Source organism: Scyliorhinus canicula, chromosome 1, assembly GCF_902713615.1.
Source record: "Scyliorhinus canicula chromosome 1, sScyCan1.1, whole genome shotgun sequence".
Classification (NCBI taxonomy): domain Eukaryota; kingdom Metazoa; phylum Chordata; class Chondrichthyes; order Carcharhiniformes; family Scyliorhinidae; genus Scyliorhinus; species Scyliorhinus canicula.
Window position 1 is genome coordinate 284955639 of NC_052146.1, and position 916916 is coordinate 285872554.

General features: G+C 46.1%; 6 protein-coding genes and 1 long non-coding RNA gene across 9 annotated transcripts; 3 read left to right on the forward strand and 4 right to left on the reverse strand.

Annotated features, from left to right (window-relative positions):
- Window positions 1-12738: 12738 nt before the first annotated feature.
- On the reverse strand, window positions 12739-56578 carry adpgk2 (ADP-dependent glucokinase 2). The gene is made up of 6 exons (XM_038814461.1): window positions 56404-56578; window positions 40712-40871; window positions 25520-25710; window positions 21813-21909; window positions 21143-21279; window positions 12739-14001 (listed from the first exon to the last, which is right to left on the reverse strand). The coding sequence occupies exons 1-6, from the start codon at window positions 56576-56578 to the stop codon at window positions 13334-13336; spliced, it is 1428 nt and encodes a 475-aa protein (XP_038670389.1). The 3' UTR covers window positions 12739-13333.
- A 191-nt stretch (window positions 56579-56769) lies between these two features.
- LOC119975027 lies at window positions 56770-104234 on the forward strand. Its single transcript, XR_005462638.1, has 3 exons — window positions 56770-57275; window positions 90066-90207; window positions 103889-104234. It is a non-coding gene; the product is annotated as an uncharacterized LOC119975027 (long non-coding RNA).
- Window positions 94882-140701, reverse strand: LOC119975019 (glutaminyl-peptide cyclotransferase-like). Its single transcript, XM_038814475.1, has 7 exons — window positions 140526-140701; window positions 130619-130765; window positions 128630-128911; window positions 120015-120188; window positions 109659-109758; window positions 105527-105643; window positions 94882-95423 (listed from the first exon to the last, which is right to left on the reverse strand). Exons 1-7 carry the CDS (start codon window positions 140646-140648, stop codon window positions 95278-95280), a joined length of 1089 nt encoding a protein of 362 aa, XP_038670403.1. The 5' UTR covers window positions 140649-140701; the 3' UTR covers window positions 94882-95277.
- Window positions 140702-178338: 37637 nt separating this feature from the next.
- LOC119975029 (glutaminyl-peptide cyclotransferase-like) lies at window positions 178339-206112 on the reverse strand. The gene is made up of 7 exons (XM_038814490.1): window positions 205882-206112; window positions 199347-199493; window positions 195131-195412; window positions 192665-192838; window positions 190109-190208; window positions 187659-187775; window positions 178339-178870 (listed from the first exon to the last, which is right to left on the reverse strand). The coding sequence occupies exons 1-7, from the start codon at window positions 205996-205998 to the stop codon at window positions 178725-178727; spliced, it is 1083 nt and encodes a 360-aa protein (XP_038670418.1). The 5' UTR covers window positions 205999-206112; the 3' UTR covers window positions 178339-178724.
- A 17788-nt stretch (window positions 206113-223900) lies between these two features.
- On the forward strand, window positions 223901-344578 carry mocs3 (molybdenum cofactor synthesis 3). The gene is made up of 13 exons (XM_038814503.1): window positions 223901-224169; window positions 242118-242253; window positions 253438-253530; window positions 254606-254726; window positions 273641-273715; window positions 273798-273915; window positions 276546-276654; window positions 302113-302175; window positions 307033-307196; window positions 316925-316972; window positions 317250-317346; window positions 320259-320369; window positions 344131-344578. The coding sequence occupies exons 1-13, from the start codon at window positions 224083-224085 to the stop codon at window positions 344286-344288; spliced, it is 1380 nt and encodes a 459-aa protein (XP_038670431.1). The 5' UTR covers window positions 223901-224082; the 3' UTR covers window positions 344289-344578.
- On the reverse strand, window positions 322564-323320 carry LOC119975043 (28S ribosomal protein S15, mitochondrial-like). Its single transcript, XM_038814509.1, has one exon. It carries the CDS (start codon window positions 323318-323320, stop codon window positions 322592-322594), a length of 729 nt encoding a protein of 242 aa, XP_038670437.1. The 3' UTR covers window positions 322564-322591.
- A 47331-nt stretch (window positions 344579-391909) lies between the features above and the next one.
- On the forward strand, window positions 391910-905596 carry prkd3 (protein kinase D3). 3 transcript variants are annotated; one of them, XM_038814542.1, is made up of 21 exons: window positions 391910-392162; window positions 392702-393308; window positions 641996-642134; window positions 706204-706335; window positions 723093-723235; window positions 746071-746121; window positions 748812-749001; window positions 749610-749687; window positions 765458-765641; window positions 767849-767972; window positions 776987-777064; window positions 833714-833737; window positions 845054-845330; window positions 864068-864120; window positions 874404-874476; window positions 877684-877790; window positions 880185-880346; window positions 883667-883765; window positions 889650-889917; window positions 892222-892426; window positions 899399-899561. In XM_038814542.1, exons 2-20 carry the CDS (start codon window positions 393009-393011, stop codon window positions 892419-892421), a joined length of 2682 nt encoding a protein of 893 aa, XP_038670470.1. In that variant the 5' UTR covers window positions 391910-392162; window positions 392702-393008; the 3' UTR covers window positions 892422-892426; window positions 899399-899561. The 3 variants fall into 3 exon arrangements, with proteins under 3 accessions (XP_038670470.1, XP_038670453.1, XP_038670460.1); XM_038814525.1 differs by having other exon boundaries at window positions 391928-392162; window positions 892222-892307; window positions 899399-905596; XM_038814532.1 differs by lacking the exon at window positions 833714-833737 and having other exon boundaries at window positions 391932-392162; window positions 892222-892307; window positions 899399-905596.
- Window positions 905597-916916: the final 11320 nt, after the last annotated feature.

Consider the following 916916-nt stretch of genomic DNA (forward strand, 5'->3'; position numbering starts at 1 on the left):
CCCGTACTGGTCCACCGTTCGGTCCATTGCTCGTTGGAACACCGAGACCCCATTCGTGACGCCAAAGGGAACCCGGAGGAAATGGAAGAGGCGGCCATCTGCATCGAATGCCGTGTAGTGGCGGTCCTCCGGGCGGATTGGGAGCTGGTGGTATGCAGACTTCAGATCCACCGTGGAGAAGATGCGGTACTGGCCGATCTGATTCACCATGTCTGCAATCCTGGGACGGGGGTACGCATCGAGGAGCGTGAACCGATTAATGGTTTGGCTATAGTCCACTACCATTCGGAATTTTTCCCCGGTCTTGACTACCACCACCTGAGCTCTCCAGGGGCTGTTACTGGCCTCTCTGACCCCCTCACGTAGGAGCCTATGGACCTCGGTTCTGATAAACACCCTGTCCTGCAGGCTGTACCGCCTGCTGAGTGACTACGGGTTTGCAGTCCGAAGTGAGGTTAGCAAAGAGTGGAGGGGGGTCGATTTTTAGCGTCACTAGACTGCAGGTAGTGAGTGGGGGTAGGGGCACGCTGAATCTGAGTGTAAGGCTTTTGAGGTTACACTGGAAGTCGAGCCCCAGTAAGAGTGGGGCACAGAGTTCGGGCAGTACGTATAGCTGGAAGTTTGAGTAGCTGGCGCCCTGAATCGTCAGGGTCGCGACGGTGCACCCTTGGAGGTGAACAGAGTGTGATCCTGAAGCCAGGGAGATAGTTTGCCATGCAGGGACAACAGGGAGCGAACAGTGTCTTACCAGGTCAGGATGTACAAAGCTCTTGGTGCACCCGGAGTCGAAGAGGCATGGTGTACAGTACCCGTTGATTTTAACGATCATCATGGAGTTGCGGAGGTGTTTTGGACGCGACTGGTCCATAGTGACCGCGCTCGGTTGCGGGTAGTCGGCGGCTCGATCAGTTGTGCTGGAGTGGCCCCGTGATGACTGTCCGCTGAGGTCGTAGTCTTCGAGATGAGTTTCAGAGGTTGAAGAGGATGGAGCCCAAGATGGCCACCCCCGTGGATCGCACGTGGCGGGCGGCGAGGAAGATTGCGGTCCCCATGAGTCGCACGTGTCGGGTGGGGGCGGAGTCGGCATACAGGCTGCAGCATTACGGGGCCTGCGGGCCTGTGAGTTTGGGAGGCGAGTGCTCTGGGCTGTGGGTGAGTTTGGGGTAGGAGTTTTCTTCGCCAGGCAGGCCCGGGCATAGTGTCCTTTGCGACCGCAGCTGCTGCAGGTCACGTTGGGGGCCGATCAGTGCTGCCGTGGGTGTTGGGGCTGCCCACACAAATGGCACACTGGCGCTGCATAGTGGGTGGGTGGCCGCGCAGCGCAGGCCTGGGGAAGTCGCTGGTCGGGGGCCCATGATGGGGTCGCTTGGTCCGCGGGAACGAGGTGATGCTGTGGAACGAGACCTCCATGGTTGTAGCTAACTCTACAGTGTCCTCCAAGTTCTGGGCCCCTTTCTCAAGCAACCGCTGGCGCACATAGTTGGTCCTGAGCCCTGCCATGTATACATCACGGACAGCGAGTTCCATATGCTGGGCGGCTGATACAGCTTGATATTTGCAGTCCCGAGCTAAAGCTTTTAAATCACGCAGGAATTCGTCCAGCGACTCCGCGGGGTGCTGGCGGCGGGTCGTAAAAATGTGACGTGCGTCGACCTCGTTGATGGGCCTCACGTATACGAGGTAGTACTGTTAAGTTGAGTAGAGATACGGTGGCTCATCCTTCCTTGCGTGCAGTAGGCTGAGTTTCTGCTCCTCCGTAGTTTCTGAAGTGCTTGATTCAGCCAGATAGGCCTTGAAACATCTGAGCCAGTGTAGAAAGATTTATTTTGCCTTTGCAGCCTGCAGGTCGAGTTCTAGTCTGTCAGGTTGAAGGGCTGATTCCATAGTAGTTTTCTTCAAGTTTCCTATTAAATTGATGAGACCATCAATTCACAAGACACGTGATTGGAAGTGAACAGTGATTTTAATAGTCTTACAACAGAGCCTGTCTGTGACAAGATGAACTGGCAGCAGGCTCACGACTGTGGGAGGAGCCATGGGCAGAGCCAAGGGTGGAGCCCAGTACAAACTCCTCATCTCCCCCTATGGGCAGAGCCGCGCAACGGCTCGTATATAGAGCTCACAAGGACACAATACATATGATACAACACAGTGTGAATTACTAGGTTTATAATTCACCACACTCCCTAAACTCGTTTATTACCTCCACACCCCTTTTCCTACCTACGTCGTTGGTACCAATGCGCACCACACCTCCCCCCTTCAGGATCCTGAAGAGACGATCCGAGACATCCCCGGCCCTGGCACCCGGGAGGCAACATACCTTCCGGGAGTCTCGCTCGCGACACAGAATCTCCTATATATTCCCCTAACCATTGAATTTCCTATTACTATTGCTTTTCTATTCTCCCCCCTTCCCTTCTGAGCCTCAGTGCCAGAGACCTGGCCGCTAGGGCCTTCCCCCAATAGGTATTCCCCCCCCCCCAACAGCATCCAAAACGGTATACTTGTTTTGAAGGGGAACGGCCATAAGGGATCCCTGCACTGTCTCCCTGTTTGTTTTCTTTCCTGTAAACCAACTACTCTTGTCCTGTACCTTGGATGTGGCTACCTCCCTGTAACTCTTCTCTATAACCCCTTCTGCCTCCCGGATGATCCGAAGTTCATCCAGCTCCAGATCCCTAACACAGTCTTGGAGGAGCTGGAGTTGGGTGCACTTCTTGCAGGTATAGTCAGCGGAGACACCGCTGGTATCCCTCACCACCCACATCCTACAGGAGGAGCATGCAACTGCCCTAGCCTACATCCCCTCTTACCTTACAGAATATAGCTGCCCTGTTGACCAAATGGACCTCTGCCCTCCGACTCTGCTCCCAGTCAGCTGCACTCTCTGTAAACTCCTGGCTCCCTTCTCGCTCTTTGTGAAAATGAAATGAAAAGGAGCACCTTGCTCCCTCCTCACCTAACTCCCTCAGTCACCACACTCTCACTATAGCACTCAAATGCACCAAATTCAGCACTCCCTCAGTCACCAAACTCTCACTATAGCACTCAAATGCACCAAATTCAGCACTCCCTCAGTCACCAAACTCTCACTATAGCATTCAAATTCACCAAATTCAGCACTCAGTGCAAAGTCTGCACTGTAGCTTGATCCCTTTTATACTGTGAATCTGTTCTCTGAAAACTGGCCTAATCCAATTAACTAATTAACATGCTCCAGCTGCAAGTACCTACAAGTAGAACCTTTGTTTAAAGCTGATTGAAAATTCACCCTCTTCTAAACCAAACAGCAACTTTTAAGTTAATTAACTAAATAAAAGAAAGACTAGACTTTAGATAAAAATTAACCCTTGTGCTCCCTCAGTCACCAAACTCTCACTATAGCACTCAAATGCACCAAATTCAGCACTCTGTTGTTTTTACTTGTTTCCAAAATCTGTCTACCTATCTGCTCCTCTATCTCCCGCTGGCTGTTGGGAGGCCTGTAGTAGACCCCCAACATTGTGACTGCACCCTTATTCCTGATCTCTACCCATATAGCCTCGCTGCCCTCTGAGGTGTCCTCTTGTAGTACAGCTGTGATATTCTCCCTAACCAGTAGCGCAACTCCGCCACCCCTTTTACATCCCCTCTATCCTGCCTGAAACATCTAAATCCTGGAACGTTTAGCTGCCAATCCTGTCCTTCCCTCAACCAGGTTTCTGTAATGGCAACAGCATCATAGAGCTTGGATTAGTACTTGGAACTAAGTTCATCTGCCTTACCTGTAATACTTCTTGCATTAAAACATGCATTTCAGGCCACCAGACCTGCTGTTTTCAGCAACATCTCCCTGTCTGCTCTTCCTCAGAGACATACTGGCCCTATTCCCTAGTTCTCCCTCGATGCTTTCAACTTCTGACCTGTTGCTCCGGTACCCATCTGTTGCTCGTTCTGGGTGAGTGTGCTTAACACTCAATTTGGCTCTGTTTCATTACTTACCTTTGGAGTCGCCAGGTATCGTTAAGATACAGCCACAAGTTTCAAGGTCAAGTTCAAAGCAATAAAACCATACACCAATTAGTAAGTTCAAACAAATGAGTTTATTATAATACAATTATAAACTACTCATGCACACGCTAAGATGACTAAACTATTCCTACCACTAAATAGACCAATACTTATCTGAATAAGGAACTGCCGGATCAGGGGACAAGGCCTCGTGCTCTGCACTGGGTCCGCAGACTTCAGGTTGGTAGAGGTTAAAAGGGGTCAGGAGTGTCTATCTCTGGTAGCGATCGTTGTGAGACACTTACTTGCTGGCGGCTGCCGTCCGAACCGAACCTCTCTCTCGGTCAAGGTCTTCTTCGGTAAAGGCTGGTCGAGAGAGCTGGTCAAGAGATGAGGGCTGGTCAAGAAGAATGAACTGAGTTTGGGACCTGTCTTTTATAGGTCCCAGGGCTTCGCACCCTTTTGGGTGGACCTCTATCTGCTGGGAATCGATTGGGTCTCTTCCCAATTGATTTGTTTGAATCCCCCCAATACTGAGGCTGTCCCTCGGCTACTGGGCGGGCCTTCAGGTGCTTTGTCTTCGAACCCCGCTGGTGCCGGGGTGTCTGGGTTCCCATACAATGTTGCAATCACTTCCCTATTTGTGTCCTTTGTCCCTGAGATCGTTCCATTACTATGCTAACTGTCCCGGAGATTGCCTCATTAGTATGCGGAATGTTCGTTTCGGTGCTGTCTGCTCTCTTAGCAGACAGAATACACAGTGGCTTGTTGCAGCCTGATTGTGCTGCAAACTTTGTCCATTTTACCCTGCAAGCTTTGCGTTCATCCATTTTGTATTGAGGGAATGGCCAACTTCGGTGGCTACACACCCCCCTGCCATACTAGTTTAAACCCTCTAAGGAGTTCAGGTAGATTAAAATTAACACACTAACCACTTCTTCTTAGGATGTGGAGATGCTGGCGTTGGACTAGGGTGGGCACAGCAAGAAGTCTTACATCACCAGGTTAAAGTCCCAACAAGTTTGAGTACGGCCTCAACCGGGACCTTGGATTCATGGTGCATTACATTCACCCCACCCCACTATTTGGCCTGGGCTTGCAAAATCCTATCAACTGTCCTGGCTTGAGACAATTCACACCTCATTAACCTGTGATCATCCCTCTCCCCAGTTGCACTGTCTGGACCTGTAAAGACCTAATTACCTGCAAAGTATCACCTTGCATCATTGAATTTGTCTATATATGTGCTTGTGGGACCCACCTCTTCATTCACCTGAGGAGCTGCGCTCCGAAAGCTAGTGATTCAAAAGAAATGGTGTTGTAAGACTTCTTACTTCTTTTAAGACCATAGAATGAGGTCCAGTAGGTCCTGGGGACAAACAGCCTGCAGCTCCAACACTTTTCTCAGTGCCACTTCTATGGTGATAAGAGTTCCTCTTTCCCTTTTTTCTGATTTATACATTTCTGATATCCTCCAAAGTGAAGACCAATGCAAAATACATGTTCAATTCATGATATCTTTATTTTCCATTATTAATTCCCGAGACTCACTTTCTATAGGACAAACACCCATCTTATTTTCTTTTGAATATCTGTAGAAACTCTAACTCACTTTAATTTTTCCCTCCTTATTAAGCTTTTGGTCGTTCTTTTCTTTTTAAAAATATTCTAATTTTCTGACCCGTCTCCCAACTTTGCCCAATTATATACTTTTTCTTTACGTTTGAGATTATCTTGGATTTTTTAGTTAACCATGGATGCTGGGTCCATCCCTTGGAATCTTTCATTTCTCATTGGAATGTGTGTATCCCGAAATGTCCTTTTAAATGTCTGCCACCGCATCTCTATTGACCTACTCCTTAACCTAATTAGTCAGTTCACTATCTCTGCTTTCATGCCCTTATAATTGCCCTTATTGATGCTTCAAATACTACTTTTGGACTCTCCTCTCCCTCAAACAATGTAAAATTCAGTCAAATTATGATTATTGCTACTTGGATTAATTAATGACCTCTCTCATGGCACAATACCAGATCAAATAGAGCCTACTCATTTCTTGTTCTAAGAATCTATCCCAAAAACATTCTATGAATTCCTCATCTAGGCTACCTTGGTTCCTCTGATTTTTCCCCAGTCTGTATGTAGAGTAAAATACCCATGATTATCGCTATGCCCTTTTAGATCCCGTTATCTCTTCCTTTATAAATTTGAAACATTGCCCCTGCTATTTACTTTGAAACCTTCTCTGCTTCCCTAGTTATGAAACTTGCTAGAACACTAATCCCAACAGTTCAGGTGTAGACCATCCAATGGTGCAGCCCATACTTTCCCCAGTACTGGTGCCAGTGCCCTAAAAACTGCAATCCATTTCTCCCACACCAGTCTTTGAACCACACATTAAATTTATCTGGTCTTATTTACCGTATGGCAATTTCACATAGCTCAGGTAATGAGATATCCTGAATCCTAGTATCAGGCAGGCAACCCAGGCACCTGTACTCACGCTCTTGACTGATACAACACTATTCCCCTGACTATGCTATCTCCTATCACTACCATATTCCTTTGCTTCCCCCGTGAATGGCACTCTTTATGCTGTTAGTCGGTCCACTGATTCACCTGTTTTTCTTTCCTCAACCACGGGTGTCAAGCACCTCATACCTATTGGAGAAAGTCAAGGGTCGAAATGTATCCATCACGACATGCTGATTCCCTTTATCTGCCCGACTCTCCATCACATCCTCCTATCTCTGAGCAATGCCCAACTCTATATTTCTGCCCAACCCAGAGCCAATGTTGCCTGAGCTGCAGACACTTTCTGCAGGTATGGTTGTCTGAGATTGCAGTGCATTCCACAGATCCTTAGTCACAGCACACCACCAGCTCTGCTATTTCAGTCTCATGTTTTTAGTCAATTAATGAAACTTTTATCTATGTAAAGCAAACAGGGAGTGTTGCACTGTTTATCTGGTCCTAAATATGGCGGTCAGTATGGTCGCCTTCCTTAGTTCTGATTATGTTTGCTCTAGAGTCGCCAGGTATCTTTCGATACCGCCACAAGATTCAAACTCGAATACTGATCAAAGAACCAATGCACCAGTTAGTTAGTTCAAAGTCAATACTATTTATTTACACACACAATAATATATACTCATGCACAAATACCACAAACTAAACTATCTCTAACGCTAACGCCTATACTTAACTTCGGGTGCCCACTCAGTCAGAGGAACAATGGCAGTTGTTCGGATCTGAGGCTGTTGGGTGCGAAGGTGTAACAGGAGAACAGCTAAGGTCGTCCGTCTGATGGCGAGCGTTGACCTTGGACATACTTGCTTCTGGTGCAGCTGGTGGACGGGTCTCTCCGCTTCAAGAGCCGAGTCCAAGAGAGCGATTCTCTCTCTCAGGGGCTTCTTATACACAAAGGGGCTTCGCGTGCTTTTGGGCGGGCCTTGAACTTGGCCCCAATTAATTTTTCTTTTTTAAAAATAATTTTTATTCAAGTTTTTCAATAACAAATTTTCTCCCCACAATTTAAAACAAACAAGGCGTGCTTCCACACCAACACAAGAAAAGAACTCACACCCCCCCCCAAATAAATAACAACCAACAGCAATACAAGAAGAAAATAACATAGCAAACCCACCGCCGCAAAAACAAACCCCCTAACCATCCCCAAACCCACGCCCCCAAGTTGCTGCTGAGACCGACCACTTTCTACCCCTTCGCCAGGAAGTCGAGAAAGGGCTGCCACCGCCGAAAGAACCCCTGCACCGACCTTATGGCAAACTTCATCCTCTCCAACTTGATGAACCCAGCCATGTCGTTGATCCAGGCCTCTGAACTCGGGGGCCGCGTATCCTTCCACTGTAACAGAATCCTGCGCCGGGCTACTAGAGGCGCAAAGGCCAGAATGCCGGCCTCTCTCGCCTCCTGCACTCACGGCTCCAAAGCTACCCCAAAGATCGCGAGCCCCCAGCCCGGCTTGGCCCTAGACCCGACAAAGTCCCCACTACCCCGTTGCAAAACCTCTCCAAGGCCAGACAAGCCCAGAACATATGGGTGTGGTTCGCCGTGCCTCCCGAACACCTCCCGCACCTGTCTTCCCCTCCGAAGAACCGGCTCATCCTTGCCCCGGTCATGTGAGCCCTATGCAGCACCTTCAGCTAAATTAGGCTGAGCCGTGTTGGCCCCAATTAATTGGACCGCATCTTGATCATCGGTATCGATCTCGACTAATAAAGGGGTGGGTGCCCTCATGGCTGGGCATGTCTTAGGTGGCCATTGGCCTTGCTTTATTTGTGTCTTTTCTGGCACCAGGGTGTCTGTCTTAGTATCAGTTCCTTGAATGTTATTCCTTTGTTCCCGGAGATGGGCCATCAATATTCCAATTGACCTACAGTTTCAGTCTCATCTGGGAGTTGCCTTCTCAATACGCATCCAGGCTGTGTGTGCGCCTGCTTTCTTAGCACTGTTCATTGTTTCCCTATAGTCTTTGCAAACATCCATTTTGTATTCTGGAAGTGGCGATCCCAGATGGCTACAGAAGTTGCATTCACTTAGCTTGGAGACAAGGAAACTCACCAACTACTGAAGGCTTAAAAATAGAAGGGGGTAAAAAAAAAAACACTTTTGCTACTCTGCCAAGAGTTTGCACCTGAACGAAATTCCCAATTCCTCATTCAATCTATGTCTCACTCAGGCCTACTCTCCTGTCAAGGAATACTTGCTGGCGGAGGTGAATAATTAGACAATTAAATATTCAGAATCATTTTATTGGAAACAATCAAATACAACAGAAAGCAAAATAAAGAAACAAAGGACATTTCATCTGATGAGCAATTTAATTCAATCTGGAGGTCATGCCACAAAGTCACATTTTCAAGCAAAAGAGTTATGTTTCCTCACATTCCCACCAATCGACCATGATCCCCACAATGTACTGTATTTCAGATTACTTTTTTGCTCATCTCTGCCTCTGTTCGGAATTGTGAGGCAGTTTTCCAAAACGTCACACATTGTATAAATCTGGAAACCATGTCAGAGCCAGCTATTGTGGTTTCACATCGTGGTTCAGTGTCCAAAGCTCATCTGTACTTATGGATGTATTCAAGTGTTGATTGCCTACCATAAAATAGGGACTAATAGCACTTTCAGGAGCCAGGCGTTACTCAATTAAGTGAAGGAATGTAGCATAGGCATTTATCAAGCTCATGTATGCTGCAGCAACAGGTTGTTGGATAAAGCCAAAATATTTATCGTATGTTATTGATGAGCTAATGCATTTCAATGGTAGGCAAAGACATTCTGAATAGTTCAAACCAATTTTAGTCTACTTAATTTCAAAGCTTTAATAGCCAATGTGGTATTTAAGGGTTTAAGATATTTATACTTCGGAATACATTCTTGAATGGAGAACCTCACAGCTGTCAGAAATTGCTAAGGAACAAAGTTACTGAAGAGAGCAAGAATAACCCTTTAATAAACTGACCTGGCAATAGATAGTTCAAAATTAAATTGCACATCTTAAAGAAGCTTCATCTTCACAAAAATGGCTAAAGTATATTTTATTGAAGGTAAAATATATACTTTAATATTTGCTGCTGCAAGTATTGTGCCCCCCGCCGTAAAAACAATGTATAGCTACATAATTTTCTTTTTTAAAAACAAGTTAGAAGAATCTATGAATAAATGCTGCCTAAAAGAGTGATCAACTAAAAACTAGTTTCACATATTAAATATCAGTATCGTCAAGTTTGTTTTTGCAATAACTGTTTCCACTAAATGTAGCTCTTTTGAGGGAGTTTCTGGACTTACTCGAAAACAATAGCCAACTGTTTACAGTCCCCTACTGGAGGGTATTTAGGTGGGGGAAACGGGGAGAGTAAAATTACAGGGATGTTTCTTTCTGGGTTCCCGTTTGTCTGACCACACTATTTTACCTTGGGGCAGGCAAGGCCTTGGATGAAGCTTACCCTTACCCAAATTGAGGCCCTCAAGTGGCCAGTCACCCTGCCCAGCTTCAATATTTAGGTTGGCAGGAGCAATGTGGCGATAGCCCGCGGAAAGGAACAAGAGGAAAGGTGGGACTTGCTCCCACGGAATGGGTGGGGTCCTGCCTGCAGCCACTCGACACTCATTTGGACGTGAAACAACTGCGGGGTATTGAGTCACAAGAATGTGATGGCAGGAAGCGAGACGCTGCCATGTGGAAAAAATCAGGCCAATGAGGGAAAACTGTTGAGGCATTTAAATAATAAAAATCTTAAGTTAATTCTATTTAATAAAATAAAGCAGTACGTTTCAGGGTTGGGAGAAGGGTGGAAAGGGGACGAGTATTTTTTTTTTAATGTACTGAACACAAAGCTTTGCCCAGCAGGTTAGAAAATGCTACTTTAGATAATATTTAGATAGCACCTTTTAAATGTAAAATATCTCAAGGCACTTTAGAGAGTTATCAAAAATCAAATAGTTCACTGCTATGGCAAAGTCAGAGTTAAGTTACAAATCTTCCCAACGACACTTAAATTACACTGTTTTCCAGTTGTTGCATATCTTCCAGTTTCTCAGTTGGGTTGCGATGCAGAGCAGGTTCAATTCCCCTACCCGCTGAGGTTATTTATAAAGACCCTACCTTCTCAACTTTGCCCCTCGCCTGAATATAGTGATCCTCAGGTTAAATCACCACCAGGTAGTTCTCCCCTTAAAAAGGGGACAACAGCCTGTGGTTATCTGGGACAATGGCATCTTTTTTACTATCTTTCAGTTATCCCTGAATTTCCTTTAGCAATTATTTCTTTGTTGCATTATTAAATTACATTCACAGCAACAGGTTATACTAGTCCTTCAATCTTCTACTGCTGTTCATGGTGATCAATTTGATCAGTACCTCAATACCATTTCCCCAATTAATAATTACGGACCTGTACCTCAATACCATTTACCTGATTGCTTCATATTCCTGTAATGCCTTCTCTCAAAAATCCATCATACTCTGCCCTGAACATTTTTAATGACACAGCATCCACAGCCTTGAGAGGAAGAGGAATTACAGATTTCCATTATATTGTGTACGGATAAAGTGCTTCCTGATTTGATTCCTAATTAATAGCTTTAGTTTTAAGACAACAGGCTTGAGTCAAAGTCCCACAGCGCTGAGAAACACATGGCTATGAAATGTGAGTTGAGTTGTACAAGGGGCCTCAGTGAGGTACCCGAGGCCCCACATTGCGATATTGGGATGCCATTTTTAATTGGCTTCCCGATCTCCAAGGCCCCCCAAAACGATCTCAGGCCCCCCCCCCCCCCCCCCCCCCGAAAACCCACACAGCCCACCCCGATCAGATGGCGCACGCTTGCAAAAAAAATGCCAGCTTGGTACCTTGACAATGCCAACCTGGCAGTGCCAGACTGGCACTGCAAAGGTACCAAGGCAATACCGTGCCCAAAGGTCATGCAGCTGGGGGTCTGCGATTCCCTGGGAGAACCCCACAAATGCAGTTCGGTCTGGTCCCCGTTTGTGTGTAAGGGAGGTGAGGAGGGGCATCTCCCTGAGTCAAAGGGGCAAAGCCTCAGGTACCTCAGGAAACTGCATATTAGAGAGAGACGGTCTCGCTCTAGTAAGCAGATTTTCCAAAATGTGAACCTGCCTATTTACATTGCCACATCTCATGAGATTGCGTTGGATTGTGGGAATCGTTGCGAGCCGAGTAAATTCCGGGATCAGGATCTCCCAGTTTATAAATCGGCCACATTGCGCCGCTGCGAGCTGCTTTTCCAGTACAGCATAGCCACTGGATCGTGCCCAGTGTCCTCTTGAATTGGATTTCCCCCTTTAAATTTCAACATTAATGAAACTCAACTAAATCACACTTTGTTGTCCATGTTCGTCTTTTGCTCTGCGACAAGGTGAACTTCTGTCAGTGCAAAATGCAGTTTGATTTTTTGTATTTTCTTGTATCGTGTCTTCACATTATCATGGTAATTTAACACTTTCCCTTGCTAATTTTAATGATGGGTAAACAGTAATTAGCAGAGGACAATTCACCTCTGGTTATTTAAATATACATAATAAAAGTAGTCAGCAAAACTTTGTTCTGTGGAAATCTTAGGAAATTCACATGGTATTGTGACATAATCCAGCAATTTGCAAGTTGAGTGCTAGATGCCCTATTGCAGAATACCCAATTTAGAGCAGACTTGACATTTTAACATAAATCTGTGTGGTTCGGAGATGGGCAAAGAGGCCAAATGCACCATATGGCAGGGTCCCAAACCATAGACTGGAAAATGCCTACCCGTAAATCACTGCTCATGCCAAATTAGCCAATTTGAGCAATGACAGAAACACCATGATAGGCTGCAGTGTCCTGAAGTGAAGGGGCAAATCATTAGTGTTTCCACACTCAATTTGTGATTCCATAGGAATCAGTCTGATAGGAGATGTTGGGATCAAGTCGGTTAGGATCAAACAAAACTTGACTGCCTTCTATATTTTCCATGCCCTTCAAACAGACTCTCAAACCCATTTTGAAGAGGCCAGCTGCCAGTTCTCCTGCAACTTGATCCAGCAGACCACTGGAAATAATAGTTTTTAGAAACTGAAAAAGGACCATGTGATTGGTTTGAACCCAACTACTCGAGCATTTGGAAGAGTTCGCCAGAACATGTCAGCCTTGTACACCCTGAAGGGTATACCAGATATACCACTAGGGACCTGAAAAAAAAACAAGGTGGCACAAGGTAGTTTCTCAAGAGGAAAGTTTAAAGAATAAAAAGCAGCACAGGATGATGCACCCAAGAACAGTCACAGACATAGTTCATAGTTTCAACTGGTCACTTTTGACAGCCATGAGGACTTAAAATACTGACTGAAAATAAAGGTGAAATTTGTATGTTGCACCAGGCTCTATATTCATAATGTGGTGCTGTGGCCGGCGCAGGTTCAGAACACAACTAAGAAAATAAGGAGTGAGACCTACACGGAATATTACTATTCAAAACTTAACTACTGTTTAAAAAGTGGAATAAACAATAAAGGGCATAAATCAAGGTTCTATCTTATAAATTTGGATATTGGAGTAATTTATACAAAAATTGTGATAAACAAACATTTAAGCACAAGTTCTTGAACACCACTTAAAAAACCTGAATGTTGAACACAAGCGACCAAAATAAAGTACACACAGAATATTACCAAATTTTAATTTTTGAGTGGGGGGTTGGGGAGCAGTGGAAGGAAGTAGCATAAAAATTCATTAAGATCCTTCATCAAGGGAATATGCAAGAATTAAAGTGTGTGCCGGCCCTACCCTCCTTCCCTTCAGAGCCAGAAAATTGATTAGATCTGAAGTACCAAGCTAGCTGCAGAGACATTGTCACCACCACCCACAGTCTGATAGACCTCTGTACATACCAGCACTGGAGCAACACAGATTTCATAGTCATACTCCTCCCAGCAAGAAACAGGACGATTTTCTTTGAGTGGGATTTTCTTACTTCCTTGTTCACGACTTACAGAAAAAGAATCATCCATTATCAATTTGGCTTTGCTAGTGTCAATATTTGGTGAGCCACAAACATGGCGATTTGCAGTCAATGAAGCTTTGGCAGTTGCCGACATGGTGTTTCTCCAAGAGGACCCTTTAGCAATGATGATTGCCTGGAAGGCAAGAGTATGAACATGCAGCCGAGTCAGTCTGCGATGCATGCTTGTTACTTCCTGAGAATTTAAGATATGATAAACGTCCCGCATTTGATCAAGTACATTTGCTACTCTTGGGTATGGGTCAGACAAGATAGTGATATTGGATCCCTTCAACACGCTGAGCAGATTGGGTAATTCCTGCTCATTCATTCCTAGAGAATCTACGTGAGAGATGACGTGAGTGAAAAGTTTGTTCAGAAGACTGTTGTCCACAAACGAGGCCATTTCAAAATGGATTCCAGTGGTGCTATCAACGGACAACATGAGATTCTGGAGCAGTCTTAGCCGCTCGTCAAGATGACCTATAGGAGAAAAAAAAGTCAATTGTTAATCATAATGAGCTATTCTTGGAACTATAAAAGTTGCAATTAAAAAGGTGGCACTGTATGTGCATCAAATGAAGTAAAACTATGCTAACTCAATCTGAACGCACCTAATATGAATTGCAAACATCTTTCCAAAGTGAATAAACACAAGAAGAAAAATCCTAATGTACTAACATGACCAAAATATTATACATTAAATCCCAAACTGTAATTTAGTTTGCTTTCACAAACAAAAATAAGCCACATCCTATTAATGCGGCACGGCCATTTTCATTCCTCAAGTATGTCAACATTATTAAGTCTCAATGGAAACTAATCAAGATTGGTAAATTAAATTCCTAGAAAACTACATTTTAATTAATATGCAATATGTCCAATGGTCACAGATTCTTGCCTGGCCTCGATTAGGAATTATTCGTTGGCATAACAAGTGTCAACTACCTAAGGTATCACACTCTGCCAACACCAAACTATGCAGTCATACATCTAAAGACAACAGTGAAATGAAATGAAAATCATTTATTGTCACGAGTAGGCTTCAACGAAGTTACTGTGAAAAGCCCCTAGTCGCCACATTCCGGCACCTGTCCGATGTGAAAGTAAAATGGCCTTTTGGAGGCTGGAAAGTGGAATTTGAACCTCAGTTCATAATTCAACAGCATACCAAGGCAGCATGAGTGCACTGCTTAGGACTGCAGTGGAGTTAGGGCCACAAATGCATTGTTGCTGGCAGATGTTGCACGTGCTGAGTTGAAGGAAATATTTACTTTTCTTTTAATCTGCAAGAATGACCAACATAAACATGGTGTATTTTGTGATCATTTTCATGTCTTTGGAGACTGCATATTTGGTCAGTTCCCTTGGCAGAAAGAGGCAGACTGCACTGCGGAACTCCAGAGGTGAGATGCTGTGGCACTTGTAGTGAATGAGATGCAAGGCCTTGGAGAGGATGCACTCAATAAATGTTGACAATGAAGGAGTTCAAGACAGTGCTGGCCATGGACAAGACCCAGGGTAGAAAAGTGGATCTGGGTCAGCATACTGTACACAAACGGAGTAACTGCTTGCAAGATTTCCTCCATTTCTTGGTGACTTTAGACATAACTGCTTCAACAAGTTTTTGTGGACCACGTCAACCTTTACTGCAGCAGCCACTTCAGGCATTCCGCTCAACTGATGGCCAAGTAATTAACCAAAGCAATGGCGGTAATCAAAAATAGAAGTTAAGCACATGCTTATCAGAGATACAGAGGAAAAGAGAATGAGAAAAAGCAAGAAAAAAAAAACCATTGCAAGAGTTGTGCCAGCTTTGTTGCAATAGACAGAAGTAGATTAAAGCTAGAACAGTGCCATGTGGGAAGGAGTAGTCTGTAGATATTGACTACAGACAATATCGCAAAAATATTCCATAACTTGTCAGAATAATGATATTTATTTATGTGGCAACTATTATTTATGGGGCAAATGTAGGGCGGCATGGTGGTGCATTGGTTAGCACTGAGGACCAGGATTCAATTCCCAGCCGTGACTCATTGTACATGTGGAGTTTGCACATTCTCCCAGTGTCTGCTTGGGTTTCACCCCCACAACCCAAAGATGTGCATGGAAGGTGGATTGGCCACACTAAATTGTCCCTTAATTAGAAAAAAATAATTGGGTACACTAAATTTAACAAAATTATGGGCAAATAAAACAGCAACACAACACAAAAGGTAGATTCAAAATAACAGAAGTTGCTTTTAAGAGATATGCCATGGAGGCATAAGCTTTGCTAAGCAGCATCTCTCATTGTGGTTCACCATTGAAATAGCTTGAATGATGTGAAATTAACGCACTTACAGGGTTGAAAAAAAAACTAAATTTACCATAGTCAGGGTTAACCATATCACTAAATAATCTTTTTAATGATGTGATGTGTTAATTAACAACTTTTAAAAGCCTGGAGTCTCACACCATCAGATTTTAAATTGTGTTTAAAAGATACTTTCAACCATTTTTCCACCGTTTTGATCTGCTGCTTACAGCAATTTGCCATGCAAAAGCTCATGGAAATTAAATGACAAAAGGCAACTATAACCAACAGTAGGTATCAACTGTTTTCTTCCAGCTCAGCGCTGAAGTCCTGGGTTCGATCCCCGCCCCCTGTCTATGTGGAGGTTGCACATTCAGTGTCTGCATGGGTTTCAGCCCACAACCCAAAGATGTGCAGGGTAGGTGGATTGGCCACACTAGATTTCCCCTTAATTGGAAAAAAATTATTGGGTACTCAAATTATTTTTAAAAATGTTTCCCAGCTATAGTACATTCAAGCTCTAAAGTCTCAAACTAGGGAATTACGCACTTTGGTCTTGGCGTGCAGTCTTGCCAGGTTGAACAGCTTGCCATCTGCTCTGGTATGCTGGTAGATACCTGCATTTGCACTGTCAAAATCATACAATAGCATGGGGAAAATACGTCAGAGTTGGCACCAGGATGCTTTACCCTTGAAATTCTTCCGATGATGGCCCATTGTAACTGACAAAACTGCAAATTCTTATAGAAGAAATGTTGACAGGGGGCAGCGATGATCACTGCTGCGCTGGCCGCCAAGGACCCGGGTTCGATCCCGGCCCACTGTCCATATGGAGTTTGCACATTCTCCCAGTGTCTGCGTGGGGTTTCACCGCCACAACCCAAAGATGTGCAGGGTAGGTTGCCCCTTAATTGGGATTTAACAAAAAAAAAAGAAAAGATGCCTGGGAGTCAAAGCAGGAAGCCTATTTTCCACAGCCGATCAAAGAGTTCGCCTTTGCTGACAAAGTCAAAAGCCTTGGCAAGGTTCCCCTGTTGTGCAAAGCAAACCATTAAGCTGGAGTATCCTTTCCAGGGTGCAGGGCTGAGCAAATAGTATGGAGAACCTGAGCTGCCCAAGCATCAGGAACCTGTCTTTGCTGATATTGTCCAAAGGAAAGGATGAAACCAGTACTCTTTGGTACTAGCTCTGCTGCAGGAGCTGCATGATAAATGACACACTTATGGGACTCCTCTGGATTTTCTGTCAGGGTTAACTCCCTTGGACTTTACTTTCATGAAGCTCTCTCAAGGCAGTAGGGTTATTCACCCATACGTAGCTAGGGGTCTGGTTCATGGGCACCAGAGCATAACCACACACAACAATCTCTCTCTCAATGCCAGCAAAACTAAAAAGCTGGTCATTCATTTCAGGAAGCAAAGTATCGTACACATCCCTGCCTGCATCAACGGGGCAGAGGTAGAGATGGTTGACAGGTTCAAATTCCTAGGTGTCCACATCACCAAATATCTGTCCTAGTCCACCAAGTCGACACTACGATCAAGAAAGCACAACAGTGCCTATACTTTCTCAGGAAATTCAGCATGTCCACATTGACTCTCAGCAACTTTTACAGGTACACCATAGAAAGCATCCTATCTGGCTGCATCACAGCCTGGTATGGGAACTGCTCGTCCCAAGACCGCAAGAAATAGCGGAGAGTTGTGAACATCGCCCAGTTCATCACATGAGCCCGCCTCCCATCCATTGACGCTATTTACACCTCCCGCTGCCTTGGGAAAGCGGGCAGCATAATCACAGACCCCCACCAACCGGCTTATTCCCTCTTCAAACTTTTTCCATCAGGCAGGAAATACAAAAGTCTGAGAACACGCATGAACAGATTCAAAAACAGCTTCTTCCCCGATGTTACCAGATTCCTAAACAGCCCTTTTATGGACTGATTTAATTAATACTACACTATTGTATGCTTCACCTGATGTCTGTGTCTATGTATTTACATGGTGTACCTTGTGTTGCCCTTTTACATATTTTCTTTTCATGTACCAAATGATCTGTTTGACCTGCACGCAGAAAAATACTTTTCACTGCACCTCGGTACACTTAACAATAAACAAATCCAATCCAACACTGGTCGGTCTCTATGCCAACCAAGCATTTGGGAGCCAGGCTTGCAGACTGCCTTACAGTTAAACCTGGGTCCACAGGGTACTCAGTTTATACATTCTGCCACAGGGAGACATTATAAAAGGCTTGCTGAAGAGGCTATGTGTCGGAGTGGCTTGCACACTTTTTCAGAACAGCCATATTGCTAGCCAGTAATGAGAGCTGAAAGCAAGAGGTGACAAGCAGACTAATCACTTGGCACCACTCACTACATTAACACACATGATGCATCGCATCATGCACCGGAGATGAGCCAATGCAGCATAAACATGCTGATTAATACATGTCCGCATGTTAAAAGCAAAACCCATACTTGCATTATTGAATTTCAGCAGTACAAATAGACCTTTTTATTCCAGCATATTATTTGCAAGTACAATTTGAGTTTGCATCTTTAAAAATATACACCATGCTGCAGATTTGAGGACCCTCACCATTATGCATTGCGACTGCATCTTCAGAAACAAACAATGAATCCTTTGACGATTTGATCTAAGGGTTATATGTATAAACATTCTGCTGTAATAAAATCTTCTGCTTAAGAAAATATGACTGAATCTAATAATTGCATACGACCTTATCAAACGCTTAAATTAAAGGGCATTCTTATCTGACAAAAATTAAACGTTTACATTAAAAACCAAATAACTTTATGGAAGTTTTGTTCCATCAGACAGGGAAATAACAAATATAACCCTCTCTAGTCCAGAATGGAGAGAGGGAGAAAACAGGAAACTATAAGCCAGTTGGCTTGCTGTCAGTCATGGGGAGGTTTTTGGAATTGATCATTAACAAGGTTATGGCTCGGCAATCAGAAAATCTCAAGGTAATCAGGAAGGGTTCTATAAAGGGATAACATCCACTATGGATAAAGGAGAGATTATAGACATACTGTACTTGGATTTCCAGAAGGCACTTTATAAGGTACAACATCAATGTTTTTGCAAAAAAAAAATAAAAGCACATGGTTTAGAGGATAACACATTAGCATGACCGGAAGATTGGCTGGCAGGCAGAAAACAGAGTATCCATATATCGTTTTTTGTCTGATTGGCAGGATGGAATGAATGAAGTCCCACAGGTACTGTACTGGGGACTCAACTTTTTACAATTTACATCAATGTCTTAGATGAGGGGAGTGAAGGAAGGCATGGCAGCTAAATTTGCAAACAACACAAAGAGAGGTAGGAAAGTATGCTGTGACGACGACACAAGGGGTGGGATTCTCCATCAGCGTGATTCTCCGTTTTGCCGGCGCCCGGGGGTTTCCCGACGGAGTGGGGCTGCCCCACAATGGGAAACCCTATTGACTGGTCAGCATAACGGAGAATCCCGCCAGTGGGTCGGAGAATCCAGCCCAAGGAGTTTGCAGACAGATATAGATACACTGAATAGGCAAAAATATGGCAGATGGAGTATAATGTGGGAAAGCATGAAATTGTTTACTTTGGCAGGAGTATTACTTAAACAGAGAATGACTGCAGAATTCCGAGGTGCAGGGGTATATAGATTTTTAGTGCAAGAGTCACAAAAGGTTAATGTAGAGGTACAGCACGTAATCAAGGCGGCAAATGGAATGCCACGAGACGAACTGAACATAAAAGTAAGGATGTTACGATTTAGTTGTACAGGGCATTGGCCTCCTTACTTATGGAAGAATGTAAATGAGTTGGAGGCAGTTCACTAGATTGATACCTGGAATGATGAGCTCATTGTTTTATGGAGGATAGGTTGGACAGGCTGGAACTTCGAAGGGCGAGGGGTGACTTGATTAAGTATATAAAAACCTGAATGATCTTGACAAGGTTGATGTGGAAAGGATGTTCCTTTCTGCGGGCGAGTCCAGAACTAGGAGGTACATTGAGATCAGGGACGCCCTTATGGGACAAGAGATGTGGAGAATTTATTTTCCGTGTATTGTGCAACTTTGGAACTCTGCCTCAGAAACGTTCGATCTGAAGCAGGATCATCAAGACCGAAGTAGATTCATTCCCTTGCCTAACAAGAATCTAAGGTTTTTGGAGGGCAGATAGTAATGTGGTACTCAAAATACAAACAGATCAGCCATGATCTTATTGAATAGCAGAGCAGGCTCGAGGGACCAAACTGATTATTTCTATGCCTATTTTGTATATTCATAACACTCCATTTTAGTTCCTTTGTATTAATAAATAATTTAAGATTCATTACAGCTTAGATATACCATAACTGTTACAATTGAGAAAAAGTTCTTTTCATTTGTTCTTCAACCCAAGTGTGTTTAAGTGCTGTGCACTAAAGTAACATATGCAGTTAAGAGTGGAAGAATGGCGGTTTGAATTTCATTGACCCCCAAGTTTCAGAGTTCCTGGTTAAACCTTCACGATGTGGCGTGGCCAAGCAGAAAACAACCACTTTCCCATTGTAAAAGGTCATGGGACAGCATCCTAAAAGTAGGCTTCTCCCATGCACCTTCCAATAACCCTTCACAAAAGCTTCACTGGCACTGTGGAAATAGCTCAAGGGCTAGGAACCAAGGAGCTTATCTGCACAAACAATTTTCTGAAAGAATCACTGTTATAATTTAATTTTCTGATAATGGGCCAGCAATGGAACACAAATTAAATTACACAGATTCCAGATCGAAAAGACAGAAACAAAATTTAGCTTTCGAGGATGCAAATCTTTTAATTTTCTCTCAGCTATATACTGACGGTGGTTAAGTTAACAGGCACAGCAAACATCCAACTTCCAGGTTTATGGTTCTGTTGCTCAGCACACAGGATATTAGTGCCCATTTAGTGCTTCCTTAAAGTAATATTGCCGAGAGGAGCGTCTGAATCTACATCCAGCAAACCATGACACGCTCTATTTCACTGTACAAAGATGGTGGTTTCATCATTCTGTATTGCTATCTGGATCAGAAGCTTGATCAATGTGGTAGCTGCAAGAGGCTCAGTAGGAGAAAACTGCATTTATATTATATTATACTCAATTATTTTTCACTCAAGGATTGACATTTCAACTTTATTTGCTTCAGTTTCCAAAAGCATCAATGCAATGCTAAAATCATAACCTCAGTAGACTTGTCGGCAAACCTGCAAAAGAGCTTCTGCAACAGTCCTCTCTTCCATAACAATTTAAAAGCTTGACATCACACACTTGCATTCTTTCTCTCACCTGGCCTAAAGGGAAAATTATCCATCATTTGAAGTCCACTAATTATCAGTAGAGATGGTTTAAACTGCTGGAGTTGAGACTGAAAGTCTTCGAGTGACTCCAAAATGGGATTGGATGAGTCATGATGGACTATGAACCTAAGAAATTGAACAATGGATTATTTTTAGCAAATTGGCATTACATGTTTAGAACCAAACACAGAAGAGGAGCAAATCTGGTGGGCCACATGTGAAATTACAATGTTACTTTACAGCTTTATACCTTCACCTGAGTGAAGACAGTCATTTTTTGGTTGATGTGCAAATTTAAAACATGCTGTATACTGGGACTTTCATTTTACACATTTACACCACCCTAATAGCATGAACATAAATGAATCATTCTACAAGTATCCTCAGGGATAGCTTCATCCCATCTCGGGAGCAAAATACCAAGTGCCTAGAACATATCATGAGGCATGAGATGAAGATTCTGACCTTCCCAACAAAAAATGAAAATCCAAGGAAGTTGTATGCAAACACTTTCAGAGACATTTTGTTTTACAAGAGTTTGTCTGTAAAATAAATTGAATTATCAGCATGTAACCTAGCTTACAATTTATTAAAACTGAATGATAGCTTGCTCAATCATCTAATAACAGTTTGTGCAGACGAATAATAAGCTTACAAACCTGTTTGCTCGTCTAGATACTAACTTCCCCCATTTGGCACCAGTTGAATATTCCAGAATTAGGTGAATGTCAGTCTCAACTACTGGTTTGCTTGTAACTAGAAGGGAAGTAAAATAATTGTTTTAAGAATCCAGTATGTATTATATAATTTTTATTATAAAGCCATCAATACTACAACACTTTTTTAAAATAATCAGTTCTATGCCAATCAGGTTAAAGATTTTAGCAGTTTCACTGTCATCATTAACTTTAAAATACTTTGACAGAACGAAGCAGACAAGAGCATCAGTAATAACAGGTCAAAGATATTACAAATTTCCTGAACTCCACTTCCCCCAATCTGTGAGGGCACATTGATTAATGATTAATCGCAGAACTCTTGAGACTTCAGAAGCACACTCAGGCTAACGTTTCTGCAACTACAGTATTGAATAATATATTAACCTCCTACGTGGCATTCAAATGTACTGCACTGATGCCTGGTAGGGCATTAAATCACAAACAGTATGCAAGTAGAGCAAGTAATTAGGGAGGAAACATAATCTTGGCTTTTATTGCAAGGGGGGAGATTGGGTATGGAAGCAAGGATGTCCTGCTGCAGCTGTATAGGACATTGGTTACATCACACCTGGAGCACACTGCACTGTAGTTTTGATCTCCTTACTATTTGCATCAGGCGCAGTGCAGAGAAGGTTCACCAGGCTGATTCCTGGAATGAAGGGGCTGTCTTACGAGGAAAGGTGGAGCAATTTATGCCCATACTCAGAAATTTAGAAAAATGAGGGGTGGTCTTATTGGACTTTAAGTTCGGAGGGGGCTTGGCAGGGTATATGCTGGGAGGAGGTTTCCTCTCATGGGGGAAAATCAAGAACGCGGGTGTACAGCTTAAAACTAAGTGGCCTCCTATTAGAGACAGCGATGAGGAATTTCTTCTGAGGGTTTTTAGTACTGGGAATTCTCTTCCAGAGAGCAAGAGAGGCTGGGTCATTGAATATATTCAAGGCCACGTTGGACAGATTTTTGATCAACAAGGGAGTGAAGAGTTTTAGGGATCCAGTAGAAGAAGAAGTGAAGTTAAAGCCACAATCTGATCAGGCATGATCTTACCGAATGGCAAAGCAGGTTCAAATGTTCCAAATGGCCTACTCCTGCTATTATTTCTCATGATCTTCCTGGACCTGGCAGAAATTATGGGATCCCCAAAGGATTGCATTTGGGCATGTAGAAAGAGTGGGAGAGAAGAAACTAGAGTGGGAGACAACTATACACTCCCACACAGCAATGCTCAAAGTTACATGGCCACACAGCAGTCTGAAAGATACTGTGCAGGCCTTGTTTTATAATAACTCAGATGCATGGCCACACAGAAACATGTAAAGGACTTGGGGCAGCAGGGTAGCATGGTGGTTAGCATAAATGCTTCACAGCTCCAGGGTCCCAGGTTCGATTCCTGGCTGGGTCACTGTCTGTGTGGAGTCTGCACGTCCTCCCCCTGTGTGCGTGGGTTTCCTCCGGGTGCTCCGGTTTCCTCCCACAGTCCAAAGATGTGCGGGTTAGGTGGATTGGCCATGCTAAATTGCCCGTAGTGTCCTAAAAAAAGTAAGGTTGGGGGGGGGGGTTGTTGGGTTACGGGTATAGGGTGGATACGTGGGTTTGAGTAGGGTGATCATGGCTCGGCACAACATTGAGGGCCGAAGGGCCTGTTCTGTGCTGTACTGTTCTATGACTGGGCACAGCCACTATTTTTTTAAAAGAACATTGGATGAGAGGGCATCATTATCACAACCCTGGAGTCAAGTCACATTTCAGACCCATCGCCTCAGTAGTTAAGTGTGGCTCTAAGAAGAGCTTAAAAGAATTTCAAAAGACAAGAGATGCTAGCACCTTTTTCTGCTAAATATTAAAAATCTCTTCCTTGGTTAGAAACGGGTTAGAATTACAAGGCTGAAACTAGGCAGGTTTAGATACATCAGGCTGTCACACCCCTAGCCAAGCTGTTTCAGTACAGCTACAACGCTGTCATCTACCCAGCAATGTGTGTAATTGTCCAGATATGCTCCATACACAAGAAATAAGGCAAATTCACCCCATCAGTATATTCTGGATCACCAGTAAAGAGATGGAAGGGATCATCAACAGTGCTCACAAGTGGCACTTACTCAGCGATAACCTACTCAGTTTGGGTTCTGCCAGGAGCCAGAGTCGCTCAGCTCCTGACCTCATTACAGTCCTGGTTAAAACATGGACAAGAGAATTGAAATCCAGAGGGGAGGCGAGAGTGACTGCCTTTGACATCAAGGTAGTATTTGATTGTGTGGCATTAAGGAGCCCTAGCACAACTGGAGTAATGGTAATCAGAGGTTGCGACTCCTCATATACTGAAGCAGTCCATGTCCAAATGCAGTAAGACCTGGTCAACACCAAGGCTTAGGCTGGCAAGTAAGTCATGCCACACAAGTTCCAGGCAATGACCATCTTAAACAAGAGAGGATCTAACCATAGGTCCTTGACATTCAATGATATTATCATCACTGGATCACCCTCAAACAACATCCTGAGGATTTCCATTGACCAGAAACTGAACTGGACTAGCCATATAAATACTGTAGCTATAAGAGCAGGTCAGCTGCCACCTTGATACAAAGAAAAAAATACACATGCTCATTCTACTTATTATTATACTTTATAAACAAGTCTCAAGAGTTCTCTTTTTTCCTGCTCCATTCCTGAACATGACATTGATCTCCAGGGCCTGTCAACTGCTACAAAATGATCACTAGAAGGTCCACAAGAACAGTTCAAGCTCATCTACAATTTTATTTTGCCCCATTCCAGTTAAAAATACCTTATTTCAGAATTGTAGCATGTTCTCAGTGTACATGAGGTCGTAAACTGAATGTTAGAAAGTTAATGAACTTATTTTTCATCTAGAAATTTGTGTTTCCACCATCTAATTAGTGTCTTGCATAAGTCAATCACATAACCTCTTCCCAAGCCATGAATCAGTCATATTCTCGAAATCTCTTCCCTGCACCATCATTCCCATTGTCCTTTCCTACCTGTCACCCTGCACCAAAACCTTCTATTCCAAATTTGCTGTATTATATTGAAGACTTTTATTAACAAGATAAAGCCTTCACCCCAAAATCCTAATAAGCTTTTGTTACTATCAAATTCAACTACTCCAAAGCTTTCCTTGTTGACCTTCCACCCACTGCTCACCATAAACTTTGCCTTGTGCAAAACTCTGCAACTTGGGCCCTGCCTTGCATCAAGATATGCTCACATCCTTCACTGGGTCTCTGTCCCAATCCATTAACTTTAAAGTTCTCATTTCTTTTTCTATAAACCCCTCAAAGGTCAAGCTGCACTATATCTCGAAGATCTCCTTCAGTCTGAAGATCCCTCTCAAAATGTTGACCTTCTGACTATATTACTCAGCTAGCCATTCGTGACAGAAAACATTAGTAGTTTCGCCTTTTGGGGAACACACACCCAAAGCCTTGTTGAGCATCTTAAAAACTTCAAAACCCATTGTGTCAAAATCATACAATCCACTTTCTTGGTCACAACACGATTTTCTTACATGCATCAGTGAGGCCCTTTGGGATGTTTGGTCAATTGAACGTGCTGTACTAAGCTGCTCATGGTGTTCCCAAGATTATATAAGTGAATTTAAAGTCAAATATTACTTTATAGGTACAGACCGGTCACATGCTCCTGAAGGACCTCAATAAGGTCAGGCGTAAGTCGACTTCCCATGAGCACTTCACACCCCTCCTTGGCAAGGCGATTTGCCATGACCGGTGCATTTCCGCCTAATGACCATCGTACTCGAAGGAGACCCTGGGTGGCTTTCACCAACTTACGAAACAATGTTTCATTGGAAATAAAACGTCTGAAAATAAAAAACAAACATAATTTTGCCTTTTTTTTGAGAATAGGATCATTAGAATTTTAATAAGATGGGAGGCTGCTACTTGGCCCTTGGTGCTTGTGCTGCCCCTCAAATAATTATCCATTCAGCCTTGTTCCCCATACCTTTATTCTTTTTAAAAATATTTACTCATCTGTTTTAAATAGTATTAGAATTCTGCCTTTTGTCTTTGTTTCTGGTAGGGTACATCCATGTCCTCACACTTGACATTAAATGTTTCCTGACTACACCCATTATTTGTTTGCCTGCCATAAATTTATATCTGGTTAGCAACTCAATCAAGTTGTGGAAATATTGCTGCCTCGGCGCAAAAAACATTCATATTTAATATCTCCATCAAATCTTGTTTTAAAGAAAAGAGCCCCAGTTTGTCTAGATCTTCCCATAACAAAAGCCACACGTCTCACATCAAAGCAAATATCTGAGCCTTAGTATCTCTTTTACAAAAAGCACACCACTCAAATCACCGTTTACATTTATAAAACATCCAAAGGCAATCCACAGGGGCTATAAAGTCATAGAGCTTTTACAGCATGGAACCATCATGTCCACACCGACCATCAAGCACCTATCTATTCTAATCCCATATTCCAGCAATTGGGCCTGTAAACTTGTATGCTAAAGTGCTCATCTAAATACTTAAATGTTGTGAGGGTTCACACCTCAACTACACTTTCGAGCTTTGAGTTCAAGATTCCAACCAACCCCCCGGTGAAAACTCTTTTCTACACAGCCCCCATGAACCTTCTGACCCTTACCTTAAATCTATGTTTAAGGAGGAATTTCAAAAGCTTCGGGCCTCAGCAGCTAAAGGCATGGCCGCCAAAGGTAAAGCAATTAAAATTGAGGATGCACAAGAGACATGGGGAGTGCAGATATCAGCAGGATTTTGGGCCACAAGAGATAGGAATTTTTTGGGGGGGGGGGTTGAAAACAAGGATGGGAATGTTAAAAACAATGCATTGCAAGGGCAGCACGGTGGCCTAGTGGTTAGCACAACCGCCTCACGGCGCTGAGGTCCCAGGTTCGATCCCGGCTCTGGGTCACTGTCCGTGTGGAGTTTGCACGTTCTCCCCGTGTCTGCGTGGGTTTCGCCCCCACAACCCAAAAATGTGCAGAGTAGGTGGATTGGCCACGCTAAATTGCCCCTTAATTGGAAAAAATAATTGGCTAATCTAAATTTATAAAAAAAAACAATGCATTGCTTAATCGGGAATCAGTATACACAATGGTCAAATGGTACAATAAGAAAGATGCCCGAAAATGTTATTCTAAACTGTAGCCTTTGCATGGCTATAGCATTTCATCTTTAGTTTTAAGCTCTACGTCCTTATTTATAAGGCTGAACAACCCATCAATTATTTTTAAAGTATGGAACATAGAAAAATACAGAAGTAAAAGAAATATGAAATGAAAATCGCTTATTGTCACGAGTAGGCTTCAATGAAGTTACTGTGAAAAGCCCCTAGTCGCCACATTCCGACACCTGTCCGGGGAGGCTGGTACGGGAATCGAACCGTGCTGCTGGCCTGCTTTCAAAGCCAGCGATTTAGCCCATAAGGTTGGGTTTACATGCAAGGGGGCCTCGCAGTAGCAGATACCAAAAATCAGTCTAGAGCCCTTCCACGACTGGGATTTTTATCACTTATTGTGCCCGTGTTTGACCAGTGGCCATTAATTTTTTTTTGTGGCTTCAGTCCATTCCCAACTTCAGCTGAGTAAAAATCTCCAGCATCTTTAGGGTAACCTCTAACTTTTCTATAATCTTTCTGCCCTGCAACTGATTCTGTAGCCCTCCTGTATCTCCATTCCCACAAAAAACACTTCTAACAGTGCTTCCTCTGATATTCTACTCTCTAATAATTCTGATGTCACTTCTTATGCCCGTCTCCAAATGATGACAACAGCTCATTGATGCTCCATAATGACTTTGCCAATGTTATCCCATCATAGGGACATAAGAAACAGAAGCAAGAGTGCACCACATGGTCTTGAGCCTGCTCTGCCATTCAATAGGTCATGGCTGATCTTAAGCCTCAATTCCATTTTCCCCATATCCCTTAATTCCTTGACAGACCAAAAACTTTTGTCTCAGCCTTAAATGTATTCAATGACGGAGCATTTACAACCTTCTGGGATAGAGAATCTCAGAGATTCACAACCGTTTGAGTGAAGAAATGTTGCCTCATTGCAGCCTTAATTGGTTGGTCCCCTTTCCAGAGATCGTTTCCATTGGTTGGGGAATCCAAAACGCAGGCACAATCAATCACTCAGGCGGACTGGAGTGAGAGCAAGAGCTCCTGACCAGCAGACTGCTTCAGCGAGAGTCCACTGCTTAAAAGGCACATTCCAATTATGGGTCCATGGGCCAAAAAAAAAAGGATAAAAGAAATGGGAACAAAGGGATATCAAAAGAAAGGACTCTACCACTAGCTCATCAGAATTGTCACCCAGCTTGCAATTTCCTTACTGTGCAACCCACTACTGACCCCATCAACTCTGCCAGTGGATCTCACCACCCTCTCTACATCTCCCTAAGATTATCTGTTCAGTTATTAAGGACCTTGCCATCTATGAACCAATTGCAGATCGTTGCACCTGCATTATAGCCTTAGAAACCTGGTTGAAGGGCAATGAAATCTTCCTCTTAAATAAAGCATTTCTGCCAGATTATATCCATCAGCCTAATTGTCACGAGGGCAATGTGGTTCTTAACATCAAATCACATATTGGCCCAATTCCCAATTCCAATGACACTTTTTCCTTCTTTCAGTAGTTAATTGTGCCACCCCTCCCAACTCTCATTAAAAATCTCATTCTCCAATGCCCAAAGTGCGAAAAAAAAGGTTATCATATCTTTATTGCTTTCATCCATCAGTCACTTCACCAAATGACTTCCATCTCAACTCCTCAAATGCTCTCTGGCTTTCTAATAATAATAATCTTTATTATTGTCACAAGTAGGCTTACATTAACACTGCAATGAAGCCACTGTGAAAATCCCCTAGTCACCACACTCCGCCGCCGGTTCGGGTACACCGGGGGGGGGGGGGGGGGGGGGGGGGGGGGGGGGGGAGAAGAGAATTCAGAATGTCCAATTCCCCTAACAGCACATCTTTCAGGACTTGTGGGAGGAAACCACTCCAGGACTTCTTTATCACTAAGGTGAAGGCCAATCAGCAGCCTTTGTCACTTCCCTCCATTCCACCAGCCCGCTGGACCAAACTTCCTCAAAAGTTTGTTGTTGCCCTAGGCCTGAATTCACATCTTTTTCTAGTTTCTCTCCCTTCATACTTCCTCATCTTGTTCGCTCAACTGACCTACGGCTGTTTGACCCCATTTATTATAATCTGCTGACCACCCAACTTCCCTCGCTGCTCCCATGCTAATTGAGAATGTTCTGCCCTCTGAATAGTCATCAGCCCTCCCCTCAAAAACGCTCATCTCGACTTCGCTGTCCTTACACTTTACTCCTCAGGTCCAGCCCATTTTCCTCTTTAGTTTTTGAACGTGCTGGCACCTCCCAAATTGGTGCCCACCTTTTCCAGAACCCCACCTTTAACTTCTACGAGGGTTGCCACTCTGGCACTGCACCAAAACTGCTCTGATTAAAGACACAAATTAAATCCTAGTTGACTTTGACAAATGTAAACTAACCCTCCTTGTCCTGCTCAACTTTTGTGCAACCATTGACAGATTTGGCCACATCATCCTCCTTGAACACCTTTCCAATGTCGCTCGCCTGGTTCCATTCTGAACCATACAGGTAGTTAGATTCACTTGCAATAGCCACCGCCACCACCACGCTGCAATGCAGAAGAAAAATCCACCTTTCAGGTGGATGCAAAATATCGCATGGCAATACTCCAGCAGGGTGGGAAACATTTCCCTTGGGATTTTGATCAATATTTGTCATTCAAATCAACATCAAAAAACAGGTGATTCATCATGAGGTTTGCTTTTAGAGGGCCAGTTTAGCTCAGTTGGCCTAACAGCTGGTTTGTGATGCCAAGCAAGGCCAAAAAGTTCAAATCCTGTACCAGCTGAGGTTATTCATGAAGGTCCCACCTTCTCAACCTTGCCCCTCACCTGAGGTGTGATGACCCTCAGGTTAAATCACCACCTGTCAGCTCTCCTCAAAACGGAAAGCAGCCTATGGTATGTTGCCTCCCTGGTGCAAGGGTCAAGGATGTCTCGGAGCAGCTGCAGGAGGGAGGGGAAAGGTGAATAGCCAACTGTCGTGGTGCATAAAGGCAAAAAATGTGATGAGGTCCTATAAGTTGAATTTAGGGAGTAAGGGGTTAAACTAAAAAGTAGTCAAAGGTAGTCATCTGCCAGAGCAACATGCTAGTCAGAGTCGGAATGTCAGGATAGACAAGATGAATACATGGCTTGAGAGATGGTGCAAGAGGGAGGGATTAAAATTCCTGCGACATTGAAACCAGTTCTGGGGGAGGTGGGACCAGTACAAACAGGACGGTCTGCACTTGGGTAGGACTGGAACCAATGTCCTAGGGGTAGTGCTTGCTTGTGCTGTTGGGGAGCGTTTAATCTAACGTGGCAGGTGGATGGAAACCGATTGAGGAAGTCAGAGGGAAGCAAAGTTACGACAGAAACAAAAAGGCACAAAGCAGAGAGGCAAAAGGCAGAGAAACCAAAGTCAAAAATCAAAAAGGGCCACAGTTCAGAGTACAGAGACTGTGGAGAACTCAGTGAATGGGTCCAGTAAATAGGCGGTGGAAACCTTTTCTCGACTTTCTGGCTCAACGATAGGGTACGGGGACAGTAGCAGCAGCAACCCGGGGAGGGGGGGGAAAAAGGTGGGGGGGGGGGGGGGAGGAAAGGGTGGGGGGGGGGGGAGAAAAGGTGGGGGGGGGGGGGAAAGGGTGGGGGGGGGGAAAGGTGTGGGGGGGGGGAGAGGTGGGGGGTGGGGAGAGGTGGGGGGGGGGAGAGGGTGGGGGGGGGAGAGGTGGGGGGGGGGGAGAGGTGGGGGGGGGGGGAGGGTGGGGGGGGAAAGGTGGGGGGGGGGGGAAGGGGGGGGGGGGGGGCGAAGGTGGGGGGGGAAAGGTGGGGGGGGAAAGGTGGCGGGGGGAAAGGTGGGGGGGGGAAAGGTGGGGGGGGAAAGGTGGGGGGGGAAGGTGGGGGGTGGAAGGTGGGGGGGAGAAAGATGGGGGGGGGAAAGATGGGGGGGGGAAAGATGGGGGGGGGAAAGGTGGGGGGGGGAAAGATGGGGGGGGGAAAAGGTGGGGGGGGGAAAGATGGGGGGGGGGAAAGGTGGGGGGGGGGAAAGGTGGGGGGGGGAAAGATGGGGGGGGGAAAGGTGGGGGGGGAAAGGTGGGGGGGGGAAAAGGTGGGGGGGGGGGGAAAGGTGGGGGGGGGGGAAAAGGTGGGGGGGGGGAAGGTGGGGGGGGGGGAAAGGGGGGGGGGGGGAAAGGGGGGGGGGGGAAAGGTGGGGGGGGAAAGGTGGGGGGGAAAGGTGGGGGGGGAAAAGGTGGGGGGGAAAGGTGGGGGGGGAAAGGTGAGGGGGGGGAAAGGTGGGGGGGGGATAGGTGGGGGGGGAAGGTGGGGGGGAAAGGTGGGGGGGGAAAGGTGGGGGGGGAAAGGTGGGGGGGAAAGGTGGGGGGGGAAAGGTGGGGGGAAAGCGGGGGGGGGGAAACTGGTGGGGGGGGAAAGGTGGGGGGGGAAAGGTGGGGGGGAAAGGTGGGGGGGGAAAGGTGGGGGGGGGAAAGGTGGGGGGGAAAGGACTGCGGGGGGGAAAGGTGGGGGGGAAAGGTGGGGGGGGAAAGGTGGGGGGGGGAAAGGTGGGGGGGGAAAGGTGGGGGGGGAAGGTGGGGGGGGAAAGGCTGGGGGGGGGACAGGTGGGGGGGGGAAAGGTGTGGGGGGGGAAAGGTGGGGGGTGGGAACGGGGGGGAAAGGTGGGGGGGGGAGCAAGGTGGAGGGGGAAGGGAAAGGTTTGTGCGGGGGGGAAAGTGGGGGGGAGGTGGGGGGAAAGGTGGGGGGACAGGTGGGGGGGGAAAGGTGGGGGGGGAAGGTGGGGGTGGAGAAAGGTGGGGGGGAAAGGTTTGTGGGGGGAAAGGTGGGGGGCGAAAGTGGGTGGGGGGGCAAAGGTGGGGGGGGGAAAGGGTGGGGGGGACAGGTTGGGGGGGGAAAAGGGGGGGGGGAAAGGTGGGGGGGGAAAGGTGGGGGGGTAACAGGTGGGGGGGAGAAAGGGGTGTGGGGGGGAACGGGTGGGGGGTGGAGAAGGTGGGGCGGGAAAGGTGGGGGGAGGCAAGGTGGGGGCGGGAAAGGTGGGGGGGAGGGACCAGGTGGGGGGGGAAAGGGGGGGGGGGGAAAGGTGGGGGGGGAAGGTGGGGGGGGGAAAGGTGGGGGGGGGAACGGTGGGGGGGGAGGGAAAGGTGGGGGGGGAAAGGTGGGGGGGGGAAAGGTGGGGGGGGAAGGTGGGGGGGGGGAAAGGTGGGGGGGGGAAAGGTGGGGGGGGGAAGGTGGGGGGGGGAAGGTGGGGGGGGAAGGTGGGGGGGGGAGCGGACGATGACTGTTTGTTTATTAATTTAAATTTATTTTTAAGTTCTTTTGTTGTTCATTGGGGTTGGGGGGGGTGGGAATGTGATACATGCGTCGATACGGTCTGGGGGTGTTACAGTTATTATGGATTTATTTTGTTGCATTTCATTGTTTGTCGTTATGTTTTATATTTTCTGTAAAAAATTCCAATAAAAATTATATTTAAAAAAAAGAATGGGTCCAGTAAGGCTAAGAGAAATAAAATACAGAAGTGTACAAAACATGACTGGACAGGTGGTCTGAGAAAGCAGGGCAGAGAGATTAAACTGCATTAATTTCAATTCAAGAGGCCTGACGGGCAAGGCAGATGAACCTAGGGCATGGATGGGTACATGGGTACATATTACTGAAACATGGCTAAGGGAGGGGCAGGACTGGCAGCTCAATGTTCCAGATAACAGATGCTATAGGAAAGATAGAACAGGCGGTGAGAGAGGAGGGGGATTAGGGACAATGTCACAGCAGTACTGAGAGGGGATATATCCGAGAGTTCACCCACCGAGTCTATTTGGGTAGAACTGAAAAATAAGAAGGGAGAGATCACTGATAGGATTGTACTACAGGCCCCCAAATAATCAGTCGGAAATTGAGGAGCAAATATGCAAGGAGATTGCAGATCGCTGCAAGAAAAATATAGAGTGGTAATAGTTGGGGACTTTTAACTTTCTCAACATTGACTGGGACAGCCATAGCATTAGAGGCTTGGATTGAGATAAATTTGTTGTGTATTCAGGAGAAATTTCTCATTCAGCATGTGGGGGGGGGGGGGGGGGGGGGGGGACGCAAATCTTGACCTCCTCTTGGGAAATAAGGGCAGGTGACAGAAGTGTTAGTGAGGGATCACTTTGGGACCAGTGACCATAATTCCATTTGTTTTAAGATAGCTATGGAGAGATCTGGCCCAAAAGTTAAAATTCTAAATTGGTGCAGGGCCAATTTGATGGTATTAGACAGAAAACTTACAAAAGTTGATTGGGAGAATCTGTTGGTAAGCAAAGGGTTGGTGTTAACCAGGGTTCAGAGTAAGCACATTCCTTTTAGAGTGAAGGGCAAGGCTGATGGAAGTACGGAACCCCTGGATGACTCGGGATATTGAGGCTCTGGTCAAATAGGAGGAGGCACATGACATGCAACAGCAACTGGGACTAAGTAGATCCCTTGAAGAGTATAGAGGTTGTCGGAGTAGAGTTAAGAGAGAAATCAGGAGGGCAAAAAGGGGATGTGAGATTGCTTTGGCTGAAAAGGCAAAGTAGAATCCAAAAAGCTTCCACAAATACATAATAGGCAAAAGAGTAACCAGGGAGAGAGTAGGGCCTCTTAAGGATCTACAAGGTCATCTATGTGCAGATCCACAAGAGATGGTCGAGATCTCAAATGAATATTTTTCATCGGTACTTACAAAGGCATGGATGTTAGGGAACTTGGGGAAATAAATAGTGATGTCTTGAGGAGTGTACATATTACAGAGAAGGCGGTGCTGCAAGTCTTAAAGCGCATCAAGGTAGATAAATCCCCAGGGCCTGATGAAACATATTCCAAGACGTTGTGGGAGGCTGGGGAGGAAATTGCAGACCCCCTAGCAGAAATATTTGAAATCATCGACAGCCACTGGTGAGGTGCCTGAAGATTGGAGGGTAGCAAACATTATGCCTTTGTTTAAGGACCTCAGGGAAAAGCCTGTGAATTACACACCGGTGAGCCTAACGTCTGTGATGGGCAAGTTGTTAGAAGGTATTCTGAGACACAGGATCTACAGGAATTTAGAAAGGCAAGGGCTGATTAGGGACAGTCAGCTTGACTTTGTATGTGGAAAATCATGTCTCACGAATTTGATTGAGGTTTTTGAAGGGGTAATCATGAAGGTAGATGAGGCCAGTGCAATCAACGTCGTCTACATGGACTTTACCAAGACCTTTGACAAGGTAACGCATGGTAGGTTGTTGCAGAAGGTTAAATCTCACAAGATCCAAGGTGAGGTAACCAATTGGATTCAAAACTGGCTTGACGGCAGAAGACAAAGGGTGGTTGCAGAGGGTTGTTTTTCAAACTGGAGGCCTGTGACCAATAGGGTGCCTCAGGGATCAGTGCTCGATCCACTGTTACTGGCTATTTATATTAAAGATTTGGATGAGAATTTAGGAGGCATGGTTAGTATGTTTGAAGATGACACCAAGATTGGTAGCAGAGGGGACAATGTGAAGGTCATCAAAGATTGTAATGGGAAAGGAGACAAGGACGTACCCACAACCGCCACGACAGACACTACTGGAAGACCTACTGGACGCAAGTATCCTAGAGAAAGGGAACTGTAGTGACATGTATGGCCGACTGGTAGATAGGGACGACACCGTACTGGACGCAACAAGAAGGAAATGGGAGGACGACCTGGGGGTGGAGATAGGGTGGGGACTCTGGAGCGAAGCACTGCATAGGGTCAACTCCACCTCCACGTGCGCAAGGCTCAGCCTGACGCAACTAAAAGTGGTACATAGAGCCCACTTAACGAGAAACCGTATGAGTAGGTTCTTCCCGGAGGTGGAGGACAGATGTGAGCGGTGCCAAAGAGGCCCGGCCAACCACGCCCACATGTTCTGGTCTTGCCCCAGACTTGTGGAGTACTGGACAGCCTTCTTCGAGGCTATGTCCAAAGTGGTGGGGGTGAGGGTGGAGCCATGCCCGATAGTGGCGGTCTTCGGGGTTTCAGACCAGCCAGATCTATTCCTGGGGAGGAGGGCGGACGCCCTTGCCTTTGCCTCCCTGATCGCCCGCCGTAGAATCCTGTTTGGCTGGCGGTCAGCAGCACCGCCCAGAGCTGCAGACTGGCTGTCCGACCTCTCGGATTCTCTCCAAATGGAGAAAATCAAATTCGCCATCCGAGGGTCGGACGACGGCTTCCACAGAACGTGGGAGCCATTCATGCAATTGTTCCGGGACCTGTTTGTGGCCAACGTACAAGAGGAAGAATAGTCGGGGCAAGGTAGCCGGCGGGGAGGGGGGGGGGGGGCTACGGGCTCGTTACGGGGGTTTGATGGCTAGCTAAGGCCCAAAACCAAACTAAATAAATGCCAATAAACATGTTGGGGAATGTAAAATATGTATGCCGCCGAAGAGGGGGAGGCCACAGTTATTACTACGAAGATGTTCACCTGTAAATATATATGTTAATTTTTGCGTGTTTTTTTTTTTCCTCTCTCTAACAATTTGTAATTTGTTCAATATAAAACATGAAAACTGAATAAAAAACATTTATAAAAAAAAATTTAAAAAAAGATTGTATTGGGATAGGGCAGCATGGTGGCGCAGTGGTTAGTGCTGCTGCCTCACGGCACCGAGGTCCCAGGTTCGATCCCGGCTCTGGGTCACTCTGGGTCCATGTGGAGTTTGCACATTCTCCCCGTGTCGGCATGGATTCCGCCCCCACAATCCAATCCAAAATTAAAAAGGATTGTGATAGGTTCTCGATCAATTGGGCCAGTGGGCCGATGAATGGCAGATGGAGTTTAATTTAGATAAATGTGAGGTGATGCATTTTGGTAGATCGAATCGGGGCAGGACCTACTCGGTTAATGGTAGGGTGTTGGGGAGAGTTATAGAACAAAGATGTCCAGGAGTACAGGTTCATAGCTCCTTGAAAGTGGAGTCACAGGTAGACAGGGTGGTGAAGAAGGCATTCAGCATGCTTGGTTTCATTGGTCAGAACATTGAATACAGGAGTTGGAACGTCTTGTTGAAGTTGTACAAGACATTAGTAAGGCCACACTTGGAATACTGTGTACAGTTCTGATCACCCTATTATACAAAAAGGATATCAAGCTAGAAAAAGTGCAGAAAAGATTTACTAGGATGCTACCAGGACTTGATGATTTGAGTTAAAAGGAGAGGCTGGATAGACTGGGACTTTTTCCCCCTGGAATGCAAGTGGCTTTGCGATGATCTTATAGAGGTCTATAAAATAATAAGGGGCATAGGCAAAGTAGATAGTCAACATCTTTTCCCAAAGGTAGAGGAGTCTAAAACTAGAGGGCATCATTTTAAGCTGAGAGGGGAGAGATACAAAAAGATCCAGAGGGGCAATTTTTTCACTGAGGGTGGTTGAGTATCTGGAAGAGCTCGGCGGCATGGATGAGTTGGTCTGAAGGGCCCGTTTCCATGCTAGAAACCTCTGTGACACTATCTGGGACTATGGCGACTTTAATTTAATTGTGAGAGTTTGCGGTCTTCTTTAGCTTCTTTATTTCCTGCATTGCAACTGTGAAATGCTTTTGAAGTGAAGTCAAAAAGTGTAAAGCACTTGGGACATCCAGCAGTGGTGAAACCCCTAAATAAACGCAAAAGACTAAGGCCAGCACATCCTTCCTTAGAAATGGGGCACAAAACTGCTCACAACATTCCAAATGTGGTCGGACCAGAGCCTTATACAGCCTCAGGGACTGCAGTGGTTCAAGCTCATCACCACCTTCTCCAGGGTAATTAGGGAAGGACGATAAATACTGGGCTGGCCAGCAACATCCACATTCCATGAATGATTTTAAAAAGTTTTCCTATCTTCATGCTGCCGCTTGGTGACATCAACCAAAAGTGTAAATTTGCTTTAAAAATGCTCCTGGGTAACACGGGGATATTTTATTATCTTGTGGTGCTAAAGTTTAATGTTAACAAAGGAAACTCTGATTGGGTATATTTAGATGTAGCACGTCATCAAATGCCTTGCTGTAATAACTAATTAGGCCACAGGTGTAGTTAGTTGCAAGAATGCAAATAGTTGGTTATGAATGGAACTGCTCCAACATTGAAAACGGTCGCTGTGATTCGTCAGAGGATCAGCAGGAATATTCACACTACTTTTGTAAACAAACTGGAGCTGGAAATCGAACAAAACTTTAGGTTTACAGATAGCAATAGGAATAACCAAACACAAAACAGTTTGGGCACAGTTGGGAAGGCACATTTAATGAGTGGGAAATGGCATTCCACATGGCTAAATTCGGAGTTTACTATGGCGTAGGCAGAGGGGCCAAGTACAAATTCCAAAACAGTCAGTAGTGAGTCTATGCAACGCATGCATGCGAGTGCAAATTTGAATAACAGGAACATTTTCACTGCCATACTAAGAAGGGTAATGGATGTAACGTAGAAATGGCAACCAAAAAGAAACCTTGAAAAAAACACATCTGAACTAAAAGAAAACAGTAAAGGCTCCAACGAGACATTATTAAAAATACATAAATTCAATTGATTCCCGATTGCAGCTTAGAAGATGAAACAATGTATATTCAATTTGGATGTAACAACTAACCAGACTGTCATGAACGTAGGGAAAATAATGCTCGGCATGGCAACTGGTGTGAACAATTCATGAGAGAATCAGAAATTTTATTGAATGATTGAGTAATTGGACAATATTTGAGTAATTGGACAATATTAGTTTTGGGGGAATCAATAATTTGACCTAGTATTTATTGAACACAAATAATCTAGGAGTGTTCTATAGTTTATTGTAAAATTGCATTCCATGGTACAGAACTGACATATACCAGGGTCCAGGCCAAATCACTGATCCACAGCGAGTTGGCAAATTTCAGACAGTGATGCTGAGCATTTTACATGAATATACGAAATAGGAGCAGAAGTAGGCCATTCGACACTTCGAGCCTGCTCCGCCATTCAATAAGATCATGGCTGATTTGTGTTTTATGTTCTGCATTCCCAACAACCCAGACCCATTCTTGCCTAACAAGAATCTACCTCTGCCTTAAAAATATGCAATGACCCTATCTCCATTGGCAGAGAGTTCCAAAGGGTGCACAACCCTCAGGGCGACCGCTAATTTTAAAACAGTGCCCCCTAGTTCTAGACTCATCTGGACAAGAGGAAATATCCTTTCCACATCTACCTTACCAATTCCATTCAGGATTTTATATACTTCAATCAAATAACCACTCACTCTTGGAAGCATTCCATTAGCCTTTGATTACATGCTGAACCTCCAGGCCAATGTTTGGTTACCCATGCACTAGAAGTGTTTTTCAAATTTTTTTTCGGTGACCTACTTTTACAAAATGGCCGACTCGCACGACCCACGCCACATTCACAATAGGATTCTGCATGGTTACTTTTCAAAATATCACATTCATTGTTGGCACTTCTGTATTATTAAATGTAAAAAATTGTAAATAAAAACATTTTCTATTTTTTGTTATATGGAGATCTAAATAACTTGTAATAAAAATCTCTGCACAGCTAACTGATCGCAGATTCCTCGGTGTTTGAAGGGGGAATGAGGGAATGCTCGGAAACACACCTGGATTTTGGGCTAATGGGGAAGGAAGGTGGGTCACCATTGATCGCAAAGTCAGTCCCACTGAGAGACCGACTGATCTCAAAAAGCGAACAGAGAACAGCTCCCTATTTTAAATATACATCGAGCCCCTTATGCACGCACAGCACAACTTTAAACATAGGTTAAGAGTGACAAAATTAAGAGTAACAAAAATTCAACCAACACTGACAATGTTAATAGTAACAGGTTCAAGGTTCATTGACAATGTTAACAATAGCCTCACATTAAACATGCATCCGATTCAGAACTTCAACCCTGAAATCGGTCTCTTTGCGTGATCATTGACTCTGTGCTTCCTATCTGTACTTGAACAGATGCATTTCTCCCTGACTGGGCTGGATGGAGTTCCCAAACCCATACCCGTTGCCCCAGAGCCAAGTTCATAATGGGACAAACAAGAATCAGCTTTGTAACAATGGACCAATTGAAAGGCAGAGATTCCCACAGAATACACAGGAATTATCTGCTAAATCTTGTAACTGGGAGTACTGCGGCTACGAGTTGCTGACTGGGGTGCTTGTGGAAACATATTCCAGTAAGCATGGTTTTGGGTGGGAGATGCAAGCATGGAAAAAAAACTAGGGTGAAGCACGACTGGAAATTAACTGAGCAGGAGTATTTTTTCAGGAAAGAAATTTAAAGATAATTGAAACGGGAGTCGCTGCAAGAGGCTATGTCAGTGGCTATAACAGTGACCCAGGAAGGCAAGAAACACCATGACACCCACCTCTACATCCTCATGTGGTCAATACACTGTGCTGCAGCAAGAATTGACCCAGGGAGAAAATGGGGAAAAAGGTCAGACGTTCTTTGGGGATCATTTTTGGAGACTTTTTGGCAATTCATTTTACATCATCCTGCGACCCACCCCCACTTTGAAAAGCATTGCACTAGAACAACTAGAGATTTCTGCACCTCAGAATGCTGCAGTCACTTTCGATTTAATACTCTGCCTTTTTATTCTTCCTGGCAAAGTAAACAACTTCATATTTTTCCACATTATATTCTATCCACCAGATTGTTAACCACCTAGTTAACCTTTCTATGACTGTGTCTGCAACCTCCTTCTAACCTCGTCTTAACATATTTTCCTATCTTTTTGTGTATAAATGAACTTAAACTGCAGAGATGGAATAACACAGCCAGGGCTGAAATGTCAATGCAGAATGCCAAAATTCAGCAAATGTGGCTTTTTAAAAATTAGTTTTCCACTATTCAGGCTATATCATAACTTTCTAGTTACAAACAATCGATAGGTCTCAATCCATTAATATTTAAGGCACGTGAAGAAAATTAAGAGGTATAGGGAAATGTTGTGTTCATCAAGGAGATACTAGCGCTGAGAATTGTTTTGCAAACTATATGCACCTTGTGACACTTTCCAGCATTCTCAACTTAGTCACAGCAAGGCCAGAGGCAGCACAAAGTCCATTCTTCCCTAATAGTGTGATACTAAACCAAACTTCGAAGAACATTAATGTGCCACCTCCAATATTTCTTTACCATGCACACAAGCCATCCTTGCAGTTTCTTTAAGGAAGGATGATGAATGTTAAAGGTGCATTTACAGTGTAGCATTGGTGCAAAGATGTTCTTTGGTTAGCTATAGCAAAATAAGCGCAAAAACGACAGAAAAAAGTACTCCGTTTCTCTGCCAATGCATCTCACTTTAAGGCACACAAAAATTTAAGGTACTGTGCAACAGAAACAACCCCCTGTGCTCTCTACCTCAACTCAGCAGTTCGCAAAAATATTTGAAATGACTATTCTATTTTGTTGAATATTATTACTATTGTAATTATCTGGTTGAATGATGATTTGGCTGAAAGATAATTAAAGCACAAATTTGCATGATGATATTTACACCAACAGAGTCAGGAAACTCAAACTAGCATTGCAATCACAACCGGTTTTAAATTAATTACGGCTAAATGGAAATCACTGACGTAATGCTCCCTGAAATTGTGCAATCACTAAATTCACCAGAGGCCATAAAGCACTACCAAAATATGAAGATATCTATGTCCAACATGCTAAGACTCAATCATGCCAATTCCTTACTCAGATGCAGCTCCAGCTGGAAAGAAGTATGCAAAGCTTTCAGCTAACTGCTCCGCCGATGTGATGTAATTATGGTGGACAGGATTCTTGCTTGGTTTGATGCCAGCTTTCTTTAACAGAGCAACTCCATCTGCAACAATGTCAAGACAGCCACCAAAGCCTACAAGGATAAAAGAAGATACGCCTAATTAATATAAAAGAAAATTAAGTATAGTTGCTATGGTAATGTAAGAAACGCAGATCATGTTTACACACAACAATGTAATAATAACTAGATAATTTGAATTTAAATGCTGATTGAGGAATAAATACTACCCAGGACACTAGAGAACTCCCAAATTATTTGTAAAATGCCATGGGATCTTTTGTATCCACCTAAGGGCAAGTAGAACATCAGTTTAGTATCTCATTTGAAAGATGAAATCTCCAATAATTCAGCAAAGAACAAAAAAAAGAAAAGTCTAGCACAGGGACAGGCCCTTTGGCCCTCCAAGCCTGTGCCGACCATGCTGCCCCATCCAAACTAAAACGTTCTGCACTTCCGGGATCCGTATCTCTCTATTCCCATCCTATTCCTGTATTTGTCAAGATGTCCCTTAAATGTCACTGCTTCCACCACCTCTTCCGATAGAGTGTTCCAGGCACCCACTACCCTCTGCGTAAAATAATTGCTTTGTACATCTCCTCTAAACCTTGCCCCTCGCACCTTAAACCTATGCCGCCTAATAACTGACCCCTCCTCCCTGGGAAAAAGCCTCCGACTATCCACTGTCTATGCCCCTCATAGTTTTGTAGACCTCTATCAGGTCGCCCCAGCACTTGCTCAGTATTGTATTGCAGTGACAACCTAAATTTTGTACTCAAGTGTGACTCGAAGGCAAGAATACAAGCAATTGTGCCACTTGATAATCCCCTAATTTTGATGATCCACCAGAATCCTTTACCCAGGCAGGGTCATAAGGTGGCAAGAACAAAGTGACACGATGACAGGAAAGTGTGTTTGCGAGAGCTACTGAGAAATTCAACTAACCACAGACATTTGAACGGTTTAAAGACGACCTGTTTTTTAAAAAAACAGAAAAGATCAAAAATGATCAGATGATCACACTGATCAAAAATGGCTGCCACGTTGGATATAGGGTTGTTGGCGGATACGGGTGAAAGGGTTGCCAAAGGGCGAGGGTGGCTATCTGAAATTACGTGGAGTAGAATAAGATGGGAGAGATTTCCGCTTCCATGTTGTGGGAGGCGCGGAAGGCGACGGTAAGGGGGGGGGGGAATTTATATTGATTTTGGCGCACAGGTGAGAGGTTGAGGTTGGTGGAGGACATTTTTGATGGTGGATTGAAGATATTTGGTGGCACCTGAGGAGGCGTAACGAAAGGAGAGGCAGAAGCTCCAGATGGAATTTGGGCTGGTGCCCACAGGAAAGGATGTGGGGCAATTGCGTAGGGCCCCGAGGCATATGAGCATGGTGTGAAAGCCAGTTGAGGAGCAGGCAAGGGAAATTGAGAGGGTGAGACATGATAGGAGCATGGTGGTATCGGTGCCGGAGGGAGTAAACGGGGTTTTTTGAGACTTTGTATGATTCAGAGCCTCCGTTTGGGGGGGGGGGGGGGGGGGATTTATTTATTTATTTTTTAAAAATATTTTTATTCTCCTCCTTATTCACATTTTCTCCCCAATTTACACCCACCAACAATAAACAATAATCAGCAAATATGTCAATCCCCATAACAATAACCAACCAACCCGCAAACATTAGCCGACGTTTACATAATCAAACGACAAAAAGGAGTCAGTGATTACCCATAGTCACCCTTAACACACTCCGCCCCCCAACCCTCCCATCCATCCCCCCAATAAATGTTCGATGTTATCCAGTTCTTGAAAGTGCATAATGAATAATGCCCATGACTTGGAGAACCCCTCCATCCTTCCCCTTAGTTCAAACTTAACCTTCTCAAGAGTCAAGAATCCCAACAGGTCCCCCCGCCACGCCAGGGCAGAGAGGCCGCTCTCCATCCCAACAGGATCCGCCTTCGGGCGATCAACGAGGCAAAGGCTACAACATCTGCCTCCGCACCCGTTTCCAACCCTGACTGGTCCGGCACCCCGAATATGGCCTCCTGGGGACCCGGTTCCAGTTTCACATGCACGACCTTGGAAATTACCCTAAAAACCTCCTTCCAGTAATCCTCTAGCTTTGAACAGGGCCAAAACATATGAACACGATTAGCCCCCCGCCCCCACAATGCTCACACACATCTCACACTACTTCAAAGAATCGGCTTATCCTCGCCCTCGTGAGGTGCACTCTGTATACCACCTTCAGCTGTATCAGCCCCAACCTTGCACACGAGATGGAGTCATTTACTCTCCAGAGCACCCCACACCAGACCCCCTCCTCCATATCCTCTCCAAACTCTTCCTCCCACGTTCCTTTGATCCCTTCCAGTGGTGTCTTATCCTCTTCCAAATTAGCTCCGTACACCTCTGACACTACTCCTTTCTCCAGTCCCCTTGTCATCAGCACCTCCTCCAGCAATGTGGAGGCCGGTTCCTCCAGGAAGTTCTGTATCTCCTTTCTGGCAAAATCACAAACCTGCATGTTTCTAAACATTTCTCCCTGCTCCAGCGCATACTTCGCTTCCAGCTCCTTCAATCCTGCAAACCGTCCCCTAAGAAACAAATCTTTGAGCGTCTTCATCCCCTTCTCTTTCCATTTCCGGAAATTTCCATCCCACCTCCCTGGCTCAAATCTGTGGTTCCCCCGATTTCGGCATTTCCCTTGACCCTGCCCCAACCTGAAGTGTTGGCGAAACTGTCTCCAGATTTTCAATGAAACTATTATTACCGGACTCCCTGAGTATTTCCCCGGAGCTATCGGGAGCAGCGCTGTTGCTAGTGCTTTCAGTCCAGACCTGCACAGACTCTCCTCCATTCTGACCCACTGGGAATCAACCCCTCTGACCCAGCTCCGCACCTTCTCCACATTCGCCGCCCAGTAGTAGTACATCAGGTTCGGAAGACCCAAACCCCTGCAGCAGCACCTTTCTCACTCTGGCCACCTTCCCTCCCCATATGAACGAGGTAATCCTTCCCTCAATCTCCCTGAAAAACACCTTTGGCAGGAAGATCGGTAGGCATTGAAAAATAAACAGAAATCACGACAACACATTCATTTTAACCGCCTGTACCCGACCTGCCAGTGACAGAGGGAGACCATCCAACCATGCCAGATCGGCTTTCACTCACCCCACCAAACTGGAGATGTTGTACCTGCGAAGCCTCCCCCACTCCCAGGCAACCTGCACCCCCAGATGCCTAAAGTGAGTCCCTGCCCTGGGGGATGAAGGGATGAGGCTGTTTTTGGGCAGGTTGGAGTTCCTGAGGGTTAACATAGAATTTACAGTGCAGGAAGAGACCATTCGGCCCGTCAAGTCTGCATCGGCCCTTGGAAAGAGCACTTAAGCCCCACACCTTCATCCTATCCCCGTAATCCAGTAACCCCACCTAACCTTTTTGGACACCAACAGCAATTTAACACAGCCAATCCACCACCTGTATATCTTTGGACTGTGGGAGGAAACCAGAGAACCCGGAGGAAACCCCCACAGACACGGCGAGAATGTGCAGACTCGGCACAAACAGTGACTCAAGCCAGGAATCAAACCTGGGACCCTGGCACTGAAGCAACTGGGCTAACCACTGTGCTATCGTGCCGCCTTCTCTTTATATTACTGTAAGGGGTATTACTATAAGGGGCCTAAACGGGGAACGTCCCTTTTTTTTTTACAATGGGGAGCTCTGCTCTCCGGATCTCCCTCTTGTACTGAGATCAGGACGCCTTTTTAAATGGCGTCCTGATCTCCGAAGTCCACAAAAAATCCCTGACATCCACCAGCCGGAACGCAACATGGGAGGATCCCCGTCCCAACACCCACGCCAGGCAAACCCGGCCTGATCGCGCTTGTGCAAAAAAAATGACAGCATGGCACCTTGGTGGTGTCAACCTGGCAGTGTGACCTGGGCACCTTGGCAGTGCCAGGTTGGCACCCAGGTGGCACTGCCAGGGTGCCAATACTCTTGGAGACCGTCATGAGTACCATCCCGGCTGGTCGCCATTTATGGGGACCAGTACCAAATGGCACTCGCCAGAGGTCCCAGAGGAGCCAAAGGTGCAGGGACTGAAGGAGATAATGGATTTTAGGTGGGAAGGCCCCAGGTCTAGATGGGTTCCCAGTCGAGTTTGATAAGAAGTTTGGGTTGGAGCTGGGCCCCTGCTACTGGAGATGTATAATGAGGTGATGATTTTGTGTGGGGGGGGGGGGGGGGGGGGATGCAGATAGAGGATTTTGTGCCGGGGGTGACAGGCAAGGGCCAGATGAGGTTTTTGAAGGGGCAGCAGCTGTCGGCGAACATATGGAGGTTGCTTAAAGTTATAAGATGCCCTTGCAGGGTGGCATGATAGCACAGTGGTTAGCACTGCTGCATCATGGCATCGAGGACCCAGGTTCGATCCCGGGTCACTATCCATGTGGAGTTTGCACATTGTCCCCATGGGATTTACCCCATAACCCAAAGATGTGCAGGGTAGGCGGATTAGCCATGCTAAATTGCCCCTTAATTTGGAAAAAAATAATTGGGTACTCTAAATTAAAAAGAAATGAGGCCCTCAAGAGGGTTGGGAAGTGGACGTTGAGAATACGTTAGACCTGGTCAAGTGGGCATATTTGTTCGAGGTGTTGGGGCGGCTGTTGTATAATATGCCCAAGGCAAGTGTTCGGATGAACAAGGTTAGTTCAGATTCTTCTGGGTTACACCAGGGGACAAGGCAGGTGCGTCCGCTCTCTCCGTTGCTCTTTGCCCTGGCGATTGAGCCGCAGGCATAGGCGCTTAGGGGCTCAAGGGAGTGGAGGGGTATTGAGTGGTGGGGGGCGGGTGGGGGAAATTGATAAGATCATGGGGATTTTGGGGTGTTTGGCTACTTTTCAGGTACAAGCTTAATATGGGGAAAAGCAAGATATTTCCAATTAATGCACAGAGACAGGAGAGGAGTGGGGGAATTGCCGCTTTGGCTGGTGGGGACAAGCTTTCGCTCCCTTGGGATACAGATGGCACGGAGATGGGCCCAGTTGCACAAGGTGAATTTGGCGCGGCTGGTGGAGGAAATGAGGCAGACTTTAAGAAGTGGTATGTGTTGCCATTATCATTGGCAGGTCAGGACAGTAATGCTAAAGTTTTTGTTTGTGCTTCAGAGCCTCTTGATTTTTGTGCCCAAAGTCCTTGTTTAGGAAGGTTAATGGTGTGATCTTGAGGTTTGTGTGGGCAGGACGGTTCCTCGGGTTGGAGAGGGATCGATTTGGGGGGGGCGACTTGTTCCTGTGGTGGAGGCAGGTGGGGTTAGAATAATTTAGAGGAGATGTTTGTGGGGGGAGGCTTGCAGGCGTAGAGGAGGGAAATGCTAGTTATCGAAGGGGAATGGGTTTAGTTATCTGCAGGTTAGAGACCAGGAGGAAGAAGATGGCGTTATTTCCGATGTCGCTGCCCCCAGTGTTGCAGGATAAGTTTCTGTCCAAGGATGAAATAAGGGAGGGAGGGTTGCAGACATGTATGGGGTGTTGAAGAAGGGGGAAGAGTGTATCCGTGAAGGTTCGCGTAAGTGGGAGGAGTTGGGTGGACATGTATGGGGTGTTGAAGAAGGGGGAAGAGTGTATCCGTGAAGGTTCGCCTAAGTGGGAGGAGTTGGGTGGGGTGTTGAGGGCTGGAGTATGGAGTGAAGATCTGCTCTCCTCATCATGTGCAAGGCTAGGCCTTATCCAATTTAAGATGATGCCTAGGGCCTACATGACACTATTCAGGATGAGTCGGTTCTTTCTAGCGGTGGGGCAGGTGCGGGTGATGTGCAGGGGGGGGGCCAGTGAATCATGTGCATATGTTTTGGGCATGTTCAAGGTTGACAGGGTTTTCGGACACAATGTCAAAGATTTTAAGGGGGTAGAGGTAGCCCAGAGTGCCAATATTTGGAGTGTCGGAGGATTCGGGAGTACAGGTGGGGAGAGAGGCTGACGTGTTAGCCTTTGCCTCCCTGATAGCCCGGAGACAGATTTTGTTGTGCTGGTAGGACTCGGAGTTGCAAAAGGCAGGGATACGTGTGAGCCATCTGGCAGAGTTTCAGCATTTGGAAAAGATTAAGTTTGCCATTTGATGTGTGGAGGAGGAGTTCAGCGAGGTGGAAGCTGCTGATTGACTTCTTTTAAGGCGTATTGAGTCGTCAGCAGTGGGGCGGGGGGGGGGGGGATTTTGTTTTATTTACTTTTTGGTTTAGGGATGGGGTGTTCGTTGGGGTTGAGTGTGGGCTTGTTTCCTCTTGCCGCAGTTGGTTTTGTACTTTGTGGTGGTTCTGTATATATTGAAAATGCCTTCAATAAAGATTTTAATGGCTGACACGAGTCACCTCATGGTCCACAGCAGACGCCAGAGGGGAAAAGATTTACCCTCTGGTGCATGGAGCTGAGGGCCAGAAGCAGTCGAAAAAAAGGGAATCAGTCGTTTGGAGCTGGTGCAGCACCCGCGACACAATTGGAGATGGCAGAGGGACAGGGAGCGATCCTGCCGGCTCAGTGGTTGACGGAGCAGCTGGTGAGCTTCTTGAATGAGAAGTTCACCCAGCAACATAGAACATAGAATAGTACAGCACAGAACAGGCCCTTCGGCCCTCAATGTTGTGCCGAGCCATGATCACCCTACTCAAAACCACGTATCCACCCTATACCCGTAACCCAACCCCCCTTAACCTTACTTTTATTAGGACACTACGGGCAATTTAGCATGGCCAATCCACCTAACCCGCACATCTTTGGACTGTGGGAGGAAACCGGAGCACCCGGAGGAAACCAACGCACACAGGGGGAGGACGTGCAGACTCCACACAGACAGTGACCCAGCCGGGAATCGAACTTGGGACCCTGGAGCTGTGAAGCATTTATGCTAACCACCATGCTACCCTGCTGCCCCAAACAGAAGAAGAGTCTGGAAAACCTGGCCCGGGTAGTGGATGACCGCATTGAGAAGAGGCTGGCGGCCCAGGGTCAGGCAATCCGGAAGATGGAGGTGGTGGTGGGGGAACACGAGGAGGAGTTTGCCTCGATGACAGCGGAGATGGGGCTGTTGCACGATCAGCAGAAGCTACTCTAGGAGATGGTTGAGGACCTAGAGAACTGGTCGTGCAGGTAGAACAGGATCGTTGGCCTGCTGGAAGGGAGTGAAGGAGCTGATGCGTACGTGGGGAGGATGCGGGAGAAGCTGCTCGGAGAGGGCGCATTGGAGGTGGATCAAGCGCATTGGGTGCTAATGAGGAAACCCCAGGGGAGAGAGCCACCGAATGCATGGGGGTGCAGTTCCTGGACAAGGCACAGATTATGAGGTGGGCCAGGAAGATGTGGTGCTGCACCTGGGAGGGCAGTGAAATTCGAGTGTACCAGGACATGGGTGCAGAATTGGCCAAGAGGAGGGCGAGTTTCAACAAGGTCAAGGCAGCCCTCTACAAGAAGGGGGTGAAGTTCGGACTATTGTACACGGCGCGTTGGCTACAAAGGCGGTAATTGTACTTTCGATCGGCTGAGCAGGGGGTAGAATTTGTCAGAGACAATAGGATGGCAGGAGAAGGTGGACCTTGAACTTTTTGTGGAGATGTTACTATGATGTTGCTAACTTACGTTTGGGGCCATTTCTTTCTTTTTCGGCTTCAGGTTTGTTTTTTGTTCTTTGTTAGGGGATAGAGGCTAGTTTCTTTGTTTGGGTTTGGGAAGGAGATGTTTTTGGTTTGTTTGCACTATTGATCGAAGGGGGGGGGGGGGGGTAGGATGCTAGGAGCCATGGGCGGAGGCCGCCATGCTAGCTGGGCGAGCTAGCTCACGGAAGCGCAATGGGAGGGGGGGGGGGGGGGTACTGCTGATAGAGTTAGGGCTTTTAAAATGTATGGGGAGGAGGATCAATGACGGTGGGCGCCCGAGGACAGGCCTGGGGAGTGAGAGCCGATGTGTTTGCACACTTAAACCAATTAAAAGCGGATACGGCCACGTAACAAGAGACACATTAGGCTGAGGAATGGATGGGTTGGGCAAGTGTTTCATTCAGGGCTGGATTCTAAAATGAGGGGTTGGCTATTTTGGTCAATAAAACGGGTGGCGTTCGAGGTGGGAAATATTGTGGCAGACTGAAGGGAGGTACGTATGCTAAGCGGGAAATGCGAAGGGATGCCGGTAGTCTTTGTCAACATCTATGTCCTGAACCAGGACGTCGTGGAATTTATGAGGCGGGTGCTGGGGAAGATTCCGGTCCAAGACTCTCATTGGCTGATTATGGGAGGGTGGGGGGTGGAATTTAATACGATCCTGGATCCGAGGCTGGTCGAGCTTAAGAAGGGTGTCAGCTACAGTTAAGGAACTCTGGGGGTTCATGGAGCACATTGGGGGGGGGGGGGGGGAGGTGGACCCCTGGATATTTGGGAGACCGAGGGCGAAATAATTTTTGTTTTACTCCTTCTGCACTGCATGTTCTATGTTGTTGGCAGGGGTGGTGGATGTTGCGTATTCTGCAATAGTGGTGTCAAGAACATAGTACATACAGTGCAGAAGGAGGCCATTCAGCCCATCAAGTCTGCACCAACCCACGTAAGCCCTCACTTCCACCCTATCCCGCTAATCCAATAACCCCTCCTAACCTTTTTCAACATGGCCAATCCACCTAATCTGCATGTCTTTGGACTGTGGGAGGAAACCTGAGCACACGGAGGAAACCCACGCAGACACAGGGAGAATGTGCAGACTCCGCACAGACAGTGACCCAGCAGGGAGTCAAACCTTGGACCCTAGCACTGTGAAGCTACAGTGCTAACCAATATGCTATCGTGCTGTCGGACCATACCCCGCACTGGGTGGATTTACGAGTGAGAAAAAGGGGGGCCTGCGTCCGCAATGGAGGTTGGATGTGGGACTGTTAGCGGAGAAAGAGGTGTGTGAGCAGGTGAGGAAGGCCATCCAGGGATATGTTGAGATTAATGATACGGGGGGAGGTCTCAGCAGGTACGGTCTGGGAGGCACTGAAAGCAGTGGCGGGGGGTGGGGTTATTTTGATTTGGGCGCATAGGGAAAAGGCAGAGCAGGTGGAGATAGAAAGGCTAGTGGAGAAAATCCTGCAGGTGGACCGGAGATATGCAGAGACCCCGGTGGAAGGACTGATAAAGGAATGGCAGAGGCTGCAAATGGAATTTGGATTGGTAACCACGGGTAAGGTGGTAGGGTAGTTGCGAAGGGTGAGAGGAGCAGTGTACAAGTATTGGGGGAAGGCAAGCAGGATATTAGAAGGTGAGCAGGATGTTTGTACACCAGTTGAGGAAGCAGGAGGCTGTGTCAGAAATTGAGAAAGTGAAGGACACGGGAGGGAAAACATTCTCGGACCCGGCGGGGTGAATGGGGTGTTTAGGGAGTTCTACAGTAAATTGTTGGGTACATTGTGTTTTTGTTGAAATTTGATGTTTAAAATTGTTAAAATTATAAATGCCTTAATAAAAATATTTTCTAAAGAACAACTATTATTAAGCCCCAAGCCCTTGGATTTTCTCCCTAAAGCTCTGCACTTGTCTTTGGTTTTAAGCCAATCCCCAAAGTCTACCTATTTGACAAAGCCTTTGGCCACCCGTCCTGTTGCCCGATTTCTTGTTTTGTAAATGTGAAATTTTGTCTAATAAAACAATTCTGTGAAGTGCTTTTGGATGTTTTACTACATTAAAAGTGCCAGGTAAATGCAAGTTGTCATTGTTAAGTGCTTTATGTAGCACAACCTCAATGATTTCCCCCAAGTACCTCACCCAAAACAGGCTAATAATCCAGTTCTGCAGGTAAGCATAGGTAGGGTGCTCTTTCAGAGGATTGGTGCAGTCCCAATGGGCTGAATGGCCCCGTTCTACATTGTAGGGATTCTATGGTTGGGAAGTAAAGGTAGACAATGCCCAGCTGCAGTCATACTAATACACAACAAATGGGAGTAGTAAAATTGTAATAACAGAAAATTCAATGAATAGCAGTTCTGGCACTTGTTTTTACTTCATATGTCCAGCACTGCATCCAAAAGTACTTTGCTCTTGCACTATTAAACCCAAACCTGCCTACACAATCAAATACGTAATTTTGTGGATTACATGTTTGTTTTATATTTATTGGCCTATAGACAGACCAAAGGGCTTCCCTCTTGCTCAATATTATGCAAGATAGCACTCAATGTTTCACCATTACTATTATTATGCAAGGGGGAGGTGTGGCATAGCAGTAATATCACTGGACTTGTAACCCAGAGGCCATGGGTTCAAATCCCATCAATTTAAATTCCATCAATAAACCTGGAATTATAAAGTTCATTTCAGTTATGGTGACCATGACAACTGTCACTTGTTGCAAAAATCCATCTGATTCAATAATGTCCTTTGGAGAAGGAAATCAGTCATTCTTGGCCTACATGCACTCCAGACCCACAATGTTGCTGACTCGGACTCTTAACTGCCCTCTGAACCAACCTAGCAAGCCACTCAGTTCAAGGGGTGGGCAACAAATGTTCGCCTTGGCAGTGCCACCCACTACTCGTAAAAATAGAGAGAGAAAATGTCTAACTTATACAATGTGAGCAGGACAATCTCAGTACCATGACAAAATGTCCTTACAGATCATGCGTTTCTGCATTATAAATCTATTAAAGGCATATTTAAGAACAAATGTTTCCAATATATGGGATTCTATCAAACAAAAAATCAAGAAAAACAGAGTGTTAATTTCTGAATGTGCAGGAACACAGTTAACAATATTATGCATGTTAAAAGCAGTGAAACCTGACCTGGGCTGAAACAGTTGTTTACCTCTGGTTGCAGGATACCCCTGGAATGATCAATAGAACTAAATGCCATTATAAATTAGCACAACCACAAATGAGCATTTTTTTTTTTAAATGCAGAGCAGATTAAATCATTACAACCCAATAGATGACAAATTAATTCCATTGCCTCACATGAAAACCTAATTATTCTTTTTATAAATATTCATAAAGGATGACTGAGAAAAGTAAAGAACTGATCCTGTATCTTTCACTTAGCCATGCTTTCAAACTCACAATTTACAACCATGCTGTTTCAATGTGGCCTATATAAAAGTCTTGCATAAAACATACAAATTTAAAGTGGTCATCTGAGATATTTGGTACTTCCATATAAAGAAACAATAAGCAATGTAATTAGATGGATTTACTGAATCATAGGCCAGGTACAAACCCAAAGAAAAGCAACTAATTCAAATTGTGAACAAATTACTATTGCAATAATAAAATTTTTCATACTGTCTCCAGCTGTAACTTTGATTTCTAATCTTAAGAATCTGTAAGATTGTATACATAATTTGTCCCAAAGCAAATCATTAAACTTATCTTCACACAATACTGTCATTCCCCCCCAAAAGAGGTCCACCCGCATCTCGGGAACCTAGCACTCCTTTCACTCTCGACTACAATTCTGTTGCTTTATCTGGTGATTTGTTGATTAATTTCCCTTACATTACAGATCCTGGGCCCTATTCATTGTGCAATGCACATTCTTTAATTGAGTCACTTTAATCCATTTGAGTTAATGGAATCCTATGAGTTAATGCAATCCTATAGTGTAAAAATCTTTTACATTTACGTGCCTGTTCGAAAACCACTTTCCACACAATAATAATTTTTATTAGTGTCACAAGTAGACATACATTAACACTGCAATGAACTTACAGTCAAAATCCCCTAGACGGGCAGCATGGTGGCACAGTGGTTAGCATTACTGCATCACGGCACCAAGGTCCCAGGTTCGATCCTGGCTCTGGGTCGCTGTCCGTGTGGCGTTTGCACATTCTCATCGTGTTTGTGTGGGTTTCGCCCCCAAAACCCAAAGATGTGCAGGGTTGGTGGATTGGCCACGCTATATTGCCCCTTAATTGGAAAAAAGTGAATTGGGTACTCTAAATTTAAATTTTAAAAAAGAAAATCCCCTAGTCGCCACATTACGGCGCCTTTTCGGGTACACTGAAGGAGAATTCAGAATGTCCAATTCACCTATAAAGCACATCTTTCAGGATTTGTGGGAGGAAACCGGACCACCCAGAGGAAACCCACGCAGACAGAGAATCTGCAGACTCTGCACAGAAAAAGTGACCCAAGCCAGAAACTGAAACTGGGTCCTCACGCTGTGAAGCAACCGTGCTAGCCACTGTTACCGCGCTGTCCATTTTTGTGCCCATCTGCTTTAACAAATATGCTGAAAGAATGAAAATAGCCAAATACTGTGAATGACAACATTTTAAAAAGAAATTTTCAACACAACTTATTTACAGAAATTTACAATTAGAGAACTGCATTAGCTTGGTAAGCTCATTCATGGGGATACGGTAGCATAGTGGTACATACAAATTAGAAGCAGCAGTAGGCCATTCAGCCCGTCGAGCCTGCTCTGCCATTCAATAAGGCCAGGCTTATCTGATTGTAACCTCAGCTCCATATTCATGCTTGCCCCTGGTAACCGATCACCCCTGGCTTATCAAGAATCTATCTACCTCTGCTTTAAAATATTTAGACTCAAATGGTAATGTCACTGGACTACCAATCCAGAAGTCCAGGCTAATGCTCACTCAGCTGGTAGAATTTAAATTATTTTAATAAAATCTGGAATCCAAAACTAATCTCAGTAATAGTGGCCATGAAATCAATCACAATTGTCGTAAAAGCCCATCTGGTTCACTATAAAGGAAGTTTGCTACCCTTATCTGGTGTGGCCTACATATGACTCCAGACCCAGGGCATTGTGGATGATCATTAATGTTCCTTGGAAACAGCCTTGAAAGCTACTCAGCTCAAGAGAAATTTGGGATTGGCAACAAATAGCTAGCCTTCCCAGCAACACTCATCATGAAATAATAAAAGGACTCAGCACACTTGTGCATAAAACTACTTTCTCCACTCCCGGCTCAAATCAGGAACATTTAGCAGGAAACTAAAAAACTGTAGCTTGTTATTTCACAATCAGTCATTTTAAGAAAATGTTTAATGTTAAATGGTATAAGGTAGGAACGTTAAGACAAACAATAACAGGGAGTGCATACAATGTGCCTGAAGACACAGCCGAATTTGGAGAAGGTCTGACAGACAGGAAAGCAATGACGGTTGGGCCCCAACAGTTTTAACTAGGTCAAAGCCCCAAGGTTAAAAGTGTACTCTCCAAAAATACCACCAGATCACAGCAACCTCTGCATGCTTTGGTCTTTGTCCCCTTTCAGCCATGACCTACTTAATGGCAGATCAGGCATGAGCGGTTGAGTGGCCTGCTCCTGATGGACAGACGTATGCATGCATGTATTCAAACTCGTACATCTGCCAGCCACCCCAACTGCTGGATCCTGAAAAACCCTTTGTGGTGCTTACAAACGAGTTGCACTCGGTGCTTCCCGATTTGGAGAAATGTTGTCAGGATGATGAAAAATCAGCACCTAGACCTGGCAAACTCAAGTTATATAGACGCTCAGGATCCATGCTTGCATGTCCAAAGAATACAAGCATGTTGCGTTCATCACTTTGTTTGGACCGCTATAGAATTAGAAAGCATCCAAAAATGACTGCTAGACAGTAGATCCAACTTTGAAGTTGTAATTTCTTTTTTTTTTAAATTTAGATTACCCAATTATTTTTTCCAATTAAGGGGCAATTTAGCGTGACCGATCCACCTACTCTGCACATTTTTGGGTTGTGGGGGTGAAACCCACGCAGACACGGGGAGAACGTGCAAACTCCACACGGACAGTGACCCAGAGCCGGGATCGAACCTGGGACCTCAGCTCCGTGAGGCGGTTGTGCTAACCACTAGGCCACCGTGCTGCCCTTGAAGTTGTAATTTTAACTACAAAATAAATATTTTAGTTTAATAGTAAAATAATAGTTTGATAGGAAAATAACTTTACTTTGATAGGTTACCCAGTACCATATTCTATTAATTGCACCCATGAAGCACTGTTCTCAAAGAATATTTGGCAGCATTAAGCACCCTGACCAAATCATTTACAAGTCATTTAGGGCAGCACGGTAGCAGTTGCTTCACAGCTCCAGGGTCCCAGATTAGACTTCTGGCTTGGATCACTGACTGTGCGGAGCATGCATGTTCTCCCCATGTCTGCGTGGGTTTCCTCCGGGTACTCTGGTTTCGTCCCACAGTCCAAAGATGTGCAGGTTAGGTGGATTGGCCATGATAAATTGCCCTTAAGTGTCCAAAAAGGTTGAGTGGGGTTACAGGGATAGGGTGGATGCATGGGCTTAAGTGGGGTGCTCTTTCCAAGGGCCGGTGCAGACTTGATGGGCTGAATGGCCTCATTCGGCACTGTAAATCCTATTATAAACTATGAAACTATGAAGTCCTATATTCTAGAGCTGCGTGCATTGTTCCTTGAAGATAAATCAGTATTCCAAAAGATTCTTTCTGCAGTTAGAACATAGAACAGTACAGCACAGAACAGGCCCTTCGGCCCTCGATGTTGTGCCGAACAATGATCACCCTACTCAAACCCACGTATCCACCCTATACCCGTAACCCAACAACCCCCCCTTAACCTTACTTTTTTTAGGAACACTACGGGCAATTTATCACGGCCAATCCACCTAACCCGCACATCTTTGGACTGTGGGAGGAAACCGGAGCACCCGGAGGAAACCCACGCACACATGGGGAGGACGTGCAGACTCCGCACAGACAGTGACCCAGCCGAGAATCGAACCTGGGACCCTGGAGCGGTGAAGCATTTATGCTATCCCAATCCCAATCACTTACTTAAGTGAGTGAAAATAGTTACTGGGATCTAAAAACTAATCCCAGCACTTCCAGACTATTTCCAGTGATCTACATCCCAAGAGCTGCGCTCAATGCTTAGAAGCCGGTGTCTTTTGTGCTTATACTCAGCGCAATAATACTCAAGCGTTCTTATGAAACCTCCAGCTAATCTAGAGCAAAAGAAATGTGCAAACATCTGTTTTAATAGTTGAAACCAGGAAGTGCCTGTGTATTCAAGATTCTTGAAAATATTTTGTCTATATTTTAAGTCTACTGCTTTTAAGCATTGCAGGCAATTTAGCCCATGTATTTACTATTGGTGATTCCACTACAAGTCGTCCCTTTTCACTCCTTCACTGTATAATTTTAAGTTCCAAAGAAGGCGGTCGCTTCTCCTTTCACCTTTGCGGACGAAAAGGACCCTGCTATCTGCTTGCAGCAATCTGTATTTTAGCCCTGGTCCACCCCCATTTAACTTTCTACCGGCGTTTTTCCAAATTCCTCACTACTACAAAACCATAAAGCTCCGAAATGTTAGGAAACGCCGAGACGACGCAGCTGAGGTGGAGAGGGCAGCATAGAGGAAGCCCAGAGCTTTGGGGAGGCAAAATAAAAAAACAAACGAGAGGTGAGCAGCTCCTTTAAAATGCCACATTTGAGCAAAGGGGGCAAGGTGCAGATGTTGGAAAGCACGAAACTGACAGTGAATTGTCGTGCTTTAAACCGGTTTTCAAAACACCCCATCGGCATTCCGAGTAACGGGTCATCACAAGACCGGGTGCGATGAAGATCTTCCATTCCTCACCTACTGCCACTCGGGGACGCCGTTTCAGGTCCGCTTTCCTCTCGGCTCTCAGCAGCGAGGACAGCACAGTCTCCAGCCGCGAGTCCAGCTCGTTGCCCACCTGCTGCCGGTACCAATACGCCACGAAAACGGCGAAGAATGAGACGGCGACGCCACATTTCAGCCTGTGACCCATCGCTGTAACGGGGTGGGGGGTTAAAACTACAGGAGGGGGAAGAGGAGAGGCGAGCGGCCACAACAGTGAAGAGGACTAACCTGCTCTGCTCAGGTAAATCCAGAGGGAGGGGGGCGGGACTGATGGGACTGACGGTCACCACAGCAACGGGAGCCGCGCGCACGGGACAAGACTTCACCGCCCAACCTCCACTGAGGAGGGGCGACGGTGCGTGACCAGGGCGACGGCCACGTGACACCGTTCAAACGCTAACCATCACGCGCCCGGGCATGCCAACCGTCGGACAAGGCGACCGACAGGTCAAGAGATGTAGTTCGCCTCAGCGTCGCCATGTTTATATGGATGGAGGGGAGACGAACCTTCTCTCCCACGCCCCGACACACACATCCGCCCGAAGGCGGGAATATATTCTTTGATTGACGTCGCCGTCGACCAATGAAAGCACCGTCGTTTCCAATGAGGGATTTCGGCATCATGCAGCTTGGTTGTCCTTGCATCAAGTTAGTTGGACCATGAAGGGGCGGGGCACCTGGGCAATAAGTGATGGCGGTGGTGAGTGATTGACAACTGGGCGGATCCCGGCTGAGAGCAAGTCTCAAAGTGCCCGAAAAAGTCTTGAAGCAGCAGCAAACAGCAGGAGGAGTTCGAAGTATTTCCACGTTGTGTGCCTTGACGTGTTCGTTAAACGTGGCAAAGGGTAGGCAACGGAAGAAAACCATTCGGCCCATCGAGCCTGTGCAAGCACTGTGGCGGAACTGCCCACTGTTAACGTGATCGGCAAAAATGTGGCACATGAGGAGATGTGAGAAGAGATGACAAAAGAGATGGAGTTTAATATGTATTTTAAAGGTGGTGGAGAGATTTATGGTGAATGAATGCCAGAGCTATAGGTGCCAGGCAGCTGAGGGCATAGCTACTCATGGTGGCGCAATTAAAATCAAGGATCACAGATGGTTACAGCACAGAAGGAGGCCATTCAGCCTGCCATGTCAATACTGGCTCTCTGAACGACCAATTCACCTAGTATCACTCCCCTGCCCTGAGACGGCACAGTAGCACTGTTGCTTCACAGCTCCAGGGTCCCAGGTTCGATTCCCGGCTTGGGTCACTGCGGAGTTTGCATGTTCTCCCCGTGTCTGCATGGGTTTCCTCCGGGTGCTCTAGATTCCTCCCGCAGTCCAAAGATGTGCAGGTTAGGTGGATTGATCGCACTAAAGTTGCGTCCAAACGTTAGGTTGGGTTACGGGGACAGGGTAGAGGTGTGGGCTTAGGTAGGGGTTGGTGTTGACTCGATGGGCCGAATGGCCTCCTTCACTGTAAATTGCATGATTCTGTGCTCTGCCTGCCCCTTCTTGGCTGGCACATTCAAGTGGCCAGAATTAGAGAAGTATTGTAGGGTCATATGCCTGGAGGAATTTGAAAACCAGGATGAGAATGTTAGCTTTGCAACTACCCTTAGCTTCTATTTTTTGACTCTAGATCACAAAATTGTTACATTGCAGAAAGAGGCCATTTGGCCTATTTGTCTGCACTAACTCGGTGAAAAGAGGAATTCACTTAGTGCTGTTCTCCTGCCTTCTCCCCTGACACTGCACATTCTTCCTCTTCAAATAACAGTCTATTTCCCTTTTTAATTCCTCCACCAGGCTCCCAGCTCATTCTAGACCTCAAAAGCTCACTGCGTGAAAAAGAAATATAGTATTGCTTTTGCTTCTTTTGTAAACCACTTCAAATTTAGGCACTTTTGTTTGCAATCCTTTCGTGAATGGGAACAGTTTCTCCCTATCTACTCTGTCCAGACCGGTGATGATTTTGAATGCCTCTATCAAATCTGCCCCGGCTGCCTTTTCCCCAATGGAAAACAGCCTGAATTTCTCTATTCTACCTTCGCACTGAAGTTCCTTATTCCTTGATCGTTCTTGTGACCATTCGGAATCCGGTGACAGGGCGGGGGGGGGGGGGGGGGGGGGGGGCAGTGGCAAACTAGAGGGCTCCCACTCGGGAATTTTGGAGTTTTAACGCCTGGTCCCGGGGGCAACAGAGGCTGAAAAGGCTGTAAGAATGCACGGGGGGAGAAATGTCCAAGTTTGGGAGAAAACCGGCCGTGAAAAAGGGGGTTAACGGAAGTCTGCCGGGGAGTGAAAAAGTCAGCGCACGAGCTGTAAGGAAAGTGGAGGTTGGAGCACCAGGGGAGGCCACATCGCTCACAGCAGTAGAAATGACCACGGTGATGGCTGTGGAACTTGAAAAATAGTTTACAAAACATGTGGAAGCGATTGAAGAAGGAGACGGGGGCGGTATAGAAAGTGCTGGTGGAGGAGGCGATTGCCCCGGTGAGGGCAGCAGTGTCAAGCACAGCGGCGGAGGTGCGGGAGCAAGGTGAGACACTGAGGGAAGTGGAAGAGGCATTATTGCAGCACAGTGATCAACTCATCTCGATGGGGAAGGAGTTGCGGAGAGTGATAGAGACCAACCAGCGTCTGCGAGCCAAAATGTAAGACCTGGAAAACAGATCCAGATGACAGAATCTGAGGATTGTGGATCTGCCCGAAGGGGTGGAAGGCCCGAGGCCGACGGAGTATTTTGCCACAATGTTGGCAAAGCTATTGGGGGAGGGGGACGATCCCTCTCGATATGAACTGGATTGAGCTCGTCGGTCGTGGAGGCCTATACCAAAGGCGAGTGCGCCACCAAGAGTAGTAACTGTGTTTCCGTAGGTTTAGCGTGAAGGAGAAAGTCCTGTGCTGGGCAAAGCAGAAGCGGGTGGTGCAGTGGGCTGGAGCTGGTATACACATATACCAGGACTTTATGGTGGAGCTGGCGAGGAGGTGGGCTGCCTTCAGCTGGGTGAAGAAGGCACTGTACATCAGCAAGGTGCATTGTGGCATATTATATCCAGCTAAGTTGAGGTGACCTACAAATCCAAGGACTTTTATTTTGGGACGGTAGAAGCAGCGGAGGAGTTTGCAAAGGCAGAAGGACTGTGGCAGAATTGAGAAATGGTCATGTACCGATGTAGCTTCGTGTAACTTTGGTCGTGTACCGATGTAGCTTTGTGTAACTTTCTTTTTTCACAATGTGTTGGTGTATGTACTAAATGAGTCGATGCTGTATATATTTTGGACAAGGCAAGAGATGGGACTTTCATTTGCAATGATGGTTCTTTGGGGCCAAGAAAGGAGATTTCTTGGTTTTCCTGGGACCGTGCAAGAGGGAAGGAGACCTGGGTGGGGGCCTCCACATTGGCCGATTTAAGCCGGCTAGTGAACGGGAGTGAGGTAAGGGGAGGGGCTGCGGCCATCGTAGCCTGGTAGAACAGGTTTCAGTGAGTCTCGCCAGGGTGAAAAGTTGGGGGAAGGAACAGAGGTTGGGAGGAGTTTACAAGTGGAGGGGAGGAGTCTGGGAGGGGCGGGGCAACAATTCATGGGTGTCATTCATGGTACTTTTTCGGGGATTGGATGGCATTGAATATTAGGGGAGGTTGGGGAGTGGACTGTATATGTCAATGGTGACCATAGGCGATTCCTGATTCCTTTTTCTTTTTTCCTTTTTTTTTCCACCTTGGGAGAGTTTGTTTTATTTGATGCATATATTGTCAGGTGGGTCGTTGTTTGGGGGGTGGTGGGAGGATTAGATCGTTCTTGTTGATATGGGGATTGACATTGTATTCGTTACCATTTACTGTTTGTTGGTGGCATGTCAATTCTGAAGAAAATGGAGAATAAAAATATTAATTTTTTAAAAATCTTATGACCATTCTTTTCAGCACTTTCTGCAGTGCCTTTGCGTTCTTGCTAAAGTCCAGCACTCAAAACTGGATACAGTACTCCAGCTGAGGCCGATCTGATGTCATATATAAGTTCAACATAGAATTCTTGTATTCTATGCACCTATTAATCAAGCCCAGGATACTGTATGTTTTATTAATCGCTTTCAATCTGTCCTGCCAGCTTCAGTGACTTGTACACAAATACATCAAGATCCCTCTGCTCCTGCATCCTGTTGAGTTTGGTGTTCGATGTCCAGCAAGGAATCTACCAAATGTCCAAATCAGGATCTTTATTGAATAGCACGTGGTAAGATAACGATCTGTTGCAGAGCAAGTTATCACGGAGTTTCTTTGTACTCCTTTAGGGGCAGCAGGGTAGCATGGTGGTTAGCATAAATGCTTCACAGCTCCAGGGTCCCAGGTTCGATTCCCAGCTGGGTCACTGTCTGTGTGGAGTCTGCACGTCCTCCCCCTGTGTGCGTGGGTTTCCTCCGGGTGCTCTGGTTTCCTCCCACAGTCCAAAGATGTGCGGGTTAGGTGGATTGGCCATGCTAAATTGCCCGTAGTGTCCTAATAAAAGTAAGGTTAAGGGGGGGGTTGTTGGGTTACGGGTATAGGGTGGATACGTGGGTTTGAGTAGGGTGATCATGGCTCGGCACAACATTGAGGGCCGAAGGGCCTGTTCTGTGCTGTACTGTTCTATGTTCTATGTCCTCTAAAACTACCGTAGCACGACTGTCCACTTGTTTGTCTTATAATCCTCTGCTTATGGCCAGTTATGCCCCCATTTATATTGAAATGCCTTGTCACATGACCACTGTCTAGAGACCGCATGGTGTGTCGGTACTGCCACCTGCTGGTTGGAGGTCACACAACCAGCCATCTATGATATTGCTTGCAGGCCCCACAACCCCCTTCCTCAGAAAACTAAGATTTATGTTTATGACAACATTAGCCTTTTAACTTTATACATTCATGATATGTCTAACACTGTGAATAAGTTTAGCTAGGGTGTTCATAAATATGATGTGCCTGTCTCTTTCGCACATGTCATTGTGCCTCACGTGATCACCTCTCTGATCATTGGGCTGTTGCCAGTCTCTTCAAAGACTGGTTTATGTGCCAGCCTCATACTTAATCTCCTCTTTGCTCTGTGCCTCAGGAAGGCATGCATCCGTGATTGCCACGCTTGCATTATCAGCTTACTTTTCCTCTTCTTGCCACAGTGCTGTTTGCTGCTTCTCTTTGTTTCTGTTTCTGGTTTGTTTGTGGGGTGAGCTAGCTCTCCCAGTCTTCTCTTTGTTCTGAGAATGGAATGACGCAGTTTCTTCTGTTTGTGTTTAGGATTGGCAGCCTCTGGTATGCTGCTGGCCTTCACCCTGTGCTGCAGGGTTTCAGGTGGACCCTGAGGGGCCGACGCGTCATCACTGGGTTGTGTGAACACGCCCACTTCTGCAGCCTCTATGGAATGTTTGAGCGCCTTGCTTTCTGGTGCCTGGGTGAAGGTCGGAACAGAGGCAACAGGTGCTGTCCCCTCTTGACTCGCTGGAGTATCGCTCAATTGCTCTTCTTCACTAGAGATTACGATGTTCTTTGGTCATGCTGATCCAAGCATTGGGTCATCTCGGTCAAATTCAAAAACATTTGAGTGATCCATTGAGCTGCACAGTGAGATTGCCATCAGCTCCTCCTCTGGGTTATTCTCAGAGTCATCAATCACTTCGACATCTGAGTTGCTGTCATTGTATTCATCATCGATATGTTCCCATTCAGCATTAGTGTCCTCCAGGATCTCCACTGTTTTAATCCTGGAGTCGTCAAAACTCCAACATCAGAGTTGCTGTCATTGTCTGCATCATCAATGTCTTCCCACTCATCTCAGTATTCTCGATGATCTGGAATCGACTACGTGAATTGTTACAAAGACCTGGAACGAGTCACCACGTACCTCTGGAACCAGTCTGTCTAATATTGGGATGATTTATTCTGTTACTTGCTTGGTCAATGGCTGGCCTTCCGTGGTATCAGCAGCTTCGATTGCAATTTCTATTTTTGCGTGCGCCATTTCCGAGCTCCCATTCTTCTCAGTGTCCAGCGCGCAGTCTGATGACCATCTCTTCCTTCTGTTCAAACCACCAGAGTAATGCTTGCTGAGCCTTTTTATTGAGCCCCTTTGCTACAAAAAATCTACAAGTAGTTCATGCTGACCTTTATCTGCCTCACCTTCCACGCCATCACTTTCTGCTTCGTTGTCAAAATCTTAAAACATATAGTCATCATCAGATTTGATTGTACTGATCACACACACACGACTGTGTGGCAAGATTTAACTGCAACTCTATAAGTTTGCAGATGATATGACTGTGGTGGTTCGTATCTCAAACAACGACGAATCAGATTACAGAAGAGAGATAGATCACTTGGTTGCATGGTGTACCGAAAACAACCTCTTTCTAAATGTCGGAAAGACCAAGGAACTGATCATCGACTTCAGGGAGCGCAGCATGTCGTCTCCCCCCCCCCCCCCCCCCCCCAACCCACATCTACATCAATGGCTCCGAAGTGGAGATGGTCGATAGCTTTAAGTTTCTGGGGATCACCATCACCAACAGTCTGTTGTGGTCCACTCATGTTGATGCAGCAGTCAAGAAAGCCCAACAATGTCTCTACCTCCTATGGTAGCTAAAGAAATTTGTCATGTCTGCATCAACTCTCAAACATCTACAGATGTGCCATAGAGAGCATCCTATTTGGCTGCATCACAGCTTGGAAAGGCAGCTGCTCGGCCCAAGATAGCAAGAAACTGCAGAATGTGGTGAACTCAGCTCAGCGAATCACACAAGCTTGCCACCCTCACATTGATTCTGTATGCTCTCCCGCTGCCTTAGGAAGGCAGACAGCATTAGCAGAGACCCCTCCCACCCAGGCTTTGCCTTCTTCCAGATCCTTCCATCAGGCAGTAGATACAGAAGTCTGAAGACACGCACATCCAGACATAGGAACAGGTTCTTCCCCACAGCTACTAGACTCCTCAACGATTCCCTCTTGGACTGATCTGTAAGAACACTATGCACGATGCCCTATCCTGCTCTTGCTCATGTATTTGCTTTGTTTGGCCCCTTGTTCCGCACTGTAACCAATCACTGTTTGCCGATGTAGCATTTGTCAATGTTCTTTGTTGATTTATTCTTTTTTGTCTACTATGTATGAAATTAAATTAATGAAAATCGCTTATTGTCACAAGTAGGCTTCAAATGAAGTTACTGTGAAAAGCCCCTAGTCACCACATTCCGGCGCCTGTTTGGGGAGGCTGGTACGGGAATTGAATCGTGCTGCTGACCTGACTTGGTCTGCTTTAAAAGCCAGCTATTTAGCCCAGTGTGCTAAACCAGCCCTTACACAGTATGTTCTGTGTACGTTCCCATGGCCACAGAAAATACTTTTCACTGTACTTCGGTACATGTATCAAATCAAATCAGATTCAGCATCGTCTGCAATGATTTATCCTGTAAAATACAACATTGCACATGGAATTATGTGTTCATGCAGTAGGCCACCAGGTTCAAAGTCAGCCTTGAGTTTGGCCGCCGAACCTTGGCTTCACATGCCACGCTGTCGAACCTCAGGAGGACCGAAGAAATTAAAGAACGATTCATTTGGTACAGTATTCATGATTGGTTTGCGAACGCTTCGATCTTTCTGTTTTGGTTCTGTTTTAGTTGCTTTTATCGTTACATTTTTGCCCTCCCTCCAGTCAATCTTGCAGCCTGTGCAGCTTATGATTTCTCTTTCCTTAAAGAATGATGATTTAAGCGGCCGCAAATCTAGCTGATATACTTTTGTGATCATCTCATTTGTTAAATACTCATTAGGCTTGAACTTAAACTCCCGAGCGAAGCTCCACGGCTTCTCATGCTTGGTCCTTTTAACATTTACATCTTGCAGATGCTTTAATACAGGCTTGTCATCTCCTGTATCATGCTACTGAGCACATGCACATTCTTGAAGACTGTTAACCAGAATTACGGAATGCCCTTTGGTTGTTCCATTTCTTCGTCTGATTCGTCGTCCTCCAGCTGGATTTCTTCTGAATCTTTATCAACTGTGCACAGTCTAATACTTTGTAGGAATCTGTAGTATTCAGCTGGCCAGTCATCTTCTGGGACACAATTGCTCAACTAAATCCAGGAATTCATATGAATCTGCTCCTATGATGGAATCAATGTCCATGTTTACAATATGAAACAGTAAAGTGTACCTCATGTACACCGGCAGCCCAGGCCGATCAGTGACTTTCAGCTGCATGTTCATCTATTGCAGAGCAGAACAACTGAGGAGGTTTGGTCTCATTATCGTGTCAAAGTCACATTGAAGTAATGTGTTATTCAGGAAAACTATCGACTTCCATCTCTTAATGATTTCTGGGGAGTTCTTACTAGCTTCAGCCTTACTTAAAATTTAGTTTTAGTTTTTTTGTTCGGACTCTTCCGGTTTTCATCTTCTTTTATTCTGACTCTTTTGGCCCTTGGCTGCGATGAAAAACTGTTCTTTGGCATTTATCTCATCAACTACATTTTCTGATCTTGTATGGCCCATTATAGGATGCGCAAAACATTATTTTGCAAAGTGCCCACTACAGCCGCACCTGGAACCGACTTTTCCAAAGGCTGGACATTGCCATGGGCCATGCCGAGTGCCGGCTTTTGACGCAAGATGGCGGTGGCAGCTCCTGTCAGCCGCTTAAAATGGCCGCCCACAAAGAGACCACCTTCATGATTTGCGTCACAGCACTAATGGCGTTGGCGTCTTCTGAGTTTACGCCAATATTTTTTGAGCAGAGTATGCTGATTTGCTGTGCAGCTACCTCATTCACCTGACAAATCTTTACTGCTTGTTCCAGCACCAAATCTTCCTCCCACAACAACCTCTCCCGGAGCTTATCGTTAGCAACATCAAAGACAATTTGGCCATATTTGAACGAAGATTTCAGGCTGCTGAATTTGCATGACTGGTCCTTCAGCCTCAAGTCAGTGACAAAACTGTCAAATGATTCACCAGGTTTTTGGGTACAGATACAGAATATGTATCGCTCAGATGTCTCCTTTTTGGGGGAGCAATGCTGATCAAAGTGCCTAACATCATATTTCTTGCGATCCTCATTGTCGAATGCAAATGAGTTAGAACATAGAACAGTACAGCACAGAACAGGCCCTTCGGCCCTCGATGTTGTGCCGAGCAATGATCACCCTACTTAAACCCACGTAACCTGTATACCCGTAACCCAACAATCCCCCCATTAACCTTACACTACGGGCAATTTTAGCATGGCCAATCCACCTAACCCGCACATCTTTGGACTGTGGGAGGAAACCGGAGCACCCGGAGGAAACCCACGCACACACGGGGAGGACGTGCAGACTCCACACAGACAGTGACCCAGCCGGGAATCGAACCTGGGACCCTGGAGCTGTGAAGCATTGATGCTAACCACCATGCTACCGTGAGGCCCCTTCGCACTTTACTGCCGGTTTCTTAATTACTTTTTTGGCTCCCTTCTTGGCAGCTGCTTTCGATGTTGGTTTCTTCTCGTCAGCCATCTTCAGTTTCACCCAGAAAATTGTTGGCTTGTGTATGTTGTATGGCTTGTGGACCTGCCACCGTTAGCAGCAATGCGATTCACCTTTAATCAGGTTGGGCTGCAGGCCTAGGGCTAAAGCATAGAGTTTAAACTGTTGCTTGAAGAGCCGCCACTTTTCATCTGCATTACCGGAAATCTAAAGCTGTAGGGGGCCTTCATTCCTTCCATCTAATGCTTCAGCTTCACTCGATTGGTCTGTCCGCAAAATTTTAACTTTGTCACTGCCATTGTTACCTTCAGATCTTCAGCACTCGTGGTACCATGTTGTGTTTTGTGTTCGATGTTCAACAAGGAATCTACCAAACAACTTGACTTGTCCAAACCAGGATCTTTATTGAATCGGACATAGTATGATAATGATATATTACAGAGCAAGTTATCATGGAGTTTCTTTGTACTCCTCTGGAACTATCCTAGCATGACTTTCCACTTGAATGTCTTATAATCTTCCACTTATAGCCGGATGTGCCCTCCCTTATATTGGAGTGCCTTGTCACATGACCACTGTCTAGAGACTGCATGGTGTGTCTGTTCTGCCACCTGCTGGTTGGCACCACCAGCCATCTCTGATATTGCTTACAGGCATATCACCACACACCTGCTTTAGAGTTGTACCCTCCATGTCTCTCCATATCCTTCCTGCCAAAATGATTCCGTTTGTATTTCTCAGTATTGAAGTTCCTGGCTATCATTGGGAGTGAGAGGAGGGATAAGAGATAACATTCCACTCTGTGGCTGAAGGTGGACTACAAATGCAAAGAATCCATACCTAGAAAATTAGACTGCATGCAGCAACATAGGCCAGAAAGAGGTTTATTTGCTTATTTGACCAGAAAGAGGTTAAGTTGCTTATTTGACCAACAGCCAGCTAAGGATGAATAAGAATTTCCTTCAGTTCAACACATGCAAGTTGTTAGGAAAACAAAGGTAGTTTTAAGGGATTTATATTTGTATTGGTAAATATTAGAAGGAAGGTATAATTTTAGGTGGGTTAAATTTAATGTTTCTGTGCCGGGAAGAGACCAATAGTAAGATTCCTTCTGGACAAAGGTGTTTATATGCATGGGGAGTTGGTTAAGTTTCAAGTGATAGAGGGTGCTATGGTGCGAAGAGTTAATATAGTTGCTTGGGAACTAGATGCCCTTCTAAGAGGAAAATATTTATTTTTCTCTTTAATTTTAGCTGGAAGCTACTGCAGTTTGTAGATGGACAATTGGAGAGGGTACAGCTCCCACAACACTGCCCTAAGCAGTACTTTAAGAAAGCTAAAGGGGGACATCTCTCTCAACTTTGCTGTAAGAAAAACCTTACGGGCGAGCGAGGAGGTCGCAGGGAGAGGGGCTCCCGCAAGCGCCAGGAAGGAACCCCCCCGACAGGCCGGACGGCGGAGGAGGAGCGGGCGGCAACGGCGGAGGAGGAGCGGGCGGCAACGGCGGAGGAGGAGCGGGCGGCAACGGCGGAGGAGCGGGCGACAACGGAGGAGCAGCGGGCGGCAGCGGCGGGCGGCAGCGGAGGAGAAGCGGAGGAGGAGCGGGCGGCAGCTGAGGAGGAGCGGGCGGCGGCGGAAGGCGGAGGCGAGGAGCGACGGCGACAGGGAGGCCCAGCAGCGGCAGGTCCAACCCCTCTCTCCCCCCCCCCCCCCCCCCCCCCCACGCGGGCCGGGAACGGTGCGGCAGCGGCGGGCCCTCTTCCCCCCCCCAAACCAGCAGCGGGACACCACCTTCCCCCCCCCAACCAGCAGCGGGGACACCAACTCTCCCCCCCCCCCAACCAGCAGCGAGGACACCAACCCCCCCCCCCCCCCCAACCAGCAGCGAGGACACCAACCCCCCCCCCCCCCCAACCAGCAGCGAGGACACCCACCCCCCCCCCCCCAACCAGCAGCGGGGACACAAACCCCCCCCCCCCCCAACCAGCAGCCCCACTCGCCCCTCCCCCTCCCCCCAACTGCAGTGACCACCACGTGGCAAGGACAAAGGGGGACTCTCTCTCTCTCCTGGGCGAGTGGAGAGAGAAAACAAAAGAAAAAAGAGACTTATATTTCTGTTCTTTTTTTTAAAATAAAAACCCAAAAGAAAACTGGTAAAGAGAAAAGGGGTGAAATAAAGGGGTAAAGGAAAGAAGGGGGGAAATAAATTTTTCATTTAAAAAAAAAAAAAAAAATATATACATATATTTATATATATATATATATATATAAATAAAATTAAAATAGGGTGCGGAAAAGGGGGAAAAGAAGAAAAAGGAGAGAAGAAACGATGAAGGGGAAGGGGGAGAAAAAAATGCCAGAAGGGACCCAAGAGAAAGGGGGCACCGGAGGTGGACGGGGCAAAGGGCAAACCAGCTTGGGCGAACGAGTCAACACGCGAAGCAGCGGGAAGAATGTATCGCCGCATCCAAAAGGGCTGGACGGGCGGGCAACCTCTCCCCTGGGGTTAGAGGGGGGCGTGAATTGGAAGGAAGCCATTGCAGAGGTGGTGAGGGAGCAGCTGCAGGCAATCAAGGCAGAGTTAAAAGCAGACACAGAGGCCGCAGCACAGGCAGCAATGACCAGGGCCATGTCAGGGGTGCAGCAGGCTCTGACCAGAATGGAGGAGAAAGTGGATGCCCAAGGGAAGATACTGGAAGCCCAAGGGAAGATACTGGAAGCCCACGGGGCAACCATTAAAGAGCTGGAGAAGGCAGCGACTGACGTGAGCGACCGGGTCATGTCCCTGGAGAGGGAAATGGCGAAACTGAGTGCAACACAGGGGAGCCTGAAGGGCAGGGTAGACGACCAGGAGATCAACTCGAGAAGGCAAAACATTAAGATAGTGGGCCTGCCAGAGGGGATAGAGGGTAGAAATCCCACAACATTCGTGGCTGCGATGCTGGGCTCCTTAGTGGGGCGGGAAACTTTTCCCACCCCACCGGAAATGGACAGAGCTCATCGGTCACTGCGCCCGAAGCCCAAGGAAGGGGAAAAACCGAGAGCAGTTATAGCCAGACTGCACCGGTACCGGGATAGGGAGACAATCCTGCGCTGGGCCAAGGAGAATAGAGCCTGCAATTGGGACGGGCACGCCATCAGAATCTACGAGGATTTTGGAGCGGACATAGCTAAGAGACGGGCGGAGTTCAACAGAGCGAAAGCAGCTCTCTATAAGAACAAAGTACGTTTTGGTATGCTGTACCCAGCAAAACTCTGGGTCACATACCAACACAAGGAATATTTCTTTACAGCCCCTGCCGAGGCGAATAGATTCGTTGAGGAGCACGGGCTGGAAAAACGCCATGGGAAGTAGGGACGAGGGGCCCATGGCAAGGAGATACGTCATGCCGACGGGGGGGTGGGGAGGGGCGAGGCAAAGCCAGCCCCCTCCCCCCTGGCAGGAGCACCCAGGAAAAACAACCCAATGCCCAAGGGCCCGCTCCAGGTGGGAGGCCAGGCCCCGGCACGAGGGAACGGGAGTACTGGAGAGGGGAGAGGGGAAGGGGGACAGCAACCTCCGAGCGGGGAGCCACCGTGCTAGCAGGAAAGCTAGCGAAGGGGGCGCGCAACAGAGCAGGGCCGCAGCGCACCCCCAACAGGGGGGAAGGCGCCAGGCAGGGGAGGGGGGGGATCACCCATCAAAGGTGGGAGAGCAAATGGGGACAGGAATGGGGGAGAGAGGGGCAATGGAGGGGTACACAGGGGTATCCCCGAAAGGGATAGAGCGGGGGGGGGGGCACTCGGGGGGCGAGAGACCAGAGAGGGGAAATGCAGGGACGAAGGGACAAAAGAGGCCAGAAAGGGAATAGGGCCACAAAGTGCCACAGACAAGGGCTCGAAACAGGGAACTGCTGCAAACACCCACCCAGTACGGTCTGTGGGTGAAGGGGCCCCCCGGAGTGCAGGGGGCTACCCGCGTGGCGGACACACAGTGGACGGCCATGGCGGGTGTCCCCGGGACAAGGGGGAACCCCGGAGCGCAGGGACCCGACCGCATGGGGAGAGCAGTGATAGTGGACATCCTGGACGGCCCCCTAACAAAGGGAAACCCCAGAGGGCAGGGGCGCGTCCACCGGACAAATATGGTTAACCCCACAGGAGCAAGGGGGCAGAAGCCCCCCACCAGAATAGTCACCTGGAACGTAAGGGGACTTAATGGCCCAGTGAAGAGATCTAGAGTCCTCACCCACCTTAGAAACATGAGGGCCGACATAGTCTTCCTCCAAGAGACGCACTTGAGGGAGCAGGACCAACTGCGGGTAAGAAAGGGCTGGGTGGGACAAACCTATCATTCCTGTTATGGGGCAAGGGCCAGGGGGGTGGCGATCCTGATTGGCAAGAGGACAATGTTTAGGGCGACAAAGACGGTTACGGACCCAGGGGGACGGTATGTCATGGTCAGCGGGGCCCTGGATGGGGCGCCGGTAGTCCTAGTTAACGTGTATGCGCCCAACTGGGACGACACGAGCTTCATCCAAAAGACCATGGCAGAAATCCCGGACATAGCGACGCACCGACTAATCATGGGGGGGGACTTCAACTGTGTACAGGACCCAACGACGGACAGATCAAACCCCAGAACGGGGAAAACCTCAAACATGGCAAGGGAACTCAGTCACTATATGGAGCAGATGGGAGCAGTAGACCCCTGGAGATTCGCCCACCCGGGGGAGAAAGAATTCTCTTTCTTCTCCCCAGTACACAACGTGTACACCAGAATTGACTTCTTTGTGGTGGGGAAAACGGTGCTTCCAGAGATAGACAAGGTGGAATACTCCGCAATTGTGATATCAGACCACGCCCCACACTACATGGATGTGCGGCTAGAGACGGGAAGGGCCCAGCGCCCCAAATGGAGGTTGGACGGTGCCTTACTAGCTGACAAGGCCTTCAGCGAAAGGATAGCGCGGGCCATAGCGGAGTACACTGAGATCAACCAAAACGGGGAGGTCTCACCCTCCACGTTCTGGGAAGCGCTTAAGGCCGTACTAAGAGGGGAAATCATAGCCTACAAAGCGCAAAGAGATAGGGAGGAAAGGGTGGCTAGGCAGAAGCTGGTCGACTCCATACTGGAGGTAGACCATAAATACTCCGAGGCCCCGACCGTAGAACTCCTGGCGGAGAGGAAAGAATTACAAAGGAACTTTGACCTGCTCTCCACCAGGAAAGCAGTACACCAACTCCGCCAGGCACGCGGGGCCCTATACGAACACGGAGACAAAGCCAGCCGCCTGTTGGCCCACCAGCTGAGAAAGCAGGCAGCCAGCAGAGAAATTGCGCAAATCAGAGATACCAGAGGCACGTTGGAAACAGAACCAGAGAGGATTAACAAAACCTTCAAGGCCTTCTACCAAGAGCTGTACACCTCAGAGCCCCCAACGGGGAAGGCTGGGATGAACCGGTTTCTTGACGGACTGGACATACCAGTTGTGGGAGAGGGCAGAAAACGGGATCTGGAAGCACCACTAGCACTGGGAGAGATCATGGACAGCATTAGCTCCATGCAGGCGGGGAAGGCGCCGGGACCGGACGGATTCCCGGCGGACTTCTACAAAAAATTTGCGACAGCGCTGGCCCCGCACCTGCGGGAGATGTTCACAGACTCGCTAGCTAGGGGCACATTGCCACCCACGTTAGCACAGGCCTCAATCTCGCTGATACCTAAGAAAGACAAAGACCCAACGGAATGTGGGTCATACAGACCCATATCTCTGCTGAATGCAGACGCCAAAATACTGGCCAAAATCCTAGCCAAGAGGCTAGAAGACTGTGTACCTGAGGTGGTCACAGAGGACCAGACGGGCTTTGTCAAAGGTAGACAGCTTACCGCGAACATCAGGCGCCTGCTGAACGTGATAATGACCCCCTCCGGGGAGAGAACACAAGAGGTGATCGTCTCCCTGGACGCAGAAAAGGCCTTCGACAGAGTCGAGTGGAAATACCTCATAGAGGTACTGGAGCGGTTCGGGCTTGGAACAGGGTTCACCGCTTGGGTAAAGCTCCTGTACAACGCACCCATGGCGAGTGTACAGACCAACAATACCAACTCCCAATACTTCCAGCTGCACAGGGGCACCAGACAAGGATGCCCACTGTCCCCGCTGCTGTTCGCACTAGCAATTGAACCGCTAGCAATCGCGCTCAGGGCAGCAAAAAATTGGAGGGGGATCCGAAGGGGAGGTAGAGAGCACAGAGTCTCACTCTATGCGGATGATCTGCTCCTCTATATCTCGGACCCACAAAGCAGCATGGACGGAATCATCGCGCTCCTGAAAGAGTTTGGAGCCTTCTCGGGCTACAAACTCAACATGAGCAAAAGTGAGATCTTCCCAGTACACCCGCAAGGGGGGGGGGGGGCAGCACTAAAGGGGCTGCCGTTCAATCAAGCCCGACATAAATTCCGCTACCTGGGGATCCAAATAGCCCATGACTGGAAAGGGATCCACAAATGGAACCTCACCAGCCTGACGGAGGAAGTTAAAAAGGACCTGCAAAGATGGAACACACTCCCGCTCTCCCTCGCGGGGAGAGTTCAGACGATCAAAATGAACGTACTGCCCAGGTTCCTCTTCCTGTTTAGATCCATTCCGATCTACATCCCCAAGGCCTTTTTCAAAGCGCTGGACAAACTCATCATGGCGTTCGTATGGGGGGGTAAAAATGCTAGGATCCCAAAGAAGGTCTTACAAAAAACAAAAACCAGGGGAGGGCTAGCCCTCCCGAATCTACAATTCTACCACTGGGCAGCAACAGCCGAGCGAGTAAGGGGATGGATCCAGGAGCCAGAGGCTGAGTGGGTGCGTGCGGAGGAGGCCTCCTGCATGGGAACCTCCCTCCGGGCCCTCGCCACGGCAGCACTCCCATCCCCACCCAAAAAACACTCCAGCAGCCCAGTGGTGACAGCCACCCTCCAATCCTGGAACCAACTGCGGCAGCAACTTGGCCTGACCAAAATGTCGAACAGGGCTCCCATCTGCAACAACCATAGGTTCACACCAGCACTGACTGACGCCACCTTCAAAAGGTGGAGGCAGGACGGGGGGACACTGACAGTCAGGGACCTATACACGGACGACAGGATCGCAACACTGGACGAACTGACAGAGAAGTTTCAGCTAGCTGGGGGGAACGAGCTACGGTACCTGCAGCTCAAAAACTTCCTACGAAAGGAGACAAGGACGTACCCACAACCGCCACGACAGACACTACTGGAAGACCTACTGGACGCAAGTATCCTAGAGAAAGGGAACTGTAGTGACATGTATGACCGACTGGTAGATAGGGACGACACCGTACTGGACGCAACAAGAAGGAAATGGGAGGACGACCTGGGGATGGAGATAGGGTGGGGACTCTGGAGCGAAGCACTGCATAGGGTCAACTCCACCTCCACGTGCGCAAGGCTCAGCCTGACGCAACTAAAAGTGGTACATAGAGCCCACTTAACAAGAACCCGTATGAGTAGGTTCTTCCCGGAGGTGGAAGACAGATGTGAACGGTGCCAAAGAGGCCCGGCCAACCACGCCCACATGTTCTGGTCTTGCCCCAGACTCGTGGAGTACTGGACAGCCTTCTTCGAGGTTATGTCCAAAGTGGTGGGAGTGAGGGTGGAGCCATGCCCGATAGTGGCGGTCTTCGGGGTTTCAGAACAGCCAGATCTATTCCTGGGGAGGAGGGCGGACGCCCTTGCCTTTGCCTCCCTGATCGCCCGCCGTAGAATCCTGTTTGGCTGGCGGTCAGCAGCACCGCCCAGAGCTGCGGACTGGCTGTCCGACCTCTCGGAATCTCTCCAAATGGAGAAAATCAAATTTGCCATCCGAGGGTCGGACGACGGCTTCCACAGAACGTGGGAGCCATTCATGCAACTGTTCCGGGACCTATTTGTGGCCAATGTACAAGAGGAAGAATAGTCGGGGGAAGGTAGCGGGAGGGGCTACAGGTTCGGTACGGGGGTTCGATGGCTAGCTAAGGCCCAAAACCAAACTAAATAAACATGTTGGGGGGGGGGGGGGGGCGGGCGCAGTTACTACTACGAAGATGCTTACCTGTAAATATGTATGTTAATTTTTGCGTGTTTGTTTGTTGTTTTTTTTTGTTTTTTTTTTTTGTTTTTTTTGTTCTTTTTCTCTCCTAACAATTTGTAATTTGTTCAATATAAAATATGAAAACTGAATAAAAACATTTATAAAAAAAAAAGAAAAACCTTACAATGGAGTAATGGTTATCTAAAGTGCGTCTAGTTTCGGAAACAATAGAAATTAAAAGAAGTTTCCAGGTGGTCCGAGACTAAAGGTACGAGAAAAGAACACTGTTCAGTAAAGACAGTCAGAGCTGAGGTGCTAGAAAGTAATCTGAAATGATTTTCAGCTTTGTGAGCCTGTGGAACATGAATTAAAATATCTGTGCGAAATGCTGCCTGGACCTCAAGAGTATAAAGGCAGTTGAGACCAACTCATCCTAAAAAGGGTTGGTGTAAAAGCTGGAGTAGATTCATTGGTGGAAGCGAAGCGGAAGCTCTGCTCAAAGAAGTCATTTGGAAACATGGAGTGAATATTGGATTGCAACCTGATAATGGAAAGCCTTGATGTGAGAGAAGGTTTTAAAGTGTGTTTTTGGAAGCTGGATTTGGAAACTCATATGACAATCATGGGATAAGAGGGGCATATTCAGGATGGCAACCCGTAACTAGTGGAGTGCCACAAGGATCTGTTCTGGGGATACAATTACTACAATATATATTAATGACTTGGATGAGGGACGTGAATGCGCTATTGCCAAGTTTGCAGATGACACAAAAATAGGTGAGAAGGCAAGTGGTGCAGATGACACAGAGTCTATAGAGGAATATAGACAGGTTAGGTCAGTGGGGGGAAAACTTAGCAGATAGACTATATTGTAGGAAAATGTGAAGTTACCCACTTTGGTAGAAAGAATAAAGGAGCTGAATATTAGTTAAATAGAGAAAGAATGCAGAAAATTGCAACACATAGGGTTTTGGGAATTCTTGTGCATAAATCACAAGGCTAGTATGCAAGTTCAGTAGGTAATCGGGAAGGCAAATGGAATGTCGGCCTTTATTTGAAAGGGAATGGAATATTAAAAAAAAGGGAAGTCATGCTAAAACTACACAAGGCAGTAGTTAGACCACACCTGGAATACTGCCAACAGTTTGGTTCCCTTTATCAAAGGAAAGATATACTGATATTGGGGGTAGTCCAGAGAAGGTTCACCAGGTTGATCCCAGGTATGGAGGGATTTTCTTACGAGGAGAGGTTAGGTAGGTTGGATCTGTAATTAGAGTTTAGCAGAATGAGAGGTGACCTTATTGAGACATATAGGATTCTCTGGAGGCTTGACAAGGTAGATGCTGAGAGAATGCTTCCTCTTGTGGGAGAGTCTAGGACCAGAGGGTATCATCGCAGAGTAAGAGATTGCCCATTTAAGACAGAGATGAGGAGGAATTTCTTCTTTGAGGGTAGTGAATCTAAGAAATTCTTTACTGCAGAGAGCTGTAGAGGTTGCAACGTTAAGTATGTTCAAAGCTGAGTTGTACATATTTTTAATCAGTAAGAGAATAAAGGTTATGGGATAAGGCGGGAAAGTGGAGTTGAGGCTATCAGATCAGCCATGATCTCATTGAATGGTGGAGAAGACTCGATGGGTCAAATGACCTACTACTGCTTCTGTGCCTTGTGTTCTAATCGCCTGGGGAGATTCTGAGGAGAAATCCACAGACACTAACTTGTGTTCAGAGTGGAGTGTACGTTTTACTCTCAGCCAATATGTGTTTTAAAAAGGGACTTTGTGTGCTAATGAGACTATTGTACCTTCAAACATACAGTGTAATTGTGTTAATCTTAAAACCTGTGTGTAATTTTTAACCTACGGGGGGGGGGGGGGGGGGGGGGGGAGTAAAGGAGTATTGTATTATAATCCACTTTTTCATAAATGTTTACTGTCTTGTTAAAACAAATCATCGGTTCTGTGACTCTGTGTCCCTCCACGTTTAATGTTTTAAAAAATAAGTTAGTCTTTTGAGCCGGGGTTGCATTCCAGGACCTTTCCGTTCAGTTATAACATCAACTGGGATTGTAACAAAGTCCTGCCACCAACTTTAGCCCCCAACTCCACTGCAGTCTTTCATAGCGCACGCATGAAAGGCATATGGTGTACTCCATGGCACCCTGTTGAATTATTAAGTGTGTTTCAAATCCCACTTCCTGACCTCCAAAAGATGACTTACTTTGACATCTAACATTACCTGCTTGTACCCCTTCCTCTGCCTCTTCTCACTGTCATTTCAAACCATTTTAACCTCCCAAACGTGATTACTTAAATTTCATCCAATGCAAGGATGAAGCAGCCTATGTTTGGTCATGCAACATGCAGTCAGTTGCAGGTAAGTTTTAATTCTCAATTTTGGAATTGGGGAGTAATGAGCGAGAGGTAAGTACAGAAGGGTGCATCTGCAGCCGGGCCGCAGGTAGAAATGATCTGATCCCATGAGTCAGGATCCCTGAAGACGTCCTCTACTTTAAATTATTCCAAAGGTGCAGTTTGCGGGAAGAGATGGACAGACTGGGCAGGACCAGACCACAGTAGGGTGAAATTGCAGAAGGCTTGGGAAGGGCGAGAGGTTGCAGGGGTGCCCAAGAAGGGTGAGGCGTGGCACAATTGTTAGCACTGCTGCCTCACAGCGCTAGAAACCCAGTTTCAATTCTGGCCTTGGTTGACTGTGGAGCTTGTACTTTCCCCCCCATGTCCGCATGGGTTTCCTCCTGATACTCCTGTTTCCTCTCAAAGTTCAAAGATATGCAGGTTAGGTGGATTGGCCATGCTAAATTGCCCCTCAGTATCTAAAGATGTGGGGCGCGATTCTCCGCACTCACTACGGGTCGGAGAATAGCGGGCGGCGCAAATTTTCACAGCGACGCTGGTCCGACGCCCTCCCGCTATTCTCTGAACCCCTCTCAAACTCCAAGTCGCCATTCCCGTCAAACGCCTCGAACGCGCCCCCGACACGACCAGAATCGCTAGTTTTTGGCCCCCCGCTATTCTCCGGCCCGAATGGGCCAAAGTTTACATGGCGTCCAACACACCTGCTTTTCAAGTTCGTCAACCAGTCGTGCTGGCTGATGACAGCTTCGAGGACGTGAGCGCACCGCTCAGCACACTGCTGGAGTCTGGCCACAACGGGGAAGGCATCCCTGAGAACGGGAGGGGCGTCCAGAGCGGGGGGAGTGGGGAAGACGGAGGGGGGGAGGGGGGGAGTGGGGGAGATGGAAGGGGCAGTGGAGGAGCCGGAGGGGGGGGAGTGGGGGAGACGGAGTGGGGGAGACTGGGGGGAGATGGAGGGGTGGGAGTGGGGGGTTGTTAGGGAGAGAGTGAGCGAGTGACCCGTCCAACCCCGTAACAAAATGTCTGCCACCATGCCATGGCGTGCCGGTCACAAGGACAAGGCCGCTGTTTGCCCTGTGGCTTATGACCACAGGCCACTGACGCACCGGTGAGGAGGACATAGTTAACTGCCCGTTGGATGCAGAAAGTGACCAGGGGTTAGGCTGCCCGCGTGTCAGCAGCACGTCCAGGACACACAGGTATCCCGTGGCAGGCGGCTGCCGAGGTGTCGACTAACCTCCGTCTAACATGTCCCGTTTCTCTGCCCCCACCACCCTTCTGTAGGTTAGCACAATGTCTGTGAACAGAACGGCTATGTTCTGCGCAGTGGTTGGGGCCGCATTTCTAGCAGCAGAGGGAAGAACTGTGAAAAGATCTCACCAAGGCCATTGAAGAAGCGGAGACGGACTTCCGGTAACGGTGATGCGGAGCTAAGCTGCACGTTCAGTGGCTCCCACTATTTTCGGACTTTGGGCTCTTTTAAGGGCTCGTAGTGGTGCTGTTTGGACTTTTCCCCGTGTGGGAACACTCCTTCTCAGATTCTCCACCGGTGGATGGCCTGGACTAGGAGTGGAGCGGTCAGAAAATCGGCTTTGCAGGTACGGCTAAGCCGCACCGCAGCTCCTGCTACTTAAGGACTTTTGGGCCGATTTGAGGGTCTCAAACGGCGCTGTCTCGACGAATCCCGGTGGGGGAAGGTGTCTAGAGGAGCATTCCCCATAATTTATGGTGCTCACCCGGAGTGGGGCAAAGGAAAAAGCTGCAGCAGCTCCCCAAGAAAAGCGGGGGAAGAAGGACAAAATGGCGGCCGGCGGAACACCCGAGGACTGGTGGAAGCGGGCGCAGGAGCAGCAGGCCTCTCTTCTGCGCTGTTTTGCGGAGCTGAAGGCTGAGTTGCTGGACTCCCTGAATGCGACTACCAACAAGCTGCTTGGGGCTCAGGAGGTGTCCATTCGGGAGTTGCAGCAGCAGGCCGCTGAGCGGGAGGAGGAGGCCGTGGTCCTCGTGGGGAAAGTGGAGTTGCACGAAGCACTTCACAAAAAGTGGCAAGACTGCTTGGAGGAGCTGGACGTTCGCACAAGGCGAAAGAATTTGAGGATCCTGGGCCTGGCGGAGGGGCTGGAAGAGTCGGATCTCCCGTTGTACGTGACCACGATGTTGAGCTCGTTGATGGGAGCGGGGTCCTTCCATTTGCCCCTGGAGCTTGAGGGAGCTCACAGAGTGCTGGCCAGGAGGCCTAAGGCAAATGAACCCCCGCGGGCGGTGCTGGTGCGGTTCCATCGATTTAGTGACCAGGAGTGTGCTGCGCTGGGCCAAGAAAGAGAGGAGCAGCAAGTGGGAAAATTCGGTAGTGCGAATCTACCAGGACTGGAGTGCGGAGGTGGCAAAGCGGCGGGCCGCGTTCAACCGGACGATGCGGTGCTGCATGCCAAGCAGGTCAGATTTGGAATGCTGCAGCCTGCGTGTCTGTGGGTGACATACAAGGACCGGTACCACTACTTCGAGTCCCCGGAGGAGGCGTGGGCTTTTGTACAGGCGGAGAAGCTGGACTTGAACTAGGGTCTGGGGACACACTATGGCCGTTGCTGTTTTTGCTGTTGCTGTTCTTCAATTTTGACACGTGTTTTTTTAATGCTGGTTTTCTTTTTGCTCTGTTTCCGGGTGGGTTTGTCTGTTGGGTATGGGTGTGGGGTATGTGGGGAACGTTGGGGCATGTGCTTTATATGTTTTCTTCTGTATGGGGCTGGGGGTTGGGGTGAAACTGGATTTTGAGGAGCTGCGTCAGAAGGGTGGGGTGTGGCAGTGTGAAAGCGCGGGCTTTCCTCTGGTTGTCCCCGCTGCGGGGCGGAGCTGGAGGTGGGGGCGTGGCCTCTACTGGTTTTCTTTCCCGCGGTGAGGCGCTGCCAAGGAGGTGTGGCAAGAGGGGGATGACCCCATGCCGGGAGGAGATGGGTTTTGGCAGGAGCTGCCGGGTCAGCAGAAGTCAGCTGACTCACGGAAGTACCATGGAGGGTGCGTCGCGGCTAGGAGGGGTCCTAGCCTGGGGGGGTGGGGGGGGGGGGATACCGGGTTGCTGCTGGAATGGCCAGGAAGGAGCTGGCGTGGGCCGGGGGTAGAGGAGAGGCGTTATCGGCATGGGGAACGGATCAGGCGGGGCGAGCTGGCCTGGGGCGAGCAGTCGATAAGCTATGGCTAGCCGGTGGGGGAGAGGGGCAGGTTGCCCTCTGATCCGGCTGATTACCTGGAACGTGAGGGTGCTGAATGGGCCGGTTAAGAGAACTAGGGTAATTTCTCATCTGAAGGGGCTGAAGGCAGACGTGGCTATGCTCCAGGAGACCCACTTGAAGGTGGCGGACCAGGTTCGTCTGAGGAAGGGGTGGGTGGGGCAGGTTTTTCACTCAGGATTGGACGCGAAGAACCGGGGGGTGGCGATTCTGGTGGGGAAGAGGGTGGCGTTCAAGGCGGCTGAGGTGGTGTCGGACAAGGAGGGCAGATATATTGTGGTGAAGGGTAGGCTGCAGGGAGAGAAGGTGGTGCTGGTTAATGTATATGCCCCGAATTGGGATGATGCCGGCTTCATGAGGCGCTTGTTGGGCCGCATTCCGGACCTGGAGGCAGGGGGCCTGATCATGGGGGGAGACTTTAACACAGTGCTGGATTCCCCCACTGGACCGGTCCAGTTCAAGGACGGGTAGGAGACCGGCGGCGGCCAAAGTACTGAGGGGGTTTATGGACCAGATGGGAGGGGTGGATCCCTGGAAGTTTGGGAGGCCGAGAGCGTGGGAGTATTCCTTTTTCTCCCATGTCCATAGGGTCTATTCCCGAATAGATTTTTTCATCCTGAGCAGGGGATTGAACCCGAAGGTGCAGGATGCAGAGTATTCGGCCATAGCAATTTCAGACCATGCTCCGCACTGGGTTGATCTGGAGATGGGGGAGGCGCGGGACCAGCGCCCGCTCTGACGCCTGGATGTGGGGCTGCTGGCTGATGAGGAGGTGTGTAGGAGGGTCCGGGGAAGTATTGAGGGGTATCTTGATACCAACGACACGGGGGAGGTCCGGGTGGGGATGGTCTGGGAGGCTCTGAAAGCAGTGATCCGGGGGGAGCTGATCTCCATCCAGGCCCATAAGGAAAGGAGGGAGAGGAAGGAGAGGGAGAGACTGGTGGGGGAGCTCCTGGATGTGGACAGGAGATACGCGGAGGCACCGGAGGAGGGGTTGCTGGGGGAACGGCGTAGTTTGCAGGCCAAATTTGACTTGTTGACCACCAGAAAGGCAGAGACACAGTGGAGAAGGTCGCAGGGCACGGTATATGAGTATGGGGAGAAGGCGAGCAGGATGTTGGCGCATCAGCTCCGCAGGCGAGATGCAGCTAGGGAAATTGGTGGAGTGACGGATAGGGGTGGGAATGTAGTGCAGAAGGGGACAGAAGTAAATGGGGTCTTTAGGGACTTCTACGAGGAACTGTACCGGTCAGAACCTCTGATGGGGAGAGGGGGGATGGAGAGCTTCATGAACAGGCTATGGTTCCCAAGGGTTCAAGAGGAGCTGGTAGAGGGGCTGGGGGCGCCGATAGAGTTGGAGGAGCTAGTCAGGGGGATTGGACAAATGCAGTCAGGTAAGGCGCCGGGGCCGGACGGTTCCCGGTGGAATTTTATAAAAAGTGCGGATCTGGTGGGCCCCCTGTTGGTGCGAGCCTTCAATGAGGCATGGGAGGGGGGGGCTTTGCCCCCGACGATGTCGCAGGCACTGATCTCTCTGATCCTAAAGCGGGATAAGGACCCCTTGCAGTGTGGATCATACAGGCCTATCTCGCTCCTCAATGTTGACGCTAAGTTGCTGGCGAAGATCCTGGCCGCCAGGATAGAGGACTGTGTGCCGGGGTGATACACGAGGATCAGACAGGATTTGTCAAAGGACGGCAGCTCAACACGAATGTGCGGAGACTGCTAAATGTTATTATGATGCCGGCAGTGGAGGGGGAGGCGGAGATAGTGGTGGCGCTGGATGCGGAGAAAGTGTTTGATAGAGTTGAATGGGGGTACCTGTGGGAGGTGCTGGAGCGGTTCGGATTCGGGGAGGGATTCATCAAATGGGTGAGGCTGCTCTACGCGGCTCCGATGGCAAGTGTAGTTACCAATGGAAGGAGATCGGAGTACTTTAGGCTTTACCGTGGGACCAGGCAGGGGTGCCCCCTGTCCCCCTTGTTCTTTGCACTGGCGATTGAACCTTTGGCTATGGCGTTGAGGGAGTCATGGAGATGGAGGGGTCTGGTGTGGGGTGGGGAGGAACATCGTGTATCGCTGTATGCGGACGACCTGCTGTTGTATGTGGCGGATCCAGAAGTGGGAATGCCGGGGGTGATGGAGCTGTTAGCGGAATTTGGGGGCTTCTCGGGCTATAAGTTAAATTTAGGCAAGAGTGAGGTATTTGTAGTACACCCTGGTGATCAGGAGGAGGGAATTGGGAGACTCCCATTTAAGAGGGCAGTGAAGAGTTTTGGATACCTGGGGGTGCAGGTGGCCAGGAGTTGGGGGACTCTCCATAAGCTTAATTTTACCAGGCTGGTGGAACAGATGGAGGAGGAATTTAAAAGGTGGGACATGGTGCCGCTATCGTTGGTGGGTAGAGTGCAGTCCGTCAAAATGACAGTTCTCCCGAGGTTCTTGTTCCTTTTTCAGTGTTTGCCCATCTTTATCCCTAGGGCCTTTTTTAGAAGGGTGACTAGCAGCATCATGAGCATTGTTTGGGCGCATGGGACCCTGAGGGTGAAGAGGGTCTCCTTGGAGCGGGGTAGAGATGGGGGGGGCTGGCGTTACCCAATCTCTCGGGGTATTATTGGGCGGCCAATGTGTCGATGGTGCGCAAGTGGGTAATGGAGGGGGAGGGGGCAGCATGGAAACGGATGGAGAGGGCGTCCTGTGGAGATACAAGCCTGGGGGCCCTGGTAACGGCGCCGTGGCCGCTTCCTCCTCCGAGGTATACCACGAGTCCGGTGGTGGCGGCTACCTTCAAGATTTGGGGGCAGTGGAGGCGACATAGGGGAGAAGTGGGGGGCTCCGTTAAGGGGGAACCATAGGTTCGTCCCGGGGAACATTGATGGGGGATTTCAGGGTTGGTACAGAGCGGGCATCAGACAGCTGAGGGACCTGTTTATTGATGGGAGGTTTGCGAGCCTGGGGGAGTTGGAGGAGAAATTTGGGCTCCCCCCGGGGAACATGTTCAGGTATCTGTAGGTAAAGGCATTTGCTAGGCGGCAGGTGGAGGGATTCCCTTCGCTTCCCGCGAGGGGGGTGAGCGACAGGGTGCTTTCGGGGGTCTGGGTCGGAGAGGGGAAGATATCTGATATCTATAAGGTTATGCAGGAGGCGGGGTAGGCGTCAGTAGAGGAGCTGAAAGCTAAGTGGGAGGGGGAACTGGGGGAACAGATCGAAGACGGGACATGGGCTGATGCCCTGGAGAGGGTTAATTCTTCCTCCTCGTGTGCACGGCTTAGCCTCATCCAATTCAAGGTGCTGCACCGGGCCCAGATGACTGGGACGAGGATGAGTAGGTTCTTTGGAGGTGAAGACAGGTGTGTCAGGTACTCGGGGAGTCCAGCGGACCATGTCCATATGTTCTGGGCATGCCCGGCACTGGAGGAGTTCTGGAAGGGGGTGGCGAGGACGGTGTCGAGGGTGGTGGGATCCAGGGTCAAGCCAGGATGGGGACTCGCGATTTTTGGGGTTGGGGTGGAGCCGGGAGTGCAGGAGGCGAAAGAGGCCGGTGTGCTGGCCTTTGCGTCCCTAGTAGCCCGGCGAAGGATCTTGCTACGATGGAAGGATGCGAGGCCCCAAGCGTGGAGACCTGGATCAATGACATGGCGGGTTTCATTAAGCTAGAGAAGATCAAATTCGCCCTGAGAGGGTCGGTACAAGGGTTCTTTAGGCGGTGGCAACCTTTTCTCGACTTTCTGGCTCAACGATAGGGTACGGGGACAGTAGCAGCAGCAACCCGGGGGGATGGGGGGGAAGGGGGAGGGAAAAGGTGGGGGAGGGAAAAGGTGGGGGGGGCGGACGATGACCATGTTTGTATATTTAATTTAAATTTATTTTTAAGTTCTGTTCATTGGGGTTGGGGGGGTGGGGGATGGGATACATGCGTCGATACGGTCTGGGGATGTTTCAGTTATTATGGGTTATTTTGTTGCATTTCATTGTTTGTCGTTACGTTTTATATTTTCTGTAAAAAATTCCAATAAAAATTATATTAATTTTAAAAAAAATCTTCTATGCGACCGGCTCCTTCCAGTCTCCGAGCGGGGACCTCTCCGGGATCTCCCAGTCATCGGTGCACGGGTGTATCCGGGATGGACTGACGCCCTCTATGCCATCGCGGACCTCTACATCACCTTTCCCGAGGACCAAGCAACTCAAGACTCACGAGCTCGTGGATTTGCCAGAGTTGCCGGGATACTGATGGTGCAGGGGGCAATCGATTGTGTTCACGTCCCCATGCGCCCGCCTGCAGGGGACAGGGACGTGTTCACAAACAGGAGGGGGACATACTCCATGAATATCCAGGTGGTATGCGACCCCCACATGAGGATCATGAATGTCTGTGCAAGGTTCCCAGGGAGTGTGCATGACTCCTACATACTGGCGCAGTCGTTCATCCCTGCGATGTTTGAGGGACGTCCCCCCCCGGCTGAGGGGCTGGTTGCTAGGCGACAGGGGTTATCCGCTGAGGTCTTGGCTGATGACGCCTATACGGAGGCCTCAGACCAATGCGGAAACCCGATACAACGAGGCCCATGCAGCAACCAGGGATGTGGTGGAGCGCTGCCTTGGCCTCCTGAAGATGAGATTCAGGTGCCTGGACCGCTCCGGAGGGGCCCTGCAGTACCAGGCCGAAAGGGTCGCTCGCATTGTAGTAGTCTGCTGTGCGCTGCACAACATCACGATCGATGCAGAGGGGAGATGACCTGCTGCAGGAGGCGGAGGGAGAAGCCAGTGGCAGTGGTGCCAGCACAGAGGAGGAGGAGAGGGAGGAGGAGGAGGAGGAGGAGAGGGAGCAGGTGGAGGAGGAGGCTGGTGGAGTGGCGGGCGCAGACACGACCCAGGTGCTGGTGATGTCCAGGAGGTGGCATGACGGACCCGGCGGGCACGCGACGCCTTGGTGGCAGCACGGTTCACGCGTCACATGTGACGTCCCCGCTGAACACCAAACCACCATCTGCATCGCTAGTCGTGCAGAGGGTCAACACACAACTGCCACCCCCCCAACCCCCCCCCCCCCCCCCCCCACCCCCTCTCAGTGTACACTGCTCCACTTCAACATCACCCTTACCACTGGGTCCAGACGGTATGGCACAACATTGATGGCTGTGTCAGCGGGTGTGATCAGTGCCATGTGGAATGATGACAGCCCGCTCTGCGAAGAGCTGTGTGCTCAGAATCGTTAGAGAGAGTCTGACCCAAGGCAATAGCTGAACCATCCACCTTGGTGGCCGCTGAGTTTGTCATGGACACTCCATCACGTGCCCGTGTGGGCTAGCTGTGGGAGGGGGTGGGGGGAGGGGCAGGGACTGCACTCCCGGCACCGAAGTTTCACCACTCGTCAACCCCAGCGACACTCGGTCACCATCACGATTCCTGTGGCTGTGGAACAATCACACGGTTTTACAAGTAAGGTGGATCAGTGCGTTTAATGGTAACAATAATTTACAGGTGCCCTAGCCCCTACAACTAAACTGTGCCCTTCACCCGTGCCAACTTACTCTGTGTCTCACTTTGTTGCCTTACGTGCCCTACCTCTACGTCTACGTGAGTCCCCAGATGATACAGCAGTAGTGGAGGAGGACTGCTGCGAATCGGTGGGCACCGATCGCGGGCAGCGGGTCCGAAACCCGCACACTCTTTGTTCCTTCGCCGCCCGCAGGATCAGTCCGCGGGGCGGCTGAGGGGCATGACGGCCCGCGCATGCGCGGGTTTGACGCATCTGCGTGATGACGTCATCTGCGCATGCGTCGGTTGGAGCCGTCCAATCCACGCATGCGCGGCTGACGTCATCGTGCGCGTCAGCCGCTGTGATCCTTGGCGACGGTCGCTAAGCCTGCGATGCCGTGCTTCGCGGGGCCGCGCTGCTAGCCCCGCCCGGGGGGGAGAATCGGGTCCCGGGAGGGGGCACGGAGGCTGCCGTGAAACACGGCCAGTTTCACGGCAGCCTTTACGACTCTCCGCATTTGCGGAGAATCGCGCCCCATGTCTTCATTGCCACGGGCACAAAATCCTGGCCATTGTGTTAACAACTACATAAATGATTATTATTAGCCATGTAAATCTCCCATTACTACCACCTTGTAAACCACAAAAAAAATTTATGAAGAAGAGTCATTGTTAACTCTGTTTTTCTCGCCGCAGATGCTGCCAGACCTGTGGTTTTCGAGCATTTTCTGTTTTTATTTAAGATTTGCCGAATCCACAGTATTTGCTGTCTTTAAACTTGCTCCTATCAATACGAATACGTGAAAGCCACAGTTCTGTAATGGACATCAAAGGGTAGTGACATTTAAGTCATTTGTATCTCGTATCTTTTTTAGAATCTAATTATTTGCCACATTTTCATCATTTCACCATACATACAAACAAACAAATAAACAAACAACCGCACCAATACGCAGCCTAAAACATTGACTCGCAAGTTCAAAACAAGCTTTAAAAAAGCAAACAACAAACCAAATTCCCCCTCCCTCCCTTACTGTTCAATGGTAACCAACTCCCAAAAGTGCATGATAAACCCCATGAATTGTAGAACCCCTCCTTTGCTCCCGCCCCCTTTACTCAAATGTCACCTTCTCCGGGGTCTGAAATTCCAGCAGGTCCCCCCCCCCCCCCCGTCACGCCAAGGCACAGGGCGGAGAAACTGACCTCCACCCCAACAGGACCCACCTACAAACAATCAGCGAGTTGAAGGCTAAAACAACTCGCCCCGTTCCCGCCTGCAACTCAGGCCGGTCCAACACCCCAAGAATGGCCTCTCAGGGACCCAGCACCAAATCCACATGCAGCACCTCCAAAATGATGTTCAATACCTCCCTCTTTTCCGTAAGAAGTCTTACAACACCAGGTTAAAGTCCAACAGGTTTGTTTCAAACACGAGCTTTCGGAGCACGGCTCCTTCTTCAGGTGAATGGAAAGGCTTGTTCCAGAAATGTTTATCTCGACACAGTCAGAGATGCCCCGGAATGCGAGCACCTGCAGGCAATCAAATCATCAAAGATGCAGAGAGAGAGGTAACTCCAGGTTAAAGAGGTGTGAATTGTCCCAAGCCAGTTCAGTCGGTAGGCCTCTGCAAGTCCAGGCTTGTTGGTGGGGGCCGAATGTAATGCGACATGAATCCCAGATCCCGGTTGAGTCCGCATTCATGCGTGCGGAACTTAGCTATAAGTTTTTGCTCAGCAATTTTGCGTTGTCGCGTCTCCTGAAGGCCTCCTTGTAGAATGCTGACCCGGAGATCAGAGGCTGAATGTCCTTGACTGCTGAAGTGTTCCCCAACTGGAAGGGAACAGTCCTGCCTGTTGATAGTCGCACGATGCCCGTTTATTCGTTGTCGCAGTGTCTGCATGGTCTCGCCAATGTACCACGCTTCGGGACATCCTTTCCTGCAGCGTATGAGGTAGACTACATTGGTCGAGTCGCACGAGTATGCGCCGCGTACCTGGTGGGTGGTGTTTCCACGTGTAATGGTGGTGTCCATGTCGATGATCTGGCATGTCTTGCAGAGATTACCCTGGCAGGGTTTTGTGGTGTTGTGGTTGCTGTTCTGAAGGCTGGGTAATTTGCTGCAAACAATGGTTTGTTTGAGGTTGCGCGGTTGTTTGAAGGCCAGTAGTGGGGGTGTGGGGATGACCTTGGCAAGATGTCCATCCTCGCTGATGATGTGTTGGAGGCTGCGAAGAAGATGTCGTAGTTTCTCCGCCCCAGGAAAGTACTGGACGACGAAGGGTACTCTGTCAGTGGTGTCCCGTGTTTGTCTTCTGAGGAGGTCGGTGCGGTTTTTTGCTGTGGCGCGGTGGAACTGTCGATCAATGAGTCGAGCGCCATATCCCGTTCGTACGAGGGCATCTTTCAGCATCTGTAGGTGTCTGTTGCGCTCCTCCTTGTCTGAGCAGATCCTGTGTATACGGAGGGCTTGTCCATAGGGGATGGCTTCTTTAATGTGTTTCGGGTGAAAGCTGGAGAAGTGGAGCATCGTGAGATTATCTGTGGGCTTGCGGTAAAGCGAGGTACTGAGGTGACCGTCCTTGATGGAGACAAGTGTGTCCAAGAATGGAACTGAATTTGGAGAATACGGGCAATGAAACGGGCATCATTTGGAGGCATTGCTGCAACAGCCTCAGTCCTCAACACCGACAACTGCCAATCTCCAGACGCAATTCTGCAACTCATCAGTTTCATTCTAGACCACAACGTCTTCACCTTCGACAACAAATTCTTCATCCAGACGCACGGAACAGCCATGGGGACCAAATTTGCACCTCAATATGCCAACATCTTCATGCACAAGTTTGAACAGGACTTCCTCACCACACAGGACTTTCAACCGATGCTATACACCAGATACATCGATGACATTTTTTTTCCTTTGGACCCACGGCGAGACATCACTGAAACGACTACACGATGACATCAATAAGTTCCATCCCACCATCAAACTCACCATGGACTATTCTCCAAATTCAGTTCCATTCTTGGACACACTCGTCTCCATCAAGGACGGTCACCTCAGCACCTCGCTTTACCGCAAGCCCACAGATAATCTCACGATGCTCCACTTCTCCAGCTTTCACCCGAAACACATTAAAGAAGCCATCCCCTATGGACAAGCCCTCCGTATACACAGGATCTGCTCAGACAAGGAGGAGCGCAACAGACACCTACAGATGCTGAAAGATGCCCTCGTACGAACGGGATATGGCGCTCGACTCATTGATCGACAGTTCCACCGCGCCACAGCAAAAAAACCGCACCGACCTCCTCAGAAGACAAACACGGGACACCACTGACAGAGTACCCTTCGTCGTCCAGTACTTTCCTGGGGCGGAGAAACTACGACATCTTCTTCGCAGCCTCCAACACATCATCAGCGAGGATGGACATCTTGCCAAGGTCATCCCCACACCCCCACTACTGGCCTTCAAACAACCGCGCAACCTCAAACAAACCATTGTTTGCAGCAAATTACCCAGCCTTCAGAACAGCAACCACAACACCACAAAACCCTGCCAGGGTAATCTCTGCAAGACATGCCAGATCATCGACATGGACACCACCATTACACGTGGAAACACCACCCACCAGGTACGCGGCGCATACTCGTGCGACTCGACCAATGTAGTCTACCTCATACGCTGCAGGAAAGGATGTCCCGAAGCGTGGTACATTGGCGAGACCATGCAGACACTGCGACAACGAATAAACGGGCATCGTGCGACTATCAACAGGCAGGACTGTTCCCTTCCAGTTGGGGAACACTTCAGCAGTCAAGGACATTCAGCCTCTGATCTCCGGGTCAGCATTCTACAAGGAGGCCTTCAGGAGACGCGACAACGCAAAATTGCTGAGCAAAAACTTATAGCTAAGTTCCGCACGCATGAATGCGGACTCAACCGGGATCTGGGATTCATGTCGCATTACATTCGGCCCCCACCAACAAGCCTGGACTTGCAGAGGCCTACCGACTGAACTGGCTTGGGACAATTCACACCTCTTTAACCTGGAGTTACCTCTCTCTCTGCATCTTTGATGATTTGATTGCCTGCAGGTGCTCGCATTCCGGGGCATCTCTGACTGTGTCGAGATAAACATTTCTGGAACAAGCCTTTCCATTCACCTGAAGAAGGAGCCGTGCTCCGAAAGCTCGTGTTTGAAACAAACCTGTTGGACTTTAACCTGGTGTTGTAAGACTTCTTACTGTGCTCACCCCAGTCCAACGCCGGCATCTCCATATCATCCCTCTTTTCCAGCTTCGGACAGGACCAAAACATATGTACATGGTTTGCGGACCCCCCCCCCCCCCCCCCCCCCCCCCCCCCCCCCCCCCCCCGGCCACTCGCAGACATACTCCACCCCCTCGCAGAGCCGGCTCATCCTTGCCTTTGTGAGTTGTGCCCTATATGCAACCTTCAATTCTATCAGACCCAACCTCGCACATGAGGTTGAGGCATTCACCCTTCGCAGCACCACACCACACACTATAAACCTTCTTCCATTACCTCCCCCAGCCCTTCCTCCCATGTAGCCCTTAATCCCCCCCATTGACACTCTAGCTTCCTCCAAAGTCGGTCCATAGACCGCTGACACCGCCCTCCTCTCCAACACCCCTGCTGACAGTACCTCCTCCAACAACGAGGGGGCCGGCGCTGTTTCAAATATTTTTAACAACATCTTCCAGAATATCCAACATTGAATTTAACAATGGGCAAGATTTATTAGTTGACAGGATTTCCTGACCTACCACCGAATGAGTCACCAGGGAATACATCACCACCATTAATGGCAGCTCTGCAACCATTTTAATTGGCTGAGAACGTGATTTCTGGGTGTGCCAGTGTCAAATATGACCAGGACTGAAACTATAAGCAGTCCCCAGATTCTACTTTTCCAGAGTCCAAGACGGTTGGCAGGTTTCACAGTAAGCACAGTGACCTATTGGATATCTCTCCCTACAGTTCTGCATAACCTCCTGCCATGCATTTTGGGAGGACTAACAAGGCAAGCGCATACACAATGAGCGGTAAGATGCTAGGACGTACAGAGGACCAGAGGGATCTGGAGGTGCATGTCCAATGATCCAAGAAGGCAGCAGGACAGGTACATAGGGTGGTTAAGAAGGCATATGGGATACTTGCCTTTATTAGCCGAGACATAGAATATAAGTCCAACAGGTTTGTTTCGAGTCACTAGCTTTCGGAGCGCAGCTCCTTCATCAGGTGAGTCTCGCCTGAGGAAGGGGCTGTGCTCCGAAAGCTAGTGATTGAAACAAACCTGTTGGACTTTAACCTGGTGCTGCAAGACTTATTACTGTGCCCACCCCAGTCCAGTGCCAGCATCTCCACATCACAGAATATAAGATCAGGGAAGTTATGATGGAGCTGTATAAAACACTTGTTGGGGCACAGCTAGATTTCTGTGTGCAGTTCTGGTTTCCACACTATGGAAAAGATATGATTGCATTGGAAAGAATGCAGAGAAGATTCACCAGGATGATGCCTGGCTGGAGCATTTCAGCTACAAAGAGGCTGGTTAGGCTGGGGTTGTTTTCCTTGGAACAGAGAAGTTTGAGGGAGGGAGGGGATCCTAATTCATAGAATTTACATAGAATTTACAGTGCAGAAGGAGGCCATTCGGCCCATCGAGTCTGCACCGGCTCTTGGAAAGAGCACCCTACCCAAGGTTAACACCTCCACCTTATCCCCATAACCCAGTAACCCCACCCAACACTAAGGGCAATTTAGCATGGCCAATCCACCTAACCTGCACATCTTTGGACTGTGGGAGGAAACCGGAGCACCCGGAGGAAACCCAAACGGGGAGGATGTGCAGACTCTACACAGACAGTGACCCAAGCCGGAATCGAACCTGGGACCCTGGAGCTGTGAAGCGATTGTGCTATCCACAATGCTACCGTGCTGAGGTATATAAAATTCTGAAGGGCAGTGATAGGGTAGATAGGAAGAAACTTTTCCTCTTGGTTGTGGGGTCAGTAACCAGGGAGCATAGATTTAAGGTAAGGGTCAAGAGATTTAGAAGGGATTTGAGGAAAAACATTTTCACCCAGATGGTGGTGGGAATTTGGAACTCACTGCCTGAAAGGATGGCAGAGGCAGAAATCATCACAACATTTCAGAAGCATTTAGATGAGCACAGGAAACTCCATGGTATACAGGACTATGGTCCCAAGTGGAAAATGGGATTAGAATAGATATGTGCATGAGGGTAGGTGCAGGCACGATGGGAAAAATGGTCTTTCTGTGCTTCAAAGCTCTATTGCTCCAACTCCTACCAGCCTCCAATATATATAGCAGCCTGTCTCTCGTAAAATTGCAGACAGGTTGGGGAGGTTGGAAGCATGGAAATATCCTGCCTGCAAACTTGCTAGTGGGGTCTGTAATATTTTGTCCTATGTCTTTGGAAAGATATATATATATATACATCCCCTGTTTGGTGAAACGTAATAAATTATTTGATATGTACGCAAAATTTGTTTCCAATTCCAAAGTCTGAAAATACCATGCATGTGTCCTCAAATTGCATGCCGTCAGTTCAAGTCAACTAACCAGCTAGAGTCCATATTATGTATGGACAGCATGGTAGCACAGTGGTTAGCATAGTTGCTTCACAGCTCCAGTATCCCAGGTTTGATTCCCGGCTTCGGTCACTGTGCGGAGTCTGCACGTTCTCCCCATATCTGCGTGGGTTTCCGTCCGGTGCTCCGGTTTCCTCCCACAGTCCAAAGATGTACAGGTTAGGTGGATTGGCCTTGCTGAATTGCCCTTAATCTCCAAAAAAAGGTTAGGTGGGGGTTACGGGGATAGGGTGGAAACGGGGGCTTAAGTAGGGTGCTCTTTCCAAGGGCCATTTCAGACTCGATGGGCTGAATGGCCTCCTTCTCCGCTGTAAATTCTATGATTCATGCAACTCCATGTTTTTAACAACATGATCATTCTTTTCTCGATCTTTCATCCAGTGAACAGAAATTCGATGCTGAGGTTTATTTAATAAGTCCCAGAAATGATCACTGTTGCTGTTCTCAGAACTCTTCCAATGTTCTTTCAGTTGTATGCATTCATAATTCAGAAATAGATCATGAGTGATCTATACAAAGTTGGAATGGCTAATTTTGAACTTTTGACCACTATTTGCTGACAGTAATCTTTAATATGTACTAGGTAGCTTCAGAAAGTATGCTTTTATACAGAAATTAACTGAGAGGTTACAGCAATAAAGCTTCACTTTTTAATGAAACTCTGGATTGCATTTGTAGTCATAGTAACCACTGCTCGTACTGCCACGTCTCTCCCCTATTTTTACCAAAACTGCTTTAATGAAGATTGGCCTTAACTCAAACCAGACCTAAAATGCAAAGCCCAGCCATGAGCAAATTCCAATTGAAATATTTAAAACATTTTTATTTGGCAAAGTAATAAAGAAATGTATATATTGGAAGTATTTTTTTAAATGTAATATCAGACTGAAGTGGCTTCAATTTACACTATCTCCTGCCAAAGCACTGGAACAGCACCAATGCAGTAAAAGCCTCCACTTCACATTATTTTCCATACTTTTTGGAAGTAATTTTTTCCCCTTCTCTTTTACTCTAGTAAATTACAATACTAAGAATGGAGACTTCCGGTGGTGTCCATGGTGTGATTGGTTGCACATAAGGTGACTCCTGCCTGGTGGTGTTAGTTTTGGGAGGGTGGGAAAGGAATACAGTGAAAGTAGTGAGTGAAAGAAATAGAAATTCCAGATAAGGTGCTGTCCAGACACAATCTTTAGCTATTACCGCTTTGTAAGTATCTGTGGTTAGAAAAGAGTTTATCATAGAATTTACAGTGCAGAAGGAGGCCATTCGGCCCATCGAGTCTGCACCGGCTCCTGAAAAGAGCACCCTACCCAAGGTCAACACCTCCACCCTATCCCCATAACCCAGAAACCCCACCCAACACTAAGGGCAATTTTGGACACTAAGGGCAATTTATCATGGCCAATCCACCTAACCTGCACATCTTTGGACTGTGGGAGGAAACCGAACACCCGGAGGAAACCCACGCACACACGGGGAGGATGTGCAGACTCCACACAGACAGTGACCCAAGCCAGAATCGAACCTGGAGCTGTGAAGCGATTGTGCTATCCACAATGCTACCATGCTGCCCTAACAAAAGTTAACAAAAGTAAAGTTGTATGGGATTCAGTGTGTGCTAGCTAGCTGGATAAAGAACTGGCTTGGCAACGGGAGACGGAGTAACAGGGGAAGGGAGGTTTTCAGAATGGTGATCTGTAACTAATGGTGTTCCACAGGGATCAGTACTGAGACTACTGTTGGTTGTAATATTTATAAATGATCTGGAGGAAAATGTAGATGGTCTGATTAGCAAGTTTGCAGATGACACTAAGATAGTTGGAGTTGCAGATATAAATAAATAATCTTTATTGTCACAAGTAGGCTTACATTAACACTGCAATGAAGTTACTGTGAAAAGCCCCTAGTCGCCACATTCTGGCGCCTGTTCGGGTACACGGAGGGAGCATTCAGAATTCTCACCTGGTACGGGAATTGAATCCGCCCAGCTGGCCTTATTCTACATCACAAACCAGCGGTCTAGCCCACTGAGATAAACCATAGTGAAGGGGCTTGTCAGAGAATACAGCAGAATATAGATAGATTGGAGAGTTGGCCATGGAAATAGCAGATGGAGTTCAATCCGGACAAATTCAACGTGATGCATTTTGGAAGACCAAATTCAGGTGTGAATTACAAAGTAAATGGCAGAACCATCAGGAGCACTGACATATAGTGGGATCTGGGTAATTAGGTCCATGGTTCCATAAAAGTGACAATGTAGGTGAATAAGGTGGTCAAGAAGGTATATGGCATGCTTGCATTTATTGGCCAGGGCATTGAGTACAAGAGTTGGCAGGCCACGTTACATCTGTATAAAACTTGCCACATTTGAAATATTCCGTGCAGTTCTGGTCACCACACAACCAGAAGGATGTAGATGCTTTGGAGAGAATGTAAAGAAGATTTACCATGATGTTGCCTGGTCTGGAGGGTGTTAGCTATAAGGAGAGGTTAAATAAACTTGGATTGTTTTCATTGGAAAGATGAAGGCTGAGGGGAGATCTAATTGAGGTATACAAAATTTAAGAGAGGTATAGACAAGGTGGATAGTCAGAGGCTTTTTCCCAGGTGGAAGACTCAATTACAAGGGGGCACAGGTTCAAGGTGGGAGGAGGCAAGTTTAGGGGAGATGTGCAGGGAAGGTTTTTCATGCAGAGTGTGGTGGGTGCCTGGAATGCATTGCCAGTGGAGATAGTGGAGGCAGGCACGATAGCAACGTTTAAAATGTATCTTGATAGACACATGAACGGGCGGGGAATAGAGGGATACAGATCGTTTGGGCAATAAGTAGTAGGTCCCATAAGGAATCTGGATCAGCGCAGACTTGGTGGGCCAAAGTGCCTGTTCCTGTGCTGCAATGTTCTTTGTTGCTGATTTCAACTCATCTCTATAATTAGAAATTCACAATTTTTTTCAGCTTTTCAGTTCTTAGGGTTGAAAAGCAGGATTTATCCCAAACATTTATTTCCTCAGTTCTTGCAAAAATTGACTTTACACCACTTGAAATTATGCTTCACCTGCAATGCATCAGCTGTGCGGGATCACCTGATCCAGGTAAAAAGTTCGCAAAGTGAATTGGTTCCCAGCATGAATTGATTCTCTCAAGTCAAAAATCCAATTTAGACCAACACAAAGTATGTAGTACGACTGTACTATTTAATGCATGCATTACAATAGCCAAACTTAAAAATTGCAGTTCAAATACATTTTAGATGCAGTTAAATGAAGACATGTCACCATAAAAGGTTTCAAATGGATACTAAAACAATATTACCAAGAAAACTTTAATAACAGCATATATTGTTTGCCAAGAATGTATGCCATGAAGCTTCTATTAGTTAGCTACAATCTATTGATTTTTCAATACATTAAATCCTTATGAACATTATCTAGGTGAACAAATTTGGTTATTTGTAAATTAAAGGTTTTCCATTTGCATTAAGGCAGCGGGGTCCGCTCGTGTACTTTCTGAAATCCATTTGATTTGAAGAACTTTACTCAAAACCATCCATTTGGGAGAGACGAAGGTTATATCATAATCTGAGATATTCCAAAACAAACAGCTGCAGTATTTTATTAAGGTTATCAATTGTTATTGGATCCAGATTATCCTCATTATCCTCCATTCTGTGCCATACTTGAGGGAAAGGCGAAGGTATGAGGTGTAGAATAGGAACATCTATAGAACATAAAAGAGTGAAGAATTACTTGACATATATTGGTTAATTCTTTTCGGTATCACATTCTACAGTGTTCTGCTCATAAGGTGTTTGAATGTTTGAATTTCAACATGTTAGTGAAAGGCATTTACTTCATTTGAGGATGTCCTCTTGAAGATGCTTTATTGAAGTATAATAAAGACCAATGTGAATGTGATCTACTTCAGGCATCACCTCTCATTCTGTTATTTTCTGCCCTTTTAATGCAGACAAATACACAACTTTCAGTACATAAGGACACAAGAACTAGGAGCAGGAGTAGGACATCTGGCCTTTCGAGCCTGCTCCGCAATTCAATGAGATCATGGCTGATCTTTTGTGGACTCAGCTCCACTTTCCAGCCTGAACACCATAACCCATTTTTCTCCAAAAGTTATCTATCTTTATCTTGAAAACATCTAATGAAGGGGCCTCAACTGCTTCACAGAGCAGGAAATGCCATAGATTCACAACCCTTTGGGTGAAGAAGTTTCTCCTAAACTCAGTCCTAAATCTACTTCCCTTTATTTTGAGGCTATGCCCCCTAGTTCTGCTTTCACCCACCAGTAGAAACAACCTCCCTGCATCTATCCTATCCCCTTCATAATTTTATATGTTTCTATAAGATCCCACCGCATCCTTCTAAATTCCAACGAGTACAGTCCCAGTCGACTCAACCTTTCCTCGTAATCCAACTCCCTCAGATCTGGGATTAACCTAACGAATCTCCTCTGCACACCCTCCAGCACCAATACATCCTTTCTCAGGTAAGGAGACCAAAACAGAACAGATGTGGCCTCACTAACACCTTATACAGTTGCAGCATAACCTCCCTAGTTTTAGACTCCATCCCTCTAGCAATGAAGGACAAAACTCCATTCGCCTTCTTAATCACCTTTTGCACCTGTAAACCAACTTTTTGGATAGTGCAGTTGGTCTATGAAAACATATTACTTTGCATCATTCATTAAAGTTAATATAGCACACAAGGTAGTCTTCTGGCACATTTTGTCCATGCTGGTTCTACATGGAGCAATCCAGCAATCCTTGCTCTATCACATAGACTGCAAGTCTATTTCCTTCACGTGGCCATCCAATTAGCCCATTTTGGGTGCGTTTAGTGGGGTGTTTTTCGGCGCCTGAAGCGCGCTCAACTTGCCAAAGCAGGAAGACGACTCATGGATCAGGGCGCCATTTAAAATCCACCCTGATCTTTCGACCCCTTTCATTTCCACCGAAACCCCCACCTCACTGCACCCAACGTGCCTCTTAGGGGTCTTTGAGCCCCCACACCCAACCTCTTAAGGGAAAGGCACCCATGGGCCAGATATCTGGTACGGGCAATCTGACACTTGGGCACATTGGCACTGCCAGCCTGCCACCCTAGCAGTGCCCCTGCCAGCCTGGCAGTTCCACCTGGGCACCCCAGCAGTACCAGGGTGACACTGTCAAGGTGCTCCCGGGTGGCAGTGCCAAGATGCCAGGTTGGCAGTTCCAAGGTTCCCAGGTGCCAGCAGGATGTGTCAGGGTAGTACCCTGCTCAGAACCCAACCCCCAGGGGCATCTAATGGTCTGGGAGATCTATGTTTGTGGGAACCAGTGTTAAATGGCACCTTGGCAAGGTCTCCCAGGCAAGACCGTTAGTTCTTGGGCATTGGGTGAATACAGCACAGACATATTTAAATGAGCCTAATATGTTAATCTGTATCTTGCCCAGCGATCTCGTTAAATTTTGAGATCTCATTAAATCTCGCAAGGTGTTTAAAGCGTCTCAAATCTCGCGAAAGGACTCACAAGATTCAATGGCCTCGTCGCATCACCAAGTCGGGCACGGCGAAGCCATTAAATTGTGCACATTGTCTCCATTTACACCACTCTCATAGGCACTGAGTTTCAGAGCATTGCCACCTGCTGCATAATAAAATTCTTCCTCACTTCTCCCCTGCATCTCTTGCTCAAAACCATTAATCTATCTCCCCTCATCTGTGTACCACTTCATTTAACCTGCCATTATCTTGTACACCCATATCAAATCTCCTCTCAATCTCCTTTGTTCCAACCTTCTCTAACCCTAGTTGCAGCTAAAATCCCTCAACTCTGGAACCATTGTGGAAATCTCCACCACACCCTATAAAAGGACCCTCACAACGTTCCTGAAGTAAGCGTGGTAGCCAGAACAGGAGACAATGGTCTAATTGTGGCCGAACCAGAGTTTAACCAAGGTTGAGCATAACTTCCCTGCATTTGTACTCAGTATCTCTACTTATGAAACTCAAGATCCAAAGGGCAGGATTCTCCGTCCTGCCGTATCTGTATTCGCACGTGGCACGTCCCCACTGCCTGCAAGATTATCCGCCCCGGTAGGATTCTCCCCCCCAGCAGCCAGTCAATGGGATTTCCCATTGTGGGCATCGCCACGTTTTTGGGAAATCCGCGGGCGTGAGTGTGCTGCCAGTGAAACGGAGGATCCCGCCGGCGAAGAATCCAGCTGCATATGTTTTCCGAACTACTCCGTCATTTCATCCTACCACCTAAAAGATCTATGTGCATGAACCCCAGATCCCGTTAAACGTTCTTTGGATGCCAAGTCATTTATATAAAAAAAACAGTGGGCTGGATTCTCCAATCCTGCTGCTATATCCGCAGGATCTGTCTGATCTTATGGCCAGAAAGTCGGTGCCGCTCTTGCACTGATCCTCCACTCGATGGGGGGCTAGCAGTCGCGCAGTGTAAAGCCCTGAATGGCTGGGTCCGTGGCTGCGCACGGCAGCGGCTGCACCGTGCAACATGGTGCCGGCCGTGCGCGGAACCGGCCTGCCAAAAACTGCCCTCCTGTAACCAGCCTCGCCATCCCTAGACCACACCTTATCAGTCCCCCAGCCCCCACCGAAGCCAACCCCCCCTGCTGATGGAACGTCTTCCCCCCCCCCCTCCCCGATTGTGGCGGCGCTGGACATTGTCTGCAGCCACCACGCGAGGTCCCAGAACAGTGTGAGCACATGCGAGCTACACCATCGGGGATTCGGCCCATCGGGGGTGGAGCATCGGGGAGGGCCTCCGGTGATGTCCTGAGGCCGTCCATACAGCGTGCAGCGTATTCCCAGAGTACACCGTTTCTGAAGGGGCGGAGCATCACAATAACAGCGCCGCCCCCGATTCTGGCATAAATGTGAATTCTCGGGCCGAACCCAATTTTGGCATCGACGATCGGAGAATCCAGCCCAGTGGTTCTAGCCCTGACCCTTGCAGAACACCACCATTCTCCTGAAAAACAGCCATTTACCATAATTCTCTGTTCTGTGCCTTTAAGCTATTTCTTTTACCAAAGCTGACTCTGCTATTCCATGATCCTCAACTTTTATTCCTTCTTCAGTCTCCATTTCCATCCATATTTAGATCATACCAATATCACCAAATATTAAAACACTCATGATGTCCTCAACAAAGGAGCATGTGTAGATTTTCAGGAAGATTGCTGATAATCAGTTGTACTCTAAAATAGAATCAAGAATTCTTGCAAGTGTAATATGGAAGGACCTGGGAAACACTAGCTGACACCAGCAGAAGATGACAACGTTACCTGTGGGCTGGTGAATGCCACCATCATGATCAGTGGCTACATGTGCTTGGCAATAAGTGCCTTTCGTGAGGGTCACAAAGAGTCAAACACAGGTTTGAGAGTCAAACAAAAAACTTAAAACGTTATTAACACTGCACCAATACTTTTTTACTGGTTCTCTCTCTAGCCGGTACCAAACGGGCCAGCTCTAGTTGTACAGCTAAATGTTAAAAATTGCCCCACCCCTTATTGAGTGAGCTAATATTCCCCAAGATTTGGGGTAACCAATTGTCCCTATCCAATAGGTTACAACAATGCAAACACTGAAAAAACAACAAGCCGCAATGACACCCAACAACCACTTCATATCCGGTACGTCTCACAGTGTGGTTTCTTCAGCCATCAACAAAGGTGCACCAGACGAACACCATCAGCTCTAAGTACTTCTAGCTGCAGAAGCGAGGCAGGGATGCCCTCTGTCCCTGCAGCTGTGCACCCTAGTGATCGAGCCACAAGTGATTGTGCTCAGAGCAAAGAATTGAAAGGGGATCCGGAGAGGAGACGAGAGCACAGAGTCTTGCTCTGTGCAGATGACCTACTTCTCTACATTGTGGATCCACAAAGCAGCATGGAGGGAATCATAGTACTCATGAAATAGTTTGGAGCCTTCTCGGGCTACAAACTCAACCTGAGCAAAACTGAGATCTTCCCGGTGAACCCGCAAGAGAGAAGGCAGAGCTGAGGTTATTGCCATTTAAACAGACCCAAAACAAATTCCACTACCTAGGGATCCAAATCGCAATGACTGGATACGGATCCACTGACTGGCCTGGTGGAGGAAGTTAAAAAGAACTTGCAGAGGTGGGACAAATTCTCACTCTCCCTGACGGGTAGGATGCAGAGGATCAAGATGAACGTACTGCCCAGGTTCTTCTTCCTGTTCAGATCCATACCGATCTACAACCCCAGGGCTTTTTTAAACTCAGTGGAAAAATTGATGATAGTCTTTATGTGTGTGTGTGTGTGTGTATGTGGGGGGGGGGGGGCGCGAACGGACCCAAGTATCCCCAAAAAGTCCTGCAAAGAACGAGAAGCATGGTGGGCCTAGCCCTCCAACACCTGCAATATTACCACTGGACAGCAACAGCAGAAAGAGTAAAGGGATGGATAAAGGAACCAGAGGCCGAATGGGTAAGAATAGAAGAGGGCCCTGGGCCCTGCAACGGGACATTGCTCCAGGCCCTGGCCATGGCAGTGCTCCCATCCCCACCAACTAAGCACTCAAAGAACCCAGTGGTGATAGCCACATGCGAGTCATGGAACTAACTAAGACAGCACTTCAATCTAACCAAAATGTCTATCAAAGCCCCCATCGGCAACAACCACAGGTTCGCTTGAGCCAAAATGGACGCCACCTTCAAAAGTTGAAGACAGGACAGGGGACATTGACAATTAGGGACTTCTTCACAGACAACAGACTAACAACACTAGAGGAACTGACAGAGAAGTTCCAACTTACCGGGGGAAACAAATTAAGATACATGCAAATTAAAAACTTCCTATATAGGGAAACAAAGACATACCCATAGGTGCCCCAACAATCGCAAAATGAGGATCTATTGGATGTGGACAACCTAGTGGGGGAAACTGCGGAAACCTGAATGGGTGACTACTGGGAAAGGCACGCTCTCCACTGAACGAGCCAAGAGAAAAATGGGAGGAAGACCCAAGGGTTTAAAATTGGGTGGGGCTTTAGTGCAAAGCACGGGGTCAACTCCAACTCCACTTGTACAAGGCTATGCCTAATGCAGCTGAAAGTGGTACCCAGAGCCCACTTAACCAGAACCTGAATGAGCAGGTTCTTCCCGGAGGTGGAGGACAAATGTGAATGGTGCCAATGAGGTCCAGTCAACCACACCCATATGTTCTGGTTATGCCCAGACTTGTCGGATTCTAGACAGCCTTCTTAGAGGCGATGTCCAAGGATATGGCAATGAGGGTGGAGCCATGCCTGAAAATGGCACTCTTCAGGGTATCAGAACAGCCAGAACTCTTTATGGGGAGGAGGGCAGGCACCGTAGCCATTGCTCCCCTAATTGCCCACTGAAGAATCCTGTTCAGCTGGCGATCGGTCGCACCACCCAAAGCTGGTTGACCGATCTATCGGAATTTCTCCAAGTGGAGAAAATCGAATTCACCATCTGGGGATTGGAAGAGGGCTTCCACAAGACATAGAGGCCATTCACCAACCTGTTCCAAGACCTGCTTGTAGCCAGCAGCCAATAAGCCATGGGAGGGATATCCACAGAAGAATCACAGGCACAAATGGAAAGAGGGGTAGAGGGAGGTAACAAAGAGGCACAGACCCCACATGAGCAACCTAACACGAAGATAGAAAGAAGGGTAGGAGGATCTGGAAGAAAGTGGGGATCAGGAGGCCAAGTCAAAGCTGGGCTCTTGTAAAAAAATGTGAATTGTAACCAATGTATATAGTTCTGTGCATGTTCACTTTCATCTTTGTTTTGTTTAGAAAATCCTTTTTTTTTTTAAAAACGCACCATATCAAACTACCCCATCCTATTGGATTGAAGTTGCTGCATGTACAACACCTCATGCAGTTGGAAGAATGTCAACAGCATCTGAATCAATCCAATCAAATGAACGATTTCCGTATAATAAAATATGTTACATATCTGTAAAAAAAACTTTCTGATTTTGCTGCACCTGGGAAATCTTTCCCCAAAAGACGTTTTGGACAAACAAACAGATTCCCAGACCAATACCACTCAAAATGGCCAACTAAGAAGGTAAAAAAAATCATCATTTGGTCCTTCTTTTACTTTTCCCATTTTGGACTTCTTTCTCTGAACAATACCGATGATGTTGAAAAATTTCTCTTGTGCTACACTCCATATTCCACCCACGTTGACGCTACAACCAAGAAAGTACAACAATGCCTATACTTTCTCAGGAAACTAAGGAAATTCAGCATGTTCACCAACTTTTACAGATGCACCGCATCCTATCTGGCTGCATCATAGCCTGGTATGGCAACTGCTCGGCCCAGGACTGTAAGAAACAAAAGAATCGTAAACACAGCCCAGTCCATCACACGAACCTGCTTCCCATCCATTGACTCTGTCTACACCTCCCGCTGCCTTGGGAAAGCAGACAGCATAATCAAAGACCCCTTTGACCCGGTTTATTCACTCTACCAACCTCTTCACCATCGGTCAGGAGATACAAAAGTCTAAGAGCACACAGTAACAGATTCAAAACTGCACCTTTCCCACTGTTACCAGACTCCTAAACGACCCTTTTATGGACTGATCTGATCTCTTCACATATCTTCTCTGCTGAGTAGTACTACACTCCTGTATGCTTCTCCTGATGCCTGTGTCTATGTATTTACATTGTGGATTTAAGTTGCCGTATGTATTTTTTCTCATGTATGAAATGATCTGTCTGAGCTGCACGCAGAACAGTACTTTTCAATTTTTAAAAAATCCAAATGTTTTCAGCTGCTTTGAGGTGGTTAGGTAGGATGAGACAGATAAAATACCATCAAAGTGCTGCTTCTCTGCTGATAGGTTCTGTCATGTGAGAGTACCTTTAAGAAATGGGTGTTTATCAGTGATGTCAGAGTGTGCGTGGAGCTGGGCTGTCTGTCAGCTTTTTTACTTTTGTTAGGCTGTTTGCTGCAGGGTATGTTTTAGTTTTGTTTTCAGTGTTGGAGCTGAAGCCAGACAGAGCAGGTGTACTGTTGATATCTGCCATGAAAAGACTACTTCTTGATCATTTGGTGAATTCAGAATTATGAATATATTCAGTAGTGAATGTAAACCTAATGGGCGCGATTCTCCGCTGCCCACGACGGGTCGGAGAATAGCGGGAGGGCCTTCCCGACATTCTCCCCCCCCCCCCCACGGCCGCCCCACGACACGAATCGCTGCTCGCCATTTTTTACGGCGAACAGCGATTCTCCCCAGGCCGATGGGCCGAGTTCCCAGCCCTTTACGGCCGTGCCAAGGGTGGCATGGGCCTGCGATCGGTGGGCACCAATCGCGGGCAGAGGGTCCGATACCCGTGCACTATTTGTTCCTCCGCTGCCCCGCAGGATCAGTCCACGGGGCGGCTGAGGGGCATGACGGCCCACGCATGCGCGGGTTTGACGCATCTGCGTGATGATGTCATCCGCGCATGCGCGGGTTGGAGCCGTCCAACCCGCGCATGCGTGGCTGACGTCATCATGTGTGTCAGCCACCGTGACGTTTGGCGTGCGGACTTAGCGACGGTCGCTAAGCCCGCAATGCTGTGCTTCACGGGGCCGCGCTGCTAGCCCTGCCCGGGGGGGGGAGAATCGGGTCCCGGGAGGGGGCGCGTATGCTGCCGTGAAACACGGCCAGTTTCACGGCAGCCTTTACGACTCGCCGCATTTGCGGTGAATCGCGCCCAATGTGCTTCTGTTAAAAAAGTGTTTCTTCTGTCTTCTGGATGTTATTTGGAAAGTTTTTAAGGATTACTTAGTGCTGTATTCTTTGGGGTTGTATTTGAATTGATGGTTTCTAAGATGTTCACTGTATGTTTTAAAAAGGTTAACTTGAGTTCATAGAATAAACATTGTTTTACTTTAAAAAAATACTTTTCCATTTCTGCTGTACCACACCTATAGAGTGGGCCGTGTGCTCCCCATACCACAATCTATTAAAAGTTGTGGGTCAGGTGAACTCCATGATACACTTTGGGGTTGTCTAAACCCTGGCCCATAACAATTCCAGCATCCATTATCTACCCTTTTCCTTAAAAAGGGACTTCTCTTAAATGTGTGAAATGCTGCTGGTTACCTTTTTCTATGGACTTAAAATTAATTCTTATATTCCTTTGCAGCAAAAGAAAACCATTGAATAGGAAGTGTCTTTTATGACCTTGGAGCATGCCTTCAGGTGCCTCAGAATAAATACATCACTCACAGCAAAATAGTGGGGCCAGCATCAGGATGAAATATGTACAAATCTGGAGTTGCTTTCTGAAGTCCTGCCTCAAGAGAGTTTCCACTCATGAAACTATTTTGCATTTCTGTCATGATTTTAAATGGGCTAACAATTTCATTAAAATATAAATTTTATCCCAATGCATTCACCAATTTGTTACAAAAAGCACACCATGATTTCTCTACCTCTGGGGGCATCTACATTAATTTTATATTTTCCTGTGGTGAATCATTTTAAGCAAAGTGAGGAAAGAAAAAAATAAGAAAGCCGCATTGTGAATAGGCTGTAATCAATTAATCTAGATATGTATTAGAAAGATAATTCTAGCTAGAGGACAAAGCGAATCAATATAAAAACAATAGGAAAGTATTATAGAATCTTACAGCACAGAAAAAGTATTCAGCCCATGGCTGTTTGATAGAGCTATATAGTTAGTCCCGCATCACTGCTTCGTAAGTATAGTAAGAAGTCTTACAACACCAGGTTAAAGTCCCAACAGGTTTGTTTCAAACACTAGCTTTCGGAGCACTGCTCCATCCTTGTACACCTATTGCTATTTCAGCTCGCCATTTCTATCTAGGCTTTCTGAAAAAGCAACTCATCTATTCCCATTCCCCTGACTTTTCCTGTAGCCTAAACATTTTTTCTCCTCATAATTATCCAATTCTCTTTTGTGGCCTTGATTGAATTTGACTCCACCACACTCAAAAAATGTATTCCAGATCCTAACCACTCACTGGGAAAAAATTGTTTCCTCATGTTGCTGTTGCTTTGTTTGCCAATCACTATAAATTGGTGTCTGCTGGTTCTGGATAAGTCTGTCAACGGGAACAATTTTTCCTTGTGTTCTCTGTCCCAACACCTCATGATTTGAACTTCTTTATCAAATCTCCTCCTAATCTCCTGTCCAAGGAGAACAGCCCCACCTTCAAGAATCTAGTCACATAAGTGAAGTTCCTCATCCTTGGAACCATTCTCATACATATTTCTGCATCCTCTCCAATACCTTCCCATCCTTCATAAAGTGCGAAGTTCAGAATTTGTAGAATCGCTGCAGTGCAGTTGGAGGCCACACCGCCCACCCGAAAGAACACCCCACCCAGGCCCACTCCCCCACACCACCCCAACAACCCCACAACCTCACCCAACCTTTGGACACTACGGGCAATTTATTATGACCAATCCACCTAACCTGCACATCTTTGGACTGTGGGAGGAAACCGGAGCACCCGGAGGAAACCCATGCAGGCACGGGGAGAACGTACAAACTCCACACAGTCACCCGAGGCCGGAATTGAACCCGGTTCCCTGGCGCTGTGCAGCCGCAGTACTAGCCACAATAATTGCTCACAATATTCCAGTTGACGCCAAACCAGTATTTTATGCAGGTTAATCACTTTGTTGCTATTGTATAGCAAATCTCTATTTATAAAGCCAGATCTATATAAATATAATCTATTGTAAACAAGTCTATGATTTGTTGCACATGAGAGGAGAAAAACTTCCTTCTTTACTATGATGTGCTACAAGATACCTCTTTGCAAAAATGGCATATGATCATCATCAACATGTCCTGCTCGCATTTTGGTCCAGAAATATTTCACCTCAGTGGGATGGTCATGCAGTACACCCAATCGATGCAGACGTCGTTCTGTTGGACAAGATTAAACAAATGGGTTTATATGCATTTCATACATGGTTCAGTGTGTTTTTCTCCAACTATCAATGCAGTGCCACTTTATCGTAGTGAAATCATATCCTAGAGATATACCTATGTTACGTTGGAACAGAAATGATCTGCAAAAATGATACAAATATTATATTTCAGCTAAGTGTATGAGAATGAACCATCTACTGATTTACGGAATTAGAAGGTTCATATTCTGGGTACAAGACATCCTATAAGCTAGTTTCAGCTTTGTTTTCATTATTTTCACATGAGATATAAGGCTTGTTTGATATTACCATCATTTGAGAGCTGGTAAATTACTTAAGAAAATCCTGAAGGAAGGAATAACTGGCCCAACCCATTCTTTGAATTTGCTCATTTTTTGTATCAACCCAATTTTCAGTTTCCTGAAATGTTACCCATTCATGCATCAACTTAGTATTCCTTGGTTCATACAATGAATTAGCAGAAGGATCTGTAATCTTTTTCTTTCTTCGCTTAATTTTTTGCTCCAGTTTCTCACGTGTTTTGTGTGGCATTACAATTAAACCAGCCTCCCCGGACAGGCGCCGGAATGTGGCGACTAGGGGCTTTTCACAGTAACTTCATTGAAGCCTACTCGTGACAATAAGCGATTTTCATTTTTTTCATTTCAAATTTTATAATTTAATGCATGGATTTTGAAATCTAGGGAATTGCTTATCCAAAGTAAGCAATTTCAAGTTTTGCACTTTTGCAATAACCAGTCATCTCCATAGGTGCCATTAAAATTTAGCTCAAGCTGATACCACATTTTCATATTCTAGATGTAGAAATCCCCTGTGGTTATAAGTCACTTTTGGAACATTTAGCCTCCCAAGTCTAATCATTCCACAGATCGCATAGGAACTGTACACTTATTTTTTTTAATAAATATTTTTATTAAAGTTTACAATTTTGCACTGTACAAGAGATGCAAAAATTGTTCATGTCCATCACTTTTCTTCTTTCTCTCCCTGCGTCTTCCTCATCGCTGCTTTGTCTGCCTTTTTTCTAGGCCATTCTCCCACATGAACTTGTGCGCCTCTGCCAGGGTGGTGAAATAATGTTCTTTGTTCTGGAATGTCACCCAGGGCATGGCTAGGAATAACATCGCAAATTTTATTCCTTTCTTTTACAGGGCTGATTTCACTTGGTTAAACTCGGCCCTCCGTTTTTCCAGGTCTGCCCGTAGTCTGTGTTCTTCCCAGCTGCTCGCTTTGGTCTGCCAAGCCCAACGCAGGATCCTCTCCCGATCCTGCTACCTGAGTAGTTTGCCGATTATCGCCCTTGGCTGCTCCCCAGCCTTGGGCTTCAGTCAGAGTGGCCTATATACCCTGATGATCTCTGGCGGCTCGGGGAAGCTGTCCCTACCGACCAAGTTGCCCAGAATCTGGACCACATAGTTTGTCGGGTCCCTGCCCTTGATCCCATCTGGCAGACCCACTATTCGAATATCTTGGTGCCAAGACCAGTTCTACTGATCTTCAACTTTCTCCTTCAGATTTCCCTGGGTCGCCACCAACCTTTTTCTCTTGGCTTCCAGAGCTACCACCCTGTTGCTCTGGTCAGTTGATGCCTTTTTGAGTTCCTGGGATTACTTCCCCTGAGCCCCCAGCTCTTCCCCATTCCGTCAAGCGCAATCTGGATGGCGACCATACCTTCGCCACCGCCACCTAAATCTCCACTTTGATTTCCTCCTTCATCGCGGTCAATTCTGTAGTCAGGAATGTCTTCCATCCCTCTCCGGGAGGAAATGGTGGGGAGCCCGTTGTTTGGGTCATCGGTCTCCCTCACTCAGGGTGGCCAGGAACCCCTCACCTTATGGTCTGACTAATTGCTCGCTCGCTTTTCCACCACTTTTGGCTTCCAAGCAGCCTCTTGAGCTTCCACTTGCTGACATATTGCTCTTTTTCCCTTTTCTGTTTATGGGTAGAATAAGTCCAAATTTTCAGGCTAGATTCTTCCAAATGTGCCTATTTTATTGTATTCTGGAGGAGAGCCACCTGGTGTGCGACTGCTCAGCACATCCCGTCACCGGAGGTCCCAGGATCTCTACAATTATTTACACTCCTGATTGTTTGATCCTCAGTGAGAAAGCTCTGTTTAATATAACATCCAAATAATATCTGTAGTTTCCATAGTTCCCATATTTAACTTTTCCCTTTGCAAGATGACAGCCCCACATCCAGCCACAACAGCTCAGCTTATTATTATCCTATCCAAAAAGCTTCAGTCTTACTTTTAGTTCAAATATTTGTCAGCTATTTTTTTTATTCATTCATGGGATATGGACGTCGCTTTCTGGGCTAGCATGTATAGTCCATCCCTAATTTGTGGGCAGCACGGTAGCACAAGTGAATAGCACTGTGGCTTCACAGCACCAGGATCCCAGGTTCCAATCCCCGCTGGGTCACTGTCTGTGCGGAGTCTGCACTTTCTCCCCATGTCTGCGTGGGTTTCCTCCGGGTGCTCCGGTTTCCTCCCACAGTCCAAAGACGTGCAGGTTAGGTGGATTGGCCATGATAAATTGTCCTTAAGTGACCAAAAAGGTTAGGAGGGGTTATTGAGTTACGGGTTTAGGGTGGAGGTGAGGGCTTAAGTGGGTCGGTGCAGACTCGTTGGGCCGAATAGCCTCCTTCTGCACTGTATGTTCTATGTTCTAACTGCCCTTGAACTGAGTGGCTTGCTAGGCCATTTCAGAGAGAATTTAAGAGCTAGCCACATTGCTGTGGGTCTGGAGTTACATGGAGGCTCGGCAGGTAAGGATGGCAGATTTTCCTTCCTCAAGGACGTTAATGAAGCAGATGCATTTTTACAACAAAGGACAATGATTTCATGGTTATTAGACTTTTAATTCCAGATTTTTATTGAGTTCAAATTTCACCATCTGTCAATGGTGGAGACTTGAACTCGGGTCCCCAGAACATTACCCTGGGTCTCTGGATTGATAGCCCAGTGAAAATACCATCACGGCATCACCGCCCATAAATTTTCCATAACAATAACAAAAATACTTATATTTATATCGTGCTTTTACTGTAATAAAACATTCCCAAGGCACTTTGCAGTATTATCTAACAAAATCTGACACCAAGCCACAAAAAGAGACATTATGGCAGATAATCAAAAGCTTCGTCAAAGAGGTAGATTTTAAGAAGTATCTTAAAGGAAGAAGAGAGGTTTAAAGAGAGAATTCCGGAACATAGGAACATAGGATCTTAGTCAGTTAACGAACTACTACTACCTTTGGTAGAGTAATTAAAACCTGGGATACGTAAGAGGCAGAATTAGAGGAGATAAGATATCCCTTGAAGATTATAGGCCTTGGTGAGGTTACAGTGGTAGGAAAGAGTGAGACTATGGACGAATTTGAAAACAAAGATGATCACTTTAAATTTCAGGTGTAGCTCAACCAGGAAGAAATGTAGCTCAGTGAGCATATGGTAGATGATACAAGACATGGCATGGTTAGCAGAGTTTTGGATACGCTCAAATTTTTGCAGCGTAGAAGAAGGGAGCCAGCCAGTACTGTATTGGCATAGTCAAGTTTAGAGTTAACAAGGGCATGGATGAGGATTTTATTGGCCGATGAATTGAGGCGGGGCAAAATTGGGCAACATAGAGATGTGCCAGTTAGATGGATTGGCCATGATAAAATTGTCCCGTAGTGTCCAAGAATGAGCAGGTTAGGTGGGGTTAGGAATTAGGGCGGGGGAGTGGGCCTCAGTACGGTGCTCTTTCAGCGAGGGTCGGTGCAGACTAGATGGGCCGAATGGCCTCTTCTGCACTGATTCTATAGAAATCAAGGATGGTGTGGATATGTGATTGGAAGTTCACTTTGGGGTCAAATATGATGCCCAAGTTGTGAACAGTCTGGTTGAGCCTCAGACAACTGTCAGGGAGAGGGATGAGGTTTGTGACAAGAGAACAGAATTTGTTGTACAAATCAAAGATGATTCCAGTTAATTTTAGTTACCTATTAGCTGTAGTCTTTTATGCCATCGAGCTGTGTTTGGAAAATAACTTGGAAATCTTGGATTTGATGCACCAATCAAATCCAATAATATAAATAGGTCCTAAGAGGAATGTAAGCAGTTTGACAAATTAGAATATTGGCAAATTATCAGGTAATCAATCACCTCAATTCCCAATGATTATCAAATAGAATTAATAAACTGGTTCGTCTGGTATAAAATTAATCACGAAAACAAAATCGGCTGGTAAACTAATGTGATCTCATGTTAATATCTTCCCAAAAATAAACGTTTGGAACTTGTTTACTTATATAACTTCTCTGCTTTTTAATTCTATCCCTCTAGAAGTGAAATTAAATGTATTGATAACGTTTTTTCATAGCCTAATTAAGCCACGTCTCTACTTTTAGTTATTTATTTATCTGAATCCCCAGAACTCTCTTCTTCTATCATAATTATGCAGTTAATTTCCATGCACGTGGCCTTGTCCCTTATCTACAAGTTCATTTGTTAATTACATGACCATTTTGCAAGTTTATTCATGACTTCCTGTAATTAGTTTCAATCCTCCTCTTTATTGACTGTAAACTCCACAACCTCCCCCTCATAAGATGTTGTCTGCAAATTTTGAAATTGCACTTGATATTCTCAAGACCAAATTCTTTATGTTAATTGTGAACAAGAGTGGTCCCAGCACCTACTCTTGTGGAATACCACTTCTCTAATTTTACTGAAGATAGGCAGCTTTAAGTTAAACTAAGAGAATTTTAAGTAAGTAAACAGATCAACGTACCCTTTCTCTAACGTTTGATGGCCTGAAGTTTTTGGGGAGCATATTGCTCACCACCCCTGCCCTAGAAGATGGATGATATGCTGCACATGGCCTAAACAAGCTGAGTCTTTCATTACACTTCTTTGTAGTATGTTTTGATATACTACTGAGTGTAATATGTATTACTCAAACCTGTCGCTGATGAGGTTTTCTGAATCTTGATCAAAGAGACTCGAACTTGTCCAGTAGTAACAAAAGGTTTATTGAGTAACTGTAACAATAATGGCGTGAATTCTTTACTTTAATATTAATACTAGTGATAAGGTCAACAAGATCAAACTACAGTAATTATGTTCAACTACACTAACCATCTGAGCTAATCTTATACACCAGTCCTGGTGACAGTGTTGTGTTATGTACTCTGGGATAACACAGGCTGCAACTCAATGCAGCTTTGACCAAAAGATACTCTAGACTTTGAAGTAAGTTTAATGTGATTTATTGAACCATTAGCACAGTTCTCTATGAGTTTGAGAAGTTCTCCATTGCAAATTACGACAGTGGTGAATTTGAGGTAATCACAAGATTCCGGATAAGGGACTTCCGGTGGCAGCTATGAGGGAGTAGGTCGCATACTTGGTGGCTCCTGCTCTGGCCGGGCTTTTGGACCTTTTTTCCCGACTTTTTCGTGGTTTTGAGTCTTGACTTGGAAAGTGCGGACATTTAAGTACTGGATCCACATAGTGGTGCATGAAACGAAGAGCCCCAAGGGAGTGTAAGGGAAGAAACAGAAAGATAAACAAGGGCTGGGTAGAAGTTCCTGCTGAAGTTAACATGGCCGAGGTTCAGACCCCTGCTGCGACAGCCATCGATGGAGGAGCTGATGCAGGTCATTCAAGAGGGCTTCGCCAGACAGAAATGAGATAGTCTCGACCCAATAAAGGAATCGATTGATCGGATGGAACGGAGGCTGGATGCCCAGGATCGGACGATCCAGAAGTTGGAGAAAGCGCTGGCGGACCAGGAGGAGCACCAAACGGTGCTCGAGCTGGAGGTGGGGATGCTGAAGGATCAGCAGAAGAGGATGTTAGAAAAAGTGGAAGAGCTGGAGAACAGCGCGCGCCGACAGGATTTGAGAATTGACGGTCTCCTTGAAGGGTCTGAGGGGGCTAATGCGGGTGCTTTTCTGGTAAATATGTTCCAGAAGCTTCTGGGGGAGGGGGCTTTTCCCCGGCCGCTGGAGGTGGACAGGGTGTACAGGCGATGGCGATGAAGCCACGGCCGGGGGACCCCCCAAGGGCAATGGTGGTGCGGTTCCACAGATTTCTGGACAAAGAATGTGTCCTCCAGTGGGCCAAACGTACCAGGAGCTGCAAGTGGGACAATAGTGTACTGCGTGTCTATCAGGACCTGAGTGGAAGTGGAGGTGGCCAAAAGGAGGGCAGGCTTCAGGCAGGTGAAGGAGATCCTGTTTAAGAGGACCAGCGCCACTACTTTGAATTGCCCGAAGAGGCGATGGACTTTGCCAAGAAGAAGGGTCTGGTGCAGAACTGAGGACTTTTTCAGACTTAAGTGGCAGTGTCTTTCTCTTTTTCCTTTTTTTAACGATGTATATATGGTTTGATTGTTGTCCTTTCTTTTTTTGTTTGTCTTTGAAGTTTGGGTGAAGACAGGGGAGTAAAAGATATTCGGTCGTTGTTGGGGTTTTTTTGGTGTTTTGATGGGGGTGGTTGGTGGGGCTTTCTATGTTTTATTTCGTATTATTTTAATTTGCACTATTGAGGGGTGTGCTATGGGGGTCTCTGTCTTTCTTGGGCTGTCTACTATGGCAATTAGGAGATTGTTCAGTCTTGGCTTGATGAGGGAAGTGGTTTCGATGGGCGGGGGGGGTAGGGGAGTAGGGAACAATAGGTGGGAGACTTTGTGGCACCGAAGGCGAGGGCCACCAGGCTAGCTAAGTGAGCTAATTCACGGAAGCATGGTCGGGGTGTATACTGATTCAATGCAGGGCAGGAGTTGGGCTATAGAGTGATGTTGCTGGGGTGGGGGGGGGAGCTATTCTGCTGACGAGGGAAGGATTTGGGTCTGGGGATGTAGAGGAGGTCGGGGTGGGGGCTGCCTGGAGGCGGGCAGTTGGCGGCGCGATGCATAGGTGGGGGGGCGGGCCCAGAAAGGGGGATGGCTGATTGGGGGGGGGGGGGGGGGGGGGGGGGTGTGCCCTCCATCCAGGGTGATCACCTGGAATGTTAAAGGGCTGAATGAGCCTGTCAAGAGGGCCCGTGTGTTCGCGCATCGGAGGGCTCTGAAGGCGGACGTGGTGACGCTGCAAGAGACGCACCTGAAAGTGGCTGATCAAGTTAGGCTGAGGAATGGTTGGGCCAGTCAGGTCTTCCATTCGCGGCTGGATACTAAGACGAGAGGAGTGGCGATTTTAATTAATAAGCAGATACAATTCCAGGCGGGCAGTATTGTTTCGGACGGGGTGGGGCCGTTATGTCATGGTGAGCGGTAAGCTGGAGGGGAGGTCAATCTCTATGTGCCTAACTGGGACGGTGTTGATTTCATTAGGAGGGCACTGGGGAAGATACCGGATTTGGACTCACACAAGCTGGTGATGGGAAGGGATTTTACTACGGTTATTGACCCTGGCCTGGACCGGTCGTGCTCGAGAACGGGGAAACTGCCAACGATGGCAAAGGAGTTGATTGGGTTCATGGAGCAGATGGGGAGGATCGACCCATGGAGGTTTACACAGCCGACGGCTAAGGAGTTTTCTTTCTACTCGCATGTGCACAAAGTGTATTCCCAGATCAACTTTTTCATTTTGAGTAGGGATCTGCTGGCGGGGGTGGTGGACACAGGGTACCCGGCCATCACTATCTCGGACCATACCCCATATTGGGTGGAACTGCAGGTCAGTGAGGAGAGCTTCCAGCGCCCGCAGTGGCGATTGGACGTGGGCCTGTTGGCGGATGAGGCGGCGTGTGAGAGAGTAAGAAAGTGTGTGCTGGACTACCTGCAGGTCAATGATACAGAGGAAGTCTGAGCAGCAGTGATCTGGGAGGCACTGAAGGCAGTGGTGAGAGGGGAGTTGATTTCAATCTCTATGAGTTCGACTCTCCTGCTAATCTTACTATAGTAACTCAGTCTAACTAACCAGTCTTCTCTAAGCCACGTGGCGGGTGTGATGCTTCTGATCTGCCCCTGTCCTGCTCTCCAAGTGTCACCTGTGGAAAGAGACAGAGCATGTGTGCCCTGTCCTTGTATATGGATTGTGTAATGCCCCTTGTGGTAGTGTCACCTCTGGGTGTCTTGACTGCCCATTGGTCGTGTCCTATTCTATGTGTTCATTAGCTGTATGTCTGCATGTCATGACGTCACTGGTGCTCCCTCTAGTGTTTACTTAGTCATAGTGCATTTACATTAACCCCTTGTGATGCATATCACCACACACAGTACACCCAAAAGAGAGAGAGAGGATCAGAATGCATTTGCTTTTGTACCCCTGTTGGTACAGCCCTCTAGTGATCATCTGGTGCTACTGATTACACATTAACCCCTTATGTACATGCACGTACAGAAATCACTACACTGAGGATTGGTTTTACCCGTTCAGTGGAAGGAAATCTCACCCTCAAGAGCTGTCAGACCCTCTGTTTGGCTGTCCCTTGCGGTCCCTGCAGTTTCAGAAGAGAGTAGTGGCCGCTGCTGGGACTGTGGGGAGGCCCACAAAAAAGTGTCTAGGCACCGGCTAAGGTTTTTTTGGACAGGGAGAGATTGGGCCACTACCCAGCATGTTCTGATGGTGGAGACAGATTGAGGCCCTTAACAGGTCACTTTACAGAGCCTCTTTAAACCTAAGGGTAGATGGGCTAGTGCCGTACCTCTTCCGCTTGATGTCACGAGTTGGTTGCACCGATTACGAGATGAACCCGGCAACTGATTCTGTCGGGAGGGAATCCGCATACCCACCATCACTCCATATTACCCACACCACATATTATGGAGGGGATGGGAAGGTGGTGGTGGTGGTTGGGGGGGGGGGGGGGGGGGGGGGGTGGGTGGGACACCCACCCATCACATATTAAATTTCCCCTGGCAAAAACATGCTCAGTGGAGAATTGGGAAATCCATCCCAACATGTTTTGCCCCATTAGATAGAGGAACAGAAGTAGGCCATTCAGCGCATCGAGTCTGCTCCACCATGCAATGAGACCTTGACTGACCAACCATTTCTCTAACAATATTCTTAAAGGAATTCCCAGATGACCATTGCTAACATATACTTTAATAGAACACATAAGCAGGAACAAAGGAACATTTCCTGACATTCATGACAATGGGATTCATGTGTCATCAGTCAACATACAAAACAACACAGAGAAAATACAAAATGACTGTTCCAATGTCACATCAATAATACCAACATATGAACTGTGATGGACAAGTAAAGATCCTCTGGTCCATCCAGCCTGTTCTACACACTTGTACTAAGTTGTGTTGCACGATGAATACGTGCCCCATGCCACCCTAAAACATCTGATATCTTGGGAGAGGTGGAAAACCAGATTCAAAACCCAGGCTAATTTGGGTGAAAGCTATCTTGGAGGTTTTTCTCCAACTCACCTAAGCAATCAAAAGTAGTCCTGGTGATCACCCGAATCTGAATTCCGTAACATATCTAACTTTAAGGGGTGATGGCTATCCAAGCCAAAGCAATCCATGGAATCATAGAATTTACAATGCAGAAGAAGGCCATTCAGCCCATGGATTCTGCACCGGCCCTTGGAAAGAACACCCTACTTAAACCCACACGTCCACCCTATCCCCCTAACCCAGCAACCCCACCTAATCTTTTGGACACCAAGGGGCAATTTAGCATGGCTAATCCACCTAACCTGCACATCTTTGGACTGGGAGAGGAAACCAGAGTACCCGAGGAAACCCATGCAGACACAGGGAGAAAGGGCAAACTCCACAGACAGTCATCTGAGGCAGGAACTAAACCCGGATCTCTGGAGCTGTGAGGCAGGAGTGCTAACCACTGTGCCATCATGCCGCCCAGCTATTGCTTGAGGAAATTCAGTGATCAACATCCACTGCATGAGCTGGCAGCCTATTCAGAGGTTAACTATTATCTAGGAAAAAAACAACCTCCTGGCATCTAACCCAGACCTAGTCTTACACGACTCAAATTGTTATCCTGGTCCTCCATAACTTATTTAGTTGGAGCAAACTGTCAACTGAAACACAATCTATTCCCCTTTATCAACTTTATAAACATCAGTCAGATCTGTTAACTCTATGTTTCTCTAAAATACAGTCACAATCCTTTTAGTCTGTTTTGAAAGTTAAGGAGCTTTATACGAGAATTTAATTCAGCGACCCTCCTCTGCACGCTCTACCAAAAGGGAACAAAGCCCCCGAGCGAGTTTAGCCATGTGTTTCCCGGCACCCGCAGTGCCGAGAAACACATGGCTATTCAACGTGACTCGCTTTGAATAAAGGGCCTAAACAGGGCCCCCGCGGCCGAAGGCTGCACATAGCCACATTTTTTTTTTACAATGGGGAGCTCTGCTCACTGGAACTCCCTTTTGTAGCACGAGCTGAACTCCAGAGGTGAGGTGAGCATGACTGCCTTTGACATCAAGGCAGCATTTGATCGAGTATGGAGCCCTAGTAAAACTGGAGTCAATGGGAATTGTGGAAAACTCCCCACTGGTTGGAGTCATAACTAGCACAAAGGAAAATGGTTTGTGGTTGTTGGAGGTCAGTCATCTCAGTTCCAGGACATCACTGATAGCACAATTGCTTCACAGCTCCAGGATCCCAGGTTCGATTTCGGCTTGAGTCGCTGTCTGTGTGGAGTCTGCATATCCTCCCCGTGTGTGCGTGGGTTTCCTCCGGGTGCTCCGGTTTCCACCCACAGTCCAAAGATGTGCAGGCTGGGTGGATTGGCCATGATAAATTGCCCTTAGTGTCCAAAATTCTATGATCTATGATTAACCTAGGACAAACGTTCGGCACAACATCGTGGGCCGAAGGGCCTGTTCTGTGCTGTATTTCTCTATATCTATATCTATTGGGTCGCCAGTTTTAAATGGCGTCCTGAACTCTAAGGCCCACAAAGCAATCCTCAACCCCCCCCCCCCCCCCCCCCCCCCCCCCCCCACCGTAGCCCAAATGCAACATTGGGGGGGTCCACCATTGTGGGCGGGATTCTCCTAACAACGTCTCGCGAGATTGCGTTGAATCTCACAAAGGTGTTGTGAGCCGAGTAGATCCCGGGAGCGGGGTTTCCCAGCTCTCCCTGGCCACTCTGCACCGTAGCGAGATGCTGTTCTGGCGCAGCGTGGTCGGAAGATTGCACCCTCAATGTCACCCACTCTGTGAGGTGATTCAAACTGGACACAATATTCCCAGTGAGGCTACGGCAATATAGTTCCAGGTCAGGATGGGGAGGGGCTTGCAGGTAGTGGTGTTCCCATGCACTTGGTGCCTTTGTTCTTCTAAGTAATCAAAATTGTGAGGATTTTGGTGAGTTGCTGCAGTGAATCGCGCAGATGGTGCAAACTGCTGCATCGGTGCTAGAAGGAGTGAATGTTTAAACTGGGAGATAGGGGCCACTCAATGGGCTGCTTTATCTTGGAGTGGTGAGTGTTGTTGGAGCTGCACTCATCCAAGCAAGTGGAAAGTATTCCATCACACTCCTGACTTGTATCTTATAAATGATATACATGCTTTGCGGAGTCAGGAGATGAACTACTTCCACAGAATTCACAGCCTCTGACCTGCTCTTGTAACCACATTATTTATATGGCTTGTCCAGTTCAATTCTGGTCAACAGGAACCACCAGGATGTTGACAATGGGGAATTCAGCAATGGTAATGCTGTTGAATGTCAAGGGAAGATGATTCGATTCTCTCTTATTGGAGATGATAATTGCCTCAGTGTTACTTGACGGTTATCAGTCCAAAGCTGAATGTTCAGATCTTGCTGCACACGGATACAGACTGCTTCAGTATCTGTGTCATTGCAAATGGTGAAGAACGTTTTGTAATCATCAGCGAATTTCGCGACTTCTGACCTGATGATGGAGTGAGTCATTGATGAAGCAGCTGAAAATGGTTGGGACAAGGAAACTATGAGGAATTCTTGCAGTGATGTCCTGGAACTGAGATGACTGACCTTCAACAACCACAAACCATCTTCCTTTGTGCTAGTTATGTACCAGTGGGGAGTTTTCCACGATTCCCATTGACTCCAGTTTTACTAGGGCTCCATACTCGATCAAATGCTGCCTTGACGTCAAAGGCAGTCACGCTCCCCTCACCTCTGGAGTTCAGCTCTTTGGTCCATGTTTGAACCAGGATTGTAATGAGGTCAGGAGCAGAGTGGCCTTGCCAAACCCAAATTGAGTGTCAGTGAGCATGTTATTGCTGAGGAAGTGCTGCTTGATAGCACTGTCAATGACCGCTTCCATGACTTTGCTGACGATGGGCAGCATGAAAGCAGTGGTTAGTATTGTTGCTTCACAGCGCCAGGAACCCGGGTTTGATTCCCATCTTGAGTAACTGTCTGTGCAGAGTCTGCATGTTCACCCCATGTCTGCATGGGTTTCCTTTGGGTGCTCCAGTTTCCTCCCACCAGTCCCGAATGATGTGCTTGTTAAGTGACACCGGGCGAAATTCTCCCCTACCCGGCGGGGCGGGGAGTCCCGGCATAGCAGAGTGGCACCAACCACTCCGGCGTCGGGCCTCCCCAAAGGTGCGGAATTCTCCGCACCTTTAGGGGCCAAGCCCTCACATTGAGGGGCTAGGCCTGCGCCGGAGCGGTTGGCACCACACCGACTGGCGGCAAAACTGGCAACAACGGCTTTTGACGCCCACCGCCCGGTGCCGGGGCTGGCCGAAAGGCCTTCGCCGGTTCGCGCATGCGCCGGTGCGTCAGCTGCCGCTGGCGTCACCACCGGTGCATGCGCGCTGGGGGATTTTCTTCCGCCTCCGCCATGGTGGAGGCCATGGCGGCGGCGGAAGAAAAAGAGTGCCCCCACGGCACTGGCCCGCCCGCCGATAGGTGGGCCCCAATCGCGGGCCTGGGCACTGTGGGGGCACTCCCCGGGGTCTGATCGCCCCTCCCAGGACCCCGGGGGCCCGCTCGCGCCGCCGGCACAGAGGTGGTTCAGACCACGGCGGCGGGAGAAGCCTCTCAGCGGTGGGACTTCTCATCCGGGCCGGAGAATAACGGCAGCACAGAAACTCGTAGCCTCCCACCGGCCCCCGCCATTCTCCGAGGCGGGCGGCGGGATTGGCGGCACGCTGACGTTTTGCGGGTGGGAGAATTCTGGACATGGCGGGGCCGGATTTTCAGCGGCCCCGGGCGATTCTCCAACCCTGCTGGGGGTCGGAGAATTTCACCCACTAATTTTTTTTTTAATTTAGAGTGCCCAATTCATTTTTTCCAGTTAAGGGGCAATTTAGCATGGCAAATCCACCAACCCAGCACATCTTTGGGTTGTGGGGGCGAAACCCATGCAAACACGGGAGAACGTACAAACTCCACACGGATAGTGACCCAGAGCCGGCATTGAACCTGGGACCTCGGCGCCGTGAGGCAGGTAAGTGACCTGGTGCTCCAGGTGCTCCTGGTGCTCCAGGTGCTCCGGGTGCTCCGGTTTCCTCCCCAAAGATGTGCTTGTTAGGTGAATTAGACAATCTGAATTCTCCCTCTGTGTACCCGAACAAGTGCCGGAATGTTGCGGCTAAGGGCTTTTCACAGTAACTTCATTGTAGTGTTAATGTAAGCCTATTTGTGACAATAAAGATTATTTTTTTAAAAATCAGTGGCCATGTTTTTCACCGTCACTCTGGCAGCGCAGGGCCTCAGAACTGGCAAGACCAGCCCTACAGAGATCTGGACGCCATCTTTAAAGAGTGCCCTGATCTGCTCTAATTATACACTTGCCCCCACAGCCATGAAGGACACCCCAAAGGCTTCAGGGTTACCCCCACCATGGAGATACATAGGGGCTCTCCCCCTCTGCTCTCATTTTCCAGTGTGCACCCCTCCCCCATCACACACAAGGGGAAAGCCACCCCCCCCCCCCCCTCAAATGGAAATGGGTGCCTGGGGACATTGCCCAGGCCCGGCTCTCAACGAGACTGGAAGGTACGGCGTAAAGCAGTGCAATGGCATTTAAATATATTTAAAATAATGGAAATCACATCACCGGCGAGGGGGCAGGGAGCATTTAATTCTGAGATCTTGCAGCGCAAATCCCATTATGGGCCTCTGGCGCATGAGATCTAGCAGCCATGATAGGATTTACGGACGCGTGTGGAGGCAGCCAACAGCTGTCCTGAGCATTAACCAGGTATCCTGACCTCATATCACCCTGAACTAAACCTCAACTATCAACCAACAGCGCCATTAACACAAGTATCCAAATAGCTCTAGTCTTTTATCTGTGACTGATAAAAGCTGCACAATTTTTCTTCAATATTTTAGGGAAGTATATCTTGCCTACTGACCTGATAATAACCACATTTTACATTTGTTTCTGTTTCCATGGCAGTCAGTACTTACAATTCCGTGCAGCTGGTTGGTGTCACTGGCACCAAATGGATGTCTCGTCATCTCCATCTTCTTTGCCAAATGTCGGGAGCCATATAGAGAGTCAATCTCAGACCAATATTCAATTGCTTCTTGACCATCAAAGAAAATGAGCTGCAGGGTAAGATCCGGCCTGTCACTAATATTCTGAATGAAAGAGAAATAATTTAGGTGTAAACCTTTACTCCACATAAAATGTGAATATCCAGATTGCGTACTTTAGATTTCCGCTGGGACATTTTCAAACATTAAAACTCAATTAAATGTTGGAATAAAAATATAGATCACACTTCGGAAACAAAGCACAGCCTGGGCTAGTCCATAAATCATTATAGCACTTTGGAATGTAATGTTAGAGATGCTATTATAAATTGGATTATTCCCTTATATCACTATTTTCATAATGTTACCAATTTAAACTCCAGACAAGTGGCTGATGCAATTTAGTACTATGAAATGCGAGTGATGTATTTTGACTGTGCGGAGTCTTCATGTTCTCGTGTCTGCGTGGGTTTCTTCTGGGAGCTCCGGTTTCCTCCCACAGTCCAAAGACGTGCAGGTTAGGTGGAGTGGCCATGCTAAATTCCCCTTAGTGTCCAAAAGGGTTGGATGGGGTTGCTGGGTTAATCTTAGGTTAGATTGGACAAGCTGGGATTGTTCCCCTTGGACCAAAGGAGATTGAGGGGAGATTTGATAGAGTGTACAAAATTATGACAGGTTTAGATCAGGTGAATGAAAAATAGCTGATCCCATTACTTGATGGTACAAGGACTAGGGCACACAGAATAACTATGGGTAAGAGATGCAAGAGGGATGTGAGAACCTTCATGCAAAAGAGAACCTTTTTATGCAACACGTGTTAATGACCTGGAACTCCTTTTTGGCACACTATCTCTGGCCTGTGGTGCTCCCCACGCCATGCCATCATGGTTCTTTCCCACCTTTGCCCTCCCAAACACAGCCTCCACATCCCTCTAGACCAGTGGAAGTGGAAGCTTTGACAAAGGGTCATCTGGACTCGTAACATTAGCTCTTTTCTTGCCCTACAGACGTTGTCAGACCTGCTGAGATTTCCCAGCATTTTTCTCTTTGGTTTCATAGCCAGTGGAAGGCTGCTTAGTCCTGGTGGACAGCACTCACTCGATGAAGGAGCTGCCCTCCAAAAGCTAATGATTTGAAACAAACCTGTTGAACTTTAACCTGGTGTTCACCACAGTCCAACACCGGCGTCTCCACATTATATTTTGTAACGTTTTCCACTGTTGCCGCCAAGGGGGGTTCAGGACAGGGTGCTCTCGGGGACGTGGGTCGGTGAGGGTAGGATCTCAGCAATCTACCAAGTGATGCAGGAGGGGAAGAGGCCTCGGTGGAAGAGCTGAAAGATAAGTAGTAGGAGGAGCTGGGAGAGGAGATCGATGAGGGGACGTGGGCGGATGCCTTGGGGAGGGTGAATTCCTCCTCCTCTTGCGCGAGGCTTAGTTTAATCCAACTAAAGGTGCTGCATAGGGCGCATATGACTAGGACAAGGCTGAGTCGGTTCTTTGGGGGGGGGGAGGGGAGGACAGATGTGTCAGGTGTTCGGGGAGCCCAGAAAACCACACCCACATGTTTTGGGCGTGCCCTGCATTGGAGGGCTTTTGGAGGGGCGTTGCGGAGACGCTGTCAAAGGTGGTTGGTTCCAGGGTGGAGCCGGGCTGGGGGCTCGCAATTTTCAGGGTAGCATCAGAGCCGGGAGTGCAGGAGGCGAAAGAGGCCGGTATTCTGGCCTTTTCGTCCCTGGTAGCCCGGCGCAGGATTCTTTTACAGTGGAAGGATGCGAAGCCCCCAAGCACGGAATCCAGGATCAACGATATGGCTAGGTTCATCAAACTGGAGAGGGTCAAGTTTGCCCTAAGGGGGGGGGGTTACTGTTTTTCTATTTTCTTTTGTTTTGTTGGTTAAACATTTGTTGAAAATTTGAATAAAAATTACTTTTTTTTTAAAAATTTTGTAACGTTTTATTTACAAGGGCATAAGTGGGTAATTTCAGTAGAGGATTAATATCTGGTCAGAACTGTGACATAATATTTTAATACAGATGTTAGATTGCTACAGATGTCCCAGTTTTTTTAACTGACTCGACATGCTAGTATACTTTTATGTGTCTTCATTCATCATCTGTTTAGTATATCGCTGTGGCTGGCTTTGATGGTAATTGGTTAAATTAATGCATGGGGTCCCTAGGCACATCTGGGGAACACTATAGGAATTGCAACCCAATTTGAAATCCCCTTCTCCCAAAATGCTGTTTGATCAGTGGCAGCCGCACGTTTTGCTATGGCTTCTGTCAAACTTCACCAATACCACTGAGAGTATATTAGTGATCATTCACTAATGATCCTTCACTGAGTATATTAGTGATCCTTCACTAATGATCCTTCACGACTTCCGGTGGCAGTTATGCAGCAATAAGCCACACATGTGGGAGCTCCTGTTTTAAAGAGATTTTTCGGCTCTTTTGAGAGCCCAAAACGGAAATTTTTCGACGTCTCCCGGTGGGGGAAGGTGTGCTGAACGACTTTCCCTGCAGTCCATGACTCGAACTCGGAGTGGAAAGGTGGAAAAAACAGCAGCAGCTCCTCAGAAAAAACGGGGGAAGGGATCCAAGATGGCCACCGACAAAGCTCCAGGGGAGTGGAGACTCTGGGCCCAGAAACAACAAACTGATCTCCTGCGCTGCTTTAAAGAATTCAAGGATGAAGTACTGAGCTCTCTGCAGGAAACAAACAGAAGGCTGTCAGAGATTCAGTCCACCCAGGGTGCTGCCATCAAGAAGTTGCAGACGCAGGCCATTGAACGAGAGGAGGAGGCCGTGGTCCTCGTGAGTAAGGTGGAGGGGCACGAAGCACTCCACAAGAAGTGGCAGGAACGCTTCGAGGAGCTGGATCACCGCATGAGGTGGAAAAACCTGCGGATCTTGGGCCTTGCGGAGGGGCTGGAGGGATCGGACCTGACAGCCTATGTGGCTGTAATGCTGGGTTTGCTAGTGGGGGCCGGGTCTCTCCATCTGCCCCTGGAGCTGGAGGGAGCACACAGAGTACTGGCCAGGAGGCCTAAGGAGAATGAACCCCCGCGTGCGGTGCTGGTGAGGTTCCACCGGTTCAGTGATCGGGACTGCGTGCTGCGCTGTGCCAAGAAGGTGAAGAGCAGCAATTGGGAGAATGGGGTAGTGCGGATCTACCAGGACTGGAGTGCGGAGGTGGCTAAGCGGCGGTCCGGATTTAATCGGATGAAAGAGGTGCTTCATAGAAAAAAGATAAAGTTCGGAATGTTGCCGCCCGCGCGCCTGTGGGTAACTTATTCGGACCGGGACCATTATTTCGATTCCCCGGAGGAGGCGTGGGCCTTCGTGCGGACGGAGAAACTGGACTTGAACTAGGGGTTGGGGGTTGCGAGGTCGGCTGTAAGATATTAGTGCTGGATTCGGCTGTTGCTGTGTTCTCTTTTTCTTCTGTTTTTTTCTTCTTGTTTCAGTACTTTTGCAATTTTGATATGGTTATTTACGGGGGAGTTGTTCTGCTATGTTTTTGTTTTTGTGCTTGGGGCATTGTTTGGGCTGTGTATCTTGCGGGGAGGGTCGGGGGGGTATGTTGTATTCTATGTCGGAGTGGGGGTATGGAGGGGGGCTGATATTTGGGAGCTGCGTCAGAAGGGTGTGTTGGGGCAGGGCGAAACCGCGGCCTTTCCTCTGGTTTCCCGCGCTGCGGGGCTGGGGGGGCGGAGATGGTGACGGGGGAGGTGGGGCCTTAACTGGTTCTTCCCCGCGCTGGAGCGGTGCCAGGAGGAGGGATAGATTGGGGGATGATCCCACTTCGGGAGGGGTCGGGCTATTGGCGGGAGTTTCCGGGGTCAGCAGAAGTTAGCTGACCCACGGAAGTACAATGGAGGACGGTTCGCGGCTGGGAGGGTTCCAAGCCTGGGGGGGAAGGGAGGGGGGGGAAAGGGGAATACCGGGTTGCTGCTGGTAGGGTCAAGAAGGAGCTGGTGGGGGCTGGGGGGACAGAGGTGAGGGGTTGTCGCTATGGGGACGGGGTCGAGCAGGGGACGCTGGCCTGGGGCGGGCAGTCGACGGGCTATGGCTAGCCGACGGGGGAGGGGGGGCGGGACGCCCTCTGATCCGGTTGGTCACCTGGAATGTGAGAGGGTCGAATGGGCCGGTGAAGCGGTCAAGGGTACTGGCTCACCTGAAGGGGCTAAAGGCGGATGTGGCAATGCTTCAGGAGACCCACCTGAGGGTGGCGGACCAGGTCCGCCTGAGGAAGGGATGGGTGGGGCAGGTTTTCCACTCGGGGTTGGATGTGAGGAACCGGGGAGTGGCGATTCTGGTGGGGAAATATGTGTTGTTTGAGGCATCGGAGGTGGTGGCGGATAAGGGGGGTAGGTATGTGATGGTTAGGGGCAGGCTACAAGGAGAGAAGGTGGTACTGGCTAGTGTGTATGCCCCAAATTGGGACGATGCGGGCTTTATGAGGCGTATGTTGGGACGGATCCCGGATCTGGAGGCGGGAGGTCTGATCATAGGGGGGGACTTTAATACGGTGTTGGATCCTTCACTGGATCGGTCCAGCTCTAGGACGGGTAGGAGGCCGGCGGCGGCCAAGGTACTGAGAGGGTTTATGGATCAGATGGGTGGAGTGGATCCATGGAGGTTTGTGAGGCCGAGGGCACATAGGGTCTACTCTCGGATAGATTTCTTCGTGGTGAGTAGGGGACTGATTCCGAGAGTGGAGGAGGCCGAGTATTCGGCCATTGCAATCTCTGACCACGCTCCGCATTGGATAGAGTTGGAAATGGGGGAGGTGCGAGACCAACGTCCGTTGTGGCGGTTGGATGTGGGGTTGTTGGCGGAGGAGGAGGTGTGTAGGAGGGTCCGGGCAAGTATTGAGGGGTACCTTGAGGTGAATGATACGGGGGAGGTTCAGGTGGGGATGGTCTGGGAAGCCCTGAAGGCAGTAATTCGTGGGGAGCTGATATCCATCCGGGCACACAGGGAGAGGAGCGAGAGGAGTGAGAGGGATAGACTGGTGGGAAAGATGCTGGAGGTGGACAGGAGGTATGCAGAGGCATCAGAGGAGGGACTGTTGGGGGAGAGGCGCAGCCTGCAGGCTAAATTTGATTTGCTGACCACTAGAAAGGCTGAGGCACAGTGGAGGAAGGCACAAGGGGCAGTGTACGAACATGGTGATAAGGCGAGTAGGATGCTGGCTCATCAGCTCCGTAAGCGGGATGCGGCTAAGGAGATTGCTGGAGTGAGAGACAAGAGTGGGAATGTGGTGCGGAAGGGGGTAGAGGTGAATGAGGTCTTCAAGGACTTTTACGGGGAACTGTACCAGTCGGAGCCAACGGGGGAGAGGAGGGGAATGGAGAGGTTCCTTGACAGGCTTTCTTTCCCGAAGGTGCAGGAGGAGAAGGTGGAGGGGCTGGGTGCGCCGATTGAGCTGGAGGAGCTAGTTAAGGGGATCGGGTAGATGCAGTCAGGGAAGGCACCGGGGCCGGATGGGTTCCCGGTGGAATTTTATAAAAAGTTCGTGGACCTAGTGGGCCCCTTGCTGGTGCGGACACTCAACGAAGCGTGGGAAGGGGGGACTTTGCCCCCGACGATGTCACGGGCGCTGATCTCGTTAATTTTAAAGAAGGACAAGGACCCCCAGCAGTGTGGTTCATACAGGCCCATATCTCTCCTCAACGTGGATGCTAAGGTGCTGGCAAAAATCCTGGCCACCAGGATAGAGGACTTTGTGCCAGGGGTTGTGCATGAGGACCAGACAGGTTTTGTGAAGGGAAGGCAGCTGAACACGAATGTGCGGAGATTGCTGAATGTCATTATGATGCCGGCGATTGAGGGGGAGGCAGAGATAGTGGTGGCGCTGGATGCGGAGAAGGCCTTCGATAGAGTGGAGTGGGGGTACCTATGGGAGGTGTTGGGGAGGTTTGGATTTGGTGAAGGGTTCATTAGATGGGTAAGGCTGCTATATGAGGCCCCGATGGCGTGCGTGGCCACGAATAGGAGGAGGTCGGAGTACTTCCGGCTTTACCGAGGGACCAGGCAGGGTTGCCCCTTGTCCCCCTTGTTGTTTGCACTGGCAATCGAGCCGCTGGCGATGGCATTGAGAGATTCAGAGAGGTGGAGAGGCTTGGTGCGAGGTGGAGAGGAACATAGGGTGTCGTTGTATGCCGACGACCTGTTACTGTATGTGGCGGACCCGGTGGGAGGGATGCCGGGAGTGATGGAGTTACTAGCCGAGTTTGGGACCTTCTCAGGTTATAATTTAAACTTAGGCAAGAGCGAGGTGTTTGTGGTGCACCCTGGAGACCAGGAGGAAGGAATTGGTAGGCTCCCGCTTAGGCGGGCAGGGGAGAGCTTTAGGTACCTGGGGGTGCAAGTGGCCAGGGACTGGGGGACTCTCCACAAGCATAACTTTACCAGGCTGGTAGATCAGATGGAGGAGGAGTTCAAGAGGTGGGACATGCTGCCATTGTCGTTGGCGGGGAGGGTGCAGTCCGTCAAAATGACAGTGCTTCCGAGGTTCTTGTTCCTTTTTCAGTGCCTGCCCATATTTATCCCCAGGGCCTTCTTTAGGAGAGTGACCAGCAGTATTCTGAGCTTTGTGTGGGCACATGGGACTCCGAGAGTGAGGAGGGTATTCCTGGAGCGAGGAAGGGATAGAGGCGGGCTGGCGCTGCCCAACCTTCTGGGGTACTATTGGGCAGCCAATGTGTCAATGGTGCGTAAATGGGTGATGGAGGGGGGAGGGGCGGCGTGGAAAACAATGGAGATGGCGTCATGTAGAGGTACAAGCCTAGGTGCCATGGTAACGGCACCGTTGCCGCTCTCCCCCAAGAGGGTTACCACGAGCCCGGTGGTGGCGGCGACCCTAAGAATCTGGGGACAGTGGAGACGGCATCGGGGGGAAACAGGGGGCTCGATGGAGGCTCCACTGGGTGGCAACCATCGGTTCATCCCGGGGAACACGGATGGGGGATTCAGGGGATGGCAAAGGGCGGGTATCAGCAAATTGAGGGACCTGTTTATTGGCGGGAGGTTTGCGGGCCTGGGGGAACTGGAAGATAAATTTGGCCTTCCCCAGGGGAACATGTTCAGATACCTGCAGGTAAAGGCGTTTGCTAGGCGACAGGTAGAGGGATTCCCTTTGCTGCCCTCGCAGGGGACGATGGACAGAGTGCTTTCGGGGGTGTGGGTAGGAGAGGGGAAGGTGTCTGACATCTATAAGGTAATGCAGGAGGTGGAGGAGTCGTCAGTGGAGGAGCTGAAGGCTAAATGGGAGGAGGAACTCGGGGAGCAGATAGAGGATTGGACTTGGGCGGAGGTCTTGGAGAGAGTCAACTCCTCCTCCTCATGTGCGAGGCTTAGTCTCATCCAATTTAAGGTGCTGCACCGGGCCCATATGTCCGGGACTAGGATGAGTAGGTTCTTCGGGGGTGAGGACAGGTGCACCAGATGTTCGGGGAGTCCTGCGAACCACGCCCATATGTTCTGGGCATGCCCAGCACTGGAAGAATTCTGGAAGGGGGTGGCGGGGACGGTGTCGAGGGTGGTTGGATCCAGGGTCAAACCAGGGTGGGGACTCGCGATTTGTGGGGTTGGGGTGGAGCCGGGAGTGCAGGAGGCGAAAGAGGCCGGTGTCCTGGCCTTTGCGTCCCTAGTAGCCCGTCGAAGGATTCTGTTACAATGGAAGGATGCAAGGCCCCCAAGCGTGGAGACCTGGATCAGTGACATGGCGGGATTTATAAAATTGGAAAAGGTCAAATTTGCCCTGAGAGGATCAATACAAGGGTTCTATAAACGATGGCAGCCTTTTCTGGACTTCCTGGCTCAGAGATAGGTAACTGGGTCAATAGCAGCAGCAACCCGGGGGGGGGGGGGGGGGGGGGGGGGGTGCATTATTGTAGTGTTTATTCTGTAACTTTATAGTGTGTTAATTTGCGTTGTTGTTAAAATGCTGGGTTGTTCATGGGGATGGGGCGAATGTATATGATTGTTAATATTATTGTTATTTTCGGTATTTTACTAAGGTGCGTTATTGTTGTATAAAATCAAAATTTCTCAATAAAAATTATTTTTAAAAAAACTAATGATCCTTCACTGTGAGTATATTAGTGATCCTTCACTAATGATCCTTCACTGTGAGTATATTAGTGATCCTTCACTAATGATCCTTCACTGTGAGTATATTAGTGATCCTTCACTAATGATCCTTCACTGTGAGTATATTAGTGATCCTTCACTAATGATCCTTCACTGTGAGTATATTAGTGATCCTTCACTAATGATCCTTCACTGTGAGTATATTAGTGATCCTTCACGTGAATACCTCCTAGAATGTGAAAATGCAGAAAAAGGTTATTTTTAAAAATGTAAATGGCTTTAAAAGGTGGATGTTCTTCTAACATACAACGTACAAAAATATTTAAGTTGACATCTTAACACTCTTCTTGATACGATTTGAGATATCAAATGCGCAAGAATTTGATGTAATAATTCATCAGGTTAATTATTCACAATGCATGTACCATACATTAAGCAGTACCTTCGTCTGAAGTAGCACATTGTCCAGTGCACGAGCCAGTTCCAACATCATAGCACATGGTACTGCAGAATCAGTGGCGCCCACGTACACTCTACTATACCACCACTTGTTGTAGTATTTCGAGTCATGGTGACAAGCCAGCACCAGCCTTCGTTTAGCTGAGGGATTCAGCGTACTGATGATATTTGAAAACGTGACCGTTCCATAGGGTATCGCATCCTGGAAAGTGTCCTCTTCAGTTTGCCAGCCAGCCTGGAGTTCATCTAACTGATTTATGATGAACTATGGAGGAAAGACTATTTTTAAGGCTTAATTTTCACAGCAGCTGAAAAAGTAGCCAGTTAAAAACATGCGATTTTGACATTTCAATTGAGTTGTTTTCTTCGTGGAGGCTCAGTAACATAATGGGAAAATAGGACAGGAGTAGGAAATTCAGTTTGTGAACCCATTCTTCTACTCATTGCAATAATAATGGTTCTTTATTCTACTTCCATTTGCCTCCCTTGCCTCCATGTCCCTTAATAACCTTGGCAAGCAAAAATCTATTGATCTTAGATTTACAGTTAATTAAATTGGCAGCCATAGTTTTTTGTAGGAGACTCCACCAGCCTTTGTGTGAAGGTTTGTTTGCTAACCTCTTTCCTAAATGGCCTGGCTCTGATCATAAGGGTAAGTGCCCTTGTCCCAAACTTGCCACCAACAGAAGAAGTTTCTTTCTGACAATTCTGTGAATTTCTTTCAAAATCTTAAAAACCTCAATCAATTCATTGTTTCAACCTTCTGGATTCAAGGGAATGCAAGCTTTGAATGTTCAATTTTTCTTCATGATTTTAAGCATGGAGCCTTGGTAGCATTCTGGTGACTGTTTCATTTCGCCAAACAGGAGCTCTTATTGTTCAGCTCTCTGAAGGTGCAACCTCAGGGCAGGGACCTGTGCAGTGAAAGCAACTTTTAAAGGGGGATTTGTCCAGAGGTCACTTTCATAATCTGTTAGCTGAGGTTTAAGAGAATGTCACCTTCCCTGACTTCAGTTCATTGAACAGGGAGACAGTGGAGGGATTTGCCTTTGGAACGTTGAATGGTTAGCTTTGAAATATCCTAACTAATTGTTATTTGTTTGATTAATATTATTTTAATAACATTTTTAATTGTAGTAGCATGCTCTCCCCACTCTGATACCTTCCACCAGATGAGCTAAATAGCAGAGAAAATCAATCATTCTGTGAATCACAGTATCAGTGATTTATTTTACTAATCTATTCTCGCATATCTATCTTGCACATTTTACTATTGGATAGAAATACTGCAAATTTCACATTCAAATTGATCCCTTCCTATTATAATGAATAAAAAGTAGATGAATAATATTTTACCCTGCTGATTCCTTGCTTTGGCATTTATCATCTGATGAACTGTAAGCTCACAATGGTGACTAATGTATTTGGATCCGTGATCTTACCACTACTCATTGAAGCACCAATGCATAGAGTTCTGCCTGTGGAGTAAGAGGTCTCCAATTCTGTTGGAGACCATTCTGCCCTTCGGGCCTGCATTGACATTAAAAGAGATCATGGTTTACCTACATCTCAATTCTGTTTGCTCACCTGAGTTCATATCCTAACCTAACAAAAATCTATCAGTCTTGATCTCTCCAATTATCCCAGCATCCAGAGCTCTTTTAGTGATAGAATTCCACCCCATGGCTAAAATGTGCTTCCTGATTTTCTTTGTAAAATGCCTGTCTCTAATTTTAAGCTTATGCCCTTCTTGTTCTTGATTTCCCCCACCAGAGGAAATAGCTCTGCATCTTCCTTTTTGTATCATTTTAACATTTTAAATACCTTAATTAAATCACCCCACAATCTTCTAGATTTAAGGGATTAAATACAAGCCAAGTTTATGCAAGATAAATTGCTGTATTCTAACACTAAACTTGGAGTAAATTAAACTTTAATAAGCTTAATAATTTTACAAGCTATCCTTACTCACCTGGCGTACAGCTTGATTTCCAATGGAGCCTGGATATCTTTCCCTAAGTATTGGTTTCAGAAAAGTAGTCCACATCTGAGTAATGTTAGTCAGTGATGATATATTTCGGATTTCAATCGGATTCAAGTACTTTGGCTTATGTAGTAGCTGGTGATTTAATATAATTGAGAAAGAAACAAATATATACAACAAACTATTATTACAAAATCATACCATTTCTATCTTTTGTTTATGAAGTCATTTATTTTTATATAAAAACAAAACTTCTGTAAATACTCCTCAAGTCAGGTAGCTTGTGCAGAGAAAGAAACAGAGTTAACAGGCACAATTTTCCAGCTGCTCCCGCCCTGAGGCCAGAGGTTTCTGTCCCAGGTCAACGGACCTTTAAATGGTCCGAAAAAATTTCTGTCCCGCCCACTACAAATCCCACGATGGAAGGCACCGGAAATGTTTCAGGTCAATGTACTTCTTTCTAACATCAACTTTGTTTTGCTCTCCACATATTCAGCCAAAACGGCTGACATTTTCTCTTTCTTTTCAGATTTCCAGCTGCAGCATTTTGCTTTTCAATTTATTTTAATGTTCATTTATGATCCCTCGAGGTTGTGGACCAACTATCAATAAAAGCCAATTGGAGAGAAATAATTGAACAATTCTCCCTGCATTGATGAAAGATTCCAGAAATAAAGTAAACACGCGCCAATATTTCTAATTCTGGTGGTCTGCTCAAATCAATGGGCCTTTGAACAGCTCACAGCATTTTCCAGTCCCATCCTTGCCAGAGAACTCCACCCTAGGAAATGTATAATTAGCTAAGGACAATTGTGAGGTAATGTCAGACATCAACTCAGTGCCTCTCCACAAAGGATGGTTTTAATCAATACCTCATTGTATGAAACATCCCAGACACAAAATGACTTCTGACAACGGTCTATAAAAAATGATATTGAAATGAAGCATACTTGCTCAGCAAGCATGGGGAATGGTGAAGAGGCAGGCCTTGGTTGAGTGAACATCAGAAGACGGGGATCCTGAAAACCTATGACCAAAATGGCCCCTGACAGGCTCAGCATGTTTAATAACCGCAGAAGAAGGACCATCTCCTTGAACCATTGTAATTTTTTTTGCTGCAGCTGCTTTTCCCATGGTTACACCTATAAAATTGACCCAATGGCCGAGAAGGAATCGCAAATCCAAACAGAGTTAGAGAGGAATTTACAGATGATGGTGTTTTCACAATATTGCTACCTTGCCTTCTCTGTGGTAGAGGTCTTAGGGAAGAAAGATGACCTTGTAGTAGGTTCCAGCAGTACATAGTGTATGTGACACTCTATAGATACTGTTCACAAATACCCATGTTCCATTTAAAATTTCAGTCAGGATCCTTGATATAAAAAATGCCGTATCTGCAGCCTCCACTTGGGCAAGGGTCTCCGTTGTCAATGTACTTTTTACCACTCATCTTTTTAGTTTCCTTTGCCAAAGGGCAACATTTACTTTTCTTCCTCAGGAGAAAAATTATAAATCCTCCTGCACTCGAAGAGCCATCACAGAAATTCATACAGGATGCATTTCTATAAGCAGTTTCAGTTATCTAATATCATCTAAAGATGGGAATTTCGAAACACGAACCTCCAATTTTAATTTAGCCAATGTTTTGTTTGCTCGAATAATTTCTTCAACCTTGGGATTGTTAATTTTACTGCTTAGTTCTAAAACATCAAAACTGGCATCCGGTCTTGTTTGTCTGGCCTGCTCTCGGTGGGTGCTCATAGGGTCCTGGGATTCACCTTGGGACGGAGGGGCAACTGGTTCAAGCCTCGGCTGCTCCTGCATCATCTGGCTCTGCCAGTCCTGGCGGTTTCGCATTGTCTGCACCATTGTGTCGATGACCTCTGCGAGGCGCCTCAGCGATTGGGATAAGCTCTGCAGTGCCTCGGCCATGCCCATCTGAGAATGTTCATGTCGCCTCCCACAGTGTTTAACCGCAGTGTCCAGACATCCGGGTGTGATTGGGATGCTAGTCAAAGACTCTCACATGCTACATGGCCCGCCCCCCTACGGGAATCCACTTTGCATCTGTGAAGTGCTCACTTAACCACGATTGCCAATTCCCTATTAGCAATAGCATTCAGCCGTGCAGCCAGAGGCTTCAGCAATTGATATGGGGGGGTGGGGAGGGGGGGGGGGTATGGGTGATCGGGGGGGCAGACTGGCAGGGGCACGGGTTGCCCCCGGAACGGATAAACATAATCCACAGTTGGCATGGGGGTGTCGTGAGCAGTTGCCCACTGGTTGCCTCCCCTGCACCTCACCCCCACCCTCAGCCGAGGGTTCCCCATCCCTCGCTGAGCACAGGGTGGCAAACCCAATCCCCTCTGGTCACTTTGCCCGTGAGCAAAGATGGTTACTCACCTCTTCGACTCCCCACAGAAGCCCTTCTGCCAGGTTTGCGTTTTTCAAAAGGAGTACTAACCAAAGCCAGCGTGACCACTTGTGAGGGAGGCCACTGAATGACGGGAGGCCGTTGGATATGGGGTGGCTCCTGTTGATTGTATGGAAATGGGACTTAAGTGGTGATAATTGGTTTCTCGCCACACTACAGCGAGATCCCAATTAGCCTGTGTGGTAGTCGGTATGAGGAGTATTACGGTACCCTGGACAATGCTGTAAGACCATTGGTGTGGGAGGTACCTGAGACTGCTATATCATTGGTGAAGCCTGCCTGCTGGTTCCGCCCAGTAAGGCGGAGTATAAGAGCCCGTGTCTCCCCAGCAGCTGCCTTCTGTACCTGCACTGCTGGGGGAAACATAGAGTACAATAAAGCCTTCAATTGTCATCCAATCTCGCTTCTGGAGTCATTGATCGAGCATCAATTTATTGGACTAGATTTTAAAGAATGGAGGTCCGAATCAAGCCGGAGAGTCTGCAACTCAGCCCCCACGCGGCAAACTCAGCAGCAACCTTCAAACACTGGCTGGCGACCTTCAACGGGTACCTCAGGACGGCCACAGCTACACCCATGGAGGACCAGAAGACGCAAGTTCTCCACTCGAGGGTGAGCCCAGAGATCTACACCCTCATTGAGCATGCGGACAACTTCGAGGCCGCAATGCCCCTGCTCAAAGGGCACTATATTCGCCCAGTAAACTAGGTCAATGCCCGACATCTGCTAGCGACGAGGCGAAAAATCCCTGGGGAATCGCTGGATGAAATCTACCGTGCGCTCATGGTGTTAGGTAGGAACTGTGACTGCCCACAGGTTTCAGCCAATGACCACACAGAACATTTGATCCGGGACGCATTCGTTGCAGGTATGCTGTCCTCCCAAATCCGCCAGCGGCTGCTAGAAAAAGAGACACTAGGCCTCAAGGACGCACGGGCCTTTGCTAGCTCCCTGGATGTGGCCTCCTGAAACGCCCGTGCGAACGTCCCCGACCGCGCGGCAGCCCCTTGGGCAGCGTGGAACCCCCCGCGCCCGACTCCGATTAATCCCCCATCCCCCCGCAAGCTTGTGCAGCACGACTACCAGGCAACCCCGGGGGGCCCCGCTGCGGGCAAGCCAAGCACCCCCGGCGGCTCTGCCCGGCCCGCTCCTCCACCTGCAAAGGGTGCGGCATAAAGGGCCATTTTGTGCCAGTATGCCATGCCCGGGAAATCACCGCCACCCCAACCTTCTCCACGAGCCACAAGCGGCCAGCGGGCGCTGCCATTTTCCTTTCCCAGAGCCACATGTGGGCCCTGGGCGCCGCCATCTTGCTCCCCAGGGACCACGTGCAACAGATGGGCGCCGCCATCTTGCACAACCCCAGCTATGTGCAACTAGTGGCCGCCGCCATCTTGGCTGGGGTCTCAGGACCCCGATTCGGATGACCACACATTGCCCGAAGAAAATTTCCAGCTTTTGCCACAACTTGCCTCGGTGACCCTGGATCAGTCTTGGCCCCGAATGCTCTCGACCGCGACAACGACCGTGCTCATCAATGGGCATAAATCATCCTGCCTGATCGACTCCGAGAGCTCAGAGATCCCAACACGGTAAGACGCTGTTCTCTTCCCATCCACCCAGTTAATCAAAAAATCTCCCTGGCCTCAGGGTATCACTCTGTAGAGATCAAAGGGTTCTGCGTAGCGAACCTCTACGTCCTCCCTCACCTCTGCGCGGCCACACTCCTAGGGTTAGACTTCCAATGTAACCTCCAAAGTTTAACTTTTAAATTCGGCGGCCCTATACCCCCCCCCCCCTCACTGTCTGCAGCGTCGCGACCCTTAAGATCGAGCCGCCTTCCCCTTTTTGAGAACCTTACCCCGGATTGCAAACCTGTTGCCACCAGGAGCAGATGGTACACAGTGCCCAGGACCGGACCTTCATTAGGTCAGACTAAGCGGTTACTGAAGGAAGGCATTATCGAGGTTCGCAACAGCCCCTGGAGAGCTCAAGTGGTGGTTGTAAAGACCGGGGAGAAGCATAGGATGGTCATCGATTATAGTCAGACCATCAACAGGTATACGCAGCTCGACATGTACCCCCTCCCCCGCATATCTGATTTGGTCAACCAAATAGCGCAATACTAGGTCTTTTCCACGGTGGATCTCAAGTCCGCCTGCCACCAGCTCTCCATCCGCCCTAGCGACCGCAAATACACTGCATTCGAAGCAGATGGGCGGCTCTACCACTTCCTAAGGGTTCCCTTCGGTGTCAGAAATGGAGTCTCGGTCTTCCAACGGGAGATGGACCGAATGGTTGACCGGTACGGTTTGCGGGCCACATTTCCGTACCTCACCATCTGCAGCCACGACCAGCAGGACCACGACACCAACCTCTGTAAATTCCTCCATATCGCAAAAATCCTTAATCTAACTTACAACAAGGAAAAATGCGTGTTGAGCACCGACCGTCTAGTAGCCATCCTCAGCTACATAGTACATGGTGGAGTTATAGGCCAAATCCCAAACGCTTGCGCCCCCTCGTGGTGTTCCCCCTCCCTCACTGCTCCAAGGCCCTGAAACGCTGCTTGGAATGTTTTTCATATTATGCCCAGTGGGTCCCAATTATGCGGATAAGGCCCGCCCACTAATCCAATCCACGGTCTTTCCCCTGTTGGCAGAGGCCCGCCAGGCCTTTAGCCACATCAGAACGGACATTGCAAAGGCCACGATGCACGCAATCGATGAATCCCTTCCCTTCCAAGTCGAGAGCGACGCGTCCGACATAGCTCTGGCGGTCACCCACAACCAAGCAGGCACACCCGTGGCCTTCTTCTCACGCACCCTGCACGCTTCATAAATCCGCTATTCCTCAGTTGAAAAGGAGGCCCAGGCCATAGTAGAAGCTGTGCGGCACTGGAGGCATTACCTGGCTGGCAGGAGATTCACTCTTCTCACTGACCAATGGTCGGTCGCTTTCATGTTCGATAATGCACAGCGGGGCATGATAAAGAACGATAAGATCTTACGGTGGAGGATCGAGCTCTCCACCTATAACTATGAGATCTTGTATCGTCCCGGGAAGCTAAATGAGCCTCCTGATGCCCAATCCCGCAGCACATGTGCCAACGCACAAGTGGACCGACTCCTGGCCCTCCACGAGGTCCTCTGCCACCCGGGGGTCACTCGATTCTTCCATTTCATCAAGACCCGCAACTTGCCCTACTCCATCGAGGGGGTCAGGACCACCACCAGGAACTGCCAAATCTGTGCGGAGTGCAAACCGCACTTCTACAGGCCAGAGAAAGCGTACCTGATAAAGGATTCCCATCCCTTTGAACGCCTCAGTGTGGACTTCAAAGGGCCCCTCCCATCCACCGACCGCAACACATACTTCCTGAATGTGATTGACGAGTACTCCCGGTTCCCATTCGCCATCCCCTGCCCCGACATGACCGCAGCCACCGTCATAAAAGCCCTCCACAGTATCTTTACACTGTTCAGTTTCCCCGCCTACATACACAGTGATGGGGGTCCTTCTTTTATGAGTGACGAACTGCTTCAATTCCTGCTCAGCAAGGCCATTGCCTCGAGCAGGATGACCAGTTACAACCCCCGGGGAAACGGACAGGTAGAGAGAAAAAACGGAACAGCCTGGAAGACCGTCCTACTGGCCCTACGGTCCAGGAATCTTCCTGTCTCCCACTGGCAGGAGGTCCTTCCTGATGTTCTCCACTCCATCCAATCACTGCTGTGTACCACGACCAACCAAACACCTCACGAACGTCTCCTTGTCTTCCCTAGGAAGTCCTCCTCCGAGACCTCACTCCCGATCTGGCTGGCTCTTGGACCCATCCTGCTCCGCAAACACGTGCGTGCGCACAAGTCGGACCCATTGGTCGAGAGGGTCCACCTCCTTCACGCTAACCCTCAATACGCCTACGTGGCGTACCCCGACGGCCGACAGGATACGGTCTCCCTATGGGACCTGGCGCCCGCTGGATCCCCACCCACACCCCCACCACCACCACCCCCCTCCCTCCCACCGGCGCACCCCACAGCAGTCCCCTTCCCGGGTGGATCGGTCCTCCCACCCGTCCCATCCAGGGGTGATGAAGCTGCCGAAGAAGCTGAAGCCGCGCTCCCGGAGCCACGGATGCCCGAGCCGGCGCCTGCATCACCGCCGAAGCTACGATGATCGCAGAGGATGACCAGGGCCCATGATCGACTAATTGTTTCATTCTGATTGTAAATAAATACTGTAAATAGTTGTGATATATAACGAGGCAAAACACTGTACTAATGTATACCGGGTACCACCATAACCTCAACCTCTACCACTGTATAATGCGAGACCACCAACCCGCCGGACTCTTTTTTAACAGGGGGTAAATGTGGTAGTCGGTATTAGGGGTATTACGGTACCCTGGACAATGCTGAAATACCATTGGTGTGGGAGGTACCTGAGACTGCCTGCTGGCTCCGCCCAGCAAGGCGGAGTATAAGAGCCCGTGTCTCCCCAGCAGCTGCATTCTGTACTTGCACTGCTGGGGGAAACATCTAGTCCAATAAAGCCATCAATTGTCGTCCAATCTCGCTTCTGGAGTCAATGATCGAGCATCAGCCTGGTAATGGGTTGCAGGGTTATGGAGAAGGGGCAGGCCATTGGAGTTGAGGCCAGGATGAGATCAGCCATGATCACATTGAGGGTGTGAGGCTCAGGAGGCTAAATTGCCGACTCCTGTTCCTAGGTCATGTGTTCTAGGGAGGAGATGCTCCGGCTGATTTTGCAATCCAACTCTCGGTCTGTAACATTGTAGGTAGCAGATGAGGAACCTATCAGCAATGATAGAATGGCGGAGCGGACCTATGGGCCAAGTGGCCGAATTCTGCTCCTATATCTTATGATCTTCTAAACTTCTATATTGACGCTTGTGGCCTATTTCTAGATCACCTCACCATCCCGTAATCATATCTTCCATTGTCTGTCTTATTGCCAATCGGCACATTTGTGTCATGAAGACGGCCAGCAAGGAATATTATTTGCCCAGGAACTTTTTTTAGGAATTCTGACATTTGTCCTGGCAGGATGTGTCTTTCCGCAAATTTAACCCCCGTCAAAACCAGAAGCCTGCGCTGAGGTCGTAGGTTCAAATCCCGGCCCTGGGTCACTGCCCGTGTGGAGTTTGCACATTCTCCCCGTGTCTGCGTGGGTTTCACCCCCACAACCCAAAGATGTGCAGGATAGGTGGATTGGCCATGATAAATTGCCCCTTAATTGGAAAAAAAATAATTGGATACTAGATGTAGAGAAATACAGCACAGAACAGGCCCTTCGGCCCACGATGTTGTGCTGAACTTTTGTCCTAGGTTAATCATAGATCATAGAATTTTGGACACTAAGGGCAATTTATCATGGCCAATCCACCCAACCTGCACATCTTTGGACTGTAGGAGGAAACCGGAGCACCCGGAGGAAACCCACGCACACACAGGGAGGATGTGCAGACTCCACACAGGCAGTGACCCAAGCCAGAATCGAACCTGGGACCCTGGAGCTGTGAAGCAATTGTGCTATCCACAATGCTACCGTGCTGCCCTTAATGATACCGTGCTGCCCTTAAATACTCTAAAAAAAAAATTTTTAAATTAAAAAATGCAGAAGCCTATCCATATTTGTAACTTTAGCACAATCTATTAGTTGAATGCCAGCACTGATTGAGGAATTTCTAGATGGAATTTTTGCTGCCTTACATACAATCTGTTAAATTCCATTATGTACTCTTCTATGGAGATAACTTCTGGCATTCTAAATTTGGCAAAATCTGACCAAGCCTCATAAGCACTTAATAAGTCAATCTTTTCATAAATCCTATCCATGAAAGTTACAAATATATATATATATATATACAAACCTTCATCTAACTCCAATTGCTTGAGCTCCAATTCCCAAAATATCTTGCATCTTATTTTGCATTTGCATGGTTATGAAAGTGCCACGGCCATTCCTTTGATTTTCTTGGCAAGGCAGTAACCCGTGTCCACATGGTAATTTCATTCTTCCATTGGACATAGGGTTGATTCTCAGAAATCAACGGTCAGTAGTCATATGTGGGTGACACGATAGCACAGTGGTTAGGGCTGTTACTTCGCAGCACCAGGGCCTGGGTTCGATTCCCAGCTTGCGTCGCTGTCTGTGCAGAGTCTCTACGTTCTTCCCACGCCTGCATGGGTTTCCTCTAGATGCTCTGGTTTCCTCCCACAAGTCCCGAAGGACATGCTTGTTCGGTGAATTGGACATTCCAAATTCTCCCTCAGGGTACCCAAACAGGTGCCATAGTGTGGCGACTAGGGGATTTTTATTATCACACCCTGACACTCTACCCTTGGATTCAGCCATTTATTTTCCAAGTTACTCGAAATCACACTTCAGGTTATAATTCAGAATAAATAGTCTTTTGTCCAAAGAAATCTCACCTTGCATTCCTTTTTTTCTGGCAGGAATTAACCATCCTCTGCTACCATTGTTCAACTCTGAAGGTAACTCTATATTAAGAACTGGAAGCAATTCTTGACTTCTTTGACTCCCAAGTTTATTGTGTTCCATAATCACTTCTCCACAAAACAAAACAGAGCCACCTGTGTCCCCTTTATATTTTGGTGCAATATATTAAACAATTTAGACACCAATTTCACCTTAAGTACGAGGGAACATTAACTCTCCATTTTTTTGTTTTTTTTAATTTATAAATTTAAAGTACCCAGTTCATTTTTTTTTCAATTAAGGGGCAAATTAGTGTGGCCAATCCACCTAGCCTGCACATCTTTGGTTTGTGAGGGTGAGACCCATGCAGACAGGGAGAGAATGTGTAAACTCCATATGGACAGTGACCCGGGGCCGGGATCAAATCCGGGTCCTTGGCGCCGTGAGTCAGCAGTGCTAACCACTGCGCCACCGTGCTGCCCCACATTAACTCCTTCCGAACAGACCTTTCTTGCATGTATTGAAAACGCCTGAATTCTGCACTCGATAGGCACTTCTTCAATGTTATTGACATTTTGACATCATTGCACAAAATTAAAAGTTTAAAATCAGGTTATCAAAATGACTGTGGGTTAGGCAATATTTTCAAAACCATTGCCTAATTTTTTCTGATTCATACGTCTGCCTCTGCACTTACCTTGACTTAAAATTGGGGTGTTTGTATTGGCTTCAATCTTACTTACTGTGCTGGATAGTTGATGGTAAAAGAAAGCAGCACAAAATGGGTTAGATTCTAAACTTTCACACTCCCCTACTTTTCCAAAAATATTTTGAGTCATTATTTTAGTGATGCTATCTGTGGCTTGTGACCATCTAATTGCTTAATCGGAAACGCCACTTCTTTTCTCCATTTTAAAATGTAATCTGCAACCTGCCCACACACTACCACCAACAGTACACTGACACCACAATGAAACCTGAGTCCCCAAGACATACCTTTTCCTCTGTCCATGGTGCTTTGTATAGACGTTGCACGTGGGTTTGGTTTTGACAGAAGGTTGTTGTCACATAAAATAAAACTATAAATGAACAGTAAAGTAATATCTTGCTATTAGCCATTTCTAGCTTAAGCACACACTTTTGTCTTACTTTCTCTTCCTCTCTCTCGTCACAGACGCAATCTTGTGTTCTAACCAGAATTCACACAGCCCTTATAGTCTTTTTATCTTTACGTCATTCCAGACTCCCTTCAATTGGCAAATAAGGAGTAAGAGACAAATGTGTGATTATTAGTTTATCTGCCTTGCATGTTTTAAAAATGCAACAATTGCAAGTGTGGATAAAGAAATCTTACCCATTATAAACTGGTCCTCCCTCTGCTGGGCAAATAATCAACTCAAGTAACTCCACCAAGAGTTTGCTAAAATTAAATGGCAGTACGACAAAGCTGGGTAACAATGACAACAAATTAATTTATATAGCACATTTGATGTAGTTAAATGTCCCAAAGACCTTCATCCCAAAGCATTCCATGGGAGCGTTATCGAGCAAAATTCAACACTGAACCACATAACCACATCAGGGCAGATGAGGAAGGTTATAAAGACCGTCTTAAAGGAGGAAAGAGGGGCAGAGAAGCTGAGAAAGGGAATTCCAGAACTTGGGATTTGGCACCTAAAGACATGGAAGATCTGAAGATCAAAAGTGAAGATGCTCAAGAGACCAGAATTGAAGGAGAATTTAAGCATTGCAGGTTGCAGAGGTAGGCAGGGGAGAGGCCATGGAGGGATTTGAAAACAAGTCTGAGTGTTTTAAGAATAAAGCATTGCTTAACTGGGAGCCAATATAGATCAGCAAGCATAGTGTTGAATGATGGACAGGACTTGGTGTGACTTAGGATACAGGCAGCAGCGGTTTGGATGAGCTCAATTTATGAAGGGTGAAAGATGGGAGGCCATGTGTGCAAAGCGATGGTCAAGACTTTTTTCACAGTAACTTCATTGCAGTGTTGATGTGAGCCTACTTGTGACAATAAATATTATTATTATTATTATTATTCTAGAAATCAAGGAGGGCAGTATGGTGGTGCAGTGGTTAGCATTGATGCCTCACGGCACCCAGGTCCCAGGTTCGATCCAGGCTCTGGGTTACTGTCCGTGCGGAGTTTGCACATTCTCCCTGTGTTTGCGTGGGTTTCACCCCAACAACCCAAAGATGAGCAGGGTAGGTGGATTGGCCACGTTAAATTGCCCCTTAATTGGAAAAAAATTAATTGGGTACTCTAAACTTTTAACAAAAATAGAAACAAAGGCATGAGATAAGAGTTTCAGCAGCAGATGAGACGAGGCAGGGACAGAGTCAGTCAGTGTTCCAGTAGTGAAAATGGGTGTTCATGGTGTTGGAGTGGATATGGGTTTAAAAGCTCATGTTGGGGTCAAATCTGGCTGGTCCTCTAAGTTTAGTTCAATATCAGGCAGAGGGATTAAGTCAGTGGCTAGGGACCTGAGTTTGTGACAGGGACCAGGGAAATGGCGTTGGTCTTCCCAATATTTACTGAGGGAAAATGTCTGAATTTCCAGTACCTGATGTCAGACGGGGCAGCGAGCCAACTTAGAGACCAGTTGAGGTGTCAAGAGCGGTGGTCGTGAGGTAGCGCTGAACGTCATGAAAGTACATGTGGAAACTGATGCTGTGTTTCAGATGATGTTGCAGACCGGCATCATGTAGATCAGAAATAGGAGAGGCATTGACATTTACAGTTCCTGTGTCACAAAGATCACTGGAAATACTAAGCCATGGCCTCCCCTTCAACAATTAAAAAACGGAGAAAGTTAAGGTGCAACAACAACACAACAAACACAAGAGAGAGAAAATTGGTGAAAGGAAGATGAGGCTGATGGTGGCAAAGGACTTCCCTTTAACCAAGCTGTCTCCATGAGGCACTGCAGCAATGGCTGGCCTTTGCCCAAGGAGGATTGTTGACTTGCTATTTTTGCCATGTAAACGTCAGTTTGGCAATAAACATTAAGCTGCTCAGACCACTGCTGTGCATTCCCCTCCTGCCACTATTGCATGGGTTCACAGTATTACACTCAAGTCGCCCCTGGGAAAAAATGGCCAGTCAAAAACACCTGAGTAAACTGGCCCAAGCCATTTTTTTTAGTTTATCCTGTACTGTCCTTTCTTACTTTGTTACTTCTTAAAATGAAATTTAATTAGCCATATTATCCAGGATGTATCTTTTAACTGTCCCACATCCCCCATCCAGCCCAAGTTCCCAACTATTATCTGCATCTGCAAGACATGAATGAAATGAAATGAAATCGCTTATTGTCACGAGTAGGCTTCAAATGAAGTTACTGTGAAAAGCCCCTAGTTGCCACATTCCGGCGCCTGTTCGGGGAGGCTGATACGGGAATTGAACCGTACTGCTGGCCTGCCTTGGTCGGCTCTCAAAACCAGCTCTTTAGCCCTGTGCTAAATCAGCCCCTAAGACATATCTTAGGTCATGCTTTTCCAGACCACAGAAAATCTATCAGTGATTTACAGCCAATGAAGTACTTTTGAAATGTCGTCACTATTGTAATGTAGGAATCACAGCAGTCAATTTGCCCACAGCAAGTACTCTCAAACACCAATCTGAGGCTGGCAGCTCTGTTGAACGGCAGCACCATCAGGAAGGCAGTAATGTTGGTACAGAACTTAACCAAGCCTAATTATCAATGGATCCCAGGTCCACAGGTGAGTGATGGGGGGAAGGGGGTAGCAGCAATGGAGGCGCAGCTCTAAGTGCCCCTCTTGTTCCCCTGAGGGTCCCAGAGAGTCAGCCACAAATTCCCCCGAGTTCCACCCCTCTGATGGGGCTGCATCTCAAGGTCAACATACATGCTGTGCGTGTGCTCCCGAACATGGGCCGGGGCCCATTGGCCTCAGCCCCCAGAGGATGCCCGCCAGGGGCATCGAAGGCCAGAGGATGGGATAGGCAGCTGGCCGCCTCCACCTCAGATGTGCATCCTGGGGAAACACCTAGATGTAGTTGTAGAGCTCGGAGGGCCAAGCACGTTGAGGATCACTGAGGGCACCATGGAGGTGGATGGGAGTGGTAGGTTGGGGGGTGGGAGGCACCATCGGGAGTGGGGTATTAAACACACTAAACACTTTTTGCACAACCATTATGATGCCTCTGTCACTTCTGAAATGCGGGATAACTCCGGATCCTTTGCCCAACTCTCCAGGAAGCCCCCCGCTCCCTGTGGTGCTCACCCATCCTCTGGCCTTCGATGCCCCTGGCGGATATCCTCTGGGAGCTCTGAGTGGCTGTACATTCCAGACAGCACGCAGCGCTGTGACAGAGGATCATTGTGACTACCAACGAGATATGATGGCGCAGTTATCCAATGAGATACAAGCGGAAGTTGAAGCAGAGGAAGATGGACTCATTAGCGATAGACAGCATGGTTTTGTGAAGGGGTGGTCGTGCCTCACTAACTTGATAGGGTTTTTTGAGAAGGTGACAAAGATAATTGATGAGGGGAGGGTGGTGGATTTTGTTTATATGGACTTCAGTAAGGCCTTTGACAAGGTCTCCTCAAGGCAGACTGGTACAAAAGGTGAAGTCACACAGGATCAGGTGAAGTGGTAAGATTATTAAGAACTGGCTCAGTCACAGAAGGCAAAGGGCAGCAGTAGAAGGATGTTTTTCTGAATGGAAGGTTGTGACTAGTGGTGTTCCATAGGGATCTGTGCTGGAGCCTCTGTTGTTTGTAGTATACATAAATGATTTGGAGGAAAATGTAGCTGGTCTGATTAATAAGTTTGCAGATGACACCAAGCTTGGTGGAGTGGCAGATAGTGTTGAAGGTTGTCAGAGGATACAACAGGACATAGATAGGTTGGAGTCTTGAGCAAAGAAATGGCAAATGGAGTTTAATCCGGACAAATGTGACGTAATGCATTTTGGTAGGTCTAACATACAGGGGAAATATACCGTAAATGGCAAAACTCTCAGAAATATAGAAAGTCAGAGATCTGGGCGTGCAGGTCCACAGATCCTGGAAAGTGGCAACACAAGTGGACAAGGTAGTCAAGAAAGCATACGGAATGTTTGCCTTCATTGGACGGGGCATCGAATATAAATACTGGCAAGTCATGCTACAGTTGTATAGAACCTTGGTAAGACCGCACTTGGAATATAGAACTTAGAATAGTACAGCTCAGAAAATATTGCGCACAATTCTTGTTTCTACACTAGCAGAAGGATGTGAAGGCTTTGGAGAGGGTGCAGAGGAGGTTTACCAGGATGTTGCCTGGTATGGACGGTGTTAGCTATGTAGAGAGACTAAATAAACTCAGACTGTTTTCATTAGAAAGACGGAGGTTGAGGGGTGACCTGATCGAGGTCTACAAGATTATGAGGGGCACGGATAGAATGGATGGGCAGGCACTCTTTCCCTGGATGGATGGGTCAGTCACCAGGGGGCATAGGACCGTGGGGCAAAGTTTAGAGGAGATGTGCGAGGCAGGTTTTTTACGCAGAGGATGGTGAGTGCCTGGAACGCGTTGCCAGGGGAGGTTATGGAAGCAGATATATTAACGGCGTTCAAAAGGCAACTTGACAAACACATGGATAGGATTGGTGTAGAGGGATACGGCACAAGGAAGTGTTGAGAGTTTTGGCAAAGGTTGGTATCGTGACTGGTACAGGCTTGGAGGGTCGAAGGGCCTGTTCCTGTGCTGCATTGTTCTTTGTTCTTTGTAAGATAAACCCGATGAAGGAGCCAAAGGAAATTCCAGAATTCTGGTTGACAGTCTTCAAAAATGAGAATTTGCTCAGTGGCATGGTCCAAGAGCATGATGAGCCAATCCTAAAGCAGCTACAAGATGTAAATGTAAAATTTTCAGATCCTGGACAGCCAATGAGCTTTACTCTGGAGTTCAAGTTTGAGCCAAATGAGTATTTCACAAAACATACCAGAAAGTGCCTCAGCCTGATGGGTCAGACTTTTTCATCTTTCAAATCAGGCGCTGCACAGGGTTCCAGATCGACTGGAAGAAAGAAAAAAAAAAGTCACATTGTAAACCATTAAAATGAAGCAGAAGCATACGGGTCGGGCCATTGGCAGAGCAGTTATGAAAACTGTACCAAATGACCCTTTCTTCAATTCAGTCCTCCTGCAGATGCAGAGCATGGAGAGCTGAATAAAGGCTCTGCAGCAAGGCTCGCTGCTGACTTGGAAATCGGTCACTTCTTTCACGAACACATAATTCCACGAGCAGTGTTTTACTTCACAGGAGAAGAGATGGCAGGCGATGATAATGATTACGATGATGATCATTACCATGACGATGATTGCAAGGATGATAATTACGATGACAACGATTATGATGAGCCAGAAGAGGAAGACTATGAAAGTCTATTCAGTTTATTTGGCGGGAGTGACGAGGTGATCACAAGGGGTGCAAGACAACGATAAGTGTGAAAGCTCTAAGATGGCGTGTGCAGAGGCTGACAGTCAGATTGCAGAAGCAGATACATCAGATGAGGGCACTTCAACTGCGAACAGACTGGCAACTGAAGAACTAATCCCCATTCTGGAGAAACTGGCTCCAGAGGCATACAGTGAATCATTTCATGCCCATGAAATGGTTCCTGCATCAGATTCCTCACCACCCGAGGCCACTCCACCAAAAGATGTGCGAGAAAAGCAGATGGCTGCATCTGTGTGCAGTTATACAATGAAAGATTGGATGAGGACGAGCCACTAATTGGCCCTCCAACCAAAGGCGAACCTTATATCCTCATATCAAGTGAGGATGAACCACCAAGTGGGACTCAAACACAAAATGAAGAAGCAACACCTAACGTTGGGGACATTGATCCAACCCAGACACCAGATTGTTCCTGGAGTTGCAGACTTGACTGCGACTGAGCAATCATCCAAACGTATGCTGACACTGGGCGTTTCACCGAGAGATGGGCATGCAACTCAGCATGTAGCCACAACCATGGATCAACCAAAACTCCTCGATGCAGCTAAGGTTCCAAAATCAGCTATGGTGACAGAAGAGCAAGAGTCAGCCTGCACAGCAGACGATCCAAAAACAATTACTATGACAAAAGCACCACAAGCAACTAGTCCCATGGCAGAATCCAGCAGTAAGAAGGATGCCACTAAAGTCAAAAAGAAAAGGAGATGCAGTCAGCGGATCCTTCTCATGACAGGGAAGGGGAAGAAAAGAAAAGGTGAGGATACAGTGGGTCGACCAGGTAGCACCCTTGCTAAACAAGTTGGTGATACAAAAAAGACCAGCCAGAAAACCGGTCTTCCGAAAGTTAAAGCGACATCGAGTAGCCGATCAAAGTTCAGAAGACCAATGGGACAATGTTGTTGTGAATGTCCAATATGCTGTGCACAGGGACACGTTTAAAATTATCAGGCATATCATGTTATGTAAAGCACAGTTACATTTGGATGTAAATGTTAACAGTTCCGGAGGAAGGGGATGTGGTGATTAGCCTGTGCACAGCTCTGTATATAGTTAGCAATGCGACCTCTAACCAGCTGGTGGCAATAGAGATCTATCATGTGACTTGAGACACCCGCCAGTTGGTAGTAAGATGTACAAGAGGATAGTTGAAATTAGAGTAGCTCCAGGAAAATTCACTGAATTCATTTAGTATTATAGTTTGTCAGTTATCTTTCCAATCCATTTATCTTGTTAATAAATCATCTTCCCAGTTAAACAACTGGATATTCCATGTATATCATTACAACGGTTATAATACAGAACCCAACAGAGGGTACAGGCTTTCTGAATGTCAGATTCCCCATGACTCCAGCCTTCATTAACATCCAGCAAACAGATACTGCAGGTTTGTTGTCGGGTGTGTTCCAACTCACCCAGCAGTGGGTGTAGAATATGACGAGATTCCTGCATAATTTAAACAGTTTTTAAAATGGATTCCCCGACAAAACTTGTTTGCAGCTTGCAGCACCCCCTCCCTCCCTCACCTGACTGCCACCCCACCTCACCATGGCCACCAACCCGAGCTGCACCACCTCAGCTGGGCAGTCCAGAGCTACTGAAATAGCAGGTAGACCAGATGCACCCTTGATGGCATGGGTGTCTAGCACATTGCGAACATTCTGCTCACCGGAGTTCAGTACATTGTAGGTTCAAGTCCCACTCCAGAGAGTTGAGTATGTGGGTTTCCAGTCCCAGCACTCTCCTGAGAGAGTGGTGCACTGTCGGTGGTGCCAATGTTAAGGTGAGGTATTAATCTGACAGCAGGTCTACCCTCTCACATGGATATAAAAGATTCAACATTGCTGTGCAAGGGAGCTTGCTGTGCGTAAATTAGCTGGCCGGCACATTTTCACATTATAGCAGCGATCACACTTCAAAAACTGGTGATGCACTCTAGGACATGCTGAAGAAATGAAAGGTACTGGAGAAATGCTCATTCATAATTTCCCCTTATCCACTGATGTAAGTAGATGATGGAAGCCCCTCCTCAATTCCCCCCCCCCCCCCCCCCCCCCCCCCCCCCACAGCTTTCTGACTGCTGCCACAAAGTTTAGTTGGATGAGTGGGGGATTTGGGCAGGACCTGTAGATTTTCAAGGCATATTTCAGGGCTACTATCGAAAATACATTGAGCCAGTGTTGCTTTTAGCCAGGATCAGGCAGTCACAGAGCGGAGTTCCAGTGCAGGAAAAAGGTCAATGACCTACACCAGACAGCACGAGTGAGTCGACGCCAACTCTCCCTCTCCCCACCCCCCTAAAAACCTTTCATCACCCACGGAGCATCCACCCCTCAACTCTCCATGTGACACCCAACCCTCCCTCTAACCCTTCCTTCACCCCCCTCCCACCACTGTGACCCATGTGTGTGGCTAACGATACCCCCTCTGTGTCTCCTCAAGAAAAGCTCTCCCACAATCGCCGGGAGGGCCCAGACTGGCAGTGGTGTGCTGGACATCAGAATCCTCATCATCTTCGAGGAGCGTGCCCCGGAGGTCACTGGTGTGGCCGAGGACAGGGCGGTCACCAATGCGGAGGCTGGCGGATGCCGCAGAGGTGACTAACGAGGCTCCACCTGGAGGACCTGTCAAACGTGAGTTGTTATTGCCTTACTGACTATCCAATCCCGCCTACTGACCACATGGCCATTCTCCCGCAGGTCCTCCAGCCGATGGTGTTGGCCCATTCCAGGTGGCCCCTCTCCAGTGTCCCAGGAGACCACCTCAGACGGGAGCTCCGAGGGTGCCACCGTAAAAGTCTCAGCACAGCTGTCATCCCCACTCTCCACCAGCTCAGATACACGCACCTCGGTGGGAAATATTAGTGGCCAGGTTTTTGGGGCACAATCTGGTGAGCACCACACTGCTAATGATGTACATCAGGTAGAGGCTGGAACCCCCAGGTGGGTCAGCATTCAGAGGTCTGCTGAATCCCAGGACCCAGCTGGGGCCCAGCCTAATGCTGAGACTGTGGAAGAGGTCATCCCCGAGCTGCTGGAGATGCAAGTGTGCGGACGAAACATTCAGAGGGAGATGTCTGTGTCACTCCAGCAGATTCATAGTCGATTGGAGGAGACCCAGAGGCTACGGGCACTGGAGCTGTTTACGGCAATGTGTGGCACCAAGGCTAACACTGCTAGGGTGGCGACCGGAGTGGAGAGCCTGGTGCACGATGTCAGCAATGTATGTGTCCAAGGCATCACGCGGTCGGTGACGGCCATGGCTGAGGGTCTGGGCAGAATGTCCGACTCGCTGGAGGATGTGATCCAGTACCAGGCTGATCTTGATGAGGTTCCGTCCCACTCTCAGAAGGGAATGGCCAAGATGCCTTGGAGCTTATCCCAGTCGCAGGTGGCCATTACCGAGGCACTGCAGAGCATCGCCGAGGGTGTAGCCACGAAGGTGTGGACCATGGGGAACCGTCAGGGCTGGCAGAGCCAGATGATGCAGGGGCAGCTGGGGCTTGAACCAGCTGCTCCTCCATCCCAAGGTGAACCTAGGGCCCTATGGGCACTGACTAGGAGGAGGGAGTGTTGGGTGCCAACCCAGACCCTTCCCATGGAGTGGAGACGGTGGCCACCAGCTACCCTGAGTTCCATCCCTCTGATGAGGCCACGTCTCACAGCCAGCACACGAGGCAATGCAGCACGGCTGTGCATGTGCCGCCGACAAGTGAGCCGGGGCCTTCTGGACTCAGAACCCTCAGAGGATGACTGCCATTGTCATCAAAGGCCACGGGACGTTGTAAGCAGCTGGCTACCTGCATTCAGATGCACATCCTGGGACAGACCTATATGTAGTGGTTAGAGCTAGGAGGGCACCAGGGGAGGGGGTGGGAGAGGAGGCAGCACCAAGGAGACGGCGGAGAATTGTAAAACATAATAAACATCTTTGTGCACAACCAGTATGATGCCTCTGTCACTTTCTTCCGCAATGTGCGCCCATCTCTTAAACCTTGGCCCATCTCTCCAGGCATCACCCCCATCCCCCCACCCTCCCTCCCCGTGGCACTCACTCACCCTCCGGCCAGGGACCTGTCCCTGGAGCTGTGTCACATCCCCATGGTGTTCGGATGTTGGCTGCTGCGTGTGTGGTGTTGCCTCCCGCAGGGTTCAGACACAGTGTCCAGGCATCACAGTTTGATTGGGATGCCTGGCAATGTCTCCGACATGCTACGTGGCTCGCCCACCCACGGAAATCCACTTGGGATGTGTGAAGTGCCCACTTAACCACGATTGCCAAATCCCTATTAGCTGCACGGCAAGAGGCTTCGGCAGTCTTTGGGGGTTATATATGGTCGGTGGGGCAGACAGGCGGGGACAGGATTTGCCCCTAGAATGGGTACACATGATCCAGTGGTTGGCATTGCGGTGTTGCGTGTGGTTGCCCCCCGGTTGCACCCCAGTGTCTCCCCCACCCTTCCATGACAACTCACCCCTGTGAAGGGTCCCCCACCCCCAGCCAAGGGTCCTCCATCCCCAGCTGAAGGTACCCTTCCCCCCGCCAAGCACTGGGGCGGCAAGTGCAGGGCCCGGGCTCTTTGCCTGTGAGCAAAGATGGCTGCTGACCTCCTCGGCTTCCCATAGATGCCTTTCCGCCAGCATTACGTTTTTCAAAATGAATACTAATTGGCACCAGCGTGACCACTTACTGGGGAGACACCTGAATCACAGGAGGCCGTAGGATATGGTGTTGCTCCTGTTAATTGTATGGAAATAGAGCGACGAGATCCCAATTTCGCCTATAGGAGCGGGCCGGTTGCATGGTAAACTGTTTGGCGGGGTTCTCATTTTCTGCCTCTCCCACTATTCACTGGCTTCATTTTGTTTGAATGAGAGCGTGACGAGGGCCGAGAATCACGCCTGTACTCTCACTTACTCTCCCAATAGGTGGGAGTGAGTCAGTGAGCACCCTGATACTGGGAATGAGCTGTGCCCACACACACACCCTTTCCCCCTCGAATGGTCAACTTTATTCATTTCTCTTTTTAATTATCAGTGTATTGCTTTGACATTGCTTTAGTTCTGCTCAGCAAGTTCTTTCTTTCGTTCATTGCTCAATCTTTTTTGAAATTCATGTTTAATGCTGTGCCAAACCTTGTCTTTCTAAAATGTGCTTATCAGCCCCTTAAGTGAGAAAAAAAATGGAAACATGGCCGCCCTCTCAAAAAGATTGGACAAGTCTCCACTGTTGCTAAAAAGAGCAGCGAACATATTTCCAGTGTCCTGGCCAATATCCATTCCTCAATTAATAATGGATCCAGACTAAGGGGCAACAGCAGTAACTCCTAGTTTAAGGTTTGCCTCCTCCAACCTCTCCTAATCCCTGTCATTTGCCATGATTGGGGGCAGAACTTTGATCCTGCATAAGACACTGGCAAATTTCTTGGAAGCAGGTGGTCTCTTGCCAGAGTTACAGCAGAATTTCAGGTCCCATGATAACATAACATTTCCAGTCAGTGCAATGAAACTAAAAGCTGTTCCATTTTTTAAAGATATTCCTGTCCAGATAATGCTCTAGAGTAGAGGACATTAGGCTGACATTTTACGATGCCTTTTGTATGCTTTTCCTACAATTCAACAATGACTACACTTCAAATTGCACTTTGAGAAGTCCAGTGACCATGAAAATTGTTACAAATACAAGACTATTTTTTCTCTTTTTACATATTAGCATCTTTCTTTAAACCATTTGGGTTTAAATACAAATGGTCCCATTGGAAATATTAAACATTAACAAGGGAGTCAAGAGTCAAACGATTTCAACAAAGAAACCAACATTTTCAAGCATCAGATTTGATACCATTGTTGATCATTTTGTTTATTTTTCAGCCATATTGCCCCATCTCAAGAAATTTTGCACATTCTCGAAATGGTGGAATTCTACTTTCACTTCAAACTCCTTCAGGGATGCTGCCACTTTCCAGCACAAATTTGACACTTTGTTGCCAAATGTCAAAATAGTGTGAATGAAAAGAAAAGTATCTTTGTGAAGGAGTGATTGGCAATCTACTTTGCACTTGTTTGCCAGCACACAAATGTCATTAAATGAAATGCGTCATTGATGTACTTGCAAGAAATGTCATTATGTCCAAAGTAACTTAAATGCTATTACAGCTCGTCCTTCCTAAAGCAAACTAAGTTACAAACTCATTCTTTCTTGAAGTTACTATCTCTTTAAGGATGTAATTCTGCTCCACTGATCTTTTTAATATTCAATAATATCTATTTGCAGAAAATTACTTTTTCAGCTGTGATGTGATGGAAGCCAAAATGTGAAAACTGGACAAACTATTTTGTACTCACTTTGCTTATGAAATGTTTACCAGCCAGTTTTCAAGTACTCAAAAGGCCCCCAGTTCTAGTTTATGTAGGGGTAGATTTGATGAATGTTCACTCCTGGTAAAAGCCTAGGCTTGCTGGAAAAGCACGTTGGTTGTTTGGACATGCAACTGAGTGGGCCTCACAGAATGTTAGTTGTAATTTATGGCTTTGATGAGGATGGACCCAGTGTTTCAAATAATTTGGGCTGGAGAGTGGTCAGAAGCAGAGGAAGGAACTAGGTGGAGGAATGTAGGGAGAGGGGCGAAAAAGATCCTTTCAGTCTCAGAGACAAACGCTTAGAAAATGTGTTTGAATGAGCCATGCACTAGACTGTGGCTGCCTAAGACATACTTGTTTGAGGCCGGTGAACTGCAAGACCAGCAAGAGCTATAAGAAGCTCCAAAGAAGAGTCAAACAGACTTGAAACGTTAACTCTGTTCTCCTCTCAGGCGGCACGTGGCATATTGGTTAGCACTGCTGCCTCACTGCATCGAGGACCCGGGTTCAATCCCGGCCCCGGGTCACTGTACGTGTGGAGTTTATGCATTCTCTCCATGTCTGCGTGGGTATCACCCCCACAACCCAAAGGATGTGCAGGTTAGGTTGATTGGGCACGCTAAATTGCCCCTTAATTGGGAAAAAAAAATTGGGTACTCTAAATTTATTTTACAAAAACTCCATTCTCCTTTACACAGATGCTGCCAGACCTGCTTTGTTTTTCCAGCATATTCTGTTTTTAATCCACTAAAATACTACTGGCTCAAATATCCTATTAATTCAAACAATTAATTCCCCCTGGACCATGACCAGACCACTGAACATCAATATCTCCAACACCGTTAGTGACCTCATTTCCTCCGGATGCCTGCCCCCTACGGCTTCCAACCTCATAGTCTCCCATCCCCGGACAGCCCGCTTTTACCTACTTCCCAAAATCCACAAAAACGACTGCCCCGGCAGGCCCACTGTGTCAGCATGCTCTTGCCCCACCGAACTTATTTCCTCTTGTCTTAACTCATCCTCACTCCTGGTCCATTCCCTCCCCACCTACATCTGGGATTCCTCTGATGCACTGCGTCATATTGACAGCTTCCAGTTCGCGGGCCCTAACCGCATTCTATTCACCATGGATGTGCAATCCCTCTACACCTCCATCCCACACCAAATGGCCTGAGAGCTCTTTGTTTCTTTCTCGAAAAGAGGCCGGACAATTCCCATCAACCACCACTCTCCTCCGCCTGGCTGAACTCGTTCTATCTCAACAACTTCTCCTTTAACTCATCTCACTATCCCCAAATCAAAGGTGTAGCAAAGGGTACCCGCATGGGTCCTAGCTACGCTTGCCTTTTTATGGGGTATGTAGAACATTCCTTGTTCCAGGCCTATCCGGGCCCCCTGCCACAACTCCTTTACTGATACATTGATGACTATTTTGGTGCCGCGTCATGCTCTCGCCTGGATCTGGAAAAATTCATCAACTTCACTTCCAGTTTCCACCCCTCCATCACTTTCACCTGGCCCATCTCAATCACTTCCCTTCCCTTCCCTGATCTTTCTGTCTCCATTTCCGGCAATAGACTATCCACTAATATCCACTACAAGCCCACTGACTCCCACAGCTTTCTGGACTACAGCTCTTCACATCCTACACCCTGTAAGGACTCCATTCCTTTCTCTCAACTCCTTCGCCTCCGTCGCATTTGTTCCGATGATGCCACTTTCCAAAATGGTGCTTCAAAAATGTGTTCCTTCTTCCTCGACCGTGATTTCCCACCTACAGTTGTGGACAGGGCCCTCAACAGTGTGCGGTCCATCTCCCGCGCCACTGCCCTCGCCCCCGCCACTCCCTCCCAGAACAAGGATAGAGTCCCCCTCGTTCTACATTTTATCCCACCAGCCTTAATCCTCCGCCATTTTCGCCAACTCGAGCATGACGTCACCACCAAATACATCTTCCCTCACTCCCTCTGTCAGCATTCCGCAGAGACCGTTCCCTCCGAGATAATCTAGTCCATTCCTCCACCATACCCAGTACCTCTCCCGTCACCAATGGCACCTTCCCATGCAATCGCAGAAGGTGTAACACCTGCTCCTTTAGCTCTTCCATGCTTAACATTCCAGGTTAAGCAGCGTTTCACTTGCATCTCTTCCAATTTGGTCTACTGCATTCGCTGCTCCCAATGTGGTCTCCTCTATATCGGAGAGACCAAACGCAGACTGGGTGATCGCCTTGCTGAGCATCTTCGGTCTGTGCGCATTCAGGACCCTGACCTTCCCGTTGCTTGCCATTTTAACCAAAGACCCTGCTCGCATGCCCACATGTCTGTTCTTGGCCTGCTGCAATGTTCCAGTGAAGCGCAACGCAAACTGGAAGAACAACATCTCATCTTCCGGTTAGGCACGTTACAGCCTTCCGGCCTGAACATCGAATTCAACAACTTCAGATGATCAGCCCCACCTCGACCCATTTGTTTTCATTTCAATTTAACTGTCTTTTACCATTTCTTTCTTTCTTAATATACATTTTATTTTTCCCCCAATTCCTGCACCTTTATCCACCTTTCCTGCACCTTTCTCCTCTTTGCTTCCCCCTTCCCCTCCCCCACACCTACAGTTCATCCTCTGATGTTAGTTTCCCTGCTGTTTGACCTTTCACATCTTTTGTTCTCTCTGGGGACTGCCATTAGCAGTCTTTCCCCTTGGTTTCTGTGGCCATTAGCACCCGGTTTCCCTGGGTTTCTGTGGCTATGACTCATCTTTCATTCTCACTCCACGGTATAAATATTTCCCACTTTCTCTGTCTGTTAGCTTTGACAAAGAGTCATTGGACTTGAAACATTAGCTCTTTTCTCTCCCTACAGTTGCTGCCAGACCTGCTGAGATTTTCCAGCATTTTCTCCCTCAATGTATTAGAGTGCTTTGAGCATGTAACTAATACACGCTTTAAGGGGAAACTAATTGATCTATAATATTTGGATTTTCAGAATGCATTTGATAAGGTGCACCACAAGAGTTTGCTACATAAGGTAACAACACATAGGATTGGGTGTAGTATGGGATGGCAAAGTGCTGGATGGATCAGGGCTTTACAATATATATCAATGACTTAGAAGTCTTCCCACCTCTAGAGAGTCATGAGGCAGAGCAAATCATTACATCTGTTTCTGTAGCTTGTTTTTCCTGGATCAGGTCAGTATTCTAATGTCAAAGGATAGACCCTGAGGGGTGTCACTCCACAGCAAGCATGGTTGACCAGGAGACTCCGCAGCTTTTGACCACTGCTACACAAAATCAAGGGCGCCTATCGTTTCATCCCTCAACTGCACTTTGGAAAATCAGACCATAAGACGGTGTTCCTTCTCCCGGCATGCAAGCAGAAACTTAAGCGGGAGAATCCGGCTAAGAAGATCGTGTAGTGGTGGTCCGAGGAAACAGAAGACCTCCTACGTGACTGCTTGGAGACATTGGACTGGTCCGCATTTAAGAACACAGCTACCAACCTAAATGAGTATGCCACCACCGTGACAGACTTCATCAGCAAATGTGTGGGCGACTGCGTGCCAAAGAAAGCAGTACATACGTTCCCCAACTGGAAACCATGGCTCAATCGGGAGATTGACTCCCGACTGAAGGATAGGTCTGATGTGTTCAAATCAGGTGACCCTAACCTATACAAGAAATTCAGGTACAACCTCCACCTCCATCCGGGATGCCAAGAGAGAATATCAAACCAAGCTAGAGTCACAGACTAGCGTTACAGACTCTCATCGGTTGTGGCAAGGACTAAACAATATAACGGGCTGCAAAGCGAAGCCGAGCAATATCTCCAGCAGCAGCACACCCTTCCCCGATGAACTCAATGCATTCCATGCTTGGTTCGAGCAGGAAACCATCAATCCACTGTCGACTGCCCCAGCAGCCCTGGACACACTCATACCCACCGTCACAACTTCAGAAATCACAAAGACCTTCCTGAAAGTGAACCCTCGGAAAGCGACGGGTCCGGACAGGGTCCCTGGTCGTGCACTCAGAGCCTGCGTGGACCAGCTGGCAGATGTGTTCGCGGACATTTTAAACCTGTCCCTACTCCGCTCCGAGGACCCCACCTGCTACAAGAAGACCACCATCATACCGGTGCCAAAGAAGAACCAGGCAACGTGCCCCAATGACTATCATCTGGTGGCCCTGACATCTATCGTAATGAAGTGTTTCGAGAGGTAGGTCATGAAGCACATCAACTCCATATTCCCAGGATGCCTAGATCCAATGCAATTCGCATACCGCCACAATCGGTCCACAGCAGACGCCATCTCCCTGGCTTTACGCTCATCCATGGAGCATCCCCACAATAAGGTCACCTACATCAGACTCCTATTTACTACAGCTTTGCCTTCAACACCATAATCCCAACCAAGCTCATATCAAAGCTCCAAAACCTAGGACTTGGCTCCACTCTGCAACTGGATCCTCGACTTTCTGACCCATAGGCCACAATCAGTAAGAATAAACAACAACACCTCTTCTACGATAATCCTCAATACCAGGGCCCCGCAAGGCTGCGTACTTAGTCCCCTACTATACTCCCTATACACACACGATTGCGTGACAAAATTTGGTCCCAACTCCATCTACAAGTTTGCTGACGACACGACCATAGTGGGTCAAAATACAGGAGGGGGATAGAAAACCTAATGGAGTGGTGCAGCGTCAACAATCTATCCCTCAATGCCAGCAAAACTAGGGAGCTCGCCATTGACTTCAGGAAGCAAAGTACTGTACACACCCCTATCTGCATCAACGGGGCCGAGATGGAGATGGTTGACAACTTCAAATTCCTAGATGTGCACATCAAAAATCTGTCCTGGTCCACCCACGTTGATGCTACCACAAAGAAAGCACAACAGCGCCTATACTTCCTCAGGAAACTAAGGAAATTTGGCATTTTCACACTGACTCTTACCAACTTTTACAGGTGTACCATAGAAAGCATCCTATCAGGCAGCATCACAGCCTGGTATGACAACTGATCGGCCCAAGACCGCAAGGAACTTCAGAGAGTCGTGAACATCGCCCAGTCCATCACACAAACCTGCCTCCCATCCATTGACACTATCTACGCCTCCTGCTGCCTGGGGAAAGCGGGCAGCATAATCAAAGACCCCTCCCACCCGGCCTACTCACTCTTCCAACTTCTCCCATCGGGCAGGAGATACAAAAGTCTGAGAACACACACAAACAGATTCAAAAACAGCTTCTTCCCTGCTGCTACCAGACTCCTAAACGACCCTCTTATGGACTGACCTGGTTAACACTACATTCTTCTATGCTCCACCCAATGCTGTTGTCTAGGTATTTACATTGGGCGCGATTCTCCGCTCCCCAGGCCGGGTGGGAGAATCGCTGGAGGGCCGCTCTGGCACCCCCCGTGATTCTCCCACCCCCCCCCCCCCCAAAGTGGCGTGTCTCTGCCGGCGTGAACAGCGCGCGGCAGGTACGTTTGGGGCCTGCGGAGAGGGGATCGAGCAACACGGGCGTGCTCGGGAGGGGACTGGCCTGTGATCGGTGCCCACCAATCGTCGAGCCGGTGTCTCTAAGAGACGCACTCTTTCCCCTCCACCGTCCCGCAAGATCAAGCCGCCACGCCTTGCGGGGCAGCGGAGGGGAAGACGGCAACCTGCGCATGCGCAGCTGACGTCACTAAGGCATCGCCGGCTGCGTCATTCTCGGCGCGCCGCCTTGACACAAGCGTCAAGGCTCGGCGGCCGAGTTCCCCGCAACGCCGCAACGCCGAGAATAGGGGCCTGGAGCGGCCTCCGACGCCGGCGTGAAACACTCCGGGTTTCACGCCGGCGTCGGCCGTTGCGGAGAATTTCGCCCATTGTGTATCTTGTGTTGCCCTATTATGTATTTTCTTTTCATTTACTAAATGCTCTGTTTGAACTTTACGCAGAAAAGTACTTTTCACTGTCCCTCAGTACACGTGACAATAAACAAATCCAATCCTTTTCCTGCCTGCTTGCCGTAGGCCTTTTGGCAGGATTTTCAGGCTGTTTTCTGCAGCCTTCAAGTCCAAGAGCAGAACTGGAAAATGGAGCTTCTGGCCCAGAGGCTGGGACACTACCCTGTGTGCCACGAGACCTCCACTTGGAGGCAAAGATGTAGGGCTGAATGTTCTGGCCATTCCCACCAGGGGGGACCTTCCGGTCTTGCCGATAGCAACCTTCCCACGGTGGCTTCCCTGGCACCGGGGCCAGGAAAGAACATAAAACACCGTAGAAACCAGATGATTACACCGCCAGCTATAGTGAACCGTCTCTGCCACCAAAGAACACTGCAGCAGGGGCAGGAAAACCTCTCTTACTGTAATACCTCCGTTTGTTAATGATGCCCATCCATATAGGAAAGTAAGCTGCCAGAGAGCAGAAAGAGGATGCAAAGGATTCTAGACCAGTGACATTAATCAAACAATTGGGCTGGAGAGTTTTAGCTATGAAAAGAGATTGGATAGACTGGGGTTGTTTTCCTTGAAGCAGAGGAGACTGAGGGGGGACATGATTGAAATGTATATAATTACAAAGGACATAGATAGAGTTGACAGGAAGAAAGATTTCCCCTTGGCAGGGGGGTCAATAACCAGTGGGCATAGATTTAAGGTAAGTGGCAGGAGGTTTAGAGGGAATGTGAGGGAAAACCTTTTCACCCAGAGGGTGGCGGGACTCTGGAACTCACTGCCTGAAAGGGTGATGGAGACAGAGACCCTCATAGCACTTAAGTATTTAGGTGTGCCATGCCATATACAATGCCAAGGCATGCAAGGCTTTCGGCCAATGGGATTAGAATACTTAGGTGGTTGTATTTGACCGGCGCAGAAACGATAGGCCGAAGAGCCTTTTCTGTGCTGTGACTGTAAGGTTGGTCGATGTAGTATAATGTGGAGAAGTGCGCAATTACGTACTTGAGTAGTAGATGAATGGAAATGCATGTTATTTTTAGCAGGTCAGTGACTAGTAAATGTTGGTATTCAGAAGGATTTGGGTGGCCTTGTATACAACTCACAGAAATGTTAATATGCAAGTTGTAATGTTAACATGTAGCCGGAGTGTGGCGACCAGGGGCTTTTCCCAGTAACTTCATTGCAGTGTTAATGTAAGCCTATTTGTGACAATAAAGATTATTTAAAAAAATAAATTTGTTAATCTTATTTGAGCCCCGACTTTCATCCTGCCTCGGATGAGGTTGTGGCTAAATTGCGAGCGCTGCCTGGCCAATCAGCTTGCCCACTAACTGTAAGGGTAGACAGGCATTGTAAAAACCCAGTAATCTGCTATTTCATTCATTTTATTTGGCTTCTTGATTGTCAGCAGGCATTATTCTGACTCACACCCACGCCCACTGACCATAATCTTGCGTGAGGGGGTGATAACCTCGGGACAGGTCCCCCAACATCTTCTCGCGCGATTGTACATGTTTCCGGGTCAGGGGGCAGCACAGTGGCACAGTGGTTAGCACTACTGCCTCACGGTGCCGAGGTCCCAGGTTCAATCCCAGCTCTGGGTCACTGTCCATGTGGATTTTGCACATTCTCCCCGTGTTTACATGGGTTTCGCTCCCACAACCCAAAGATGTTGCACAGGCAGCACGGTAGCACAAGTAGATAGCTCTGTGGCTTCATAGCGCCAGTGTCCCAGGTTCGATTCCCCGCTGGGTCACTGTCTGTGCGGAGTCTGCACATTCTCCCCGTGTCTGCGTGGGTTTCCTCCGGGTGCTCCGGTTTCCTCCCACAGTCCAAAGACGTGCAGTTTAGATGGATTGGCCATGATAAATTGCCCTTAGTGACCAAAAAGGTTAGGAGGGGTTATTGGGTTACGGGATAGGGTGGAAGTGAGGGCTTAAGTGGGTCGGTGCAGACTCGATGGGCCGAATGGCTTCCTTCTGCACTGTATGTTCTATGTGCAGGGTAGGTGGATTGACCATGCTAAGTTGCTCCTTAATTGGAAAAAAATGAATTGGGTACTCTAAATTTATTTTTAAAATGTTTCCGGGTCAGGTACTCACTCGCCCGAGTAACACAACATTCTGGCCCAAGAGACAAAGAATTCATGGAGGGTAGGTAGGGAGAGAAGGTGGCATGAAGGATTTAAACACTTTAACCTTTAAGTCTTAAAGCATTTAAATTTGGGGCTACAAAGGATCAGGAATCTATAGTGAGAGAGACTTGGCACAGGAGAGAGAGAATATGGTGGCACAGTCTTATCGAGCTGATGTTTTTGGGAGGTGGAGAACGGGAGGCTAGCCAGGAGAGCAGAAGATTAGAAACGAAAGTTGACAATGAGATTTTCAGTAGCAGATGGATTACTGTGGGGATGGAGGCAGACAATCTAATGAAGGTCAAAGTCTTTGGGGTGGAAGCTGAATACAGTACCAAATAGGGTGCCATGAACAGTTTGGTTTAGTCTAAGAGAAAATAACCAGGAAAGGGAAGGAATCTCAATTTTTAACTGGCTCATCCAAGCCACAGACGCCAGGCAAGCAGCATGAGGAAGACGAAGGGCCAAGAATCTAAGTAATTGTTGAACAAATTGATTCTAGTTGACAGAAAAATCTGTAAGCTTTGTCAATGATGTCACTATGCATTGTCATTATTTGATACTTTTTGGGTCACTGCTGAAAATTCTAAGAAAGAACAGATGCTCTGGTCACAATAGATCACAGTCAGTACCTGCTAAAACTGGGAGAATGAATGGTGGTCATGTATTGCACACTGTTTATATTACAAAGATAATTGCAGAAGTAGAAGAACAACCAGTTTTTAATCATGAATGTACATTTTAACAAGATGTGCTGTTGTGTTTCCCTTTGTGAAATATTTCAGAAAGAAAAGAAAAAAGACTTGCATTTACGTCGAGCTGCATTGTGCCTTCAAGGCATTCCCAAACCCTTCAGTGCCATTGGATTAATTCTGAAATTTGGTTTCAAATGTTAGAGAGATGTGAACATCACTCCAATTGAACAAGTCAAGGCTCCACAAATGATAAATAAGATCAAACTGTTCTTAGAACATAGAACAGTACAGCACAGTACAGGTCCTTCGGCCCACGATGTTGTGCCGACCATTTATCCTGATATAAGATCAACCTAACCTACACCCCTTCAATTTACTGTTGTCCATGTGCCTGTCCAAGAGATGCTTAAATGCCCCGAATGACTCTGAATCCACCACGTCTGTTGGCAGTCCATTCCACACACCCACCAATCTCTGTGAAAAGAACCTACCTCTGACATCTCCCCATACCTCCCTCCAATCACCTTAAAATTATGTCCCCTCGTGACAGCCATTTTCACCTGGGGAAAAGTCTCTGGTGATCCACTCTATCCTTGCCTCTTAACACCTTGTACACCTCTATCAAGTCACTTCTCTTCCTTCTTCGCTCCAGTGAGAAAAGCCCGAGCTCACTCAACCTTTCTTCATAAGACATGCCCTCCAGTCCAGGCAGCATCCTGGTAAATCTCCTCTGCATCATCGCCAAAGCATCCACATCCTTCCTATAATGAGGCAACCAGAACTGTACACAATATTTCAAGTGTGGTCTAACCAGAATTTTATAAAGCTGCAGCAAAACCTCGCAGCCCTTAAACTCAAACCCCGTGTTAATGAAAGCCAACACACCATACGCCTTCTTAACAACCCTATCAACCTGGGTGGCAACTTTGAGGGATCTATGTACGTGGACCCCAAGATCCTCTGTTACTCCACGCTTTTAAGAATCCTGCCTTTAACCCTATTTTCAACATTCAAATTCGACCTTCCAAAATGAATCACTTCACATTTATCTAGGTTGAACTCCATCTGTCAGAACAGATCCCTGCAAGACACCACTGGTCACCGACCTCCAGGGGGAATACTTTCCATTCATTACCACTTGCTGTCATCTTTTGGCCAGCCAATTGTGTATCCAGACAGCCAAATTTCCCTGTATCCCATGCTGCCTAACTTTCTGAATGAGCCTACCATGGGGAACCTTATCAAATGCCTTGCTGAAATCCATATACACCACAACCACTGCCTGACCTTCATCAATGTGTCTTGTCACATCCTCAAAGAACTCAATAAGGCTTGTGAGGCATGACCTGCCCCTCACAAAGCCATGCTGACTATCTTTAATCAAACTATGTTTTTCTAAATAATCATAAATCCTATCTCTCAGAATCCTTTCCAATATTTTGCTCACCACAGACACAAGATGATGGGTCTGTAATTTCCAGGGATTTCCCTATTCCCTTTCTTGAACAGGGGAACAACATTCGCCTCCCTCCAATCATCCTGTACTACTCCAGTGGAGAGTGAGGACGCAAAGATCATCGCCAATGGTGCAGCAATCTCCTCCCTTGCTTCCCGGAGTAACTTTGGGTATATCTCGTCAGGCCCAGGGGACTTACCTATCCTGATGTTTTTCAAACTTTCCAGCACATCCTCCTTCTTAATATCAACTTGTTTGAGTCTATTAACCTGGTTCACACTGTTCTCATGAGCAACAAGGTCCCGCTGTCTAGAACATTCTGATGCAAAATATTCAATTAGGGCCTCTCCTATCTCCTCAGACTCTAGGCACAAGTTCTCTCCACTATCCCTGATCGGCCCTACTCTTACTCTGATCATCCTCTTATTTCTCACATAAGTGTAGAACACCTTGGGGTTTTCACTAATCCTTCCCACCAGGGCTTTCTCATGCCCCCTTCGAACTCACCTAAGTCCATTTTTGAGTTCCTTCCTGGCTACCTTGTAACCCTCTAGAGCCGTGCCAGATCCTTGCTTCCTCAACCTTACGTAAGCTTCCTTCAGATCCTTGCTTCCTCAACCTTACGTAAGCTTCCTTCTTCCTCGTGACTAGAAGCTCCACTTCTCTTGTCATCCAAGGCTCCTTCACCTTATCATTCCTTCATCGTCTCAGTGGGACAAAACTATCCAACACTCGCAGCAAGTGCTCCTTAAACAACCCCCACATTACTGTTGTGCATTTCCCCAAGAACAACTGTTCCCACTTTATGCTCCTCAGCTCCTGTATAATAACAGTATTATTTCCCCTCCCCCAATTAAATACCTTCCCATACTGTCTGTTCTTATCCCTCTCCATGACTATGGTAAAGGTCAAGGAGTTGTGGTCACTGTCACCTAAATGCTTTCCCACCAAGACATCTGACACCTGGCTTGGTTTGTTAATAAGCACCAAATCCAATATGGCCTCCCCCCTAGTCAGTCTATCTACATATTGAGTCAGGAAATCTTCCTGTACACACCTGACAAAAACTGCACCATCCAAACCATTTGCAGCAAGGAGGTTCCAGTCAATATTAGGGAAGTTGAAGTCACCCATGACAACTCTGTAACTTCTGCACTTTTCCAAGATCTGCCGCCCAATCTGTTTCTCTATCTCCCTGCTGCTATTGGGGGGGTCTATAGAAAACTCCTAATAAAATGACTGCTCCTTTCTTGTTTCTGACTTCCCCAATACTGACTCAGTAGACAATCCCTCCTCAACTACCTCCTTTTCTGCAGCTGTGATACAATCCCTAATTAACAGTGCCACTCCCCCTCCTCTTTTACCTCCCTCCCTATTCTTCTTAAACAGCTAAACCCCAGAACATCTAACAATCATTCCTGCACCTGTGAAATCCATGTCCCTGTAATGGCCACAACACTGTAGTTCCAAGTACTCATCCATGTTCTGAGTTCATCTCCCTTATTCCTGACACTTCTTGCATTGAAACAGACACACTTTAACCCATTCCACTGAGTGTAACTTTGCCCTATCAACTGTCTATCCTTCCTCACAGACTTGCTGCATACTATTTCTGCCTGTTCAACAGCTACCCTATCCTCTGATCCATAGTTCTGGTTCCCATCCCCCTGCCAAACTAGTTTAAACCCTCCCGAAGAGCTCTCTCAAACCTCCCACCCAGGATATTGGTGCACTTCCTGTTTAGGTGCAACCCGTCCTTAATGTACAGGTTCCAGCTTCCCCAGAAGATATCTGAATGATCCACATATCTGAAGCCTTCCCTGCTGCACCAGCCCTGTAGCCACTCGCTCGCTGCACTCGCTCTCTGTTCCTTGCCTCACTTGCACGTGGCACTGGTAGCAATCCTGAGATTACTGCTCTGCTGGTCCTGCTCTTTAGCTTTCAACCTAACTCCCTAAAATCACTTTTTAGATCCTGTCGTTGGTGTCAGGAAACCCTCCTGCACACATTGGACAAAAACGGACCCATCTAAAGTACTCGAACTATAGCGTTTCCAGTCAATATTTGGAAAGTTAAAGTCCCCCATAACAACTACTCTGTTACTTTCACTCCTATCCAGAATCATCTTTGCAATCCTTTCCTCTATATCTCTGGAACTTTTCGGAGGCCTATAGAAAACCCCCAACAGCGTGACCTCTCCTTTCTTGTTTCTAACCTCAGCCCATACTACCTCAGTAGATGAGGCCTCATCAAACGTCCTTTCTGCCACCGTAATACTGTCCTTGACTAACAATGCCACCCCTCCCTCTTTTACTACCTTCCCTGAGCTTACTTATCTGATGGGCACCAGACACATAGGCTATGAATCGAACCAGATTACATCTTGGTGAGGGTATTAGTGTTCACCAGAAGTATGCAAAGGAGGCGGATCATGATGCTAACCATCATGCAACGCTGATGTGATCCAAGAGGTGCCATTTTGTAGCTTAGTGTTCCAGCTGACAGTCCACCTTTACCTCACACAGCTGAATGTGTGTTAAGGATGTCCCCAGCACTGCTATTTACAGATAAGCTGGTGATTCAATTCTTCTGGCAGTTGCTGAAATTCTACACATGTTTGGTGCTTCTCATAGTTACTTTAAGTCGCAAAAGTAAACAGTGAGTGGTGTGGCAGGTGTTCATGGACTTTTGCTAATTTCACCCTTCTGCAGGGTCCATAGTTGCACTAGTAAACATTCCACTTTGAATAGAGCATGACTGGAAGAATCAGTAGTTGATTTACAGAAGAGAGAGGAGGAAAAACTGGAGAAGGGCTCTCAGGAGTAGGCCATATCCACCCAGGGTCATCAGGGGGCAATTCTCTGACTTGAACGTCAATGAGGAACAAATGTCTGGGCTTCAATAAGGACATCCTCAATGAAACCTGCCACCTGCTGCAGCCACAATTGCTACCTCAGAGCAGAACGAAGACCACGTTGCTAGTGGTTGTGAAGGCAACTGTGACAATCAACTTTTTTTTTAAAAAATAATTTTTATTCAAATTTTCCAACAACAAATTTTATCCCAACAATGAAAAGAGAAAAACAATAACCCCTCCCCCCCCCCCAATAAAAAAACAATAAACACCTCCCCGACACGGTAAGACGCTGCGCGCTCCCCATCCACCCAGTCAAGCATAAGATCGAATTGGCCTCGGGTTCGCACTCCGTCCAAATCACTGGGTGCTGCATAGCGGACCTCACGGGCCAGGGGAGGGTTTTTAAAAACTACAAGCTTCTCATTCTCCCCCGTCTATGCGCTCCGGCACTCTTCGGCCTGGATTTCCAGTGCAACCTGCAGAGCTTGACCTTCCAATTCGGCGGCCCTATTCCCCACCTAACTGTCTGCAGCCTTGCGTCCCTCAAACTAGAACCCCCTTCCTTGTTTGCTAATCTCACCCCAGATTGTAAACCTGTCGCCACTAGGAGCAGACGATACAGTGCCCAGGACCGGACCTTCATCGGGTCCGAGGTCCAGAGGCTCATTAAGGAAGGAGTCATCGAGACCAGCAACAGTCTGGCGAGCCCAAGTGCTAGTAGTTCGGACTGAGGAGAAAAACCGGATGGTCATTGATTACAGTCAGACCATGAACAGGTTTACGCAGCTGGACGCGTATCCTGTCCCCCGTATTTCCGACCTGGTTAACAGGATCGCGAAGTACAAAGTCTTTTCCACGGTGGACCTTAAGTCTGCCTACTACCAGCTCCCCATCCGCACGAGTGACCGCAAGTACACCGCGTTTGAGGAAGATGGGCGCCTCTACCACTTTCTCAGGGTTACATTCGGTGTCACAAATGGGGTCTCGGTCTTCCAACGGGAGATGGACCGAATGGTTGACAAGCACGGTTTACAGGCTACCTTCCCATATCCCAATAACGTCACCATCTGCGGCCACGACCAGCAGGACCATGACATCAACCGTCAAAAATTCCTCCGAACCACGAAACTCCTTAATTTAACCTACAATAAGGATAAGTGCATGTTTAGCACCGACCGCCTAGCCTTCCTTGGCTACGTAGTGCGTAACGGAGTGATAGGCCCCAATCCCGAACGCATGCGCCCCCTGATGGAACTTCCTCTCCCCAACTCCCTTAAATCCCTCAAACGCTGCCTGGGCTTCGTCTCCTATTACGCCCAGTGGGTCCCCAACTACGCCGACAAAGCCCGTCCCCTCATCCAGCCCACCTCCTTTCCCCTGTCGATGGAGGCCCGCCAGGCCTTTAGCCGCATCAAAGCGGATATCGCAAAGGCCACGATGCATGCCATCGACGAGTCCCTCCCATTCCAGGTCGAGAGCGACGCGTCTGACGTAGCTCTGGCGGCCACCCTCAACCAAGCGGGCAGACCCGTGGCCTTCTTTTCACGAACCCTCCACGCTTCCGAAATCCGCCATTCCTCGGTGGAAAAGGAGGCACAGGCCATAGTTGAAGCTGTGCGACATTGGAGGCACTATCTGGCCGGCAGGAGGCTTACCCTCCTCACAGACCAACGGTCAGTAGCTTTCATGTTCGACAATGCACATGGGGCAAGATCAAGAACGACAAGATCTTGCGGTGGCAGATCGAGTTGTCCACGTACAACTACGATATCTTGTAGCATCCTGGGAAGCTCAACGAGCCTCCCAATGTCCTATCCTGCGGTACCTGTGCCAGCGCGCAGATTGACCTCCTCTGTTCCCTCCACACGGACATCTGCCATCCAGAGGTCACCCGTTTTTACTACTTTATCAAGACCCGCAACCTGCCCTACTCCGTTGAGGAAGTCAGGACCGTCACCAGGGACTGCCACGTCTGCGCCGAGTACAAACCGCACTTCTACCGCCCCGAATGAGCGCATCTGATCAACGCGTCCCGCCCCTTCGAACATCTCAGTATAGATTTCAAGGGTCCCCTCCCCTCCAACAACCGTAACACACATTTCTTGAGTGTTATTGATGAGTACTCCCGCTTCCCTTTCGCCATCCCCGTCCCGACATGACCACAACAACCGTCATAAAGGCCCTCCTATCCATCTTCTCCCTGTTCGGTTACCCCGCGTACATCCACAGCGACCGGGGTCCTCCTTTATGAGTGACGACCTGCGCCAATTCCTGCTCAGCAGGGGCATAGCCTCTAGGAGGACGACCAGTTATAACCCCCGGGGTAACGGTCAGGTCGAGCGGGAGAATGGCACCATTTGGAAGACCATCCTGCTGGCCCTACGGTCCAGAGATCTCCCTATTCTCCGTTGGCAAGAGGTCATCCCCGAAGCCCTCCATTCAATCCAGTCTCTCCTCTGTACCACCACTAATCAAACACCTCATGAACGTCTTCTTGTTTTCCCTAGGAAGTCGTCCTCAGGATCCCCTCTCCCGACCTGGCTGGCCACCCCCCGGGCCCATCTTGCTCCGGAAGCAGGTGCGGGTGCACAAGTCTGACCCGTTGGTTGAGCGAGTCCAGTTACTCCGCGCCAACCCGCAGTATGCGTACGTGGAGTATCCCGACGGTCGGCAGGATACGGTCTCGCTTCGGGACCTGGCACACGCCGGCGTGCGGCCTTCTCCCCTTACATCGACACCTCCCCCCCACCCCAATTCCCCCCAGCGCCCCCTGCGCCCCTACGACCCAGCGCACAGACCCCCTCTTCCCCGATTACAGCGTCTCCACCACCGGCCCGGGGTACGGAGACACATCTACGACCGACGCTCCCGGAGGCAAAAACGACCATCGGCCCGACGTCACCGGCTCCACTGCGACTGTCCTCCAGAACACCACGGGCACCCGACAGACTGATCGTGTCCATCTGATGCGACCATGGACTTTATTGGACTCTAATGTTTTTTTTTGCACCTTACTGTATTTAGTTTTGTTCATTTTGCCACGAGCCAGTGGGCAGCCCCCATCTTTCGATTGTCTCTACTCGCACCACCAGTCCTCGCCCCCCCCTCTCTCTCTTCCCCTTACAACACCCCCCCCCGCCTTCTTTCTCCACAAGGGGTGAATGTGGTGGTATGAACGGGAGCACTGCCATTAGTGCAGAGCATTGGTTTTCTATTGGCTCTGGCTGGTCATGTGCCTCTCATCTGATTGGCTGGGACTAGTCATATGACTGCTCACCAATTGGTCGAGAGGCAAGTAGACCCCGCCACCGAGGCGGGGTATAAGTACCCAGAGTTCCCGGCGGTCGGCCTTTCTCTGTAGTCGACCACCGGGCTAACAACTAGCTGCTTAAAGCCTAAGTTTGGACCTTCATCGTGCCTCGCGTCCAATTGACGGTCCATCAATACCATTATGACGTTAAGAAGCCGCTGCACATTGACATTCAGCTGCCTCCCCTTCACAAAACCCGTTTGGTTCTCGTGAATGACCTGCGGGACCACATCCTCCACCCTCCTGGTCAGTATCTTGGCCAGCAGCTTCGCGTCCACGTTGAGGAGCGAGATCGGCCTGTAAGACCCACACTGGAGGGGGTCCTTATCCTGCTGCAAGATCAAAGAAATTAATGCTCTGGACATCGTCGGGGGCAAGGCCCCCCCTCCCTTGCCTCATTCAGGGTCCGCACTAACAGCGGGCCCAACAGGTCTGAAAACTTATTGTAAAACTCCACCGGGAACCCGTCAGGCCCCGGTGCCTTCCCTGACTGCATACTCCCCAACGCCTTGATCAGCTCCTCCAACTCGATTGGGGCCCCAGACCCTCCGCCCGCTCCTCCCCCACTCTCGGGAACTCCAGCTTGTCCAAGAAGAGGTCCATCCCACCCTCCTCCTCAGGGGACACTGACCGGTACCACCCCTCATAAAAGGTCCTGAACACCCCGTTAATCCCCCTTGCACTTTGCACCAGACTTTCTCCTACATCTCTAACCCCCCCATCTCCCTCGCCGCCTCCCGCTTCCGAAGCTGGTGGGCCAGCATCCGACTTGCCTTCTCCCCGTACTCATGAAAATGAAATGAAATGAAAATCACTTATTGTCACGAGTAGGCTTCAATGAAGTTACTGTGAAAAGCCCCTAGTCGCCACATTCCGGCGCCTGTTCGGGGAGGCTGGTACGGGAATATACCACCCCCTGCGCCCTCCTCCACTTCACTTCCGCTTCCGGGTGGTCAATATGTCAAACTCCGCTTGGAGACTACGACTCTTCCTCAAAAGCCCTTCTTCCGGGACCTCCGCGTACATCCTCAGCACTGTGGCCGCCGCCGGCCTCTTACCGGTCCTGGACCTAGAACGATCCAGGGCTGGGTCCAGTACAGTATTAAAATCTCCTCCCAAGCCCCCCGTCTCAAGGTCTGGAATCCGGCTCAGCATGCGCCGCATCGGCCCGCATGAAGCCTGCATCATCCCAATTTGGGGCGTACACATTGACCAGCACCACCTGCTCACCTTGGAGTCTACCGCTCACCATTACGTATCTGCCACAGCTATCCGCCACTATGCTCGACGCCACAAACGACAAGCTCTTTCCCACCAAAATCGCCAGTTCCTCGCATCTAACCCCGAATGGAATACTTGTCCAACCCACCCTCTTCTCAGCCTAACCTGATCCGCCACCCTCAGGTGCGTTTTCTGGAGCATAGCCACGTCCGCCCCTAGCCCCTTCAAGTGCGCCATCACCCGGGCCCGCTTCACCGGCCCATTCAGCCCCCTTACATTCCATGTGACCAGCCGAATTGGGGGGCTCTACCCCCTCCCTCTGCGCCGGTCAGCCATGACTCTCCCTCGGCCCACCATGAGCCCGCAGTACCCCCACAGCCCGTTCCCCACGGTGGCAGATCCCCAACCCGACCCCCCTCCCCCCCATCACCATCTGTTCCCCTTCGGCCCTTCCAGCAGCAATCCGGTGACAATCAACTTTTATGCACCTCGTTCCTTCTCGGCTAGAGCTGGAGATATTTGCAACATCTCGCAGTTTGCCATCCACTCTTACATAAATAGGACATGGCTTGATTCAAAGAGAACATTTAATTGTTTTGAGTGAGTGAGATACCCTCAATCACGACACAGGAGAGAAGATAGATGATTCAAAGGCTTTAATCATCTGAGAACTGTACAGCAGCCGAGAAGTGTGCTCATCACATGTTGCCTGGTTGAGCCTTATCTTATATACCATTTCATGGGGGCGGAGCCAGAGGTGGAGTCCCCCAGGGTTCCAAGCCTGGTCTTAAAGGGCCAATGCATTAAAGGTAAGGTACCATTATATCAGCTACTGATAACATTCATCACAGTGAGCAAAGATGTAACTTTGCTAGGATTTCAGGGTTTTCAGTGGTGGAGGTTGTCACTGACTACACACACAGTTGTTGCATGTCAATCTTGTGATATACCCGATCAAAAGGGCTTTCCCTTCCTCAACATCCAACTGGTGTGTGACCAAAGCCTTTGTGAATCATGCAGGTCACTGCCTTGTATTTTCCTGTGAGTTTTTACTGCTTGTACTGGGAGCTCAGTGATCAGGGTTTGATTGCCTTTCTAACAGCATTAGTTCACAGGTTTTCAAGTGGAAGCTCCTATGCTACCTGGGAGCAGCTGAGCAACAGCCACACCAGTGGCCCAGAATCTGCACTGATGCCATCACTTCACAGCTCCTAATAAATACAAAGATAATGACCAGCAGGCAAGGTAGTTGAACAATGAAACCATCCCTGATGCAATCTCTCAGGGCGGCCTCAGAGCAGACTTCTCAAGCCCTTACACACAAGAGGAAGTGGATAGTGCCCAGATGACAAGCAAGTAAGGCAAAGCAGTAGGAGTGCCCCAGGTGCAGGGTATCATCGACTGCACCCACGTGCTTCTGTGTTCCCCATGGTGGCATGCGGCTCCATTTCTGAACCGCAGGGGACACCAATCCCTCTATGTCCATCTCGTCTGTGACCCCGCGATGCACATCATGAAGTTTTTCCCCATTTCCTGGGGAGCTTCCGTGATAGTTACATCTTGGGGCCCCGCAGATCCCAGCTGTTTTTGAGGGATAGCAACGGCAGGAGGTATGGCTCGTCTGAGCCAAAGGGTACCCCCTCAGGAGGTGAGATGGCAGATGATACAAATGTGGAGGCCACAAACACCCATTGAGACTTGAAACAACAAGGCTCATACGTCAATGTGTGCACTGGTCAAGCAGGTGGTTTGATTGCTCAAGATGCAGTCCTGATGCCTGGACCAGTCGGGGAGAGCCCTAAATACAGCCCCAGAGGGTGTCCTGCATCATAGTGGTCTGCTGCGCTCTGCAAAGCCTGGCACTGCGGTAGGGGGAGCAGCTGAACCAGGAGGAGTTGGAGGAACACCACATCTCCTTGGATGAGGCAGATGTCAAGGAGGGCAGCGACGGGCAACCCGCGGTGGAGGAGGAGGAAGGACCTCGGGTGATGGCTAGGGCTCACATGGGACGCAGGGTCAGGACGCCCTCATTGACTCTTGGTTTGGTGATGACCAGGACCAGGATATGAAGACCTCACCCAACTTGGAGTCTCACTTTTTCTCACTACTATGGGGCCTCTGGGAGGTCATTGACATATTCGCTCCATTCATGGACAGGGTGCTAAAGCGATTGACCAGGCGCTGCAGGAGAATGATGATGACTTGCAGTAAGTACAGAGCGATTCTTATCATAACCTCTGCGAAATTATGAGGGGCATAGACAGAGTGGATCGTCAGAGACATTTTCCCAGGGTAGAGGGGTAATTACTAGGGGGCATAGGTTTAAGGTGCGAGGGGCAAGGTTTAGAGGAGATGTACGAGGCACGATTTTTACACAGAGGGTAGTGGGTGCCTGGAACTCGCTGCCGGAGGAGATGGTGGAAGCAGGGACAATAGTGGCGTTTAAGGGGCATCTTGACAAATACATGAATAGGATGGGAATAGAGGGATATGGACCCGGAAGTGTAGAAGATTTTAGTTTAGACGGGCAGCATGGTCGGCGCAGGCTTAGAGGGGCAAAGGGCCTGTTCCTGTGCTGCACTTTTCTTTGTTCTTTGTTGTTCATGCCTGACAAAGAGCTGAACATAACCTGCCACTGAATGGGGTGTTCCAAGGGTCCATGGAGGCAGAATAACACATCTCAGCTGATACTGTGTCCTCCGAGGTCAGGTATCCTGCTGTGTTTCATCACCTCTTGATGTAGTGGACAGACTCTCACACGTATTCAGCCAATGACATCCTCATAACTAAAGAATGCTGGTACACCTGAGAGGCCTGAGCCTTGGTCACGGGGGGGTGGGGGTAACCTTCCATGGATGGGGCGGGGGGGGAACCTTCCATGGATGGGGGGGAGGAACCTTCCATGGATGGGGGGGGGACACCAATCAGCGATAACTATAGTTTTGGACCAACGGGGCCGGACACAAGTTTTCGGGGGTGGCAGCAGGCAGGGATTGAGCACTTTGGCGATCTCTGTTTACAGGGGGGCAAATGTGCAAAGTTGGAGCCACTGGAGAAAGATTATGAGTTGCCCAAGGGGTATGGCTTTAAGTACCTGCAGGTTCGGGACTTTGTAAGAAGAGGGGTGCCATCCTTTCCCGGGCTGCTGCCCCTGGGGTTGCAGGATAAGGTGCTGTTGTGGGACGAAATAGGGGAGGGGAAGGTGTCCGATGTCTATAAGGAGTTGATGGAATGGGAGGGAGTACTGGTGGGGACATTAAGTGCAAGTGGGAAGAGGTACTGGGAGAGGAGATGGGGGCCGAGACGTGGGCAGAGGCCTTGTGAGGGTGAACACATCCTCGTCATGCGCGAGGTTAATCCTCATCCCGTTCAAAGTGGTACATAGGGCACCTGTGAGAGTGGTGAGGATGAGTAGGTTCTTTGAGGGATGGAGGATAGGTGTGGGTGGTACATGGGGGAGGGGGGGTGTGCTGCGAATCACATCCACATGTTCTAGGCGTGTCCAAGATTGAGGGGTTCTGGCAAGGGTTCTTGGACATGATATCCGAGTGCTGGGCGTGGAGGTAGTCCTGAGTCCGGGGTGCCGATATTGGGGAGTCAGAAGACCTGGGATTCCAGGGGGTGAGAGAGGCTGACGATTTGGCTTTTGTCTCCATGATAGCCCGGAGACGGATCTTGCTCGGGTGGTGGGACTCGGAGTCGCTGAAAGTGGGGTGTGGGTGAGTTACCTGGCAGAATTCCTGAAGTTGAAGAAGGTCAAGTTCACCTTGAGGTGGATAGGTTCACCCGGAGGTGGAGGTGGTGACTAGGGGCTTTTCACAGTAACGTCATTGCAGTGTTAATGTAAGCCTACTTGTGACAATAAAGATTATAAAATAAAAGTTTGCATAGGTGTTTGCAGAGCTTGGTGCCATGATATGACAGCGTGAAGGATCTTTATGGGTGGTCAAAGTGATTTTTAATGCCCGCTAGTTATTACAATGATTTATTTTCTATAATAGTTCCTAGGTTCACCTGTGCCCACTAGGTGCCTATCATATCTTAGTCTTCCTCACTCTCCCACTCCAAGTGTATGCACAGGATATACAGCTGAGGTTAAGGCAGCCTGTTGACTTCCATACCTGTTTCCTGAGATGACCTTGGTGGGCGTCCCCTGGGGGCCGTGTAACTGAATGTGATCTGAGTTTTCCAGAAGCAGGCGTTGGATGGGTTAGTGATCTTCTTGGATGCAGAGAAAGCTTTTGACAGGGTGGAATGGAAGTATTTAATTTATACGTTGTGAAGATTTGGGCTGGTGAGGAATTTGTTAAGGCCTTTGATGGCAGTGCTCACGAATGAACATAGAACATTCAGTGCAGAAGGAGGCCATTCAGCCCATTGAGTCTGCACTGACCCACTTAATCCCTCACTTCCATCCTATCCCCGTAACCCAATAACCCCTCCTAACCTTTTTGGTCATTGAGGGCAATTTATCATGGCCAATTCACCTAACCTGCACGTCTTTGGACTGTGGGAGGAAACTGGAGCACCCGAGGAAACCCACAGACACGGGGCGAACGTGTAGACTCCGCACAGACAGTGAAGTAGCGGGGAATCGAACCTGGGACCTTGGTACTGTGAAGCCACAGTACTATCCACTTGTGCTGTGGGGGAAGCAGTATAAGATTACACTTCATGCTGCCGATGTGCTGCTGTCGAAGCCACATGTTTTCTTTCCCGTTATCATTGACATGGTCGAGAGATCTAGCATCTTCTTCAGTTATAAGATTAATTTTACAAAGCCGGAAGCTCCCACCCTCTTGCTAATTTTCCTTTTAGGTGGTCTCCATCGGGGCTCACTTATCTGGGTGTTGCAATTACCCTCTTTTTCATACAATTGTTATGCAATTCTCCCAGCATTGGAAGCAATTCAGAGCTACAGATCTGCACATTCCTTTTGCACGTTCCTTGGCAATAGGACCCGTGATCACAGAACCTTTCATTTCTCCTTTGTTATTTACTATCACCCCTGCATTGTCTTTGAAGTAGAGGAAGACTCCGTCCTTTCTCTGGTGTGCTTTCCACTGCCATATCATTACTGCAGGATGTACTCCCTGTTACTCTTTATCCAGCTTTTTTCCTGAGCTCTGGTTTACCTTTCTTCACAATTTCAATGACTGGGCAGCCTGGAGAAGCTGGGCCGAAGGGCCTGTTTCCATACTATAAACACGTATGACTATGTCGCCAACACCAGCAGCTGGTAGCCTGTTCAAATGTCCCTTGATCCCTTTGACAGAGATGATGTACAGGTTCTTGGCACCCGTGTTATATGGGTCAAATTTTCCTCAGTTAATTGTATCTATGAGTTGGGACTTGACTCGTTGGTCCTCCCTGCCGGTATCATGGCTGGGTAGGATTGGATTGATTAAGATTAATGTGTTGCCTAAATTGCTGTATCCCTTGAAGACGTTGCCATTCTTGTTGTCTGCTAGTTTTTAAGGAGATTAATGGAATGATTAGCAATTTGAATTGGTGTTTGGAGAAAGCAATGAGATTGATTAAGGGCTTGCCCTGTTCACTCTGCTCACTGGCTTTGTAACTTTAAAGGTGGGATAACTTTTTTTAAAAAGAAGCCTTGTCCAAAGTTCACCAAGCTGCAGCTCCCAGGTTCCAAGGGGAATCGGTGGGGTCCCAAATATTATATTAAACCAATTAGCCTCTCATTTTAGATTTATAAGGGACTGGGTTAGAAAGGATCCTACCTCAATTTGGCTCAGTATTGCAGCAGATCAGTCGACTTTCCCTTTGCAGGTCCAGTTGTTTTCTGGGATCTACAGGTCAGGTTCTGCTATGTGCGAAAATCCTAATATTTTTAATACTGTCAGAGCATGGAAGATGGTCCATCAACGAGAAGGGAGATCTAAACTGACTTCCGCTCTTTCTCCCATTCAGGGCAGCCTAGACTTCCCACCAGGTCTTTCGGACCATGGAATCGATATTTGGAGAGATAGAGACATTTGTCAACTGGGATATGTTCAGTGGTGCTTCCTTGCCATTCTTTGAGCAGTTATGTCAACAATGTAACATTCCGAGATTCTCCTTCTTAAAGGTCTACAACTTGGAGACTTTATCATTAACAAGACAACCATACGTCTCAACATTTCTATTTCCCCGGCAGAACAAATCCTGATTTCCTGTGGAGCCTAAGCAATTAATCGTAAGTTTTATGATACCGTGTGTTCAAGATCCTGTGTTAGGACATTGGGTACCTCACAGTCTTGGGAAAGACTAATATTGATGAGGAAACATGTGGTAGAATATGGGATTATATCAATAAAATGTTGGTATGCAACAGAATGAAGACTCAGTTCAAGACACTGCACCACTTGTATATCACATCGAGTTTGAGACACAGGTTTGATCCTGCTATATCCCTATGTGCCTAAAGTACCTGGTTGTTGAGTGTGATTATATACACTGCATATGGACCTTTGTCAAGATTCAATCCCATTAATCTGGTGTAATTAAGGACCGTGAGCAAATATTTGAAAAGGCTTTAGAATGTGATCCTTCGCTCTTAATTCTGGGTCTTCCAGACAGAAGAATTATTGACGTTAATGGAAAAAGACTGTATAACATTCTAAATTTTGCACCTCGTAAAAATATCCTTTGCTTCTGCATCAGTGACAAGCATCCTTCAATTCAAAACTGGCATAAAATAGTCACACTGTATATTCCTATGGAATTTCTGACCCGTTCTAAGTCTGACACATTCTGTAAACTGCGGGACCCCTATCTCAAGTTTAAAGGCTCTGCTTTGTCTGGCCTGTTTCTGCAAGGTTTTCCATGAGCCATATTGCAAGTTGCGATCTCGCTATACATAAAGGTGTGCAGTGTGGTATATTATCCTATCTTGTTCATATGACCTTATCCACTTTCTCCCCCTCATTTTCTGATTGATCCGGTGTTGAAATTGGAGACATTAGTGCTTAAGGACCATTGTACTGAATTTATCCTGTCTTGCTTGTTCTTACGTGTGCAGAAATATTTGTTCTGTCCTGTACCCTTGTCCTTTAAAAATGTTATTGTGACAGTGGTAAAAAATTATAAACTCTAATATAAAATATATTTTTTTAAATGTATATCATTTGTAAAGAACTAACTGGATAGTCTGCTCATCCCCTTCTATCTACATTATATATAATGTTAAATTATTAATTCTCGAGTTTGAAAGAGTTCCATCAAAACTTTAATTACAAAATTGACCTCATACCATTTGAACTGATGCTTCAGCTGAATGCATTACACAACCAGTAAGTTCACATGTTTTAGGTGTAAAATTACCAGCACAAAATACTGAACTGTTATTTGTTATATATATTAATGATTTGGATGAGAATGTAGGAGACATGGTTAGTAAGTTTGCAGATGACACCAAGATTGGTGGCATAGTGGATAGTGAAGGTGGTTCTATAAGATTGCAACAGGATCTTGACCAATTGGGCTGATGAATGGCAGATGGAGTTTAATTGGATAAATGTGAGGTGGTGCATTTTAGTAAATCAAATCAGGACAGGACCTATTCAGTTAATGGTAGGGTGTTGCGGAGAGTTACAGAACAAATAGATCTAAGGGTACAGGTTCATAGCTCCTTGGAGTCGCAGGTGGACAGGGTGGTGAAGAAGGCACTCAGCATGCTAGGTTTTGTTGATCAGAATATTGAATACTGGAGTTTGGACGTCTTGTTTAAGTTGTACAATACATTGGTAAGACTACAAATGGAATACTGTGTTCAGTTCTGGTCACCCTATTATAGGAAGGATATTGTTAAACTAGAAAGAGTGCAGAAGAGATTTACGAGGATGCTACCAGTCCTTGATGGTCTGAGTTATAAGGAGAGGCAGGAAAGGCTGGGACTTTTTTCCTTGAGCATAGAAGGCATAGGGGCGATCCTATAGAGGTCTATAAAATAATGAGGAGCATAGGTAAGGTAGATAGTCAACATCTTTTCCCAAAGGTAGAGGAGTCTAGAACCAGAGGGCATAGGTTTAAGGTGAGAGGGGAGAGATACAGAAGATACCAGAAGTTTCACACAGAGGGTGGTGAGCATCTGGAACGGGCTGCCACAGGCAGTGGTGGAGGTGGGTACAATTTTGTCCTTTAAAAAACAGCGAGACAGTTACATGGGCAGGGTGGGTATAGAGAGATATGGGCCAAATGCGGGCAAGTGGGACTAGCTAAGTGATAGAAACTGGGAGGCATGGACAAGCTGGGCCGAAGGGCCTGTTTCCATGCTGCAAACATCTATGATTCTTATGCTGTCATGTCAAAAATAAATTTACATCCACACAAAATGTGTAGTACAACTGTACCATTTAATGCTACCACTACAAGAGACAAATGTAAAAATTACAATTGAAAGATATATTTTGGATGCAGTTAAATTACACATCACCAAAAAGTTTCAAATGTGTACTGAAAAAAATTGCCAAGAAAACTAATACTGTTATGCATTGTTAATAAAGAATGAACACCATAAGCTTTAATGAGTTAGCAACTATCAATATTGATTCAGTCAGCACATTAAATACAAAGTCATTAACTTGGTCAATAGATTTGGCTGCTTTAAGCAATGGTTTCCCAATTGCATTAAGCAGCAGGGACTGCTGTTTATTGAAATCTGCTCAGCCTGAAGTACTTAACTCAATCATAATCATTAATTGTGTATACACCAGGGCTACACTATAATCTGAGATACTCCAAGACAAACAACTGCAATATTTTATTAAGGTTATCAATTGATATTGGATCCAGATTGTTCTCATTGTCCTCCATGCTGTGCCACACTTGAGGGAAAGGTGTAGGTATGAGGTGCAGAATGGGAACACCTACGGAACATAAAACAGTGAAAAATTACTTGACATGTAGTTGGTTCATTCATTTCAATGGCAAACACCGAGCCAGAATTTGCTGTCAAAATAACAGTGATGCTTTTACGTTTCCAATTACTTGATCAAGAATGTAAACTTCCTGAGAAGCTTCACTCACATCCTACCATGACCTCACCATCACTGGGAATCAGGCGGAAAACTCGGCTGATTGGAGTTATACCTGGCACAAAGAAAGATGTGTGGTTGGAGGTCATTCATCTCAGCTCCAGGACATCACTGCAGGAGTTCCTCAGGGTAGTGTCCTAGGCCCAACAATCTTCAGCTGCTTCATCAATGACCTCCCTTCATCATAAGGTCAGAAGTAGAGATGTGTGCGGTTGACTGCACAATGTTCAGCACCATTCGCAACTTCTCAGATAATGAAACAGTCCATGTCCAAATGCACCAAGACCTGGACAATATCCAGGCTTGGCCAGACAAGTGGCAAGTTATATTCGTGCCACATAAGTGCCAAATCCCGACAAGAGAGGATTTAACCATCACCCCTTGACATTCAATGGCGTTACCATTGCTGAACCCCCACAATCAACATCCTGGGGGTTACCATTGATCAGAAACTTAACTGAACTAGCCATATTAATACTGTGGCTACCAGGACTGGTCAAAGGCTAGAAATCCTACGGCGAATAACTCACCTCCTGACTGACCAAAGCCTGTCCACCATCTACAAGGCACAAGTGAGGAGTGTCATGGAATACTGTCCACTTGCCTGGATGAGCGCAGCTCCAATTGTGCGTTGGCCCCGGGCATCCATTGGATGGGGGCATTCAATCAGAGATAACCACCACTACGTCACGTTAAGTATTTGACTGTATGGGTGGTGGGCTGCAGGGTAGCATGGTGGTTAGCATAAATGCTTCACAGCTCCAGGGTCCCAGGTTCGATTCCCGGCTGGGTCACTGTGTGGAGTCTGCACGTCCTCCCCCTGTGTGCGTGGGTTTCCTCCCACAGTCCAAAGATGTGCGGGTTAGGTGGATTGGCCATGCTAAAATTGCCCGTAGTGTCCTAATAAAAAGTAAGGTTAAGGGGGGGGGGTTGTTGGGTTACGGGTACAGGGTGGATACGTGGGTTTGAGTAGGGTGATCATGGCTCGGCACAACATTGAGGGCCTGTTCTGTGCTGTACTGTTCTATGTTCTATGTATATATTGAATTTTGCAACGCACATTTTGAGTGTTTGCTTCAGATTGTGTGTTTCCTTGACTCCAACTATTATACCTGATCATGCATGAATTTGTAATTGATTCCCTTGCTGTTTCCCTTTGCTATAACTACAATGTGCAGTGGAAAGAGAACTCATTCGCTCAGCGAGTGCCTTGCACATAACGCCACAGATAGGTATTGTGCTCCTGTGCTGGATGGGTCTTCCAGTGGTTTATCAGATAGAACTAATTTACTACCCTGTACTTGCGCTCGTTGGAATTCCGGGTAATGTACTGTATCATGTCTTTAATCTGAAAATCAATGTTTGACTCTGAAATCCGCGTTCTATTTCCTGTCCACCGTGACGGGTGCATTCTTTGTTCTGTAGTTATCTCCTGGTTTACATTTTTGACTCGGTGATTTTACAATAATTTTGCTTCTCCTGAGACGTATTACTGGGTGGAGGATTCCCCAATTTTCCTTAGAGCAGAATTATCTACGAGTGTTTTGTTTTGTGCTTTGTACTGCCTACCAACAAAATAGAGACCTTCTTCATATTCCATCATTACGTGTTGATTCGCCTCTCGCAGTGTGTCATCTTGATCTTCAATTTCAGTTTTCGCCCCACATAAAGTAGGAAGCAAGTATTCATCCACATAGCTTGGCAAAGCTCATGGCTTGCGGTCATACCGTCAGCGTCCATTCTGCCGGCACTCCAGCAATTTTAAATGCAGCTTTTTACTGAACAATTGACATATATTCTTGCTGTGGTTGGGCAAGTGTAACAGGATTGTATTGACATTTACATATTTTTTTAAAGAAACAAGTAATATGAAGCTACATAACTCACATCTGCATGTTTTTTATGATTTGCCAGAGTATACCGGAGTTGTATTGCTTCTGTGGAAATGTTTCCCTGTCTGTGTCTAATGTCTAATTATTGAAATTCATCTCAACAGAAGCCCAGCAAACGTTTTCCCAGTTTTATCCTCACCCGGATTATTAATTGTCTACTCAGTAGTATCAAAATTTGATATGAAATATTGTTGTGGGTTCATTAGCTATATGTTGATTATTCATAGACTTTCTCTGCACATTTCATTATTCTCCGAGTTCTGCATTTTTGTTCTTTTTTGTATCTAAAGTTTGAAGCCTGTCATTTGAACATTATGGCTGACAATGTATGTTTAACAATGGAAATTTAGTTACTTATCTCTCATTGTCCATGTTTGACGGTCACAGTCTTTCAGATTCCATTCCCGGTTACTTTATTTTGATAATCTATTATCTTTAACAAATATTTTATAATTCACTCTCCATATATTTTTACATTTCCATATTTTTGAATCAATCAATCTGTTACAAGAACAGGAGTAGAACATTCAACTCATCGAGCCTGTCCTAACATTCAGTGAGATGATGACTGATCTGTGATGGAATTCCATATACCTCCCTTTTGGCATATATCCCTTTATCTCTTTGCTCAGTTGAAATCTGTTATCTCAGATTTAATATTAAAAACTGACCAAGCGTCAACTACGCAACGCAACGGCATAGTGGTTTTGTCAGAGATCATAGAACATACAGTGCAGAAGAGTCTGTACCGACCGACCCACATTATATATTCAAAATGTTTTCCTTTCTCATAATATTTCTCAGTATATTAGGCCTTATACTTGAGTCTTTGGGGCATACAATCAAGATTTGCCCCAGGCATCACCAGACCTCTGCACGCCACTGGCTTAAAGGATTACTTAGTGTTGTATTTTTTGGGGGTTGTATTTGAATTGATGGTTGCTAAGATGTTCACTGTATGTTTTAAAAAGATTAACTTGAGTTCATAGAATAAACATTGTTTTGTTTTAAAAAATACTTTTCCATTTCTGCTGTACCACACCTGTAGAGTGGGCCGTGTGCTCCCCATACACAATCTTTTAAAAGTTGTGGGTCAGGTGAACTCCATGATACACTTTGGGGTTCTCTAAACCCTGGCCCATAACAAGCCAAATAGGAAGAAAATATTTACTCGAAGCTGATAATCTAACAGTAATATTAATATTTGTAATGTCCATAACAAATTCACAATTTGTTCTGTGTTGGACCTGGGCCAGAATTATACTACACATGGTGGTGTGCAATTCTTCGTTGTTCTCAAATAGTGGATAACAGGAAACTACTACAAAGAGTTACACAGAGGGATGGAAGAATTACTAATGTTGTCATGTTACCATGTTTTTCGCCTTCTCCAGCAAGGTCAATGACTGGCAGCACTGTTGCAAAGGTCAACTACTGGCTAATAATTAAGATACTGTGCTGTGAAGCAATTGAAATGGGAAAGTTGAGTACATTGTGAGCAGGTAAGGAAGCACGGTAGCATTGTGATTAGCACGGTTGCTTCACAGCACCAGGTCCGATTCCCGGCTTGGGTCACTGTCTGCAGAGTCTGCACGTTCTCCCCGTGTTTACGTGGGTTTATCTGGGTGCTCCGGTTTCCTCTCACAGTCCAAACATGCTAAATTGCCCTTAGTGTCCAAAAGATTATGTGCGGTTTCTGGGTTACATGGATAGGGTGGAGGTGTGGGGTTGAAGTGGGGTGCTCATTCCAAGGGCCCGTGCAGACTTGATGGGCTGAATGGCATCCTTCTATACTGTAAATTCTATATTCTAAGCGCTTGGCTAAGTAGACAGGTCACTGAAAGTGTCAACGCAGGTGGAGAAGGTAGTCAAGAAGGCATGCTTGCGTTTAAAAATTGGCAAGTCATCTTGCAGCTTTATAGAACCTCAGTTAGGGTGCACTTGGAATATAGTGTTCAATTCTGGTCGCCACACTACCAAAAGGATGTGGAGGCTTTGGAGAGGGTACAGAAAAGGTTTACCAGGATGCTGCCTGGTATGGAGGGCATTAGCTATGAGGAGAGGTTGGTTTGTTGTCACTGGAGGTTGAGGGCGACCTGATAGAAATCTACAAGATTATGAGGGGCATGGACAGTGCGGATAGTCAGAAGTTTTTTCACCAAGGTGGGAAAGTCACTTACTAGGAGCATAGGTTTAAGCTGCAAGGAGCAAGGTTTAAAGGAGATGTACAAGGCAGGTTTTATTACACAAAGGGTGGTGGGAGCCTGGAACTCGCTGCTGGGGGAGGTAGTGGAAGCAGATACGATAGTGACTTTTTAGGGGCGTCTTGACAAACACACAAATAGGATGCGAATAGAGGGAATAGACACAGAAAGAACATGCAAACTCCACACAGACATCCACCCAAGGCACTGGTGATGTGAGGCAGCAGTGCTAACCACTGTACTACCTTGCCGATCCAATCTCAGATTGAAGCCTGCGATGGCATGAACATTATGATCAGCACAGAAGTGTGTTTTTCATATTAAGGGTGGCAGGTGGAAAGGGAAAATATGTTTTAACTGTCGACAGCAGGGAAAAAAGTGTTAATAAACATGAGTTAACAAGAATTTTGAACTAGACCAGCTATATATTTACTGTGGCTACAAGAGCAATCCTGCAGTGAGTGATTCACCTCTGATTCCCACTTGCCTGGTTGAATGCAGCTCTAACAACCATTCAGGAGAAAACAGCCCACTAGATTGCCATCTTAACATTCACCCCCTCCACTACAGATGCACAGTGACACCAGTGTGTACAATTTAAGAGATGCATATCAGCAACTCACCAGGTTTCCTTTGACAGTACCTTCCTATCCCATGACCTCTGCCACCCAGAAGGACGAGGGCAGCAGGCGCATGGGAACGCCACCACCTCCAAGTTCCCCTCTAAGTCACACATCATCCTGCCAAAACTATGAAATGAAAATCGCTTATTGTCACGAGTAGGCTTCAATGAAGTTACTGTGAAAAGCCCCTAGTCGCCACATTTTGGCGCCTGTTCGGGGAGGCTGTTACGGGAATCGAACCATGCTGCTGGTCTGCCTTGGTCTGCTTTCAAAGCCAGCGATTTAGCCCAGTGTGCTAAACAGCACCATATATCGCCGTTCCTTCACAATAGCTGGGTCAAAAACCTTTGAACTCTCTTCCTGATAGAACTCTGGTTGTACCAACAGCACGTGCAGTGCAGCAGCTCAAAGGCAATTAGGGAGAAGTAATAAATGCTGGCTTAGCCAATGACATCCATATTCCGTGAAATAAATTTTTAAAAGAGGTGGAAGTGAGAGGGTATATTTCTAATGTTTCCAATTAAGGGGCAATTTAGCGTGGGCAATCCACCTACCCTGCACATCTTTTGAGTTGTGGGGGTGAGACCCACACAGACATGTAGAGAATGTGCAAACTTCGCACAGGAAGTGCCCCGAGCTGGGATCGAACCCGGGTCCTTAGCGCTGTTAATGAGAGGGTATACCTTGAAAAGGATGTCTTTAAGAGAAGTGATAGCCTGGTAGTTATGCTGAATATAGATAAACCTAACGTGACTTACTTTTCCAAAAAGAAAGTTATAATCCATTAATTGAACATGAAACCTAATCAAAATGCATAATTCTTAATGGGCCATTTTTAATTTGGCCAGATTTTAGCTCCTGAAGAGGGAAAATCGAGTCAAGAAATCTCCCAAATCAGCGGACCTGTCTCGATGGCAATGGTCCCCACATGCAGAATTTTCACTCTGCGGAAGCCACTGGGACATGATCGAGTCAGGCCTGCCACCTCTAGAAGCAGTCCAGAGGTGATCATGGAGGTGGCTAAATGCTGAGGCGGTCTGGTAGAAGCTCAGCCTCAATTTTCTGAGACTTCAGCCCAGTTGGCTAAAAGCAGGAGCCGGGTTCGACCCCGGCCCAGGGTCACTGTCCAAGTGGAGTTTGCACATTCTCCCTGTGTCTGCGTGGGTCTCACCCTTTCAACCCAAAAATATGTGGAGGGTAGGTGAATTGGCCATGCTAAATTGCCCCGTAATTGGAAAAAAAGAATTGGGTACTCTAAATGTATTTGTTTTTAAAAAAAGGATGTACAGCCTACTATCCCTCACCCGCATGCAACCTCCATGCTCCCTCATACTCCAATGTTTCCTCCATAGCATCTCACCTTATATCCACCACAGACAGACCTTAGGAGCCACTTAAGAGATGAACAAAAATAAAACTTCTACCAATCTAAAAGAGCTCTAACTGATACTGATATTAACTTGAACTGAAAAAAACTCTCATTCATGAAATCTATTCAAAGATTTGAAATCCCCTCAGGTAGTTAATCTGATGTGGAAACAAACAAGCTTCTATTCACCAGGCACATCGAAGATGGATCATTTCATAACCTCTTAAAACAATCAAATAACATATGAATTCAACTCCTGCTGAGTTTTTTAGCTTCTGAAACTCAGCCAAGCATTCATAACGAGCTGGAAAAAGAAATAGACTTTGGAATGTGTGAACAATGAAGAATATTGAAACTGCAGAAACAGGTGATTCATGTGTAGTTTTTTAAGCTGCACAAGATGGTCTGTCAATCAATGCACTCCAACAGCAGGTGTCTACCTCTTTACTTTAAACGATAGCAGCAGCCTGTCTTTATTTTTCATTTTTTAAGGGCTTGAGATTTAAATAACTTCACTTCATGATACTTAAATGGTCTTATCAATCTTTCACAAGTGTTTACATCGTTTCCATAAATTTGTGATTCCCGCATTGCGAGTTAAGGCCTTTTGAACAACAAAAATGGAGTCTGAGCTCAGCATTAATTTCAAATAGTCCTGTTGAGTTCAGTTTTCCCATCTGTGTGATTCGTGCCCAGCTACATTACACTGCGACAGAATGTAAACCTTATGGAAATGAGGGCTGGACTTCCACATTCAGCTCCTGGCCCCCGTTTTTATAGGCCTCCAGAGTCAGCCCAATTCCATGAAAATCTGGCCCACATGCCCCATTGGGGGAGATGGTGGTGCGCAGCCACCAGACTAGTAAACCAGAGACTCAAGCTCGTGCCCTGAAATCTCGGGTTAAATCCCTCCATAGCCACTGGTTGATTAAAATCCAATTCATTAATAGAAAATAATATGGAATTAAAAGCTATTTTCAGTAAGGATGACCATAAACCTATCATCGATTGTCATAAAAACCCATCTGTTTCACAAACGTCCTTTAGGGAAGGAAATCTGCTGTCCTTACCCGGTCTGGCCTACATGTGACTGCAGACCCACAGCAATGTGTTTGTCTATTAGTTGTCCTCAGAAATGGCCTAGCAAGCTGCTCGTTCAAAGGCACTTAGGGATGGGGAACAAATGCTGGCCTTGCCAGTGATACCCACATTTCAAAGCAAGGAAGATTTTTTTAGAAACGTAGGTGAAATGTTCCACTGCTGTCTGTAGTAAATTAGTTAACAGGGGCTGGATTCTCCGACCCCCTGCCGGGTCGGAGAATCACCGGGGGCCGGCTTGAATCCCACCCCCGCCGGCCGCCGAATTCTCCGGCACCGGATATTCGGCGGGCGTGGGAATCGCGCTGCGTCTGCCGGTGCCCCCCCCCCCCCCAGCAATTTTCAGGCCCGCGATGGGGCGAAGACCTGCTGCTGTCATGCCGGTCCTTCCTACCTTACCGACGGGACCAGGCGGTGCGAGCGGGCTCCTGGGTCCTGGGGGTGGGGGGGGGGGGGGGTGCGGGCCGATCGGTGGGCGGGCCTGTGCCGTGGGGGCACTGTTTTCTTTCCGCGTTGGCCATAGCCTTCACGATGGCCGATGCGGAAGTGACCCCCTCCCCTGCGCATGCACGGGGATGACGTCAGCAGCTGCTGACGCTCCGGCACATGCGCGGACTTCCGCCAGCCGGCAAAGTCCCTTTGGCCCCGGCTGGCATGGCGCCAAAGGCCTTTGCCGCCGGCCGGCGGGGCGCCAACCACTCCGGCGCGGGCCTAGCCCCTCAAGGTTAGGGCTTGGCCCCTAAAGGTGCGGCACCTTTGGGGCAACCCGACGCCGGAGTTGTTCACGCCACTCCATCCCGACGGGACCCTCCGCCCCGCCGGGTAGGGGAGAATCCCGCCCCAGGTTCTGAATAAACTATTAAGTTCACCATTTTTTAATCATTTCAAATCAGTTAGCAATGTAACTAAAACAACACACATGTGGCACCCCTATGTATTAACCAATTTGTTACAAATAACACTGGTGGCTTTGGTTTTACATTTTTCCTGTTGTAGATCATTTTAACTAAGGGACAGGACAGGAAAGAAAAGGATTAAAAAAACATTGCACCGAGATATGTAGGCCGGGATTCTCATATCCCGGGTTCACCCTGCTACTGCTGCCAACGAGAACGGAGAATTTTGCGCCCAGCCAAAATTCCATTCCGAAGAATCCTGCCGGTGTAAATGGACAGGAATTCCAACCGCCATGTAGATTTTCAAAAAAGAATTCTACTTCTTTGCCAATGTATAAAGCAATGGAAAATATTATAACACCTTAAGCATAGATGGTCATTTGACCCACAATGCTTGTACTTGAGAGTACTTCAACTCAGCTACTGTATAAATAGAAGCGTGGAGTACAAAAACAAGGCAGCAATGGTTAGTATAAATGAATCAATTGTTACACATAACAGAGGTAAAGCTTTGTCACTGTAACATGATTAAACATACCTCTTTGCAAAAATGGCTTATGGTCATCTTCAATGTGCCCGGCTTGCATTTTGGTCCAGAAATATTTTACCTCGTTGGGATGGTTGCTCAGTAAACCCAGTCGATGCAGGCGACGTTCTGTTGGGCAACATGAAGAAAGTTCTGATGAAAGGTTATCGACCCGAAACGTTAACACGAGGGGCAATTTTGAGCCCGGATTCGCCATCTGCGGGATCGGTGGGTTGGCCACGCTAAATTGCCGCTTTGTGTCCAAAGGTGTGCAGGTTCGATGGGTTACAAGATAGGGCGGGGGAGTGGGCCTCAGTTATGGAGGGTCGGTGCAGAGGCGACGGGCCGAATGGCCTCCGTCTGCATTGTAAGGATTCTGTGAAATGTCCCGTGACAACCGCAAAACACAATTCCTGCTGGAGAGATCACGTTTTCCAATTTTCTCCATCCCTTGTCACCGATGATGAGATTCATGCCCACAAAGGATGGAAAGCTCATTTTAATAGTTCTGCGTTGATTCAAATATTATTATTGCCCCCCCCCCCACACACACACTAAATGATCCCCTCACTAAATATCTGTTGCAAGGTTTACAACAGGTTTGGGCAGACGTGAGGGAATCTCTCCGGAGCACAGAGGTAAGTATAGCTCCTGGGGCGGAGAGGGGCCCTGGCACTGCCCCATTAAAGTTGGCATTGAGGTTGGGCAATGCCAGCCTGTGCCTGGGGCAGTGCCAGGGTGGGCCCTAGAGGGAGTCCCATGAGGGGGTTACACTGGTGCAGGGGAGTGCTAGCTATACCTCCATGATGTTGGTGGGGGTGGTGTATGTGGGTGGTGGATGTGGGTGGAGGTTGGGAGCGGAATGCTGGTGAGGATTCTCAGGAGGATGAGGGAGGAGCCCCCGATACCTCCATAACGAGGGCTGGGGGCCATCAGGCACCAGGACTGAAGGGCGCTCTTTAAAGATGGTGCCCCGATCTCTTTGGAGCCAATTGCTGTGCCAGTGTCGGAGTAAGCCAACGCCTACTATTTATTTTTGTCTGAGATGTTCAAGATTTGGCGAGAAAACCGGTTTGTGCAACTGCAGACAGAGTTCCACACCAGTTTTCTGTCTAAGCCTGAAACTTTGCCAAATTCTGGTAAGATTCCACCCACTGTTTCTCTCCACAGATGTTGCCTGATCTGTTTTTTTATGAAGAAAGTTGGTTTGGTTGCTTGGTATGTTTCTTGTAGTAGATTGCAGCAGAATAAAGAGATAACTATAACATCGAGATATGTGTGCTGTCTTCTTGGTCCGTTTTGCTGATCCTTAATGAAGTGACATGCGAAGCCCTGTTTGAAATTTCAATGGCCAGCCATTTGTGGACTGGAAAATCCCAAGGAAAAAGATAATTCCTTTAAGTTAATTGAAAAAATACACACCGAGTTGTTCTGATCTGAAATGAACTGCCTGAGGGAGTCAGGGAAGCAGATCCAACAGCAGCAACTTGCAATTATGTAGTACCCTTATTAACCAGTACCCTTTTTAACCTTGTAAAACATTCCAAGGTACTTCACAATAACCTTATCAAACAAAATTTGACACCGGGCTACATAAGGAGATATTAGGCTGATGGTCAAAGTCTTTGTCAATGAAGTTGATTTCAAAGGAGTTTCTGAGAAGAAGAAAGAAGGGTAGAATGTGGATTATTTTAGGGAGGGAACGTCAGACCATAGCATCTTTGTGGCTGAAAGCATGGCTGCCAATGGCGACGGTGATTAAAACCTGTAATGGTTAAAAGGTCAGAATTGGAGGAGGGTGTTGCAGAGATAGGGAAGGGAGAAGCCAGAAGGTTTTGCAAAAAAAGGATGCAAATTTTAAAGTTGAGGCATTTCTTAAGTGGAAGCCAGGGGAGGTCAAAGAGCAGAGGGATGGATGTGTGAATGAGATTTAGTGCGGCCTAGGGAAACGGGCAGCAGAGTTTTGGATGGGCTCAGGTTTATGGATAGTAGGGCATGGGAGACTGTCAAGTTTAGAGTAACAAAAGGGCGGCACGAGGTGCAGTGGTTAGCACTGGGACTACGGCGCTGAGGACCTGGGTTCGAATCCCGGCCCTGGGTCACTGTCCATTTGGAGTTTGTATATTCTCCCCGTGCCTGCGTGGGTTTCACCCCCACAACCCAAAGATGTGCAGTTCGGTGGATTGGCCACGCTAAATTGCCCCTTAATTGGAAAAAAAAAATTGGGTAATCTAAATTTATTTTTAAAAAGTTTAGAGTAACAAAGGCCTGGATGATAGTTTCAGCAGCGGATGAGCTGAGGCAGTTGCAGACTTGGTAGGGGGATTGGCAATTAGAGAACACATACCATTCAGAAGGAACGAGAAAAACAAAATATAAGGTAGGGGACAAACTTGCAACATACAATAGCCACCGAATGTGTAACAATTTACATAATTAATATTTCTGTTCATTTTCGTTACCTATTAGCTGTAGTCTTTTATGCCATCGAGCTGTATTTGGAAAATAACTTGGAAATCTTGGATCTGGTGCACCAATCAAATCCAATAACACAAATAGGTCCTATGAGGAATATACGTAGTTTGTCAAATTAGCACATTAGCAAATCAATAGGCTAATTACCACAATTTCCAGTGACTATCAATAGATCTTGCAAAATTAAGAGAATGGTCCTTTCTGGTATAAATTCCATCACTAAAATGTTTTGTGTTTAATAAATTGTTTTAGCTTCAGATTAATAAATTCCCTAAAATCTAACATTTGAAACGGATTTGTTTCTATCTTGGGCAGGATTCTCCGCAAACCTGCGGGGCCTTCAGAGGATCCTCCACACCTTCAGAGGCTAGGTCGGTGCCGGAGTGGTTTGTGCCGCGCCGGCCGGCGCAGAAGGGGCTTGGCGCCATGCCAACCGGCGGCGAACGGCCTCCACCGGCTGGTGCAGGTTGGCACATGCGCGGGAGAGCCAGCAGGTGCTGGCGCCATCCCAGCGCATGCGCAGGGGGGTTCATCTCCGCGTCGGCCATCGCGGACCGTTACAGCGGCTGATACAGAGGAATAGAGTGCCCCCACGGCACAGGCCCTCACGTGGATTGGTGGGCTCCGATCGCAGGCCAGGCCACCGTGGGGGCACTTCCTGGGGCCAGATCCCCCTGCGCCCCCCTGAGGACCCCGGAGGCCGCCCGCGGAGCCAGGTCCCGCCGGTAAGTACCTGTTGTAATTTACGCCGGCGGGATTGGGCGTAAACGGGCAGCACTCGGCCCATCGTGGGCCGGAGAATCGCCGCGGAGGGGTGCTGCTAGCGGCCGCCGACCGGCGTGATTCCTGTCCCCACCAAATCCCCAGCGCTGGAGAATTCAGCAGACAGCAGGGGCGGGATTCACGCCGTGGGGTGCTTTTCATTTCTTTGGGTGGGATTCTACGAGTCCACGCTGGGTTGGCGAATCACCGGGGGCGTGGGAAATTCCCGTCACGCCCGAGGAATCGGCGCTAATCACGCCCACATGGGCGCAGCGCCAGTCTGGGCCGCTGAAATAGGCCCCCGCAGCAATTCTCTGCAGCCGAAGGGCCGAACTCCCGCCAGCGTGGTTCTAACCTGGTACCACCCGGCGGGAGCTCGGACCCATGGCCACTGTGGACGTCCTGGCGGGGGGGGGGTAGGGGGGATCTGACTTCGGGGGCGGCCTCCACAGGGTCCAGGCCCATGATCGGGGCCATCCGATCGGCAGGTGGCTGCGATCTGGAAGGGGCCTACCTCCTTCTGCACGGCCCGCTGTAAAATCCCCGACATGTTGCTCCGCACTGGCACGGAGACGGCAACCACGCGCGTACGGCGGCATGCAGACGGCCGCGTGCTGGCCGTGCAGAGCCGCCTTTTGGGGCTGGAGCAGCACGCAGCTCTCTGGCGCCATGCTCGCCCCCTGGCGCCATGCTCGCCCCCTGGTGCCATGCTCGCCCCCTGAACAGCGGTGAATTGCTGGGCTAGGAGGCCCGTTGACGCCGGCGTACACCACTCCGGTGTTTATGCTGCCGTCAACACTTGGCCGGGATTTTAGAGAATCCCGGCCTATATGTCTAGAATAAAACCCAGTGCCTTTTTTTTATAATGGCCTTATTAAGCTGCATCACAACTTGTAATCATTTATTTTTCTGTATGCTTGTTAGGTGAATTGGGCATTCTGAATTCTCCCTCTGTGTACCCGAACAGGCGCCGGAGTGTGGCGACTAGGGGATTTTCACAGTAACATCATTGCAATGTTAATGTAATAAAAATAATCTTTATAGTAGGCTTACATTAACACTGCAATGAAGTTACTGTTAAAAGCCCCGAGTCGCCATATCCCGGCACCTGTTCGGGTACACAGAGGGAGAATTCAGAATGTCCAATTCATCTAACTGCACGTCTTTCAGGACTTGTGGGAGCACCAGGAGGAAACCCATGCAAACGCAGGGAGAACGTACACATTTCGCACAGACAGTGACCCAAACCGGGATTTGAACCTGGGACCCTGGAGCTGTGAAGCAACAGTGCTAACCACGGTGCTACCGTAATGTAAGCCTACTTGTGACAATAATAAATATTATTATTAAATTACATTAATGCATGTTTCCTAAAATCAACACTATTATCAACACTATTAAAGTTTTAAGATGGACTGTTAAGCAAAATTTTGTTGTGGCTGAATGGTGAATATTTTCAATATAGGGCAGCTCTTACACCCAGGCACATTGCACTCCCCCATCCCCACTCCATCAGCCTGTCATCCCAGGCACTTAAAGTATCCCTGTCACGTCGGCAAACCTTAGGCTGACTGGAAAACCCCAGTAGGTCTATTTTAACTATAATAACCAAGGTTTCACATTGCCGTTAACCCATAGGAAAAACAACATTTATGAACACGACTTTAATGTGTAATTGAGCCCCATTGTTCATTTTTCATTGGTGTATAACCTTGACGACTGTAAAAATGACAATCATTTCTTGTATTTTTTTTCCTGTCTTGCAGGCTGTCTGTACTTACAATTCCATGAATCTGGTTGGTATCAAACGCACCAGGTGGATGTGCCTCCTTCTCCATCTTCTGTGCCAAATGTCGAGAGCCATAGAGTGAGTCAATATCAGACCAATATTGAAATGCTTCTTCTCCATCAAAAAATATTAGCTGCAGGGTAAGATCTGGTCTGTCACTGTTATCCTAATTGAAAGATAAATAATTCAAATGTAAGCCTGTCGAGATTCACCCACACTAAAAATTGAATCTCTTGAGGATATGAATAAGTGATAAAAGTCAATGAAATATTGGAACATAAAACTACATGCAGGTTAGAGTCAGGAAAAATGACAGCAAATCTGGGCTAGTCGCAAAATCATAATACTTTTGAACATACTGTTACAGCTGCTCGTATAATTTGAGCTTATGTACATAAATCACTATTTTCATGATGTTCCAATTTCAACTCTGGGAAGTGCAACCAATAAGTAAACCGTTGTTGGGTGAGTTTTCCGAGGAGAAGTCATTTCCCCCCCACCCCACGATTGTTTTAACATGGGTATGGTGATGGGGCAGCGCAGTGGCACAGGGGTTAGCACTGCTGCCCACAGCTCCAAGATCCGAGGTTCCATTACGGCCTCTGTGTGCCGTTTTCAGTTTCTCCAGGTGTCTGCATGGGTTCCCTCCGGGTGCTCCGGTTTCCTCTCACACGGGGCTGGTTAGGGGGATTGGACCCGCTAAATTACCCCTCAAGTGTCCATAGCTGTGCGGGTTAGGTGGGGTTATGGGGATGGGGCAGGGGAGTGGGTTTAGGTAAGGTGTTCTTTCAGAGGGTCAGTGCAGATTTGATGGGCTTCATGGCCTCCTTCTGCATTGTAGGGATTCTATGGTATTACAGTTGCACTGGCTTTGTCATTACATATGAACATACGAACTAGGTGCGGCCTGCCCTTTGTGGTCTTCCAATTTGTCTGCAGGTTGCTCCAGCAATGCATGGAGGTATGTATTGCTGGAAAGGCCAACCTTTATTGTCATTGATAGGGATGTGATTTTTCTGTCTTTTACCAGATTTCTATTGATTTGTTATTACAGAGTGTAATAAATTCAGACACAGTAATGGTAAGTAAATGCTGCTGAAATAATGCACCCGTGAGTCCCAGTTCAAAGCAAATATTCAAAAAGTCTTCATACTATGGGAGAGGTGATCTCCCTCCCAGACCCGCCCACTGGGCCACTTCACTCCCTTGCAGAGCTCACCCATCTTCAAGTGTTTTTTACATTTGTATGTCATTTATTTGTTATTGCATAGCTCCTGCAAAGGATTCCTAGTTGGCTAAAATTACAGCATGTACTTTTATGACTAATGATACATTTTACAGATATTAATATATTTCTATTAACTATGGGCTCTAATATACACATTTATAATCTTGTCTTGGCAGGCCATGATGTTAACAGGCTGTTATGTAAATTCTAAAAAGGCACATCTGGGGAGCACCACAGGAAGAGCAAATTCATATGAAATCTTCCCCTTTACAGTATCTGAATTAATCAGCAGCAAGGCCTTCTACAACTTCTGTCAACTTCATGGCAAAATCTTGCAGAGGCAATGGGGGGGGGGTCACAGTTGCTCAGCTGGAGAGCTGGCAAGACCCTCACATCGCCTCCTTTCAAGAAGGTCCACCACATATTGTGCCACACTCACCTGACAGGCTAGTGGTAGGCCTTCCCCTGGGATCAAGGACCTCAGTGGCAGAGGATTTCCTCCCAAGAGCTCTTTTGTGTTCAGCAGTGCCACTGAGGAGGTGGTGACTGTTGCCAGTACTACATCCACCAAGACCTTGGATAGATGAGGGACCTAGGCAAAGGTGAGTAATGATGTGGCTATGGAGTGGAGGTTTCAAGGGAGGGGTAATGAAGGGGCTTGGTAGTAAGGACAGAGGGATTGATTTTAATCGGTCCTCCTTTCCAATGCCTGGTCCCTCGATCAGGAAGTGAATGCCTTTGAATGAGGGATTCGCTCCCACCCCTGCCCTAGGGGCCCACAAACAAACATGCCTGCCACTGAGAGGCAATGGGATTACCCCTGAAGAGGGCATTGGCTGTGGACCAGGAAGCCATCCACAGGTCTTCCCACCATAGACTCCCTACCCACTCCCTACTCTCCCAATTAAATGTCCCCATCAAACTCACCACAGGGGAGGGTACAAGTTCCTACCAAGCAGTACCAGAGTGAAGCCTGCAGTGTAACTATATCATCCTTCATGAGAACACGTAGAAAAAAAGATCAATTATTTTGATTTAAATGGGTCAATATTTTTGTTAAAATGTTAAACTACATAATTTACTAATGTTTAAATTGAGATTTTAACAATCTGTTGATACAAGTGACTTGATACAAATGTAAGATGTTAAATAACCGAGAGTTTTCTGATATTTTTCCTGAGTCATTATTCACAATGCCTGTGTTGTAATGTACCATATATTAAGGAGTACCTTCAACTGAAGTAGCAGATTGTCCAGTGCACGAGCCAATTCCAGCAACATAGCACATGATACAGCAGAATCAGTGGCGCCCACGTACACTCTACTGTACCACCACTCATTGTAGTATTTTGAGTCATAGTGACAAGCCAGCACCAGCCTTCGTTTAGCTGCAGGATTCAGTGTACTGATGATATTTGAAAACGTGACCGTTCCATAGGGTATCGCATCCTGGAAAGTGTCCTCTTCGGTTACCCAGCCAGCCTTGAGTTCACCGAACCGACCTACGATGTGCTATGGAGGAAAAACAATTTTAACAAGGGTCAACTCTCACATAAGCTAAAAAAAAATAAGTAGCAGGTTAAAGGGCATCTTAATCTGGAATTTCCATTGGCTGTCTTTCTTAATAGAGGCACTAAGCAAGATAGTGAATGTTCAGGGCAAGCAATTATATTGGTTCATTCCATCAGACATGAATTCTTGTGTTCAGCATTATCAAGGTGTCAACCGAAATGCAGGGACTGGTAACAAAATTGAAGCGGGAATTTTTATTTGTCCCCTTTCCATGCCTCTGTCAGCTGCCCTTTGCAATTATGGATCAGGAAAATGTTACCTTCTCTATCTTCAATTCATGGACTGGGAGACATTTTTTACATTTGTTCTTGAGATGTGGTCGTTATTTGGCATGGCCAGCATTTATTTCTGGACCCTAATTGTACTTCAGGCTATCTTCTCAACTGATACAGTCTATTTGGTGCAGGTACACCTATGTTGCTATTAAGAAGAGGTTTTGATCCAGCAACAGTGAAGGAATAGCGATATATTTCCAACTCAGAATGGTGTGTGGCTTGGAGGAAACTTGCTGGTGGTGATGTTCCCGTGCATCTGCAGCCCTGTGCCTCTACTAGGTGATAGAGGTCACAGATTTGGAAGGTGCTGTCGAAGGATCCTTGGTGAGTTGCTGTAGTGCATCTTGTATATGGTGCACAGAGCTGCCACTGTGGTGGAATGAGTGAATATTTAAGGTGATGGATGGATTGTCAATCAAATGAGCTGCTTTGTCCTGAATGGTGCAGTGCTTTTTGGGTCATGCTGCAACCGCACTCATCCAGTCAAATGAAATATTCCATCCCACTCCTGACTTGTCCATTGTAGATGTGGACAGCCTTTGCGGAGACAGGAGGTGAATTACTCGCCACAGAATTCCCACCCACTGGCCTGCTCTTAGAATCCCCGCAGTGCAGAAGAAGGCCAAATTGGCCCATCGAGTCTGCATCGACCCTTCAAAAGACCACCCCACCTCGGTCCAATCTCCCGCCCTATTTCTACAACCACACCCTAAGGGGCAATTTAGCATGACCAATCCACCTAACCGGGACATCTTTGTGGGAGGAAACCGGAGCACCCAGAGCAAACCCACGCAGACACGGGGAGATATGTGCAAACTCACCCAGACAGTCATCCAAGGTTGGAATTGAACCCAGGTCCCTGGCGCTGTGAGGTAGCAGTGCTAAGTATTTATTTGGCAGGTTCAGGATTTTGATACTGTTGGGTTCAGTGATGGTAATGTTATTGAATGTCATTGGGAGATGCTTAGATTCTCTCTTGTTGTAAATAGCCATTGCCTGATACTTGTGGCATTTCTGTAATTTGCCGCTTATCAGCCAAAGCCTGAACATTGTCCAGGTCTTGCTGCATATGGATGTAGACTGCTTCAGTATCTGAGGAGTCACGAATGACCCTGAACATTGTCCAATCATCAACAAACATCCACAGTTCTGACCTTATGATGGAAGGAAGGACCGGGATTGGATGAATTGGCCTCCAACAACCATAACTATCTTGCTTGATGCTAGGTTTGACTCAATGAATCCACAAGAGAGAAATCTAAGTCATTGTAAAGATATGGGGCTGGATTCTCAATTTTGGAGACTAAGTCCCCATGCCATTATGAAAACTGTGGTCTTTTAGGCGAGGAAAACTGGCATCAAAGGGCCACAAATATCCCGTTTTGCTGGGGGCTAGCAGGGAGCCGTCGTAGAGCTCGCATCTCTAGCTGCTGATATGGCCCCCGGCATTTCTGGGCCAGAGGCCGCGCATGCGCACGGCGGCGGCCTGCAGCGCAGCACCATGCTCCATGGCGGATTCAGCCCGTAAACCTGGACCGGCAAAGTAGTGCCCCGCATCGGCCGCTTGCGCGCCTCAGACCACCCGCCCACATTGCCTCCAGCCCTGAATGAAGCCCCCCCCCTGCCCACCGATCGGCCATCCCCCAACTGTGTCGGCCCCGGAACTGAGTCCGCAGCCGCCTCACAAGGTTTCCCGTATGGCTGGGACCACGAGAGTCCCACGCCGTCAGGAATTCAGCCGGTCGAGGATGGAGTGGGCATCAGGCAATGGCCTGAGGTGGTGGATACTCGAGCATGGCGTATGACGATTTTCAGGGGGCGGAGAATTTTAAATCAGGAGCAGCACCAAAACGGATTCTCCGCCCCATCGCCGAACATGATTTCGGCATCAGGGGTGGAGAATCCAGCCCCTGGTATGCTTTAAAATATCACATGAAGGAGACTTATTAATTATTTAATATTATTTTCAAAACATTTTTGGTTAATGTAGTAACACACTTCTAACCTTTCCATCAGATCAGCCAGACTAACAGGCATTGTGCTGGGAGTATTGCTTCTGGTACTACTACATGCTAATTGGTAAACAGAGTCAGGCTGGACAAGGACCATTTTTTACTGCAGTCTACTCAAGGTGCCCAGTATCAAAATGTTGCTCGAGGTGACTAACAGGGAAAATCATTTATTATTTGAATCACATTATCAGTGATCTTGCCTAACTATTTGCTCTTTACTATATTGTCTTGAGAGGGATTATTGTTCTTTCGAGGGATATGGTCCCCGGAAGGGTAGGAGGTGTGGTGAACGTATTGTATTGACCATTCACCATGTATTACCATGTATGCTGTTGCCCATGTGGGCTCCACCTATGGACCATTGTACGATATTACGTAGGATGTATCATGTTGGTGCCCTTGTGGGTTCCGCCCCTTGAGGGGAGGTATAAAGAGCAGCAGCTCTGTAGGCGGCTCTCTCGAGCAGATCAGTCGCAGGCAGGCACTGTTCTAGTCAATTAAAGCCACAGTTTACATCCATTCTGTCTCGCGTGAAATTGATGGTCGCATCGGGGGTTTTGGTTCAGACGGACAACATGGTCGGTGTAGGCTTGGAGGGCTGAAGGGTCTGTTCCTGTGCTGTAATTTTCTTTGTATTCTAGTTAGAACATACATTACTCCATTGAACAATCAGATTTAAATCATGCTGTATTTGCATATCCAAATTGGCCCTTCCTAGTGTCCGAATGAAAAGTACAGACATAATTGCACCATGTTGAGACATTGATCAATTAATAGACTGTAAGTTTGTTCATACATCTGCAACTATGAACTTGCCCCTGTCCTGCCTATTGCAGCACCAGTGCTCAGTGTGCTTAAGGAAACATAGGAACAGGGGAAGGCCATTCATCTCTTTGAAGCTACTCCACCATTCAAATAGAAATGGCTGGCTTTGAAAGCAGACCAAGGCAGGCCAGCAGCACGGTTCAATTCCCGTACCAGCCTCTCCGATCAGGCGCCGTAATGTGGCGACTAGGGGCTTTTCACAGTAACTTCATTTGAAGCCTACTCGTGACAATAAAGCGATTTTCAGATAATGGGTAATCTGTAAATGAACAAAATGAACGGCCTTATCCAATAATAATATCAGTTTCAGTCCTGAAACCCCCAATTGCTGCAGCATCCAGAGCTTTCTGAGGGTGTGAGCTCTGGATTTCAATTACTCTTTCTGTGAAACGGTGCCTCTTGATTTCTCTTCGAATGGGCTGGCTCTAAATTTATGATTATTCCCTCATTCTTGATTGCCCCACCAGAGGAAATAGTTTTAAAAAGTAAATTTAGAGTACCCAATTATTTTTTCCAATTAAGAAGCAATTTAACATGGCCAATCCACCTACCCTGCACATCTTTGGGTTTTTCGGGTGAGACCCACGCAGACACGGGGGGAATGTGCAAACTCCTCATGGACAGTGACCCAGGGCCGGGATTCGAACCCGGGTCCTCAGCGCCGTAGGCAGCAATGCTAACCACTGTGCCACCGTGCTGCCCGAAGCAAACAAAAATAAGCTTCCAAGATAGATGAAACTTTAATGGACGATTTGTACTCACCTGGCGCACAGCTGCATTTCCAATCGAGCCTGGATATCTCTCCCTAAGCATTGGTCTCAAATCATTGTACCACATTATAGAAATGTTGGTCTGTGATGTAGCATTCCGGGTGTCCATCGCAGTCAGGTACTTAGGCTTATGGAGCAGCTGGTGATTTTAAAGTCATTGAGAAAATAAGAAAATTAAAAATGAATGCCGTCCTCAGCAGTTTACAGTCTTTAACAGAGTCTCAGGACTATTTTAACATTTCAAATACATTTTTTAAATTGCCAAAATCAGAATGTAAGCTAAACCGTCTCTTAAATGGATTGCTCGGCTGAAATTATCAGTCGAATCGAAAGATAGACTACTGCACAAGACACACTTTGCATATTACTACAGAAAAATCAACCCAATAATTGTCAGCAGGGCAGTTGTTTAGCCAAAGTGACTTGAGGAAATTAAAAGTACTGTTTCATACAATATAAAAAACAGCAGTATCAGAAAATCTGACATTTAATTTTGTTTTATTTTTTGGTTTGAGATAATATAAGTTCTATTTAACCTCCTCTATAAGAACTGGTTATTTTACGGCTTCTTTGTACTTATGGCGATTCTGCCACACCCAATTTTGAAAGTACTGTCGTAATGTAAAGGGGCTGGTTTAGCACACTGGGCTAAATCGCTGGCTTTTCAAGCAGGCCAGCAGCACGGTTCAATTCCCGTATCAGCCTCCCTGAACAGGCGCCGGAATGTGGCAACTAGGGGCTTTTCACAGTAACTTAATTGAAGCCTACTCGTGAAAATAAGCGATTTTCATTTCATTATTCATGTAAAAAAAGCTAAGTGAGCAGAAATTTATTTGAAGAAGAAGTTGTTTAGCTGTTCCTCCAGAAGCTGTAGTGCCACTGGTGGAGGCATTGGTGGTGATATTTCAGGAATCACTGGAGGCAGGGAGGGTCCCAGAGGACTGGAAAGTGGCTAATGTAACACCACTGTTTACGAAGGGAGGGAGGCAGAAGACGGGAGATTATAGGCCGGCTCGCCTGACTTTGGTCATTGGTATGATTTTAGAGTCCATCATTAAAGATGAGATCGCGGAGTACTTGGAAGTGCATGGTAAAATAAGACTGAGTGAGCACGGCTTCGTCAAGGGGCGATCATGTCTGACAAATCTTGTTAAAGTTCTTTGAGGAAGTAACAAGGAAGTTAGTCAATGGATAACCAGCAGATGTGATTTATTTAGATTTCCAGAAGGCCTTTGACAAGGTGCTGCATAGGAGACTGTTAAATAAGTTAAGAGCCATGGTGTTAAGGATAAGATCCTGGCATGGTTAAAGGATTGGCTGACTGGCAGAAGGCATAGAATGGGGATAAAGGGGTCTTTTTCAGGATGGCAACCGGTGACTAGTAGTGTACCTCAGGGGTCGGTGCTGGGATCACAACTTTTCACAATATACATTAATCATCTGGAGGAAGGAACTGAAGGCACGGTTGCTAAGTTTGCAGATAATACGAAGATCTGTAGAGGGGCAGGTAGTATTGAGGAGTCAGGCAGGCTTCAGAAGGACTTGGACAGGCTAGGAGAGTGGGCAAAGAAGTGGCAGATGGAATACAGTGTGGAAAAGTGTGAAGTTATGCACTTTGGAAGGAGAAATGGAGGCAGGTATTTTCTAAATGGGAAACTACTTTGGAAATCAGAAGCACAAAGGGAGCATTCTGAACAGTTTTGGGCCCAGTATCTAAGGAAGGCTGTGCTAGCCTTGGAAAGAGTCTGGAGGAGGTTCACAAGAATGATCCCTGGAATGAAGAGCTTGTCATATGAGGAACGGTTGAGGACTCTGGGTCGGTACTCATTGGAGTTTGGAAGGATGAGGGGGGATCTTATTGAAACTTACTGCGAGGCCTGGACAGAGTGGACATGAAGAGAATGTTTCCACTTGTAGGAAAAACTAGAAGCAGAGGACACAATTTCAGACGAAAGGGACAATCCTTTTAAACAGAGATGAGGAGGAATTTCTTCAGCCAGAGGGTGGTGAATCTGTGGATGTTCTTTGCCGCAGAAGGCTGTGGAGGCCAAATCACTGAGTGTCTTTAAAACAGAGGTAGGTAGGTTTTTGATCAGTAAGGGGATCAGGGGTTATGGGGAGAAGGCAGGAGAACGGGGATGAGAAAAATATCAGCCATGATTGAATGTCAGAGCAGACTCAATGGGCCGAGTGGCCTAATTCTGATTTAATGTCTTATGGTGACAAATGCCAATTGCAGGCAACAACATAGGCAGGGTAAGCGTACAACCTCCTCATCACATGACCACAAATGAATGAGGTGGATGAGAGCAAGTGCTTTTCAAATTAAGTCTAGAAAGGAGCTTCCTGAGACTCTGGGGAAGATTGGCGACACAATGGCACAGTGGTTAGCACTGCTGCCTTACAGCACCAAGGTTCCGAGTTCAATTCAGACCTCGGGTGACTGTGTGGAGTTTGCACAAACTTCCCATGTCTCCGTGGGTTTCTTCCGGGTGGTCCATGTTTCCTACCACAATCCAAAGATGTACAGGTTAGGTGGATTGGCTATGTTAAATTTCCCTAGGTGGGGTTGCGGGGATAGGGTGAGGGATCGGGCCTTGGGAAGGGTGCTCTTTCGGAGGGTTGGGGAGACTAGATGGGCAGCACAGTAGCCTTGTGGATAGCACAATTGCTTCACAGCTCCAGGGTCCCAGGTTCGATTCCGGCTTGGGTTACTGTCTGTGTCGAGTCTGCACATCCTCCCCGTGTGTGCGTGGGTTTCCTCCGGGACCGGGTGCTCCGGTTTCCTCCCACAGTCCAAAGATGTGCAGGTTAGGTGGATTGGCCATGATAAATTGCCCTTAGTGTTGGGTGGGGTTACTGGGTTATGGGGATAAGGTGGAGGTGTTGACCTTGGGTAGGGTGCTCTTTCCAAGAGCCGGTGCAGACTCGATGGGCCGAATGGCCTCCTAAATTCTATGATATCCATGATATCTATGAATGGCCTCCTTCTGCACTGTAGGGATTCTATGATTTTGCAGTCAGAAAGTGAAACCAACGGTCACATTTTAAATAAATTGTGTACAACCGGTGCATGGTAATTCACTGCATGATGTAAACAGGCCTGATTTCAGAGCCCCAATGTTTCCGTCTCTGTGCTTGCTGTCAATTTCACAATCCCTCAATCTGATTGGTTAAAGAGATAAACGGTTGTTTTCCTCATTCATTCAGATTCCAGATTCTCTGTTTGTTTTGTTGTGATTATATCGGCTCCCACTTGCCAAGCAAAAATTTAAAAATTGATACATGCAAGGGCAAGCCTAACTCAGGGCAGTCACTGTTTATGATGATGTGGAGATGCCGGCGTTGGACTGGGGTGAGCACAGTAAGAAGTCTTACAACACCAGGTTAAAGTCCAACAGGTTTGTTTCAAACACGAGCTTTCGGAGCACGGCTCCTTCTTCAGGTGAATGGAAAGGCTTGTTCCAGAAACATTTATATAGACAAAGTCAAAGATGCTGGACAATGCTTGGAATGCGAGCATTTGCAGGTAATCAAATCATTACAGATCCAGGGAGAGGGATAATCACAGGTTAAAGAGGTGTGAATTGTCTCAAGCCAGAACAGTTGGTAGGATTTTGCAAGTCCAGGCCAGTTGGTGGGGGGTGGATGTAATGCGACATGAATCCAAGATCCCTGTTGAGGCCGCACTCATGCATGCGGAACTTAGCTATAAGTTTTTGCTCGGCAATTCTGCGTTGTTGCGTGTCCTGAAGACCGCCTTGGAGAACGCTTACCCGGAGATCAGAGGCTGAATGCCCTTGACTGCTGAAGTGTTCCCCGACTGGAAGGGAACATTCCTGCCTGGTGATTATCGCACGATGCCCGTTCATTCGTTGTCGCAGTGTCTGCATGGTCTCGCCAATGTACCGCGCTTCGGGACATCCTTTCCTGCAGCGTAAGAGGTCGACTACATTGGTCGAGTCGCACGAGTATTTGCCACGTACCTGGTGGGTGGTGTTACCATGTGTAATGGTGGTATCCAAGTCGATGATCTGGCATGTCTTGCAGAGATCATGCCAAATCATCGACTTGGATACCACCATTTGATTACCTGCAAATGCTCACATTCCAAGCATTGGCCAGCATCTTTGACTTTGTCTATATAAATGTTTCTGGAACATACCTCTCCATTCACCTGAGGAAGGAGCTGCGCTCCGAAAGCTTGTGTTTGAAACAAACCTGTTGGACTTTAACCTGGTGTTGTAAGACTTCTTACTGTTTATGATGCCTTGCCAGAGCAAATTATGGACCAATATGCTCCACGTTCAAACCATGTCAATGTGACAATCGTGATGGCTCAGACATGCAATAGCTTCAAGCGAAGAGATTCTGCAATAAAGGGAACTGGCTTAATCATGGCCTTGCTCAGAGCGTTACCACTGCTTTGAGCAAGAACCAACAGAAAGAACCAACTAATGACTGCTGGAAATAGTGTCCTGACGATCCCAGCAGGATATAATTGCTGATGCTGACATCCATTCAATATAAATGATTCACATTGGGATGTAATAAGGCTGCTTTGTATCTGATAATGAGTGCCTGCTTACATAGGGTAGAATATTATAGAAGCCTTACACAGAAGCATCACAGAACAGAGGCAACTTCTTCAGGAAAGCATGAAGGAACTTGTTACTCAACTTCCCCTGCTTATCTGTTTATACTGGTACAGTTAAATGTCATTCTTCATTTTAATATATAGAACTTTTATTACAGTGCAGAAGGAGGCCATTCGGCTCATCAAGTTTGCACTGGCCCTTGGAAAGAGCACCCCACTTAAGCCCAGGCTTCCACCCTATTCCCGTAACCCAGTAACCCGACCTAACTAAGGGGCAATTTAACGTGGCCAATCCACCTAACCTACACATCTTTGAACTGTGGGAGGAAACCGGAGCAAACCCACGCAGACACGGGGAGAACGTGCAGACTCCACACGTCACCTGAGGCTGGAATTGAACCTGGGACCCTGGAGCTGTGAGGCAGCAGTGCTAACCACTGTGCTGCCTGAATTTGTTGAAGATTTAAAAAAAAACATTTATTTTACTTTTTTTCTGATCTATTTTCCCTTTCTTAATCCAATCTCTTTTTTCCTCTATTTTCCTTCTGTACCTGATTTTACAGTGAATTTGCCCATTGTCAGGTATGCTGTCAATTTCGCAATCCCTCAATCTGATTGGTTAAAGAGATAAACAGTTGTTTTCCTCATTCATTCAGATTCCAGATTCTCTGTTTGTTTTGCTGTGATTATATCGGCTCCCACTTGCCACTTGTCAAGCAAAAATTTAAAAATTGATACATGCAAGGGCAAGCCTAACTCAGGGCAGTCACTGTTTATGATGCCTTGCCAGAGCAAATTATGGACCAATATGCTCCACATTCAAACCATGTCAATGTGACAATCGTGATGGCTCAGACATGTAGAAACATTGTTTATCATAGCAGCAATTGGGTTTAATGATGCTACCCACAATCTTAAGGATAGAGAAAAATATGGACCCTACTGAGAAATGTGGCATTCTTGGAAGTTATCCAGAGCCCTAGACTGATGCAAAAAAAACGCAAAATTGCCCTTGGCATGAAGTCTTTCAATTGCATCACAAATTTTGTTATTTTGATTCCTATATTGGTTATAAATTTTACCAAAATAACTTAAACAGTGCTTTAGTTCTCAAATGTAAACAATTTATAAACATTCCAAAAAAGGATGTTCCTAATCTGTTTGTTTCCGCCTCCAGTTTCAGGAGCTTTGCGCAGCTTGCTGCGGGCAGATGAGAATATTATTAATATTTAAAAGTTGTGGTTCAATTACATCTGTCAAACTCTGATGCCATTTCCAATCAGTACCAGATAAGTAGGGCACACTCCCAGACCTGCCAGTGAAACCTAGCAGAATCATGGCCATAAGGGGCTGAGGTAAATTTGAATCTTGAAATATTTGATATTTTCTAGTAGGCCAGGAAAAGCCGCAATGCTCCTCTAGACCGCTCAAGGAAGAGCTTAGTCCTCCCTTGCTCAGGCCTTCCTTCCTATTCCCCTCACCACTTCCCCTGTGCTGCACACTTTGATCCCTGACTGCCGCTGCCTCTTATCGCCGCCGTCCTACTCCCCTCTGGTTCAAGTGGGTGTCCTTGCTGTAACAAGGGGCTTAAAATGTCCAGAGCTTCATGTCTGCCTTAGCCCTGCAGTCACAATTACACCCCAAGTTAATATTGGGGGTTTTCCACTAATTTCAATCAGACTGCTGACAGATAAACAAGACGGTAATTGGGTTTTATTCAAAATCTTCTCCCTTCCCTTTCCTTTCTAAAATATAGTGGGTGATTATTTTAGTGAAGTTATGCCTTGCGACCTTCCAATGAAAGGCCGCAGGGTGACAGAACCTCGCCATACAACTCCTCTGCTTTTCTCCATTTTAAAATTTCAAACTACAACCTCTGTCTGCACATTCGCACCACAATAAGACCTCAGTCTTTAGTCTAAAAACCTACCTTTTCTTCTGTCCATGGTACTTTAAATTGTTCTTGCCCCTGGGTTTGGCAGAAGATTGTTGTCAAACGAAATAAAACCACAAAAAGAGAGTAAATCAGGCTCTTGTTACTAGCCATCTCTAGCTGTTGCAACAAGCACACACTTTTGTCTTGCTCTCTCTCCCTCTCTCTCGTCACAGACTAATGTGCAATCTTGTGATTCTAATCAGAGTCCACAGAGCACTTAAAAGCCTTTCTTTTTTTATTTACGTCATTCCAGACTTCCTTTGATTGGCAAATAAGGAATAAGTAAGAGATTATCTTCACCAAGATGTACTGTGATCATTGGCTTATCTGTCTTGCATGTTTTTTTTTAAATGTAACCAATCCAAATTGAGTATAAAGATATCTTGGACATTTCAAGCTGTTTCTGCCTCTACTGGGAAAACAATTGACTCCAGCAAAACCAGACAGATTTTCGTAAAATTAAATGCCAACACACCAATGCCAAATAACAAACATTCACATTTACAGTTTTTGGTCTCACAAAGATCGCTAAAAGATTCTGAAGGGTGGTCTCTAAAACAACAATAATAAAAAGAATAATAATAAAAATAATACCTAGCGCTTTTAACATACTAAAGCATCCCAATGTTATTCACAGCAGCATTATAAAACAATGTATGACACCACGCCACAAAGGGAGATAGAGGTAGATTTTAAGTAGTGTTGTAAATCATAGTATCATAGAATTTACAGTGCAGAAGGAGGCCATTCAGCCCATCGAGTCTGCACTGGCTCTTGGAAAGAGCACCCTACCCAAGGTCAACACCTCCACCCTATCCCCATAACCCAGTAACCCCACCCAACACTAAGGGCAATTTTGGACACTAAGGGCAATTTATCATGGCCAACCCACCTAACCTGCACATGTTTGGACTGTGGGAGGAAACCGGAGCACCCGGAGGAAACACACGCACACACGGGGAGGATGTGCAGACTCCGCACAGACAGTGACCCAGAGCCAGGATCGAACCTGGGACCTCAGCGCCGTGAGGCAGCTGTGCTAACCACTAGGCCACCGTGCTGCCCTTAGCGCCGCGTAAATGACGTCACCCGCGCATGCGCAGTTGGCCGGCGCCAACCCACGCATGCACGGTTGCCGTCCACCCCGTGGCCGCTCCACAAGAAGATGTCGGATGGATCTTGCGGGGCGGCGGACGAAAGGAGTCCTCCTTCAGAGACGCCGGCCCGCCGATTGGTGGGCACCAATCGCGGGCCAGACCCCTTTTGAGGCCCCCCCGGTGCAAGAACCCCCCCCCTCCCCCTCCCACAGGCCGCCCCCCCCCCCCCCCAGCGTTCCCATGCTGTTCCCGCTGGCAGTGACCAGATGTGGACGGCGCCGGCGGGAACCTGTCGTGTTGGGCAGGCCGCTCGGCCCATCCGGGCCGGAGAATCGGCGCTCGCCCGTTACAAATGGCGAGCCGTGATTCTCCCAGCGGCCAGCCGTGAATCTCGCCACGCCGGTTTGGGGGGGGGGGTTGGGAGAATCGCATGCGAGTGCTTGCCCCGATGATTCTCCCTCCCGGCGTGGGGGGGGGGGGGGGGGGGGGGGGGGAAATTCCGCCCCAGAATTGATACTATTTTTAATAATGTTGGACTTTTTCACCTGTATTGTCCCATCTCAAGGTATTTCACATGAAAACGCAGCAAAATTCTACCTTTAAATTAAACACTTCCAGGGCTGCTGTCACGTTGCAAAATTAAGATGACACTTTGTTGTCAACTATCAAAATAATGTGAAGTGGAAAAAAACATGTTTGTGAAGGAGTATTGGCAATCTCTTGTATTTGTCCGCCTGCACACAATGTAATGATATGAAAAGCATCATCAACTCATTTACGTATGGTGTTTTTGTGACCAAGATTCTTTTTTCATATCCATGGAACGTAAGGCCAGATTCTCATCCCTAGTTGCCCAGAGAATGGGTTACGAACCTCCATCTTGAACCCTTGGGTAAGGAATTGAATGGCTCTCTAGTCCACTTCAGAGGATAGTTAAAAGTCAACCACATAGTGTAAAACTGGAATTTACAGAGTACGGACTATGTAAGGAGAACAAGCTTGCTTCCCTGAACGATATTAGTCAGTCCAACAGCCTCACCGTTACTTTACCACACCAGCTATTTATTTCCAAATTTTAAAAAGTTAAAAATTCTCAGACTGCCATGGTGGGGTTTGAACTCAATTTTAATTATAATGCATTGAGAATTATTAGTGCAAGCCTCTGGCTTACCAGTTGAATACTTTACCACTACACACTGATTTAGCACAGTGGGCTAAATAGATAGCTTGCCATGCAGAACATTGCCAGCAGCACGGGTTCAATTCCTGTACCGGCCTCCCCGAACAGGCGCCGGAATGTGGCGACTAGGGTCTTTTCACAGTAACTTCATTGAAGCCTACTCATGACAATAAACAACTATTATATTATTATTATATTATTATAAATAGTATAGAGGCTATTATTCCAACTTCTTAATCGCCTAAATAAAAACAAATGACCGTGACATTACTATAATGAAGTTGCAGTCCCTTTAAGGAATGCTGCTTTTGCTCCACCCCTCTCTTAGCCTTACAATGTTGAGAGTAAATTACTTTTTCAGATGATATGTGATAGAAACCATATGTGTATTGTGAAACCTGCAAAAGCAATTTTGCACTCCAAGGACTTTTGCTCATGGAATATTTGACCAGCCAATTTTGATGTAGTTAAAGGGCTCAGAGCTTTTATTCTTCTGAGGGTATATTTTATTAATTTGTGCTGACAAGGAGCCAGCTGGTTGGAAGGACATTTTACGAGTTTGGATAAGCAACTGAGCTGCCTTTACCAAATGTAAACAGACAGAGATGTAAACATGAGAGAATGGTTATAATCAGGGGCTATAATTACTCCAATCTAGACTTGGACAGTGGTAGTTTAAAGGGCGGAGAGGGGAACAAGTCACCAGATTGTGTTCTGTCCAACAAGAAAGGATATACTTTAGACGTGGTTCTTGAAAATGAGCTGGGCCAAGTAGATCGAGTGTCAGTGGGGGAACATTCTTGAGACAGTGATCATTGTATCATAAGGTTTAGGATGATAAAAGAAAAGGATATTAGGAAATCCAGAGTGAAAATAATTAACTGGGGGAGAGCAAACTTCAAGGACGGAGCTGGACTGGTTACACTGGAACAAAAGGTTGTAGGGAAAAACCCGTAGGGAATACTGGGCTTTTTCTCTTAAAAGCGAAAGGTAGGGCAGAAGGACAAGGGCAGAGCAAATACGTGGGAACACCAGCAACTGGAGGTTCCCCTCCAAGTCACTCAGCATCCTGACTTGGAAACATATCGCAGTTCCTCCACTGTCGCTGGGTCAAAATCCTGGAATTCTCTCCCTAACAGCACTGTGGGTGTACCTACACCTCCGGGACTTCAGCAATGCAGGAAAGCAGCTGAACCCCACCTTCTGAAGGGCAACGAGGGATAGGCAATAAATGCTGGCCTAGCCAGCGATGCTCACATCCCATGAATGAATTTTTAAAAAAACAAATCCAGAGCTCCCGAGATGAATAAGGAGATAGAAACTAACATTCGGAAGAAAGAGCCTGCTTATGACAGATGTCAGGTAGAAAATACAGTTGAGACCCAAGAAGAACACAAAACATTAGACGGGTGTTCAAAAAGCATATTAGAAAAGCAAAGAGGGATGTTGAGACGCGACTGGCAGCCAACATAAAGGGGAATGCCAAAGTATTCTATAGGCATATAAATAGTAAAAAGGTTGTGAAAGGAGGAGTAGGGATTAGTGACTAAAAATTAGAGACCATGAATGCTGGGGCATCACAGAGGTATTAAATTAATCCTTTGCATCCGTCTTTACCAAGGAAGTAGATGCTACCCAGGACAGACAAGGAAACTCTGTTAGTGCAAAGCTTCAGAATCGATAAGGACTGGAGAACTGTAAATGTTATGCCCTTGTTCAAAAAAGATTGTAAGGATAGTGGCAGCAATTACAGGCCAGTCATTGTAACATCAGTGGTAAGCAAGTTTCGAGGAACAATTATTTGGGATAGAATTAGTAGTCACATGGAAAATGTGGGTTCCTTAGGAAGAGTCAGCATGGATTTCTAAGGGGGAAATCATGTTAAACTAACCTGCTGGAGTTTTCTGAGGAGGTAACAGCTAGGCTCGAAGAGGGTAATGCTATTGATGTGGCATAAATAGACTTTCAGAAGGCATTCAATACAGTGCCACACAACATACTTGTGAGAAAGGTTAGCTCATAGGCTAAAAGGGACAGTAGTTATGTGGATACAAACAGGCTGAATAATAGGAAGCAGAGAGCAATGATGAATAGATATTTTCAGGCTGGAGGAAGGTTTGTAGTGGTGTATCCCGGGGGCCAATATTGGGACCCTGGCTTTTCCTGATATATATTAATTACTTGGATCTTTGTGTGCGGGGGACAATTTAAAATTTTGCAGATGACACTAAACTTGGAAGTATTGTAAACTGTGAAGAGGACAGTGTAGAACTTCAAAAGGACAAACAAGTTGGTGCAGTGGACAAATAGGTGGCGGATGAAGTTCAATGCCGAGAAGTGTGAGGTGATGTATTTTGGTAGGAAGAACATTGAAAAACAATGTAAAGTAAGGAGTAAATATCTCAAAGGGGTGCAGGAGTAAAGGGACTTGGATGGAAATGGGAATACTTAATTGAAGGTGGCAGGACAGGTGGAGAGAGAAGTTAATAAAGAATATAATATTCTGCACTTCATTTATAGGGCCATAGAGTACAAGGGCAAGGAGGATATGCTAAAATTATACAAGACCTCAGCTGGAATATTATGTGCATTACTGGGTGCCACACAGTAGGAAGAAGGTGAATGCATTTGAGATAGTGCAGGAATGGTTCCATGGGATGAGAAACTTCAGTTATGGGGATAGATTGGAGAGGTTCTCCTTGGAAAGAAAGCTAAAAGGAGTTTTGATGGAGATGTTCAAAATCATGAGGGGCTGGACGGAGTAGATATGGAGAAACAATTCCCGCATGTAAATGGATCAAGAATGAGAGGGCGCAGATTTAAAGTGTTTTGCAAAAGATCAAATGTGATTTGAGAAAAATATTTTTCACACAGCAATTGTTTGAGTCCTGCTGACTGTCTATGTGTAGTTTGCATGTTCTCCCCATGTCTACATGAGTTTCCACCAGTTTCTCCGGTTTCTCCCACAGTCCAAAGATGTGCAGGTTAGGTGGGGTTATGGGGATAGGGCAGAGGAGTGGGCCTGTGTAGGATTTTCCTTCAGAGTGTCAGTGCAGACTCAATGGGCTAAATGGCTTCCTCCAGCACTGTAGCTATTCTATGGTTCACGGTTCTATGGAATGCACTGGCTGGAAATGTGGTGGAGGCAGTTTCAATCAAGACATTCAAGAGGGCATTAATTGATTACTTGAATAGAGACAAGGTGCAGGGTACAGGGTAAAGGCAGGGGAATGGCACTAAGACATGATGCTCATTTGGAGAGTTGGTGCAAACACAATGGGCCAGCTGGCCTCCTTCTGCACCATAACAATTCTGTGGGCAGAATCTTACCAAAAAATGGCGGTGTCAGTCCTGCCGAAAAAAACAGATTGAAATTTCTCATGGAATCTTGAGCCTCTTTTTAAAAAAAGGAAGGGAGCATGGTGCCAACCTGGCTGTGCCAACCTGCCAATGCCAACCTGTGCCAGCACCGTCCCACTACCCCTCCATTCCCCCCTGGGGCTACATTTGCCTCTGTGCCCCGAGAGGGATCCCCTCGACTGCCTCATGCTGGCTGGTGTAAATGATACCAGCATGATATCACACCGACGGCGGGTCAAGATTCCACAAGAGGCGAAGTCCAAGCGAGTGCTCGCTAATGTCATGGTAATGTATTAAAATGAGGTCCCTTGGCTCCCAAGGCACAATTCTCCCTACTCCACAGGAGTGGCGAGGTTGGGGGGGGGGGGGGGGGGGGGGGGGAGAGAGAGAGAGAGAGAGAGAGAGAGAGAGAGAGAGAGAGAGAGAGAGAGAGAGAAATCCAATCCCGCCAGAGAGAATCATGGGTGGGATTCTCCGTTCCCGCCACCTGCCAATGGGATGGTTAAAAGGGAAAGATGCAACTTTTTCAAGTCATCCATAAATTACCTAGGCCATATCATCGACAAAGATGGTTTACACAAGGAGCTGAAGAAAATGTCAGCAATCCTTGAAGCACCGTGTGCTCAAAATATGAAACAATTAAGTCATTTTTAGGATTGATCAATTATTATGGTAAATTTGTATTGAATTTAGCAACACGATTGAAGCCTTTCCACGTTTTACTATGTAGCAAATACACATGACACTGGTCAGAAGAATGTGAACATGTGTATAATGAAGTGAAAAAAGCTTTACAGAAATCAGAGCTGTTGGTTCCTTATAATCCCAAACTGAAGTTGCAACTTGCTTGCAATGCCTCACCCTGTGGGATTGGTGCAGTCAATTTGCACATCATTTTCAGCATAAGAAGCTTACACCATTCTCTTTATTTCATTTCACTCTTTTGACGACTTATCAATCCTTGGCAACAATCTTTCGGCTGTATAGGGTAGCTTCTTTGGCAGCTAGTGGATTGCAAAGATGGCCATTGATATTGTCACACATACTTACGATATCAATAATGCAAGTCAGAGCAGGATGCAAAAGTTGATACTTTATCACGATTGCAATTACAAGTCAAACATGAACCAGAAGAACAGTTTGTCAACATCCTGTATTTCTCTCTCGTGGATAATGCACCTGTGACTTCATCTCAAGTTCACAGATATCCAAGAACCGATGTAGTGATGGGGAAGGTGATGTACTTGGTCCAAAAAGGAACGCTGTCAGGCGTTCATAGGAAAAATCAAGACATCGAGTCCTACATCACACAAAAACTTGAGTTGACAAGGTGACGCAAGGGCAGTTCGAGATTGCCTGACAGCTGCTGCGTTTGGACATTGAATCCTCCCTCCATCCCTCCCATCCCTCTCCCCCTCCCTCCATCCCTCCCCTCGTCTCCCCTCCCCCTCTCTTCCCCTCCCTCCTTGTCCTATTTACAAAACGGACAAAGAACCATTGTGCTAAAGTTTAAAAAAATTATTGATCATAATGTTAAAGTAAAAAAAAATTTATTGCAAGAAATCTGGAAAAGTCGAAGTAGTTATTAAGAGGCCATTCAGCCCATCATGTCTACACTGGCCTAAAAAGAGAAAGAAATAAACTAGCCGCTCATTTTAATCCCACTTTCCAGCACCTGGTCCATAGCCTTGGAGGTTGCTGCATGTTAGATGCAGATCCAGGTAACTTTTAAATGAGTTGAGTGTTTCAGCCTCAACCACCAACTTAGGCAGTGAATTCCAGATACCCGCCACCCTCTGGGTGAAAAATTGGACACTGATGCTACGTTTTCGGATGATGTCACTGATAGGCTGCATCGATATAAGATGTAGGAGGCACCAGAGGTGTCACTGTGGGAATGAGAAGGGAGCTCTGGCCCATGATTCTCTGGCTACGATTAGATAGATAAGCAAGGAAGTTGGTGGAAACTCTGAAGGACACAGCAAGTAACCCAAGGCTGGATGTCAAGCAAGCAGTCAGGGAACAAAGATCTATTGCAGGGATCAAGTGAGATGGTGGAGACATGGGCACGATCTTCTGGTCATGCTGCGCCGGAAAACCATCTAACTGCGGTGAGCATGGCCGGTGAAAGCTGGGAGACCCCGTTCCCGGGATCTACCCGGCTCGCAACGCCTCGCGAGATTCAACGCAACCTTGTGAGATATTGCAAGGGGAATCCCGCCCACAATGGCAAGTTTCAGTTTTTAACAAACCTGCATATTAGAGCAAGGCAGTGAGCATTACTTTAATGTGCAGATTCCCAAGATACCTAAGGTTTTGGGATTCAATCCCTTTGCCTCGGAGACCTCGGGTGAGCACCATTTGATATTGGTCCCCACAAACGGGAACCAGATCCCATGACACCCGTGGGGTCTCCAAGGGGATTGGAGGCCCCCAGCTGCATACCCTTTGGGCAAGGTGGTGCGCTGGCCTTGCTGGTGCCACCTGAGCACCCTGGCACTGCCAGCTGGGCACCCTAACAATGCCACCTGGGTGCCAGCTTGGCACTGCCAATGTGCCCAGCTGGCACTGGCAGGGGTACTGCCAAGATGCCAAGCTGGCATTTTGATATGTTGTGTTTGGGCTGGGGTGTCGTGGGGGGGGGGGGGGGGTCAGGGATTTTGTGGGCCTTGGCGATTGGGACGTCATTTAAAAATGGTGCCCTGATCTCTCGCTACAACGTGGAGTTCCGGCAAGCGGAGCTCCCCATTGTAAAAAAAGGGGCTATGTGTGGCCTTGGCTGCGCGTTCCCCGTTTTGGCCCCTTATTCAAAGCAAGTCATGTTGAATAGCCATGAGTTTCTCAGCACTGCGAGTGACAGAAAACACGCGGCTAAACATGCTCGCTCGGGAACTTTGTTCCTTTTGGGAAGATCGCGCCATAGAGTTGAATGTCATCAGTATACATGTGTAATCTGACCCCAGATCTTGTGAAGATGTCATCAAGGAGTAGCATGAGGAGGAGGGGAACAAGGGTACAAGCAATTCGTGAACAAACTGATCCTATTCTAGTTCATAGGAAAATTTGTAAACTTTGTTAACGATGTCTCAGTGTAATGCATTGTTATTATTGCTACTTCTGGGTCACTCTGTGCTGTCAAAAATATTAAGAAAGAACAGAAAATTCCAATTACATTGGATGGCATTCAGTATCTGTCAAAACTGAGAGAATTGTCGTCATGTACTGCACACTCATTGTTCACATTACAAAGATAGATGCAGAAGTAGAAGAAAAATTGTATAGTTTTGATTACTATCCTGTGTTTTTAATTCAGAGAGAGTGAATGTTTTAACATGATGCATTACTGTGTTTCCCTTTGTTAGAAAGAGAAAATAAAGAACTTGCATTTAAGTAGAGCCCTATTATGCCCTCGAAGATAGCGACAAATATGCACAGTTTTGGCTTCCTAACCGAAGAACGGATATAGTTGCCTTGGAAGTGATTCAGAAAAGGATCACCAGGGGGGCGCAGTGGATAGCACTGCTGCCTCAGAGTGCCGAGGTCCCAGGTTCGATCCTGCTCTGGGTCACTGTCTGTGTGGAGTTTGCACATTCTCCCGTTTTAACATGGATTTTGCCCCCATAATCCAAAGATGTTCAGGGTAGGTGGATTGGCCACGCTAAATTGCCCCTTAATTGGAAAAAATGAATTGGGCACTCTAAATTTATAGAAAAAAGAAAGAAAAGGATCACTAGATTGATCCCTGGGATGAGAGTGATGTCTCTGATGGGGGCTAATTGGAACAAGCATATGCTCTGAGGCGTTTAGAAGAATGAGAAATCATCTTATTGAAATGTATCATTTTCTGAGGAGGCTTGGCAGGCAGGTGTTGAGAGCTTATTTCCCCTGGCTGGAGAGTTTGGCACTGGGGGGGCATAGTCTCAAATTAAGGGGCCAGTTACTTAAAACTAAGGCAAGTAGGGATTCCTTCATTTCGAAGTAGGAGTGAAGAAATGAATCAGAAATTCAGTTATGTGAATCTTTGGAATTCTCTATCACAGAGGACGGTGGCTGCTTAGCTGTTCATCATATTCAAGGCTAAGATAGATAGATTTTTGGACACTTGGAAATCAATCGAAAGTAATAATAATAATCTTTATTTTCACAAGTAGGCTTACATTAACACTGCAATGAAGTCACTGTGAAAATCCCCTCGTCACTACATTCCAGTACCTGTTTGGGTACACTGAGGGAGAATTCAGAATGTCCAAATGACCTAATAGCACATCTTTCGAGACTTGTGGGAGGAGACCACGGTGAGCATCCGGAGGAAATTCACGCAGAGACGAGGAGAACGTGCAGACTCTGCACAGACAATGACCCAAGCCGGGAATCGAACATGGGACCCTGTGAAGCCATAGTGCTAACCACTGTGCTACCATGCTGCCCACAATGGAGTTGAGATCAAAGATCAACCGTGATCTTACTAAATAATGGGGCAGCTTGAGAGACAATGGGACACAGACTGCTCCCTCTTCTTATGTCCTTAAAATCAGATTTTACACCAGCCAATGCTTTTACATCCATCACTTCTTCCCATCCATGATCCACAGAATCCCTACAGTGCAGAAGGAGGCCATTTGACCCATTGAGTCTACACCAACCCTTCAAAAAAGCACTCTACCCAGGCCCATCCCCTATCCTTTCACCATCACCCCACCTAACCTCCACATCTTTGGACTGTGGGAGGAAACTGCAGCACATGGATGAAAATCATGCAGACATGGGGAGAATGTGCAAACTCCACACAGTCATCCAAAGGCAGAATTGAACCCAAGTTCCTGGCACTGTGAGGCAGGAGTGCTAACCACTGTGCCACCATGCCATCACCATGATAAGTGATTTACCAAATCATCAAATTCTCCAAATCATTAGAAACATCCAAAATATTGTTACCTGTGTTAAAACAGGCTGGCTTCATCTTTTTAAAAAGATATTCCAAACATACACAACATCAACAAAATACACAGTCCATCAAAGCACAGTTAACAGTTTGTACAGTGTGGTGAATGTGATTCATACCGGATTATAATCTGTATATACATGTGTCTATATTGTAAGTGCAGTTGCACTACCTAACCACCAGGTGGAGTAGCTCTGGGAATGCTCGAGAGTTGTACTGGGCTTCTCCCTTGGCTCCGCCCAGGACTCCTCCCCTGGGAGCTGCTGTATAAAGATCAGTGCCACATGGTCAGCCGGCCAGTTCACCGAAAGTTCAACGGCTAACAGGCTGGCTCTGTTGTAAGTATATTAAAACCGCCATTCTAATCCTACAAGCACGTGTCCCTAGAATTGTTGGTTCCAGCATACAGTTTTTCCCCTTTTAATTCCCCCCTCCGCAGCGATGAACAGCTCCTCAAACAAAGTCATGAATGCTTCCACTGCACTCATCTAACCCCCTCCACTCAAACTTAATCTTCTCCAGCTGGAGAAAATCATACAAGTCCCCCAGCCAGGCTGCCACCCCTGGCAGTGTCTCCGACCTCCAATTAAACAGGAACCTTCGCTGGGTAATCAGAGAGGTAAAGGCCACTACATCAGCCCCCTTCCGCTCCAGCTCCTCTGAAATGCAAAGATCGCCACCATAGGGTCCAGCCCGATCTCCGCCCTCACTACCCTGGATAACGTCCTCCCCAGAACATGTCAGCATGATTCATCAGCCCCCGCCCACACTTCTCACACCCATCGGTCACCCCCTGGAAGAACCCACTCAGCCTCACCCAAGTTATGTGCACCCTGTGCACCACCTTGAACTCAATCAAGCTAGTCCTCTTGCAGGAGGCAGTTAAGATCAACCGCTGCATCGCCTAACACCAGAGTCCCCAATCTATAACCCTAATGCCTCCTCCCACTTACACTTTATCTTCACCGCCTGTGCCTTGCCGTGCTCCCTCAACAACCCGTATGTATCCAATCCTACCCTTCTCCAAATCGTCAGGGAGCATCAATTGCTCCAACAATGTGTACTCTGGTAACTAGGGAAATGTCTGCCACTCCTTTTGCGCAAAGTGCTGCATCTGCATGTATCTAAACTCTCTGCCCCTCGGCAGCTCAAACTTCTCCCGCAGCTCATCCAGCCCCACAAACATCCCCTCCGAGAACATATCCCTAACCCGCTCCAGCCCCGCTTCCCTCCACTTCCCATGCATCCCATCCAATCTCCACCCCTTCCCCCGCCACTGGCACAAACCTGTGATTCCCACACAGTGGTATCAGCACGTCATTTTATCCAATTTAAAATGCCTCCTCACCTGGTTCCATATCCTGATAGTCGATTGCACCACTGGACTCCCAGTATAATTCCACCGGAGCTAACGGCAATGGGGCCGTTATCAGGGGGCCTCAACCTCGAACCCCTGCAGGACTCCTCTTCCAACCTGATCCACTCCGGCCGCTCCCCCCTCCCAACCAACGCTTCACCTATTCGACATTAGCAGCCCAGTAATAATACATCAGGTGTTGGTAGCGCCAAACCCCCTTTGTAGTGGAACCGTCTTCACTCTGGGTACCTTCCCTCCCCATTTAAACTCTGAAATCAGTGCCTTCACCCTCCGGACGAAGGCCTGAGAGAGAAAGATCGGGAGGGTTTGAAAGACAAACAGAAATCTTGGCAGCATATTCATCTCTACCACCTTCAGACCTCCCCCCCCCAGCCAACATCAAGTGAAAAGTGTCCCAACTTTCGAGATCCCCCTTAACCACCTCCACTAATGCTGTCAAGTTCCATCTGTACATTGTGGCCCACTGAATCCCTAAATACCTAAACCACTCTCTTGCCCTCTTAAACAGTGGTACCCCCAAATTAGATGCCCGCCCCGCTGCATTCACTGGGAACATCTCACTCGTCCCTACGTTTAGCTTTTACCAGAGAAGGCCCCAAACCTCTCCAGCAGGCCCATAATTCTGCCCACACTCTCCAGTGGGTACGACACAAAAAAACAACCACAGATCCACCATTCCCATTCCATCCATAAACCCTCCCAGCTCTCTCGCCATCCTTAACATCCCCATCGACTTGGGGCTCGACCTGTCCACCTTCAGCTCCATCGCACCGTTAAAATCCCCTCCCATGATCAACTGATGCGAATCCAAGTCATGAATCGCCCCTAGTATTGAGTACCCTCTTTACAAACTCCGCATCGTCCCAGTTAGGCGCATAAACTTTGACTGACACCACCGGCGTCCCCTCTAACACCCCACTCACTATCACAAACCTTCCCCCAGGATCTCGTACCTCCCTGGCCCCCCATAAACCCTGTTTGCTTGCTCAACAAAATGGCCACCCCCCTCAACTTTGAGTCAAACCATAAGTGAAATACTTATCAAACTCATCCCTTCCCCAGCCTAACCTGATCCTTCCCCCAGAGATGCGTCTCCTGCAAGAAAATCACCTCCACTCTCAAACCCCTCAGATGTGCAAAAACCGGGCACCTCTTTACCAGTCCGTTTAGTTCGTGGACATTCCATGTTACAATCTTTATGGGAGTCTTGCGTCTCCATCCGCTTCTATTGTCCGCCATCATCCCCTCGGGTTCTGCCTCGCCCAATCCCACTCTGAACCGGGCCCAGCCAAGATGGCCCCGCATTCCGCCCATGACCACACTCATCCTCCAAACCTGCCATATTGCATTCCCCCCTCACGGAACCCCCCCCCCCACAACCTGACCAACCCTCGCGGCCTTCTCCCACCACACTCTAGTTCACTAGCATTGCTTGCTAGCATGGCGACTCCTGCCTGAAGGACCCCTAACACACACCCCACCCCTCCCCTCACCAACCCCACCTTGGCCTGCGCAACATGCCCCCAATTACGCTAAATAATGACAAAACCATCAACACCAACCAAACGGTCCCATTAAACACACCCCTTACACAAAGACACACGAAAATTCACAAATAACCTCCTTCCAGGAAACAAAAGGTAGGAAAGGGCAGCAATTGCCCCCCTTACAAACTTACAGCATCTGAAAATCCCATCCCCCATCAGCAAGTCAGAACAACTGTAACTCTCAACTTTTGCAGATTTAACTCCTCCAGCACGGTAGCATTGTGGAGGCGCAGCACGGTAGCATTATGGAGGGGCAGCACGGTAGCATTGTGGATAGCGCAATTGCTTCACAGCTCCAGGGTCCCAGGTTCGATTTCGGCTTGGGTCACTGTCTGTGCGGGGTCTGCACATCCTCCCCGTGTTTGCATGGGTTTCCTCCGGGTGCTCCGGTTTCCTCCCACAGTCCAAAGATATGCAGGTTAGGTGGATTGGCCGTGATAAATTTCCCTTAGTGTCCAAAATTGCCCTTAGTGTTGGATGGGGTTACTGTGTTATGGGGATAGGGTGGAGGTGTTGACCTCGGGTAGGGTGCTCTTTCCAAAAGCCGGTGCAGACTTGATGGGCCGAATGGCCTCCTTCTGCACTGTAAATTCTATGAAATTCCATGATCTATGATCGTGTACCATCCTTCAGTTCTCCCCCAGTTTATGGTCCCTTATAAAGTCATTTGCCTCCCCCAGTATCTCAAAATAATACTCCCAGCCATCATGAGTCATGCAGAGTCTGGCCGGGTACAGCACACCGAACCAAATCTGACATGTACAACATCGCCTTGGCCTTGTTGAAGCCCACATGCCTCTTCATCAGCTCTGTGCCGATGTCCGAGTAAATCTGGATTCGATTACCCTTCCATTCACAGACTCATTTCGCCCTAGCCCACCTCGGGATCTTCTCCTTGTCCAAAAACATGTGCATCCACACAATCACTGCCCGCAGCAGCTCCTCTGTCTCAAGGACCTATGGGCCTGGTCCACCTCTGGAGCCTTGTCCAACACCTTCTCTCCACCAAACTGGCTAACATCCTTGACACATACTTTATGGCGCTCGTTCCCTCTACACCCTCTGGCAGACCCACAATCCGCAAATTCTGTCGCCTGGACTTGTTCTCCTGCTCCTCCACCTTCGACTTGTATAGATCCCCCAGGATCCCCACCTCCACCTCCAAGGACACATTATGGTCACTCTGGTCAGATACCAACTTTTCCATCTCCGGGATTGTCGCCTCTTGCGCTTCGAGGCACTTTTCCACCCATTCCAGAGACCCACGAAGTGGTGCCACTACTCCCTCAATCGCCTCCGACCTGTCACTGCGCATCTCCTTTCTCTGCTGTCAAAATTCCTCCTTGATGAAGCTCATTAATTGCTCCATCTGAGGCTTTCCCACAGAAGGCGACCTTTCTCCCTCTGCCATTTTCACAATTGGTGCTGCGCCACAGGTCTCCTCCAACTCCTTAGCTATATCTTTCATCGTCTTCAGCCGGTTCTGATAGCCAGTAAACATGCCCAATCCAGGAGAAATTCTCTTACACTTTCTGCTCCACTTTTCTGCTGAATCTACCCAATGCACGGGTAAAAAAAGCCAAAACCAATGCCTTTGAGCCGGAGCTACCCTGTGTGCAACCACTCACACCATAGCCCCCACCGAAAGTCGCTTCTTCCTGTTATGCTGGGGGTGGAGAGTGCAAAACTGCCCCAAAGGTTCCATTTGCTGCTCCTGGTATTCAGCTGCACTTGTATCAAGAGCTGTGCGTCTGCAGAGAGAAGAGGGCTCTTTCTGAATGTGTTGTTGCTGTATAAACAATCCATGCTAGCTTTTGCTACGTAGATCAGTTACTGCTTTATATACTCAGAAACACATTTCACTCGTCTTTAGTTTCAAAATATACTTTATTTTCAATTATACTCATTTAGGGTGCCAAACCTTTGTTGAATTTGAGGCAGTGTAGGAGTGAGGGAAAAGAGCATGCTTGGAACAAGGGGGGAACAAGTTAAGAATTAAATTGATGTCCACAAGAGACAGTGTTGAAATCAATTAACTAAAAAGAAAAGATGGTGTATTGATCAATCAGAAAATTATTTCTGTAACCTAACCTGCATTTCTAATGCGAGTAATAATCAAGACATATACCAAGTAGCTAAAATCAGACTTTCCTGTTCCAAAATGGCATAAGCAGTTATTCTTCCTTATTTTAATGCTTTGCTCATTGCAATCAGAAGAATAAATGGGCATTCAAATCTTGCAAGCCATGTTTTCCTCCAGCATCTTGTAAGTCTTTAAATTTACAGAAGATCAACTGCAAATACTGCCTCCATGCCCCCCACCCCCTGTCCAAAATCAAGAGGTAAAAGTGGAATGCTCTAGTGACTTACATAATTTTAAAAGAAAACAATTCACCCACAAACACAGCAGGCTTGCCAGGAACCACATTTCTAAAGGGAGGGTCAGAAAGCGAAATAACCTTATCTTGATGTTTTCTGACAAAGACGTCACACCTAAAACATCAATTCTCCACAGATTCTGCCTAACAGCATTTTCCATTTTTGCCTTTTTAACTTGGTGCGATCAATACAGTTCTATTTTCCGTAATCAATTTGGTTTGAGCAATGCAAACTGGAGGAACCATCTTCATCTTCCGTTTAGCAACTCTACAGCCTCTTGGACTCAGCATTGAGTTTAACAACTTCAGACTGTGAACTTTCTCCCAAGCCATGACCTTTTTTTAATGCAAAATATATTTCGTCCCAATGCAAACCCCACCCTCCACAAGGCCATCTGCCATTTGTTCTGAAGCTTTGCTTTCACAGGGAACTAACCTTTGTTCTGCTATTAACACATTCGACTATCTTATCTTTATGCCATTATCAGCATCTTTTTTAGTCCTTAACACTGCCATTAACCTGTGCCCAACACTGCCATTAACCTGTGCCCAACACTGCCACTAACCTGTTCCCTAAACATATTTCTCTAAACCCTCCGAACTCACACCTATCCCTAACCCTCTACTTTGTTCCACCCCTTTTAAAATGTGTAAAATCTATTACATTTCTCCCTCTCTTCATTTCTGAAGAAGGATCATATGGATTTGAAACACTTTATGAATGAGTGGTCGCTCATTTAAAATGGAGATTAGTTTTTTTTCTCTCAGAGGATCATATGTCTCTGGAACTCTCTTCTTCAAAAGGCAGTGTAAGCAGGGTCCTTGAATATGTTTAAGGCAGGGCTAAATTTGAGGGGGTGAATAGGTTATGGGAGTGGGGGGGGAGGTTGACAGGAATGTGGGGTTGAGGTTACAGTATGTTGAACCATGACCTCATTGTATGTTGGAGAAGCCGAGTGGTCTACTCCTGCTCCTAATTCACATGTTGTTATCTGTTCATATGTTCGAAAAGTTAACATTTTTACTCTCCACTGATGCTGCCAGAACAGCTGAGGTTTTCCAGCATTTTCTGAGAGGAATAGAGTTAATGTTTCAAGTTCAATATGCCTCTTGGAACGCTGGACTCTGATGTGGCCATCAATTCACACAAGACGGAGAGTTGAAGTGAACAGTGGTTTTAGAACATAGAACATAGAACAGTACAGCACAGAACAGGCCCTTCGGCCCTCGATGTTGTGCCGAGCAATGATCACCCTACTCAAACCCACGTATCCACCCTATACCCGTAACCCAACAACCCGCCCCTTAACCTTACTTTTTTAGGACACTACGGGCAATTTAGCGTGGCCAATCCACCTAACCCGCACATCTTTGGACTGTGGGAGGAAACCGGAGCACCCGGAGGAAACCCACGCACACACGGGGAGGACGTGCAGACTCCGCACAGACAGTGACCCAGTCGGGAATCGAACCTGGGACCCTGGAGCTGTGAAGCATTTATGCTAACCACCATGCTACCGTGCTGCCCACTGCTACCATGCTGCCCACGTTTTAATCAGCTAGAACTGTGCATGTACTGAGTGCCGCCTACAGGCTACAGGTCTATATACCTCCCCTGAGGGGGCGGAGCCCACAAGGGCACGAACATAATACAATATAATGTAATACAATGGTGGTCCATAGGTGGAGCTCACAAGGCATCAACATAATACAATGTAATGTAATACAATGGTGAATGGCGGCAGTAATACATTCACCACAGACTCATTTCCCAATTGGAAGATGCTTGACTGTCTGTCAGCCAGTCTCCCCCACCCCACCCCCATTTTCTCTGGTGAAGAGAAATGTTCACAGAAAATGAAAAAAAATGTACCCATGACATTTCTCCATGGCTGTACATAACAGTGTCCTGAAGATTTTTTCAATTACTGGAGCGTTGGCAACCCCATTCGTGTCAATCATTGTAGCGGGTGGGGGGCAGTGGCCATGTTTGTTCGGGACTCACAGTGGTCATATTGGTAAGGGTGTCAGAAGGGGGCGAGCGGCCATCTTGATAAGGGAGTCACAACGGGGCGAACGGCCATCTTGATAAGGGAGTCACGACGGGGCGAGCGGCCATCTTGATACGGGGAGCGGGGCTCATTTCGGCAGATTTGTCGGTGACTGGCGGCCATATTTGTAAATGAGTCCGCCCCTCAGAGGTCGGCCATATTCTGAACAGGCGGACTGTTTTCTTTCTCCTCCGGCTGAGTTCTGGGTTAAAGTTGGAGCGACTCGTGGAGCAGCGCGACGTAAGAGAACCTCCCCTCGGCCATGGAGGCGGAGAGACTGAGGGATGAGCTTTTTAAGAAGGAGCAGGAGGTGGAGAGGCTGAGGGCAGCAGTCGCACACTTGCAGCAGGTACACAGCGTCCGCTCCCTCAGACCCACTGACTTTGTTTCATCCTAAATATTTTTGAGGAAGATTAAAAGCAACAAAAGATTTCAATAAATATTGGCAATAAGTATCCCATCCCCACTGATCCCTTCATCTATTTCAAAAAGCTGTTGAAATTCGGTCCATTGAGAATTTCAGAACTGAGGTCGAACAGATATTTCGGGCAAAGCAGATGGATGGAGCTAAGATACAGATCAACTGCTCTAATCCAACGGTGGAATGAGCTGAAACTGAACGATTCCTGTGTCTGTGGTCCTTCCACTGCGTACCCAACGGTTTTAGTGATGATGGAGTGGATGGACAAGAACTTAATTTATTAGCAAAACCTAAGCCATCCTGTTCTCCCACCTGATATCCCCATCCTTTTCAGGTTTACTCCTTCGAATTAATTCAGTCTGATTTTCCCTCAGCTGCATTTAAAGTCAGACATTCCTGCCACTATCAAGACAGTCCACCTATAACCTCAGCCCTATTGGCCTTCCTCAAGTGTTCGTAGAATTATAAAATCCCTGCAGTGAAGAAGGAGGCTATTCGCCCATCGAGTCTGCACCAACCTGCCACATGATTCCCATAACCCCACGCAGGAGCAATTTATCATGACCATTCCACCTAACCTGCACATCTTTGGGGTGGCATAGTGGTACAGTGGTTAGCACTGCTGTCTCACATTCCAGCCTCGGGTGACTGTCTGGAGTTGCACTTTCTCTCTGTGTGAGTTTTCTCTGGGTGCTGTGGTTTCTTCCCACAGTGCAAAGATGTGCAGGTTAGGTGGATTGGCCACTCTTTTGAGGTCCACCAACAAAATAGAACAAAGGAAACAAACCGGGACAGAGCAAAAAGGGCCACTCCTGTTAGGGGCACTGCCCGATTGTAACAAAGATCAGTGTAAGCTTACAAACGTCAAATCAGTGCAGTTAAAGGGGTCACCCCAACTCCTGCGATGCCCACTAGGCACAAAAAGCCTCTGGTGCCTGTGGACACCACTTGCTCCCTTTCTAGGGACACCCGGCCGCGAATGTAGCCGTGAAAGAGGAGCAGACAGTCTGGTTGGACGAGCCACTCGGTTGCCCGCTGCCTGGACCGATAAAATATGCACTTCACCAGACCCAGGAGCAGGTTCACAAGGAGGTCCTCTGCCCTGCTTGCCCATCTCCGCACTGGGTGCCCATAGATCAGGAGCGTGGGGCTGAAGTGCAAACAAAACTTCAACAAAAGATTTGTCAGAAAACTAAAAAGGGAATGCAGCCTATAACACGTAACACAGACGTCATCCACGTACTCCAAAAGGCCACAAAAATGGCAGGCTTCTTGGGAGTCCATGAGCAATCGGCGGTTGTACGACACTGCAGCATGCAACACCCTCCACCCCAGGTCCCCATGATTGAGGGAGAGGACTCCTCAATAGAGGGACCTACGCCGCCAGATGGCAACAAGGCACGCCATGGCGTGTCTGGATAATAGGTAAGGGTAAGGAGGTGAAGGGTGTGCAGCAGCAGCCTGTACAGGAAACCCCTCAGTACAGTGTGAAAAGGCACCGGCCCCCTACATAGGTGTCGGGGCCTGGGGCCAATGTGTAATTCCGTCTGTGCAGAGGTTTGCCCAGACAGGATACCACCGCACACCTGCGCATCCTCCAGACCGTGAGTGCCATCGGGTCTGAGCACGACCGTTTTGAAGTCTCGGATATCATTGGCCATGAGCCGGGCATCTATCGTTGTGCTAACGTGGGGTTTTACACGAGCAGCCACAGCTCGCTCCTCTGCCAGCCACCCGAAATGGTATTGGTGGAGGTGCGGATCCCTGAGTAGTGGCTCCCTGACGACAGCCATTCTTCTGTCGGGGGGAGCTGCGGTGCGAGACGATCATGCTCCAGACATCGATACACAGAAGAAAAGAGCAGGCGGAGGCCTTTTGACCCTTTGAGCCTGCTCTGCCATTTATCAAGATCATGGCTGATCATCCAACACAATAGGCTAATTCATATCCGTTGATCCAATTCGCCCAAGTACTATATCTAGCCGCCTCTTGAATATATTCAATGTTTTAGCATCAACTATTTCCTGTGATAATGAATTCCACAGGCTCACTACCTGAAGAAATATCTCATCTCTGTCTGAAATTATTTAACCTTAATCCTCAGACTGACCCCTGGTTTTGAACACCGCCACCATCAGGAACATCTTCCCTCTATCTATCCTGTCTAGTCCTGTTAGAATTTTATAAGTATCTATGAGATCCCCTCTCATTCTTCTGAACTCCAGCGAGAACAATCCCAACCTAGTCAATCTCTCCTCGCATGACAGTCCCGCCATCCCTGGAATCAGTCTGGTAAACCTTCGCTGCACTTCCTCGAGAGCAAGAACATCCTTCCTCAGAAAAGGAGACCAAAACTACACATAATATTCTAGGTGTTGCCTCATCAAGGCCCTGCATAATTGTAACAATACATCCCTGCTCCTGTACTCAAAACCTCCTGCAATGAAGACCAACAAATCATTAGCCGCCTTTACTGCCTGCTGCACCTGCATGCTTACCTTCAGCGACTGGTACACAAGGACACCCAGGTCCCGCTGCACGCTCCCCTCTCCCAATTTACAACCTTTCAGGTAGCAATCTGCCTTCCTGCTTTTGCTTCCAAAATGAATAACCTCACACTTAGACAAATTAGACGGCACCTGCCATTGATTTGCGCACTCGCCCAACCTGCCCAGATCATGCTATAGGACCTCTACATCCTCGTCACAGTTCATCCTCCCACCCAACTTGATATCATCTGCAAATGTTGAGATGTTACACTTTGTTCCCTCATCCAAATCATTAATATATATTGTGAATAGCTGGGGACCCAGCACCGATCCCTGTGGCACCCCACTAGTTACTGTTGCCAATTTGAAAAGGACCCATTAATTCCTACTCTTTGTTTCTTCTCTGCCAATCAGCTTTCTATCCACCTCAATACATTTCCCCCATCCCACGCGTTTTAACCTTGCACAATAATCTCTAATGCTGGACTTTGTCAAACGCCTTCTGAAAGTCCAAATATACCACATCGACTGGCTCCCCCATGTCAACTGTACTAGTTACATCTTCAAAGAATTCCAACTGGACTTTGGTAAAAGACGGGCAGTGACTGCAGAAGGTATCGAAGACCCTGCAGATCTATGAAGAGGAGCTGCACGTCATAATTCATGCCGTTCACCTTGCAAAATAAATCCTTCGTCAGGGCATACCACCGTGGAGGGGCTCAATATCAAGGTATCGCTGCAGAATCTGAAGGCGGAAGGTCGCCATCTGGGTGCAAAGGCACACCAGCGCCTGGGAGCCTTCCCTAAGCAGGAGACTCAACCTCATCAGCAACACAGTGCGGTCTCATGTCTCAGAAGAACCTGACATGCATTTTCTTGAGCTTTGTGACAGGAGGAGTGGTCAAAGTGACCAGCCGGTACGACAACATGGAGGCTATCAGTTGATTTATGGCAAGAACTTGACCCCTGTAAGACAGCAGTCGGAGCAGTCCTGTCCAACTTCGACCCCTGTAAGACAGCACTCTGAGCAGTCCTGTCCAGCATCTCAAGCAAGCGGTGATCTTGGCCTCCAGCTCCTGCCAGTTAGCCGGCCAGGATTCCTCAGCCAGGGCAAAGATGGACTCCCAAGTAGAGGAAGCTGGTCCTGTTCCAGGTGAAAGGCCTGAGCTCCTTTGGGAGCGACTGCATCTGCCACGGACCGACCAGGAGTCCGGAACACTTGTCCCAGTTGATCCTGGCAGAGGACGCGGTGGAGTACACAGCCTGGCTCTCTTGCGTCCTCTGCAGGTCTGCAGGGTCGGTGAACATGAGCACGTCATCAGCGTAAACCGAGAGGACCACCCCAATGCCTGGCTCGTGCAGAAGCAATCCCGACAACCTCCTCAGGAGGAGGCGCAGGAAAGGCTCCACACAAATAGAATAGAGTTGGCCAGAAAGGGCCAGCCTTGACGCACTCCTCTCCCAAAGCGAAGGGGCGCCGTCAGGGACCTGTTAACCTTAACGAGACACTCGGTGGCAGCGTACAGAAATCGGATCCGAGTAATGAAATGCGTTCCAAACCCGAATGCTTGTAGAGTCCCGAATAAATATTCATGATCCACCCTGTCGAACGCCTTCTCCTGATCAAGGGACGGGAAGTCGCTCGACAGACCAGCAATCTGGGAATGATGGACCAGGTCCTGGACCAGATGGATGCAGCTGTGGATTGTGCGGCCCGGGACTGTGGAGGACTGGTCAGGGTGGATCACATGGTCCAGCACTGTGCCAAGGCGCAAACACATTGCCTTGTCGAAGATCTTGTAATCCGTGCTGAGGAGGGAAACCAGTCGCCAGTTTTTAAGGTGGCAGAGATTTCCCCCCCTTTGGCAGCAGGGTTTGGTGACGCTGTGCCAAGATAGGGGCATCTCCACATTCGCGATACTTTCCCCCCAGGACTCCCGTGTAGTCGCTCTACAGGACTTCCCAGAACGCCCTGAAGAACTTCACAGTCAGCCCGTCCAGCCCTGGAGATTTGCCCCTGGACAGGCTGTTGAGGGTGCGATCAGCTCCCCCAGGCCGATAGGGGTATTAAGCCTCCCAGCACCCTTGGGGTCGACCTGCGGATTCCTCAGTCGGGCAAAGGAGGATTCCCAAATAGAGGAGGCTTGTTCTCCCACAAAACATCCTCGCTGGACGGATCCGGGAGAAAAGGGCACTGTTGAAGTTTAGAATTTGGGCCCTGACCTCCGGATTCGAGATGAGGGACCCGTCGTCGACCAGCTGCGTAAGGTGCTGCTGATGGAGCACATATCTTTTTTCAGTGAGTAGAAGAAGGGGATCTGTGGTCCATGTCTGTGACAATCTGAATCTGCGACCTCATATACGCGCCACAGTACCCGACAAGTTGCAGGTCTTGCAGCGCGTCCTTCTTTCTGAACACCTGCTGCAGGGCTGAGTCCTCATCCGGCTGACCGAGACATGACTCCAGGTCGAGCACCTCCATCGCCAACTCCTTGGTCCTGGATTTCTGCCTCTTTGTCGACCCCCCCACATTCTCCTGACAGAAGGTACGCACATGAGTATTGTCCATGTCTCACCAAGCCTCAAGGAGGCAAGCCTCCCCCCTTCCGTCTCCAGCCAGCCTAGAACCGATGAAACAAGCCCAGGAGCTCGTCCTCCAGCAGCAGGGTGTTAAAGTACCAATACGCAGATCGTGACCGAGCGCGAGACAGGGTGAGCCCCGCCCACACCGGACGGTGGTCTGAGCACGGTCCCTGCTACAGAGAGGCCATCGCGACACGGTAAGTACGCCTTGGAAATGTAGAGTCAGTCCATTTCTGGACGCTCCGACCCCAAGCCTCACAAAGGTGAAGACGCTGGAGTCAGGATGGAGAGTCCGCCAGATGTTCACCAAGTCAAAGAACCCTACCAGGTTCCTTAACTTCACCACTGCACAAGTGCTGCACTGGGTACCGAGGCAGTCCTTTGTCCCGAGAGTGCAATTAAAATCCAACCCAGGATGATGCACTAGCCCGCAGCGATGGTGCCAAGATAAGTGGACACTTGCTCGAAGAAAGTTGTCTGCTGCTCGCCAGCCTGGGGAGCGTAGACATTCATAAGGTGAAGTACCTCGCCCCCTCAGGTGCAGCAATCGGCCTGGCACTGGCTCTTTGACCCCCAAGATCTCCGGCTGAAAAAGTGAGGCCAACAATAGCCACCCTGCCTAAACATGAGGTTAGGCAACTCATGTAGAACCCCCCATGCCACTCCAGGAGCCATGTGGCTTCATCTCCTGGAGCGTGTGTGTTTCTTTTTAAAAAAAAATTTAGAATGTCCAATTAATTTCTTTTCCAATTAACGGACAATTTAGCGTGGGCAATTCACCTACCCTGCACATCTTTGAGTTGTGGGGTTGAAACCCACGCAAACACAGGGAGGATGTGCAAACTCCACACGGACATTAACCCAGAGCCGGGATCGAACCTGGGACCTCGGTGCCGTGAGGCCGCAATGCTAACCACTCTGCCACCGTGCTGCCTGGTAGTGTGGGTTTCTTACAGGAAGCATGCAGCATTCTTCCCGTCTCAGAGGACTGAGAAGTTCTGGAACCTGCGGAGCACGTGGCTGCTTCCGTTGATATTTAGGCTGGCTATGGTCACCTCCATGTCAGCAATAAAGTGCCACCTTCACCATCATCTTTTTAGTGTTCGGAGGGAGCAGAGGAGCACGTTCCCTTCCGTTCCCTCTGGAAACCCGCGAGGAAAGATTTCAGCCAGCGCTGCTCAGTTGCATCCGCATCTCCCACCCCACCGGTGGAGGGCTAGCTGCACTCGGTTTCGGTGATCGTGGTTCTCGTATAGAAAATCTCAGAGTTCCCCTTGGGGGATGAGGGGTGATTCAATGACGAGCATGAAAGAGTCCATCGCCTCGCTACAGATGGACTGAAAATCAACCCCCGCGCCTCCCACCGCGCAGATGTTCTAAGGGCAGTTGCCTTCTGGGACTGAGTCTCCTGCCACATTGTGTGTGGTAGACGGGACGGACCTACCAACTAGCCCTGGGTCTGTCTTGATCGTCGACAGACAGGCTCCTCATGGGCTCTTCTCAGGGAAACTGTGCCAGAGGGAGGCGGTGGGTCAGCCCCCTGCTCCTCTTGAGGTGCTGAGTCACTGGACAGATCCGGGAACAACTTTGGGAAAACCTCCGGAATGGAGATGAAAGTGCCTGGCGTCGGAGGCTGGGGCGGAGAGGGCGGGTCCTTCACCAGCCAATGACCCCGAGGCCAGGGAGACATCGCAGCCCTCCAGCGTCATGAAAACGAATGCCTCTTGCCCCTGACGATGTCTCGGGCGCTGATCTCCTTGATCCTTAAGCGAGACAAGGATCCCCTGCAGTGTGGGTCATACAGGCCGATCTCACTCCTCAATGTGGACGCCAAGTTGTTGGCAAAGATCTTAGCCACGAGGATAGAAGATTGTGTGCCGCAGTTTATCCACGAGGATCAAACGGGGTTTGTGAAGGGGAGGCAGCTGAACACCAATATACAGAGGCTCTTGAACGTTATTATGATGCCGGTGGTGGAAGGTGAGGCGGAGATAGTGGTGGCGCTAGATGCGGAGAAGGCCTTTGATAGGGTCGGATGGGGGTACTTGTGGGAGGTGCTGGAAAGGTTCGGGTTTGGGGAGGGGTTTGTCAGTTGGGTGAGGCTGTTGTATGAGGCCCCGATGGCGAGTGTGGCCACGAATAAGAGGAGGTCGGAGTATTTTCGACTATACCGAGGGACGAGGCAGGGGTGTCCCCTGTCCCCCCTACTTTTTGCCCTGGCAATTGAACCCCTGGCTATGGCACTGAGGGAGTCGGGGGGATTGGAGGGGGCTGGTCCGGGGTGGGGAGTGTCGCTCTATGCGGATGACCTATTGTTGTATGTGGCGGACCCGGTGGGGGGAATGCCGGTGGTGATGGGGATTCTCCGGGAATTTGGGGATTTCTCAGGGTATAAGCTTAACTTTGGGAAAAGCGAGCTGTTTGTGGTACACCCGGGGGACCAGGAGTGGGGGATTGGGAGGCTCCCACTGAAAAGGGCGGAGTGGAGCTTCAGGTACTTGGGGGTTCAGGTGGCCAGGAGCTGGGGGGCCTTGCATAAGCTAAACCTCACAAGGCTGGTGTAGCAAATGGAGGAGGAGTTTAAGAGGTGGGACATGCTGCCGCTGTCTTTGGCGGGTAGGGTGCAGTCAGTCAAGATGATGGTGCTCCCGAGGTTTCTGTTCCTGTTCCAGTGCCTCCCATCCTTATCCCGAAGGCCTTTTTTTAGGAGGGTCAACAGGAGCATCACGGGATTTGTGTGGGCGCATGGAACTCCGAGGGTGAGAAGAGTGTTCCTGGGACGGGGCAGGGATAGGGGCGGGCTGGCGTTGCCCAACCTCTGTGGGTATTATTGGGCTGCCAACGCAGCGATGGTGCGTAAGTGGGTAATGGACGGGGAGGGGGCGGCATGGAAGAGGCTGGAGATGGCATCCTGTGTGGGTACGAGCCTGGAAGCGCTTGCAACGGCGCTGCTGCCGCTCCCTCCGACGAGGTATACCACAAGCCCGGTGGTGGCAGCTACCCTCAAGATTTGGGGGCAATGGAGGTGGCACAGGGGGGAGGTGGGGGCCTCGATGGGATCACCGATACGTGGGAACCACCGGTTTGTTCCGGTGAGAATTGATGGCGGGTTCCTGAGTTGGCACAGGGCAGGTGTCAGGAGGCTGGGGGACCTGTTCATAGACGGGAAGTTTGCGAGCCTGGGTGAGCTGGAAGGGAAGTTCAGGCTCCCCCTGGGGAACACCTTTAGGTACATGCAAGTAAGGGCGTTTGTCAGGTGGCAGGGTTCCCCCTGCTGCCGCCACGTGGGGTCCAGGACAGGGTGCTCTCGGAGGTATGGGTTGGAGAGGGGAGGATCTCGGAAATGTACCAGGTGATGCAGGAGGTAGACGAGGCCTCGGTGGAGGAGCTGAAAGATAAATGGGAGGAGGAGCTGGGTGAGGAGATTGAGGAGGGGACGTGGGCGGATGCCCTAGAAAGGGCGAACTCCTCTTCTTCGTGTGCAAGGCTTAGCCTCATCTAGTTTAAGGTACTGCATAGGGCTCATATGACCGGGACAAGGATGAGCCGGTTTTTTGGGACCGAGGACAGGTGTATTACGTGCTCAGGGAGACCAGCAAACCATGTCCACATGTTCTGGGCATGCCCAGCGCTGGGGGAATTTTGGAAGGGTGTAGCAAGGACGGTATCAAGGGTTGTAGGATCCAGGGTCAATCCAGGCTGTGGACTCGCAATATTTGGGGTTGCAGTGGAGCCAGGAGTGCAGGAGGCGAAAGAGGCCGGTGTTCTGGCCTTTGCGTCCCTAGTAGCCCGGCGGAGGATTCTTCTTCAGTGGAAGGATGCGAGGCCCCCAAGCGTGGAGGCCTGGGTCAACGATATGGCGGGGTTTATTAAAAGACGCAAACCGGCGAAAAAGTGTTCTGCGCATGCACGAGAAGCCGCACATGCGCAATTGCGAAACGAGTGCGCAGTAAATGAAACTCGGATTGCACATGCGCAATCGAGCCCTACGCATGATGTCACGAGCGGCATGATGTCAGAGGACCCGGACCACGCCCACTTAAAAGGGTAATGCGCATGTGCGGCCTGGCCAGACTGGACATGCGCAAGATGGCTGCTGCTCAGAACTTCCATCGTCTTCTGTTTCAACTCTGTCTCGTGGTGAGTTTTCATGCCATTTTTACCGATTTTGTTTTCTAGATAATGATTCTGTGTTTGTAAAGACTCAAATTATTGATTTTGTTTTTGTTCATAAGCAAGGCATTTTTGTGTAGCAGTTTCTAGAGTTAGATACTCATCTTGTGAAAGTTCTTCCTTCAAATTTTTGTCAGATAGTCCATAAATTAATTGATCTATATCATCGTGTCTCTGAAATCAGCATAATCACAGCCTTGTGGTATTAACTTGAGATTTGTAATAAAATCCGTGATGAGCCCTCCATTTCTCTAACATTTATGAAAAGAGTTAAATCTTTCCAGTATCTCACCAGACTGACTCTTACAGTGTTCATCAAATTTTTTGAGTATTACTTCTATTTTGGTCTTGTCTTCACTTTCTAAGTATAGATAGAACATTACAGCGCAGTACAGGCCCTTCGGCCCACGATGTTGCACCGTCCTGTGAAACCCTTCTAAAGTCCCTCTACACTATTCCCTTATCGTCCATATGCCTATCCAATGACCATTTGAATGCGTTTAGTGTTGGCGAGTCCACTACTGTTGCAGGCAGGGCATTCCACGCCCCACTCTCTGAGTAAAGAACCTACCTCTGACATCTGTCCTATATCTATCTCCCCTCAATTTAAAGATATGTCCCCTCGTGCTGGACATCACCATCCGAGGAAAAAGGCTCTCAATGTCCACCCTATCTAATCCTCTGATCACCTTGTATGCCTCAATTAAGTCCCCTCTTAACCTTCTTCTCGCTAACGAAAACAGCCTCAAGTCCTTCAGCCTTTCCTCATATGATCTTCCCTCCATGCCAGGCAACATTCTTGTAAATCTCCTCTGTACTCCAATGCTTCCACATCCTTCCTATAATGTGGCGACCAGACTGCACACAATACTCCAAATGTGGCCGCACCAGAGTTTTGTACAACTGCAACATGATCTTGTGGCTCCGAAACTCAATTCTTCTACCAATAAAAGCTAACACACCGTACGCCTTCTTAACAACCCACTCAACCTGGGTGGCAACTTTCAGGGATCTATGGACATGGACACCGAGATTTCATAGAATTTACAGTGCAGAAAGAGGCCATTCAGCCCATCGAGTCTGCACCGGCTCTTGGAAAGAGCACCCGACCCAAAGTTAACACCTCCACCCTATCCCCACAACGCAGTAACCCCACCCAACAGTAAGGGAAATTTTGATCACTAAGAGCAATTTATCATGGCCAATCCACCTAACCTGCACATCTTTGGACTGTGGGAGGAAACCGGAGCACCCGGAGGAAACCCACGCACACACGGGGAGGATGTGCAGACTAAGCACAGACGCTGACCCAAGCTGGAATCGAACCTGGGACCCTGGAGTTGTGAAGCGATTGTGCTATCCACAATGCTACCGTGCTGCCCGGATCTCTCTGCTCGTCCACACTACCAAGAATCTTACCATCAGCCCAGTACTCTGCCTTCCTGTTATTCCTTCCAAAATGAATCACCTCACACTTTTCTGCATTAAACTCCATTTGCTACCTGTCAGCCCAGCTCTGCAGCTTATCTATGTCCTTCTGGAACTTGTAACATCCTTCTGCACTGTCCACAACTCCACCGACTTTAGTGTCATCTGCAAATTTACTCACCCATCCTTCTACGCCCTCCTCCAAGTCATTTATAAAAATGACAAAAAGCAACGGCCCCAAAACAGATCCTTGTGGCACACCACTAGTAACTGGACACCAGTCAGAGCATTTCCCATCAACCACCACTCTTTGTCTTCTATCAGCTAGCCAATTTCTGATCCAAACTGCTAAATCACCCTGAATCCCATGCCTCTGTATTTTCTGCAATAGGCTACCGTGGGGAACCTTATCAAACGCTTTACTAAAATCCATATACACCACATCAACTGCTTTACCCTCATCCACCTGTTTGGTCACCTTCTCGAAGAACTCAATGAGGTTTGTGAGGCACGACCTACCCTTCACAAAACCATGTTGACTATCTCTAATCAAATTATTCCTTTCCAGATGATTATACATCCTATCTCTTATAAACCTTTCCAAGACTTTTCCCACAACAGAAGTAAGGCTCACTGGTCTATAGTTACCGGGGTTATCTTTACTCCCCTTCTTGTACAAGGGGACAACATTTGCTATCCTCCAGTCCTCTGGCACTATTCCTGTAGACAAAGATGACTTAAAGATCAAAGGCTCAGCAATCTCCTCCCTAGCTTCCCAGAGAATCCTATGATAAATCCCATCCGGCCCAGGGGTCTTATCTATTTTCACACTTTTCAGAATCGCTAACGCCTCCTCCTTATGAACCTCAAGCCCTTCTAGTCTAGTAGCCTGTAGCTCAGTATTCTCCTCGACAACTTTGTCTTTTTCCTGTGTGAATACTGACGAGAAATACTCATTTAGCACCTCTCCTATCTCCTCGGACTCTACGCACAACTTCCCACTACTGTCCTTGACTGGCCCTACTCTTACCTTAGTCATTCTTTTATTCCTGACATACCTATAGGAAGCTTTAGGGTTATCCTTGATCCTACCTGCCAAAGACTTCTCATGTCCTCGCTTGGCTCTTCTTAGCTCCCTCTTTAGAGCCTTCCTAGCTAACTTGTAACTCTCAGGTGACCCAACTGAACCATCACGTCTCATCTTCACATAAGCCTCCTTCTTCCTCTTGACAAGTGTTTCAACTGCTTTAGTAACCCATGGTTCCCTCACTCGACCACTTCCTCCCCGCCTAACAGGTACATACTTATCAAGGACACGCAGTACCTGTTCCTTGAACATGCTCCACATTTCCATTGTGTCCATCCCCTGCAGTTTTCCCCTCCAGGCGATGCATCCTAAGTCTTGCCTCATCGCATCATAATTGCCTTTCCCCCAGCAATAACTCTTGCCCTGCGGTTTATACCTATCCCTTTTCATCGCTAAAGTAAACGTAATCGAATTGTGGCCACTATCACCAAAATGCTCACCTACCTCCAAATCTAACACCTGTCCTGGTTCATTACCCAGTGCCAAATCCAACACGGCCTCGCCTCTTGTTGGCCTATCTACATACTGCATCAGGAAACCCTCCTGCACACATTGGACAAAAACGGATCCATCTAAAGTACTCGAACTATAGTGTTTCCAGTCAATATTTGGAAAGTTAAAGTCCCCCATAACAACTACCCTGTTATTTTTGCTCCTATCCAGAATCATCTTTGCAATCCTTTCCTCTACATCTCTGGAACTTTTCGGAGGCCTATAGAAAAGCCCTAACAGGGTGACCTCTCCTTTCCTGTTTCTTAATTCAGCCCATACTACCTCAGTATTTGAGTCCTCATTAAATGTCCTCTCAGCCACCGTAATACTGTCCTTGACTAAAAATGCCACCCCTCCCCCTCTTTTACCACCTCCCCTGAACTTACTGAAATATCTAAACCCCGGCACTTGCAACAACCATTCCTCGCCCTGCTCTATCCATGTCTCCTCCCTGCCTAACAGGTACATACTTATCAAGTAATTAAAGCAATTGTAGATTTCCCTAGCCTCATGCCCTCCTATTGAGAACAGTAATGCTATTTTCGTTGTGTCAGAGACCGTGTTTAAATCATTAGCTGCGATAAATATTTGGAATATCAGTTCAAATCTTTTCCAGTCATAACTTAAATTACCGGTTATTCCAGCTGTCCTAGAGGTCCAATGAGTCCCATAGTTAGTCCTCGAGGATCCATTTGCTGTGAAGTCTTCCACAGTCGAATATCCGGTCTGAATTTTCTTCTATTTTTGTCTAACCTAATCTAACTGGTTCTGTTAAAGCCAACATGTCTGGTGCCATGTTTTGTTACATGTGTGGTAGGTAACATGTGCTACTCAAACCTTGGTTAGTGATGAGGTCTTCTGAATCTTGATGAAGAAGACTCAAACTCGTCCAGTAGTAACAAAATGTTTATTGAGTAACTATAACAATAATTGCATGAGTTCTTTACATTAACTTTGATATTAGTGATAAGGTTAACAAGATCTAACTACAGTAACAATACGTAATTCCACCTGCCACCTGCAGGGGTTTTTCAGGAGATGGCAACCATTCCTAGATCCCCTGGCAGAACGGTAAAAACAAAAGGTCAGCAGCAGCAAAAGAAAACTAATGCCTCTGGGGTGCAAAATTGCATCGGGTGGAACAAGCCCTTGGGGATCTCGTTCGCACCCGGCCCGAGGAATCCTGCTCAGGGGGGCTGCAACAACTCGGGGGCAAACATATGTTTCACCTTTTCAGTTTTCATGCAGGGGATGTGATGTCAAGGGGCAGGGGTCATGACTGGGGAGGGTCATGAACTTTCTCCCCCCTGCCCCCCATCAAAGGAGTGGCGCCGCTTACAGGGGGTGGCCTGCACTCAGGAAACCTCCACCCTCGTATCGCCCCCCCCCCCACCTACTCTTGACATTCAGCCCCGGGACTTTGCTGACCTATGTGCCGGCTTGGGCCGAGTGCATCACTACTGCCCCCCCTTGTTGACCCACACTGTAGTGATGCTATGCCCAGTACCCGAAGCTGAGGCGTCAATGGGGCCCGGATGAAGTGGAGTGTCTGTGGGCCAAGATTTGTCAGTAGCTCCCAAGCTGGAGTTCCAGAAAGTGGGGTTTTCTAGGCCGCCAGGTTGGGGGTTTCTTGGGCCGATCCCTGCCTCGCCGCCTTATGGGCCTTGTAGATGCCCTCCCTCCTCCACACCGGCAGCCGATTGGTTGGCAGGCGCTGGCGTGATGTCCCTTTGTGGGGGTGGGATGGTATCGTCAGTGGAGTGGGAGGGGGCAGTGGTGCCTGCCAAGGTCACCTTGGTGTCCGTGGTGGCCTAGGAGGTGGGGCAGTTCTATTGCACATGCTCCACCTTTTTGCAGGCATGGCACTGCACGACGTCCGCAGACCAAAAGATACAGAAAGTCTCCCCTTGATAGGAAATTTTGAATCCCCCCTCTAATGCCACCTCTCGGGCCAGGTGGATGAAGGAGTAGATGTGTCCAATGGGGGTATCCTTTCGGCCAAGAGGGAGTGGCGCCACCTTGGAAGTACCTCCCCCAGTAATTGGAGGTGGGGGAGGAGGAGCTCCGTAGGGAGGTAGGGCACGACATTAGAATAGATAACCCTCTTGGCCTCAGTGATATACCGCCACGTAGGTCCCGCCCACCATGAGCCACTTTTCAAGGGCAAGGTGGATCGCCCTCTCGGCCCTTAGGAAAATCACAACCTTCCCGTACATACGAGCGGTGGCTAAAATGGCCGAGGGGCCGCGACCCCTGCCATTGCGCGAATCCATGCCTCCATGGTATGGTGGCGTGAGTAAAGCACTTAACCCCCCAGTTTGCGGGTTAGCAACCAGAAGGGTGGCGCGGCTGCGGGAGTAGTGGAGGCTGAAGAGGCCACCACCTCTGCATAGATGACTCTGGACTGCCCTGCCACTGGTGTAGATGGAGTGGCCATCAGGGCAAGTGCCTCGCCCACCCCAATGTGGGCTTTGTCCTGTTTGAATTGATTTGAGAAATAGACGACGGGAGGGGTTTGGGGGGGGAAGTGGTGTTCGGGGAAGAGCGAGGTAGAACAATGTATTGCGTATGGAAGTGTATGGAGTCTTCAGCCCGGGAGGGGCTCAGCAACCACACTGTCCACTCGCTCCCCCTGTTCTTGCACAAGCACACTGGATAGAATAAGGAAGGCTTCTACCTTGCTGAAGGAAGCAGTTGTCAGTTGGGAGAAACCGACCAGGCAGGGCAGGGCCCTCAACCCGGGAGGAGCCAGCAAATAAGCAGTCCAAAGAGCTCTACTCCCACGTTGATGTTGAAGTCGCTTTCTTGTTGTCCTTCTCTTCCCTCTCCTTCCAGAAAGCTCAGCAGCAACCAACCCTGGGAACAGGCAACAAACTGAGCAGCAACAACAGAGAGAAAGCAGTAGCAGCCACTCTCCACCACAGCAACAACCTCACAACTCCAAAGTCTGCACTGGGAGTGAAGGCTTCAGATTGGCCATGCTAAATTGCCCCTTAGTGTCCAAAAAGGCTAGGTAGGGTTACGGGTATAGGGTGGTGCTGTGGGCTTAAGTAGAGTGCTCTTTCCAAGGGCTGGTGCGGACTCGATGGACCGAATAGCCTCCTTCTGCACTGTAGGGATTCTGTGTGTTATTATATGCATTGTTGTCACCCGCAGAATACTCCTTGTTTGCCTCCTGCGTTTTGCCCAGTGTAACTGGGGCAGCACGGTAGCATGGTGGTTAGCATAAATGCTTCACAGCTCCAGGGTCCCAGGTTCGATTCCCGGCTGGGTCACTGTCTGTGTGGAGTCTGCATGTCCTCCCCCTGTGTGCGTGGGTTTCCTCCGGGTGCTCCGGTTTCCTCCCACAGTCCAAAGATGTGCGGGTTAGGTGGATTGGCCATGCTAAATTGCCCGTAGTGTCCTAAAAAGTAAGGTTAAGGGAGGGTTGTTGGGTTACGGGTATAGGGTGGATACGTGGGTTTGAGTAGGGTGATCATGGCTCGGCACAACATCGAGGGCCGAAGGGCCTGTTCTGTGCTGTACTGTTCTATGTTCTATGTTCTATGTAACTCATCCTCAACTTGACTGCTTGCATCTTCTCCCACAGTTGGGCCCCAGCCTCCTATTTAGTGTTATACAGTCACTAGCCAACCCTTTCCCATCTTCCCCTTCCCTCAGGGGGGACTCCCCCATCTACCCCTTCCCTCAGGGGATTCCCCCATTCCCTTAGATGACTTCCCCAATTCTCTCAGGGTACCCTCCCAATTCCCTCAGGGTACCCCCCCCCAATTCCCTCAGGGTACCCCCCAATTCCCTCGGGGTACCCCCAATTCCCTCAGGGTACCCCCAATTCCCTCAGGGTACCCCCCAATTCCTTCAGGGTACCCTCCCAATTCCCTCAGGGTAGCCCCCAATTCCCTGAGGGTAGCCCCCAATTCTCTCAGGGTACCCTCCCAATTCCCTCAGGGTACCCTCCCAATTCCCTCAGGGTACCCCCCAATTCCCTCACGGTACCGCTGCCGCATGGTCTCCATGCCCCCTCACCCCATCGTCTCTTATTTCTTCCACACTCCCCAGCCCACATATCCCCTCCCTCCTCTTATCCTCTCCCCCCACATCTCTCCCCTCCCCCACATCTCCCCTCCCCCACATCTCCCCTCCCCCACATCTCTCCCCTCCCCCCACATCTCTCCCCTTCCCCACATCTCTCCCTTCCCTCCACATCTCTCCCCTCCCCCCACATCTCTCCCCTCCCCCCACATCTCTCCCCTCCCCCCACATCTCTCCCCTCCCCCCACATCTCTCCCCTCCCCCACATCTCTCCCCTCCCCCACATCTCTCCCCTCCCCCCACATCTCTCCCCTCCCCCCCACATCTCTCCCCTCCCCCCCACATCTCTCCCCTCCCCCATATCTCTCCCCTCCCCCCACATCTCTCCACTCCCCCCTACATCTCTCCCCTCCCCCCCACATCTCCACTCCCCCCCCCCCCCACATCTCTCCCCTCCCCCACATCTCCCCCCTCCCCCCCACATCTCTTCCCCTCCCCCCCACATCTCTTCCCCTCCCCCCCACATCTCTTCCCCTCCCCCCACATCTCTTCCCCTCCCCCCCACATCTCTCCCCTCCCCCCCCCACATCTCTCCCCTCCCCCCCACATCTCTTCCCTCCTCCCATTTTCTCCCCCCCACCCCCCCAAATTCCCTCAGGAGACTCTCCCCTTTCGCACCACAGTCCCTCAGGAGACTCTCCCACCCTGCCCCTTTCCCTCAGGTCATTCCCTGCTCCCCATTCTCTCAGGGAACCCCTCCAGGCTCCCTGTGGGATTCTCCCTGGCCTCTCTGACACACCCCAGGCCTGACCTGAACCCAGTCTCTTTCTGAATGGAGAACTAGGGTGGGATTTGGTGGGTCTCGTCATGGAGTCAGTGTTCTCAGCAATCACTCTGAGGTCAAAATACTGTTTCATGTTGCTGAACCTAAAGTTGCACTAACATGTGCTCTGTATAAAAAGAATTCCAAACGGAACCTTTCTTTCGCTAAACCATGTAAGTAAATGTACATGTAAAGTGCGTGGAACTATATTTTGTGTAAAATATTTTCTATTAAAGTTAGTGCATGGGACTATAATGGTATCTGTGACTCATTAACAATTCCTTTGGACAATACTGTCCTATTTCTGTGTTTGCTAACCTACATAGGCTCCCTTTCTGTCTAAGATGAATTTCAAAACCCTTGTCCTTGACAAGTTCCCTGACGGTCTTGGCCACCTTTACTTCTGCAATTTCATTTTGCTGTGTGTTTCTGCACATGCTTTTTAATTCTTTGACCTGTTTTAGAAGCTTTTTGTGCTTTTTCCCTGTCCATCTTGTATTCCTGCAAATGCCAAACCAATTCGGTTTAGACACATTAATATGCTCACTTTGGTCATTTTAATTTTGTATAAAATATTCTACAATTTATATTAAAGGATTGGTGTGCTAGTCTGGGCCACACATCATTTGTAAATAAAATATGCTGGCAGTATTCAGCAGACCAGTCAGCGTCTGTGGAGCGATAAATAGTCGCATTTCAGGTCAATTATTTTCTTCAGAAACGACTTTACTTGTTTTCTCAGTACGGTAAATGTTTGTTTTCTTTTCAGAATTCTCATTCTGGAAATATGTTTACGTTAGCTGAGCAACCGACTGAGGTGCCTCCATTAGAAGAAAAATTTCTCTCAAAAGAAGAGATCATGAGGTATAGCAGACAGCTTATCATTCCAGAGTTTGGAGTCAAAGGTATGGATGGAATGAATGTAAATTACATTGTTTCGTATATAATGCATTAAGGCTATGAGGCCTAGTGGTTATAGTACTGCTCTAGCAACCCCAGAGATTATGAGTTAATCCCATCGTGGAAAATTGTGAAATTAAACTCAATTTATTTAGTAATTTGTGGGCTAGCAAGTGAAATTGGAATTCAGTTTGGGAAGCTTTTTGAATTTCAAAGCTGCTTGAAACAACTCTGGCACAACACATCGGTGATCCCCACTTAGCTACCTGAATCAATGTTGTATATTATGGGGGCCGTGTCACCTATGGTCCATATTTAACTGATGCTCTTGCTATTATAAGCAAATTTGTTTTCTCTGTTGACCGTCATGTAATTAGTAATTTCTCCATCTCTAAAAAACACATTTCAAATCAACTTTTTAATAATGGATGGTGGAGCAAGATAATGCTCAAAACCTTTTAGTGAGGACAAAGTTCTGTCAAATCTGTCAGGTTGAAGAACTTTGATCTGCTTTCACGCCTGCTTAAACAACTGATTTCAGAAAGGGGATAGAGTGTTTGATTTTCTGTGTGTGAGAGGCAGACGTCTTGTTGGTGCCTTAACCAGGGTCAGTGATCCATGAACGAAGTAGCATTGCTGATTTTACTCATTTTGTATTTTTTGGTTAAAAACAGAATTATAGGGCTGCAGCTGCAGAAACTCCCTGTGAGGATAACAAGCATGGAGTCTTTGATTAAGCAGTGACTATGACTGTCCTGTTCTTCTGGAGGATTGGTTGCTTGACCACATCTGTGATGTGAGAGAAGTGGACTAATGTCCATTTCAAGTATTAACTGCCAGTGTTCTCCAAGAAGAAATTCCTGGGTCTTTCTTATTGATGTCGTAATTCTGTACTTTTGAGTTTCATATTTTTAAAAAAAGATAATTTATTGAAGGTAGATCCAGAAAATACAAAAACAGGATCAGTCAATAATACAGAACAGTATTGAATGCTCCATAACATATTAACCGTGCATATAACACTATAGAAATATAACCCTTCTGAAGCACCCCATATGTACAAACACATCAGTCACACCCCCAAAATATTTTTTTAACAAAGTCGGTGTACAGCTTCCACCTCAGGAAGACCCCTCATCCATACCTCTAATGTTCTGCAACAAGATGGTGCCGGAGTGAGGCGACTCTCTGCAAGCTCTCCCCAACAGAGCCACTTTTTACTTAACTTACACTCGTTCTAATCTTTTAAAATTTAATTCTAAGACTCCCTATTATGTATTTTTGTTTATTCCCTTTTCTCCCATGTACTTAATGATCTGTTGAGCTGCTTGCAGAAAAATACTTTTCACTGTACCTTGGTACACGTGACAATAAACAAATCCAATGCTAATGGCGAACTTAATTCTCCCCAAATGAAGAAACTCAGCAAGGTCCCACACCCATGACCTGATACCTGGTGGATCCGAGGACTGCCAGTTTTGCAGAATTCTCCTTCGGGCTAGCAGAGAGGCAAAAGCCACAACATCGGCCTTCTTCCCTACCAAAACACCGGGATCCTCAGACACTCCAGCTACCCATGGAGATGGCGTGACCATCATTCCCATCATTTGAGACAATACATCCGTGACTCCCTCCCAGAACCCCAACAATTTTGGATTAGGACCAGAACATGCGGGCATGATTCACAGGAGACCTGGCACATCGTGCACACTGATCGACCACTTCTGGGAAGAATGGCTCAGCCTTTCCAGCACCATATGTGCTCTATGCACAATTATAAGTTGATTAAGACTAAGTCCAGCACGCGACAAGGATGCAGTATTTCTATGCAAAATCAATCTCGCACCGTGCCTCCCAATTCTTCCTCCCATTTTTGCCGCATTGCCACCATCGACATTCCCTCCTTCCTGGCCAACTCAATGTATACATTGGAGATCTTGTCCTCCCCAATATCATCCTCTGGCAGGAGCTTGTCCTGGAGATGCAAAGACGGCAACATTGGGAGCAAATCCACCTCTTTACTAAAAAGGCCCTTATCTGGAGGTACCTGAACTCATTACCGCTGGTAAGCCTCCGTCAGCTCAGTCAGGTCCGCAAATCTCCCACCCAAAAACAGGTCCTCAAAGCATTTGAGATCCAAACAGTCCTGCTCCTTAAATCTGACATCCAATCTCGCTGGGACAAATTTATGGTTACCACAGACTGAGCCTTTCTGTACATGCCCTCCAGGCCAAAATGCAGCCGCCACTGATTCCATACCCTCAGAGTGGAGAGTACCACTGGATTTGATGAGTACCTACTCGGTGAGAATGGTAGAGGAGCTGAAGCCAATACCCCTCTGAAGGAGGTCTTCTCACACGAGACCTCTTCCACCCTGCAACACACCGACCCTTGTCTAGCAGCCATTTCCAGACCATGACAATATTGGCAGCCCAGTCATACTGAAAACTCTGAGGCCACCACCCCATCTACTCCTCTCCAGACAAACTCGTAATACGGTGAATCCTCCCCACCACACAAAGCCCAGAATAAGCCTATTGACCTTTCTGAAAAAAGATTTGGACAGGAAGATTGAAAGATTCTGGAATACAAAAAGGAATCTTGGCAGTGTAGCCACCTAAGATGGACACTGGGCTACAAAATGGAGAACTGCTAAGGCTGCAGGGAAAAACCAGTCTTAGCAAGGACAAGCAGTTTGCAGAAGACTAATTAGCATTCTGCACGTACAGAAACCAGTTTGTGGCCAGGTGCAGAGTCCCAGCCAAAGGTGTAAATGGCAACAAGATCTACATAGTAATGAGGTGATCCAGATCCAGACCCCACACAATAGAAACATTTAAGTATGAATGGATACTTTTGAGTAGACGCCCAGACAGAACGGCACCATAGTATCCAACATAAGAACCATAGGTACCGCCCCACCCATCGAGAAACGACCCTCAGATTAGGGGGGGTTTGGAAGATATCGATTGGGAAAGGCCCAATCGATACATGGCAGGTAAAAGACCCGACCCGAAGGGGCACGGACTTCTAGGGACTATAAGAATAGACCCCGCACATGGTTCGGTCTGTTTTGCTCCGTGACTGCTGCTTTGCTCCGGCTCAAGTCTGTTGCTTCCAGACTCCGGCCCAGACTTGTTACATCGCATCCTGACTCCAGTTTCAGCACTGGCCGTTGAGCATCAGCCATCGAACTGTAAGTGCCACTACAACGATCGCTACGTGATCCAGACTTTGCTAGACCCTGACAACTTTAAGTACCTGAGAGCTGCAGACCAAGAACGGGACGAAGGCCTTGCTCCCTGACCTTGACCGTTCCTGTCTAGATAAGTATTTTAGTTGTTTAGTATTAGAAGTAAGTTAGTCTCTTTAGCGTATGCATGTGTATTTATTATATTTGTCATAATAAATATCAATCGTTTGGACTTACTAATCGGTGTACAGATTTATTACTTTGAACCTGACCTTGATATACTTGTGAGGTGTCTAAATACGGCACCTGGCGACTCCTGAGCATAATTTCATACACAGAGCCATAGCAGTGTTAAGCACACGGCCTTTAAACGGAGGTGTGTTAATACACTCCAGTAAAACGAGCAACAGCAGGATCACCATTTTTATTGTCTGGACTCTCCTGGACAGAGATAGCGACAGCTTGTCCCATCTTTTGAACTCTTTTATCCCCTCTACTAAACTTGTCAGATTTAACTTGTGAAGCTGAGCCAAGTCCCGTGCAACCTGAATCCCCAGACAGCCAAAAGCTCTTTCTTGTAAGGCGAAACGGGAGCCCACTCAAATGCCTCTCCTGTCCTCTGGAGCCTATCAGAAATATCTCGCTCTTCACCGTATTAAGCTTGTATCCGGAGAAGAGCCAAACTCACTCAGAATCCTTAGAATCTTATCAAATGACTCCATGGAATTAGAAATGTGCAACAGGAGGTAATCCACGTACAGAAAGAGCCGGTGCTCCACTCCCCCCACCTCCCCCGCTCAATAACCCTCCACTCCCAGATGCCCGAAGATTGCCAATGGCTCAATCGCAAGGGCGAAGAGCAGAGGAGAGAGTGGGCACCCCGCCTCGTCCCACGCTGCAAAGTGAAATACTTATTAGAGTTAACCTGTTAGTGGAGATGCTTGCTTTCAGGGCTTTATACAACAGTCTTACCCAGTCCACGAAACCCTGTCCAAACCCTAACCGTTCCAAAATGTCAAACAAGTACACCCTTTCCACTCGGTCAAATGCCTTCTTGGCCTCCATTGACACCACAACCTCCACCTCATTTCCTCCTGCGGGCATCATGATTATGTCAATAGCTTCTGGATATTGGTCGCTAGCAATCTGCCTTTTAAAAACCCGATTTGGTCCTCTCTAACCACATCCGGCACACATCCCTTGATATGGATCGGCAAGATCTGAGCCAGAAGCTTTGCATCTACATTTGGAGTGAAATTGGACGATAAACTAAATATGGGGGGAAGGATTCAGTTGTATGGAGAATGGTGAATCTGTGAAACTCTTTGCTGCAGAAAGCTGCGGTGGGCAAATCACTGAGCGTCTTGGAGACAGAGATTGATTAATAAGGGGAACCGGGGTTACGGAGAGAAGGCAGGAGAATGGGGATGAGAAAATTATCAGCTATGATTGAATGGCGGAGCAGACTCAACGGGCCTAGAGGCGTAATTCTGCTCCTATGTCTTATGGTCTTATAATAAGATCCTCTTTGCTCAGAATCTTTGCCCTTTTTTTGGCTGAGGGAAATGAAGCCTGCGATAATGGGAGGGGGAGCACACCTCTCTCCAATGCTTCATTAACGGACCCAGCAACATGCCAAAGCGTTTATAAAATTTGGTTAGGGATCCGACTGCACCTGGGGCCTTCCCTGATTGCATCAAACTCACACATCCCAACACCTGCAAACCTACTGGGCCCCCAACCCCTGCGCCCTTGCCTGATCCACCCTTGGAAATTCCAACCCATCCAAGAATCTGCGTCTCAGTTCATTCCCTGGCAGCGGTTTTGATAGACGGGCTCAAAAAGTTTATTAATCCCTGCCAGGTCCGTTGCCACCTCACCCCCCTTGTTCCTAATCCTACCTAGCAGCCATCTGCTTCCGTAGTTGGTGGGCGAGCATCCTGCCAACCTTCTCCCCATATTCCTACACAAACTCTATAGCTCTGCGCAGTTGTCTCACCGCCTTCTCTGAGGTGACCAGATTAAATTCCGTTTGGAGCTTATGGTGCTCCTTCAACAGTGATCATCAAATGATTCCAGATAACTGTGATTGACAGCTAAGATCACCTCCACCGATCTTGTTTACTCCTCTTGCTCCACCCTTAGTCTGTGCGCCTGGATCGAGATGAGCTCTCTGCTAATCACAACCTTCAGTGCCTCCCACAGCACCCCGGCAGAGGCTGTTGCACCTTCCTACCTCACACATACTCCCTTAACCGCAAGGAGACCAACGTCCAGTCTCCACTAGGGTCTACAAGGGGATGGCGTTTCCGCTCGCAGGTCCACATAGTGTGAAAAGCAAGAAAACTCCTTCGTCCTAGGCCTCCCAAAGCGCATTGCATCCACTCTACCCAGAAGCTGCATGATTCTCGACAGTTTCCCAACTCCGGGTCCAAGACTGTATTGAAATCCCCTCTAGGATTAATCTGTGCGTATCCAGATCTGGGATCAGGGACAGAACCCGCCTCACAAAATCCACATCATCCCAATTTGGAATGTATATATTGCACAGTACCACTGGGAAGCCCTCCAACCACCCACTGACTTCCCACTCGGATCAGCAATGAACCGCTTTATTGAGAAAGGCACCCTCTTACTTATTAACACAGCCACCCCTCTCATCTTCATATCAAGTCCTGAGTGGTAAACCTGACCAACCCACCCCATTCTCAGTCTTGTCTGGTCCGCCCCCTTTAAATGAGTTTCCTGGAGAAACATCAAGTCTGCCCTCAGGTTCTTCAGATGAATCGGTCCATTTAGGCCCATTAATTCCAAATAACCAATCAATTGAAGGGGCATCTACTCCTCCCCCAAGCTAATCAGACATAACTGCGAGGCAGCCACTGCTTCCCCAGATCCCCCACCCCTCCACCCCCATCCCTTCAATTTGCTGGTTCTTCTTTACTGTGGCCCCTGCACCAGGCCTGCGACAACCATGTATCTGCCATATCACCCAAACCACATCATAAAAAAACACAACAAATAACTCTATCCCACCCTCCACATCTCCCCAGCTCAGGAACGTCAAACCCACCTCAATAAAACAAAAAACAAGGAGAATGATAGAGAGAATATAGCAAAGATACAGGAATGCATAGCAATCAAACTAACAACAATATCATCAACAGAACAGATCAACAACATTTTAATGTATTTATAGATTCCTAATTTCCTGGTCCCGAAGAAACTTGCCTGCTTCCTCCGGATGTCAAAAAAGTACTCCTAGTTATGAAAGATGATCTACAAAAGAGCCGGATGCAACATTCCAAATCTCTCACCTTCCATTCCAAATCTCACAAGGCAGTGCCGCCTTGACTTTGTTGAATCTGGCGCGGTGTTTAGCTAGTTCCGAACCCCATTCGGGGTATATTCTGATTACGCTTCCCTTCCAGGAGCTCTTCTTCATCTGCCTGGCTCACCATCCGCCCTTGGTTGCTCACATGCCTTTGGATTTCTTCTCCGTGCTCTGTGCGCACAATCAATCTCGGGGGGCGGGGTCTGAAAATGTTCTCCCCTACCAGCCTCTGTGCGACATACTTTGAGGGTTGCGAGCACTCCAACCCCTCCAGCAGACCCACTGCTCAGATATTTTGCTGACTCTCTCGATTCCCCAACTCGGCCACTTTATCACATTTTGTAGAAGCTGCCAGCCATCAAGAAAAGCTCTGCTACCACCGAGGCCAGCCGGTTGGCGGCAGACTCCTCCATTTTTTGTAGTGACTCGCCCTGAGCCTCGAAACTCTGCTCAACCCTTTCCACTGCCACCTTAATTGGATCAATAGCCCGTACCAGATCTTCAGAGGTTTCGAACCTCTGTTTCTGAAATTGAGCAGTTAAAAAGTCGACCAACTGAGCAGTAAACCATTGGGCTGGAAGTGCCGACTCCGGGGCCGCCGCCTTTGCGTCTTCAACCGCGCTTTCCAATGCCTCCCGATCTGCTCCCCCCACCCTTGTTGTTCTTCGCCCTGTGCAAAAAATTGCCGACACCTTCACCAGCAAGAATCCCGGGCTATTGATCCAATTAAGATGGCAGTGGAAAGAGTTCCCATGCAGGCACAGAGAGAAGGTGCAAACTCCACACAGGTAGTCACCCAAGCTGGGAATCGAACCTGGGTTCCTGCAGCTGTAAGGCAGCAGTGCTAACCACTGTGCCACCGTGCCGTCTAACTGTGTGAAAAGAAAAATTGAAAAATGGTTGAACCTTGAAGCCTGCATGCAGGAAAAACAACATGGTCCGACCTGGTGGGACCTCGGTGTTCATGTTGCAGCCTGGTGGGGGGGGGAGGGGTGATGTGGATCAGACCCGGGGGGGGGGGGGCGCCTCCACGGTGTCCTCGCCCGCGATTGGGGCCTACCGGTTGGCGGGAGAGCTTCTCCTGGTGGGAGCCTATGTTCCTCTGCGCCGGGTCCCTGTAACTCTCCGCCATGTTGTGTCGGAGCTGGCGCGGAGAAGACAACTAGCGCGCGTGCGCAAATTCGCGCCGGCCATAGTGCGCATGCGTGGACCCGCGGCGCCCATTCTGACGGCGGTATCGGCAGCTGGAGCTGCGTGAAGGCAGGATTCTCTGATCCTGACGCTAAGCGTTTACGATGGCGTCAATACTTTGCCTCAGGATCAGAGAATCCCGCCTGAGATTTTCTCCTTTGTTCCTCCCAGTGGCAATGGCCTGAATTTAGACTCTTAAGTAGTTTTGTGTTTGGGCGTCCGGTGGCGGCCATGGTGTGAGTGGTCGCACATTTGGCAGCTCCCGCTTGAGGCTGTTTTTTCGGACCTTTTCCCAGTTTGTAGGGTGGATGTTTTGTGGAAAAAAGGTGCATGGGTGACTGGAGAAAAGTTGAACTTCACTGGTGAGGCTGGCAGATGGATCCAGAGACAAGAAGTGAGTCAAGAAGAAGAGAGCAGTTGGACAAGAGAATCTTTGTGCTCCACAAATCAAGATGGCGGAGGGTGAAGGGTCTGTCTTGCCTGCCCAGTGGTCAACGGAGCAATTGGTGGATTTCTTAAATGAGATGTTTAGCCGACAGAGGAGGGAGGCCCAGAAGGACCGAGCCAAGGCGGTGGAACTCTTAAAAGTGGGAATTGACTGCGTGGAGCAAATGCTGGAGTCCCAGGGCCAGGCTATTCGGAAAGTGGAGGAGGCGGTGGGGGAGCACGAGGAGCAGTTGCCGCGTTGGTGGCTGAAGTGGGTCTGATGCGAGAGACCCAGAAGCGGTTAAAGGAGAAGGCGGAGGACTTAGAGAATCGCTCCTGGAGACAGAATCTAAGAATCGTGGGGATGCTGGAATGCATTGAGGGAGCGGGAGCTGGTAAGCCAAGATGTTGGAGAAGTTGATGGGGTAATCGGCCTTTGATTGGCACCTGGACATTGACCGAGCGCACAGGGCGTTGATGAGGAAGCTGCTGGCGAATGAGCTGCTGAGAGCGTTGGTGGTGCATCTTCACTGGTTTCTGGACAAGGAGAAGATATTGAGATGGGCGAGGCAGACGGAGATGCATCTGGTAGGGGAGCGAGCATCGGGTGTACCAGACTGAGTGAAGACCTGGCGAAGAGGTGAGCTGGGTTCAATTGGGTGAAGGCTGCCCTCTTTAAAAAGAGGGTGAAATTTGGGATGTTGTACCCGGCTTGCCTCTGGGTGACTTTTAATAGCCAAAAACAATGGGGGCAGCACGGTAGCATGGTGGTTAGCATAAATGCTTCACAGCTCCAGGGTCCCAGGTTCGATTCCCGGCTGGGTCACTGTCTGTGCGGTGTCTGCACGTCCTCCCCGTGTGTGCGTGGGTTTCCTCCGGGTGCTCCCGGAGGTGTCTGGCCCGTGATCAGTGCCCACCGATTGTCGGGCCTGCGTCTCTAAAAGACGCACTCTTTTCCCTCCATCGCCCCGCAAGATCAAGCCGCCATGTCTTGCGGGGCAGCGGGGGGGGAAGACGGCAACCGCGCATGTGTGCGTTGGCGCCGGCCAACCTGCGCATGCGCGGCTGACGTCACTTAGGCGCCGCCGGCCGCGTCATTCCCAGCGCGCCGCTTTGACGCAAGCGGGGGGGGGGGGGGGGGGGGGGGGGGGGAGATAGGGGGCAAGGAGCGGCTCCGACGCCGGAGTGAAACACTCCGGGTTTCACTCCGGCGTCGGCTGTTTGTCTCACTTTGGGAGAATTGCGCCCAATATTTTGGAACACCAGAGGAGGTTGAGTTTTTAAGGGCCAATGGACTGGCAGGAGAAGGAAAACATTGAATTGTGGAGAAGGTGTGAGGAGATGGGTGCTTTTTCTGTCCATTTTTTTCTTGTATCATTTTTCTCGTTTGTTAGTTGTTGGAGAACTTTTCTCCTTCGAGATGTTTTGTTGCATTGAGGGTGAATGCGTGTTTTTTCTTGATTCATTGTTGTTTGTGAGGTGTGTGAGCGGGGAGAGGGGTATCAGCGAGGAGGGAGGTAGGAGGCTTGGGCTAGCTGGGCGGGCTTGTTAGCGGCAGCTCAGTGGGGGTGATCAGATGATTAGTGAAGCAGAGAGGGATGTTTTGTTCAGGGGAAGGGGGCCTGCTGAAAAAGGTGTTGTTGCTGTGGCATAGCATGGGAGTCAGAAATGGATAGTTAAGAAGTCCGGGGGGGGACGGGACTTTGGGGTTGAAAAAGGAGGCAGAATGGTGGAGGATAATGGCAGGGAGGGTGGGGTGTGGGGTGTTGGTTATTTATTTGCCAAATTATTTCTTGTTTGTTCTCTTTTTGGTTTTGATTCTGTTTGATGTAAATGTCTTAATAAAAGACATAAAAAAAGGAGTTTATTTTTTAAGAAAACCATATATATTATTATATAAGAACTGATATTCTGTGATTCTTGACATTGAAATGAAATGAAAATCGCTCATTGTCACAAGTACGCTTCAAATGAAGTTACTGTGAACAGCCCCTAGTCGCCACATTCCGGCACCTGTTCGGGGAGGCTGGTACGGAAATTGAACCGTGCTTCTGGCCTGCCTTGGTCTACTTTAAAAGGCAGCTATTTAGCCCTGTGCTAAACCAGCCCACATCGAGGGTCAGTGAAGGCATAATCCCATCAACATTGAAACATCAATCTTAGCACCATTTATTTACAGTTATAGCAACTATTTCAGGTAAGTATGCATACTTTTTTTTCCAATTAAGGGGCAATTTAGCATGGCCAAGCTACCTAACCTGCACATCTTTGGGTTTTGGGGGTGAAACCCACGCAGACACGGGGAGAATATGCAAACTCCACACGGAGAGTGACCCAGGGCCTGGATTTGAACCCGGGTCCTCAGCACCGTAGTCCCAGTGCTAACCATTGCACCACGTGCCGCCCCTAGTATGCGGACTTTTGTAATTGAAATTCCTATTAGAGGAACTGCCCAATATCACATGAGAATTAAATCACAGAAGGCTGCTCAATCTTGATTTGGTGTTTATTTTCTTTTCCTTTTAATCGCCTATCTATTCGTAAATGTTGACATGGTCGTGTTTCAATCACCGTCAATAGTGTATGCCACATCCGCTCAACCCTTGTTGGAAACATCAATGTCATGTCATGAGCAGCATGGTAGCACAGTGGTTAGCATTGTTGCATCACAGCGGCAGGATTCCAGGTTCAATTCCCGGCTTGGGTCACTGTCTGCAGAGTCTGCATGTTCTCCCCGTGAGTGCGTGGGTTTCCTCCGGGTGCTCCAGTTTCCTCCCACAAGTCTCGAAAGACGTGCTGTTAGGTGAATTGAACATTCTGAATTCTCCCCCTGTGTACCCGAACAGGTGTGCCAGAATGTGGCGACACAGGATTTTCACAGTAACTTTATTACAGTGTTAATGTAAGCCTACTTGTGACAATAAAGATTACATAAATGTGTGCCCAGGTACTGAATTTGATACACTAATTGATTGGCTCCAGTGTAGCTCATTGTTTAAAATGCTCAAACTTTAACCTAAAATTAAAATGCTTTAATGCTTCTAGGTCAGCTGAATCTCTCCAAGAAAGCTGTTCTGATCGTTGGATGTGGAGGGCTAGGCTGTCCTGCAGCACAGTACTTGGCTGCCGCAGGCATTGGTAAGATTATACTCTGGGTTTTGAAGTTTGTGGGTTTTTTTCTCTAAAAGCTTTTATTAAGAGAGACTAAATCTGAGGGTGTTACTGGTCCACAAAATAAAATAAAATATTGATGATTGTGAACCAGTACTGTTACTGGAAGGATGAAGAGTTTGTTCTCTGGTTGGTGGGAAATGACGCATGATGTTCCCCAAGGATCTGTACTGCCTCCTCAGCTTTTCATCACATACATTAATAACTTGTTTAAAGAATAGGGAGTTGTATATCAAAATTTGCAGATCTAAATTGGAAGGCACAATGAATTGTGTGGATGGGAGGAGCAAGATACAAGGGACATAAGCAAATGCAAGTTGGTAAAACTATAACAGATGCAATTCCATATAGAAATTAGTGAAGTCATCTGAAAAGGACAAAATGGAGTATTTTCTTAATAATGAGATGCTAGGAGCTTGGTTGGAGTAAAGCGATTCAGGTATTGCATGTACACAAACCACTAAAAGCTAGGGCATGGTTATAAAATGCAGCCAAAAGGTGAGTAGATGCATCTTGAGGGGACTGAAATTCAAAATTGAGGATTTATAATTTGATGGCAATATTAATATCTGGGAGTGGAATGAATGTCCATTTTTGACAGAGCCCTTGTTTGTGCACTGGATCATGCATGGTACTATTTGATGATCCCTTTATTTTCCAGAGCTGCTTCAAGAGAAGCAATTCTTTACTCTGCCGGAATTCCTGACTTTATGAGATCCAACCCATTTACATTGCATGGCAAATCTCACAGCATCTGTAACAACAGAGAAACAACTGGATTAATACATTTTAAAAAAGTAATGCCAGTAAATCAGTCCAAGTGCCAGTGGCAACAGTCCCCTCTGAACCCTGATGTATTTTGTAGAGGCCAGTGATATGAAAATTGTATCACTTGCCTTTTGTTTGGAGTGATTATTTTGAGTACCTTTTATAAATCTACTACAAATAAAATTTGTTCAACATATTTAAATAAAACTTTGTGGTGGGGCCAGGCAGGCAAACGTTTGTGGCAATAAGTTGTAATGTGTAAATGTCAATTTAGGTCGATTGGGACTTCTTGATTATGATGATGTGGAGGTTAGTAACCTACAAAGACAGATTCTCCATGCAGAGGATAAATTGGGCATGTCGAAAGCTTTGTCTGCAGCAACCATGATAAATCGGTATGTATATTTGTTTATGTTTCTTTTTCATTTTGGAGTGCTGAACAAACTTATTTTCTTTTAAGGCGCAGCACCATGTCCCCAAGCCAACTGCTTCCACAGTTGACATATTTCGGCAACATCTTGAATTTAAGATCGTTCCTCTAACATTTATTACTCATCCTTTCACTCACTTTAGGTGTTGTTTCCTTTCTTATAAATGATAGCTCACCATCCGAAAACTCACCAAAGTGAGTGTTGCTGTGTCATCCAAATGTTACAAATGAATCGCGTGGGGGTGCCAGGGCGGTGTGCCGGGAATCGCCCGGCACTCCTGCGATTCTCCCACCCGGCGTGGGGGTCGGAGAATCGCGCCCAGGATCTTTGTGTCTCTGTAGCTCAGATGCTGACTAAATCAATCTTCTCAATGGAGATTAGAAGCAATCATTACGTAACAAATATTTGTTGACGAAGGAAAGAAAGTGAAAACTTGCATTTTTTTGGCACTTTCTATGGCCTTGGGTCTTAGAAATGTTTTGCGGCCAACAAGTTACGTTTTTGAAGTGTAGTGTAACCAAATGTAGCAGTCGGTTTATGTAGTGTTAAATTTAAAGCAGTCATTCTATCATTGACACTTAAATAGGTACATGTGCCCATTCAGCTGGAAAGATTAAATGACACTATTCAAATAAGTTCTCCCTGGTGTCCCAGCCAATGTTTGTCCCTCAATAAACATGGCAAACAACCACATTATCCAGTTATTAACTCATTGCTGTTTGTGGGAACTTACTCTATGGAAATTGGCTACTACAATTCCTGCATTCCAAAAGTGAGAACACTTCAAAAGTACTTCACTAGCTGTAAAGTGTTCTGGCACAACCTTAAGTAAATGTGTGTTTTCTCCTGTGATACTCATTTGCTGAAGTTACTCTGATAGTTTGGTAGGTGTCAAAGACATTTAGTGTTCAATCACTTAGGTGAGAGGATAGAATGCTAAAAGTCCAAGTTTGTCCACAAAACAAAGCTAGGTGGGAAGGTAAATGGCGAGGCGTATGCAGAAGGATATAGATAGGTTAAGTGACAAGGTGAAAATGTGGTGGATGGAATATACACAATATAGAACATACAGTGCAGAAGGAGATCATTTGGCCCATTGAGTCTGCACCGACCCACTTAACCCCTCACTTCCACCCTATCCCCGTAACCCAATAACCCTTCCTCACCTTTTTGGACATTAAGGGCAATTTAGCATGGCCAATCCACCTAACCTGCACGTCTTTGGACTGTGGGAGGAAACCCAAGCACGCGGAGGAAACCCACGCAGACGTGGAGATCGTGGGGGAGATGTGGGGGAAAAGAAAAAGACTTGCATTTATATCACACCTTACACAACCACTGGATGTTGCAAAGTACTTTACAGCCAGTGAAGTACAAGTGTCATAACTGATATGATATAGGAAAGTGGCAGCCAACTTGTTTACAGCAAGCTTCCACAAACAGCAAGTTGATAATAATCACACTGAAGTCCCAGACTTGATTATTGTGCTTAAGTCATAAAGTAGGACTTGGACCACAACCTTGTGACTCATAGGCAAGAGTACTACCAACCTAGCCATGGCTGACAAAGTGTGAAGTTATCTTCTTCGGAAGAAAAATAGAGAATTTTTTAAAGGGTGAGAGATTAAGAAATGTTGATATTCAGAGGGACCTTAGTGTCCTTGTATGAACCACAAAGTAAATATGCAAACACAGAAATTAGAAAGCAAATGGTTGCTAGCTTTCATTACAGTGGGACTAGGATATGAGTGAATAAATCTTACTGCAGTTGTACAGGGACATGAAGAGACCATGGGTGGGATTCTCTCAGCCCAGGACCGGGCCAAAAAATCCCCGCGACTGGTGCGAATCGCGTCAAGCCGCTCCAATGCCGGCACGCGATTCTCCGCAGCAGAATCGGTGCCATTGGCACTGGCATGGTTGGCGCGGCGCTGGTCGGGGGCCCTTCTACGTGGCTCCCCCCCGCCGATTCTCGGCCCGGGATGGGCCGAGTGGTCATCGTAAAAAAGCCGAGTCCACACCTGCTCTCAGCTGATAGGAACTTGGCATGGAATGGTCGGGAGGCGGCCTGTGGGAGGGGGGGGGGGAAGGAAAGAGGACGGGTCCGACCCCGGAGGTGGCCCTCCGATGTGGCGTGGCCTGCGATCGGGGCCCATCGATCGGCGGGCCGGCCTCTCTGGCTGGGGGCCTCCTTTCTTCCGCGCAGGCTCCTGTAGCCCTGCGCTATGTTGCGTCGGGGCCGGCGCGTTGAAGGGAGTCACTACACATGCACGCGTTGACGTTGGTGCCACTGCGCATGCGCGGACCCTGCGGCGCCCAGTTGACGCCGGGATCAGCAGCTGGAGCGGTATGAACCGCTCCAGTGCCATGCTGGCCCCCTGTAGGGGCCGGAATTGCTGATCTAGAAGCCGTGTTGACGCCGTCAAGAAATGCGTTGGCATTTCCGACGGGGTCAACACTTAGCCTCAGGATCATAGAATCCCGCCCCATATCCAATATACTGTAATATACAGATTTGGTCTTGTTACCCAAGGAAGGGTATAATAACCTGAGAGGGAGTGCAGTGAAGATTCACTAGACTAATTCCTGAGTTGAGAGATTGTCTCATGAGGAGAACTTGAGTAGAGTGGACATATGTTCCCTTAAATTTAGAAGTATGAGAGACGATTTCATTGAAACATCAATTTCTTAAGGGGCTTGATTCTGGGAAGATGTTTCCCCTGACTGGAAATTCTAGGAATTCTATGTCTAGGTGATTATAATCTTAGATTAAAGAGTTGTATGTGTAGAACTGAGATGAGAAGAAGTTGAGGGCTGTGGAACTTGAGAATTCTCTACACTGGAGGATTTGAATGCTAAGTAATTCAAGGTATTCAGGACGAAGGCCTTTTGGATACTAAGGAAATTAAGAGATATGGGTAGTGTGGGAAGGTGGAGTTGACATAGATTAACCATGGTCATATTGGATGATGGAGCAAACCCAGGACCAAATGGCCTATTCCTTCTTCTATTTCTTATGTACTTATATCACTTGGTTAAATGCTTAGATCTGAATAGTTAAAATGTTTTCTTCTGGGGGAAACATGCAAATATGTGAGGCATATGAACGTTATAGTAACATTTTTAAGAATGCAGATTTAAAACTCATGATCTGGGACTTCCATGTGAAACAAAGCATTTTGTTAAAATTTAATAAGATACACCATAGGAAGCACAATATTCTTAAAATGTTCCTTTTCTCCGGACATTCTGTTCCCACAGCAACTTGAACTTTGCTTTAAAAAGCTGCATAATTGTTGCAAACAGTTCTAGATATGTTCAATCAGACAGAGCTCTGAGGAAAGAACAGGGAAAGTGGGATTAGTTCAAAAGCTCTACCAAAAAGTCAACACAGGCACAATGGGCCAAATAGCGTCTTTCTGTGCTGTATGAATCTGGTTCCCTCATTGATGAATAATTCATCTCCCAATTAGAAAGCTAAGAATGCAATCTTAACATTCTCTGGATGAACACTCGTATAATAGAGGTGTGTCTTATCAGTACATTGGGGAAAAAAAACCCTAATTTCAAGATTATAGTAAATTTAAAATGATTAATGTTAAAATCTTAACGTAACTAATTTAAGTCTCAGCAATTTTGGTGTGTATTTGTCCAGAAGTTTAATAGTAATTAACACATTATAAATTGTGCCGAAAATTAATGCACAAATCTGTTCAAAACATCTTTTTGCTGACCAGCTTGATGAGTTGGTATGTATAGTTTCCAAATTAGGTACCATGATAAGCTACATAATTTAGTTTTATCTTTCCAGATTGATTGCTGATTTAGAACTCTATATTCTTAAAATGATTACTTGTTGGTTAAGGCTGCAAAATCACTAGTCATCTTTTAGTACTGTTCCCAGGTGGCCATTACTTGCGAAAGTCGTGCTCGTGAATTTCAGCAGAAGAAATCCATTGGATTACAACAAGGAGCACCTAATTGATGTCCTGAGCAGAGAGCTTGTCTTCATCTTGTGCAGGAAGTGTCCTTAATTGCAGCAACTTGAGCTCTGAGTTTCGGAATTTGGGCAGCAGTTGGCATCGCTGTGGTGCATTTGAGAGGTTGAAGGGTTTGTGGATAACACAGTTATAGAAGTGGTCAACCCGCAGTTTAATATTATGTAGGGAGGGAGGGAATGGGTGGCCACCAGACAGTCAAAGGGGAACAGACAGGTAGCACAGGGGATCCCATGTATGCATCCCAGACTCCAACCAGTATTCAGTATGCATACTGATGAGACTGATGGTTCATCTGGGGAGTGCAATCAGAGCCAGGTTCATGGCATCATGGGTATATGAATTATGGTAGAATGATGGGGTGTAGATTAATTTCTTCTTAGTCTAGGACAAAAGTTCGGCACAACATTGTGGGCCGAAGGGCCTGTTCTGTGCTGTATTTTTCTATGTTCTATGATACAGGGGATACTAGGAAGACTGAAAGTGGGTGATTCTGTTCGGAAAACAAAGGTTGTTTTAAGACATTTTTATTTGTATTGGTAAACATTAGAAATAAGGTATAGTTTTAAGTGGGTTTAAGTTAATGTTTCTGTGCCTGGAAGGTTAAAATCTATAGTTAAATTCATGCTGGACAAATGTGTTAGGTTGGTTAAGTTTTAACGGTGTTTCTACTGTGCTTAGAGAGCTATGGCGTGAAGAATAAATAAACCAGCAGTGATTGCGCAGCAACAGGGCTATGTGAGGCAGATAAACTTTTACATTTTCAATTTGGCTAATTTGATTTCAATTGGAGATAGGTAGTGAGAGAGAAGGCAACTCTCGCAGCTCTGCGAGAAGCAGTTGGTTCAGAAGGTTAGAGAGGGGGCATCTCTCAGCTTTAAAAAAAGCCATACCGTGGAGTAATGGTTAGGAAAACAAATGCAGAGATCTGAAGAGCAGCTAGTTAAGGAAACTAGAGAAATGAAGAGAAGTATTTAAGAAGTCTGGAATTAGGTGAACAGAGACCAGGGTGTTATTCAGAAGAATTCAAGGAAGAGTAATTCAAGTGTTCTGAGTTAAAGAGACAATTGCAGAAACCAGATTCAAGGGGGACAGCAGCCTTCAAAAGTAAATCAAATGTCTGAAACTGCTTTAGTAGAGTCTGGGAATTGAAAATTAAAGCAATTGTGAGCAGTTTGCACAGCAATCAAAACAAGGAATACAAGGAAAGTAGAAAAGAGCTCAAGCAGGGAGTTAGGAGGGCAAAAAGGGGTCACGAAATGCACTTGGCAGACAGGATTAAGGAGAATCCCAAGGCATTTTATATCTATATTGGGAACAAGAGGGTAGCTAGAGAAAGAGTTGATTCACTTAAGGACAAAAGAGGGAAATTATGTGTAGAACTAGAGGAAGTAGGTGAGGTCCTTCATGAGTATTTTGCATCGGTATTCACAAAGGAGCGGAACACGTTGATTGATGGTGTCTCAGAGGGATGTGTAAACACTTTAGAACAGGTTGTTATTACGGGGGAGCAAGTGTTAGCTGTGTTAAAAAGCATTAAGGTAGAAAAATCCCCAGGGCCAGATGGCATCTATCCCAGATTATTGAGGGAGACAAGTAATGAAATCGCTGGGCCTCTAACAGAAATCTTTGTGTCCTCGTTGGCCACAGGTGAGATCCCAGAGGATTGGAGGATAGCTAATGTTGTACCGTTATTTAAGAAGGGTTGCAAGGATAATCCAGGTAATTATAGGCCAGTGAGCTTGACATCAGTGAAAGTGAAATTATTGGAAAAGATTCTCGGAGATAGGATCTATGCACATTTGGAAGTGAATGGCCTTATTAGCGACAGGCAGCATGGTTTTGTCTGAGGGAGGTCGTGTTTCACTAACTTAATTGAATTTTTTGAGGAGGTGACAAAATGATTGACGAGGGAAGGGCTGTGGATGTTGTCTACATGGACTTTGGTAAAGCATTTGATAAGGTCCCTCGTGGCAGGCTGGTGCAAAAGATTAAATCACATGGGGTCAGGGGTGAACTATCTGGATGGATTCAGAACTGGCGGGGGAAGTTTTTTACACAAAGCGTGGTGGTGGCCTAGAATGCACTGTGAGGTGGTTGAGGCAGATGTGTTAGCGACCGTTAAGACTTATCTGGATAGGGACATGAACAAGCGGGGTGTAGAAGGATACAGGCGGTTGGTTTAGCTAGGGCACGTGATCGGCGCAGGCGTGGAGTGCTAAAGGGCCTGTTCCTGTGGTGTACTGTTCTTGGTTCTTTGTTGTTTGACAAAGAAATCCTAAAGAGGTTGATGTAAAATCCTGTTCTGGATTTACTGTTAAAAGTGGAATGGAAGCATTATTTACAAGTGTCATTTGAAAATCTGATCTGGATTTCAGAATGCAAACCGCTACGGGAAAGCATAATTATGAGAGAAAATTTTAAAGTGTGTTTTTGGGAGTGGAGTTTGGAAACTCAAGAGACTAATCATCTGGGGGGATTCTGAGGAGGCATCCACAAACATTCACTTGGGGTTCAGAGTGCAGGTGTGTATTTTCCCACAGTCATCTTGTGTGCTTAAAAGAGACTTTTTGCATTAATGAGACCATTGTAGCTAAAACGTACTTTGTAATCCATTTTATCCTAAAACCTTTGTTTACTTGTTAAGATAAGGGGGTGGTAAAGTAGCCCTATATTTCAATGTTTAATAAATGTTTTTCTCTTGTTGAAACCAGTTAACAATTCTTTAATTGTTTTTCCTCCACATTTTAATAAAAAAATGTACAAGTTATAGTCTTTTGAGCCACCTTTCCATTCTGGTATCTTCCTGCCCAGTTATAACACCAACAGGGTTCATAACCATTTGATAGTTCGGGGAATGTTTCTGCAGCCACAGACATGAATTCAGGATGGTGTGTTGCCTCCTTGGTGCCAGAGCCAAGGATGTCACTGAGTGACTGCAGAGACAAGAGAGTGAACAGCTGGCACACTTGGTCAATATTCGTCCAAACGACAGAGGCAGAATAAGGAATGTGGCTCTGCAGTCAGAATTTAGGGGGCTAGGTAGGAAATTGGCAAACAGAATTTCAAAAATATAATCTTTGGATTACTCCTAGCACCATATGCTCCTTGGGTATATAAATTGCAGAATAACAACAGATTAGTGCAAGACTGAAAAGGCGATGCTGGAGGGTAAAGTTTAGATTCCTGGGACATTGGAAAGAGTCAGGGGAACACCTCCCAAAAGAAAGCCAGGACTGAGTTCCTTGCAGAGTGTTTTGCTACTGCTGGCGGGTAAGGTTTGAATCGGGATTGTCCAAAAGGCAGCTCTTGGGCCACAACCTGGTCCATCAGGCCTCTCCGAGGTATGGCGGGGAGGGACTTTCAAAAAATTATTTCATGAGATGTGAGCATTGCTGGCTGGGCCAGCATTTATTGCCAATCCTTAAGTGCTCTTAATGGTGCAGCCTATGGTCAGCCATTTGACTTTTAATTTCAGATATTTGTTTGAATTTTAAAAATGCGGGTCGCTAGAGCATTCAATGGGTCTCTGAATTACTAGTCCAGTAAGAATACCAGTTTCTGGTGTGGGGGAGGAGAAGAGACTGGGTGTAGAGGAACTGGCTGCTGTTGTGTATGCAAAAGAGAGGGTGTGTCTGTGTGTGAGAGTGAGGGTGTGTCTGTGTGTGACAGAGAAAGAGGGGGTGTCTGTGTGAGAGAGAGGGGGTGTCTGTGTGTGAGAGAGAGGGGGTGTGAGAGAGAGGGGTGTCTGAGAGAGAGGGGGTGTCTGTGTGTGAGAGAGAGGGGGTGTGAGAGAGAGAGAGGGGGTGTCTGTGTATGAGAGGGAGAGAGGGGGTGTCTATGTATGAGAGAGAGAGAGAAGGGCTGTCTATGAGAGAGGGTGTGTCTGTATGTGAGAGAGAGGGTGTCTGTGAGAGAGGGTGTGTGTGTGTGTGTGTGTGTGTGTGAGAGAGGGTGTGTCTGTGTATGAGAGAGAGAGAGGGGGTGTCTATGAGAGAGGGGTGTCTGTGAGAGAGAGGGGGTGTCTGTGTGTGTGTGTGAGAGGGTGACTATGTGAGAGGGGGTCTGTGAGAGAGAGGGGGTGTCTTTTTGTGAGAGAGAGAGGGTACCTGTGTGTGACAGAGAGGGGGTGTATTTTTGTGAGAGAGAGTGGGTGTCTGTGTGTGAGAAAGGGGGTGTCTGTGTGTGTGAGAGAGAAGAGAGGGGGGTGTCTGTGAGAGAGGAGGGTGTCTGCGTGTGGGAGAGGGGATGTCTGTGTGTGGGAGAGGGGATGTCTGTGTGTGAGAGAGGGGGTGTCTGTGAGAGAGAGGGGGTATCTGTGTGTATGAGTGTGTGTGTGAGAGAGAGAGGTGTCTGTGTGAGAGAGAGGGGTGTGTGTGAGAGAGAAGAGAGGGGGGTGTCTGTGTGAGAGAGGAGGGTGTCTGCGTGTGGGAGAGGGGATGTCTGTGTGTGATAGAGGGGGTGTCTGTGAGAGAGAGGGGGTATCTGTGTGTAAGTGTGTGTATGTGTGTGTGAGAGAGAGAGGTGTCTGTGTGAGAAAGGGGGTGTGTGTGAGAAAGGGGGTGTCTGAGAGAGAAGGGGGGGGTGTGAGAGAGGGGGTGTCTGTGTGAGAAAGGGTGTCTGTGTCTGTGAGAGGGGATGTCTGTGAGAGAGGGGGTGTCTGTGAGAGAGGGGGTGTCTGTGAGAGAGGGGGTGTCTGTGAGAGAGGGGGTGTCTGTGAGAGAGAGGGGGTGCATCTGTGTGTGAGAGAGAGGGGGTGCATCTGTGTATGAGAGACGGGGTGTCTGTGTATGAGAAAGAGGGGGTGTCTGTGTGAGAGAGGGGGTGTCTGTGTGAGAAAGGGGGTGTCTGTGTGTGGGAGAGAGGGGAGTCTGTGTGTGAGAGAGGGTGTACCTGTGTGTGCGAGAGAGGGGTTGTCTGTGTGTGTGTGAGAGAGAAGAGAGGGTGGTGTCTGTGTGTGAGAGAGGAGGGTGTCTGTGCGTGAGAGAGGGGGTGTCTGTGAGAGAGAGGGGGTATCTGTGTGTATGTGTGTCTGTGTGTGTGTGAGAGAGAGAGAAGGTGTCTGTGTGAGAGAGAGGGGGGTGTGTGTGAGAAAGGGGGTGTCTGTGTGTGAGAAAGGGGGTGTCTGTGAGAGAGAGAGAGAGAGGGGGGATGTGAGAGAGAGAGAGGGTATCTGTGTGTGAGAAAGAGGGGGTGGGTCTGTGTATGAGAGACGGGGTGTCTGTATGAGAAAGAGGGGGTGTCTGTATGAGAGAGAGGGGGTGTCTGTGAGAGAGAGAGAGGGTCTCTGTGTGAGAGAGAGGGGGTGTCTGTATGAAAGAGAGAGGGGTTGTCTGTGTGAGAGAGAGGGGGTGTCTGTGACAGAGAGGGGTTGTCTGTGTCTGTGAGAGAGGGAGTGTCTGTGAGAGAGAGGGGGTGTCTGAGAGAGAGGGGGTATCTGTGTGTGAGAGAGACGGGGTGTCTGTGTATGAGAAAGAGGGGGTGTCTGTATGAGAGAGAGGGGGTGTCTGTGAGAGAGAGAGAGAGAGAGAGGGTCTCTGTGTGAGAGAGAGGGGGTGTCTGTATGAAAGAAAGAGAGGAGTTGGCTGTGTGAGAGAGAGGGGGTGTCTGTGAGAGAGAGGGGGTGTCTGAGAGAGAGGGGGTGTCAGAGAGAGGGGTTGTCTGTGAGAGAGAGGGGGTGTCTGTATGAGAGAGAGAGAGAGAGGGGGTGTCTGTGTGTGAGAGAGGGGGTGTCTGTGTGTGAGGGAGGTGTCCAGGAGAAGTTGGCCCACAACTGGGACGGGATCTAGATGTGGACAGGGTTCTGAACATCAGAATCCTCACCTCCTACAACGAACAGACCCTGAAGGTTGCGGGGGTGACCGAGGACCGACATAAAGGTTGCCGTACAGGGCAGAGGTGAGGATTCGGTAGCCCCCACCCAGATGATCTGTCACACGTGAGTTGTCAATGCCAAACAGAATGACCCATCCCACCCACTGACCACATGCCCATTCTCCCACAGGATCCTTATCCGAAGGTAGTGGCCAATCTGGGATGGCCCCTCACCCTGCCATGACACTACCTCGGATGGGAGCACCGAAGACACCACTGTATTTACGGCACAGCTGCCATCCCTACCCTCCACCAGTGCAGAGACACACACCTTGATGGGTGACAGTAGTGTTCAGGCTTCTGGGGCGCACTGTGGTGAGCACCACATAGTTGCCAATGTGTGTGTAGGGGTGAGTGTGCGCTTCGGTGGGAAGGGGGGGGGGGGGAGGTAGGGGGTGAGGGTACTTTGTGGGGGGGGAAAGGGGTGGAGGAATGGTTGGGAGGGTGGGGAGGCACCATCAGGGGTATGGGGCAGTTGGGCACCCATGTTTATAGAATTTTAAAAAGTTGACCTTGATCAATATGACCACTATGGCGCTTTCCTCCGCTATGCAGGCCAAGCACCAATCCCATGCCCCAGCTCCCCAGACGGAGGTCCTGGATGCCTTCCTCCTCTCCCCGGCACACCAGATGATGGGTGTGAGCGAGTACTCGGCAGACAGGCAGGGTTCAGACCATGGCACAGATTGAGGCTCACCAGCTCTTAGTGAGTTATCATCACCCACCTGCTCTTGACAGTGACACGCTGACACTCCTGTCACCCTGGAGTGATGTTACACAGATCATGGCAGGGTGGGGAATCGTGAGGCCGGAGAGGAAAGGTGGGTGGGGGTCTGAGGAAGGGGAGGTGTTCGGGAAAGGGGGAATGATAGACGAAGCCATGTCCTATCTGAAGCGGGTGAGGATGAGGGCTTCCCTGGCCCTCTGGGCTTGCCGGATCCTCGCTGCTGCCGCCTGTCCTCCATCCTCCAGTTCGTCCTGGGGGTCCGCCCTGGGCTCGTCCTCCAGCCCCTCCTGGTCTGGCTCCTCCTGGTGCTCCTTCACCTCCAGCATGTTGCCCTGCTGTTGTGCCAGGTTGAGGAGGATACAGCAGACACTCTTTGGGGAGGGGGTGTACTGCATTACACCACCAGAGAGGTTGAGGCATTGGAATTGCATCTTCAGGAGTCCGATGCACCGCTTAATGACAATCCGGGTGGCCGCAAGGGCCTCATTGTATCGGGTCTCCCCATTGGTCACTGGCCTCTGTACTGGCATCATTAGCCAGATCCTCAGCGGGTACCCCTTATCCTCAAGAGCCAGCCAGCCAGCAACCTGGGGTGGTCCTTGAAGAGGCCGAGGTTATTTGACTGCCCCAGTCTGTAGCTGCCGTGCACACTCCCTGGGAAGCGTGCACACACGTGCATGATCTTCATGTGGTTATTGCACACGAGCTGGACTTTCAGGGAGGGGAAACCTTTTCTGTTGATGTAGGGCACTCCCAGACGGCCTGGTGAGTGCAAGGCGACATGCGTGCTATCTATTAGCCCCTGGACCTGGGGTATCCCGTCGATGGCGGAGAATCCTGATGCCCGGGCATCTTGTTGGGCCTGATCCATGACAAAGTTTATGTAGTTCGCTGCCCGGGCAAACACGGGATCCGTGACTTCACGGATGCACTTGTGGGCTGTAGCTTGTGAGATGCCACACACGTCCCTGGAATGATCCTGAGGCATTGCAGTTCAGGGCTGTGGTGACCTTGACAGCTACCCGTTTCGGGTATTCTCCTCCACATGGTGCCAAGTCCAGGAGGACACAGAATTGCTCATTTGCAGACATGATGATCTGAATGGCCTCTTTCAGTGCTGTAACAGTTTATTTTGTGGTTTGATATGGTTATGGTATCCCATTGGATGCCCTCCTTGTAAGCGTATGAATGTCTTTCTTTAACTTCCTTTGACCAGTTTAACCAATTCCTCAGTTTGTGCCCTGCCAAGCCTTCTATTATTAACGTTTTTTTTTGTAAATGTTTTTATTCTCCATTTTCACATTTTCCTTCAAAATTTACACCCCACCCACAGACAGTAAATGGTAACAAATACAGAATCAATCCCCTTAACAATAACAACGATCCCATCCCATCATATCCCCCCCCCCCCCCCCCCCCCCCCCCCCCCCCACACACACACAACCACACACTCAATGCCGTCTAACCTCTGAAAGAGTGCCCAACTCCTCCCGTCCACTACCTCTTGTAAAACTCCTTCCCCCAACCTTGGTTCCTTCCCCCAACTTTCCACCCCGGCTAGACCACTCGGACCCTGTACTGCCAGGCTCTGATAGCCGCAGCCCCTCTCCCCACCTCACTCCCGTTCACTGGCCGGCTTAGACTGGCCAGCATGGAGGCCCCCCGCCCGGGTCCCTTTCCCCCTTGCCGACCCTAGGAAAACCCCCAAATCCCCTTTAGCACACAAACTCCGCATATCCACCTACACCTCAAAGAGCCCTCACTTCGAGTGAAAGTCCCATCACTTCCCTTGTCCAAATATATACAACATTGGCTCCTTTAGCCCACACACCCGCACGCAGTGAAACAAAAACGAAGAAAATACAGTCCTGAGGTTACATCGGCACATGGCCATTTCTCAATTTCTCAGTTCTGCCACTGTCCTTCTGCCTTCGCAAACTCTCCCGCTGTTCCAAAATAAAAGTCCTTGAGCTTATAAGTCACCCTCAGCTTCGCTGGATATACAATGCTGCTCTTCACCTTGCTAATGTACAGTGCCCTCTTCACCCGGTTGAACGGCGCCTGCCTCTTCGCCAGCTCCACTGTAAAGTCCTTGTGTACACGTATATCAGCTCCAGCCCACTGCACCACCCGCTTCTGCTTGGCCCAGGACAAGACCTTCTCCTTCACACTGTACCTACTGAAGCACAGAGTCACTACCCTTGGCGGCTCACTCGCCTTTGGAACAGGCCTCCACGACCGATGAGCCCGATCCAGTTCATATCGGGAGGGATCCTCCCCCTCCCCCAATAGTTTCGCCAGCATAGCGGCAAAATACTCAGTCGGCCTCGGCCCTTCAACTCCTTCGGGCAGCTCCACAATCCTCAAATTCTGTCGCCTGGATCTGTTTTCCAGGTCTTCCATTTTCCCTCGCAGATCCTTGTTAATCTCCATTACATAGAATTACATAGAATTTACAGTGCAGAAGGAGGCCATTCGGCCCATCGAGTCTGCACCGGCTCCTGGAAAGAGCACCCTACCCAAGGTTAACACCTCCACCCTATCCCCATAACCCAGTAATCCCACACAACACTAAGGGCAATTTTGGACACTAAGGGCAATTTATCACGGCCAATCCACCTAACCTGCACATCTTTGGACTGTGGGAGGAAACCGGAGCACCTGGAGGAAACCCACACACACACGGGGAGGATGTGCAGACTCCGCACAGACAGTGACCCAAGCCGGAATCGAACCTGGGACCTTGGAGCTGTAAAGCGATTGTGCTATCCACAATGCTACCGTGCTGCCCTTCCGCATCTCCTTCCCCATCGACGTAAGTTGATCACCTGCAATAATGTCTCCTCCACTTCCTTCAGCGCCTCCCCTTGCTCCCGCACCTCCGCCACTGCGCTCACCACTGCCGTCGTCACCTCCTCCACCAGCACACTCAAAACCTCCCTCATCTCCTTCCTCATTGTCTCCATGTATTTTGTACATTCTCTTTGCTGCAGCTTCAGCCAAATCTTTCACTGTTTCTGCTGGGTCTGGAAACCAAGAAACATACCATTCCTGGGGGAAAGTACTCCAACATTCACCTACGTCTTTTCATCAAAATTCCACCCCGTATTGATTAAAAAAGCTCTTTTCTGTAACCTTGGGCAGGAGCTGCCTTGTGTGTGACCCCTTACTCCATGGTCCACACCGGAAGCCATTAACGTTTTAATTGGAACTGTTTATTCTTTCCTTGTGATGTTGATGTTCCATGCAGTGGTTTCTTAACATTTTCTTTTTTTTAGGTCTTTCCATAACTTCACTAAACCAACTTTAAGCCTACTGTGCTCGGCATTATTCTCTAATTTCCCTGAGTTGTCCAGATTGATGCAAAGAATATCGTAGTCATTGATGAGCAGTCATTTATAAACCATTAATTTATTGTTTCTTGAAATAAAATGGCACTGAGGGCTATTAAAGTTTTAAGAGGATAGTTTATTTTTATAAAATTATTGCTTGGTGGTTTGGAACTTGAATATTTCTGAAAAGAGACATGTTGCCGAATCTTTTCATCTTCCACTCACCAGGGAAAACATAAGAATGCCAAGTTTTAAACTATCAGTTTTTAAAAAAATAAACATTTAATTGAAGTATTTATGGTTTTACAACAACAACAATGTACATGAATTTATAAACATAGTGCAAAAGTCGTCTTCCTCCCTTACAGGTCCCACCTTTACTAACCCCCAACTCTAAACTAAGCTACCCCCCCCCCACCTGCTGACGGTTAATTTTCCGCAAAGCAGTCGACAAACGGCTGCCACCTCCGGGCGAACCTTAACATTGATCCTCTCAAGGCGAACTTGATTTTGTCCAGACGGAGAAAGCTAGCCATGTCAGTTAGCCAGGCCTCCGTCATCGGGGACTTTGGATCCCTCCAAGCTAATAGAATCCGTCTCTGGGCTACCAGGGAAGCAAAGGCTAGAATGTCTGCCTCTTTCTCCTCCTGGATTCCCGGGTCTACCGACACTCCGAAAATCGCCACCTCTGGACTCGGTACCACCCTTGTTTTTAACACTCTGGACATGACATCCGCAAACCCCTGCCAGAAACTCCTAAGCTTTGGGCATGCCCAGATCATATGGACATGGTTTGCTGGCCCTCCCGCACACCTTGCGCACCTATCTTCTACCCTAAAGAACCTGCTTATCCGGTCCACTGTCATGTGGGCCCGGTGAACGACCTTGAGCCTGGCACATGTTGTGGACGCGTTGACTCTAAGCGTCCTCCCGGGGACCATCCTCTATCTCTCCTCCCAACTCCTCTTCCCACTTGCGTTTCAGCTCCTCGGTCTGTGTCTCCTCTGACCCCATGAGTTCCTTGTAAATGTCAGAAACCCTCTCTTCTCCCACCCATCCTCTAGAAACTACCCTGTCCTGTATCCCTCTTGGTGGTAGGGGCGGGACGGTTGAGACCTGGCTGCATTGGAAGTCCCGCGTCTGCAGGTACCTAAATTAATTTCCCCATGCCAATCCAAATTTCCCCTCCAGCTCCCTCAGGCTAGAAAAGCTCTACTCTACTAACATATCCCCCATCCTCTCAATCTCTGCTCTCTGCCATTTCCGGAACCCTCCATCCAGCCTTTCCGGGGAAAACCGGTGATTATTACAGATTGGAGACCACACCAATGCTCCCTCCATTCCCACATGCCTCCTACATTGCCCCCAGACCCTCAGGGCCACCCCCACCACGGGGCTGTTGGAGTACCGTGGTGGCGAGAACGGCAGAGACGTCGTTACCAATCACCACCCACTTCCTGATCATGGCTATAATAATTAATAAAGTTTGGCAATGTCACCCCACCCTACCCCCTGGCTCCGCTCAAGCATCTTTTTTACCTGCGGGGTCTTACCCGTCCAAACAAAGCCCGTGATCACCTTATTGACCCGTTTAAAGAAGGACCGTGGAATAAAGATTGGGAGACACTGAAACACAAACAGGAATCTCGGGAGGACCGTCGTTTTCACTGTCTGTAGCCTCCCAGCCAGTGACAACGGAAGCGCTTTCCACCTCCGAAAATCGTCCTTCATTTGGTCTACTAATCGGGCCAAATTTAACTTGTGTAGCCGTTCCCATTCCGGTGCCACCTGGATGCCTAGGTATCGAAAGCTTCCCCCTACCAACCTAAACGGCAGCTCCCCCAGTCGCCTCTCCTGCCCCCTTGCCTGGACCGCAAACATCTCACTATTTTCCATATTTAGTTTAAACCCCGAAAACCGGCTAAATTCCCCCAGAATCCTCATAATTTCCTCCATCCCCTCCAGTGAGTTCTAAACATACAGGAGCAGGTCGTCTGCGTAAAGCGAGACTGTGTTCCATTCCCCCCGGACCAGCCCCTTCCAGCCCCTTGAGGCTCTCAGCGCAATTGCCAGCGGCTCTATGGCTAACGCGAACAGTAGTGGGGAGAGGGGGCATCCCTGTCTCGTCCCCCGATGCAGCCTGAAATAGTTGACCTATTCATCCATACGCTCGCAACAGGAGCCTGATATAACAACCTGACCCAGTCAATAAAGCCCCGCCCAAATCCAAACCGCCCCAGTACCTCCCACAGATATTCCCATTGTACCCAATCAAAAGCCTTCTCTGCGCCCATTGTGACCACTGCCTCCAGATCCCCATTCTGGGGGCCTCATAATCACATTTAACAACCTTCTTATGTTGGCCGCCAACTGCCTACCCTTAACAAATCCCATCTGGTCCTCCCCAATCACATCTGGAACACAGTCTTCAATACAAGAGGACATCCACCCCCCCCACCCCGATCAGCCATCACCTTTCTTGGGCCCGTCTCCAGCCGAGCACCACGCACCTGCCGGCCCGCCCCCCAGGCATCCTCCGCCCCCGACCTCCTTTCTGTCCCACAGCAAACGTCCCTCCCCCATCAGCAGAACATATTCCCGCCTACCCCCCTAGTAACAGCACTATGTAAACCAACCCCTTCAACAAGCATAACATCTGCTCACCCCCCACTGCGCTTCCGTGAGCTAGCCTGTTCAGCTAGCTTGGTGACCCCCGCCCATGGCGCCAGACATTCTCCCACCTATTGTTTTTTGCTGGTCTCTCAGCATCCCCATCTCCACCGCAGTTTGATGTTCCTCCTGCTCAGCCAGCGGCTTCTCTACTTTCTGGATCGCCTGATTTTGGGCATCCAATCTAGGTTCCAGCCGCGCAATCGATTCTTTAATCGGGTCCAAGCATTCCTGTTTCTGCTTGGCGAAGCCCTCCTGAATAAATTGCATCAGCTGCTCCGTTGACCGCTGGGTCGACAAGCCAGGACTCCGGTCATCCGCCATGCTTTTTCCCACTGCAGCTTCAGCACAAGCCTTCTCTGTTAGTCTATTTCTTCCTTTGCGAGCACTTCTAGTCTGTCTCTCCATGCACCGATGTAGGAATTCACTCTACAATTGCCTCTACCATCAATCTACCGAATCAAGTCCGATACAAAATCGGGGGAAATGGTCCAAAGGTTCGACTCGAGTGGGAGCCACCAAATGTACGACCTACTCCTTCATAGCCGCCACCGGAAGTCTAAACTATCACAGTTTATACCACAGGAGAAAAGGGTTCTAAAGTTGGCACTTACATCATTACATCATTGTTACATGTCTGCACAATTGACAGTTTAGAAAGGTATTGGACAAAGAGTCTTTGAACTCTAGAATGGAGGATAGCGAATGTAACCCTGCCATTCAAAAAAGGAGGTAGAGAGAAAACAGGGAACTATAGACCAGTGAGCCTAATGTCAGTAGTAGGGAGATTGCTGAGTCCATTATCAAGGATTTCATAGCACAGCATTTGGAAAGCAGTGGAGTAATCAGACAAAGTCAGCATGGAAAAATCATGCTTGACAAATCTACCAGAATTATTTGAAGATGTAACGAGTAGAGTTGACCAGGGAGAACCGGTGAATGTGATTTATTTAGATGTTCAGAAGGCTTTCGACAAGTATCACATAGATTTTTTTTATTTTAAAAAATAAATTTAAAGTTCCCAATTCGTTTTTTTCCAATTAAGGGGCAATTTAGCGTGGCCAATTCACCTATCCTGCACATCATTGGGTTGTGGGGGTGAGACCTACACCGACACGGGGAGAATGTGCAAACTTCACACGGACAGTGATCCGGGGTCGGGATCGAACTCGGGTCCTCGATGTCATGATGCAGCAGTACTAACCACAGCATCACCATGCCGCGGTTGATTGGCAGGCAGTGACTATTGGGGTACCACAAGGATCTGTGCTTGGGCCCCAAATGTTCACATATATTAATTATTTGGATGAGGGAACGAAATGTATTATCTCCAAATTTGCAGATGATACAAAATTAGGTGGGAGATGAGCTGTGAGGAGGATGCAGAGATGCTTCAGCGGGATTTCGACAGACTGAGTGAGTGGGCACATGCATGGCTGTGCAGTATAATGTGGATAAGTGTGAGGTTATCTGCTTAGGTAGCAAAAATAGGAAGGCGGGTTATTATTTGAATGGACGTAAATTGAGAAATGGTGTCCTCATGCATCAGTCACTGAAAGTAAGCGCGCAGGTACAGCAGGTAGTAAAGAAGGCAAATGGTATGTTGGCCTTCATAGCAAGTATAAGAATAGAGATGTTTTATTGCAATTGTATAGGGCATTGGTGAGGTCACACCTGGAGTATTGTGTGTAGTTTTGGTGTCCTTACCTGAGGAAGGATGTTCTTGCTATGGAGGGAGTGCAACAAAGGTTTACCAAGCTGATTCCTGAGATGGCTGGGCTCGTATGAGGAGACACCAAATCTGTTAAGATTATATTCATTGGAGTTTAGAAGAGTGAGAGGGGATCTCGTAGAAACTTACAAAATTCTAACAGGATTAAACAGGGTAGATTCAGAAATCATGTTCCCGATGGTGGGGGAGTCCAGAACTAGGGGTCATAATTTGAGGATAAGGGATAAACCTTTTAGGACTGAGGTGAGAACTTTCTTCACCCAGAGAATGGTGAATCTGTGGAATTCACTACCACAGAAAGTAGTTGAGGCCAAAACGTGTAATTTCAGAAGAGAAGTAGATTTAGCTCTTGGGGCTAAACGGATCAAGGGATATGGGGGGAAAGGTGAGATCAGGGTATTGAGCTTGATCAGCAATGATCAGAATGAATGGCGGAGCAGGCTCGAAGGGCCAGATGGCCTCCTGCTTTTATTTTCTATGTTTCTAAATAAATGAGTTTTTAAGCTACTCTGTATTAATTTTGAACTACCATTTCTGGTCTGCAGGTTAAATTCAAATGTTGAGTGCATACCATACCACTTTCAGTTGAATTACAAGAATGCAAAGCAGCTTATTCAACAATATCCTTTTTATGTTGTTTTTTACGATAAAGTTTAAACTCTATTTTTCATTCTTTTGATTTTTCTTAACTAATTTCTTCAAATATGACATTGTGGTGGATTGCTCTGACAACGTCCCCACACGATTTCTCGTCAATGATGCCTGTGTTCTGAGTGGGAAGCCACTGGTGTCAGCTAGTGCTCTAAGAATGGAGGGACAGGTAAAGAAGCAATAACAAAGTATAATTTTAAACGTTTATTATGCCGCAGATGTTTTCATTGAAAATATACAACTGATGTGGATTGAATTGCATGAAAACAGGAAATCCTTCAAATTTAGTCCCCTTGAGAGATTGGTGCAAGTTCTGATTATTGTAAAGTCACACACAAACCTTTGAACAACCAAGATGATAGATACTGGAGGTGTATAATAAGAAATAAATCTGATTAATAGCCTGCTTTGAGCAATATGAATACTCCTTTTGTGGCCAGCAAATCCTGGAGTGGGACTTGAATCCGCATAGAACCAACTAAACCACTTGGTCTGTTAATTCTTTTGGTTTGTAACTGTCAACTGATTTCCTATTTCCGAGGTTTTCTTTTTAAACTTGTGCCTGGAATGAATGAAACTTGCAGGACTTTATTTATTACACACCCCGGTTTCTGTGAGAGGTGATCATTCGCTACCTCTTGACACCAATTGTTTTTACAACAAAATAGTTTGTTAGACGAATTAAGAAAGCGTTAAAAATATGCTAAGACTTAGAGGCACACATAACGGTGAAGAGGTGTTGGAGGAATATGGCATGATCAACCATGTGAAAGGCTGCAGATGATGTTGAGAGGGGAAAGAAGCGATTCTACACCATTGTCACCTTTGTCACTGTCAAATACATGCCATTTGTGACTTTGTTTTCGTAATGGGGCAGAAGCTGATTGGATGGATCAAGGTATGGAGTCTCAGGAAAGGTGGGGGTATATTTGGGAGATGGAAATGCATTGAGGGATTTGGGAGAGGAAAGGGAGGTTGGAGATGAGTCAGAATTTGTAAGGCTTGAGGAGGTCAGGGGCAGCACGGTGGCACAGTGGTTAGCATTGCTGCCTACGGCGCTGAGGACCCGGGTTCGAATCCCGGCCCTGGGTCACTGCCTGTGTGGAGTTTCCACATTCTCCCCGTGTCTGCGTGAGTTTTGCCCCCACAACCCAAAGATGTGCACGTTAGGTGGATTGGCCATGCTAAATTGCCCCTTAATTGGAAAAAATAATTGGATACTCTAAATTTAAAAAAAAAAGGTTTGAGGAGGTCCAGGGTTGGCTTTTTCAGGCGAGAGTCATTAACAATATCAGGTAACATGGGAACCAGAATCCATTTTTCTGGGAGCAGGAGGTGGGTATCAGGCTAAACCAAATGATAATTTCAGTTCTTCACTACCTTATGATCCTAACATTTAGCCGTGTTTAGGATCATGAATAGATTTGAGTATGTTACTAGATAATAACACGTCAAAAAATCAAAATAATATTGGTGTTATTCAACACAACACTAAGTTGTGTTCTTGAAGTAATTTTCAACTCGGGTGTTGTCTATGTATTTTTGCAGCGATGAATACAGGCGTATGAGGTTAAAATGCATTATGTGAAGTGAAATGATACTGGATTTTCTTTGCTAAGTTTGGCTGGACTGAGAGGTGAATAGGCTGGAAGGTGGGAGATGATTGAGACAGTTTATGCTTTTCAGCTTTTAGTATGGTTTCCATGCCTTTCAGGAACATACAGTGAGGTGAGCCCCACGTTACTGACTGTCAGCTGAAGAAAATCTCTTTTTATAGCTGACAAATTTAACAGGTTTCCTTATGAGTTACACATTTGTATAGAGAAGAGGAGAAATCTCTTCGCTCAAATAGTTGTGAATCTTGAGAATTCATTAGCTCAGAGGATTGTGGATTTTTTTTTTAGAACAGTACAGCACAGAACAGGCCCTTTGGCCCTCGATGTTGTGCCGAGCAATGATCACCCTACTTAAACCCACGTAACCCGTATACCCGTAACCCAACAATCCCCCCATTAACCTTACACTACGGGCAATTTAGCATGGCCAATCCACCTAACCCGCACATCTTTGGACTGTGGGAGGAAACCGGAGCACCCGGAGGAAACCCACGCACACATGGGGAGGACGTGTAGACTCCACACAGACAGTGACCCAGCCGGGAATCGAACCTGGGACCCTGGAGCTGTGAAGCATTGATGCTAACCACCATGCTACCGTGAGGCCCTCATTCTTCATCCATCTATTTAAGGCTGAGATAGACAGATCTATAGTCACTTGGAATATATGAGAAGTGGGTGGGAAAATAGAGTTGAGGTAGACGATGAGCCATGATTCTGTTAAATGATGGTGTGGGCATGAGGGGAGGGGCTGTATGGTCTCCTGCTTCTTTCACGTGTTCTTATGTGGAACAGCTGGAAGATGTCGGTTTCTATTTTTCACCAGAGAAACCAAGAGGAAGGATTAACTAATAGACCTATGTAGAATGACATGAAGCACAGTGGGCTAAGACAGCTGGCTTGTAATGCAGAACAAGACCAGCAGCGCGGGTTCAATTCCCGTTTCAGCCTCCCTGAACAGGCGCCGGAATGTGGCGACTAGGGGCTTTTCACAGTAACTTAATTGAAGCCGACTTGTGACAATAAGCGATTATTATTATTATGAACTGAGTAGGAAATAAGATTAGGTAAATTACTGTATGGTTGGGAAAGGATTGGTAGTGTGGTTAAAGTATTCTGAATAATTCTTGTTTGTTTTGGACATCAGATGAGAGTTTTAAAATGTAACTTATTAATTTTTCAGCTCACAGTATATAACTACAATAATGGCCCCTGTTACAGATGTATCTATCCAAAACCACCACCAGCTGAGACTGTAACCAACTGTTCAGATGGAGGAGTCTTGGGTGTAGGTGAGTCTTGTATTGACAACAATTAACCATTAACTACATAAATTCAATGTTATGTACTCAGGATGAGAATATTCCATTAGATACATAGGTTCTCACCCCACTTCATAATAAATCACCCCATGATCCTCTCCATTTTTGTGTCCTGTGAGAGGAAAAATAAACAGAACCATATTATCAATTAAGCAGATCTCTGAAAAAAACTTCTCTGACCCTTCAAAAACAATAGGCTTCAGGAAGCATTCTTGGCTGTTACTCCAAATCTTACCTATCTTTTACTGTGACCGTTTACTTTTCCAAAAGTACACTTACCACCATCTTGAAGGATTTTAAGAAACCGGTTTCCACCAGAGATTGACCACCCTCTGAAAAAATTAAACTTCCATACATCTAACGTCACTTTAATTTGAAATGATTGGTCCCTTTTTTTTTACCCAGCAACATCACCTCAAAACAATCTATCCGCTTGTATGTGATTGATGGCTTTAGTAATTTCCAGTGGAGAGCCGGTTTGGATCAGTTGGCTGGACAGCGAGTTTGTGATGCAGAGTAAGGCCAACAGCATGGGTTTAATTCCCTTACCAGCTAAGGTTATTAATGAAGGCCCATCTTCTCAACCTTGCCCCTCGCCTAAGGTGTGGTGATCCTCAGGTTAAATCACCACCAGTCAGCTCTCCCCCCTTAAAGGGGAAACCAGCCTATGGTCATCTGGGACTATGGCGACTTTACTTACTTTCTCACTAGTAATTTTCAACACTGAATCAGATGTCCTCTCAGTCTGTGCATGTCCAGCATAACACAGGCTAAAACACAAAATCTATCTCCATAGCTCAGTTACTTAGACCAGGATCATCCTTTTATTTTTATTCATGTAGGAAACATTTTATTGAGGCATTTATAATTTAACATTCTAAATAACAGAATTGTCCGACACACGCAAAAAACCCCACAGTAACATACCCAACATCCCTCCGCCCTAACTTCTAGCTGCTCATATATTAGATTACCTGCACTTCCCACACCTGTCCTCCACCTCCTCAAAAAACCTACGCATCCGGGCCACAGTCATATGAGCCCTGTGGACCACTTTGAACTGGATCAGGCTAAGCCTGGTACACGACGAGGATGCATTGATTCTTTTCAGGGCTTTCTCCCATAGCCCAACTATCAACTCTCTCATCCCGCCCCCTCCCAAACTCGTCTTCCCACTTTCTCTTCCCCTCCCCGATTGGGACCCCTTCCCACTCCATCAATTCCTTGTATATTTTCGAGACCCTCCCCTCCCCAACCCCTGTTTTAGTCATCACCTTATCCTGTAGTCCCCTTAGAGGGAGGCGAGGGAAGCTTGGAACCTGCCTCTGGACAAATGGTGACCACACCAACGCCCTCTCCAGTCTCATATGCTGCCTCCATTCCCCCCACACTCTCAGGACTGCCACTACCACTGGGCCTGTGAAGTACCGAGCCAGCGAGAACAGCAGAGGTGCCATCAATGGAGCCTCCAGACTCGTGCCCTTACACAATGCCGCCTCTACCCGCTCCCACACTGACCCCTCTGCCACTACCCACTTCCTAACCATCAAAATATTAGCCGCCCAGTAGTAATTAATAAAGTTTGGAAGGTCCAAGCCTCTCTCCCCGCGCCCCCGCTCAAGAAGGGCCTTCTTCACCCTCAGGGCTTTCCCAGCCCATATAAAACCCGAGATCGCCACGTTCATTTTCCTAAAAAATGCCTTGGGGATAAAGATTGGAATACACTGAAACACAAACAGCAATCTCGGGAGGACTGTCATTTTCACAGTCTGTACCTTCCCCGCCAATGACAGCGGCAGCACGTCCCACCTGTGGAAGTCCCCTTTCATTTGCTCAATCACCCTGCCCAAATTTAGTTTATGATGCTGACCCCAGTCCCTTGCCACCTGAATCCCCAGATACCTAAAACTCCTTCACACCACTTGGAATGGCACCTCCCTCAGTCTACCCTCCTGCCCCCTTGCCTGGATCGCAAAGACCGCGCTCTTGCTCATGTTTAGTTTGTGGCTTCGCAAACGGTAGTGGGGAGAGTAGCACCCCTACCTTGTTTCCTCCGCACAGACTAAAATACTCTGACCGGTCCTGGTTGGTCCTTACATTCGCCACTGGTGCCTAATAAAGCAACCGGACCCAATCCACGAATCCCTGCCTGAACCTGAACCTTCTCAGGACATCCCACAGGAACCTCTACTCCACCCGATCATAGGCCTTCTCTGCATCCATGATCACCACCACCACCTTGACCGTGCGCCCCTCCGCAGGCATCATTATCACATTTAGGAGCCGGCTAATATTAGATGTCAGTGTCGTCCTTTCACAAATCCCATCTGGTCCTCCCCATTACCTCCGGGACACAATCCTCGGATCATCCTTTTATTTTGATCTTTCTTGGGATATGAGCATCACCGGCAAGCATTTGTTGTTCATCCCTAATTGTCCTAGAACTGAGTGGCTTGCTCAAGATGGCAAGAGGAAGAATCATATGGATGTGAAACAAATGCTGCCAGATCTGCTGACTTTTTCCGGCATTTTCTTTTTTAAAAAATGTTTTTATTGGTTTTCACAGTTTATGTTTCACATTTCAGTTCCTAAGTTAAATTAGAAATTGCATAGCTGCGCATAATACAAAGCAAAAACAACCAGGGAAGGTTGTTCCCAGGACCCGGGTTTGATCCCTGCCCCGGGTCACTGTCAGTGCGGAGCTTGCACATTCTCCCCATGTCTGCGTGGGTCTCATCCCCACAACCCAAAGATGTGCAGGTTAGGTGGATTGGCCGTGCTAAATTGCCACTTAATGGGAAAAAAATAATAGGGCATTCTAAATTTAAAACAAAACAACAAAGGAAAAATTAAAATTACAGAAGAGAAAAACCAAAGAGAGAAAAAGAAAACTGAGACAAACAAAGACCATAATCTATATTTACATACACTCGTCTCCCCTCTCTTTCTGGCTGTGGTTCCCACTTTGGCCGATCTGCCTCTGCTGTACTCCCCAGTGTGGCCCAGACATGTAATAATCGGTGTGTTCTTGTTCACTCTGGTTTTCCTCGGACCCGTCTCCTGCGGCTTTGTCTCTTGTCCCTCACGTTCATTTTTGTGGGCCTTTACCCCACCCTTTCCTTTTCCTTTATGTTCCGTGGTGCGTCCTGCCTCCCTTCCATCCTTGCTGTACTGGTTGCAGGCTGCAAACAAGTCTTGGAACAAATTGGTAAATAGCTTCCAAGTCCTGTGGGAGCCCTCTTCTGACCCCTGGAAAGAAAATTTTATCTTCTCCAATGGAGGAATTCCGCCATTTTGGGCAGCCAGTCTGCAGCTTTGGGTGGTCTACCAATCGCCAGCCAAGCATAGAACATAGAACATTACAGCGCAGTACAGGCCCTTCGGCCCTCAATGTTGCGCCGTCCTCTGAAACCCCTCTAAAGTTCCTCTACACTATTCCCTTATCGTCCATATGCCTATCCAATGACCATTTGAATGCGTTTAGTGTTGGCGAGTCCACTACTGTTGCAGGCAGGGCATTCCACGCCCTTACTACTCTCTGAGTAAAGAACCTACCTCTGACATCTGTCCTATATCTATCTCCCCTCAATTTAAAGCTATGTCCCCTCGTGCTGGACATCACCATCCGAGGAAAAAGGCTCTCAATGTCCACCCTATCTAATCCTCTGATCATCTTGTATGCCTCAATTAAGTCACCTCTTGACCTTTTCTCTAATGAAAACAGCCTCAAGTCCTTCAGCCTTTCCTCATATGATCTTCCCTCCATACTAGGCAACATCCTTGTAAATCTCCTCTGTACCCTTTCCAATGCTTCCACATTCTTCCTATAATGTGGCGACCAGAACTGCACGCAATACTCCAAATGCGGCCGCACCAGCAGGATTCTTTGGCAGGCGATTAGGGAGGCAAAGGCTAGTGTGTCGGCCCCCATCCCATAAAGAGTTCTAGCTCTGAGACCCCGAAGTGTGCCACTTTTGGGCATGGCTCCACCCTCACCCCCACAACCTTGGTCATTGCATCAAAGAAGGGCATTTTCTGTTTTGATACCACTGTCACCAGCCCTGGGTATGTCCCGTCCCACCGACTGGGTCTGCGGCAGGTGGTTAGGGAACCAACAAGAGGTAAAAACCTATTTGATCTCATGTTCACCAATTGACCTGTCGCAGATGCATCTGTCTATGACATTATTCCACCGCAAGGTCCTTGTGGAGACAAAGTCCCCTCTTAACATTGAATGCCCTCCATTGTACTGTGTTGCAATACCACATAGTAAATGCAATAGATTTCAAACATGTCCAGCAACTCAAAGCTGGGCATTCACGAGGCACAATGAGCCATCAGCAGCAGTAAGTTAGTATTCCACCATAATTTTTAACCTTGTGGCCTGGTATATCCCCCACTGTACTATTACCATCAAGCCAGGGGATAAGAGGTTGTTTTGATGAAGAGTATGGGAGAGCAGGCCAGAAGCAGCACCAGACATACTTCACAATGAGGTGTCAAACTGTTGAAGCTACAACTTAGAACTGTTTGCATGCCATCCACCACCTTCAACATCCACTCGCTCCACCACCGACACACTGGCGGCAGTATGTATCACCTATAAGATGCACTGCATCAACTTAACGAGGCTTCTTTGACAGCATCTTCAAAACCCACAACTTCTACCACCCAGAAGGATAGGACAGCAGATATATGGGAACCCCGTCTCTTGCAAATTCCCCTCCTTTTTAAAAAAAACTTAAAGTACTTATTTCTTTTTTCTCAATTAAGGGGCAATTTAGTGTGGTCAATCGCCTATCCTGCACACCTTTGGGTTGTGGGGATGGGACCCATGCAGATACGGAGAGAGTGTGTGAACTCCGCAGGGATAGTGGCCTGGGGCCGGGATGACGCCGTGAGGCAGTAGTACTAACCACTGTGCCGCTCCAGCAAATTCCCCTTCTAAGCCAAACACCATCCTGACTTGGAATTGTATTGCCATACCCTCATTGTCACTGGACCAAAATCCTGGAACACCTTCCCTAACAGTACTATGGGGGTACCTACACTACATGGACTGCAGCAGTTCAAGATGGCAGCTCACCATCACTTTCTCAAGGGTAATTAGGGATGGGCATAAATGCTGGTCTAGCCAGTGACCCCCACATTCCATGAATGAATAAAAATGGACATTTTTTGCTGGAGTTATGACCGGGTGAGGGAGAACGAATTGACTCCCCTTTATTCAGCCCCCTTTGTCAGTCACAAGGGTTTTATTCAAAAATAGTTCCCCGTAAATGCCTTTCCCAATAGAAGTGTATGTACTTTTTAATAAGGAGCCAATCAAACTAGGATTTCTTGAGTCAAAGGTATGGTAAGTTTATTATTTACTAAATCCAAGAAAAAATAATAAAATGCAACGACACACACATACTCGCCCACATCTCATAAGTAAATGAATGAAGAGGCCAAATAAAAGTTGAAAGACTATATCTTTGCTTGTCCTTAAGGCATAGATTGTTGAACATTGTGGCCATTTGAAGTTAGCAGGTTTCCTTTAAAATCCTGGAGAAAAATTGAAGGTCAGGTAATACTGCTGAAGCCAATATTAGCTTCAGAGAGGAGAGAGATAATCCTTACTGCTCTCTTAGTCCTTACGGGACAGCACGGTAGCACAAGTGGATAGCACTGTAGCTTCGCAGCGCCATGTTCGATTCCCCGCTGGGTCACTGTCTGTGCTGAGTCTGGACGTTCTCCCCATGTCTGCGTGGGTTTCCTGCGGGTGCTCCGGTTTCCTCAAACATTCTAAAGACGTGCAGGTTAGGTGGATTGCCCATGTTAAATTGCCCTTCGTGACCAAAAAGGTTAGGAGGGGTTATTGGGTTATGGGAATAGGGTGGAAGTGAGGGCTTAAGTGGGTCGGTGCAGAATCGATGGGCTGAATGGCCTCCTTCTGCACTGTATGTTATATGTTAGGTTCTTCAGCATTTTTACCTGATGACATGTATTCCTGGCTTGGCAGAACCAGTTCTTAAATCTCCTGTTTGTGTATTCCAAGAAAGTAATATGTGGGACTGGATTCTCTGCCGGTGGGATGCTCCGTTTTACCGGCAGCCCGGGGTTTCCCGACGGCGTGGGGCTGCCCCACAATGGGAAATCCCCATTGACCAGCTGGCAAAACGGAGCATCCCCCGGTGGGGTGAAACTGAAATGTGGCACGGCGGGACGGAGAATCCAGCCCGTGATCTTTATCTCAAACCTTTTGACACATTTCAAGATGGTAGAAATCAGCAGGAGATGGGGTTATTTCATTCTCTGCATAGGGAATTTGAGTGTCTGTTAGGTGTGTCTGGCTGGTTAGCAGTACCTATTGTTTTGACAAAATTACTATTGATTAAAGTCCAGCACTTTGCATTTTAATGCCTTCCTTTTAAGAGTCCCTCTGAAGTGGACTTTGATACCCCAGCAGGTGTGAAATTGAAATGGCATGCCAGGGAAGGTCTGCATGGAATCCGTACAGGAACATTCCAGGAAAGTGGTTCACTTAAAAAAATGAAAGCAGGTGACAGGTGGTAGCCATCTTTGATCAGTGCCTTTTCTTGTATTTAAAAAAAATGTATAGGTCCTCTTTAAATCCTTCAGTGTGTTTTTGGTTAGTTAGTGAAGTTATGGGTAGATCTCACTCAGTCACAATTTTCCATTGTCATGACACTGGACAATAGAACCCAGGACCCTGTTCTCTAGCACTCAACACTCCTCTTAAGTCTCTTTCCTTTCATGTCACCTTTCAAAAACACACACTTGCATGATACACATTACTTGAACTCTGTGAACCTTAATAACCAATGATTCTGCATTGCCCCATATTGGGGACAGTGGTTAAACTTTATTCAGCACAAGCAAGACTTAATATGTTACAATATCTAAACAGTAGTCTCCAAATTATAATTGATGATATGAACTTATTTTTGTCTTGATTGAAGTTGTGGTAACAAGTCCCCACACCGACTGGTCCAACCACTTGTCATGTACTCTTAATATCTCAAGTCTTCTACACCATCTGCCTTTTTATTGCCCTTTATATAACATTTTCTATAAGACAAAATCACTAAATTTCTGTTATACGCCTGGTCAGCTCTCAACAGTAGCTAAGAGACTGGATCAGAACCATCTTTTCAAAAAAATATTTTAAGGGGGTGCAGAACATCTGTTCATTCCAGGAGTGATATCATAAGAAATAGGGTTGGTTATTTTACAAGCAAATTCTTATTAAAACTGGAGAAAAAACAAAATTTAAACTTTTAAACTTCAACCCTAACAATAAAAGGTTACAGTAGCTTCTTAAACTTAACACATGAATTCCCATTCTGGTTTGACTCAGTGGGCTAGACAGCTGGTTTGTAATGCAGACCAAGGCCAGCACCGCGTGTTCAATTCCCATACCAGCCTCCCCGAACAGGTGCCGGAATGTGGCGACTAGGGGCTTTTCACAGTAACTTCATACTTTTGACAATAAAAAAGATTATTATTATTAATAAACACCATTTCAAATGAACATACAGCTCTTAGTCCCCTGACATAGGCAGGCAGAGATGACACTTCTATTTATGAATTAATTTTCTGCTGTTAGCCAAGTTCCTTTCGAACTCCTTTTGAAAGCCAGCCTCTGGGGCAGTTTTTTTTCATGACCCCTCTCAGTGGCTTTCCAACTCCCTCTCCTCACCTGTTCAAAGCAGGATTCTTTCTCTCTCTTTATCTCTCTCTCTCTCTCTTTGTTTCTGTCTGTCTTTCTCACTCTCTCTCACCTTCTCTGCCTTTACGTTCTACCCAGCCGCTCAAACAATGGTTCTCTCCTGGGGTGTCCAGACTGAACCCAGCAGCATTACCGTGGCTGTTTGATTTCCCACTCTGTTTATACAAAGAACAGAGCCATGCTATTGATATGCTACTAACCTCCCATTGACGGACAAAGAGCCATCAGACTCTGTAATGGGCTAATAGGTGGTCAGATAGGAGTGTCCAGAAAGACAATGGATCTTGAGTGATTCACCCTTGCTGAACAATCTCGCTAATGAGATCTGAATCTGAAGTCTGAATGAGAAAATGTAAACTCAGGCCAGGTGTGGGCATATCCCTCTGACTCTGTGCTAGTAGTTTTCCCTCAGTCTATTGAACCCTTAGATTTCCTGCTATATCTTTGTTTCCATTTTTGGACCCAATTTCCTAACATCTCCCTCATAAATTTCCTTGACTAATTGCCAATAATAGGGGTAGCAATTCCATAAGCTTTTGCTTTTCTCAGGTTCCAGTCTAATGACTCTAGATATAATCTCAGAGTAAGAGGTCTCCCTGAGCGCAGATGAGGAATTTCTACTTTCCGAGGGTAGTGAATCTGTGGAATTCTTTACTGCAAAGAGCTGTAGAGGCTGGGGTGCTGAACATGTTCAAGGCTGATACAAACATCTTTAATCAGTAAGGAAATCAAGGGTTATAAGGGGATGAGGCAGGAAAGTGGAGGAGGGTTATCATGTCAGAGCAGTCATGATCTCATTGAATGACGAAGCAGACTTGATGGACCAAATGGTCCACTTCAGCTCGTACGTCTTGTGGACACAATCTATACCAGCTTCTCCAACCTAACGTTGTAACTGAGATCCCTCATCCCTGGAATCATTCTGCACACTACCAAGGACACTCACATCCTTCCAAAGGAATGGTCACCAGTACTGGACATAGTACTCCAGTTGTGGATTAACCAGAGATGAACAAAGGTTTAACATATCATCACTACATTTGTACTCTATACCTCTATTAATGAAACCCAAGATCCCATATGCTTTGCCGACTACTCTCTCAATATGTTCTCCCACCTTCAAAGTTCTATGCACATGAATCCCCAGGTCCCTCTGACCCTGCACACTCTTCAGAACTGTGCCATTAAACCCATATTGCCTCCTTATCCTTTCTGTCAAAATGCATAAAGATTCCCTGTATTAAATTCCATCTGCCACTTATCTGTCCATTCTGTTGGCCTCTCTATGTCCTGCCACAGTTAATTGGTTTCATCCTCACTATTTGCCGCACTTCCAAGTTTGATATAATGGACAAATTTAGAAATTTTACTCTGTGTTTCAATATTCAACTTATTTAAAATACATATCAAAACGCATCTGTTTTAATAGTGATGCTTAAGCAAATCCACTGTTTACCACCTTCCAGTCTGAAAACAACCAGTCCTTGAGACAAAGTTTTTATTCAATCTGATACTGACCCTCTTATTCCAGGAGCCTCAATTTTGTTTTTTAAAATATTTGTATTGAAGATTTTTCATTTATAATAAATTTATAGCAAACTAACAACACAAAAAGACAGGTGTTACTCAATACAATATATCAAAAACACAACCAATCATATAAATCCCAGCAAAAGAAAAATCCCTGTCCCCATCAATAAACTAACTCCCCCCAACAACTGACGGTGACTAACTCTTTAAAGAAGGAAATGAATGGCTGCCATCTCAGGTAGAACTCCTCAAACGACACCCTGATGGTGTATTTGACCTTCTCCAGGTGCAAGAATTCCATAAGATCATCCAACCAGACCAAGGCATTGAGCAGAGTAGAAGACCACCCAAGCAAAACATGCCTCCGGGCTATTAACGAGGCAAATGCGTCTTCACCCTCATCTGCAGCCCTGATATGTCCGACACCCGAAAATGGCCACCAAAGGACAAGGCTCCAGATCGATGTTACGAATCGCTGACACGGTGTTAAAGAAGGAGACCCAAAAGCTTGGGACAGACCCATAACATATGGGTGTGATTGGCCGCCCCTTGAGGACATCTCTCACATCAGTCTTCCATGTCCGGAAAGAAACCACTCATCCTCGCGTTATGTACCCCCTTAAGCTGGATCAAGCTGAGACGTGCACAGGAGAACGTGGCGTTTACCCTGTGAAAGGTCTGACTCCACACTTCCTCATCCAAAACGGGTTCCAATTCCCCCTCCCACTTCGCCTTCACTTCATCCACCGGGGCTGACCCCACTGACAGGATCTGCCCATAGATACCTGAAACATTCCCTTCACCAGACTCTGCTAAAGATAGAATCATCCTCATTAGGGACGACGACAGTGCCACCGCCCCCCAAAAAAAACCACCGCCCTACGCTCCAGGGAAAAAAATCTCAGCCTATCCAGCCACTTCTTATAACTCAAGACTACCAAGTCCTTGTGGGAGGAAACCGGAGGACCCAGAGGAAACCCACACAGACACGGGGAGAACGTGCAGACGCCACAGTGACCCAAGCTGGAAATAAACATGGGATCCTGGTGCTGTGAAGCAATAGTTCTAACCATTGTGCTACCATGCCACCCATACAAGGCACCCTATGCTTCTCTCCTCCTCCCCAAGCAGCCCCCCCTGCCCTCCTTTTATTGAAGATCACACCGCATTGGCCAAAGGTTCAGGAGCGGAGACAGTGGTCAACCCTGTTTTGTACCCCTATTCAATAAAAGTACCCTGAACCCAAGGCATTAGTGTGGACACTAGCCATGGCGGCCCTATACAATAACCAAACCCACAAAATGAACTTTAACTAGCTAGCTTTACTGCTCGTGGGCAGCCCCCACCCAGGTTAAAGAAATAAGAAAACGCTGCTGCCTGTCCCAGTGGATAAAAAATAAAACGTAGGCCAGTATCCCTACAAACACCAAATTCCTGGGAGCAATATAATTGCAACAAAAATACATAGAACAACACCCCTCATACCAGTTAGCCCCCATCAATAAACAAATAACATTAGGGGCTGGTTTAGCACAGTGTGCTAAATAGCCAACTTGCAATGCAGAACAATGCCAGCGGGTTCAATTCCTGTACCAACCTCCCCGAACAGGTGCCGGAACGTGGCGACTAGGAGCTTTTCACAGTAACTTCATTGAAACCTACTTATGACAATAAGCGATTATTATTATTATTATTAAATAACGTGAAATAATCATCCCACCCAAGAACAAAGAAATATCAACAAATATAGATGAGATTCCCCAACACCTTTCCCCATCAACAACATTCAACAACCTCCGAGAGCACCATTAATTTGAGCCAAGTCCATGCCTTTTTACAAAGGTATCTGCCTCCTCCAGCGCATCAAAATAATAGTCTTTCGACTCGTAGGTTACACAAAGATTCGCCGGGTACACCACCTCAAACTGAACTCCGTTCTTGTATAAGACGGCCTTGGCCTTGTTCAAAACCACTCGCTTCCTTGTCAGTTCAGCTCCAACATCTTGGTAGATCCTGACGAGGTTACCTACCCATTTCTAGTCGCGGTGTTCCTTGGCCTAGGACCTGCTCCTTCTGAAAACTGTTAAACCGAACGATGACTGCCCGTGGTTGTTCGTTCGGTTGGGGCATCTATTGGAGTGTCTGATGGGCCTGTCCAGCTCCGGAAGGGACACAAATCTACCCTCCCCCATCATCTTCCCAAACACCTGCAAAAGTGGGAGTCAGGCTTCCATACCCTCCGGGAACCCCACGACTCTTCAGGTTCTGCCTCCTTGAGTGGTTCAAGCCTATCGACGAATTTCCGTTTGCAGGCTTCTTGCTCCCAGCCTTTCTTGGCATTTTTCTGATGCAGACGCCTTGTATCTTAAAATTGATAGGTCTTTTCCACAGGAATTACTCCAGAAACCGGGCTGAAAGGGCTGAAAAATAAGTGCCCTGGCAGGAGCTACCCTGTGCATGCATGCCTTCTCCCTACATGCTGCCACTGTTAACCCCCAAGAGCCTCAATTTAAAAAAAATATATTTTTTATTCTCCTTTTCCACATTTTCTCCCAAATATACACCCGCCAACAATAATCAGTAACAAATATGTCAATCCCCATATCAATAACAATGATCCCATCCTCGCACTAAACCCCAAACATTAGCCTGCATGTTCACACAGACAAATGACAAAAAGGAATTAGGGATCAGCCATAGTCGCCATTAATACACACAGCCTCCCTCCCCTCAACCCTCCCACCCACCCGCCCCAACTAATGTTCGATGTTATCCAGTTCTTTAAAGTGCATAATGAATAATGCCCATGAATTGTAGAACCCCTCCATTCTTCCCCTCAGTTCAAACTTAACCTTCTCAAGAGTAAGAATTCCAACAGGTCCCCCCGCCACGCCAGGGCACAGGGTGGAGAGGTTGCTCTCCAACCTTTCAGGATCCGCCTTCGGGCGATCAACGAGGCGAAGGCTACAACATCTGCCTCCGCACCCGCTTCCAACCCTGGCTGGTCCGATACCCCGAATATGGGGTCGGGTCCCGGGTCCACATCTACTTCAAAGAATTGGCTCATCCTCGCCCTCGTGAGGTGTGCTCTGTATACCACCTTCAGCAATATCAGTCCCAACCTCGTGCACGAGGTGGACGCATTCACTCTTGTAGTTTTTGCCTCACCACTATTCTTAGAATTCCCCCTATTCCAACAAGGGGCGGTCTATTCTAGATGGTGAGCAGGGATTCTCACTCCCTGACTCCTACGCAGACTTTGGCGGGTGCTATTCAGGTCAAACTAGTGTTTCAAGTTATCCCCCGGTATAACCCGTATCTTCGTAGAAGAATTTTATTTACTTACCACTTAGTAACTTACACACGGGTCCAGCTTGCTAAGTAAAGTAAAGTAAACTTTTTAAAGAAAATAATAATAACCACTCTTTCAGGTTATCAATTTGAACTTAACTTTATTTCCAAGTTAAAAGAGAATAACTCCTTTTACAGAAAGGTAAAAAGATATTTTCTTGTTCGGACCAGTTGCAGACTTTCAAGTCTCTCTTGACAATCAGTTTTCTTTAACTTTTGGTCTTCTGTTCGCTTCTCTGGGCTGCTCGGTCTGTCGATGTTGCTCGTCCCATCACCGAGGAAGATTCATGCTCTCTGCTCATTTCCCCAAGTTTTTATAGCAATTTGGGGCCCCTTAACCTCTGCACTTGGCACCCTTCAGACTGCCTGCTTGACAGTTTGAAAGCTAAGTTTTATCGATTTAGAAGTGTGGCGCTACTTTAAACCGCGACAGTGCAGCTTCATCCTCACCAGCTCGCCATTCCTGACTGTAACTTTCTCGCTTTGCTTGACATGTAATTAATTTGTCTGTGTCTTAGTTAGCACTTTTTTTGGATTTATTCCTTTTTTAATGAGTTTTCTCAGATTCGACCCGGGTCGTCTTTGGGTTAAGCTAATGTCATGTTAGGGTTATCCCCTCTGGCTCTAACTTTATCTGCCTTGTTCATCTTCTAAAAGGTTTCAACTTCAAAATGATATAAGCTATAGTGTGACCTTGTCACCTTTTAATTTCTTAATTTGTAAATAAGTTGTTTCACTTTATTACCGGTATCAGCAACTTTTCACACTTAACAGTTGTTCCTTATCTTACACTTTAGATTCTGGCTGCCTTTCTTAATTGCTTAAAGATTTGTGAAATACTGTTTCCTTTCATATAACTTTTTAAAAAAAATAATTTTTATTGGAATTTTTTACAGAAAATATGACAACAAACAATGAAAAGCAACAATATAACCCCATAATAACTGTAACACCCCCAAGACTGTTTCAACGCATGTATCACATCCCCCCCCCAAACCCAGTAAACAACAAGAAAATTTAAAAATAAATAAAAATTAAATAAGCAAACATAGCCATCGTCTCCCTCCCCCCCCCTTTCCCCCCCCTCTTCCCCCCCCCCCCCCCCCCCCCCCCCCCCCCGGGTTGCTGCTGCTGCTGACCCAGTACTCTATAGTTGAGCCAGAAAGTCGAGGAAAGGTTGCCACCGCCTAAAGAACCCTTGTTCTCTCAGGGCGAATTTGACCTTCTCTGGCTTAATAAAACCCGCCATGTAGTTGATCCAGGTCTCCACGCTTGGGGGTCTCGCATCCTTCCACTGCAGCAAGATCCTCCGCCGGGCTACTAGGGACGCAAAGGCCAGCACACCGGCCTCTTTCGCCTCCTGTACTCCCGGCTCCACCCCAACCCCAAAAATCGCGAGTCCCCAGCCTGGCTTGACCCTGGATCTTACTACCCTCAACACCGTCCTCGCCACCCCCTTCCAGAACTCCTCCAGTGCCGGGCATGCCCAGAACCTATGGGCATGGTTCGCTGCACTCCCCAAACACCTAACACACCTGTTTTCGCCCCCAAAGAACTTACTCATCCTAGACCCGGACATGTGTGCCCGGTGCAGCACCTTGAATTGGATGAGGCTAAGCCGCGCACGTGAGGAGGAAGAGTTAACCCTCTCCAGGGCATCAGCCCATGTCCCATCTTCGATCTGTTCCCCCAGTTCCCCCTCCCACTTAGCTTTCAGCTCCTCTACTGACGCCTCCTCCACCTCCTGCATTACCTTGTAGATATCAGATACCTTCCCCTCCCCAACCCAGACCCCCGAAAGCACCCTGTCACTCACCCCCCTCGCGGGAACCGAAGGGAATCCCTCCACCTGCCGCCTAGCAAACACCTTTACCTACAGATACCTGAACATGTTCCCCGGGGGGAGCCCAAATTTCTCCTCCAACTCCCCCAGGCTCGCAAACCTCCCATCAATGAACAGGTCCCTCATCCTTTCATACAACTTTTAAGAGTTTAAGTCAATCAAAGGACTTTTCTAATTTGTAGATTATAAGGAAGCTCCTATCTGTTTTCTTCCCTGTCTGTGAAATTGTCTGTTTTCAAAACAGGCTGCTGCTGTTAACCCTTTGTGGGACTTCTCACTTTGATTCCTAAAGCCTCAGGCACTCTCAGTGTTACTTTCATGTTTCAAATGTCATATTCTTCCGCGTTTTCATAACACTCTGGAGCACCTCACACCAGAGCCTCTCCTCCATATCCTTTCCTAACTCTTCCTCCCACTTTGCTTTGATCCCTTCCAGTGGTGCCTTCTCTTCTAGAATAGCTCCGTAAACCTCCGACACTATCCCCTTCTCCAGTACCCCTGTCGCCAGCACCTCTTCCAGCAATGGGGAGGCCGGCTCCACCGGGAAGCTCTGTATCTCCCTTCTGGCAAAATCTCAAACCTGCATGTATCGAAACATTTTCCCCTGCTCCAGCCCATACTTCGCTTCCAGCTCCTTCAATCCTCCAAACCGACCCCTAAGAAACAAATCTTTTAATGTCTTAATCCTCTTCTCCCATTTCCAAAAATTTCCATCCCACTTCCCTGGCTCAAATCTGTGGTTCCCCTGAATCAGCATTTCCCTTGACCGTGCCCCAACCCGAAGTGCTGGCGAAACTGCCTCCAAATTCTCAATGAAGCTATTATTACCGGACTCCCTGAGTATTACCCCGGGGCCACCGAGAGCGGCGCTGTTGCTAGTGGTTTCAATCTCAGCCCCCTGCACAAACTCTCCTCCATTCTGACCCACTGGGAATCAACGTCTGACCCAGCTCCGCACCTTCTCCACATTCGCTGCCCAGTAGGAATACATCAGGTTCGGAAGACCCAAACCCTCTGCCTGCCTTCCCCTCTTTAGCAGCACCTTTCTAACTCTGGTCACCGTCTCTACCCATATGAACAAAGTAATCCTTCCCTCAGTCTCTCTGAAAAAAGCCTTTGGCAGGAAAATCGGCTATTGAAAAATAAACAAATATCACGGCAACACATTAATTTTAACCGCCTGTACCCGACCCGCCAGTGACAGAGGCAGACCATCCCACCTTGCCAGATCAGCTTTCACTTTCCCCACCAAACTAGAAATGTTGTACCTGCGGAGCCCCCTCCATTCCCAGGCAACCTGCACCCCCAGGTACCTAAAGTGAGTCCCTGCCCTACAGAATGGCAGCCCCCCCACCCTTCCCCCACCCTTGGCCGAGACACCACAAAATACTCACTCTTGTCTAGATTTAGTTTGTACCCCGAGAAAGACCTAAACACTCGAAGCAGCTCCAATACCCGCCAGTACCTTCGCCAATACTTTTGCATCCACATTCAGAAGTGATATGGGCCTATACGACCCACACTCCGCGGATCCTTATCTTGTTTAAGCAACAGGGAAATCGATGCCTGCCCCAAGGTTTGTGGCAGCACTCCCTTCCCTATCGCCTCTTCAAACATCCCCACCATCAGGGATGCCAGCTTATCCTTGAATTTTTTATAATATTCCACCGGAAACCCATTCGGCCCTGCCGTCTTCCCCGACTGCACCCTCCCAATTGCATCTTTTATCTCCTGCTCCACTATCACTCCTTCTAATGTAGCCCTGTTCCCCTCCCCTAACCTTGGGTACTCCAACCCATCTAGAAATTCCTGCATCTCCCGGTCTACCCCAGATTGCTCTGACCTGTACAGCCTCTCATAAAATTCCTCAAAGACCTTGTTAATCAGATCCGGAGCCACCACCAACTTCCCTGCCCTATCCCTCACCTGAAGAATTTCCCTTGCCACTGCTTCCCTCCGGAGCTGACCTACTAACCTACATCTCCATGCCTTATCTCCATGTTCGTAAACTGCACCCCTTGCTCGTCTCAGTTGGCGCACTGCCTTCCTGGTAGATAGTTGGTCAAAACTCGCCTGTAGTTGAGCCTCAATTTTGTTAACCACCCGTAATACTTTGTCAAACACTTTCTCACAATCAATATAGGCAACATTCATTGCATTAATCTTCTCTGTTTCTTCATCAAAAAAGTTGATTTGACTTGCATGATCTGCCTTTTACAAATCTTTGCTGGTTCTCTTTAATTAACTCTAACCTGGACAGGTGCTTGGACCAGACCCCCATGTTTTTCTTGAGATCAGCTGTGACTGTTGGGCTGAGAGGTTTTGAAATCTGCTTTTGAATGAAATTTAAAATATATTTTACTTACACATGAGAGATAAACCATGAACTAATATCCTAAAATATTGATCTTGGGATAGAGAAGTGAAAATATGTAAATTCATGATTTTTAAAAATAAATTTAGAGTACCCAATTCTTATTTTTTCCAATTGAGGAGCAATTTAACATGGCTAATCCACCTATCCTGTACATCTTTGGGTTGTGGGGGTGACACCATGCAGACACGGGAGAGTGTGCAAACTCCACATGGACGTGACCCAGAGCCGGGTTCAAAGCCGGGTCCTCAGCGCTGTGAGGTAGCAATGCTAACCACTGCGCCACACTGTTGCCCTGCCAGTTATGATCATGAGTTGAGAAATAATTTTTAAATTTATGAACTGCACTCCGAAGTGACCTTTATAAGTAAATATAAGTCTCGGAACAATATCATCATGGAATCCCTGCAGTGCAGAAGGAGGACATTCAGCCCATTGAGTGCAACGATCCTTCGAAAGATCACCCTACCTAGGCATATCTCCTGCTCTATCCCCGCAACCCCTCCCAACCTTTGGACTCTTAGGGGCATGGCCAATCCACCTAACCTGCACATCGTCGGACTGTGGGAGGAAACTGGAGCACCCAAAGGAAATCCACGCAGACACAGGGTAAAGTGTAAACTCCACACAGTCACCCGAGATCAGAATCGAACCTGGCACCATGAGGCAGCAGTGTTAACCACTGTGTCACTGTGTTCAAAATGCCAAAGCAGTAGTTTAATGGAAGAAAAATGACCTGATTGATATTTGCAACACAAAATAACTTGTTTATCTTTTCATTGACAATCTTTGTTTACAAATGCAAGTGCTCCATCTAGTGGTTGGGTCAAAATAAAGCATTATTTACAGTCTTTTGATAATTAATTTGAAGAATGCTTTGTTGGCGTGTATACAAAGCAAAGGTTTCCAGTTGCAGTGTTAATAGAACAACTTGTGCTTTTGTGAGCTGTTTCCTAACTTGTGAAATGGCAATTTATTGAGGCACTATCTGAATTTTTTACCGATCATTCCTTGGAGTTATGTTTACTGTACTTAGTTTATGCTCTTCAAATCTATTGTGTTTTATTTTTTTAGAACAGTACAGCACAGAACAGGCCCTTCGGCCCTCAATGTTGTGCCGAGCAATGATCACCCTACTCAAGCCCATGTATCCACCCTATACCAGTAACCCAACAACCCCCATTAACATTTTTTTTTTAGGACACTAAGGGTAATTTAGCCTGGCCAATCCACCTAACCCGCACATCTTTGGACTGTGGGAGGAAACCGGAGCACCCGGAGGAAACCCACGCACACACGGGGAGGACGTGCAGACTCCGCACACAGTGACCCAGCCGGGAATCGAACCTGGGACCCTGGAGCTGTGAAGCATTGATGCTAACCACCATGCTACCGTGCTCCCCTAATACCTATACTTTCCTGATCTGGTTATCACCAGGTGGAGTAGAATGCAAAAAGATTATGACACACTGTGGACATATTGTGACGAAGATAGAGGCCTGCGGTTTGATCTGAGGGGATTTTGCCCTCTTGAACAGTTATATGGCATCTTTCACATGTTCATCACCACTGGATGAGAAGTCTTTTAATAGGCTTCTCATATGAACTTAATGAACAACAGTTTTGTAATTATTTAACTAATTGGCTGCTTAAAAGCCATTTTTATTTTACTTACTGTATTGTTAAATCTATCTCTTGTCACCTCTGTCTCCTAGGCACAACAGTTATGACCCATTTAGGGACCATTAACATTGAAAGAGAAATCTGAGGATAGCACGGTGGTGCAGTGGTTAGCACTGCTGCCTCAAGGTGCCGAGGTCCCAGGTTCGATCCCCGCTCTGGGTCATTGTCCTTGTGGAGTTTGCACATTCCTTTGCACTTTCTCCCCGTGTCTGCGTGGGTTTCACCCCACAACCCAAAGATTATGCAGGGTAGGTGGATTGGCCACACTAAATTGCCCCTTAATTGGAAAAAATGAATTGGGTACTCTAAATTTATTTTAAAAAAGAAAGAGAAATGTGAACACCCAGTGATTTAGCAAAAATAATTGTGTCACAAGATTTTACATTTTTAAACAAAAGCACAATTTTTATTGTATATAGAACAGCTGCATAAATCAGATGCGCTTAAATGAACACTAGTTTATAATCACTTAGACTACGCATTCAGGTTTGCCTCTCAGAGTTACCCACCCTAAAGTATACCACAGTGCTCTGGAACTTCACTCCATCCTCCTCAGTGTTCCAGCTATTTTCCAAAGTAAAACTTGTTTTGTATCATAGTTCTTGACTGTGGATGTATCAGTTGTGGTTGCTATGTTAGTGCTTGCAAACTAACTCTACCAGTTGTTTTCCTTGCCACAACAATCTGTGAGGGCTACTGTAGATTTCTTCCATTCTCTGCGAGCTAGAGCATATCTTCCAGCTTCCTTTCCCTTGTGAAATCCAAACTGCAATTAAGTCCTCATCCATATTCCAAATGGTAGTTCGTATTTTCTTGGCTTACAGCTGTCCTATCACCTATCTGCTTTGACTATCTTCCCTCAGTGAATTGCACACTTCCAGACTCCAACTGCAAAAAGGTTAACTGCCTTTTATCGAGGATTTTGTATATTATTGTACATTAAACAAATCTTCGAGTTGTTTTTTCTCTTTCCAACTTTCTTATCCTGAACACTAGCTCCTGTTTGCAGGCTGCATCATGGATGATAGATCCAGCATGTGGTCTACTTCAGGTAGGCTTTAGGTCTGGCTTTATCTCTCAACTTTGAACTATAAGCTACATAAGACCCAAAGCTGACACAATCTCACAGCTGCTTTTCCAAACATTAAACAGTCTTGCCAGCATCTGCCCAACTGAATTCACAGAAATAACTCAATATAAGAAGGTCACTAAGCACCACCCATCTCCTATGTTTCCAGGTGGAAATGCAAATTAACTACCTTTTAATTCCAAAGCTTTCCTTAATTCTGGGAAACTGCATAAATATCTTATGCTATAGTGGAATAACTGCAAACGTCATGTCTCCAGTCCTTTAGGTAAGTAAGCCCACCTGCCACTTTAGACCTTCATCCAGTAAGTAGACGTTACCGTTTGTGTGGTTTTCCAGCCTTTAGATGTTTACCAGAACTTGCATTTCAAATATGTTCTATGTACTTTCTAAAACTAAAAACTTTATACATCCAAAACACATGGGGCGGGATTCGCCCATACATCAGCTAATTGTTGACGCCGGTGTCAAAACGGGAGTGTTGCACGCCGGAATCAACGGTCGTTTCGGAGCCCCATTCTCCGGACAAACGGGGGCTAGTATGAGCGTGGCGTGAAGCACGGGGGCGCGGCCTCAGAGTAGCGTCAGAGACACGGCGCCACGCAATCGACGCAGCGCCGCAGCGCACAAGGCGACGTGGGCGCACAGACTGCCGACCGAGCAAGATGGCGCCACGCCGAGCAGCCCCACGGTTTATGGATCATGACCTGGAGACGCTCCTGGACGCCTTCGAGGAGAGGAGGGGGTGGCTGTACCCCGAACCCAGCCAGAGGGTCCCAGACAATGTGGCCCAGTGTCTGGAGGGAGGTGGGCATTGCCGTCAGTGCCATCGCGGTGACACCCAGGTCTGGCAGTGTCGCAAAAAGGTGAACTACCTACTCAGGGCAGCCAGGGTGAGTACCCAACAATGTGCCCATTGGGCCAACCCCTCTAACACCCACACATGTGACTCCCACCCACTCCCTAGGGGGACGGTACAACCACAGCCGTGACCCACATGGCTTCAGCCACCCATGCAAGCCGCGTTGGCCGTGTGCCCTGTGCACCCATGTCAACATAGACGCAACTGCCGGGCTGCATGCATCGGGCCGCTTAATGCTGTTATTTGGGCACTGGGCATAGCTGGTGCACCTGAGGGAGATTGCCAATGCCGAGATCGGGCGCGCGCCACCAAGTGAGATTGTCCCCCCCCCTGCCTGGCCCCTTTCCCCTCAGCACTTTCTGCTCAGCACTTTCTCCTCAGTACTTTCTCCTCAGCACTTTCTCCTCAGCACTTTCTCCTCAGCACTTTTCCCCTCAGCATGTTCCCCTCAGCATGTTCCCCTCAGCACCCTCCCCTCATCACCCTCCCCTCATCACCTTCCCCATATCATCCTCCCCTCAGCACTCACCCCTCAGCACTCTCCACCCACCCCTTACCGCGACCCACACCCCCATCCACCTGCCTAACCATGATGGTATATTATGTCTTGCAGGGCCAACCGGCGACCGACCCGGCCCACCTGGCAGACACCGCCCACGCCCAGCGTCTGGCCAGCCAGCCGACGCAGATCAACCGGGCCAACCTGGCAGACACTGCCCGCGGGAAGCGCCTAGGCGGGCAGCCGACGCAGCTCGACCGGGCCCTTCAGCCTTACACCGCCCCCGGCCAGCACCTGGGCCGGCAGCCCACAGGGACTCTAGTATTGACAGGGAAGGCAGCTCCAACAACAGCCCTACGGCCCAGTCCAGCGACGACACAGGACACTAGCACACGGGACAGACAGACACGACACGACAACACAGGTCACCAGCACACAGGGACAGACAAACACGACACGACGACACAGGTCACCAGCACACAGGGACAGACAGACACGACACGACGACACAGCACACTAGCACACGGGACAGACAGACACGGCACGACGACACAGGTCACCAGCACACAGGGACAGACAGACACGACACGACGACACAGCACACTAGCACACGGGACAGACAGACACGGCACGACGACACAGGTCACCAGCACACAGGGACAGACAGACACGACACGACGACACAGGTCACCAGCACACAGGGACAGACAGACACGACACGACGACACAGCACACTAGCACACGGGACAGACAGACACGGCACGACGACACAGGTCACCAGCACACAGGGACAGACAGACATGACACGACGACACAGGTCACCAGCACACAGGGACAGACAAACACGACACGACGACACAGGTCACCAGCACACAGGGACAGACAGACACGACACGACGACACAGGTCACCAGCACACAGGGACAGATAGACACGACACGACGACACAGGACACTAGCACACGGGACAGACAGACACGACACGATGACACAGGACACCAGCACACAGGGGACAGACAAACACGACACAACTACACAGGACACCAGCACACGGGACAGACAGAAAGAACACTATATGACACAAACATGGAGGGGTCGGGCAGACAGGACACCGCACCCCAGGGGACCCCTGACTACAGGTCCGATGAAGACACTGAGGTTGGGTCACAGCTGTCTCCTACACACTCCGCTATCGCAGAGACCCTCACCTCGGTTGGCCATGAGGCTTCTGGGACACTAACTGGTGCGCACCACATAGCCACTCTGGTACAGCAGGTGGAGGTAGAAGCAGCCAATGGGACGGACGGTCGGGGGGCAGCCCGGCCCCAGCAAACAGCTGCCGTCCAGACGGATCCCACGTTTCTGGAATTCCCTCACCCATCCATAGACACGATGCAGTCAGGGACCCAGGGACGTGAGAAGGGGGTGATGGCTGGTTTCCAGCACCTGCAGATGCAGGTGGAGGAGTGCGTCCACGTCCAGGAGCAAGAAATAGGGCCGGTCATGAGTGTCACACAGGTCAACACCGCACGGGTGGCGTCCGCGGTGTCAGGCATGGGTCAAGGCCTGGGGCTATCTGTGCACGAGGCCTCTGTGGCCCAAGACAGGGCTGCCCTCTTACAGACAGCCATGAGCCAGAGCCAGCTGAACATCGCAGAGGCGCTCAGCAACGTGGCCCAGTCTCAGCAGGCCACCACTGAGAGCATCAGCGTCATTGCCCAGGTGATGCTGGCGTTGTACAGAGCCAGACAGGGATGGCCAACTCCCTGAGCTCCATGGCTGCAAACATTCAGACCCTGGTCGATACCAGCGCGGGCCTCCAGGACTGGCAGAGTCAGGTGACGGGGGTGCCCCGGGTGCTGGATCCGCTGACACCCCCGTCCCATGGAGAGCCCTGGGGGGGCCACTTGGCACCCCGAGGGAGGAGGAGGTGACGCGGCCCGTTTTGGGTCCCCCTGCAGGGGATGTCCTGGAACTCCGCGCCACCTCGGTCTCTCCCCCCCCCCCCCCCCCCCCCCCCCCCCCCCTCGCTACCGTCACTGGTGAATCTGGTGGGCAGCGGTCAGAACAGGGTGGCACCACGCCATTCCAATCGCCCGAGGTGCAGCCTGGCCCATCCAGGCTGGGCCGCCCCAGGAAACAGCCGCCAAAGGGGACCCTAGTCCCAGGGCAGGGGTCACAGGAGTCCACCTCCAGTTCTGCTGTACCGTCTGGGGGAACACCTAGACGTAGTAATAGGGCCCGTAAGGCCAGAAAGGTAGACACTGAGTAAGTTGGCACGGGTGCAGGGCACAGAATAGTTAAATGATCTATGGCACATGTACAGAACGTCCGTTATTAAACACCTTTCACACCTATGTAAGCTGCCTCTGTGCTATGTCCGATGCATACGGGGGTTGGACGCGGACTTGGTGCCAGTGTAGGTGCGGGGTGCTGCGATGGAATGTTGAGTGAGTGTGAGTGTCCGGTGAGTGTGTTGTGCCCCACCCCCGCCACGGTTCTCCCACGCCAACCCGCCCCCAGCCATGCGACAGGGCCATGAGATGCAGTGTCCAGGCCGCATGCAGGATCCACCCAGGTGGAGGGTCTTGATGTGGCCATGAGTCAGACATTGTCGAAGGCTGTATAGCTCGGAGCTCATCGCAGAGCGGGCTGTCGTCATTCTCCATGCCTTGTACCAGACCCGCTTACACCGTCAACTGTGTGACCCCCATTCCGTTGTGCCGCAGGCGAATGTGTCATGGAGGGGTGGTATGCATGCGAGTGATGTGGTGGTGGGGGCGGTGAGGGTGGTCGGTGGTGTGGGAGGTGTCAAACTCTGCTATCTGTGCCCATGCCCATCAATCCTGCCACCCACCGTGGTCGCTGAAACGTGCGGCTATCAGCACCTCCCGTGCTTGCTGGCCCAGCCGGCGGCGTCGGGCAGCCTCCCATTGCCGTCCATCCCCCATGTCCCGTGCATTGCCCCCCCAATCCCCCCACCATCCCCCTCATCTGGAGAGGAGTGCCCCTCAACCTGATCCCATACTCATCCTCCAGTACATCGCCCCTCTGCTGCGCTATGCTGTGCAGGACGCAGCAGACCAGAATGATGAGGCCGACCCTCACCGATGGCTACTGGAGGGCCCCTCCTGAGTGGTCCAGGCACCTGAAGCGCATCTTGAGCAGCATAAACACCTCTCGACACACCCCTGGTCGCACGATGGGCATCATTGTAGCGATGCTCCGCGGCAGTCTGTGGCTTCCATATAGGAGTCATCAGCCATGACTGCAATGGATAACCCCTGCATGGGCGGAGGGGTCCATCGAACATGCCAGGGATGAAAGATTGGGCCAATATAAAAGAGTCATGCACACTGCCAGGGTACCTGGCGCAGACATGCATGATCGTCATCCTGTGGTCACAGACCACCTGCACGTTCATTGAGTACGTACCCTTCCTGTTCATGCACATGGCCCTTTCATCCGATGTGGGCCGTATGGCGATGTGCACTCTATTGATCGCCCCCGGACCATGGGTATCCGAGCAACTGCGGCGATCCCCGCGGTGCGGACATCCTGGTGGGCGCGGTCCACAGGGAACTGTATGTATCGGTTTGTGATGTCGTACAGGGCATCAGTGACGGCCCGGATGCACCTGTGCCCTGATGGCTGCGAGATGCCAGACAGGTCCCCACTCGGAACCACCCCGTCGCAAAGAGGTTGAGGGCGATCGTCACCTTGACGGCCACCGGGAAGGCATGTCCACCCACAGTCCCATGTGTGCCATAAGGTGGCAAATGTGGGCGACGGTCTCCTGGCTCATCCGGAGTCTCCTCCTGCATACCCTGTCCAGGCATGCGGCGCCGGTAAACACGAGGCCTCATCGGATGCCTACGTGGCCGTGGCACATTCTCCTCCTCCTCCTCGGTATCCTCGTGCTGTGGCTGCCGTCAACTACCTCCTCCCGCAGCGTCAGCCAGCACGACTGGTTGCTGTTTTTTTATATCCTATTAGAACGGCGCCGGCGTGACATCCAGTCACGCTGGCAGGACTTCGGCCATTCCAGCCCGGAGAATCGCTGGGCCACCGGAAAATCACCGCTACGCCCGCTTGCCCGATTCTCTGTGCAGTGGGGCGCCATGCGCCCATGCCCGTTTTTCCTCCCAGAGCCCAAAGATGTGAAGGTTAGGTGGATTGGCCATGCTAAATTTCCCTTAGTGTCCAAAATTGCCCTTAGTGTTGGGTGAGGTTACTGGCTTATGGGGATAGGGTGGAGGTGTGGGCTTGGGTAGGGTGCTCTTTCGAAGAGCCGGTGCAGACTTGATGGGCCAAATGGCCTCCTTCTGCACTGTAAATTCTATGATTCTAACTTCTCAAGGGCAACTAGGGATGGGAAGTAAATGCTGGCCTTATGAGCAACGCATTATTCGCATGCCATTAATCAATAACACAAGTGTAAATCTAATGATGTTTTTTCCATATAGTGCCTGGAATTCTGGGATGTATTCAGGCCCTGGAGGTGCTGAAGATTGCATCAGGAATGGGATGTATCTTTTTATTTCCTTACCAGTTTATTGTTTTGAGGAACATAAACCAAATGTTAGTTCCTAGGCTGCAAATGTAGCACTTCAGACAACTACAATGCACCCATGAAATGTTGTGCTACATTGGAGTAATGATGTGGAGATGCCGGTGTTGGACTGGGGTGAGCACAGTAAGAAGTCTTACAACACCAGGTTAAAGTCCAACAGGTTTGTTTCAAACACGAACTTTCGGAGCACTGCTCCTTCCTCAGGTGAATGTTCAGGTGAATATAGTGGTGGTGTACTGTCTGGTGAATGTTCACCTGAGGAAGGAGCAGTGCTCCAAAAGCTCGTGTTTGAAACAAACCTGTTGGACTTTAACCTGGTGTTGTTAGACTTCTTACTGCATTGGAGTAAGCCAATGAATGACAGCAGGAAGTGCTGAAAGTGAAATTGTCACATTGCAAATTGTGATTGAATTTCAGTAGATTTTGAAAGTCAGTAATAGTTTGAGTTACAATACACCAAAGACCACAGTAATAACAAAGAGTGATGCAGGGCAATACTGCCACCATGTGGCTGTTGTCAGCTTTTGGTTGTAACATTCCAATGGCTTCTTCTCACCGTAAAATTGTAGTTTAAAAACAAAGTGTGGGATTAACATTTTTCACTTTTCCCTCCTGTTTCCAAATATTTTCTCAAACTGCCCAGTTGATGCATAAAAATACATCAAAAGATTGATCTAGTCACAGATGTATGAAAAGCAAAATACTGCATGTCATAATATCCACCCATGTATATCATGAGATGCAGACAGGCAGTGATTGACGCACAGGATAGCACGACACAGAACAACCAATCACCAGACAGTACACCACCACTATAAAGCCCACAGGGCAGTAAGGCTCTCTCTCTCTCACAGGACACAGCCAGGGAGATAGTCGCAGTGCATGGGCCAATGAACATCATCACCATGTGATAGAGAGCTAGTCTGGTCAAGCCAGTAGGAAGTTATCTGTTAGGTTAATAGAGTGTCAACCCACTGCAGATTATATACAGCAATCAACAGGTTCAATAAAACAGTGTTGGACCATCTCCTGTGTCGGAAGCCTGTTTCTCGTTTTACTGCATCCAGTTGCAGTCGATGTTAGACCAACACAGATGACACATCACTGCAGATGCTGGAAATCTGAAACAAAAACAGAAAATACTGAAAAAATACTCAGCAGGTTGACAGCATCTGTGGAGGGAGAAAAGTTGGCATTTCAGACTACTGACTTTAAATTTTTGACATCAAATAGTTTGATTGTTGCCAATTCCCTTCTAGATTATTCCCACCTTAAATAAGGGAGGCATTTGATGACAGGAAGATAAAATGCTTTTACTTATAACAACTTCTCTCCAGCCTTTCCCCACTTCGGAAGGCAAGGATTCCTTGATGCTGCACACTTGCACAGATTCTACTTCCTCTGCTACCTCATCCAGTTGTCCACTGTTTATGTGTAATGTTTTGGTGTGGACTGACATGTATTTTAACTAATATATTTTTTAAATAGGTAAAAATACAATATATTATGTGAGATCAAGTGAAGCACAGTAAGGTATAAAAAGCAACCCACTATTACTAATACTGCTTCTGATGTTTGATTTAATCACTATAAATGAAAATATTTGTTGCAGCATCGGAATAGATTAAAGATTAAATTTTGATTTGATTTATTATTGTCACATGTATTAGTATACAGTGAAAAGTATTGTTTCTTGCATGCCGTACAAACAATGCATACCGTACACCGGGAAGGAAGGAGAGACTGCAGAATATAATATTACAGTTATAGCAAGGTGTAGAGAAAAGATCAACTTAATAGTGGGTAGGTCCATTAAAACAGTTCGAATGAAGTTTTAGAAGCATAGAGCGAGAGTAAAAGATAGAATTAGAGGGTATGGTGGGCACAGCTTGCAAGAAGTCACCTCGCTCCGGCGCCATCTTGGATTTATCTAATGCAATGAGCTTGGAATTTCCTGGGAAGTAGCTGGGCTAATGCCCTTTGAAATTGTCCCATGATATAATACCAAATCAGGTAGTAACATCAAGTGGTGAAAAATTGAACGTGATAATGACCCCCTCCGGGGAGAGAACACAAGAGGTGATCGTCTCCCTGGACGCAGAAAAGGCCTTCGACAGAGTCGAATGGAAATACCTCATAGAGGTACTGGAGCGGTTCGGGCTTGGAACAGGGTTCACCGCTTGGGTAAAGCTCCTGTACAACGCTCCCATGGCGAGTGTACAGACCAACAATACCAACTCCCAATACTTCCAGCTGCACAGGGGCACCAGACAAGGATGCCCACTGTCCCCGCTGCTGTTCGCACTAGCAATCGAACCGCTAGCAATCGCGCTCAGGGCAGCAAAAAATTGGAGGGGGATCCGAAGGGGAGGTAGAGAGCACAGAGTCTCACTCTATGCGGATGATCTGCTCCTCTATATCTCGGACCCACAAAGCAGCATGGACGGGATCATCGCGCTCCTGAAAGAGTTTGGAGCCTTCTCGGGCTACAAACTCAACATGAGCAAAAGTGAGATCTTCCCATTACACCCGCAAGGGGGGGGGGGGGGGGGCAGCACTAAAGGGGCTGCCGTTCAAACAAGCCCGACATAAATTCCGCTACCTGGGGATCCAAATAGCCCATGACTGGAAAGGGATCCACAAATGGAACCTCACCAGCCTGACGGAGGAAGTTAAAAAGGACCTGCAAAGATGGAACACACTCCCGCTCTCCCTCGCGGGGAGAGTTCAGACGATCAAAATGAACGTACTGCCCAGGTTCCTCTTCCTGTTTAGATCCATTCCGATCTACATCCCCAAGGCCTTTTTCAAAGCGCTGGACAAACTCATCATGGTGTTCGTATGGGGGGGTAAAAATGCTAGGATCCCAAAGAAGGTCTTACAAAAAACAAAAACCAGGGGAGGGTTAGCCCTCCCGAATCTACAACTCTACCACTGGGCAGCAACAGCCGAGCGAGTAAGGGGATGGATCCAGGAGCCAGAAGCTGAGTGGGTGCGTGCGGAGGAGGCCTCCTGCATGGGAACCTCCCTCCGGGCCCTCGCCACGGCAGCACTCCCATCCCCACCCAAAAAACACTCCAGCAGCCCAGTGGTGACAGCCACCCTCCAATCCTGGAACCAACTGCGGCAGCAACTTGGCCTGACCAAAATGTCGAACAGGGCTCCCATCTGCAACAACCATAGGTTCAAACCAGCACTGACCGACGCCACCTTCAAAAGGTGGAGGCAGGACGGGGGGACACTGACAGTCAGGGACCTGTACACGGACGACAGGATCGCAACACTGGACGAACTGACAGAGAAATTTCAGCTAGCTGGGGGGAACGAGCTACGGTACCTGCAGCTCAAAAACTTCCTACGAAAGGAGACAAGGACGTACCCACAACCGCCACGACAGACACTACTGGAAGACCTACTGGACGCAAGTATCCTAGAGAAAGGGAACTGTAGTGACATGTATGACCGACTGGTAGATAGGGACGACACCGTACTGGACGCAACAAGGAGGAAATGGGAGGACGACCTGGGGATGGAGATCGGGTGGGGACTCTGGAGCGAAGCACTGCATAGGGTCAACTCCACCTCCACGTGCGCAAGGCTCAGCCTGACGCAACTAAAAGTGGTACATAGAGCCCACTTAACAAGAACCCGTATGAGTAGGTTCTTCCCGGAGGTGGAAGACAGATGTGAACGGTGCCAAAGAGGCCCGGCCAACCACGCCCACATGTTCTGGTCCTGCCCCAGACTCGTGGAGTACTGGACAGCCTTCTTCGAGGTAATGTCCAAAGTGGTGGGAGTGAGGGTGGAGCCATGCCCGATAGTGGCGGTCTTCGGGGTTTCAGAACAGCCAGATCTATTCCTGGGGAGGAGGGCGGATGCCCTTGCCTTTGCCTCCCTGATCGCCCGCCGTAGAATCCTGTTTGGCTGGCGGTCAGCAGCACCGCCCAGAGCTGCGGACTGGCTGTCCGACCTCTCGGAATCTCTCCAAATGGAGAAAATCAAATTTGCCATCCGAGGGTCGGACGACGGCTTCCACAGAACGTGGGAGCCATTCATGCAACTGTTCCGGGACCTATTTGTGGCCAATGTACAAGAGGAAGAATAGTCGGGGGAAGGTAGCGGGAGGGGGGGGGGGGCTACAGGTTCGTTACGGGGGTTCGATGGCTAGCTAAGGCCCAAAACCAAGCTAAATAAACATGTTGAGGGGGGGGGGGGGGGGGCGCAGTTACTACTACGAAGATGCTTACCTGTAAATATGTGTGTTAATTTTTGCGTGTTTGTTTTTGTTTGTTTTTTTTTCTCTCTCCTAACAATTTGTAATTTGTTCAATATAAAATACGAAAACTGAATAAAAACATTTATAAAAAAAAAGTGGTGAAAAATGGGTTCCCCGTTCACTTTTTATTTAATCTGTTCAAATCTCATATACAATTGACTTTTTATATTTCTTCCCGACTTGCTGCTGGGACAAACCATTCCCTGACCGTGAGGTGAAGCTAAATGTGGACAGAATTTCTATTCAACAGTGAAAGGAAATGTTCTAATTTTCAACGATTCACCCAATCCCCATCCATCTTGTACTACCTGTTAATTAAGACAAAGAGAAATCATTTCCGAGTAGATAAAATTGATCTCATGGTGGCTCATATGCATTGCTAAATCAAATAGCTTTCTTGTTTAAGTAGCTGTGGGATGCATTTTATCAGCTACCAGCTGTTTGCGCAGCTGGAGTCTTTCAGTGGGAATAAATTAACCTGTTTAAAGTGACAGAAGTATGTTTTCCCAGCATGATCCTTAACGATAACCTCTTCAGCATCTTACAGCCAACAGATGTTAATATTTGATGCTCTGGATGCTCGATTTCGCACCATTAAGCTTCGACCCAAGCAGCCAACATGTGCAGTGTGTGGTGAGAATCCAACAGTGAAAGATCTGATTGACTACGAGAAATTCTGTGGCTCAGCAGCAACAGATCAGGTCAGAATCCTGTTCTGTCAGAGGATTGAAAGCATTAATAGAGGCCCAGATGTGAAATGGCTTTGTTGTTTTTGAGTGTTGCTTAAGAACAAAAAATATAGATTACTGTAATTACCATTTATTTCTCAATAATAGAAACTAACTTTTATTTTATTTTATCAAAGAGTCATCGGACTCGAAACATTAGCTCTTTTCTCTCCCTACAGATGCTGCCAGACTTGCTGAGATTTTCCAGCATTGTCCTTTTCGTTTCAGATTCCAGCATCCGCAGTAATTTGCTTTTATTTTAATTTCATTGTTTGAATCTGCTGCAGCATTTGTGGACATTTGCCTTTTTTTTTTGCTTTCTTGATATCTTTAACCCCTGCCTACATTCAGTTTGCGGCTCTGTTATCCCCTCCTTTGGCTGCTCCAGCATTTAGCATAATTTACCAGTGAACATTGAATGAAGGTAAACAGTTACCAGGTCCATGGCACTGCTGTTCTATAATTGTCTGGGTGCATGGAAGGGTGGAAATGGGGCCTGGGCAAGAGTCATTTATTCTTTTTGATGAGAAAAATTATAGTAAAACCATCTTCCTTCTGTGTAAGTCACGTACTTAGTGCTTTGCTTTGGCAGAACACAGGGAGATCGAAACATGAGTGGGCCACTCAGCTTCATGAGACTGTTCTACCATCTATTACATCATAGCTGATCTGTATTTCAAATCAATTTACCTCCCATCAATTGATACTTATGGGAAGATGGTGGCGCAGTGGTTTTTTTCACTAATCTAGTAATTCAGAGACACAGGGTAATGCTCTGTGAATCTGGGTTCAAAATTTGAATTCATTAAAAAACATCTGGAATGAAAAGTCTAATGATTACCATGAAACAATTGTTGATGATCGTAAAGGCCACCTGGTTCACTAACGTCCTTTAGGGAAGGAAATCTGTCATCCTTACCTGGCCTGGTGACATGTGACACCGGATCCACAGCAATGTGGTCGACTCTTAAATGCCCTCTGAAATGACCTGGCAAGCCACTCGGTTCAAAGGCAATCAGGGCAATAAATGCTGGCCCAGCCAGCAATGTCCACATCGATGAATTAATTTTAACAAAACTTCCCCTTCATAAAAATCATTTGATCTCAGTCTTAAATTTCATTTGATTCAGCATTCGCACACTTTTGGAGGAATTTCAGATTTTCACCATCCCTTGTCTGGAAAAATGCTTTTTGATTTTACTTTTCATAGTTTCAAAGAATTTACAGTGCAGAAGGAGGCCATTTGGCCCATCGAGTCTGCACTGGCCATTGGAAAGAGCATCCTACTTAAGCCTACGCCTCCACCCTATCCCAGTAATCCAGTAACCCCACCTAACCTTTTTGGACACCAAGGGCAATATATCATGGCCAATCCACCTAACCTGCACATCTTTGGACTGTGGGAGGAAACCGGAGCACCTGGAGGAAACCCACGCAGACATGGGAGAACGTGCAGACTCTGCACAGACAATGACCCAAGCCAGGAATCAAACCTGGGACCCTGGAGCTGAGTAGTAACTATGCTAACCACTGTGGTACCATGCTGCCCTTTTAACTGGCTTGACTTAATTTGAAGATTCCAGTCCCCTCTTTCAGCTTCTCCCACCACAGAAATTGTTTCTTCATATACTCTCTTGAATCCCTTCATCATTTTCCTGTGTAAGATCACCCCTCGACACTCTAAACTCAAGGAAATACAAACCAAGATTATGACATTTGGCTCCGAATTCAATCCTTTAAGCCTAACAGAATACTATACAACTGAAACATTGTTTCCTTACATTTGAATTCCAATCCCTTTGAAGTAAAGGTCAATATTCTAATAACTTGATGATTCCTTTTTGTATTTGCAATAGCTTTTAGTAATTTGTGTCCATTGACAGCTAAATCCTTTTGTTTCTCCATAACATCTAGTCTTTTATTATTAAGAAAATATTCCTACTTATATTTATAGATCCAAAATGGACAACCTCACATTTTCCACATTGAACTCCATCTGCCATACTTTTGCCCACGTATTTACACTTTCTGTGTCCCTTCGAGGCTTCCTGCTCTCATGTACAAAGCTTACTGCACCTCCTAATTTAGTGTTATTTGAAAACTTAGATATACAACTTTATTCCTTAATCTGTCATCAAAATGAGAACTTGAGGCCCCATTGCAGATCTATCATGAAACGTCCTTGGCAAGTTGGAGTAAGGTATATCCCAAAACTTTTTATTCATATGTAAAAAGCAACAGGGTGGCCAGGGAAAGGATTGGACCACTTCAGGACAGTGGGGGGGGGGAATCTATGTGTTGAGCCAGAGGAAATGGGCGAGGTATTAAATGAGTACTTTGCATCAGTGTTCACCAAAGAAAAGGACTTTGTGGAACATGATTCTTGGATGAAGTGTGTAAGTAGTCTGAATCATGTTGACATCAAAAAGGAGGGGGTATTGTGTTTTTTTTAAGACATTAAGTCAGATAAGCCTCCTGGGCCTGATGGGATTTACCCCAGAATATTGAGGGAAGCAGGGTAGGAAATTGCTGGGGCCTTAACTGATATCTTTGTATCCTCATTGGCCACAGGTGAGATCCCAGAGGACTGGAGAATAGCTACTGTGGTACTGCAGTTCGAGAAAGATAGCAAGGATAATCCAGAAAACTATGGCCGGTGATCCTCACGTCGGTAGTGGGTAAATTATTGGAGAGAATTCTCGTAGACAGGATTTATACCCATTTGGAAACAAATGGACTCATCAGCGATAGACAGCATGGCTTTGTGAAGGGGCGGCCGTGCCTCACTAACTTGATTGAGCTTTTTGAGGAGGTGACAAAGATGACTGATATGGGGAGGGCAGTGGATTTTATTTACATGGACTTCAGTATAGCCTTTGACAAGGTGCCTTATGGCAGACTGGTACAAAAGGTGAAGTCACACGGGATTAGAAGTGGCAAGTTGGATACAGAACTGTCTCGATCACAGAAGGCAGAGGGTAGGAGTAGAAAGGTGTTTTTTCTGAATGGAGGGTTGTGACTTAGTGGTGTTCCACAGGGATTTGTGCTTGGGTCTGTTGTTTGTAGTATACATAAATGATTTGGAGGAAAATGTAGCGGGTCTGATTAGTAAGTTCGCGGATGACACCAAGGTTGGTGGAGTGGCAGATAGTGTTGAGGATTGTTTCGAGGATACAGCAGGACATAGATAGGTTGGAGACTTGGGCAGAGAAATGGCAAATGGAGTTTAATCCGGACAAATATGAGGGAATGCATTTTGGTCGGTCTAACATAGAGGGGAAATATACAGTAAATGGCAAAACTCTTAGGAATATGGAAAGCCAGAGAGCAGCTCTGGGCGTACAGGTCCACAGATCTTTGAAAGTGGCTACACAACTGGACAAGGTAGTCAAGAAAGCATATGGAATGCTTGCCTTCATTGGACAGAGCATTGAGTATAAAAACTGGCAAGCCATGCTACAGTTAAAAAAAACCTTGGTATGGCCGCACTTGGACTATTGCGCACAATTCTGGTTGCCACACTGCCAGAAGGATGTGGCGGCTTTGGAGAGGGTGCAGAGGAGGTTTACCAGGATGTTGCCTGGTCTGGAGGGTGTTAGTTATGCAAAACAGGTACAGCACATAACAGAAGTCATTACAAGCACAGGAACAAATAAGAGCGAATGGGTAGGGGACAATATCCCCAATGTGTTCCCTCCACGGATACAAGCTCTGTCTGCACCAAAGCAGGATACAGTCAACACAGTTATATCGTACCCATAACTTCAAAGAAAAATAACAGAAGAATAAAAAACCCCGAGAACTCCAGAGCTAAGGAGGAATTACACGGACACCCACAACTGAGCTAACTGAGCTGAGGCTGTTCAGCACAGGGCTAAATCGCTGGCTTTGAAAGCAGACCAAGGCAGGCCAGCAGCACGGTTCAATTCCCGCAACAGCCTCCCTGAACAGGTGCCGGAATATGGCGACTCGGGGCTTTTCACAGTAACTTCATTTGAAGCCTACTTGTGACAATAAGCGATTTTCATTCATTATGCGGAGAGGCTGAATACACTCAGACTGTTTTTATTAGAACAACAGAGGTTGAAGGTGACCTGATAGAGGTCTACAAGATTATGAGAGGCATGGATAGAGTGGATGGGCAGGCACTCTTTCCCAGGGTGGAGGGGTCAGTTACTGGGGGGCACAGGCTAAAAATCTGTGGGGCTACATTTAGAGGAGATGTGCGAGGCAGGCTTTTTACACTGAATGTAGTGACTGCCTGGAACGCGCTGTCAGGGGAGGTTGTGGAAGCAGATACATTCAAAATGCAACTTGACAAATACATGATATGAAGGAGCTCCGCTCCGATAGCTCATGATTCCAAATAAACCTTTTACACCCAAAAGTCTTAACAAACCTTCAAACAGGAACACATTAGGTTTATATTTAATACGGGGACCTTTTTACAATTCTGAGTTCACCAAATGATCCATAGAGTCTTTGGATGGCAGAGATCAACAGCAGAGCAGCTCACTGAAAAACACAGACACACCCAACCTTAACCTGGTGTTGCAAGACGTCTTACATGGATAACATGGGTATAGAGGGAAACAGCACTAGGAAGTGCTGAGGGTTTTGGCCACGGGTGGTATCATGACCGGTACTGGCTTGGAGGGCCGAAGGGCCTGCTCCTGTGCTGAATTGTCCGTTGTTCTATCTCTGGGGAATAATACTTGCAACCTTCTTAAACAACAGAGAACATTCCCTCTATACCTATTTTTCAACTCTTTTCTCCCAAACATTTACCAATCTGTGTCACATTTATCTCCAGTTTAGTGTGCTGTCATTTATGGTAACCTATTGTGCTGAATCTTAGCAGTTGTTTTCTGAAAGTCCAAGTGAGAACATCCATAGACAGTGGTGGGATTAGAAACTAATATTTGGAGGATTGTGTCAAGAAACTCAGTGATGCAATCTTTTGCTGCATCTTGCAGTGTGCTGCTGCTAAATAATGTACCTGGCTAATGTATGTGAGGGGGAATGGTTTCCTATGTTTGGTAATCATAATAAATGTATATTTTAAAGGTAGGATTTTACTATACATAGTAAACAGAAGAATTCATCCACTGCCTTCCTGGAAAAAAGCCAGGTCAGAAACACAATTTTCAAAGGTGAAATCGTCAGAACAGATGTGACTAAGGCGGAGAGACTGGGAGAATGGGATGGAGTCCTTAGGGATCGGGGTTTGTGGAGCGCTTCGCCCAGTCCATGAGCATGGCCCCAACCTCCCTGTTGCTTGCCTTTTTAAAAAATTGTATTTTTATTGATGTTTTTGCATTTTACAAATATAATTTTAATAATATACTTTTACAATATCGCATCGAAACAAAAGAAAAAGAGAAAATAGCCCTGGGTATCAATGCAAAACAGGTACAGCACATAACAGAAGTCATTACAAGCACAGGAACAAATAAGAGCAAATGGGTAGGGGACAATATCCCCGATGTGTTCCCTCGACGGATACAAGCTCTGTCTGCACCGAAGCAGGATATAGTCAACACAGTTATATCGTACCCATAACTTCAAAGAAAAATAACAGAAGAATAAAAAACCCCGAGAACCCCAGAGCTAAGGAGGAATTACACGGACACCCACAACTGAGCTAACTGAGCTGAGGCTGTTTAGCACAGGGCTAAATCGCTGGCTTTGAAAGCAAACCAAGGCAGGCCAGCAGCACGGTTCAATTCCTGCAACAGCCTCCCCGAACAGTCGCCGGAATGTGGCGACTCGGGGCTTTTCACAGTAACTTCATTTGAAGCCTACTTGTGACAATAACCGATTTTCATTCATTCATTCATTCAACATAATCTAACTCCCTTCCACCCCCAAGGACACAGCACGCTACGATCCCACAACATGCAGTTTGCTTGGGCCTAAAAAGAAAAAAAAGCATAGAAATTCTGAATCAAAATTAAATAAAATTGGGGGTGGGATCTTCTTCGAACGTAGCGAGGACATACTAACCTGGCCAGCTCTGGCTCTGCTTATCTTCCTTCTAAGCGAGACAGGGGGAGACAACAAGAAGCACACTTCTCCCTCCACCACAAATGATTGTTAGACTATATAAGGCCCAAGTATTTTTAGGATAACAACTGTGTACAAATTGTCACGTGAGAGTACCCTTTATGAAATGGGTGTTTAAGAAATGTACCTTTAGGAAATGAAGCTGCTCATGTTACTGGAGTGATGTCAGAGTGTGGGTAGAGCTGAGCTCTACTTCTGCTTTTTAGTTTCAGTTTGAGAAGGAGCTTGGGTGTGTCTGTGTTTTTCAGTGAGCTGCTCTGCTGTTGATCTCTGCCATCCATATAGTCTATGGATCATTTGGCGAACTCAGAATTGTAAAAAGGTCTCCGTATTAAATGTAAACCTAATGTGTTCCTGTTTGAAGGTTTGTTAAGTCTTTTGGGTGTAAAAGGACAGCATACAGGTTACTTTGTGTTGTATTCTTTGGGGGGGGGGGTTTGATTAACTGGTTGCTAAGATATTCACTGTTTGTTTTAAAAAGGTTAGCTTGAGTTCATAAAATAAACATTGTTTTGTTTTAAAAAAACACTGGTCCATTTTCTCCTGTACCATACCTGTAGAGTGAGACGTGTGCTCCCCATACCACAATCTCTTAAAAGTTGTGGGTCAGATGAACTCCATGATACACTTTGGGGTTCTCTAAACCCTGACCTATAACACAATGCCACATTCAACATTCGGCTTGACATGACATGAGCTAAATCAGGATAAACAATGGTACAGGCCACCACACCCACATTATTCATTTCCCTGTAAAAGGAACAAATTGACAACATCAAGCAAACAACAATATGATCCACGGGTAGCAATGTCCAGGATAATAACCGAGATGTATAAATGCAAGGAGGTTCTCAGGATAAAGACTACTTCACTGGCGCATGAAGAAAGCCAAAATCAAGGATGAGACAGGATCAATGAGCACTCCTGAGGATCTCAAGGATTTCAGTGATTGAAGCACGAGACACCATCACTTCCACCATGTTGTCTCACCAGAACGCAGGCGGTCAACAACTAGGCACCGGCCAGGGGATAGTTTGGCTCGACCAGTTTGGCCAAACCCAACCCCTCACCACTGACATTCGGAACAAGACAGCACAGGACCAATGGATGGATGCCAACACCAGGCCTCGAGGACATGATTAAATGTGCTCCTTTGAAGTTCTCTATTACAAGAACCTCCTTGTGCGCCTCCATTAACGCACCCTTCAACTCTTGGAATTGGGCCTTGAAGACCTGTGTCCCCGCCAACATCTTCAGCTAGAACAGCATCTTTGTTGGTAGCCAACAACTGAATGCACAACGCAAAAGCAACTGCGCCACTAAAGGCACAGTCAAGCCGCCACGAACAAGCGAGGATTTTAAAATTCTAATTCTGCACTGTCATGCAGAAGCACAAACCAACAATTCTTGGGACATAATATAAACTATGTAACCAAGAAAACACAAAAAGGAAATGTGCCCAAGACCGAAAAGACGAATTAAAAGATGAACAGAGCCTGAGCTTGTGAAAATGCAGCTGCTCCTGCGCTCAAATTATTTGACCCCTCCCCCCACCTCACCCCGTTGCTTGCCATTTTAACTCAGCGTCTTGCTGTCATGCCCAGATGTCGGTCCTTGGCCTGCTTCACTGCTCCAGTGAAGCAAAGTGGAGGAGCAGCATCTCATCTTCTCGTTGGGAAAGTTGCAGCCCTCGGGAGTTAAGCAGCTTTAGATTGTGACCTTTCTCCTCCATCCTAATTCCTTCTTAAAATATCCCATACACGTATTGCTTCGATGGCAAACCCCCCCCCAACCTTCCCTTTTGTTTTGAAAGTCGCTACAATTTATTGCAATTGCTCACAGCTACACTTTAAAATCTAACACATCCTCCCTCTCTTCAGTTCTAACGAAGAGCCAGAAGGGCTCAAAATGTTAACTCTGCTTTCTCTCCTTACAGATGCTGCCAGACCTGCTACGTTTTTTCAGCATTCTCTGTTCTTGTTTGATGGGTCAGTGTCAGTTTGGATAAAAACTGGCTGAAGGGCTGTGGTAATTGGTTTTGATCAGACAGATGGTTGGAAGACAATGGATCAATGCTGGAAATATCACATTTTGGATATATAAACTTGGAATGTGGGATACATTGTAAAATTTTAATATTTGCCCATGATACCAAAATTGAAGGTGTGGCAAACAGTGAGGATGATACCAATTGATTTTGAATGGGCAGGTGAATATTTTAAAAAGAAACAAATTAACAAAGTGAGGGTTGATGCTATTGAAAGTGGGTCTGGAGAATTGATAATGAAAAACAAGGAGATGGCAGATGAATTAAATAGATACGTTGAATCAGTCTTCCCTACAAGGGGAAACAAGGGGCTGGTTTAGCACACTGGGCTAATTTGGCTTTGCCTCGATACAATATCATGATCTTATACTCCAGTGAATAAGGACCTTCAGACTCATTCATTACTGCTGTGGGATTTCAATATCCACCAGATAACAATGGTGGACAAGGCTCATGGAGCTGTCAGTAGTGTAACTGATACTTGCACATGTCTCTTGAGTCCTCTGGGTTGTCACACTCATTGTTAGTAAGGAGATTTCAAGAAAATTAGTGCAGTTAATATATTTTCCAAAGAAATAAAAATTAAGTTTGTTTGACACTAAAACAATGCAATTGACCCAGAGGGGAGAACAGGCCAGCTCCCGGTTCTCTAATGCCAATTTTTAGGTCTTCCTGCGTCCAACAGGAATCCGAAATTCTGCACTGTGTTTCTCAGTGATTAGTTGAAGAGTCTTGCTTGTTTTTGTCCTGCTTGTAGATACCTCTAAGAGTGCTGATCCGTGTTGGATCAAATGGTGGATTAACAATAATAATAATAATCGCTTATTGTCACAAGTAGGCTTAAATGAAGTTACTGTGAAAAGCCCCTAGTCGCCACATTCCGGCGCCTGTTCGGCGAGGCCGATATGAGAATTGAACCGGCGCTGTTGGCATTGTTCTGCATTACAAGCCAGCTGTTTAGCCCACTGTGTTAAACCAGCCCCTGGTTTAGAGAAAGTCTGCTCAAAAACCTGTGGAAAACTTGGAGGCAGTTGTCAGTAAGGTGAACAACGAGTGCTGTCTCTATGCTGTAGACTGAAAATTCTGTTTTTGTAATGCATATTTAAGGATGACTGTCTTTTTGTCACCAAGATATATTACTTTGATCATATAATGGTGGAAAGTACTTTATGGCAAGCTCTTATATAGGGGCTGGTTTAGCTCACAAGGCTAAATCGCTGGCTTATAAAGCAGACCAACCAGGCCAGCAGCACGGTTCGATTCCCGTACCAGCCTCCCCGGACAGGCGCCGGAATGTGGCGACTAGGGGCTTTTCACAGTAACTTCATTGAAGCCTACTCGTGACAATAAGCGATTTTCATTTCATTTCATTTCATATATCAGAAATGACAGGTACATCCTTGTACAATTTTACTTGTGTCTGCTAAGTGGAGGAGGTTGTTGCAATGAGAGGTCTGTCTCATGATTGTGTTTTATACTGTTTGAAGCTACAGTTAATAGCTATCAATTCATTTGTATGAAACCCCATTCACCTGTTGATTATTCTGACTCCTGACCTCTACCATTTCCTGTGCTTTCCCAATTCTAGTGCAGGACACTTCATTTGTTAAACAAAGAACAAAGAGTAACTGTACAGGTAAGATTGCTGCTTTTAGCTTCCATAACAAGGATGTATTTTCTACTTCTTTTTGTATGTATGTAAGAGTGGAAGTATTGAAGCTGTATTTGTTATTGAAAACTTGTTGATAGACTACATTTCATGTGCCTAAAAATGTATTATTGTAGAGAGGAGAATTTTCATGTTGCAACTTATTTAAAATATTCATAAATCTTAAATTGTTAACAAGAATCTATCTAAATTGCACATAACACCCAGCTACTGCTGTTAAGATTTTTCTATCCCATTACTTCAGGAATATAAACAACTATTGGATCAAGGTGTTCCTCATGTCCTGGTAGATGTTCGTCCGCAGGTGGAAGTTGATATTTGCCAGCTACCTCATTCTATTTGTATCCTTTGTTGACTTTATTTTGTTTTGATCATCATTTATGCATTAGGTACGCTCAGTGATGGAATAAAATGAGCATGATATCTAAAAGGAATGATGAATGTAAATAGTTTTCCAATTTAGGTTTCATGTTTACATAACATTTCAAAATTGTGCCCTCAAGCAGCCATTAATTTTCTTGTTTTTACATACCGATGTTTAAAAGTGCAACCAATTGTATAATATTGTTGTAAACTAGTTTAAGTTTTCTATATTTCATTTAGTCATAATTTGTTTTTCTTTTGATATAATTTATATCTAATTACATTACTCTTATTTTATTGACACCACTGTATTGTAATCAACACACTTATGCAAAATCTACTTTTGATGACTTGCAGGGATTGTTAGGGATATGGGAGGTTGTGTCTTTTCTCCCCACCCCAAGGCAAGGTCAACAATGCTTACATCCCAGGAATGAATTTTAAAACTCCTTTACATCAATTTTATAAACGATTCATTTGATAGTAAAGAACAAATAATTTATTTGAATATAAAACTAGAAAGTTAAAACTAATATTGCAAAACCTTTGAATTTTCAATGCTTTTATTTACATTATTTGACCCTTTTTATAAATTCTTCTTTAGTTAGATTTTTCAAATTATTTTATGATGTATTTTATAAACATTGAGATTTTAGACAAACATCATAATAGAATTTTGTTTACATTGTAATTCTAAAGCAGTAACTTCAAGGGATTTCAAAAATAAGCTTGTAGCAATTTTTAGTTGAATATTCATTTTTGCTTCCATTACTAGATTAAGGGAATCAGGCAATAATGTACATCCTTGTCTTAGTCCAATTGTTGATCTAACCATTCCATCAGTTTTCTATCCACTCTAACAAGTCCCTACGTGCTATTATAGATGTTTTACATCAGTCTGACAGTTCTCCTAGGAATACCAGGCATCTTCTAGACATGCCGTGTCACTTCTCGTGATGCAATGTCAAAGGCCTGTTTAAAATCTGTGAAGCTGTTTTAACAATAGTTTTGTGTTCTATAAATTCTTGGAAACCTATTTAACATTAACAGTTAAGCTATCATATTTCAACCTGATTTAAAACCAGCTTTTCATTGTGCAATGCCACCCATGCTTATCTTTTCATTCTCCTCTGCAGTACCTTGGTAAATTCTTTACTGGGTATACTCAGCGAGCCAATTTCTTTATAATTGCTACATTCACTCTTGTCTCCCCTTTAGAATATTGGTAGTATTATTCATTCCCCAGTCTTTACATAATTGCTCTTCACAATTTTTGTTAAACAGTCTTGCCATCACCACCACAATATGTTCCTAACCAAGGGACTGCTCTGTTATTATATTATGAGTGTCAACAACCTTGCTCTTTTTGAATATCAATAGAAATTTTAACTTTTTCTTTGAATGTACTCTATATATCGTCTCAGTCTTCAAAATGTTATTTCCATTGTTTGTTTCTTTGCACTTTTTTGGCCTAAGCCAGCTGGTCATTTATCCAAGGCTCTCATCACCCCTGGCTTCTAGTTTTATTTCTCTTGTCAACTTGTTGAATTTGATCCTCCTATTAGGATCAGTTTTTATACTTGTCATAAGGTAATTTACTTTTCATTCATTCTAAGATTTTTTTCCCGTTATTCCTTTATGCTTCTTAGTATTTTTAAGTCCCAATTTTTTTCTGCATTTATTAATATCCCATTTTTAGTGTTCCACATCTCCTCTATGTTGTTTATTAAGTACAATTTAACTTTTCATAGTTTTTTCTGATGTCTGGTTCTTTCAATTTGTGTTGATCACAGATTTTTGTTTTGAATTGTTTTATGGCAGCTATCATTCTTGACCGTACTAATGCAAAAACATATTCATGGGCAGAGCTGCCATCAACTACAAAGATTGCTGCATGACAGAGCACGTGATTGGAGTTTATTGAGGCGGCACTGTTGATTCACAGCGCCAGGATCCCAGGTTAGATTCCCGCTTGGGTCACTGTCTGTGCGGAGTCTGCACATTCTCCCTGTGTCTGCGTGGGTTTCCTCGCACAGTCCAAAGATGAGGTTAGGTGGATTGACCATGCTAAATTGCCTATTAGTGTGCAAAAAAGATTGGGTGGGGTTACTGGGTTACAGGGATACGGTGGAGGTGTGGGCTTAGGTCGGGTGTGTTTTTCAGGACTGGTGCAGACTCGATGGACCGAATGGCCTCCTGCACTGTTAATTCTATGATATATCCTGGATTGAGATATGATTCAGTCTAGTTTTAATTTGGATTAGATTGGAACAAATTTTAATTGTGCTGTTGTGAATTATGTTAGGTGTTTGCCTTCCATTCATCCTACTGTACCTCGTGTTTGAAGATGCTTACATATTTTTTCACAAACATAAATTGTAATAGTTGCATTAAATCAAAATCAAATTTTTTTTTTGTTATCTGTTTATTACTTTGCTGTTCACATTATGGAAGTTTCTGTGTGAGCACTGCTGCCTCACAGCACAGGGGACCTTGGGAGATTTCTGTGTGGAGTTTGCACGTTCTCCCTGTGTCTGCGTGGGTTTCATCTGGGTACTCCGGTATCCTCCCATAGTCCAAAGATGTGCAGGTTAGGTGGATTGTGAAAAATTGCCTCTTAATGTCCAAAGATGTGTAGGTTAGGTTGTGGGAATAGGGCGGGGAGTAGGCCTGAGAAGGGTACTCTTTCGGAGGGTTGGTGCAGACTCGATGGGCCATATAAACTCCTTCTGCACTTTAGGGATTCTATGATTCTATGAGGGGAGGAATGCTGGCTTTAAAGGCATTTAATTTACAACAGGAAATTTGTTTAATTTTTGCATTAATAATGCATATTCTTGTTTTCAAATGAAAGAATGACAGTAATATTGTTTCCTATGCACAACGTCAGATCTTCCATTGGCTAAATTAGAGGAAAAGAATGCCGAATTCATAAAGCTTTTGCAGAATAGCATCAACACAAGTAGAAAGGAGGCAGTGGCTGATATGATTGCCTTTCCAGGTACAATTCTGACAAATGTAAAATACATTTATGATCATTACAATTATGTTTTTTACTGAGCTTTACACATAAGGACAACTGTGGGTATCGGCGTATATATATTTTTGTTCTGCCCCAGAACCTTTTGACCCGGCTTTTGGGACCTTTCGCTGTCTGCCTTGTTGGTTTCCGCCCCATACCCTCCTCCTCACTTTCTCTCCCCTTCCGCCTCCCCCATTCTTCCTTCCCTTTCCACTGTGCTTTGTGGCCCATCAATGGAGCCCCCTTCTCCCCCGCTCTATTGGCTGTTGGCTACAAACAAGTCTTGATAAAAGTTGGAGAATGGCTTCTACGTCTTGTGGAAGCCCTCTTACAACCCATGGATGGTGAATTTGATTTTCTCCAGTTGGAGAAATTCTCACAGTTCGGACAGCCAGTCTGCAGCTTTGAGGGATGCTGCTGATCACCAGCCGAGGAGGATTCTTTTGTGAGTGATTAGGGAGGCTAAGGCTAGGGCATCAGCCCATCCCCATAAAGGGTTCTGACAGGTCTGATATCCAGAAGACTGTCACCTTTGAGTTTGGCTCCACCCTCACAACCTTGGACATTGCCTTGAAGAAGGCTGTCCAGAACCTGACAAGTCTGGGGCCTGCCCACAATATGTGGGTGCGGTTGGCCGGACCACCTGGCATCGTTCACATTTGTCCTCCACCTCCAGGAAGAACCAGCTCTGGTTAGGTGCGCTCTGTGCACCGGCTTTAGCTACATTAGGCTTAACCTTGTGCATGTGGAGGTGGAATTTGCCCTGTTCAGTGCTTTGCTCCAGAGTCCCCACCCTATTTCTATCCCTAGTTCTTCCTCCCATTTTTTACCTTGTCTCGTCCAGTGGGGAGCATACCTCCTGCAACAGTCGCCCATACAAGTCCCTGCAGTTTCCCCTCCCTAAGTCACCTGTATCCAACACCTCCCCTACCAGTGAATGTCCCACGCCTGTGGGTACATCGTCGTTTCCTTACAGAGGGTGTTTTTGATCTGTATGTGTCATAGTTCGTTCCCTTTGGGAAGTTGAAACCTCCCTATCAAATCTTGTAGCATTGCTAGTCTATCATCCATGTAGAAGCCACTAACTGTCAATGTACCCACCTCTGTCCTGTCTCCACCTTTTAATGGTGGCATGCATTGTGGCTGGCACGACCTGTGATTGTTGCAGATGGGGGCCATGGTGGACGTTTCAGTCAGATCGAAGCCTCCCATGCTTTTTCTTTGCAGGACTTTTCACGCATGCACAAACGTCATGATCATTTGTCTACCGTGTTAAAAACGGCCTTGGGGATGTAGATCGGTATAGATCTGAACAGGAAGAGTAACCTGGGCAGCACGTTCATCTTGATCGTCTGCACCCTTCCTGCCAGGGAGAGTGGGAGTGTGTCCCACCTCTGCAGGTCCTCCTTTACTTCCTCCTCCAGACTTGTCAGGTTCCATAGAGTTCTCTTTGTTAGCAATGGCTAAATTTGTCCCAGAAAACTCCAAGCTTTTGTTTTTGTCTACATTAATAGTCAAGCTGTACGGGGACTTACTAAGTTGTTTATAATTTGGCAGCGTGTTCAGTAGCAAGGCAAGTTACGGTTATGTTTTGTAAGATTATAGTAGCCAAATTAAAAGATAAACTTTTTTGGTATAGTACACAATGCACAAACACGTGTTAGGTTTTATACTTGCTTCTGAATCCTATTCTGCACTTTTATATTAGCTTCTGCTCTTTTCAAAATGAATTCTAAAACATGTTGCTCAAAATTGAACCAAGATTCTTAATGAAATACACCTTTGTTTATAATGCACTCAATATATTTTAACAGATGAAATATTTCTAACTTCTACTGTTTTAATTACTTTCAGCATTTTCTTATTTCTGGCTATAGATCTAATGCAGTACAGTTAACTGAGAAATTAAAGTTTCCTTTTCATACTAGTAAACTTGAACAGTTTTTAACTATTATAAATTAGCTGGGCACTTAAAATTGTTGCATGTCAAATAAATAATATTTTGGTAAGGAATTAAGTTTCCATTTCTGCTTGCAAAATATATGTCAAACTAGTTTTTTATACAAAGCTAAAAAATTTTTTTTAAATAGACAAAATTTATTAATCTGACACTGAAGTTTCATTGTCTTCTCTAAAAAGACATTTACTGCGTACAACAGGTATACTGCTGGGCTGAGTGTATGCTCCACATGAACTTCTAATCAGACTGCTGTACCGTCACTCGCTTTCTTATTGACAGGCTGGCCTTTCTCTAAAGCTGCTACTTTCTGCTTCTGCTGTTCAGCAGCACGCAGTTTCTTTACCTCTTGGAACACCCTTATGCAGAAAGCTTTCTTGGCAGCCCACCGCTGTGTCACCTTCCTGTAATACTCTGGAGGGAAGGTGTACTGAATGCCCATCTGGGTACAGACATTCTCAAACACGTTGTAGCGCGTTTGTCGGAGATACTTCAACAGCGTCTTCTGCCTGTCAATTGCCATTAGCATGTAACGTTTGTGCGTCTTATCCTTCCTGTGTACCTGCAGGTGCTCTTGGTAATTCTGGATTTTTGCTGTTAAGATGACAATTTGTACTTCTGTGGAGCCAATGTCACTGGGACTCCTCTGCACCTTCTCTACCAGCTGGCTAGTTTTCAGTTTCAGCTTCTCTTTGCGCGTTGCCATTTCCAGTGACAGCAGCTTTCGAACCACGTCATTGGTCATGTTCATTAACTCCAAGTCTTTGTAGTCCTTCTTCAGCACGATTGATGACAAATCATCCAGCTGGCTGGGAAATTCTCCAGCTTTCCTTGAGAGACTGGCATAATTGTGTCCGATTTGCACCAAACTGGCACCAGGCGGCTTTGAGGCTGCTCCTGCCACTCGGCTCCCCGCCACGATCACGGCCCGAGCCCCGGGGCCCAACAACCGGCAGAGTGCCTGGCCCAGCATCACCCACAAAGCTAAATTTCAACAATTCTTTCAATAGAAAAACTTTTAAAACGCCAACTAAATTCTAACATACATTTACACAATAATCTAAATTTGAAACTACATTTTAAATTGTTGTGAACATATGCCTCTCTTCAAAAAATGAAGACATATGACGAGCAAGCCTGTCCTTATTCAAAGACTTATGGTTTGGGTCCCTGCCTCCATTCAAAGAATGGGGAGATCTGGAGCTAGAAATTTAACATATTTCAATTTCATGAACAGTTTCTCTCAAGTAACACTAAGGAGAACAGTGCATTCATCCAAAATACTGTGTTTCTTTTTGGAAATAGCCAGAAAGAATCCAGTTCCAGAAGACATCAATTGTTCAAGGAAAACTGCAATTCCCCGCCGCGCCACATTTCTGCCTCACCCCACTGGTGGGATGCTCCGTTACGCCGGCCGGTCACTGGGATTTCCCAGTGTGGGGCAACCGCACGCTGTCAGGTACAACGGAGCATCCCGCCGGCGGAGAATCCCGCCCCTTGTCTTAATTCTTTAGCACACGAAGGACCAGTTCACATTATATTAAAGAAGTATATTTATTGTCCTTTTGGATTGACAAGTTGATCAGTTATAATTTCTATTCCTTAATGACTTAATATTGTGTTGCAAAGAACCAACCTTTCTTCATGCCGACTTCCGGTGGTGGCCATTCAGTAGTGGTTCCACACAGGGCAGCTCAGGCTCGAAGGCGTAGACCCGAGCTCTTTTTACCCCAAAACAGGAGAACTTTGACAGGATGTGTAGTTTAAGGTGTAGAGGAGAAGGTCCCCCTGGGAGTGGTTATCAGACCCGGTAGAAGAAAATGAAAGACCTGGCCAAGGAACTGGAAGAGCCCTGTGGCGCAGTAGAAATTGGAACAATGGCAGAGGGGGAAGGGTCGTCGCAGCTTGGAAAACCCCAGATGGAGCAGTTGATGACATTTATTAGAGAGGGGTTTCACCAAGAAAGAAAGGAAATGCAGGAAGACCGATCGAAGGCCATCGAGGGAGCGGTTACACTCCTGAAAGGCTCGATGGAGAAGGACGAGAAGTGTTTTGGAGGCACAGGGGTCGCAAATACGGGAGATGGAGAGGGTGATGTCTGACCACAGTGATCTGGTAGTGGCATTGGAGGCAGAGGTGGGGCTCCTGGGGGACCTTTGCAAGTCGTTAAGAGCAAAGGTGGAAGAGCTGGAGAACAGAAGGCAGAACCTGCGTATCGTCGCCCTGCCTGAAGGGGTGGAAAGCACGAGTCTTACGAGATACGTCTCAAGGATGCTGGCAGAGCTGTTGGTGATGGGATGACGGACAAGGCCCCAAAGGTGGATAGAGCACAGATGTCTCGAAGGCATAAACCAAGAGTGGGGTAGCCGTCATGGGTGGTGATTGTAAGGCTCCACAAGTTTGTGGAGAAGAAAAAGATCCTGCGGTGGGCCAGGAAGAAATGGAACTGTGAATGGGAGGGAAACAAGGCCTGAATATACCACAACATTGGAACGGAGCTGGCAAAAATGTGTGCTGGGTTCAACAGGGCCAAGGCGGCAAAAAGGGGGGTTGGTGTTACTGAACCTACTGCACTACTATTGGGCAGCGAATGTGGAGAAAATGAGGAGGTGGCGGTGGGAAGGAGAGGTTAAAATTGGTTAAGATGGAGGAAGAGTCCTGTAGGGGGTCCAGCCTGAAGGCCATGGTCCAGTTGTACAATCCACAATAAAGGTGTGGAACCAGCTGACATTTTTGGATGATGGGGATGTCGGTGTTAACACCGTCGTGTAAAGGTGGCGCAGTGGTTATCACTGCTGCCTCCTGCGCTGAGGACCCGGGTTCGATCCCGGTCCTGGGTCACTGTCTGTGTGGAGTTTGCATATTCTCCCCGTGTCTGCGTGGGTTTCACCCCCACAACCCAAAGATGTGCAGGATAGGAGGATTGACCATGCTAAATTGCTCCTTAATTGGAAAAAAATAATTGGGTGCTCTAAATTTATTTTTAAGAACACCGTTATGTGGGAACTACTGGTTTAAGCCGGGGTAGACAGAAGGTATGTACAGGAGGTGGGGGTGGTGAGGGCGAGTGATCTATAGCTAGAAGAGAGGTTCACAAGCCTAGAGGAGCTACGGGAGAGGGTAGAGCTACTGAAGGGAAATTAATTTAGGTATTTACAAGTAATGGATTTTGCACGGAAGCTGTGGGAAGGGGAGGAAGGCCGACATCGTGGCCTTTGCCTCTCTGGTTGCCCGGCAAAGAATTTTGCTGGAATGGGTGGTTGACTACGCCGCCAGAGGTGGTGGCCTGGCTAGGGGATCTATACGACTTCCTCCATTAAAATTAGGGTTCAACAGAGGGCTTTGAGGCACGGTGGGGGTGGTTCATGGCCATGTTTGAAGATTTGCTTGTTGCACGGGAGGGGGAGAGTATTCCCTGGATTATTTTTGTTTTTGTAATAAAATACAAACGTTTGGAATAAAATACATTTGAAAAGAACCCTTCTTCATGCCATATAAGGGTTAGAGGCCCAGCCATGAAAGTATATTTTTTGTTAAGCGAAAGCATGCTTTTTGTTTTTCTTTTAACATGCTCCTGACTTCAAAGGGGGATGTCTTCTTGACAGTTTTGTAATCTTTGAAATTTGCAATCTGTGAAGTCACACATGTATGCTTCATGCAAGGATTAGAAATTCTAAGAGAGCTTTTTTGGTAAACCCTATTTCATAAATTGGGAGATCAGCGTATAGCCCTACGTTAACTTTTATTAATGTATTTAAAGTTGGTATCATAGCTGCACACATGCCGAGTGAACCTAATTTTAGCCTTTCACCTGGAATCTCTGCAAATAATGCTGAACTCAATCCACTTCATGTATTAAAGGAATCAAAGTCTGCGATATAGGCAGCACAGGGTGAATCCGTTTAATTGGTGACTTTATTCTTGAACAGCTGGAGAATAGGATAGCACCTTCAGTTTAAGGAAAAGCACATGAGAGGCTTTACTTCCATATTTTAAAATTCAGCTGCAAGCTTGTTTGAAACCAATGCCAAAACTTGCCTTATATTTAGAAGGGAAAATATCAAATAAGGCACATCCACTGACTGAGTATGGATAAGACTTTCTTCTAGTTTTTGAATTCTGGCTTTGTGTTTTCACAAAAGTTGATTTAATGCCAATTCATAAGGCTTTGAAATGAGTGTAGAGTGTAGCAATGTGTTTTCTATCACAGGTCACAACTCATGTTGCCTCCAATCCCTTTTGATGGCTTAACAACTTTGCAGCAAATAAATTCTGCCAGATACTTCAGAGCAGGTCGAAGGAGGCAGGATATGTGGTTGTGCAGAAATGTAATAGTGGAGGATGGTTGAAATTGAGATTCTTTTGTAGTTACAGCCAAGATGTGCTCAAAATTGTTTTCTCTTCTCCTGCAAGAGAAAAGTACAGAAAGAGCATCTGGGAAATTGTGTTGATCAAAGTGTTATTGCTCATTGCTGAGTGAATACTTACTTCAAGCATAATGAGTGCATGGGGTAGGCATAAACCTAAACATGACTCATCAGTGCATCATTGGTGATGAGGGCAAGTGGCTGTTATGATTTCGGTATGGGTTTTGAGTCTTGTCATTCCACAGCATATTGTCACTCTTCCAACTTGATAAACCAGCATACTTGAGTTTATATCCCACATCAGATCAAAGTTTCCCTTAATAATTATGTATTCACCTTGGTGCCTTTGATGTATTGGCAAATTCAAAATCATTTAAATAAAATGTTATTGCATCGGAGAGTTTCATGGAAAATGGTTAACAAATATTTTCCCAGCAAGCTCCAATTAACATCAAGCATAATGGGGCAGCACGCTAGCATTTTGGGGGAAGCACAGTAGCATTGTGGATAGCACAATTGCTTCAGATCTCCAGGGTCCCAGGTTCGATTCCGGCTTGGGTCACTGTCTGTGCGGAGTCTGCATATCCTCCCTGTGTGTGCATGGGTTTCCTCCGGGTGCTCCGGTTTCCTCCCACAGTCCAAAGATGTGCAGGTTAGGTGGATTGGCCATGATAAATTGCCCTTAGTGTCCAAAATTGCCCTTAGTGTTGGGTGGGGTTACTGGGTTATGGGGATAGGGCGGCGGTGTTGACCTTGGGTAGGGTGCTCTTTCCAAGAGCCGGTGCAGACTCGATGGGCCGAATGGCCTCCTTCTGCATTGTAAATTCTATGATAATTGGCAACAATTATTGGGACGTTAATGGTCCTCATCATCTCACTCAAAATCTGAAAAAAATGGATAAATCTTCGATTTATTTTGCTTGTGAATTAAAAAATAACTACCGCCCCTGCTAGCTAATCTGCAACATTAGTCGCTGTCTTATAGCGTTATTAAGCAGAACTTTCTATACCATTAGGAGATTGTTGGAGACCTGCACTGAAATTCAAGATAGCAGCACTCATTTTAATATTCTATAATCTATAAATGTATAGTAATAACTCAGCAAACCATTAGTAGAGAATATTTCGGGGTCTACATGTTCACTAGGATGATTTGTTTTATTCTAGATGGTACGTTATGTTTATATGGGATGTTGAAAATGTGAATGGTTACAAATTACTGTTATTAGTTGACGAACACTGACATTTCTATGTCCACCAAATTTATGCAGATATTAAGTTATTTCATTCTGAATATCAGATAGTAGATTGTCATATGAATATGTTAAACATTGGCGTACTAATATCAGCACTAGTAATTTCTAGGCCTCTGCATTAATCAAATCTAATATAAAGTGGCAAAGATTGGTGGGAGACTAGAGGACTGGTAAATCTTTAGGGAGCAACAGAAAGCTACTAAAACAGCTATAAAGAAGAGTAAGATAGAGTATGAGAGTAAACTTGCTCAGAATAGAAAAACAGACAGTAAAAGTTTTTACAAATATATAAAACAAAAAAGAGTGGCTAAGGTAAATATTGGTCCTTTAGAGCAGTGCTTCTCAAACTATCTGATTGTGGCGGACCGGCAGTTTTTTTTTCAATGTGTCAGGGACCGGTGAGCAAAACAAGCCAATCCAGGATTACTGTCTCTTTCTTTTCTGGAAACACTCCACGTACTGGCAGACGATGGCTCGCGTACCGGCACCGGTACGCGTACCACACTTTGAGAAGCACTGCTTTAGAAGATGAGAAGGGAGTTTTAATAATGGGAGATGAGGAAATGGCTGAGGAACTGAACAGGTTTTTTGGGTCGGTCTTCACAGTGGAAGACAAATAAAATGCCAGCGACTGATAGAAATAATGCTATGGCAGGTGAGTACCTTGAGAGGATTGTTATCACTAAGGAGGTAGTGATGGGCAAGCTAATGGGGCTAAAGATAGACAAGTCTCCTGGCCCTGATGGAATCCCAGAGTGCTAAAAGAAATGGCTAGGGAAATTGCAGATGCACTAATGATGATTTACCAAAATTCACTAGACTCTGGGGTGGTCCCGGTGGATTGGAAATTAGCAAACGTGACACAACTGTTTAAAAAAGGAGGTAGGCAGAGAGCAGGAAATTATAGGACAGTGAGCTTAACTTCGGTAGTAGGGAAGATGCTGGAATCTATCATCAAGGAAGAAATAGCGAGGCATCTGGATAGAAATTGTCCCATTGGGCAGACGCAGCATGGGTTCATAAAGGGCAGGTCATGCCTAACTAATTTAGTGGAATATTTTGAGGACATTACCAGTGCAGTAGATAACGGGGAGCCAATGGATGTGGTATATCTGGATTTCCAGAAAGCCTTCGACAAGGTGCCACACAAAAGGTTGCTGCATAAGATAAAGATGCATGGCATTAAGGGTAAAGTAGTCGCATGGATAGAGGATTGGTTAATTAATAGAAAGTAAAGATGGGGATTAATGGGTGTTTCTCTGGTTGGCAATCAGTAGCTAGTAGTGTCCCTCAGGGATCCGTGTTGGGCCCACAATTGTTCACAATTTACATAGATGATTTGGAGTTGGGGACCAAGGGCAATGTGTCCAAGTTTGCAGATGACACTAAGATGAGTGGTAAAGCGAAAAGTGCAGAGGATACTGGAAGTCTGCAGAGGGATTTGGATAGGTTAAGTGAATGGGCTAGGGTCTGGCAGATGTAATACCACGTTGACAAATGTGAGGTTATCCATTTTGATAGGAATAACAGTAAACGAGATTATTATTTAAACGATAAAATATTAAAGCATGCCGCTGTGCAGAGAGACCTGGGTGTGCTAGTGCATGAGTCACAGAAAGTTGGTTTACAGGTGCAACAGGCGATTAAGAAGGCAAATGGATTTTTGTCCTTCATTGCTAGAGGGATGGAGTTTAAGACTAGGGAGGATATGTTGCAATTGTATAAGATGTTAGTGAGGCCACACCTGGAGTATTGTGTTCAGTTTTGGTCTCCTTACTTGAGAAAGGACATACTGGCACTGGAGGGTGTGCAGAGAAGATTCACTAGGTTAATCCAAGAGCTGAAGGGGTTGGTTTATGAGGAGAGGTTGAGTAGACTGGGACTGTACTCGTTGGAATTTAGAAGGATGAGGGGGGATCTTATAGAAACATTTAAAATTATGAAGGGAATAGATAGGATAGATGCGGGCAGGTTGTTTCCACTGGCAGGTGAAAGCAGAACTAGGGGGCATAGCCTCGAAATAAGGGGCAGTAGATTTAGGACTGAGTTTAGGAGGAACTTTTTCACCCAAAGGGTTGTGAATCTATGGAATTCCTTGCCCAGTGAAGCAGTTGAGGCTCCTTCATTACATGTTTTTAAGGTAAAGATAGATAGTTTTTTGAAGAATAAAGGGATTAAGGGTTATGGTGTTCAGGCCGGAAAGTGGAGCTGAGTCCACAAAAGATCAGCCATGATCTCATTGAATGGCGGAGCAGGCTCGAGGGGCCAGATGGCCTACTCCTGCTCCTAGTTCTTATTATGTTTAATTCCTCATAGGATCTAAGTGAATACATAATTTGATTCTTGTCATAGAGTCATCCAGCACAGAAAAGGCCCTTCGGCCCATCGAGTCTGCCGGTCAAAAACATCCACCTATTATTCTAATCCCATTTCCCAGCACTTGGTCCATTGCCTTGTATGCCGTAGGATCGCAAGTGCACATCTAAATACTTCTTAAATGTTATGAGGGTCTCTGCCTCCACCACCCTTTCAGGCAGTGAATCCCTAACAGTGAATGCCCCGCCACCTGGGTCCTACCTGGGCCATTGCCAGAGGCCCACTCCACTATTCTCCTCCCCCGATCGGCTGAAGTTCCAACGGCGTGGAACTAATGTGCACCAGCCGGTCGGGATACTCTTGTGGCAGCTGCGGGCTCAGTCTGCGGCCGCCCTGGTCGGGAGCGGGCCGATCGGAGGGCAGGAGGGGGCCTTATAGGTGACCGGAAAATGCTTGTGCGGGAGTTGAGTGTTGGGCGCTCGACCGATCAGGGAGTTTTCTTTTTTTATGGTCCAGCTCTATGTCCGAGTCCGCCATGGAGCACGGCGCGGCCGCTGGAGGCTGCCGCCGTGCGCATGTGAGGCCTCCAACCCATAGGGGGCCCGTATCTGCAGCAAAAGCTGCGAGATCTACTCTGGATCCCTGCTAGCTCTCTGCAGGGCTTCATATCTAAAGCATTTATATAAACCACAACAGCAAGGACTCCTACACTGATTCCTGCGGAACCCCACTGGACACAGGCTTCCAGCCAGAAAAACACCCCTCGACCAGCACCCTCTGCTTCCTTCCACTCAGCCGAATCTAGAGCCAAGTTGCAAAATTTCCTTGAATCCCAACCCATCCCTTCGCTATCAATCTCCCATATGGGACCTTATCAAAAGCGTTACTGAAGTCCAAGTAGACTACGTCAAATGCATTTTCCTCATCTACACACCTGCTCAATTTTAAAAGGCAGAGAGATTTAATATGACTTCACAAGATCGATTCTGACAAATAAACTTCTTTGGCTCATTTAATCGCATTCTTCCAGATTAGCAATCCTATCTTTTCTCCATAATAGCTTTATTGTCCACATGAGCGGGCGGCTGAATCTCAGCTATAAGATAGCACTTGCAATGCAACATTTCCTCGATATTACATTGGATTGTCAATTGGGATTACAAGCTCAAATCTTGGAGTGATTAAACTAAGCTGTCACACACTAAGCCTTGCTGTCTTGTAATGTGGTTTTGCTTTTCAATTACTATGAGGGGTTAGTAATGATGCAAACAAAGTCAGTGTTGGTCAGCTCCTATTGTTCCTCCAAGTTTAAAAAATACAAAGAAACATTACACGCACTGCAAAGCATGAGCTTGCATGTATGTAGCTTAAAAATTACTCGTCGTAAAATTATAAGTGAAAGCTCCAGAAATGTAAAAATATGGAAGGAAAGTATAAAGGACAATTGAATATGTTCAAAGAAGCATATAAAGTTAAAAGGTATTCAAGAAGTGGGCCACAGGAGCCCTTAATATTCTTGCTTTGGTTATGGGTAAACTTCTAGAATCAAATTAAATTGCAGAACATTTAGAAAACCAAGAGCTGACGAGTATGAGGATATATTTGATAAATTGAAATTTTTGAGGAAATCACAACACTTCACAGATACACCACAGACACAGGGAATACAATGGGAAGTCTACCTAAATTTTCACCTTTAAGAATATAATTAGTTCTCCCTAAATCTCTGTCCTTCTACTTGTGTACTGGGTTTGTACATACAGGTAATGGACATAAAAAAAGTGATGTTGAATTTGTCCAAGACATTTGTCCTTCCTAAATTGGAGTATTAAAAGAAAAATGAATTTAAGCTTACAAAATGCTTTATAGGCAATTAATTAATAGTTATTGTGTTCTGTAGGCAAACAGCCGTCAGTTTGTATATGACAGGGTTCCACAAACAGCAGTGAGATAAATGATTAGATAATCTGTTTTGGTGGTGTTAGTTGATTCAAGTTTCGGATTCAGGAATGAGTGCTACTACTGGGCCAAGGTTGAGAATTAATGCAAATTCTGGGAAACCCATTGTTAAAGGATATTAGAAAATTGTGAACAGTAAAGCTTCATTAGAATTTGACCTGACATCAGTTCATAAGATATAGGAGCAGAATTAGGCCATTTGGCCCATCGCGTCTGCTCCACCATTCGATCATGGCTGATCTCATCCTGGCCTTAACTCCACCATCCTGCCCGTTCTCCATAACCCTTCAACCCATTACCAGTTAAAAGTCTGTCTAACTCCTCAAATTTACTCACTGTCCCTGCATCCACCACACTCTGGGATAGCAAATTCCACAGATTCACAACCCTTTGGGAGAAGTAGTTTCTTCTCTATACCAGGCAGCACGGGTGAGTTGACACCCCACACCCCCCACCCCCAAAACATGAGTATCCACCTCCCCAGCCCTCCCTCTCTAAAAACCCTCTCCCACACCCTCTCTTCCCATTCCCCACCACCACCACTGCGAACCAGGCATGCGGCTAACAATGTCTCCGCAGGAGAAGTTTTCCCACAATTGCCGGGAGAGGGCCCAGACTGGGCAGGGGTGACGAACATACGAATCCTCACCACCTACGAGGAACGGGCCCTGGAGGTAGCAAGGGTGGCCAAGGACAAAACGGTGACCAATGCGGAAGTTGGCAGACGCCGCAGAGGTGAGAATCCACTGGGCCCCACCTGGGGGACCTGTCACGTGAGTTGTTATTGCTTTACTGACTGACCCATCCTTCCACTGACCACATGTCCATTCTCCTGCAGGTCCTCCAGCCAATGGTGCTGACCCATCCTGGGTGGCCCCCTCTCCTGTCTCCCTGGAGAACACCTCAGAGGAGAGCTCCGAGGATGCCATGATCGACGCGTGACAGCTGTCATCCCCAGCCTACACCAGTGCAGATACACACATCAGATGGAGGCAAAAATGCCCCGGTGAGACAGCACTCGGAGGTCTGCTGGTCCCAGATCCCAGCGGAGCCCCAGCTTGGATGTTGGAGATGTTAGGGTGAGGCCGGGACATATAGAGGGAGATGTTGACGGCACTCCCAGCAGGTCCATAGCTGATTAGAGGAGTCCCAGAGGCTGCGGGAACAGGAGATGTCGCCGGTAATGAATGGCACAGAGGCCAACACAGCTAGGGTAGCAACCACAGTGGAGAGCCTGGTGCACGACGTTGGCAGGATAAGTGACGGTGTCCAAGGTGTGGCGCAGTTGGTGATGGCCATGGTTGAGGGCCGAGGCAGAACGTCTGACTCTCTGGGAGATATTTACCCAGTAACAGACTGACCTTGATGAGGTGCTGAGGGGCATGTCCCGCTCACAGATGGGAATGGCCGAGGCGCTGCGGAGCTTGTCCCAGTCGTAGGCTGCCATTGCCAAGGCGCTGCAGCGCATGGCCCAATCGCTGGGGAACATAGCCGAGGACATTGACACCTTGGCGCAGACGTCGGGGTGCTGCCAGGGCTGGCAGAGCCAGATGATTCAGGGGCATCTGGGGCTCGAACCAGCTGCCCTCCCGTCCAAGGTGAACCCCAGGGCCCTTTGGGCACCAACTGGAAGGAAGGGGCGCTGGGTGCCAACCCGGACCGTCCCATGGAGTGGATTGGAGGCCACCAGCTCCCCTGAGTTCCACCCCTCTGATGAGGTTGCATCACATAGTCAGACAGGGTGGCTCAGCTGTGCATGTGCCTCTGATACTGAACCGGGTCCTCCGGCCCCAGAGGACACTACCCAAGGCCACGGGACTTGGTCAGCAGCTGCTGTCTCCACCTCAGAATGTGCATACTGGGGACACACCTAGATGCAGCGGTAGAGCAAGGAAGGTTAAGCACATTGAGGATCACTGACGGCACTGGGGGGTAGGCTGGGGGGGGAACGGGTGGTGGGAAGAGTGGCCTGGAGCTGATGGAGACATTAGGGCACGGCCATGACATTCAGAGGGAGATGTCAGCAAGACTCCAGCAGGCCAATAGTCGATTGGAGGAGCCTCAGAGGATACGGGTGCAGGAGATGAAGCCAGGATGGGACAGCACCATCAGGAGAGTGGGGCATTGTTGGACACCTGTGACACAATAAAACCTCTTGGCCACAAGCAGTATTACGCCTCTGTCACTTTCTCTGGAAACGTGGCCGACCTCCGAATCCGTGGCCCATCTCTCCAGGCATCACAGTCTGATTGGGATGCTAGACAATGACTCCCACCTGCTACATGGCCCGCTCATCCACAGGAATCCACTCGGGTTGTGTGAAGTGCTCACTGAACCACAATTGCCAATTCCCTATTAGTAATAGCCTTCAGTCGCAAGACCAGAGGCCTCGGCAGTTGATGTGGGTTATGGGTGGTCAGTGGGGCAGATGGGCAGGGGCTAGGTTTTTCCCTGGAATGGAGAGACACGATCTAGGGGTTGGTATGGTGGTGCTGCGTGCATTTGCCCCTCCAGCACCTCCCCCTCCCCCCTTCACATGGCAGCCCACCTGTGCAGAGGGTGCCCCCCGCCAGCCCAACCAAGGGTCCCCCATCCACCACCGAGCATTGGGGCGGCAAGCCCATGCCCCCAGGCTTTTTGTCTGTGAACAAAGTTGGCTACTCACCTCCTCGGTTTCACGCAGAAGCCCTTCCTCCAGATTCATGTTTTTCAAAAAGAGTACTAATCAGCGGCACGTGACCACTTGCTGGGAAGGCTGATAAATCACGGGAGGCTGTGGGATATGGGGTCGCTCCCGTTAATTGTATGGAAATAAATTGTATGGCTTAAGTGGTGATAATCAGCTTGTCGGCACGCTACAATGAGATCACGATTTCATCTACGGGAATCTGTCAGTTGCATTGCAAACTGTTGTTGCCTGGCGTGGTACTTGTTTTCAGCCTCCTGCTATTCCCTGGCCTTTTTTTGCTCGAGCCAGAGCAACAAGGCCTGAGAATCGTGCCAAGAGTCTTTTTAAAAGGTGTAGAACTTTGAAATGTTGATGTTCAGAGAGACTTGGGTGTTTTCATACAGGGAACACAACGTTAGCAAACATGTATAGTAAGGGGTTAAGAGCGCAAAAGACCATGTTGGCTTTTATTACAAGGGGATTGCAGTACAAGAATGAGGAAGACTTGCTGCAGTTGTATCGGGCTTTGATGTAGCACACTTGGGAATACTGTGTACAGTTCTGGTCTCCAGAGTATACTTAAATTGGAGGCAGAAAAGCAGAACTGGAGGTTTCTAGGATGAGAGGGCTGCCCTATTATCGAAGGCTGAGTAAATTGGCCTTACAGTCACTGGAGTTTAGAATAACGAGAAGTCAGGGTGGCGCAGTGGTGCATCCAGCGCTGAGGACCCAGGTTCGATCCCAGCTACGGGTCGCTGTCTGTGTGGAGTTTGCATAGTCTCCCCGTGTCTGCGTGGGTTTGACCCCCAGAACCCAAAGATGTGCAGGTTAGTTGGATTGACCATATCTTTTTATTAAAACAGTAAAAATGTATACAAGGCCAAACGGTACAAACAATTTTGTGTTGGAGAAACAGGGTACCCTCCCCTCAGTACCAATGTACGGCGGGGGGGGGGGGGGGTTGGATACTTTAATTATTAAAACAGTTCACAACACATTTCTACAAAAAACAAATGGTACAAGCACTAAACTTTGTGCTGGAGAGACCAGATACTCTCGCCTCTGTACCAACAGAAAGGAAAGGAGGCGGTGGGGGAGAGAGGGAGTCGGGATGTTGGCGTAGGGGGGCCCAATAGGACACTGCCTGAACTATCTATGGAGGCAGAAAAACAAAAAAACCCATACTAAATTGCCCCCTAATTGAAATAAAATAATTGGCTGTTCTAAATTTTAGAAAAAGAATAACGAGAGGTGATCTTATTGGAACATTTTTTTTTTTTTTTAAATAATTTTTATTGAAAGAGTTTTTCCATACAAACATTTACCCCTACTAATTTTTAAATTATTTACAACACAATCCCTCTAGGCAAATATCCCTCCCTCGCCCGCCCTCTCGCGCGCACCAGTCCTCCCCCCCCCCCCCCCCCAGGCAACAACTTAACAAACAAGGCAGCCTACAGTTTCAGACATGAGCAGCGAGCAGACTTGCCCGCGTTACAGTCGTGCATGTCCCCCCACGACCCTTGCTGCCCCCCCCCCCCCCCCCCCCCCGGGTTGCTGCTGCCACGACCCCGAACGTCTATCTCTGATCTAAAAAGTCAAGGAAAGGTTGCCACCGCCTGGAGAATCCCTGTACCGACCCTCTCAGGGCAAATTTGATCCTTTCTAGCTGAATATAGCTAGCCATATCGTTAATCCAAGTTTCAACGCTTGGAGGCCTCGCGTCCTTCCATTGAATTAATATCCTTCGTCGAGCCACTAGGGACGCAAAGGCCAGTATTCCGGCCTCCCTAGCCTCCTGTACCCCCGGTTCTACCCCGACCCCAAAGATCGCAAGCCCCCATCCTGGTTTGACCCTGGACCCCACCACCTTCGACACCGTCCTTGCCACCCCCTTCCAGAACCCTTCCAGCACCGGACATGCCCAGAACATATGCACATGGTTCGCTGGGCTTCCCAGACATCTGACACACCTGTCCTCACCCCCAAAGAACCGGCTCATCCTTGTCCCCGTCATGTGAGCTCTATGCAGCACCTTAAATTGAATGAGGCTCAGCCTCGCACACGAGGAGGAAGAATTGACCTTCTCCAGTGCATCCGCCCACGTCCCGTCTTCTATCTGCTCTCCCAGCTCCCCTTCCCACTTGGCTTTCAGCTCCTCCCCTGATGCTTCTTCCGCCTCCTGCATTATCTTGTAGATGTCTGATATCTTCCCCCCTCCGACCCAGACCCCCGAGAGCACCCTATCACTCGCCCCCTTACTGGGGAGCAGGGGAAACCCCTCCACCTGCCGCCTAGCAAATGCCTTCACTTGTAAATATCTGAACATGTTTCCCGGGGGGAGCTCAAACTTCTCCTCCAGCCCTCCCAGGCTTGCAAACCTCCCCTCTATAAACAGGTCCTTCAGCTGCCGTATGCCCACCCTGTACCAGCTCTGAAATCCCCCGTCGATGTTCCCCGGGATAAATCTATGGTTCCCTCTTATTGGCGCCGCCAACAGACCTCCCATTTCCCCCCTGTGTCGCCTCCACTGCCCCCATATCTTGAGGGTGGCCGCCACCACCGGGCTCGTGGTGTACCTCGTGGGGGGGAGCGGCCATGGTGCCGTTACTAGGGCCCCCAGGCTTGTGTTGCCACAGGACGCCCTCTCCATTCGTTTCCAAGCTGCCCCCTCCCCTTCCATCATCCACTTGCGCACCATTGACACATTTGCCGCCCAGTAGTACCCCGAGAGATTGGGTAGTGCCAGCCCTCCACTGTCCCTACTCCGCTCCAAAAAGACCCTCCTCACCCTTGGGGTGCCATGCGCCCACACGTAGCTCATGATGCTACTCGTCACCTTTTTGAAGAAGGCCCTAGGGAGGAAGATGGGCAAGCACTGAAATAAAAACAAGAACCTTGGGAGGACCGTCATTTTGATTGACTGCACCCTCCCCGCCAGCGACAACGGTACCATGTCCCACCTCTTAAATTCCTCCTCCATCTGTTCCACCAGCCTGGAAAAGTTCAACTTGTGGAGGGTCCCCCAGTTCCTTGCCACCTGCACCCCTAAGTACCTAAAGCTCTTTCCTGCTCGCTTGAAGGGGAGTCTCCCAATACCCTCTCCCTGGTCCCCCGGGTGTATCACAAAAACCTCGCTTTTGCCCAAATTTAGTTTGTACCCCGAAAAGTCCCCAAACTCTGCTAATAGTTCTATTATCTCCGGCATTCCCCCTTCTGGGTCTGCCACGTACAGCAGTAGATCATCCGCATACAGCGATACTCGATGTTCCTCCCCTCCCCTAGTCAGTCCTCTCCACCCCCCCTGAACCCCTCAGTGCCATCGCCAACGGTTCAATTGCCAGTGCGAAAAGTAGGGGGGATAGGGGACATCCCTGCCTGGTCCCTCGGTGGAGCCTGAAATACTCCGACCTCCTCCCGTTTGTCACTACACTCGCCGTCGGGGCCGAGTAGAGCAACTTCACCCACTTAATAAACCCTTCCCCAAACCCAAACCGTTCCAACGTCTCCCACAGGTACTCCCACTCCACCCTATCGAATGCCTTCTCCGCGTCCAGCGCTACCACTATCTCGGCCTCCCCCTCCACTGCCGGCATCATAATTACATTCAGCAATCTCCGCACGTTCGTGTTGAGCTGCCGCCCCTTCACGAACCCCGTCTGGTCCTCATGGATTACCCCTGGCACACAATCCTCTATTCTAGCTGCCAGGATCTTTGCCAGCAACTTGGCATCCACGTTCAGAAGCGAGATAGGCCTGTAGGACCCGCACTGCACGGGGTCTTTATCCCGCTTCAATATCAGGGAGATCAGAGCCTGCGACATTGTCGGGGGCAGAACCCCCCCCTCTCGCGCCTCATTAAAGGCTCGTACCAGTACCGGTCCCACCAAGTCCACATTTTTCTTATAGAATTCCACCGGGAACCCATCTGGCCCCGGCGCCTTCCCCGCTTGCATCTGACCTATTCCCTTGACTAGCTCCTCTAGCCCTATTGGCGCCCCCAGCCCTTCTACCAGCCCCTCCTGGACCCTTGGGAACCTCAATTTGTTTAGGAAGTCCTCCATTCCCCCTCTCCTCGTCGGCGGCTCAGACCGATACAACTCCTTGTAAAAATCCCTAAAGACCCCATTCACTTCTTGCCCCTTCTGCACTACCTTCCCGCCCCTCTCCTTCACTCCCCCAATCTCCCTAGCCGCATCTCGTTTGCGAAGCTGGTGTGCCAGCATCCTGCTCGCCTTTTACCCATACTCATAGACCGCGCCCTGTGCCCTTCTCCACTGCGTCTCTGCCTTCCTGGTGGTCAGCAGGTCGAACTTGACCTGCAGGCTGCGCCGTTCTCCCAGCAGCCCCTCCTCTGGTGCCTCCGCATATCTCCTATCCACTTCCAATAGCTCCCCCACCAGCCTCTCCCTCTCCTGCCTCTCCTTTCTTTCTCTGTGTGCCCTTATGGAGATCAGCTCTCCCCTGATCACTGCCTTCAGGGCCTCCCAGACCATCCCCACCTGCACCTCATCCGTGTCATTCAAGTCCAGATAGCTCTCAATGCTCTTCCGGACCCTTTTACACACCTCGTCGTCCGCTAACAGCCCCACATCCAGCCGCCACAGCGGGCGCTGGTCCCGCGCCTCCCCCATTTCCACATCCACCCAATGTGGTGCATGATCAGAGATCGCAATGGCCGAGTACTCAGCTTCCCGTACCCTCGGGATCAGCCCCCTGCTCAACACGAAGAAATCAATTCTGGAGTACACTCTATGGACGTGGGAGAAAAAGGAATACTCCCTCGCCCTCGGCCTACCAAACCTCCATGGGTCTACTCCTCCCATCTGCTCCATGTACCCCCTCAGCACTTCTGCCGCTGCCGGCCTCCTATTGGTCCTTGAGCTCGATGTGTCTAGCCCGGGGTCCAGCACTGTGTTAAAGTCCCCCCCCATGATCAAGCCCCCTGCCTCCAGTCCCGGAATGAGGCCCAATAGGCTCCTCATAAAACCCGCGTCATCCCAGTTCGGGGCATATACGTTGACCATCACCACTTTCTCCCCCTGCAGCTTACCCTTCACCATCACATACCTACCCTCCTTATCCGCCACCACCTCCTCCGCCACGAACGACACCCTCTTTCCCACCAGAATCGCCACCCCCCGGTTCTTTGCGTCCAATCCAGAGTGGAACACCTGTCCCACCCACCCCCTTCTCAGGCGAACCTGGTCCACTACCTTCAAATGGGTCTCCTGTAACATTGCTACATCAGCCTTCAGTCCCTTCAGGTGTGAGAATACCCTTGATCTCTTGACCAGCCCATTCAGCCCCCTCACGTTCCAAGTGATCAGCCGGGTCGCGGGACGACCCGCCCCCTTCCCCTGCCGATTAGCCATGTCCTGTTCCCTGCTCGCCCCGGGTCGACCCTACCCTTCTGACCCGCTCCCCATGGCGATGGCCCCCTCCCCCCACCTCTCCAGTCCTCCACTTCCCGTTTCTGGTCTTTCCAGCAGCAACCCGGTGTCCCTCCCTAACCCCCCCCCTCCCCCAAGGCTAGGACCCCTCCTAGCCGCGATGTACCCTCCATCGTACTCCCGTAAGTCAGCTGGTTCACGCTGACCCGGCTGCTCCTGCCACACTCCGACTCCCCCCGGCTCGGTGGGGGGGGGGGGGGGCCTCCCCCCCCTTGCCACTCCTCCCTGGCCCCGCTCCAACGCGGGAAAGGTCGCCATTGCTAGCCACGCCCCGCACTCCTCCCCTCCCCCCTCCTCTGCCCCGCGCGCGGGAAAACAGAGGAAAGCCCGCGCTTTTGCCCTGCCACACCCCACCCCGCCATCCTCAGTTCCACCCCCGTCCCCGTCCATGCCTGTAAAGAACCCCCCCCTAGGAGCCCATAACCCCGATCTGCTCTCCCCCCCGTCCCGCCTCCCCAACTTAACATTATAAATAACAGATAGATAACAAAATAACAATGTACTTAACAGTCGCCCTCTACCAAACAGCATAAATAACCATGAATAACCACAATAACAATAACTAAGGGAAGTTGGCAAAGGGGGGAAAAAACATCAGAAGAAAAACCCAAAGCAAGAGTTCAAGATCCAAACAAAGAAAGAAGAAAAAAAAGGAAACCGTTCCAATAAGAGTTGCACAGTTCCGACCCAGCCGAAAAAAAAACCGCTTGTTCAGCTGAAAGTACCCGAGCGGCTATGGCCGCCAAGTATCCCCTGGGTCTAATTCGAGTCCAGTTTCTCTTCCTGTACAAAGGTCCATGCCTCCTCTGGGGACTCAAAATAGTGGTGTTGGTTCCTGTAGGTGACCCACAAGCGCGCTGGCTGCAGCATTCCGAACCTGATCCGTTTTGCATGTAGCACCGCCTTCGTCCGGTTGTACCGGGCCCGCCGCTTAGCCACCTCCGCACTCCAGTCCTGGTAGACCCTCACCGTCGAATTCTCCCACTTGCTCCTCCTTTCCCTCTTGGCCCACTCCAGCACTCTCTCACGATCGCTGAGTCGCTGGAACCGCACCAGCACCGCCCTCGGGGGCTCATTTGCTTATTGGAACATTTGACAGGCTTGACACTGCTGTTGTTTGCCTTGGGTGGTGAATCCAGAACAACACAGCCTCAAGATAAACATAAGACTGAGATGAGAAATTTCTTCATTGAAGATTGTGAATCTTTGGAATTGTCTACGCCAGAGTGTTGTGGATATTCCATTGTTGAATATATTTAAGGCTGACAGAGACAGATTGTTTGTCTCAGGGAATTGAGGGATATGGGGAGTGGGCGGGAAACTGGAGTTGATACAGAAGATCAGCTATGATATTGAATTGTGGAGCAGGCTCAGGATTTACTCCTGCTCCTGTTTCTGAGGTTCACACAGCAGGAATGAAAGATTACTGTTATGAACCAAGCCTTTGATTTTATTCTTCTGGAACATAGGAAGTTGAACGATGATCTGCTGAAGTATTCAAAATTATAAGAACATAAGGAATAGGGAAAGGAGTAGGCCATTTGGCCCCTTGAACCTACTTCGTCACGCAATCAGATTTTGACTGATCTGATCATGACTTCTAGCACCGCTTTTGCCTGCCCCTGTGATATTTGATTCCCTTGTAAATCAAAAATCTGTCTGTCTAATTATGAACGGTTTGAATGGTTAATTAGTGAAAGATTATTTCCACTGGTGAGGAGAAAAGGCGATAGTTGGGATATTCATACTGTCATGTGAGGGTACCTTTAAGAAATGGGTGTTTATAAATGGGTGTGTATATAAATATCTGTAGTGAGAGTGCCTTTAAGAAATGGTTTTTTATTACTCCAGTGATGTCAGAGTGGGTGGAGCTGGGCTAACTGTCAGCTTTTTACTTTCGCTTTAGGATAGTATTTCAACACATTCCATTTTTCCTATCATCTGAAAGGTACTTGGATTGTCAAAAGTTGTGCTTTCATAACTAGATAACAGATAGTTATGTGAGGCTATTTACTGTATATTCCCTAATCTCTACCAATAATATTTTGTATTCTTTAGAGTTTAGAAGAAAGGGAGGTTGAAGTGCAGAAAATTCTTTATTTTTAAGAGGAGCTGGTTTTTGGTTCACTACATGCGAGCTGATCCATTATTGCAAAACCATAATAAATATGTCGACTGCTCTTTGAGGATTAGTATTTAATTTTGTTATGCATGGAGCTTAGTGTAGTCAGTCACCAGTGCTTTAATGCAAGTAATCTGATCTCTCAAATCTATGTGACCTGATAGGACTACAATGCAATCATATCCGAATAAACTGAATACTTCTGTTTGGTTAGTCGCGCAACATGGGGATAAATGAAGATTTTCAAGCATCTTTATGGGTAACCTGAGCACTAAATTCAATCCAATTAATATTGATTGATAATTAATATCCAATTAATTTGTGGCTAAACATCTTCCTCCTAACTGGGAGGTCAGAGTGAACTGGTTATATAATTAATGTCTTTGAAATAAAGTAGAAAACACAGGAAATAGTATTGCAACACATTCTATTTTACCTATCATCTGAAAGGTACTTGGATTGTCAAAAGTTGCGCTTTCATAACTAGATAACAGATAGTCATGTGAGGCTAAATGGTATTTTTTAAAATAATTCTACATGCAGCAATAAACACTGTGAATACTGCCTAATGACCAGCTTCATTCCACCACTGACCACTATCTGAGGGTGAACCAGATTATTTGCAACAGCAGCATTCTACTTGACCCTGAGCTGACCCCATATCCTCTCCATTATCAGGACTGCCAGCATCTACCTCTGTAATACTGCCTATCTTTGACATTACCTCACCCCAGACCACCTGTTGCTGAAACCCTTGCCCATGCTTCTTTGAGCTCCAGACGCAGCTATTCCAATGCTCTTCTGACTGGCCTCCTGCATACCACCCTCCGTACATTTCAGCTGTCCCAAAACTGTTGCCCATATGTGTCCCCAATTCACATCAAGTCGCCATCACTCTGTGCTTGTTGACCCTACATTGGCTCCTACTTTGATAGTGGCTCAATTTGAAAATTCACGATATTATGTTTATATTCTTCCATAACATAGCCCCTTCCCATCTCCGTAATCAATTTCCTTGACCTCTGTGCTCCTCCAGTTCTGGATACTACCTCATTGCTGATTAATTTTGCTCTGCCATTGGCAGCTGTGCTTTCAACTGACAAGGCCCTCAGTTCTGCAACTCCTCTCTAAACCTTTCTTTCTTCCTATAAGATGCTCCTTAAAGCCTGCCTGTTTGACCAAGCTTATGGCAACCTGTCCTAATGTCTCCTTTATGTGGCTTAGTGTCATATTTTGTCTGTCTTGGATAAATCTGTTTGAACTTTCATCACCAGAGGGCGCTCTTGATTTACTTTCCTGTAATGCACTTTAGGTAGCATTTCAGTCTCCTATGAACACAGTAAGCAAAAAGTAGTCTTTACTCATAATCTTTTCACCCTTTTTCTTCAAAACACTCCATGTAATACTGTATATATTTTAACAGCAAATTGTTGACATTTATCATCAGGAGAAAGGGCTGTGATACTTTGCAAATGCTGCAGTTTTTGTAATAATGGGGTTGCTATTAGCCCTAGTGACAAATTGTGTGCTGTGTTCAAATGGTAAATCCTAAATATTAAACCATCATTAATAACAGCACTCGGATGATATAATTCCTTGTTCCAACAGGTGAAATTACCTAATTCTATTTTTTATCTTCCAGTATATGTTATCTGTAAACAAGGAAATGATTCTCAGAAGGCCGTTAAAATCTTGCAGGAGTTACTTGACAATGAGCTCTGCTCATTATCAGTGAAGGATATCCAGGGTGGCCTCATGGCTTGGGCTTGTAAGATTGATCCAACCTTTCCACAGTATTGATTGCTGGAAACAGGAGGAAAGGAAGCAAATCATTTCACACCATTTTTAAAAACGCTTAAAACGTATTAATTATTCAATGTACTGTTAATTCTTTGTATGTCGGTAAATGCAAGTGGAAAGTTTTTTTGTCAGTGTTGCTCAGTAACTAGAAAGGAAACCTCGCAGATTGTTTCAGTTGATGTGCTAGCTATTTAAGAGAAGATAATGCTGATTTATGTGTTGAATATATTTCAATTGGTTAATAAGGAACAAACAATTAGTAACTAAATACAAGTGTATGGAAAATCTCACTGGTTCGAGTTGATTCTTTTTATTAAGTATCTTACGTTACAGACCAAATACTATGCTACTGAATTACTAATAGTGGAATATTGTGAGAACTAAAAGATTAACCTTTTAGATGCAATTGATATGGCATCACGAATAAATGAAGCAAATGAGCCATGCAAAAATTCTGGCAATAGATGCTTACTGAAATATGCTGCCAGGTGAACAATTGAATGACAATTCCCCTGATACTGGGACAGTTAATGTGACAATTCTGTTTTCAGTAATGGACCAGATGTATTAAACATGTTTACCCTTATGTATAACATAGCTGACTTTAGGTTTTCCAGAAAAATACTCATCATGACATGGATTCCATTAATGTGTTTGATTTAATTTTGTCGGTTATGATCATCTCTTGTGTTTCAAAAACAAAAACAGCCAGACTGATTGGCCAAAACGTTCTTTTTAAATATGTACTTGCAGAATTAATTATATCATCACCAGTTTAACGTCACAATGACAGTCACTTCCAGAGCACTTTCAACTTTTTATGGTGTGAGATGGATCATTTGGAAGATCTACTGAATGTTTCAAAATAGAATATCGTAGCCAGTGCTTCATAAGGAAATAATTTCATTTTTGAAATTGACTTGGACTCTCATGATTCTGTTACGTGTGATTGAAATATCAGTTGGAAATATCAGTTATTCGAATCTTTGTGCAAGATTTATTCAGTGCAAAGACCTAAAGCAATTCAACGTTTGATCACATGATTTCACAATCTATTTCCTCCATACTATTGTGTATGAAATCAGATTTCTGTTTGCATGACAGTTTTTAATCCTTGTATTACCTGTATGAGGTGTCCATTTTGTTTTTAGAACCGAGGTCTTTGATTAATCACATCATTGAGGATTTTGGAATTCTAAAAGCTGACATTGAAGAATACATGCACAGGAAAAATAGTGCCAAGACAGTCCTTTCAGTAACTGCCTTGCTTTTTAACTGTTGCTTTCTAAGGGGAAATGTACACCAATCCTCCAAACTAACCTAAATTTTTTTAATCAACAAGGCTCAAAATAAATCTTCAGGCCTGGTGCCCAGAAGGCTCCTGTAAAAGAGCTGCAAAGGATATGTTGGCCTGAAGATTTTTCCTGAGCCTTGTCGATTAAATTCAGTCATGGAATTAATTTACACTGAAGGCTCTAATGATTGCAGAAAATAATTCTGTTCAATGAATCTTAGAATTATAGTTTCTACTATAAGAAAATATTTTATGCTGAACAAGATGTTGTATTTGTAAGAAAAGGAGATTTGAAAGTTTTTTATGGTCTGTTCTGGATTAGTTACAAAATGATATTATACAGGCCTTTCCCTTGCCCACAGTCTCCTTCCTCCTCGATGTCTGCTACTCCATAGTGTATGTGTAGCCATGTTGCAAAAAAAACTGATATGTGTTGACTAGGGGCAGCATGGTAGCATTGTGGTAGGCAAAGTAATGGAAAGGGTACTGAGGGATAGGATTTCTGAGCATCTGGAAAGGCATTGCTTGATTAGGGATAGTCAGCACGGATTTGTGAGGGGTAGGTCTTGCCTTACAAGTCTTATTGAATTCTTTGAGGAGGTGACCAAGCATGTGGATGAAGGTAAAGCAGTGGATGTAGTGTACATGGATTTTAGTAAGGCATTTGATAAGGTTCCCCATGGTAGGCTTATGCAGAAAGTAAGGAGGCATGGGATAGTGGGAAATTTGGCCAGTTGGATAACAAACTGGCTAACCGATAGAAGACAGAGAGTTGTGGTGGATGGCAAATATTCAGCCTGGAGCCCAGTTATCAGTGGCGTACCGCAGGGATCAGTTCTGGGTCCTCTGCTGTTTGTGATTTTCATTAACGACTTGGATGAGGGAGTTGAAGGGTGGGTCAGTAAATTTGCAGATGATACGAAGATTGGTGGAGTTGTGGATAGTGAGGAGGGCTGTTGTCGGCTTCAAAGAGACATAGATAGAATGCAGAGCTGGGCTGAGAAGTGGCAGATGGAGTTTAACCCTGACAAGTGTGAGGTTGTCCATTTTGGAAGGACAAATCTGAATGCGGAATACAGGGTTAATGGTAGGGTTCTTGGCAATGTGGAGGAGCAGAGAGATCTTGGGGTCTATGTTCACAGTTCTTTGAAAGTTGCCACTCAAGTGGATAGAGCTGTGAAGAAGGCCTATGGTGTGCTAGCGTTCATTAGCAGAGGGATTGAATTTAAGAGCCGTGAGGTGATGCAGCTGTACAAAACCTTGGTCAGGCCACATTTGGAGTACTGTGTGCAGTTCTGGTCACCTCATTTTAGGAAGGATGTGGAAGCTTTGGAAAAGGTGCAAAGGAGATTTACCAGGATGTTGCCTGGAATGGAGAGTAGGTCATACGAGGAAAGATTGAGGGTGCTAGGCCTTTTCTCATTAGAACGGAGAAGGATGAGGGGCGACTTGATAGAGGTTTATAAGATGATCAGGGGAATAGATAGAGTAGACAGTCAGAGACTTTTTCCCCGGGTGGAACACACCATTACAAGGGGACATAAATTTAAGATAAATGGTGGAAGATATAGAGGGGATGTCAGAGGTAGGTTCTTTACCCAGAGAGTAGTGGGGGCATGGAATGCACTGCCTGTGGTAGTAGTTGAGTCGGAAAATTTATGGACCTTCAAGCGGCTATTGGATAGGTACTTGGATTAGGGTAGAATAAGGGAGTGTAGGTTAACTTCTTAAGGGCAGCACGGTAGCATTGTGGATAGCACAATTGCTTCACAGCTCCAGGGTCCCAAGTTCGATTTCGACTTGGGTCACTGTCTGTGTGGAGTCTGCACATCCTCCCCGTGACTGCGTGGGTTTCCTCCGGGTACTCCGGTTTCCTCCCACAGTCCAAAGATGTGCAGGTTGGGTGGATTGGCCATGACAAATTGTCCATAATTCTATGATTAACCTAGGACAAAAGTTCGGCGCAACATCGTGGGCCGAAGGGCCTGTTCTGTGCTGTATTTCTCTATTGTGGATAGCACAATCGCTTCACAGCTCCAGGGTCCCAGGTTCAATTCTGGCTTGGGTCATTGTCTGTGCGGAGTCTGCACATCCTCCCCGTGTCTACGTGGGTTTCCTCCGGGTGCTCCGGTTTCCTCCCACAGTCCAAAGATGTGCAGGTTAGGTGGATTGGTCATGACAAATTGCCCTTAGTGTCCAAAATTGCCCTATAAATGCCTAAAATTGTAATTTTGTTTTCATATGCTAGAACACTAAAAATTAGGTTGAGTAAAATTACAGAATTAAGAGATCGTAAGTGTTCGTTGATATTTAAAAGCTATTATCTCCTCAAAGATTTAAATTTGTTTGAATTTCCTGAATCGGTATTGTGAAATATGGAAATGTATGTTTACTCAGCTTACTTTTTCTTATCAATACAAACCTTTCTTAACTTTGGTACAATGGACGGCACATTGCTTCACATTGCCAAGGACCCGGGTTCAATTCCTGGCTTGGGTCACTGTCTGTGCAGAGTCTGCACGTTCTTCCCGTGTCTGCGTGGGTTTCCTCCGGGTGCTCTGGTTTCCTCCCACAAGTTCTGAAAGATGCGCTTGTTAGGTGAATTGGACATTCTGAATTCTCCTTCAATGTACCCAAACAGGCGCTGGAGTGTGGTGACTAAGGGATTTTCACAGTAACTTCATTGCAGTGTAATGTAAGCCTACTTGTGACACTAATAAAGGTTATTTTTATCTTGGTGGAGACCGGTAACTTTAAAAAATAAATTTGAATTACGCCATAAGACTTCATATTTTATCGCTCCAATGGCGACACATAGGTGAAGGTCACACGCCTGGTGGCTCCCGCTGTTTTTTGGCACTCTTTACCCAGTTTTGGGAAATTGTATATGAACGGTCTCCGGTAAAGTTGTGGTAATTAGTGGATGTCGAAAATCCACCGCAAGAATACACGCCAAAAAGGAACGAGCGCTAGTCTGCCTGACAGCTCAGGTTCCAGTGTGGAGTTCTGTGGGAGGAAAGATGGTGGGGGAAAGCTCATTGCGTGGGGCTGCGCCCATTACGGTGGACACGCTGGCCGAGGTGATGGCAGTGGAGTTTAAGCAGCAGTTTTGAGCAGCATGGGAAGGAGATGATGGGAATGCTCAAACAGTTGGTGACGATACAATGCCCAATAAGGGAGGCCCTTGGAAAGACGTTGACGGCAATGTGGGAGACTGGAGAGGTGTTGAAGGGGGTGGAGGAAGCGTGTGGCAGCACAGCGACCAGTTCACCTCGATGGGATAGAAGCTGCGGAAGGTGGAGGAAAGCAAGGCAGCACAGTGGTTAGCACTGCTGCATCACAGCGCCAGGGACCTGGGTTCAATTGCAGCCTTGGGTGGCTGTCTGTGTGGAGTTTGCACATTCTTCCCTTGTCTTCGTGGGCTTCCTCCGGTTTCCTCCCTCAGTCCAAAGATGTGCACATTAGATTGATTGACCATGCTCTATTGTTCCTTAGTGTGCAAAGGTTAGGTGGGATTATGGGATTGTAGGGATGGGTGGGCCTAGATAGAGTGCTCTTTCAGTGGCTTGGTGCAGACTCGATGGCCGAATGGCCTCCTTCTGCACTGTAGGGATTCTATGATTGTATGAAAGGGCTGAGAGCCAAAGTGGAGGACCTGGAGAACAGGTCATAGTGGCAGAATCTTTGGATTGTGGGACTGGGATTATAATAATAATCGCTTACTGTCACAAGTAGGCTTCAATGAAGTTACTGTGAAAAGCCCCTGGCGCCACATTCCGCCGCCTGTTCGGGGAGGCCGGTACAGGAATTGAACCCGCGTTGCTGGCATTGTTCTGCATTGCAAGCCAGCTATTTAGCCCACTGTGCTAAACCAGCCCCTATCCTCTCTCCCCTCTGGAGAGATCATTGTTGGTGAGGAAAGTGGAATACTTGGTGATCATCATTTTGGATCATGTCCCGCATTTGGTGAATGTGGTCCTGGAGAAAAGACCTGCATAGACGCCGGCGTGGAGGATGGATGTGGAGCTGCCTGTGGATCCGGGTTTTTGTGTGAAGATGGCAAAGGTGATTGACGATTATGTGGGTTTAATAAGAATGGGAAGGTCTTGCAGTCGATGGTTTGGGAGGTGGTACGGGTAAGATCAATTTGTATAAGGAGCAGGTGGATAGGGAGGCAAGCCGAGTGGCAGTGACTGATAGATGAAGTATTGGAGTTTGATGGGAACTTTGTGGAAGATGCCACTCCGGAGCTTTTGGTCAGTTAAAGGAACTGCAGATGACGCTTTGCCTTTGTCTACCGGGAAAGTGGTATACCAGTTGAGGCAGGCGAAGCGTGTGGTGTACGAGTACGGGGAGAAAGCCAGCCGCTTGCTGGCAGGACAGCTCCTCTGGCACACGGCCCTCACAAAAGACAGTTCAAGTCCGGAATGGGGCGAGGGGGCTGCTGGTGGCGCCGGAGCAGGTGAACAGAACATCTGAGGAGTTTTAGAAGAGGTTGTATAGATTGGAGCCTCCGGGGGTTAAATCAGATATGAGGGAGTTCTTGGGCTGGAGTTTCCAAAGAGGAGGAGAAGGCAGGGTTGGAGGAGCCAGTGGGGATTGAGGAGTTTCAGATGGCAGTTGGGAAGATGCAAACGGGTAGAGCACCAGAGCTGAATGGATTCCTGGTGGAAATCTATAAGAAGTTTTTGGATAGGTTAGCGCTGCTGTTGGTGAAGATGTATGAACACGCAGTGCCTAAGGGGGTACTCCCAGAGACGATGGAAGAGGCATCTATTTTGTTGTTTTTAAAAAAGGATATGGACCCGGGGGAGTGTGGGTTGCATCGGTCAATATCTGTAAATGTGGATACCAAGATTTTTGCCAAAGTGTTGGCGCTTAGGTTGGAGGCGTGCCTTCCGGAGGGATTGGGGAGGATCAAATGGGGCTTGCAAAGGATAGACAGTTGTCGTTGAATGTGCGGTGCTTATTAAACATGTTGTTCTTCCCATCAGAAGGGGGGGGGCTTAAGATGGTGGTGGCACTGGATGCAGAGAAGGCATTTGATCGAGTAGAGTGGAGTTATTTGTTTGTGGTGATGGAGCAGTTTGGTATTAGGCCTAGGTTTGTGGTCAAATTGATATAAGGAACTGAAGGCGAGTGTTCGTACAAATGAGGTGAACTCGAGATATTTTCAGCTACGTAGGGGAACGAGACGGGTGTCTCATGCCCCCCTTGTTTACGCTGCTGATAGAGCACTTGGCCATTGTGCTGAGAAACTCAGATAAGTGGAGAGGGATAGTGAGGGGGTAGGGGTTGGAGTGTAAGGTGTCCTTGTATACAGACGACCTTTTGTTGTATATTTCTAACCCGGGTCCGATGATGGGGGATATAATGGGGCTGCTCAAGCGATTTGGGGCTTTTTTGGGATACAAATTGAATTTGGAGAAGAGTGAGTTGTTTTTGGTTTCCTCTCCGGGGGCGAGAGCTGGCTTGGGGAGATTGCTGTTTTGTGTGGTGACTACTCTGTTTCTGGGGATGCAGGTGGCTCGGGACTGGGCCCGGCTTCGTAAATTGAATTTTACCAGCCTAGTGGGTAGGGTCAAGGCAGATTTGTTGGGATGGGACAGCCTTCACCTATCACCGGCAGTCTGAGTGCAGGCAACAAAGATGAACGTCTTGCCGCAGTTCTTATTCCAATGCCAACTGGTCTTTTTGCAAAAAGGTGTTTTTTGTGGGGGTGGAGCGGTTGATTGTCGTTTGTATGGGCGGGGAAGGTGGCGAGGATTCAGAAGACAGTCCTTCAGAAAGGACAACAGTCGGAGAGCTTGGCTCTTCCAAATCCGATGTATGACTATTGGGCGGCGAACGGCAAGAAGGTCCGGGGCTAGAGTGAGGATGGAGGCAGGCTCTTGTAGGGAGTCAGGGTTGCAGGTGCTGGCAACGGCATTGTTCCCATTTTCCCCAGAAAATACTCAGGTAGTCCAGTGGTGGTCACCACGCTGAAGATATGGAGGCAATTTTGGCAACATTTTAAGTTAGGGACGGGGTCGAAGCTGACGCCATTTCGAGAGTATAATACATTTGAGCCAGCAAGACTGGATGCTAGGTTTTGGGGGGGTGGGGTGGTGGAAATGAAGGACTTCTTTTTGGAAGGGCAGTTTTCAAGTTCAGAGGAGTCGATGGAAAAGTTAGGGATTCTGTGGGGGGGGGGGGGGGGGGGGGGGTCTCAAAGTATATGCAGGTGCGGGACTTTGCAAGGAAAGTTTTTCCAGCGTTTCCAGTGACACCTCCCTCTTCATTGTTGAAGGGGGTGTTGTCGGTGATGGGGTTGGCGGGGGCTCATTTATGGAGGATTTTGGAGGAGGATATTGCGTCGCTGGAGAGGTTAAGGCCAAGTGGGAGGAGGTGCTGGGGGTGGTTGGAGGGTGAATGCCTCAATCTCGTGTGAGGCTGGGATTAATCCAGTTAAAAGGTAGAGTGTAGGGCACATCTGACAAGGTCGAGGATGAACCATGTGTTTAAGCGGGTGGAGGACACTTGCGAGCAGTGTGGGAGAGGTCCGGCCAACCATGTACATATGTTCTTATCAGTCTGAAGTTGGAGAACATTTGGGGGTCATTTTTCAGCACGATGTCGCCGATCTTGGATTTGGTGCCCAGTCCCCTGGGGGCTTTTTTGGGTGCCGGAGCTGCAGACCGGACTGGGGGCAGACATTTTAACCTTCGTTTTGCTGATTGCTTGCAGGTGGGTCCTGTTGGGATGGAGGTCAGCCTTCCCTCCAAGTGCCTCAGTATGGTTTGGGCCCTGATAGAGTTCCTATATTTGGAGAAGGTTAAGTTTATCTTGAGGGGTTCCACAAGACATGGGATCTATTTATTCTCTGCTTTTAAGAGTTGGTTACCGTCAGCTGCTGTGGGGAGGGGGGCTATTATTTGAGTTATTGGAGTGTTGGTTGGTAGAGTGGAGGAGAGGTTCTGTTCTTGTTTTGCTTTATGTATCAAATGTTAAAAACTGAATTAAAATATTTTTAATAAAGACTTCATATTTTAAACAAAAAACTTGTACTGCACAAGACTTATACTATTTATGCCATATCTTGTAAGCACTCATACGTTAACCCTAAAAAATCTCTCAGCATACTCCATATTTTCCATTAATTTCCACCCAACATTGCCCTATACTTGACAGGATCTTGAGGAACCCTTTGCTTGTCTTGGGATCAAACCAAGGTGTGCCACAGCTTTCAGGAATTAATTTTAATTCTCATGAGATTTAATGGGGTCCTTCCACTACCATTCAGCAAGGGGAACCCTCCAATAGCTCACAATTGTGGAACACTCCCCACAGCTCATTCCTCACCACATTCTTGTTTCATGACTCTAAATCAAAAAACACTGGTTCATGATAACCCTCTGGTCCACAGTTCTTGGCAGATTGTCTCCCTCTTTCTGACTCCTCAAAACTGCTCAATATCCAGAGTTCAACCAACTCTTTCCAGAGAAATCACCAAGCTAACACCCAAAACAAAAAATAATCTTCCTATAAGCTATACCCCAGGAATGCTTGCGATATCCCAAAAGAGATTTAATCTAATTATCCTCAACTCCACAGGATTTCTTGGTTCTGGGGACCTAGATGGGGCAGCAGGGTAGCATGGTGGTTAGCATAAATGCTTCACAGCTCCAGGGTCCCAGGTTCGATTTCCGGCTGGGTCACTGTCTGTGTGGAGTCTGCACGTCCTCCCCCTGTGTGCGTGGGTTTCCTCCGGGTGCTCCGGTTTCCTCCCACAGTCCAAAGATGTGCGGGTTAGGTGGATTGGCCATGCTAAATTGCCCGTAGTGTCCTAAAAAAAGTAAGGTTAATGGGGGGGGGGTTGTTGGGTTACGGGTATAGGGTGGATACGTGGGTTTGAGTAGGGTGATCATGGCTCGGCACAACATTGAGGGCCGAAAGGCCTGTTCTGTGCTGTACTGTTCTATGTTCTACATGAATAATTTAAGCCTCCAGCAAGAAGCTGAGAGAGGTAACTGTTAGAGCTCTTACTTTACCTTCTAAGAAGAGTTGATAGTCTGGTTGGTTGGAGATATCAAAATATGATTTTATTGCTAATCATTCACTTGAATAAACTTAAGAACTGAAGCAAAATTTTAGAAATGAAATATCAAATGATAGATAAAAGGGTCAAACTCATGGCAAAATGCATAAAACATAAAAACATAAAGAAATCACTTTAAACACAAACAAACATGATTCAATAAATCAGGAATTAAGGAACACGACCTTGACCACGAGGTACCACTTTTAAGGGAATTCTTATATCTGGTTTAATCCCTCATTTACTCTCATTGGTTTCTAATTCTCAGCTGAGACCTCCTGCTTTGTTCAAATGAATGCCTGTTACTTAGAGGATGATTTATTAATCAAACTTTGGACATTACTTAAGATTGACTGGTGCCTATCAAGAATAGCTCAGCGACTGCATGTGCAGTCTTAGGAAAATTACTGGACATGTTTCTCACGCCGCAGTTAGGTCTCCCGGAGACCTTGCTGTAACTGATTAGTTGATATATTCTTATTGCTGAATACACTGGAATACAATGGCTTATTCATGTGAAACATTGACTGAAACAATGTCTGGATTCCCACAGTCTAATTCATTATGTGAAACAATCACTGGATTCTCACAGTCAAGACACAGGAGGGGCTGGTTTAGCACAGTGGGCTAAGGAGCTGGCTTGTAAAGCAGAACAAGGCCAGCACCGCGGGTTCAATTCCTGTACTAGCCTCCCCGAACAGGTGCCGGAATGTGGCGACTAGGGGCTTTTCACAGTAACCTAATTTGAAACCTACTTGTGACAATAAGTAAATTTCATTTCATTTCATTTAATAATGTGTACCTCTCTGCTACATGCATTCAATTAGCACCTAAAATTATCAATAAATCAATAACCTTGTCTCCAGCAAGAACCTAAGAGAGGTAACCCATGGGTTTAGTTTCCAGTATGTCCCACTATGACATTGTAATACAAACAGATCAGGCCACCCTTGGATTTGCAATTACTTTTTAGGTCTGTTTACCAGCTTCAAAACCAAGTGTTCTCATTTATCTTGCATTTAGAAATGTCAATTCACAGCCTAAAAGTTATAATTCTAATAGATATTTGTAACATTTAAAAAAAAAATTATGTGACAATTGAATATGACCTGTAGCTGCTTAAATTTCTTATTATTACCCACTTGTGAAAATCACTTATTGTCACGAGTAGGCTTCAAATGAAGTTACTGTGAAAAGCCCGTAGTCGCCACATTCCGGGAGACTGGTACGGGAATTGAACTGTGCTGCTGGCCTGCCTTGGTCTGCTTTAAAATCCAGCTCTTTAGCCCTGTGCTAAACCAGCCCCTTGTTTTGGTAGATGTGTGGTGCATGGGGTTGAAATTACTCAGGGACATGCTTCTTCACCTTCCAGTTTACTGCCATGTCCTCCGCTCTCTACTTCTCAGACTCCGTGTTATTCAATATGCCTGCCTACCACTGGGCATATTAAGACAATGTGCAAAAGAGGAAAATGTATTAGCCAGTGTACTTTTTAAAATTTGTGATGTTTGAATGCTGGATGCAAGACAGAACTATGTGTCCAGCATTCTAACATTGATGGAGAAGGCACATAATTATTTTATTAAACTACGGTCTATGCAAAAGCAATTTAAATCACTAACTTTGGACACTTACCTTTTCCCTAGCCTGTCAATTTCACTGGACCCTTTCATCTTTCCAGCAGCCAGCTCAGTAAAACAAAAGGGGAGTGGCCTCCGAGTCTACTAATGCTAGATTGTGCTGATGTTTTTGGGGATTATTTTGCTGCAGGTCCCAAGCAGCTCCAGCCAGCCGAAGTATCAAGACGTTTTCCAGAGCAGATCTTTAATTAAACCTTTGTAACTCCAAAAGGCCACCACTTTCTGAGGCTATTTGGAAGTTATGGTCTAAATTATTTCTCTCCACGCCCATAGATGCACCTGAATCTACAGACTAGGGTGTAAAATCCTGTCCTGCATGTTTTGCAAGCTATCACTTTTGGTATTTGACTTTAAGGAAGTTTCAATTAGTGGATTACGCTTTTCGTTGAAAAGATCCAATTTCAACACTGAAAAGGAAAACTTACATTATCATCTTGCAGCACTTTTGCTTACATAATTTGTTGTGCAATGTAGAAACCATTTTGCATGTCAAAACTTCAAGAGGAATTAAATGACCAGTCACTCTGTTTATGGTGATGATGGGCAGCACTGTGGCACAGTGATTAGCACTGCTGCCTCACAGCGCCAGGGACCCAGGTTCGGTTCCCAGCTTGGGCCACTGTCTGTGCGGAGCTGCATGTTCTCCCCATGTCTGCGTGGGTTTCCTCCGGGTGCTCCGGTTTCCTCCCACAGTTTAAAGATGTGCAGGTTAGGTGGATTGGCCATGCTGAAATTGGCCTTTGTGTCCAAAAAAAAAAGGTTAGGTGGGGTTATTGGGTTATGGAGATAGGGGGGTGGTGTGGGCTTAAGTAGAATGCACTTTCCAAGGGCCGATGCAGACTCAATGGGCCGAATGGCTCCTTCTGCACTGCAAATTCTATGATTCTATGATCCGGGTTTGATTTGAGTCTTGGGTGACTTTATGTAGAGTTTGCACGTGTCTGCTTGAGTTACCTACTGGTGTTCCAATTTCCTCCCAACGTCCAAAGATGTGCAGGTTAGGTGGATTGACCATGTTAAATTGCCCTTGGTGTCCAAAGATGTGTAGGTTAGGTGGAGTTGCAGGGATGGGGCGAGGGAGTGGGCCTGGGTTGGGTGCTCTTTTGATGGAACGGTGCAGATCTATTGGGGTGAATGGCCTCCTTCTGCACTCTGGGGATTATGTGGTTTCGGGACAATTTATGGCAGATGTAAGAAGCCCCTGGCAATAGGATCTTTAACATTCACACCTGACTGGAAACAAACTGTTACCAATTAAATTTGATATCATCTACAGGCTTGGGATGAACTTCTATATTTAAAAAAATCTTGATTGATTGATTTGATTTATTGTCACATATACCGGGGTACAGTGAAAAGTATTGTTCTGCGTACAGTCCAAACAGATAATTCCATACATGAAAAAACATAGGACATACATAAATACACAATGTGAATACATAGGCATAGACATCGGGTGAATCATAGAGGAGTGTCGTTCTACTCAGTATAGAACATACAGTGCAGAAGGAGGCCATTTGGCCCATCGAGTTTGCACTGACCCACCCAAGCCCTCACTTCCACCCTATCCCCGGAACCCAATAACCCCACCTAACCTTTTTTTGGTCACGAAGGGCAATTTATCATGGCCAATCCACCTAACTTGCACATCTTTGGTCTGTGGGAGGAAACCGGAGGAAACCCATGCAGACACGGGGAGAACGTGCAGAATCCGCACGGACAGTGACCCAGCGGGGAATCGAACCTGGGACCCTGGCGCTGTGAAGCCACTTTTGCTACCATGCTGCTGAAGATGTGTGAAGAGATAGATCAGTCCACAAGGGGGTCATTCAGAAGTCTGGTAACAGCGGGGAAGAAGCTGTTTTTGAATCTGTGTGTTCTCAGACTTTTGTATCTCCTGCCCGATGGAAGAAGTTGGAAGAGAGAATGAGCCAAGTGGGAGTGGTCTTTGATTATGCTGCCCGCTTTCCCAAGGCAGCGGGAGGTGTAGACAGAGTCAATGTACGGGAGGCGGGTTTTGCGTGATGGACTGAGCTGTCTTCATGACTCTGTAGTTTCTTACGTTCTTGGGCCAAGCAGTTGGCATGCCAGACTGTGATGCAGCCAGATAGGATGCTTTCTATGATGCATCTGTAAAAATTGGTAAGAGTCAATGTGGACATGCTCAATCTCCTTGGTTTCCTGAGGATATATAGGTGCTGTTGTGCCTTCTTGGTTGTAGCATTGACGTGGGTGGACCAGGACAGATTATTGATGGTGTGCACACCTAGGAATTTGAAGCTATCAACCATCTCCACCTCGGCACCATTGATGCAAACAGGGGTGTGTACGATATTTTGCTTCCTGAAGTCAATGACCAGCTCTTTAGTTTTGCTGCTGTTGAGGGAGCGTCGCTCATCTGGCCTCTTGAATTTGCTCCATTCACCATTCAATACGATTATGGCTAATCTGATTCTGGCCTCACTTCACTTTCCAGTTTGTCCCCTGACTGACCCTCGACAGCCCTCGCCCATCAAAAATCTAACTTAGCCGTGAATCTATTCAGTGACCCAGCCTCCACAATACTCTGGGGAAGAGAATTCCACAGACAAACAACCCTCTTAAGAGAAAAGATTTCTCCTATTTCCCGTCTTAAATGGGAGACCCCCTCTTTTTTAAGCAGTGTCCCTCTGGTTGTAGACTCCCTCCACTTGGGGAAATATCCAGTCCGCATCCACCTTGAATCCTCTGGGGATCCTGTGTTTCAATAGGATCACCTTTCATTCTTAAATACTGAGATTCCCCAGGAATCAATCTAATGAACCTCCTCTGAACTGCTTCTAATGCAATTATATGTTAAATAAGGACACCAGAACTGCACACAATACTCCAGATGCAGTCTCTCTAAGACCTTGTCTAGTTTTAGCAATGCTTCCCTACCATTTGTATACTTGATTCCCCTTGCAATAAACAATAATATTCCATTTGTCTTCTTTCCTAATCACTTGCTGTGTCTGGATACTAACTTTTCGTGATTCATGTGCCCGGAGCTAGATCCCTCATTACCTTGGAGTTCTTCAGTCTCCTTCCTGCCACAATGGACAAGTTCACATTTTCCGACGTTATATTCCATCTGTCAAATTTTTGCCCCCTCAACTTATCTATATCCTTATCCCATTGACAACTTAATTTCCTACCCATATTTGTTACCAGATTTCTGAATGACTCTCTTGTGGATTGATCCAAGGATCAGAGGATGGCTTCCACAAAGCGTGGGAGCCATTCCCTAACTTGTTCCAAGACCTGTTCGAAGCCGGCCGCGGGGGGGGGGGAGGGGGTGAACAGGAGCCATCAGGGCCACAGGGAGCAGACAAAAATGGGGGGGGGGGGGGGGGAACCAGAGGAAATAGCAAGGGGAGGCCAGAAAGGGGCCGACACAGAGACCAGAGGACCCATCACAAGGCCTCACGAACGAGAACCCTCGAAAGCAGACTGACGATAGAATGGGAAGAGGGGAGAACAAGAAAGGGGAGGCCAAGTGACAGGGAGGGAGGGGAAGAGAGAAGGAGGGCACTGCTCACATATAAACGCGACACAGCTACCCATGGTGAAGTAAAGGGCCAAAAAAAGGACCCTGAAACAGCGAAAGCGGGGGGGGGGGGCAGGGGGTGGCGACACCAAGAAAAAACTTGTAAATTGTAACCGTTGCATCCAACTTTAAGAATTTAGAGTGTAAAAATGTAAAACCTAATTCAAATATTTCAATTTTTTTTACATTTTAGTTAGAATATCCCAAAACATTCATAACGAATAAATTACTTTAAAATGTTGGAACTACTCAGCAGATATGATAGCATCTGTAGAGAGAAACAGATTTAACATTTTAGGTCAGTAACCTTTCATCAGCACTAGGAAAAGTTAGAAATGCAAAAGATTTTGAGCATATGGAAGGGTGGGAATGGGGCAGGTGGAAGAATAAAAGGAAAGGTCTGTGATAGGGTGAAGAACATGAGATTAAATAACAAAAGGTTTCACGGTGCAAGGACAAGGCGAGTGGCAATAGGACAAATAAAGAAATACAAGATGTATATCAGATAAGGGGTTATAGATAGAACAGTACAGCACAGAACAGGCCCTTCGGCCCTCAATGTTGTGCCGAGCCATGATCGCCCTACTCAAACCCACGTATCCACCCTATACCCGTAACCCAACAACCGCCCCCTTAACCTTACTTTTTAGGACACTACGGGCAATTTATCATGGCCAATCCACCAAACTCGCACATCTTTGGACTGTGGGAGGAAACCGGAGCACCCGGAGGAAACCCACGCACACACGGGGAGGACGTGCAGACTCCGCACAGACAGTGACCCAGCCGGGAATCGAACCTGGGACCCTGGAGCTGTGAAGCATTTATGCTAACCACCATGCTACCGTGCTGCCCAAAGGGTTGTCAAAGGCAAGATCCTGAATAGCTACAACCAAACCCAATGTAAAGGAACTAAGAGAGGTCTGAGAGAGTAAAGAACACAAAACAAAATGGGGGCAGAGATTATGATCTTAGATTGTTGAATTCAATGTTGAGTCCAGAAGGCTGTGGAATGCCTGGTTTAAAGATGAGGTGTTGCTCCTTGAATTTCATTGAACAATGCCAGAGGCTACAATCAGAAGCACGAGAGCGAGAGGTCAGAGAATCAAAGGGAATGGGTTTGGGCATAGGACAGGGGTTGGTTGCAGAAGTAGGATGAGACAAATCCATGAAGAAGAATGAGAATTTTGAATCCTCTACTTTGAGGAACAGGCAATGCAGATTGATGAATAAGATCTGGTGCAAGACAAGATGTTGTAATAGACTTTTTATAAATTTAAATCTCTGTAGTGTGGAACTGTAGATGACAGGGCTGGGCGGGGAGTGGGGGGCTTCATACATGTGCGTGCATTGGAGACAAATTTTAGCTGTAGCCGGGGTGAGGTACAGATAGAGGTTGTTAATGCTGAAAGTAGGAGATCTTGGTGATGAATGAAACAGAAAACAGTTCATCCAGTGCAAGCAATAAAGGAGTAAAATGGAATCAGAGCTCATGGGAGGGAGTTTTGGTGGGACTGAACAAGATTCAACACTGTTTAATTGGACAAAAATATTTATGACTTGATGTCAGATTACCAATACAGAAGTTTAAAATGGTGAAGAGATAAAACTGGCCACTGTCTCTACGCATATTGAAACAGACCTGACACCCACAAACAGATAAGGTGATCATGAGTTATTAATATGTTGCATTGCATAATTGACAGCAATTGAACAATGTAACTGTTATGCAAGACCCAGCCACCTTTATTTGTAACCTTTAATATCCTATTTGCTTTGCCGCAATGCATCATAAGACAGAACTCCATAAGGTTTTTTAAAAAATAATTTTTATTGAAAAATTTTGAATTTATACAACAATAACACACCATAGTAAAATACCAAAAATAACAATAATATTAACAATCATAAACATTCGCCCCACCTCTATGAACAACACAGCATTTTAACAACAACGCAAATTAACACAATATAAAGTTACAGAATAGACACTACAATATGGAACACGGACCCCCCCCCCCCCCCCCCCCCCCCCCGGGTTGCTGCTGCTATTAACCAAGCTACCTATCTTTGAGCCAGGAAGTCCAGAAAAGGCTGCCATCGTTTATAAAACCCTTGTATTGATCCTCTCAGGGCAAATTTGACTCTTTCCAATTTTATAAATCCCGCCATGTCACTGATCCAGGTCTCCACACTTGGGGGCCTCGCATCCTTCCACTGTAGCAGAATCCTTCGTCGGGCTACAAGGGACGTAAAGGCCGGACACCGGCCTCTTTCGCCTCCTGCACTCCCGGCTCTACCGCAACTCCAAAAATAGCGAGTCCCCACCCTGGTTTGACCCTGGATCCAACCACCCTCGACACCGTCCCCGCCACCCCCTTCCAGAATTCTTCCAGTGCTGGGCATGCCCAGAACATATGGGCGTGGTTCGCTGGACTCCCCGAACATCTGGTGCACCTGTCCTCACCCCCAAAGAACCTACTCATCCTAGTCCCGGACATGTGGGCCCGGTGCAGCACCTTAAATTGGATGAGACTAAGCCTTGCACATGAGGAGGAAGAGTTGACTCTCTCCAAGGCATCCGCCCAAGTCCCGTCCTCTATCTGCTCCCCAAGTTCCTCCTCCCATTTAGCCTTCAGCTCCTCCACTGACGACTCCTCCACCTCCTGCATTACCTTATAAATGTCAGACACCTTCCCCTCTCCGACCCACACCCCCGAAAGCACTCTGTCCATCGTCCCCCGCGACGGCAGCAGAGGGAATCCCTCTACCTGTCGCCTAGCAAACGCCTTTACCTGCAAGTATCTGAACATGTTCCCTTGGGGAAGGCCAAATTTATCTTCCAGTTCCCCCAGGCCCGCAAACCTCCCGCCAATAAACAGGTCCCTCAATTTGCTGATGCCCGCCCTTTGCCACCCCCTAAATCCCCCATCCTTGTTCCCCGGGATGAACCGATGGTTGCCACCCAGTGGAGCCTCCATCGAGCCCCCTGTTTCCCCCCTATGCCGCCTCCACTGTCCCCAGATTCTTAGGGTCGCCGCCACCACCGGGCTCGTGGTAAATCTCTTAGGGGAGAGCGGCAACGGTGCCGTTACCATGGCACCCAGGCTCGTACCTCTACATGACGCCATCTCCATTCTTTTCCACGCCGCCCCTCCCCCCTCCATCACCCATTTACGCACCATTGACACATTGGCTGCCCAATAGTACCCCAGAAGGTTGGGCAGCGCCAGCCCGCCTCTATCCCTCCCTCGCTCCAGGAACACCCTCTTCACTCTCGGAGTCCCATGTGCCCACACAAAGCTCAAAATATTGCTAGTCACTTTCCTAAAGAAGGCCCTGGGGATAAAGATGGGCAGGCACTGAAAGAGGAACAAGAACCTCGGAAGCACCGTCATTTTGACGGACTGTACCCTCCCCGCCAACGATAATGGCAGCATGTCCCACCTCTTGAACTCCTCCTCCATCTGATCTACAAGTCTGGTGAAGTTATGCTTGTGAAGAGTCCCCCAGTCCCTGGCCTCCTGCACCCCCAGGTACCTAAAGCTCTCCCCTGCCCGCCTAAGCGGGAGCCTACCAATTCCTTCCTCCTGGTCTCCAGGGTGCACCACAAACACCTCGCTCTTGCCTAAATTTAATTTATACTCCATAAGGTATTTGATGTGTGCGAAAGCACAAAATAATCACCTCAGCACATAAAGCCTAGTGTGGTGAGTCAGAACAAAATTGGAAGCCCAGTGACTTTGTTGCAAATTCTAGTTGGATGCATTACTGGAGATGAACCTCAACATTCCCCTGCCCCAAATCAAAGAGTCGTTTTGCATCGCCAATATTTTTAGAGTTTTTTTTTCTTTATTCATTTGTGGGATGTGGGCACCGCTGACTGGGTCAACATTTATTGCCCGTCCCTCAGGACATTTAAGAGTCAACCACATTGCTGTGGGTCTGGAGTCACATGTAGGCCAGACCAGGTAAGGATGACAGATTTCCTTTCCGAAAGGACATTAGTGAACCAGAAGGGTATTTATGACAATCAACAATGGTTTCATGGTCATCATTAGAATTTTAAAAAAATTCAGTGGCACTGTAGTTAGCACTGCTGCCTCACAGCTCCAGGGATCGGGTTCAATTCTAGCCTCAGGTGAGTGTGTAGTGTTTGCACTTTCTCCCCATGTCTGCGTGGGTTTCTTCCGGGTGTTCTGGTTTCCTACCGCAGTCCAAAGGTGTGCAGGTTAGGTGGATTGGCCATGCTAAATTGCCCCTTAGTGTCCAAAAAGGATAGGTGGGGTTACTGGGATAGGGTGGATGTGTGAGCTTAAACAGGGTGCTCTTTCCAAGGGCCAAATGGCCTCCTTCTGCACTGTAAATTCTATGATGATCATCTGTCCTGGTGGGATTTGAACCTGGGTCCCCAGAGCATTATCCTGGGTTTCTGGATTATTATGATGTGGAGATGCCGGCGTTGGACTAGGGTGAGCACAGTAAGAAATCATACAACACCAGGTTAATGTCCAACAGGTTTCTTTCGAATCACTAGCTTTTGGAGCACTGCTCCTTCCTCAGGTGAATGAAGAGGTGGATTCCAGAAACATACATACAGACAAAGTCAAAGATGCAAGACGGTACTTTGAATGCGAGTCTCTGCAGGTATTTAAGTCTTTACAGGTAGAGAGGTACTTAGTAGTAAGTACACAACAGCAACACCTGTGGGCATTTATTATAAAATCATGCTTGTGATGAGTCGCAATTGTGCTCACACAAATCTGTGTATGCATAGTTGTTGATGTTTTCCTGAAAATAACCAAAATATAAATTAGACAAATTCAGCACAGAAACCAGGACATGGAAGTTTTCTACAATATAACTAGGATATAGGTAATTCGGCCTAGAGCCAAGGTTTGATCAGGGATAGTCAGCATGGTTTTGTCAGACGGAGATCATGCCTAACAAATTTGATTGAATTTTTTGAGCATGTAACCAAGTGTGCAGATGAGGGTAGTGCAGTTGCTGTAGTTTACATGAATTGCAGCAAAGCCTTTGACAAGGTCCCACATGAGAGACTTATTAAGAAGGCAAATACACATGGGATCCAGGGTGATTTGATAAGGTAGACTCATAATTGGCTTGCCGGTAGGAGACAGAGGGTGATGATAGACAGCTGCTTTAGTGTCTGGAAGCCAGTGACCAGTGAGTTACACAGGGATCCGTGCTCTGCCCCCTACTGTTGTCATTGACATAAATGACATAGATGACTATGTGGGGGGTAGTACGTTTGCGGCTGACACAAAGATTGGTCGGTGACTAACAGTGAGTTTGAGCATCTTGGGTTACAGGAAGATACAGACAGGATGGTCAAATGGGAAAAGTGGTAGATGCTATTTAACACTGAAAAGGGTGAGGTGGTATACTTTGGAAGGAGTAATTTGACAAGGAAGTATACTATGATAGGTCTGACACTGGGAAGTTCCACAGAACAAAGGGACCTTGGTGTATGATCTATGGTCCATAGATCTCTGAAGGCAGAAGGGCAGGTTCATGGGGTGGTGAAAAAGGCATATGGGACACTCGCTTTTATCAATTAGGGCATAGATTACAAAAGCAGGGAAGCCATGATAGAACTGAATAGAATTTTGGTGAGACGAGAGCTGGAGTACTGTGTGCAATTCTGGTTGCCACATTACAGGAAGGATGGAATTGTACTGGAGGGCGTGCAGAGAAGGGGTGCTTTGGATGGAACATTTAAGGTATAAAGAGAGGTTGGATAGGCTTGGGTTGTTTTCTCTGGAGCAGAGAAGACTGAGGAGTGACCTGATTGAGGTGAACAAGGTTATGAGGGGCATGGACAAGGTGGATAGGGAGCAGCTGTTCCCCTTAGTTGAACGGTCAGTTACAAGGGGCACAAGTTCAAAGTGAGGGGCGGGAGGTTTAGGGGGGATTTGAGGAAAACCTTTTTACCCAGAGGGTGGTGACGGTCTGGAATGCACTGCCTGGGAGGGTGGTAGACGTGGAATTTACCCTTCAGTTTGAGAGGGAGAAGCTGGAATCAGATGTAATTGCATTACAATTAAATAAGGGTAACTGCAAAGACATGAGAGAAGAGCTGGCCAGAGTTGATTGGAAAAGGAGCCTAGCAGGGAAGACAGTGGAACAGCAATGGCAGAGTTTTTTGGGGGTTATTCAGGAGGCACAACAGAAATTCATCCCAAGGAGGAGGAAACATGCTAAGGAGAAGACTAGGCATCCATGGCTGTCAAGGGCAACATAAAAGCAAAAGAAAAAGCATACAAAGTGGCGAGGATTAGTTGGAAGCCAAAGGATTGGGAAGCCTTTAAAAGCGAGTAGAGGACAACTAAAAAAGCAATAAGTTGGGAGAAGATGAAATATGAGTACAAGCTAGCTAGCAATATAAAAGATGATAGGAAGAGTTTTTTTCTATATATAAAAGGTAAGAGAGGGGCAAAAATAACATTGGACCACTGGAAAATGTCACTGGAGAAGTAATAATAGGAAATGAAGAAATGGCAGAGGAACGGAATAGTTACTTTACATCAGTCTTCACAGCCAGAACTCCAAGAGAATCAGAGGGCAGAGGTGAGTGCAGTGGCCATCACTAAGGAGAAGGTTCTGGGCAAACTGAAAGATCTAAAGGTGAATAAATCATCTTGACTGGATGGACTACACCCCAGGATTCTAAAAAGGATAGCTGAGGAGATTGTGTAGGCATTGGTGGTGATCTTTCAGGAATCACTGGAGGCAGGGAGGGTCCCAGAGGAATGTAACACCGCTGTTTAAGAAGGGAGGGAGGCAGAAGACAGGAAATTATAGGCCGGTTAGCCTGGCTTTGGTCATTGGTAAGATTTTAAGAGTCCATTATTAAAGATGAGATTGCAGAGTACTTGGAAGTACATGATAAAATAGGACTGAGTCAGCATGGCTTCGTCAAGGGGAGGTCATGTCTGACAAATCTGTTAGAGTTCTTTGAGGAGATAACAAGGACGTTAGACAAAGGAGAACCAGTGGATGTGATTTATTTTGATTTCCAGATGGCCTTTGACAAAGTGCCACATAGGAGAATGTTAAATAAGTTAAGAGACCATGATGTCGATGGTAAGATCTTGGCATGGATAGAGGATTGTCTCACTGCAAGAAGGCAGAGAGTGGGGATAAAGGTGTCTTTTTCAGTGGTGTGCCTCAGGGGTCTGTGCTGGGATCACAAATTTTCACAATATACATTAGTGATCTGGAAGAAGGAATTGAAGACATTGTTGCTAAGTTTGAAGATGATACAAAGATCTGTAGAGGGACAGGTAGTATTGAGGAAGCAGGGGGCTGAAGGACTTGGACAGAGAGTGGGCAAAGAAGTGGCAGATGGAATATAATGTGGAAAAGTGTGAGGTTATGCACTTTGGAAGGAGGAATGGAGGCATAGACTATTTTCTAAATGGGGAAATGCTAAGGAAATCAGAAGCACAATGGGACTTGGGAGTCCTTGTTCAAGATTCTCGTAAGGTTAACGTGCAGGTTCAGTCAGGCAGTTAGGAAGGCAAATGCAAGAATACAAGAACAGGGATGTACTTCTGAGGCTGTATAAGGTTCGGGTCAGACCCCATTTGGAGTATTGTGAGCAGTTTTGGGCCCCTTATCTAAGAAAGGATGTGCTGGTCTTGGAAAGGGTCCAGAGGAGGTTCACAAGAATGATAGCTGGAATAAAGAGCTTGTCATATGAGGAACGGTTGAGTACTCTGGGGCTGTACTCATTGGAGTTTAGAAGGATGAGGGGTGATCTTATTTTGTGTTTAGAAAATATTTACTGAGGCATTTATAATTTTAACATTTTAAACAAGGAGATCCAACACACACAGAAACCCCACAATAACACACCCAAGAGGGGGGATCTTATTGAAACTTACAGGACACTGCAATGCCTGGATAGAGTGGATGTGGAGAGGATGTTTCCACCTATAGGAAAAACTAGAACCAGGGACGATCCTTCAAAACAGAAATGAGGAGGAATGTCTTTAGCCAGAGGGTGGTGAATCTGTGGAACTCTTTGCCGCAGAAGGCTGTGGAGGCCAAATCACTGAATGTCTTTAAGACAGAGATGGATAAGTTCTTGATTATTAAGGGGATCAGGAGTTATGAGGAGAAGGCAGGAGAATGGGGGTGAGAAAAATATCAGCCATGATTGAATGGCGGAGCAGAGTCAGTGGACTGGTCAGTATTTTAAAACTCTGCGACCAGCCTGAACGAGTACGCCACTACAGTAACTGACTTCATTAGTAAGTGTGTCAAAGACTGTGTGCCAAAGAAGCAAATCTGCGTGTTTCCCAAACAGAAACCCTGGATGAACAGGGATAGCCACTGCTTGCTGAAGTCTAGGTATGAGGCGTTCAAGTCAGGCGACCCTGACCGGTCCAAGAAAGCCAGATATGATCTAAGGAAATCCATCAAATGACAGTAGCGACAGGACCAATCTCGAATCCCAGGCTTGCCGCTGACTATGGCAAGGTCTGCATGACATAGCAGGCTACAAGATGAAGGCATGTAAAATCGCCGGCTCCAACGCGCCCCTTCCTGATGAGCTCAACGCATTCTATGCCCGTTTTGAGCAAGAGGTCAGCCTGGAAGCCTTGGATGAACTTATATCTGAGGTCACCACTGCAGATGTCAGAGCAATCTACGGAAAGCCACTGGCCTGGATAGAGTACCCGGACGAGCACTCAGGTCTTGCGCGGATCAGCTGGGGTATTCACAAACATCTTCAACCTCTCTTTACAACAATCTGAGGTCCTTATCTGCTTCAAGAAGACAACCATCATCTTTGTACCAAAGAAAAGCCAAGCAACGTGCCTTAATGACTATCGTCCAGTGGTTCTGACATCCATCATTGTGAAGTGCTTCGAAAGGTTAGTCATGGCATGAATCAACTCCAGCCTCCCGGATTGCCTTGATCCACAACAGTTCGCCGACCGCTGCAACAGGTCCACAGCAGACGCCATCTCCTTGGCCATACACTCAACACTGAAATACCTAGATAACAAAGACACCTATGTCAGACTCCTATTTATTGACTACAGCTCAGCCTTCAACACTATTAGGCTGGTTTAGCTCAGTAGGCTAGACAGCTGATTTGTGATGCAGAACAAGGCCAGCAATGTGGGTTCAATTCCCGTACCAGCTTACCCGAACAGGCGCCGGAATGTGGTGACTAGGGGCTTACTAATTGTGACAATAAGCAATTATCATTATTATTATTAAACCTCAGAAGCTCATCTTCCAACTCCATGGCCTGGGTCTTGGCTCCTCCCTCTGCAACTGGATCCTGAACTCCTAACCGACAGACCACAATCAGCAAGGCTAGGCAACAACACCGGTGCCCCGAAAGGCTGTGTCCTCAGCCCCTTACTATACTCTTTATACACCTATGACTGTGTGGCTAAATTCCCCTCCAACTCAATTTTCAAATTTGCTGATGACACCACCGTAGTGGGTCGGATTTCAAAGAATGACGAGACAGTACAGGAATGAGATAGAGAATCTGGTGAACTGGTGCGACGACAATAATCTCTCCCTCAATGTCAACAAAACAAAGGAGATTGTCATCGACTACAGGAAGCGTAGTGGAGAACATGCCCCTGTCCACATCAGTGGGAATGAAGTAGAAAGGATCGAGAGCTTCAAGTTTTTAGGTGTCCAGATTACCAACAGCCTGTCCTGGTCCCCCCCATGCCGACACAAGAGTTAAGAAAGCCCACCAACGACTCTACTTTCTCAGAATCCTAAGGAAATTTGGCCTGTCAGCTACAACTCTCACCAACATTTATCGATGCACCATTAAAAGCATTCTTTCTGGTTGTATCACAGCTTGGTATGGTTCATGCTCTGCCCAAGACAGCAAGAAACTACAAAAGGTTGTGAATGTAGCCCAGTCCATCACACAAACTAGCATCCCATTAATTGACTCTGTCTATAATTGCCACTGCCTCAGAGAGGCAACCAGCATAATTAAGGACCTCACGCACCGCGGACATACTCTCTTCCACCTTCTTCTATCAGGAAAAAGATAATAAGTTTGAGGCCACGTACCAACCAACTCAAGAACAGTTTCTTCCCTGCTGCCACCAGACTTTTGAATGGACGTATCTCGTATTAAGTTGATCTTTTCTCTACACCTTGCTATCACTGTAACATTATATTCTGCAGTCTCTCCTTCCTTTCCTGTGTACGATATGCATTGTTTGTACAGCATGCAAGAAACAATACTTTTCACTGTATGCTAATACATGTGACAATAATAAATCAAATCAAACTTGATGGGCCGAGTAGCTAATTCTGCTCCTATGTCATATGGTCTTATCCTTTAAAAAGTACCTGGAGAGGGCAGCACTGTGGCCTAGTGGTTAGCACAACTGCCTCACGGCACTGAGGTCCCAGGTTCGATCCCGGCTCTGGGTCACTGTCCGTGTGGAGTTTGCACATTCTCCCCGTGTCTGCGTGGGTTTCGCCCCCACAACCCTAAAATGTGCAGAGTAGGTGGATTGGCCACGCTAAATTGCCCCTTAATTGGAAAAAATAATTGGGTAATCTAAATTTATTTTTATAAAGTACCTGGATGAGTACTTGGCACGCCATAACATTCAGGCTATGGGCCACATGCTGACAAGTAGGGTTAATAATAATAATAATAATAACCTTTATTATGGGCAGCACAGTTGCACAGCGGGTAGCACTGTTGCTTCACCGGTCCAGGGTCCCAGGTTCGATTCCCGGCTTGGGTCACTGTCTGTGCAGAGTCTGCACATTCTCCCCGTGTCTGCGTGGGTTTCCTCCGGGTGCTCCAGTGTCCTCCCACAAGTCCCAAAAAATGTGCTGTTGAGTAATTTAGACATTCAGAATTCTCCCTCTCTACCCTGGGCAGCACGGTAGCACAAGTGGATAGCACTGTGGCTTCACAGCGGCAGGATCCCAGGTTTGACGCCCCGCTGGGTCACTGTCTGTGCACCGTCTGCACGTTCTCCCCGTGTCTGTGTGGGTTTCCTCCGGGTGCTCCGGTTTCCTCCCACAGTCCAAAGACGTGCAGGTTAAGTGTATTGGCCATGATAAATTGCCCTTTGTGACCAAAAAGGTTAGGTGTTATTGGGTTACGGGGATAGGTTGGAAGGGAGGGCTTAAGTGGGTTGGTGCAGACTCGATGGTCCGAATGGCCTCCTTCTGCACTGTATGTTCGATGAGAAATCTACCTGAACAGGCGTCGGAATGTGGCACCTAGGGGCTTTTCACAGTAACTTCATTGTAGTGTTAATGTAAGCTTACTTGTGAAAATAAAGAAAGATTATTATTATTATTATTGTCACAAGTAGGCTGACATTAACACTGCAATGTAGTACGTTTAACACAGTAAAAGATTCCAAGACACTTCAGAGGAATGTCATTGCACAACATTTGACAACAAGCCAAATGAGATCGCTGAAAGCTTGATCAAAGATTTAAGGGGTATACCAGAGGAAAGAGGTAGGAGAATGGAGTGATTTAATGAGCGTTTCAGAGCTTAGGGCCTAGGCAATTGAAAGCATTTCAGCCCGAGTTGCCGGTGCCTTGAGCCGGCCCTGCATCCTCCCCATGTTTGCGTGGGTTTCCTCCGGGTGCTCCGGTTTCCTCCCACAGTCGAAAGATGTGCAGGTTGGGTGGATTGGCCATGATAAATTGCCCTTAGATTATACTAGAATTTTGGACACTATGATTAAACTAGGACAAAAGTTCGGCACAACATCGTGGGCCTGTTCTGTGCTGTATTTCTCTATGTTCTTCTCCATACTTAAATACATTCAATTGCATCTGTCCATTTCATCAATCTGTGTCCCATTGAAATCTAAGACGAGCCTATTCACAATTTATTACGTTGCTAAGTTTTGCATGTCCCAAAAAACTTCCACATTGTACTCTCTATATCTAATTCTAGGTATAGAGAGTATAATTTGTGACTCCACTTCATACTTTCCTCCAGCGAGATAAGCATCTGTTCACCATTATTTTCTGCCTTCTATCCCATAGCCAATTTTACACCCAAGTTATTTTCATGTGCTGCTGTTTTCCAAATGTTTGCAGTAAAATTCATTGAGCAAACTTTTAATAATTTTTAATAATGTTCCAATAACTTAGATTGCACTGAAAAGTATCAACACTTAGATGTGGCAGCATTCTGATGTAAATGAAGGTTTCAAGCTGATAGTCAAATGATAGATTATCGACCTGAAACATTAGCCTACCTTTCTCTCGCCAAGACGCTGCCTGATCTGCTGAAAGATTTGTGCATTTTCTGTTTCAATGTTGTTGTTGGCTGAAGAACTTGGCTAACTCAAAGTTGAAGGAAGAGAATCCTTTATTCTGACTTAGGTTTGGTTAATATGGTCTCATTGCATCCCAGTCATTTTAATATAAAAAAGAAAAAGCTGGAAATTCTCAGCAAATGTGACTGAGAATTTCCAGAGTAAATGGGCTGAATTTTCCCTGTTTTGAAAATATTCAGGTGATGTCCCGGCCCTGTTCATGACGTAGGACACCCACTGGTAAAACTTTATGGGAGGCAGCCAATTAGCAGGCTATCCCCACATGTGCAGCCCAATTAGATTATGAGCAGCTAAGAGTCACCAGAGGTTTGCCAGAAGTGAACACCTGTCTGATGCTGAGCCTGAAACAGGAAAGGGCAGCACAAGATGTTGATTACGGCCTTGGTTAAACATGGACAAAAGAGTTGAGCTCCAGAGGTGAGGTGAGAGTGATTGCCTTTGACATCAAGGCAGCATTTGACTGAGTATGGCATCAAGGAACCCTAGCAAAACTGGAGTCAATGGAAATTGGGGAAAACTCTCTGGTTGGAGTCATACCTAGCACAAAGGAAGATGACTGTGGTTGTTGGAGGTCAATCATTTCAGTTCCAGGGCATCACTGCAGAGATTCCGCAGGGTAGTGTGCTAGGCCTGACCATCTTCAGTTGCTCCCATCGATGACCTTCCTTCCATCGTAAAGTCTAAATTGGGGATGTTCAGTGATGATTGCATAATGCATGATTGCTCAGATAGTGAAGTGTCTGTGCCCAAATGCAACTGGGCAGACAAGTGGCAAGTAACATTCAGGGCACACAAGTATGCTGAATGTAGGAATTTTAGACATATTGTGTTATATGCATTTGGTGCAGTAAGGGTTAAAAGCCTGGGATCATATGTGAATGCTGCAGTTATGTTTTTAAAATCCTGGGTGAAAGACAGCCAGGCTTTTTGGAGCCAGAGGTGCAATTAAAGCATCATAAAAGTTTGGGCTAATGGACTTTTATTTTGTATTAAGAGGGTTCCCTGGAGAGTCAATATTTAGACATTGTGTTCAGTTTAGTAAGATGATGTAGTTATTGGGAGGAGCCATGGTTGAATCTGTCAGGTGTTGAGGTTTTCAGTGTTAGGTTTTGGCTAGAAGGTGAACTGAGAAGGTTTCTGAAGAATACAACCAGAAATTCTGCATTATTCAGTCAGGTCTCTTTATTTCTAGCTTTCTCAAAATATCTCTCTTTCTCAAAGTGGAATGTCTCAGACATCTCTTTACAGCAAGTTTTCCTGAGTCTGCTAACTATTAAAAATGGATTTTGACCTGAAGAGTTTGTGTTGTTTGAGTGGAAGTAAAGATAGCAATTAAGGGTTATTGTGTCACTTATTGATTAGCATTGTTTAAGGGGTCATTGTTAGCTATTTCCTTCTGTGACGTTAAAGATATTTTAATACGACTTCCGGTGGCGGCGATGACGGAGGAAGCCGCACATTTGGGAGCTCCCGTTTCAAACGGACTTTTTGGCTCCTTTTAGAGCCCAAAACGGAAATTTTTCAACGTCTCCAGGTGGGAGAAGGTGAGCTGATCGACTTTCTCCGCATTTCATGTCTCGAACTCGGAGTGGAAAGGGGGAAAAAACGGCAGCAGCTCCCCAGAAAAAACAGGGGAAGGAATCCAGGATGGCAGGCGGCGGAGCTCCAGAGGAGTGGAAGCAGTGGGCCCAGGAGCAACAAGCTGCTCTCCTGCGCTGTTTTGCAGATTTCAAGGCTGAGGTACTGAGCTCTCTGCAGGAAACAAACAAAAGGCTCTCGGAGATCCAGACGACCCAGGGTGCTGCCATCAAGGCGTTGCAGACGCAGGCCACTGAACGAGAGGAGGAGACCGTGGTCCTTGTGAGTAAGGTGGAGGGGCACGAGGCACTCCAAAAGAAGTGGCAGGACCGCTTTGAGGAGCTTGATCACCGCATGAGGCGGACAAATCTGTGGATCTTGGGCCTTGCGGAGGGACTGGAGGGGTCAGACCTGACAACCTACGTGGCTACGATGCTGAACTCGCTAGTGGGGGCCGGGTCTTTCCATCTGCCCCTGGAGCGGGAGGGAGCCCACAGGGTACTGGCCAGGAGGCCTAAGGAGAATGAACCCCCGCGTGCGGTGCTGGTGAGGTTCCACCGGTTCAGTGATCGGGAGTGTGTGCTGCGCTGGGCCAAGAAGGTGAAGAGCAGCAACTGGGAGAATGGGGTAGTACGGATCTACCAGGATTGGAGTGCGGAGGTGGCTAAGCGGCGGTCCGGGTTTAATCTGATGAAAGAGGTGCTTTACAAGAAGAAGATAAAGTTCGGAATGTTGCAGCCTGCGCGCCTGTGGGTAACTTATTTGGACCGGCATTATTATTTCGATTCCCCGGAGGAGGCGTGGGCCTTCGTGCGGACAGAGAAACAGGACTCGAACTAGGGGTTGGGGGTTTCGGGGTCGGTTGAAATGCTTTATTGCTGGTTTCTGCTGTTGCTGTGTTCTTTTTCTGTACTTTTGCAATTTTGATATAGTTATTTATGGGGGTGTTGTTCTGTTTTTTTTTTGCTGTGGGGCATTGTTTGAGTTTTGTATCTTGCGGGGAGGGTTGGGGGGGTTTGTTGTATTCTATGTCGGGTTGCGGGTATGGAGTGGGTTGGTATTTGGGAGCTGCGTCAGAAGGGTGAGGTGGGGCAGTGCGAAAGCGCGGGCCTTCCTCTGGTTTCCCGCGCTGCGGGGCTCGGGGGTGGAGACGATGATGGGGGTGGGGGGGGGGGAGCGGGGCCTTAACTGGTTCTTCCCCGCGCTGGAGCGGTGCCTGGAGGAGGGATAGGATGGGGGATGATCCCACTTTGGGAGGGGTCGGTTTATTGGCGGGAGTTTCCGGGGTCAGCAGAAGTTAACTGACCCACGGAAGTACAATGGAGGATGGTTCGCGGCTAGGAGGGTTCCTAGCCTGGGGGGGGAGGGAGGGGGAAAAGGGGAATACCGGGTTGCTGCTGGCAGGGTCAGGAAGGAGCTGGTGGGGGCCGGGGGGACAGAGGTGAGGTGTTGTCGCTGTGGGGACTGGGTCGGGCGGGGGGGGGGGGGGGGGGATGCTGGCCTGGGGCGGGCAGTCGACGGGGGAGGGGGGGGGGCGGGACGCCCTCTGATCCGGATGGTCACCTGGAATGCGAGAGGACTGAATGGGCCGGTGAAGCAGTCGAGGGTACTTGCTCATCTGAGGGGGCTAAAGGCAGATGTGGCAATGCTTCAGGAGACCCACCTGGTGGCGGACCAGGTCCGTCTGAGGAAGGGGTGGGTGGGGCAGGTTTTCCACTTTGGGTTGGATGTGAAGAACCGAGGAGTGGCGATTCTGGTGGGGAAAAATGTGTCGTTTGAGGCATCGGAGGTGGTGGCGGATAAGAGGGGTAGGTATGTTATGGTTAGGGGCAGGCTACAAGGAGAGAAGGTGGTACTTGCTAGTGTGTATGCCCCAAATTGGAACGATGCGGGCTTTATGAGGCGTATGTTGGGACGGATCCCGGATCTAGAGGCGGGAGGTCTGATCATAGGAGGGGACTTCAATACGGTGTTGGATCCTTCACTGGATCGGTCCAGCTCTAGGACGGGTAGGAGGTCGGCGGCAGCCAAGGTACTGAGAGGGTTTATGGACCAGATGGGTGGGGTTGATCCATGGAGGTTTGTGAGGCCAAGGGCACGGGAGTACTCTTTCTTCTCCCACGTACATAGGGTCTACTCTCGGATAGACTTCTTTGTGGTGAGTAGGGGACTGATTCCGAGAGTGGAGGAGGCCGAGTATTCGGCCATTGCAATCTCCGACCATGCTCCGCATTGCATAGAGTTGGAGATGGGGGAGGTGTGGGACCAGCGCCCGTTGTGGCGGTTGGATGTGGGGTTGTTGGCGGAGGAGGAGGTGTGTAGGAGGGTCCAGGCAAGTATTGAGGGGTACCTCGAGGTGAATGATACGGGGGAGGTTCAGGTGGGGGTGGTCTGGGAAGCCCTGAAGGCAGTGATTCTTGGGGAGCTGATATCCATCCGGGCACACAGGGAGAGGAGCGAGAGGAGTGAGCGGGATAGACTGGTGGGAAAGATGCTGGAGGTAGACAGGAGGTACGCAGAGGCACCAGAGGAGGGATGTTGGGGGAGAGGCGCAGCCTGTAGGCTAAATTTGATTTGCTGACCACTAGAAAGGCGGAGGCACAGTGGAGGAAGGCACAAGGGGCAGTGTACGAACATGGTGAAAAGGCGAGTAGGATGCTGGCTCATCAGCACCGCAAGCGGGATGCGGCTAAGGAAATTGCTGGAGTGAGAGACAAGAGTGGGAATGTGGTGCGGAAGGGGGTAGAGGTGAATGAGGTCTTCAAGGACTTTTACGGGGAACTGTACTGGTCGGAGCCAATGGGGGAGAGGAGGGGAATGGAGAGGTTCCTCGACGGGCTTTCTTTCCCGAAGGTGCAGGAGGAGCAGGTGGAGGGGTTGGGTGCGCCGATTGAGCTGGAGGAGCTAGTTAAGGGGATCGGGCAGATGCAGTCAGGGAAGGCATAGGGGCCGGATGGGTTCCCGGTGGAATTTAATAAAAAGTTTGTGGACCTAGTGGGCCCCTTGCTGGTGCGGACACTTTTTTTTTTTTTAAATACTTTTTATTGAAGAAATTTTTCAGAGTACAAACATTTTAACCCCCCCTACATTTGAATTATATCAAAACAAAGTCAAACCCCCCTACTTAACAAGAATCCCCCCCACCCCCTACCCGCGCGCCCCCCCCCGCCTCCCCCCCCCCGCCGACGAACCGGCCGCCCGACCATCTTGTCATTTCTGGCAGTGTCCTCGGGCAGGCCTTGCCCGTGACACCACCGATACCGTGTTTCCTTCGTTGCTATCCCCCCTCCCCCCCCTCCCCTCCCCCACACCCTCCCCCCCCCCCTCCCTCCCGCCCTCCTCTCCCCTCCCGGGTTGCTGCTGTCACGACCTCAGTTTCTATCTCTGATCTAAGAGGTCCAGGAAGGGTTGCCATCGCCTGAAAAACCCCTGCACCGACCCTCTCAGGGCGAATTTGATTCTTTCCAATTGGATGAAGTTTGCCATGTCGTTTAACCAGGTGTTAACACTTGGAGGCCTTGCGTCCCTCCACTGAATCAAGATCCTCCTCCGAGCCACCAAGGACGCAAAGGCTAATATTCCAGCCTCCCTCGCCTCCTGTACCCCCGGCTCCACCCCAACCCCGAAGATCGCAAGTCCCCATCCTGGCTTGACCCTGGACCCCACCACTCTCGACACCGTCCCTGCCACCCCCTTCCAGAACTCCTCCAGTGCCGGACATGCCCAAAACATGTGTGCATGATTCGCAGGGCTTCCCGAACATCTGACACACCTGTCTTCACCCCCGAAAAACCGACTCATCCTTGTCCCCGTCATGTGGGCTCTATGCAGTACCTTAAATTGAATGAGACTCAGTCTCGCACATGACGACGACGAGTTGACCCTCTCTAGGGCGTCTGCCCATGTCCCATCCTCTATCTGTTCCCCCAGCTCTACCTCCCACTTGTCTTTCAACTCCATTACTGGTACCTCCTCCACCTCCTGCATAATCTTATAAATGTCCGAGATCTTCCCCTCCCCGACCCAGACCCCTGATAGCACCCTATCACTCGCCCCCCTGTCGGGAAGCACGGGAAACCCCTCTACCTGTCGTCTGGCAAATGCCTTCACTTGGAGGTACCTGAACGTGTTCCCCGGGGGGAGCCCGAATTTCTCCTCCAGCTCTCCCAAGCTCGCAAACCTCCCCTCTATAAACAAGTCCTTCAGTTGCCTAATGCCCACCCTCTGCCAGCTCAGAAATCCCCCTCCTGTATTTCCCGGTGCAAATCTGTGGTTCCCTCTTAGTGGTGCCCTTATCAAACCCCCCACTTCCCCCCTGTGTCGCCTCCACTGCCCCCAGATCTTGAGGGTGGCCGCCACCACCGGGCTCGTGGTATACCTCGTGGGAGGGAGCGGCCATGGTGCCGTTATCAGTGCCCCTAAGCTTATGTTGCCACAGGACGCCCTCTCCATACGCTTCCAAGCTGCCCCCTCCCCTTCCATCATCCACTTTCGTACCATCGATGCATTTGCCGCCCAGTAATATCCTGAAAGATTGGGTAACGCCAGCCCTCCACTATCCCTACTCCGCTCCAAAAAGACCCTTCTAACTCTAGGGGTGCCATGTGCCCACACGTACCCCATGATACTACTCGTTACCTTCTTGAAAAAGGCCCTAGGGAGGAAGATGGGCAGACACTGGAACAAAAACAAGAACCTCGGGAGGACCGTCATTTTAACTGACTGCACCCTCCCTGCCAGCGACAGCGGCACCATGTCCCACCTCTTAAACTCCTCCTCCATCTGTTCCACCAGCCTAGAGAAGTTCAGCTTGTGGAGGGTCCCCCAGTTCCTTGCCACCTGCACCCCCAAGTACCTGAAACTTTTTACTGCTCTTTTGAAGGGGAGCCTCCCAATTCCCTCCCCCTGGTCTCCCGAGTGTATTACAAAGACCTCACTTTTCCCCAGATTTAATTTATATCCCGAAAAGTCCCCGAACTCCGCTAGTATTTCCATAACCTCCGGCATTCCCCCCTCCGGGTCTGCCACATACAGCAACAGGTCATCCGCATAGAGCGAGATCCGATGCTCCTCCCCTCCCCTTGTCAGTCCTCTCCACCCCCCTGAACCCCTCAGTGCCATCGCTAACGGTTCAATCGCTAATGCAAAGAGTAAGGGGGATAGGGGACATCCCTGCCTAATACCTCGATGGAGCCCAAAATATTCTGACCTCCTCCCGTTTGTTACCACACTCGCCATCGGGGCCGAATAGAGCAGCTTTACCCACTTGATAAATCCCTCCCCAAACCCAAACCTTTCCAACGTCTCCCACAAGTCTTCCCACTCCACCCTATCGAATGCCTTCTCCGCGTCTAGCGCTACCACTATCTCCGCCTCCCCCTCCACTGCCGGCATCATGATCACATTTAACAATCTCCGGACATTTGTGTTAAGTTGGCGTCCCTTCACGAACCCCGTCTGGTCTTCATGGATTACCCCTGGCACACAATCCTCTATCCTGGTTGCCAGGACCTTTGCTAACAGCTTGGCATCTACATTTAAGAGGGAGATAGGCCTGTAGGACCCGCACTGGACCGGGTCCTTGTCCCGCTTCAAAATCAAGGAGATCAGGGCCTGCGACATTGTTGGGGGCAAAACCCCCCCCTCGCGCGCCTCATTAAAGGCTCTCACCAGCACTGGGCCCACCAAGTCCACAAATTTCCTGTAAAACTCCACCGGGAACCCATCCGGCCCCGGCGCCTTCCCCGCCTGCATCTGGCCTATCCCTTTAATTAGCTCCTGCAGCTCTATCGGCGCCCCCAACCCTTCTACCAGCTCCCCCTGTACCTTTGGGAACCTCAATTTGTCGAGAAAGTTCTCCATTCCCCCTCTCCTCTTCGGCGGTTCAGACCTATACAATTCCCTGTAGAAGTCCCTGAAGACCCTATTCACCTCTTGCCCCTTCTGCACTACGTCCCCCCCCCCCTCTCTCTCACTCCCCCAATCTCTCTGGCTGCATCTCGCTTACGAAGCTGGTGTGCCAGCATCCTGCTCGCCTTTTCCCCGTACTCATACGCCGCACCCTGCGCCCTTCTCCACTGCGTCTCCGCCTTCCTAGTGGTCAGTAGGTCGAACCTGGCCTGTAAACTGCGCCGCTCCCTCAGTAGCCCCTCCTCTGGTGCCGCCGCATATTTTCTATCTACTTCTAGGAGCTCCCCCACCAGCCTCTCCCTTTCCTGCCTCTCCTTCCTCTCTCTGTGTGCCCTTATGGAGATCAGCTCTCCTCTAATCACTGCTTTCAGGGCCTCCCAGACCGTCCCCACCTGCACCTCACCCGTGTCGTTCGTACCCAGATAGTTCTCAATGCCCGTTCTAACCCTTCTGCACACCTCTTCGTCCGCCAACAGCCCCACATCCAGGCGCCACAACGGGCGCTGATCCCGCGCCTCCCCCAATTCCACATCCACCCAATGTGGTGCATGGTCCGATATCGCAATGGCCGAGTACTCCGTGTCCTGCACTCTCGGTATCAGCCCCCTGTTCAATACGAAAAAGTCTATCCTGGAGTACACCCTGTGGACGTGGGAGAAAAAAGAATACTCCCTCGCCCTAGGCCTACTAAATCTCCATGGGTCTACCCCTCCCATCTGCTCCATAAACCCCCTTAACACCTCTGCCGCTGCCGGCCTCCTATTCGTCCTGGAACTCGATCTATCCAGCCCAGGGTCCAACACCGTATTAAAGTCCCCTCCCATGATCAGGCCCCCTGCCTCCAGTCCCGGGATGAGGCCCAGCAGGCGCCTCATAAAGCCCGCGTCGTCCCAATTCGGGGCATACACATTCACCAGCACCACATTCTCTCCCTGCAACCTACCCCTCACCATCACATACCTGCCCTCCTTGTCTGCCACCACTTCTGCCGCCACGAACGACACCCTCTTTCCCACCAGAATCGCCACCCCCCGGTTCTTGACATCCAAGCCTGAGTGGAACACCTGTCCCACCCACCCCCTTCTCAGGCGGACCTGATCTGCTACCCTCAAGTGAGTCTCCTGCAACATCGCTACATCAGCCTTCAGTCCCTTCAGGTGCGAGAAGACCCTTGATCTTTTAACCGGCCCATTCAGCCCCCTTACATTCCACGTAATCAATCGGATCGCTGGGCGACCCGTCCCTGCTCCCTGTCGATTAGCCATGTTCTGTCCCTTGCTCGCCCCGGGTCATCCCCCCCTTTCTGACCCGTTTCCCATAGCGATGGCCCCCCCCCCCCAGCTCTCCCCTTCTCGTCCCTGGTCTTTCCAGCAGCAACCCGGTATCTCCCCCTAACCCTCCCCCCCCCCCCCCCCCCCCCCCCCCCCCTGGCTAGGACCCCTCCTAGCCGCGATGTGCCCAACATCGTACTCCCGAGAGTCAGCTGATCTCCGCTGACCCGGCTGCTCCTGCCACACTCCGACTCCTCCCGGTTCGAGGGGGGGGGAGGGACCTCCCCCCCCCCCGCCATTCCACTCTGACCCCGCTCCAGCGCGGGAAAGGCCGCCATTACTGGCCACGCCCCACTCTTCTCCCCTCCTCTCTCCTCCATCCCGCGCGCGGGAAAAACAGAGGAAAGCCCGCGCTTTCGCCCGGCCACACCCCGCCCCGCCATCTTCCACTCCCCCCCATCCCCATCCACGCCCGTGAAGGATCCCCTTAAAACCCCAGAGATAAACCCGCATGATCAACCCACTCCCCCCCGTCCCGTCTTCCCAACTTAACAATATAAATACCCAATGGCAACTAAATACATAAATACTTAACTACATACTTAAATAACAAAATAATTAAATAGCTATCAACTAACAATGTGCTTAACCATCACCCTCCATCAAACAGTATAAATAACCACAGATAACCATAACCAGAGAGGGAAGAAAAAACAAACAACAAAAAAAAAAGGGACCACACACCCGAAGAAAAAGGGGTAAAAAGGGTAAATGACTAAGGGAAGTTGGAAACGGGAAGAAACACACCATAAGAAGAAAACGACCCGCAATAGAAATTTCAACAGTTCAAATATACAGAAACACCAAACAACTCGAAACCTTCAAGATATTCAAAAAGTCAAACGTTCAAGAAAAGCCAAACAATCCAAGAAACTGTTACCCAGCTCCGACCTGGCCTGAAAAGATAAGGGCCACTTGCTCAATCAAGAGTACCCAGGCGGCTACGACCGCCGGTGCTCCCAGGTTTTAGTTCATGTCCAGCTTTTCTTCTTGTACAAAGGTCCAGGCCTCCTCTGGGGACTCAAAATAATGATGTTGGTCCTTGTAGGTGACCCACAAGCGCGCCGGCTGCAGCATTCCAAATTTGATCCTCTTCGCGTGTAGCACCGCCTTCGTCCGGTTGAACCGGGCCCGCCGCTTTGCCACCTCCGCACTCCAGTCCTGGTACACCCTTACCGTCGAGTTCTGCCACTTACTGCTTTTCTCCCTTTTTGCCCAGCTCAGGACTTTCTCCCGATCACATAGCCGCTGGAACCGCACCAGCACCGCCCTCGGGGGCTCGTTTGCCCTAGGCCTCCTGGCCATGACCCGGTATGCCTCTTCCAGCTCCAGGGGCGCAGGACCGGCCCCTTCCCCCATCAGGGAGCTCAGCATCTCCGCAACATATCTCGGGAGATCCGACCCCTCCAGGCCTTCTTCCAGGCCCAGGATCCTCAAATTTTTCCTCCTCATCCGAGTGTCCAGCTCCTCGAAACGGCTCTGCCACTTCAGGTGGAGTGCCTCGTGCACCTCCACCTTTGCCCCGAGGACCGTGGCCTCCTCCTCCCTCGCGGTCATCTCCTGCTGCAGCTCTCTGATCGACGCCTCTTGGGTCGCCTGGGCTCCCACCAACCTGGTGGTCGTCGCGTTCATGGACTCTAAGAGCTCCACTTTCAGCTCCGTGAAAAAACGGAGGAGAGCGGCCTGTTGCTCCTCCGCCCATTTCCTCCATCCCTCCGGAGCGCCGCCGGCCGCCATTTTGATTTTCTTCCCCCGCTTTTTTTGGGGAGCTGCTGCCACTTTTCTTGCCGCTCCACTCCGAGTACCGACCATAAAATCGGTCTAGTTCTCCTCAGGGGACCTTCCCCCACCGGGACTCGTCTTTTCAGCACCGTTGGGGCCCTCCAATTGGCCCAAAAACACCTTTGTCGCAGGAGCTTCCAAATGTGCGGCTCAGCTAGTCATAGCCGCAACCGGAAGTCGCTGGTACGGACACTTAATGAAGCATGGGAAGGGGGGACTTTGCCCCCGACGATGTCGCGGGCGCTGATCTCATTAATCTTAAAGAGGGACAAGGACCCCCAGCAATGTGGTTCATACAGGCCCATATCTCTCCTCAACGTAGATGCCAAGGTGCTGGCAAAAATCCTGGCCACCAGGATAGAGGACTGTGTGCCAGGGGTTGTACACGAGGACCAGACAGGGTTTGTGAAGGGAAGGCAGCTGAACACGAATGTGCGGAGATTGTTGAATGTCATCATGATGCCAGCGATTGAGGGGGAGGCAGAGATATTGGTGGCGCTGGATGCGGAGAAGGCCTTCGATAGAGTGGAGTGGGGGTACTTATGGGAGGTGTTGGGGAGGTTTGGATTTGGTGAAGGGTTTATTAGATGGGTGAGGCTGTTATATGAGGCCCCGATGGTGTGCGTGGCCACGAATGGGAGGAGGTCGGAGTACTTCCGGCTTTACCGAGGGACCAGGCAGGGTTGCCCCCTTTCCCCCTTGTTGTTTGCACTGGCAATCGAGCTGCTGGCGATGGCGTTGAGGGATTCAGAGAGGTGGAGAGGTTTGGTGCGAGGTGGGGAGGAACATAGTGTGTCGTTGTATGCCGATGACATGTTACTGTATGTGGTGGACCCGGTGGGAGGGATGTCGGGGGTGATGGAGCTGCTCGCTGAGTTTGGGACCTTTTCAGGTTATAAACTAAATTTAGGCAAGAGTGAGGTGTTTGTGGTGCACCCTGGAGACCAGGAGGAAGGAATTGGTAGGCTCCCGCTTAGGCGGGCAGGGGAGAGTTTTAGGTACCTGGGGGTGCAGGTGGCCAGGGACTGGGGGACTCTTCACAAACATAATTTCACCAGGCTTGTAGATCAGATGGAGGAGGAGTTCAAGAGGTGGGACATGCTGCCATTGTCGTTGGCGGGGAAGGGTGCAGTCCGTCAAAATGACGGTGCTTCCGAGGTTCTTGTTCCTCTTTCAGTGCCTGTCCATCTTCATCCCCAGGGCCTTCTTTAGGAGAGTGACTATCAGTATCGTGAGCTTTGTGTGGGCACATGGGACTCCGAGAGTGAAGAGGGTTTTCCTGGATCGAGGGAGGGATAGAGGCGGGCTGGCGCTGCCCAACCTTTTGGGGTACTATTGGGCGGCCAATGTGTCAATGGTGCGTAAATGGGTGATGGAGGGGGGAGGGGCGGCGTGGAAAAGAATGGAGATGGCGTCATGTAGAGGTACGAGCCTGGGTGCCCTGGTAACGGCGCCGTTGCCGCTCTCCCCTAAGAGGTATACCACGAGCCCGGTGGTGGCGGCGACCCTAAGAATCTGGGGAGAGTGGAGACGGCATAGGGGGGAAACAGGGGGCTCGATAGAGGCTCCATTGGGTGGCAATCATCGGTTCATCCCGGGGAACAAGGATGTGGGATTTAGGGGGTGGCAAAGGGTGGGCATCAGTAAATTGAGGGACCTGTTTATTGGCGGGAGGTTTGCGGGCCTGGGGGAACTGGAAGATAAATTTGGCCTTCCCCAGGGGAACATGTTCAGATACCTGCAGGTAAAGGCGTTTGCTAGGCGACAGGTAGAGGGATTCCCTTTGCTGCCCTCGCGGGGGGGCGATGGACAGAGTGCTTTCGGAGGTGTGGGTCGGAGAGGGGAAGGTGTCTGACATCTATAAGGTAATGCAGGAGGTGGAGGAGTCATCAGTGGAGGAGCTGAAGGCTAAATGGGAGGGGGAACTGGGGGAGCAGATAGAGGATGGGACTTGGGCGGATGCCTTGGAGAGAGTCAACTCTTCCTCTTCATGTGCGAGGCTTAGTCTCATCCAATTCAAGGTGCTGCACCGGGCCCACATGTCCGGGACTAGGATGAGTAGGTTCTTTGGGGGTGAGGACAGGTGCACCAGATGTTCGGGGAGTCCAGCGAATCATGCCCATATGTTCTGGGCATGCCCAGCACGTAAGAATTCCGGAAGGGGGTGGCGGGGACGGTGTCGAGGGTCGTTGGATCCAGGGTCAAACCAGGGTGGGGACTCGCGATTTTTGGAGTTGCGGTGAAGCCGGGAGTGCAGGAGGCGAAAGGGGCCAGTGTCCTGGCCTTTGCGTCCCTAGTAGACCGGCGGAGGATCTTGCTGCAGTGGAAGGATGCGAGGCCCCCAAGTGTAGAGACCTGGGTCAATGACATGGCGGGATTTATAAAATTGGAAAGGGTCAAATTTGCCCTGAGAGGATCAGTACAAGGGTTCTATAAACGGCAGCCTTTTCCGGACTTCCTGGCTCAAAGATAGGTATCTTGGTCAATAGCAGCAGCAACCCGGAGTGGGGGGGGGGGGGGGGGGGGGGGGTCCTTATTATAGTTTCTATTTTTTTCTCTACGGTTATGTAACTTAACATTGTGTTAATTTAAGTTGTTAATATGTTGGGTTGTTCATTGAGGAGGGGCGAAGATTTATGATTGTTGTCATTATTGTTATTGTTGGTATTTTAGTATGGTTTGATGTTGTTGTATAAATTCAAAATTTTTCAATAAAAATTATTTTTAAAAAAACGATATTTTAATACTGTGTTTGTAATAAAGTTTTAATATACTATAGGCGGGATCCTCCGTCCCAGTAGCTGGCCAATGGGGTTTACCATTTTGGGCACCCCCATGCCGTTGGAAACTCCGCAGGTGTAGCCGGCGAAATGGAGGATCCCACCGATGGAGAAGCCAGCCCCATATCACTATTTTGCATGAAATCACTTCTGGAGTGAGGTATCTTTTCCTCACAGTCTTACAAAATTAAAATAATATTGAGATTTCTGTCCAGTATCCTAGCAATAATTGGGGTCCGTTCAGGATTGTATTACAAGTGACAGGCAATGGCTAACTTTAACAAGAGAGAATCTAACCATTGCCCTTGACGTTCAATGGAATTACCATCGCTGTGTCCCCTACTTTCAATATCCTGGAATTACCATTGACCAGATACTGAACTGGACTAGCCACATTAATATCGTGGCTGCAAGAGTGGGTCAGGGCTGGGAATTCTGAGGTGAGCAACTCACCTCCTGACTCTGCAAGTACAAGGCACCAGTCAGGTGCCAACCCGGAGGTGTGGGGGCCCATATCCGCAGCAAAAGCTGCTAATTTCACGCTGGTTCACTGCTGGACCTCTGCAGGCTAGGAATGGATGGCCCTTTGGCGTGAAAGTCCACAGTTTTTATGACGGCATGGGGACATAGTCGCAAAACAGAGAATCCAGCTCTAGGTGTTATCATTGTAACAGGACACGTTCGTACAGCATGTTGGAAGCTGCAAGGAAAGCCCATGCGACTTGTGAGGGTTCATGAAGAGGATTCTGAAAAGGGAACAAAGTGGAGAATACTACAGGGCAGACTCTGTCATATGAGGAGAGACTAAGTCGGTTAGGATTATATTCATTGGCTTTTAGAAGAGTGAGAGGGGATCTCATAGAAACTTATAAAATTGTAGCAGGATTAGACAGGTAGATTCAGAAGCCATGTGCCCGATGGTGGGGGAGTCCAGAACTAGGGGTCATAGTTTGAGGATAAGGAGTAAACCTTTTTGGATTGAGGCGAGAAGAAATTTCTTCACCCAGAGAATGGTGAATCTGTGGAATTCACTACCACAGAAAGTAGTTGAGGCCAAAACGTTGTGTAATTTCAAGAAGCAATTAGGTATAGCTCTTGGGGATAAGTGAATCAAGGGATACCTGGTTTAACTCAGTTGGCTGGACAGCTGGTTTGTGATGCAGAGTGACGTGACAAGCCTGGGTTCAATCCCTGTTCTGGCTGAGTTATTCATGAAGGCCCTGCCTTCTCAAGCTTGCCTGAAGTGTGGTGATCCTCAGGTTAAATCACTACCGGTACACTCAAAGGGGAAAGCAATCTATGGTTATAGGGCGGCATGGTGGTTAGCACTGCTGCCTCACAGCGCCAGGGACCCAGGTTCAATTCTGGCATGCCTCTCTGTGTGGAGTTTGCACTTTCTACCCGTGTCTGTGTGGATTTCCTCCGGGTGCTCCGGTTTCCTCCCACAGTCCGAAGATGTGCAGGTTAGGTGGATTGGCCTTGCTAAATTGCCCCTTAGTGCTCAAAAGGATTAGGTGGGATTACTGGGTTACAGGGATAGGGTCAGGGCGTGGTCCTGGCTAGGATGGTCGTTCCAAGGGTCAGCGCAGACTCAATGGGCCAAATAGCCTCCTTCTGCACTGTAGAGATTCTATGATATGGGGGAAGACGAGATCAGGGTAATCAGAATGAATGGCAGAGCAGGCTCGAAGGGTTGAATGGCATCTTCCTGCTTCTATTTTCCATGTATGTTTCCATATAACCACATGGTCAATTTTCACATCATCCACAAACGCATGTCCATGTCAAAGATGGACCAGAAACAGCAGGAATTCACAAGTCTAGACCCTAGTGAATGTCAAAGTGAATGTTACGTGCATGTTTATCAGCAAGGGCCCTGCAGCCTCAAAAACACCAATACCTTTTTTCCTGCTACTGAGCCAATTTTGTATCCAACTTGCCACTTTCGCTTGGACTCCATGAACTTGTACTTTTCAGATGTGACACACGAGGGACTTGTCAAAAGCCTTGCTGAAATCCAAGCAGACTACATCAAATGTGCTATCTCCATCAATCCTCTTTGTTTGCCCGCTTTCTGTGCTGGAACCAATCTGATTCTGTACCACCTCAAAAATTCAAAGTAGTCAGACGCAACCTCTCCTTAAAAACTCCATGCAAACTCTCTTTGATTAATCTGTAAATGATAATTTATACTGTGTTTCATAATTTTTCCAACAATTTGCCCACCACAGACATGAGATTGGTTGGTCTGTTATTACTCAGTTGCTGGAGGGGTGAGCTACCTTCTTAAACCAACAGTGCTGTTAGGGAGGGAGTTCCAGGATTTTGCCCCAGTGACAGTGAAGGAACGGTGATATATTTCGAAGTCAGGGTGGTGAGTGACTTGGAGGCGAACTTCCAGGTGGTGGTGTTCCAGGTATCTGCTGCTCTTGTCATTCTAGATGGTAGCAATCATGGGTTTGAAAGGTGCTGCCTAAGAAACCTTGGCGAGTTATTGAAGTGCATCTTGTAGATGGTACACATGGCTGCCACTATTCGTCGATAGTGGAGGGTTTGAATATTTGTGAAAGGGGAGAAATCAAGTGGGCTGCTTTGCTCTGGATTGTGTCTAGCTTCTTGAGTGTTGTTTGAGCTGCACTCATCCAAGCAAGAGTATTCCATTACACTCTTGACTTGTGCCTTGTAGATGGTTGACAGGCTTTGGGGGGGAGGGGGGGGGGGGGGGGGGGTGGAATCAGGAGTTAAGTTACTTGCCACAGTATTCCTGCCCCAGTAGCCACAGTATTAGATATGGCTAGTCCAGTTCAGTGTCTGATCAATGGTAACCCCCAGGATGTTGATTGTGGGGATTCAGCGATGGTAATGCCATTGTCAAAGGGCGATGGTTAGTTCCTCTCTTGTCAGAAATGGTAATTCCCAGGCACTTGTGTGGCGTGACTGTTACTTGCCACTTGTCAGTCCAAGCTTGAATATTGTCCAGGTCTTGCTGCATTTGGACATGGACTGCTTCGTTATCTGAAGAGTCACGAATGGTGCTGAACATTGTGTACATCTGCGAACATCCCCACTTCTGACTTTGTGATGGAAGGGAGGTCAAATGGAGATGGTTGGGCCTTGCACACTACCCTGAGGAACTCCTGCAGTGATGTCCTGGAGCTGAGATGATTGACCTCCAACCGCCACAACCATCTTCCTTTGTGTCACGTATGACTCCAACCAGCAGAGTTTACCCCAATTCACATTGACTCTTTCATGTTCTCTCTTTGCTTTCCTGATTTATCTTTTTAATTTCACCCAGCACTTCTATCCTCCTCCTGGCAACTCACATGAAGTTATTTTGCCACATCATGCTCTTTGACATTCACTGGGGTCTAGACTTGTGAATTCCTGCTGTTTCTGGTCCATCTTTGACAAATTATATCTCAACTTAGTAAAACTGGCCTTTATCTTTTTCCATAACTATGCCAAATTTAACAGAATTATGATCATTACCACTAAAATGCCCACCTGCTGGCTGTCAGGAAAGTGAACTAAGGCCATAATCAGATCAGCCATGGTCTTACTGAAAGGTGGAATAGGCTTGAGGGGCCAAATAGTCTACTCCTCTATTTTTTGTATTGTGTACCCCTTTCTCTTATATCATACTTTCTTCGATTAACTTGCTATTTTCAAGTTCAATTCGCTCAGTTTTTGATTGCAACTGTTGGTATTTTGACTCCACTTCAAAAACTTGATTTTGGAATTCTGCTATTTGAAAAGATAACTGCTGGAGTTCAGAGGTTTTGTTTTGCAATTCTGTTCTAATTTCACCATAATGCTCAAGTTTGGATTTCGCATCTCGCAATTCTCCAACAACTGAAATTAGTTGGTCTTTAATGGACCTATACTCATTATCACTTTTATTTTTAATAGTTATGCCAGGATTCATTCTCTAAAATTAATTCCAGAACTGATTTCAAAAAGGAGACAGAAGTCAAGCAGCGCACTGATGCAACTGAATGTATAAAGTGCTGCAAACACTGAGCAATTAAAGGAAGCATCTGCGGAGGGCCAAATAGAGTTAAAAAAAGAGCCTCGGGTCGAATATTTTTTTCAAAACAGACCACGAACGCAAAACGTTTCCATAAAATTATAACCATCTAGATTATGTCGGGATTGGAAAAGATCAAGTCACTGCAATTGCTGCTGCAGCAAATGGAGCAGTCAGTCGGTCACAATTGTGAATGGGCAGCTCGAACCGCGGAGCGGCGGGCAGCGCTTGCTGGAGGTTTCCATGGAAACAGTTCCGCCCTTCGACCGAGCTCGGCCGCCGTGGACTTGTTTAATTCAAGGCGCGAATGAGCGCGCCCACAATATATACCCCACTAAGTCCGTACCAACACCGTTGCTGCACCTTCCAGCCGCCCTACGCGGGGAGCCAGAGCACCGAACGCTAATTCCCAGGCCCGGCCCGCTCTCCGCTGAACCGTTAGAAGCCGCCCTGCCTCCTCGGGCCATAACGGGAGTGGAGTTATGAACAACCGCGCATGCGCGGCGGGGAGGCGGAGACGGCCGCGCCGAGCACGCCGGGAGCTGTAGTTTATGGACTGTCGCTTCCCATTGTGGGCGGGGGCAAATGCCCATTGGGGCGGACTACAACTCCCGGGATGCCTGGCATCCCTTCCCTTCTCCCGCCCCCGGGTTACGCAGTTGAGGGACATGAAGCACAGATGAAGTGGACGCCGCAAAGTGGTGTGAAGAAAACTTCGGCAACTCGGCGGAAAAGAGTGAGTGCTCGCCAAATCAAATGGGATACTTTTTTGACACTGAGGAGAGAAAACTCATTCGACATCAATCGGTGGTGCAGCGTTGGCAATGCTGCTGACTGATGGGCAGAGAGAGTTGTGGTGGGAAGACAATTGGAGCCAGTTTGCCCTTCATTAGTTACTGCGGATGCTGGCTGTCTGCGGTCGCCTGACTTTGTAGATGCCAGGACTGTTGAAATGAACGCGCGCGAGTTGCACTATTCCACACGCTCGCGACCTTCCTGCAGTCAAATTTGTGTTTTAACCAACGTCTGTCTGTTGCAGCTTTTGCGTCCCTTAAACTCACTGGTGACATGATTGGAAAGGTGCAGCGTGCGGTGCAGAGTCCCTGCTTGGTGAGCACCTTCAAGCACATCTTTCTGTCGCTCCGTCTCTCCAGGGATAACGGGGGGGGGGGGGGGGGGGGGGGCAGGGGCAGTGGCGATTGAATTCCACGAGAGGGAATGTGCTTTTCTTTTGAAACACCTCTCACACAACTCGATTTGATATGGAAGAGTTCTTTTAGACTTTGCCCTTCTTTGGACCAAGTTAAACGCTGCCTGATCCTGGTTAGATTTGCTGTTTCGAGTGGGGTGACGAGATTGACCGATAATGGGAAATCCCCAATGGATTGGCGGAATCCTCCCATTCGTAAATAGTTAGAAGTGGGTGCCTCTTGAGTACTTTCCGCCCCGATTTAAAGATAATCAATTTGAGAATACTTTCTGATCATTGCGCGTCTAAATGAAATCTGGTCGCATTTTCTTTTTCGCTTCTAACATTTCCTAAAGCTTTGCACACACGGGTTTATCCGGTCGTAGGGAATTACAGCTTCTCGCACATACAAATTCTGCAACTTTCGTCTCTAACTATATTCGCCAAAGAGGATAATGTTAGTTTGCGAATAACGGAGACATATAATCCCACGTCATTATATACTTGAAGGTGAAATCCCCAAAAAAGGCTCAATATAAACACTACTGCAAGGAATTGTACTTTACCCAGGTGTGGTGCAGCCTCTCTGCAGGTCTGGTTGTCAACTTATATCTTTCATTTGCAGTTGTATACTTCTTGACTCAATATTTTAATTGACGGAGGACATTAGATCTGTAGACCAGATTAAATTGATTGTTTTGGAAATATTAAAATATATACTTTTGAGATACCCTACTGTAATAAACTACTTAAAAGGTAGAGGGTTTATGTAATATCTTAATCCCAGTATTTACATTTTCTTCCAAATGTTATTGTTATTTTGACCTAATAATTAGTGACAATGTATCTCTGTAAAGAAGTCCAGAAATCCAAAAGAGATTCTGAGTAGGAATCTGCCCAAATGCCAAGCTATTTGTTCCCACAGGTGATGGTTGAACTATGTATTTCTAGCATTTTCTAGTTCAGATTTTCAGCATATGAAACTCTTACTATATCAATAAATCGTATTCCTGAACACCAACATTGAAAATATGTTTGCAGTTTGGCAATCTTGAAAGTAAACCTCAAAAACAGTATGAGATGAATGTTCCCAAAGTTGCAGTATTAAATAGGGGTGAGAAATTTTAAATCTGAAAATCAACTAAAATTGAAGGAGGCAATCTACTGTACAGGCAGCAAAGAGCAGGTTAAGCTTCCCTGATCAGAATATATTTGTATGCTTCTGAAACACGCTTGTGAATTAAACACACTAGGATGGTGTTAAGAATTGACATAAATTATATTATTTTTTATGCATGTCGCGCGTTTATCTAAAGTGGTGCAAATTGATGCAAAACAGCAGTCTACCTCGGGATTCAGATCACAACCGAATGCATTAAAACTCCTCTCACATCGTCCCGATGCTTCAAGAGACTTCCTGAGTGCTTCAGTTTTTTGTAAATTGTAGTTTAACGCCAGTCAGTCAGTTCTTGCTGCCTCTTGGCGTCGATCATATCGCAAGATAACAGAGACCCGCCAAGTGAACATGACACAGGCAGAGACTGATGTATGATCAGTTTTAACCTCAAAATGATGACCAAATCTTTTTTTGAGAACTGGCAGAACCAGAACGTTTTTTTATGACTTATGTTGTAATGTTGATGTCCTTCCTCACCACCAATAACAACACTAGCCTGTGACTTTTTGTGTGCAAACATAATTTCTTAAATAGTAATTTCTTGTTGTTTTATTATTGCCAACGTCAAAATTAGAGCCCTTAATAACTTTGATCCAGTTTTGTAGAATCGTAGAAAGTACAGCTCCGATATGAGGAATTGGTCACAATCCACGTGTTGCTGGCATTAGTTGTTTAACTGAACCTATCCAATCTGACTTCATCCCATTTCGTATCCTGTTCGAGGATTTGCAATACTCTATATAAAGGTCTAATACTAATATAAGTGACTTTTAAAATATGGCATTCATTACCTTGTACACGTCTTCTGATTGTGGGGTAACTGCGCCGCTTACTGAAGGTTTGTGTCAGGGAACATCCAGCTTATGAAATTCTAAATGCACAATGTATTTTGTGGTAGAAGCTTGTTTGGCAGTAGGATCACCTCAGAGGCGCTTTGCAAGCCACGTGATCAAAGTACGTCCACCGATGGATACATATGGGTCGAAATCCGCAAGTTGAGGTGCAAACTGGGGATCGCACGCCGGTTTGTCAGTCAGAATACAGATTAAAAGTAACATCACAGCTCCAGTACATTGTGCAGCGGATGTAGTAACCTCCACTTGCCTACCAGTAACGCTGTTATGGACCTTCAGTTGAAAGCAGCTGTTTTTGTATCAGGCGCTCTGCTTTGGTAACTATTATTATCATTTATTTTGCGATTATGTCTATTTGGCGCTAAATGTCTCCGGTCTCTTCCGGATTTTAAAGAAACACCGAAAACGCAAAAAAAAAAATGAGACGAGTGTAGTGATGTGATTGGAGATGAACGGATATTAAAGATTTCGGAGACCATCCGGTCCATTGAAAGCCCTTCACCTAAGTTGTGCAGTTTGTTTCTCTTCCTCCCCCCGGTTTTTATCACTTTACCGGGAAATGGAAATACAGAGGACTCGGTCACAATGGAAAAGTAAGGGGTTGTAGCTGGTCTTAGTTGTTTTAAAGTTGGTGGTTTTGCGCTTTTGAGTGGAAAACTCGTTCTCTCTTGTGCTAACAACATCCACAGAAAGCATGAAAATCGTCCCCCACTGGATGATTGCATGCGTCCTAAATGTTTGCACATCATCGGGGCGGAAGGGGTTGTTGATATTAATGTGCACGTTGGCAATAAACTAAAACATCATCTTTTCATCGAGTCTTTCTCTTTCTCCACCCCCTTCTCTTCTTTTGCAGAGTATTTCCGGTGACGGATTGAGCGTCTGGCGACGGCGGATTGAAACTACAGAACAGAGAGAGAGAAGGCGAGAGGAGAAAAGCAGAGAGGGGGAAAAATGAGTGGGACTTCAACAGGCTGCTGATGAACAAAGTTGTCAGCACATGCGATCCCGCCTGCGTGCAATTTCTTTGATTGTCTGAACAGACAGACGACACGGTGGTTTTTATTTTTGGACTATTGTTTTTTGTTTTTGCTTGCATTTTTTTATGTTGGTTTTGGAAGGCTGGAAGTTTCCACGTTGAAATTTATCGCCCAGGGAGCCAGATGTCAGCCAACAGCGGCAGCAACTCGTCTCCTCCCGTGTCGCAGAGATTGTTGCCGTCGGTGTTGCCGCTGCCCGCCTCATCGCCGACCCCATCGCTGTCCCCGCCCGCCACCGGGCTCTGTGGCCGCCTTTCCAACGGCAGCCTCAGCGCGCCGAGTCCCACCAATTCCCGGGGATCCTTCAACGGCGTCTCCTTCCTCCTCCAGATCGGCCTCACTCGGGAACCGGTTACCATCGAGGCACAGGACATCTCCCTCTCCGCCGTCAAAGACCTCGTCTGCTCCATCGTGGACCAAAAGGTACAGTAATTCATTAAAAAAAAAGATATGGTCCAACATTTATCACTTTAACTAGAGAGAAGGTTTTTTTTGGGAAGGGGAGGGTGGTCAGAGGTCTATCAAATTGGGGGGGAGAGAAAGACTATAAAAAATAATGCTGCCAAAGTTTCTTAAAAGTTGAAAAACTGAACTACGAAACCTGCTTGAATCATATTGAAACGGCTCGCAGATATAACGGTTCTTTTTATATGGTTATAACGCGAGAGAAGCGACCTGTCAGGACATGGTTGCAATGTTATCTTCATAGTTTCCTGATCAGTTAGTTTCACAACAATGTGGCGTGCCCCTCCCCAAACATTGGTAGCAGCGACCTGTCACACACAAGGTTCAGAATGGTTGTAGTCAGCCACAGGAGCTGAAAACATGTTTCTTAAATCGCCATCCATTACCTAGCCATTTAATCTAATGTCAGAGGCATACTGCATTGTTATTGTGTATTATGTTTTGGGCTTGCTTCTTAACTTAGCCAGTTAGTAAAACAATACAAATGGTTGGTTACTACATTTTACATTGCTAATTTATAAGTCTGCAATACTCATTACTCTTGCGCCTGGGAAGTTTACATATTTGCATTTAATAGTGTGCCACTTTTGTGAAATCTTTAGAAATTTTAATGTGGTTTTGGAGGACCAAGACAAATATAGACTTTTGTGTAAAACAGTGCGGTGGTCTTTACATCTTAGATTATTGAATTCTGTGCAAGCTGGCAACTGCACAACAATCTCTTACAAACTAACTTTTTGCTGGGTCAACTGCTTCAACAAGTATGCATAAAATGCTGGTTATTATGTAATTGATTATCGTGAATACAAAGAATCCATTGTAGTTATTCTTTAATACAGCATCCCTGAGAAATTTAAAATTACCAGAGTATTATATAATGCACTGTATTAGTGCAAAAATACGTAAATCCTGTTGGTGCTCAATTCCTTTTGAAGTGTATAATGGATTATATATTTGAAAAATCTGTACATGTATTGTAATTTAAAAGTATTCCAGTGAAGTCTTTTCCTGTTGTGTATGAAAACATCAGTCATTAAAATCTGAGTTAATAATTAAAACAATATTAAGGCCCTTGCACTTGGGATTTAGGAGGTACTCTGTGCTCAGTGTATTTTTGGTGTATTTTTGGTATGTTTAATTTTATGAAACGTGGTCTCTTCAAGTGGGATAAATGGTTAAATTTCATTCCGGTTTGTTGAATGAAAGCTTGGTTTGTTGACTTTTTAAAACTATATAGTGGCGCACTGTGCTAATTTTTTTTTAAGGTCGACATTTTGTCAGTGATGGCATGGTTGGGAGCATTCTACACAGAATTAAATGAAATTTACAGGGGAAGACATCAGATGGTTTTTTCTTCCAACTGTACTTATTATGTCTCTCTGAAACCTATTCCCTCATGTAAGCATCAAGACCCTTCTCAAATACATTGGGGGAAATGTTGAACCTTTCCATTAACTAACTGGACTGGGTGCAATTCTAGTTTTACATCCTACCCCAATTTTACTCTCTATTAATATAAATGGGTGAGGTCTAAATCCTACATTCTGTCTGATTTGTGAGTTTCTTGTCTCATGAGTTAGATTAAAATTACCATCAATAAATCTATCTTTTAATCACTTCACGTGGCAGTGTGTGTAAAGCAATCTCTCATAAATTAATTATTTGATCTGTTAGTAGCTACATTTTGTTTTCCTTGTTCTGGCCGGACCCACAAGTGGAAACAATTTCTCCATATTCACTCTATTTAATCCCTTCATAATTTAGATAATCTCTATTGTACCTTCTCTTTACCAGCAAAGGGTCCAGCCCACTTTTTCCCCAATGGTTGCTGCGCCTCAATTTTGATAAAATCTTTGTTAATCTAGCCTGCACTTTCTCTAGTGTTTCAATATGCTTCTTTTGTAGTATGGAGACCTTCACACACAATTCCCAGTGTGATCTGATCAAAGTTCCCAATAAATTTAACATTACAACCCTGTTTTTCTGTTCGTCAAGAAATGCATGTTTTGGTTGCATGCTTTGCTTTTACTACTTTAACATTTCTCTGCAAGTATACATTAAAGTAATGGATTGGCCACTTAGTTTGACTAGAAGGGTATGTTTGGACGTGATTCAACTAAAAGATTAGGGAACAAAGTCTCATAGTGAGCACTTTTAGCCACAGCGCCGAGAAACACTTGGCTATACAACGCCACTCGCATTAAATAGGGGACCTCAGTGTGGAACGCGCGGTCCAGGCCGTTTTCTACACCGTGGAGCTCTGCCACATTGGCTGTGCCAAGATACCACCCTGCCCAAAGGGGCTGCACCTCCGGTCCACTGAAAGACCCCCATGAGTGCCGTTCTGTCTGGTCCCCGTTTGTGGGGACCAGTGCTCAACAGCCCTAGCCCTAGGACACCGAGACGATGGGGATAGTTCCCAATGCTTTGTGTACCTCAGGAAATTGTATATTAGAATGAGACTAGCTGTATTGCTCGAATATGCAGATTTGCTACTAAGTGACATTGCAACGTCTCACGAGATTGCGTTAAATCCCGTGAGGCTTTGCAATCCAGGTAGATCCCGAGAGTGGGGTCTCCTTTGTCAGTAGCTATAATCGGCCGCAGCGAGCTGATTTTTGGGGACCGCGTGGCCATTGGATCGTGGCCGCTATTTCACCTACTTTGTTGGGTGAGCTGAATTGAGTTTCAGCCTGACTGTAAGTGTAACTTTCCCAATCATGGCTCTTTGGACATTATTCTCTGTTTCACCTGTAGCTTCCTCACAATTAAAAGTTTGTTATTTCAGCACCTTTGTGCAAACATTATTTCAGTTGTGGAATCATTTCCAATATAGTTGAGGGTGGATTCACCAAATATTAAATTGTCATTTCAGCAGAAGAATTCCAATATGTAATTAACTCTGCTTACCTATGTAAGAGGTGGCATGCTTGCTGCAGCCTGGTGCTTGCTACATAAAACTGTGTAAAGGAATACAATGTTTCTGTGTTTTTGGATTTCAATGCGTTATCCTGAAAGACTGGTTATAACATGCTACTATAAGTTCCTTGCATTCTAAAATTTGCATCTGAAGAGTAATTCCCAACTTCATCAATCTACCACTTCTATTTTTCTTTTCTTAAAAAAAAAATAATTTTTATTCACATTTTTTAATAACAATAACAAATTTTCTCCCCGCAATTTAAAACAAACAAGGCGTGTTTCCACGCCAAAACAAGAAAAGAACTCTTTTCCCCCCCCCCAAAATAAATAATAACAAATATCAATACAAGAAAGAAGAAAATAACATAACAAACCCACTGCTGCAAAACCCCCTCCCCCCCGCCAAACCATCACCAAACAAACCCCCCCCCCCTCCCCCCGGTTGCTGCAGAGACTGACCACTCTACCCCTTCGCCAGAAAATCGAAAAAGGGCTGCCACCGCCGAAAGAACCCCTGTACCGACCCCCTCAGGGTAAATTTCATCCTCTCCAACTTGATGAACCCAGCCATGTCGTTGACCCAGGTCTCCGAACTCGGGGGCCGCGTATCCCTCCACTGTAACAGAATCCTGCGCCGGGCTACTAGAGACGCAAAGGCCAGAATGCCGGCCTCTCTCGCCTCCTGCACTCCCGGCTCCGAAGCTACCCCAGAGATCGCGAGGCCCCAGCCCGGCCTGACCCTAGACCCAACCACTTCCGACAAAATCCCCGCCACCCCCTTCCAATACCCCTCCAGAGCCGGACATACCCAAAACATATGGGTGTGGTTTGCCGGGCCATCCGAACACCTCCCACACCTGTTTTCCCCTCCGAAAAACTGGCTCATCCTTGCTCCCATCATGTGAGCCCTGTGCAGCACCTTCAGCTGAATTAGGCTGAGCCGTGCGCAAGAGGAGGAAGAGTTCACCCTCTCCAGGGCGTCCGACCATGTCCCATCCTCAATCTCTTGAGGATTAGGGTTCTCTTCCCCTAGCTCTTCCTCCCATTTCGCTTTGAGCTCATCTACTGAGGCCTCCTCCTCCTCCTGCATCAGCTGGTAGATAGCTGAGATCCTCCCTTCCCCGACCCACGTCCCCGAAAGCACCCTGTCCTGCACCCCCCCTTGGCGGCAGCCGCGGAAACTCCTCCACCTGCCTCTTAACAAAGTCCCTGACCTGCATATACCTAAAAGCGTTCCCAGGGGGGAGGTTCCATTTCCCCACCAGCTCCTACACTTCTATTTTTCTGATCTACCGTCAATGATGTAATCAATTTTGTGAAAAGGAAATCATTTTTGACTAATTTTAGTTCTTTGAGGAACAAGCAAGGTGGATAAAGGGGAACCTGCAGATGCGGTGTACTTGGATTTACAAAAAGCATTTAAGTAGGCGCCACATCAAAGGTTACCACAAAATAAGAGCTCATGGTGTTGGAGGTGCGATGTGATCATGGATAGAGGATTAGTTAGATAACAGGAAGTGGAAGTAGGGGTAAAGGGTCATTTTCATGTTGGCAAGCTATTATTGTGGAGTAAAACTGGACTCAATGCTGCGGCCTCTGTTCAGTCTATATCAATGACTAGGATGTCAGGACTGAATGTATGGGAACTAAATTTGCTGATGTCACAAAGATAGGTAGATTTGAAATAAAGCAAGTTGCCAAGAAACACAAGAGCTGGAATTTTCTGGCCATTCTTGCTGGCGTGATCTTCCAGGCCTGCCGATGGCAAACCCCTGCTCTGGGTTTCCTGGGAGCTGGGATTGCAGAGAACAGGAAACCTGCCACCACCCACTGGTGGGTGCCTGCACCACAATGAAACATGCCACGCGTGCACGTGGAAAACTATTCCCAAAATGTCTACAAATTGATACAAATAGCTAAGGTGAGTGAGGAAACATTTGGCAGGTGGAATATAATGTTGGAAAAATATGAACTTGTGCATTTTGGCAGGAAGAATTGAAAAACGGGATACTTTTTGAATGGAGAGAGATTGCAGAACTGTATGGTACAGGGGAATCTAGCTATTCTGGTGCATGAGTCACAGAAAGTTAGTATGCAGGCGCAGCAAGTGATTAAAGGCAAATGGAATGTTGCCGTTTATTCCAAATGAAATATTGTTGAGCTGTACAAGGGCTTGGAGAGGCCATATCTGGAGTACTGTGTAAGTTTTGGTCATATTAAGAAAAAATATAATTGCATCACTCGTCTGATTCCTGGGTTGAAGGGATTATCTTATGAGGAAAGGTTGAGCAGGTTGGATCAATACCCACTGGAGTTTAGAAGAATGAGGGGTGACCTTATTGAAACATATAAGATCCTGAAGGGGCATGACCTGTTGGATGCTGAGAGGATGTTTCTCTTGTAGGGAAGGCTAGAACTAGTGGAATTAGGAATCTTCATTCAAGATGGAGAAATCTCTTATGAGGTTTGTTAATCTGTGAAATCCACTTCCCCAGAGAGCAGTGAAAACTGGATCATTGAATATATTCAAGGCTGAGTGAGTTAAGATTTTTGATCGCCAAGGGAATATGGGAGGCGTATAGGGAAGTAGAGTTGAGGCCACAGTCTGATCAACCACGATCTGATTGAATGGCAGAGCTCGCTTGATGGGCCGAATGGCCTGCTCCTAATTCTTGTGCCTACAGTTGCCAAGACATGGCATGCTGTCTTAACTCATTGAAGGTTTGTGTAGCTAGAAGTGAGAGAGGAGGCTTACAGCCCATGACTCTTGGATTCATACACAAGTCTGAGAGTTCAGAAGGACAGATGTTAATCAAACCTACTTTTAATGTTTAGTCTGAGAAATCAAATGTGCATCTCCTGTTTTTTACCTAACTTGCATGTTAAGTGCAGGGGTTCTGAACAATTTTCTTTTCCTTTTTGAGGTCCTACTTCCTGCGCTATAAAAATTCTACGAACCCTCTGAAATGCAGCACAAGTAATTTATGTGTGTATGAAGCTTAGTTTTTTTGTTTATGTGCAGCTTGACTGATGTCCTCCAAAGCATTTCCTTTGGACTGAGACTTTCTCTCTTCACACTCCGACTGACAGACGTCGCATATAATTACCCTTCTAATCGCAAGTTCTTTGTACCATAGCAAAAAATGTATATATAAATATGGTACTGGACACATTCTCATTCCCAAATGGTACAGTAACTCAATTTGGAGAAGGGCAGTGGGGTGGGGGACATAGGGTGGAATGAAGGAGAAATTAGAAATGCTAAGAAAACGCGAATATACAATTTTGTCATCTGATTTGATGTACGTAATCTGGTCTATTATCGCAACAATCTTTCTACACATTCTCTTTTTGCAGACCCTTGAAACCTTCTTGAGAATTCCTGGTCTAGTAGACATAAAATTTAAACTTTTTAAAAGCACAGAAACAAAGTGAAATAAACTTGTTGATTGCCATTCTATTGAACTAGATTGGAACCATTAGTTCTTTTTGAAATTGGGTTTATTGTCTGCTGAAGGATAGTCAGTCAAAGCAGTTGGAATCCAATAGAAGCTACAGGTTTTAGAATCCTGTCATCAATTGCAATGATATTTATATTACAAGTGAGTTGCTGCATCATTATTTTTGTATTGAGATTATGTTTTTGCTAGTTCATAACAGCATATTTAATTCATTTCCCACAAGTCATTCCTTCAATATTTCTTTGGAAAGTATGGGGTTTGACCAAACCACTTTTGACGTAATTTTACTGAAAAATAAACTAATTCAGGCATTAACTCCTCTTTTGCCACATTGAGGGAGCAGCACCTGGTGCCCATAAATGTTCTTGCCGATGCCCTTACAAGCATCAACAATGCAGAGAAATGAACAAAATGCCAGTTTTGCATCTGGCCAAGCTTCAAAATGACAGATTCCTGACTGTAACAATGAAACATGGCTACATTGGAGAGTTTGAGATTATTGATGACCAATGGGAAAATAATCTCAGGCAGACTGAACAAGCGTGGTGTCATTAGCCCCACTTTTGATGTAGGGCTACATAATCCATTTATTCTTTCAATTCCTGATTGTACATTTTATTGACATTTGATAGTTGAGTATAATAAAAGTGCTACTCATTAATTACTTGTACAATTGTGAAAAATGTTAAGTGGTGCAACTTTTCATTAGTTTGCTTCTTTAATGTGTTTGGAAATGATAACATCACACTTTGCCTTACATTACAGCGTGGGAATAATTTACTGTCATGCTCTTCTGAAAATGTACTAATTCAAGTGACTCATCTGTTTGAAAGGTTTGTCATTTGCAAAGAATGCCAATGGGCCCAGCTGACCTTGAATTACACTCACTGCCCCTTTTAGAATTTTACAGTGCATAAGGAAGCCATCCAGTCCATCATGCCTGTGCCAGCTCCCATAAACGTTACCCAACTTGTCCCAATTTCGTAGATTTACTAAAAAATATTTTTTCTTGTTAAAAGCTATTATGGATCTGTTTTCCATAAGACATAGGAGTGGAAGTAAGGCCATTCGGCCCATCGAGTCCACTCTGCCATTCAATCATGGCTGATGGGCATTTCAACTCCACCTACCAGCATTCTCCCCGTAGCCCTTAATTCCTCGCGACATCAAGAATTTATCTATCTCTGCCTTGAAGCCATTTAGCGTCCCGGCCTCCACTGCACTCCGCGGCAATGAATTCCACAGGCCCACCACTCTCTGGCTGAAGAAATGTCTCCGCATTTCTGTTCTGAATTTACCCCCTCTAATTCTAAGGCTGTGCCCACGGGTCCTCGTCTCCTCGCCTAACGGAAACAGTTTCTTTGCGTCCACCCTTTCTAAGCCATGTATTATCTTGTAAGTTTCTATTAGATCTTCCCTTAACCTTCTAAACTCCAATGAATACAATCCCAGGATCCTCAGCCGTTCCTCATATGTTAGACCCGCCATTCCAGGGATCATCCGTGTGAATCTCCGCTGGACACGCTCCAGTGCCAGTATGTCCTTCCTGAGATGTGGGGCCCAAAACTGGACACAGTACTCCAAATGGGGCCTAACCAGAGCCTTATAAAGGCTCAGTAGCACATCGCTGCTTTTATATTCCAACCCTCTTGAGATAAATGACAACATTGCATTCGCTTTCTTAATCACGGATTTAACCTGCATGTTTACCTTTAGGGAATCCTCGACTAGCACGCCCAGATCCCTTTGTACTTTGGCATTATGAATTTTCTCACCGTTTAGAAAGTAGTCTATGCTTGGATTCTTTTTTCCAAAGTGCAAGACCTCACATTGAATTGCATCAGCCATTTCCTGCACCACTCTCCCAAACTCCTGTCTCTGGTAAAACCTCCTTTTATGTATATTATAATAGTCCCTCTTTTGGGAGCGGCGGTATGCCTTTTATTACCAACCAGTGGGCATCCTTCTTTCCAATTTACCATCTCAATACCTCATAATTTTGAAAATCTTCTTCAAATCTGCTCTTGAACCTTTTCGACTCCCTAAAACAACGTGACTTAAAAATTAGGATGTGAAGAGAAAATTGCAATTGAGGAGGGACAAAAACATATTTGTCAGGCAAAGCTCAGATGCTTGTACTGTTTACAATAAGATCTGATTGAAAACATAATTTGGATAGACATTTATTAAAGCTGGCAAGTAGGGCAGCACGGTGGCGCAGTGGGTTAGCCCTGCTGCCTCACGACGCCGAGGTCCCATGTTCGATCCCAGCTCTGGGTCACTGTCCGTGTGGAGTTTGCACATTCTCCCCGTGTTTGCGTGGGTTTTGCCCCATAACCCAAAAGATGTGCAAGCTATGTGGATTGGCCATGTTAAATTGCCCCTTAATTGGAAAAAATGAATTGGGCACTCTAAATTTATTTTTTTTAAAAGCTGGCAAGTGAAAGCATGTGAATGTTGGGTCTTGTGGTTTCTGTGCCTGAACTTGAAGGGCTGAATTGCATGTGGCGCTCCAAAACATTGAATAAAATGTTAAGTTGTGCGCATGGTAAACTTGTTAAGAAGACTGGTTTTTTAAAACATTTTTGATGTGGACTAATTTTAAGTATGATTGAACATGAATGAAAAGTAGATCTGCCAGTCTGATCAATTCTGCAAAGCCAGTTAGCGAAGGATGGAATATTAGTCAATTTGTACTCTGTCTTATTCTTATTTAGAAAATGAAACATTTTAAACTTGCAACTCTTAACTCTACCACACCACAATTTGAATGTATCTCTCTATATGTACTCAAGTGAAAGTTCCAATTAATGCCCATGCCTGAATAAAATTATTATACGATTAACACTAATCCAATTTGATCTTAAATTTGATGCCTTAGTGGAAGGAGATGTTAAGTTCCTTAACTTAGATCAATTTTTAATCTGAAATTGGAGTTTATTCCAATTCATTTTCTGCTGCCTTTTCATTTCTCCCTTAGTAATACACTCCTAAATCTAGGAACAATTGCAGAGAGTCTTGGACTACTTTTATACTTGAGCTGATTCAGTGTCTGAGGGATATATTTTAAAGCTGTAAGTATAAAGTGTAAGTGCAAAACAGCAACTGCAAGAAGTATTAACGTGGCATGTTTTGTAAATAAAGTATCATGCTGAGTTGAATAATGAATTCTTCAAAATGCTACGCAGCTCTAATTTACAGTTTTGTGTAGGTACCAAAGTAATGAACAAGGTTAATGGAATTTTGGCAATTATCTCGTGGGTTGAGCTACAAAGGGGAGACGTTGTGCTTCAGTTATACATATCTTTGGCCAGACCCCATCTGGAGTACGGAGTTCAGTTCTGGGCATCTTAGCTCAGGAATGATGTAATAGTCTCAGAGGTGATTTTACCTGTTTTTTTTTGAGGTTGGAGACAGAACTTTGATTGATGCTAGCCCCACTAAGTCAAATATTTTTTTCAAGAATATTAGACAAAACAGTTTCAATTAAATTATACAGTTACCCCTCCGGTGGTCAATTTGAGATGGCTGTATGTTGCTTTGCAGTGATCTTTGAAATCTTCCTGCTTGTTTCACTGGGAGTCTCTGTCGATATGTATCTTCTCTCTCTTTCTTGAGCATTGCTGTGTGGGATGTTTTCAGGAATTTACATACAGAACAGTTTTTGAAAGCTCGTGCACAATCCTTTTCTGGTTACTTGAGTGCATGATCAACTATTAGTTGGCTAGCATATTCCCAAGTTGTCTTCCATTGGTGTAGCCATATAAGGACGACTTCCAGTCTGCTGTGAATACCTGCCTAGATTCAATCAGCCTCCTTTGATTTAAAACAGTTTGCTTCTTCTTCTTCTGAAGAGTCAAGCGGACTTGAAATGTTAACTCTGTTTTCTCACTCCACAGATGCTGCCAGACCTCCTGAGTGTTTCTAGGATTTTCTGTTTTTGTTAATAGAAGTATAGAATATAAGAACAGGAGTAGGCCGCTCCAGCCTTTGAGCCTGCTCCGCCATTCAGTACAATCATAGTTGATCCTCTATTTCAACACCATACTCCCGCACTCTCCCCATACCTCTTGATGCTTTTTGAGCCTCAAAATGATCTTATTTCCTCCTTAAATATATTCAGTGATTTGGTCGCCACAACCTTTATAGTGGTAGAGAATTCCACAGGCCCACCATCCTCTGAATAAAGAGGTTTCTCCTCATCTCAGTCCTAAATGGCCTACCTCTAATCCCGAGACTATGACTGCTTGTTCTACACCACAAGGAGACAGTGGAAACATCATCCCGGCTGTTCAGCCCTGTCAGAATTTTATGCATTTCAATTAGATCCTCTATCATTCTTCTAAACTACAGTGAATACAGGCCCAGTCAATCAATCTCTCCTCCTATGGCAATCCTGCCAGCCCAGAGATCACTCCGGTGAACCATCGCTGCACTCCCTCTGTGCCAAGTATATCCTTTCTTAGCTAAGGAGACCAAAACTGCACACGTTACTCCAGGTGTGGTCTCGCCAAGGCCCTGTACAGCTCTAGTAAGATATCCGTGCTCCTGTACTCTTGTCTTTTGCCTTCCTAACTGCTTGCTGTACCTACATGTTTGCTTTCAGTGATTGGTTTACTAGGACACCAGGTCTTTTGTACGTCAACATTTACCAATCTATCTCCATTTAAATAATACTGTGTTTTTCCATCCAAAGTGGATAACTTCATCTTTATCTGCAACTTCCATGTATTTGCTCACGCACTCAACTTGTCAAAATCACCTTGAAGCTTCTTAACATCCTCCTCACCACTCCTATTCCCACCACAGTTTGTGTCGTCAACAAACTTTGAAATATTACTTTTGGTTGCTCATCCATATCGTTGATGTATGTTGTGAATAGCTGAGGCCCCAGTGCTGATCACTGCAGGACCCAGCTAGTCACTACCTTCCACTTCGAAAAAGACCCATTTATTTGTACCCTGTCTGCGAACCATTTCTCAATCCATGCCAATACCCCAAATCCCATGCCAATTTTACACACTAACCTCTTCTGTGGGACTTTATCAAAAGCTTTCAGAAAACCAATTACACTACATTCACTGGTTCACCCTTATCTATACTAGTCTCGTCCTCAAAAACTCCAGTAGATTTGGCTTCTGGTGGCAGTAGACGGTCATGGACTTGGTGGCTCCCGTGTGGGGAAATTTATTTCAATCTAAAAGTCCGGACCGGGCTTTCAAACGCAATCCTGAAGTCTAGATTCCAATCAGTGAAGGTCGGCAAACTGTGAGTGGTCCAATATGCATCCAACGAAGAACAAAGGGGGAGAAAAAAAGCAGCAGACAGACCGCGAGGCTCTGAAGGGCGCGGGTGAAAGAGTGATGGCGGCGGGCCCGGAAATGGTCTATAGCACAATTAGTGGACTTTATAACTAATCAATTTCAGAAGCAGAGGATGGAAACCTCAAGATCTGGAAAGGACCATTGACCTAATTAAAGCGGCAGTGGAGAGGGTTGAGCAAAGTTTGGAGTCCCAGGGCACTTTGCTCCAAAAAATGGAGGAGTCCATCGCTGGCCACAAGGAACGGCTGGCCGTGATGGAAGCAGAACTTTCCCTGATTGCCGGCAGCTTCAAAAAGGTACGGGATAGAGTAGACAAGCAGGAGAACCCAGAGCGGCGGCTGAATGTCCGGATAGTGGGTCGCCTGAAGGAGTTGGAAGGTTCACAACCATCGGAGTATGTGGCACAGATGCTGGGCAAGCTGTAGGCGAGGAGGGGAGGGTTTTTTATATTTCTTTCTTTTGGTTTAACTTGAGGGAGGGAAATTGGAGGGGTGTTTATGGGATAGCTGACCGTTTGAGTATTGTTGGGGTGCTACGATGTGGAAGTCGACAGCAGTGGAAGCCTCGCAGTGGCCCCATAAGACCTGGGGGGGTTTAGGTCAAACAAAAATATGGCTGATTGTCAGGGGAGGAGGCAGGTGCCCCCTTACTCAATTGGTAACTTGGAATGTTCGGGGCCTGAATGGTCCTGTTAAAAGGTTGTGCATATTTCCTCATCTTAAGAGCCTGGGGGTGGACTTGATGTTTCTCCAGGAGACTCATTTAAAGGTGGCAGACCATATAAGACTGAGAAAGGTGTGGGCTGTTCAGGTTTACCACTCGGGACTGGATATTAAGACGAGAAGGGTGGCCGTGGTAATAAGTAGAAGGGTGTCTTTCTCAATGAAGAGGTTCATTACTGATCCGAGTGGTAGATATGTGTTGGTGAGTGGGCAATTAGAGGGCTCCCCAGTGGTACTGTGGAGTATATCTGCCCCAAATTGGGACAATGTGGACTTTGTGAGGTGGGTTCTGTCCCTGATCCCAGATCTAGATTCGCACAGACTTATCCGAGGGAGAGTCTTCAATGCCCTGGACCCGGAGTTGGCCCGATTTTAAGCCCTAGGTCTGGGAAGATGTTGGTGATGGCTGGGGAGCTGTTGAAATTTATGGAGAGGGGAGAAGTGGGGGGAGAGAAGGGGGTGCATGGATCCGTGGAGCTTTAGGAAGCCCAAGGTGAGGGAGATTTCTTTCTTTTCTCACATTCACAGGTGTTATTCTCGAATATACTTCTTTTAGACACGTCGTCGATTCCTTAAGTTCTGGGGCAGAGTACTTGGTGATTGTGGTGTCTGACTACGTCCCGCACTGGGTGAACCTATGGGCGGAACAATCGTCCTCCTCTTGACCTCAGTGGAGATTGGACGTTGGTTTCCTTGCGGATAAGGGAATATGTGAGAGTTTGGAAGGGGTCATTCTTAATTCTATGGATGAGAACGACACTGGTGAGGTCTCTGTCGGTGTGTTGTGGGAGGCACTGAAGGCTGTGGTTAGGGAAGATCTCATTTCGATCTGGGTGCATAGGCTCAGAGTGGAGCAAGAAGAGCAATCATGATCGGTGGAGGCGATCTTTGCAGTTGATGACAGTTACCTGGAATCACAGGATGAAGCACTGTTGGGGCAGCGTCAGATGCTTCAGGTGGAGTTTAACTTGGTCACCTCCGAGGAGGTGGTGAGGCAACTGCGCCGAACCAGGGGTTTCATGTATGAACATGGGGAGAAGTCTGGTAGGATGTTCGCCCACCAACTGAGGAAGCAGATGGCTGTAAGGGTAAGTTTTCAAGAGTAAGTGAGTTTTCAATCAGCTTTAGACAGAGGTGCTACTTGTAGCTACTTGCAGCTGGTTAATTAGTTAAATGGATTAGGCCAGTTTTCAGAGGCTAGAGTCAGACAGTATAAAGGTGAGCCATCTTACAGTGCTGACTTTGTTTGCAGTAGAGTGCTGAATTTGGGTGCATTAGAGTGCTATAGAGAAGTTTGGTGACTGAGGGAGTTAGGTGAGGAGAGTGAAAGGTGCTTATTTCATTTAATTTCCTCAAAGAGCGCAAAGGGAGCAGGAAGTTTAGAAAGTGCAGCGGTGAGTCGGATGGCAGAGTTCCAGTTGGTTCACAGGGCAGCTACATTCTGTAAGGTAAGAGTTGTTTGTTTTGTTTTTAAAAAATTTTTTTGTGTTTGTTTTGTTTTTTGGGGCAGCAAACTATCTTTTTGTATCATTTAGTAGAATCACCAATTTTAGAGGGTTCACTTGGGAGAGTAGTAACAGTACACATATAATATAAGGGCCAAACGGGTGTTTAATCTTTTGGTTTTTTTTCCATTTAAATCTCCTTGGGAATTCAGATCAGAGGGGATAGAGGCTAGGGAATGCTCCTCTTGTAATTGTGGGTGGTGAGGAATACCACCGGTGTCCCCGCTGACTACACCTGTGAGAAGTGCACCCAATTCCAACTCCTCAGAGACCGCGTTAGGGAACAGGAGCTGGATGAACTTCAGAGCATCCGGGAGGCAGAAGGGCTGATAAAGAGAAGTTACAGGGAGGTTGCCACACCCAAGGTGCAGGACAAGAGTAGCTGGGTGATAGTCAGAGGAAGGAAAAGAAATGAGCAGACAGTACAGTGATCCCTCGTGGCCGTTGCCCTTCAAAACAAATGCACCGCTTTGGATGCTGTTGAGGGGGGGTGACCTACCGGGGGAAGGCCTTAGAGGCCAGGTCTCTGGTACTGAGCCTGGCTCTGTGGCTCCGAAGGGAAGGGGGAGAATAGAAAAGCAATAGTGATAAGAGACTCAATGGTTAGGGGAACGGATAGGAGATTCTGTGGTCGCAAACGAGACTCCTGGAAGGTATGTTGCCTCCCGGGTGCCAGGGCCAAGGAAGATCTCTGATCGAGTCTACAGGATTCTTAAGGGGGAGGGTGAACAACCAGAAGTTGTGGTGCACATAGGCACCAACAACATAGCTAAGAAAAGGGATGAAGATCTAAGAAGTGATTTTAGGGAATTAGTTTGGAGGCTAAAGAGCAGGACAAGCAGAGTAGTGATCTCAGCATTGCTAACGGTGCCACGTGCAAGTGAGGCAAGGAACAGAGAATGAGTGCAGCTGAACACGTGGCTACAGGGTTGGTGAAGGAGGGAAGGCTTCAGATCTGTGGATCATTGGGATATCTTCTGGGGAAGGTGGGACCTGTACATGAAGGACGGATTGCACCTAAACTGGAGGGCACCAATATCCTGGGTGGGAGGTTTGCTAGAGCTCTTCGGGAGTGTTGAAACTAGTTTGGCAGGGAGCTGGGAACCAGAGCTGTGGATCAGAGGATAGGGCAGCTGTTAACCAGGTAGAAATAGTATGCCGCAAGTCTGTGAGGAAGGATTCAGTTGATAGGGCAAAGTTGCACTCAGTGGAATGGTTAAAGTGTGTCTGTTTCAATGCAAGGAGTGTCAGGAATACGGGAGATGAACTTAAGAGCATGGATCAGTACTTGGGACTATGATGTTGTGGCCATTACAGAGAAATGGATTTCACAGGGGCAGGAATGGTTGTTAGATGTTCAGGGTTTAGCTGTTTTAAGAAGAATAGGAAGGGAGGTAAAAGAGGAAGGGGCATGGCACTGTTAATTAGGGAGTGCATCACAGCTGCAGAAAATGAGGTAGTTGAGGAGGGTTTGTCTACTGAGTCAGTATGGGTAGAAGTCAGAAACAAGAAAGGATCAGTCATTTTATTGGGCATTTTCTATAGACCCTCCAGTAGCAACAGAGAGATAGAGGAACAGATTGGTTGGCAGATCTTGGAAAAGTGCAGAAGTAACAGAGTTCAACTTCCCTCATATTGACTGGATCCTCCGTAGTGCAAATGGTTTGGATGGTGCAGTTTTTGTCAGGTGTGTACAGGAAGATTTCCTGACTCAATATGTAGATAGGCAGACTATGGGGGAGGCCATATTGGACTTGGTGCTCAGCAACAAACCAGGCCAGGTGTCAGATGTCTTGGTGGGAAAGCATTTAGGTGACAGTGACCACAACTCCTTGACCTTTACCATAGTCATGGAGAGGGATAGGAACAGACAGTATGGAAAGGTATTTAATTGGGGGAGGGGAAATTATACTGCTATTAGACAGGAGCGGAGGAGCATAAAGTGGGAACAGTTGTTCTTGGTGAAATGCACAACAGTAATGTGGGGGTTGTTTAAGGAGCACTTGCTGCGAGTGCTGGATAGTTTTGTCCCACTGAGATGATGAAGGAATGGTAAGGTGAAGGAGCCTTAGATGACAAGAGAAGTGGAGCTTCTAATCAAGAGGAAGAAAGAAGATTACGTAAGGTTGAGGAAGCAAGGATCTGGCACGGCTTGAGAGGGTTACAAGGTAGCCAGGAAGGAATTCAAAAATGGACTTAGGTGAGCTAGAAGGAGGCATGAAAAAGCCCTGGCGGGAAGGATTGAGCATTCTACACTTTTATGTAAGAAATAAGAGGATGACCAGAGTGCGAGTAGGGCTGATCAGGGATAGTGAAGAGAACTTGTGCCTAGAGTCTGAAGAGATGGGAGAGGCCCTAAATGAATATTTTGCTTCAGTATTTATGAGAGAGAGGGACCTTGCTGCTCATGAGAACAGTGTGAACCAGGTTAATAGACTCAAACAAGTTGATATTAAGAAGGAGGATGTGCTGGAAATTTTGAAAAGCATCAGGATAGATAAGTTCCCTGGGCCTGACGGGATATACCCAAGGTTACTACGGGAAGCGAGGGAGGAGATTGCTGCGCTGTTGCCGATGATCTTTGTGTCCTCACTCTCCACTGGAGTAGTACCGGATGATTGGAGGGAGGCGAATGTTGTTCCCCTGTTCAAGAAAAGGGAATAGGGAAATCCCTTGGAATTACAGACCCATCAGTCTTATGTCTGTGGTGAGCAAAATATTGGAAAGTATTCTGAGAGATAGGATTTATGATTATTTAGAAAAACAATGTTTGATTAAAGATAGTCAGCAAGGCTTTGTGAGGGGCAGGTCATGCCTCACAAACCTCATTGAATTATTTGGGGATGTGACGAGACACAGAACAAAGAAAAATTACAGCACAGGAACAGGCCCTTCGTCCCTCCAAGCCTGCGCTGATCCAGATCCTCTATCTAAAATTGTCGCCTATTTTCTAAGGATCTGTATCCCTCTGCTCCCTGCCCATTCATGTATCTGTCTAGATACATCTTAAATGATGCTATCGTGCCCGCCTCTACCACCTCCGCCGGCAATGCGTTCCAGGCACCCACCACCCTCTGCGTAAAGAACTTTCCACGCATCTCTCCTGTAAACTTCTCCCCTCTCACCTTGAACTCATGACCACTAGTAATTGAGGCCCCCACTCTGGAAAAAAGCTTCTTGCTATCCACCCTGTCTATACCTCTCATGATTTTGTAGAGCTCCATGAGGTCCCTCCTCAACCTCCGCCTTTCTAATGAAAATAATCCTAATCTACTCAATCTCTCTTCATAGCTAGCGCCCTCCATACCAGGCAACATCCTCTGCACCTTCTCTAAAGCATCCACATCCTTTTGGTAATGTGGCGACCAGAACTGTAAGCAGTATTCCAAATGTGGCCGAACCAAAGTCTTATACAACTGTAACATGACCTGCCAACTCTTGTACTCAGTACCCCTTCCGATGAAGGAAAGCATGCCGTATGATTTTTGACCACTCTATCGACCTGCGCAGCCACCTTCAGGGTACAATGGACCTGAACACCCAGATCTCTCTGTACATCAATTTTCCCCAGGGCTTTTTCATTTACCGTATAGTTCGCTCTTGAATTGGATCTTCCAAAATGCATCACATCGCATTTGCCCGGATTGAACTCCATCTGCCATTTCTCCGCCCAACTCTCCAATGTATCTATATTCTGCTGTATTCTCTTGACAGTCCCCTTCACTATCTGCTACTCCACCAATCTTAGTGTCACCTGCAAACTTGCTAATCAGACCACCAAGACCTTCCTCCAGATCATTTATGTATATCACAAACAACAGTGGTCCCAACACGGATCCCTGTGGAACACCACTGGTCACAGTTCTCCATTTTTAGAAACTCCCTTCCACTACCACTCTGTCTCCTGTTGCCCAGTCAGTTCTTTATCCATCTAGCTAGTACACCCTGGACCCCATGAGACTTCACTTTCTCCATCAGCCTACCATGGGGAACCTTATCAAATGCCTTACCATGTATATGACATCTACAGACCTTCCCTCATTAATCAACTTTGTCACTTCCTCAAATAATTCTATTAAGTTGGTAAGACATGACCTTCCCTGCACAAAACCATGTTGCCTATCACTTATGCGTCCATTTTCTTCCAAATGGGAATAGATCCTATCCCTCAGTATTTTTTCCAGCAGCATCCCTACCACTGACGTCAGGCTCACCGGTCAACAATTACCTGGATTATCCCTGCTACCCTTCTTAAACGAGGGGATAACATTAGCAATTCTCCAGTCCTCCTGGACCTCACCCGTGTTCAAGGATACTGCAAAGATATCTGTTAAGGCTCCAGCTACTTCCTCTCTCACTTCCCTCCGTAACCTGGGATAGATCCCATCTGAACCTGGGGACTTGTCCACCTGAATGCCCTTTAGAATACCCAACACATCCTCCCTCCTTCTGCTGACTTGACCTAGAGTAATCAAACATCTATCCCTAACCTCAACATCCTTCATGTCCCTCTCCTCGGTGTATACCGATGCAAAGTACTCGTTAAGAATCTCACCCGTTTTCTCTGACTCCACGCATAACTTTCCTCCTTTGTCCTTGAGTGGGCCAACCCTTTCTCTAGTTACCCTCTTGCTCCTTGTATATGAATAAAAGACTTTGGGATTTTCCTTCACCCTGTTTGCTAAAGATATTTCATGACCCCTTTTAGCCCTCTTGATTCCTCATTTCAGATTGGTCCTACATTCCCGATATTCTTCCAAAGCTTCGTCTGTCTTCAGTCACCTTGAGCTTATGTATGCTTCCTTTTTCCTCTTAGCTAGTCTCACAATTTCACCTGTCATCCATGTATCCCTAATCTTGCCATTTCTATACCTCATTTTCACAGGGACATGTCTGTCCTGCACTCTAATCAACCTCTCTTTAGAAGCCTCCCACATATGAAATGTGGATTTACCTTCAAACAGCTGCTCCCAATCCACATTCCCCAGCTCCTGCCAAATTTTGGTGTACACCCCCCCCCAAGCAATTTACACTCTTCCTTTAGAAGCACTCTTGTCTTTGTCCATGAGTATTCTAAAACTTACGGAGTTGTGATCAATATTTCCAAAGTAATCCCCGACTGAAATTGATGAAGATCGGGCAGTGGATGTGTATATGGATTTCAGTAAAGCATTTGATAAGGTTCCCATGGTAGGTCATTCAGAAAGTTAGGGGGCATGGGAAATTTGGCTGTCTGGATACAGAATTGGCTGGCCGAAAGAAGACAGCGAGTGGTAGTGGATGGAAAGTATTCCGCCTGAGGTCGGTGACCAGTGGTGTCCCGCAGGGATCTATTCTGGGACCTCTGCTCTTTGTGGTTTTTATAAATGACTTGGATGAAGAAGTGGAAGGGTGGGTTAGTAAATTTGCCGATGACACGAAGTTTGGGGGAGTTGTAGATAGCGTTAAGGGCTGTTGCAGGTTACAACAGGACATTGACAGGATGCAGAGCTGGGCTGAGAAGTGGCAGATGGATTTCAACCTAGATGAATGTGAAGTGATTCATTTTGGAAGGTGGAATTTGAATGCTGAATACAGGGTTAAAGGCAGGATTCTTGGAAGTGTGGAAGAACAGAGGGATCTTGGGGTCCATGTACATAGATCCCTCAAAGTTGCCACCCAGGTTGATAGGGTTGTTAAGAAGGCATATGGTGTGTTGCCGTTCATTAACAGGGGAATTGAGTTAAAGAGCCGTGAGGTTTTGCTGCAGCTTTATAAAACCCTAGTTAGACCACACTTGGAATATTGTGTCCAGTCCTGGGCGCCTCATTATAGGAAGGATGTGGATGCTTTGGAGAGGAGATTTACAAGGATGCTGCCTGGACTGGAGGTCATGTCTTATGAAGAAAGGGTCAGGGAGCTAGTGCTTTTCTCACTGGAGCGAAGAAGGAAGAGAGTTGTACAAGGTGATGCGAGGCATGGATAGAGTGGATAGCCAGAGACTGTTCCCCAGGGTGGAAATGGCTGTCACGAGGGGGACATAATTTTAAGGTGATTAGAGGAAGGTATAAGGGAGAGTCAGACGCAGGTTCTTCAGAGAGGGGTGGGTGCGTGGAATGCACTGCCAGCAGAGGTGGTGGAGTCGGAGCCATTGGGGACATTTAAGCGACTCTTGGACATGCACATGGACAGCAGTAAATTGAAGAGGTGTAGGCTAGGTTGACCCTAGATTAGGATAAATGGTTGGCACAACATTGTGCTATACTGTTCTATGTTCTATGTTCACATTCCCTCTCATAAAAAGCTGAGAATATTGTGTCACTTCATTTTTCAAGACCAATCAAAGCTTTTCATAGATAAGGTTATTAAGGGATATGGATGGGGCTTGTTGTGTGATTAGAGTTGCGGCTTAGAGCAGCCATTATCTAATTAAATGTCAGAATAGGTTTGAGGGGCTGAATAGCCTACTCCGATTCCTGGTTTTGTTCCAAAATAAATTATGGGGTAATACATTTAAAATGATCACTTTAGAGGAAATACCTTCCCACAGCCTTTGGTCAAAGTAATCATTAAATGGAGCTAATATAAAACCACTAAAAAACTTTTATTACATCTGGATAATATATAGTTCATTCTTCTGAGGAGCAGGTATAAATATTGCCCGCAGAATTTCTGAATATTTAATTATTTATTAATTTCCATTGATTTTGACTAAATAAAAAGGATGGTGTCTTGACGGATGTACGGAGGGTAATTGTATATTGGCGAGATGCTTTGATCCTTGGAGTTGAAGTGCTGAACATCATGTGGAAACAAGCATTTAACTCTCAAATTTATCCAGATTAAAAGTAACTAAACCCTGGTGGTAAAGTCATCACTTTCATTACATTGTTCACAGCTCTCTTTAATTACACTGAATGTTTCTCATTCCGATACTCAAGCAAGTGTTACTCAGATCACGGGCTCCACAATGTAATTTTTTTCATCATAGTGTGTAAACTGTGCAGTTATATCTCCACTCCTGTGTATTATGATTTTAATTATTTCTTTGACGCAAAAGTCAGCTTCCATATATGACCCTTCACTCCTTGTAACCTGATGTACAAGGCAGTGGCGTAGGGACATTATTGCTGGACTATGAATCCAGAGAACCAGGGTATTGCTCTGCAGACCTGGGTTTGAATCCCATCATGGCAGATGGTAAAATTTGAATTCAATAAAAATCTGGAATTGTAATGATGAACATGAAACCATTGTCGATTGTAGTAAAAACTCATCTGGTTCAGTAGGGTGGCACAGTGGTTAGCACTGTTGCCTCACAGCGCCAGGGACCCGGGTTCAATTCTGGGTGACTTTCTGTGTGGAGTTTGCACTTTCTCCCCCGTGATATCATGGGTTGGCTCTGGTTTCCTCCCACAATCCAAAGATGTGCAGGTTAGGTAAATTGCCCCGTAGTGTCCTAAAAGGTAAGGTGGGGTTACTGGGTTACGTGGCTACGGTCAGAGCATGGGCCGAGGTAGTGTGTTCTTTGTAGGGGTCGGTGCAGACGTGATTGGCCGAATGGCCTCCTTCTGCACTTTAGAGATTCTATGATAATGTCCTTTAGGAGGGAGATCTGCCGTCCTTGCCTGGTCTGGCCTATATGTTATTCCAGATCCACAGCAATGTGGTTGACTCTTAACTGCCTTTGGGGATGGGCAATAAATGCATCCCAAGAATTAATACAAAATAATCTAAAGGGTCTTTGATTATGCTGCCCGCTTACCCCAAGGCAGTGGGAGGTGTAGACAGAGTCAATGGATGGGAGGTGGGTTCGTGTGATGGACTGGGATGTGTTCACAACTCTCTCTAGTTTTTTACAGTCTTGGGCAAGCTGTGATGCAGCCAATAGGATGCTTTCTATGGTGTATCAGTAAAAATTCATAAGAGTCAATGTGGACATGCCAAATTTCCTTAGTTTTTTGAGGACATATAGGCGCTGTTGTGCTTTCTTGGTCATAGCGTCAACATGGGTGGACCAGGACAGATTGTTGGTGATGTGCACACCTAGGAATTTGAAGCTGTCAACCATCTCCACCTCGGCACCATTGATGCAGACAGGGGTGCATACAATATGTTTCTTCCAGAAATCGATGACCAGCTCCTTAGTTTTGCTGACGTTGAGGGAGAGATTGTTGTCGTTAAACCACTAGGTTCTCTATCTCAAAGGAAGGTCTGTGATGAGGGTGAAAGACAGACGAGTCTTACAGGGCTAAAGGGCATGCTGATGGGGTAAGAAATAAAACAAACAAACAAGATGTGCCGAGAGCAACTGACTTGAAGAGGAAAGAATGGAACTAGAAAAGAAAAGGAAACAAAATCGGACATTGAACTCAATGAGTCCAGAAGACTGTAAAGTGCTAAATTCAAAGATGACATTAATCACGGTTCACAGTAATGCCAATTCACCTATAATTCTGAGGAAGGGAAGGAAAGAACAAATTGGACCGCAAATGGCCTGAGTAATTGTGCTCAGATTCTTCTTTTTTATTCAGAGCAGTCTAGTGTTGTAATAGCAATTTCAGGTGATCTTGTCAACTGTTTGAATTTAAGAAAAATGTAAACTGAATGTGTGCTGCATTTGGGTGGCATGGTAGAACCGTGGTTAGCACTGTTGCTTCACAGCACCAGGGTCCCGGGTTCGAATCCCATCTTGGGTCAACTGTCTGTGTGGAGTCTACACGTTCTCCCCGTATCTGTGTGGGTTTTCTCTAGGTGCTCTAGTTTCCTCCCACATTTCCCAAAAGACGTGCTTGTTAGGCGAATTAGACATTCTGAATTCTCCTTCAGTGTACCTGAACAGGCGCCGTAATGTGGCGACTACGGGATTTTCAGTAACTTAATTGCAGTGTTAATGTAAGCCTACTTGTGACACTAATAAATATTATTGTTAATGGACAGGTAATTTCTGGTCTTCATTTAATTTTCATCCAGAACAATAAATTCCGTTTATCCTCACTGCTCATCTTTTGTCACTTCACTGATTTTAGATTTGATGAAATGTGCTAACCCCAAACTTGCCATGATTGACCTATTCCACTTGTATCATAGAGTTAAATAAACCTCATTTTATTTTCAAATGTGTGAAAAATAGATTAATTTTATTAAAAAAATTATTTTCAATAATTGGAGGTAAGGGACTGGATTCGCTGATTCTGAAGCTATCTCCCCACGCCAGTGTGGGAACGATGGTGTTTTACGGCAGATAAAATGACGTAAAACGGTCACTGATTCCCTGTTTTGCTGGGTGCTAGCAGAATGGCATTGTAGAACAGCAGGCTCTAGCTGCCGATACACCCAGGAGAAAAGTCGGGTTTGCGGCCACGCATGCGCACAGCCCACAAAATCGTCCCCCCCACCCCCCCACCCCCCGGCCGGTTTGCGCACTCCAGATCAACCCTCCAGAGTGTCCCCAGCCCCGAATAATGTTTTCCCCCTGCCCGCGGATCGGCTCTCCCCCGACTGGCAGCACCGGACTGAGTCCGCAACCGCCACACCGAGTTCACGACGGGTGAGACCACATGTGTCCCATGCCATCGGGAACTTGGCCGGTTGTGAGCGGAGCATCGAGGGCGGGCCTCAGACAACGTCCCAGAGTACGTAACTTTGGAGGAGCATCCTTTGGAGGAGCATCACACAAGTGGCGCCACCCCCAATTTGGTTGGGAACTCTGATTCTCCGGCCGGTCGCCAAATCCGATTTTGGTGTCGGCGACCGGAGAATCCAGCTCGAGATGTTGTAAAAAAACGGGACTTCTGTCTGCGGCATGTAGGTGGAGGTCGCATGTTTGGTGGCTCCTGCCACAGTTGTCATTTTAGGCTCTTAACACCCAGTTTTGGGGGAACATTCTTGATGTGGGAGGTCGTGGGAAGGTCTGAGGCATTTCCAGGATGCCAAACACGGGAAAAAAGAACCCAGGGAAAAAGGGAGTGTGTGAACATCTGCTTTCAAACATGATGAGGAGTTCAGTGGGAGAAAAAATGATGGGAGCGAGCTCGTCGGGTGGGCCACGGAACAGTGGAAAAGATAGCCGAAGTGATGGCAAGGGAGTTTGAGCGGCTGTTCTCAAAACATTTTGAAAGGCATTGGATGGAGATGATGACCTCGCTTAAGGAGTGGGTGGGTGAGACTCTTGCCCCCAATGAGAAAGGAAATTGGTGAAGACTTCGGCAGTGCGAGAGCGAGGAGAAAAGATGAAGGAGGTGGAGGAGGCAGTGTCGCAGCACAATAGCCAGTTTAACTCGATAGGTGAGGAATTGCGGATGGTGGCGGAGATCAAGAGAGGGCTGAGAGCCAAAGTAAAGGACCTGGAGAACAGGTCACAAAGGCAGAACTTGAGGATTGTGGGTGTGCCTGAAGAGCTAGAGGGCCAGAGGCCTTCAGAGAACTTTGCCAAGATGTCTGTGAAGTTGATGACTACGAATTGGACAGGGCCCACCGGTCACTCGGGCCAAAACCAAGAACGAATGAACCGCCAAAATCTTGTGATTGTCTGCTTTCACAATTTTGCAGGAGAAGGAGAAGGTGAAGCAGAAGTGGGCAGTGGAGTGGGATGGCAACTGGTATATGTATATACCAGGATCTGATGATGGAGCTGGCGAGGAGCCGGGCGGCTTTCGGTAGGGCTAAGGCGTTGTTGTATCAATGAAATGTGCGGTTTGGTGTGGTCTATCTGGCGAAGCTAAGGGTCACGCACAATGGCATGGACTACTACTTGGATACGGCGGCAGAAATGGAGGCGTTTGTAAAGGCAGAAGGCCAGGGACTGGACTGAGTTTGGACTTTGATAGCTTTTGGCTAAGTGTTTTTCCTTTTTGTTGTTCTCCCCCTTTATGTCATTATTAACTGTTTTGTGTAAAAGATGTTTGGACTGGGGTGTTTGGGGAGGACAGTTGGGATTTATGGTTTGTTGGGTTTGGGGGCTTGCTTTGTTGGGGGGGTAGGTGTGGGGAGCTTTGGAGTTGGTGTGTTTTTTCGATATGAGGGAGGGGTTTCTGGCAGGTGCTGCTGCCCTAGCAAAAGCAATGTTGGTTAGTGAATTGGAGCGAGGTGGGGGAAGGGGCTGCGGTCGTTGGAGCCTGAATGGGAAAGGGAGGTGTGAATGATGGGATGATTGTGAGGGGGAGGATTTGATGGTAGACTGAATTTTTACACTCAAATGTGGAATGTGATTGAGGAGCATGTGGGATTTAACCAGAATGGGGAGGTTTCACCATCGGTGGTCTGGGAGGCATTGAAGGCAGTAGTGAGGTGTGAGGCCATTTCATTCAAGGCAAAGGTGGATAGGGAGGCACAGGAGAAGCAGCAGTGGTTGATAGAGGAGATTTTGGAGATAGATGGGAGAATTGCGGAGGACCCGGATCCTGGGCTTGTGGTGAGAAGGAAGGAGTTGTGGACAAAGTTTGATTTTCTATCTATGGAGAGGATGGTCTGACTGCTGAGGCAGCGAAGAGAGTCATCTAGGCGTATGTTGAGAAGGCCAGGGAATTTGAGTGCCCAGAGGTGGGGGAGGAGGCGAGGGCGGGATTGGAGGAACCAACGGGGGGGGGGGGGGGGGTTGGGAGGCAGCGATAGGGAAGATGCAGTCGGGTAAGGCGCCGTGGCCGGATGGGTTTCCATGGAATTTTCTTAAAATTCAAGAATAAGTTGGCATGCTGATGGTAGAAATATTTGAGGATGTGATGGGTCGGGGAGTATTGCCGCAGAATATAGGGCAGGCATCCATCTCACTGTTACTTAAAAAGGAGAAGGATCTAGTAGAGTGTGGGTCGTACAGGCCCATTTCTCTACTGAATGTGGATGCTAAAATATTGGCAAAAGTGCTGGCGTGAGGTTGGAGGAGTGCCTCCCAAAGGTGGGTGGATAGGATCAGGCAGGGCTCATTTAAGGGCAGGTAGCTGCCATTGAATGTGCGTTGGCTGCTATGTGGTGCTTCCTTCAACAGAAAGAAGGGGAGCTGGAGGTGGTGGTGGCATTAGAAGCCGAGAAGGCATTTGACAGGGTGGAGAGGAGCTATCGGTTTGCGGTGCTGGAGAAATTTGGTACTGGGCCTACCTTTGTGGATGAGTGAAAGGGTCTGACAGCATGTGTACGGGCAAACGATATGAAGTTGCGGTACATTCCACTGTTTCAGGGAACTAGGCTGGGATGCCCCATGTCCCCCTTTTCTGTTCGCACTGGTGATTGAGCCCTTGGCCATTGCACTGAGGGGTTTGAACTTATGGAAGGGGATAGTGAGGGGATAGAGAGCATAGGGCGCCTCTGTATGTGGACGATCTGTTGTACATCTGGGACCCGAGCTTGTCGGTGTGCGATATAATGGGGTTGCTAAGGAGATTCTGGGCATTTTCGGGGTACAAATTGAATTTAGGGAAAAGCAAATATTTTGTCGTGTCTTCTTCGGGGCGGGAGTGGGAGGATTGCCATTCCGGGTCGTGACAATTGATTTTAGGTATTTGGGGTGCAGGTAGCGCAGGACTGGACACGGCTTCATAAACTCAATTTCAAGGGTTTTGTGGGGAGAGTGAACGAGGACATGTTGCAATGGGATGGTTACCCCCCCTTGTCACTGGCAGGCTGGGTGCAGGCAGTGCGGGATGAACATTCTACAACGATTCTTGTTTCAGTGCCTGCCGGTCTTTTTACCAGTCATTTTTTTAAAGGGGTGGATAGGCTTGTCTCGTTTGTATGTGCGGATGGAGGCGGGTTCCTGTAAGAGGTTGGGTTTGCGGGTGCTGGCAACAATGTCGTTACTGTTCGCTCCGGGGAAGTATTCTGGTAGTACTGTGGTGGTAGCCACGCTAAAGATTTGGAGGCAATTTTAACTGCACTTAAGTTGAGGGCAGCCTTGAGAGTGATGCTGAAAAGCGGGAACCAAGGAGGATGGATCTGAGGTTCCGGGGGTAGGAGGAGAGAGGGGTGAAGGAGATTGAGTTGTCTTTGGAGGGGCAGTGTGCAAACTTGAAGGAGTTGGAGGTGAAGTTTGGGCTGCAGTGGGAGGAGGGCTTCAGATTTGTGCAGGGAACTTCACAAGAAAGGTGTTCCAGAACTTTTGGTGGTACCGTTCCCTTTGTTGCTGGAGGAGGTGCTGCCAGTGGTGGTGGTGGGGCTGGGGGTGGGGTCGTTTCGGCGATTTACGGTAGGATCATGGAAGAGGATAAGGTGTCCATGGAAGGGATTAAGGGGTCCATGGAAGGGATTAAGGCCAAGTGGAAGGAGGAGCTAGGGATGGCGTTGAAGGAGGGATTATGGTGCGAGGTGCTGTGGAGGGCCAACGTCTCAACCTCGTGTGCGAGCCCCACCCCCATGCGGCTAGGGGATCTAATGGAGTCCCTGTATTTGGAGAGGGTGATATTTCGCTATGAGAGGGGTAGATGAGTTCCACAACAGTTTGAGTTTGTTTATTTTACACTTTGGAGATCTGGTTGCCATCAAGGTGTGGCATTTGGGGGGGGGGGGGGGGGAAGAATGGTTGTACATTTTTTGTTGTAAAAATGTTGAACATTTTAAATAAGAATATTTTCCAAAAAAATGTAAGAAAGTTGGATATGCATATCCTTATGAAGACATACTGAGACACTAGACAAAATTCCTAATGCTAAATCCTTACTGAGTAAGCATCTAGGGTTTTACTCCAGGGTGGCGAGGTGATATTGTCACTAGACTAGTAACCTGGAGAGCCAGGGCAAGGTCTGAGGACATCGTTTCAAATCCCACCATGGCAGATGATGACATTTGAATTCAGTGAAAATCTGGAATTAAAAGAAACCCCATTGTTGCTTGTTGTAAAAAAATAATTTGGTTCACTAATGTCCTTTTAGGGAAAGAAGCATTCTGATAAATCTATGCTGCACTCTCTCATAGGCCAATACATAGAACATTTCTAGATCATTTATTTTGCACCTATCTCTCTCTCTCTCTCTCTCTCTCTCTCTCTCTCTTTCCCCCTCCCCCCCAACATCCCCTCCCCCACTGACATAAAGGTATAGAGGTCAATTGAAGTCGCCCTATTTCACATAGCTAAGTCCAGCTAGTGTGGGGGAGATAGTGGCGTAGCGGTAATCTCTTGGGCCGAGTAAACCAGGGATGTGGGTTTAAAGCCCACGATGACAACTGATGGAATTTAAATTATAATTAAAAAAAAAGATCTGGAATTGAAAGCTAGTTGTTTTAGTCACCATGAAACCATCATCAGTTCTAAAAACCAATCTTGTTATTAAAATTCTATAGGGAAGGAAATCTGCCATCCTTACCTGCTCGGACCTGTATGTGACTCCAGATCCACAGCAATGTGGTTGTCTCCTAAATTCCATCTGAAATGGAGGGCAATAAATGCCCAGCCAGTGACGCTCACATCTTGTAAATTAAGAAATAAAGACTGGAATAAATTATGCCTGTTTTGGCTCACCTAGTTTTTCACTAATCTGTTCAGATGGAGCCCTCCATTAACTCTCTGACATATCACCAACCAAGAAGAAAATGATACATTTGGTCTATCATGCCTGTGCAGTATCTGTGAAAGAGCTATCCAAATAGACCTCTTTTCCCATAGCCCTGCATATTTTCCACTCAAGTATTTTTATCCACTTCCCTTGCACCAGCCGTTTCAGACTGTGGCTTCCAGACCATAACTCGCTGCATTTTTTATTCCCTCATACTTTTTTTTTACAGTCAGTTTCTGTAAATCTGAGTCATCTGGTTTCTGAGCCTTTTCGGTTTCTCATTATTTACTTTCATAATCCTTCGTTCTTTTTAAAATTTGGAGTACTCAATTTTTTTCCAATTAAGGGCCAATTTAGTATGGCCAATTCACCTACCATGCGCATCTTTGGGTTGTGGGGGTGAGACCCATGCAGACACTGGAAGAATGAGCACATTCCACATGGACAGTGACCCAGAACCGTGTTCGAACCCGGGTCCTCGTCACCGTGAGGCAGCAGTGCTAACCACTGCACCTCCATTCATGATTTTGTACACCTCAATCAAATTAAAATTCTCTTATTTAATGTGAACAACCCCTTTTTCGCTAGCCTCGTAAGTATTTGAAATCTTTCGTTCCTAGACCCACTCTCATAAATCTTTATTGCACCACGATACCTGAAGTCTGGTACTCAAAATTGACCACAATACTCTATTTTGGGCCTAACCAGTGTTTTATAAAGGTTTAGCATAACTTCCTTGCTTTCATACTCTTGTAATATCAAGGATTGCACTTATCTTTTTAACAACTTGCTCCACCTGTCCTGCAACCTTCAAAGGCTTGTGTGCATATACCACAAGATTTCTCTGCTCCTGAACCTGTTTGAAAATCATACTTTTTAACGTATATTGCCTTGTCTTACTCTTCCTCCCAAGATGAATCACTTTACATTTCACAGTGTTAAATTACCAGTTATATAGCTGTCTATTTTGCCAGTCTACCCATCACCTCATGAAGTCTGTTACTATTATTTACTACATTTGAGTCTCATGTCATTTGCAAACTTTGAAATTATGTGCTGTATACCAAAGCCCATGCTTTTCTCCCTCCAGACTGGAACTTGCCTCTTCATCATAGCTTTCTGCCCTTAGCCAATTTCATATCCATGCAGGCTTTGATCCTATAAATTAAAATCTTGCTAGCAATCTATTGTGTAGTCCTTATCCAGGGTCTTTAACCACATGACAATTGAACTTCTTAGTTATTTCATCTAAGAACTCAATCAAATTGGTCAAACACTATTTCCTTTAATAAATATGTGCTGGATTTCAAATGTTACACCATATTTTTCCGAATGTCAGTTGACGGTCTTGAATTCTTTCTTCCCCCGTTTTGAACCAAGGCTCACTGGGCTAAATCGCTGGCTTTTAAAGCAGACCAAGCAGGCCAGCAGCACGGTTCGATTCCCGTACCAGCCTCCCCGAACAGGCGCTGGAATGTGGCTACTAGGGGCTTTTCACAGTAACTTCATTGAAGCCTACTCGTGACAATAAGCGATTTTCATTTTTCAGTTCATTTTCAGGTGTAATGTTTGACTTCTGGCAAAATGTTTGTACGTAGGGACGATTGGAAGATTGTGGCCAGAGATCCTGTACTTCACATCCTTACTTCCTTCGAAAAGGGAATATCACTCAGCCCAGATGGGATATGTCCTAGCTTGTTGAGCACCCCTTTAAGTACCCCCTCTTTAGCATCTATTTTGTCTCTTATCTCCCCTACTCTGACATTCACTGCGTTCTCTCCTTTAGGAAAGATATATACAAAATATTCATTCAGCACTTTAGCCAAGTCCTCGTCTTCCACATGAAGATTTCCTTTTTTGTATATGAATGACTTTCGGTTTCTCTTTAAAGTTGCTTGTTAATCTATTCTCGTGAACTAAACACTTCATTGCTTACAAATCTGTTTAAAGTTGGTTACACAAATGCTTACTAGACATCCATAAATGTAATCAGAGGCGACTAGAAGTTGAGTAGCAAATTATTAATAGACAGAATAGATAGCAAACGTGGAACATAAATCGGTACTAATGGATGCTGAGTATTAGCTACAGCATTGACCGGAGTGTGAGGTTATAAATAGATAAGATTACTTAAGAGTAGTTCCTAAGATCTGTCAAGATCATAGCTTTCAATAACAGTCTTAGCTCTACCTGCAATGGTTAGTGTAGCCACAGTTTTTCTGACACTCTTACAGAATCCCTACAGTGCAGGAGGAGTGAAACCCACCCAGACCCACTTCCCCATCCCATTCCCACGACTGCACATAACTGTACATCTTTGGACTGGATAGCGCAGTGGTTAGCACTGCTGTCTCAGAGCGCAAGGAACTTTGGTTTAATTCCAGCATTGGGGAACTGACTGTGGAGTTTGCATGTTCTGGGTTTCCTCTGGGTCCTCCAGTTTCCTCCCACCATCCAAACTTCTGCAGGGTTGAATGCGATTACTGGGATACTAGGGCGGAGGAGTGGCCCTAGGTAGGGTGCTCTTACAGAGGGTGGGTGCAGACTTGATGGGCTGAATGGCTTCCTGCTTTGTAGGGATCCTATGGTTCTTCTTAAAAGTACCGTACGCTGGTAAAGTTACTTTGTGTACCTTCAAGGTAGAAATTCATATAAAAAACAAGCAAGTAGAGGTCTTCTGATTCATAGAATCATCGAATTTACAGTGCAGAAGGAGGCCATTAAGCCATCGAGCTACCACCGGCCCTTGGAAAGAGCACTAAGCCCACACCTCCACCCTAACCCAGTAACCCCACCTAACCTTTTTGAACATGAATGCCAATTTAGCGTGGCCAATCCACCTAACCTGCACATCTTTGGACTGTGGGAGGAAACCGGAGCACCCAGAGCAAACCCACGCAGACACGGGGAGAATGTGCAGACTCCGCACAGACAGTGACCCAAGCCGGAAATCGAACCTGGGACCCTGGAGCTGTGAAGCGACAGTGCGAACCACTGCTACTGTACCGTCAGAGACAAATTTTTAAAAATCTGCTTCTTAGTCAGAAAGTTTTATCACTTTGTATTGGTTATCCTGAGTAAGACAGGTCTCAAGACAGGTTGGATGTACTTTACAATCTTCCCCTCTCCATGTCACTTTCCTTGCAGCCTTTTCACAAAGAGGCTTACATAAATGTGAACGGTGGCCTGTTCATGACTGAATAAGTGCTTCTTCACTGGACTGGACCCAGGGATAAGGACTTTACCACGTTATTACTTAAAACACTTTTACAGCACTACTTCTTGCTATTGATCAACAGCTGAACTCCATATTGCGTGTGCACCCTAAGGCAAGTGGAACTTGAAGGCCATCCTTCGGGGAGGATTTTTGGGGCACTGTTACTGTGGTATGTACGGGTTAACTTACAGAAAAGGATGCTGCTAACACAAAATACTCCACCTAATGTCTTGACTGAAAATTTACGTACCACCTTGGCATTGATTTTTCTTTCATGGGATGTGGACGCCATTGGCTAGAACAGCATTTTGTGCCCATTTCTAATCGCCCTTGAAGTTGGTGGTGAGCTGCTGCCTTGAACCACTGCAGTCCATGTGGTGTAGGTATACCCACAATGCCATTAGGAAGAGAATTCCAGGATCTTGAAATAGCGATATAGTTTCAAGTCAGGATGGTGTGTGATTTGAAGGGGAAATATAAGGTGGTGCTGTTCTCATGCATCTATACCTCCTTGTCCTTCGAGGCAACACAAGGTTGCTGGTTTGGAAGATGCTGTTGATGGAGCCTTGGTGAATTTGTGCAGTGAATCCTGGAGATCAGTGTTTTTCTTTTTTTCCCCGGAACCCACTTTTGCCAACCGTTTGCTTACCTTTAATCTGAAAGGGGAACCAGCTTGGGCCTCATGATCTCACCTGAATCGGGTTCAAAGGAGCATTGGGCAAAGTGCATATCAAGTGCAGACTTCAGCCAGATCCTTTGTGCCGTCTTCACCTTTACGAAAATGAAAAAATCCAACATTACACATGTAGGCTATCGTGAACAAATTTGCGTGTTTTATTCAACACTAGATAGTCCTGGGAGATGCTACACCAGAATGCTGACAGCATCATGGGCTTTTGCTGTTTTTTAAATGTGGTATTACAGGTCAGCTACAGCAGCGTAGTCTTTTAATTTGGAGTCAGCTGTAATTTAATAACTGACTCTGGGGTCTCAACCTGAAATATTTTTTAACCACCAATTCTCTTTCAAAATCTTCAACTTCTTCTCTCATTTGCCAGTACTTCCCTGCACGTAACACGCATGAGCTTTGATCGTTATTGGCATTAGCACAATTAACAAAACCTTACCTCAAGAAATCATCTTTATACTGTTTTGTAGGCTGTTAACCAGAGGCGCTACAGAGACACGGATCCTGTAGCTACAACCGATTCATTCATTTCTGGTAATGAGCTGTGATTGACAGCTTCCAGAAAACAGCTGTAATCTTGATTCATTCATCTCCCTTCATGGATGAGTGACTCTTAAATGCTGAAATCCCAATGTTTACAAACATCAACCACATGAAAGAGAGGTAAGTGCATTGCATTCACAGACTTGCCCTTTAGTTAAGGGTCTCTGTGGGCGGGGTTCCTTTTTAGTTAGGGGTGTCTGTGGATGTTCCTTTTAGTTAGGGGGGGGAGCACTGTGGGCATCTCCCTATTAAGGGAGTCCCTGAAGGGAGGATGAGGGGGGGGAGAAATGTAAACCGGTTGCAATTCCCCTTTGGCGGGAAAACATGGTGTCCCAAACTGAGAATCTCGCCCATTGTATGTAAATTTAAGTAGGACATGGGATTTGAGTGGGATAAAGATGAAGCAAGTAATGGGTAGAGCCAGGTCTGTAGCAGGCAGTCAATTTTTACTTTTCTGGAAGCTGTGAGATGAACGACAACTTTTGCAAAAGGCTGTCATATTCAGCATTAATCTGACAGACAGGGATCTGCAGGCTGTTTACTGAAATGATCTCCCTCCCTCTCTCCCACTCTCTCGCTCTCTCTCTATCTCCTTTATTATTTTTCCTCAATTTCTGTTCTGCCCCAAATTGGCACTGATCTAGTAGAGCAATGCATTGGATGTAAATACGATAAATCACAATTTTATAGGACATTGGTTTGTGTGCAGAGTTCAAAATCCCTGGGAGAGAGAAAGGCGAAACATAGAAAAGTGCAGACTGAGTGCTTTCTTTGTGGAAGTCAAGTTAAATGAATGGGTCTTTCAACCTGAGTTGTACTTCGTTGTCTGGAAAATACCTTGGGACGTCCTGAGATTGTGAAAGGTGTGAAGTTATTATTGCCGGCACACTTTCTAATCCCATTGCTGGAGGTCTGGCTACATGTCTTCTCAGCTATAGGACATTGTATAGCAGAAACAAGGAAATGAAAACAATAAAATTATTTAAACTTTCAAAGGTCTGCACTCCACGGGACACTTTTGATTAAATAATAATAACCTTTTATTGTCACAAGTATGAAGTTACTGTGAAAAGCCCCTCTTTGCCACATTCCAGCGTCTGTTCGGGCAAGCTGGTACGGGTATTGAACCGCGCTGCTGTCCTTGTTCTGCATCACAAACCAGCTGTCTGGCCCACTGAGCTAAACCAGCCAATAGAACGTGTGTTTGTATTGTAACATTGGTGTGTAACCCTGCTGATAAGCACTTCTCATATTCTCGAGTTGTTCCAGTGCATTTCACAGCCAATGAATTTCTTTTAAACTGTAGTTGATCTTTAGAGACAGATGCCACAGCTAATTTGTTCAGGACAGTGCGAGAACCCCATGTTCTGCTTTTGAAAAAGTACCACGGCCTCTTTTACATTTAAACGGAGAGGGGAAGACTGTTTTGGGGAGAGAAGACATTGTAAAATGCATTTCTATTCCAATCACAGCTTATGTTATCTCTAAATTTTCAGGGCTGCCTTCGGTGTTGTTGGTGGTAGATAAGTTCTAAATCAGCCAAGAGCAACACAAGGCAGTCTTTTCCTGTGAAATTCACACAGATGTAATCAGCTTTAGCAAGTGAGAGTTCGCTTACACCATGGGTGGAGATGTGCAGGGTGGGGTGAGTATGGTGGGTTGTGGAGGTGGGGTATAGAGAGAGACCACTGCAAACATATGGTTAGAGAGAATGTACATGGGGACAAAATGGGTTTAGTCATTTACGGTCAAAGTTGGACTCGGGCTGCATCTCAAGGATGAGCTTACCTTGGTTTTCATCATAAGATTATGATTTTCCTCCTCAACTATCTCTGTGCCATGTATTTCTCTTCTCTCTCTCTTCTCCTCCTGCCCCACCACCACCATAACTTTAAGGTATTCCTAACCTTGTCTTCCTCTGTCTTGCAAAAATATCAGCTTAAATTATGTGCTGTCATAGGTGCTTTAACATACAATCATTTGACTCCAATATGTAAGTATTATCACAGAACCATGCTGTAAATTAATGTGCCCGCTTCATTATAAATTTAAGCTAAATATTTCACTAGCTTGGAGATTTATATTGGAAGTGACTCCCGTTTACTGAGGATGTGTTTGTCATTCACAATCACCACAAGTGAATTACAATGTACATATTTGCATAATTCAGATCTGTTCATTTAGTTCCTTTCCTGTAAATAACAGTGTTATGCTACAGTAACCTTGGAATGGTTCCTTCATGCAATCAATGACAATTAAGTTAGTCAACAGACTTTAAGGTTTGTTTGTCAGAAACAAGTCATTGCTGTAACAATTCCAAATAAATTAGCTGACCCCAATCCGGAAGAATTGGATGTGCCAGTCAGTGACCAGGAAACCCCGAAGTGCCAGGACTGTAGAGGTCCTGTCAAATTTGACAGTGGACCTTATTAGAACTTTAAAATTCAATTTCCCATCTGGCAGCTTGCCAGATTGACAAGCTGACTGACTTGTGAGATGGAAAAGGTTTCAGTAGGCAGAAGCCAGGACTGTTGGCAATTGAGACGATTGGGGATAACTGTGGGGAAGTGGGGGACTGTTGGATGAACATGACCAGGTTTGCTTCCGAGAAAGTGGAAGGGTGGAACACACGTCCTCCTGGTCTGCAAAACCATACTCGAAAAGCAATTGCCTGGTGCAGCTGAATGCTGCCACCTCCCTTTAGCTGCTGCGTTTCCTGAGCCGTGGGACATCCAGCCAGCAGCTTAAAGTTCAAATTGATGTCAAAACCTAAGGCATAAATCCTTATTTAAATAATTACAAACTGTGCTGCCCGCAGAGGATAACTCTGCCAACGCCAAACCTGCTGCAGTTTTAACAGATTAGGTTGGGTTCTCTTTTTCCAAATTTAATTTCTCCTCTACCCCATCAGTGTCTGATTCATGTGGAGGGGGAGAGGAGTCAAATTATCTTGTGTGTTATTTGCTTTATATATGATCACAGTGCTTTCTGGTTTCAATAAACTTGTGTGATTTATTGTATCCCCATTTGCAGTTATTGTCACAGATTTGATAATTTCTGAGACAAAAATGCAAATGTATTAAAGAAAAATGATCAGTTCTTTTAAGACCTGAATGGAAACACAGAAAATGAAATGGCCTATGATTATGGTGGGGGTTTCAATAAAGATGTGGTTTTGCACCGACCGGACTGAAGCTGAAACTGGTTCTCGTGCAGTTGTGTTGTAAAGGCTGGTGAATCAGGAATATTAGCTGCAGTGTATAAAGTGACTTGCTTTTAGTTGCACTGAAGTAAGTTGACAGAAGAGTCATTAAAAGTTTTCAGACTGTACTTGGTGATGTTGCAGTTCTGAATTTGGTAGTCCACTGAAGTATTTACATATGTGGTTAAATTATTTCTCTTTTGTAGCTTGTCATCCAGACACAACACCATGTTGCCAAGCAAAGCCGATGTAAATTGTTTCCATTGTGCTTTATCAGAGCAAGTGTTTGCTTTACGAAACCCGATGCTAACTTGCATGTAAATCTGTCATAAATAAAGCTCTTGTAGATCTGTGATAAAACATATGCGGATTATAGGCTATCACTTTGTCTATTGCGTTTAAGAGGGTTATTTAATTCTATCACTTAACAGGGCATGGTATGTGTGTATGTGTGTTGTAAGTGTAAAGGATGTTTCGGCACCCCTACAGTGGAGAAGGAGGCCATCCGGATCCCTACACATCGTTGGACACGAAGGGCCAATTTACTATTGACAAGCCATCTTTAATACAAAACTAATGAACTCTTCTCTTCTTTTTTTTTATATAATTTTTATTGGAATTTTTTACAGAAAATATGAAACATAACGACAAACAATGAAATGCAACAAAATAACCCATAATAACTGTGACACCCCCAGACCGTATCGGCGCATGTATCACATCCCCCCACCCTCCCAACCCTAATGAACAACAAAAGAACTTAAAAAATATTAAAATTAAATAAACAAACATAGTCATTGTCGCCCCCCCCCCCCTTTTCCCTCCCCTTTTCCCTCCCCGGGTTGCTGCTGCTGCTGTCCCCGTACCCTATCGTTGAGCCAGAAAGTCGAGAAAAGGCTGCCACCGCCTAAAGAACCCTTGTACCGACCCTCTCAGGGCGAATTTGACCTTCTCTAGCTTAATGAAACCCGCCATGTCATTGATCCAGGTCTCCACGCTTGGGGGCCTCGCATCCTTCCATTGTAGCAAGATCCTTCGCCGGGCTACTAGGGACGCAAAGGCCAGCACACCGGCCTCTTTCGCCTCCTGCAGTCCCGGCTCCACCCCAACCCCAAAAATCGCGAGTCCCCATCCTGGCTTGACCCTGGATATGAACTCTTCTCTTCTGTATTCTTGCCTTGGGTGTGTGAGTGCTGGGAAAAGTTGGATTCACATTTAGAGAATGAAGGCCTCCTGCAACCAATTTATCTTAAAATTTCAGCGTTTCACTAATTAAGTCGCCTTTGTTAATTCAAATCCTCCCAAAGTAACATTAGTTTTACATGTATTAATTATAGTAATCAGGTCCCAGGAGATGCTCAAACAATCTCTGTGCACTGCTTTCCCCAATTTGTATTGTAGTCTAGCCAACGTGAATGAGTAGTTTTGTTTTTTAGCTGAAAATTTTTTATGTTTTGATTGTTCGTGCACAAACCTGAATGTGGGCCTGCGTATTTGTAAGTTTGTTGATTCGTAAACTGGTGAACGTATTTGACATGGGGTGTCTGCCTGATTTCCAATAACAGCTTAATCTGGGTGGCATCAAATCAAGTAGTCCGATATTAAGCAGAAGTGAGCTGTGACTATATTCACTAAATGCTCTAGTATCCTTTATTTTTTACATTAATTTAGGATTTCTCCACCCACAAAACTGGACCCCCCTCCACCCCAGGTCGGTATGACAGGTTTCTACCAATTGATTGTTCATGAGCTGAAAAAACAGGATTTGACAGGGGAGATGTTATCAGCCATCCAGACAGTGTCCAGTCCATTGAAGTTGATTTTTTGCAGGAGTTTTGTCTGAGTGCTTGTTGACCTGGCTTCAAGTGTTTGATGGTCCTCCCATTGGATCAGGAAGAGGCAGTGGAGGCATTGCTGATGGACTTATGCCGTTGATGTATCATCCACTATTTTACATTGGTATATTATTGTAAGGGAGCTTTGACTTGAAATCTATAAATGCTGACATGGGAACATAAGACTTCGGAGCAGGACTAGGCCAGGCCATTCAGCCCTTCGAGCGTTCTCTGCTATTCAGTAAGACCACGGCTGATATGGTTGTGGTCTCAACTTCACTTTGCCATCTGCCCCCATAACCTTTGACTCCCTTGTCTACCAGAAATTTGTCTGTCTGTCTATCTATCTGACCGTTGCACATTTGTGAGTTTTTGAAGTGTCTCCAATTATTTTGCATTAATCTGAGAGGTTGCAATTCAACTTTTTTAAACTGGCTCTCCATCTTATCTCACTGCTAGCATACCAATTTTAACATTGCAGTGAACCGATTGCACAGTATCTGTCCATAAAACTGATACTACACTTTTGAAATTCCATGTATCTAGTTTATATTTCCTGAGATAACGTATACCATATGCGAACAAGACTTCATTTAACTAATACTTGTTTGGTTGCATAGTGAAAAGGTTTTGGATAAAACAAAAATGCATATTGTTTGGTTCAAAACTCTACCTATCAGAATCTTGTGGAAATAATACTGGTAGTTCTCAACCCTTTGGATAAACTAATCCACATGTGGATCAATATTGGTAAAACATTTGTTGCTCCTTTGTTTGAAGACCACCCAAGCAGGCATGAAAGACATTCGTGCTACAGCTGAGGTTACATGAAAAAGGACTGAGAGGGTGGTCTGATTCTAGTTTCAATACCCAAATTCATAATCTAATGCTGGAATATATTGGATGAAATAACGTTCAAGATAACAGAAGCACATTTTGCAGTAAAATCTATATGTGCGGGAGGGGATGATGCCAGTTAAAATGGATATAGACATAGAACATACAGTGTAGAAGGAGGCCATTTTGGCCCATCGTTCTGCACCGACCCACTTAAGCCCTCACTTCCACCCTATCCCCGTAATCTAATAACCCCTCGTAACCTTTTTGGTCACTAAGGGCACTTTAGCATGATCAATCCACCTAACCAGCATGTCTTTGGACTGTGGATGGAAACTGGAGCACCCGGAGGAAACCCACGCAGACACGGGGGGACTGTGCAGACTCCGCACAGACAGTGACCCAGCGGGGAATCAAACCTGGGGCCCTGGTGCTGTGAAGCTACAGTGCTAACCATTTGTGCTACGGTGCTGCCCTTGCAATACTTGCAGCATGAACTAACAGCTCTGAGAGTAAAGCATAGTATTACTTTTACTTCTAATCTTCAATCATACATTAAAACATGAAGTATAAAATAATACAGTGGACGGGTTCTGAAAAATTCTGTAATTGCTTTTCCCCCTATAAATTTGGAGTGACCAATTTTTTGTCCCAATCGAGGAGCAATTTAGCGTGGCCAATCCACCTAGTCTGCACATCTTTGGATTGTCAGGTGAGACCCACACAAACACTGGGAGGATGTGCAAACGCCACATGGACAGTGACCTCGGGCCGGGGTCGAACACTGGCCCTCAGCATCGTGAGACAGCACTGCTAACCACTGGGCCATCATGCCTGCCAAAGCTCCATAATTGCTTTTGGTTGGTAAAATGCTAATTTGTGTTTGGGAACATCACAAATTGCGGTTGGTAAAGTGCAGGATAACACCATTTATGTATAAATAATTGTAATGGAGTATCGTGCATTTGTCCACATATGCTGGCTGGTGCAGCAGTTCTTTAAGATTTTAATGTATGAATATTTGAAGTACTGTTACTGCCTCATAAAGGTTTTAACTCCTAATTATTTAACCCATTTTTCCTGATTTTCTGTCCTGTATCAATCCAATCCTTGGCCAACTTATGCCTTGGGAGCGACATGTGGTTTTTTGTGACTGAAGAGCTGCTAATTCTTTGTTTAACTTTTTGCCCATCCTCACATCTGATCCACAGTGAGCATGGGAACGGAAGCAACTGTTGCTAATGCAATAAGCACAGGTTGCCAACTCTGTTTTGGATATATGTCTGTAGGTGTCAGCACATGAACTCCTGCCCAAACTCCTGCTGTGTTGGGTTCTCCAACATGTCCCTAATTGTGCTGCCTTCCATATTTTGGCAAGCAAATAGACTTTTGCTAGTTGATTGAATGAATTTTTGCTAGTTAGTCAAACAGCCTGTTTTCTCCATGGTCAATATAAAAGTTTTAAATTGTTATTCCTTCATTGCCGTATGATTTTTCTGCTGGGTGCTCGCAGAAGTATTTGTCTTTACTTTTCCCCAGAGACCTCAATGCAATCCAAGAGCAGACAGCCATCGTAGAAAATTGACTGCATGGATTTCACTGCAGGTTAATCGTGAAATCTTCTGGGAAGTTAGGGTTTGATGAAATGGTGGAGCTTTGTAGGTCATGAAAATTGCAAAAGACTGAATCTACATAATTTAGACATTGAGTGGAATTCATAGAAGCGAAGACCAGCCAGCACCGACTTCTCAACCAATTTTCTTTGGGACCTAATTTATGCACATTTCTATTTTCTGCAACATGGATGATTTGAGACAATTAAATAATCATTTAAATAAAAATCAAGTAAATGCTGTTTATCGGACATATCTGAAATAGAGGGTATTGCAAATTGAGAGGAAAAGAGTTGGACAGCGAGGATCTGAGAATAATGTAGACGTAAATGAGAGCGAATGAGTGGAGAAAGGGTAAAGTGGAAATGTGTGAGGTGGAAACTAGGGATTGTGAAAGTGACTCGAGAGCATGATAATGTTCAATCAACTAGTGTAGATTATGTTAAAATTAGCATGGATGAGCTAGGTTTCACAATTACTTTTAAGACTTTAGTTGCAGTGCTAATATTTGTGAATGAAAACTTGTATATGTTTTATTTAAAACCTGGAGCTCATAGTTAGGATCTAATTGTGTGGTTGGGTCACTGCTGTTTAATAATAATAAGGGCAGCAGTCTGACCCTACATGCTCCAAAATCAGCACAAAAAGTAGATTGACTGGTCATTCATCTCACTTCATTGTGTAAAAGGGTGATCGAAGCAGCTCTTTCAATACTCACATGGGAAGTATTTGTAATGCTCTCGGGAATGAGTAATTGGAAAGCTCTTTGCAAAGCTCTTTGCCTCTTATTCGTCAAATGGCATTTGATGAATAAGAGGCAAATGGAAAAGAAGATTAATATTCAGATGTGTTAGAAAGCAAGTGCTGTAAACCAGACTTTACATGTATTGCTAAAACATTATCAATTTTATGAGCCATTGTAATCAGAGGATACATGTGTTTTATGCTGTATCATGTTAAATATAACCTCAAGTTTCTGGATTCTGAATTAAAATTGCAATTTTATTTTCAAGTATTACGGGTAGGTTTATGATTTTTTTTTAGGTTTACAGTTCAAATTGCTTGATATTGCTCTGATTTTGAGAAAATCTAAATTAGCGGCCTTGATTATTTTGTTTATATAACTATTCTGCCTTATGCCTTGACAAGAAAAATGATGGGAAGAGTGGGCACATTACAGATCGATAACTGGTATGGAACGGTCCAGGTGGTGTAGGTACATCCACAGTGCTATTAGAGAGGGTGTTCCAGGATAGTGAAGGAAGGGCGATATAGGAAGGATATACCTGATTGAAAGTAATTCAGCGATGGTTCCTGGACTGATGCCTGGGATCAAGGGTTATCTAATAAGAAAAGGGTGAGCAGGTTCCTGTTGTGGGGCACAGATTTTGACCTGGCCCCTATATCGAGGGGGCACAGGTACTCACTCTCTCTCTCTCTCACTCACTCACTCACTCACTCACTCACCCACCCACTCACTCACTCACCCACTCACTCACTCACTCACTCACTCACTCACTCACTCACTCACTCACTCACTCACTCACTCACTCACCCTCTCTCACTCACTCACTCTCTCACACTCCCTCACTCACTCACTCACTCACTCTCACTCACTCACTCACTCACTCTCACTCACTCACTCACTCACTCACTCACTCACTCACTCACTCTCTCTCTCTCTCTCTCTCTCACACTCACTCACTCACTCATTCACTCACTCACCCTCTCTCACTCACTCACTCACCCTCACCCTCACCCTCTCACCCACTCACCCACTCACTCACCCTCTCTCACTCACTCACTCTCACTCACACTCACTCACTCACTCACCCTCTCACCCTCTCACCCACTCACCCACTCACTCACCCTCTCTCACTCACTCACTCACTCGCTCGCTCACTCACTCACTCACTCACTCACTCACTCACCCTCTCACCCACTCACCCACTCACCCACTCACCCACTCACCCACCCTCTCTCACTCACTCACTCACTCACTCACTCACACTCACTCACCCTCTCACCCACTCACCCTCTCACCCTCTCACCCACTCACCCACTCACCCACTCACCCACTCACTCACTCACTCACTCTCTCACTCACTCACTCACTCACTCACTCACTCACTCACTCACTCACTCACTCACTCACTCACTCACTCACCCTCTCACCCTCTCACCCACTCACCCACTCACCCACTCACCCACTCACCCACTCACCCACTCACCCACTCACCCACTCACTCACTCACTCACTCACACTCACTCACTCACTCTCTCTCTCTCTCTCTCACTCACTCACTCACTCACTCACTCACTCACTCACTCACTCACACTCACTCACTCACTCACACTCACTCACTCACTCACTCACTCACTCACTCACTCACTCACTCACTCACTCACTCACTCACTCACTCACTCACTCACACTCTCTCTCACTCTCTCTCTCTCTCTCTCTCTCTCACTCACTCACTCACTCACTCACTCACTCACTCACTCACTCACTCACTCACTCACTCACTCACTCACTCACTCACTCACTCACACTCTCTCACTCTCTCACTCTCTCACTCTCTCACTCTCTCACTCTCTCACTCTCTCACTCTCTCACTCTCTCTCTCTCTCTCTCTCTCTCTCACTCACTCACTCACTCACTCACTCACTCACTCACTCACTCACTCACTCTCTCACTCTCTCTCTCACTCACTCTCCAACAGAGAGCAGTGGAGGATTAGTCATTGATTATGTGAAAGGCTGAGTTCGACAGATTTTTGATTGATAGGGGAGTTAAAGACAATGGGGGAAAGATAGAAAAGTGTTGTGGCCGCAATTGGGTGAGCCACAATTGGATGGCAGAGCAGGCTTGATGGGCCAATTGGCCTACTCATTCAAAAAATGTATATCTGAAGAGGAGGATGTAGCAATTTGGGCAGTGGGAAGTATATGGTGGGGTTTTGGTGCAGTGGATGGTTGCTGGGAGGATTAGGGAAGAGGGTGTGTGAATGTGGCACTGTTGTAAATAATTCTGATGTCTGGAACTATGTGGAATTGCTGGGGATAAAGGATACCAGAGTCTGGGATAACTGGGAGAGTGTTAAATTTAAAGGAATGGGAAATCAATTGTGTAATTATGATGTGGGGTGAGGGCAAAAATATAGGCAGAGGGGGAATGGTATGGAGCTTGGAATGGTGGACCCTCGTAGTATTTTTGTGAGTGAGGCAAACCATGGTTATTTCTTATCTGACCACCCTTTCAGAAGAGAGCAGCTTCACAACACTGAGCTGGGAAATCATCTTAGTTACTTGTAAAGAGTGCTTCCTGCACTTGTGTTGTAATCATCAACTGTATGTCAGCAATTACTATCCGTGCACTTAAAATGGTGAAGACATTGCGCCCTGCTGGATGCCGGAAAAGGCAATTCCATCTAGAAATTCTGGGCGGTAACAGACTAAGATTTTCTCAAAAAGCTGCTGCTGCAGCACTGTTGCAACTTCAGACACTAGAATTTCTGACAACAGACAGAGCTGATCACACACACTGATTCTGAGCTCGGATCACGTTTTAAAACCTACCATAATTAGATGTATTTCCTCAGATTGTGTGTCATTTATGGCTAATGAAATGAAAATTGCTTATTGTCACGAGTAGGCTTCAATGAAGTTACTGTGAAAAGCCCCTAGTCACCACATTCCGGCGCCTGTCTGGGGAGGCTGGTACGGGAATCGAACCGTGCTGTTGGTCTGCTTGGTCTGCTTTAAAAGCCAGCGATTTAGCTGAGTGAGCTAAACCAGCTAATTTGAGTATTTCAGTGACATACAAGTCTTACTTGAGGATAATTTGAACTGGTTCAATATTTTCTCATTTTGGTATAAAAGTAATCATGTGCTGACCAACAGCTGCCACATGGTGTCTTGGAGTAGTTAATTAAAGTAGCAATACTCCATTCAGAGGATCCATTGAGATCTGATCCAGGTTTTGTTTGAAAACGATTGCTTTGGTAGGAGCAGACCAAGACACCAAGATGTCCATGTTCCGGCACTGAATCATAGACTGCATTGCATCATGTTTACAGTTTTCACTTGCCACTCTTGTGCTTGTTTATCAGGATCTTCTGTTATTCCTCCCCTGGTTCGATTTCTAGTCCTGGGCGAGTACGAGTACAACTTTTTGATGTCTGTTGAGGCAACTAGGTTTGTCTGATGAACCTCAATAGTTGCATTGAAGTAATAACATGACCCATTAGGTAGGACAATTGAGTAGGTTTGTGAGTGACAATTTGCTGTTAACTTCGGATAGATGGGATTTTAGTTTCATTTGTAAACAGTATTTTTATAAGCTGTAATGCGAGAGATTTTGGGTCAGCAGCGACAGTCAACTAATAACATATGCATTGTGTGTTGATATGTAGTTATGATATTACAAATTTGAGAACATTTGTTTTCAAGGTTATATTTTTAAAATAAAAACCTTGGGTTGAGTTTAAAGACCGTTTCAAAATAGCCCCAAGCTACCAGACAGAATTGTGGGTTTCAGACTACCACTCCTGTGAAGATAAAAGAATATCCTTAATTTACTTATGGTTCACTGTGATCACATCCAAGAGGTGACAAAAGTTTGTTGATACCTTGTTCATAGAATAGAATCATAGAATCCCTACAGTGCAGAAGGAAGCCATTCAGCCCATCGAGTCTGCACCAACCCTTTGAACGACCACACTAGCTAGGCCCAATCCCCCGTTCTATTCCTGCAACCCCACCCTAAGGGGCAATTTAGCACCTAACCTGCACATCTTTGGACTCTGGGAGGAAACCGGAACACCCGGAAGAAACCCACGCAGAAACGAGGAGAATGTGCAAACTCCGCACACACAGTGACCCAAGCCGAGAATCGAACCTGGGACCCTGGAGCTGTGAACAACTGTGCTAACCACTATGCTACCGTGCTGCCCTTAAAAGAATGATGCAAAGTCATCTCCCAACTAAAGCATCAACACTTGAGAATGTGCAAACTCCACGCAGATAGATACCCGAGGTCGGAATCGAACCTGGGTCCTTGGCACTGAGGCAGCAGTGCTAGCCACTGTGCCACCATGCCACCATTGTAAGAATATCCATTGTGCCTAAGCCTGGAAAAATCTAAGAACCACAGGTGAGAGAAGGGCCAATTGAAGTGTTGATGCCTTGTTTGGGAAATGACTGCATCATTGTACAGGTTGCATGATAACCATGGCCATCTCTGCTCCTGCAAAAAAAATGTTGAAAAGGTCAGGAAGCTGAGAGAAAAAACATCTTGAAAGAAGCAGCCAAAAGCTTCAATACAGGGCAATTTAGCACGGCTAATCCACCTAACCCTGCACGTCTTGGACTGTGGGAGGAAACCGGAGCACCCGGAGGAAACCCACGCAGACACGGGAAGAACGTGCAAACTCAGCACAGTGACCCAGCGGGGAATAGATCCTGGTGCTGTGAAACTACAGTGCTAGCCACCTGTGCTACCGTGCTGCCCTAATCCTGAAAACAATTTAAAATGTTTTCCTTTTAATATTTTGATAACTTAATTCAAAATAGATAAGTATGCTAATATAGTTTTAAGAACTTGGCTGTGAATATATTGGAAATTGATCTTACCGAGTTTGGAATTTCTCTTAAATTGCAGGCTGCAAATATGAAATTACTTATGTTTTGGAAGTGCATTTAGCTATTATATGAATGCCATTAAAGGCTTAAATTCACATCAAAATTTAAATAGGATTTTGATACAGCTTTAGCTGGGGGTGGGGGTGTAGAGTTATCAGTGGAGGCATTTTTGGCATGGTGGCATTTCTTTGTACAATTTGACATCTGTTTACCAAATTATTATTTACCCTCACTTCAGAATTATATTTAATATTTGACGTTTTAAGGCAAACTTTTTAAAATGTGGAAAATAACCTGTCAAGTTGTTATATTTGTTTTCAGTCAAATTTGTTTAAACTCCTCATTAATTCTGGGCTGATTCAAAGAATAAATATTAACTAAACAGATCTTGACCTGGTGTTAAGGTTGCCAGAGCATGAGACCAGCCCAAAGTTTTTTCCCCGGTCATAGTTATAGATGTTTTACAGCATGGAAACAGGCCCATCGGCCCAGCTGGTCCATGCTGCCCAGTTTCTATCACTAAGCTAGTCCCACTTGCCCATTGCATTTGGCCCATATCCCTCTATACCCACCCTGTCCATGTAACTGTCCAACTGCTTTTTAAAGGACTAAATTGGACCCGCCTCTACCACTGCCTCTGGCAGCCCGTTCCAGATGTTCACCACCCTCTGTGAAGAAATGTCCCCTCTGGTCTCTTGTATCTCTCTCCTCTCACCTTAAACTATGCCCTCTAGTTCTAGACTCCTCTATCTTTGGGAAAATATATTGACTATCTACCTTATCAGTGCTCCTCGTTATTTTATAGACTGCTATAAGATCAGCCCTAAGCCTCCTATGCTCCAGGGAAAAAAGTCCCAGCCTCTCCGTATAACTGACCATCAAGTTCTGGAAGCATCCTCGTAAATCTCTTCTGCACTTCTTCCAGTTTAACAATATCCTTCCTATGATAGGGTGACCAGAACAAAGAAAATTACAGCACAGGAACAGGCCCTTCGGCCCTCCCAGCCTGCACCGATCCAAATCCTTTATCTAAACCTGTCGCCTATTTTCCAAGGATCTACTTCCCTCTGTTTCCCGCCCATTCATATATCTTTCTAGATGCATCTTAAATGATGCTATCGTGCCCACCTCTACCACCTCTCCTGGTAAAGCGCTCCAGGCACCCACCACCCTCTGAGTAAAAAAGCTTTCCACACCCATCTCCCTTAAGCTTTCCCCACCTCACTTTGAAATTGTGACCCCTTGTAATTGACACCCCCACTCTTGGAAAAAGCTTGTTGCTATCCACCCTGTCCATACCTCTTATAATTTTGTAGACCTCAATCAGGTTCCCCCTCTCAACCTCGGTCTTTCCAACGAAAACAATCCTAATCTACTCAACCTTTCTTCATAGCTAGTACCCTCCATACCAGACAACATCCTGGTGAACCTCCTCTGCACCCTCTCTAAAGCATGTGACGACCAGAACTGCATGCAGAGTCAATTAGATGTAAATATGGATCCCTACTTTTAAAGTTGGCTTTGTTATTGGTGTGGTGGGTAGGGAGAATCGAGCGGGGAAATCCCACTGGCATAAAAGCTGTTTTGGGTCTTCCGCTTGATTCTCTGCTGCCTCCACCATTCCCACCTGCCAAAAATAGGGTTGGAAAATTCTCCTGTCCCCCGCACTGACTTTTATGCACTTGGGTCTTTGAGATCTCCTCATGTTCAACCCGGGAATTTCATAAGCAGCATTGGGCATTGAGCAGCATGGTAGTACAGTGATTAGCACTGATGCTTCACAGTGCCAGGGACCAGGTTTGATTATTATTATTATTACTATCCTTTGGGCGGTACCACTACCTGATGAATCAGCGCCACTCTTCATCCACAGGTCAGTGAGGAGATTTTCACTTTGAAATGAAATGAAAATCGCTTATAGTCACAAATAGGCTTCAAATGAAGTTACTGTGAAAATCCCCGAGTCGCCACATTCCGGCGCCAATTGGGGGAGGCTGGTACAGAAATTGAACCGTGCTGCTGGCCTGCCTTGGTCTGCTTTCAAAACCAGCGATTGAGCCCTGTGTTAAACCAGCCCCTGTAGCCGTCTAAGATGGCCACTTGCAAAGGACCATGGGAATTATGGCCAATCCAGGATGCAGACAGATACAGAGCGTATACGTACCTGAGACACAGGTAACCAAACCTGATCGAAACCTCTGCTTGTTTGCATTTTAATGGCCCATTTTCCCAGGACAATAGAACTCCAAATCAAGCAACCAGTACAGCCACAGACTGATCGGCGCCACTCCCCCCACTCAGAAAGCCCAACTGCCAAGGTCAATGACCGCCAAAGGCCTGCCCAGCCACCAAGGCACCCGTCCCTTCACTGGCCAAAATCGAAGACACTGATCAGAGCCCTGCAGAACCATTGGGTCCAAGGTTAAGGGCCACCCCAAAAAGGGCAAAATCCCAGAGGGATAAAAGAGGACACCACCATGTGTTCTGACTCTTTTGGATCCGGCCTGTGCCAACCCAATCATGGCAGGAACAGCCAGCCAAGTTCAAGACCACGATCGCCACCTGACGGATGAGCCCAGCAGAGACAGAGCTACTTTCTTCGAACCAGCCAAGTGAAATCCAGATAAAGGCCGTATCCATTTGCATAGTTCCGGTCGCCCTGAAGTTAAGTATAGGCTATCGTAGCTGATGGGTGTAGTTAACCCGTAGTAGATATTGTGTTTGCATGTTGAGATAACTCTTGTGTATGTAAATAAACCATCTTTTGACCAACTAACTGGTTGTGTGGTCATTTGATCGATGTAAGGAAGGCTTGTGGTTCACCAACATTATTAATAGAGCAACATTATTGGCAAACTCTGACGGGACTCGATTAGAAGTGACTTTGTCACTCCGAGAACCCACAAACTTTGAATCCAATTGCGAGAAAGAGAGAACCACAAGTGCAAGTCCCATATCGACCAAATAACCGAATTTCGGAAGTGCTACTAACCCACATGGGTACCTAACAGGAAGAATAAGGTAAACTCATTAGAATTGTGTACAACTATTGAGGGATTGTGAGACGGAAAATAGCTTAGGCCATACCCACTGTTCAAACCGTCGCCCCATTCCCCTGTCCCAAATTAAAAGTAGAGCGGGTGATAAAAGAAGTAATGGCCACTAAAGCAATGGAAAGATTGATGAATCCACAGGAACCCAAGGTCGCAACGACCAACAGAGGAGAGCAATGCCCCACATGGGTGGAAGAGTTAAGGAAATACCTAAAAGGGAAAGGAATGCCCCTCCGGTCGAATCTCTGTGCGAATGATGAGTCAGGTCCAGGAAAGATGGGACAAACGTGATGGGAGAACCTAAGCGAGGTCCACAAGAAAATGCAGGGAAAGTCAGAAAGCCGATGGCAATAGTGTCCTGCTTGGCACAGCCGCGAGGCGCAGAAGAGGTCATGAAGACGCTCCGCAGGCCTGAACACAGTATTCCATGTGTGGTCTTACCAATGTCTTGCACATCTTCTGGCTGGTTTAGCACACTGGGCTAAAGAGCTGGCTTTGAAAGCAGACCAAGGCAGGCCAGCAGCACGGTTCAATTCCCGTACCAGCCTCCCCGAACAGACACCGGAATGTGGTGACTAGGGGCTTTTCACAGTAACTTCATTTGAAGCCTACTTGTGACAATAAGTGATTTTCATTTCATTTCAAGATGTCCCAACTCCTGTATTCAATATTCTAACCTAGCACTGATCCATGAGTCACACCGCTGGTCACAGGCCTCCAGTTTGAAAAACAGCCCTCCACAACCATCCTTTGACTTCGGTCACCAAGCCAATTTTACATTCAGTTGGCTACCTCGCCCTGGATTCTCAGATGCAACCTTTTGCAACAACCTACCATGTGCTACCTTGTCAAAGGCCTTGCTAAAGTCCATGTAGACAATGTCGACCGCACTGCCCTCATCTACCTTCTTGGTTATCCCTTCAAAAATCTCAGTCAAATTCGTGAGACATGACTTTCCCCTTGCAAAGCCATGCTGACTTTCCCTAATTAGCCCTTGCCTGTCTAAATGTCTGTAGATCCTGTCCCTCAGAATACCTTGTAGATCCTGTCCCTCAGAATACCTTCTAACAATTTACCCACTACAGAAGTAAGACTCAGCGGTCGGTAGTTCCTGAGCTTATCCCTACAGCCCTTCTTAAACAAGAGCACAGCATTTGCTACCCTCCAATCCCCAGGCACCTCTCCTGTGGCTATCAATGATTTAAATATCTCAGCTAGGGGGCTGGCAATTTCCTCCCTAGTCTCCCTCAACGTCCTGGGACCCATTTCATCAGATCCCGGGGATTTTTCTATCTTGATGTGGTTTAATACCTCCAGCACCTCCTTCTCTGTAATATGTACACTCCTCAAGTCATTACTTTTTATTTCCCTAACATTCGTGCCTTTCTCAACAGTAAATATTGACGAGAAATATTCATTGAGGACCTCTCCTATATGTGGATCTGCACATATCCTGTTTATCCTTAAGAGGCCCTACCCCTCCCTAGTCACTCTTTTGCTCTTTATGTATCTGTAAAAGCTCTTTGGATTTTCCTTTGCCTTATCTGCCAAGACAATTTCATGTCCCGTTTTTGCCCTCCTGACTTCTCTCTTAACTCTACTCCGACAAGCCCTATATTCTTCAAGGGATCCACTTGATCCCAGCTGCCTCTGCATGTCATATGCCTCCTCCTTCCTTTTGACCATGGCCTCAATATAGAACATAGAACAGTACAGCACAGAACAGGCCCTTCAGCCCTTAATGTTGTGCCGAGCCATGATCACCCTACTCAAACCCACGTATCCACCCTATACCCGTAACCCAACAACCCCCCCCCCCCTTACTTTTATTAGGACACTACGGGCAATTTAGCATGGCCAATCCACCTAACCCGCACATCTTTGGACTGTGGGAGGAAACCGGAGCACCCGGAGGAAACCCACGCACACAGGGGGAGGACGTGCAGACTCCACACAGACAGTGACCCAGCCGGGAATCGAACCTGGGACCCTGGAGCTGTGAAGCATTTATGCTAACCACCATGCTACCCTGCTTCCCATATCCCAAGTCATCCAGGGTTCCCTATTTCCACCAGCCTTACCCTTCACTCTAAGAGAAATGTACTCACACACTTTTGAAAGACTCCAACTTACCAGCTGTCCCCATGCCTGTAAACAGGCTCCCCCAATCAACTTTTGAAAGTTACCGCCTAATGCTATCAAAATTGCCCTTGCCCAAAGTTAGAATTTTAACTTTTGGTCCAGAACTTTCATTCTCCATAGCTATTTTTAAACTAATAGAATTATGGTCACTGGTCCCAAAGTGATCCCTCACTAACACTTCCATCACCTGTCCTTCCTTATTCCCCAAGAGGAGGTCACGTTTTGCCTCCTCTTTAGTCGGGCCATCCACATATTGACTGAGGAATTCTTCCTGAATACATTCGACAAATTTATCTCTATCCAAACCCCTAGTGCTATGGCTGCCCAGTTAATTTTGGGAATGTTGAAGTCCCCTACTATTTCCACCCTATTTTTCCGGCAACTATCTGTAATCTCCTTACATATTTGCTTCTCATTTCCCGCTGACTATTTGGGGGCCTATAGTACAGTCCTATCAAAGTGATCTCATCCTTATTTTTTAGTTGCACCCATAGAGACTCAGTGGGCGAACCCTTGGATATATCCTCTTACTGTACTGCTGTGATGTTGTCCCTAATCAAAAACGCAACTCCCCCTCCTCTCCTATCTCCTGGTCTATCTTCCTATAGCATCTGTACCCGGAACATTGAACTGCTCGTCCTGCACCTTGTTTAGCCATGTTTCAGTAATAGCTATAATATCCCAGTCCTTGTACCTATCCATGCCCTGAGTTCATCTGCCTTGCCCGTTAGGCGTCATGCATTGAAATAAATGCAGTTCAATATGTTTCTCTGCCTTCCACTTTTCTCCTTACTGGCTTTTGTTTCTATCCCTTCTTTACTACCCACTGACTTCCTGCATTGGTTCCCACTGGTGTCAGTGAAAAGATCTCATCCTGCCACCTGTTCTTAATTTTTTTTTAACAAGTTAATATATATGACTTCTGGTGTCTTGTTCTTTCTTACCTTTATTTTATGCTGGTTCAGTGGTAGCACACTTCTGAGTTTAAAAAGTTGTCAGTTCAAATTTTGCTTCGGAGACTTGAGAACATAATCTAAACTGACACTAGTGCAGTACTAAAGGAGTGTTGCACTGTCAGTAGTGCAGAAACTGAGGTCCAATCTCCACTCAGGTGGGCGATAAAAGATTCCATGGCACAATTTCAAAGAAAAATGGGGTAGTTATCCCAGTGACTTGGTCAATACATTCTCGAGCCTGATTTCAGTTGCAAATTCACTGACTCTATTTAATTATACATAGTTTATATAAATGGCAATTTGTAAAATATGGAAACAAAGTTTAAACTCCAGTGATCATGTGTAAAGGTTACAGAGTTCGCCTGTGTCCTGGTGTGTCAATCAACATTTGTTACAGTCACATGAGGAGAAATAAAAATTATCCCCCTATTCTACCACTCCAGGTCGGGCTGTAAATAGATTTTTTTGTGAAATTTAAATGGATTTGCTTTGCCAATACTGCAGGAGTCACAATGTATATGCTTTCAGATTATAAAGAACTACTCGGACTGGTTTCTGAGTTTAAACAAAGAACAAGATCAGTTTATTGAAATTACTTAACAATTTTAAAAACAAACTAGGTAAATTGCAACCACCATCGTGTCATGCATTTCGCCTGGGTCCACACGTACCGGTGCAAATAATAGAATAAGAGAACAGGCTTAAGGATGTTTTACAGTTCATGAAGGTAAAACCAAGAAGTATAAGGTTAGCTGTCTTCGGCTTGTGTTTATGTGGGTCGTTCCACATTGTAGCAGTTTTGTTCAGTTATTTTACTGGGTGTCATTGTATTTTTCTGGGTGTAATTGTATGGAGCTTATTCCATATTCCATGTATTATCCCCAAAGGATCTCGGTTTGCAATAGAATTCTCATCTCGGGATAGTTAGTTGCACATTCGGGTACAATACTTTGGGGGTGAGGGGGGACACTACTGTAGCTAGCTAGCAGTTCTCCAATAAAAAAAATTAGAGTACCAATTATTTTTTCCAATTAAGGGGCAATTTAGCATGGCCACTCCACCTACTCTGCACATCTTTGGGGTGTGGGGGTGAAACCCACACAGACACGGAATAGTCCTAACCACTTGCTACCATGCTCCCCATTATGCATTGCCTTAACAGGATTAGTTTTTTTAAAAATCCAGCTAGAAAAAGAAGAATTAGAAATTATTTTTTAGACAAAAGCACATCCTCTTAACAGTCACGCAAAAAAACTTGGTTCTCATAACTGTTCTTTGGTTATTGTAGATCATTATGATGAGGTGAGAAGGGGTGAACTGGCTCCCTTCTTTACCCTCCTTGGTTGGTCACAACATAGGTTTGTATACCTTTTTTCAAATCAGAATGTATTAAACTATTTTTAGCTGTGAACAATAAGGAACCAATCAAACCCGGTTTTCTCGAGTCAAAAGAAGAAGCAAATTTATTAACCACTAAATTCATAATAAAAACACGACCGCAAATCAAGCATTTGGCCCTTGTGCAATCATGTGCATCATTATTTCCTTCTATCCTTCAACTCGTGCTGGATTCTTTGTGGCCCTCACAAAACTGGCGACGAGGGTTAAAGTGAATAGCTGTCTACACTGCTGAAACCACCTTCCTGAATTTTTGTTGGATACAGGTTGGAAGTTGTTTTCCGTTACACCATGCCTCTGTATGGACGTTTGGATGATTTTGACGCTGCACATGTGCACACACTGGCAGCTATTGGTTCAGTATTCAGTACTTTTTATTGTCTCTTCCTTGGGTAGTTAAGAGTTTTGATGGGTGTCTGGATTATTGGAAATGTCTCCATCCTTGCACTCCCATGAGGGCGACTTGTTGTTTTTTCACTGTTATAACCTGCCTGCTTACCAATGGCTGGGGACTAATGACAATCCCACAATCCTTTGGGTGTATGACCGTCCCCAATGAGGTGTGCGTGCGGATAACTCTGTGGCGTTATTCCACCCTACCGCAGTGACATCCTCTGGTTCTACAGGTCACCATGCGTCATTGTTCTTTTGTAAGACACAAGTGTATATTCAGTGCTGTTGCTGCTGGCTGCCTGGCCCGTGCCTGCACACTAATTCATTCGCATCGGCCGGTGCAGTGAAGTAATGCTCCTTCCCCTAAAAGATTACCCAGAGCTTGGCTGGGTGTAGCAACCCAAACCAGCACCTTGCTCCTGTACAGGGGTGCCTTGGCTGTGGTGAATTCAGCCCGGCACTTGACCATGTCGGCCCAATCAGTCCTGGTACAGACTGATCGAATTTCCTTCCCAGTTACAGGACTGTGTGTGCATTGCCCAGTTCAGGATCTTGTCCCTGTCTTGGTACCGGTGCAGCTTCGCGATGATGGCCCGGGGCTGCTCCCTCATTCGGGGCCTCAGCCGGAGTGACCTGTGAGCTCTGTGGTTTTGGGGAAGCTTCCTCTCTCTCTCTGTCTGTCTCTCTCTCTCTCTCTCTCTCTCTCTCTTCCCCCCCCCCCCCCTCAAAACCAGTTCCACAGCATTTGGGCCACGTACTGCGTGGGGTGGGGGTGGGGGGCTTATTCACCTTTTTTGGGGAGTGGAGTTGGGGTTGGTATTTTGTTAAAGGTGTTTGTTCATGTTTTTTGTAATTTCAGTATAAAATGGTAGATATTCAATAAAATAGTTTACAAAAAAAAAATCCTTTTGCCTGACAAATATTGGGCAGCACGGTAGCTCAAGTGACTAGCACTGTGGCTTCATAGCGCCAGGGTCCCAGGTTCGATTCCTTGCTGGGTCACTGTGCTTGTGGAGTCTGCACGTTTTCCCTGTGTCTGCGTGGGTTTCCTCCAGGTGCTCCAGTTTCCTCCCACAGTCCAAAGATATGCAGATTAGGTGGATTGGCCATGCTAAATTGCCCTTGGTGTCTAAAAGGTTAGGAGGGGTTATTGGGTTACAGGGATAGGGTGGAAGTGAGAGCTTGAGTGGGTCGGTGCAGACTCGATGGGCCGAATGGCCTCCTTCACTATGTTCTATTATCAGGAACAGTTGCAATCTGTAAGACGGAAGAAATTATTAAATATTCTGGTTTAGCACACTGGGTTAAATCGCTGGCTTTGAAAGCAGACCAAGGCAGGCCAGCAGCACGGTTCAATTCCCGTACCAGACCCCCGAACAGGTGCCGGAAAGTGGCGACTAGGGACTTTTCACAGTAACTTCATTGAAGCCTACTCGTGACAATAAGCGATTTTCATTTTCATTTCATTTCATTTCATTTATAAAACATTTCTTAGTTGATTTCTAAAAGGCCTTGCTCACATGAGATTACCTACAGAAGATTTGTTGGTTCCGTTTTAGTTTTATGTATTCATTACTTCTCCTAAGCTTTATATTTACAAATAAAACACCTTCTAGTATAATGCTGTCACCCCATTAGATTGCTTGCTTTGATTCTATTGATAGTTATGGCCTTACCTGTTGAAATGTGTAGTAGGGTTGTATTTATTAACTACAGGAACTGTGTGCATATATCCAGTAACGGGTTCAAGCTGGGAGCTGACTTCATGCTTGCTTGTGCACACGGCTCTGTCCAACACCCCTTTGATGCAGGCCATGTGTTCTCTTACATCACTGTGTGGGTGGTAGTGTACTTGGAGGACGGGACTTTCTCCCACTGAGGAGCAGATGTCTCACCCTCTTCTTTATGCTGCCGGCAGTGTGTTATCTCTGTATGGCAGATTCTTCCAGGGGTGGGGTGGCGAGCAGCAGTCCATGTTATGTAAAATTTAGCCTATGAAGTTTGTAGCTCGGAACCTTTCTTTAAAAGTACCTTTTGGGTAGTCAGCTTTCAAATTGCTTCATTTATTCAGAGTTCACTGTGAACCTCTTATTTATTCATTCCCAATGTGGAAGGGTTCCCGCTTATTAGTCTTTTTCCACTTTATAGCAAAGGAGTGTTTGAAAATATTTCCAAATAAGCACAGCATTTCAGACACCTGCCTTGCCACTTCCGAGTATTTTTTGACTTGCAATTAGATTTTGTTAACTTCCCCATGGGAAAGATGGTGCGTGGTGATGATCCAAAACTTGGTTGGGGATTAGTCAAATGCATGATAATGGGATTATCAACGATTGCCAATTATGTAATGAGTAATTTCTCTTGATCAGTCATACTGCTGTTTCGGTTGATTTTCGTTGCACTAATTGTTCGTAAAGTGCATGTGGTGCAGTCAAACAGTTGGGTTACACAGATGGGGATGGGCAATAAATGCTGGCCTAGCCAGTGACACCCACATCCCATAAATTAAAAAGAAAATTCTCATGTCAAATGAGCTTCATTAATTAGGGATAAGTTGCCCCTCACTCCCAAGTTTTTGTCACTCGATTTGGGCCCTTTTCTTCAAATATTGCGCAGTCTGCATTTTATGTGTCTCTCTCTTTCTGTTTATGGTACAGAAAGTTGACCAAATTTTAAAATGCTTTGGGTTTTACTGGTAGAGAGGCTGGATACTGACAGGGAGAGACGCATATTTAGCACTCGTTTTTGTATAGCTGCTAGCCAGCAGTGTAGGTTGAAAAGAAGAAACAAACTCGCACACAAGTGGACAGTCTTTCCACTCACACTAGTTGCATTTCATTGACCCGTTACCTACATTGTCCATTTTAGTATCTTAAGTGCGCTAGAAGTATTAGGTTTCGATGGAAGTTGTTGTCATTTGATTATTCAGATTAAGTTAACTGAGGTGGCTCACCAGAGTGGATGAAGTGTCATGTGTTCTCTATTTGTGTCATTACATGAAGTTGCACCAACTGAATAAAGCAATTCTTATCACATATTTGTTGCCAAATGTACTACTCGGTAACACAAAACCAAGCTTTGCTTCATATTATATTAACTTGCTCTGGCTTTGGAGAGAATGAAGAACAACCTGCAAAACAACCACAACTTGTATCTCTATAGAACTTTAACATAATGAAATGGCCCAAGGAACATGATGAAATGGCCCAAGGAACATTATAAAAATAAAGTGCGACGAAAATAGGGGGAAGCGAGGTAGAGAGACAGAGGGGTGCAGGGAAGAAATTTCAGAGCCCGAGACCTAAACAAACCAATGGTGGAGAAATTATAATTGGAAACATACAGGAGGCTACAATTAGAGGACCACAGAGGGATGAGGGGCTGGAGTAGTTTGGAGGTGGCGGGGGTGGGGGGAGATCATACTTTAGGATGATTTTGGCAAGTTTTTTTTTAAGGGTAGAATATGGGAGACCAGCCAGGAGTGCATTGGAATAGTTAAGATTAGAAGTAATAAAGGCATGACAGAGGGTCTTCACACATGATGAACTGAGAAAGGTGAGATTGGGCAATGTTACAGAAGTGGTAATAGGAAACTTATTGACATCAGAAAGGAGGTCAGAGTGCTCATAATAGGGATAAACTGTAACACTAAGGTTTCAGACAGAGTGGCTTAATCTCGGGCTATTTCCAGGGAGAGGGATGGAGCCGGTATCCTGGAAACTGAGTTGGAGTGGGGACTAAAACAATAACTTAGTCTTCCCAATGTTTATTTGAGATAATGTCCTGATCAAGCAGTATTGGATGTCAGGTAAGCTGTGTGATATCTTAGCAAATGTAGAAGAGTTGAGAGAGGTGATGGAGAGGTAGAGCTGGGTGTTGTTAGTGTACATGTAAAAATTAATGCTGTAACTTAGGGTGGTGCCATCGAGGGGTAGAATAAAGAGATGTGTCGGGGGCTAAGGGTAGATCTTGGGAAACACCAGATGTAACCAAGGAAGAAGAGAATCCACTGCAAGTTATTCAATGTCTACACCTAGATGAGAATGGAACCAGGTGAGAGCAGTCTTACCCAACTGGATGACAGTGGGGAGAGGTGTTCAAGGAGGATGTGTCGGAGTCTGCAGAAGTCGGAATGAAAGTTTACCATTGATGCAGTCATATAAAATGTGATTTGTGACTTGGATGAGAGCTGTTTCAGTACTTGCAACAAGGGCAGAATCCTGATTGGAGGGGTTCAAACATGGAGTTCCAGGAAAGCTGGGAGCAGATTTGAGAGGCGGCAGCATGTGCAAGGACTTTGCAGAGGAAAGGGAAGTTGAAAATGTGAAGGTAGTTGCAAGGAATGGGCGTGGAGGTGTACTGGATGTCAAGTGTTAATTTCTTTTGAGGAGCACAAAAGAGATGGGCCCAGCTCTGATCTCGAGGAGCTTCTGTTGTTGTTCCCTGGGTCGCAAAATCAACTTCCATAAAGTCAAATGCATGTACTGCCGAAGGAAGAAAATTACTCCATTGAATCAGAGAAGTTATCTGCAGCAGACTGGAATTTTTAAAACTGGAAGTTAGAAAGTATTTATATTGGGGATGCTTACAACAGTTTATCTCCCTGCCAAAACATCCATTCTTTCGGTAGCAATGATAAATTCCTTTTAAAAGAAACTAAATAGTGAGAGAAATAGTAATGGTTTCAAGGAGCAAGTGAGAGAACAGAGTTTGACAAGATTGTTTGCATGGAGAAAATTGGCAGCATAGAGTTGATGGGTCATTCCAAGATAAACTATGTTATTTTAATATGGGACCAACTGCATAATTTGTATCTATGTTTCACTGAAAGGTCTGTGGGACCTTTCCCATCAGACAAAAACATTAAAACATTATATCCTGTTAAGTACTGTACATTGGTAAATTACAAATTTGTAAAGGAAGTAATGTTTAAAATAAATTTAGAATGAGCATATTTTTTTTTCTATTTAGTTCCTACACCTTGTGCTCATCTCTCTGACCCTTTGGCATGTGCCGTTTATACTAATCGACCCTCCTGCTCGCTGTGAGCAAGGGCCGAGTGATGAGAGGCAACTTGCGGAGTGAAAGCAGCTTAGAGTTTCAGGGTTGGGGAGGTAAACCCCAAGCTGGAAATGTGGCCAGCAGAATTGCTTCAAAATCATGCTGATGGATCACGAGACCCTGTGTCACACATGACGGGAAACAATGTTAATGTGAATTCACAAAGCTAGACACAAATATCGGCCTCTTTGAAAATATGACGTTAAATCAAAACAAGTTAAAACTGGGCAACTTAAAGTGAGAACTTGCTGTAATTTATTCTGTGCAAATTCAGTTTACTTAATATCAAATTCTGTTAAGAACAAGATGTACAGTAATGAAACATTAAAATTTGTCGCGTATAAAATTACATGAGGTTCCATTACTTTATGACCTAGTTTTGTCTTCTGATGATTGAAGCGCTATAAAGAAAATGTCTCGGCAAGTGCCACTCTGGGCAGTTATGTAATTGCAGAAACCTGATGTTTATGTGCAACTGGAAGAAATTAATTGTAATTCAGTACTGTGCTCATATATATGCAGAATACTGCATTGTTTATTTCGCCTGCACAAATGGACCTTGAAGTCTTAAGTTTAATGAAAAAGTAAATATCTATATTTGCTGTGACACTCTGTTGAAGGTCTTCTATTGAAGCCTTGAACTATATATGAAAGTGGTTACGTTATGTGAATTTTTACTCAAGATAATTTCCTGCAGGAAGTAAATTTAAATAGATGACATCAGTGTTGAAACTTCCTGAAGGTCTTGCCCTCCTCTGCATGGAAGGTTCTGTTATGTAAAATGTTGCCACTTCATGAAGTCCTGACTTTTTTTCAAAATATTCTAAGCATCAGTCATTATTTTGGATGTTGAAACTTTTCACATGCAATATTGGCAAATGCTAAGAATATGTCCGGTATGCGGTCTCCAGACCATACATCCTCAGGCATTCACTGACAGTACCAAGTCAGTCATTCTGTCAATTTGAAAAGTAATTCTTCTTGATTTAGCAGCAGAGTTATCACTGTATGATAATTTGTTCTGATACTTTTATGGCTCTTCTACTGTCCTAAGTTAATCAGTATAGAAATATATATTTTTTTAAAATATAATTTTTATTGGAATTTTTTACAGAAAATATAAAACGTAACGACAAACAATGAAATGCAACAAAATAACCCATAATAACTGTATCACCCCCAGACCGTATTGACGCATGTATCCCATTCCTCACCCCCCCAACCCCAATGAACAACAGAAGAACTTAAAAATAAATTTAAATTAAATAAACAAACATAGTCATCGTCTCTCTCCCCCCCCCCCCCCCCCCCCCCCCCCCCCACACCTCCCCCCCCCTTGTACCGACCCTCTCAGGGCGAATTTGACCTTCTCTAGCTTAATGAAACCCGCCATGTCATTGATCCAGGTCTCCACACTTGGGGGCCTCGCATCCTTCCATTGTAGCAAGATCCTTCGCCGGGCTACTAGGGACGCAAAGGCCAGCACACCGGCCTCTTTCGCCTCCTGCACTCCCGGCTCCACCGCAACCCCAAAAATCGCGAATCCCCATCCTGGCTTGACCCTGGATCCCACCACCCTCGACACCGTCCTCGCCACCCCCTTCCAGAACTCCTCCAGTGCCGGGCATGCCCAGAACATATGGGCATGGTTCGCTGGACTCCCCGAGCACCTGACACACCTGTCTTCACCCCCAAAGAACCTACTCATCCTCGTCCCAGTCATGTGGGCCCGGTGCAGCACCTTGAATTGGATGAGGCTAAGCCGCGCACACGAGGAGGAAGAATTAACCCTCTCCAGGGCATCAGCCCATGTCCCGTCTTCGATCTGTTCCCCCAGTTCTCCCTCCCACTTAGCTTTCAGCTCCTCTACTGACGCCTCCTCCGCCTCCTGCATAACCTTGTAGATATCAGATATCTTCCCCTCTCCGACCCAAACCCCCGAAAGCACCCTGTCGCTCACCCCCCTCGCGGGAAGTGAAGGGAATCCCTCCACCTGCCGCCTAGCAAATGCCTTTACCTGCAGATACCTGAACATGTTCCCCGGGAGGAGCCCAAATTTCTCCTCCAACTCCCCCAGGCTCGCAAACCTCCCATCAATAAACAGGTCCCTCAGCTCTCTAGTATAGAAATATTAACTACAGCATCTATGATCCAGGCAGTTGCAATAAACTATAAGAGATGGAAGTGAAGATCTTCCAAAGTGGACTATTTGAAACCTGCCGAATACATTTCTTTTATAAAATGTGTCGTTTTGCTAGGTATTTGCTACATATTGCTAGGTATAATCGAGTTCTGGTTTCCCTACTGTTAGTGGACTGGAAATGTCCTGTTAAGTATTTGAATAGTGAGATAAACATGAATCATTTTTATTTGCTAAAACTGGGATAAGTATGTTTGATTTGATCTGGGATTAATTTTACTCTGTTTTGATCCAAATAATGAGGGCATTTTGCATTAATGTCTTAATCTGTGACAATTAATCTGTTGATATTAATTAGTCAACTTTTCTTAAGAGGTAGGAAATAAAGCCTGATCAATTTCTTTAATATGGGCAGCATGGTAACAGTGGTTAGCACAGTTGTTTCACAGCTCCAGGGTCTCAGGTTTGATTCCCGATATGGGTCACTGTCTGTGGAGTCTGCCCGTTCTCCCCGTGTCTGCGTGGGTTTCCTCCGGGTGTTCCGGTTTCCTCCCACAGTCCAAAGATTTGCAGGTTAGGTGGATTGGCCATGATAAATTGCCCTTAGTGTCCCAAAAGGTGAGGTGGGGTTACTGGATTACGGGGATAGGGTTGAGGTGTGGCCTTAAATAGGCTGCTGTTTCCAAGAGCCGGTGCAGACTCGATGGGCCAAATGGCCTCCTTCTGCACTGTAAATTCTATGATTCTCTAATCCCCACTAAGGATAAGGACCTGGTGGAGTGTGGGTACTTGTTTGAGGTCCTGGGGCGGTTCAGGTTCAGGCCTACTTTTATCTCCTAGGTGTGGTTACTGTATGTTGCCCCCATGGCTAGTGTAAGTCAAACTCGATGAGCTCTGGAGATTTCCGCTTGTCTAGGGGCATGAGTTAGGGGTGTCCACTATCCCGCTGCTGTTTGCGTTGGCTATAGAATCGTTGCACTCAGGGCATTGAGAGTGTGGTCGGCATTATAAGGGGAGGTAGGGAGCATAAAGTTTCGCTGTATGCAGTTGACTTGCTGCTGCATATTTTGAATCCCTTGGAGTGTATGGATAGGATAATGTGCATCTTGAGGAAATTTGGTGCTTTTTTGGAATACAAATTGAGTGTGGGAAAAAGTGAAGTGTCTCCAGTGAATGCCAAGGGGAAGATTGCAAATTTGAGTGCCCTACCATTTAAGCTGGCCAGCAGTAGGTTTAGCTACTTGGGTATTCAGGTTACCCACAACGGGGCCACAATGCATATGGCTGGCTCGGTGGAGGGAGCGAAAGGCGACCGGCAGAGGTGGGACATCCTCCCGCTGTCAGTGGCGGGGTGGGTGCAGATGGTTAAGGTGAATGCCCGCACATCTGCTTGACTACTATTGAGCAGCGAATGTGGGTACAGGTGGAGGAGGCTTTGTGTGTGGGGGTGTGCCTAAGGCCCCTGGCTACACCCCCCCCCCCCCCCCAACCCTCCTGTTCTCAGTGAGCCCAGTGGTGGCATCATACCTAAAGGTTTGGAACATATTGAAGAGGCAATCTGGTATATATGTGTGTGTGGGGGGGGGAGGGGGGGGGGTGAAAGAGAGAGAGAGAGAGAGAGCAGGGATGGATTCGACGTATAGGCATTGGCAGTGGGAGGTGGTGGAGTGGATGAGGGACCTGCTTGTGGAGGGGAAGTTTGCAGGGTTGGTAGAGTTACAGGAAAGATACAAGTTGCCGAGGGGGAGTGAGTTTTGATACACACAGGTACGGGACTTTGCACCGAAGGTGCTACTCTCAGTCCCTCAACTACCAGAACATATGCTGGGGAGGTTGTTGACACCGGACGAGTTGGAGGTGGGAGGATTGCGGACATTTATGGGTGGCTTGTGGACATGGAGAAGGTGCCAATTGAGGAGATAAAGCGGAAGTGGGAGGAGGAGCTGGGAATGGAATTGAGATGGTTGGGGGGGGGGGGGGGGGGGGGGGGTTTGGAGTGAAATTATGTATCAGGTGAATGCAACATCATCCTGTGCTAGGATGAGCCTAGTACAGTTTGAAGTGGCGCATAGGGCCCCTATGACGCGTGCTCGTATGAGCGGGCTCTTCCCTGAGGTCGAGGACAAGTGTGAGAGATGTGGAGAGGGGGCCGGTGAATCATGTCCACATGTTTTGGTCATGTCCGAACATGGGGGGGGCCTCTCTGATTGCCCGGCGGTGAATTCTATTATGATGGAGGTCGGTGGAGCGTCAGTGTGGTTAGGGGATGTAGCGGGGTTCCTTAAGATGTAAAAACTTAAGTTCCCTCTCAAAGGGTTGGAGAAGGGGTTCTTCATAAGATGGACAATGTTCCTCACTTGTTCGAGGACCAGGTCCTGGGCTGACTTGTTTGGTGGGAGGGGGGGAACCTGATGCATTTTAAGGGGGAAAATATGTTAAACTGTGTGGTTTGTGTTGTGAAAGAATGTGTTGTGTATATTTTGGGTTGGAATAAAAATATTCCCCCCCCACCCCCCAGCGACTTGAAAGTGAATGTATTTGGTTTGTGGGATTCACCTTTGGTATGAGTGTTGCTTCCCACACAGATGCTCTCTCAGCTTACTTGACTCTGTGGCTGAGGTAGGACTGGTGGCTTGCCCCTTTGAGATTGCCAAAATTACTTTTGCTCACCATGCAAACTGGTGGGAGCCATTCCAATTTTGCATTGTTCCCACTTTTTAACTTGTGGCTTTCCACACAGTGTAGACATGAATGATAGAATCCCTACAGTGCAGAAGAAGGCCTTTCGGCCCTTCATGTCTGCACCGCCACTTCAAAAGAGCACCCCACTCGTACTCTCACTCCCACCCTACCCCCATAACACCATCCAACCTTTGGACACTATGGGGCAATTTAGCATGTCCAAAGCAACATTCCAACGTACAAATCTTGTTGTGCTCGTCACATGTATCATGTGTGATTCTGTGCAAACACATATTTATTCTTTGATTTTAATTCTATCTACTTTTAAAAAAATATTTTTTATTCTCCTTTTTCACATTTTTACACCCACCAACAATAAACAATAATCAGTAACAAATATGTCAATCCCCATATCAATACCAACGATCCCATCCTCCCACCAAACCCCAAACATTAGGCCGCATATTCACACAAACAAATGACAAAAAGGAATTAGGGATCACCCATAGTCGCCATTAACACGCACAGACCCCCCCCCCCAACCCTCCCACCCACACGCCCCAACTAATGTTCGATGTTATCCAGTTCTTGAAAGTGCATGATGAATAATGCCCATGAATTGTAGAACCCCTCCATCTTCCCCTCAGTTCAAACTAATTTAAAAAAAAAAAAAATGTTTTTATTAAGATTTTCACAAAATATAAACAACAAAACAATATTAACCAAACAACCATAGTAAACCCCCCCCACCCCCCCGTTGCTGCTGCTGCCGGCCTATTTCCCTACCGTTCTGCCAGGAAGTCCAGGAAAGGCTGCCACCGCCTAAAGAACCCTTGCACCGACCCTCTCGGGGCGAATTTCACCCTCTCCAACTTAATGAACCCCGCCATGTCATTGATCCAGGCCTCCGCACTTGGGGGCCTCGCTACGAGGGACGCAAAGGCCAGAACACCGGCCTCTTTCACCTCCTGCACTCGCGGCTCTGCTGCTACCCCATATATCGCGAGTCCCCAGCCTGGCTCAACCCTGGATCCTACCACCCTCGACACCATGCTTGCTACCCCCTTCCAAAAGTCCCCCAACGCTGGGCATGCCCAGAACATATGGGCATGGTTCGCTGGACTCCCCGAGCACCTAGTACACCTATCCTCGCCCCCAAAGAACCTGCTCATCCTTGTCCCGGTCATATGAGCCCTATGCAGCACTTTGAACTGTATAAGGCTTAGCCTCGCACAAGAAGAGGAGGAGTTCACCCTTTCCAGAGCATCCGCCCACGTCCCCTCCTCAATCTCCTCACCCAGCTCCTCTTCCCATTTACCCTTCAGCTCCTCCACCGAGGCCTCATCCACCTCCTGCATAACATGGTACACGTCCGAAATCTTCCCTCCTCCAACCCACACCCCCGAGAGCACCCTGTCCCGAACCCCCCGCGGGGGCAACACAGGGAACCCCACCACTTGCTGCCTGGCAAATGCCCTAACCTGCATGTACCTGAACATATTCCCTGGGGGAGCCCAAACTTCCCCTCCAACTCACCCAGGCTCGCAAACCTCCCATCTGCAAACAGGTCTCTCAAACTCCTAATACCTGCCCTGTGCCAGCTGAGAAACCCCCCATCGACGCTCCCCGGGACAAACCGGTGGTTCCCCCGTATGGCCCCCCACCTCCCCCCTATGCCGTCTCCATTGCCCCCAAATTTTCAAGGTAGCTACCACCACCGGGCTCGTAGTATACCTCGTTGGAGGGAGCGGCAACGGCCCCGTTACCAGCGCCTCCAGGCTCGTATTCACACACGACGCCATCTCCATCCTCTTCCACGCTGCCCCCTCCCTGTCCATTACCCACTTACGCACCATTGCTGCGTTGGCAGCCTAGTAATACCCACACAGGTTGGGCAGCGCCAGCCCCCCCCATCCCTGCCCCGCTCCAAAAACACCCTTCTCACCCTCGGGGTCCCGTGTGCCCATACAAACCCGTGATGCTCCTGTTGACCCTCCTAAAAAGGGCCTTCGGGATAAGGATGGGGAGGCACTGGAACAGGAACAAAAACCTCGGGAGCACCGTCATCTTGACGGACTGCACCCTACCCGCCAGCGACAGCGGTAACATATCCCACCTTTTAAACTCCTCCTCCATTTGCTCCACCAGCCTTGTGAGGTTAAGCTTGTGCAGCGCCACCAGCTCCTAGCCATCTGGACCCCCAGGAACCTAAAGCCCCTCCCTGCCTGCTTCAGTGGGAGCTGACCAATCCCCTCCTCCTGATCCCCCGGGTGCACAACGAACAGCCCGCTCTTACCCAGGTTGCGCTTATACCCAGAAAAGCCCCCAAATTCGCCGAGAATCCTCATCACCTCCGGCATTCCCCCCACCGGGTCCGCCACATACCGTAACAGGTCGTCCGCAAAAAGCGACACTCGATGCTCCTCCCCATCCCGCACCAGGCCCCTCCAGTTCCCCGACTCCCTCAGCGCCATGGCCAGGGGCTCAATTGCCAACGCAAAGAGCAAGGGGGACAGGGGACACCCCTGCCTCGTCCCCCGGTGCAGCCGAAAGTACTCCGACCTCCTCCTATTCGTGGCTACACTCGCCATCGGGGCCTCTCAGTCCAAACTTTTTTTTTTTATAAATGTTTTTATTCAGTTTTCGTATTTTATATTGAACAAATTACAAATTGTTAGGAGAGAGAAAAAAAAACAAACAAAAACAAACACGCAAAAATTAACATACATATTTACAGGTAAGCATCTTCGTAGTAGTAACTGCGCCCCCCCCCCCCCCCCCCCCCCCCCCCCCTCAACATGTTTATTTAGCTTGGTTTTGGGCCTTAGCTAGCCATCGAACCCCCGTAACGAACCTGTAGCCCCCCCCCCCCTCCCGCTACCTTCCCCCGACTATTCTTCCTCTTGTACATTGGCCACAAATAGGTCCCGGAACAGTTGCATGAATGGCTCCCACGTTCTGTGGAAGCCGTCGTCCGACCCTCGGATGGCAAATTTGATTTTCTCCATTTGGAGAGATTCCGAGAGGTCGGACAGCCAGTCCGCAGCTCTGGGCGGTGCTGCTGACCGCCAGCCAAACAGGATTCTACGGCGGGCGATCAGGGAGGCAAAGGCAAGGGCATCCGCCCTCCTCCCCAGGAATAGATCTGGCTGTTCTGAAACCCCGAAGACCGCCACTATCGGGCATGGCTCCACCCTCACTCCCACCACTTTGGACATTACCTCGAAGAAGGCTGTCCAGTACTCCACGAGTCTGGGGCAGGACCAGAACATGTGGGCGTGGTTGGCCGGGCCTCTTTGGCACCGTTCACATCTGTCTTCCACCTCCGGGAAGAACCTACTCATACGGGTTCTTGTTAAGTGGGCTCTATGTACCACTTTTAGTTGCGTCAGGCTGAGCCTTGCGCACGTGGAGGTGGAGTTGACCCTATGCAGTGCTTCGCTCCAGAGTCCCCACCCGATCTCCATCCCCAGGTCGTCCTCCCATTTCCTCCTTGTTGCGTCCAGTACGGTGTCGTCCCTATCTACCAGTCGGTCATACATGTCACTACAGTTCCCTTTCTCTAGGATACTTGCGTCCAGTAGGTCTTCCAGTAGTGTCTGTCGTGGCGGTTGTGGGTACGTCCTTGTCTCCTTTCGTAGGAAGTTTTTGAGCTGCAGGTACCGTAGCTCGTTCCCCCCAGCTAGCTGAAATTTCTCTGTCAGTTCGTCCAGTGTTGCGATCCTGTCGTCCGTGTATAGGTCCCTGACTGTCAGTGTCCCCCCGTCCTGCCTCCACCTTTTGAAGGTGGCGTCGGTCAGTGCTGGTTTGAACCTATGGTTGTTGCAGATGGGAGCCCTGTTCGACATTTTGGTCAGGCCAAGTTGCTGCCGCAGTTGGTTCCAGGATTGGAGGGTGGCTGTCACCACTGGGCTGCTGGAGTGTTTTTTGGGTGGGGATGGGAGTGCTGCCGTGGCGAGGGCCCGGAGGGAGGTTCCCATGCAGGAGGCCTCCTCCGCACGCACCCACTCAGCTTCTGGCTCCTGGATCCATCCCCTTACTCGCTCGGCTGTTGCTGCCCAGTGGTAGAATTGTAGATTCGGGAGGGCTAGCCCTCCCCTGGTTTTTGTTTTTTGTAAGACCTTCTTTGGGATCCTAGCATTTTTACCCCCCCATACGAACGCCATGATGAGTTTGTCCAGCGCTTTGAAAAAGGCCTTGGGGATGTAGATCGGAATGGATCTAAACAGGAAGAGGAACCTGGGCAGTACGTTCATTTTGATCGTCTGAACTCTCCCCGCGAGGGAGAGCGGGAGTGTGTTCCATCTTTGCAGGTCCTTTTTAACTTCCTCCGTCAGGCTGGTGAGGTTCCATTTGTGGATCCCTTTCCAGTCATGGGCTATTTGGATCCCCAGGTAGCGGAATTTATGTCGGGCTTGTTTGAACGGCAGCCCCTTTAGTGCTGCCCCCCCCCCCCCCCCCCCCCCTTGCGGGTGTAATGGGAAGATCTCACTTTTGCTCATGTTGAGTTTGTAGCCCGAGAAGGCTCCAAACTCTTTCAGGAGCGCGATGATTCCGTCCATGCTGCTTTGTGGGTCCGAGATATAGAGGAGCAGATCATCCGCATAGAGTGAGACTCTGTGCTCTCTACCTCCCCTTCGGATCCCCCTCCAATTTTTGCTGCCCTGAGCGCGATTGCTAGCGGTTCGATTGCTAGTGCGAACAGCAGCGGGGACAGTGGGCATCCTTGTCTGGTGCCCCTGTGCAGCTGGAAGTATTGGGAGTTGGTATTGTTGGTCTGTACACTCGCCATGGGAGCGTTGTACAGGAGCTTTACCCAAGCTGTGAACCCTGTTCCAAGCCCGAACCGCTCCAGTACCTCTATGAGGTATATCCATTCGACTCTGTCGAAGGCCTTTTCTGCGTCCAGGGAGACGATCACCTCTTGTGTTCTCTCCCCGGAGGGGGTCATTATCACGTTCAGCAGGCGCCTGATGTTCGCGGTCAGCTGTCTACCTTTGACAAAGCCCGTCTGGTCCTCTGTGACCACCTCAGGTACACAGTCTTCTAGCCTTTTGGCTAGGATTTTGGCCAGTATTTTGGCGTCTGCATTCAGCAGAGATATGGGTCTGTATGACCCACATTCCGTTGGGTCTTTGTCTTTCTTAGGTATCAGCGAGATTGAGGCCTGTGCTAACGTGGGTGGCAACGTGCCCCTAGCTAGCGAGTCTGTGAACATCTCCCGCATGTGCGGGGCCAGCGCTGTCGCAAATTTTTTGTAGAAGTCCGCCGGGAATCCGTCCGGTCCCGGCGCCTTCCCCGCCTGCATGGAGCTAATGCTCTCCATGATCTCTCCCAGTGCTAGTGGTGCTTCCAGATCCCGTTTTCTGCCCTCTCCCACAACTGGTATGTTCAGTCCGTCAAGAAACCGGTTCATCCCAGCCTTCCCCGTTGGGGGCTCTGAGGTGTACAGCTCTTGGTAGAAGGCCTTGAAGGTTTTGTTAATCTTCTCTGGTTCTGTTTCCAACGTGCCTCTGGTATCTCTGATTTGCGCAATTTCTCTGCTGGCTGCCTGCTTTCTCAGCTGGTGGGCCAACAGGCGGCTGGCTTTGTCTCCGTGTTCGTATAGGGCCCCGCGTGCCTGGCGGAGTTGGTGTACTGCTTTCCTGGTGGAGAGCAGGTCAAAGTTCCTTTGTAATTCTTTTCTCTCCGCCAGGAGTTCTACAGTCGGGGCCTCGGAGTATTTATGGTCTACCTCCAGTATGGAGTCGACCAGCTTCTGCCTAGCCACCCTTTCCTCCCTATCTCTTTGCGCTTTGTAGGCTATGATTTCCCCTCTTAGTACGGCCTTAAGCGCTTCCCAGAACGTGGAGGGTGAGACCTCCCCGTTTTGGTTGATCTCAGTGTACTCTGCTATGGCCTGCGCTATCCTTTCGCTGAAGGCCTTGTCAGCTAGTAAGGCACCGTCCAACCTCCATTTGGGGCGCTGGGCCCTTCCCGTCTCTAGCCGCACATCCATGTAGTGTGGAGCGTGGTCTGATATCACAATTGCGGAGTATTCCACCTTGTCTATCTCTGGAAGCACCGTTTTCCCCACCACAAAGAAGTCAATTCTGGTGTACACGTTGTGTACTGGGGAGAAGAAAGAGAATTCTTTCTCCCCCGGGTGGGCGAATCTCCAGGGGTCTACTGCTCCCATCTGCTCCATATAGTGGCTGAGTTCCCTTGCCATGTTTGAGGTTTTCCCCGTTCTGGGGTTTGATCTGTCCGTCGTTGGGTCCTGTACACAGTTGAAGTCCCCCCCCATGATTAGTCGGTGCGTCGCTATGTCCGGGATTTCTGCCATGGTCTTTTGGATGAAGCTCGTGTCGTCCCAGTTGGGCGCGTACACGTTAACTAGAACTACCGGCGCCCCATCCAGGGCCCCGCTGACCATGACATACCGTCCCCCTGGGTCCGTAACCGTCTTTGTCGCCCTAAACATTGTCCTCTTGCCAATCAGGATCGCCACCCCCCTGGCCCTTGCCCCATAACAGGAATGATAGGTTTGTCCCACCCAGCCCTTTCTTACCCGCAGTTGGTCCTGCTCCCTCAAGTGCGTCTCTTGGAGGAAGACTATGTCGGCCCTCATGTTTCTAAGGTGGGTGAGGACTCTAGATCTCTTCACTGGGCCGTTAAGTCCCCTTACGTTCCAGGTGACTATTCTGGTGGGGGGCTTCTGCCCCCTTGCTCCTGTGGGGTTAACCATATTTGTCCGGTGGACGCGCCCCTGCCCTCTGGGGTTTCCCTATGTTAGGGGGCCGTCCAGGATGTCCACTATCACTGCTCTCCCCATGCGGTCGGGTCCCTGCGCTCCGGGGTTCCCCCTTGTCCCGGGGACACCCGCCATGGCCGTCCACTTTGTGTCCGCCACGCGGGTAGTCCCCTGCACTCCGGGGGGCCCCTTCACCCACAGATCGTACTGGGTGGGTGCTTGCAGCAGTTCCCTGTTTCGAGCCCTTGTCTGTGGCACTTTGTGGCCCTATTCCCTTACTGGCCTCTTTTGTCCCTTCGTCCCTGCGTTTCCCCTCCCTGGTCTCTCGCCCCCCGGGTGCCCCCCCCCCCCGCTCTATCCCTTTCGGGGATACCCCTGTGTACCCCTCCATTGCCCCTCTCTCCCCCATTCCTGTCCCCATTTGCTCTCCCACCTTTGATGGGTGATTCCCCCCCCTCCCCTGCCTGGCGCCTTCCCCCCTGTTGGGGGTGCGCTGCGGCCCTGCTCTGTTGCGCGCCCCCTTCGCTAGCTTTCCTGCTAGCACGGTGGCTCCCCTCTCGGAGGTTGCTGTCCCGCTTCCCCTCTCCCCTCTCCAGTACTCCCGTTCCCTCGTGCCGGGGCCTGGCCTCCCACCTGGAGCGGGCCCTAGGGCATTGGGTTGTTTTCCGTTCTGGGTGTTTCTGCCAGGGGGGAGGGGGCTGGCTTTGCCTCGCCCCTCCCCACCCCCCCGTCGGCATGACGTGTCTCCTTGCCATGGGCCCCTCGTCCCTACTTCCCATGGCGTTTTTCCAGCCCGTGCTCCTCGACGAATCTATTCGCCTCGGCAGGGGCTGTAAAGAAATATTCCTTGTGTTGGTATGTGACCCAGAGTTTTGCTGGGTACAGCATACCAAAACGTACTTTGTTCTTATAGAGAGCTGCTTTCGCTCTGTTGAACTCCGCCCGTCTCTTAGCTATGTCCGCTCCAAAATCCTCGTAGATTCGGATGGCGTGCCCGTCCCAATTGCAGGCTCTATTCTCCTTGGCCCAGCGCAGGATTGTCTCCCTATCCCGGTACCGGTGCAGTCTGGCTATAATTGCTCTCGGTTTTTCCCCTTCCTTGGGCTTCGGGCGCAGTGACCGATGAGCTCTGTCCATTTCCGGTGGGGTGGGAAAAGTTTCCCGCCCCACTAAGGAGCCCAGCATCGCAGCCACGAATGTTGTGGGATTTCTACCCTCTATCCCCTCTGGCAGGCCCACTATCTTGATATTTTGCCTTCTCGAGCTGATCTCCTGGTCGTCTACCCTGCCCTTCAGGCTCCCCTGTGTTGCACTCAGTTTCACCATTCCCCTCTCCAGGGATATGACCCGGTCGCTCGCGTCAGTCGCTGCCTTCTCCAGCTCTTTAATGGTTGCCCCCTGGGCTTCCAGTATCTTCCCTTGGGCTTCCAGTATCTTCCCTTGGGCATCCACTTTCTTCTCCAATCTGGTCAGAACCTGCTGCACCCCGACATGGCCCTGGTCACTGCTGCCTGTGCTGCGGCCTCTGCGTCTGCTTTTAACTCTGCCTTGAATGCCTGCAGCTGCTCCCTCACCACCTCGGCAAAGGCTTCCTTCCAATTCACGCCCCCCTCTAACCCCAGGGGAGAGGTTGCCCGCCCGTCCAGCTCTTCTGGATGCGGCGAAGCATCCTTCCCGCCGCTTCGCGTGTTGACTCGTTCGCCCGAGCTGGCTTTCCCTTTGCCCAGTCTACTTCCGGTGCCCCCTTTCTCTTGGCTCCTTTCTGGCACTTTTTTCTCCCCCTTCCCCTTCATCTTTTCTTCTCTCCTTGTTCTTCTTTTTCTCCCTTTTCCGCACCCTATTTTTATTTTATTTATTATTATATATCTATATATGTATATATATATATATATATATATATTTTTTTTTTTAAATTTATTTCCCCTACCCCTTTTCTCTTTACCAGTTTTCTTTTGGGAAGAACAGAAATACAAGTCTCTTTTTTCTTTTTTCCCCACTCAACCAGGAGAGAGAGTCCCTTTGTCTTTGCCACGTGGTGGTCACAGCAGTTGGGGGGGGGGGGGGGGGGGGGGGGGGGGGGGGCGAGTGGGCCGGTGGTCGCTGCTGGGTGGGGGGGGGGGGGGGGGGGGTTGTGTCCCCGCTGCTGGCTGGGGGGGGGGGGGGGGGTTGTGTCCCCGCTGCTGGCTGGGGGGGGGGGGGGTTGTGTCCCCGCTGCTGGCTGGGGGGGGGGGGGGGGGTTGTGTCCCCGCTGCTGGCTGGGGGGGGGGGGGGTTGTGTCCCCGCTGCTGGCTGGGGGGGGGGGGGTCCCCGCTGCTGGCTGGGGGGGGGGGGTCCCCGCTGCTGGCTGGGGGGGGGGGGGGGGGGGGGGGGGGAAAGAGACGAGGGGCCGCCGCCGCCGCACCGCTCCTGGCCCGCGTGGGGGGAGAGAAGAGGGGCCGCCGCCGCCGCACCGCTCCTGGCCCGCGTGGGGGGGGGGGGGGGGGGGGGAGAGAAGAGGGGCCGCCGCCGCCGCACCGCTCCTGGGTCGCGTGGGGGGGGGGAGAGAAGAGGGGCCGCCGCCGCCGCCGCACCGCTCCTGGCCCGCGTGGGGGGGGGGGGGGGGGGGGAGGGAGAGGGGATGGACCTGCTGCTGTTGGGCCCCCCTGTCGCCGCTCCGGCTCCTCCGCTCCGGCTCCTCCGCTCCCGCTCCGGCTCCTCGGCTCCTCCGCTCCGGCTCCTCGGCTCCGGCTCCTCGGCTCCCGCTCCGGCTCCTCGGCTCCCGCTCCGGCTCCTCGGCTCCTCCGCCCCGGCTCCTCGGCTCCTCCGCCCCGGCTCCTCGGCTCCTCCGCTCCGGCTCCTCGGCTCCGGCTCCTCGGCTCCCGCTCCGGCTCCTCCGCCCCTCTCAGTCCAAACTTAACCTTCTCAAGAGTCAAGAATTCCAACAGGTCCCCCCCGCCACGCCAGGGCACAGGGTGGAGGCGCCGCTCTCCATCCCAACAGGATCCTCCTTCAGGCGATCAACGAGGCGAAGGCCACAACATCTGCCTCCGCACCTGTTTCCAACCCTGGCTGGTCCGACACCCCGAATATGGCCTCCCGGGGGCCTGGGTCCCGTTTCATGTGCACCACTTTAGAAATTACCCTAAAAACCTCCTTCCAGTAATCCTCTGGCTTTGGACAGGACCAAAACATATGAATGTGATTAGCGGGGCGCCCCCCCTCGCAACGTTCACGCACACCTTCTGCTCCTTCAAAGAATCGGCTCATCCTCGCCCTCAAGAGGTGTGCTCTATATACTACCTTCAGCTGTATCAGCCCCAACCTTGCGCACGAGGTGGAGGCATTCACTCTCAGGAGCACCTCACACCAGAACCCATCCTCCATATCCTCTCCCAACTCTTCCTCCCACTTTGCTTTGATCCCTTCTAGTGGTGCCTTCTCCTCTTTCAAAATAACTCCGTAAACCGCTGACGCTACCCCCTTCTCCAGTCCCCCTGTAGTCAGCACCTCCTCCAGCAATGTGGAGGCCGGTTCCACCGGGAAGCTCTGTATATCCTTTTTTTTTATATAAATGTTTTTATTCTTCATTTTCACATTTTCCTTCAAAATTTACACCCCACCCACAGACAGTAAACGGTAACTAATACAAAATCAATCCCCTTAACAATAACAACGATCCCATCCTCCCACCACCCCAAACAACGGCCCACCTGTCAATATATGCATCCAATAAAACAAACTCTCCCACGGTGGAAACAAAAAACAATGGAGAAAAAGAAAAAAGGAGTCCCTCCCCCCACCCCCCCCATTCCCATCCACTTGCTGGCTTAAACCGGCCAGCGTGGCTTAAACCGGCCAGCGTGGAGGCCCCCGCCCAGGTCCCTTGCCCGGCCCAAGGAAAGCCCAGAAATCCCCCTTTTAACACACACACACCCCGCATATCACCCCGTGAAACAGAAAAAAAGAAAATCCAGTCATGAGGTTACATCGGCACATGGCCATTTCTCAATTTCTCAGTTCTGCCGCAGTCCTGCCGTCGCAAACTCCTCCGCTGCTTCCGCCGTTCCAAAATAAATGTCCTTGAGCTTGTAAGTCACCCTCAGCTTCGCTGGATATACAATGCCGCACTGCACCTTGCTGATGTACAGTGCCCTCTTCACCCGGTTGAAAGCAGCCTGCCTCCTTGCCAGCTCCACCGTAAAGTCCTGGTATACACTTATACCAGCTCCAGCCCACTGCACCACCCGCTTCTGCTTGGCCCAGCACAGGACCTTCTCCTTCACACTGTACCCACGGAAGCACAGAGTCACTACCCTTGACGGCTCACTCGCCTTTGGTACAGGCATCCACGACCGATGAGCCCGATCCAGTTCATAACGGGAGGGATCCTCCCCCTGCCCCAATAGCTTCGCCAGCATCGCGGCAAAATACTCAGTTGGTCTTGGCCCTTCAACTCCTTCGGGAAGCCCCATAGTCCTCCAGTTCTGTCGCCTGGATCTGTTTTGCAGGTCTTCCATTTTTCCTTGCAGTTCCTTGTTAATCTCCATCACCTTCCGCATCTCCTTCCCCATCGAGGTAAATTGATCACCGTGCTGCAATAATGTCTCCTCCACTTCCTTCAGCGCCTTCCCTTGCTTCCGCACCTCCGCCACTGCGCTCTCCACCGCTGGGGAAATTGCCTCCTCCCCAGCACATTCAAAACCTCCCTCATCTCCTTCCTCATTGTCTCCATGTATTTTGTAAACTGCCATTCGAATTCCGCAGCCATCATCTTAGTTATTTCTTCAGCCGTAAGCAATGCGGCCTCCCCTGATGCTCCAGCTTCCATTTTATTTACTGACCCTGCGGTGACCTTTCTACTCCCCGACGGACTTTCAGCTGTTTTCACGGCCTTTTTTTACTGGCCCTCGACATATCCCTTCCCTGTGCTTTCTCCTGACCTTTACCGTCTTTGCTGCCCCTATGACCGGACGTCAATCCCCGACAATGCCGTTCCCGAATGGGAGCCCTCCAACGCTTGGCTGCCTCCCGCCCGCCTTCACCGGACGTCGCTGTATCTCCTTTCTGGCAAAATCTCAAACCTGCATGTTTCTAAACATTTCTCCCTGCTCCAGCCCATACTTCACTTCCAGCTCTTTCAATCCTGCAAACCGACCCCTAAGAAACAAATCTTTAGTGTCTTAATCCCCTTTCCAAAAATTTCCATCCCACTTCCCTGGCTCAAATCTGTGGTTCTCCCGAATCGACATTTCCCTTGACCCTGCCCCCAACCCGAAGTGTTGCCGAAACTGCCTCCAGATTTTCAATGAAGCTATTATTACCGGACTCCCTGAGTATTTCCCCGGGGCTATCGGGAGCGGCGCTAGTGCTTTCAATCCTGACCCCCTGCACAAACTCTTCTCCATTCTGACCCACTGGGAATCAACCCTTCTGACCCAGCTCCGCACCTTCTCCACATTCACCACCAAGTAGTAATACATCAGGTTCGGGAGACCCAAACCCCCTGCCTACCTTCCCCTCTGTAACAGCACCTTTCTCACTCTGGCTACCTTCCCTCCCCATATGAACGAAGTCCTCCTTCCCTCAATCTCTCTGATAAAAGCCTTTGGCAGGAAAATCGGCAGACATTGAAAAATAAACAGAAATCGCGGCAACACGTTTAATTCCATCTACTTAAAGGGCTAGTCATTCCTGGCTGTTCTGAAAGTGTTCAAATCAAGTGAGCTCTCCATCATATCTTAAATAAAAGAATGGAAAGTTATAATTAAAAACAAAATATGACACTTTTTCTACGCAGTTTAATTCTGTTTGCAAACTAACAACATGCTTAATATGATGGTACTGTGAAGAGATGTTTTAGAAAATCTGATGGATGCTCTCTCTCAATTGAGTGACAAAATCTATGCGTTTTGTATCTCATTTATCAAATTTGACTTCCAAATTGAAAACAAATTTGCCTCTTGAAGAAAGAGCTTTAATTTATATAATGCCATTCTCATCCCAAAGGGTTTTGCAGAAAATTAATTGCCGAATATACTATCTTGTAGACCACTGTAGCGGTCTATTGTGCAAGTTCACCTACAGAAGTGAGACCAGTTAATCTGATTTTGGTGGTCGTGGTTGAGTGATACACATGGGCTCAGACAGAGAAAGAGCTTTACAGCCATTTGAACGTTACCAAAATATTTTTTTATGTATGTTTGAGAGGGCAGACGAAATTTCAGTTCAACTTGTCATTCAAAAGGTGGCACCTGTTTTAGTACTGCATAGAGGTCTTGACCTAAATCGTGGGCTGCAGCCATGTGACGAGGCTTAACAAACAGGCTTCAGATCTGAGGTGAGTTTAATCAGGGAGTCAAGCGAATGCTTATTTTTTGTTAATACAATGCACAGTTAAATGTATAATCTGATTTGTTGTAACATCTGGTGTATCTTATAGCAGCAGAAAACCTGCTAAAGCAATGTGGGATATTCCATCCATTTTGTTACTCAACCATTAATGACACTACCAATTTCATTAACAACACTGTCGTACTAATTCAGCTTGACTGAGAGGGCTACGCTGAAATAAAAATAAGGCCACCAAGACTGATCTTATTCTATTAATTGTGATTTTCCAGTCACCTTGATCTCTATAATAACAAAGACGGGTGGAGGGCAGAAGAATCCACGAGCAGACAATGAAATGCAGACCCATGCATAAGCAAACAATACTATCAAACTTCTAGTTATAAATGATGGCTAGATATACAGAAATAAGCTCTGGCAATTGACTAAGTAATGGTTTACTTGGAGAAAGCAAGGCCAACTTTGTTATTCCCATCATATATTGCAAATCAACTAACTGGAGCTCATGACAGTATAAATGCTACAGGCTGCAACAAGTGAAATGACAGCAGTGTCAAAGTGGCCTTTGCCATTATATGAACTGCTGTATTAGTGGGCAGAAACTCAATGTTCATGGTTTGGTATGAACCAATTACAAGCTTAGTTTTGGTATGAACCAATTACTTGCGTAGTTTTGAAGTTCATTCGGACTTTCACAACTAATTTTAAATTTTTACAAGTTTCCATTGACGTGAAGCTAAACCTACTTTGCAATAACTCTAAACCTTTGTGAATGCAACGTTAAATTAAGCATTCATGTCTTGGAGGCAGGATGTCCCTAGCCCTAATTTATTTTAATTCTCTTGAGACTTCCCCGGTTAAAATGTAGTCGGTACATTCTAAATAATGAAGATTAGTTTAGGCATTTGTCATCTGCCTTAAAAACACAAATCAGGGTTATAATGCAACCTGCACCTATGATTTGTGGAGGGAATTAGAAAGCATTTCCTTTTGGAGTTAGTTTGAGCCCTGATGTTCAATTTGCTTTCCGCAAGTTTAAAGTTGTTATCAAGTTCTTTGACTCTGCACAGGTATTAATTTATAGTGCGAATGCATTGCAAATGTACGTGATAATATGGAACTGTGAAAGTTGCAATTGGACACAATACGTTGTAAATTTTGGTAGTGTTTAAAATTACACCCCCTATTAATAATCTTTATTGTCACCAGTAGGCTTACAGTAACACTGCAATGAAGTTACTGTGAAAGGCCCCTGGTTGCCACATTCCGGCGCCTGTTTGGGTACACAGAGGGGGAATTCAGAATGTCGAAATTACCTGAGTACCTGGAGGAAACCAACGCAAACACAGGGTTATCGTCCAGACTCCGCACAGACAGTGATCCAAGCTGGGAATTGAACTTGGGACCCTGGAGCTGTGAAGCAACAGTGCTAACCACTGATGACCCAGATTTGTTCTTTCTAATAAACAACTCAATTTCTGCTACATTTGCTGGAATACTATTCAGGCAAGCAGTACACAATCAAAACATAATATTACCTCTGGGAAGCCACTAGGGCCACCGGGTAGTTGCACAAGCTAAATTGAAAGGGCACTGTATAAAGGACATCTGCATTTCATAGTCCAGGCTGACCGAGAGGAATCTGCTTGATCGTTGAGATAAAGGGTCACTCAACCTTCCTTTCAATTCTTGATGGTTGAGACATTTAACAATGTCGGCGATCAAACAAGAACAAATAACAGTACAGAACAGGAACAGGCCCTTCGGCCCTCCAAGCCTGTGCCGATCATGTGTCCTATCTAGATAAGTCTTAACGGTCACTAACTTATCTGCCTCAAACACCTCACTTGCGTAAAAAAAAACTTCCCCTATACATCTCACTGACACTATCTCCCCTCACCATGAACATGTGCCCCCTTGTAATTGTCATTTCCGCCCTGGGAAAAACCTCCAACTGTTCACCCTATCTATACCCCTCATAATTTTCTAAACTTCTATCAGGTCGCCCCTCAGCCTCTGTCTCTCTAGGGAGAATAATCCCAGTTTATTCAATCTCTCCTCATAGCTAATATCCTCCATACCAGGCAACATCCTGGTAAACCTTTCCTGCACACTCTCCAACACCTCCACGTCCTTCTGGTAGTGTTTCTGATAGAATTGGACACAGTATTCCAAATGTGGCCTAACTAATGTTCTATATAACTGTAACATGATTTGCAAACTTTTATACTCTATGCCCCGTCCGATGAAGGCAAGCATGCCATATGTTTTCTTTGCTGCCATTTTCACCTGTGCTGTCACTTTTAAGGATCTGTGGACCTGCACGGCCAGATTTCTGTATGTCTATGCTCCTGATGGTTCTGCCATTTATTTTATAGCTCCCACCTGAATTGGATCTACCAAAATGCATCACCTCACATTTGTCTGGGTTAAATGCCATCTGCCATTTCTCTGCCCAATTTTGCAGTATTACGGTGGCTGAGAGGACATTTGATGAGGACTCGAATACTGAGGTAGTATGGGCTGAGTTAAGAAACGGGAAGGGAGAGGTCACCCTGTTAGGGCTTTTCTATAGGCCTCCGAAAAGTTCCAGAGATGTAGAGGAAAGGATTGCAAAGATGATTCTGGATAGGAGCAAAAATAACAGGGTAGTTGTTATGGGGGACTTTAACTTTCCAAATATTGACTGGAAACACTATAGTTTGAGTACTTTAGATGGATCTGTTTTTGTCCAATGTGTGCAGGAGGGTTTCCTGATGCAGTATGTAGATAGACCAACAAGAGGCGAGGCCGTATTGGATTTGGTACTGGGTAATGAACCAGGGCAGGTGTTAGATTTGGAGGTAGGTGAGCATTTTGGTGATAGTGACCACAATTCGATTACGTTTACTTTAGCGATGGAAAGGGATAGGTATAAACCGCAGGGCAAGAGTTATTGCTGGGGGAAAGGCAATTATGATGCGATGAGGCAAGACTTAGGATGCATCGCCTGGAGAGGAAAACTGCAGGGGATGGACACAATGGAAATGTGGAGCATGATCAAGGAACAGCTACTGCGTGTCCTTGATAAGTATGTACCTGTTAGGCAGGGAGGAAGTGGTCGAGTGAGGGAACCATGGGTTACTAAAGCAGCTGAAACACTTGTCAAGCGGAAGAAGGAGGCTTATGTGAAGATGAGACGTGATGGTTCAGTTGGGTCGCTTGAGAGTTACAAGTTAGCTAGGAAGGCTCTCAAGAGAGAGCTAAGAAGAGCCAAGTGAGGACATGAGAAGTCTTTGGCAGGTAGGATCAAGGATAACCCTAAAGCTTTCTATAGGTATGTCAGGAATAAAAGAATGACTAAGGTAAGAGTAGGGCCAGTCAAGGACAGTAGTGGGAAGTTGTGCGTAGAGTCCGAGGAGATAGGAGAGGTGCTAAATGAGTATTTTTCGTCAGTATTCACACAGGAAAAAGACAAAGTTGTCGAGGAGAATACTGAGATACAGGCTACTGGACTAGAAGGGCTTGAGGTTCATAAGGAGGAGGTGTTAGTGATTCTGGAAAGTGTGAAAGTAGATAAGTCCCCTGGGCCGGATGGGATTTATCCTAGGATTCTCTGGGAAGCTAGGGAGGAGATTGCTGAGCCTTTGGCTTTGATCTTTAAGTCATCTTTGTCTACAGGAATAGTGCCAGAGGACTGGAGGATAGCAAATGTTGTCCCCTTGTACAAGAAGGGGAGTAGAGATAACCCCAGTAACTATAGACCAGTGAGCCTTACTTATGTTGTGGGAAAAGTCTTGGAAAGGTTTATAAGAGATAGGATGTATAATCATCTGGAAAGGAATAATTTGATTAGAGATAGTCAACATGGTTTTGTGAAGGGTGGGTCGTGCCTCACAAACCTCATTGAGTTCTTCGAGAAGGTGACCAAACAGGTGGATGAGGGTAAAGCAGTTGATGTGGTGTATATGGATTTCAGTAAAGCGTTTGATAAGGTTTCCCATGGTAGGCTATTGCAGAAAATACAGAGGCATGGGATTCAGGGTGATTTAGCAGTTTGGATCAGGAATTGGCTAGCTGATAGAAGACAAAGAGTGGTGGTTGATGGGAAATGCTCTGACTGGTGTCCAGTTACTAGTGGTGTACCACAAGGATCTGTTTTGGGGCCGTTGCTGTTCGTCATTTTTATAAATGACCTGGAGGAGGGCGTAGAAGGATGGGTGAGTAAATTTGCAGATGACACTAAAGTCGGTGGAGTTGTGGACAGTGCAGAAGGATGTTACAAGTTACAGAGGGACATAGATAAGCTGCAGATCTGGGCTGACAGGTGGCAAATGGAGTTTAATGCAGAAAAGTGTGAGGTGATTCATTTTGGAAGGAATAACAGGAAGGCAGAGTACTGGGCTAATGGTAAGATTCTTGGTAGTGTGGACGAGCAGAGAGATCTCGGTGTCCATGTCCATAGATCCCTGAAAGTTGCCACCCAGGTTGAGAGGGTTGTTAAGAAGGCGTACGGTGTGTTAGCTTTTATTGGTAGAGGAATTGAGTTTCGGAGCCATGAGGTCATGTTGCAGTTGTACAAAACTCTGGTGCGGCCGCATTTGGAGTATTGTGTGCAGTTCTGGTCGCCACATTATAGGAAGGATGTGGAAGCATTAGAAAGGGTACAGAGGCGATAAAGAATGTTGCCTGGTATGGAGGGAAGATCATATGAGGAAAGGCTGAAGGACTTGAGGCTGTTTTCGTTAGAGAGAAGAAGGTTAAGAGGGGACTTAATTGAGGCATACAAGATGATCAGAGGATTAGATAGGGTGGACATCGAGAGCCTTTTTCCTCTGATGGTGATGTCCAGCACGAGGGGACATAGCTTTAAATTGAGGGGAGATAGATATAGGACAGATGTCAGAGGTAGGTTCTTTACTCCGAGAGTAGTAAGGGCGTGGAATGCCCTGCCTGCAACAGTAGTGGACTCGCCAACACTAAACGCACTGAAATGGTCATTGGATAGGCATATGGACGTTAAGGGAATAGTGTAGAGGGACTTTAGAAGGGTTTCACAGGATGGTGCAACATCGTGGGCCGAAGGGCCTGTACTGCGCTGTAATGTTCTATGTTCTATCTATATCCTGTTGTATTCTCTGATAATCTTCATCACTATCCGCAACTCCTGCAATTTTAATATCATCCACAGACTTGCTAATCAGACCTGCTACGTTTTCTTGCAAGTCATTTATATTTATAATATATATATATATATATGTATGTATGTATGTATATTACACAGAGCAGAGGTCCCAGTACTGATCCCTGCGGAACATCATTAGTTACAGTCCTCCATTTGTAAAAACACCCTTCTACTGCTACCCTCTGTCTTCTACCTCCAAACCAGTTCTGAATCCATCCAGCTAGTTCACCCCTGACCCCATATGATTTATTCTTTTGCACCAGCCTGCCATGAGGGACCTTATCAAATACTTTATTAAAGTCCATGTAGACAACATCCACAGCCCTTCCCGTGTCAATCATTTCTTTCACCTCTTCAAAAAACTCAATTAAATTAATGAAACATGACCTCCCTCGTACAAAACCATGCTGATCCTATCTCTGAAAATCTTTTCCAACAATTTCACTATCACGTCAAGCTCACTGGCCTATAATTACCTGGAATACACATCCTTTGTCAAAGACAGTGTGGAGAAGTGAGTCTTGTAACATGGACCACTGGCTTGAGGAACAATTAATATTGCTTTGCTGAACTGCAAAGCTCAATCTGCTGTTTACCATCTAATTGGCAGCCTCACAAAAAAGGAGCACCGCCCATATTGAACACCTGGCCTCATTTACACCTGTTTTTATTGGATGTTCTGTGCCATTGCTTGTCTTATTGTGTGAAGATGACACCACTGGAAACCTGAATTCTACAAAAGTTTTCTGTGAAGGAATATCTTTTTTTTTTGGAAAATATTTTATTGAGGTATTTATAATCCCCCCCGTTCCCCCCTGCTGACAGCTTAATGTTTCTCGAAGAAGTGACGAACTGCTGCCACCTCTGAACAAATCCCTGCAACGAACCCCTCGAGGCGAATTTAATTTTTTCGAGCCTGCGAGACCCCGTCATGTTGCTAACCCACACCCCCGACTTTTGAGGGCTCTGAGTCCCTCCACTCTAGAAAGATCCTTCTCCGGGCCACCAGGGAGGCAAAAGCCAAGACGTCAGCCTCTCTCACCCCCATGGGCTCCCGGGTCTTCCGACACACCGAAGATCACCACCTCTGGACTCGGAACTATCCTCACTTTTAAGATCTCTGACATGATGTCAGGAAACCCCTGCCAGAAACCCCTCCGCCTCAGACACACCCAAAACATATGGACATGGTTCGCAGGACTCCCTGAACAGCGCCCATATCTATCCTTCACCTCCTCAAAGAGCCTGCTCATCCGGGCCACACTTATGTGTGCCCTATGGACCACCTTAAACTGTATCAGGCTGAGCCTGGCTCACGACGAGGTTGCATTAACTTGCTCAGGGACTCCTCCCTTAACCCGGCCTCCAACTCCCAATCCAGCTCTTCTTTCCACTTTCTCTTCATCTCTCCTATCGGTGCTAGCTATCGCTCCATCTGCTCCTTATAGATCTCTGAGACCTTCCCCTCTTCTACTCCTGTTCTTGACACCACCTTATCCTGTAGCGGCAGGTGCGGGAAGGTCGAGACCTGCCTCCGCACAAAATCGCTCCCTTTTAGATACTGGAACCCATTCCCACCTGGCAACTCAAACTCATCCTCCAAGCTCGGGAAACCCTCATCAATAAAGAGATCCCCAAATCTCGATCCCTCCCTGCTGCCATCTCAGAACTCCCCCCCCCCCCAGCCCCCCGAAGTAAACCAGTGGTAATCATGTATCGATGTCCACACTGACCAACCCCTCCCCCAAAACCCCTTGTGCTGCCTCCACTGTCCCCACACCCTCAGGACTGCCACTATCACCGGGCTTCTGGAATAATGAGCCAGCGAGAACGGCAGAGGTGCCGTTAACAATGTCCCCCAAACTCGTGTCCTCACATGATGCCACCTCCACCCGCTGCCATACCAACCCCTCCCCCACTACCCACTTCCTGTCTGTGAAGGAATACCTAATTGCATTTTGATTCTAGACCCCGGAACTCACGTGAAACAAATGTACATCTGTGGTCTCTGTACTGTAAATCTTTTTTTCCCTGTATATGCCTGTAAGGTGAGGTTATAAACCTTTTTTTCAAAATTAAGAGTCTGTAATTAAACTAACCCTTTTGAGTTCATCCTGTCTGAAGTTTGCTGTGGGGTGATAAATAGAAAATTGAAACGCACCAAAGTTGAAGGGTTGGAAAATACACCACAGCTTATTAAGAGGAAAAGAACATGCATTGTGTGATGAGAGATTATATTTTTAATATTTAAGAGGTTCATTATGTTATCCTGGTGATGCAGGATTATGCCTGTGTATGTGTAAAACCAAGTTAATTAAGTTGGGGGCTGATTGCCTGCAAGGTTTAGGACAGCAAAGAAGACGAGGAGTGAAATGCATGCATTTGAAGTAAAGATGGTAAGCTGGTTTTCTATAAGTAAATAAGCAGTGGGTAGCAATTTCCATTAGGGGATAAATAAAGGGTTTGTTTCTAGTTGTTAAATTTGATAGGGTTTAAAATTGGAAAGGGTCAATAAATAAGGCAAGGTTACTAAATTTTATTTGACCTGAATGTGCTGGCAATAGGGAGAACAAGATTTGTATATTCGATATAGGTTATGGACAAGGAAATCAGAGATGAAAGAGGCAAAAGCAGAGATGGTGAGAGCTTTGGCGGGGGTGTCAATGTGAGACTTCAAGGGATGCCTCTGTGTTGGGAACAGAGCTGAAACCGCCTTCCAATACAAGATAGAGAGGTGCCTGATTTGCAGTAGCCAGTTTTAAATCGGCTACCCAGTTATACCAGAACAGCTTTGAGGTTGAAAAAAGCAGCTTGGTATCTGAAGGTTTGAAGTTCCACAGCAGAATGGAAGTAAGGAATGAGATTATTGTGTGATATGTCTCACTAAGGTAATAGGAGCTTTGCCTTGGGGTAATATCACTGGATTTGTATATTTGATCATCCATAGGGAATAGTGCCTGGAGGGTGTTTATTTGAGTCTAACGAAGTAGGAAGTCTTTTGGGGATAATATTCAGGACAATGATAACTGTACAAACATAATCTTGTATGTTTATTTTATTTTTGTTTAATATTAATCCCCAAAAATGTTATTGGACTTTGAGGCTTCTGGATCCAGTAAACATATCTTCTCATGGTCAAACTGCAAAACATTCACCTGAGGAAGGAGCAGTGCTCCGAAAGCTAGTGTTTGAAACGAACATGTTGGACTTTATAACCTGATGTTGTAAGACTTCTTACTGTGCAAAACAAAGAGTTGTGATAAGTGGGCCAAGTTTCCCTTTGGGATTTGGTTTGTGTGGCAATGAATAACTACTGATTCGTAACAATTGTTAATGTTTAAATGAAATGAATGAAAATCGCTTCTTGTCACAAGTAGGCTTCAATGAAGTTACTGTGAAAAGCCCCTAGTCGCAACATTCTGCCGCCTGTTTGGGGAGGCCGGTACGGGAATTGAACCCACGCTGCTGGCCTTATTCTGCGTTACAAGCCAACTGTTTAGCCCACTGTGCTAATAAAGTAAGATTTTAAAAAGTTTAAGAATACTGTAATGAAGTATTGGGACAATAGTACACCTCAAAGTAAAAACAGTATCACTCAGAATTTATATAGAGAGCAGAGAAGTAGGTGTTAAATGTGAGAACCCGTAATTTGTTCTGAACCATCAAATTCCTAGAGCGCAGAAGTAGGCCATTTGGCCCATTGCGTCTGCACCAACCCTCTGAAAGAGCATCCTATCTAACCCACTCCCCTCCCCCCCCTCCCCCAATTTCTGAGGAGGCGATGAAGGCCATTGAGGCACGCCTGCTGAAAGGATACAGGATACTGGCAGACTGTTGTCAGGAATGTGGAACAGTTCTTCATCAAGACAAGAAACTGAAAAAACTACTGTGTCGTCTGTTAGCAGCTGGATTTTGATGTGGACAAGGACCACCCAACTTTGTATCCACAAGCGTCCCTGTTTCAAGTGAGGAAGCGACAGCATGTTTTTAATGGCCATGTGGAGCTGCTCAACTCTGGATCTTTTCACCGACGGCGGGGCTCCGCCTGTCCCTATTTCTGAACTCCCTGAGTCAGCCCTTCCCTGTGCCGAGGACAACGCAGCAAGTCGGAACGGGCTTCATCCATGGAATACAGCTCTGCATCTTGATCACAAAATGCGTTGACGCCATGTATGGCCTGAAGCGGCTGTCATAATCGCACGGTGTGCGTTCGGCAGGGGGGGCACTGTTGTGGGATGGGGTGGTCTCTGTTAGTGGCTCCGCCTCCATTGCAGTGGACACATCCTCAATCCGGTAGTGCAGTTCTACACCAGGTCTGCAGGAGGCACAGTTCTCTGTTACATTCTCCAAGCACATCCTCCAAGCCCATGTGACTGTCCTGCTATGATCGTCTGACTGCTCCGCCATATTTCATTTTGCTTTGTTGGAGAGCAAATGGAGCCTAAATTGCCAATGGGGCATTCAGCAGTTCACTGTTTACAAGGCTTCAGTCCACCTGGCCTCACTAAGGCTAATGTGAGATGTAGACTGAGGTCCAGCGCCTCTGGTGAACAGCCTAGTAAGAAGAAACTGAAATAGGGAGCAAAGCAGTATAAAGATGACTTTCTGAGGTATGGCTTGTTAATTGCCCCAATGCAAATCAGGTTGCAAAGCCCATGTGTGTTATGCAGAGAAGGACTGTCAAATAAAAGTTTAAAACCTACAAAACTTCAAACGCATTTGAAAGTTACGCATGGCGAGTTCAAGGACAAACCTTGATTTTTTTTCAAAGGATACAGCGAGAACTTAAATCATCAGCTTATGTCCTTAGCAGAAATGCAACATTGAATGATAAAACAAGAGGGATCGTGAGGACCAACCAGGTTCAGCTGGCGCATTAAAGGTAAGTGAAAATAGTGGGTAATAAAGGTTGGCTGGTTGGTAAAAGTGGGTCCTGGGAAAATTAGTTTGAAAAACACTGACCTAACCTGCACATCTTTGGACTGTGAGAGGAAACTGGAGCACCCGGAAGAAACCCACGCAGACACGGGGATAAAGTGCAAACTCCATACTGATGAAGGAAATATTTTAATCAGTGATTTGGTAGTAGGATCAAAGTTGAGGAATTCTTTACACAGGACATATAGGATAATAATGTACTTTATGTAGCATTAGTCAGCTGAAACCAATTAACTTGGTTGAAGCAGGAAATAATACAAATCAGTTATTCCTACATGTGATCAGCTCTTGAGTTACTGGGTCTACACACATTGCATTAAGCCAGCTGCCACATGATGACTGTTTTGCCAACTGTTTGTTTAACAGGAAAATTCTGAAGTGGATGGGTCAGAGTGGAATGGGAAGTTGATGTTTTTTTCCTGTACTTGAGCGATTTTTCAAAGTAGTTGAATGAGAACAGATAAGTTTAAAATCAAATGGAACAAATAAAAAAAGAACATCAAAATCAAATCAAATTTGTACTATTCTCCAAAATTCTGGAGAAATATTGTTGAGTCTCAAAATAACCCAAAAAACATTTAGAAAAGTAAAATTTACAAGCCTTTCTAATGCATCTTTTGTTAACTGTTTAATGGTTTTGTCGTATTGATATCCTTGTCATTGCTCCTGATTTTTGTAAATCTTATTTTTTTTCACCCATCCCTCACCTTTTATTCTAATCCTTTTATCTTCGACACCTTCCTCTTTCTCCCTCCCCACCCATCCCTCTCAATAATGTACGTGCCTCCCTGGGCTGTCCAGTTTTTGATGTAGAGTGCAGATGTGACAAATCAGTGGAGCATAGGAACAGTAGTAGGAATTTAAGCACCTCAAAGCTGTTCCATCACTCCATTAGTTTGTGACTAATCTGTATGTTAATTCATTCTATCTGCTGTGATTCCATTGCTTGGCTTATCAAGTTCTGCTCCCGTTTACATTACTTACTGTGCCACCTAATTTCGTGTCCCTAGTAAACTTGGCTATAAGGCTCTCTGTTCCTTCATCTAAGTTTCATCTAAATCCTTTATAGAGTGAAAAGCGGAGGGACAAAAATCCTGGGAAGCACTACTAGTCACATCCTAACACTCGGTACGTATCCATTATCCCCACTCTGTCTCCTGCTTCATAGCCATTTCCCTGTTCAAGCCAATAGGTTGCCTTTAATTCCATGTATACTCATTTTTGTCAACAATGTGGAACTTTGCCACATGCCTACTGGAAGTTCCTGGAAGCAGGTAAGAAGGGGGAGAGAAAAGGCGGATTCCTTTTGAATGGACCGTTGTAAGCCAGGCTCATGCACCCCCACTAGTGTTTTCACTTCAGTTTGAGTTATGAATTCTGGTAGTTAGGTGGACTACATGCTTTAAGATTTATATTCTGAAAATTAAAGGCACCTGCATTTGTTTATAATGAATCCACAAAGTTTCTTAAGTCCATTGTATTTCTAAATATATGTGACCTTTATGACATCTGCACCCCTGTAACTTCAATAAATGACTTTTACAGAACTTTTGATTAAATAGGAGGTATGGTGTTCACCTACTGACAGCTGAATCTTGTGATTCAATTTGCTTCCCTCTTTCAGATGCTTAAAAAGAGGGAAACTATTACCGAAATGTTCACTCTTACTGAAGTTTAAGCTCCTCTGTTGTTCATTGTTCTTAATAAGAGCAACACAACAACTTGTATTTACACAATGCCTTTAATGTGATAAAATGTCCCAAGACACTTCACGAGCATTATCAAACACAATTTCACACCGAGTCACATAAGGAGATAGTTTTTTTAAATGTGTTTTTATTAACGATTTTTTAAGCTATACAAGACAAAGGCAATTGTGAACATACATGAAAAATAACAGGATTGAAATAATAAAATAATAATACAAAATAAAACAGAAAAAAAGAAAAGGAAAAATTAAATGTACATGGGTTGTTTTTAGCTATTTACATTGGTTGCGGTTTCTTCTTTTGCATTCTCCAGTGGGTGTTTATTCCCAACTGAGTCCCCCCATTGTCTCTTTCCCCACCATTCCTCTCGATGTCCCCTCCCTTCTAGTCATCTGTCGAGCCCTCTTTCCTCTTCAGCTCCTGTTTTCTATTCTTGGGTGATTGGTGTGGCGCCATGCATTTTGTTGTTTGTTTGCAGAACTTGGATGGGTTCTATGTTCCAATGCTCCCTCCCCAACCTTTCATTGGCATACATTATTGTGCAGTGGCTTTCAGTTCCCTCTGGTTTACTGGCTGTTGGCTGCAAACAGGTCTTGGAACAACTGAGTGAATGGCTCCCACGTTTTCTGGAAGCCTTCTTCTGACCCCCGGGTGGTAAACTTGATTATCTCCATCTGGAGAAATTCAGACAGGTCGGACAGCCAGTCTGCAGCTTTGGATGGTGTTGTTGATCGCCAGCCGAGCAGAATTCTCCGGCGGGCAATTAGGGAGGCAAAGACAAAGCCGTTAGCCTTCCTCCCCATGAACAGATCTGGCTGTTCTAAGCCCTGAAGACTGCCACTCTTGGGCATGGCTCCACCCTCATCCCCACCAGCTTGGATATTGCCTCGAAGAAAGCTGTCCAGCACCCGCTGAGTCTTGGGCAAGACCAGAACATGTGGGCGTGGTTGGCCGGGCCTCCTTGACACCTTTGCGTTTATCCTGCACCTTCGGGAAGAACCTGCTCAGTCAGGTTCTAGTTAATGGGCTCCATGTACCACTTTCAGCTTCATGAGGCTTAGCTTTGAGCAAGTGGAGGTGGAATTGACCCTATGTAGTGCTTCGCTCCAGGGTCCCCACCCTATTTCAAACCCCAAGTCTTCCTCCCATTTTTTTCTTGTCTCGTCCAGTTGTGTGTTTGTCCTTCCCAGAAGTCGCCCGTACATGTCGCCGCAGTTCCCCTTCCCTAAGATGTTTGCATTCAGTAGGTCCACAAACGACTTGCGGTGGTTGTGGGTATGTCCTCGTTTCCCTACGCAAGAGGTTTTTGACCTGCATGCATCTTAGTTTATGCCCCCCTATCAGCTGGAATTTATCTATTGGTTCCTCTAGTGTTGTCTGTCTGTTGTCAGTGTAGAAGTCCCTAACTGTCAGCGTCCCTCTGTTCTGTCTCCACCTTTTGAAGGTGGCATCCATTGTCGCGGGCCATTGATGGGGGCCTTAACGGACATTAACCCGAAGTGTTGTCACAGTTGGTTCCATGACCGGAGTGTTGCTATCACCGGTGGGTTTGTTGAGTATTTGTTCAGTGGGGATGGGAGTGCCGCTGTGGCTTACTGCCTTGAACGCGATCGGCAGTGGCTCAATCGCGAGGGGGAACAGCTGCGCGCATAATGGGCATCCATGCCTGTGCTTCTGTGCAGCTGGAAGTACTTTGAGCTGGTGGTATTTGTCTGTACCCTCGTTGTAGGAGCACTGTACGGGAGTTCCACCCATGCGGTGAACCCTGCTCCAAACCCGAACCGCTCCAGTACCTCTCTGAGGTACTTCCATTTAACTCTGTTGTCGGCCTTTTCTACATCCAGGGAGGTGATCACCTTGGGTGTCTGTCCCCGGATGGGGGTCATGATTACGTTCAGCAGATGCCTGATGTTCACCGTTAGCTATCTACCCTTGACAAAGCCCATTTAGTCTTCTGCTACCACCTCTGGTACGCAGGCCTCCAGCCTTTTCGATAGGATATTGGCCGGTATTTTTGAGTCTGCGTTCAGCAGTGAAATGGGTCTGTAGGACTCGCATTCTGTTGGGTCTTTGTCTTTCTTGGGTATCAGCAAAGATGAGGTTTGTGCTAGCGTGGGTGGCAGGATGCCCATCGCTAGCGAGTCAGTAAACATCTCCCGCAGGTGCGGAGCCAGTGCCGTCGCGTATTTTTTGTAGAAGTCTGCTAGGAATCTCTGGTCCCAGCGCCTTCCCCACCTGCATAGAGTTGATGCTCTCCATGACTTCTCCCAGTTATAGCAGTGCTTCCAGCCCCCGTTCCTGTCCTCCCCCACAATTGATATGTCCAGTCCATCGAGGAACTGTTTCCCGCTGAAGTCCCCTGCTGGGGATCGGAGTGTGCAGCTACCGGTAGAAGGTCTTGAATGCTTTCTTGACCTTTTCTGGCCTCGCTACTAGGTTGCCTTGCTGTCTTTAATCTGAGCTATTTCCCTTGTGGCTGCCTGCTTTCCCAGCTGGTGAGCCAGCAGGCGGCTGGCTTTGTCTCTGTGCTTGTACATGGTCCCCCATGCCTGGCTGAGTTGGAGCATTGCTTTCCTCATGGAGAGCGGGTCAAAGTCCATTTGTAGCTGTTTCTTCTCCGCCAGTAGCTCTACGGTCAGGGCCTTGGAGTATTGGCAGTCTACTTTTAGTATGGAGTCAACTAGCTGTTGCCTAGCCACCTTCTCCTCTCTATCTTATCATGCTTTGTAAGCAATAATTTCACCCCTCATTACAGTCTCAGAACGTGGAGGGTGAGACCTCCCTATTCTGGCTATTAGTAATATACTCATCTAGGGCTGTAATATTTTCTCGGAAAAAGTCTTATTGGCCTGGAGGACCATGACCAACCTTTATGCGGGTTTGTTGGACGTGGCCCATCTCCAACCTCGTATCCAAATAATGTGGAGCATGGGCAGAGATTACGATCGTGGAATATTCCATTTGTACTAGCCCTGGAAGCACAAATATTTCCCACGAAATAAATCGATCTGTGTATATGCGCTGTGTACCTGGGAGACCAAGGAGAACTCCTCCTCCCCTGGGTGGATGAATGATCATTGGTCCACCGCCCCCATCTGCTCTATTAATATGCAGAGAGCTTTCGTTATGTTGAAGGTCTTTCCTGTTTTGCAATTCTACCTGTCTGTCCATGGGTCCTGGCTACTACCCTGGCTGTCAAAGCAGGAATGGTAGGTCTGGCCCACCCAACCCTTCCTTACCCGTAGCCGGTCCTTCTCCCTCAGGTGTGTCTCTTGGAGGAAGACTATGTCGGCGTTCAAACTTTTCAGGTGGGCGAAAACTCTGGACCCTTTCACTGGGCCGTTAAGTCCCTTGACGTTCCAAGTGATTCTCCTGATGGGGATTTTCGTGTCGTCGTCGCTCCTCTTCTCTCCTCCTCCTCCCTCCCCCCCCCCGCCCTTCCAAAAAAAAAAACCATTGTGGGATCAACCATATCCAACTGGTGGACACGCCCTTGAACTCTGGGATTTCCTTCTTCGGTGGTTGTCCAAGATGGCGGTCACCATGTGGCCGAGCCCCTGTGCTCTGGGGTTTCCCTTTGTCCAAGGACCATGCAACCTGGCCGCCAACTATGTGTACGTCAGGTTGGTGAGCCCCTGCACTCCGGGGTTTCCATTCGTTCAGGAGCCCTCCAAAGTGGTTGCTTGCGGTGCCTTTGTGTTCCAAGTTGCCATGTGTGGCCTGTTGCAGCTAGTCTAATGCCATTGCTATCTTTGTTCCTATGTTCCCCTTGTGGTATTTCCCGCCTCGTGTGTCTGCCGGCTCAGCCATTTGCTTCTCCTGGCTTTTTCCACTTCTAGTTTCTGTGAGGCCTCTGGAGTGGCTGTTTGGCATTTCCCTTCGCATCGCTGTTGATTGAGATTTGGGTATTTTTTCCCTTCGCATTATTGGGCTATTTTGGGTGAAAGAACCTATTTTCGGGTTCGTGGGAGGAGAGCTGCCGGATGTGCGACTTCTCAGCACATCCCCGACACCGGAATAATAACCTTTATTCGTGTCACAAGTAGGCTTACATTAACACCGCAATGAAATTGCTGTGAAAAGCCTAGTCGCAACATTATGGCGTCTGTTCGGGTCGACTGAGGGAGAATTGCGAATGTCCAATTCACCTAACAAGCACATCTTTCGTGACTTGTGGGAGGAAACCGGAGCACCCGGAGGAAACCCACTCTGACACTGGGAGAGCGTGCAGACTCCACACAGATAGTGACCCAAGCCGGGAATCAAGCCTGGGACCATGGCTCTGTGAAGCAACAGTGCTAACCACTGTGCTACCGTGCCGCCCAAGTCCCCACATAAAGAGATATTAGGACAGATGACCAAAAGCTTACTCAGAGATTTTAAGGAGTATCTTATTTTTGTTTACAAATATTTATAAAATTATCAAATATAAACAGTAACATACATATTAACAAAGATATATATATACACACAATTTATAATAAATAAACCAAATTAAGAATGAAAAAGTGGTTTAGGAATACAATGTATTCAGAACCCCTGATTTCTAACTCCAACGCGCACACCTTCAAACCTGTCAAGGTCTTTAAAGAATGAAATGAATGGCCACCATCTCAAATATAATCTCCACACAAAACCTCCTAATGGTATACTTAATCTTTTCCAGGTGTAAGACTGATATTATATCTTCCACCCACACAGGTGCTTTGGGCGGTGAGAGAGATTTGCAGCTAAGTAGTATTCATCTCCTGGCCCATAAGGAGGCGAAGGCAAGAATGTCTGCCCCCACTCCCGAATGAAATGACTTTAGCCAGTAGTTTAACATGTGTTAAGGAGTGAAATGGGTCTGTATGACCCACACTCTACTGGGTCCTTACCCTCTTTAAGGAGCACCAACATTGTGGCATGGCGAAGAGTCGGGGACAGTGACCCCCTTGACAGCGAATCATCGAACATGTCCAATAATAGAGGTGTTAGCTGCTCAAAGAACCTCTTATAAAATTTGGTTTGGAAGCTGTCAGGACCGGGGGCTTTGCCTGATTGCAACCGATGGATCCATTTCTGTATTTCTTCTTGGCTTAAGGGCGTTTCCTGCTTTCTGTATGGTCGGGATGTGTAAACCATCTAGAAACCGCTTCATGGCCGAGGTGTCTGGAGGAGACTCTGACTCGTATAACTCATGCTAATACAAACTGAAAACCACATTAATCAGAGAGCGGCTGACATGAAGCCTTACTTATTTTGAATCTGAGGGATTTCTCGGGAGGCATTCTGCCTCTTGAATTGATGCGCAAAGAGACGACCCACCTTTTCCTCATGTTCGTAGAAGGTGGCCCTAGAACGTTGTAACTGATGCACCGCTTTATTCGTAGAAATCAACTCTAATTGAAGTAGCAAATTCCCCCCCCCCCCAGAGTGTTGAAGGAGACATTGAGTTTGTTTTGTTGAGCTTGATAAAGTCTGCTATGGCAGCAGAAAATTTGTCTAGTCTCTAGAATGGGTGCTCATGAGGGTCGAAATCAAAGCACGTATCAACAAAATGAGGGGCATGATCAGAAATGACAATTGGTGAGTATTTGGATTGGATTGGATTGGATTTGTTTATTGTCACGTGTACCGAGGTACAGTGAAAAGTATTTTTCTGCAAGCAGCTCAACAGATCATTCAGTACATTGGAAGAAAGGGAATTGACTGCTCTCACTGAGGTGAGGAAGGATTTGTGAACAGTAAAAAAGAAAATCAATTTGGGAGTAGGCACAGTGAACGTGTGTGGAGTGGGGGTGAGGGAGATCATTCTTACTGCTTGGGTGCAGAAAACGCCATGGGTCCAAACCCCCACCCACCCAATCCATTCCATGAAAGAGGCACATCCCAGATTGGATTAGGGATTTTGGCATGGAATTACCCAATTTCAGGTCCGCGGTGCAGTTTCGGTCACCTCCTACAATCATCCGATGTGAGTCAAGTCAGGGAGGAGGTTCACCAGGGAGTTTATAAAACTCTGGTCGTCCCTGTTGGGGGCATAAATACTTATTGAACCAGTGAACCATAGACAACAAACTAAAGGCCATTGAGGTCATTCAAAATCTGGGAAGGAGTAAATCGTATTTTTGAATGGACCAGTATTGCGGTGCTTCTAGCCCTACCATTAAAGCCTGAGTGAAAGACTTGTCTCACCCAATTTTTGTGAAGCCTTATCTGGTCTTTCACCCATAAGACATGGGAGCAGAATTAGGCTATTCAGCCCATCGAGTCTGCTCTGCCATTTAATCATGGCTGATATGTTCTCATCCCCATGCTCTTGCCTTCTCCCCATAACCCATGATTCCCTTATTAATCAAGAACCTATCTATCTCTGTCTTAAAGACTCTCAGTGATTTGGCCTCCACAGCCTTCCCTGGCAAATAGTTCCACAGATTCACCACCCCTTGAAGAAATTCCTCTTCATCTCAATCTTAAAGGATTGTCCCTTCCAGTCTGAGGCTGTGCCTTTGGGTTCTAGTTTTTCCTACTAGTGGAAGGATTCTCTCCACCTCCACTCTATCTAGGCCTCTCACTATTCTTGTAAGTTTCAATTAAATCCCCCCCCCCTTTATCCTTCTAAACTTCATCAAGTCCTCAACCGTTCCTCATATGACGAGGCTCTTCATTCCAGGGATCATTCTTATGGAGCTCCTCTGGACCCTTTCCAAACCCAGCACATCCTTCCTTAGATACAGGGCCCAGAACTGCTTACATTACTCCAAATGGTGTCTGACTAGAGCCTTATACAGCCTCAGAAGTACATCCCTGCTCTTGTATTCTAGTGTTGCTCGTTATGCTTTTCCTTAATTTGCTCTGTTTTAATTACCTTTGCTCAAGAGTCGCCAGGTATCTTTCTGATACCACCACAAGGTTCAAAACCGAATACTGATCAATGACTCGATACACCAGTTAGTAAGTTTGAAACCAATGCACATTTATTTACATACACAGTCAATTATTACTCATGCACAAACTCTACTCACTAAACTATAACTATTACTAAAAGCCTATACTTAGCTTCGAGTGCCCACTCAGTCAGAGGAAAATGAAAAATAAAATGAACAATGGCCGTCGTCCGGTTCTGATACTGTTGGCTTTGAACTGGTATAGAATAGTAGCTAGGAGCGCCTATCTCATAGCGTGCGTTGATCTTAGATTTACTTGGCTGGTGCTTGGCGGGCCTCTCGTCGCTGAGAGCCAAAGGCCAAGGTGAAGATGGAGAAAATAAGAGTAAGAGAGAACTGACCTTGGGAACTCTGTTTTATAGCCCCCAGGGTTTTGCGTCCTTCTGGGCGGACCCTGGACTTGGTCCCAATTAATTGGACCATGTCCCAATCATTTGTATCGATTTTCTCCAATAACGGGGTCGTTCCCCGATCGCTGGGCGGGCTCTAGGTAACTGTTGGCCTGCCTTTGTTTTAGCCTCCACTGGCGCCGGGGAGTCTGTCCTGGTACCGATTGTTTCAGTGTTTCTTTTTGTCCCCGGAGATAGCTCATTACTATGCTAATGGCTTGTAGTTTCAGTTCTGTCTGGGTTCTGCAAGTTCCAATCCACAGGAAACCGTGCACCTGCTTATTTTTCTAGTGCTGTCCATTTTTCCCTCCACTCTTTGCGAGTATCCATTTTGGAATCGGGACATGGCCACCCCAGGTGGCTACACTAGCCCTCTTGACATGAATGCTAACATTGCATTTGCCTTCTTAACTGTCGACTGAACCTGTACATTAACCTTAAGAGAATCGTGAACATGGACTCCTAAGTACCTTTGTGCTTCTGATTTCCTAAACCCGTAGATAAATTTCCTGTTGGAACACAACGTTCTAATTTAGCAAAACCCCTTGCCAGCTTCACTGGTTCATTCAAACCCCTCACGTTCTCAGTTATAAGTTGGAAAGAATATTCCCATCTCCTCTTACACCAGGGTCAGCTATTACATCTGAAAATTAACCTGTTAAGCCAATGTGAAGAGATCCCACCAGGACACCGACCAGACCTGGCACTGCCTAAAGACCAGCCAAACACAGAAATTATAGTATATTATTGATCATGGGTAAATTCTCCCCCCAGTCAGTACTAGCACTAGACAAGTCCTTAGTCCAAACATGAGTACCAATAATCATCACCTGACAAAAGAAGAATGTTACTGAAAATATTTTGCTATCTCAGTGCCTTACAGCTAATGGATTATATTTAAATTGCAGTACTTGTATAACCTGACCTGCCTGTACCATGCATTCAGAGATGCAGATGGAGTGATCTGCAGTGGCAAGCAAATAGGATGTAAGTTCAGTGAAACCCCATCTGTAGATGTGATATGCATTCCCTCTTGGGTTGTCTGTCTGGATAGATCCATTGTGCATGTCAGCAGCTTCAGTTGACCTGGAGCTAGTTCAAATTTTGAATCGCTTATTTTCATTGATGCTCTGTTAGCTTTGAGTGATACACCTGTGGCACAGTGGTTAGCCCTGCTGCCTCACAGCTCCAGGGACCTAGGTTCAACTCCGGCCTTGGGTGACTGTGTGAAGTTTTCACTTTCTCCCCGTGTCTTTGTAGGTTTCTTCACGGTGTTCCAGTTTCCTCCCGCAGTCCACAAATGTGCAAGTTGGGTAGATTGTTCATGCTAAATTGGCCCTTAGTGTCCAAAAGGTCAGGTGGGGTTACTACGTTACGGGGATAGGGTGGAGGCGTGGGCTAAAATAAGGTGCTTTTTCCAAGGGCCGGTGCAGACTCAAAGGGCCAAATGGATTCCTTCTGCACTGTAAATTCTATGATTCTAATAGTGAACAACGTCAAACAACTAACTTTGACACCCTCGCCAACCCAACAGCCCCCAACAAGAATAATTCTATACAGAACCTAAACCTATTAAAACTATAATGTAAGCTTCCATGTGAATTGGAGCTGCAGTGTACCCACTTTCGTACCTTCCCTTCACTAATCTCATGCATAGCTATAGCTGGAAGGCTCTCCACACAACCCTATATTCAAAAACAAGAAAAACTATTCACATGTGTAAAACTTCAAGATGTAACAACACCCTGATAACAATGGCACAATGAGGAAAATAAGTACGGCACTTGCTTAAAAAAAACCCCAACAACAATTTCTTCATATAAACCAATCGTAAAATTTACTTAATTCTAAAATGCACGGCAACTTTAACCTTTATAAAACAGAGAGAAATTTAAACAGAGTTCAAACTGAGCGTCTAAACAAACAGATTTGCATCTTCTGGGGAGTCAAAGAAGTGATCCTTCCCTGACATAAAGTTGGAGGGGGCTGCGTCTTGATGATACTTCTTCAACTCCACCACCACGATGCAGCAGATGTCGTCAGCCGAAGACCATGCGGATACATCCCCGATTCATGAGATGGTCTGAAGAACAGACACGGAACCCCCCCTCTTTCCTGTTCTGATTTTTGTTAGCCATTTTCTGTAGCACCTACTATTCCCCCAGCAATTCCTGTTTATTTTTATGGCGTTTGCGCTGCCATCATTGCGTCGTAAAGTTCGGGGTTGGTGCGGAGAGTCTCCAGGTGCCTGTGTCCCCTTCACATCCGCTGTCAGAAGTCCTAGGAGTATCTTAAAGACGGAAAGAGGTGTTGAGATGGAGACATTTAGGGAGACAAGTCCAAACTATAAGTTTCCAAGTTATTTTTATAAATACAATGCTGTTCGTTTTGAACTTAAACCTATTAAAAGTATAATGTAAGCTAATGTAATGGTGTACCCACTTTCGTACCTTCCCATCACTAATCTCATGCATTTTATTCCTTTCCCGCAAGAAGTAATTGTTTGTGCATTTGAATAATAATAACCTTTATTAGTGTCACAGGTAGGCTTACATTAACACTGCAATGAAGTTACTGTGAAAAGCCCCCAGTCACCAAACCTGCGCCTGTTCGGGTACATTGATGGTGAATTCAGAATGTCCAATTCACCTAACCAGCACATCTTTCAGGACTTGTAGGAGAAAGCCCACGGAAACACTGGGAGAACGTGCAGACTCCGCACAGACAGTGACCCAAGCCGGGAATCGAACCCGAGTCCCGATGCTGTGACGCAACGGTGCTACCACGACGCCCATAATGTTTGGTGACGATTGGTAGACATTTTGTATTTGAAATAATAATTTTTCATGCATATCTGTCAGTTTTGACATATCCATAAATTGTAGGATGATACATATGAAAGAGAAGACCATCGGGAAAGATTGATGCAGCAGTTTTGCATCACCTATGGGGTGAATTAAAAACTACAACGATCATTCGGCTAGGATGAGGGATGAATGCGATTCATAACAATGAGTATCTGAGATGCAGCAAAGTTGGCTGTTTGGACATGCAGTTAATAGACATGGTATACTTTTCTCTAATATTTGGGCTAAGATTTCTTTACGTTATTTCAAAATACAAAAGGCTGGATTCTCCACTTCAGAGACTAAATGCTGATGCCAGGACTGAATCGGTGGACTTCCATGACAACAAAATTGGCGCCGGTCCAGGACCAATCCATCAACAATTAATGAGCTAGCACTGGCGCTATGTGGAACATAAGTGATTCCAATGAAAAATGGTGTCCGGTTTGCCAGGGTTGGGATTGACACTCTAGAGAGGCTGGGGGGACACCCATAAGGCCCGTGGAACTAAATTCACAGTGGGCAGTCAGTGGCGTGTATTATGTTACTATTTCTGATAGTAATATTGTATCGCTTTGTGCAACATGTGTTACTCACTTGCTTCTTCCAGGATGATCTTTAACTCAATCGTGATTAATACTCATCATCTACCAATTTGTTGAGTAACATTGACTAATTAACTATGAGGTCGTTCTCTCTCCAATGCTTAAACTAGATGTTAGATGAACATGATTGATTAAGAAATACTTATGATTATCTACACATGTGCTGAGCTGTCCTTGTATGTTTGTGGTCACTAGACCCTGTTCCTGTGAAGAGGTGGATTTTGGCTTCTGTTTGTCTGTTTATACCTGTCTCTAGTGCTGCTCTCTGGTGATTACTTGACTGTTCCATCTATACATGGTATTCTGTTGGGCGCCCGGCGCCGGCCAATATTTTCGCCTCCCGTGATTCACTGCCCAATCACATTTCCCGATTCTGGTGGAGAATCAAGCCTAAAATATCCAAATCTTAAGTCAGGATAATGTGTTCATGAAACACCCTTTAGAATATTCTTTGAATAACTGTTTCAGAATATATTAAACACCAGCACAACAGATATTTTCGCAGTGATCTGTGATCCAACTCCCAACATCAAAAGGCTTTAAAAAATAATATAACTGTCCATTAGCTAAGCTGCGATTATGCAGAATTTTAATGTCCGAATAGTATGCCTTGGGTAAATGTAAAACTGGAAAGTGAGGATTACTTGTAATCGTCCCTTGAATATTATGTTTAATGTAATTGTAAAACTGTAAAGTGTTCCGTTGAACATTATGCTTCTATAGATAGATAGTAAAACTGGTAGGGGCCATAAATTATTTCGCTGCCTCTAAAATTAATTGCTTTTTGTGATGCTTCAGTCTAATGTTGTGCGCTGTAGGTTCTTGCGTTTCATTAAAACTAGCCAGCAAAGTTCACTTAAAGCAGAACAGTCATTAATGTTGGAAAGATATCTGTTCCAGCAATGTATTGTTGAATACAGGGACGTTGTTTGAAATGCTGAGAGACTTGGAGGATGTAAATGCGAGTAGGCTGGGTCAGTTAGAACATGAGCACTAGATGACATGGGTTTAAAATTAATGAGCTGCAAGTGAAGTCATTGATTAGATTAGACAAAACCTCTTGTCTTCAAGGGTGGTAAAACCATGAAACTAATTCCCATAAAAGATAAGTGAGATTGAGTCAATTAGCTGTTTGAAAATGGAATCGGAAGAAGGCTGATTAGAGATGGGTTTTGAAAGTTCACAGTAATTGAAATAGACGGCAATGATTTACTACTCTCAACATGTGTTGGCCTTGGACAGGAGGAGGGAGGAAAGGGGGTAGGGATGTCAAGATGTCTGGGTGTTTCGGACCAGGTTTGAACAGTCTATTCTGTAATTTATTCTTGATTTACCTTAAAAAAAAATAAATTAGGGAGATATTTTTCTACAGAATTTTGCTTTTGGAGTTTGCACAAACCTTTGGACTTTTGAGGTATTTTTGAAGTTAGCTTGACATTTTGCTGCTGTACATCCTATAGATAAGATGTACTACAACCACAGTGTGCCAGCGATGGATGGGATGGATATTGAGTCCAGTAAATGGCATTAATCAAATGAACCACTGTGTTCTGGTTGATATTGACCACCTTGAATAGTGATGTGGCTGCTCTCATCTAGCTAACTACTGAGTATTCCATCACATATCCAGCCCCATACCTCTCAGTGTTTGCTGCCCAATAATAGTACAACAGGTTTGGAAGGGCCAGGCCCCCTAACTGCCGCCCTCTCTAAAGTACCGTCCTCCTAATCCTCGCTACTTTACCTGCCCACACAAATGACAAGACCAACTGCTCCACCCCCATAAATAAGACCGGCAGGCATTGAAATAGAAATTAAAACAGCGGCAAAACATTCATCTTAACTGCCTGCACCCCGGCCTGCCAACGATAGGGGAAGGCTGTCCCATCTCAATAGGTCTGCCTTGACCTAACCCATGCAGTTCCAAATAAACCTGTTTTGGACTTTAAACTGGTGTTGTAAGACTTCTTACTGTGCCTAACCCATGCAGACACAGGGAGAAAAAGCAAGCCAGCATATTTGAGTTAGATATCCTCTGGTTTTTTTTGTTGGGTATATTAATACAAACGCAATAATGCTGATATGTTAAAAAACCTTGCAGGCCATCAAAGTCCTGACTACAGCTGAAGCAAATCCAAGCAGGATGATGAAGTCCGTTTCCAGTTATTGTTAGCATTGCATTGGGAGGTGCAGATTTTATAGAAATTATTTTTTGAACTTAAAAAAAAAAGAAAGAATGGGATCGGTAGACTTTATTTTGAGGCCTACATTCCATTTCTAAAATAGGTGGGCCTAACTGCAGTCAGTTTGATTGTAGATCAGTAAACATAGTCCAAGACTTAGATATGCTTTTATTAAGAACCTCACAAATTAGGCTACACTTCAGGTTGTTTGTAACAAAAGGAAGTGCTGTTTTGCATTTATTCCTCATCTGAATATCTCTAAAATATCCCTGGGCTTTCACCTATCGTCAAGGCTTTGACTTGACAAACTGATCCAAAAGTAAATACAGGAAATATTCAGAAGGTAAAAGAAATTGTGTTCCTATCCGCTTTCTCCAAAACATGGCATAAAACAAGAAATAGGAAATCTAAAAACACCTGATGATTAATAAACACTCATTTTAATAGTCACTCATTATGTGACTGCAAATGCATCATCACAAGATGCAAGTGACAGCAATAAAATCAAATTGATCAATGAATTTGTAGCTCTTCCTTCTGAAGAGGTGTAATAATGGAGGAAGTTAGATTATTAATGTTTAGGTGTCCATTCCTCATTTTCAAACAGTTGCTTCATACTTCTTTGCAGTATTTTTCAGTTTTCTTTTGTATGCAAACAGTAATCTGAGTTAATATTTGTTACACGAGGGAGATATTAGGAAATTGGGTCCAGGAATGAGACCGCAATGTAGCAAGCAATTTAGGAGTTAAACGGACTGAGGAGGAAAAAAGACCTGCTTACACAGAGTCTGAGGGATACACCCACACCTGGCCTAGTTACATTGTCCCAGTCAGACTTAAACACGTTAGTGGGAATATTCAGGATGCTCCAGATCCATCGTTCTTCGGCACACACTTGTCTGACCTGGTATTTGCTCATTAGAGTCTGACGGCTTTTTTGGTTGGTGGCATATCAGTATAAACAGGAATGGACGATCAAACAACCAAGATATGTCTGAGGGGTTCAAGCCTGGAAACTCCAGCAGAGGAACTTTATTTGAGGGACGAGGCAGATCTTAGAGAGAGCGTGAGGGAGAAAGAGAAAGAATACAGCTCTGAACAGATTTGGGGAGAAGGCTTCAGAAATCGACCGATAGGTCATGGAAGTTGCCACTGAGGCAGCCTTTGGGAAAGGATTCTGAACGAATGTCCCTAACAGAAGAAAAGTTGCTTCGCAAATGCAAGTACTGCCTTTGTCTGCTGATGTAAGTGGCATGAGAGTTGCATGTCCTGTAAAGTGCTGTTTAATGGGACTAGTGTGTTAAGGTTAAAAAACTACATGCAATCTGTTAGTGTTAGAGTTGAAGTTTAAATATTGTTTTCTCTTGTTTTAATAAAGTTTGTTTTATAAAATAACCAACTCTATTTCTTACATTATCACTCCTGGAATGAATCGATCTTTCCACACTGTCGTAAAACTTTAAAAACGTTATGGCCCTGGTTCAGTCTCTTAACTGAACCAGAGCCATAACTTTTTTAAAGTTTTAAGACCGTGTAGAAAGATCGATTCATTCCAGGAGTGATAATGTAAGAAATAGAGTTGGTTATTTTATAAAACAAACTTTATTAAAACTTGAAAGTTGATCAGGCGTCTGTAACTATAGTATAGATTTCTGGAATTTGGGTGGCTTCACAAAGTTCATAATTAGCTCCTAAACCAAGAGAGATAGTGGTATTGTCGCTGGACTAGTAATCCAGAGACCCAGGGTGATGATCTGGGGACCTGGGTTTGAATTCCACCATGGCAGGTGATGGAATTTAAACTCAATACAATATCTAGAATGAAACCATTGTCGATTGTCGTAAACACCCATCTGATTCACGAATGTCCTTTAGTGAGGGAAATCTGCCATCCTTACCAGGTCTGACTCTGAAATGCACTCAGAAATGGCATAGCAAGCCACTCAGTTGTATTCAACCGTTACAAAAACACAAAAAAGGAATGAAACCGATGGACAACCCGACATTGGAAACGACATATCCAGCCCTGTCGATCTTGCAAAGTCCTCCTTCCTTTCATCTGGAGGCTTGTGCCAAAGTTGGGAGAGCTATCTCACAGAATAGTTAAGCAACAGACTGACATAGTCATATCCACAGAATCATATCTTACAGACAATGTCACAGACACCACTGTCACCATTCCTGGGTATGTCCTGTCTCTGAGTCAGGAGGGAGTTGGTCTGGGAGCCCTCAACATCGCCTCTGGACCCATGAAGTCTCATGGCTTCAGGTTAAACATGGGCAAGAAAACCTCCGCTGATTACCATGTACCAGTCAGTACTCCTCCATATTCAACAGCACTGAGAGTGTCCATCACCAAGAGTGGCTCAGTAGTACCACCACAGACCGAGCTGGCCGGGTCCTAAAGGACGTAGCTACTAGACTGGGACTGCAGCAGGTGATGAGGAACCAACAAGAGGGGAAAACATACTTGACCTCATCCTTGCCAATCTGCCTGCTGCAGTATCAGTAGAAGTGACCACCGCATAGTCCTTGTGGAGACAAAGTCCTGTCTTCACATTGAGGACACCCTCTATCATGTGCGGCACTACCATTGTGCTAAATGGGATAGACTTCAAACAGATTGAACTACTCAAGACTGGGAATCCATGAGGCGCTGTGGGCCATCAGCAGCAGCAGCAGAATTGTATTCAACCACAATCTACAACCTCATGGCCCGGCTTCTCTCCCACTCTACCATTGCCACCAAGCCAGGGATCAACCCTGGTTCAGTGAAGAGAGAGGGGAGCATGCCAAGAGCAACATCAGGCAGACTGAAAAATGAAATGTCGACCTGGTGAAGCTATTACATACGACAACATGTGTGTCAAACAGCATAAGCAGCAAATAATAGACGGAGCTAAGCGATTTCATAACAAATGCATCAGATGTAAACTCTGCAGTCCTGCCACATCCAGCCTTGAATCGTGGTGGACAATTAAACAATTCACTGCAGGAGGAGGCTCCACAAATATCCTCCTCCTCAATGATGGAGTAGTTCAGCACATCTGTGTAAAAGACGAGGCTGAAGCATTCGCCAAATGTTCCAAGTGGATGATCCATCTTGGTTTCTACCGGAGGTCCCCAGATTCACAGATGTCAGTCTTCAGCCATTACGATTCACCCCACGTGATTTCGAGAAACAGCTGAAGGCACTGGATACTGCAAAAGCGATGGGCCTGACAATATTCCAGGAATAGTACTGAAAACTTGTACTCCGTAATTTGCCTCACCCATAGCCATGCTGTTCCAGCACAGCTGCAGCACTAGCATCTACCGGCAATGTGGAAAATCTCCCAGGTGTATCCCCTACACACTAAACAGGACAAATCCAATCCAGTCAATAACCTTCTATCAGTCTACTATCCATAATCAGCAAAGTGATGGAAGAAGTCATCAAAAGTCCTATAAAGTGCTCACGGATGCTCAGTTTGGTTTCTGCCAGGGCAACCCAGCTCCTGACCTCATTACAGTCGTGGTTTAAACATGGACAAAAGAGCTGAATGCCAGACATGATGTGAGAGTGACTGCCCTTGACATCGAGGCAGCATTTTATTGACTATGGCATCAAGGAGCCCGAACAAAACTGGAGTCAGTGGGAATCAGAGGGAAAACTCTCCACTTGTTCGAGGGGAAAACTCTCCACTTGTTGGAGTCATATCTGGAAGATTGCAGAATAGGAACGAGTGAGATGGCTTGTGCAATCAGATTGGTGATGGCTACTGACTGCTGCAAATTTTGCCTTCACTGTTAGTACAATATGTAGGGATCAAAAATTCAAGTCAGACGTTATTTCTGAAACTGTGGGCATTTGGAAACCCACCAAGAAGGTGGGTTACATTGAAGTCATTGTTGGCAATTGTGTTTTATAGTGGCAAGCATGCCAAGAGATATTAATTCCATTTTACAATTGTGCACAGGGTATTTGTTAATCAGTTCAAAGAACAGTACAGCACAGGAACAGGCCATCCAAGCCTGTGCCGATCACGTGGCCTATCTAGACCAACTGCCTGTATCCTTCTATACCCCGTCTGTTCATGTGTCGAGAAAAGTCTTAAATGTCGCTAACGTATCTGTCTCAACCACCTCACTTGGCAGTGCATTCCAGGCCACCACCACCCTCTGCGTAAAAACACTTCCCTGCACATCTCCACTGAACCTTTACCCCTCGCCTTGAATTTGTGCCCTATTGTAATTGTCATTTCTGCCCTAGGAAAAAGCCTCCAACTGTTCACCCTATCTATACCCCTCATAATTTTATAAACTTCTATCAGTTCGCCCCTCAGCCTTCGTCTGTCTAGTGAGAACAATCCCAGTTTATTCAATCTCTCCTCATAGCTCCCCTCCATACCAGGCAACATGCTGGTAAACCTTTTCTGTACTCTCTCCAAAGCCTCCATGTCCTTCTGGTAGTGTGGTGACCAGAATTGGACACAGTATTCCAAATGTGGCCTAACCAATGTTCTATATAACTGTAACATGATTTGCGAACTTTTATACTCGATGGCCCATCCGATGAAGGCAAGCATACCATATGCTTTCTTTGCTACCATTTCCACCTGTGCTGCCACTTTTAAGGATCTATGGACCTGCACATCCAGATCTCTGTGTGTCTATGCTCCTTATGGTTTTGCCATTTATTTTATTGCTCCCCCCCCGAATTGGATCTACCAAAATGTGTATCACCTTGCATTTGTCCGGGTTAAATTCCATCTTCCATTTCTCCGTCCAATTTTGCACCTATCTGTATCCTGCTGTATTCTCTGATAATCTTCATCACTATCCACAACTCCTGCAATCTTAGTATCATCCGCAAACTTGCTAATCAAACCAGCTATGTTTTCTTCCAGGTCATTAATATATATTACAAACAGCAGAGGTCCCAGTACTGATCCCTGTGGAAAACCACGAGTTACAGACCTCCATTCGGAAAAACACTCTTCCACTGCTGCTCTGTCTTCTATGGCCAAGCCAGTTCTGAATCCATCCAGCTAGTTCATCCCTGACCCCATGTGATTTAATCTTTTGCACCAGCCTGCCAAGAGGGACCTTGTCAAATACTTTACTAAAGTCCATGTAGACAACATCCACAGCCCTTCCCGTGTCAATCATTTTTGTCACTTCATCAAAAAACTCAATTAAATTAGTGAGGCGTGACCTCCCTTGTACAATACCATGCTATCTGTCACTGATAAGACCATTCGCTTCCAAATATGCATAGATCCTATCTTGGAGAATCTTTTCCAATAATTTCATATCACTGACGTCAAACTCACTGGCCTATAATTGCCCGGATTATCCTTGCAACCCTTCTTAAATAAAGGGGCAACATTGGCTATCCTCCAATCCTCGAGGACCTTGCCTGAAACAACAAGGAAACAAAGATTTCTGTTAGAGCCCTAGCGATTTCTTCTCTTGTCTCCCTCAGTAATCTGGGATAGATGACATCTGGCTCTGGGGATTTGTCTACCGTAATACTTTTTAACACACCTAATACTTCCTCTCTCGTAATAATGGCTTGTTCTAAAGTGTTTACATATCCCTCTGAGACACCACCAATCAATGTGTTCCGCTCCTTTATGAATACCGATGCAAAATACTCATTAAGGATCTCACCCACTACCTTTGGTTCTGTGCATAATTTCCCCCCTTTCCCCTTGAATGGACCAATTATTTCTCTAGCTACCCTCTTGATCCTAATATACATATAAAATGCCTTGGGATTCTCCTTAGTCCAGTCTGCCAAGGACATTTCATGACCCTTTTTGCCCTCTTAACACCCTGGTTGAGCTCTTTTCTACTTTCCCTGTATTCTTCAGGTGCTTCATCTGTTTTTAATTCCCGAGACCTCCTGCAGCATCCTTTTTCTTTTTGACTAGACTCTCACAATTTCCCTGGTCATCCACGGTTCCTGAATCCTGCCTTTCCTGTCTTTCCTTTTCATCGGCACATGCCTGTCCTGCACTCCCATCAACTGCTCCTTAAAATGCCATATGATGCCTCAAGTATGTTGCCTGCAATGGAGTTTTTAAATGACTATAGTTCAAGTATTTGGGATAGGGGGAATTGAAGACTCAAATGTTGAGATGCAGAAAAATCTGTTTACAGCAATTCCTGTTTAATACTTCAAGAACAGCTTATCATCTGGCCTTCAGACAGGAGGCAGCAAATATGTCCTTGAGTTGCACAGGAACAAAGTTCTATAGTAGACTTGATTATATCCTGTATTATAGCATTCACAGAAATTTCAATTACAGTTGTATGTTACATGAGAGGTATTTTGTAGCCATTTTGCTTATTAAATAATTGAATTTCAAAAATGATGAATGCAATTAAGTTCCAGCTGATTGCAACACGGCCTGTGATGGCACATGAGCTAAACAGCATTTTTCAACTCACCTATAGGTATATGTAGTTTAACAGAATAAAGTTGCCACGGTGGTTGAAGAAGAGATGTATTAAAAATAAGTTTTAAATGTGGAGTGTGTTTTATGGTCTCACTTTTACACACAATATGCCAATTTATGGGCAGCATGGTAGCACAGTGATTAGCACAATTGCTTCACAGCTCCAGGGTCCCAGGTTCGATTCCCGGCTTCGGTCACTGTCTGTGCGGAGTCTGCACGTTCTCCCCGTGTCTGCATGGGTTTCCTCCTAGTCCAAAGATGTGCAGGTTAGGTGGATTGGCCGTGCTAAATTGCCCTGAGTGTCCAAAATCGCCCTTAGTGTTGGGTGGGGTTACTGGGTTATGGGGATAGGGTGGAGGTTGGGAAGGGTGCTCTTTCCAAGAGCCGGTGCAGACTCGATGGGCTGATTGGCCTCCTTATGCACTGTAAATTCTATGAATCTAATATTGGATTGGATTTGTTTATTATGACGTGTACTGAGGTACCGTGAAAAGTATTGTTCTGCGTACAGTTCAGAGAGATCATTCTGTACATGAAAAGAAAATACATAGGGTAAACATAAAATACACAATGTAAACACATAGACACAGGCATTGGATTGGATTGGATTTGTTTATTGTCACGTGTACCGAGGTACAGTGAAAAGTATTTTCTGCAAGCAGCTCAACAGATCATTCAGTACATGGAAGAAAAGGGAATTAAACAAAATTCAAGAAAATACATGAGAGCTTTAGAATTTATTTTTAAAAGGTTAGAACGAGTATAAGTTAAGTTAAAAGTGAATCTGTTGGGGAGAGCTTGCAGAGAGTGGCCTCGCTCCGGCGCCATCTTTGAGGATCATATCATATCAGGTGAAGCATACAGACGTGTAGGACTACTCAGTAAAGAAGATGTGTGAAGAGGTCAGATCAGTCCGTAAGAGAGTCGTTTAGGAGTCTGGCAGTACTGCTGAATGGGTCACCTGGTCCAGTCCACGGACCTCTGAGAATCTTCAAACCTGTAAGAGAGTATAAAAGAGAAAGGTTAGTGTTAGCATTCAGTTTTAATATTTTGTGCTGTTACTGGGGTGGGAGGGGGGGGGGGGGAAGGAATGTTCTGCTGGCGAGTGAGGGACTTTTGCTGAGGGACAGTGAGGAGGTCGGGGGTTGAGGCTGCCTGGGGGTGGGCCAGTTGCGCGGGCTGGCGACTGGCCCAAGAGAGGGGATGGCTGATCGGCAAAGGGGGGAGGCGATGAGCCCCCCCAACTAGACTGATCACCTGGAATGTAAGAGGGCTCAATGGGCCGGTCAAGAGGGCACACATGTTCGCGCACTTGAGAAGACTGAAGGTAGATGTGGTAATGTTGCAGGAGACGCACCTTAGAGTAGCTGACCAGATTAGGTTAAGGAAAGGTTGGGTCGGACAGGTTTTTCATTCGGAACTGGACTCGAAAACCAGGGGGTTCGCAATTCTGATCAACAAGCGAGTGGTGTTTGAGGCGGGAAGAATAGTTTCGGATGTGGGAGGTCGGTGCATTATGGCCAGTGGGAAATTGGCGCGAGTGCAGGTGGTATTCGTAAATGTGTATGTGCCAAATTGGGACGACTTCGAGTTTATAAAGAGGATGCTGGGGAAGATACCGGATCTTCATTTGCATAAACTGGTCGTGGGAAGGGACTTTAACAGAGTTATTGACCCTGGTTTAGATTGGTCAAGCTCAAAAACTGACAGGGTGCCAGCAATGTCTAAGGAGCTAAACGGATTAATGGAGCAGATTGGGGTAGGGGGGGTTTGGAGGGTTGACCCATGGAGATTTGTGCAGCCAAGAGTGCATAAAGTGTACTCCTGGATCGATTTCTTTATTCTGAGCAGGGCTTTACTGACGGGGGTGGTGGACACTGGGTACTCGGCGATTACAATCTCAGACCATGCCCCGCACTGGGTTGACCTACAGGTTAGTACAGATAGTAATCAGCACCCACACTGGAGGTTAGACGTGGGGCTTTTAGCGGATGAGGCGGTGTGCGAGCGATTGAGGAAATGTATTCGTAATTATTTGGAGGTCATTGACACGGGGGAAATTTCGGCAGCGGTGGTCTGGGAGGCATTGAAGGCGGTGGTTAGAGGGAAGCTGATCTCGATACGGGCCCACAGGGAGAAGGTAGACAGGACAGAGACAGACCAACTGGTAAAGGAGAGACTACAGGTCGACAGGAGGTATGCGGAGACCCCAGAGGCAGGGCTTTTTAAAGGAACATAAGAACATAAGTACTAGAAGTAGGAGTAGGCCATCTGGCCCCTCGAGCCTGCTCCGCCATTCAATTAGATCATGGCTGATCTTTTGTGGACTCAGCTCCACTTTCCGGCCCGAACACCATAACCCTTAATCCCTTTATTCTTCAAAAAACTATCTATCTTTACCTTAAAAACATGTAATGAAGGAGCCTCAACTGCTTCACTGGGCAAGGAATTCCATAGATACACAACCCTTTGGGTGAAGAAGTTCCTCCTAAACTCAGTCCTAAATCTACTTCCCCTTATTTTGAGGCTATGTCCCCTAGTTCTGCTGTCACCCGCCAGTGGAAACAACCTGCCTGCATCTATCCTATCTATTCCCTTCATAATTTTAAATGTTTCTATAAGATCCCCCCCTCATCCTTCTAAATTCCAACGAGTACAGTCCCAGTCTACTCAACCTCTCCTCATAATCCAACCCCTTCGGCTCTGGGATTAACCTAGTGAATCTCCTCTGCACACCCTCCAGCGCCAGTACGTCCTTTCTCAAGTAAGGAGACCAAAACTGAACACAATACTCCAGGTGTGGCCGCACTAACACCTTATACAATTGCAACATAACCTCCCTAGTCTTAAACTCCATCCCTCTAGCAATGAAGGACAAAATTCCATTTGCCTTCTTAATCACCTGTTGGACTTGTAAACCAACCTTCTGTGACTCATGCGCTAGCACACCCAAGTCTCTCTGAACAGCGGCATGCGTTAATATTTTATCGTTTAAATAATAATCCCGTTTGCTGTTATTCCTACCAAAATGGATAACCTCACATTTGTCAACATTGTATTCCATCTGCCAGACCCTAGCCCATTCACTTAACCTATCCAAATCCCTCTGCAGACTTCCAGTATCCTCTGCACTTTTTGCTTTACCACTCATCTTAGTGTCATCTGCAAACTTGGACACATTGCCCGTGGTCCCCAACTCCAAATCATCTATGTAAATTGTGAACAATTGTTTTTTTTAAAATAATTTTTATTGAAATTTCTCGATACAAACATTTACCCCTACTACATTTTAAATTATAACACAACAAATCCCCCCTGGAAAATCCTCCCCACGCCCTCCCCCGCGCGCACCCCCCCCCCCCGCTACCAGTCTAGCAACCAAACCGTTTTTCCCTTTCTGCCGATGGCCTCGGGCAGTCATTGCCCGCGACCCCCCGCTGACGTGCTCCCTTCGTTGCTACCCCCCCCCCCCTCCCTTCCCCCCCCCCCCCCCCCTTTCTCCCCGGGTTGCTGCTGTTTTGGCCTCCAGTTCCTATCTCTGATCCAGAAAGTCAAGGAAGGGCTGCCACCGCCGGAAGAACCCCCGTACCGACCCTCTCAGGGCGAATTTGATTCTTTCCAATTGGATGAAGCTTGCCATATTGTTTAACCAGGTGTTAACACTTGGTGGCCTTGTGTCCCTCCACTGAATCAAGATCCTTCTCCGAGCTACCAAGGACGCAAAGGCCAATATTCCGGCCTCCCCTGCCTCTTGTACTCCTGGCTCCACCCCAACCCCAAAAATCGCTAGCCCCCACCCTGGTTTGACCCTGGTTCCCACCACTCTCGATACCGTCCCCGCCACCCCCTCCCAGAACTCTTCCAGTGCCGGGCACATCCAGAACATATGCACATGGTTCGCAGGGCTTCCCGAACACCTAACACACCTGTCCTCACCCCCGAAGAACCGACTCATCCTAGTCCCCGTCATATGGGCTCTATGCAGCACCTTAAATTGGATGAGGCCCAACCTTGCGCACGACGACGACGAATTGACCCTCTCTAAGGCATCCGCCCATGTCCCATCTTCTATCTGCTCTCCCAGCTCCGCTTCCCACTTGTCTTTCAGCTCCTCTATCGATATCTCTTCCACCTCCTGCATTATTTTGTAGATGTCCGAGACCTTCCCTTCTCCGACCCAGACCCCTGACAGCACCCTATCACTCACCCCTCTATCGGGAAGCAAGGGAAATCCTTCCACCTGTCGTCTGGCAAATGCCTTCACCTGCAGGTATCTAAACGTGTTCCCCGGGAGGAGCTCAAATTTCTCCTCCAGCTCTCCCAGGCTCGCAAACCTCCCCTCTATGAACATGTCCCTCAGTTGCCTGATGCCCGCCCTGTGCCAGCTCTGGAATCCCCCGCCAGTGTTCCCCGGGACAAATCTGTGGTTCCCTCTCAGTGGCGCCGCCATCAGACCCCCCACTTCCCCCCTGTGTCGCCTCCACTGCCCCCAGATTTTAAGGGTGGCCGCCACTACCGGACTCGTGGTATACCTTGTGGGGGGGAGCGGCCATGGTGCCGTTACTAACGCCCCCAGGCTTGTATTGCCGCAGGACGCCCTCTCCATACGTTTCCAAGCTGCCCCCTCCCCCTCCATCACCCACTTGCGCACCATCGATGCGTTCGCCGCCCAGTAGTACCCGGAAAGATTGGGTAGCGCTAATCCTCCACTGTCCCTACTCCGTTCCAAGAAAATCCTTCTCACTCTAGGGGTGCCATGTGCCCACACATAGCCCATAATGCTGCTAGTTACCTTCTTGAAGAAGGCCCTGGGGAGAAAGATGGGCAAGCACTGGAACAGAAACAAGAACCTCGGGAGGACCGTCATTTTGACTGACTGCACCCTCCCTGCTAGCGACAGCGGTACCATGTCCCACCTCTTGAACTCCTCCTCCATCTGCTCCACCAGCCTTGAAAAGTTCAGCTTGTGGAGGGTCCCCCAGTTCCTTGCCACCTGCACCCCTAAGTACCTGAAGCTCTTTACTGCTCTCTTAAAGGGGAGCCGCCCAATTCCCTCCCCCTGATCTCCCGGGTGTATCACAAAGACCTCACTTTTACCCACATTTAATTTATATCCCGAAAAGTCCCCAAACTCCGCTAGTATTTCCATTACCTCCGGCATTCCCCCGTCCGGGTCTGCCACATACAACAACAAATCATCCGCATAGAGTGATACCCGATGTTCCTCCCCTCCCCTTGTCAGTCCTCTCCACCCCCCTGAACCCCTCAGTGCCATCGCCAACGGTTCGATCGCTAATGCAAATAGTAAGGGGGATAGGGGGCATCCCTGCCTGGTACCTCGATGGAGCCCAAAATACTCTGACCTCCTCCCGTTTGTAACCACACTCGCCATCGGGGCCGAGTACAGCAGCTTCACCCACTTGATAAATCCCTCCCCAAACCCAAACCGTTCCAGCGTCTCCCACAGGTATTCCCACTCCACCCTATCGAATGCCTTCTCCGCATCCAGTGCTACCACTATCTCAGCCTCCCCCTCCACCGCTGGCATCATAATCACATTCAACAGTCTCCGGACATTTGTGTTAAGTTGTCGTCCCTTTACGAACCCCGTCTGGTCCTCATGGATTACCCCTGGCACACAATCCTCTATTCTGGTTGCCAGGACCTTTGCCAACAGTTTGGCATCTACATTCAAGAGGGAGATAGGCCTGTAGGACCCGCACTGTACAGGGTCTTTGTCCCGCTTCAGGATCAAGGAGATCAGGGCCTGTGACATTGTCGGGGGCAGAACCCCCCCCTCTCGCGCCTCATTGAAGGCTCGCACCAGCACTGGACCCACCAAGTCCACATACTTCTTATAAAATTCCACCGGGAACCCATCCGGCCCCGGCGCCTTCCCCGCCTGCATCTGGCCTATCCCTTTAACTAGCTCCTGCATCTCTATCGGCGCCCCCAGCCCCTCCACCCGTTCCTCCTGGACCTTTGGGAACCTCAATCTATCGAGGAAGTTCTCCATTCCCCCCCTCCTCCTGGGCGGCTCAGACCGGTACAATTCCCTGTAGAAATCCCTGAAGACCCCGTTCACCTCTTGCCCCTTCTGCACTACGTTCCCTCCCTTCTCTCTCACTCCCCCAATCTCTCTGGCTGCATCTCGCTTGCGCAGCTGGTGTGCCAGCATCCTGCTCGCCTTTTCCCCGTACTCATAGACCGCGCCCTGTGCCCGTCTCCATTGCGTCTCCGCCTTCCTAGTGGTCAGTAAGTCAAACTGGGCCTGTAAACTGCGCCGCTCCCTCAACAGCCCCTCCTCTGGTGTCTCCGCATATCTCCTGTCCACTTCTATAAGTTCCCCCACCAGTCTCTCCCTCTCCTGCCTCTCCTTCCTTTCTCTGTGTGCCCTTATGGAGATCAGCTCTCCTCTGATCACTGCTTTCAGGGCCTCCCAGACTATCCCCACCTTCACCTCGCCCGTGTCGTTCGTGCCCAGATACCTCTCAATGCCCTTCCGGACCCTTCCGCACACCTCCTCGTCCGCCAGCAGCCCCACATCCAGGCGCCACAACGGGCGCTGGTCCCGTGCTTCCCCCAGTTCTACCTCTACCCAGTGTGGTGCATGGTCCGAAATCGCAATGGCCGAGTACTCCGTGTCCTGCACTCTCGAAATCAGCCCCCTGCTCAGTACAAAAAAGTCTATTCTGGAGTACACCCTGTGGACGTGGGAGAAAAAAGAATACTCCCTCGCCCTTGGCCTGCCAAATCTCCAAGGGTCTACCCCCCCCATCTGCTCCATGAACCCCCTTAGCACCTCTGCCGCTGCCGGCCTCCTATTCGTCCTGGAACTCGATCTGTCCAGCCCAGGGTCGAGCACTGTATTGAAGTCCCCCCCCATGATCAGGCCCCCTGCCTCCAGACCCGGAATGAGGCCCAACAGGCGCCTCATAAAACCCGCGTCATCCCAATTCGGGGCATACACATTCACCAGCACCACATTCTCTCCCTGCAGCCTACCCTTCACCATCACGTACCTACCCTCCTTATCTGCTACCACCTGCGCCGCCACGAACGACACCCTCTTTCCCACCAAAATCGCCACCCCCCGGTTCTTTGCGTCCAAGCCTGAGTGGAACACCTGTCCCACCCACCCCCTTCTCAGGCGTACCTGGTCTACTACTCTCAAGTGAGTCTCCTGCAACATTGCCACATCCGCCTGCAGTCCCTTTAGGTGTGAAAAAACCCTTGATCTCTTGACCGGCCCATTCAGCCCCCTCACGTTCCAAGTAATCAACCGGGTCGCAGAGCGACCCGTCCCTTTCCCCTGTCTATTAGCCATGTCCTGTCCCCTGTCCTTCCGAATAGTTTGATACCCTCGGATATTTAACTCCCAGTCGTGACCATCCGTTAACCATGTTTCAGTAATGGCCACTAAATCATAGTCATTTACGATGATTTGTGCCATCAACTCATTTACTTTATTCCGAATACTATGAGCATTCAGGTAAAGTACACTTATGTTGGTTTTTTTTAACCTCTGTTTTGAATCTTAACATCTCCAGTTTTATTCCTTTTGTTATTACTGGGCCTATTCACTGAGCTCCCCTCAGTCACTGTACCTTGTACTGTCGCCCTTTTAGATTTTTGACTATGTCTTCTCTGCCTTGCACTTTTCCCCTTACTTCCTTTTGCTTCTGTCCCTGTTTTACTACCTTCCAACTTCCTGCATCGGTTCCCATCCCCCTGCCACATTAGTTTAAACCCTCCCCAACAGCTCTAGAAAACACCCCCCTTAGGACATCGGTTCCAGTCCTGCCCAGGTGCAGACCGTCCGGTTTGTACTGGTCCCACCTCCCCCAGAACCGGTCCCAATGCCCCAGGAATTTGAATCCCTCCCTCTTGCACCATCTCTCGAGCCACGCATTCATCCTATCGATCCTGACATTCCTACTCTGACTGGCTCGTGGCACTGGTAGCAATCCTGAGATTACTATCTTTGAGGTCCTACTTTTTAGTTTAACTCCTAACTCCCTGAATTCCGCTTGTAGGACCTCATCCCGTTTTTTACCTATATCGTTGGTGCCTATGTGCACCACGACAGCTGGCTGTTCACCCTCCCCCCCCAGAATGTCCTGCAGCCGCTCCGAGACATCCTTGACCTTTGCACCAGGGAGGCAACATACCATCCTGGAGTCTCGATTGCGTCCACAGAACCGCCTGTCTATTCCCCTTACGATCGAATCCCCTATCACTATAGCACTGCCATTTTTCTTCCTGCCCTGCTGTGCAGCAGAGCCAGCCACGGTGCCATGAACCTGGCTGCTGCTGCCTTCCCCTGGTGAGCCATCTCCCTCAACAGTATCCAAAGCGGTATATCTGTTTTGCAGGGAGATGACCGCAGGGAACACCTGCACTGCCTTCCTACTCTTGCTCTTTCTTTTGGTCACCCATTTTCTATCTCCCTCAGTAACCTTCACCTGCGGTGTGACCAACTCGCTAAACGTGCTATCCACGGCGGAGGCTACAGGCGAAGTTTGGCTTGTTAACCACAGGGAGGGTGGTAGAGCAGCTGAGAAAGGTGAGGGGGTGATTTATGAGCATGGAGAGAAGGCCAGCAGAATGCTTGCACAGCAGCTTAGAAAGAGGGAGGCGAGGGAGGCAGCCAGGGAGATAGGGAAAGTAAAGAACGGAGACGGGAACCTGGTGGGAGACTCAGCAGGGATGAATAAGGCGTTTAAGGAGTTTTATAGTCGGCTGTACGGGTTGGAACCCCCACCGGGGCTAGAGAGGATGAGGCATCTCCCAGGGGGCTGAATTTCCTGAAGGTGGATGGGGAGCAAGGTTGGGGGCCCCGATCGGGATTGAAGAGATGGCGGAGGGGCTGAAGGCCATGCAGTCGGGTAAAGCCCCGGGCAGGATGGATACTCAGCGGAGTTTTATAAAAGGTTCGCTGAGATATTGGGGCCACAGTTGATGAGGCAAGGGAGGGGTGCTTCCCCCGACGATGTCACAGGCCACGGTCTCGTTGATTCTGAAGCGGGATAAGGATCCGGAGCTGTGTGGGTCCTACAGGCCTATATCTCTATTGAGTGTGGACGGCAAACTGTTGGCCAAAATTTTGTCCCATAGGATTGAAGACTGTGGGCGGAATTCTCTGCTCCCGGGAAAAGTCGGGAGGGCCGTCGTGAACTCGGCCGAGTTTCACGACGGCCTCGGAGGCCGCTCCTCTCCCCCTATTCTCCCCTCCCGGCGGGGCTAGGAGCGGCGCTCCGTAACTCTCGGCCACGGGGGCGTTGCGCCAAGAATGATGCGGCCGGCGTGCCTAATGATGTCAGCCGCGCATGCGCAGGTTAGCCGGCTCCAACCCGCGCATGCGCGGCTGACGTCATTACGCTTATGGCACGAACCCGCGCATGCGCGGTGGCCGTCTTTCCCCATAGCTGCCCCACAAGTCGTGGCGAGTTGATCTTGCGGGGGGGGGGGGGAATAGTGCGTCCGATTTGGACGCCGGCCCAACGATCGCGGGCCTGTCCCCTCCCCAGCATAGTCGTGGTGCTCTTGCCCCAAACGGGCATCTGGCGCCCGTTACACGACGGCAGCGACCAGGTGTGTTTGCCGCCGTCGTGAAACGGTCGTGAACGGCCGGCCGCTTGGCCCATCGGGGTCGGAGAATCGGCGTTCGCCGTGAAAAACGGCGAGCGGCGATTCTTGGGGGGGGGGGGGGGGGGGGGGGGGGGCGCGTGAAAAATGTCGGGGGCCCCTCCCGCAATTCTCCCACGCCACGTGGGGAGCGGAGAATTCCGCAATGTGTTCCGAACTTGTTCGTTAAGGGAAGGTAGTTCGTGTCCAATGTAAGAAGGTTGCGAAATGCGATCATGGTGCCCCATGAGGGGAGGTAGTGGTCGCAATGGACGCAGAGAAGGCGTTTGATCGAGTAGAATGGGAATATCTGTGGGAGGTACTGGGACGGTTTGGATTTGGGTGGGGCTTTATTGACTGGGTCAGGTTGCTGTATCAGGCTCCTGTGGCGAGCGTATGGCCGAATAGGACGACATCGGACTATTTTGGGTTACACCGGGAGACGATATGGGTGCCCCCTTTCCCCACTGTTGTTCGTGCTAGCTATAGAGCTGCTGGCAATTGCGCTGAGAGTCTCAAGGGGCTGGAAGGGATTGGTCGGGTGGGGTGGGATGGGGGGGGGGGGGGGGGGGGGGGGGAGAGAGAGAGAGAGAGAGAGAGTGGAACACAGAGTCTCGCTCTACGCAGACGACCTGCTCCTGTATGTATCATACCTGGTCGAGGAGATGGAAGAAATCACGAGGATTCTGCGGGAATTTGGCCGGTTTTCGGGTGCAAACTAAATATGGAGGAAAAGTGAGATGTTTGTGATCCAGGCAAGGGGAGGGGACAGATGGTGGTGAGGGAGGGTCAGCTTGGAAGCGTATGGAGGCGGCATCATGTAAGGGCACCAGTTTGGGGGCGTTAATAACGGCGCCTCTGCTGTTCCCGCTGGCACGGTACTTCACCAGCCCCATGGTGGTGGCAGCCCTGAGAATCTGGGACAATGGAGGAAGCATGGGGGAGCGGAGGGAGCATCGGTCTGTAACAACCATCGATTTTCCCCAGGAAGGATGGACAGGGGTTTCGGAGATGGCAGAAGGCAGGAATTGAGAGGATGGCGGATATGTTTATTGAAGGGAGCTTTGTTAGCTTGAGGGAGCTGGAGGAGAAATTTGGATTGGTGAGGGGGAAACAAATTTAGGTATATGCAGGTGCGGGACTTCCTACGAAGACAGGTCTCAACCTTCCCGCTCCTACCACCAAGGGAGATTCAGGATAGGGTAGTTTGCAGAGTGTGGGTGGGAGAAGGGAAGGTCTCCGACATCTGAAACGAGCTCATGAGGTCAGAGGACACGCAGACTGAGGAGCTGAAGTGCAAGTGGGAGGAGGAGTTAGGAGGAGAGATAAAGGATGGTCTCTGGGCGGACGTGTTGAGTAGAGTCAACACATCCACAACATGCGCCAGGCTTAGTCTGATACAGTTCAAGGTTGTTCACCGGGCTCACATGACAGTGGTTCTTTGGGGTAGAATTGTTTATTTTAAATAAGTGAAGTTTGCATTAAAACAGCAGGCATGGGGATGTTAATGTGCGTCTGCTGTTATCGGCAACAGTAATTTTTGTTCTTGTGTCTTTACTGGTTGTAGTTTTCTAACTTGTTTGTAAATTGGGTATAGTTTTATCTACAGATTGCATTGGAATTGGGCAGCACGGTTGCACAGTGGTTAGCACTGCTGTCTCAGTTCCAGGGACTCGGGTTAAATTCCGGCCTCGGGTGACTGTGTGGAGTTTGCACTTCTCTTGTCTGCGTGGGTTTCCTCTGGGTGCTCCGGTTTCCTCCCATAGTGCAAAGCTGTGGAGGTTACGTGAATAGGCCATGCTAAATTGCCCCTTAGTGTCCAAAAGGTTAGGTGGGGTTACGGGGATAGGGTGGAAGCATGGGCTTAAGTAGGGTGCGCTTTCCAAGTGCTGGTGCAGACTCAATGGACCGAATGGCCTCCTTCTGCACTGTAAATTCTATGAAATGTTGTAGTAGACTTGTCTCAATGTTTTCAGACATTGAACTCTTGCTGTTATTTGTGTCGACACACAAATAGATTTTAGTTGTTTATAGGGCTCTTGGTCTCATAACTGACTTTTTAATATCCTAGTTGTGAATGATCACTGCACTTGTTTTGGTAAGTTGTTGTATTTCCTTTTTGCCCCTCCTGCAGTTGATATTTATACCATTTACAGCCAAGCATCCTGTTTTTGTCCCAAAAAAGTTCTTGGTTTCTTTGCTGAAATACAAACTCTAACCGTTGGTGCTGACAGCTGTTGCTTGTGACACTGCATTCATGAGGTCCTTTTAATGTGGTCTGCTGCCATGCACTTGGGATGCTCGCACTGTTACTACAAGTAGTATTTGGCAAGAGAATAACAGCAGCATTGAGCTCCGTGATAAAACCCACGTGTGTGTATATTTCTTTCTGTACCTTACTGCGACAGTATTAAGTGGTATTGTGAGAATGATATTGCTATACATGCTTCTCTTGGTGGAGTGATTCGGAACATTTGAAAGCTGGGTCAAAGAGAATAACGTCTATTCCATGGAATCAGTGGAACCCTCACCATATTTTCCTTTTAATAAATCAGGGGATTGAGGTCAAATGTACTACCTTGCCTGACAGCAGTTATCTCAGTACATTTTAGTGATTGATTTTGATTGAGCCCTTTCTGGTTCAGCTATTTGATATAACTCATTGAGCTATTGGGAAATTTTCATGAAATCTAGAAATGTTTTTTAAAACCAAGTCAGAAGTGTTAATTTGTCCTTCATAGTATTCTATTTTTCCATCTGTTTCATCAGTTTATATTCAAAGAGCTTTTTTACATTTGTGATGATATAGTTTAAGTTGAAATAGATTCTGCATTTAAATAAATGGCTTATAATTATTATTCCATTTAACAACCTAAATGTGGGTTTAAAAGAACAATTTAATTTAAAAGAAACTCCAGTTCAAGTTAAGTTTCATTTGATTTTCAGTAATGTCATGCATGTAAATTCTTTAAGTATTTCTCCTCCACCATATCTAAGAGTGATATGGAGATGCTGGCGTTGGACTGGGATGAACAAGAGGTCTCACAACACCAGGGTAAAGTCCAAAAGGTTTGTTTCGAGTCACTAGCTTTCAGAGCGCAGCTCCCTCCTCCATGAATGAGGAAGGTACAGCGCTCTGAAAGCTAGTGATTCAAAACAAACCTGTTCGACTTTAACCTGGTGTTGTAAGATCTCTTACTATATCCTAACAGAGAATGCTTTCAGCCCATCGATAGCTGGCTATGCTCCTATTGAATTGGGAGCATCGGTTAACTTTGCAGTTGAATTTTTGTTCCCTTATGAAGCACTTGGCCAATCAGATTTAAATGGGGAATTCCCAATTTCTGAAATTGTTGTGAGCAGATTGTCTTAGCTTGTACTTTCTGCTATAGTGTGATTGTTCTCCTCTGTGTGAATTACTATATTGTTATGACATGTATAATTTCTTGACCCATTTAGGTACCATGTTGGGTGTGTAGATTGAGGCTTTTTAGTGTCCTCTAGAAATATTTAGCCAAAAAGGTGCAGGAAAAATCCTTAATTAGTAAAGAGTCAAGACTGGCCAGGGTGGTGGAGCAAATGAAGGGAGAGTTTCGGAGATGGGATGCACTCCCGCTGTCGCTGGCAGGGAGGGTGCAGACTGTAAAGATGACAATCCTCCCTCGATTTTTGTTTATTTTTCAGTGCCTCCCGATCTTTATCCCACAGTCCTTCTTCAAAAGAGTTAACGGGCTGATCATGAGCTTTGTCTGGGCGGGAAAGTCTCCGCGGGTGAAGAAGGCAATGTTGGAGAGGAACCGCAGCGAGGGGGGGCTGGCGTTGCCGAGTCTGGTCAATTATTACTGGGCGGCCAACATCGCTATGATAAGGAAGTGGATGGTGGGTACGGGGTCTATTTGGGAGCGGGTGGAGGCGGCTTCGTGCAGGGGCTCCAGTTTGGAAGCCCTGGTCACGGCTCCTCTACCGCTGCCGCCGGCCAAGTACACCACCAGCCCGGTAGTGGTGGCGACCCTGCGGATATGGGGCCAGTAGAGGAGGCATGTGGGGGAGATGGGGGCGTCTGTCTGGGCGCCAATCTGCGACAACCATCGGTTTGCCCCCGGCAGTATGGATGGGGGGTTCCGAGTATGGCGGCGAGCAGGGGCGGGAAGGGTGGGTGATATGTTCCTGGAAGGGAGCTTCGCTAGTTTGAGGAGCTTGGAGGAGAAATTTGGGTTGGTAAGGAGAAATTATTTTAGATACCTACAGCTGCGGGACTTTGTTCGTAGACAGGTCCCATCTTTCCCGCGCCTCCCGCCAATGGGGATCCTAGACAGAATAGTCTCTGGGAGGGACGAAGGGGAGGGTAGAGTCTCGGGTATTTATAAGGTGCTCATGAGGGAGGAAGGGTCCCAGACAGAGGAACTGAAACTTAAATGGGAGGAGGAGCTAGGCGGGGAAATGGAGGATGCGCTGTGGGCAGAGGCCCTGAGTAGGGTAAACTCGACCGCGACATGTGCTAGGCTCGGGCTGATCCAATTTAAGGTCGTTCACCGGGCCCATATGACGGTGGCTCGGATGAGCAAATTTTTCGGGATAGAGGACAAATGCGCTAGGTGCGCGGGAGGACCAGCGAACCATGTGCACATGTTTTGGGCATGCCCTGAGCTGAGGGGGTACTGGGAGGGATTTGCGGGGGTCATGTCCCAGGTGCTAAAAACAAGGGTGGTGATGAGTCCAGGGGTGGCAATTTTTGGGGTTTCGGAAGACCCGGGCGTCCAGGGGGAGAAAGCGGCCGATGTGCTGGCCTTTGCTTCCCTGATAGCCCGGCGACGAATATTATTGGCGTGGAGGGACTCAAAGCCCCCGAAGACTGAGTGGTGGCTTGCGGACATGTCAAGTTTCCTGGGGATGGAAAAAATTAAGTTCGCCTTGAGGGGATCTGTGCAGGGGTTCACCCGGAGGTGGCAACCATTTATTGACTTCTTTGCGGGAGAGTGAGCGTCAGCAGGGGGGTGGGGGGAGGGGGGGGGGGAGGGGGGGGGGTAGAGTAGAGTAGGAGGGAAAATATGGCGGGTAGTACGGGTGGGAGGGGAGCGGGCTTGTGCAATACGGTACGATGGAAGTATTGAAAGTACGTGGATGTTTGCACATTTGTGCCTTTTTTGCTTCCTTTCTGATGATGTCTGTAACTGTTTATAAAGCCAAAAACTACCTCAATAAAATTGTTTATTAAAAAAAAAAGTAAAGAGTCAAGAAATGTGAAAATTAGAATGGATTTTCAATCAATGGCAACATTTTCTTCATTGACCTGTTAAACATTTGTCATTTAGTGCAACAGTACACCAACCTAAAAGTATATTGGCTATTGTATCAGTTAATGTCACTTTGTATTTCTATGGAAATGGCTCCTTGAACTTCTAAAAATGCTGGGCAGCAATGAAAGGACTCAGTTGAGATTGTTAGGGGAGTAGAATACTAGGAGGGAGGTTTCTGCTAATGCCATCGATGATGACTTCACCGTTGATAGACAAAAAATAGAATTTTAAAAGGAAAAAGAATACTAGCTATTTCAAAATCTAAACAGACAGTGGAAGGAAAGAATTTTCCAGCTGGAAAGAAGTTGAGGGGCAACTTGCATGTGAAATTTGGAGGACATGCCCAGTTGTTGAGAGAACTTGTTGAGGTGTTGATATGAAAGAAAATTTTTAAGAACAACTTGCATTGTGGCAAATCCACACAATATTTATTTTGCGCTTGCAACAAAGTGAAGGGGCGACAGTTGTCAGCTAACATTAGGAGGTGGCCATGTTTATGAGGTTGCCATCCCCGCTATGGTATGAAAACATTCTGTGACAGTGGCACAGATGAGTAATTCTTTTGTTTCAGGTGTGAAAGTAGATGCGGACGGTGCTTAGGGGGTCTGGCCAATCACACCCATATTGTTCTGGGCATGCCCGAACCTGGGAGAGTTCTGGAAGCCATTTGGAAGCTATGTCAAAGGTTTTGTGGGTGATGGTGGTTCCGAGCCTGTGGGTGGCGATATTCGGGGTTTCGGATGATCGGGAGTGCAGATGGAGAGAGATAGCCACGAGGCGGATCATGTTCGAATGGCGGAATCCGGACCCGCTTAAAGCGGCAAGGTGGGTGAGTGACTTGTCAGAATTCCTCCATTTGGAGAAAATTAAATTTGCCATGAGGGGATCAGAGGAGGGGTTCTTGTTGAGAGGGAGGCTGTTCATCGCCTTCTTTAAGGAATGGCAAATGGGGGGGGGGGGGGGGGGGGGGGGGGGGGGGGGGGGGGGGGGGGGGGGGGGGGGGGGAGGAAGGAGAGAGCATTGGGGTTGTTTTTGCTGTATTGTGAGTACTTTTGTGTATGTTGGGTATAATTGGGTGCTTTGTGTTTTGTAAAAATCTGGAAATGTTTTGAATAAAAATATTTAAAAAAAAGCTGTCACTCAATAATAATTATCTTTATTATTGTCACAAGTAGGCTTACATTAACACTGCAATGAAGTTACTGTGAATATCCCCTGGTCGCCACATTCCGGCGCCTGTTCGGGTGCACAGAAGGAAAATCCAGAATGTCCAAATTACCTAACAAGCATGTCTTTCGGGACTTGTGGGAGGGAACCGGAGCACCCGGAGGAAACCCACGCAAACACAGGGAGAATGTGTAGACTCCGCACAGGCAGTGACCCAAGCCAGGAATTGAACTCGGGTCCCTAGCGCTGTGAAGCAACAGTGCTAGCCACTGTGCTACTGTGTATCCCATGAATTAAAAAAAACTCACTTCCTCAAAAGGCAGTGGCAACAAAACCTTTGAATATTTTAAAGGTGGGACTGGATAGATTTTTGATCAACAAGGAGTGAAAGGTTATCAGGGATAGGTAGTAATGTGGAGTTCAGGTTGCAAAAAAAATCAGCCTTGAGCTTAATGAATGGCGGAGCAGACTCGAGGGGCCAAGTGTCCTACTCCTCCTCATTCGTACCTTTGTATGATGTTGTGCAAGATTCCAGAATTGGAAGAGCTCAGAGTTGCAGGACTGGAGGAGGTTACAGAGACGGGATGAAAGCTTTTGAATCTCTTTTATGCAGCATTTCCAGGCTGAAAAGCCTAAATTTCTCTAATCTTTCAATACAATTGTCCACTGTGAAATAATCAACATTACTACTAAATTTCCTACTAAAATTAGATTAAAGCAATCCAAGGATGTACCATGTTTGATTACTGTTTAATATCTGTTGGGTTAATTGTAGGGGAGGAGGTGGCATAGTGGTATTGCTACTAGTATAGACGAGTAAACCAGAAACCCAGGGTAATGCTCTGGGAACCCGGGTTCGAATCCTGCCATTGCAGATGGTGAAATTTGAATTCAATAAAAATCTGGAATGAAAAAGTTTAATGATGATCATGAAACCCTTGTTGATTGTTATAAAAGCCCATCAAGGAAATCTTACCTTGCCTGACCTACATGTGACACCAGCTGTGATTGACTCTTAGCTGCCCCTTAAGGGCAACTAGGGGATGGTCGATAAATGCTGGCCCAGCCAGCGATTGACAAAAAAAAATTCCTGAAAAATAATTTTGCAAATTGTGTTGCAGTTCTGCACTAATTAATAATACAAAGTGAAATTAGGTCAACAAAGAAAGTGTAACAGATATATAGTGAAGTGATGGCCTATATTTATGTGATCAAATCTTTGAAGCAAGGTTTGAACCAACACATGAGGCAACTGTGCTACCACTTGAGTCACAGCTGATATCTAGTGTACATTATCTAATGTACATATTGTTTAAATAATCCAATAATGTGTTGAGCTCTACAGAGCGAACAATGTCTAAAGTAAAAAGGGAAGCATGCTTACTGCTTTCAATGGGTTTAAATAATCCATATATGAAAGCGGACAAATACAGAAAGTATTTCTATGCGTATCCTTTATATTACAGGAATTACAAGCCTGATATTTGCTGCCCTGGCCAAATGTGACACAGTAATTTAGTGCAGCACGAGATGTAAAATATGGCTCCCTAGCGAGAGATTTTGAATAATCCTGTTGGCAACAGGTGTCAGATCATTCTAATCCCCATTAATGGTGCTTGAACTGCTTTACTGCCTCGAGGGATTGCATTAATCTGATTTGATTAGTACTTCTGAGTCCTTGTTAGAGGAAGGGGTTGAGCATTTAGATTCAGAAGATTTAATTCAAATCCTTAATCTGATATTCCAATATTAACACTACACTAGAGCAGGGGAAAAGCCTTTACTTGATTGCAACTGTGTAACTGAAATACATCTCCCTTCCTTGATTGCATTGAAAATTGGATTAATACATCGTAATCCTCATCAATTCGTCCCCCTTCCTCACCCCACAAGTTGATTTGCAATGAGAAAGACAAAACAATTGTAGAAAAATTAATAGAATAGGGATAAGGCACATGGTGAGAGCCCTGGGGCGGAATTCTCCGCTCCCGTGGAAAATCGAGAAAGCCATCGTGAACTCGGCTGAGTTTCACGACAGCCTTGGAGGCCGCTCCTCTCACCTTATTCACCGGGGGGCTAGGAGCGGCGTTCCGTTATTCTCGGCGCGCCGAGAATGACGCGGCCGGCGGGCCTAATGACGTCAGCCGCACATGCGCGGTTGCCGTCTTCCCCTCTGCCGGCCCGCAAGACGTGGCGGCTTGATCATGCGGGGCGGCGGAGGGGAAAGAGTGCGTCCCTTTGAGACGCCGGCCCGACGATTGGTGGGCACCGATCGCGAGCCAGTCCCCTCCCGAGCACGGCAGTGGTGCTCACTCCACTCTCCGCCCCCCACAAGCGTCAAACCAGCGTTTGGCACCATGTTCACGACGGGAGCGACCAGGTGTGGTTGCCGCCGTCGTGAACCGGTCGCAAAAGGCAGGCCGCTCGGCCCATCAGGGTCGGGGAATCGCCGGTCGGCGTGAAAAACGGCGAGTTGCGATTCTTCCGAGTTTGGTGGGAGAATCGCGGGGGGCGCCAGGGGGGTGTGTCGTGAGTCGCCCGGCCCTCCCGCGATTCTCCCACCTGGCGTGGGGAGCGGAGAATTGCGCCCCTGGTCTTTCTCTCTTGTTGGGAAAAACCTAACCTACAAGTTGTTGCTTTCCCTCCGTTGGTAGGTCATTAATTTACACATCAATGTAGCAAGTGGGCATAACCCGCAATCTTTTCATTGCAGTATTGGGAGAGTTGGAGTTTGCTATTTGGTTGGGGGGTTCGGGGGGGCTGTTTGTGCCTCTCTCAGAGGTAGATTTTAAAAAAAATTTCTTGGGAATGTGGGAATTTGCTGGCAAGGACAGTATTTATTGTTCATACCTAATTGCCCTTGAGAAGGTGGTCGGGAGCTGCTGCCCTGAACTGCTGCAGTCAGTGGTGTAGGTGCATCAACCGTGCTGTTAGGGCATGGTGGATGAGCTAGGGGGTTGAGGAAATGGCTGCTATTGGTGGGATGAAGGCAAGATCTGAGGAAGAGGGACAGAGAAATTGGCAGAAGTTTCAGGGTTGGGTGAGATCGTAGAGATTAGGGGAAGTGAGACGATGAAAGGATTAAACATAAGAACATAAGAACATAAGAACTAGGAGCAGGAGTAGGCCATCTGGCCCCTCGAGCCTGCTCCGCCATTCAATGAGATCATGGCTGATCTTTTGTGGACTCAGCTCCACTTTCCGGCCCGAACACCATAACCCTTAATCCCTTTATTCTTCAAAAAACTATCTATCTTTACCTTAAAAACATGTAATGAAGGAGCCTCAACTGCTTCACTGGGCAAGGAATTCCATAGATTCACAACCCTTTGGGTGAAGAAGTTCCTCCTAAACTCAGTCCTAAATCTACTGCCCCTTATTTTGAGGCTATGCCCCCTAGTTCTGCTGTCACCCGCCAGTGAAAACAACCTGCCCGCATCTATCCTATCTATTCCCTTCATAATTTTAAATGTTTCTATAAGATCCCCCCTCATCCTTCTAAATTCCAACGAGTACAGTCCCAGTCTACTCAACCTCTCCTCATAAACCAACCCCTTCAGCTCTGGGATTAACCTAGTGAATCTCCTCTGCACACCCTCCAGCGCCAGTACGTCCTTTCTCAGGTAAGGAGACCAAAACTGAACACAATACTCCAGATGTGGCCGCACTAACACCTTATACAATTGCAACATAACCTCCCTAGTCTTAAACTCCATCCCTCTAGCAATGAAGGACAAAATTCCATTTGCCTTCTTAATCACCTGTTGCACTTGTAAACCAACCTTCTGTGACTCATGCACTAGCACACCCAATTCTCTCTGAACAGCGGCATGCTTTAATATTTTATCGTTTAAATAATAATCCCGTTTGCTGTTATTCCTACCAAAATGGATAACCTCACATTTGTCAACATTGTATTCCATCTGCCAGACCCGAGCCCATTCACTTAACCTATCCAAATCCCTCTGCAGACTTCCAGTATCCTCTGCACTTTTCGCTTTACCACTCATCTTAGTGTCATCTGCAAACTTGGACACATTGCCCTTGGTCCCCAACTCCAAATCATCAATGTAAACATCAGGATAATTTTAAATTTGAGATCTTGGAAGACCAAAAGACCATGTAGGTCCTTGAGGATTGAATGAGAGGTGAATTGGTGTGGAATGAAAGACAAGTAGCTAAGTTTTTGATGAGCTGAAAAGTTTGCAGAGAATGGAAAATGTAAAACCAACCAGGAGAGCACTGAAATACCATAGCCTTTGTCTTCCTTCACCCTTTCTAGTTCTACAATAGTTGAGAAGACATTAAAACGAGAAGTGAAGAAATAATGTTGAAGGAATTGAAGATTTAGAAATACCAAAAATAATTGGAAACTTAAAGTGGAAATGTTCAAGTAACTACTTTCATGACTTCAGTCATTTGCGTTCAAACCTCTTAGTCCTGAGGAAACGCAACTGGCTGAAATTGGAATTAATAATAAACAAAACTTTGAGGTTTTCGGTTAAGAAAGATTGAATAATCTTGCATTTACATAATGTTGTTGACGTCTTCAAGGATATCCCAACGTATTCAAAGACGGTGATTTACTTTTGACGTGTAATCACTGTTGTAATGTAAAGCAAACATGATAACCGACCTTTGTGCACAGCCAGGTCCCACAAGGAACAATCATATAAGTGGTCCGATTGTCTATTTTAATGGTTGTAGTTATAGGATAAGTGTAGATGTGAAAACCCGGAGAACTCCCCATCTCCTGAAAATCACTTCAGATATCTGGCCACCGTCTCAGCTTTGTCTGTCAGTTCTCTGTTCTATTACCATTAACCTCACACTTCTTGGAAACTTCTCTTAATTTCTCTTGTTTCTTTAACTAGCTGCTCTTCAAATCTCTGTTCTTGTTTACATAACTATTGCTCCATGATATGGCTTTTCTTCGAACAAAGCTGAGTGCGATGTTCCCTCTCTAGCCTTCTAAACTAAGAGCCTTCTCTCACAACCAATCTCCAACTGCGCACAAATTCAGCAAAAACTAAAACTTAAAAGCTTCTCTACCATACAAGGACTCAATTAATTGCTGAGCAACACCCACATGCATATGTCTTTTATTCATTCTTCACGTCGTAGCCCCCTCTCTAAGCACAATAGAAACACAATTGAAACTTAACCAACCCCCGCACAAAGAAATATTGTTGTTCCGCATGAATCTAACTATAGATTTTATCCTTCCAGGTACATAAGCATTAAACTAAACCCACTTAAAATTATACCTTATTTCTAAAGTTTGCTAATACAAATATAAATCCCGTAAAACTATCTTTGCTTTCCTAACACTTATTATTGTGTTGTAAATGTCGTTCAGCGAGATGTGAACTGAAATGTATGTTTCCATGGAAATGGAATGGTCATTGTACACGAGCCTCAATTTATGATAAACTACATCACCATTGCTTGGCACCAGCATTTTCATTTGGACAGGGAGCAGATCTGATCTTAAGTGTTCTGAAGAATAAAGGGAGCATTGTGTAATTTCTTTACTTGGCTAATGATTCCACCTAAATCTTGATTTTCAGTTTTACAAAAAAGCTTTTAATTGCTGTGTTGTACTGCTCAGCACTTCACAGTAACTATCTCAGCAGATTTAGGTTTCAATTGGCCTCTTTTGTGCTAAACCAGATATATACAGATGTCAAATGTCTTTTGATGTGTGAATAGTTTAAAAAAAAAGTCAACTACTTTGTGCATGTCTGCAAAAATACATACATTTAAATTGACTTGCAATCCAACTAACACTCAAACATATTTAGTCAAGGTGCAAAGGAGGGAGGCCCCCATTTCATTAAATCTTTGAGGCGTTTTGTATGAATTTATAATGCAGACTCAACTCATTTGCAAGCTACCGCTCCCTAGTTCTGCAGGGTGTGGGAACATAATGAAACTTCACTTTCAAACAATAAAAAAAGCGAAGAAGAAAAAAAAATTCAACAGTATACTTGTGGTAAAAGGAAAAGTCCCTTTCTTTTTTTTCCAGAACAAAAACTTGATTGAAGAAATTATGCATAATGCACTAAATGATAAGCTGATTGTGACTCAGGATGTTGCCACTAAATCACGTCTAACAAAACAGTACTTAAAAAATGTTTTTCACATAAACATTGACAAAAAAAATAGTCACAACACAAACTGACTCTTAATAATGGTAGATGAACATATGCGCTCAAGCCTGTTTCCCCCTCCATTCTGCTCCATCATTGTCGATCTGTTCCTTTTATATCCCACGTCAATTAGGATAATCCGTTAGATCATTAATTAGCCATCTAAACCCATGAGAATAAAATCATTTCTGATTGTTCATTACAATATGTGAGAACAAATGGGAAATGAAGATATGAAATCTATGGGACGCGATTCTCCGACCCCCACACCGGGTGGGAGAATCACGGGAGTGCCAGGCGAATCACGTCATGCCGCCCTGGCACCCCTACGTGATGCTCCCACCCCCAAATGGCGTGTCGCGTTTTGCGACAGGCCGCTCGGAGATTGGCCGAGCGGCCTCCGAACCCAACCGGTTCACGCCGGCGCCAACCACACCTGGTCGTTGCCAGCGTGAACATCGCGCAACCGCTGCATGTGGGGCCTATGGGGGGGCGGAGGGAGGATCGAGCACCAAGGGCATGCTCAGGAGGGGTGTGGCCCGCAATTGGTGCCCACCGATCGTCGGGCCGGCGTCACTAAAAGACGCATTCTTTCCCTCCGCCGCCCCGCGAGATCAATCCTCCATGTCTTGCGAGGTAGCGGAGGGGAAGACGGCAACCTGCGCATGCGTGGGTGACGTCATTTAGGCTCTGCCGGCCGCGTCATTCAGGCCGCGGCGCTTTGACGCAAGCGTCAAGGTCCAGCGCGCAAGATTGACGCGCCGCCGCTCGTAGCCCGGGGGGGGGGGGGGGAGAGAAAGAATAGGGGGCGAGGATTTCGCCCATGGTCTCCAGTTACGTGCAGACAGTGACTGATAGTTGCAAGAGACTTTGTTATCCAAGTGCTTAATGTCTGTGCTTACTTGTTGAATGTTCCAACAAATTTTTAGTTCTAATCAAGCCTTCGGCTTTGAGTACAGTATCCACAAATATGAGTCATTTCTCCATCCTGAATACCTAAATGTGGGCCAGTTTGTTTCTCCTCAAGTCTGGCCAAGGGCAGCTGGCTGTCAGCAAATTTAAGTAATGGACAGTTCTAAAATTTTTGAATTTGGTATCAGAGGCATCAGTCAATATTCTCATTTAATTGTGAATGTTTCTTGGTGTTTTCCCTTTCCCTTGTTAGAGCAGCAAGTGCTCTCTCAATTTGTCAATTGAGTTCCTACGACACCCATTTCCTATTGGGAATTATGTGCAAATAATTCAGGTTTGTGATTTTTGTAAGTAAAGCTGAGCCAGTTTTGTTACATAGTGAGAATTGAGCTGTAGAAGTAAGCTTTGCACAGCAATAGACTCACAAAGGAGCTGGGCAAAATACCGCAAATGATTCATTTGGCCATCATGATGTTCTAACTGGGAGTAGCATTGGGAAGCATTTGCAACAATATTCAGTCAGAAGTGAGGAGTGGATGATCCATTTCTGCTCCCTCCAGGGGTCCCCAGCATCACAGATGCCAGTCTTCAGTCATTTTGTTTCATTCCGCATGATCTCAGGAAACCTCTGAAGGCACTGGATACTGCAAAGGATATGGGCTTGACAACATTTTAGCAATATGGTACTGGAAATTTATGCACCAGAACTAGCTGCATCCTTAGCCAAGTTGTTCCAGAACAGCTTCAACATGAAACTACCTGGCAATATGGAAAATTGCCCAGCTATGTCCTGGCCAAATCCTGTCCCATCAGTCTACTCTTGGTCAACAGCAAAGTGATGGAATGGGTTTGCCGACAGTGCTATCAAGCGGCACTTACTCAGCAATAACCTGTTTACTGATGCTCACTTTGGGTTCTGCCAGGGCCTTTCAGCTCTTAACCTAATTACAGCCTTTGTCTAAACATGGAAAAAGCTGAATCCCAGAGATGATGGGCGGGATTCTCCCCTACCCGGCGGCGCGGGGGGTCCCGGCGTAGCAGAGTGGCGCCAACCCCAAAGGTGCGGAATTCTCTGCACCTTTAGGGGCCAAGCCCTCACATTGAGGGGCTAGGCCCGTGCCAGAGTGGTTGGCACCACGCCGACTGGCGCCAAAACCGGCTCCAGCGGCCTTTGACGCCTGGCGCCGGGGTTGGCCGAAAGACCTTCGCCGGTTCGCGCTTGCGCCGGTGTGTCAGCTGCCGTTGACGTCACCACCGGCGCATGCGCGCTGGGGGATTCTCTTCTGCCTCCGCCATGGTGGAGGCCGTGGCGCCGGCAGAAGAAAAAGAGTGCCCCCACAGCACTGGCCAGCCCGCCGATCGGTGGACCCCGATTGCGGGCCTGGTCACCGTGGGGGCACCCCCCGGGGTCCGATCGCCCTGCGCCCCCCCCAGGACCCCGGGGGCCTGCTCGTGCCGCCGATCCCCCCGCCACCAGAGGTGGTTCAAACCGCGGCGGCGGGATTGGCCTCTCAGCGGCGGGACTTCGGCCCATCGCGCGCTGGAGAATCGCCGCAGGGGGCTCGCCAATTGGCGGGGCGTGATTCCTGCCCCCGCCAACTCCCGGGTGGCGGAGAATTTCTGCCACGGCGGGGGCGGGATCCTCGCCGGCCCCGGGCGATTCTCTGACCCTGCGGGGGGTCGGAGAATTTCGCCCGAGGTGAGAGACGCTGCCCTTGAAATCAAGACAGCATTTGACCGAGTGTGGCATCAAGAAACCCGAGCAAAACTATAGTCAGTGGGAAGGGGGACATCTCTGCAACGGTTGGAGGCATACCTAGCACAAAGGAAGATGGTTGTTGCAAATCAATCATCTCGGTCCCAGGACATCACTACAGGGATTCCTTAGGTAAATGTCCTAAGGCTAACCACCTTCAACTGCTTTCAACAATGGGCTTCCCTCCATCATAAGGCCAGAGATGGGACTGTTCACTAATGACAAATGTTCAGCACCATTTACGACTCCTCAGATACTAAAACTGCCGATATGCAGCATGACCTGGATAACATTCAGGCTTGGACTGATAAGTGACAAGTAATATTTATACCATGAGTACCAGGAAATGACCATCGTCAAGAGATCATCCCCCATTCAATGCCAATATCATCGCTAATTTCCCCACTATCAACACCCTGGAGTTACCATTGACAAGAAACCGAACTGTACCAGCCATATAAATACTGTGGATACAAGAGAGGATCAGAGACTGGGAAGTCTACGAAGAGCACTCACTTCTTGACTCCCTAAAGCCTATCTACCATCTACAAGGCACAAGTCAGGAATGTGATGAAATACTCTCCACTTGCTTGGCTGAATCTGGATCAACAACATTTAAGAATCTCTACATCATCCAGGACAAAGCCATCCACTTGATTGGCACCCCAACCACCATCTTCAACTTTGACTCCCTCCACCGTTGATGCATAAAGGCAACAGTGTGTACCAACTACATGATGCATTGCAGCAACTCACCAAGGCTCCTTCAACTGCACCTTCCAAACCCACTACCTCTAATAATAATAATACTCACTTATTGTCACAAGTAGGCTTCAATGAAGTTACCGTGAAAAGCCCCTAGTCGTCACATTCCGGCCTGTTCGGGGAGGCCGGTAAGGGAATTTAACCCGCGCTGCTGGCATTGTTCTGCATTACAAGCCAGCTGTTTAGACCACTGTGCTAAACCAGCCCCTACCCTGGACAGCAAATGAAGTTCCCCTCCAAGCCTCACACCGTTCCTTCACTGTCGCTGGATCAAAATCCTGAACTTCCTCCCTGAAAGCACTGTGAGTATATCTACAACTTATGGATTGTGATCATTGAAGAAGGCAGCACAGCACCCCTTCCCAAGGGCAGTTAGGGAAGGGCTACAAATGTTGGCCTGGCCAGCGAAGTCTACATCCTATGAAAGAATGAAGTAAATTGAAATAATAGAATAGTGCAAGGAATATTTTAGGACTTTGTTAGTATTAGATAAATGCAGGAGTGCAAAGCTGATGAACAGCTGTCTATTTATTTAATGGAATTCACACAATATAACATAAGATACAAGGGCAGGAGTAGACCATGATGCCTCTTGAGCCTGTTCTGCCATTAAGTGCTATCAGTTCTGATCTGTCTCAACGCATTTCCTCCTGCTCTTCATCCTTTGATCCCCTGAGAGATTCTTCTATCTCTGCTTTAAATATACCCAACGATAGAGCATCCACAATCCTCTGGGTAGACAACTGCAAAGATTCTGAGTAAAGAAATTTCTCTCCTCATTGCTAAGCCAATGTGAACAGCCTCCAAGTTTATGCTCTCAAGCTCCTTCAGAATCTTGCATGTTTAAATGCAATCGTCTTAACTTCGAGTGAATGGGCCCAAGTTTTTCATGATGGGACAACCCTCTAATCCTCGAGGCCAGTCAGCGAATCTTTGCCGTACTGCTTCCAATACATTCATTTAAAAATAACATTTAGAGTACCCAATTATTTTTCTCCAACTAAGGGGCAATTGGCCAATACACCTACGCTGCACATCTTTGGGTTGTGGGGATGAGACCCACGCAGACACGGGGAGAATGTGCAAACTCCACATGGACAGTGCGTCCAATGCATTCATAGCATTCTTTAGAAATGGAACACAAAACTCTGCATAGCAGTTCACATAGGGTTGCACCTAAACCTGTACACTTGTACTTCCTTATTTTTGTTCTTGTATCCTCTTACAGCAAACAATTAGCAAACCTTTGTTGCATGTATGTGTTCCTTATATGAGTACATGGAAGACTTTCTGAACATAAGCATTTACAAGTTTCATGCCGTCTAAAAAACATTTTGCTTTTTTATTCTTATGAACTGAATGACATTACTCATTATACTCCTACTGCCACTGTGTTACCCACTCACTTAACCTGCCTACATGTCTTTGCAGTAATAGAAATCTGGAACTTACTCCTGCAGAAAAGTGTTGAATTGGGTCAATAAAAAATGTCACAATTGATTTTGATAAAAAAGCAAGCATTACTAAAGGTTACAGAATCAAGGTGGATAGATGGAGTTAAAATACAGATCAGCCATTATCTAATTTGGGGTTTTTCAAAGTGCAGGTCATGACCCACAGGTGTCGGGTGGGTCACGGAGTGACTTGTCGCAGCTTTCCAGTGTGGGAGAAGCGTCCGACAGCCGCGACCAGCATTTTTATTGAGAATGACTACCACGGCCACCTTTTAAATAAGAACAAATGAGGCTGAGCGCAGTCATCCGGCCAGAGGTGGCAGCAGTGAGCAGGTCACATACCCTGCATGTACACTTGACATCAAGCACCCTCCGTGTACATGCTTTTGGCACTAAATCACAGAGGAGAGCGTCTTCCACTTGCAAGCAGACAAGAGGACTGAAGATGAATCATTTTTATACTAGTAAGAGATGGCCAGAGACGCACATAGGCAGTGTACCTACTGGCCAGGATCTCTCAACTGAATCTACTGCAGAGAGCTGCACAGGAGAGTCCAGGACAGGACAGAGTAATACTAGCGCCAGCTCCAGGTTCTCTGATTTAAAAAAAATATTTTTATTCTCCTCCTTTTTCACATTTTCTCCCGAATTTACACCCACCAACAATAAACAACAATCAGCAACAGATATGTCAATCCCCATAACAATAACAACGATCCCATCCTCCCACCAACCCCCAAACATCAGCCCGCATGTTTACACAATCAAATGACCAAAAAGGAATCCGGGATTACCCATAGTCATCCTTAATACACAACCCCCAACCCCCCCCAATTAATGTTCGATGTTATCCAGTTCTTGAAAGTGCATAATAAATAATGCCCATGACTTGTAGAACCCCTCCGAGCTTCCCCTCAGTTCAAACTTGACCTTCTCAAGAGTCAAGAATTCCAACAGGTCCCCCCGCCACGCCAGGGCACCGGGTAGAGAGGCTGCTCTCCATCCCAGCGGGATCCGCCTTCGGGCGATCAACGAGGTGAATCAACGAGATATCTGCCTCCGCACCCGTTTCCAACCCTGGCTAGTCCGACACCCCGAATATGGCCTCCCGAGGACCCGGGTCCAGTTTCACGTGCACCACCTTGGAAATTACTCTAAAAACCTCCTTCCAGTACTCCTCTAGCTTTGGACAGGACCAAAACATATGAACGTGATTAGCGGGGCCCTCCCCCCGCAACGTTCACACACATCTTCTACTCCTTCAAAGAATCGGCTCGTCCTCACCCTCGTGAGGTGTGCTCTGTATACCACCTTCAGCTGCATCAGCCCCAACCTCGCACATGTGGTGGAGGCATTCACTCTCCGGAGCACCTCACACCAGACCCCCTCCTCTATAACCTCTCCCAACTCTTCCTCCCACTTTGCTTTGATCCCTTCCAGTGGTGCCTTCTCCTCTTCCAAAATAGCTCCGTACACCACTGACACTACCCTCTTCTCCAGTCCCCTTGACGTCATTACCTCCTGCAGCAATGTGGAGGCCTGTTCTTCCGGGAAGTTCTGTATCTCCTACCTGGAAAAATCTCGAACCAGCATGTATCTAAACATTTCTCCCTGCTCCAGCCCATACTTTGCTTCCAGCTCCCTCAATCCTGCAAACCGACCCCTAAGAGATCTTTGAGCGTCTTAATCCCCTTCTCTTCCCATTTCCGAAACTTCCATCCCACCTCCCTGGCTCAAATCTGTGGTTCCCCCGAATCGGCATTTCCCTTGACCCTGCCCCCCAACCCGAAGTGTTGGCAAAACTGCTTCCAGATTTTCAATGAAGCTATTATTACTGGACTCCCTGAGTATTTCCCCGGAGCTATCAGGAGCGGCGCTGTTGCTAGTGCTTTCAGTCGCGACCCCCTGCACAAACTCTCCTCCATTCTGATCCACTGGGAATCAACCCCTCTGACCCAGCTCCGCATCTTCTCCACATTCGCCGCCCAGTAGTAGTACATCAGGTTCGGGAGACCCAAACCCCCTGCCTGCCTTCCCCTCTGTAGCAGCACCTTCCTCACTCTGGCCACTTTCCCTCCCCATATGAACGAGGTAATCCTTCCCTCAATCTCCCTGAAAAAAGCCTTTGGGAGGAAAATCGGTAGACATTGAAAAATAAACAGAAATCGCGGCAATACATTCATTTTAACCACCTGTGCCTGACCCGCCAGTGATCGAGGAAGACCATCCCACCGTACCAGATTGGCTTTCACTCTCCCCACCTGCGAAGCCTCCCCCACTCCTGGGCAACCTGCACCCCCAGATATCTAAACTGAGTCCCTGCCCTACGGAATGGCAGACCCCTACCCCTGCCCCCACGACCCGGCCGAGACACCACAAAATACTCACTCTTGTCCAGGTTCAGCTTGTACCCCGAGAAAGACCCAAGTACTCGCAGTAACTCCAATATTCCTCCTATCAACGCACTCGGTTCCGACACATACAGCAGCAAGTCGTCGGCATATAAGCACACCCTATGCTCTATTCCACCCCCTGAACTATTCCTTTCCATGCTCCTGAGCTTCTTAATTTTCAATCACAAGTGCGAACAGCAGGACATAGGACATCCCTGCCTCGTCCCACGGTGGAGAGAAAAGTATCGAAGCTCGCCTGTAGTTCCTTCCTCTTTTCCAGCTTCGCTGGGTCTCCATCTTCTGCATAACTCCTATCTACCTCCAACATCTCATCTATTACCCTCTGCCGCTCCAACCTGTCTTTGTCCACCATGGCCTTAAACAAAATTACCTCACCCCCTCACCACCGCCTTTAGAGCCTCCCAGACAACTGCCTTCGACACCTCACCCGTACAGTTGAAACTTACATATTCCTTAATGACCTTTTCAATTTTCTCACAGAACACTTGGTTCCCCAAAAGCCCCACATCCAGTTTCCACCCCAGCCTCTGCGCTACCCCCTTCTCCAGTACCATATCCACCCAATGCGGAGCGTGATCTGACACTGCAATTGCCGTGTATTCCGACCTCTTGACGCCAGCCAGCAAAGCTTTTCCCACCACAAAAAAGTTGATCCACGAGTATACCTTATGGACTGCTGGGAAAAATGAGTACTCCCGTTCCCTTGGGTGCAGGAACCTCCAAGGGTCCACCCCTCCCATTTCCACCATTAGCCCACCAGCGCCTTCGCGCCCCCCCCCCCCCCCCCCCCCCCCCCCGATGGGCCCAGCGAGCGCGGCCGTGACCTGTCCAGCCTTGGCTCCTGCACCAAGTTCCAGTCCCCCACCACAGTCAGCTCATGTGTGTCCACGTCGGGAATGGCCCAAAACACCTTCTCTGCGAATCCCACATCATCCCAATTGGAACCGTATACACTTAACAGCGCCACTAATCTCCCCTTCAGTGCCCCTGTCATAATCACATATCTACCCCCCTGGTTTGCCAAAAAAACCCCAACAATCCAACCCATACAATTCACTAACATAACATTTAACCGTGGCAACACAGAACCTCAATCAACCCACCATTAACTTGAACTCTGTAACAATGCAAAGAGAAGTAAATTACAATACACATCAGTAAAAAGAAAGTTGTAGCATTTATACATTTTCCAGCTGCTCAAACACAGTCCACAGTCTCTCTTCCAGTTCTGCTCCTTCCATCTGTCCCAAGCCTTCAGCCCTCACGAACGCTTCAGCCGCCTCCGCTGTCTCAAAATAAAAGTCTTTGGCGTCATACGTTACCCTCAACTTCGCCGGGTACACCATACCATATCGCACCCGCTTCTTGTACAATGCCGCCTTGACTCACCCAAATGCCGCTCGTCTTTTTGCCAACTCCACTGTCAAGTCCTGGTAGATCCGCACAGTACCATTCCACAGCATCTCACGCTTCTGCTTCGCCCAGCTTAATACCTTCTCCTACATGCAGAACTTATGGAAGCAGATAATTACTGCTCTTGGCGGCTCGTTCACTTTGGGCTTCGGCCTTAATGACCGATGAGCTCGGTCTAGTTCGTACCGGGAGGGGTTCTCACCCTCCCCCATCAGCTCCGCCAACTTCTTAGAGAAGTATTGTGTTGGCCTTGGGCCCACTGTCTCTTCGGGCAAGCCCACAATTCTCAAATTGTGCTGCCTTGAGCAGTTCTCGAAGTCTTGGAGCTTTGCTCGGAGTCCTCTTTTGACCTCCAGCACCATCCGCAGCTGATCCCCCATTGAGGTCACCTGGTCGCTGTGTCGTGACACGGCCTCCTCCACTTCCTTCATCTTCTCGACCTGCTCTCTCGCCTCGGCCGATGCCTTTGCCACCGCCACCCTCACCGGATCGATTGCCTCCTCCACCAATGACTTCAATGCGACCACTGTCTCCTTCCTCAAGGCCTCCATGTGCCTCGTGAACTGCTTTTCCAGCTCCACCGCCATCACCTCGGTCATCTTCTCCACTGTAAGTAGTGTGGCCCCGCCTTGCAGTTCGGCTTCCCCCACTTGTCAGCACTTTTGCTCGTCCTCTCATTCAGCGGTGAACCCGGGTTTCCTCCTTTCATCGACGCTGCTCTTTGCATCCTTTAGCGGCTTATTGAGATTTACGGAGCGGCCTCCCACGCCGTTGTGAAACACTCCGGGTTTCACGACGGCGTCGGGCGTTGCGGAGAATTCCACCCCATGTGTGCTATATGCAGAGAAGTACTGGCAAATGAGAGAAGTTCCAGATTTTGAAAGATAAGTAATTGGTGAAAAATTATTTTGAGTTTGAGACCCTAGAGTCAGCTGACTCCAAATGAAAAGACTATGCTGCTCACCTGATCTGTGATAGCACCTTAAAAGCATGCCAAAATCCATGAGGCTGTCAGTATTCTGGGATAGCATCTCCCAGTGCTGCATAAAAGAAGCATTTTGTTGCTATTGCTCTTCACGACGTCCATGTGCAACGTCGGAATTTCTGTTCTCACAAAGATGAAGCCAGCACAAAGGAACTGGCTGAAGTCTGCACCTGATATGCGCATTACCCTCTCCTCCTGTGAACTTTATTGGGATGTGATCGTGAGGACCAAGCAGGTTCCCCTTTCGTATTAAAGGTAAGTGAATGTGGCATGGGTTGTGAAGGTTGGCTGGTGTGGGTCCCAAAGGTCGGCCGGTTGCCCAAAGTGGGTCCCGGGCAAAGAAGTTTGAAAATCATTGATCCAATTGAATGGTAGAGTAGGATGGAGTGGCTGAGCAGTGGCCTACTGTTGTTCCTATGTTGCTAAAGTATTTTTTGTGTGTGTTAGCTCAGAAAGTGGTTGAAATAAAAAGGAAACAAAATCACAGCAGAAATTCGTTAATACATTTTAAAAAGAAGTGCCACTGAGCGCTGTTTCCTTTTTTAAAAACATGCTTTGAAACTGCTGTGTAAAGCATGACATCGACCACAGCAAACATTGTTGTCTCATGCAACATGAAGAATCTAAGCTGCTGCTCTTTGTCTGCTTTATAAATGGAGAGAACTCACTGACCCACAAGTGGTTGATGCGAAAAGCACAGGTGTACATAAAGGGAAGCTAGATACATCCATGACAGATAAAGGAATGAAATTACATATTGATGGGGTGAGATGAAGTAAGATTTGAAGATGTTCATATGAAACATAAACAATAGCATAGGCATGTTGACCCAAAGCCTCCGTCAGTGCTGTAATTTCTATGTAATAAATGAGGATCTGTCTCTGACTCGTGTTTTGAGCTGCTTTCAGCACTGAACGACTATCTCTCCTTCAACACTTTCTAAGGTCAGTATAGATATTCTGTAATGATGACCTGATTCAAGCTGGGGAAGTTTAATTATTTGTAATCTGATTTTGAGATGAGAAAATCCTCATGTTTTGCATTATAATACTGAACTTTACGTGAAATGTGTGGCAGATGTAAGCTTGATAATGCTGTGGCTTGATGACATGAAGCATTTTTGGTAAAACTAAACTAGTTGATCTTTATCATGGTACATGCCACTGAGAACTGAGATGATTTCTCTGTATCTTAGTAGCTGAGATGATAAAAGCGTTGAAGAAGGCCATCCGACCTTTTGAACAATCTATTTAATCCCACATCCTTACCCTTCCACATGACCCTGTATATCTTTCCCTTTTTGAAGCTGCTTCCAGCACCCTTTTCGAGAATTCATTATGAATCATCATAACTCACTATTAAAAAAAAAGAGAAGTGGCTTTGTCATTCACCTTAATTCTATGTCCTCTGTTACCAACTCTTCGACTGCGAACAGGTTCCCCTTAATTACTATGCCAAAGGGGAACTGTACGAAAGGTAAATGGCTTTTGCACTATGTTTATGGTTTCATGTATATTGGTTATTTTGTTGTTACTATACCAAAAATACCTCAATAAAATGTTTATTAAAAAAAAAAAATTACTATGTCAAAACTCTCCATTATATTGGACACCATTATCAAATCTCCCTTTGTCTTTTCCACTATAAGGAAATCAACCCGTTTCTTGAATCTCTCCACATAATTGACCTTCATTAAAGCAACTCTGTACTTGCTTTAAGGTTTTGACATCCTTCCAAAGTGTGATACTCAGAATAAGCCATAACACTCTTTCTTGGTACCTAACCAGTGATTTATAAAGGCTCAGCATAACTTGCTTACTCTTTTGCACCAATATATCTTTGTTGAAAAGTTCCTTAACTAATTTGTAATCCACACAGTCTCTGACCTCTTAATCCCATAGGCACGGTTTTTCTGTAGCAATTTATCCAATGCCTTTTGAAAGTCCTTGTACATGATATCAACTGCATAACTGTCATTATTCATGCAATTGGACCAAGTAAATTGTAACTCCCGTTAGATGGAGTGAGTGGAGTTTGCACTTTCGCCCATTTTCTGCATGGGTTTCCTCCGGGTGCTCCGGTTTCTTCCCACAGTCCAAAGATGTGCAGGTTAGGTGGATTGGCCATTCTAAATTGCCCCTTAGTGTTCAAAAGGTTAGGTGGGGTTTCTGGGTTACGGGGATAGGGTGGAAGCGTGGGCTTAAGTGGGTGCTCTTTCTAAGGGCCTGTGCAGACCCGATGGGCTGAATGGCTTGATTCTGCACTGTAAATTCTATGATTCTATGACATAAATTGCATGACATTATCCTTACTACAAATCTTTAATATTGATCAATGAATATAAAGCACCGAATTGAGAAGCAACTTTGCGAAAATATTTTTGTAAAGGCAATAAGAGTAGGCAACAATTATGTTTGGTTGATCAACAAATACTGGTAATGGTCAAAATCTTGAGAGATAGAACATAGAACAGTACAGCACAGTGCAATGCATCCTCTTTTTTTTGTTGCTATCTCTACTTCAAGTTAACAGGTTCATAAGAAATAGATATAGGAGCAGAATTAGGCCATTCGGCCCATTGATTTTTATTAAACACAAAAGAAAATGGCTGGTTTAGCTCACTGGGCTAAATCGCTGGCTTTTAAAGCAGGCCAGCAGCACGGTTCGATTCCTGTACCAGCCTCCCCGGACAGGCGCCGGTATGTGGCGACTGGGGGCTTTTCACAGTAACTTCATTGAAGCCTACTCGTGACAATAAGCGATTTTCATTTTCATTTCATTTCAAATGTTGCTAATAATAATCGCTTATTGTTACAAGTAGACTTCAGTGAAGTTACTGTGAAAGCCCCCAGTCTCCACATTCCGGCACCTGTTCAGGGAGGCTGATAAGGGAATTGAACCCACACTGCTGCCTTGTTCTGTGATTTCAGATTATTCCGATTCCAACATGAGCCTAATCCTTTTAAAAGGAAAATCACTCTCCTAGAAAAGGGGTGAGAGAGCCAGTTTAGGAGAAAGAAAAATATCAAACTAAATTAGAAACCTTCCCAGCAGGAGATGAATTACTGAAGTTATCGTAGAATCATAGAATTTACAGTGCAGAAGAAGGCCATTTGGCCCATCTGCACCGGCCCATGGTAAGAGCATCCCACTTAAGCCCACACCTCCACCCTATCCCCATACCCCAGGAACACCGCCTAACCTTTTTGGAAACTAAGAGCAATTAATTAAGCATGGCCAATCCACCTAACCTGCACGTCTTTGGACTGTGGGAGGAAACCGGAGCACCCGGAGGAAACCCACGCAGACACGGGGAGAGCTTGCAGATTCCGCACAGACAAGTGACCCAAGCCGGGAATCAAACCTGGGACCCTGGAACTGTGAAGCAACTATGCTAAACTGTGGTACCGTGCTACTCGTGTGGGTTAATTGCAGCATATGGCTCGTTTAAAGTGTTGAACTGTAGCAAGCTGCCTTTTATCAACAGAAAATCTGTTGTAAGAAGTTAATGTTTAACGAGTACTAGTAATGATACAGATTAGGAGAAAAGATGTATTTTCTACTGTAATAGCTGCTACTTGGCAACAGCTATGATGAAACGAGGCTACACCCATGATTTTTCACTAGATGTACTGTTTTTCTAAAATTATAGTACAATTGCTGCATTTTCTTGATGCACAATACTAGCACAATGATATCTTCAATCTATGCAATTAAAGTAGAACAAAGGTGCATTTGGAATCTACATTCCACTTTTTTCAATTTAACCTAATTTGCCTGGGTGAGTGAGCAGCTGCTCCAAATTTGAGTGTGACCATGTCTTGTAACCAAGTTCAGCCACAGCATGTTTATCCTTTTGATCACTTCCCAACTTCCTGTGAACATATAGGCAGCCTTCATAACCTTGACTTATCTAAACCTTCTTTGCCCATATTCTAGCCTGCACCAAATTCTGCTCGCTGACCCCCTGTTCTCATAGACTTGCTCCCATACCTCACAATGTTAAATTTAAAATTCCGACCCTTGTGTTTAAATACGTTCATGGCCTGGTCTCTCCTCACCTCCAGAAGATCTTCAGGCCCTAACTTTGGCCTTTGTACATTCTTTGCCACAACCATTGATGGTCATAACTTCAACTGCGAAAAGTCCCACACTCAGGACTTCCTTCCCTAAACTTCTCAGTACTTCCACCTATGTCTCTTTTTATAAACCTTCCTAAAATCTGACCTCTGATTTTGATAGCTGCTTTAGTTATCACACATCTGCAGAGTTCCTGGAGACATCTTGTGTTAAAAGTGCTGTATAAATCCAAATTACTGTGTCATCAGTCAAAGACTGATATGTTGCACCCCTAAGATTTTTAAAAATAAATTTAGAGTACTCAATTATTTATTTACTTTTTCCAATTAAGGGGCAATTTAGCGTGGCCAATCCACCTACCCTGCACATCTTTGGGTTTCGCACCCCTAAGGTTATAACATTTTTCAACACAGAATCTTCCTCAATTCATATTGTCCCACCATCACAGTATAGGTAATAAAAGCCTTGATTTTCTGACCCTTTCAGTGATCCACCCAGTCCTGTGGGTTTCCCAGCTGGTGAATTACATTAAATTCACCTCCAGTTTGAGGGCCTCTTTCTACTATTAGGTAGGAAAGGTTGGGCCTATTTCCACGAGAGTTTAGAAGATGAGGGATGACTTGATCGAAATACATAGGATCCTGAATGGCATTTACAAGGTAGAGGCAGAAAAGATTTTCCCTCTTGTGAGTGAGTCAAGACTAGGGGGCACAGCTTTAAAATTAGGGGTCGCCCTTTTCGGACAGAGATGAGAAGAAATTTTTCCTCCTGAGGGTTGTGTGAGTTTGGAAATTTCTTCTGAGAAGGCAGTGGAGGCGAGGTCACTGAATATTTTTAAAAAAAAATAATTTTTATTCAAATTTTTACAAAATATTAATAACAACAAATTATATATTAACAACTGAGAAAAACCAAAGAGAAGAAACCCCCCCCCCCCCCCCCCCCCACCGTAAATACAAAACAGAAAAAATAGATTAAGAAAGAACATATGTACACGTCCCTTCAACCTTAACCACCAAGACGACCCCAGCCTGGATTGACCATGGATCCTACCACCCTCGACACCGTGCTCGCTACCCCCTTCCAAAATTCCCCCAGTGCTGGGCTTGCCCAGAACATACGGGCATGATTCGCTGGACTCCCTGAGCACCTATTGCACCTGTCCTCGCCCCCAAGGAACCGACTCATCATCGTCCCGGTCATATGAGCCCTATGCAGCACCTTAAACTGTATGAGGCAGAGCCTCTCACAAGAAGAGGAGGAGTTCACCCTTCCCAGAGCATCCGCCCATGTGCCCTCCTCAATCTCCTCACCCAGCTCCTCTTCCCATTTACCCTTTAGCTCCTCGACCAAGGCCTCGTCCATCTCCTGCATCACTTGGTATATTTCTGAAATCTTCCCCTCTCCAACCCTCACCCCCGAGAGCACCCTGTCCTGGACCCCACGCGGGGGCAACAGCAGGAACCCCGTCACCTGCCTCCTGGCAAACGCCCGTACCTGCATGTATCTGACGATATTCCCCGGGGGAGCCCGAACTTCCCCTCTAGCTCACCCAGGCTAGCAAACCTCCCATCTAAAAACAGGTCCCCAACCTCCTAATACCCGCCCTGTGCCAACCCAGGAACCCACCGTCAATATTCTCCGGGACAAACCGATGGTTCCCCCATATCGGCGACCCCATCGAGGCCACCACCTCCCCCCTGTGTCGCCTCCACTGCCCCCAAAATTTTGAGGGTAGCCGCCACCACCGGGCTTGTAGGAGGGAGCGGCAGCGGCGCCGTCACCAGCGTCTCCAGGCTCGTGCCCACACAGGACGCCATCTCCATTCTCTTCCATGCTACCCCCTCCCCGTCCATCACCCACTTACGCACCATCGCTGCGTTAGCAGCCCAATAATACCCACAGAGGTTGGGCAGCGCCAGCCCTGCTCGAAGAACACCCTTCTCACCCTTGGGGTCCCATGCACCCACACAAACCCCGTAATGCTCCTGTTGACCCTCCTGAAAAAAGCCTTCGGGATAAGGATGGGAAGGCACTGGAACAGGAACAAAAACCTCAGGAGCACCGTCATCTTGACGGACTGCACCCTGCCCGCCAGCGACAAGGGCAACATGCCCCATCTTTTAAACTTCTCCTCCATGTGCTCCACCAGCCTTGTAAGGTTGAGTTTGGGTAGGGCCCCCCAGCTCCTGGCCACCTGGACTCCCAAGTACCTAAAACTCCTCTCCGCCCTTTTTAGTGGGAGCCTACCAATCCCCTCCTGCTGGACCCCGGATGCACGACAAACAGCTCGCTCTTCCCCAGGTTGAGCTTGTATCCTGAAAACTCCCCCAATTCCCTAAGGATCTTTATCACTTCCGGCATTCCCCCCACCGGGTCCGGCACATACAATAATAAATCATCGGCATAGAGCGACACACGGTGCTCCTCCCCCCATCGCGCCAGTCCCCTCCCGTTCCTCGACTCCCTCAATGCCATGGCCAGAGGCTCAATTGCTAACGCAAAAAGCAGGGGGGGACAGGGGACACCCCTGCCTCGTCCCTCGATATAAACGAAAATACTCCGATCTCCTTCTATTCGTGGTCACGCTCGCCATCGGGGCCTCATATAATAGCCTCACCCATCTGACAAACCCCTCCCCAAACCCAAACCTTTCCAGCACATCCCACAAGTACTCCCACTCAACCCTATCAAAGTCCTTCTCCGCGTCCAGCGCCACCACTATCTCCGCTTCCCCCGCTACCGCCGGCATCATTATAACATTCAAGAGCCTCCGTATGTTGGTGTTCAACTGTCGCCCCTTCACGAACCCCGTCTGATCCTCATGAATGACCCGTGGCACACAGTCCTCTATCCTCGTGGTCAAGATCTTCGCCATCAGTTTGGCGTCTAAATTTAACAGCGAGATCGGCCTGTATGACCCACACTGCAGGGGGTCCTTGTCCCGCTCAAGGATCAAGGAAATCAGCACCCGGGACATAGTCGGGGGCAGAGCCCCCCCCTCCCGTGCTTCGTTGAAGGTCCTAACCAACAGGGGACCCAACAGGTCTGCATACTTCTTATAAAATTCGACCGGGAACCCATCTGGCCCCGGCGCCTTCCCCGACTGCATGCTCCCAATCCCTTTGACCAGCTCCTCGAGCTCAATCGGCGCCCCTAGTCCCTCCACCTGTCCCTCCTCCACCCTCAGGAATCGCAGCCCCCCCGGCCGCCGCCAGGGGTTCAGACCGATACAGTTCCTCATAGAAATCCCTGAAGACCCCATTGATGCCTACCCCCCTTCACACCACATTTCCACCCCTATCGTTAACTCCACCAATCTCCCTAGCCGCATCCCGCTTGCGGAGCTGGTGCGCCAGCATCCTACTCGCTTTCTCCCCCTATTCATACACCGCTCCCTGTGCCTTCCTCCACTGAGCCTCCGCCTTTCTAGTGGTCAGCAGGTCAAATTTGGCCTGAAGACTACACCGCTCCCTCAGCAATCCCTCCTCCGGAGCCTCCGCATATCTCCTGTCCACCCTCACTAGCTCCCCCACCAACCTCTCCCTCTCTCTCCGCTCCCTCCTCTCCCTATGGGTTCGAATGGAGATCAACTCACCTCTGACCACCGCCTTCAGTGCCTCCCAGACCGTCCCCGCTCGGACCTCCCCATTATCATTAGCCTCCAGGTACATCATGATACCTCCTCTAACCCGCCCTCTTCATCTGCCAACAACCCCACCTCCAAGCGCCAGAGTGGGCGCTGGTCTCTCTCCTCCCCCAGCTCGAGGTCCACCCAATGCGGGGCATGATCTGAAATGGCTATCGCCGAATATTCGGCGTCCTCCACCCTTGGAATCAGCGCCCTACTCATAATGAAAAAGTCGATCCAGGAATAGGCCTTGTGCACATGGGAGAAATATGAAAACTCCCTGGCCCTTGGCCTCGCAAACCTCCAAGGATCCACCCCTCCCATCTGATCCATGAACCCCCTCAACACCTTGGCCGCCGCTGGCCTCCTACCCGTCCTGGACCTGGATCAATCCAGTGGCGGGTCCAACACTGTATCAAAATCCCCATTATCAGGCCCCCAATCTCCAAATCTGGAATGCGGCCCAACATGCGCCGCATAAAACCCGCATCGTCCCAGTTCGGGGCGTACACGTTGACCAACACCACCCGCTCCCCCTGCAGCCTGCCGCTCACCATCACATACCTCCAGCCGCTGTCCGCCACCACATTCAACGCCTCAAATAACACCCTCTTTCCCACCCCTCGATTTTTTTTGCATCCAGCCCTGAATGAAACACTTGGCCTACCCATCCTTTCCTCAATCTAACCTGGTCTGCCACCTTCAGGTGTGTCTCCTGGAGCATGGCCACGTCCGCCTTCAGCCCCTTCAGGTGCGCGAACACGCGGGCCCGTTTGACCGGCCCATTCAGTCCCCTCACATTCCAGGTTATCAGCCGGATCAGGGGGCTCCCTGCCCCCCTCCCCCGCCGACAAGCCATAACCCTGCCTCTGCCCGCCACAGACCTGCGCCTCCCACTCGGCCCGTTTCCCACGGCGGCAAACCCCCGACTCAACCCCCTCGGAATACTTCAGCTCCTCCCTGGCCATTCCAGCAGCAGCACTGTTCGATTCGGTTAGATCCGTACCACCGTGTTCTCCCACCTGCTGCTCCGCTCCGCTCAGGGGCTGTTTAGCACAGTGCTAAATCGCTGGCTTTGAAAGCAGACCAAGCAGGCCAGCAGCACGGTTCGATTCCCGTAACAGCCTCCCCGAACAGGCGCTGGAATGTGGCGACTAGGGGCTTTTCACAGTAACTTCATTTGAAGCCTACTCGTGACAATAAGCGATTTTCATTTCCTTCTTGGCCCACCTGAGCACACACTCCCGGTCAGCGAACCGATGAAACAGCACCAGCACCGCCTGTGGCGGTTCATTCGGCTTGGGCCTTCTTGCTAGAATTCTGTGGGTCCCCTCCAGCTCCAGGGGCCCTGGAAGGACCCAGGTCCCATCAGCGAGTTCAGCATGACGACCACGTAGGCTCCCAAGTCTGGCCCCTCCGGGAGGCCCAAGATCCGCAAATGTTACCGCCTCGATCGGTTCTCCAGCTCCTCGAACCACTCCTGCCACTTCTTATGGAGCGCCTCATGCATCTCCACCTTTGCCACGAGGGCTGAGGCCTCATCCTCTCTTTCAGAGGCCTGTTGCCGGATCTCCCGAATTGCCACCCCCTGGGCAGTCTGAGTCTCCAGCAGCTTGTCGATGGAAGCCTTCAACGGATCTAGCAGCTCCGCTTTGAGCTCCCGGAAGCAACGCTGGAGAGTCTCCTGCTGCTCCTGCGCCCACTGCCTCCATGCCTCCTGGTCTCCGCTGGCTGCCATCTTGTGCCTCTGCCCCTTCTTTTGCTTTGGCGCTGCTACCGCTATTTTACTCGCCCCACTGCTGGTCCAGGCCATATACCGCTGGGGGAATGTTGTTAACACCTTCCCACGTCGGGAGCCGTCGAAAAAGTGCCGCTGGGGGCCCTAAAAAGAGCCCAAAGGTCCGTTCCTGGCGGGAGCTGCCAAACGTGCGGCTTAGCTCCGCATAGCCACAACCAGAAGTCGTCACTGAATATTTTTAAGCCAGAGGTAAATAGATCGCTGTTGGGCAAGGCTAATTGGGAGTAAATGGGGATGTTGAACTCAATACAAATAGATTAGTCATGATCTTATTGAATGGCGGAGAGGCTTAAGGGGAATGGCAGAAAGACTTGAGGGGCCAAATGGCCTACTGCTCCCATTTCAAACGTTCGTATGTACTATTGCATTGTGACTAATTCTCCTTGCACCCTGGGCAGTGCTGCTTTTGTTACTTACACTCCTCTTACTGGTTTCAGCAGAAATACAATTTCCCTTTCAAACACAAGCACACTAATACAAAAATGCATTGTGGGATTCAAGTAAAAATATTTTTGAGTGTATAGACATATTCTTGGAGTTCTATCTGAACTGTGTTCATAAACTTTATTTCATGGTCGCCATTGTTTGAAATGTAGGCTGGAATTCTCCAGCCGTTCACACCGGCTGGATCTTCGGAACATACCCCTGTCGAGGTACACCAGTGGCAATGGGTACATTCAATGGAAACCCCATTGACAATGGCAGGACCAGAGGATCCTGCTGCCTCCTCCAGCAAAACACATGGTGGCGTTGCGTGGAAAATTCAGCCCGTGGAATTAGGCTTGGTGCTTTGCACAGGAATCTGGCACAGCAGGGTTCTTATAAACTGAGAATACTTATTCCACCCGACCAAAGTTTTGTTTTCTTTTTGTATATCTCCTTTTGTTTCCTGTGTCGATTTGCTTTGTTGAGGTTTAGAAACTCTATAAAAAATTTATGAAACTGCCCCTATTTTGCAGCGTCTTGATGTGAAATGTAAATGGCACAAATAGTGCTCAATCTGTTAACAAGCCATTTAATACCGGCTCTTCAGCTCCCAGAGGGCCTGATTTGACTTGAACAGTTTTTTCATTATTTTGCTAAAGAAAGAAGTTATTCAATGGAAATGAAAATGTTACTCTATATTATCCAGTCTCTGTTAAATGTGTGCAAGGGTCTCTGATGTCAGACAGCTTGACTTCAACAGGATTTACTGAACCAAACAGCAATTCCTTTGCTGAATGGCCACAGAGGGAAAACTGCCAATTTTTAAGTCAAATTAAAATGAGATATTTTGATTCCTCTTCATTAAGCTTGAACAGTAGTCTTAAACAAATTTTCAGTTTTAATACAATGGCTTTGATTTTTTTTGCTCAGAACTGAAATTCTATTTTCTTTGGTAAAATTGTGTTTTTTTCAATCAAATTGTTGCATTTCTCTGTACAAATGCTTTTGGAATCAGTGAATTAGAGTTCCCGCTTTGAGAATCCAGCTGCAAATTGCACTCAGATGCACTGGTTTTCCAAAGTGAAGTTCACATTTTGGGCATGATTTAACAGCTGCGTTGTGCCTGGCACGAATTCGGATGTTAAATAGCGTGAGAGGCCAAAATCGGGATCTGCCCGGACGCGATCGGTTTGCGATCGAAGCAGCACGCTCCCAATATCAGGATCCGGATCCCACCAAAGTGTAGTGAGACACCATTGGCACCAATTTTTTTTTACATTTAGAGTACCTAATTCTTTATTACCAATTAAGGGGTCATTTAGGGTGGTCAATCTACCTACCCTGCCCATCTTCGGGGTGTGGAGGTGAGACGCACGCAGACACGGGGAGAATGTGCAAGCTCCACACGGGCAGTGACCCGGGGCTGGGATTGAATATGGGTCCCCAGTGCTGTGAAGCAGCAGTGCTAACCACTGCACTCTGTGCCACCCTTCCACTGGCGCCAATTAAGACCAATCTCCACCTCGTTAGCGAGACGGAAGTCCAATCTCAGCCTCCCGAGAACCAACCGACTCCCAACGAGAGGTCACGCAGGTGCGGGAAGTGTACAAGGGTCGTTGGTCGTACAGGGAGATGAGACGGCGTGCGCCACAGAGGCTCTGTCTCAGCAAGGAAACAGTGCGGTAAATATGCCATGTCCTTGCAGACCTGGCATCCCATGGAGGAGGAGGACACCTGCTCCCTAGCCACTGCAGCCCTAAATGTTTATGCACCGGTTCTTTCCAGGGCTTGAGTGGGGACTTGTGTGGCATACCACAACCTACAGACAACAACTGTGTCACTGACGCCTGGGCAGCTGATTATATCAACTTTGAGCTGGACCAAGCCCATCAAGATGCTCAGGCAGCAGGATTCTCGGAAAACACCTGGAAGCCCCAGACCCAGGGGTGAATAGATGACATGCATGTCACCTTGCGAGCACAGAGGCAACAGGGAGTGCCCTTCATTAAGAGGGAAGGGTTCCACTCCCTGAACATTCAACTCGTATGCAACCACCACCTCCGGATCGTGCACGTGCATGTTACTTGGTTCGTTAGTAAATTAAATATTAATATTACAAACTTTTAAACGATTTATTGGTGCCTTTGTTTAATTTGAAGAGTCTCCTCAAATGACTGCCAATGCAATATTGGCAGAAGCTTTGCATGCGCCATAATGCAGCCTGGGCCGTGGCCTGTTTTTGTGGGCAGGGCCAATTTCCAGCATAATATTTTTTAAATCCCTGTAAAAGATCGCAGAAGCTTGATATATGCTAAATGTAGCTAGCACTTGGAAGTTCTTTTCACATTGCTTTGTCCAATTTGGACAAATTAAACCAACGCAACCTATTGGAAACTTTTTGAATATTCTGGTTTGGTCAGCCACTAGGAGGTATCCAATGGTAGTCTTGAAGTAAATGTCCTTTAGATTGGCCCCTTTTTCTGCCTGTGTAAAAGTACTTCCCATTGATTTCCCCAAGATTGGAGAGTTGCATATTTCATCCTGCATTCTGTCACTCTTTGGTAAGATGTATTGGTGCTGTAGTTCACTCCTGTGATAATGGTGACTGACCGTCAATACTTTTATATATCAAATTGAATTATTCGAGGTTCCAGTCTTGATGGTGGGATTGGTACTGATTGAGTCCAATATATTTCAGTGATATTTCTGAAATGTAGTTGCATGTTCATTGGACGTTAATTTCTGCCTAAATGCTACAAGAAAGAGACCGTGACTGAGATTTTCCTCTCCTCGCGACGTGTTTTCCGGTGGCAGAAGTGGCTTGCCATAGCCCACTGGCAGGATCAAGTGAAGCAAACAGGCACCTTGTCAGGAAGAAACTGTAGATGAAAGCCATTGCTCTTTATTTAAGGAAAGATGTAAATGCATTGGAAGCAGTTCAGTGAGGGGTTACGAGATTAATACCTGGAATAGGTGTGTTTTCTTGTGAGGAAAGGCTGAACAAGCTAGGATTGTAACCACTGGAATTTAACTGGGAAAGGATGGACCGAATGGCGTCCCTGTGCCATTATGGATTAATGTACCATACACAGCTTTTAAGACACAGGTTTTGATGACACACATTTGCCAAACACTTGTTTATTTAAAAACATTTTTTTATTTTTAAAACACTTTTTCCAATTAAGGGGTAATTTAGCGTGTCCAGTCCACCTACCCGGCCCACGCAGACACTGGGAGAATGTGCAACCACACACGGACAGTGACCCGGGGCCGGGATCGAACCTGTGTCCTCGACACTGTGATGCAGCAGTGCTAACCACTGGGCCACCGTGCCACCTCGATTTAACATAATAATTTGGATTCATAAAACTTTGGTATCGTAACCCTCCACCATTCAATGCTCTGGAAACCCCCCCCCCCCCCCACCCACCACCACCAAAATAAAAATAAACTTTAAGTCTGTTTAATCTGAAAGCCATGAAATTTTTGTTCTCCCCAATCAGTTACCAGTTGCTTTCTTCCCATTTATGATGGAAGTTTTCTCTTCTAAATGCACCTGGTCAACCAATAAATGCAAACATATAAAATAAAAAACAAAAATGTTGGAAGCTCTCACCAGCTCAGGCAGTATCTATGGAGGGAGAGGCTGTAAATGTTTTGAGTTAATGACCCAAGATGAACAACAATTTTAAAAATGAAAATAACAAAAGAATTAATACCATATAATTATACCAATTCAGCAATGTGTTGAAAGGCTTTATTATCAAAACAGTAAGGGAGGAAGGTAAAACAGTTATGCCTCTTCAGTAAGGAAAACTGTGTCAATCTATCTTTATACTTCCACAAAATAGTGTGGATTCTGGAAATCTGAAAATGAAAATTGGGAAAAACACTCAGCAGGTAAGGCAGCATCCATGGAAAAATTGACATTTCAAGTTGATGACCTTGTTAGAAATCAAATGTTATACAGTAACCTTGGACAAAGCATCACCTCTTTTGTGAGCAGAAAATGCTGAAAATACACAGCAGGCCCAGTCAATGCGTGTAAAGAGAAGAGCGATTACAACAGATAAAGGGTTCTAAATGGTGGGAGCAAGAGATAACCAACAGATACAATGATCACCCAAGACCCAGTTCTGATAGATGATGGAGGTTTTAGGGCTGCAGGATGGTTTAGGAGAGCGCTTTTGTTTTGTGGTGAGGAACCCTTTAAAGTAGGTTTAAGTTTTCTTTGTTCCCAAATGATACAAAACTGTATTTTATTTATTTATTTTTAGTATAGAGTACTCAATTTTTTTCTCCCCAATCGAGGAGCAATTTAGCATGGCCAATCCACCTACCCTGCACATCTTTTGGGTTGTGGGGGTGAGACCCACACAGACACGGGGAGAATGTGCAAACACCAGACGGATAGTGGGCCGGGATCGAACCTGAGTACACGGCGCCATGAGGCGGCAGTGCTAACCATTGCGCCACCGTGCAGCCTATAAACTCCATTTTAATGTAATTGATCTCTACTTGGGACAGTAGTATCACTAACAAAATAATAAAACAAAAGTTGAAATCATCTCGTGCAATAAACTGCTCTTATAAATCTGTCAGGGGAACTTATCATTGGAAGGACCTCATTATTGTGTGAGTCATGGAATCATGGAGTTGTTTCCAAGAGAGGAAATATGGAAGAGAAGCAGACACAATTCTGCCTGTTATTCATTGTTTGCCATGAGCTTGCTGAATTCAGGTTAACTCTTTATCTGTTCAGCATGAGGGAGTTTGTGACCATTTTATTTATACATTTCTTTAAGGCTATCTCCCATTTCTGATTAAACAAACCAAGAAAATCGATATAGCCAAGCAAAATGAAAGTATATGATTTCAGCCTGTAAAATAATGTCTCCGCAATCTTTCAGTTGCAACGTATTTCCAGTGATCCAAGATGTTCTTTTGTGTTCTTCCATTTATGAACCACATAGCTAGTGTAATGGAATCTGCCAGTTGCATTAATATTGTAATGAGAGAAAGTTGATGTCCCTTAACTTGATACCAAGTAGTTTTGACAGTCAGGTTTTCCTGTTAGTGTATGTCAACTAAGAATATTATCCTCAACTTCTTCTGCTTTTAAAAAAAAATGTTTAAGAATGGTAATGCCAATTTGACCTCTGCCATTACCATGGACTCCAGTATACTCTACATAGAAATCAATAGGCCATTTAGTCGCTGAACTGTTTTGATAATCTGAATCTAACCGTTCATTTAGATTATGGCTGATCTAAACCTCAACTCCATTCACCTGCCTTTGCTCAAGATCCCTTTGAAGGATTGAACAAAACTACTTGTTGAGCAGACCCCCACGTGAAGCATACATCTTTAACTACTTCTAAACAGAGATCCAAGCATGATTTTTTTTCTCTGTCGAATAAAGTGTATTTCAAAATAAATGACAATATTACGCCAGCAACTGCTACAAAAATCTGTCTATCTTTCTCTCCCCATCCGCCTCTGCCCTTCAGAGCCCAGTCTTTGTCATCACTTTCTTCAGTAATGCAGAGAGCTACAAATCTCTTCCTTCTCGTAGTCTGGCAGCCAAAATATAAAACACCAAGTAGTGAATGAATCACAACTTCGTACAACTGCCATTAAGCAGAAACCATCCCCACCCACCCCTGAAAATCAGAAGGTGCTCATTGGCCTAACTTTAAAAAAAAATCCAGTTCACAACCAAATGGCTGGGAAAGTCCCCAAATACAGGGCTATTCCCTTCCTTTTGTTAATGATCGTTTTATACAGACTAAAAACTTTCAGTAAATGATGAGTGTTTTTGTCATTTACATGTTGTTTCCTGCTGCAATATGTTGCAGGATTAACTTGTATTTGTTAGCCCTATCTTTCGGCACTTAAAAAATTATTCAAAAAAAGATCAATTATCTAATGTCTTTATGTAAAGAGAGATTTCAATAGTATTTTACAGAAACATGCTTTTTATCTGACACTGTGGCAAATTAAGATATTACCAGTGGCCACCAAAATATTGGTCAGAGGTAAGCTTTAAGTAAGCCTTAATGATAGAGAGGAAGGTGGAAGTGTTTGGGAAGGGTATTCCAAAATGTTGGGCTGAGGGCCTAGGAGGGATGAATGATCAGGGGATAGACAAGGTCAGTGTCAATGGAAGTATGACTGGAGGGTGGGTTGTAGGATTGAAGGACGGTTCAGATAAAGTGGGAATTTTGTGCTCCATTAGTGCTGAATATGGCAATTTTTAATTAAAATGAGACTGCAGTGCTCCTATCCACATTTAATGACGTTTGTCATTCTCTAGCTAGGGATGCCACTGAATGCTTTTTATCTCTCTCACCTGGAACAATGTGCAATTTACAAATTTTGCAGAATTCTTCCTGCAAATGAAAGTTGGCAGAAGTATCTAAATAGTAAATGTGAGAAACTTTACGTTTCAAATGGTGACTGATTTTGAGATTACTCGTCGAGCATTTGTCCTTTTACTTAAATTAATGAAATATTTTAAGAATTATTTTGAAAACTATTTGGTTGTGTTAAGACGAAATGCAGTTTTAGCAGTGGATTATATCCCTGCCAAGTAATTGAGGGAGGAGTGGAAATGATTCCACAGGGTGTTCTTACAATGGATTCTGGAAATGGTGCGATTATTTGTAGCCAGTTGGTATTTTGTAGCTGTTATAAAAATTTCCAGAGAGTATATGGCTCAGAAATCTGCTTTCTTTTCACGAGAGCCAAAATTCTCTGGAAAGATTTCATAGCACATTAATATTACACTAGTTGGCCAAAGTGACATCCTCAAATCCAGAATACACTGCATGAAGTAGTAAGACTGCTCGTTTATTCCAAACCACCTCCCTTGCCAATGAGGTCTGTAATCCATCTTTGACTGAGTCATCCACTCAGGAATGAGTTGATGTGCTGGCTAACATTTTTGCTTAAAAAGGACTCGGTCTGAATTAATCAATTTAGGGAGTTCTTAAAATAATCGGGTGCTTGAGCAAATATTCTGTTTCTGAATATATGTTTAGTTGGTGTTTCTGTTAATTGTAATGTATGGTTGTCAGGATGGAAAACTAAATGGCATTAATTCTGGAATACAAAACTTTTATTTAGCAAGTGAAGTCCTTCATGTTTTTTAAAAAAGATTTCTGTAATGCCATTCTGTGCATGTGTTGTTATCCTGATTTCTCTAGATATATCTCTAGCGCCCTGAATTAAATGCCCAGAAGTAAACTCGTCATAATGTAAATTCTCCATTTGTTAATGGACCAAAAAAAAACTACTTGTTGAGTCTATTTTGTTTCTGTGTTTAAAGAAATATTATTTTCTTTGAAAGTGTAATTGTGCACTCCACCCTGCTCCTCAACTCTTCATTGTGACCTCCTGTTGTGGACTGCTACTGAGTGTCTGTTTCTAAACCTTCAATGTTATGCTTTATTTTATGCACTTATTTTGTGGGCAGCACGGTAACACAGTGGTTAGCGCTGTCACTTCACAGCTCCAGTCCCAGGTTCGATTCCCGGCTTGGGTCATTGTCTGTGTGGAGTCTGCATGTTCTCCCTGTGTCTGCGTCGGTTTCCTCCCACAAGTCCCGAAAGATGTGCTGTTAGGGAATTTGGACGTTCTGAATTCTCCCTCCGTGTACCCGAAGTGGCGCCGTAATGTGGCGACTAGGGGCTTTTCACAGTAACTTCATTGCAGTGTTAATGTAAGCCTATTTGTGACAATAAAACATATTATAATTATTAATTAACATTCACTATCAAAATGACAGACAAAATACTTAACATCACCAGGGCAATATATATGCAAATGTAATAAATAATATAATCTTTATGTATTACATTAATTGCCTTGTGTTTCCTCAGCCTCATGCTGAGAATTCTCACCGTCTACCTTGCCGCTTTGCTTTCTTCCTTTAAGACACTGCTTAAACCCTGCCTCATAGAAGGAGGTCATTCCGCCCATCGAGTATGCACTGACCTTCTGAAAGAGCACCATACAGAGGCCCAAACCCCCACCCTATGCCCATAATCCCACCTAGCGGCAATTTAGCATAGCCAGCTCACCTAACCTGCACAGCATTGGACTGTGGGATGAAACCGGAGCACCGGGTGGAAACCCACGTAGACACGGAAGAACGTGCAAACTCCACAGTCAGCTGAGGTCGAATCTCACCTGGGATTCTGGCTCTGTGAGGCAGTAATGCTAACCTGATCAGTTTAGGGGGCCAGTTTTGCTCTGTTGGTTAGACAGCTAGTTCGTGATGCAGATCGAGGCCAGCAACGCAGGTTCAATTCCTATACCGACTGAGGTTGTTCATGAAGGCCCTTCTCAACCGTGCCCCTCTCCTGAGGGTGTGGTGATCTTCCTGTCTAATCACCACCAGTCAGCTCTTCCGCTCAGAGGGGAAAACAAACTATGGTCATTTGGGACTATGGTGACTTTACCATTACCTTACCTCCCACCGTGCTACCCCAATACGTCACATTTTGCTATCATATTTCACAATCGCATTTTGTCTTATAATGCTTGAGATGTTTCATTGTTAAAGGTGCCATATAGAAATAAGTTGTTGTTGTAAAGGGACAGCAGAAGCAGACATTTATACTAAAATAATAATTTTTGGGGTGGAAACCCTCCAAGATCTCTGCTCCTCCGATTTGGCCTCTTGTGCAAATTGTGCAATTCCCATTTTAATCACCCCACCATTGACTGCTGTGTCTCAATCTACCCAGGCCCTGAGCTCTGAAATTCCTTCCCTAAACCTTTCCACCTCCCCACCTCTCTGTCTCCCTTCCTTAAAAGCTATCTTTTTGACTAAGTTTTCATTCAACTGTCTTAATATCTTCTTATGTGGCTTGATGTCAAAATTTGTTTCCTGTGAAGTGCCTTGGGACTTTTTACTACATTACATTAAGATCCAAGTTGTTGTTTTTGCTGATGTTAAAAAAGATAGTTTGAGGAAGAGAGCTGCATTATGGAAGCTGTGAAAGAAAAGCACATGGGAAAATATTGGAAATTACATGACGAGAAAATTTGTTTTTAAACTCTTTATAAGTGGGACCCGCTGTAAGTATCGATGCTGTCCTTAAGATCCCCTGTTGTAACTTAACTTAGATATTTTTTAGCTAGCCACATACTGCTGCTATTGCTAGAAAGATGTTTTAATAAGTTTGAACAACTGAAATAACCTGTTGTATTAAAAATGCCCAAAAAACTTGAGACTTGGAAACCATAATTTTGGTTATTATGGCTAAAGACAAATGCTGAAAAGTTGGAATTTAATAGAAAGAGTGGTTCAGAAGAAAAAATCCCAAAAGGTGAATCATGGAAAGGCATGAAATTGGGAGTGTCCAGGAGAAATATAATGAAGAGAAATAATAGAAATGTACAGAAAATAAGTACAGCTGCTAAGAAAACAACGGTGAGGAAAATAAAGCAATTATGTAAAAAATGCTGGCCACGTTTATTGAACGGACAAATGTGAGGGATTTTAGTCGTTGGGTGATCAGAAATAAAGTGAATTGAAAAGGGGTAAATTGTGAAGGAGACATTTGTAAAGTGAATGAACTCTTTGGTGTTGCTCATCCTTCACTGATGTCTGTTTCTTTTTTGGTAAAGCAAATATCATTCTTGATGGCAGCTAAGAAGAGATGTTAGTTAATAACATTTTGAGAAACTTGGGAACAATGAAAGAGCAGTGATTTGTAACAATGAAGGTTCATTGTAACATTTATTAACTATTGGGTACATTGTCATGTCAATTGGAAGAAAAACAATTTTTTCACAACTCTTTTTAAGGAAGAACACAGGAAGAATCACTAATGCATTCCATTTATATTTTTTACCGTTCTTCACCAAACATGGGGTATTAAATTGATGCTAATTTCTTGGTGCTTTTAAATGATGTTTAATAATGGCTAATGCAGTTCTGCACATACAATAACAATATCACTTTTATAATAGCGTCTTTAATATAATGACATTGCCAAAGGTGCTTCAAAGGAGCATTATAAAACAAAAGATGACTCTGAGCCATGTATGGAAATATTGGCACCAACGGCGCGCCCTGCTGTGGGTTTCCTGCCGATTTGGGGGGGGAGGGGGGTGGGGGTGCGCATTAAATGGGAAACCCTGTTGACAATGTTGGGACCAGAAGATCCTGCCGACGACCAGTGGAAGACGATCTCTGCCGTGAAGAATGTGGGTTGCGTGGAAAATCCCACCTATCATGTCAGATGACCAAAAGCTTTTTGCAATGAGATTGTAATATCTTAAAGGAAGAAAGTGAGGCGGAGAGGTGAAGGGTTCGTAATCCACAGCTTGGGGCCTAGGCAATTGAAGGCATGGCCACCAATGGAGGTGCAATTAAACTTGGGGATACACAAGAGGCCAGAATTTGTGGAGCGCAGCTATCATGTACAATTGTAGATCTGAAGGTGATTGCAGAGCTAGGAAGGGGCAAGGCTCTGGAAGAATTTGAAAACAAGGATGAGAATAGAAGCTAGTGAGCATGGGGTTGATCAGGGAACAGAACATTGTGTGAGTTATGACATGGGCAGCAAAGTTATGAATGAATTCAAGTTAATGGAAGACCAATTATGAGTGTATTGTAATAGATGAGTCTATAGGTAATAAAGGTGTGAATGAGGTTTCAGCAGCAAGTGGGCTCGGAGTGGCAACATCCAGCTTGGTTCTGCGGTAAAAATAGGTGATCTTCGTGATGGCAGCTCACTTCAGGATCAAATGTAACACCACAAATCAGAGCAGACTGGCTTCATCTCATTGTCATGTCAGGGTGACGGTTGGAATCAGTAGTGGGGATCAAAAACAATGGTTTTAGTCTTCCGAATATTTAATTGGAGGACACTTCTGCTCATCCAATACAGGATGTCATATAAGCAGTCTGATAATTTTGCAACAGTGGAGGAATTGAGAAAGGAGGTAGTGAGATAGAGCTGAATGTTATCAACATACATGAGAAAACCACCACTGTGCCATCGGGTGATATTGCCAAGAGATAGGAGCAAGAAGAGAAGCCATTGCATGTACTCATCCTATGATAATTATGGAAACAGCTGAGAGCATTCCCACCCTGATGGATGGTCGTGGAGAGGTACTGGAGGGGATGGTGTGATCAATTGTGTCAAGGGTTGCAGACAGGCTGAGAAGGATGTGGAGGGAAAGTTTACCTTTGTCACAGTCATACAGGATGTTATTTATTACTTTGGTAGCTGTTTTGTTACTGTGACAGAGGCTGAAATCTGGTTGGAGGGATTCAAATGATGGTTTGAGTTATAATTAGAGGCTGGATAGACTGGGACTTTTTTCCCCTGGAACAAAGGGAAGCTTAGGGGTGATCTTAGAGGTTTACAATAATGAGCATAGATAAGGTAGATAGTCAACATCTTTTCCCAAAGGTAGGGGAGTCTAAAACCAGAGGGCATAGGTTTTAGCTAAGTGGGGAAGATACAAAAGGGTCCTGAGGGGCAATTTTTTCACATAGAGAATGGTGAGTGTCTGGAACGAGCTGCCAGAGGCAGTAGTAGAGGCGGGTACAGTTTTGTCTTTTAAAAAGCATTTAGATAGTTATATGGGAAAGTTGGGTATAGAGGGTTATGGACCAAATGTGAGCAATTGGGACTACCCTAGTGGTAAAGACTGGGTGGCATGGACAAGTTAGGCCGAAGGGCCTGTTTTAATGCTGTAAACTTCTGACTCTCATGACTCTAAATGTGGAGCTCTGGGAAAGATGGGACTGAATTTGGAAGATGACAACATTGTAGTGATCTCTATATGTGCATTTACACAAGGAGTTAATGTGTAATCAGTAGCACCACATGCTCACTAGAGGGCCGGACCAACGGGGGTATAAAAGGCAACCACATTGGTGTCTCGGTCTCTCTTAGGTGCACTGTGACCAGGGCAATAGCAGACTAGTTCAGATGGCTAGTGGAGTTGTGTATAGTTACCGTAGTTAGATCCTGTTAACCTTATCACTAGTATCAAAGTTAAAGTAAAGTACTCATGCAATTATTGTTTTAGTTACTCAACAAACCTTTTGTTACTACTGGACGAGTTCGAATTTTCTTCATCGAGATTCAGAATACCTCATCACTGACCCACAAAGCAGCATGGACGGAATCATAGCGCTCCTGAAAGAGTTTGGAGCCTTCTCGGGCTACAAACTCAACATGAGCAAAAGTGAGATCTTCCCAGTACACCCGCAAGGGGGGGGGGGGGGGGGGGGGGCAGCGCTAAAGGGCCTGCTGTTCAAACAAGCCCGAAATAAATTCCGCTACCTGGGGATCCAAATAGCCCATGACTGGAAAGGGGTCCACAAATGGAACCTCACCAGCCTGACGGAGGAAGTTAAAAAGGACCTGCAAAGATGGAACACACTCCCGCTCTCCCTCGCGGGGAGAGTCCAGACGATCAAAATGAACGTACTGCCCAGGTTCCTTTTCCTGTTTAGATCCATTCCGATCTACATCCCCAAGGCCTTTTTCAAAGCGCTGGACAAACATATCATGGCGTTCGTATGGGGGGGTAAAAATGCTAGGATCCCAAAGAAGGTCATACAAAAAACAAAATCCAGGGGGGGCTAGCCCTCCCGAATCTACAATTCTACCACTGGGCGGCAACAGCCGAGCGAGTAAGGGGATGGATCCAGGAGCCAGAAGCCGAGTGGGTGCGTGCGGAGGAGGCCTCCTGCATGGGAACCTCCCTCCGGGTCCTCGCCACGGCAGCACTCCCATCCCCACCCAAAAAACACTCCACCAGCCCAGTGGTGACAGCCACCCTCCAATCCTGGAACCAACTGCGGCAGCAATTTGGCCTGTACAAAATGTCGGACAAGGCTCCCATCTGCAACAACCATAGGTTCAAACCAGCACTGACCGACGCCACCTTCAAAAGGTGGAGGCAGGACGGGGGGACACTGACAGTCAGGGACCTATACACGGACGACAGGATCGCAACACTGGACGAACTGACAGAGAAATTTCAGCTAGCTGGGGGGAACGAGCTACGGTACCTGCAGCTCAAAAACTTCCTACGAAAGGAGACAAGGACGTACCCACAACCGCCACGACAGACACTATTGGAAGACCTACTGGACGCAAGTATCCTAGAGAAAGGGAACTGTAGTGACATGTATGACCGACTGGTAGACAGGGACGACACTGTACTGGACGCAACAAGAAGGAAATGGGAGGACGACCTGGGGATGGAGATAGGGTGGGGACTCTGGAGCGAAGCACTGCATAGGGTCAACTCCACCTCCACGTGCGCAAGGCTCAGCCTGACGCAACTAAAAGTGGTACATAGAGCCCACTTAACGAGAAACCGTATGAGTAGGTTCTTCCCGGAGGTGGAGGACAAATGTGAGCGGTGCCAGAGAGGCCCGGCCAACCACGCCCACATGTTCTGGTCTTGCCCCAGACTTGTGGAGTACTGGACAGCCTTCTTCGAGGCTATGTCCAAAGTGGTGGGGGTGAGGGTGGAGCCATGCCCGATAGTGGCGGTCTTCGGGTTTCAGACCAGCCAGATCTATTCCTGGGGAGGAGGGCGGACGCCCTTGCCTTTGCCTCCCTGATTGCCCGCCGTAGAATCCTGTTTGGCTGGCGGTCAGCAGCACCACCCAGAGCTGCAGACTGGCTGTCCGACCTCTCGGAATCTCTCCAAATGGAGAAAATCAAATTCGCCATCCGAGGGTCGGACGACGGCTTCCACAGAACGTGGGAGCCATTCATGCAACTGTTCCGGGACCTGTTTGTGGCCAACGTACATGAGGAAGAATAGTCGGGTGGCCAAGAACCAGGGGAAAATGGGCGGGAATCGGGGGAAGGTAGCCGGGGGGAAGGGGGGGGGGGGGGCTACGGGCTCGGTATGGGGGTTTGATGGCAAGCCAAGGCCCAAAACCAAACTATAAATAAATGCCTATAAACATGTGCCTCGGCCATATTGGGGAATGTAAAATATGTATGCTGGCTAAAGGGGGCGGCCACAATTATTGTTATGAAGATGCTTACCTGTAAATATTCATGTAAAAAATTTTTGTGTTTTCCTTTGTTTTTTTTTCTCTCTCTCTAATAACTTGTAATTTGTCATATATAAAATATGAAAACTCAATAAAAAAACATTTATAAAAAAGAATACCTCATCACTAACCAAGGATTGAGTAGCACATGCTACCTACCACACAGGTAACAAAACAAACATGATCAACTTCGGAGAGGAAATGGAGGTTGGAGATAGGATGTGATTTGCAATTACAGTAGAGTTTAGGGTTGGTTTTCCTGAGGAAAGGGGTATTGTGAGCAGATCTAAAGCAGGGAGGAACAACACCTGAAAAGCAGTTTTAGCGGACAAGATCAGGGCCTCATAATGGTTTTAAATGGTCCAACCAGATCTGATAGTGAATGGCTATATGAGTTGCCTGCCATATTCTTTCAAGGCTGCATTTCTTGGACTTGAGGGTGGGTAGATGAGGCCATGTCAGATTATGATGGTCTTGGGTTTTATTGGGGACTAGGGATCAAAGATAGAGATGTGGATGTAGTTTGAGTAAATCAGGTAGTTTCATATGGATTTGAATATTGTCCTTCATCAGTTTCTAATGTACATTTGTGCATTTTACCATACTGGATTCATCATAAGGTTCTAATGCTGTGATAAATAATGCCAGAAAATTCAATTTTTAAAGAATATGCCAGTCTTCTAGTATGTGGGAAAAGTTTCAGTCAATATTGAGTTTGGATCTAAAATGTCACCACTTAAGTTGCCTTGGACATTGATCTTGCATAACTTTAGCTGCTGTTACTGTGTATGTGTACGTTTTTTTCAAAATGTTGCCTTGATTACCAGCCTCCCTGACTGTGAATTTACACACTTGTGTTCCTTCAGCATGTCTTGTCACTATTGCCCTGTGTTGGAGGAAATGCTGATGTCTTATGTCCGGCAGCTAATGTGATTGAGTAACGTACAAAGTAAGAGCTTTGATGAGCTGAAGCAGTGGAATGCAAAAGAAAGAAGCTGTTGCTTTCGGAGTTTTAGATCTAATAACTGATTTCACAGCCCATCAGCTGATGTGCTTTCACTACAATACTTGTTTTATATCTAATGTCATGTCATTGGGGGGTATTAAACATCCCTGTATGGGTTTTTTTGTTGTTGCAGGAATCTTAAAAATTTTCTGGCATGATCCTGTGATCAAATTCAAAATCTTGCAGCCACTCCATGAAAAATGTAAACCAGATGATTGACAAAGTGCTCTTGTGCTTCCACAGATGTGCTGAACTGATTGTGCCTCAAAGATTTAATTAATCGAACCCAACTAGAAATGCTCAGTATGCAAATGCATGCAAATCATTTTAATCTGCAGAAATCTAATTCAGACCAATAAATACAAACATTGGTTGAAAGTAATAAAACAATATGGCTAGTTTATGTTTCCCTGGCAGACTAGATACTGTAATGTGCATTACTCAGGAAAACATCCATTGTTGGCACACTAATATTAATGCTATACCCATCTGCAATATTATGCTGAATTTTCATCTTCAATGCAAATTGTCAGTTCATTAGATCATAAGCAAAAGTTTGAAGTGTTCAACACAAATTATATCATTGTTTTTGAAATTACTGTCCCTGAATAGCAACTTAAATAGTTCTACACAAAGAAAGGCATGCATTTCAATAGTGGCTTTCAAGAACTCAGGATGCCCCAACTCTTTACAACTTTTTAAAGCCAGCAAGTGTTGTAATTTATATAGCGAATACAATGATGACTAGATCATCTGTTTTACTGATGTTGCTTGAGAGAAAAATGAAGCCCAGAGGATGACAATAGTGTCGATGAATTGTTTATGTCTGCCTTAGAGGGCCACCTGGATCTCCATTTAACTTCTCATTCGAATGTTGGTACCTTCGACATTGCAGCGTTTCCTCAGTACTGCACAGTTCTTGTGTGTCAACCTAGATTTTATGTTCAAGCCTGTGGAGTTGGACCTGATCCCACAATCTTCTGGCCCAAAGGCAACAATGCTACAACTAACAAAACCAATGCTGAAACAGGCTCTGGCAGTGACTGTCAAATTCTTATATTGACAGCAGCACTATGATACTGTCCACTATGGGTAGGTACAACTGGCTACTTTACAACTGCCTTCTCCATTATATGGCATAAGGCATCTGACAAGCTGCAATAATTACTTGGCTTTGTAACCCTTTGTGAGGTCCTGAATTCATGAAAGATGCTGTATAAATCCAAGCTCCTCTTCAATAATGTGTGTTTGCGAGGAATGGTCCCCAATTCTTTTAATAGTATTGCATTGATGTATTCTTTAAGATGATATCTCACTTGTACGAAGGTTATATTGGTCTTTTGTGCCTTGTTGGAACCATTGACTAAACTTGTTGCACTCGATTGCAAACTGGATATGTGTCCAAATATTTGCTCTTATTTTTGCCTTTTGTTAATAAAAAGCTTTTTTAAAACCCCTCTTTAATGAACACCTGAAGTAGACTGGGGATGCAAGAGGTTTATTTGAATATGAACAACCAGTTATTACAGAATGGGAAATGAAAGGTGGTTTGGCTTTAACAAAGGAGCTCAACCTGCTGCAGAACCATCCAGTGCCACGCTACTAATCATGTATTCAAATTTAGAATCTGTTGACATAATGAGAATCAAATTTGGTTTGTCTGGGGAGTGGGGTGGCACTGGTTAGCACTGCTGCCTCACGCCGCTAAGGACCCCGGCTCAATCCCGGCCCCAGGTCAGTGTGTGGAGTTTGCACATTCTCACCGTGTCTGCATGGGTCTCACCCCCACAACCCAAAGATGTGCAGGTTGGATGGATTGGCCACGCTAAATTGCCCCTTAATTGGAAAATTTAAAAAAAGCTTTGGTTTGCATAAATTTATAGAATTTACAATGCAGAAGGAGGCCATTCGGCCTAAAGAGTCTGCACCGGCTCCTGGAAAGGACACGCTATCTAAGCCCACACCTCCACCCTATCCCAGTAACCCCACCTACCCTTTTTGGACATTAAGAGGAATTTAGCATAGCCAATCCACCTAACCTGCACATCTTTTGTAGTTCAATTACACACTTTTAAGAAAAAGCAAAACCTTTAATTTTATAGTTGATAATTTGAGCATTGTACTGCCACTAGCTAATTTATAGGGGCTGTTAGTTTCAGTACTCAAGGTGATGTGATCTACTCACTTCCGAAGTGCAGGTTGTTTTCTCTTCCAAAGCACAAACAGCAGTTATCGCAAAACTATTTCCTGTAGTGTTTGCTCAGAGCTTCAGTTAAGTGATAAACATACAAGTATATCACTGCAGGGGAACAAATTGGAACTTATCCTTTAACCACATTGCCTGTTTAATAAGATATGTCTGCCATAAAGAACTTTCTTTCTAACAATGGTGTTCTTGTCATGTGTAGTTCAGCTGTAGAGGTAAATGGATTCTGGGGCTTTTTGACCTATTGTCTCAGCATTTTTGTCTCATCTTGAAGGTTTACTGTTCTTTTTTTTAAATATAATTTTACAGGAATAGTGCTAATGAAATATTTGATGAATTGTTTTTATAAAAAACTATGCCGTTCTATTATAATGAGGCCAATTAAAAAGGCAATTGCAAGAGATGGGGTTAAGTGGAAAGTGTTCCTTTGTATGAATGAACCATATTATGCATTCACAAAATGGCAGATTCTGCTCTCTGGGATATCCTCCTAAAAAGCTCTGACTGTCCATTTTCATATCATCCTTTTCAAGCTAGCTTGAGCTCAATATAATTTTCCTCTTGAAAATGTGAGCTTTCTTTGCAATAGCACAGCAGACTATGAATGACAGTGATAACGGGAAGCAGCGTTTTCTGTGTCATGACTTTGAACCATGCTGCTTCCCTTTTTTGTTGTTGAGCCTTTTAAGTCTTCAGTGGCTATGCCTTCAGCTCACTAAACTTCAGCTCTGCAATTCCTTTACTAATTTCTGCTGCCTCTTTACCTAACTCAGCTCTTTTTAAGATGTTTAATAAAACCAATCTGTTTGGCCATACTTTTGGTCCCCTGTCTCAATATCTCTATGTGACTCTGTGTGAAAGTTCATTTAATAATTGCTGGAAGTACTCACACTGAAAGGTCAGCTTTGCTTTTTTCTCTCTCTCTCTCTGCTGATGCAGCCTGAGTATTTCCAGGACTTGCTGTTTTTGTTTTAGATATCGCAGTATTTTGCTTTTGTTTAGTGATCGCATCTCTGAAGGGCCGAGGATTTTTTTTACTGGCTAAAGGTATTATGTAAGTGCATGTCCACAAGTCTTCACATCCAGCTAAGTCTGAACTGGTTAATGAAATGATTTAACAGTGATGTACCATCAATTGGACTCGAGTCGTGAAGAAGTTTCATATATCAGGCTTTAATCAACTAGTTGTGTGCCCGGCAGTCGACTTACAGAGAAAGGCCGACTGCCGGGTCCTACAGGTTCTTATACCCCACCTTGTAGGCGGGACTACTTGCTTCTCGGCCAATGGGTGAGCAGCCACATGACTAGCCTCAACCAATCAGCAGAGAGGCACATGACCGACCCGAGCCAATGGGCAGCGAGTGCTTGGCACCAATGGCAGATAGGTACTGTAAACCTCCTAGTTATACCACCACAAACAGTTACGTGTGTATTGGGAAATATGCCAAGAGCTATGAGATGAGAACTACACTTTGTGAAGGGTGGGTCAGAGGCAGGTTATTCTCAAATCCATTTGTCATTTGCCGAGACTTTAGTGGGAGCGCGGGAACTAGACCAGTACACCATTTCAAAAATGTCCAGTTTTTGGACAGTTCTGGTTTTCAGTTTGGACGTCCAATTTGTACCTCCTTGAACAGAAGGCAGGTCAGGTAATCCCTCAATACTGCTCATAGCCTAGCCACTGGGAAGTTGTGAAAGTACTTCAGGGGAGATCCACTGATGCACCATCAATTGGACACGAGACGAAGATGAGATCCAAACAAAAGACTTTAATGCACAAGATGTGTGCCCGGCAGCAGACGTACAGAAAAATGGTCGACTGCCGGGAAGCACGGGTTCTTTTATCCCGCCTTGTAGGCTCAGCCAATCGGCTGAGAGGCACATGACTTACCCGGGCCAATGGGCAGCGAGTCCTCTGCACCAATAGCAGCTCACTTCTAAGGTACCGTAATACCCCTAGTCATAGTACCACATCCACTTTAGTTTCTCCCTTTTAAAAGCTTTCTTGCTGGTTTCTGCATGCCACCTTCCAGAGACCTCATGGTGGGTGTGCAATTCCAGTATGTGGGAATCATGGTTGCAAATCGTTGCATGTTTATATTTGGGGTGATGACATCCAGTTGCAGAGTGTCATATGACTTTGTCAGAACAGCTCTGGAATTAAATATTCCCATTGCTTGGAAGGCTCCCATGTGGTCTGCATATTGGCAGACTGACTTAACAGAATTAATTTCACATCTTAAGTTACTGACGATTTTAAAACATCTCAACAAGGATCGTTTTTGTAACGAGGGTAGTTTTTGGAAAAGGCTTGGAAGAATTACACAGCACTGCTTTGTTTTTGATAATCTATACTTATTTTCTGATTAATGACACTGAGGTTGTAGTTGAAAGTAATATTTGAGATTTACTGGCAATTTTTAAGTGGATATTGTGAGATGAAAATAAAACTTGTTCAATGCACTTAACCTTGTTTAAATATTACTTTAATAAGTCTTGATTTTAATATTCAAGAAGTGAATAGTCTCATGAATGCCAGTTGAAAGGATTGACGTTAACATTGTCAGGATTTTATAGTTTTCTGTCATGCTTTTATTCATACATTAATAAAAATTGAGCCCTGGATCCTGTATATGCAGAACTGATTAGCTGTGCCAAAATCAACATTTGAAGCTCTTGGTGATTTTCTTTGTTTGTTAATAGTGAAGACAATAAAAAGATAAAATGAATCTGCTGATGCATAAAAGCTGCGATCAAAGGAGGACCCTGCACTCCATCTATAATAATTATTTGTTGTCGTTCCAGTAAATATTGTAATGGTTTGAGTCTGATGTTTCTATTTATGTCTGGTGCCAAATGTTAACTGGTTTCAAATGCAGGATGATGATCAACTGCAAAAATGACTTGACTCTCAACTGCATATGCTTTTGGGGGGAGCAGCAGGGTACTCTTATTTTATGTCTGTTTTGTCTTTCGCAATATGCCTCTATATCCTTTGTGTTTGTTTTCTTTCTGTTTTTGTGTATGTATATCTTGCACTGTTTTCTCCCCTCTGAGTATCTGTCTCTCACTTCCATGTACCCTATTTGTCTTTCATGTTTTCTCTCTTCCTCTTTTGCCCCACTCCTTTTTATTCTGTGCTCTTTTCTCTCTCTCTTGTGCTCTCAGTGCATATTTGGTCTCCTCAAGTCTGACACCGGGGAGCTGGGAAGTTACTGGCCAACGTGTTTGGTATTTCCTCACTAATCTGCCGTTTAGTCAACTGAGTCATTATGGTTTACTCAAGTTTTCCACGGAATATCCACAAATAGTAAAATGTAGCATTTATGTCACACAAAAGTTCAAAATATGTATTAAAGAAAGATATATGGCCCTCATAACAGAACTATACAATGCATTAACATACAATAGTGTTCACAAAGTAGGAAAAAATTGCTTGGGAATATTTGGTTGATATTTGATAAATATATGGTTGATATTTGATGTTTATGTAGAAATTTTGAACAATAAGAAAAACCATTCCAGTTCTAAATATCATGGAATATTTATTAACCAATTTACTATACTGCTCAAATAGTCTCACAGGAATGTCTTTCATAGTTTGGAGGAAGGATATTCAGATTTTTGCAGGATTTAAACTTTGTTCTTGTTAGTCTTATTAATTCTTTATAAATTGCACATGCTTCTAACGTTTTAGTCGTGCTTTCAGCTAATAAAAAACTAAGAATTGATGGCAATTTTAGACTGAAAATTGTGGATGAAAAAATTCTCAGTTCTCTTCTGAAACCAATCTACTGTTGAATCTCCTTACAGAGGCTATTACTCTTTTTTGCATGCATTATATTTCTTGGGGCTTGTCAAAAGGCTAAATCTGCTTCTAAACCAGTATTTAGCAAGTATTGTGCTGTTGCCCTTGGGCGATTTGTGATCTTAATCCATTTTACTTCTGCATAATCCCAGGATGATCTGGATAAATCCCATCAAACTTGGTGAAGTAGCTAATAGATCTTGATGTTCACTCCCAAGAGACTACAAAATTATTTAAAATTTTATATAAAGATAGTTAACAACACTAAGTCATATACAATAATAGCAAATGGCTCAGAGCTTTGACAAAGAGTCATCGGACTTGAAACATTAGCTCTCCAGCTTTGACAAAGACTCATTGGACTTGAAATGTTAGCTCTTTTCTCTCCCTACAGATGCTGCCAGACCTGCTGAGATTTTCCAGCATTTTCTCTTTCGTTTCAGATTCCAGCATCCGCAGTAATTTGCTTTTATAATAGCAGATGGTGACATCTTTCTGGGTAAACAGCCAGATGTCATTATAAACATGTAGGGGTTGATTTTCCCTTGGGAAATTGCACTCTGAATATATGATTAGGTTATGCTTCAAACCTCTGAAATTAATTTGTATAAAGGCAAACTAAAATCTTTTGTGGGCTCGCGCGAATGGGCAGTGTATTGTTTCATGTTTTTCCTATATTTTCCCCCTTCCATTATAAAGCACTCAATGCATTGAGTTGTACATAGGAACATAGGGATTAGGAGGAGAAGTAGGCAATTCACCTTTCTAGCTTGCAGCACCATTCAATCAGATCATGGCTGATCTCTTCCTGGTCTCAAATCCACTTCCCTGCCTGTTCCCCGTATCCCTTTAACCCATTTTTAATTATAAATATATCCTGCCTCCACAGGTTCCACAAATTCACCTCTGCAAGAAGTAGTTCCTCCTCATCTCAGTTTTAAATCTAACGCTTCTCAAACTATATCTGTGACTTCTCATTCTAGGCTGCCCAACAAGGGGGAACATTTTGTCTACATTTCCTTTATCAATTCCTTTTAGTATTTTATCTACCTCAAACAAATCTCCCCTCATTTTTCTAAACTCCAGCGATTATAAACCCAAACTGTTCAATCCTTCCTTGTACGTCAACCCTTTCATCCCCAGAATCAATCTGGTGAACCTCCTCTAAACTGCCTCCAATGCCACCACATCCATCCGTCCTCAAATAAGGCGACCAAAACTGGACACAGTACTCCAGATGTGGTCTCACCAACACCCTATACATTTGCAATAACACTTCTCTACTATTATACTCCAGTCTTTTTGTAATAAATGCGAAAATTCCACTTGCCTTTTTTATTACCTGCATGCCAACTTTCTGCGATTCATCAACAAAACACCCAGATCCCTCTGCCCAGACGCATTTTCAATCTGCTTGCCATTTAGATAATTTTGGCCAAAATGGATAACCTCACACTTATCTATATTAAACTCCATCTGCCAAGTTTTGGACCAATCTCCTAGCCTCTCTATATCCATCTGTAAAATCTTTATCTCCTCTTCACTGCCTGCTTTCCCACCTATGATGCAAGGCAGCTGGTATAAAGTCCTCTAATGTCCCACATGTGACGAGCTTTGTCCACATGAAGACAGACAAACCTGCACATGATTATCAATGATATTGATTGGGAATAAATATTTGCTGGGATAAGACCTTTGCTTTTCTGGCCAAAAGCTCTCAGCATAACAGGATTCACAAGCCTGAGAACAGACATCAGAACGTGGTTGTGTTAAGTGAGTTTCCCTATGCAGGACAAATCTCCAGTCAGCAATGATTGCTTAAACGTACACTCAGTAAAACTATGTTAATCGTGTATAGGTTTCTCGATCTTTGTATAAAGGTCTTAATGGATTTGGAGGGGTGGAAAGGCAGGATTGCAGCAGGACTGACCCAAGAAGGTTAGAAGAGAAGCTGCAAACTTGTTCCACTTTGTAAGTCAACATTGCCTTGTGTTTAGCTCGGGCGTAACTGGTCCTATAGAATTTTAATTCCATGATTAAGGTTGTCCAGCGATAGTGCACCATGGGGCGGGTAACATCAGTACTGCCAACCTGTATGCCCAACACTGAATATGCATTGTGAATGTTGAGTACTGTATCAAAATTTGTATTGAGGCATCTCACTCCAATTTTTGATTTGAAATGTTTTGAAATGTCCTTTTACAAATTTTCTACACAAAGTATATTTTTGGGGTAAAAAGGTTTTCTGAGGTAGCACAGAACAATCCACGAAATAGAAGGAGGAATAGGTCACCAGGCCCTTCACGCCTGCCCCGCCATTCAATACAATCATGGCTGATCTATGCCGGCCTCAACTCCTTTCCTGTGCCATTGCCTCGCTGCCCTCTATTCCTCAATCTATCAAATAATTATCCAGCTCCACTTTAAATACTTCGAATGATCCAGCCCCCACCACCCTCCATGGTGGAGAATTCCAGAGATCCTCCACTCTCAGTTTCAACTGACCAGTTTTAAATTTCTACCCACCTCAGTTTTAAATGACCAGCCCTTTATCTTGTAGGTATGTCCCTTTTCAAGACTCTCCCACTCGTGAAAACATCCCACCATCTACCCTGTCAAGTCCCCTCAGGAACCTATATGCTTGAATAAGGTCACCCTTCACTCCAACTCCAAGGAATACAGACCCAGACTACTTAGTCCCTCATCCCAGGAATTAGCCTGGAGAATCTCGTTTAGACTACCTCCAATGTTACTGTATCTTTTTTTTCGGTAAGGAGATCAAAACAGTACGCAGTATTCCAGCTGAGACTTCCCCTACACTGTAAATTTGCAACAAAACCATCCTATTTTTAAACTCCAACCCCTTTACAATAAAGGCCAAAATGCCATTTGCCTTTCTTAGCTACTTGTCGGACCTGCCTGCGAGTATTTTGTGATTCATGCATTAGGACACCTAGATCCCTCTGAACATCACTCGCCTGCAGCCTCTCTCCATTTAGATAATAATCTAATTTTGATTCTTCCTACCAAAGTGCATGACCTCACACTTACCCACATTAAAATGCATTTGGCAGTTTATCGGCCAGTCATTCAATCTATCTATATCCAGTTGCAGAATCACAATATCCTCATCACAACATGTCCTTCCACCTAGTGCATATCATCATCAAATTTGGAAATCGTACATTTTGTCCTTCCTGTAGCAGTGGTGGGGAATTGTCCACCTCTTTCTGGAATCCTGTCACATGGATGAACTTTGACAAAGAAAACCCTTACAAAGACCTGGAGCGAAAAGAGTTTTCTTTGTCAAAGTTCATCCACGTGACAGGATTCTGTGGCCCAAGCACTATTCCCAGGGACACGAACCGAGATAAACTTCAACTCGAGGATCATCAACTCAGTGGATTGGATTGGATTTGTTTATTGTCATGTGTACCAAGGTACAGTGAAAAGTACTTTTTTGCGAGCAGCTCAACAGATCATTAAGTACATGGGAAGAAAAGGGAATAAAAGAAAATACATAATAGGGCAACACAAGCATCGGGTGAAGCGTACAGGGTGTAGTGTTAATGAGGTCAGTCCATAAGAGGGTCATTTAGGAGTCTGGTGACAGTGGGGAAGAAGCTATTTTTGAGTCTGTTCGTGCGTGTTCTCAGACTTCTGTATCTCCTCTCCGGTGGAAGAAGTTGGAAGAGGTGAGTAAGCCGGGTGGGAGGGATCTTTGATTATGCTGCCCGCTTTCCCCAGGCAGCGGGAGGTGTAGATGGAGTCAATGGATGGGAGGCAGGTTCGTGTGATGGACTGGGCGGTATTCACGACTCTCTGAAGTTTCTTGCGGTCCTGGGCTGAGCAGTTGCTATACCAGGCTTTGATGCAGCCCGATAGGATGCTTTCTATGGTGCATCTGTAAAAGTTGGTCAGGGTTAATGCTGGATTTCCTTAGTTTCCTGAGGAAGTATAGGCGCTGTTGTGCTTTCTTGGCGGTAGCGTCGACATGGGTGGACCAGGACAGATTTTTGGAGGTGTGCACCCCTAGGAATTTGAAACTGCTAACCATCTTTGAAATAGTGCCAAAGGGTTTTGCGTCCACCCAAAAGAGCATACAGTTAAATGTCTGAGCTGAAAGACACCACATGCAACAGTGCAGCACTCCTCAGTACTCGAGTCTTAATTTTTGTGCACAAGTCCTGGCGTGGGATTTGAACCCTCAACCTTTTGATTCAGAGTTGATTGTCCTGCCAGCTGAACTATGGCTGACACCTTGGGGGACTATACACAGCCAGGAATGTGTTACCTTGAGAGGAATGGAGAAAAATGGTGCGCAGATAAATCAGTCGATAAAATATTTGCATATGTAATACTTTATCACGCTTTACCAGAAGGGAAAAATGCTAGCTATTATTTAATGACCCTCCGTTCTTTCTGCTCTCTATATGTGTATGGGTATATGTTTGGTTTCATAGATTTAATTACTCCCTAGTTAAAATGAAAGATTAGGGTATCTTGGCGCAGCTGTTCAAACAAAACTATTCAGGTGTAGCTGTGATTTAGCTCACAGTAGTCATGGGAGCAGCTCCTTGCATTTTTTTTTTAAAGCAATTTTTCTGAATGCAATGAGAACATGATTCCATTTAATAAGCATCATATAATTCCTGTGATGAAAGGTTTGGATAAAATGTAATTGCAGCATTTTGAGTGTGCATTTTAGTTCCAAACAGAAACCTAGAAATTGTCCATATGCAGTGTTCCCAATGTCACAGCATCTAATCCCCCCCCCGACATAATTAAAGTGACCAAGGATTTGGAAGTAAATCTGCTACTCGGGTACTGCAAACACCCGTAATATCGTAAATTGCACATTATTACTGAAGGAATAAAAACTTTTTAAAAAATAAATTCAGTGTACCCAATTCATTTTTTCCAATTAAGGGGCAATTTAGTGTGGCCAATCCACCTACCCTGCACATCTTTGGTTTATGGGGCGAAACCCACGCAGACACTGGGAGAATGTGCAAATTCCACACGGACAGTGACCCAGGGCCGGGATTCGAACCTGGGACCTTGGCGCCGTGAGGCAGCAGTGTTACTCACTGTGCCACCGTGCTGCCCAGAATAAAATAATTCTTGACATCTTGCATCATGCAAGAAACTGAAGAACTTAGTTGCATCTGCAAATGATGAGATGTGTTGGGTAAAGTTCACATTTTTAAAGGGATAAAATAAATCTAAACCAAAAGGTTCTGGTTTATATGGACTAATTTTTGGCCTGTTTCACATTTGATATTCATCTTGAAAAAGTAACTAATCATAACTAAAACATACATTTACAATTGGTTCTGAAATGTCATTCCTGTACTCTATCATCAACTCATACTGCTGGAAGTGTTAATCTTTGGGAGCACCTGGGCTACTGCTTTCATCTGTTACTTGGAATTTGAATGCTGTGACGAATGTGAGAAATGTTCATGTTTTAAAGCCTGTATTTTTGCTGTGATCACAAAAGTAGAGAATCATTGATTTTTGCAGGGGCACTGTAACCTTTTGTAACAAACACAGCAATGTGGTGTGCTTTTGGATTGCAGGTAGCACAGTTGATGGGTTTGGGGGGAAGAATGTTTATCTGTTGTTCCTGGATCACCAAACTGGACAGACAGGATTCCGATTTCTCTTATAGTAATCTTTATTAGTCTCACAAGTAGGCTTACATTAACACTGCAATGAAGTTGCTGTGAAAATCCCTAGTCCCCATGTGCCTGTTCGGGTACACAGAGGGAGAATTCAGAATGTCCAATTCACCTGACAAGCGCAACTTTCGGGACTTGCAGGACGAAACCGGAGCACCCGGAGGAAACTCACGCAGACACTGGGAGAACGTGCAGATTCCGCACAGACAGTGACCCAAGGGATCGAACACGGGATCCTGGAGCTGTGAATCAACAGTGCTAACCACTTGTGCTACCATCTCTCTCTCTAGGTTGCTTTGTACAATATAAAAGAAAGTGGAAACCCTTGTTGTTGACTTTCTCGTTCTTGGACCCATAACAATTGGTTCTAGTCTGGGATTGTAGCAAAAGGAGATTGGGATTCTGGTCTGGACCCCATAACAATGACTCGCGTTTGGCAAAAAGAACAACCTAGTTGGTGTTGGTTCAGCTGAAGCAAAGGATGTTGCGACTAGTGTGTTTTTTGTGTGTGAATATTTTCCTAAAATATTTTCAAAGGTGCAGAAATGAGCAAAGTAGAATGTTAATGTCCCTACTTGCCATTGACGTGTATTGGTAATTCGGATGTTGACTGCATAGCTGCAATTGACCCTTTGAAATCAGATGAAATACAAATGTTTTGATAGATCTTCCTAAAATTAAAATATGTTTCATTTTTTGAGCATTGAAAATCAGTTCTTCTGAAATTTATATTGTTTTCTTTATGTAAAAATTTCTAGATTGCTCTATTCACTTTTAGCATTTAATTCAAAGATGGAATAAAAGATGAATTTGTCCTTGTTTACAATATTCTCTGTATATAGGTAATACCAGCTGTGTCGGAAATGACATCTGGTGGCCTTCTTGCATTACCTATTTCTTTATTAAAAAAATTTCATCCCATCCTCAAAGTCACAAAGCCAGTGTGCAGAGTGGACAGGGCAAACCTCCAACCCATCCCACCGCCTGCTCCAAAAAACAACTCAAAATTCAAATTGAAGCCAATTCATGGCCTCCACAAGAGAGAGACACAAGATCCAAGCTGACAAGAAAAAGCACCGTGTCTCATGCTGGGCCCAATCTGACGGCCGATCCCAGCCAAAAGGTCAAGAAGTGATTCCATTAGCCATTTCTAAATGCAAATTCAAACCTGATTTAGTCCATTGGCGTGACTGACATTAGATTTTAGATTACTGGCTTACTCATTCTTATTCTTGTTTGCATTCTCTACCTCTTGTCTTCCATCACTCTCACACCTCCCATTGAATTGTGATTGTAAAGATGTATCCTGTCCCTCATTTTGCTCCCTATTATTCAATCGGAGTGTTTGTGTACATTAAGATACACTGACCCGTGTTAGCTTTAATGAATTTGTCGCGATTCTTGTGGTTGTCTGTTGGTTCTTATTTGGGTTAGTTTTATTGTTTGCTCTCATAAGGAAAGTTTTTCATCCCCTGCAGGTTATCTTGCAATACCTGGTATCCAGTATTACAGCATGACTTGACACTTGTAACTTGGAATCCTTGCTCTGTATACTAGCTACTGAAATATTGTATGTGCCACCATATGCATTTTCACATTTTTAGGGCAGGTGGGAAAAACGATAGTTGAGATGATGCACAACTCCAAACCAAATCTATTCTAATTGCCTTGAACCTGGCTAAGCTACTGACGTTGTTTTCTCTGTTGCTACTTGTTAGGACACGGCTCACCCAGAAGAAAGAGCCAAAGCCCTTCCTAGCAAAGTGCCGTGGGGTAACACAGAGAGTGTTTTCTTTTAATATTTATTTGTTGGAATTTTCAAAATGTTCTACAAAAATCACCTCATAACAAGCATAAGCAAAAGAAAAGCTATAGGTATCAATGTACATCAGATACAGCATATAACTATTATTACATAATTGGGAAGAAACAAGACTGGATGAATCGGGGGCAAAATCCTCAACAGGCTCCCTGCACGGAAAATGACCTGTTTGTACCCGGACAGGATACAGACAACCTTACAGACCTACATCATACCCATAGCTTCAAAACAAAATGACAGAAGAAGAAAACAACAACCCCGAGAATCCCAGTGCTAAGGGAAATGGACTAATTTTACATTGTGATTTAAACTCTTCCCCAGACCCAGGCCAAGACTGACAACCACCACGCAACTACAGGATAGCAAAATGACCAAGAGAGGACTGGGTACCACCAAGCCTTGATATTCAGCCTAGTAAAAAAAAAAACAATTAAAACAGTCAGGGAGACCTGCATCAGGAGAACAACTGACTCCTCCCTAAAGAGAAGTTAAACAAATCCCAGTCCTCAACAGGATAATACAGTCTGCCTGGACCTCAAGAAGAAAGCGTAGCCAAACAAAAGTACTCTGGGCTAAAGTCTCTGCCCTTCGATGTCTGAATGCGATCCGTGATCGGGTGGAAAATTGAGTGTCGGGCAAAAATCGAGGTCCGTGCCCGCTGCCGAACCAAATGACATGCTCTGGGGCCCCACTGGGGATGGCGACGTGATCACTGCCCCATGCCAGCACACAAAACTGGCATTTACGTACTTTTAAATATCATTGCCAGGTTTGACCCAGTATGCTCCGAACCTCTACAATTGTCCGCCTCTCTCAAGTTCACAGCAGCTATTAAAAAGCTTGGTCTGGGTGCCATGGCTTCTGAGGGGGAGAGAGAGAATGTAAGAGAAGTTTTTAAAATAGTTTTACACTGAAAGAAAATGTAGCACTTGCTGTGGTGTGCCTCCCCCCAGGGGGGTAAAGGAAGGAGAGAGAGAGTGAGTTACAGGGAGCGATTTGCTGATGGCCCAATGGATTTGAGGTGACTGCGCATTGACCGCCATTGCTGCGCAATTGCTATAATAGTAACCATTTGGTACAGGTTACAGGCCCCTGGCTGCTCACTGTGACCTGTAGAAGTTCACAAAGTCTCAGGTCATTTCGGAGCCCACCCAGGGTCCCTCTGTAAACTCGGCCTCAGCTGACCCATCAATGAGATGGGCACGGCCAAGCTCAATCAGTGGCACACCAAGTGCTGGCATCACATCAGAAGTGCAGTCCCACTGCAAGGGAGGTATGGGAACAGAAGATGGCCCCCCAGACAAAGGACAGGGGCACCATGCCCTTTGGCACCCTCCCTGGCACACTGCCCCTCTCTGGGTAGAGGCCTAAACAATTAGACTATCAGCTAGACCATTCTGCAGGACCACCAGCTGTTTCCAGGTCCTCCCTGTCCACTATACCTTACATCCAATCCATCCTGCACCTGGTCAGGTTATCACGACCAGAGTGTCACACCCAGGACTCATTTCACACTGCAGCTGAACTCCCAGTAGATGCCTGAATCATGGCCAGGGATATGGAGGATACCCACTGTTGGTGGCCATGAAGATGACGGTTGCCATGAACTCCTTTGCCTCATGTGCGGAGCGGGGATCTGGCAGGTAAATCCCAGACATCCACACACAGATGAATCTGCGCTGTTACGGATGCCCTATATGCCCGGGCAGCGGACTGCATTAGACCAAATCCACCTGGATGTCCAGGCATTGGGATTTGCTGCTATCACTGGCATGCCCCAGGTGCAGGGGGCAATAGATGTAACACATATGCCCCCTTACGTGCACCGGCTCATGAACGGGATGCCCTTCATCAATTAGAAGGGTTTCCACTCCCTGAATGTGTAATTGGTGCGTGATCACCCTCTGTAAATAATGCAAGTCTGACCTGATACCCAGGCAACACGTACGACTCGTATATCCTGGCACACTCGTCTGTTCCTGGCAACTTTGAGGTGCTCCCTCGGATTGACTCTTGGGTGACCAGGGTTATCCACTGTGGTTGTGGCTAGAATTCCGAAATGCTGAGGTGTTCCAGCACCTCCTCTACAGGAGGCACCGGCATGGATTCCATCACTTCTTCCTCCCCCGGGATGCCCATTGGCCCCCAGGCTGCTCCCTGTGATGAAGGTGAGGCCGCAGTGAGCATCGGAGGCACCACCATCACATGGTGCTGCCAGCCCTGGAGGTCTGCTCTCATCTCAACCAGGGTCCAGACGCTTATAGCCATAAGGCACAAAGACTGGGACACATCACTCAGCACCTTGGGCATACCCCTCTGTGTCTGGCCCAAGTCGGCCAGCGCCCAGCCAATGTTCCCGTCACCCTCAGTCATGCTGTGAAAAGCCGCAGCAGTGTGTGTGTGGCATTTGGTTAGGAGAATGGTAATCAGAGCATTGATTAGCAATGAATGTGTGCACATACGTTCAACCTTTCTCTCCAAGTTTGCATTGTGTTAATCATGCCTACTAAACACTTGGCAGTAATTCAGTGAAGAGAGTTGGCAGAGGTCCAACACTGAATTGAGCAGGAAACCATCAGGGGAGGCAATGGTGTTGTGGTATTGTCGCTGGACTAGTGCTCTGGGGACCCAGGTTTGAAATTTAAATTCAATAAAAATCTGGAAATAAAAGTCTAATCATGACCATGAAACCATTGTCGATGTCATAAAAACCCATCTGGTTCACAAATGCCCTCTAGGGAAGGAAATCTATCACCATTCTTGGTCTGGCCTAATGTGACTCCTCCAGATCCACAGCAATGTGGTTAACTCTTAAAAATGCCTGAGGGATGGGCAAGAAATGCTGGCCCAGCCAGCGATGCCCACATCCCATGACCAAATAAAAAATAAAATGGGTTGTCCTTTCAATTAAAATAGCAGCATGAAGAAATAAGGTTGTGGGGGGGGGGATGAGCAGAAGTAAAGGTGGTACAAGATCATATTCCACAGGCAGTTCTGTACGAGTCTCACTGTGAACAGCAATGTGAGAAGTCTTACAACACCAGGTTAAAGTCCAACAGGTTTGTTTCGAACACGAGCTTTCGGAGCGCAGATCCTTCCTCAGGTGAATCTTTCACCTGAGGAAGGAGCAGTGCTCAAAGCTAGTGATTCAAAATAAACCTGTTGGACTTTAACCTGATGTTGGCAGACTTCTTACTATGCTCACCCCAGTCCAACGCCGGCATCTCCACATCATAACAGCAAAGTGTGAGGAGGTTTATGGACGGCAGACCAGAGCCCAACGGTTGCGAAGATACTGGGCCAAAACCGCAACATTTTCTTATTTTAAAGACTGTGTACAAAGATCGATTTGCTCCAGGAGTAATTGCAGGAGAAATAGGACGTGGTTATTTTTTACCAGCAAAACTATTATAACAAAAAAAAAACAATATTTAAACATGTAAAATTTAAACCTAACGAGCACAGCTTAAATGTATCTCTCAACCCGGACACAGTTTCCCATTAAACAGCACGCAAGATGAACATGCAGCTTTCAACTCCACTTAAGCAGACAAAATTGATACTTGTATCACAGAACATTTTGTTGCTGTTGGTGAAGCTCTTTCACACCTTGTCCAAAAGCTCGTGTCTGTGGCAGTTTTTTATGACCTCTCTCGATCAGTCCCTAAATCCTGCTGCTCCCACCTGTTTGAATAGGATTCTTTTATCTCTCTAAGCTCCGCCCAGTCCCTCAAAGGTGGTTCTGTCCAGGTGTGTCCAGACTTGAACTCATCATCGCTATCTGGACTTTTGATTATCTGCTGCCTTTTATACAAAAGAACAGGGCCATGCTATGAATATGCAACTAACCTCCAGTTTACAGACAAAAGAGGCCATCAGTAATGGGCTAATGGCTGGTCAGACTAGAGTGTCCTGGAGGACAATGGATCTTTGAGTGAATCCCTGACTGGGCAGGGTTTATCCTGTTTATTCCCATTCACGAGATTACGTCTGAATGGGGCAATGTAATTCAGGCCAAGTGGAGGCGTATACCTCTGACTCCATGCTAACAGTTTTACCCTCTGGCTGTTAATCCCTAAATTGCCCGTCTCATCTTCAATCCAATTTCCTAACATCTCCCAGGTGTCACAGGAGGTTATGCCTCACAAAGGAAGTAATTTCTCAATTGTACCATCATCTAGACGCAGAACCTATTAGCATTATACTGCATGTAAAAGTGATGGTTGGCATTCAATGAATTCTAGCACAAATCCTTTCCAATCAACGACAGTAGACGTGGCAAGGAGCAAACAATTTGCAGTTCACTGCTGCATTATCCAGGTCGTTGATGTCCTAATGAGACATCCTATTGATTATATTTGTATCTGCATTTGTCAACAGGCAAGGCTTGAAATGGTTTTATGCAGTTTGTGACAATGTAATTTGTGGTTTGTGTTGAATGTAATTGACTGTGACTTATTATTAGTTATTGAAAATCTCAGGGTGTATAAGGAAAGAATATTATTGGCTACTTTATCCAAATGGTCTGAGCTATCGTGAAGGATATATGAATACAGTGTCAGCGATAAATTTTCTTTTATCTGTTCTGGCAATGCTGTTTTCCAGGTCAATTCCAGGGAATGTCAGATTGAATGCTTAGCCTGTCTGTAGATGAGGGTTACCAACTTGGAAGTGGTCATGCCCGCTCTAGGGACCCTTGTAGCCCTAATAAAGCGCAGCTGGAACCCATGGTGCAGAAGGAAGAGAAGGTGGCAAAGAATAATGATGAGAAAATAAGAGTCTGAGCAACCAAAACAGATTACTTCTCATTAGGATATTATTGAGGTCTTTCTTTTGAGGCCGACGTTTAAGTTTAATTGGACATTTCTTCTTGTGCATTTTTTTCATAACTCCTTTTTGTGGTTAATGTTAACTTAGAAAACAATGATTGGAAAGCTGCTGTATAATGTTGACTTTATTGAAAATAACACTACATGAATGAAATGAAAATCGCTTATTGTCACGAGTTGGCTTCAAATGAAGTTACTGTGAAAAGCCTCTAGTCACCACATTCCGGCGCCTGTTCGGGGAGGCTGTTACGGGAATCGAACCGTGCTGCTGGCTTGCCGTGGTCTGCTTTCAAAGCCAGCGATTTAGCCCAGTGAGCTAAACAGCCCCTGCCGTTATATTGTGTTTTTCATCTCGTGCATCACTACGTTCTCTTTGTAAAGTATGAATTGAAAAGTTGTCTTTCTACTCTACTACTTCTGTATATAAAATCATCAGAGCAAGCTGGTGTTGAAACCATCTCACAGTTTTGATGGGTCTGTCCAGTTGATTAAGTTTTCTCCTTACCGTGACATATTATCCAAATGGTTTTGCCCATTAGCAGAAACAGCCTTTACATTTCTCGTTTTCAGGCTCTGCTTTTGGGGCTCTGTTTTTGGTTGCTTGTTTTGAGCTGCTGCAGGCACGTGATTGCTGTTGCTTCTAAGCCTCCGGCTGGAGGTCAAACCTATGTTGAATGACTGCTACACTTAGCATAGACCATTTACTGCTTCGGAATTCCATACTGGTTGTTTGAATTCTGTCTTTAAGTACGTTGAAGGCTGTAGTTGTGTCATGGAGTGTGGGGTCCTTGACCACATCGGTGGGCAAATTCTTGAGCGATCTTATAAGGGCCCTTCCTGATCATTCCCTTATTTCCCTTTCTTTATTTTTGCTGTTATCATTTTGATCCATGGATGCCTTATCGGCATGTATCTTTAAGTCAAGCAGCAGAGAGTATGAAAAATTAAGTTACAACATCGTACACTCTACTAGCTTTGGACAGTGGAACTCAGATTCTGTGGCACCCAAGAGATTGGGTGGGACTCGGTTCAGTTGGTTGGCTGGTGGCCAATGAATTGGCCAAAAGGCCGTATTTTGCCCGGTAACAGGTGTTGATTGGATCCTGCCTGAGTAGGATGATTTCCAGAGACCTAAGGAAAGGAGTTTGAATCCAGGGGACATCCGTGCCTGCCTCTGTCTCTGTCTCTCTCATGTTTTCTCCAGAAAAGCTCTGTATTTATGTAACTGCAGAGACCTAAATGAATCTACAGTGAAAACCATTACAGACTGAAAAGCAGAATGTGCTAGCAACAACCATCTGAAACAAAGATCCTTATCTTTTACTTATTATTTCAACCCTCTCTTCCCTTCTATGTTTGTGTGTGTGCGTGAATCATTATAGATCTTGTTATAAATAGAGTTAAGATGTTTATATTTTGTAAAAATTTCAATAAAAATTATTTTTAAAAAAAAGAAGTAATTGTGTTTAAATTTACAAACCTGGTGACTGGGACTATTGGGCAGCCAAGGGCCAAATATTTGGGGTCTTTTCTAAGTGTTATTGTTAATTCAGTTGTGTTGTGACTCCGGGTTAAGGGGGGCTGAAATTGACCGCACACTAGACCAGGGTGTCCTAACAATCTATAAACTGTATGCTTGTCTTTCGTACAGCTGCTGCTGATGTTGCATAAAGCTCAGTAGAGGGGAGAGCCCAGACTTTGCCCAGCTGTGGAATCCTTAAATGTAACAAAATCAATTTGAAGTGTACCCTGCAAGTTGGTACATGAATGATGGTCTGATTTGTGTTCTTGAAGTAGCCCTTGATATCTGGTTGGCCCAGTGACAGTATAATAAAAAAAATCCTCAGCAAGAAAGATGTGGATTTGTACAGCGCCGTTCACTTGTCCCAAAGCACTGCAATGAAATCATGAATTACTTTTGAAGTATAGTCATTATTGTAATGTAAAAAAGCCAATTTGTGAACAACAACCCCCTACAAACAGCAATGATGTAATGGCCAGATAATCTGTTTTTGTGACGTTGATTTAAGAGGTAAATATTGATTAAGCCACGAGGGATAAGCCCCCTGCTCTTCAACATGGTGTTGTAGGATCTTTCACATTTACCAAAAAACAGAATGGGATGCTGTTTAATGTCTCATCTGAAATACGGCACCTTTGACATTGCAACATTCCCTCAGTATGATCTGTTGTGCCAATGTAGACTTCTGTGCTCAAGGCCTGAAGTGGGACCTGAACCCATAACCTTCTGACTCCGAGATGACAGTGCAACCAACTGAGTCACAGCTGACAAATATGTTAATGTAGGCCCAACATTCAACAACCAAATTTCTTTTGCATACATAACTGCTCATTCCACTCAAATTACTCCACCGTGCTTCCTGATCTAAAACCATTCAGAGTATGCACCTTTGGACTGGTGTGTGTCACAAGTATTGAGGGCTGTGTTGAGACTTGTTGAACAAGTTAGTGTTTGAGATTTGGTGGCTCATTTTTTAAGAAAGGCACCCATGCTCACATACTGCGGGACATTTTTCCAAACAAACCGTACATAGCACCTTTTACAGGGAAAAACAAGAGTGATTTATTCCCGATCAAATCTGCAATTATACCATACAAACAAAATATTTTCTTAATTTGTGAATCACATGTAGCATATTTCACAACCTCAGGCCATTTCAAAAGTATTTTATTGGCTGTAAAGTATTTTGGGGTGAAGTTACTGGTAATGTAAGAAACACAGCAGCCATTGTGTGCTGTGCAATGATCCACAAATAGCAATGTGCTAATAACCAGTTAATCTATTTTTGGTAATATTGGTTGAGAGATAAATATTGTTCAGGACACCAAGGAAAGCTCTCTTGATTCTTCTTGAAATAGTGCCATTGGATCGGAGAAGGAAGTTGGATTTAATGTCCCATTCGAAGCACAGCACCTCCAATAGTGCAGGACTCAGTACTGTATTGGTCAGTCTAAATTCCGTGCTTTCTTCCGCGGTGCAACGTGCATCCACAACCTTCAGATTCTGAGGTATTATTGAGCCATAGTTGATATCTTGAAATACACCATGAATGGAATAAAAATAACCAACTGAAGTTGAAAGTGCTCAAAAGATTATTAGTAGACTTGATGTATTCAACTTCTGTGTAACTACAATCAACAAAACAAGTTGAATGTTAAACTGTAGGGGTAGACCAGTAACATTCAAGTCTGAAGAACTCATACTTAAATTGTGTGGTTCCCTTTTAAAACCGCACCTTGATTGTTGTATCTCTAGGAGGTGACTGATGTTTTAGCCCTACTTCTAACCATGGTGACATATTTGACCCAGAGACTAGCTTCCAATCATAAATCCACGCTATCACTAAGACTGGCTATTTCCACCTCTCACATCACTCAAATCTGCTCAGCCTCCGCTCATCTGCTGCCGAAGCCCTCACTCAAATCTGCTCAGCCTCCGCTCATCTGCTGCCGAAGCCCTCACTCAAATCTGCTCAGCCTCCGCTCATCTGCTGCCGAAGCCCTCACTCAAATCTGCTCAGCCTCCGCTCATCTGCTGCTGAAGCCCTCACTCAAATCTGCTCAGCCTCCGCTCAACTGCTGCCGAAGCCCTCACTCAAATCTGCTCAGCCTCCGCTCATCTGCTGCCGAAGCCCTTACTCAAACCTGCTCAGCCTCCGCTCATCTGCTGCTGAAGCCCTCATCTATGCCTTTGTTACCTTCAGACTTAACTATTTCAGTGCACGCCTGGCTAGATTTTTACGTTCATCTCTCCCAAAACATATGGTCAACAAAACACTTGGTGTCCTTGCTTGTGCACAATTCCATTCCTGAATCACCCCTTGCTTCCTGGTTATTGGTTCAGGAATGCCTTGATTTTGAAATTGTCATCATTGTTTACAAATCATTTCATGACCATGGTCTTCCCTGTATAACTTCCCCCAGCCCCCACAACCCTCTGAGCTATATAATTTTGGCCTCTTGTGCATTCCCAATTATAATGACTCCACCATTGCTGGTTGCATCCTTAGTACCAAGACTCATGGCCTGGGACTTCTTGCCAAAACCTTTCCTCCTCTCTACCTCTCCCTCCTTTAAACCTCTTCTCTACTCCAAAACCTACCTCAGACCAAGGTTTTGATCTTCTACCCAATTTCTTTGTGATTTGTTGCTAAAATTTTGCTTATAACACACCTAAGTGCCTGATGCGACCATCAATTCACTCAAGACACGAGGGGAAGTAAACTGTGGCTTTAATTGACTTACAACTGAGCCTGCCTGTGACCAGAAGAACTGAGGGCAGACTCACAAGACCGCAGCACTTTATACTTCCGGTAGTGGGAGGGGCCATGGGCGGAGCCAAGGGTGGAGCCCTGTACATCCTCCTCATCTCCACCTGTAGGCAGAGCCACGCAACGGCTCACAGACGGAGCCCACAGAGACACAGTGATACACAGTGTGAATTATGCATTATACATTCACCACAGTGCCTTGAGATCTATTATTACATTAAAGGTATTATGTAAATACAAGGTGGTGATGGAAAGGGTGACCAGGGACTGATGTCTAGTATAGCAAATTATTTTTTCCAACTTGAATTTTTCCTTTTCCCCATCCTCTCATCCACAAACATCAGTCCTCCACCTCATCAACAGCTCATTGCATTGAAAGTGGCATTGTTCTGCCAATAAACTGAAAATGTATTTACTCCCTCCCCACAACAACAGTTTTTACCTGTGATTTTGAAATTAGAAGAAGAAAATGAGTCCTGATCAAACTACTGAGTATTGTTGTGTCCAACCTGCAGCATTATTCATGATCTTATCATGCAATGAAGAAAAGAACTTGCAGAAATAGCACTGCTTCCGGAAATCAGCAGGAAATATTAAAAAACATGTGTGCGCACACACACACACACACACACACACAGCTGGCAATTAACTGCTCAATGGGGTGGTTACTGCAGTTGCATTAATGTAAAAGCTTTATAACACTCCAGTGACACAGCTAACATTACAACATTGATGTAGTTTGTATGGGTTAAAGCGGAATTCTTGTTATGCAGATCATTGCAGAACATAAAAGGTATGAAGTCAGCCGGGGTACCTGCTGTTTCTTTTCAGCACCCTGATAGAAACATCACAGGCCTGAGTGACTCATAGGCATTAAGTTTGTGGGGAATAAACACTGGCATGGACCTGTCAGACTAAATGTCCTGTTTCTGTACTAATGTTAAGTGGTACAAGTAGTCAGTGATATGAATATCAACAGGTTGTTTGGCCATGGGATTAAACAGCTGAGCCTGACCCTGTTCCGTCTGACATGTACATTACATGCATGCACTTTCCAACAGGGCAGTGATCAGGGTCAGGAGCCATGACATATTTTCCTCTGCCTATATTTGCTCATGCCCCAGCCCAAGGACATGGAAATACCTGTGTTTTCAATTGAGATCAGTTAACTTCGAACAAACCAAAGATCAAAATTCATAGATTTTGTAGAATTTACAGTGCAGAAGGAAGCCATTCAGCCCATCGAGTCTGCACCGGCCCTTGGAAAGAGCACCCTACTTAAGCCCCACACCTCCACCCTAGCCCCATTATCCCAGTAAACCCACCTATTCTTTTTGGACACTAAGGGCAATTTAAAATGGCCAATCCACCTAACCTGCACATCTTTGGACTGTGGGAGGAAACTGGAGCACCCGGAGGAAACCCATGCACACACTGGGAGAACGTGCAGACTCCACACAGACAGTGACCCAAGCCGGGTATCGAACCTGGGACCCTGGAGCTGTGAATCAACTGTGCTAACCACTATGCTACAATGCTCCCATGGGGATTTCTCTGCGCTGTACCTGAAAAAGCTTCACTAATGCTACATTTTATACTGAATCACTGTGATTGCAGAAAATTATGATGTAAAACTGTTGTTGTGGTTAGTTAATCTAAACATTTTAACCTGTTCATGTAGAGTAACACATCTGCATGGCTCTGATGTCACTTATTCACTTGAAGCATAAGATTATAATAAGAATGCATTTAGTTGATATTTTTACTATCACTGTAAAGAATTGTGAAAAAATAATTAATTGTAAATAAACACAGATAAAGGTACATGAGGTATGCTGTTAACATCTGTCTTTTTGGATGGTCTATTCAGATATCAATAATGAGATTCATTTCCAACTAGATAACTTCTTAGTTACTGGTCTCATAATTCTTAAAGTTAAAAATGTACCTTTTCCTTTTTGGAAGATTGGCCATTTGACAGGGGTAACTTTTAGCTAGGAAACCATATTGGGACTGTGCTCAGATCAAAACCGTGTTCCTGAGCAAGCAATGCCCCAGGAGACCATGTCCCTACATTTTATTTGAATGTAGTTTATGTAAATCTGCGTCTGACTCTGAGATGAACCAAGGAGCGCAATGTTGAGTGACAGATCCTCTGCCCATTTGCAGCAGTAGACCAATAAAAGCCTGCATTGCATTTGTTTCAAATGTTTGGAGAAGAAAAGTTGATGAAAGAGCACATCGCGGTTTGCGATGTCACTTTGATTTTGACCGATTTTGGCTTTGGTTTGGACCAATGAAGAGTCAGAGTTGGGACAAGTGCTGGCCATTGGAGTGGCTGTTTTAGTGTGGGAAGTGTGATGGAGGTGCAATATTTAAAGCACGCAGGTTATTATGATGCAAGACAAACATCGTGGTATCGTGTAAAATTGCACTTTGACATCTAATGAATATTAACACCATCCCACAACTTCAACATAGACCAAATGATTCTCCAGTATAATTTCCTGCTGGTTAGAACAGTCCATTGAAAAAAAAACCAGGTCATGGACAACATCTACCAGGGAGAAGTCAGGAGTGTAATGGAATATTCTCCACTTGCCTTGATGATTATAGCTCCAACACCAATCAAGAAGCCCAACACCATCCAAAACAAAGCAGCCCGCTCCTCCTTCCACAAACATCCAAAATATCCACAACCAAACAGTGGTAACCGTGTGTACCATCTGCAAGATGCACTGCATTAACTCACCAAGGTTCCTTAGACAGCACCTTCCAAACCCACGACCATTATCATCTAAGCGCAGCAGATACCTAGTGACATGGAGGTTCCCCTCCATGTCACTCACCATCCTGACTTGGAAATATATCACCGTTCCTTCATTGTCTCTGGGGCAAAATCCTTGAACTCTCTTCCTAACAGCACAGTGGGTATACCTGCACCTAAAGGACTGCAGCAGTTCAAGAAGACAACTAGGAATGGGCAATAAATGCTGGCCTAACCAGCGACGCCCATATCCGTAAATGAATAAAAATGACATCAAGCAATAAGGAATGATTTATTATTATCCAGTTTATAAAACTGTTCTTTGAAATGTAATGAAGTTGAAATGTGGTGTAATTGATATGGTTACAGGAAACCCATCCATGAGATTCGGTGATTGTGGTTTTTGCCTGAGCTTAATAACATTTGCAACTGTATTTTCAGCAGGTCTGCTAGCTTTTGGCAAGTTCAAAACAGGAAAGGAGGCAAAATAAGAGTGAAGCAGGGGATGATATAATGGGTTTAATTCTGATGAAAGATCACAGACCTGAAATGTGAACTCTGTTTTCTCTCTGCATAGATGCTGCCAGAACTGCTGACTGTTTCCATAATTTGCCATTTTTATTTCACTTCTAATGTTTGCTTCAGTGCTGCTGAAGTGCAGTAGAAAACCTTTCTTAACTACCTAAATAACACCTTCATCTCTTAAGACATAAAAGAGAGGGACATGCGTGTCGGGATTCTGTGATCCTGAGGCTCAGTGTGGTACGGTTGCTCGGCCCATCCTGGGCGGAGAATTGCCGGGGATTCCCTGTTGAGTGGCCCCCGGCCGGCGCCAATGGCGCCGATACTCCGCTCTGGGGAGAATCGTGTCCCGGCATTGGCAGGGCGCATTTCGTGCCGGTTGCAGCGATTCTCCGGCCTGGCCCCGAGCTGAGAGAATCCCGCCCACGATTTGGGTGTGTGACTGTATTCAGATTTTTGGAAAAGAAGAATTTATTCTGTTGCAGTGTGTAAATGGCACCACCAATGCTCTCAAAAAGACCCTGTTTCCATTACACTTAAGTGACTAGAGCACTTACTTTTGGAAGTCGGTTAACTCGCATTGTTTTGGCTGGACGGCTGATTCGTCAACAGCACGGATTCAATTCATGAGGTTACCATGAAGGTTACCTTCTCAAACTTGTCCCCTGCCTGAGGTGTGGTGACCCTCAGATGAAATGACTACCAGTCAGCTCTCTCTCTCAAAAAGGCGACATTCTTTCATCTCTACTTACTTCCAGGATATAATTTAGACATTTCTGGCCATTTAAAAGCTGCTTGATCTGAACTAGATAAGTGATGGCCCTCATTTTCACTACAGTAGTACATTCACTTTGAATCTGCTTGGAAAAACCTCTAAAGGTAACGTTGCATTTTCACATGTGAAAGATGCAACCAAGGTGAGATTCAATGCATGTTTGCATGTAATTTTCTGTAAAATATAAGTTTTGACGCAACTGTCACTGCATGGTTGCAATGTAAGGGTAACCAATACTTTAAAAACCCTTCAGGAAATGAATCTGGAATGACGCTATCAATGAACTTTTCTAATTAGCTCAATGTGTTTATAAAACAAATGCATGAATGAGAAACTGATTTTTATTAAATCACTTCCTTTATGCTTGCCCTTTGAATTTGAATTTCTAGTTCTGCTTTATTTTTAGCTCGAGTGGGCAGCAAAGGTGTAATAGCTGTAAAGATTCTCATGTTTAAATCTTGTTTTCATAGAATCCCTGTAGTTCAGAAGGAGGTAATTCGGCCCATTGAGTTTGCACCTGCCCTTGTGTAATTCCTTTATTCTCTGTTCTGCTGGCTGATATAGTATCCCAGCCTTTATTTTTAAACAAGAACAAACCCCAGTGTAAGGTGCTATTTGGACTGGCCTAGCAACCCCCCCCCCCCTCCCCCCCACACACACACATCTACTGTCTCATTGTTCTGAACATCATTCTATACATTGACATTTAACTTGTTTCACTGCTTGTCGCTTTCTATGAATGTAAACTTTCATATACATCCTCGCCTTGCTCTTCAGTAACAGGTTTTTTCACTTTTAGGAGTGCTTGTCTATTCCACCTTAAAACCTGTCCTTGCTCAGTTATTACAGTACAGGTCCATGGACCTGTTTTCTGCAATACCATAGCACATTTTGACTAGCCATCAGGTTCCTCTACTCCCACCATGTCATTTGGTTTCAAAGGTTTCAGACTCTTGGTAGACTTGTCATAATTTTTATTTCTTCTCCTGATATTCCATTTGATCTAGTATCTTCTCATTCACTCTTTGCTTGGTATGGCATGGCAGAGTTGTTTGTAGTTTCCAATTCATCAACATTTCTGCTGGTGATAAACCACAACTGAATGGAGATGTTCGATAGCTTAGCAATGCTAAATATGATCATCTTTACTGTCCATGGCCGCCTCCAGTAATTGCTTGACTATCTGAACCCCTTTTTCTGCTTTGCCATTTGATTGAGTGTATAATGGACTTGACTGTACATGCTTCAAATCATATTACTGTGCAAATTCCTTCCATCCTTTACTGTTGAAGCAGGTCCATCATCACTCATTACTACCTTAGGTATTCCATGTTCTGCAAACATTGCTTTTGTGTGCATGATTACACAATTTGCTGACGAGCTAGATAATTGTGCTACTTCTGCGTAATTTGAGTAATAGTCTATTACTAGCAAATATCCCTTACCATCAAGGTAGAATAAGTCTATCCCAACCTTTCGCCAAGGAACTGACACAATTTCACCTATTTTCATCGGTTCCTTTGCTTGTCAATAGTGATATTGTTGACAAGTGGTACACTTTTCCACCATGCTCTGTATGTCTTTGTTTATTCCCGGCCAATATACAGTATCTTGTGCTCTTCGCTTGCATTTGTTGATTCTAAGGTGACCTCATGAATCTTTTGCAGTATTTCCTTGCGCAGAGATTGTGGAATTACGATTCTCTCCTGCCTCAGTAACAAACCATTTGCTACACTTCGCTTTGATCGTATGTGATACTTAGAAAAATAATCTTTTCGGCCATCCATTGTTGAGATTGTGTATCACCATTTGTAATACTTCCTCCTTCTCTGTTTCTTCGCCAATCAGCTTTGAGTTTGAATCCGACGCTGGTAATGTTTCTCTAATCATATCTACATGAATCTGCACATCCTCTCCAATGGGGTTGTCACCTTGTGCTGTTGTAGCTCTAGTCAATGCACCTGCGACTCAAATATGCTTGCCAAGTGTATGGATTAATTTGAAGTCATATCTCTGAAGTTTCAGAATTAGACATTGAATGCGAGGTGACATCTTACAACCAACGGTCTATGATCTGTCTCGACAATGAACGTAGACAGACCATATACAAAGCTATGGAATTTCTCCAACCCCCCCCCCCCCCCCCCCCCCCCCCCCCCATCGCTAGCCCTAAATACTCTTTCTATTTGTGCATTACGTGTTCAGATTCTGTCATCGATCTTGAAGCATATGCTACTGGTTTCCAATCACCATCATTTTCCTGTTGCAGCAATGCTGCACCTAGACCATCCTTCGATGCATCTGTTTAAATCTTGGGTATTTTTTGTTGGATCGAAAAATGTTAATACTGGTGTAGTCGTTAGAGCTTTTTGTTCATGCTGTTCCATCCAAGTGAAGCTATTAATTTTCTTCAGGAGATCTCTAAGACATGCTGTCTTTGCTGAGAGATTTAGTATGAACTTTCCAATGAAATTGAGTCTCTTCGTACTCCCTTTTTATCTGTCGGTCGAGGCATATTGATGACGGCTTGTATCTTTATTTCATCATGCTCCTTTCCTTGAGCAGATAATCTGTCTCCTAGGAACGTTATTTCCTTTACACCAAACTGACATTTGGCCTTATTGAGTTGCAGCTTATTTCTACTGATATTTTGTATTACCCTAATTATTAGCCTGTCATTGTGCATAAATCGACGTATACTTGAACACCCTGAATGCCTTCAATAATATGTTCCATCGCTTTGTGGAATATTTCTGATGCTGGGACTATGCTAAAGGCGTATGAAGAAAGCAATACCTGCTAAACGGAATATTGAACATACAGTACTTAATACTTTCTTCATCTAGCTTGAGCTGCCACAATCCTTGTGAAGCATCAAGTTTGCTGAAATATTTTGCACCAGACATCTCACTTGTGATCTCCTCTATTTTAGGCATTGGATAGTGTTCCCTTTTTATATTTGCATTTACATCTTTGGGATCCATACATATTCGAAGATCATTGTTTCTTTTGTTTTACACATACTCAATCTGTCGACTCTTCAGACTTTTTTATAACACCAAGATGTGTCATATTGTCTAATTCAGCCTTTAGACGGTCATGCCATGATGCTGAAACTCTTCTCGCAGCATCACTGGTTGAGCATCATTTTTAATTGAATCTTGTAAGTGAAAGGTAAAACATCAAAACACTGATCCACTGTGTGCTCAGTGCACAGTCAGTGTAATATACTCTTTTTACCAGTCCCAGTGCTTCACATGCTTCATCGCCTAATAATGACTTGTGATCTTCAGCTACTATCGAAAATTTTAATTTGTGAACTTTATCTTTTGCTTGCACATCCAATTCACACATTCCCAATGTATCAATTTCCTGACCATTCTAGTCCTTCAGCAAGACGGGTTTATTCAATATTCTCGGTATTAATTGCATAGTCTTGATATCACTGATGCTTATGAGGTTTGCCTTTGCTCCTATATCTAACTTTACTGTGACAAGTGATCGATTTATCTACAAAGAAACTCTCCGTTTGTCCTTTGTCACTGTTGCATTATCATTTTTATCACTTTTTGTTCTTGTATGTGACATTTTATTCGTTTTGGCTGTGTTTGTCCTGTCTTCATCTGAGACTACATCAATAAGAATTGTGCCCTCCAAATTAATATCATCAATTGTATTAATTGACTTCCCTGCATTAATCTTTTGGCTTGTGAATATTTGTTTTGCAAAATGATTTTTTTCCTTTGCACTTTTGTGCAAATTTTGCCACGTGCTGGACATTGCTTCGGTAGGTGCCCATTTCCGTTAGACCTTTTGCATGTAATAGCTGCTTCTGGCAAGCATTTAAAATGGCCATTGCTGCTGAGACCATGTTTTATTTTTGAGTGCAACACAACATCTGTGGCGTCAGCATCGCACCCAATGTTCTCGCCAACATTTCTTACATTCAATTTGCTATATGTTCCACAGTTGGTTCATTCTGGTCCAGTTGAATTCCAAAATCCTGGTATTTGTGCATTTGAAGACTATGCTGACTATTATGAAACTTACTTAACAATATATTTTTCTTCCCCGCCTCCTTTTGAAAAACAAACCTTATTTGGTATTATGTAACTAAAGTAAAGGTAAGGCTGTGTTGGGAGAAGACATTTGTAGGAAGCATTCACTCTGGATGGTGAAATGGTGTACGCCTCATTGGATGAGTACTCTGGTACACTCCGTGGTGGAACAACTTATCATGAGCAACAAATGTACAGGCAACTTTTAATGATGAGGTGTTAAAATAAAACTGAAATCTCAAATTTTAGAGCCTTAGAACTTCTTTTGTTTTGGTGTTATGTCCGATTTGCAGACTTGTGGGGCATAAACGGAAAAGCTGTCTCTTTTTTGTCCAGATATCCAATCCCTGCGCTATACTTATTAATTTGCATTTAATCTCAACTGACAATGTTTAATAATAATAATCTTTATTGTCACAAGTAGGCTTACATGACCACTGCAATGAAGTTACTGTGAAAAGCCCCTAGTCGCCATATTCCGGCACCTGTTCGGGTACACTGAGCGAGAATGGCCAAATAACCTAACAGCATTTGTTTCGGGACTCATGGGAGGAAACCGAAGCACCCAGAAGAAACCCACGCAGACACTGGGAGAACTTGCAGACTCCCCACAGTCAGTGACCCAAACCGGAATCAAACCTGGGACCCTGGAGCTGTGAAGCGACAGTGCTACCCCCTGTGCTACTGTGCTGCCCACAGCTACTTCACTGTTGTCTACAAGTCTGAAGACCTTGCATCTTCTTCCCAGAAAAACAGCCTAATCCTCCCTTAATCTTTAACAGCCATGCTGCCTAGGACAAGCCACATGACCCCCCCCCCCCCCACCCCATTTTACCCTAAATTAAATCTTATATAACAATGTTATAAATCTCATATTTGTAACTTGACCAAGAGTATAAAAGGATATGGCATCTAAGGCAGGTGGATGGAATTGAGATTCACATCAGCCATGATCTAACTGCATGGCCGACGTCTGTTCCTACCTAAAATGGTTGTATATAATGACATCTTGGTCTAAATGGACATTATTGTCTAATTTCCCTGCAAGTTGTGCTGTTCTACCACACACCTACAAGTGACTGGAAGCCATTTTGCACAAATGTTGTATGATGGATCTATTCACCACTCATTGCATTCTACTGGAGAAATCATCCTGTTTTAATTGAGATACATTGCTGTAGTAGCTTTGGTCAGAAATTCAGTTTGTTTTGTTCCTAAACAGTCCTTCTAAATAAACTGTAAACTTGTACTGTTTAAATAGACTCTGGTGGGCAGCACGGTAGCACAGTGGTTAGCACTGCTGCTTCACAGCGGCAAGGTCCCAGGTTCGATTCCTGGCTTGGGTCATTGTCTGTGCGAAGTCTGTGCATTCCCCCTGTGTCTGAGTGGGTTTCATCCGGGTGCTCCGGGTTTACTCCCACATGTCCCGAAAGATGCGCTGTTAGGTAATTTGGACATTCTGAATTCTCCCTCGGTGTACCCGAACAGGTGCCGGAATGTGGCGACTAGGGGCTTTTCACAGTAACTTCATTGCAGTGTTAATGTAAGCCTACTTGTGACAATAAAGATAATTAATTAATTAATAATTGACTTTTCTGTAAAATGGAATGTTTCTGCTGTAAATCTCACTGTGACTTCAATTCATTAGCAGACCCAATGGTGTCCATAGACACTGATCTGAAATGGTACTTTTTTTGTGTGCCTCTACGGACAGGATTCAGCGGAGTTGAGTGTCCATCGGTCAAAATACCTGATTAGTGCTCACTTGCCCTAAACTCAGAATTGTCATTTAAAATCTTATCTATTCACCACCTTCAATGCATGAAAGACAAAGCTCAGAAATGTCAAGGGGTGAATGACTTCCATGGAGCTCTGTTTGCTCTGAACAGAATGCATCTGGAGCTCCAGCCAGCAAGGACATTGATGTCCCTAAACACTGATTTTTGTTTTTGGCAAGAAGAAACATCTGCCACCTGCTATTCTCTGACTCAGTGTTCAGATTAGTGGTTGTTGTACCTCTTAAATTGACCATCTGTTTTGATCATTTTAGAACGACGGAGGTAATGTGATTTTTTTTTTAAAATTGTGTGTCTGACAATTTATAAGTATCTAGAATAGAACAGCAATTTAAGGCAGGAGAGGTTAAAATGAAGCGAAGGCAGTGGTATTTTTACTGGGCTGGTGATCCAGAGACTCAGGGTAATAATCTGGGGGCCCGGGTACAAATCCCGCCATGGAAGATGGTGGAAATTGAATACAATAACTATTGTAAGAGTACTTCCTGTTTATTTCCTTTGTTCCCATTTCTTCTATGTTATTTTATAATTTTGGTTCATGGACGCATAATTGGAATGTGCCTTTTAAGCAGAAGGTTCCAGGTTAAAGCAGCCTGCTTGTCAGACAGTGTTCCCAGATTCTACTTTGGAGAGGAGAAGTCAGACTCGTCGCACTGAGTGGATCTTAGGAAACAGGTTTGGAAGGAGCCGGATCTATTGGTTGGCTGACAGCCGGTGCGTTGGTCAGGGACAGTGTTCTGCCAGACGATGATCAGCGATTCGTTCCTGCCTTTGATGCTTTCTGAGTGAACTGAGCAAAAGCATTTAGACCTTGGAAATAAAGGAAGGCACTCTGACCTGCTTGCTGAAGTGAAAGAAATGCTTTAAAGAAGCAGTGAGTGGCTGGCATCCCCTTTGCTGTGAACCTGAAATTATGCTGAATCTGCAGAGAAGGTAGGCAACCTTGCCAGAGGAAACCATCTCAAGCCTAGAAGGAACACCTATCGAAACGAAAGCTGAACTTCAGAAAGACACTAATTAGAAGTCATCCCAGTGCATCAAAGATCATTATCCTTTTATTTTTATTCATATTTTCTTTCCCTTCCCACCACCCTTTCTCCCCTGTGTTTGTCTGTGTGTGTATGGAAAGTGGGGTAGTTGGAAACATACATGCAGAAGGAGGCCATTTGGCCCATCAAGTCTGCACCGACCCACTTATGCCCTCACTTCCACCCTATCCCCATACTCCAATAACCCCTCCTATCCTTTTTGGGCACTAAGGGCAATTTATCATGACCAATCCACCTAACCTGCACGTCTTTGGACTGTGGGAGAAAACCGAAGTACCCGGAGGAAACCCACGCAGACACTAGGAGAACGTGCAGACTCCGCACAGACAGTGACCCAGCGGGGAATCGAACCTGGGACCGTGGCGCTGTGAAGCCACACCCAGCGGGGAATCGAACCTGGGACCGTGGCGCTGTGAAGCCACAGTAGTATCCACTTGTGCTATCGTGCTTCCCAACTTGTGCTACCGGGAAAGGGGTATTAAATACTCAGTTACATTTTTTTGTCTGTTTAATTATAATACTGTACTTAATAAAACATTACTTGTGCTAATGTTACAAACCTGATGACTAGTTTATTGGGCACAACCAAGGACCTCAGGTATTTTAAATAAAATCTTATTTCACCTGTGTGACGATTCCGGGTCAAGTGGGGCTGGAACTGACAACGCCCTAGCCCAGGGTGTTGTGGCAATATCTCTAATTACATATCTGATGATGACCATAAAACCTTTGTCGATTGTTGTAAAATCCCATCTGGTTCACTAATGTCCTTCAGGGGAGGAAAGCTGCAGGCCTCACCTAGTCTGGCCTACATGTGACTCCAGACCTACAGCAAAGTGGTTGACACTTAAATGCCTTCTGAAATGGCCTAACAAACCACTCGGTTGTATCTATCTGCTACAGAGTCACTAAAAATGAAAGAAACTGGATGGACCACCAGGCATCGATCTAGGCTTTGGAAACAACAATGGCAAACCCAGCCTTGTCGACACTGCTAAGTTGTCCTTACTAATATTTGGGGGATTGTTCTAAAATTGGGAGAGTTGTCACACGCAATAGTCATGCAACAGTCTGACATAGCGGCACTGTAGCACAGTGGTTAGCATTGTTGCTTCACAGCAACAGGGACCTGGGTTCGATTCCCGGTTTGGGTCACTGCCTGAGCGGAGTCTGCACGTTCTCCCCGAGTCTGAATGGGTTTCCTCCGGGTGCTTCAGTTTCCTCTTTCAAGTCTTGAAAGATGTGCTTGTTGGGTGAATTGGACATTCTGAATTCTCCCTCTGTGTCCCCGAACAGGCACCGTAATGTGGCGACTAGGGGATTTTCACAGTAACTTCATTGCAGTGTTTAATGTCAGCCTACTTGTGACACTAATAAAGATTATTATAATTATTATAGTCATACTCATGGAATTGAACATTACAAATAATGTCCCAGACAATACTATCACCATCCCTGGGTATGTCCTTTCCCACCGGCAGGACAGACCCAATAGAGGTGGCAGCACAGTGATATAGCTGGGCGGGAGTTGTCCTCAACACCGACTCTAGACCCCATGAGGTCTTATGGCCTCAGGTCAAACATGGGCAAGGAAATCTCCTGCTGATTACCATGTACTGTCCACCCTCAGCTGATGAACCAGTACTCCATGTTGAACACCACTTGGAGGAAGAACTGAGGGTGGTATGGGTGCAGATATACTATGGGTGGGGGCTTCAGTGTCCATCACCAAGTCTGGCTTGGTAGTACCACCATAGACCAAGCTGGCCAGGTCCTAAAGGACATAGCTGCTAGACTGGGACTGCAGCAGGTGGTGAAGGAACCAACAAGAGGGAAAAACATATTGGCCTCATTCACACCAGTCTGCCTGCTGCAATGCATCTGTCCATGATAGTGTCAATAGAAGTGACTACTGCACAATCTTTGTCGTGACGAAGTCATGCCTTCACATTGAGGCTACCCTCCTTTGTGTTGTGTGGAACTGTCACTGTACTAAATGGGATAGACTTCAAACAAGAGCTATCAACTCCAGACTGGCCATCCATGAGGCGCTTTGGGCCATCAGCAGCAGAATTATACTCGGCCACAATCTGTAAGGTCATGGTTCAGCATATTCTCCACTCGACCATTACCACCAAGCCAGGGAATCAACCCTGGTTCAATGGAGAGTGCAGGAGGACATGTCAGGAGCAGCACCAGACATACAGAAAAATGCGGCGTCAACCTGGTGAAGCTAATATACAGGACGACGCAAGCAAAACATCATAAGCAGCAAGTGATTGAAAGAGCTAAGCGATCCCACAACTAACAGATAAGATTTAAGCTCTACAATCCTGCCACATCCAGTCATGAATGATGGTGAACAATAAACAACTCACTGGAGGAGAAGGCTCCACAAATATTCCCATTCTTCATGTGGAAGAGTCCAGCACATAGATCATTGCACAAGATGAAGCTGAAGCATTTGCAACAATCTTCAGCCAGAAGTGCCGAGTGGATGATCCGTCTCGGTCTCCTCCAGAGGTCTCCAGCATCACAGATGCCAGTTTTCAGCCAATTTGATTCACCCCAGATGATAAAAAGAAACAGCTGAAGGCACTGGATATTGCAAAGGCTACGGGCCCTGACAATATTCTCACAGTAGTCCTGAAGACTTGTGCTCCAGAACTTGCCACTCCTCTAGCCAAATTGCTCCAGTACAGCTACAACACTGATATTGACCGGGCAATATGGAAAATTGCCCAGGTATGTCCTGTACACACAAAGCAGGGCAAATCCAACCAGGCCAATTACTGTCCTATCAGTCTACTCTCATCATCAGTAGAGAGATGGAAAGGGTCATCAACAGTGCTATCAAGTGGCACATACTTAGCAATAACCTACTCAGTGATGCTCAGTTTGGGTTCCACCAGAGTTGCTCAGCTCCTCACGTCATTACAGCCTTGGTTGAAACATTGACAGAAGAGCTGAACTCCAAAGGTGAGGTGAGAGTGACTGCCCTTTACATCAAGGCAGCATTTGATTGAGTGTGGCATTAAGGAACCCTAGCAAAACTGGAGTCAGCGGGAATTGGGGGAAACGCTCCATTGGTTGGAGTCGTACCTAACGCAAAGGAAGCTGGTTTCTGGAAGTCAGTCATCTCAGTCCTGAGACATCACATCAGGAATTCCTCAGGGCAGTGTCCTAGGCCCAACCATCATCAGCTGCTTCATCATCTTTCTTCCAACGTGAGGTCAGATGTGGGGATGTTTGCTGATGATTGCACAATGTTCAACCCTGTTCATATCTCCTCAGACACTGAAGCAGTCCACAAATGAAGCAAATCCTGGAAAATATCCAGGTTTGGGCTGACAAATGACTAGTAACATTCATGCCACACAAGTGCCAGGCAATGACCATTGGCAAGAAGAGAGAATCAATCATCACCCAGAGGAGTTCAGACGCAAGGCATCATGTGGCTGGTACCTCACCTCGCTCACCAAAGCCTGTCCGCCACCTACAAGGCACAAGTCAGGGGTGTGATGGAATACTTCCCACTTGCCTGGATAAATGCAGCTCCAACAACACTCCAGAAGCTCAACATCATCCAGGACAAAGCAGCCCGCTCGATTGGCACCATTTCCACAAACATTCAGTTCCTCCACCACCGATGCACAGTAACAGCAATGTGTACCATCTACATTGCACTGCAAGACCTCACCAAGACTCCTTAGGCAGCACCTTCCAAACCTATGACCACTACTAGCATCCAGAAGGACAACGGCAGCAGACTCATGGGAACTCCATGTCATTCACCATCCTGGCTTTGAAATATATCGCTGTTCCTTCATAGTTGCTGGGTCAAAATCTTGGAACTCCCTTCCTAATACACAGTGGGTGTACCTACAAAACATAGACTGCAGTGGTTCAAGAAGGCAGTGCACCACCACCTTCGCAAGGGCAATTAGTGATGGGCAACAAATGCTGGCATAGCCTGCGAAGCCCACATCCTGTAAAAATGAATTTTTAAAGAATGGAAGTGATTGCAGCGATTGTTCCCCCCTTGCCAGTTGGTTGAACTGCCCTGCAGTATAAAATGGTTGGTCTCTCTCATAGGAAATCTAAATCTGGCTGTTTTTGAATCTGAATTCTAACAGCAAATACGCTCTTAGCGAAATCAGTGTTCTGCGAAATAATGAATACATGCAAGCGAGTACAATATTGCAATCTGTTCCAGGAATTCTGATGATGCCATAATTTTAGAGCAAAACCGAACCAGGACAAGTTCAATGAATTAAGAGGTTAAATCTGATGTTGAAATTCCTCAATGTGTTGCTTGTCTGTAATCATACTGGTTTATTAGGGAGGAACTGGCGTTGGGTCAGAGGTTTTTTGAACAGTTTTACATTGGCAGTTGTTGACAGGTCTCTGTGCAGTGACTTTAATGTGAGGATTTGTGTTGGTAATGTCACTATTCAAGTCCTATCCAAATGTGTTCTTGCAGTTGATTTCTTGGAAATTCAGTCTTGATATACAAAAACTGTTGCTATGTAATTTTCAAAAATTGGTAACCCTTTCAGTTTGTGACGAAAGCACTGTTGTGTGAGAACATGTGACACTACAGTCATTGTTGTTCTTGAGGCACTGCACAAAATGTAACTGGTTTCAGTTAGGTGAATGAGGTGTCATGAACAAATGTTAAAATTATTCTGGAACAATTTGGTGACGTATAACTTTACTTCAGGCTTTTTTGACCTATTTTAAATTTCCATCTTGGTAAAATTACACTTAGCACATCAGACGTACAGGTTTCAAGTATCATTTCGAACATTATACAAGTTCAAAGGTATCCCAGTGCAGTCTACATTTTTATAGTGTATTTACAAGTCTCATCACAGTGTATGACTTACACCATTGTTTCTGTTTATTATTTAGACACACGTCCAGTAAATACTTATTTTCAGATGTTCATTTTTAAAAGAAACAAATATGTGATAAATACTAATAATGGAATATCACACTACACCTTTGTATGCATTATCAAATATCCCTGATATGGACAGGGTTATGCAGTATGGAAGAATGTGTAACCAACATGCTTTGCATGCCCTTCCCCCAACATCCATCATCGAGTGCCGAAAGGAGCGACATGGTGGCACAGGGCGAGACTTTTGCACAATGGTTAGCACTGCTGCCTCAGTGCCAGGCGCCCGGCATAGATTTTGACTGTGGATGTCCGTCTGTGTGGAGTTTGCACTTTCTTCCTGCGTCTGGGTGGGTTTCCTCCGGGTGCTCTGGTTTCCTGCTAGAGTCCAAAGATGTGCAGGTTAGGTGGATTGGCCATGATAAATTTCCCCTCAAGTGTCCAAAGGTTATGTGGGGTTAGAGTGGGCCTGGATGCGGTGCTCTTTCGGAGGGTCGGTGTAGACATATCAAGAGGTGGGCTACTTTCCTCTTCTGGTTTATTTTTTCATTCTCACTAATACCTAAATTAAGTGAAGTGATGCAATCATGTGATATCATTACTGTCTCTATTTATGTTGATTTTTAAAAAAGGCTTTCTTCTATATATAGAGCAGCACAGTTAGCAAAGACTGTGCATGCATATGTGTAAGTGTAATTTTTTTTTACTTGGACTCTAAATGAGATATTTCTGTTCATTTATTAGAAATAAATCTCTTAATTTCCACATTAAAGTTTTTATCCACTTACAATTGCACAAACTTGTAAATGCATAAAAATGCTAGGATGGAGCCCTTCCCCTACCGTGGGCGGCATAGTAGCACAATGGTTAGCACAGTTGCTTCACCGCGCCAGGGTCTCTGGTTCGATTCTCAGCTTGGGTCACTGTCTGTGCGGAGTCTGCACGTTCTCCCTGTGTCTGCGTGGGTTTAGTCCAAGTGCTCCTGTTTCCTCCCACAAGTCCTTAAAAACGTGCTGTTAGGTAATTTGGACATTCTGAATTCTCCCTCTGTACCCGAACAGGAGCCAGAGTCTGGCGACATGAGGCTTTTCACTGTAACCTCGTGCAGTGTTGATGTAAGCCTGCTTATGACAATAAGGATTATTATTCTCCGTCTGTTTTGACATTGACTTGAAGAGAATCAACTCACAATTATTAAATTTTTTAGCAACACCTTCTTTGACGATCACTTGCTAACGAGCATGATTGTCCACCGAAGAAACTCTTGTGTTACTGGTCATGGGTTCTGTGGGTCCTTGCATGGCTAATGAGCCAAATCCTAGAGCCCCATCTGCGACTGCATACTGGGCAGGTGTTTCCGGGAGGTGGTTTTGGTCTTTGGACTCTAGCTTGCCTTTTCCTGGTCTCTCTTGCTGTTAGATTCCTTCAGAATTTTGTCCCTTCAATCAGGCGACCTCCAATTGAGTAATATTTGCCTCCTCGCTATCAAAGAGGCAAAGGAGAAAATGTCGGTCACTGCCCCAGAATGGAATACCGATGAGTTCGAGACCCCACATATCGGGGTCTTGAAGGGGGCAGCACGGTAGCAGTGGTTAGCACAGTTGCTTCACACTTCAGGGTCCCAGGTTCGATTCCCGGCTTGAGTCACTTGTCTGTGTGGAGTCTCTCCGTATGTGCATAGGTTTCCTCCGGGTGCTCTGGTTTCCTCCCACAGTCCAAAGATGTGCGGGTTAGATGGATTGGTTATGCTAAATTGCTCTTAGTGGCCAAAAAGGTTAATTGGGGTTACTGGGTTAAGGGGATGGGGTGGAGGAGGTGCGTGCTTGAGTGGAGTGCTCTTTCCAAGGGCCGGTGCAAACTCGATGGGCCGAATGGCCTCCTTCTGCACTCTAAATTCTATGATTGCTGCTAGAGACCAAGGTTCTAGGGCCACCCGTAAAATCTTAGATATTGTACCAAAAACGGAAACCCAGTATTGTGGAATATTAGAACAGTATTTAGGCATTTTAGTAATTTTCTCTGTCAGTGAATGAACAGCAATTTGGGAGGGAGGGGAGGGAGGAGAAATGAATTTGGTTTCCTTGCTGTAATCCAACATTTTAAAGACTGAAGGAACTTCTTCATCACTTCTGGTCATGTTTTATAGTTATGTCATTTCGGGGTCACGAGTTCAAAGTGAGAGGGGAAAAGTTTAAGGGAGATATGCGTGGAAAGTTCTTTACGCAGAGGGTGGTGGATGCCTGGAGTGCATTGCCGGCGGAGATGGTAGAGGCGGGCACAATAGCGTAATTTAAGATGTATCTAGACAGATACATGAATGGGCAGGGAGCAGAGGGATACAGATCCTTAGAAAATAGGCGAGAGTTTTAGATAGAGGATCTGGATCGGCGCAGGCTTGGAGGGCCGAAGGGCTTGTTCCTGTGCTGTAATTTTTCTTTGTTCTTTGACATCAATGGAAACCATGCTTCATCGTGAACGTCATGTATATTGTTTCTATCAATGCAGCTTTGTAGAAAACAGAATGTATAGTAAAATTTATGGAAAGGTGTCCCACTGGTTGTGAAAGTCACAGAGGACCATAAGCTTCTATCCCCCCTCCGAGAGAGCTGACTGCTGGTGATTTAACCTGAGGGTCAGCACACCTCAGGCGACGGACAAGATTGGGAAGGTGGAGCCTTTATGCATAACCTCAACCAGCACAGGAATTGAACCTGTGCTGTTGGCGTTGCTTTGCATTAGTATCTTCTTGGCATGTCACATGAGGGATTTCTGCAATATTGAATGGATAGTACAATATAATTGTAGTAATTTGAGCCATACCATGTGATTTACAATCTTCAAAAGCCGTAAGTTTTTTTTTAGAAGTCCTAAATGCACTGCTCAGTTTAGTTAATATGATGTTGTATTACAATGGCTAACATTGTTGAATTTCCTCACCAGGAGTAGTGGAGAACAATGCCTCAATCTCCAGTTCATTAATAGGATGTTGTACAGTTGTTGCTCCATCTGCTTTCCCTTAATTTGCTCTGTTTTAATAACCTTTGCTCTAGAGTCGCCAGGTATCTTTCTGATACCACCACAAGGTTCAAAGCCAAGTACTGATCAATAACTCAATACACCAGTTAGTAAGTTTGAAATCAATACACATTTATTATATACAGTCAATTACTACTCATGCATAAACTCTATTTACTAAACTACAACTGCTACTAAAAACCTATACTTAGCTTCAAATGGCCCACCAGGTCAGAGGAACAATGGCCTTTGTCTGGTTCTGATTCTGCTGGCTTCGAACTGGTACGGAATAGTAGCTAGGAGCGTCTATCTCGTAGCGTGCGTTGACTTGAGACTTACCTGGTTGGTGCAGCTGCTAGGCAGGTCTCTCCTCGCTGAGAGCCAAGGCCAAGAGAGTTGCCAAGAGAGCGAACTGAACTTGGGGACTCTATTTTATAGTCCCCAGGGGTTTTGCGCCTTTCTGGGCGGGCTCCGGACTTGGTCCCAATTAATTGAACCATGTCCCAATCGTTCTTATCGATTTTCTCCAATACCGGAGTTGTTCCTTGATCGTTGGGCGGGCCCTAGGTGGTCGTTGGCCTGCCTTTGTCTTAGCTCCCACTGGTGCCGGGGAGTCTGGCTTGGTCTCGATTGTTTTAATGTTTCTTTTTGTCCCTGGAGATAGCTCATTAATATGTTAATGGCTATTGGTTTCGGTTCTGCCTGGGTCCTGCAAATCTTAATACACAGGAAACCTTGCACCTGCTTGTGTTCTCTGGTGTTGTCCGTTTTTCCCTGCACTCCTTGCGAGTGTCTATTTTGAAGCGGGATGTGGCCACCCCAGGTGGCTACACAGTTCAATGATTGAGAGAATGTTTAGTCTCGCTGACTCACTTTGTGCCTTTTCGGAATCACTCTTCATCCCATTGTCATCTGTTAATTTTTAGAGGTACTGTTGAAATGACACTAAGTATGTAGTGCACATTTCAATGACGTGACATTGAATTGTGATTCAAGAAGACAAAAAAGCTCAGTTTTTTCCGAGTTGCAACAAGGATTGTTTTGGCTTCAGCAGTCTTGAGAACTGATTTTTCTTCAAGTGATTTTCCTTTCCTTCCTGGTGCATCATAAACCTGGTGAAACAGTCCACACATTTATTTTACAGTTGTGATTTCACCAGTGGTTAAGAACACATACTTTTCATTTTTTTCACAGTAGAAATGCAGCTTCCATACTGGAAACAAGGTTAGCTACAGTTAATCTTTGAGGGAACAGAGACAGCGAGCTTTCAGTAGTTCCGAAGATTAGGACTTAAGTTGATGGTAAAGTGAGCAAAGAGAGGGACTGTTGCCCAGAGCATGATTTATGTGAGAGATAGGTTGTGTCTCACACTTCTGTGACTGCACCATCGTGATTAATGCTAAACAGGATGAAATTTCAAGTAAATATTTAGTATATCCCGTACGGATGACATGATAACACACATTCATTATTTTTAAACAATTTATTTTTGTTATGCATTTAATTTTGAAAAGGGGTAAGAGATGCACTGAATAACTGAATCTAAAATCAGCCAATTTATTAGGTAGCGAGTTTGCTTAAATACAAGCAGACAATTTGGTTTTTAGTCATTTTGGTGGATGCCTCCTTATCTATTATAGTAACCTTATTAACACATTTAACAGAATCACAGTATGATCTTACATGGTCTTCTGCCTTGTATGCAGTGGAATGCAAACCGTAGTTGCTTTTATGAAAGTAAATAATGCTTGACAAACTTTTCTCAACTTTCTATCTTCAGAGGAAGGACTATTTTCTTTGAAGTGTTATAACAAAATCATGATTAGACCCTGCTACAGAGGCAGAGGCAGCAGGGGGGTTGGCGTTGCCAAACTTGCTTCATTATTATTGGGCGGCGAATATGGACAAGGTGCGGCGATGGTGGACAAGGTGCAGCGATGGTGGGAAGGAGAACGGGTAGAGTGGGTAAGGATGGAGGAGGAATCTTGTAAGGGGTCTAGTTTGAGGGCTATGGTGACGGCAGCACCAATAGCTCCGAGTAGGTATTCAGAGTGCCCGGTGGTGCAGTCCACGGTGAACATATGGAATCAGCTAGGGCTTTTCTCATTGGAGTGAAGGAGGATGAGAGGTGACTTAATAGAGGTTTATAAGATGATGAGGGGGATAGATAGAGTGGACGTTCAGAGACTATTTCCTCGGGTGGATGTAGCTGTTACAAGGGGGCATAACTATAAGGTTCAGGGTGGGAGATATAGGAGGGATCTCTGAGGTAGGTTCTTTACTCAGAGAGTGGTTAGGGTGTGGAATGGACTGCCTGCTGTGATAGTGGAGTCGGACACTTTGAGAACTTTCAAGCGGTTATTGGATAGGCACATGGAGCACACCAGAATGACAGGGAGTGGGATAGCTTGATCTTGGTTTCGGATGAAGCTCGGCACAACATCGAGGGCTGAAGGGCCTGTTCTGTGCTGTACTGTTCTATGTTCTATTGTAATAAGAGGTGCAAACCTCTTTTACGTTTACCTCACGGTCTCGGTTTAATGTCTCATTCAGCTTGTGAGACTAATTTTTGCTTTTAGTCGAATGTCGGTTTCTTTGCAGTACAGTAATGAGGGAGTCGATTAAATGAAGAATTACCCACTCTCTTCCCCTTCAAAAATGATTATGAAAGTTACCTATGGTATTTTACTTTTTTTGGGAATATTTTTCCTGTTTGATTTTCGAGTTGCGATCCTGAGGCTAGGAAATATTAGGAAATATTAGAAATGCAAGTGGCTGTGGTGTAAGATTTTGTTCTCCGAGAAGTAAATCGGTATACAAACAGAAAAGAGTACCGCACAGGGTGAGGCCATTCTGCCCATTGTACTCATGCTGACCAAAATGAGCAACCCATCCATATCTGTAGATCTGAGAAGCAATATGAACTCTGGGATCTTTCCCAATTATCTTAATTAGTTTTGTTGTGATCAAGCCTCTCATCAGTGTTGAGTTTTTTTTTCTAATTTGTTTATGGTCTGTTTCTCCGCAACCTTTGAAACAAGATTTCAAAATGGAATTCAAAGAAAAATTCTATTAAATGGTGCAGAAATAATTTGGATGCAAGTGCTTACCTCTAGTATGTTTGATGAATTATCAAATAACCGTAATGGATGGCTGACAGCTGATTTCAAGGCAGTCACTTAATCTGATCTGTTGATGACGAGCTCTTGTGTGCGAGATTAAAATTGATTAAATTTGGTCAGAATTATGGGATTTAATTGCTGGCAAACGCACTACTTGCTATTTGTACTTACTAATAGTCGATGTATTTAATCTATATTTATGAAGAATTTTTTTAAATGAAGCATGGTAGAGGTAGGATGTTTTACTTCAATTTTTCCCTCACTGACAGGACTGGTTAACAAATTTTGGAGGTGAAGTATTCAATCTCATTAAAAACAACGGTGTGCATTTTTATCAACAAGCTTCAAATGAGGAGACTAATTTCGAACATAGAACAGTACAGCACAGAACAGGCCCTTCGGCCCTCGATGTTGTGCCGAGCTTTGTCCGAAACCAAGATCAAGCTATCCCACTCCCTGTCATTCTGGTGTGCTCCATGTGCCTATCCAATAACCGCTTGAAAGTTCCTAAAGTGTCCGACTCCAATATCACAGCAGGCAGTCCATTCCACACCCTAGCCACTCTGAGTAAAGAACCTACCTCGGATATCCCTCCTATATCTCCCACCCTGAACCTTATAGTTATGTCCCCTTGTAACAGCTACATCCACGCGAGGAAATAGTCCATGAGCATCCACTCTATCCCCCTCATCATCTTATAAACCTCTATTTAATCGCCTCTCATCCTCCTCTGCTCCAAAGAGAAAAGCCCTAGCTCCCTCAATCTTTCCTCAAAAGACCTACCCTCCAAACCAGGCAGCATCCTGGTAAGTCTCCTTTGCACCCTTTCCAATGCTTCCACATCCTTCCTATAGTGAGGTGACCAGTACTGCACACAATATTCCAAGTGTGGTCTCATCAGGGTCATGTACAGTTGCAGCATAACCCCGAGGCTCTTAAACTCGAGCCCTCTGCTAATAAACTATAGGCCTTCTTCACGGTTCTATCCACTTGAGTGGCAACCTTCAGAGATCTATGGACATGAACCCCAAGATCTCTCTGTTCCTCCACATTCCTCAGAACCCTGCCGTTGACCCTGTAATCCGCATTCAAATTTTTCCTACCAAAATGAATCACCTCGCACTTATCAGGGTTAAACTCCATCTGCCATTTTTCGGCCCAGCTCTGCATCCTATCAATGTCTCTTTGCAGCCTACAACAGCCTGCCACCTCATCCCCTACTCCACCAATCTTGGTGTCATCAGCAAATTTACTGACCCACCCTTCAGCCCCCTCCTCCAAGTCATTGATAAAAATCACAAATAGCAGAGGACCCTGTGATACACCGCCGGTAACTGGTCTCCAGTCTGAAAATGTTCCATCCACCACCATGTGATAGCCAGTTACTTATCCCATTGGCCAAGTTTCCCTCTGTCCCACACTTCCTTACTTTCTTCATGAGCCGACCTTATCGAACGCCTTACTAAAATCCATGTATACGACATCAACTGCTCTACCTTCATCTACACACTTAGTTACCTCCTCAAAGAATTCAATCAAATTTGTGAGGCAAGATTTACCCTTCACAAATCCGTGTTGACTATCTCGGATTAAGCTGCATCTTTCCAAATGGTCATAAATCCTATCCTTCAGGACCTTTTCCATTAACTTACTGACCACCGAAATAAGACTAACCGGCCTATAATTACCAGGGTCATTCCTATTCCCTTTCTTGAACAGAGGAACAACATTTGCTACTCTCCAGTCCTCTGGCACTATCCCCGTGGACAGTGAGGAGCCAAAGATCAAAGCCAAAGGCTCTGTAATCTCATCCCTTGCCTCCCAAAGAATCCTAGGATATATCCCATCCGGCCCAGGGGACTTGTCGACCCTCAGGTTTTTCAAAATTGCTAATACATCCTCCCTCAGAACATCCAACTCCTCCAGCCTACCCGCCTGTATCGCACTCTCATCCTCTAAAGCATGGCCCCTCTCCTTGGTGAACACTGAAGAAAAGTATTCATTCAACGCCTCTTATTTCTTCTGACTCCATGCACAAGTTCCCACTACTGTCCTTGACCGGCCCTAACCTCACCCTGGTCATTCTTTTATTTCTCACATAAGAGTAAAAAGCCTTGGGGTTTTCCTTGATCCGACTCGCCAAGGACTTCTCATGCCCCCTCCTAGCTCTCCTAAGCCCTTTTTAAAGCTAATTCCTTGCTACCTTGTAAACCTTAAGCGACCCAACTGAACCTTGTTTTCTCATCCTTACGTACTCTTCCTTTTTTCTCTTGACAAGACATTCAACCTCTTTTGTGAACCATGGTTCCCTCACATGGCCATTTGCTCCCTGCCTGACAGGGACATACCTATCAAGGATATGCAGTATTTGTTCCTTGAACAAGCTCCACTTTTCATTTGTGCCTTTCCCTGACAGTTTCTGTTCCCATTTTATGCTCCCTAATTCTTGCCAATTTGCATCATAATTACCCCTCCCCCAATTATAAACCTGTCCCTGCCGTATGGCCCTATCCCTCTCCATTGCAATAGTGAAAGACACTGAATTGTGGTCACTATCTCCAAAGTGCACTCCCACAAACAAATCTAACACTTGGCCTGGTTCATTACCCAGTACCAAATCCAATGTGGCCCATCTCTTGTCGGCCTATCCACATATTGTGTCAGGAAACCCTCCTGCACACACTGTTCAAAAACTGCCCCATCCGAACTGTTTGACCTATAGAGGTTCCAATCAACATTCGGAAAGTTAAAGTCACCCATGACAACTACCCTGAGACCTCCACACTTATCCATAATCTGCTTTGCAATTTCTTACCCCACATCTCTATTACTATTTGGGGATCTATAGAAAACTCCTAACAACGTGACCGCTCCTTTCCTATTTCTAACTTCAGCCCATATTATCTCAGTAGGCAGATCCCCTTCGAACTGCCTTTCTGCAGCCGTTAAACTATCCTTAATTAATAATGCTACTCCTCCACCTCTTTTACCACCTTCCCTACTCTTGCTGAAACATCTATACCCAGGGACCTCCAACAACCATTCCTGTCCCTGTTCTAACCATGTCTCTGTAATGGCCACAACATCGTAGTCCCAAGTACCAATCCACGCTCCAAGTTCATCTACCTTATTCCGGATGCTCCTTGCATTGAAGTAGACACACTTCAACCCCCCTTCCTGTCTGCCAGTACACTCCTGCAACCGTGATACCTTCCTCAGTACTCTCAACACTGGCTTCTGGACTACAGCTCATTTTCCCAGCCCCCTGCCAAATTAGTTTAACCCCCCCCCCCCCCCCCCCCCCCCCCCCGAAGAGCCGTAGCAAATTTCCCTCCCAGGATATTGGTGCCCCTCTGGTTCAGGTGCAAACCGTCCTATCTGTACAGGTTCCACCTTCCCCAGAATGTGCTCCAATTATCCACGTAACTGAAACGGAGGGATGGTGTAGGAGGGAGGCTCCTACACCATCCCTGCAGCCACGCGTTTATCTGCACTCTCTCCCTGTTCCTCAACTTGCTAGCACGTGGCACCGGCAACAAACCAGAGATGCCGACATGGTTTGTCCTGGCTCTCAGCTTCCACCCTAGCTCCCTAAATTCCAGTTTTAAATCTCGGTCCCTTCTCTTACCTATGTCGTTGGTACTAATGTGTACCACGACTTGTGACTGTTCCCCCTCCCCTTAAGCATTCTGAAAACACGGTCCGAGACGTCACGTACCCTGGCACCCGGGAGTCAACATACCATCCGTGAGTCTCTTTCGTTGCCACAGAACCGTCTATCTGTCCCTTTAACTATCGAGTCCCCAATAACGTTTGCTCTCCTGCTCTCCCCTCTTCCCTTCTGAGCCACAGGGACGGACTCAGTGCTGGAGATCCGGTCACCGTGGCTTACCCCTGGTTGGTCGTCCTCCTCAACAGTATCCAAAGCGGTATACTTGTTAACTGAGGGGAGCGACCTCAGGGGATCCCTGTACTGACTGCTTCTTCCCAGCCCCTCTCACCGTCACCCATCTATCTACATACTTCGGAGTAACTACATCCCTGAAGCTACTATCTATGACCACCTCTTCCTCCCGAATGATCCGAAGTTCCTCCAGTTCCAGTTCCCTAACGCGGTTTCTGAGGAGCTGGAGATGGGTGCACTTCCCACAAGTGAAATCAGCAGGGACCCTGACGGCGTCCCTCACTTCAAACATTCTGCAGGAGGTACATTGCACTGCCTTCCCTGCCGTCCCCTCTATGAAAATGAAATGAAAATTGCTTATTGTCACGAGTAGGCTTCAATGAAGTTACTGTGAAAAGCCCCTGGTCGCCTGTCTGGGGAGGCGCCTGTCTGGGGAGGCTGGTACGGGAATTGAACCGTGCTGCTGGCCTGCTTGGTCTGCTTTAAAAGCCAGCGATTTAGCCTGGTGAGCTAAACCAGCCCCTAACTGCGGATAACTTGCGGATAAAAGAAAATAAAGAAAGAGCTTACCTGATATTCACTCACCCCCTTAGGTTAGAGGAGGTGGAAGGGTGGGGGACACTACAAGTGTACTGTCTCGGATTTAGCAACTGCCCAACTTAAATATAGGTAAAAATAAAACACTTCAGCATCTACCTGATTCCCAAGCTGCACTCTGGCTCCCTCTCTCTCTCCCGCTCCCGGAAATGAAGGCCGCTGGAACCTGGGGATAAGTTTAAGCACCTACCTGAATCCCAAGCTGCACTCCGGCTCCCTCTCTCTCTCCCGCTCCCGGAAAATCAATTTATTATTTACTTTCATGTCATGACAGTGAATGCTTATTTAGTGAGATGGCTGGCATTGTAGTTGCTACATCAAGCTGGGAGGTGACACACACAAAATAATTTCCCATCATGTATTTGAATTGCCTCTTGTTTACCTATGCACGCAGAAACCAGCAGTGTGCCTTCCTGAGCACAGGTGAGCTCACCTCCTCCCCAAAGCACTTTCTGAAATTCTAGAATTCCCTCCCTAAACCTCTCATAGAATCACTGAGGTGCAGAAGGAGGCCATTCGGCCCAATGAGTCTGCACCGATCTTCTGAAAGAACACCCTAACTAAGTCCACTCCCCAACTCTATCCCAGTGACCCCACCTAAACGTTTGGACACAAAGGGGCAATTTAGCGTGCCCAATCCACCTAACCTGCATCTCTTTGGACTATGGGATGAAATCAGAGCACCCAGAGGAAACCCACGCAGACACGGGGAGAAAGTTCAAACTCCACACAGTCACCCAAGGTCGGAATCTAACCTGGGTCCCAGGTGCTGTGAAGCAGCAGTGCTAACCACTGAGCCATCATGCTGCCCCTCTCTGCCTCCTTTAAGACAGTATATCTAGATGTTAAGCAGGGAAAAATAAATAAATGGTCACAGGAACCCAAATGATAAATGTCATCGTATAAATCTGTTGAAACAGTTCTCTGCTAATGGCAGCAGTGACTTCTTCACCCTTCCCACAACATTAGTCACTAGCTTTGCACCATCATTCAGCTTTTCAAAGGTGTCTAAAAACCGACTACAATATTCTGCTACTTTGAAATCTGAGAAAAGTTAAACACCGTGCAATCAAAAGGATCCAGATTTTGACTTTTTAAAATAACTGACACCAGTAAAGCTTTATCTAGACTCTTGTAATACTTTCAAATTTTGTGCAATAAAGGATTCACTAATTTATAGCAAAGAGTGTATTACTACATTGTCATGCATATGTTCACAGGGCAATGCAGAGTAAAACTTCCTTGAAGGCTCAAAAAAGCTAAAGGAGCTGCAACATGCGGAACCAATCCCACAGATCAGGGACATTCCACATTCAAGTGCTGACTGGATGACCTTTAGTTGGGCTGGAAGCAAGCGTGTTATAATTGCCTCATTAATCCTGACTTTGTGAAGTGAAAGAAGAAATCATTCTCCACTTGGTCATTGCTCAGTGACCCTTGCATGGTAGACAATAGGATTGGACTTGGCTGCGAGATTCCCGATGGCTTGAATACTGTGCCACCATTCACTATCAATGCACAAAATCATAGAGAATACTGTCAGCTTGACTGTAACCCCCCTCCCCCCCAAAGCAGGCAACCTCTCTCTCTCAGCCTCCTGCTGTCCTCAAACCCCCAGTAGGCAGCCTCTCCCTCTCACATTCTTTCCCACCCCTGACCCTAACGGACAGTCTGACCCTTGGCAGCCTCTCTTTCCCCGCCACCTCCTGGCAGGCAACCTCTCGCAGCCTCTTCGCTACCGCAATGGTTGGCCTCTTCCTCACAGACTCTCTTTCCCCCCACATCTGGCAGGTAGCCTCACCCTCTTCCACAATTTCCATCAGGCTGCCTTTCCCTCGCAGCGTCTCTTCTCCCCCTCACCCCCTGATAGGTAGTCTCTGCATCGCAACCTCTCTACCTATATTTTGGATAATGGTCTGTTGGCGGGATTGAAATCCTTGGCAAGCCGTATGGTTGACAGCCCTGTTCTACACCTTAAGAAAAGATGGTGCAAACTTATGCACAGCAGCAAATAAATATGTGAAACATCTGCAAGTAACCTGGTAATGCACCCGCAATATGTCCTGTCTGATCTTATCTGACACGTTGTTGGTCATATTAGAGTGTTGACCATATCAGAGTACAGGTGTATCATAGTTAATGATTTAGTTATTAGAATTTTCTATGATCTTTTTTGTGATTAGATTTCTCATTCACATGTCCCTTAGCTCCAGTAGAGTTAAATAGGTAACACTGCGCTACTATGCTCGTAAACACTGATATCAAGTGAATGGATATCAAAAGTTAAGGTTTGGTGTTAATCCTGTAACATTGTGAATCAAGATGGCCAAACATCCTGAATCTTCTAGTGTAAATGTTACAAAAAGGTAGAACATAATTTATGTGTTGAGTAAACTGTGATGTGTGACTCGTATTGTTTATGGATCCATTGGAAATGAAAAGGAAATAATGCATTCCTCCTTGGCAGAAACTTCTATGATTCCAAAGACAAAACATCTGCTTCACTTGAAAGACAATCCAATGTATGAAGCAAGCAACTTAGAAGCAAACGTCTTCCAAATTGCCTTGTATGATTTTATGAGAACTCCAGACAATATTTTCATAAATTGGTATAAATCATAGAACCATAGAATTCCTACAGTGCAGAAGGGGGTCATTCGACCCATCATGTCTGCATCGGCCCTCTGAAAGAGCACCCTACCTACCAAAACCCACTCCCCGCCCTAGCCCCGTAGCCTCACTTAACCTCGGGAGGAAACCGGAGCACCCAGAGGAAACCCACGCAGATACTGGGAGAATGTGCAAACTTCACAGTCGCCCAAGGCCGGAATTGAATCCGGGTCCCTGGCACTGTGAGGCAGCAGTGCTAACCACTGTGCTGCCCCATGTTGTGTATCAGCCGTGACTCATTTGGTAGCACTTTTTTCTCTTGAGTTGAAAAGTTGTAGGATCAAATCCTACTTCAGCCCAAAAATGTAGGCTGCCTTCAGTGCGGTACTGAGGGCGTGTGCACTATTGGAAGGTGCTGCCTTTCGGATGAGATGTTAAAGTAAGGCTCCACTTTGCCCCTCAAGTGGATATAAAAAACCCATGACACTATTTTAAAGAGGATCAGAGGAATTATCTGCCGCCTTTGACCAATATTTATCCCCCAATCAATATCACTAAAAAGATTATGTGCTCGTTATCACGTTGTTGTTTGTGAGTGCTTGCTGTGGACATATTGGGTGCCATGTTTCTTGCAGGATAACATTTACTACACTGCAGAAGTATTTCACTGTCTGCAAAGTGTTTTCTAAAGGTCTGAAGTCATGAAAGATGCTTCATAAATACACATTTGTAAAACCTTTTTCACGAGCAAAGAAATTCGAGGCTTATGAACGTAGCACATACAGTGCAGAAATGGCCATTCAGCCCATCGAGTCTGCACCGGCCCACGTAAGTCCTCACTTCCACCCTATCCCTGTAACCCAATAACCCCATCTAACCTTTTTGGTCACTAAGGGCAATTTATCATGGCCAATCCATCTAACCTGCACGTCTTTGGACTGTGGGAGGAAACCGGAGCACCCGGAGGAAACCCACGCATACACGGGGAAAACGTGCAGACTCCACACAGACAGTGACCCAGCGAGGAATCGAACCTGGGACCCTAGCGCTGTGAAGCCACAGTGCTATCCACTTGTGCTACCGTGCTGCCATTTAACATCCTGTGAAGATAATGGGTCACAAAAACATTCCCTGCCTGCTTCATACACAAAGGTTAATATTTGTAATTCTTCTTCTACCATATTATTATAAAGTATGAGGACTTGTTAAAATAATTCTAGGCTTCCTGGTGTGATGTGAACCTATGGATTATTGTGCAGTAGCTGTAGTAAATCTCTGCAAAGGTTTATTTGTATTTTAGCAGTGCAGTACAATTAATAATTTGCAAGCCAGTGAAAACAGAACGCTGATGGTACCTGAATCAAGATAAAAATTTGTTTTCTGGCTCATGCCAGAAATACATTAAGCCGTGTACTGTATTTTGTTAAAGGTTTGGCCCAGATCCTGAGAGCATAGCCAATTTTGAGCACCCGAAAGGTATTACTCTCACGACCAGCTGTTTCATTTTAGTATCTGATGAAGGGGGATGTTTGTACTTTGGGGTTTGAAAACTCTTTGGGCAGTATTTTATGCCCTCTCCAGTGGTGAATTTGGAGGCAGTGAGGGCATTTAATCAGGCGGGATTGTGGCAGGTGGGGACCACCACCTTTTTCCGTCTGTGGTCCGGAGGCCAATATGCAGCCTTCTCACCACGACATTTGAGTGCAATTAATAGTGACTTTAGGGCCTCATTCACCGCTTCTATTAAGCCAGCGGCTGTCACCACATGGGAAGTGCAGCCAACAAACCTGTGCAGGGTTGCTTGTGGAATCCTTGGGGTGTGAGACTATAATCTTGCCTTGAGCACTGGAATCTGGAAAACAAATGTGAATCAGCCACTGAGGAGCAGGTTACATATTTACAAAATGTCCCCAGGTACATTTAAGTGTTAATGAAAATAAGTCCTTTAACTTTGTATTTTAGTTTAGTGCCTTAAAGACCGCATGCCAGGTAGCTGCTGAGATCATGTGCCTGAACATATATCTTCTTGCAAGGGAGGCTACTGTGTCTATTCGGGAGCATGATTTTTATTTTAATTGGAAAAATTAGAAATGTTTTTGTTGATGATGTGGTAAATAATGAGGAGCAAAACCTTAGATTACAGGACGATATAGGCAGACTGGCTAGATGGGCAGTACAGTGACAATTCAGGTCTTATCTCCCCTCCAATTATATAACTTTGCATTTGGCTTATACATTTGGCAAAACCATCTCTACAAATGATGTGCACATTGTGCAATAATAATTTCAGTAGTCGCTGTGTGATTATCAAAGATAAGGTATCAATGAAATAAAGACTCCACAGAACATACTGTAACACAGAGAAGGAATGGGAATCGTAAGTACTCTGCTGATGTTTGTAAAATAGATTTGCTGACTAGGTTTACCAGCAAATTCAATTTAAAGGAAAATACCAAACATCATTTTGAGTTCTCACTTTTAAATAGCATTCCCAAATTTAATTGCTCTATTATTGGCAGTTGTGACTTCAGCTGCCAAGGGTCTAATCGTTGGTATAAAAACAGAAATACTGGAAAATCTCAGCAGGTCTGGCAATAAAAGCCCATGGGATCCAGGGCGATTTGACAAATTGGATCCAAAATTGGCTTAGTGGCAGGAGGCAGGGGGCGATCATCGAAGATTGTTTTTGTGTTTGGAAGCCAGTGTTCACTGGTGTTCCGCAGTAATCAATGCTGAGTCCCCTGCTGTTTATAGTGTACACTAATGATCTGGATGTGAATGTAGGTGATATGATCAGTAAGTTTGCAGATGACACAAAAATAGGTGATGTGGTAAACAATGAGGAAGAAAACCTTAGATTACTGGACAATATAGACAGGCTGGTTAGATGGGCAGAACAGTAACAAATGGAATTCAATCCTGAAATGTGAGGTGATGCATTTTGAGACGACTAATAAGGCAAGGGAAGATACAATGAATGGGAGGACCTTAGGAAGTACAAAGGATCAGAGGGAACTTGGTGCATGTCCATAGATCCCTAAAGATAGCAGGACAGGTAAATCAGGTGGTTAGGAAGGCAGAGGGATGCTTGCCTTTATTAATCGAGGTACAGAATACAAGAGCTGGAATGTTATGATGGATCTGTGTAAAAGGCTGGTTAGGCCACAGCTGGAGTACTGTGTGCAGTTCTGGTCGCCACACTATAGGTAAAGGTAAAGTCACTATGGTCCCAGATGACGATAGGCTGCAGACTTTTTGTGGGGGAGAGCTGACTGGTGGTAATTTAACCTGAGGGTCAGCACACCTCTGTATCACGAACCAGCTGCCTAACCAGTGGAACTAAACTGGCCCTCTTTACCACACTATAGGAAGGAAGTTTGCACTAGAGGATGCAGGGGAGAATTCACCAGGATGTTACCTGGCCTGGAGCATTTCAGCTATCAAGAAAGACTGGATAGGCTGGGGTTGTTTTCCTTGGAGTGTGGAAGCATGAGGGGGAACCTAATTGAGATGTATAAAATTATGAGGTGCATAGCTATGAATAAACCGTTCCCCTCAGCGGTGAGGTCAACATCCAGGGAGCATAGATTTAAGGTATTGGGCACGAGATTTAGAGAGGATTGGAGAAAAAACATTTTTACCCAGAGGGTGGTGGGAATTTGGAAGTCACTGAGTGAAAGGGTGGTAGAGGCAGGCACCCTCACAACATTTAAGAAGTACTTAGATGAGCACTTGAAATGCCATGGTATGTAAGTGTACGGAGCAAGTGCTGGAAGATCGGATCAGAGCAAATAGGTGCTTAATGGTTGATATGGACACTATGGCTCGAAGGGCCCCTTTCCATGCTGTGAAAATTCTGATCCTGTGAGTATCTATGGAGAGGAGCAGAGTTAATGTTTTGCATCCAATTTGACTCTTCAGAACGGAATGCACGTTGTTTTCACATACCTGGCAATATACCAGTATCTCTTGCAAACTAATTGTGGGTACAGTACTTGTTTTTTCTGCAAAAAGATTTTTGCAGTACAAAACAGTTTTTGCAGACTTCATCTTGGTTGCACTTCAGGACATCAGTTAAACTTTAGTGCTGATCATGAATGTTGAGGTCCTGGCGCATAGGCTTAAATTCTGGGTGCTAAATTTTTAAATCTCCACAATGTTCTGCTGCTTAATTTTCATTTTGTAAAGTGAATGGTGCTTGCAGATTAGGAAGGGAGACCTTGATATGAAAATGTTGTCCCTTCAAGTCAGACAGCAGGATCTAGGAAAAGGAGGAAAGGTGCTTCCCTTCACTTCAAGAAAATTATGCTGGTCATCTCCAGCAGACAGTGGGCGTAATTTTCCATTCTCTGCATGGAGTGCTGGCTGAGGCAAGAAAACAGGCAGCTGCACAGCCAGCTTTTCGCTCCAGATAGTCCAGCAATCTATGCAGAAAAATCTGACCCATGCAGTTACGTTGGTGGGAAGGGGCTAGAAAAAGCTGGGAGGGCAGCCTGGTGTTTGGTATAAAACACAGGAACCCCGACCCCCCATGGAGCTCCCCAGAGGGGACCCCCCCTGGCACTACAGGACAATGCCAGGCTACTGCCCGGGCATGTCCCTCTTCCCCAGGGGCTACACTGACGGGCTCCCTTCACCTGGTTCCCGTTTTTGATAAGCGGTTGCAAACTTTGCCAATGTCATGTCACGTCAGCGAGGGAGGAATTCCAAATATGGAGATTGATATGATGGGGAAGCTTGCTTATTATATTAAAATTTATTGATGAGGTTCCTGACCTTCCTGGGCTGGAACCTTGTTACATTACCAACGGGGACTGGGTGAATGTGAAAATGCCGACATTCTCATTTTCTGAGTCTGGCGAGATTTTGCACCCCCGTCACTGTTTGCACTTGCATTTGTAGATGCCGCGGATGTCTTTTATGCTTAAATCTTAGGAATGGCATATGGTCATTGGCAATCCCAAAATGTGGGGGAAAATGTGGTTGGATAGGATTTTACCTTAGCAATAGTTAGCATCCTTGAGAATGGAGGAAATTGGGTGAGGGAAGAACAATACAATGGCGACGTATTACGGTATGCCAGCTTCTGGCCATTTAAGAATCAACTGATTGCAGCATAGAAATAACATTTTAGTCTGTTGTTGCCAAAGGCACGAGGGTAGGAGACTATTTTGTTTTTTCAGTTCTAACCTTTGAGAATTCATTTTGTTGTCTTAATTTTTAATGACGTGCATGAGCAAAACACACTTGTTTCATGATGTGGAGTCCATGCAGCCTTAAAGGAAGTGTGGATGACTGAGAAATCAGGTAGAGTTCTAACTGAAAGAAATCTGACGGAAAAAAGGCCATTTCAAGTTCGACATGAACAATTACACGTTATGGTAACATGTCTGTGATTTTATTTCCACTTGAGTACCCCAATAAATAACAGAAATAAAACAGTTGTTTCAGATTCACATTTAGTGACTGAAACCTGCTGAATTTAAATGGTGTTTCATGTTTTTGCCTTATGTGGTATCGAACTGAAACATTTGGGCCCAGAAGAAGCTGCATTTTCTTCAAAAGGAAACCTGGAATTAGCTGAGAGGGTCACTATGACTGACCTTGGTGCTCAGACAAAGGGAAAGATCGACAGATACCTGTACTCCGGATTACTGTTGAGTGCCCTCTGCTGGCAACAGTCATTTATTGGAAGATGTCAAGATTGGGTCGTGCTTTGATGCTTTTAAGGCCCAATCGCCAAACCTCACAAAAGAATACAGACCACTAGGATCAGGTAACAGGTAAATGTTGCCCATGGAACCATGCCCAGTGAAGATCATGATGACCGAGGGAGATTAGGCAAGGCAAATTTCTGTTTTTGGAAATTACTAGCTAATGGGTTGGGGAAGCATTGGAGAAAATTTCATTTTGGGAAGTAGAAATTACGAGGACATTGAATTTTTTATTTGATTTGTGAAAGTAGCCAAATCACAGCTAATCCTGTGCGGCAGATTAAGAGCTACCGCAGTGAAGTATTTAAAAGCTTAAACTGTTAATCTTTAACCTAACTGGAAACATTTAATGATATCTAGGAGCATTAACAATCCATTTGCATTGTTGACCTCTCTTTAAACTGCTCACTTTTAAGTGTGAAGGGAATCAAAAACGAGGTGATGGCCTAAATTCTGTTTTTAACATGAACTGTAATTCATTGCAGTTACTGATCTGTCGCAGTGGACCTCTAAGCCATTCTGTGGAGGGAGCGTAGTTTACTCTAAAATGACTCTACATCCTTGCACGTGTATCGCGATGAAACCAATCTCTCTTGGGGGTAAAAAAAAACTGGTATTTACAATTGTCTGTGTGTCATGGGGGAGGGGGGAGACATACATGGCTGTGCGTGTAGATGTACTGTAAAGAAAATTCAAATATTTATGGCACCCTTGAGCTAAAATATGGATAAACATATCTATTTGAAAGGGTTAGCAAGGATTTAGAGCAGTGTTTTTAAAAACTTTTTTCCCAGGACCCACCTTTCCCATTCGGCCGACTTACGCAACCCTCGCCGGTCGACCTTCGTGACGCACTATTTTTGTTTACCTTTAATGTGACAGTTTGAGCCTGCTTGGTCCTCACATTCTCACTTGCTTTGTTATTCAATGTTGCATTTCTGCTAAGGACGTCAGTTGATGATTTAAGTTCTCGCTGCATCCTTCAAAAAAAATCAAGAGGTTTGTCCTGAACTTGCCTTGCTTAGTTTTCAAATGCATTGAAGTTTTGAGGGTTTAAACTTTCATTTGCCAGTATAACACACATGGACTTTGCATCCTGATTTGCAATGGCACAATTAACAAAGCGATACTTCAAATCATCATTATATTGCTTTGTTCCCGATTTCAGATTTTTCTTGGTAGGCTGTTCACCAGAGGCCCTGGAGCTCTGTATACAGCTCTCATTAGCACCGCCTTGTCCTGCCGTGAACTCTACTGAGCAGCAGATTCAGTTGTGAGATCCTGGCCTGTGTGACAACTGGAAGACTTTAGGAATATTGGATTCTTACGTATTTTGCAATTAAAGGTTAAAAGCTTGTGTATGTTTGACTGCAGTAGTCCTGTTTTTTTTCAAGAAATCTGTTTTTCAGGGCCAGGGTGCTTTTAGCAGCCAGAAGGTGAAATTGACAAAGGAATATGTTTTTCAATCTGGACTAATGGACTGTGGTTTGACTGAGAAAGTCCCTGTGGAGTTATTGTGCTTTGTTGCCTGCAAAGATCAATTGTTTTTCAGTTTGGGGAGATGAGGTCATTGCTGGGTAGAGCCAAGGAATGCAAAGAGACATTTTGAAAAGCTTTAGAGATGCAGTTTTGTGGAGAAACTGTGGAGAAAGGAGTTGAATTTTGATCTGTCTGATGCTGAGCCCACAATTCCCCCACAGTAAAATAGATTGAGAGCTGTATGTGTCTTTTCTTGATACTGGGAAATTGAGTAGTAATGTTTAAGATGTAATTGTAAGCTGTTCTTTTCAGGTGCAAAATTAAAAAGTTTAATATTGTAGCCATGATAATGTTTTGTTGTTAAAATACCAAAGCCCTTTTTATTTCATGCAATCACACCTGGAGCGAATCATTTTGTCCGCAGTCTGACTAATAAACTAAAATATTGGTGGGTGGCATGGTGGCGCAATAGCTAGCACTGCTGCCTCACGGCTGCCCCCCCCCCCCGTGTTAAATCCTCGTCCTGGGTCACTGTCCGTGTGGAGTTCGTACATTCTCCTTGTGTCTGCGTGGGTCTCACCCCCACAATAATAACAACAATAATCTTTATTATTGTCACAAGTAAGCTTACATTAACACTGCAATGTAGTTACTGTGAAAATCCCCTAGCACTCCAGTGCTTGCTTGGGTACATTGAAGAGATTTCAGAATGTTCAATTCACCCATCCAAATATGTGCAGGTATGTGGATTGGCCACACTAAATTGCCCCTTAATTGGGGGGGAAAAAATTGGGTACCCTAAATTTAAAAAAAAACCTCAAACATTGAGGTTTTGGTCCAGTATTGTAGCCAAAGTTGGGGTCTAGTCTGGGATCATAATACCTGTCTGTGTATCTGGCCTCTCCTCCATATAATAAAATTATTCATCTTCAGTTCTACTAGCCAGGCGCGTGACCTGTTCTCTGCCACCACATCTAGTGGGAAGCGCTGGACACTTCTCCCTTAATCGGGAACGTTGCGACTGATGCTCCGTGACCCTCCCAACACCCACCCGCCAAAGGGTCGGGATGCATAGTTTGAAAAGCCTGGTTTAGAGAGCTGTTAGCGGTGCTGTGTTGTTTTTTTAAAATATAAATTTAGAGTACCCAATTAATCTTTTTCCAATTAAGGGGCAATTTAGCGTGTCCAATCCACCTAGCTTGCACATCTTTGGGTTGTGGGGGCGAAACCCACACAAACACGGGGAGAATGTGCAAACTCCACACGGACAGTGACCCAGAGACGGGATCGAACCTGGGACCTTGGCCCCGTGAGGCCGCAGTGCTAACCCACTGCGCCACCGTGCTGCCCTACGGTGCTGCTTTGTTTGATGTCGATTAATGGAACCTGTTACTTTAAGGGGTCAAGAATGGAATATATGTGCATATGTGCAGGTATTATCTATCTGGTGTGTATATCTGTGCCTGTGTGCGCGATCTGTATGTGCCCTTGGTTTCTTGATATCAACATCTTGCCACTCTGTGTAAACTTTACACTGGGTTGCACAGTCTAGTCACTGGGCCCCTATAATTCTCTCAATGATTTTGGAATTTTTCTTACCCAATTTATTTTATTTCCAAAGCAAGAGTTGAACCTAAATAAGTAGTTAGATTATTTAAGGTAAAGTTATTATTCTTGTCCATTAAACTGCCTTTTGTGACATTAATGTTTTCATTAAAGATTTTACTTGAAGGCTTTGGCCTTTGCAAATGATTTGGAGTTAATATTTTTGCTCAAAGCAGTACTAAATGTGGATTGTACAGTCTGGCCATATGCGGTATACCTAATTTATCAAGGTGCCTCAGTTTGCTATACTAAGAATGTTTGCTCGTGAACTTTTAGTCGTTTTGCTCTAATGTTTCTCAATTATTTTCTCAACAAATATCTCGAGGGTAAATTTTAAAGGCGTTACTAAGGTAGAATTTGAAGAGTATTTTCTTTGAAACAGCTTTTTGTGTCGAGATGTATGTATGTACATGAGAGGAAAAAGTGTTCTGATTATATACTTGTAGCATTCAGTAGCAAGCCTGGTATCAGGAGAGATGGAACAAAAGCTAAAGTTTGGGTCTTTAATTTTTTTTTGAAGTTAGCATCTTAACCTTAGTTGACATCTTGAAGAGGTCAGTATTCATGGATAACACCTGTAAGACAGAGACTCTAATTTGTAATATGAGATGGTGGCAGGAGAGAGACAAAAGGACATTAATGCTGACAGAGGGAGACAGAGCGAGCAAGGCGAAGGGGAATGAGAGAAACTACAGGCGCTAGAGACAAGTTAGAGACAGCTCATGTTCTCCAACTGCGTACAATGTAATGGGAGATCAGCTGGTCACACTTGTCAACCTTTATAATGCAAATTAAGCTCGCCATACAGTAATAACACCATCCCAATCAGTGGAAGCCCTGTAACATCACTGGTAGCTGGGTGTAACACATTTACAGAAGCAATTTCCATTCTGAGTGCAGACATAAGAATTTATAGTGGTGTAGAATAGGCTTGTAGAATAGTACAGTAGTGAAGGAGACCATTCAGTCCATCAAGTCCATGCCAGCTGCTTCAAATCCAGTTGGATCCCAACTCTTTGCCCATATTTGCAAATGTTTATACAAGTATTTGTTGTGTTCACTTTTGAAGACTACTATTGAATCTGTATCAATCATCCTATAAGTGGTGCATTCCAATCCCGAACACTTGTATAAAATATTTTTGTCCACCACCATTCAAGGCTGGATTTGGCAGGACTGCAGAGCTTAGATCTGAAGTGTTCGTTGTGGAATCGTTTAGCTCTGTCTAATACTTGTTGCTTATACTGTTTGGCACACCAGTAGTCATATTGTAGCTTCACGAGATTGACATTTCATTTTTAAGTATGCCTGGTGTTGCTCCTGGTATGCAGGTTTCCTTTTTAAAAGTTCTATTTCTCTCATTTTGAGTTCTTTATTGAACAGCAATTTTTAGGAGATATATATTTTGGATATTGTAGTGGGATTTAATTGAATTTCATTTGAACTTGAATTGAACTTCTATGAAATCCTCCTGCAATAACCAAAATATGTATCTCGTAAAACTATTTTATGTGGGCGGAATGTACACAGTACTTTGCATAGACAAAGCTTAAAATATTCCACAAATAATGAATGGCTTGTGTCACAAATTGGTTGATGCTCTGAAACAACAGCTGAAAACAGACAATTTTTATTAACGCCCTCCATCTCACTGAGGAGGCTTGAAACCAATCAATCAATAATCTGCTCTGAAAACTCTACTCAAAATTTGACAGCTATGACAAATTCCAATGCAACAGCTGAGGCAATCCACAATATTCTAAAACCATAATGATCAGCAATATTCTAGATAAAATAATCCACAGCTTTCTTTAAAGTAAAGTTATTTCACCCTCTTTTCCAATGTTATTTTACCCTGTTTTCCAATGTTATTTTACCCTGTTTTCCAATGCTATTTCACGCTCTTGCCCAGTGTTAACGGATTCTTTAAAAACATTCTGAGATCTGGATTCGCAATCAGTTCTTCTTTGCGCTATTCCCTATCTGTGTGCCAAGTTAAGTTGAATTACAGATGAACAGATAACGAACAATGGCGGTGAAAACATTTTCTCTGTCCATCTTCAATGGCAGAGGTTAAATAATCACTATCGCACTCTGATGTGATTGTCATTGTATACTACTCTGTTCAATGTACTCATCAATTTTTCAGTATCACTCTGTTATCATTATGCTGCTAGGAGCTAACTGATTGAAAGATTGATTAAAGTGGAAATGTTCACTTGCAGCACAGTTTGAAATTTTGGTAACTTCTGTCATTGATTCAAAACTCTTCCATCTCATCCAAAATTGACTGTATACTCAGTTTAACAGCATTGTGATCCTAAATTTGACTTTCTGGTAGTTGAACTGGATTAAATGCTATTCTTCAGTAAATTTAATCCATTAATTCCATGCCAGTGACTCGAATTTCCTATTTTAATTGAGTGAATTTTTAAATGCAATCAATAAGAGTGCACGTATGAATGCCAAGATTGAAATTCAAGGTCTTTCCTCAAAATTGTGTTTGAATTCCAACATACATTTACATATGGCAAATGTAAAATTTCCCATGAGTTAATAATATCAGACACAATTTCAGCATGTATTATCTTTTTAAAAAAATAATATTTAAATACATTCCTTGATTTATTTAAGAGTAGTAACTTGGTGCACTTTCAGCGTAAACTATATTTACTCCAGATTTTTTTGTCACGATTTGCACCCTTTCAACCTTCCCGCGGCATCGATAAAGCAGTGGAGCTATTTGCTTATAACTAGAAGTTTGGTTCATGCGTGCCAGGGTGTGTCCACATGTCAGTGGGCTTGCACGCTGTATGCCAGGGAGCCAAATCTCCTCCTAGTTTCTCTGAAGCTTTAGCCTAAGGCTGCAAGGGTCCCAGTTTCATTGTATTGCCACAAGGAGGCACAGCTGAGGACTTGCAGATGGCAAGGCTGTGTACAGGCAGTTCTCGACTTAATGATTTTCAGATTACAATGAATGGCACCGACGACATTTATAAACTTGCACTCTGTTTTGGCTTTGCAACGTAGGTTTTTGACCAAAAGATATCTGCGCCACTTGTTTTTTATATATTTGGATCACTGATCCCAAACGAGCCTGTGGGAGCTGATAAATCTCCCTCCAATTTTCTGATAAAAATGTGACCTTGTAGTATAGAGGTATAAAGACAGGCAACAGGATGATAGATGGACAGGGAGTAGTGAAGTGAGAGAGACAGTGCTATCTGTCTTGGTTATGTGTGCCTAATTGAGACAGACACTTACACTAAGAGCATGAGAGCACAGTAAATATGCCAGCACCACACTAGACTCAACTCCTCGTGTATCTGTGCGGTTTAATCTCCTGCAGTGAATTATTGGCTGTCAAATAGCTTCATACAAGTTGCTTACCAACACCTGGGACTACCAAGCACAGAGACATATGAAGGTTCACGAACCAATCACCCATTTTTAACATCGTACCTATGGGAAAAGCAGTTCTGACTTGCGACAATTCAAGTTATGACCCGGCTTTCAGGACCCAATTGTGTCAAAAGTCTGAGGGCTACCTGCATTGATGGAGAAATGTACACATTTGGCTATCTTTTCACACTGCTGCTAACCAGTGGTGTGGGCTGAAAAGGAGAAGCAATCTAGTTCACAAAAGTGGAAAGATTGCTAATTCTCTTAATCCACAAACTAGACTCATCACTTTGACCTGCTGGACACAAGTCAAACACAGTTCAACAACCTGAACTGATCAAGCAGGGAAAATTGCATTCTCGCAGAATCTGCATGAACTTCTGTGTCTCTTCTGGAGGGATGGTGCAGTGTCCCAGGATTTTTGTGTTGCAAAGGAATCTTTTACAAGAACAAGGACGACCTCGGCAACCACGGCAATTGTCGTGGCATCTCCCTGCTGTACACCGTGGGAAACAATATTTGCCCATATTGCCCTTCTTAGACTGCAGGTCCTGGATGAATGCATCTGTCCCAAATCCCAGTGTGATTTCAGAGCTGGAAGATCCACAATTGACATGATCATCTGAGTTTGGCAGCCGTCCGAGAAATGCGATGGACAAACAAAAAGGCGAAGTACATTGCCTTGCTCGATCTCACCAAGGCATTCAATCACATGAGTAAAAATGGTCTATTTAAGCTGTTTGCTAAAATCGGGAGCCCACTGAAGCTGCTCCATATAATCTACTCTTTTCATGACAATATGATGGTTAAGGTCACCTATTACCGGGCAACAATGGAACCCATTGAGACCCACAGTGAGGTCAACAGGGTTGTGTTATGGCACTCTCACTCCTTGACACATTAATTCTTGTGTCTCATCCATGGCTCAGATGGCTGACCCTATCTGCCTCTCACACAAAATAAGATCACATGGCACTGTTTCTATGAAGACCAACAAATTAATTCCCAGTGTTGTGACCAATAGTTATCCCTCAATCAACTTCACAAAATCAGGTTAACTAGTCGTTATCACATTGCTGTTTGTTGGAGCTTGCTGTGCACAAATTAGCTGCCACATTTCCTACATTACAACAGTGACAATATTTCAAATTATTTCACTTGTCTGAAAGATGCTATATAAATGTAAGTCTCTTTATGTAACCGCTTTGCCACAAATTGAAGTTTAAAGCTTGTGTTCAGAATTCAAGGTGTCTCCATTAGTTTGCACTTTAAGATCCTGGGCCAGGCTCCAACATTTGGTAGGATGCCGGATAAGAATTCCAAACACTTTTATAATGTTTGTAAAACTGAGAGGAAAGGATACTTTGCTCCAGGAGTGGTTCTAAAGATACGTTACATTAAAAGAAACATTATTTACACAGGATTAACCGGCATTAACATCACAGAAAATAGCTTAAAATTAACAGTCAAAATAATTCTTAACCACCGTGGAAACACTTTAACTTCTAACTGATACCTTTTCTATCTCCAATCAAGCAAAACCCATCACCGGTCAAAAGCAATACTTAGCAAAAACAGCGTCACCTGCAGTACAGTTGAATAGAGATTTCTTGGAAATTCTGCTTGAAGAGAGAGATCCTGTCAGGAAACGACCTGCAGATTCTTGTCTTTGTCAGACTACTGCTTAATCTGACAGCATTTTACAAAAGCTGCTGCTAAGATCAAAGCTCCCACCAAAACCCAAACTTGTGCACGTGAAGTGGGAGAGAGCCTGAGTGAGGCAGCCATAGTGGGATTGAAATTTGGTAATTTGGAGCAGTGTGGTATTTAAAGAGGGAAAGATCCAGTGAGCATCCTGAGAAGGTAAGTAATATAAAGACCTACCTCGGGTATCAGCAGCGATAAGTCATAGTAAGATAATTTAATTGGTAAAAATGTCGGACAGTGGGGTTAAGTGCTGTGGGAGATTGTGATGGTTCCAGCGTCTCGGACAACTACATCTGCAGGAAGTGCACCCAAATTACAGCTCCTCATAGACCTATGGATAGGTTGGAGCAGCAGTTGGATGCACTTAGGAGCATGAAGGTGAGGAAAGCATCATAGACAGGAGTCTTAGTGATGTGGTGACACCCAAGGTGTAGGCAGATAGATGGGTGACTGCTAGATAAAAGGGGCAGGCAGACAGTGCAGGAATCCCCTGTGGTTGTCCCCCTCTACCAAGTATATTGTTTTAGATGGTTTGGGGAGGGGGGGGGTGGCCTATCAGGGAATAACAGCAGCCAGAGCAGTGGCACCATGGCTGTCTCTGTTGTTAGCAGGAAGGGACAAAGAGCACTAGAGCAATATTTATAGGGGACTCCATAGTTAGGAATACAAATAGGCACTTTTATGGACGTGAAAGAGACTTCAGGATGTGGATTCCCTCCCTGGTGCCAGGGTCCAAGACATCTCTGAACGGGCAGTAAGCATTCTGAAGGGAGAGGATGAACAGCCAGAGATGATGGTACATATTGGTTCTAACTACATCAGTAGGAAGAGTGATGAGGTCCTGCAGTAGCAGTTTAAGGAGTTAGGTAGAAAGTTAAAAAGCAGGACCTCGAGGGTTGTAATCTCAGGATTACTCCCTGTGCCACGTGTCAGTGAGGATAGAAATAGGAAGATAGTACAGCTCAATACGTGGATAAACAGCTGGTGTAGGAGGGAGGGTTTCTGATCTCTGTACCGTTAGGATCAGGGGCAGGTGGGACCTGTACAAAAGGGATGGGTTACATCTAAACTGGAGGGGCATTAATATTCTGGCCGTGTGGTTTACTAGTGTCACACTGGAGGTTTTAAACTAGTTTGACAGGGGTTGGGAACCAAAGCAAAGGTGAATTAACTGAAGAGGAACTAGAGAGTAGGGCTAGAAAGACTGGGAGGAAGAACAGGCAGGGTGTGGTTGCTGATCAAAGAGGATCTGGTGGACGTAAGTGTATTTGTTTCAATGCGAGAAGTGTAACAGGTAAAGCCGATGAACTGAGAGCTTGGATTAGTGCTTGGAACTATGATGCTGTTGCCATTACAAAGACTTGGTTAAGGAAAGGGCAGGATTGACGGCAGTTTAACGTTCCAGATTACAGATGTTTGAGGCGGGATAGATGGGGATGTAAAAGGGATGGGGGAGGTGCACTCCTGGTTAAGGAGAATATCACAGCTGTACTGCGAGATGACATCTCGGAGAGCTCATACAGCGAGGCAATATGGGTAGGGTGGCAAGGTAGTGCAGTGGTTAGCACTGTTGCTTCACGGCGTCAGGGTCCCGGGCTCGATTCCTGCTTGGGTCACTGTCTGTGCGGAGTCTGCACATTCTCCCCGTGCCAGAGTAGGTTTCCTCCGGGTGCTCTGGTTTCCTCATACAAGTCCCGGAAGATGTGCTTGTCAGGTGAATTGGACATTCTGAATTCTACCTCAGTGTACCCGAACAGGTGCCGCAGTGTGACCACTAGTGGCTTTTCACAGTAACTTCATTGCAGTGTTAATGTAAGCCTACTTGTGACACTGATAAAGATTATTATTATTAGAGTTCAGGAATAGGAAGAGTGTAGTCACAATGTTGTGGGTTTACGGTAGGCCTCCCAACAGCCAGCGGCAGATAGAGGAACAGATATATAGACAGATTCTGGCACGGTGTAGATGTAACTAAACTGGTTTGTGGTGTATATAAATGATTTGAAAGAAAATGTAGCTGGTCTGATTAGTAAGTTTGCAGACAACACAAAAATTGGTGGTGTTGCGGATAGCGAAGAGGACTGTCAGCGCAGGATATAAACTGGTCTTGGGCGGAGAAATGGTAGATGGAGTTTAAACCGGACAAGTGTGAGGTAATGCACTTTGGAAGGTCCAATGCATGCAGGAATTACACAATAAATGGTAGAACTCTTGCGAGTACTGACAGGCAGAGAGATCTGGGCGTGCTTGTCCACCGATCACAAAGTGGCAATGCAGGTGAATAAGGTGGTCAAGAAGGCATACGGCATGCTGGCCTTCATTGGTTGGGACATTGAATATAAAAATTGGCAAGTCATGTTGCAGCTGTACAGAACCTTAGTTGGGCCTAATTTGGAATATTCTGTACAATTCTGGTCGCCACACAACCAGAAGAACGTGGATGCTTTGAGAGGGTACAGAAGCGGTTTACTAGGATGTTGCCTGGTATGAAGGGCATTAGCAATGAGGAGAGGTTAGATAAACTTGGTCTGTTCTCACTGGAACGACAGAGGTTGAAAGGCGAACTGATAGAGGTCTACAAGATTATGAATGGCATGGACAGAGTGGATAGTCAGATACTCTTTCCTAGGGTAGGAGAGTCCAATACTAGGGGACATAGGTTTAAAGTGTACGGGGAAAAGTTTAGAACTGATGTGCGAGGCAAGTTTTGTACGCAGAGGGTGGTAAATATATGGAACACGCTACCTGGGGAGGTGGTGGATAGCGGCATTTAAGGGTCATCTAGACAAATATATGAATAGGGTGGGAATGGAAAGATACGGACTCCATAAGCGCAGACGGTTTTAGTTTAGGTAGGTGCCATGGTCCTATGCTGTATTGTTCTTTGGTCTTTGTAACAGAGTTGTTGTAGTGGGTGATTCTAACTTCCCCTATGTTGACTGGCACTCAGTTAGTGCTAGGGGCATGGATAGAGCAGAGTTTTAGAGGAGCATCCGGGGGACTTCTTGAAACAGTATGTAGACAGTCCAGCTAGGGAACGGGCTGTTCTGGACCTAGTATTGGGGAATGAGTCCGGCCAGGTGGTCGACGTTTCAGTAGGGGAGCAGTTCGGGAACAGTGACTACAATTCAGTAAGCTTTAAGATACTGATGGATAAAGATAAGTACAGTCATCAGGTGAAGGTGCTAAATTGGGGGAAGGCTAATTATAACAATATTAGGCAGGAACTAAAGAATGTAGATTGGGGGCAGATGTTTGAAGGCAAATCAACATCTGGCATGTGGGAGGCTTTCAAGTTTAAGTTGATAGGAATTCAGGACCGGCACGTTCCTGTAAGGCTAAAGGATAAGTTTGGCAAGCTTTAGTAGCCTTGGATAACGAGAGATATTGTGAGCCTAGTCAAAAAGAAGGAGGAAGCATTTGCAAAGGCTAGGAGGCTGGGAACACACAAAGCAAGTGCAGAATACAAGGAAAGTAGAAAGAAACTTTAAGCAAGGAGGCAGCAGGGCTAAAAGGGGTCACAAAAAGTAATTGGCCAGCAAGATTAAGGAAAATCCCAAAGCTTTTTATCCATATATAAAGAGCAAGAGGATAGCCAGGGAGAGGGTTGGTCCACTCAAGGACAGGGGAGGGAATCTGGGGAATCTATGTGTGGAGCCTGGGGAAATGTGCGCAGTATTAAATTTAGATAACTTTACGTCAGTATTCACCAAAGAGAAGAACTTGGTGGATGATGAGTCAAGGGAAGGATGTGTAGATAATTTGGGTCATGTTGAGGTATTGGGGGTCTTGAAAAGCATAAGATAGACCAGTCCCAGAACGGCATGGTGGTGCAGTGGTTAGCACTGCTGCCGTGCGGTGCTGAGGACCCGGGGTTGATCCTGGCCCTGGTTCACTGTCCTTGTGAAGTTTGCACATTCTCCCCGTGTCTGCGTGGGTCTCACCCCACAAGCCAAAGATTTGCAGATTAAGTGGATTAGCCATGCTAAATTTCCCCTTAATTGGAAAAAATGAATTGGGTATTCTAAATTTTTTTTTTTTAAAGATAGACAAGTACCCAAGGCCTGATGGGATATACTGTGGAATAAAGAGAGAGGCAAGGGGGGAAATTACTGGGGCCTTGATAGAAATCTTTCTATTTTCATTGGCTACAGGGGAGGTCCCACAGGATTGGAGAATAGCCAATGTTGTTTCTTTGTTTAAGAAGGGTAGCACGGATAATCCAGGTTAATACAGGCCGGTGAGCCTTGCTTCAGTGGTAGGGAAATTATTGGAGAGGATTCTTCGAGACGGGATTTGATCCCACTTGGAAACAAGTGGACGTATTAGCGAGAGGCAACATGATTTTGTGAAGGCGAGGTTGTGTCTCACTAACTTGATGTAGTTTTCCGAGGAAGTGATGAAGGTGATTGATGAGGGTAGAGCAGTCGATGTTGTCTACATGGACTTTAGTAAGGCCTTTGATAAGTTCCATCATGGCAGACTGGTACAAAAGGTGAAGTCATACGGGGTGAGCTGGCAAGATGAATACAGAACTGGCTCGGTCATGTAAGACAGAGGGTAGCAGTGGAAGGGTGCATTTCTGAATGGAGGGCTGTGACTAGTGGCGTTCCTCAAGGATCAGTGCTGGGACCCTTGCTGTTTGTAATATATATAAATGATTTGGAGGATAATGTAACTCGCTTGATTAGTAAGTTTGTGGACAGCAGAAAGGCTAATGGAATTGCGGATAGCGATAAGGACTGTCAGAGGATACAGCAGGATATAGATTGGTTGGGGTCGTCAGCAGAGAGATGGCAGATGGAGTTTAATCCCGATAAATGTGAGGTAATGCATTTTGGAAGGTCTAATACAGATAGGCAATATATAGTAAATGGTAGAACCCTTAAGAGTATCGATAGGCAGAGGGATCTGGGTACACAGGTCACTGAAAGTGGCAACGCAGGTGGAGAAGGTAGTCAAGAAGTAGGCACAAGGCATGCTTGCCTTCGTTGGCCAGGGCATTGAGTTTAAAAATTGGCAAGTCACGTTGCAGCTTTATAGAACCATAGTTAGGCCGCACTTGGAATATAGTGTTCAATGCTGGTCGCCACACTACCAGAAGGATGTGGAGGCTTTGGAGAGGGTACAAAAAAGATTTACCAGGATGTTGCCTGGTATGGAGGGCATTAGCTATGAGGAGAGGTTGGAGAAACTTGGTTTGTTCTCATTGGAACGGCGGAGGTTGTGGGGCGACCTGATTGAAGTCTGCAAGATTATGAGGGGCATGGTCAGAGTGGATAGTCAGAAGCCTTTGCCCAGGGTGAAAGAGTCAATTGTCAATTACTTGGGGACATATGTTTAAGGTGCGAGGGGCAAGATTTAAAGGAGATGTACGAGGCGCGGGGGCAAGGTTTAAAGGAGATGTACGAGGCAAGTGTTTTTTTACACAAAGGGCGTGGGAGCCTGGAACCCGCAGCTGGGGAAGGTAGTGGAAGCAGATACGATAGTGACTTTGACAAATATATGAATAGGATGGGAATAGAGGGTTATCATCCCCGGAAGGGTAGGGAGGTTTTAGTTCAGGCGATCAGCATGGTCGGTGCAGGCTGAGACCTGTTCCTGTGCTGTAATTTTCTTTGTTCTTTGTTCCAAACTGCCTTCTACAGACCTGGCTCCTCCCATTAATCACATCTCTATCCCACTAACTGGGTTGTGACCAGCTTACTAAGACTAATCACAACCCCTCCATTATCTAAATCCCAGAAAATGTTATAAACAAAACTCCATTAGCTTTATATAGGTAAACTATATACATGGTTGGAATGAATGATGATCTTTCTTTCATGACATCTTAATTGCAAATTATGCAGACAGTGTCTGGAAACCTTAACCTAGATTATTTAATAATATTACTGCAACAGATATACCTGAACTTGGGCATTAAAAAACATTACTGCCACACATATAAAATACAATATATATACCAATTTCTTACATTCATCACAATTTGTGGTTTTTAAAAATGGAAATTAGAAATATCTGTAAAACAGGCATTTTAATGATCAAAGAGTTGATTCATCGATGTATTCCCAATTATTCTCCGACAAATGACATTGATTATTCCGTTTTCTGCAATTAATGTGTATTGTTGATCTCATGACAAGATTTGGATTTTTGATTAGTAAACACCTCAATATTCTTGGCACTTCAACTCACATCCTGATGGAACACTGTTCAGACCAAAATTTATCATTTGCACTTTGTGATAAATGCTTGAAATGACAATCCCACGAAGCAGCAGAACCTAGTATTTTTGCTGCAGAAATAGATGCAGCTTTGTGTCTTTCTGAAATGTGTTTTAACATGGTGACTCAGCAAAGTGGCGTTCTAATGGATGATTTAGAGGCATTAAGTAACTTGCTATATTAACCTACGTCAAACCATTTTTGAAAGTGCACAATGATATAATTTTACGGACTTATGAAGCAGTGCAGTGGTATAATTATATACAAAGCTGCTTTAAAGATATTTCAGGTAAAGCTGTGTTTTATTTTCCCCCCTACATGATTTGACTATACTTTCCTTGCTTCTGCAGGATGTTACCGGGAACACTGCGCTGTTAGTGACTAGTAGGATTTGTGTTTCAAGCCCCTAGCTTATATTTATGTTGTCTTAGTTGAGCTATCCTGAGAGGATGCAGAGCAGTAGCCAGCTGCTCCACTTCCAAGTGGGAGTAAGAAAATATAGAGATAGAATATTGCGCACCTCTTAGTGTCCAATTTCATTACTATAGTATATGATGCTCTAAAGGACATTTTGTAACAGCCTACATGATCAAGGGTTGGGTCTAGTTCAAGGAGCGGAAGACACTTAAGCCATCAATCTGTATAACCCTTAATAGAAAAAGATTGGCTACAAGGGTCAAAACTTCTGGGTTTTTTTGGGTCCCTCAAGAAGATCTTGCAAGTAAATACGTGGGATACATTTCTGCATTCTAGTGCAACTATTTTGTTTTGTTTGCGCCTTTCCTCATTCCTGGAGTGCAAATTCTTGTACTAAATGGCAAGGTGAGGCTATTTTGGATTCTTGCGACTTGGGTGAAACAGTTACAGCCATACAACACAAGAGCCAAATTAATAGATTTATAAAATATACATTTGCCACAACAATAAAGCAGAACTTTAAAAGAAATATTGTATAGTATATACACACCATGAACTGTCTTCTCCACCTGAAACCCTTTTATTTAATCCACTTCCCCCACCAACCCACAGGGCCAACTGTCACTTGTTCTTAAGTTTTGCTTTCACAGAGCGCTTACCCTTGATCTGCTATTAACACATTCTGCTATTTTACCTTTTGTGCCACTATAAGCACCTCCTTTAGTCTTTTTCCATGTCATATTTGCTAGTCTTGTTCCATGACATATTTGCCAAATTTCTGCACAGCCCCCACCTATCCCTGACCTTTTACTTTGCTACACCTACTCTTAAACAGTATAAAATCTGTCACATTTCTCTCTCTTTTTCAGTGGGATTCACCCTTCTGGGGACTATGTCCCCACGCTGGCGGGAGAACCGGCGCTAACCACTCTGGCATCAACAGCCCCTGATTCTCCGCACCTTCGGGGGCTAGGTGGACGCAGGAGGGGTTGGGGCTACTCCTGCCGGTGCCGAAGAGCCAGCATGATCTTGCGCATGCGCAGAACCGCCGACGTGGTTCCGCGCATGCGCAGACCGGCCGGCGTATTTTGGTGCATGCACGGGGGGTTCTCTTCTCAGCGCCGGCCATGGCGGAGCCCTACAGGCCCTACAGCTCTTCCGGCATGGAAGGAAGAAGTGCCCCCACGGAACAGGCCCGCCCGCAGATCGGTGGTCCCCACAGGGTCAGATCTCTTCTCTCTCCCCCCCCCCCCCCCCCCAAAGGACCGCTCCCACCGACTTACCTGCAAGGTGCCATCTGTGTCAGATGTGAGTGATTCACGCTGGCAGGACTGGCCAAAAACGGACGGCCGCTCTGCCCTTTGGGGCTTGGAGAATTGCGGAGGGGGGGGGGGGGGTGGGGAGAAATCCACAGCCAACAGCCCCCGACCGGCGTGGCGTGAATCCCGCCCCCATCCAAGAAACAACGCTGGAGAATATGGCAGCCTGCGTCGGAGTGGGATTCGTGCTGCCCCCCCGGGATTCTCCGACCCGACGGGGGGTCAGAGAATCCCGCCCCTTAGCTCTGAAGAAGAGTCATACAGATTCAAAATGTTAACTTTGTTTCTCTCCACAGATGCTGCCAGATCTGAGTTTCCCCAGTATTTTCTGTTTGCATTTCGGATTTCCAGCTCCTGCAATATTTTGCTTTTTTTCCGAAATGTTTTTATTGGTTTTCACAATGTTACATATTTCAAGTTGCACGATTAGTTTACAGGTTTCATAGCCACACATAGGACACGATCTTCCAACCTCATTACACTCGCGTTCAAGCATAACGAGGCCGGTAAATAGCGGGAGAGGCCAAAAACGGGAACCGCGTCAGGCACCAAACCGTTTACGATGCGACCAGCCTGCGATGGTGGGGTGGGTGCAACGGGGATGGAGGGGATGTCTGGATAGACAGGCAAAGTGCTGTGGTTCAGCCCGCATTGCGGAAGAAAGTGGCAGGCATCATAATAGTTGTGCAAAAAGTTGTTTAATGTGCTGTACAATACCCCATTCACGACAGTGCCTCTCCCCTACCCCCGTGCCCTCAGTGATACTCAACGTGCCTGGCCTGGCCCTCCTAGATCTACCACTACGTCTTGGTGTTTCCCCAGGATGCACATCTGAGGTGGGGGCAGCCAGCTGCTTACCTTGTCCCGTGGCTTTCAATGCCACCGGCGGGCGTCCTCTGGCGCCGGAGGGCCCCGCGACGGCACTTGCACAGCCGTGCCGGCCTGTCCCGTGTGCTGACCCCGAGGCGCGGCCTCATCAGAGGGGTGGAAGTCAGGAGTGCTGGTAGCCACCGCCGCTGCCCCATGGGATGGGTCCAGGTTGGCTCTCCGCGCCATCTCCTACCAGTTGATGCGCATGCGGTACTGGGGTTCACCTTGGGATGGAGCGGCAGCTGGTTTGGGTCCTTGCTGCCCCTGCATCATCTGGCTCTGCAAGCCCTGGTGGTTCCCCATGGTCCACACCATTGTGTCGATGCCCTCGGCAAATCTCCTCAGTGACTGGGACACATCCCCCTCCCAGTGATCGGGCCATGCTCTGCAGTGCCTCAGCCATGCCCATCTGCGACTGGGACAGGCTCCACAGCACCTCGGCCATTCCCACCTGAGAGTGGGACATGTCCCGCAGAACCCCATCAAGGTCGGCCTGGTACTGGATGACATCCCTCAGCGAGGTAGGCATACTGCCGAGACCCTCAGCCAGTGCCATCACCGACTGTGCAATGCCTTGGACACCTTCATTCATGGTGCTGACGCCATGCACCAGGCCCTCCCCTGCGGTCGCCACCCTAGCAGTGTTGGCCTCTGTGCCACTCATTGACTCCATCTCATGTGCTCGTAGCCGCTGGCACTCCTCCAATCGGCTATGGATCTGCTGGAGTGATGCTGACATCTCCCTTTGAATGTCCAGGCCACTCCCTATCGTCTCCATCAGCTCCGGAAAACTCTGTGCCTTGGGGTTCATGCCTCCACATGATCTACATCATTAGCAGTGTGGTGCTCACCAGATTGTGCCCCAGAAGCCTGACCACTAACATTTCCCACCGAGGTGCGTGTATCTGTGCTGGTGGAGGGTGGGGATGACAGCTGTGCCACGACTATAACAATTGCATCCTCTGAGCTCTCCTCCGAGGTGGCCTTCTCAGAGTCGGGATTTGATGCCGCCTGGAATGGGCCTGCTCCATTGGCTGGAGGACCTGGACATATGGTCGGTTGGGGGGGGGGGGGGGGGTCAGTCAGTAAGGCAATCACTACTCATGTTTGACAGATCCTCCAGAGGGGCCCCGGTGGCTCCTCACCTCTGCAGCATCTGCCAGCCTCCGCGATGGTGCCCGCCCTCTCCTCAGTCACCTCCAGGGCTCGCTCCTCGAAGGAGGTGAGGATTCTCAAGTCTGGCACGCACCCCACCGCCAGTCTGGGCCCTCTCACGTTGATTCTGGGAGAGCTTTTCCTGAAGGCAGAGGGCATCGTTAGCCACATGCGTGGTTCACAGTTGTGGTGGGGGGGGGGGGGGGGGGGGGGTGTGTGTGTGTGTGTGTGTGAAGGGAGGGTTGAAGGGGTGGGTGCAGGGAATGCTGAAGGGAGAGTGGGATGGAGGGAGGGATGGGTGTCGCCTGGGGGGGGGGGGGGTGAGACGTTGGTATCTACTCACTCTGGTTGTCAGGTGAAGGTCGTTGACCTTCTAACACTGGAAGCTAGTCCTCCTGGTCACACTGCCCGAGCTGACTGCTGCTGCCACCTTGTCCCAGACAGCACTGGCTGTCTTGTGGCTCACCCTCCAGGACCTTCGGGAACAGAACATCCTTCCTGGCCTCCACCGCATCCAGGAGCCTCCCCAGGGCAGCATACCCGAATCTTGGGACCAGTCTCCTTGCCACCATTTTTGCCAGCTGGCTGGGGTTGGCTGAGCAAGTTCTGCTTGACGTTGTTAGCGGGTGCCTGGGGGGTGCGGTCCGGGCGAGCCGGCATTCGGGATGGGAAGCCTGTGAGGCCTCGTTAAGTGGATCAATTAAAGTTCAAAAGTGTTGCTGGCATCGCCGGGAAACACGCGGCAATTCCCGCTCACTACAGCGCTTGGCAATTTTTCTGGAGAATTGTGCCCATAGTATTTGGTAAGGCAACTAAGGGAAGACTGATGTTACACAGAAAATATAGACTAAAGTACAATGAGAGAACAAACACCTGATCACTATACATATTTACAACTGCTTATTTGTTCCCTTTCCGTGGCCATGGACCCCATACGGTAGTTCTGCATCGGCTACTCTTCCTGATGCTGGAAGTAGCATGGGTTTTTTGATTTTAATATTCAGCAGAACGTTATCATAAAATTTACAGTGCAGAAGGAGGCCATTCGGCCTATCTGAGTCTGCTCCGGCCCTTGAAAAGAGCACCCCACCTAAGCCCACAGCTCCACTCTATCCGGGTAACCCCACATAACCTTTTTTTTTTGGAACACTAAGGGCAATTAAGCATGGCCAGTCCACCTAACCTTCATATCTTTGGACTGTGGGAGAAAACCCACACAAACACGGGGAGAACGTGCAGACTCCGCACAGGCAGTGACTCAAGCCAGGAATCGAACCTGGGACCCGGGAGCTGAGAACCACCGGTTCTAACCACTGAGCTACCGTGCCTTAACGATATCAATTTTTTACAGGTGTGACACAACAGGGTGGCACGGTCGCACAGTGGTTAGCACTGTTGCTTCACAGCACCAGAGTCTTGGGTTCGACTAGGGGCTTTTCACAATAACATCATTGCAGTGTTAATGTAAGCCTACTTGTGACACTAATAAAGATTGTTATTATTACTATTATATTAAGGCTGCTACCCTGTTCCCTCTTTATTGCTGATATGCTGCATTGTCTGGTGAATACAGTTGGGCGAGAGAGAAAATTATACGACGTGTGCTGGGCTGGTATTTAAATATGGCGCTGGGACCTTCAAACCTGTCAGCTGAAGATGGGTGGCGGATCCCCTGGAGAGTCATAGGTGTGGGGGGCTTGCTTTTGCATAAATTGATGAGCTGTGACTGAATCTGGCACGGGATCCCCCTATTCTGATCGCAGGACCATCGGAGCAGTCCACCACTGCACTTAGTCTCAAAATAGGAGAATTCTGCCTAATGAGTCTCCATTGTTTTCTGGGGAAGAGAATTCCACAGACTAATGACCCTTTGAGAGGAAACATTTCTCTTCATCTCCGTCTTAAACGGAAGACTCCTAATTTTTTAAACTCTGTCCCTTAGTCCTGGACTCCCCTGCAAGGATAAACATCTCTCCGCATCCATCCTGCCAAGTTCCCTCAGGATCTTGTATGTTTCAATAAGATCACCTCTCATTCTTCAGAACTTCAATGAGAATAGGCCCAACTTGTTCAACCTTTACTCATAAGATAACCCATCATCCCAGGAGTCAGTCTAATGAACCTTCCCTGAACTCCTCACGCAGTTATATTCTTTCCTAAATAAGGATGTACATCAGTCTGTTTTGATTTTTTTTTCACGTGCCAGGGAATATACCCCACCCATTTTTTAAAGAAAGCAAAATAATCATTGTGTATTACTGTGCAATTGGTGAGAGTAGACTATCACATTTTTGAGAAGTCTTGAACGGTTTTGAAGGTGTGGAATTCATGTGGCCCCATGTATGGAGCCACATGAATTCCGCACCTAATATGCACCGATACATGATGTAGGTGAATGGCAACCATTTACAATGCAGTCTGGTGCAGGATCACTCACATCAATATGCGTAGATACATGATGTGGGTGATCCTGCACCAGACTGCAATGTAAATGGTTGTCTTAAAAGGGAAATTGTTTGGATTTTGGATTGGATTTTGTTTTTCTGTCATGTGTACCGAGATACAGTGAAAAGTATTCTTCTGAGAGCAGCTCAACAGATCATTAAGTACATGAAAAGAAAAGGAAATAAAAGAAAATACATAATTGGGCAACACAAGGTACACAATGTAATTAGAGAACACTGGCATTGGGTGAAGCATACAGGGGTGTAGTGTTAATGAGGTCAGTCCATAAGAGGGTCGTTTCGGAGTCTGATAACAGTGGGGAAGAAGCTGTTTTTGAGTCTGTTCGTGTGTGTTCTCAGCCTTTTGTATCTCCTGCCCGATGGAAGAAGTTGGAAGAGTGAGTAAGCTGGGTGGGAGGGATCCTTGATTATGCTGCCCGCTTTCCCCAGGCAGCAGGAGGTGTAGATGGAGTCAATGGATGGGAGACAGGTTTGTGTGATGGACTGGGCTGTGTTCACGAGTCTCTGAAGTTTCTTGTGGTCCTGGGCCGAGCAGTTGCCATACCAGGCTGTGATGCAGCCAGATAGGATGCTTTCTATGGAAAGCTTTGAAAGCTGCTATGGCAACTGCTGCAGATGATTTGACCCTTATAAGGTCAGAATTGTTTTTCTAATCCTATTTTGCAAGTTATAGGCATGGAAGCCCTAGTAGTACTCCTGCAGAATAGGAAGTTACTCTGTATTTGTGCTAGTCATATCCTGGAAAAACTGGGCTTCTTGGTATTTGTTGAAATTGCAAGATGTTTGGCTGTTTATTTTTTCCAATCATGTGGAAATATATTTGTACAAAAGTTGGACTTGTTGGACAGTTCTTGTGTGAAGTCAGTCCTTTGATTATCAATGTTGTCATCTTGTGCCCCTTCTCATTTATCCTCTAAGGTTTTCATGGGAGTTATGAAAACATAAGGGGCTGGATTCTCCAAAAATGGGGCTATGTCCCCTCACCAGTGTAAAATCGCTGGCGTTTCACTCTGGACTTCCCTTAAAAAAGTCCTGAGTGATTCTCCTACCTTGCAGGGGCTGGCAGGGCCCCGGAGTGCTTCTCGTAGCTCTGGCTGCGGATATGGGGCCCTGCACTTACGGTTGGGAGTCCGTGCATGTGCACGGCGGCGGCCGTGTTGTGCGACATGGCGGACTCGTATCGCGGACGGCCATCAAAAATTTAGGCATGCCTGATCGCTCCCCTGGCCGTCCATGAGGACCCCCCACCACCGGTGATTGATCACCCCGGCCCCCACCAGTCCGCAGCCGCCACCCGAGGCTCCTGACGGCCGATACGTGGTTAGAACCACGCCGTCGGGAACTTGGCCAGTTTTGCGTGGAGAATCGCGGGGGAGTTTCTGTAATGGCCCCCTACCCGAGCCGTGTAGACTGCATGCAACCAATTCTCCGGGGACTGGAGAATCGCTTAAGCGGCGGCGGGCCTGATTTCTGGGTAAATGGCCATTCTCCGCCCCTGCGTCGAACGCGATTTTGGCGCGGAGGCTCGGAGAATCCAGCCCAAGGGATTTAGAATTAGGAGTTAACCGTGGAATTTTCAAAGGGGGTTAAGATCAGTGGAAATAGAGGCTTCATCTTGGGGTTGAACACCTATAGAAATCGGGGTTTCAGTTTTGTGAGGTAAACAGGAGTTGGTGCCAACATCATTTAACATTTAGAGTTACATGTTTCAATTTATGATTTTGAAAAGAAACAAGGCGGCCACTTTGTAGCACTGATGTTGGAACAGAGTGCAGTTCTGCCGTTGTACTCTCCAGCTGTGATAATCCAAGGAAAGGTGTATCCATTTCATTTCTTCAGCATGGTCAATTCCAGGTTCTGTTTTGTCCTAATTTCTGTAAAAAGAGTCCCTGTATAAAATACAGTAACACCTTTCTTTTAATGCTATTTCATTTTCCTTTCGTTACTGGGTTTTGATTGTAAATGAGTGTTGGGAATTTGCTGTAGATTTGCATTAAATTAACTGAACAGCAATTTAAAATATGGCTCCTGATGTTTTTTGTTACATTCAATAATGGGCTATCAGACCAATAAATTGCATCACTTTTCTTTGTTATAACACTCTTCCAACAAAGGTTTAATCACTAAGTTTGCATCTGTGGCACTTGGGATTTGTTTTGACCTTGGAGGGGCTCTGGAGTGAAATTTTGAAATAAAAAAATGATTAAATCACTTATTACCCTATTCAAACTGTATTTCACTAACACAAATCATGAAAGAGAACAAACTGTTGAGCACATGGAAGCTATCTTGATTTGTAATCTTCTTATGAAAGCAATTCATTCGGCGCTTGTGTTTTGAATGTGGTGCAGCAAATACTACTGTGATCCCCAAAGGGTTAAGGAATTCTAATTCATTCCACACGCAATCTGAACATCAGCACTGAAGAAGTAGCATGTTTACAGTGTGCCACGTACAGCTTCTTGTCAGGGGCTGGCACTGTGTTGCCATTACATTTAATGCTGCAATAAGATCTTTTCATTGAATTGCAATGGTCTGACACATATAGGTCGGAATTCTCCCAAGCCCCTGCCAACGTATTCGATGGTGGGAGAATATGGCGGGAGGCCCAGAAATTGGTTTCACGCTGGTGTGAATTGACAGCGGGATCTTCTGCTGGTGCTTGCCATGGTGGGTTGGAAAACCCACCAGAGGCTGGCGTGTACTTCATTTGCATCCTTTTACTGGGATGCCAATTCTCTGTGATGCCGGCAGAAAACTTATTCGGAACAATGTGTCGTGCCGATGTTGGTACACATCTGAACAATGCCTTGGCTGCTCCGGAGTTCAGGATGGAGGACGTCTGTGACTCTGAAAACCACAGAAATGGTTGGGGAAGCAACAGTTGGACCTTATAGATTAGGTGTCCTGGAGTGGATCCTTCTTCTGGCCTTAGAATGTACCAAGACACCCATCTTCGTTCTCAAGGAATCCATCTTCCGATTTCAGTGCTCCCGGATATCCATAGAATCCCTACAGTCCAGAACGAGGCAGTTTGGTCCATCGGGTCTGCACCGACCCCCCACAATCCCGTGCATTAATTATGGCCAATCCACCAACTTGCATATCTTTGGACTGTGGGTGGAAACTCGAGCACCAGGAAGAAACCCAGGCAGACACTGGGAGAACGTACAAACTCTACACAGTCACCCAAGGCCGGAAACAAACCCGGGTTCCTGGCACTCTGAGGCAGCAGTGCTAACGACTGTACCACTGTGCACAGATCTACAGATCTATCCTCATTTTTACATGGTCCACCTTCATTCCTCAATAGTGGGTCAGTGATATGGCACTTGAACATGACGGCGGACTGTGTTCCATCCAGGCCTGCCCCGCCACTGAATACAGTGTGAATCACCTAGGTGTATAATTAATGACACGGGATTGGAAGAGTTAGCATATTTTCCCACCAGCCATCACAACAGAAAACACTCCCATGTTCCTGCCCCCGCCACAGCACTTAGTTTCAAATGGGAGAAGTCTGCCCATAGAATCAGTATGGCAGAACCATAAAACTAATTGAATATGAAATAAATGTACTTAAATGAGTTGTTAATGGTAGGCTATGATGAAAGTAACTATCTGTTGTAACTTCATCAGAAATTGAAGTGCAACGATCTAAACTGATTCATTAGAAAAACTGTTTTATTTGGGTTTTCAGTTAATGATTCTAGTCTGAAAATACTGAGCTCCATATCTGAATAATACTTCAGAAAACCTCACTGATCAGTGCAAAATCTCAGACACATTGTTCTATCCAACACCAGGAATGCTTATTTCCACCTCTAATAAAGTCTATCCCAACCCTGAACTCTTTATTTCTGCTGTCTTTATCATGGAACTCCATGTATCCAACTACCTGAGCTTCATTTGATATGAATTTGTGTTTGCCCCCTGTATCACAAGTTTTCCTCCCTGTCCTCACAGAATTCCATCCCCAACCCCAAGTTTTTGAATTTGAACTCGTCATCCTCATTCACCAATTTTCCAAGTGGCCTCACCCTATCCTTACTCTGGCTCTGCATCCTAATTCAAAGTCTGATCCAACTCAGGGGCTTGATGAAGCGGGGAGGTGGAAAATATACACCATATGTTGGAAGACCTTTTTGCCATCTAGACTATATGTTGGAACTCTCTCCATAAATCCCTGTACCACCTACAACCAATGATCTTTGGTCACATCTCCTAATTGTTATGTTGATCAACGTTGGTCCCTGCTTTTGTTTACTGTGATAAATGTGGTATATAAATGCTTATTGCCCTGTCAGTAAATTACATGTACATTTAGCCATTTAATGATAAAAGTCTTTTAAGAAAAACGTGAGGTTTTGTAACATCTTTCATGTCCTCAGGTTGTCCCAATAGATACTGTGCCATTCTGAGATTTGTTATTTTTCTTAAAACTTTTTTCACACAGTAGCCATAGGTAACAGGAAAGATGCTTTCGTCAACTTTTTACCTTTTTAAAAAAAAGAGGAAATTGGCCAGTCATAAATTGGGGACTTTAACTCAGCACCAAAGAAAAGGACACCACAGGAACAGACCCTTTGGCCTGCCAAGCCTATACCGGTCATGATACCACCGTTGGCCTAAACCAGGGGTGGGCAAACTACGGCCCGCGGGCCGCATGCGGCCCGCCAAAGGTTTTTATGCGGCCCACCAAGTCATTTAAAAAAAATTTTTTTTTTTTTTAAATAAATTTTTTTTTAAGGTTAATGGGGGGGGGGGGGGGGGGCTGTTGGGTTACTTACTGGTATAGGGTGGATACGTTGACTTGAGTAGGGTGATCATTGCTCGGCACAACATCATTCTGTGCTGTACTGTTCTATGTTCTACATGAGGCGCCCAGAATCTTAACCGGGTGAAGTAATTATTTTACTTAATATACTATGCGGCCCTTTAAAATTGTGAATTTCTGAATGTGGCCCTTGCACGGAAAAGTTTGCCCACCCCTGGCCTAAACCCTCAGCACTTCCTAGTTCCGTATCCCTCTATACCCATCCTATCCAGAAATCCAGTGGGATTTTCTTCTGCTTTAAAATTATTCTGTGCCTCTGAGTGAGATTGCCAGGTGGTGCAAAATTAGGGACAGTTTTAGTTGTGATCCTATGATCACTATGAATTGATTTGCAATTTTGTGGTAATTAAGTGCAAAACCCAAATATTTTAGAAAAAATGTCTAAAAGTTCAATATTTGCCTCTACACTTTAATGACACAATTAGTTAATATATTGTGATGTACTGCCAGATATGTATTGATATATATCAATTTAACCATGTTGTCATGTACACTTTTTTTATTTGAAGAAAACAGATTTCAAGAGTTTGTTGTGACAGCAACAAAAACAAGGCCATTCATCATCATGTTTGGATTTTTTTTGATAAAACTTGTGTTAAAGATTGAGTCAAACTGAAGATAAATTGTTTATTAGATGAGTAGAATTTGGCATCTGTACATTTCTAATCTGTTTTTATTTTAGTTCCCAGAATGTGGCTTTTTTGGAATGTATGACAAGATCTTACTCTTTCGCCATGACCTCAATTCTGAGAACATCCTACAGAGACTTCTATCAGCAGAAGAAATTCATGAAGGAGACTTGATTGAGGTTGTTCTTTCTGGTAGGTAGTCACTAACTTGATCATTCAAGTTGCCATTTGGTTTTAATTGCCCACAACCCTTTAATACCGAGCATTAGATTAAAACTATCATTGCTAGTGGTAATTTGGAGAGACCAGAGTTCCAATTTAAAATGTCTTTATTCTAGGGCAGATTTTTCAAAGTGCTGGTCACGAACCGCGGATGGGTGTTGGAGGGTTGCGGAATGATCGGTTGCGCCGTTCCCACGGCAGTGGGAGAAGCACCCAGTGGCCGCTACCTTTGTTTACATTGAGAATGGCAGGTGCTGCTATGTGGAGTCTTCCTACCGGAAGGCAGCAGAGGTCATGAGCCCAGCATGTACACCTGACATCAAGCATCTAAATCACGGAGCAGAGTTGCTTCCATTTTCCAGCTGCTGGAAAGAGGACCGTGAGGCTGGATAGTTTTCTTAAAAATACGAGACAGCCAGAGACTCTAATAGGCAGTGTACCTATTGGACAGGATTTCACAACATAATCTGCTGGAGAGAGTTGCTCAGGGGAGCCCAGGGCAGGCCAGAGCAGTTTTAGTGTTAGTTCTCTACAGAGCTCCTGGCCTCTGGTTAGCAGCCTACAAAGAAGAAACATAACCTGGGAACAAAGCAATATCAAGATGCTTTCTTGAGGTATGGTTTTGTGAATTGTGCCAATGCAAATAAGGTTGCAAAGCCCATATGTGTTATATGCAGGGAGGTACTGGCAAATGGAAAGAGAAGTTTCATATTTTGAAAGAGAAGTGGTGGGTGAAAATTTTTTTTTGAGGTTGAGACCCCAGAGTCAGTTATTAAATTACAGCTGACTCCAAATTAAAAGATGACACTGCTGTATCTGACCTGTGATACCACATTAAAAACAGGCCAAAAGCCCAAAAGGCTGTCAGCATTCTGGAGTCGAATCTCCCAAGAGTATCCACTGTTGAGTAAGAGAAGCATTTTGTTGCCATTGCCCTTCACGACATCATACATGTGCGAGCTTGGATTTTCCATTTTCTCAAAAAATGAAGACAGCACAAAAGAACTGGCTAAAGTTTGCATCTGATATGCAAATTGCCCTCTCCTTTGAACCTGATTCAAGTGAGGACTAAACAAGCTTCCCTTTTGCATTAAAGGTAAGCAAACATGGTGTGTATTGCGAAAGAGGCTGACGTGTGTCCTGTAGGTCGGTCGGTTGGCAAAAGTGGTTCCTGGGAAAGAAAGTTTGTAAAACACTGCTCTGAGGAGCCATTTATGATGCTCTTGCTGTTACCAAAAGATAGTGTTTCTTGTTATTCATACTTTGACCTTCAGGTTTACTGCATACAGCTCTTTTGTGGTGAGTTTTGGTGCAGCAATTCATGTTTACATTGCTCTGGGAATAACGAAGGATATGCAATCATGCAAATGGCTGATGTACTTCAACTGGATTTTAACAACCAAGGGGTGTGCTCAGAAAAAAAGGTTCTGAATGGAATTTTGTAATTGCAATATCTCTTCAAAATGTATACACCATATAGATACTCTCTCACGTTTCAATCATTCAATTAACTGGACAGTATGAGCCTGTAACAGTCTATTTAATAATAATCTTTATTATCACAAGTAGGCTTACATTAACACTGCAATGAAGTTACTGTGAAAATCCCCTAGTCGCCACATTCCGCTGCCACCTGTTCGGGTGCACGGAGGAAGAATTCAGAATGTTCAAATTACCTAACAGCACATCTTTCAGAACTGTTGGAGGAAACCGGAGGAACCCGTGCAGACTTTGTACAGAGAGTGACTGAAGCCGGGAATCGAACCTGGGACCCTGGCGTTGTGAAGCAACAGTATTAATCACTGTGCTACCATGCTGCATTTGGTACCAATGTGTGCATTTGGTTACTAATGCTATTATTAGCTTAAAGTAATCATGACCAGGGCGGCACAGTGGTGCAGTGGTTCGCACTGCTGCCTCATGACGCTGAGGATCTGGGTTCGAATCCTAGCCCTGGGTCACTGTCCATGTTGGGTTTGCACATTCTCCCCGTGTTTGCGTGGGTGTCACCCCCACAACCCAAAGATGTGTGGGTCTCACCCCACAACCCAGGCTAGGTTGATTGGCCACACTAAATTGCCCCTTAATTGGAAAAAAAAAAGAACTGGGTACTCTAAATTTATTTTTAAAAAATGAAATAAAGTAGACATGACCTTTATTTTTGCTGTAAGCTGGTTTAAGAAAGTCAAATCCAAGAGCCCCCTGCTTTTCCTTGCTATTTTGAATCTTTGTTTTTAACCTGGCCTTGTTATTTGTTTGCGTGTGTTGAACTTTGTTTGTCTGAGTGAGAATTTAGGCAATACGCTAGTATGCTTTCCTTACTGAAATTAGCTACCAGTGCAGTCTAGCCAACTACCAGTCAAATGGACTGGGGTTGAATAATTGCTGCTTCTTAACCGGATATCCAGTAGAGTTATGAAACAAACCTTGGGGATAGAGGCAACATGTAAAGGGCTACGTTTTTCCAGTGTTCTAAGTAATTAGATATAACTAGGATACACTTGGGATGTGGATGGAATGAAAGAAGATGACTGTGATATTTCCCACCTAGATGCAGTAACCTTTTGCAACTGAACCTGTTCAAGGATGTTAACCCCAATTTAACTGATGCTTGCTGGCTGATAAGTCATATTAGTAGCTACAGAAATGTGTAAGTAGCTACAAAAATGTATTAACAGGTGTCTCAATACACTTGGGTGATATCTTTCACTTTAAAGGGCTGGTGTTGTCGAGTCATTCTTTGGTATGCAATATGCACTTTGCTATGTTTGCATACGGGATGGTTCTAACATGTAATTGTGAACATGAAAAACTCACACCTTCAAATGTGTTTAGAGCTACAGATTTATGATTTATTTTAGTTTTATTTAGATATTGGTGTGAAGAATTAAAGATCTTGTGAGAGCTGCAATGGTATTGATGTAGAATAGATGGGTTGAATGGCTAATATTATGATTTAACAATCGCCTTTGGGGGCAGGCTGTTCCAGAACCAAGTCTTCTAGGAAACATTAATATGGTATTGCCATGCCTTTTAAGTGGTTGCAACACATGAACTCACCATTCGTGCATAATTGATGGACAAAGTAAATGTTTATAAATGGAGTCTGTTCGAGTACACATCTCCAATCGGCTTAAAATATCCAGATGTTTTCAATATTTTTCTCCCAGCTAAAGAGCGAGTCCTTGTTCGCAGTTATATATTTAATGACAGTTTGATGGTTAGTAGTATAGAAATAAGGATGACAATACAGGCTTAATTTTAAGGAAAGTCCATGGATCTTAAATGAATGAGTTGATCATATATTCACTATAAGAAATAAGACCATAAGAATTAGGAACAGGAGGAGGCCATTTGACCCGTTGAGCCTAATCCATCATTCAATAGGATCACGGCTGATCCGACATTCCTCATGCTAATTTTCCTGCCCTTTCCCCGTAACCCTCGAGTCCCTTGCTAATTAAGAATCTATCTATCTCAGTCTTAATATACACAAGGGGTGGGATTCCCCATTTATGAGACTAAATGTTGACGGCAATGCAGAATTCGTGGACTTTCACAACAGCAAAACTGGCTGGATCGATTCAACGACTGTGGAGGGGCTAGTACCGGTGCCATGTGGAACACAATCGATTCCAATGAAAAATGAGGGATTCGACAAGCTGGACAAGCTGCCAGCCACATATACACATTATAATCCCCACACACACCTGTCCCAGCCAACAAGATGGCACTGGTTGTGCTGGAGCACGCCCATCCACTGATCTGACTGGGGCCAGAGGTCACCCTGGGGGGGGAGGCCTATACGACCCGTGGCCCTAAGTTCACAGTGGGCTATCAGCGGCGTGCGCAGCTGCATGACTGCCTTTCCAGCCTATCGGAGGCGGAGAATGACGGAGGCCCCAGAGAATACCGGGTCAGGCCCGCTAATGATATGCAAACGGTGTCTACTGCATGTGCGTTCCGGACCAATTTGACCCTGCTTTCGAGGTGATGGAGAATAGCGATTTGGCGACAAATTGGCGCCCGCTGCGATTTTGGCATCTGAACATATTCTCCGCCCAATCGCGTTTTGCGATTTCGGCGTCTGCCCCCTCAGCTCTCTGTGGTAAAGAGTTCCAAAGATACTCAACCCTCTTGATAGAAGAAATTCCTCCTCATCTGAGTCTTAAATTGGCACCCCTTTATTCTGAGACTGTGCCCTCTGGTCCTAGATGCTCCCATGAGGGGAAACATTGTCCCAGCATTTAGACTGTCAGGCACTTTAAAAATTCTATATGTTTTAATGAGATCACCTTTCATTCTTTTTAATGCTAATAAGTTGAGTCCCAACCTGTTTAACCTTTGTTCATAAGACAATCCCTCCATACTGGGGAACAGTTGCAGCAAGACTTCCCTACTGTTATACTCCAACCCCCTTGAATTAAGGGTCAACATTTCATTTGCCTTCCTGATTACCTGCTGAACCTGTCTGCTAGCTTTCTGTTTTCTGTGCACAAGTACCCCCAAGACCCTTTGTGTTGCAGCTTTCTGCTGTTTTTCTCCAATTAAACAATGCTCTGTTCTTTTGTTCTCCTTCCAAAATGAACAACTTCACATTTTCCCAGTCCATTTGTACTCCATTTGACAACTTTTTCCCCCACTTACTTAAGCTATTGGTCTCTTGTTGCAAACTGTTTGCATCCCTCTCATAACTTGCGTTTCCACCTATTTTTGTGATGTCTAAATTTTGGCTACATTACATTTACTTTCCTCCTCCAATATATTGTCAACACTTGTGGTCCCAGCATTGATCCATGAAGACCATAAGTCAGGAGCAGAGAAGGCCGTTTAGCCCATTGATCTGCTCAACCATTCAATGAGATTATGACTGATCCGATTTACATCCGATCACCAACCTGAAAAAGAACCCCTTAACCCAGGGGTGGGAAAACTACGGCCCGCCAAAGGTCTTTATGCGGCCCACCAAGTCATTAAAAAAAAAAAAAAAAATTTTTTTTTAAATGTTTTTTTTTATTTTAAATTTTTTTTTAAGGTTAATGGGGGGGGGGGGCTGTTGGGTTACTTACTGGTATAGGGTGGATACGTTGACTTGAGTAGGGTGATCATTGCTTGGCACAATGTCGAGGGCCGAAGGGCCTGTTCTGTGCTGTTCTATGTTCTATATGAGGCGCCCAGAATCATAACCGGGTGAAGTAATTATTTTACTTAATATACTATGCGGCCCTTTAAAATTGTGAATTTCTGAATGTGGCCCTTGCACGGAAAAGTTTGCCCACCCCTGCCTTAACCCCACTCACTGTTTCCTGCCCATTAGTCAATTTTCTATCCATGCCAATATACTGCCTCCAACACCAAGAGCTCCTACCTTATGACTTAACCGTTTGTGAGGTACCTTGTCAAACCCATTCTGAAGTCCAAATACAACACATACATTTCATAGATTTCATCGAATTTACAATGCAGAAGGAGGGCATTCGGCCCATTGGGTCTGCACCGGCCCTTGGAAAGAGAGCTGCAACGCAGCTCACGCCTCCACCCTATGCCCGTAACCCAGTAACCCCATCTAAACTTTTGGAAACTAAGGGGCAATTTAGTATGGCCAATCTACCTAACCTGCACATCTTTGGACTGTGGGAGGAAATCAGAGCACCCGGAGGAAACCCACGCAGACACGGGGAGAAAGTGCAAACTCCACTCAGACAGTCACCCGAGGCCGGAATTGAATCTGGGACCCTGGAGCTGTGAGGCAGTAGTGCTAGCCACCATGCCATCCCTACAGGAACTCTGATTGAGACTTCCTTGAAAAACTTTTTCTTGTGTTTGGCTACTCTTCATAATGGATTGAACAAAGTACTTAAATACAAGTGTAATATTATAATATATTTTCCTGAGCTGACATATTGTGTTTCCAGCAACTACCCGCTCGAGAAGAGAACGCCATCAACAATTGTAAAAAGCAGGAAATTTCCTTTAGTGTTTATTAGCAGTAGGTAGTAGACAATATATCATTACTGCTCTATCTACCATTGATAGATAGTATTTTATATTTTCAAGTTGACTGCAGCGGTGCAACTCTGTGTTTCTCTTTTGCCAAAATCCCATATGCATGAACGGGAACTATTTATTTTGCTTTTCTGTTTAAAGATTGACGGGAGCCTATATTATAGTGAAACTATAGCCACCTATGGGATTGGCTGAGCTGAATTGGGTGCATTTCACAGGGGATTGCTTTAAGGATCTACTCAAGCACTGGACAAATATTAAAATGCAGGACTTTAAATGCTTTGTGTTGAGACAGCCAGTCACCAAAACAGTTTTGTTTAATTTCTGCTGAATAGTATGTCTAGGTAACGTCTGCCTGCTGTCATTAATGTTGATGGCGGGCAGCACGGTGGCACAGTGGGTTAGCCCTGTTGCCTCACGGCGCTGAGGTCCCAGGTTCGATCCCGGCTCTGGGTCACTGTCCGTGTGGAGTTTGCACATTCTCCCCTTGTTTGCGTGGGCTTCACCCCCACAACCCAAAGATGTGCAGGTTAGGTGGATTGGCCATGCTAAATTGCCCCTTAATTGGAAAAAAAATGAATTGGGTACTCTAAATTTAAAAAAAAACAAAAGAAAAAAAAAATTAATGTTGATGGCACCTTGCAGTTCAATCTCAGCAATATCTTTGTACTTCAATGCTGTTCATTTCTTTTTTAAACGCATTTTATTCAAACTTGTAACAAGGTAGGTTACAGCAAATAAACACCCCGGGAAACATTCTTCCAAAACAATCAACTATATGGTTTGTACAGATTTTTCTCCTTTTTTACCAACCCCTCGCCATCACCCACCCCCCACACCCCTGCGACGAACAGCTCCTCAAACACGGTCACAAACATCCCCCACCTTTTCTCAAACTCCCCTGCTGAGCCTCTTAACTCATACTTTATCTTCTCTAACCTCAGGAAGTCATGCAGGTCACCCAACCATGCTGTTAGCTCCGGTGGCGATGCCGACCGCCACTCCAGCAAAATTTGTCGCCGTGCAATCAGAGAGGCGAAGGCCAAGACATCGGCCGTCCTCCTCTCCATGAGCTCCGGCTTCTCTGAAACCACAAATATCGCCACCATAGGGTCCAGGTCCACTCCCTCCTCCATTATCCTGGCAAAGACGGTGAACACTCCGGCCCTGAATCTTCCCAATTTTACACAACATCAAAACATGTGCGCATGATTCTCTGGCCCCCGCCCACACCTCTCACACTCATCTACTACCCCCTGAAAGAACCCGCTCATTCTCGTCCGATTCATATGCACCCTGTGCACCACCTTAAACTGTATCAGGCTCATCCTTGCACAAGAGGAGGTCCCGTTTACCCTTCGCAGTGCCTCACTCCATACTCCCCAATTGATCTCCATTCCCAACTCCGCTTCCCATTTCTCCTTGATCTTCACCACCCACTCGCCTCCCTGCTCCCCCAGCCACTTGCATACATCCCCAATTCTTCCCTCCCCTTCCACATCCGGAGGCAGCAGTTGCTCCAGCAGGGTGTATCCAGGGCCATCTAGGAAACCCCTTCCAGACCTTTCGTGCAAAGTCCCTAACCTGTAGATACCTGAACTGACTACCCCTCGGCAGCTCTACCCTTGCCCTCGGCTCCTCCAGACTGGCGAACCTTTCCTCCAAATACAGATCCCTTACCTTGACCAGCCCCACTTCCCTCCACCTCCTGTATACACTAACCATCCCCCCCGGGTCAAACCCATGATTCTCTCACTGCGGCGTTAGCACCAACATCCCTTCCACCCTAAAATGCCTCCTTAGCTGATTCCATAACTTCACCGTGGATTGCACCACCGGGCTCCCTGAATACCTACTCTGAGCCATTGGCAATGCTGCCGTCAACATAGCCCTCAAACTAGACCCCTTTCAAGATTCCTCCTCAATCCTAACCCACTCTACCCCTTCTCCTTCCCATCACCGCCGCACCTTGTCCAGATTCGCCGCCCAATAATAATGAAGCAAGTTTGGCAACGCCAACCCCCCCCTGCTGCCTCTGCCTCTGTAGCAGGGTCCTCCCCACCCTCGGCACCTTCCCCGCCCATATAAAGTCAGAAATGATTGTGTCCACTTTCCGAAAAAAGGCCTTTGGAAAGATCGGTAGAGCCTCAGCAGATTATTCATTTGCACCACTTGGACCCGCCCCTCCAACGTGAAGTGCGGTGTATCCCACCTCTTAAGATCCTCCCTGGCCTCCTCCCCCAGCTTCATTAAGTTCCACTTATGGAGCCCCGTCCATTCCCTCGCTACCTGAATCCCCAAGTACCTAAACCTATCCCTCGCTACCGTAAATGGCATCCCCCCCTAAATTAGCCCGCTGTGCCAGCTCATTCACCGGGACTACCTCGCTTTTCCCTACATTCAGCTTGCATCCCGAGAACCCTCCAAACCTCCCCAACAGGCCCATAATCCTTCCCATACTCTCCAATGGACCCGAAACATACAGCAAGAGGTCATCGGCTTAGAGCGACACCCGATGCTCCCTCTGTCCTCTTATTATCCCCTGCCACTTTGCTGACCCCCGGAGAGCCATCGCCAATGGCTCTATGGCCAGCGCAAACAGCAGCGGCGACAGCGGGCACCACTGCCTCGTACCCCTGTGTAAGTCAAAGCTTTTGTGCCCCTACCATTCGTCCTCGCTCTTGGTGCCACATACAGCAACCGCACCCATGCCACAAATCTCAGCCCAAACCCAAACCTTCCCGAAACTTCGAACAAGTACCGCCACTCCACCCGATCAAATGCTTTTCCGCATCCATGGACACCACCACCTCTGTTACCAGAGCTCTCGACGGATTCATCACGACATTCACCAGCCGTCTTGTATTACTCACGAGCTGCCTGCCCTTCACGAAGCCTGTTTGATCTTCTGCAACCACCCCCGGGGACACAATCCTCCATCCTCCCCGCCAACAACTTACCCAATCCTTTCACATCCGTGTTCAATGGTGATTTGGGTTTATACAACCCACATTCCACCGGATCCTTCCCTTTTTTTGGGATTAGTGTGATTACTGCCTGCTTCATCGTCTCTGGCAACTCCCCCTTCTCTGGTGCTTCATTAAACGCCCCCAACAGATGTGGTTCTAGGTCCGCTGCAAATACCTTATTAAATTCTGACGGGGCCTTCCCTGACTTCATACCCCTGATACTATCCAGCAACTCCCTCAGCCCCAGGGGCTCCTCCAACGCCTGCCTCTTTGCTTCCTCCACCTGGGGAAATTGCAGCTCGTCCAGAAACCACCCCATGTCCTCCTCCTCTCCTCCTGCGTCTGCCTCATAAAGTCCCTGGTAATAAAATGCCTCATTTATCTTCCCTGGCTCTGACACCACATCCTCAGCCCCAGTCCAGATCTTCAATATTTCCCTGGACGCAGCCTGCCTCCGCAGCTGGTGCACCAGCATACGGTTCGCCTTCTCTCCATATTCGTATTGCACCCCTCTTGCCCTACGCAGTTGCTCTACCGCCCTCCCCGTTGTTAGCCTGTCAAATTGCCCCTGCAATTTTTTTCCTCCTCGCCAATCCCTCCATGGTGGGCACCCTCGAATATTCCCTGTCCACCTCTACTATCTCGCTCACTAGATGGTCATGTTCCGCCCTCCTTTCCTTATTCGCACGAACCGTAAATGAGATAATTTCTCCCTGGACCACTGCCTTCAGTGCTTCCCAAAAAATGCCCGCCGACACCTCCCCATTCTGATTGAACTCCACGTAATCCCTAATCGGCACCCGCACCTTATCGCAAAATCCTCCATTCTCCAACAAGCCCGAGTCAAACCTCCACCCCGGCCTCTGTTCTCGTCCCGTACTGAACCGAATATCCAGCCAGTGGGGTGCATGGTCCGAGATAACTATCCCCACATACTGCATACTCTGCCCCCTCCACCCCAACCAAAATTTCCCGGCTCACTACAAAGTAATCAGGGGCAGCAGGGTAGCATGGTGGTTAGCATAAATGCTTCACAGCTCCAGGGTCCCAGGTTCGATTCCCGGCTGGGTCACTGTCTGTGTGGAGTCTGCACGTCCTCCCCCTGTGTGCGTGGGTTTCCTCCGGGTGCTCCGGTTTCCTCCCACAGTCCAAAGATGTGCGGGTTAGGTGGATTGGCCATGCTAAATTGCCCGTAGTGTCCTAAAAAAAAAAAGTAAGGTTAAGGGGGAGTTGTTGGGTTACGGGTATAGGGTGGATATGTGAGTTTGAGTAGGGTGATCATTGCTCGGCACAACATCGAGGGCCGAAGGGCCTGTTCTGTGCTGTACTGTTCTAAATCTAAATCTAAATCTAATCAATCCTCGAATGCACATTATAGACGTGTGAAAAGAAGGAATACTTCCTTCCCCCTGGGTTCTGAAAGCGCCATGGATCCACCATATCCATTCTCTCCATAAACCCCCGCAGCTCCCATGCCATTCGTACCCTACCCATCGACCTGGGGCTCGATCTATCCACCCTTGGCTCCAGGACACAGTTAAAATCTCCTCCCGACCAACTGGTGCATGGCCAAATCCGGGATTGCTGCCAGCAACCCCCTCATAAAACCCACATCATCCCAATTTGGGGCATACACGTTTACCAACACTACCGGTGCCCCTTCCAATACCCCACTTACAATCACATATCTCCCACCCAGAGCCCTCACCTCCTTCACACTCACAAATCCCATTTTGTTTGCTCGTTAAAATCGCCAGACCCCTCGATTTCAAATCAAACCCCGAGTGGAAAAACCTGCCCGACCCACCCCTTCCTTAACCTAACCTGGTCTTTCACACGGCGGTGTGTCTCTTGCAAAAAGACAACCCCCGCTTTCAAGCCCCTGAAGTGCGCGAACACCCGCGACCATTTAACCGGCCCATTCAGTCCCCAGACGTTCCACGTTACCAACCTCACCTCTAATCCCCTCTACTGTCGTCATCTTTCCCACTTAACTCCTGCCCCTTTAATCCACTCTGTATCTAGCCCATCCCAAATGGCCCCTTCGCCCTTGACCATGTCATCGCTCACCCCCGCCGTGTCGCAGAAACAACCCCCCCCGTCTTTTCTCCTTCCCCTTTCCTCCCCCTCCCCCCCGGGCACCCTTCTTGGCCTTATCCCCCACCCCACCTCACTTCCGTTCACCAACGTAACCTGCTAGTGCGGCTGCCGCTGCCCAAAGGCGCATCCTAATGGACCCCCCCCCCCAACCCACTCCTCAGCTCGAAGAAGAAGGCTTCCTGCTGGCCTTACCCTCCCCCACCCAAACAAGAACTTCTCCTGAACTCCAGGTACTTCTCCAAAAGCAAACAAACAGATGTTAAACACAAACAATCCCATAAAACAGGAGGCGGGATAGGAACATCCACGTGAACTTTTCACATCTATAACTCCTTACAATCTCAACATTGAACAGAACCCCCCCCCCCCCCAATGAAAAAGGTGAAAACCCCCCACACCCACTTCAAACATGCTCCCGACCAATACATAGTGTCAGCACCTCGGTTCCCAAGCATTGTCCACGCAGTTCTCCCCCAGTTTATGCTCCATAATGAAGTCTTCGGCCACTTCTGGGGTTTTGAAATAATACTCACGGCCTCCGAACGTCACCCATAATTTCGCCGGGTAGAGCACCCCAAACCTGATCTGCCGTCGGTACAGCACCGCCTTGGCCTTGTTGAAACTTGTCCGTCGTTTTGCCAACTCGGCTCTGATGTCCTGATAAATCCGGACGTCATTTCCCTCCCAGTCGCAGCTATGCTTCTCCCTGACCCACCGTAGAATTTTATCTTTCTCCACAAATTTATGGAGTCTCACGATCACCGCCCATGGCGGCTCCCCAGCTCTAGCTTCTGCCTCAGGGACCTATCCGCTCGGTCCACTTCAGGAGCCTTATCCAGCGCCCCTTCTGCCACCAGTCCTGCCAGCATCCTCGAGACATACCTTGTGGCACTCACACCTTCCACTCCTTCAGGCAGACCCACTATTCGCAGGTTCAGCCTTCTTGAGGCATTCTCCTGCTCCTCCACCTTTGCCCTCAGCGTTTACAAAGATCTCCTAGGAGCCCCACCTCCGCCTCCAGAGCCACCACACGATTGCTGTGGTCCGAGATCACTCCTTCAATCTCCCGAATCTGTGACCACTGCACCTCCAAACACCTCTCCGTCCGCTCCAAAGCACACTTCAGAGGTGTTGCTGCTTCTGCAGTGGCCTTTGCATGATTCTCATGCATTTCGTTCCTATGTTTATGGAATTCCTCCTTGATAAAAGTCATCAGTTCCTGTATCTGGGGCCTTACAGCTTGCCCCTCCCCCACCTGCATGCTGGAAGAGACTGTTTCAACTTTCCAGCCAAACCTCTCACTGTTTTCTGCCGGGTCCGGTGATCAGAAGACATACTATTCCGGGGTAAACTACTCCTCTAACATTTACCTATGCCTTTTTATCAAAATTGCACCTGGATCTGGGTACAAAGAGCCCTTCGCTGTCACTTTGAACAGGAACAACCCTTTATGTGACCAATCACTCCATGGTCACAAGCGGAAGTACTACTTCAGTGCTGTTCATGTGTTAAGTATTTGGCTAAGATTTCCCTAAAACATTCTAAATTGAGTTCTGTACAGATCTAACAAAAAGTAGCTAACTACATTTCCCATGGGAAGCTAAAGGGAGAATTGAATTTATTCAGTACCATTTCAATTAGTTACCTTGGCTATTTGATGTCCCACCATCTGTTATTGTAATATCCAGAGCGAGCGGTAGCACAGAATATACATGAGCCTCTCCCACTCCCCTTCATTTAACTTCATCGACATGTCCTTCTACCCCTTAGTGTGTTTATCCTCTTGAATGAATCTGTTATTCCCCTCAACTACCTCCAATGGGTAGTGAGTTCCCTATTCTAACAAAGAACAAAGAAAAGTACAGCACAGGAACAGGCCCTTCGGTCCTCCAAGCCTGTGCCGACCATGCTGCCCGTCTAAACTAAAATCTTCTACACTTCCTGGGTCCATATCCCTCTATTCCCATCCTATTCATGTATTTGTCAAGATGCCCCTTAAACTTCACTATTGTCCCTGCTTCCACCACCTCCTCCGGCAGCGGGTTCCAGGCACCCACTACCCTCTGTGTAAAATACCTGCCTTGTACATGTCCTCTAAACCTTGCCCCTCGCACCTTAAACCTATGCGCCCTAGTAACTGATCCCTCTACCTTGGGAAAAAGCCTCTGACAATCCACTCTGTCTATGCCCCTCACAATTTTGTAGACCTCTATCAGGTCGTCCCTCAACCTCCGTCGTTCCAGTGAGAACAAACCGAGTTTGTTCAACCGCTCCTCATAGCTAATGCCCTCAATACCAGGCAGCATCCTGGTAAATTTCTTCTGCACTCTCTCTAAAGCCTCCACATCCTTCTAGTAGCGTGGCGACCAGAATTGAACACTATACTCGCAAGTGTGGCCTAACTAAGGTTCTATACAGCTGCAAAATGACTTGCGAATTTTTATAGTCAATGCTCCGGCCAATGAAGGCAAGCATGCCGTATGTCTTCTTGACTACCTTCTCCACCTGTGTTGCCCCTTTCCACCTGTGGACCTGTACACCTAGATCTCTCTGACTGCCAATCCTCTTGAGGGTTCTACCATTCACTGTATATTCCCTACCTGTATTAGACCTTCCAAAATGCAGTACCTCACATTTTTCTGGATTAAACTCCATCTGCCATCACTCTGCCCAAGTCTCCAAACGATCTAAATCCTGCTGTATCCTCTGACAGTCCTCATCGCTATCCACAATTCCACCAACCTTTCTGTCGTCTGCAAACTTACTAATCAGACCAGTTACATTTTCCTCCAAATCATTTATTACTACCAACAGCAAAGGTCCCAGCTCTGATCCCTGTGGAACAACACTAGTCACAGCCCTCCAATTAGAAAAGCACCCTTCCATTGCTACTCGCTGCTTTCTATGACCTAGCCAGTTCTGTATCCACCTTGCCAGCTCACCCCTGAACCCGTGTGATTTCACCTTTTGTACCAGTCTGCCATGAGGGGCCTTGTCAAAGGCCTTACTGAAGTCCATATAGACAACATCCACTGCCCCACCTGCATCAATCATCTTTGTGATCTCTTTGAAAAATTCTATCAAGTTAGTGAGACACGACCTCCCCTTTACAAAACCGTGCTGCCTCTCGCTAATACGTCCATTTGCTTCCACATGGGAGTAGATCCTGTCTCGAAGAATTCTCTCCGGTAATTTCCCAACCACTGACGTAAAGCTAACCGGCCTATAGTTCCCTGGATTATCCTTGCTACCCTTCTTAAACAAAGGAACAACATTGGCTATTCTCCAGTCCTCCGGGACATCACCTGAAGACAGTGAGGATCCAAAGATTTCTGTCAAGGCCTCAGCAACTTCCTCTCTAGTCTCCTTCAGTATTCTGGGGTGGATCCCATCAGGCCCTGGGGACTTATCTACCTTAATATTTTTAAAGACGCCCAACACCTCGTCTCTTTGGATCTCAATGTGACCCAGGCTATCTACACACCCTTCTCCAGACTCAACATTCATCAATTCCTTCTCTTTGGCGAATACTGATGCAAAGTATTCATTTAGTATCTCGTCTATTTCATCTGGCTCCACACGTAAATTCCCTCCCCTGTCCTTCAGTGGGCCAACCCTTTCCCACTCTTTGGATGAAGTAATTTATCCTTAATTTCCTATTGGGTTTATTATTGACTATCTCCTATTCATGGCCTGTAGTTCTGGTATTCCCTGCGAGTAAAAAGCGCGTTGAGGGCGATTTGTCTGCAAAATGACAGTGCCATTTTGGGCAGAACAAACTGGTGAGAATCCCAGCGACTTCTGATTGAAATGCACTTAGTGCTTAGATTGGGTCAGGCCACCCCCATATTTGGGGAGGGGCTCTGGGGAATCCAGAGGTGAGGAGGCTGCTTTGCAGGAGGGGTGGGGGGTGCGATAGTTGCAATCTCTCGTCTTCCTCACAATGCATACATTTGCACGGCAAGGGACGCGGAATTGCCTCTGATTTGAGCTCCTGGGGGATCGTAACTCGGTTCCAATTCTCCTCCGGCGACAGAACATAGGCCGGGATTCTCCGCTGGTGAGATGCTCTGTTTTCCCGTCGCCCGGGGGGGTTCCTGACAGCGTGGGGCTGCCCCACAATGGGAAAGCCCATTGACCGGCCGGTGTAACGGAAATCCCGCTGGCGGGTCGAGGCAGAAATGTGGCGCGGCAGAGTGGAAAATCCAGCCCATAGTCTCCCAAACGGAAAATGTACCCCTCAGGGTGCGATTCCCGGGCCTCGTACCCGAGCGAGAGCATGGTGTGGTCGGAGAATACCAGGACAGGCTTGCGGCGAGCCTCTCGACAGGCTCCGTGCCTCGCGAGATTCACTAGTGTCCCATCAGACATCGGAGTCGGAACTGTTCCCCAAATGAGCAGGACCGAATGCTGCTCATGGAAGTCGGTTGTAAACCTCCTTATGACCTACCTGTCCGGGATGCAACGGCTTCCTTCGCAGGGAGGCTGCAGTCGGGCATCGATCAGTGCTGGTCCATACAAACGTGGACCAGATGGAACTCCCGGGCCAGCGGGACCCCTGTGTGGATAGGGTAAGTGCAGGGTGGCTCCCTGGCCCGCTCCTGGAATGTGGGCACCTTACCACTGCCCATCTGCCACCTTGGCACTGCCACCCTGGCACTGCCAAAGTGCCTGGATGGCACTGCAAAGCTGGCAGAAGCACTGGGTGGCAGTGCAAGGGTCCCCGAGTACCAGTGTGGCCCTGCCAAGGGCCAGGAGGCGAGGGGGCCATGCCCATGAAATAAGGGTGGGGAGGGGTTTGAAGAGTGGGGGAGTGCATGGCAGGTACGTTGGTGCTTCCAGGAGGTTGGGTGGGTGAGTCCTAGAAGGGAGGGGGTGCTGGTAGCAGTGGGCGGCACGGTAGCACAATGGTTAGCACTGTTGTTTCACAGTGTCAGGGTCCCAGGTTCGATTCCAGCTTGGGTCACTGACTGTGCGTAGTCTGCACATTCTCACCGTGTCTGCGTGGGTTTCCTCCCACAAGCCCCGAAGGACGTGCTGTCAGGTCATTTGGACATTCTGAATTCTCCCTCAGTATATCCAAACGGAGTGTGGCCAATGAATAGCGGGAGAGGCTGAAAACAAGAACCACGGAAGGCGGCAGACAGTTTGCCTTGCAACCGGCCAGCTCCCGTAGATGAATCTGGGATCTCGTCCTATCGTGGTGAGAAACCAATTATAACCACTTAAGCCTTATTTCCATACAATTAACGGGGCCAACTCCATATCCAATGGCCTCTTGTGGTTCATCTTGTGGGCAGCACGGTAGCATAGTGGTTAGCACAATTGCTTCACAGCTCCAGGGTCCCAGGTTCGATTCCCGGCTTGGGTCACTGCCTGTGCGGAGTCTGCACGTTCTCCCCGTGTCTGTGTGGGTTTCCTCCAGGTGCTCCGGTTTCCTCCCACAGTCCAAAGATGTGCGGGTTAGGTGGATTGGCCACGCTAAATTGCCCTTGGTGTTAGGTGGGGTTACTGAGTTATGGGGATAGGGTGGAGGTGTGGGGTTGGGTAGGGTGCTCTTTCCAAGAGCCGGTGCAGACTCGATGGGCCGAATGGCCTCCTTCTGCACTGTAAATTCTATGAAATTGGCCTCCCCATCAAGTGGCGCCAATTAGTATTCCTTTTAATAAACGTGAACCTGGCTGATGGCCGCATTTGCTGGGAGCTGAGGAGGTGAGAGAGCCTGGTGGGACCTCTGCTTGGGGGGTGGGGACACCCATCCGCAGGGGTGGGCCGCCATGTGAAAGGGGAGAGTGGGTGGTGCCGGAAGAGGGGCGGCAACTGCATGTGACACCAGCATGCCAACCTCTGGCTTGTGTGTACCCGTTCTGGTGGTCAACCCCTGCCCGTCTGCCCCACTGACCACTCATAGCCCCTACTGAGTGTCACAGGGAGGGGAGGCAGGAGAGGGAGCCTGGCGCTGGCGGCTGTGGGAGAATTGACATGGACATGTGGTCAGTGGGAGGGATGGGTCTGTTAGTAGGGCAAAGCAACTTGCGTGTGGCAGGTCCTCCGGGTGGGACCCGGTGGATCTTCATCCGTGCAGTGTCTGCTAACCTCCACATTGGTGACTTCTCTACTCTCAGCCACCCAGACACCTCCAGGGACTGTTCCTCGAAGGTGCTGAGGATTTGTATGTCCGGCACCCCTCCGCCGGTCTGGGCCTCCTCCCGACGATTGTGTGAGAGCTTCTCCTGTGAAGACAGAGAGAGGGCATTGTGGTTCACAGTGGTGGGAGGAGGAATGTGAAGGAAAGGTTGGGAGGTGATTGAAGGGAGAAGAAGCTGAAGGGAGGGTTGGGGGCTGCATGGAGTGTTGGGCGAGGATGGATGCTCGCGTTGGGGTTGGGGGGGGGGGGAGCAGTTCAGTGTCAACTCACCCGTGCTGCCCGGTCTCGGTAGGCCGTTGACCTTTTTGCGACACTGGAGACTCCCCGAGCTCATCCCGGGGGCTGATGAGCGCGGTCCAAACGGTCTGCTGGTGAGGCTTCATTTGCGGTGAGAAGCCCCATGGCCGTCGTTAAGTGGACCAGTTAACATTGAATAGCATTGTCGGCTGAGCTCCGGGAAGCTCGCGGCAGTTCCTGCTGGCTACCACACTTTGAAATCTTTCCAGAGAACCACACCCTTAGAATTTTTTCTGGAGTGGAGACCTAAAAAAGCAAGACCAGTTCCTCCAAAATCGGAGCTCATTTTTTTCATAAATTTAGAGTACCCAATTCATTTTTTCCAATTAAGGGGCAATTTAGCGTGTCCAATCCACATAGCTTGCATATCTTTGGGTCGTGGGGGCGAAACCCACGCAAACACGGGGAGAATGTATAAACTCCACACGGACAGTGACCCAGAGCCGGGATTGAACCTGGGATCTCGGTGTCGTGAGGCAGCAGGGCTAACCCACTGCGCCACCGTGCTGCCTCTGGAGCTCCTTTTTTAAAGGGTACCCTAATCCTCTCACTCATGGACATCGCTCCCCCTGCAGTTCTGGGTAACACCCTCCACCCTTGAGAGGGGGCAAGCACCCGGCAAGGAGTGTTGATGAACCAGAGCATGATGTACCATTTTAATTTCAACCAATTCCACAATCTCTGCCCAATTCGCTGTTCTGACTTTTGGTCATTGAAATAGGAGTGCACAGGTGACAATAGGTAATAAATATCAAATTATATTTGTTGTTGGTCAGGGAAGCTTTCTAAAGATGACAAGTGCCAGTTAATGCAACAATTGCATTGTTTGCATAATTTCCTGATGTATTTTCTCCAGCAGAAAATTGAATAGTATGGATGAAAGGAAAAGAACTGATACAGCATGGTCTAGGAAATAGTAATTTTCTTATTATTCTTGTATATTTATCTTGGATTTTAATCAGCCTTCTGCTTCCTCGGGCAGCATAAAACAATAATGATTGTAATCAAAGCATGTACAATTATACTTGTTACATATTGGATACAGACAGGATTTGGATCCTTATGACTGACCACTTTATATGGAACCAATTTTGTTATAAAATTTCACTGAAGTAATGGATGAGACATGGGTTACATAATTTTGTACTTAATGACATTAGTTCTGATGCATGCATGGAACGCATGCTTAGCTACTTTTGAAAATTATGGTTTAAAAAAAATACTTTCGTAACTTTTATAACTAAAGCACTGTTTTGGTTGGGATATGGCTGGAAAAAGATGTACTGTAGAAATTGATCTTATGCAGTGTTCAGGAAAAATATTGGATTTACAATGATGCAACATAATTTTTTTATGCAGGGTTAAGGGGAATATGTGTTATTTCAAAAGGATCAAAAGTGGATTTAATTTTTTGTTGTTGAAGTTGTTTTGTTACCCAAATAAAGTTCAATGAGTCCAGATGCCTAAACTGAATTATATTAATTGCATATTAACACGTGAGCCACAACAGCGTAATCCAATTTTAGAGGTACTGTGTGCAGACACAGTTGCGTGTTTAAAGGAATGGAATGAGTTGCTTTGGTTAAAACTACAGCTGCATTTTAGCACAGCTCAATTATGGAAAAGTTGTGGGTCTTTTGTACACTACACTCAATGATTGGAGAGAACACAGTTTGTTGCTGCATGAGGCTTTCTGCATTGTAGATTTAGTCAAACAGTACCGATTCTCCACAAGCTCAGTGATGCTGATGACTTTTCAAAATCACGTTTTGTTTTACATATTTTTGTACTGTTGATATCTGTTGAGCTTTCTGTGCTCATCTAATTATGGCCTTTTGAGCATCCCCGACTATAATTGCTCCACCATTGGTCACCTTGCCTTCAACTGCCATGCCCCAAGTTCTCTCCCTGTATCTGTATCACACTTTCCTTCTTTAAGACGCTCCTTAAAACTTACTGCTGACCTAATGTTAGACATTAACGTAGCATCTCCATAGGTTGCTCTGTCATTTTTGTTTTATACTGCTCCTGTGAACTGCCTTGATTACATGATAGGCAACATATAAATATGTGGTTGAACAAAGTGTTTCTTTTGTTTAACTTGGTAATGCTGTTGTTATACTGCAGATGCTTCATCAATGACCGTTGCCCATTGAATCTGCACTGACCCTCCGGAAGAACACCTTACCTAGGCCCATTCCCCTGCCCGATCCCCATAACCCCACCTAATCTGCGCATCTTTTGAAGACTAAGGGACAATTTAGCATGGCCAATTCACCTATCCTGCACATCTTTAGACTGTGGGAGAAAACCGGAACATCTGCAGGAAAACCCACACAGACACAGGGAGAAAATGTAACCTCCACACAGGCAGCCACCCAATGTCAAAATTGAACCCGGGTCCCTGGCGCTGTGGGGCATAGGTGCTAACCACTGTGCCCCCATGCAGTCCAAGCCCAAACGCAGAAAGATCAGAAAAATGTCCAGGCTCGGGCTGAAGAGTGGCAGGTAACATTCGTGCCACACAAGTGACGGGCAATGACCATCTCCAAACTGACGATCTAACCATCGTCCTTTGACCATCACTGGCATTGCTGAATGCCCCACTGTCAACATACTGTGGTTACCATTGTCCAGAAACTGAACTAGACTATCCATATAAATACTGTGGCTGCAAGGGCAGGTCAGAGGCTTGGAATCCTGCAGTGAATAACTCACTACTTGACTCCCCAAAGCCTATCCACCATCCACAAGGCGGAAGTCAGGAGTGAAATAGAAAACTCATCACTTGCCTGAGTGATGCTCCAGCAACACTTGGCACAATGGTTATAGCACTGTTACCTCACAGCGCCAGGGATCCGGGTTCAATTCCAGTGACTGTCTTGTGGAATTTGCACGTTCTCCCGTGTTTGCGTGGACTTCCTCCTCGTGCTCTGGTTTCTTCCCACAGTCCAAAAACGTGCAGGTTTGGTGGATTGGCCATGCAGTATTATCCTTCAGTGTCCAAAGATGTGGTTAGGTGGGGTTACAGGGATAAGATGGACTGGGCTGTGGTTGGGTGATCATTCAGAGAATCGGTGCAGACTTGATGGGCCGAATGTCCCCCTGCACTGTAAGTATTCTATGGATTCGAACACAAGAAGCTTGACAGCATCCAGGACAAAGTTTGATTGGTACTCCATCCACAAACACAAACCCTGACACAGTGACAGCCCCCGACACAGTGACAGCCCCCTCCATCCCGACAGTGACAGCCCCCTCCACCCCGACACACAGTGTGTACCATGTGCAAGATGCACTGCAGAAACTCACCAAGCCTCTTCAGGCAGCAACTCCTCAGCCCACAACCACCAAGAAAGACAAGGCCAGCAGGCACATGGGCACACCACCTGGAAGTTCTCCTCCAAGCCACCCACCTGACTGATGTGGGAATATATTGCCCTTCCTTCACTGTCGCTGGATGAAAACCCTGGAACTTCCTCCATAACAGCACTGTGGGTGTAACTACACCATATGGACTGCAGTGATTCAAGAAGGCAGCACAGCACCATCTTCTCAATGGCAATTAGTGATGGGCAATAAATGCTGGCCTGGGCTGCGACACCCACATCTCAAGAATGAAGTTAAATAAAGTTTGATACTTATACCCATTTTACCAGTCTCTCCAAAATGATTCAAAGTGCCTCTCATGTAATGAATTTAAAGTTTAATGATTGTTATGTCAGTAACCCACCAGGTATTTGTACATCAAAACACCGCACACAACCTGTGCAGAATTGTACGGTGTAGAAGGAGCTATTTGCCCCATTCTGCATTTTCTGTAACTATTTGAAGGGACAGCCCAAGTATTCCCATCCCTGGGGCGGGATTCTCCGACCCCCCACCGGGTCGGAGAATCGCTGGGGGCCAGCGTGAATCCCGCCCCCTTCGCCACCCCAATTCTCCGACACCAGAGCTTCAGCGGGGGCGGGAATCGCGCCGCGCCTGTCGGCGGGTTTCCCCCCCCCCCCCGGTGATTCTCCGGCCCATGATGGGCCGAAGTCCTGCAGCTGTCATGCCGGTCCCGCCGGCGGGAATCAAACCACCAACCTTACCGGCGGGACGCGGCGGGCACCGCAGGGCGATCTGGCCCCGGGGGGGTGGGGGGGGGGGTGCCCGGGGGGGGGTGCCCCCACGGTGGCCTGGCCCGCAATCGGGGCCCACCGATCGGCGGGCGGGCCTGTGCCGTGGGGGCACTCTTTTCCTTCTGCGTTTGCCATAGTTTTCACAATGGCGGATGCGGAAGTGACCCGCTCCGCTGCGCATGCACGGGGATGACGTCAGCAGCCGCTGACGCTCCGGCGCATGCGCGGACTTCCGCGTGCCGGCGAAGTCCCTTCAGCCTCGGCTGGCGTCGCGCCACCGGCGCGGACCTCGCCCCTCAAGGCTAGGGCTTAAGGTGTCAGAGAAATCCGCACCTTTGGGGCGGCCCGACGCCGGAGTGGTTAATGCCACTCCATCCCGCCGGGTAGGGGAGAATCCCAGCCCTGCTCTTTTCCCTTAGCCTTACAAATGTTTCCTTTTCAAATATATACCCCACCGTCAAATTGGTGAAAAATTCGTGTTGATACTAGCCTTTTCAATCAGTTTTTATGATCTTTTAACACTGTGTTCTGTAGAAGTTTTGTTTTTGATCCACTACTCATGTTGTTTAGCTTATTGTGTAATCTCTGGGTTGTCTATTTCAATACCACTGCTTCTCTTGAGTCTACTTCTGATATCATCTGCAAATTTGAGCAATTACGTTGGGGTTTTTGAATCTAAGTTATTGATCTCAATTAGAATGGACGCGGTCTCTACCCTGAGCCCAAGGGTCCTGACATTGTTCCTGCTATACAGCCAACTGTTACTTTTTTTACTCTTCTAATTTGTTATCCACAGCCAAGTTTTCCACAAATCTTAATCTTTAATGACTAATCTTACATGTGGAACTTTATTGAATGCCACTTTGGAGTCTCTGCTTTACTATCTCACTTCTTCATGATGTAAAGGGGTGAGATGCACATAGAAGCCAGTTTATATTTCTCTGATAAAAGTATTGTACTGCTCTGTTAATTTTCTATTTTGGGTATTGCCAAACTACAGAGTAGTTTTTAAATTTTTTTCAGTTTTCCATAGCTGGTGCCTGTTGGATAGGACTTTAAATCAAAGCCCTGTTTGTCTGTTCCCATGACTTTATTTGAGTAAGAACACTGGGTTTCCGTATATCCTAGCTAACATAATTTCCTCTACCAATACTACTGAATACAGCTTACCTAGCCATGCACTTTGTTGTAAGTGAGACCTTGTTATGTGTTTATCTACTGAATAACTGTGGTTACACATCACAAGTAAATTCATTTGCTGTTTCACCATTTGAGATGTTCTGATAGCACAATAAGGTGCTATGTAAACATTTCTTTAATCTTTTATCCACATAATGATTGAAGACCATCCTGGGTCCTGATGTGACTGTTCTCTTTAATTTCCCTTCGCTTTATTTTGGTGGAGCGTTGCAACACTTCACCCCGTTACTACAGTTAGCTGTTGGACTTCACTGGGAAGTGTCTGAAGTACTTGCCAACCTGGAAACATACCTCCAGTAATTATTTTAAAATCAATCTTTGGGGCATGTTTGATAGGAACTCGAGTGCAAGTTACTACGTATTCTATTTAGGTGTCAGCTGTGGCTCAGTTGGTAGTACTTCCGTCTCTCTGAATCGCAAGATTGTGCAAGAAAATTAAGGTTGTCATTCCAATGCAGTACTGAGGGTGTGCTGCATTGTCAAAGGTGCTGTTTTTCCATTGAGATGTTAAACCGAGGCCACATCGGTCTCCTGTGTTGGGTGTAAAAGTTTCCAGGGAACTATTGTGAAGATGAGCGGGGGAGTTTTACCCTGGTGTCTTGGCCTATATTCATCCCTCAACAAACTTCACAAAAAGAGATTAATTGGTCATTGCAATCGTGGGAGTTGTGTGTGCAACTTGGCGGCTGTATTTCCTGCATTACACCAATGACTGCACTTCAAAAGTACTTATTTGGGCAAAAGGCACTTTGCGATGTCTGGTTGTGAAAAGTACTATAGAAATACAAATATTTATTTTTGTCGCAGGCCTGTTTCATTTTCTCCAGTGCAAGAGCAGGAATTGACCCTCTGAAAATGTGCACTAGTCTTAAATTATTCTTTGAAATCTGTTGGGTGCAACCTACTATGGAGGATGGATTAAAGAATTAAAACATTTGAAATGAAATGAAAATCGCTCATTGTCACGAGTAGGCTTCAATGAAGTTACTGTGAAAAGCCCCTAGTCGCCACATTCCGGCGCCTGTCCGGGAAGGCTGGTACGGGAATCGAACCGTGCTGCTGGCCTGCTTGGTCTGCTTTAAAAGCCAGCGATTTAGCCGAGTGAGCTAAACCAGTGTAAAACATGGAGACAAAAACAAAATAGTTCCGATGTTGGAAATCTGAAATGAAAACAGAAATTGCTGGAAATGCTCAGGTCAGGCAGCATCTGTGGAGAGAAACATTGGGGGCGATTCTCAGAGCCCCACCCCGCGCCAGGCCGGAGAATCGCTGCAACCGTGCCACAATGCCCCGACGCGGCGCGCGATTCTCTGAGGTGCGGAGAATCGGCGCCATTTGCGCCGGCGCATGCAGGCCGCTGGAATCGGGGGTGGCCCGCCGATTCTCCGGCCCGGATGTGCTAAGCGGCTGGGTGGATACGACAGAGTCCCGCTGGTGCCGTTCACCCCTGGTCACTGCCGGCGGGATCTCTGCGTGAAGGGCTGGGGGGGGGGGGGGGGGGTGGCCTGTGGGGCGGGGAAAAGCGATCCTACACCGTGGTCCTCTGATGGGGTCTGGCCTGCGATCGGGGCCCACCGATTGGCGGGCTGGCCTCTCTCCCCCGGGCCTACTTTCCTGCGCAGCTGGCCCCTGAACACCGACGCCATGTTGAGTTGGGGCCAGCGCGCTGAAGAAGTCCCCCGTGCATGCGCAGGTTGGCGCAGCCCAACTGCATGTGCGCAGGTTGGCATGGCGCCCATTTGGCGCCGGGAAGGGAGGCTGGAACGGCGTGAACCGCTCCAGTGCCGTTCTGGCCCCCTGTGGGGGACAGAATCGGTGATCCCCGTGCCCGTTTCGCGCCATCGTGAAATGCGACGGTGCGAACACTTCATCCCCATTGTGGAGAATCGCCCCCATAGGGTCAATGTTTTGGGTCATTAATTACCAGTCATTAGTTATCAGAACGAGTTCTGATCAAAGATCACCATTGACATGGAACAAGAAGGTCTAAGGGTTATCATTGGTAAATGTTTGAATTATGTGCTTAGTGGGCTTTGACCTAACAATTATTCAGTCCGTGTTACTAAGACTAAATGTTATCTTAGCATCCTGTGAGATTAATATTTTATATATTCCCAATATAAAGTATTTTGATATCTGGAATCTCACATCCCACCCAGCCCTTCACCTTTTTAAAAGAAAAAAAGCACTCTTGCAAATGCCACGTGGAAAATTAATGTATATCTTCCACAAAGAACAAATTTCCAGCTGGTCTATCTGGATATCCAAAAGCAGGTAATATTTTCTTCTGCTTAATATTCGGATCACTCCTTTAGGCCACAGTTTTCATAAATTAATGTTGAAAAATATATATTTTGGGGCCGTCTGCCTACTGAGTGGTGAGATAGTTTTACTAAAATACTTAAAAGAGAAAGATGCCAGGAATATTGGATCATAGATGGAAGAACTGGTAAGTGCTATTTCCATAAAACCGAACTACAATTTAACAAAGAGTGACAATATGCATGTTTCGTTCCTTTACCTGTACTGTTCAGGCTGTCTATATTGTCAGTGCTCCCAAATGAAGGGACAGGCTTAAGTAACCAGTGTGAGTAAAAGTTACAGCAGCAATGTTAATTATAAACAGATCTTCCAGTGTTTCTTGGTTACGAAGAAACACTGAAACATCTGTTCATGATTAACATATTATCCATAAGTGTCATATAGCTCAGCGTGAATACATGTATTCAAAATTCACTAGAGTGTTATAGGAACATTTATAATATTCAAGGTTTTTGGTTTATCAAAAGATTTCTTCCCCCCCCAATCCCTTTTGCTTTACATCAAAGATTAAATATACCCCTGTGGTGAGTGCTCTACCTCGGCCAGGGTGGCATGTGGATATGAGGAATTGAAATGTGGCGCATCCCTGCAGGAAATCATCCTGGTTTGTTTATAGACATCTTCTCATGAACAGAGTGTGAGCAATCAAGTCCAATTCCTTTTCCTCACTGGAGAATATGGTGGAACTTTGGCTTGTTTCAAAATTTGAGTGAAATGTGCATTTCAAATTATGTACCTGAATACACACACTGCAGTGAGTTTTTCTTTGAGGTTGATTTTGTTTTACAGTAGCGTAAAACAGTGAATCTTGGAGAACTCTTCATAAATATAATTTTCTATGGTCTCTGAGATGTCAATAATGTGCAAGGTTATTTCCTGAGAGTGCAGTTGTCAAGTAGGTATGAATTTCTTCAAATTTCCCAATGAATAATGATAGTTCTTTTCCTGGATTAAATAATGATGATTGACCTGAGGAAAAGGGGGGGAAAAAAAAGATGAACTTGTATTTATAAAGCAGTTTCCACAACTACCGGATGTCTCAAAGTGTTTTACAGCCAGTTAAGTACTTTTTGAAGTGTGGTCACAGTTGTAATGTAGGAACTATGGCAGCTTATTTGCACTCAGCACAGAAGGGCAATGTGATAATGACCAGATAATCTATTTTTTGTGATACTGATTGTGGGCAGAATATTGGCCAGGACACGGGGATAACTCACCTGTTTATCGAAATATTGCCATGGGATCTTTTACAAGCATCTGAGGAGGGAGACAGGCCTTCAAGCTTAATGTCTAATGCAAAAGAAAACATCTTCAATGGTGTCGCCCTTCCCCAATACTGCACTGGAGTCGGCCTTGTTATGTTTTGTGCTCAAGTAGTCAGGTGGAACTTGACCCACAACCTTCTGTCTCAGACGAGAGTGCTACTAATTGCACCATTACTAACACATTAGAAGTCTCCGTTAGCATCAACATTTTATTTTCTGTTCAGATTTTCTAGTTTGAGAAGTGAAGTCCAAGCAATATTGAAAGCAAAATATAGGGCAGCATGGTCGCATAGTGGTCAGCACTATTGCTTCACACTGCCAGGGTCCCAGGTTCGAAACCCGGCTTGGGTCACTGTCTGTGCAGAGTCTGCACGTTCTCCCCATGTCTGTGTGGGTTTCCTCCGGGTGCCCCGGTTTCCTCCCACAAATCCCAAAAGATGTGCTGTGAGGTAATTTGGACATTCTGAATTCTCCCAATGTGTCGACTGGGGTCTTTTCACGTAACTTCATTGCAGTGTTAATATAAGCCTACTTGTGACAATAAAGGTTATTATTATTGTTAGAAGGTTGACAATAAATAATTCATTCCTTCTATTCATATATATCTAACTGATGCTAATGAGTAATAATGAGCTTTATTACCTTTCACGGTGGCACAGTGGTTAGCATTTTTGGGGCCTCACGGTAGCATGGTGGTTAGCATCAATGCTTCACAGCTCCAGGGTCCCAGGTTCGATTCCCGGCTGGGTCACTGTCTGTGTGGAGTCTGCACGTCCTCCCTGTGTGTGCGTGGGTTTTCTCCGGGTGCTCCGGTTTCCTCCCACAGTCCAAAGATGTGCGGGTTAGGTGGATTGGCCATGCTAAATTGCCCGTAGTGTAAGGTTAATGGGGGGATTGTTGGGTTACGGGTATACAGGTTACGTGGGTTTAAGTAGGGTGATCATTGCTCGGCACAACATCGAGGGCCGAAGGGCCTGTTCTGTGCTGTACTGTTCTATGTTCTATGTTCTATGAGTGACAATCCCCAATTTATTTAGGCTTTGTTAAAAGGTATGACTTTCAAGCATTGTGGTATATTAGGAAAGGTTTTACCATTAAACTTATTTTGCTCTAAATCTACTGCAAATCTATCTATTCTATACTAGCACTGACCTAACAATTGAAATGTAATGCTTATGTAAAAAAATTATTTAAAAATCTGTTTTAAATTGTTGGAAATTCTCCGAATTATACTTCTAAATCTTTTTCAATCCAAATTTTCTAGGTGTGGGGTGCATAAATCAAGATTCAGTAGAAATGAGCCTTCAGTTCATTTGATCACATCCTTCCAGGCTACCGACTGTAAGGTTTCCCCACAACTTTAACCTGGCTATTTTTTAAATGAACCATCATCATTCTTGTTACAACATAACTTCACATTATCTGGCTTAAATTTGCCCCTCTCAACTTTGAACATGTCCTCTGCTGCCCTTTTGTTTCAGGCTTACTTTATCTATCCAGTTGGTTATTGTATGTACCTCTGGCCCTATAAGGTTCAGAATTGACCTTTCAATATGGTGGAGCCTTAATTTAGTTTGTCCTTCTTTATACCTGATACCTTGATTATCATCGATCAGCTTCATTCCTCATCTCTTGCTATCTCATTAGGGCCAGGAATGTTTCTTATATTTCTAGCTGCTGATATGCAGTGCAGCCTAACTAGAGCACTGTACTGTTTCAGCATGACTACTGGGGCTCAAACTTAATACCTTAAACTTCCCTTTGATCATAACTACCTTAATGTAGAATTTATAGTGCAGAAGGAAGCCATTCGGCCCGTCGAGCCTGCACCGGCCCTTGGAAAGAGCACCCTACTTAAGCCCATGCCTCCACCCTATCCCTGTGATCCAGCAACCCAACCTAACCATTTGGACACAAAGGGCCAATTTAGCATGGCCAATCCACCTAATCTGCACATTTTAGGACTGTGGAAGGAAACCGGAACACCCGGGGGGAACCCACACAGACACAACTCCACTTAGACAGTCACCCGAGGTCGGAATTGAACCCGGGTCCCTGGAGCTGTGAGGCAGTGGTGCTAACCACTGTGCTACTGTGAGTCTAACTGACTCTTGAGTTTTTAGCCAAGCTGTTTGGTACAACTGCAACACTGGTATTTACCTGACAATGTGAAAAATTATCCAAATATGTCATGTTTCCCATCAGTCTGTCACCTTCCCATTAGTCTACTCTTGGTCATCAGTACAGTAATGGGAGAAGTTGTCAACAGTACCATCAAGCAGGACTTACTCAGCAACAACCTGCTCACCACTGCTCAGTTTGGGTTTCGCCCAGGCCACTCATTAAAGCCTTTGTCAAAATGTGTACTAAAAAGCTGAATTCCAGGGGTGAGGCGAGAGTCGCTGACCTTATCATTAAGATAGCAGTTGACTGAGTGTGCCATCAAGGAGCCCGAGCCAAATTGAAGTTCGTGGGAATTGGGTTCAAATTCCCACTGGTTGGAAGATGTTTGTAGTTGTTGGGATGCCTTCCCTTCAGTTCCAGGGCATCCTGCAGTATGCTGGGCCCAAACATCTTCAGTTGCTTCAACAATGACCTTCCCTCAAGCATAAGGTTGGAAGTGGGGATGTTGACTGAGTATTAAATCACTTAGCAAAGCAAAATTATCGCAAGTCCTCAGGTATTGGAACAGTCCTTGCCTGTGTGCAACAAGACTTGGACAACATCTGAGCTTTGGCTGATAAATAGCAAGTAGCATTCATGCCATACAATTTCCAGATAATAACCATCTCCAACAAGCAATAATCTCATTATCACCCTTTTACATTCAACAACATTATATTGTTGAATTCCCACTACCAAACTTCTGTGGGTTACCATTGACAAGGTGCTTAATGAGACCACCCACATAAACACCCTGACTACAAAGCAGGTCAGAGGCTTGAAATTCAACGCTGAGTATTTTTTTTCTGACTCCCCAAGGCACAAGTGAGGAATGTGATTTAATGCTCTGTACTTGCCTGGATGAGTGCAGCTCCAACAACACTCAAGTTAGAACCATCCAAACCATAGCAGACCACTTTATTGTACCCTGCCCACCACCTTAAACATTCACTTCCTCCACCACCGGTGCACAGTGGCAGTAGCGTGTGGCTTCTACAAGATACACTGCAGCAACTCACCCAGGCTTCTTCGACAGTGCTTTCTAAATCCATGATCTCGAGCACCTCGGAAAACAAGGGGCAGCAGATGTGTGGAACACCAGCATCTGCAAGTTCCCCTCCATATCACACACTATTCAGAGTTGGAATATATCACCATTCCTCCACTGTTGCTGGGTCAAAATCCTACAAGCCCTGGTGTATCCATGGACTTCAAGAAGACACTTGCCACCACTTTTGCTGGGGCAATTTGGGATGTGCAATAAATAATGACTAAAAAATATTAAAATGTTTCTCCAGTGCCTACCCCCCGGGATGAAAAGTTATTAAATTAAATACCCTCGTCTTTTTTTGCATCTTCCTTTGAACAGTAGATCAAATAACAATGGGAGAATTGAGTTAATTAATCCAGTAGTGTTTCAGCTGTTAGTATTCAGCTCCCTGATGATATCATCACTCACTGCTTAAAAACAATATAACATTCATATAAACATTCTTGATACAACTAAAAGAATTTTTGTAATTGCCAAGGTTTGTTAGGCTCCAATTATGTTATATGGCTTGGCTCCGTGTAGTTGGCCTTGTATGCCACACTAATATGAGATATGTGGTGTAATTCTGCTGAATTGCTCAGCAAAATAAAATTTGGTATTGCTTGTCAAACTATCTGGCAGAAATGGTCTTATACTGCTAGTTCTGCACATTGGTTAAATTATAACGTCACCCTAGGTATGTGATGCGTAAATGCATGCATATCCTTTTTTGGTCACCATCTAATGTTTAATGTAGGAAGCAAGTTCAATAAACGATTTGATTTGATTTATTGTCACATGTATCGAAGTACAGTGAAAAGTATTTTTCTACGGCCAAGAGAACGTACACATTACATACACAGCAGACAAAAAGTAATACTCAACAGAGTACATTGATGAATGGTACGTCGACAAACAGTGATTGGTTACAGTGCGGAACAAAGTGCCAAACAAAGCAAATACATGAGCAAGGGAAGTATAGGGTGTTCGTGAATAGCATTCTTACAGCGAACAACGGATCAGTCCGAGGGAGAGTCGTTGAGGTGTCTTGTAGCTGTGGGGAAGAATATTAGAACTAATAGTTATTTTAGTACTTGTGGCATGAAAGAGACGACTGGTTCTGTCGCAATGAATTGCCATGCACATTGAGAATGCAAACCAGAGCGGCATGTGGCGCAGGGGTTAGCACTGAGACTGTGGCGCTGAGGACCCGAGTTTGAATCCCGGCCCTGGGTCACTGTCCATGTGGTGTTTGGACATGCTCCCCATGTCTGTGTAGGTTTCATCCCCACAACCCAAAGACGTGTAGGTTAAGTGGATTGGCCATGCTAAATTGCCCCTTAATTGGAAAAAAATAATTGGGTACTCAATTTCTTTAAAAAAAAAAGAGAATGCAAACCTGGTCATATGAAATTAGACTTAGAACCAGGGGCCACTGTTTAAAAACAAGTAGTAACTCATTTAAGACCATGATGAGGAGCAATTTTTTCTGAGGTGTGGAGTTTTTGGAACTCTCTTCCCCAAAAGGCGGTGGAAGCAGAGTCTTTGACTATTTTTAAAGGCAGAGCTAGCTAAATTCCTGATTAACAAGGGGGTGAAAGGCTATCAGGGATAGACAGGAATGTGAATTTGAGGGTTCAATCCGATCAGACATGATATTGAACGGCAGAGCAGGTTAGAGGGGCTGAGTGGTCTACTCTTTCTCCCAATTCATATGTCTATGTTCTTATTTTCGTATGAGTACATGGGGCTATAGAATACACTGCGTAAGGCCCCACCCCCAGAACAGTGCAGACAGACTTGACTTAGGCTCTCTATTTAGTTTTCTTTCATATATTCTTTATTATTGTCACCTGGTGGCACAGTGGTTAACACATGCTGCCCCACGGCATCGAGGTCCCAGGTTCGATCCCGACTCTGGGTCACTGAAAGTTTGGAGTTTGCACATTCTCCCCGTGCATGCGTGGGTTGTGGGACAACCCGAAGATGTGCAGGGTAGGTGAATTACAAAGAACAAAGAAAATTACAGCACAGGAACAGGCCCTTCGGCCCTCCCAGCCTCCGCCGATCCAGATCCTTTATCTAAACCTGTTTCCTGTTTTCCAAAGATCTACTTCCCTCTGTTCCCCACACGTTCATATATCTGTCTAGATGCATCTTAAATGATGCTATCGTGCCCGCCTCTACCACCTCCGCTGGCAAAGCGTTCCAGGCACCCACCACCCTCTGCATAAAAAACTTCCCACGCACATCTCCCTTAAACTGTCCCCCTCTCATCTTGAAATCGTGACCCCTTATAATTGACACCCCCACTCTGGGAAAAAGCTTGTTGCTATCCACCCTGTCCATACCTCTCATAATTTTGTAGACCTCAATCACGTCCCCCCTCAACCTCCATCTTTCCAACGAAAACAATCCTAATCTACTCAACCTTTCTTCATAGCTAACACCCTCCATACCGGGCAACATCCTGGTGAACCTCCTCGGCACCCTCTCTAAAGCATCCACATCCTTCTGGCAATGTGGCGACCAGAACTGCACGCAGCACTCCAAATGTGGCCGAACCAACTGTACAACTATACAACTGTAACATGACCTGCCGACTCTTGTACTCAATACCACGTCTGATGAAGACAAACATGCTGTATGTCTTCTTGACCACTCTATCGACCTGTGTTGCCACCTTCAGGGTACAATGGACCTGAACTCCCAGATCTCTCTGTACATCAATTTTCCCCAGGACTCTTCCATTGACCGTATAGTCCGCTCTTGAATTGGATCTTCCAAAATGCATCAACTCGCATTTGCCTGGATTGAAATCCATCTGCCATTTCTCTGCCCGACTCGCCAATCTATCTATATTTTGCTGTATTCTCTGACAGTCCCCCTCGCTATCTGCAACTCCACCAATGTTAGTATCATCTGCAAACTTGCTAATCAGACCACTTATACCTTTGTCCAGATCATTTATGTATATCACAAACAACAGGTGGTCTGAGCACGGATCCCTGTGGAACACCACTAGTCACCGTTCTCCATTTGAGACACTCCCTTCCACCACTACTCTCTGTCTCCTGTTGCCCAGCCAGTTCTTCATCCATCTAGCTAGTACACCCTGAACCCCATGCGACTTCACTTTTTCCATCAACCTGCCATGGGAAACTTTATCAAACGCCTTACTGAAGTCCATGTATATGACATCTACAACCCTTCCCTCATCAATTAACTTTGTCACTTCCTCAAAGAATTCTATTAGGTTTGTAAGACATAGGGCAGCACGGTGGCCTCGTGGTTAGCACAGCTGCCTCACGGCGCTGAGGTCCCAGGTTCGATCCTGGCTCTGGGTCACTGTCCGTGTGGAGTTTGCACATTCTCCCCGTGTCTGCGTGGGTTTCGACCCCACAACCCAAATATGTGCAGAGTATGTGGATTGGCCACACTAAATTGTCCCCTAATTGGAAAAAATAATTGGGTAATCTAAATTTTAAAAAAATGGTTTGTAAGACATAACCTTCCCTGCACAAAACCATGCTGCCTATCACTGATCAGTCTATTTTCGTCCAAATGTAATTAGATCCTATCTCTCAGTATCTTCTCCAACAGTTTGCCTACCACTGACGTCAAGCTCACAGGTCTATAATTCCCTGGATTATCCCTGCTACCCTTCTTAAACAAAGGGACAACAGGCTTCAATCCTTCCTTATGCCGACTTGACCTAGAGTATTTAAACATCCATCCCTAACCTCAACATCCGTCATGTCCCTCTCCTTGGTGAATACCGATGCAAAGTACTCATTAAGAATCTCATCCATTTCCTCTGACTATACATAAATTCCCTCTCTTGTCTTTGAGTGGGCCAATCCTTTCTCTAGTTACCCTCTGGCTCCTTATGTACGAATAAAGGGATTTGGGATTTTCCTTAATCCTGTTAGCCAAGGATATTTCATGACCCCTTTTAGCCTTCTTTATTGCGCATTTGAGATTTGTCCTACTTTCCTGATGTTCTTCCAAAGCTTCATCAGTTTTAAGTCACCTAGATCTTATGTATGCTTCCTTTTTCATCTTAGCTAGTCTCACAATTCCACCCATCATCCATGGTTCCCTAATCTTGCCATTTCTATCCCTCATTTTCACAGGGACATGTCTGTCCTGCACTCTAATCAACCTTTCCTTAAAAGACTCCCATATTTCAAATGTGGATTTGCCCTTAAACAGCTGTTACCAATCCACATTCCCTAGCTCCTGCCGAATTTTGTTATACTGGGCCTTTCCCCAATTTAGCACTTTCTTTTGGACCACTCTCGTCTTTGTCCATGAGTATTCTAAAACTTACGGAATTGTGATTGTTATTCCCAAAGTAATCGCCGACTGAAACATCAACCACCTGGCCGGGATCATACCCCAATACCAGGTCCAGTATGGCCCCTTCCCGAGTTGGACTATTTACATACTGCTCTAAAAAACTCTCCTGGATGCTCTTTACAAATTCTCCTCCATCTTCGCCTCCAACACTATGTGAGTCCCATTCAATGTGGGGAAGGTAAAATCTACCATCACGACCACCCTATAACTCCTACATTTTTCTATAATCTGTCTACATATTTGTACCTCTACTTCACGCTCACTTTTGGGAGGCCTGTAGTAAAGTCCCAACAATGTTACTGCACCCTTTCTATTTCTTAGCTCTACCCATATTGCCTCAGTGCTCGAATCCTTCATAGTGCTCTCTTTAATCACAGCTGTGATATCATCTCTGACCAGTAATACAACTCCTCCACCCCTTTTACCTCCCTCGCTATCCCTCCTGAAGCATCTATACCCTGGGATGTTTAGTTGCCAATCTTGTCCTTCCCTCAACCAAGTCTCAGTAATACCAAAACATCATATTCCCAGGTACCAATCCAAGCCCTAAATTCATCGGCCTTACCTGCTACACTTCTCGCATTAAAAGAAATACACCTCGGACCACCTGTCCCTTTGCGTTCATCATCTCTTCCCTGTGTACTCTTCCTCTTAGTCACAATGGGTTTATGATCTAGTACCTTACTGGTTTTAGTTGCTGCCTCTTTACTGACCTCTAATTTCCTAATTTGGTTCCCATCCCCCTACCACATTAGTTTAAAACCTCCCCAACAGTGTTAGCAAAAGCACCCCCGAGGACATTGGTTCCAGTCTGCCCGGGTGTAGACCATCCGATTTGTAATGGTCCCACCGCCCCCAGAACTGGTTCCAACGTCCCAAACATCTGAACCCCTCCCTCCTGCACCATCTCTCAAGCCACGTATTCATTCTGACTATTCTTGAATTTCTATTCTGACTGTCTCGTGGCACTGGTAGCAATCCTGAGATTACTACCTTTGAGGTCCTACTTTTTAACTTATCTCCTATCTCCCTAAATTCTGATTGTAGGACCTCATCACTTTTTTACCTATATCGTTGGTGCCTATATGCACCATGACAACTGGCTGTTCACCCTCCTCCTTCAATATGTCCTGCAGCCGATCTGAGACATCCCTGACCCATGCACCCGGAGGCAACATACTATTCAGGAGTCTTGTTTCACAGAAACGCCTGTCCACTCCCCTTACGATTGAATCCCCTATGACTATAGCCCTGCCAGTCTTTTTCCCGCCCTTCTGTGCAGCAGAGCCAGCCACGGTGCCATGAACCTGGCTACTACTGCCTTCCCCTGGTGAGTCATCTCCCCCAACAGTATCCAAAACGGTATACCTGTTTTGGAGGGAGATGACCGCAGGGGACACCTGCACTGCCTTCCTGCTCTTTCTCTGCCTTTTGGTCACCTATTCCCTGTCTCCCTCACCAATCCTAATCTGCGGTGTAACCAACTCGCTGAACATGCTATCCACGACCTGCTCAGCATCGCGGATGGTCCAAAGTGAGTCCATCCGTAGCTCCAGAGCCGCCATGCGGTCTAACAGGAGCTGCAGCTGGACACACTTCCCGCACATGAAGGAGTCAGAGGCATCGGCCGCGTTCCTGAACTCCCACATTGAGCACGAGGAGCATAACACAGGTCTGGGATCTCCTGCAATTTTTACACTTTACCTTAACTGATTACAAACATAATATCAAATAATGAATAAGTGAAAGGAATAAAGATTTTACTCACCAAGCACAATACTTAACAACACACGAAGAGTTAAATTTCTCCCAGCTACTGCTAATTGGAGCACTTTCCTTACCAGCCAATCAGATCACTGCTTTGCTGTGATGTCACTCTTCAAATTTACCCCCAAAGACCCTGTGGCCAGTGTTTAAGCAGCTAGTTTAAATACTCACCGCTCGAGTCTGTTGCTCCGCCGACTCGAACAGCTGAATTCCTGCTGAAAATTGGCCACGCTAAATTGCCCCTCAATTGGAAAAAATGAATTGGGTACTCTAAATTTTTTTTTAAAATTATTGTCACAAATAGGCTTACATTAACACTGCAAAGAAGTTACTGTGAAAAGCCCCCTGTCGCCACATTCCGGTGCCTGTTCGGGTACACAGAGGGAGATTTCAGAATGTCCAAATTACCTAACAGCCCATCTTTCGGCTTGTGGGAGGAAACCGGAGCACCCGGAGGAACCCCACGCAGACACAGGGAGAACATGCAGACTCCACACAGACAGTGACCCAAGCCGGGAATCGAACCTGGCACCCTGGCACTGTGAAGCAACAGTGCTAACCACGTTGCTACCCATAAAGCACTCCATAAAGCACCCATAATGACATTGATGTCTGTAGCATATCTCTGGCACTAGTTGTTGTGTGATTTTCTAAACCTGTGCTACACTTAGTGGGCGCTACCATCAAAGGACAGTCTTTCAAGCAGAATGGCCAACCACCATCTTCCCATGCCAACCAGAGTTGGGCAATAAATGGAACTTTGCCAGCGCCATGCAATTCCCAAGAACGACATTTTAAAACAAGTATGCTGATGAAAAGATCAATTTCAAATGCTGAAATACAAAGTTTATCAGTTTTGTTCAAGTGGGTACACTTAAAGGTTGATTACTGATGAAGCTCGTGTGCATTTCAATAATTCTGTATTTTTATGTTGGTCAGGTTTTTAATGTTTTTTATATTACTGGGTCGAGTATGTTGAAACCACGAGTCTTCAACTTAAGCAAACTAATTTATTAAGTAACGATTGATTATATCGGAGTTCGACACTCTACAGAACTATCTCTAGAAATCAAGTAATTAAATATGATTGTATTAATTGATTCACAACTATAAATACTAACTATGCTGAGAGCTATCTATTGTACACAACTGCTTACTAAACACTCCTGGGTTGAAAGAGACCAAGATCCTCTGGGAGCTGATACTTATAGGTGCATCTAGTGGTGCCCTCTAGTGTTATGGCTAGACGTTATAATTAATCCTTTAGTTGTATACACATATACAAATCATTACAGGGTTTTTTAAAAATTCAGCAGCTTTTTGTAACTTGAAGTACTTTGAGATTTGTGTAACTTCTTCTTTCTGAAGTCACTCCTTATCTCCTAAAGGTTTGAACTTAAACATTGAATGTTGACAGACTTTTTGAGAACCATGCAGCTAAATTCAATCCTCATCCAACATAAAAACATGCATATTACACAAGTTTCTGTAGATATATATATGTAAGAGCAAGAACCTTTACTGACTTTCCATAGCACCCTCCAGCACAGGGACATGACTCCATCCTCACTTTGGTTGAGAAGAGAATTGAATTAACACCTGCAATAACTCCCAAAACCCCCTGGGACTCGTGGAATTTTTGAAATATAAATTTAAATTGCCGAAGTCTTTTTCCAATTAAGGGGCAATTTAATGTGTCCAATCCACCTACCAGCGCATCTTTGGGTTGTGAGAGTGAGAGCCATGCAGACACGAGGAGAATGTGCTAACTCCACATGGACAGTGATCCGTGGTCAGGACAAACCTGGGTCCTCAGCGCTGTAGGCAGCAGTGCTAACCACTGTGCCGTCCAGACTCATGGAAAATGAACTTCCCCGTTAATGGGCGGAGCTTTTATACTGATGGTGAGGAAAGCAACACCTGTGATTCTGGACGTCCTGAGCCACCGGAATTCCCGAATGAGAACATGTACGAGGTCGGTGAGACTTTAAAAATACCGCAATTTAGGAGGCTTAGAGAACTTTGATGCAGGCGTGGAAGACTGGACCCTGTATACCGAATGGATGCGGCATTTCCTACAGGCAAATGGTATTGTTGGAGATGACCGGCAAAAGGTAATACTCCTGACCGCCTGCATGGCCCCGACATTCAGCATAATTAAGGGCCTCACCTACCCAGCGGCCCTGGATTGAAAAACCTTCAATGGACTCTTAGAACCTTTTGCGAATCATTATGACCCCAGGTCTTGGGAATCATGCAGAGATACCGCTTTAACACAGCCAGGCAAACCCCTGGGGAGTCGGTTATGGAGTTTTTGACACGCCTTCGCAGGTTAGCTGAGCATTGTGACTTTGGCCCATCCCTCCCTGAGATACTGAGAGATCGGTTGTTGTGTGGCATAAATAATATCGGACCCGAAGGAAGATTTAGCGAAACCAGCCTTGAATTAAAAATGGGCCATAGCGTTGCCGCTCTCCTGTCAGAACGCGGAAAAGGAGGTTCAGGAGCTCCAGGGTTCCATGGACTACGACATGCACAGTGTTGGCCGGCTCCAATTCCGATGCGTGACACCCCCCCCAAGGATAAGACTTGCACGACCCAGTCCCTTCCAAAACAGACCTGCTGACCAAGGGCCGCCACAGCCCAACAGGACATCTCCCTGGAGAATAGTGGGGAATACCCACATCAGTGCTGAATGAACCGTGGTGATCAAGGCCACCATAACCACCAACAAGCATGTCGCCCTGGCTATGTGACACAAGCACCCTGAGCCAGGGCTTTGCACATTGCCCCAGCCGAGGAAGACAACTTCTTGCAGTTAAACTACATCACGGCCTTCAAAGTAGCCCCAGTAAGAATAACCTGTATCTTATGTGCATTTGCCTTCTTTATAGGTCTCCCATGTGAGACCTTGTCAAAGGCTTTGCTGAAATCCATATAAATGACATCAACTGCATTACCCTCATCTACACCCCTGGTCACCTCCTCAAATTCAATCAATGGCATCCTGGCTATCCTTGATCAAACCTTGCCTTTACAAGTGGAGATAGATTTTCTCCTATCAGAATTATCTCCAATAGTTTCCCTACCACTGATGTGAGACTCACTGGTCTGTAGTTTCCTGGCTTAGCTCTACAACCTTTCTTAAATAGTGGAACCACATTATCTGTTCTCTACCCCTGTGGCTATTTCCATTGATACATTTATAGAATATCTTGGGATTTCCCCCTACTTTTACCAGCCAGAGCTTTCTCATATCCCCTCTTTGCTTTCCTAATTGCTTTCTTGAGCTCCATCCTACACTTTCTGTACTCCACTAATGCCTCTGCTGATTTTCTCCCCTCGTACTTGCTAAAAGTCTCTCTTTTCCTTCTCGTCATATCTTGAATATATATGGTCATAACTGGTTCCCCGAGCTTTAATTTAATCTCTATTATTGTTACATGTAGGCTTACATTAACACTGCAATGAAGTTACTGTGAAAATCCCCCAGTCACCACATTCCGGCGCCTGTTCAGATACACACAGAGAGAATTCAGAATTCACCTAAAAAGCACGTCTTTTGGCTCTTGTGGGAGGAAACTGGAGCACCCAGAGGAAACCCCCGCAGACACAGGGAGAACGTGCCGGGTCCACGTAGACAGTGACCCAAGCATGAATCTTATCCGGTCCCTGGCGCTGTGATGCAACAGTGCTAGCCACTGTGCTACCGTGACTCCTTCCTATTATCCTAGAGGAAACATGCTGAGCCTGTGCCCTCCTCATTTCCATTTTGAATACCCCCCCCACCTCCACTGCTCTTCTGTATATTTCACCACAAGTAACTCTTCCCAGTTTACCTTGGCCAGATCCTCCCTCCTTTTACTAAAATCGGCTCTTCCCCCAATCCAAAACCTTTTTTTGCAACTTGTCTATTTCTTTGTTCATAACGAGCTTAAATTGTATCATGTTGTGGTTGTTATCACTAAAATTCTCCCCCACAAACACCTCGATCACCTGTCTTGCTTCATTCTCCAGAATTGGGTTTGGCACTGTGTCACCCCTTGTTGGACCCTCTACATACTGACCTAAAATGTTCTCATGTATATGTGTTAAGAACTCCACTCCATCTAAGCCCTTGAAATCACCTAATATAATTACCCTATTATTATTTTTACGTACCTCTGCAAATTGCGCACATATTTGCTCCTCAATTTCCCGCCAACTATCTTGAGGCCTACAATAAACACCCAGCAATGTGGCTATCGCTTTTTTTATTCCTAAGGTCTACCCACAAATCTTCATTTGATGCTCTCTCCAAGATATCGGGCGTGATTCTCCGCCCCCCACGCCGGGTGGGAGAATAGCGGGAGGGCCTCCCGACATTTTTCACGCTCTCCCACTATCCCCCCCCCCCCCGCCACGAATCGGCGAGTAGGCGATTCTCTGAGGCCGATGGGTCGAGCGGCCGGGTCTTCACGCCCGTTTCACCACGGCAGCAAACACACCTGCTTGCTGCCGCCGTGAAACGGGCAGCAGATGCCCGTTTGGGGCATCTAGAGGCCCGATTGGCACGGGAGCACCACAACTGTGCTCGGGAGGGGACAGGCCCGCGATCAGTGCCCACCGATCGTCGGGCCAGCGTCCAAAACAAACGCACTCTTTCCCCTCCGCCGCCCGGCAAGATCAAGCCACCACGTCTTGCCGGGCTGCTGAGGAGAAAGACGCCAACTGCGCATGCGTGGGTTGGCGTTGTCCAACCTGCGCATGTGCGGCTGACGTCATCGGTCACGTCAGCCGCCGTGACGCTTGAGGTGCGGCCTTGACGACCGTCGTCAAGGCCCCGCCGCCGTGACGCACGGGGCCGCGCTCCTAGCACCGCCCGGGGGGGGAGAATCTGCCCTGGAAGTGGCCATGAAGGCTGCCGTGGGTCACGGCCTGTCCCACGGCAGCCTTTACGATTCTCCACATTTGCGGAGAATCTCGCCCATCATCTCTCTTTACTGTTACAACTGAATCCTTAACTCATAATGCAATGCCGCCTCCTCTTTTAACCCTCTGTCTCGCCTGAAGCTTCTATATCCTGGGATGATATCATCGAGTGTGCTCTCCCATTTGATTTGATTATGGCTGACCTTCTACCTCAACTCGCTTTTCCTGTCTCCTCTGCATATCACTTGATTTCCCAGTGAATTTTCCAATTGAGTTATCAAGGGCCTAATGAGCCACTGTTTTGTATGTCAAATTCAGTATGATGGAATTTGGAACAAAATATTTCCTTGCTGATGCGGGGTGTGGTGACATGGTGGCACAGTGATTAGCACTACTACCTCACAGCACCAGGGAACTGGATTTGATTCCAACTTCTGGTGACTGTCCCTGGAGTTTTTAAGGTCTCCCCGTGTCTGCATAGGTTTCCTCCAGGTGCTCCCGTTTCCTCCCATAGTCCAAAAATGTGCAAGTTATGTGGATTGACTATGCTAAATTGCCCCTTAGCTTCCAAAGGCTTGTTGGGATTACGTAGATAAGGCAGGGATGAGGCATAGGTTGTTGCTCTTTCAGAGTGTCGGTGCAGACTCGATGGGCTGAATGGCCTCCTGCACTGTCGGCATTGTATGACTAAAAATCACAATGGATACAGATGTTAACATTCAAAAGAAAATACCAAGGAGTCTTTAGGAATAAATAATATTGAAGTGAGGTTTTGTACTTGATAAAAATCATATGCTTACTAATGCTTCCCAAATTGATTTGTGCAAGATTTTTCTTAAAAGTGATGAACAAAATATAAGGCTTTCCCTCTGCCAAATTGTTCTGTTTGTAAAAAAAAAACCTTCCAAAACTGCACTGTTGGATTTGTCATTTAGTGTCCAAGTGAGGATGTTTTCCAATCCCTTTGTTTTAAATTAAGATAAATTTAAACCCTGGTACCCAAACCTGTTCGAAATATGAATCATCTCAAAACCTGAATAACTTGTAATTTCCCAGTCTGCACATCTGGCTGTATTTGCTGGATCTCTGACAAAATCTGAAAGACACTGCTGTTTCGGTTGAGTGGAAATTGTTTTCTGTTAACATTTAAAATTGCAATTATTGATTGTGTACTTTCCTCATTAAAAAGAGAGAAAGAATGAAGAAGTTGGAGTAAAACCACATTTTACAGAGTTTAGAAATGTAATCTCAAAAATGTTGATGGAGGCCAACCTTAATACATTGCTTGTGTTGTGATATGTAGTTGCCTATTTTGCAGAACGTACCAGTTTTATAAATTCTTTCATGGGGTGTGGACACTGCTGGAAAGTACAGTAATTGTTTCTCATCCCCAATTGACCTTGAACTGAGTGGCTAGCTGGCCCATTTCACAGAGCATTTGTCCTGTGGGTCTGGAATCACATGAAGACCAGACCAGGTAAGGATGGAAGATTTCCTTCCGTAAAGGACTTTAGTGAACCAGATGGGTTTTTAATGACAATTGATTATAGTTTCATGGTCACTATTACTGGGACTAGCTTTTATGTTCCAGATTTTTATGAATTAAATTCAATTTACAAACCAACTTCCGTGGTGGGGTTTGAGTCCCTGAGCCCCTGTACCCAGAGCAATTAGCCTGCACATTACTGCCATCTCCCTTGTATCCTCTTAATCATTAAGGAAATCTATTTTGTTCAAATTGCTATATTTACTTCAGGCGAGGGCAGCACGGTGGCGCAGTGGTTAGCACTGCGACTGCGGTGCTGGGTTTGAATGCTGGTCTTGGGTCACTGTCTGGGTGGAGTTTGCACATTCTCCTCCTGCCTGCGTGGGTCTCACCCTCACAACCCAAAGATATGCAGAGTAGGTGAATGGCCACGCTAAATTGCCCCTTATTTGGAAAAAAATAATTGGGTACTCTAAATTTTTAAAAAAGATTTAGTTCAGACAATAAATATCTAGAGATTGAACTTGAGAGATGCTTGCTTCCAGTCACATGGTTTTATCCATTGTGAATATCAAAAAAAAGTTGCCTACAAGTTCCTTTTAAGCCATACATGGTAGATATGTGGTTTTGTGGTTTTTAATCAGCGGAATTTGACATAGATTTTGCATGTTTTGGGCCAGTTGCATGATTTGACCGTGCTGACTGTTGCCTGATTTGGATGGTGCTGATGGTTGGGTGTTAGAATCCAATGACTCCTGAAATCCAGCCAATAGGAACTGCTCCAAAGGGGTACCTTTACCTCAACGACGCGCAGCATGGAGTCACCAACCTTTGACTACCTTCATGGATCTTCAGAGTTTCTCTTGTGCCCACTTCGCCTAAAGTCTGTTACCTGTGTTATGGGCCAGGGTTTAGAAAACTCCAAAGTGTATTTTGGAGTTTACCTGACCTATAAGCGCGACCATTTGGGCTCCATTTGGGAGAGTCGCCCCCATAATGTACCCAATTCATTTTTTCCAGTTAAGGGCAATTTAGTGTGGGCAATGCACCTAACCTGCCCATCTTTGGGTTGTGGGGGCGAAATCCAAGCAAACACGGGGAGAATGTGCAATCTCCACATGGACAGTGACCCAGAGCCGGGACTGAACCTGGGACCTCAGCGCCATGAGTGCCACTCTGCTGTCCAAGAAACTTTTTTTTTAATGTGGAACTCGTTACCACAGGGAGTGGTCGAAGCAAACAGTTTAGAAACATTTGAGGAGAAACTAGACAAAATATTATGGGTGTTTCTAGTAGGAACAAGGTCACTAAAATTTTGATCGCGTGATGTACTGATGACATAATCAGCAATTTGGGTAGGCTAACAGGCAGTCTACTTTGGCAGCCTGCAGAGAAGACACCTTTCCAATAAAGTTCTTGTTTGTTTGTACCCTTGTGGCCTGCACGCCTATCAGCCGTGCCGCATAAAGCTCCCGGCTTAACCTGTGGATACGGTCGCAGAAAGGGTAGGTGCATGGCCTGCGGCGGCTGCGCTGTACAACATGGCGGTGGCCATGCGGGACCCAGCCTTCCAAAAACTGCCCTCTCACCCCCCTCATCACCCCCGGACCATTCCCCACTGAAGCCCCCCCCCTGCCAGCGGAATGCCCCCCCCCCAACCCGGCCGACTGTGGCAGTGCTGGACACAGTCTACAGCCGCCACGCGAGACCCCCGAACGTTGTGAGGACACACGCCCCACTCCGTCGGGGCTCGCCCCATCGGGGGCGGAGCATCAGGGGAGGGCCTCGGGTGACGTCCTGAGGCCGTCCCGACGGCGTGAGGCATACTCCTCAAGTACGCCATTTTTGAGGGTCTGAGCATTAGAAAAACGGCACCACCCCCGATTCCAGAATAAAAACGCATTCTACAGCCAAACGCTCTTTCGGCGTCGGCAATCGGGGAATGCAGCCCATTATCCATTGGGTGACATAGTCAGAGCTGACTGCCTCCATTAATTGTTGCATTTTCCAACTTTACAACAGTGATTATCCTTCAAATATACTTCCTTGATTATAGTGCAGTATGGGCGGTCCTGATATTGTTTAGAATGGCTTTTAAATGCAGGTGTTTTCTGCTATATTTTCTCATTCTCTATACTTGTAATGTATGTTAGAATATGAGTAGTTTTCAGCTATTTCAGTGTTGATATGTAGTGTAGCTAGTGTTAGAATATTTATTGATATCTGATGGAGATTTTATCAGAAATGCTGTCGGTTGTTCTTCATGCTTTCAAAAAGAATTAAAATACCCATAGAATAAAATTTGTGCATTTTTTGGTGACTGGTTCAGAGCATCATTTTCAACCTGTTTTTCTCAGATTGCATAGATTATTACAGCACAAGGGGGCCATTTAATCCAACATGCCTGTGCCGATACTTTGAATGAACTATCCATTTGGTCACATTCCCTTCCTCTTTCATGGAGAACGGATTTTTTTTTTCTTTAACCCTAATCCTTCCATCACCTTTTCAGGAACTGCATTCCAGATCATCGTAAACTTGAGCATATCTTTAGATGATGCAGTACATGCTATGTATTGTTTTGAAAGGAATGCATGAGAATGCAAAACTATGAGATGGAGCAGAACAGATGTTTGCAATGATGTTTTTCAACACCACAAGTTCCGTTGTCTCGCACAACTGCTCTGTGGTTTGTTGGGGTGCTATACCAGGTGTTGAACGTGGAGTTGGTATTGAAACGACAGTACATTGTTTGCCGCCTTCCAGCTCAACAGTTTCCGATGTCAGACCACAGTTCAGAGCTTTGCAGCCCACTTCATTTGTTGAACGGACTTTTTTTTTCGTATAAAGTTTAGTTGAATAAAGAAGCTATGCTAATAGGTTAATAATCTGTTGTGCCCCTGAAGTGTTCTAAATAGACATTTCTCCAAACTTGACTTTGAAATGACCCATTCTTTATTTACTTAAGATAGTTGGGATTTAGCAAAAGTTTTATTTTTAGTTTTTGAATTTTTGTTTCCTTTTATACACAACGAAAATAAAAATAAACATTGTTTGAATGCAACCTTCATATTAAGGGCAGTCACTCTCTTTTGTCCATGTATAAACCAAAGATGTACTGAAGTCAGGAGTTGAGTGCCCTGATGGAACCTAAACTGAGCATCAGTGAGCAGGTTATTGCCAAGCAAGTAGTGCTTGATAGCGCCGTTGATGACCCCTTCCATCACTTTATTAATGATCCAGAGTAGACTTATAGGGTGGTAATTGGCCGGTTTGGATTTGTCCTGTTGTTTGTGTACAGCACATACCTGGGCAATTTTTCACATTGCCAAGTAAATGCCAGTGTTGTCGTTTTATTGGAACAGCTTTGCTCATGGTGCAGCAAGTTCTGGAGCACAGGTACTATTGCTGGAATATTGCCAGGACCCATAACTGTTGCAGTATCCAGTGCCTTCAGCCATTTCTTGGTATCACATGGAGTGAATTGAACTGGCTGAAGGCAGGCATCTGTGATGCTGGGGTCCTCTGGAAAAGGCCGAGATGGACCATCCAATTGGCACTTTGGCTGTAACAAATCAAGAAACTTCACTGATGTTTTGGCCATCGCCACCATTAAGGATGGGGATATTTGTGGAGCTGCCTCGTCCCGTGAATTGTTTAATTGTCCACCACTGTTCTCAGCTGGATGTGGCAGGACTTGGCAGGACAAGCAAGAGCTTGGATCTCATCCGTCGGTTGTGGGATGGCTTAGCTTTGCCTATCACTTGCTGCTTATGCTGTTTGGCACACAAGTGCTGAGTTTGCCGTTGTGGTTTCCATTGTGGGTTGATGCCGGGTGGTCTGTAGAGTTTCGTTTTGATTTTCTAGACTTTATAGCTACTGAGTGTCGTGCTTGCCAGGTTAGTTAAGAGTAAACCACATTGCTGTGGGCCTGAAGTCACGTGTAGGCCAGGTAAGGGAGCAAGTTTCCTTCCCTAAAGGACACTAATGAACCAGATGGAGTTTTACGACAATCAATAATGGTTTCATGGTTATCACTAGACTTTTCAATTACAGGTTTTTAAAATTGAATTCAAATGTCACCATCTGCCGTGGTGGGTTTCTAACCTGGGGCGGGATTGGGGGGTCGGAGAATCGCCCAGGGCTGGCGTCAATCCCACCGCCGCCTTGTCCCGAATCCTCTGCCCCCCCTGAGATTCGACGGGGGCGGGAATCGCGCCGCACCGATCGGCGGGCCCTCCGCGCCGGTCGGGGGGCCCCCGCGGTGATTCTCCGGCCCGCGATGGGCCGAAGTCCCACCGCTGACAGGCCTCTCCCGCCGGCGTGGATTAAACCATCTACCTGACCGGCGGGATTGGCGGTGCGGGCGGGCTCCAGGGTCCTGGGGGGGGGGGGGGCGATCTGACCCCGGGGGTGCCCCCACAGTGGTCTGGACCGTGATCGGTGCCCACTGATCGGCAGGCGGGCCTGTGCCGTGGGGACACTCTTTTTCTTCCGCCTTCACCATGGCGGAGGCGGAAGAGACCCCCCTCCTCTGTGCATGCGCCGGTATGACGTCAGCAGCCGCTGACGCTCCGGTGCATTCGCGGACTTACGCCGACCGGTGAAGTCCTTTTGGCCCGGCTGGCGTGGCACCAAAGGCCGTTCACGTCAGCCGGTGGAGTGGGCCTAGCCCCTCAATGTGAGGGCTTGGTCCAGCGACAATACCATCATGCCACAACTTTCCATCTTGCTGAAAGCTTTAAATCTCTGTCCCTGGCCCTTATACCATTGGCTGATGGGAACATCTTTTTTTCTTTGTCTACCTTATCTAAATTGTCATAACTGCATCTTTCAAATAATCCCTTAATCTCCTTTTGATCCATGGACAAATACCCCAGCTTCTCCAATCTTGCAGCAATATGTGGACAACTTTCTGGCTTGGGTTGATAAATGGCAAATAACATTTGTGCTACAGTGCCAGTGAATGACTATCTCACTATGAAATTGAGTTGTATTGCCAACGCCCCATGACATTTAATGGCATTACTGTTGCTGAATCCCTCACTATCAACATCCTGGATGTTAACCATTGACCGAAATCTGAACTGGACCACTCATATGAATACTGTGGCTGCAAAAGCAGGTTAGAGGCTGGGAATCTTCCAAGCCCATGACCGCGGGGCAAGGGTAGCAGATGCATGGCTTGATCTATACCAGGACATGCACTGCTTTGAGGTAATAGGGCGACATGGTAGTACTGTAATTAGCAGTGTTGCTTCACAGCGCCAGGGACTCTGGTTCAATTCCTGGCTTGGGTCACTGTCTGTGTGGAGTCTGCATGTTCTTCCCGTATCTGTGTCGGGTTCCTCCCACAAGTCCCGAAAGACGTACTTGTTGGTTGAATTGGACATTCTGAGGTGCTGTAGTATGGCGACGAGGGGATTTTCACAGTAACTTTATGACGTAATGTAAGCCTACTTGAGACACTAATACAGATTATTATTATGAAAGTAGAACATAAACCATTAGTCCAGATTTCCACATTATTATTATTATCATGGCGATCTAGGCCACCTGACTTGTACACTGGAACTATGTATGCACTTGACTAGTTGCTAAATTCTGTTTGTCTCATAAACTACAGCCAGAAATTAAAGGTGACTTTACCCACTTGAGCACTGAAGATGTATCAACAGTAAAACAATGTAGATAGTTTCACTTCAAGATGTTCGTCTAAATCCTCAAAATACTTTAGGGTTTTAAACAGAGCAGCCTGAATTTTGCAGTTATAATTATGGCAAAGCTGTCAGTGTTCACTGTCATAACTGAGTGAAACTGACAGCACCCCCTGGCACCCACACGTGCGCAGATGCATGTGAAAATCCAGAAGTTGGTGTCAATCATTTTCTGTTCCTCCACAGAGTAGGCTGCTGAAGCTCCACCAGGTGGCAATCTTTCTGAACTGACATGATAACGAATTTTGTGTGTATGTATAATATTTTTCAGAAGGAATTTGATAAGCACACGGTAGCACAGTGGTTAGCACTGTTGCTTCACAGCACCAGGGACCGATTCTATCCCCGGCTTGGGTCACTGTCTGTGCGGAGGCTGCACGTTCTCCCCATGTCTGTGTGGGTTTCCTCCAGGTGCTCCGGTTTCCTCCCACATGTCCCGAAAGATGTGCTGTTGGGTGAATTGGGCATTCTGAATTCTCCTTCAGTGTACCCAAACAGGCGCCGGAATGTGGCAACAAGAGGCTTTTCACAGTAACTTCATTGCAGTGTAATGTAAGCCTACTTGTGACACCAATAAAGATCATTATTATTTAGGTGCCAAAATTGATTTTTAAAAGCGGTATGCATGTGGTATTAAAAGGAATGTTGCTCTATGGATGGAAAGATGGCCAAGGAACAGAGATTAAGATTAGCCACGAATTACTATTTATTGGAGGGAATGACAAGATACTGCGAGGCTGGGATAGAGTGGACGCGGAGAGGATGTTTCCATTTGTCGGGGAAAACTAGAACCAGAGGACACCAACTCAGACTAAAGGGACGATCCTTTAAAACAGAGATGAGGGGGAATTCTTTCAGCCAGAGGGTGGTGAATCTGTGGAACTCTTTGCCGCAGAAGGCTGTGGAGGCCAATTCACTGAGTGTCTTTAAGACAGAGATAGATAGGTTCATGATTAATAAAGGGATCAGGGGTTATGGGGAGATGGCAGGAGAATGGGGATGAGAAAATATCAGCCATGATTGCATGGCGGAGCAGACTCAATGGGCCGAGTGGCCTAATTCTCCTGTATCTTATGGAATGAGGGTAGCCGTGTGCCTCAGTGATATCTTCTATTTTGTACTTCACCTCTTTCAATTATTTGGACATTGAAGAATGAATCTTGCTGATTAAGGACAATTAGTGGGCATGTAAAACTTGTAAAATTAGGAAGTGGACCTTGGAGGACAGATACAATCTGGCTGCAGTTCAAAAGAAAGGAAACCTACCCCAAATAAGGTAAATGACTGAATGAACAGTGAGATCTGGGAGTGGGCATGTATTATCCTTCAGAGATAAGAATGCAGGTGGGAAAAAGTTATAAAGAGGCCAATATGATTTTGGTATGTAGGAGTATTGAATATAAAAGCACGGATTTTATGTTTGTGCAAATGGTTGCTTAGGTTACAAGTGAAATTATATTACATCTGTGTGAAGTATACTGTGCACATTAACTAGAATGCTACAACTAATGGTTATAAAACAAGACTTCAAAAAAGGTTTTTATTGATTTAGAACAAGGAACACTAAGACGAGGCCTCACAAGATGTTATAGGATAAATAATCCAAGATTGTTATCACTTTTTTGGTGAAGCAGAAAATAGAAAACATTAAATCAGGAGAACGAGAAGGCAAAGTGGAGAAAGATCACTTTTTGGGTATATGGCAGAAGCAGGCCATTTGGCTCAATCAGTACAATCATGCTTCACTTGGCCTCCTCTCTTTTCCATTCTCCCTCATGTGTGGTATTTTTAAAAGATAGGCTTGCAGACCACGAGGGTACAAACAAGCAAGAGCTTTATTGGAAAGGTGTCTTCTCGGCAGGCTGCCAAAGTAGACTGCATGTTAGCCTACCCAAACTGCTGATTATGCCATCAGTTCATCACGTGATCAAAATCTTAAAGTGACCTTGTTCCTACTAGAAACAACCATAAATATACAACAATTTGTTTGTCTAGTTTCTAAATGCTTCTAAACTGTTTGATACGACCAGTCCCTGTGGTAGCGAGTTCCACATTTAAAAAAAAAAGTTTATTGGGCAGCATGGTGGCGCTCACGGCGTTGAGGTCCCAGGTTCGATCCCGGTTCTGGGTCACTGTCCATGTGGAGATTGCACATTCTCTCCGTGTTTGCGTGGGTTTCACTCCCACAACCCAAAGATGTGCAGGATAGGTGGATTGGCCAAGCTAAAAGTTGCCCCATAATTGGGGAAAAAAATGAATTGGGTTCTCTAAATTTATTTTCGAAAAGTTTCTTATAAATTCCCTATAGGATTTCCTTATGACTATCTTATACTGATGGCCTCTAGCTATGCTCTTCCCCAGAAGGATAAATATTCTCTCTGATCAAAATTTTTCGGAATTTTTAAAACCTCTTTTAGATCACCTTTTTTTTCAAGAGAAAAGATACCCAGCTTGTCAATCCTATTTCCTGACATGTATACCTGCACATTTCTTTTTTTTTTTTAAAACATTTTATTAAGGCATTTATGATTTTATAACAACAAATACAAATGTAAACATAACTCAGTAAAATACCTGCACATTTCTGGTATCATCCTTGTAAATCTTTTCTCGATCCCCTCCAGTGCATCTATATCCTTTTATCCTTTTTTTAATTGTTGCAACCAGAACTGCATGGAGTGCCCCTGATGTATTTTAACAAGGGTTTGGTGCGGATTTAGCATGATTTCCTTACTTTTCAATTCTATTCCTCTAGATATAAAGCCTAGTCTTTGGTTAATCCATATTTATGATCTTGCTAACCTGAATTATAGTGTCTTCTTGCAATTTGTTGCCGTTCTCCTCTGTATTGACTGTTCTCCCTCAATTTGGTGCCATCCACAAATTTAGAAATTGTGTTTTTGATTTCAGTGTCCAAATTTTTCATATAAATTGTAAGCAGCTGTGAAACAACAGAATGAAACCTGTTATTAGAATTTGGAGTATTTCACCACATGGATTTTAACTTAAAATGTAATATAATGAAATGAAAATCGCTTATTGTCACGAGTAGGCTTCAATGAAGTTACTGTGAAAAGCCCCTAGTCGCCACATTCCGGCGCCTGTTCGGGGAGGCTGGTACGGGAATTGAACCTTGCTGCTGGCCTCCCTTGGTCTGCTTTAAAAGCCAGCGATTTTGCCCAGTGTGCTAAACCAGCCCCTAATATTAGAAGGGTTTTTGGGTTACGGGGATCGGCTGGAAGTGAGGGCTTAAGTGGGTCGATGCAGACTCGATGGGCCGAATGGCCTCCTTCTGCATTGTATGTTCTATGTTCTATAATTTATCAAGGGACTTTTGAAAATAACTAATAATGGATAGAGAAAAGGTGAAGAAATGAGTTCGAGTAAATAGCCCCAGTGGAAGAACTTGCACTAGCACAAATGTGATGGGTAGCATGGCTTGTTTCTGTGCTGTAATTTTTGCGATTCCTATTTTAAATGCTGCCTTGTGATGGTGGCATTGTTGATAAAGCCAGAATTTATTGACTGTTCCTATCTTTATCCTTAAGATGGTGCTGGTGATCTGTTACCATGAATTACAGCAGTCTGTGTGGATTATCATATCTGATTGAGATGGGCTCTGGCCAACAAAGCGAGAATTAAACTCAACACGTTCTCGGTGTGTTTGCTCAGCAATTTGCTGGTTCAAAGAAAAAGTCATCTCTGCAAAGACCATTTGAGTATTAATTCTACTCATTTGAATGTCCCTAAAGAAGGAGACCCAAGAAAGGATTTAATCAAGCTGTAGTGTACAGGAACCCAATGAGAGGGGAGTGGTTTCATGTAGGGAAAGTTGAGGTAAAACAGTAATTGTGGAGGAAGAATCATTTTCCTTGGGGAATGCTCGATTCCCTATGTGTAGTCTTTGCAGATTGGATTTTTACCTTTCAAACCAGCAAATAACTGAGGCAATGTATTGGCTTTAATTCTTGGTTGGCAAGCCACATTATGTCAGGTACATTCAGCAGCAAATTGTTTCTAAAGCACTTTTATGTTGGCAGTTCTGTTTGGATCAGTAGAAAGTTTTAATTTTTTTTATTGGTTTACATTTTATAGTTACATTGCGAAGACATTTAAGCAGTAAAATAGAAGTCTTTACGAACTGTGTATATCAATCATTTTCAAACCCAGCGTCTTGACCTGCGGGTGGGTCATGGGCGGATGTCGGGAGGATCACGGGGCCATGCATCGCAGCGTTTCAGATTGCGGTCCGCGACCAGCTTTGAGAATGTTCACGCATGCCTTCCCCCTCAGCAGTGCGCAGGCCCGGAGCCCAGTGGGGCAGAATGTCTCCTCCTGACGTTAGGGTGCTGACCCAGGAGCTGATTTTTCTTTTGGAGTCTTCCTGCCTGGAGCGGTGGCAGAGAGCAGGTCTTCTGATGTCACGTGTTCTGGGTGCTAGAGAGATTCCTCCATTTTGCAGCTGCCAGCAGTGTTGGTGTGAACTCCATAGCCTCTGGTGAACAACCTATGAAGAAGAAGCTGAAAAAAGGAACAAAGCAGCATAAAGATGATTATTTGAGCTATGGGTTATTAATTGTGCCACTGCAAATCAAAATGCAAAGTTTATGTGTGTTATATGCAGGGAAGCACTGGCAATTGAAAGTTTAAAACCCTCGGAACTTTAAAGACATTTGAACAGTAAGCATGGCGATTTCAAAGACAGACATCTTGTTTCCAACGGATGCAGTGAGATCTTAAATCATCAGCTGATCAGAAATGTAACATTGAATAACAAAGCAATTGAGATCGTGAGGACTGAACAGGCTCACGTGTCACACTAAAGTTAAGTGAAAATGGTGGGACGTGAAGGTCGGCCGGCGTGGGTCGTGAAGGTCAGCCGGTGTGGGTTCCGAAGGGTGGCCAGTTGGTAGAAATGGGTCCTGGGCAAAAGACTTTGAATATATATGTATAGGAAAAGAATGTAGTACCTATGTACAAGTCCAGGAGGGGAATAAAACAGCAGGTGTAAAGGTATTATCGTTGGGAGCACTGGTTTTGGGGTGCCCCGACTCAGCCACTCCCTCTCTGTCCTTCCGACACTGTGTGCGTTGCCTCATGGTATTAGAATATACCAAGGGCACCTTTGGTGCCACCTGGGCGTACTTCTGGTGAGGTTGCATCTGTGTACTTCTCTGCTGTTTGTTCCTTCCGGTTCCCCTGCCTTGTTTGCCTTGCACCCCTCCCCTTCTCTTACTCCCCCCTCACCCCCCCTCATTCCGTTGACGTTACTAACTCTAGTTTCCTCCCCTAATCCCTCCCCCCTATTGGTTGCTGGTTATGAACAGGTCTTGGAATAGGCTGGTGAATTGCTTCCATGGGTTGTGGAAACCTTCTTCCATTCCTACCCCATTGGTCAATTTTATTTTTTCCAATTCAAGGAATTCTGCTGAGGAATCGGTAGAAAGATGAAAGTAAGTTTGCGATTCCACTGTTGAGATGAGAGAACTAGTTTTATCACAGTAAATGTGGGTTATCAGTGTGTGCTATCTAAATAGGCCAAGCACCAACATGAAAGTGTCCTTAGCATCATCTCAGACTCAGGGAATCCAGATCCAACATTTCTTCTGACGTGGTTAGTCAATTATAAGTAATCTTTGAGAGCCTGCTGTCAAAACCATTCTGAATATAAAGGCACCCATTTTCACTGGAAGGAGGAGAGCATCATCCGTAGTAATTGCACTGTCAGCAAGTGCTAAATGGCAATATTTTAATTCACCAGCTTTGTTAACTTGTCAACTTAATTAGGGTCAGGAAAAAAGGCTCACTTCTCAACTTTACAATTGCCCCTATCCAGGAGACTGCCAATTTCTGATAATTGTATGGAAAAACTGATTTAAAAAATAGTAATTTTTATATTTTTTGTACGAGCTTGAATGAAAGTCTGTTGTTTAATGCCGATGTGGTCAATATTTCAAAGCTCAGAACAGAAAAATAAATTGTATCCAGGCAACAGCCCAAGTTTTAAGCCTGATATATGTGTACGCCAACATAGTATTATGGCATATACAATGATACACACATGCATAGAATTTGCTAATCTAGGACACCAATGTGACATTGACTTATACAAATATATTACATATGTACTTATACAGTATTCTAGGCTTTGTTATGGGCCAGGGTTTAGAGAACCCCAAAGTGTATCATGGAGTTCACCTGACCCACAACTTTTAATAGATTGTAGTTATGGGGAGCACACGGCCCACTCTACAGGTGTGGTACAGCAGAAATGGAAAAGTATTTTTTTAAAACAAAACAATGTTTATTCTATGAACTCAAGTTAACCTTTTTAAAACATACAGTGAACATCTTAGCAACCATTAATTCAAATACAACCCCCAAAGAATACAAGACTAAGTAATCCGTAAGCTGTCCTTTTAACATCCAGAAGACTTTAAAAAAAAACTTTAAACAGAAGCACATTAGGTTTACATTCACTACTGAGAACATTTATAATTCTGAATTCACCAAATGATCAAGAGATAGTATTTTCATGGCAGAGAAAACAGCAGTACACTGCTGTGTCTGGCTTCAGCTCCAACACTGAAAACAAAACTAAAACACACCCTGCAGCAAACAGCCTAAAATGAAAGTAACAAGCTGACAGACAGCCCAGCTCCACCCACGCTCTGACACCACTGATAAACACCCATTTCTTAAAGGTACTCTCACATGACAGCTTTATCAGTAGGGGAATAAAATACAAGAGCAAGGAGATTGTATTGATCTTCTGTAAGACATTAGTTGAGCCATAGCTGGAATATTTTGTCCATTTCTGGGCGCCACACTTTAGGAAGGATGTGAAGGCATTGGAGAGAGTGCACAAAAGGTTCATGAGATTGGTTGCAGGGATGAGGAGCTTTGGGTCTGAAGATAGATGGGAGTTGTGCCTGTTTTCCTTGGCGAAGGGAAGGCTGAGAAGAGATCTGATCGAGGTATTCAAAATCATGAAGGGTTTGTACAGAGTAGATGAGGCAGAAACTGTTCCCATCAGTGAAAGGATCAAGCAAAAGAGGGAACAGATTTAAAATAATTAGCAAAAGAAACGAGCAATATGAAAAAAGAATCATGCAGGGAATGGTTAAGATCTCAAATGCACTGTTTGAGAGTATGGTGGAAGCAGATTCAATCAAGGCACTCAAAATGAATGTGCAGGGTTATGGGGAGAAGGCAGGAAAACAGCACTAACTAAATTGCTCATTCGGAGAATCAATGCAAACACAGTCTGAATAGTTCCTTCTGCACTGTGAATCTGACTTTGATTGTAAACTTTCTTGAACCTGCACTTTACAGTCTTATGTCCTTTGTAGGATTGCCAACATTTGAGGCTTTCCAGGAAATCTGATCATGTGACCTTCCAACCACATGATGTTCACACATGTTTTACAACTCCGTGGCGACTTGTTGGAAAAGACCATTATATAATCTACATTTCTCACCAAACTAGAGCTAATTTGTCATAGGGTTCGAACAGGTTCAGTGTATTTGAACAGGTTTACATTGTATTCCCTACTTTCACACTTTGTATTTGACATTTTCAGAAACTTTTATCTTTTTTTCCCCTAAATTTAGAGTGCCCAATTCACTTTTTCCAATTAAGGGGCAATTTAGCGTGGCCAATCCACCTAGCCTGCACATCTTTGGGTTGTGGGGACGAAACCCACGCAAACACGGGCAAAATGTGCAAACTCCACACGGACAGTGACCCAGAGCCGGGATCGAACCTGGGACCTCGGCACCGTTAGGCAGCAGGGCTAACCCACTGCGCCACCGTGCTGCGCAGAAACTTTTATCTTGATGGATGCCACTTGCTGCTTGGTGCAGTAATTCAGTGTTTGAATATAAGTGCAAATTGTCATGTTCAATTGTATTTGCTGCACTATTATATAATTATATTCGAATTATATAATTAATTTTTCTTTTAATTGCTCACAGGTACTAGTTGATTGATATTTATTGTCAAATGTACCGAAGCGGAGTTGAGGTCCATTGTACCCTGAGGGTGGCAACGCAGGTCGATAGAGTGGTCAAGAAGGCATACAGCGTGCTTGTCTTCATTGGAGAGGGTATTGAGTACAAGAGTTGGCAGGTCATGTTACAGTTGTATAGGACTTTGGTTAGGCCACATTTGGAATACTGGGTGCAGTTCTGGTCACCACATTACCAGAAGGATGTGGATGCTTTAGAGAGGGTGCAGAGGAGGTTCACCAGGATGTTGACTGGTATGGAGGGTGCTAGCTATGAAGAAAGGTTGAGTAGATTAGGATTGTTTTCGTTGGAAAGATGGAGGTTGAGGGGGGACGTGATTGAGGTCTACAAAATTATGAGAGGTATGGACAGGGTGGATAGCAACAAGCTTTTTCCAAGAGTGGGGGTGTCAATTACAAGGGGGTCACGATTTCAAGGTAAAAGGGGGACAGTTTAAGGGAGATGTGCGTGGGACGTTTTTTACGCAGAGGGTGGTGGGTGCCTGGAATGCTTTGCCAGTGGAGGCGGGCATGATATCATCATTTAAGATGCATCTAGACAGATATATGAACGGGTGGGGAACAGAGAGAAGTAGATCCTTGGAAAATAGGCGACGGGTTTAGATAAAGGATCTGGATCTGCGCAGGCTGAGAGGGCCGAAGGGCCTGTTCCTGTGCTGTAATTTTCTTTGTTCTTTGTTCTATAGTGAAAAGTATTTTTCTGCGGCCAAGGGAACGTACATAGTATACAAAACAATAATCGACAGAGTACATTGACAAATGGTGCATCAACAAATAGTGATTGGCTACTGTGTGGAACAAGGGCCAAACAAGAGCTGCATAGGGCGTTGTGAATAGTGTTCTTACAAGGAACAGATCAGGCCAAGGAAGAGTCATTGAGGAGTCTAGTACCTGTGGGGAAGAATCTGTTCCAATATCTGGATGTGCGGGTCTTCAGACTTCAGTATCTTCTGCCTGATGGAAGGGTCTGGTAGAGGGCAAAGCCTGGGTGTTAAGGGTCTCTGACAGTGCTGGCTTCCTGAGGCAGTGGGAGGTGTAGACAGAATCAATGGGAGAATGGCAAGCTTGTGTGATGCATTGGGCTGAGTTCACCACACTCTGCAGTTTCTTGCGATCTTGGGCCATATCAAGTTGCCATATCAAGCTGTAATGCAGCCGGATAGGATGCCCTCTATGGCACATCTGTTTGTGAGAGTCGATACAGACAAGCAGAGTTTCTTTAGCTTCCATAGGAAGTAGAGACATTGTTGGGCTTTCTCGACTATTGCATCATCATGAGTGGACCAGGACAAACTGTTGGTGATGGTGACCCCCAGGAATTTAAAGCTATCGACCAGCTCCACTTCGGAGCCATTGGGGGGGGGGTCGTTCTACGCTTCCTGAAGTCGATGATCAGTTCCTTAGCCTTTCCAACATTTAGTGAGAGGTTTTTGGGTGACATTAGCAAGGTGGTGATGAGAGGCTGTTTTGAACTTTTGCAGGCCTTGTGATGATACTCCCAGAAATAGCATTTAGATTGTGATTTCAGATTTTGACAGTGGGAGAATTAAGGAAAAGTGATCCTATATCCAAATCGCAATGATGTGTGACTTGAAGACACTGGTATTGATGGAGGGTATTGCTGCTGTTTTAATGGTAGCTTGGTGAGGTTTTGCAGTGAATTTGTAGAAGATATGTACTGAAGTCAATGTACTGGAAGTAGTGAAGATGAATACTGTTGTTGGCTGTAAAACCTCAGTCACTTTGACCAGTTTATTACTCAAACCCTTTACCCAGGTGCCTTTCTTTGTAAGATGAACAAAAGACAAGTACAAGTGCATTATTCAACCAAATTTATTGTTAAACATAATAAAACAGTCATTCCCTCTTAAGTTATCCCAAATAATAATATCCTAAGACTCTTCGTACTACTCGTGCTGTTGAACTCAATCAAGCTGCAGACCAAATTCTATTGAATCTATGTTGTCTCATGGTCTTCATCTGCTTAGGTGGGTCTTGTACGTTGCTTCCTTCCGTCTGTCATCTGTCGTAAAATCCTCTCTGTTACCTCTGCACAAAGTTACCGCTGCGGAGGGCCTTGGCAGTCGATCTTCATACCCCTCTTCATCCCTTTCCAGAAAGTTTTCTGTCCCACAGCCAATAAAAGCGGCGGCACGAAGGATGGTTCCTCTGGAACAAAGAATGCACACTCAGAACGTGGCAGATGATGCCAGTGCAGAGGCCCCAAGCACCTGCTGCGACTCGGTCAATGGGTGTACTGGTCGAACAGGCGATTGGCCTGCTCAGATGCTGTTCTGGTGCCTGGACTGGCCAGGGAGAGCTTTGCAATACAGCCCACAGAGGATGTCCTGCATCATTGTGGTGTGCTGTGAAAAACCTGGCACTGCAGCCGGGTGAACAGCTGGATTAGGAGTGCCACATTTTCTCTGATGAGGACGAGGTAGAGGAGGGGTGGCGAAAGGCGACTCGTGGAGGAAGGACCCCGGGCGATAACCAGAGTCATTGTGGGCAAAGGGCTAGGGACACTGCTTCGCTGCTCCAGGGTCCCAGGTTTGATTCCCGGCTTGGGTCGCTGTCTTTGCAGATTCTGCACGTTCTCCCCGTGTCTGCGTGGGTTTCATCTGGGTTCCCCGGTTTCCTCCCACAGTCCAGAAAGACGTGCTTGCTAGGTGAATTGGACATTCCGAGTTCTCCTTCAGTGTACCTGAACAGGCGCCCAAGAGTGGCGACCCGGAGATTTTCAAAGTAACTCCACTGCAGTGTTAATGTCAGCTTGTTTGTGACATTAATAAAGATTATTATTAACCTCCTGCCTGGCTCCTACCTGACAGAGCGATGAACGTAGTGGCATAGTGATATTGTCACTGGGTGGGTGATCCAGAGACCCAGGGTAATGCCAGTCCCTCATGACCCACAATAACTGATCTTTCTGCCTCTTAAAATACCAATGCTTACTTTAGCTCCTCCTTTTTTAAAAAGAAATTTTATTACAAACATGTATCAAAACAGGTTACAACACACAAACGAACCAGGAAACATACAAACATACTTCCCAGCAATCAACTATACAGTCCGTACAAATTTCCTCCCATTTTTCATCCCCCCCTCCCCTTGCGACGAATAGCTCCTCAAACACGGTCACAAACATCCCCCATCTTTTCTCAAACCCCTCTGCAGAGCCCCATAACTCATATTGGTTGTACAGGTCACCCAACCATGCTGCTACCCCCGGTGGCGATGCCGACCACCACTCCAGTAAAATTTGCTGCCGTGCAAACAGAGAGGCGAAGGCCACAGCATTGGCCTTCTTCCTCCCCCATGAACTCCGGCTTCTCTGAAACCCCAAATATCGACACCAAAAGGGCATCTTGACAAATACATGAATAGGATGGGAATAGAGGGATACGGACGCAGGAAGTGTAGAGGATTTTAGTTTAGACGGGCAGCATGGTCGGCACGGGCTTAGAGGACCGAAGGGCCTGTTCCTGTGGTGTACTGTTCTTTGTTCTAACTCCATCTCCGCAGTCATCGAGGCAAGCTGCTCCTCGTGCTCCAACACCACCTCCTCCACCTTCTGGATCGCCTGGGCCTCAAACCTCATTTCCATGCGGTCAATCCTCGCCTTTATCGGATCCACCACCCTGTCAAGGTCCTCCAAGTTCTCCTTCCTCTGCTGGGTAAACATCTCATGGAGGAAGCTCACTATCTGATCTGTCAACCACTATGCCGGCAAGCTCAGACCTTGACCCTTCGCCATCTTCCCCTGTGTCGCAGGCTCCACACCATAAAACCATACGCTGGTGGGATACTCTCTTCTTCCACTCCTCCTGCACCTTTTACAAACGCTCAGCTCTGCCATTTGCCAGGGAAAAGGTCCAAAAAGCCCACCACGAGCAGGAGCCACCAAATATATGACTACTCACACCATGGTCGCCTTCGGAAGTCACCTGTCATCATCTTATACACCTCTGTAAAACCCCTTCCCAATTACCTTTGCTCCAAGGAGAACAACCCCAGCTACAGTGTTAAATTTCCTCTTCATATGCTATAGGACCCTCATATCCTTTCGTGGCCATGGCTAGAATGTTCCGTTCTGGAGCCCAAGTCCTGTGGCTCCACTGTCCTGACTATGACCGTGAACACTCCTGCTCAGGATCTTGCAAATTTTCCGCAAGCCCAAAACATGTGCGCATGATTCGCTGGCCCCCGTCCACACCTCTCACACTCATCTGCTGCCCCCTGAAAGAACCCACTCATTCTCGCCCGAGTCACATGTACCTTGTGCACCTCCTTAAACTGTATCAAGCTCATCCTTGCACAAGAGGAGGTCCCATTTACCCTTCGCAGTGCCTCACTCCATACTCCCAAATTGATCCCACCACCCGCTTTCCATTTCTCCTTGATCTTCACCACCCGCTCGCCTCCCTGCCCCTCCCTCCAGCCACTTTGTATATATCCCCAAATCGTCCCTCCCCTTCCACATCCGGAAGCAGCAGTCACTCCAGCAGGGCGTATCCCGGCAACCTAGGCAACGCCTTCCAGACCTTTCGCATAAAGTCCCTAACCTGTAGATACCTGAACTCACTCCCCTTCGGCAGCTCTACCCTCTCCCTTAGCTCCTCCGGACTGGCGAACCCTTCATCCAAATACAGATCCCTCACCTTGACCAGCCCCACTTCCCTCCATCTCTTATATACACTATCCATCCCCTCCGGCTCAAACCTATGATTCTCGCACAGTGGCGTCAGCACCGACATCCCTTCCACCCTAAAATACCTCCTCAACTGATTCCACACCTTCACCATGGACTGCACCGCCGGGCTCCCTGAATATGTAGTCTGAGCCATTGGCAACGTAGCCATCACCATAGCCCTCAAACCAGACCCCTTACAAGATTCCACCTCCATCCTAACCCAGTCTACCCCTTCTCCTTCCCACCACCACCGCACCTTATCCACATGCACCGTCCAATAATAATGAAGCAGGTTCGGCAACGCCAACCTCCCCTGCTGCCTCTGTAGCAATCCTCACCTGACATATTCCCCACCCATATGGGTAGCATGGTGGTTAGCATAAATGCTTCACAGCTCCAGGGTCCCAGGTTCGATTCCCGGCTGGGTCACTGTCTGTGCGGAGTCTGCACGTCCTCCCCGTGTGTGCGTGGGTTTCCTCCGGGTGCTCCGGTTTCCTCCCACAGACCAAAGATGTGCGGGTTAGGTGGATTGGCCATGCTAAATTGCCCGTAGTATCCTAAAAAGTAAGGTTAAAGGGGGGGGGGGGGTTGTTGGGTTACGGGTATAGGGTGGATACGTGGGTTTGAGTAGGGTGATCATTGCTCGGCACAACATCGAGGGCCGAAGGGCCTGTTCTGTGCTGTACTGTTCTATGTTCTATACAAAGTCCAAAATGATAATGTCCACTTTTCGCAAAAAGGCCTTTGGTATAACGATCGGAGGAGCCTGAAAAATAATCAAGAACCTCAGCAGAATATTCATTTTAATCACTTGGACCCTCCCCGCCTTCGTCAACTGCAGTGTATCCCACCTAATGAGATCAACCCTGGCCTCCTCCACCAGCTTTGGTAAATTCCACTTATGGAGCCCCGTCCATTCCCTCGCTACCTGAATCCCCATACCTAAACCTATCCCTCACTACCGTAAATGGCATCCCCTCCAAATTTGCCTGCCACCCCAGCTCATTCACTGGAAAAACCTTGCTTTTCCCTACATTCAGTTTATACCCCAAGAACATCCAAACCTCCCCAGCAGGCCAATATTCCTTCCCATACTCTCCAGCGGAGCTGAAACATACAGCAGCAGGTCATCAACATAGAGCGACACCCGATGTTCCCTCTGTCCTCTCATATTCCCTGCCACTCCGCCGACTCCCTGAGAGCCATCGCTAACGGCTCTATGGCTGTCTCCTTTTATAGACTTGAAAAAACTTTTACAACCTGTTTCCATAATCCTAGCTAGTTTACTTTCATATTCTAAGTTTTGCCTTTTAGTCAAGTTTTGGTGCCCCTTTGCTAGTTTCTAAAACACTTCCAATCCTCAGGTTTACTGCTATTTGTTGAAATATTGCCTCATCTTTTAATCTCATGCTACCTTATCTTCTCTGGTGAGCCTTGCTGGGTTTTTGTTGTTTTTCGTGGAATAAAGCTGGAGACCAGAGGAGAGAGGAAAGAATCAATGGAAGTGCTGCCATGTTTATAACTTGGGTTTGTTCTGCATGTGTTCTTTAACATGGCTAGACACTAAGTGAGGTTTGTGAGATGCAAACCAAATGAGGGTGTATAGTTAAGCTTGTTGATGGTACAATTGGTATAGTATGAAGGGAGGCTGAGTGAATGAAAGGCAGGTTGGAAAATGTATGGGTCCATTTTCGCTGAATTATTGAAGCTTTTAAAGTGAATTATGTAATCATCTTCAAAATGTATATTTTTTAAATGTTAGGGGCGCGATTCTCCCAGACAGGGAGAAATCGTAAGGCTGGCGTCAAAACCGGGCCGGTTTGACGCCAGCCTCCCCCTCCCCGACCGGGAACCGATTCTGGTCCCCGGTCGGGGCTAGTATGCCGCGGCCGTGAACTCCGGCATACACATAATAACGAATTTTGTTAAGCCCGCTTGCCAGAGTTTGCGATGGCTGACGCGTCGCATGACGTCAGCCGCGCATGCGTGGATTGGAAGACTCCAATCCGCGCATGCGCGGATGACGTCATCGTGCATTTGCGCGAAACCCGCGCATGCGCGGGCCGGGATGCCCCTCAGCCGCCCCGCGAAGTGATACAGCGGGGCGGCGGAAGGACAAAGAGTGCGCGGGAATCGGGCCCATGGCACCCTTGGCACGGCCGTGGTACTGCCGTGCCAATCGGTGCCATGGTTGCCAAGATCCGAACTTTACGGCCGTTTTTACGAACGGCCAGACCAGGTGTGTTTGCCGTTCGTAAAAACGGCCGTAAAGGGCTTGGACTTCGGCCCATCGGCCAGCTGAGAATCGCTGCTCGCCGTAAAAAAACGGCGGCAGCGATTCGTGTCGGGAGTCGGGCGTGGGGGGGGGGAGAATAGCGGGAGGGCGTCAGACTAGCGTGGCCGTAAAAAATTACGACCCCTGCTATTCTCCGCACCATCGTGAGTGCGGAGAATTGCGCCCTAGATATCTGACTGAAAACAGGTTGAATATCCTCTCAATGAGCTGATTGATCCATGCTATTTACATGATGCCATGTACCAATTAGCAACATCAGTAGCTCAGGATAACCATTCAGCGTTAACAGTTCTATTGACGGGTTTAGCTCACTGGGCTAAATCGCTGGCTTTTAAAGCAGACCAAGCAGGCCAGCAGCACGGTTCGATTCCCGTACCAGCCTCCCCAGACAGGCGCTGGAATGTGGCGACTAGGGGCTTTTCACAGTAACTTCATTGAAGCCTACTCGTGACAATAAGCGATTTTCATTTCATTACACGTAGGAAGTTTTTAATTATGCAGGGGATTATGTTTTGAGCAGAATTTATGGTGATAAGTTGCAAAATCAAGAATTTTTAAGTTATTGTAGAGTATACTATAAACAATATTATGTGAGCAATTGAAAGCCTGATTAATGGTTGTTTCCTCGTTCTTTACATTGTCGTCTAATCGGTGGACTAATTTTCTAAGTAGCTTTGAGTTTTTGGTTGCAAGACCATGTTTCAGTATTTTAAGCTGCACCACAGCCAGTAATTAACAACTAATGTGTAATCTTGACCTATGTTCTGCACCCCACATCTCTGAACCTATTCAAAAATTACAGTGTGAATTATGGTTCCTCTACCATGTTGAATATTCAGCGGTATGTCGGCTCAATGGCTGGTTTGTGATGCAGAATAATTCCAACAGCACATATTAAATTCTCGTTTCAGCTGAGGGTACCATCAAGGGCCCTCGAACATTCAGACCAATCCTGACGTACTTATGGTATGGGCAGTACACTTTGACACAGACTGGTGGAGGGCTTTATTTCTCATCTTTAGCAACATTTTAATTGAAAACACAACATCCTACTGCTAAACGATGTTTTCATAATTTTCTTTTAGATTTTTTTAATGGATAAAGCACTATTCCTCCCAAGATGGTTAATTTTGTTTCTCTCTTTCCCTCCCAGCACTAGCTACTGTTGAAGATTTCCAGATCCGGCCACATGCTCTTTATGTACACTCTTACAAAGCCCCAACTTTCTGTGACTACTGTGGAGAGATGTTATGGGGATTAGTACGTCAGGGCTTGAAATGTGAAGGTGAGTCTTCATTGTTGACCTACATCTCGTGAGGTGTTTTTAAATATGCACAAGTCCAATGGTAAAATTGATTTGTTTCTATTTTGCATATGGAAGTTTAAGTGTAGCTTGCAATTGGAAATGGTGAGAATGACCAGCCAATATTAAATGCACTGCCCATTGTGGTTCTGTAGAGCAGAAGTCACTGGCTCAAATGCTGTACTGGGTTAACTGAGCTCTGATAGTTATTAAGATACTACCTACTTCCTTCTGTAAAGAGACTGATGACGAGGACCCACAGTCACATGGGATGCAAGGACAAACAAAATAAAAGCATGTTCTAGACTTGCAGCATTCATGACAATGACAAAGAGTCATGAACAGATTTTTAAAGCTTTGTTAGGGGTGGGGGAACGTGTTTGTTTCAGTTGAGGGCAAGCAATTTTGGAAGCAGAGACAGAAGTTAATGCTGCTGTTGATTTAGTTCTCTGTGTCAGCAACGACCCAAGGGCTCATATACATCTAAAAATAAATTTACGTTGCACAGTGCTTTGGACCAGAAAGCAAAAACAGGAAAATTGCTGCTATCATAAAGCTAACCTGAGTTTTGGGAGATGGCAGAATCCAATCTCAGTCTGAGTGTTGCAGTGCCACCAGGTGTGTAATTGCATACATTACCTGGTGGTGAGTTACAGTTCACGACATCCTGCACCACCTCGGTACCTCTGCAACATCTTGAGAGCCTCTGCACTGGGCTATGTGGTAATATATAAAGTCAGCCTTGAGTGAGTTGTTCGTACAGTGTTGCATTTTGGAGGTGTTGTCTTTTAGACGGTCTGCCTTCTCAGGTGGACGTAAACGATCCCACAGCACAATTCAAAGAATAGGGAATTGTCCCTGTGTCCTGAACAATATTTATCCCTCGCCCATCATTAATTTATCTCGTCGTTATTTGCACAACCTTGCTATGTGCAAATTGGATGCCTGATTTCCCCACCGTACAGATGTGATTATGTAGTGACCTTGTATAACATTGGAACAAGCTGAGGTTGTGATAGGTATCATATAAATCCAAGTTTTTTTTCTTCTGACGTGATCAGATTTATTCCCTTGATTAAGGAAAGCAAAAGCTGTAAAGTTAAGAGGAGAGGCTTAGATCAGCAAACACTGCAGAGGGGATCTTTTATATATAGTTGCAATATCTCAGCTGAAATCATTTAAATATATTTTTATAAAACCCAAACTGCTTCTCAATCAAAACTATTTGTTTAACTTGTTAGGATTTTTTTTTTTAATTCTCTTTTGGTCTTAATTTGTGCTCCTTGTGTGATCTATTTCATTCTTGTTTATTTGGCTGGCAGTGACTGAGACAGTGCAGGAGAAATCCTGAACAATACCATCCCTTAGATGGAAAACATTTACAGACATTGACTTCAGGCAATAATGCACCAATCTGATCTGCAGTCTGATTTCCATAACTCAGTCTTAAAATTCGGTCCACTAAATCCGGGGAATTCAGAAAGAAGCAACAATGTTATTTTCATCACATTTATTCAGCATGGAACAAAATTAATACTTAAATCACGTCTGTGCCAAACCAGGAAACTAACAAATGTTAAACAGCTTTGAAAAAAATCTTGACACGTTCCCCCATAAAGCTGACAATTCAAGAATGTTAGTTGTAACGCACTTTTCTTTCAAATAAACTTGTTTTTTTAAATGTATATAAATAATGAGAAACTGTTGGTGATGAACACATTTTAAGACTCTTGGAAGCATGCAGAAATTCCAGTCAAAATTGTGGGATATTAACTCATCCCAATGTACACTCTGTATATGCTTCAGTGGAAACAATGATTTAACGATGAACGAATGTTCCCAGAGAACTCGGCTCGAGTTAGGTAGGCAACAGTGCCATCTACCGGCCAAGTCTATTTTGTAACCTGTGCACATAGAAGATTTAAAATACACACTTAAAATGTTTGCATAGGAGAAGTTGGGTATTTTAGCAAAACCCATACTGAGTTAATGGAGGAATTGATCCTATTAGCAAAACACACGCTTTCAATGTTTGCAGAAAGTTAGGCTCTCCCTAATTCGTTAAACCTTTGTACAGATGTAAACCGATCATTATTGTGGTCATGCTAAAGTGTTCTTTAAGTATTTACTGCTGTACGAATATTACGGCAGTCATGGTCTTCACCCATGCTCCCTGTGTATGTATTTATATGTTTTATTTCTGGATATATATTATATCTGGCAGCATACCTTAATTTTTCTCCAGATATTGCTGGGAGATGCCATGGTTGCTCACGTTCCAAGAATTCTGTGATTCTATAAGACATTTGGACAGATACATAGATAGGAAAGATTTAGAGGGATATGGGCCAAATGCAGGCAAATGGGGTTAGTTTAGATGGGCTTTTTGGTTGGCATGTACCAGTTTGGGCCAAAGGGCCTGTCTCCATGCTATAGATTCTATTGATGTGGAGATGCCGGTGTTGGACTAAATAAAATAAAGGCTCTTAGTGTGGGTGTTGTGTTACTCAAGACATGCTAGACTGAAATTGCAGTGAAACACCGTTTTGTCATGACCTTAAGTTAAAAGTTCCAAGTGCACCCAACATTCCATCGCTTTTGTAACTAGCGGACAGAAAAACAAAATGGCAGTTTGCTGCCTTGTTGAATTTAGACATTACTGATGGAAGATGTGAACACAATAATAAGACTGGAGGATTGTAAATGCTTCACCCCATGTTCAAAAAAGGGTGGTGGAGAGGGTTAGCTAAATCCAGCAATTTCAGGCCAAAAGTGGTTGGTGGGGGGACTTTTGGGGCCGGATTGCACCATGGCATTAGGGTGAAATGGGAGTCCCAAGCCTGCACTGCTGCCAGCAAGGCCAGCTCAGTTATTTTCCTGGTAGTGACCTCGCGTCCAGTTAAAGGATGGTAGTGAACAGGATTTAGATGCTGCTCGCCTATCGGTACTGGCCATTCTAGAGCCTCAGCAACCCCACCCTGCAGCAGGCAGATGCTACGCATCTGGTCCTGCTGCTGGGAAACTTCCCTGGCAGCGAGACTGCATCGAGGAGTCATCCTGATGCAGCTCACCACTATTTTACCACCAACTCTGTCTCTCAGCCTGTCTCCCCGGGGCTGGGATAATCAGGCCCTTAAGAGTCAATAATCAGGAGTTAAGTCAATTGACATTTGCAAAAATTGAGGATAATATTTGAAAACCAGCAGAAACCTGTTAAAGTCAAATTCTATTGACGTAATGGAGAAATGAGGGAAGTGCAATTGATGTATATATGGACCTTGAAAGATTGCTCGATTAAGTACTGCGTAATTGACCTGCTAGCAAAGTTGAAGCCTATGAAATTAAAGAGGCAGTGGCTACGTGAATGCAAAATTGGTTGATGGACAGATAGCAGAGCATGGTGATGAATGGTTGTTTTGGTGGCAGGGGTGGCAAGTGTATAATGATTGCCTTCCCTGAGGTCAGTGTTGGGATCACAGCTCTTTTGATACACATTAATGACCTGGATTTGGGTTTGTAGGCCATAATTTCAAAATTCGCACACAAAATTGGGGGGGGGGGGGGGGGGGGGGGGGGGGTGGTCAGCGCATGCACCAGCTCAGAGTTATTCTTTCTTCCAACCTCTTCCATCGGGCAGAAGACACAAAAGTTTGAGAACAGGCATCAATAGATTCAAAAACCAGACTCCTGAATGGCCTTCTTATGGACTTGACTGAACCAATTTTTGAATGCATCTTTGGTACAGTTGTAGCATTGTATTCTGTATGCTTCACCCAATGTCTATGTTTACATTGTGCATTTATAGTATGCCCTATGTTTTTCATGTATGGTGCAATCTGCTTGAACTACGCAGAACACTTTTCACCGTATCTCGGTACATGTGACAATAAATCGAAATCGGCGCGCCTGCGCAGTTCAGGTTTTGTTGCATTTTGGGGTATTCTGCGTAGGCACCAGCTGTAGGCTGTGCATGTGCAGTTTCTTGATTTCACCACCTTCAGGCTGGAAAGTGGCCCTGTGTACATGTGCAGAAGAAAGTGAAATGGTACAAAACTGGAGGTTAGGTGATCTGAAGAGGAGTGCCATTCTAGAGAAGATGTCCCAGGGAGCAAAACACTGGGAGAAGGTAGGAAGAAGGTCCCAAACAAAGAAAAAGATCCCGAGCTAGAGAGTGGGGCCGAATCAGGCCCCAGAAGACGGTCCCAGGTACTGGGCAAGGACATAAATCAGAAACAGATCCTGTTGTGTAAAGTTGAGAGAAAGGAGCAGAGCAACAGGCTGCAAAATAGAGGGCAAGGGACGAAAGGGAAAATGCTGGAAAATCTCAGCAAGTCTGGCAGCATCTGTAGGGAGAGAAAGAGCTAACGTTTCGAGTCCAATGACTCGTGTCAAAGCTTTGACAAAGAGTCATCAGACTCGAAATGTTAGCTCTTTTCTCTCCCTACAGATGCTGCCAGACTTGCTGAGATTTTCCAGCATTTTCCCTTTCGTTTCAGATTCCAGCATCCGCAGTAATTTGCTTTTATTATAAGAGAGCAAGGGAGCTGCAGGGAGAAACCTTGAAGCAAAGTGGGCTCAAGTGAACCCTGAAGATCTGAGAGGGCTGCTCAAGGTTGGTGACTCCTTGCTGTAAGGGCAAAGGCACCCTTTTGGAGCAGCGTGTTCTGCTTGGCACGGGTGGAAGATCTGAAATTGTGCTTTGAAGGTGAAGTTTGTGTGTTACACCAGCCCCTTTTGGGATTCCCCAAAAATGATTAATCTGGGCGAGACCCCTCAATGTGTCACCGTCTGGCTGGGATACCCCCTAATATCACAAATCCAAGTAAGGAGGGCTGACTGACTCCATGTCTTTATTCAATCCATCCTCTGCTCGTACCAAGAAAGGTTTAATTTAACAAGGTTCTCTTCCTCTTGGGTACCTTTTCCGGACCTAATAGTTATGTTTAAAAAGAAGCCAATTTAACCAGACTTTCTTGAGTTAAGATAGAATAAGTTTACTACCAAAAAAAGGAATGCGAAATGGTAACACATTTATTTATATTCATAGGGATTAGAATTAAATGTGTTTTTTAATAATTTAGAGTACCCAATTATTATTTTTTCCAATTAAGGGGCAAGTTAGCCTGGCCAATCCACCTAACCTGTACATCTTTGGGTTGTGGGGGTGAAACCCATGCAGACATGGGGAGAATGTGCAAACTCCAAAGGGACAATGACCCAGGTCCGGGATTCAAGCCCGAGTCCTCAGCGCCGTAGTCCCAGTGCTAACCACAGCGCCACGTGCTGCCCTAGAATTAAATATGTTATACGGAAGTCCTTGAGTTGCGAAGTGTAGACACTGATGACGTGTGGCCGATGCGATTCTTTTCAGTAAAATTGGCTTCTGCTGATGAATAGTTGATTCTATGGTTGAGGTCCTTGTTGTCCAATTGAGAAATTTCAGTTCCTTTTCCCAGCCACAGTATTGCTCTGTGTATGTTGTAATTTCTAGCTGCTGTTTCTTAACACACACAGCGATGGGCCAACAGACTGAAAGAGAGAAAGAGAGAGAGAATTTCCAAAGAATGCCTAGCTTTTACCCCTCAGATGTGTATTACAAGGGGCTGATGTGTGCTCGTCTCTCTAGGTCATTATAGCCAGGGATCTTGCAATGAGCGCGTCGCTATGTCCCTTTGTCTTCCAGAGATGGAAAACAGGCTTAGAATATATTTTACAAATACCTTGAATTGTCTGGACCCACAGGAAAGGTGTCCAATTGTTCCATAGAGACACCTTGAAACCATTCCTGTCAGATGCTAATGGTGCATTTGTCAGCCACCTTTGGTGTCTTATGTCCACTTTAAAAACATAAAAGTCTGGATTTCCGGTTGCATCATGTAGGTGGAGGTCACACATTAGGTGGCTTCTGCTCGAGGCTCTGGTTTTTGGACATTAATGCCTGGTTTCAGGGGCAGTTTTGAATGAGTTCGTGTGGGAAGGTATAAGGAAATGTCTATGGGAGATGTCGAAGACCCAGGAGAAGGACACTAGAAAAAAGTGGGCGAATGAAGATCCGCCGTCGAGTGAGTTGGTGAGTCCGGCGGGAAGAAAGATGGTGGAGGCTGGATTGCTGGGTGGGGCTGATCCCCTCACAGTGGAAACTCTGCCTGAGGTGATGTCCTGGGAATTTGAGAGTGGACGTTGGTTGTTAGCAGACCGGAGCTTCTGTGACAGGATTGGGAAGGTGATAGAGGAGTATGTGGGGTTTAATTGCATGGGGGAGGTCCTGAAGGCAGTAGTGAGGGGGGCGGTGAAATCCTCCCAGGCTAAGGCACGTAAGGAGGGGTGGGAGGAATGCCTAAGACTGATAGAGGAGATTTTGGAGGTGGATGGGAGGTTTGCAAGATTTGGAGGCAGTTTAGACAGCACTTTAAGCTGGGGGCTGGGTCAGGGGGGATGCCGATTAGGGGGAATCATGGGCCGGGGAGGATAGATGCGAGATTTCGGGGATGGGACGAGAGGGGGAATTAAGGAAATTAAGGATTTGTTCCTTGGGGAGGCAATCGCGAGATTAGAGAAGCTGGGAGAGAAGTATGGATTGGCCCCAGCGGTATGGGTTTAGGTACATGCAGGTGCGGGACTTTGCAAGGACTGTTTCCCCGACCTTCCCGATAGCTCTGGCCCCCTCATTGCTGGACGCAGTGCTGTCAGCAGGGGGATTTGAGAGGGGGGTTGTCTCAGCGATCTACAGGAGGATCCTGGAGGAGGATAGGGTGTACATGGAGGAGGGGATTAAGGCTAATTGGGAGGAAGAGCTGGGGGCGGCGCTAGAAGAGGGACTGGTGCAAGGTGCTGTAGAGAGTGAATGCCTCGTCTTATTATTATTCATGTGCAAGGTTTGGGCTGATACAGCTGAAGGTAGTGTGCAGGGCACACCTCACAAAATCAAGGATGTGCCAGCTGTTCGAGGGGGTGGAGAATGTCTGTGAGCAATGTGGGAGGGTCCCCGCGAATCATGTACAGACCTGTTCGAAGCTGGAAAGGTTTTGCAGGACGGTGTTCGGTACAATCTCGGAGGTCCTCCTGAAGCCATATTCGGGGTGTTGGACCAGCCAGAGGTGCAGGCGGGGGCAGAGGCAGATGTTTTAGCCTTTGCATTGCTGATCGCTCGCAGGCGCGTCTTGTTGAGGTGGAGGACATAAGAACTAGCAGCAGGACTACGCCATCTGGCCCCTCGAGCCTGCTCCACCATTCAATAAGATCATGGATGATCTTATTGAAGGTCAGCTTCTCAACGCTGTGTCTCGGCATGGTGGGGAGATTTGCTGGAGTTTTTGACCCTGGTGAAGGTGAAGTTCGAGCTGAAGGGGGGCGAAGGAGGGGGTCTACAATTGTTGGTGTTTGTTCATCATGCACTTCCGGGAGTTGGTTACTGTTGACTGTTGAGGTGGGGTGGGGGAGGTTGTTAAGGGGGTGTTTTGTTTGGTGTTGTTCGGGGTTGTTTTTGTATTGCAAAAATATTGAAATTTGTTTGAATAAAAATACTTTAAAATAAAATAAAGTCCCGTATGTCCACATATTTATTTCACTTGAAGATTCAAAAGAGGAGCTAGAAAGAATACCAAGTGTAATATGTTAAAATATTTGTCACTTGGGTGCTGTTATTTACATTTTCATATCATCACTTAGAAATTTGACCTTTTTCCCCATATTATATAAATTTACATTAATCTGATTCACTCTGTCTGCCCACGTGATTGAGGTAAAGTGACCTGTTTTCTGCCTGTTTGAATAATAGTTATTAAAATTTAAGTCAACAGGAAGGCCTCGTTACTCACTGACACAGTCGAGGGTAGGTGATGAGGTACAAACATCGAGTTCGTAACAGGTCATCTTTTGTGACACATCTGCAGCCTTTGATACAGTTGACCACATCATCCTCCTCCTCCTCCTCCTCGCCTCCATCACCAGGTGGATGGAACTGCCATAATTTGACACTCTTCTTGCTGATCTAATCATATCTAGTCATTTGCAATGACTTCTATTTCCATTTTTGCTCTCTATACCCTGTTCTACTTCTCATTGAGATGCTACCCCTTGTTGATATCAACCGAAAATACACCAGGTTCCACATGTATTTCAATGACACTCCCACCACACTACCTCCTTGAACCCCTTCATGCCCCCTGATTTGTCATGCTGGCTTGTCAAACATCAACACTGGGTAAGCTTAAATTTCCTACAATTAAATACTGGGAAGGCTGAAGCCAATGTCATTGATTTCCACACAACTCCATTCCCTGTACATCATTTTCATCCTGGAAACTGTTGCAAAATCATTTGCAACCTCACTGTTGTGTGTAACCCCGAAAGGCGTTGCTAAAAGAGTGTCTCGGAATGTCAAATTGTTGGAATAACTGCTCAAAGAATGACAAGGAGGCACCACTGAACATATCTCCCAGCCTACAGATGCTTCTATTTCTCCAATATCGAATCCTTGGCCCATAAGTCCTGATTTCCCTGAATGGGAGAGAGAGCGTAAGTCAGTTTAGATCTTCTAATTGGCGGACCATTCTCCACGTTCGAGTGTTGATAACTATAGGATTCTCACACCTAGTAGAGCCCAATCTAAAGTTCCCATAAAACAACAAGGCCTGTAAAGGATGCACCAACTGGCTTGCTTCAATATCAAGCCAAATGGAGGTGGGGTCATTTATAACTCAGTCTCTTATGAATCTAAAATGAGAGTCTAATTGATATATTCAAATATTCGTCACCCCCAATCCCCCCTTAGAACCTACGAGCTGCAATTTTGCCAACTTCAAACTATGCTTTTATTCTATATGAACAAACTGATCACTCCATTGATCTCCTTTAAGACCTCAGCAGACAATAAGACCCATAACACCCATAGAGGATACAGCAATCAAGGCAACACTTTTATCTTCATCAATCTTAATCTTAATCCTATCCAGCTATGATATTGTAAGGGAGGACTAATAGTAAAGTCCCACCTAAAAGATGCAATCAACTGAGGAAAATTGTCCTTGTACAGTTGCTTAAAGAAAGGAGTAATTGGAACACTCCAATAAGTAAACCCCGAAGAGGGCCACCTGAATGGGAAGTTAGCAAGGTGGGGTTGGTCGACCTCTCCCACTGGCATAGCCTGAGAACTGGATCAAATTAATCTTGTAACCGGAGAAAATGCCAAATCTATCTACGATGTCAATAATAGCGGGAACTGAGTTGCCCGGCTTCAATACAAACAGCAGCACAATATCAGCGTAAAGCATGATCTTTTGCCGCACACACATACCACCACCCCCCCCCACCATCACCACCACCAGTCCAAAAACCAAGACTCCTGTCTAATAGCCTCTGCCAAAGGCACTATAGCAAGGGGGAAAAGGGACACCCATGCCTTGCCCCTCTCTGAAGGCCAAATTATCAGATCTATAACTATTCATAAGCACTGCTGCCAAGGGCCTTTGATACAGGACCTCTATCACGTAACATATTCCTCCCCCCCCCCCCACCCCCCCCCCCCCCCCCCCCCCCCCCCCCAGTGATCAATGAGAGAATCCCTCTAAACACTGCACCGACACTTTGACAAAAATTTCAAATCAATATTCAGAAGCAAGATTAGCCTCTAGGAGCACGCAACTTCTTGCCTGCCTTCAGTATTAAAGTATTATTTGCTTCTCGGCATGTTGGTGCTAGCAGACCTGCTTGAAATGAATGACGGTACATGCCAGCAAGTCTCTAAAGTCCCTGTAAAACTCAGACCCAAAACCACCTGCCCCAAGGGCCTTACCCAGGGGAGCTCCGGAGTGGAGTTGAGGCCAAGATGAGGTCAGCCATCATATTATTGAATGGCGGAGCAGGCTTGAGGGGCTGAATTGCCTAATCCTCCTCTCAGTTCTTATCATGAGATAGACTCCTTGAAAAGGAGGAGAAGAGATAAACTAAAAAGAGAATGGGAGCAAATGTCTCTCCCGCATTCTGGGTCCACCATGAAGATGTAAACCTTTCACCCACTTCCCGGCAATGGCGCCACTGGATTCTACCATGATTAAAGAAAGGATACCAAACAACCAGTATTATTGTCATAAAGATACAGATAAGAAGAAAAAATGATGGATAGCTAACACGCAGCACAGCTGCTATAAATGAAGGTCCCCAGAATTCTTGAGGATAAAATATTCAGTATTGTCTCAATTGTTAACACCTCCAATAAGCATGATATATGATATTAGCAGGTCTGGAAAAAGCCATTATAACAGGGAAAAAGTCTAAACATTTCAATGAGCTGCAGACTGTCAGTCCAAATCCTCGATGTCTATGGACTTTATGAAGGCCAAAGCACTAGCCGGATTATTGAAAGACTTAACAGAGTTGTGAGATATCACCTCCTGGGCCGCAGGATTAAGCAGGGCATAATTCACTCCAGCTGCCTTAAGTTGTTTTCTGATTTCATCGAAGCCTCAGTGTGTCACTGTCGAGAAGTCCTGGAAGAATGAGATCCTTGTCCCCTCATGGAACTAGGTCGCTTCCAGAACCTTCTGGCGATCTTTGAAGTTGTGAAAACGAATGATTTGGGGCCTGGGGCATTGATTGTCCCTAGGCCTCAATGATAGGAAACAATGTGCCCGTACCAGCTTGAAATGCCCAGCTTTCACATTCAGGTTAAGGAAATGTGGTAGCCAGCCCTGCCTTCTGGCAGACTGACCTGGACATTCTTCTTCTGGCCTCGGTTCTCCAGATCCTCCAGGATTTCTGACATACCACACAGCTGGTCTTTCAACGATTGAATGCGAGCTTTGGCTGCAGAAGCATCATTTTCAACGTTCAGGATTTTTTGCTCCTTTTGCTCGAGCCTTTTATTCGTATTTTGCAGCTCAGTCTCATGATCACTTATATTCTGCGTCAGCAAGCCGAGTTTGTTGTCTGTTACTCTGATAATGTTCACAGTCATCATTTGCAGTGCTTTTAAAAGCGCCGGGCAAGAGGATCAGGTCACCATATTAAGGACCTTAATAAAACACCAAATGCCATCTTCCTTGATGGTATGACTCATATACTTACAAATTCATATAGCAGTTAGGAGCATTCATGTTGAGAGGTCTAGAATACAATTGCAGGGATGTACTGTTGAGGCTCTATAAGGTTCAAGTCAGACTCCATTTGGAATATTGTGAGCAGTTTTGGGTCCTGTATCTAAGGTAGGACCATAGAATCATACATTGAGGAAAGAGACTATTCAGCCCATCGAGTCTGTACCGACCCTCTGAAAGAGCACCCTACCTAGGCCCACTAGCCCACCCTATCCCTGTAACCCCAACTAACCTGTGGACACATAAGTGGCAATTTAGCATGGCCAATCTACCTAACCAGCACATCTCTGGACTGTGGTGGGAGGAAACCGGAGTACCCGGAGAAATCCTATGCAGGCACAGGGAGAACGTGCAAACTCCACACAGACAGTCACGTAAGGACCGAATTGAATCCGAGTCTCTGTCATTGTGCAGCAGCGGTGCTAAACCACTGTGCCATCATGCTACGTTACCTGACCTTGGAGAGGGTTTGGGGAGGTTCACAAGAATGATCCCCGGAATGAAGGACTTGTCATATGAGAATGGTTGAGAACTCTGGGTCTGAACTCGTTGGAGTTCAGGAAGGATGAAGTGATCTAACTGAAACATACAGAATACTGAGAGGCTGAGATAGCATGGACGTGGAAAGGATGTTTCTACTAGTAGAGGGCACAACCTCGCACTGAAGGGACGATCCTTTAAAATTGAGATGAGGAGGAATTTCATCAGCCAGAGGGTGGTGAATCTATGGAACTCATTGCCACAGAAGGCTGTGGAGGCCAAGTCACTGAGTGTCTTTAAGACAGAGATAGATAGGTTCTTGATTAATAAGTGGATCAGGGGTTATGGGGAGAAGGCATGATTCAATGGTGGAGCAGACTCGATGGGCCGAATGGTCTAATTCTGATTCTAATTATAGTCTTATGGTCATTCCTGAATTATGTTGTATAACAATGCACAGCAAGGACACAGAACAAATAGCGGTACCTAGATGAATTTGCATCAAACTTGGCAACCTTATTGGTCCATTTGTTAACACTTGCAAAGAACTGCCTGAAATGTCAGAATTTTAAAGCAATGCAGCGACCAGAAACCATGTCAAACTTGTATTCAGCAAGAGTCTGGCCACCTCAAGTATCTACGTCTGCTCTTCCTTAACCCATTTTCTTTAGTCTCCTTAAATACCTTGTCCAAATGATATATTCAAGCTGGTGGTTGCTTCAAGTAATGTGGGTTTCACAAAAGTGCAAAGGTGGGTATTTCAAATCCTTTGAACTGGCTTTCTAATTTTCAGCTTATAGCCTTCCGCCACAAAGAGAAGATTGCATAGGATAGTAATTGATATGCATATTGGTGCTACATTAGAGTACAATGTTTAATGGTGAAGCACAAACATTGCTTTTAACTTGGGGAATGTCAAAATCATCGGTACGATGAATGTCTGGAATTATGAACATACAAACCCTGTGCCCAGAAATGTCAATGCTCTTTTGGGCCGTATAGTTTCCCAGCTTGTGATGTGCATTATGACCTGAATGTTGTGGCTAAGGAGCTGGTATCTGTAGTTATAATGGAATTCCATCACCAGTGTTTGCATTTCATTGACTGTGTCAACTGTATGAATGAAAGAAAATGCTGCAGAGACAGGAAGTCTGCAGCTCTTGCTTGACTTGGTAACTAAAATGCTATTCTACTTGGGAAATCTTGTTTGATACCTGCAACTAGCTTGTTAGCAATGAGATCATTGATAATCAATTTCATTACTTATCTTGGCACATCTCTTTAAAATTAATGACTGCCTTCAGCACATTCCTCCATGTTGGCTGAATGGCCTTTAGTCACCTTCCATGATTGTTATACATACTGATTTATGGGGTTGCCTCTTCAGAGGACATCAAATTCTCTCACATAGCCCCCATCCCATAATCTGCCAAACCCCATCAGTGAAGCAGGCTTTCCACAATTTCCTTTTTGTTTCATGCATGTTCAAACCATGTCCATTCCACAGCTGCATTCACCTACTATGCATTATTGAAAGCAATAAATATATATTTAAAATTATTTTTTCATGGGATATGGGCATTGCTGGCCACACCGTTTCAGAGGGCTTAAGAGTAACTAGACCAGGATAGGATTTCATTACCTGAAGGATAATCATGAACTAGATGGGTTTTTATGACAATTGACAATGGTTTCACGGTCACCATTGCAAAGACTAGATTTTCAATTCCAGTTTATTCATTGAATTTAAATTCCATCGTCTACCGTGGTGGGACTGAGCCCCTGTCCCCAGAACATTAGCCTGAGACTCTGGAATATTTGTCCAGTGACATTGCCACTACCCCATTGTCTCCCCAATTTTTTCTGCTGGTTGGTTGTTGGGGAGATCATCACCATTACTGCAAGTGTGCGTTGACTGGCAACTCATTTATATGTTGATGTGGGCTGAATGATGTGGTGCAGTTGAAATGTGGGGCGAGGTCAGAGAAATTAACTCATAATGCACTCTAGGTGCCCTTGGCAAAATTCACCATGTTTGAGAATGCCACTTGCAATGCTGCAAATGTCACTGAGATCAGTATCTTAAAACCTGTGTTCCACTTTTCAAATGCGGTTTCCTTTGTTAATTTATTTTGCATCACGCAATACTTGGTGACCTCTTGTGGGTAACAACTCTGGAAAATAAGGAATGCACAAGCACTAGTAATGTTCTCAAGTTTTTTAAAATTCTATTTTACCTTGGCTGCTAACATAAATGCGTTCTTGTACTGGTATTTACACAGTCAACAGTGTCTCCATTTGCTTTGGCTCACGCTGTGGTACAACGGAGGTTTGTATCCATACAAAATTAGCTTAATGTGTACTAAAACATTTTTCAGAATGCAAACAAAAGTCAAATTGTATGTGTTGGCACAGGCCCAATTTGGCAGTTCGGGTGCGAATTGGGACCCTCGTATTTCTTACAATTAATGGAATTTAATTTCCTTCACATTTTAAAAGTTATGCAATGTGTACACATTTTTTGTTATCGAGTCTAATTATGCAACTCAACATGTATATATTCACTTCATAGTGATTAATTTCAATGTCAACATGTTGATTCTGAAATAAGATTGAAAATTGAATAACTGCAAACTATAGCTATGTTTTCCAAAATGTTACATTTGCGTGCATTTTCTGTCACCATTCCATTTATAATAGAAACTGTGTAATTGTGTCACACTGTAATTGCACTCTCCTGCCAATGGAGGTGTTGCAGGTCCACTGCTGATGTCAGGGTATAATTACAGTGTAGAGTGCTCTTCTTATTATAAATGTATACATTGGCATGAAATGCATGTAGGCATAAGATTTAGATCGTATCAAATCAAATAATTCACAGAATTAAAGATAGTATTAGAGACCTTAAAAGGTTAATTAATCAGTATCTACACCCTTGGTTCAATTATCCTCTGCCGTCTCACCCCACTTAGCCTAAAGACGACATCTCATTTTGACTTGCACAACCTGTGGGTGCTATAGGATGTTGGCAGATTTTTAATTGATAAAAAAAATACTGTGAAAGCTGAAATTAAATCAGAAACTGTTGGAAAATCTTGGATCTGGCAGCATCTAAGGAAAGAGAAACAGAATTAATATTTTGATTCTCATAACTGAGGAGATATGAACTTTAGGGGCACTCAGACGCATGTTATCAACCAATAAAATAGGCATTCAATATTGCCATTGAAATACATTGGCCCATCCTACCTTCCCATTAAGCTGTTAATCACAGCGATTCATGTTTATCAATTTTAGAAGCTTTTAGCCACACTAGACCTCTAAATCTTCTGTAAATAAGCACACAGGAAGTGAAAAATGTCATCAACGAAAAAGATTATTAGAAGGTAATAGAGATGTCAGTCAAACAAAGTTTTCTCCCCCTCTGCAGCTGAATGAACATTGAGTGGATTGGTGGCACAGTGGTTAGGACTGGTGCCTCACCTAGGTTCAATTACAATCTTGGGTGATGGTCTGTGTGGAGTTTTCACGTTCCTGTGTCTGCTTGGGTTTTCTCTGGGTGCTCCAGTTTCCCCTCTCAGTCCAAAGATGTGCAGGTTCGGTAGATTGACTATTCTAAATTGTTCCTTAGTGTCCAAAGGTTAGGTGGGGTTATGAGGTTACAGGGACAGGGCGGGTAGTGGGCCAGGGTAGGGTGTTCTTTCAGAGGGTTGGTGGAGACATGATGGGCCGAATGGCCTCCTTCTACACTGTAGGCATTCTATGATTGCTTGCTGAGAGTTAAGCAAATTAGTTATACTTGGAGCTCAGCGAAGCATTCATAACACACACATCTGTTCAGCCTGCTTTTGTTAATAAAGTTGCCAGATAGTGTTAATATGAATTCTTCTGCAAGATGTTTATAGCAAATGAACCATTACTTTGGAATTACCCTGTTGGACATTCACGTGTGAACTCTAATATTTTTCTCTCCATTATTTTATTTAAAGCATTAATCCATTTGTTTAAAACAGGTTAACAATTATGCTAAAGTGGCAGATAGGGAAAGCGGGGGGTCAATTCATTAATTAAAGGTAACGGTGATATCCGTTCTCACTTTAGCTTGCATTAATACTTTGTGCAGTCGAGGGTATTAGAAGACTTGAAAGACTTGACATTTACTGTTTCATGTAATATAAATTATTTCAGAAGTTTACTTTTTGTTCGATTCAGTGAGTGTCTGTAAAAGTTGCCTTTATATTTAATAAATTGAGCTGGACATCAGTATTTACAGTGAAAAAACCCCATTCTGCTTAATAATGTGCTTGATCCAATTATAATCCAATCAAGTCAGATTAGAAAATACAGGTGTTGCTTCTATAGTGGAGCTGGAAAATTTCACCAAGGAGCATCCTCCTATTTTTATCAGATGAAAATGTAGATTTCTTGATGCACAGAGTAATTCAGCTTTATTCATGAAACACATCAAAGTTGTCCTCTAATGAGAGAGAGGCTGAGTAAATTCGGCCCATTTCCCAGGAGTTTAGAAGAATGAGAGTTGACCTCATTGAGAACTACAAGGTTCTGAAGGGGCTTTATAGGGTAGACACTAGAAGGCTGTTTATCCTGGCTAGGGAATTTGGAACACAGGCACAGCCTTGGAATAAAGCGTCAATAATTTCGGACTGAGAAATTTCTTCACTGAGTTTTGTGAATATTTGGAAGTCTTTACTCACGAGAGAGTTGTGGATGCTACATCATTGTGTATACTCAAGACTGAGATCAATAGATTTTTGGTGTCTCAGGAGATCAAGGGATATGGGGAGCAAGCAGGGAGTGGTGTTGTGGCTGAAGGTCAGCCATGATTATATTGAATGGTGGAGCAAGCTTCATTCAGTGTGTTTGGAATTAAATTGAATATTTCAAATCTGTTACTGCTTTCAACACTGCGCACCTGCAGACCACTGATGTAGATGTGGTAGAATAACTGCAGCATGGACAACAACACATGAGCTAGCTGCCTCGACCTGCATTTTGTCAGCGCTTCACTCTTAAGGGATAGGTCCATCTAAGATGCTGCAGCATAATCTGTGATTGACGAGCTAAAATTACTTCTCAAGTTTGTGTCTCTTAAGTGAACTAACCAATTTACTTTCTTTCTTGCTGTCGACGCTTAATTCTGGTCAGGATGTGGGTTGAACTATCACAAAAGATGTGCCTTCAAAATTCCAAACAACTGCAGTGGAGTGAGAAAAAGACGGCTGTCTAATGTCTCTCTGCCAGGGCTCTCTGTTCCAAGACCTGCACCATCAGACTCGGTCTCAGAGGAGGTGAGCATAATTTAGGCATGCAAATATTAGGGAGTTACATTGTCAGTTTCTTCAAACATGTGAGAATTAAATGTGAGAGTCTTAGTTTATGCAGCGATATTAACAGAGTACATTAGAATTGCTTGTACTTTGTATCAGATGTGTGCAACTCGCAAAGAGGTGTTGTTTTGCACTGTTCTGTGATCGACTATTTCGTAATTTTTACATTCATGAAAGTAGTTTCTTTTCCCAGCCGAGAAGCTTCACCTGTCTTTGTCCCACAGGATGGGAAATGTTTAAATGTTTTGTTTGGAGAGAAAGAATTCCTTGTGGGGGGAAAAATAAAGAAAAGAGTGTAGGAGGAAAGCTTTCACCAGCAAAGGAGGTTGGTGGAGGTAGCGTCAGCTGTGAGAAATATAACTCGCCATCAATAGGTGGGGAGACCACTTTCAGGATCCTTAATTGAAGCTGCTCTTACCTGCTTTTCCTTTACTGATTTGAAGGGAAACTGATTTTTGTGCGTGAAGTCATTATTTGCTTTTATAACCTTTTTCTTTAATAAACATTTTATTGAGGTATTTTTTGGTATTATAACAACACAATAAACAATGCACATGAAACTATAAACATAGTGCAAAAGCCGTCTCCCTCCCTTACAGGTCCCACCTTTATTAACCCCCTACTCTAAGCTAAACTAACCACCCCCCCCACCTTCTGCTGACGATTAATTTTCCGCGAAGAAGTCGATGAACGGTTGCCACCTCCGGGCGAACCCTAACAGTGACCCTCTCAAGGTGAACTTGATTTTCTCCAAACAGAGAAAGCTAGCTATCTCCGATAGCCAGGTCTCCGACTTCAGGGGCTTTGAGTCCCTCCAAGCTAATAGTACCCGTCTCCGGGCTACCAGGGAAGCAAAGGCCAGAACGTCTCCCTTTCTCAGGTCTTCCGACACCCCGAAAATCACCACCTCTGAAATCAGCGCCACCCTTGTTTTTACCACCATGGACATGACATCTGCAAACCCCTGCCAAAATCCCCTAAGCTTCAGACATGCCCAGAACATGTGGACATGGTTCACTGGTCCTCCCGCACATTTTGTACACCTGTCTTCCACCCCAAAGAATCTGCTCATCCGGGCCGCTGTCATGTGAGCCCAGTGAATGACCTTAAATTGTACCAGGCTGAGCCTGGCACATGTTGCGGATGCATTGACTCAACTCAACGCGTCCGCCCATAGACCATCCTCTATCTCTCCTCCCAGCTCCTCCTCCCACTTGCGCTTCAGTTTCTCGGTCTGCATCTCCTCTGACTCCATAAGTTCCTTGTAAATATCCGAGATGCTCCCTTCTCCTACCCACCCTCTGGAAACTACCCTGTCCTGAATCCCCCTTAGCGGTAGGAGCGGGAAGGTTGACACCTGTTTACGTAGGAAGTCCCGCACCTGCAGATACCTGAATTTGTTTCCCCTCGCCACCCAAACTTCTCTTCCAGCGCTCGTACTCTGAAAGCTCCCCTCTATAAACATATCCCCCATGCTCTCAATCCCTGCACTCCACCATATCCGGAACCCCCCCATCCATACTTCCTGGGGCAAACCGGTGATTATTACAGATTGGGGACCAGACCGATGCTCCCACATGTCTCCTCCATTGCCCCCAGACTCTCAGGGCTGCCACCAACACGGGGCTGGTGGAGTACCGTGCCGCGGGAACGGCAGAGGCGCAGTTACCAATGCCCCCAAACTGGTGACCTTGCATGAAGCCACCTCTATACGCTCCCATGCCAACCCCTCCCCCACCACCCATTTCCTGATCATGGCTATATTCACTGCCCAGTAATAGTTACTAAAGTTTGGCAGCGCCAGCCCGCCCTCTCCCCGACTCCGCTCAAGCATTACCTTCCTTACCAGCGGGGTCTTGCCCGCCCAAACAAAGCCAGAGATCACTTTGTTGACCCATTTAAAAAGCACCGCGGAATAAAGATGGGGAGGCATTGAAACATAACAGGAATCTCGGGAGGACTGTCATCTTCACCGTCAGCACCCTCCCAGCTAATGACAACAGGGGCGTGTGCAATCTCCAAAAATCTTCCTTCATTTGGTCTACTAGCTGGGCCAGATTTAATTTATGCAGCCGATCCCATTCCCGTGCCACTTGAATGCCTAGGTATCTAAAGCTTCCCTCTACTAATCTAAACAGCAGCTCCCCCAATCGCCTCTCCTGTCCCCTCGCCTGGACTGCAAACATCTCACTTTTCCCCATATTTAGCTTATACCCCGAAAACCGGCCAAATTCCCCGAGAATCCTCATGATTTCTTCCATCCCCTCTAATGGGTCCGATACATACAGAAGCAGATCGTCTGCATAGAGCGAGACTCTCTGCTCCACCACTCCTCTCCCCCCCCCCCAAGACCAGCCCCTTGAGGCTGTCAGAGCAATTGCCAACGGCTCATAGCTAGCGCGAAAAACAGTGGGGAGAGGGGGCATCCCTGTCTCGTCCCCCGGTGCAGTTTAAAGTAGTCCAATGCTGTCCTATTCGTCCGTACACTTGCCACAGGAGCCTGATACAGCAACCTGACCCTGTCAACAAAGCCCCGCCCAAATCCGAACCGTCCCAGTACCTCTCACAGATAATCCCACTCTACCCGATCAAAAGTCTTTTCTGCATCCATTGCGATCACTACCTCCACCTCCCTACCTTCCAGGGGCATCATGATCACATTTAACAACCGTCTTACATTGGCCACCAACTGCCTACCCTCAATAAACCCCGTCTGGTCCTCCCCAATAAAGTCTGGAACACAATCCTCAATCCTGGAGGACAGAATTTTGGCCAGCAGTTTGGCGTCCACGTTCAACAGGGATATCGGCCTGTAGGACACACACAGCTCTGGGTTCTTGTCCCGCTTCAGAATCAGCGAAATCGTGGCCTGTGACATTGTCGGGGGCAGCACCCCTCTTTCCCTTGCCTCATTGAACATCCTCATCAACACCGGCCCTAATCCCAGAGAACATTTTATAAAACTCCACTGGGTACCCGTCCGGCCCCGGGGCTTTACCCACCTGCATGGCCTTCAGACCCTCCACTATCTCTTCCAACCAGATCGGGGCCCCTAGCCCTTCTACCAGCTCCCCGTCCACCTTTGGGAAATTCAGCCCCTCAAGAAGTGTCTCATCCCCTCCGGTCCCATAGGGGGTTCCGACCTATACAGCCTACTTTAGAAATCCCTAAACAAATCCCTTATTCACCCCTGCCTAATCTCTAACCAGGTACCCATCTCCGTCATTTACTTTCCCTATCTCCCTGGCTGCCTCCCTCTTTCTGAGCTGCTGTGCAAGCATTCTGCTGGCCTTCTCTCCATAGTCATAGATCGCCCCCCTCACCTTTCTCAGCTGCTCCACCGTCCTCCCTGTGGTTAACAAGCCGAACTCCGCCTGTAGCCTCCACCATTCCCTTAAAAGCCCTGCCTCTGGGGTCTCCGCATACCTCCTATCGATCTGTAGTGTCTCCTAACCAGTCGGTCCGTCTCTGCCCTGTCAACCTTCTCCCTATGGGCCCGTATCGAGATCAGCTCCCCTCTGACCACCGTCTTCAGTGCTTCCCAGACCATCGCTGATTAAATTTCCCCCGTGTCGTTGACCTGCAGGTAGTTCTGAATATACTTCCTAAGCCGCTCACACACCCCTTCGTCAGCCAAAAGTCCCACATCTAACCTCCAGTGGGGGCGCTGGTTACTATCTGTACTAACTTGCAGGTCAACCCAGTGCGGAGCATGGTCTGATATTGTGATCGCCAAGTACCCCGTGTCCACCACCCCTGCCTGTAAGGCCCTGCTCAAAATGAAGAAATCGATCCAGGAGGACACTTTATGCACGTGTGAGTAGAAGGAGAACTCCTTCCACCCTCGGCTGCCCAAATCTCCATGGATCCACCCCCCCATCTGCTCCATCAACCCTTTTAGTTCCTTTGCCATTGCTGGCACCCTGCCCGTTTTCGAACTTGACCTGTTCAAGCTAGGGTCAATAACTGTGTTGAAGTCCCCTCCCATGACCAACCTGTGCGAGTGCTGATCCGGTATCTTCCCCAGAATCCTCTTTATAAACTCCACATCATCCCAATTTGGCGCATACACATTTACTAATACCACCTGCACCCCCTCCAGTTTCCCACTGGCCATAATGTACCGACCTCCCACATCCGAAACTATTCTACCCGCTTCAAACACCACCCGCTTATTGATCAGGATCGCGACCCCTCTAGCCTTTGAATCCAGTCCCGAGTGAAAGACTTTTTTTTTTTAATTTAGAGTACACAATTATTTTTTTCCAATTAAGGGGCAATTTAGCGTGGCCAATCCACCTAACCTGCACATTTTTGGGTTGTGGGGGCGAAACCCACGCAGACACGGGGAGAATGTGCAAACTCCACACAGACAGTGACCCAGGGCCGGGATTCGAACCCGGGTCCTCAGCGCCATAGGCAGCAATTCTAACCACTGTGCCACCGTGCTGCCCTCCGAGTGAAAGACTTGACTGACCCAGCCTTTCCTCAATCTAATCTGGTCAGTTACTCTAAGGTGCGTCTCCTGCAACATTACCACGTCCGACTTCAGTCCCCTAAGATATGCGAACACACGTGCCCTCTTGACCGGCCCATTGAACCAGCGAACGTTCCAGGTGATCAGCCTAGTTGGGGGGCTCATTGCCCCCCCCCCCCCCCCCTCGCCGATCAGCCATCCCCCTTTTTGGGCCCGCCTCCAGCCCATGCTCCACGCCTCCACCGGCCCACCCGCAGGCAGCCTCTGCCCCCAATCGCCCCTCTGTCCCTTGGCCCAAGTCCCTCCCTCGTCAGCAGAAAATCCCCCCCCCCCCCTCCCCTCCCAGGAACAATACTCTGTAACCCAACCCCTTTGATAAACCAAACATATGCACACCCCCCCACTGCGCTTCCGTGAGCTAGCCCGCTCAGCTAGCTTGGTGGCCCTTACCCCTAGTGCTGGACAGTATCCCACCTATTGTTCCCTTCCCACCCTCTCACCCCGCTCATACAAACATACTCCAACATCAAACAATCCCCACACAGGCGCTGGAATGTGGTGACTAGGGGCTTTTCACAGTAACTTCATTTGAAGCCTACTTGTGACAATAAGTGATTTTCACAATTGCCCAACAGAAAAACACCAAAATCTAAACAAGCACACCTCCATCCCCCAACAGTGCAAATTAAAACCTTAACTCACTCAGCTCTGCCACTGGTCACAAACCAAATACAGAAGACATTACAAACGGCTTCTACAAAACAAAAAACAAGTAACTTTTTTTAAAGAATAGAGAAACAAGAAGAAAAAAAACCGATCAACGTTGCAGCAAAGTTCAAAAGTTTTCAGTCCACCACCAGTCCTTTCCTTTCCACAAAGTCCAGCGCGTCCGGAGGCAACTCAAAATAACAGTGCTGTTCCTCGTACGTGACCCGGATACAACAGCCCGAACTTCACCTTTTTCTGAAAAAGGATCAACCTAATCTGGTTGAAGCCTGCTCTTCTCCTGGCCACCCCCACACTCAGGTCTTGGTAGACCCGCAGGATACTATTGTCCCACTTACAGCTCCGTGTCTGCTTGGCCCACTGTAGAATGTGCTTCTTATCCAAGTACCTGTGGAATCTCACCAACATTGCCCTCAGGGGGGTCTCCCGTTCGCGCTTCTTCGCGAGTGCTCTGTGAGCCCTGTCCACCTCCAAGGGTCGGGAGAATGCCCCATCCCCCAGCAACTTCTCAAACATATCTGCGATGTATGCCCCAGCGTCCGCTCCTTCGGACCCCTCCAGGACCCCAACGGTTTTCAAGTTCTGCCGGCGAGACCTATTCTCTAGGTCCTCCACCTTCTCCAGGAGCTTCTTCTGCTGGTGTCTCAGCATCCTCACCACCAACTCCACCGCAGCTTGATGTTCCTCCTGCTCAGCCAGCGCCTTCTCCACATTCTGCATCGCCCGATCTTGGGCTCCAATCTAAGCTCCAGCCGCTCAATCGACTCTTTTATCGGGTCCAAGCAGTCCCGTTTCTGCTCAGCGAAGCCTTCCTGAATAATTTGCATCAGCTGCTCCGTTGACCGCTGGGTCGATAAACCAGAGGTCCGGTCCTCCGCCATGCTGTCTCCCGCTGCAGCTTCAGCCCAAAGCCTTCTCTGTCTTTCTGTTTCTGCCTTTACGAGCACTTCTAGTCCTTCTCTCCATGCACTGATGTGGGAATTCAGTGCACAATTGCCCCTGTCTTCAGTTTTACAACTCAAGTCCAGTTGAAAATTGGGGGAAAAGGTCCAAAAGTCCTATCAATTTATCGATCTTTCCATCTGCAAAAGAGGTGTTTCCCGATCTGCCACATTCAAAAAAAAATGTAAACTTGTGTAGAAAAGCAACAGGAATTTAAAAAAATTGTCCCATCAGGTTAAACTTTCATGCAAACAACCATCATTCTATTTATATAATGAAATTATGGAATTCTTAGTACTATTGTATGAAAGTTTTATGTAAATTACTTCTTAAAACAAGCTTTATTATGTGTATTCTTACATTGGCGAGAGTGGAATTTTAATGTTATTTATGATGTAATGGCAGATATCAATGCAATAGTACCATGCTGAAGTTCTTTAACTTTGCCTGGTGAGAGATCACCTTGCAAGTGAAGCCACCACACAGAATTTAAAAAAAGAGAATACCACCATGTTTCTTTTTATATGAAATGGTAATTTTTTTTTTATTATTAAGGCTGATCCATTTTTAAGAAGTTTAAATTTGCATGCTGCTATGCACACCATCCGCTGGTTGTTTAAACAGTGCCACCAATTGGTTCACCACCTTGTGGGGGAATTACAGCATTGCTAGCAGGAGCTTGGTCATTTTTGTGGAAGAGATTCTGCTGCAACTTGCAGAATAACTCTATAATCATCCATGCAATCATCATCTTCCAGCATGCTTTTAGTTAGCTTAATTACCGTATCGTGAGCATGTGACTCCAGTCTAAATAGTACAATAGAAAGTAGTGGCAAAACATGTTGAAAGTGATAGTTTTTTTGATTTAAAGAAGCATTATTCAGATTTTTATAAGAGGTAGCTAGATATTTGAATTTTGATGGTTATGCACCTAAAATAATGCTCACATCATTGGTTCAAAATATTAATGCTGTAAAGAACCATTTAATTGATTTCTCAAAAATCTCCCATCTAAACTTGGCCTTCCCTCCACCACTCTACTGCACATTATATGTTGAGGAAAAGTATAATGCCCTCCCAGTTTATAAACAGTTATTTTTGCTCCATCGTCCAGTGATAAAATAGCAAAGAATTCAGGGCTGCACAATGGCACTATGGTTAGCATTGCTGCTTCACGACGCTGAGGACCCGGGTTCGATCCCGGCCCTGGGTCACTGTCCATGTGGAGTTTACATATTCTCCCTGTGTCTGCATGAGTCTTGCGCCCACAATCCGAAGATGTGCACGATAGGTGGATTGGCCACACTAAATTGCCCCTTAATTGGGGAAAGAAATAATTGGGTACTCTAAATTTACAAAAAAAAATTCAGATATGATGTTATTCATAAATACACCTGAATGGAAAGACAAGGTAGATCTCTGCATTTGGTGTGCAGCTTAGTTACAACTGCTTATTGATGTACCATTGATGAAAATGGTCTCATGGCACTTGCTTTACTATGGGGTTTTGGGGGAATTACCCAGCGTTTTAAAAATAATTTGGCCACTCAGTTATTTAATCTCCCATAAGCTAGTATTGAAGAGGGTAGTGTAGCTCGTATTGAAGAGGGCTGTGTAAGAGGTTATGGTTAGTGGACTGGATAAGCATTGATGAGCCTTTCGTCATTTTGTTACGCTTGTTTATATGTATTTAATGAAGAGATGGTTAACTCAAAATCACTGGACACTTGGAATGGTATGACCATTTATCTAGATCAAAGGTATTGAGCTATTCTGCAGTGTCAAATTTGATAGTCCCATGGTCGATGTTACAAAAACATCAGTCATTATCGTCAATGACATTGCTCTTCACGGACTAGGTCTCTGAGACGGTTTTCACTCTGATCATTAGCATCTTGACCAATAACTTTTGATTTGCATTTGAGACTCGCTGCATGATCTGAAATGATTTAAAATGCACCTAATTTGGAAAACAAGATGGACATTACGGTGTTCTGCATCTTGCCTGTTGTCACTGAATATCAAAGCAAATAATTTCAGGCTATGTTTCTAAAGTAAAACTCAAAGGCCTGTAGGGGGAGCAAAACAACCTTGCACGTTATCAGTGCTAATACATGTGTTATGAAAATCAACCTTACCTTAGCGCTGAGAGAAGAGGTTGGAAGTTTCAACTCCTGATGGACTTCTGAGCTTTTGCGCATGTGCAAAAGGGATTTTTTTGTATTGCTTGGACCCAGAATGCCTGTGCAAGAAGAAAAAGGGTGTGAAAACCTGTGACAGGTTACTGGGAGCAGGGTGCTGTTGAGTCCCAGTTGGGGGGGCAGGGAGAGGGGACAGGTACAGGAAAAATCCCAGTACAGTTTTAAAAAAAACACAGATAAGAACAGAAACAAGCTCCAAACACAAAAAAAGGCTGAGGGGAGCCCAGTTTAAGTGAAGAAGGTAGTAGAAGGTTGGTGACTCTGTGTGGCAGGACGTCTTCAAGCAGTAGTGTCCTGCTCGGCAAGGCCGAAGATCTGAAGTTGTGCTTGCTAGTTGGTGCTTGAGTATATATTCTGAATTGGTTGGTTGACTCCAGAGTGTTACTGATCTTTGTTGAGAAATCCATGGACTCTGCCTTGGTTGCATCTGGCATTTATTTTGTATGTTTGACCATAATTGACTTGTTAGTTCTCCTGAATGTTAGAGTAAAAGATAGATAAAATATCTTTTTGACCTTTCATAGTAAAGTTTATTTTTGTTTGTTTAAAACTCATCTTCTGGATTTATTCACTGAGAAAGTGTCTTAAATCTCAAACTTTTGTCTACTTAAAAGAAAATGTTATTTGTCCCTAACCAGATCTCAGCAACAACTTGGGGGTCTGGCCTAGGATCATAACATGTCAGAAATTAAATTTGATATGTGTGTGTATGTTTCATGGAAATCTTATTGATATCTCCAGTACCTGCTAATCTTGTTGGCAACAGTGTGATAGGTATTTTCTCAGAACTTTGTGCAAGCACATGGCCTCAGCCATAACTCTTCTCTGCCCGGCCTCTAGCTTCAACGATCTCCCTTGTGAGTTAATTACCAGAGCTGTGATGTTACCAATGTGAAGAACAGTTTTAGAACAACTGCTTCTGATGTGCTCTTGCTTTTGATTATCCGGAATCAATATTCAATTGGCTTCAATGTTAGCTGCTCTGCAGCATTCTGCCTCCCTGCATTCATTTCATCCTTAAAGACATTCCTTCAAACCCAGCTCTTTGACTGACTTGTTGGTCTTCTGACCTAATATCCCCTCATGTGGATCTGTCATATTTTGTTTTCTAATTCTCCTGTGAAATGCCTTAGTGCACTTTATATGTTAATGCAGCTATATAAATATAAGTAGGGACTTTTTACAGTAATTTCATTGTAATGTAAGCCTACTTGTGACAATAAAGATTATTATTATTATAAGTTGTTAATTTTGTGCTTAGGAGACCTAGGTTGTCTTCAACTTCATAGTGATTTCAGCACTCCAAATCGGATATTTCTATTGGTTTTGCTCCTTCCTATTTACAGTACCTTGCAGTTGTGTGCGTAAAACTGCAGCTGCCTGTAGTATTTCATCCAAATGTGCTTCATAAACTCTGCACTCCTTCCTCCAATTCCACTGTTATCCCCAGTTTGATGAAATCAGCCTTTTAGAGGTCTAGGTATGCTGTTGTAAGGTTTACACATTTTTTTTTCGATTAGAGAGGGAGTGATTCTTCATGGTCCACTTTCCAACCACTCTCGCCTTCCTATGTAAATGTAGGATATACAAATGTAGGAGCCTCCCTTCCCATAGTCCAGGGCTCCAAGCTTTCATCCTGGATGAAATTCGTATCACTTTCAATTTATCATACTCCATCCACAGTGAGGTCTCCTCTACACAGGAGAGACCAAACAGAGATTGATTACTTTGCAGCACAGCTCCATTCAGACAATAACCATGATCCAAGATTCCGGCAATGCCACATTGACATTTTCCGCCCCTCTCCCACTCTAACCTCTCTGTGGCCTCCTTCCTATATGACCCTCCAGTGTAAATGTAGGATATACAAATGTAGGAGCATTACCTCCTCTCTTCCCATAGTCCAGGGCTCCAAGCTTTCATTCTGGATGAAATTCGTATCACTTTCAATTTATCATACTCCATCCACAGCGAGGTCTCCTCCACTGGAGAGACCAAACAGAGATTGGTTACTTTGCAGCACAGCTCCATTCAGACAATAACCATGATCCAAGATTCCGGCAATGTCACATTGACATTTTCCGCCCCTCTCCCACTCTAACCTCTCTATGGCCTCCTTCACTGTTCCAATGGAACTCAATGTAAGCTCGAAGAACAGCATCTCATCATTCAATTAGGCACTTTATGCCCTTCTTGACTCGATATTGAATTTAGCAATTTCAGATCATATCTATTTCCCCCATTTTTCCAGGACTGTTGATAATGATGCTGCTGTTCCTATATATAGAGCCACCTTTTTTGTTTCTTTACTCATCGCATTGGCACCCCATTTGCCAATTAATTTATTTTGCCTTCCATCCTATTGTTCTTCCACCAACCACCTTCCCTGCCTCTATACTTCAAAACCTATTAAGTCACTGAACGTTTCCAGTTCTGATCAAGGTTATCGACTTGAAACATTTAACTCTGTTTATCTCTTTGTGGATATTGCCTTACCTGCTGAGTTTTTCTAGAATCCTCTGTTGTTTTCTCCTCTTCCCCCCCCCCCCCCCCCCCCCCAAACTAACGGCATTCAAAGCTTTTTTGGGGGAAAAAATCACCAGTTGCATTTTTTATCCAATTCTCTTTTGCCTCAGTGTAACACTTTCCAGGCCCACTCTAAAAATCTGAATGCATAATCTAGTCTGATACATTACTGCAGAAATGCATGATTGGAAGTGCCATCTTTTAGGTGAGATATTTAATAACACCTTATCTGTGCTCTTGGGTGAATGTAAAAGATCTTATGCCATTTTTCAAACAAGTGTGGGGGCGTTTCTCTGGTGTCTAGGACTTTATTTATCTCTTAGTAAAAAGACCACATACAGCTTAATCTTGTCATTTACTTCATTGCTGTTTGTGGGACTTTGCTATAAGTGAATTGAAAGCACATTTGCCAACTTTACAGTAGAAACTACGACTAAAGCACTTGTGGTTATGAAAGGTGCTACTCAAATGCAAATCCTTTTATTTGTTGTTGCCAGTTATAAAACAATGAATACTAATTTGAAATGGGTTGGTACTGGTATCTAAACAATTCGTCACAATGACACCCTGTGCGACTGACGAAAGTAAACGTTTCTTCCTCGTGCATCTCAACTTGTCAATTGTGTCAAAGGTTGCAGACAGCACCATCCTCCTCCAAATACTCTTTGCTATTTTCCAGTTTAGTGCTCCTCTTACATGGTTCCATTTTTAACTATCTAATCGCAGCTAGAGAATCACAAGCAATGGCTTCTCTACCTTTTACTACACCGTTACCTCTGGTGCCCCCAAGCTTAGAATCATACAATTCCTGCAGTGCAGAGGGAGATCATTTGGCCCATAAATCTGCACCGACCCTTGGAAAGAGTACCCTACTTAAGCCCACACCTCCACCCTATCTCTGTAACTCAATAACCCCACCTAACCTTTTGGAAACTTAAGGGGCAATTTAGCATGGCCAATCCACCCAATCTGCACATCCTTGGACTGTGGGAGGAAACCGAAGCACCCGGAAGAAACCCATGCAGACACGGGGAGAAAGTGCAAACTCCACACTGATTGTCACCCGAGGCTGGAATTGAACCCGGGACCCTGGAGCTGTGAGGCAGCAGTGTTAACCACTGTGCCGCCATGCTGCCCATCCAAGGTTCCCAATCCTTAGCCCATTCCTATTTCCTATCTGCATACCTCTTGGCGAGGTCATTTGAAGGCCTGGCATTAGTTTTCACATATACTCTGATAACACATAGCTCTTTCTCATCACCACCTCTCTTGATTTCCCCTATTGTTACTAACCGATTAGATGGTTTATCCGATATCCTGGAGAACTTTCCTCTAATTAAATATTGATAAAACTGAACCTTCTCCAAATTCCATTCCCTAGTTACAGACTCCAGTCCTCTCCCGAGCAATAGTCTGAGATTAAATCAGTCTGTTGCAACCTTGGTGCCACATTTGATCCTGAAATTAGCTTCTGATCTCATATTCGTGACATTGCTAAGACTGCCTTTTTCCAACTCTGTAACATTGTTCAACTTCACCCCGGTCTCGGCTCACCTGCTGAAACCCTCAGCCATGCCTTTGCCTCTAGACTTGACTATTCCAATGCGCTTCTGGCTGATGTCCCGCATTCTACCCACCGTAATCTTGAAGTCATTGTTTTAGCACACAGTAAGCCCCCTATTAATCCTGTGCTTGCTGACCTATATTGGCTCCCGGTCAAACAACATCATGATTGTAAAATTCTCATCCATGTTTCCAAATCACGCCATAGCCATATCCCTCCCTATCTCTGTCGTCTCAACCCCACAACCTTTCAGGCTACTGCGCTACTCCTCTAATTCTGGCCTCTTGTGCATTCCCAATCATAATTGCTCCACCATTTGTGGATGTACCTTCAGCTGTCTCGGCCCTAAGCTCTGGAATTCCCCCCCTACATTTCTCTGCCTCTCCATCTTGCTTTCTGCTCTGGACAGTTCATAAAGCCTACCTTTTGGTCATGTGACCTCACATCTCCTTTGTGTCTTGGTATCCTCCTTTTTAACACTGCTCTTGTAAAGCGTCTTGGGATATTTTAATGTTAAATGCACTATGGAGCAAAAATGTATATTTATAATCCTTATGCCTGTAAGAAAGAGATTCTAATTTGCAAAAAACCATGAAACTAAGAGACTCAAATAGAATGAGACATGAAGTTCCTTTCCTGACTTTTAACTTAATTTATTTCATAAAAGGATGTTTAATTTTGAAAACAAACAAAACCTATTTAAGGAAAGCAGATAGGAAAAGGTTAGCTGTGGGAGGAGAGGACATATGTTTGTTGAGGGGAGAAAGGGACTCTAGTTTTACATCACCCTTTCTAGGGGGAAGGAAATGCTGGGAGTGTTTGGAGGGTTAAGATTGAGGTCGATGTAATTAGGGGACAGAGGAATCATCAGGTGTCGCTCTATGCCGATGACCTCTTGCTGTATGTTTCGGATCCGTTGGAGAGTATGGGAAGGATTATGGGCCTGTTGGGGAGGTTTGGAGGGTTCTTGGGGAACAAGCTGAATGTAGGGAAAAGCAAGGTATTCCCGGTGTATGAGCTGCCACAGCGGGCTAATTTAGGGGGGGTGCCGTTTACAGTAGTGAGGGATAGGTTTAGGTATTTGGAGATTCAGGTAGCGAGGGAATGGACGGAGCTCCATAAGTGGAACTTAACAAAGCTGGTGGAGGAGGCCAAGGAGGATCTTAGGAGGTGGGATACACCGCACTTAACGTTGGCAGGGAGGGTCCAAGTGGTGAAAATGAATATTCTGCCAAGGTTCTTGTTTATCTTTCAGACTCTCCCGATCTTTATACCAAAGGCCTTTTGTTTTCGGAAAGTGGACACAATCATCTCTGACTTTATATGGGCGGGGAAGGTGCCGAGGGTGGGGAGGACCCTGCTACAGAGGCAGAGGCAGCAGGGGGGTTGGCATTGCCGAACTTGCTTCATTATTATTGGGCGGCGAATATGGACAAGGTGCGGAGGTGGTGGGAAGGAGAAGGGGTAGAGTGGGTTAGGACGGAGGAGGAATCTTGTACGGGGTAGTTTTAGGGCTATGATGACGGCAGCTTTGCCAATGGCTCCGAGTAGGTATTCAGGGAGCCCGGTGGTGCAGTCCACGGTGAAGATACGGAATCAGCTGGGGAGGCAATTTAGGATGGAAGGGATGTTGCTGCTAATGCCGCTGTGCGAGAATCATGGGTTTGTGTCGGGGGTGGGGGGTGATTGAATTGTGTATACAGGAGGTGGAGGGAAGTGGGGCTGGTCAAGTTGAGGGATTTGTATTTGGAGGAAGGGTTCACCAGTCTGGAGGAGCTAAGGGAGAGGGTAGAGCTTCTGAGGGGTAGTGAGTTCAGGTATCTGCCCATTAGGGACTTTGTACGAAAAATGTGGAGGGGGTTCTCCTGCTGGAGTGACTGCTGCTTCCGGATGTGGAAGGGGAGGGAAAATTTGGGGATATATATAAGTGGCTGGGGGAGCAGGGAGCTAAGCGAGTGGTGAAGATCAAGGAGAAATGGGAAGCGGAGTTCGGAATGGAGATCAATTGGGGAGTATGGAGTGAGGCACTGCGTAGGGTAAACGGGACTTCCTCATTTGCAAAGATGAGCCTGATACAGTTTAAGGTGGTGCACAGTGTGCATATGACTCGGGCGCGAATGAGTGGGTTCTTTCAGGGGGTAGCAGATGAGCGTGAGAGTTGTGGGCGGGGGCCAGTGAATCACGTGCACATGTTTTGGGGTTGCAAAAAATTGGGAGGATTCTGGGTGGGAGTGTTCATGGTCTTCGCCAGGATAGTGGAGGAGGAGGTGGATCCGGAACCTTTGTGGCGATATTTGGTTATTCAGAGAAGCCAGAGCTCAAAGGCCGATGTCGTGGCCTTTGCCTCTGATTGCACGTTGGCGAATTTTGCTGGAGTGGCAGTCAGCATCGTCACCAGTGGTAGCAGCATGGTTGGGTGACCTGTACCACTTCCTGCGGTTAGAGATAAAGTATGAGTTAAGGGGCTCAGCAGGGGAGTTTGAAAAAAGGTGGGGGATGTTTGTGACTGAGTTTGAGGAGCTGTTCGTTGCCGGGGGGGGGGGGGGGGGGGGGGGGTTGATAGAGGGGGAAAATCTGTACAGAGTGTATAGTTGATTGTTGGGAAGTATATTTCCAGGGGCGTTTACCTGCTGTAATCTGCTTTAATACAAGTTTGTAATAAAATATGTTTTAAAAAACAAAAGACTGAGGTGGATGACAGCATTGCAAGAGGAGTTAAGTTGATAGTTTGCAGTGAATAGGGATATTGATGGTGAGCATGCAAGCTTAGAAACAAGAGGAAAGTCAAGGGAAATGGGGACAACATGACAGGATGAGTACATGGGAAATTTAAGTAATCGACAGTAGGAAACTGCTTGAGGCCAAATTTTCTCTCCAACTCTCACCCAAAATTCTGCCCTGAGACATTGCTCGCTCCTTTCCACACTGCATCGGACCTCATTACAGCGTTGGTTCAAACATGGACAAAAGAGCTGAATGCCAGAGGTGAGAGCAATTGCCCTTGGCATCAAGACAGCATTTGACCCAAGTATGGCATCAAGGAGCCCTAGCTAAACTGGAGTCAATAGGAATCAGGGGGAAAACTCTCCGCTGGTTGGAGTCATACCTGGCACAAAGGAAGATGGTTGTGGTGGTTGTGAGGTCAATTATCTCAGCTCCAGGACATCACTGCAGGGGTTCCTCAGGATAGTGTTATGGGCCCAATTATCTTCAGCTGCTTCATCAATGACCTGCCTTCCATCATAAGGGTCAGAAGTGGGGATGTTTGCAGATGACTGCAAATGCTCAGCACCATTCGGGACTCCTCAGATAATGAAGCAGTCCATGTCCAAATGCAGCAACACCTGGACAATATCGAGGATTGAAGTGGCAAGTTACATTCATGCCACACAAGTGGCAGGCAGTGATCATCTCTTACAAGAGAGAATCTAACCACGGCTGCTTGACATTCAATGGCATTACCATCGCTAAATCCCCCACAATCAATTTCCTGAGAGTTACCATTGATCAGAAACTAGCCATATTAGGCTACCAGGACAGGTCAAAGGCTAGGAATCCTATGGTGGATAACTCACCTCCTGACCCCAAAGCCTATTCGCCATTTACAAGGCACAAGTCAGAAGTGTAATGGAATACTCTCCAATTGCCTGAATGAGTGCAGCTCCAACAACACTGAAGAAGCTTGACACCATCCAAGATAAAGCCACCCGCTTGATTGCTCCGCCTTCCACAAACATTCAAACCCTCCGCCACAGACGAACAGTGGCAGCCGTGTGCAGTAACTCAGCAAGGTTCCTTAAACAGCACTTTCCTAACCCACGGACACTACCATCTAGAAGGACGAGCAGCAGATACCTGGGCATCCCACCGCCTGGAGGTTTCCCTTCAAGTCACTCACCACCCTGACTTGGAAATATATCGCCGTTCCTTCACTGTCGCTGGGGCAATATCCTGGAACTTACTCCCTAACAGCACAGTGGGTGTACCTACACCTCAAGAACAGCGGTTCAAGAAGTCAACTCACGACCACCTTCTGAAGGGCAACTAGGGATGGGCAATAAATTGGGCATAGCCAGTGACGCCCACATCCCGTACATGAATTTAAAAAAAACGTTACTTCAACCTGAAAGGGAAATAAGGAAAGATAAAGAGAAAAGCAAACAAAAAAGTGGAGAGAGAGGCAGTAGATGAGGAGCAGCAGCATGAAGACAATAAGAGAGCATATTCTCCAATTTGATATGTGTATCCACACAGGATATTGGCAAGCATATTGTGTTCAGAATCCTCAGCTGCAATAATGAGTATTCCAGTACTGACTTAACCCTTACCAAACCTCTGAAGGTTTGGTTTCTTTTCCTTTGTGCAGGATAATTATCACTAATTGTCCCTTGTAAAATCTAAAGCGTGCAAGTTCACTTTTCATGCTGTCCAGTAAATATAACTGTCATCTAAGCAATTGAAGAAAAACAGTATGAAGTCTAGATCGAGAAAAGGCTATTTGGTCCACTAAATATGTTCCTTCTACAGAGTATATATAATCTGTCCCAGTAGGGACTCAGTCCTGCCTAATTACTAAACTGAGGGAAAATATGCCAGCATGATTCCTGGTGGAAAACTTGTGATCAGACTAGACATTTGTTTTACACCTCATCCAATTCTGCTTTCCATTGAAGTCAATGGAAAATAAAAGCAGGACATGAAAGGGGGAACAAATCTGATCCTGTCCGTTCCCTGCTGGGTGCATTGGGTAACAGTTCCCCACCACAGTATTTCTTTATGCATTCACCACTATTACTTAAACCTGAACCTGAGCAGTTTATTTGCCACAGATGGCATTCCCAGCTGCATAGCAGCTAATGTGGGCCACTGAGATTTTTAATGCAGTCTATACTTATCACTATATAGCCTTCAATCTCATTCCTAACCAGATATTTATGCTGTTCTTTTTTTAGAGGAGTTAATTGATACAGTATTAATTATGTTACTGAGTGTTCCACATATTCACTATCCCATAGGAAAATAATTTCTACTAAACTCCAACTTCGCTTGAAGCTTTTTAATTTTGATAATCCTAGTTTGACACTTAGTGCATGTTAAGTACATTTGCATCTGCGTTATCCATGACCCTCAGTATTTCAAAAATCTGAATCAGTTTTTGGATCTCTTTTTTAAAATTTAAAGTGCCCAATTCTTTTTTTCCAATTTAAGGGGCAATTTAGCGTGGCCAATCCACCTATCCTGCACATCTTTGGGTTGTAGGGGTGAGACCCACGCAAATACAGAGAGAATGTGCAAACTCCACACGGACAGTGACCCAGGACTGTGATCGAATCCGGGTCTTAAGCACTGTGAGACAGAAGTGCTAACCGCTGCGCCACCATGCCGCCTGGATCTCCCTTTTTAAATGAAATCCAGTTGGATTTATTAGGTCGTTGGAAATGAAGATGGACTCTGACCTAGAGCCATACTCATGACTCTTCTCAACCATTTCCAAAATGCTTGTCATTTTGGAGATAGTTTCATAAATACTCCAAAAATAATTTCATGACCAGGTTCCAGAAAAACAACATGACCAATGATCCCTATAAGATTCGTGTAGCTTACTTCAACCTGTAATGATGCAATGTTGACAGATGTTACAGTTCTTGCTTTGCCTTGCTGACAACCATCTGACATTGAAGAGCCTCTTTTGCTTTCTCATGACGTAAAATCCTTCTTTAATTTTCCACATTCTAGCCCTTTAATTTTAGACAGCTTTCTATTAGATACTTATGGTGTTCACTAACATTTAAAAAAATAAACGGTTCAATATATCCCAAAGCGCCACATTACTTTCAACTGATCCCAAATTCTCATCTCTGGATTGTATCCAGCAATCTGTTCAAAGCTGCAATTTGAGATAATAAGGCGTTCAATCTCCAATGCAGTTTAGGTTTTCCAGGCAGTCGACTTCATGGATATAGTCACAATGCAAAGCAATTTTGGTACAAAAGCAGAATTAATAATAGGGATGTAATTCTCGAGAGCAAAGGACCAAGACAGCTGAAGACATGGCCGCAAATGGTGGAGCAAAGAAACTTGGGGATGCACAAGGTGCCAGAATTGGAGGAATGCAGAGATTTTGGAGAGTTGTAGGGCTGGAGGAAGTTACAGAACTGGGGATGGGGTTGAAAACCGTACGAGATGCACGCGTAGTCTTCATCCATAAATCTGAAAACTGAACACATCCAAAAACCATACTTTTTTTTAACCTCATTGACCTTCAGCGCAGGACTTTTTTTTGCCTGTACTGTTTACCGTTTGATTTTTGTGGTGAACATGTCAAAAAGAAATTGATTGTTATTCATTATTGTTATTCAGGGACACATCTTGCTTTTCTATCCAGTGTCCCCAATCCAGTGTCGAAACGCGGGCATTTCTCCTATCTGAAGGGATTCTCCTATCTGAAGGGAGCTGGCAGAGCCCCAAAGTGCTCTTCACAGCTCTGGCTGCAGTTACGGGGCCCTGCAATTCCGGTTGGGAGTCTGCACATGCGCACAGCAGCCGCCTTTGGCGGCCGCCCAGTGCAATGTGGCGGACTCAAACCGCGGCCCCAAAGATATAAGGCCCCACCGAGATTGCGCATGGCCGGGATCTGTGGCCCCCGATCGCTAGCCTGGCCGTCCGTCAGACTCCCCTGGTGAAGGATCCCACTGTCCCCCACCAGGGCGGCCGTGGACTGACTCCGCAGCCGCCACTGGCCATTCCCAACAGGCAAAACATGGTTAGAACCACGCCATCGGGAACCCGGCCAGTTTTCGTCGGAGACTCGCCGTGGGGGCCTCTGCCAATAGCCCTCTACCCACATAAACCGCCCGCCTGCAATTCGTGGTGGTTCTCCGGGGACCGGAGAATCGCGGGAGCGGCGTTGGACCGGATTTCAGGGTTGACACCCATTCTCTGCCCCGTGCCGATCGCGATTTCGGTGTGGAGGCTCGGGAGAATCCTGCCCCATGTCTTGAGATTTTTGGTTTTTAAACATTTTATTTTTTGATTTTGTGACCTTTCTCCTTCAAATGTTTTTTAACGTAAGTATTTAATCTCTTTTAAGAATATAAGAACATTTAAAAATAGAACCTGGGGTAGCCCATCTGACCGTTCAAACCCACTCCACCATTCAATAAGGTCAGAGCTGATGCATCCCTCCTGATGCATCCCTCCAGATGCATCCATCACCTTCTATTTCAAATATACTCCGAAAGCTGGGCATCCACAGACCACTGGGGGTGAAAATTTCAAAGATTCCACAGCCCTTTGAGTGAAGAAAGACTTCTTCATCTCCGTTCTAAATGGCTGACCCCTTATTGAGATCATCTTTGATTTTCTTAAACTTAATTGGAAAACTTGCATCAATCACATTTAACTAACATTCTTTTCTAAATGCAGAAGTCCAAATGTTCATTTATATAAAGCATCAGTTGACATACTTGCTTAGGCGTTCATTTCACTGTCAATAGTAAGACCATTCTAAAGCTCAAATTAAATAGAATTCATATTGAGGAATTCTACCATTTTTGACTACAGTTTAAGTATGTATTCCCCACATGCATATTAAAATTTGGAATAATGGAGGCACAATGTGAGGCTTCATTAGCATGGGAAGTGAAGAAAGGAGCAGGCTTATTTCTTGGATATCTCAGATCAACTGCATAGTTTCTGATTTTTGTCCACTTTGTACAACCAGTTATGGTAATCAAGATTGAGGGAACTGAATGATATTAGAGAACTGCTTCATCCATAATTCTGTGCACTGCCTCATTTATTGTTTGTTACTGTCCTTCTCCCACAACCTTTTTAGTTTGCTTAGCTGTTGTCCTGACTTCCTGAGTTAAAAGCTCCTTTTTCCTGTACTTGGTGTAATGTAACTTATATTTGTACAATGTCTGTGAAGCAATAAAACATCATAAGCGTTCAGCGAAAGGTGAGGGCTTTGAGCAGTAGGGTCAGGTTCACACACAAGAGGCTATGAATGTGAGTTGGACTCCAGAGTTTAAGATGATTTGCAATTTTTGTAGGTTGGAATTGCATGTGGTGAGCCCACAGGCAGTTTTTCAGTGGTGCAGGGATGTGCTAGCAGACATTTCAGAGGTGGGAGTAGCTGATCTTGATGAAGACCCGATGAATTAAAAATCACCTTACTGTAGAGTTGGACTTTGAGATTGAGCACATGATCTGAGCAAGCAGCTAGGGAGAAAGGTGGAATACTTACCAATCATACAAGATTCCAGGTGGGAACAGAACAGGGACTTCAAACTTGCTGATTTTGACTTTAATATTAATGAGGTAGTTGGACAGCATGGGATGAGGTGGCATTGGTCATCTTTAGCATAAGAAATAAGCTGATTTCATATTCCTGTATGATGCCAAATAGCTGTATTTAGTAGTAGTAAGGACCAAGGATAAAATGCTGAGTGAACTGAAAGTGGCAGTATGCAAAAGGAAACTGTTGGAGCGGAACAAATTCATTGGGATTGTTAGAGATAGAATGAAGGAAGGTTTACAGAAGATAATTCCATCAACTGTTGACAAATACCAACTGTGACAAAGGTTGAAGACAGAGAGTAAATCGCATTACAAAGGGTAATGTGGATGTATGGCAGTGTCAGCGTTATGACCAGAATGGAAACAAGTGGAAACACTCAGGAAATGATGAGAATTGAGTACATAATTATGTATTGACACTTTGCCTAATCGCCTTTGAAAGGAGCAAGCAGTATTTTGAGAGACTAGAGCCACTCAGGATGAACTGTTTAGAGAGAAGAATTTTTTAATTGCTGTAAAAAAGAGACATGCTGTCAAAGCTTTTCACCTTACACTCATCAGACACAATGCTAGATTTCAAAGGAAGCAACATTTGTACCACATGAGAAAAGGGTGCTGATTGTTGGCAAATTGATTGTGGTTGAAGCATTGCCATGAAAAAAAAACAAGGAACTATCATCTCCCACTCTATAGTTTAATTCAAAAAAGGCACAATGTCTGGACATGTTTCTTTTGCTTGCAGAGGACAGGCCCCTGCATGTGAATATATGCAGCTTCTAACAAGTTAAATGTGTTAAGAATTACACGAGCAATCAATTTAAGATTATCGACCATGAATCCCTACAGTGCAGAAGGAGGGTATTTGGCCCACTGAGTCTGCATCAGCCCTCTGAAAGAGTACCCTACCCAGACCCACTCCCCCACCCCATCCCCATAACCCAACCTAACTTTTGGACACTAAGGGGCAACTTGGCATAGCCAATTCACCTAATCTGCAAACCTTTGGACTATGGGAGGAACCCAGAGTACCCAGAGGAAACCCACGCAGACATGGGGAGAATGTGCAGACTCCATACAGACAGTCATCTAAGGCCAGAATTGAACCTGGGTCCTTTGTGCTGTGAGGCAACAGTGCTAACCACTTTGCCACCGTGCCTTTATTAAACAGCTTTATTGTCTTCTAAAATCTTGGCACATTAAGATCCAGAATTACTGATATGGTAGCAACAGATTCATTCATTCAACAGGACTGGAGAAGTTTTATTTCAAGTGTAGATCAGTCTACTCTGCCCATAGGCCACCAACAATTTGGTGGACTTTCAATGTGGCTCAATTATGCTTTCTCGAAGTTGCATATATTCATATGCAGGGACCTGTTCTCTGTCGGAAGTGCTGCCTTACGGATAATACATTAATTTGATGTCCCATTTACCTCCCTGAATGAACATGAAAGATCCTATAGCACTATTTTGAAGAAGACCCGAGGAGTAGATCCCTAGTCTACTGGCCAATTTTTCTCCCTCAATCAACATCACTCAAACAGCTTATTTGATCATTATTACATTGCTATTTGTAGTAGTTGCAATGTGCAAACAGTAACATGACTTTAAAAATGTGTCATGAGCTGTACAGCACTTTTGAGGTGTCTGGCGGTCATGGAAAGTATATAAATGCAAGTCTTTTATTTTTTTTGAAATCATCAGGGAAAACATTTTAAAACACACATTGCAATGTATTTTTAATTTGTGACTAGATTTATTGTCTCAATTAATTACTTATGGCAGAGCTTCACCAAGAGACTCTTGCATAAGCACAGATAAAGACAATTTCTGGCAAATGTGTTCATCCTTTGAGAATTTGTGATTTTGAGGGTAAAGGAATGACCAAAGCATTTTGGTGTTCTGCTTATAAATGCTATGAAATGGAGTTGAATCCGTGATTTCCTTGGGTGTTAGTACAGGTTTAATGATGATGTCTGGAAGGAAAATGGGAAATGTGTAAATTTGCTACAGACTTTTGTCTGTCTTAATTGTTTTCCTCCGTGCTGATCTCTCCACAGGGACTCCAAACTGGGATCCAACCAAGAGGTGATGAAGTTCGTTTAATCAAGGTAAAGGAATGGTTAGAAACCCCAGAAATTTATTTTCTGTTGGAGTCAAATGTTCAGTTGTCAGTTTTAAGGTAGTTTTTTTTCTGTATGGTCCTTGTGTTCTCTGAAGAAAAAAATTCATGTTCACTCTCCTAGTTACAAATATTTATAACTTGCCTGTGGCTCTCTAATCCAAACACTTACATACATGTTTGCAAGGCATCTATACAAACTATCTGAAATTTTGGGGGTAATATTTTGGCATATGCATTAGATCACCACATGGAAGGTGTTCTCTGAGGGGAAGCAAGTAGCACAGATTTGCACATCATCAGGAATGGGAACGTTGAGTGAAATTGTGGTACTGTCAAACTTACATTTAGTCATTTTGTGTATGTACAAAAATTTAGAATTGATGAGCGAGAAAAGGCCAGCTAGGTTAACAAATCTGTCCCATGGCCGATCGTGAGTAGTTTTCGCTCTTCACCAGACACACACACACACACACACACCGCGAACTCCCGTTCCTCAGTTATGTTTACACAATCTCCCAAGAGAGAAAATCGAAAAATGGAGAAAATCCTAAAACCAAGCAGTGAAATACTCTGGAAAATTCCTCTCTGACATCCTCAACTGATCAAAACCAGTCCAGACAATTACCAGGATCATGTTATCGATGAAGAGACTTATTTCTGCCCCATTGAAGAGCTCGTCCAACTCACTCTTAAAGGTATACAGAGCCAACGCCCACCGCCATGTATTCCAGAGGCCCACTATTCTCTGAGAGAAGTAATGCTTAATGTCCAGTCCATTAGCCCAGTTGGCTAAACTGGAAAAAAAAATCGATCAATAAGCATGGTATTCAGCTCTTTAATTTTCTAACCCTCTTTATCAGGTCCCCTCTTAAGTCTGCACTGCTCTAAGATAAATAGATCAAGCTCTGTGACCCCATCTTGAGGTTCTTTTAAGCAAGGAATCATTCGTGAAGCTCTCCTCTGTCCATTTTTAGCTTTCGCCATGTAATAAAACTGGGTTAAAGTACTCCAGGTGGAGTCTGATCACTGGCTTGTACATTTGCAAAAGAAGAAAAAATCCCTAGACTCCTGCAACACATTGAACACCGCATAGGTAGATGACAGAAATTCATAGCTAGTAACCAGCGTCATTTTTAAAAAATAGCTACATTGTATGAGTATGATGTAAATGTAACGGGCTAAAATGTCCACTCAAGATTCGTCTCGCCGGATGGAAGAAAAAGAGGTTGAATAGACACAGGGTCACTAATGGAATTGTAAACATTGACATGGATTGATTGGGCTGAATGGCCTGTTTTTATGATGTAAAGTGCTTGTCTCGTGAGATGTGCCTGGGCTGCATGAGAATTACTGAATTCCTAGTCTCTTCCAATGTTATTGGGGACTGTTTAGAAACCAATAAATCATAGAATCCTTACAGTGCAGAAGGAGGCCTTTGGCCCATTGAGCCTGCACCAAGCTTCTGAAAGAGTATTCTACCCAAGCTCACTTCCCCACCGTATCCCAATAACCTCTTAACCCAACCTACACATCTCTTTTGAACACTAAGGGGCAATTTAGCATTGTCAATCCACCTAACCTGAACATTTTTGCACCGTGGGAGGAGACCAGGGCACCGTGGGAGGAGACCAGGGCACCTGGAGGAAACCCATGCAGACACGGGGAGAACATGAAAACTCCACAGAGATAGTGACCCAAGGCCAGAATTGAACCTGGGTCCCAGGTGCTGTGAGGCTGCAGTTCTAACCAAAGTGCCACCGTCATGGAACATTGGCTTAATTTGTTGGTTGTCTCCCAGCTTTGGTAATATGCCATATTCTGTATCTCACCTGGTTGCGTTCGTACATTGTTCCTGAATTATAAAGAAAATGAAGAATGTTGTGTTGTGTTTAGACCAGGGGTGGGCAAACTTTTCCGTTCAAGGGCCACATTCAGAAATTCACAATTTTAAAGGGCCGCATAGTATTAAGTAAAATAATTACTTCGCCCGGTTATGATTCTGGGCGCCTCATATAGAACATAGAACAGTACAGCACAGAACAGGCCCTTCGGCCCTCGACGTTGTGCCGAGCAATGATTACCCTACTCAAGTCAACGTATCCGCCCTATACCAGTAAGTAACCCAACAGCCCCCCCCCCATTAACCTTAAAAAAAATAATAAATTTTTTTTTTAAATGTAAAAAAAAAAATTTTTTTATTTTTTATTTTTAATGACTTGGTGGGCCGCATGAAGACCTTTGGCGGGCCGTAGTTTGCCCACCCCTGGTTTAGACTGTTCGGGAAAATCAGATTTCCTGTGGACCAGGATTTTTTTTAGGAAGGGACTTTGAATGTTTTCTCACTGTCTATTCCCTTGGACCTCCCTATGTCATTCGACATTCAGAAAACAGGTCGATAGCTTATTTCCAACTCTGTGAGTTCTGACTCGGAGCTGCACAAATATGACCCGAGGTCAATTTCCTCCAATTATTTTTCTCTCGGGAGTTGCTGGGCTTACCAACTCGGTGCCACTTAAGAAATCACACTCGTCAACTTTCACACAAATATATGTGTTTTAGTGTGTTCTGACTAATAACTAATTTATTTAACTTTTAGCATTTATAATGTCTGTGTCATGAAAACAGTTTCACTTTAACATCATAGACTAAAGTCATTTAATGTCATTGACATTGCAGCGTTGCCACCAGGAAACCAGCAAAAGAATTCCCTCATGGAGTGGACGTCCAATCTGGATGGAAAAGATGGTATTGGGGAGGGTCAAAGTACCACATACCTTTGTCATACACTCCTACACACGTCCCACCATCTGTCAATATTGCAAGCGATTATTAAAAGGACTGTTTCGGCAAGGAATGCAATGTAGAGGTAAAAGCTGTACATATAATATTGTCAGTGGCTAAAGTAATGTATCCCCATTTTGGGTCATAACTGCTGAAGTTATTCAATAACAATATTTTATTACTGGCCCACAAATTATACTATCCAATATTACCAAGTGAATTCTACGCTTGCGTTAAATAACAGATGAAGTAACTTCATATGAAAGCATTAGTTATATGTATGCTAATACTACAGTGTAATATCTGGATGTTTATAGCTGTTGTCTTGTAAACATTTTTATCATTTTCTGTTTATCCAAGTATATAAGTATTCTAATCCATTATTTCTTAATTGATTAACATTTTCAATCACATTGTTTCTCCAGCATATATATTTGAAAGACTTGCCAAAAATAAATTTGAGAATTAATTTCTTAAGTCTTTATTAGGCCCCATTATTTCACTGTACCCCATCTTTACCCATGTGTTTTAAATTTAATTTTCTAACTAATCCAAAGTATCTTTCATATTTCACTTTTCTAATGTATTTGTACAGAATCCAGCGAACTGCAATACATCAAAATAAAATTAATACTTTTCAGTTAAATTTATATCCTTAATGAATTAATTTATTTGCTTGCTCTGATTTTGCAGACTGCAAGTTTAATTGCCACAAGCGATGTGCATCCAAGGTGCCCAGGGACTGCCTTGGTGAAGTTTTATTTAATGGAGGTAAGGAAATGCATGCAAACTAGGCTTGAATCATGTCATCCTGGTGTCTAGTGTAAAATAAATTTAATTATTTCATTGAGTATTTAGATTTGTGTTGTGATTTAATTGTGTAGTCCTAAATATCTTAAATTTGATTGTTCCAAAAGCAAAGCCATTTGTAATCTGGTCCATATCAATTAGCTTTGTGCTGCAAAATATGGAGGGATTTGGGACCACAGGGTCTTAAAGGCAATGTTTCGGGTTGATACGGCTGTAAGGAAAGCTCATGGAATCTTAGGTTTCACTCACAAGGTCTGGTTGGTATAGAAAAGCTAAGAAGTTATCATGAGCTAGCGTAATGTCTTAATAAAATTTAAGTTGAGAGTGTCCTGTGTAATATTGTGCTTTGTGTTGTAGAAAGGATATTGAGGATTCACTAGGTTGCTGTCTGGTATGACGATATACAAAGACAAAAGAGAGTGAGTTTTTGTTTGGGTGACATTTCTCGGTTGATCGAGAAATGGTTAAAACAATGAAAGGATGAGGCAGGATATATTGAAGTAATTCAGTGGCCTAGAATGAAGTGTTTATATATATATATTGTTGCTCTGTTTACTTGCTATAAATATGGCAGTTAATAAGGTCGCCTTTCTTAATCCTAATTATGAGTATACTTTGAGTCGCCAGGTATCTCTCGATACCACCACAAGGTTCAACCCGAATACCGATCAAAGAGCCAATACACCAGTTAGTTAGTTCAAAGTCAATACTACTTTATTTACACACAGTATGATTTACTCATGCACAATAACACTACAGGCTAAACTATATCTATCACTAACACCGATACTTAACTTCGGGTGCCCACTTAGGTCAGAGGAACAATGGCCGTTGTTTGGATCTGAGGCTGTTGGGTTCGAAGAGGTAACAGGAGTACAGCTAAGGTCGTCCATCTGGTAGCGAGCGTTGAACTCGAACTTACTTGCTTCTGGTGGCGGTGGTGGAAGGGTCTCTCCGCTTGAGAGCCGATTCCAAGAGACTGAATCTTTGACGGGGGTTCCTTCTTATACTTGGAGGGGCTTTGCGCGCTTTTAGGCGGGCCTTAAACTTGGTCCCAATTAATTGGGCCGCTTCTTGATCACTTCCATCGTTCTAAGCCAATAAAGGGGCGAGTGCCTTGATGGCTGGGTGTGTCCTAAGTGGCTGTTAGCCTTGCTTTGTTTGTGTCTTCTGGTTGGGATAGTGGCATCGGACTTTCTGGGACAGTATCGGCCACCTGAGCACTCGTTCTTTGTTTCCCGGAGATGGACCATCAATATGTAAATCAACTCAGAGTTTCGATTCCGTCTGCTGACTGCCTTCCAAATATACATTCAGGCTCTGTGCCTGCCTGTTGCTTTGCACTGTCCATTTTTCCCTATAGGCTCTGCGAGTATCCATTTTATATACTGAAAGTGATACGGCTGTAAGGAAAGCTCTGGAATCCTAGGTTTTAATCACAAGGTCTGGTTGGTATAGAAAAGCCAAGAAGTTATCATGAGCTAGTGTAATGTCTTAATAAAATTTAAGTTGAGAGTGTCGTGTGTAACATTGTGCTTTATGTAGCAGAAATGATATTGAGGATTCATTAGGTTGCTGTCTGGTATGAAGATATACAAAGACAAAAGAGAGTGAGTTTTTGTTTGGGTGACATTTCTCGGTTGATCGAGAAATGGTTAAAACTATGAAAGGATGAGGCAGGATATTTTGAAGTAATTCAGTGGCCTAGAATGAAGAGTTTATAGATACCTAATTAAACATGACTTACAACAGAGAAGAGAGCAGAAATAACTTTTTTTAACAGAGAATAGTGAGGTTCTGGAATTTGCCAACCAGGTTAGTGATTAGGACAGAATCTTACGTCAACATTGAAGATTTGATTGAATAGATGGATGAAAAGGTGGGATAAACAGGGTGTGGGGGCAAGATACGTAAATAGGATTGAGGCAGTTTGTTTACATGCAGGATAAATGCCAATATGGACAGGTTGGTCTGAATGGCTTACTTTCGTGTTGTCATTTTAATGTATTTCTATGTACCGTTCTGACACAAGAGGAGGAATACACCTACTGGCTGCAGTTACTTATGTTTTAGTGGCCAGTTTAGTCATTTTATATAAAGTTGATACATCGGTTCAATGTTGCCTTGAAATCCCCCGTACAAGTATATTATTACCAGGGACTTTACTTCATTTTGCAATGCTTTTCACACAGCCAGAATGGAGAGAGATTGTTTATTTAATATATGTCACCTTTGTTAGCAATTGGAAGCTTATCAGAAGACTTGATGATGGGTCATTGCATTTAGAGATGTTGAGCTTTAGCGATTGGGAACATACAAATTAAGAACAGAAATAGGCCATTTGGTCCCTTGAACCTGCTGCACCATTTAACAAGATCATGGCTCATCTGATTGTGGCCTCAACTCCATTTTTCTGTCTACCCCCAATACCCTTTGACTTCAATCAAGAATATATCTAATTCGGCTTTACAAATATTCAATGACCCTGCCTCTGGTGCTCTGTGAGGAAGATAATTCAACAGACCAGCGACCCTCTGACAAAATTCTCCTCATTTCCATCTTAAATGGGAGACCTCGTATTTTTAAGCTGTGTCCCCTAGCTCTAAGGGAGGGTTTATGGTGCAGTTGTAGCGTCCCTACCTCTGGGTCACGAGCTCTGGGCTTCAGTTTAACTTCAGGATTTGATACCCATGGAAGGTGCGTTTAAAACGTGGCCAAACAAGTTGATCAACAACCTGTAACTCCAAACACAAGGTGGAAAGAGCAGGAGAGTTTCCCAGTCAGTCATATCTAAGAAGGCAATGGTAAGCTACTGAAGTATTTTACTAATCATGTACAAGTCCAATGGAAGTCCATAGTCACCGATGCCCTCTCCTGATGGAGGAGAAAGTCTCCCACATTCTTGTCTCTCCCACCAGGGGAAACATCTGCTCAGCATCCACCTTGTCAATTCCCTGCTGGATCTTGTTTGTTTTAAGAAGATCACCCATCATTCTTCTGAACCCTACTGGATACCTGTCCAACTTTTCCTAATAAGAAAAGCCCTTCATCCCAGGGATCAGTCATGTAAACCTTCGCTTCCAATGTTATTATAGATTTTTTTTTAAGTAGACTGAAACAGTACACAGTAATACACTTGGAGCAAAACTTCCCTACTTTTATATCCCATTCTATTACAATAAACACCAACATTCCGTTTGCTGCTCTAATCACTTTCTATGCCTGCATGTTAACTTTTTGTGAATAACCAGATCCCTCTGTACCGCAGTTTTGTAATCCTTCTCCATTTAAATAATATACAGCTTTTTTTAATCCTGCCGAAGTGGATGAATTCACATTTTCCTACGTAGACTCCATCTGCCAATATTTAGCCCACTTACTTTTTTTAAAAAATATTTTTTATTCTCCTTTTTCACATTTTCTCCCAAATTTACACCCAACAATAAACAATAATCAGTAACGAATGTGATGTCAATCCCCATATCAATAACAATGATCCCATCCTCCCACCAAACCCCAGACATTAGCCCGCATGTTAACATAAACAAATGACAAAAAGGAATCAGGAATCACCCATAGTCACCATGAACACATACAGTCCCCACATCCACCCCCCCCCCCCACCCCCCAATGTTCGATGTGATCCAATGCATAATGAATAATGCCCATGAATTGTAGAGCCCCTCCATCCTTCCCCTCAGTTCAAATTTGACCTTTTCAAGTGTTAAGAATTCCAGCAAGTCTCCCCGCCACGCCAGGGCGCAGGGTGGAGAGGTCGATCTCCACCCGAACAGGATTCGCCTTTGGGCGATCAACGAGGCGAAGACGACACCATCTTCCTCCACTCCCATTTCCAACATCGGCTGGTCCAACACCCTGAATATGGCCTCCCGAGGGCCCGGGTCCAGTTTCACCGTCACCACTATAGAGATTACTCTAAAAACCTCCTTCCAGTAATCCTCCAGCTTTGGACAGGGCCAAAATATATGAACAAGGTTTGCAGACATCTTCTACCCCCTCAAAGAGCGGGCTCATCCTCACCCTTGTATGGTGTGTTCTATACACCACCTTCAGCTGCATCAGCCCCAACCTCGCACGCGAGGTGGAGGCGTTCACCCTCCGGAGCACCTCACACCAGAAACCCCCCTCCTCCATACCCTCTCCCAACTCTTCAACTTTGCCTTGATCCCTTCTCTCAGTGCCTTCTCCACCTCCACAATAGCCCCTTAAACCGCCGTTACTACACCCTTCTCCAGTCCCTTGTCGTTAGCACCTCTTCCAGCAATGTGGAAGCTGGCTCTATATCTCCTTTCTGGCAATGTCTCGAACCTGCATGTATCTAAATATTTCCCCCTGCTCCAACCCATACTTCGCTCCCAGCTCCTTCAATCCCGCAAAACGACCCCCAAGAAACAAATCTTTTAGTGTCCGAATTCCTTTCTCCTCCCATCTCCAAAAATTTCCATCCCACTTACCTGGCTCAAATCTATGGTTCCCCCAGATCGGCATTTCCCTTGACCCTGCCCCCAACCTGAAGTGCTGTTGAAACTGCCTCCAAATTCACAACAAAGATATTACTACCGGACTCCCTGAGTATCTCCCCGGGGTCGTCGGGAGCGACGCTGTCGCTAGCACATTCAATCCCGACCCCCAACCCAAACTCTCCTTCATTCTGACCATTTAGCCCGCTTACTTAATGATGCGACCATCAATTCGCACGAGACAAAGTGTTGAAGTGAACAGTGGTTTTAATCGGCTAGAACTGTGCCTGCCTGCAACTGCTCTGTACTGAGTGCCGCCTCCCGGCTGCAGCTCAATATACCTCTCCTGAGGGGGCGGAGCCATAGGCGGATCCCACAAGGGCATCAACATAATATAATACAATGCAATGCAATTATAATGGTGAATGGTAGCAGGACTAAATTCACCACGTTCACCACCGTTAAAAATTGAAGTCCAGCAGGGGTGAAGTGGGCTCACAGATCGAGTCTGTCCGGCGCCTTGAACGTTCATTCCGATCGCCTGAGCTCTAGTTTTGCCGCGGGCACTGGTGTTGAACTCGTCATTGCGGGCAAAGGTGTTGGGCTCGTTGACTCGGGGAGCATGTCTTCTGGAGCTTCATCACTGTAGGTCGGTGGGGGTGGGGGTGGTGTTCGGTGTAGAGTGGGAGGGTAGGTGATGGTTGCGGGGGAACCGGCAGGTGCCAGATCCCGGAGGGAGACTGTATCTTGTCGGCCGTCGTGGTGCGCCACATAAGCATATTGGAGGTTGGCGCGAAGGACCTGGACCCTCTCGACCAGGGGGCTGGACTTATGGTTCCTCACGTGCTTTCGGAGGAGGACAGGCCCCGGTGTTGTTAGCCAGGACGGGAGTCAGACCCCGGAGGTGGATTTTCTAGGGAAAACAAATAGGCGGTCATGAGGGGTCTCGTTCGTGGCTGTGCAGAGGAGAGACCTAATGGAGTGAAGCGCGTCAGGGAGGACCTCCTGCCAGGGAAACTGGGAGATGCCTAGACTGTAGGGCCAGAAGGACGGCTTTCCATACCGTCGCATTCTCCCTCTCCACCTGTCCGTTTCCCCGGGGGTTGTAGCTGGTAGTCCTGCTCGAGGCAATGCCCTTACCAAGCAGGTACTGACGCAGCTCATCGTTCATAAACGAGGAGCTAGAACCTTAGTCAGGCCACACTTGGAGTATAATGTTCAATTCTGGTCGCCACACTACCAGAAGGATGTGGAGGCTTTAGAGAGGGTGCAGAAGAGATTTACCAGGATGTTGCCTGATATGAAGAGCATTAGCTATGAGGAGCGGTTGAATAAACTCTGTTTGTTCTCACTGGAACGACGGAGGTTGAGGGGCGACCTGATAGAGGTCTACAAAATTATGAGGGGCATAGACAGAGTGGATAGTCAGAGGCTTTTCTCTAGGGTAGAGGGGTCAATTACTAGGGGGCATAGGTTTAAGGTGCGAGGGGCAAGATTTAGAGGATATGTACGAGGCAAGCTTTTTTTACACAGAGGGTAGTGGGTGCCTGGAACTCGCTGCCGGAGGAGGTGGTGGAAGCAGGGACGATAGTGACATTTAAGGGGCATCTTGATAAATACATGAATAGGATGGGAATAGAGGGATACGGACCCAGGAAGTGGAGAAGATTTTAGTTTAGACGGGCAGCATGGTCGGCACGGGCTTGGAGGGCCGAAGGGCCTGTTCCTGTGCTGTACTTTTCTTCTTTATTCTTTGAGCCCCGGTCACTGTGGACGTAAGTGGGGAAACCGAACAGGGTGAAGATGCTATGCAGGGCCTTAATGCCAGTGGCCGAGGTCATGTTGGGGCATAATATGGCAAAGGGGAAACGGGAATACTCGTCAACGACGTTAAGAAAATACGCGTTGCGGTCAGTGGAGGGGAGGGGTCATTTGAAATCGATGCTGAGGTGCTCAAAGGGCTGGGATGCCTTCACCAGGTGGACCCTGTCTGGACGATAGATGTGCGGCTTACATTTCGCGCAAACTTGGCAGTCCCTGGTCATGGTCCTGACCCCCTCCGTGGAGTAGGGCAGGTTGCGGGCCTTGATGAAGTAGAGAAGCCGGGTGACCCCCGGGTGACAGAGGTCATCGTGGATGGCCCAAAGTCAGTCATCTTGCGTGCTGGCGCATGTGCCGCGGGATAGGGCATCTGGGGGCTCATTGAGCTTCCCGGGACGATACACAATATCGTAATTATAGGTGGAGAGTTCAATCCTCCACCTCAAGATTTTATTATTCTTGATCTTGCCCCGCTGTGTATTGTTGAACAGAGATCGGGGAGGATATATAGTTTAAAATTGGAGTACTCGGCGCCCTGTATGGAGAGTTTCACGACACAGTACCTCCGGATCTGTACTGAATGCGATCCGGAAGCAAGGGAGATTGTTTGGAATGTGGGGGAAATTTGGAGAGAACAGCGCCTTACCGTGTCTGGATGTATGAAGCTCTCCGTGCTCCCAGAGTCAAACAGGCAGGGTGTTTAGTGCCTATTGACCCGGACGGTCATCATCGGGTTCCTGAGGTGCTTCGGCCTTGACTGGTTGAGGGCACCGAGCTGCAGGTAGCCGGCATGGTCGGAGGTGGTAGGGTGGTCCCAAGATGGCGGGCCCCATCGGTCGCAGGTGTCGGGCGACGTTGAACGTGGCGGCCAAGCTAGCGGCCCCCATGAATCGCATGTGTCGGGTAGGGTTAAAGATGGCCGCTGCCACGGACAGCACAAGGCTGATGACGCGTCCAAAGGGGGCGGTACCGCCAGGCATGCAGCCATGCTGCGGGGTCTGCGGGCCTGTGAGTCTGAAAGTCGGGCCTGTAATTTAGGAGCTTTGGACCAGACCAGGCAGACTTTGGCAAAGTGTCCTTTCTTGCCGCAGTCGCTAGAGGTCGCGTTCCGAGCCGGGCAACGCTGCCTGAGGTGCTGATTCTGGCCGCAGAAATAGCAGGGCAGCCCCCGGGTTGGGCGGGCAGCCGCCCAGCACAGGCCCGGGACACCCTCTGGTCGGGTGTCCACGAGGGGATTGCGTGGTCAGAGGGGAAAGCATTGAGGCTCTGAAAAGCTACTTCTAAGGAGGTGGATAGTTTTACCGTTTCTTCTAGGTCGAGGGCGCCCTTTTCGAGCAAGCGCTGTCTGACGTAGTTGGACCAGACTCCAGCCACATAGGTGTCCCGGATGGAGAGTTCCATATGCTGCGAGGCCGTGACGTCCTTGTAGTTGCAGTTTCGAGTGAGTACCTTCAAGTCGCGTAGGTATTCCTCCAGCAATTCCTCGGGGCGTTGACGACGAGTGGTGAGGAGATGCCGCGCGAACACTTCGTTCACCGGCCTCACGTACTGCCTTTTCAGGATCACAACCACGTCTTGTACGTGGTCGTTTCCTCGATCTGCACGGAGATTCTGTGGCTCACCTGGGTGTGAAGGAGACTCAGTTTCTGTTCCTCGGTGACAGTGGCGAGGAGGAGGCTCAAAACAGCGGAGCCAGTGCAAAAAGATTCCTTTGGCTTCAGCTGCCTGTGGGTCGAGTTCCAGTCGATCAGGTTTGAGGGCGGCTTCCATCGCGATATCTTAGCTGATTAAATTGATGTGACCATCAATTCACACGAGACGAAGAGTTGAAGTGAACAGTGGTTTTAATCAGCTAGAACTGTGCCTGCCTGCGACTGCACTGTACTGAGTGCCGCCTACAGGCTGCAGCTCTATATACCTCTCCGAGGAGGCGGAGCCACAGGCAGAGCCCACAAGTGCATCAACATAATACAATACAATGTAATGCAATGACAATGGTGAATGGTAGCAGTAATACATTCACCACACTTAATCAATCTAAATCCCTTTATAGATTCTTTATCTCCTCACAATTTACATGCATTCGGTCCCTTCATCCAAGTTATTGATATAAATTGTAAATAGCTGAGGCCCCAGCACTGATCTCTGTGACACTCTACACGTTACATCATGCCAACCCAAACATGGCCCATTTATCCCTATTCTCTGCTTCCTGTTAGCCAAGCAATCCTCTACCCATGATGATGTGTTTCGCCACATAACCTGAGCTTTTATTTTGTGCAGCCCATCGTTGATGTGGCACCTTTTGGAAATTCAAGCACCACGTCTACAGGTTCCCTTTTATCCACATTGCTTGTTACTTCCTCAAAAACTCTAATCAATAAGTCAAACACAATTTCCCTTTCACAAAACCATGTTGACTCTGTTGGACTGTATTGAGATTTTCTAAGTGCCCTGCTGTAACCGCCATAAAAATATATTTCAGCATTTTCCCTTTGACAAATATTAAGTTCATGTTTTTTAACCCCCTCCTTTCTTGAAAGAGACGTTACACTACTGTTTTCCATTTTAATGGGGCCCTCCTAGACTTGAGACATCCTTTAGGATCCGAAGAGTAAATTTCATCCGGTCCTGGGGACTTATCAGCATTTAGTTCTAATAATATTCTCAGTACCCTTTTCCTGGTGAATGTAACTATTTGAAGTCCCTCCCTCTCTTTCACCTCTTGATTTGCGAGTATTTCTGAGATGTTGTTAGTGTCTTTTACAGGAAAGACAGACATAATATTTGTTCAACGTTTCCACCATTTCCATTTCCCATTATTAATTCCCGGACTCAGTCTCTTGAGGACATACGTTTACTTCAGTTATACTTTTCCTTTTTAAATACCTGTAGAAACTTTACTTGTGGAAATTTGAAGAAATATCAAAATGTTTTTATATTTCTAGTTGGCTTTCTCTCATGCTCTAATTTTTCCCTACTTGTTACATATTTGTTATTCTTTGTTGGTTTTTAAATTCTGTCCAATCTTCTGACCTACCATTGATCCTTGCAGAATATTTTGCTTTTTCTTTCAAACTGATACTGTCTTTAACTTCCCTAGTTAACCATGGATATTGCATTCATCTCCGAAAGTCTTTTTTTCTCAGTGAAATGTATCTTTGCTGTGCATTATGAAAACACTTCCTATAATGTTTTCTGCTGGATTTTTATTGAGCTACCTCTTAACCTATATTCCTGGTTCACTTTAGCCAACTTTGTCATTATCCCCTTATAATTGCCCTTACTTAGACCCAGTCATCTCTTCTTCAAACTGAATGCGAAATTCAATCATGTTAAGCTCACTGCTACCTCATTTATACCTCCCTGCTTCATTGTACACTACCATGTCTAGATTAGCTTGCTCTCTGATTGGTTCTAGAATGTGCTGCTCTAAGAAATTGTACTGAAGGTCATTTTCCAGGCTGATCTGATTTGTCTAATCTATATGCAAATTAAAATCACTCATAATAATTGTGGTATCTTTCTTACTAGCCCCCATTATTTCTTACTGAATACTCTGTCCTACAGTGACTTTGCTGTTAGGAGCTGCCACAATTGACGACTTCCCTATATTATTTTGTTTCTCCATTCAAGCTGATTCTATATGTTGATCTTCTGAACTAAAGTCATCTCTCACTGTTGTACTGATGTCATCCTTAGCTAACAGAGCAACCCCACCACCCTTTCCTAGCTTCCAGTCCTTTTGAATATTCAGGTCCCAGTATTGGTCACCTTGTAGCTATATCTCTGCGATAACTATAAGATCATACCTATTTATTTCTATTTGTGCTGCCAATTCATCTGTTTTGTTACGAATGCTCCAGGCATTCAGATAGATCCTTAAGTTCTATCTTTTTACTACTTCTGCAAGCTCCGGCCTTATCTGCTGTTGCACTCTTCAGTTTGTACACTTTGTCCCTTCCTGCCAAGCCTCATTGTGGCTCCAAAGTCTTTTGCTATTTTCAACCTCAATGTGTCTCCAAAGTCTTGCGCGCTGTATTGCTCTTTCGAGCCTGGATGAAGGAAAAGCCTAAAGCTCTCAATAATCATACTGCAGTACAGCATGGAGAATTAAAAGTATGTCGTACACCTCATAAAAGGAGACCCTGGAGAGGCAAAAATGTTATTTTTCTTTTCATAAGGACAATGCACAAGTGCAGCTGAAAAATGACATGCTTCATCATTTTTAACAGCTTTACCCATTAATTCAATCGGCAGAGTTAACCAACTGTTCGGAAACTTTAAATCTACATCTGTGAGTAATTTCAATAAACCTTCCCTGCTCACAAAAACAAAGGATTGTTGAATATTGTGTATGCAAACATATAAAATGAGTTTAATGCAGGGTGTTGTTTTACACATGAGCATAAAATAACAATAAGGCTATGCCAGCTAGCAATTATTTTTGTGCTTATCGTTCAACAGCACATCGGAGAGTGCTTTAGAAACAGATTCTCCGTAGAAGGCTTCATCAATGCCACTCATGCCTAATTGAATATTTTAAAATTAATATTAACTCATGAAAGCTTTTTGTGTTATCGCACTTCTGCACATTATATACTTGAGTTAACTTGAACGCAATGTTACAGGATAAATATGTTGTATAAAATCCTTCTCATACTGTGGGAGCACTCTGAAAAGGTTTACCACTTTCCATTGTTGCGACACTTGTGTCAAATTGGCTTCAAAAATGATCCTTTGGATTGCAATGTCTTGAAAAATATCAGGAAAAACTAAAAAAAATAATAATAATAGAAACCAGGTGCTGGAACAGTACGTTTGTGACCAAACTGGCAAAAATGATGTCAGTTAGGAGTATGAGATTCAAAGGCATGACTACTTTCTGCAACAATGCACACTCTTTACAGAATAGAGGGGAAGCACGGTAGCATGGTGGTTAGCATAAATGCTTCACAGCTCCAGGGTCCCAGGTTCGGTTCCCGGCTGGGTCACTGCCTGTGCGGAGTCTGCACGTCCTCCCCGTGTGTGCGTGGGTTTCCTCCGGGTGCTCCGGTTTCCTCCCACAGTCCAAAGATATGCGGGTTAGGTGGATTGGCCATGCTAAATTGCCCGTAGTGTTCTAAAAAGTAAGGTTAGGGAGGGGAGGGGTTGGGTTACGGGTATAGGGTAGATACATGGGTTTGAGTAGGGTGATCATTGCTCGGCACAACATTGAGGGCCGAAGGGCCTGTTCTGTGCTGTACTGTTCTATGGGAGAATAGTTGACATTACGTACAAAAAAAAGTTATGTATGTATGGTTTGACCGCTAGAAATATTTTAATTAAGATCTCTTTGTTTCTCACCATTGTGTTTGATAGTAATTCAATATTAAAATCTATGGATTGTACCAAATTGGAGAGTATAGTTAACACAGAAAGATTGTGACAAAATATAAGAAGACAAACTTGCCGAAAGGATGTATAAATGGAAAATGGATTTTACTATGTGTGAGGTAGGAATGAGGAGTCCACCTACTGTTTGGAAAATTATAGACTGAAATGGACCGAAGGGAATAGATTTACAAATTATTATACGTAGTAACAATGCTATAAAAATTGGAAACAAAACACTAGGAGTTATTTTGCGAGGAATAGAATTGAAAAGCAGAAAAGTTAAGTTCAACTTTTTTGAACTTTTGTTTGGAAATCCGTAACCACCACCTTCAGAGCTGCATGAGACATGGAAGCAGAAATCATCCATTTGACCATTCGAACCAGCAAGATCATGGCTGGTCTGATTGTGCTCATCCCTTTGTTTCCCTGCCTACTCTCCACTTTCTGTGTGACCTCCTTATTTGAATCCCTCTAATCAGTTGAATCCCTCTAATCAAGTTTCCGCCCCTGCCACATTGTCAAAATCGCTCTCATCAAAGTAACAAATGACTTCCTATGTGACTATGACAAAGGTCCTAGTCCTTCGGCAGCACGGTGGCACTGCTGCCTCACAGCGCCAGGGACCCAGGTTTGATTCTGACCTTGGGTGACTGTCTGTGTGGAGTCTACACGTTCTTCACATTCTCCCCGTGTCTTTGTGGGTTTCTTCCGGGTGCTCCGGTTTCCTCCTACAGTGCAAAGATGTGCAGGTTAGGTGGATTGGCCATGCTAAATTGCCCCTTAGTGTTCAAAGGTTAGGTAGGGTTACAGGGATGGGGTGGGGTAGGGTGCTCTTTCAGAGGGCCGGTGCCGACTCGATGGGCCAAATGGCCTCCTTCTGCACTGTAGGTTTTCTGTTATTCTTGACTGTCTGCAGCCTTTGACATAGTGAACACATCATCCTCCTTTAACACCTTCCCAGTGCTTGCACATAGTTTCATGCTTATCCATCTAATCATACTCATAGTATCACTTGTATAGGCTTTTTTTTCCTGCTCCTGCAACATTGGGTAGATTCTCCGTTTGGGAGACTATATTCTCCCACCAGAGCTGAATTCTTTCTGTTCTGAATGGCACTGGGAGCAGCACCCAGAAGTGATTCAGTGACCCTTGCCATGCAAATTTATGCATGGCAGGGATGGCAAGGGATTGAGTTGCAAAACCGGCTATCAGGCTGCCGTTTAAACAAGTGACCCGATAGTGACGTCAGGCAGCTGGGCCCCCTATCCCCTGCAATGCAATTCCTAGCAATGATTGACAGCTCATGATCACAAGAGCAGTTAAGTGCTTTCTGCTCAGAAAAAGAGTGAAAACATTTAACTCCTCAATTATAAACATTGTAGTTAGTTCACAGCAGGGCACGTGAGATTTATTCAAGCGTGAAGGGAAATTAAAATAATCTGGACACCTGGCTGTCTGGAAACTGTCAATTGCAAGCTACCAAAAGCTAGAAGCCAGGTACACGTTGGCACATTGGTTAGCATTGCTACCTCAGCACCAGGGACCTGGGTTCAATTCGTCTTCGATGATTGTCCGTGTGGAGTTTGCACTTTCTCCCCGCGTCTGCGTGGGTTTTCTCCATGTGCTCCCACAGTCCAAAGATGTGCATGTTAGATGGATTGGCCATGATAAATTTGGCCCTTCGTGTCCAAAGATGTGCAGGTTCGGTGGGGTAACGGGGATAGAACGGATGAGAGGGCATACGTAGTTACTCTTTCAGAGGATCAGTACAGATGTGATGGACCAAATGGCCGCCTGCAGCACTGTAGCGGTTCTACGGCTCCAAGCCTTGCAACTCAAATGATCTTGGGGGCTGGTTTAGCACAGGGCTAAATCGTTGTCTTTGAAAGCAGACCGAGGCAGGCCAGCAACACGGTTTAATTCCCGTACCAGCCTCCCTGAACAGGCGCCGGAATGTGGCGACTGGGGCTTTTCACAGTAACTTCATTTGAAGCCTACTTGTGACAAGCGATTTTCATTTCATTTCATTTCATCTGAGGAGATTTAAAACCATGTGATGTGGTTTTGGCTTTCTCTTAAGTTACAGTTGTTGCTTTCTAGAAATCTGTTTGAGGGAGCAGGCATAAGGCATAGGTGAGTGCGAAAGCAGTGATCTTTTTCACATGTTTCTGCCTGGACTGCTCTTTAGCTTCCATGCAGGGGTGACTGAGGGGGGAGAGAGGGTTTCTTTGATATTGGTTTTTTTTTGGTGCAAGTTGGGCAGAATTTACATTGTGTGTGGGGTGGGGGGGGGGGGGGGGGGGGGGGGAGATGCTCCGATGGACATGTAGGGGGGGTGGATCACTACTGTAAATACTTATCCGTCAGGTGTAAAATTAAATAAATGTTCCAATCCACGCCTGTGTGGATCCCGAGGGCCAGAGAAAAATGGAGGTGTTGGAGAAGATATTGAGGGATAGGATTTATTCACATTTGTAAGTAAATGGACTTGTTAGTGATAGGCAATATGGTTTTGTGCGGGGAAGGTCATGTCTTACCAACTTGATAGAGTTTTTGAGGAGGTGACAAAATTTATTGATGAAGGAAAGGCTGTGGATGTCGTCTACATTGACCATAGTGAGGCATTTGACAGGGTCCCTCATGGCAGACTGGTACAAAGGGTAAAGACGCATGGGATTCAGGGCGTGCTAGCGAGACAGATAAAGAACTGGCTTAGCAACAGGAGTCAGAGGGTAACAGGAAGGGAGTTTTTCAGAAAAGGCGGCATGGCTGCACAGTGGTTAGCACTGCAGCCTCACAGCTCCAGAGACCCGTGTTCAATTTCAACTTCGGGTCACTCTCTGTGTAGAATTTGTACTTTCTCCCTGTGTCTGCGTGGGTTTCCTCCGGGTGCTCTGGTCTCCTCCCACAGTCCGAAGGTGTGCAGGTTAGGTGGATTAGCCATGATCAATTGTCCCTTAGTGTCCAAAAGGTTAGGTGGGGTTACTGAATTTTGGGGATAGGGTGGAGGTGTGGGCTTAAGTAGGGTGCTCTTGCCAAGGGCCAGTGCAGATTCGATGGGCCAACTGGCCTCCTCCACTGTAAATTCGATGATTCAGAATGGAGATCTGTAGCTAGTGGTGTTCTATAGGAATCAGTGCCGGGACCACTATTGTTTGTAATATATATAAATGATCTGGAGGAAAATTTAGATGTTTTGATTAGCAAGTTTGCAGATGATACTAAGATAGATGGAGTTGCAGATAGTGAAGGGGACTGTCAGAGAATACAGCAGAATATAGAGATGAATGAAGGGATACAGACCATTTGGGCAATAAGTAGGTGTAAATTAGGAATCTGGATCGGCGCAGGCTTGATGGGTCAAAGGGCCTGTTCCTGGGCTGTAATGTTCTTTGCTTTTTTTCTTTGTTCACTGGAGAAAATGTAAAAAAGATTTGGTAGGAAAATTAGAACTCAGAGGATACAATTTTCTGGAACTGAACAGGCTTATACCTAATGTTCTAGAAAACAAGACTGTGAGATGGCCTTTTGAAGGTCTTTCAAATCATGAGAGTTTGACAGGGCAGATAGAGAGACAATAGATGGTATTCTCCGACCTCGCTCATTGCTGGAATTCTCTGGTCCGACTGAAAGTGAATGGAATTTTGGCTGGGACACCAAATTCTCTGTACTCACTTGCAGCAGGGTGGCAATGGATGTCCGGCGTTGATTTTGGCAGACCGGAAAATCCCGCCCAATACTTCCATTTGTGGAGGAGTTCAAAACTAGAGGTCATTACGAATAAATCCAGGAATGAATATGGAGAGTAATGAATAATGATGAAGTTGGTAACTCAGTGAGGATGAAAGGCATAGAATGATATGTTGCTCGGGCGAGATGAAGTGAGGTGGGAGGAGCCTTGTTTGGAGTATAAACACTGACATAGACCTGTTTTTGTGTTGTAAACTATTTAATTAATCATGTTTGGTGCTTTTTGAAATCAATAGCATCACAGGTATCCAAACTGCACACTGGAAAGTTAGATAGCAATTTTAATGTAATTACTGTTTGCAGAACCAGCCAGCCCAGGACCTGATTCAGACATGCCCATGGACGTAGATAGCAGTGATATGAACAGCGATGGCAGCAGAATGTTGGATGACACCGAGGAGCCATCTACGTCAGAAGAAAAGTTGTATTTTATGGACTCATCTGATCTGGACGGTGACAAAGATGAAGAACCTGTCAGAACAATCAGGTAGTCCTTTTGTTATATGCTACAGTAGCCATCAAAGTGAGAAAGAAACTTATTTTGTTTGACAATGGCCAGTGGGCTTTCTATTATATTTCAGACTCCGAAGCTGTGTTTCTTGTATAGTTGGATCATGGTTACAATGTCATGCTGTATATAAACAAATTCCTCCAGTTGGCATACACAGAAGGTGTGATCTACCGGCCACGCTGCGCCCGAAAAACAGCACGTCATGGTGCAACGTGGCTGATAAATGACGCCCCCGGGATCTACCCGGCTCGCCACGCCTCGGAGAGCTAACTCGAGCTCGTGAGACGTTGCGATGTGAAGCCTCTCCATTGTGGCCGGGATCACGTTTTGACAAATCTGCATATTAGAGCGAGACAGCCAGTCTCTTGGAAACCAGGGGCGAGCACCATTCAGTGCTGGTCTCTACAAACGGGGACCAGATGGAACGGCACTCAGAGGGTTCTCCCAGTGCTTGCCCTCTGGTCATGGTCGCACCTTGACACTGTTGGTGCCACCTGGGCACCTTGGCGCTGCCAGCATGCCAGGCTGGCACTGCCAAGTTGGCATTTTTCACATAATAAATAATAATCTCTTATTGTCACAAGTAGGTTTCAATGAAGTTACTGTGAAAAGCCCCTAATCGCCACATTCTGGCGCCTGTTTGAGGAGGCGGAACATGTCAGGGATCGGGCTGGGTTGTGCATCGCGTGAGGGGAGGGGTGCGGGGGGTCGTGTAGAGCCCCTTAAAGTGAGTTAAGGGGGGGGGGGGGGTTCGGGGGTCACTTCAAGAGGTGGAGAGATCGAGACACCATTTAAAAATGGTATCCCGATCTCTCGTTGCACTGTGGAGTTCCGGCGTGTGGAACTCCTGAGTGCAGAAAACAGGGCTGATTGCAGCCTCGGCCATGCGTTCCCCGCTGAGGCCCTGTATCTAACCAGATGGCCGATAGATCGCGGGATTTTTCTCAGTGCTGCGAGCGCCTGGAAACACGGCTAAACACGCTGACTCTGGGACTCTGTTCCCATTGGGTTAGATCAGGCCCAGTGAATCCATTTTTGGATATACTTAAGCACGAGTCAGCTGTAATACCTCCATGACAGTTATAGTACTTACCTGTAACTGAAATTAGTTTACTCATTCTACTGATATTTCCTTTGGATTGTTGAGGAGCTTCCCTTTCAGTAGTAAGAAAACCACATTTGAGGAAGAAAAGCTCAACAATTTCAGTTCAGAATTTCAATATATCTTGTACAAAACTGGCCAGTGTATTCTTCAGGAGTCATGGTTCCATCTCTTGTCCGTCATGCTCTGCAGAGTATTTGATCATTTCTATGTGTATGTTACCCTTTTTTTTAAATTTAAAGTACCCAATTCATTTTCTTTCCAATTAAGGGGCAATATAGCATGGCCAATCCACCTACCCTGCATATCACATCTTTGGGTTGTGGGGGTGAGACCCATGCAGACACTGGGAGAATGTGCAAACTCCACACGTACAGGACCCGGGGCCAGGACCTGGGTCCTTGGCAACGTGAGACAGCAGTGCTAACCACTGCGCCACCTTGCTGCCCATATGGTACCCTTCTCACCTTTGATCTCACTCTTGACCAGATATTTTTCCTAATATTTTGAGGAGTTCCATCAAAAACCCATTAGTTCCTATGGCAAAATTCTTCCACAACTTTACAATATGGGGGGAACTAAATCTTTAATCTCGCTTCGGCCTTCTAGATTTTCTACTTAATGTCAATTATTTCTGCAGACACAGTTTAAATATATATCTCGCTCTGTTCTATCTCTCTCTGCTCGCTCTCTCTCTCCCTCTCTCTCATATATATATATATGATGTATGTGTATATATATATATATATCCAGATTACAATGCTTTTCAGCATTTTAAAGATCTGTCGCCTTGCTGGTTCATAAGCAGCTTCTTGATCACCACATAAATTTCCAATTAATCAAATGTTTTGTACACATCCAGTGACCATTGTTCTTTTCCAAGTTGTATGATTGATACCTGAGTGATTTGTTCTTGTTTAAGCGCATTTTCTTTTGGCACCATTCTGTTTAAGACTGGACTATGTGAAAATAAGTCTTATGTTAAGTTTTGGAAAACATGAAAAATACATTTTGGTAGACCACTGTATTCACAATTCGCCATCTCAATTCTTGTTCAGTAACTTGGAACATTTTGTTCTAGTCCTTCAACAAGCAACAATATTCCTCTCATGAGAGTGGTACAGTCTGTCAAGCACACAAAAAGGAAGAGCAGCACAATGGTGAGAGAAGGTTGGATGGTCCATTACACCAGCAAAGACAATCTCGTGAGTACATTTCTTTGAAACTATTTATATTTGCTGAGCTACTGGAATATCCGGAAAGATCAGCTACTCCGTTCTAAAAGTAAACTCAAATATTTGATTACTTTTACGATTATGAACCGATGTCAGCTAGGTCCAAATGTTATGATGCGTTACAGCTTGAGAACTGACAAAATGTTGGATGTAAGCACTATACGTTGTAAATAGGAATGCTGATTGTTCATTGCAAACTAATTGAAGATGCAGCTGGTGAATGAATCCTAACATAATTGTAAAAATATGTCCCATAGCATTTAACGCGATAACTGTCACCGAGTACCTTAGATATTAGCCTTGCATCTTTACATGAATGGGAATTAAAGCTTTCCTGTAGGTTTCGATATGAAATTGCTTTGTGCCAAATGAGTCCAGTCCTTAACTAAGTTAAGAGCCCATGGTGTTAAGCGTAAGATCCTGGCATGGATAGAGGATTGGCTGACTGGCAGAAGGCAGAGAGGGAATAAAAGGGTCTTTTTCAGGATGGCAGCCGGTAACTAGTGGTGTGCGTCAGGGATCAGTGCTGGGGCCACAACGTTTCACAATATATATTAATGACCTGGCAGAAAGAACTGAAGGAACTGTTGCTAAGTTTGCAGATGATACAAAGATATGTAGAGGATCAGGTCGTATTGAGGAAGCAGGCAGGCTGCAGAAGGACTTGGACAGGCTAGGAGAGTGGGCAAAGAAGTGGCAGATGGAATACAATGTGGAAAGGAGAAATGAAGAACAAAGAACAAAGAAAATTACAGCACAGGAACAGGCCCTTTGGTCCTCCCAGCCTGCGCCGATCCAGATCCTTTTTCTAAACGTGTCTCCTATTTTCCAAGGTCTGCTTCCCTCTGTTCTTGCCCGTTCATATACCTGTCTAGATGCATCTTAAATGATGCTATCGTGCCGGCCTCTACCACCTCCGCTGGTAAAGCGTTCCAGGCACCCACCACCCTCTGCGTGAAAAACTTTCCACGCACATCTCCCTTAAACTTTCCCCCTCTCACCTTGAAATCGTGACCCCTTGTAACTGACACCCCCATTCTAGGGAAAAGCTTGTTGCTATCCACCCTGTCCATACCTCTCATAATTTTGTAGACCTCAATCAGGTCCCCCCTCAACCTTCGTCTTTCCAACGAAAACAATCCTAATCTACTCAACCTTCCTTCATTGCTAGCACCCTCTATACCAGTCAACATCCTGGTGAACCTCCTCTGCACCCTCTCCAAGGCATCCACATCCTTCTGGTAATGTGGCGACCAGAACTGCACGCAGTATTCCAAATGTGGCCGAACCAAAGTCCTATACAACTATAACATGACCTGCCAACTCTTGTACTCAATACCCCGCCCAATGAAGGCAAGCATGCTGTATGCCTTCTTGACCACTCCATCAACCTGCGTTGCCACCTTCAGGGTACAATGGACCTGAACTCCCAGATCTCTCTGCACATCAATTTTCCCCAAGACCCTTCCATTGACCATATAGTCCGCTTTTGAATTTGATCTTCCAAAATGAAGGCGTAGACTATTTTCTAAAGGGGGAAATGCTTAGGAAATCATAAGCACAAAGGGACTTGGTAGTCCTTGTTCACGATTCTCTTAAGGTTAACGTGCAGCTTCAGTCGGCAGTTAGGAAGGCAAATGCGATGCTGGCATTCATGTCGAGCTGACTAGAATACAATAAGAAGTCTTACAACACCAGGTTAAAGTCCAACAGGTTTGTTTCAAATCACTAGCTTTCGGAGCACTGCTCCTTCCTCAGAAAGAGGTAGGTTCCAGAAACATTTATACAGACAAAGTCAAAGATGCAAGACGATACTTTGAATGCGAGTCTTTGCAGGTAATTAAGTGGTTACAGGTCCAGGTGGAGCAGGTTAAACTGGTGGCAATTGTCTCAAGCCAGGACAGTTGGTAGGATTTCGCAAGCCAAGGCCAGATGGCGGGGGGTGAATGTAATGCAACATGGGGGCCTCACGGTAGCATGGTGGTTAGCATCAATGCTTCACAGCTCCAGGGTCCCAGGTTCGATTCCCGGCTGGGTCACTGTCTGTGTGGAGTCTGCACGTCCTCCCCGTGTGTGCGTGGGTTTCCTCCGGGTGCTCCGGTTTCCTCCCACAGTCCAAAGATGTGCGGGTTAGGCGGATTGGCCATGCTAAATTGCCTGTAGTGTAAGGTTAATGGGGGGATTGTTGGGTTACGGGTATACGGGTTACATGGGTTTAAGTAGGGTGATCATTGCTCGGCACAACATCGAGGGCCGAAGGGCCTGTTCTGTGCTGTACTGTTCTATGTTCTATGTTCTATGAATCCAAGGTCCCGATTGAGGCCATACTCGTATGTGCCAAGTTCCGCACATGAAAATTATGCTCTGTTCATATAGGAAACTTCCTGGTTCTGAGGAAAGGCAGTTAAAACATTATGAAAACATTTTATAAAATAAAACAATCCTGGGTCTTTGCTGGGAAGTTAGTGGCGAAGGGGCACTGCCGGCCTGTCAAGAAAACTAAAAATTAGGGCAGCACGGTGGCACAGTGGTTAGCATTGCTGCCTACGGCGCTGAGGACCCGGGTTCGAATCCCGGCCCTGGGTCACTGTCTGTGTGGAGTTTGCACATTCTCCCCGTGTCTGCGTGGGTTTCACCCCCACAACCCAAAGATGTGCAGGATAGGTAGATTGGCCACTCTAAATTGCCCCTTAATTGGAAAAAATAATTGTGTACTCTAAATTTAAAAAAAAAGAAAACTAAAAATTACCATTGTCTATATTCACGTACATTTAATAAACTCATATATGACATTGCCTTGTTTGCTATTTTAAATTATTGTCAGAGGACAGAGGAGTGCCATATAAATGCACTTAACCATTTGACATCTAATATCAATAATTTCTGGCTAATATGGTTTTCTGACCGGCCTGACTTACTTTTAAATAACTTCAAAACTGGGTGAATGAGGGGTGGAGAAGTACAATCGTTCACACATCTGGGCCAGTATGCTAATCTAAGCATGATTTAAGGTGAACATCCTGTTGACTTCAGCGATTTGCATCTAATAAGATTAATTTAGCAAACTTTCAGTCCAGTTCTTAATCAAGATGAGGTTCCTGGAGCTCAGACTCTTTTAGTTCAGCACAACTGGGCACTGAGGCGTTCAAATTTCTATCCTTGCTGATTCTATTGAAACAAAGGAGCAACATTTTATTCCATTACTATTTTCCTTTATGCTAAAATTTGTGCGGAGAAATTTTGGACCTGAATTGGAATTCTCGCTCAGGCTGTCGAAATGGTTGGGAATTAGAAATGATCACACTGGTGAAAAATATGCGTTTAGGATTAATTTTAGGATATTCTGTTGCGGTAGAGAGAAATAACTTTATTCTGTATCTGCCTGACCAGTGCTTGATCTAGACATTGGGTTGACAAACTTTTTCCATTACAAGCTCTGACATCCCTCACCTCGATTAACATAAACAATTCTCCACCACTTTATCCTCAAAAATGCAAATATAAAACTGAGTTGAGCTTTAACAGAGAGAACAAAACTGCCAAGTTGATACTCTGGTTAATTTGGTCAAATTAACATGCTGGTGATAATTGGCCTTTGAACCATTACATTTTTCTGACCTCAGAACGGGCTTTCTTTTGACTATTGCCACCTTCTTGGTTTCATATTCAGTGATTTGCAAAATCTCACCACACCACCGGCTGTCCTGGACAGCAAGCCATTCCCCTTGGGCAGCTCATACCATTCCTTAAACAACTCCAGCCCTACAAACTTGCCCCTATCAACAAGTCCCTAAACCACCACTGAGTAGCTGACCAGCGGGAACGCAAGAGGTGCCAACAACAGTGCCTTGAAACCCATCCTCCTGCATGCCGCCAGCTCCATCCGACCCCAAACCGATTTCTCCTCCACCGCCCTTTTTCTCACCACTGCAATGTTCGCCGCCAAATAATAATTTAGCAAATTTGGCAAACTCCCCCAATCGCTCTCTCTCTTCGGGTATGCCCACCTCAACTGCGGGGTCTTCCCCGCCCACATAAACCCCAAAATTATCCTGTTAACCTTCCTGAAAAAGGACTTGGGAACAAAGATGGGGTGGTTCTGAAACACAAACAAGAACCTGGGCAGCACTGTCACTTTCACCGTCTGCATGTGCCCAGCCAGTGACAGCGGCAATGCAGCCCACCTCTTGAAATCCCTCAACCAAGTTCAATTTGTGTAGCTGGGAGTCACCTGGATCCCTAGATACCGATAAACCGCCTTCACCACCCTGAACGACAACTCCCCTAACCTCTCTCTTCCCCATGTTCAATTGTACCCAAAAAACCGGCCATATTCCCTCAAAATCTCCTTAATCTCCCCAGTACTTCCCACTGGGTCTGAGATATCTAATAAATTGTCCGTATACAGCGAGACTCTATGCTTGGCACCCCACCCACATAATCCCTTTCCAATCCCTCGACACCTGAAGTGCCATTGTCAACGGCTCTATCGCCAAGGCAAAAAGCAACAGGGAGAATGGGCACCTTTGTCGAGTGACACAGTGTAACCCAAAGTACCCCAATCTCATTCGGTTCATCCACATGCTCGCCACCAGCGCACTATACAACAGCCAAACCCAATCCACAAACCCCTGGCCAAACACGAACCACCCCAGCACCTCCAATAAATATGCCCACTCTATCTGATCGAAAGCCTTCTCCACGTCCATTGCTACCACTGCTTCCATCTCCTGCCCCTCCGAGCGCATCATTATTACATTAAGCAGCTTGCGCACATTTGCCAACAACTGCCTTCCCTTCACAAATCCCGACTGGTCCTCCCCTATCACCCCGGGCACACAGTCCTCTATTCACATTGCCAGCGCCTTCACCGACGACTTCACATCAACGTTCAGTGGCGATATAGTGTTGGAAGGCCCACACTGCTCCGAGTCCTTATCTTTCTTCAAGATCCAGGAGATGGACGCCTGTGACAATGTGGGTGCGGGAGCTCCCCGTATCCCTCGCCATATTATACATCCTCACTAACAATGGCCCCAGTTCCGCACCAAACTTCTTATAAAACTGTACTGGGAACCAGTCCAGCCCCGGGGCTCTCCCTGCCTGCATCGCACCCATGACGTCCATCACCTCCCTCAGGCTAATCGGGACCTCCAGCCCCTGCACCTTCTCCCCCTCCACCTTAGGGAACCATTGCATCCCCCCCCCTCCCTGGCTGGAGGCTCCAACTCCTACAGCCTCCTATATAAGGCCTCGAATGCCCCAGTCACCCCCTCTGGGTCCATGACCACCCCACCCCTCTCTTCCCTGACCCTCCTAATCTCCCTCGCTGCTGCCTGCTTCCTCAGCTGATGCGCCAGCATCTTGTTCACCTTTTCCTCATACTCATACACTGCCCCTCTGGCTCTCCGCAACTGCCCCACCGCCTTTCCCGTGGACACCATCCCAAACGCAATCTAGAGCCTCTGTCTCTCCTTTAACAAACCCGCCTCCGGAGCCACTAGTCCCCTGTACCAGCCTTGCCCTCTCCTCATGTTCCACACTCTCCCTACGCACCCAGAATGAAATAAAATCCCTCCTAACTACCACCTTAAGTGCCTCCCACAGCATGCGGCTGTGACGTCCCCCGCATCGTTCAACTCCACATAGCCCCGAATAGCAGCCCTCACTCGCTCACACATTGCTCATCTGCGAACCACCTCACATCTCCCCTTGACTGCGGCTGTTGCCCCCCCCCGGCACTACCTGCATATTCACCCAATGAAGCGAGTGGTCGCAAACCACAATCACCGAGTACTTCGAATCGGTCACCTGATTACTGTTCTTGATCACGCTAACCATTGACTAACCCCTGACCTGACTACCTCTTCCCATCTGACCTCACCTACCCATTCACCTGCCTGCTGCCCCACCCACTTGCCCATTCACTTATTCATCCATTCACGCGCATTCATACTGGATATTTAAAATTATCTAATGACAAGATATGAGCCCATATGAAGATTGTAACAAAATGATAAGATTTTCATAACTTCCATGTAAACAATAACCTCTTACTTTTGACCAACTGCCTTCCTTGATACATTGCTTGCATGATGCAGCACGGTAGCATGGTGGTTAGCACAATTGCTTCACAGCTCCAGGGTCCCAGGTTCGATTCCCAGCTTGGTTCATTGTCTGTGCGGAGTCTGCATGTTCTCCCCGTGTGTGCGTGGGTTTCCTCCGGGTGCTCCGGTTTCCTCCCGCAGTCCAAAGATGTACAGGTTAGGTGGATTGGCCATGCTAAATTGCCCTTCGTGTTCAAAATTGCCCTTAGTGTTGGGTGAGGTTACTGGGTTATGGGATAGGGTGGAGGTGTGGGCTTGGGTAGGGTGCTCTTTCCAAGAGCCGGTGCAGACTCGATGGGCCGAATGGCCTCCTTCACTGTAAATTATATGATTCTAATACCATGTTCCATTCACAGCATTGAATTAGCTTTGTTGATGCTTAGTCTTGAATCTCAATACATCTTGAAACTAAATATTTACCCACATCTTTTTTCTTTGTGCCATTAATGGGGGAGATGGTGGCATAATGATATTAGGAACATAGGAATTTGGAGAAGAACTAGGCAATTCAGCCCTTTAAGCCTGCCCCGCCATTCAATCAGATCATGGCTGATCCCTTCCTGGTCTCAAAGCCACCTCCCTACCAGTTCCCCATATCCCTTTAACACGTTTTTTATTAGAAATATATATCCCTCTTGAAACTATTTAATAATTTGGACTCCACCACACTATGGGGCAGCGAGTTCCACAAATTCACCAGTCTCTGCCAGAAGTAGTACCTCCTCACCTCAGTTATAATGTCACGGTTTAATAACCTAAAATCAGGAACCTTGAAAGTAGCATAGATTGTTGTGAAAACCCATCTGATTTACTTAATGTGTTGTCCTTACCTGGCCTGTTCACCATGTGACTCTAAACCCACAGCAATGTTTCTTTACTGCTCTCTGCAATGACCTTGCAAGCCACAAATAAGGGATAATTAGGGATGGGCAACAAATGCTGGCCTTGCTAACAGCACCCACATCCCATGAAAGAATACATTTTACAAAGCACTGACTTTAGTGACAGGTGTCTACAGCTCAGAGGTAAATGGTAAAAGATCAATTTGAATCTGTTATTTGGATCGAGACTTGGTCTTTTCCGTACTTGGTGTTCTTGATTTGTCTTCACAATTCCAGTCAGATAATCTGTTTTCATCTTCATTTAAAAATCCTCCGTCACAACTCTTCTTCATCTGTTTTATTTGTGAGTCTTTACAATCTTTGTATTCTGTTCAGATGTGAAATGAGTTCCTGCCCATGCCATCTTACCACTGAGGCTGCTTTATTCCAACTCGCTAACCATTCTACCCCAGCCAATTTTCCACAGAAGCCCTGATTTACGCTACTTCCTCTCTGCATTCTATTTAGTCCAATGCTTTCCTGGTCAGCCTCCTGTTCTCTACACAATGTAGGCTGCATGCACGTCCAAAATTCTCTGTCTGCATGCTTTCCTGTTTACCCATCCAAGTCTGTTCTGGCTGACCTATATTGGCTTTCAAGTATAAAACTCTTATTCTTCATTTAACGCCAGACTCCTGTACATGATTTCTTCCTCTTGCCTCATTTATGACAATCATGTCTTTAGTTATCTAAGTTTCATGATTGATTATTCACTTTACACATCCCGACACCTCTCTATCGCTTACGACCCATAGCTTTGATTCTGGTGACCCAGTCTAATCATTGCTTCTTTGACTCAATGTCCCTTTGTGTATTAAGACTGGGTGCAGCTTCTTGGAATGCATTTTTACATTAGAGGAGCTTTAACTGCGTTATTATGTCTCTTTACTCCATTTTTAACTTTGCTTACGTACAACAGTCACCCCTTTCATAGAATTTACAGTGCAGAAGGAGGCTATTAGGCCCATCGGGTCTGCACCAGCCCTTAGAAAGAGCACCCCACATAAGCCCACACCACCACCCTATTCCCTTAACCCAGCAACCCCACCTAACCTTTTTTGGACACTAAGGGCAATTTAGCATGGCCAATCCACCTAACCTGCACATCTTTGGACTGTGGGAGGAAATCGGAGCACCTGGAGGAAACCCACGCAGACACGGGGAGAACGTGCAGACTCCACACAGACAGTGACCCAAGCCGGGAATTGAACCTGGGATTCTGGAGCTGTGAAGCAACTGTGCTAACCACTGTGCTACCCTTAAGTTTTTTTTCTCGACCAATACGTTCCTGTTTCTTGTTTTTAATGCAAACAATGTATATTACAACTATGGTCAGTGTGCAATTAGAACCATTTGTTTTCTGTAATTGAGAAATGCTCTCCAGGCACCACCCAGTTCATCGTTTGTCTTATTGCTAATAGCAGCATTTTCTCTTCCACAACTTGCCTTTGATAAGCATTCATTAAGGCGTCTGGTGAACTCTGAAAGCATTTGTGAAAACACTGTTGAGCATTTTCACTACAATTGAGAATGCCTTTCATTCCTTTATGAATGTTGTTTAACATACGCTATTCTCTGGTTCTCAGGCACCACTGTTTTATTTAGGGAGCCCGAGATGTATGGAACATATACTGATTGAAAGACAAGAAGGGCTCACAGAGGCAATATGATTTAATGAGAGTGTCGCTCTACAAAAGTTGGAGATGTTGGGTATTTTCCCTTAACACAGAGCAAAATTGTAGGAAATCTATAGAAGAATGGAAGGAACATTTTCAAAACTACATGTTGATATGTATTCAATTTGGAAAGTTTCACTCTATTAACATATAATGTTGCAGGGGTCATCTTGATAGTGTCATCTTTGCGTCGAAGGACATTTCGATCTGAACAGCCTTGGCAACTAAAACCAGGCTCGTGGTTCTATTGAGTAAAATGATCCTAATATGGCCTTATTGATAAATATGAACTGAATTCATGGTGATTTTGTTTCTTGCAGAGAAAAAGACATTACTGGAGGCTGGACAGCAAGTGCCTTACACTGTTTCAGAATGACACTGGAACGAAGTATTACAAGGTAAGTGCACGTCATTCAGTCCCATGTGGCAATGTAAATTACATAAGATAATTGATAGGGTGAGGAATATTTTCAGCATATTATGTCACTTGTTTTATTTCTATAAAATATATTTTATTTGTCCTGGATTTGTTTGCATAGTAATTTCTGGTGGAGACTCTAAAGCAGACCTGCTGTATATGGTGTAACAGTTGTAAGATTTTGCATTGTTTGTGCTTTTGAAATTATTTTAAATAGCCTTATTTACCTAGCACATTGTGATAAATTCTAGAATAACAGCCATAAGATTGTGAATGACCAGGATTTTCCGGTCCTGCCTGGCTCATGCGATCCTCCGGTCCCGTTGAAGTGAATGCACTTTTGGCTGGCTCACCCCGTCTACTGTGGGGGAACCTGCCACAGCAGGACTGGAAAACCTCACCCTATAATTTATCCAGGTTTAATATCCAGATCATGCTAGAATAGCAGTTTCAGGAGCTGGGGATGCTACATTTATCATCAGTGAATAAAGAGGACAGTAATCAGCCAAAATTGTCATCCAATGACTCCTGTGGGTATATTGAGTGAAAACAGATATGGCTTGTATGTGGCGCCTCATGTTGTCAAATAACCCACTAAAGTGCACTAGCCAGGCTTGCACATAAAGTAGGAAAGGTATGTAACTGTTGGGGGTGGCTGTTGAGCCTTACCCCAGATGAGTTACTCTCTTCAGAGAAGATGGGGAATAACTTTATGGGGAATTGAGGAAGAAATACCAAACGAACTTGAATGTAATTGGAAATTGTATTTTTGAGTGCAACTGAAAAGTCAACAGGAAGCATTAAAATGACAATGATCTTATCAACTCTGGGCTTAGCTGAGACAATTGGATTGAACTTTTGTTGGGTGACTTTGATCTTGATGTCCTTGAGTGGGCTGAATCTTGTACAGTAGTTGCAAATTAATGTGACCTTTTGTAACTACTACAGTTTCAGTGAATAGTCAAGTTTGTAAGTTTTTCTATGACTTGTTTATGTGGTAAAGTTTGTCTGTGGTCAGGGCGTCAGTCACCGTTTACTCCTTTTGAATTTAAATGGTCTGTTTCTTTTCAATAGATTCTCTGTTGGCTTTGGTTTGTTTTTCTTCATCGTTTATATCATCTTTTGAAGTTAATAGAATCCATACAGTATGTATGTGCATAAATAGTGTGACATGCTGGGCTATAAACAGCCAATTGGACAAAACCTTTGGGCCCCTTGCCGTGAGCCACTTCCTGAGGCATTTCTCCTGTGCCAGCTTCCAGGCCTGCACTGCTGTTGAAGATAGTCTGTTAATATTGCATAAAGTTTTATAACAGTTAGACCAACCTTGAAACCATTGAAAATGCAATTTGAGCACCAGTTAATAAAGATTTTTCCTGTGTTGCTGGGTGGTAGCTACAGCCTACCATTGTTTCTATATAACAAACAGCTTCAAAAGTAAGGTCAAAGTACTGAAAATACTGCACCCCCAGCCTTCCTGTTTATGAATCAGTAACCAATCAGCACAAGATATATTTTATATGTATCAATGTAGCAATGTTATACTTATTCCCCATTCCTCGTTTCTCTGAGAAGCTGATGGTGGACCATCTAATAGGATGTTTTTTATATCTAAAGCCACTTCCGAAGGCAGTAAAGGCATGTAATGTCCTGGCTCCCCAGCATCGGATTTGGGGGGGGTGGGGTACCCCAAAGATGTGCTGGGGAATTCCTCTCGGACGTTCCCAGATAAAGGTTTACCTGGCTAACACCCCCTGGAAAATTGCACTGACCTGGGAATCAAAGCAACTTAAATCATTAATTTTGAATGGTTCAACCTGTTTTCCTAGTTACTCTGAAAATAGTTAGACGGAGTAAAAGCCCTTCTAAACTATTTTAAAGACTCAGACTAAGTCCCGCACAGGACAGCCTCACACCCTAGGGTAACCCATATCGAGACCCTCATCCATAGGATTCCCCACTCTTGACCCGACTGGGCCTGAACCCCCAATGTCAGACTCCCCCTCCCCCCCCCCATGACCGACTTCTATCCCCCGATGTGTGACACCCCCTCAATGTTCTCACTCACTCTCTCTGTCTGTGTGTGTCTCTCTCTCTCTGTCTCTCACTCGCTACCTATCTCTCTCTCTCTCTCTCTCTCGCGCACACACACACACACACACACACACACACACACAACCACACACACAACCACCATCACTTCCACTTAGACATTTACCGTCTCCCTGGCCTGTTAACTTCAGCGGGGCAATTAAAGTCATCTGCTTTATCGCAGCCTATGCAGTAAAGATGGAGGCATGTCCTGTTCCACTCTACTCCTTTTATACTTGGCCGCTGGAACTGGGGGACATGCTTCACTGCTTCAGTCTCACCCGTCACTGATTGCCACTATGAGGAAGTTGTAGCCCAAAGAATCACCAGACCAGTCAAAGGAGAATGCAGGCTGCCTACCCTCAAGGGCAGAAATGTGGTTTTTTTAGGACAAAGCAGCAGTTTTCGTGAAGATTTTCTGATACCTTGATTTATTGAATTCACTTACACAGCTTCCCACAGCTTGGATTTGTACTCCATCTGGGATGCTAGTCTATTCCATAACCACTATACTGGCTTGTCCATTTGACGGTCAATACTAGAAGCATAGAAAGGGTGCTTTAAGATTGGCACAGTGGTTAGCACTGCTGCCTACAGCGCTGAGGTCCCGGGTTCGAATCCCAGTCCTGGGTCATTTGGAGTTTGCACGTTCTCCTCGTGTCTGCGTGGGTTTCACCCCCCACAACCCAAAGATGTGCTGCTAAGGTGGATTGGCAATGCTAAATTGCCCCTTAATTGGAAAAAAAAATACTCGAAAATTTACTTTTCAAAAAAGACTTATGAAAACTAAACCCATCAATTTATATTGGGACATTACCAAATCAGTTCTCAACATCTGTGGAAGTTCATTAATCTCCCTTGTGGGGTTGGGGGGGAACACGAGCAAGGCGTTGTTTTGTTTATCAGTAATGTCTGAGGATGGCAGTTGTGGCTAAGAGATGGCACTCTTTCCTCTGAGTCAACAGTTTGTGTTTTCAGTCCACACTGGAGTCTTCAGCTCCCCCTCAGAGTCAGCCTGGGTGACTTGCTGTGTGGTCAGAAATGCCATTTTTTGGTTGAGACTTCTCAGTGGGCATAAAAGATACAGTGATCTTCCATGAGGGGGGGGGGGGGGGGGGGGGGGGGGGGGGTCCTTGCCAGTGGCTTTCCTAATATCAATGGCCTCTACATCTAATGCATATCCCTGACCCATCGTGCATATAATCACATACTTAAAGAATTTTGTGAGAAATTGATATTATTTTATGCAATGCAATACTTTAAATAGTTTCACTCTCCCTCCCTTTCCTCTAAGAATTATTTCCTGTGACACTTCCCTTTTATTTTTTAAAATAAATTTAGAGTACCCAATTATTTTTTCCAATTAAGGGGCAAGTTAGCGTGGCCAATCTGCCTATCCTGCACATCTTTGGGTTGTGGGGGTGAAACCCACACAGACACAGGGAGAATGTGCAAACTCCACACGGAGAGTGACCCAGGGCCGGGATTTGAACCCAGGTCCTCAGTGCCGTAGGCAGCAATGCTAACCACTGTGCCACCGTGCTCCCCCGACACTTCCCTTTTATGCCTATTAACATTACATTCGTAAATAACAATTTTTCTCATAATTAGAAATAAATCGTTTATATAACTTATGAGTCCACCAGCCTTGGTCTCCAAGATTGGTAGAATGGCATGGTGGCACTGTGGTTAGCACTGCTGCCTCACAGGCCAGGGACCCGGGTTCAATTCTGGCCTGGGTGACTGAGTGGTTGCACATTCTCCCCGTATCTGCGTGGGTTTCCTCTGGATGCTCCGGTTTCCTCCCACAGTCCAAAGATGTGCAGGTTAGATGGAGTTGCGGGGATAAGGCAGATATGATAGCTGAATGGCCTCCTTCTGCACTGTATGAGTTCTAAGTACAGTATGACTCACCTACATTAATGGCTGTACCTTCTATTGCTCAGGCTAAGCTCTGGAATTCCTCCTTAAACCCCTCTACTTCTCTCTTTTTGGATATTCCTTAAAACTTACATCCTTGAACAAGCTTTTGGTCACCTGTCCTAATATTTCTTTGTGGTTTGATAACACATTGTTATCGCCCAGTCCCACCCTCCTTTGAGCAATGTTTCTGTTGTAGCAATAATATCATAGTTCCATTTGTCAACCTATGCCTGTAGTTCACCAGTTTTATTAGCCACACTCTGTATATTTGCATACATGCATATTCATCCTCATTTAGGCTTTTTACCTTACCCCCTTACTCTGACCCCCATCTAACGACTTACAATAACCCACTCTAGTTCTATCAAAGAACAATACAGCACAGGAACATGCCCTTCGGCCTTCCAAACCTGTTCTGGTCATGATACCACCCTTGGCCAAAGCCCTCAGCACTTCCTAGTGCCGTATTCCTCTATACCCATCCTAAAAGAACTTGCCAAATATTCTATTTACCATGAAACTACTCTCAGATATATCCTCCTTATCAGTTAATAAGGCGGACTTACAATGAAACATTCAGTGCTGCAGCGCAGCAGGGTCACAACCAATTGGGTTCTCCCATGCTGAATGTGGTGTGGAAGCACCTATCAGAGCCCGATGTTGCTCTGCATTGCCTGCTAATATGCTTCTTGAGCCACTGATGTTAGACTTGGATTGCACACTCCACTTCACTGCAGTATTTGCTCCAACACAGCACTTTTCCTAGTACATTCTGTCCTCCACTGGCCTGTACGTGCTGCAGCCATATCATTGGCTGATTTCTTCATCCTGTTGCTCATCAGCCAGTTATATTTGCTTGCCTCAAGAGACACAAATCGCAATGTTTACTACCGCTACCATCCTGCTGACAATAGGTAGGCTTGAAGTTTCAATTCATCAATTATAGTACAGGTTTGTTGTCACAAATTGAAGAGCACGACAGCAGTTATTTGGGGATTCTATGCAATTGTTTGATTTGAGGGAGGGTGGGATCAGGAGGATATTGATGCCATTGGGGGCGGGGGCTTGACTTTATTGGTGGCGGGGGGGGGGTGGTTTGACACCATTGGGGTGGGGTGGGCTTGCTTTGAATTCACACTGGGATTGTTGAGGCTGCCGATTTTCAAATGGGTTGTCTGTTCCTTTCAGTTCAATGGGGGATTTCATCTGCTGGCTTTCACCCAGAGAGTCCACTGTTTGAAATGTCCCATTGGGGTGGTGGCGGGGGCATGGGCTGCTTGACACCATTGGGGCGGATCTTGACAGCACCGGAGGGGGGGGGGGTGCGATGTAGGGACCCCACAAAGAGGTAGAGCGCAGAAAAGTGTACGTTCGCCTCTGCTTTCCGCAACCAGTTTTACTCCTATCTGAGTTTCCTCTCCAGTTCCCACACCCGCCAATCTAGCTTAAACCCTCACCAACAGAACTAGCAAACATGCCTGCAATGTCATTTGTTTCAGTCCTGTTAAGATGTGAACCATTCTTCTTCTACAGGTCCCACCTGCACCCAAACCAGTCACAATGTCTCAGAAATTTAAAGCCCTCCTCCCTCTTACTCCATTTCTCCATCTACCCATTCCTTCTCTGCCTGTGTATTTCTTAAATGTGGTGTGACCACCATTCTAAAGGTGCTATCCATGTAATCCTTAACCTGCGGATGCACCATGGTGACTCCATGTTCCATGACAAGGAACTCAGGTTTCTGCAGCTGATGACATTCCTTGACAAAGTAGTCATTGAGGGCACTTTGTCTGCGTGACTTCCCACATCCACATGATGCACATTCCACATGACTGAGCTGCATTGACATACCTTATATAAAGCATTTACTCACCTGTCCAGTCATTGTCTCCTCATCCTCTCGCACCTCTTTATGCAATCTTGCCACTGTCTTCCTCGGGTGCCTCTTTATAAAGTCTTGCTGCTCTCTCTTTGTTGCTGCTCTTTTATTTCTAGGTTCCTCTCCCCTTATACAAAACCTTAGTTTCCAATAGGTTATATCACTATTTAAAAGATAAATGAGCAAAACAAGTAAAATATTCACCAACCAATCACTTAACTAGTTCCATTGATATCACACTTGATCTTGAACTCTGGTTGGTCCGCTGAGATCCACCATCAGCAGCAGCAGCAAGCTCCTTTTGAACACATAATAAGAACATAAGAACTAGGAGCAGGAGTAGGCCATCTGGCCCCTCGAGCCTGCTCCACCATTCAATGAGATCATGGCTGATCTTTTTTGGACTCAGCTCCACTTTCCGGCGCGAATACCATAACCCTTAATCCCTTTATTCTTCAAAGAACTATCTATCTTTATCTTAAAAACATTTAATGAAGGAGCCTCTACTGCTTCACTGGGCAAGGAATTCCATAGATTCACAAACCTTTGGGTGAAGAAGTTCCTCCTAAACTCAGTCCTAAATCTACTTCCCCTTATTTTGAGGCTATGCCCCCTAGTTCTGCTTTCACCCGCCAGTGGAAACAACCTGCCCGCATCTATCCTATCTATTCCCTTCATAATTTTATATGTTTCTATAAGATCCCCCCTCATCCTTCTAACTTCCAACGAGTACAGTCCCAGTCTACTCGACCTCTCCTCGTAATCCAACCCCTTCAGCTCTGGGCTTAACCTAGTGAATCTCCTCTGCACGCCCTCCAGTGCCAGTACGTCCTTTCTCAAGTAAGGAGACCAAAACTGAACACAATAGTCCAGGTGTGGCCTCACTAACACCTTATACAATTGCAGCATCACCTCCCTAGTCTTAAACTCCATCCCTCTAGCAATGAAGGACAAAATTCCATTTGCCTTCTTAATCACCTGTTGCACCTGTAAACCAACTTTTTGCGACTCATGCACTAGCATACCCAGGTCTCTCTGCACAGCAGCATGCTTTAATATTTTATCATTTAAATAATAATCCCATTTGCTGTTATTCCTACCAAAATGGATAACCTCACATTGGTCAACGTGGTATTCCATCTGCCAGATTCTAGCCCATTCACTTAACCTTTCCAAATCCCTCTGCAGACTTCCAGTATCCTCTGCACTTTTCACTTTACCACTCATCTTAGTGTCATCTGCAAACTTGGACACATTGCCCTTGGTCCCCAACTCCAAATCATCTATGTAAATTGTGAACAATTGTGGGCCCAACATTGATCCCTGAGGAACACCACTAGCTACTGATTGCCAACCAGAGAAACACCCATTTATCCCAACTCTTTGCTTTCTATTAATTAACCAATCCTCTATCCATTCTACTACTTTACCCTTAATGCCACGCATCTTTATCTTATGCAGCAACCTTTTGTGTGGCACCTTGTCAAAGGCTTTCTGGAAATCCAGATATACCACATCCATTGGCTCCCTGTTATCTACTGCACTGGTAGTGTCCTCAAAGAATTCCACTAAATTAGTTAGGCACGACCTGCCCTTTATTAACCCATGCTGCATCTGCCCAATGGGACAATTTCTATCCAGATGCCTCGCTATTTCTTCCTTGATGATAGATTCCAGCATCTTCCCTACTACTGAAGGAAGTTAAGCTCACTGGCCTATAATTACCCGCTCTCTGCCTACTTCCTTTTTTAAACAGTGGTGTCACGTTTGCTAATTTCCAATCCACCGGGACCACCCCAGAGTCCAGTGAATTTTGGTAAATTATCACTAGTGCATTTGCAATTTCCCTAGCCATCTCTTTTAGCACTCTGGGATGCATTCCATCATGGCCAGGAGACATGTCTACCTTTAGCCCCATTAGCTTGCCCATCACTACCTCCTTAGTGATAACAATCCTCTCAAGGTCCTCACCTGTCATAGCCTCATTTCTATCAGTCACTGGCATGTTATTTGTGTCTTCCACTGTGAAGACCGACCCAAAAAAACCTGTTCAGTTCCTCAGCCATTTCCTCATCTCCTATTATTAAAACACCCTTCTCATCTTCTAAAGGACCGATATTTACCTTAGCCACTCTTTTTTGCTTTATATATTTGTAGAAACGTTTACTATCTGTTTTTATATTCTGAGCAAGTTTACTCTCATAATCTATCTTACTCTTCTTTATAGCTTTTTTAGTAGCTTTCTGTTGTCCCCTAAAGATTTCCCAGTCCTCTAGTCTCCCACCAATCTTTGCCACTTTGTATGGTTTTTCCTTCAATTTGATACTCTCCCTTATTTCCTTGGATATCCACCGTCGATTTTCCCTCTTTCTACCGTCCTTCCTTTTTGTTGGTATAAACCTTTGCTGAGCATTGTGAAAAATCGCTTGGAAGGTTCTCCACTGTTCCTCAACTGTTCCACTATAAAGTCTTTGCTCCCAGTCTACCTTAGCTAGTTCTTCTCTCATCCCATTGTAATCTCCTTTGTTTAAGCACAAAACACTAGTATTTGATTTTACCTTCTCACCCTCCATCTGTATTTTAAATTCCACCATATTGTGATTGCTCCTTCCGAGAGGATCCCTAACTATGAGATCATGAATCAATCCTGTCTCATTACACAGGACCAGATCTAGGACCGCTTGTTCCCTCGTAGGTTCCATTACATACTGTTCTAGGAAACTATCGTGGATACATTCTATAAACTTCTCCTCGAGGCTGCCTTGTCCGACCTTGTTAAACCAGTCTGTAGATTAAAATCCCCCATGATAACTGCTGTACCATTTCTACGTGCATCAGTTATTTCTTTGTTTATTGTCTGCCCCATCATAATGTTACTATTTGGTGGCCTATAGACTACTCCTATCAGTGACTTTTTTGCCTTACTATTCCTGATTTCCACCCAAATGGATTCCTTATCCTCCATGGCACCGATGTCATCCCTTACTATTGCCCCGATGTCATCCTTAAATAACAGAGCTACACCACCTCCCTTACCATCCACTCTGTCCTTCCGAATAGTTTGATACCCTCGGATATTTAACTCCCAGTCGTGACCATCCTTTAACCATGTTTCAGTAATGGCCACTAAATCATAGTCATTCGCGATGATTTGCGCCATCAACTCATTTACTTTATTCCGAATACTACTAGCATTCAGGTAAAGTACACTTATGTTGGTTTTTGTACCTCTGTTTTGAATCTTAACATCTCCAGTTTTATTCCTGTTAGTATTACTGGACCTATTCACTGAGCTCCCCTCAGTCACTGTACCTTGTGCTGTCGCTCTTTTTGATTTTTGGCTATGGCTTCTCTGCCTTACACTTTCCCCCTTACTTCCTTTTGCTTCTGTCCCTGTTTTACTATCTTCCAACTTCCTACATCGGTTCCCATCCCCCTGCCACATTAGTTTAAACCCTCCCTGACAGCTCGAGCAAACACTCTAGGACATTGGTTCTGATCCTGCCCAGGTGCAGACCGTCCGGTTTGTACTGGTCCCACCTCCCCCAGAACCGGTTCCAATGCCCCAGGAATTTGAATCCCTCCCTCTTGCACCATCTCTCGAGCCAGCATCTCTCGCGTTATTTTTGATGTCCAGGCTTCTCTTGCGCTCTTTTTGATGTCCAGGCATCTCTCGCATTCTTTTTGATGTCCTGACACCTCTCGGACTCTTTTTGATGACTCGGCACCTCTCGGGCTATTTTTGATGTCCTGGCACCGCTCGCGCTCTTTTTGATGTCCTGGCACCTCTTGCAATCTTTTTGATGTCCCGGCACCTCTTGCGCTCTGTTTGAGCTCGCATCACCTCTCATGCTCTTGTTAAACTCCTGGTGCCACTTACACTCCTTTGGAACTCCTGGCAAGCTCACCTTTGAACACCTGGCACCACTCGAGCACTCCTCCCACGCCCTCTTTGAACTCCAGGCACCTCTCCAGCTCCTTTTGAACTCCGGGCACCTTATGCACTCTTTTTGAACTCCGGTCACCTCTCGTGCTCTTTTTGAACTCCGGTCACGTCTCGCACTCTTTTTGGACTCTGGTCACCTCTCGCGTTATTTTTGAACTCCGGTCACGTCTCGCACTCTTTTTGAACTCCGGTCACCTCTCGCGTTATTTTTGAACTCCGGTCACCTCTCGCGTTCTTTTTGAACACCGGGCACCTCTCGCGTTCGTTTTGGACACCGGGCACCTCTCGCGCTCTTTTTGAACTCCGGGCACCTCTCGCGTTACTTTTGAACACCGGGCTCTCTCGTGCTCTTTTTGAACTCTGGGCACCTCTCGTGCTCTTTTTGAACTCTGGACACCTCTCGTGCTCTTTTTGAACTCCGGGCACCTCGCGCTCGTTTTGAACTCCACGCACCTTGCGCTCCTTTTGAACTCCAGGCACCTCGCGCTCATTTTGAACTCCGGGCACCTCGCGCTCCTTTTGAACTCCAGGCACCTCGCGCTCTTTTTGAACTCCGGGCACCTCTCGGGCTCTTTTTGAACTCCGGGCACCTCACGCTCTTTTTGAAATCCGGACACCTTTTGCGTTCTTTTTGAACTCAGGGCACCTCTCGCGTTCGTTTTGGACATCGGGCACCATTCGTGCTCTTTTTGAACACCGGGAACCTCTCGTGCTCTTTTTGAACTCCGGGCAACTTTTGCGTTCTTTTTGAACTCCGGGCACCTCTCGTGCTCTTTTTGAACTCCGGGCACCTCTCGTGCTCTTTTTGAACTCCGGGCACCTCACGCATTCGTTTTGGACACCGGGCACCTTGCGCTCTTTTTGAATTCAGGGCACCTTTTGCGCTCTTTTTGAAGTCCAGGCACCTCTCGCGCTCGTTTTGAACTCCGGGCACCTCCCGTGCTCTTTTTGAACTCCGGTCACCTCTCGCGCTCTTTTTGAACACCGGGCACCTCTCGCATTCTTTTTGAACTCCGGGAACCTCTCGTGCTCATTTTGAACTCCGGGCACCTCTCGCGTTAGTTTTGAACTCCGGGCACCTCTCGCGTTAGTTTTGAACACCGGGCTCTCTCGTGCTCTTTTTGAACTCCGGGCACCTCTCGTGCTCTTTTTGAACTCCGGACACCTCTCGTGCTCTTTTTGAACTCCGGGCACCTCTCGCGTTAGTTTTGAACACCGGGCTCTCTCGTGCTCTTTTTGAACTCCGGGCACCTCTCGTGCTCATTTTGAACTCCGGGCACCTCTCGCACTCGTTTTGAACTCAGGGCACCTCTCGCGTTCCTTTTGGACACCGGGCACCTCTCGCGCTCCTTTTGAACTCAGGGCACCTCTCGCGTTCGTTTTGGATACTGGGCACTACTCGCGCTCTTTTTGAATTCCGGGCACGTTTTGCGCTCTTTTTGAAGTCCAGGCACCTCTCGCGTTCGTTTTGAACTCCAGGCACCTTGCGCTCCTTTTGAACTCCGGGCACCTCGCGCTCTAGGTAGATTGGGTATTCTAAATTTATAAAAAAAAAAATAAAATAAAACTTCTAGCACGACTTGCGCCCTTTTTGAGTTCTTGGCACCTCTCGCAGAATGCGCAGAACAAGTACGATCTGCGCATTGCAACATTTACACGTGAATGCAATAACTTTAAAGTGTAACTGTTCCACCACTTGCAGAGCTCATGTGTGGCAGACCATGACAGTTTTGCCTTATTGGTGCTTCCTGCCTTTCTTTCTTGTATTTACCAAATTAGTTCTGTTATGGGAAACAACTCTTACGAAATTTTATAGATGCATTATTTCTAACATTTTCTTCAGAACTTTCTCTCACTATTCTCTCCAATCTTGCTACATTCGGAACAATCCTCTTTTATCTCCTAATTTTTAGCTATTCCTGTCACTCAACCCACTTTACCACTGACATCTCTCTAGCTCTGTTCTTTATCTTCCCAACACCCCCGGCCAACATTTCTAACCCCTCTATCTAACTGCAACTTATCCTTTCTACCTGATACACATCCAACTTTATACTTGTGTGATAAAATTCAACGTATGCCGATTTCTTCGGAAACGCAACCTTCCCTTCAATTGACAAGTGGACACTTGTATAATGTAAAATTTTGTAAAAGTTTTTTGGCTCTATATACAAAAAACCTGATGCAAAGCACATTGATTTGCATAATGTGCAAGAATACTTAACATGTCTCAATTCATGTTCCTTTAATCAAAAATTGTACAATTATATAAAATATCTTTCAGTATGTAATTTTATCTAGCTTTCCTCCAGCTCTTTTTAAATCTGAATTTCTATACATTCTTAATTTATTTTACATCTTTTTCTTCTTTCAACGTCTTCCATTTTACATAGGATTGCCACATGCTGTTAATCACTCTTCTCCAGCTGTCCTGTCAATTTCCCATTCAACTCACTCACCACTATATCTTTCCATCTCATCTTAAGTATTCGTCTTCTCCTCCTTCCTGGCAGTCCATCTCCGTCATTCACCTACTTCACCACATTTCCTCTCTCTCCCTACAACATATCATACCACATACCATTTAATTCTTCTGTCAGCTGCTTTCTTTAATGCTCCCACAATCTTCGCTGACCCCCTGATACGCTGGTTCCTGATTCAGTCCTTTCTCATTTGGCAACAGCCATCTCAGTATTTACAGCTCATTAGTAACTTAGATTTTACATCCATTGTCTTATTGACCCAGTGTTTGAATGAGTAATGGCGGAAAAACTGTTGCCATTCTCTATCATATTTCATAATGATATAACAGCACTAATTACGAATACAGGATTGGGTAAACACGTCAGTTCTTTTATTGAGACTAGGCATGTGAGAACATTTATATAAAATGAAGACATCAGCAGAGCTGTGTGCGCGGTTGTCTGCTCACAAGCCAAAGTGAAACTGACTGGATCACATGACACACACCACATCTAGCGATGACATATAACATCCCCCCTTTCTTTTTAAAGACACTTTCTGAACCTTCCAAAAAAGTATAACATTTTATAATACATGTTCATGTTTGGTTACCATTACGTAAGTGTATATGAGTCTCTACAATGTAGAGGTAATATAATGGTTTGCTCAGATCTTGGAATGGGAACCTTGCCTGGAGCTTTGTTGAATTGCTCAGTGATCTGTGGGGATGTCATTCTTGGATGTTGTTCCTAGTTGCATTAGGGATCTTTCCCTAGATACAACTAGAGCATGGTTAATAGTAGGTAAATTGGTGTTCCAATTGGCAGGATCTATTGACTTGGGATCTAAGTACATTCTGTCCTCTTGAGTACTCCAGATGAAGATTCCAGGTCTATCGGCATCTGTGACCTCACACTAGTGACAATCCATGGAATCAATTAGACCTCATGGGCGGGATTCTCCCCTACCCGGCGGGGCGGGGGGTCCCGGCGTGATGGAGTGGCGTGAACCACTCCGGCTTCGGGGCGCCCCAAAGGTGCGGATGTCTCCGCACCTTTAGGGCAAGCCCTAACATTTAGGGTTAGGTCCGCGCCGGAGTGGTTGGCGCCACGCCGACCAGCGGGAATGGCCTTTGGCACCACGCCAGCCGGGGCCGAAGGGACTTCAGCGGCCGGCGTACGTCCGCGCATGCGCCAGAGCGTCAGCGGCTGCTGATGTCATCCCTGCGCATGCGCAGGGGAGGGGGTCACTTCCGCCTCCGCCATCGTGAAGACTATGGTGAAGGCGGAGGTAAAAGACTGTCCCCACGGCACAGGCCCGCCCACCGATCGGTGGGCCCCGATTGCGGGCCAGGCAACCGTGGGGGCACCACCCCCCGGGGCCAGATGCCCCCCCCCCCCCCCCCCCCCCCAGGACCCCGGAGCCCACCCGCGCCGCCTGGTCCCGCCGGTAAGGTAGGTGGTTTGAGCCATGCCGGCGGGGGTCGGAGAATCCCACCCCATATGGCGGTCAACCTCAGAAACCGCCCTCTCACCACAGTTTGCAGCCTCACATCGTAATATCCAGAATACTTAAACAAAATTGTCATGGTCAGCCAAACGTGATTTCTGCTAGTGAGAGAATAGTTGCTTTTAAAGGTGCCGCTCTCAGATGTAACACTGCAATGTGTAGATCTATCTTAGTCTGTCGACATTGGTGAATTAGGGATTTCACCATGTGAATCATTCATTCAGCTAGGCCATTAGATAGTTGCAGAATTCCTACAGTGCAGAAGAAGAACATTCGGCCCATTGGGTCTGCATGGACCCTCTAAAAAAGCACCCTACCTAGGCCCTCTCTCCTGTCCTATCCTCTTAACCCCATCTAACCTGCACATCTTTGGACTGTGGGAGGAAACTAGAGCATCCAGAGGAAAGTCATGCAGACATGGGGAGAACGTGCAGACTTCACACAGTCACCCAGGCCAGAATTGGCCTGTAAGGCAGCAGTGCTAACCACAGTGCCATCGTGCCACTTCTACCAATTTTGGAGACCAGGGCAGATGGACTCATAAGCTACATAAACTATTTATTTATAGTTGTGACAAAAATTGTTATTTACGAGCGTAATATTAATAGGTGTAAAAGGGAAGTGTTACAGGAAATAAGTTTTAGAAGAAAGGGGGGTGGGGGAGAGAGAAAATATTTAAAAGTATTGCATTGCATAAAATAATAAATTTCTCACAGAATTTTTAAGTCTGTGATTATATACATGATGGGTCAGGGATATGTATTAGATGTAATGGCCTTTGATATTAGAAAAGCCACTGGCAAGGAAACCTTTGGAAGATCACTGTATCTTTTATGCCCACTTGAGAAGACAGATGGGGCCTTGGTTTAAAAGTCTCAATAAAAATATGGCTCTTCTGACCACACAGCAGACCCACAGCGTCAGCCTAAATGACAAGTTGAAGACTCCAGCGTAGACTAAAAACCAAACTGTTGGCTCAGACGAAAGAGTCCCATCTCTTAGCCACAGCTGACATCCTCAGACATTACTGATAAACAAAACAATACCTTTCTCATGTTTCCTCCACCTCCACAAGGTACAATAATGAACTTCCACAGATGGTGAGAACAGATTTATTAGTGTCACATACAATCAGAATCACAGAATAATACAGCACAGAAGAGGCCCTTCAGCCCATCATGTCTGCACCAATGCATGCAAAACACCTGGCCTGCCTACCTAATCCCATTTGTCAGCACTTGGTCCATAGCCTTGAATGTTATGGCATGCTAAGTACTCATCCAGGTACTTTTTAAGGGATGTGAGGCAACCTGCCTCGACCACCCTCCCAGGCAGTGCATTCCAGACATCACCACATTCTGGGTAAAAAATCCTTTCCTCAAATCTCCCCCCAAACCTCCTGCCCCTGACTTTGAACTTGTGTCGCCCTCATAACTAACCCTTCAACTAAGGGGAACAGCTGCTCCCTATCTGTCCTCTCCATGCCCCTCATAATCTTGTACGCCTGAATCAGGTTGCCCCTCAATCTTCTCTACCCCAACAAAAACAAGCCAAGCTTATCCAACCTCTCCTCATAACTTAAATGTTTCATCCCAGGCAACATCCAGTACAGTCACATCCTTCCTATAATGTGGCGACCAGAATTGCACATAGTACTCCAGCTGTGGCCTCGCCAAAGTTTTATATAACTTCAACACAACCTCCCTGCTTTTGTAATCTATGCCTTGATTCATAAAGTCGAGTATTTCATATATTTTTTTCACCACCCTATTAACCTGCCCTTCTGCCCTCTGAGATCTATGGACAAACACGCCAAGGTCCCTTTGTTCCTCGGAACTTCCCAGTGTCATGCCATTCATTCATTGAAAATTTCCTTGTCAAATTACTCCTTCCAAAGTGTAACACCTTACACTTTTCAGGGTTAAATTCCATCAGCCACTTTTCTGCCCATTTGACCATCCTGTCTATATCTCCCTGAAACCCAAGACACTCAACCTCTCTGTTAACCATCCGGTCAATCTTTGTGTCATCCACAAACATACTGATCCGACCCCCCGCATAGTCATCTATGCCATTTATATAAATTGCAAACAATAAGGGACCCAGCACAGATCCCTGTGGTACACCACTGGACACTGGCTTCCAGTCACAAAAGCAGCTGTGTGCCATCACCCTCTGTCTCCTACAACTACGCCAATTTTGAATCCACCTTATCAAGTTACCCTGCATCCCATGTGCCTTTTTAAGTCTCCAATGTGGGACATTGTCCCATTATAAATTCATGGGTTTAGTCTTCATAAGTCTTTTTTCATTCATTCAGATAACTCCATCGAGGTGGTATTGGTACTGTGCCATTGTAACGGTGGTTTTCTAAAAATAAAATCACAATCGTAATGATTCAGCACAGAAGGTAGCTACTCAGACCACAGGTAAATCCACACTGTAGCTATTGTGCTTAATCCAATTTCTCTCAAAACACCCTTTCTATATTTCTAGCATTGACCGTCAAATGGATATGCCAGTATAGTGGTTATAGCATCCCAGATGGTGTACAAATACAAACTGTGAAAGTGAAATCAATAAATCAATTGAGGTCGAGAAAAAGTAGCGTGATCAATATTCCACTTCTCACACATATCCTAAAATGGCTTGCCAATGGTTTGCAGACCATTATCGCTAATAGGTGGCATGGTAGCACAATGGTTAGCACTGTCGCTTCACAGCACCAAGGTCCCAAGTTCGATTCCTGGCTTGGGTCACTGTGCGGAGTCTGCACATTCTCCTTGTGTCTGTGTGGGTTTCCTCCAGGTGCTCCAGTTTCCTCCCACAAGTCCCGACAGATGTATTGTTAGGTGATTTAGACTTTCTGAATTCTCCCTCTGTGTACCTGAATAGGCGCCGGAATGTGGCGGCTAGGGGCTTTTCACAGTAACTTCATTGCAGTGTTAATGTAAGCCTACTTGTGACAATAAAGATTATTATTATGATATTTCTGGACACACAAAATAAACTGAAAATAACACGTATGTTATTGATTTATTGTGTAATTGTTGAATAATGGAATATAAAGTAGTCGATGGTGGTGCTGAAGTCAGTTCCATTAACATGAAACAGAATGGTTGGAATTTTAGACCAAAGGTAAGTACCTACTTCATATGGAATCAGTGGCCCTTTGTGCTGTCTTGGCATATGATCTTGACATGCCTTGCACTTCTTGATGATGACTTCAATGTCAATGTTCATACCTGTCCAAAGACCGCCTCTCTTGATAGTTTTCTCGTTTTATCTATGCCCGTGTATGAATGATGAAGTTATGGAAGAATATCAGATTGCAAATGTTATGGCATTATTACCTGCCTGCCTTTAAAAATGATTTTCCACGCGTTAACTAGCTTGTGCAGCAAAGGCCAAAATGGTGTCCCACATTCGCAGATGTGCTGAATTGTATCAGGCCATCCATAAATGATGGTTTTTACGCAGTTTCTGTAGTATAGACGTTTTGGCATTACTTGTCGCTGCTGGCATTTGCATTGTGCAAAATATACCAGATCAGTTGACTGGCTTTCATTCTCCTGAAAGTGTAACATTGCAGATCCCTTTTGTCAAACCAGTCCGCATATTTTGATGTCGGGTTGTGAACTCCGGTGAATTGAGAATTTTCTACGGTTGATCTACCATATGAGTTCTGACTGATATGGATGGTGTGATGGTACCTACATTTTCCAGGAGATTAATGATGGTAACGATGAGGCATGCGTTGGCTATGATGGACTGGGAAACATTACTGAAAGGAAGGAGAGTGGAGAGGCAATGGCAGACATTCAAAGAACGAATGGATGAACTCTAAAAGTTGTTTGGCGCAAGATTAGAAAGGTAACCATGGCCAAACCGTGACTTACAAGGGAAGTTTGGGAGATTCAAAGAAAAGTTAGCAAAAGAAAGCAATAGACCTGAGGATTGGGAACAGTTTAAAATTTAGCAAAGTCAGACCAAGGGTTTGATTAACAAGGGAAAATACAATGTGAAAGTAAGCTAGCGGGGAACATAAAAACTGACTGTTAAAGTTTCTGTAGGTATATAAAGAGAAAAAGATTGATAAAAATGAATGTAGGCCCCTTGCTGTCAAACAGGGAAATTCATAACGGGGAGCAAAGAAATGGCTGAGGAACTAAATTTGTACTTTGCTTCTATCTTCACAAAGGAAGACATGAATAATGTACTGGAGGTTCTGAGAAACACAAGTTTCAGTGAGTTTGAGTAGAGAAATGGTTTTAGCGAAATTAATGGGATTGAAGGCGGATAAATGTCTAGGGTGTGATAATCTTCATCCTAGAGTCATAGAATCATAGAATTTAGAGTGAAGAAGGAGGCCATTCACCCCATCAAGCCTGCACCGGCCCATAGAAAGAGCACCCTACTTTAAGCCCATAGCTCCACCCTATCCCAGTATCTCCACCCAAACTTTTTTGTACACTAAGGGCAATTTAGCATGGCCAATGCACCTAACCTACACATCTTTGGACTGTGGGAGGAAACCAGAGCACCCAGAGGAAACCCATGCAGACATGGGGAGAACATGCAGACTCCACACAGACAGTGACCCAAGCTGGGAATCGAACCTGGAACCCTGGTGCTGTGAAGCAACTGTGCTAACCACTGTGCTACCATGCCACCCACTTGATGAAATACTTGAAAAAGTAGTCCTAGAAATAGTAGATCCAGTGATGGTCATTTTCCAAAATTCTTTGGCCTCTGGAATGGTTCCTACAGATTGGAGGGTAGCTAATATAACCTGCTGTTTAAAAAGGGAGGTAGAGAAAAAACGGAGAACTATAGACCAGTGAGTCCAACTTTGGTAGTAGGGAAATCGCTAGAGTCCATTATCAAGGATTTCAAAGCACAGCATTTGGAAAGTCGTGGTGTAATCGAATAAAGTCAGCATGGATTTACAAAAGGAAAATTGGCAAATCTAGAATTCTTTGAAGATGTAAGGAGTAGAGTTGACCATGGAGAACCAATGGATGTGGTTCATTTAGACTTTCAGAAGGCTTTCGACAAGGTCTCACATAGCAGATTAATATGTAAAGTTAAAGCGCATGGGTTTGCAGGTCATGTCTTCAGATGGATAGGAAGCTGGTTAGCAGACAGGAAGCAAAAAAGTTGGATTAATGAGTCCATTATCAAGGATTTCATAGCACAGCATTTGGAAAGCCATGGTGTAATCAGACAAAGTCAGAATGGATTTACAAAAGGAAAATCAGGCTTTGCAAATCTACTAGAATTCTTTAAAGATTTAAGGAGTAGAGTTTTTTTTAAATGTTTTTTATTGAGTTTTCATATTTTATATCCAACAAATTACAAATTATTAGAACAAAAAACACGCAAAAATTAACATGTATATTTACAGGTAAGCATCTTCATAATAACAACTGTGGCCGCCCCCTTTAGCCGGCATACATATTTTACATTCCCCAATATGGCCAAGGCAAATATTTATAGGCATTTATTTAGTTTGGTTTTGGGCCTTAGCTTGCCATCAAACCCCCATAACGACACCCCCCCCCCCCCCCCCCCCCCCCCCCCCCCACACACCCGGCTACCTTCCCCCGATTCCCGTCCATTTTCCCCTGATTCTTGGCCACCCGACTATTCTTCCTCTTGTTCGTTGACCACAAACAGGTCCCGGAACAATTGCATGAATGGCTCCCACGTTCTGTGGAAGCCGTTGTCTGACCCTCGGATGGCGAATTTGATTTTCTCCATTTGGAGAGATTCCGAGAGGTCGGACAGCCAGTCTGCAGCTCTGGGCGGTGCTGCTGACCGCCAGCCAAACAGGATTCTACGGCGGGCGATCAGGGAGGCAAAGGCAAGGGCGTCCGCCCTCCTCCCCAGGAATAGATCTGGCTGGTCTGAAACCCCGAAGACCGCCACTATCGGGCATGGCTCCACCCTCACCCCCAGCACTTTGGACATAGCCTCGAAGAAGGCTGTCCAGTACTCCACAAGTCTGGGGCAAGACCAGAACATGTGGGCGTGGTTGGCCGGGCCTCTTTCGCACCGTTCACATCTGTCCTCCACCTCCGGGAAGAACCTACTCATACGGTTTCTTGTTAAGTGGGCTCTATGTACCACTTTTAGTTGCATCAGGCTGAGCCTTGCGCACGTGGAGGTGGAGTTGACCCTATGCAGTGATTCGCTCCAGAGTCCCCATCCTATCTCAATCCCCAGGTCATCCTCCCATTTCTTTCTTGTTGCGTCCAGTACGGTGTCGTCCCTTTCTACCAGTCGGTCATACATGTCGCTACAGTTCCCTTTCTCTAGGATACTTGCGTCCTGTAGGTCTTCCAGTAGTGTCTGACGTGGCGGTTGTGGGTACGTCCTTGTCTCCTTTCGTAGGAAGTTTTTGAGCTGCAGGTACCGTAGCTCGGTCCCCCCAGCTAGCCGAAATTTCTCTGTCAGTTCGTCCAGTGTTGCGATCCTGTCGTCCGTGTATAGGTCCCTGACTGTCAGTGTCCCCCCGTCCTGCCTCCACGTTTTGAAGGTGGCGTCAGTCAGTGCTGGTGTGAACCTATGGTTGTTGCAGATGGGAGCCTTGTCCGTCATTTTGGTCAGGCCAAATTGCTGCCGCAGTTGGTTCCAGGATTGGAGGGTGGCTGTCACCACTGGGCTGCTGGAGTGTCTTTTGGGTGGGGATGGGAGTGCTGCCCTGGCGAGGGCCCGGAGGGAGGTCCCCATGCAGGAGGCCTCCTCCGCACGCACCCACTCGGCTTCTGGCTCCTGGATCCATCCCCTTACTCACTCGGCTGTTGCCGCCCAGTGGTAGAATTGTAGATTCGGGAGAGCTAGCCCCCCCCCTGGATTTTGTTTTTTGTAGGACCTTCTTTGGGATCCTAGCATTTTTACCCCCCCCCCCCCATACGAACGCCATGATAAGTTTGTCCAGCACTTTGAAAAAGGCCTTGGGGATGTAGATCGGAATGGATCTAAACAGGAAGAGGAACCTGGGCAGTATGTTCATTTTGATCGTCTGGACTCTCCCCGCGAGGGAGAGTGGGAGTGTGTTCCATCTTTGCAGGTCCTTTTTTACTTCCTCCGTCAGGCTGGTGAGGTTCCATTTGTGGATCCCTTTCCAGTCATGGGCTATTTGGATCCCCAGGTGACGGAATTTGTGTCGTGCTTGTTTGAACGGCAGCCCCTTTAGTGCTGCCCCCCCCCCCCCCCCCAACTTGCGGGTGTACTACGAAGATCTTGCTTTTGCTCATGTTGAGTTTGTAGCCCGAGAAGGCTCCAAACTCTTTCAGGAGCGCGATGATTCCGTCCATGCTGCTTTGTGGGTCCGAGATGTAGAGGAGCAGATCATCTGCATAGAGTGAGACTCTGTGCTCTCTGCCTCCCCTTCGGATCCCCCCCAATTTTTTGCTGCCCTGAGCGCGATTGCTAGCGGTTCAATTGCTAGTGCGAACAGCAGCGGGGACAGTGGGCATCCTTGTCTGGTGCCCCTGTGCAGCTGGAAGTATTGGGAGTTGGTATTGTTGGTCCGTACACTCGCCATGGGAGCGTTGTATAGGAGCTTTACCCAAGCGGTGAACCCTGTTCCAAGCCCGAACCGCTCCAGTACCTCTATGAGGTATTTCCATTCGACTCTGTCGAAGGTCTTTTCTGCGTCCAGGGAGGCGATCACCTCTTGTGTTCTCTCCCCGGAGGGGGTCATTATCACGTTCAGCAGGCACCTGATGTTCGAGGTAAGCTGTCTACCTTTGACGAAGCCCGTCTGGTCCTCTGTGACCACCTCGGGTACACAGTCTTCTAGCCTTTTGGCTAGGATTTTGGCCAGTATTTTGGCGTCTGCGTTCAGCAGAGATATGGGTCTGTATGACCCACATTCCGTTGGGTCTTTGTCTTTCTTAGGTATCAGCGAGATTGAGGCCTGGGCTAACGTGGGTGACAGTGTGCCTCTTGCTAGCGAGTCTGTGAACATCTCCCGCAGGTGCGGGGCCAGCGCTGGCGCGGATGTTTTGTAGAAGTCCGCCGGGAATCTGTCCGGTCCCGGCGCCTTCCCCGTCTGCATGGAGCTAATGTTCTCCATGATCTCTCCCAGTGCTAGTGGTGCTTCCAGGTCCCGTTTTCTGCCCTCTCCCACGACTGGTATGTCCGGTCCATCAAGGAACCGGTTCATCCCAGCCTTCCCCGTTGGGGGCTCTGAGGTGTACAGCTCTTGGTAGAAGGCCTTGAAGGTTTTGTTAATCCTCTCTGGTTCTGTTTCCAACGTGCCTCTGGTACCCCTGATTTGCGCAATTTCTCTGGTGGCTGCCTGCTTTCTCAGCTGGTGTGCCAACAGGCGGCTGGCTTTGTCTCCGTGTTCGTACAGGGTCCCGCGCGCCTGGCGGAGTTGGTGCACTGCTTTCCTGGTGGAGAGCAGGTCAAAGTTCCTTTGTAGTTCTTTCCTCTCCGCCAGGAGCTCGACTGTCGGGGCCTCGGAGTATTTACGGTCTACCTCCAGTATGGAGTCGACCAGCTTCTGCCTAGCCACCCTTTCCTCCCTATCTCTTTGCGCTTTGAAGGCAATAATTTCCCCTCTTAGTACGGCCTTAAGCGCTTCCCAGAACGAGGAGGGTGAGACCTCCCCGTTTTGGTTATTCTCCGTGTACTCTGCTATGGCCCGCGCTATCCTTTCGCTGAAGGCCTTGTCAGCTAGTAAGGCACCGTCCAACCTCCATGTGGGGCGCTGGACCCTTCCCGTCTACAGCCGCACGTCCATGTAGTGTGGAGCGTGGTCTGATATCACAATTGCGGAGTATTCCACTTTGTCTATCCCTGGAAGCACCGTTTTCCCCACCACAAAGAAGTCAATTCTGGTGTACACGTTGTGTACTGGGGAGAAGAAGGAGAATTCTTTCTCCGCCGGGTGGGCGAACCTCCAGGGGTCCACTGCTCCCATCTGCTCCATAAAGTGACTGAGTTCCCTTGCCATGCTTGAGGTTTTCCCCGTTTTGGGGTTTGATCTGTCCGTCTTTGGATCCTGTACACAGTTGAAGTCCCCCACCCCCCCATGATTAGTCGATGCGTCGCTATGTCCGGGATTTCTGCCATGGTCTTTTTGATGAAACTCGTGTCGTCCCAGTTGGGCGCATACACGTTGACTAGAACTACCGGTGCCCCATCCAGGGCCCCGCTGACCATGACATACCGCCCCCCTGGGTCTGTAACCGTCTTTGTCGCCCTAAACATTGTCCTCTTGCCGATCAGGATCGCCACCCCCCTGGCCCTTGTCCCATAGCAGGAATGGTAGGTTTGTCCCACCCAGCCCTTTCTTACCTGCAGTTGGTCCTACTCCCTCAGGTGCGTCTCTTGGAGGAAGACTATGTCGGCCCTCGTGTTTCTGAGGTGGGTGAGGACTCTAGATCTCTTCACTGGGCCGTTAAGTCCCCTTACGTTCCAGGTGATTATCCTGGTGGGGGGCTTCTGCCCCCTCGTTCCTGTGGGATTAACCATAATTATCTGGTGGACGCGCCCCTGCCCTCCGGGGTTTCCCTTTGTTAGGGGGCCATCCAGGATGGCCGCTATCACTGCTCTCCCCATGTGGTCGGGTCTCTGCGCTCCGGGGTTCCCCCTTGTCCCGGGGGCACCTGCCATGGCCGTCCACTGTGTGTCCGCCTCGCGGGTAGTCCCCTGCACTCTGGGGGCCCCCTTCGCCCACAGACCGTACTGGGTGGGTGCTTGCAGCGGTTCCTTGTTCCGAGCCCTTGGTTGTGGCACTTTGTAGCCCTGTTCCTTTTCTGGCCTCTTTTGTCCCTTGGTCCCTGCATATCCCCTCCCCGGTCTCTCGCTCCCTGTGTGCCCCCCCCCTGGTCTCTCCCTTTTCCCTCCTCCCCCGTATACCCCTCTAAGGAGTAGAGTTGACCAGGGAGAACCGATGGATGTGGTTTATTTAGACTTTCAGAAGGCTTTCGACAAGGTCTCACATAGCAGATTAATATGTAAAGTTAAAGCGCATGGGTTTGCAGGTAGTGTCTTGAGATGGATAGAAAGCTGGTTAACAGACAGGAAGCAAAAAGTTGGAATAAATGGGTCTTTTTCTGATTGGCAGGCAGTGACTAGTGAGGTACCACAGGGATCTGTGCCAGGACCTCCACTGTTCACGTTATATATTAATGATTTGGACGAGGGAACTAAATGTATTCTCTCCAGATTTGCGGAGGATACAAATTTGGGTGGGAGGGTGAGCTGTGAGGTGGATGCAGAGATGCTTCAGCGGGATTTGGACAGGCTGAGTGAGTAGGCAAATGCGTGGCAGATGCAATATATTGTGAATAAATGTGAGGTTATCCGCTTTGGTAGCAAAAAATAGGAAGGCAGATTATTATTTGAATGGGTGTAAATTGAGAGAGGTGGATACTCAGCGAGACCTTGGTGTCCTCATGCATCAGTCGCTGAAATTAAGTGCACAGGTAGGTACAGCAGGCAGTAAAGAAGGCAAATAATATGTTGACCTTCATAGCAAGAGGATTTGAGTATAGGAACAGAGATGTTTACTCTCAATTTACAGGGCATTGGTGAGGCCACACCTGCAGTTTTGGTGTCCTTATCTGAGGAAGGATGTTCTTGGGCAGCATGGTAGCACAGTGGATAGCACTGTTGCTTCACAGCTTCCGGGTCCCAGGTTTGATTCCTGGCTTGAGTCACTGTGTGGACTCTGCACGTTCTCCTCGTGTCTGCGTGAGTTTCCTCCGGGCACTCAGGTTTCCTCCCATAAGTCCCGAAAGACGTGCTGTTAAGTAATTTGGACATTGTGAATTCTCCCTCTGTGTACCCGAACAGGCACGGAATGTGGAGACTAGGGGCTATTCACAGTAACTTCATTGCAATGTTAATGTAAGCCTACTTGTGACAATAAAGGTTACTTTTCTTTTTTGCTACGGAGGGAATGCAGCGCAGGTTTACCAGGGTCAATCCTGGGATGGCAGGACTGTCATATGAGGAGAGACCAAATTGGCTGGGATTATATTCGTTGGAGTGTAGAAGAGTGAGGGGAATCTCATAGAAACTTATACAATTATAACAGGACTAGACAGGGTAGATTCAGAAAGAAGGTTCCTGAAGGTGGGAGAATCCATAACTTGGGGTCATAGTTTGAGGATAACCGGTCAATCTTTCAGGACTGAGGTGAGGAGGAATTTCTTCAACCAGAGAGTGGTGAATCTGTGGAATTCAGTATTGCAAAAAGTAGTTGAGCTGAAAACATTGTGTCATTTCAAGAAGGAGTTAGATATGCTCTTGGGGCTAAAGGTATCTCGGGTTATGTGGGAAGGTGGGATCAGGATATTGAACTCGATGATCAGCCATGATCATAATGAATGGCGGAGCAGGCTGAAAGGGCCGAATGTCGTCCTCCTACTTCTATTTTCCATTTAAGTTTATATGCATGTGTGAAACCTGTGTTCACCGCTCTTCATCTCATCATGAACATCATCATCATTTTCTGGTTTGCCGATCGCTACATATGTATCTGACAGGATGCTGGATGGTCGATATTACTGCTTGAAGGCACCTGTTTGTACAGTCCTTATGCAACAATGCACAGTCCTTTATAGCTCTATCAATATTTGCTGCTGCTAATGGCCCTTTCTACCATATGCCTTGCAGAATTGCTAGAAAGCTAGGCATTTTCTTTGTGTATGCAGAAGGCCACAAGAAGCCTCGCTCAACAGCACATTCCAAACCAGTGATTTCTACTACTTCGAAGGACAAGGGCAGCAGATGCATGGGGACATCAACAAATGCAAGTTCACCTCCAAGTCACAAACTATACCCTGACCTGAAACTATAGCACTATTCCTTCAGGGTCGCTGGGTCAAAATCCTGGTACTCCCTCCCTAACAGCACAATGGGTATACCTACACTACTTGGACTGCAGCAATTCCAGAAGGCAGCTCACCACCACCATCTCGATGGCAATTAGGGATGGGCAATAAATGCAGGCCTAGCCAGCAACACCCACATCCCAAGATTTTTTTAAAAATTGAGTTTCCTCACTGAAGCTAAAATGATGAAAATGACTTGTTCTTTGAATTTCAGTGTAGTTATATTGCTAGCTTTCATGCAACCCTAAAGCACTCTAATTATTAAAATTGCAGTGTTTACATAATGTGGTACTGAGTCACACAGACCAATAATGTTTCAAGTTCAATTCCTGGTCACCGAATAAGCAAAACGTCCCTGGGATGCTAGAAATGCACTTCAGTGGCCTCGTAGGTCATGGGCCAAGGACAAGAGAATTTCACTGAGGATCCTGCTTCTGCTCATTCTGTTGTTGCCCCTTATTGGAAATGTGCATGTATGGCTGCTGGATGCGGAAAGGGTTGGGGCTTGTCTATGATTGCTCCTGTAATCTGAAGCTTCACTTTTCCGGCTTGAGGATGAAGAGTGATAACTTGGATGAGGCCCTGAAGTGATATTCCAATTTGGATAGCTGCTGGCAGGATTAACAGGAAATTATTTGAGAGAAGATTGAAAGAAAAATATTGGGGGCCACCATCAGAAACTGATTGTCATTGTATCATGATTGAAATAAGGTTGTAATGTTGCCGTCTATCAGGGAAGACATTGACTAGACAAAGTTGATCTCTCTTTTTTTTCAGGCCATGTGTCCTGCTTGTAATTTGCAGTGAAGATTAAGGTTTAATTTTGCTGATCCAAGTATGTTTCGGGTATGTAGGCTGTGAGGTTAGAATGGCAATCAGCCATACCATTGGGTTAACCATAGGGTTAAGTAGAGATTGATAAAAAGGGAAGTATTCATAGTTATCACTGTGTTGCAGAAATATAAATGAATGTGCTGACAGTTTTTCAGAGTCTACTTCACATTTTGATCTCTGCTTTTAACATGGCAGTCCTGCCATAGTCTAATTATAAGCAATGAGCTTAACCATCCCTTATTGTACATCTCTTTCATCAACTCATCCAACTTAACTTTGTTTACTTAAACCTAAGTTACTTCAAACTTAGCATCAGTTCATCAAACTTTAAATATCTATAGAGAGGTAGTATCCGTGCTCCTCTGCTGCCGCTATCTTCTTGACGTGGGGCCAATTTATGGACTCCTCACTGGTTGTGATTCTTTTTCCCTTCCTCCCTCCACCACAATGATGCCCCCCCCCCCCCCCCCCCCCCCCCCACCACCCACTGTCTGAACCAATTTCCCTGACAGCATCTGGTACAGTGGCAGTCATGATAGGGTTATAACCACAAATGTTCCTCTGCAACCTAGCAAGCTGACCTCAGCACTATTTTATTTTCATTCATGGGATGTGGGCATCGCTAGCAAGGCCTGCATTCAGTGCCCATCCTTAATTGCCCTTCAGAAGGTGATGGTGAGCTACCGCCTTGAACTGCTGCAGTCCATGTGGTGTAAGTACACCCATAGTGCTGTTAGGAAGGGAGTTCCAGGATTTTGACCCAGTGCCAATGAAGTAACGGCGATAGATTTCCAAGTCAGGATGGTGAGTAGCTTGGAGGGGAACTTCCAGGTGGTGGTGTTCCTATGTGCCTGCTGCCCTTGTACTTCTCAATGGAAGTAGTCATCGGTTATGCTGTATTAGGAGCCTTGGTGAGTTGCTGCAGTATATCTCGTAAATGACACACCCTGCTGCCCCTGTGCATTTGTGGTGGAAGGGATGAATGAGTGTTGGTGGTGTGCTAATCAAGCAGGTTGCTTTGTCGTGGATGGTGTCAAGCTTGAATGTTTTTGGAGCTGCACTCATCCACTCAAGAGGAGAGCGTTCCGTCACACTCCTGACTCGTGCCTTGTAGATAATGGACAGACTTCGGGAAGCAGGAGATGAGTTACTTGCTGCAGTATTCCTCACCTCTGACCTGCTCTTGCAGCCACTGTATTTATGTGGCAGCAATAAGTAGTCAGCAGTATGCTTCTGATTTGCAAACTGTACAGTGTGCTCCATCAGTATAGGCTTGACTTGGGTAGCATCAATTTAACTGTGGTATGAAAGGTGATTTACCATGACAGATTTTTATTCATGTTAACTGACCCAGAGAAGCATGTAAATCAGAGCGGCAGAATTTGAAGTGCGCGGTGTAACTCTCCGAGCTTCTCCCTTAGGGGCTGGTTTAGCACAGTGGGCTAAATAGATGGCTTGTAATGCAGAACAAAGCCAACAGCGTGGGTTCAAATCCCATACCAGCCTCCCTGAACAGGCGCCGCAATGTGGCGACTAGGGGCTTTTCACAGTAACTTAATTGAAGCCGACTTGTGACAATAAGCGATTAGTATTATTATTAAACAATGCTCTTGTATGTGTCTGTGATTTCCCCCTGCAGCATTTGAATGAGTGACTCTCTTGATGCTGGAACCAGCTGTTTCCTGTAAGATATTACTGTTCAACACTAATAGGGATGTGTATGACACAATAATGCTGTCAAGGCAGCTTGGAAGAATAAAAGAAGCTCCTAAAAACAATTTGCTACATGGTGGAGTGATGTTTCATTGATTGTGTCAGCCATGGCTCAGTTGGTGACACTCTTGCCTTTAAGCCCCACTCAGCCCCACTCCTGGTCTTGAGCATAGTATCAAGGAAATACTGCACTGTCAGAGGTTTCCCCTTTTGGATGAGAAGTTAAAACCCGGCCCTGTCTAACGTTCAGGTGGACGGAAAAGATCCTACGGCATTATTTCGAAGACAAGCAGGGAACCTGCATACAAACATACAAATTAGAAGCAGGAGTAGGCACTCAGCCCCTGTGCCTGCTCCACTATTCAATAAGATCATGGCTGATCTGATTGCATCCTCAACTCCACATTCCCACCTACCTCAGATAACCTCCTACCCCCTTGTTTATCAAAAATCTATTTACCTCTGCCTAAAAAATTCTGCTTCCACTTTGAGGAAGAGTGTTCCAAAGACTCATGACCCTCAGAGAGAAAATAATGATCCTAATCTGTCTTAATGACTCCTAGTTCGAGATTCCCCAATAAGGGGAAACATCTTCTCCACATCCACACTGTCAGGATCTAGTATGTTTCAATCAAGTTGTCTCTTACTCCTCTAAACTCCAGCAGATACAAACCTCACCTTTCCAATCTTTTCTCAGAAGCCACCCTGCCCATTCCAGTTATTGATCTAGTAATCATTGTGTGAACTGCTTCCAACATTTTTACATCATTCCTAAATATGGAGACCAATATTGTACACGGTACTCCTTGTGGAGAGGCACTGACATAGTGGTATTTTCACGGGACTAGCAATCCAGAGATCCAGGGTAATGCTCTGAGCACGTGGGTTTGAATCCCATCGGTGCAGATGGCAGAATTTTTATTCAATAAAAATCTGGAATTAAAAGTTTTACTGACGACCATGGACCTATTGTCGATTGTTGTAAAAACCCATTTGGTTCCGTAATGCTCTTTAGGAAAGGAAGTCTGCCGTCCTTACCTGGTCTGGCCTACATGTGACTTGTGACCCACAGAATGTGGTTAACGCTTCATCGCCCTCCGGGATGGGCAAGAAATGCTGGCCCGGTCAGCGGCGCCCATATCCAATGAATGAATAAAGAATGCCCTGTATAACAAAAGCATTGGGGCAGCAGGGTAGCATGGTGGTTAGCATAAATGCTTCACAGCTCCAGGGTCCCAGGTTCGATTCCCGGCTGGGTCACTGTCTGTGTGGAGTCTGCACGTCCTCCCCCTGTGTGCGTGGGTTTCCTCCGGGTGCTCCGGTTTCCTCCCACAGTCCAAAGATGTGCGGGTTAGGTGGATTGGCCATGATAAATTGCCCGTAGTGTCCTAATAAAAGTAAGGTTAAGGGGGGGTTGTTGGGTTACGGGTATAGGGTGGATACGTGGGTTTGAGTAGGGTGATCATGGCTCGGCACAACATTGAGGGCCGAAGGGCCTGTTCTGTGCTGTACTGTTCTATGTTCTATGTTCTATAACCTCCCTACTTTTATATTCAATTCCTCTCATAATACACAATAACATTCTATTAATTTTCCTAATTTATTGCTGTACCTGCATACCAGCCTTTTGTGATTTATGCACTCAGACACCCAGATCCCTCTGCATCTTAGAGTTTTGCATTCTTCCACTCATTATACAATATGCTTTTTTTATTGTCCTGCCAAAATGGACAATTTTACATTTGCCCACATTATACTCCATATGCCAGATCTTTGCTCACTTAACCTATCTCTATCCCTTTGTCTTACAATTGTCCTTATGTTCTCATCACATCTTATTTTCCTACCTAGTTTTGTGTCATCAGCAAATTTAGTAACCATATATTTGGTCCCTTCATCTAAGACATTTATATAAATTGTAAGAAGTTGCCCAGCACTGACCCCTGAGACACATCACTCGGTCAATCTTGCCATGCAGAAAATGGTTCATTTAGGCCTACTCTCTCTTTCCTGTCAGCTAGCCAATCTTCTACCCATGCCAATATGTTAGCGACAACACCATGAGCTTTTATTTTTGATAATAACCTTTAATGTGGCATCTTATCAAATGCTTTCTGGAAATCTAATCACAGTACATCTACCGGTTCCCCTTTATTTACAGCACACTTTACTTCAAAGAACGCCGATAAACTGGTTTATCTGATTTCCTAATCACAAAACCATGTTGACTTTATTTTATTTCCTTGAATCTTTCCAAGTGCCCTGCTGTAACCTCTTTAATAATAACTTCCAACATGTGTGGAGTTTGCACGTTCTCCCCATGTCTGCGTGTGTTCCTCCCACAGTCCAAAGGTATGCAGGTTAGATGAATTGGCCATGCTAAATTTGCCCCTAGTGTCCAAAGGTTGGTGAGGGAGGGGGAGGAGTGTGCTCTTTCAGAGGTTCAGTGCAGACTCATTGGGCCGAATGGCGTTCAGCACTGTGGGAATTCTATTGAATTTATGATTCTATGAGTTTCCCTATGACAGATGTTAAATTAACTGGATGGAGTTTCCTACTTTCTTTATGTCTCCCTTTTTTGAATTAACGAGCAATATTAGTTACTGACCAGTCTAATGGGACCTTCCCCGAATCTAGGGAAGTTTGGAAAATGAAAACCAAACCAATGTATTACCAGTCAGTTCTTCTAAATCTCTAAGAAGAAGTCCATCAGGATCCAGCGACATGTCAACGTGCAGTTCCAACAATTTGTTCTTGTGTTCCTCCCTCTCTTCCATTGCCTGATTTACAGCCAATTGTAGGATGTTGCTTGAAACCTTTAATGACCAGTGCAAAATACATGTTCAATTCATCTGTCATCTCCTTAATTTCCACTACTAATTCCCCAGACTCATTTCTAGGGGCTTTTCGCAGTAACTTCATTGAAGCCAACTTGTGACAATAAGCGATTTTCATTTTTCATATAAGACCAACGCTCACTTTGTTAACTCTTTTATTTTTAAAATATCTATAGAAACTCTTGTCTTTATATTTCTAGTTAGTTTTCTCTGATGCTCTAATTTTTCCCTCTTTAAGAATCGTTCATTGCTTTTTTAAAAAATCTTCTGCATTGCCATCCATCTTTCGTAATATGCTTTTTCCTGAAGTTTAATACCATCTTAATTTTTTTAGTTAACCATGAATGGTGGATTCTCCTCTTGGAATATTTTTTTCTCATTGGAATGTATCCGTTCTGTATGTTCTGAAATAGCCCCTTAAATGTTTGCCGTCATATCATTGACCTATTCCTTAACCTAATTTGCTTGTTCTCTTTAGATCACTCTGCTTCCTTGCTCCCATAACTGCCCTTATTTAAGTTTAAAATATTAGTCTCAGACTCACTCCTTTTTCTCTCAAACTGAATTAATTAACAGAGCCACTCTTTCACCTTTTCCTAGTTTCCTGTCCTTCCTAAATGACGTGGAATCTTGTCCCTAACTATCCTGCCAGGACACAGGGCTATGTTATTCGCCAGCACATGACTATGTTAGGCTCTGTGTCCTGGCCAGTATTTATCCCCCAGTTAACGTTGTAAAAACAGATCATCTCATCATAATCACATTACTGTTCGTGGGAGTTTGCTGTGTGCAAAGTAGTGCGACGTGAAATGAAATGAAATGAAATGAAATGAAAATGAAAATCGCTTATTGTCACGAGTAGACTTCAATTAAGTTACTGTGAAAAGCCCCTAGTCGCCACATTCAGGTGCCTGTCCGGGGAGGCTGGTACGGGAATCGAACGGTGCTGCTGGCCTGCTTGGTCTGCTTTAAAAGCCAGCAATTTAGCCCAGTGAGCTAAACCAGCCCTTACATTTTCTATACTACAACAATAACGACACTTCAAAACTGATTCATTGGCTGCAAACTTTCAGTTAACCTGATATGATATGTACAATGTTGAGAAAGATGCTATATAATGCATATCTTTATAGAAAATCTATTTCTGAGCCTCCAAGGTTGAGTGCCGTATTTACGCCAATAAATCCCATGAGTCATCCATGACATTCATTACTTGCTCAAAATGGTTATAGTAGGAATAATTTGTAATGGTTTCATAAATCTAGCAATCTTATGATCACCATTAAATTTAATGGGGAGCCTCATGGCGAGAAGACTTACTGGTTTTGGTGGAATGGTATAAATCGCCCAGGAAATCGAGAATCTCAACCCATGGTGTGACTCTTTTACCTCACAAATTTCTGGGATTTTTTTTAATGCATTACTAATGATGTAAACCACCAATGTGTCATTTTAATGACTCATCATTCAGCAATTTCTGTCCCAGTTGCATTTATTGTGTTAAGGCTACGCAATCGTGTGTCTCCTTTATTATACATCATGTATACGTTATGTATTAAAAGCTTTCACAGATGCCTTCACTGGGATGCAACCAAATAATTTTCTCTTTACCTCTTCCAATCCCCTTTACACCTCAATAATCAGCTGTAAACTTCCAGTAGAGAGGGAATTGGCTCACAGCTGAAAAACTTTGCCACTTGTACTCCAAGAGATCACAGCACTAGATGCTGCTTTTCCCAGTTATTAGATTTAGATATATTATCACATGTACCGAGGTACAGTGAAAAGTGTCGTTCTGCGTACAGTCCAGACAGATCGTTCCATACATGAAAAACAGAACATACGATAGATACACATTGTAAATGCATGGACATAGAGATCGGGTGAAGCATACAGAGTGTAGTACTACTCAGTAGAGAAGATGTGTGGAGAGATCAGTTCAGTCCATAACCGGATCATTCAGGAGTCTGGTAACAGCGGGGAAGAAGCTGTGTTTGAAGCTGTTAGTACGTATTCTCAGAATTTTGGATCTCCTGCCGATGGAAGAGGTTGGAAGAGAGAATAATGGGCACAGTGTCTTTTTAGGCATTTTATCTCGATTAGTCAGTTCCTTTCTCTCGTTTTCTTTCTTTTATTCCACTATATGATATTGGCTTATTGTTGTCTTTGGCTTTAATGGAGTTTGTGTCTGTAAACTTCATGGTTGATCAATTGGGTTATGTTTTGATTCCTAGGCATGGCACCCTTCCCCCTAATTGCCTGTAACGAGCCTTTGGAGCGAGACATGTATGATCCATCTGTCTGTAACAAATTGATGAAGTGTCACTCGGATTGAGCAGTCAAAGCTAAATTATAAACCCCTGATATTGAAGTACCTCCAGATTTAAACTAAGTCATTACTGTGCAGTGCTCTGTTTTAGAAGTTCAATGGTTTATTTGATTCCATTCTCTCTCCCTTGTCTAGCCTCTTCCCATCTACATTTGCAATTCCTCTGATGCCCTATGTTGTAACAAAAATTTAATTTCCTAGCCCTAACTGTTTCTTCTTCACTAGGGGCATCCAATCTCTACACCTCCATCCCCCTCTAGGAGGGTCTGAGGATCTCTGCTTCTTCCTTGAGCAGAGGCCTGAACAATCTCCATTCACCACCACTCTCCTCCGCCTAGCTGAACTTATTCTCTCACTCAACAATTTTTTCTTCAACTTGTCTCACTTCCTGTAAATAAAAGGGGTGGCATTGGGTAGTTGCATGGGCTCCAGCTTTGTCTGTCTTTTTGTGGAATATGTGGAATGTTCCTTTTTCCAGTCCTACTCGGGGTGGGGGTGTTCTGCTACATTTCTGACTATATTGGTATTCTTGTCTGAACCTAGTAAAATGTAACGATTTATGCTTCCAATTTCCATCTATCTCTCATCTTCCCATTGTCCATCTGTGACACTTCCCTTCCCTTCCTTGATATCTCTGTCTCCATTTCTGGTGATAGACTGGCCACTAATATTACGAGTCCACTGACACCCACTGCTACCTTGGCTACAGGCCCTCACATCCCACTCCCATTTTCTCTGCCTCTGTTACATCTGTTCCAATGATGCTATCTTTGGAAACTGCACTTCTGACATGTCTGCCTCGTTCCACAACCAAGTCTCTCTCTCTCTCTCTCTGTCTCTCTCTCTCCCTTTCTCTTCTTCCTCCCCACTCACCCCCAGAATACCCAATCAATCTCCTACACCTCTGTTCTCATCCCTTTCCCTCCCTCCCAGAACCATGAAAGGTTTCCCATTGTCCTCACTTTTCACCCCACCAGACTCTGCATTCAAAGGATCAACCCTTGCCATTTCCACTAACCGCTAACCCCCCCAATCATCCCCAACGCCTCATCCCTTTCTCTTGGCTCCTTCTCATTCAATGGTTAAGTAGCATTTCATGTACACCGCCTTCCATTTTATCTAATGTACTCGCTGCTCCCAAAGCGGTCATCTCTACATTGGGGAGACTAAACACAGACTGGTTGACCGCTTTAGACATAGACATAGAATTTACAGTGCAGAAGGAGGCCATTTGGCCCGTTGAGTCTGCACCGGAAAGATCAACTCACCTAACCTTACACCTCCACTCTATCCTCACAACCCAGTAACCCCACCTAACCTTTTTAAACACTGTGGGTAATTTAGTATGGTCAATCCACCTAACCTGCACATCTTTGGACTGTGGGAGGTACCCAGAGGAAACCCGCGTAACACCGGGGGAACGTGTGGACTCTGCATAGTGACCCAAGCCGGGAATCGAACCTGGGACCCTGGAGCTGTGAAGCAACTATGCTAACCACTGTGCTACCATGCTTTGCGGAATACCTTCACTCAGTCCGCAATCAAGACCCCAACCTCCCGTTCGCATCTTTCTCACATGCCCACATGTCCGTCCTTGGCCTGCTGCAATGTTCAGGTGAATCCCAACACAAACTGAAAGAACAACAGCTCATCTTTCAATTAGGCACGTTACAGCCTTCTGAATTGAACATTGAGTTCAAGAGCTTTCTCCTCCATCTTGACCCCCTTTTGTTACTCCAGAAACTTTGACACACCATACACGCACACTTGTTCATAAGTTTTGCTTTCCGAGTATTGACCTTTATTCTCCTGCTAACTTACCTTTATGGTACTATCAGCACCTTCTATTGCTCTTTATATTGCCATTAACACTCCCTTTATCTTTTGCGCTGAACACCTTTATGCACTCTCCTAGCTCACACCTATCACTGACCTATTTTACTCCATCTGCTCTACCCGCTCCGTAACAGTATAAAATTCAGCACATTTCTGCCAGACTTGTTGTCTTTTTCCATTATTTTCTGTTTTTAGTTTGATGGTTTTCTGAATATTTTAAACGTCTGTTGGACTGATAAATGTCAAGTTTCAGTGACTGCTTCAAGTGGTTTAGTTAAATGACCACCTCAGATTAATAAATCCAATTTTGAAGTGCCGCTGTGCTTTACTGTAGTGTTGTGGACTTAAATATTGAGTCAGATTATTGGTGCTGTGAAACAGTGTGTGTCTGTATATGTGCAACAGAACCGGGGTGGTGGAAGGGAAGAGGGGATGTGGATTCACCATAAAAATAAGCACATCATTCACAACCTAAAATTGAATGATTAACACAGGCCAAACTTGGTGTTTCTTTTTCAGTAGAGTTTCAGTCCTGTTTTTATCATCCGATTTACAAAAGTACTGTAATAAGTGACTGTGGAATATGGGAAATTGTGATAATTAACCTTTGTAAACATACTTTTTAAAAATGAAAGAGGCAATGTGGACATTGATAACCAGTTAAAGTTCAGTGGTACGACCAAGTGCCAGTTGTTGCTTATATGTGTTGCTATGGTGACAGAAGTAGACATGGTTGTCGTGGCGATTTACTTTGAGACTGTACTAATTCAGAGATTGCAGCTACTGCCTATTCCACTGGCTGATGTCTTGCGTTAATAACAACCAGAAAATAATGTTCATGTGCATTTTTAAAAAGTATATTTAAACTGCAGAGGCAGCTTTTCTGGACTGTAAAAAGTAATGTCATATGTGAGTTTGCTTCTTTGTTTACATTGGTATTACTCAATAAACGCATATAGACTTTTCTGTTCTCAGTGTTGAGTAGGGGACGACAATGCATGGCAGTCTTTTATTTTTTTCAGATAAGTGGGCTTAAAAAAATGTTATTTCTTCACCATAACATAAGGTAAGGTTTATTTAATAGTCTTGTCGGAATCTGTTGAAGCCTGTCTGGTGGTAACCACTGTGCTACAGTGCCCGCCCAAAGGAAGATTTGGTTTGGGGTACCCAACAAAACTGTGGGTCACATTTGAACACCAGAAGTATCATTTCGAAACGCCAGAAGAGGACAATGACTTTGTGAGGGACCATAAACTGAGAGTTTGTGTGAGGTGGAGGAGCTGTATCTGCAAAGGTTGTATGTTATGGTTATTGTGTGTTGCCGAAAGGTAGGGGTTTTTCTTTTTCCATTGGGGAATTATAAGTTTGTACGGGCGTAATCACATCCCCACCCGCCGTTGGTGGTGTTTTTCTTTTTGGAGAGGGCAGTTTGCGATTTTGGGTGTTTTTTCTTTACAGGTAAGGGGTATATATGGTGGAGCCCACTGGGTGGAGTTGCTGGCTAAGGGGCATTCGGGTTGGTAGAGGGGCCATTTGCACAGGCTAAGGAGGGACTGGGGAGGGGCGGGTGTGGAGGGTTGTGTAGGAGGGCCTTCGAGCGGGAGCTGCCACGCTGGCAGGTAACGGTGGTGAACAGAGGTGAGGTGGGGGAGGAGGCCATGAGAGGTGGCCAGGTTGGGGGGGAGGGGAGGGAGGATCGCGACATGGCAGAGTTGGAGACTGAGCCTGGTCATGGGCGGAGAGTGGGCCATCTTGAACGAGCCCGGTTTAGGGTAGTATTAGAGGAAGCAGTGCTGGAGGGGTGTAATCCTCTGGTAAGAATTGTAATGTGGAACATTAGTGGGTTAAATGGGCGGGTGCTGATATTGAGGGAGATTCTTGTCGTTACACCACTCCATTAGGATTTCAATCTCCCTCTTGTATTCTGACTCATCGTTGTTTGAGATCCGACCCACTATGGTCGTGTCGTCAGCAACTTGTAGATGGAGTCGGAACCAAATTTTGCCTCGCAATCGTGTGTGTATAGGGAGTATAGTAGGGGGCTAAGTGCGCAGCCTTGAGGGGCCTCGGTATTGAGGACTATCATGGAGAAGGTGTTGTTGTTTAATCTTACTGATTGTGGAGCCATACGGCGGTCTCCTGCTTCTATTTTCTATTTATGTTTATGTTCAGTTCCTTCAGGATCTTGTAGATTTCAAAACGATTACCTCTCATTCTTCTAAGCTCCAATGAATACAGGCCCAACCTTTCCATCCCAGGAATTAATTGTGTGAACCCTCTCTGAACTGCATTTTAATGCATGTCCTTTCGTAAATAAGGAGACCAAAACTGTACACTGTACATAGAATGTAGAACATAGAAAAATACAGCACAGAACAGACGCTTCGGCCCACGATGTTGTGCCGAACTTTTGTCCTAGATTAAGAACAAGTTAATCTACACCCCATCATTCTACTCGAGATGTGATCTCACTAATGGCCTGCCCAACTTTTGTATTCTATTTCTCTTGCAATAAAGACCAATATTCCATTGCAGAATCATAAATCAGGATGCCCAGATCATTCTGTGTCCCAGCTCTGCAATCTCGCTCTATTTAGAACAGGGGTGGGCAAACTACGGCCCGCGGGCCGCATGCGGCCCGCCAAAGGTATTTCTGCGGCCCACCAAGTCATTAAAAAAAAAAAAAAAAATTTTTTTTTTTTTTAATTTTTTTTTTTTTTTTTTTTAAGTTAATGGGGGGGGCTGTTGGGTTACTTACTGGTATAGGGTGGATACGTTGACTTGAGTAGGGTGATCATTGCTCGACACAACGTCGAGGGCTGAAGGGCCTGTTCTGTGCTGTACTGTTCTATGTTCTATATGAGGCGCCCAGAATCATAACCGGGTGAAGTAATTATTTTACTTAATATACTATGCGGCCCTTTGTGAATTGTGAATTTCTGAATGTGGCCCTTGCACGGAAAAGTTTGCCCACCCCTGATTTAGAATAATGTGCTACTTTTCGGTTCTTCCTGTCAAAGTGGACAAGTTCGCATTTTCCCACATTGTACGCCATCTGCCAAAATCTGGCCCACTCTCTTAATTTATCTATATCCCTTTGCAGTCTCATTATGTCCTCTTCAGATGTTATTCCTTATCTTTGCATCATCAGCAAATTTAGCAACTATATATTTGTTCCTAACATCCAAGTCATTGATATAGATTGTAAATGGTTGAAACCCCAGCACTGATCCCTGTGACACTTGTTATACATACCTACTGCATGGTTCGTAGTAATATTTTAGAGGTAATGTTTGGCTTTGGGAAGATTAAAGTAGAAAATGGGATAAATGCAACAAAAGCAACTTGAGGACTGTTGCAGTTAAAAGAGTAGGGCAATGTTGATGACAGGGGTTAATGATAATAAAGTAATATCATAAATCGGAAGGTGGGCTTACTTAGCTGGGGTATTGAGACAAGATTCTACATGGCTTGCAAAAAAAATAGAGCCGAGAGATTGTTTTGTTTTCTGAGTTAAAGCTACAATTCGTTAAAAACCACTTGGTGCACCATGAAGGCTACGTTATCGTGAGAGATGTGTGGAGCTCAAGAAAGTTCTAGGGTTTCAAGTTGTGTGTGTTTTCTGCGGGCATGAGTGTTCTGCAGCAGGGCAAAAGGCCAAAGCAAAAAGGCGCTGCCGTTAGCAGGTTCCGGCCAGCAAAAGTGTTGTTAGCTCGCTGTGTGTAATTAAGACTTGGGAGAAGTCCCAAGAGCCGTTTGATACCTCTGTACAGTTGGGGCTCAGGATTCCTGCGGAGCTGTGAAGGTAGCAGACGGTCATTGGCTCCGTGTTGGAAAGGACTAGGGCTCAGAAGAAGCCCTGAGGACCATATATAACTTGGTGTAGCTAGCGAGATTGGAAATTGGTGAAATCCAGGGGCAATGCTGTGCCAACCCAGTGAAGTTAGTCAGCTATCAAAGAACTAAAATTGCACCGTAAGTGACGTAAATAAAGTTGCCATAGTCTCAGATGAAAGGCTGTTTTCCCCTCTTGAGGGGGAGAGCTGACTAGTGGTGATTTAACCTGAGGGTCACCAAATCTCAGGCAAGGGGCAAGGTTGAGAAGGCAGTGTCTTCATGAATAACCTCAGCCGTTAGGGGAACTGAACCCATGCTATTGGCCTCACTCTACATCACAGACCAGCGAAATGAGCGAAACTGGCTGAAAAACAGACTCCGAATTCCAGGGAAACTAAGTTTCAGGTGGTGCGATTTTTTTTTTTTTTTTATTTGTTCACCGGAGGTGGGCGTCACTGGATAGGCCAGTATTTATTGCCCATCCCTGAGTACATTTGAGGGCATTTAAGAGTCAACCAAATTGCTGTGAATCTGGAGTCACATGTAGGCCAGACCTGGTAAGAACAACAGATTTCCTTCCGTAAAGGGCAATAATGAACCAGATGGGTTTTTACGACAATCGGCAATGGTTTTGTGGTCATCTTTTAGACTTTTAATTCCAGATTTTTATGAAATTCAAATTTTACCCTCTGCCGTGGCAGGATTTGAACCCTGGTCCCCAGAGCATGAATCTGAGTTACGAATCAAGCAATAATACCACTATGCCACTGCTTTCTCATTGAAACCGTGGGAGTTGAGCCAGTCATTGCAGCAGACGGAGTTAAGAGCAGTTTTGAAGGAATGCAGAGGGTTAATTAGTGAACCGTTTGGAGTCCTTTGTGAGAGAGAGTTTCAATCAAATTGGTTGGCTCAGTGTTTAGTAACATCTGTCTTGGTCACATTTGCTGTTGCACAGTATGGTATGTTTGGCTGATCACAGTTTGCCTATTGATTCACATGTACGTCATATTAGCCCTGAATTTTAGAGGACAAGATGGATATTGTAAATTATTTTATCTTTATGACTTTGTATAGTACAGATTTTTTTATTTGTTCAAACCTGTAGAATCTTGTGGCTTTACCCTCCTAGAACACAATTTACATCCTGCAAAATCATGTTGACTCTTCTGGAATGCATTGAATCTTTCTAAGTGCATTGCTACAATTCCCTTAATAGTAGATGTTATTCGTATCCTCTGTAGTGAAGATTGATACAAAATAACTGTTCATTTCATCCACCATTTCCCATATTCCATTATTAATTGTCATGAGAATGTCACTTTAAGAAATGTCTGTCTGCTCATGTTACTGCAGTGATGTCAGAGTGTGGGTGGAGCTGAGCTCTGGCTCTGCTTTTTAGTTTCACTTCGAGAAAAGCTTGGATGTGTCCGTTATTTATTTGGTTCGTTTTTCAGCGTTGGAGCTGAAGCCAGACAAAGCAGGTGTACTTCTGTTCTCTCTGCCATGAAAAGACTATTTCTTGATCATTTGGTGAATTCAGAATTATAAATGTTCTCAGTAGTGAATGTCAACCTGATGTGCTTCTGTTAAAAGGTGTTACTTTTGTCTTCTGGATGTTGCTTGGGAAGTTATTAAGGATTACTTAGTGTTGTATTCTTTGGGGGTTGTATTTGAATCGATGGTTGCTAAGGTGTTCACTGTATGTTTTAAAGGTTAACTTGAGTTCATAGAATAAACATTGTTTCGCTTTAAAAAAATACTTTCCATTTCTGCCGTCCCCACACCTGTAGAGTGAGCCGTGTGCTCCCCATACCACAATCTATTAAAAGTTGTGGGTCAGGTGAACTCCATGATAGACTTTGAGGTTCTCTAAACCCTGGCCCATAACATAATTCCCCAGGCTCACTCTCTAGAGGACCAAGGCTTATTTTAATTTTTCATTTTTAAATACCTATAGAAACTCTTCCTATCTGTTTTTATACTTCTCGCTAGCTTTCTTTCTGAAATCAGACGAGATCGGCGTTTTCAGACTAGTATGGCCGTAGGCGCTAGCTTTCTTTCTTCCCATTTCATTATTTTTTAGTTAATCTTTGCGTTTTTAAATTTTTTTCTCCAATCTTCTGACCTGCCATTAATCTTCACAGAATTGTGCACTTTTTCTTTCAATACCGTTAACAGTTAGCCACTTGTCCCAGCCCAAGAGTTTTCTTTCTCACTGGAATGGAATGTACTTTTGCTGAATGTTATGAAGTATTTCTTTAAATGTCTGTCTCTGGGTCGCTACTGGCCGATCCCTTAATCTAATTTTCCAGTTCACTTTAGCCAGCTCTGTCTTCATACCCTCATAATTGCCCTTACTTAAACTTTAGTCTTAGACCTCCTCTTTCCTCTTCCTCAAATTGATTGTGAAATTCAATCATGTTATGAGTATGGCTACCTCGGGATGCCTTTACTTTGAGATCATTAATTAATCAATTAATAATTGCACACTACGGGGTCTAGAATAGACTGCTGTCAGATTTGTGCTGGAGCAGGCTACTCTAAGAAACTGTCCCAGCAATACTCTGTGAACACATCTTCCCTGCTACCTTTGCCAATCAGATCTGTCCAATCTATATATAGATTAAAATCACCCATGGTGGCGCAGTGGTTAGCACTGCTGCCTCACGGCGCCGAGGTCCCAACTACGATTCCGGCTCTGGGTCACTGTCCGTGGGGTGTTTGCACATTCTCCCTGTGTATGCGTGAGTTTCGCCCCCCAACCCAAAAATGTGCAGGGTAGGTGGGTTGGCCATGTTGAATTGTCCCTTAATTGGAAAAAATGAATTGAGCACTCTAAATTTTTTTTTTAATTTTCTTCTTCCTGTCTACCCTGTCCTACAGTGTAGCTACTGTTCAGAGGCCTATAAACTACTTCCACAAGTGACATCCTAGCTTTAATGTATCCTTTGAGAGATCTACCCCTCGATCCTTTCCTCGCTTCCTATTCTCCTAAAATGTCATGTACCCTTTAATATTCAGGTCTCAGCATTTGTCACCTTGTAGTCTCATCTCTGTAGCAGTTATTAGTTCACATATATTTGTTTTTAATTTGAATTATCACTTCACCCATTTTGTTGAGAATATAATGTGCACTGAGATACAGAGTGTTTGGTTCTAACTTTTTACTATTTTTGCAACCTCTAGCCTTATCTGCTGGCACAGTAAGTTTTTACGCTCTGTTCCTTGTTGCCGCGCTCAGATTATCATATCCCTTATTGCTGGCCTGTTCTCTTGCTTTGTCCTCTCGCTTTAATTTATTACATCTTCCCTCCCTTGATCTCTCACCCCCACTATTTAGTTTAAACCCTCTTGAGTTAAATGACTCGCTAGAACACTGGTCCCAGCACTGTTCAAGGTGAAGACTGCCCCAACAATATACTCCCAATTGCCCCAATACTGCTGCCAGTGCCCAAGAATTGAAACCCATTTCCCCCACCTCAGTCTTTGAGCCATGCATTTAATTCTCTGATCTTATTTAACCTACCCCAATTTGCTCATGGCTCAGGTAATACAGGTACCCTTCAGCGTCTCAAAATCCAGAAGGACTTGAAAACCAGGCCAGTCTCGGGCTCCCCAGGTTAAGGGTCCGATACCTATAATCTATATTTGCCATCCATATCATCATATTTACTGGGGGTGATTCTCTGAGCCCTGCGCCAGGCTGGAGAATCGCTGCAACCGCGCTCCGACGCACGATTCTCCGAGGTGAGGAGAATTTGCGCTGGTGTGGCGCTGGCCGCTGGAATCGGTGGGGCCGCCGATTCTCTGGCCCAGATGGGCCGAGCGACCGCGCCGATACGACAGAGTCCCACTGGCGCCGTTCACCCCTGGTTGCTGCCTGTGGGAACGGGTGGGGGGGGGGGGGGTTCCGATGGTGTCTGGCCCGCGATCGGGGCCCACCAATCGGCGGGCCAGCCCCCCCCCCCCCCCCCCCTTTAAATGTGCCTTTAAATAGAGGATTCCAGCTGGAGCAGCCTGCTTGTCAGGACATTGTGTTCCTAGGTTTTGTATTTTCGAGAGGAGAAACAGACTCGTCGGCGCTGAGTGAACCTCAGGAACCAGTTTTGGAGGAAGTCGGTTCAATTGGCTAACTTGATCGTTGGCCAGTGACTGTGTTCTACCTGACAACAATCAGTGATTGGTCCCTGCATGATGCTTTTTCGTGCTGAAGTAAAGAACTCCTTTATTGTTCGAACCAGCTTTTTTTTTTTGGCGTTGGGGGATCCGCATGACCAGAAGCTCTCTGAACATTTACAGGACACCGTGAGCAGACAGATGCTAACTGCCAGGGGCCTGTAAGTTGCACCAAGGGGTTATGTTTAAATCATATACTGCAGCAATGACAGTCTGAGCCAAGCCACCCTGGTCTTTTTTTTCAATAAACATTTTATTGAGGTAATTTTTGGTATTATAACAACAACACAATGTACATGAAACTATAAACATAGTGCAAAAGCTGTCTCCCTCCCTTACAGGTCCCACCTTTATTAACCCCCTACTCTAAGCTAAACTAACCCCCCCCCCCACCTTCTGCTGACGATTTATTTTCCGCGAAGAAGTCGATGAACGGTTGCCACCTCCGGGCGAACCCTAACAGTGACCCTCTCAAGGCGAACTTGATTTTCTCCAAACAGACTCAGTGCCACCCTTGTTTTTAACACCGTGGACATGACATCCACAAACCCCTGCCAAAATCCCCTAAGCTTCGGACATGTCCAGAACATGTGGACACGGTTCGCTGGTCCTCACGCACATTTTGCGCACCTGTCTTCCACCCCAAAGAATCTGCTCATCCAGGCCACTGTCATGTGAGCCCAGTGAATGACCTTAAATTGTATCAGGCTGAGCCTGGCACATGTTGCGGACGAGTTGACTCTATTCAACGCATCCGCCCGTAGACCAGCCTCTTTCGCTCCTCTCAGCTCCTCCTCCCGCTTGCGCTTCAGCTCCGCGGTCTGTGACTCCTCTGACCCCATAAGTTCCTTGTAAATGTCAGAGACGCTCCCTTCTCCTACCCACCCTTTGGAAACTACCCTGTCCTGACTCCCCCTTAGTGGTAGGAGCGGGAAGGTTGACACCTGTTTACGTAGGAAGTCCCGCACCTGCAGATACCTGCATTTATTTCCCCTCGTCAACCCAAACTTCTCCTCCGGCTCCCTCATACTCGGAAAGCTCCCCTCTATAAACATATCCCCCATCCTCTCAATCCCTGCCCTCCGCCATATCCGGAACCCCCCATCCATATCTCCCGGGGCAAACCGGTGATTATTACAGGTTGGGGACCAGACCGATGCTCCCTCTGCTCCCACATGTCTCCTCCATTGCCGCCAGACTCTCAGAGCCACCACCACCGTGTGGAGTACCGTGTCGGCGGGAACGACAGAGGCGCAGTTACCAAGCCCCCAACTGGTGCCCTTGCATGAAGCAGCCTCCATACGCTCCCATGCCGACCCCTCCCCCACCACCCACTTCCTGATCATGGCTATATTCGCCGCCCAGTAATAGTTACTAAAATTTGGCAGCGCCAGCCCGCCCTCTCCCTGACTCCGCTCAAGCATTACCTTCCTTACCAGCGGGGTCTTGCCCACCCAAACAAAGCCAGAGATCACTTTGTTGACCCTTTTAAAAAAGAAGCGCGGAATAAAGAAGACATCCCGATCTTGAAAGGGACATCCCGAGTGTACGGACTTAACAGCAAGTTGTTTCCCCGCTACTCCCTGTGACCCAGGCAGGCAGCCGCCCAGCATGCCAGACTAGTTTGGAGACTTTTCTTACCTTCTTGCTCTCCGTTAATAGCTGTGGCACCCAGGCCCCGCTTGTGAATACTTACACTAATTCGCGCTTGTGTGACTCCCGCCTGAGAGGGGTGCAGCATGCGGTGTCAAACCCGCTAATGACACCTCAAATCCATACAAATGACAATTTTGCATGAGCCCGCTGGCACAGGGTGCGAGCTTCCAACGCCGCCAGCGGGCAACTGGAGCATAGCATTGGAATCGCCACCGGGCGCAAATCCCAACGCCGCCAGTGGGGAACTGGAGCATGGCGTTGGAATCGTCACCGTGCGCAAATCCCACCGCCAGCGGGGAACTGGAGCATGGCGTTGGAATCGTCACCGTGCGCAAATCCCACCGCCAGCGGGGAACTGGAGCATGGCGTTGGAATCGTCACCGTGCGCAAGTCCCACCGCCAGCGGGGAACTGGAGCATGGCATTGGAATCGTCACCGTGCGCAAATCCCAATGCCGCCAGCGGGGAACTGGAGCATGGCGTTGGAATCGTCACCGTGCGCAAATCCCACCGCCAGCGGGGAACTGGAGCATGGCGTTGGAATCGTCACCGTGCGCAAATCCCACCGCCAGCGGGGAACTGGAGCATGGCGTTGGAATCGTCACCGTGCGCAAATCCCAACGCTGCCAGAGGGGAACTGGAGCATGGCGTTGGAATCGTCACCGTGCGCAAATCCCACCGCCAGCGGGGAACTGGAGCATGCCATTGGAATCGTCACCATGCGCAAATCCCACCGCCAGCGGGGAACTGGAGCATGGCGTTGGAATCGTCACCGTGCGCAAATCCCAACGCTGCCAGAGGGGAACTGGAGCATGGCGTTGGAATCGTCACCGTGCGCAAATCCCACCGCCAGCGGGGAACTGGAGCATGCCATTGGAATCGTCACCATGCGCAAATCCCAATGCCGCCAGAGGGGAACTGGAGCATGGCGTTGGAATCGTCACCGTGCGCAAATCCCAACGCTGCCAGAGGGGAACTGGAGCATGGCGTTGGAATCGTCACCGTGCGCAAATCCCAACGCCGCCAGCGGGGAACTGGAGCATGGCGTTGGAATCGTCACCGTGCGCAAATCCCACCGCCAGCGGGGAACTGGAGCATGGCGTTGGAATCGTCACCGTGCGCAAATCCCAACGCTGCCAGAGGGGAACTGGAGCATGGCGTTGGAATCGTCACCGTGCGCAAATCCCACCGCCAGCGGGGAACTGGAGCATGCCATTGGAATCGTCACCATGCGCAAATCCCAATGCCGCCAGAGGGGAACTGGAGCATGGCGTTGGAATCGTCACCGTGCGCAAATCCCAACGCTGCCAGAGGGGAACTGGAGCATGGCGTTGGAATCGTCACCGTGCGCAAATCCCAACGCCGCCAGAGGGGAACTGGAGCATGCCGTTGAAATCGTCACCGGGCGCAAATCGCAATTTTTGCATTACCCGACATTCTGTGCCAAATCGCAATTCTAGCTACCAGCATCGGGAGGCAGAGAATCTAGCCCAAGGAATCTGTAAAGGGACATTGATAGGTTAAGTGAGGGCAAATATTTCTCAGATGGAGTGTTAAATGGTAAAATGTGAACTTGTCACAAGAATGGAGAAGCAGCGTATTATTTCAATGGAAAGAGACTACAGAACCCAGAGGTACAGAAGGATCTGGGTGCCCTGCTAGATGAATCAAGAAATGTTCGTATGATTGAATCCAAGTAACTGTTATAAAGTTGTTATATAAACAATTCAATGAAATCTGTAAGTTTTAGCTCAGTGAAGTTGAAATAACCAAATGTTTGACTCGAGGCTGATGGTTACTTAATAATTATTAGCCTACTAAGCTTTATTAGTTTTAAAGAACAAAGTACAGGGTTCTCGGTTGCAATTGAAAGTAATTTTACTACCAACCGCAAAAAGTCCAATTTAGTTGCAAAAAGGAAGTTCCCGAACATTACTACATCAGTAGTACATCAGTACCTTCCTGGAATTTGGCTATTTTTAGTTTTCTGATGACTTTTTGCAGACAATTACTTTTTTTTTAACTGCCTTACCCTTTTTTTTTATAAATAACATTAAATATTGTGCATTTCTGTACACACACAGAATATGGTCACGCTCATTGTCATACTCACCTAATGCAGTTTCTTATGAGGTCACTGGAACTGTGTTTGAAACATCTTTATGTTACATTCTATGCCGTGATATATTTTCACTAGTGCACAGCTCCTTGCAATACACAAAATGCGTGTGTCCCAAATGTTGTGCTGGAATAAGGGTGGATTACATTTTTGCTTGCTGTACTCATTATGTCAATTCTCTCACTGCTCACGTCTAGCAGCATTCATTTTTAAGGAACAGTTTTTCTCTCAATCTATTAATCTCTAATATAGTTAAATTGAATCATTGCTTCCAAGCCAATTGTCTTTTGAGCATTAAGTGTGGTGAAAAGGAACGTGGTAGTTTCTGAATTGAAGAGAGGGGGAGGCGAGATTATTGAGTTGGATGATCATCATGAATGGTGGAGCAGGCTCGAAGGTCTGAATGACGCCCTCCTGATCCTATTTTCTGAGTTTCCATAAATGAGCCATATTCTAGCATGGCTAGAAAATCCTGCACCTTTTGAGGCCACTGTTTACACCTGCAGCAAATGCAGTGGAAACTGCTACGCCAGAGTGCGGCACCTGAACCCCACCAGACGAAATTTAACACATCACACATTAACACATCAAGGCGCAAACCATCATCTCACAAGACAGAAGGCTACCAAAGTTATTATAGGGAACATGGGCGCTGCCAACAGCAATTTGTTGTAAATTAATTTACTGGGAGAGGAACTTTGTAAGCGATTCAAGTCGTACCATGGCAGTATAAACAGGATAAAGGTAAGTCGTCATAGTCCCAGATCACCATCGGCTCCCCCTTTGAGGGGGAGAGCTGACTGGTGGAGATTTAATCTGAGGATCACCACACCTCAGGCGAGGTGTAAGCTTGAGAAGGCGAGGCTTACCTCAGCGTGGTATGGGAATTGAACCGTACTGGACTTGCTCTGCATCACAAACCAGCTGTCTAGTCAAGTGAGCTAAACCTGCCTTTAATGGTTTCATGGTCGTTATTAGACTTTTAATTCCAGATATTTGTATTGATAAACAGGATACTGTCTGGCTAAAACCTGTACTTCACGGCGGCACAGCTGCCTCACAGCGCCAGGGATCCTGGTTCAATTCTGGCCTTGGATGACTGTGTGGAGTTTGCACATTCTCGGCCTGTTTGTGTGGGTTTCCTCCCACAGACCAAAGATATGCAGGTTAGGTGGATAGGACATGCTAAATTGCCACTTTGCGTCCAAAGAATAGGCAGGGTTATGGGGTTAGGGCGAGGAAGTGGGCCTAGGTAGGGTACAGACTCGATGGGCCAAATGGCCTCCTTCTATAAGACCATAAGACATAGGAGTGGAAGTAAGGCCATTCGGCCCATCGAGTCCACTCCGCCATTCAATCATGGCTGATGGGCATTTCAACTCCACCTACCAGCATTCTCCCCGTAGCCCTTAATTCCTCGCGACATCAAGAATTTATCTATCTCTGCCTTGAAGCCATTTAGCGTCCCGGCCTCCACTGCACTCCGCGGCAATGAATTCCACAGGCCCACCACTCTCTGGCTGAAGAAATGTCTCCGCATTTCTGTTCTGAATTTACCCCCTCTAATTCTAAGGCTGTGCCCACGGGTCCTTGTCTCCTCGCCTAACGGAAACAGTTTCTTTGCGTTCACCCTTTCTAAGCCATGTATTATCTTGTAAGTTTCTATTAGATCTCCCCTTAACCTTCTAAACTCCAATGAATACAATCCCAGGATCCTCAGCCGTTCATCATATGTTAGACCCGCCATTCCAGGGATCATCCGTGTGAATCTCCGCTGGACACGCTCCAGTGCCAGTATGTCCTTCCTGAGATGTGGGGCCCAAAACTGGACACAGTACTCCAAATGGGGCCTAACCAGAGCCTTATAAAGGCTCAGTAGCACATCGCTGCTTTTATATTCCAACCCTCTTGAGATAAATGACAACATTGCATTCGCTTTCTTAATCACAGATTCAACCTGCATGTTTACCTTTAGGGAATCCTCGACTAGCACTCCCAGATCCCTTTGTACTTTGGCATTATGAATTTTCTCACCGTTTAGAAAATAGTCTATGCTTGGATTCTTTTTTCCAAAGTGCAAGACCTCACATTTTCTCACGTTGAATTGCATCAGCCATTTCCTGCACCACTCTCCCAAACTGTCTAGATCCTTCTGCAGCCTCCCCACTTCCTCAGCACTACCTGCCTGACCACCTAACTTCGTATCATCGGCAAACTTCGCTAGAATGCCCCCAGTCCCTTCATCCAGATCATTAATATATATGGTGAACAGCTGTGGCCCCAACACTGAACCCTGTGGGACACCGCTGGTCACCGGCTGCCATTCCGAAAAAGAACCTTTTATCCCAACTCTCTGCCTTCTGTCAGACAGCCAATCCTCAACCCATGCCAGTAGCTCACCTCGAACACCATGGGCCCTCACCTTACTCAGCAGCCTCCTGTGTGGCACCTTATCAAAGGCCTTTTGGAAATCCAGATAGACCACATCCACTGGGTTTCCCTGGTCTAACCTACTTGTCACCTCCTCAAAGAATTCTAACAGGTTCGTCAGGCACGACCTCCCCTTACTAAATCCATGTTGACTTGTTCTAATCCGACCCTGCTCTTCCAAGAATTTAGAAATCTCATCCTTAACGATCGATTCTAGAATTTTACCAACAACCGAGGTTAGGCTAATTGGCCTATAATTTTCCATCTTTTGTCTTGATCCTTTCTTGAACAAGGGGGTTACAACAGCGATCTTCCAATCGTCCGGGACTTTCCCTGACTCCAGTGATTTTTGAAAGATCTCAACCAACGCTTCCGCTATTTCTTCAGCCACCTCTCTCAGAACTCTAGGGTGTAGCCCATCGGGGCCAGGAGATTTGTCAATTTTAAGACCTTTTAGCTTTTTTAGCACCATCTCTTTTGTAATGGCAACCATACTCAACTCAGCCCCCTGACCCTCTATAATTTTTGGGATATTACTCATGTCTTCCACTGTGAAGACAGAGGCAAAGTACTTATTAAGTTCTCCAGCCATTTCCTCGTCTCCCATCACTAGCCTTCCGGAATCAGTTTGAATTGGCCCAATGTCTACTTTGGCCTGTCGTTTGTTTCTTATGTATTGAAAGAAACTTTTATTATCATTTCTTATATTACTGGCTAGCCTGCCTTCATATTTGATCCTCTCCTTCCTTATTTGTCTCTTTGTTAACCTCTGTTTGTTTTTGTAGCCTTCCCAATCTTCTGATTTCCCAGTGCTTTTGGCCACTTTATAGGATCTCTCTTTTTCTTTGATACATTTCCTGACCTCCTTTGTCAGCCATGGCTGTCTAATCCCTCCCCGGATAATCTTTCTTTTCTTGGGGATGAACCTCTGTACAGTGTCCTCAATTATGCATACAAACTCCTGCCATTTTTGCTCTGCTGTCTTCCCCACTAGGGTCTGCTTCCAGTCGATTTTCGCCAGTTCCTCTCTCATGCCCTCGTAATTACCTTTATTTAACTGTAACACCATTACATCCGATTTTGCCTTCTCTCTTTCAAACTGCAGACTGAACTCAACCATATTATGATCGCTGCTTCCTAAGTGTTCCCTTACTTTAAGATCTTTTATAAAGTCTGGTTCATTACATAGCACTAGGTCCAGAATAGCCTGCTCCCTTGTGGGCTCCATGACAAGCTGTTCCAAAAAGCCATCTTGTAAGCATTCCATGAATTCCTTTTCTTTGGATCCACTGGCTACGTTATTTACCCAATCCACCTGCATATTGAAGTCCCCCATGATCACCGTGACCTTGCCTTTCTGACATGCCTTTTCTATTTCCCGGTACATGTTGCGCCCCTGGTCCTGACCACTGTTAGGAGGTCTGTACATAACTCCCATTATGGTTTTTTTGCCTTTGTGGTTCCTCAATTCTACCCACACAGACTCCACATCATCCGACCCTATGTCGTTTAGTGCCATAGATTTAATTTTGTTCTTAACTAACAAGGCAATCCCACCCCCTCGGCCCACCTCCCTGTCTTTTCGATAGGCTGTATATCCTTGGATGTTTAACTGCCAGTCCTGAACCCCCTGCAGCCATGTCTCTGTGATGCCTACCACATCATAATCATTCACGATGATCTGTGCCATTAGTTCGTCTACTTTGTTACAAATGCTACGAGCATTCAGGTAAAGTACCTTAATGCTAACTTTCTTATCATTACAGATATTGGAAGTCCTAAGATGTCCAAAGTTATCCTTCCTTTTTGTTGAATTCCTAGTCTGCATCAAGCTTAAATCCACCTGCCTACATGTTATCCTCCTGCGTATCTTGCCATTTAACTCCATGCTCCCTGTCGCTTTCACTTTCCCTTCCCCCCAACTCAGAAGTTTAAAGTCCTACTGACCACCCTATTTATCCTCTTCGCTAGAACACTGGTTCCAGATCGGTTCAGGTGGAGACCGTCCCAACGGTACAGATCCCCCCGGTTCGAAAACTGATGCCAATGTCCCATGAAGTGGAATCCCTCTTTCCCACACCAATCCCTTAGCCACGTGTTTACTTCCCTAATTTTCTTGTCCCTATGCCAATTGGCACGTGGCTCGGGCAGTAATCCGGAGATTATGACCCTTGAGGACCTGTATTTCAATTTTCTTCCTAGTGCTTGATAGTCCCCGAACAGGTCCTCCACCCTAGCTTTACCTATGTTGTTAGTCCCAACGTGGACCACAACAACTGGATCCTCCCCCTCCCGCTCCAATATCCTTTCAAGCCGGTCAGAGATGTCCCGCACCCTGGCACCGGGCAGGCAACACACCATGCGAGACTCCCGATCCGGCTTGCATAGGATACTATCTGTCCCCCTAATTATAGAATCCCCTATAACAACTACTTGTCTTTTTACTCCCCCCTCTTGAATGGCCTTCTGCACCATGGTACCGTGGTCAGCTGGCTCATCCTGTCCAGAGCCCTTTTCCTCATCCATACAGGGAGCAAGAGTCTCATACCTGTTGGACAAGGTCAAGGGCTGAGGCTCCTGCACTCCTGAACTCAGGTTCCCCCTGCCTGCCTTACTAACAGTCACACTCTGAAATCCCTGATCACTTACTGAATGTGAATTACTTAATCTCCCAGGTGTGACTGCCTCCTGAAACAAAGTGTCCAGGTAACTCTCCCCCTCCCGGATGTGCCGCAGTGTTTGAAGCTCAGATTCCAGATCATCAACTCTGAGCCGGAGTTCTTCCAGCAACCAACACTTGCTGCAGATGTGGTCATTGCCATTCACAAGGGGAACAGCCAGCTCCCACATCATACAGCTACAGCACATCACCTGCCCAGCCATCTCTGATTAGTTAATTAATTTATTACTTTGTATAAATTTCAGTTTAAAAAAAAACTTGGATACCTCTGCTATAGTCTTTTTCAACCTAGTTCTGGTTAACAAATAAGAAAAAGAAAAATAATAATGTAATAAGGCACTCACCTGCTCACCCCAATGGGTCTTATTATTAGGTTAGAGGAGGAGGGCGGGTGGGAGACACTACACGTGTAGTGTCTCGGGTGCTTGACGTCCGTCGAACTCCTTGGGTCACTGATGCAGGAGCACCTTCAACTTACGCTGGCCGCACTGCACGTATGCAAATCTCCCCGGAACAGCCAATCAGAAGCTCTGCTCTGCTGCCCCCTGCTGGATGCTTAACTTCCGTCGAACTCCTTGGGTCACTGATGCAGGTGCACCTTCAACTTACGCTGGCCGCACTGCACGTATGCAAATCTCCCCGGAACAGCCAATCAGAAGCTCTGCTCTGCTGCCCCCTGCTGGATGCTTAACTTCCGTCGAACTCCTTGGGTCACTGATGCAGGTGCACCTTCAACTTACACTGGCCGCACTGCACGTATGCAAATCTCCCCGGAACAGCCAATCAGAAGCTCTGCTCTGCTGCCCCCTGCTGGATCTGTGAATTCTGTGCTGTAGGAATTCTATTTTTAAAAAACTACCATTGCCGATAAAAATAAAATACTGCCATTGCCAGGTAACATCATCGAGAAAAAGCCCTGAGAATTTTGTAGAGATGCAGATAAAGTAGTCGTAACAAAACCAACTGTAGAGTGTGACATCCTGTGACACATCCCACAAATTTCTATTTACTGCAAAAGGCAAGATTTCGGTCTAAATACTTTTTTTCATAAGTCACATGCAATGAAATAGCCAAATTCGAAGTGAACCCAAGAAGTAACAAATGGCTTGGAGCACCAAATCTGTTACCTTAATGCCAATAGTAGAAGTGAACTACTATGCTGAACTAAGTGAACAACTATTATGCTTATACCAACAATGCACCCTTCTGTGCTTATATGATCCCTTCGTGTAGGCATTAATCATGCACCAACAGTGCAGAAAGTTGTTGGAGTTTACTGTTCCTGAAAAAAAATCTTAAAGACTTTCCTATAAGCAAGTATTAAAAAGGCAATTGAAGTAATTTTCAACGGTTTATCTCGGTTTAAGTGCCAGTTAACAAGCACCATCACTGTTGCAATTGTAACATCTCCTGAATCCTTTAGTTGTGTTATTACATTTTTATTGATACAGAGTATCTAGCTATTTGTCCTCTGTAGGATTGTTTTTCAGTGACTTAAGTTTAGATTTCCTGTGTTGCAGTTATGAGCAGAGAAGAGAAAACTGCACCTCTTGACATGTAGTGCAGAAAGAATGTTTGGTTCTTTGCAGTAAGTTGAAGTTAAGCAATTGTACCTTCGTATAGACATTTCTTTGGCTGTGCTGCATGTACACCGATTCTGAAGCCAACTGTTCTGCTTGAATGTATGTAACTAAATTTGGCTTCATACTGAATTATCCAAATCCCTACAGATGTATACAAGATGTTATATTTATTCATTTTATTTAGTTAAAAGAATTTTGATATCGTGGAGTACCGTGTTGTAATATTAGGTTGTGATAAATAGGTTTTTGTTGTCATATTGGAGAACCTATGCAACAGTCTCTCAGAAAAAACATCCTTGATTTTGCTCTCTGAAAGATGAGGCCAAAATTGCAAGCCGCTAGAAGCAGGATTGCAGAGTTGGCATGTCATCCTCCCTGTTATTGGCCTATGCTGGGTGCATTGCTGCTGCCCATGAAGATTTTCCCTACCCAATGCTGTTGCCCATTTCTTCTGGGATCCTTGATCTCAGCTGACAGAGAAATGGGCAGCATAGAGTTTCCTGTCTAGCTTCAATAAGCAGTGTTGGGAGAAGTTGAGGCCATTCCCCCTTTTTGTGGCAATGGCTATTGTATTCAGGTAGGTTTTTTAAAGTTTGGCATTTGAATGAATGAGTGTGGTTTAGTGAATGGGTGAGTACGTTCATCAAGGTGGTAGTATTGGGGGTTGGTTGTGGAGTGATCCACAGACCAAAGATTTGAGCTTAACACCAAGGGCAGGATTCTCCATCCCGGGACACCTGTATCACGTTCCCCGATGGGATGGAGAATCGGGTGTCGGGGCAACATCGGGATCGATGCCGGGCTCCGACCCAATTGCGATGTTCCATCCCTCCGCTGGTGGCAGGAACGGAGTCCACGAATGTGTGCCGGCGGGGGATGTAAATGGATGGAATTGGGTCTTAATGACATGTAGTGTATTCCAAGCATTAAGTGCTTTCCAATCACTCAAGCCTGTGATTGCACTGCACTTACCTCTCTTTGATTTGGTCAACGTTTGTAAACATTGGGGTTTCACCAATTGGACCACTGAACCATGAAGGTAGATTAATCAAAGCTGCAGATGGTTTGTAGAAACTGTCAATCAAAGACAACTACCTGAAAGCTATGAATGGCTTGCAGCTAATGGATCTGTGTGAACCAGATGCAGGTCACAGGTGCTCTCCTTCCAGGAATGGACACATGGAGCTTCAAGGTAAGTATTACAGCAGTAATTCTTCTCACTGCCCCTGTTTGAACTGCTCTCTAGCCTCCAGACAGGGTCTGAGGAATGTGTATGCGCGTGCGTCCGTCACTCCCTACCTCCCTCCCTGTGCGGGGGTCTCTATTACACGAGTCCTGGGGGGGCCATACTATTACAGGAGTCCGGGGGGGGGGGGGGGTCTCGAGGGTGGTCAGGTCATTCCTGTACTTTGGGGTGGGGGGGGGGGGGCACCCAGGCAATCCGGGGGTGATGGACTGCCACACGGTGATGGGGAAGGGTTTGGGGCTGATTTATGGCGCGATGTGGGGGAAGGGTGGCCAGCCGCAGAACCTCGTTATCGGGCTGACCGCTCAAAATGGTGGCCCGATGGTGGGATTCCCTCGGGGATCCCATGCATTCCTTACCATGCATAAATTTGCATGTCAAGGAACACTGGATTGCTTGTCGGTTTGGACTCACATTGGGGATGAAAAACTGTTTGCAATTAACCTCCGGTGGGAGAATATAGTCTCCAAAACAAAGAATCTAGCCCTCAGTTAGTAACTCTGGAGGAAGATTAACTGTGATATCACTCATCCATTCTCTAATGGAGAGAGATACCTATAGTCCTTTGTGGACATTGGCTAATAACTTTCTTACACTCTTTCTTAATCAAAGTATCTTTTGGGGATAATATAATCATTTCCTATTTTTCTTCCAATTAAGGGGTAATTTAGCGTGGCCAATCCACCTACCCTGCACATCTTTGAGTTGTGGGGGTGAGACCCACGCAGACACACGGAGAAAGTGTAAACTCTACACGGACAGTGACCCGGGGCCGGGATCGAACTCAGGCCCTCGGTGCTGTGAGACAGCAATGCTAACCACTCTGCCACCGTGCTACCGTTTATTCTCTATTTTTGCTTGTCCCCGTCTATTCTCTAATCACTATTTGTATGTAATGACATTTTTATGATATCACATATATCTTTGTATCAGTATATTCATGGATGGCATTTAAATAATTTAAGTTTCCTTCTGTCATTTTTCTCCTGAGCACTTAAAATAAACATTGATCAGCAAATTAAATCATAGCATGCATAAAATCTCTGCAGAAACTTGGTCAGTTACCAGAATTTACCGGGACTGCAAATTGTGCAATAACAATGATGTAACTTCCAAGCACTGGAACTAGGAGATTTGAAGCATTATATTTGTTCCCATAATTGTGCACGTGAATTCAGAATGCAGTTCGTACTGCTGCCTGCAACTGATTGCTATTCTATGCTGTATACAGAGGTAATAAGCTGAAATGCTGCTTTAATAGATACATGGACAACAAAATTGTGATAGATGAGGAAATCTGAATATTTTATACTGCTAGAAGCAACAATGTGATGTTAGGTTAAAACAGAAAAAGCCAGTAAAAGAGGAAGAAAAGTTGCGAGGAGTTGGATGGGGACAAGGCAGGGTGTTTTAGATAAGTTTTCTTCTGCTTTCCCCCGGTTTCTCTTTCTGGTCTTTCCCAGGCACATGTATCTTGTGGTTAAGAGGGTAAGTGAGAGATTTTCTCCCAGTCCACTGTTAATGCTGTTTTTATTGATTTGTTCAGGGAGTATTTAAGTGGCCACATTGTCCCCAAATCATATTCCAGATCAGAATTACCTGGCGATCACTCATTTCATTCCCATAGCAGCTTGACAGTTAATAATTCTGAGGGAATAATTCTATTCTTTGATTTCATGCAGACAATCTATAGTACTCCGTTGCTGGTAAGTTCATCTTTAACCTTGTCTCGTTGCGAACATAGCTTTATGCAAGTGCTAAATTTGACGTCTGGAGAGGGGAGTGACTTTCTGTTGGTTCCATTTGCAGTGATTGTAAAGATCTGTTTGCCTCGCTACACTCATTGAGAAATTAATGTCAAATTAAGACTTGGGGCAAGGGGAAGTGAGACTTTTAACTTTGGTATTATGTACAACTTTGTTATACATTCAGAGTTCACAGAGATGGCATCACAATCACATTATCAAAACTTTTTTCCTTCATCACAATCATCAAAAGAATATCAGAGCATAAACTTTCTAAACCTACAAACCACAATAATTAGCGTAACTAGCACTTGCACTACCTGCAGTGAATTGGAACTAACCCACAAAGAAATATCATGCTGTATTAAACCAATCTTATGTACCATTTCCAAGAGATTTATACCCAGTACATGGTCCTAACCATAGCTTTTCCTTGAGAGCTATTAGTTTCTAACATATATAAATCATACCACATAAATCTTCCTTAAGATATTTAATTTTCAATTTCTAACTTATTTTTGTTTGATGTTTCATTAACCTACAGTTAAAAATCGGATTGCTTAATTGTTTACGTGTTTTTGATGTGTAACTGCTGAATTTGAGAATTTCAGCATTCTAATTATTTTAATCAATGTCACATTTAAACCTTTACACATTGCGTATGATGCATCAAATTCTTTCTCATTTACACAACCTTTCAATTATTTTGCCTCCCAATTTGTGTATACCCAGTTTTGAAATGCCCAAGATAAAACTGAAAGATGTCCATGAAATACTTCAGATATAAAAGTGTTAGAGATGTCTCTTGTATATTTAAAGATTGAGAGTCTCAAGATTCTAATGGTACTGCACTAGCAGGTGGTGCTGCAGACATAACATTACCTAACATTTAAAATGGGGATTACCAGTGAAAATAATGATAGTCCCTTGAATGAGCTTTCCTTTATGCAACACCATGAGCTCTCCTTTATGCAACAACAGTAACTCACTCTGAAAACTTGCTTCAGACATGCAATGATATGGGTGGCACGGTGGCGCAAGGCACGGTGGCGCCTCATGGCACCAAGGACCCAAGTTCGGTCCCGGCCCTGGATCACTGTCCATGTGGAGTTTGCACATTCTCCCTGTGTCTGCGTGGGTCTCACCCCCACAATCCAAATATATGCAGAGTTTGTGGATTGGTCATGCTAAATTGTCCCTTAATTGGAAAAATTAAATTTAAAAACAAATTAAAAAGAGATACAAAGCTGGAGAGTTTGCTGTTTTTTGAACTGAAATAAATGTAACCATTGCTGAGAAAGAGATTTGAGTTTGCAAGGTTGGTTTGGTGGCTTACATTATCCCATCCACCTGGCTGTAAGGACCCACGTCCCATATACTAAGGCAAAAGTGGCTGTAAGTACTTTTTCTTGAGGGAAAATCTGCAGCTTAAGTCCTTCTGCTCTCTGTTCCTATATCTTCCCTTGCATCCCTGTCCTCTCCCCATCCCACCCACTCCTTTCCTCCCCTCATCTGCCCCTCTTCATAGAATCATATAATTTACAGTGCAGAAGGAGGCCATTCGGCCCATCGAGTCTGCACCTCCTCTTGGAAAGAGCACCCTACCCAAGCCCACACCTCCACCCTATCCCCATAACCCAGTAACCCCACCCACCACTAAGAGCAATTTTGGACACTAAGGACAATTCAGCATGGCCAATCCACCTAACCTGCACATCTTTGGACTGTGGGAGGAAACCGGAGCACCCGGAGGAAACCCACACACACACGGGGAGAACGTGCAGACTCCGCACAGACAGTGACCCAAGCCGGGTATCGAACCTGGGACCCTGGAGCTGTGAAGCAATTGTGCTAACCACTATGCTATCGTGCTCTTCCCTTCACTAAAGCACCTACTCTACTCCCTCATCCCACCCTCTTCTCACCTTTCTCAATATAGTGCCACAATGTCTTTTGTGTTCATCTGAGAGGGCAGATAAGGACTGGGTTTATCATTTCACCCAAAAGTCTCCTTCATTGCTGCGCGAGACTGTCGGCCTTGATTTCTGTACTGAATTCCTGCAGTGGTACTTAAACTTTTTTATTCAGAAGGGGGAGTGTTATCAACAGAGTCATATATGTCACTTTATGTTAAGTTAAGGTTAAGGTCCAGTTTATGTCAAGTGAGTTAAATTTCATAAACCAAATAGTTGTACAAGAATGAATGTTCTGTGAATTTTAAAGTTAAACTAAGTTGAACCTTCTTTGGACTGTTACAAGAACTGATCTGTCATGGATTTGACTCACCATCACATTATCATTTTCTTATCAGTTCCTATGAGTGTACAGTTCAGATTTGAATTGCCGCTTAAACAACTTATTTTCATTTTGCCCACATGAACAGAAAATGTTAACACCATTATGCTCCTAGTCGCAAACCACAAAGAAAAAAGTATCTCTTTAAAGAGCCAGGTTTGTAATAAATATTCATTTGTATAGTCACCTGATGGGCCTGGGACCGCTGCTATCTTTTAATTTGGGTTTTTGTTTCACTAACTGAAAGCGCCATCTATCTTCCTCCCACGAGTGAGAGAAAGAAATTACTTCTTTATGAATCAATATGTTTAAGAAAATCCTGATTAGAATTAATATATTTTCTAACATTGTCGAGCCACACGGAAATGCAGTGAGATCGGAGTATCTCCATTTTAATTTTGATACTTGACCTTTCCCAAATCAGACATTACAGTGACCTTCGTTCTTGGATTTCCCCAAGGGGCTAATATCTAAACTTGACCTTCATTCTGGGGCTTTCCCGACAGGGGGGCCGGCAGGTTAACGTAGAAGACAAAAATAACACACTGTAAAGTGGCTCTCTCTCTGAGCTATCTGATTTTGTTTTCTGATCGGTTGGACAAGGATGGTAGTGGGCTTATAACTCGCAAGCTATAGAAACTTGTCTGACTGACTATCAGAGGAGTATGAATGTGGAGTTAGAGGAGGGACGATGGTGGACATGGTGTTAGAGGTTTAATACATTTTAAAAACTTACCACCAACAGAAAATTAAATGTATGAATTTGAGTTTTAAAAAAAAATCAAAAATCATCTGGTTGAACTAGTTACGTGATAAGGACAAAAGCTGCACACACATGGGAACACCATCACGTGAAAGTTCCCCTCCAAACCACCCACCATCCTGACTTGCAAAGTTATCACCGTTCCTTCACTGTCACTGGGTCAAAATCCTGGAATTCCATCCACAACAGTATTGTGAGAGTACCGACACCACATGGACTGCAACGGTTCAAGAAGGCAGTACACCACAATTTTCACAAGGGCAATTAGGGATGGTGGCCCAGCAAGCGAAGCCCACATCCCTTGAATTAATTTTTTTTTTAAAACAAGATCAGTCTGAGAACGGAAAATTATTGCAGGAAACTTTTTGAAGAAGAACCAGAAAAGTTAAACAAAGAATATTGGAAGTTAAAAGAAGAACCCAAATCTGAGGTACTGAATGATGAGGTAAGAAAAGCTATATATAATATCAAGGGTGGAAAGGCAGAAGGTAGCAATAAAAGTGGAAGGTGAAAACAGTAATGGATGCAATGAGAGAGATTATTGATGAAAAAAGGACAACAGCTTGGCTTGGCAAGTGGACTATATCTGAGATGGACACAGTGCCGAAGATATTAGGGACATAGGACTGCCCAGTATCCAGTATATCGTATTCTAACTCCCATCAGTCATGGAACTAAAGAATTACTTGACGTCATCAGGCACAGCGTGTGAACAGTAAAGTGGCAGAGGAATAGATTGGCATAATTCCTGGAACAGGTACAACTGACACTCTGCTTGTGCTCAGAAATCTCATGTGGAAATGTGAAAATATACAGCAAGCCCAACTGTGGCTCATGTTGATTGTATGGCAAATCTTTCGGCATTATCCTGCATGATGCTGTATGGAAGACATCTATAGATTCTGGTGTACGCTTATGTGGCTAATACAAGAGATATACAGAAATCAGAAGTCAGCAGAATTGGGCTGGTTTAGCTCAGTGGGCTAGACAGCTGGTTTGTAATGCAGAACAAGGCCAGCAACGCTGGTTCAATTCCCATACCAGCTTACCCAAACAGGCGCCGGAATGTGGTAACTTCATACTTGTGACAATAAAAGGTTATTATTATTATGATTAATTGGCGGTGGCCATACAAATCCATTCCAGTTTTAATAGAATCAGGTAGGGGGATGTCTTTTGACCCATAGAACAGTACAGCACAGAACAGGCCCTTCGGCCCTCGACGTTGTGCCGAGCCATGATCACCCTACTCAAACCCACGTATCCACCCTATACCCGTAACCCAACGGAGAAGGCGCAGAGGAGGCAGAGCAGAAGAAGATGTCAAGGGTCAGTAAGAAAACGGCCGTTAAAAATACAGCTGAGGGCCCATCAGGGCGAGGAGAGGTCACCACGGAGTCACCAGGGAAAAAGGAGGCCGGAGCATCAGGGGAGGCCACATTGCTTAAGCCTGAAGAAATAACCAAGGTGATGGCTGCAGAATTCGAAAGACAGTTTACAAAGCACTTGGAGGCGATGAGGAAGGAGATCAGGGAGGTTTTGAGTGTGCTGGTGGAGGAGGCGATTTCCCCGGTGACGACAGCGGTGGCGAGCGCAGTGGCGGATGTGCGGGCGCAAGGGGAGGCGCTGAAGGAAATGGAGGAGACTGTGTTGCAGCATAATGATCAACTTACCTCATGGGGAAGGAGATGCGGAAGGTGATGGAGGTGAACAAGGATCTGCGAGGAAAATTGGAAGACCTGGAAAACAGATCCAGGCGACAGAATTTGAGGATTGTGGGGCTGCCCGAAGGAGTTGAAGGGCCGAGACCAACTGAGTATTTTGCCGCTATGCTGGCGAAGCTATTGGGGCAGGGGGAGGACCCCTCCCGATATGAACTGGATCGGGCTCATCGGTCGTGGAGGCCTGTACCAAAGGCGGGTGAGCCGCCAAGAGTAGTGACTTTGTGCTTCCTTGGGTACAGTGTGAAGGAGAAGGTCCTGTGCTGGGCCAAGCAGAAGCGGGTGGTGCAGTGGCTGGAGCTGGTATACGTGTATACCAGGACTTTACGGTGGGGCTGGCGAGGAGGCGGGCTGCTTTCAACCGGGTGAAGAGGGCACTGTATATTAGTAAGGTGCAGTGTGGCATTGTATATCCAGCGAAGCTGAGGGTGACTTATAAGCTCAAGGACTTTTATTTTGGAACGGCGGAAGCTGCGGAGGAGTTTGCGAAGGCAGAAGGACTGTGGCAGAACTGAGAAATTGAGAAATGGCCATGTGCCGATGTAACCTCAGGACTGTTTTTTCTTTTTTGTCTCACTGCATGCGGGTGTACGGGCTAAAGGAGCCAATGGTGTGTATATTTGGACAAGGGAAGTGATGGGACTTGCACTAGAAGTGAGGGCTTTTTGGGGTGTTGGTGGATATGCGGGGTGTGTGTGCTAAAAGGGGATTTCTGGGTTTTCCTAGGGCCGGGAAAGGGACCCGGGCGGGGGCCCCTGCGTTGGCCGGTTTAAACCGGCCAGTGAACGGGAGTGAGGTGGGGGAGGGGCTGCGGCCATCGGAGCCTGGCAGAACAGGGTCCGAGTGGTCTAGCCGGGGTGGAAAGTTGGGGGGAAGGAACCAAGGTTGGGGGGAGGAGTTTTGCAAGAGGCAGTGGGCGGGAGGGGAGGGGGGGTGGTGGGTTTACAATGCTTGGGTAACACGTACGGTACTCTTTCAGAGGTTGGACGGCATTGAGTGTGGGGAGGGGGGGAGTGGACTCTAGGGTGACCATGGACGGTCCCGGATTCCTTTTTTTTCCCTTTGTTTTTTGTTTCCACCATGGGAAGGTTTGTTTCATTGGATGCATATATGACAGGTGGGCCGTTGTTTGGGGTGGTGGGAGGATGGGATCGTTGTTATTGTTAAGGGGATTGATTTTGTATTTGTTACCGTTTATTGTTTGTGGGTGGGGTGTGAAATTTGGAGGAAAATGTGAAAATGGAGAATAAAAACATTAAAAAAAAAATAGCGCCTGGATGTCCAAAAGTATTGTCGTGAAGATGAAGAATCATGAAGTACAGTTGCTAGTGTGGGATGTTACACTCTTATGGATGTGAGAGTTGGATTATGAAGGAAGAGGATGAGAGGAGTGTTTACAGTTTTTGAAATGTGGGTATGGCAGAGGATGGTCAATCAGCTGGATGGGCAGAAAGAGTGGGTTAGTTCGAGTAGAAGTTCAGGATCAAGAAAGTTGTTAAGTACAATTAGAGAGAAAAACGTCGCCAAATATGGACATTGGAAACCAAGATTTTACAGACTTGTCTTCGCAACATTTGAAGAAGAAAATTGGGGTAAAAACAGAAGAGGAAAAAAAATCAAATGTGTCGATAACATTGAAATATGGACTGAGGAAGGCTTGGCTAATGCCAGAGAAGAAGCCAATGTTTCGACCAAGGCTATGGTGAAAATGGCGACAATGATTTGGTTAAATAGCTAGGTAGTCTACTTCAATGCCTGAAATAATTGGCTGAATTTTATTAATTGAATTTTTCCTGATTGGCAGGAAATGTGTGTCCTTGGTGCGCACAGGCAGCTTGTGGGCCTTGCCTCCTAATTTTGTGGGCATCAGCTAATTCAGTGGCTGCTGTCAAAGTTGCTATCCTATTCAGATTCGCAGTCCATCAGAGGGCTAGCAGCCTCACCAGTGTAATCAGGAGCAGTGGCCATTGTTGGAGATCTGCTGCATTCAGCAAGTAAGAAAAAACAAATAAATAAAAATATTTGAGAGACCAATTGTTGCCCTGCTCTAGGTTGCCTCATCATGCAGTGGGATCATCCTCCGCAAAATACTGATGGCGTGGGAGAATGGCCTTTACTAGGGTCTTCGCATATTTAAATTGGTTTCCCACTCTCTTGTGCAGGGCACCCTTCCCAATTCTGGTCCTGCTGCCAATAAAATTGTTTGATGTTTGGACAGGATTGAGGAGCCAATCTGCCACAACTCTCCATATATTTACCGGCCCTCCTGCCTCTATTCACACAGTGCCGGTACAATTCTGCCCAGTGACACTGAAAGCATCATAAATGGAGCTTTCAGTGACAACTTTTATCATGTATCTGATGCTGTCTGACTTGGGATGATCATGTTAGTGGGGATGGACTATTAACTGCCACAAATAGTAAACAAATAGTTAACTGCCACAAATAAGAGTGTAACATCCCACACTAGTAACTGTACTTCATGATTCTTCATCTTCACGGCAATGCTTTTAAACATCCACATAATTCTCACTATCGACACAGAGAGACTGAGCTTTTGGTCTAATCAAGTCAAATTGTTCCTGTCTACTGTTTACCTACCTTTTGTTCCGTACTGATACGTTTATGGGGGTAAAATGCTAGGACCCTGTCTGACACATGTTATACGTCATCAATTCAAACAGAAAACCAGAAAGAACAAAGTCAGAAAAAAGAAAGAACTTGCATGGTAAGGTATCCCAAGGTGCTTTACAGACAATGAAACACTTTTGGAGTGTAGAAGTTGTTATAAGATATGAAATGAGCTGCCAATTTGTGGATAGCATAGTTCCACAAACAGCAATAGCATAATAAGATAGAAATTCATCTTGGGCAGCATTGTATCAGGTCACCATTATGAAATCCGTAAAAGTCTAAATTCTTACTGAGTGCCTGTTATTTTGATCAAGGTATTTTAAGATATCTTAAGAAAAGATGGTTTTGCTCATCGTTTTCTGTGGTGGTAATGTTGAAGCTGCGTTATTCGGAGTTTGGTCTTCAAAGGTCTCCATTTTCTGGCATTAGTTAGGATATAGTATTTTCCTGAAACTCAAATGAACCTTGTTTGGTTTCTTGACTAAATAAAGGTGTTTTCAAAGGCAGAACACTTCTTTAGTTTATACCTGACTGTCACAAATTCAATAAATAAAATGCTCAGTTGTGACAGTAATGGCACCCTTGTTGCATTGTTATGAATATGAGGTGAGGTTGGACGGCGAGGCTTGCATCAAATAAAAGCAAAATACCGCAGGTTTTAGAAACCTGAAATAAAAACAGAAAATGCTGGCTAAACTCAATAGGTCTGACAGCATCTGTGGAGAGAGAAACAGAGTTAACGTTAATGATCCTTCTACAGAACTTGGCTTGTATCAGCTGGAGATTAGAAGAGTAAGAGGCGACTTGATCAAAACATTTGAGATCCTGAGAGACCTTGACAGGGTGGATGTGGAAAGGATGTTTCCTCTTGTGGGAAAATCTGGAACTGGAAGTCACTATTTAAAAATAAGGGGTGATCCATTTAAAACCGAGATGAGAAGTATTTATTTCCTGAGGGTTGTGTGTCTCTTCCTCAAAATGCTGTGGAAACAGAGTCTTTGAATATTTGTAAGACAGATGTAAATAGATTCTTGACACGTTGGGAGTGAAAGGTTATTGGAAGTGGACAGGAATGTGGAGTTGAGGTTACAATCAGATCAGCCCTTATTGAATGGTGGAGCAGAGACAAGGGGATGAGTGACCTACTCCTCATTTGTATGTTTATGTGGATGCATATGTTTTATTAGCCATATTTTCTGTATTTCCACAGTAGTTTCTGAGAATCATTTGGAGGGTAACCAGAAAACCAAGGGCAAGATCTTCCCGTTGTTCATGCCGGCGGCATCTTCTAGTCCCACCAACAGCGGACCCCCGCTGCGGGTTTCTTAGTGAGGTGGATTCAATGGGAAATCCTGTTGAAGTGGCGAGACCCAAAGATCCCGCTGCCGGCCAGTGACAGGCTGCCACCCGCCACTGAGAAACACGCCGCAGGAGCTATAGAATCTTGCCCCAAGTGTACCTGACAAATAACCCAAAGGTGCACATATAAATGTTTTAACTTCGACTTTACAATCAGTTACATAGGACAGTTGTGCCTCACATAATGTTATGGAATGCAGTGGATTGTAAATAGGAGTATGAATGCCGAGGGAGAGAGAAAGAACAAGATCATGCAAGAGCATGGGTTAATGAAAACACAAGTGGATTGGTCTCTGTAGAAGAGTGGGTAAGAGATGTTGTGTATGTGTGTGAGAGAAAAAGAGGAAGTGGAAATACCAGAGAATGTGAAGTAGAAAGATAAACAATAAGAAACATTGCTGGGATAAAAAGATAACCCAGTGTTATAGAAGAAAGAAAGAACAAGAAATGTTTACGGGAATAATGTGACGGATTGTATATTTTTCTGGATGCAACAAAGTATGAAATTAACTATATTATATAACCATTGGTATAGCACTCCTGTCACTATAGCAACAACATGCTCTCTGATGAACAGTAAGTAAGTAAAGTCGTCATAGTCCCAGATGACCATAGGCTGCTTTCATCTTTGATGGGGAGAGCTGACTGGTGGTGATTTAACCTGAGGATTACCACATCTCAAGCGAGGGGCAAGGTTGAGAAGCGGGACTTCATGAATAACTTCAGCCAGTGTGGGAATTGAACCCGTGCTGTTGGCCTTGCTCTGCATCAGAAACTAGTTGTCCAGCCAACTGTGCTAAACCGGCCCCCATGTGATGAACAATGCTACAGTAAAATGGCTATGTCAAGAACCTTTTGCTCCTAAGATCTGGGCATTACTGGTGAGGCTACAATTATTGTCAACCCCTACTTTCCTTGAGTTGGCAGTCAAAGGAGTAGTATAGTAGGAGGTAGAAAGATTATGGGGTGAAAGCAGCTGAAGCGATGAGGCTCAGGGTCATAGTATTGGTGTCTTTAATGCTGTCTAAGGTTACTGAGATGGGAATAGGAGGGTGGGGGTGGGATGAGGGGCAGGGGTACATTTCAAGTATTGGAGAAATTTAAACACAAGGGAAAGAATTCCAATCTTGAGACCTTAAGAAATCTTAACACAACAAGGCTAATGGGTGGTTATGATGGAGAAGGATAGATTAAGGGTAGATTTGAATCTGAGGTTTGTGAAGGTTTGGAGGTCACAGAGGTATTTAGAATATTTGTACCTGTGGAAATTAGTCTACTATTCCGAACACCAAAACGCAATTAAAACTTGTGAAATCCTGTGTTGTGTTGTGACAAAAATGATCTGTTCTCCTTTCTCATAGTATTTTTTGCTTTAAGAGCCAACTTATGAGGTTTGGTGAATAAAAGCCAGAACTTGGTATGACCCACCCCTATTGTAGATTCGCTTTCACTTGGTTTTGTACACTGCAGCATTCCGTAAGGTTATTTTATGTTGAAGCATCTTTACTGCTTCCTCAACTGCTTCCTCAAATAAATTCACTATCACATCAGGACCACATAATTGGAGCAGTTGAACAAACTTAGAGGAAGTTGCGAACAAAGATCTGCCGCTCCATACTTCTCTGTTAAGCTGCTTATAATGCTCATTTTCTCAATTAATTGTTACTTAAGATGGCATGCAGAACGTGACGTATCCCCATAATAAGTGTTGCAAACATTTTGCATGGTTTTAGAGGATTTGTTACCATTATCAATGGAACTCGAGGCTCTTTCAAATGTGTGGAAGTAATTCACCATGATTGGATGTGATCACTTACATACATGATGATAAATAAACAACTATACATATCTGGAAATGAAAGCTGTATAAAGCAGTTCTACACATAATACTTTTTTCAGCCTTTTAAAACATTATGGTATACCAGCACATTTTTCACAGAAAGTATAGAAACATTGTTGTGTTATCATGTTTATTTAGCATTTTAGCATTTCCTTTCAGTTCAATTCAGTTAATGTAAATTTTAAAATGACAGTCCTTTGCATGGGATTTTACCAGTCTTTGTCACCACCAGTGTGGGGATTTCCCCCTGAGTTATTCAAGGAGAGTTGCGAATTCAACATCAGACCATTGATCCCTCACATCAGCTGAAGACAGTTAGCCTGGCCTTGTATGTAAAGTTTCTGCCTGGTGTCAGCTCACAAAAAACACTGGCTCTAATTATAGCAAAGTGCTAGTATCTTTGCATCTGTCTCTAGTTTAACCACCACAGCCTTCATTAAAAGTTGTAAACTGTGAGGCTGCTCAGGAAGTCGAGCAATGATTCAAGCTTATTGGCTGAACATTTTTGGGTTGGCTGTGCATATAATCGACAGATTACCAAAGGGCAGAATGTACTTCTAGTCTTATTTGTAATGCCCTACGAACCAGCTTAGGCAGGTTTTGAAAACGGACTCTTAATGTTTGCAGACTTTTTCTAAGGCAATTCTTTGCTTTCTCTCACTCAGGAAATCCCACTGTCAGAAATCCTGCAGTTGGATCCACCTCGGGATTTTACAAATCTGGCTCAAGGCAGCAACCCTCACTGTTTCGAGATCATAACTGACACCATGGTGTATTATGTTGGAGAGAATCTTGGAGGCAACTACCAGAATCATGCCCTGGCTGCCACAGGAGTAGGCTTAGACGTAGCTCAGAGTTGGGAGAAAGCCATTCGACAGGCCCTAATGCCAGTCACTCCACAAGCCAGCATCTGCACCACTGCAGGACAAGGCAAAGAGCACAGTAAGTAATTCTTGTTCTGTTAACCCTGTCAAGGTATTGAAGGCCATCAATTTCATTTGAGATGGAGGGTCAAACAGTTTTGTGCCAGGCTTCAGTTTCAGTGTTAAATTAGTTGAGCTTATCACCAGTGTTTATCCTGTTTTCTTTGCCGAGAACTAAACATGGTTTTGTTACTTATGCTCTGAGATCAGGATTGGGTTGTCATATTTTACAGTGATTGGCCTGAGCACTGATATTTGAGGAAAAACTTAGCATGTAGTCTTAATTAAACCAGAGCTGAGGGGGTTTCAATTCTGGTCAATTTCATTTGCTGGGATGATTATTTAAATTAGATTTTTATTGTCTTTCAATAAAAATTTAGTTTTGTGAATCACTAATAAATGGTAACAATTTCTCCTGAATTTTGGAATGTTGCAATGATATATTTTGACGACTGCTGCCTCTTCTTGGAAATCAAGTTAACATTATTTTGTAAATGTTTTGACCAATTTTCTCTGGTGTGAACTTGTCACCATTAGCACTTCTTAAATTTAGCTGTTTTCTTCTCTTCCCACTCCTGAATTCTCTCCTCTTTGTCTTGTCATGGCTCAGTGGTCAGGCCCTTGTCTCTGTTAGAAAAAATGATTCAAATCCCACAGCATAATCCAGTTGGACATCTCAGTTTAGTACTGAGAGTGTGCTTTATTGCCCGAAGCACCGCTTTTGAGATGATTTGTTAAAATGAGACATTGTTGGCCCCGTCGGGTGAATGAAAAATTACACTGTTAGACACGAGCAAAGGAGTTCTAATAAGTTCTTGAGAAATAGAAGCAGGAGTATACTATTTGACTTATTGAGGCTTCTCCACCATTCTATAAGATTACAGCTGATCAGATTATGGCTTTAACTCTACTTTCCTGCCTGTCCCCCATAAACCCACAACTTCCTCGTCCATCAAAAACTGTTTAACTCAGCCTTGAATATATTCAATGACCCAGCCTCCATGCTGTCCGGAAAAGAATTCCAAAAGTTAACCCTCTGAGAAAAGGAATTGCTCCTCATCTCCATCTTAAATGGAAGACCCCTAGGGCGGGATTCTCTAAAATGGAGGCAGAGTGTCCGCGCCATCGTGAAAGCCGTCGCGTTTCACGACGGTGTGAACGGGCATGAGCACTACCGATTCTGGCCCCCCACAGGGGGCCAGCACTGCGCTGGAGCGGTTCATGCCGCTCCAACCTCCCTTCATTGGCGCCGCGCGAACCCACGCATGCACGGGGGACTTCCTCAACGCGCCAGCCCCGACGCAACATGGCGCGGGGGTTCAGGGGCTGGCCGCGTAATTAAATAGCGCCGGGGCTGGAGAGGCTGGTCTGCCGATTGGTGGGCCCCGATTGCGGGCCAGACGCCATCGGAGCCCCCCCCCACACCCTCACAGGCTGTCCCCCGACCCTACGCGCAGAGTTCCCGCCAGCTGAGAGCAGGTGTGGACGGCACCGGTGGGACTCTGCCGTTTCCGCTCGGTCCATCGAAGCTGGAGAAGCGGCCCGCGACACGTGCCGGCGCAAATGGCGCCAATTCTCCGCTCCTCGGAGAATCGCGTGCCGGCATCGGGGCAACGTGGCGCGGTTGCGGCAGTTCTCCGGCCCGGCGCGGGGCTCAGAGAATCCCGCCCCCTATTTTTAAACTGTGTCCCCAAATCTAGGTTACCCCACAATATAAAACATTCCCCCATCATTTACCCTGTCAAGCCCCCTCAGAATTTTAAAAGGTTTCAAGAAACCATCTCTTATTCTTCTAAATCCCAATGAAGATAGGCTCAACGTTTCCTCATAAGATGACCCCTTCACCCCAGGAATCTACCTCGTGAACCTTCTCTGAACTGCTTCCAATGTGAGGATATACACAAGTAAGGAGACAAAAACTATTCACCGGTGCAGTCTCACCGATACCCGAGACAGTTGTAACAAGACTTCCTTACTTTATACCCTTGAAATGAAATGAAAATGAAAATCGCTTATAGTCACGAGTAGGCTTCAATGAAGTTACTGTGAAAAGCCCCTAGTCGCCACATTCCGGCGCCTGTCCGGGGAGGCTGGTACGGGAATCGAACCGTGCTGCTGGCCTGCTTGGTCTGCTTTAAAAGCCAGCGATTTAGCTAAGTGAGCTAAACCAGCCCCCTAATAAAGACCAATAAAGACTCTTGTAATAAAGACCAACATTCATTTGCCTTCCTAATTCTGTATACTAACGTTTTGTGATTCATGTACCAGGGCACCCAGATCTCTCTGTACATCAAGAGTTCTGCAGTCTCTATCCATCTAGATATACACTGCTTGTCTATTATTCTTGTCAAAGTTGCCAAATTCCCATTTTCCCACCTTCTCCTCCATCTACCAAATTTCCTCCACTCACAACTTATCTATAGCCATGGGTCAGTGATAGAGCCCTTTTCCCTTTGAAGACTTCTTGTATCCAGCTCACAACTGTAAATAGTTGAGGCCCCAGCTGATCCCTGCAATACTCAACTGGTTACAGTTTGCCAACACAAAAAAAGACTCATTTATCCCAACTCCCTTTCCTGGCCCCAACACCATGGATTCTTATCCTGTACAAACCTTTTAAATGGCACCTTATCAAAATGATTCCCGATTCTACAAAGGTCTTGTCAACGATTATCAACCAACCCACCAAAACCAAATTCATGAGTCACTCATCTCTCAAATTAGTGGGACCTTGCACCATCCAATTCACACTTGCATTGGTACCCAAATTTCACAATTTGGTATATCTGGACTAGACTTAGTCAATATGCAGGATTATTGAAAGTGCAGACGTTTACAAACCTCTGGCAAAAGATTAGCAAGGTTCATCAGAAATTTACTTCATGACCGAGAACTCTTATCCTCTGAAATGTATTTAACTGAACTACAAACAAATTACTGGAACTGTTCAGTAGGTCTGGCAGCATCTGTGAAAGGAAAACAGTTAATGGGATAGATTTTATAGACCCTGTCAACGTGTTTGAAGGTGGGGGGAGCTCATAAAATGCAGCAGGTGGCCTTCCCGCCACCTTCTGGCCTATCCGTGAAAGTTTCCCCTGAAACTTCCATTGCGTGGCCCGGTGCTGGGCAAGGGAACGGAAGGCCCCTAAAACCCAGCCTCCCTCCCCCAAAAGCCCAGCCTCCCTCCCCCAAAAGCCCAGCCTCCCAACCCTTCACTGGGGTCTGTCAGGCAGGCTCCGCTGATACCCTGGACTTAACCTTCAGTCAGGCCTCCATAACCTTTCTTCAGGAACTGCCTGTAGTCCCAGCAGTGACCACTGCTTAAACCTGCTGCTGCTGGTGCTACAGAGCTACTGACCAATCAGATAGCCAATTGCTCACCAAGATGGTTCTCGCCCTGAGCCAATTAAGGACCTTCAAAACATTAAATAACTGTGTTGTAGCTGGCATTTTGATGGGCATGCGTCAGCCTGACTTTTTAGTTGTGGCGCCGGGGGTTATGGTGCACATAAAATACAGCCCAGTATTTATCATCAGCCTCCGTGTTGTATTAATGCCAATCATTGGATGGGACAGCCTCAGGAATAGGCATTGATTGCAATTTAAAAACAGGAGAGGACATATGTGCATAGATGTGGGGACAGGGATGGTATGTGTAGGTGTGGAGGTTGGTGGGGGAGGGTAGGTGTGGGAGGGTTGGTGGGGGAGGGTAGATTTGGGGGCTGGTGCGGGGGCTGCTGGGGGAGTAGTTGCAGGGGATGCTGGGGGAGTGGAGTTGTGGGAGCCAGTGGGGGAGGGGAGGTATGGGGGCTGGTGGGGGAGTGGAGGAGGGGAGGGTAGGTGCGAGGGGATGAAGGTGAAGGCTAGGTGTGGGGAGGGGGGAGATAGGTGAGGGAGAGTAGGTGCAGGGAGGTGGAAGGGGGAGAATAGGTCTGGGTGGTTGGGGGATGGAGGGTAGGTGCAGGGAGGTGGAGGGGAAAGTGTGTGTGTGGTGGTGGGAGGGGTGTGTGTGGAGGTGGGAGGGTGTGTGGAGGTGGGAGGGGTGTGTATGGAGGTGGGAGGGGTGTGGAGGTGGGAGGGGTGTGGAGGTGGGAGGGGGGTATGTGTGTGTGGATGTGGGAGGGGTGTGTGGTGGTGGGAGGGTGTGTGGAGGTGGGAGGGTGTGTGGAGGTGGGAGGGTGTGTGGAGGTGGGAGGGGTGTGGAGGTGGGAGGGGTGTGGAGGTGGGAGGGGTGTGTGTGTGGAGGTGGGAGGGGTGTGTGTGGAGGTGGGAGGGGTGTGGTGGGAGGGGTGTGTGGAGGTGGGAGGGGTGTGTGGAGGTGGGAGGGGTGTGTGTGGAGGTGGGAGGGGTGTGTGTGTAGAGGTGGGAGGGGTGTGTGTGTAGAGGTGGGAGGGGTGTGTGTGGAGGTGGGAGGGGTGTGTGTGGAGGTGGGAGGGGTGTGTGTGGAGGTGGGAGGGGTGTGTGTGGAGGTGGGAGGGGTGTGTGTAGAGGTGGGAGGGGTGTGTGTGGAGGTGGGAGGGGTGTGTGTGGAGGTGGGAGGGGTGTGTGTGGAGGTGGGAGGGGTGTGTGTGGAGGTGGGAGGGGTGTGTGTGGAGGTGGGAGGGGTGTGTGTGGAGGTGGGAGGGGTGTGTGTGGAGGTGGGAGGGGTGTGTGTGGAGGTGGGAGGGGTGTGTGTGGGGGGGGGAGGGGTGTGTGTGGAGGTGGGAGGGGTGTGTGTGGAGGTGGGAGGGGTGTGTGTGGAGGTGGGAGGGGTGTGTGTGGAGGTGGGAGGGGTGTGTGTGGAGGTGGGAGGGGTGTGTGTGGAGGTGGGAGGGGTGTGTGTGGAGGTGGGAGGGGTGTGTGTGGAGGTGGGAGGGGTGTGTGTGGAGGTGGGAGGGGTGTGTGGAGGTGGGAGGGGTGTGTGTGTGGAGGTGGGAGGGGTGTGTGTGGAGGTGGGAGGGGTGTGTGTGTGGAGGTGGGGGGTGTGTGTGTGGAGGTGGGAGGGGTGTGCGTGTGGAGGTGGGGGGTGTGTGTGGAGATGGGAGGGGTGTGTGTGGAGGTGGGAAGTGTGTGTTTGTGGAGGTGGGAAGGGTGTGTGTTTGTGGAGGTGGGAGTGGTGTGTGTGTAAGTAATCTTTAATAACTTCCCAAGAAGACAAAAAAAACCTTTGAACAGAAGCACATTAGGTTTACATTCAGGACGGAGAACATTTATAATTCTGAATTCACTAAATGATCAAGAGATAGTCTTTTCGTGGCAGAGAGATCAACAGTACACCTGCTCTGTCTGACTTCAGCTCCAACACTGAAAACAAAACTAAAACATACCCTGCAGCAAACAGCCTGAAATGAAAGGACAAAGCTGACAGACAGCCCAGCTCCACCCACTCTCTGACATCACTGCAGTAGTAAACACTCATTTCTTAAAGGTACATTTCTTAAACCTCATTTTTAAAGGTAATCTCACATGACACCTCCCCCCAAGACAAAAAATAAACCATCAACTTCAAGATGGTTTCATTTTTCACCTTTTCACGATCCTTTAAGAAATACACACAGAAAATATACTTTTTCATTTTAAAAAAAACACACGCAAACAGATATAATAATATAGTCCATTTTTGTTTTTCTTCCAACTAAAATCCTTCTCGATTGACAGTCTCTTTGAACAAGAAGGTCTTTGCACGATCCATCTATTTCTCTACGCCTCGGCATTTCTCTTTAAAGTCAGATACTTTAGTTCAATCTGACTGCAGAGTCCCTTGTAATTCTCCAACACAGTAGCATTGGTTATCACAGCTTTCAGGCCGTCACATGCTTGTTGAAAATCCGCTGTCCACTGAAATTTTCGACGTTTCTTCAGCAAGTCCATCAATGGAGCAATCACGCTACAAAACTTTTGCACAAATGTTCGATCGAATTCACTCATGCCAGAAATTGCATTATTTCCCTTCATCTTGATGGTATTGAAACCTCCTCAATAACTGTTGGTTTCACATCCCGTGTGACCATTCGACCCTGTCCGATTATATGGCCAAGGAAAGTGACTTGCGCTTTTCCACATTCACTTTTGGCTAGGTTTATCAACAAACCCGCCTCCTGAAGTCGATCGAATAACTCCATCAGATGTTTTAAATGTTCTTTCCATGTCTGGCTGAAAATGATCAGATTGTCGATGTATACCGGACAATTGGGTAATCCTGAAATGACTTTGTTAGTTAACCATTGAAATGTGGCTGGGGTGTTTTTCATGCCAAATGGCATAACTTTGAACTGGTATATCCCATCTGGAGTCACAAAAGCTGAAATCTCCTTTGCCCTTTCGGATAAAGGTACTTGCCAGTAATCTTTAAGTAAATCCAGTTTGGAAATAAAAGCTGATTGTCCCACTTTCTCAATGCAATCCTCCAAATGTGGGATAGGATAAAAGTCCATTCTTGTAACTGCATTAACCTTTCTATAGTCCACACACAACCGTTGGGTACCGTCTGGTTTAGGTACCATCACTATGGGTGAGCTCCATTGGCTGCAACCCATTTCAATTATGCCATTTTTAAGCATACTCTCAATCTCTTTGTTAACCTGTACCAATTTTAAAGGATTAAGTCTATATGGGTGTTGTTTGATTCGAACATCATTTCCCACATCTACATCATGTATAGCCATTTTAGTACTTCCCAATTTATCTCCACAAACTTGCCCATGTGATATTAATAACTCTTTCAGGTCAGTTTGTTTTTCCTCTTGAAGGTAACTCAACAATTTATCCCAATCTTTAAGAACATCCTTGTTTTCCAATTTAATTTGAGGTATGTCAAATTCACAGTCATCTGGACTTGGTTCGTCACTTTGAGTTAGAATCATTAAAACCTCTTCCATTTTCTCTCCTTCCCTTTGGATTTCTTGTCCACTACCCGTTTCATCACATTTTGTGCAACTTTTAAACGTTGTCTAGCCAATTCACCTGCTCTATTTAATCGTTCCCTAAAATTTGACACATAATCCAATAATGTAATTTCCGATTTCTCACTCACCAATTTTTCCTCAATCAATTTAAGTGGTCCTCTTACCTCATGACTAAAAATTAGTTCAAAAGGACTGAATTTGGTTGACTCATTAGGTGCATCCATAATTGCAAACAGTACAAATGGAATTCCTTTATCCCAATCCTCTGGATAAAATCTTTACAATAAGCCCTCAACATTGTCTTTAATGTCTGATGCCACCTTTCTAGCACTCCCTGCGATTCTGGATGGTACGCAGTTGATTTAAATTGTTTTATTCCTAAGCTATCCATAACTTCTTTGAATAACCTGGAAGTAAAATTTGATCCTTGATCCGATTGTATTTCTGTGGGTAGTCCATATCTAGTAAAGAATTTAAGTAACTCCTCCACAATTTTTTTAGCTGTAATATTATGTACTGGAATCGCCTCTGGAAACTAGTAGACACATTCATTATAGTCAAAAGATATTGATTGCCACTTTTTGTTTTAGGAAGCGGTCCTACGCAATCAATTAGGACCCTTGTAAAATGTTCCTCAAATGCTGGAATGGGTATTAAGGGCGCTGGTTTTATCACTGCTTGAGGTTTCCCTATCACTTGACATGTGTGACATGATTGACAAAATTTAACTACATATTTATGTAGTCCAAGACAATAAAAATGTTTTTGTATTTTAGCTTGAGTTTTCCTTATTTCCAAATGACCTCCCACTGGTACCTCATGTGCACCTCGCAACACCTTTCTATACCCTACCGGCAATACTACTTGATGAACTTCTGCCCACTTTTCATCCGCCTGCATATGTAACGGTCTCCATTTTCTCATCAAGACCTTACTTTTAGGGTAATAACACTCTGGTGTACACTCAGATTCCGCTTCCATGTATGCTTTCTGATACATCCGTTTTATTTCTACATCTTTCTGTTGTAACTCCGCCAATTTTCCTGAACTAAAAATATCTGCCTCAACCTCCACCTGTTCTTGTTCTTTTTCAACCATCGTTTCTGATAATTGCACTTCAACTTTATCTTCACTCTCTGATTTCTCCTCTTGTCTTAACCTGTGACGTTGCAACCTTGTTACCAGACAATCCGGTTGTGTGATTTTCCACTGGCTTATCAACCACTGTAGGCATCACTCCCACCTGCAATCCAGCTATATCATTATCCAAGATAAACTGTATTCCTGGGCAATATAGTTTCTCTATTACTCCTACTATCACTTGACCACTCTTCACTGGACTTTCCAACCTTACCTTATATAATGGAACACTACTCCTCTCACTCTGAATTCCACATATTACCACCTTTTCTGGCAACATTCTTCCAGACTACATTACTCCTCATCTTTTACCATGAAAGATTGACTAGCTCCCGTATCTCTTAAAATTGTGACTTCTTTACCTGCTCCTCCTGATACACATGAGTAAACTATACCCACACAAGTAAATTATTTGAAGAGATCTGGCACCTTCTTATCAATTACCTCGTGATCAGGCTGTACAATCTTTTGCACCTCCTTCGCTTCATTTGGGCTTTCCGTCAGCACTTTAACAAACCCCACTGTCTTATCCTGTTTTAACACCTTCCCAGTGCATTTCTTCAACCACCAATACTGTGACTCTACATGGCCTAGTTTATTGCAGTGAAAACATTTGAATTTTTAAATTTCTCTTCCACCCTCCTGGATTTCTTTTTTAATCTGAGGTACACTCTCCTTATTATCTCCCATCAGATCACCTTTATCTTTTTCACTTGAATATTTCTCATGCCTCCATTTTCTATCCCTCACAGGCTGAAACTGATGTCGGAAACCAAACTTTGATTTACTAACTATTCATAATCATCTGCCATTTCTGCAGCTAACCTCGCAGCTTTAACCCTCTGTTATTCCACATGAGTTCTCACTACATCAGGAATTGAATTTTTAAACTCTTCCAAAAGTATAATTTCTCTCAGAGCTTCATACGTTTGGTCTATTTTCAAAGCCCTTATCCACCTATCAAAATTACTCTGTTTGATCCTTTCAAACTCCATGTATGTTTGACCAAATTATTTCCTTAAATTTCTAAACCTTTGTCTGTAGGCTTCAGGCACTAGTTCATATGCACCTGAGATGGATCTTTTCACCTCCTCATACGTCCCAGATACCTCCTCCAGTAGTGATTCAAACACTTCACTAGCCCTACCTACCAGCTTTGTTTGAATCAGCAATACCCACATGTCCTGTGGCCATTTCATTTGTTTAGGCACCTTCTCAAATGAAATGAAAAAGGCTTCTACCTCCTTCTCGTCAAACCTTGGCAATGCTTGGATATTACTTAAATAGATTCCCACCACGCCTTCAACTTTGACGCTCTTTCTCACTATCTTCATCACTATCCTCCAACTGTACGTTTCCCTTTACGTCAGCCAATTTTAACTGACTGTTATGTTTCATAGCCATTTACTGAAGTTCAAACTCTCTCTCTATTTCCTTTTCCTCTCTATCTCTTTCCTTTTCTTCTCTATATCTTTCTTTGCTTCTTTTTTCTCTCTCCTTTTCTTTTATCCTTGATCTGTATCTCCCTTTCTCTTTCTTTTTCTCTTATTGCATATTCAAGCTGCCTTAATTCTTTTTCATGTTCAAGTTGCTTAATCTGCAACTGGATGTTTGCCAATTTTAATGAGTCAGACTGTATCTCAGGCAACTTTAAATGCTTAGCCACCGCCATAATTACCTCATTGTTTCACATTTTGCCAGGTAATGTTAACCGCAATGGTTTTGCCAAATCTAACAATCTGCTTTTAGTCTCTGTCCGTAAGGTACTGCGTGGGACCGTCTCCACCCCCAAAAACTTCAGAGCCTCTGAAAGAGCCATTGTCCACAACACACTCCCTACTTAAACTGAAATACAACACCTGAAAAGCAACCACAATACGCTCACCCCTCACTGTCTTTAAGTTCACTAAGCCAATCCAATAGATAGACTTTTATCCCCCTCGAGCTCCCAAGTGTATCACAGAGTTTGGGCAGATATGCATCACTTTAAATACACAAGGGGTTAATGTAAATACTACAACTAAGTAAACACTAAAGGGAACACCAGAGATATCATGACATGCAGATTTACAGCTAATGAACACATAGAATAGGACCAATTGGCAGTCAAGACACCCAGAGGTGACACTACCACAAGGGGGAAACCCATATAAAAGGACAGGGCACACATGCTCTTTCTCTTTCCACAGGCGACAATCAGAGAGAAGCACGGGCAGATCGGAAGCATCACACCCATCGCATGGCTTAGAGCAGACTGGTTAGTTAGACTGAGTTACTATTGCAAGATTAGCAGGAGAGTCGAACTCAAGTAGGAGAATTGTTAACTGTTCAATAAATGTGTTAAACCTATTTCCAAGTCTGAACCTTCCTTTGTCAGAGCATACATCAAGGAAGCAGCTTATGCTGCATGAAGAAGCATAACACAACAGAGTTCACCTGACCCACAACATTTAATAGATTGTGGTATGGGGAGCACACAGCCCACTCTATAGGTGTGGTACAGCAGAAATGGAAAAGTATTTTTAAGGCAAAACAATGTTTGTCGTTTGAACTCGAAGTTAACCTTTTTAAAACATACAATGAACATTTTAGCAACCATCAATTCAAATACAACCCCCAAAGGATACAACACTAAGTAATCCTTAATAACTGCCCAAACAACATCCAGAAGACAACAGAAACACCTTTTAACAGAAGTACATTAGGTTTACATTCACTACTGAGAACATTTATAATTCTGAATTCATTAAATGATCAAGAGATAGTATTTTCATGGCAGAGAGATCAACAGTACAGTTTCCCTGCCTGGCTTTAGCTCCAACACTGAAAACAAAACTAAACACACCCTGCAGCAAACAGCCTAAAACAAAAGTAAAAAGCTGACAGACAGCCCAACTCCACCCACTCTCTGACATCACTGCAGTAGTAAACACTTAAATGTACATTTCTTAAACACCCATTTCTTAAAGGTACTCTCACATGACAATATGGAGTGTTGTACTACTCAGTATAGAAGGTGTGTGAAGAGATCAGTTCAGTCCCTAAGATGGTCATTTAGGAGTCTGGTAACAGCGGGGAAGAAGCTGTTTTTGAAGCTGTAAGTGTGTGTTCTCAGAGTTTTGTACCTCCTGCCTGATGGAAGAGAGAATAACCTGGGTGGGAGAAGTCTTATGATGCCCGCTTTCCCAATTCAGTGGGAGGTGAAGACAGATTCAATGAATGGGCGGTGGTTTTGCGTGATGAATTGGGCTGTCTTCATGACTCTGTAGTATCTTAAAGATGTGCAGGTTATCTGGAATGACCATGTTAAAATTGACCAGTTGGTTAGGTGGGATTTCGGGGATGCTGCAGGGAGTGGGTTGAGGTTAGGGTTCTCTTTCAGAGGGTCAGTTCAGACTCGATGGGTCGAATGGCCTCCTTCTGCACTGTAGGAATATTCTGTTCAGAGGCATATCAACCTTTAAAACTTCTACTTTTTCTGTAACCTCCGTGCAGAGTGATTTTGCCTTCATCCATCAGGAGAAGTGCCCAACACCCAGTGTTTCTGTATGACAAAACGGATCAGTACTCGACTTGTAAGAAATCATAGATGAGAAGCTTTGCCCTGGTAATATTCAGTCTGCTGTCTCTAATAAAATAACATACCTCAATTACAATTTTTCAAAATTTAAATATATAAAAAACAGTATGGGGGAACAATCTGACTGTGGTCCTCAAAGACTTTACTGGGAACTTCAGGCTTTGTGGCCAATGTGATATCACACACTTACCACGGACAAATCCGTTGTGGCTGCTCTGACAAAGTTCTTGGCTTGACACAACATGACAATACGATGCCTACCGTTTGCTGCAATTAATTGAAAACAAGAGTCTGACGTTTGATTTTTAAAATAAACTTTTATTAAAATATGATTTGGTTGAACTGGAAGGAGGTTGTTTTAATAAGTTGCAATTTAAGATTTACAAAGATGCTGACATTTTATGTATTTAATTAAGTTTTGATGTCAAGCTTCTGGTAATCGCTATGGTCCAATTAATGTTGGTTTTCTTAAGAGAGCTTCACTTTTTTCACCCCTCCCCCATTTTTATTTTTATTTTCCTGCTTTACATTCACACGCACCATTTCCCCCACCCAAGAAAATGCACATTTTATATCTTCCTTCCAGGGCTGTGTCAAAACCACGAAAGAACCAGCTATCCGGAAATAAGCAAGAGCAGCAAAATTTTACTTTTATTTGCATATTGCAGCAATGTTCAGCAGAAAATGGTAATCAGAATGCAGCCTAACCCCCAAGCTACTTTAATGATGAATTCTTGCTCATGTGGAGCCTTCCCAAAAATGAAGTAAAGGACAAACCAAATAATTACAGACTAATAAATTTAATGCCAGCAGCAGAGAAATTGCTTGAATTCATTATAAAAGGCAGAGTACTTGGAAAAGTATAAGTTAATTAGAGAGTCAACATAGGTTTGTGAAAATATTTTATGGCTGTTTAATCTACAAACATTTTTTGGTCCCTGGGATGGGAAAAAGTGGACGATCATTGTCACATGTTTGAATTTTCGGAAGAATCTTGATGAGATTCTGTTCAAGACTTTGTTGTTTGAAATTGCGGCATACGGCATTTGAGACTTATCGTTGAGTGACTAAGGAAACAATTGGAAGTTTAAAGCCAGAGAGCTGAGATGAAAGGGACACCTTTGACCAGTAATGATGTTCCCCAGGAATTATGTTCCTAGATTTTCATTTGTCTGCGGATATAATATGCAAATATGTATATCTGGATTTAGGAATGGAGCAAGATGCCAAATCCTCCAGCCAGTGACAATTCAGCATGGTAGCATAGTGGTTAGCACTATGGCTTCACAGCGCCAGGGTCCCAGGTTTGATTCCCAGCTTGGGCCACTGTCTGTACGGAGTCTGCACGTTCTCCCCGTGTCTGCTTGTGCTTCCTCCGGGTGCTCTGGTTTCCTCCCACAAGTTACCTGACATGCTGTTAGGTAATTTGGACATTCTGAATTCTCCCTCTGTGTACCCGAACAGGCGCCGGAATGTGGCGACTAGGGACTTTTCACAGTAACTTCATTGCAGTGTTAATGTAAGTCTACTTGTGACAATAAAGATTATTATATTATTATAATTCTGCACACATTGGTTGCTGCTGACAAAAGATTTTCTCAATCCGATGCTACTGCACTATTCTTTGGCTGACACAGAAATGGGCAATGTTTGTCTCCCATCCAACAAGCGGGGTAGAGTCGGGGAAAGGAGAAAATAATACTCTATTTGAGGCAATAGCTGCTGTACTGTGATAAGTATCTAAAGGTCAAGTCTTTTAATGAATCAGTGTGGGTGAGTGAATGGGCGAGTGGATGACTGGGTGAGGTGGGATAAGGTGAGTAGTTGTGTAGTCAGTGGAGTAGATGGGTGAAGGGGGTGTGATGGGTGTGGGGGTGTACATTGCTGCTTGTGGAATTACCCAACAGATGGACCTTGAGCGTAATTTACAAGCGACGTTGCACCCGACTTGGTTACGCAATGAGGCTGTTGAATCTTGCGAGAGGCCTCTTGTGAGATTCGTGACGCTTGAGACGTCTCGCGAGATTCAACCAAACCTCGGGAGACGTCACAATCTGGATCTCGCGCTCGCTGGAGAAGATCCAGATCAGCCTATTTAAATAAGCCGTATTTAACTATGTCTGCACCCGATTCTCTGGGGTCCCAGGAACTAATGGCCTCCCTAGCGAGGCCTTGACGAGGCGCCGTGTAGTACCGGTCCACATAATGTGGCCATTGCAGACCCTGGATGGACGGGGATAGGGTATGATGGCTTCCTGGCTCTCCCTCTGGCACCTGAGCACCTTAGCATTGCCACCATGGCACTGCCAGGCTGGCAGGGGAACTACCAATGTGTTAGGGTGGCAGTGCTAGGTTCAGGGCCTAAGCGGGCCATGCCCATGAAAGGGGGGATGAGGAAGTATGAAGGTTGGGGGGGGGGGGGGGGGAGTATGAAATAGCCTCATAAAGGTTGGGGAGTTAGGGGTGGGGACCTTGATGGAGTGGGGTTGGGGGGGGGGGGGGGGGGGGGGAGGCCTGAAAAGGGGGGCCTTCAGCGACCACATAGCCGGTGTCCTCACTTGGCGGTGGGATGTGGCATAATGTCGATGTGTTGGGAGGGTGACATTGCCCATGGAACCCTCAAGCTCACTGAGTTTGGGGCACCCTTTCATAATAGCGGCCTGATCTCTGAGAAGTTGATCTGGCCAGCGAGTTCAGCTCCCCAGAAATGCAAACATTTCTAAATGTGGGCTTGACCGGGGAGAAACTCCCCAAGGCCCAAAGAATGAGGTCGATTCTCCCAAAACATTTCCAAGTTAATTTGTGGTGGGTTTTTCAGGGAGTTTCCTGCTAGCTCTGCCGGCGAGTTCCCCACTGCTATTCAAAGTCACTTTTTCAGGCCCTCGGGAGTTCTCACTGGTTTAGCCCACACTTAGAATTTTGTTTCGCACTGGGGAACTGAACTCTGATATCGGGCCGCCATTTTGAAAGGGTGCCCTGATTCCTAATTAAGCATGTGGATCCCCACAAGCACCACCCATGGGCAATATCACCCCCACACACATGGACACTACCCCACACCCCCCAAGTGAGAACACCCTGTTATGGGGTCCATGGGGGAACCCTCGCTTCAGGCCCGCCCTAAGGCCCCTTACAGCATCCCCTCCCTTCCAGGACCCCCACTCATTACCCCTCCAAGCACCCAGAGGCCCCTACGTACCTACCCTGCACTCCCCCACCCTTCAACCCCCCCCCCCTCACCCTCATTTCATGGGCATGGCCCTCCCCTCGGCCCCTGACCCTTGGCAGTACCGCCCTGGCACTCGGACACCCTTGCACTTCACCTTGTCACCCGGGCAGTGCTCCTGCCAGCTTGGCAGTGCCATCCAAGCAACTTTGCAGTGTCATGGAGGTATTGCCAAAGTACCAGATGGGCAGTGCTGAGGTGCATGCGTTCCAGCGAAGAGGGCCAGGGGACCACTCTGCACTACCCCTGACCACCCAGGAGTCTCCGATGGCCCGGGAGACATTTGTGTGGACCAGTGCTGAACGGTGCTCGACTGTAGCCTCCCTGGGGAGGCCGGAGAATTGAGGGTGACCGCCCAGGTACGTAAGTAGGTTTACGACCTACTTTCGCAAGCGTCACTTGCTCCGAGTTATGACCCGGATTTATTGTGACATTGGAAGAATCCCACGAGGCGCGGAGGATGTCGAGAGGCCTGCAGGGGAAACTCTCCTGGGATTCTCTCCAGCGAAAGCACAACGCGGTCACGGGATTCATCCAAGTCCTGCAAGACATCCAGGTCGTAACCCAGACCAAAGAGAATCGTACCCAATGACTCAGTATGGTTGAATAGCGGTCTGAATGTCCCACAAAAAAACAGCGTGAAACAACCTGCCAAACTCACCCAAAGGGTACAATCTTCCCAAAAGGGAACAAAGTCCCCCAGTGAGGGCATTTAGCCGTGTGTTTCCCAGCACTCGCAGTGTCGAGAAACACGTGGCTATTCAACGCGACCTGCTTTGAATAAAGGGCCTAAACGGGAAATGCGTGGGAGTTTCTCACCGGTTTAGCCCACACGTAGAATTTTGTTTACCATTGGGGAGCTAAACTCCGAGACCGGGCCGCCATTTTGAAAGGGTGTCTTGATCACTTGATTGAGCTTGTGGGTCCCCCGACAATAGAGAACTGCCCATCGGATGTTTAAATTTCCTGAGCAATGCTTACATTTCTCTGCATTTTGGGACTTACGCAGTGGAGGGGGTAAGTCCAGAATTTTCACTCATTGACAATGCCAGATCTCTATGGGCAGGATTCTGCCGAATCTCCCGATGGCCCGACGCCGGCGTAAGAAAATGGCACGAACCACTCTGGCGTCGTGCCAACTGGAAGTTGCCGAATCCTCTGCGCCGGAGGGATTGGCAACGCACCAACCGGCGGCGAAGGGCCAGCATGAGTTAGCACATGTGCAGAACCGCTGCCGTGGTTCCGCACATGCGCAGAACGGCTGGCGTATTCTTGCGCATGCGCAGGGGGATGTCTTCTCCGCGCCGGCCATGGCGGAGCCCTACAGAGGCTGGCGCGGAAGGAAGAGTGGCCCCACGGCACAAGCTCCTTCCGCAGATCGCACCAGCCAGGTCCCGCCATGTGGGACCATGTCCATTTCACGCCAGTGGGACTGGCCAGAAACTGACGGCCGCTCAGCCCAACGGGGGGGGGGGGGGCGGCATTACCAACGGCCCACCACCTTCATGGCTCACGCCTGAAAACCGGCAGCTGGTGTCGGAGCGGCGGGGCGGGATTCATGCTGTCCCCTGGGATTCTCTGACCCGGCGGGGGTCATGGAATCCCACTTTATGTTTCCAAGTTGGGACGGTGTGTTATTTGGAGGGGAACTTGGGAGGTGGTTGTTCCTTCTTAGATCTCCTGGCACACTTATAAACTATGGCCGCGATTCAACTAAATAGGAGCAAAGTCCCAAAGTGAGCGTGTTTAGCTGCGAGTTTCCAGGCACTGACAGCATCACTATACGATGCCACTTGCATTAAATAAGGGGCCTCAGCAGGGACTGCCCCGTGTTCCCAGTGCCACTTGGGCACCTTGGCAGTTCCAAGCTGGCAGTGCATTGGTGGCACCAGCAGAGCCAGGATATCACCCTGCCCTAAGGGCATGTATGTACCTGAGGGCCTCCGAATCCCTGGGAGGCCGCCACGAGTGCTGATCTGTCTGGTCCCCTTTTGTGGGTACCAGTGCTACGTGGAACTCACCTGAGATCTTTGAGACGAAGATGAGTCCCAATGCCTTGGCTACCTCGGGAATCAGCACATTAAAATGAGACTAGCTATCTCACTCTAATATGCAGATTTGCAAATAAGTGGGCACAATGGGCAGGATTTACAATCTAACCCAATCTCGCGAGGTGTTGTGAGCTGGGTAGATCCCTGGAGCGGGATCTCCCAGCTTCTATCGGCCACATTGCACTGAGCTGCTATTCGGGTGCAGCGTGGCTGTTGGATCACACCTTTAACTTCTATCCACACATTATAAGCTCATTGTTCACTTTCTCTCCTCTCCCACTCTTGTACCAATCTTCCAGCTCTCCCTTATTCATAATTATTTCTTTGTGCAAACGTAAATGCTGTAAAGCATACTGATAGTAGCTTATTTTATAGTTGAAATATGAGGCTCTCTTTGCAAATTTCCAAGCTCAATCGTTCTTTGGTTGGAGAAGCTATTTGAAAATAGGTGTCTTCTACTGGCAGAAACCTGGGAATAGATCTCCTGTCTGCTTTCAAGGAATAATTTGTGCTGAAAGAGGGATTTAAGGATTTGATTTTTTAAAAATACCACCTCCTGATTGTACAAATCACACTACAGTTTGCAGATGATATCAAGAAGTTTGAAGATGATACCAAGTTAGGTGGGAGGGTGAATAGTGATGAGGATGCAGAGATCCTACAGCATGATCTGGACAGGTTGGGCGAGTTGGCAAATCAATGGCAGATACAGTATAATTTGGATAAGTGTGTGAGGTTATTCACTTTGGAAGCAAAAACAGGAAGGCAGATTACTACCTGAATGGTTGTATATTGGGAGAGGGGAGTGTGCAGCGGGACCTGGGTGTCCTTGCGCACCAGTCGCTGCAGGTAAGTATGCAGGCGCAGCAGGCGGTAAAGAAGGCTAATGGTATGTTGGCCTTCATTGCGAGAGGTTTTGAGTAGAAGCAGGGATGTGTTGCTGCAATTATACAGGGCCTTGGTGTGGCCACACCTGGAGTATTGTCTGCTATTTTGGTCTCTTTATCTGAGGAAGGATGTTCTTGCTCTTGAAGGAGTGCAGCGGAGGTTTACCAGACTGATTCCAGGGATGGTGGGACTCTCGTAGATGAGGAGAGATTGACTAGGTTGGGATTGTTCTCGCTGGAGTTCAGAGAAATGAGGGGGGAGACTTTTAACAGGACTAGACAGGGTGGATGCAGGGAAGATGTAAGCAATGATGCGTGTGTTCAGAACCAGGGGTCACAGTCTGAGGATTCCGGGTAAACCATTTCGGACAGATATAAGAAGACATTTCTTCACACAGAGTGGTGAGCATGTGGAATTCATTACCACAGGAAGTAGTTAATGCTAAAACTTTGAATCTATTCAAGAGACAACCAGATATAGCACTTGGGGAGAATGGGATCCAAGGCTATGGGGAGAAAGCAGGATTAGGCTATTAAAGGCTTGGCATTGGATGGGCTCGAAGGGCCAAAAGGCCTCCTCCTGCTCCTATCTTCTATGTATCTATGTGCAAATCACAATTTGTGCATGTTCGGACATAATTACTTCAAAGGTAGCTAATTGTGTTCTGAAATAGAGGAACAAGCGAGGAACCGGGTGTCATTAAAGCAGCAAGCATTTAAGAGTAAGCTAGCTAAAAACATAAGAGAGGAATAGAATGGTGGGTGGATAGAGTTAAATGAAGTCAGGTGGGAGGAGACTTGGGTAAAGCATAAAAACTGGCGTGGACAAATTGGGCTAAATGGCCGCCTTCGTGTTGTACAATTTATGTAACCCTCTATAACAGGTGAACAGTATTTTGAGTAATCCTGATAGCGTAAAAGTAGTTCTACTGCTGAATAATCTTAATGGAACTTTGCTCATTGTCTGTCTTTGCCATTCATCCCACAGAAGACGTGTCTCTCAGCATTTCAGTATCTAACTGCCAAGTCCAGGAGAATGTGGTAAGTCAGCCTTTATTCCTCACTAGTGCTCCAAAAGTTTACAATTTAAACCAGGAAATTATAGGCTACTTAATATAAACTAAATTGTTGATAAAATAATAGAATCTGTAAATACAGGACAAAATTACCAGCACCTAAAGAATGAGTCAACAAGGCCAGAGAACATTGCTTTTCTAATGGTCTTGCAGAGTTCTTTGAAGAAATTAGCAGGATGACACGGTAGCACGGTGGTTAGCATTGCTGCATACGGCGCTTAGGACCCGTGATCGATACCTGTCCCGGGTCAGTGTCTGTATGAACTTTGCACATTCTCCCCGTGTCTGCATGGGTATCACCCCCACAACCCAAAGATGTGTAGGTTCGGTGGATTGGCCACGCTTCATTGGAAAAAAAATAATTGGGTACTCTAAATCCTTTTTTAAATTTGAAGAAATTAGCAAAGGGTCTTGGGTAAAGGAAAGGCAGTGGTTGAGGTTTGTATGGGTTTTCAAAAAAAATTTGACACGATGATTGTTGGTGTAATTTCTATACTTTTAGGTATTATAATTTAGACTTCAAAAGTTAAGAAAAACAATATCGTAATGCACTCGAACAAATGTGGGTATGACATGATGATTAAGATATAGATAAGTCAGGAGGTTATGTAGGTAAGTGGCTCCCAAACTGGTGTATTACTACTGGGCGGCGAATGTGGAGAAGGTGCGGAGCTGGGTTGGAATGGAGGAGAGTTTGTGCAGGGGGTCGGGATTGAAAGCACTAGCAACAGCGCCGCTCCCGATGCCCCGGGGGAATACTCATGGGAGTCCGGTAATAATAGCTTCATTGAGAATTTGGAGGCAGTTGCGCCAACACTTCGGGTTGGGGGCAGGGTCAAGGGAAATGCCGATTCAGGGGAACCACAGATTTGAGCCAGGGAAGTGGGATGGAAATTTTCAGAAATGGGAGGATAAGGGGATTAAGAAGCTCAAAGATTTGTTTCTTAGCGGGCGCTTTACAGGATTGAAGGAGCTGGAAGCGAAGTATGGGCTTGAGCAGGGGGAAATGTTTAGATACATGCAGGTTCGAGCTTTTGCCAGAAAGGAGATACAGAGCTTCCCGGTGGAGCCGGCCTCCACATTGCTGGAGGAGGTGCAGATGGCAGGGGGACTGGAGAAGGGGGTAGTGTCGGCAGTTTACGGAGCTATTTTGGAAGAGGAGAAGGCACCACTAGAAGTAAAGTGGGAGGAAGAGTTGGGAGAGGATATGGAAGAAGGGTTCTGGTGTAAGGTGATCCGGAGAGTGAATGCCTCTACCTTGTACGCGAGGTTGGGCCTGATACAGCTGAAGGTGGTATACAGAGCACAGCACACGAGGGTGAGGATGAGCCGACTCTTTGAAGGAGTTGAAGATGTGTGTGAACGTTGCGGGCGGGGGGGCCCGCTAATCATGTTCATATGTTTTGGTTCTCTCCAAAGCTAGAGGATTACTGGAAGGAGGTTTTTAGGGTAATTACTAAAGTGGTGCACGTGAAACTGGACCCGGGCCCCTGGGAGGCCATATTCGGACCAGCCAGGGTTGGAAACGGGTGCGGAGGCAGATGTTGTAGCCTCCATCTCGTTGATCGTCCGAAGGCAGATCCTGATAGGTTGGACAGCAACCTCTCCACCCTGTGCCCTAGCGAGGCGGGGTGGACCTGTTGGAATTCTTGACTCTTGAGAAGGTTAAGTTTGAACTGAGGGGAAGGATGGAGGTGTTCTACAATTCATGGGCATTAAGCACTTTCAAGAACTGCATAACATCGAACATTAGTTGGGGCGGGGTGGGGGGGGGGGGGGGCTGTGTGTGTTAATGGCGACTATGGGTGATCCCTAATTCCTTTTTGTTATTTGTTTGTGTGAATGTTTGGGGTTTGGTGGGAGGATGGGATCGTTGTTATTGATATGCGGATTGACATATTTGTTACTGATTATTGTTTATTGTTGGTGGGTATAAATTTGGGAGAAAATGTGAAAAAGGAGGATAATAAAAAATATTTTTTTTAAATGTAAGTGGCTGAGACAGTTCAATGTGGACGAATGTGTATGATGCCGAACCATCTTTAGCTACTTCATCAATTACCTTCCTTCCATCATAAGGTCAATCGTAGGGATGTTTGCTGATCATTGCACAATATTCAGCATCATTTGCGACTCCTCAGATTTTGAAGCAGTCCATCCAATACAGAAAGACTTGGAAAAAATGCAGGCTTGGGCTGACAAGTAACATGCATGTCACACAAGTGCCAAGCAATGACCATCTTCACCAAGAGAGAACTTAGCCATCATCCCTTGACATCCATTGGCATTGCTGTTGCTGAATCCACCACACTCAACATCCTGGGGGTTATCATTGATCAGAAATGATCTGCATCAGCATACAAATACTGTGACTACAAGAGCAGGTAAAAGGCTAGGAATCCTGCGGCAAGTAACTCACTTCCTGACTCCCGAAAGCATGTCCACCATCTGCAGGTCAGAAGTGTGATAAAATACTGTCAATTTGCCTGAATGAGTGCAGCTCCAACAACACTCAAAAAACTTGACACCATCCAAGACAAAGCAGCCCGCTTGATTGGCAACCCTTCCACGAGCATTCATTCCCTCCACCACCGACGAGCAGCGGCAGCAATGCATACCATCTACAAGATGCACTGTAGGAACTCACCAAAGCTCCTTCGGCAGCAACTTCCAAATCCATGACCAATACCATGTAGAAGGACAAGGACAACAGCCAGTTGGGAACACCACCACCTGGAAGTTCCCCTCCAAGTCATTCACCATCCTGACTTGGAAAGATAGTGTAATTCCTTCAGTGTCGCTGAGTCAAACTCCTGTGACTCCCTCCCTAACAGCACCGTGCGTGTATTGCAGCTGTTCCTGAAGGCAGCTCACCACCACATTCCCGAGGACAATTGGGATGGGCATTAAATGTCCAATTCTGCAAGAGCAGAAAGGGAATGTTGGTCAACCAGATGGAGAGATTATTGCAGTCTTTAAAAGATATAATAGTGGGAGATTACTTCCACTGGTCACATTATATTGAGGTATTTTTTGGTATTGTAACAACAACACAATAAACAATGTACATGAAACTATAAACATTGTGCAAAAAGCCATCTCCCTCCTTTATTAACCCAATAGTCTAAGCTAAACTAACCCCCCCCCCCCCCCCCCCCCCCATTCAGCTGACGATTAATTTTCCGCGAAGAAGTCGACGAATGGTTGCCACCTCCGGGCAAACCCTAACAGTGACTCTCTCAAGGCGAACTTGATTTTCTCCAAACAGAGAAAGCTAGCCATGTGCGATACCCAGGTCTCCGACTTCGGGGGCTTCGAGTCCCTCCAAGCTAATAGTATCCGTCTCTGGGCTATCAGGGAAGCAAAAGCCAGAATGTCTGCCTCTTTCTCCTCTGGGTTCCCGGGTCTTCCGACACCCTGAAAATTGCCACCTCTGGACTCAGCGCAACCCTTGTTTTTAACACCGTGGACATGACATCTGCAAACCCCTGCCAAAATCCCCTAAGCTTCGGACATGCCCAGAACATGTGGACATGGTTCACTGGTCCTCCTGCACGTTTTGCGCACCTGTCTTCCACCCCAAAGAATCTGCTCATCCGGGCCACTGTCATGTGAGCCCAGTGAATGACCTTAAATTGTATCAGGCTGAGCCTGGCACATGTTGCAGACGCATTGACTACTCAACGTGTCCGCCCATAGACTCTCCTCCTAGCTACTCCTCCCTCTTGTGCTTCAGCTCCTCAGTCCACGTCTTCTCTGACCCCATAAGTTCCTTGTAAATGTCTGAGACGCTCCCTTCTCCTACCCACCCTCTGGAAACTACCCTGTCCTGAATCCCCCTTAGCGGTAGGAGCGGGAAGGTTGACACCTGTTTACATAGGAAGTCCCGCACCTGCAGATACCTGAATTTGTTTCCCCTCGCCACCCAAACTTCTCCTCCAGCGCTCATACTCTGAAAGCTCCCCTCTATAAACATATCCCCCATGCTCTCAATCCCTGCTCTCCGCCATATCCGGAACCCCCCATCCATACTTCCCGGGGCAAACCGGTGATTATTACAGATTGGGGACCAGACCGATGCTCCCTCTGCTCCCACATGTCTCCTCCATTGCCCCCAGACTCGCAGGGCCGACACCACCACGGGGCTGGTGGAGTAGTGTGCCGACGGGAATGGCAGAGGCGCAGTTACCAAGCCCCAAACTGGTGACCTTGCACGAAGCCGCCTCCATACGCTCCCATGTCGTCCCCTCCCCCACCACCCACTTCCTGATCATGGCTATATTCGCCGCTCAGTCATAGTTACGAAAATTTGGCAGCGCCAGCCCGCCCTCTCCCCGACTCCGCTCAAGCATTACCTTCCTTACTCGCGGGGTCTTGCCCGCCCAAACAAAGCCAGAAATCACTTTGTTGACCCGTTTAAAAAAGGACCGCAGAATAAAGATGGGGAGACATTGAAACACAAACAGGAATCTCGGGAGCACCATTATCTTCACCGTCTGCACCCTCCCAGCCAATGACAACGGGAGCACGTCCCATCTCCGAAAATCGTCCTTCATTTGGTCTACCAGACGGGCCAAATTTAATTTATGCAGCCAGTCCCATTCCCGCACCACTTGAATGCCTAGGTACCTAAACTTTCCCCCTACTAATCTAAATGGCAGCTCCCCCAATTGCCTCTCTTGTCCCCTCGCCTGGACCACAAACATCTCCCTTTTCCCCATATTTAGCTTATACCCTGAAAACCAACCAAATTCCCCTAGAATCCTCATGATTTCTTCCATCCCCTCTAATGGGTCCGATACATACAGAAGCAGGTCGTGCATAGAGCGAGACTATGTGCTCCACCACCACCCACCCCTCCTGGACCAGCCCCTTGAGGCTCTCTGAGCAATTGCCAATGCCTCTATAGCTAGCATGAACAACAGTTGGGAGAGGGGGCATCCCTGCCTCGTCCCCCGGTGCAGTCTAAAATAGTCCGATGTTGTCCTATTCGTCCGTACACTTGCCACAGGAGCCTGATGCAGCAACCTGACCCAGTCATTAAAGCCCCAAATCCGAACCGTCCCAGTACCTCCCACAGATAATCCCATTCTACCCGATCAAAAGCCTTTTCTGCATCCATTGCGGTCACTACCTCCACCTCCCTACTTTCCGGGGGCATCATGATCACATTTAACAATCTTCTTACATTGGCCACCAACAAACCCCGTCTGGTCCTCCCCAATAATGTCCGGAACACAATCCTCAATCCTGGAGGACAAAATTTTGGCCAGCAATTTGGCGTCCACGTTCAACAGAGATATCGGCCTATAGGACCCACACAGCTCTGGGTTCTTGTTGGGGGACATTGCCTCCCCCCCCCCCAATTCGCCGATCAGCCATCCCCTTTTTTGGGCCCGCCTGCAGCCCATGCTCCGTGCCTCCAACGGCCCGTCGCCAGGCAGCCTCCGCCCCCAACCTCCTCTCTGTCCCTTGGCCCAAGTCCATCCCTCGTCAGCAGAACATTCCCTCCCCCCTCAGTAACAACACTGTGTAACTTAACCCCTTTGATAAACCGAACCTTTGCACAATCCCCCACTGCGCTTCCATGAGCTAGACCGCCCAGCTAGCTTGGTGGCTCCCATCCCTGGCGCCGGATAGTCTCCCACAAATTGGGCCGTCTCTCTCTCTCTCCTCCCCCCCCGGCTCACACAATCATACTCCAACATCAAACAATCCCAACACAATTGCCCAACAGAAAAAACACCAAAATCTAAACAAGCACACCTCCATCCCCCAACAGTGCAAATGAAATCCTTAACTCACTCAGCTCTGCCACTGGTCACAAACCAATACAGAAGACATTACAAACAGCTTCCACAAAATGAAAAACAAGAAACTTTTTTTTAAAGAACAGAGAAACAAAAAGAAAAAAAAACCATGAACGTTGCAGCAAAGTTCCAAAGTTCTCAGTCCACCACCAGTCCTTTCATTTTCATGACGTCCAGCTTGTCCTCAAGCATCTCGAAATAAAAGTGCTGATCCTCGTATGTGACCCAGAGACGGGCCGGATACAACAGTCCGAACTTCACCTTTTTCTTAAAAAGGATCCACCTAATCTGGTTGAAGCCTGCTCTTCTCCTGGCCACCTCCACACTCGGGTCTTGGTAAACCCGCAGGATACTATTGTCCACTTGCAGCTCTGTGTCTGTTTGGCCCACTGTAGAATGCGCTCCTTATCCAAGTACCTGTGGAATCTCACCACCATTGCCCTCGGGGGGGGGGGGGGGGGGGGGGGGGGTCTCCTGTTCGCGGCTTCCTAACGAGCGCTCTGTGAGCCTGTCCACCTCCAAGGGTCGGGAGAATGCCCCATCCCCCAGCAGCTTCTCAAACATATCTGCGATGTATGCCCCAGCGTCCGCTCCTTCGGACCCCTCCGGGAGCCCAATGATTCTCAGATTCTGCCGGCGGGACCTATTCTCTAGGTCCTCCACCTTCTCCAGGAGCTTCTTCTACTGGTCTCTCAGTTTGATGTTCCTCCTGCTCAGCATGCGCCTTCTCCACCTTCTGGATTGCCCGGCCTTGGGTGTCCAATCTAAGCTCCAGCCGCTCAATCGACTCTTTTATCGGGTCCAAGCAGTCCCGTTTCTGCTTAGCAAAGCCTTCCTGAATAACTTGCATCAGCAGCTCCGTTGACCGCTGGGTCGACAAACCAGAGATCCGGTCCTCCGCCATGCTGTCTCCCGCTGCAGCTTCAGCCCAAAGCCTTTTCTGTCTTTCCGTTTCTGCCTTTACGAGCACTTCTAGTCCTTCTCTCCATACACCGATGTGGGAATTCAGTACACAATTGCCTCTGTCTTCAGTTTTACAGTTCAAGTCCGATAGAAAATCAGGGGAAAAGGTCCAAAAGTCCGACCCGAGCGGGAGCCACCTAATGTGCAACTTACTCCTTCATAGCCGCCACCGGAAGTGGTCAGTAGGATTTTAAGAGGGCACACATTTCAGGTAATCACAAAATACATTGAAACAGGCAATAGTAAAATTTAGATAATCGTGTTTTATATTTTTTATGGGATATGGGCGTTGCCAACAAAACATTTGTTGCCCAACTCTAATTGTCCTTAAGGTGATGGTGAGCCATATCCTTAAACTACTACAGTCCATCTGGTGTTGATACACCCAGAGTGCTGTTAGGAAGAGAGTTCCAGATGTTTGACCCAGGAACAGTGATACAGTTCCAAGTAAGGATACATCAAGAAGTCTTACAGCATCAGGTTAAAGTCCAACAGGTTTGTTTTGAATCACTAGCTTTTGGAGCACAGCTCCTTCATAAAGCTGTGCTCCGAAAGCTAGTGATTCAAAACAAACCTGTTGGACTTCAACCTGGTGTTGTTAGACTTCTTACTGTGCCCACCCCAGTCCAACGCCCGCATCTCCACATCAAGTAAGGATAGTGTGTGACCTGGAGGGGAGCTTGTAGGTGATGGTGTTCCCTTGCATTTGCTATTCTTGTCCTAGGTGATAGATGTCACAGGCATGGAAAGTGCCATCGAAGAAGTCTTGGCAAGTTGCTGCAGCATATCTTGCAGATGGTACACACTGCTGCCACTTTTCACTGCTGGTGAGGGAGTAAAAGTTTGAAAATGGTGAATCGTTTGTTAATCAAATGGCTACTTTGCCTTAAATGGTGTTGAACTACTACTGGGTTATTGAAGCTGCACTTATCCAGTCAAGTGGAGAATATTTCATCACATTCCTGATTTGTGTCTTGTCAATGGTGGATAGGCTTTGGGGAGTGAGGAGGTGAGTTACTCGACGTAAAACTCCCAGCCTCTGACCTGCTCTTGTAGCCACAGTATTTATATAGCTGATCCAGTTAGGTTTCTGGTCAATGATGACACCCAGCGCGTTGTTGATGGGGATTCATCAATGGTAATGCCTTTGAATGTCAAGGTGAGTTGATTAGATTCTGTCTTATTGCAGATAATCATTTTCTGGTGCTTGTGTAATGTAAATGTGACTTATTGGTAAGGTTAGAAAGCGGAATTCTGTGTCACAGACCACAAGTACTGTATAAAGGGAATTAGATACTTGCTTGAAAGAGAATACTTAAAGGTATGGAGAGCAAGCAGGATTAGAAATAAAGCAAAGTACTGGCAGAGGCCCATGGACCCGATCGTGTGCCTTTGTGCTATTGCATTATTTGTATTAATACAGTTGATCCACTGTTTCAGTCCACATAACAGTTTGTGAATGATGTTGGAATATTGTATAACAGTAAAACCAGTCTCTCCCCTCTTGAACAAGTTCACAAGGTAAACATGAGCAAGTCTATTTGGCTCATCTTGGTTCATTCATGTAAAAATAAATATAATGGTGGTGGTCTCTTAATGTTGTAGATGCACTTAAGACCTTGTTTCCACAACTTTGCTCAGTGATCTATTTTACTTGTTCATCACACTCTATATATGGTGCCTATCCTCATAACTTAAAGGTAGGAAACTTGGCACGGACGTTCCTCACAAGGCACAGCAGGCCATTTTAACTTGCGATTGACACCAATTTCATATTTGGCACTTGTACTGAAAAATCTGAAAATCAGTCCAGCATGTAAAAACTAGCTTAAACAAATGGATGATCAGTATTAGCATTCAGGGCCTGAGGAAAGTATAGAACATGCGCTGTATTGCTCCTTTTAAGTCCCTCTTCAAATATAAAAGCTAAAGTTCATTGCCATTAGGCTATCATTTATATACATTAGGGACAGCATATTCAGGAAAATGCAATCATTGAAGTTTTGCAATTTTTAATATTACTGATTTTGTTACCATAAAAACACATGAATTATGCAAAAAAAATACAGTAGAGATCGTGGATATTTCTTAAAATATCAGAAGTATGGCTTTGGGCCTTGTTATGTCAGACCTTTTGTGCGTAAATTTATAGCCTGTGTGGAACGTGCCTAAATATGAAAAAACTTTCATTCTCTGGCCTTTTGCTTAGCGGCAGAGTGTCTGATCGAGGTTTTCCTAAATTGACACAAATGATCAGGGAAATGCTGACAGTGTAAAAGAAACTTGGGTCACTTGCATGCGAATTTCCTCTGAAAATTACTTTGAAATTGCAATTAGGTTGTACTGGCATTGTTTTGGTACAACTTTCAAGGAAATTCTGGATCAATGAGTTTTCTCACCTTAAACATGTTCATAACTATTTATCTAGAATATGTGTGATATTTGGTTTCTTGCAATATGACATATCATTCATTTAATTCTTCTACCAACCACTTTTACCTCTGATTTCCACTAGTTTGATCTAATGTGTCAGCTTGGCCCAGTTGGCAACAGTCTGTTGTAACAACCAAACACCTCCCCTATAAGTAAAACAGGGTCAAACGCAGAAGGGCCCCATGTGAAAGGAATCTGAATTATAAAGCGAATATAGATTTCCAAATTATCATTGTAGGAGCTTTTGACTTTTTAAAAATGTGGGTGTGTATTAAACACAGTGGTTAGGCACAAGTTTCCTAACGCTATCGTCATGACCTGGACAACTGGTTTGTGATGCAGAGCGAGGTCAACAGTGCGAGTTCAATTCCTGTACTGACTGATGTTATTCATGACTTCTCACCTTGACCCTCACCTGAGGTGTGGTGATCCTGAGGTTAAATCACCACCAGTCAGATGTCCGCCTCAAAGGGGAGAAGCAGCCTATGGTCGAAAGAGAAAATGCTGGAAAATCTCAGCAAGTCTGGCAGCATCTGTAGGGAGAGAAAAGAGCTAATGTTTCGAGTCCGATGACTCTTTGTCAAAGCTCATGGTCATCTGGGACTATGTGACTTTACTTTACATAGCTTGCCCACCACTGATGGGCAGTGTTGGAGTCAATACCTTTGCCTTTTCTGAACCAGACTGACTTCTCAGCACATTATTTCCAATGTTGTGACCACTATAAAATCCCAGCTCAAGCATCTTGTTGAAGATCCATGCTACTACAGGTTTTCATTTTGTGATTTCAGGAAGCCACCTAGATATTATGCTAAGTAAAATGATAAATTTATTCTGTAAATCTTTGCAGTATTAGCCTTCCAAACCCCTTAAACTGATACATTTGACTGTTAGGAGAAACCCACAATTCATGCATCAACAGGAACATGTGGGTGTGTGGGCAGTGCAGGGGCAGCAGAGAAGTCAACCAGAAAGGACAGATGATCACATCAATTATTCGCGTACTGCATTTTGTTTCAACCTTGCACTGTCTTTGTTACAGGATATCAGCTCTGTTTACCAGATCTTTGCTGACGAGGTGCTAGGTTCAGGGCAGTTTGGAATAGTATACGGTGGTAAGTCACACAGTACTCCCCGTCATAGCAATAAATATTTTTGTCTTTTTTTAAAAACAAATGTGTGTTATTGTAAACCAGTCACTGCAAAAATAATTACCAAATACTAACAAGTACAGGAGTATTGCATGGAAGCTCAATAATTGTCAACTGGAGCATATTAATACCATAAGATATAGCAGCTGAATTATTCAGCCCATCAATGATATGTTTCTCATCCCCGTTCTCCTGCCTTTGCCCATAACCCCTGATCCCCTTATTAATCAAGAGCTTATCTATCTCTGTCTTAAAGACATTCAGTGACTTGGCTTCCACAGGTGTGGCAATGTTCCACAGATTCACCACCCTCTGGCTGAAACAATTCCTCTTCATCTGTGTTTTAAAGGATCATTCTTTCAGTCTGAGGCTGTGACTCGGATTCAGGTTTTTCCTACTAGTGGAAACATCCTCTCCACATCCATTCTATCTAGGTCTCTTCATATTTTGTAAGTTTCAATTAGATCGCCCTCATCCTTCTGAATTCCATCGAGTACAGGCCCAGAGTCCTCAACCACTCCTCATATGACAAGTTCTTCATTCTGTGGATCATTCTTGGGAACTTCGTCTGGAACCCTTCCAATGCCAGCGCATCTTTCTTTAGATACGAGGCCCAAAACTGCTCACAATATTCAAAATAGGGTCTGACCAGAGACTTGTATAGCCTCAACAATACATCCCTACTCTTGTATTCTAGCCCTCAACATGAAGGTTTAGAGGAGATGTACGAGGCAAGTATTTTTACACAGAGGGTAGTGGGTGCCTGGAACCCGCTGCCGGAGGAGGTGGTGGAAGCAGGGACAATAATGATGTTTAAGGGGCATTTTGAAAAATACATGAATAGGATGGAAATAGAGGGATACGGACCCCGGAAGTGTAGAAGAGTTTAGTTTAGACGGGACAGCATGGTCGGCGCAGGCTTGGAGGGCCGAAGGGCCTGTTCCTGTGCTTTTCTTTGTTCTTTGAAAGCTAACATTGCATTTCCCTTCCTAACTGCCAACTGAATCTGCATGTTAACCTTCAGAGAATCCTGAACTAGGACTCCTAAGTCCCTTTGTGCTTCTGATTTTTGAAGCCTTTTCCCATTTAAAAAATAGTCTATGCCTCTATTGTTCCTACCTCACATTTTTCCACGTTGTATTCCATTTGCCACTTTGCCCACTCCCCCAGCCTGTTCAAGTCCTTTTGCTGCCTCCCTGCTTCCCCAACACAACCTGTCCCTCTACATATCTGGAAACTTAGCAACAATGCCCTCGGTTCCTTCTTCCAGATCGTTAATGTATATCGTGAATACTTGTGGCCCCATCACTGACCCCTGCAGAACACCACTATAGTCACTGGCTGCCATCCTGAAAAAGACTTCTTTATCCCCACTCTGCCTTCTGCCTGTCATCCAATCCTCTATCCATGCCAGTACCTTGCCCTATCACCAAGGGCTCTTGCCTTATTTAGCCACCTCTTGTATGGCACCTTATCAAAGGCCTTCTAGAAATCCAAATAGATCACATCCGCTGGTTTTTCTCTTTCTACCTTCCTCGTTACCTCCTCAAAGAATTCTTGCAGATTTTTACAGCATGGTCTCCCCTTGACAAATCCGTGCTAACTCAGTCCTATTTTACCATGCACTCCTAAGTACTTCGCAATCTCATCCATAATAATAGACTCCAAAATCATACCAACACAGTTTAATTTGAACCTTAAGCTACAGATAATTTCATGCTCTACTTTCCTGCTTCTGTTTTTACCGATGAAACTGAATGTTTTACATACTTTGCCATTTATGTGGAAGAGAATTGATAGGGTATCCATAGGAATTGAACAAGCACAGAATTCATGACATCATTATGACCGACTTGTCTTATTTGGGATTAAAGTAAATTCTGAGATCTGAGATGCTCACTTAGCATTGGTAGATTTTCTTGATGCCTTTGGTAATGGATAGTTCATGTCAGGACTCCTCTGCAGCCTGTTATTGACAGGCTTTTAGGGGAAACACAAATAGAAGCCAAGCATTTCACCATGGAGAGAAACAAAAAGTCAGTGAAAGTAATCTGAGTCAGACACCTCACGACAACTGTACCAGATGAATTTGGCAGAAATCTCACCTACCATATAATATTGTTTTATTTTATTTTAAATACATGTCTTGATCAAAACATCTGATTCCAGTTTGGAGTTGTGTGTCTTTTGGGTACACAGAATCAGAGTTTTAAGTAAGACTTTTCGTAATCACTGCAGAATCAACTGTTGTTTTGTAAATTTAGAGTACCCAATTATTTCTTTTTCCAAATAAGGGGCAATTTAGCATGGCCGATCCACCTAACCTGCACATCTTTAGGTTGTGGGGGTGAGACACGGGGAGACTCCATGCAAACGCCACGTGGACAGTGACCCAGGCCCGGGATTTGAACCCGGGTCCTCAGCACCGTAGCCCCAGTGCTAACCACTGTGCCACCCCTACTGCAGAATCAACTTGACCAGCCAAGCTACATGTACTTGATAAATTTATGAAGAACAGAGCAGTTGGGTGGTCATGGTGTGTTACAGTTCACTCAGAAAGTATGCTGTGGCAACATACACCTCTACATGCATGTTGTAGCCTGGATAGTGAATATGGATAGTGATGACAAAGGCTTCAAGGGATCTCTCCCACTTTTACTGTCTGCCATTGGCATGTGTTGCAAGGATTTGTAGGTTTATATTCAACCTGATTGGCCACATTATGAACCAGTGACCATCCTGGGGTGGGATTTCATTCTGGCTCAGAGGCAGAGATGCTACCCATTGCACCACAAGACCACCAGCAGTTGGGTAACTATCCAAAGATACAAGTTCATTTAACTTGGGAAAAGCTTAATATTGAAAGTACAATGCAAAATGATGTGATTGTTCCTCCCCTGAACTTATTAACTTTGCAAGCTTGCATCGTGTAATTTTATGAATACAGGGCAATATCAAAGAAATTTATGCTCGAACATTTATGTAGAAATGAAATGTGGTTCCCATCTGACATTTCTCATGTTCTGGCTAATATAGGGAAGTAGTGATTCTGAAGCCCACCTTTTTCATTGTCTGCTTCGAAACTCAACTTCAAAATTGTAATTTTTGGTGGGTTGGGATTGAGAAACATTAGAAAATATAAAAGTTGCAAGGTCTGTTATGTATGTATAGGAAAGCACAGGAAGACTGGAAGAGATATGGCAATCAAAGTGATTGATAAAATGAGATTCCCCACGAAGCAAGAGAGCCAGCTTCGCAATGAGGTGGCCATCCTTCAGGTAGGAAAAATAAACATTACTGCAACCTTTTAAGCAAGATGGATTCTGTGATAAATAACAAATGTTTGCTGTGTGAAATATATAATTTCAAAGAAGTTCAGTGTTTGCTGAGATCTGCACTCATTTTAAATTTATTTTTGCTTGGATAGTTCGGTAGGTTACAACATTCATGTTGCATTTTCTGCCCTGATTGATAGAATGCAAGCCATCTATTGAATATAATGGTCATAATTGAAATGAAATTGGACGTACTTAATCTATTTCCCAGCAGGCAAAAGTACACAATAATGCATTTTATTATTGGACATTAATCAATTAAAAAAAATAATAGATGCAAAGTCTTAACCAAACCATGTTTGTTGTAAGAAACTAATAATAATAGTCTTTATTGTCACAAGTAGGCTTACATTAACACTGCAATTAAGTTACTGTGAAAAGCCCCTAGTCACCACATTCTGGTGCCTGTTCGGGTACACGGAGGGAGAATTCAGAATGTCCAAATTACCTAACAGCACGTCTTGCGGGACTTGTGGGAGGAAACCGGAGCACCAAAGGAAACTCATGCAGACACAGGGAGAACGTGCAGACTCCACACAGACAGTGACCCAAGCCAGGAATCAAACTTGGGACCCTGACTCGGTGAAGCAACAGTGCTAACAAATGTGCTACCATGCGAAATGTCACCGGGTGTTGGACTCACTTATAATAATAATAATCGCTTATTGTCACAAGTAGGCTTCAATGAAGTTACTGTGAAAAGCCTCTAGTTGCCACATTCCAGCGCCTGTTCGGGGAAGCCGGTACGGGAATTGAACCCGCACTGCTGGCATTGTTCTGCTTTGCACGCCAGGTATTTAGCTCACTGTGCTAAACCAGCCCCTATCTGCTAAACTACCCAACCCAAGGGTACACTTGGTAGTACTTCATTCAGAGGACCATAAATTCAAGCCCCAATCCAGGATTTGGCCACATAATCTAATGTACAATGCAGAAGGTGCTATTTTTCAGATGGAGCTAAACTAAGGCCTTGCCTGTTGTTCAATCTCAATTCAAATTCACGGTGCCCTGACTGATGAAGTGACTGAACTTCAAAACTTAAGCAACTGACTGTGAAGCCATTAGGATGTCCTAAGAATATAATAGGGCATTATATCAATGTAAATTATTTATTTTAATGCTCTTCTGCGGTTTAGACTAAAGTACATGTTGGAGACAAAACAGAAGGATCTAAGCTCTGTGTTCAGCTCAGGTATACCAGAACTGGGTATGAAAGTGTTTTGACTCGCCAGCACTCAAGAACCTACCTGGATGAGCTGAAAGGTTATTTTGGTTTTGGTTCCAATTGGTGAAATACTGTACATTAGTCATTTTAAGGTTTGAAATTTGATTGGCTTTGAACTACCAAAGCAAACTTTGTTACAGTGCATTATTTTATCTAACATCTTTTAAAAGGTTGAGGTGAATAAAATAACTTTACAAGTGAGCTGATGACGTGACCATGTGTGTTGTGAATGTATGTATTAAGAAAAATCTATAGTAAGATCTTTATAATTATACAAGTCATTTTTTATATATTTTTTGATATATTTTTGACCAAGATAAAATTGCAAGTGATCTGCTACCAAACTTGTGTTAAACTGCCCTCCCTCTCCCCCACGGTCCAACCCCCATTGGAAAACACATCATCTCCACTAGCTGATACCCGAGTAGGAGTCATGGCCACAAACCCACATCCTACTGTGTTGTGGTAGGATATTTTAATGGGCCGATATGCTGTTAAAACAGCCCCCACTGCACCTTCAAGTCTTAATCCTCTCTCTCCCTCCTCCAGTATTCTGCCCCCCTTGTCATGAAGGTGCTGAGTCATGTTGGGGTATTGTTCCATGAGTGCTGGCCTGGCCTCCCACTAGAGGAGGTGGGAGGATTAGCAGGACACAATCATGCTTTTAGATGCATTGTGCCCAACACCAATCCCCTGAATTACAGGACTTGTACCCCGGATGCTCCCAATGATGGCCTTAAACCAGTCACTGGGTAGAGGGTGAGACAATCAGACCAACACAACTTCAGTTTTTTGATGTAAGAATTACAATAGCAGCAGTTTGTAGCAGCTCTGGACAGAGGTTGCATTACATCTGCCCTGTCGTTCTAGCTGTTTTCAGTACGCATAAAGAGCGGTGCTTTGCCTGAATTCAGCAGTGTGAACAAGCAGTCCAACTTCATGCTGCCCCTGCACTACCCTGAAAGCAGATGTTAAATGTCAAATTAATGTCTGCATTATAACAGCAGTATTTATGAATAAGTCTAAATTTGACCATAAATATGATGTTTTACAGCTAGCCCTTCACACCATTGCTTTTAACATTAAGAAAAAACAATCTTGTTCATTCTTAGAATCTTCATCATCCTGGAATTGTAAATCTTGAGTGTATGTTTGAAACTCCTGAAAGAGTCTTCGTCGTCATGGAAAAACTCCATGGAGACATGCTGGAAATGATTCTGTCCAGTGAGAAAAGTCGGCTGCCGGAACGTGTCACCAAATTTTTAGTCTCACAGGTAAATTTTTGTTTGACTCTATTACCTCGCCCCCATCCAGCCCATGCTCTCCCATTGCTAATAGGCTTCAGCGTAAGTGTAATTTGCATCCAATTTGATTATAAATTGCTGTCATTGTCCAATCACCATGTTAAAAAAGTGAGATTACGCAATTAATTGTGAATTAACTCTTTGTGCAGCTTTTAGAATATGAGGAACTTTTGTTTAATTTTCCATTTCCTAATTTCACACCCCCATCCCATTTCTTGCTTTTAAAGATCCGATTTTCCATGCCATACACTACTTTCTGCCTGAATAGGCAGGTAGGTGCAATCTGTCATTGTGGTTCTTTTGCATTAGAAAAAGGTGCAATAGAAAAATTTGAATTGACAGAATAGCTTTTGAATAATTCCTGTATTTCCCTAACAGTTGATGAATGATCATTACCAGAATCTCGGGTGTGAAGGTGTTTTGTGCTCCATGGAGTTTATTCCCTGATCTTTTGCAGATATGGGAAGGAAAAATTGTAATCCCTAATGCTTTTCAGTTTGATTTACAGATGATTACTTTGTTGAAGATCACACCAACCATACTGATATCACTGTATATTGGTCGAATCTTTATTTTCAAACCAGAGTAACAAATTATACACTGTTACGCAAAAATAATGCTTCTTGACACCTCAGTACCACTTGTAGTATGGATCAATGTTAACTGAAGATATCCTGGGCAGCAGTTACTCGGTATGTTGCTGTTCAGTCCGTAGTGGAAGATCTTTTGCACAATGAAGGACTACAAAGAAGCATGCCAGGAGCAAAACCAAACTTGCTTAAAAATGAGATTGTAGCTCAATGAAGCTACAACACAGGACTACTTGCATGCCAAGAGGAAGTGGTATGTGATAGAGCTATGCATCCTACAACCAAGAGATCAGATCAAAGCTCTGCAGTCCTGCCACATCCAGTCGTGAACAGTTAAACCACTAACTGGAGGAGAAGATGCCACAAATATCCCCATCTCAATGATGGAGGAACAAAAGACAAGGCACTTGCAACCATCTTCAGCCAGAAGTGTCATGTAAATGAGCCATTTCCATCTCTTCCTGAGCCCCCAGCATCACAGATGCCAGTCTTCAGCCAATTTGATTCACTCCACGTAATATCAAGGAACAACTGAAGGCAGAGGATGAAGCAGAGGCTATGGGTCCAGAAAACATCCTGGCTGTAGCGCTGAATAGTTGTGTTTCAGAATTAGTTGCATCATTAGCCAAGCTGTTCTAGTACAGCTACAACACTGGAATCTACCCCACAATGTGCAAAGTTTCCCAGACATGTTCACAGAAAGTAGGACCAATGCAACACAGTCAATTGCCACCCCATCAGTCTGCTCATCAGTCGACAGTGATGGAAGCTGTCATTGATAGTACTATCATGTGACACTTACTCAGAAAATAAACTGTTTACTCACACTCAGTTTGAGTTCCTTCAGGCCATTCAGCTCTTGACCTCATTACAGCTTTGCTCCAAACATGTAAAAAAGAGCTGAACACCAGAGGCGAGCGCAACTGCCCTTAACACTAGGCAGCATTTGCCCCAGTGTAGCTTCAAACCTGAAGGCAATGGGAATCGGGGCAAAATCTCTCCATAGATTGAAATCATACCTTGCATGAAGAAAGATTATTATGGTTGTTGGGTACCAATCATCACAGCCCAGGATATCACTGCAGGAGTAGTGTCCGAGGCCCAACCATCCTCAGCTGCTTCATCAGTGATCTTCTGACCTTATAGCGGAGAGATGTAGGGATGTTCGCAGTACCACTTACGAGTGCTCAGATACTGAAGCAGTCCATTTTGATATGCAGCAAGACCTGGATTACATTCAGGCTTGGGCTGATAAGTGATCAGGAACATTTGTGCCACAAGTGCCAGGCTAAGAACATCTCAGAGATTGATAGATTCTCTCGCTTTGAAGGCAGTCATTGATGGTCATTGCCATTGCCGAATCCCCATGATCAATATCTTAGGGTTGTCTTTGACCAGAACCTGAACAGGACGAGCCATATAAATACTGTGGCTACAAGAGCAGGTCAGGAGCTGGGAATTCTGTGGTGAGTAACTCACCTCCTGACTCCCCAGTCTGTCCACCATCTACAGGTCTCGAGTTAGGAGTGTGATGGAATACTCTCCACCTGGCTAGATGAGGGTCACTCCAATAACACTCGAGGAGTTTGAAATCATACAAGAAAAAACAGCCCACACAATTGCCGTCTGATCCATTACTTTAAGCATTCACTCCCTCCATCATTGGCATCGGTGTGCACCACGTAAAAGATGCACTGCAACAACTCAGCTCCTTTGACAATACAGTTCAAATCCATGACCTCTACTATCTGGAAGGGCAAAGGCAGTAGATGCAAGGCAACACCACCAACTAAAAGTCCCTCCAAGCCACATGCAACCCTGATTTGGAACTTAATTGCCATCCCTTCACGGTCGCTGGGTCAAGACCTTGGAACTCGCTTCCTAACAGCACTGTCGGTGTACCTGCATTAGATGGACTGCAACGGTTCAGGAAGATGACTCATCACCATCTTCTCCAGGACAATTAGGGATGGATAACAAATGCTAGCCTCACCAGCAGCGTACATCCCAAAAAGAATGAATCAAAAAGGGAAAGGCAGGCAGGGGGAATAGTGGCAAATAACTTTTAAAAAAGGGAGAATTAATGACATGTTTTGTTCCTCCCATCCAGTAACATTTAAGTTGTATTTGAGCAGACGTGCAGAGAGAATTTTCATAGATTTTACCATTCTGCAGCCATAACTTTTTTTTACGCTCTTTCAAAGAACCAGCAAAGGCGCAATGACCAAACAGCCATCTTCTCGGCAGATTACAGCCATTTACACAATTTCTCTGGGGTGAGGTGGGGAAGGGTGGGATGTGGAATATTCTGCTGAGGTTTTCTTGGGGAAATTGGGAGGACACCCACAGAAATTCCAGATGAGTATATTAAAGTCCATGTTGTTCTTTCCCAAGATTGTGAAAGAGCCCCTGCAATGTGCATGATATTACTGGAATTTTACAGTGATTACAAATAAAATGAGGAAAAGTATGGTATGTTTACAGTAGTTGGACAGAATCAGAAACATTTTCGCTTCTTTTTGCTTGCCCCTAACTAACAATAGGGTCGCATATACTACCAGTATCGTATTCACCTTCAATCTTTTAGTGACTATAATAATCTCACTTGTAAACTGTGATGAAACCATTTTTATCTCCCAGAAAGCTTAACAGTGCATTTGTGTCATTATATTATAATGAATTTGCCATTTTCTTTTAAAGATTCTGGTGGCATTAAGACACTTACACTTTAAGAACATTGTACACTGTGACCTGAAGCCTGAGAATGTGCTCCTTGCCTCAGCAGATCCCTTCCCTCAGGTGAGTGTTATTTTTAATTATTCACAGGATTGAGGCATCACTGGCAAGACCAGCACTTATTGTTCCATCTGTGCGACTGAGTGGCTTGCAAGGCCATTTCAGCGGACAGTTAAAAATCAACCAGTTTGTAGTGGGCCTGGAATCACGTATAGCCCAGACTGATGAGGACAGTTGATTTCCTTCCCTCAAGGACATTAATGAACCAGATTGCATTTTATGAAACTCCATTAGTTTCATGGTCACCATTACTGATACCAACTTCTTTAATTACGGATTTATTGAACTAAATTTAAATTCCCCCAGCTGCTGTGGTAGAGCATAAATCTCCCGATCATTAATCCAGATTTCTGGTTTACCAGTCCAGTAATATAATCAGTATGCCACCATACGCCATACAGTACATTCTCTTGACAAAGCACTGTTTTTATTGTGTAATGTCAGCCCTTTCCCTTCATCCAAAGTAAGTCTCAGCTGTGGCCAGTATGTAACCGTACATTATTAAAATCAGCTCTGTTATTTATATTTGGGGTTCTAAATATATTTAAATTATACTTTCAGTATGCCCGTCGAGATAACTTGTTTTATTATGTCAGCCTGTCGATGGGATAGCAGTTGCATATCACAGCCCCACATATGTCTCCTCAGCACTTTTTTAAAATTTGATTCTTTAGAATATTGTTGTTTCATCAATGGTGATTAATAATACAATCAACAGTCTTAGTTTGCAGATGTCACTGGGGGCCCATGAAGTGCTGGGTAGGATAATTTACATTAACATCTGCAAAATTGCGTACATATTTTCAATATTTTGTACAGAATTGCTGTGTTAATGACTGGCATCAAGAAATACATAGACACAGGCATCAGGTGAAGCATACAGGAGTGTAGTCCTACTCAGTAGAGAAGATGTGTGAAGAGATCAAATCAGTCCATAAGAGGGTCGTTTAGGAGTCTGATAACAGTGGCACCTCCCAACCAATGATGACCCTTTACTGTTCAGGCAAAAATAATCAGTAGGGAATGTAATACTTCTACTTTAAGCAAAGTGATGCTGTTTTGTTTCTGTTTAATTTTTGAAAATGGTTTCTGGTATTCACACTGTAACTCACTTTCTTCAGAATGAAAATATGTGAGTATTATTTTGAAAATATATATGCAACTTTGCAGATGTTAATGCAAATTACCTTCCCTAGCTCCTGATGGACCCCCAGTGTCCTGTTATGTTGACTTGGAAAGATGACTTTAAATGCCTCGGTCACATTCCCTCATTGTACAATATAAACAATGAATCAACAGTGGAAACTAACCAAAAGTAGAAAATACTGCATGATAATAGAAAACTATAGAAATTATCCTGCGCTGCATTGAACTAACGGTAGCTGCCAAACTTTTGGATTTATTCCACTGCTACAAATGTATCAATCTTAAAATAATTAATTGCCAAGCAGCACATTAATATCTACCTCATTTCAATACTGAAAAGATCTTTGGTCAGCAAAGCCAATCTTAAGTTTCCTTTTTTTTAAAAATAAATCTCTTTTTAAAATAAATCTCCATGGCTATTGAATTACACTACTAAGTGAAAAGCACAAAGTTACCTAAACCAGGATGCTACAAAAATCTGGATTGCATCCAATAGTAGCTCGCTGCCCAATTTGTTTGCATCATGTGATACGGAAATAATTCATGTCAGAAAACTTTAGATGCAAATATGTTTAGTGTTCAGGGGGCTAAACTGTGGCACACATTGTGAGCTGGCTTTGCTGACAGTATCATTTGTTTCCCCCCACTCTATCCTCTGTTCTTGACTGATACATTGTGGCACCTTGTGATTTAGATAATAATTCTCTGTGAGCAGTTTTTGTTTTTGAAGGATGCATTGCTGGGGACTGTGAATGTTCCTGATCCAAGCATAAAACATTAGTTAATTTTGGCTCAGCTTATCAAACTTAATCCATCCACTGATATTTTACCTCTGAAGCAATGTCCCATTTTAAAATCTATTGACTTCTCTGCAACGGTCATTTCTGTTCAATGTTCATGTTTTTAATTACATTGAATGGCAGGCTGAATGATTAAAAACAATGTACTTTATCGATTTGCACATTGCCTATTTTTGTCCCTTCCACAGGAATCTTGGGTAAAATTTCTGTCAACAGCATGTGTCTATCAGAATTCAACCATACAAAATGCTTGTCTTGTATTCTGCATTGTGCAAAAGGCCATATGGTGAAGATTCTGATTTCAGTCATAATTTCAAACAGTTTTAATAAGCTAGTGGGATAGATTTGGGGAAATAACTGCAGACTTCACCAAGAAAGCTTGAATTATGAGCTATAACCAAGTCATAGATTTTACAGTGCAGAAGGAGGCCATTCGGCCCATCGAGTCTACAACGGCCCTTGGAAAGAGCACCCTACTGAAGCCCATGCCTCCACCCTATCCCTGTAATCCAGTAACCCCACTTAACCCTTTAGATACTAAGGGGCAATTTAGCATGGCCAATCCACCAAACCTGCACGTCTTTGAACTGTGGGAATGATGCGACCATCAATTCAAACGAGACGATTAGTAGCAGTGAACAGTGTTTTTAATAAGCTAGATCTGTGCCTGCCTGCGACTGCTCTGTACTGAGTGCCGCCGACATGCTTACAGGTTTATATACCACCCCCGAGGGGGCAGAGCCACAGGCGGAGCACACAAGGGCATCAACGTAATGCAATGCAATACAGTGGTGAATTGTAGTAGCAATACGTTCACCACAGGGAGGAAACCGGAACACCCGGAGGAAAGCCAAGCAGACACGGGGAGAAAGTAAAAACTCAGCACAGACTGTCATCCCAGCCGGAATTGAACCCTGGAGCTGTGAGGCAGCAGTGCTAACCACTATGCAACCGTGCCGCCTGTCTGTTAAAGGTTACTGAAGTTACATGTTAAATTATTCTTCAATAACTCCCTATTAGGGGCTGGTTTAGCACACTGGCCAAACAGCTGGCTTGTAATGCAGAGCAAAGCAGCAGTGTGGGTTCGATTCCCGTACCGACCTCCCCGAACAGGCTCCGGAATGTGGCGACTAGGGGCTTGTCACAGTAACTTCATTGAAGCCTACTTGTGACAATAAGTGATTATTATAATATTATTATTATTATCTCCCAAGTGTGCCATTCTACCACAAGTTTTTGAGTTGTACAATTTCTGTGCCGTTATTTGTAACATGGAGATTTTTCATGATATGAAGAGGTCCCAAGCTCAATTCCTGGTCTGTATTAAGTTAGCTAGGATCAGATAAGGATTGTTTGCAATTGCATTCCACATTCCCAAGTTAAAGGTAAAGAATAAAAGGAAACTATTCCCAGTGACTGTCCAGCAACTCTTATCAGAAGCGCAGTGGATCTGGTCCAACTACACTGTGTTAGCATTCAGTCAAATAGTCCTTTTCAATTGTGTTTGAATACGAGACTGTTAATTTTAATGAAGCATTGCTAAGATACTAGAGTGTTGCTCGCATCTCTAGTTTTACTCCTCGGAATTTAGGAACAGGATTAGGCCATTCAGATACTCCGGCCAGTTCGAACATTCAGTAAGATCAAGGCTGATCTGCAACCTGACTCCATCCACCTATCTTGGCTCCATATTGGTTTATATCCTTGGCTGTCAAAAATGATCAATCTCAGATGTAAAATTATTAATTGAACGAGCATTGACTACTGGGACAGAATTCAACACGTTTGCAATCCTTGGTGTGAGGAAATCTTTCTCCCAATGGCAGAAAAAGGTTCTATTAACCCTCTCGGAGGGCTTCCCCCACTGGGGTCGTGAGCTCCACAATAGCAATGGCTGCAGTGAATCTCTGACTAAGTGTTAATATCTGAAAAGCCCCTTTAAATCCTTGCGTTTTTTTAATGGTGGGCGTTGCCTAACTGACCAATTATTAAAGCCTGATTCCTGCTCCAACTAAGCCAGTGTAAACTGCAAGTTTATTTTTAAAACCTGCAGTTCAAACAGGGCTTTGCTCTCACCGCACACCCCCTTCCCCTCTCACTGCCCAGCTCCCCCTTCCCCTCTCATCCCCCAGCTCCCCCTTCCCCTCTCACTGCCCAGCTCCCCCTTCCCCTCTCACTGCCCAGCTCCCCCTTCCCCTCTCACCGCCCAGCTCCCCCTTCCCCTCTCACTGTCCAGCTCCCCCTTCCCCTCTCACTGTCCAGCTCCCCCTTCCCCTCTCACCGCCCAGCTCCCCCTTCCCCTCTCACCGTGCAGCCCCCCCCCCCCCCCCCCCCCTTCCCCTCTCACTGCTTTCCTGACTTGTCCTGTTTTTGCAACTCCTGCCACCTGGCTTTCATTCTGGAGCCACTGCAATTTTCAAGCCTCAAAATATGTAGGAAAGTGTTGGAGAAGCAAACATTTCCATTCAAAATCCTAAAAATCTTAAGTCACCCCTTGCTATAAATTTGGAAATACATGCCTAGTCCATGGGGAGACATTGGGGTTGTGGTGATGTAACTGCTAGTAATTCAGAAGCCCAGGCTAATTCCTTCTGGGGACACTCAAAACCCATCACGGCAGCTGGTGGGACTGAAATTCAATTATTATACCTGGAATTAAAAGCGTGCTTTGGTAATGGTGTCCATGAAACCATTGTTGAATGTAGTAAAAACCGACCTGGTTCCCTATGTCCTTGAGGGATGTAAATATGCTGTCCTTACCTGGTGTGGCCTAGAAGTGACTCCAGACCCGCAGCAATGTGGTTGACTCTGAAATGGTCCAGCAAGCCACTTGGAGTGGGAAATAAATGCTGGCCTTGCCAGCAACAGACACATCGAATGAAAGGATAAAGAAAAAAAAAGTTTCTCTTTTCATAATCTAAACCTTGGAACCTGGATAACATTCTGGTGAATCTGCATTGCACTTATTCTGAGGTCAAAGGTGCAGTGCCTAGAACAGTACTCAAAATGTGGTCTAACCAGAACTTTGTATAACTGCAACAAAACTTCTAGCCTTTAGTTATAAAGGCAAACATTCCAGTAGCCTTTTTTGAGTTTTATCTCCAGATGACTTCTTACATTTTAGTGATTGGTTTACATGGATCCCTAATTTCTCTGGATCTCCACTGCTCCTGGCTTTTTACCATTTCAGTAAAACTCTGGTCTATCTTGTTTTGGGCCAAAATCGATAATCTCACACTGAATACCATTTAAATCCACCTGACACAGTTTCACCCATTGATTTAACTTTATGCTCCCCTCTATGCTACTTGCTATTGTAGAAGTATAAAACACAGAATAAAAAGTTGACGTTGAACTTGCACAATCTTTCACAGCAATTAGACTAATGTTCACATGGTTGAGAGTCCCAATATAGGGAAGATAAAGCACTGGAAAATGTGCAGTATAGATTAAGGATGTTATCTGGGATGAGGTGACAATCATGAAGAGAGATTTGAGAATTTCGAATTTTTTCACTCAAAGGTTGAGGGGTGATCGAATCGGGATTGTTAAGATTATGAAGGGTTGTGACAAACTAAATAGTGCTTGATGCTAGGAAGGTGGTAAAATCAAGGGACAATTTTGGATTATGACAGGAAGTAAAGGAGAGGTTTGAAAAATTGGACTGTACGTCCGTTTATTTATATTTTTAGAGAAAATTCAACATTTGCTTCAATTAGATAAATACTAAGGTCTGCAGTGAGTGATAAACTGGTGTGGATTAGGTGTCATGTGGAGATAACGGCATCTCTTTATGGGCCAAATGGCCTGTTTCTATTATCTGTGGAACTTTGACCCAGCCTAGCATATGGCAGAATTTTGAACAGTAATACATGTGATTTAATTCTCGAATGAAGGCTGAACTTTTGCCTTTGTTCTGATAAGCTTTGACTTTCTTCTAGGTAAAGCTCTGTGACTTCGGATTTGCACGTATTATTGGTGAGAAATCATTCAGACGGTCTGTGGTGGGAACCCCAGCCTACCTTGCACCAGAAGTACTCCGGAGCAAAGGCTACAACCGGTCCCTTGATATGTGGTCAGTGGGTGTTATAATCTACGTGAGCCTCAGTGGCACTTTCCCATTCAATGAAGATGAAGATATTAATGATCAGATTCAAAATGCAGCATTCATGTATCCAGCAAATCCATGGAAAGAAACCTCTGGCGAAGGTAAGAGCTTATCGGTAGCACATTGGTTAGCACTGTTGCTTCACAGCGACAGGGACTTGGGTTGATTCCCTGCTTGGGTCACTGTCTGTCAGAGTCTGAACATTCTCCCCGTGTCTGCGTGGGTTTCCTACGGGTGCTCCGGTTTCCTCCCACAAGTCCCAAAGGGTTGCTTGTTAGGTGAATTGGACATTCGGAATTCTCCCTCTGTGTATCTGAACAGGCATGGGAATGTGGCGACTTGGGGATACTGCACATCATTAGCCATGAGCTAGGAATTTTCAATGTGAAATTGAATTGCACGTACAGGTTTTTAAAGGGGAGCGCAATCCATAAAATATTAACAACTACAAAAAGATTATAATGTGGTTCTTCAAATTACCCACTCATCTTACATAATCATTCTCATCTACAAGTTGCCCCATGGCGATATCATCCATAGACATGGGGGTAGCTTCCACACATACACTAATGACACTCACGTGTACTCCCCCCACCCCCATCACTTTACTTGACCCCTCTGTTACTGCTTTGCTGGTAGGTGGCTTGTCGACATCCAGTCTTGAATGAGCCTCATCCTGCTTCCGTCACAAGTTCCACTGATTCCATTCCCTCTCCAGCAGTTGTCTTCATTCCACACTATCTTTGATTCCCTGCAGCTCTGCAATCCTCAGCCTCAACCCTGTTCCTCTAGCTTTGGGATCATGGGCAAATTGACTACCAAGTTTGCCTACACAGCGATTACATTTCAAAAGTGATTCATTGTTTTGGGATGTGAAAAGTGATGTAGAAAAATGCATCTTTGTCATTTGTTTACCTGCATGGTCATTGCTTCAGAATGAAACATCTTGTTGAACAAGAGGCAGAATTTTATGGTCCCCCACCAGTGGTTGGGGAGTGCGGGGGACAGTGACATACCGCAGGTGGTCTTCCCACTATCCGCCTTTCCCAACCTCCCTGCACCTTTATATGGGGTGGCGAAGCCTAAGGCGGTATGCTCATCCTCGCCACAATTGAATCCCATAAGTGGATAATTATTGAGGCTGGAGAGAAGCATTCAGGCAGGGTGGAAACCTGACAATTTATCCTGGCGGGTCACCCTGCTCAGACCTCGAGTATGAAGGCTGGTGCATACCTTTTTTTAAGAGAGGGCAGTGCTAGGGACCCGGGTTCAATTCTGTGTGGACTTTGCACGTTCTCCCCGTGTCTGCATGAATTTCCTCCAGGTGCTCCAGTTTCCTCCCACAATCCAAAAATGTGCAGGTTAGCTATGATCAATGCGTAGGGTTACGGTGATAGGGTGGGGGAGTGGGCCCTGGCTCTTTTGGAGGATCGGTGCGGACCCAATGGGCCGAATGACCTCCTTCTGCACTGTGGGGATTTTGTGCCCCCATTTCCACATTGACCCCTCAACCATCCTCCTTCCCCTTGGTTTGCCCCCTGTGGATGCTCCCTCAGTCTGCACCTCTCCTCCCTGCACTGGTCTTAGACTCCAGGATTTAGAATCTGGGAACTGATTGTAATCCCAGTCCTGGCCTTGGCTGCTACTGCTGCTGCTAAGACTACAGAGCCGCTGAACGATCAGATTGGGTGGAAGTCCAGTCTCCAGCTAATTAAAACCCCTCGGTGTATTCAGTGCCTGTGGGCCTACTGTGATGGGCAGGGATGCATTCTCTGCTGACTTTTCAGTAGTGAGGCAGGAAGCCCCACCATCTGAAAAAGCCTGCCCTGGGTTTCGAAACCATTACTCATAAATGTGTTTATCTGGTTTAAATTTTTACCTGCAAACATTTTCTCATGAAGCAAATGATGCAATAACATTAAATAACTGAGAATCAAATTGGCTGAAGAAAGAAAGGATTAACATTACACTATAGCACCTTTTACGATATAGGATGTTCCAAAACATTTTACAACCATCAAAGTACTTTTGAAATAGTCACTGTTACAATGGCAGTAACTCACGGGGCTGTTTAGGACAGGGCTAAATCGCTGGCTTTGAAAGCAGAACAAGGCAGGCCAGCAGCACGGTTCAATTCCCGTAACTGCCTCCCTGAACAGGTGCCGGAATGTGGCGACTAGGGGCTTTTCACAGGAACTTCATTTGAAGCCTACTTGTGACAATAAACGATTTTCATTTTCATTTCATTTTTCAACCCCAATTCCATTTGCTGCCCTATAATTAGATATTATAAATATAAATTGGTCCAGAGGCCTGATATCCTGCTATATTATGCTCTTGCTTTTGTGCTTTGCTTATTTATTAGAACATCACAATAATTCAATGTATTTTGCCCTTTTTGACAGCTATTGATCTAATTAACAACCTGTTGCAAGTAAAGATGAGGAAACGATACAGTGTGGACAAGTCACTCAGTCACCCTTGGTTACAGGTAAGGTGGATGTTGCATGACTTACCAGAATCCTTCACTAAATGTGAATTTTATATTTCAGCTTTGAACTCAGAAGCTGGCTGTATGAACCCAAATGGTCTTTGCTCCTCCTAAAAATGGTAATAAATAAAGCATTTAGAACATAGAACATAGAACGATACAGCGCAGTACAGGCCCTTCGGCCCTCGATGTTGCACCGACATGGAAAAAAAACTAAAGGCCATCTAACCTACACTATGCCCTTATCATCCATATGCTTATCCAATAAATTTTTAAATGCCCTCAATGTTGGCGAGTTCACTACTGTTGCAGGTAGGGCATTCCACGGCCTCACCACTCTTTGCGTAAAAAACCCACCTCTGACCTCTGTCCTATATCTATTACCCCTCAATTTAAGGCTATGTCCCCTCGTGCTAGCCACCTCCATCCGCGGGAGAAGGCTCTCGCTGTCCACCCTATCTAACCCTCTGATCATTTTGTATGCCTCTATTAAGTCACCTCTTAACCTTCTTCTCTCTAACGAAAACAACCTCAAGTCCATAAGCCTTTCCTCATAAGATTTTCCCTCCATACCAGGCAACATCCTGGTAAATCTCCTCTGCACCCGTTCCAAAGCTTCCACGTCCTTCCTATAATGAGGCGACCAGAACTGTACGCAATACTCCAAATGCGGCCGTACCAGAGTTTGGTACAGCTGCATCATGACCTCATGGCTCCGGAACTCAATCCCTCTACCAATAAAGGCCAACACACCATAGGCCTTCTTCACAACCCTATCAACCTGGGTGGCAACTTTCAGGGATCTATGTACATGGACACCGAGATCCCTCTGCTCATCCACACTACCAAGAATTTTACCATTAGCCAAATATTCCGCATTCCTGTTATTCTTTCCAAAGTGAATCACCTCACACTTCTCCACATTAAACTCCATTTGCCACCTCTCAGCCCAGCTCTGCAGCTTATCTATGTCCCTCTGTAACCTGCAACATCCTTCCGCACTGTCTACAACTCCACCGACTTTAGTGTCGTCTGCAAATTTACTCACCCATCCTTCTGCGCCCTCCTCTAGGTCATTTATAAAAATGACAAACAGCAACGGCCCCAGAACAGATCCTTGTGGTACGCCACTCGTAACTGAACTCCATTCTGAACATTTCCCATCAACTACCACTCTGTCTTCTTTCAACTAGCCAATTTCTGATCCACATCTCTAAATCACCCTCAATCCCCAGCCTCCGTATTTTCTGCAATAGCCGACCGTGGGGAACCTTATCAAACGCTTTACTGAAATCCATATACACCACATCAACTGCTCTACCCTCGTCTACCTGTTCAGTCACCTTCTCAAAGAACTCGATAAGGTTTGTGAGGCATGACCTACCCTTCACAAAACCATGCTGACTATCCCTAATCATATTATTCCTATCTAGATGATTATAAATCGTATCTTTTATAATCCTCTCCAAGACTTTACCCACCACAGACGTTAGGCTCACCGGCCTATAGTTACCGGGGTTATCTCTACTCCCCTTCTTGAACAAAGGGACCACATTTGCTATCCTCCAGTCCTCTGGCACTATTCCTGTAGCCAATGATGACCTAAAAATCAAAGCCAAAGGCTCAGCAATCTCTTCCCTGGCTTCCCAGAGAATCCTAGGATAAATCCCATCTGGCCCCGGGGACTTATCTATTTTCACCTTGTCCAGAATTGCCAACACTTCTTCCCTACGCACCTCAATGCCATCTATTCTAATAACCTGGGTCTCAGCATTCTCCTCCACAATATTATCTTTTTCTTGAGTGAATACTGATGAAAAGTATTCATTTAGTATCTCGCTTATCTCCTCAGCCTCCACACACAACTTCCCACCACTGTCCTTGACTGGCCCTACTCTTACCTTAGTCATTCTTTTATTCCTGACATACCTATAGAAAGCTTTTGGGTTTTCCTTGATCCTACCTGCCAAAGACTTCTCATGTCCCCTCCTTGCTCGTCTCAGCTCTCTCTTTAGATCCTTCCTCGCTTCCTTGTAACTATCAAGCGCCCCAACTGAAACTTCACGCCTCCTCTTCACATAGGCCTCCTTCTTCCTCTTAACAAGAGATTCCACTTCTTTGGTAAACCACGGTTCCCTCGCTCGACCCCTTCCTCCCTGCCTGACTGGTACGTACTTATCAAGAACATGCAATAGCTGTTCCTTGAACAAGCTCCACATATCCAGTGTGCCCAACCCTTGCAGCCTACTTCTCCAACCAACACATCCTAAGTCATGTCTAATGGCATCATAATTGCCCTTCCCCCAGCTATAACTCTTGCTCTGCGGGGTATACTTATCCCTTTCCATCACTAACGTAAAGGTCACCGAATTGTGGTCACTGTCTCCAAAGTGTTCACCTACCTCCAGATCTAACACCTGGCCTGGTTCATTACCCAAAACCAAATCCAAAGTGGCCTCACCTCTTGTTGGCCTGTCAACATATTGTGTCAGAAAACCCTCCTGCACACATTGTACAAAGAACGACCCATCCAATGTACTCGAACTATATCTTATCCAGTCAATATTAGGAAAGTTTCTTGTCCTTTAAGAATCAGCAAACTATTTTGGTTCATGCAGCCAAGCTTCAATGTTTTTACAGCAACAAAATCAAAATTGTGATTGATACTAAGGTTTCAAAATGGTATTAAATAGATGAGGGCAGGTGACAAAAGCAAAATACTGCGGATGCTGGAAATCTGAAATAAAAACAGAAAATACTCAGAAGGTCTGGCGGCCGCTATGGAGAAAGAAACAGTTAACATTACGGATCTAAATGCATCCTTCTACAGAACTGAAGAAGGGTTTAAAGGTAAAGAGTGATATAATTGGAAAGGGGATGTTGAAGGTGGGGCAGAAAAGAAGGACAGGGACAGCCAAAATGAATGTAAGCCTACGCGATAGCCGGCTAAAGGCCTTCCACGCTGGCCGGCGGGGCGCAAACCACTCCGGCGCTGGCCTAGGCCCTGAAGGTGCGGAGGAGTCCGCACCTTTGGGGCGGCACGATGCCGGAGTAGTTCACGCCACTCCGTCCTGCCGGGACCCCCCGCCCCGCCGGGTACGGGAGAATCCCGCCCCTCGGCCCTGATGGGTGGCGAAGATTAACCTGATCCCAGACTTCGATACAATGTGCTGCATCGAACTCAAAATGCCCAGCCTTCAAATTGTGAATGTGAAAGCATGGCAGTTAGTTCTGAAATTCGGCTAGGAATTCATCCCCAGCTCCCGTTTGGAGACCGGGAGCATGGACGCTCCTTCTCTGCTCTCATTTACCTGAATCAACCTGGATGTTCGACACACCATGCAGTAGGATTTCCTAGGACTAAAGATGTGCTCTCACTGAGGAAACTGCCCTATCGACTGACGGGATTCTCTTCAGGATATCTCTCAGCTCATCAATATGAGCACCAATAATCTGTGACATCCACAACTTCATTCACAATGGCAGCCGTTATCTCAACCCCAACGGCATCGCCCACTCACCAGCGAAACCGCTACTGCGAACTGGGCTTCACCCTGGTTGTCTCCAACCGCCTCAATCAATCATGGATTTTCTTGATTCAACACTGCTCCCCATCGTCAAATTTCAACAAAGGTCTTCCAGGAACATAGCACAGATTATACACATCAGGATCAAATACTTATGGGTTGGGCATCAGGATACAAATAAAGGATTAAGAGATGAGAATCGCCAGAGCTCACAAAAAACCCAGCCTCTCCTGCGCTTACATCACATGACCCCTTTCTCCATTTCTAACGATAAACTTACCACAAATATTACTTACAAACCTCAACGACTCCCACAGCTACCTTGACTATAACTCCTCACACCGCACTTTCTGTAAGGACCCCACCCCATTCTCCCAGTTTCTCAGTTCCAATGGTACCTTTGAAAATAGGGCTCCGGACATGGCTGCCTTTTTCCTTAATCGAGGATTCCCCCCACTGTGGTTAACGGCCCGCCTAACCATGTCTGACCCATCTCCCACACCTCTGGCCTCATCTCTTCCCCTCCCTCCCAGAAACATGACAGGGTCCCTCTTGTCCTTCCTTTTCATCCTACCAACCATCCTCCGTCATTTCTGCCAACTCTAACATGATGCCACCACACAGCTCTTCTCTCTCTCTCTCTCTCTCTCTCTCTCTCTCTCTCTCTCTCCCCTACCCCCACCCCCCTCCAAGTCACTGCTCCCTACGTGACACTCCTCCTGAGCCCTTCATTCTCTTCCCACGGAACCTTTCCTTGCATTTGCAGAAGTTGCAACACCGGCTCCTTTACTATTTTGGAGGTTATTCATTTTGGAAGCAAAAACAGGAAGGCAGTTTACTACCTGAATGGTTGTAAATTGGGAGAGGGGAGTGTGCAGTGGGACCTGGGTGTCCTTGCATATCAGTCGCTGAAGGTAAGCATGCACGTGCAGCAGGTGGTAAAGAAGGCTAATGGTATGTTGGCCTTCATTGCGAGAGGTTTAGAGTATAGACGGAGGGATGTGTTGCTGCAATTATACAGGGCCTTGGTGAGGCCACACGTGGAGTATTGTGTACAGTTTTGGTCTCCTTCTCTAAGGAAGGATGTTCTTGCTTTCGAGGGAGTGCAGCAAAGGTTTACCAGACAGATTCCAGGGATGGCGGGACTGTTATATGAGGAGAGATTGACTAGGTTGGGATTGTTCTCGCTGGAGTTCAGAAGAATGAGGGGGGATCTCATAGAGACATAAAATTCTAACAGGACTACACAGGGTAGATGCAGCGAAGATGTTACCAATGATGGGTGTGTCCAGAAGCAGGGGTCATAGTCTGAGGATTCAGGGTAAACCATTTTGGACAGAAGTAAGGAGACATTTCTTCACACAGAGTGGTGAGCCTGTGGAATTCATTACCAGAGGAAGTTGTTGATGCTAAAACTTCGAATATATTCAAGAGGCGGCTGGATATAGCACTTAGGGAGAATAGGATCAAAGGTTATGGGGAGAAAACATGATTAGGCTATTGAGTTGGATGATCAGCCATGATCATGATTAATGGCAGAGCAGGCTTGAAGGGCCAAAAGGCTCTTCCTGCTCCTATCTTCTATGTATCTATGTATTTACCTTCTCACTGTCCGAGGGCCCAAATATTCCTTTCAGGTGAAGTAGCATTTATCTTACACCTCCTTCAACTGGGCCTACCATATTCGCTGCTCCCAAAGCAGTCTCCTCTACATTGGGGAGACGAAATGCAGGCTGGGTGACCACTTTGTCGATCACCGTTGCTCCGTTCGCAAGCATGACCCCAACCTTTCTGTCACTTGCCATTTCAACTCAGCATCTTGCTCTCCTGCCCACACGTCCATCCTCGGCCGATTGCAGTGCACCAGAGATGCCCTACACAAACTGGAAGAGTAACACCTCCTCCAATTAAGCACATCACAGCCTTTTGAACTCAATATTGAGTTCAACAACTTTAAACCTTAAATTTCCCCCTCCATCTTAAACACCCTCCACCAACCTTTTTTACAGTAAGAAGTCTTACAACACCAGGTTAAAGTCCAACAGGTTCGTTTCAAACACTAGCTTTCAGAACACTGCTCCTTCCTCAGGTGAATGAAGAGGTATGTTCCAGAAACATATATATAGACAAATTCAAAGATGCCAGACAGCTTAGAATGTGAGCATTTGCAAGTAATTAAGTCTTTACAGACCCAGATTCATTCACCTGAGGAAGGAGCAGTGCTCCGAAAGCTAATGTTTGAAACAAACCTGTTGGACTTTAACCTGCTGTTGTAAGACTTCTTACTGTGCTCACCCCAGTCCAACGCCGGCATCTCCACACCGTGGCAACCTTTTTTAGTTAGTTTTTAAGTGGACGGAACAATGGTTAGCACTGCTGCCTCAGCGCCAGGGAACAGAGTTCAATTCCAACCCCGGGTGACTGTCTGTGTGGAGTTTGCACATTCTCCATGTGTTTGCGTGGGTTTCCTCTGGGTGCTCCGGTTTCCTCACACAGTCCAAAGATGTGCAGGTTAGGTGGATTGACAAATTTCTAAATTGCCCGTAGGTGTGGTTATGTGGATAGGATGGGGGATTGGGCATTGGTTGAGTACTCTTTCAGAGAGTCAGTGCAGACCCGAGGGGACGAATGGCCTCCTTCTGCACTGTGGGGATCCTATTATATTTTAAGTTCCCTGGCCTAACTCAACACAGCCCCACTCCTTCCCCACATGGCTGCTATCCCTTGTTGTTCAGTTGTTCCCATTTACACATTCTGCTATCTCACCTTTTGCCAGTATTAGCACTCTTCATCCCTTAATGGCACCATTAACACTCTCCTTTGTCCTATGTCTATGACAAATTTGTCAATCTCTCTCTCTTGTCCTGACCTATCCTTGTTCTTCTGTTCTATCCCACCTCTTCCGCTCCCTTTCCAGCTATATAATTCTTTACAATTCTACCTTTCTTCAGTTATGTAGAAGGGTCATTTAGACCCAAAATGCTGGGTAATATTTTCTGTCTGTTCACTCCGGCGGAACGACTACGGACTCCTGCCGCAGGAAACCCCGCTGACAACTTGTCCAAGTCAGACCACCTCCAACCGCTGTGAAACACGCGTGGGTCGCTCAGTAAATCCCGCACCTCAACTCTGATTCCCTCCACAGATGCTGCCAGACCTGCTGCATTTATCCAGCATTTCTGTTTTTATATCACAGCAGATGATGCAGCCAATGATTCCCAAGCTGAACTGGTGCAGTTTTGAAATACTGATTGATATAATAAACCTGTTGCTCTGAGTGTTACAATAGATTGTGCTTTATGGTACATGTATCTGGTTCATGTTATAAGTTTATGGAGATGTGGAGATGAGAGTTAATCTTCACTTGTTGGATTTTAAAAGATTCTTATCACTCACTTGAATAAAATGAATAATTTGTTTGCTGGTTATGTTTTTTGAATGATTTCTGCTTTACCTGCGAAATATTATTGTACCTAAATCTGTGAATTCACCATTTGTTCCTTTGTGTTCCTAAGTGTTTTGGTGTTGACTAAGATTGAAATGTTCTCATCTATGTGCTCACAGGATTATCAGACATGGCTGGATCTCCGAGAGTTTGAGACCAGGAAAGGAGAGCGTTACATAACGCACGAAAGTGATGATGCACGTTGGGAAGATTATTCCCAAGAACACAGTCTCCAGTACCCCAAACACTTCATCATGGCACCTAATCTAGATGATATGGAGGAAGATCCTTAATGTATCAAACTGGGCAAACTGCCATGACTGAATAATATCACGGCTATGTTGTGGAACTGTACTGCCATCAGGGAAAAAGGAAGCCAAGACTTGTTGCTGCTTGCTGTACAGCACAGCCAAAGTGGATTGGATACTGCCCAGCTCTTTTGCATCAGCCCATGTGACAATGAAGGGAAATGATGTAAATGAAGATTGTGCAAGCCTGTAGCATATTTCACTTCCACGGGTCTAGACTTGGTGACTGGTGTTTGTGGAGAAAGAGGACAAATGAATGCTGTGAGCTTTAGATTTTAAACCAAACATTCCTTTTCTAGTATTTAGCTGGTTTAATACTATCCACCCAAGTACCTCTCTGGTAACTAGTCACTTTGTACCAAGCCATAAATTTACTTGTTTACTAAATGCAAAGCTAGATCAGACAATCTCTTTTTGACAAGTGTTTTTTTATACTTTTAAGAGATGGAAAGTAACTGCGAAAAAATGTGTCCATTATAGGACAAGGGCTATTGCTTGGACCAAATTCAGTTTAATTAAGGATCTCTGGTTACTAAGGTTGGTTGACAGTTTCTGAGCAAATCACAGTTTGTTCCATTTTGTACACACAAAGGTCTTGATTATCTTTCTGTGTCCTCTCCAGAGATGGTCATTGTGGTATAGACAGATCCTGGTTACTGGGATAGTATTACTATATGAAGGGTCTCTTTCAAAAAAATGACAGCATCACTTTCATTGATTGCATTGTGAAGTTGACGTAATTGAGTCAGAAAACCTTGTGCGTAAATTTTTTAAAAGTAATGTAACGCTGCAGCCTCTCTTTCTTAACGCTGAGTATAACATTGGCAGACCAATATCTTCTGTAGTCATTCAGTTGTTCCATTTGAACTATGGTTCAAAATTTGACAATTAGCGCTAGAATGAAGTGACATCAATTGGATTAGAATGAAGAAATGGTGTTAAAGGAAGAATACTGGATTCTTACAGCCCACTTATGAACAGGATCCATTACACCAGATTAAGCTATAAACTCAGAGTGGAGACTTGATGCCGCTAGAGGGAGCACACTTTTTGGGGTATCAGTTGTAAAGAGCTGTTGTGATGCACTGTTGTCACCAGAGGACACTGCAGAGACGTTTTGCTTTGTAAGTATGGATTTATCACGTCACGCTCACTTCATAATAGCAGAATGGCAAATCTCACTTGTGCAAAACACATCAATTTTGACCATTTTAAGATACCAGTCTGTGCTGTCGGTCATGTTCCACCAGTCAAGAATGTGTCACTGCTCTATTGGCTGCTATCAATGAATAGATTACTAGCAGCAGGAAGCCAGTATTACTTTATGCCTGTATTTGAACATCCAGACGAAGATGTTTGTCACATCCTTCCAACCAGAGAACAACATTAGTGGAGAGACAAGCAGAGGAATAATAGGCCGAATGGCCTCTATTTATGATACCAGAAAGGTCCATATTCCCATCAGAACTGAATTTTTTGGCAGCATTTGGATATGCATTTGTATTATCGTGTCTCCAGTTATTTGCTCCTTCATAGTTGAGGCAGTGCAATTCTTGGGTTGAGGCCTTTGACTTCAAACTTCATATAAATGCAAAAGTCTCTGAACCTCGTGTGTGTGTGTGTGAAGGGGGGGGGGGGGGGGGGTGGAGACAGGAATGCTATGGTGAGTGCATGTAGGGGTGTTCCCTTTGTCTCGTCTCAAGCAATTTTATTCCGTGGAGTTTTTCATTTGATTTACCGCTTAAATGAAGCAAGCATAAGTTGAAAGGTATCATGTTCGTTATTACATTGAAATGCAGCTTGGGTAGGACAGAAAAAGAGGCAAGTCTTTATTACTGTCTGTCAGATCCAAACTCTTGGATAAACCACACATACGTAACTTGCACTTGACAGGCTATGCATTTCAAAGGATAACATGAAATAGATGAGCCATTCCCCCCTGAACATAGCACCTACTATTGACCTTAATGTATGCACTGCAATGTATATATGTTGTTGAGGTCTAATTGATGTTAAATATTCCATTTTGTATGGTTTTATCCAACTTTTCTGAAGTTGGATGACCTTTTTTAAATTCATTGGATTCAGCAGATGTGCACCTTTGATAAAGTAAACAACTTAGATCAGCAATCTTTTAAATTAAAAAAATTATTGGTGAAAAACAATGGATTTTAAAATGAACAAAACGGTGCATTGACATCCAATCCTACCACAAATAGCAGTTGACTAATGCTTTTCAATTAGGCGGGCCTAAAGAAGAGTACTGATTGGTTGGCTATCATTTAAACTTCCCCCCCCCCTCTCAACATATGTAAATATTCCGGCCTCTTGACCTCTGAATCTTTTCTTGCTCAGTATTGGCGCTGCTGCTGTGAAATTGGGAAGATTAGAGGTAACATCAATCGGACTCATGCAGGTTATTTGGCTGTAACAGCAGCAGCCCGCAGCGCTCTCCCATTCATTTGAGGCTGGACAGCTGCCTCTTCCTTGCCTCTTTTGTTCCACTACTGGAGACTAATGAATGGATTTATTAAGTACAATTCTTGGTAAGTCTGGCAAATTTATAGCTCTGCAGTGTCTCTGGCAAAGGGTGTCTTGAAGCCAGTTTTTTTTTTGTTTGAGAGAGGGAACAACCGGTGTTGACCATGTGCAAGCAATGTCTTGCATGCGATGTGTTGATGTTTACACTAAACCTCAATCTATTAGAATAATGTAGTAGGGGGGAGGGGGTGGCGGTGGGCACCCCCGATTCTCAGCAATAATTATCATTTGCTCAGATATTGTTTTTCAATGATTTGGGCTGTATTTTCCATCCACTTAGAAATCTTGGGTTGAAAGGCTCGACTCATTGTATGCAGGTAAACCTGCCATTGTGTGCCACAGTGAATTGGTTTCAGCATACACATCCTTATTTTCAAATCCCATTCGTGGCCACATCCCATTCTATTTGAGAAGTCTTCTTCAGCCTTCAGTCCCAATCTGCAGCCTCCATTTCTTTGTCTCTCAATCACGAGCTCTGGATTTACTGCACCATCAGAGACGGCTGTTGCAGCTACGTACACCTGGCATTCGCTTTCAAATCCACCTCGCCTTGAACCCCTCTCCTTGGCTGCTAAAAAAAACCTCTTCAACTGTGCCTTAGATCCCCTCCCCAACCTCAAAACTTCTTTATTTATTGCTAATGTCTACCTCTCCCTCCTGTAAAATTCTAATATGCTATTTTATGTGCTGCGTGGACTAGAAATGCAAGTTGTTGGCAAACTATTTTTTCCAAAAATTAAAAAATTGGCCCTTTTGTAAAAAAAAAGTTGTAAAAAAACATGATTTAATTTTACACAGTACTGTATAGACCTTTTGAGTTCATTTGAAAACCTGTCTATTTTAAGATGCTGTAACTTTAGTTTTTTTCAAATATGAAAATACGTTTAACCAGTCTGATTTGCAGCTAAAACAAAAATAATTGCTGCAACTTTAAAAAAAAGAATTGCCTTGAAAGATAATGATCAATACTAACAAATGATGTCCGTTATAAAATTGGGTTCAAAGAAAATGTTTGTATATGAGGGAACAACATGTAGAATTCAGATGTGGATTTTCTATGGAGTATTTTGATGTTAAAAGTTTCCGGCACATTCATGGCAATATTTGAGATAGTCAATCGTTGAGCAACGAGAATAGGTAAATAAGCTACGATTTTACCCTTATGCAATTCTAGAAAGATTTTCCAACGTTTTGTATGCTTAGGTTTTGTACAAATGCACAGGGACCACTAAATTTGAATACTGCTTGCTGTCGTGTTTGTTGCAATTGGAATACCTGATAGATCATGACATTTTGAAGCACCTGCTGCAACGAGACCAAGACTTTACCTGAGATATTTTGTTTTGTTTGCATTTTGTGAACTTGCTGCCTGCAAAGTTGAATAAATGTATAGTTGAGTTTTAAGTCATTTTTTTTGAGGGGGAAGGAACCTCCATTTTATGCTTTAGTTTTAGACTGTTTTGCTTGTCTGTGTATTTAAGTGTGCTATATACTTTGTCCTGTGTTAGTCCCAATAGTGTGTTATTTGACTAAATAAATTGTGCACTCCAGTACTGGAAGATAATATAAGGAGTGAAGTAACCTAGTTATAGTCACAAACATTCCCAAAAATAAACTTTACCCAGTGGCTTTAACTCTGGTTTCATAAATATAGTTTTATATGTTGAAAGTGTGACGTCTGTTGTCTTCTTTGCTCTAACCGTTTGATTTTAAGTGCAATTTTGGCAAAGGAAAACATTTAACTTTAAAGTCTATTTTAAAGATTTAAGATATTGTCAAGAACAAGGTTTACCTTATTTTCTGAACCTATTATAATTAGGGGTGTGCAAATATTCCTGTACTTGGATTGTGAACCTTGTGTAGTCAAATTGTTATAAAATATTAATAAATGGAGCACAGCTGAAAAGATATGTCACGTGGCATATTTTGTGCAGCCAGATGCTTTATATTGTGGATTCTGCTGGGAGAACAAACAATTTTGTTTAGCACCAGAGTTTGACTGCACATACCTAATTATCAACCAGAACCAAACTGTGCACTAGAAAAGGTACAGAAACAACAAGAATGTGAAATTCAGGTTTCCCTCTAAATTTGAGTTAGGGTTAGGAAATTATCTTGAAATGCAAAACCTGCGTGATTGCTAATCATGGTCACCGTAAAAAATGCTTTTGCATTCTTTATCTTTTACCTATTTAATAGGGTTCTTTTTTCGTTTTTGCTGTTTTCCTTAAGACGTGCTGAATGTTCTGGATTTGGTTTGTCAAGGCAAGTCAATGCTAACATTATGCTTGGTAACTCTACGTTGATTCGTAAATTAAATTGTGTTTGTAGGTTGTGCATTCCCAATTATATGAACAAGCAACTGTTTCCAATCTTACTGTTTGTTATCCAATTTCAGTGATGATCCAGTGCAGCAGCATCTGCCATGGTCCAATCCAGTGCACTCAACAATGTTGAGGTACAGGCAACAAACCAAATAATGCAACTCTGCATAATTTTAAGTGGTAAAATCCAAATGCTATAAGTTATAACCACCTAGTATTAAAAGAAAACACATTTTGAAAGGCATTTGTTTAAATTAATTCTCCTGACATTTAATATTAGTGTAATGCATTATCTTACCAGAGTGGTCTCTGATAATTAATAACAATTCAACTCCACTTTAAAAACTGCTCTGTAGATCGAAGATTGGAACAGTTCTGGCTCACTAACGCAGATAGAATAGGCAGATGTTTGATAGATGGTTCACATAATAAGTATTATGGCAAAAACACTGAGAATGTAAGTAAATCTCATTACCAATAAAAGAAATCATGCTCACAGCATGATTTGAGATATGTATATCATATTACCCATGCCATATACCTGGGTTCTGGTACAGACTACAATAACAAAACTGCTGCAAGTTTCCATTTTTATTAACATTTTACCCCAAGAAATCAATTGCAGCTTGCAGTTCAAGGGCTAAAAGTGAAAGATGAAACCAATGTGTTTTGTTAATTTAGATTTTGGGACATTTTAAAAGACGCTATATAAATACATGTTGTAGAATTATTTTTTGCAATGGCTTGTCCTGCAATAATTGTTGCCTTTGTATGTTTGCTTCTGTGTGATTAAAAAGAAATTCAATTTTTGCATGCCCAATTTTGTGCTAAATAGTCATGAGATACTGGAGGTGATTTAATAAGGGCTCTCCAGCATTTTTACACTGCACTTTAGCTGGTCAGTGTAGTTGCTGTGGTCCATACTCATTGTTGTGAAGTGTGATGGAAATTAAGGAACCATAGACTTTAGACAACAGCACAAAGGACCAAATTATGGTGTCTGTTAGGGAAATATTTACAGGCTATTCCTGAGAATCTTTACATCATCAGTGTTGCCACTGGCTTGGCAGGAATCTTATGGAAAAGTGTTTTTGTATATTTTAGTACCTGCAGTTTAATAAAACTCTATAATTGTAATTTCAAATTGTGCTAATTTTACTTCATTATTGCAAATTGCAGGTGTTTATCAAACAACACACATTTATATTGCTTTCAATTTGAAGGGAAGCCCCAAAGCATTTCACTAAAAGACACAAGAAGATGAACACCATTGTCATGAAGAAAGAGATTTGGAGGAGTGTTAAAAAAGATGGGTTTTTAAAAAGTTTTTAACGGTGAACATATCAAGAGGTGAAAAGGTTCAGGGAGGGAACAGCAGACTGTAAGGCTGAGACAGCCAAAGGCTCTATGTCCAATCTTAGGACAAAGGAAAAGGGGGGGGGGGGGGGGTAAAGCACAAATGCACAAGCCATCAGAATAAGGAATGGAGTGTACAGGAGGACATCAGAGGTATGCAGCTTGGTTGGGATTATACAGATGAATATAAGGATCATAAATACATTACGCTGGAGGAAGTAAACGAGTGTCGATCGAGATGATGGGTGAGTAGGATTGTAAGTCAGAATGAGAGAGACAGGTTCTGGACAAAGTGGAGCAGGCCAGCAAAGAGAGCACTGAAAAAAAACATGTTTGGAAATGACAAAGTAGATGATAATTTCAGCGAAGAGGTAGGAGAAGAAGTTAGAGAGGTAGCGGATGTGGAAGACATTGCTCTTTGTTATGGAAAAGATGTGGGCTGGATTCTCCGTCCCGCCATGCCAGATTTCTGGTTCAGCACACCGGCCGGATCCTCCTTTACGCCGGCCGGTCAATGGGGTTTTCCATCGTGGGGCAGCCCCATGCCGGCGGGAACTCCCAGGCTGCCGGCAAAATGGAGAATCACAATGGCAGAGAATCCAGCCCCTGGGATTTAAAATCAGCTCCTATTCAAACAGAATACCAAGATTGTGAAAGGTTGAGCTAGCATTGAGAGAGTGGCCAGAGAAGAATGAAATAGAGGCACTGAAGTGAACAGGAGGGAGGGTGACTGCTGAAGATACCTTTACAGTCTTCCAGATGTTGAACTGTAGTATTTTTATGGCTAGTCCAATTCTATTTCTGGTCAATGGTAACCCCCCTGAATGTTCATAGTGGGGGATTTAGAGATGGTAATGCCACTGAATGCCAAGGGGCGATGGTTAGATCCTCTCTTGTTGGAGATGGTCATTGCCTGGCACTTCTGTGGTGTGAGTGTTAGTTGCTACTTGTCAGCCCAAACCTGGATATTGTCCAGGTCTTGCTACATTTGGACATGAAGTGCTTCAGTATCTGAGGAGTCACAAATGTTGCTGAGCATTGTGTCATCATCCGCGAACATCCCCACTTCTGACCTTACGATGGAAGGAAGATAATTGATGAAGATCGTTGGGCCTCGGACACTACCCTGAGGAACTCCTGCAGTGATGTCCTGGAGATGAGATAATTGACCTCCAACCACTACAACCATCTTCCTTTGTGCTAGCTATGACTCCAACCAGCAAAGAGTTCTCCCCCTAAATCCCATTGACTCCAGTTTTGCTAGGGCCCTTAATGCCATTCTCGGTCAAATCATGCCTTGATATCAAGGGCAGTTTCTCTCACCTCACCTCTGGCATTCTCCTCACCTTCCTCTGTTCCATAGAAATCACCTCAGATGATCTAATCTTTCCTCAAAACTAAAATTATCCATTGACTGGCAGCATCCTTGTTTATGTCGTTTATACCCTCTGTTCCGACCACGTCTTTTAATCCTGGTCACTGAGCCAAATTTGAATACAATTTGCCCCTTGCCCTTGGCTCCCATTTGCCTTTACCTTTCTGACCAATGTATCATCTTGTCAAAAGCCTTGCTAAAATTCTTGCTACCTCCTCAAAAGATTCAGTCAAGTTCGACAAACTTGACCTTCCTTAAATCTGTTCGTCGCCCTTGCTGAATCTGCCTTTTAAAATAATGATTAATACTATCCCTCAAATCTTTCCAATGATTTGCCCACCACTGAGGTTAGGCTGACTGACCTGCAATTACTCGGTATCTCCCTTGTTCAATGATGGCACAACATTAGCAATAGTCTTGTCCTCCAGCACCACCTCCGAAACAGGAGAGAATTGAAAAATGATGGTCAGAGCCTGTGCTATTTCCACCCTCCTTTCTCTTAACAATCGGTGATGCATTTCAGCATTGGGAATTTAATCTACTTGCAAAGATGCTAAACCCCATCAATATTTCCTCTCATTATGTTTATCCCATCCAATATTTCACAATGTCTGCATCATTCCCCCTCTTTTGTGAAGACAGACACCATATTCATTAATAACTTTGCCCATATATTCTTCCTCCACACATTGGTTACCTTTTTGACTTCTAATTGGCCCTATTCTTTCCTTCGTGATTCTCGTGATCTTTATGCTTTTCTAAAACATTTTTGGGGTTTCCATGATGTTACTTGCCAATATTTTTTTGCGCCCCTTCTTTAATTTTTAAATTTCCTTTTAATTTCACCCCTGCACTTTCTGTCGTCTGGGCCTTCTGCAATATTGAGCTCTTTTCCCTTTATTTTGCCTCCCCCTACCCTGTTGCACCGTAACATCCGGGGACTCGAAGTTTTGAAGTTCTATCCTGTGGGACGACATTTTCTCTGAATCCTCACTATATCCACTTTGCTCTGCCACCGATTTACCTTTAATTAGCACTTTGCGGTCCACTTTTGTTGAATCGCATTGCAGTTTAGAAGAATTGGCCTTCCCCAGTTCGGAATTCTTGCTGTTGAGTTATTTTTCTCTATTTCTATAATGATGCCAAACCTAACTGAATAATTACCACTGCCACCGAAATGTTCCCCCATCGATAACTGGTTCAACTGTCCAGCTTCACTCCCTAAAACTCCGTTCGGAATTGCTGCATGGGTTGTTACATACTAGCTAAAAATGTTCTGCTGAATACATTAGAATTTTGTCCCTTTATATTGATTCTATCTCAGTTAATCTTAGGGTAATTGAAATCCCCAACTATTATTTTTGCGCTTTTCAGAAATTTGTACTTTTGTTCAACCCATCTGGCTTAGTTTGGAGTTCCTTCTAACATATCGTCCCTCCTCACAGCTTTGTTTGTTTCATTAACCGAGATTGCTAATCCCCCCCCCCTTTACTTTTATCCTGGTCTCTCTAACCTCGTCTGAGAACCCTGTAACCAGGAACATTGAGTTGTTACTCCTGCCCTTCAGTCAAGAACTCTTGGCCTGTTGCCACTGAAGTACTGACTTTCACCGATCGGAGATTTTAATTAAACCTTTATTATTTCAGTGTCTGCAACATTCAATACAAATGGCAGATTGTATTACAATTGCAACAGCACATCATTACTAAAGTGAAACTAATCTGTCACATGATGGTTGAACTGAGCCTGTGTTCCTTGTTGGATGAAATACCCAGTGTCGGAATTCACAGTACTAGAAGTGATGACATTAAAAGGATCAAAAAACGATGTGTTACAAGTCAATAAGAGCAGGAAGGAGAGATTTCACACTCCATTTAAGAACCATTCTGACCACCCACTTGACTGAACCTAATGGAGAAATGGCCCAGTTCAGGCTTTCTCTGCAATACCCTTTTTTTTACATTTTTCCAATTAAGGGCAATTTTCGCACGGGCAATCCACCTATCCTGCTCATCTTTGGAATGTGGGGTGAGACCACACAGACTCGGGGAGAATGTGAAAACTCCACACTGACAGTGACCCACGCCGGTATCATCTCTGCAATACTCATATCTGAGAACAGGTGTCCCAAGACTCATCTTGCATACATGGATATATTTTCCTTCTTCAAAAGAAAGTGGGATCTCACAGACAAATGGGGAAGTGGGTCCTCTTGCCTTATCACCTTGGTCTAGATTTTACTAACCCCATCCCATGCAAATAATGGTCAGGTGGAATAACCTTCCATCCACTGTTTCCTACAAACACCTAGATAAAGGTGATGGTAAGTACATGGCAATAATGCCAAAGGCTCCATTGGATGGAGACAGCTGAAAAGAAGCCTCCCCCCTTCCTCCAATTGAGCACCCATAAAACTAGCAGGCTTTCCTTTTTGAGGCTCTTCTATCCCTTTAAAAGTTCCTCGCTACCTGTTTTGTGTTGGAGAGGTATTTGTGGTGTAGCATTGCCTCATTCTTGGCAAGCTCCCATCACCTTGTTAGCAGGAATATCACCATGTATCGTAAGTCACGCTAAAAGGAAAATCCAGCTCGCAGGAAGGTACCACCTGAAGCGTTCTTACCATGAGCACCAACCTGGTGATGTTACAACACAGGATTGCCTAAACACGAAAAGCAGCAGTGTGGCTCAAAGTGGCTCAAAAACAAATGGAATTACAGAACCATATAATTCCTTCAGTGCAGGAGGCGGCCATTCGGCCCATCGAGTCTGCACCGGCTCCGAAAGAGCAGCCTACCTCGTCCCAGTTCCCCGCCCTATCCACGTAACCCCATTACTCCACCTAACCTACACATCTTTGGACATTAAGGGGCAATTTAAGATGGCCAATCCACCTGACCTGCACTTCTTTGGACTGTGGTAGGAAACTGGAGCTCCCAGAGGAAACCCAAGTAGTCACGGGAAGAAAGTGCAAACTCCACAGTCCCCCAAGGTCAGAATTGAACCTGGATCCCTGGTGCTGAGAGGCAGCAGTGCTAACCACTGTGCTCTTCAAGCAAAGATTTGTAGGTAGGTGGTCACAGCCCTGAAGAACCCTAAAGATTTTGTAGCTGCATCCTCTCCCTCCAGTCAGTCCAAGTCACTTTGATGGAGGCAGAGAGTGGGCCATCCCTGGAATCTAGCTCGGGCATTGTCAAAGTCGGGGGCGCGACCCGTGGGTGGGTCGTGGGCAGATGGCGGGAGGGTCGCGGAGCCATCTGTTGCGGCACTCCCAATTGCACAAATTTGCACGCAACAGCTGGCTTTTAACTATGCCGGCTGCAAGCGGCCTTTTTACCATATTAAAAAAATGCAGCCGCACTGCGCGTGCGTGCCCGCTCATCGGTGCGCATGCGCCGCTGCTCGCTCTGCCCGGTTCCGAAGTGCTCGGTTCTGCTGAACGAAGACCAGGCCAAGTTTCCCCCCCCCCCGGCGACTAGCACCAGCGGACCCACCCGCAGAGATCCAGCGGCATGGCCTCCACCTCGGAACTCGCCTGTATCTACAGCGCGCTCATCCTGCACAACAACGAGGTCACTGTCACCGAAGACAAACTCAATGCCCTGATTAAAACAGCTGGTCTGACCATTGAGCCTTTCTGGCCAAGTCTGTTTGCCAAGTCTGTTTGCCATTGGCTAATATTGACGTCAATAGTCTGATCTGCAACGCTGGTAGCAGTGCCCCAGCTGCTGCAGCAGTTATTTCCACCGCTGCCCCTGTTGCTGCTAAAGAGAAAAGGGAAGAGAAGAAACAGGAAGAATCTGACAATGACATGGGCTTTGGTCTCTTTGATTAAACGTTGTTGCTATATACAAAAAATAAATAAAAATTGAATATAAAAGCCGGCTGCTGCGGCTGAAGATTGCGAATTTGCACAATCGGAAACGCAAAAGATTTTAAAAAAATTCTATGTAATCTTCCTGCCTGAGGGAGGCAGAGGGCAGGTCACGGCCCCTGAACATCGCCATCACGTGCTTTGGGCGCGATTGCGATGCCTCCATTTTGTCAGCAGCAAACAAGGTAAGAGAAGATGGTGGGCCGCGAAGGTCGGCCCCCGTGGGTTCTGAAGGTTGGCCAGCTGGGAAAAATGGGTCCCTGGAAAAAAAGTTTGAAAAACACTGATCTAGCTGGTACTTCTATCAATTTCCATTCCAAATCTTTGGTGTAGCAGTGGTATACTCGCCTGAATTCTTCTCCTTTCTACAGACACCCTCACTCTTGAAGGCAGGCAGGAATTCTGCCAAGATCCTGCCATGCATACTTAAGGAATTCCAACCTAGTGTATGCTGATTCTGCTTTGAAGAGAAACCTGGACTGTTTCTTGGCTGAAGCAAAGATTGCATCTTATAAAAACCAACAGGAAATATCAGCATATTCAATGTGGTCTGCTAGACTAGTTTAGATTGCCTGAGAGGATTAGTGGGGATTAGCCTGAGAGGAGCTCAGTGGGCTAGACAGCTGGTTTGTGATACAAAACAAGGCCAGCAGCGCGGGTTCAATTCCCATACCAGCTTACCCGAACAGGCGCCGGAATGTGGCAGCTAGGGGCTTTTCACAGTAACTTCATAGAAGCCTAATTGTGACAATAAGTGATTATTATTATATTATTATCTCCCAAGTGTGTCATTTTTTGAGTTGTACAATTTCTGTGCCATTGTTTGTAACATGGAGATTTCCCATGATATGAAGAGGTCCCAAGCTCAATTCCTGGTCTGTATTAAGTTAGCTAGGATCAGATAAGGATTGTTTGCAATTGCATTCCACATTCCCAAGTTAAGGGTACAGAATAAAAGGAAACTATTCCCAGTGATTGTCCAGCAACTCTTTATCAGAAGCGTAAGTGAGGAATTTTGTAATTCTATTTCTGTGGTGTTTTCCAGTTTTATTTTTATTTTTGCCGTTCCCCTCAAAACTGCATAGCTGCTAGGGTTTAGAAAATGTCCAATAATGATGCTCCACACATCCGAGAAAAAAATATATATCTGATTTAGAAAACGGGTTAAAGGGATATGGGATAGGGAGGTGGATTTGAGACCAGGAAGAGATCAGCCATGATCTGATTGAATGGTGGAACAGGCTTGAGGATCTGAATTACCTACTTCCACTCCTAATTCCTATGTCCCTATCCTGAATGCCTGTCAGGCTAATGAATCATCTCATCTTTTTTTGCCTGTTCTGCAAATTTGTACGGCCCAGCAAAATGAGTCAATGGAAGACCTGGGGCTGGATTCTCCGCACCACGATGCTGAAATCGCGGCTGGGGGTGGGGAGAGAATCCATGTTCCCGCAAGGAATCAGGACAGGCGCGGTTCCCCGATTCTGCCGGCCCCGAAAAGCGCTGCCTAGGACCTACCTGGGGCCATTGCCAGAGGCCCTCCCCGCCCCTGACCGGCCGAAGTCCCGACGGCGTGGAACTAATGTCCTCCAGCCGGTCGGGATACTCGCGTGGCAGCTACGGACTCAGCCTGCAGCCGCCTTGGTCGGGGGCGGGCCAATCGGAGGGCGGGGGTTGGTCCTTCTAGGCGGCCGGTAAATGCTTGTGCGGGTGGACAGGCTCGGGCGTGCGCCGATCAGAGGGTTTCTCGTTTGGGTCCAGCTCCGCGGTCCGAGTCCGCCATGGAGCACGTAAGGCCGCTGGAGTGCATGCGTGGCCTCCGACCCGGAAGTGGGAGGGGCCCCGTATCTGCAGCAAAAGCTGCGCGATCTACTCCAGGTACTCCTGCTAGCCCCCTGCAGGGCTGGAACCTTGTGTCTCTTTGATGCCAGTTTTTCTGGGATAAAACCTGACCATTTTGATGCCAGCGTGGTGACAGAGTCCCAATAATGGAGAATCCAGTCCCTGTTTTGCTGAGACTTTGTTCCACGGAGGATAATTTTCAATCCCTCCCAAAAAATGGTCAGCCTGGCCTTATGGTAGCACTTTGGCTTCTGAGTCTGAAGATTGTGATTTAATTCTGGGAATTTCAGCAGATTTAAAATAAAAACATTGAAAAAACTAATTAAAACTAGTTACTTAACTAGGTAGAGAAGTAATTAAACCTGAAGACCGAGATTAGTATTTAAATTTTACAGTAAAAATCTGGTGCCAGGGACCACATAGTTAATCGTAACTTAATCTAATAACGATTTAAGTGATTATTTTGAATTAATTAACTAGTGCTTAAATGTCACTCAACGGGGTGCAGTGCTCTAACTGTGAGATGTGGCAGATCCGTGATGCTTCCAGCGTTCCGGTCGACTACGTCTGCAGCAAGTGTAACCAATGGCAGCTCCTCATAGACTGACCATAGATTCGGTGGAGCAGCAGTTGAATGCACTTAGGAGCATGCAGGTGGCAGAAAGCGTCATAGATAGGAGTTATAGAGATGTGGTCACACCCAAGATGCAGGCAGACAGATGAGTGACCGCTAGAAAGGGCAGGCAGGCAGTGCAGGACTCCTCTGTGGCTGTCACTGTTGGAGGGATAGCCTATCAGGGGAAAACAACAGCAGCCTAAACAGTGACACCACGACTGGCTCTGTTGCTCAGCAGGGGAGGGCAAAGTGCAGGAGAGCAATAGTTATAGGGGACTCTATAGTAAGGGGCACAGATAGGCACTTCTGTGGACGGGAAAGAGACTCCAGGACGGTATGTTGCCTCCCTGGTGCCAGTGTCAAGGATGTCGCTGAATGAACACAGGACATCCTAAAGGGGGAAGGTGAACAGCCAGAGGTCGTAGTACACATAGGCACTATCCTCATAGGCAGGAAGAGGGATGAGGTCCTGCAGAAGGAGTTCAGGGAGTTAGGCAATAAGCTAAACAGCAGGACCTCTAGGGTTGTAATCTCAGGATTACTCCCTGTGCCACGTGCCAGTGAGGCTAGAAATAAGGGGATAGTGCAGTTAAACACGTGGCTAAATTGATGGTGCAGGAGGGAGGGTTTCAGGTTTTTGGACCACTGGGATCTCTTCCGGGGCTGGTGTGACCTGTACAAGGACGGGTTGCATCTAAACTGGAGGGCCACCAATATCCTGGCTGGGAGGATTACTAGAATCACTCAGGAGGATTTAAACTAGTACGGCAGGGGAGTGGGAACCAGAGTGTTAGCTCAGAAGGTGTAATAACTAAAGGGGAAATAGAGCACAAAAATAAGGGAACAACATCACCTTGTCTGCTCAAACGTAGTAGTTCGAAGTGTATTTGTTTCATCGCCAGAAGTGTAGCGGGTAAGGCAGATGAACTTCGAGCATTTATTAGTACTTGGGATTACAATGTTGTGGCTATCACAGAAACATGGTTAAAGGAAGGGCAGGATTGGCAGCTGAACGTTGGAGGATATAGATGCTTCAGGATAGAGGGGGATGTAAAAGGGGTAGGGGAGTAGCATTACTAGTTAAGGAGAATATTATAGCCGTACTGCGGGAGGACACCTTGGAGGGCTCATACAATGAGGCAATAGGTAGAGCGCAGGAACAGGAAGGGGGCAATCACAATGTTGGCCGTTTATTACAGGCCCCCAACTGCCAGCGAGAGATAGAGGAGCAGATAGGTAGAGAGATTTTGGATAGGTGCAAAAGTAACAGGGTTGTTGTGGTAGGGGATTTTAATTTCCCCTATATTGACAGGGACTCGATGCTAGGGGTTTGGATGGGGCAGAGTCTGTAAGGTGTACCCAGGAAGCCGCCTTGATGCAATGTGTAGATAGTCCAACTAGGAAAGGGCAGTACTGGATCTGGTATTGGGGAATGAGCCTGGACAGGTAGTTGGGATTTCAGTAGGGGAAGATTTTGGGAGTAGTGACCACAATTCCGTAAGTTTTAGGGTACTTTTGGACAGGGATGTGGGTAACTCTCGCGTTAAGGTGCTAAACTGGGGAAAGGCAAATTACAATAACATTAGACAGGAATTGAAGAATTTGGATTGGGTGTGGCTGTTGGATAGTAAATCAACATCGGACATGTGGGAGTCTTTAAGCGACAGTTGATTAGGATTCAAGAAAGTCATGTTCCTGAGAGAATGAAGGACAAGTATGCAAAGTTTAGGGAGCCATGGATAACGAGGGGTATTGTTGACCTCGTCTAAAAGAAAGAGGAGGCTATTGTCTGGTCTAGAAAGGTGGGGAGTATAAAGAAAGTAGCAAGGTACTTAAGTGGGCTAGAAGAAGTCATGAAAAGTCCTTGGCAAGTAGGATTAAGATGAATCCCAAAGATTTTTATTCATATGTAAAAAGCAAGAGGGTGGCCAAGGAAAGGATTGGCCACCTTGAGGACGGTGGATCGAATCGATGTGTTGCGCCAGAGGAAATGGACGAGGTACTAAATTAATACTTTGCATCAGTGTTCACCAAAGAAAAGGACTTTGTGGAAGATGATTCTTGGGTAGGGTGTGTGGACAGTCTGGGTCATGTTAACATCGAAAAGGAGGAGGTATTGGGTCTTTTAAAAGACATTAATGTAGATAGGTCTCCTGGGCCGGATGGGATTTACCCCAGCGTACTGAGTGATGCAAGGGAGGAAGTTGTTGGGGCTTCAACTGACATCTTTGTATCCTCATTGGCTACAGGTGAGATCCCAGAGGACTGGAGAATCGCTAATGTGGTACCGCTGTTTAAGAAAGGTAGCAGGGATAATCCTGAAAACTAAAGGCCGGTGAGCCTCACGTTGGTAATAGTTAAATTATTGTAAAGAATTCTCAGGGACAGGATTTATGCCCATTTGGAAACAAATGGATTTATAAGCGATAGCATGGTTTTGTGAAGGGGAGGTTGTGCATCACTAACTTGATCAAGTTTTTTGAGGAGGTGACAAATATGATTGATGAGGGGAGGGCGGTGGATATTATTTACATGGACTTCAGTAAAGCCTTTGACAAGGTGCCTCATGGCAGACTGATACAAAGGTTAAGTCACATGGGATCAGAGGTGAGGTGGTAAGGTGGATACAGAACTGGTTCGGTCTCAGAAGGCAAAGGGTAGCAGTAGAAGGGTGTTTTTCTGAATGGAGGGTTGTGACTAGTGGTGTTCCACAGGGATCTGTGCTGGGGCCTCTGTTGTTTGTAGTGTACATAAACGATTTGGAGGGAAATGTAGCCGGTCTGATTAGCAAGTTCGCGGATGACACCAAGGTTGGTGGAGTGGCAGATAGTATTGCGGATTGTCAGAAGATACAGCAGGACATAGATAGGTTGGCGACTTGGGCAGAGAAATGGCAAATGGAGTTTAATCCGGACAAATGTGAGGTAATGCATTTTGGTAGCTCTAACACAGAGGGGAAATATACCATAAATGGCAAAACTCTTAGGAATATGGAAAGCCAGAGAGCTCTGGGCGTGCAGGTCCACAGATCTTTGAAGATGGCAACACAAGTGGACAAGGTAGTCAAGAAAGCATACGGAATGTTTGCCTTCATTGGACAGGGCATCTGAGTATAAAAACTGGCAAGTCATGCTACAGTTGAACCTTGGTAAGGTCTCTTTTGGAATATTGCACACAATTCTGGTCGCCACACTACCAGAAGGATGCAGAGGGTTTGGAGAGGGTGCAGAGGAGGTTTACCAGGATGTTGCCTGGTCTGGAGGGTGTTAGCTATGCGGAGAGGCTGAATAGACTCGGACTGTTTTCATTAGAAAGACGGAGGTTGAGCGGTGACCTGATAATTCCACAAGACTGTGAAAGGGCAGCACAGTGGTGCAGTGGTTAGCATTGCTGCCTCACTGCGC

Excerpts from the sequence above, each read along its gene's own strand:
- adpgk2 (XM_038814461.1), bottom strand. The coding sequence starts at position 56,578 with ATGGGTCACAGGCTGAAATGTGGCGTCGCCGTCTCATTCTTCGCCGTT. Across the intron at positions 40,872-56,403 it reads GCGTCCCCGAGTGGCAGTAG|GCTTTGGTGGCTGTCTTGAC; the intron begins GTGAGGAATGGA and ends TTATCCTTGTAG. Across the intron at positions 14,002-21,142 it reads TAATTTTCCCTTTAGGCCAG|GTCATCTTGACGAGCGGCTA; the intron begins GTGAGAGAAAGA and ends TTTCTCCTATAG.
- LOC119975019 (XM_038814475.1), bottom strand. The coding sequence starts at position 140,648 with ATGGCTAATAGCAAGATATTACTTTACTGTTCATTTATAGTTTTATTT. Across the intron at positions 120,189-128,629 it reads ATGTGCTACTTCAGACGAAG|AATATTAGTGACAGGCCGGA; the intron begins GTACTGCTTAAT and ends TCTTTCATTCAG. Across the intron at positions 109,759-120,014 it reads CCAACCAGCTGCACGGAATT|GACCTATTTATATTATTGGA; the intron begins GTAAGTACTGAC and ends CATTCCTCTTAG.
- LOC119975029 (XM_038814490.1), bottom strand. The coding sequence starts at position 205,998 with ATGGCTAGTAACAAGAGCCTGATTTACTCTCTTTTTGTGGTTTTATTT. Across the intron at positions 187,776-190,108 it reads TAAAAGACTACAGCTAATAG|AACGTCGCCTGCATCGACTG; the intron begins GTAACGAAAATG and ends GTTGCCCAACAG. Across the intron at positions 178,871-187,658 it reads TAAGCCATTTTTGCAAAGAG|GTGTTCCCATTCTGCACCTC; the intron begins GTATGTTTAATC and ends TATGTTCCGTAG.
- mocs3 (XM_038814503.1), top strand. The coding sequence starts at position 224,083 with ATGGAGGCGGAGAGACTGAGGGATGAGCTTTTTAAGAAGGAGCAGGAG. Across the intron at positions 242,254-253,437 it reads TCCAGAGTTTGGAGTCAAAG|GTCAGCTGAATCTCTCCAAG; the intron begins GTATGGATGGAA and ends TAATGCTTCTAG. Across the intron at positions 273,716-273,797 it reads GCAAAGCAGCTTATTCAACA|ATATGACATTGTGGTGGATT; the intron begins ATATCCTTTTTA and ends TAATTTCTTCAA.
- LOC119975043 (XM_038814509.1), bottom strand. The coding sequence starts at position 323,320 with ATGCTGGGCCAGGCACTCTGCCGGTTGTTGGGCCCCGGGGCTCGGGCC.
- prkd3 (XM_038814525.1), top strand. The coding sequence starts at position 393,009 with ATGTCAGCCAACAGCGGCAGCAACTCGTCTCCTCCCGTGTCGCAGAGA. Across the intron at positions 393,309-641,995 it reads GCTCCATCGTGGACCAAAAG|TTCCCAGAATGTGGCTTTTT; the intron begins GTACAGTAATTC and ends TTTTTATTTTAG. Across the intron at positions 874,477-877,683 it reads GTTTGGAATAGTATACGGTG|GAAAGCACAGGAAGACTGGA; the intron begins GTAAGTCACACA and ends ATGTATGTATAG.